Source organism: Lissotriton vulgaris, chromosome 3_2, assembly GCF_964263255.1.
Source record: "Lissotriton vulgaris chromosome 3_2, aLisVul1.2, whole genome shotgun sequence".
Taxonomy (NCBI): Eukaryota; Metazoa; Chordata; class Amphibia; order Caudata; family Salamandridae; genus Lissotriton; species Lissotriton vulgaris.
In genome coordinates, this window is record NC_141690.1 from 283706411 (window position 1) to 284859843 (window position 1153433).

Below are 1153433 nucleotides of genomic sequence, written 5' to 3' on the forward strand. Positions count from 1 at the left end.
CCGCACTGGCCCAGCCTTTATTAACTCTCTCATCACTCCCTATACCCCCAATCGTTCCCTCCGTTCCTCTAATCAGTTCCTTTCCAATGTACCTCGGTTTCGTAGATCCAAAACTGGAGGCACCAGATTCTCTGTTTTGGGTCCCTCTTTCTGGAACAGTCTCCCTCTGTCGATCAGATCAATCACCATTTACTCCCAATTCCGTAAGGCCCTAAAAACCCATTTGTTTTCTATTGCATATTCCTGCTAAATAGCTTTTGGCTTCTCCCATCTCCCTCAGCTCTTACCTCTAGCGACAGGAAGCCGCTTGGTCACAGTGCGCTTTATTAAGAACCTTTTTCATTTCATTTTCATTTATGTGTCCAACAGGTGTCCTGCAAAAGTAAGTTGGCCCAAAAAATACAATGTTGCAAAATGATTGTTGAGCTGAAGCTCAAATTTTAAACAAAGCGCTTGCGTGTCAGAGGCGTATGTTTAAAGGGATTGGAGGAAACGTACGATACAACGAATCTGACCTATCACTATGTACTCCTCGAACTGAATGCCCCTCAGCAGCACTGATTTACGGTAGCATGAACCCCTGAGAGGGCACTTGCCTGCACAACATTGGAGTGGACCACACTGCTGCTGTTTCTGCATCCTCTGGAATATCATGGCTCGTACTATGGAAAGGGCCCCAGCCTTCACTGATGAGGAAAACCAGGCCCTGCTGGATAGCCTACTACAACAGTACAGCAAGCTGTATGGGAGACCAGAAGAGCAGGTGAGTGCTGACTCCACTACCTTTGACTGTGCACCTGTTGTGTGAGTGTCACAACAGGCATTGTGTATTGGTGGGACAGACATGCAATGTGTTTTGTAGTGAATCCCAGGGGGTGTACATGGTGATGTCTCTCATGCAGAGCATGATGTTCACTCCTCACTTGCATTGTGCTTACTGTGACATTCACTGCATAGTGAATGACACATTCAGCCGTGCCAGACCTTTGTGACTTTATTTCCAAATGTCCTGAGGTGGAACAGTGGTCCCCCCGGAGTGACAGGTGACTGTACTCACAGATGTTTATGAGTTGAGGGGACCTGTGGTGAGATTGTCCAAATGATGCGTACAACCTCATGGACATTGATGTGTATGAATGTGCCTTGTCATATGGGTGAGTGTCTATGTGATGTGTTGCACCACTGCTGCATGGCGTATGCAGCAGCTCTACCCATCTGATGTGACAAGTAAGCAGTGCTGTGTACCTGACTTGCAAAGCTAGCACGACACCTGTGACACCCCAGTGGCAGGTGGTACATGTGCAAAGTGAGGGTTGTATCCGCTGTTGTCAGTGACAGGCGAGTGATCTGTGCTAAGGTGTGTCTATTTGGTCTGCTGAGGGATCGTCAGTGGAGTGGGATATGTGACTGCTTGGCACGCGCTGTCCCACACCCTGCAGATGCATGTGTTGCCCAGTGTGTAAGCATGGGTGAATTTTGCGGATCTGCGGTCCACGAATTTGCGCGAAATCGGAAAATAAATCTGCGGATTTTCCCGCTAAATCGTTGATTTTTTTTGCAATTTGCACTATACTCAACTGGAGTACTTGCTACTGGCTAATTAGTACGTGCTACCTCGTTTGGTAAATGTATAGTGCTTTTCCTACACTGCAGCTGCGTAAAGGGCCAGAAGATTTGTCTCCACTGACCATGTGTGCCTGTTACTTTGCCACCACGCCAAAAGGCGCCGAGGTCCCTTGAGTGAGTTGTCCATCATAGTGGGAAAAGGGAGGGAAGACGTTTCATACCGCTAGTGTGTGGTGCAGGGCCCGAATGGGAGGGGATGCCTCTTGTGTATAAAGAGTCAGAAAGCGAGCAGGGCATCATATCAGGAAGAAGCAGCCTCCTGGTCACAGGAACTACACGGGGATCACGCTTGAGAAACTCATGGATGTAAAGACCTCCCCGAAGTATTACAGCTAATTTTCGATGGCAGAGACGGGGTTAAAGCACACTTGCCCAGCCTCGACCGTGCTCACTCACTAATGTTTTGGGCTGATTGAAGCGTTACTGAATTTGAGCTTCAACTCGGGCCCCTGCTTTATTTATATCTGCAAGTACTTCCTGTTGAGGTTTAATTTTTGTGACAGAAGCCTCGTGCCATACTTGTAACTATTCTCGGACCCTGCTTAGATGGTCAGAGAATAGTTGCAAATAGGCAATGAACTCTGCAGGCGCCGCTCAGGAAGCACTTACAGGGTTACAGCAGGTGCGCAAGTTGAAGTTTATTTCTTTGTAACCATTTTGTAAATGGTTACAAATAAATTAGCTTCAACTTGGGCACCTGCTGTAACCCTGTAAGTGCTTCAAGTACTTCACTGTGGGAAAATCCGTCCCGCTCTCGGATTTGCGGATTTTGCTGCAATTTCGCATGATTCACGGATCGCGAAATTGCAGAAATTCCACAAATTCCGTGAGCGGAACGAATTGTCCGCCCACAGTTACCAGTGTGTGCCATGATCAGTGAATGTGTTGCACCCGATACACCATCTGTTGGCTTTCAATGCCATGTAGTGCACTGGGGCTTGCACACAGGCCAAATTCACATGGCCAATGATGCAAGTCCTGTCAGCAACCTATGCCCTGTTCACATTATCAATGATGTGCAAGTGTGTGTCCCTGGGACATGGAGCAGGTGTAGTCATGCTGTTTCACTGTGTCTTCCTGACAGGTAACTGCCTACGAGAAGGGGTAAATCTGGCAGGACATCGTCAGGGCCGTCAGGTCTGCGGGGGACACTCGCCGACACCTGAGGAATGTGCAGAAGAGGTGGCAGAACATGCGGTGCTGGACCCGGCGTATCGCCCGGGTCCAGCTGAAGTTGTCACCTCCACGCCGGCATGGTGGACGCGATCACCTGACCCCCCACATGCTCTGTGTCCTGGCGGTGGTGTTCCCAGACCTTGATGGACAGTTGCAGGAGAGACAGCAGCAAGGAGGTAGGTACATGGCTGTTTGTTGTGTTTTGTGTCACCTGCTTTTTGAAGTGCTCTGAAGCCTGGCTACACTCCCACAGTTGGGGTGTCAGCTCAGACAGGTTATATGTGCAGTGCCTTTTCAGCTCTCTATAGTCACTCAGTGCTCATTTTCATCCCTTCCCCTCCTTAACATGTGTCCCCTGGTCTGTGTGTAATCACATTTGCACATGTTCATCTAGGGTGCTAGAAAAATCAGACTGCACATTGAATTCTGCATCATGTGGGAGGGTGGTCTGTGACATGTGTTGGGACCTTGCCTGTGCCATGACCTGTACACTGTGTTGGGGCTCCATATTTGTTGGCAATGATGATGACTCTCAACATAGGAGTGTAAGGTTTGTGGAGAAGTGTGGCTCAATGATTAGAGAGGCAGACCCTGATGCAGAGGTCTAGCCCAGGACCAGGGTTCAATTCCTCACCTTGGTGGGTCTTGGGCTCAAAATTCCACGGACCTGATAATTCTCGCCTCGGTGCCTATTCTAATCATGGAGTCCCACTCTGCAACTCTGGGGAATAGCTTGCTTAATCTCCACAACGGCCCCACTACACTAAGGATGCCTGGCCTCCACCTTGGGGGTGCCCAGGAGCGGACGCCTCACAGGGAAAGCCAGGATGGGTTCCACAGCGGTATTCGTAGAAGCGCCTTGAGACCCTTGCGGGTGAGTAGTGCACTATACAAGTATCAATTTTTTTTATAAGGTTTCAACTGCACACCCTTGCAGCATGCATGACGTATGTAGTGTCCTTAGACATGATGTACATCAGTGGGAGATATGCATAGTGCCATGACGGTTACTCATGTTACAGTCAGCTCATTCCGGACCCACGGATCAGTGTGCCCACTACAGTCCCCTGAGACACCCTGGCCTCCTAATCATGTGTGTCATCCAACACTGTGCCCATTCTATGTGGGTTCAGCATGGGCCTGCCTCTGGGGCATAGGTCCCTGGCATAGTTTGTATTTTTCCTGTGTCTGCTACATGTGTCCGCTGGACAGGGACACAACATTTGGCTTGTGCGTACTCACACTGGGCAGTGGCTGAGTGCCTATTCACAACAATCTCTTGATGGTTGATTGTCACAAATATGTATTGCCAGCCCCACGAGGTGATGTTGGGTTACTTTTGGAATTGTTGCTGCACAGTTTTTGCTACCTTAATTCAGAGGTCTCACTTCTTGAGCTGTATCGATCACATTGACTGAGGTATGGGGGTGTTGTGCGGGAGAGATCTACATGGGCCCGTCTGATTTAACCTTGCCAGGTCTGACCTGTGGGTGAGAATTGGCTGAACAATGATTCCCCATGCACTGCCCCTGTCACGGTGGCCAGTGATTTCATTTGGAGCTTTGCAACCTATATTGTTTTATTCCAGACATGATTCAGACTCATACATTTTTGCCACATTTATGTAGTTCAGATGCAACACAGTTTTGTGTTTGTGTGCAGACATTTTGCCTGGGGATAAGGGTGTGTCCACAATGCAGCAATGATTTTGTTCATCACAATTGCAGGCCCATTAGCTTAAGCATTGTCCTGAGTTAGGACATGTGTGCCACTCCATATGACAGCCAGTAGGTTTTTATGTGCAAGCAACTGTGTCATCAGGGAATGGATGCCCATCTGAGAACTGACATATTTCAAGTCGTGCCACATAAATGATTGTACCTTGGCATTCACAACACTTGTTAGAAGTTGTTCATGTTTAGAATGTGTTAATATGATTAATTGTGTAAGTAACACTTATGTGCCTGCATGATAGATGTCTCACAAGGTAGTGCACACAAAACAACATTTGGAAGACACTTGGACCTTTTCAAAGAGGCCAGTGTTAGCGATAAATGGTGTGCATTGATCTCCATATACATGTTCCCACAGTGGTCTTGGGGTCTTGAAAGTCCTTTGTTGTCGATTATACAAACTAAGGAGTGTCAAGACATCAAGACCTCAATTGGACCATGTATATGGGCAATGTGCCACGCCAGTTGTTTCTAACAGTGCTTGATTTTGAAGGGTGCCAGCTTTTTTCAATGAATGTGGAAATGTTTTTTTGTGTGCATTTCCTTGTGAGATATCTTTCATGCAGACACATAAGTGTTGTTTTCACAAAATGGCGAATTACCACATTCAAAACATGTGGATTGTGTAAAGTTTAGTGAGTCCAAAGATACCAACATTTTTTTTTAAATTCATTTTTGACTAATGTACTTATAGGGCTCTGAGTGTGGTGACAGGGCTCTGAGTGTGGTGGGGAGTGAGGTTGTTTAGTTTGCCCTGAGGGGCACCACTACTGTTTATTTTTTGGTGGCATCACTTCATTGTATAGATCGGCTCTCCTGTAAACAAACACTAGCTTCTCTGGGTATTTCTCTTTCAAGTTGTGGCCTAGTGTGTTCTTTGGATCCCTGTGTCCAAGTAGCATTGTGTCTATACCAACTGGGCAGTACAAGGCTCAAATATGTGCAGAGTTATCTGACTGTTACTCATGATGCATGCCATGATTTCCAGTGTGAAGTACCGATTTTGTGCTTATGTTTCAGATGTGTACAGTTGACTGATGCATTTCTGTTTCTTCTCCTTTGTCACAGCATCATCACCCAAAACTGGAGGAGACAGCTGCAGGGACCAGGAGGAGGGACCCAGTCACAGTGCCACGAGCGTGGGGAAGTTGGAGGGAGCCAGTGGCACGGAGGGTGAGGGGAGTCAGTCTGCGGACCTGTTGGAAGGCGACACATCCTACCACGCCAATGGATCCGATTCTGACTCCCAGGAGGAGGGGGAAGTTGCTGCAACGCCGGGCAGCAGCACTGAGTCTGTCCCCGCCTCCTCCAGAATCATCTCCACCCTCCCAGTTGCTCCTGTCCCTTCTGTCAGTGCAGCCCCCATGTCTCCTTCAGCCCCAGCACCGCAGCCCCTGCCCCTGTCTCCCCTGCTGCCCTCAGTGCGGAGTCTGTGGACTTACTCCACCAGTTACAGGTTGGTCAGACATCGATGCCGATTGTCCTCCATGGCCACACTCAAATTCTGACACAATTGTTGTAGTTCATGGAGGGCATTTCAGCAACAATGTCTGACCAGCGTCGGATTATGCAGTCCATGGACTCATCACTGACGGCAGCAGTTTCCCTCCTGCAGCGGTCCGTCCCCTCCCTCCTTCTGACCCATTCACACTCCTCTCTCCCATACCTGTCCCAGGCATACGCAGGAAGACAAAATCACGCACACCTACGGACACAGGCAGCACACCACCAAAAAAGGTGAAGCGCACACCTCCTGACACGCACACTCACGGGGCTGCAGGCACACCCACAGGGACTGGGGTTAAACCGCAGACACGCAGCCATAGTCAGTGTCTGCAATCCTCACAGCCCTCTCCCTCCACTCCAATAGTGTCCTCGGGTGCAGGGGTTGGGCTAGCCAAACTGGCTACAGTGTGCAGCGCAGAATATCTGTCCACCTTTGGCGCTGCAGAAGCCAGTGAGGAGGATACGTCCGTGCCTGTACCCACTACACCTACCCTTCCCACTCCTGTCCCTGTGGTGCCTGGTCCTGCCCCCTGATGATGCCCCCCAAGGGTCAACATCCCATTAGCTACTCCATGTGCAGGCAAGTTAGGGGCAGACGACTTACCTAACGTCCCCCTACAAGGACATTTGTGTGGACTGGCCATTGGCCTTATTTCAGCACGGACTCCTTTTTGCAGATCTTATTTGTTGCAGCTGAATAAAGCCTTTTATTTTACGTTCAACACTATTGCATTTCAGGTACTTGATGTTGGTGATGAGGGACCTGGATTTGGTGTCCTGGTAATGTTTTGGGGTTCTGAAAGATGTTTTTTGTTGATGGTCAAGAGGTGGACCATGGTATCTGTGTGCCATCACAATGTCTCTGCAATTAATCATGGTTTTTATGTGTTCAGTTTGGCTAGAGACATTGTCCCAAGGAGTGTTCCTTCCTCTGTGGCACCTGACATCTTCACTGCAAACAGTTGCACAATTGTTATGCTGACATGTGTGCACATTTCCTTTTTTGGTGACGGTTCCCTTAAACAATGGCCATGCCTGCTCACAGATGTCTACTGCTCATTGGTCTGTGCCATGCTTGCAACTCACTGTACCTGTGTTTTGAGTATGTACAAATGCCTTCATGGACACATTCACCCTTTTCACCACTATATATGTGTGTAATCACAGCCTACCCCTATGTTGGGAATTGTTATGCAGGGTATTTGGGCATATGACTCACAATTTTGTGCATTGTATGTAAGGGGTTTCAACCATATTCCTTCCATGAGAGACTACATATTGGTGGTCTGACCACCACCTGGACATTCATATCAGTCCTGGGATGTAAGTGGCAGTGTGTGTTCCCTTTTGCTCTCTTTGTTTGGTAGGCTGTTACATCAATATACACTATTGTGCCATGATGGTAGGGTGTGTATTTTGTCTGCAGCCTCCATGGGTGGGTATGCATGTTGACACTCACATGTGGTGTGTCATGCAGTGTGTGAAAGTAATCCATCCTCCAGGGAGTGGGACACTGCTGTAAGTGATGTGTTGCTATGGCACTATCATTATAGTCACAACTTAGGGATGTGCACAAACCCTGTGTAGTTGTGGTATGCTGTTGATGATGTACCCCCTATATCTGAGCACTGTTGGTAGTCATATCCACCCACCCCTCACATGTCTGAGCACTGCTGGGAGTCATATCCACCCATCCCCATCCTGTTGGCCTCTGCTGGGAGTCCTCTGCACCCACCCCCATACTGTTGGCCACTGCTAGGAGTCATATCCACCCACCCTCACATGTCTGGTCACTGCTGGGAGTCCTCTGCACCCACCCCTCACATAGCTGGGCACTGCTGGGAGTCATATCCACCCACCCCCATACTGTTGGCCTCTGCTAGGAGTCCTCTGCACCCACCCCCATACTGTTGGCCACTGCTGGGAGTCATATCCACCCACCCCTCACATGTCTGGTCACTGCTGGGAGTCCTCTGCACCCACCCACCCACACTTTAACATCCTTTCAGTGGCATGTGTGTATGTGTTAAAGTTCAAGCTTGGGCAGAGGATACATGAACAAAATGATCACAGCTGCGTGGATGGCAGGCGCTTTGTTTGTGGAAGCACAACTTCTGCCCAATGAAAACATGAACATCTGGTTCACAACATGTGGGCGGAGCCAAAGCCCCTCTCTGGTGATGCGCACATGATTATCTGGTGACAGCTGCACTTTCAAGACAGAACACAAAAAAGAAAGAGTCGGGGAGGACAAATGTTGACCCTTCAATCACCCTTTATTTGAAAATGTGAGAAAACTGTAAAAAGGTTATGCATGGATTGAACAACTGCAGAGTATTCATGCAAATACAGTGAGCAACAGAATGACATGATATTTCTTCCAGGGGGTGACAGTAGGTTTGTAAAAATCCGTCATCCAATCAGGAACTGGAAGTCTTAGATGCTCAGTAGCATTTCAGGATAGAGGGGTGTCCAGCGTTGAAATCCCTGAGGCTTGGCTTTCATCCAGACCCTTTAAACATCTGTCTTATTGTTGAGTCATTCTAGTAAAATGAATAAAAGAAACATGTGTAAGCATTAAACTAAATTTAATCCCCCCAGTCAGTCAGAAGATACAACAAACCAAAATACAAAAAGACGTTTATATATTTCAATGACCCTCCCAGAGTGAAACATGCAACATATATAAACTACTCAGCTGCTCCCTCTGAGCAGAGCTCTCTGAGTATGAAGACGTCTTACATGGAGTAGTAACCAAGAAACATAAGATAAGGTCATTTTGTTGTTATTAAAAGAGACATCCAGTGAAGAAGAAGGAAAGAGTTCTCTTTGCTCATTCTCTCATCTCTAACATTTACCAAGAAGAGACATGAATGAATCTTTGTTTGGTGACATCATCTGGGATTTTGGGCTGACCTGTGTTCATAGGATAGACCCTTCCAAAGAATGCAAGCTCTAACCCTGAACCATGTTTAATCCGTAACGCCAATCCTGTGACGCCTAAACAGATAGAGACCCAGAGAACGATGTCACAATGCTCCTCAAAACCCAGCTGACATCATCATACAAAGGGACAGTCTGATGGGATAGTTTCTGACCTGTAACTCCAGTTCTCTCGTAGGGCAATTTCCATAATAGTCATAAACACTGAATAGTTACAGAGACGTTTTAAAGCATGGGCAAAGGGTCTCTGGCCCAGGGCCCCAGCCTTTCAGGGGGCCCCTGACAGTCAGCTCCGTTCTCCAGAATTTTACCCTAATGACCTTGAATATTTCTTAAACAGATTGTTTTAAAGGTGTTTTCCTTTAATTTATTTTGTATGTACCTGACGTGTGAGAGTCTAGTACAGCCATTTTGCAGAGAAATGTTGTGTTTATGTTTCATGCAATATACATAAAAAAAGTTTCTTTGAGATCAAAACAAGGCCTAACATATAAGAAGTGGGAGGGCGTCACAGAGAGTATTTGCACTAATATTGGTGAGCTGCTGCTGTGTTACAGTATTGAAAACACACATAACTATCCCTGAATATTAGATGTAAACACATTTAGGGCCTTATTTATGAGAAGTGATGCATCACTGTGTGAAAGCAGCGATGCGTCACTTCTTAGTGCGCCCTCCTTGCAACATGATGGATGCTTCATATTTACTGTATGACGCATCCTGTCGCAAGGAGTTACGGATACGTCCGTATTTCTGACGTATCAGTAGGCGCAAAATTGACGCATTGCTGGGGTGTGTCTGAAAATAAACGCAACTCCAGCAATGTGTCCTTTCACATGGGGCGAGCCCCCAGTGAAAGGGCCTGGATCAGTCTTACGCCTGCTGTGAGGCAGGTGGAAAATATTGACACAATGGCGTCCTAGAAGTGGCGCACTGAGTTCTAATAGATTTCAATGCGCCACTTCTGCAAGGCTTTTTGCGGGGAACACCCCCCCTGCATACATTACACCTGGTGCAGGTATGATGTAGTGCAGGGGTTTACAAAGGGACACATCTGCCTAGATGCGTCACTTTGTAAATAGGGTGCAACATGGCACATTTTTTACGCTGCCGGCACGTCACAAAAAGTGACGGACAGGCGGCATAAAAGTGAAGCAAGGCCTCATAAATAAGGCCTTTAGAATTTGGACGAGTGTTCCTTTGCACTGTCAGGGACCTAATGAAATGAAATAGTGTATTTAATAAAGCACACAGCTACTCAGACTAGAGTGTCTGGGCATGTGACAGCGGGAGGAAAACGTGTGCAAAAGACCCATCAGTTATTAAAAAGCCAGGTTTTTAAGTTCTTCCTGAAAGACAGTAGGTATGTGGTTAGTCTCAGAGACTCAGGGAGTCTATTCCACAATTTTGTGCCTAGAAGCCGAGGGATCTGTCTCCAGTGCAGGCACAGCATATTTTAGGCACATTGGCCAGGTTGGCATTGGAAGATCTTAGGGGTCTAGATGTTGTGTAGCGATTAACACGCTTGTTTAAGTAGCCGGCTCCTAAGCATCGGGATGGATATTTTATGGAATGCCCTGTAATTAGGGATCCTCTGCCCTGCATTAGCCCGATGGACTGTGGCAGAGTTGGGAATGACGAATTGTAATAGGAGGTGGTCAGACCAGGTAATGGGAAGAGGTAGGCCTACTGATATGTCAAAGTTGTGAAAGATTTGGCCCTTCTTAGGGTGGTCGAAGAAATAGATGGAAACATGTTGCAGGCCTGCAGCGTCTCTGACAAGGAAATTGTTTGAGGGTATTTTCCATTGTCCATATGTATATTGAAATCTCCCAGAATAGGGCAGTTATTGTATTTTAAGGCCAGTGAGGTGGTGGCTGTATTAAGCGTAGTAATAAAATTTCCAATTTCACCGGGAAGTCTGTAAATCAGAAAAACAGCTCTGCTATGATGAGGGGATAAGGTACAACGGAAGCCCAAGGACTCTGTACCCTCTATGTTTTCCATTGGGATGGGAGAGCAGTCTAGATTTTTATTGTAAATTAAGTCCTCTGTTTTCTTATTGTTTTTGCACATATTGTTGTGTGGGAGGATCTTGGGTGCGAGATTCCTGTGCTGGAGGAGAGACCAGTTGCACTTATTGCATCAAAAGTCTACCTCCAAGCTCGGATCAGCGGCTGTACACTGACATAATGGTAGCCGCCGAAGGCTAAGCAGTTTTTCCCTATTGTATGATAGTGGAAGAAACTAACCGGAGGGGAACTTGGCAGCATGGCCGGCACAGGACGCCTCCGGGGCGCTGACGGGCACAGATAGGCTTACCTTTGGTGCGCCTTCAGTGTGCCAGCAGCACGCCCTCTGCCCGCGTGCCCAACGAGCGTCTGTTTGCATCAGGAATATATAGGCTTATGCCTGATGCAAACTGGATCGGTAATGCAGCTGAGGAAGCGGAAACTGTGTGGGCGGAAGTGAGGAGCCCGATAGTAGCCCCTACCCTCCGCGCAATCGGTGTATCAGCCGATGCGGCCCAGGACATGAGGAAAAGCGAGATGCGCATCGGAGCAACTAAGGAGGTGTAGGCAAGCAGAATCAAGTAAAGTGCTAGTGTGCGTAGGTAGGAGAAAGTGTTAAAAAGCACAGAGTAATTCAGCCACACACATACAATTTTAAAAGTATTAAAAACCTAATACCAGTGCAGGAAACACTAAATCCTACCGCCGTCAGTTGCACTTGTCCGTTTAAATCGGGAATATATAGGCTAATGCCTATGATGCAAACTGGATCGCAGCTGAGTAAGCAGAAACTGTGTGGGAAACAGGGGCACAAATTGGATCATAAATTCAAAGCTGTTCTGAACAGGGGCCCTCAAATTATTTTTGGCCCAGGGCCCCCAAAATTCTTAAGATGTCCCTCAATAGTTATGCCCGCTTCCGGGGACCCTGGATCACTTTTTCACAATATTTCTTTCTAAGTTTAGATGTTCACGTTTCTTCAGGAAAGCCTGCAGAATGCAGGATGCAGCACGCATTGAAAGAGGAAAAAATGAGGAGAAATGAAAAAATTGCCCTCGTTGCGCCTCGCTACGCCACCTCTAGGGTGGGGTAGCATTCAGACACATCTCCAGATTTACGATTTATCATAAATCTGGAGATGTCTGGTTCCATGAGTGTTGTGTGGAAACACCCACATCAACACCCATAGAACGCCACTTCAACGCAAAGTGCTGGTGTGAAGTGGCCGTATTTACAAGGAGAGGAAAAGTCACGCCGGGTGACGCTACATGGCTTTGTAAATATGGAGGAGCCCCCTGCACCACCAGTACACCATGAAATGTGACATGCTGGTGGCGCAGGGGGCTTGTAAATCTGACCCAGCGCCTTTAAGAAGCCACAGACCCCCAGTATCCCATCATTCTGAGCAGGTGGCAGTTTTTCAGTTCTTTTTGAAGGCGGTGCGTGATGATATTTAGGTCCCATGGTTACCTCTGTCGACTCCAGCGGGAGGAGGGAGTGTTGCTTATGTTATGACTAGTATGGAAATTCCTGTATGCGAGAGCTGGAGTTACAGGGGTGTGCAGAAGGATATTGAGTAAAAATATCGAGTTGCACAAATGTTGTCTCATTAATATCATGGTTCAGAAATATCAAAAGCAAGAATATCGTGGTCAAGAATTTCAACTTATGTTAAGTAATATCAATGTTAAAAATATCAAAGTGTTTAATATCGTTTGCAAAAATATAGTTAAAAATATAATTTTTAAAATTTTGTTATGTATTTTGGATTATATTTTATATGTAGGCAGGACACGGATTCGTCCATTCTCAACTTGTCCTTCCCCCCAGATTATTCCATCTTTACACTTAATCATGCTACTAGGGGGGGAGGAATTGCTATGGCTACAAAGTCGTGCTATCCGTGTGAGTGGAAGGCCGTAAAACTCCCAGGATGTGAAAGTGCTCTTTTTAAAATCTCCATCAGCCATCATTTCACCTTCTCTGGCCTGCTAATATATCGCCCTCCGGGATGTGACTCCGCTTGTCGGGCTGCTCTCCCGGAACTAATTAGCACAGAGGCACTAGGCTGTGCTAATTTTAATGTTCTCGGAGACCTTAATCTTCATTTTGATTGCCCAACCTCGCCTTCTATTAGGAGCATTTTGGCTGATCTGGAGGCCTTGCAACTCTCCCAGCTGGTCAGTTCTCCCACTCATAGGGGCGGTCATATCCTTGATCCTTTCTTTACCAACTTAGAGGGAGTCAGGGCTCTTTGTCCTACCCAGATTGTCTGGACAGACCATATGCTGGTGAAAATGATAGGCCCTATATTTGAACCTCCTTTTATATCTCAGGACAGATTAGCTCTTAGGTGACATTGGAACAAACTAAGATTGGAGGGCTTTTACCATCTGTTGGAGGGGGCACCACTGGGCCCTTTCACTGATGTAGACCGCCGATATGATCTCTTCTGCGAGTGGATCACCCATGCCCTTGATTCTTTTATCCCCTTGGTATGGTCCAAGTGTCGTTCGAAAGAGCCTAGCCCATGGTACGACAGTGCCTTAGCGTTTCTTAAAAAACCTGCAGACAGGCCGAGAGGTTATGGAGGAAATCGTTTGATCCTGAACTGAAGGTCTGCTACCTTGCTAAAATCAAAACTTACCATAGGGCGGTATGCAGAACACGAGCAGCCTTTTATGCCCAAGAGTTTCAGAATAGTCTGAATCCCTCGAAACTCATTTTTAAGGTGCTAAAGGATCTTATGGCTAAGAGGACAATGGCGGTGGAAATATGTTCAGACTCCCATTGTGAGGGTCTGGCCTCCTTCTTCCTCGAGAAAGTACAAGCCATTTACCAAACTTTCCCGATGGGCTCTCCTATCTCGGAGCGGGTCAGCTGCACCTTGGGAGGAAGGGAGTTCCCTACTACCTTGCCCCCTTTGTCCATGGAGGCATTTGATTCTCTGAGCCTTAAAATTAAGTCAGGATCTCCTGAAGATCCGTTGAAACCGGTTCAGTTTAAGAATTTGTCGCCATTATGCCACACTCCGGTGCTTTCTTTGATTAATCTGTCACTTTCTTCAGGTGTAGTTCCCATTAGGTGGAAGCAGGCTGTAGTTACACCTATTTTAAAGAAGGCTACCCTTGATCCCTGCAAACCCGAACACTACCGCCCTATCTCCTTACTTCCTTGGTCTTCGAAAGTTGCTGAGGCCCATGTGAACGGAATTCTTGCAGACCATCTCACCAGGGCGAACATTCTTGACCCTACCCAGAATGGGTTCCGTGCGGGTCACAGCACGGAGACGGCCCTACTTTCTATGGTCGAACATCTGCGCTCTGTGCATGATGCGGGTCGGACGGCGGCACTTCTGCTATTAGATCTTAGTGCCGCGTTCGACACGGTCTCGCACAGGATCCTGCTCCAGCGACTAGAAGAAGTGGGTGTCTTGGGTTCCGCCCTATGCTGGTTCCGCTCTTTTCTTGCTGAAAGGTCCTTTCAGGTTGTGATCCTGCCCGGCAAGTCTAAATCCTATCCGTTGGACCTGGGGGTCCCACAGGGGTCATCGTTGGGTCCCACCCTATTCAATCTTTGCGTGAGGCCGCTGGCTGCGGTCGTCAGGCAATGGGGCTTGACGATGGTATCTTACGCAGATGATACGCAGCTGGCGGTCACGTTGAGTGGGAACTCAGACATGGAGGCTCCCAGGTTCCGCGACGGACTACGGGCAGTGGCCAACTGGATGAATTCCAACTGTCTCCAGTTAAATACCAAGAAGACCGAGGTTATGGTGGTCGGCAAGCAGGCGGAGTTGTGGGGTGATAAGTGGTGGCCCTCTGAACTGAGAGTGACCCCCTCTCCAGCATCGGAGATAAAAAATCTAGGGGTTTGGCTTGATCCAACGCTTAGTTTCATGTCTCACACCAAGAAGGTGGCGGCTACTTGTTATGGCATCATCAGAGGTTTAAGACCTATTCTTAAATTTTTTATGCACCCACCAGGCAACTGGTGGTTCAAGCATCAGTGCTGTCCCGTCTCGATTATGCCATCTTGCTTTTGGTGGGGATTAATCAGTCAGTACTCACCCGGCTGCAGCGAATTCAAAATGCTGCAGCCAGAGTGGTGATAGGCCTGCCAAGGAGGTGCTCGGTCTCCAAATCCTTGCAGTCTCTCCATTGGCTCCCGGTACACCAGCAGATTAAATTCAAGGTACTTTGCCTTGTGTTTAAAATCCTCACGGGCATGTCTCCCCAAATTTTGGAGAACCTGTTGACTCAGTATTCACCCCAGCGAACTCTTAGATCGCTGGGTCAGAATCTGGCAGTGGTTCCACGCTTCAGGCTAGGTAGAGCTGGTGGCCGCTCTCTTCGAGTGTTAGCGGTGAAGAGGTGGAATTCTCTTTCTCCTCATATCCGGGATCTCGATGACTTTCTTCAGTTTAGACGCGCCATAGAATAGAATAGAATAGAAGCCATTTATAAAGCGCCTGGTTACTCAAAAACAGAGTGTCCCCGCGCTGAATACTGCAAAGGAGCTCAGAGGAAGGAACACAGGAAGGTCCATCAGGGGCAAGGGAAAACAAAAGGTGATTAAGTGCGGGGGAATAAGAAGGTTTTGAGTTTACCCCGAAATCTGATTTCGGATGGTTCCATGCGAATCTCGAGTGGGAGCTCGTTCCAGCCCTTGGCAGCCAAGTATCTGAACGAGCAGCCACCCATCCTGGCTCTGGTGATTCAAGACCATCAAGGCCATTCTTTTTGTTTAGCTCTTCAACTGTTTTCTGTGGCCTTTCCAGTCTTTGTTAGGTGTTGTGTTGTGTGTACCTTGTCAAAGCGCCAGGACGCCCCTTCTCTGGGGCAGCTGTGCGCCGTAAAAGTATAAATAACATAACATAACATAACAAGTATTTGAATGTTGTGTTTCTATTTCCGTAGCAGGTTGTGGGTTTATAGGGGAATAGGATGGGAAGTAATTTAATAATATTAAATTAATTGAATATTTTTCATTATTAATATTTGTTTGATTGTGATTTTATAGTTTTTAATGTGCAGCTAATTTATTATTAAATAATTAATAATTGGTTGTTAATTCATTTTAATTAATTAATTGGTGATTATTTATGGTCATTGTGTAATTAATTTTAGAAGTGTGTTGTGGTGTTTATAGTTGTAAAGGGTGGGAAGTAATTTATTTTTAATTGATGAATTAATAATTGGTTGTTAATGACTTAATTATGGTATTTGTGTAATTAATTTTAGGTGTTTAGATATTAATTACATGAATTAAAATATTATTATGGTAATTGTGAAATTAGTTTTAGGTGTGTGTTGTGGTGTTGACTGGAGTAAATGGTGGGAAGTAATTTGTGTTTAACTAATTAATATATAGTTGTTATTTAATGTTATTATTTAATATTTATTTTGGGTAATTGTTTATTTTTTTAATCTGTTGTTTTTACTTTTAAAGGGGTAAATAATAGTTTTTGAGTTAATAATACATTTTAATTGTGTTTTATTATTTACTAGTTTAATTTTGGTGTGTGTTATGGATATTATACTCTTAAAGTATGTGTAGTCAATTCATGTTTATTAGATTTGTATTAATATATACTTTATTGATTATTAATTATGTTAATTATTGTAGTAAATTTAATTTAAAATGTTGAAGTGTTTTGTTTTTGGGTGTGGTGTTATAGGGTTGGAAATAAAATAAATACATGTATGTATTAATACTTTTTTTGTACTTCAGTATTTTCTAGTTTAAAAAATATATTCTTTAAGTATTTATTATTTTATTTTATATAATATTTGTAGGCTTTTGTTACATGTTATTAATATTATAATATGTTTTCATTTTATATATTTGATTTTTCATTTCTAAAACATTGTTTATCTATTTTTGATGAATGTAAAAAAATTTTAAAATATGTTTCTTTTTTTGTAACTGTTTAAGGGTGCTTAGTAATTTTTGTCTCTCCGCTATCCAACACTTTCCCTAATGTTGCACTGTCTGGAGTAGGAATAGTAATTTTTATTCCCTTTGCTTTCCAAAGCTTTCCATACTCTTGCACTCACCAGAGTTGTAATGAAAGTGTTTGCCTCTCTGCTATCGAACACTTATCTTACTGTTGCATTCAGTGGAGTGGGAATAGTAATTTTTACCCCTTCATTTTCGAGCACTTTCTGTACTGTTGTACTCAATGGAGTGAGGATAGTGCATTTTACCCCTCTGCTATCCAACACTTATCCTACTATTGCATTCAGTGGAGTGGGAATAGTAATTTTTGACCCTCCTCTATCTAACACTTTCCCTACTGTTGCTCTCCCTCGAGTGGGAGTAGTGATTTTTACCCCCCACTATTCAACACTTTCCCTACTGTTGCACTCACTGGAGATGGAATAGTAAATTTAATTTCTCCACTATCCAACACTTACCATACTGTTCCATTCACTTGAGTGGAAATAGTTATTTTTACCCCTTTGCTATCCACACTTTCACCACTTTTGCACTTATTGTATTGTGAAATTTAAATATAAATATGTTTTAATAGTTTAATGTTTTTATTTAATATAGGTTTTTGTGTTTTTATATTTTAAATCATTAATATATATTTTTATATTGTTTTAATCTTTTAACATACGTTAAAAATAGATGTTTAATAATTGTTTAGAAGTTAATATATGTGTATAAATAATTATGTTTGTGTGTTTATTTTTTTCAGATGTTTTTGCTAAATTTTAATAAAATTTATATTGAATGTATTTTATTTTGTTAAAATTATAGTTAATATTTAATATATTTAATATATATTATTTTATATTTATATAAAAGTCAATATTTTATACATCTATATTTTTTACATCGATGTTTTTAGTCAATATCTTTGTACTTACCTGTTCAATTATAGGAGTCGATATTTTTGTTTTCTATATTTTTTACTCTATATTTTTAACATCGATATTTTTTACATCGATGTGTCTGTGAACCAGTTATAGGTAAGAAATTATTCCTTCCCTCTTAGGGGATTTCCTTTTATAGTCATAAGCACTGAATAAAGTAGCTGGCTCAGTATGTTCTACTGGAGCGTCTGCTGCCAACACCCATAGATCTGCTGATATAATCACTGTGCTTCTGTAGAAGGAGAGGGCATCAGGCTACCCTGTCTTGTATAAAGACAGCTCCTTTTATGATTTATGGACTACTTACTATGCTGACCGTATTTGTGTTAGACATTTTCTTACTCATTATGGCACGTATACTGCATACTAGAGCACAATAGTTAAAATAAACATTTTAGACTTTTCTCCTGTCTCTGTCAGAACTTATTGTGTACTAGTGTGAGTGTGAGAGCGAAAGGGTGTGTCCTGTAACCGTGATTTCTGATAGGGTCGGGAGTGTTGTGTTCTGGGGTGTCTAATCACTTGTTCCTCTGTGAGTGAGTAGGAGGTCAAGTGAGACACTATAGCTCGTCGGTCCCCGGGCTCATGGGTACTCAGGTGGTAGGGTGACCCATTCCCTGCCTACTAAGGTTCTATGATCCCAAGTATAGTTCTGTGACTCCGCAGAATCCCTGCAACATGGCGCAGCCAAGGTCTGGGCTGGAACTTATTCACGGGACCCCTGACAAGCCCTTGTCCACAATACGCTCACACCATTTCATGGAGATATCCGACGTGGGAGAGCTTTGCCACCTCAGTTTGTAGGGATCAACTATTGCAATATATTTTTTTCAAGAACGAATTTTAAAAGGTTTTTCCCCATTCTACTGTATACCGTTTGAATCCTTTTCTATTGGTTCATTGCCCAACCGATCACGATTCCGGCTCATTGCCGCGTGGCGACTAATCAACATTTGTTGCAACATGCGGGGTCCCTGGTTCTCTTTGTAGTCTAGGTGGATCAGACATGCCGTTTCAAAGTGTTTTACAACTTGGTTGTGTTTTCCGCTGTGGATGCGAATGATAATTCTTTTCATGCTTCTACTCCTGCCGCTGTTCCGGCAGCTCATTGCCCTTGTGCAGTAGTTGAAGTTCCCTTCGGCCTGGGAGCACCAGATTTGGTTTAACGGTGCCCTGCCCCATCCTATTACTACTGTTTGAATGGACCCCTTAAGTATTGATGGGGACACTTGGCCTGTGTTGGGCGGTTGTACTCCTTACCCTAATTATATGTATGCCACTTTGATGACTGTCAGGTTTTAACATTCACAAATTGCAATTGTATCGACTCCCAATTTGCGAGCACAACAGTGTCTCAGACACAGTATGGAAATCCCAAATGGGTTGCAAGGGACCTGCCTCATTAATAATCGGAAGGCAGGTCTTAATTTGCGACCCATTGGGAATATCAGGCACTCACGGGGATAGTGGCCTGCTGGGGTCAGCAGACCACCTTGTCTGTGACTACTTTTTAAATACAGTGGTTATTTTTTTAATGCAACCCATTTTCCTATCAGGAAAGCGGAATGCATTTCAAAAATAAAAATTGAAATGTTTTCTTTTAATTTTTTTTACAGTGCTCTGAAAAATTATTGGTCCCCCCAATCACTAAGGGGGAGGGGTTCCTTGGGGACTCCTTCTCGTTTGCGAATGTAATAACATTAATTTGAAATTGGTGTTAATCTGCAGAGAGTTTGTGACCGCATTCTCTGTTTCAAAACATTCATACATACCAGTGCGACTCTCTATTAGGAAGGGACGCCCTTTACATGCCCCATCCTAATAGTGACTCACCAGCCCTATTTTGCGAGTGCCTAATTGGTTACTGACTCACAAAATAAGGTTGGTACATAGGAAAATGCACCGTACATCTGGCCCCAGCAGTATTTGTGGAAGACAGAGGGGTTCTGATTTATTAGAAGTGATCAAGCTGAGCTGCTGCTCGGCAGAGAGTGGGGAGAACGACGCTCTTGTGTCTAGCTGAGAGGGTTACTTGCTGCGCTGCACTGTGCTGCGCTGCACTGTGCTGTGCTGCGCTGCGCTGTGCTGTGCTGCGCTGTGCTGCACTGCGTGATTATTTATTAAATATACCCCTCAGTGTTTTGCTGACAGCAGCAATGTTTATGGGCAGCACTTTCACTGGATGTTTTAACATACGGGGTTAGATGGTTCCACTCAAGACAAAGGGCTTTATTTGCAGTGGGGTGGTAACGGAAAGTCCCACTCATGGTTTCTTCACCCTGAAGGCTGCTCAGTTTCTGGCAGTGCTGCCTTAGCTGGCTCCCTTGTTGGAAATCATGTCCTAGTTTTCTATATCCTAGGCTCCCCCAAACTTAGGGAGGTGCTTCCACCAATGATTGTTCCTTATATGTCCATCTTGCAAGGCTTGGTGGTCGCAAACAGGACCCCTGCAGGATACCCCAAACAGATGCAGGACATTATTATCTAGTGTTTCAAAAGTAAACCCGCTTTGGTGTTTTATTTCTGAAAATCTAAAAAAAAGACGGTGGCATTTTGAAAACTCTCTGTAGGAATTTTGACTTAAAAACTCTAAGGCATGGAGCGTAATGGCCGCGAGTTAGAGTAGCTCCGACAGCACCTGATTCCCTTCCTAACATCAGTAACACTGATCTGGCACCCGAGAGGCGGGGCGACCGTCGGATTTCACGGGGCTACTGCTGAGCCAAGAATCGACTTTGCGGGGCCGGTGCAGACGAAGATACGGCCAAAAGGATTTGTGGCCTCCTCTGACCCTGAAGCCGGAGGCTGTAGTGTGGTGCAGCAGGGCGTGGTGATGCGGCGGACCGGGCCTGCCAGCAACGCGAGATCGTGGCTGCTGCGAACAACCAGGGCCGAAGGGATCGAAACTGGGCAGAGGCCCCGAAAGCTGCACAAGCCCCTGACACATCATCGCATTCAGTGCCACGGAGGTGAGCCGGGACTCCTCTGATGGCGGATGCCCTGTTTTAATTTGGGCTGCTTCGCATGGCACACACCTGAAGCTCCCAGCGAGTCGCTTCTGCCCTGAGCGGCCGTGATCACCTGTGCACGCCACAAATCTAGGGAGAGGTATTGTCCCTTGCCTGAGTCCTTGAGCCGATGAACAGGAAGCCCCTAGGGGGGCGTTTCCTCCTTGGTGGCCTTATGAATGGACAACGAGCGCCTTAATGCCAGGGCGCAGTGATTGGCACCGGACCTGGAGCGCAGTGGGGGAGGCTGTGAAGTAATATATCACCCGGTGGTGAGTGGTTGCCCCGAGATCCACCTGCCCTGAGGAGTTGCTGGTGCTACGAGGCAGCGATCCAGCCTTTGCAGAAAGCAATCTCCGGTCATATTGGGGTGGAGTGGGGGTGCCGCCCGAGTGAGCATTAGGATAGCTTGTGTTTGCCTGGTGGAGGGCGAGTGGGTCAGTGATATAGCGGAGCAGTATACAGGGCGGCTCTAGGTTCATGGTGGCCCTGGGCAGGAAGCGTAGGTAGGGGGCCCCGGAAGAGGGGGTCTGGGCGGGGCGGAGCGCGGAGGCCAGTGAAGAGGGGGGGGGGGTCAGGTTGTTTGGAAGTGGAATAGAGCCAGAGGCCACCAAATCCCTGCCAGGGGCCGCCACACAAATATGTATCCATCCTCAGAGGATTATTATATTAAGGATATATATTGATGTGGTGGCCCCTGGGGTTTGGTGGTCCTGTGCAGGTGCACAGCATGCACATGCCTAAGGCCGGCCCTGCAGTATGAGACTGGACTGACGAGTGGCATGTGCTTGGCCGTCGCAATCCGCCACGGGACGCACCACGTGTGGGGCCCCCTGCTGCACTGCCACTTTGACCATTTGGACCTCTGGGGTCTCGGCTCCCCACATCGGAGTTGCCACACCTGGGTGCATTCGATAACGGAGCCCACAGCCTCACCGGGGAGATGGGCGAGGATGCTGCAGTATTGGGAGAAATGTCAGGATCAAGGGGCCATAAAGTAACTCAGCAAAATAAGCTGGATAGATATGCTCTCCCGAAAATAGAAATCTCTGAACCTCACCTCACGGCTAAAACGACGGCTGGATCGGAAGGAGATCTCCCCGAACTAACACTGGAGGATGTGATGGACGCTATCTCGGGGGTCAGATCATCCCTGTAGCAGAGAATGGAAGCTATCACATCGGAGGTGACTCTCATCAGGGCAGACCTGATGAAAATAGTGGAGAAAGTCAAACAGATGGAGATCACTACCTCCAGCCTCGTCGATGACGCATCGCACCTGCAGCAAGGCATCAAAGAATTTCAGGCCTTCTGGTAGGTTTGCAGAGGAAATGCTTGACAACTACAAAGGTCGCATCCGCCAAAACAACATGCGCATAATCAGAGTGTCTGAAAAGGAAGAGGGGCGGGCAACCGACCTATTCTTAGAGGACCTTATTCTTAACCATCTGCAACTTGAAGGCCTGTCTAAATTCTTTGTGATTGAAAGGACACACAGAGTTCCTGGGGGGAGACCGAAGCCTGGAGAACCCCCCCCTATCTTGGCAAAATTGTTGAACTTTTGAGACCGGGACGTCATCTTACAAAATGCCAGGTTGGCCCCACCTCTGTACTACAAGAATGCAGAAATCACCTTTTTTGCCAAACTTCACCCTTGCTGTGCAGAAACAGAGGCAATCCTTTCTTGCGGTGAAGAAAAAACTGCAAACCAAGGGGGTCAAATATGCAATGTTATTTCCAGCCCATCTTCGAGTGGAGGCATATGGCAAAGACTCGTTCTTCGATCATTCTGAAGGTTGCTGCTGACTGGTTGGAGGGCTGGAGAGGCGCAGAGGAACATAACGCTCATTAAGATACAGCCACATCCAGGTCCATGGCTGAAACTGTTTCCAGAATGTAAGGTGCAATAGACCTATTTTGTGGCCTTAAACTCACAAACCTTGTTAGGGGGTGGGGGTTTATAGAGACATTCCGAGGAATTGTACTTTGTCAGCAGTACTATTTATCCTTCTGTATCTAATTGTCGTTGGCCGCCCCGGCACTGGGAGCATGGATGGCATACCGAACTGGGTAGGGATCGGGTGGCGGAGCTCCTCACCCCCATATTAGACTCTTTTTAGTTTCAAGTTTGGGCGACAGGCACTCTGCATGGTTTGTTAGATGGGCAGCTTGAAGCCCTGAGTGCAGGGGAGCAGGGTGTGGGCAGTTGGGTTGGGGTTGCGTGGTTTTACGTAGTTCTTGTGACGTCAACAGAGTTTCTCCGTAGACAGGAGGAGGGATGCACAGACCATACATGTAACAATGGGTACACATTGGGACAAGAGCTTTAGACTCCTGAGCTGGAATATCAACGGACTCAGGGACAAACGAAAACGTTTCATAGTTTTACAACACATCAAACAACATTCCCTGGACGTTGTACTCCTTCCGAAGTCCCACCTGGTAGGCAACTCCTGCAAAGCACTAAATAGATGGGGCTACCAACTAGTGGCACACTCTGGCTTCGCCACAGGCTCCAGGGGGTGGGCATCATGATTAAAAATTCCTTCCCGCTTTCTATACATCGCACTTGGGTCGACGATATGGGCAGGTATGCCACAGTCTAGAGGCAATGGGAGGGGAAAACGCTCACATTGATGATGGTATGTGTCCCACCGGGTCTTCAGAGCCTTACCTTCACAGACTTGGGGGCCATAATGCTCTCGCTATCAGAGCGCCACCTCGTGGTAGGATTGGATTTCAACTCAGTTGTGTCTGGACTCCTCGACCGCCATCCTCTCAGCAAAAATAGCTTCCGGACTTTATGGACGCCTTGGGTCTTGTTGATGTGTGGTGAACATTCCACCCTGACAGTATTCAACACACCTTTCAGTCAGGGGCACACAACAACCTTTCCCGGATAGGTTATCTCCTAGTTCCAGCAGCCAAGATCGCTGACATCCACGAAATTAGGCATATGGCTTGGGGTAGATCCGACCACTCTCCTGTATGGGCTCATCTGGTCCTGGGTAAAAAATAAGTGGGGAGGATGGCACCCATCAACCCCTGGTACCTTCGAAACCCTGTGGTCAAAAAACCACTCCTACAGGCTACAGATAACTATTGCCTGGACAATGAAGGATCGGCACGCTCCTCCCAAGCTATTTGGGAAGCGTTGAAAACAGTATTAAGAAGGCAGGCACTTTCCCTAACTGCAGGAGCATGTAAAGAGAAACTGAAAGACCTAGTTCACGTAGAGAATGAAGTTCTCTGGAGGAGGAGTCTGGGAAGGAGATCATGCAGGAGAAACTCCATACCCTGAAGCTCAAACGGGACGAGTATAAATCCATAACCACTAACATGGCTAAGACACTGGGGGAGGGACAAAGACAGCAGATTGCATGACTTGGGGGACAAGGCCAGGAAGTTACTTGCCGGGCTCGATAGAAAAGAATTGGCAAGTCGACTGGTACCGGAGCTGACTGATGACACATGTGGGAAAATAACGGATCCACAGGCAATTGTATATCAAACGAGTTCAACCTTATCAGAGGACGATTCCAGAGCTTTGCTTAGGGACATACAGCTACCCTCCCTGTCGGCAGAGGAAAGGGACACACTGGACAGCGACTTTATGAATGGTAAAATAGCACCGGCGATCAGAAACCTTCACTCCGGCAAATCCTTGGGTCCCAACGGTTTACCGATCGAATTATACAAGCTAAAGCTGGATAAAATAGCCCACAAGGTGGCCACGCTGGTTGCTATATGTAAGGAGGGCAAGCAGAAGTACAAGTGCCCCTCCTAAAGGCCCATTTCCCTGTAAAACGCAGAACCCTGACAAATCGGGCTTTATGCCCCATTGAAATACAGCACTAAACCTGCAAAGACTGCATGGGGTTCTAGGTAGGTTGGAAATGATCCAAGAAGTAGCAGTGGTGGTCTCCTTGGACACCTCGATGGCGTTTGATACGATAGAGTGGCCATATCTCTTTGCAGTTTTGGCAAAGCTGGGGTTCGGGTCCAGATTCATAGGGTGGGTGCGACTCCTCTATGTGGAGCCCCTGACTCAGGTCGTGGTCAATAACAAGAAATCGGAAGTGTTCGCGCTGGGACGGGGGACCCGCCAAGGATGTCCGCTGTTGCCCCTGCCTTTTGCTCTCTCTCTGGAGCCATGGGCACATGGATGCACTGGGAGAACTGCATCTCCCTGTATGCGGACAACATCTTCCTTCATCTTGCTTCCCTCCGTACAGTGCTTAACATCTTCAAGAACTTTGGTAAATATTCGGGGTACACAATTAATTGGAGTAAGTCCCTGATGTAGTACTTCGAGGAGATCCTTCTACCCCACCCAGAGGGTGCCCTATACAAGTGGAAAGAGTAAGCAACCAGTACTTGGTTGTCTTTCTTACCACAAACCCCAAAATCAGGTACAAGCGTAACCTGCTTCCCCCCCTGCAGAGACTGAGGCGTGATGTGGCAACTTGGAAGGCACTCCCGCTTTTGCTGCTAGGGAGGGCAGCACTTTTTAAAATGATGTTGGTGCTGCGCTTCCTCTACGCATTGCAAAATTCCCCGGAACTGGTCCCGGCGAGGTATTTTAAGGAGATAGAGGGCCTGCCGAGGGATCTGCTTTGGGACGGGAGACCCGGCATTGCCTTGCAAAACCTAGTCTTAAGTTTGTACGAGGGGGGATTGGACTGCCAGACATTAAAAGATACTACTGGGCTGCGCACCTGGGAGCAATCAATCATTGTACTTACCTCCGCTGGGACAACCGGGGTTACAGATTGGATAAATGGTTGCTGCCGGGTGGCAAATACAACCGAGCCCTATATGCTAGACCCCGCAAGTTCCCTTTGACAGGACCAACCAAACACTCTGCCAACAGAAGCCTGGGGTGGGAAGAGAAGCTCACACAGGCCACTCCCCTGTGGGACGCTGAACAGCTAGGTACCCTGAGGACTACAAAGGGGTTCGACAAATGGGGCCTAATTGAGATCTCGAAGATTGGGGACCTATGGATAAAGGGAGAGGTGGTTTCATTGTCTTCGCTGCAGCAGGACTGTGATCTCGCAGAGACGGAATACTTTAGATACTTGCTGGTCAGACACACACTCATGTCGAATTTACAGAGAAAAAAACGGTATATGTTGCACGGGGGTGCCCCAAAAATTGGTCCTCTATATGGAGCAAATGGAATGCCAATCGAGGTAATATATGTGTCCCTCCAGCTATTCCCTTACCTGAACAACCGTCTACGCCGTAACCATTGTACTCTATCATGTAACGCCTGTATGGCTTTTGTGCACAATAGTGTATGACTTTTCAATTTGTACAATTCCTTTTCATGTAAACTGATATGTCGACTTGCATTAGTTTAATAAAAAGAATTGCAACAAAAAAAACTTAAAGGCAAAGTTGAACTAAGAGCTTTTGTGGAAAGTGTGTTAGAGATGGAGATGGGCGAGGATATGACGTCATACTTACGTAGACAAGGGTGTTGGGCTCTACTTCTCGACACTAAGTTGCAGTGCCACAGACTTTGACTTCACTTGTGAAGGCCATGAATTTAAAGAAGTAACTGTAACCCAGATTTTGGGCTCTTCCAATCCAGTTGTCATCCACGCCGGTTGGCGGAGAGGTCGTGTAGATCTTTCCGTCTGATTTGGCGACACACCAAAGTTTGCCATCAGGAGTAAAAGACATGAAGTGGCTTAAAGCACTCCATCCACCTCCTCTGCCAATGGCCTCGCTTCCCACAATCCAGCTGATGGATGCACTCGTTGGAGGACTTCTCTTGTAAAGGTTATCTGCAGTCACTCCATGCAGTATCCCCTGGGGGTCGAAGAAGAGGGCGTCAAATACTTCCCAACCGCTACTACCAACTTTGGTAGCTTGTGTGGACAACCAACTCTGGTTTTCATTGGACGGCGCGGGGCCTGTGTAGAGCTCACCCTCATTAGTGACTGCATAAAGCGCTCCTTTGGGGTGGAAGAAAAGGCGCTTGAATCTTCCCCAGTCTGTTTTCCCGACGCGCTTTGCAGTATCTTGGAGCCAGTTCTTGGATGGGTCTGAAGGCTTGGGACCGCTATATATATCAGAACCTTTCACGACATACAGAAGACCATCTGGGCTGAAGAGCACATGGCTTGGATCGCACAGCTTCCCCAGAACACGAGCTCTGGATGTGAAATCGTCGCTGTAAGCAGCTGGGGGCGGGCCCTCCCTGATGACTCCCTGATTGTCCACAGTGAACAAGATCACACCTGAAAAGCAACAGAGAGAGAGTTATTTGCTTCTGATATTTGTTCTCAGAAGGATAACAAGTTGACACAGTATACTCGCAACAGTATTGCGATCACAGATGTGACAGTGCAGCGCTGAGATAGATCGAATACAGAAAACATGGGGGCATATTTATAAAAGCCCTTGCGACACGCAACGGGCGCAAGAGCGACACAACTCTTAAGTTTGATTTATCAAGCCACGCAGGGTCCCCTTCCATGGCTCTGCACGGCTTGATAAATCTAGAGTTACGCAACAAAGCGCACATCCCTGCATTGCGTTGCTCTGCCCCAGGGAGGCGTTCCATGGGTGGAGTGTGGCTGTTCGCACGCACCTACCCATGGATTTTGTCACATTCCTAGATTTACCATTTCTGGTAGACCTGGGGATGCATCAAAGGGCTCCACATCTCCATGTAAGGTGTAACGAGAACTATCTCACTGCAGCACACGTAGAATGAGGAGAAGGCCTCTCAGGTGCCCCTTCCTGCACCAGAACAATCCAGCTTACAGTGCAGGCCGCCTCGCACCAAGGTACAAGGGACCCTGCGTTGGTGCTAGGCTGCACATTGTGCTCCAGCGCTGGGAAAACACGGAAATGTGCCATGTTATGTTAAATATGTTGCGTTCCTGCCCTTTCCCTATCATGCAGCGCAGCGAGGGGACTTGACGCACTGCATGATTATTTCATAAATAAGCCCCTTGAGCCTCAAATGCATAGGCAGGATATGGTTAGGATCTGGAGCAGAGAATTGTAATGAGGTTAGAAATTGTCATTTCCGCAAGTAGTCATGTATGTATGTATGCATGTATGTATATGGTGCATAGTGACCATTCAGCAGTGAAAGTGCTGTGGTGACGACTGTATGTGGTTTCATCTGTAGTGATGAGAAATACAAAGATCTGCCCAACGTCACTTGTGCACCAGCTTTGGAGGAGCGTCTTAAGAAGGACTGTTTAGCTATGTATGTATGTATGTGTGCATGCATGTGTGTATCCTTGATTGTATGTATGTTTGCTAGTATGTATGTGCGCATGTATGTAAGTGTGCATGCATGTATGCATTTATGTAAGTGTGCATGTTGGTATGCATGTATGCTTGTATGCATATGGCACATAATGACCGTTCCGTTGTGGACCTGTGATGGTAGCCAGTGTAATGGTGTTATGTGCACTGTTGAGAAATATAAAGAGCTGTCCAACCTCACTTGGGGAGTTGCTAGTGAAAATACGCTGTTCTTTTCTCTCTCGTACTTCACTTGGTTTATTTTTAGAGTGTTCTTAATTGTTTCTAACCTGTGCTGCTCTACTGATTTTAAAATTGACAAAGTGAACGTTTGACCGCATTCCCGCCCTCACCACGCACTATTGTGAATCCCGGTTTGACAATCTAGGCTGCCATTTTGGACAGGACGCGTTCTAGTTGTTGGGGGCCTTTTCACATAATAATGCGCGCTGCACCGACTCACGGCTGGCGTGCCGAAGGCGCGCCTAAGGCAAACCCGTCTGCGCCCATCAGCATCCCGGAGGCGGCCAACACCAGCCACGCTGCCCGTGTCCCGCTGGAGCGCCAGACTGTCGCCTGTCCTATAGTCGTGCTGAACTGTTGACTACTGGTTCACATAGAGGTAAGTAGTGTGGGAGACATTGGATGGTTCTTGATAACATTAACAATAGTTGCAAACAGTGCAACTTTAGTTTTTGTACCCGATTGGTAGCTAGCACCCCTCCAAATCCTGCCCCTACAGCTGCCCAAAAAAGCCATTGTATACGAGCTGCTCTAATCAATACCCGCTCATTAGTAAAACATGCCCCGGATATTTTAGAGCTAATCTCGGAGGATCCGCTTGACTTACTATTCATAACCGAGACTTGGCTCAACGAGTCCTCTGCCACAGTAATTGAATTAGCCATCCCGACGGGGTATAAAATAGCTAGGGCTGACCATAAAGAGGGAAGAGGGGGAGGTATAGCGGTAGTGTTTAGGGACACATGGGTTTTTATGCGTGGAGAGACTGAGGGTTTTGGGGATGGGGAGGAACTTGACTTCTCCATCATCAGATCCTCACACTTCACCTTGGGGGGGCACATTGGTATACCGGCCCCCTGGCTCCTCTGGAGCCTTTCTGAAAGGTCTATATGAAGTCAATGTTCCCAGGTCTTTGCTCTTTTTGAACTTGTTATTGCTCGAGGACTTTAACATTCATTTTGATTTTGTAGAGGCAAGTGATACTGGGGAATTCTGTGATTCACTGAACCTGGCTCAACTCACCCAATGGATCAGCTCTCCGTTTCATAGTGAGGGCCACATCTTAGACCCAGTCTGCTCTAATTTCCCTTTATGTGTTCAGGGACCTCTTCCAGTTTCTTGGTCTGATCACTTTTCAATACATTTTTCTTTTCCAGAGGATGCAGTTAAATGACTCCTACGCTTCAAGGGAGATTCTTTATGGTTTGGATGCAGGCAGAGTCCTTTGTGACTCAGAGGATTCACGCCCCCCGTGTTGTAGAACTTGAAGAAGCATAGGGACGAAGATTCAGCAGGAATCTTCCCACCGAAGCAGTCTTGAGTTCCAGGGTCCACCAGCAGATGAGTCTTTGGACAGTCTTCAGATGACAGGCAGTTGGATCTTGAAGTAGTTTTTGGGACAAATCTAAGGACCTACCCTCAGGGTAACCCTAAAATAAGGAAGGACCTCTTCAGTGATGACCCGCCTATCAGAGGGCTCAGGGTCGCTACTCAGCTGGCCTAGCCAGTCAGATACTCTCAAGGGCCAAAATTCAACATGGCAGAATTAAGTGGTCACCCCGAGGAGCTCTGTTCACCTTCTTAGGGAGGAGCTGGACAGGGAGGTAAACACTCCTCTGTCCTTTGCGTAGATTCATGCCAGAGCGAAGCCAAGTGCTCCTGACCTGGGCTAAACTGGTTTATGAAGGAGGGTACCAAATGTGCACTTTAATGCAGCTTAGTGGTGCGCAGAAGCCACCCAACCCTACCTAATTCTAAAGGAGAGTTGATCGCACCTTTCCTTTGCATGAAAATCCTTTGTTCAGCTTCCCCTGCCTGAGCTAAGCTCACCAACAGGGGGCAGAACAGTATCTAGGGTCAGCAGCCGTGTGGGAGGCACTCAGACCCTGTAAGGCTACACAGTTAGGTATTGGGGGTCATCTAAGGAGCCCCCCAGGACATGGTATCATGCACCTATCACTGGTATCAGTGTAGTTGCATGACTCTAACATGATACCAAAGATGACCGGGTTTGGGGCAGCCATTATGGAGTTGGACATCTCAACTTGCCAGTGTCCACCACATACCTTATAATGCCTGTGAGAAATGGGATCTCTGGGTGGCTAAGGCTTGTGCCAAAGCCAGGCAGAGACCACCACTCTAGTCAGGGCAAGAGAGTTACACGCCAAAGATAACCCCAGTTCACCCCTTTGGTAGCTTGGCACGAGCAGTCAGGCTTATCCCGGAGGCCATGTGTAAAGCATTTGCGCACGCACACAGCAACAACATCCCAGACACACCACAAACGGAACCCCACACCACACAAGGTTATATAAAAAAAAAGCCTTTATATTCTCATAACACATTAGAATAGTAAACACATCATATACATCGGGCCACCTGGCACTGAGTCATATCTACAAGGGATTATATACACCTGACGGGGCCCACTGGGCCACTGTCAGAACCATCACAAAGCAAACTTAGTAAAAGTAAAACATATCACAAACGTACAACCAGTAACCACTGGTAATCACTGTGCTTAGCATCAGCCAGTAACATAAACTACATTATGCACAGTATCACATCAGGCGCGAATTATATTCTGCACCAACCTCACCAGCATAAACACATTATGCAATCATCTCAGAAGTCTAAACACATTAGACCCTAACCTCCTAAGCGTAAATCACATTAGGAAATAATCTCAGTGGAACATAATCTCATTAGCATAAACCGTAATATGCAAACCAACCTCATACATAAAACTACATTTAGAGGAATCAAACAGGGTGCATAAAACATAGTACATACATTACATTTCCTAGCACCACATAATCACATTTAGCACATAGGGCCAGATGTAGGTTGGTCGGTAACGGCCGAAAATCGGTATTTTCGGCCGTTACCGACCGGTATTTCAGAAATGGTATGTAGGGGCATTATTTTACAGAATCGGTAAATTTACAGATTCCGTAAATTTACTGATTCTGTAAAATACCGAATCAGTATTTTTACAGATTCGGTAAATCTCAGATGTAGGTGGGACTCTTCTGAGTCCCAAAGGCCCTACAAATTCGGTATTTTAACACCCAATCCATTTGGGTGTTAAAATACCGAATTCAGGTGTGCATACACTTGTGTGCATGCACACCTAGCCATGTGACAGACAGACATGCCCTTAGGGCATGTCTGTGTGCCACATGGCGCACATGCCTATTTTTGGGGTGCCAGAGGGTGTCAAAGTGACACCCCCTGCACCCTTGCAAAAGTCGGTATTTACCGATTCGGTAATTACCGAATCCGTATTTCCCATTCATTCCTATGGGCTTCACAGCCCATGGGAATCAATAGGGAATACCGATTCGGTAATTACCGAATCGGTAAATACCGAATTCTAACGATTCGGTATTTCCACATCTGGAAATACCTACATCTCCCCCCTTCATATTTACAGACTCTGAAATACCGAATCAGTAAAATTCGGTATTTCAGAGTCGGTAAATATGATTTACCTACATCTGGCCCATAGTCTCCTAAAAAGACCACAGTAGAGGCATAAATGATATTAGGGCCTGGTGCCCTATATACCTCCCAGTCCCCCTGGCCATCTCAAATGGGCTCAAATACCCTATGTCCCAAAGTCAGGGCGCGATACCAAAGCAGCGGAAGTCAAGGGTGCGCAACTGTGCAGACCTAAACATTGCAGCTAAGTCAGAGTTCTGCAAAGGGTTTTTAGTATTCAGAAATAGTTGGCGCACATCAGGTAGCGGTGACAGTGGAGAAAAATACAAATATTGAACGGTGCTGCTTGGTCAGGGGGAACCCCAAACCCCTGAGAAAGAGTGGGGTAAGACCCTCTCTATAAATTGTACACACAAGGTCCTGAGCACACGAAAAGAGTTCCTTCAAATGTAATCACATATGTAGGAGAAATAAGATCGAACACCAATAGTTGTTTCTATTTGTTTTTATAGGTGAACGTGTTTCTCCTTCCAGAGGAGATCCAAAGAACATGAAACCAGCCGACACGTGTTTCGTCAAAACGGGTAGTTACCCTTGACTCTTCAGGGCTGAATATGTATCAAAGGAGGTAGTATCGGGGGACAAGTGATATTTCCAACCCGGTCCTGGTCGCGAAAATCAAAGGAGGCCACTTGCGGCCGAAACTTTATGAAAAACAAAAAGTAAAGAGTTCAAAAGACAGGCGGGTCTTGCCGTCAAAATCTCCAAGGGGGCAAAGGCTGAAAGCCAACTTAGGGTGCTGTGGGAAAAGCTGTTACCGGATACGGAAAACCTTTTTGTGTGCTCTGGACCTTGTGTGTCTAAACGTACGTTGCAGCTGCCCACTACTTGCTGGGCAGCTGGAATATCCAATGAGGGCCTAAACGGAGCAGCTGGCACTTATTGCTGTAAATCTGAGGAAGGCCTGGCACTCACTGTGCCCTCTGAACAAATGTAGCAGTTGCCCGCTAAGGCGGCACAACTAAGGAATGACCACGAGGCCCTGCTCTGGGGCTCTCTAAAATAATGGTGGCCATCGCTGTAGCTGCCCTCTCTCAGGTGGGGCAGCTGGAAATCAATCATCAGGTCCTGGCGCTTCGGTGCCCTCGGGCCCCCACTGGAGCCCTAGAAAATGAATTGACCCACATTGCAGCTGGCCGCTACAGCGGCGCAGCTGTGACAATATCCCTAAAGGGGCCAACATCACAGTTCTCTCTGGAACCCCTATGGGCTTTAAAAACAAATATACCCCACCGTTGGAGCGGCCCTCTATCAGGGGCTGCTCTAACTCTGTGCCTTCACCAGGCACTACATCAAGAAAAACCCAGAGCCACACTCACCGGCTGTGGGCAGGACTCCTCCGGTCATTGCTCCTGGCTGCAGCTTCCTCTGCATGTGGGGCTGGCAGCACTCCTCTCGCAGCGCGGGGCTTCCCTTTCACTCTTGGGAGCCGTGCGTTGCCATCGGCGGCCTCTGCCGCCTCTTTCTCTTCACCCGGGCCCCCTCCTGGGACCCAGAAATTTGCTCCCTAGGAGTCATGGAGGAGGGGTGGGCTCCCGTCCTCTCCGCGCACCACCAGGCTTTCATTTCCCTTCCGGCCGCACTTCCGCCTGGCGCACCACCCGCAGTCAGGCAGGCGCCGGGCTACCTTTTCGGGCAATCGGGCCGCGGCGGTGCTCCTCATAAGGCAGAGAAAGCGGGGTGGGCACCAGCAGTCAAACAAATAAAGATAAAGTGGACATTGAGGGGTAGTCTCCCTCTCGATCTAAAATGCAAAGTGGGGTAGGCTCCCGCCACCCAAATGAAAGCATGAGTGGGGTGGGCACCCACTGGAAATACTAAAGTTAATAAAATGCAGCCATTATGCGGGGTGGACACCCGCTATGAAACCAGCCGAAGCAGGGGAATCCTTACGTCGGGATTCCCTCAAACAATGATCGCAGCTCCGCGCTGCAGGCTGAACACAGAGATGCTCGGTGAAACAAGGGAAGCACCCTGCCATGAAAATAAAGCGCTTCTCAGCAGATTCCTGGGCTCCAGCAGCAATAAGCCCCCCCTCAAGTCAAGTGAACAACATCACGCATGGGGTCACAGCCCCTATATTTATATACTCTTTTAATTTGTGTCACAGCACAGGGCTTGGGGATACTAGTCAGAACTGGTTTAGGGGAGCTTTGGAGCACTTTGTTTTGCTCAGCTCCTCTCTCCTTTGTCAGGTGAGGGCTCAGTGATTAGACGCATCACAGGGGGTGGAGCCAGCATTGTGGAAGGAAGGCACGGTCCTATTCAGGTCCCAGGTGCAACTCCTCCCTCCCATCTGCATGCAGATCTCTCTATTCACCACTGGGAAGACTCCCCCTGTCTCCTGGAGCCACCCACACCTCTCAGCTCCTGTCAATCACAAGCCAGACATGCAATTCACATCAGGCAGGCAGACACACAGTACACTAGACATGCCAACTTCTAAAAGTGGCATTTCTCCACCAGTCACCATAAATCTGCGCACACCATTGCGCAGCATTTATTCTCATGAGTTCACACATATTAAACTTGCCCCTGCACTCCTCTCATACCAGGAATGACCATGGACACACATATCCCCCATGCATTCCTATGGGAGGGCAGGCCAATCTCACCACACGCACTCAGAGTGCACACGCACTTTACACTGCGACACAGTACTAAAGTGCCCAGAGGCCTAAAATCACTACCACCATGTCAGAGCTTAAGGCAAAAAGTTCAGGGGTGAACCTGCCAAAAAGGGCCAAGTCCAACAATGCCTGTCCCCTACTTACAAAGCCCAGACAATGGAGTACAGGGTTTGTAGGGGTATCTCTACTCATGCAGGGGTACCCACACATAACATTCCACCCTGCCCTTGTACTGAAGGGGCTACCTAAGGGGTGACTTATAGTCTAAAAGTGAAGTAACTGGGATGTATGAGAAACCTTATATAGAAAGAGAAAGGTACAAGCAGCACTACACGCTCACTGCAATGGCAGCCCTGCAGCCCATGGGAGACCCCTGGTGTACCCATGCCCTGGGTACCACAGTACCATATATTAGGGACTTACAATGGTACCCCTGTGTACACCAATTGTCAGGTGTACAAAGTGCTTACCATTGAATTTAGAGGGGACAGCCCTGTGACTGGGGTCCTGGTTAGCTGGACTCCAGTGAACTGCAGTCAAAACACACTGGTACCAGGCAAACAGTGGGGATATCTATGCCAGTACGATCCTACTTTCCTACAGCCGCCCTCACCAGGAGACTTTGGAAACCTCTGATATCTTCAGGAGGTGAATCGGCAGGTTGCCCTGGAGGTGAGGATGGGGTTGAAAGAACGTAGTCATCTCATTCATCCAAAGGTGACTATGTGTCGGGGATCTCACCCTCTTCTCTTTCATCATTCATCATCATCATCATCTCCAAGTGATGCTGCTACATATGAGGCAGGGTTCATTCTAGGAGTAGTTGGTAGAGGGAGAGGTGCTGGAGCAAGAGGGGGGACTGGTTGTGGTGGCGCAACCCAGGCTGCTGATCAGGGGGTTGCAGTAAATGCTTCAGATAATCTGTGAGCATCGCCTGGAGGTCCCATATCAAGGAAGCAGGAAGATGTGCAGGATCCGGCGTAGGTGGAGGGTCGGAACAATGTCTGTGAGGCTTATAATTTCTTTAGAGGTGTAGGATACTAATGCTGATACTAATGCCTTTCATTCTCATAATCCTCTTTTTCTTCCTGGTATTTAACATTCAGTTCTGAAGGACTGAGGGTTGGACCAAACAGGCCACTGTCATCATCTGATTCCTCAATGTCCAGCAGGTGACTTGGATGCAGAGGCAAGACATTGCTGGGTGAGGTGACTTTAAGATGTAGAAAAGTTCTAGATACTTTTGAAATCTTACTTATCAAGAACGGTGTTGTTTTCGAAGGGATGTAAGCATCCTTCTTTAGCATAGTGGTCAACGTCGTCAACGGGAACGCCGTCAACGAGACCATTGTTGACGGAGCAATCGTCAATGGGATGAACGTTGATGGGGCCATCATCGAGGGGAGCATCGCTGGGACCATTGTTGATGGCAAGACTATTACAGAGGCCCGAATCTTCATAGACGAGATGGGAAGGCTGATGGAGGCTGTTGTTGTTTTCTCCTTCGATGGTCTCAACGATGAGATGGTAGTACTGGTGGTCATTGACGATCTTGTTGTCGACGGTTAATGCGTTGTTGAGAGGGATTGGAAAGAAGATGTATGCCTCATGAATGAATCAGCAGGGGAGGCATGAGTGTGATCTCTATCCTTGGCAGATGGTGTTGATGGGCCAGGTGAGGATGTTTAAGGAGAAATGTTTTTGCTGCTCCATTTTCTTAGAGCTGTGAGGCTGAGGAAAAGTCCTGAAGGATTTTCTTGAATCCTTTGACGCTTCTTCATGAGATATAGACCTTTTGAAAAACCTAGAACAGTTGTCACCATCCTTCCCAGAAGATTCATTTTTTTTTCTGAAGCCACAGGATTAGCCTCCCTTCCCTGTCCCGCAGAATTTTTGAGGAGAACGTGCGACAAATCTTGCACTCTTTTTCCTCATGCTTTGGTGAAAGCAGTAAGGGCAGTCCTTATGTGGGTTATCCACATGAACTCTTCTTCCCATCGTTCTTAATGGTCCTTTTCTGTCAGACATAGTAGAATAGTGCAGTTCAGGGAGACTCCCTTCACACATGACATGGGTAGCTACCATCTTTTGCGGTTAGTAATACATTAAGTGTAAAAAACTAAAAGTGCACAGTATTGTCCTTCCCACCAGTCAAGCAATCACAGCATTCACATACTCTCTGGAGCCTTGCACGACTAACAAGATATTCTCTAGTGGAGAAAATATCTACTCTAAACTTAGGAGAATATTTATCAAACTTTCCCACAGCGCAGCGAGCCACCTTGCTCTGCTGCGCTGTGCTGCGTGGTATAAGGGTGCCTGCGTTGCAGGTTGGATTCTTTTGTGCAGGAAGGGTCGCCTTTCTGCAGCATTTACCTCTTTCTATGTGTGCGGCAGAGTGCAGCAGACTCAGAAATAGGAAACAACGAGGAACAGTAAAGATATTTCTCGTCGTTGGGCCTCTCCTGGGTAGGCCTGGGAGTGAAATTTTGCTCCACTCATTGAGTTTGCGGAGTTTATCACTCTCCGCACAGTGTCATTTTTTCCTCACTCGCCAACATTAAGTTGAGGAGTGCGTGGATGGTATATCTTACTCCAGACCACCTCCTGGCAAGATTTTGCAATGTGGTTGATCACAGATGTTCGCTGCTGCTTGCATTGAGAAACCTTCCGCTCACGTTGAGGAAGCTGCCGCTTGAGTAGAACATCTACTGGAATTACAGAACGAAGCAGCGCCCTCTTGTGCTGCAATTGGTGCCGCTCCTGCTGATTTTACAGTGAGGGACAAGCACCCAGGGCAAAAACATTGCATGAACGGCACCACGTAACGCTCTCTGCTGGTTACAGAACTCCACATAGCAGAGTTTTCCTGTCACTTTGCAGAGTTCTGCAAAGAGGAACTCTGCGAATTCATAGCGTACTCCTGTGAGGCGTAGCGTTTTGACGCATTCCCAAGTTTACCAGTGTTGATAAATCTCAAATGCACCAAAATCCATTGGTTCAAGGGTGGGACCCCCCAAGCTCCTCCCATGGAACGCCTCTGGGACAGAGTACCACAACGCAGCTATTTGCGCTGGATTGCGTCACTCCAGATTTATCCGGCTACGCGAGGTCACCTTTCGTGGTCCTGCATGGCTTGATAAATCTTACTTTAGTGTTGCTTCGCCTTTGCGTGGCACACGGGCAACGCAACACATTGATAGATAGGACCCTGACTATATAGAGCGCGTTTCAGTTCTGGCTGAATCTGGTCCAGGTTGGACTTCCAGCCAAGAACTACTCTACTAACAAGGGAGTCGATAAACATACTGCTGATTTTACAGTGAGGGACAAGCACCCAGGGCAAAAACATTGCATGAACGGCACCACGTAACGCTCTCTGCTGGTTACAGAACTCCACATAGCGGAGTTTTACTGTCACTTTGCAGAGTTCACTTTTATGAGGCTTTCCTTCGTCAGAACGCCCAACCTGCATACATTATACCTGACGCAGCTATAATGTGGCACAGGGCTTTACAACGTGACGCATGTCTCTAGATGCATCACGTTGTAAATGTGTCACAACGTAGCACATTGTTTACACCGCCGCTGCATCACAAAAGTGACTCAACAGCAGTGCAAAAGTGTTGCAAGGGGCTTGTAAATCTGCCCCTAAGTTGTTCTGTATTTGTATCTCCAGGTAATCAGAGAACTTTACACTTTATAATGTGATATTCATCTAACAGTAGCTTCCGCCAGTTCCAGTGACGCTCCAAATGCCACAACCTTAGTCTTACCACAATTAATGGTGAGGGCTTTCTTATAACGTTAGTCAGCAAAACTATTCACCAATCTAAGCATTGCATTCTGCGTTCAGCCAAAAAAAAGTAATAGGAACTTTCCTGCAGCTGTTATGGAGACATCAGTAGGATTCCCCAATAGATTGTCAACCGCATTATTTAAGAGGCTAAAAAGCAGAGGGGCTAGCACACATCCCTGCCGTACACCGTTATCTATAGGGAACGGTTGCCTACATTCACCTGATGGTCCATACCTGAAGTTGGCTATGTCACTAGTGTGAAGAGCTGTTGTTAATCATAAAACAGAAACCCTACCCCCTCTCCCCTGCGTCGCCAGCGACTGCCACAACCTTGTACCCGCAGCACGGTCAAATGCTGACTTCAAATCAATGAAGGTTAGATACACTGATGCTTTTTTATTACAGCATATTTGTAACCTCTTTGTACAGCCAGATGGTTTGATGGATTGTGCAACCCTTGACCTGAATCCAGCCTGCACCCTGGTTAGAATATTGTCCTCGTCCCCCCAGCCCTGGAGTCTATTTGTTAAAATGTTGCTGAGAGTTTTGCCTGCTCCATCCAAAGGGAAATAGGCCTCAGTTGAAGGTCCCCTTTCTTATAAATGGGTACCAGGGCTGCAGATCACCAGGAATGGGGAATAACATTACTAGCTATGGATGCTATGTTGGGCTTTGTGCTGGGTCACTTACTGTTGACGTCACTGGGGGCGGAACTGGCGCGTTCCAAGATGGTGAACATGATGCCAAGGTTGAGAAGGAGTGTCCTGAACCCCATGATGCTCTTGGGGTGTCCGTTATCGCGTCTTCTTCCTGTGGGAATAATATGCTTTGTTTAATGCATAAAATCCTCATGGTCTGGCAAATATCATACACTGCTCCCTGTCCGGCTCTGGCAGGTTTTACAAAGGGTGAGATATTTAATGCACTCAGTTATTACTGGATACAGTACCCCTCCCCTCCCCCACACCCCTCCCCCACTCAGATTTCCAATCCTTGACCCAACAGGGGTTGTGGTGAGAGCTCTCATGAACGCCACAGCTTCCCCCCTGCATGTCATGGTGCCGGCACGCGCAGACCAGTCCTTGACGCCAGCGACAAGCCGCACATTTGGGGCGCACTCGCCAAGCTAGCGGGGGGCTCTGAGATGGCGAGTGCATAATTCCATTTATAAAGAACACTTTTCGTTTTATTTCTTTATTGATCATTTGTACTGAACAGTAAACGGAGTGAACCAAATCTAGGCACAGAAAATCGATGGTAATGGAAGGAAACAACAATCATAAAATAAGCACTGGCAAAGCTAATAGGTCTGACCTTTGCTGCTGTGTTGTTTTTCTAAAATTCGAGTCTATTCAACAAAATAAAACAATTTAAAAAAAGCTATGGCCACTTTAAGGTGACTGTTGTAGGCTTATACATTTTATTTACAAAGTAGGTAACCGACGTGGCCACTTTAGGAGTGACATATTTTAGTAATACCAATCCTTTCAGTTCTGCCAAGCATTTTATTACAATTATTTGTGAAGGACACAACAGTAAAACACCACCAGATATGGTCCTCTGATTGAAAGCAGGTAAGCTCTTTAGTTCAGCAGTTTTAAGAAGAAAAGGAAAATAAATCACCCTCTAACTGGGCTCCCAACGTGCAGGCTAAATAAATAACCTGCATTTAAAAATAAAGACTGTTTTGAACCAGTTTTGTCACTGAAGAGACAGGAACTGTTTTAGACAGGTGTAAACTAGTGCAGTGTCTTTGTGCAATCACTCACAGGGAAGGAAGCCAGCAGGTAAAGAGCGCTGACCCGTTGCACCATAAAGCAAGCTGCAGGTGGGTCTCACAGGGAAGGGAGCCAGCGGGTAAAGAGCGCTGACCCGTTGCACCATAAAGCAAGCTGCAGGTGGGTCTCACAGGGAAAGGAGCCAGCGGGTAAAGAGGGCGGACCCGTTGCACCATAAAGCAAGCTGCAGGTGGGTCTCACAGGGAAGGGAGCCAGCGGGTAAAGAGCGCTGAACCATTGCACCATAAAGCAAGCTGCAGGTGGGTCTCACAGGGAAGGGAGCCAGCGGGCAAAGAGCGCTGAGCCTTGCACCATAAAGCAAGCTGCAGGTGGGTCTTACATGGAAGGGAGCCAGCGGGTAAAGTGCGCTGAGCCTTGCACTATAAAGCAAGCTGCAAGTGGGTCTTACAGGGAAGGGAGCCAGCGGGTAAAGTGCGATTACCCGTTGCACCATAAAGCAAGCTGCAGGTGGGTCTTACAGGGAAGGGAGCCAGCGGGTAAAGTGCGCTGAGCCTTGCACCATAAAGCAAGCTGCAGATGGGTCTTACAGGGAAGGGAGCCAGCGGGTAAAGTGCGCTGACCCGTTGCACCATAAAGCAAGCTGCAGATGGGTCTCAAAGGCCAGACCTAAAAAGAGGGCTTGATCAAAGCAACTAGGTTTTTAGGGGCTTATTATTCAAAAAAGCATGCAGTGCTGTGCGCTGCGTGGCAGGGAAAGCGGTACAAAAGGGGGTGGTGATGAACGGAGCATCTGAATCAATCAAACACTCACACCCAGCCAAAAGATCTGGGTTTAATCCATCACCGTTCTTTAGCCCACTCTGCCACCCCAGTTCAGACATGGCTGTATGCAAATCAGTCTGACCCTGTGCCTCATGGGAACAGTCCAGCCCAAACTGCCAAGCCATGTCTTCCCTGGACCGGAAACAAGCTTCCGAGGACCGGTTTCTGGCATTCCAGCCGTCTTCAGCACGGCTTGTTTGAATCCAGTGGCAAAGTGAGCAAGGGACTCACGTCTGAGCATACCCTGCCACGCTTTTGGCCGCCATAAGAGAGATTCCATCAATAGGGCCATTTTTATTAGATTATATTTTACAGAAATAGCTGTTATAAAACCGTTTTTAGCCCTTCTGCTTGTGAAGGCTCAGTGTGAACATTAAACATTTGATAACCATCCAGGCTAAAGTCCACTCTACCCCAATGTTCTTGGAAGCAAAGTATGTCGAAGGATTCAATGTATTTTAACCACTCCGGATCCTCCAGCCTCCGAGACAAGCCAGCTATGTTCCAGGATATCAGGCGAAAAGAGCTGCCTTCAACCAGACTGTCTCCTTCACCCAGGGGGATTGTTACTTTTGGCTGAATCATGTCACTCTCACACTGAGTTGTTCCTATGGTGTTAGTTACCACATCAAGAGGTGGTGGAGTGATGTTTTTCGTACTCTCTGAACTACGCTGATTTAATCCGATGTTAACATTTTCATCAACCAGCGGTACCATTTCTATTTCCCCTCTCCCTCCACCATGGGCTACTATATGAGCAGTCAGCGGGTTAGTAGATTGACTTGTATTGCTAACAAGTCAAGTCAAGTCAAGTCAGAGAATTTATATAGCGCACTACATACCCAGAGGGTCCCAAGGCGCTTAAAGAGGAGGGGAGGATTATTTGTCAAATATCCACGTTTTAAGTTGCTTTCTGAATGCTAGGTGGTTCTGGGTGAGGCGAAGGTAAGCGGGGAGTGAGTTCCAAGTCTTAGCGGCCAGGTATGAGAAGGATCTGCCTCCCATGGTGGTCTTGTTGATGCGAGGTACAGTGGCGAGGGCTTGGCTGGAGGAACGTAGGTGGCGGGACGGGGTGTAGAAGGACAGTCGTGAGTTGAGGCATTCTGGTCCGATGTCGTAGAGTGATTTGTGTGCGTGGGTTAGCAGTCGGAAAGTGATCCTCTTACTGACGGGTAGCCAGTGGAGGTCTTTAAGGTGACCGGAGATGTGTTCGTTGCGAGGGATGTCTAATATGATCCTGGCTGAGGCGTTTTGGATACGTTGGAGTTTCTTCTGGAGTTTAGCGGTAGTACCTGCGTAGAGGGTGTTTCCGTAGTCCAGTCGGCTGGTGACCAGAGCATGGGTGACCGTTTTCCTTGTTTCGGTGGGGATCCAGTGAAATGTTTTTCTAAGCATGCGAAGAATGTTGAAGCAGGAAGATGATACGGCGCTGACTTGTTTTTTCATTGAGAGTGAGGAGTCCAGGATGATGCCCAGGTTTCGTGCGTGGTCTGTCGGGATGGGTGCCTTTCCGAGGGCTTCCGGCCACCATGAGTCGTCCCATGCAGAGGGGGAAGTACCTAAGATGAGGACTTCTGTTTTGTCTGAGTTCAGTTTCAGACGGCTTTGTTTCATCCATTCGGCAACTTCTTTCATTCCTTCGTGTAGGTTAGTTTTGGCTGTGCTGGGGTCGTTGGTGAGAGAGAGGATAAGTTGAGTGTCATCCGCGTAAGAGATGATGTTGAGGTTGTGTTGGCGTGCGATGGTCGCGAGGGGGCTCATGTATACGTTGAAGAGGGTGGGGCTGAGTGAAGAACCTTGAGGTACTCCACAGATGACTTCGGTGGCTTCGGACTTGAATGGTGGGAGGCGGACTTTCTGAGTTCTTCCTGTAAGGAATGAGGTGATCCATTCGAGTGCTTTTCCTTGGATTCCGATGTTATTGAGGCGTTGTAACAGGGTGTTGTGGCAGACTGTGTCAAATGCTGCTGATAGGTCGAGGAGGATGAGGGCGACTGTGTCTCCATTGTCCAGTAAAGTTCGAATGTCGTCTGTTGCTGCGATGAGGGCGGTCTCAGTGCTGTGTTTTGCTCGGAAGCCAGATTGTGAGGAGTCGAGGGATTTGTTGGCTTCGAGGAAGGCGGCGAGCTGAATGTTGACAGCTTTTTCGATGACTTTGGCCGGGAATGGGAGGAGCGAGATGGGGCGGTAATTTTTGAGTTCGGTGGGGTCCGCTGTGGGTTTCTTCAGGAGGGCGGTGAGTTCAGCGTGTTTCCAGTCTTCCGGGAAGGTGGCGGAGTTGAGGGAGCTGTTGATGACGTCTCGGAGGTGCGGTGCTATGATGGAGTCTGCTTTGTTGAAGATGTGGTGAGGACATGGGTCTGTGGGGGATCCTGAGTGGATGGAATTCATCAGGCGGATTGTGTCCTCAGTGGAGATTGGGTTCCAGTCGTTAAGGGTGTTCACGGGGAGAGAATGTTCAGCAGATGGTTGGGTGGGTTGGTCTCCGGGATGGTTGTCGAAGCTGTTGTGGATGTCTGCAATCTTGTTGTAGAAGAAAGAGGCTAGGGAGTCGCAGAGGGCTTGAGAGGGGGTGATGTCGTTGGAGTTGGCCGGGGGATTGGCAAATTCCTTGACAATGTTGAAAAGTTCCTTGCTGTTGTGGGCGTTGTTGTCGAGTCGATCTTTGAATGCTGTTTTCTTGGCCTTTCGGATTAGTTGGTGGTGAGTGCGGGTGGCGTTTTTGAAGGCGTCCTTGGTGCTAGTAGTTGGGTCTTTTTTCCAGGCCTTTTCGAGGGAGCGGCAGAGTTTCTTGGACTTCTTAAGGTCATCGTTGAACCATGAGGCCTTTTTGTTGGCAGGTTTGTTTTGACGTTTCTTCAGTGGTGCTAAGGTGTCGGCGGTGTTGGATAACCATAGGGTGAGGTTGGCGGCGGCTTCGTTTGCGTTAGAAGAGTGGGCTGGGGTGCTGAGAAGGAGTGATGTGGAGATCTGGTCCGTGGTGATTTTGTTCCAGTTTCTTTGCAGAGTTGGTTGGAGGTGGTTGGTGGGTTTTGGTTTGTTGTAGGTGAAGTGAACGCAGCTGTGGTCAGTCCAGAGGAGCTCCGTGGTGTGGCTGAAGGAGACATGATTGCTGGAGGTGAAGATGGGGTCGAGTGTGTGACCTGCGATGTGGGTGGGGGATGTGACCAGTTGGTTAAGTCCGAGGTTGGCGAGATTGTCCAGGAGGGTGGTGGTGTTGCGGTCGTTGATCTTTTCAAGGTGAAAATTGAGGTCTCCCAGAAGGATGTAGTCTTTGGAGGGGAGCGCGTGTGGAGTGATGAAGTCCGTGATGTCTTCGCTGAATTTTGCGCGGGGTCCTGGTGGTCTGTAGAGGAGGGTGCCTCTGAGTGTGGTCTTGGGGTCGATGTGGATCTGGAAGTGAAGGTGTTCTGAGTTGGTGAGATTGGCGTCAGAGCTGGTTGAGATGCGGATTGACTTCTTATGGACGATAGCGATTCCTCCTCCTGTGCCGGTACGGTCCTTGCGTATGATCTTATAATCTTCTGGGATGGCAATGGTGATGTCTGGGGCGGAAGAGGCGTTCATCCAAGTTTCTGTTAGGAAGGCGACGTCCGGAGAGATGGTGTCTAGTAGATTCCATAGTTCAATGGCGTGTCTGTGGACTGATCTGGTGTTGAGAAGGATGCATTGTAGGTGGTTGGGGTTAGGGGTCTGTATTGTGGTCGTAGCGGAGATGGTGTCGGTACCGATGAATTTGCATGAGTAGCAGGAGAATGGTCCATGGGTGTGGCCAGGAGCGGCTTGGACGCAGTTGGGGGCGCGACCGGGGTTAAGGGCTAGGAGGGTGGCGGTGTCGTAGGTGATGCGGGAGGGCTGGGGTGCGCGAGGGGCAGGGGGTCTGGCGCTGGGCGCGGTCCAGGCGCGGACGGGCGTAGACGGGCTTACCTTTGGCGCACCTTCGGCGTGTCCGAAGCGCGTGGACGCTGCGCGTGGGGGCATTGGCCATAAATGGATGGTGGGGGGGTGGGGCGAGGGCGTCTTAGCTGGGAGGCGGGGCGGGCTCAGGTCAGCGCACACGGAGGCACAACAACAACAGGGACAAAATGGAGGGGGGGGGAGTAGAGCAAGGCGCCGAGGGAAGTCGCGCTGGTAATATTAAATCGGATCAGAAATGGTGCGAGCACTACACAGGTCAAAAACAATCATGCAAGCGCTACAGAGTTTAAACAATTACACACGCGCTACAAAGTTAACCAATTATGAAGCGCTGCAAAGTTAAACAATTACACACGCACTGCAGAGTAAAACAATTATGATCTGATGGAGGCAATATAGGCACAGTCGAATGCAGGCAGCGCAGTGCTACAATACCGAGTCTCGGTGGGGAGACAAGGGAGCGACCACTCAGGGCTGCGACCACCCACTGCTTCAACATAACTTCTCTTCGTAGGGCTAATAGCCAAGACCTTATCCATATCTTCTTCGGCCCCCCTATTAAAAATACAATCCTTCCAGAGTCAATGCACCCCCTCCATACCCATGAGGGGATCAAACCTGTTTCTTAGTGGCAAGTGGTGTAAGACCCCATCTAATCTATTTGTGCCAAAGGGTCTGCCCCTAGCAAAGGTCTGTGACATACACACCAGACCAGGCTTTGCATGAGGGTAAAAGTAATGTAGGCCTATTGATTGAATATCACCTAAGCGGCCAAACCGTGATTTCCTGCATATGTGATCTACAGCCCAGGGGTCTCTAAGGTTGACGATTATACAATCTCCCTCGAGATCCTTAGTGCTATGACCTAACCAAGCCACCCTCCTCACACCTAAAATATCCCTGTTGGAGCCCGGGGGTAATCGCCTATTCCTATTCAGCCAAAAGATTACTTTGTTCTTGAGTTCCCTATCTGATTCTTGGGATTCTGGACTGAGTTCTGGGACCCCTTAAAATAATGGTAAAGGGAATTGATTCCGGGGGGATATTTACACATAGGGGCCTCTTTCTTGTCAGTTGTCTGCCCAGCGGTGCATTACTAAGAGGCTGTCTCGGCCCCTGCTTAGAAGTAGGAACCTTATTGGAGGGAGCCATCATGGGTACTGTCGGGCCTGGAGCTTTCCTGTTCACCATGCCGTTATCCGCTAAGACTGGTTGCACATTCTGATCTACAACAGTTACATTAACCAGAGAATGGGCAACTATAGTAGGCTTAGCCTTAACTAATGGTACAGCGGGATGAACTCTAGCTTCATTGCTTTTTATGCTTTTAATCAACATATCCATTTTTGACGTGTTCCCTTTAGCAATTACCTCAAGCAGGTCCAGTTTTTCATTAATTACCTTCATTCGATTGATCAGGGGCAATATTAATGACCTTACTAGTGTTTCCGTCTTAACCAGAAGATCATCATTTGAGTTCTGTCGATTCTGGGGTGAAACGTTGTTGGCTAAAACACCGTTTAGGATTGCAGGCTCGACTACCAACTGTGGGGAAACCCTAAGATTTTGGGTTTTGGGAAATCTGCTTAATCTAGACCCACTACCCTTCCTATATCCACCCCCTCGCTTCTTTTTCCTAGATTTGGGGGTCACAAGACCATTTTCGTTCCCTTCACCCGTTACCTGATCTTCAACTTGCTCTAACAGGGAAACGGAAATAGGGGGGATAGGTAAGATAGGTGTTGATGTTCTGCGGCTTTCATCACTAGAAAAGGAACCAAGTGCAATTAAGCTCATTACAGTCCCACTAACAGAACCGGCTGACCCCTCCTCTAGTTGACATGGGATTGGACTAGTAACTACCAAGGGGGCCAACTCGTTGCCATAGGCCGGTGTTACGGCAGACCCAATTGCACCCAGGGAAGACCGCTTACCAGTCAGAAGGTCATTGACAAGCGCTTTTCTGTAAGGGCTATTTCCTTCTCTAATATTCTGGTGGTCCTTTTAAAGAACTGGTCCAGAGTGCCGGTAATTAGGCCAGAGTTTGTGTTCAAGGTGACCATTCTACTTTTACCTGAACGTAAAACCATAATGACAGATCCACCGTAATCCGAGAGTAGATATTACAAAAAATATACTGTATCTATAGGTAGTATTGGCAGACAGTATAATAATATGATAATCAGACCTAGGATCAAATGGGGTGGCCCTGCCTAGCCTGGTTCGGCCTTGGACAGCCGTAGACGGCCCGCCCTTTGCCTGGACTTCGCCCCGTGCTCCGTCCCGCGCGCGTCCCGCGATCCACGGTAAGGGGCAAGGTTAAGTAAAGGGCGTGGGGGGGGGAAGAGACACCAGCTGCGCAGAGTTGATGAAGCGCGGTGAACGCTGGGTCTCGCAGTCCCGACCCTGCAGGTCGAGTTAGTTGGCCCCAAATCGGCGTGCTTCAGAGTCCGGGGTAATCCTTAGGTGGAGGCAAGAGAAGTCCCAAAGTGCTCAGACACAAAACGGCTTGCGAGCGGCACCCCTCTTTCAAAGGTCTGGATCCACTGAAGGAAGATGGTATGATCCGTGTGTAGGGGGGGCATCAAGACTGGCATTTGTTGCACCTTAAACTGTAGGGCTGGGATTAGATTAGTGGAGCTCACCTGAGTATTCCCGAGGGGTAGTAAGGAAGACTACGTAGAGAGAGAGGGGTATGAGAAGAGTTGAAGTGAACGTTGAGGACATGAGGTGGCTGTGGAGTCCAGCGACTAAGAAGTGGCCAGTTTTGGAAACATGAACTATCGGGGAAAGCTGATCACTCGAAGTTTTGATTTTCCAGGTTGTATGTGCTGCGGGTCCCTTAAAGGGTAGAGTCCTATGGTGGGGGGCATGGGTCTCTTGAGGAGTAAAGTTCTGAGGCTCGGGGGGGACAACAATCAGTAAATGATGGAAGCTATTGGGGTACAGAGGGTGTGGATCATTTAAATTATGTGGGTATTAAACTGTGTAGGACGCACACAACTAGAAGGGTGATGTCCCTGCGGTCTGTGGTGACCAAGCACTGAATGAGTGAAATCCCTGTGCTATATTTGGCATCAGTCACTTCAAGGCGCTGTCCTTACCTTTGGTAGGACACCACTGAATCGAAGCGTGATGTTGTTAGATTGTGGGGGTGCAAGACACCCTGAAGTGCAAAGTTTCTCAACCCCTCAAACATTCAACCGCTACTTCTCCACCTTTCCGCCTGGACTGGGCTGGGCGCCTCTGACCCCCCCATGGAGCTGTGGGGAGGAAACTGGGAGGGTTCTAAGAGCTCTTACAAGTGGAATTAAGAGACTTCTCTCCTGGCCCAGAGTGTTTACTCAGAAGTGTACAAGTTGAGTCAGATGTTTGCTTCCTTGGTGGATAGTTATTTGGTTTGATTTATCAATGGATTCTTTTTTCCTTTGCAGCAGCTGTCTCTGCTCCCCTCCCAATCCCAGGTGTTCTTTTTTCTGAATCTTAATTTATTAATTAAAATGAAAGAAGACAAATAAACATTTGAAATGATGCACAGACCCTGGCTTCAGCCTCATCTGAGGGGAGCAGGATGAGACGGGCCCAGGATGGACCTCAGGGGGGGAGGGGGGTCGGAAGAGCTGTGGGGTCACACTGGGGTGGGGAGTAGGGATAGCTAATGACTCTCGTGCCCGGGCCTTCCCCGAGACGCATGTCTTCAGTATTTAACAATACAAAGTACATTTCTCCTCTTTTCCCAGCACTGGTGCACATGTGCCGCCTAGCACCAACGCAGGCATGTGTAAGGAGGATTGGTTGCTGCCAGTTTGCAGTACAACATCATGGGTCAGGGACGGGCACTGTCTGCAGTTAAGGTCATATTTGTGTCCATCGTTTAATGCTGTTCAAACTTGTATTTATGGTTCATCAATGCCAAGCCTTTATTATTAACGTGAGCACTAAAAGTATATGCTGTAAGCTCGGCCTGCTCTACTGGGCTTCCAGTATAAATGTGTACACACACTTTTTCAAAGCTTAGCAATATGCTTAGCAGAATGCTCTCTGATTTGATGGAAATATTTGCAGAAGCTTGATAGCAAGATTGATGATTCTTTGCTTGCAAAACAAAATGTTCATGAAAAACGTAAGCAGGGAAAAAAACACATTTCGATAAACTACTGTAAAATGTCAGATACCATTTCTTTGCAGCATCATTTAGTAACACGTGGTGATGCGAGCTAGTATTCCCAAAAATATTCATAATAGAAAAACAGTGTAACCTGTTACGATTATGGGAAACAAAAACGAACCAGGATTGGCAAAGCCAGTAAGTCTGAAATTGGTGGTCAGCTTTTCAGTTTTGTCAATGGGTGACTTGCTTTGGCATGGTTTTTGTAAAACCTTATTGGTGCTGTAGTTGCCAGGCCCTCACCATTATAACAAACATTGGCAAGAGCAAAAAAATAATAATTGTTTTCAAAAGCACACCCTTCCACAGTAGTTACTGGCACAGAACAAAACTACTTTGTGTGCAGATATACTCTTTGTGAAAGAGCAGAAAATGCTGTCACTCACAGGGAAGCCAGCCGAAACAGAGAGAGAGACAGAATATTATTAAAATAAAAAGATCATGGTCAACACCAGACCAAATTAGGGACCCAATTATTAAAGAAAGTCTCAAAAGTGCACCAAAGGTTTATGTCCTTGCATTAATTGTAGCTGTACTGCTTTCGTGAATTCCCAAGAATTTAAAGAAGTAGGACAAGAAGTAATACGCCTAGAAAATATTTGTAAACTTCATTTTAGCAGGAGAAATATGCATGTGTACATTTGTAGAGTTGCTCATGTGAACATCTGAGTGTTTGCAAGTTCACTTTCCCTCCAACCACTTTTTTCCCAACCCTGGAAGAAGATTTACGTCTGCCATGGTCAGGAGTAAATTTCCAACATTTTTCAGTATGGGAAAAGATTGGAGAAGAGTTGTTGAAAACCCTTAAAACATGTAAGTTAGTAGGTTGCACAGACTCAAAAGGGCATTCTAACCCTGGAACAATTGTTTACTACTACCTTCAGCCCCAGTATGTAGATCTGCGGAAACATTGCAGCATAAGGGGATTGCAAGTCTTCAAACACTGCTGTGGTACGAGCCTTGGCATAATCAGAGATGCTATACCAGAGCTCTCATATCATGAGATTGCTGCCATAAGTTGTCGTTCCACTACATGGCACTAAAAGACAAGTGGATTTTGTTACTGGACAAGTAGATTTATGAAGCAACCTGCCTCATGGACAAGTGGATATTTTATTACATTTCACACCCCTGCTCAAGTACCAGGGCATCCACTGAGGGGGGAAATCGTGAGGAAACCCAGCCACACACATGAAGTGTTGGCCTTGGCAATGCATGCCAAGGGTCCAAGGGTCAGAGAGGAGGGTGACATTGACCATTCACAATGCTAAGGCGAGGACCAGTAATCTGGCCATACAGAGCCTATGATGGGCCTCAACGCTGCAGCCAATGACCCTCAGGAATGAGAACCGCCGATTGGCTGGACCTCCCACAACACTACTGCCGAGAGAGGGGTGACCTCAGACGCTTACCTTCTGTCTGATGTCAGGGGGTGAGTCTCACTGCTGTCAGTTGTCTCTTCAGGGATCTCCCAGTCTGAGTGAGTGTCAGTGAGAGGAGAATCTCTGTAGATATAGAGCCGAAAATGCAAATTATAAGGAGGATCTGGGACAAAGAATTCATGACGTCACTCACCAGCAGCAGCTTCCTGCCCTGCAGCTTTAAATCAGATAAACAAGAAATATCACAGCCCTCACCAATGTTTTCAGGCAAAACAGGCTTCACATGGCTCACATCCTATGCTTTATACTGTAACATTCAGCGCCGTAAAGACTAAACCAATGTTACACAATATCAAAATATCAAAAGGAAGGTTAGCATTTTTATTAGCTTTGAGAGGGACACTCAGGGCTTCATTAGTTAATTGAACCTGGCATTAATTAACCACCTCGGAAACCATGTGCTACTCACCCCTAAAAAAAGGGACAAGACTCAACAGATATATCTTCAATTTTTTATTATTTAATTGTTCCAGTATTAAATTAAGCGGTCATGACTGAAGCCAGGACACCTCCAGGAAAAGCTGTGCTCACTTTCAAAGCTCTGGACGGGTTTACAAAAGAAAGTAACATTACATTTATATTTTCTTAAAAATGTAAGAACTTCGATCTTTACTCTTATCTGCTCAATAATATTCAGGGGCTTGATTACAAGCCCCTTACGCCACCTGCGCGTCACTTTTTCCCATATTAAAAGCCCCTGAATGTCATTGCCCTTGTGGTTCCAGTTTGTTATGAAGTATCAGTGATTTGCAGATGGTCTTTCCTTGTCTGCATCACTCCAAGACAAGCTACAATCTCTGATATTTCATAGCGCCAAGCCAGCAGTGAAATGAGCAAAGCGGGTTTGAGCGGCAGAAAATGCACAAGTGCCCCAAGGACTCTATGCAAAGTAAGAAGAACTAAAGTCACACAAAGCGCCTCATCCCGGCTCCCAACAATTAGCAAAAGAGGAGGGTAGGATCATAAATTGTCCTATGCAATATGTTAAATTTCCATGAAATACCACAAATTACACTTTGATGAGTTTTTAAAGTTTAAAGTGAAATATAGCACCTACAAGATCAAAGTGTCAACCGTGGATATCTAGTCCCGCAGACTGGGGTAAAGTCGAAACTTAAGGCCGGCCACTGTGGAGTGCGGTTTGGATGCACAGAATGGATTGGGCCTGGTCTTGGCTTGTCTCCGTACTTTGAAGAATTTGGGAAGAAGAATGTCTCTGAAGGTAAAGTTCAGTGGGCCAAGACACCCGGCGGTGTATGAGGAGGAGGGTGAAGGCATCGGTCAGCTGCTGGACAAAGTTGGAGACTTAGTCTATTTTTGGGAGTCAAAATTCTCCAGTGCGACGAAACTGCAGGTTGTTTTCAATGAGTCCTCAATGACGCTGGATACCCTTCCAGAGAGGGGTGCTGAACAGGATTTGCTGCTGCGAAGAAGATAGCAGGACATACCACAAAGTCAGTCTGATCGATGATACACTTAAGCGGATCAGGGAGCAGGTAGTAAGAATGGGCGAATTTTGCGAATCTGGCGTTCGCGAATTTGCGTATTTGCGAACTCGCAATCCGCAAAATCCGTGAATTCTCGGGAATTTGCAGATTTTTTTTTGTGTTTGCAAGGGTTTCTGCCAGTTCGCGAGGGTGTTGTACCAGTTCGCAATTGCGAACTTACTTGTCGGCTCGCAACGGTCGCGACTATGTTGTTTCTATGTCTGGTTCATCATCACAAGTTCCCAGCACCCTCTGTTTCACCACTGCCACCCTCTGTTTCACCCATGCCACCCTCTGGTACATCAATTCCACCCTCGGGTTCATCATCACTGTAGATTATGGGGGGGAAAAGCAAGCACACCTGCCCTGCTTCAACTGACATGAATTAATTTGGGGTTGATTTATTAATGTGTCACTGTTTTAAAACTCCAGTCTGGCACCTGCTTCCTTATCTGTAATTTGCTTTCTGTTGCAGTGCAATTTTTTTTTCCAGGGCCTTTGTGGCCTACTTGTAGCTATTCTATGAGCCTGCTGTGAGGGTCAGAGCAGGGTCATAGAATTGTTGCAACTAGCAACTGAACTCTGGAGGGGCCCCAGTCAGGAAGCACTACAGGGAATGGTTACTATTACTAATAATGAGTTTGAACTTTTGCACCTGCTGAGTGCTTTCAGTTTAGCAAAACTCGTTTTTCTACAGAACAGCAACTGTAATGCCCCAAACAAACATAGGCAACTGAACTCTGGAGTGGCCCCTCAGGAAGTACTACAGGGAATGGTTACTAATGATGAGTGAACTTTTACACCTGCTGAGTGCTTTCAGTTTTGCAAATCTTGTTTTTCTGCAGAACAGCAACTGTAATGCCCCAAACAAACTTACTTGTGAAAGTTGATTTCTAATCCAAAAGTGATCCAAAGAAAGTCAAAAGGCCTCAAATCCAAAAAAGTGCAGGCAAATGTCAACCTGAGGAGTTATTCTGATAAAAATCATAATTTTCAGAAGGTCTATGCTGCTTGCTAGTGGATTTCTTGTGCAGAATTGCAAATTTTGTAATTTCGCGAGTGCGAGATTGTTGCTGCCCGCCGCACCTACATGTTCGCAATTGCGAACTCTCGCGATGCGTCGCCAAACTCCCGCGGGATCCCGCAGCAAGATCCAAAATGGCGCAGCACTCGCAAAATATCGAGAAAAACAACTCGGCAAACGCTGAATGACGGTAAGGGAACGCCGCACGCCGCAAAATTGTATCACCAAGAAAAAGAAAGCCGCTGCGTGTGAATTTGCGGATTTTCGGTCAATTCGCGAGCATTCGCGGATTGCGAATTTACCGAAAATCTGCAAAATCCGCGAACGGAACGGATATTACGCCCATGCTTAGCAGGTAGGTCCCGGTTTCCTCTCGGTTCTCAGGGCACTTTTCAGCAAAGAATTGTTCAAAGTCCCAAGATTCTGATTTGGGTCATCGGGTCACCCGAGAGAACCACTTGGAGGGTCAGAGCTCATTCAGGCTGGATCCAGGTGCGCAGTCAAGATGGTTGGAGCCTGTCCCTGATGCTCTGATCAAGATGTCAGCCAGCTAGCCCTGGGAGTCACCCTGGAAGGACTGCGTTCGATCAGAAGCGCATGTCTCACACAGCAGGGCAGTCCTTAGAGGGCACAGGGCAGGCTTCAGGCAGCAAAGCACTGCTTTAAGAGCAGCTAAGCAGTCTTCTGAGGTCCACAGCAGGCCACAGGCAGCAGGGCAGCGCTCTGACAGTCTTTCCTCAGGTCAAGAAGTAAACTGAAGAGTGGGTCTGAGGATCCTATTTTCATACCTGATCCCCACTTTCAGGTGGAAGAAACCTCTGGAGTCTTCCAAATAAATAAATATTTTGAGCTCAAAACAACAAAAATCCAACTAGTAGAACCAGAGATATGCGATTTTTAAAGATTTGAGTGAAAATAGTGCCTAAAACCACAAAGTGCTAACCGTGGTTATCTGGTCGCACCGTACTGGGACAATCTCACAAATTCAGGCCGACCACGATGGAGCACAGGCCAGCTAGAAAGAACCAGTTGGGCATGCTTAACAAGAGTACCTAAAATCCTGATTGCGAAGTGTTGTGAGGTCTGGCTTTGAGGATGTGTCGCACAACAGAGGCGATGCGGATCCTGGGGTGAGGATGCGCTGCGCGGTGCAGTGTCAGTTCCGAGGATCTGCGAAGTTGCGAGGTCCTGCATCGTTATCAGAGCCAATTGCTATGGTACTTCTGATGGAAATTTCTGCATCGAAGATGAATCAAGCACCGGCGGGTTGCGGGGCTTGCCATAGACGGGGAGCTTGCAATGCGAAAACCTGCGTGAGGGATGAGTCATGCATCAGCGGTTCTGAGGAGGCTCAAGCTGGCAAAGTGAAAATCTGCTCCGGGGACGGTTCACGCAGCAGTCTCGATGTGGAGTTAAGTGAAGTGGTGCACCAGTCAGTGGCTCCGATGCATTGGTTGAGCGGGACCCGCAGATGGGCTGGCACAGCACCTTAAGGCTCACTTTCAAGGGTCCAGGATGGGGGTAGCACCACTTGGGAGGGTAGGACTCAGAGAAGACACAGTCTAGGTGCTGGGTTCAACATGCTTCTGTCTCTGAGACTCTTGGAGTCACTCTAGTAGTCCTGGGTTAAAGATGGATGTCCAGTCCTTGACTCAGGCAGGTGGGCAGCAGAGTGGCAGTCCTTCTTGCAGAGCAGCACGGCAGTCCTCCTTCTGAGTCATTCACAGGTCCAGATGTGTACCAATAGTTGGCTCTTAGGGTTCAATATTTATACCTGATGGCCACTTTGAAGTAGGAGAAGCTTCCAGAGATTTCCACCCCCAGACGTGTCTTGAATTTCCTGCTTCTCTGTCCTGGCCCTAGATTGTCGAGGGTTACAATAGACTAGTGTCAAACCCCTTTGTGAGTCTGCTCAGGCAGAGCCTTTGTGATGTGAAAGTGTGGTAGGTGACAGTTTCTCCACCTCGTTAACTCAGAGCGGTCCATCCTGCCAACACATAGCTTCTCTTTTTCTCAATGTCTGGGAGCTAATACACAAAGACCAACTGCCAGCAACACCTAGTGAATTGACCCAGGGACAGGCAGCAGGCACCAACTGTTTACGACAGGAAATTGTCAACTTTTCAAAATTCCAAATTGTCACAAAATCCACAGTATTACTCTTAGTATGTTGATCCTGTAAGTGATCAATAAAAGAGGGTAGAAGGAAAGAGAAATAAAAAAGATAAAACAACAGAGCCAAGAGAAATGCAAACACGTAAAAATATATTGAAGATTCACATGATATACATATAGTTCAAAATTTAACAGTTAATCCTTTATATTAAAAAGGGTGCTGGAAAAGGTTCTCATGCAAAGGTGACAGGTGGCTGATATTTATACAATTTGCCGTACACGCAGGCAACTGCATGTAGCCTGTCTGCAGTAATAATAAATAACCTAATGAATATCTATAGAGTAAGGGTGTGCACTTGAATCAATCAACTCCCTCTATGAGGATTCTAGTTCAGTCCAGGCTAAGCTAGTGAGTTTGTCGACGTTTCGACCAAAGGAGAAGAGGTCATTCAAAACCTTTTATGTGGGTCTTCATCAGGACAGAAGGACATTCTCACTATCTGGACAGGTAGCGGGGTTGAACTGTGTAGATTCCATTCTTGGCTCAATGACAGATCCCAAGTTTAGAAAATGTACCTTTGAACACAACAATAGTGCAATTAATTTCCTTGATATCTACATAATAGCTGAGGGTTGGTCAACTCTACACCACACTGTTTAAGAAGTGAAGTTAGAGGAACACCCTCTTACAATATTCAAGTCACCACCCAAGAAATCTCTGGGACAATTTGCCTTAAGTTCAGTTCCATGGAATATTTAGGAGCAGTTGACATTTGGCTGATTAGTTTAGAAAGATAATCTACCGGCATGATTAATATCTCGTGGATACCCCAAGGGACTACTAAAGAAAGCATGAAAGAGAGCTTGGTACTGCCGTAGAGAGGTCTTTCTAGAACCTAAACAATATTCAGATAGCTCTAAAGTAAGATTGATCTGTGTAACAACCTTCTGTATCATTTACCAACACTGGAACCTGTTGGGTTGGAAGATGCAGTTGACACTAGTGAATTACCCATGCATGCTTTTAGGAAGAGCAAGAGTGCAAAGGATCACGCAGTGAGCGCCCTCCTGGGTGAACCCACTAAATCAAACCTCCTCACCCAGTAGAAACCACCCCAGATTATTTGGCACTTCATATGTGGCATCTGCAAAGAATGAGCACCGACCACCGAGACTAAGATCTTCAGACATAATGACTGCCCCTATACACTGAAGGGCCACACTAACTGCAACAGCACTGAAGTCATCTATGTGATCAACTGCCCCAAGGATTTTTGCTGTGTGAGTCAAACGCACCTGAGGTCAAGGGTCATATCATCCACCTTTGCAGCAGGATTAGGTGCCAGGTAGAAGGAGAACCTTTGGAGGAGCATTTCACCACTTTTGATCACCCAGTGGGAAGGTTATAATCGCTGGTGTTTGAAAAGGTGACAGTCAACCCCAGGGATGGCTATTTTGCTAACATATTAAGCCTACGTGAGTGTAAGTGGATACACAATCTGGACGCAGTGTCCCGGGGTTTAAATGAGTTCAAGGAGATAGCAGTGTCTACTTTGAGTAATGGCTGGCGTTTCCTTTGCGTCACAGGTCCACCCTTTACAATAAGGAATTCCTCAATGAGTTTTTAGTTACTTTGTTTGAAATACATGTGGGCTGATTGTCACTGTTATTGTGACAGTATTTATGACCAATACATTATATATACACTCAACCTTCTCTGCACCAGTGGTTTAATGCATCTAAATAATGGGACTAAACCAATGCGATCCATTCCCACTTGAAATATTTAAATTGAGTGGTAGGTAACAATCATGAGGAAGACTGGGAATTCTCCCCGCTAAGTTTACCCCATCCCCCCGGGTGTTGTATCTGAAGGCTGGAAATGTGTGACCTTCAATACATGACAAGTATACATTTGTGGAATCAACAATCACCTCCTATCTGTAAGAATTACAAGCTGAGCCTCCGCTTTTAAGTCATGCCTAATTACGATTTTATTCAAACATGTGTGATCTCTGTAATGCTAATAATGTTTATTCAAAAACTGATATCTCCATTATGTGACATGTACATGCTCAGATGTTTGACATACACCTCTATTCGGTGTAAACAATCAGTTTTGTCGTCTTGATTACCATTTTCAGGAAAGTTTTTATTTGCAAACATTTGTATATATTGGGGTAATTGTGTGTTTTATTTCGCCTGTTTTTAACATTTCAGTGCAACCAAAATACGTGTACAAGATACTGCGTAACAACCTTTCAAGCTACGTTCTTTGCCATTCCTCCCCCAGGGCCGCGACGTTTCTTACCCAAGAACGCGCTTCGGCCTACTGCAGTCTGTTGGCCATATTGGTAGGCGCGCCACTCTTTATCTTCTCCCCAGACACTACAGGACCACTCCCTGTCATTCGACCAAGAGGGAGAATGTGATACTCTGTATCCTGAGCGGTAAAAGAAGCGCCCTAACACTCTATTTGCCTTTTGTAAAGTTTAAACTCCTGCTTCTCATTGAATTAATACTTTTTGGTAACTTTTTTTTGTGATATTATTCCCTGCAGCTCATTTGATAGTTTTGAATGAAGGGCTCTCTTGAGGTTCCGTGACGATTTGAACCCGTGTTTTCAACATTGTCGTAAAATCATAATTTTGGTATCAGTGAACCGCAAATGATCCATTTAGCATATCCTGGTGTTTTCGCTATGTTACGAGCAAGAGCACTCCTGTTACGAACACATTTCTGATCTACCCATGGCATCCATCTTAGATCACGGTAGCCATTTTGTATTTCTTGCCCTCACATAGTCAATGGACACACAGTGACCTCTTTCACTTAAGGACACGTAAGCTTTAGCGGGCGATTCACTTTGCTAGTGACACGTGTACCTTAGGACAGAAATCGCCATGGCTGCATGACTCGGCAGAAACTGCCTCCCCAGCCTGAGGCCAGTCCTGCTATACTGGTTCTCGTGTTCGTTGGCCTGATCATGATTAGGCGGCCGAAGCTGGTAGCCTTGCCCATTTACGACCCACAAACATCTCTTATCCTGCTTTTCTGTCTTCTGCACCTGGCTCTGCTCCTTTCCTTCCGGGCCTTTATTAGGGGGAGGTAACAAAATTTACGATGAGGCGGTCCGGCTCTTGAATGAAAAGTTGACATGGGATTATGATGGAACAGTGGGAACCCCTCGTTCGTAATGTTTTGTCATTAGATATTGCTGACGATTCTTGTGTAACGCCAAATATTTATTGTCTAGGACACAAAGGTTTAGAAATGTACTAGCATGTAAAGAATTTGCCCCAAGCCTAAAATTTTGCATTTAAGGAGCAACCCTCTTTGTACAAATCGAACAGGCTCCTAGATACTGCCCGTGTGTAGTTTCTGTGACTTCTGTGTCCCTGCAGTAATAAACCTTTGGTCTTTGACGCCACCATCGAGAAGCCCGTGTTTCTGTTTATTTGTGCACCGAGACAGGTAGAACTCCGGGGTCTTCGGGTGTTATCCCTGACACCTCTGGACAGAACCAAAAAGTCCAGAACTCCAATTGGCGCCCAACGTGGGGCGACGTCATTCGGTACCGGTCCAAAAGCCTGAAGAGTTCGAGAAGCTTCGTGTGAAGATTCCTGAGGGAGGCGCCCCACTTCATCGATCCTGGCATATCGCAAAAGTGGCCCGACGTTCTCTTCCACGAGGGTTCCCGTTCGGACGGCTGCAGTGGTCCGTTGCCTTGACCGTCGCCCTGTCTTGGACCCGAGGTGCAGACCTTAGTACGGCGAGACAAGACGGGTTTCTCCTTGGTGACGTCTTCAGTGCCTCAGTTAAGTATTAAGTGGTTGCTAGTTGGTTACTTCGTGAGGGTTTGCTCCTGTTTGGACAATCCTTTTTAGTTCTTGGTTTGGTTTGGTTTCCTAAGATTATCACTGGTTGTTCCAGTTACGATAATCATTTGGTTTAGTTTGGGTATCGATACATTTGTTCGCCTTGGTAGGCCTAAGTTCTTGGTTCGAGTGCGCACCTTTTGTGTTTGTGTTTGTTCTGTGTTCCGGATTATAAAATGGTAAGTCGGAAAAATTGTATGTTGTCGTGTTTTGGTTGCAACAGTGATTCCCGGTTGGAGGACTCATGTCTGGTTCCTCCGATTGGAACTCCTCTTTATGATTTGTACTGTAAGTTTGGTGTGGGTCATATATCTTATAATGAGGTATGGATCCGATATACAGAGAAAGACGGTGTCCTTAGTTGGCCACTGCATGGTAGTTTTGAACCCGAAATTCTCGACAATTTGGAAAGAAAATTATTTAAGAAGAAAGCCCGGCCGGCAATGTTTGATTCTTTCCGTTATTGGCGAAAAGAATCCAAACAGAGAGAAACTAAAAAGCTAAAGAAAGAACAGAAAGAGCAAGAGTTGACTTTAGAACAGTCTGCCAAGCGGCTGCAACTCAACGAATCTGAGAAAGCGATGGAGGTGGCCAATAGAGAGCGCAATTTAGCGATAGACAAGTGCTATCCTGCCTTGCCATCGAGTACAGCTAAGATATTAGAGGACCCCGAAAAGGATCCCCTGTTGTCTTACTTGTTGAGGTCACCCCCACCGTATGCACAGGGTGCTACGGCTCCACCTCTACCGAATGTTCAATTACCGGTTGCTGGACAACCTGGTGTTCCTGCTCCTCCGAATCAAGCTCCTGTACCTCCTGTGGTCAATATTAATGTTCCTTCGGCACCCCTGTCATGTGCTTATCTAGGTTCCTGATCGATACTGTGACCTTATGCCCCTATTCGGCTGTAAATCCATTTATTCCCTATATTGGCATAACCGTTCAAGTACGATTTTCTGTAAAGTCATCTCTGGCCTCACACGAGCAGAGCCACAGAGCCACATTCCAGCATGACTCTCTGCTACTTCCTTTGCGACCAATTAGTGCAATGACAGAGCAGCAGTCACTATCTGATATTCCTAGATAACACTCCGAGTTCTTCAACAAGATAAAAACTTAGCAAACCTGGAAATCCCCGCTTGCTATGTTTTGATTAGTAATGGAACTCTAATGAGCAACTGATAACTATCACTTCCTAGTGACATCTTTAATTGACGTCTTATGTCCAGCAAACTTGCGTCAAACCCGGCACCTGTCAGGTATAAATATTACCAACGTTGCCTTAAGCAATGAGCGAACATGTTGCTGATGCCAGCTGCCTGCATGACCCCGTGTTGGTAAAAACTAGCACTCTGTCGCTGCAGCCTGCTATCCTGTGGTGGTGAAGCTACTGATTACCATTATCGCCGCTACAGCGCGAACTATGGTGCAGTACGCTTGAGGAGCCGTGCAGCCGTCCTCTGCGAAGACATCCAGCCCAGCTGCCCGCGGACGCTGTCACCCCTCCTTCCTCCAGACGCGCTGAGAGAAGCCGCTGCCTTTCTCGTGCAGAGAAATCCAGTCCCGGCGCTTCCAGTTTACCCTCGCAGGTGACTGGGATATCGAGAGAGACCCCTGAAGGAGATACCAATCCTCCATCATTCTATTCAGAGGTATGGTGTTGACTAAACCCTTAGACGAGAATTCTTGAAACAAACCTTGGCAAAACCAACTTAACTTAAGCTACTTACTTACTCCCCTTCTCACGTGTTAGGCCTAGGTCAGGCACACTGGGGTAGGCTTAGTTAGAAGCACCAGTTGAGTATGTTAGCCTAATGTATATATGACTGTATAAATGTTTTATTACTTTTAAACCATTGTATGGCTAAGAAACCATATCAATGCTTTTACAGTTCTATTTCGCTATTCTTATCTTACTGTACGTACTTTTTATAATAACAGTTATTGCAATTGTGGCAATACATTTCTCTTGTACGAGAAGAAAGACTGTTCAATAAATGTTAACCTTTATTGATACACGCCCGTCTCTCTATTCTCTACATACTGTGAAAGTAAACTGCACTAGACTGACTGAGTGAAATCTATGTCTATTGTTTCACACGACCCTAGAGATCGACTCTTGATCTGAGGAGCAAAGTTGTCATGTTGCACGGTTGTTGGAAAGCTGAATCCCTTCTTGTCTGTGCCAAGGAAGCTGATCACTTCCTATGCAGAGAAGAAAGTTTCCAGTGACCTCTGAGCTAGTTGGTAACACAACCCAATTAAGTTTAGCATAGTCAGTGGAGGCCTGGAATATAAGCAGTTCCACGTCGATACTACTGTTTATGTTATTCCAATGCGCAGGGCCTAGTGGGAAACTAGGAACTACACTACATGGCGCCCTAACGTTTGGTAAGGCGATAAACTAACGTAAGACTTGTAGAGTAACTCAGTCGTGCATATTTCACACCCCTTTCTCCCGTAAATACTCCAATAGACGTCTGGAGTGGGTGAAAGGTTAAAATCCGCCCGACCTTAGTAGGAAGAGATTCCTATGTAAAGCTCTGGTTTATTCAACGTTGAAGGATACAGTGTTCCAAAATATTGTGCATCTAATCTTTGTCTCCTTGGAGACCTACTCTGCAAAAACTGCATTTTTAAAATGCCAGACAATGAAGAAGCAGCTAGGCTGGCTTCCATACTAATAGAGGAAGACACAAGTCTCCTACAGGCAGACCCGGGTGCTATTATCATCCCGGTCCAGTTAAGAAGATCTATAACTTTAAAACTTATAGAAAACGGACTGACACCTCAGGGTGGTACAGTAATTTTCGTGATAGAGGCTCACGAGTATCGGCAGACAGAGGTATTCTATTCATGGATAAACTTTCCAGCGGTAAACGCTATAACACAAGAGTTTCACTATTACAAAATAGAGGAACCTCCGGGAGAGTACGCTCCTTTCGAGGAGGTTGAAATCCCACTTAAATTTCAAGAGCACCTGCTCTGGTTTAATGGCGCCCTAAAACACAATGATCACATAACTAGGCTCGGTCCACTAGGTAGACCAGGAGCCACGTGGCCGGTTCTAGCCAGCTACACACCACATCCTGACATTACAAAAATGTCTAGAGAAGAGCTGTTAGCACAGCTAAACACATTAATAAAAATACATAGGCAATTAGTCCAATATGTAATACGGACTGCAACAGTCCAGCCAGCTGTTAATTCACCACAGCTGACCCCTCATCAGGGGAACACAAATAAAATTACACCACAGAACATACAGTCATGTCTTGGTAAAACACCCGTAAAACGGGAACAAATTCCTTTCTGGTTAGCCCAGAAAATCACTCAAATAGAGGCAGTATTTCCTGATACTACCCCTATTGAGAAACACAGAATCTTGACCATCTGCCTTCCTATGGGAATCGCACCACACGTGGAGGACTGCGACACTTGGGGTACAGTCTTTGCTTCCATTTACACAAAAACACACGGTGTTCCGTCTATGGCGGTAATACCAGACGTGCTAAAACAGATTCAAAATGAATTCGGTCCAGAACCAGCTTTAAATCTAGGTATGAAATTACTGAAAGACTTCAAGCAGGTCACGGCTATATTATTAGCCAATGTAAAGGGAGAAGCAGCATCTGTGGCGATTCGCCAGAAGTTGAGGGAAACAGATATAAAAGATCCTGTTGAGCTTGCAAAAATCATAGAAAAGTGCTATGAAGAATTAGGTAGAGACAGCTTGGGTGGGAAACCAGTTAAGCCCCAACTGCTCGAAAATCTAGAAAAATTATTTATTAAAAATAATTCAAACACTCCTAAAAAGAGCTGGGATGGAAGTAAACAATCCACTCCCAAGGAAAAAGTTTTCCAGTCCAGAGGAAGGTCTCCTCGACGGAGGGAAAGAACTCCGACTCGAGAACGCCAGTCTCCCCAACGGGAGCCCTCTGAGAAAAGATATAACCTTAGAAATAGGGATAATATAAAAAAACCTGACAGATATCAAAGTATTGATACACGTCCCTCTCGATCTCTTCCACAGAATTCGGAAAGAAGAGGACGGTCAGACCCAGGAGAGCACACCAAGTCCAAAGACAAGGAACCTGCTCAAAATAAGAAATCTCAATTTCCTAAAAAGAAGGTAGCCAGTATTAGAGTAATCAACCATGCCGAGAATACTGAGGACACAGTTGAAAAACGGGGAGTGGGCATTGACAATGTTGGACAGTGCAGCAGAAATCAGTATAGCGCGCAAGAACTTGATGAGTCATCTGGAGACAGTGGACACGAATGAATACATTCAGGTTGAAACTGCCGACGCCAGGCTTAGCGAGCCCCATAAAATATACGAAATAACATTGCGTATAGAGGGTGATAAGACTAGGAAAATTAAGGGTCTGTTTTGGGATAAGCTCTCAAAAGGCTATGATATTCTGTTAGCTGAAAAAGATTGGCCCCCGGAGTTTGTCAGGGAGTGCCCTTGTGGCGAAGAAGTGATTATGCCTGCCTTCTCGAATCACATACCGATTCACAAAAAATACACATATGCAAGGAAATGGGCTGTAGCCCAGGCACCTGCATTATATAAAAATCATGTAGGATGGGATGAGGATTCTCCGCCTCACAAAATCCAACTAAAAAGTGAACCAACTGCCCAACGGCAGTATCCCATAAAGCAAGAAGCTAAAAAACAAGTCAGGGAGATCTTAGATCAACTTGAGTACCAGGGGGTGATTGAAACATGCACCTCTCAAATGAACAATCCTTTGTTTCCTGTCTCCAAGCCAGACAATTCATATCGTCTAGTTTTGGACTACAGACATCTTAATACATGTTGCAAAACTTTTGCAGTACAAAACTCGCATAGTGCAGCCCTAATGAATAATATAGTTAGGAAAAAATATAAAACGACATTAGACATTTCTAATGGTTTCTTTTGTCAAAACATTGCACCAGAAAGCAGATACTTGACCGCTTTCTCCGCATTTGGGTCACAGAAAAAATTCTGTCGACTCCCACAGGGGTTCAAGAACAGCCCAGGACTATTCTCAGCTAGGGTAACAGAGTTACTACAAATCTATGATGATGAAGCATTATCTTACGTAGATGATATTTATCTCACAGACGATGACTTGGATACTCACTTGAAAAGGGTGAACACCATTATACTTGGGTTCGCAGCAGAGGGTTACAAATTCAACTTTAAAAAGTCCCGAATTGCCCATCTAACAGTACTATTCTTAGGGTACGAATTATCAAGTGAAGGGAAAAGCCTAGCGGACAACTTCTTAGAGAAGTGCGCTGTACTCCAAGCTCCAAAAACGCTGAAGAATTTACAATCCATACTAGGTTTTCTGAATTTCGGAAGAACTTACATTCTAAATTACGCAGAGAGGGTTAAACCTCTCTACGAACTAATAAAACCTGATTTAAAACAAATCAATTGGACTCAAAAACACACAGAAATTTTGAGATCACTGCAAACAGACATGTTAGCAAAAACAAAATTAGATACACGTGACAACACGATCGATCTTGTAATCCGAGTCATCCCAGGAAGATGCGGATTCACGTACCTGACCTCTAATGAGGGAGAAAAGGTACCAATTTCAATTAAGTCTCACTTGTACACACAAGCAGAAAAAACATTCAGTCGCACAGAAAAAACTGTGAACGCAGTGCAAATCGCATTAGCAAATGAAAGAGAACTAGCACACGGCAAACGGATTAATATCCTTACAGCGGAATCCGCCTTCGAAGCGCTATTCAGCCCAGTAAACCTGCCTACAGTGTCACTGGATCCAAAATGGATACAGTGCATAGATTCTCTAGGAGCGGAAGACGTGAAATACTATTTCACCCCGCAATTTGAAGAACTGAATGATTTAGAATATGAAGAAGAATATCCTCTGCCAATCGAAATCCTGCCTCTCCCACAATACGCATGTATAATCTATACAGATAGCTTTGTACAGCATTTCAACGTAGAGAGAAAATCCTACGATGCAGCATGTGCGATTATTAAAGGTCGTTGGCTGTGCGGTAAATTCAGACCGAAAGTAACAAAAACTGAATCTGTAAGAAACTGTTCGGTTCAGAGAACTGAAATCAGATCTTTAAAGATGGCGCTCGAAAATGCAGAACGCGAATTCCCCACACTTATCGTGTGCGATTCTCATTTTTGCGTCAATTCTTACAACAATAAACTGCAGAGTTGGATCGAAAACGACTACAAAGATGACACAGGTGCCACAATAAAGCATAAATTGCTTTGGGAACAAGTAGCTCTTTTTCACAAAGAACTACAAAAGACTCACGTGATTCACGCACAGAGTCTTCAGCGTGATGGCGTTCACGTTGCAGGGAATTCATTGGCTAATACAGCCACCGCGGAAGCAACTAACCCGGCTTCCGTAGCCACAAAAAAACGTACAGATAAGTATATAGACGGGGAAACCATGCTAGCAGTAAAAACGACCGTAAAAGGCGACTGTGCAGCACTACCCGTAAACTATCCACTCAATTATGCATACATAATCGATGCAAACTCCGTTCCTTTTGCTCGAATCCCTGGAGTGGGGGATAGAGTAATTCCAAACACGAACAGGAGAATATTTTTAATAGCAGACGCACACATGGGTTTGGGTCTAAGGCACAGAGAGATCAAGGAATCACTGACTGAATTACAATCAGTATTCTGGTGGCCGGGAATGAGTGTAGAACACCAAATATATGCAAACAACTGTGAAAACTGCAATAGGGATCGCAGTAGCGAACCTTGCTACCGGCTACCAATCAGAAAGAGCGTAACGCTGCCTACACCCCGTCCTGCGTCCTATTAATAGTTAAGACGAAATGCACTTAAAATAATGAGGCCACCAGCACTCGGCTGACGCCTAGAACTGTTATAAAAGATTAGCGAGTCCATATCGGCATATACGCAATTACCACGTTCCATTCTGACCAGGGTCCTGCTTTCAGCTCTCGAGCCTATAAGAAGGCCATGGCCAGCATGGGAATTGGGTTGTGGTATTCTTGTCAGTCATACCCCGGGAGGGAATAGTGTGATAGAAAGAAAAAACCGGGACATAAAGCAATCTATAACAGCGAAGGTATTAGGTTCAGGCGCTGGGTGGGTCAAACATTTAATAAGTGTCCAGACTAGTCTTAACAACATGCCAAGAAATTCTCTAAAAGGTTTCAGCCCATACGAACTATTGTTCGGAATAAGAATGCGCGTTCAGGACCTCGATAGTCAGATGTCAGTGGTACAAGAAGAAACAAAGCAGTTTGAAGTAAAAGACCGTTTGGCTGTTTTACAGGAACTGAATGAAACAAGAAAATCATTAAGCAACATAAAGTTAAAGCAACAGCCAAGTACCACTGACGAGGCACCACCCGCAACAGCCCCAGCAAGGCCTGTCTGGATTCCAAAGATTGGGGATCTAGTCAGAGAAAAGATCGCGGTTAAGAAGGAATTTGGGCCTTCTTACAGAAAAGCAGTACCTGTCTTAGCAGTCACCGGAACAAGATCAGTTGTGCTACCGCCCCTTGCTGGTAAAAAGGAGAACAGAGTCGTGTCCATCGATCTGGTAAAACCACAAGCATGTGGCCTATAATCAACAGTAGGCCCAGTGGACTCCCAAGAAACAACAGAATACCCAAACTTGCAACAATCCAAGAGGTTCAAACTGAAAGACTAATCACATTCGATCAGCCTGCAGTGCACAATGAAGGACTATGCAATAATGCATGGAACTCGTGCCTCTTGAAACACAGATTGAAACAGTTCGTCAAGAAACAACACCAGTCTACAATGATGTGGCATCAGAAAGTGCTACCGAGAGACAGATTGAAAGAACAATCCCATCAATTGACAGAACTGCCTCTGGTTATTTCATCAACTTCGACAACTTCTCTGAAGATTTAAATGACCCGGAAGTGATGCCAGAAACAAAAAAGTCTTTTAAAGAAAAAGCAACGGAACTCTTTCATCAACTGAAGGAAATCTACCTCATTTCCCCTTGGCTAGAGTTCTGGTTCGGTCTAGGTGTATTTTTCCTCCTGCTTTGGCTCATCATGGTACTATGTTTGGGAAAATTCATTGAAGGAAAATATATTACAATGGACACAGCAAGTCAGAACATCAACCTAGTCCTGAAACCACACAGATCATCCCACGTAAAGAAAAGAGAACTGTCAACAGTAAATGTCACAGCAATTCCAATACCTGGTGGGGTAGTATGGGAGAAAACAGACTATGAGATCTATGGTCCGGTCGAAATCCTGAAGTATCCTCATCAACTAAAGGTTTCCTTAAGTGACTTTTTGACACCAAGTACACTCTCTGATGATTGGGACTTTAACAGTATTAATGACATGATGTCTGATTTAGTAATGTCAGCTAGATTCACAGATCATGATTATTTACAAGGTTCATCTAGTTATGAGCAGTTATTCTGTTACACCCATTATGGGGATCATTACTTGCATAAATCTGCACAGCCTAGAAATGTTTTTATGTATAATCAATGGGAACATTGTTCTACACCACCTAAAAGCAGTTCTAAAGCATTTTTTGAGAAATTCAAATACTTTTCAGGGTTTAACACCAGTGATGCAGAAACGTTTTATTATAAACTGTTAGATAAAACAGGAATGAAAACAATGCTGACAAATTCAAAATTGATATATTCAGAAGCATTTTATGACAAAATGATGACATTTGGTTTTGATTATTGGAAAAATAATATTGAAACGAAAACAATTTGGGGTACAAAAGATTGGCAGGTGCAAGGCATAGAAGCACTGTTTAGAACCTGCATGATACCAGAACAAATGTTATTTTTAAATGACACTGTACACCAAACATCTTGTCTTGGCCTAGCTAAGAACAAAGAAATGAAAACACCGTCTATACCAAAGCCAATAGCTGAGAATGCAACTGCAGATAATGAGTTAGACGTGTCACACATTTTACATTTCAACAGAACACATCCTGATTGGAAAAAATGGTTAATCTGGCCTACAGACACAAATAGCTGTCAAGATAGGTTCCTGAATAAAACACAGGGGTTAAAAATGACCAGATTAGACCCAAGATACTCCCAGAGACAACATCCAGGAATTATAACCACATACAGTGTAGGCAAACTCTGCCTAGAATGGCTAACTACATCCACACTGGCTGAAATTAAGCAACACTTGTCTTTATTAAAAGATGGTGCTGATTTGCGCGATTTCATTCTTGGACCACGCAAACAGCGTCAAAAGCGTTTCATAGCGACCAGCATCTATGCTGCTTACAACGAGGCTTGGAAAGTAAAGCAAATTGAAACTGCTGAAAAAATACGAGAAATTGATCGTATTAATTTGGAAAAATCACTTTCTGTAGTAGACAATGGGTTAATGACTCTGTCTTCCAGAATATATTCTTTGGACAATATTGTATCCTCTGCCTTTGATGTGATAGACAGAGATTTGCTAATGTTACAACATGGCCAATCTCAATTACGTTCTATTATAGAACTAGGCTGGACGCTGCAAAATCTTCGTTCAGGCTATGTGCCTTGGCGTTTAATCAACACAACGTCATTATTTTCCATTTTTAACCTTACTGATAAACAGATCAGTTTGGCACAGAAAGGAGCAGACTATACAATCTTGAGCATCGAGAAACTCGAGAAATTATCATTGACAATGTCAGAGAGTCCTGTCATTGAATGGATAATACACGGAATTATCACAATTCCGATAACAACTTTCCGCTTTAAAAAGTGCCTTGAATACATACCTGCTGGCCAGTATGAACAATTGGGTAAGGGATATGTTAAATCCGAATGGAAATTACCATACACTCATTCTTGCTATAGTGACAGCGACAAAAATGTATTTCTTAGTGGTGAGAACTGTAAACACTCACTAAGCGGTATACTTTTGTGTCAGGGTATTAATTTACACGGAGCATGTGATGGAAATTCAAACAACCTTTCATGCCACCAGCTAGTCACACCTGCAACTCAGATAGAGCCCTTCTTTATGCAACTCGCAAACGGGAGTTACATTCTTAGAACGGATCACAGGTGCTGTGGCCTCGCGCCCGGACTAAGTTATCTAGTAGAAGTAACGTCCATGGTCAAATGTTGTATGCAAGCATTGTTTCCGAGCGGGCCTCCAGACACAGTGACTCCCCTCTGGCCTCGTCTGAATCTCTATTCTATACGAATTGATACATTAAGCAAAATGAAATCTGTGCTTTTACAGACAACAGTGCCTATAACGTCATCTAAAGAGACGTATGATCTTCTAGTCGCAAGGACGGCTACTGAGGTCCATGACCTTTTATCAACAAATTGCCCCGTGCATTTCGTACAAATTCTCGACCAACTCCTTAACATGTCTAGTGCAACAAGCATCCCAGGCATATTTAAGACAGTCTTTACGGGACTGCTAACACCCTTCCAGGCAATTTTGGGAATCTTTCCTAATTTTGTGCACTCCATCTTTGGTGGTATTCCACTATTTTTTGGACTCATCGCAGGGATTCTATTTTTGACCATCCTGCTACGTTATGGCAAGCCTCGGCTCAGACATAGCTCCCATGGGAATGGAAGAGACAATCCTAGCAATGCGCTACAGGGACAGGATAACTAACGTCCTCGGATTGGCCAGGCTGAGAGATCTAAATATGACCTGGTTCCTTTCATTCAGACCAATATGGCAAAATTGCATTTTACCTGTGCTACGGTGTATGCTTTGCGGCGATGAATGCGTGTTGGACATCTGTCTTTCACTTCCATCAGCAGTACCAATGGACGTCGATACTTTGCTAAGTCCAATAACGGCTCACGCATTGTGTTGTCCCCAGCGGCTACCAATCCTGATGACGGCATTCGTGGAGACTCCTGTACTACAGCCAAGTGGTAACAGTGGAGCGAGTGACAAAAGCAACATCATCCAGGTACAACGTTCTGTGAGCATTGCTGATCCTGCCTTCGATGACAGCAATCATTCTCACACCTGCCAAGTTTCAGCGCTATCTAATTTGGTTGAACTATCACCTGATTTTGTAGACCAATTCTTTGCGAGCCTGTCTGATACGATGTTCTCACCCATAGAGAAACAATAACTTTTGAGAAGCTTTCCGACACACAGCGTTCCCATGAACTCTGGATTCGGCCTTCAGTTTTGATCAACATAAAACTGCCAGGAGCTTTGGTAAAACTGATTTTTCTTTGAATTGGACAATTTTTTTTAAAAATATTGACCCTCTCTTTTTGGCACGAACAATTCTTTGCTTAACGTAAAAACTATTCTTAGAGAACAGAAGCTTCACACTTCTATTTCTAAACACATCTAGAGACATAACAACATAACACCAGCCTCTAGCACACATATTATTACAATGCATTTTTATGTGATGATTTATCTCGCATTTCTTCTGTCAGAGATACTTCATGTGTAATTCTTTATGCATAATCGTTCATTGATTTCATATGCAGTAATTTTTGAATGATTACTATGCTTTTAAAACTACGTACAGTACCTAAATTCCATGTATTACAAGTACGCCTATTTCGAATGCATTTATGTATTTTGGGGTGGGCTATGTTACACAATGTTACACATGCATCTAATTGCTTAGTTTTAGTAATTTTGATGGACATGAATTCGTGGAGTGGGTGTCATGTGCTTATCTAGGTTCCTGATCGATACTGTGACCTTATGCCCCTATTCGGCTGTAAATCCATTTATTCCCTATATTGGCATAACCGTTCAAGTACGATTTTCTGTAAAGTCATCTCTGGCCTCACACGAGCAGAGCCACAGAGCCACATTCCAGCATGACTCTCTGCTACTTCCTTTGCGACCAATTAGTGCAATGACAGAGCAGCAGTCACTATCTGATATTCCTAGATAACACTCCGAGTTCTTCAACAAGATAAAAACTTAGCAAACCTGGAAATCCCCGCTTGCTATGTTTTGATTAGTAATGGAACTCTAATGAGCAACTGATAACTATCACTTCCTAGTGACATCTTTAATTGACGTCTTATGTCCAGCAAACTTGCGTCAAACCCGGCACCTGTCAGGTATAAATATTACCAACGTTGCCTTAAGCAATGAGCGAACATGTTGCTGATGCCAGCTGCCTGCATGACCCCGTGTTGGTAAAAACTAGCACTCTGTCGCTGCAGCCTGCTATCCTGTGGTGGTGAAGCTACTGATTACCATTATCGCCGCTACAGCGCGAACTATGGTGCAGTACGCTTGAGGAGCCGTGCAGCCGTCCTCTGCGAAGACATCCAGCCCAGCTGCCCGCGGACGCTGTCACCCCTCCTTCCTCCAGACGCGCTGAGAGAAGCCGCTGCCTTTCTCGTGCAGAGAAATCCAGTCCCGGCGCTTCCAGTTTACCCTCGCAGGTGACTGGGATATCGAGAGAGACCCCTGAAGGAGATACCAATCCTCCATCATTCTATTCAGAGGTATGGTGTTGACTAAACCCTTAGACGAGAATTCTTGAAACAAACCTTGGCAAAACCAACTTAACTTAAGCTACTTACTTACTCCCCTTCTCACGTGTTAGGCCTAGGTCAGGCACACTGGGGTAGGCTTAGTTAGAAGCACCAGTTGAGTATGTTAGCCTAATGTATATATGACTGTATAAATGTTTTATTACTTTTAAACCATTGTATGGCTAAGAAACCATATCAATGCTTTTACAGTTCTATTTCGCTATTCTTATCTTACTGTACGTACTTTTTATAATAACAGTTATTGCAATTGTGGCAATACATTTCTCTTGTACGAGAAGAAAGACTGTTCAATAAATGTTAACCTTTATTGATACACGCCCGTCTCTCTATTCTCTACATACTGTGAAAGTAAACTGCACTAGACTGACTGAGTGAAATCTATGTCTATTGTTTCACACGACCCTAGAGATCGACTCTTGATCTGAGGAGCAAAGTTGTCATGTTGCACGGTTGTTGGAAAGCTGAATCCCTTCTTGTCTGTGCCAAGGAAGCTGATCACTTCCTATGCAGAGAAGAAAGTTTCCAGTGACCTCTGAGCTAGTTGGTAACACAACCCAATTAAGTTTAGCATAGTCAGTGGAGGCCTGGAATATAAGCAGTTCCACGTCGATACTACTGTTTATGTTATTCCAATGCGCAGGGCCTAGTGGGAAACTAGGAACTACACTACACCCCCTCTTCCAGGGTTGTCAGCTTCTTTACCTATGCCTGTACCGCTCATGCCTGTTGTTTCACAAGCTGTCTTGCCTGCTACTCCTACTGTTCCTGTAGTATCTGTTCTGACTGCTACTCTACTTGCGGCTTCTGCTAGCATTATGACTCCGCTTTCTGTTCGTCGGAGAATCACCGACTCTGTCTCTAATATTCTATCTCCCTTTCTATAAAACTTTAATTAAGACACCTGTCTCTGACTCCGTTCAGAGACGCAGTCAGCTTCCCAGTACTGAAGAACGGGGAATATTAGATTCCACAGCTCTTAGATGGATTTCGAAAAGTGGAAGATATAGTGTAAGAGATGTATTAGATACATTTATGCAATGGAATGAACCGACACAGCGATATGTGTTTGATGAAATGTGCTCCCTTTTGCGTGAGGAATTGGAAGAGGATGACTCTGAATCAATTCTAGACAAATTAATTTGTGTTCAGAAGGAATTTGCTGCAGGTATGATAGTTGGTCAGAGTATAAAGGAAGCGATGGAATTGATTTTAAGTTAATGGAATGATCCATCCCTTCGTTCACCTAGAGAGTTAGAAAAACGTTTTACGAAACAAGGTCGCCAATATCCAATGAAGGAGGTTCCTCCAATTTGGCGCGAAGCTGTGCAAGCTGACATACCGAATGGTATTGCCGCCGCTCCGGCCCAGTTCCAGAGAGTGTGGATACACATTCCGTGAAAGCGAGCCGAAGTATTAGCAGTGAAACAGGCCTTGCCAGATCCACGTAAGAATCCAGCCGGATACTATAAAGAGTTAGCTCAGACAGTTGAAGCTTGCGTAATGAACTTAGCGGACATTGACATGTTATTTGGCAATGTAGTACCTCAACCAATTTGGGCTAAAATTCGTAAAGAAAATCATCCAGTTGCCCTAGGTGGTGATTGGGCGGCTATAATAGCGGCTGATGGTCAACAAATAGGTGGTTCTAAACCCGAACCTCTAATTGCTGATTTGCCTGGTAGAATAATCGATTTAATGAAGACTCTGATGCCAGCATTGCGCGTTAACTGGGACAAGTTGTCCGCATGCAGGCAGAAGAAGGACGAAAGTGTCTCCGACTTTTTCACAAGGTTTGAAGAAACTTTCGTAGATCACAGTGGTCAGGATATGAGCACGGAAGGAGGACAGAGACTATTTGTTGATAAATTTGTGCACAATCTGTTACCAGAGCTTAGTAATAAATTGAAAGATTCTGAAAGTGCGTGGGCTGTCTCTACGACTGCGCAAATACTTGCAACTGCCCGGTACTATGAAAATAGGGATAAAGAGGAGAAGGAAAAGTCAGATAAAAAGACGAAAGATTTAAAAACTAAAGTTCTTTTGCAGCAAGCATATCCGCCTCGCACGAATCAGACTAACACACAGCAAGGGTCATATCAAAGAACAGATTATAGTTCCCAGAGACCACAATATCAATGGAATCAGTGTGCTTACTGCAAGAAGGAAGGTCATTATAAGAATGAGTGTCCAGTATTAGCACAAAATAATACTGCAGCAGCTCAGAGAGGTCGTGGTGGTTCTATGCAAAATTCTAGAGGTCGAGGACGAGGTGCTATGCCTCCACAAACGAATGATCGCCCTTCTAATTATTTTGATCAGCGAAACGGACAGTCTGCCCAACCTACTAGATCTCAACAGTATCACGTTGAAGACTACTGTGAAGTTAGTGAGGAATTTCAGCAAAATGAGTACTAGGACAGCCATGGACAAAGAGAGGGAGTAGTATCAGTTCCAGCAGATCAGAGTGGGCCTTATGTCGCAGTAGCAACATCAGGTGTAGCCGAACCGTTTCTGTTGGATACTGGTGCAGCAAAAAGTTCTATCATACATGCGAAACTCCCTGGCGCACCTTTGTCTGGCTTAACAAATGTTTCTGTAGGTTTTTCAGGCGCCCCTGTTTACAACCCCGTATCTGGTCCTTTGTCTATTTCTGTTGGACCCCGTCAATTAAAAGCACCCTTGATTTTGACGACTGGTTGTAATGAAAATCTGCTTGGTTTAGACTTGTTAAAACGCCTGTACGCGACATTGTACTGTTCTCCGGCAGGAGTACAGCTTACATTGGGTAAGAGAATCATCTCTCCAATGTACTTGTCAATGGATGCGCTCCCACCAGAGCTGCGTTCTCTCCCTGATACTCTTTGGGCGACTGGTCCTAACGATGTAGGTCTCTTAGAAATTCCACCATATGTAGTCACTTTGAAAGCGAATGTCAAATTTCCACGAATACCACAATACAAGATCTCTAGCGAAGGTGAACGTGCGCTTTTATTGATTGTGCAAGATCTGATCAAGAAAGACGTAGTAGAAGAAACTAGAGGGAATGTCTGTAACAGTCCTGTATTGCCAATTCTGAAACGCACTGATCCTTCAAAGCCTCCAGTCTATAGATTTGTCATTGATCTTAGAGAGGTAACAAAATTGTAATTCCGCAGTTTCCTGTGGTTCCAGACATTACTGCATTGTTAACATTGATTCCTGCTACAGCCACATGGTTTTCAGTTATCGACTTGAAGAATGCCTTTTTCAGCATTCCGATAGCCGAGGAAAGCAGAGATATTTTCGGCTTCTCTCTAGGAGGTCGAAGCTTCAGGTTTAAACGTGCTCCACAAGGCTATTGTGAGAGCCCGTCCATCTACAGTCAGGCATTAAAAAGTCAGTTAGATTCCTTTGTACTTCCTACTGGTTCTGCTTTAGTACAGTATGTCGATGATCTTCTAGTGGCTGCCAATGACAAGGAAACTTGCAAAGCAGCTACAATTTCCTTATTGCATCATTTGTCTAGTTTGAATCACAAGGTGTCACCTTCGAAAATGCAATATTGTTGTCAAGAAGTGACCTACCTAGGTCACCTCTTGTCAAAGGAGGGAAGAAAGTTGACCCCAGAAAGAATAAAAGCAATTACGCAGATGAATGTTCCTAGCACACAGAGAGAAGTGCGTGCCTTTTTAGGTATTACCTCATACTGTAGGCAATGGATCCCAAATTTTTCTCTTTTGGCAAAACCATTGGTGGCCTTGACTGGGAAAGGTGTTCCGAGTCCGGTGCCATGGTCTGCCGAATGTCAGCAGAGTTTTTCTGAGTTACGAAATGCATTGTGTTCAGCTCCTGTATTGGGTACACCTGACTACAGTAAACCATTCACACTCTATGTTCATGAGAGAGAAGGTTGCGCGTTGAGTGTTCTGACGGAAAGATTTGGTGACAAACAACGCCCTTGTGCGTATTTTTCATCAACATTAGATCCGGTAGCCAGAGCATTGCCAAGTTGTTTGAGAGCTACAGCAGCAGCTGCAGCTTCCATTCGACAATCTGCTGGTCTGGTGATGAACAACATGCTAGTGGTCATGGTTCCTCATGCTGTGGATACACTCATGAACCGAACCAAGACACAACACCTTACCAGTGCTAGATTATCAGGTTACGAGCTGACACTGCTAGCAAGTCATATTCAGATCAAAAGATGCAATGTATTGAATCCAGCAACATTGTTGCCGACTAGTCAGGAGTCGAGTGATTCGGAACCACATGACTGTTGTTTAAGAACCGAGGAAGAGACAAAAGGACGAATTGATCTTAAAGACACTCCATTACCAGATCCAGATGGCACGTTGTATGTTGATGGGTCTTGTTTTAAATTGGAGAATGGTGATGTGACAGCTGCTTATGCAGTAACAACTTTGAGTACGATTGTGGAGACTGCAAGAGTGAGTCAGAATTCTGCCCAAGCTGCAGAATTGATCGCGTTAACGAGAGCGTGTGTTTTAGCTAAGGGAAAGAGAGTGAATGTGTTCACAGATAGTCAGTACGCGTTCGGCGTGGCCCATAGTTTTGGCCGTTTGTGGAAAGAGAGAGGTTTTATTACGTCCCATGGGACTAAGATTCAACACGGTCAGCTAGTTAATGACTTGTTGGAATCTCTAACCTTGCCGACTGAAGTTGCGATTGTAAAGTGCAGTGCTCATCGAGCAATTACGGATGATGTTGGTCGTGGAAATGCTTTTGCTGATGAGACCGCTAAACAGACAGCTAGAAATATGATGAGTAGAATGTATGTTGCAACATCTGCAAGATGGATTACTGAGTCTGGAATGTGTGAGGATACAGTGGAAAGTGTGAAAGAAATTCAGAAAGAGGCGACTGAAGAGGAAAAACTTGCATGGAAAGAGAATACGGGTAAATTGGACTCGAGTGGGTGTTGGATTGATTTGTCAGAACAGCAGCGTTGGATGTTGCCTGATGCGTATGTGCTTGCAGTGGTAACGATGGCGCATGGAGCAGCGCACATCAGTTCTAAAGGGATTTGTAAGATGTTGGCTCCAGTCTGGAAGAATGATGGAATTAGCAAGTGTGCAGAGAGAGTGGTGAGAAATTGCATGACATGCCTGATGCATAATCCTGGCAAGGGAATCCCCACACCCGCTGGTCACTTCGCTCCTCCTTCTTGCCCCTTCGAAGTGATCCAGTTAGATTTCATTCACATGGATCGTTGCAACAATTTAAAGTACGTCCTAGTGGTAGTATGTGCTTTTTCCAGATGGATCGAAGCATATCCACTGAAGGACAACACTGCCTTGTCCACTGCCAAAATCCTTCTCAAAGAATACTTCCCCAGGTTTGGAATGCCACGGATTGTATGGTCAGATAACGGAAGTGAATTCGTAGGGAAAGTTATGCAGAGTGTGTGTGCCGGCTTAGGGATAAAACAGAAGGTCCACAGTGCGAATCACCCCCAGTCTGCTGGTTTAGTTGAGGGTTACAATGGCACCCTCAAACTGAAACTTGCTAAAATACAGGCCTCCACGGGTTTGTCCTGGCCAGATGCACTACCTTTGGCTCTGTTATCCACCAGAGCGACAGTACATTCTAGAGTGGGGCTTAGTCGATATGAGATTGTATTTGGCCGACCTGCTAATGTTTGGGGGGTACCTAGACCGAAGGAGTTTAAACAGCTGGAATATCCAATGTTAATCGATTACCTTTTCGACTTGACTGCTAAATTGAGTCTTATTCACCAACAGGTTTTCGATGCATTGCCAAAGCCACCAGAGAGTCCAGGCCATCAGCTGAAACCCGGTGACCAGGTGGTCATAAGAAATTTTGGACGGACGAGAAATCTCCAACCCAAATTCGTCGGACCATTCCAGGTTTTGTTGGCAACGAGAACTGCTATACGTGTGGCTGGCCGAAAGAACTGGATCCATGCAACGCACGCCAAGCGTGTGCCCCTGCCACTTCCTTACGACAACTGGGTGAAGAAAGGAATCGGTGCCTCTGAAACTGAACAAGTCCCCAGGTTCATCCCTTTCAGCGATGCAGAACTGATTACTGATTCACCGAACTTAGACTCCCCTTCTGAAACTGCTCCTTTGAACTCCGAACATTTGTCCTCTGCATCAAAAGAACATTTGCCATCTGCGAACTTGAAAATTGCAATCCCTGCTGAAAATACACTGTTTCCAGATCAAACAGCTCCAGGAAAACTGAGATACAACTTACGATCTCACATAAAGGACAAATAAAGCAGGAAACTGCCTATTTTACACATTTGAATTTTGATACATTGCCTCCAGCCAGGAAGTTTGCTAATATTCTGTATTGTTATGTTGTTTTAAATTGCCTTGCCGTCTGGGTAGCCGTAGGGTCGTGGCTGTGTGCCTAGTTGAATCTGCGGGGGTCAGACACAAGGTCGATCTTTCTGTTAGTTCTGGGAACTCCCAGGGCTGATAGAGGCATTTTCATCTACGTACACATCATCAGTGGTCGCGAGCGGTCGTAGAAGATGGAGCTTCCTGAGCTGCACCGAGAGAATGTAATTTATGTTCGCAGAAACAGACTTTACAAAATTCTTCATAGCAAATGCTTTTTTATGCAATGTGCAATTACGTTTTTGATTGTTTTAATAACGTTGGTGGGTGGAATCGTCTTTTGTATGCATTTAATTTTTACACCGATAACAGCTACAGTACCTCCCCTTGATCCTGTTTCTTCCACTGTTGCTTCTTATCATTCTTTTCACTCGTTTCCTGAACACGAACAAGCTCGACGCTCAGAATTCATTAATACCACTTTTGTACAGCTCTTGCATCAACACCAACTGGTAGTTAACACAACAGACTGCTGGGTGTGTGGTTTGATACCCCACACTATGGATAAAGGCATTCCTTATCTAGTCTTGCCTTTTAGCTATAATGGATCATTTCAGGCCTTTCAGACTATTTTTGTCTATGCCCTTGAGACCTATCCTCCGCGTCCACCACGTTCCACTAAATATAACTCTGCCAATAAAGCTTTAGTCAAGGGAATCATTGACATGATTAAAGACGTCAATAACATCCCATCTTACCCTAGAGATGAATTACGGGTATATTTGAGTTGGAATTCTACAGAGTATCGCATTAGTTTGGGAGAAAGCAAGCGTAAGAGCTCCGCTCCAGTTTGGGTCGTACCTCACCGAGGTCAAGTCTGTTTGCAAGGTAATGGGAGAAATCCAAGAGCTCAGCTAGGGAAGAGTGAGTGCGTTGAGACTTACGTATATCCGTCTAACTCTTCCCCTGCCTTTCTGACTGCTAGGGGTACCTACTTCATTTGTTAGGATAGAGCATATACATGGCTGCCTGCTGACTTTTCAGGTTCATGTTATATTGCTCGACTGCTGCCTCCAACATACACTGCTTCTTCAGATTATCACAAGACCAGAATAGCAAGAGGTGTTTTCAGCAAGGAAGATACCGCTAGTCAGGAAGCTGGAGACTTCTTCAAAGGTTTCCTTCCGTTCTGGGGGCCTATGGCCAATAGTAGAAATCTACGTCAGCTAACACGGGTAGTTGAATCTACTATTACAGAAACTGCTAGTGCCCTTAGTAACTTAACAGCTGAGCTACAGGCGGATCATCTCATGACGTTGCAGAACCGTATGGTTCTAGACGTAATACTTGCAGATCGAGGTGGGGTATGCAGAATGATCCAATCGAGCTGCTGTGTTTTTATTCCCAATAATGCTCCGACTGTCTATGAAGCGATCTCTAAGCTACACAAGATTTCCGACTCTATTCACGTAGACAAGGGAAACTGGTCCTTAATGGAGTGGCTTTGGACTCTACTATCAGCGTGGGGATGGAAGGTTCTGATGGTCGTTGGTATCATCCTAGTATTCCTGTTCTCGTGCTGCCTTATTATCCAATGTGGTCCCGCTTTGTGTAGCCTTTGTGCTGCAACCTGTTTCAGAAAACCACCTGCGTTTGGAGACAAGGTACGAGAAAGGATGATGATGCAACAACATGTCACTGACCTGATGAGCATCGAAATAGATTCTGACATAGACTGAGTAATTGCCTATGTAAGGGCAAAAGGAGGGGATCTGAGGTTCCGTGATGATTTGAACCCGTGTTTTCAACATTGTCGTAAAATCATAATTTTAGTATCAGTGAACCGCAAATGATCCATTTAGCATATCCTGGTGTTTTCGCTATGTTACGAGCAAGAGCACTCCTGTTATGAACACATTTCTGATCTACCCATGACATCCATCTTAGATCACGGTAGCCATTTTGTATTTCTTGCCCTCACATAGTCAATGGACACACAGTGACCTCTTTCACTTAAGGACACGTAAGCTTTAGCCGGCGATTCACCTTGCTAGTGACACGTGTACCTTAGGACAGAAATCGCCATGGCTGCATGACTCGGCAGAAACTGCCTCCCCAGCCTAAGGCCAGTCCTGCTATACTGGTTCTCGTGTTCGTTGGCCTGATCATGATTAGGCGGCCGAAGCTGGTAGCCTTGCCCATTTACGACCCACAAACATCTCTTATCCTGCTTTTCTATCTTCTGCACCTGGCTCTGCTCCTTTCCTTCTGGGCCTTTATTAGGGGGAGGTAACGAAATTTACGATGAGGCGGTCCGGCTCTTGAATGAAAAGTTGACATGGGATTATGATGGAACAGTGGGAACCCCTCGTTTGTAATGTTTTGTCATTAGATATTGCTGACGATTCTTGTGTAATGCCAAATATTTATTGTCTAGGACACAAAGGTTTAGAAATGTACTTGCATGTAAAGAATTTGCCCCAAGCCTAAAATTTAGTATTTAAGGAGCAACCCTCTTTGTACAAATCGAGCAGGCTCCTAGATACTGCCCGTGTGTAGTTTCTGTGACTTCTGTGTCCCTGCAGTAATAAACCTTTGTCTTTGACGCCACCATCGAGAAGCCCGTGTTTCTGTTTATTTGTGCGCCGAGACAGGTAGAACTCCGGGGTCTTCGGGTGTTATCCCTGACACCTCTGGACAGAACCAAAAAGTCCAGAACTCCACTCCCACCCTCAATACATTGATTAAGATTGCAGTCTTGGGGGCCGAGTCACAGAGCTAAACTGAGATAAAATCCTAAACTTACTACTTTTGGTGTTCACAGAAGGCATTTAGTAGTAGGAAAGTTAGGAATCCTAACTTTACTACTACTAAATGCCTTCTGTGAATACCAAAAGTAGTAAGTTTAGGATTTTATCTCACATTAGTTGTGTGAATCAGCCCCATTGTGAGTACTTTATTTTCCACTAAGTACTGAGACCCCGTTTACAGGGTTTCTATTACCTTCTAAAATTGCGTCCTTAAGATAGGCAACACTCTATATATCGTCTTTCTTACATCCCTTAAACCTCCATTTGGAAGGGTGTTTAATATTGAGATGCAGCATTCATGGACCAACTGATTCCATTTTTGGGGTGAGTGAACTACCACCTTAAGGGCCATATGTAGGTAATCCAAATTTATTGATTCTAAAATACCGAATTTTACCGATTCCGTATTTCAGAATCGGTAAATGGTATGTAGGTATTGATTCCGTAAATTTTACTGAATCTGTAAAATTCGGTAAATACCGATAGTGGTATTTACCGAATCGGTAATTCCGATTCGGTAAAATTTACGGAATCAATACCTACACTCCTTCGGTCCTTATGAAGACCCACGAAAAGGATTTGAATGATCTCTTCTCCCTGGGTCGAAACATTGACAACATCACTAGCTTAGCTTGTACTGAACTAGCATCCACATGGATGGAGTTCACTGTTTGAAGCACACACCTGCTCTCTATAAATATCTGTTATGTTATTTATCATTACTGCAGTCGGGCTACATGCAGTTGCCTGCGTGCACGGCAAATTGTATGTTATTGTATAAATATCAGCAACCTGACACCTTTGCACGAACACCCTTTCCAGCACTTTTTTGCACATAAACGAGCAAAAGTAAAATTTTGAACTATCTGTATATATCACCAATCTTTAATATATTTTGAAGTGTTTGCAAATATCTTGGCTCGGTTGTATTTTTTTTGTTTTTCTCGCCTTCCCCCCTCCTGTTTTGATCACCTACAGGATCAACTTACTGAGAATAAAGCTGTGTATTTTGTGAGAATTTGTTTCTCCTTTGCTTATTTTTTATTTGGACCATTGTGTTCTCTTTACTGAATTGTACCCAGACCCTGTGTACTTTTTGGGTAACCCTATTATTTCGTAATAATTTTCTAAAAGTGGCATTTTCAGAATTGTAAAACAAATTGTATTTCACCATAAAGAGGGCTTTTAATTGCAATTCCATAGACACCAAACTTGATATTTCCACCTGCATCCAATTGAAAGTTATAATTTATCAAATGTATTAGGGCAATCCAATGTTATCCTATAGGGGCGGTAGGCCTTGCAGTAGCGAAAAACAAATGTAAGATTTTTTTACTACCAGCAAATAGAAAACATAAAACTACATGTCCACCTTTTTAAATGCACTGCATCCTGCCCTCTGGGCTGTCCAGATCCTAACCCAAGAGAGATATATGTTAAAGCCTGGCATAGGTTTGAGCCTGGCAAAGTCTAATGGCAGTTTAAAACTGCACACATGAGCTGCAAAGGCAGACCTGATACATGCTGAAAGGTCTAACTAAAAGGGTGGCACAATATGTTTTGAAGCCCCACTAGTACACATAAAAGCCTCCATCAAAATACACCACCACACCTATGCTGTTAAAATTTTGCTTCTTACTGTTCCTCAAGAATTTGTTATTCGTTTGAAGGTAGAACAAGTCTCTGGTGACAATACGATGGCCAGGAGGGATTATCACAACTAATACAATGGGGTGGAGGGGTTATCATAACTAATACTATGTGGAAGAGGGGTTATCACAACTAATACTATGGCCAGGAGGTATTATCACAACTAATACTATGGGGAGGAGGGGTTATCACAACAAAAACAATGGGGTGGAGGGGTTACCACAAATAATACTAATGGCAGGAGGGGTTATCACAACTAATACTATGGGGAGGAGTGGTTATCATAGCTAATACTATGAGGAGGTGGGGATATCACAACTAATACTATGAGCAGGAGGGGTTATCACAACTAATACTATGGGCAGGAGGGGTAATCACAACTAATACTATGGGGTGGAGGGGTTATCATTACTAATACTATGGGAGGTGGGTTATCACAACTAATACTAATGGCAGGAGGGGTTATCACAACTAATACTATAGGTGGGAGGGAATACCACAACTAATACTATGGGGAGGAGGGGTTATCACAACTAATACTATGGGGTGGAGGGGTTATCATTACTAATACTATGGGAGGTGGGTTATCACAACTAATACTAATGGCAGGAGGGGTTATCACAACTAATACTATGGGTGGGAGGGAATACCACAACTAATACTATGGGGAGGAGGGGTTATCACAACTAATACTATGGGCAGGAGGGGTTATCACAACTAATACTATGGGCAGGAGAGGTTATCACAACTAATACTAATGGCAGGAGGGGCTATCACAACTAATACTAATAGCAGGAGGGGTTATCACAACTAATACTGTGGGTAGGCTGGGTTATCACAACTAATACTATGGGGAGGAGGGGTTATCGCAACTAATACTGTGGGTAGGCGGGGTTATCACAACTAATACTATGGGGAGATGAGGTTATCACAACTAATACTATAGGCAAGAGGGGTTATCACAACTAATACTACGGGGAGGAGGGGTTATCACAACTAATAAAAAGGGGAGGAGGGGATATCACAACTAATTCTATCGGCAGGAGGGGTTATAACAACTAATACTATGGGGAGGTGGAGTTATCACAACCAATACTATAGGGAAGAGGGGTTATCACAACTAATACTATGGGGAGGAGGGTTTATCACAACTAATGCTATGTGGCGGAGGGGTTATCACAACTAATACTATGGGGAGCAGAGATTATGACAACTAATACTATGGGGAGGAGGGGTTATCACAACTAATACTATGGGGAGCAGAGATTATCACAACTAATACTATGGGGAGGAGGAGTTATCATAACTAATAATATGAGAAGGAGGGGTTATCACAAGAAATACAAAAGGCGGAGGAGGGGTTATCACAACTAATACTGTGGGGAGGAGGAGTTATCACAACTAATAATATGAGAAGGAGGGGTTATCACAAGAAATACAAAAGGCGGAGGAGGGGTTATCACAACTAATACTGTGAGGAGGAGTGGTTATCACAACTAATTCTGTGGGGAAGAGGGGTTATCACACCTAATACTGTGGGGAGGAGGAGTTATCACAACTAATAATATAGGGCGGAGGGTTTATCGCAACTGATACTATGGGGCGGAGGGGTTATCACTAAGCATGGGCGAATTTTGCGAATCTCGCGTTCGCGAATTTTGCGGATTTGCGAACTCGCAATTCGCAAAATCCGCGAATTCTCGCGAATTTGCGGATTTTTTTTTTGTGTGTTCGCGCGGGTTTCTGCCAGTTCGCGAGGGTTTTGTACAATTTCGCAAACGCGAACTTACCTGTCGGGTCGCAAGTTTCGCGAACTTGTTGTTTCTACGTGTCCAGCCTGTTTGGGACACTCTTCTTCATCACTGCCACTCTCTGTCACCACTGCCACTCTCTGACTACTCATGCCACCCTCTGGCCCACCCATGCCACCCTCTGTTTCATCACAGCACCCTCTGGTTGTCCAGTCAGTGTACATTATTGTGGCAAAGCAAGCACACCTTCCCTGCCTCAAGTGACCTGAATTAATTTGGGGCTGATTAATGTGTCACAGAATATTTTTTTAGCTGGCACCTGCTTCCTTAGTGCTTCCTGATTAGTGATCTTTTGCACTTGCTAAGTGCTTTCATTGTTGCAAAATTAGTTACAACACCTGCCCTGCCCCAACTGACAATAATGAATTAGGGGCTGATTAATGGATTTGAACTTCCAGCCTGGCTCCTGCTTGTCTCCCTTAGCTGTAATTCAGGACCTTTGTGGCATATGTGTAACTATTCTGAGGTTCAGAGCAGGGTCACATAATAGTTGCAACTGGCAACTGAACTCTGGAGGGGCCCCTCAGGAAGCACTACAGGAAATGGCTACTAATGATGAGCCTGAACTTTTGAACCTGGTAAGTAGTTTCAGTTTTGCTAAGATCGTATTTCTGCAATTTTGCGATTATTCGCGGGGCGCGAAGTTGTACTGGGAAGCCGCGAACTCATGCGAACAGTGCGAGCAAGCCATAAAATCCGCTGCTCGCGGATTTGCGGATTTTGCGGGAGATTCGCGAATCTCGCGGATTGCGAATTTACCGAAAATCCGCAAAATCCGCGAGCGAAACGAATTTTCCGCCCATGCTTAGTTATCACAACTAATACTATGAGAAGGGGAGGGTTATCACAACTAATACTATGGGGCAGAGGGGTTATCACAACTAATACTATAGGGCAGAGAGGTTTTCACCACTAATTTTTCGGGGTGGAGGGGTTATCGCAACTAATACTATGGGTAGAGGGGTTATCGCAACTTATACTATGTGGCAGTGAGGTTGTCACCACTAATTCTATGGAGCGGAGGGGTTATCACAACTCATACTATTGGGTGGAGGGGTTATCACATCTTACTATGGGGTGGAGGGGTTATCGCAACTAATACTATGGAGCAGAGAGGTTGTCACCACTAATTCTAAGGGGCGGAGGGGTTATCACAACTGATACTATGGGGCGGAGGCATTATCAAAACTAAAAATATGTCAGGAGTGGTTATGAGCGCATGGTTCATGTACTGCACAGGACCTAATGTTGATTGTTATATCACTATGGGTCAGTATTGAACCCCCTGGTACCAGAACAGCCAGTGAGAGCCCACTTTCTCTTTCTAATATTAGAACTGAACATGTTTTTTATTAATCTATGTTTGGTATCAGTGCCATCTAATCTAAATGTGAAAGAGTGTATTTAAAAATGTATTTATTTTAAGCAGTGCTCAGAAAGTCAAAAGCCTTATACAAAATGTCTACATTCTGCAAAGAACATTTCGGTTTGACACTTTCAGGAGTGAAGAGAATGTTTGTTTCCTTAGTGATATGACTAAGATTGATTATCACAGACGAATCACTGTAGTTGGATTAAAGAGAAGAAAAAGCATATTGGCAAACATTCTGAAAAATATGTTTTGCATAATTCTGTAAAGATGGCTTTCATGCAAATGTCTTTACCAGGAACTTCCTGTACCTACCATTTCTTTTCCAATAGGTGTACTCTGCCATAGATCAGTGTGATCACTTTGGCCACTCCCAACTATTGAGTGTAGAGATCCTGAACACTTGGCCCTTTCGCGAAGTCCACTTTCATGATGCTGATCATATTCAGCTGTACCAAAGGGTCTCACCCCTGACATGTAGAGCATCTTTCAAGTCCTGCCTTGAAAAGCTAACAGGAGGACAAACTCTTTTTTAAATAAACCCTACCAAGGCTGAGTTTGTGCTTTCTTTTTTCCAGCCACTCTCCAAACGTTGCTCAATATCATACCCCACGTGGATATTTATCCATCTTTGTCTTCCACCAACATGTCAATGTGCTCGATCATGTCTGCTTGATTCCAGCTCCATCTGCTCAGTAAACATGACCTGGTACCCTCATCTGAATTTCCTATCAGTAGTCCAGGTGCCTGTACTCTTCCACAGTGATTGAGAACATGCATTTCTAGCGGAACTTACTCACTCTTTCATTGCAGCTTTAAAAGGGACCATGCAATCTGCCGCACGACTGGCTTACTTATGGCTGGGCATAGGCCATCAACCAATCCTCTCCCATCTTTGTCTTGGGCGTTTCTTCCAATCTAACTCCAGGTTAAATTAATCTCCTTGCAGTCAGCCTCCAGGCCTCAGTGCCAGGAGTTTTGTGGTTTTCCTCTTTTCCTTTACCCTTGAGGAATCCAGGTCAGGCTTTACCTAGTGGCGTTTGATGCAGGCTTGCGGCTGGTGTGGCTTATCCAGTCGCAGCATCTTTTCATGATTTCATCATGAGCAGAGATTTGGAAAATCTGCTGCCATAGGTCGTTGTTGCTGATGATGTTTGACCAGCAGACTTGGAGAATGTTCCTCAGACAGGTGTTAATGAAGGTCTGGACTTGGTTAGTGGTGGTCACTGATGTCATATTAATTTCCACTCCCTACAGATGGCCTTTTGTGTAAGTATGGGCGGAAAATTCGCTCCGCTAGCGAATTTGCGGATTTTCCGCGATTATGCAATTCGCGAATCGCGCGAAATCACGGCAAAATCCGCAAATCCGCGAGCGGGACAAATTTTGCTAAGGAAGCACTACAGCAGGTGCCCAAGTTGAAGCTAATTTCTTTGTAACCATTTACAAAATGGTTACAAAGAAATTAACTTCAACTTGGGCACCTGCTGTAACCCTGTAAGTGCTTCCTGAGCGGCGCCTCGTTGCCTACTTGCAACTATTCTCGGACCCTGCTCTGACCCTCGAAGCAGGGTCAGAGAATAGTAACAATTAGGCAATGAGGCTCCTGTCACAAAAATTAAACCTCAGCAGGAAGCACTTACAGATATAAATAAAGCAGGTGCCCGAGTTGAAGCTCAAATTCAGTAACGCATTATAATCAGCCCAAGAATCTAGTGAGCATGGTCGATGCTAGGCAGGTGTGCTTTCTCCCCAGATCTACCGTCTACAATTAGCTGTAATCCCTGATGGGGGTCTCTAGGTATCAACAAGTTTCACGAGCGCAATCCCCCTGTACTTCCAGTGACCAGGAGGCTGCTTTCTCCTCATCTGCTGCGCTGATCAGTCTCTGACCCTTTATAAATGAGAGGCATGTGAACTTGCACAGAAGCCCCGCCCATTTGGCCCCTTCCCACACGCACTAGGCTATGCAACCTCTTCCCGCCCTTCCCGCCACTGTGATGGACAGCTCACTCAAGGGACCTCGGCGCCTTGAGTCGGCAAAGTTACAGACACACGGGGTCACTGAGGACAACTCTTCCGGGCCTTTACGCTGCTGTAGTGTAGGAAAAGCACGAACATTTACCTAACGAGGTAGCACTTACTGCTTTCTCCTTATCTGCTGCTCTTATCGGTCTCTGACCTTTATAAACAAGAGACATGTGAACTCGCACAGAAGCCCGGCCCCACACACACTAGGCTATGCAACCTCTTCCTGCCTTTCCCCCCACTGTGATGGACAGCTCACTCGAGGGACCTCGGAGCCTATGGGCGTGGTGGCAAAGTTACAGACACACGGGGTCACTGAACACAACTCTTCCGGGCCTTTACGCTGCTGTAGTGTAGGAAAAGCACGAACATTTACCTAACGAGGTAGCACTTACTGCTTTCTCCTTATCTGCTGCTCTTATCGGTCTCTGACCTTTATAAACAAGAGACATGTGAACTCGCACAGAAGCCCGGCCCCACACACACTAGGCTATGCAACCTCTTCCTGCCTTTTCCCCCACTGTGATGGACAGCTCACTCGAGGGACCTCGGAGCCTATGCGCGTGGTGGCAAAGTTACAGACACACGGGGTCACTGACGACAACTCTTCCGGGCCTTTACGCTGCTGTAGTGTAGGAAAAGCACAAACATTTACCTAACGAGGTAGCACTTACTGCTTTCTCCTTATCTGCTGCTCTTATCGGTGGAGAAGTGTGGCTCACTGGTTAGGGCAGGCAGACCCTGAAGCAGAGGTCAGACCCGGGACCAGGGTTCAATTCCCGACGCGGCAGGGTCTTGAGCTCAAATGTCCATGGACTCGATAATTCTCGCTTCGGTGCCTGACCTAATCATGGGTTCACACTCTGCAACTCTGGACATTAAGCTTGCTTAATCTCCACAACGGCCCCCCGCGGCGGGATGCCTGGCTTTTACCTTGGGGATGCCCTGTAGGGGCTATCTCACAGGGAAAAGCCAGGACGGGTTCCCATGGCAAGCGCGGAGATACCCCTTCGGGGGTCGAATCTGGCGCTATATAAGAATATAATAATAATCGGTCTCTGACCTTTATAAACAAGAGACATGTGAACTCGCACAGAAGCCCGGCCCCACACACACTAGGCTATGCAACCTCTTCCTGCCTTTTCCCCCACTGTGATGGACAGCTCACTCGAGGGACCTTGGAGCCTATGGGCGTGGTGGCAAAGTTACTGACACACGGGGTCACTGAAGACAACTCTTGCGGGCCTTTACGCTGCTGTAGTGTAGGAAAAGCACGAACATTTACCCAACGAGGTAGCACTTACTGCTTTCTCCTTATCTGCTGCTCTTATCGGTCTCTGATCGGAAGGGCGGGAGGCGGACGCTCTGGTCCAGTCAAGGGCCTTCTCTTGGATTCCGGCTTCTAGGAGGCGTGTCTTTAGAGTGCGATGGCAGACCGTGTTGAAGGCGGCTGACAGGTCCAGGAGGATGAGGGCTGATGTTTTGCCGTTGTCGAGTTGGCGCCTAATGTCGTCTGTGGCAGCGATGAGGGCTGTCTCTGTGCTATGGTTTCGTCTGAACTCGGACTGGGACGGGTCCAAGATGTTGTTGTCTTCCTGGTGGCGGGCCAGTTGCATGTTGACGATTTTCTCGATGACCTTCGGCGGGAACGGGAGCAGGGAGATGGGCCGGAAGTTCTTGCGGTCCTTGGGGTCCGCCTTGGGCTTCTTGAGGAGGGCGTTGATTTCGGCGTGCTTCCAGCTTTCCGGGAATGTCGCTGTTTTGAAGGAGATGTTGATGACCTTCCATAGTTGGGGTGTGATGGCAGCATCTGCTTTGTTGAATAGGTGGTGTGGTCATGGGTCTGACAGAGATCCTGAGTGGATGAAGTTCATGACCTTGCGTGTCTCATCGTCTTTTATGTTGGACCAGGAGGTCAGCAGGCGGTTGGCGCTGGTGGTGTTCACAGGGGAGGTGGGGTCTGGCGTAGTCGGGGTGGTCATAGTGTTGAAGCTGTCATGGATGTCAGCGAGCTTGCGGTGGAAGAAGATGGCTAGTAAGTTGCACAGTTCTTGCGAGGCAGTATGTCGTTGGCATTGGTGCTGGGGTTGGAGAGTTCTTTTACGATGCTGAAGAGCTCTTTGCTGTCATGTGCGTTGTTATCCAAATGGTCTTTGGCGGAGGATCTCTTGGCTAATCTGATTAGGTGGTGATGTCTGCGGGTGGCGTCCTTGTGGGCTGTGTGGTTGTCCAGAGTGTGTTCGTGGAGCCATATCTACTCCATTTTCTGGCACGCGCGTTTGGAGGTCTGCAGCTCGTCGGTGTACCAGGTGGCTCTCTTCTGGCATGGTTGTTGGAGGGTTTCTTGAGTGGGGCGAGGGTGTTGGCGCAGTCGTCGATCCACTGTCTGAGGTTGCGGGCTGCGGTGTCTGGGTTGGTGGGATCAGTGGGTGGGTTTTGGGCGAGGGTGGTGATCAGCTGGTCTTTGATGACTTTGATCCAGCAGCGGCGAGGTAGCTGTTAGGTGCGGTTGGGCGTGGTTAGTTTATTGAAGGTGAAATGGATGCAGTGGTGGTCGGTCCAGTGGAGTTCGGTGGTGTGGTCAGAAAAGTTTATTTAAAGTTGTGACTGAACTTTCCGCATCGAGCACGTTCCTGCCGACCTCTTCACTGTCGCTACTTCAATGTAACGAACCTGTACTGTTCTTCCATAATAAAGTGGTTTCTATCCATTGCCAGCTTGATTCTGATTCCTCCCTTCAAAACAACCTCATCTTTCCTAACACGCAACTATCTGATCTGGGCAATATCACCCCCCCCCCCCCACCCCCCCAATCTCTCTCATCGGTAGAGCTTGGTCAAATTGAGGCCTGCCTCCCACTTAATTTGACCTCCTTCAATGTTTACTGGGAAGTGTTAAATCCGGTCCCCCACTTGATCCGCTCCCTCCATCTAAGCTCAGACTTTTGGATGAGTCTGCCTTTGGTGTGATTCTCACTCTTCTCAATTCCTCCGTAGATTATGGGCAGGTACCTCGAAATTGGAAGCACACACTTGTGATCCCTTTACTGAAAAAGACATGCCTGGACACCCTTTGTTGGTCAAAGTACCGACCCATATCTCTCCTTTCAACATTTCCCAAAATATTGGAACGACACATCAATTCTCAACTCTCCGCACATGTGGCATTGCACAAATTATTCCATCCTTCGCAGTTGGGTTTTCGTCCTGGTCATAGCCCCGAATCAGCTCTGCTTGGGGTGGCGAAGGATCTCAGGCAGCAGCTTGACAGGGCTGGAACAGCAGTGCTCATCCTGTTGGTTTTGAGCGCTGCTTTCGACACAGTCGCTCATTCCATCCTGGTGGATCACCTTAAAGCTGCAGGCATTGTAGGTATGGCCTTGCAGTGGCTGACCTCTTTATTAGAGGATCGCTCCTTTCAGGTCCAACTAAATCAAATTCAGTAGCCTTAACATCAGGAGTACCCAAGGGCTGGATTTTGAGTCCTCTGTTTTTTAACCTTTATGTTTGCCCCCTGGCTGACATCGCAGTAAAATCTGGTTTGACCATCTTCTCTTTCACAGATGATACTCAGATCATTTTCCACTCTTTCATCTGCTCAACATAAGGACCCCTCACTACTGCAGCTTGGACTAGGTAACATATCCTTATGGATGTCGGCCAATGCCTTAAAGTTGAACGGCTTTAAGACTGAGGTCCTTGTCCTGGGGAACAATCCTGAACTTTGGGGACCTAGTCAATGGCCCCTCTCCTTGGGACCATTACCTGCTCTGGTCACAAAGGTTAATGGTTAGATTTCTGAAGCCCAAGTGTCTGGAGTCACCGCATCTTTGCGATTCTCAACTAGATAACAAATTCACTGGTAAATTCAACGTACTGCAGGCTTTGATGATTATGGCAATGTACTTTACCTGGGCGCAGAAAAGGCTTTTGTTTGCCGTCTTCAACTCATTCAAAATCCGGCCACTCCCCTTCTTTTTGGCTGCCCCGTCCCGTCTCTGTCTCTTCTCTGCTCCATCAACTCCATTGACTCAGGGTTATCAAAAGTATTGAGTTCAAGGCCCTATGTTATATGTTTCGGGTTCAGCAGGGCTTGGCACCCTCTAACATTCAAAGCCTTGTCCCGCCTTACCTACCCCCGCCAATGGAGATCGGCGAGCCTTTCTCTTTGTTCAGTACCTAGATTACGGGGGACCCGTATGGGAGGTCGCCTGTTCTCCTACCTTGGACCTAACTTGTGGAATTCTCTTCCTCTGGAACTGAGGATCTGTCAGTCCCTTTTAACCTTTCGTAATAAGCTAAAGACGCTCCTTTATAGTCAGGTCTAACTTCCTTTGCCAAACCTGCTGCAACCTCACTCATTCTTCTCAGCGCCTGGAAACCCTGTTGGGTAGCTGCACGCTATATAAAGGATGAATAAATAAATGAGTATATGCTCGTATGGCTGCGTGAACGGGTATGTAAGTGGTTGTGTGGGTGTGTGAGTGAGTGCCTGTGCTGAAGGGCTGTGTGGGTGTGTGAGTCACTATAGGTAAATAAGTGGGTGTGTGAGTAGTTGTATGACAGGATATCCATCACATCTGTGACGGAGTATCCCATCTGCCAAGTTCTAAATCAGACCCGGAGTCTGGGGATAGAGCGGCCATATGTGATACTCAGGGTGTAAGTGGCTCCACAGGTGATTGGACAAGAATCCAGAGCACACTTAATGTATCAAATTAAATTTCAATCTTCAAATGGTCAAATGGTCGAGGCAATGGGATAGATCAAACAAGCATAAGTTTTCAAAAGGTTTTATTGTTCAACAGTGTTCTTTCCTCAGAATCACTGTGCTTATCACTCTAGCCAAAATTCAATTCATGGCTCCACAGGTGAGTTAAGCAATGTGTGAGTGCTTGCATGGCTGCATGAATGGGTATGTAACTGGTTGTGGGGGTGTGTGAGTGAGTGAGAGGGTGTGTAAGTCACTGTAGGTAAATAAGTGGGTGTGTGAGTAGCTGTTTGACAGGATATCCATCACATCTGTGACAGAGTATCCCATCTGCCAAGTTCTGAATCAGACCCCGCGTCTGGGCATAGAGCTGTAATATGTGTGAAAGTGCAATATGACATTTTTAAGTTAAATTTGTTGGTTCAATAAATTAAACTTCTAATATCATGGAGATTGCAGAGTTTCGTGCCTGTAGAATATGCAATATCCTTGACTGAGAATAACAATAGTAATTAAGCAGAATTTATGTTGTTGCATTGGTATTATTACCCTGTTCTCTTTGCATCTAGAGTGGTGGCTCTTGTCTTGCTATCAGAATCAGAACATGCTTTATTCGATTTTTTGCATGAAAAATTACAAAAGCAAACAAAAAGTTAAAAACACTGCATCTCATACATATTTTTGCAAAATGGTTTTACTGGCTTTCACAGTATCTTTAAAAAACAGGCAATTGCATTTGTAAAATATTCATTTCCTAAAAATTGCAAAAATAGAAATGCTGGTCTTCATTGTGTCCATCCCCCTATTCTTAGCATAGGTAAGCTCCACCTTTTTCTTTGTAATTTTCTAAAATGTACATATTAAAACCACATGAATTGATGAGTGCTAGAACTGATTATCACATGGGCAACTGCATAGCTTATTCGACCAGTTGTTTGTTTCAGAGAAGCTTATCAGGCGATGGCAAATCCCAAATCTGAAACGAGTCGATACAAATCTATCATACCCGCTTAGTGTGTACTATATGTATGGCTGTATAATATAAGTGGTTAAAATCAATTGGTGGGATTGTAATGTCCGTTTACTTGCTTCTAGAGTGAATCTATTTGCCTCCATGTGTGTCATACTGATTCTTTTAAACTCTTTCCTGGAGACTGAGTTTATGGAACCTGGAAAATTATAATAATCTGGGTGACCAAGATCATACATTAAGATGTTTATATATTTTAACCAAGGGATCTTGGTGGCCTGATCCAACTTCATGCTGTCCCTAATATTATCACAGTTGAAACCTGTTCTAGGGGAAGTCCAGATCCTGTGCCATAAGAGAGCTAGTTGGGCGTTAATATGTCAGAGATGTACGGAACACCCAGTTCAGTATGGCAGGTATGAGTAGAGGTGCTACCAGGGACCACCAAAAGAAATGTTAAAAAGGCATTTTAGACCTGCTGAATAGGTTGAGTATCTTGGAATCGCCACACACCGGCCCCATAGATAGCTATACTGACACATGTTGCTTGCGGAATTTTCAGGCGCAAAGCCGGTGGCCTTCTGCCCAACTACTTTGCGAAGTTGGCCAGTGCTGCGGTGGCTTTCATAAAAAGTAAGCTCCTGATTTTTCACTGCCTGCTACCAAGTCCCCTTGTGAGCAAATAAAATACCTTAGTATAGGAGGGCTCGTTTCACAGAACTAACTTAAGACAAAATCCTAAACTTACTACCATTTTGGTATTCACAGAAGGCACATACTCATTTCGGTATTCACAAAAGTTAGGAGTACTAACTTTAGGACTCCTAAATGCCTTCTTTGAATACCGAAAGTTTTTAAATTAGGATTTTTCTCAGTTTAGTAGTAGTAAAGTTAGGATTCCTAACTTTAGGACTCCTAAATGCCTTCTGTGAATACCGAAAGTCTTAAAATTAGGATTTTTCCCAATTTAGTAGTAGTATAGTTAGGATTCCTAACTTTAGGACTCCAAAATGTCTTCTGTGAATACCCAAAGTCTTAAAATTAGGATTTTTCTCAGTTTAGTAGTAGTAAAGTTAGGACTTCTATCTATAGGACTCCTAAACTGAGAAAAATCCTAACTTTAAGACTTTTGGTATTCACAGAAGGCATTTAGGAGTCCTAAAGATAGGACTCCTAACTTGTGTGAATACCGAAATGAGTAAGTGCCTTCAGTGAATACCAAAATGAGTAAGTGCCTTCTGTGAATACCGAAATGAGTAAGTGCCTTCTGTGAATACCAAAATGAGTAAGTGCCTTCTGTGAATACCAAAATAAGTAAGTGCCTTCTGTGAATACCAAAATTAGTAAGTGCCTTCTTTGAATATGAAAATGGTAGTAAGTTTAGGATTTTTTCTTAAGTTAGTTCTGTGAATCGGGCTTGTAATGTCTTAGTTACTTCTACCTTACTGTCCCCAATAAACATACTCCTACATTTAGAACTACCCTCCCCACACTTCGTTATGTACATTTTTGATGCATTAAGTCTCAAACCCAGATTATCCATATACTCAGTGTAGGTAAGAAGTGCCTTTTGAAGACCCAGTTGTGAGCGGGCCTTCAGCACTGCATCGAAAGGGTGGCTATAGGGCGATCATTTATTTGTGGCAAGCATTGACTTTCTGCCAGAGCTTCAACTGCCACCAACGTCTACATTAGGTAATAAAAGTTGACCACGTAAACACTGCACCAGAGGCACTGACACGAGTTGCTGTATCGTCGATTCTTGGGTCATGCTATCCTGACTCAGGACACAAATATCCAATGCTTGGCCCTTTAAACAACCAGTTCAGTCTCTTGTGAGGTGTTGACTGATGCACAGTTTGCATAAGGAATCCTACATTGCAGACCGATGTTTACCAAGTGTGGGTTTTCAGATTATGAAAATCTGCCAGGAAGTCAGAGACTCGGGAGTAGAAAGATCTGAGAATCAAATCTAGATTGAAAATGTGTTTCATGGATTGGATTCTTGTGATGCAAAGTCAGAGCAGTGTGTGGTGGCTGTACCTGGGAACAGTAAACGTCTGCTGTGGTACGGTATCTGCAGTGTACCTGTAAAAGGTGAACTGCATTGATGCCCGTCTTTATTGCCTCTGAGGTGTGCCTCCTGGCGCACTGCTGCTTGGGAGAAGAAGTACACTTTACTCCTGAGGCCCTCATGGGGTAAGGGGACCTCATGCCCCACCAGCAGTGTGTCGAGAGGCGCATTTGTAGAGTAGTGGAGAAAGAGGGCGGGGCATCCAGAGAGGTGCCCAGCTTCTTTTTCTTTTTCAACAGGAATCGGGGCTGCGTAGACCCCAGTCCTTAGGCCGATTTAGGCCCCAGGGGCTCCATCTCGAGAGCCTCACAAGTTGAGAATGAGGCGAGGGGCTACCCCGAGGCCAGGCCTTTCTTTTTATTTTATTATCTATTTTTTGTGAAAAAGGAAGATGGGCCCATATGGCCCCCCTTCCCTGGGTCATTTTCAGCCCCAGAGACCCCATCCCCCAGGGCACGGCCTTTCTGTTTTTTATTTCCTTTTTTTTTTTTAAAGGGAGAGGGGCCTGGCAGCATCCCTCCAGGGCCAATTTTGGTCCTGGGGCGCCCATCCTACGGGCAGGGTGTTCCAAATCCTGGCGGCGAGGCAGGAGAAGGAACTTCCTCCAGTTCTAGTCTTGTGGATCTGAGGACAGAGGCTAGGGCCAGCTGGGCAGAGCGGAGGGGTCTGGTGGGTATGTGGAATGAGAGGCAAGGGTTCAGGTAGGCTAGTTCTGCATCGTGGAGGGCTTTGTAGGCGTGCATGAGGAGCTTGAAAGTGATCCTTTTCTTGACTGGGAGTCAGTGGAGTTCTCTGAGGAGTTGAATGATATGGCTGCGGCTAGGGGCTTTGACGACCAGTCTGGCTGCGGCATTTGAACGTTCTGTCGTTTTCTGAGGAGTTTCTGGGTGATGTTGCTGTAAAGTGCATGGCTTGTGATCACCCCAGATGGTGAACTCTTCGAAGGCGGCCATATAGATACAAGCCAGGCTGGGGGCGAAGGTACTACCCATAGACGTCCCCTGTATTTGATGGTAATTTTGGATTTCGTATTCGAAGAAGTTTTCTGTAAGGGCCTGGGTGGTGCACTCCATAATAAAAGGAATGGGTGTCGGGGAGGACCAGTTCTCTTTAAGTAGGGTCATTTCCACTGCCTCTACGGTAGCCTGCTGTGGAATGTTGGTGTAGAGCGCCTCCACATCAAGTGTCACCAAGAGGTCTACTTCCTCCCTTCCTTCAATGCTGTCAATGAGGCGTAATACATCCCTAGTTTCCTTTGCACTAACGGGGAACAGCGTATTTCTATTTGTTGTTTCTGTAGTGGTGATGTGCCTTGGTGGGAGGGTTTTTGGTGTCGAAGCTGTTGTAGATGTGCCTGATTTTGTGGTGGAAGAAGGCGCTAAGTTTGTTGCAGCTGTCTTGGGATGGTGGAATGTCCGTTGTCTCGCTGTTGGACCTGGCAAACCCCTTAATGATAGCGAAGAGTTCTTTACTGTTGTGTACGTTGGTGTTTATTCTGTCCTGAAGGGTCGTTTTCTTTGTGGTTTTGAGGAGGAGGTGGTGTTGAGCGTGTGTCCTGCTGCATGGGTTGAAGCAGTGACTAGCTGCTTGAGTCCTACGTTAGCTTGGTTCTCCAGAACAGATGGTCATTGGGTTGTCCAGGTGGAAGTTGAGGTCACCAAGTAGGATGTAATTGGTGAATGCAAGTGCCTGGGGGTGGTGACACATATGATGTCTCCAGTGAAGGCCAGGCGGGGGCCAGGTGATCTGTAGATGAGGGTGCTGCAGAGGGTGGTGTTGGGTTGATTTGCATATGGACGTGGAGGTGTTACATTGTTGTTGTTTGGTTGTCCGAGTGGGGGGACAGGTAAATGGTGTTTTTATGAACAGCGACAATGCCTCCTCCTGGTCAGTCAGTGCGGTCCTTGTGGGTGATCTTGTAGCCGTTGGTAACAGCGGTGGTGATGTCCCGGCCAGAGTTGGGGTTTGTTCAGGTTTCTGTGAGGAAAGCACTGTCAGGAGAGAATAAGTCGAAGAGGTCCCAGATTTCTGTGGTGTGTTTGTGGAGGCAGCGCACATGGAGGAGGATGCACCTGAGCTGGTCGGGTGCACTGTAGGTCAGTTGGGCAGAAGGAGGAGCTGAAGTGCAGAGGGGAGACAGGGTGCAGCTGCAGTTTCGGCAGGAGAAGGGTTCTTAGGTGTGTTCGTTCGGCAACTAACGGTGATAGGTGGCTTGGCGTCCGGAATTGAGAGTGAAGAGGGTGTTGGCGTCGTATTGGCGCAAGGTTTGAGGACCAGGGTCCATGGCAGGAACAGGCACAGACGGGCTTGCCGTTGGCGCGCCTTCAGTACGCCAGCTGAGTGGCTGCACAGCGGCCGCCATTAAGTAGTGTGCGGAGGGCTGGACAGTTGGGAGGCAGGAAACATGGGAAAAACTACAAGAAGTGCAAGTAGGGTGTATGGACAGCAAGAAAAGGCAGACAAATCCAGAAAATGGGGGCGATGGCTAGGCAAGATGGCCAGGTGGGCGTGATCCACACGGGGTCCGCAGCCATGTTGCTGTTTTGACTAGAAACGGAGGGGGAATGTAGCATCCATAAGCCATGACCCGGTCCCTACATGGCGAATGGCCGATTGAGCTCGAGACCAGTGTCCGAAGGAGGGGTTTGGCAGCGCTAGACAATGAGGACCGAGAGAGATGGAGTTGTCCAAGCTGTTGCCTCAGCTCATTTGACCGCAAGGGGGTAGCCCCGGACCGCAGCCCGCCTTCGGTGGAGCCCACAGGAAAGCAGCAGTGAGTGGGAGCGGACTGAGCCAGTGGAAGAAACTGGTAAGTGCCAGAGTAAGTAACCGCAGGCCCCCACCACGGATCATCGGAGGAGTTGCTGAGGCAGCAAGGGAAACATCGGCGGCACCCAGGGGAGTCATGTTCAGAAGTAGTGAATCCAGGGCCACCGGAACACAATCAATCAATCAATCAGTGTACTTGTAGAGCTCGTTACTTACCCTTGAGGGTCTCAAAGCACTGAGGGGAGGGGCTGCTGCTACTGCTCAAAGAACCAGGTCTTGAGGAGTTTTCTGAAGGCGAGTAGGTCTTGGGTCAGCCGTATGTGGGTAGAAAGGGTGTTCCAGGTCTTGGCGGCGAGGTAGGAGAAGGATCTGCCACCGGAGGTCAGGCGTTGGATGCGCGGGCCAGCGGCGAGGGCGAGGCTGGCGGAGCGGAGCGGAGCTGGTGGGTGGGGGTGTGGAAGTTGAGTCTGCTGTTAAGGTAGGCTGGTTCGGTGTTGTGGAGTGCTTTGTGTGCGTGGGTCAGGAGCTTGAAGGTGATCCTCTTGTTGAAGGGGAGCCAGTGTAGGTTTCTCAGGTGGGGGGGTGATGTGGCTGCGGCAGGGGATGTTGACGATCAGTCAGGAGGAAGGATTTTGGATGCGTTGTAGTCGTCGTATATGTTTGACTGGGATTCCTGGGTAGAGTGCGTTGCCGTAGTCCAGTCTGCTGCTGACGAGGGCCTGTGTCACCGATATTCTTGTTTTGGTTGCGATCCACTTGTAGATCCTGCGGAGCATGTGGAGGGTGTTGTAGCAGGAGGAGGAAATGGCGCTGACCTGCTTAGCCATGGAGAGGGAGGAGTCAAGGATGAATCCTAGATTGCATGCATCGTCGGTGGGTATTGGTGCTGTTCCCAGTGTGGTCGGCCACCAGGAGTCGTCCCAGGCTGAGGGGTTGGGTCCAAAGATGAGTACTTCTGTCTTGTCTGAGTTCAGCTTCAGACGGTTGCTCCTCATCCAGTCGTCAACTGCCTTCATTCCCTCGTGGAGGTTGGATTTGGCGGTGTGAGGGTCCTTGGTGAGGGAGAGGATTAGCTGGGTGTCGTCAGCGTAGGAGATGGTGTTGAGGTCGTGCTGGCGGGACACCTGTGCAAGGGGGGCCATGTAGATGTTGAACAGCGTCTGGCTGAGGGATGAGCCCTGGGGGACACGGAGATTATGTCGGAGTGGTCCACGCCGTGGAGAGAGGAATAAGGGCTGACCCTGCCATAATTTTAAGGCACAAAATCAGAGGATGGAAGCCGGGGAGGTTTGCGCCTGACTTCAACATGGTGGCCATAGCACACCAGCTACTGAGAATGATGATCAGGATATAATAAAAATTAGGTTAGTCTCCCGATATGGCAGAAGAACCTTAGGGAGTAAGGAGTCATAGGTCTGGGGGCTGGATCATCTAAAGTGAACACAGGTTCCAAATGCAGGAGTTTTGCCTGAACTTAAGATGGCGGCTACCTGATAAAACCCCTACAATAAGGAGGGAGTGAGGAAGTTCACCAGCAGAAGCTGAACACCTCCCTAGTAGTAGGTGCCGCTACACCTTCCCTGGTTGGTACACAGTTGTGTAGCGAAATGTCTGAGGGACCTAGGAACCAGGGGACGAGGCTTGCATGCAAATGTGGGGGGGATCTGACTGCACCTATGCCAATTAAAAAAAGCCACACAAAAGGTCTTGAATTTTTTCGCTCCTGCGGAGAAGAAACGATTGTCAGACCAAAGAGACTATGATGGGAACATGGCATTTACTAGGGAGGGTCTGATGGCCTCTCTCTTAGGGAATTTAAGGCTGAATTGAGCACAGAATTCAAGATGGACATGCAGGCCTCAATGGTGCAACTCAAAGCCGTTCTGACGGAGCGCATGACCTGCCTCCAACAGGATGTAGACTCTATAGGCACAAGAGTACTGAAGGTGGATGCCCAAACACAAGACCTCGACAAGCGAGTAGCAGACACACATGACAGAGTGCATGACCCCCACACGCAACTGCAACAGGCTCAACTGAAAAACTAGGACAGGGAAAACAGGTTAAGGAGAGACAACATTAGAAAAACAGACCTGGAGGATGGAGCGGAAGAGCCCGATTTGGAGGCTTTCATCAAGGGGCTCTTTGCGGAGATTCTGGGGTCACGCAAAATGAAAATCAAAATAGAGAGGGTCCACCAAGTGGGCCGCCAATCACCCGGAGAGGGAAGACCCACCTGCAACATTTTGGTCAAACTCCATTCAATTTCAATTTATAATCTTTATTCGGTTCTTAAAAAGACACCATAAAAGCACAGATACAAAGTGCACACATAAAAATGTCTTTAAAGAAAAACATCAATAAATTTTCCATAAAAAGGGTATAAATGTTAAAATTATTTTACACTCTAGCAGAATACGGGAATCATTGATTAAAATGTTCGTGCAATTTAAATCGTCATGGGAGCAAGCAGATGTTAGGGGTCAATTTTATCTGGTATTTCTTAGTCTTATTGCTACACGGATAAAGTTTATGGTGCAAAAGAGAGTGTATGCATCCTCCGCTTCCTGTAGGAATCTCAGAGCCGATCTTGCATGTTTGAATTTTAAGTCTTTCAAGATCCCCACCAGGAACTTGCGTCTTGGCATGGTATAAAATGGGCACAATAAGACAAAATGAAGGGTATCCTGCGGAGACCTGTGGTCGCAGCCGCAGGTACCCTTCTCCGCCAGTGTATGGGTGAACCCAGCCGGGACCGCGAGGATATGATGCAGCATGTTTAGTCTGAAACGTGTCATGACAAAGTGGTCCTGGGCATTAAACATGACCCTTAGATAAGGTTCCATGCCATGCTTTGCTGTAAGTTCATTATAGGTGGAGTTTGTGGGTTTAGTCAAGTCAAGTCAAGTCATAAAATTTGTATAGCGCACTACATACCCAGAGAGTTTCAAGGCGCTTAGGAAGGGGAGGAGGATTATTTGTCAAATATCCACGTTTTAAGCTGCTTTCTGAACGCTAGGTGGTTCTGGGTGAGGCGAAGGTAAGCGGGGAGTGAGTTCCATGTTTTAGCAGCCAGGTAAGAAAAGGATCTGCCTCCCATGGTGGTCTTGTTGATGCGAGGTACAGTGGCGAAGGCTTGGCTGGAAGAACGTAGTTGGCGGGAGGGGGTGTAGAAGGACAGTCGAGAGTTGAGGCAATCTGGTCCGATGTCGTAGAGTGATTTGTGTGCGTGGGTAAGCAGTCGGAAGGTGATCCTCTTATTGACGGGTAGCCAGTGGAGGTCTTTAAGGTGACCGGAGATGTGTTCGTTGCGTGGGATGTCTAATATGAGCCTGGCTGAGGCGTTTTGGATTTGTTGGAGTTTCTTCTGGAGTTTAGCGGTGGTACCTGCGTAGAGGGTGTTTCCGTAGTCCAGTTGGCTCGTGACCAGAGCGTGGGTGACTGTTTTCCTTGTTTCGGAGGGGATCCAGCGAAATGTTTTTCTGAGCATGCGAAGAATGTTGAAGCAGGAAGAGGATACGGCGTTGACTTGTCTGTTCATTGAGAGAGAAGAATCCAGGATGACGCCAAGGTTCCGTGCGTGGTCTATCTGCTGAGCTTTATTATCCAGAAAGCCCCACACTTCTGCACCATAGGAGACTTTCGCACAGCAGATTGACCTATACAGGTTCAAGATTTGTTCCGGGGACCATTTTCCCAGTCTTTGCCCGTATACCATGATGGCTCCCACTGAGGCTGCAAGTTTCGTAGAATGCTTTTCAACCAAGGGTTTAAAAGTAAGGTGATGATCGAATAGTACCCCCAAGTATGAGAAAGTCTGGACCTTGTCGATTTTGTGTGACCCGATGTGAAAGGAAAAAGATCCTTTTGTTGGTTTTCCAGTTGACATAATGTAAGATTTTTCCAGATTGGTTGCCAGGTCTAGTTTGTCCATGAACCTGAAAAACCCGTCATTCAGTTTTTGTAGACCTAGGGGGGTTCTAGCGAGCAAAACCGCGTCATCGGCGTAAAGTAGTACAGGTACAGCATGATGACCGATTTGGGGTGAATCAACCTTGAGTTTAAGCAGGTCTTTTTCCAGCGAGTTGATGTAAATGTAGAACAGAAAGGGCGCGAGGATACATCCTTGCCTTACTCCACTTGTGCAAGTGAAGGGGTCGGTCTTTTTACCCTCTTGGCTGTACCTCACACTTGCAGTGGTGTTCCGGTGGAGATTTTGCAAGGTGTCCACTAGTGGTTGGTCCACTCCTAGTTCTAGTAACATACTCCAGAGCTTTCTCCTATTTACACGGTCGAAAGCCGCTGAAAGGTCCATAAACCCCATGTGAATAGACCCCTTCCCGGTGATGGTATATTTGGCTATCAGGAGGTATAGATTTAAACATTGATCGGTGGTGGATCTACCTTTCCTGAACAGCAAAAAAGGGGGGTTTCCTTTCTGTGGTTATTTCTTGAACATTGTACAATATATTAACTCAATAGAATAAGACACCTGTGAGACAATTTTAAATGGAATTGCAGTTTCCTCAACACCCCATATATCTTACGACAAAAAAAGTTATATCAAAAAAGTCACATTTATTAAAAAGGCACAAATACACATATTCAAAAAGTGCAAACACTTTCACATAGACATTATTATCTCAGAAAACATATGTATATTTTACATCCGAATATTACAATATAAAAACATATAAATGCAATTTAAAAAAACTGTTGTCGACGCGTTTCGGTGCTTGGTTGGGTACAACACCTTCCTCAGGACTAATGGATAAAACTTCATAAATCTAAAAGAAATATATGTGACATGAAATTAATACAAGGAATACGGGATATTGTTTTTACAGAAACATTTAGGTACACTTAGTACAGGGTCGTAGCTATTGGTAATTAAAGTGTCTTACTCTTTAAAGCATTTTCAATGTGCTGTACATTTAAAATTGTCTCACAGGTGTCTTATTCTATTGAGTTAATATATTGTACAATGTTCAAGAAATAACCACAGAAAGGAAACCCCCCTTTTTTGCTGTTTACTTTTCCCAGTCCTTTCTGGGTTCACTCGGGAAAACTCTCTCCTGTTTTCGCTCTACCTTTCCTGAAGCCATATTGCATTTCCGAGAGGATTTGATGTTCCTCGGCCCAGTCTTGCAATCGCTGTAGAATGACTCACCCTAGTACTTTTGCAGTCACATCCATAAGCGATATGGGTCGGTAGCATTGGGGGTCATCACGGTTCCCTTTCTTATAAATTGGGACTATGGTCGCCGTTGACCAGGACTGAGGCAGACCACCGCTTGAGTGGTTGTATAGGCTCTGGAAGTGAGTCTGCCATTGTTCCGGTAAGATGATGTTTGTGATTTTTGGTGCCCCTGGGTCCTGGAAGCATGGGGAGTTAATCACTTTCCAGAAGCTTACAGAGTCTTTTCTTTCGGCAACGTCCCTTAGATCCTCCCAGGCCTGGTTTTGTAGACTTTGCTTGCGTTTTTTCAAAGCCTTTTTATACTCGGCTCTGTTCTTTGTCACCAAGGTCTTGTCCCTTCGTTTACAGTGGAGGCTATCCTTCAGTTTTTTGAGCGCCTTGGTACAGTTTGCGTCAAACCAACGGGGATTTGAGCCAATTTTGTTAGGTCCCGTGGTCGTTAATGAATTGTTTACATGTCGCGCGTTTTCTTCGAAAGCCCTAACCACCCGTTCCCCACACACACTTGGGTCTAAACATTTGTCGATTGCAACTGAGGCCTCTATTAGTAATTTTTTGTAAAAACTATCCCCGTCGATTTTTGCCCATTTGATTCTTCTTCCCTGATCCACAGCTTTTTCCACGATGTCAGGTTTCTTTGGGCACGTGTTAAAATCAAAACCTTCAATTGCGATGATGACCGGGTTATGATCACTAAAGCTGCTGGCCTCAATTTTAGTGTTGTTGATGTTTCTTTTTAGGATGGGCGAGACTAGAATAAAGTCAATGTAGGAATGGCACCCTCTTCCTTTGTATGTTGGTGTCAGTTCTCCTAGTTCACCCAATGCCACAAGGTCTAGCGTTTGGGTTAGGTTATGCCTTTTCGTTAGTCTCTCTAAATCCCATCCCTCTTTTGAATGTGCAAAATGTGGGCCTTTCATTAAAGTGCATCTTGACCAGTCTTTATTAAAGGGTTTTAATTTGTCGCATAAATGGCAATTAAAATCTCCCGTTGGTATTACGCTTGTATGGTTTGGTGTCTTGTGTAAAAAGTTTAGGTTTCTTAAACATTCCGCTAGTTCAGTGATAGCTTTTCCCTTCTCCATCGGTGCAGGAGCATTGTACCAATTGATTAGGAAAAGGGTTATTCTTGGTGAGGTGAACCTTAAAACTTGAAGGTTATGTGAGGCCCGTTTGATGTTAATCCAGGTGCCCTTAATGTCTAGGTTGACATATATAGCGAGACCCCCACTTGCTCTCCCAGAGGTTACATTTTTGGCTGGGACACAAAAGCTTTTGTATCCTTCCAGGCTGTAGTCATTTAATTCGAGAGCCCAAGATCCCTGCAGGCATATAATGTGGAATTTTTTTATATAGCTGAGCCATTCCTGTGATTCAAATTTGGCCGCTAATCCTGCGATATTCCAGGATACCACTAATAGATTTGCTAGAATCTTTTCTTTAGGATTTCTTTTTGGTTCACCTGATGGAGGCATTACCTGTTTTCCTGTTTCCGTTAGAATGGCATTACTAGAGTGGATGCCACTGGAGATGTTTGGTGGATTTGTCCCCTCTTCTCTTCCAAGGCTAGTCTTCCGAGGTTTAGTACGTCCTCCTCTGTCGGGCACATCAGCTGTTCCATTGTCCATCCCCTTTTTCCTTCCTGTTATTGGTGGGCTTTCCACTTTCCGACTCTCGATCTTGGGGGACTGATTGACCCATCCCTGTCAGTCGACCTCTTCAAGCGCACCGAACCTGCTCCAGTGTGCATATTGCATTAGGGAGGAGTCGTAATTTGGCATGGCAAAGTTTGGTCTTTGCCATTGAGGTGGTCCATAGTGGGTGCCAGGATGTGGTAGAATATTCGGGAAAGATCTATTGTTCTGCCTGGGTCTTTGGGATGCGAAGGGATAAAAATAGGACAGATGTACCCGATGAATCTGTGATCGGGTATAGCTAGGGTGGGCATTACAGATAAAGTTGACTGCTGCCATATCTCTAAAATTTATCGTAATTATGTCCCGTGCTATGGTCTTGGTGCCTTTGCCGATCCACTCCCCTCTTCTTACAGACAGAATTTCCCCATAGATATTAGGGGGCAAGGGTCTGTGTATTTGTAACCACTGTGCGCATTTATTTTTCAGTTCTATTTGTGATTCCCGTTGACCCTTCCTTAGAGGTGGAACTCCTGTTAGAACCACTACGAAAGGCAATGCTTCAGGCGGAAGATTAATTGTCCTAAAGCGGGTAGCTGTTTTGTTTTCTATGGTTGTTGCAGTGGACGGAGGCTTTGGATTCACATTGGGAGTTTGAACATTGTTTGCTTCCAATGTTTAGGGGGGTCCTGGGTTTGATTTGTTGTTTTCAGTGGTTGTTTGTTTATTGCTTTTCCCTCTGTCTGGTGTGGGGGCAGCCTTTTGCTTGTCTTTAGTACTTTTTTGGCTGGCTCTGTTTGGGTTTTTTGCGGTCGCGTCAGGGATCGTAGGAGCCTTGTCCTTAGTTTGGCTATGGGATGTGACGTCGTTCTGTTTTCTTAAACCGCCTTCTTGCCCTGGTTGGGTTTTTGTGCTGTTCCCTCTGTTGTTTACAATTGATGTTAGTCTGTCTATTTTAGCTATGAGGGGTTTTAGCAGCACAGTAATGGAGTGTTCGAGGTCCGTTTTAAGGTCAGCCACCATATTGGTGATCCAACACGGTATTCCCGAAGCCGATGGGTTTATAGGCGTTACCAGGTTGTGATTTCTAGTTTTTAATGATACTTTTTTCCCCCCACGTTTAGAGCCTTCCTTGTGCAAATTTTTCTCTGTACTGCAGGGAATATTGTTATGGTTGTGTATTTGTGCATCAGGTCTCTCGCTGCGAATTTCTGCAGGCGCCTGCGCACAAGGTAGGTCAACAAAAGAAGAGGGGGAAAGGGGCAAGCTGGTGTTGAGTTCCTCTGCCAATTCTCGGGAGGCCTCGGTCAGGTTAATAAGGGATTCCTGGGTTTCCTGGATAATTGTCACGGGTGGTAGTGACATTCTTCTTTCGGTGTTTGCGATGGCATTAGACACCGCCCCTATGGTTTGTTTGAGCATTTTATCAATGGCGGTCAGCGTTGGTAATGGCGGGGGAGGATCCGTTTTGCTTTTTGTGCTCGATCTTAAGGTGGGCATCTTGAGCTTCTTGGTGGTCTTCCTCATAGTCTGTAGTGCTAAGTACAAGAGGTAGATTTGGCTAGTGGAATTGGGACCAAATAAAAGCCTAGTGCATGAGTTGCGAAGTACAGTTTTTTAGGGAGGTGGCCCAGCCCGGCCTCTAAGGGCCTCTAAGGGCCACAGAGGGCCCGCCCTTTGCTTGGGCTTCGCTCGGCGTCCCGCTCGCGTCCCGCTGAGCGGTAGACTGTTTGAGATAAGGAGGTATTGCAAGCAGGGGGCGTGTCTTCCTGGGGGCGCGCCCGTGCACACCTGTGCAGCGCAGGGACTCCTGGTCTTACGAGTCCCTGCGGCGCGCTCCCTCGATGTTTTCTCGGTGCTCCCTCCTCCTGAGACAGGCCCACCAGCGCAACTAGTCCCCCAGCCTTAACCCCACGCCACTCACCACGCAGCAGCGCCCGCGAAGCGGGTGCTGCAAGTTGTAGTTTTGCGGGAGGGCGGACAATCCCTCCTGGGTCACAGGGAGGCCGGGTGAGAGCAAAGGCGAAGATAAGAACTCTAGCGACAGCAACAGTCAGGTTAGTTCAAGGGATCCCGCTAGAGGCTGCACAGTTTCCCGCTTTAGTAACCTGGACAAGCAGGGGGCGTGTCTTCCTGGGGGCGCGCCCGTGCACACCTGTGCAGCGCAGGGACTCCTGGTCTTACGAGTCCCTGCGGCGCGCTCCCTCGATGTTTTCTCGGTGCTCCCTCCTCCTGAGACAGGCCCAACAGCGCAACTACTCCCCCAGCCTCAACCCCACGCCACTCACCGCGCAGCAGCGCCCGCGAAGCGGGTGCTGCAAGTTTTAGTTTTGCGGGAGGGCGGTCAATCCCTCCTGGGACACAGGGAGGCCGGGTGAGAGCAAAGGCGAAGATAAGAACTCTAGCGACAGCAACAGTCAGGTTAGTTCAAGGGATTCATTTAAAGTCAAGGAAGGCATACTACAAGTGGCCAAGAAGAAAGACTCTATATCTGTTCAAGGCTTCTCCTGCACGTTGTTTCAAGATCAGACACAAACCACCCTGCAATGACGAAAACACTTTAGACCCCTTACAGAAAGGCTGCAGCCATACAGCATCAAATATCGCTGGACTTATCCATTTGGACTGACCTTTGACTCAATAACAAAGCACGACACATCACAGAGTTGGAGGAAGGCCTGGCAGTCCTAGGTTTACCCAACCCAGAGGAGGTGTCCAATCAAACATCCTCGAAATGGAAAGAGGCAGATCCCAATACATCCTTTCGATGGTGTACACTACCCAAAGGACGGCAGTCAAAAACCTAGAGCAGAAAGGAGGCAGCCAATCAGCAACAGTCACAGTTGGGGAGAAGGTGATTGAGTCCTCCAAGGCACATGGACTTAGCAAACTAAGGTGAGGGCCGAGAGGTGTTTGTTATAGCCAAGAGGTATTAACCCTGGCCCTATGGACTTTACTTGTTTCAATCGACCACAGAATCAAAAAAGATATTGAAAGGACATGCTACACTCTTTATTCTCAAGAGACAGCCAAGGTGCTGGGCCTAGATTAAGGTGCATGCCAACATGCCCTTATCCTTGAGAAACTTTGTTGCTGGGTGCTCTCGGGCCCCACAGCTCAGGTTTAATTCTGTTACATGTCCTAAAGGTTTAAGGGGGGTTAATTCATTTGGGTGGGTGGTGAAACTACAAGGGAAGCAGACAATACATACAACAATTCCTGAATAGGGGGAGGAAAGGCGATGGGTCATGGAAGAAAGACCTGAAAGGAGGGGAGAGAAGAGAAGGGGGGCTCAAACTTGGGGGGCAAATTATAAAGGAGGGGGTGAGACACGAGACAGGAGGATCACTATAGCATTGTGGAACGTGAAAGGCCTGAACTCTCCTCTCAAAAGCCGCAAAGTCTGGAAGTACCTGCTTGACCACCAATTCGATATTGTGGCACTCCAAGAAACACACTTAAAGTGGTCTGAAGAGCTCAGGTAGGACACAAAATCAACCCCAATCAAGAGTGCAGATTAATGGGGTAAGTTCACTGCCGTTCACCCTCGGCAGGGGGACGAGGCAAGGGTGCCTGCTGTCTCCCCTGTGATTTCTCTAAGTGAAGAGCCCCTAGCAGCACAAATCCAAGCAACTCCAGAGATTCAGGCAATTAGATTCGGGGGGAAGAACCTAAGCTGTCTCTGTTCGCAGACGACAATCTGATGACACTTACTCCTTCCTGATCCTCGTTGCAGGCTATTCAGGATGATCTGAAGAAGTGTGAAAATTTCGCAGGGTTCTGAGTAAACCTGGCCAAATCATCCATATTGAATCCCACCATGCCAGAAAGAGAGATGGCTCTTTTACGGGGGTGGGGGATAGGGGGAGGAACTCCAGTCCAATGGGCTAAGCCCAATCTCACGTATCTGGGGATCCTGATCTCACATCAACTGAAGGGGATATTCAGGGCAAACTACCCCACCCTGCTGCTTCAGTTACAACAGGGCCTCAAATGCTGGAAACCACTGTCCATCTCATACACGCGATGAAAATGACAGTACTACCAAAACTTCTCTTTCTGTTTCAGGCACTTCCAATTGACCTAGAAAGAGACTTCCTCCCCGGACTATGCTCACGTACCATATGCTATATATAGCAAAATGGTAGGGCACAGTGCCTTTTCGCGTGCCAAGGCGCTCAAAGTATGAGGGAGGGGTGGCTCTACTTAACTTTGGCCGTTACTATGAGGTAACACAACAGCAGGTAACTGCGGAATGGTCCATGAGGGAATCACACAAGTCCTGGCTCCACATGGACTGGGCAACAGTGGGGAGGATGATTTGGGACCTTATTTGGAAGCCCAGGAAGGATAGAGCTCTGAATGCCTAACTGAGTACTCTCATACGGACCACCCTTAAGGTATGGGATGACATCGCTAAAGGGCTGGGCTGGACGATGTTTCCCTCTCCATATACTCTGATTCAATTCAACCCGGAGTTCTACCCAGCAATGTGGGCAGGACCTGTCTGGTACTTTTGGGTCTTTTCCATAATTACGATATGCTCACATTCGAACACTGCCAACAGTAGTTCCACCTCTCACCCAGCGAGCACTTCCAATATCTCTAGCTTAAACTTTGGGCCCTATGCTCGCAAGTTAGGGAGGCTGCAACATGAGACTTGACACCGATAGAGACCTTCGTGCCCAGGGTGGGCTCCATGAAAGTGGTGATCTCCTTCCTGCATGGTCTCCTGCTATATATGATACACGTCATGACACACCAGCTTTTGGGAGCCCATACTAGCGAGGGAAGTCTCAGAGGTAAAATGGAAACACCCATGACCAGACATTGCTAAGAATATTCACTCATTAGTTCTAAGGGAAGCCCACTACAAGACTCTCTTCAATTGGTATCTTTATCCCATGAAACTCAAAAAGATATTTGGTGAGACCTCCGCCCTATGATCAAGGAGATGCAGCATACATGGGGCTCCTGCCACATTTGCTCGGATTGCCCAACAATTAACTGTTCGAAGGTGGAATCTGACTCCATGGTTACCCCCACCTTTTTCCTGGTGTTTTGCTGGTTTTTGACTAGTCTGACTGGGATCCTGCTAATCAGGCCCCAGTTTATCTGCTTTCCCCCTACAATTGCAATGCATGTACTTTAGGTACACTCCAGATTGGATTCTGGGGTACCCTTATCAGTCCCTAGTATATGGTATACTATGTACCCAGGGCATAGGTACCCCAAAGGCCTCTCAGGGGCTCTAGCATGTATTATGCCACCCCTGAGAGACCATTCAAACTGACACCACAGGTCTGCGACTGCAGCCTGGGTAAGGTGGTGCATGCACCCCTTACTTAGATATAGGTTCACTATATCTATTCTAAATCACTGCACATATAAACCTATCAGTCACCCCTATGGCAGGCTTTATTAATCATGAAGGCAGGGTGTTGGGTTTTATGTGAGAGGGCGCCCCTGCATGAGCCCCTCTGTAGCCGTCGGAACCTATTTTACGGGGTTGTTTGTTATGCAGCCAACCATGTATATTTTAAGTGCATTATAAACTGGCAGTACATGCTAACTTTAAAACGGCTGCTTAGAAACTTATTGTGTTTGGTGTCAAACACCTTGGAATCATACCTCCCCACAATTAACTGACGGGGTAGGTATGATTCCACCCTTCTAGAGGGACTTATGTGAAACACCGGTGCACCCATTATCAGCTTTCTCAACCTGGGCATCACAAAATGAATGCTGCCAGCCACAGACACGAGTTTGCCCTCCTGCTGCTGAGCCAAGCTCGAGCTGGGGAAGAATTGACAATAGGTTTCCTGTCCCAAGGAGGTGTGACCACCTCTCAGAAAGGATTTAGTGTATTGGGGCTGGGTGGGTGCACTGTGAGAGTGTTTGAAGTCTGCAGTGAGGGCACATTTGGTAACCCTGTGATTAGTCCAGCTCAAACCTGTTGCAGGAGCCATGGGCTCCTGCTCTGGCGTGAAACTGGACAAAGGACAATGGGTGTAGCCACTCCTCTGTCCTGACCCTCTCATAGGTGGGTCCCTAGAGCTTGTCCCACCCCTTCCTTAGGTATATATTAGGAACTCTGACTACAGGACTTTAGATTTTACCTGGACTGAACTCTACTGAAGAATCTCCCTTGGAGTAAAGGAGTTACTCCCCTGCAGCAGCAGGCACCTAAACGCATCTGACCGGTTTGCATCTCCCAAGCTCCTGAGGACTTGGAAGATTTCTGCAACACAGGAGCCGGGCTCCCGAGGTATCTGAGGTTAATCTGTTTTTTTAGCAATTCTGAGACCAGTATCCCTCGTGGGGACCGGGCAACCCGAACCCCTGTGCACCGTGTACTTTTGCAGAAGCATATTCTTTTCGGCGATCCCTCTGGCTGTACTTTGGGCTATTTGTAGTCCTGACCCAGATCAGTATTTCCACCTAAGATTTCTGGCCTTCACCCCACAAGTGTTCTTTGGGCTGGTATGTCGTGATTCAGCTCGCGGTCCCTTTGCAATCCCTGGTCCGTTGGCCTGTGGGTCCCTGTGAAGGTAACTTTCACTTTCTTTGGGCTTCTCTGGTTGCTCCAGACGTGAATGGACTCTCCATTGCTTGGAGAGTCCCCAGGACCTTGCTGTTCCTTACCAAAGCCTATTTCCTCTGCCCGGATGGGTTGCAGTTGCCAAGGCTTGTTGGTGTTCAATCTGGACACTGAACCCCCAGAACTTGGCATAATTTGTGGGACAGCTCACCTCTGGACTTTGCTTGTTGTCAAGATCTCCTGGTCCCCGTGGCAGCAGAGTCAAGCATCGCTTCTTCTCACCTGAATCGCCCGACATCCGTGGGCATTTGTCTATTGTGCCCCTGGTCACTCTGAAGTGACCCAGACTGTGTCCACTCTGCTTTCAGGTTCTTCTCATCTCTAATCCAGGCTTGGATTCCACCAGACACTTTTCATCTTCCCAGCAGCAGCACATCTTCGAGCGCACGCCATTGAAAACGACAAAGGTTTCCGACACCACTAGACCCTTATGCACCTCTGGGATAGGTAAAATGGGTATCTCGGTACTACCAAGGGTGCTGGCCTTAGAACTTTCTATGTTCCAAGGGGTTTGCTCAAAGTCCTCTCTGAAGTGTCCTTAAACTCTAAAATTCCACCTGCGACTTTCCATAGAGTTGAATGGAGCTCGCGCCTGTGTTCACACTAGGTGTGGGCGGAAAATCCGTTCCGTTTGCGGATTTTGCGGATTTTCGGGAAATCCGCAATCCGCGAGATTTGGGAATTTCCCGCAAAATCCGCAAATCCGCGAGCAGCGGATTTTGCTCGCACTGCTCGCACTGTTCGCGTGAGTTCGCGCCCCGCGAATAAGTGCAAAATTGCAGAAATACGATTTTAGCAAAACTGAAAGTAACTACTTACCAGGTTCAAAAGTTCAGGCACATCATTAGTAGCCATTTCCTGTAGTGCTTCCTGAGGGGCCCCTCCAGAGTTCAGTTGTCAGTTGAAACTATTATGTGACCCTGCTCTGAACCTCAGAATAGTTACACATATGCCACAAAGGTCCTGAATTACAGCTAAGGGAGACAAGCAGGAGCCAGGCTGGAAGTTAAAATCCATTAATCAGCCCCTAATTCATTATTGTCAGTTGGGGCAGGGCAGGTGTTGTAACTAATTTTGCAACAATGAAAGCACTTAGCAAGTGCAAAAGATCACTAATCAGGGCGCACTAAGGAAGCAGGTGCCAGCTAAAAAAATATTCTGTGACACATTAATCAGCCCCAAATTAATTCAGGTCACTTGAGGCAGGGAAGGTGTGCTTTGCTTTGCCGAAAATAATGTACACTGGACAACCAGAGGGTGTGATGATGAAACAGAGGGTGGCATGGGTGGGCCAGAGGGTGGCATGAGTAGTCAGAGAGTGGCAGTGGTGACAGAGAGTGGCAGTGATGAAGAAGAGTGTCCCAAACAGGCTGGACACGTAGAAACAACAAGTTCGCAAAACTTGCGACCCGACAGGTAAGTTCGCACATTGCGAAATTGTAAAAACCCTCGCGAACTGGCAGAAACACGGGCGAACACAAAAAAAAAAAAAAATCCGGGAATTCGCGGATTTTGCGGATTGCGAATCCGCAAATCCGCAAAATTCGCGAACGCGAGATCCGCAAAATTCGCTCATGCCTAGTTCACACACTGCACTCGTCCTCCGTGGGTCCCCTGTGCCACTACTTTGGGGGGTTCCATGGGGTCCCAGTGATTCCACGTGCTCTAGGCACTGTGTCTAGTTAAGTTGTGGTTATCATACCACTTTCTTAGTATATGGTTCGGTCTCCCCCTGGAGCCCGCTGTGTATTATGCTATTTACTGTTGTTCTAGTGAATTAATAATGTGTGCTTTTTGCTCTAATCTCATAAAGAGGTTAGTAGAGACTGTTTAGTAATAAATACATATATTTGATATATCTCTTGTGTGATTCTCCTTTCATTTGGTCATTCATGAGGTTCTGATCTGGTAAAACAAGCTGCTTTACATTCCTTTGAGACTTAGCCTGAAGGCCTGCTCTCCATAGCTACCAGTAGGATAGTCTTCAATAAAGGTTGACTTTACTCTTTAACCTAATCATCAATAAGGGTTGTTTGGACTGGTACAAGGTGCCCACTTTAATTAGTGGACAGCATATACCAGGCCAACTTCTCAGATAAACCTTTTTGGGAGGAGATCTGAGAGCAAATGAAAGATATGTTGGAATACCCCATCCCGACTACAGCGGAGGCAGTTCTTCTGGGTCTCAGAGATCCTGATCTAGAACACCAATCAAAGGCAGACAAGGCTATATGTGGGTATGCCTGGGGGGCAGATAAAACGGCAATCACAGCAGCCTGGAAGAATAAAGCAGCCCCAGTGCTGGCACAGTGGCATTCCTGTCTATGGAAAATATTTTCTATGGAGAGGCTCGCAGACATCTTTAGAGATGATTCCAAGAATTTTAAATACAGATGGCGTCTGTTACAACCACATCTTATGTGGGACCTTCTGCTGGTGGTGTGCCCCTCAACGATGAGAGACATGCACCTGCTCCAGTTTTAGATCATGCTCAAGTCCACCCACAAGCCTCCCCATACTGCCTACGCTTGACGACCTATCATCATATCTACCTACTTTCTATGACCTATGCCTAATTTCCCTTAGACACACAATATGCATAAAAAGGCATGACGGTTGCTAGCGCTTCTCCACCACTGTTGTTAGGGTGGGGGAAACAGAGGGAGGGTGGGATAGTTGGGAAGGGGTTATAAAAAAGTATGAAGTAGACGATTGAGCAGGAGGGATCAGAATTGACAAGTTGTCTAATGCTAGAAGTACCCACACATTGAGATACTGAGTTCCCTTTAGATTCAGAGGGGATTTGGGGGATTGAATATACAATGTAATGCCTTTCCTTTTTATTCTGGTTATCAATGAACAGCTTTGACAAAAAAAAGCAGAGAAAAAAGAAAGACAGAGTGCAATCTAGCGGCAACGCAGTGACGCTTTACCACTACACCACCAGGGATGAGGGGGAAAAAGCTGTTAAGGCAGAAGAAAGCACAGAAAAAGGCAGAAAAAAGCAGAACAAACAGACAAAGGGCAGTCAAACAGCAGAGCAGTGATGCCCTACCACTAGACCACCAGTCCCTGTGGGTGGAGGAGGGCCTCGAACCACTGACCCAAGTTTCAGTAGATCAGCAGCAGGAAACTCTGGGTCAGCAGCTGTAGAACCGGCTTTCGGAGACCCCTCCTCTCTAGGAGATTCAAAGCCAGTGGTGCAGGGGACACCTGGATCTACGGGTTCTTCTTGCATAAATCATACATTACCAAAGAGACCAGGACGACCAGCCGTGGAGGGAAGTAAGTAATTTATTAGCTCGAGCTAAGGGCAGGGTCCCAGAATAGTACAAAGACAATTCTACGGAGACTGCTGTTTCACTCCACAGCATTACACATATTTATAGCGCTAGCAACACTCATTTACACAACAAAAGTTCCGTTATTTAGTTACGTTCCTCATCTGACAAGCTCTTCGTCAGTCTCGTGTGGTGCAATCGGGGCCGGAGGACATCTGTCTCCGATTGCACCATGTCTGCAGCCTCGTGCTTTCTGGCCCAACTGGCTTGGTCATGGGCACGGCCTTGTGCTTCCTTTGTCAGTTGGTGTAGTCATAGTGCACCACCTCGTGCTTTTCCTATCAGTTGGTGTGGTCACTGTGCAGTTGTTCGTGACAGGCCGGGTTACCAACAATGGACAGGAAGCGGCCGAGTCTCTGGCACAGCTGGGGGGGGTTGAGGCACACAGGCAGTTTCTCGGAATCAGCCCGACCACAAGGAGCAGGTAGGGTTGGGCAAGCTTTAACAGGGAAGTGGCACCAGGTTGCAAAGAGTATGGCAACACAAAATGGAGTCATGTAGGTCGTATTAAAATACAGTTCGACACATCTACCAGGCAGAGCTGTGCAGGTTAGGGAGCAGTCCACTGAAAGGTCACTGGATTGCACTGTCACTGTGTAGCAGCCGCAGTTAAGTAGTGTGCAGTGGGTTAGACAGCTGGGAGGCGGGAAATGCGAGGAGCTGGAAAGTGGCACTGGTGGGGAGCGGGCCACGGGGGATCGTAGGAGCGAGCCTAGTAAAGGGCACAAGGAGAAAAATAGGAAAAAGGGCACAAGAAGAAAAAGAAGAGAAAGTGCAGGAGGAGCAAGTAGGGTGAAAGAGAAAGAAAGAAAAGGCAGATAATGCCAGAAAAAAAGCAGAGAAAAAGAGTAGAGACAGAGGCGATCCAGCAGCAGAGCAGTGACACTCTACCAATAGACCACCAGGGATGAGTGAAAAAAAGCAGTAAAGGCAGAAGAAAGCAGAGAAAAAGGCAAACAAGAGACATATGGCAGTCCAGCAGCAGAGCAGTGACTCTCTACCACTAGATCACCATGAATGAGGCACAGGTGGGTGCTTGTTGGTGGAGGAGGTCCTCGAACCACTGACACAAGGGTGAGTAGATCAGCAACAGGGAGCTCGGGGGCAGAAGCTACCATTCTGAGTTGCGCAGAGAAGGGAGCAGTCCACAGGCTCCATGGATCCCAAAGCAATGCGCCTATTTCCCTGCTTGCTTCACAGTGAGCAGGGAAACAGACACTTGCTCTGCTTTCATCAAACAAGAGCATTTTGTGCTCTTGCTTGCTGACAGCAGAACACTTGTTCACTTTGGCTTGGCAGGAGCATTGCTCCCATCAAGCCATAGCAAATTGCATGTCCCGGGGGTGGGCACCCTGGGACATTGTTGGAGACAGCCCTGGGGGGTGGTGGTCCCCAGTGCAATGTAGGGCTCAACATGGTGGGCTGTGTGGCACCCCTCTTTGTGCAAATTTGCCCAAGGGGGGTGGTGGTCCCCGGAGCCAGGTGTCTGCAACAGACCCCCTTAATTATTGTATTTGTGCCTGTGGAGGTGGCGGTCCTAGGGGCTGCAGGGGAGACTGTAGGGCCTGCCCCACTTTTTTTAAATAAATGATGTACCCTGGGGAGGTGGTGGCCCCCAGAGCCATGGGGGGTCCTATGGCCTCCCCCTCATTACTTAAAAATAAAACATTATACTCAGGGGAGGTGGGGGTTGAAGGGGGAGCACATTATATCTAGCCTTGGGGAGGTGGTAGTTCCCGGGGCTGTTTGGGGGCAGAGTCTCTCCATTTTAAGATTATATGTTGCCCAGGGAGGTGAGGCATCACTATTTAAACCTGCCCCAGGACCTGGCTCACCCAGGTGCCTATATTAAAGGAAGCATGTTTTCTTTGCATTTCAGTGAGAGTCGCTGAGCCATTGCGACTGCCACCCAAGTGTTTTTTTTATGCTTTTTTGGGCCTGGGGTGTCAGCGTTTTTCTACTCTGCCCCTTTCACTTTTTATTCATGTTTTTTCTTGTGAATCGGTTCTACTGAGTCACAAGATGGCTGCCAACACCTCCTAGTTTCAAGTGTTGGCCTCCGTTCTCAGCACAAGATCAGGAGGTGTAGTGGATCCACCACATCCCTAAATATAAACTGGAGAGTTCTTTAAATTTCTCCCAAACTACTGAATGGATTTACACCAAATAAAAAAGCACATCCCCTGACCAACATCTAACTTCTTGCCAAATTTGAGGTAATTCCGTTTAGCATTTCGGGCTGTAGCGTGTCTAAAGGTCCTATGGGAATGAACATGGGAAGACCCACTTTTAAGCACCCCCTGGATCTCGGGCCCTTCTTGATGGATCACCCCGAAACTTTCAAAATAGCAGCTCAAATGAGCATTATATTCGTTTTAAAAATTTCGTGAAGGTTTGTCAGACAACGGCAAAGGTATTTGCAAAACAAAAAATATATATATGTTTACTGAAAAAAAACAAAGGTTATAGGGACTTTATAGTTAGGAATTAGCATTTAAAAAACATTATAAATGGACTGAAAAAAAGGTTTCAGAGACGTTATAAGTAGCATTTAAAAAAACTTTGAAATTCACAGAAAAAACTCAAGATACAGGAATGTTATAGTTAGCCTGACATTTCACTTGTACAAAATCTGTGAAATTCAGACATTATAGAAACCGTGCCCCCAATGGACTGCTGATGACTTCACATACCGTATTTTCCGGCGTATAAGACGACCTTTTAACCCCTTAAAATTTTCTGGAAAGTCGGGGGTCGTCTTATACGCCGGGTATAAAATTTTATGGTATTTTTTCATGCGCTTTTTCATAGCGAGGACTTCACTCGAAGGTGTCAGACCGCTTCACAATACGAAATAACAAGAAACAACACACCTTATGTTAAAAAATACAGCCACCGACCCTGGCAACGTCCAAAAATACAGCCACCGACCCTGGCAACGTCCACACCCAGGCCCCGCGCCATGAATTGTGCAAGTATCGAAAGCGAGCGTGTTTTTGTCATAGCGAGGACTTCACTCGAAGGTGTCAGACCGCTTCACAATAGGAAATAACAAGAAACAACACACCTTATGTCAAAAAATACAGCCACCGACCCTGGCAACGTCCACACCCAGGCCCCGCGCCATGCAGTATCGAAAGCGAGCGTTTTTTTCATAGCAAGGACTTCACTCGAAGGTGTCAAACCGCTTCACAAGCGAGCAAATGGCGCCATGAGTCTTACCTCGACTGCCGCTGCCGCTGTACACGCGCCTCCAACCGCTTGCACATCCCCAGGCAGACGAGGCAGCAGGACGAGGCAGCAGGACGTCCGAAACACGGTACATGGTAATGGGCAGCCAACGCCGAAGATGGCAGCGCCCAGTGTGTTGATACGTTTGGCACGTTTGGCACGTTTTGGCACGCTCACCTCTCCCCTTGGCATGGGCGTGGCATAGAAAGGGGACTGTACAATGTTCCCGAATGTTCCCGAAGGCAGTAGAGCACTTGCCGTGATTGGCTGGTTGTTGCTAAGAGGAAAAACAGTCTCGTGACCAGATAGCGTATTTGCCGTACCGTACGTGTGGTGTTGAAGACAGTCTCTGCACCTGTCCATTCTGTACAGCACCAGTACCGTACATCGAGTGCAAATGGCTGACAGTCAAGAACCCGGCAAGGCTCCAGCAGCACATTCCGTGCAAATGGCAGACAGCGAAGAACCCGGCAAGGCTCCAGCAGCGCATCCAGAGCAAATGGCTGGCAGTCTAGAACTCAGCAAGGCTCCAGCAGTGGCAAGGAGAAGAAAATATGAAGCCAGCTACAAACTCAAAGTTGTGGCTTTTGCCACGGAACATAATAACTGTGCTGCTGCTAGGCAATATGGAGTGACAGAGAAGATGGTTCGGGCCTGGAGAGCAAATGAGCAAGCATTGCGGAGTATGCCAAGGGGCAAGTGTGCACTAAGAAGAGGCACCCCACATTGGCCAGAACTGGAAAAGCATGTAGCAGACATGGTGGCCGAGCATCGGCAAAGCGGGTATGTCGTGACCCGAAATAAAATCCGCTTGGCTGCACTTCAGTGGGCCAAATCTAATCCCGATCTCAGCCACAGATTTAAGGCCACTGTGTCCTGGTGTACCAGATTCTTGGGAAGGCATAATCTGGTATTGCGGCAAAAGACAAAAATTGCCCAGAAATTACCAGCGGATCTTGATGCCAAAATGCATAGCTTCCATCGCTACGTCATTAGGCTGCGCAATGAACATGTGTATGCGCTAAGTAGCATCGGAAACATGGATGAAACTCCGATGAATTTTGATATGATCGCCAACAAAACTGTCCATCAAAAAGGCGAAAAGACAATTTTAATAAAAACAACAGGACATGAGAAGTCCAGTTTCACTGTGGTACTTGCATGCACAGCTGATGGTGGCAAACTGAGGCCAATGGTTATTTTTAAAAGGAAAACAATGCCGAAACTCAAGTTTCCTGCTGGTTGTTTTGTGCATGTTAATGAGAAAGGATGGATGGATGAAGAAGGGGTAAAGCTATGGCTTGATAACGTATGGAGCAGGCGACCAGGTGGACTTCTACAAAGGCGTAGTCTACTGGTGTGGGATATGTTCAGGGCTCATTTAACTCCCAGCACCAAGCAAAGGCTGGCAAGACTGAAAACGGATGCTGCTGTTATACCTGGAGGACTGACATCGTTGGTGCAGCCACTGGATGTGTGCCTAAACAAGCCATTTAAAGATCGCATCCGAGAACAGTGGAATGAGTGGATGGTTAGCGGTGAAAAAACATTCACAAAAGGAGGAAACATGCGTGCGCCACAGTTGGATGTTTTGTGCAACTTTGTCATAAAGGCCTGGAACGACATCGATGCAGAAACAGTCATAAAGTCTTTCAAGAAGTGTGGCATATCGAACTCATTAGATGGTATGGAGGACGACTATCTGTGGGAAGGTGAAGAGGATGCCGAAGAAGAGACCACATCATCTGATACGGAATTGGTACAAGATCCATACGATGACTGCCTTACAGATGTACCACAAGATCTCATAGACTTACTTATGAGATCAGATGACGAAGAGGAGGATTTTGAAGGTTTTTAAGGGAACGTTATAAATCCTGTAGAAATCGCTTGGATTTATGGGAAGTTATGGAACGTTTAATGCACTTGCACTGTTTCATGCACTACGTTATTTATGTTTGCCGTTATTCAGAAGTGACAGTTTTTGATATGGTTTTAAATAAAATGTTTCCGAGTAAAGCAAGATTGTTTCTACAACCAATTTCTTTGCGTTCAGTCTTTCAGTTTGTAAAATAAACGCTTATAGGTACCCACTGCCCACTGATAAAGCCTTACTGCTCACCCACAGGGAGGAGGACTAGACTAATACGGTAAGTTCAAAATACCGGTACATACTCGGAATGGCTATGCTGCGCTGGAAGTGGGGGGTCGTCTTATACGGCGAGTATAGCACTAAACCTAAAATTTTTCTGCCAAAGTCGGGGGTCGTCTTATACGCCGGGTCGTCTTATACGCCGGAAAATACGGTATTAGATCACTCATTACAAGGTCAGTGATATCACTGATAACATCACTGATGACATCTCAAATGACATCACTATTGACATCACTGATGACATCATCCACATAATCGCTGATGCACCTACTCACACCCTAATAAAGTTTTTCAGTGAATTTCTAAGGTTTTTAAAATGCTAATTCGTAACTATAACATCCCTAAAACCTATGTTCTTTCAGTGAATTTCTAAAGTTTTTTTAACTTTCAGTCACCTTTGCAGAGTGATGGAGAAAAGGGGCTGGGACTCCAATCAACTCTCAGAAATTCTGCTGTGTCGGACTTACAGGGGGTATCAGGAGGGATTCTTGGCCCCAAGGTCCCTCTGGAGCCAAGGGGGATCTATCCCCCAAAAAGTAGTGCGTAGGAGTCACTCTTGTAGAGTGGTGGAGAAAGGAGGACGTGGCCTCCGAAGACCTCTTAGCAATTTCACTGGGACTTACTGGAGGTAACAAGAGATGTAGTTGGCCCCAAGGACGTGCAGACAGGCCAACTACCTCTCCCGTTACCTCCAGTAAGTCCCACACAGCAGGATTGCTGAGTTCTGATATCAGGCCACTACCCCTTTCTCCCCTAGTCTGGAAACGCACCTCCTGGTGCACTCTTGGTTGGGGGATGAAGTCCCCTTTGCTGCTGGGGACCCGTAGAGGGCCAACTAGCCTACCTTTTACCTCCAGTAAGATGCACACAGTGGGATTGCTGAGAGGTGGATGCAGGCCACACCCCCTTTCTCCACCACTGTGCAAACGCGCCTCCTGGCACACTCTTGGTTGGGGGATGAAGACCCCTCGCTCGTGGGGTTCCTTAGGGGCCAACTAGCCTAACTGTTACCTCCAGTAAGCACCACACAGTGGGATAGCTGAGAGATAGTCGCAGGCCGTGCCCCCTTTCCCCACCACTCTAGTGTTTTTAAGAGTTTACAATTGTTAAACATATATACTAAACTACTACAAAAGTTAGATCAGCACACAAGGAGCACTACTACTGAGTGATACTACTTCTAACATATTATGAAAATGGCTATCTGACTGCATCCTTGTGTGTTTGGGTAAGTGGCTGTATGGGTGTATACCCGGGTATGTGAGTAGCTGTGTGGGTGAGTGAGATGCTATGTAAGTGGCAGTATTGGTGAGTGAGTGGGTGTCTCAGTGGCTATATGGGTGAATGAGTGGTAGTATGAGTGGATCTATGTCTGGGTAAGTGGATGTGTAGTGACTGTATAGGTGAGTGAGTGAGTGTCTCAATGGCTGCCTAGTGAGTGACTCGGTGTGTAAGTGGCTGTATGGGTGCGTGGCTGCTTGAATGATTTTTTGGTTAAGTGAGTTGGTGTGTGAGCATCTGAATTAGAGACTAAGGGCCTCATTATGATGTGAGTTTGAGTTTCCTCCTCCCAACACAAGTCTGAATCGAGACCGCCCGACTTGCGGTCAGCGGGTCCTCCAGACCGATTACGATGTAACCGAATACTGTTTGGTCAGATTCCCGTTGGCTCCTATGTGAGCCCGTTTTCCACCAGACAACACAGGCTCCTATGGAGAAACGGGGGGTTTGTGGCACCCTGAGCCTGAAACAAAGTACAGGCTTTTACAGGGAGGTCCTTTAGGTTCTCTCTTGGCCCCCAACCAGAGGCCGCAGGATTAAGGGGGCCCTGCTAGGAGCTCCAAATTCACTCTCTGACAGCCTTTTTGTGTCAGACAAGCTGACTCAGAAAGGCTGTTGGAAACCGACACCTTAATTGCTCACTCGGAAATGCAGTTCATAGAGCTGTATGATGCAGGTTTGACTGACACAAATTCTCCGAGAGCCGGTCGGAACCGATTCAGAAAGATTGTGGGGTTTACGAACGGACCACAAACATCGTAGTAGGTGGTTCAGATTGAAAACTCACCAAGCTGGTCGGAAGCGTTCTGACACAGTCTAGGAGATTCCGACTGTCAGGATGAGGCTTTCCTCCCAACATTGTAATTAGGCCCTAATGGGCACATGCATCAATATTGCCTTTTGCGATTCCTTAATTGTGAAAAATAAGGAATCGCAATTAAGGAATTGCAAACTGCAATGCATCAAGAAATCGCTATAAAAATAGCGATTTCTTAAAATTCTTTAATTGCGATTCTCTAATTGAGAATTGCAATTAAGGAATACCTCCCCATCCATTCCTATGAGCCTAGAGGCCCATAGGAATGAATGGAAAGACATTCTTAATTTGCAATTCACCATTAGAAATTCTCAAATTAAGAATGGAATTTCAAGGGTGCAGGGGTGTCCAAAGGACACCCTGTTGCACCCCTGAAATCTTCTTAGAAGTACATTTTGCACACTCACATGCCCCAAGGGCATCTGTGTGTGTAAAACGGAACTTTGAAAAATGCACTTTAGTGCATTTTTCAAAGTTTTCGCAAATTACCATGAAGGTCAACTGCATTATAATTTGGTCCCCTTATTTGTGAATTCGCAAATTTTTAGAGTTTGATGCATTGCATTTAAGGAATCTCAATTTGAGATTCCTTAAATGCAATCGCAATTTAAGAAATCGCAATTTTGCGATTTCTTAAATTGCGAAAATTACAAAAATGTTAATGCATCCCAAAAATGGGAATTGCATTCCCAAACGGCCGAATTTTGCGATTCGCACCATTTGCGAATGCAATTTCCTTTGATGCATGTGCCCTTAAGTGTTTTAGTGAATGGCTGTACAGGTGAGTGGGCGGGTGTATGAGTGCGTGTATGGATGTGTAAATGGCTATGTAAGTGGCTGCGTGAGTGAGTGTGTGAGTGCTTGTATGGGTGAGTGACTGGGTGTGTGAGTGAATGTGTAGGAAAAGAGGTGGGAGTGTGAGTAGCTGTATGACAGGATATCCATCACATTTGTGATGAAGTATCCTAACTGCCAAGATCTGAATCAGACCAGGAGTCTGGGCATAGAGCAGCCATATGTGTGACTCTATGTGTAAGTAGCTATATGGGTCAGTGAGTCGCTGTTTGAGTGTTGTTTAGTTAAGTGTGTTGCTATGTGAGTGGCTATATTTTGAGAGCAAGTCTCTGTGTAAATGGCTATACAGGTGAGTGAGCAGATGTGTGAGTGCTTGAATGGATGCATGCATGGGTTTGTAAGTTGTTGTGTGGGTGTGTGAGTGAGTCTCTGAGTGCTTGTATGGGTGAGTGAGTAGGTGTGTTAGTGAAGGTGCAGTTAAATAATTAGGTGTGCGAGTAGTTGTATGGCAGGATATTCATCATATTTGTGATGGTGTATCCCATTTGGCAAGATCTAAATCAGGCCTAGAGTCTGCGGACAGAGCGGTCATATGTGTAAAAATAAAGTGAGAAATGTTTAAGTTAAATTTGTTCGTTCAATGAATTAAACTTCTATATAATGGAGAATGAAGAATGTTGTGCATGTAGATTATACAATATCCCTGACTGAAAATTACAATAGTAGTTAAGCAGAATTTATGTTGTTGCATTGGTATTATTACCCTGTTCTCTTTTCATCTAAAGGATGGCTTTTTTGTTTTGTTATCAATAAAACACGTATTGGCCAGCTTTGACTTTCTGTCAGAGTTTCCTCTACCACCGACGTCTACATTCAGTGAAAAAAGTTGACCACATAATCACTGCACCAGAAGCACTGACACAAGTTGCTGAATCATTGATTCTTGGATCATGTTATCCTGACTCAGGCCACAAATATCCAATGCTTACCCTTTAAAGAACCAGTTCAATCTCTTGTGAGGTGTTAACTGATGCACAGTTTGCATAAGGAAGCTTACGTTGCAGACTGATGTTTACCAAGTGTGGGTTTTCAGATTATGAAAATCTGCCAGGAAGTCAGAGATTCAAGAGTATGAAGATCTGAGAGTCAAATCTAGATTGAAAATGCGTTTCATGGTGCGGGTTTCTGTGACGCAAAAGCAGACCAGTGTGTGGTGGCTGTACATGTCAGCAGTAATCGTCTGCTGTGGTACTGCAGTTATTGTTTGAATGTGATGATTGATTTAATAATGCATCTTCAAATAATTTCAAGATGAATCTGTATAGTGCAGGTATTAAAATTTCACATGTTGCATTTTTTATTCAAATATGGTCCTGATAGACAGCGAGAGCCAGGAAGGAAACCAGTAAAGGACATACTGGAACTCCCAGACAAACTAGTTCAGAAGTTAAAGACACTGATCCCAGAAAGAAAGGTAGACTGGTCGATAGTCACGGCCTGTCGACAGAAACCCCAGGAAGATGTGTCAGAATACTTCTCCCGATTCGAGACAGTGTTCTCCGACTACAGTGGCCAAGACATGACCACCGCAACCGGACAGCACCTGTTCGTACAAAATTATGTAAAGGGCCTATCACCAGAGGTCTCCCAAAAACTACAGACGAGTGAGAGTAGTTGGGGGGCCTCCAAACCCGCAGCTATCCGTCAGATGGCTCAGTATTACGAGCACCAAAAGAATGAGAATGATAGGGCGTCCGAGAAAAAGAAGAAAGATTTAAAAGAAAGGGTAATGATAGCCCAGATACAAGGTATAGCGGCAGGACGGGAACCCCAAAGAGGGAACTACCAATCGACCACCCCCAGAAATCTACCCCCTAAGGATCACACCCCAACACCCCACACTGGACGTAGAGACATCAGCAATGACCAATGTGCCTTCTGCAAAGGATTTGGCCATTGGAAATCCCAGTGTCCGGTTTTGCTAGAGATGAATAGAAATAGGGACCCCGGGGATGTGGCAGGTAGCCCGAGAAATAGAGTACAAGGATGAGGGCACACAAACGACACCAACAATGACAGATCAGGGAGATTGAACACATTTGACCGCCCCCGACAGAACCAATACCAACTATCCGATGGTGAGAATGCCCCCGATTTTGCATAGGACTGCCAGGGGCAAGGGAGGGATCCAGTCGAGCTCTGTGTTGACCAGCAAGGTCCTTATGTCACCGCTAAGGTCCTGGGTACAGAGTCTCCATTTTTGGTAGACACTGGGGCGACACGTAGTGTGTTATCGAAACAACTGATTCCAAGGGCACCCTTGTCTGGCTCACACATTACATCGATAGGTTTCGATGGGACGCCCTCCACTAACCCCCTGTCCGTACCTATCACCTTTGACCTAGAAAACAACACCACTAACGCGACATTTCTGCTCTCCTCCAACTCCCCTGACGCCATTATGGGCATTGACTTACTGAAACATTTTCGAGCTACCATTAGGTGTTCCCCAGATGGAATCCGAGTCATCCTGTACGACAACCCAGGCATGCCCAAATCCTGCCCCTCATGACACATGTGCCCCATAACTGACGCTGAGCTGTCCTTGCTTGATACTCTGCCACCGTACCTATGGGCCAAAAATGACTCTGATGTGGGACGAATGATGATTGACCCCATTCATATAACTGTAAGACAGGACGCTATGCTCCCGAAACTCCCACAATATCGGATATCTCCCGAAGGCGAGAAAGCACTGGTAGCGATCATTCAGTCTCTGGTAGATGCAGGAGTAGTTGAAGAAGTGGTTAGCAACGTCTGCAACAGCCCAATCCTACCTATTGTTAAGAAGCAAGGCGAAGGAGATGAGAAAGCATACCGCTTCATCATCGACCTGCGAGAAATTAACAAAGTGGTTGTACCCCAATACCCTGTAGTCTCCGATATCACCACCATTCTGACCCTCATCCCGTCCACTGCCACCACCTTCACTGTTATCGACCTTAAGAATGCGTTTTTCTCTATCCCCATCCATCCAGACAGCCGTTATCTCTTCGGCTTCACTTTAAAATCCCGCTCGTACCGATTTTGTAGAGCTCCCCAGGGGTACACCGAAAGCCCCAGCATTTACAGCCAGGCCCTCAAAAGACAGCTGGATGCCTTCCAGCTACCAGATGGAGTGGTGTTGATCCAATATGTCGATGATATCCTTTTGGCGGCCGACACGACCCCCCTTGCAATCACAGCCACTGTCCAACTCCTACACTTTCTTGCAGAGAATGGCCATAAAGTTTCCAAAAAGAAATTACAGTTCTGCCAGCCACAAGTGACATACCTAGGCCATCTCCTGTCCAAAGAAGGGAGGAAACTCACACCCGACCGAATCCAAACCATCCTAGACACCCCCGTCCCAAAAACATAAAAGCAAGTCCGCTCTTTGGTTGGCCTAACCTCTTTTTGCAGACAGTGGTTACCTAATTTTAGCCTCAATGTGAAGCCCCTACTTGCCCTGTTGGCCAAAGATGTCCCCTCCCCGCTCCCCTGGACCCCTGAGTGTCAAGCATCCTTTTGTGAATTACGAAATGCACTCTGTTCAGCACCCGTCCTAGGAACCCCGGATTACTCCAAACCCTTCTCCCTCTTCACCCACGAAAGGGAGGGGTGTGCATTGTCTGTCCTAACTCAATCAATTGGTCCTAAGCAGCGCCCTTGTGCCTACTTCTCCGCCACTCTTGATCCTGTAGCCAGAGCTTTGCCTGCCTGCCTTCGAGCAGTAGCCGCCGCTGCTGTCTCTATCCGCCAGAGCGAAGGAATAGTACTTTCAAACTCCCTCACCGTGTTAGTACCCCATGCTGTCGACACCCTTCTGAACCAAACCAAGACTCAACACTTAACTAGCGCACGACTTACAGGGTACGAACTGACGCTACTTGCACCCCACATCACACTAAAGAGATGCGCAACTTTGAATCCCGCCACATTGTTGCCCCTGCCTGAAAATGACCCCGACGTTCCTCCCATACACGACTGTGTGACCCTCACGGACGAACAAACTAGGAGTAGAGTTGACCTCCGAGACACTGCTTTCACTGACCCCGATGGAGAACTATGGGTAGACGGCTCATGCATCAAGCTCCCAGATGGCACCACTTCAGCTGCCTATGCAGTAACGACAGCCCGAACAGTAGTTGAGACAGCCTGTATCACACAACGATCTGCCCAGGCGGCAGAGCTGATAGCCCTCACACGAGCATGCATCATAGCCACAGGGACCACCGCAAACATATATACAGACAGCCAGTATGCCTTCGGGGTGGTCCACCATTTTGGACTCTTGTGGAGGGAGAGGGGATTCCTGACGTCCCACGGCACCCCTATCCTCCACGGAGATCTAGTCTCCGCCCTGATTGATGCAGTTCTCCTCCCCAAACAATTAGCGGTGATCAAATGCCAGGCACACAAAAGGGTGACAGACTTAGTCGGACAAGGGAATGCACTGGCCGACATCACTGCACGAACCACGGCTGAGAATAGGACGATGACACGCATGTATGTGACCAGGTCACAAGCAGAGAAATGGACTGACACAAGGGAAATGATCAGAGACATCCAGTCGGCCAGCACCCCTCACGAACTGACTAAGTGGGCCTGGGTGGGTTTGAAGGATGATGAGGGCTGCTGGCGAACAAAAGATGCAAACAAATGGTTGCTACCTGACTCATACCTGATCCCCATACTGGCAATGGCTCATTCCCCCGCACACATAGGATCTGCACCCATGATCAAACTCATTTCCAAAGTCTGGCACAACGACAAGATCCCCGACTCAGCCAGACGCCTAGTCCAGCAGTGCCTTATCTGTCTGCAACACAACCCCGGGAAAGGAACTGTGGTACCCCGGGGAGGGTTTGGGACCCCCAATCACCACTTTGAGGTCCTTCAGATGGACTACATCCAACTAGAGAGATGCCAAAGCTTGAAGTATGTACTAGTCATCGTATGTGCCTTCAGCAAATGGGTAGAGGCCTATCCAACCCGTGACAACACTGCCATGACAACTGCCAAAGTACTACTGAAAGAATTCTTCCCTCGCTATGGCCTTTGTCGAATTTTATGGAGCGACAATGGCCCCCACTTCATCGCTGAGGTTATCCAACTAATCCTAAAGGGATTGGGGGTGAAACAGAGATTCCACGCAGTCTTCCACCCCCAATCCGCCGGCCTGGTGGAACGCCAGAATGCCACACTGAAGTTGAAATTGTCAAAAATAGTGGCAACCACCAGACTTAAATGGCCAGACGCTCTCCCTTTGGCCCTGCTATCGATGCGCTCTACCCCCACCAAACACCATTTGACCCCCTACGAGGTTGTATTCGGGCGACCGATGAACCTCTGGACCGCTCCCAAGCCAACCTCCATTCATGACGTCCCGGACGTCCTACTATCTGATTATTTGTGCAAGTTAACTAAAACGTTGTCTGTCATTCATCAACAGGTGCAGCAGGCCATCCCCAATGCTTCCAGGGGCCCCGGTCACGACATCCAACCGGGAGATTTCGTTCTAGTATGAAATTTCCAACGGACCAAGAGTCTGGAACCCCGGTGGACGGGCCCCTGGCAAGTGCTGATTACCACACGGACGGCGCTTCGAGTGGAGGGGAAGAGGCACTGGCTGCACGCGCATCACTGCCGGAAGGTCTCTGCAAACCTGGCCACGACAGAAAGCGTCAACACCCAAGAAGAGCTCCTGAACAAAGACCGACCGACATTGAACTGTTATCCCGATACTGAGGCACTCGAACTTGCAAAATTCTCTGATCCCACTGTGCCATCCAGAGAAGGGTATTTCCTGCGTCGAAAGGAGGGAGCTTCGGCTAAGTAGGCAACGGACTAAGTTGAATCTCAGAACGGTGACCTAAGCACAACCAAGGGTTGCCGGGAGAGAAGCTAAACGAAGTCTGTGGTTCTGCCCGCTACCGAGCCCCTTCAAGGTGATGGAAGCGCCAGATAAGAAGATGATGGAAGCGCCAGATAAGAAGATGATGGAAGCAACAGGAAATACCCACTATAGAAACCCAAAGACTGACAATTTTCACAAATCAAAGACAATCGCCCTCTTTATTGTCTTCCTCTTCTGCCTCCTCCTCATGACCTCCTTCTGGATTCTGGAGGAAAGCACACCGGCTCATGAGGCATTGCTACCTACTGCACAACCAACACTCCTGAAAGAGCATCACCTAATCTCTCTGTCGCCTCAGCTCCGAGAAAGGCGCAGGGAATTCTGGAACAATTCCTTCGTGCAACTGTTGCACCAACACAACCTTGCTGTAAATGCTACGAACTGCTGGATCTGCGGGTTGCTCCCGCATGCCACTGGACACTCCATCCCCTTCATCCCTTCTCCTTTCTCAGTTCACGGCTCCTGCCTCGCCTGGTTGATCCTCATGCAAGAGAGCCACAAGGACAACGCCACTTCCGGCCAGACAATGTCGCACTTCTACTCTGGGTTCTGGCTGAACAAAACCGGAAAGACCTCTGCTCCCCTGTGCCCTGCGCTCACAGGCGCCACCTTCCTTAAAGACATTCCAGCCAAAGAACGTGTCGAAGTACAGGTACTCCACAATCCAGCTAGATCCACCTTCTCTCATCTGCAAAAACAAACCACCGCCACTCTGACTGTGGCCCTGTCTGTTATCAATATCACCGGTCTTGTGTGCCTAGAAGGCCAGGGAACGCAGCTGGTGGGTCACAGTTCCTGCCGAATCACCAGAACATTGGACTCAGTTGACCCCCCTTCTTTTGTTGCTTCTCCAAATATGTACTTTGTGTGTGGCACCAAAGCTTACACCTGGCTCCCGAAAGGTTGGAAGGGTACCTGCTACATTGCCTTCGTTCTTCCCCCCACGTATGTAGCCCCTGCCAACCATCACCGGCAGAGGCATGCAGATGACATTGGACAAGCCGACTCCACTGGAGCACAGTTCCTAGATGCAGCAAAGGGACTTGTTCCTCTGTGGGGCCCAATGGCAAACAGCCGCGCTATCCGGCACCTGACCCAGGCAGTGGAAACAACGATCAACATCACAGCTGGCATCCTCGCTAACAACACGGCGGAGCTTCAGGCGGTCCGCCTTGTGACCCTCCAAAACCGCCTTGTCCTAGATGTGGTCCTAGCCGACCGAGGAGGAGCATGCCGCATCATCGGATCTAGCTGCTGCACCTACGTGCCAGATAACTCGCCATCAGTCTACAAAGCCATTGAACACCTCCACAGACTTTCCTCGGAGGTTCACCAAGAACAAGAAGGATGGTCGCTTGGGAGCTGGTTTTGGGACACTTTGAGGAACTGGGGTTGGAGGTTGTTTTCCTTCGTGCTGATACCTGTTGTGATATTATGTGGGTGTTGCTTGGGTATTCAATGTCTACCCTCCTTGTGCAGCTTTGTTTCTAACTGTATGTGCCCAAAGACTTTGGACTTCCGAACTGAGCACGAGTCCCCTCTACGAAGTAGAAATACGTGGCCTTATGGGGATAAATCCGAACTGACAAGTTGGCGAGACATGTTAAAAGGGAGGACTGTGGAATTTTAGTTTGCGAGCTAAACATCATCTGCGCCAGCTTGTCACCCACGTACGACGTGCACGACAGCCATTTTAGGTATCATGGTCTCCCTGTCCGCGATCAATAGCCAGCGCGCCCCTCTGACCCAGCAAGCATCCTCCCTCTCATGAGCATAACCCTTCTGCATGACCCTGTCCTTGGGAGTCACGCCTGCGCCTGACCAGCATCTCCTCTCCTCCCATGAATGCCCCTCTGTTGATAAACCTTCCCTCCGCGCTCGATTGTCCACGCGGCATGAATACCACTCCTTTGATGACCCCTTCCCCCGTGTCCAGCTGTCCACACAGGTCCGAGGCCATCGCCTAAGCCGGGAGATACCATTTACTGCCCCTTAGTGTATGAAGTCGCTCTTCTTCAAAGGACCCTCTATTGACCAAGGCCTCCCCACCCCCTGGGATATGATCAGGCACACACATCCTAAGACTCGACGGAATACTCAGCTGCGTGATGACCCCCTCCTCTTATCAGCAGGTTGAGGACCTCTATTGTGGAAGTATATGGGGGTGGGATTGACACGAGGATTACGGGGATGTCTTTTTCCTTACTTCACAATGTTCTGATTGTAATAAAGAAAGGTCACATGCCATAAACCAGTGTATAAGAGGCCAGGCCTCCGAGAGGCTGAGAGAGCACCTCGAGACGATACCTTGTTGTCCGATCTGATGTGTTCTGCTCCGTCGGAATAAAACTTCTGTTTCCTGCCTTCTGGTCTCCGGCGCCTGCCTCATTGCTTGGTAATTTGAATGGTACAAGGGCGGTTAGCGCCGGGCAAATCTTGAAAAAGGTCATAGCCCTACCTTTTTCTACATCCTGGCCGATAGGGGCGGAGCCTGTAAGGTCATCGGGTCGAGCTGCTGTGTTTTCATTCCAGAAAACGCGCCATCAGTATATAGAGCCATAACCCGCCTTCATAAGATTACAATTCTGATACTCCAGGTTCCAGGCACCTGGACTTGGTCCGGTTGGTTCTGGACAACGTTGTCAGCCTGGGGATGGAAAGTCCTATCCTTCCTAGGTATTGGCCTTCTCATAGTATTCAGTTGTTGCCTATGTCTGCAATGTGGGCCAGCGATTTGCGGCTTGTGCGCCACATCATGTATTCCTCATTCAAGCCCTCATTCAAAACGCCACAAGAAGAAAGAAGAGCAAATGATGTTACATGAACAGATTGATAGATTAATGAGGATTGATATATCATGAAGGGTCCGTAGAGGACAAGGAGGGAATGAGGTAATATGAATTTTTATGGTCAATTGTGTCCCCTATCGTAGACCCCAACGGCTCCATGTACATGCTTCTAGTACATGTAAGTTCCCTCCACAACCAGCTATGACGACGCAAATACATTTGCGTCCAACGTTAACATGTCCTCTTTCAGATCCACCATGAATGGGTCCGATATTCAGTTCCTAAGTGTGCCTTGCCAACGTCTTTACATGGTGCACTTTCATGTTTTTCTGGCCCTGGCGAGTTGGGCCTTGTTTTCTGCCATTCAAGCTTTCTCCTGCCTTCTGCCTCTGGAAGCTGCAGCCTAAACCTGCATCTGTATCCATGACCTTTCACTCACTCCCTGCGTGGCTAGCGGTGCCTGGCTCAGCCTGCCGGCCTGCCAAGACTGTATTCAGCCTTCAAGTTATCTGCTCCGCTCCTCGAAAAATACATTCCTGTCTAGTAGTTTAGGTAAACATCCTTCCCAGCTGCAGAGCAAAGGGCCCGGCCTTTCTGTCTTCATGCAAGAAATTCATAGCCCCGTTACCATGGTAGGCCCATGGCCCTCTTGCTTTACACGTAGACACGCAGTCGCATATGCACGCATTAGCAGTCAGTATAGAATAGCCTCTGCCCGAGAGACCTTTCCTTCTAGATAATACAGTTCCTCAAACACAAGATATTAGATATGATTTGGGATTAGGTTGTTCTGACACTCCAGACTTCTGTCTCCACATGTAGGGCTAAATGTCAAGTCCCCTTCACCCTCCAGTTACACTCAATCATACGTCATGCTGCTGCGCGCGCATCTCTGCCACATGTTCTTGCTGACTCGGCAGGATCCTTCTAGGGATCCACCCACTTATGACACCTTTATGTGACGTTTCTAGCACACACCTCCGTGTACGCCCTAGTGAACGCCTCCTGTTACGTATTTCTGCTCTTATCTCGTTTCTCTCAGCTGTTACGCCTTCTGCATTCAATGTTACTGTATGAAATGACTATATATATGATTACCTGTTAATAAATCATTGTACATATCCATTGCAATTCCCACTCTGAACCCTCGTGGCGATGAGTCATGCTACCTGGTTCGAACCAATTCCTTTTTAAGGAATAAAACCCCTTTTAAACCTCAGATACCACGGATTCTGCCTTTTCATTTTGACTGAGTTATTCTTATTGAACTTTACCGCATAAATTCCGTATAGGTAATTAAAATTTACCACGAAATGGGGGGTTTGTGACATCCTCTGCCTGAAACAAAGTACAGGCTTTTACAGGGAGGTCCTTTAGGTACCCTCTCGGCCCTCAACCAGACGCCGCAGGATTAAAGGGGCCCGCTAGGAGCTCCAAATTCATTCTCTGACAGCCTTTTTGTGTCAGACAAGCTGAGTCACAAAGGATGTTGGAAACCGACATCTTAATTGCTCACTCGGAAATGCAGTTCATAGAGCTGTATGATGCAGGTCTGACTGACACAAATTCTCCGAGAGCCGGTCGGAACCGATTCAGAAAGATTGTGGGGTTTACGAACGGACCACAAATATTGTAGTAGGTTGTTCAGATTGAAAACTCACCAAGCTGGTCGTAAGCGTTCTGACACAGTCTAGGAGATTCCAACTGTCAGGGTGAGGCTTTCTGCCCAACATTGTAACTGGGCCCTAAGTGTTTTAGTGAATGGCTGTACAGGTGAGTGGGCGGGTGTATGAGTGCGTGTATGGATGTGTAAATGGCAATGTAAGTGGTTGTGTGAGTGAGTGCGTGAGTGTTTGTATGGTTGAGTGACTGGGTGTGTGAGTGAATGTGTAGGAAAAGAGGTGGGAGTGTGAGAAGCTGTATGACAGGATATCCATCACATTTGTGATGAAGTATCCTAACTGTCAAGATCTGAATCAGACCCAGAGTCTGGGCATAGAGCAGCCATATGTGTGACTCTATGTGTAAGTAGCTATATGGGTCAGTGAGTCGCTGTTTGAGTGTTGTTTAGTTAAGTGTGTTGCTATGTGAGTGGCTGTATTTTGAGAGCAAGTCTCTGTGTAAATGGCTATACAGGTGAGTGAGCAGATGTGTGAGTGCTTGAATGGATGCATGTATGGGTATGTAAGTTGTTGTGTGGGTGTGTGAGTGAGTCTCTGAGTGCTTGTATGGGTGAGTGAGTAGGTGTGTTAGTGAAGGTGCAGTTAAATAATTAGGTGTGCGAGTAGTTGTATGGCAGGATATTCATCATATTTGTGATGGTGTATCCCATTTGGCAAGATCTAAATCAGGCCTAGAGTCTGCGGACAGAGCGGTCATATGTGTAAAAATAAAGTGAGAAATGTTTAAGTTAAATTTGTTCGTTCAATGAATTAAACTTCTATATAATGGAGAATGAAGAATGTTGTGCATGTAGATTATACAATATCCTTGACTGAAAATTACAATAGTAGTTAAGCAGAATTTATGTTGTTGCATTGGTATTATTACCCTGTTCTCTTTTCATCTAAAGGATGACTTTTTTGTTTTGTTATCAATAAAACACGTATTGGCCAGCTTTGACTTTCTGCCAGAGCTTCCACTACCACCGACGTCTACATTAAGTAATAAAAGTTGACCACATAATCACTGCACCAGAAGCACTGACACAAGTTGCTGTATCATTGATTCTTGGATCAAGTTATCCTGACTCAGGACACAAATATCCAATGCTTGGCTCTTTAAAGAACCAGTTCAATCTCTTGTGAGGTGTTAACTGATGCACAGTTTGCATAAGGAAGCTTACGTTGCAGACTGATGTTTACCAAGTGTGGGTTTTCAGATTATGAAAATCTGCCAGGAAGTCAGAGACTCAGGAATAGGAAGATCTGAGAGTCAAATCTAGATTGAAAATGCGTTTCATGGTGCGGATTTCTGTGAGGCAAAAGCAGACCAGTAATCGTCTGCTGTGGTACTGCAGTTGTTGTTTGAATGTGATGATTAATTTAATAATACATCTTCAAATAATTTCAAGATGAATCTGTATAGTGCAGGTAATAACATTTCACATGTTGCACTTTTTGCTCAATTATGTTCCTGCTAATATTTTTTTTAAATAAAAGTAAAACAAAGGGCAACACAATATTCCTAGGAAACTGGATGTATCTTAGAAAATGTATTGACATCCTTGGAATTGTGTATGTTTTATATATATACATGTTACAGACTTGCAAAATATGATTGGTACATGCCAAAAAGCGTTTGCGACCGGTAAAATGTTTCATACACCTGGCGGTCTGGTCGTAAGTTCTTGGGGCCTCAGAGAGTTGTCAAATGTTTCCACAAAGCTGTTTTAGGGTGGAAGGTGAGAGAATGTGGAATAGTAACAGAATTGTAAAGTATGAAAGAAGGGCTCAGTGCAATGAACTCTTTGTCTTTAGGAATTTTGTGCTAAGTATGCCTCTGTGTATGTATGATTTACTTGTTTACTGGTGTTACCGTTTGTTTTCTCTATACTTATTTGTGTAGGAGTTTTCTTTTCTTTATATTATTTTGTAAAGAAGGAAGGTGTGTGGTATCAAGTAGATGTGTGGTTATCGGGAGAACCTGTGTACAATTTCTGTCACATCGCCTCCAAGTCGTCCAGAATCAAGCGGCCCGCTTGATCCATGGAACCCCCAGATGGCAATCAGCCAAGCCTCTGCTCCATAGCCTCCATTTGCGCCCAATAGACCAAAGGGCTGCCTTCAAGGTGGCATGCCTCACCTTTAAAGCCCTTCATTGCTCTGGCCCTGCATTCCTCAAATCCCTCATCCATCCCCACTGTCCAACACGCAACCTTCGATCAGCTCACCGTGACTTGCTAGTCACTCCTAAAAACAAAACTAAGAAATTTGGCGGTCGCCGTTTCTCCCACCTAGCTCCTGTGCTTTGGAACCTTCTCCCTCTCTCAATCAAATCCTCTTCTTCCCTTCTTAACTTCAGAAAATTGTTAAAAACCCACCTTTTCCCCCCTCTTAGCTAGGTCTTCGCTTCCTGCGCTCCCTCCTCACTCACTCTGTCTATCAGCGCCAGGAAGCTTCGGCGTCAGTGCGCTTTACAAATTGCACCTAAGATAAGATAAGATAAGATAAGTAATAGAATGCCGGCCACATGCTCGACCCCATCTTCTCCTCAAGTCCCCACATCTCCTTCAACCACACCACCGTACTCCACTGGCCCGACCATCGCTGCATCCACTTCACCTTCCGGAAACCCACCACGCACCACTACACCCAACAAATGCCTCGCCGCTGCTGGAGCAAAGTCACCGAAGACCAGCTCACCACCATCCTCACCCAGAGCCCACCCACTGACCCGACCGACCCTGACACTGCCGCCCACAAACTCAGACAGTGGATCAATGACTGCGCCAACACCCTCGCCCAGGTCAAGAAACCCTCCAACAGCCACACCAGAAAGAAAGCCAGCCGGTTCACTCTAGACCTCCGGGCCTCCAAGCTAACCTGCCGGAAGCTGGAGAAGAACTGCCTCCAGGAACGAACACCGGATAGCTACGCAGCCACAGGAACGCCAACCGCAGACACAATCACCTCATCAGAGCCACCAAAAGAGCCTCCTTCAAAGACCGCCTAGACAACAATGCACACAACAGCAAAGAGCTCTTCAACATTGTGAAGGAACTCTCCAACCCCAGCTCCAACACCAACGACATCCCACCTTCGCAGGACCTGTGTGACTCACTGGCCACCTTCTTCCATTGCAAGATCGCAGACATCCATGACAGCTTCAACACCACAACTGCCCCGACAATCACCGAGACCTCCACCCCCACAACCACCGTCCGCACCAACCGCCTGCTCTCCTGAACCAACATTAACTACGACAACACCATCAAGATCATGAACACCATCCACTCTGGATCTCCGTAGGACCCATGCCCTCACCACATCTTCAACAAAGCCACCACCACCATCGCACCCCATCTCAGGAACGCCATCAACATTTCCTTCAAGACAGCTACCTTTCCGGAGAGCTGGAAGCACGCCGAGAGGAACGACCCACGCACACAAAGCCCTCTACGACCTAGGTCCCGAATGCCTCAACATGTGACTATCCTTCTACACCCCCTCCCGCCAGCTACGATCGTCCAATCAAGCCCTCGCCGCAATTCCGAGAATTTGATCCCATGGGAGGAAGATCCTTCTCCTACTTGGTGGCCAAGACCTGGAACTCTCTCCCCACTCACCTCCGCCTTACACAGAACCACCTCTCCTTCAGAAAGCAACTAAAAACATGGTTATTCGATATGTAAAGCACCTCCCTCCTTCAAGCGCCTTGAGACCCTCTGGGTGAGTAGTGCGCTATACAAATTCTGAAACTTGAACTTGAAATTGAACTCAAGAACCCAAGGCAGAACCCAAGGACCTCAAGAACTTCCAGCCCTTCTCCCTGCTCCAGTTCCCGGCAAAGGTCATTGAGAAGACCGTCAACAAACAATTGACCCGCTACCTCGAGGAGAACAGCATCCTGGACCCATCCCAGTCCGGGTTCCGCAGCAACCACAGCACCGAACCTGCCCTCATTGCCGCCACCGATGACATCAGGACCCTGCTAGACAACGGAGAAACCGCAGCCCTCATTCTCCTTCGACACGGTCTGCCACTGCACACTACGCACACGCCTCCACGACACCGGATCCTTGAGAAGGCCCTGGGATGGACCACCTCCTTCCTCTCCAGCAGAACACAGAGCGTCCGCCTCCTCCCCTTCCGCTCTGAAGCCACCGAGATCATCTGCGGCGTACCTCAGGGCTCATCCCTCAGCCCAACGCTGTTTAACATTTACATGGCACCGCTCGCCCATGCCGCCCGACTGCATGATCTCAACATCATCTCTTATGCCAATGACACCCCGCTGATCCTCTCCCTCACCAAGGACCCCCACACTGCTAAAACCAACCTCCACGAAGGAATGAAGGCCTTCGCCAAATGGATGAGGAACAGCCGACTGAAACTAAACTCGGATAAGACGGAGGTCCTCATCCTCGGACCCACCCCTTTGGCCTGGGGCGACTCCTGGTGGCCGACCGTGCTGGGAACAGCTCCAACACCCACCAAACAAGCACACAACCTAGGGTTCATCCTTGACTCCACCCTATCCAGGACCAAGCAGGTCAATGCCGTCTCCTCCTCCTGCTTCAACACCCTCCGCATGCTCCACAAAGATCTACAAGTGGATCCCCAATGAATCAAGAAGAACAGTCACCCAGGCCCTCGTCAGCAGCAGGTTGGACTACGGAAACGCCCTCTACCCAGGAACCTCGGCCAAACTCCTGAAACGGCTTCAAAGCATCCAGAGCGCCTCTGTGCGCCTGATCCTCAACATCCCTCGTCGCAGCCACATCACACCCCACCTGAGAGACCTGCACTTGGTCCCCGTCAACAAGAGGATCACCTTCAAGCTCCTCACCGACGCACAAAAGGCACTCCACAACACCGGACCTGTGTACCTCAACAGACGACTCAGCTTCTACACCTTACCCGCCAGCTCCGCTCTGCCGACCTAGCCCTCGCTACAGTCCCCTGCTTCCGAAGAGCGACCTCCGGTGGCAGATCGTTCTCCCACCTCACCGCCAAGACCTGGAACACCCTCCCCATCCACCTACGGCAGACCCAAGACCTGCTATCCTCCAGAAGACTCCTCAAGACCTGGCTTTTCGAGCAGTAGCAGCACCTCCTACCCCCAGTGCCTTGAGACCCTCATAGGTAAGCAGGGCGCTTTACAAATGCTTTGATGGATTGATTGATTGATTGGTTGTTGTTGTGACCATGTGGCTGCTGGCCATTTTGTTTAGGCATCCAGTGTGCTTTTGCCATAGACTTGCATGTGCTGTTATTATATCATTAAGTCGCAGCCATGCCTCCTTGCTTGCTGGTTCACCATGTGGTTGGTCGGTGGCCATTTTGTGTAGGTAGCCAGTGTGCTTTTGCCATAGACCTACATGTCTTCTCTTTGCTTCCAATGCCTTTTTTGCTCTGTGTTGTTGTCGTTCATGACCATGTGGCAATGGCAGTCAGCCATTTTGTGTGTCCAGCCAGTGTGGCCCTTTGTCATATGCTTGCATGGATGGTTGAGCAATAAGATAGCAGTTTAATAAATAGAAAGAAATGATCTGCTTGAGGATGATGTCACTTATTCATAATTTTCTTAATTGTATTTTTTTACAATTTTATTACATTTATTTGTTATTGTTAAATTTTTTTAATGTTAATTTTTTTTACATTCTTTTTTAAACAATTTTCAAAGCATCTGGCATCAATGAATCCACCCCATGTCTTCCGTAATTACCCAACAGCAATCACTGTGTAAGGATTATTCAATTGTCAATGCATTTGTCAGCTGCACATCCCTGCGTGTCACATCCCATGTGATGCATTGCACATAAAGCAAACAGTTACAGCTGTATTGTTTTGTTGTTGTTGTTGCTCTTTCTAAACCTTCCTGAGTGTACAGTCACCATGAAAATGTACGTTTGTGTAGTTTTCCGTTTAAGGAATGAACACTGTATAAAATTGTTAATTATTTATAATACCTTAAGTAACCACATTGAATGATATTGTTTGCTTGTAATACGACTTGAATTGCAACAATGCCACGTTTCACTGATATTTTTCTTGCTTTTTGGCTTTTAGGTTCCCAAGAGAAGAGACATCACCCATAGTACTGCCAGACAGATGGCCTCTGCACGAATTGGAGCGTACTGACTACGCAACATGGTCATCTATCAGCTTGTTGTGAAGCTAAGTGCCACTGCCAACTGAGAGCTTCAAGATTGCCTCATAGAAAGGTGCTGCTGAGAAAGTGGCTAATGGGGAGCAGAAGAAGCAGATTTCCATCACTGGCGTGCCGACTGGAGCCTTTTTCAGGAAAGTTGCGCTGGCTGCACCAGCCTCCGGCGAGCAAGCTTAAAGCAAAACTCCTCCATCAACGGCACCACCTCCACAAACTGAGTCCAGGACCATGTCTGTCAGTGAGACAGCCAGTGCAATCATGTCGACGCGACTAGTAGTGATGTTCAATTGGATTTGTCCCTATCGCAAAGTAGTACACAATCATTTCAGGGAACCCAGCAAAGTGGACAGAAATAGCACATTTATCTGATGTTGGAGCAGAACAAGAGGTTGAGCTTCCTTCAGAGCAAGAAGTTGAACCTCCTCTTTTAGAATCATTGGCTCCCACATCTCCAGCAAGGAAGAGGAAGGGTACTGAAGCACCATCTTCTCCAAGCACCACTTCTGATGATGATGATAGGGACATGGAGTGGACCCCAACAGAGACCAGGAGACAGCAGGAGAGGCAAGGGAAAAGAAAAGTTCCAGAAAGACTTTGACTTATGGAAGTGAATGAAGAGGAAGATGATGATGACGGGGTAGTCATGGTGGAAGGTGACGCAGAGGAATCTGACATTGCTATTCAATCAGCACCGAGGGATGTGGCACAGGTAGCACCACCACCAGCTCCCATGAGTAAAGCCCCAGATGAGACCTGCACCAGCCCTTGCCTCATGAGAAGCATAGAGGCAAACAATGACATGCCCACCTAGTCTTCATGCATTGGCAGTGGGATGGTAGAAAAATACTCCTCCCCAATTTGGGAAATTTTTTACAGTTAGCAAAGAAAGGTAGCAAAGTGCAGTAAGCACCATTTGCCACACACATGCTCATCGAGGTAAGCCTGGTACGTATATTGGTACTGTAGGCCAGACTACCCATTCAAAAAAACAGCATGCAATCAAGTGGGAGGAACACCTGTAAAAATTAGCTGCACATGGTTGTGGTGGTGGGGAGAGCCAGGGAAGATCAGCTACAAGTCCAATCATGGCGGAAGGTGATGAGGAAGAAGAGGGTGACATCTTCATGCAAAGCAGCCATGCCCCAGCAATGTTCCTCCTTTTTTTCCCTCCGTGTGTGGCAGTGTAGAGTCTCTGTGCGCTGCAGCCACAGCTATGTGCGCCAGGAACCAGACTGCGTTGGTGGGTGCAGTGCCAAATATCACTCAGAACTTTTGATTAAAAACATGAGAAGTCAGTGCATTTTCACATATACAGCACCACGTTAAGGGTCTCAAGACAGGTTTGCAATTTGGATACACACGCCATGATATGAATTGGTTATACAGGCAAGTACACTTCGAGTTTAGAAAAGCACAAGACTCCAATGGTGGTACCTTCATAAGATTTTACTGCTGTAGGTGCAATGTTACTTGTTGTATTATATATCTGGTTGCAGAGACTGCATGAAGCAGCAAAATACCAGCCGGGCAGCTCACTAGGCTAAGCAGAGATTTCTAACTTATGAGTTACCTAAAAGAAATGCAGCATGCCAAAAGCATGGCATGTAAAGCGTGATGATGCTCAGACCTGTCCAGGCCGCCCCGTTCTGTCAGGGGGCACAGGAGCTAAATTATTGGCCACGCTGGCAAATTATTTCCAAGCAGCCGGGGATGGCTGACTCGAGTCCACTGGGTGAGGGAGTGGGCACTGCTGCATCATGCAGTCAGGAGAACGCGGCCGGTGAGACGGCCAGTCATCACCAGTGGAGAGCCACGCTGCTGAGGGGAAGAAGAAGAGCTACAGAGCGAACGCAGTAGGTATAACCACCAGCCTCTGTCAGTCAAAGTATAACAGTCGCAATCAAATTGATTTCATTTTAGGAAAGCGCGTGATATTCTTTCTTTGGAAGTTCCTGGCTGCCTACTGGGGAACATCAAAGCCGTAAGCTATACACAGGGTACGGTAGTACGCCTGACTTGCTATCACCGCTATGAACTTTAGAACGCGAGTTGGTGAATTACCTGGTGTGTATTCTAGCACCAAATGTTAACGTTTAGCCAAATACATCCGCCTTTGACAGAATTACTGAATAACACGAATCACAGTAAGAGCTGAGCTACAACTATGAACTAAGTGGTGGGCAAATTTATCATTGTTTTTCTTCCTAGGGTGCTGGCTGCAGGCTCAGAGAGAGTGTGGGATTGGTATCATTTAGTCCACTTAGGGCCTCAGTGGCAATGTACTGGGTGCGTGCTTACCGGACTTCACAGTGTTGTCAGCGTCGGTGACTGAGACTGTCCAGGATGTTTTTCATTTTACTTGCCTTACCCTAGAAGTCAATGCTGCTGCTTGGGTGGGCGGGTGAGCCCCCATTAAACAGCATGCAAGGGCCCCCATAAGAAGCAAAAACTGCTGTGAACCAGAGCGAGAAACTCCTGAGGAGAACTGCCTGTGGCTCTCCATGCTCTCTGACACATCTTTAAATTGCAGCTATAGATTATTTCCTTCCTCCCCGGCTGAAGCACCAACACATGTCTCAGCTCAAGACTGAAAACAAGGCTGCCCTCAGGCACTTGTGGAAAGCAGCAGTCAGGTAACTCACCCTAGGTTTTCCAGAGACAAATTGGCCATTAGTTTTTATTCAAAGAGTCTCCAAAGGCCTGGACCTGATAATAAACAGGACTGAAAATAAAATTGAATTTATTCATTTGTAACATGCCATTTCTGTAAATGTTTGCTTTAAGTGTTAGTCACTCATAGAACAGCTCCAGAACACTTTCAAAACTGTTTTCTATTTATATTTGTTCTTTGTAGTATGTACAGAAAAATTTAAACATTCAAGTAATTTTGCTAATTTTTGTACCGTCCGCAACATTAAAATATCTGCCCAGTGCTCTTTTGATTTCAGCAGGATGTGCTGAGAAGCGTAATTTCTGAGGAGGGAACAGGGTCAGCTGATGCTCAGATGAAGAAGGGGAAGACCGCGGGCCATGACGGAGTTCCAGGGGAGGTCTATCGGCCATAAATTCTAAAATTATTCCAGCCTGGAGGAATGTATCTAATAGCATATTGCAGTATGGCCAAAAGTCACCCGATTAGTGAAGAGAGTCAAATGTAGTAGTGATATTGAAACCCAATAATAACCAAGTCAAGTGTGAGTCTTACAGACTGATCTTGTTGAATAAGGATTACAAGGTCTTTGCTTATGTACTATCCTGAAGGCTTGCATGGGTTGCTATAAAATTATTAGGCAGAGACCAGAAGTGATATCTTTCAGAGAGGCAGATATGAGAGCTGTTCCACCAACTGGTTGGCGTAATTGATCTTTTTGAGTGTCCCTCTTGCGAAAGTAGCGGTTCATGCCGCCAAAACTTTTGATAACTTTTGTGGCATTAAAATCTTTAGATCTGAATCCAAGTTCTAGAATGTCAGTAATAATCAGTTACCAGATGAAATCTTCACAGCAAAGGGACTCACCAGGGCTATCCTCTATCCCCAATTTTGTTTGATCCATTTATTGTGAACCTTTTGCACAACAATTGAGAACTGACGAAGAAATAGTTGTGTTTGAAGCTGAAGGGTATATGAAAAATGTGGCATTATATGATTTAATTTTATTTACAAACTGTCCCCATACCTCTTCAAGCAATTAGTTATGACTTTTGGAGAATTATCAGGGTAAGCCATCAGCCAGAATAAAACAGAAAATCACAAGGAAAATTGAGGGGTCGAGACAGAACGTATAAGATATCTGGGGATGGATATACTTCATAACTTAGATCATACCCTGGAGTAAAATCTCTGGCACATTCAATTAAAATGCTGGTTAACGATGGCAAAATCTCCCTTGCGCTATATTTTCGTGGATTAATTTAATGTGTATTCTCCCAAAAATGTATTTTTCAATGTAATAATATTCCTTTAAGTTTTCATACAGTTGCCATTCAGACGTTGCGGGGGCATTATACATAGTTTCATTTGGGCCTCTAGGGGGATAAGGTTAGCCCGGAAGAAGCTGAGGGAGAAATTGAAAATGGAGGCTTGCCGCTTTCAGATATACAACTGTATTGTTGGGCCTTCTAGATTAAAAGCTTTAGAAAGCTGCTTTGTGTGCGGGATACATCAGACATAAGCAGTTGTTTCATCTATGATCAGAGCCATAATGTGTGGGGAAGCCTTTCTTCATAAGTTTGGATCGTCCAGATTGACTACCCGGTTCTCCTGGGAGCAGAGATAGTGCTCAATGTCCAGAAGGTCCCTTAATAGTCTTTTAAGTATTCCTCAGGAGGCTGCCAAACGGTGGCCACACAACACCACTTTATGGCATCCCATTCGACTGTCTTAGATGTCGCGGTGCCCGCATTAAGTGTGACGCACCAATCAATGCATTGGACAAGAGACACATGTAAAGGAGGGTCTTACAAAGCTTCTGCTTGTAATCGCCGGGTGGGTATGGCTGGGTGCTGGCATCGACATTGTAGGGTCTATAGCAATGGGCAATGGGCTATGATCCAATAGGGTGCGTGCCTGGTACTTCACCCCGGACAGCTGCATACCAACATGGGCCGCGCATAAGAAAATATAATTTCTGGTGTTCATATTGTGAACCGGTGAGTAAAAGGAATACTTGCGGTCTAGGGGTGATAGGTGTTGCCAAGTGTCCTGAAGTCGTATTCGACACCGATACATTAACTAAGGTGGTGAGGAGCCCGTCTCGTGGCAGGTGCCCAGAGGCGAGGTGTGGAAGCATCAAGTGCCACATCTGGGATGCAGTTAAATCCCCAACCCAGAGTCCAGGAGAAGAGGGGTCTCCAAGGAGCGCTGGTGTGAGGGTGTCTCAAAACTCGCCCTGCTGTGTGTTGAGGGCATAAATTGCAGTCAGTATGAGGGGTTCACTGTCCAATTGGCCCTTCAAAATCACAAACCGACCTCCTGTATCCACCCTCTGTGTGTTCACAGCATACGGTACCACCAGAGCAACCCAGATAAATACCCCCGGGCAAAGAAGGATACCAAGGTTCCATGTAACTGCCTCCTCCCTTCCCACAAAGTTAATGTAATTCAGCAACATCGAGGTGTGTTTCCTGGAGCTTAGCTATGTGTACCTGACTCTGCTTGAGATGGGCATTTATGTGATATTGTTTGGATGGAGTTGCCATGCCATGCAAATCCAAGGTGAATATATGGTATTGAGGGACTGTTGGACTTGGCCCTCTCTGCAGGGTCATCCCTGAACTTTTTGCCTTCCTCCAATATTCTCTCTGACCTGTTTTTGTTGGTTTAATGACTCTGGGCACTTTACCACTGCTGGCAAGTGCTAAAGTGCATATGCTCTCCCTGTATAAAGGGTATACATTGATTGGTTTCCATAATTGGCTTATTTCGTTTACTGTCAGACCCCAGTAAAGTGCACCAGGAGTGCCAGGGCTTGTAAATACAAATGCTGCTGGTGGGCTTGCAGGACTGGTTGTGCCACCCACAGAAGCGGCCTGGTAAAATGTGTCTAAGGTCTGCCATTGCAGAACCTGCGTGCAGTCTGGTACTGTCATGCTGACTGGGCAAGGGCACCCCCTTGCCAGTCCCTAAACCTTTCCTTAACTTCATATTAGTCACCCCTATGGTTGGCCCAAGGGCAGGGTGCATTGTAAGTATAAGGTAGGACAAGCCCTGATGTGGGTGGCATGTCCTAATAGTGAATTACAGCCATTTTCGTTTTTCACTATTGTAAGGCTGGCTGTTCTCCTAGGCCAGATTGGGCTGCTGGAATTATTACACTCTATAATCCTAGCAGGGGCATGGAACATGGTAGAAATTCGAGTTTGATATGCCTGAAAACAGAATAATAAAATACATATTTTAGTAAAGTTTATTTTAATATCCTGTGTTTGCAAATACTACTTTTAGAAAGTTAGTATTTGCTTGCCTAACCATTTCAGCCCTCCTCTGCTAGGATGTGTATCTGGTGTCTGGTTTCTGTGAGTGACAGGGCTGGGGAATTCCAAATGACAGTCTGGGCTGCCAGGTGGTGTATAGAGAGATTACACCAGGATGGGTGGGAGGAGTGCCCCTTGACTCTGAATAGGGATGTGCTCTGCCACCTCAATGCTGGCTCCACCTCCTGTGGAGCGTCTGATGTCTCTGACCTGCTCACTGAGAGAAAATCCAGAGTCTCCAAAACAAAGTGCTCAGGAACAGGACTGGATTAGGCAAAGGCCCCCCTGGCCTGCAAGAACAAAGGATTTTGGGTATAAAGATAGGAGCCCTGCTCCTAAGAATCAGATCCTGCTTTTGAACCAAGAATAAATCTCTGCCTGAGGAGGAGGAACCGGGAAAGCTGAAGGAGGAAGACTGTCACAATCCTGGGGGATTGGCCTGCAGTGGTTGCCTTTCTGCCAAAGGAGAGAAGGACCCTACAAAGACTTGTTTTTATTTTGCTAAAGAGACTTGTGCTTCAAAACGATCTCCAAGGGCTTGGAAGCGAGCTTGCCCCCTGAACTGAGCCCTAGGGCCATTGGGCTCTTCTCCTGCCTTCCCTAAGAGCTGCTGGTCTGCCTGTGTCCGTGGGCCACTGAGGCCGTCGCCGAGTGCGCCTCGCAAACCCTGCCGTAGAAGCCCATGCCCGCGCCGCCCTGCCTGTGTGTCTCCGCTTATCCCTGAGCCGAGGTACGCACCGGAGCTGGGCCGCCCCGCACCCTGATCTGCTCCCGGGGCTGCTGCCGCCCTGCCCGTGTGTCACCGCTTATCTGATCTGAGGTACGCACCGAAGTTGGGCCGCACCGCACCCTGATCTGCTTCCCCCGCCTGTTTGTGCCGCACTGCCAACCATCTCGGGTCACCCCCGAACTGAAGACACATCGTCCCCGGTGAGTCCCGACACGTACGCTCGAAGTGTACCACAACGCACTTCTCTTCCAGAGGCCGCGCCGCACTAGCGCACCGGATTGCCTGCCCCACTCCTCGAGGTCCCCCGCTCTACGTCTCGCAAAGAGACATCCAAGAACCAGGGCCCGCATCAGAGAGGAGCCGCCAGCATCGTTGCATCAACTTCGCGGACGCCGCCTGCGAGCCGGAAAGGTACTGTTCACCAAACGCGCACTACGGTGCATTCGCCCGGGCCCCATAGTCCGCAACGCTGTGTTGAACTTACCTCTCTGATGCATATCGAACCAGTGGGAGTCGGAGAAAGTGCGCAACACGCCTTAAAGAAGAAGATACGCTCATTTAAAAGAACGCTTGTTGACTAAACAGTATTGTGGCCTCATTGAAACTTTATTTGGTCTTGTATCTAAGCCTGCTTAAGAGATATATAAAGAAACCTTATTTTTGATACAAATACTAGACTGGTGTCCGTTTGTGGTGGGTCAATTAAGTTACTGTATGTGATCATAAATGCTTAACCAATAACGCCCTGAAGTTTAGCCTTGTCTGCTCGCGCCACACTACCTTGGGGGTGAGCAGGGGTTATTTTTAGGAGTAAGTCCCTTGCCCTCACTAGAGGAGAGGGTCCCTGTTTGTCACAAGTACTCACCTGTGCCAACCAGAGACGCCCAAATCTAACAGGGACACGGGGGTGTCAGCCACCTCACTAGTCCTAGTGTGCATTGTGTGAGAGAAGGGTATTTGGTGTCCTTGCCCTCCCCCCTGGTGGATCGTGAGGACCCAAGGATCACTGTGTGTCCATGTGGCATACAGGAAAACATCAAATACTGTGTGGAGCACTGTTATATAGTCTCAATTAACCATGATAACATTTGAAAACTCAGCACGCCCGGGACTGTTGCCTTAGTAAGACCCATCCAAAGAAACACATCCAAACTATACACCAAGAACAGTGTAATGGTGAAAGCAAATAGAAAAGAAAAGAAAATCCTTTAACATTGGAGTCCACTTGGGAACATTGGGGTGACGTGGCTCCTGCGTCAAAGTCAAGAGCTGTCTTTGGCCTTGGTTTAGAGTCAACATTGGTCAGTGAGATTGTGGTGCGAGCCCTATGCACATAAGCACCCCGCAATCCCATGCGTACCGTGTCTTACCTACCGGCTGGCAGCTGGCCCAGTGAGGTGTATGCCCAGTGTAGTAACTAGGGCACAGCAGGCACTGTTTCCCAGTCACTGGTCATCAGCCGATCTAGGAGTGATTTTCGGTCCTTGTGGGTCACTGATGTCTGAAGGGGGTAATGCTGCTGAGTCCAAATTCAACGCCAATGGACGTTCATCTCGAAGGGGGGAATTCGAGCTGTGGATGGAGGCCTCCACCACTGCTGGGGCTTGTCTAAGGTGGCTTGATCCTTGGATGACCATGCCCTTGGCCTTCAGCGTCCATGTTGTCTCAGTTTAGGTACTATACAGTCACCTTCAATCTGTTCCCCACGGGGGGAGCGTTGCATGTCTTTTGCATGGAGCCATGTCCACACATCCTCTGCTGAGTGGAAAATGTGAGTTGTGTCAGCATCAATGACGCAAAGCCTGACAGGGTATAAGAGAGTGTATTTAAGGTCCAGCTCCCGGAGGCATTGGTTCCTGCAGGAGGGCGAGCCTCGGCGGTGCTGCACCTCTATGTTGAAATCAGAGTATGATATGATCAGAAAATGTTCACAGTGTCAGGAGCCCTTGGGGGGGAAACGTTGTAGGAGCAAGTCATGATCACAGTAGTTGAGGAGCTGTGCTATGATAGGGTGTGGGGAAGCCCTGGGGAAAGGGGGTGAACCCTGTTTGCGATATGTGCATCCAACAGAGAAGAATTGAAAAAACAAGGAGTCAGGTCCTGGGACATGCAGTTGGTTGGACCATGGGTAACAGTTATGAAAACACAATTACCAACTACACACTTCTCTAGGTCCTCCGATTTGAGGAAAAAACCAAGTGATACTCCTAGGTTAATTGGGTATATTTCATTCGTACCCTTTTATTCTATTATTTCAAGTTTCTTTTCATTTTTTCATGTGTGAAAAGGACACTAAACGTTTTTACAATTTACACATAAAAACAATACATTTCAACAACATATATTATATACAACATTTATATATACACAAATACTTTTTGATATATACACAAATCTTTAAACCTCAATATGTATTGTTCTGACCATCTTCCCTTTCTGTATGTTTTTAGTGTTAGTACACTTCCTTCCTGGTTGTTCACAGCCTTATGGATTCTGATTATCCCTCGTGTGCTCCAACAATCCTGCATTTTGTACCCTCGGACGACTATTTCTACTTTGGGCCGTAGGACAATTTTTGCTTCTGTGGCGATCCAGTGACTGCTTCATCAAGGCATCCACAGATTGATGAAGCAGCCACTGGATCGCCGCGGAAGCAAGAAATTGTCCTACGGCCCAAAGTAGAAATAGCCGCCCGAGGGTACAAAACACAGAATTGTTGCAGCACACGAGGGATAATCAGAACAACCGGGAAGGAAGAGTACTAACACTAAAAACATACAGAAAGGGAAGCTGGTCAGAACAATACATATTGAGGTTTAAAGACCAAGCTAACCAGTCGAGTGTAAAATAAGGCTTGCAGACCGGCGACAGCTGGAAAACAGATAAACTTAAAAGACAGAGCCCTGAGGAGAACCTGAGAAGTGAAATCAGCGGGGTCGAAACGCGTCGCCACATAAAGGAAATAGACATCAATTGCTTAACAGACCAAAGAATTGATTTATAGTCTTTCTTTAAAAATTCTTTTTGCATTTGTCTGCTGTTTATTTAAACCTTTAGTCCAAAGCGTGACTTTTGTCTTAAAGAGAGTGTGTGCAGTAAAACACGCTATATGAAGATAAAGTATTTTTGTATATATCAATAAGTATTTGTGTATAAATAAATGTTGTATATAATATATGTTGTTGAAATATATTGTTTTTATGTGTATATTGTAAAAACGTTTAGTGTCCTTTTCACACATGGAAACAATGAAAAAAAACTTGAAATAATAGAATAAAAGGGTACGAATTAAATATACCCAATTAATCTAGGAGAATCACTTGGGTTTTTTCCTCAAATCGGAGGACCTAGAGAAGTGTGTAGTTGGTAATTGTGTTTTCATAACTCCAACAGAGAAGAAGGCATGCACCTTGCCCTCTAAGACATTCCACACCAGCCAGTCCTCCGTGAACAGCTCCACGCTAGAGCCCTCCAAGCATTCAGAAAAGCCGATTCGGCAGATGCTTTTGCATCTTGATCTGCGCTCGGCGCCCTCTGCTCTGCGATTCAGGGTGGCAACCTCGGTCTCCAACAATTGCAGGCATTCCTGTATGTCCTTCATCGAGGGACTTGCAGCTGCCAATGTTGACTCAGCTTTCCTAACCCGTTCCTCCAGCTTGCAGCGGTCAGCCAGCAGCAAATTGACTTCCATGGTGATAGAGTCGATGTGGGTCTCCAAGGAGGTTTTAGTGTCAATGAAAAGATTGGAGGACACTATTGAACTGGGCAGCGTGGGCTTGGATCATCTTCTCAGGGTGCTGCAGGCTGCCAAAGGTTTGGCCCATCAGTATAGGTCCCGCTTCTGAGTCGGCGCTTCCCGGCAGTAGTGACCTGGTGTTCCTTGGTTTCACCATCTTCAGAGGTCACTAGAGACAGATCGTTGGAAAGCAGGGTTTGGCCAGCACCCTGACCGCTGAGCAGGCATCCCCAGTTATGTGCCCCGCAGTCACGCATGTAGATGCTCCTTGAGGCACCATGGCAAAGGAGGCTCATAATGGGCGGTACAGTAGTTGCATGGGCAGGTTGGAGGATCCACTAGCGGGTCACCCAATGTAGGAGAAGGGCTCAGGGTTGGCCCCCTGCCGATACGTGTCTCCAAGTTCCAGCTGGGTACCAGTGTGCGTCACACGGTTATGAAGCTGGGGGCAATTGTTCTTCCTTAAGGGAGGAAGGAATTGAGAGTCACCAATAGTCCAGGAGCACCTCAGGGTGAGGAGGTGATGCACAGTTAGTCGTGGGGGGGCCCGTGCAGCATTCTGTGCTCACTGAGGACCACTTAGGTTTATGGATAAACGTTGGAGACCAGTGTGGCAGTGAAGAGTACTTGAGCCGAGATGCAAGGGTCCAGGGCCCCCAAGGACACTCTGACAGATCTGAACCACCGGGTGCATGCAGCACCAGTTCATTATGCAAACCATGTGTTCAGTGGGAGAGGGGAGGGCGCAGCGATGCCCCGGCTAGGGATGAGCGAGTTCCACCTCAACTGTGCAGCCCCCCTACCAACTCAGAACCCAAACACAAGAGGAGCTTCCGGGCATCCATGAGCAGGTGCTGTGCTGCCGCCCACCTGCCAGCGATGGGAGAAGATAGCCAGGCGGGAGCTGGGTCACAAAATCCTGTCTTATAACCAGCAACTGGGCCAGAGGTCCTTGTCCCTTGGTACCACCTTCCAGCACAGCAGAGCTCCTGTTAGGCCCAGGGGAGGCCTCGTCTCTGTCTGCAGGTCAGAGGGAGGCCTTCCCTGCTTGGTCCCCTGACAGGCCAATGGGGAGCTGACCCACATGGAAGATGTCGGAGAGGGCCTACAAGCCACCAAGGGCGTCCTCTGGCAAACCCCCACAGTAAGGCCAGGGAGGGGAGGTGGATGAGTACAGCTGGGCTCCCCACCTCTTCCCCGCGATTCCACTTCCAGGCTCCCTTGGAGGGGGGTTTGGAGGTTGCCCCAACACCGCCACTCCAGACTCACCTGTCAGCCGTCCCGAATCTTCTAGGACATCGGATGTCTCTGGTGCAGGGCCCCCGGCAGGACGTTGGGCAGGCCGAGCCAGCGCCGCTCTCCACATAGTCAGGAGTGGCATTCTTGCATATCTTGTATCGGCCCGAGTCATGGGTGGGGGCATTCAGAGCTCCGGTCGTCCTTTAATTCCTGGGTCCAGTCTCCGGTCCAATGCTCCAGGAGGGCCGCCTCGTGTGAGCCCGCACCCCAAGTCCACAGTCTAGACCATGCTCCCCGTGAAAGGACCCGGCGGGCTTCTCTCCCTTCCGCCAGGGATGGTGTCAATGTTCCCCCTAGTTGAACACGACACACTAGTGGGTGTGGGGGTCAAAGATAGCAGGGATGCTGGGAATAGAAACAGGATTAATGCTGGGCCCGATGTGGAGCTCCGAATTACGCATCTGTAGTAGACGCCATCTTGGCCCCCCAGCATAGATTCACTTTGAAGTATCTTTTGCAGGTTAGAACACAGTTCGTACTTCCACGCAATTGCGCACAATGTTATCCTATGGGAGAAAAATGGCAACATGGAATACTTATATTCGTCGTGCATTCACGGTGGACCCTCTTTGGCCTTGGTGAAGTAGAGGGTCGGGACCCAGTGCTCTACCCTCAGCTCACTTGGAGTCTCTGTGCAGCAGGGAAGAGAGGCTGGTCACTGTGCACGATTTGATAATGCAGGGGCTACTTAGGGGAGCATGAAAAAAGGGGATTTGGGGATAAATCCAGTAGCTCCCAATGGGGGGCTCGGGCAGGAGGATTGCGACAGCAAGGGTCCCCAACTGGATTCTGTTGATCTGAGCTTGGCCACTCGGAATCAGGGTGTTTGGGGTCATTGGGCACATGTGCTTCAAAGGGCCTCCTATTGTCTTCGGTCTGCTCAACAGATTGTGCGACAGCTGGGCCGTGGCATCCCTCATGGGGCTACCTCTGGGATGCTGACATCCCTCGTCGGTTGGGTGGGTTGGAGTCCGGGATGGACGCGGAACAAGTCTTGGTCGTGACAAGTCGCCGGTCCCCTGGGTATTGGCACCGCTGGGCCCTTGGAGGACAAAGGATCTTCAGGCTCAGCAGGATGATGCTGTGGGCCTCTGGTAGTCTGTTAGCCTCTTCCTGGGCTGCTTCTGCTCCATGTTTCCTGTGTGCAGCAGGTGCAGTGTATCGGGCCATTGCGGTTGGTGTTTGCAGTTGCTGGGGAATCACTTTTTAGCTCCAAGGGAAATCTTTGGGGCTTCTTTGATGTGCTGGAGGACCGCCGGGGTTTGTGGAGGTGGACAGCACAGCGCAAAGTTGACTTTGGTCGAGTGGTCAGTCTTCTGCTCCTTTGTTCTTCATTTTGCGGCTCGGAAAGGGTCCTGGGTCTTGTCTTTGTCAGATTCCAAAGTTGATCTGAGTTCATGGGCTCAGAGGGTCCCCAAAATACTGAATTTAGGGGCGTAAGGGGAGAGAAGCGCAGGAAGCATTGGGCTACTTGTCTCTGAGGTCACTGCGCCTCCTACATGACTTCCTGTGGAAAGTGGGCATGACCCTGACCCAGTGTCTTAAATCCTACCAATGCTAAAGTGGCAGATTCCTATAAGTGTGGATCACATCAGGCAAGATACTTAAGGGCCGTGCCTGACCGGTGTGGTGTGGTCACCATGCCTATGTCGAACACTAATTTTCCCGCCTGTTCTCGCACCAAAGGGCAGCAAGACAGGGGGGTTGGTATCTCCTAGGACTTAGGGAGAGCTTGGATTGCATTACAAAGACGGCATACTTTGAAGCTGCTGGCCCTTGGAATGCTAATTGCCAACCATCCTGTTTGGAGGGGATGTAAACACCCCAACCAGAACAGGCTTTGTTTACTGACCTCTGAGGGTGAGTCTTCACCTCCTAGGGGTCAGAAGCGCATCTGTGGTGGCAGGCTGGTCTGAATCCAGACAGCCAATACACTAGATGATGATGGCTTTTCAGGAAGTACCTTTAAGGTATCCTCTGGGTTCAGATTTTAATAAATCCAACACTGGCATCAGTGTGGGTTTGTTAATACCAGATATTAATACCAAACATACTATATTTCCGTGACGTCATCCTATACCTATGAAAATTTCATAACGTTTAAAGTGGCTTCCCTGAGCACTGGTAATATCAAGGAAGGGTTCAGATATTGCAGGGTACATCTGTTCACTGTAAAGATGTCCCCTCGTGTAGAATAGTGTACCCTGCTGGCGCTGTAACGCCTGCTGTAGGAGTGAAAGACCTATACTGCATGCAGTGTCTGCTGGCATGGCACACAGGAGGTGTGTCATGTCAAGTTTTCGTTTTACTCTGCACCAGGGCATGCAGCCGGCAGTGGCAGTCTGAGTTGGTGCTGAAGGGTCCTTTGGGCGGCAGAAGAAAGTGATGCAGTACTGGGGACCCTCTTTTGTTTCCAATGCCCTAGGACCCAGAGGTACCAGTTACTAGGGTCTTACAGGGGGTGCCAAAGGTTTGCTAATTGTGGGAACAATTGGACAGTTTTATGGAATGAAATCTGGCACTGGGGACCTGATCAGCAAGAACCCAGCACACTTACAGTCAAAGTTGCACTAATTTCCAGGCAAAATGTAGGGAGTGACCAGGTCAAAAGCAGAAACAATAGTTGATGGACAGAATGCAGAACAATGTCATACATTCACCTAAGTACAGAGATCTGGGGCTAAATCCATAGTTTTTTTGCTCGCCATTCCAGTTTGAACCCAGCCATATGCAAATCACTCTTGACCCTGTGCCCCATGGGAACAGTCCAGCCCGAACTGCCAAACCAGGTCCTCCCTGGACTGGAAACAAGCATCCTAGGACCGGTTTCGGGGTTTCACCCTTCTTCAGTCAGGATAGCTTGATTCCAGTGGCATGGAGAACACGGGACCCACGTCTGGGCATACCTGTCCCACTCAGGGTGACAAATGCAAAAACAACAGTTGATGGACATAATGCAGAACAATGTCATACATTCACCCCAGTACAGAGATCTGGGCCTAAATCCATTGTTATTTTGCTCCCCTGCTGTTCTGCTTAGGGGTCGAAACGTCAACACTGTTTTTTTCTTTTGCTTAGACACTGATGACAGAGATTTATTATCTGCATCTGATATATTGTGTTATGCTTTATCATTTTTGAACATGCCAGACATCTGGCTGCATAGTCTGCAAATTGTAAATTGATACTTGTATTGCGCACTACTCACCCGCAAGGGTCTCAAGGCGCTTGTACGAATACCGCTGTGGAACCCATCCTGGCTTTCCCTGTGAGGCGTCCGCTCCTGGGCACCCCCAAGGTGGAGGCCAGGCATCCTTAGCGTTGTGGGGGCCGTTGTGGAGATTAAGCAAGCTATTGCCCAGAGTTGCAGAGTGGGACTCCATGATTGGAATAGGCACTGAGGCGAGAATTATCAGGTCCGTGGAATTTTGAGCCCAAGACCCGCCGAGGCGGGGAATTGAACCCTGGTCCCGGGCTAGATCTCTGCATCAGGGTCTGCCGCTCTAATCATTGAGCCACACTCCTACACCATTGAGCCACACTTCTCCACTGTAAATATAGATTGGGATGTATATAGGCGCACTACCTTCCTCTGCACATCACCTTCACCATCCTTTTAGTGCACTCACTACCCCTCTAAGCCTCACCTACCTCTATTGCTAATTGCACATGCGTTTGGATTAGTTAGATTTAGGCACCCTCTCATAGCCACAGTTTCCTCTACCTCATATCTGTTTGTTTGTATAAATGATTCTGTATTGCCAATATGTAACCTACCTCGATGTTAAGCGCTCTGATACCCACGGGTCTTGTTCGCGCTATACAAAACACTATAATAAATAAGCCAGACCTAAAAATCCGCAAGTTTAATTACTACCCCCCTTCCATCTGTACTGCAGCCAGAGAAAAGCAACATATCTTATTTAGTTATTTAAGTCCCTTTAGCATCATAACAGTGGCATGTGTGTATGTGTTAAAGTTCAAGCATAGGCGGCGGGATACATAAGAAAAATGAACACAGCTGCTTGGACGACAAGCACTTTTTTCGTGGAAGGACACAACTTCTGCCCAATGAAAACATGTACTTCTGGTTCACAACATGTGGGCGGAGCCAAAGCCCCTCTCTGGTGATGCTCTCATAATTATCTGGTGACAGCTGCACTTTCAAGACAGAACACAAAAAGAAAGACTCTGGGAGGACAAATGTTGACCCTTCAATCACCCTTTATTTGAAACTGTGAGAAAACCATAAACAGGTTATGCATAGATTGAACAGCTGCAGAGTATTCATGCGCATAAAGCCAGCGACAGAATGAGATGATCTTTCTCCCAGAGGGTCTCAGCCGGTTTGTAAAATTCAGTCATCCAATCAGGAACTGGATGTCTTAGACGGTCTTTAACATTTCTGGATAGAGGGGTGTCCAGCGGTGAAATCCCTGAGGCTTGGCTTTCCTCCAGACCCTTTAAACATCTGTCTTACTGTTGTGGCATTCTAGTAAAATTAATAAAAGAAACATGTGTAAGCAGTAAACTAACTTAAGTCCAGTAAGTCAGAAGATACAACAAACCAAAATACAAAAACAAGTTTATTTATTTAATTGACCTTCCCAAAGTGAAACATGCAACATGTATAAACTACTCAGCTGTCCCCCTGAGCAGAGCTCTGGTTATGAAGACATCTTACATGGAGTAATAATAAAGAAACATAATATAAAGTCATTTTGTTGTTATTAAAAGAGTCATCCAGAGAAGAGGAAGGAAAGAGGTCTCTTTGCTCAGTCCCTCGCCTCTAACAATCACCACGAAGAGACATGAATGAATCTTTGTTTCATGACATCCCCTGGGATTGTGGGCTGACCTGTATTCATAGGATAGACCCTTGCAAACAATGCAAGCTCTAACCCTGAACCATGTTTAATCCTTAACTCGAATCCTGTGACGCCTAAATAAATAAAGGGGTGACCCAGAGAATGATGTCACAATGCGCCTCTAAACCAGCTGACATCATACAATGGGACAGTCTGATGGGATAGTTTCTGACCTGTAACTCCAGTTCTCTCGTAGGGCAATATTCATTTTAGTCATAAGCACTGAGTAGTTACAGAGACGTTTTAAAGCATGGGCAAGTGCTCTCTGTCCCAGGGCCCCGCCTTTCAGGGGCCCCCTGACAGTCAGCTCCGTTCTCCAGAGTTTTACCCTAATGACCTTGAATATTTCTGAAACAGATTGTTTTAAAGGTGTTTTCCTTTAAGTTATTTTTTATGTACCTGGTGTGTGAGAGTCTAGTACAGCCATTTTGCAGAGAAATGTTGTGTTTATGTTTCATGCAATCTACATAAAAAAGTTTCCTTTAGATCGAAACAAGGCCTAACATATAAGAAATGGGAGGGCGTCACAGAGAGTATTTGCACTAATATTGGTGAGCTGAGGCTGTGTTACAATATTGGAAACACACATGACTATCCCTGAATATCAGATGTAAACACATTTAGGGCCTTATTTATGAGAAGTGATACATCACTGTGTGAAAGCAGCGATGCGTCACTTCTTAGTGCGCCCTCCTTGCAACATGATGGAATGCGTCATATTTGCTGTATGACGCATCCTGTCGCAAGGAGTTACAGATACGTCCAGGCCCAGACTGGCCATAGCGGGCTCCGGGCAATCCCTTGGTGCGCCGCATGGGTGGGGGCCGGTTTTGGGCCCGGCCATTTTTGGTACAGGGCCGTTTTTGCAGCATAGCTGCAAAATCAACCCTGTACCAAAATCGGCCGAAAACGGGCCCGGGTAAAGAGCTCGGTGGAAGGGGGGGCAGCCGATCACTTTGCCTGGGCCGGTTGTGGTACGCAGTCCGGCCCTGGATACGTCTGTATTTCTGACCCCTTGTGAAAGGGCCTGCATCAGTCTTATGCCTGCTGTGAGGCAGGTGTAAGACATTGACATAATGGCGTTCTAGAAGTGGCGCACTGAGTTCTAATAGATTTCAATGCGCCACTTCTACAAGGCTTTTTGCGGGGCAACACCCACCCTGCATACATTATACCTGGTGCAGGTATGATGTGGTGCAGGGGTTTGCAAAGGCTAGATGTGTCACTTTGTAAATAGGGTGCAACATAACACATTTTTTACGCTGCTGGTGCGTCACAAAAAGTGACGGTCAGGCGGCATAAAAGTGAAGCAAGGCCTCATAAATAAGGCCCTTAGAATTTGGACAAGTGTTCCTTTGCACTGTCAGGGACCTAATGAAATGAAATAGTGTATTTAATAAAGCTCACAGCTACTCAGACTAGAGTGTCCTGGCATGTGTCAGCGGGAGGAAAACGTGTGCAAAAGACCCAGCAGTTATTAAAAAGCCAGGTTTTTAAGTTCTTCATGAAGGAGAGTAGGTATGTGGTTAGTCTCAGAGACTCAGGGAGTCTATTCCACAATTTTGTGCCTAGAAAGCCGAGGGGTCTGCCTCCAGTGCGGGCACAGCATTTTTTAGGCACAATGGCCAGGTTGGCATTGGAAGATCTTAGGGGTCTAGATGTTGTGTAGCGATTAACACGCTTATTTAAGTAGCCGACTCCTAAGCATCGGGATGGATATTTTATGGAATGCCCTGTAATTAGGGATCCTCTGCCCTGCATTAGCCCGATGGGCTGCGGCAGAGTTGGGAATGACAAACTTTAATAGGAGGTGCTTAGACCAGGTAATGGGAAGAGGTAGGCCTACTGATATGTCAAAGTTTTGGAAGATTTGGCCCTTCTCAGGGTGGTCGAAGAAATAGATGGAAACATGTTGCAGGCCTGCAGCGTCTCAGACAAGGAAATTGTTTAAGGGTATTTTCCATTGTCCATTTTTATATTGAAATCTCCCAGAATAGGGCAGTTGTTGTATTTTAAGGCCAAGGAGGTGGTGGCTGTATTAAGCGTAGTAATATCATTTCCAATTGCACCGGGAGGTCTGTAAATCAGAAAAACAGCTATGCTATGATGAGGGGATATGGTACAGCGGAAGCCCAAGGACTCTGTGCCCTCTATGTTTCCATCGGGATGGGAGAGCAGTCTAGCTTTTGATTGTAAATTATGGCGACGCCGCCCCCCGTCCCACTCGGTTGGTCCCTCCGAAGGATTTTATAACCCGTAGGGATAGGCGAGGAGATAGTAGGGTTGGAGGCTTCAGACAGCCAGGTCTAGGTGAGAAATAAAAGATCAGGCTGTTTGTCTAAAAGTAGGTGGTTCATGCTTTTGCATAGAGAGACAATTTAAAAGGGTGGCCTTTAGGTCCTCTGTTTTCTTATTGTTTTTGTTGTGTGGGTGAATCTTGGGTGCGAGATTCCTGGGCTGGAGAGAGACCAGTTGCACTTATTGCATCAAAAGTCTACCTCCAAGCTCGGATCAGCCGCTGTACACTGACATAATGGTAGCCGCCGAAGGCTAAGCAGTTTTTCCCTATTGTATGATAGTGGAAGAAACTAACCTGAGGGGAACTTGGCAGCATGGCCGGCACTGGACGCCTCCAGGACACTGACGGGCACAGATAGGCTTGACTTTGGTGCGCCTTCCATGTGCCAGCAACGTGCCCGCTGCCCGCGTGCATCCGTTTGCATCAGGAATATATAGGCTTATGCCTATGATACAAACTGGATCGGTAATGCAGCTGAGGAAGCGGAAACTGTGTGGGCGGAAGTGAGGAGCCCGATAGTAGCCCCAGCCCTCAGCACAATCAGTGTATCAGCCGATGCGAAACAGGACTGGAGGAAAAGCGAGATGCGCATCGGAGCAACTAAGTAGTTGTGGAGGCAAGCAGAATCAAGTAAAGTGCTGGTGTGCGTAGGTCGGAGAAAGTGTTAAAAAGCACAGAGCAATGCAGTCACACATATACAATTTTAAAAGTACTGAAAACCTAATACCAGTGCAGGAAACACTAAATCCTACTGCTGTCAGCTGCACGCGTCCGTTTAAATCGGGAATATATTCGCTAATGCCTATGATGCAAACTGGATCGCAGCAGAGGAAGCCGAAACTGTGTGGAAAACAGGGGCTCAAATTGGATCATAAATTCAAAGCTATTCTGAACAGAGGCCCCCAAAATATTTTTGGCCCAGGGCCCCAAAAATCCCTAAGATGCTCCTGAATAGTTATGCCTGCTTCCGGGGACCCTGGATCACTTTTTCACAATATTTCTTTCTAAGTTTAGAGTCACTTAAAAACACAAATATTATACAGGCTGTAGGACTAGGCTACAATGGCCCAATTATTCATCTTGTACTTAAAAAAGGAGCCAGGAGAACCATATCTGTGCATAATTTCATGATGTTTTAATATAACGGCATAAATCTCTTTCACAAACCCTTTTTATTAGAGCATAGAGATGAAGGGAAGCAGGACAGAGTAGAGCCCTAAGCTTTCATTATTTCAATTAAAATGAGAGGCTTCGGGACAGATCTACAAGGAAGTGTCGCAGCGTGGCACAGCAAGACCTTTGCCTGCAGCATGCTGCAGCACTTCCGAAGCACAGGGATGCAACATATTTACAAGAATATGTCGCATCTTTGTGCTTCCCACTGCGCTGGCGCACAAACTGCAGCCATGCGCCGGGGTAGACAGTCAAAATATCGAGTTGTAAATATCGACTTACCATAATATCGAGTCTGTAATATCGAAGGAGCATAATATCGAAGGCAAGAATATCGTAGGACAGAATATCGACCCAAGGTAAGTAATATCGAAATACTTAATATCGATGTAAGTAATATCGAAGTTAGTAATATCGATAGCATATATATCGATGTTAATAATTTCGATGACACTAATATCGATATTTGTATTATTTTATAGTTTTTTATTATGTATGTGTTATATGTTTAATTTAAGTATTTAAAATAATTACTATTATATGTGTATACATTTTCTATAATAATATAGAAATTTATAAGTAAATTTGATGTTTTAGTACCGGAGCGGGTTGTGGGTTTATAGGGGAATAGGGTGGGAAGTAATTTAATTATGGTAAGTTGATTAATAATTAGTAGGATTAATTAATTAATTATAATTATTTGCTAATTAATATTGATTAATTGGGAAATAATTAATTGATTAATTGATATATATTTTCTGTAGCGGGATGTGGGTTTATAGGGGAATAGGGTGGGGAGTAATTTAATAATAATTAATTAATTAATATATGTTTTTAAATATTTATAAGTAATTAATTGGCAAATAATTAATATTAATTAGTTAATTAATTAATATAATTTGGTACATATTTTAAATTAGTAATTAATTGGTAATTAAATAATATTAGTTAGTTAATTACATTATTAGAGTAATTTATTTATATATAATTTTTAGTTACTGTTAATTAATTAATTGGGGAAAAATGATAATAATTATTAAATTATATTAATTACAGCTTATGTGCTAATATATTTACTTTATTGTTATTGTTAATTAATTATTAATTGCTAATTAAATAATATTATTTAACTTTGGGTTAAGGAGTATTTTTAGGGTTCAGGGTCATTTTTGGGTTTTTGGGTAAAGGGGTATTTTGAGTGTTTAGGGGCAGTTTTCAGTTTTTGGGTAAAGGGGTGTTTTAGGGTTCAGGGTCAGTTTTCAGTTTTTGGGTAAAGGGGTATTTTTAGGGTTCAGGGTCAGTTTTCAGTTCATGGGTAAAGGGGTATTTTTAGTGTTCAGGGTCAGTTTTCAGTTCATGGGTAAAGGGGTATTTTTAGGGTTCAGGGTCAGTTTTCAGTTTTTGGGTAAAGGGGTATTTTTAGGGTTCAGGGTCAGTTTTCAGTTCATGGGTAAAGGGGTATTTTTAGTGTTCAGGGTCAGTTTGCAGTTCATGGGTAAAGGGGTATTTTGTAGGGTTCAGGGTCAGTTTTCTGTTTTTGGGTAAAGGGGTATTTTTAGGGTTCAGGGTCAGTTTTCAGTTCCTGGGTAAATGGGTATTTTTAGTGTTCAGGGTCAGTTTTCAGTTCATGGATAAAGCGGTATTTTTAGGGTTCAGGGTCAGTTTTCAGTTCATGGGTAAAGGGGTATTTTTAGGGTTCAGGGTCAGTTTTCAGTTTTTGGGTAAAGGGGTATTTTTAGGGTTCAGGGTCAGTTTTCAGTTCATGGGTAAAGGGGTATTTTTAGGGTTCAGGGTCAGTTTTCAGTTCATGGGTAAAGGGGTATTTTTAGGGTTCAGGGTCAGTTTTCAGTTCATGGGTAAAGGGGTATTTTTAGGGTTCAGGGTCAGTTTTCAGTTCATGGGTAAAGGGGTATTTTTAGGGTTCAGGGTCAGTTTTCAGTTTTTGGGTAAAGGGGTATTTTTAGGGTTCAGGGTCAGTTTTCAGTTCTTGGGTAAAGGGGTATTTTTAGGGTTCAGGGTCAGTTTTCAGTTCTTGGGTAAAGGGGTATTTTTAGGGTTCAGGGTCAGTTTTCAGTTTTTGGGTAAAGGGGTATTTTTAGTAAATTAATTATTAATACTTATTGTTTAGTACATATATATTATATCTTTACTGTATATATTTTTATTTATTAATTTTAAACATTATTAGATACTTTTAAATATGTTTATTTTATTTATTAGTGTTATATACTTACTTTTACATTTATATATATTAAAAAAAAATCGATATTTTTAACATCGATATTTTTTACAACGATATTATTTTTTCGATATTTTTGTACTTACCATGTTGTAGATAGGATGTCGATATTTTTGCCCTCGATATTGTTGACTCGATATTCTTGTAGGTCGATATTTTTGTAGTCGATATTCTGTCATAGATCCATGCGCCGGCGCAGGCACCCTTGAACGTTGGTGCAAGGATGACTGCGTCATGGGGAGATTGTTTTTGTGCAGGAAGTGGCACCTTCCTGTGCAAAAACAAACACTACAGGCATTTTCCTCTTTCAATGCGTGCTGTAGAATGCAGCACACATTGAAAGAGGAAAAAACGAGGAGAAATGAAAACATTTCTCCTCGTTGCGCCTCGCTATGCCACCTCTAGGGTGGCATAGCATTCAAACGCATCTCCAGATTTACGATTTCTCTTAAATCTGGAGATGTGTCTGGTTCCATGAGTGTTGCGTGGGAACACCCACAGCAACACCCATGGAACGCCCCTTCAACGCAAAGTGCTGGTGTGAAGTGGCCGTATTTACAAGGACTGAAAAAAGTCACACAGGGTGACGCTACATGGCTTTGTAAATATGGAGGAGCCCCCTGCGCCACCAGTACACCACGAAATGTGACATGCTGGTGGCGCAGGGGGCTTGTAAATCTGCTACCGGCACCTTTAAGAACCCACAGACCCCCAGTATCCCATCATGCTGAGCATGTGGCAGTTTTTCAGTTCCTTTTGAAGGCGGTGCGTGATGATATTTAGGTCACATGGTTACCTCTGTCGACTCCAGCAGGGAGGAGGGAGTGTTGCTTATGACTAGTATGGAAATTCCTGTATGAGAGAGCTGGAGTTACAGGGGTGTGCAGAAGGATATTGAGTAAAAATATCGAGTTGCACAAATATTGTCTCATTAATATCATGGTTCAGAAATATTGTTAGGAAGAATATTGTGGTCAAGTATTTCGACTTAAGGTAAGTAATATCAATGTTAAAAATATCAAAGTGTTTAATATCGTTTGCAAAAATATAGTTACAAATATAATTTTTTTAATTTTGTTATGTATTTAGGAATATATTTTATATTTATGTGATGTATGTTTTTTTGTATAAGAATTGTTTGTATTTTCAAAAAATGTGTTACATTTTTAATAGTTATTATTTGAATGTTGCGTTTCTAGTTCTGTAGCAGGTTGTGGGTTTAGAGGGGAATAGTATGGGAAGTAATTTAATAATATTAAATTAATTGAATATTTTTTAGTATTAATATTTGTTTGATTGTGATTTTATAGTTTTTAATGTGCAGCGTAATTTATTATTAAATAATTAATAATTGGTTGTTAATAATTTTAATTAATTAATTGGTGATTATGTATGGTAATTGTGTGATTAATTTAAGATGTGTGCTGTGGTGTTTATAGTTGTAAAGGATGGGAAGTAATTTATTTTTAATTGATGAATTAATAATTGGTTGTTAATTAATTTTAAATAATTAATTATGGTATTTGTGTAATTAATTGTAGGTGTGTATATTGAGGTTTATATGGATAAAGGGTTCTAAGTAGTAAATTTATTGTTAAATACTAATTTGTTGTTAGTTGATATTATTTACATGAATTAACATGTTATTATGGTAATTGTGAAATTAGTTTTAGGTGTGTGTTGTGGTGTTGACTGGAGTAAATGGTGGGAAGTAATTTGTGTTTAACTAATTAATATATAGTTGTTATCTAATGTTAATTATTTAATATTTATTTTGGGTACTTGTTTATTTTTTAATGTGTTGTTTTTACTTTTAAAGGGGCAAATATTAGTTTTTGAGTTAATAATACATTTTAATCGTGTTTTATTATTTAATAGTTTAATTTAGGTGTGTGTTATGGATATTATACTCTTAAAGTGTGTGTAGTCAATTAACGTTTATTAGATTTGTATTAATATATATTTTATTGATTATTAATTATGTTTATTATAGTAGTAAATTTAATTTAAAATGTTGAAGTGTTTTGCTTTTGGGTGTGGGGTTATAGGGTTGGAAATAAAATAAATACATGTATGTATTAATACTTTTTTTGTATTTCAGTATTTTCTAGTTTAAAAAATATATTTTTTAAGTATTTAATATTTTATTTTATATAATATGTGTAGGCTTTTGTTACATGTTATTAACATTATAATATGTTTTCATTTTATATGTTTGATTTTTCATTTTTAAAACATTGTTTATTTATTTTTGATGAATTTGTAAAATTTGTTAAATATGCTTATTTTTTTGTAACTGTTTAAGGGTGCTTAGTAATTTTTGTCTCTCCGCTATCCAACACTTTCCCTAATGTTGCACTGTCTGGAGTAGGAATAGTAATTTTTATCCTCCTAGCTTTCCAAAGCTTTCCATACTGTTGCACTCACCAGAGTGGTTGTTTGCCGCTCTGCTATCAAACACTTACTGCTGCATTCAGTGGAGTGGGAGTAGTAATTTTTACCTCTTCGCTTTCAAGCACTTTCTGTACTGTTGCACTCAATGGAGAGGGGATAGTACATTTTACCCCTCTGCTATTCAACACTTATCCTACTATTGCATTCAGTGGGGTGGGAATAGTAACTTATACCCCTCTACCGTGACTGATGACGGAATGGTTCCGTCACCAGCATCGAAGGGGTTAGCATACGGGGTTAGATGGTTCCACTCAAGACAAAGGGCTTTATTTGCAGTGGGGTGGTAACGGGAAGCCCCACTCATGGTTTCTTCACCTTGAAGGCTGCTCAGTTTCTGGAAGTGCCGCCTTAGGTGGCTCCCTTGTTGGAAATCATGTCATAGTTTTCTATATCCTAGGCTCCCCCAAACTTAGGGAGGTGCTTCCACCCATGATTGTTCCTTATATGACCACCTTGAAAGGCTTGGTGGTCGCAAACAGGACCCCTGCAGGATACCCCAAACAGATGCAGGACATTATTATCTAGTGTTTCAAAAGTAATCCCGCTTTGGTGTTTTATTTCTGAAAATCTAAAAAAAAAAGACGGTGACATTTTGAAAACTCTCTGTAGGAATTTTGACTTAAAAACTCTAAGGTACGGAGCGTAATGGCCGCAAGTTATAGTAGCTCCGACAGCACCTGATTCCCTTCCTAACATCCGCAACACTGATCTGGCACCCGAGAGGCGGGGCGACCGTCGGATTTCACGGGGCTACGGCTGAGCCAATAATCGACTTTGCGGGGCCGGTGCAAACGAAGATACGGCCAAAAGGATTTGTGGCCTCCTCTGACCCTGAAGCCGGAGGCTGTAGTGTGGTGCAGCAGGGCGTGGTGATGCGGCGGACCGGGCCTGCCAGCAACGCGAGATCGTGGCTGCTGCGAACAACCAGGGCCGAAGGGATCGAAACTGGGCAGAGGCCCCGAAAGCTGCACAAGCCCCTGACACATCATCGCATTCAGTGCCACGGAGGTGAGCCGGGACTCCTCTGATGGCGGATGCCCTGTTTTAATTTGGGCTGCTTCGCAAGGCACGCACCTGAAACTCCCAGCGAGTCGCTTCTGCCCTGAGCGGCTGCGATCCCCTGTGCACGCCACAAATCTCGGGAGAGATACTGTCCCTTGTCTGAGTCCTTGAGCAGATGGACAGGAAGCCCTTAGGGGATTTCCTCCTTGGTGGCCTTATGAATGGACAGCGAGCGCCTTAATGCCAGCGCGCAGTGATTGGCACTGGACCTGGAGCGCAGTGGGGGAGGCAGTGAAGTAATATATCACCCGGTGGTGAGTGGTTGCCCCGAGATCCACCTGCCCGAGGAGCTGCTGGTGCTACGAGGCAGAGATCCAGCCTTTGCAGTAAGCAATCTCCAGTCATATTGGGGTGGAGTGGGGGTGCCACCCAAGTGAGCATTAGGATAGCTTGTGTTTGCCTGGTGGAGGGCGAGTCGGTCAGTGATATAGCGGAGCAGCAGGAGACTGGACTGACCAGTGGCACATGCCTGGCCGTCGCACTCCGCCACGGGACGCACCACGTGTGGGCCCCCTGCTGCACTGCCACTTCGACCATTGGACCTCTTGGGTCTCGGCTCCCCACATCCGAGTTGCCACACCTGGGTGCATTCACTAATGGAGGCCACAGCCTCGCCGGGGAGATGGGCCAGGCCGCTACAGTATTAGGAGAAATGTCAGGATCAAGGGGCCATAAAGTAACTCAGCAAAATAAGCTGGATAGATATGCTCTCCCGAAAATAGAAATCTCTGAACCTCACCTCACGGCTAAAACGACGGCTAAATCTGAAGGAGATCTCCCCGAACTAACACTGGAGGATGTGGTGGACGCTATCTCGGGGGTCTGATCGTCCCTGTAGCAGAGAAGGGAAGCTATCACATCGGAGGTGACTTTCATCAGGGCAGACCTGATGAAAATAGTGGAGAAAGTCAAACAGATGGAGATCACTACCTCCAGCCTCGTCGATGACGCATCGCACCTGCAGCAAGGCATCAGAGAATTTCAGGCCTTCCGGTAGGTTTGCAGAGGACATGCTGGACAACTACAAAAGTCGTTCCTGCCGAAAACAACATGCGCATAATCATAAGGTCTGAAAAGGCAGAGGGGCGGGCAACCGACCTATTCGTAGAGGACCTTATTCTTAATCATCTGCAACCTGAAGGCCTGTCTAAATTCTTTGTGATTGAAAGGACGCACAGAGTTCCTGGGGGGAGACCGAAGCCTGGAGAACCCCCCCCCTATCTTTGCAAAATTGTTGAACTTTCGAGACCGGGACATCATCTTACAAAATGCCAGGGTGGCCCCACCTCTGTACTACAAGAATGCAGAAATCACCTTTTTTGCCAAACTTCACCCTTGCTGTGCAGAAACAGAGGCAATCCTTTCTTGCCGTGAAGAAAAAACTGCGAGACAAGGGGGTCAAATATGCAATGTTATTTCCAGCCCATCTTCGAGTGGAGGCAGATGGCAAAGACTGGTTCTTCGATCATTCTGAAGGTTGCTGCTGACTGGTTGGAGGGCTGGAGAGGCGCAGAGGAACATAACGCTCATTAAGAGTCAGCCACATCCAGGTCCATGGCTGAAACTGTTTCCAGAATGTAAGGTGCATTAGACCTATTTTGTGGCCTTAAACTCACAAACCTTGTTAGGGGGTGGGGGTTTATAGAGACATTCCGAGGAAAGGTACTTTGTCAGCAGTACTATTTATTCTTCTGTATCTAATTGTCGTTGGCCGCCCCGGCACGGGGAGCATGGATAGCGTACCGAACTGGGTAGGGATCGGGTGGCGGAGCCCCCTCACCCCCATATTAGACTCTTTTTAGTTTCAAGTTTGGGCGACAGGCACTCTGCATGGTTTGTTAGATGGGCAGCTTAAAGCACTGAGTGCAGGGGAGCAGGGTGAGGGCAGTTGGGTTGGGGTAGGGTGGTTTTACCTAGTTCTTGTGACGTCAACAGAGTTTCTCCGTAGACAGGAGGAGGGATGCACAGACCATACATGTAACAATGGGTACACATTGGGACAAGAGCTTTAGACTCCTGAGCTGGAATATCAACGGACTCAGGGACAAACGAAAACGATTCATAGTTTTACAACACATCAAACAACATTCCCTGGACGTTGTACTCCTTCCGGAGTCCCACCTGGTAGGCAACTCCTGCAAAGCACTAAATAGATGGGGCTGCCAACTAGTGGCACACACAGGCTCCAGGGGGGTGGGCATCATGATTAAACATTCCTTCCCGCTTTCCATACATCGCACTTGGGTCGACGATATGGGCAGGTATGCCACAGTCTCGGGGCAATGGGAGGGGAAGACGCTGACATTGATGATGGTATATGTCCCACCGGGTCTTCAGAGCCTTACCTTCACAGACTTGGGTGCCATAATGCTCTCGCTATCAGAGCGCCACCTCGTGGTAGGATTGGATTTCAACTCAGTTGTGTCTGGACTACTCGACCGCCATCCTCTCAGCAAAATTAGCTTCCGGACTTTATGGACGCCTTGGGCCTTGTTTATGTGTGGTGAACATTCCACCCTGACAGAATTCAACACACCTTTCAGTCAGGGGCACACAACAACCTTTCCCGGATAGGTTATCTCCTAGTTCCAGCAGCCAAGATCGCTGACATCCACGAAATTAGGCATATGGCATGGGGTAGATCCGACCACTCTCCTGTATGGGCTCATCTGGTCCTGGGTAAAAAATAGGTGGGGAGGATGGCACCCATCAACCCCTGGTACCTTCGAAACCCTGTGGTCAAAAAAGCACTCCTACAGGCTACAGATAACTATTGCCTGGACAATGAAGGATCGGCACGCTCCTCCCAAGCTATTTGGGAAGCGTTGAAAACAGTATTAAGAAGGCAGGCACTTTCCCTAATTGCAGGAGCACGTAAAGAGAAACTGAAAGACCTAGTTCATGTAGAGAATGAAGTTCTCTGGAGGAGGAGACTGGGGAGGAGATGATGCAAGAGAAACTCCATACCCTGAAGCTCAAACGGGACGAATATAAATCCATAACCACTAACATGGCTAAGACACTGGGGGAGGGACAGAGACAGCAGATTGTATGACTTGGGGGACAAGGCCAGGAAGTTACTTGCCTGGCTCGATAGAAAAGAATTGGCAAGTAGCCTGGTACCTGAGCTGACTGATGACACATGTGGGAAAATAACGGATTCACAGGCAATTGTATATCAAACGAGTTCAACCTTATCAGAGGACGATTCCAGAGCTTTGCTTAGGGACATACAGCTACCCTCCCTGTCGGCAGAGGAAAGGGACACACTGGACAGCGCCTTTATGAATGGTAAAATAGCACCGGCGATCAGAAACCTTCACTCCGGCAAATCCTTGGGTCCCAACGGTCTACCAATCAAATCATTCAAGCTAAAGCTGGATAAAATAGCCCCACAGGGTGGCCAGGCCACGCTGGTTGCTATATGTAAGGAGGGCAAGCAGAAGTACAAGTGCCCATCCTAAAGGCCCATTTCCCTGTAAAACGCAGAACCCTGACCAATCGGGCTTTATGCCCCATTGAAATACAGCACTAAACCTGCAAAGACTGCATGGGGTTCTAGGTAGGTTGGAAATGATCCAAAAAGTAGCAGTGGTGGTCTCCTTGGACACCTCGATGGCGTTTGATACGATAGAGTGGCCATATCTCTTTGCAGTTTTGGCAAAGCTGGGGTTCGGGTCCAGATTCATAGGGTGGGTGCGACTCCTCTACGTGGAGCCTCTGACTCAGGTCGTGGTCAATAACAAGAAATCGGAAGTGTTTGTGCTGGGACGGGGGACCCGCCAAGGATGTCCGCTGTTGCCCCTGTCTTTTGCTCTCTCTCTGGAGCCATTGGCGCATGGATCCGCTGGGAAGACCGCATCTACCTGTATGCGGACGACATCTTCCTTTATCTTGCTTCCCTCCATACAGTGCTTAACATCTCTACGAACTTTGGTAAATATTCGAGGTACACAATTAATTGGAGTAAGTCCCTGATGTACGTCCTTCGAGGAGATCCTCCTTCCCCACCCAGAGGGTGCCCTATACAAGTGCAAAGAGTAAGCTTCCAGTACTTGGTTGTCTTTATTACCACAAACCCCAAAATCAGGTACGAGCGTAACCTGCTTCCGCCCCTGCAGAGACTGAGGCGTGATGTGGCAACTTGGAGTTTTTAAAATTATGCTGTTTCTGCGCTTCCTCTATGCATTGCAAAATTCCCCGTAACTGGTCCAGGTGAGGTATTTTAAGGAGATGGAGGGCATGCAGAGGCAATTGCTTTGGGACAGGAGACCCGGCATTGCGTTGCAAAAACTAGTCTTGAGTTTGTACGACGGGAGGATTGGACTGCCAGACAAACAGATACTACTGGGCTGCGCACCTGGGAGCAATCAATCATTGTACTTACCGCTGCTGGGACAACCCGGGTTACAGATTGGATAAATGGTTGCTGCCAGGTGGCAATTACAACAGGGCCCTATATGCTACACCCTGCAAGTTCCCTTTGACAGGACCAACCAAACACTCTGCCAACAGAAGCCTGGGGTAGGAAGAGAAGCTCACACAAGCCACTCCCCTGTGGGACGCTGAACAGCTAGGTACCCTGAGGACTACGAAGGGGTTCGACAAATGGGACCTAATGGATATCTTGAAGATTGGGGACCTATGGATAAAGGGAGAGGTGGTTTCATTCTCTTCGCTGCAGCAGGACTGTGAGCTCACAGAGATGGAATACTTTAGATACTTGCAGGTCAGACACGCACTCATGTCGAATTTACCGAAGTGCACCTCACCCCTGGACTCCTCACTGCTGGAGTATAGGCTGCTTGATGGATACTATCCAAATAAAGTGATATCCCTGATTTATAAAAAACGGATTAACAATACCTCGGATCCCCTGGGACTGTTGGGACAGAGCTGGGAGGGAGATTGTTGGACCTAGCCTCGTGGCGTGGTCCCACTCCTCCCGCATGACGGGTCCCGGACTTCCTCGACCCCTGTTCCCCGGCCGAGAGCAGCACCATCCACCCTCCACGAGAGCCGCCCCTCTGGGCAGCCCCCAGCTCTCCCCCGTTGGGACTCGGCAACCTCTCCTCAACACCCTCGGTTAGTCCAAACCCGATCCCGGACCACCATCTCAAACCCAGACTCCATCTTGGGCCCTCCACGACCAGGCCTCGTGGCCTTGGCCCGACCCCAGCCGCAGACCCAGCGAAGCCCCGACATCGAAGCACCACGAACCGACCAGGGGGTAAAGAGACCACTTGACGGATCAATGGGGGCAAGAGTTTCGATGATCCTCCAACTGTCCCCCGACGCCTGGTTTCGATCGCGCCCAGCCTCCCTGGGCGCTGGCTCCACCCTCCTGCTGAGTGTCTGGACACGCACATCCCGGCCCCTCCGGCCCCCAAGTGCGAGGGTCCGGACATCAAGGGACGCCAGACCTATAACTGGGGCAGCTCCGGAGCAGGTCGGCAGTTGTATCCTGGAGTCGAGAGACACCGAGACGAACTCATCCGCCTGAAACCCGTAACCACCTTGGAGCCCTGTTGCGCTGCCGCGGCTCATCTTTGCCGAACTATCATTGGAGCCCTGCTGGCGCTGCCGCGGCCCATCTTCGTGAAACCATCTCTGGAGCCCTGCTGGCGCTGCCACGGCCCATCTTCGTGAAACCATCTCTGGAGCCCATACGGAAGAACCCCCCAGCTCGAGGATTGAGAGCTGAGCGCAGGGTATCCCTGTACCAGGCTGGTACCAAGACTGTCCCGCTACCCCCTTCCCTCAGAGACTAATCTTGAAAGGATCCCTGGATCCAGTTATCCCTGCATCGTTACGATAACCTGCCTAAATGTATTGATAAAAACGTTGAGAACCTATCTTTGTGTGGTGTCCATCTGTAGGGGGGTGATTACTCGTCTGTACGATCCTAGGAGAGGAACCTCGCCAGGAGGCCTCTCGACCTCGCTCGGCCAGCCCTAAGATCCCCTTTCCAACAGAGATGGACTGGAGCTGGATGATGAAGAGTGGCAGGAGGCGGTGACCTCCCCACGAGAGATTGCGATCTCTTCTAGATTGCGCCTAGTTCAACTAAAAGTCCTCCACAGACTTTATGTCTCTGGGCCTAGTCTCGTTAGGATGGGGAGAGCAGATAAGGGAAACTGCAGAAGACAGTGTGGCCAGGTAGGATTGTTCATGCATATGATATGGGAATGTGGGTGTGTCCAGTACTATAGGAAGAAGATACATGACTGTGTGAGTGAGGTACTTGATGTTGACATACAACCCAAAGCAAAGAGATGACTTTTGAATGTCTGGGAGCCCACTGATTTTGTTCAGCTCAAATGGGGTCACTCCCAGTTGCTAGACCGAGGTGCTACAGTGTTCATTTGTGAGTGCAGGCATCTCAAAAAAAGTGAAGGATTGGCCTCACACACCCCGGGTGTCATGCTTCATCATTGACCAGTCCTCGCCCTCTAAAAACTTGGTTTGATAGAGGGCGGGCATACACCTGACGACAGGGATGCACTTCCAAACTAGGTGGGGGCCTTTAAAGAAAACATTGGAAATAAATGGCCATTATAGATGTCATATCAACTTTAACATAACTGGCATCTATATGGTAATTAAAATAAGTGATCAGTGTATTGGGGATTTTATTGTCCCCCCACTGTGGTCAGTGTGGTTGACATGTTTCTGCCAGTTGGCCCAGTAGGGTCTGTGGCATTCATCAGAACCCAGAGAGAAAGTAGCAGGCTCCACTCCTACCAGGCTTTGGTCAGAGGGTTCCACTGTGTGGGGTGCTCTATATTACACTCCACTGTTGTGCAGCCAATGCACTCAAGCCTGCAAGAAAAATATAAAAGTGTAGGAGCAACAAATAGCGCACCAAGAACGGAATTATATAAAAATTCACTCAGCCACATGCACTGACAAGTACTGTGAGTGGCTACAAGTGCATCAATTGTGCCTGCACTCCCAAATTAACACGGTAGCACCTCGGTCTAACAACTGGGAGCGGCCAGATGTGTGCTGAACATTATATGCTGGAGGCTGCCTGCTCCTAGGACCCCGTGCCTCTGGTTCCCTCCCCCAGGTCTGTCCTGGGTTTTTGTGGTTGTATAGCCAACAGATTTTAACAGTAAAGATAAAACATGGGTCACACTGGGCCCAATGGTGGCTAAAAGGAACATTGCACAGTTGTGGGGAGCAGGGGAACCACCTAAAATTGTGGCCTGGAGGGCAGATATGGACTGCTGTATGTTCAGAGAAAAAATGGTATATGTTGCACGGGGGTGCCCCAAAAAATGGTCCTCTATATGGAGCAAATGGAATGCCAATCGAGGTAATATATGTGTCCCTCCAGCTATTCCCTTACCTGAACAACCGTCTACGCCTTAACCATTGTACTCTCTCATGCAACGCCTGTATGGCTTTTGTGCACAATAGTGTATGACTTTTCAATTTGTACCATTCCTTTTCACGTAAACTGATATGTCGACTTGCATTCGTTTAATAGAAAGAATTGCAACAAAAAAAACTTAAAGGCAAAGTTGAACTAAGAGCTTTTGTGGAAAGTGTGTTAGAGATGGAAATGGGCGAGGATATGACGTCATACTTACGTAGACAAGGGTGATGGGCTCTTCTTCTCGACACTAAGTTGCAGTGCCACAGACCTTGACTTCACTCGTGAAGGCCATGAATTTAAAGAAGTAACTGTAACCCAGATTTTGGGCTCTTCCAATCCAGTTGTCATCCACGCCGGTTGGCGGAGAGGTCGTGTAGATCTTTCCGTCCGATTTGGCGACACACCAAAGTTTGCCATCAGGAGTAAAAGACATGAAGTGGCTTAAAGTGCTCCATCCACCTCCTCTGCCAATGACCTCGCTTCCCACAATCCAGCTGATGGATGCACTCGTTGGAGGACTTCTCTTGTAAAGGTTATCTGCAGTCACTCCATGCAGTATCCCCTGGGGGTCGAAGAAGAGGGCGTCAAATACTTCCCAACCGCTACTACCAACTTTGGTAGCTTGTGTGGACAACCAACTCTGGTTTTCATTGGACGGCGCGGGGCCTGTGTAGAGCTCACCCTCATTAGTGACTGCATAAAGTGCTCCTTTGGGGTGGAAGAAAAGGCGCTTGAATCTTCCCCAGTCTGTTTTCCCGACGCGCTTTGCAGTATCTTGGAGCCAGTTCTTGGATGGGTCTGAAGGCTTGGGACCGCTATATATATCAGAACCTTTCACGACATACAGAAGACCGTCTGGGCTGAAGAGCACATGGCTTGGATCGCACAGCTTCCCCAGAACACGAGCTCTGGATGTGAAATCGTCGCTGTAAGCAGCTGGGGGCGGGCCCTCCCTGATGACTCCCTGATTGTCCACAGTGAACAAGGTCACACCTGAAAAGCAACAGAGAGAGAGTTATTTGCTTCTGATATTTGTTCTCAGAAGGATAACAAGTTGACATAGTATCCTCGCGACAGTATTGCGGTCACAGATGTGACAGTGCAGCGCTGAATTAGCTCAAATGCAGGAAACATGGGGGCATATTTATAAAAGAAATGCATTTCCCTTGCGACACAACTCTTAAGTTTGATTTATCAAGCCATGCAGGGTCCCCTTGCATGACTCTGCACGGCTTGATAAATCTAGAGTTACGCATCACAGCGCACATCGCTGCGTTGCGTTACTCTGCCCCAGGGAGGCGTTCCATGGGTGGAGAGTGCCTGTTCACACGCACATACCCATGGATTTTGTCGCATTCCTAGATTTACCATTACTGTTAGACCCGTGAATGCATCAACGTGCTCCACATCTCCATGTAAGGTGTAACGAGAACTATCTCACTGCAGCACACGTAGAATGAGGAAAAGGCCTCTCAGGTGCCCCTTCCTGCACCAGAACAATCCAGCTTACAATGCAGGCCGCCTGGCACCATGGTCCAAGGGACCCTGCGTTGGTGCTAGGCTGCACATTGTGCTCCCGTGCTGGGAAAAGACGGAAATGTGCCATGTTATGTTAACTATGTTGCGTTCCTGCCCTTTCCCTATCATGCAGCGAAGCAAGAGGACTTGACGCACTGCATGATTATTTCATAAATAAGCCCCATGAGCCTCAAATGCATAGGCAGGATATGGTTAGGATCTGGAGCAGAGAATTGTAATGAGGTTAGAAATTGTCATTTCCCCAAGTAGTCATCTATGTATGTATGCATGTATGTATATGGTGCATAATGACCATTCAGCAGTGAAAGTGCGATGGTGACGAGTGTATGTGGTTTCATCTGTAGTGATGAGAAATACAAAGATCTGCCCAACTTCACTTGTGCACCAGCTTCGGAGGAGCGTCTTAAGAAGGACTGTTTAGCTATGTATGTATGTATGTGTGTATGCTTGATTGTATGTATGTTTGCTAGTATGTATGTGCGCATGTATGTAAGTGTGCATGCATGTATGCATTTATGTAAGTGTGCATGTTGATATGCATGTATGTATATATGCATGTATGCATATGGCACATAATGACCGTTCCGTTGTAGACCTGTGATGGTAACCAGTGTATATGGTGTTATGTGTACTGTCAGAAATACAAAGAGCTGTCCAACCTCACTTGGGGAGTTGCTAGTGAAAATACGCTGTTCTTTTCTCTCTCGTACTTCACTTGGTTTATTTTTAGAGTGTTCTTAATTGTTTCTAACCTGTGCTGCTCTACTGATTTTAAAATTGACAAAGTGAATGTTTGACCGCATTCCTGCACTCACCACGCACTATTGTGAATCCTGGTTTGACAATCTAGGCAGCCATTTGGACAGGACGTGTTCTAGTTGTTGGGGGCATTTTCACATAATAATGCGCACTGCACCGACTCACGGCTGGCGTGCCGAAGGCGCGCCTAAGGCAAGCCCGTCTGCGCCCATCAGCATCCCGGAGGCGGCCAACACCAGCCACGCTGCCCGTGTCCCGCTGGAGCGCCAGACTGTCGCCTGACCTATAGTCGTGCTGAACTGTTGACTATTGGTTCACATAGAGGTAAGTAGTGTGGGAGACATTGGATGGTTCTTGATAACCTTAACAATAGTTGCAAACAGTGCAACTTTAGTTTTTGCACCCGATTGGTAGCTAGCACCCCTCCAAATCCTGCCCCTACAGCTGCCCAAAAAGGCCATTGTATACGGGCTTCTCTAATCAATACCCGCTCATTAGTAAAACATGCCCCGGATATGTTTGAGCTCCTCTCGGAGGATCCGCTTGACTTACTATACATAACCGAGACTTGGCTCAACGAGTCCTCTGCCACCGTAATTGAATTAGCCATCCCAGCGGGGTATAAAATAGCTAGGGCTGACGATAAAGAGGGAAGAGGGGGAGGTATAGCGGTAGTGTTTAGGGACACATGGGTTTTTAAGCGTGGAGAGACTGAGGGTATTGGGGATGGGGAGGAACTTGACTTCTCCATCATCATATCCTCACACTTCATCTTAGGGGGAGAAGTGTGGCTCAATGGTTAGAGCGGCAGACCCTGATGCAGAGGTTTAGCCCGGGACCAGTGTTCAATTCCCCACCTCGGCGGGTCTTGGGCTCAAAATTCCACGGACCTGATAATTCTCGCCTCGGTGCCTATTCCAATCATGGAGTCCCACTCTGCAACTCTGGGCAATAGCTTGCTTAATCTCCACAACAGCCCCAACAACGCTAGGATGCCTGGCTTCACCTTGGGGGTGCCCAGGAGTGGACGCCTCACAGGGAAAGCCAGGATGGGTTCCAGGGCGGTATTCGTACAAGCGCCTTGAGACCCTTGCGGGTGAGTAGTGAGCTATACAAGTATCAATTTACATTTACATTTACATTTTACATTGGTATACCGGCGCCCTGGCTCCTCTGAAGTCAATGTTCCCAGGTCTTTGCTCTTTTTGAACTTGTTATTGCTCGAGGACTTTAACATTCATTTTGATTTTGTGGAGGCAAGTGATACTAGGAAATTCTGTGATTCGCTGAACCTGGCTCAACTCACCCAATGGATCAGCTCTCCGTTTCATAGTGAGGGCCACATCTTCGACCCAGTCTGCTCGAATTTCCCTTTATGTGTTCAGGGACCTCTTCCAGTTTCTTGGTCCGATCACTTTTCAATCCATTTTTCATGGACAATTCAGGTGACTTATTCCGTTATGGGATCTCACATCCTAAAGAATAGATCCCTCTGCGTTGTGTAGAGTCCTGTCCGACACGCGCCCTAGTGCTGCCAAGGACTTGGGTGGCGCTTTAGTGAGCTTTACCAACTGGATTTCACAGTCTGTGGAATATTTATCCCCACCTCTTGCCAATAAGCGAGTTAGAAACGCTCCTTCCAAACCTTGGTACTCTAGCGCGCTTAAGGAGTTAAAGCAGATTTGTAAAAAAAGGGAGGGCAGTTGAGACAGGCCTATCGCCCATTGGCTAAAATAGCATTAAGGAAGACTCAGAGAGAGTGTTATGCTGCTATTAGGAAGGCTAAAAGCAGTTTTTACACGGAGCACATTTTTATGTCTAATACAACTCAAGCACTTGTGCTTGTCCACAATATCACCACACCATTTCCAGGGGATGTCTGCGGTGGGAGGGCTTTGACTCCTCAGTTTGAAGGGATCACCTATTGCTGTAGGTTTTTAAAGCTTGAATTCTAAAAGGGATTTGATAAATTTGGATGCTACCGTTGGAATCCAATTTTTCTGATTAGTGGCTCAACCAGATGCAATTCTTGCTCATTCCTGCAGAGCGGTTACTCAATATTTGTTGCGGCATGGAGTCCCCAATGCAGGGTCTCCGTTAGTTTTTATAGTTGAAGCAGATCCTGCGTACCCTTTCAAAGTGTTTTACTCCTGGGTTGCATTTCGCGCTGTGAATGCGAATGATGATTCTTTTCATGCTTATATTGTTGCTGCGGTTCCGGTGGCTTATCACCCTTACGCATTTGTTGAAGTTCTTTCTACGGTTTGGTATCAGCAGATTTGGTTTAATGGCACCCTACCCCATCCACTTTAAACTTTTTATATGGGCCCCTTAAGTATTCATGGGGCCGCATGTCTTGTTCTGGACGGCTTCACTCTGTATCCTAATTATCTCAATGCTAATTTGGCATATGTACATTTGAAATATGCTTAGGGTTGTTCTCCTTTCTAGACGCCTGATTAAATTTGTTGCCTGTGCTTGTCTCGCGGCTTCACATGGGTCTCACCTCCTGTGCAGGCTGCGCGCTGTGGGGTTTTCTTATTATCCAGGTTAATATTATTTCGGTGATGGGCAAAAATCCTCACAACCTTGAGGACTTTCTGTTTTGGATTGCTCAGAAAATTAATCAGCTAGACGTGGTTTCCCTCTTATAGGTCCTGTGGAAAAACGCAGGATCCTCCCTTTTACTCTAATTCCTCCTTTGGCCCCGCCTGCAACACCTGAAGCATGGTCTTTGTCTCAGTGTATACAGTTTGTTATGACACTCTCTTGATGTGCGTTCACACAAGTACAGAATGAACATTGGGCAGGTCCTACCCGATATTTGGGGATAAAGTTGATGGGTATTTTTCCAGTAATTTTCTAAATTATTATTTCTATTATTGAAGGTGCAGCAGTGTTCATCAGTGCCTTTCGGCAGTGGCTAACATTGACTGGGAAGGTGAGTTGACTATTATTATTGCTGTGTTTATACATCCTTGGGTCGCAATAACTTGGGGGTACGACCTTCTACTCAAATCAAATCAAAACCTACTTTATTCGGTTTTTCATAGTTGTAGAAATACCATAAAAGTTCATGAAATACATTTTATACACTTTTCACAGTTTAAAAATTAGTTACATTTTAAAATATAGCTGTTACGATAAAGTAAAAAAAAGTTTATATAAAAATCTCAATTCATAAAATTATACCCATAACATGCAGTTTTTGCAGTATCTTCTTCAGTCCTTAATTAAGCAAACAGTAAGATTCATCTTTTTCAAAGATTTGAACGATGACGGGTACAGAATTTTAAAAAACGCACCATCGCTTTTGCTATTTTTCATCTACAAGGTACTGAAGCGCCAGATATGCTGGACGGCATTGGCGCAGGCCCCAGTTTTTCAGTATGGGCAATACCAGCGCCTTCGTGGTATTGTATAAAATTTACAGAATACAGTTGTGTGTATGGTCGATTGTATCAAAATAGAATCACATGGGCATGGGATTGATTTTGATGACCAATCGTTTTGAGTGGAAAAAGAGACCATTAAGTGAAACATATTAAGTCTGAAACGTGTCAGCAACAATTTTTCAAATTGAGTTAATCTATACATCAAATAGGGTTCAATGGAAAACACAGTCTGAGCTAATAAGCCTTGTTGAACAGACGGTTTCTCTATCTCTCTTAGCAGGCGTTCCTGGACCAAATGTGCCAGACATGTTTTTTTTAAATCCGCCTTAGAGATCTCAGTTTTTTTTTTCCGGTTCAGCGAAAAAAAATTCATACCCTAAGTCTGTTAATAAAGCTTTAACATATGTTAACCATTTTATCTTTCCACAATGATCAAGTTTCAGAATGTCTTGTATAATTGATCTTGTCAGATGGCATTGTTCAGTTACCCATATTCGGCGCCACAGCATTATTGGTTGGGTTTTTATGGTGTCTGATATGTAGTCTATGCCCAGCTCTAAGTGACAGGCATAAGTGGAAGAACTCTTCGGTACACCAAGTAAGTACCTTACAAAAGAGTTTTCTATTTTTTGCAATTCATCCACATTCACAAGACCCCATATCCCCGCCCCATACGTGGCAGTACTAACACATTTGGCATTGTATAGAACGATTTTAATGCTGTAGTTGCTCTTAGGAAGGCCAGTTTCCTTGCATTGATCGCTGCCTTCCACTTAAATTTTTCATCAATTACAATTCCCAAATATGGATATGTTGCAGTTCTGTCCAGTACCTCTCCTTTTACAAACAAGCTTCTAGTCTTTGCAGTTTTATTCCCCGCATGCAAAGTATATGTTTTTTTTACATTCAGGGTCAGGTTTAGACTCGACATGAAGGCACAGTATCTATCTAGTGCTAGCTGCAGCTCAACAGGAGTTCTTGCTAGGATAACCGCGTCGTCGGCATATAACAGGGCTGGTATCTGCCGACGACCAATTGAGGGGAGATCTTTACTTCCTTCTAGCATGGTGGCCTCTAGCCCATTTGTATACAGGGGGAATAAAAAGGGGGCCAGCACACATCCCTGTCTGACCCCCTTTTCCACCCTAAAACTATCCGTGAGTTGTCCTTTAGTCCCAAATCTCACTCTTCCTGTTGTTTCAGTGTATAGTTCCCGGAGGAAATCTATAATCGGGGGGGTCGACACCCATTGTTAAAATGATTTTCCACAGACTCGAATGTATTACACAGTCGAATGCTGCAGATAAATCAACGTACACCATATGCAGCGTAGTTTCCTTGGCCTCCACGTATTTTCCTGCCAATAAAGACAGGTTTAATGCTTGGTCTACTGTACCTAGCCCCTCTCGGAACCCATATTGTATTACCGAGATGATGTTCTGACTAGTTGTCCAGTCCTGAAGTCGGTCGAGAAGAATCCGACCTGCCATCTTCCCGAGCGAATCCAGGAGCGAGATAGGTCTATAACAAGATGGGCTATTTCGGTCCCCTTTTTTGAATATAGGGACTAGTATCGACGTTTTCCAAGATTCTATTAGGCCCTCTACTATAGTAGCGTTCAGGACGTTTGTCAGTAACGGGGACCAAAGATCTGATTCGTGTTTAAAAATGTCCACTGGGACCCCATCTGGGCCTGGGGCTTTGCCTAATTTCGAGGATTTTAGTGCTTTTTGTACCTCGTCATGTGAAAACTGCAATGTTATTGGGTAGGTGACTTGGGTCAGGGGATCTATGTAGTCCATACCCCGTATATTCCCATCACTAAAAACTTCAGAGAAATAATTCACCTATTCACGATCGCTAATCTCAACATCGATGGATGGTAAATCATCTCTGCCTGTCAAAAAAGGAGATCTAATTACTTGCCAGAAAGTTGCGCTATCTTTTAATTCTGAACTTCTACTAAGACGCTCCCATAGGTCAGCTTTTAACTTTTGTTTTCTAGTTTTTAAAGCTAAGGCGTATTCTTTTCTTAGTCTGATGACCTACCCTCTATCTCTCTTTCCCCTACTTAGGGCTTCCTTTAATTTCGAATATGCTTTTGTGCAAGCCGAACTGAACCAGCCTTTTTTCGCCTGACTTTTTTGTTTGTGTGATCTAGTGAGTTCTTTCTTTATGTTTTGAGAAATGATGTTAAAGCTATTCAGAACTTCTCTAGGTTTTGTCCTATAGTCGAGACAGTTTATTATGTCTGTCTGACTTTGCCTGACTATTTTTGCAGTTGCAGCTACTTTATCAATATTTCCCCATTTTAATGTGTAACCATTCAAAGATCCTATTTTGAGCTCTTGCTGGTCTAAGATGTTCATTATATCGGGGTTTTTTTTAGATTTTGATTCGCGTAAGGCGATGGTATTTGGGAAGTGGTCGCTCAATGGATTTTTAATTACTTCAAATAATTAGATATTTGAGCCTTTACAGGATGAAATCAGTACATAGTCTATCAGGCTCGTTAAACCCCTGTTATTAAATGTTGGCGAAAAGGCTACTGGGGAGGTCTTTAGCTCATTGGCGAAACCTAGTTCCAATATTGTTATAATCTCATTCATTTTCTCACCTTCAATCGAGTGTAAGAAGTGTGTTTTACTATTGCTGTCATCCTCGTTAATTTCACACTTATCACTATCGTTCTTTCTACATAGATGAAGTTTGAAGTCACCACCCACCCGCGTAGCTAGGGGGGGCGGTCCGCCCCAGGCGGCACTATTTTCTGGGCGGCGGCCACGTGGCACTATTGACCCATGATGGTGACCTTTATAATTTATTTGGGGACACTGACAGACTGTGTCAGTGTCCCCAACTAAATTATAAAGGCCGCCGTCATGGGTCATCAGTGCCCCTACAGAGAGCCATGTACAGTGCACCCCCACACACATTTGCGGCTGTGACTTGTGCAAAAAACGCGAGACGGGCGCAGTCAGCTGCGGCCCCCACGTAATGTGTTTCAGGCGGGAAACAGTGGATTGGCTGGCTGGGTGTGGCTGAGACGACGGCGTTGCCCCTCTGCAGCCAGTGATCGAGTTGCCGAGGCCGGGAGGCCTAACTGTTTGTTCATTGCGATGATGGGGCCAGCGAGATGGAAGCAGATGGCTGCAGACCCTGCATCTTGCTTTGCGGTGGGAGATCCGGAGCGGGGTGCGGAGGCAGTGCCGCTGCCTAGCCAGTGAGGTGAGTGAGACTAAGGGACATCATGCCGTAGGTACACAGACAAAATATCGAGTTTTAAATATCGATATACAATAATATCGAAGTTTAAATATCGATGGGACAAAATATTGAAGGTAAGTAATTTCGACAGTCTTAATATCGATATTAGTATGATATCAGTAATATCGAAGTTTTAAATATCGATGTCAATAATATCGAAATAAATAACTTCGATGTTACTAATATCAATTTTTAAATAAATTTAGTGTATATTATATTGTATTTATTATGTTTTATTATTTATTTTTAATGTAATTTAATTAAATATTGTCTTTTACTACTGTAGCGGGTTGTGGGTTTATAGGGGAATAGGGTGGGAAGTAATTTAATTATGTTAAATTAATTATTAATTAGTAGGAATTATTAATTAATTAATTGAGAAATAATTTTTAATTAATTTTAATTAATTGATTAATTGATAAATATGTTCTGTAGCGGGTTATGGGTTTATAGGGGAATAGGGTGGGTAGTAATTTAATAATAATTCATTAATTAATATATGTTTGTACATATTTTAATTAATAATTAATTGGTAATTAATTAATATTAATTAGTTAATTAATTGATATAATTTTGTACATATTTTTAATTATTAAATAGTTGGTAATTAATTAATATTAATTAGTTAATTACATTAATTATAGTAATTTTTTTATATATAATTTTTTGTTATTCTTAATTAATTAATTGGGAAAAATAATATTAATTATTAAATTAAATTAATTACAGCTAATGCGCTAATATATTTACTTTATTGTTATTGTTAATTAATAATTAATTGGTAATTAAATAATATTAATTAATTTTGGGTAAAGGAGTATTTTTAGGGTTCAGGGTCAGTTTTCAGTTTTTGGGTAAAGGGGTATTTTTAGGGTTCAGGGTCAGTTTTCAGTTCTTGGGTAAAGGGGTATTTTTAGGGTTCTGGGTCAGTTTTCAGTTTTTGGGTAAAGGGGTATTTTTAGGGTTCAGGGTCAGTTTTCAGTTCTTGGGTAAAGGGGTATTTTTAGGGTTATGTTATGTTATGTTATAAACCGTTTTGTAGCGCGCTCTGTTACTGGTGAGTATCCTGGTGCGGGGAAAGGGACAGATCGGCAGAGAACAAGACATCGGGGGATCCTCCTAGCCTACACTCGTGAATAGGTGAGTTTTCAGGTGTTTTTTGAAAGCAGTCACTGTCGGCGTGGAGCGTAGATGGAGAGGGAGGGCATTCCAGGCCCGAGCCACCACAGCAGACAGTGACTGACCGCCCAGTCTGGCACGTTTAAAACGGGGAAGGGACAGTTTAAACAGAGAGGCAGATCTCAGGGTGCGTGCCGGAATGTACCTTGTGAATCTCTTTCTCAAGTACGAGGGGCCTTGGTCATGAATTGCACGAAACGCCAACACCAAAGATTTAAACAGAATACGTTGCGCTACGGGAAGCCAGTGAAGCGAGCGCAGCTCCGTGCGAACGCTCTTCCACCTGGGGATGTTAAATAATAAACGTACAGCCGCATTCTGAATAATTTGGAGGCGCTTGACCAGGTATGCCGGAATGCCACTGAACAGTGCATTCGCGTAATCGAGGCGAGCCAGTATGAGCGCTCTGGCAACCGACTCTCTGGCCTCCCTAGGGAGCAAGGGGAAAAATTTGCGGAGCATTTTCAGAGTGGCAAAGCAGGTGCCTGTGAGTTTTTTGATGTGATGCTCAAATCTGAGATCCTCCGTAAACCAAATGCCCAGATTTTTTGCTGGTCTCCCCATCTCTGTTGGGCAAGGAATGTTAGAAGGCCAAAGTGTGCTCTTAAATGAGGGGGGGAAAGAGCCATAAAAGAGCACTTCGGACTTGTCCTCATTGCACTTCAGCTGGGCCTGTGTTAACCAGCGAAATACTGAGGACAGACATAGGTGAACTGTAGACGTGTCCAGATTGTCGTCTGGCCAGGTAAACAACAATTGGGTGTCATCAGCATACCCTAAGATTTTAGCCCCAAACTGTTCAGCTAGGTATACCAAAGGTGTAATGTACACATTGAACAGTAAGGGGCTAAGTGTGGACCCCTGCGGGACCCCTGTAAGCAAAGGCTTTTGCTCCGAGGCATGCGGAGGCATCCAGACGTGCTGGGTCCTATCAGATAAAAAAGAGGACAGCCATTCCAGCACCACTCCCCCAATACCAATGTCAGACAGCCGACCGAGAAGGAGATCATAAGGGACAGTATCGAAAGCGGCAGAGAGGTCCAATAAAATTAGGACCGCTCTGCCACCTCCGTCTAGACACTCCCGAATAGCCTCGGTCATCTCCACCAGGGCCGTCTCGGTGCTATAAGCAGCCCTAAAGCCCGATTGGGCAGGGTGGAGGGCATTAGATGTTTCGACAAAGCTCTCCACTTGTTGAAGAACTGCCTTCTCACAGATTTTCGTGAGAGCAGGCAGAAGGGAGATGGGTCGGTAGTTTCCCGGGGCCGACACATCCAGTCCTGGTTTCTTCAAGAGTGGAAGGAGTTTGGCGTGTTTCCAAACCTGGGGAACCGCGCCTGCGGCCAGGGAGAGGTTCACCATCTGCGTGATCTCACTGCAGACTGTATCCGCCACCTCCGAGAGCACTCGGGCGGGGCATGGGTCGGCAGGAGAGCCCGATTTAAGGGACTGGAGAAGATGGAGAACATCACCCTCCGCAACTTGTGCGAAGGTGGTAAATTGGTGCCCAGGGAATGAGGGAGAGGGTGAACAGGGGCCAGCTACAGAGCGGTCGGCAGGAAGTGCCTCTAAAAGGCCCTGCTGAATCTTCGCTATTTTGGTTATAAAAAAAGTGGACAACTCCTCGCACCATTGCGCAGAGGACGGGAGGGGCATAGCTTCCGCAACAGGGGACACAAAGCTTTTGACAATCGCAAAGATCTCTCTGCTGTTGTTATTGGCCTTGTTAATGCGCCCAGCATAATAGTTACCTTTTGCATCCCTAATGGCTGCATAGTAGTCTTTTTGAGCAAGTCGTAGGGCGGATTTAGCCTCGGGGCTGTACTCTCTCCTCCATAAAAGTTCTAATTTTTTGCAGCCCTGTTTCATCTCTCTTAATTCAGGGGAAAACCAGGGTTGGGAGGGCGCACGTCTGGCTCTAGTCAGCATAGTTTGTTTAGTAGAGGCAGTCGCCGCCTGCCTTATCCATTCATTAAACTCCCCCACCGCTTCGTCCAAACATCCCTTAAGTTGTGGACGAGTGTTAGACAGGGCAAGTCTAAACGCGGGTAGATTAATTTTTTGACGATGACATGTAGGGGGCGGGGGGCTGGGCTCTGCCAACTCCCAGCTGAACCTGACCAAGTCATGGTCAGACCAGGATGTTTTTTCCACAAACACTGACTGGATGGGGAAATTCGTGCACACCAGGTCAAGTAGATGGCCACCCGCGTGCTTAGGACCCGAGACCCATTGTATTAACTGGGCAAGCTCAAGAATTTCCCCAAGCCTGCGAGCTTCGGAGGAATCAGGGGCATCCATGTGAACATTTAGGTCACCGACCAAAAGAAACTTAGGAAAACCTAAGGCCCGTGGCACTAAATATTCCTCTAAGGAATTTAGGAATTGGGTGGCCGGGCCCGGGGGCCTGTAAATCAAAGATCCACCTAAGGTAAAGTGGGGAGAGGTTTTAATGGAGAAGTGGAGAGCCTCACCCCCTAGACTCTCAGTCAGAGGCTCAGTTTCGAAACTCCATCCCTCCTTGAACACCACTGCTAGTCCGCCCCCTCTACCCAGGGGGCGATCTACTCTAGCTATCTTGAACCCCCTGGGGACCGCAAGTTCGACACTAGGAGCGGAGGTACAAGTCATCCAAGTCTCCGTGAGGAACAGCAGCTCCAGTTGGCCGTCCGAGAGTAGTTCAAAAATATCGGCCACATGCTTAACCGCCGATCTTGCATTAATCAGTCCCGCCCTGATGTTAGTAGTGGTGGCGTTGCTGACTGAACGTGGGGGGGGAAAGGGTTGTGGCTGAAATGCACACGTAGTACATCTGCCCAGAACATTGGCTAGGTTTGCACGCATGCAAGGCAGGCCCTTGCTGTGAGGGGCAAGTCTCAGAAGATCAGCGCGCGAGTATTGCCGCGTCGCTGAGCTAGTTGGCACCAAAGGAGGCCGGGCAGGGTGACAGGCCCTGGGCCCGTCCGAGGCACGGACGGGCACAGACGGGCCCTCCTTTGGCGCTCCTTCGGCGCGCAGACGGCGTGCCCGCTGCGCGCGACCGCTGCGCGCTCGAGGGCACATCGCTATTTAAAGCCCAAGCCCCTCACCGATCCCAAGCGCTCTTGCAAGGTGCTGCCACCACCCTGAGCAAACGCGCAGTCACGCCAGCAGCTATTCTATTTAAAGCCCAAGCCCCTCCCCGAGCTGGACTCGAGTTAGGTAGGGGTTTAAAAACACATACAGTACAATTTAGCAATCAATTGGGAGTGTTCTTAAAAATATTTAAAAAGGTCAGGAGAAAAGTCCAGCGTGAAGCGAGTGACAGAAGAGATTCCCTCGCAGTCTGCCACACCGATCCCAAGCGCTCTTGCAAAGTGCTGCCACCACCCTGAGCAAACGCGCAGTCACGCCAGCAGCTATTCTATTTAAAGCCCAAGCCCATCCCCGAGCTGGACCGCTAACTCGAGTCCAGCCGGGAACCGGGACTACCAAAATGGCGCCCGACCTGGCCCTCCACTTCAATCGGCACAGGCAAGCCGCGGTGGACCGGGGCCCAGGGGGACCGGTGAAAAGCACACGCACACAGCGGTACACCAGGTAGGGGTTTAAAAACACATACAGTACAATTTAGCAATCAATTGGGAGTGTTCTTAAAAATATTTAAAAAGGTCAGGAGAAAAGTCCAGCGTGAAGCGAGTGACAGAAGAGATTCCCTCGCAGTCTGCCACACCGATCCCAAGCGCTCTTGCAAGGTGCTGCCACCACCCTGAGCAAACGCGCAGTCACGCCAGCAGCTATTCTATTTAAAGCCCAAGCCCCTCCCCGAGCTGGACCGCTAACTCGAGTCCAGCCGGGAACCGGGACTACCAAAATGGCGCCCGACCTGGCCCTCCACTTCAATCGGCACAGGCAAGCCGCGGTGGACCGGGGCCCAGGGGGACCGGTGAAAAGCACACGCACACAGCGGTACACCAGGTAGGGGTTTAAAAACACATACAGTACAATTTAGCAATCAATTGGGAGTGTTCTTAAAAATATTTAAAAAGGTCAGGAGAAAAGTCCAGCGTGAAGCGAGTGACAGAAGAGATTCCCTCGCAGTCTGCCACACCGATCCCAAGCGCTCTTGCAAAGTGCTGCCACCACCCTGAGCAAACGCGCAGTCACGCCAGCAGCTATTCTATTTAAAGCCCAAGCCCCTCCCCGAGCTGGACCGCTAACTCGAGTCCAGCCGGGAACCGGGACTACCAAAATGGCGCCCGACCTGGCCCTCCACTTCAATCGGCACAGGCAAGCCGCGGTGGACCGGGGCCCAGGGGGACCGGTGAAAAGCACACGCACACAGCGGTACACCAGGTAGGGGTTTAAAAACACATACAGTACAATTTAGCAATCAATTGGGAGTGTTCTTAAAAATATTTAAAAAGGTCAGGAGAAAAGTCCAGCGTGAAGCGAGTGACAGAAGAGATTCCCTCGCAGTCTGCCACACCGATCCCAAGCGCTCTTGCAAGGTGCTGCCACCACCCTGAGCAAACGCGCAGTCACGCCAGCAGCTATTCTATTTAAAGCCCAAGCCCCTCCCCGAGCTGGACCGCTAACTCGAGTCCAGCCGGGAACCGGGACTACCAAAATGGCGCCCGACCTGGCCCTCCACTTCAATCGGCACAGGCAAGCCGCGGTGGACCGGGGCCCAGGGGGACCGGTGAAAAGCACACGCACACAGCGGTACACCAGGTAGGGGTTTAAAAACACATACAGTACAATTTAGCAATCAATTGGGAGTGTTCTTAAAAATATTTAAAAAGGTCAGGAGAAAAGTCCAGCGTGAAGCGAGTGACAGAAGAGATTCCCTCGCAGTCTGCCACACCGATCCCAAGCGCTCTTGCAAGGTGCTGCCACCACCCTGAGCAAACTGAGGGTTCAGGGTCAGTTTTCAGTTTTTGGGTAAAGGGGTATTTTTAGGGTTCAGGGTCAGTTTTCAGTTTTTGGGTAAAGGGGTATTTTTAGGGATAAGGGTCAGTTTTGGGATTTTGGGGTACAGGGATATTTTTAGGGTTCAGGGTCAGTTTTGGGTTTTTGGGGTACAGGTGTACAGGGTAAAAACAAAAAAATATTACATTAAATCAATTAAATAACATAAAAAAATACATTAAATTATTAAGTGTTTTATTTATTTTAAATGTATATGTATTAGTTTTAATTTTGTTTTAATATTTTTATTTAATATTTTTAAAATTATATGTATTTTAAAATTATTTTTACATTATTATTAATACATTTAAAAAAACGATATTTTTAATTCCGATATTTTTGTACTACGATATTTTTTTCGATATTTTTGTACTTACCTTTATGAAGATAGGATTCCGATATTTTTGATGTCGATATTTTTGTTCCGATATTTTTGTAGTTCGATATTCTGTCTGTCGATATTATGTCAGACATTCCATGCCGTAGTGGGGCCCCAGGGATCTGGCGCAGTGCCTGAGTGCGGCTGAGCGCCTGGAGGATCGTGGCAAATTACTAGCACTGCATTTTATGTGGCAAGCTCAGGGGGTTACTGCTCTTGTCACAGAGATCCTTTTGTTACTCTAAGTTTATGTTACAATCCTAATACAACACATATACATATAGAACACAATCAATGAGCTGCATCTAAACTGCATGGTATGGGTTAGAAATTAATTTTTCCCCCAAGTTTTCATTATCCCAATGTTGCTAACAGGGTTAGGTGGGGTAGAAATACATTCTTTTTAATAAAACCAACCACAGTGGTACGTTTAAAATCCTGCGTTTACACACACTTAAAATTTACTGCCTGCTAATAAGGGTGATGTGTGATTCCTACAACTTGTAGCGTAGAGCATGATTGTGAGGGTTATCCCCAGCTAGGGATACAGCCGGATGCAAAGAGGCAGTCTGGATGGGAATGGATCTTACGTTTAGCTTTAGGATTAATACTGCTCAGTGTCTCAAATTTTCTTTTTGAAATAATACAGCATAGATTTCTAGCCTATGTGTTCCTCAGTCAACCTCTTCTCTTGAGGCTTGACCCCCCCCCCATCATGCCTCATTGTATTGTAATGTAATTACTCAGACTAGCCATGAAACTTACTTTCAGCCTCAGGTTAATATAGCTGGTGGCGGCGCTGTTCGCAGTGCTGTAATCAACTAATTGCTTTTTAGTAAACTGCTCAATATGTCTTTTTGAAATAAATAGCATCATTATGCATAGCTGCCTAGGTTTCAGATTGCTGTGTGTGACATTTTTAAAATTTCAGTGTATTATGAGTGACATTTCAACAACGGTGAGTGACACTTCCGCGTGAACAAAATCAAGCAATGAGGGTGATGGAAACTTATAAAAATAATAAATTACACCCATTTGAGCAACACAAAACTATAAGAAGATCTTAAAACGTCTGGAAAGCACCAGAAATGGATGAGCACGCACATAGCTAGGGATCTCAACCAAGGCTGGAAGGTACTGAATGTGGTGATGAGGAATGAGGTTAAAAATACATGATAACGGGGTGGAGTAATGGAGTATGTCAAACGTTATGACGTAAAGCATGCCAAGAATGTCAGAACACAAAAGCAGTGTGGGATTTCGCTAAGTCTCTAGGCCTTTTGAGAAATGAACTTCTATATATCATTAACAAGCTGGAGGTTTTTGGCGCGATAGAGCCAAGCTAAATGGTTGACTTCATTGGGGGCTCCGGAGCAAATATGTCCTTTTTTCCCAAGCCCCCCTCTCCCCCTCCCGCTATCGGTCATGAACGGCAATCTGAGGGATAGCCCCGGGCGCCAGAAGCTCTAGCTACGCCTCTGTCACCACCCCACACTATTGTACATGACTTCTTGATGTACTGTGCTCGTAGATCTTGAAGGGCTAGGGAAATCTCTGAAAGAAGGTTGATCAAGTCAACTATATTCAGATTATTGTAAAAATTTACTATCACATATATCTTTTGTTTAGTACTCTTTAGGACAATTAACTGGTAGTTCTCTTCCAATTTTAGGGGGAGGATGTCCTCACTATGTAGAGTGTTTGCAATATAGGTGACTAGTCCACCACTACATCTTCCAGAAGATGATTTTTTAGCTGCAGAAGAAAAAGTCTTATATCCCAATATGTGTATTGGATCAATAGCCCAAGTTTCCTGGAGGCAGATGATGTTACTCAGATTAACCTGGTTCAGGAAGTTAGGGTTTGTCTGTATAGCAAACAGGCCGGCAATGTTCCAAAATGTAAAATGTACTTGGGAACTGAGCAAATTAGGACTAGGAGGAATTACTATCTTCGTTGAGTTATCCGTTGTCCTAGGATTGGGAGGGACTGGTGATGGAATAGCCAAATCACCCGTCCAACATTGCAAGAAAACTGTGGAAGTGTGTTTACCAGGAATAAGTGTTATGTCTTTCTCCAGTGTATCTGAGGTTTGACATATTAGTGGTTCCCCCGTCTTTGGTGTATGTACATTTACCCCGTTAAACTGGACATGATGCAGTCAGTCATTGAAGTCCAAACCGGACAGTGCGCTAAATCTATTATGGGTCGGAATACTATAAGAATTGGCTGATGCCGCGGCAACTTGACGCCATCGAATGTCTCTGTGCTCATAGTGTGGGATTGAGGACAAGTAGGGATGAGTTAACAAATGTGAGTGAATTTGGCCTTGATGCCATTGTGCTGGACCATTCGGGTAGGTGAATTTAGAGTTCTGGTGAGAGAAAGGGGAGTTGCTTTCAGATGCCAGATATTGATCATGGAAAGGAGTAGTCGGATTGGTTACCATGTTAGGATGGGTTGTAATCAGATGTCTATAAAAATAGCCCAGAGGGAGAAGGGTGGTATTGAATTCCCAAGTAGAGGGGGGAGCCTAGCCAATGTTTTTTCGGCCCATTGTGGATTCTTAAAATTAACAGTTATATAATCCCCCTCAAACTTTTTCTTCAAAGGACCTATCCATCCTACTCTCTGGGTATGAATAATTTCTCCTGAACATTCCATTGGGAAATTGCAGTTGGCTATTAACCAGTGTAAGGTCTTATTTTTCAATGAGGAGGAAGTTTCATCTTGATCAAACCTAAGTTTTGGGACATTAACCAAAACCAACACATAGGCCCCACACTCAGGTGGCAGAGTAATGCGTGGTGGAATCTGCCTTGAGTTATAAGGCTGTTCATGAGGCATCCGGGGCCTTTGAAAAGTTGGCATCGTGTCACTAGTTTGGTTAGGTGTCTTTCTTCCACTTTGGGATGTTGTGTGCGTCTTCCCTGTCTGCGTGTTTGTGATATGGGTGTTCGTGTCAGTGCTAGGAGTAGAACTACTAGTTGGTACAGATGTATTTGGGACAGTTTCTTTACTTATAGAGATGGTGGGTTTTGGTTTTGCCACAAAGTCTGGAACTGAGATAGCTTTCGGTTGAGGGGGTTAAGAATTACTAGTACTTGTCTTCAAGCCTGCAATAGTTTTTGGAGCGGCACTAAGAGCTTTTTTATTATAGACTGTTAGTTCTTCGAGCTGTTTTTCAATGCGGGCAAGCCTAGATTCGATTGGCGACATAAAGATGCTTAAAAGGTCGCCAAGTCTTTCGACTAATTGGTCGTTTGCTGTGGTTGCATCGGGCTTGTCCGTGTGCACATGGGGGATCCCCTGAGTGTCTTCGCTCAGTGTCTCTATAGGTTGATTTATTCCATTAGCATTTAGATGCTTGGTTATGCCTTTCTTGTGTTGTCCTTTTGGTGCATTACGTTTTCTAGCGGCAGAGGGAACAGATTGGATTGTTTGTTTTGTTTGCTTTCGAATAGCACCCTCTTGCCTGACTCTTAAATTTATCTCATTGCTTTCCACTGCTAATTCTGTAGTGGAATCTATATTTAAGCCTGGTGTCCTTTCTAGATCGCTACTCAGATCAGAGTCAATTAGGGGATTGGATGCCGATAGGGTAACCTCATTGGGTAGGGTGTGAAGGTCAGCTCGGGTTTCACGAGTACAACTTGTGTGTAAGTTTTTAGAGGTGACTGGGGTTCTTGCTGATTTGATGCTCCCAAGAGAAGAACGTTTGGCAATTTCTAGATCATGCGAGACCCTATGCTCAAGGAGTGAGATGCTGAGTTCAATAGCATTGTTAGTCCTTGTTATGAAATTGTCTATTGGTCCAATCACAGATGCCCCACCCGCAGCAGTCTTGCTTCTACTACCTCTGGTAGACATACTATGATAGATATAGTTAGTAGGGACGAATGTTACAGGGGCCCAATATACATGGCACAGTATTGCACAAGGCTAGTAGCGTTCTAATATAGTACCAATACAAAGATGGTAAAAAAAAAGAAAAATAAGAAAAACCCTACTTGATGAAGAAAAGAAGTTGTTATAGGGGTGCACCCGACCCGACCTCTTCGTCCTCTGAGGGCCTCAGAGGGCCCGCCCTTTGCCCAGGCTTAGCCCGGCGCGGTCCTGTGCGCGTCCCGCGAGGCAGGAACCCTATCAATGTTTAAATGCGCCTTCTGGTGCCAAAACGAGTGGTGAGCGTGGTCGCCCGCAGGGATCGCTGGGGGTTGTGGTCTCCCCTCTCGGCGGGCGTGCACCGATGGTAACGTGCAGCGGCGGCGGAGGAGATCAGCAGGGTATCCCAAGTGGCAGCGTTTGTCCCCAGACCAGCAGGTGAGATTCTGGCAGAGAGAAAATGTTCCGTTTTAGCAAGGGTGCCGCTCCTCTGTAGCCCTGTCAATGTTTAAATGTGCCTCCTGGCGCCGAAACGAGTGGTGGGCATGGTCGCCCGCAGGGATCGCTGGGGGCTGTGGTCTCCCTTCTCGGCGGCCGTGCACCGATGGTAACGTGCAGCGGCGGCGGAGGAGAACAGCAGGGTATCCCAAGCGGCAGCGTTTGTCCCCAGACCAGCAGGTGAGATTCTGGCAGAAAGAAAATGTTCTGTTTTAGCAAGGGTGCCCGCTCCTCTGTAGCCCTGTCAATGTTTAAATGCGCCTCCTGGCGCCAAAACGAGTGGTGGGCGTGGTCACCCACAGGGATCACTGTGGCTTGTGGTCTCCCCTCTCGGCGGCCGTGCACCGATGGTAACGTGCAGCGGCGGCGGAGGAGACCAGCAGGGTATCCCAAGCGGCAGCGTTTGTCCCCAGACCAGCAGGTGAGATTCTGGCAGAGAGAAAATGTTCCGTTTTAGCAAGGGTGCCCGCTCCTCTGTAGCCCTGTCAATGTTTAAATGCGCCTCCTGGCGCCAAAACGAGTGGTGGGCGTGGTCACCCGCAGGGATCACTGGGGGTTGTGGTCTTCCCTCTCGGCGGCCGTGCACCGATGGTAACATGCAGAGGCTGCGGAGGAGACCAGCAGGGTATCCCAAGCGGCAGCGTTTGTCCCCAGACCAGCAGGTGAGATTCTGGCAGAGAGAAAATGTTCCGTTTTAGCAAGGGTGCCCGCTCCTCTGTAGCCCTGTCAATGTTTAAATGTGCCTCCTGGCGCCAAAACGAGTGGTGGGCGTGGTCACCCGCAGGGATCACTGGGGGTTGTGGTCTTCCCTCTCGGCGGCCGTGCACCGATGGTAACATGCAGCGGCGGCGGAGGAGACCAGCAGGGTATCCCAAGCGGCAGCGTTTGTCCCCAGACCAGCAGGTGAGATTCTGGCAGAGAGAAAATGTTCCGTTTTAGCAAGGGTGCCCTTCTACTCAGTTTCAAGGTAAGCCACCTGCTGAAAAGGAGGGTTATCCCGTCTTTCCTAAAAAGACACGGGACAAATCTAAGCAGCAACATAAGCCTAGGTTTCGTGGTGTTTCACCGCCACAAGATGCTTTTGAAAGTAGATATGATTTTTGTGATCACTCTAAAATTTAAACTCTTGAGTGGTTTCAGGTTGCTGAATCTCATTCTCCTCGTTCCTTTCAGGAATCGCCTGATCAACAGTATGACCAAGGAGGACGGCAAGATCACAGACAGGGTGAGTCCACGAAACCCAAGCAGGACCTGCAGCCCCCATTTGACGTGAAAGTGAAGAGAGACGAACCACCTCCATATAGAGCCTCGTTCCAGAAGGAGAAATGATGATGAGATGATGAGAACCCTCCTCTTGGACAGGAGTTGGGCGGTGACTCTCCTCTACAGCATGGCAGAAGTTACAGTATCGACGAATATACACTGTTAAATTAATAACACTGTTCCCATCTGGCACTCACTTGAGACGTGGTCTCCTAGGGTAATCTGCAATTTGAATCCACTTGATGAAATGAAAACAGTAAAACGTTGTTTATCTTGCCCCAATTCGACTGTTTATCATTTGTTGCATTATCTTCATTGTTAGTTCACAATGTTTGCATTTGGTTTATATCTTCATTTCTGTTCTCAGGTTACATTTCACTCATGTACACTGTTCACATTGTGTAGTATAAATCCTGATGCATTTTGGGACTTAGCCCTTCTTCAGGGGAGATGTGTTTAATGTAAAAATAATAAGAAAGGATGCTAAACTATAAACCAGGTTTGTTTATTGGCATGCACAACGTGACAGGAACCGCGCGGTGCCTGCCACCTTGTGCATGCCAATGAAGGAGGGGTACCATGTGCACCCCCCAACTCCCAGGGGCTCGCAATGGGCCCCCCAAGCCAAAGACCGCATGCCTTTCCATGGCCGAGGCTTCACCATTGAAAGGCATTCTACTGCACCCCTCATAATATGGATGGCGGTGCCTGCAAGGCACCGCCACCATATTATGGGCCATTTCTGCCTGCCAGGCAATCATGAAGATTGCCTGCAGGGGGAAAAGCGACAGACGGACTTTCGATCCGCCGTGGTACACCCCGCCATGGTAATGTGGCGGGGTAAATGACCGTCCGGCGGTGAGTTTTGGTAGGCGGAACAACACTGCCGTTCAGGCAGTGGCAATCCGCCCACCATGTTAATAGCTTCCTTAGTATGCATATGCTCCTGAGTGGGCTCTTGCCTTGGCCCCTGCCTTATACCGCAACCAGACTGGTTAGGACATGGATTCTCATTACATGTTGTGCCCATACGCTCTACTCGTCAACCACAGCCTCAATATCCAATTAAACATGACGCTAAGGCATCCTGGTTAAGAGATTCTTACCCAATTGGAGTATCAGGGAGTAATTGAACCCTGTGTCTCTGCGATGAATAATCCTCTTTTTCCTATTTTGAAATCTGATGGTTCCTATTGCATATAGGCTTTGGCGGCCAAGAAGCTGAGCTCCTGAAAGATTGAATCGATTGCTGCCTGATTTTACTCTGTGTCTTTTTAAACCACTTTTTAAAACTACTTGATTGGAATTTTCAGGGGGGGCTGAATTGCTTGGCGTCAGAAAGTTAAAATTTACTGTGGCAGTTTCTACTGTTGGATTGCGGATGTTGCCAAAACATGGGAATCGAAACTGACTAACTTTTATTTGTTTTTTAAATCTCCTGTTGCTGCTCCTATATCCGCCCGTACTCAGCCTCAGTGAACTTGCACCTCACTGGGCTGGTAACGGAGCCGGAATACGTGGTGACTGCGCTTCCGCCTGGCCATCAGGACATTTTTCTGGCCCGGAAGTTTGCAGGGTGCCTTCCCGCCTCTGATGGTGCACCGGGGGGAGTTAAGCACGGTCGCACAGCGGCCGCGGAGCGGCCTTGTTCAGCGGGTGCGCCGCCGGCGCACCGAAGGCAAGCCCATCTGCGCCCGTCTGCGCTTGGCCCGTGCCTATGGCCAGGGATGCTGACGGTGTAAGACCTCACCCTGAGTCTGCCTCTACGGTCACATACACGGGAAACAATTACGAGCTCTTAACAAATATGGTAAATGCAATGCACTTATTGATATTAATACTGACCTTTGTATGACACATTTTAACTGTGAAACCTGTGGACGCCCTTTTATTATTCCAAAATGTTCCCAGTCTTCAGCTAATTTTAAACAATTATCCACTTAGGGAGTCTTATCAATGCACGATCACTGTGCAAACATGCGTCTGAATTTGCTCTACTTATCGAAGGGCATGGTATTAATGTAGCATTTATTACAGAGACCTGGGGAGACGCCTCCGCTGATCCTGATTTAACGTTGGCTGTTCCTTTAGGGTATACATTATATAGGCAAGACCGAGTGGGTAAAAGAGGAGGAGGGCTGACTACCCTGTTTCCTTGCACCTGGAAAGGGATCTTTACCACCCAGCACAATGGTCCCTATTTGGAATCCCTTCTTGATGATTGATAATCATACCTTCAATGGCCTGCTATGCTATCGGCCACCAGGCACTCGGGCCAGTTTTTTTAAGGATATTGGTACCTCTCTGGATGTCTTGTCTCAATCACCAGATTTCACGCTTCTGGGTGTTTTTAATGTCCACCTGGAGGACCCTCTGGACAGAGATGCGGTACATTTTATAGACATCGCAAATAGCATGGGCCTTACCCAGCGGGTATCTGGCGACACACACTTAGCAGGTCATTTGTTGGATGGAATATTTTCTAATAATGACCATCTAAAGTGTTTTCCACCAATGCCAATTGTTTGGTCAGCCCACAAAGCTGTTATGTTCTCATTCCCAATTCAAAATACCCTTACAAAGAATGCAATAAACAGACATCGGAAAATGCTCCGTCCTTGGAATAAATTAGACGTGGGTGTGCTTCAAACTGCTTTAGCACAAAACATCCCACCACCATTAGAAGACCCAAATAAAGCTGTGGCTGCATTTGAAGAATGGTTGAGGAAATCAATTGACCAACGTCTACCAGCTAAATGCATCTCTAGCCACAGGCCCAGACCCACTGAGCCACGGCATACCGAACAACTTAGGACATAAAAACAAAAATGCCGCCTTTTGGAAAGGAGGTGGAGATCCAGAAGGAACCACCTGGATCAAGGAGGGTTGGAGAGCTACACCACCCCACCCGTACATATCCCAGGAACCAGGATACCTACTCCAGGAGCCAAGTGCATAAGGATGAAGTGGCGTAGGAACTGCCCGTAGACGCCAATGAAGGTTCGTGGTTGATCATCAGCTACAGAGTCTCGTGGATCAGGCCGGTGGAACCAGAGCGTGGGATCCACATGAAAACAACCTCAATACAGAGGGGACAGAGTCCACACCCCCAGGACGTGACCAGGAGGCACAATAACACAATACAAGCCCTAGTCTTTGGTTCACGCTGTAGAACAGTGAGGTAGAAGCAGCAGCTGAGGAGACCCGGCAATGATGCAGCAGCATAGGAGCCTTCCACGAGCTGTCCCACTCCAGTGGACAAGTGCAGGTTGATTATTTGCTGGTATGACCACCAACAAGCATTGGCAAATACAAACAATGGTTCGTAGAAGAAGATGCTGTGTTGCAGACCAGCTAGGTCTGTAGGACTAACCCAATAAGGGTAAGTCAGGGCCAGCCCTCAGCACACTTGAGAGCCGGCAGTAATTGATGGATCCCCCTCGAAAACCTTCTGGCAGCAGGCACAGGAAGTCTCATGGAAACCTCAGCAGAACACAGAAGATGGAGGCCCACGATGCAAAGGGTGCAGGCAGGATGTCAGTCTTGGAGCTGTGCAAAGCTGGAGGCTGAAGCTTCTCGGAGCTTGAAGATCTTTTGTGACGTGAGCTAACAAACCTTGGAAATGGCAAACAGATGAGGTGCACAGGGAAGTGGTTCATGTCGGCTGGAGAGGGATTACATTCACCCCAGTTGCAGGGAAGACTTGTCAGACCTCTGGAGAACCAACAAACTACAGCCTGTGTTGCAGAGCCAGATGATATCCGTGTGACAACAGGATCAGCAAACAGGTTCTCGTCATAGAGGTGCCTTAGGATACAGCTAAATGACTCCTTCGCTTCAAGGGAGATTCTTTATGGTTTGGATGCAGGCAGAGTCCTTTGTGACTCAGAGGATGCACGCCCACCGTGTTGCAGAACTTGAAGAAGCATAGGGACGAAGATTCAGCAGGAATCTTCCCACGAAGCAGTCTTGATTTCCGGGGTCCACCAGCAGAAGAGTCTTTGGACAGTCTTCAGATGACAGGCAGTTGGATCTTGAAGTAGTTTTTGGGACAAATCTAAGGACCTACCCTCAGGGTAACCCTAAAATAAGGAAGGACCTCTTCTGAGATGACCCGTCTATCAGAGGGGCTCAGGGTCGCTACTCAGCTGGCCTAGCCAGTCAGATACTCTCAAGGGCCAAAATTCAACATGGCAGAATGAAGTGATCACCCGGAGGAGCTCTGGTCACCTTCTTAGGGAGGAGCTGGACAGGGAGGTAAACACTCCTCTGTCCTTTTTGTAGATTCATGCCAGAGCGAAGCCCAGTGCTCCTGACCTGGGCTAAACTGGTTCATGAAGGAGAGTACCAAATGTGCACTTTAAGGCTGCTTGGTGGTGCGCAGAAGTCACCCAACCCTACCTAATTCTAAAGGAGAGTTGATCGCACCTTTCCTTTGCATGAAAATCCTTTGTTCAGCTTCCCCTGCCTGAGCTAAGCTCATCAACAGGGGGCAGAACAGTGTCTAGGGTCAGCAGCCGTGTGGGAGGCACTCAGACCCTGTAAGGCTACACAGTTAGGTATTGGGGGGGTCATCTAAGGAGCCCCCCAGTACATGGTATCATGCACATATCACTGGTATCGGTGTAGTTGCATGGCTCCAACATGTTTGATACCAAACATGACCAGGTTTGGGGCAGCCATTATGTAGTTGGACATCTCAACTTGCCAGTGTCCACCACATACCTTATAATGCCTGTGAGAAATAGGATCTCTGGTTGGCTAAGGCTTGTGCCAAAGCCAGGCAGAGACCACCACTCTAGTCAGGGCAAGAGAGTTACACGCCAAAGATAACCCCAGTTCACCCCCTTGGTAGCTTGGCACGAGCAGTCAGGCTTATCCCGGAGGCCATGCATAAAGCATTTGCGCACGCACACCGCAACAACTTCTCAGGAACACTACATAAGGAACCCCACCCCACACAAGGATATATAAAAAAAATAGCCAATGGGCGGCAATCTGAGGGATAGCCCTGGGTGCCATAAGCTCTAGCTACGCCCCTGCCTAATGGTCCATACCTGAGGTTGGCCGTGTCGCCGGTGTGAAGAGCCGTTGTTAATCATAAAACAGAAACCCTACCCCCTCTCCCCTGTGTTACCAGCGACTGCCACAACCTTGTACCCTCAGCACGGTCAAATACTGACTTCAAATCAATGAATGTTGGATACCCTTTTGCTTTTTGATTACAGCATATTTGTAGCATCTCATGAAAAACCAGATGGTTTGATGGATTGTTCCGACCCTTGACCTGAAGCCAGCCTGCACCCTGGTTAGAATATTGACCTCGTCCACCCAGCCTGGGAGTCCATTGGTTACAATTTTGCTGAGAATTTTGCCTGCTCCATCGAAAGGGAAATAGGCCTTATTAGAAGGATAACTACAGTCCCCTTTCTTATAAATGGGTACCAGGGTTGCAGATCACCAGAAATGGGGAATAACATTACTAGCTATGCATGCATGAAGTAACCCCCCTCCCCCACTGTTGGGCTCTGTGCCGGGTCACTTACTGTTGACGTCACTGGGGGCGGAACTGGCGCTTTCCAAGATGGCGAACATGATGCCAAGGGTGAGAAGGAGTGTCCTGAACCCCATGATGCTCTCGGGGTGCTCCGCTATCGGCGTCTTCTTCCTGTGGGGAATAATATGCAGATTTTGGTGTTGAATGCACAAAGTACACATGGTCTGGCAAATATCATACACTTTTCCCTGTTCGGTTCTGGCAGGTTTTACAGAGGGGGAGATATTTAATGCACCCAGTAATTACCGGATCCGGTGAACACCCCCTGCTCAGATTTCCGATCCTTGACCCAATAGGGGTTGTGGTGAGAGTTCTCATGAACGCCACAGCTTCCCCCCTGCATGTCATGGTGCCGGCACGCGCAGACCTGTCCTTGACGCCAGCGACAAGCCGCACATTTGGGGCGCACTCGCCAAGCTAGCGGGGGGCTCTGAGATGGCGAGTGCATAATTCCATTTATAAAGAACACTTTTTTTTATTTCTTTATTTATCATTTGTACTGAACACTAAACGGAGTGAACCAAATCTAGGCACAGAAAATCGATGGTAATGGAAGGAAACAACAATCATAAAATAAGCACTGGCAAAGCTAATAGGTCTGACCTTTGCTGCTGTGTTGTTTTTTTTAAATTCAAGCCTATTCAACAAAATCAAACAATGAAAAAAAAGCCATGGTTACTTTAACGTGACTGTTGTAGCTTTTACATTTTATTTACAAATTAGGTAACATTCACTGAGGCTGCCACTTTAGGAGTGACATATTTTGGTAATACTAATCCTTTCAGTTGTGCCAAACATTTTATTATTATTATTATTTGTGAAGGAGACAAGAGTAAATCACCACCAAATATGGCCCCTCTGATTGCAAGTAAGCTCTTTAGTTCAGCAGTTTTAAGAAGGAAAGGAAAATAAATCACCCTCTAACTGGGCTCCCAACGTGCAGGCTAAATAAATAACCAGTATTTAAAAATGAAGCCCACATTGAACCAGCTTTGTCACTGAAAAGAAAGGAACTATTGTAGACAGATGTAAACAAGTGCAGTGTCTTTGTGCAATCACTCACAGGGAAGGGAGCCAGCGGGTAAAGTGCGCGGACGCGTTGCACCATAAAGCAAGCTGCAGGTGGGTCTTACAGGGAAGGGAGCCAGCGGGTAAAGTGCGCTGAGCCTTGCACCATAAAGCAAGCTCAAGGTGGGTCTTACAGGGAAGGGAGCCAGCGGGTAAAGTGCGCTGAGCCTTGCACCTTAAAGCAAGCTGCAGGTGGGGGATATATGACGTTACCACGCGTACTTTTAGCACGCATACCATTACCACGGATTTTTTACAACGCAGGTCATGTTACAACGGATACCCTTACAACGCAATACACTACAACGCACATACTATTACAACGCATACCATTACAACGTAAGTATAGGTAAGTATATATATATTTAAAAAAAGTATTTATGTAATATTTAATTTAATTATTCATTATTATATTTTAAATAATTATTTTTGTAATATTTAATTTAATTAATCATTATCTAATCATTAAATAATTATATTAATGAAATTAATTTTAATTGTAATATTTGTAAATATATATAAAAAATACCCCTGTACCCCAAAACCCATACCCAGCCCTAAAACCTAAAAATACCCCTGTACCCCAAAACCCATACCCAGCCCTAAAACCTAAAAATACCCCTGTACCCCAAAACCCATACCCAGCCCTAAAACCTAAAAATACCCCTGTACCCCAAAACCCAAACCCAGCCCTAAAACCGAAAAATACCCCTGTACCCAAAAACCCAAACCCAGCCCTAAAACCTAAAAATACCCCTGTACCCCAAAACCCAAACACAGCCCTAAAACCTAAAAATACCCCTGTACCCCAAAACCCAAACCCAGCCCTAAAACCTAAAAATACCCCTGTACCCCAAAACCCATTACCAGCCCTAAAACCTAAAAATACCCCTGTACCCCAAAACCCATACCCAGCCCTAAAACCTAAAAATACCCCTGTACCCCAAAACCCATACCCAGCCCTAAAACCTAAAAATACCCCTGTACCCCAAAACCCATACCCAGCCCTAAACCTAAAAATACCCCTGTACCCCAAAACCCATACCCAGCCCTAAAACCTAAAAATACCCCTGTACCCCAAAACCCATACCCAGCCCTAAAACCTAAAAATACCCCTGTACCCCAAAACCCAAACCCAGCCCTAAAACCTAAAAATACCTGTGTACCCCAAAACCCATACCCAGCCCTAAAACCTAAAAATACCCCTGTACCCCAAAACCCATACCCAGCCCTAAAACCTATAAATACCCCTGTACCCCAAAACCCATACCCAGCCCTAAAACTTAAAAATACCCCTGTACCCCAAAACCCAAACCCAGCCCTAAAACCTAAAAATACCCCTGTACCCCAAAACCCAAACCCAGCCCTAAAACCTAAAAATACCCCTGTACCCCATAACCAAATAGCACTAAAAAATGTTAAACTTACCTATAATAATACTTACGATGTAATGGTATGCGTTGTAATAGTATGTGCGTTGTAGTGTATTGCGATATAAAGGTATGCGTTGTAAAATGACCAGCGTTGTAAATGTATGCGTGGTGACGGTATGTGTGCTAAAAAATCCGTGGTAACAGTTACATACCGCAGGTGGGTCTTACAGGGAAGGGAGCCAGCGGGTAAAGTGCGCTGAGCCTTGCACCATAAAGCAAGCTGCAGGTGGGTCTTGCAGGGAAGGGAGCCAGCAGGTAAAGTGTGCTGAGCCTTGCACCATAAAGCAAGCTGCAGGTGGGTCTTACAGGGAAGGGAGCCAGCGGGTAAAGTGCGCTGAGCCTTGCACCATAAAGAAAGCTGCAGGTGGGTCTTACAGGGAAGGGAGCCAGCAGGTAAAGTGCGCTGAGCCTTGCACCATAAAGCAAGCTGCAGGTGGGTTTTACAGGGAAGGGAGCCAGCGGGTAAAGTGCGCTGAGCCTTGCACCATAAAGCAAGCTGCAGGTGGGTCTCACAGGGAAGGGAGTCAGCAGGTAAAGTGCGCAGACCCGTTGCACCATAAAGCAAGCTGCAGGTGGGTCTCACAGGGAAGGGAGTCAGCGGGTAAAGTGCGCTGACCCGTTGCACCATAAAGCAAGCTGCAGATGGGTCTCACAGGGAAGGGAGCCAGCGGGTAAAGTGCGCTGAGCCTTGCACCATAAAGCAAGCTGCAGGTGGGTCTCACAGGGAAGGGAGCCAGCGGGTAAAGTGCGCGGACCCATTGCACCATAAAGCAAGCTGCAGGTGGGTCTTACAGGGAAGGGAGCCAGCGGGTAAAGTGTGCTGAGCCTTTCACCATAAAGCAAGCTGCAGGTGGGTCTCACAGGGAAGGGAGTCAGCAGGTAAAGTGCGCGGACCCGTTGCACCATAAAGCAAGCTGCAGGTGGGTCTTACAGGGAAGGGAGCCAGCGGGTAAAGTGTGCTGAGCCTTGCACCATAAAGCAAGCTGCAGATGGGTCTTACAGGGAAGGGAGCCAGCGGGTAAAGTGCGCTGACCCGTTGCACCATAAAGCAAGCTGCAGATGGGTCTCACAGGGAAGGGAGCCAGCGGGTAAAGTGCGCTGAGCCTTGCACCATAAAGCAAGCTGCAGGTGGGTCTCACAGGGAAGGGAGCCAGCGGGTAAAGTGCGCGGACCCATTGCACCATAAAGCAAGCTGCAGGTGGGTCTTACAGGGAAGGGAGCCAGCGGGTAAAGTGTGCTGAGCCTTTCACCAGAAAGCAAGCTGCAGGTGGGTCTCACAGGGAAGGGAGTCAGCAGGTAAAGTGCGCGGACCCGTTGCACCATAAAGCAAGCTGCAGGTGGGTCTTACAGGGAAGGGAGCCAGCGGGTAAAGTGCACGGACCCGTTGCACCATAAAGCAAGCTGCAGGTGGGTCTCAAAGGCCAGATTTAAAAAGAGGGTGTGATCAAAGCAACCAGGCTTCTAGGGGCCCATTAATCAAAAAGGCATGCAGTGCTGTGCGCGGCGTGGCAGGGAAAGGGCAGCAATGCACCGTATTTAGCAATATATGGTTCTTTTCCCCTGTTTTCCCAGCACCGGCTCACAATGTGCCGCGTAGCACCAACACAGGCACCCTCGCACCTTGGTACAAGCGTTCCTGCTTTGGAAGTAGGATTATTTTTCTGCAGGAAGGTCAACCTTCCTGCACAAAAACAATCCATGGAGGCATTTCCCTCTTTGCATGTGTGCCACAGAGTGCAGCGCACATAGAAGGAGGAAAAATTGGGGAGAAACAGACATAGTTCCTCTCGCTACGCCTCACCTGGGAGGGCTAGCAGTTTTGGCCTCTTCCCAGGTCTACCGCTTCTGGTAAATCTAGGAGTGCGTTAAAACCCGTGGGTGTCACATGGGAGCACCCACGCCCCACCCATGGAAAGCTTCCCCGGGGCAGACTAATGCAATACAGCAATTGGCACTTTGTTGTGTAACTCAGATGTATCAAGACACTGTGGGCCACGCAAGATGGCCTTGCGTGGCTTGATATTTCACGCCTATTTGTTGTATTGTGCATGCACCCTGTTGTGTGGTTTAAGTGCGACGCAACTACATGACAAATGTGGCCCTCAATGTTTTGTAGAGAACAGATCCCTGATCCGTCGTAGTGATCTGAGCCTCGCTGAACTGGTGGAAAGTTGTCGTGCTTTGAGGGCCAGCGCTCTTCACTCATGAATGTTGTGAAGGTACTTACAGGGCGCTGGTCGAACTTCTCAAGCTTATCAGTGAAAATAGTCCAGGAGAAAGGAAAAACATATGACATTTGGTGCTTGAATAACCATGCCAAGGTATGCCTCATTTCCACGTTTGGAATAGGAGGCATTTACACCCAGGAAATATCTCACCCCAGGGTACCTCATTTTCTGGTTGTGGTGATATCTCACTCTGAGATTCGTATGTGAAAGACCTTTTCAACGTCAGTGAGTAGTTAGTCTGTGATCGATGGAAAGCGACTGATCGGGGAGATGGTTCATGGATTGGATCGATCATTCCTGTTCACAGAAGACCAGAGTTGGGGTGACTGGTAGGGCAGGTTCAGGGATGGAAGAAATCTTTCTTAAGAAGGTTTCAGGGGTTCCAGGGATGGTGGGTTTGAGAATTGGTGGGGGGAGAGAAAAAGTCTGCTGCCTTCTGGCAAAGGTTTGGATCCACTAGAGGAAGATGGTATGATCCAAGAGCAGGGCATCAAGACTGGCATTTGTTGCACCTTAAACTGTGGGGCTGTGATTAGATTAGTGGAGGTTACTTCTGGTAGGCAGTCAAGAGGAGTAAGTAGAGAGGGGTGTGAGAAGAGCTGAAGTGAACACAGAGGACCTGCAGTGGTCGTGGAGGCCAGCGATTAAGGAGTGGACAGATTTGGAAATGCGATCTATCGGGGAAAGCTGATCACTCAAAGATTGGAGTTTCTAGGTGGCATGGGCTACGGGTCACTTAAAGGGTGGAGTCCTACGGTGGGAGGGGTATGGGGCTCTTGAGGAGTAAAGTTCTGAGGCTCAGGAGGACATTAATCAGTAAATGATGGACGTGGATCAATTAAAATGTCTGAATATTAAGCTGTGTATGACATACACCACTAGAAGGGTGATGTCCCTACGGTCTGTGGTGACCAAGCACTGAATGAGTGAAATCCCTTTGCTATATTTGCCATCAGTCACTTCTAGGCGCTGTTCCGAGCTTTGGTAGGATAGCACTCAATCAAAGGGTGATGTTGTTATAATGTGGGGGTGCAAGACACCCTGAAGTGCAAAGTTTCTCAACCCCTCAAACATTCAACCGCTACTTCTCCACCTTTCCACCTGCAATAGGCTGGGCACCTCTGACCCCCCATGGAGCTGTGGGGGAGGAAACTGGGAGGGTTCTAAGAGCTCTTACAAGTGGAATTAACAGACTTCTCTCCTGGCCCAGAATTTTTACTCAGAAGTGTACGAGTTGAGTCAGATGTTTGCTACCTTAGTGGATAAATTATTTGGTTTGATTTATCAATGGATTCTTTTTCCTTTGCAGCAGCTGTCTGTGCTCCTCTCCCAATCCTAGGTGTTCTTTTTTCTGTTCTTAATTTATTAATTAAAATGAATAAATAAAAATAACATTTGAAATGATGCACAGACCCTGGCTTCAGCCTCATCTGAGGGGAGAAGGATGAGACGGGCCATGACGCACATCAGGAAGGGCTCACTCTTGGGTGGTGAGTAGGGATAGCTAATCACTCTAGTGCCAGGGCCTTCCACTGAGGGGGAGGACACCCCGCAACACATGTTTTCATATCAAAATAAAGTAAATGTTCCCTCTTTTCCCAGCACTGGTGCACATGTGCCGCCTAGCACCAACGCAGGCATGGGTAAGTAGGATTGTTTGGCTACCAGTTTGCAGTAACACATTATGGGTCAGGGACGGGCACTGCCTGCAGTTAAGGTCATATTTGTGTCCATCATTTAATGCTGTTCAAACTTGTATTTATGGTTCATTAATTGAAAGCCTTTATTATTAGGGAACTAAGTAAATGTTGTAAACTCCGACTGCACTACTGACGGTGGGTCCAGTATAAATGCGTACACACACGTTTTCAAAGTTTAGTAACATAAAGCTATTTATAATGCTCCCAGAATGCTCTCTGAATTGATGCAAATATTTGTAAAGCTTACAAGCAAGATTGATGATTCTTTTCTTTAAAAAAAACAATGTTCATAAAAAAATGAATACAGTAAAAAAACGCATTTCGATAAACTACTGTAAAATTTCAGGTACCATTTCTTTGCAGCATCATTTAGAGATACGTGCTGATGCGAGCTAGTATTTCCCAAAAATATACATAATAAAAAATCAGTGATACCAGTTTAAATAAGATTATGGGAAACAAAAACAAACAAGCAATGGCAAAGCAAGTAAGTCTGAAATTGGTGGTCAGCTTTTCAGTTTTGTCAATGGGTGACTTGTTTTGGCATGGTTTTTGTAAAACCTTATTGGTGCTGAAGCTGCCGGGCCCGCACCATTATAACAAACATTGGCAAAACAAAACAAATTTTTTTTTCCAAAAGCACACCCTTCCACAGTAGTTACTGGCACAGAACAAAACTACTTTGTGTGCAGATACACTCTTTGTGAAAGAGCAGAATGTGCTGTGACTCACAGTGAAGCCAGCCGAAACAGAGTGAGACAGAGATTTTAATAAACACAAAAGATCATGGTCAACGCAGACCAAAGTAGGGGCCCAATTATTAAAGAAAGTTTCAAAAGTGCACCAAAGGTTTATGTCCTTGCATTAATTGCAGCTATAGTGCTTTCGTGAAATCCCAAGAATTTACAAAAGTAGGACAAGAAATAGTACTCCTAGAAAATATTTGTAAACTTCATTTTAGCACGAGCAAATATGGATGTGTAGATTTGTAGAGTTGCTCATGTGAACATCTGAGTGTTTGTAAGCTCACTTTCCCTCCAACCACCTTTTCCCAACCCTGGAAGGTTTACGTCTGCCATGGTCAGGAGTAAATTTCCAACATTTCTCAGTATGGGAAAAGATTGGAGAAGAGTTCTTGAAAACCCTTAAAACATGCAAGTAAGTTGTTGTCACCGACTCAAAAGGGCATTCTAACCCTGGAACAATTGTTTACTACTACCTTCAGCCCAGTATGTAGATCTGCGGAAACATTGCAGCATAAGGGGATTGCAAGTATTCAAACACTGCTGTGGTATGAGCCCTGGCATAATCAAAGAGGCTATACCAGAGCTCTCATATCATGAGATTGCTGCCATAATTTGTCGGTGCAACTACATGGCACCATACGGTCAAGTGGATTTTGTTTCAGGACAAGTAGATTTATGAAGCAACCTGCCCCATGGACAAGTAGATATTTTATTAAATTTCACACCCCAACTCAAGTAACAGGGCCTTCCACTGAGGGGGAGGACGTGAGGACACCCCGTCATGCACATGAAGTGTTAGCCGTGGCAATGTATGCCATGGGTCCAAGGGTCAGAGAGGAGGGTGACATTAACAACTATTTCATTGATCAATCAGGGTACTAAAGCGAGAACCAGTAATCTGGCCATACAGAGCCTATTATGGACCTCAGGCTGCGGCCAATGACCATCAGGAATGAAAACCGACAATTGGCTGGACCTCCCACAGCACTACTCCCCAGAGAGGGGTGACCTCAGACGCTTTCCTTCTGTCTGATGTCGGAGAGTGAGTCTCACAGCTGTCTCTTCAGGGGCCCTCCATGCTCAGTGAGTGACTTTGTTAGGTCTCACTGCTGTCTCTTCAGGGTCCTCACATATAACTACTCCCCAGAAATGGTGACCTCAGACACTTACCTTCTGTTTAATGTCAGAGGGCGAGTCTCACAGCTGTCTCTTCAGGGATCTCCTACATTCAGTAAGTGACTGTGTCAGGTCTCACTGCTGCTGGCTGTCTCTTCATGAACCTCCCACAACACTACTCCCCAGAGAGGGTTGACCTCAGATGCTTACCTTCTGTCTGATGCCGGAGGGTGACTCTCACTGCTGTCAGTTGTCTCTTCAGAGGTCTCCCAGTCTGAGTGATTGTCAGTGAGGGGAGATTCTCTGTAGATATAGAGTGAAAAATGCAAATGATAAGGAGGGTCTGGGACAAAGAATTCATGATGTCACTCACCAGCAGCAGCTTCCTGCCCTGCAACTTATGATCAGATGAACAAGAAATACCACAGCTGTAACACATGTTTTCAGGCAAAACACAGGCTTCACATGGCTCACATCCTATATTTTATAACGTAACAAAAAGACTAAACCAATGTTACGGAATATCAAAACATCCAAAATAAGTTTAGCATTATATTAGCATTGAGAGAAACACCAAGACCATATTGCTTAATTGAACCTGGCATTAATTAACCACCTCAGAAACCATATGCTGCTCACCCCTAAGAGAAGGGACAAGACTCAACAGGTATATCTTCAATTTTTTATTATTTAATCGTTCCAGTATTAAATTAAGCGGTCATGACTAAGGCCAGGACTCCTCCAGGAAAAGCTGTGCTCACTTTCAAAGCTTAGGAGGGTTTACAAAAGAAAGTAACATTACATTTATATTTTCTTAAAAATGTAAGAACTTCGATCTTTACTCTTATCTGCTCAATAATATTCAGGGGCTTGATTACAAGTCCCTTGCGCCACCGGTGCGTCACTTTTTCCCATATTAAAAGCCCCTGAATGTCATTGCCATTTGGTTTCCAGTTTGTTATGACGTATCAGTGAGTTGCAGATGGTCTTTCCTTGTCTGCATCACTCCAAGACAAGCTACAATCTCTGATATTTCATAGCGCCAAGCCAGCAGTGAAATGAGCGAAGCGGGTTTGAGCGGCAGAAAATGCACAAGTGCCCCGAGGACTCTATGCCAAGTAAGAAGAACTAAAGTCACGCAAAGGGCCTCAACCCGGCTCCCAACAATTAGCAAAAGGGGGGGGGGGATAGGGTCATGAATTGTCCTATGGACTATGTTAAATTTCCATGAAATACCACAAATTACACTTTGATGAGTTTTTAAAGTTTAAAGTGTAATATAGCACCTACAAGATCAACGTGTCAACCGTGGATATCTGGTCCCGCAGACTGGGGTAAAGTCGAAACTTCAGGCCGGCCGCCGTGGAGTGCGGTTTAGATGCACAGAATGGACTGGGCCTGGTCGTGGCTTGTCTTTGAAGAATTTTTGGAGAAAAATGTCTGTGGAGGTAAAGTTCAGTGGGGCAAGACACCCGGCGGTATATGAGGTGGAGGGCGGAGGCATCGGTCAGCTGCTGGACAACGTTGTAGACTTAGTCTATTTATTGGGAGTCAAAATTCTCCAGTGGGACGAAACTGCAGGTTGTTTCCAACGAGGGCTCTAGGACGCTGGATACCCTTCTAGAGAGGGGTGCTGAACAGGATTTGCTGCTGCAGAGAAGATAGCAGGAGAAACCACAAAGTCAGGCTGAACGATGATACACTTAAGCGGATCAGCGAGCAGGTAAGTCCCGGTTTCCTCTCGGTTCTCAGGGCACTTTTCAGCAAAGAATTGTTCAAAGTCCCAAGATTCAGATTTGGGTCATCGGGTCACCCAAGAGAACCACTTGGAGGGTCAGAGCTCACTCAGGCTGTGTTCAGGTGAGCAGTCAAGATGGTTGGAGCCTGTCCCTGATGCTCTGACCAAGATGTCAGCCAGCTAGCCCTGGGAGTCACTCTGGAAGGACTGGGTTCAATCAGAAGCGCATGTCTCACACAGCAGGGCAGTCCTTTGAGGGCACAGGGCAGGCCTCAGCCAGCAAAGCACTGCTCTTGGAGCAGCAAAGCTGTCGTCTGAAGCCCACAGCAGAGCGCAGGCAGCAGGGCAGCGCTCTGACAGTCTTTCCACGGGTCCAGAAGTAGACTGAAGAGTGGGTCTGAGGGTCCTATTTTTATACCTGATGCTCACTTTGAGGTGGGAGAAATTTCTAGAGTCTTCCAAATAAATAAATAATTTGCAATCAAAACAACAAAAATCCAACTAATAGAACCAGAGATAATCGATTTTAAAGAGTTGAGTGAAAATTCTGCCTAAAACCACAAAGTGCCAACCGTGGTTATCTGGTCGTGCTGTACTGGGACAATGTCAAAAATTCAGGCCGACCACAATGGAGCACAGGCCAGCTAGAAAGAACCAGTTGGGCCTGCTTAACAAGAGCACTTACAATCCTGATTGCGAGGTGTTGTGAGGTCCGGCTTCGAGGATGTGTCGCACAACTGAGGAGTTGAGGATCCCGGGGTGGAGATGTGCTGCAAGGCGCAGTGTCAGTTCCGAGGATCTGAGAGGATGCGAGGTCCTGTATCGTTGTCAAAGAGGCCATCACTAAGGTACTTCTGATGGGAAGTTCTGTGTCGAAGATGACTCAAGCACCGGCGGGTTCCGAAGAAGCTGCGGTGTTTGCCATAGACGAGGAGCTTGCAATGCGAAAACCTGCATGAAGAATGTGTCATGCATCAGTGGTTTCGAAAAAAAAGGCTCAAGGTGGCAATGTAAAAATCTGCACCAGGGACGGTTCACGCAGCAGTCTCGATGTGGAGTTTGGTGAGGCGATGCACCAGTCAGTGGCTCCGATGCATTGGTTGTGCTGGTACCGCAGTGGGCTGGCACAGCACCTTAGGGTCCACTTTCAAGGGTCCAGGATGGGGTAGTATCACATGGGGGGTTAGGACTCAGAGCAGACAGAGTCTAGGTGCTGGGTTCAACCTGGTTCTGTCCCTGAGGCTCTGGTCAGGAGGCCAGCCACCTAGCCGTTGGAGTCACTCTAGTAGTCCTGGGTTCCAGATGGATGTCCTTGACTCAGGCAGCAGGGCAGCAGAGTAGCAGTCCTTCTTGCAGAGCAGCACGGCAGTCTTCCTTCTGAGTCTTCCACGGGTCCAGTTGTGTATTTAAGAGTTGGCTCTAAGGGTTCAATATGTATACCTGATGGCCACGTTGAAGTAGGAGAAGCTTCCAGAGGTCTCCACCCCCAAAGGTGCCTGGAATTTCTACCTCCCTGCCCTGACCCTAGATTGCTTGGGGTTACAATAGACTAGTGTCAAACCCCTTTGTGAGAGTGCTCAGGCAGAGCCTTTGCAATGTGCAAGTGTGGTAGGTGACAGTTTCTCCGCCTCGTTAACTCAGAGTGCTCCATCCTGCCAGCAACACCTTCCCAAGTGACCCAGGGACAGGTTGCAGGGACCAAATGTTTAGGACAGGAAAATGTCAACTTTCCAAAAGTCAAAGGGGCATATTAACAAGGCGAAGTATCGCCGCTTTTTCGGCGAATTGTGCCGAGAAAGCGGCGATACTTCTAGAGCCCTATCCACAAGGCATGTTAACGCCTGCCACAAGCTCATTTTGCATGTCAGCGAGAAACATCGCTAATGACATGCAAAGTGGGCATTCCCACGTCCAACCACATGTAAAATGTAGTTGGAGGTGAGAACACCCTATTACCAAGGCAGGCGTTGGGAGACAAAAACCTGTGATAAACTCGTTCATCGCAGGTCTCCCAAAGCCTGCTTTGATCAGGTGTTAGGCATTGATAACATAGGGGTGTGGATCATAATGCTGAATACACCCCCCATATTATCAAGGCACACATTAGCGCTTGAAAACAACGTTTGTTTTCATGCGCTAATGTTCCATATCGCCGACTATCGCCGGATTTAATTTCACCTACGTGATGCGCATTGATGATTACGCGCTATCACGGCGAAAAAATCCGGCGATAGCCGGCGATATGAAGATGTGCGATGTGCGCTTTTTAACGCACTTCTAGATAATATGCCCCAAAATTCTCACAAAAATCCACAGGATTAATCTTAGTATGTTGATCCTGTAAGTGATCAATAAACGGGGGTGGGTGAGAGAAACAAAATAGATAAAACAACAGAGCCAAGAGAAATGCAAACACGTAAAAATATATTGAAGATTCACATGATATACATATAGTTCAAAATGTAACAGTTAATCCTTTATATTTAAAAAGGGTGCTGGAAAAGGTGCTCATGCAAAGGTGACAGGTGGCTGATATTTATACAATTTGCCGTACATGCAGGCAACTGCATGTAGCCTGTTTGCAGTAATAATAAATAACCTAATGAATATCTATAGAGTAGGGGTGTGCACTTGAATCAACCAACTCCCTCTGTGAGTTTTCTAGTTCAGTCCAGGCTAAGCTAGTGAGGTTGTCGATGTTTCGACCCAAGGAGAAGAGGTCGTTCAAAACCTTACATGTGGGTCTTCATCAGGACAGAAAGACGTTCTCACTATCTAGATAGGTAGCGGAGTTGAACTGTGTAAATTCCATTCTTGGCTCAATGACAGATCCCAAGTTATAAAATTTACCTTTGGACACAACAATAGTGCAATTAATGTCCTTGATATTAACATAATGGCTGAGGGTTGGTCAACTCTACACCACACTGTTTAAGAAGTGAAGTTAGAGGAACACCCGCTTACAATATTCAAATCACCGCCCAAGTAATCTCTGGGACAATTTGCCTTAAGTTCAGTTCCTTAGAATACGTAGGAGCTGTTGAGATAGGGCTGACTAGTTTTGAAAGATGATCTACCGTCACGATTCATATCTCGCGGATACCACGAGGGACTAGTTCAGAAAGCAGGACAGAGCTTGGTACTGCCCTAGGGAGGTCTTTCTAGAACCCAACAACATTCAGATAGCTCTAAAGATAGATTGATCTGTGTAACAACCTTCTGTATATGAAGCAATGAAATAAAAAAGATCATTAACCAACATTGGAACCTGGTGGCAGATGCAGTTGACACTAGTGAATTACCCATGCGTGCTTTTGGGAAGGGCAAGAGTGCAAAGGATCCCACAGTGAGCGCCCTCCTGGGTGAACCCACTAAATCGAACCTCCTCACCCAGTAAAAACCACCCCAGATTGTTGGGCACTTCAAATGCGTCATCTGCAAAGAATGTGCACTGACCACCGAGACTAAGATCTTCAGACATAATGACTGCCCCTATGCACTGAAGGGCCACACTAACTGCAACAGCACTGAAATCATCTATGTGATCAACTGCCCCAGGGACCTTTGCTGTGTGGGTCAAACGCGCCAGAGGTCAAGGGCCGTATCGTCCACCTTTGCAGCAGGATTAGGTGCAAGAACAAGGAGGACCTTTAGTGGAGCATTTAACCACTTTTGATCACCCAGTGCAGAGCTTAAAATGGCTGGTAGTTGAAAAGGTTACAGTCATTCCCAGGGATGGCTATTTTGCTAACATATTAAGCCCACATGACTGTAAATGGATACACAATCTGGATACAGTGTCCCAGGGTTTAAATGAGGGTACAGAGATAGCACCACAGGTGTCTACTTTGAGTAATGGTTGGCCTTTGCTTTACGTCACACGTCCACCCTTTCCAACAAGGAATTCCTCAATGAGTTTTTAGTTACTTTGTTTGAATTACATGTGGGCGGATTGTCACTGTTATTGTGACAGTATTTATGAGCAATACATTATATATACACTCAGCCTTCTCCGCACCCGTGGATTACTGTATGTAATTAAAAAGACTAAACAGGCGCGATTAAGTTCCACTTATGTGTGAAAGTTTTAAATGAAGTGGTAGGTAACAATCATGAGGAAGACTGGGAATTCTTCCCGCTAAGTTTACACAATCCCCCCCCCCCCCCCCCTTTGTTGTTTTATCTGAAGGCTGGAAATGTGTGACCTCCAATACATGACAAGTATACATTGGTGGAATCAACAATCACCTCCCATCTTTAAGAATGACAAGCTGAGCCTGCGCTTTTAAGTCATGCATAATTACTATTTCATTCAAACATGTGGGATCCCTGTAATGCTAATAATGTTTTTATTCGAACAGTGAGATCTCCATTACGTGACATGTACATGCTGTGATGACTGACATACACCTCTATTCGGTGTAAATATTCAGTTTTGTCGTCTTGATTAACATTTTGAGGAAAGCTTTTATTTTCGAGTCTTTGTATATGTTGTACTAATGTGGGCCTGATGTTCAACTCTTACAATTTGCGAGTTGCAAATTGCGTTGTTTTGAGACTCGCAATTTGCCACTTGCAAAACGTACTTTACAACAGTGTCTCAGACACTGTTTGCGATTCCTAATGGCGGCGCAAATTGCTTGCCTCATTAATATTCATGAGGCAGATGCAATTAGTAATCTCATTAGGAATGGCTATCACTCCCAGGGATGGTGGCCTTCTGGGGTCAGCAGACTTACATGTCTGTGACAGGTTTTTAAATAAAGCAGTTTTGTTTTTAAATGAAGCCCATTTTACTCAAATGCATTTAAAAAGAAAAATGAAACTTTTCAGTTTAATTTCTTACGAGTAGGCAGTGGTCCATGTGACCACTGCCTGCTCTTAAAAATATTTTCAAATACATTTACAAAGGGGAAGGGGTCCCCTGGGGAGCCCTTCTCATTTGCGAGTGGCTAACCACCTTCTTGAGGTAGGTGGTACACTGCGAGTATTTTGCAACCGCAATTGCGGTCGCAAAACAATCGTACATTGCAGTCCGACTCACTATTAGGAAGGGAATCCCTTGGCGCGCCCCTTCCTAATAGCAAGTTGCAAACCTTATTTTGCGAGTCAGTAATAGGTTACTGACTCGCAAAATAGGGTTTGTACATGGGGTAGACCTATTTTGCGGTCACAAACGGGTCAATTTCCTGTTTGTGACGGCGGGAAACGGTCGTACATCTGGCCCTGTGTGTATTATTTAACCTGTTTTTCACCTTTCACTACAACCAAATCCTAATACAAGATACTGCATAACATTTTTTTCCTTTTCAAGCACCATTCAATGCCATTCATCCCCGGGGCCACAAAAGTTTTTTAACCAAGAACGCGTGCTCAGCCGTACTGGTAGGAATGTGTGCGCCTAAAAGTGTGCAAGCTCCCGCTGCACCACTCTGTATCTTCTCGCCTTCTGGACCGCGCGCTGCCATGTGACCAAGAGGGAGAAAGTGATACTTTGTACCCTGCATTGTAAGTGAAGCCCGCTAATGCTCGATTAGATTTTTGTCAAGTATAAACACCTGATTTTTAATGAATTGGTATGCTTCTGGTAACCTTCTTTTGTGATATTATTCCCTTCAGTTTATACAATAATTTTAAACTAAGGACTCTCCCAACCTGAATAAATTAATTAAGTCTACAGTCTTGGTGAGTACTTTATTTTCCACTAAGCACTGAAACCCATCTTTACAGGGCTTCCATTACCTTCTAAGGTGTGTCCCTAAGATAGCCTACAATCTATATATGGTCTTCCTTACAACCCTTACCCCCTTCATTCAGAAGGGTGTTTAATGTTGAGATGATGTATTCATGGACCCACTGATTCCTTTTTTGGGTGAGTGAACTACCACATTTAGTCAGTCCCCTTATGTATCTACAGTAAACATTTATTTACTAGTGGTATCTAATCTTTTCAGAACACAGCCTTTCACCCGGCCTAGGGACGGGTAGTGTTCTACTCCAGGTGAGTTTGTGCACATGTAGGAAAGAGCAAAGTTTTAGGACAACACATGATGCTTTTAACGTTCAATGTCCTTATACAGTTTGCCGCACTCCTTCTGTCCTTATGAAGACCCACGAAAAGGATTTGTAGGCTCTCTTCTCCTTGGGTCGAAACGTTGACAACCTCACCAGCTTATCCTGGACTGAGCTACTATCCGCATTGAGGGAGATAACTGATTAAAGCACACACCTCTACTCTATTGATATCCATTATGTTATTTACCATTAATGCAGATGTGCTACATGCAGTGTGCACTTTGAATTGTATTTTTGTTTTTATTGTATAAATATCAGCCACCTGTCACCTTTGCACGAGCACCTTTTCCAGCATATTTTTGCACACAATGGAGCAACTGTTACATTTTGAACTATCTGTATATATTAGCAATCGTTAATATATTTTTAAGTGTTTGCATATATCTTGACTTAGTTGTTTGTTTTTAATTTCTCTCGCCTTCCACCCTTCTGTTTAGATCACTTACAGGATTAACATACTGAGAATAATATTGTGTAATTTGTGAGAATTTGATTCTCCTTTCCTTCTTTACTGACCATTTTGTTGTCTGTACCGAATTTTACCCAGATCTTATGTCCTTTTTAGGTAACCCTATTATTTTGTAATTATTTTCTAAAAGTGGCATTTTCAGAATTATGGTTAAAAATCCAACTTAACCATAAAAAGGGCTTTTAATTGCAATTCTATAGACACCAAACTTACCTGCTTTTAATTAAAAGTTATAATTTATCAAATGTAATTCAGTAATCCAATGTCATTCTATCGGAGATGTAGGCCTTGCAATAGTGAAAACCAAATATAAGAGTTTTTGACGACCTGGACATAGAAAACAAAAAGGTGCACATCCAACTTTTCAAATGCACTGCACCTTGCCCTCTGGGCTGTTGAGGGAGTACAGCAGGGATGACTTATATGTATTAACAAGGAAAGTTTGAACCTGGCATTTGAGTTATTTTCCCGGGTTGAAATGGAAATTTAAAACAACACACACAGGTGGCAAACGTTGGCCTGAGACATCCTAACGTCTACCTAAGAGGGTGGCACAATACGTATTGCAGGCCACTGATAGCATTTAATTTAGAGGCCAAAAAGCTAGACGGAATATTTAGCAGTTTTATCTGGAGTTATAGGAAAGCTCGAAAAAGCTTATCCTCACTAAAATGATCTATTGATATGCGAGGTCTTTGCTTCCCAGACTTTAAACTTTACTTTTGGGCAACTTTTATAGGGCGCCTTCGTTCCTTACTTAATCCCGATCTTAATACATTTTTTTTCATACTATAATGCTGAATTTAGATGCAAGAATGTTTCTGCTCAGATTGAACGACCCAAATTTTTACAAAAGAGTTAAATTTAAGACAGCTCGAGACATTGCTAAGATCTGGTTTGGTATGATGCTTTTTTGTAAAACTTCCTTCTACCACTCAAAATTGAGGCTATGGGACAACCCAGGACTTCCGGGGATATTTAATGATAGCAGGGCTAGTGTTTGGGCAACCCATGGTACATCAACCTTAGGGGATATGTATGGCACTAATGGCTTTTTAGATTTTGAGACATTAAAACATCGGTACCATCTGACAGAGTCTATGAGGTTTAAATATATTCAGATTCACAACTTTCTGATACGTCGGATGAAAATCTTAACTGTCTCAGAATCTGATATTTGGGATTGCCTCTATTCATCTAAAATTAAATCAGTAATAAGCACTGGCTATAACTGTCTAATTTCTTATGTAAAACAAGATAACTCCAAATTAGCGGAGAAATGGAGCTCTAAACTTGGTACTACGATCTATCCAGATCAGATCTCACACTCCCTCTCTAATATAAACAGTTTGGTTCATTCAGCTAGCCTTCGTTTGCAACAGTTCAAAACCTCTTGTTTATTATATCATACCCCAGAAGTAATTCTTAAATGGTCTTCAAATCCATTATATACTGATCGTTCCAAATTCCCTAAATGTTATACTGTGGGTGCAAATATAGAACATATGCTATTTTCTTGCCCTCAATTGAAAGACTTTTGTTTTAATCTGGATAAAGTTTTGAAGTTTAAATTGGTAAGACCACCGGTACTGCCAGCTTCTGCTATACTTTTAGATATACACAATACTACCTTACCTCAAAAAGCTTTAGTTATTATTTTGCTATCCTGTGCTAAACTCATTGTAGCTCGGGCTTGGGTCTCGCCACAGCCAGCACATATTATGCAATGCTGGTTTTCGGTTAATGAAATCCACAACATGGAAGCTGGATTAGCTCGAATAAGGGGTACCAGATCTTTACTTAAATTTGAGAAAACTTGGGGCAACTTTATTTAAAATTTTCTTTGCAGGGACATTATCTTCTCTTCTTCCTATTGTATGAATTTTCTTGTATACTTTTTAATTTATTTCCTTCTTAGCTCCTTTTTTATGCCTTTCTGTATAGCTCTATGTATAGAGTATGATGGTATATATGTACTGTTTGTCTTTAACTTTTCATTATGTGCTGATAATAAAAAAATGTATAAAAAAAATAATTTAGAGGCCATGGATACGTGTAGTCCTGCTTTACTCAGGACTTATAAATAAATAAAATATGCCAATTGGGTGGAAGCCAATTCTACCATGTTAAAGGGAGAGAGCACACGCAGTGGTAAAGTGCGCTGAGTCTTAAAGTCAGCGAAAACTAAAACAGCACACTGGAGATTTGAAGGCACAAAGTTAGGAGGGAATCATCCAAGTTTGCTGGGTCATTATTAGATGTAATAAGTTAACACAATGTTATCCTTTGGGAGAGGTAGGCCTCATAGTAGTGAAAAACAAATGTGTGAGTTTATGACTACCAGGACATATAATACTTTAAAGGTACACAACTTATATGTATTAAAAAGAGAGTTTTAGACTTAGCAAAAAGGTTATTTCTGCAAGTAAAATTGATATTTTATACCTGCAAGCACGTTGTAATGGCTAGCCTGAGACAGGAGGGGTTATCACAACTAATACTATGGGGAGGAGGGGTTATCACAACTAATACTATGAGCAGGAGGGGTTATCACAACTAATACTATGGGGGGATGGGGTTATCACAACTAATACTATGGGCAGGAGGGGTTATCACTACTAATACTATGGGGAGGAGGGGTTATCACAACTAATACTATGAGCAGGAGGGGTTATCACTCCTAATACTATGGGGAGGAGGGGTTATCACAACTAATACTATGAGCTGGAGGGGTTATCACTACTAATACTATGGGGAGGAGGGGTTATCACAACTAATACTATGGGCAGGAGGGGTCATCACAACTAACACTATGGGCAGAGGGGTTACCACAACTAATATTATGAGGAAGAGGGGTTATCACAACTAATGTTATGGGAAGGAGGGGTTATAACAACTAATTATATGGGCGGGAGGGGTTACCACAACTATAAATATGGGGAGGAGGGAATACCACAACTAATACTATGGGGAGGAGGGGTTATCACAACTAATGCTATAGGGAGGGGGGGTTATTACAACTAATACTATGAGCAGGAGGGGTTATCACTCCTAATACCATGGGGAGGAGGGGTTATCACAACTAATGACGCTTGGTGAGGAGGGGTTATCACAACTAATGACTCTTTGGGAGGAGGGGTTATCACAACTAATACTTTGGGGAGGAGGGGTTATCACCACTAATACTATGGGGAGGCGGGATTATCACAACTAATACCATGGGTAGGAGGGGTTATCACAACTAATACTGTGGGTAGTAGGGTTTATCACCACTAATACTATGGGGAGGAGGGATTATCACAACTAATACTATGGAGAGGAGGGGTTATCACAACTAATACTATGGGGAGGAGGGGTTATCACAACTAATACTGTGTGGAGGAGGGGGTATTACAACTAATACTGTGGGTAGTAGGGGTTATCACCACTAATACTATGGGGAGGAGGGATTATCACAACTAATACTATTGAAAGGAGGGGTTATCACAACTAATACTATGGAGAGGCGGGGTTATCACAACTAATACTATGGGGAGGAGGGGTTATCACAACTAATACTGTGTGGAGGAGGGGTTATCACAACTAATACTGTGGGTAGTAGGGGTTATCACCACTAATACTATGGGGAGGAGGGATTATCACAACTAACAGTATGGAGAGGAGGGGTTATCACAACTAATACTATGGGTAGTAGGGGTTATCACCACTAAAACTATGGGGAGGAGTGATTATCACAACTAATACTATGGGGAGACAGGGTTATCACAACTAATAGTATGGGGAGGAGGGGTTATCACCACTAATACTATGGGTAGAGGGGTTACCACAACTAATGACCCTCGGGCAGGAGGGGTTATCACCACTAATACTATGGGTAGAGGAGTTATCACAACTAATGACGCTTTTGGAGGAGGGGTTATCACAACTAATACTATGGGGAGTAGGGGTTATCACAACTAATACTTTGAGGAGGAGGCGTTATCACAACTAATACTATGGAGGAGGGGTACTGAGCACACCGCTCAGGGACTTCACACCACCTAATTTAGATTGTTATATCACTATGCGTCAGCATTATACCCCCTGGTACCAGACCAGCCAGTGAGAGCACACTTGCTCTTTCAATTTTTAGAACAGAACATGTCTTTTTTAATCTATATTAGGTATCAGTGCAATTTAATCCAAATGTGAAAGAGTTATATTTTAAAATGTATTTTTTAAGCAGTGCTCAGGAAGTCAAAAGCCTTATACAAAATGTCTACATTCTGCAAAGAACATTCCCAGTTTTCCACCTTCAAGAGTGTAGACAGTGTTTGTTTCCTTACTGCTACGACTATGACTGGTTATCACAGACCAATCGCTGTGCTTGGATTAACGATAAGGAGAAGCATATTGGCAAACATTTTGTAAAATAGGTTTTGCATCATTCTGAACAGATGGCATTCATTCAAATGTCTTTCCCAGGAACTTCCTGTACCTACCTTTTCTTTTCCAACAGCTGTGCTCTGCCAGAGATCAGTGTGTTCACTTTGACTGCTCCCAACTATCGAGGGCAGAGATGCTAAACAATTGTCCCTTCCGTGAAGTCCACTCTCATGATGCTGATAATACGCAGCTGTGCCTAAGGGTCTCAAACCTGACTTGTAGAGCATCCTTCAAGTCCTACCTTGAAAAGATAACTGGGGGAGAACCTCTTTTTGAAAATATACCCTACAGAGGCTGAGTTTGTATTACTCTCTTCCAGCCAGTCTCTTCCACCAGTACAAATGTTGACCAATACCCAACACCACGTGGATATTTATCCATCTTTGTCTTCCACCAAAATGTCAAAGTGATCTAACATGTCTACTTGAGTCCAGCTCCATCCGCTGAGTAAACATGACCTGGTACCCTCGTCTGAATTTCATTATCATTAGTCCAGGTGGCTAAACTCTTCCGCAGTGATTGAGGTCATGCAATCCTAGCAGAACGTACTCAATCTTCAATTGCAGCTTTCAAAGTGACCATTCAATCTGCCACATGACTGGCTTACTTATGCCTATTAGCCTTCCTGTGGCATAGGCCATCAACCATTACTCTCCCGCCATCTCTGTCCTGGGCGTTTCTTCCAATCTGATTCCAGGTGTAACCCATCTCCCTGCAGTCAGCCTCCAAGCCTCGGTGCCAAGAGCTTCATGGTGTTTCTCTTTTCCTTTAACCTTGAGGGTTCCAGGTCAGGCCTTGCCTAGTGGTGTTTGATGCGGGCTTGCGGCTGGTGTGGCTTGTCCAGCCCCAGCCTCCATTCATGATTTCTTCATGAGCAGGTAAATGGAAAGTCTGCTGCCATAGGTCGTTGTTGCTGAAGATGTTTGAGCAATTAAACAACAGGGGGTGGTGATGGACAGAGTTTCTGAATTAAGCAGAATACTCTCACCCAGTCAAGAGATCAGGGCTTAATCCAACACCGTTTTTTAGCTCACTGCACCATCCCAGCTCAGAACCTGGCTATATGGAAATTAGTCTGTCCCTGGCCCAGTGTATCATGGGAACAGGGCAAACCAAACTACCAAGCCAATTCTTTCACTGGGAAGGAAACAAGCTACCGGGGATCGATTTCTGGCATTTCAGCCGTCTTCGGGCTGGCTTGCTTGAATCCTGATGGTGCAATGAGCAAGGGACTCACGTCTGAGTATACCCTTCCACGCTTATGGTGGACTAAATAATTAAACAACAGGGGGTGGTGATGGACAGAGTTTCTGAATTAAGCAGAATACTCTCACCCAGTCAAGAGATCAGGGCTTAATCCAACACCGTTTTTTAGCTCACTGCACCATCCCAGCTCAGAACCTGGTTATATGCAAATTAGTCTGTCCCTGGCCCAGTGTATCATGGGAACAGGGCAAACCAAACTACCAAGCCAATTCTTTCACTGGGAAGGAAACAAGCTACCGGGGACCGGTTTCTGGCATTTCAGCCGTCTTCGGCCCGGCTTGCTTGAATCCTGATGGTGCAGTGAGAAAGGGACTCATGTCTGAGTATACCCTGCCACACCTATAGTGGCCAAAAACGATTCAGAAAAGGGGGTGGTGATGAACCGAGTGTCTGAATTAAGCAGACCACTCTTACCCAGTCCAAAGATCAGGGCTTGATCCATCACCGTTATTTATCTCACTGCACCATCCCAGCTCAGAACCTGGCTATATGCAAATCAGTCTGTCCCTGGCCCAGTGCATCATGGGAACAGGGCAGACTAAACTACCAAGCCAATTCTTTAACTGGGAAGGAAACAAGCTACCGGGGACCGATTTCTGGCATTTCAGCCGTCTTCGGGCTGGCTTGCTTGAATCCTGATGGTGCAATGAGCAAGGGACTCACGTCTGAGTATACCCTTCCACGCTTATGGTGGACAAAATAATTAAACAACAGGGGGTGGTGATGGACAGAGTTTCTGAATTAAGCAGAATACTCTCACCCAGTCAAGAGATCAGGGCTTAATCCAACACCGTTTTTTAGCTCACTGCACCATCCCAGCTCAGAACCTGGCTATATGCAAATTAGTCTGTCCCTGGCCCAGTGTATCATGGGAACAGGGCAAACCAAACTACCAAGCCAATTCTTTCACTGGGAAGGAAACAAGCTACCGGGGACCGGTTTCTGGCATTTCAGCCGTCTTCGGCCCGGCTTGCTTGAATCCTGATGGTGCAGTGAGAAAGGGACTCATGTCTGAGTATACCCTGCCACACCTATAGTGGCCAAAAACGATTCAGAAAAGGGGGTGGTGATGAACAAAGTGTCTGAATTAAGCAGACCACTCTTACCCAGTCCAAAGATCAGGGCTTGATCCATCACCGTTATTTATCTCACTGCACCATCCCAGCTCAGAACCTGGCTATATGCAAATCAGTCTGTCCCTGGCCCAGTGCATCATGGGAACAGGGCAGACTAAACTACCAAGCCAATTCTTTAACTGGGAAGGAAACAAGCTACCGGGGACCGGTTTCCGGCATTTCAGCCATCTTCGGCCCGGCTTGCTTGAATCCTGATGGTGCAATGAGCAAGGGACGTGAGTCCCAGGCTCTCCACACCACTGTAGTCAAGCTATCCAGGCTGAAGAAGGCTGATAGCCAGAAACCGGTCCTTGGATGCTTGATTCCGGTCTGGGAAAGATATGGCTTGGTAGTTCGGACTGGACTGTTCCCATGAGGCACAGGGTCAGAGCTGATTTGCATATAGCCAGTGTCTAACCCAGGGTGGTGTGGAGTGCAAAAAAACGATGGATTTAGGCCCAGATCCTTGTACTGGGGTGAATGTATGACATTGTTCTACATTCTGTCCATCAACTGTGTTTTTTGGAAGATGTTTGAGCAGCAGATTTGGAGAATGTTCCACAGACAGGTGTGGATGAAGGTCTGGACGTTGCTGGGGGTTGTCACTGTTTTCATACTAATTTCTGCTCCCTACAGATGGACCGATTTTACGTTGGTGTTAACAATCCTGATCTTGGTTTGCAGCATTAGGTCCTTGGAGCTCCAGATCCTCTTTAGCTGAATAAAGGCAGCCCTTGCTTTGCCGATTCTTGCCTTGACGTCGGCGTCTGTGCCGCCCTGCTTGTCTATGACACTGCCCAGGCATGTGTAGGCCTCTTCCAGTGCATCGCTTGCATGCTTCTGCAAATAAGGAAAGAGTTGAAGTCTCGCCTCTTTATAGGCACTAAAGCACGATGAGTTAACTGTTCACAACCCATCTTTCGTTCGTATCACTTGTTGACTTTCAGCACTTGACCATATACCGCTGTCCACTGCCTTTTGGCTAGATCCATGCAATAGAAATACCATATGATTACATACATGCATACAGTTCTGGAAATCCGTGCACAAAAATATTAAAGCAAACATTCTCCTGCCTAGTCCCCAGCTTATGAAACTCCCTCTTTCAAGATTGAGTCCTGGTGTCCTTGATTGCAAACAAGACCTAAGATGTCTCCTCAAACATTAATTCCTGCATTTAGGCTTTAAATTAAGGTCAATGATAAGAGTAAGCTCAGGGCTAGAGGTGCGTCAGGGCTTATTTTAGGGCTATACCAGTGTTAGGTTCAGGGCCACAGTTAAGTTTATGGTTTTGGTTATGTTCAAAGATGGGAGTAGGCTCAGGACTATGGCCAGGGTTGGGTTGGGTTCTTGACTAGTGTTAGGTGTTGGGCTAGGTTTAAAGGTGGGAGTAGGTTCAGGGCTAGTTTTGAGTCAGGGTTTAGGCTTTGGCTAGATCAAGGATTAGGTTTTGGCTAGGGCTGGGCTTAAGCTTGGGCTAGGAGGGGCTTAGGTTTTGTTTGGCTAGGTCAAGGCTTAGGTTGTGGTTAGGGCTGGGCTTAGGCATGGCTAGTGCTAGGGTTGGGGTTAACGCTATAACTTTAGTATATTGTAGACCATGTCCTTTTCTACATTCATATGGCAAGTATATACCACATCTGCTTAATTTTATGGTGGAAATCATCGCAAACACTACAGGTAAGATATTTATGTGATCGATATTTCACCTACAATTAAAAGGTACAATGGTGTAACCATACAATTCTCCATAACCCTGTATCACTCTGTTATCACGCAATACTCATTCTTCAGGTACTTTATTGTTCTAAGAGCCTTGAGCCTCGTGCTTCAACGCTGTTGAGCTCAGGAAACTAGCTTGTCTAATCTCTTTCATGCAAGATTAATCATTTTATTCCACTAGGTATAGCACAACGACTCACACCCGAAAGCGCATCTTGGCATTTTGCCAATACAGACACCCACAACAGACTAGAACATCCAGGTTTTCATAAGTTTTTTTAAACTTAGGAAAGTCTGGGTAGCTGAAAAGAAGATAGGGGAGTTGATTCTAGGCTGAAGGCAGGGGTGTCTTAGGGATTTTGAGGGCCCTGGGCCAACCGTATTTCGGGGGCCCCTGTCAGGAAGAGATTTGAAACTATGATCCAGTTACACCTCTTTCATACCCTCTTTGGCCAAGTCACTGATCCAAAATAAAAATGTGTTTACCTCTAATATTCTGGGATATTAATGTGGTTTTTAATATTGTAACTCAGCACCAGCTCGCTAATAATACTGCAAATATTCTCTGTGCTCCTCCTTCCATGTGAGGACCTTTTTTGATGTAAAATATACTTTTTTATGGATGTTGCATGAAACATAAGCACAACATTTGTCTGAAAAATGTCTGCAATAGACTCCCACACATTCCCCTCATTAAAAATAAATTAAAGGAAAATGCTATTTACAACAATCTTTTTAAGAATTATTTAAGTTCATCAGAGCACGACTCTCTCAGGGGCCCCCCCAGGAAGGCTGGGGCCCTGGGCCAGAGCCCACTTTCCCCATGCCTTAAAACGTTTCTGGCTGAAGTAGTGGTAATGGTAAAAGATCTGCCTCTGGATCTAAAACTGCGGATGCAGCGCACAGACAGTTTAAAATAAATGTTTTATTACATTTTTTTTTACAGAGTTTTACATAGTGCAAACTTGACCTAGATCCGCTGAATCTCAGTGATCTGGTGAGACAATAGTGGTGTAATTTCTCTGTTAGGTAACTATGACCTTTGCTCATCAAAGACTTGTGGGTATGGCAGCAGAGTTTGAAAACAATGTGCTTGAAATAATGAAATACCAGTATTTGTAAAGTGCACAGCGGTTCAGTGACTTAATATTGAGGGACATAATATAGAATGCCCAAAATATCGACTTCAAAATATTGAAGTACAGGATATAGAATCCCTATCTACAAACAGGTAAATACTAAAATATTGAATCCAAAATATCGATAGTCAAAATATAGTTACCTAAAATATCGATTTTTTTAAATGTATTAAAAATAAGATAAAAGTAATTAAATAATAAAAACAATTAAATGAAACATACTTAAAATAATGTAAAAAAGTTTAAAATGTAAAAATAATAAATGTAATGTAAAAAAAAGTAGAGAATTTGTTGGATAGTGAGAGAGTAAAAATTACTATTCCCACTTCAGTGAGTGTAACAGTAGGGAAAACGTTGGATAGCGTAGGGGTAAAAATTACTATTCCCACTCCAAAGAGTGCAACAGTAGGGAAAGCGTTGGATAGCGGGAGGGTAAAAATGACTATTCCCACTCCAGAGAGTGCAACAGTAGGGAAAGCGTTGGATGGCGGGAGGGTAAAAATTACTATTCCCACTCCAGTGAGTGCAACAGTAGGGAAAGCGTTGGATAGCGGGAGGGTAAAAATGACTATTCCCACTCCAGAGAGTGCAACAGTAGGGAAAGCGTTGGGTAGCGTAGGGGTAAAAATTACTATTCCCACTCCAGTTAGTGCAACAGTAGGGAAAGCGTTGGATAGCGTAGGGGTAAAAATTACTATTCCCACTCCAGTTAGTGCAACAGTAGGGAAAACGTTGGATAGCGTAGGGGTAAAAATTACTATTCCCACTCCAAAGAGTGCAACAGTAGGGAAAGCGTTGGATGGCGGGAGGGTAAAAATTACTATTCCCACTCCAGTGAGTGCAACAGTAAGGAAAGCGTTGGGTAGCGTAGGGGTAAAAATTACTATTCCCACTCCAGTGAGTGCAACGGTAGGGAAAGCGTTGGATAGCGGGAGGGTAAAAATTACTATTCCCAGTCCAGTGAGTGCAACAGTAGAGAAAGGGTTGGATTGCATAGGGGTAAACATTACTATTCCCACTCCAGAGAGTGCAACAGTAGGGAAAGTAATGATTTAATATTAAAATAAGATGACATTAATTATCAATATCAATAAAAAATTTAATCAAAACTAATTAGCAATAATAAAAATGAATTACCAAGTAAACAAAATGTATAACCAATTAATAAAAATTCATTACCAATTATTAATTAATTATCATTTAATTATTAATACATATAAATAAAAATAAATATGTACTTTATTACAATTAGATTACTTCCCACCCGCTTCCCCTATAAACCCACAACCCGCTTCAAATAATAAAAAAACAATTACCATAATTATCAATTAATCAATTAATAAAAAATAATTACCAATTCATAAAAAATAATTACCAATTAATAATTAATTATCACACAATTAGTTATCAATACATATAAATAAAAATAAATATTTACTTTATTACAATTGAATTACTTCCCACCCTATTCCCCTATAACCCCACAACCCGCTATAAATAATACAATTAACATAATTATCAATTAATGAAAATTAATTCATAATTAACAAAAATTAATTACCAATTAATAAGAATTAATTACCAATTAATACAAATTAATTACAAATTAATAATTTATTATCAATCAATTAATTATCAATACATATAAATGAAAATTAATATGTAAATTACTATAATTAAATTACTTTCCACCCTATTCCCCTATAACCCCACAACCCTCCACGGAATTAAACTACGCAAAAATTACATTACATAACATTCATTAGCTTAAAAAAATTAAACAGACATTGCAAAAATAATACATAATTTATTTTAACAGATATACTACCATATATAACACTAAAAAAATATCAATATTATGGAAATAGATATTTTATATTCGATATTATGGAAATCAATATTTCCTACCCCAATTTCGATTTTCTGGCTAACTATATTTTGGTGATTCGATATTCTGGCCCATCTATATTTCGGAGTTGATTTTCTGGCCTGTCTATATTTTGGATTCTATATTTTGGGCATTCACCGAGCACAGCTACTTCCGATGTGGTGTCCCAGCACTGGGGGCAGTCGGGAAGATTAAGTGAGCTATTGGCCAGAGTCACATGGTGTTGGGCTAATGTGCCACCGGCACTGGGGATTGAACCGTGAACCCTGTAGACCAGAGTCAGGCACCCTGGACGCTGCACCACACCGGAATCCAGTGCAGAGCTCTCATAGTCGACACTGAGGGAGAACCTGCCTGGAGATTACAAACCAGGTAGGTGGCGGTATTTTGCACCACCGAAAGCTTGGACAACAGAGTATCATTTGCAGTCACAAGCAGAGCATTGCCGTAATCCAGCCGACTTATGACTAGGACTTGGACCAGAGGTTTCTTCGCAGAAGATGGTAACCATGGACATACTTTCCTCAGACGCCGCATGGTGGCAAACAAGCTCCACTAATTGCAGAGATATGGTCTTCCATGGATAGGACCTGGTCTAGTTTTATGCCTAGTTTTTCACTGCTTGCCCAGGAGTAAGAGCTGCACCAAGTTCAAGGGTCCACAAATCCACAGGCTTTCACAATCTGAGCAAGAGGGGCCATGTAGATGTTCAATAACGTGGGGCTCAGTGATGATCCCTGAGGCATCCCATTGTCGATGGAAAAAGTAGGCGACTTGTAGGGACCCAGCATGATTGTCTGTGTCTATCTGACCAGGAAGTCGGCAAAGCCATGATAGAGCTTTGACTTCAATACGTATCTCACACAGACTGCGAATCAGGATTGCGTGGAGCACTGTGTGAGTGAGTGTTTGGTATGACGTTCCCTGCTTATGATGCTCCTGCATATATCCTCAATGTTGTCCTTAGTAAATGCTGATATTGCTCAACAGAAAAGTATTGTAAGCCCTAAGGATTGCAGGGTTCAACCAAAGCAAGACCATGGATAACTCTTGTTGCATCATAGCTTTTAATGAGTTTCAATAATTCTCTTACTAACATAGTAGAGCAAAATTTCAAGCAACATATGGAGAAAAACCCTCTCTGCCTAGAACATTGGGACCTCGGCCACCGGATCAGAACCTGTGATCTTCCACTGCCCTTCCCCCACTGCTGAGGGAACCCGAACCCACGGAGCCGAGGTACAAGGGTGCCTGCGTTACGGGCAGGATTGCTTTTGTGCAGGAAGGGACACCGTACTGCACAAGGCCTGGGTTTGCGGTTTCTCTAGCGCCGGGACGACTCATTGCTGGGGCAGCTGTTTGCGCTTTACCAAAACAATAGAATAGAATAGAATGCTGTTTTACTGTGTTTGCATCTTTCTAGCGTGCTGCAAAATGCAGCACATGTGGAAAGAGAAAATGACGAGAAGAAATACAAATATTTCTCCTCTTTGCACCTCACTGGAGAAGGCATTTCATGTAGACACATTCCCAGGTTTACAAGTCTTTGTAGAACTGGGAACGTGTCAAAATCCTTGGGAAATGCATACACAACCCTGATGCACAATCTTAGTAAATCTCCCCCGCGTGCTCAGAGTAACAGGTGTGGTGGTTTGGGAGCGGTCCCTTTAAATAACTGGCCGCGTAGATCACCCAGGATTACTCACAAGACTTCTACTGTTGATGTTGTGGGAGGTCGCACATTCAGCTTGTACACGAGTAGATATGGTGCCTGATGGAAATGTAGGTGTTTTTGTGCAAGCACTCAAACCAATCACCTAAAAAGTGCTAAGATACTAGAACAGTGCAACCAAGATGCTCTGAAGTTAAGAGACCGAGGGGAATATTTACAAGAATTACCGCTAAGCAGTTTTCATGCTGCTTCGCTGCAGTTGTTTTACCTCTGCCGATCTCCAAATCCTTATGCTATGTTTGCCATGTATTTACAATACATCGCTACATGGCATTAGGATCAGCTAGCGCCCGGGAAAAATGTCACTAACACTAGCGTCAAGGCGATATAAAAATGGACCCTAACGTGAAAAAAGAGATGGGCCTCAGTTATGAACAGTAGCGCATCGCTGGGAAAAAATATTGATGCGTCACTTTTCACTGCGCCATCCTTGTGGCACCATGGCTGCACTGTATTTACAATAATACAGTGCAGCCTCGCATTTCTCCCAGTGCTAACGCTAATTTTAACTGCCTAGCGCCAATACAGGCACCCATGCACCATAGTGCAAGGGTGCCTGCGTTGTGGGGAATGACTGTTTATGTGCAGGAAGGTGCCTTTTCCTTGTCTCCAGGCCCCCGCCATCGTCAACCTAAATGCACCGCAGGCTCTTGCATCCACTGATTACATCCTACTCGGAGACCTCAGTTCCCACATGGACAACCCCAGTGACCACAATATCGCTTCCATACTGGAGTACATAGACAACATAAACAGCATCAGGCTCAAGCAGCTACTCACAGCACCAACTCACACAGCCAGACACCGGCTCGGACCCGTTTTCACTGCCAGTAGGAACTTCACCTACAGCCACACCACCAAACTCCTCTGGACCAGCCACCACTGCATAGATCTCACCTTCTCCACGCCCACTGCCCTCATCCCCCATCAGAGCTGGAACAAGGTCACCAAAGAATGTCTTGTCGATTCCTTAGCATGTTCACCTCACCAACATCAACAGATGCCAGCACTGCAGCGCGCAACCTTCACTGATAGATCTCCAACTGCGATGACACTCCAGCACCCCTCAAGAAGACACCAGGCAAGCAACACTCCAAGAAAGCCAGCTAGTTCGCTCCCGACCTTTATGAGTCCAGACACACCTGCAGATGACTGGAGAAGAGATGGAGGGACAAAAAACCCATCCAACCTTCAAATCTGCTGTCAACACACACCACCTTCACCTCAAAACCACAAAGAAAATGGCCTTCCACAACAGAATCAACGCTAACGCACACAACAGCAAAGAACTCTTTGCCATCATCAAGGAGTTTGCCAGGCCCAACAGTGAGACCACAGACTTCCCTCCGTTCCAGGTCTTCTAAAACAAACTCAGCACCTTCTTCCACCACAATATCAGGCAGATCAATGATATCCAAGACTATCAGGACCCTGCCACTAGGCTGTCCACCACCGAATGCAACCACGCCGCACCTCAACAGATCGTGCTCATCTGGACTCCACTCACCACAGACAAAACACCAATGACTATGGAGAACATCCATTCAGGATCTCCATTGGATCCCTGCCCTTACCACATCTTCCATAGAGCAGCTGCCTCCATCGCCCCCTAGCTTCACCACACCATTGAAACCGCCACCTTCTTTGATGACTGGAAACACGCTGAGATCAACCCCCTGCTAAAGAAACTGTCCGGTGACCTGGCAGACCTCAAGAACCTCAGCCCCATCTCACTCCTTCCCTTTCCAGCCAAGGTCCTCGAGATGGACATCATGGCCCAACTCTACGAGTTCATAGAAGAGAATCACATCATGGACACCCTCAAATCCAGCTTTCAAAGCAACCACAGCACCGAGACTGCACTCTCCAGCACCACTGATGACATCTGCTCCCTCTTTGATAGGGAAGAAGCCAAAGCCCCCATCCTACTGGACCTCTCGGCCGCCTTCGACACCGTCTCCCACCGCACTATAATCATGCGGCTCCACGACTCCGACATCTGTGACGAGGCACATGACTAGATACTTTCCTTCCTGACCGGCAGAACACAGCGAGTCAGACTATGCCTGTTCCTCTCAGAACCTACAGAGATCAGCTGCGGTGTGCCCCAGAACTCCTACCTGAACCCCACCCTCTTCAATGTCGACATTGGCCCACCCTTGCAGCCATCGTCAGCAGCCAAGGACTTAACATCATCTCCTATGCAGACAATACCCAGGTGATCATCTCCTTCACCAATGACCCCACAGCTGCCAGAATCAATTTTCACAAAGGAATGAAGGCCATATAAACGCGGAGTAAAGACAGATGCCACAAGCTCAACTCGGACAAGACCGAGCATTCATCTTGGAATCCACCCCCTCAGCCTGGGACAACTCGTGGTGGCCTGCCACACTTGGAACCCCTCCCCCCCTAAGGACCACACACGAAACCATGGCATCATACTGAACTCCACACTCACAATGAACCGGCAGATCAACACAGTATCCTCATCCACACGCTCCGCCTGCTTCAAAATACATTCAGATGGATCTCCGAAGAATTCAGAAAGACGATCACCAATGCACTCATCACCGCAGACTCGACTACGGCAACACACTCTACGCGGGCGACTTCCAGAAACAGCTCAGGAAACTCAGAATGTCCAAAATGCAGCAGCCAGACTGGTCCTCGCCATCTCTTGCAGCAGCCACTTGACACAACACCTTTGACAACTCCACTGGCTCCCAACCATCAAGAGAATCACCTTCAAGCATGTGTGCGTGCATGCATGTGTGCGTGTGAGTGTGTGTATGTGTGTGAGCGGGCGTGTGTGTGTGTGTATATATTCCCTAAGAAAGATTGCACAGTGCGGCAGTACCACAGGGTGGAAGCTTGTACAGCATCACCTGCGAGATCGACAATGGAAACACAGATCGGCAGTGCTGTGTCTTGTGAACGTATTGTGGGAGCTAGAGCTGCATCTTCTTTTACTTTTAATCATTGGACTATTCTCTCTGCATTCCTACAGAACTGTCTGGGGGTCGGGGTTCCCCTACCCTGCCCCATTATGCTCTTTTTTAAAACCAAATTCAGCGCACGAAGATCTCGGTCCCCGAACTCTGTAATGGCCACTGGAACACTCTCATGAGCTGTTGTGGGTGGTCAATCAGAATGCAAACATGTCATGATTGACATAGTATGTGGGATAGGGGTGCATGGCCACAGCATAAGTTATAGTTACCTTAGGGCACAAGTTATAGTTACTATAGTGTATAGTATACTTATAGTGGAGTGGTGTGGCTCACTGGTTAGAGGCCGCAGACCCGGGAGCAGAGGACGGCCCGGGACCAGGGTTCAATTCCCGACACGGCAAGGTCGTGGACTAGAGTCAGCGGACTCGATAATTCTTGCCTCGGTGCCTACTCTAACCAGGGATCACACTTGGCAACTCTGGGCATTAGCTTGCCTCATCTCCACAACGGCCCCCCCCCATATGCTGGGGATGCCTGGTTTCACCTTGGAGATACCCAGTAGGGACCATCTCACAGGGAAAGCCAGGACTGGTTCCCCAGCGGTCTATTGCGCAGAGATACTCCTTCGGGAGTCGATTCTAGTGCGTTAGAAACCCACAATTAATTAATTAGAGAGAAATAAGATTGGTGAATTTCAGTGTCTTTTTTAGTTTAAAACATTACGTTGTCAATGAAATGTTCACCTAACTATGGCGTCACTTTAACCTTTGTTTTTGTCAGGGAGTTTCTTGTATTTTTTAAATCACCATAAGTAAAGCCAGCCCCCCACCCCCTTTATACAGGCACAGGCAGTATTTGGCCGCCAGGCCCTGCCAGCGACCCCGGCTGCACAAGAAGGTCGTGAGCGAGGGAGGGTTGGCAAAGGCCGTGCAAGGTGGAGGGTTGGCAGAATGCGTTCTATTAATATAGTTTTAAATACTACAATTTGTGAATTGAAAACTATTTTCTTTAAACACAGAAACATATTTAAAAACACATGTCTCCGAGTCTTTCTTTTAACACTTTTCATCCAGAAAATGCAATAATAAAAACGACCACAAGAGGGCCTTGCATGCACACTGAAGGGCATAGCGCTCCAGTTCGGAGTGTTTTAGGAAAATATAGCAACGTCTCCTTGGGTCATCTATTTAAAAACACAATAGAATTACAATGGATTTTTTTTGTTGAAGGGCTGCAAGATTCCCTGAAACCCCCAACAACATAAAAAAAGTTTTGGTGGTGTCCCTCCAAAATATCACCAAGGGCCTGCTGATCCAAATTGGGACCTACAGGTCCAGGGCCACCTTCCCTGGGGCTGCAGAACCATCTAAGGTTCCCTGCTCAGTGCAGGATTCGCTGATCCTCTGGGGATCCCCAAATCCACATGGGGCTCACTGTGACTCAAAATCACTTCAAGGATACATAAATCCCAAAAGAAAATCTATTTGTTTTTAACGTTAAGCAAACGGGGTGCCTTTTGACATGGATTTAGGGGTCAGTGTATGCTGACCCTCCCCCTTATGTAGCCTTTTAAGGCCTGTACTTGTAGCCTCAACTTTCATTCAATGTTGTTTCTGCCAATCAGATCAATTTGAGGATCTGCATACCTTCTTAAACCACTCTTTCAATCCAAACTTCACAAAAAGTATTGAACCAGTTTTAAATAATCTTAAAAACATATACTTCCATGAGTAAAGTTCTAACTTCATGCCAAATTTGGTGAACTCCAGTTTTTCTGTATTGAGGGGAAAATAAATGGAATTAAAAAGAGAAAAGGCATATTTAGGACTTCTTCTTCTTCTTGGCCCCCGCAGCACTGACGTGAATAAAACTTACCACCAAGGACCCGGATTGGACGTGATGCTTTTTGGAACGTTTTGTGCAGATTTGTCGAATGGTACCAAAGGTATTAGAAAAACAAGCAGTCCCTGTGGTCAGAGAGCTTGGCCACAGGTCAGACCTTGCAGCCAAACCCCTGAAATGTAGGGTGTCCAGCTGTACCCAGCAGGATTTGTCAATCCAGGGGGGTTGGGCACAGTAGGGGTGAAGCTGTAAGGAGGACTGAGGTACTGTAAAACAATGTTAAAAAAATATCAATACAATGTCTTGCGGAGGGTTGGCTGCATGCGGAAGGAGAGTTGGTCACCTCAGGGGCATTGGCTGTCTGCTTATGTCCTCACATAGCACATAACTCATGACATGTAAAATGAATGAATTGATGACATCAGTTGTTTAATGAAATAAGCTCCCATTAGCCAATACTATATTAAATGTGCTGTCCAGAAGAAGGTGGAGCAATATTGCGTGAACCACTGAAACACAGCATTGATTACAGAAGTGAAGGTTTCTGTGTTTATGGACACTTCAACGATGAAACAAGTTACTATACAACACAATTCGGACAGTGGACCACTCTTTATGTTCTCAAAGCACCAACCCACATATCACCAGCATGTATATATAATTTTCAATACGATCGCGTGCAATTCTCAAATGCTCCCTGTCCTGAGAGCATATCCCAAAACCTTGGGAAGAAAGTCAATGTTTTTTGTCAAAGTTGAAAAAGCACCGCTTCAGAGTTAAATCTCCACTAGACATGGGAGATAAATACGTCGTTGAAAAATGTCCAAATATAAAGACGCTGAATCGTGATTGCAAAAAGTTCAAAGTTCTTTTAATAATCCAATTTAAGAAACCAGCCAACGCGTTTCGTTCTGTCAAGCAGAAATTCTTCAGGGCTGTAAATCATAAAAAAAAGGGAAACATACAAAAAACCGGTGTAAGTGAAACAAAAACAACATATGCACATACATTGATAGATAAATATTGAAAAACAAATCAAAACAGTGCCCACATTAAAGCATACTTGTGTCTAAAATTTGCAGCATTTAAGTACATAAACACATTATTAAACATTTTCTTCCTAATTGGAATGGTGCATATTCAATTCATTTCACTCTCTTTATGTACCTTAGTTGTCACCAGTCATTAAGACAAAGTTTATAAAAGGCGCCATTTGGCTAATCTCATATTTACTGAAAGACAATTCATTTAAAATGATTAAATTTCAATTCGTAATCACAAATATCAGCGTCATCTAGTATTACAACCATCAGAACATCCAGCTATGGGAGTCGTCCCGCACTTAACATATTCATAAAGTATTGAATCACATCAAATAATGTGATGTCACAAAGCAATTGATTAACCTTAGGGAATATTGTTACTGGGGAAACACTCACCTTTGCCGCCACCGCCGAGAGTCAGTTGCAGGCTGAATCAGCAGCAGGGAGCACCAGGGAGCTCCAACAGCCATCGCCGCCACCGCCAAGAGTCCCAAGGCACCAGACTCCGCGCCGCCGCTCCGGGAGACCACAAATCCCGGCAGGCAACGCGGCGGCGCGTGCAGAGTGACGCGCCTCGCGCCCAGAGAGCGCCAACGAGGGTTTAAAGACCGGCAAACCCGGCAGAGCGGGGGGAAACACTCACCTTTGCCGCCACCGCCGAGAGTCAGTTGCAGGCTGAATCAGCAGCAGGGAGCACCAGGGAGCTCCAACAGCCATCGCCGCCACCGCCAAGAGTCCCAAGGCACCGGACTCCGCGCCGCCGCTCCGGGAGACCACAAATCCCGGCAGGCAACGCGGCGGCGCGTGCAGAGTGACGCGCCTCGCGCCCAGAGAGCGCCAACGAGGGTTTAAAGACCGGCAAACCCCGCGTCGCGGGACGCCCGGGGCGAAGCCCGGGCTAAGGGCGGGCCGTCTGTGGCCGTCAGTGGACTGCAGTGGACGGGCGGGCCACCCCTCTAATATCTGACTTCTGATTTAAAGGTGAGAATTAACTTTGGAGTACAAAATGAGTGAGAGTAATATTACTGATGCTGAAAATAAGGCTATTGACACTTCTGTCTCCCTCATCACTTCCTTTGAGTCAATGATAGACTCTGCTTTTAATGAAATAGTGGAGACTGAGAGAAGGTTTTCCATGGGTTCCCATCCCACTTATAATAAAACGCCCATCACAAGTATCACCAGCTGTCCTAAAGGAGATGTCCACATAAACCCGGAAATTCTAGTGGTAAAATCATCACATCCCTCTGTTGACGTGCCCACTATTATGGATGATGAAAATACTGGCACTTATATAGCACAAGATTCCGCTTCCACAGCATCAGCGGTAGCAATATCTAAATCCATACGGACAGTGACATCTCCAGTTTCCCTCCAGACAGAAAAAGTCTCCACCATCACAACTTCGCAGGATGATGTTATTATTCTGGACAACACCAACTCTAGTTGTAACAAAACGGGAAGGGCAAAGCGCAAAAGAGGCACAACTAAGCAATGTGCAAATAAAAGGAAACAGCCCCTATTCCACAAAAACCAGCCGACACCGCAAAGTCTGTGGAATAAAAATAAACCCACAGGGGCACAAACTGTCCTTACAGAGGAAAAAGATTCCGATGATATGGGCAGTACTTCTGATGTATCTACCACTCACCAGTACGGGAATTCTAAAACTATATGGACCCAAACAGCATTAATGGGTGATAACTACAATCTATCTAGACAGAATGGGAACATAATAGAAACTATAGTCGACACTATTTTTAACCGGATTGAAAAGCAAATGATCAGTCAGTTTAATAATATTTTTAAAAGACTGGATAGATTAGACAATCTGGTCAAGACTGGGGAAACAAAAAGGAAGGGGTCAATCATCTTGGACCAAGTTAGAGCAGATCGTCTCCTGAAGGAATTGGAAAATACAAACAATATACTGTCACTAAAGTCACAGGACACCACCAGTACCTCGGGTGGGGTATTGACCAATCCTGCCTCTCTATCCCCATCCTCTACGTCGTCAACAACTAAACCCATAATCACTAAAGGAGGGCCAACTGTGAATAAAGCTAACTTAACAAAACCAATTCCCATACCTGCTCCCAGGAAAGTTGTTATTCCATCTACTTCTAACATTCCTGTTCCAAATAGCAACAATGGCCCAATTAAACCAACTACAGTCCCAAATGTGACTACTGCAAATAACACCGTGGGGACCGGCCACCAAGGGTCTACCAAATCTTTTAAACATCAAGGACCAGCCTTACATCTGCCACCAGATGCTTGTCCTTTTGTTTTGATTCTAGCGGGTGTTCCACCATTGAGGGAGGATCAGGGGGAATCTTGGGTGCAACTTATTATTATTATTATTATTATTATTATTAAAAACTCTTCTAGAGCGCGTAGTCACCCGTAGGTATCCCAGATACCTACGGTATCTAAGATATATAATAAGAGCATATAAGATATATATAAGAGCCTATATATATAAGAGCATATAAATAAGGTATATAATAAGAGCATAGACTGGCTGACTAAACACAAAGGTGTTTGATTCGATATCTCAAGAGAGATTATATCTGCACGTAGGGTATCGTGGGTTGGCCCTTTACTCAAGGACAAGGAAGGTGACTGTATAGTTCTTAACTTTAACAACCCGGGGACCGTAAGAAACCTCCTTAACAGAAATTGCAACTATTCAACCATCTCTACTGTTGCAACTATGTTACCCCTGAGTTACTTTTATAGACAATTGGCCACACAACCACGCCCACAACTTATGCAATTCCCTTTGCCATCAATGCATTTCCAACCACCACCCATGCATTTTCAACCACCATCAATGCATTTTCGGCCACCACCTATGCAATTTCAACAACCTTATTTCCCATTTCAAACGCATAATAGATTTGCACCCCTTTCGGATTTGGATATGCAAGGCTGACCATCTTTGAGTATATCTGACAAACTACCATTGACTTTGTCATCCGAACCTGTGAGTGCTCCTGAACCCTCGCCTCAAAGTAGCCCGAGAGAACCTCCTCAGACCCTTGTTCATCTGCCTTTGGACTCCAAATTATCCTTAGTCAGCTGGAACATAGCAGGTTTAAAATCTAAACTGAAAATCATAGAGTGGCACAATTGGGTTGATAATAATTGTGACATACTGTTGCTACAGGAAACTTGGAGCACAACATCACCAACTATTGAGGGTTTTTGTTGTTATAATCTCAAGGCTTCCCCTTCTCATATGGGGCGACCTAGTGGGGGATTATCTATTTGGTCCAAAATAAAATATGGGGTGCAAACTAAGTTGATCCCAACACCAGGTAATTGCTGTTTTATGGCTATAATGTACATTAACAGATTGAAATTATGTTTTCTCAATTTTTATAATAATGATTTTGTTAGCCATCCAAATGGTAATTTTATAATACTGTTTAATTTTATAGATGAAATTATGGGGGGGCAAAAGTACGGATCCTTTGATGGTATTTGCATCGGTGGGGATTTTAACGCACATATGTATCGCCATAGTCCGATATGTAAAAATGGGGAAGAATTGAAAAATCTTATAGCTTCCCGTGACCTAGTTAATGTTATGGATGTCGTATGTACTAGTGCAAATAACATAACAACTCCCACTTTCATAGGTCAGGGTAATGCCTCCACAATAGACTATATTTTCACATGTCCAAGATTAGGTGAAATAATTTTAAAAGCAGAAGTCGTCTGCTCCATTTACAGCGACCACTACCCGATTAGAATTAATCTACATAATCCTCAGACCTCAAGGGTTGCAGCGAAGTTAGTGGTAGGGCCTTCAAATCTAGCATTATCAACGGATAGACTGAGACTAGTATGGAAGGGAGCTGACAATAAAGGAATACTCTCCAGAGTAGTTAAAAAACACCCCGAGACAGTTGAGACTTGTCTGTCCCATATTAGTCCTAGTAATGAGGTGGTTGGCGCTTTTGGTGACCTATGCAGGGCAATTAGAACGGAATCCTCCAAACCCGTAAGGCAGAACACCGCCCAGGTACCTCGCTGGTTTGATTCCTCCTGCTCTAGGGCCAATAGGGATTTGAGGGCAGCACTTAATACCAATCCAAGGGACTCTCAACTAGTGAGAGAATTAAGATCAAAATATAAAAGTGCTTTACGAATTAGATCGGAAGCCCTAATATCTAATCATTGGGAATCCCTCACCCAAGCGGCCAAACTGAAGGACACAATGGGTTTCTGGAAAGAAGTTAAGTCTTTAAGATCTTTTGGCTCCAACATCTATCCAATTAATAGCAATATAACAGGCGAGGCTTGGGTAGAACATTTCTCCCTAATCTACGCCTTATCAGCTACCCCTCTAGATACTGTCCCTATACTTCACAGCACTGAACCTCTGATTTTTTCATTACTAGAGGTTGAGGATGCAATTATTGATAGTGCTAGTAATAAAGCCCCAGGCCCCGATGGGCTTTCAATTGATCAAATAAAATCAGAAATTAATTTCTGGGCACCCCTTTTATGCAACCTATTTAATAACCTAAATGACAGCACAATCCCCGAATCCTGGTCGAACAGTGTCATCGTCCCTATATTTAAGAAAGGTGACAGGTCTGATCCCGCCTGTTACCGTCCGATCTCACTGATCGATAACACATTAAAAGTCCTGGGAAGGGTAATTTTTAAACGGATAAGGGACTGGGCTGATGATAATAACGTTCTCCATTGTAGCCAATTGGGATTCAGAAGTAAAGTAGGAACTGTTGAACAATGTTTAAATTTAAATTTAATTATGGCTAAATATATCATTGTCAAAAAAATCCCCTCTTTATTTAGGCTTTATGGATTTGAGTTCTGCGTTTGATTTTGTTAACCGTTCTAAGTTGTGGTCACTTTTGCTCGATTATGGTTTAGACGACTCACTGGTGTATTTTCTTTCTCATTTACATAGGGATTTAAAAGTGCGAGTAAGAATTAATAATGATGGCGATTTATCTGATGATATCCCTATCAGCAGAGGAGTCAGACAGGGTTGCGTACTTGCCCCACTGCTTTTTATTTTATATATTAATAGGTTAAGTGGTACCTTAAGTGAGATCATTAAGGATGTCCCAATAATAAACGGCTCCCCCATTACTACGCTACTCTATGCGGACGACGCTGTATTAATGGGGCGTACACCGAATGCTTTACGCATTTTAATTTCTGGGTTTGTTACCTTCATGTCCGATCTTGGTCTAAACACCAATTTTAAAAAATCCTTTATAATAAATTGCGGACCTAAGAAGTATAACATCACATCAATTAAATCCGGCAACGATACGTTAAAATGCACCAGCACTTTCCCCTATTTAGGGTTGCTATTCTCCAACTCAGGTTTATGGAATCCACATGTTGCCTTTGCGTGTAATAAAATCGGCAAATCAATAAACTCGATCTTATCCCTCCGACAACCAAAAATGGCTGACGTTGTTACCCCCCTTCTCACCATTTATCGTACCCAATGCCGACCAACTGGGACTTATGGAGCTGAAGTATGGGGCTATTGTAACATCTCGGCCCTCCAGGTGGAGGAAAATAGATTTTGTAGGAGGGTGTTAGGGGGAGTCCCTTGTGCTCCCACTTTGATCTGTCACAACGAATTAAGATTGCCATATATTGCCGATTTCATTAAGTCAAGGCCTGCCCTTTTTTGGATTAAAATATGGCTAAATCCAGCGGCAACACTAAGGCGCAGTATTATAACTGATTGCTTGTCTAGCGATAGATCACATTATATACCCTGGCTTAATGCTGTTCAAAACAGCTTGCAGCGTGTGGGTCAAGGATCTTTATTTAGCTCCCCTGATTCCATTATACCTGCCCACAAGAATATTATTAAACGGGCACTTATGGATTTATATATTGAGGAAAGGATGAGTTCAGAATCTATCAAACCAGTGGTTAGTAGATATTTATGTAACATTGATTTAGGTGTTGACAATTCACATAATCCCATAAGATATTTGACAATGCCTATTGGAAGATGGAATCGGAGTCTCCTATTTAGGTTTCGGGAGGGAAGCATAGTCTATCTGCTTAGCTTCCCTATTGGCTACAACAAAAAACTTGAAGAGTTGGATTGTCCCTGTTTTTACGGTGGAAAACAAAATTTACTACATTATCTCTTCTTCTGTGGCCATTATAAATTGTACACTTGCCAATATTTAAAACCAATCCTTCGTAAGTATAATTTAAGAGACTCTATTCCTGCTCTGCAATTTTTACAAATGTTACACACAGACGATGTCATTTACTCTGTCAGTTGTTTCATAAAAGCCTGTGTAAAATCGAGGGCATGTATGGAACACGGTTAATGGACAATAGTATTATGCCATCCTATGTATTTGTGCATTTTATTATTATATCAGCTATTAAATAGTGACTCCACTGTAAATATGTTTGTTTTGAACCAAATTCTCGTTGGAGAACACAAGTATATCTGAAATTAAGGACACTAAAGGAAAAATGCTCCTTTTGTATTATGTGGTATGTATTTTGCACTGTATATACTATGCACTTTATGCCATATATGCTGCTTAACCAAATTGGATAAATTGTTTTTAATCCTTAAATGAGTTTTTAAAATGTTTTTAATGTTTTTTTTCTTTCTGTATGTACTTTTATGGATGTACTAAATCCGAATAAAGATCATTTGAATTTGAATTTAAATTTGTTACTGGGGTGATAAAAAAAGGAGGAGACTATATTCAAGCAATTGTCAATGTAAGGCATGTAACAACACTGAACCGAAAATCTCAAGGTTGTCTTCATGACACAATATTCCAAAAACTCTTTAAACACTCTTTGATTGTGGATTCACATATCCCATGAAGTCACCCTTAGTCTTGCCCGTTAGTACCCCAAATTGTCAAAACCAGTTTGGTATACATAAAGCTAATATTTCATTCCCCCATTCAATTTTATAACATAATCAATCCTATGTCATTTGTAAATTTTAAAAGCGATATCCCATATCTCACTACCATTTCAAATATTTTCGAAACACCGTACCTTGTTATAATATTAAGGTTAACTGTTTTGTCATTGATATGTCACCTAATAGAAATTAATAAAGTCAGATAATATAATAAATATATAATGTTCCTACCGCAAACGATGTCACCAAGCGTATAAATATTCGAAGCCAGATCGTCATATCAATATATATCCATTCCTTCTATTCGGGTAGTCCAGCTAAGGTAAGCTCAAGGATATATTTTTTCTCAATTGTAATTCTCACTCGTTTTTTTGGATATGCAATATAGTATTCGCCTAAGATGATACAGGGAATAAAATATGAGGGAGAGTTTAGTCCCCAACTTGTGCATGTCTACGGCCCTACATGCATATGTGTGCAGTTCTCATGTTGTGCATGAACATTGGTTTGGCATACCTTAATAATATGACGTGCGCACTTTGCACAGTCCAATGGTCCCACTTCTTGTTTTCCTGTTGGGACGCAATACGAAGTCACCTTAATGTAGTTACCTGAAAAGATATATTTGGGCGTGTATAATGGCCATAAGATATGTAATCCTTATTAGTGCAATTGCATATCGAAACGCAGAAATATAAGTGCCCGCCGTTTTGGTTAAAGAATATATATAGATCCACTCATAAACGACCCACCCGCGTTTGTTAATCCCATCGGGTAACCCATGTGTCCGTGTGAGGAACGTGGTGAGGCGAATATTGTTAACAGGGGCGCAGTCGGAAGTGGTAGCAAGCTCCGTTTCAAACTGAAATGGGTCTCTATGGCTCGTACCTGTCGGGGTCGATCCCGTAATCCTCGGTTAGCGTCTCCAAGTCCAAACGCGAAGTCCTTTTGGAAAGTAGAAGGAGGGGCCCGCCCATCAAGAAGTTTAAATGCAGCCACTCGTGGTCCATATGGGGCGGATATTAGATCGCAAGACGTTTACCCCTACCGGCGGGTCAAACGTGACCGCCATCTTAGCTTAGTCAATCAAGGCTGCCTATGAATATATTGACTATGTAAAATAAAATGTGTAGCCAATAGTTGTGTAAAAGTTACACATAATGTCGGGAACAAACTGGTTCTTAAAACGAGGGGTCTAAAGGGACTATATTCTATTATGTTTAAAAAACATGTTATTATTTTTATTTATATTTCGTGAAGCATTAGCTCCTATGAACATAACCGAAACGCGACTCAAATCTTATTCCAATTCCTTATTGTGTTATGTAGAACTTTTTGCAATCACGATTCAGCGTCTTTATATTTGGACATTTTTCAACGACGTATTTATCTCCCATGCCTAGTGATGAAACAAGTTACATCAATGTCAATAGACAGTGGTGCTGATGTTGATCTTGGGAGATGGGATACTCTGTCATAAACATACCAGACAACCTGCTCACAGCATTGCAAGTGCAGTAAGATATTTAATGCATTTGTAGTTCGGCAGACAGGATTTGCATCACATCTGGACGGAGTGTCCCATCTGTCAAGATCCAAATCAGACACAGAGTCTGGGGATAGAGCGGTTGCATGAGTGACTCAGTGTGTAAGTGGCTGCATGGGTGAGTTAAGCAATGTGTGAGTGCTTGTATGGATGCGTGAATGGGTATGTAAGTTGTTGTGTGAGTGTGTGAGTGCCTGTATGGGTGAGTGAGTGGCTGTGCTGAGAGACTGCATGGATGAGTGAGTGAGTGAGTGAGCGTGTGAGTAATTGTATGACAGGACATCCATCACATTTGTAACGGAGTATCCCATCTGCCAAGTTCTAAATCAGACCCTGAGTCTGGGGATAGAGCGGTCATATGTGTGAAAGTGCAATATGACATTTTTAAGTTAAATTTGTTGGTTCAATAAATTAAACTTCTAATATTATGGAGATTGCAGAGTTTTGTGCGTTTAGAATATGCAATATCTTTTACTGAGAATAACAATAGTAGTTAAGAAGAAATGTATGTTGCTGCATTGGTATTATTACCCTGTTCTCTTTGCATCTCTATTGGTGGTGTTGCGTTCTAATCTAGGACCCTGATCAACCCTATGACCTTATGCCCCTATACGGCTATAATCCATTTATTTCCCTATATTGGCATGAACGATCAAGAGTGATATTCAGAAACTCGTCTCTGGCCTCACACGATCAGAGCCACATTTCAGAATCACTTCCTCTGCAACTTCCTTTGCAGCTCATTAGTAAATGACACAGCAGAAGCGACTTTCTAAGATTCCTAGATTAACACTCCGAGTTCTTCAACAAGATAAAAACTCAGCAACCTGGGAAAGCTCCGCTTGCTATGTTTTGATTAGTAATAGAACTCTAATGAGCACTGAGAGACAATCACTTCCTAGTGACATCTTTATTGATGTCTTTTGTCCAAAAGCGTACGTCAAACAAGGCACCTTTCAGGTATAAATATTACCAACGTTGCCTTAAGCAAATGCTAGCTGCCTCATAGACATCGCTGCCGTTATCGCTGCTGATGCTATCGCTGCGAACGAGCGAACGATGGTGTGGTGAACAGAGGAGCTGAACAGCCGTCCCCAGCAGATGCAACCAGCCCGCGGACGCTGCCCCTCCTCCTCTTCCTCGACGCGCTGAGAGAGACACTGTCTTTTCTCCTGCCGAGAAAATCCAGCTCCGGCGTTTCCAGCCTACTCTTGCGATATCGAGTCCCTGGAAGGAGATACCGGACCTCCAACATTCTATTTCAGAGGTATGGTGTTGACTAAACCCTTAGAGAGAATTCTTGAAGCAAACCTTGGCAAAACCAACTTAACTAAAGCTACTTACTTACTTCCCTCCCAAGTATTAGGCTTAGGTCAGGTACACTGGGGTAGGCGTAGTTAGAAGCACCAGTTGAGTACGTTAGCTAATGTATATATGAATGTATATATGTTTTATTCATTTTAAACCATTGTATGGCTAAGAAACCATATCAATGCTTTTACAGTATTATTTCGCAATACTCATCTTACTGTACGCACTTTTAATAATAACAAGTCTTGCAATTGTGGCAATTCATTTCTCTTGTATGAGAAGAAAGACTGTTCAATAAATAATATCTTTTATTGAAAACGCCCGTCTCTCTATTCTCTACATATTGTGAAAGTAATCTGCACAACAACTGACTGAGTAAAATAACTGTCTATTGTTTCACACAACTCTAGAGATTGACTCTTATCTGAGGAGCAAAGTTGTCATGTTGCACGGTTGTTGGAAAACTGAATCCCTTCTTGTCTGTACCAGGAAAGCTGATCACTTCCTATTCAGTCAAGAAAGTTTCCAGTGACCTCTGAGCTAGTTGGTAACAAACCCAATTAAGTTTAGCATAGTCAGTGGAGACCTGAAAGATCCGCACTTCTACGTCGATACTACTGTTTATGTTATTCCAATGCGCAGGGCCTATTGGGAAAATAGGAACTACACTACATGGCGCCCAACGTTTGGTAAGGCGATAAACTAACGCAAGACGTTAGAGTAACTCAGTCGTGCATTTTTCACAAAGACCCCTTTCTCCCGTAAATACTCCAATAGACGTCTGGAGTGGGTGAAAGGTTAAAATCCGCCCGACCTTAGTAGGAAGAGATTCCTATGTAAAGCTCTGGTTTATTCAACGTTGAAAGATACAGTGTTCCAAAATATTGTGCACCTAATCTTTGTCTCCTTGGAGACCTGCTCTGCAAAACCTGCATTTATAAAATGTCAGTAGAAAACAACGGAACTGATGCCGCAGTAGATGCGACTCAGCAGGGTCCCGACGGGACTACTGAACCGGGTGCGATAATCATCCCGGCACATATAAGAAAATCTATAACGTCAAAACTTATAGAAAATGGACTGACCACACAAGGTGGCACAGTCGTCTTCGTGATAGAGGCACACGAATATCGGCAGACAGAGGTATTCTATTCTTGGATAAAATTTCCAGCGGCAAACGCCACAACACACGAGTTCCACTATTACAAAATAGGGGATCCACCGGAAGAGTACGCTCCTTTCGAGGAAACTGAAATCCAATTAAAATTCCAAGAGCATTTGCTCTGGTTTAAAGGTGCCCTAAAACACAATGATCATATTACCAGGCTCGGTCCACTAGGTAGACCAGGCGCAACGTGGCCGGCTCTAGCCAGCTACACACCACATCCGGACATTGAAAAAATGTCTAGAGAAGAAATTTTAGCACAGCTAAAAACATTAATAAAAATACATAGGCAATTAGTCCAATATGTAATGCGGACTGCTACAGTCCAAACAGCTGTCAATACACCACAGCTGACCCCTCATCAGGGGAACACTAATAAAATTACACCACAGAACATACAGTCATGTCTTGGTAAAACACCCATAAAACGGGAACAAATTCCATTCTGGTTAGCGCAGAAAATCACTCAAATAGAGGCAGTATTTCCGAATACTACCCCTATTGAGAAACATAGGATCCTGACCATCTGCCTTTCAATGGGGGTCGCACCACACGTGGAGGACTGTGACACTTGGGGTACAGTCTTTGCTTCCATTTACACAAAAACACATGGTGTTCCATTTATGGCGGTAATACCAGATGTGCTAAAACAGATTCAGAACGAATACGGTCCAGAACCTGCTTTAACTCTTGGTATGAAATTACTGAAAGACTTCAAGCAGGTCTCGGCTATATTACTAGCCAATATAAAAGGAGAAGCAGCATCTGTGGCGATCCGCCAGAAGTTGAAGGAAACAGATATAACAGATCAACCAATTGAGCTTGCCAGAATCATAGAAAAATGCTATGAAGAACTAGGTAGAGACAGCTTGGGTGGAAAACCAGTAAAGCCCCAACTGCTCGAAAATCCTGAAAAATTATTTATTAAAAATAATTCAAACACTCCTAAAAGGAATTGGGATGGAAATAAACAATCCACTCCCAAAGAAAAAGTTATCCAGTCCAGAGGAAGGTCTCCTCGACGGAGGGAAAGAACTCCGACTCGAGAACACCAGTCTCCCCAGAGGGAGCCCTCTGAGAAAAGATATAACCTTAGAAATAGGGATAATTTGAAAAAGCCTGATAGATATCAAAGTATTGATACACGTCCCTCTCGATCTTTTTCGCAGAAATCGGAAAGAAGAGGACGGTCAGACCCAGGAGAGCACACCAATTCCAAAGACAAGGAACCTGCTCAAAGTAAAAAATCTCAATTTCCGAAAAAGAAGGTAGCCAGTATTAGAGTAATCGAACATGCCGAGAATACTGAGGACACAGTTGAAAAACGGGGAGTGGGCACAGACAATGTTAGACAGTGCAGCAGAAATCAGTATAGCCCACAGGATCCTGATGAGTCATCTGGAGACAGTGGACACGAATGAATACATTCAGGTTGAAACTGCCGACACCAGAGTTAGCGAGCCCCATAAGATATACGAAATAACATTGCGTATAGAGGGTGATAAGACTAGGAAAATAAGGGGTCTATTTTGGGATAAACTCTCAAAAGGCTATGATATTCTGTTAGCTGAAAAAGATTGGCCCCCAGAGTTTGTCAGGGAGTGCCCTCGTGGTGAAGAAATGATTATGCCTGCCTTCTCGAATCACATTCCGATGCACAAAAAATATACTTATGCAAGGAAATGGGCAGTAGCCCAGGCACCGGCATTATATAAAAATCATGTAGGATGGGATGAGGACTCTCCTCCTCACAAAATCCAGTTAAAAAGCGAACCAACTGCACAAAGGCAGTATCCCATTAAGCAAGAAGCTAAAAAACAAGTCAGGGAGATTTTAGATCAACTTGAATATATATCAAAATAATATATCAACAAGGTCCTTCAAATCATGGATTTTTATTTTTTCTCTTCTCTCCAAATTCACATCCTCCACAATCCACATACAGATGTCATTGGATTATTCAGCCAACACGTGTTTCGTCTGTAAATTATTTACACAGCGACTTCATCAGGGCTGAAATCATAATACAAAATAAACATCACTATAATTCATTTGAGCTAACATATAAATGTAACAGTTTCCAGACTCCCGTGATGAGCAGAGAAGAACTCGGCGAGAAAATACCAAAAGAACATACACGCTTCCAAAAGTACATAAGAACAGGGATAGACCACCTGGAAGACCTATTATTTCCGGGATTGGGGGCCCAACTGAGAGGCTGTCTGAATTTATTTTTGAGGCCATATGTACATAACCTGCCTTCGTTTATCCAGGATACTAAGCACGTGTTGAATATCATGAGTGACTTGGTTTGGGAACCAGATATGTACCTGGTTACCCTAGACGTGGTATCTTTATATTCGAATATCCATCACCAACTTGGGTTACATGCAATAGAGTCATTTCTGAATAAGAGGTCTGCTGAGCTCTTTGATCATACTTCTATGATTCTTAAGATGACAGAATTGGTATTAGAAAATAATGTTTTTCTATTTAACAATAAATGGTACAGACAACGTCTTGGTACCGCGATGGGCTCCAGATTTGCTCCGTCTTTTGCCAACCTCTTTATGGGGTAGTTCGAGGCGGAGTGGATCTGGGGCCATCGAGGGAAAGAATGGATACAGTATATCCACTACTGGGGTCGTTTTATAGACGACTGTCTAATAATTTGGACTGGAACTGAAGTGAAACTCAAGGAATTTTTTGAATATCTGAACAATAATGATGTAAATTTGAGTTTTACTACACAATATAGTCAAGAGAATATGGCATTTCTAGACATAGAATTGTACATAAAAGAAAATAAACTGTGTAGCAAGTTGTACAGGAAGGAAACCAGTTGTAATGCAGTTTTGCATGCGGGTAGCTGTCACCCCAGGAGTCAGATAGCAAAGATACCTTTCGGTGAAATGGTACGAGCAAGGAGAAACTGTTCGGAAGAAAGTGATTTTGAAGAAAATCTGATCGATATCTCGAACAGGTTTAAAGCAAGAGGCTATGAGTATGATAAAGTAGAGAAAGCCAGAAGGAGAGCCAAAAACTTGGACAGAAAGGGAACACTGCTACCTAAAGTAAAGGGTATGGGAACTAATGAGAAAGTAAGAATGATCACAAATTACAATATGGATAGTCACAAACTGTTTGCCATATTCAATCGACATTGGCATTTATTGAAGACAGATAAAGATTTATTGCCCTATATAGGAGAGAGACCGAGCATCACCTACAGAAAGGGGAAAACCCTGGCCAATTCAGTCAGTCCGAGTTATCCTAATATGAGACCAGATAATTGGTTAACAAACAAGACAAAAGGTTTCCACAAATGTGGACGTTGCAGCTCTTGCAGGTGGGCACAGAAGAAAGTACTGAATTTCAATTACAATGGCTCTGGGAAATATGATATTGTGAGTTTTATAAACTGTGACACTACGTATGTAGTGTATGTGATAGTCTGCTCATGTGGAAAGATCTATGTGGGCAGCACAATCCGGAGGCTACGAGACAGGATAATGGAACACATAAGGGCGTGGAAAAATGGTGATACTCGATATCCCATTGCAGCACATGCAGTTCAAAATTGTGATGACAGGGAAGGACATAATTTCAGTTATCATGGGATTGAACATATTAGCCCACACCCAAGAGGAGGAAATAGGCAATTAAAATCTAGAAGGACTGAGGTTATGTGGTTGATGAGACTTAAGGCTGTGGAACTAGGTTTAAATAATGACCATGAGCTCCAGTACTACTTGGGAGATGACTGAGACGTTAATTGTCATGGTATTATTATCAACTGAATTTGGCTGTTACAAATGGCAAATAACTATGGATCATGAATATTGCATGATGTGAACTGATTAATTGAACAACTTGTTTAATTGTAAAATTTCCATCTCGTGAATCTACTTGTATTTGAATAATGGAAAGGTCTTTGTTTACGATTAAGACTAATGTAATAACTGTTTCATATGAATTAAGAGAAGTGAAAATTTGAGGATGCCATTATTGTTTCACCTAAACTCCGATTTTTCTTTTCCATCTACTACTATGCTGTGGAATGAATGAGACTGTGTAACTAACACAACCCCAAGATGAGAATCTTAACTTTTGCCGTATATTGATTTGAATACTTATTATTTAATTTAACATAGCGTGAGAAATAACCCACTTTATGAAAGCGTTTCAGAAATAAGTGAACTCTCAGGAGTCCAATATGGCGCCCGAATAGGACACCGAGTAGAAATAAAAGTTTACGTAATAACCTACCTAGTAACTACAAGATAAACTCTCTGGTGTATGCTTAATATTGATTAACATAACATGAAAATGAATCCATTCCTTGGAGGTGCCTCAGAAATGAGTCAACCTTTGGGAGTTCAGTAGGACGCCCGAATAGGACGCCGATTAGAAATCTAGTTTGCATACTAAACTATTCAGCCACTACAAGATGGCGTATGTTTTGGGAGGATTTAAATAGGAACTCCAATATGGCGCTGGTGCAGAACGCCAGATAGGGAAACGCGTTCGTGGATAGACGAACACGAAATGAGATAGAGGTATGTATGAATAGTGTCTTTAAGGGTCTAAATGTGTAAGTTAGAAATGATTAGTTTCTAAAGTTGTAATTATAAAAGAATTATTTGTTCTTATACTCGATCATTATTACAGATCGTGAATTACTGATTACTTTTGAAGATATGTAAAGACTCCTGACTGCAGAGTGAGATTCAAAGAAGTAGGGTAAGTGTACTATGGATCCACCTATAATATAGGTTGTTTCACTAATGACGGAAGATATTTTACTAATTAAATCCTTGGGGTTGTTTAAATTACAGGGTCTTTTACTTCATAATTTGAAGTGAGGAAGAGACTGATTATTTCAACTGAGAAGTTTTCAAAATATTTGGATTACGGTAAAGAACCTTTCAGTAATAATTTTTGTAAATAGTGTTTAGTCACCGCAATTGACTTTACTTTGAGGAGTGACGAAGAGTTTATAAATACTCTATAAATCTAAAAATAGTAGAACGTGTGATTTAGTAATTTCAACTAGGGGTATTACCCGAGATGGGGCCGATCATCCATGATATAGGTATATTAGATAACTGATCCCCAGTGGGGCATTATTTAATTGTCGTATGCGTTTCTCCCTATAAATAGGAGGATTTTATGTTACATATAATTCTTTAAAAGTATGCTTGAAATTGATGTATATGACTTGGTGGTGGTTTGCTTGAGACATGCACATATCGGGTGTATGTTCTTTTGGTATTTTCTCGCCGGGTTCTTCTCTGCTCATCACGGGAGTCTGGAAACTGTTACATTTATATGTTAGCTCAAATGAATTATAGTGATGTTTACTTTGTATTATTATTTCAGCCCTGATGAAGTCGCTGTGTAAATAATTTACAAGACGAAACACGTGTTGGCTGAATAATCCAACGACATCTGTATGTGGATTGTGGAGGATGTGAATTTGGAGAGAAGAGAAAAAATAAAAATCCATGATTTGAAGGACCTTGTTGATATATTATTTTGGATTACCCACCTGGGTCTGCTTTGGATGAATCCAGTGGAACTTTACTATTGCGGATACTGAACTTTATAAACTGAGAGTGCTCAGGAAGCTAATTTGTTTTGTAGACCTACTGGATAGGTTATGTGGGGTGTTGGTGACCACACCCTTCCTTAGGAGCACCAAAATATATACTTGGAAACTCATACCACTCTCTTACTTGCAGAGCGCCCTTCTAACCTGGGTTACCGATTGTCTGTTTAGCTTACAAATCACATTTGTACACAAAGGCTGAAATAAAATTCAGTTCAACTGAGAAAATTCTAACTGCGGTTCAGACGGCTGTAGCAAAAGAAAGAGCCCTAGCACAAGGTAAACGAGTAATAATCGTTACACCTATATCGGCTTTAGAAGCGGTAACTAAAGCAAGCATTCCTAATGCTAAAGCTTTGCATCCGAGATGGATCCAGTGGGTTAATTCTCTTGCTGCAACAGACGTAGTTTACGAATTTGACCCTAACTTAAAGACACAGGAATTTTTACAATATGAATATGAATGTCCTCTGCCAATTGAAATCCTGCCTCTTGAAGAATACGTAAGTATTATATATACTGACGGATCAGCACAACCCGCAGTTGGGGGCAAACAAGCTTACAGTGCTGCGTGCGCGATTGTTAAAGGTCGTTGGCACAAAGGAAAATTTAGTCCAATGGTCACTAAAACACAATCTCTAGGAGATTGCTCAGCTCAACGAGCTGAATTAGTAGCATTTAAGAAGGCGCTAGAAAATACAGAACGTGAATTCCCGACACTAATCGTGTGCGATTCTCATTTTTGAGTCAACTCTTGCAATAATAAGTTGCAGAGCTGGATTGAAAATGATTACAAAGATGACACAGGTGCCACAATAAAGCATAAATTGCTCTGGAAACAGGTAGCTTTTTTACAGAAAGAACTACAAAAGACTCACGTGATACACACTCTGAGTCATCAACGTGATGGCGTTCACGTTGCAGGGAATTCATTGGCTAATACAGCCACAGCGGAAGCAACTAAACCGGCTTCCGTAGCCACAAAAAAGCGTGCAGAAAAACACATAGACAGGGAAACTATGCTGGCAGTCAAAACGTCCGTAAAAGGCGACTGTGCGGCACTACCCGTGAACTATCCACTCAATTATGCATACGTAATCGAGGCAAACTCCGTTCCTTTTGCTCGAATCCCTGGAGTGGGGGATAGGGTAATTCCAAACAGGAACCAAAGAGGTTTCCTATTACAGGAAGCACATATGTGGTTGGGTCTGAGACACCAAACAATCAGGGACTCTCTGAGAGAATTGGAATCAGAGTACTGGTGGCCCCAGCGCTCGGCTGACGCCAGAACGGTTATAAAAGATCTGCGAGTCTTTATCGGCACATACGCAATTGCCATGTTCCATTCTGACCAGGGTCCTGCTTTTAGCTCTCAAGCTTATAAGGAGGCCATGGCCAGCATGGGAGTTGGGTTGTGGTATTCTTGTCCGTCACACCCCGAAGGGAACAGTGTGGTAGAAAGAAAAAACCGGGACATAAAGCAATCTATAACAGCGAAGGTATTAGGTTCGGGTGCTGGGTGGGTCAAACATGTAATAAGTGTCCAGTTAAGCCTAAATAACTTGCCAAGAGATTCTCTAAAAGGTTTCAGCCCATACGAACTATTGTTCGGAACTAGAATGCGAATTCAGGACTTAGATAGTCAGGTATCAGTGGTACAAGATAAGAAAACAGACTTTGACATCAAAGACCGTTTGGCTGTTTTACAGGACTTGAATGAAACAAGAAAATCCTTAAGCAACATAAAGTTAAAGCAACAGCCAGCTACCACTGATGAGGCACCACCAGCACCAGCCCCAGCAAGGCCTGTCTGGATTCCAAAGATTGGGGATCTAGTCAGAGAAAAAATAGCGGTGAAGAAGGAATTTGGGCCTTCTTACAAAAAAGCAGTACCTGTCTTAGCAATCAACGGAACAAGATCAGTATGACTACCGCCCCTTGCTGGTAAAAAGGAGAACAGAGTTGTATCAATCGACCTGGTAAAACCACAAGCATGTGGCCTATAATCAACAGTAGGCCCAGTGGACTCCTGAGAAACAACAGAATACCCAAACTTGCAACAATCCAAGAGGTTCAAACTGTAAGACTAATCACATTCGATCAGCCTGCAGTGCACAGAGAAGGACTATGCAATAATGCCATGGAACTCGTGCCTCTTGAGACACAGATAGAAACAGTTCGTCAAGAAACACCAGTCTACAATGATGTGGCATCAGAATGTGCTATCGAGAGACAGATTGAAAGAACAATCCCAACAATTGACAGAACTGCCTCTGGCTATTTCATCATCTTCGCTAACTTTTCCGAGGATCAAAGCAACCCCGAAGTGATGCCAGAAACAAAAAAGACTTTTAAAGAAAAAGCAACAGATCTCTTTCAACAAATCAAAGAATTATATCTGGATGCCCCATTGATTGAGCATTGGATTATTTCAGGGGTATTCATACTCCTACTATGCCTAATTTTAGTTTTAATTTCAGGAAAGTTTATTACAATACAATGGACACAGCAAGTCAGAACATCAACCTAGTCCTCAAACCACACAGATCATCCCACGTCAAGAAAAGAGAACTGTCAACAGTAAATGTCACAGCCATTCCAATACCCGGTGGGGTAGTATGGGAGAAAACTGACTATGAAATCTATGGTCCGGTCGAAATCCTGAAGTATCCTCATCAATTCAAGGTTTCCTTAAGTGACTTTGTAAAACCTAGTACATTCTCTGATGATTGGGACTTTGAAAGTGTTAATAATATGATGTCAGATTTAGTAATGTTAGCTAGATTCACAGATCATGATTATTTGGCAGGTTTGTCTAGTTATGAACAGATGTTCTGCTTCACAAACTATGGTGATCATTACTTGCATAAATCTGCACAGCCTAGAAATGTTTTTAAGTATAACCAATTGGAACATTGTGCTACACCACCTAAAAGCAGTTCTAAAACATTCTATGAGCAATTTCAGTACTTCTCAGGGTTTAACACCAGTGATGCAGAAACGTTTTATTACAAACTGTTAGATAAAACAGGATTGAAAACAATGTTGACAAATACTAAATTGATGTATTCAGAAGCATTTTATGAAAAAATTATGACATTTGGTTTTGATTATTGGAAAAATAACATTGAAACAAAAACTATCTGGGGTACAAAAGAGTGGCAGGTACAAGGCCTAGAAGCATTATTTCGAGCCTGCATGATCCCAGAGCAAATAATGTTTTTAAATGAAACAATTCAACAAACAACTTGTCTTGGCCTAGCTAAGATTAAAGACCTTAACAAACCGTCTATTCCGAAGCCAATACCTGAAAATACAACAACAGATATTGAGATAGACGTATCTAAAATTTTACATTTAAACAGAACACATCCTGATTGGAAAAAGTGGTTAATCTGGCCTACTGACACAAACAACTGTCAAGATAGATTCCTGAACAAAACACAGGGGTTAACAATGTCCAGACAAGACCCTAGATACTCCCAGAGACAACATCCAGGGATAGTAACAACATACAGTGTAAGGAAACTCTGCCTCAAATGGCTAGAATCATCCACACTGGCTGAAATTAAGCAACACTTGTCTTTACTTAAAGATGGTGCTGATTTGCGCGATTTTATGATGGGACCACGCAAACAGCGTCAAAAACGTTTCATAGCGACCAGTATATATGCGGTATACAACGAGGCTTGGAAAGTCACGCAAATTGAAACAGCTGAAAAAATACGAGAAATTGATCGTATTAATTTGGAAAAATCACTTTCTGTAGTGGACAATGGGTTAATGACTCTGTCCTCCAGAATATATTCACTGGACAGCATTGTATCATCTGCCATTGATATAATAGACAAAGACTTGCTAATGTTACAGCATGGCCAATCTCAATTACGTTCTATTGTACAATTAGGCTGGACGCTGCAAAATCTTCGTTCAGGCTATGTGCCTTGGCGTTTAATAAACACAACGTCATTGTTTTCCATTTTTAACCTTACTGATAAACAAATAAGCTTGGCACAGAAAGGAGCAGGCTATACAATCCTGAGCATCGAAAAACTTGAGAGATTACCATTGACAATGTCAGAAAGTCCTGTCATTGAATGGATAATACACGGGATTATCACAATTCCGATAACAACTTTCCAATTTAAAAATTGCCTTGAATACATACCTACTGGCTAGTATGAACGATTGGGTAAAGGTTACATTAAGTCAACATGGAAATTACCATACACACACACATGCTATAGTGACAGCGACAAAAATGTATTTCTTAGTGCTGTAAACTGTAAACGTTCACTAAGCGGTATACTTTTGTGCCAGGGTATTAATTTATACGGAGCCTGTGAAGGAAATTCTAACAACCTTTCATGCCACCAACATGTCACACCTGCAACGCAGATTGAGCCTTCCTTTATGCAACTCGCAAATGGGAGTTACATTCTAATAACGGATCACAGCTGTTTTGGCCTTTTGCCAGGGAAAGCCTATCTCGTAAGCGTAACTTCCATGGTCAAATGCTGTATGCAAGCATTGTTTCCGAGCGGCCCTGGAGTCATAGAGACTCCCATTTGGCCTCGTTTGAATTTCTCTTCTATACGAATTGATACTTTAAGCAAAATGAATATGGCCGGGATGCCCGCCACCCCCTCCCAACACCGATTCCCCATGGGAGGAGACAGACACAAGTTTGAGATTTTGGAAGGCGGGGGGGAGTTACCCCCCCGGCCGTATTTATTAAAATATGAAACAAAATTTAAAACTTTAAATTTAAACGTTTCATAAATTATGTACAATTTTACTTTCATTACATTTTGATGAAGACATGTTCTTTGGCTAACCTTAACAGATCTCTAATACAAAGGTTTCCTAGCCGAGTCTAGCATCCTGAAAATGCATCACATTCTAAAATAAAATTGTACATCCTAGCATTAAGGGCCAACGGCAAGGTCTTAACCGGTGTCAGATCCCTACTACCAAATTCCCGCCATCACGGTGTGAGTGGCGCATGCGCAGAGGACTTTACCCTCGTTGCCAACTGTAACTTCCCTTGTCGAGGGGGCCCCCTTTCACTCGACGCCATCTTAAAGGTCGTCCGAGTTCCCGTGTGAGGTATCTGTAAGAAGGACAGCGTGGACTCCCCCCCTTCCCCACACTCTCTTCCGCCGTCGCGGATATCCTGCTTGTGCAGATTTCGTAGTGCCTGCCGGCCCTAAGAACAGGAAGTCGTCTAAATAGTGCATCACCTGTCTATGCCCAGTGGCCTCGGTGAACGCCCATTCCAAAAAACTGCTGAACATTTCAAAATAAGCACAAGAAATCAAGCAGCCCATGGGCATGCATTTATCCATGTAATACTTCCCCTGGAACATAAATCCTAGCAAGCGCTGGTCCCGCGGGTGTACCGGGAGCAACCTGAACGCTGATTCGATGTCTGATTACGCCATCAGAGCACCGGGGCCCAGGTGATTCAGTAAGTTGACGGCATCGTCGAACGATGCGTATCGAACTGAACAGACTTCCGGGTCAATGGCTTCATTCACCGAGGCCCCCCTGGGGGGCCGACAGATTGTGAATGAGTCTATACTCCCCTGGGTCTTTCTTCGGAACCACCCCTAGAGGTGAACACACGAAATCCGCCACTGGCGGGCATGGAAAAGGTCCTGCTACCCGTCCCAAGCTGACTTTGGTAATTTTCTTGGCTGCCACTGCCGGGTTGTGTTGAACAGATAGCTGATTCTTACAAGAGGGGCTCCCCCGAAAATTCCCCGCCGGGATGTTGAAGCCATATAGGAAACCATTCCTCAAAATCCCGGCGGATACATGATCAGGGTATTTGTTCAGCCAGGGAGTCAAAGCCATGATGTCGATGGGTGAAGATGATTGCTTCCCAAGCATCACATCAATCCTGCTTGGATCCCCCTTTTCCCCCCGAACTACCGTTCTTGGACCTACAGCTACTCTCTGGGTGTGAGGAGTTCCCACAGCCCGCACAAGCATGCCGGAACCTACATGTTCCCTGGGGCCTGTTACAGTTACCTCTGTTGAAACCCCAACAAACCCCCCGCTTGCCCCCATTCCCGCCGGTTTTGGGCTGTGATTCCCCACCGGTGCTTGCTCGAAAGGGCTGCGCTGGTCTTTGTTGAACTGTCCCAGACCTGCTCCCGCCTGGCGAGGACGTACCCGCCGATCCAGGCAAGAGCTGTTTGTGCCATGACACCGTGTCGAGACAATCCCACGTTAAAGTCACATCAAATTCTTTAGCTTTTCGAAAGTTAACATCGTAACCCTTCCATTCATTTCCCCCGTACATTGTATAAAAATCCATGATCCTGTTCTGGTACCATGATAGATCGGGCAACACTTCAGGTTTACGTTCCCCCATTACTGCTGTAAATAGAGAAAAGGCCTTCACCCAATTCGCTATGGTCTCGTCGACCCTAAATTCCGCCATCTTGGCCCGCCATACGCTGGGGTGCCATAAATCTTTCTGGGTCTTTGCGTACTCTATCTCACGATGGTCGGTCAACAGTGAAAACATATTAATATATTTGTCCCCCCATATCATTTCCTTCGTGGCCGCCGGGATGTGCTGGGCCAACCTTTCCCGCCTCAAAGGCACTGAACTCTACCCCACCATTGGCAATGGGTTCTTACCGGGTCAACCGCCGTGTCCGCTGTCTTTTCTCGGCCATCCGCCGTCACTCCCGGTGCCACCTGTGGGGGAAGATAAGGAACATTCGCCGTCCCGGCTTCCCTTGACTGCCGTAACTGCTCAATTATCATTCTGGCTTCTTCGGCCGGATCCCCCGCAGCCACTGCCCCCCCTGTTTTCTTCTTTAGCCAGGGTAACACTGCCGCTAACTGAAGGGCCAGTTCTGGGGGCATCTGATCATCCTCAACCGGGGTTATCACAACGGGGATTGGTAAACCCACATCCGGACCTGGTACCGGGCTGTCCACCGGCGCTACTGGGCCAGCTGGGGGCACCTCCGGGACTGGGGCCTCCCCGGAACCCGCCCTCTTCTTACTACGCTTCCCCCTACCCTCTGGGGCGACGCCCGGCAAGGCCGGTCCTATCACTTTCTTAGGCCGCCCCGCGAGGTTGTTCTGGGCTGCTATATGTTTCTTAACCTCTGCTAAGCCCCGACCGATCGAATCCACTTTACCCAGTTTTCGGTCCATAACCGCCATTCGGTTCACTAAGGTGCGTAGCATTTTCTCCATCTCGGAGCTCTTTCCCGCTTTTTTGCCAGACATGCCTTCGGTTACTCCGTCCGATTTGATCGACAAGGTCCTAGATCCTCCACACGCCTGACACTGAAAGAGAAACAACAAAGATTACAAGTTCTCAAAATTGCTGCTTGTTCCGTCGAGGGCTCACGAGCAACGAGTGGTGCAGCCTTCCGAGCACTGGAACAAGAGGACGCTTCATTGGATTCCCGCTCTATTTATCCATCTGCGGGAGGGCGGGGGCCCTCCTCGGGTACGCCCACCTGGGCACGGTCTTCCGGGCGGGTGTCTAGGACAACCCCTTCTGGGCGGGAAGGGAGTGCTCCGGCTACGCCGCTTTGGGCATACCAGCCGAAACACGCCTCCCGCCCAAAATGGTTTCCCGGGGGGATCGGGGCACCCATCCATACATTCGGGGGGACCGAGTGGTCTTCCCTTTCCGGTCTGTGCTTTTGCAGACAACAGTGCCCATCACGTCATCAAAAGAGACGTATGATCTCCTAGTTGCAAGGACGGCTACAGAGATACATGACCTTTTATCAACAAATTGCCCCGTGCATTTCACAGAAATGCTTAGCCAAATTCTTAACATGTCTAGTGCCAAGAGCATTCCAGGCATATTTAAGACGATTTTTACGGGACTGCTAACACCATTTCAAGCAATTCTGGGAATCATTCCCAATTTTGTCCATTCAGTCTTTGGCGGCATACCCCTATTTTTGAGACTTGTAGCAGGAATTTTATTTTTGACCCTCCTGCTCCGATATGGCAAGCCACAGCTCAGACATGACTCCTATGGGAATGGAAGAAACAATCCTAGCAGTGCGCTACCGGGACAGAATAACTAGAGTCCATGGATTGGCAAGGCTGAGAGATCTAAACATGACCTGGTTCCTTTCATTCAGACCTATATGGCAAACCTGCATCTTACCTGTGCTACGATGTATGCTATGCGGAGATGAATGCGTGTTGGACACCTGTCTTGGACTTCCATCAGCAGTACCAATGGATATCAATACTTTGCTCAGTCCTGTTATGGCTCACGCATTGTGTTGTCCCCAGCGGCTACCAATCCTGATGACGGGATTCGTTGAGACTCCTGCACTACGACTAGGTGGTAACAGTGGAGCGAGTGACAAAAGCAACATCACCCAGGTATGACCTTCTGTGAGCATTGCTGATCCAGACTTTGATGATAGCAATCATTCTCACACCTGCCAAGTTACAGCACTATCGAATTTGGTCGGACTGTCACCTGATTTTGTAGACCAATTCTTTGAGAGCCTGTCTGATATGATGTTCTCACCCGAACAGAAACAATAACTTTTGAAAAGCATTCCGACACACAGCGTTCCCATTAATTCTGAATTCGGCCTTCAGTTTTGATCAACAAAAAACTGCTAAAAAGCGTTGGAACTGTATTCCCCCGTTCAAAAACAATTTTTTTGAATTGAACACTTTTAAAAAAATATTTTCCTTTTTCTGGCATGGAAATTCTTTGCTTAAAGTAGACCTATTCATAGAGAACAGAAGCTTCTACTTCTATTTTTATATAAATCTAGAGACATAATAACTTAACACCAGCCTCTAGCACATTTTATGACAAATGCATTTATATGTGATGAAATTATCTCGCCCTTCTTTTCTGTATTAGGAGCTATTTCATGTGTAATTCTTTCGCAAAATCGTTCAAACTGATTACATATGCTTTTATTTTTTTTAATGATTCCTATGCTTAAAGACGTACAGTACCTATATTTTCACGTATTTCAAATACGCCTATTTCAAATGCAAATATGTATTTTGGGGTGGGCAATGTTACACATGCATCTTATTGCTCTAGTTTTAGTGGGTGTCGCGTTCTAATCTAGGACCCTGATCAACCCTATGACCTTATGCCCCCATACGGCTATAATCCATTTATTCCCCTATATTTGCATAACCGATCAAATGCAATATTCAGAAACTCGTCTCTGGCCTCACACGATCAGAGCCACATTTCAGAATCACTTCCTCTGCAACTTCCTTTGCAGCTCATTAGTAAATGACACAGCAGAAGCCACTATCTAAGATTCCTAGATTAACACTCCGAGTTCTTCAACAAGATAAAAACTCAGCAACCTGGGAAAGCCCCGCTTGCTATGTTTTGATTAGTAATAGAACTCTAATGAGCACTGAGAGACGATCACTTCCTAGTGACATCTTTATTGACGTCTTATGTCCAAAAACTTACGTCAAACAAGGCACCTTTCAGGTATAAATATTACCAACGTTGCCTTAAGCAAATGCTAGCTGCCTCATAGACATCGCTGCCGTTATCGCTGCTGATGCTTTCGCTGCGAACGAGCGAACGATGGTGTGGTGAACAGAGGAGCTGAACATCCGTCCCCAGCAGATGCAACCAACCCGCGGACTCTGCCCCTCCTCCTCTTCCTCGACGCGCTGAGAGAGATGCTGTCTTTTCTTCTGCCGAGAAAATCCAGCTCCGGCGTTTCCAGCCTACTCTTGCGAGTGACTGGGATATCGAGTCCCTGGAAGGAGATACCAGACCTCCAACATTCTATTTCAGAGGTATGGTTTTGACTAAACCCTTAGAGAGAATTCTTGAAGCAAACATTGGCAAAACCAACTTAACCAAAGCTACTTACTTACTCCCCTCCCAAGTATTAGGCTTAGGTCAGGTACACTGGGGTAGGCGTAGTTAGAAGCACCAGTTGAGTACGTTAGCTAATGTATATATGAATGTACATATGTTTTATTCATTTTAAACCATTGTATGGCTAAGAAACCATATCAATGCTTTTACAGTATTATTTCGCTATACTGATCTTACTGTACGCACTTTTTATAATAACAAGTCTTGCAATTGTGGCAATTCATTTCTCTTGTATGAGAAGAAAGACTGTTCAATAAATAATACCTTTTATTGAAAACACCCGTCTCTCTATTCTCTACATATTGTGAAAGTAATCTGCACAACAACTGACTGAGTAAAATAACTGTCTATTGTTTCACACGACTCTAGAGATTGACTCTTATCTGCGGAGCAAAGTTGTCATGTTGCACGGTTGTTGGAAAACTGAATCCCTTCTTGTCTGTACCAGGGAAGCTGATCACTTCCTATTCAGTCAAGAAAGTTTCCAGTGACCTCTGAGCTAGTTGGTAACAAACCCAATTAAGTTTAGCATAGTCAGTGGAGACCTGGAAGATCCGCACTTCTACGTCGATACTACTGTTTATGTTATTCCAATGCGCAGGGCCTATTGGGAAAATAGGAACTACACTACAGTGGATATTTTTGTCCTGTTATCAATATAAAAATGATTGGCCAGCACTGACGTTCTGCCAGAGTTTCCTCTACCACCCTTGTCTACATTAAGTATTAGAAGTTGAACACATAAACACTGCACCAGAGGCACTGACGTAAGTTGCTGTATCATTGATTCTTGGATGATGCTACCCTGACTCAGGCCACAAATATACAATGCTTGGCCCTTTAAAGAACCTGTTCTAACTCATCTGAGGTGTTAACTGATGCAGAGTTTGCATAAGGAAGCCCACGTTGCAGACTGATGTTTACCAAGTGTTGGTTTTCAGATTATGAAAATCTTACAGGAAGTTAGAGACTCAGTTGTAGGAAGATCTGAGAATCAATTCTACATAAAAAATGTGTTTCATGGAATGGATTTCCGTGATGCAAAAACAGAGCAGTGTGTGGTGGCTGTACCTGGGAGCAGTGATTGTCTGCTTTGGTACTGCATCTGTAGCACATCAGTAAAAGGTGCACCACTTAATGCCAATCTTTATTGCCTCTGAGGTGAGCCTCGAGGTGCACTGCTGCTTGGGGGAAGAAATCCAATTTACTCCTGAGGCTGTCACAAGGCAAGGGGACCTCATCCCCCACCAGCAGTGCGGTGAGAGGCGCATTTGCAGAGTAGTGGAGAAAGAGTTGCCCAGCTTTTTTTTTTCGACAGAAAGGGGGGCTGTGTAGCCCCGAGTCCCTAGACTGCTTTCAGCCCCGGGGCTCCATCCAGAGAGCCACACATGTTAAGAATCGGGAGAGGGGCAGTGTGGCCTCCCTCCTCGGGCCGATTTTGGCCCTGGGGACCCCATCCCTGAGGTTCAATCTTTGTTTTTATTTTTTTAATTTCTTTTTAAAAAAGGAAGGGGAGCCTGGGTGGCCCCCTTACTTGGGTCATTTTTAGCCCCAGAGACCCCATCCTCCGGGGCGCTGCCTTTCTTTATATTTATTTACTTTTTTTTTTTAAAGGAAGGGGGGCCTCGTAGCACCCCTCCCGGGCCGGATACAGTCCTGTGACGTCTGTACTACAGGGCCCATCGTTTTTACTTTTTAAAGAAATTATTCAAGGAGTCCCCCTCCCGGGTCATTTCCGGCCCCGGGAACCACATCCCCCTGGCCCTGCCACATACTTAGTTGTATTTATTTATTTATTTATTTTAAAAGGGAGGGTGGCTGTGAGGGTCCCCTCCCAGGCACCCACTGCCAATGTTGGGGGCTGCACGGGGAGCTTTAAGGCCTCCGCTGTCCCTGCCAGCTCCCCACCGCCTGCAAGAGCTGTCATTGCTTTGAGATGCAGACAGCTGCTGAATATGCAGCAGCCGCAAACAATCAATCAATAAGGGGTTGTAAAGCACAGCTTCTCACCCGTGAGGGTCTCAAGGCGCTGGGGTGGGGTTGCTGATCCGTCTGAGCGCTGGGGTTCAGTAGAAACCCCAGTTCTTTAGATCCTTCCTAAATTGTGTCAGCTTCGGGGTTTGTCTGAGGTGGAGAGGCCGGGTGTTCCAATCTTGGTGGCGAGGCAGGGGAAGAAACTTCTTCCGGTTCTAGTCTTGTGGATCCAAAGGGTGGTGGCAAGGGCCGACAGGGCAGAGCGGAGGTGTCCGGTGGGTATGTGGAATGAGAGGGAGTGGTTCATGCATGCTAGTTCTGCATCATGGAGGGTTTTGTAGGCGTGCATAACGAGCTTGAAAGTGATTATTGTCTTGACTGGGAGTCAGTGGAGTTCTCGAGGTGTTTAATGAAATGGCTGCGGCGAGGAGTTTCGAGGGCAGTCTATCTGTGGCATTTTGAAAGTTCTGTAGTTTCCTGAGGAGATTCTGGGTGATGTTGACGTAGAGTGCATGGCTGTAGTCAAGTCTGCTACTGATGAGTGCGTGGCTGAGCATTTTTCGGGATTTGGTAGGGATCTATCTGAGTGTCATTCAATGCAGGTGAAGCGGTGGAAGCATGATGAGGAGACAGCTTTGATCTGGTGGTTTAATGTGAGCGAGGCGTCCTGTAGGATGCTGAGGTTTTGTGAGTTGTCTGTGGGGGGTGGGTGGGGTTCCCAATGAGGAGGACCACCAGGAGTCTTCCCAAGCTGAGGGAGTGGGTGCCAGGATGTGGACTTTGGTCTTGTCCAGTTTGAGTTTGAGGAAACTGTTTTTCATCCAGGTGACAACAGACTTCATCCTGCTGTGGAAGTTGTTTCTGGCAGATGTGGTTCATTGGTGAGGGAGAGGAGCAGTTGGGTATCGTCGGCGTAGTAAGCGATACTGAGTCTGTAGTTCCTGACGATGGCCAAAAGAGTGGCCAGGTAGACGTTAAAGAGGGTGGGGATCAGGGAGGATCTAGTCCAGGGCCTTGTCATGGATGCTGGAGCTGTGGACTCTCATGATAAGAGTGCAGTGGGAGAGGATGGGAAGGCATGCCGAGAGGTCCAGAAGTATGAGGGCTGCGGTTTCTCCCCAGTCAAGGAGTGAATGGATGTAATCGGTGGTGGTGAGAAGTGTGATCTCAGTGCTGTGATTGCTTCAGAAAGCCAAATTGGGAGATGTCCAGGATGTGGTTTGCTTCGATGTACTCAGAGTTGGGAGTTGATGCCTTCTCAATGACCTTGACTAGGATGGGGAGCAAAGATATGGGTCTGAAGCTCTTGAGGTCTGTTGGGTCAGCAGATAGTTTCTATAGCAGAGTGTTGAACCTGACATGATTCCAGTTGTCGAGCAAGGTGACGGTCTGGAAGGAGCAGTTGATGGTGCAGTGGAGCTCGGGGGTGATGGTGGTGGCTGTCCTGTGGAAGATGGGGTGGGGGCAGGGGTCCAAGGGGTTCTGGAGTGGATGTTCTTCATGGTCGTGAGGGTGTCGTCTGTGGTGAGCGAGGTCCAGTTCAGCAGTGGCATGGTTGGAGGCTATGGTGTTGGGCTTGGTGAGAGGCTTTTGGGTGTTAAAACTGTCATGGATGTGCCTGATCTTGTGGTGGAAGAAGGCGCTGAGTTTGTCGCTGAGGTCTTGAGAGGGTGGGACGTCCGTTGACTCACTGTTGGGCCTGGCAAACTCCATGACAATGGAAAAGAGTTCTTTACTGTTGTGCACGTTCGTGTTTATTTTGTCTTGGAGGGTCATTTTCTTTGTGGTTTTGAGGAGGGGTGGTGTGCTGTGACTGTGGCTTCGAAGGTTGTGTGGGTTTAGGGGGTTTTGTTGTTTCTCCATTTCTTCTCTAGTCATCTGCAGGTGCGTCAGGACTTGTGGGGGGCAGGACTGAACCAGTTAGCTTTCTTGGAATGTTGTTTGCTGTGTGCCTTCTTAAGGAGTATCAGAGTGTCCGAGCAGTTGGGGATCCATCGGTGGAAGTTGCGTACTGCTTTATTGGTGTTGGCGGCTGTTGGCAGTGTGGTAGTGCTAAGAGAGGAGGTGAGCTGTTCTTCGGTCACCTTGTTCCAGCTATGCTAGGGTGTGCAGTGAGGGCTTTGATGTATGATGGGTTTGGTGAAGATGAAGTGCACGCAGTGGTGGTTAGTCCAGAGGAGTTCGTGGTGCTGCTCTAGGTGATGTTTTCGCTGGCAGAGAAGACTGGGTCGAGTGTGTGTCCTGCTGTGTAGGTTGGAGAAGTGACTAGCTGCTTGAGTCCTACGTTGGCGAGGTTCTCCAGAAGGGATGTTGTTTTCTGGTCATTGGGGTTGTCCAGGTGAAATTTGAGGTCACCAACATCCTTTCAATGGTGTACACTATCCAAAGGACAACAGTCAACAACTTAAAGCAGAAAGGAGATGGCCAATCAGCAACAGTCACAGTTGTAGAGGAGGTGATTGAGTCCTTGATGGCACACAAACTTAGTGAATCAAGGTTAGGGCTGAGAAGCATTTGTTATAAGCGAGAGGGCAGAACCCTGGCTCCATTGCTTTACTTGTTTTAATCGACCACAGAATGAAAAAAGATATTGAAAGGTCATGCTATACTCTTTATGCTCAAGAGACAGCGGGGGCGGCGGGCTTAGACGAAGGCACCTGCCAATTTGCCTTTATCCTTAGGAGACTTCGTTGCTGGGGGCTCTCTGGCCCCACAGCTCAGGTTTAATTCTGTTACATGTTCCAAATGTTTGAGGGGGTTAATACATTAGGGACGGTGGTAGAGCTACATGGGAAGCAGACAATCCATACAACAATTCTGCACTAGGGGTAGGAAAGGTGATGAGTCAGGGGTGGAAGACCCCGAAGGCAGGGAGAGAAGAGAAGGGGCGACCAAACTAGGGGGGCGGTTCTAAATGAAGGGGCGAGACACATAGCATCATGGAACATGAAGGGCCTGAACTCTCCTCTCAAACGCACAAAGTCTGGAAGTACCTGGCTGACCACCAATTCAATATTGTGGCACTCCAAGAATAACACTTAAAGTGGTCCAAGGAGCCAAGGGTATGACACATAGGGTATTCCCCTATGCATAGATCGTCTGCGGGTACAAAACAGAAAGGGGTAGCATTATTGATTCACAATACCTCCAAATTCCAATCAGAAGGTATAAAGGCAGACAGAGAATGAAAAGTGATCATGGTGAAGGGGGAATTGAGGGGGAGACTCTGTACATTTGTTTCGGCCTATATACCTAAGACGGGTCAATTGGCCTTTATAACCTCGCCAATAAATATAATGGGCGGATTTGCTGAAGGTCATATAGTACTCATGGGGGACTTCAATCTCACCTGGCATTCTGAAGTAGACAGTACACACACCCCAAAAGACCCTCCACAGGAAGCTTTGGAGAACCTAAAACAGACCTTTTAGGCTCTGGGTCTCAGTGATGCCTGGAGGTCCCTAAATCCTACTGCCAGGGACTACACTTATTCTCACATGTTCATCAAACATATTATGTATTCATTAACCAAGGTCTACTGGGGTCCCTACAAGCTGCAAAGACCCATGCCATCACTATCTCAGGTCAGATCACAGCCCCATCTCAGTTGGTCTGAATTGGGGATGCACGGCTCCGGACCCGCCGAGATGGTTTTTCCCCATCTCTTTAACACAGGATTGATTGCCTCGAGATAAGCTGGTTCGCCAATTAGATAATTATTTCAACTGAATAAAGCTGCATGAAACTACACCCTTGAACAATTAGGACGCCTTCAAGGCAGTGCTGTGGGGCAAATGCATTGAACTCAATGCGGCATTGAACAAGCAAAGAGCAAGGGAGCGCGCAGCTCTGGAAACAGAACTAGGGAAATAGAAAAGGAACATGAAAAGACACCCTCACAGGCCCTTCAGGAGAAGCTAAGTACACTAAAGGGGAAAATCAATCTGATCCATACCAATAGAGTGTAATACACCCTCCGGTGGTTGCGTCATATCTCCTATGCTCAAGGGAATAAAGTGGGCTCTCCCTTGGCTAGACGGCTCAGAGAAAAAAGGGAAAAAGAATAAATAGGAGGGTTCTGTGAGGGGGAGGGGCATATAGATCATTCAGATGAGGGTAAAGCTAACATATTTGGGACCTTCTATAAAGAGCTCTATCAGGCACTACCCACAGATCCTCTTGCCAGCTAAACTCACGCTACCCCAGGTACCACCTGCCTGGAACCAGCAGCTGGATGCCCTAATCACTAACGAAGAGGTAGGGCAAGCCTTCCTGGCATTAAAGCTGCATACATTCCCGGGGCCATATGGGTTACTGGCACACTTTTACAGAACTTATGCATCAGAGATCATCCTGCATCTATGTTTATGTTTGGGGAATTTGTTAAGCGCTCGTTTACCAAAAGGTCTCTTGGCGCTGAGGGAGGTGGGAGAGCTTTCCTGATGGCTCTAACAGTAAGCTAAGGTGAACAGCCATGTTTTCAGTTTTTTTCTGAATCTGGTGTACTCCAATGCTAGTCTGATGTCTATCGGCAAATACTTCAAGAGTGTAGGGCCAAGTCCAGAAAAGCGAGAGCCACCCGCTTGAATCTAGGAATAGTAAGCCTATTCATTGTGGCCGATCTAAGATGCCATTTAGCTAGATACCTTGATATCTTTGTGGATATAAATTTGGGGCCCGTCTTATGGAGTGAATTGAAGACCAAACAACCTGTCTTAAACATGGACTGCTGAGTCACAGGGAGCCAATGGGGCTTCTTCATGAGTGGCTTAGTATGACAATGTCTTGGTTGCTGGAAGACTAGCCTAGCTGCTTGATTTTGAATCAACTGCAGCCTATGGGTTTTTTTGGGCGGGAGCTCTAAATAGATTGCATTGGCATAATCTAGTCTAGACATGATCAGGGCGGGCATGATTACCATGCTTGCCTCCCTATTGAATAATTTCCTGATTTTCAAGTCATCAGGTGGTAAACACAGGATGAGGTCACCAGGTTAATGCATGGATAGATTGGCATTGATTTTGATCCCCAGACTTTTGACTGAATTTTTAGGGATAGTGGAGTACCCAGTTCAGCTGGCCAAAGAGCTGGCGACCACTGATCGAGTCTGTTATTGGCAATAACTATCTCTGTTTTATCAGAGTTTAATTTGAGATAGTTGTGACTCATCTAATCTTTAATGAAGAGCATAGTATGTTTGGAAGAAATCCTTGGATTCCTCCGTCTCATCAATCGGGAACATCAGCTGCATGTCGTCTGCATATTAATGTACCTTCACTCCCCTGTTTTGAAGGGCGTGGATCAGGGGACAAATGTAGATGTTAAACAGATGAGGGGAGAGGGATGAGCCTTGAGGTGCACTGCATGTGGTATTAACCCCGGCTGAATTATAAGGCGCCAGCCTAACGGATTGTGTGCGTTCCTCTAGGAATGAGAGCATCCAATCCAGTGCCGTGCCCCTCAGGCCCACCGCTGCCATTCTATCCGCTAATATGGTATGATCCACTGTATCGAACGCAGGGGACAGGTCTAGTAATACAAAGCCTGTGTGCACCCCCTATCTGCACCCTCTTTCAGATCATCCACTACACTCAAGATGACTGAATCGGTGAAATGTGATAGTCTGAAGCCTGCCTGGTCTGAGTCCAGAAAATGAGTTTCTTTAATGAATGCACAAAGAGGTGTAGCTACTTGTGCCTCCAGTATTTTTGCGGGTATGGGAGGAGCAATATAGGTCTGTAGTTGCTCAGGAAGCTGGGGTCAACTCCCGCCTTCTTTTGCAATGGAACAAGCACTGCTACTTTGAAGGCAGCACGTGGGACCACCCCTTGCTCTAAGTAAAGATTGAGGAGGGAAAGAAAGGTATCCAGAAATTGTGTGAGGAGATCTTTTTGTATCCTAACAGGACAAGGGTCATTGGGAGAGCCATATTGATACTTGTTTCTAAGTTCTGCGAGCCGATCTAAGATGATGTTTTCAAAACTAGACATAGTTATGGGGTTTGTGAATTGCTTATGTGATTTCCATTCTTGAGAGTTAGAGGAAATAGAGTTCTGAATGGCCTTAATTTTTTCAACAAAAAAAGTATTCATATTAGCACATAAGACTTGGGAAGGGGTAAATGACAGGGTAACGCAGTCAGGACTGGAAATTTCTCTAACTATTAGAAAAATATCTTTGGATTTCTTTTCGGAGCTAAGCCCCCTGTTTGTGTAGAAGGCTTTTATTGCCTCCACAATGTCAACTTTATAATAGGTTAGTGTTTTTTCATACCTTTTCCGTTCCGCAGGGGAATAGCTTCTCCTCCATTTCCGTTCCGCCTGGCGGGGTTTAAGTTTTACTAGTTTTAATTCTGTTGTAAACCAATATGAGGTTTCATGCCGCCTCGAAACCCTCTCTTGCCTTTGTAGTGGGGCGTGCATCTCACAAGCGTGGAGTTGCCAGTTGGAGGTGCTCTCTCGGACTTGTTACCATATTCGGCAGGAGTGCCGATTTCAAGGTATTTAGGAACTCTGGCAATCGGACACAATTCCGATTTCTGGTCAGTGTTTTCAAGCCACTCAACAGTTTAACTAAGGATATGCCGTCTATGGCATAGTATATGAGCTGGTGATCTGACCACGCACACAGCTTTACCATTAAGTTGCAGACCAAGAAGTTAGAGGTCCATACTTGGTCTAATGCATGTCCTTTAATATGCGTGGGATCCATTATATGTCCTTCTAGATTCAGGTTATTTAATAAATCTGTGAGCTCTTTAGAGCCCCGACTCCCCCCTTCCTCCGTAGACCAATAGTTCAGGTCTTCAATTAGCAAGATTTTGCATAGTCTATGGTAAGTAGGGTCAGGTAGTTAGCTAGTTCAGTGACAAAATCTCCTATTGTAGTGGGGGGTCTATAAATCAGAATGCACACTAATGTGGATTTGGGAAATATTCATTTTAGTGTGAGACTGTCGACTGGAGCCTCTTCAAAGGAGGAAATAGAGGTGGCCGTGAGGTCTTTTTTGAAGATTGCTGCTACTCCTCCTCCTCTTTTCCCAGGAGGTCTATTGGCCTGCATTGAATAATAATTACTTGGAAGAGCCGCTAGAACATCAGGCATAGATTCCAAGATTAGCCAGGTTTCTGTGACTAGTAGCAGATCTGGGACTTTAGGATCTAAGAGGTTAAAAATATCTAACAGATGCTTGACCATGGAGTGTGTATTGAGGTAGATTATGTTTAGCTCTTTAGGATCAGATGTCTTTTCCTAGTAATAACATGCTCATGCTGAGTTGGAGGCGGGGTTTCATATACTGGGATAAGCAGTGGTTCAACAGGGTCGAGATTTGGAAGCCCGTAGCGTTCTATCTTGTGTTTGATGTTAGGTGAGATCCCCTAATGCAATAGCGAAGGGCCCAATAGGACAGTTCAATGTCGGAAGCCATGATATCGGTGAACCCGAAGGCTGGGAAGAACCCACAGAACTGTGCATCTTATAGACCGATTGCACTTATAAATCTGGATGCCAAACTATACTCTGCAAGATTGGCAGCTAGATTGGAGAGCCTGATGCCAGATCTAATCCACCCGATCAATCAGGCTTTATAAAGGAGAGGCAAACCCATGACAACTTTCACAGGACACTACACCTGAATGAAAATGTCTCCAAGCACAAAATCCGGCAATCCTGATGGGGGTAGACGTGGAAAAAGCTTTTGACAGGGTGGACTTGCCATTTCTTTTTCGTACATTAGAAAGCTTTGGTTTTGAGGGACCCTGCTTCAATATATTCAATTCAATTCAATTCAATAGAGACTTTATTTCGGATATATTTCAATCCATAAAAGTACACAAGTAAAATACATTTAGACATTTCATAATTAAAATCACGGTTACTAAAAGACATATTATACATATTCCATAAATGAGTGAGTAGGCAAAATCATAAATAAAGTGCAAATAGTGCTGGATTTACAACAAGATACATAAACAATCAGTAGGACGTTGGTCATCCTTCAGAGGTATGTAATCACTGGTCTATTCATTTTCTCAGTTTAACAGTCAATTTTAAGAATTCTATCACCTGAAGAACACTGTCACTGTGCAAAAGCTGCAGATACACAAGTGCTGGTCTTATTTGTTTAAAATTTAGTTTCTTTAAAAGGGTAACAAGATAACGTTTTCGAGGGTATTCATAAAACCTACATAAAAATATAAAATGCAGCATATCCTGTGGAGACTTCCCGTCGCAGCCACAGGGAGCAGCAATTTTACTAAAAATGTCCGACTTTGGTCTAATTAAAAGATGATGGAAAATGTTAAACCTGAACCTTGTCAGCAAAAATTTTTCATGAGAGGTGAAGGAGCATGTTAGGTATAATTCCATAGTGTCACAGGTTTTTGGCATGACATATTTCCTAACATTAGGTTTCATGAGCTCAACCTCTTCTCTTTGGGCCCTCCTATCCATCTAAAAAGCCCGCTTAATTGCTGCCACATCACCCTTTACAATCCCACTAGGGTTTTCATACAGGTTCAAACATCCAAGCCTTAGAAAATGAGATTTCAGGTATTTTAACCAGGGCACACACATTGAATTATCAAGAGATACAAGGTCTTTCACTATCAGGTGGGTTAGTGGAATGTCTGGGTTTAACCACAATTTTACCCAGAATGTCAGTGGTCTTAGCGCAAATATATCAGATAGGTACTGACTTCCCAATTCTTCGTGTACCGCTAGGTTCGATGTACTAGCTGGGACACAGCGAAGACGTTTCAACAAATTGTTTTCAATAACCTGTAACTGTTCGCCACTTACATAGCCCCATATCTCACTGCCATAAACAGCGGTAGCTATTGATTTAGCATTGTAGAGTTTCATCATAGCAGTATTTGGCTTTTCCCCCAATTTAGTGGCAAAAATAAAGATAGAGGCATTTACCCTTGTCATTTCCCCTTTCTTACTTGCCACATGTGGGCCCCAGCTAAGCTTTGTGTCAAAAACAACACCAAGGTATGAGAATGTTTGAGTGATGGGGATCAGAACATCATCTAGTTTAAAAATCAAGTTATTTTTCGGTTGACGGCCAACATGCATTATATAAGATTTAGAATTGTTGACCAAAAGGTCTCTATTAATCATGAAGTTATTAAAAGCATTCAAAAGTGCCTGGAGACCCTTTTCCGTTCTAGAAATTAAAACCGCATTGTCTGCGTATAAAAGTACAGGAATACCCCGCCTGCCAACTCTGGTGCAGTCTGATTTTACCTCCTGTAGAGCAGCAACTAAATCATTAATATAAAAATTGAAAAGAAATGGGGCCAGGATGCAACCTTGACGCACTCCCTTTTTGATGTTAAAATTACCAGTGGTTTCCCCATTAGTTGAAAACCTAACATTAGCACTGGTGTCACTGTGCAAGTCCACCAGAAAATCCACAATCCCTGTGTCCACACCTTTCTCCCTCATGGTCTGCCACAGCCTTCCCCTGTTAACACAGTCGAAGGCCGATGACAGATCCATGAAGGCGAGGTGGATGGCTCCCTTCTGCACAACAGTATATTTGCTCAATATGATGAACAGGTTGAGGCACTGTGTTATGGTAGAACGGCCTTCACAGAAGCCATATTTGGAAATGGACATAATATTATTGTCAGCTGTCCAACTTGATAAACGCTGCAGTAAAATTCTCCCCATAATCTTGACCATAGAGTCTATTAATGAAATTGGACGATAGCAAAGGGGGCTGCCCTTGTCTCCTTTCTTGAACACAGGGACAATTGTTGACAATGCCCAGGACAGGGGACAGCCCACTATGGCGGCAGCATTAAAAACAGCTACCAAAATTAGTGCCCAAACACCTGAATCTGATTTATAAAGATCCGGTGGAATTCCATCAGGTCCAGGGGCTTTCCTAGCTGTGAGTCCCTCTATGGCATCCATTACCTCACTCTTATCAAATTTAATTTTGCCTCCCCTGGCATAAGGTAAAGCATCAACTGTTACAGGGTCCGCTGAATAATACATATGCAGCAATCTAGTCCATCACCCGGTTCTTCTACCAAGAACGATCTTTTAACGAGCGCCCAAAATTTGGTGCTACAATTTAAGGTGGAGGGGTCAAGTATTTCATCCCAAGCCTCTCTTCTTAAAAACTCCTTACGGGATGCGATGACAGCCTTATATTCTTTTCTATAAACTTTTACACCCTCCCGGTTTCTCGGGGTGGCTGACAAAGCAAACCTAAGATTACGTGCAGCTTTGGTACGGAGACTGACAGTAATTCTGACACCTTCTCCGATAGGTTTTGATAAGCCGCTAGGACCTGTCTAGGCTCCCCCCCTCAAGGGTACAATTTTTAATATCCTCAGAGCATTTATCTGCGATATTTTTATAGAAAAGATCTGGGGTGACCATTGACCATTTAAGTCTCCTCCTCCCATCTGTTGTGCACAGCCTGGCTGTGCTACAGATCTGGCTTCCCTTATTGACCCAGGGTCCCTTTAGACAGATTGTTAGAGGGTTGTGATCACTAAATTCACTCAGCTCAATACTGAATGAATCCAGGAAAATCTGCATTGTCAGAGAGACTAACATATGATCTATAAAGGTGCCCCTGCCATGCCCATTGAAAGTGGGAATATCAAAGCATTTTAACGGGTCCCTGATTGTCATCGCCGATGAGAGGTCAAAGTTATTTATCAGGTCATTACATAGTTCCCCATCCACAGTATGTTCCATGTGTATGCCTCCCATACGTTCACAATGCAAGTCTGATAAGCATTTCTTCCATGGATCACCACAAGGATGCACATTAAAATCCCCCAGGATCATAAGATTATGACCAAGATCTTTCGAGAAAGTAGTGATGAAAGAATTCAATACAGAAATTTGGTTAGAGCCTGCACTATCATGAGTTGCATTATAAAAATTCACCAAACCTGCCCGACAGTTTTCTCCATATAGAACTAAGCCCATCACTCCGGTGTGCTGTGATTCAATTCTACGCATTTTACATGGTACTAAAATAGAAACAAAAATTACAAGTCGCCCCTTTGGCCTACCCCTTCTTGATGGAGTAGCTGGCACATAGAAGGCCTTGTACCCTTCCAGGTACAGGTCACACCCCACCAACCAAGTTTCTTGTAGACAGATAATCTTAAATTGCTTAATGTAATTAACCCAATTTACATCAGCCATTTTGGCAGCCAAGCCCGCAATATTCCATGAAACAACATAACATCCAGATGCTATATCCTGTGGGTTCTCTGTGTGTCTAGGTTCACCTGAAGCCACAGTGCCCTGAGCCGCAGGTACCTCCCGTCAATCACACATCTCAAGTCCAGACAGGGCTTCATACCTGTTCTGTGTGTTGACATTAGACCCATGGTGATAGCGTCCCGCGCTGTTAATCCTGTTGTAGGTTACATCCATATTTCAAGGCCCGCATGGGTTAGTGATGTTATAAATGAATTGTGTGTCCATGACTGGGGTCCGTGGTTCAAACACCCGCCTAGTTATCCTTTGTTGGGGGGTGGGTTTGCACAAATGTGAATAAAAGTACCCCAGTGGGCGCACACAAATACTGTTCTCGTTGTAAACTAGTGAGGATGCTCTTAAAAGGACAGTTGCCACATGCTGGGGATATTTAAAATTTACGACAATGCAATCCCCATTGCCCATCTTTTTGGACAGGCCTACCCAGTTCACCCTCCTTACGGCCATTATCTGATCTGAGTATGAAATGGGAAAACCGCAATTTTTATTAAGCCAAGCCACTGTCTTATTTTTCAATGATGCATGAGATTCATCATAAGGTGAGGCAGGATGAGTACCACAAGATGGAACATTAGTCAATACTGCCACAAACGGTGCACAGTCAGGTGGTAAGTTCAGATATCGATTGTTCCTGGGGGGGTCTAGGGGCTGGACCACTTCGTGGGGCTAAGTTGGGTTGTGTCAACAAAGCAGGTGCTACTTGGACGACTGGTGTACTTAATGCCTCGTTCACAGTAGTGGCTACTGCAACAGTATTGCAAGTATTCTGATGGTCTTTTGCCTTCGTCATATCCTGCCCTTTTCCAACAGCGTTAACCCTGCCACTAGTTGGTGTAGCCAGGTGTGCGGACACCAGGCTGCCCAACCTAGCTACTTCCGTGACCAGGGTCTCAATCTGTCTGGCCAGTGGTTTGATCATCTCCTCTATTTTCACTGCAAATTTTGCTTCTAAATTTTTAATAAAAGAAGCAAACTGTTCAGAGTTTAAATTGAGACCACTATCATTATTTCCAGTAAACACAAAAGGGTTTATGGCAGGGATATGTGCTTCTTTCCCATCCAGATCCCTTCTTTTAGTACTATGTTTCCCCCCCGTTTTTGATGTGCTATCCTGCAGGTTCGCACCGGCCTAATAACAGGCGGGGCCTCACCTGTTTCCTCGCTTGACAGGACGTATTGGTCTGAGTGTACCTCAACACTCACTGTAATGGGCGTCTGTGATTCTACTCTGGTATCTCCGCTCGTATTTGCCTCAGCCTCTATGGCCATCCTAGGAGGAGACAGCTCTAGCAAATCCAGTGTCGAGGTGCCCTTCCCTAGAGAGGAACGCCTTTCATTATTTATCTGGCTAAATTTCTTCACCATATAGTTATCGATGGTGCCAGAACCTGTTGCAGGTTTATCACTTTTAGATTTCGACATCCTAAATCGCTATGGAACGATATGTACACTCGTGTAAAAGCCACTACTCACTCATATAAAATAAAACTGAGTGCGAAAATAAAGTCTCACGTGAATAAAACACAATGGAGGTCCAGTTAGAAAGATGTAGGGTCCCTGGCCCAGCCCAGTCTCCTCAGGCTTCTGAGGGTCACAGAGGGCCCTCCCTTTGCCCGGGCTTCGCCCGGCGCGTCCCGCGGGACGAGGGACTGGGGTTGCCTTTATGCGCCTCCTGGCGCTCTTGTGGGCGTCACTGGTGGTAGGAGGGGCCCGGCGTAGCCAAGCCCGGCCAGGAATCAGGCGGAGCAAGGCCCGGCCCTTAGTTGCTGGAGCGGCGCTTCGGCGGAGCAAAGCCCGGCCGTGAAGTTTCCACAAACAGGTACCCCCGCTGGACTCTGCCCTGGCGCTGCCTTTATGCGCCTCCTGGCGCTCTTGTGGGTGTCACTGGTGGTAGGAGGGGCCTGGCGGAGCCAAGCCCGGCCGGGAAACAGGCGGAGCAAGGCCCGGCCCTTAGTTGCTGGAGCGGCGCTTCGGCGGAGCAAAGCCCAGCCGTGAAGTTTCCACAAACAGGTACCCCCGCTGGACTCTGCCCTGGCGCTGCCTTTATGCGCCTCCTGGCGCTCTTGTGGGCGTCACTGGTGGTAGGAGGGGCCCGGCGCAGCCAAGCCCGGCCGGGAAACAGGCGGAGCAAGGCCTGGCCCTTAGTTGCTGGAGCGGCGCTTCGGCGGAGCAAAGCCCGGCCGTGAAGTTTCCACAAACAGGTACCCCCGCTGGACTCTGCCCTAGCGCTGCCTTTATGTGCCTCCTGGCACTCTTGTGGGCGTCACTGGTGGTAGGAGGGGCCCGGCGGAGCCAAGCCCGGCCGGGAAACAGGCGGAGCAAGGCCCGGCCCTTAGTTGCTGGAGCGGCGCTTCGGCGTAGCAAAGCCCGGCCGTGAAGTTTCCACAAACAGGTACCCCCGCTGGACTCTGCCCTGGCGCTGCCTTTATGCGCCTCCTGGCGCTCTTGTGGGCGTCACTGGTGGTAGGAGGGGCCCGGCGGAGCCGAGCCTGGCCGGGAAACAGGCGGAGCAAGGCCCGGCCCTTAGTTGCTGGAGCGGCGCTTCGGTGGAGCAAAGCCCGGCCGTGAAGTTTCCACAAACAGGTGCGTTAATATAATCAAAGCTAACGACGTACAACCCCGATTAAGAGTGCAGATTAATGGGGTAAGTTCGCTTCAGTTCGCCCTCAGCAAGGGTGCCCGCAGTCTCCCCCGTTATTTGCTATAAGTATACAACCCCTAGCAGCATGATTCTGAGCAACTTCAGAGATCCAGGGGATTAGATTCGGGGGCGCGGAACATAAACTGTCTCTGTTTGCAGGCATTTTGATGACACTTACTTCTCCCTGATCCTCGCTGCAGCCTCTCCAGGATGAGCTGAAGAAGTATGAAAATGTTGCAGGGTTCCGAGTAAACCTGCCCAGTGTCTGGATGGGTGAGTGAGTAGTGGTATGAGTGGGTCTATGCTTGGGTAAGTGTGTGTGTAGTGACTGTTTGGGAGAGTGAGTGGGTGTCTCAATGGCTGCATAGTGAGTGACTTGGCCTGTGAGTGGCTGTATGGGTGAGTGGTTGCTTGAATGAATATTTGGTTAAGTAAGTTGGTGTGTGAATGGCTGTATTAGAGACTAAGGGCCTCATTATGATGTTTGTCAGAGTTTCCTCCTCCAGACACCGACTCTGAATCAGGACTGACCGACTCACGGTCAGCGGTTCCTCCAGACCGATTACGATGCAACCAAACACTGTTGGATCGGATTCCCAATTGCTCCTATGTAAGCCCATGTTCTGCCCGACAACACTGGCTCCTATGGGGAAATGGGGGTGTGTGGAAAACTCTGCACCCTAAAGCAGGCACCCCATGGTGCCTGCCACACAGTGCAGGGTTTTACAGGGAGATCCTTTAGGTACCCCCTCTGCTTCCAACCAGAGGACACAGGATGAAAGGGGCCCTCCTACGGGCCCAAAAAATCACTTTCCGACAGCCTTTTCTTGTCGGACAGGTTGACTTGGAAAGGCTATTGGAAACCGCCATCATAATTGCTCGGTCTGAAACGCAGTCCATAGAGCTTTACGATGCGGGTCAAACTGACACCAATTCTCTTAGAGCTGGTCGGAACTGATTCGGAAAGACTGTGCAGTTTACAAACTGACTGCGAACATCGTAATTGGTCGATCGGATTGAAAACAAATTGAGTCGGTTGGAAGAGTTTTGTTGTACTTGGCCCTTCTGGCAGGTTCACCCCTGAACTTTTTGCTTTTTATGGTGACTGGGTGTTAGTGATTTTTGGCTTCTGCGCACTTCACCACTGTGTCCCAGGGTAAAGTGCGTGCGTGTAGTAAGGTTGGCCTGCCCTCCCATAGGAATGCATGGGGAATGTATGTGTCCATGTTAGTTCCTGAAGCGTGGGGAGTGCAGGTGCGAGTTTGGTATATGTGGACTTGTGTGATTAAATGCTGCGCGATGATGTGTGCGGCATAATTGTGTCTAGTGTGGAAGTGCCACTTCTAGAAGTAGGCCTGTCTGTGTAAATTATGTGAATTGGCTGTCTGGCTTGTGATTGGCTGGAGCTGGCTGGTGAGCCTGGCTCCATGAGTCATGATGGGTCTGCCCCGGTGGTGAATGGGAGATCTGCATGTTAATATGAGGGAGGGGTGCACCTGGGACCTGAATAGGGCTGGGCTTTCCCCACACAATGCTGGCTCTGCCCCCTGTTGTGCGTCTAATGTCCCTAGCCTGGCCAGTGAATGGGAAGAGGGGCTGAGCACATCAGAGTGCTCCAAAACCAGCTGCGACTAGTTATCCCCCCACCCTGCACCTAAGGACAAAGGAAATGTGTATATAAAAAGGGGCTGTAACCCCTTACAAAATGTTCTCTCTTGCTGATCCTAATTGGGCGGGGGCCTGCTGCTGCTGGGTGCCAGGAGCACCGCCACTGGGACTGCCTTCCTGCCTGGAGGGCCCTGTGAGCTGGCCCCTGGTCCCAACCTTTGTCCCCCCCCTGCCTTCCTTCTTTGTTACAGGATTTTGTCCCTGGACCTTTTGGGACTCCTTTGACCTGCAGCGCCTCGGGAGTGCTGGCCTCCCCCTCCAAGAGAGTGCGTTGTACCGCTGGTAGCGGCGATCCCGACCTCGAGGGATTCCCCGGCGTGGGGATCCCCCTTTGTGCCTCTTTCTCGAAGCAGGTGCCCACCCTGCGTGTGGCCCTGCAAATTGGCCGAATTTGTGGCACGGGTGCCACCCCGCGATCTTGCTGAGTCCTTGTTGCCCCCCCTGGCAGGTGCCCACCTAGCCAGGGACTTTATATTTAATTATTGGAATAGGTGCCCACCCCGTGTTGTGCAGCGAAGAGAGCCCGGGAAGACCCAGTGCTGTGCCGCGCTGTGATTGGCCCCGGGAGTTGCGCCACGTCATCACGAAGCCTCGCAGCCATTGGTCCGGCCGCGAGTTCTTCCCCCGAGATCCGGAAACTGCAACCGGAGTCCGGAGAATCCCCGAGTGAGGCAGGACACAGACGGAGAGGCACAGGTGAGCCCCGCCGCCCCGGAGAGGAGCCGCTGCCTGGAGGGAGCCGGCGGGGCTCCAGTGCCACCAGCAGAGGAGCCCCGCAGTCTCACCGGTGAGTGGGGGCCTGTGGTGTTCTTTTATAAGAAGGGGGCATCTGGGCACATTGCCGAAGCCCGCCCCCCCCCAGTAGTGCTGTCGTCGCTCCGGGCCAGTCTTTGTGGAGGTAGAGCTGCCCCGGCTGGCAGCGGGCCGCTCCCCCCCGAAAGGCCCCAACGTGGGGCCCATTCCTGATTACGAGCCCGCGAGGCTCCGTGTGGCCATTATTCCCTGAGTCCCCCAAGCGGGACTCCAACGTTATTGGGCGCATTTGTTAGAGCCCACGAGGCTCAGGGGTCATTTTTCCTTTTCGAGTCCCCAGAGGGGGGACTCCAACGACGGGGGCATTTTGTTCATCCGAGCCAACAAGGCTCAACGGGCGCATTTTGTTATTTAAAGCCTAAGAGGCTCCACTAACGCGGGGGCAGTTTCCCTGAGATAGAGCGGCCCGGTTGGCTTCGGGCCGCACCCCCCCCCCCCCAGTTGTTTCTTCAGAGCCCACGAGGCTCCAGGGCACCCAATTCTTCAGAGCCCACGAGGCTCCAGCATCTTCAGGGGCATATTTGTCATTTGGGAGCCCACAGAGGGGGCTCAGAAGGCACGCTTGTGCCCATACGCAGTCCTACAGCTGCCCAGCACTTAGTGGGCAGCTGCTACGTTTAGGCCTGGTTCTTTCGCGCATTTCTCCTTTGGTTGCCTGCGCAGCCTGCCCTAACATTTTGGACACAGGGCGTTTCAGCCCCTGAGAGGCCAGTTCATGTGTTGTGCCCTTGCGTGGGGTACATGTTTGGCCTTATGTGATGTTTGCGCAATTTGTAATGACCTGCCTAGTGTGATTTCTGCATCATGTATAATGTCTTTGTGCCTATACCTCTGAATGTGTTTTTATGCTTAGGAGGTTGTTTTTCCTAGTATAGTTATGCTAGTGAGTTCATGGTTCCCTGCGTGATATTTTCCTAAGGTGGTTAGGGTTGTGTAGGTGGTACTTACCTCTTACCAGTGGTTACTGGTTGTGTGCTACATTTGCTATTTGGTGCTACAGTTATTATAAGTGCTATTTCTACAAAGTGCTAATTCTACCAAGTGTTAGTTCTAAAAGTGTTATTCCTGACAGTGGTCCATGTGGCCCTGTCCTGTACATACATCCCCTGTAAATTCTGCCCGTGCCTGTTGGCACATTGAAAAGTGTGTATTTATTATCTAATGTGTTTGGTATAATACAAAGGCTATTTTTATATATAACCTTGTGTGGAGTTTCCTTTGTGGTGGGCCTTGGGTGTTGTTGCTGGGTGCGCGCGCAAACACTTAGCCTATATTGCCTCCGAGATTAGCCTTGCTGCTCGCGTCACGTTACCAAGGGGGTGAGCAGGGGTTATCTTTGGCGTGTAACTTCCTTGTCCTGACTAGAGTGGTGGTTTCTGCCTGGCTTTGGCGCAAGCCTTAGCCAACCGGAAATCCCATTTCTAAAAAGTTTCAAATGGTCTAGGAGATTCTAACTGTCGGGAGGAGGATTTGCATCAGACATTGCATTTGTGAAAGGCTGTAGAGGTGAGTGAATGGATTTGTGAGTATGTCTATGGATGTGTAAATGGCTACGTAAGTGGTTGCATGGGTGTGTGAGTGAGTGTGTGAGTGCTTGCATAAGTGAGTGAGTGACTGTGTTAAGAGGCTGTATAGGTGAGTGATTGGGTGTGTGAGTAAATGTGTAGATAATTATGTGGGAGTGTGAGTAGCTGTATGACAGGATATCATCACATTTGTGACGGAGTATCCTAACTGTCAAGATCTAAATCAGACCCATAGTCTAGGTATAGAGCGGTCATATGTGTGACTCCGTGTATAAGGGCTATATGGGTGAGTGAGTGGCCCTTTGAGTGATGTTTAGTTAAATGAGTTGATGTGTGAGTGGCTGTAATTGAGAATAAGTGACTGTGTGAATGGCTCTACGGGTGAGTGAGCAGATGTGTGAGTGCTTGAATGGATGCATGAATGGGTATGTAAGTAGTTTTGTGGGTGAGTGAGTGAGTGTGTGAGTGCTTGTATAGGTGAGTATGTGGCTGTGTTGAGAGGCTGTATGGCTGAGTGAGTGGGTGTGTGAGTGACTGTGTAGTTAAATAATTGGGTGCGCGAGTAGTTGTATGGCAGGATATTCATCATATTTAGATTATCCCATCTGGAAATATATAAATCAGGCCTAGAGTCTGGGGATAGAGTGGTCATATGTGTAAAAGTGAAATATGAATTGTTTAAGTTAAATTTGTTAGTTCAATGAATTAAACTTCTTATATAATGGAGATTGAAGAATGTTGTGCACGTAGATTATAAAATATCCTTGACTGAAAATAACAATAGTAGTTAAGCAGAATGTATGTTGTTGCTTTGCTATTATTACCTTGTTCTATTTTCAACTAGAGGAATGGATATTTTTGTCTTGTTATCAATATAGAAATTATTGGCCAGCATTGACTTTCTGCCAGAGTCTCCTTTACAACCCTCGTCTACATCAAGTTATAAAAGTTGACAACGTAAACACTGCACCAGAGACACGGACACGACTTGTTGTATCATTGATTCTTTGATCATGTTATCCTGACTCAGGCTACACATATCAAATGCTTGGCCCTTTAAAGAACCAACTCAATCTCTTGTGAGGTGTCAACTGATGCATAGTTTGCATAAGGAAGCCCGCGTTGCAGACTGATGTTTACTGAATTTGTGGTTTTTCAGTTTATGAAAACCTGACAGGAAGTCAGAGACTCAAGAGTAGGAAGATCTGAGAAACAAATCTAGATTGAAAATGTGTTTCATGGTGCGGATTTCTGTGATGCAAAAACAGACCTGTGTGCGGTGGCTGTACCTGGTAGCAGTGAGCTTCTTCTGTGGTACTGACTCTGCAGAGTATCTTTAAAAGGTATACCACATTGATGCTTGTCTTTATTGTCTCTGAGGTGTGGGGGGGGGGCCGATGGAGGGAGAAAGAGACTATTGTTTTTTAAGTGTTATGATTGATTTCATGATAACACTTCACATAATTTCAATCTGAATCTCTATAGTGCAGGTATTAAAGTAAAAGTGTTGCATTTTGTACTCAATGGTGTTCCTGCGAATACGTTTTCAAACTAAAATAAAACATAGGGCAACACAGTACTCCAAGCGAACTGGATGTATGTTAGAAAATGTATGGACTCCCTCGGAATTGTGTAAATAACCTCTGTGGGCCAGATTCACAAAAGTAATTTGAGACAAAATCCTAATTTTACGATTTTTGGTATTCACAAAAGGTATTTAGGAATAGTAAAGTTAGGTTTTTGTCTGAAGTTTATCCTAAGCTTTTGTCTAGTATAGTGATTCGAGCGGCCATATGAGTGACTCGGTGTATAAGGGCTATATGGGTGAGTGAGTGGCCGTTTGAGTGGTGTTTAGTTAATTGAGTTGATGTGTGAGTGGCTGTATATGAGAGTAAGTGTCTGGGTGAATGGCTGTACAGGTGAGTGAGCAGATGTGTGAGTGCTTGAATGGATGCGTGAATGGGTAGGTAAGTTATTATGTGGGTATGTGAGTGAGTGTGTGAGTGCTTGTATGGGTGAGTGTGTGGCTGTATTAGGAGGCTGTATGGGTGAGTGAGTGGGTGTGTGAGTGCTTGAATGGATGCATGAATGGGTATGTAAGTAGTTGTGTGGGTGAGTGAGTGAGTGTGTGAGTGCTTGAATGGATGCATGAATGGGTATGTAAGTAGTTGTGTGGGTGAGTGAGTGAGTGTGTGAGAGTTTGTGTAGGTGAGTGTGTGGCTGTTTTGAGAGGCTGTATGGGTGTGTGAGTGGGTGTGTGAGTGACTGTGTAGTTAAATAATTGGGTGTGTGAGTAGTTGTTTGGCAGGATATTCAAAACATTTGTGTTGGATTAGCCATCAGGCAAGATATGAATCAGGCCTAGAGTCTGGGGATAGAGAGGTCATATGTGTAAAAGTGAAATATGAAATGTTTAAGTTGAATTTGTTAGTTCAAGTAATTAAACTTCTAAAATAAAGGAGATTGAAGAATGTTGTGTATGTAGATTATACAATATCCTTGACTTAGAATGGCAGTAGTAGTTAAGCAGAATTTATGTTGTTGCATTGGTATTATTACCCTGTTCTCTTTTCATCTAGAGGGATTGCTATTTTTGTCTTGTTATCAATATAAAAATTATTGGTCAGCATTGACTTTCTGTCAGAGTTGCCTCTACAACCTTCATCTACATTAAGTAATAAAAGTTGACCTCATAAACACTGCACCAGAGACACTGACACACATTTTGCATCATTGATTCTTGGATAATGTTATCCTGACTCAGGCCACACATATTAAATGCTTGGCCCTTAAAAGAACCAGTTTAATCTCTTGTGAGGTGTTGACTGATGCATAGTTTGCATAAGAAAGCCCACGTTGCAGACTGATGTTTACTAAATGTGTGGTTTTTCCGATTATGAAAATCTGACAGGAAGTCAGAGACTCAAGATTAGGAAGATCTGAGAATCAAATCTAGATTGAAAATGTGTTTCATGGTACTGATTTCTGTGATGCAAAAGCAGACCAGTGTGTGGTGGCTGTACCTGGCAGCAGTGAATGTCTGTTGTGGTCCTGCCTCTGCCTTGTATCTGCAAAAGATGTACCACATTGATGCCAGTCTTTATTGCCTCTAAGATGTGGAAGGGCCGTTGGAGACGAAAGAGACCATTGTTGTTTACATTTTATGATTGATTTAATGATAAAACCTCATATAATTGCAATTTGAAGCTATATTTTGTAGGTATTAACTATATATATAGGTGGAGGAGTGTGGCTCAATGGTTAGAGCGGCAGACCCTGATGCAGAGTTCTGGTCCGGGACCAGGGTTCAATTCCCCGCCTCGGCGGGTCTTGGGCTCATAATTCCTCGGACCTGATTTCTCGCCTCGGTGCCTATTCTAATCATGGGTCCCACGCTGCAACTTTGGGCAATAGCTTGCTTAACCTCCACACCGGCCCCAACAGCGCTGTGGATGCCTGGCTTCACCCTGGGGGTGCCCAGGAGTGGACACTTCACAGGGAAAGCCAGGAGGGGTTCCACAGCGGTATGAGTAATAGCGCCAGGAAACCGCTTGGTGACAGTGCGCTCTACAAATACCTTGACATTTACATTTATATATATTCACTGATACTAATACTCGAAAAACCAAGTAATAACCCATATTGACACTCATAAAGCTACTCACCAACCCATGCAGCCACTTATACACAAAGTGAGAGACTGATACAGATATTTACATATTTAAACATTACTCACTAACCCATGTATTCACTAAAATACACTTAATCAGTCCGTTATACAATCAATTTTGCAAAAAAAAATCCATTTAGACAGTTATATACCCATTTATTCTTCCATCGACCTTGAGATATACATATATAAAACATATTTAATTTTTAGAAAAACACACATTCACTGGATGATGTCATCAGTGATGTCATCAGAGATGTCATTTGAGATGTCATCAGTGATGTCATGAGTGATGTCACTGACCATGTCATGATTGATGTAATATGTGACGTCATCAGCCGTGCATTGCGGGCGTGTGAATTATAGTTAGCTGAACTAAGTATAACGGGGGAATTTCACTGGTTTTGTACGAGTGAAATGTCAAACTAACTATAATGCCCCTGAATCCTATAGTTTTTTTAGTGAATTTCTAAGGTTTTTTAAATGGTAATTCCTAACTATAACGTGACTGAAACCTATGTTTTTTTAAGTGGATTTCAATGTTTTTTTAAATGCTAGTTTCTAACTATGCCTACACAGGTAGGACATGTGATGAAAGAAGAAAAAACGCACAGAAAGAAAATAAAGAAATTTAGAAAGAAGCAACAGAAGTCCTCAAAGATGAAGAAAAGTGCAGGAAGAAGGAAAACGTGCAGAAAAAAACCAACAGAGGAGCAGAAAGAAGCCTTGTTGCAAAATCATCCTGTACCCTCAACTTTTTCAGACGGGTACTGATGGTAACCAAATCTGACTAACCAGGCCTAGAGCCAGTGCTATGCTAAAAGACACTTGGAATACAGTGAAAACACCTACATACACTAGGGAACACTATGCATTGGGGTACCCCTGTGATTACCATGACCTCCTCTGTAAGCCCCTATTATATAATAGGGCAGGGGGATTAAAACTACATCTTAAAGCGTGCCACAGGGTGCGTTTGCACACTGGTGAAGGAAGGGGGGGCCTGAGGTGACATGTGTGCAAACACGACTTGTGGGCGTTTTAAGTTGGGAGATAAAGTCCCCTTAAATCCTGAGGGTCCCTGGGGGCTAACTAACCCACCAGGTATGTCCAGTAAGTGCCACAGAGTTGCATTGCGGAGAGGTGTAAAATGGGGCATGGCCTCGGACCACCTCTCTGCAATTCAGCTCTGTGGTGCTTACTGGAGGTACCTGATGGGCTAGTTGGACCCAGAGACTCTCAGGATCAAAGAGGACTTAATTCCCCAACTTAAAACAAAACACAGGGCATGTTTAAACACGTCACCTCAGGCCCCGTCCCCTCCCTTCACCACTGTGTAAACACGCTCTGTGGCCGTTTTAATTTGAGTGATTAAGTCCCCTTGAATCCTGAAGGGTCTCTAGGGTCCCTCTAGCCCACTAAGTACCTCCAGTAAGTGCCACAGAGCTACGTTGCAGAGAGATGTAGAAAGGGGGCATTGCCTGCACCACCTCTCTGCAATGCAGCGCAGTGGTGCTTACTGGAGGTACCTGGTGGGCCAGTTGGCCTCCAGGGGCCCTCAGGATTGAAGGGGAATTATTTTCTCAACTTAAAACGCGCCACAGCGCGTGTTTGCACATGTCACCTCAGGTCCCGTCCCCTCCCTTCACCACTGTGTAAACACGCTCTGTGGCGTGTTTTAAGTCGGGGGATTAAGTCCCCTTGAATCCTGAGGGTCCCTGGAGTGCAACTAGCCCACCAGGTACCTCCATTGAGCGTCACAGAGCTGCATTGCAGAGAAATGTAACACCGGGAAGACCGAAATTATACCCTTCGGCCCCCAAAACCCCTTTTCCCCTAGCCTATGGTGGCCATCGGATGTGGAGTCCCCTCCTGATACCATCGTTACGGCCCGGAACCTAGGGATCAGGTTTGATAGTGCCCTATCTTTCAAACAGCAGGCAGGGGCAGTGGCAGGGTCTTGTTTTAATATCATCAGAGGACTCAGAAAGTTCTTTGATTTTCTCCCTCTGACAGCCAGGAAGACGGTGACAGTAGCACTCGTAACATCTCGTTTGGACTACTGCAACAGTTTATATGCAGGACTAAATCGATCAGTCCTGCATAGGTTGCAGGTTGTCCAAAATGCTGCTGCCCACCTGGTTTTAAAATGGCCGAGGAGGTAATCTGCCTCGGCTGCTCTCAAGACCCTACACTGGCTACCCATTCACAAACGTATACTGTTTAAGATCTTAGTGATTACCTTCACAGCATATCACCAACAAGGACCCAAATACTTTCTCCCCTGGTTTAAACAGTATGCACCAACACGTTCCCTCAGATCAGCCAACATGAATCTGTTACGGATCCCCAAATTCAGGCTCTCAACAAGAGGAGGGAAATCACTCGCAACACTGGGCGCAAAGGCTTGGAATAAACTCCCACCCAATCTGCGCCTGATCTCTGCTGAGAATAATTTCCGTAAGGCTCTGAAAACCTGGATTTTCAACCTTTCAGATACGGTCTGTATGACTCTGGTTTAGACACAGTGTGTTTCAGTATAGATGAGATGGATGTGCGAGCTGACTTTTCCGGCCTTCCACCTAGGCTACGGGCTATAAGCGCCAAGATGCTCCTTGGAGTGACAGCCGCGCTATATAAGTGCATATTTACATTACATTACATTACAGGTGTAAAAACGGGCGTGGCCTCTGAACACCTTTCTGCAACACAGCTCCCTGGTGCATACTGGAGGTTCCTGGTGGGCTAGTTGGGCCCCAGGGACCCCCAGAATTCAAGGGGAATTAGTTCCCCATCTGCAAACACGCCAGGGGGCTGAGTGCTGCAGGAAAGGGGTGGGACCTCCGGCGCGATGCCGGTCTTGTTTTTTAATTACATTTTTTAAGAAAGGGGGCTGTGTGGCCCCCCTTCTTTGACTGTTTTAGTGGCCCTATCCCCAGGGCCTTACCCCAATTTTTTATTTTTTTTAAATAAATTGAAAGGGGACTTTGGCCCCCTCCCGAGGCCATAATCTGCCCCAGGGACCCCATCCCACGGGGCATGGCCATTTTTTTTTATTGTTTATTAAGTTAGAGGGGGGCTGCCTTGCCCCCCTCCTCAGGCCATTTATGGCCCTGGGGACACCATCCACCGGAGCCAGCCTTTGTTTTATTTTTTATTTATTTTTCTTAATTTTTGATGAGGGGGGCCTTGTGGCCCACCTCCCGGGCCACCAATAGTCCCGGTGACCCCAATCCCCCGGGGCTGGCCGTCTCTGTCGGAGACTGTAGGGGGGTCCCCAATCCCCCTACGGTCCCGCTGGCTCCCCGCCTCCTGCGGGAGCCGGCATTGCTTTTCCACATGGGGAGCTGCTAAGATGCAGCTCCCCCTGTGGAAAAGCAATCTGCTTTGATTTTTGGAAGAGAGAGAAGGTTTCCTGCTCTCTTCCAAAAGTTAAAGCAGTTTGCTATGGCAGGGCAGGAGCCGCGAGGCTCCAGCCCTGCCATAACAAACAGCAGTGTCCCGGGGGTAGGCACCCCAGGACACTGCAGGAGCCTGCCCTGGGGTGTGGCGGTCCCCAGGGCCATCGAGGGCTCCAGGAGGGGTGCCGCCTCCCAACATCTCATCAGCCCCAGGTAGGTGGTGGTCCCTGGGGCTAGGGGGCCCGGTACGGACCCCCAAATTTAAATAATTAGTGCCCCGGGGAGGTGGTGGTCCCTGGGGCGTGTGGGGGAGTTCGAGCCCCCCCAACACAGGCTTTTAATTTATTTTTAAAAAACAAGACCCAGGGGTGGTGGTCTCTCGGTCTGCGGGGGTACCATGTGCCCCCGCCAGTATTTTTTAAAGCCCTGGGGGTAGCGGTCCATGGGGCTTGGGGGGGCCTTTGAGTCCCCCCACCCATTGATTATTGAAGTCCCGGGGGTGGCAGCACCGGGGCTGCGAGAGGGGCCATGTGCCCCTTGCAAATACCATTGAAAAGCACCCGAGGGTGGCGGTCCCCGGGGCTGAGGGGCCCCTTTGGGCGCCCCCATTATCACTATAAACATTGGCCCACCCAGAGGCTAAATAGTAACAAAGCGCTTCGTTTTTTTTTCGGTTGGATCTGCGCACCCTGCACGGATTTTGCCGATTAAAAAAAAAAATTGGGCCTGGGGGGCCGTATAGACACTCATGTAGCTACTGACCAACTGATGCAGCAGGTTACACAACAACAGACAGACTGATACAGACATTCACACAGTTTAGTCACTAACCCATGTATTTAGTGAGACGCATTTAATCACTCACTTAAACAGTCAGTCACACACCTACTAAATCCTCCATCCAGGCACTTATACATCCACTCATTCTTCAATACAGGTTGGTATATATATATATATATATATATATATATATATATATATATATATATATATATATATAATACATACTTAAATTTCAAACAAAACCACATTCACTGAATGATGTCACCAGTGGTGTCATTTGAGATGTCTTCTGTGGTGTCATCAGTGATGTCACTGACCATGTCATGAATGATGTAATATGTGACATCATCAGCAGTGCATTGCGGGGGCGCGAGTTATAGTTAGCTGAACTAACTATAATGGTGGAATTTGCTATGGTTTTGTACGAGTGAAATGTCCACCTAACTATAACGCCCCTGAAACCTATGTTTTTTTCAGTGGATTTCTAAGGTTTTTTAAATGCTAATTTTGAACTATTACGGACCTGAAACCTTTGTTTTTTTCAGTAAAGTTCAAAGGTTTTTTAAATGCTAATTTCTAACTATAACGCCCCTGAAACCTATGGTTTTTTCAGTGAATTTCAATGTTTTTTTTAATGCTAATTTTTAAGTATAATGGTCGTTATACCTATGTTTTTTACTGAATTTCTTTCGTTTTTAATTGTTAATTTGTAAATTTAATATTCATTAAACAATATTATATAGTTTTCTGGAAATTGCAGATTAAAAAAAAATCTATAATATTCTATCATTATTTAGTTTTATTTTTTATTTTTATTTAATTATGTAATGACCTTTTTTTTAAAATAACATTTTTTTTTCAAAAAAATTCTGGAGTTGCACTCCTCATCCCGCATATTCGTGACATGTGCACATGATGGAAAGCAACATTTGCTTGGTGGCAGACCCCGTGTGACGTCATATACGCGCTGGGGCGCTCTGGGTGCGAAACCCCTGTAAAACGTTTTATATTCTAAAACTATATTTATGTAACTTAAATGAACATATTAGGGCAAGGGATTGTTTAAACTAGTCATAAAAATTTTATATTTTGCGTCGGGTGCGTTCTTCTTGCGCGCTGGGTGCGTGACTCCCATGTGAGCATAAAAAAGAAAGATTTAATTAGTTCATAACATTTCCCACTGTAACTATTGAAGGACCCCACCCATTTTAATCATTCTTGTTGGAGCAGCTTATGAGAAACATCTCTTCTCCTACTAGAACCTCTTTGAGTCTTTTTTGGTGTTTGTTAAAAACTTTAGAGCACAATGTCAACTGGACAGCAGCAGCAAGTGCAAGTTTCTTCAGATGAAGAAGTGTTGGAAGAAACACCATCAAAACAGAGACCAGAATCTGTTGCCTGGAAGTTTTTGACTTTTCCTCCAGATGAGAAGAAAGTTAATGCAAGGAAAGTGACATGCAAGCTGTGTGACAGGGTCCTCTCAAGAGGGAGCTACAAGAAGTATTCATGCGGCACTGCCAGCATGTATAAACATCTGCGCACCATCCATCCCCGCAATCTTGCTCTGGAAGAACTAAGACGAGCTGCACAAAATCCAGCACCAGGTGTTCCAAGCACCTCAGGAGCGTCGTCAACTATTCTTTCTTTTGATAACTTTATTTCGACCACAGTGGGCCATAAAAGTGCATATTAAAAACATGCAGTAGTACATTAAAATTCATTATTGGATATTACATAAATTAAGACTAAAAAACATATTCATTTATATACACCTATTTACAAAGAGAAAACACTTGTGGCTAAAAATAGAATTAAATCATCCAAGTAGTTATCAAAGGAATTCATTTAGGTATGTGGAATCCTTTAGTCACAGTTTAGTTCATTATAAAGGTTCTATGTTTTATCCACATTCCATTTAAAAGACGAGAAACAGAGAATACAATGGGGGGTGGGTGTCGTATTTTAGTACTCTAAAGGCGTTTTCACAATTACGATATCCCAAATTCCTGCAGATGGGTTTCACCCAACGATTACGTAACAACTCATATTCAGGACAAAAGAAGAAAACATGGATTTCATTTTCCAACGGGTGTCTGCATGCAGGACACTCAGTGTTTTTGTTTGCATCCCATTTGCTCGTAAATGACCTGAGTGGCAAACTACCCATTCTTAATTGCATATACAGCTTTCTTGCTTGAGCAGGGTAGATCAAATCAAGAAATTCCTCCTTCTTGTACTCTACTTTCTTGTGGAGGAACTGCGATGTCAGTCTTCCAACTGATGAACTAGCATGAAGAATCATCCGATTGTGATATCTGTACTGATTTACCAGGTCAGCCCTGGCAAGGGCCAGACAAGATACCTCTGGCGATTCCCATAGCTCGGGAACACCAATCCTGTCGCAGAGGTCCTTGATGTGGGTTAACCATAGAATTTTCTTAGATTTGGTTGCAACCCACACCTCCTTAAACTCAGTTCAATATGAGACCAACTCCGGGACAGACCAGAGTCTTCTCCAATAGGTAAGTGGCCGTAAGGCCACCTCCTCCTCCACAGGGAGTAACCCTAGGTCGAACCTTAGTGGCACCAGCGGAGTGCTGGCTGGTAGGCCAAACAAATTTCTCATGAATAAGTGTTCGACCCTAGCCAGACTCTTGGGCCTATAATGACCCCATAATTCCGCTCCGTATATGGAGGCTGCTCTTGCTTGTACCTTATATATTTCTACAACGGGGGCAGCGGGCTTGAAGACTAATGTTCTGTACATTTTAGATAGACCACTCGCAGTCTACGTCAATTTTAAGGCAGACTTGGCTAGCTGGGCATCCCACCCCAAGTGTTCCTCGAGAGTGATACCTAGGTATTCAAAGGTCTTTACTCTCTCAAGGGGTATGCCGTTCAGAACTGGGTTTGGTCGTGTCTGCCTCGGAGGGTTGAAAATCATGAATTTGTTTATAGCTAGATTGATCCCCAGGCCACTTTCCACACAAAAGTCTGCAAAACCATCCAGAATACGTTGGATACTCGTGGATGTTCGGGACAACAATAAGGTGTCATCCGCGAACATTAATGCGGGCACCCTGCCTGTAGCTAGTCTCGGGGCATCTGTGTCCTTTATGCCTGACAAATACTTTATAAGCCCATTGATATAGAGACAGAAGAGAGTGGGGGCCAGCACGCATCCCTGGCGCACCCCCCTTTGTACTGGAAATCGTGCTGACAGTTCTCCAGATTTCCCACATCTCACCTGGGCAAAGTTTCCTAGATGAAGCCTTCTCAACACTCCCAGAAGATAGGAAGGAATACCAAGATCATGGAGAACTCTCCACAATTTGTCCCTGGGGACCAGATCCAACGCGGCCCGCAGGTCCACAAAAATGAGGTAGAGGCTGCCACCCTCCACACTCACTGACTTCCAATAAAGGACCTGGAGTCGAAAAATCTGGTCAATGGTTAACGTACCTGTTCTAAATCCAGCCTGTAAGGTACTCAGAATCTCGTTTTCCTCTTCCCAGGTCTGGATTCTTTCCAGGATTATTCGTCCCAATACCTTCTGTGCTATATCTATCAGGCTGATGGGCCTATAATTCGAGGGTTGCAGAGGACAACCTTTTTTGAAAATAGGAACTATTTCTGCCCCACGCCAAGTCTCTGTCGGGTCCATCCCCATTAAGAGTGAATTAAACAGGACACAGAGATAGAGGGCCCATATTTTCAGTTCTGACCGAAATAAATCCCCAGGGATTTTGTCAAGCCCAGGCGCTTTATTTGGCAGTAACTTGGCAATGGCAGATTCCACTTCTAATATTGATATCTCCTGTGCCCCCCCCCCCAGTCGATACTCGTGGGGGAGGCATGGGGACATCGATGCAGAATCGCCATTGCTCGGCTGAGCACATAGACTACCATAATAATCTTCCCATACTGCTGGAGCTGTATTGGGGCTTACTGCGTTCTTCTCTTCCCTCCCATCATTACTGACAATTGCCCAGAAGGATTTCAGGTCTCTTTGCTGTAGGGCTGACCTCAGTTCTTCCCACTTGTCCGCCTCCCAAGACTTTCTTTCCCTCTCAATCACTTGCTTATACTGGACCCGAAGTGCCTTAGTCCTAAATTTGTCCTTGGCCTTAATCGCTTTAATCAGGTCCCTTTTCTTTTAGCGACTATTTGCATTGTACCATGGGTGAGTCTTGACTGGTTTTTTCTTAAAAGTCTTTTTTGTGAAAAATACCTCTAACATTTTGGAGGCTAGTTGGTTATGGATTTCGATAGGTTTGTTGTCCCTCCCAGCTTTAGGACCCAATGACCCTACCTCAGCCATTTCGCTAAGGTAAGGTAGAACCTGAAGGTATATTTGGGACTGCCTTTTAGGGAAGCCCATTATATGGGGCCATTTTACTCTCTGTCTATTGTTGTGGAGAAGGATAGGCTGTTGGACATGATTCGGCTCAGTCTGATTTTTGGACAGACCCCAGCTCCCTGTATTTAAAGTCATAACCAGGGCATTGTGGTCACTGTCCATCCATTGATGAATCCGAAAATCCAGGACCTTATCCCACGATCTAGATTCAATCATGATATAATCTATAATCGATGTTTGCCCTTCTCTGTTAAAGGTCGCAATGCCAGGTCTATCCAATTTTAATCGCCCATTGTAGGACCTCACGGATATGGACATGGTAAGGGAAGTGATTTGTGGGACCAACGGGGTCCATGCTTTGACTGGTGGAATCAAGGATTCCGGGATGTTCCAGTACTGGTTCTCCTCGTCAGGGTCATCTAGGCCCATATTACTAGGGGGTTCATATTGACAGTTGAAGTCGCCCCCAATAATTATACCATACTCTTGGTCAAGAGTCAGTATTTATTCACTCAATTGTTCGATGACCTTTGACTCTTGCCCACTCTGGGTTGGCCTAGAATAGATATTTATTAGAGCAATGTGTTTATTCCCTGGCAGGGTTAACAAAACACATTGGATATCAGGGGAATTTGCTGACAACTGTTTAGCTTTGGCTCCCAAGTGAGTAGCTACCCAGATGCTTAGCCCACCTGACCGTCTTCCAGTGCCTCCTTTTGTTGCAAGAATATTAAATGTTGCAAATCCACACCGCTGATTGTTATCCAGGGCCCACGTCTCCTGTATAAGGCAAATGTCATGTTTGTCCATGAACAGGCCCCAGTCTTCGGATATCAATTTGTTTTTTAACCCTGCCACGTTCCGGGAGACTATATTGATGTTCCTGTTTGCCTCCCTATACATGGGGCTCGCGTTTAGACCACAGTTAATTGGTCTTAGCATTAGGTCACCCGTTAGTACAGTTCCCCCCCCCCATTACACTACTGGCCCCACCAGTCCCAAATACTCTTGCCCCAGCACCTCCGTTTTCCATAAGTCCTGCTACCGCCTTTATTTGTATTTTTGGGGACCCACCACCCCTGCTAAATGGATCACCATATTGTTGGCCTCTTTTGCCCCCTAGTTTGCCATCATCCCCCAAGAGGCCGTCCTGGATGATAGTACACTTCATCTCAACAAAGCTAACCTTAACTCCTAGTAGGTTCATACTATCCGCTACGGAGTGCGGGGATTTCTTAATCCTCAGTAGTCAGTCTACTGATTCCAGGGAACTGTATCTGCTGTTGTGGTGGAACATATCAAGTGACTAAGGGCAAGTTTGGGGCCCATTCCAGTTGGCATTTCCCATAAAGGGATTGCCTCCTTTGATTTCCTTACCCGCCAAGGTCCTCCCTCCCCTATTGGGTGCTGAATATACATTACAATGAGCACCTGGATAGAAATAAGTTAGTGGAAGGGATTTTATTAATGTTTCTGGGCTACCTGTCTCCAGGTTACATATGTGCTTGACTGTCCAAGTATTCCTGAAATTGATCACAACACAGTCACCTTCTATGTTTTTCTCCCGAGGCCCCACTCAGTCTACTCGTCTGACAAATAGGATTTCACTTGATCCCCGATTTGGAAGAGGTTTATTGTAATTCAACCAGTGGATACATTTATTTTTGAGGTCACTATAGTCCTCCATCTTTCCCTGGCTCAAGGAGGGGACCCCAGCAAGAACCACCACATAGGGTATAGATTCTAGGGGCAGATCTAGGCGAGGTAGCGAGGGCCTATTTGTGCCCGGGGTTCTCAACCCATTTCCCATATTTGTTGTTTGATTAAAACTTCGAGCCCCCGTATCCCCCCTTCCTCCTCCAATCTTTGTAGTTACTGGGGCATCAGGTACAACTGGGTCAGGCTGCAAGGTTGGGTGATTACCCGTTGTACCTAGTTGAACGGGTATGACTCTTTCTGTGTTTGTAGCCAACAAAATTGTACTCTGGAGGCCTACTTGATTAAGACCAAGAGGACCCCGACCTTTGCTCACAGACTCCACAACACGCATAGCCTCCCCATCCTGTTTTGGTAAGCACAATGATTCCAAACGAGATAGTCTTTGCTCAATAGAGTTCAGTCTTTCATGGATGGGGAGGCAGGACTCTGTAAGTATCTGCTCCATTTTGGCCCAAAGGTCACCCCCACTCTCGGGAGGGGTCGTGTCTTCATTAACTTAAATGATCAAAGACTTGTTTACTACAGGCTGCGGTCCATCAAGGACAACTACAACTACGTTTCTGCATTTTCGTTTTCCTATTCGTGAGTGCAGTTCCTCCACGCTTTCTTCTAACTACTTGATCGGGCACTTTGCTATTCGCCCCTGAGTTAGTGTCCAAGGCCGACCGGATCGACAGTCCCGATCTAGTAGTTCCCGGACTGTGGGGAAGTGTAGGTGGATTGATTACTACTGATGCCACATTGGCTGGAGACCTGTGCAGGCTACCAGCTGCTTCAGCTAGTTGATTACCCTCACCAGCAGGTCCAACAGGTGCAATATCAGCCGCTTTTTGCATTATGGGCGATTGCATCTGAGGCAAAGTTACGAGCACCGGGGATTGGACCTTAGCCAGTTGACCCAATGAGGACTGCTTATCAAAGATTGGATCCATGGATAGCCTTTTTCAGTTAGTTCTATTTCACGCTGTAACATGGACCTTGCCCTAATTAAAAATTGATCTATTGTCCCTACAACACTTCCAGTAGTTGACTTTCTCCCCTTCCCCGTACTACTTGAAGCCATATCCTCGTTTAATTAAAACACAGTGTCTCCAGGACTCTATAGCCCAAACAGATTTTGCCAGCTACAATGCAGTACACTAAGAGTCTTTATGATGAAACACAATAAACTAGCCTCACTGTGCGATTCTGAAAAGACATTCAAAGAGGGGGGTCCCATCCCCTCCTTGTTCCTGCTTGGACGAGCTCGGACGGGCCCGCCCTTGGCCTTCAGATTTAGTAATGGAAGTGTAGAACTCATCTACACTGTCAGGAGTAACAAAGCAAAGGGCAGTTAGTTTTTTAAGGTCAAACGGCGGTTTGCTATCAAAAATATAATCCTCAAGGATATTTTTTGTATCTTACGCCAAAACGCCTGTGAAAAGTGGAAAAAACATCCTTGAATTTGGGTATCCGTGTGCATTTTGGTAATAGTATTAATCATTGCAAATTCAAAATCAATTATTACTTATCTAGGACTTTTGATAGATGTTTTTGATTTTACCGCTGTTAAAAGTTCAGTGTATGTTGAGGTTTGTTTATCTGGTAGCAAACTGAAAACTAAGGGGACTACTGTGTTGAATCTGTGCGTGAATGGTGTATATTTGGGTAAATGGATGGGGCGTGCTTTTAAACGTCCCATCGATCATCCAAATATCACTATTCTCCAGCCTAACAAGATTACAGGGCGTGCTAAAGATTATGATTCTTTTAAGAGGGTTTTTATTGTCATGCAATAGGAAAGGTACATTAGAAACAGTTAGCGAGAGTTCAGGAGGAATAAGTATATCAGAATAGGTTTGGGGTGTTACCCTTCAAGGGTTACTTGCCTGTTTTTTACGTTGAATTATACGTCTCAAATTAGGAATAATGGACATACTGCTGGCAACATGTGTTGGTACGTGTTGTGCTACCTCCCTCAAAATTGAACCACAGGTGTCATTGGAGGTGGATGCAATTTCTTTTATCTCATTAATTGTTTCTCTAACCTCAATCTCCATTACAGAGGCAGAGTGGTTATGGTCTGTGGTTCTTAAAACAGAGTAACCAAGAGTAACCGCTCTGCCGGTGCAATGGGATGAGTAGTATTGCACACACCTCCAATGACACCTGGGTTCATTAAGTCTCTCCTTACAATAAATATACCCTGCATGTTTGAGTAGTCTGTTTCCCCTGCTGGCTTCAGGATAGGAAGACATTTTCTAAAATGACATTAAAAAGAAGAAAAATGTATTTAATTTTTGATAAAATACCGTGTTTATCTGTGGATAAAAGAAAAAGAATTTGTTTAAAAGATTAAAGCTTGTTGCTTTTTTTGAGAAACACAATTTTTAAATGACTAAAATTTGATTTATTTTAAGATTTTTAAAAAATAGACAAATTCATTGTGAAGAATGGATTGAGCCGAAAGAAAAAAAAAAGACAAACATTTTTTTGCATTTGGCGTTCTATATCTTTACCTTTTTTGGAGACTTTTCTTGCTTCTGTCTGTTTTTCCTTTTTGCTTAAAGGTTGAAGTTGATCTTGAAATTCTATCTTGAAGAGAAAAATATTTGAAATATATTATTGAATAAATATCTTAAGAATGTTTATTGCTAAGGAGAAAAATTGTTTATTTTTAGTCATGCTTATTTGTAATAAAAACTCACTCTTTAAGGATGATTTGAAGTAGTAACAAGGTGCGTCGTCTTATTAAGAAATATGAATGTCCTGCAAAACAGAGTTTAAAAAGAGTTAGGTTTTTGCTTAGTATGTATTTTTTTTTTAATGTTATATAAATCGTCAACATTTCAGAAACATTATTTAAAAATAAAGTATTTAGGAGAATGTAAAAAAAGATAATCATTTTATTGCATTCAATCTATCTTTACCTTTTTTGGTAGTCTTTTATTGGTTCTGGCTTTTTTACGTTTGGCTTAAGGGTTGTTGGTGGTGTTGAATTTGTATCTGGCAGAGAACGGTTGCTCCCTCACGCTCTCCTGCCAGATTATTTTGATTAACATCACCTGCATCGCAGCTGAAGCCCTTTGCAGCCGAGTATTCCTGACTGCGCCTGGTATCGTTATTATTGATTAAATCATCGCGTTCTGAAGCAATTAGTCGCACTGCGCTCGCAGTACTCCATTTCTCAAAATTGAATTGTGCTTGCTGTAGTTTAATTTTCTACATCTCGCTCTGTGCCTCATTGCCTGTAAAGCTTACCGCGTTTATCTAAAAGTCAGCATTAGCGCTTCGAAGCTGATTATCGCCTGGCGCTTTAGAATCCTGGTAGTTCAATTGTGTTTGGCGCTCTGTGCTCATAACGTGCACTTCTTAGCTGTGTTGTGCTCCAAGGTTGATAGTCCTAGAGTTACGCTTTAGCAGAGGTATTGTGCTGGAATTTAGAGCCTTTGGCTGCCTGTTTACGAGCATTGTGTTGTGCCCTCGCTGCTGCTTCTAGTTTCACTTTCGTCCTCCATCTTGTGTTTTTCTCTCTCCCCTGACCCGCCTCTCTGATCCCGCCTCCCAGCTGACCCTCCCACACACGAAGAACAGTCTCTCCCCAGCCCGTACCTAGCTGTGACCGCCGGGATTCCTTCCTGAACGGTTGCTCCCTCACGCTCTCCTGCCAGATTATTTTGATTAACATCACCTGCATCGCAGCTGAAGCCCTTTGCAGCCGAGTATTCCTGACTGCGCCTGGTATCGTTATTATTGATTAAATCATTGCGTTCTGAAGCAATTAGTCGCACTGCGCTCTCAGCACTCCATTTCTCAAAATTGAATTGTGCCTGCTGTAGTTTAATTTTCTACATCTCGCTCTGTGCCTCATTGCCTGTAAAGCTTACCGCGTTTATCTAAAAGTCAGCATTAGCGCTTCGAAGCTGATTATTGCCTGGCGCTTTAGAATCCTGGTAGTTCAATTGTGTTTGGCGCTCTGTGCTCATAACGTGCACTTCTTAGCTGTGTTGTGCTCCAAGGTTGATAGTCCTAGAGTTACGCTTTAGCAGAGGTATTGTGCTGGAATTTAGAGCCTTTGGCTGCCTGTTTACGAGCATTGTGTTGTGCCCTCGCTGCTGCTTCTAGTTTCACTTTCGCCCTCCATCTTGTGTTTTTCTCTCTCCCCTGACCCGCCTCTCTGATCCCGCCTCCCAGCTGACCCTCCCACGCTCCGCCCCCTCCACTGTCCATTAATGCCTGATGCCCCCACGCGCAGCGTCCACGCGCTTCGGCCACGCCGAAGGTGCGCCAAAGGTAAGCCCGTCTACGCCCGTCCGCGCCTGGACCGCGCCCAGCGCCAGACCCCCTGCCCATCGCGCTGCCCAGCCCTCCCGCATTACCTACGATGCCGCCACCCTCCTAGCCCTTAACCCCGGTCGCGCCCCCAACTGCGTCCAAGCAGCTCCTGGACACACCCATGGACCTTTCTCATGCTACTCCTGCAAATTCAGCGGCTCCGACATTTACTCCGCTACGACCACTCCACAGAATCCCGACCCCAACCACCTACAGTGCATCCTTCTCAACACCCGATCGGTCCACAGACACGCCATTGACCTATGGAATCTACTAGACACCATCTCTCCGGACGTCGCCTTCCTTACAGAAACATGGATGAACGCCTCCTCCGCCCCAGACATCACCATTGCCATCCCAGAAGATTATAAGATCACACGCAAGGACCGTACCGGCCACACAGGAGGAGGAATCGCCATCGTCCATAAGAAATCAATCCGCATCTCAACCAGCTCTGACGCCAACCTCGCCAACTCCGAACACCTTCACTTCCAAATCCACATCGACCCCAAGACCACACTCAGAGGCACCCTCCTCTACAGACCACCAGGACCCCGCGCAAAATTCAGTGAAGACATCACGGACTTCATCACTCCACACGCGCTCCCCTCCAAAGACTACATCCTTCTGGGAGACCTCAACTTTCACCTTGAAAAAATCAACGACCGCAACACCACCACCCTCTTGGACAACCTCGCCAACCTCGGACTTAAACAACTGGTCACTTCCCCCACCCACATCGCAGGTCACACACTCGACCCCATCTTCACCTCCAGCAATCATGTCTCCTTCAGCCACACTACGGATCTCCTCTGGACCGACCACAGCTGCGTTCACTTCACCTACAACAAGCCAAAACCCACCAACCACCTCCAACCAACGCTGCAAAGAAACTGGAACAAAATCACCACCGACCAGATCTCCGCATCGCTCCTTCTTAACACCCCAGCCCACTCTTCTAACCCAAACCAAGCCGCCGCCAACCTCACCCTATGGTTATCCAACACCGCCGACACCTTAGCACCTCTGAAAAAACGTCAAAGCAAACCTGGCAGCAAGAAGGCCTCATGGTTCAACGATGATCTTAAGAAGTCCAAGAAACTCTGCCGCTCCCTTGAAAAGGCCTGGAAAAAAGACCCAACCACCAGCACCAAGGACGCCTTCAAAAACGCCACCCGCACTCACCACCAACTAATCCGAAAGGCCAAGAAAACAGCATTCAAGAATCGACTTGACAACAACGCCCACAACAGCAAGGAACTTTTCAACATCGTCAAGGAATTTTCCAATCCCTCAGCCAACTCCAACGACATCACCCCCTCTCAAGCCCTCTGCGACTCCCTAGCCTCATTCTTCCACAACAAGATTGCAGACATCCACAACAGCTTCGACAACCAACCCGGAGACCAACCCACCCAACCATTTGCTGAACATTCTCCCCCCGTGAACACCCTTAACGACTGGAACCCAATCTCCACTGAGGACACCATCCGCCTGATGAATTCCATCCACTCAAGATCCCCCACAGACCCATGTCCTCACCACATCTTCAACAAAGCTGACTCCGTCATAGCACCGCACCTCCGAGACGTCATCAACTGCTCCTTCAACTCCTCCACCTTCCCGGAAGACTGGAAACACGCCGAACTCACCGCCCTTCTGAAAAAACCCACAGCGGACCCCACCGAACTCAAAAACTACCGCCCCATCTCGCTCCTTCCATTCCCGGCCAAAGTCATCGAGAAAGCTGTCAACAACCAGCTCGCCGCTTTCCTCGAAGGCAACAAATCCCTCGACTCCTCACAATCCGGCTTCCGAGCAAAACACAGCACTGAGACCGCCCTCATCGCAGCAACAGATGACATTCGAACTCTACTGGACAATGGAGACACAGTCGCCCTCATCCTCCTCGACCTCTCTGCAGCCTTCGACACAGTCTGCCACAGCACCCTTCTACAACGCCTCAATAACATCGGAATACAAGGAAAAGCACTTGAATGGATCACCTCGTTCCTCACCGGAAGAACCCAGAGAGTCCGCCTTCCACCATTCAAGTCCGAGGCCACTGAAGTCATCTGTGGCGTACCACAAGGATCCTCACTCAGCCCCACCCTCTTCAACGTATACATGAGCCCCCTCGCGACCATCGCCCGCCAACACAACCTCAACATCATCTCATACGCGGATGACACTCAACTAATCCTCTCTCTCACCAATGACCCCAACACCGCCAAAACTAACCTACACGAAGGAATGAAAGAAGTTGCCGAATGGACGAAACAAAGCCGTCTGAAACTGAATTCAGACAAAACAGAAGTCCTCATCTTAGGTACATCCCCCTCTGCATGGGACGACTCTTGGTGGCCGGAAGCCCTTGGAAAAGCACCCATCCCGACAGACCACGCTCGGAACCTAGGCGTCATCCTGGATTCTTCACTCTCAATGAACAGACAAGTCAGCGCCGTATCCTCATCCTGCTTCAACATTCTTCGCATGCTCAAAAAAACATTCCACTGGATCCCCACCGTCAGTATGAGGGATGGGTCGTCTTTGTGTAGGATTCTGTTTCTGTTTTCATTCTATCAGGGGATCTTTGGAAATATAGATCCAAATGCGATAGAATTGTCGTATCAGACTTCACCTTTTTCAATTTGATGAGGTAGTCTCTAATGCAGAAAACGGCCTCCTTGCTCCTCCGCGTCTTACAGCTCCATGGCGATGACGGTGGCTCCTCCGTGTGTGTAAAGGCCTTGCTCATCTGAGTATAAAGCCTATGCAACATTAATTCAAGCAATCAAAGCTGAAAGGAAAAGAAATTTGAAGCCTTAACCATACAAATTCAGATACTGAATGAATAGTGCACAAAAGTCCTGAAGAAGGTGTGAAGAATTACAATACACCGAAACGCCGCGTCGACTGTTTTTGTTGTACTTGATAATCAGTGCCTTACCACCTTTGGTGGTTTTTAATGTTCAAGTGTTTTTTATCATGTTTTAGACTGTAACCCATATTGGGAGGTAATAAATTGTTTTAACACTTTTTGCAACCAACAAATTTTGACCTTTGGAGTATACTTTCTAATATTGTTGTATGATTGTTGAACCCTTGCCTGTCTGAATAGGTTATTATTAGTCAATTATCATTAGGATAATTTCTTACTTTCTTCTCACCCCGTCCAGTTCTATTTTGTCTGGCCACTTTAGCCCACTACTGCGTGAATTACAAATTCACCACACCCTATCACCTACAATGCAATGGTTTAGTTGAAAGGTTCAACAAAACCTTATAGGGCATGATCAAGGGTCTCCCAGAAAAGCTTAGGCATAGATGGGACATCCTACTGCCCTGCCTTTTGTTTGCATACAGAGAGGTTTCTCAGAAGGAGGTTGGCTACAGCCCATTTGAACTTCTGTTCGGGGAACCTGTAAAAGGTCCATTGTGTCTGGTGAAGGAGGGATGGGAGCTACCGCTCACACCCCCTAAACAGGACATAGTGGACTATGTACTTCGTCTCCGCTCCAGAAGGGCTGGGTATATGAAAAAGGCAACCAAAAACCTTGAGGCTAGCCAGGAATTGCTAAAGGCCTGGCATTACCAAAAGGCTGTGCTGACTGTCTACCAGTCAGGACAGAAAGTGTGGGTGCTGGAGCCTGTGGCCCCTGCAGCTCTCCAAGACAAGTGAAGTGGCCCCCATACAATTGTTGAACAGAAGAGAGAGGTTACCTATCTGGGGGATCTTGGAACTCCCAGGAGACCACATAGGGTGCTTCATGTCAACATACTGAAACCTTATGTTGACAGGGCACACATAGGCTTGCTCATGGCTACTGATGAGGGACACGAGGGACAGAGTGACCCACTTCCTGACCTGCTCTCACAGAACCCTGATGATGAGTCAGTTGGTGGTGTAGCCTTGGCAGGCAGCCTCACTGCTCAGCAACAAGCTGATTGTAGACAGGTGCTCAATCAGAATAGGAACATGTTCTCACTGACTCCAAGTCGGACTACCTGGCACTCAGGAAGTGGTCACTGGGGACAGTCTGGTTAATAAAAATAATATTTATAGGCAACCTGACCATGTCAGGGACTGTATCAGGACAGAAGTCCAGAAGATGGTTGATTTGGGAGTTATTGAACCCTCAGATAGCCCTTGGGCTAGTCCACTGGTCATGGTACCAAAACCTCACACCCAGGGTGGTAAGAGAGAGATGAGGTTTTGTGTTGACTACAGGGGTCGCAATGCAGTCACTAGGACTGATGCCCATTCAATCCCAAGAGCAGATGAGCTTATAGATACTTTGGCCTCAGCCAAGTTTCTGAGCACATTTGATCTTACAGCTGGCTACTGGCAGATCAGATTAGCTGATGATGCAAAGCCCAAGACAGCATTTTCTACCCCTAGTGAGCACTATCAATTTGTGGTAATGCCCTTTGGTTTGAAAAATGCACCTGCCACTTTTCAAAGGTTGGTGAACAAAGTCCTAACAGGCCTGGAAGACTAAGGTCAGCATATCTAGATGATATTGTTGTCTTTAACTCCACCTGGGAGGATCTCCTGGCCCACCTGCAAAATGTTTTAGAGACCCTGAAGAAAGAAGGCCTAATTATCAAGGCTACTAAGTGCCAGATAGGGCAGAGTCAGGTTGTATACCTAGGCCACCTTGAAGGTTTAGGCCAGGTTCAACCATTGCAGAGCAAAATCCAGACCATCATGGACTGCGTTGCTCCAACTACCCAGACTTAGGTCAGAGCTTTCTTGGGCCTGACTGGGTACTACAGAATATTTGTCAAGGGGTATGGATCCATTGTGACACCCCTGAATGACTTAACTTCAAAAAGAATGCCTAGGAAAGTTCAGTGGACAGTCAGAGGTCAAAAGGCATTTGATGACCTGAAGCAGGCCACGTGCACTGCACCAATTCTTCAAAGTACTAACTACTCCAGAGAATTCATTGTCCAAACAGATGCATCTGAGTTGGGGGTAGGGGCTGTGCTGTCCCAATTGAATGATGAACAGCAGGACCAGCCAGTAGCTTTTATTAGCAGAAGGCTGACCCCTAGAGAGAAACGTTGGTCAGCTATTGAGAGGGAGGCCTTTGCTGGGGTTTGGGCTCTGAAGAAGCTGAGGCCATACTTGTTTGGGACTCACTTCACTGTTCAGACTGACCATAAGCCCCTTTTATGGATAAAACAGATGAAGGGTGAAAACCCCAAACTTTTGAGGTGGTACATTTCCCTACAGGTGGTGGACTTTACAGTGGAACATAGACCTGGGCGTAACCATGCCAATGCAGATGGACTCTCCAGATATTTCCACTTAGAACATGAAGACTCAACTGGTCAAGGTTAGTTTAATATCATTGCGTTTGGGGGGGGGTTGTGTAGGAGAATAGGATCTGCTTACTATGGTTACCCCCACTTTTTGCTGGTGATTCACTGTTTTTCGACTTTAGTCTGGCTAGGGCCCTGCTATCCAGGACCCCAGCCTAGCTGCTTCCTCTCTAAAATGATTGCATGTACTTTAGGTACACTCCAGTTTGGGTACTGGGGTACCCTTGTGAGTCCCTAGTATATGGTACCTTAGGTACCAAGGGCAGAGGTACAATACAATACAAGAAATTATTTTTAATCCGGATAATACGCTTTATTACACGCCGATATTACTTCTGGTGGTCTATACCACCAAAGACGAAACAAGTGTTGGCGTCTATATTATCTCAAGAAGAACAACATCGTAATAAATGAAGATACGAAGACCATCTTCTTTGTGATTTATTTGGGGAACTTTATTGACTCTTGCTATTAGCTCAGGATATTTCTTGTATTGGATTTATATGTGGTATTGTGTTTTCACTACCCATTTGGTTGATGGTGGATGGCAATCACCTTATCCTTGGAGCTTTCCGTATTGATACCCCAGATTTTGTCACAATCCAGCGCAATTATCACTCAGCCATCCCTCATCTCTTGCAAGGGCAGAGGTACCCCAGGGCCTGCCAGGGGCTGCAGCATGTATTATGCCACCCCCGGGGAAGCCTTCCAAAATGGCACCACAGGACTACTACAGCCTGGGTAAGGCGGTGCATGCACCACTTACTAAGATATAGGTTACCTATATCTACCTTTAATCACTGACACATATAAAGCTATCAGTCACTCCTACGGCAGGCCTTATCAATTCTGAAGGCAGAGTGCTTGGTTTTGTGTGAGAGGGTGCCCATGCATGAGCAGGACCCCTCTGCAGCCTTCGGAATCTATTCTCTGGGGCTGTTCTGTGATGCAGCCAGATCATATACTCTTAAGTGCATTATTTCCTCGCAGTAAATGCTAACTTTGGAATGGCTGCATGGAAACATGTTGTGTTTGATGTCAAACACTTTGGAATCCTACCCCCCCCCCCCGCCAGCCCTGGCGGCGGGGGGTAGAATACCACCCTTCTAGAGGGTGAGACATGTGCACACCGGTACACCCGGTACCAGTTTAAAAGAGCCCCAGCATCACAAAATCGATGCTGCAGCCACAGACACGAGTCTGGCCTCCTGCTTCTGACCCCAACTCCAGCAGGGGATGCCTGGACAAAAGGTTTCCTGTCACAGGGAGGTGTAACCACCTCCTAGACAGGCTTTAGTGGATTGGGGCAGGGTGGGTGCACTCTGAGAATGCTTTGATGTCCGCACTGGGGGCACATTTGGTGTCCCTGTGCATAGTCCAGTTCAAACCGGTTGCAGGGGCACTCAGCCCCTGCTCTGGTGCCAAACTGGACAAGTGAAATGGGTGTAGCCACCCCTCTTTCCAGACCCTCCCATAGGTGGGTCCCAAGAGTATGTCCAACCCCTTTCCTTAGTATAAGTATGGGACCCTAGCAACAGGACTTTAGATGACACCTGGATGAAACTCTGAAACTGAATCGTGGAACTTCGACGCTCTACTCAAGACTAGAGGACGGAAGAATCTCCCTTGGGGTAAAGGAGTGACTCCCCTGCTCAAGCAAGCACCAACGAAGCAATTGCCAGTCTGCATCTCCGAAGCTCCTGCCGTACTCCAAATTACCTGCAGCCCAGGAAGAGGATTTCCAGACTTTTCGAAGGCCAACCTGAGTCCCCCAGCAAGTTGAGACCCGCAGCCCTCACGAGTGATGTCGAACTGGAACTCCGGGACGCTGTGCAATTCTGCTAGTGCATTGACTTCACAAAATTACTTGAAGTTGTGCTTTGGCTTTGTGGGTCTACACTCTACGAGTGTTCCGTGAGCCCACTTCTTGTATTTCCGCTCGAGGCTCCTTTGCGGTCCCTGGTCAGTTGACTGGTGGGCCCCTGTGAAGGTAACTCTAGTTTTCCTTGGGCTTTCCCGGTTGCTCCAGACGTGCCCTGACTCCCTACTAAGTGGTGAGTCCATTAGACCTTGCTGGTCTGCACTGGAGCCTATCTCTTCTATCTGCATGGGTTGCTGTTGCCAAGGCTTGTTGGGTCCAATATGGGCACCGACACCAGAGCCCTCGACATCCTTTGTGGGATAGCTCAAATACAGCTCCTGGTTATCATCGACACCTCCTGGTCCTCGTGGCTGAAGAGTCAAGCTTCACCTTCTTCACCTGAAATCACCCGACATTGGTGGGCATCCGCCTTGCATTCTCCTGGTCACTGGATAGTGACCCAGACTCTGTCCCCTCTGCTTTCAGGTTCTTCACATCTTTGATCCAGGCTTGGATCACTCTGGACACTTTCCTCTTGGACGGCAGCAGCACTTTGAAGCAGATTGCAATTGGAAACGATGACGATTCCCGACACCAAAAGACACCTATGCACCCGGCTTCCCTGGGTGAGGTAACTCGAGTACACCAGTGCTCCCATGGGTGTTGACTCTAGAACCCTTTATGTCTCAAGGGGTTTGCTCCAAGTTCTCCTCGAAGTGTCCCTTTTCTTTATATTTCCAACCGCGACTTTCCCCATAGAAGTTAATGGTAACCCTCGGCTGTGTTTAGACACTGCACGCGCTCCCTGTGGGTCCCCTGTGTCACTACCTTGGGTGATTCCTTGTGGCCCTAGCACTTCTACAGGCTCTAGGCCTTGTGTCTATTGAAGTCGTGGTTCTTATACCACTTTATTGATATATGGTTTGGTACAACCCTAGGGCTCAACATATATTGTGCTAATTAAGTTTACTGAATGTACTTTTGCCTCTAGCCTCATAAAGAGACTAGAGGGAGGTGTTTAGAATAAATACATATATTTTATATATATACCTGGTGTGGTTCTCCTTTCATTTGGTCATTCACGAGATTATAGACTGGTAAAACAAGCTGCTTTACATTCCTTCAAGACTTAGCCTGAAGGCTGCTCTCCACAGCTACCACTAGGATAGCTTTCTATATAGGTTGTCTTTAAACCTACCATCAATAAGGGTTGTTTGGACTTGTGCAAGGTGCCCACTAGAATAGTGGACAGCATTTGCCAGGCCAACTTCTCACATCTGATGAGCCGGAAAAATATGCATTTCAGTCTGTGAAAACGACAAGTTCACCGGATTATACTCTTCTTCATTACTCCAAACTTTACATGCATAAAGCTGTCTAAATCCTTTCTGGGTGTGAGAGTGACTACAATCCGCAGGTGATGCCTCTGGATTTAAATGATCACAAATCTACACTTGGATCAAATACTGTTAGCAGCATCTCACTGTGTGATGGATTCACCCTTTCTTTTAAGCTACAATGACTGCGTAAAGTAGATCTTGATGCTAGTAGTGCATTTGTTTCCTCAACTGATTGGATCTCCGACTGTGAGGAAAGTTTGAATTTAACACTATGCTATATTTCATCTGAATCAATGTTAGAAATCTGACTCCCAAAATTATTGTTTAATAGCCATGTTAGACTGCGAAGAGAAACTATTCACCAAATACTTACTTAACCGACTAAGCAAGTGAGCGAAGAACAGTCCTTTAAATCCACTTTCCTGGGCAAGCTCCAGCCAGGCTGCTCTACAATCGATAATGTTGCAGCAATGACCATTGTAGCGAAGCAAGCAAAGCATGAAACAACACTCTCTGTGCCGCTTTCATCTGCTGAACTTCTGCCTTCGATAACATAAACCACAGGAGACTCGGGAATACACTGTTAAACTGGGGAATTGATTCTAATCAACTTCATTTTTTGATTGAGTCACACAAGGACACCTGGGTAAGAGTAAAATTTACCTCAATAAGTATCCTGTCATCAAAAATGCCCACCTCAAACAGCCTCAAACAAGGCCGTATCCAGACTTCTTCCTTGTTTTACTCTATGGTGGCAATTTTCAAACTTAGGGGCCGATTAGGATGGCGGTGAATCCGCATCCTCCGGGCCGGCGGGAGCCACCACCGGCCTGGAGGATGCGGATTCACTGCCACGGACATTGGAAACACCCACCGCCACATTAGGATGGCGGTGGGATCAGTGGCGGACGGCAATTCTGTCCACCGCTGATCCGCTATGTATGCAGGCAAATATGGTGGCGGTGTCTGCAAGACACCGCCAGCCATATTAGGGTGCACATGGGGGGTGCACCCCCCACCCCCGCCGCTTTGTGCATGTAAATGCAAAGCATGCATTTTTAACCTTGCGGCGGGTGCTGCATCAAGCAGCACCCGCCGCAAGGTTAAAGATACAGGATGAGACCGCCAGGGTGGCGGTCACATCCTAATTGGTATGGAGGGACCGCCGCTGCCCCTGCGGACGGTCCCTCCACCTCGGGGTGGCGGACGGACGCAGGTCTGTCCGCCATCCTAATAGGCTTCTTACTTGGGTGGACCTCAGGGTTTCTCCCCAAAACTCGGCAGCTGTCACCAGACAAGTGGCATGTGCTGACCATATTGTCCAGCTCTCTGTAACAGTAAAAGGTCTGAAGCATCGGCTGTATAAACTCTGGGGCATATTTACAAGAGCTTAATGCCGCCGTAGCGTACATCTTTTGATGTTACAGCAGTTTTTTTTACCGCTCTATTTACAAGTTGCCCTTAACTCGTGCTAGCAGCACTTTTCCAGTGTAAACGTGAATTTTGAAGATCGCCACTTCTGTTAGCGGGAGTTAACAAAAATCAGATGCAAGGTAGGTGTTCCCGTAAAAAAATGCAGCTCAACATACAAATTCCAGTACGTCGATATTCCAAAAAAACTGCTCCTTACTCCAATTAGCAGCAGTTTTCTAATGTGAATACTTACCTGGTCTTAAAAATGGAGCAAACACACCTGCATATAAAGAAGATCTGCCCATGATCATCATTGGCCACCACATTGACACCATGGAGCCTCTGCTACTACAACTTGGAGCGCCAAGAAGACCACCACACCCCCACCCCCACCACAAAGGCAGCACCGCCGAAGAGAGCGGGTCTACCACCTGAGGATCACCCTCATACACCTCCGGCCAGAGGCGGCCATAGCCCGTTACAGGCTCAAAAGGGGCTCCACTCTCTGCCTCCTCACCCAGATTGTGCCAAGGCTGCTGGCCACATCCCAGCGCAGAACAAACGCCCCTCCACAGACACAGCTACTTGCAGTGCTGCCAGCTTTCAGCCGACCACTGCCAGAGAGGGCGGAGTTTCCCAGGCATCCTGCGCCAGGTTTCTCCCCACTGTCCTGGATGCCATAATAAGCCTGGCAACGCAGTATCTACTCTTTCCCAACACTGCGCAAGAACAACTCACCACCAAGCCAGACTTCTGTGGCATTGCTGGTTATACTCATGTGTTGGGGCAATGAACTGCACCCATGTGCATCTTCTGCCTCCTGTGGACACTGCACACATCTACAGGAACAGGAAGCATGCATACTCCATGAATGTGCAGGCAATAAATGACCACCTTGGTGTGGTCGTGAATGTCGTGGTCAAGTACCCTGGCAGTGTCCATGACTCTTCTATCTTCCACCAATCGATCATCAACCAGCGATTCCAGAATGGCATTTGTGAAAATGGACTGCTTGTTGGCAAGCGCAAACTGAACACACCACACACCTCAAGTCACCAATCATGGAGGTCTACAATGTTCAAACACACATGCAGGAAATTGCATAGTACCTATATTGTATCTGGGTGAACCATCATTCACAAACACATAATGACAAAGAACAACATTCATGTCATTAGTTCTAACAAGGGAGTAGACTACAAATGCTTTCCCAACCCACTAAGCCACAAAAGGAATACCCATCTTGCAGAAATAGACAGCTAAGAAATTAAAGGAATTGATGCTGCTTGTGCCACAAGCCATATACGTGTGCTGTGTTAATCCGATAACAAAGGGATGCGTCATATGTACAATGAGATGATTCATTGCTCTGCTCTCCAGTCACTGGTGCCAATTAGCTGACATGCACCAACGCAGGCACACAACAGCCATTGCCATGTGCCACGTGAGCGTAAGGATGATGAGCGTTCTCTTTTTTGTAAAGGGAACCAAACGTCCTGACAGTTACAACATGGAGGTATTAAACAGGACCGGGCCAATGGCATCATCATCAATCAATAAATAAATCAATCAATCAATCAATCAAGACACTTACAAAGTGCACTACATACCTGTTAAGGTCTCAGGCGCTGGGGGGGAGGGGTGCTGCTACAGCTCATAGTGATGTGCAGGCTGAAAAGTATAGGCAAGTCAATGGCATTGACACAGCTCTCGCGTGAGGACCACACCATGTGGAAGGAGAAATTTGAAAGCTGCACAATGGGCACTAAGTCAAAAATTCTACACTGCTAACACATCAGGATACTATACTAATGTACGCTTTCACCCATTTTCGGTTTCAGCTGATCAAGGTTATGCACTATTGCCATGGGTGAAGACCCCCATCCAAGTGCTCCACACACAGACCTAGAGAGACAATAATGTGGCACTGGGACGCACAAGGGCCGTCTTGGAACAGACCTTCGGAGTCCTCAAACCCAGGTTTCGCTGTCTGGACATTCCTTCTTGAAGACTCCTATACAGGCCGAATTGGACTGCAAAATAATCCTAGTCTGTAGCATCTTGCACAAGATTTGCATACAGACTAATACACCTCTGCCTAAAGACCAGGAAGAGATGTACAATCCCGAGGATGGGCAGGAGGAAGAAGTTGATCCAAGCCAACCTACAACTTCAACAGCTGCAACATCAAGCATGGTTGCCATCATCTGTAACTTCTTTTCATAAAATAACCTCGCAAATGTCTTGGACTAAAGAAAGCTTTGCACCAATAATTCCACCTTGCTATGTAGCATAACTTCCACGCTTCCATGATTCTCCCTGAAGTGGATAACCTGGTTCTCAGCCTAGGAACTGAGGTAGGTGCAGTCACTTTTATAATACTTTACCGCCCCCCTCACCCTATGCCCTCCTTCCCCTCATCCTTCACCAAACAGCTTGTCAATCTCACCACCTCTTCCCCCCGCGTATCCATTTTTGGCGATTTTAACTACTGGTTCCAACACAAGGATGCCGGGCCTCATGCCACTGAGCTATTCGAAGCCCTCTCGAGCTTAAATTTCACTCAACTTGTCAAATCTCCCACCCATAGTGGTGGTCATATTCTCGACCACATCTGGGTCCATGGGGTTAAGTCTTCTTGCCCGCTGATCACACCTTGTGTGTGGTCTGACCATTCCCTGATTGAGACTACAATCTCTGTCGATGGTCATATCAGGATTCCCCTGCGGGAGGGCGGCGCCGCCCGCAAGTGGAGGGCCGCTGACTCTTCTAAATTGCTCTCCCACTTGTCACAGACCCGTCCCTTCCTCTCTAACGATATCTGCATCAATGAGCTAGACGGCAACATCTCTCACTGGCTCACGTCAGCTAGCGATATCTTCGCCCCATTAACCAAGTTCCCCCGCTCTCGGAACAGTAACTCCCATAAATGGTTTGACTCCCAACTAAAAATCCAACATTTGGAGCTACGCCAATTGGAGCGCAAGTGGAGGAGAGATTACTGTCCTTCAAGTAGCGACACCTATGTGGCCGCTTGCAATAAATACAAAAAAGCCATCATTGCGGCCAAAACAGCATATGCCTCTGAAAGAATCCTATCAGCCCCCTGCAAATCGAAGGAGATTTTCAAAATCCTCGACGAATTCACTTCTGACTCCAGGACGCTCCCGACCCAGGCTCCTACGCAGGAATCATGCAATGCGCTCAGCACGTTTTTCTTACAGAAAATTGTTATGATTAAGGACACTATCCCGGTCACCTTCCCTGGCGCTGATTCTGTCTGTCCCCCTCATAATGCTCTCTCCTTCACTCACTTCCCCTCTCTTGATCCTGAATCCTTGGCCACACTGGCCGTTCATGTCAAGTCTGGCTCACCGGACGACTGTTGTCCACCATCCATACTACGGGACATCTGCCTTACTTTACCTGACTGTATCCTCCCTCTGCTGAATTCTTCTCTCTCTTCTGGCACTGTGCCCAGCTCTTTCAAGGAGGCCGTCCTGGTGCCTCTACTGAAGAAGCCTGGAGCCGACCCCGCAGTCCTGGCGAACTACCGGCCTATCTCCCTTCTGCCCTATTTCTCTAAAATCCTGGAAGCTCACGTCACCGCCTGTCTCTCACAGTTCATCGAGAGCTCCAACTTTCTCGAAGCCAACCAGGCCGGCTTCAGACCCGGCCACTCCACGGAGGCAGTGATCTTGGCCGTGTTGGATGCTCTGAGAGATGGCGCTGACAGGGGTACCCCCCAGGCCCTGGTTCTCTTAGACCTGTCGGACGCTTTCGACACGGTGGACCATGACATCCTTCTCCATCGTGTCGAGCAGGCCGGCATCCAGGGCCTGGCGCTGGCATGGGTCGAATCCTTTCTGACCGGGAGGTCTCAGACAGTTAGTCTGGGTACCTTCAGGGCACCTAGGGAGCGTTCACTCTGCGGGGTCCCCCAGGGCTCCTCTTTATCCCCTCTTCTCTTTAATCTGTATCTCCGACCTCTTCTCTTTTCTCTGAGGCAGTGGGACGTCACCGTCTTTAACTACGCTGACGACCTGCAACTCATCTTTCCTCTTAACTCTTCTTCTGCTATCTCTAATTTCCAGGCGGTTATGTCCCACACTCTTCAGCGGATGAGCCTGAACCAACTTAAACTGAACCCCGGGAAGACGGAGCTCCTTCTCCCGGCTAAGAGCTCTACCCACTGGGGTCCGCACTGCTGGCCGGCAGAGCTTGGCCCCCCCCACCCCTGTGGCCTCGGTGAAGAGTCTCTGGGCCATCATTGACTCCGAGGTATCCCTCACGCCCCAGATAGGGACGGTGGTCTCCTCCTGCATGTATCAGCTGCGCAGGATCAGGAAGGTGGCCTATCTTCTGACCGCCGAAGCCCTGATTCAAGTCATCATGGCTCTCGTCCTCTCCCGCTTGGATTTCTCGAACTCACTCTACCACGGTCTGCCTAAGGTCCTTCTCTTTAGATTACAGATCGTTCAGAACCAAGCGGCGAGATTGGCCTTCGGGGTCCCGAAATGGCAATCCGCTAAACCTCTTCTTGCCAAATTGCATTGGCTTCCTGTCACTTCGAGGGTAGCCTTCAAGATTGGCTGCCTCACCTTCAAATCTTTAACCGGTCCCTGCCCTGCCTTCCTGAAATCCCTTATCAGTCCCTACTGCCCTTCACGTAACCTCAGATCTTCTCACCTCCACCTCCTGGTTGTCCCCTCTATCAAACTCTGCAGATCCGGAGGTCGGAGATTCGCACATTTGGCCCCTAAATTCTGGAACTCTCTCCCTCCCCTGCTTAAATCTTCCAACTCACTCATTCAATTTCGCAAATCTTTAAAAACATGGCTCTTCCCACAATCTAGCTAATCTCCCTTGCCCCCCTCAGCACCAGATCAGCGCCAGGAAACCCACGGTGACAGAGCGCTTTATAAGCTTACCTTAACATAACATAACATAACATAACATAACATAACATAACATAATAAAGAATCACTTCACCAAGATCTTGTATAGTTAGTTTGTGACTTCAAAAGGTGAACAATCATGTCAAATTAAGTGGTGAATACAACAGTGACACACAGATCAATCACCTAGTGGAACTAAAGGAAGAGCAGGAATGGGTAAAACTGTTGGACATTGGAACTACAGACTGCATATGGTTTAGCCTTGAAAAATAAAGATTGCTTGTTGTGTGGTGTCCAAAGCACAAGCAGGTCTGTTTTGACACAAGAGTGTGAATTGTGCACGTTTTGTTACTGGGAGCCAGTGCAATTGACAAAGTCCATCTCTGACTGAGACAAATCTTAGTGTGCCCGTTAGCAGCCCAGCCGCCGCATTTTGCACTAGCTGGAGTCTGCACAGATGTTTTTTTTAATATTCAGGTACAGACTGTTGCAATAATCCAGCCTTGACAAAATGAGGGCTGAGACTGCTGTCCTAAAGCTGTCCTCTGGTAGGAATTGTTTTATTTTCCTCAGGATTCCAAGGAGGAAAAAGCTTGTCGAGACAACTCCACTGACCTGATATCCAAATTCGAGTTCGTTATCCATGATGACTCCCAGGTTCTTAGCTTTAACCGTGGGAGCTGGAGGCTTGCCCATTTCTTCGGGCCACAGGTCTACTGTCCAAAGATTGGGATTGTTCCCAAATATAATGACCTTGGTTTTGCCTTCATTAAGTTTCAGGCAATTGGAGGCCATCCAGCCAAATATGTTTTTTCAGGCAGTCTTGGCATCTTGAAGCCATTTCCACTTCTTTCCCTCGTTGTACGGACAACCCAAATTTTGTGCGTCGTCCGCATAAGATGTTAGTTGAAGCCCGAAGGAGCTTTTCAATGCTGCCAGCGGACTAACATATATATTGGAAAGTGTGGGACTAAGGGAGGATCCCAGAGGCACCCAGCACGGGAGGGAGAAAGGCTTAGATCTACCCCGCCCCAAATCCACTGTTTGTGTTCTGTCGGCCAAAAATGATTTCAGGAGGCTCAAGGCCCTACCCTGAACCCCCGCCAACGATAGTTGGTCCATCAAAACATTGTGATGGACCATATCGGCCGTATTTTCAAACTTACTTGGGTGGACATCAGGGTTTCTCCCCAAAACTTGGCAGCTGTCACCAGACACGTGGCAGGTGCTGACCATATTGTCCAGCTCTCTGTAACAGCAAAAGGTCTGAAGCATCGGCTGTATAAACTCTGGGGCATATTTACAAGAGCTTAATGCCGCCGTAGCGTACATTTTTTGATGTTACAGCAGTTTTTTTTGTTATCTCTGTATTTACAAGTTGCCGTTAACTCGTGCTAGCAGCACTTTTCCAGTGCAAACGTGTAAAGCTGACAGGTCCAGTAGAATCAGGATCGCCACACCTCCCTGATAGACCGCTTCTCTAACCACCTCAGTGGCTGTAATAAGAGCTAGCTCCGTGCTGGGTCCTGCACGAAAGCCATTGGCTATCATAACATACATATCAAAAAATCAACTTCTTAAATGAAAGCACAAATATAAAATGAAGCGCCAATTAAAACTGTGACATCATAAAGCATGTAACATATTACTTCATCTAAAATAACTCATGTATATCTGATAATAACTCATTACATCATCTAAAATAGATCATGTATATCTGATAATAACTCAGCTATAGAAATAAATGTATGATGAATACACGAAATGAATGCACAAAGACAATCAAACAAGTTAACGCATTGATGCTCCTAGTGTTATAAATGGCTAATCCTGGAACTTCTACTATTGAAGCAGCAAAATTATATTTTATGCTAAAAAATAAAGGAATCTCAAAATCTCCTTCATCAAACTCAACAGCTTCCCCTGTAACACTTTGTATATGCAATACTAGAATCCATCATTTCTCCGAGTGAAAGGCACACAGCCTTCTTGCTATAATTAAGATGATATCTCTTCTCTTTTTTTCTTTCTTTTTCATTGTCATAAGAGCACATTCAAAAATCGTCTTTGCTAGGTAAGTTCACCTGGTTGATTCAGCCAAAAGATGTCAGCAGCGATGTCAGTCTGCGCTGTCAGGTGGTCACTTCAGGGTTGGAAGGTCCCACAACCTCACGGGCCCAGCCAGACAAAGGCACCCACACGCAGGACAGGGACATCAGGTACACCAATTACTCTTGTTGCAAAAATTGTTTTTCAAAAAGCACACTTTCTCCTTTTTCTGTTTTGGATCAGATGGCAACGTTTTATCTTGTCTGTCTGCATGGTTCTCTGTTGGTTCTGGGGAATTATCTGAGAATTCTACTGTTGGACTTGGCCCTTCTGACAGGTTCACCCCTCAACTTTTTGCTTTTATATATGACTTGGTGTTGGTTGTTTTTGGCTTCTGCGCACTTTAACACTGTGGGTCCGATTCACAGAATGAACTTAAGACTAAATCCTAAACTTACTACTATTTGGTATTCACAGAATGCACTTACTACTTTCGGGATTCACAGAGTGAACTTACTACTTTCGGGATTCACAGAATAAACTTACTACTTTCGGTATTCACAGAATAGATTTAAGACTACTAACTCTAAGTCCGAACTCGTGCCGGAAATTCCGGCCCGGAGGTGGAGCTTCTGGCTTGGGGGCGGAGATTGCGGCTTGGAGTCGGAGCTTCCGGCTCGGAGGTGGGGATTTTAGCTATGCTGAAATCATCACCTCTGGGCTGCAAGATCCGACTCCGGGTCGGAAGCTCCGCCCTGGTCCAGAAGCTCCGCCTCTGGGCCGCAAGCTCCGCCCCCAAGCCGGAAGCTCCGCCTCCGGGCTGGAATTTCCGGCCCGAGTTCGGACTTAGAGTTAGTAGTCTTAAATCTATTCTGTGAATACCGAAAGTAGTAAGTTTATTCTGTGAATCCCGAAAGTAGTAAGTTCACTCTGTGAATCCCGAAAGTAGTAAGTGCATTCTGTGAATACCAAATAGTAGTAAGTTTAGGATTTAGTCTTAAATTCAATCTGTGAATCGGGCCCTGTGTCCCAGTGTAAAGTGCGTGTGCACTCTGAGTGCGTGTGGTGAGATTGGCCTGCCCTCCCATAGGAATCCTTGGGGAATGTATGTGTCCATGGTAGTTCCTGATGTGTAGGGAGTGCAGGGGGGAGTTTGGTATGTGGAAACTCGTGAGATTAAATGCTGCGCGATGATGTGCGCAGATTTAATGTGTCTAGTGAGGAAGTGCCACTTCTAGAAGTTGGCATGTCTGTGTAATAAATGTGAATTGACTGTCTGGCTTGTGATTGGCTGGAGCTGGCTGGTGTGTCTGGCTCCAGGAGTCAGGATGGGTCTGCCCCAGTGGTGAGTGGAGAGATCTGCATGTTGATGGGAGTGAGGAGTGCACCTGGGACCTGAATAGGGCTGGGCCTTCCCTACACAATTCTGGCTCCGCCCCCTGTGGTGCATCTGGTGTCCCTAGCCTGTCCTGTGAATGGGGAGAGGGGCTGAGCACAACAAAGTGCTCCAGAACCAGCTGCGTCTGGTTTTCCCCCACCCTGCACCTTTGGAGACAAAGGAAATATGTGTATAAAATAGGGGCTGGGACCCCATGAAAATGTTCTCTGTCTGATCCTGACTTGAGGGGGTCCTGCTGCTGCTGGGCACCAGGAGGACCACTACTGGGTGCTGCCTCCCTGCTGGAGGGCCCTGTGAGCTGGCCCCTGGGCCCAGCCTTTGCCCCCTACCTTCCTAAAAGACTTTTCCTGGACTTTTGGATTTCTGCTGTAGCGCCCTGGGAGTGCTGTATTCTCCCTACAGCAAAGCGCTTTATTTCCAGGAAGAGCGCTCTATTTTGGGCCTGTGATTTGCCTCTCTGAAGAGCAGCACGAGGGCTCCGCAGCGCAGCGTGGCAACCTTTCCCGGGGGGAACCCCAACGTAGGCCCTCCCCCATGCTGGAGGGGAGAGAGGCGGGTGCCCACCCTGCTGTTATCCTCGTGGAATGGGAGCCTACCCTGCATACTGCCGCTTTTATTGCCTAAATTCTAGAGCGGGTGCCCACCTCGCTTATTTGTGTACTTTAGCGGGTGCCCACCCCGCATGTCCGTTTAGTGCTTAATTTCGAGGGAGCCTACCCCTCGTTATTGCACCCCGAGAGAAGAGCCACTGCGAGGCTGCAGTGCTGGGCCGCACGGTGATTGGTTTGGGACTCCCTCCTCGTCATCCCAGGGCCGCGCTGGGATTGATTCCAGCTGCCCAGGAGTCCCGTCGCGTCATCACCGTGCCCACCTGCCATTGATCCAGCTGCGAGGGCTTCCCCGAGGCCGGAGAACCCCACCGGAGGCAGGGGAGCGGAAGGCAAGAGCCGGCAGCTGAAGAAAGGAGCCTTGCGCTGCCTATGGTGACCGGGTGAAGGAGGGCGGCGACACTGGCTCCCCTAGCGCAGCTCTCGCAAGAGTGACAGAGCCCCACCGCCGCCCTTGAGAAGGAGCAGGGAAGCCCTGCGGAGACGGCGCCTCCCAGTAGCCAGTGAGTGCAGGCGTCTCGGTGGGTCCCAATTCAGTGAGGAGCGGACCCGGATGGCAGCGGGTCGCTCCCCAGGTAAGTGCGGCATTTTTGGGTATTTCGAGTCCACGAGGCTCCAACGTGATTTGGGGCATTTCTGGTGGTACAGCTGGCACTGGGCCGCTCCCCCAGCGTGGCAGTATTTTTCATTCAGAGCCCACAAGGCTCTAACGTGTGGGGGCATTTTGTGTTTTGAGCCTATGAGGCTCCCGGGGGCATTTCTTGATCATTCATAGCCCAAGGGGGTCCCCCGTTGTTTTGGGGGCACATTTGCTTCCTTGACCCCCAGAGGAGAGCCAGGGTGCACGCTGGTGCCCAGGCTCAGTTCCCCAGCTGCCCAGCACTTAGCGGGCAGCTGCAACATTTAGGCCATAAAAACCCTTGCGCATTCTTCCTTGGCTGCCTGCGCAGCCCAGCCCTGACATTTTGGACAAAAGGCTTTTGAGCCCCTGAGAGGTCAGGTTGGTCTGGGGTCAGTATCTAATGTAATTCTACGCAAGGTGATGGTCTTTGTGTCTATGTTGGTGATTACCTCATACCTAATGTGATTTATGTGTAATGTGATTCTTGCGTAATGTGCATTGCTTTTATGCTTATTTCTACTTCTAAATGTGTCTATGCTTAGGAGGTTTTTTTCCCTAGTATTGTTATGCTAGTAAGGTTATGATTCCCTGCGTGACCTATGTCCATGGTAGCTAGTATTGCGTGGTGTGTATTTACCCCTTCCCAGTAGTTACTGATTGTGTTCTACACTTGTTCTTTGGTGCTACAATTATGTGCTATTTCTACTAAGTGCTGATTCTGACAGTGGTCCACGTGGCCCTGTCCCATGTATATAATCCCCTGTAAATACTGCCCAGTGCCAGTTGGCACAGTGTACTTATGTGATTATGATCTAATGTGTTTATGGTAATACAAAGGCTATTTTTATATATAACCTTGTATGGAGTTCCTTTTTGTGGTGTACCTAGTATGTTGCTGCTGTGTGTGTGTGTTGCGCAAATGCTTTACTCATTGGCTCCGGGATAAGCCTGTCTGCTCGTGCCAAGCTACCAAGGGGGGGAGCAAGGGTTATCTTGGCGTGTGACTCCCTTGCCCTGACTAGGGTGGTGGTATCTGCCTGGCTTTGGCGCAAGCCTTAGCCAACCAGAAATCCCATTTCTAACATCTACCCACACTTTAGCCTTTGGATTCTTGGTATTGGAGCCAAACTCTCCTTCTCCTAGCATGGAAAGAAGAACTGGGGCAGTCCCCTTCCTGACTATCTTTCCATACACTGCTGAATAAGTACATCCTTGATCATTTGGCATGAGCCCAAGGCAATCCATACGCCCTATCTGCTCTGGTAATTTTCCATTCTCCAACTGACCCCTCATCATCTGTGGGACTGACCTGTGCTGTGCATACTGACAAATAGGAATCACAGTTCTAAGTAAGTCTAGGGGAATATGCATCCCTTCAGACTCTGCCCACCTGTTAGTAGTGTCTTTCTCTCCTAGGTGCTCGCACTTAGTCATGCCCACCAATTCAGAATTGTGTGTCACCACCTCTGTCTCCAAGATTTTAGCCTTTTCCTCTGTAAGTGAATCAAAGCATCTGTCTAGTAAATGCATGGGACAATGAACATCTACATGATACACAGTAGCTGCACTTTACAGTAACATTTCCCACAGTTCTTGCCACAACTCCTTCTTCCACTTCACTGAGGAATCCTGTGTCTCGGGCAACTCAAACACCATCCCTGGATTTTCTACTGGGATCTGTACCAACTGTTCATGCAAGACTTCAGTTTCAACCTGTATGTAGCACTTAATCACATTTGCTTCTTGTGCATTACCTTTTCTGTGTGACTCAAGGGGAAGTTCAAAATTCAACCTTATTGTCATCTGCCAAGTTTCTGTCAACATGCAAAAACACACAAACAACTGTGTCTGCCTACTGTCTGTCACAGTGTATTGTTTTTCAACGGGTGCAAACCACTCTCCAGCTTCTGACAATGTTTCAGTCCAAAAGCCCAAGAGCACCCTCTTTTTTCCTTATTTTTACCACATACTCCAAGTGGCACACTGCCACTGAACTGTCAAATGTAACTCATTGTCTCCTTTCTGTATTGAATTAAATTGTGCTATTTAAACCATAGACATTGTCCCCACTTTGCACTACGTAGGGTTGACAAACCCTTTCACTCTTTTCTTTCAAATCTTTCCAATAAACTTTAATAATTTTCTTTGAGAATCATCTTTTTATTATATTCAATTTCACATTGTTGCATCACACTTGTGAACTTATTTTCAATCATTCCTCACCAAGAGGGAACATTTCATCTGTAACTCTTTATAAGAAAATGCTCAGTTCAATTGGAATATATTCCCATATTCTCGATGCATTTCGGAATAAAGCCCTTCTTCAGGAGATTCATTTGACAATTCAACGATGACGTACTTCGGTGTCAGTAAGCATGGAACGTTACTCCGTCTCTATGTAAATCTTACGTGATCTGTGTCGTTAGCCCGATGGAATTTTCAGTGTCTCGATAATTACACACGAACAACCCCGGTGTTTCTGGACGTGGGCTTTTCCTTTCTGTATTGGCCACACATCTGGAACACCTTGTATAACCACTTTTGGATATTCAAAAGCACATTGCTGCTTCTCCCCCCACTCAGAGTCATGTTTACAAATACCATTTTTCATCATTTCCTTTTTCAGAAAACAACATTTGTCACTCGCTGACCAGTCTGACTCATAACTGGGACCAACAATCGCTAGTTCTAACAGGTTGATTTGATTATCTTTTCTGTAATTTCTAAAATATCCTTGCACGTTACAGTCAGGGCTGAGTGCATGAAACTGTGCTACATTTTCTCGATTCAACATTACTTCAGAAGCTTCTAATTCAAACAAACATACAAGCCATGTTATCAAATCCTTCTCCAGTCTCTGTTAAAATCTATCCAAAATTCCTTTAATTTCTGGCTGAGGACATTTCTCAAAAGAATTATTGAAACCCTCCTGTGAGCATTGTAAATTAAATTGCAGCTCTCCTCCAACCACATTTTTCATCAGTGACTCTGGCTATTTAAACAGTCTGGTAAAATATATTGCGTCATACCCCATGTTTTTTGGCTTCCTGGTACATTTGCTATTTTTTTTCAATGATTTATTTCCAAACAGTAGTTTATCAGAATTTTCTTTAACTTCAACAAACGCTTCTGTATTTCACTATGTTCTCTTTCTGGCTGCGCACGTTTTTCATACATGCTGTGCAATGCATTCAAAATGACACCACTTTTTCTCTCTGAAATACCAAGTTGTTTTCCCTCTTGAAAAAAAATCCTGGAAACTTCCAAGTATCTGTGCTTGCCACTCATCTGTTAAACATGCATTAGAGGCAATTTCCCACCCCAATAACTCAGTTCGCATCTGGGAATCTGCAACTAAAACATTGACAGTTTAGAAAACAGTGAGTCAAAAATGTATTGCTCAGCCCTCCCAAATAATAGAAAATACCACCCTTCCACACAAAGGCTCAAAACCAAAGAAGCAATTAAAACAACCCCAGATCTTGGAGGGTGCCCTGGTCAATGGTTGTGAGCTCTTCTTCATCCTCATCATTGAAGAGTGGGACAGGGGGCTGACCAGGAGGTGATGTTTCTTCCCCTGCAATGTAAGGAGTTAAAACTGTTGTATGTGTATGTCCAATTTGGACAAGCTTTTCAGCATTTGACAATCAGAGTGCATGACTCTTTCCATTCTCTGTTGTTACATGGTACCGCTATTACACGCAGCTTTGTATGTGAATGCACGAAGTCCCTAATGCTACATGTAGATCGTTCATTGATTTGGACAGTTGCCCTGTATGCCAACAGTGAGGGGCATATTTCTAGGCTCCTGCTGCACCTTTTACATCATCTGTTCAGTCCTTCCTGTGATGCTGGTCGAGTCACCTTATAAACAATGCAGGATTAATCTACTTCATGTGGCTGAACACTGCATTGTGGGTGAGTCTCCCTTACAAAGTCAAGTTTGCATCTGGGTGTTGGTTACTAGGAGTTGAGGTGGAGATTAGACTGCACCCCCCATTGATGTTGGCACTGCCACCTATTTCATTGTGTGGCATGATAAGGGGGACACTCATGCACTTGAGATCAGGGATACAGTGAGGCCCATGTTGAGATGACAAGTAGATGTGCTTGATTCCCCTAATCTGAGCAGTATCTATGAGTTTCAAGGTGGGTACCTCACTTTGACACAGGTCAATCCCATTCATGGATGTTGATGTGTAGGGAAGACCCCCTTCTTGTTCATTGACAATCATTCCCTCTGTCCAGGCCCCCTTGCACTTTGGTGGAGTGGCAATAGTAAAATAATGTAAGCTGGAGGACATAAGGATTTGAGGCAGGCTTCTATGATTGGTGCATTGTTGCACTGCAGACCTTTTTTGGACTTCACAGTGCTCTAAATTAACAGCGATTAGATTAAGCCTTTAGCAGAAGACATCCTGTATTTAGAAATTATCTTGTCCGTTTATGGAATCCATTTTGTATTTCTGTCTGCCATTTTGTTTGCCATGTGCTCACCATGTGCTCTGCCCTATCTTCCTGTTAACTGCTCTTGAAATCTGCCTAGAGACGAGATATATTTATCCTTCTTTGCTTTGCACATGCACAGTAGAGCTTACAGCTGTTCCTAACTTGTAACTGTCAAGATGTGCCCACCAGAATTAGCTTACTGTCAGCCCTTCCCACTTGTTGCTAGCACACTCTCTGTATGACCTTATATGTATTTGAAACCAACACTTTGTGCCTTGTACCGCCTTCATTTCAGCCCCTGTGTGGGTATAAAAGGGCCAAGCTCCTTCTAGTCAGTGTGCTACTTCATACACTACCGAAGGGCATTGTATGGTTGTGTTTCCAGCTCATGAGGTTTAATAAATACTTTGTTTTCTACTCCAGTTTCTGTGCCAACTTCTTACTATTGGTCTGAGGACTCTGAGCAAAGAAGGGCAAATCCCTTGCACTGGCAGGCCTTGCTGAGGCTTGCTACGACAACAGCGATGGGCACATGGATGATACATACTGTTGGGCTCATGGGTAATTGGAAGCCTTTGTTAGTGGAAGGATGTTTACAGACATCAGTAGCTATGCATTTGTTCACTGCCACTGTTGACTTTACCTAAGGGCCAGTTTCCACACATAACAGTATGTCTTGGACCACCAAACCCATGACCATGATGACAATGACACACTGCAAACTAAACAACACAAGAAGATATTTTGATGTCGATGAATACATTTTGAAGAATTATGTCAAGTCAATGGGTAGCCAATTGACATGCATTATTGCCACACTGACATTGTGAATGACGTCCATTCTCAAACTTCACTTAACATGCAGGTAACAGGGAATGTGTGGTTCAAGAAGTATTGCTAACAAAACAGACATGTTGTAATTTTAGGGTGCACATTCCTACAATGCTGAGGCCTGACTCTATACTTTGAAATGGTTATACCTTTTACTATAAAAAAGCAGCATTGCAGTTTCTTGTGGCATATTTCCAAGGCACTATTGCAACAGGACCAACATCAATCTTTGGTTTACTGAGGGGAAGCATGCTGCACAATATTTACAAAGCAGTGTTGGCCCACTTGATGTGAATCGACCAGACCTTGGAAAGGAGGCACACTTTCAACAGGTTCCCGGGTCATATGTACAAACCTGTAACGTAACTCAGCGTTAGTCTTCTTGGATTGACAAGGCGCTCAGCCACGTCTGGGAAGCGGTGCTCAGACGTATTCACTACATTACACTGAGGCATGGAATGTCGGCATGACCATGCAATAAATGTAGCTGGCTAGCCACAACGTAGACACTCTTTCACCATTGTACATGAGTGGTAAATGGTGTAAATATCGATTCCAAAACATCGAGTAACCTAAATATCGAGTCCAAAATATAGAATGGACAAAATATCGACTGGACAGAATATAGACATTCAAAATATCGTTTTGAAGGTAAGTGCTGTAATACCGAATTTAAAAATATAGACAGTCAAAATATCGAAGTACATAATATAGGTGATTTAAAATATCGACTTTTTAATAATATCGAATTTTTTAAAGTGTTTTACATGTTAGTTTATGTGTGAAAAGGGTATATTTATTTATAATTTATTGTAAGTAATTGATTTTATGTTATTTAATTTTTGCGTAATTTAATTCTGTAGTTTATAGGGGAATAGGGTGGGAAGTAATTTAATTATAATTAATTAAATATGTTAATTAATTAATTGGTATTTATTTTGAATTAAGTGTTAATTAATTTTTAATTGATAATTAATTAATTGTTAACTGATAATTAATTGTTATTAATTGTTTAATTGACACTTATGTGAATAATATTATTTTATTTTCTGTAGCGGGTTGTTTGTTTATAGGGGAATAGGGTGGGAAGTAATTTAATTATAATTAAATAAATATGTTAATTAATTAATTGGTATTTATTATGAACTAGCAGCCCGCCCCAGCGTTGCCTGGGGCAGAAAGGGGCTGGGGGCAGTACACCCACTCCCGCCCGACCCCCTCCCGCACCGACTCCCTCCCGCCCGACTCACTCCCGCCCCCCTCCCGCCCCGACTCACTCGCGCCCCCCTCCCGCCCCCCTCCCGCCCGACTCACTCACAAACCTCTCCCGCCCCGACTCACTCGCGCTCCGACATTTTCCTTTACTGCTGCCTCCTTCTTGCCTCCCCCTGTATCACACAGTCTCGCACTGAACTTTCCCTTTCCTTACCTGTGCCGCCGCTCCTTACTGCACAGTCGCTCGTCACTGCATCGCCGCCCCTCCTTCGTTGTCATCACGCACGTGGCGTCGCGGTCATCACGCACGTCGCGTCGTGGCTTGCGCTAGGTCCCGGCCGGCGCTACTTTCAGGGGACTACTTTGTTTACAAACGTAATTTTTTTTATTTACTTTTTTTTAAAATTTATATAGCCTATGTCCATCTACACACCCTGACATTTTCATAGATGTATCGGGTGTGTAGATTAGCGCTGTGGTTCCCGAGTTTACCTGGCCAAAAGGTGCAAGTTCTCTCTTCATAATAGTAGTATAGATATATTGTCAATTAATTTTAATTGGTAATTAATTAATTGTTAATTGATAATTATTTTTTTATTGATTATTTGATAATTATGTGATTAATATCATTTTATTTTTAGTAGCGGGTTGTGGGTTTATAGGGGAAAAGGGTGGGAAGTAATTTACTTATCATTAATTAAACATGTTAATTAATTAATTGGTATTTATTTTTAATAAATTGTCAATTAATTTTTAATTGGTAATTAATTAATTGTTGATTGATAATTAATTTGTATTAATTGATTAATTGATAATTATGTGAATAATATTATTTTATTTTTAGTAGCGGATTGTGGGTTTATAATAGGGGAATAGGGTGGTAAGTAATTTAATATAATTAATTAAACATGTCAATTAATTAATTATTATTTATTTAAAATAAATTGTCAATAAATTTTTAATTGGTAATTAATGAATTCTTAATTGGTAATTAAAATGTATTAATTGATTCATTTATAATTATGTGATTTATATTAATTTATTTTCACTAGAGTGGCGATATTAAAATTTACCCCTATGCTATCCAACGCTTTCCCTACTGTTGCACTCTCTGGAGTGGAAATAGTCATTTTTACCCCTACGCTATCCAACGCTTTTCCTACTGTTGCACTCACTGGAGTGGGAATAGTAATTTTTACGCTTACGCTCTCCAACGGTTTCCCTACTGTTGCACTCACTGGAGTTGGAATAGTAATTTTTACCCCTACGCTATCCAACGCTTTCCCTACTGTTGCACTCCTTGGAGTGGGTATAGTAATTTTTACCCCTACGCTATCCAACGCTTGCCCTACTGTTGCACTCACTGGAGTGGGAATAGTCATTTTTACCCCTACGCTATCCAACGCTTTCCCTACTGTTGCACTTACGGGAGTGGGAATAGTAATTTTTACCCCTACGCTATCCAACGCTTTCCCTACTCTAGCACTCTCTGGAGTGGGAATAGTAATTTTTATCCCTACACTATCCAACGCTTGCCCTACTGTTGCACTCTCTGGAGTGGGAACAGAAATTTTTACCCCTACGCTATCCAACGCTTTCCCTACTGTTGCAGTAACTGGAGTGGGAATAGTAATTTGTACACCTACGCTATCCAACGCCTTTCCTTCTGTTGCACTCTCTGGAGTTGGAATAGTAATTTTTACCTCTACGCTATCCAACGCTTTCAATACTGTTGCACTTGCTTGAGGGGGAATAGTAAGTTTTTACCCCAACGCTATCCAACGCTTTCCCTACTGTTGCACTCTCTGGAGTGGGAATAGTAATTTTTACCTCTACGCTATCCAACGCTTTCCCTACTAATGCACTCGCTTGAGTGGGAATAGTACATTTTACCCCTACGCTATCCAACGCTTTCCCTACTGTTGCACTCTCTGGAGTGGGAATAGTAATTTTTACCCCTACGCTATCCAACGCTTGCCCTACTGTTGCACTCTCTGGAGTGGGAATAGTAAATTTTACCCCTATGCTATCCAACGCTTTCCCTACTGTTGCACTTACTGGAGTGGGAATAGTAATTTTTACCCCTACGCTATCCAACGCTTTCCCTACTGTTGCACTCACTGGAGTTGGAATAGTAATTTTTACCCCTACGCCATCCAACGCTTTCCCTACTGTTGCACTCTATGGAGTGGGAATAGTAATTTTTAGCCCTACGCTATCCAACGCTTTCCCTACTGTTGCACTCTCTGGAGTGGGAATAGTAATTTTTACCCCTACGCTATCCAACGCTTTCCCTACTGTTGCAGTTGCTGGAGTGCGAATAGTAATTTTTACCCCTACGCTATCCAGCGCTTTCCCTACTGTTGCACTCACTAGAGTTGGAATACTAATTTTTACCCCTACGCTATCCAACGCTTTCCCTACTGTTGCGCCCACTAGAGTTGGAATACTAATTTTTACCCCTACGCTATCCAACGCTTTCCCTACTGTTGCACCCACTGGAGTGGGAATAGTAATTTTTACCCCTACGCTATCCAACGCTTTCCCTACTGTTGCACTCACTGGAGTTGCACTTACGGGAGTGGGAATAGTAATTTGTACCCCTACGCTATCCAACGCTTTCTCTACTGTTGCACTTGCTTGAGTGGGAATAGTAATTTTTACCTCTACGCTATCCAACGCTTGCCCTACTGTTGCACTCTCTCGAGTGGGAATAGTAATTTTTACCCCTACGCTATCCAACGCCTTCCCTACTGTTGCACTCTCTGGAGTGGCAATAGTAATTTTTACCCCTACGCTATCCAACGCTTTCCCTACTGTTGCAGTCGCTGGAGTGTGAATAGTAATTTTTACCCCTACGCTATCCAGCGCTTTCCCTACTGTTGCACTCACTAGAGTTGGAATACTAATTTTTACCCCTACGCTATCCAACGCTTTCCCTACTGTTGCACCCACTGGAGTGGGAATAGTAATTTTTACCCCTACGCTATCCAACGCTTTCCCTACTATTGCACTCACTGGAGTTGGAATACTCATTTTTACCCCTACGCTATCCAACGCTTTCCCTACTGTTGCACTCTCTGGAGTGGAAATAGTCATTTTTACCCCTACGCTATCCAACGCTTGCCCTACTGTTGCACTCTCTGGAGTGGGAATAGTAATTTTTACCCCTACGCTATCCAATGCTTTCCCTACTGTTGCACTTACTGGAGTGGGAATAGTAATTTTTACCCCTACGCTACCCAACGCCTTTCCTACTGTTGCACTCTCTGGAGTGGGAATAGTAATTTTTACCTCTACGCTATCCAACGCTTTCCCTACTGTTGCACTCGCTTGAGTGGGAATAATAATTTGTACCCCTACGCTATCCAACGCTTTCCCTACTGTTGCACTCTCTGGAGTGGGAATAGTAATTTTTACCTCTACGCTATCCAACGCTTTCATAACTAATGCACTCGCTTGAGTGGGAATATTAATTTTTACCCCTACGCCATCCAACGCTTTCCCTACTGTTGCACTCTCTGGAGTGGGTATAGTAATTTTTACCCCTATGCTATCCAACGCCTTCCCTACTGTTGCATTCTGTGGAGTGGAAAGAGTAATTTTTACCCCTACGCTATCCAACGCTTGCCCTACTGTTGCACTCACTGGAGTGGGAATAGTAATTTTTACCCCTACGCTATCCAACGCTTTCCCTACTGTTGCACTTACGGGAGTGGGAATAGTAATTTTTACCCCTACGCTATCCAACGCTTTCCTTACTCTAGCACTCTCTGGAGTGGGAATAGTAATTTTTATCCCTGCGCTATCCAACGCTTTCCCTACCGTTGCACAACCTGGAGTGGGAATAGTCATTTTTACCCCTACGCTATCCAACGCTTTCCCTACTGTTGCACTCTCTGGAGAAGGAATAGTAATTTTTACCTCTACGCTATCCAACGCTTTCCCTACTGTTGCACTCGCTTGAGTGGGAATAGTAATTTTCACCCCTACGCTATCCAACGCTTTCCCTACTATTGCACTCTCTGGAGTGGGAATAGTAATTTTTACCTCTACGCTATCCAACGCTTTCCCTACTAATGCACTCGCTTGAGTGGGAATAGTAATTTTTACCCCTACGCTATGCAATGCTTTCCCTACTGTTGCACTCACTGGAGTTGGAATAGTAATTTTTACCCCTACGCCATCCAACACTTTCCTTACTGTTGCACTCTCTGGAGTGGGAATAGTAATTTTTACCCCTACGCTATCCAACGCTTTCCCTACTGTTGCACTTACGGGAGTGGGAATAGTAATTTGTACCCCTACGCTATCCAACGCTTTCCCTACTGTTGCACTTGCTTGAGTGGGAATAGTAATTTTTACCTCTACGCTATCCAACGCTTGCCCTACTGTTGCACTCTCTCGAGTGGGAATAGTAATTTTTACCCCTACGCTATCCAACGCCTTCCCTACTGTTGCACTCTCTGGAGTGGCAATAGTAATTTTTACCCCTACGCTATCCAACGCTTTCCCTACTGTTGCAGTCGCTGGAGTGCGAACAGTAATGTTTACCGCTACGCTATCCAACGCTTTCCCTACTGTTGCACTCACTAGAGTTGGAATACTAATTTTTACCCCTACGCTATCCAACGCTTTCCCTACTGTTGCTCCCACTGGAGTGGGAATAGTAATTTTTACCCCTACGCTATCCAACGCTTTCCCTACTGTTGCACTCACTGGAGTTGGAATACTCATTTTTACCCCTACGCTATCCAACGCTTTCCCTACTGTTGCACTCTCTGGAGTGGAAATAGTCATCTTTACCCCTACGCTATCCAACGCTTGCCCTACTGTTGCACTCTCTGGAGTGGGAATAGTAATTTTTACCCCTACGCTATCCAATGCTTTCCCTACTGTTGCACTTACTGGAGTGGGAATAGTAATTTTTACCCCTACGCTATCCAACGCCTTTCCTACTGTTGCACTCTCTGGAGTGGGAATAGTAATTTTTACCTCTACGCTATCCAACGCTTTCCCTACTGTTGCACTCGCTTGAGTGGGAATAATAATTTGTACCCCTACGCTATCCAACGCTTTCCCTACTGTTGCACTCTCTGGAGTGGGAATAGTAATTTTTACCTCTACGCTATCCAACGCTTTCATGACTAATGCACTCGCTTGAGTGGGAATATTAATTTTTATCCCTACGCCATCCAACGCTTTCCCTACTGTTGCACTCTCTGGAGTGGGTATAGTAATTTTTACCCCTATGCTATCCAACGCCTTCCCTACTGTTGCATTCTCTGGAGTGGGAAGAGTAATTTTTACCCCTACGCTATCCAACGCTTGCCCTACTGTTGCACTCACTGGAGTGGGAATAGTAATTTTTACCCCTACGCTATCCAACGCTTTCCCTACTGTTGCACCTACGGGAGTGGGAATAGGAATTTTTACCCCTACGCTATCCAACGGTCGCCCTACTGTTGCACTCTCTGGAGTGGGAATAGTAATTTTTACCCCTGCGCTATCCAACGCTTTCCCTACCGTTGCACAACCTGGAGTGGGAATAGTAATTTTTATCCCTACGCTATCCAACGCTTTCCCTACTGTTGCACTCTCTGGAGAAGGAATAGTACTTTTTACCTCTACGCTATCCAACGCTTTCCCTACTGTTGCACTCGCTTGAGTGGGAATAGTAATTTTTACCCCTACGCTATCCAACGCTTTCCCTACTATTGCACTCCCTGGAGTGGGAATAGTAATTTTTACCTCTACGCTATCCAACGCTTTCCCTACTAATGCACTCGCTTGAGTGGGAATAGTAATTTTTACCCCTACGCTATCCAACGCTTTCCCTACTGTTGCACTCACTGGAGTTGGAATAGTAATTTTTACCCCTACGCCATCCAACGCTTTCCTTACTGTTGCACTCTCTGGAGTGGGAATAGTAATTTTTATCCCTACGCTATCCAAGGCTTTCCCTACTGTTGCACTTACGGGAGTGGGAATAGTAATTTGTACCCCTACGCTATCCAACGCTTTCCCTACTGTTGCACTTGCTTGAGTGGGAATAGTAATTTTTACCTCTACGCTATCCAACGCTTGCCCTACTGTTGCACTCTCTCGAGTGGGAATAGTAATTTTTACCCCTACGCTATCCAACGCCTTCCCTACTGTTGCACTCTCTGGAGTGGCAATAGTAATTTTTACCCCTACGCTATCCAACGCTTTCCCTACTGTTGCAGTCGCTGGAGTGCGAATAGTAATTTTTACCCCTACGCTATCCAACGCTTTCCCTACTGTTGCACTCACTGGAGTTGGAATAGTAATTTTTACCCCTACGCCATCCAACGCTTTCCTTACTGTTGCACTCTCTGGAGTGGGAATAGTAATTTTTATCCCTACGCTATCCAACGCTTTCCCTACTGTTTTACTTACGGGAGTGGGAATAGTAATTTGTACCCCTACACTATCCAACGCTTTCCCTACTGTTGCACTTGCTTGAGTGGGAATAGTAATTTTTACCTCTACGCTATCCAACGCTTGCCCTACTGTTGCACTCTCTTGAGTGGGAATAGTAATTTTTACCCCTACGCTATCCAACGCCTTCCCTACTGTTGCACTCTCTGGAGTGGCAATAGTAATTTTTACCCCTACGCTATCCAACGCTTTCCCTACTGTTGCAGTCGCTGGAGTGCGAATAGTAATTTTTACCCCTACGCTATCCAACGCTTTCCCTACTGTTGCACTCACTGGAGTTGGAATACTAATTTTTACCCCTACGCTATCCAACGCTTGCCCTACTGTTGCACTCTCTCGAGTGGGAATAGTAATTTTTACCGCTACGCTATCCAACGCCTTCCCTACTGTTGCACTCTCTGGCGTGGCAATAGTAATTTTTACCCCTACGCTATCCAACGCTTTCCCTACTGTTGCAGTCGCTGGAGTGCGAATAGTAATTTTTACCCCTACGCTATCCAACGCTTTCCCTACTGTTGCACTTGCTTGAGTGGGAATAGTAATTTTTACCTCTATGCTATCCAACGCCTTCCCTACTGTTGCACTCTCTGGAGTGGCAATAGTAATTTTTACCCCTACGCTATCCAACGCTTTCCCTACTGTTGCAGTCGCTGGAGTGCGAATAGTAATTTTTACCCCTACGCTATCCAACGCTTTCCCTACTGTTGCACTCACTAGAGTTGGAATACTAATTTTTACCCCTACGCTATCCAACGCTTTCCCTACTGTTGCTCCCACTGGAGTGGGAATAGTAATTTTTACCCCTACGCTATCCAACGCTTTCCCTACTGTTGCACTCACTGGAGTTGGAATACTCATTTTTACCCCTACGCTATCCAACGCTTTCCCTACTGTTGCACTCTCTGGAGTGGAAATAGTAATTTTTACCCCTACGCTATCCAATGCTTTCCCTACTGTTGCACTTACTGGAGTGGGAATAGTAATTTTTACCCCTACGCTATCCAACGCCTTTCCTACTGTTGCACTCTCTGGAGTGGGAATAGTAATTTTTACCTCTACGCTATCCAACGCTTTCCCTACTGTTGCACTCGCTTGAGTGGGAATAATAATTTTTACCCCTACGCTATCCAACGCTTTCCCTACTGTTGCACACTCTGGAGTGGGAATAGTAATTTTTACCTCTACGCTATCCAACGCTTTCATGACTAATGCACTCGCTTGAGTGGGAATATTAATTTTTACCCCTACGCCATCCAACGCTTTCCCTACTGTTGCACTCTCTGGAGTGGGTATAGTAATTTTTACCCCTATGCTATCCAACGCCTTCCCTACTGTTGCATTCTCTGGAGTGGGAAGAGTAATTTTTACCCCTACGCTATCCAACGCTTGCCCTACTGTTGCACTCACTGGAGTGGGAATAGTAATTTTTACCCCTACGCTATCCAACGCTTTCCCTACTGTTGCACTTACGGGAGTGGGAATAGTAATTTTTACCCCTACGCTATCCAACGCTTTCCCTACTCTAGCACTCTCTGGAGTGGGAATAGTAATTTTTACCCCTACGCTATCCAACGCTCGCCCTACTGTTGCACTCTCTGGAGTGGGAATAGTAATTTTTACCCCTGCGCTATCCAACGCTTTCCCTACCTTTGCACAACCTGGAGTGGGAATAGTAATTTTTATCCCTACGCTATCCAACGCTTTCCCTACTGTTGCACTCTCTGGAGAAGGAATAGTAATTTTTACCTCTACGCTATCCAACGCTTTCCCTACTGTTGAACTCGCTTGAGTGGGAATAGTAATTTTTACCCCTACGCTATCCAACGCTTTCCCTACTTTTGCACTCTCTGGAGTGGGAATAGTAATTTTTACCTCTACGCTATCCAACGCTTTCCCTACTAATGCACTCGCTTGAGTGGGAATAGTAATTTTTACCCCTACGCTATCCAACGTTTTCCCTACTGTTGCACTCACTGGAGTTGGAATAGTAATTTTTACCCCTATGCCATCCAACGCTTTCCTTACTGTTGCACTCTCTGGAGTGGGAATAGTAATTTTTACCCCTACGCTATCCAACGCTTTCCCTACTGTTGCACTTACGGGAGTGGGAATAGTAATTTGTACCCCTACGCTATCCAACGCTTTCCCTACTGTTGCACTTGCTTGAGTGGGAATAGTAATTTTTACCTCTACGCTATCCAACGCTTGCCCTACTGTTGCACTCTCTCGAGTGGGAATAGTAATTTTTACCCCTACGCTATCCAACGCCTTCCCTACTGTTGCACTCTCTGGAGTGGCAATAGTAATTTTTACCCCTACGCTATCCAACGCTTTCCCTACTGTTGCAGTCGCTGGAGTGCGAATAGTCATTTTTACCCCTATGCTATCCAACGCTTTCCCTACTGTTGCACTCACTGGAGTTGGAATACTAATTTTTACCCCTACGCTATCCAACGCTTTCCCTACTGTTGCACCCACTGGAGTGGGAATAGTAATTTTTACCCCTACGCTATCCAACGCTTTCCCTACTGTTGCACTCACTGGAGTTGGAATACTCATTTTTACCCTTACGCTATCCAACGCTTTCCCTACTGTTGCACTCTCTGGAGTTGGAATAGTTATTTTTATCCCTACGCTATCCTACGGTAATAATATTGTGTATTTTTTTCATATATCATGTTTATATATATATATATATATGTTTTAACAGATATGATTGTAGTTTTTTTTCTAAGTTAAATTAATTATTTAATAATTTTTAGGTAATTTAAGTATTTTGAAGTATATTTTAGCTATTTATTTATAATAATTTTTTCATTTTACATTATTTTTAACAAATTCGATATTTTTACAATGTCTATATATATTAGCGATATTTTGGACTCGATATTTTGATACTTACCTGTTTGTAGATAGTAATTCGATATTTTGTGCCTCGATATTTTGGCGCCTATATTTTTGGTAGTCTATATTGTGTCCGTCGATATTTACTCAGTGATCCACATGAGTGCCTGCTTTTGCCCTAGGCAACTACATTGATCACCACTGCATGTTGTCGCACAGGACTGAGCCATATTGTTGTACATACAGTGCTGTGCAGCATGTCGAAAGTGGCAGAGGGCTGCGTTGAGCAAAATGGGCTGGCCCAACGCTCAATGACTTTGGGGAATATTCACAAGCCCCTATCACCACTAGAACGTTAATTTGAGTGACTTTCTTTTGGCAATATGTGCTTTGCCCTATTTACAATGCAGCATTAAGCCACTAAACGTAATTTAACACTGCCTTGTATATCAGGCACCCTTTTACACTGTATTTAGCATGGGAGGGGAGGGCAAAAGGTTTTGCAGTGGGCGTTTCAACATAAACCCATTTTTTTGACAATGCCTCCTATTTACAAAAGCAGCATAAATGATAGTCATTGCCAATATTAAGACCAGGGAAAACATGGTCTTTAACAGGCTTATCAAGGAGAAATGCTGTATTTCCCCTTGTTTTTGCTGTACCTATGTGTGCTGCATTGTGCAGCACATAGGTACAGCAAAAGGCCATTAATTGATTATGTCCAGGGAGAGAGACATTCATGCACACTAGCAATCTTCCCCGCAGCACAGACACCCTTGCATTATGGTGCAAGGATGCCTGCGCTGGCGCTAGGCTGCTAACTTTACACCAGTGCAGGGTGAAACGCAGGGCTGCATCATATTGTAAACATGGTGAAGCCCTGCATTTCAGAAGTGGTGGAGTGGGGCTAACACCACGCTCCATCACTGCTCTATTGAATATGCCCCTTTGCTTGTTAATATAGCCCAGAGTTAGGAGACACAAGTGGTCAATTGTCAATATTTATATGCATGTGTGCTGGATGACACATCACTTACATCACCATTATGTGACTTTTTATATATTTTTAGATGATGCCAACAGCTCAAGAGACATCCTAATGTAACCGTAAGGACCTATGCATCTGGAATGTGATCTGCACACAGGGTGGTTGGGCACTGAGACATATTTAAATGGACAGAAGCAACATTACTTACCCCTCCACCCCCACCCCATCGCCCCGGTTGTTGCTTTCCCTGTTGCTGATGTGGCTGGTCATGTTCAGCACTGTCCTGTCCCTCGACTCCAACCAGCCACTCATCGGAGATGACTGCGGACACCTGTTCCTGCAAGGCATCGAGCTGCTCCTGTCCCTCGACTCCAGCCAGTGACTCCTCACAGGTGACTGCGGACACCTGTTCCTCCAAGGCATCGAGCTGCTCCTGTCCCTCGACTCCAGCCAGTGACTCCTCACAGGTGACTGCGGACACCTGTTCCTCCAAGGCATCGAGCTGCTCCTGTCCCTCGACTCCAGCCAGTGACTCCTCACAGGTGACTGCGGACACCTGTTCCTCCAAGGCATCGAGCTGCTCCTGTCCCTCGACTCCAACCAGTGACTCCTCACAGGTGACTGCGGACACCTGTTCCTCCAACTTTGAAAACAATTGTAGCCTTAAAGAAAGAGCTGAAAAGAGAGACCAATCTGGCCAAGAGAATGCAAGGGGAGAATCTAGCGTGCACCATACTCCACGCTAGTAAGCTGCGGAACTCAAAAGACTTTTGGGCAAAATTAAACTTCATGCTCAACGGTAAACATCAGCAGTTCAATTCAGACATGACTGATCAGCTTTGGAGCAGCCACATCGCTTCATTATACAACTCCACTCACGACACACCACTAGATAATACAGTCGTGCTGCTCCCAGAGTGTGCCCTGCCAAGCCTAAGAACAACAATACAGACTCAACGCCCTTTGACCTCAAAGCTACTTGCGAACCAACAATAACAAAGCACACTGGAGACACCGACTTGATGACATCAACGCAGGTCTTAAACACCATAAATTCTGCACATTCAACGGGCTAAAACAAGGCTGTGTATTGGCCCCCTGCCTTTTCAACATTTACACCGTAGACCTAGATAGCGATTTACGCTCCACTCAGGGAGATCCACCAAAATTGGGTAAATTGCCCATAATGAGTCAACAATATGCAGACGACATTGTGTTACTGTCGCAAACTCCTCTCGGCCTACAACGTATGATCTCTAAGCTTGCGTCGTACCCTTCGAATGCACAATTGATAATAAATCTTTAAAAAACCAATGTCTTATGCTTCTCTGGCACCCGCAAGAAAAGAAAAAAAATTGTCTGGAAGATAAATTCTACCGCATTAACACAGGTAGACCAATATAAATACCTGGGCATCTCATTGGACTATCAACTAAAGTACAAACAGCACTTGGAACAGGGGAAATCAAAAGCTAAACAACTTCAATTTGCTTTCAAAACAGTCCAAAAACACCTACGCGGAAATTTTACTGCCCACATATTAAAGATCGTAGCTGCTAAATTCTTGCCATCGCTTACATATGGCTCTGAGGTGATGGCAACCCGGGACTCCACAGTGCTAAACCTTGCTCAATCCAGCCTGTTCAAAAACCTTTTTTTCAATCCCGCGTTACATTTCGCAATCCCAAATACGTTTGGAATACGGTCTCACAAATCAGCTCCCGGCAAGGCAAGGAGCCCTAGTCAAATTCTACTGGCGAATGAGGGACGCGGAAGATCATTCCCTGGCCCATCTGTGCTGGCTGGAAGTTGAAAAACAGGCAGGTCTTCCTAATTCTACATATAAGTCCCTCAGGCAAGCGCTTCAATCATTAGTACTGGAAGAAACCTGGCTTGCACCCATGACTTATACTGCTTTTAAACTGAGAACCAACAAAGCAATCAAACAAGCATCACTACTAATGGACAAAGCTGCAGTGGCTGGTAAAAGCCACGCCTGGATCCTTTTTCCATCATACATCCACTTGAAACCCCATCCATATTTGCAAGACTGTTTTAGGGACTATTACAAAAGGAAACTAAGCCTGTTAAGGTTGGGCTGCTTTGCGAGCAAAGATCTCAACCCTAAATGGCTACGATCATGGCCAACATCCAACTGTCGCCTTTGTGACAATGGTGCAGAGTCATTACTGCATCTTATATGCATATGCCCCGCACTTCAGAATCTAAGGAAAGTTCTCTTGTTACCACTCTTAAGAGATGCCCAGGTGAGAGCCTGTAGAGCGACCGCCATCATATGCCTCAGTGGATCTTCGATAAAATTATCTTGCAATTACATCGGCGGCCTTCCCAATAGGGCGGGGTACCCGACAGGGGTGCCCCCTTTCGCCGTACTTGTTCGCCCTGGCTATGGAGCCGTTAGCTGCATGGGTCCGATTAGATGCGCAGCTGCGGGGCTTTGAGTGGGTGGCGGGACCTTCGGATAGAATCGCATTATATGCGGATGATGTTCTGTTCTTCCTTACGAATGTGAATCGGTCCGGGCTGCGGGTCCTTGAGATTATGAGAATTTTTGGGGAAGTGTCGGGATTATACCTGAATCTACGGAAGTCCACGCTTTGGATGCTGGGCGATTGCTCCGGGATATGGACGTGGGCATCGGTGCTGCAGATGGAGACTGGGGGTCTCAAATACCTAGGGGTGTTTTTGACAGCCTCGCCGGCTATTGCTTGGGAACGTAATATTGTTCCGGTGTGGGACAAAGTACAACAGGAGATGAAATTCTGGTCCCGTATGCCCCTTAATATTTATGGCAGGTCAGCTACATTTAAGATGGTTACCCTATACCAGCTACAGAATCACCCGTACCGGATCAGATCGCAATGGTTCAAACAGGTTAACTTGGCTCTGGGCCAATTTTTATGGGCCGGGGGAGCGTCGAGAGTGGCCTTACGTACCTGTTTTTTGTCTACATATTGTGGGGGATTGGCGACATCAGATATATTGTCATATTACCAAGCATCACACCTCGTGGTATTAAACGACTGGTGGTATGGTGACAGGGGGGACCCGGCCTACGCCCTTGAGAGGTACCTGATGGACCCGGATACGCTACACACTATTTTGTACTCGGCACGGTTGAGAAGGGGGCTGCCAGGTGGTTTTTCAGCTCTGGCGACAAGCACTGCATCGCATGGGATGGCGGGGGAAGCTGACGAGGGAGACCCCACTCTGGAATAATGGGCAGCTGCCGACGCGGACGTCGCTGCAGGGCTTCAGAGGCTGGGACTCGATAGGAATTTCTGCACTGGGGCATGTCTTGAAGGGCACAACGCTTAAATCTTTTCAAGAACTTAGCGAAGAATTCAGTATGCCCCGCACACGGTTCTTTAGATATCTACAGTTAAGGCATGCCCTCACACCCATACTAGAAGGACTAGATACCTTGCCAGAATTTAGCCCGATTGAAGCGAAGGTGTTCATGGGGGACCTGGGGAAAAGAAAATATCCCGTATATATCAGACCCTGGTCACACACTGCTCTTCTGATCTGCAGCCTCTACGGGATCGATGGGTGAGAGATGTGGGGGAACTGGAAGAGGAGGACTGGCGTGAAGCCCTTGAATCCCCCAGGGGGGCAGCTATTGCCGTGCGCCTGCGCCTAATACAGTTTAAGTACTTACACCGTACCTACTATACCAGAGAGAGATTGTGGAAGGCTGGCCTGATTGAGTCTCCAATGTGCTTGAGATGCAGCCATGAGATAGGTGACCTCCTGCACACAGTGTGGGGCTGTAGTGGCCTGGTGAGATTTTGGACTGGAGTATGAACCTGTCTGTCGGGGGTGGGACCTCCCTTGTACTCCAAAATTGGGGCTACTACACGTCCTGGAAGGGGTAGGAGGTAACATTTACAAAAGACATTTGCTCCTGCTGGGCCTTACGGTGGCGAAGAGGGATGTTGCTTAGGCCTGGAAAGACCCCTATGGCCCCCACGGTGGTTGGATGGAAAAGAGGGCTTGACTTTTGCATGGGATTGGAACGACCAGTGTTCGAAGCCAGAGGCTGTCCCCAAAAACATTATAGAATATGGAAAAGGTGGGCGGACTATAGGGGCCTGTGGCTTGAGCCCCCAGCACCGGCGGGAGGCGTGGAGGAGCAGGTGTGATGCATATGGAGGCGAAAATGTATACGCGGTTTTGTATATAACTATTCTATGCAGTATCGGAGAGACGTTGTGCAAAGGGGGGGGAGGGAGGGCTTGGGGTGGTTGGGGAAAGGGGTGGGGGTTGGGAGGGAAGTTCTTTATTGATAAACGAATCGCTGATTCTGATGTACTGTACTTGCTGCAGCTTCTCCGGGGTACGGAGTGCTGTGTCTTTCATGCGATTTCTCAATAAAAAGAGTTGTTAAAAAAATTATCTTGCAATACTATAAAATTTCTGGAGCATGCCGCCAAAGAACTGGGAAACATGGCAGCAAGCAAAGAGATCTCAGGATAACAGGTCCGGACACAGCCGGCCATGGACTCATTTTTATTCCCTCAATGTATTATTCAGTCTCCACTCCCTAGCCACTAATGTCATGTCTAACCCTGGGCGAAGAACTACGCTCCGTTCGCGGAGTTTGCGGAGTTTCGGCAACTCCGCGCTCCGCGGAGAACGCGAAGTTGTTGAATACTCCGCAAACTGCTGCGTAGCGTAGTTCTCGCGCGCTCAATAGCATTTTCGCGTGCGCGAGGATGCTTGTCGGTAAGATCGAGTTGCCGAACACGCAGAAACTGCAATCTGGCACAGAATAACTCGCGAAAACGTTAGTAGTGACCGGAAATAAGGGGACGCGAGCGGGCGGGTCAAACCTCATGGGTAACTTCGCGCGCTACACATCCCGAGCATGCAGGCAATCAATCAATCAGGATATTTGTATAGCGCGCTACTCACCCAGAGGGTCTCAAGGCGCTTGGGGGAGGGGGGTCCGCTACTGCTCGAACAGCCATGTCTTGAGTTGCTTCCTGAAGCAGAGGTGGTCTTGGGTCAGGCGGAGGTGGATAGGGAGGGAGTTCCAAGTCTTGGCTGCCAGGTAGGAGAAGGATCTTCCTCCCATGGTGGATCTTCGGATGCGTGCCACGGCGGCGAGGGCGCGGCTGGTCGATCGTAGCTGGCGGGTGGGAGTGTAGAAGGTCAGGCGGTTGTTGAGGTACCTGGGGCCCAGGTCGTGGAGGGCCTTGTGTGCGTGGGTGAGGAGTTGGAACGTGATTCTCTTGCTGACGGGGAGCCAGTGAAGGTCTCTCAGGTGTCCGGAGATGTGGCTGTGTCGGGGGATGTCCAAGATGAGTCGTGCGGAGGCGTTCTGGATGTGTTAGAGTCTTTTCTGGAGTTTGGCTGTGGTTCCGGTATAGAGGGTGTTTCCGTAGTCCAGTCGGCTGGTGACAAGTGCCTGTGTGACCGTCTTCCTGGTTTCGGTGGCGCGCCATTGGAAGATCTTTCGGAGCATGCATAGGATGTTGAAGCATGATGATGAGACGGCGTTGACTTGTCTGGTCATCGAGAGGGAGGAGTCCAGGATGAAGCCCAGGTTGCGTCGTGGTCCGTTGGTTTGGGTGCGCTGCCCAGGGCAGGGGGCCACCAGGAGTCGTCCCAGGCGGAGGGTGATGATCCAAGGATGAGGACTTCTGTCTTGTCTGAGTTCAGTTTCAGGCGGCTGTTCCTCATCCACTCGACTACGTCTTTCATCCCTTCGTGTAGGTTGGTTCTGGCGGTTCCTGGGTCGTTGGTGAGGGAGAGGATCAGCTGGGTGTCGTCGGCGTAGGAGATGATGTTGAGGTTGTGTTGACGTACGATGGCTGCGAGGGGGCTCATGTAGACGTTGAAGAGGGTGGGGCTGAGTGATGATCCTTGTGGTACGCCGCATATGACTTCGGTGGCCTTGGATCTGTACGGGGGGAGGCGGACTCTCTGGGTTCTTCCGTTGAGGAACGAGATGATCCACTCCAGTGCCTTCTCTTGGATTCCGATGTTGCTGAGGCGCTGCACTAGGGTGCGGTGGCAGACCATATCGAATGCTGCGGAGAGGTCCAGGAGGATGAGGGCCGCTGTTTCCCAGTTGTCGAGCAGGGCTCGGATGTCATAAGTGGCTGCGATGAGGGCGGTCTCGGTGCTGTGGTTGGCGCAGAAGCCAGACTGCGAGTGGTCGAGGCTGGTTGGGAGAGCGCAATTGGTGATCCACTGTGTGAGGTTGTTGGCTGCTTGGTTGGGGTCCGTTAAGCTGGCGGGAGGGTTCTGGCTCATTGAAGTGGTGAGCTGGTCGGTGGTGATCTTGTTCCAGTTCCTGCGGGGAACCTGTTGCGGGTGGTGGTGAGTCGTGGTCTTTCTGAAGCTGAAGTGGACGCAGCTGTGGTCTGTCCAGTGGAGTCCGGTGGAGTGGCTGAAGGAGATGTACTTGCTGGAGGAGAAGACTGGGTCAAGCGTGTGTCCGGCGTAGTGGGTGGGGGTGTTCACCAGTTGCATGAGTCCGAGGTTGGCGAGGTTGTCCAGCAGGGTGGTGGTGGTGTTGTCGTTGTTGTTCTCCAGGTGGAAGTTGAGGTCCCCTAGGAGGATGTAGTCAGCGGAGGCGAGGGCGTGCGGGCTGATGAAGTCTGCGATGTCTTCGCTGAATTGTGTGCGAGGTCCTGGGGGTCTGTAGATGAGGGTGCCTCTGAGTGTCGTCTTGGGGTTGGTGTGTATCTGGAAGTGAAGATGTTAAGCGGCTGTGAGGGTGTCGTCTGAGTTGGTCGTGATGCGGATGGTGTTCTTGTGGACGATGGCGATGCCTCCTCCGGTCTCGTTGACGTGGTCTCTCCGGGTGATCTTGTATCCGTCCGGAATGGCGACGGCGATGTCGGGCGCTGAGGAGGCGTTCATCCATGTTTCCGTGAGGAAGGCGACGTCTGGAGATGTGGTGCCGAGCAGGTTCCAGAGTTCCACGGCGCTCCCGAAGACGAAAAATGGCTCGCGAACGGGTCAAGCAAGCTACTACGCATGCTCGCGGAGCTATGCGTAGTTCGCGGAGTGCAAGTGCATCTTCGCGTAGCTCCGCAGAGTGCGGCTACGCGAACTACGCCCAGGCTTAGTCATGTCACAAAAGTGTAGCCCTTATTTTCTTAACGGTCTCTTTCCCCATTTTTCCAGTATTCCAATTTATGTCACCCTGATCCAATGTTTACAATTTCTCTAAATTCCACTGTCCCCTTTCTTTCCGAAAAGCCTGTGTAATTTTACATTCTCTTTTCATTCATTTCTTTTTTTCGTTTTATTTTGACTTGAAGTGTATTTTGTGCTGTTTTAAAATGTAAATATTGACCAAATGGTGGTAAGCTCCACCCTTTTATGATTTTTTTTAAATCAAATAAAAGTATTATCAATCAATCTGTTCCTCCAAGGCATCGAGCTCTTCCTGTCCCTCGACTCCAACCAGTGACTCCTCACAGGTGACTGCGGACACCTGTTCCTCCAAGGCATCGAGCTGCTCCTGTGGCGCTGGACTCCCACCTCCGGTCTGCAGTGCTGCCTGTCAATTGCTGGCCCGTTTCTACTTAGTCTTGCGCTTGGCATCATGCCAGTGCTACTTGCAGTCGACCACTGTCCTCTTGACTTCTGCTACTCCCTTCATCTTGGTCACAATGGACTGCCAAATGGAATTTTTAGTCCCTAATGACACCTTGGAGCTGACGAAGTGCTGGTGTTGATTCTCTGTCACCTCCGCGATCAGGAATAGAAAAAAATCCCTTCAATGGCCATATACTTCAATTGTGTGCATGCATCAATACATATCAAAGACTAGTGACAGAAGGACCTGCTACAAGGGCCGTTATTCCTTTCCTGTAGCCCTTGAACAATTTGAGCTGTGTGATCTGGCTAATTGTTTACCAGTTCCTTTTTTCTTCAATGTATGAGGTTTGATTGTAGTATGCTTGGTAGCACGAGAGTAAGTTGGTTGTATGTCTGACACCATGGGGTATATATATTTATTTGTTGCTTATTTTTATGATTCTATTATGTCTTTCATGAATTTGTATAATTAATTGATGTGTTTTCTATAGAATTGCTTGAATTATAACGATTTTTATATGAATTTATATTTACAAAAAAGAGAAATAATAAATAAAAATTTTTGAATGATTTCTGTTTAGTATTACCTTCCTTCTGTCACTAGTCTTTGATATGTATTGATGCATGCACACAATTGAAGTATATGGCCATTGAAGGGATTTTTTTCTATTTCTAGTTTCATTGTTCCTCCCCTCTGTCCCTTGGCCACATTCGCTCTTTGAGGGGGTCCCATTGTACATGTTACCTCCGCGATCAGGATCTCAATTTCCTCCTGACTGAATCTTGTTTTCCTTTTCCCCTGGGATTGTAGCTGGTCATTCTGAATGTTGTCTCCTGGTAATCTGGGACCAGCCTGCTCCATTTTGCTTCCAGGTAGTTATTTTGTTGTATTTTGTGGTTTGTTTTCCTGAAAAACTTGAAAGAAATTGACTTGAGGCTGACTAACATGAGTTTTCTGGCTGCTAATTGGCTAGCCGCCACTTTTTTCACATTAGCGGCAAGATTTGTATTGCTGTGACACTAGTTTTTGCGGCAACAATACCCACCGTGAGCTGATCCTATCGCCATTTAGCGATATATTGTAAATATGCCGCTACCATGTCAATAGTTTTTGGTGACACGCGGCGACAAGACAATTGCTGCTAAGCAACGCTAACTTTGCTTAGCGGCAACTCTTGTAAATATGCCCCTCAGTGCTTACAACTGAGAAACTGACGTGCCTGTTAACTTTCTTAAAAACAAAAGTTGTGACATTTGGAGAAAAAAGTTAAACCTACAATCTCAGAGGTTAGACGTTCAATTAAATAACAAAAAGGCAGCTACATATATTGGGAATAACAATTCTTTCCTGGTCAGCTTTTTATTGCATTACACATTAGAACCACTAAAAAAAGCAATCGAATGTCCTTTCACCAATCAAACTCCCTCTCTTATTAGTGCATTAATGAGATTTGGCTTGTGGTCTTTTAAAGACCCAAGTGTTTGTTTTTTTACTACCTAGAAAGTATTTAGTTGTGGGTCACTTTTCTTTTTTCTTCTTGACTAATGTCTTTATCGTTTTAATGGTCTCTGTACTTTTTACCATATGTGTATGTAATGTAATAATTTTAAGATTATTACGATAGGTGTAACTGTTGTATGGTTATTTCTATATTCTCTTTCTTCCCCTGCTCTCTGTGTGGAATGTTGTACATGTCATGGAATGTTGGATGGGTGGACAGATTCAGTTGGTGACTGAAGGCTGAGCTGCCAGGAGGACCGCTCCTGGTGGGGCGTATTTACAGAGATACTTACTGGCCTACTTTCCATCCTGGCTTAAACATCATGCCTCTGTAACTCTGTATTATAATAAATACCTACTTGAAACCTGCCACCTCTGGACTTTCCATCATTGTAACAGTAACCTTAGCGCTAAACATAGTCCAGGGTCTGGTCACTTGTTGCCTAAAGAGGATTTTAAATTGATCACATTTTCACAAACCAAATGTAATAGGAAAGTGGTCAGTCTATGCTGGGGGGGTTACCCTGATGGACCCAAGCCCCAGGTAAGGTGTGGCCTGCCATGTGAGTAGGAGCGTTAGGGAGCTTTATGAACCTACAACTATCACGGTGCGTGGTTAACTCCGATCTGCCTTCACTGGTCATTTTTCTGAATGTATATTTTAATGTCCCCTAAACTCACGGAGTATTTATTGTCGGAGGCAAACACCGATACGAGCGTGGCCTTAGGGCTGCCTGCCGTTCTGGCTCTGGGACTGGCTACAGATCTCTTGGAGATTCATCAAGGTTGTGCATTGCCCTCGCGTCACGGTTCGGGGCACAAGGGTGATACAAAACCTAAGTGAGATTTATCAAACCATGCAAGGTCCCCTTGCATGGCACCACAACGCTTGATAAATTCGGAGTAAAGCAACGCAGCACATGGAACTGCCTTGTGTGACGTTGCCCCAGAGAACCGTTCCATGGGTGGATCATGGGTGTTCCCCCGCACCCACAAATGGATTTTGAAACATTCCAAAGTTTACCATTAGCAGCAGAACTAGGGATCGCTCAAAATACTACGCCTGCCCAGGTGAGGTGTAACGAGAAGAAATACCTGTCTCCTAATTTTTTTCCTTAGAAAATGCCGCTGAGGATTCTTTTTGTGCACCCCCTTCCTGTCTAAAACGCAGGCCCCCTTGCACCATGACGCAAAGGTGCCTGTGCTGGCGCAAGGCATCACATTGTGCGCCAGCGCTAGGAAGGGACAGGAATGTCCTGGGTAATGTTAAATATGCCCCATTCCTGCCCTTTCGCCAAGCGACGTGGTGGCTGCATTGCACTGGGATGGCAAGTCCAGGCACTGCTCCAGTTCAGGAAGAACCTCAAGACATGGCTCTTCGGATGACCCCAGCGCTCAGAGGAGCCCCCCGCGTGCCTGGAGTCCCTCGCGGGTGAGGAGCTGCACTTTACCCACCTCATTGATTGACTGATTGACTCTGTGAAGAATTGATAATATGGGCCCCCCTGTGTCTGTCCATGTCTGGATGCTTTAGGACCGCACAGACCAATGCCCGCAGGTGTCTGGCTGTGAAGATACCTCTACGGTTACATCAGCCCGGGTCCCCATCTTTGGCCGTGGGGTGATACGTTCCAGACTCGGTTCCTGGGAATTGTGCTTAATTTAGGGTCAGAGTACAAAGTGACAGCACTGCTGACGATGGTCTGACAGCGCTGTGGCTATTTCATTATCATTACGTCTAGAATGGGCACTTAGCTGGGGTTAGGCGTCCCACTTGTTCAGTTGCTGTCACTAGGGAACGGGGGTGGTGAATATTAAATTGAGCCTCCCAAAGAGCGCAGCTGTCTAGTTGCAAAAGACCTGCCCGGAGCTTCCGAACAGTTTCCCTGCTTCTTATTCGATGTCTTGCTTGTCCATCTTGTGGTTGTCCCTCCCCTGGAGCATAGCTTCTTTACCATGCTTTTCATTTGGCTAAATTGTGCCCTTTTACTGATCAGTTTTAGAGAAATACATCATTATTTTTGATTAAGCTTTACGAGAGTGCATGTGTTTTCTAACTCTCTCCCTCATGTGCCCGCCATCAAACCCAACTCAGACTCCATATTTCTCTGTTGTGTACTTCTCTCCATCCTTTGTCTTTCTCTCTCCCTCATGTGCCCTCCCTCTACCCCCCTGCACTCCATGTGTCTCTCTTTTGTACTTCTGTCCCCCATTCATCATGCTCTCTCCCTCACGTGCTCGCACTCTACCCCCTGCACTCCATGTGTCTCTCCTGTGTACTTCTGTCCCCCATTCATCATGCTCTCTCCCTCATGTGCTCGCACTCTACCCCCCTGCACTCCATGTGTCTCTCTTGTGTACTTCTGTCCCCCATTCATCCTGCTCTCTCCCTCATGTGCCCTCCCTCTACCCCCCTGCACTCAATGTGTCTCTCTTGTGTACTTCTGTCCCCCATTCATCCTGCTCTCACCCTCACGTGCTCGCACTCTACCCCCCTGCACTCCATGTGTCTCTCTTGTGTACTTCTGTCCCCATTCATCCTGCTCTCTCCCTCATGTGCCCTCCCTCTACCCCCCTGCACTCCATTTGTCTCTCTTGTGTACTTCTGTCCCCCATTCATCCTGCTCTCTCCCTCATTTGCCCTCCCTCTACCCCCTGCACTCCATGTGTCTCTCTTGTGTGCTTCTGTCCCCATTCATCCTGCTCTCTCCCTCATGTGCTCTCACACTACCCCCCTGCACTCCATGTGTCTCTCTTGTGTACTTCTGTCCCCCATTCATCATGCTCTCTCCCTCATGTGCCCTCCCTCTACCCCCCTGCACTCCATGTGTCTCTCTTGTGTACTTCTGTCCCCCATTTATCCTGCTCTCTCCCTCATGTGCCCTCCCTCTACCCCCCTGCACTCCATGTGTCTCTCTTGTGTACTTCTGTCCCCCATTCATCATGCTCTCTCCCTCATGTGCTCGCACTCTACCCCCGTGCACTCAATGTGTCTCTCTTGTATACTTCTGTTCCACATTCAGCCTGCTCTCTCCCTCATGTGCCCTCCCTCTACCCCCTGCACTCCATGTGTCTCTCTTGTGTACTTCTGTCCCCATTCATTCTGCTGTTTCCCTCATGTGCGCGCACTTTGACCCCCTGCACTCCACGTGTCTCTCTTGTGTACTTCTGTCCCCCATTCATCCTGCTCTCTCCCTCATGTGCCCTCCCTCTACCCCCCTGCACTCAATGTGTCTCTCTTGTGTACTTCTGTCCCCCATTCATCCTGCTCTCACCCTCACGTGCTCGCACTCTACCCCCTGCACTCCATGTGTCTCTCTTGTGTACTTCTGTCCCCATTCATCCTGCTCTCTCCCTCATGTGCCCTCCCTCTACCCCCTGCACTCCATTTGTCTCTCTTGTGTACTTCTGTCCCCCATTCATCCTGCTCTCTCCCTCATTTGCCCTCCCTCTACCCCCTGCACTCCATGTGTCTCTCTTGTGTACTTCTGTCCCCCATTCATCCTGCTCTCTCCCTCATGTGCTAGCACACTACCCCCCTGCACTCCATGTGTCTCTCTTGTGTACTTCTGTCCCCCATTCATCATGCTCTCTCCCTCATGTGCCCTCCCTCTACCCCCCTGCACTCCATGTGTCTCTCTTGTGTACTTCTGTCCCCCATTCATCCTGCTCTCTCCCTCATGTGACCTCCCTCTACCCCACTGCACTCCATGTGTCTTTCTTGTGTACTTCTGTCCCCCATTCATCATGCTCTCTCCCTCATGTGCTCGCACTCTACCCCCGTGCACTCAATGTGTCTCTCTTGTATACTTCTGTCCCCCATTCAGCCTGCTCTTTCCCTCATGTGCCTTCCCTCTACCCCCCTGCACTCCATGTGTCTCTCTTGTGTACTTCTGTCCCCATTCATCCTGCTGTTTCCATCATGTGCGTGCACTTTGCCCCCCTGCACTCCACGTGTCTCTCTTGTTTACTTCTGTCCACCATTCATCATGCTCTCTCCCTCATGTGTTCGCACTCTACCCCCCTGCACTCCATGTGTCTCTCTTGTATACTTCTGTCCCCCATTCAGCCTGCTCTCTCCCTCACGTGCTCGCACTCTACCCCCCTGCACTTCATGTGTCTCTCTTGTGTACTTCTGTCCCCATTCATCCTGCTCTCTCCCTCATGTGCCCTCCCTCTACCCCCCTGCACTCCATGTGTCTCTCTTGTGTACTTCTGTCCCCCATTCATCCTGCTCTCTCCCTCATGTGCTCGCACTCTACACCCCTGCACTCCATGTGTCTCTCTTGTGTACTTCTGTCCCCCATTCATCCTGCTCTCTCCCTCATTTGCCCTCCCTCTACCCCCTGCACTCCGTGTGTCTCTCTTGTGTACTTCTGTCCCCCATTCATCCGGCTCTCTACCTCATGTGCTCGCACTCTACACCCCTGCACTCCATGTGTCTCTCTTGTGTACTTCTGTCCCCCATTCATCATGCTCTCTCCCTCATGTGCCCTCCCTCTACCCCCCCTGCACTCCATGTGTCTCTCTTGTGTACTTCTGTCCCCCATTCATCCTGCTCTATCCCTCATGTGCCCTCCCTCTACCCCCTGCACTCCATGTGTCTCTCTTGTGTACTTCTGTCCCCATTCATCCTGCTGTTTCCCACATGTGCTCGCACTTTACCCCCTTGCACTCCACGCGTCTCTCTTGTGTACTTCTGTCCCCCATTAATCATGCTCTCTCCCTCATGTGCTCGCACCCTACCCCCCTGCACTCCATGTGTCTCTCTTGTATACTTCTGTCCCCCATTCATCCTGCTCTCTCCCTCATGTTCCCTCCCTCTACCCACCTGCACTCCATGTGTCTCTCTTGTGTACTTCTGTCCCCATTCATCCTGCTGTTTCCCTCATGTGCGCGCACTTTGCCCCCCTGCACTCCACATGTCTCTCTTGTGTACTTCTGTCCCCCATTCATCATGCTCTCTCCCTCATGTGCTCGCACTCTACCCCCCTGCACTCCATGTGTCTCTCTTGTATACTTCTGTCCCCCATTCATCCTGCTCTCTCTCATGTTCTTCTCTCCCCACTCCCTGATGTCGCTCTCACCCTTCTGTGCTGTTCACTCTCTCCCGAGCACTCCCGCCCCGTGCTCCGTGTTCTGCCAATGTAAAACACTGTGTTTAGAGTCCATTGTGAAAAAAGCAAAGATGGACACAAATAAGCACAATCAGTTTGAACATTCTGTCGCAATACAATTTCTGATTTGTTTTCATTGTTGTTCCCTTACACACCACTTACTCCTGGACACCAAGTGACTACGGCCAGATTCATCAAACTTTCCTGCATGCAGCATGGTGCCTAGCTGTGGAATATATGCGTTTAGAGTGCATGCTTTACATTGCATGCCATTACAGCAAGGTCATAACAACAACCTCATTGTTACAACGCAAACCATTACAATTCAAGTCATTTTAACGACTTGCAGTAGGGGGCGCACTGGACTTAGGAATAGTATAATTTACTATTCCTACTCTGTAATGGCATGCGATGTAAAGCATGTGATCTATAGGCTGTTTCCCCTATCTGTTCAGTGTGAAAGGGAGAAGGTAGGAATGTGCCATATTTAACATCATACAGGGCATTCCTGTCCTTTACCTGCGTTAGCCCACGATGTGCTGCTTTGAGCCACCACACCATTTTGAAGCACCCATGCTCGACCCCTGGAGCACCCATGCTCGACCCCTGGAGCACCTATGCTTGACCCCTGGAGCACCCATGCTCGACCCCTGGAGCACCCATGCTCGACCCCTGGAGCACCCAAGCTCGACCCCTGGAGCACCCATGCTCGACCCCTGGAGCAATCATGCTCGACCCCTGGAGCATCCATGCTCGACCCCAGGAGCACCCATGCTCAACCCCTAGAGCACCCATGCTCGACCCCTGGAGCACCCATGCTCAACCCCTGGAGCACTCATGCTCGACCCCTGGAGCACCCATGCTCAACCCTTGGAGCACCCATGCTCAACCCCTGGAGCACCCATGCTCTACCCCTGGAGCAATCATGCTCGACCCCTGGAGCACCCATGCTCAACCCCTGGAGCACCCATGCTCTACCCCTGGAGCAATCATGCTTGACGCCAGGTGCACCCAAGCTCAGCCACTGGAGCACCCATGCTCGACCCCTGGAGCAATCATGCTCGACCCCTGGAGCATCCATGCTCGACCCCAGGAGCACCCATGCTCGACCCCTGGAGCACCCATGCTTGACTCCTGGAGCACCCATGCTCGACTCCTGGAGTACCCATGCTCGACCATTGGAGCACTCATGCTCGACCCCTGGAGCACCCATGCTCGACCCCTGGAGCACCCATGCTCTACCCCTGGAGCACCCATGCTCTACCCCTGGAGAACCCATGCTCGACCCCTGGAGCACCCATGCTTGACTCCTGGAGCACCCATGCTCGACTCCTGGAGTACCCATGCTCGACCATTGGAGCACCCATGCTCGATCCTTGGAGCACCCATGCTCGACCCCAGGAGCACCCATGCTCAACCCCTGGAGCACCCAAGCTCAACCCGTGGAGCACTCATGCTCGACCCCTGGAGCACCCATGCTCGACCCCTGGAGCACCCATCCTCAACCCCTGGAGCACCCATGCTTGACCCCTGGAGCACCCATGCTTGACCCCTGGAGCACCCATGCTCGACCCCTGGAGCACCCATGCTCGACCCCTGGAGCACCCATGCTCGACCCCAGGAGCACTCATGCTCAACCCCTGGAGCACCCATGCTCGACCCCTGGAGCATCCATGCTCAAACCCTGGAGCACTCATGCTCGACCCCTGGAGCACCCATGCTCGACCCCTGGAGCACCCATGCTCTACCCCTGGAGCACCCATGCTCTACCCCTGGAGAACCCATGCTCGACCCCTGGAGCACCCATGCTTGACTCCTGGAGCACCCATGCTCGACTCCTGGAGTACCCATGCTCGACCATTGGAGCACCCATGCTCGACCCTTGGAGCACCCATGCTCGACCCCAGGAGCACCCATGCTCAACCCCTGGAGCACCCAAGCTCAACCCGTGGAGCACTCATGCTCGACCCCTGGAGCACCCATGCTCGACCCCTGGAGCACCCATGCTCTACCCCTGGAGAACCCATGCTCGACCCCTGGAGCACCCATGCTTGACTCCTGGAGCACCCATGCTCGACTCCTGGAGTACCCATGCTCGACCCCTGGAGCACCCATGCTCGACCCCTGGAGCACCCATGCTCGACCCCAGGAGCATCCATGCTCGACCCCAGGAGCACCCATGCTCGACTCCTGCAGCACCCATGCTCGACCCCTGCAGCACCCATGCTCGACCCCTGGAGCACCAATGCTCGACCCCTGGAGCACCCATGCTCGACCCCTGGAGCACCAATGCTCGACCCCTGGAGCACCCATGCTCGACCCCTGGAGCACCCATGCTCGACCCCTGGAGCAACCATGCTCAACTCCTGGAGCACCCATGCTCGACTCCTGGAGCACCCATGCTTGACCCCTGGAGCTCCCATGCTCGACCCCTGGAGCACCCATGCTCGACTCCTGGAGCACCCATACTCGATGCCAGGAGCACCCATGCTCGACCCCTGGAGCACCCATGCTCGACGCCAGGAGCATCCAAGCTCAGCCCCAGGAGCACTCACGCTCGACTCCTGGAGCACCCATGCTCTACCCCTGGAGAACCCATGCTCGACCCCTGGAGCACCCATGCTCGACCCGTGGAGCACCTATGCTCGACCCCTGGAGCACCCATGCTCGACCCCTGGAGCACCCATGCTCGACCCCTGGAGCACCCAAGCTCGACCCCTGGAGCACCCATGCTCGACCCCTGGAGCAATCATGCTCGACCCCTGGAGCATCCATGCTCGACCCCAGGAGCCCCCATGCTCAACCCCTAGAGCACCCATGCTCGACCCCTGGAGCACCCATGCTCAACCCCTGGAGCACTCATGCTCGACCCCTGGAGCACCCATGCTCAACCCTTGGAGCACCCATGCTCAACCCCTGGAGCACCCATGCTCTACCCCTGGAGCAATCATGCTCGACCCCTGGAGCACCCATGCTCAACCCCTGGAGCACCCATGCTCTACCCCTGGAGCAATCATGCTTGACGCCAGGTGCACCCAAGCTTAGCCCCTGGAGCACCCATGCTCGACCCCTGGAGCAATCATGCTCGACCCCTGGAGCATCCATGCTCGACCCCAGGAGCACCCATGCTCAACCCCTGGAGCACCCATGCTCGACCCCTGGAGCACCCATGCTCAACCCCTGAAGCACTCATGCTCGACCCCTGGAGCACCCATGCTCAACCCTTGGAGCACCCATGCTCAACCCCTGGAGCACTCATGCTCGACCCCTGGAGCACCCATGCTCAACCCTTGGAGCACCCATGCTCAACCCCTGGAGCACCCATGCTTGACCCCTGGAGCACCCATGCTTGACCCCTGGAGCACCCATGCTCGACCCCTGGAGCATCCATGCTCGACCCCTGGAGCACCCATGCTCGACCCCAGGAGCACTCATGCTCAACCCCTGGAGCACCCATGCTCGACCCCTGGAGCACCCACGCTCAAACCCTGGAGCACTCATGCTCGACCCCTGGAGCACCCATGCTCGACCCCTGGAGCACCCATGCTCTACCCCTGGAGCACCCATGCTCTACCCCTGGAGAACCCATGCTCGACCAATGGAGCACCCATGCTCGACTACTGGAGTACCCATGCTCGACCATTGGAGCACCCATGCTCGACCCTTGGAGCACCCATGCTCGATCCCAGGAGCACCCATGCTCAACCCCTGGAGCACCCAAGCTCAACCCGTGGAGCACTCATGCTCGACCCCTGGAGCACCCATGCTCGACCCCTGGAGCACCCATGCTCTACCCCTGGAGAACCCATGCTCGACCCCTGGAGCACCCATGCTTGACTCCTGGAGCACCCATGCTCGACTCCTGGAGTACCCATGCTCGACCCCTGGAGCACCCATGCTCGACCCCTGGAGCACCCATGCTTGACCCCAGGAGCATCCATGCTCGACCCCAGGAGCACCCATGCTCGACTCCTGCAGCACCCATGCTCGACCCCTGCAGCACCCATGCTCGACCCCTGGAGCACCAATGCTCGACCCCTGGAGCACCCATGCTCGACCCCTGGAGCACCAATGCTCGACCCCTGGAGCACCCATGCTCGACCCCTGGAGCACCAATGCTCGACCTCTGGAGCACCCATGCTCGACCCCTGGAGCACCCATGCTCGACCCCTGGAGCAACCATGCTGTACTCCTGGAGCACCCATGCTCGACTCCTGGAGCACCCATGCTTGACCCCTGGAGCTCCCATGCTCGACCCCTGGAGCACCCATGCTCGACTCCTGGAGCACCCATACTCGATGCCAGGAGCACCCATGCTCGACCCCTGGAGCACCCATGCTCGACGCCAGGAGCATCCAAGCTCAGCCCCAGGAGCACTCACGCTCGACCCCTGGAGCACCCATGCTCTACCCCTGGAGAACCCATGCTCGACCCCTGGAGCACCCATGCTTGACTCCTGGAGTACCCATGCTCGACCCCTGGAGCACCCATGCTTGACTCCTGGAGTACCCATGCTCGACCCCTGGAGCACCCATGCTTGACCCCTGGAGCACCCATGCTCGACGCCAGGAGCACCCATGCTCGACCCCTGGAGCACCCATGCTCGACTCCTGGAGCACCCATGCTCGACCCCAGGAGCACCCATGCTCGACCCCAGGAGCACCCATGCTCAACCACCGGAGCACCCATGCTCGACCTCTGAAGCGCCCATGCTCGACCCCTGGAGCACCCATGCTCGACCCCTGGAGCGCCCATGCTCAACCCTTGGAGCACCCATACTCGACGCCAGGAGCACCCATGCTCGACCCCTGGAGCACCCATGCTCAACCCCTGGAGCACCCATGCTCGAACTCTGGAGCACCCATGCTTGACCCCTGGAGCACCCATGCTTGACCCCTGGAGCACCCATGTTTGACCCCTGGAGCACCTATGCTCGAACCCTGGAGCACCCATGCTCGACCCCTGGAGCGCCCATGCTCAACCCTTGGAGCACCCATACTCTACAACAGGAGCACCCATGCTCGACTCCTGGAGCACCCATGCTTGACTCCTGCAGCACCCATGCTTGACCCCTGGAGCACCCATGCTTGACCCCTGGAGCACCCATGCTCGAACCCTGGGGCACCCATGCTCGACCCCTGGAGCACCCATGCTTGACCCCTGGAGCACCCATGCTTGACCCCTGGAGCACCCATGCTCGACTCCTGGGGCACCCATGCTCGACCCCAGGAGCACCCATGCTCGACCCCAGGAGCACCCATGCTCGACGCCAGGTGCACCCAAGCTCAGCCCCTGGAGCGCCCATGCTCAACCACTGGAGCACCCAAGCTCAGCCCCTGGAGAGCCCATGCTCGACCCCTGGAGCGCCCGTGCTCAACCACCGGAGCACCCATGCTCGACCTCTGAAGCGCCCATGCTCGACCCCTGGAGCACCCATGCTCGACCCCTGGGGCGCCCATGCTCAACCCTTGGAGCACCCATACTCGACGCCAGGAGCACCCATGCTCGACCCCTGGAGCACCCATGCTCGACCCCTGGAGCACCCATGCTCGAACCCTGGAGCACCCATGCTCGACCCCTGGAGCGCCCATGCTCAACCCTTGGAGCACCCATACTCGACGCCAGGAGCACCCATGCTCGACTCCTGGAGCACCCATGCTCGACTCCTGCAGCACCCATGCTCAACCCCTGGAGCACCCATGCTCGACCCCTGGAGCGCCCATGCTCAACCCTTGGAGCACCCATGCTCGACTCCTGGAGCACCCATGCTCGACTCCTGCAGCACCCATGCTCGACCCCTGGAGCACCCATGCTCGACCCCTGGAGCACCCATGCTCGACTCCTGGAGCACCCATGCTCGACGCCAGGAGCACCCATGCTCGACCCCTGGAGCACCCATGCTCGACCCCTGGAGCGCCCATGCTCAACCCTTGGAGCACCCATACTCGACGCCAGGAGCACCCATGCTCGACTCCTGGAGCACCCATGCTCGACTCCTGCAGCACCCATGCTCGACCCCTGCAGCACCCATGCTTGACCCCTGGAGCTCCCATGCTCGACGCCAGGAGCACCCATGCTCGACCCCTGGAGCACCCATGCTCGACTCCTGGAGCACCCATGCTCGATGCCAGGAGCACCCATGCTCGACCCCTGGAGGACCCATGCTCGACCCCTGGTGCACTGTTGGACAGGCCTCGTGAAGGGCTCGCTCCCTCCCTGCATGACAGAGCCTGGACACCGGCTCTCCCGGTGCCACCAGAAGAACAACCCCGTTGACCCACAGAAGCAACCCGCAACCCGTCCCCTATGGGACGCCTGCTCCCGGACATCTCCGTATCCCTGGCCCGGGCCCCCGCCAGCACCATTGCCCGGCCCAGCAGCCATCTTGGACACTGCGCCACGAGGCGGCGTGGCCTCAGCTCGACCCTAACCCTGGGCCTGGCCAGGCCCCGACATCCCGGTACCACCATCCACCCAGGAGGTGAACGGACCACTTGGCAGGTCAATGGGAGAGAGGAGTGTCGATGGTTCTCCCCCGCCAGGTGCCGATCGCCCCCAGCCTCCCCGGGCGCTGGCTCCACCCCCCTGCTGGGTGTCTGGACTCCCTCATCCCGGACCTCCCGACCTCCAAGAGCGAGGGTCCGGACATTAAAGGAGGCCAGACCTATAACTGGGGCAGCTCCAGAGCAGGAAGGCAGTTGTATCCTGGAGTCGAGAGACACCTAGAAGAACTCATCCTTGACGGACTGCTGGCGCTGCCACAGCCCTGCCTTGTGAACCATCGTCCTGCCTGCTGGCGCTGCCGCGGCATTCTGCAACCTTCCTCGTCATCGGGACCTGCTGGCGCTGCCGCGGCCCTCTGCAACCTACATCGTCTTCGGGACCTGCTGGCGCTGCCGCGGCCCTCTGCAACCTACATCGTCTTCGGGACCTGCTGGCGCTGCCGCGGCCCTCTGCAACCTACATCGTCCTCGGGACCTGCTGGCGCTGCCGCGGCCCTTTGCAACCGACATCATCGTCGGGACCTGCTGGCGCTGCCGCGGCCCTCCTCAAGTGAGACTTGCCATCCGAGCCTGCTGGCGCTGCCGCGGCCCGACCTTCCAGAACTCCGAGCTCGAGGATTGTGAGCTATCCAGCAGACCACCTCAAATACCAGAAAGGTATCAAGACTGTCCCGCTACCCCCTTTCCCTTCCAGAGACTAGAATTGAGAGGACCCTTGTGTCCCGATCTCCCTGTACCGTGATATTTTGCTTCGAGAACTGCATATAAAAAGCCTTAACCTTATCCCTGTGTGGTGTCCATCTGTGGGGGGGAAGTTACTTGTCTGTACGATCACTGGAGACGGCCCTCACCGGAGGCCTCTCCCCTTGTCCTCGGCCGACCCTCCAGGTCCCCGTCTAACATTGGTGGCCAGCGTCGCGATCCGAACCGACGCGTAATCGTACAGAGAGTAACTCACCCCACGACTCAACCACAATGACAACAAAAGAGAGCGGATCCGCAGAGAAATTCCAGATGGAGAAACTAGAAGAGTACAACCATCGAGAGCTAAAGCAATTTTGCATGGAACTAGGCATTGCTACCACCGGGCTGAGCACGAAGGAGGACTTCAAACACGCCCTAAAATCTTGGGCAGAAACGGGTACGGCTGTACCCCGGAACCAAAACAGCGAGGCACCAGAAACAAACACCACTCCGACGGAAGAAAGGAGAGTGGGTCTCTCCCCGGAAGAGATCCAAGAACGAGAGAAAAGCAGACTCCATGAATTGGAGTTGGCACGGCTCCGGTTGGACGGAGAGCTGAAACTGGCGGAACAAAAGATAAACTTAGAACACTTACGGCTCCGAGAGGAGCGGGAAGAGAAACAAAGGCAGAGAGAACTCGAAGAGAAAAAACTGGCATACGAACACGAGCGCAAGCTAGCAGAAATAGAAATGCGAAAACAGAATAAAGATCTAGGGGTGCCCGAGCGCCCGCACACCCCGGGCACTACTGAACCAAAGGTCCACATCCCCAAGGATGTCGTCAGAGAATATTTTCGGAACGACGACATACAGCAGTGGTTCAAGGCCTACGAGATCGCTATGACCTCCCACCGGATTGATCGAAGTGACTGGGGAGCCGGGCTATGGGGGAGGTTCGTCAATGAAGGCCGCGATGCCCTGCTACAGCTCCCGGACCATCAGATGACCTCCTATGACCACATGAAGGCCGCCCTCCTCACTCGATACGGACTCACGCCCGAGATGTACCGCCAGAGGTTCCGCGACTGCAAACGGATCCCGGGTACAACTTGGGTAGAGTATGTGAACTATTTCAGCCGAGCCTTCGAGGGGTGGATCAAGGGCAGCCACATAACCACCTACGAGCAACTCTTTAACCTCATGGTGTGGGAGCACCTCTCCAACAATTGCTTCGTCGAGCTCAGGCAGCACCTTCTCGACAGTAAATTGACTGAACCTCGGCAGCTCGCCGCTGAAGCTGACCGATGGGAAAGCACTCGAGTGGCCCGGAGTGGGCCGAGTGAACAAAACAGAAAAAACCAAGGCCTCCATCGCCCCCGAGGAGGAGGAGGAGGAGGCCAGGGCCGGGGCAGAGATGCCGTCCCGGCAACTCCCGCCAGCAACACCCCGCCCCCGGCCGGTCGGGGAAACCCCCCGATGCGCCCAGGGTTCCGAGCCAACGTTACTTGCCACCGGTGCCAGCGAATTGGACACTATGCCAGCGACCCGAGCTGCCCGAAGAACCAGACTCCAGTGCCCCGCCAAGTCGCTGCCGCCGCGCTAGGAGGTGAGCAAAACTCCGAAGAGTATGAAGAGTACGAGCAGGAGCAACCCGAGTGGGAACCTGCCGCCATGACCCTGGCCTGCCTGGGGGAAAGAGACATGATCCCGCGGGCTCCCCTACCCGCCAACACCAGAAAATACAGCCAGTGGGTGAACATAAATGGGCACAAGGCCGAAGCCCTGCGCGACACCGGGGCCAGTGTGACGGCGGTCCGCTGTCACCTGGTGACCCCAGAACAAATCCTGCCAAACGTTCTTTGCCCCGTCCGATCAGCCGACAATTCAGAGAGCCAGTGTCGGATGACCTGCGTCCCCTTCGAATGGGGAGGAGTGTCCGGTATGCTAAAAGTTACTGTCCGCGATGATGCCCCCGTGGACTGCCTCCTGGGAAACGACCTCGAGAGTTCCCCGTGGGCGGCCGTTGAGAGAAGAGAGCACCTGGGGATGTTGGGCCTCCTCGACTGGGCGTGCGTAACAACCCGGTCCATGGCCGCCCGTGCCATCCCCAGACCCGAAGAACCCGAATGGCCAGCACCTCCTCCCCCGATCACCCCAGAGGAAGACGCCCTCAGTACTAATCCCCCAGAGCAAACCCAAGAAGGGCCCACTCCGCTCCAAGATCTTCCAGAACTGGCTCAGTGGCGTCAAGAGGGTGGACCCACCCAGGAACAATTCCGGCAGGAGCAGAAGACCTGTCCCTCCCTCGAGGGACTCCGACAGCAAGCACTCACAAAGAGTGCGGGAGACACCGCAGGGGCCCACTGGATCTATTGGGACAATGACCTACTATACAGCGAGCAAAGAATCGCCGAATTGGTGGCCAGTTGAGTGCTAGTGGTGCCCCTCCGCTTCAGAGACTTCCTTTTGAACTTGGCACACGATGTCCCCCTGGCTGGACACTTGGGGCAAGACAAAACGTATAACCGCCTGGTAACCCACTTTTACTGGCCCAAAATGCTAAATGACCTCTCAAACCACTGCCGGGCCTGCCCCACCTGCCAGGCCAGCGGGAAGAGCGGCCGAAAAATCAAAGCACCCTTACAACCATTCCCCGTCGTAACCACCCCGTTCGAACGGGTGGGGATAGACATTGTGGGGCCCCTGGACCCCCGAACAGCACAAGGGCATCGATTCATCCTGGTCCTGGTGGACCACGCCACCCGCTATCCCGAGGCCATTCCTCTTCGGACTGTAACAGCACCAGTGATAGGCCGAGCCCTAATGGGGATCTTCTCCCGAGTAGGATTCCCCCGGGAAGTCGTCAGCGACAGAGGCACGAACTTTATCTCCAAATATATGAAATCCCTCTGGCAGCAGTGCGGGGTTACGAACCGGTTCACGACCCCCTATCACCCGCAAGGAAATGGACTGGTCGAACGGTTTAACCGCACTCTCAAGGGGATGATCATGGGCCTGGAGGAACCCCTACGTCGCCAGTGGGACGTGCTGCTTCCGTGCCTCCTCTTCGCCTACCGAGAAGTCCCCCAAAAATCCCTCGGTTTCAGCCCCTTCGAGCTCCTGTACGGACACCCTGTCCGGGGGCCTCTCAGCCTGGTTAAAGAAGAATGGGAATTGGCCTCCCAGAAGACCCCTCCGGACGTGTATAATTACCTCCTGACCCTCCGCAACCAGACCCGGCGATTCAGGGAACTCGCCAAAGCCAATCTCGAGGCCAGTCAGGAGGACATGAAGAAATGGTACGATCAACATGCCTCCTCCATCGAGTTCGAGCCTGGTCAGCAAGTATGGGTAATGTCTCCCATCGAGCCTTGTGCCTTGCAGGACAAATGGACAGGACCCTTCAAGGTGGTCGAGCGCAAGGGCCCTGTCACCTATTTAATCGACATGGAGTCCCCCCGGAACCCCCTCCGGGTCCTTCACGCCAACAGACTCAAACCACACTTCGTACGTTCGGAGCTCAGCCTACTGATGGCCACAGATAGTGGGGCAGAGGAAGACTCCGAGCCCCTCCCTGACCTACTGAGGACCCGTGAGAAAGATGGCTCAGTGGACGGAGTCCGACTCTCCGATGCCCTGACCCCGGAGCAACGCCAAGACTGTCGGGCCCTCCTGCTGCAATTTGCAAACCTGTTTTCCCTCACCCCCGGGGTCACCCCCTGGTGCCTTCACGACGTGGACACTGGGGACAGTCCCCCTATCCGGCACCGAGCGTACCGAGTACCAGATCGGGTGCGCACCTGCATCCAAGACGAAGTCTCCAAAATGCTCACACTCTGAGTCATCGAGCCATCCGACAGCCCCTGGGCCAGCCCAGTCGTACTGGTCCCCAAAGCTGCTGCCCCGGGCACCACCCCCGAGCTCCGATTCTGCGTCGACTATCGGGGCCTGAACGCTGTCACCCGAACCGACGCTCACCCCATTCCCCGAGCAGATGAACTGGTTGACCGCATGGGGGCTGCCCGCTACCTGAGCATCTTCGAACTGACAGCGGGCTACTGGCAGATCGGCCTCACCCCCAGAGCCCAAGTACGATCCGCCTTCTCTACCCCGGATGGTCACTTCCATTTCAGAGTGATGCCATTCGGCATGAAAAACGCCCCGCCACTTTCCAACAACTTGTGAACCAGGTACTGGCGGGCCTCGAAGAATTCAGTGCCGCCTACCTGGACGATATCGCTGTGTACAGCCGCCACTGGACAGACCACCTCCACCACCTCCGAGAAGTCCTGCGCGCCCTCCAACAGGCCGGCCTCACCATCAAGGCCAGCAAGTGCCAAATTGGCCAGGGGTCCGTGACCTACCTCGGGCACCAAGTGGGGAGCGGTCTGGTGGCCCCTCTCCAGCTCAAGATCGCTGCCATCCAGTCCTGGCAGCCACCCGTCACCCAAACCGAGGTCCGAGCCTTCTTGGGGCTCACCGGATACTACAGACGGTTCGTGAAGGACTATGGCAGCATTGTGGGGCCCCTCACGGAAATCACATCCAAGAAACACCCCAAAACCGTCAACTGGACCCCAGACTGTCAAGCGGCCTTCGAGAAACTGAAGGCCGCCATGTGCACCGCCCCTGTGCTCCAGGCCCCCGACTACAGCCGAGAATTCATCGCCAAAGACGGATGCCTCAGACCATGGCATTGGGGTAGTCCTCTCCCAACTAAACACCGAGGGAGTCGAACAGCCAGTGGCCTTCATCAGCCGACGCCTGCTGGCCCGAGAGCAGCGCTGGAGCACCATCGAACGGGAGGCCTTTGCAGTGGTGTGGGCCCTCAAGAAGCTCCGGCCCTACCTCTTCGGTACCCACTTCCGGGTACAAACAGATCATCGACCCCTGCAATGGTTGATGCAGATGCGGCGGGAGAATCCCAAACTATTGCGATGGTCCATCTCCCTGCAGGGGATGGACTTCCCTGTGGAGCATCGTCCAGGCCAGGACCACGCCAACGCGGACGGCCTGTCACGCTTTTTCCGCCTTGACGAGGAGAGTCCCCAAGAGGATGGGTGACTCTCCCCACCTTCAGCTGGGGGGGACGCATGTTGGACAGGCCTCGTGAAGTGCTCGCTCCCTCCCCGCATGACAGAGCCTGGACACCGGCTCTCCCGGTGCCACCAGAAGAACAACCCCGACGACCCACAGAAGCAACCCGCAACCCGTCCCCTATGGGACGCCTGCTCCCGGACATCTCCGTATCCCTGGCCCGGGCCACCGCCAGCACCATTGCCCCGCCCAGCAGCCATCTTGGACACTGCGCCACGAGGCCGCGTGGCCTCAGCTCGACCCTAACCCTGGGCCTGGCCAGGCCCCGACATCCCGGCACCACCATCCACCCAGGAGGTGAACGGACCACTTGGCAGGTCAATGGGAGAGAGGAGTGTCGATGGTTCTCCCCCGCCAGGTGCCGATCGCCCCCAGCCTCCCCGGGCGCTGGCTCCACCCCCCTGCTGGGTGTCTGGACTCCCTCATCCCGGACCTCCCGACCTCCAAGAGCGAGGGTCCGGACATCAAAGGAGGCCAGACCTATAAGTGGGGCAGCTCCAGAGCAGGAAGGCAGTTGTATCCTGGAGTCGAGAGACACCTAGAAGAACTCATCCTTGACGGACTGCTGGCGCTGCCGCAGCCCTGCCTTGTGAACCATCGTCCTGCCTGCTGGCGCTGCCGCGGCATTCTGCAACCTTCCTCGTCGTCGGGACCTGCTGGCGCTGCCGCGGCCCTCTGCAACCTACATCGTCTTCGGGACCTGCTGGCGCTGCCGCGGCCCTCTGCAACCTACATCGTCTTCGGGACCTGCTGGCGCTGCCGCGGCCCTCTGCAACCTACATCGTCCTCGGGACCTGCTGGCGCTGCCGCGGCCCTTTGCAACCTACATCATCGTCGGGACCTGCTGGCGCTGCCGCGGCCCTCCTCAAGTGAGACTTGCCATCTGAGCCTGCTGGCGCTGCCGCGGCCCGACCTTCCAGAACTCCGAGCTCGAGGATTGTGAGCTATCCAGCAGACCACCTCAAATACCAGAAAGGTATCAAGACTGTCCCGCTACCCCCTTTCCCTTCCAGAGACTAGAATTGAGAGGACCCTCGTGTCCCGATCTCCCTGTACCGTGATATTTTGCTTCGAGAACTGCATATAAAAAGCCTTAACCTTATCCCTGTGTGGTGTCCATCTGTGGGGGGGAAGTTACTTGTCTGTACGATCGCTGGAGACGGCCCTCACCGGAGGCCTCTTCCCTTGTCCTCGGCCGACCCTCCAGGTCCCCGTCTAACAAGCACCCATGCTCGACCCCTGGAGCACCCATGCTCGACCCCTAGAGCACCTATGCTTGACACCTGGAGCACCCATGCTCGACCCCAGGAGCACCCATGCTCGACCCCTGGAGCACCCATGCTCGACCCCTGGAGCACCCATGCTCGACCCCTAGAACACCTATGCTTGACACCTGGAGCACCCATGCTCGATCCCAGGAGCACCCATGCTCGACCCCTGGAGCACCCATGCTTGACCCCTGGAGCACCCATGCTCGACCCCTGGAGCACCCATGCTCGACCCCTGGAGCACTCATGCTCGACCCCTGGAGCACCCATGCTCGACTCCTGGAGCACCCATGCTCGACCCCTGGAGCACCAATGCTCAACCCCTGGAGCACCCATGCTCGACCCCTGGAGCACCCATGCTCGACCCCTGGAGCACCCATGCTCGACTCCTGGAGCACCCATGCTCGACTCCTGGGGCACCCATGCTCGACCCCTGGAGCACCTATGCTCGACTCCTGGAGCACCCATGCTCGACTCCTGGAGCACCCATGCTCGACCCCTGGAGCACCAATGCTCAACCCCTGGAGCACCCATGCTCGACCCCTGGAGCACCCATGCTCGACCCCTGGAGCACCAATGCTCGACCCCTGGAGCACCAATGCTCGACCCCTGAAGCACCCATGCTCGACCCCTGGAGCACCCATGCTCGACCCCTGGAGCACCAACGCTCGACCCCTGGAGCACCCATGCTCGACCCCTGGAGCACCAATGCTCGACCCCTGGAGCACCCATGCTCGACCCCTGGAGCACCCATGCTCGACCCCTGGAGCAACCATGCTCAACTCCTGGAGCACCCATGCTCGACTCCTGGAGCACCCATGCTCGACCCCTGGAGCTCCCATGCTCGACCCCTGGAGCACCCATGCTCGACCCCTGGGGCACCCATACTCGATGCCAGGAGCACCCATGCTCGACCCCTGGAGCACCCATGCTCGACCCCTGGAGCACCAATGCTCGACCCCTGGAGCACCCATGCTCAACTCTTGGAGCACCCATGCTCGACTCCTGGGGCACCCATGCTCGACCCCTGGAGCACCCATACTCGACACCAGGAGCACCCATGCTCGACGCCAGGAGCACCCATGCTCGACCCTCGGAGCACTCATGCTCGACCCCTGGAGCACCCATGCTCGACTCCTGGAGCACCCATGCTCGACCCCTGGAGCACCAATGCTCGACCCCTGGAGCACCCATGCTCGACCCCTGGAGCACCCATGCTCGACCCCTGGAGCACCAATGCTCGACCCCTGGAGCACCCATGCTCGACCCCTGGAGCACCAATACTCGACCCCTGGAGCACCCATGCTCGACCCCTGGAGCACCCATGCTCGACCCCTGGAGCACCCATACTCGATGCCAGGAGCACCCATGCTCGACCCCTGGAGCACCCATGCTCGACCCCTGGAGCACCCATGCTCGACTCCTGGAGCACCCATGCTCGACTCCTGGGGCACCCATGCTCGACCCCTGGAGCACCTATGCTCGACTCCTGGAGCACCCATGCTCGACTCCTGGAGCACCCATGCTCGACCCCTGGAGCACCCATGCACGAACCCTGGAGCACCCATGCACGAACCCTGGAGCACCCATGCTCGACTCCTGCAGCACCCATGCTCGACCCCTGGAGCTCCCATGCTCGACGCCAGGAGCACCCATGCTCGACCCCTGGAGCACCCATGCTCGAACCCTGGAGCACCCATGCTCAACCCCTGGAGCACCCATGCTCGACCCCTGGAGCACCCATGCTCGACCCCTGGAGCACCCATACTCGATGCCAGGAGCACCCATGCTCGACGCCAGGTGCACCCAAGCTCGACCCCTGGAGCACCAATGCCCGACTTCTGGAGCACCCATGCTCGATTCCTGGAGCACCCATGCTCGATTACTGGAGCACCTATGCTCGATTCCTGGAGCACCTACGTGCCGCAGAGTAATGCAAAGCTCCGACTTACACTGTTTTGAGTTCCTCCAGATTTCCTAAGCACTTCAAAGCCACACCAGATGGCCTTGCTTTGCATGGTAAAAACCGACTTTAGTGTTGTGCTGCCCTTGTGCACGCCACACTATAATAAAGTAGGCCGGGCGGTGAACTTCGCTCTGTTCGTGGAGTTTGCAGAGTTTTCTGCACTCTGGGAGCTCGTGGAGTGCAGAAAACTCCGCTTCGAGATGTGCAGTGGAGTTTTTTCCCGGCTCGCGATCGCAAACATTAAGTTCGCGATCGCGAGCTGCCGCTCAAGATGAATTTCTGCCTGAGTAGAAGAAATACCAGCACAAACTGCAGCTCGCACTGCACTCCGCCTCTCGCGGAACTATGCAAAGTTTTTTTGTACGTTTGTGAAGTTCCACATAGCAAAACTCTGCGAACTGCCTGGCCCCTATTTAGAGACTGAAGGCTGCAGTCTCCGCCCTGGCAGCCGATGAGAGTTCCATGTAATGCTTCTTGGGGTGCCCTGCCCCCACCCTGACTGATACCCAGACTTTAGGTTTATTGAGTATTCGACATTAGACGTTATTTTCTTAATGCCCACTTGAGGGCGCCCCGACTCTATTTAGCGAGACTAGTTTGCAAGTATTGAGAATCTCACGCACAGATTTTCTTCTCCCTCAAGTAAGTTCTTTCAATGATGAGGGGGTACAAACCCGGCTCACTCCTTCCACGTAACCAGGGCAACTGGAATTACGCGGGAAGGGAGGGCCAATTTAGGCATCAGAGTTTACTAAATTATGCAGCAAGAAAATGCATATTATGCGGCACAGTCTGCAACATTTTGTGTTGGTATCAGTTCATAACTTTTACGTTTTTACACTTTAACTCTGTTTGGACAAAGGTTTCACCATATTAGTTCTAGTTTAAATCCCAAATACAGCAATATGCAAATGAAAGGTGGACAGAGTCAGCCCTTGTAAAGGGCCTTCCCCTTCACAGCTAGAAGTTTACCCGCATTTTTAGTACCTGAGCTAGAATTTCTTTTTAGTTAAATTCTGTAAATTATGCAGTAATTGGTGGATTGTGTGGCAAATCCATACCTATGCAGAAAATGCCGCGGCCGCAGAATTACATAATTCCAGAGACTTGCAAATAAGCAATTATTTCACAATTTAATTTCCTTGCATGCATCGCCTCATCTATAAATGCATGTTTTGCTTTTATAGCAAGTTTGTTCAGGAGTCTTGGAGAAATCAGGAGTTACCGTGAGCCGTTTATTTACTTATGCATTTTTATATGGTGCGAACATGACCCAGAGGGGATAGTTCGCATTTCAGTAAAGGATGTTACATAAGGTATAGCATTAGAAATCATAACATAGGGCATAGAGTTACATTATCTGAAGCAGTGTGAACAATAGGGATGCAACAGGTCGTTGACCGGTGAATTAAATTACAAATCATTACATAGGCTTCAGAGTTACATTACCTCCTCGTCCTGTCTTCCTCGCCACAGTAATTACCCATGAGCTTCCGGCTCCACACAGAACTGCAAGCATAAAAAAACAGCGCTCTAGTCTCCCTCTCCCTCCTCCAAGATGGCCCCCAGTGGCTCCAGCCAATCCCATAAAGGGACACATAACACACAGCACGACCTGTTCTTTTTTTCTGCACTTCTCCAAGTGCTGTGTTCCCTGCTGGTCAGGTGAGTGGGGCTGGGGTCTTGCTTGAGCAGTCCCCTTATGTCCTTGGGTATTTAGTTTGGGGGAAGTCGTTTTGTTTAATCTGTGTTTGGCTTGTATTTTTTCCCCCTTCTTCTGCCTTCACGCCTCTTGTCCTGCTTAGCAGACTTTTCGTGGCGTTTTGTGTGTGCTGTGAGTCGTTTTGTGACTCATTGTACAGGTCGTCAACTCCTGCTCTGCCGTTTACGTTTTCCTTCAGGCCGCGCGTCCTGCTGAGCGGACATAGCGCGGCCGGGTGCGTTTGCTCTGGGCCCCGGGGTCTCCCGATGTATTTTTCTTTCTTTCACTGTTACGGGTGCGCTTGGTCTGGGGGCTGGAGGCTCCCGGTGGCGTTTGTTACATATTCCCGGGGCCGAGTGAGCTTGCTATGGGGGCCGGAGGCTTCCGTTCACTTCTTACCTACTTCCGGTTCTATGCTATGGTGCGGTGGGAGCACCTTCGGGTCTCCGTTGCTCCTGTTGCGGGTGACGTTATGGGGCTGTTTTGCGCATGCGCGCGGCTCTTCATACTGACTTTTATGTTGGTAATGGTCGGGCGGGGACTGGTTTGTAGGGTTGCCTAGTGACCTCAGGTCCTTTTTATGCCGGGCGTGTTGTCCCATTCCTTGCCTGTATTTCTTTCCACTTCTTCACTCGTGGGGGAATGTGATGGAGGGTGGTTCGCCGGAATGTCCTGCTCCTGGTTCCTTGATGGAGGCTTCTGGTTCGGGAGTGCAAATTCCTTCTCTGGAATTGTTGCAGCAAATGATTGATTCTGCTGTGGCTGCGGCATTGCTTGATCAGGTTCCTGTCCCTCCTGCAAATCATGCGTAGGTTATTGGCGCTGCTCCTGCTGAATCTGATAATGTGGCGGAGGTTGATGTCGGGGGTCGCTTTGTGCAAGGTGCCGACCTGAAGGAGGTGCTGGGTCACATTCGCGAAAACTTGGTGTTCCCTGCTTCTGTTGTACCTCTGGTGGCCGCTCTGTTTTCACGCTATCGGCGTCCTGCGCCTGATTCTTTGCCTGTCCATTCTTCTATTTAAGGAATTGGATGTTAAATGGTATGATGTGTACGAGGGCTCTTTTTCCGCGTTTTTTGTGTAAACGCTGTCCTCTGCTGGACTTTGTTGACTTCCCATCCTCGGTTGGGGTTGAGTCCTTGATGGCCAGTTTATCCTCTCATGGGGCTGTTGTTTCTGGGGATTCCTCTCCTGTGGATCCTGTAGATCTTAAGGTGGGTGGTGCGGTTAGGCGCACTTTTGCGGCTGCTTCTCTCTCTTTCAGGGCTGCTGCCTATTCCTCTTACGCATTCCGATCCTTACTTCAGTGTTTTCAGTCTTTGGCTGGATTGTTGGCCCGAAGGGTGGTTGTATCTGCTGCTTTGTCGTGGATGGAGCAGCGGGTTCGTCTGCTTTCTGATGTCTCTTTTGATTCATTGGGGGCGGCGGCCTCTGTGGCTGGGTCTTGGATTGCTGCGAGACGTCTATTGTGGCTCCGCTCCTGGATGTCTGATGCGGCGCGGTAGGGTCTCCTGTTGGTGGTCCCATTTTCTGGGGTCTACTTGTTTGGGTCCCCTTTGAGGGACATGGTGATGTCCTGGACGTGCTGGTCGCTTCGGAGCCATTGGTAACCAGTGGGCTTTTTTGGTCATTCTCGTGGGGGCCGTGCATGGTCGGCCCTTTCGTGGGTGGGGGCGTGGCCGGGGTGTTCCTTCCTTGGTCTAGTCCCGGTTCTCCGGTGCTTCTACCTCCTCCGCTCCCGCTTCGACATCCTGACTGGTTCACTCCTGGAGTGGGTCCGGTTGGGGGTCGCCTCGCTTGCTTCATGGCTCCTTGGCACGAGACTGTGTCAGATCAGTGGGTGGTGTCCGGAGGCTCCCCCTAACTGTTTCAGGCCCGCTCCTTGTCCCAGGGACGCTCTGAGGCGGGTGGCTCTTTTGGAGGGTGTTGAGTCCTTTGTTCTGTGGAATGCCTTGCTTCCTGTATCCGTGGATCGGTTGGGGTTGGAGGTTTGTTCCTTCCTCTTCCTGGTGACACAACGCACTGGAAATCTCAGTTCTCCGGGGGATTTTCTGGCCTCCATCAGCTTGTATGATGCTTTTCTGCATATGCCTGTTCACCCGGATTCTCTGAGGTTTGTCCATTTCTGCTTCCTGGGTCGTCGCTATCTGTTCCAGGTTTTTGACTTTTGGCCTCTGCTCTTCGCCCTGGATTTTTTACTGTGGTTCTGGCTCCTCTCATTGGACGTTTACATGAGGAGGGCGTTAGTGTTTTTTCCTTTTCTGGACGTTATTGAATTTCTGCTTCTTCTCTTCGGGGCACAGTTGCATGTCCGGAGGGTGTGTCTTGTCCTGATGCATCACAGCTTCCTGGTGAATGTTCCGAAGTCCTCTCTGGTTCCTGCAGGGGACTTGTCTTTCATTGGGGCTCTGTTCATGTCTCCATTGGGAATGGTGTTCCTGCCCCCTGCTTGGATTCTGTCAGCTGTGCGGTCCATGTTATCGGGGCCTTCTCATCCTGTGAGCTTGTTGTTACGGGTTCAGGGCCTGATGTCTGCGTCCTTGCTGGCCGTTCCATGGGCTCGCCTTCACATGTGTACCTTGGTGTCCCACATTTTGTTGCTTGGGTCACCTGTTCCATGGCTATGGGTGTTTCGGTCCCTGTGTTCGGGTGGTCCTGGAGTGGTGGTTGGACGTGGGTCATCTGTCCGGGGGCCGCCCGTTTCTGGTTGTTCCCTCCCGGGTTCTCTCTACCGGTTCCCGTTCTACTGGGGTGAGGTGCTACTCTGGGGGATTCGACGTCTCTAGGGATTTGGCCTTGGTCGGTGTTGTTTTCCACCTACAAGGAGCTGATGGCCGTCCTGTTGGGTCTGTTGGATTTTTCGGATCTTCTTCGGGGTCGCCTTGTGCGGGTCCGGACGTACGATCAGGTGGTGATGTCTTATGTGATCCTTCATGGGGGGTGCAGGGTTCACTCCCTCGGTTGCATCTAGCGTCGGTTTTCTTGTTGGGAAGTGGTGAACCTGGGTTCCCTGTCTGCCGTTTACATGCCTGGCGCGGTGTACACTGTGGCGGATTGTCTGCACCGGGTGTTTCCTTCCATGGGGTCTTTGTCCCTCACGCGGTTGATGTTCGGGTGCTTGCGGGAGATGTTTGGCTGTCCGATTGTGGACCTGCTTGCCTGGCTCCACTGCTTTTGAACAAATATGCCTTGCCGGGAGACCTGGAGGGTGGACGCCCTGTCGTTCCTTTGGCCGAGAGGCCTGTTATATGCCTTTCCTCCTTTTCCCTGATTCCGTTGGTCTTGCAGGAGATCGAGAGGGTGGAGTCGTTTGTCCTTCTGGTTGCTCCGGGGTGGTGCCGTCGTTCTTGATATCCCCTGTGGCTGGAATTGGCTGTGTCTCCGGGCGGCGCGTTACCGTTCGTGCCTTATCCTCTGTTGGATCCTCTTCTGCCTCTGCCTATGTTCCGGTCCCTGGGACTGCGGGCCTGACTCTTGAGTGAGGATCGCTGATGCGTGCAGGTTGTTCTTTTGCGGTTGCTGGCGTCGTTCGGCGATCTCGGAGGCCTTCTACTCTTGAGTCCTATGCTGAGCATTGGGATGACTTTGCCTCTTGGTGTGTGTGTCACGGGCTGTCGTTGGATTCTTTGGACCCTGCTCGACTTCTGGATTTTTTGGATGATGGTTTCCTTTTGGGCTTTGGCCATTTCCACTCTCAGGGCTCATTGGGCCGCCATTCGGGCATTTCATGTCCTGCCTTTGGTTCACTTTCTCCTTTGGTGGCTCGACTTTTTGAGTCGCTTTCGTTGCAACAAACCCGTCCTGTCTTATGTTCTCCTCCTTGGGACCTTCCTCTGGTGTTGCGTTCCTTGCAGTCGGCTCCTTTCGGGCCTTTGGTGTCGGTGGGCCTGAAGTTCTTGACACACAAAGTGGTGTTTCTTGTGGCTCTTGCCTCTGCCAGGCGTATTGGTGAGCTGGGTGCCTTCCTGCGGCTGCTCCATTTTTGATCGTTTTGTATGATCATGTGGTTTTGCGCCCTCATCCTACGTTTCTTCCTAAGGTGGATTCTTCTTTTCACCGTTCTGCTGAATTGGTTCTTCCGGTTCTTTGTCCTGGTCCTTCCTCGGCTGAAGATTACCTTTTCCACCTGTTGGATGTGCGTCGTGCTTGTTGGTTTATTTGCCACGCACTTCTTCCTTTTGTGTGGTTGACAATTTATTTATCGATATTGGTTTGTCTCGTCTGGGCCTGAAGCCCTCCCTGTCCACTGTCAGTCGTTGGATTAAGGAGGCCATACTGTTGGCTTATGGTTCTGTTTCTGTCCTTCCCCCTCTTCCTGTTCAGGGTCGGTCCACCAGATCTGTTTCTGTGTAGTGGGCCGCTTTTATGGGGGTGTCCATGGTGGATGTTTACCGGGCTGCCACTTGGTCGCCCCCGTATGCTTTCTTGTCCCATTGTCGCCTTCGGATTGGGGGTGGGGGTTCTGTTTCCTTTGCCTCTTCTGTTCTTTCGGCTGGGATTCCTTGAGGTGTATGTTTCTGTGGAATTTTTGTACCTCTTGTGCTTGAAATATGTTTCTCTGCATGATTTCTGTGGAGTGTTTTCCTTGCATGAAGCTGATTGCTTTGGTATCGGCTCATGGGTAATTACTGTGGCGAGGAAGACAGGACGAGGAGGTAATGCCCCGGTTACTTACCGGTAATCTTCATTACTCCGAGTCCATGTCTTCCTTGCCACAGTATAGTTTCCCTTCCCTCCCGGCCCTGGTGGTGGCTTCATGTCTGCGGCTTGGTTTTTCAGGTAGTGCTGTGTGTTATGTGTCCCTTTATGGGATTGGCTGGAGCCACTGGGGGCCATCTTGGAGGAGGGAGAGGGAGACTAGAGTGCTGTTTTTTTATGCTTGGAGTTCTGTGTGGAGCCGGAGGCTCATGGGTAATTACTGTGGCGAGGAAGACATGGGCTCGGAGTAATGAAGATTACCGGTAAGTAACCGGGGCATTATCTGGGGCGGTGTGTGTACGGTAGACATGGAACTGGCCTGTGAAATTACACATCATACACAGGGCATAGAGTCAAATTACCCATAGACAGTGCGCACCTGGAAGAAGTGACAGCCATGTCTAATGACGTCAGACTAGAGCTGCGGGCGGAGTACGGGGTCCTCGGGTGAGGGTCGTTGCTGAGTCCGCACCCCCGGGGTCAAAGGTGAGGAGGGGAAGTCAGCTCAAGGGTCTTTCAGCAGAAGGTTGTTCTGCGCAGGTGTAAAGATCATCCTAAAAAAAATTAAAACCTGCCGTTTTGTAAAAAGTGCCCATGAAATTTGAAGAATATGATCTAATATTTTTGGGGGGGAAGAGGCTGTCGTGGAAAAATAATTCAAATGGTCATGAAAACATAATGAACAGAAATGTTCACCGCTCAGTTCCCAACTTTTTGGCAACTACGCCATCTGCTGGCCGTCCTATGGCTGTGCACCGACACGAACCGAGGCGGGCAATCCGGCTGCAGGCAGTGAGATAGTTTATGGGTTTAGGCACCTGTAGCGGCCGAGGCAACATGTGTCTGATTTCGTGTCACTGCGAAAAGAATTGATTCAGCTGCAGAAACTTTATACCATGTTATCTTTAGTTATTCTGCCAAGGTTTATGATTGGAAACCTTATATGGATGTGCATAATGATAATAATACATATACACGAAAGAGATAAATAAATTGGTCTTTTTATGGTTCTGTGACCTTGAAGTGATTACCTGAATTGTGTATCGAAAGGAGAAGGCTATTCTGTGGCTTTTTGTAGGTTTAGATTGCTAGTTTTAAACCCGAAATTCACAATAGTTTACAATAAAAAAATACAATAGTGTTAGAAATGGGATCCCTGGTTGGCCAAGGCTTGCGCCAAGGCCAGGCAGAAATTGCCATTTCTAGTTAGGGTAGGGAAGTCACCCGCCAAGACAACCCCTGCTCACCCACTTGGTAGCTTGGCACGAGCAGTCAGGCCTATCTCGGAGGTCATGTGTAAGGCATTTGCGCACGCACCCCCAGCAACAACCTCCCGGCCCCCCCCACAAAAGAAACTCCACACAAGATATATAGGAAAATAGCCTTTGTAGTGAAACACACACTTAGATATAAATACGCAATTTACAAGGTGCCAGGGGCACGGGCAAAGGATACAAGGGAATATATACAGGACAGGGCCATGGGACCCCTGCCGGGAATATGCACAGGATGGAACTGGCATTTAGGACACATAACAACTGGGAGCTTCCTAGAACTAGCACTAGAACACATAACCACCAGGAGCTTCATGGGACTAGCAGTAGAACTCGCTCTAACCAGGAACAACATGCATGGGACTTCGGATATTCAGGAGGGAAGGAAAAGCACATAACATAACAGAGGCACCATCAGAAGGGCAACACGTAATAACTCTCAGAATCACATTAATATTAGCCAATAGCGTTCAACAGGCCACTGGCATTCCTGGGGCTAGGACGCCCAATGTCACGATGTTCAGGACAGGCTGCAGGTAGCCAGGGGCAAACCTACACGTGGCAGCTGCCCATGAAGTGCTGGGCAGCTGAGGGACATCGTGGGAGCCTCGCAGGCTCGGGGGAAATAATGGCGCCATGAGGGAGCCTCTAGGGCTCAAGAACAAAGATGCTGGGCGAAGCCTCGCAGGCTCGAAAGAACAAAGGGCAAATGTGGAGCCTCTCGGGGCTCGGGAACAAAGGGACACGTGGGAGCCTTCTCGGGGCTTGAGAACAAAGGGGGAGTCCCTCTTGGGGGACTCGATCTCACTGGGGGCCCCACGGGCCTCTGGACACAACTAGCGAGTTACTGGAGGGGAGGAGCGGGCACCGACAATGCGCCGCGACGCCCCCTCCCCTTCCCTGCACTCACCGGGTTTGGCGGCGGCCGTCGGAGGGGAGCTCCTGCTCCTCGGGACCCTCCATGTCTGCGGCGGCTTCTCCTTTCTTTCCCCGGGCACCCCTTCGCTCGGGGACCTCCGCCCGGGCACCCGAGCCGTTTCCTCCTCCCTCGCCGGTCCCAGCCAATCCGAGCGCATCGCTGGCGCAGGGGACCAATCCCAGCGCGGCGCAGCTCGTGGCGTGGCAGACAGGCTTCTCGGGGATCGGGGAAGCTCGGGCTGGCGGCGGTGACGAGGACCGTTTCAGGGTAATGCCGGGTGGGCACCGGTTGGGAAAAGAGAATCGATAAGTCGAGGTGGACACTCGATGGGGGTGTAGAACCTCCGTGGAACGGGGCAAATGCCGGGTGGGCACCGGCTTGTTGAGTATAGCGCTCCCAGCGTTAGTGACATGAATGAAGCTCCCAAAGCGCAAGAGGGCGAGAATCAGCGCTCCCAGTCGCTAGGCAGGAGGAACAGCGCTCCCAAGCGCTGGGGGTCAGAGGAAAGCGCTCCCAAGCGCTAGAGGAAAAATAGCAAAGTCCATAGGAAGTCCCTTAGGTGGAGCACAGCAGCTCCTAGAAGGGGAAAGCCATCAGATGTCCAGGAGCAGGGCAGGGCCCAGGGAGGCAAGCCAACTCTGAGCCTAAGCAGCAGCACGCCCCTGGTAGATTCAAGTTGAGAACAAGAAGCTTTTAGAAGAGGTCACAGCCTCTTTTTATACTTGAAATTCCTTTGTCTAAAGGTGCTGGGTGGGGGAGAAACCAGTCGTAGCTGGTTTTGGGAGTATCTTGTTTTCCCCAGCCACCCCTTCCATTCATCAGGCAGGCCAGGTCATCAGACGCACCCCAGGGGAGCGGAGCCAGCATTGTGGGGGAAAGCCCAGCCCCATACAGGATACAGGCACAGCCCCTCCCTCACATCAGCATGTTAATCTCTCCATTCACCACCGGGGCAGACCCTCCCAGACCTTTTGAGCCAGGCTCACCAGCCAGCCTCAGCCAATCACACGCCAGGCACAAATTACACAAACATGCCCACTTCTAAAAGTGTGACTCCTACACCAGACACAATCATGCCGTATATACCATTGCGCAGCATTCAATCTCACGAGCTCGCACATACCAGACTCGACCCTGCATAACCCACGCATCAGAAACTCCCAGGGACACATACATTCCCCATGCATTCCCCATGCATTCCTGTGGGAGGGCAGTCCTCTCCCATCTACACGCACTCAGAGTGGGAACCACCATCCCCAGGTTACATATAACAAGCAAAAACTTCAGGGGTGAACCTGCCAGAAGGGTCCAGTCCAACAAACAGTAAATCTAAATTTGTGGAATTGTCATTTTGTTATAAGAATCACTTCTGTGCTTGTATTCGGAGTTCTTTGAGCCTCTTACAACCATACATTGAGGCACACGATCCTGTTAACAACATGTCAGCGTTAATGTCGAGATCGATTTCTCCGATAACTCAGCCTCGAGATGTCCTTACGCCTCTAAGGTATGTTCTGTAGCGTTTCTCCCTCGTCACCCCAGGGAAGATTTATAAGCCCCTTGCGACAACTTTACGCTGGAGTTTCGTCACATTTGTGACGCAGCGGCATCGCAAACAATGCGCCATGTTGCGATATATTTACAACGTAACGCATCTAGGGGGATGTGTCACGTTGTAAAGCCCTGCACTACATTATACCTGCGTCAGGTATAATGTATGCAGGGGGGCATTCCCACACAGGAAAGCCTCATAAAAGTGACGCAGTGAAATCTACAAGATTTCACAGAGTCACTTTTACGACACCTCTGCGTCTAAAGCTTGCGTCTGCTTGAAGCAAGCGTAAGGAGTGACGCAGCATGATTGGAATAGGCATTCCTAACCATTGCTGGAGTTGCATCGTACTTGCGACACAACTCCAGCAATGCGCTGCCCTTACGCCAAAAAGATGCATCACACATCTGTCCATCCTTGCGCCACAGTGCGCCGCATTGTAAAAGGTTTATTTTACATGTCGCAATTTAACTGGTGCATCCTTGCTAACATGCAGAGATGCGCCAGTTCTTGTAAATCTGCCCCCGTCTCTAACAGCCCTTAAGAGCTTTTAAACGTGACGCAATACCTCAAACTGCGACCTCACCGCATACCCAGCAGGATTATGAGGTATCCATGGAGTACAATTGTTAATAGGTGCGATTTAAATGCAAATCATTTTTCTGGGTCACCATGCAGTAGTGAGACCGAGTAAAGTACGTATCATGTTTTAGGGCAATGCAAGGCATCTGGGAGGGGGCAGTGTTCTTGGGGGAGGAGGTCGTCTTATCTTCTTAACAGAGAAGGAAACCTCACTACACCGGAAGAGGCGTCGCTTTTGAATAATGATCAATTCCAAAAGCCAACATCGTTGTTGCAATGTATAAACGTACTTAGTAAGGTAAGTAGATCCAGTAGTCGTAGGTATTCTTGAAAAGGTGTTTATTAATTAAAAGCTGGTAAATAGGAAGGCCCCACCGGGAGCAGCATCCAGCTGCTCAGCCCCACTCATTCAAACTGACCACACATTCAAACCATGCACACAGAAACATTCTAATGACATCACACACACAGGCTGAGCAGCAGGGAAAGTGATGATCAGGATATAACACATCTCCCTCTTTTAAAACAATGAACACAAAAGAAAGCAAGAAAAACTAAATACAGTATGCCCTGATGATGACAAGGTCAGGATTTCAAATAAGCAGTCAACATAAGAAAATGAATGACTGTAAATAAAAATTATGAAATAGCAATATATCATAACATAAAAATTGTTGCATAAAACACGAAAAGAGGAATAATATCCTCTCGCACAAAACCAATGCAAAATCACATAACCACCATCCCCCATCACAAACCAAACCCAAAATATCACCAATCATGTCAGTTGGCCAGACTGTCACGAAAAGCAATAAACAGGGAACCCAACTAAATAAAATGCACGGAGTATATGACTTCCCAACGGCACTCTGTATAAATGAACACCTCTAAATGAATAGAGCACATACGTGGTTCAACAAAATAAATCATGTATACAACTGAGCATTAACAGAACTGAGGACTCTGCAACCTCATATAATTCAATCTGAAACAGATGGAGCACCTCAAACCATGAGCACGTATGTGGCTCCGCAAAATATGCATCCTAAAAATCCAAACTGGAGAACTAATCTTCAGAAAATACACTTAAACAGATGGAGCGCCTCAAACAATGAGCACCTATGTGGCTCCGCAAAATATGCATACTAAAAATCCAAACTTGAGAACAAATCTTCAGAAAAATACACACTAGCATTGAACTCCTCAAAACATTTGAGCACTTAAAGTGGTTCAAAGCAATAAATGTAGACCCTGCACGACTCTTCGCAGTAAAAATGTGAACACCTCTATTAGAATAGAGCACTATGAAATAAGTGGTTCATCAAAACATACAGCATAAATAAATCTCAACACTTACCAAAAGTAGTTCCAAAACATATCAGTATCACACGCTCCAACATAATAATCACCAGAAATACATTAAATTTAGCATCGCATCTCAAATTGCGCACTTATATGGCTCAACAAATTTAAGCAAATACAATAAAGAATGAACACCTCAAATAAATTGAGCACATATGTGGTTCATTTCCATAAATAAAAATCTAACATTTCCACGACTCAGCATAGTAAAACCTGACAACTAAAATCAACATTTAAAGAAATTCAGTAAACATAAATTAATCCATCAAAATAACAGTAAAGAAGCACTTGAATAAAATATTTCAGCACATAACAGTTCCACGCAGTAAAAGTAAATAAGTCAGTCACTCTGAACACAAACATGTAAATAAATACACATGTGTTTAGCAAATGATTGAAAATAAGAAACTAAAATAATAAAAGTAGTCACCGTTGTCAACCGGAAAACATGCTAGACGTTGTAAGTCATGAAGAAATAAACAGTACCTTGTCTCGATGAAATAGAACCAAAACATCCCAGAGACTTGTGGAATGCGGGGTTTCAAAGAAAAGATAGCGTGCCAGTCGCTGTAACAAATTGAAGAAATGAAATGGGCAAGTATGATAAAGCGTGCCTATCGCTGTAGCACGATGGTGAAATGCGATGGCAGACACTTAGAAAGGCAAACCATTAGAAAGGAAACGCTGTTGGCATGAAAGCGTTAGATTGATGACGACAGCAGGCAGCAAGCATCACGCTGTCACGTCTTCACCAGATGGCTCACGGCGAAAATGTGCTGACAGAAGAAAACTCCGAATGGACAAAGGCGGTGACTCATAGTCTGACATCACAGCAGCAGAACGCGAGGAGAGCTTCACTTCGCTAACTCCTCGAAGCCCTCAGAAGACGTCATCAAACAGACTGAAGCAGGGAAAGGGCAAAGATCGCTGCAGACCAACTGACAACTCAACCGTCATCCCCAAACCGGACGGTGAGTGTCAGAGTTTTTGATGAAAAGGAAAGAAAGCTTACTGAATGTGACAGCTCCTTTTCAAAATAGGAAACATTAGGTTTTCCACACACAAGCTGCTTATCTACTCGCTACTTAGCAGCTCAGTTCAGTTGGGTACGCTGGTGTAATTAGTTGTCTCTATAATTGTCTCTTAAACATTGCTCAAGATATCTTCTTTTTTTAACGAGATAGGAAGCTTTAGTGTGAATAAAGGTCACAGCTTGTACACAATACTTGCAGAGAATGAGTTGAAAAAACAGCTTTCTTTCCATAAAAGCGCCACTCATTTGTTTCACAGCTCGACAATCTACTTTGAAATAGTCCAGTTAGCTGTCTCAATTATCCTCAAACGTTTATAAATAAAGTGAAAGCAGCCGCCTCAGATATGCTCATATTTAAGGGATGACAGAAGCAAAGTTCACAACATCCCAAAATTGGTCGTAATAGCAGGCTTCAGGTTTCAAACTCCAGCTCACAAAATATTTAAAATAACAATTTGAAGACAGGTTCATTTAAAGCAATATGAGTCAAACATTGTCCAACGCCCAAACAATACCTTTAGAAAAGATGTATTCAGTAGGCTGTCAGGTGTGTCATGACACCGGTGGGGCATCAAAAAGGCGTTGCTTGTCTTCTTTAAAAAGCTTTTCTTCACATCTTGTAGTTCCATGTATAAAATATAGTTCCTGCACGCGTAGTTCTTCCTTCATCGTCGCCATTGTTGCAATGTATAAACGTACTTAGTAAGGTAAGTAGATCCAGTAGTCGTAGGTATTCTTGAAAAGGTGTTTATTAATTAAAAGCTGGTAAATAGGAAGGCCCCACCGGGAGCAGCATCCAGCTGCTCAGCCCCACTCACTCAAACTGACCACACATTCAAACCATGCACACAGGAACATTCTAATGACATCACACACACAGGCTGAGCAGCAGGGAAAGAGATGATCAGGATATAACAATCGTCCTCTAGTGTTTGTTGAAAATGCCTCATTATAGTTAGATCCTGCCCTGCGCAGAAAGTATGGCTTATACATTGCGGTCCTTATTTATGAAAAATGTTGTCCCTGCGTGAAAATAGTGAAGCAACAGTTTTCACTGCTTCCTCCTAGCCACATGATAGATGCGTCATATTTACTGTACGACGCATCATGTCGCAAGGAATGACAGATACGTCTGTATTACTGACATATCTGTTGACGCAAAACTGACGCATTACTAAAGGTGTGTCGGAAGCGTGATGCAACTCCAGCAATGCAGGGGGAAGGGCTATGAATATAGCACTGTGCCAGTCTTACGCCTGCTGTGAGACAGGCATAAGATATTGACGCAATGGCGTCCTAGAAGTGGCAGAGTGAAATCTGATAGATTTCACTGCGCCACTTCCACGAGGCTTTTTGCGGGGTAACCCCCCCCCCCTGCATACATTATACCTGCTGCAGGTACAATGTGGTGCAGGGGTTTACAAAGTGACGCATCTACCTAAATGTGTCACTTTGTAAATGGGACGCAACATGGTGCATTTTTAATGCCACCGGTGCATCATAAAGAGTGACGCACCAGCGGCGCAAAAGTGTCACAAGGCATCATAAGTAAGACCTGGCATAATTCAAAATAAAGTGCAGCAAAATGTCACCAAATGTCCATATTTGTGCAAAACAAATTGTAAATCCATTCCGCATCATTCTGGGGAGTCTGACTTACGGTTGGACAAGGGTTTTCAGATCTTGCTCTGGATCCCAGTGGAGGATTCCCCAGAGAAGACACACTTGACATTGTGGATCTCTCACCAAGGTGCAGATTTACTTTTGCAGGTTTAGTCTTTCATCGGGGATGACTCCTACGGATTTTGTGATGTCATCAGTGGTGGATTTGCTGTTAAGGATGTTGAGTGCATCCATCTTGGATTCTGACCTCCACCGTGACTGACCACTCCCCCCGCTTGGCGCTGTTCTGATGTGCGCGTGTGCACATGACCGCGTGGGGACCTCGGGTGCAGCTCACAGTGCTCAGAGCTACAAGACAGAGAGGCTGCTTCCAGGAGCATCTTTGTTGGACAGAATCAAAGAGCTGCACTCAAGGAAGAGAGCAACCTGCCGGAGTGGGAGTCTGGAAGGGGCACGACTACACATAACCATTGGGAAGAGTCTCATTGTGGTATAAGAGCAACCTCATCGCTAAAACTGCTTGCACACAAAAGGTGATGGGAGGAATGCTTGCAAATCCACCAATCAACAGGGGGTTTATAAAGCGCGCTACTCACCTGTGAGGGTCTCAAGGCGCTGTTCTCAAGGACCATTCCATCAGTTTTTGTCCTCAGATTGGACCCAGTCATATTCAAATCAGCCTTGGTCCTGCTCCATTGAGTCAAAGGGAAACACTGGATGGACATGCAATATTGTTACTGATGTTTACAGAAGCTAAAACAATATAGGCCTGTGGATCTACTGTTATATAGTGCAGAGACATCCAGGAGCCACAGCTATACTTGGGGTTCTTTATGGTGTATTTTTTGTTCCTTGTTTATTGTCCATGAATTGCTGAAATGTTACACACATGTCTTTATTTGTTTTGTGTATTTTTTAATTGTGTTTGAGATGTATTGGTTTCAAGTGTTTCTAATTTCTCAAAGAATATCTCTTTGATTTTAATTGTCTTGTATTTTAATTGCTCAGATATATGGTTTTTAATAAAATTAGATTGTGAACGATGTTATTTCTTTGTGGAAATTATTATATATTCCCCAGAACACAGTGGACTATAGGTTCTCCCCGTGTATTTGTAAATGTATGTTTACACTGGTCTGTGAGGTTTATTAGTGCACCCCAGGGATTTCCCTTTGACTTGCTGTCCTCTTACCCTGTTCCCTGGTGAAAGTGGGGTACCCTCTCTTTTGAAACCTGCTCCAATGAGAACAGTCCGCCTCAATCTGCCCAGTAGGGTCCTTTCTGAACCGGAACACAAGCAACCCAAGACCGGTTCCAGCCTCATGAGGCCACGTCTGCCGGGTGCAGCCTGGTTCCAGTGGCACAGTGAGCAACAGAACCACGTTTGGGCCTCCACGGCCACTACATTAGGCGCACAAATGTTGATGGGAGGAATGCTTACAATAGGTCTAACCACTGGCAATCACGAGGGGTAGTTCCAGTGGGTGAAAATCACCTATTATGGGATTGATTTTACACCTAAGTAGCCAAGATTATGCCCAGACGCGGGTCCCTTGCTCCCTGGTCTGTAGGAGCCGAGCTGCACCTCACTGACGAGGCCTAACAAGGGGTCGCTTGTGTGTGCTACTTAAGGGGGCCACATATGTCAGCTCAGGGTGGACAGCTTCCATGAGGAGCAGAGTCGGAACTAATTTGCCAAAGGTGGGACTTCCTCTAGAGAGGGGCGGTGGGTAAAAGAGCGAAGAGCTGGGATGCGACCCTGAGTGAGTCCCAGTGGGTAGACTATTTACAGACATTCCTCCCGTCACCTTTTCTGTGATTGTTGGAACTGTTCACTGTCTAAAGCGTTTTCACCTTTGTTCACTTGTAGTTGTTTCTCCATGTGCACTCTTGTTATGTTATGTTATTATGTTATGTTGATTTGTATAGCGCACTGATCACCCAAGAGGGACCCACTGACACCTTCTGTGTTCAGTATTAGATGAGCATGAAAGGCCCTGGTTTCTTCTTAAGGCACTGACTGACTGACTGAAGTATTTGTTAAGCGCACTTATGCCGTGGCGTCTTGCCGCTACGAGGAGGGTATGGCTACTACTGGGTGACTAAGCCATGATGAAAAGCCAGGTCTTTATTGCCTTTCTGAAACAGCTCTTGTTTGTTTCTAGGCGACGCTTGATGGGCGTGGTGTTCCATAGCTTAGCCTCCTGGTATGATAAAGACTTGTCACCCCAGCGTGCTTTCTTTATTCTTGCGGTGGTGATCAGGCTCAGGCCGCCGGATCTTAGTGTTCGGCTTGGAGCTTAGCGCGGAAAGAGAGCTTTCATGTCCTCGGCTCCACCTTAAGCATGGGCGAATTTTGCGAATCTCGCGTTCGCGAATTTTGCGGATTTGCGAACTCGCAATCCGCAAAATCCGCGAATTTGCGGATTTTTTTTTTTTGTGTTCGCCCGTATTTCTGCCAGTTCGCGAGGGTTTTTACAATTTCGCAATTTGCGAACTTACCTGTTGGGTCGCAAGTTTTGCGAACTTGTTGTTTCTACGTGTCCAGCCTGTTTGGGACACTCTTCTTCATCACTGTCACTCTCTGTCACCACTGCCACTCTCTGACTACTCATGCCACCCTCTGGCCCACCCATGCCACCCTCTGTTTCATCACCACACCCTCTGGTTGTCCAGTGTACATTATTTTCGGCAAAGCAAAGCACACCTTCCCTGCCTCAAGTGACCTGAATTAATTTGGGGCTGATTAATGTGTCACAGAATATTTTTTTAGCTGGCACCTGCTTCCTTAGTGCGCCCTGATTAGTGATCTTTTGCACTTGCTAAGTGCTTTCATTGTTGCAAAATTAGTTACAACACCTGCCCTGCCCCAACTGACAATAATGAATTAGGGGCTGATTAATGGATTTTAACTTCCAGCCTGGCTCCTGCTTGTCTCCCTTAGCTGTAATTCAGGACCTTTGTGGCATATGTGTAACTATTCTGAGGTTCAGAGCAGGGTCACATAATAGTTGCAACTGGCAACTGAACTCTGGAGGGGCCCCTCAGGAAGCACTACAGGAAATGGCTACTAATGATGAGCCTGAACTTTTGAACCTGGTAAGTAGTTTCAGTTTTGCTAAGATCGTATTTCTGCAATTTAGCACTTATTCGCGGGGCGCGAAGTTGTACTGGGAAGCCGCGAACTCACGCGAACAGTGCGAGCAAAATCCGCTGCTCGCGGATTTGCGGATTTTGCGGGAGATTCGCGAATCTCGCAGATTGCGAATTTCCCGAAAATCCGCAAAATCCGCGAGCGAAACGGATTTTCCGCCCATGCTTACTCCACCTCCAACTATGGTTTTGTGAACTAGACAGAGGGCTTTGAACGGTAAACAGCATTTACAACGCAACTTTTACCACGCACTACCTTTACCACGCAACTTTTACAACGCAAATCGTTACAACGACTTGCGCTGGGGGGCGCTCTAGGATAGGTAATAGTTTAATTTACTATCCAAAACCTTCCCTACTATCCACGGGGACTGGCGTTGGAATAGTAAATTTAACTATTCACTATCCAGCGCCCCCCAACGCAAGTCGGTGTAACGACTTGCCTTGTAAAAGTTGCGTGGTAAAGGCATACATCCCCTTGAACTGTACTCTTTGGTGGACTGGGAGCCAATGGAGTTGGGGTATGGCCTTAGATGTTGGGTGGCTCTTTGGAAGGTCCAGCATTGCTCTTGCAGCGGCATTTTGCAGTGACTGAAGTGTTAGTTACACTTGTACGGCTCTGAGTACTTCGTCTCGACCCCACACACCCTCTAAACCCCCAAAAAAACGAAGAATTCTGCCAGATGATGAATCTCAAAGGTCGCGTTAACAGGGCTGCATCCACCTCCTGTTCTCTGAAGCTAGAACAAGTTCTACCATTTGATCTCTTGAAGACAGTAGTCACCTCTCTTGTACTTAGAAGACTTGATTACTACAACAGCCTGTACCTTAACATATCAGTAGGGTCCCTCAAGAAGCTTCAGTCCTTGCAGAATGCAGCAGCTCGATTCCTTTTTAAAATCTCCAAATTTGAATCAGCAATAGGAGAGTTTAACCCCTTCTCTGCGGGGGTAATTCCCCCACAGTGTTGGGGGGCGGGGGCTGTACTGACATGGTTTTTGGCTCTATTTCGGAGTGATGAAGACTTTAAGCTTGCTCACACCTATAGACTGTATTCTTATCTTGTGTTGGCCCTTTAAGCCCTTTGTTCCAGACCTAGAAGAGGACAGCTGCTTTATATGATGATAGATCCCTTATTCTTGACTCTAATCCATCTATTGCCTATTGGCTTTGACATAGTTATGTGTCCTTTCATTATCCTGCCTATAGTAGAGGGTGGATCCTGTGGTCCTGACTTTATATTACATATTGGTATGGTTTGTGTAGGTACTCTGACAGAGCTAAGGGTTATTTCATCCTTCTCAGGCCTACAAGGCCCAGAACTAGAGAGACTCCATTTTGCTTTCTATCCCTGCAGAGCTGAGATGCTTGAAGGGTAAAGGTAAAGTTTATAGTTAAGCCTGTTGTCTGCTAGGGGAAAACCAGCCAGGACTGGTTCTTATCGGAAGAATGTGTTTGTCTCTTGGGCCCAGACATAACATGCAGATGCGCACTGCGGTTGCGCGGAGAGCTCTGGAGCAAGCACAGGAATTCGGTGGGAGGCAGCCCTCTGTTGGAAATTTCCATGAGGGGAGAGGATTCCATATTAGCGAATTGCAGGAGAGGAGGAGTGGTCAGTTTGGTTCTTGAAGAGTGAAGAGTAGAATGTTTGCTGGAGCTGCAGAGTACAGTTCAGTTCAATTGGTTTTCTGGAATGGAGAAAGAAGGCAGATGATTGCTGAAACAGGAGAGACCAGTCATATGAACAAAGTTGGAACTATCAGCTGGGGCTGCCAGTTTATCAGAATGCATTAAAGCAGATGGAGGAGTTGAAGCTGCCAGCTGAAGCAGTTGAGCCAGAGGAGTGAAGCTGTGGTGACGGAGGGAGAGAGAGAGACCCCTGATCCCACCAGAGAGAGAGAGAGAAACATTCCTTCTAATAGGTGAGGTAGTCTAAACTAGTTTGCTTTACACTTACACCTTAATCTTGTCTTTATTCCCTAGGCTATTGTATGTCTAATCCTTTTTCTTTCAGCGGTGTGTTACAGTTCCTGTTAGTTACAGAGACCCCGCAGATCTGTGTATGTGTCTATTCCCATTCTATTGTTATTGTAATAAAGATACCCCAGTTCTTAGTGAACCAGTGTGCATGTGTTAGTCTTATGATAGAGCTAACCTTTCTTCTAACCAGATGCTTTAGCAACTGATGGATCAAAAGGAAATAGGAGCGTTTAAATCAGGGAATAACTCTTGCATACAGTGTGTCTCTCTTGTTCTTAAAGCACAGGTAACCTTTCCTTCTAGTCAGGTGTTACAGCCAGAACAGATGCTGCCCCTGATCCGGTAAGTAGCCATTGAATAATTAGGGAGAGAGAGGAGCCCTTAAGCTAGGGAAACAGTTACACACTAAGTAATTTGGCCTTTCTATAATATTATTGTAGTAGCGAACCTCTAGTGAATAGTGAGAGAAACTTCCCAACATAGAGAGAGAGAGAGAGCTGAAGGTATTCATAGGAAAGTGATCGTCGTTGGTAAGCGGCGTTAAAGAGAGCATCAGGTGGAAGCATGATGTGTAGATCCGCCGGATTGTGGACCGGACTGTGAGTAAGAGAGCACCAGGGGTGAACCTGGTGTGGAGGTCCGCCGGATTGTGGACCGGGCTGTGAGGAAGAGAGCACTAGGGCTGCAGCCTAGTGTATAGGCACGCCGGATTGCGTGTCGAGTGAGCACTGATGGTGATCAGTGTGTAATGGTAAATAATCAGAACTGCCCCAGGGTAGATCAGTCTGGACCCATGTGGTTGCGAGACTATGAGGTATGAGTGTGGTGTAGGGCATGGACGTCCTTAGTAATCAGTGAGTATTCCTAGTAATCCCTATAGATTTAGTGGTGTTTCTAATGATATGAGCTTGTATATTGCGACTTCCCCATCCTCAGGTAGGTACCCAGGTGCCTGGATAGATGGGTTCTGAGGAGGGAGGTGGTTACGTTTGGGCCAGGTTGGTGGTGCTCTGGTGAGCTGGTCCTATCTGGTTTGAGAATCTGGTCATAACAGGGGCGCACAGCTCCCTGGTGCTGATGACGAGCTCAGCTCGTCATCAGCCACAGTGCTCGTGAGCTGATGACGAGCTAAGCTCGTCATGGCCACGACCGTTCCTTAGAACACTCAGCACAGCAGGGGAATTATCCCTGCGTGTGAGCGTTCTAACGGCCATGACAAGCTGAGCTCGTCATCAGCACACGAGCACCGTGGCTGATGACAAGCTGAGCTCGTCATCAGCATGGGAGGTGTTAATAAACTCCACTGGTTACCAGTTAAACAATGCGCTTGGTTTGAAACATTCTGTACGGCCTATCAGTTGCTGCACGGCCACAGACCCTCACTCTTCAAGGATAAGCTGAGATGGTATATCCCGAGCAGGGTCCTGCGGTCTGGCTCAGAATTTAACAGTTTCCTCTTTCAGAAGAACAACTTGAGGGCATATTATACAGCGGCAGCAATAAATATCGCTGGCCGCTCTTAGCGCGAGTATAATTATCGCTGGCTATTGCTGGTTTTTATCGCACAGATAGCGCGGTACCAACACCACTTATCTCCAATGCGATAAAAAATCCAGTGATAGCTGCAAAATGTGCGATTATTGCTGGAAATCCAGCGATAAAAGCAACGCAATAGGAAAATCCTTGTAGATAGGGGAGGGCGGGCTTATCCTTATCCACCTCCCATAGGATATAATGGCTAAGTAAGATTCAATATTAATAACAGGGGGTACCCGGTGAACCAAAAGGCATCTGGGTGAGAATAATGAATTACAAAAAAAGTGATGCCAAGGTGTTTTCTTCAGGAAAATTAATTATGAGAACAAAAACTATTAATTATCTGTCTCATCACAACATCAGTTGTATGATATGTATCTATCAGTCATTATAACGTTCATCCGATGGTTATTACCAACAATTTACAAATACAAATAACTAAGGAAAAAAATACAACAACACAGTAATTCAGTTTGTGAATTATTTTAAAGATCCTTTTTTCATTTTATACATTCTTAATATAAATCAGTCGACCAAACAATATTCAATCTTGTAAGGGATGACATGTTCAAGTCCAAAAACCAAATATTTAATTCTAAATCCAGGCGGTCCGAGAGTCCTATTGTTGTGGACTCTTAATCCAAGGTTTGTGTAAGAAGCCCGATGATTTATTTACAAGGAAAACATGGCATTGTCTTTTCTTAGCCTTATTTCCTTTTTGGACACCAAACTAGCAAGAAGCAAGCGAAGCCAACCAGAATTTCTATGGCTTCAGAACCAAATGATGCTCCTGGGGAATATATCCACACAGTCTCTAAATGAAAAAAGGTGCCGAAATGATAACTGTCGACGCGTTTCGGCCTTTCAATTAGTTATAGGCCTCATCAGGACAAAGGGCAACATTTCATTTAAATGATCCTACAAAAAACAAAAATTAAACACAATCAATAATAACCACCTTTAACAAGTTATTTAGGAGTTTTGAAATTTGACAATCTGTTCCACGGACACAGGCACCCGTAGGAGCCACTAACACTATAAAAAGAAAACATCCTCAAGGTATAGGTATCAGAAAAGTTATTTACACACCAGAAAAAGAAAGTGTGATCAGAAAACCATCACCATAAATCACTATATTTATTTGCACTCATTTAAAAAAAACGTCATTCAACATGAAGACCCTTTCATCACTGTGTCTAATATCCAAGTGTGAAGTTACATACATGAGTAAACCCAAATAACACTAACCGCATTAGCTATACATACCAAAATGTTATTATCCATATGACAAAACCAATTATGGGTAAGGTCGTCCAATGTTGCGGATATAGTTCAAAAATATCACTCAAATCAGGGCGAACTTCCTATATTAGACACACCTGTGCTTATCCAGGTTTCATTAGAATATCACACATGTGATGTAATCACCTAGATCAATCAAAAAAGAAGCTAAAATCATTAACTGGCCCTAGTTCGCTACACCAGGTTCACATGGTACTTAAACAATGTAACACTGGTTGAAAGTCAAGCTTCATATTCAAATTAGAAAGTGCTTAACATTTAAATTCACTTAATTCAAAGGTAGCCCCATGTAACAGGTTAAGCCCGGGTAAAGTACCACATGAGGTCGAAAAATGTCGAAACTCGAACCAGACATTCACCGAGAATCATGGTGAAGCGAAACTTAGTATACAAGTACACATGCGCTTACCGGCATCTGCAGGGTATCCAAACCCACATCACATACGGGAAACGAGCCAGAGTATCCTGTCACTCGCGTTTATCTCAGCTACCGGAACGAGAATTGCCGGGCTAAGAGACTTCCCGGGCGAGACTCCGCCTATCCCACAGCACAATTCCCCCGCCTTTATCTGCAGGCTTTATAGTTATATTAAAATTTTGGGAAAGGTTTTTCAGTGCAAGGAATTCCAATTTACTACAATTGGGTCTGTAGAAGCATTTCTTACTTTGAAGTAGGTCTAGCTCTCTTAGCACTTGGTTTTCAAAGAATGATATTTCCGGTGGTAGTAGGACACTGTCAGGAAAGAATTTGGATTTATTTTTAAGTCCACTAACATTAAGTACTGTGAGACTTTCGTGTTCAAGAAAGAAAGCTTTCAAACGTATTTTTCTCAGGAAAGCCAAAACTTCAATTTTAGTATCAATGGGATTTTGTAATCTAATAGGGACAAATGTTAAACCCTTGGACAAAATAGATATCTCATCTTCAGGCAGAGTATAATGTGATAGATTGTAAATCGGTATAATCTCATTTTGTGTATTCCCCTGAGTCTGAAGTGTTATCGTCTGTAGGTCTTTCTCCTGGTTTGAAAGAGTTCTGGTTCCGACATTTGATACTGATCTCCTGTTTGGAGGCCCATCTGTGGGGGATATGCATCCCCTGGGTAACTGTATCCCCTCCATCTCGGTCCCCCTCTCCATGGTCTGAACCTTCCTCTGTTGAATGGATGACCCCTTTAAACTTTATTGAGAACCTAGGGGTGCGCTGATATTTTAAATAATCGACATGAATGTGTCACGAGTGTAAGTAGAGGGCGGCCATGTTGGGAGAGTGGCTCTAGTGTTTGGAGTCCGTTTTTTGTTTCCCCTTTACCTGGAGATGTCCGGTGGTTGCATTAGGATAGGCGGAGTCTCGCCCGGGAAGTCTCTTAGCCCGGCAATTCTCGTTCCGGTAGCTGAGATAAACGCGAGTGACAGGATACTCTGGCTCGTTTCCCGTATGTGATGTGGGTTTGGATACCCTGCAGATGCCGGTAAGCGCATGTGTACTTGTATACTAAGTTTCGCTTCACCATGATTCTCAGTGAATGTCTGGTTCGAGTTTCGACATTTTTCGACCTCATGTGGTACTTTACCCGGGCTTAACCTGTTACATGGGGCTACCTTTGAATTAAGTGAATTTAAATGTTAAGCACTTTCTAATTTGAATATGAAGCTTGACTTTCAACCAGTGTTACATTGTTTAAGTACCATGTGAACCTGGTGTAGCGAACTAGGGCCAGATAATGATTTTAGCTTCTTTTTTGATTGATCTAGGTGATTACATCACATGTGTGATATTCTAATGAAACCTGGATAAGCACAGGTGTGTCTAATATAGGAAGTTCGCCCTGATTTGAGTGACATTTTTGAACTATATCCGCAACATTGGACGACCTTACCCATAATTGGTTTTGTCATATGGATAATAACATTTTGGTATGTATAGCTAATGCGGTTAGTGTTATTTGGGTTTACTCATGTATGTAACTTCACACTTGGATATTAGACACAGTGATGAAAGGGTCTTCATGTTGAATGACGTTTTTTTCAAATGAGTGCAAATAAATATAGTGATTTATGGTGATGGTTTTCTGATCACACTTTCTTTTTCTGGTGTGTAAATAACTTTTCTGATACCTATACCTTGAGGATGTTTTCTTTTTATAGTGTTAGTGGCTCCTACGGGTGCCTGTGTCCGTGGAACAGATTGTCAAATTTCAAAACTCCTAAATAACTTGTTAAAGGTGGTTATTATTGATTGTGTTTAATTTTTGTTTTTTGTAGGATCATTTAAATGAAATGTTGCCCTTTGTCCTGATGAGGCCTATAACTAATTGAAAGGCCGAAACGCGTCGACAGTTATCATTTCGGCACCTTTTTTGATTTAGAGACTGTGTGGATATATTCCCCAGGAGCATCATTTGGTTCTGAAGCCATAGAAATTCTGGTTGGCTTCGCTTGCTTCTTGCTAGTTTGGTGTCCAAAAAGGAAATAAGGCTAAGAAAAGACAATGCCATGTTTTCCTTGTAAATGAATCATCGGGCTTCTTACACAAACCTTGGATTAAGAGTCCACAACAATAGGACTCTCGGACCGCCTGGATTTAGAATTAAATATTTGGTTTTTGGATTTGAATATGTCATCCCTTACAAGATTGAATATTGTTTGGTCGACTGATTTATATTAAGAATGTATAAAATGAAAAAAGGATCTTTAAAATAATTCACAAACTGAATTACTGTGTTGTTGTATTTTTTTCCTTAGTTATTTGTATTTGTAAATTGTTGGTAATAACCATTGGATGAACGTTATAATGACTGATAGATACATATCATACAACTGATGTTGTGATGAGACAGATAATTAATAGTTTTTGTTCTCATAATTAATTTTCCTGAAGAAAACACCTTGGCATCACTTTTTTTGTAATTCATAAGTAAGATTCAAAGCAGGCATAATGCAACCTGTGATAAGTGAGGTTAGCGCTGGTTTTATCATCGCTACGCAGGTTAGCGAGCAGATTGATAATAGGAGAAAGGTTTGTTAGCGGCATTATCCATCTTATTTCAGTTAGGTACACTGTTAGACCTGGCCCCCTTGGCGTCTGCCTTTTTACATTACTCTCCTGGGCCCCCCCAATCCTCCACTGTAGCCCTGTACGCAGCCCCCTGTATGTAACTCGGGCCTCTGCCCTCACCAACCCCGGGAAGGAAGAAACACCCCAGTATAGCACCCCGATCCCCCTGGACTCCTGAAGCCTAGCCATGGAATGAGACAGTACCAAACCTAATTAGACTTCACCCATCCTAAGACCCCTGACGCCGAAAAACCCCAACGCAGGGCCCCGAACCAAGAAGAGTAATGCAAAGCTGCGACTTACACTGTCTTGAGTTGCTCCAGATTTCGTAAGCACTTGAAAGCCACACCAGATGGCCTTGCTTTGCATGGTACAAACCGAAGTTAGTGTTGTGCTACCTTTGTGTGATGCATGGCAACGCCACACTATTATAAAGTAGGCCTGGATGGTGAACTTCACTCTGTTTGCGGAGTTTGCGGAGTTTTTTGCACTCCGGGAGCTCGTGGAGTGCGGAAAACTCCGCTTTGAGATGTGCAGTGGAGTTTTTTCACAGCTCGCAATTGCAATTGTTAAGGTCGTAATCGCAAGCTGCCGCTCAGGTTGAAATTCTGCATGAGTGGAAGAAATACCAGCACAAACTGCAGCTCGCACTGCACTCCACCACTCGCGGAACTATGCAAAGTTTTTTGTAACTTTGTGTAGTTCCACGTAGCAAAACTCTGCGAACTACCTGGCCCCTATTTAGAGACTGAAGGCTGTAGTCTCCGCCCTGGCAGTCGATGAGAGTTCCATGTAATGCTTCTTGGGGTGCCCTGCCCCCACCCTGATACCCAGACTTTAGGTTTGTTGAGTATTCGACATTAGACGTTATTTTCTTAATGGCCACTAGAGGGCGCCCCGACTCTATTTAGCGAGACTAGTTTGCAAGTATTGAGAATCTCCCTCACAGATTTTCTTCTCTCTGAAGTAAGGGCCATATGTATCAAGCAAATTCGCATTCGCAAAGGCCGAAATTCTGCGAATGGTATTTATAAAGCTAAATCTGGTGCAAAACAAGGAATCGCAAAATTTGCGATTCTTTTTTTGCAATTGCATATAAGGAATCGCAAATTTGGCGATTCCTTAAATGCTATGTACGAAGCTAAAAATATTAGCAAAATGTCCTTAAGGAATCGCACCCCTGCCCCCTTGAAATTATTCTCAATTTGCGATTAGCAAATTGTGAATCGCAAATTGAGAATAACTTCCCATTCATTCCTATGGGCCTCCTGGCCCATACAAATGAATGGGAAAGTATTCCTTAATTGCTATTTGCAATTTGCTAATTGCAATTAAGGAATTTTAAGAAATCGCAAAAAAATGCAATTTTGTACATGCATACCTATTTGTGATTCTCAAATAGCGATTTCTTAAAAATCGCTATTTGAGAATCGCAAATCAGGTTGATGATACATATGGCCCTTAGTTCTTTCAATGATGAGGGGGTACAAACCTGGCTCACTCCTTCCACATAACCAGGGCAACTGGAATTATGCGGGAAGGGAGGGCCAATTTAGGCATCAGAGTTTACTAAATTATGCAGCAAGAAAATGCATATTATGCGGCAAGTGTGCAACATTTTATGTTGGTATCAGTTCATAACTTTTACGTTTTTACACGTAAACTCTGTCTGGACAAAGGTTTCACCATATTAGTTTTATTTATTTATTTATTTATTTATTTGGTTTGTAGAGCGCGGCAGATACCCAAAAAGGGCTTCCCGGCGCTAAACAGAAATTTGAACTGGAGGGACATAAAGGGATTTTAAATGGGAGACCAAATACGCTCACTGGTTAAATAGCCAGGTTTTAATGGCCTTGCGAAAGTATAGGTACCTATTTTCAAGACGGAGCGGTTGGGGAAGGGAATTCCAGAGCTTTGGGCCTAGGAAGGAAAAGGATCTACCTCCCATCCTATCCCGGCGTATTTTAGGGACGGAGAAGAGACTTTAGGTTGTAGATCTCAAGTGTCGGGCTGGCATGTAGGTATGCACGAGGGTCAGAAGGTATTTGGGGGCATTGCCCCACTTTATCCTGTGCATGAGGCTGAGAGTCTTAAATTTGACCCTGTTGTCAATTTTTAGCCAAAGAACTGCCTTTAAGTGACTGGACATACGGTCTCTCCTGTTACATTTACAGAGCAGCCTAGCTGCCGCATTCTGTACCAGTTGGAGACACCTTGTAACTGCCTGGGATGCCCCCAAGTAGAGGACATTCCCGTAGTCCAGGCGGGAGGTAATTAATGCATTGACAACAGTTTTTTGGGTGTCTCCAGGGAGCATCCATATGATTTTTCTGAGCCATCTTTAAATCGTAAAACAGGTAGCTGAGAGAACGCTCACCTGGGGCTCCATGGTTAGGTCTCTGTCAATGATAAAGCCCAGATTGCGGACCTGGCACGATGGAGTTGGCAGGGGGCCCATTTCGGGTGGCCAGTGTCTGGAGTTCCAGAGGTTCTGGTTGGGGCCTACTATCAGAACCTCGGTTTTACTATCATTAAGTTTGAGTATATTGTCGTTCATCCAGGATAAAATGTTCCAAAGGCCAGTCCGAAGACGTGAAGGAGTATCTTGGTTCTCATCAGAAAGGGAGAATATGATTTGGGAGTCGTCGGCATATGTGTACATGGTGAGGCCATCAGTTTCGGCAATCTGAGCCAACGGGGCTGCATAAAGGTTAAAAAGCAGGGGGCTCAATACTGATCCCTGCGGGACTCCGTGCGGAGAAAAATGGGTCTTGGATGCCGCATTACTAGAGGAAATTTGGAATGTCCTGAGAGTCAGAAAGGATGCTATCCATTCTAGTGCCTTTCCTCTTATGCCCATACTGGAGAGGGAAGCGAGCAGGGTGTTATGAGAGATGGTGTCAAAACCCAAATACAGCAATATGCAAATGAAAGGTGGACAGTTAACATTTGTAAAGGGCCTTCCCCTTCACAGCTAGAAGTTTACCCGCATTTTTAGTAACTGAGCTAGAATTTCTTTTTAGTTAAATTCTGTAAATTATGCAGCAAATGGTGGATTGTGTGGCAAATCCATACCTATGCAGAAAATGCCGCGGCCGCAGAATTACATAATTCCAGAGACTTGCAAATAAGCAATTATTTCACAATTTAATTTCCTTGAATTGCCACATGTAGAATATGCATGTTTTGCTTTTACAGGAACTTTGCTCAGGAGTCTTGGAGAAATCAGGAGTTGCCGTGTGCCGTTTATTTACTTATGCATTTTTATATTATGCGAACATGACCCAAAGGCGACAGTTCGCATTACAGTAAAGGATGTTACATAAGGTGTGAAATTAGAAATCAACAGGCAACATCTGGAATAAAAGAAAAGTGAATTAAGAAAAAGAGAGATAGATTATTGCTGTCTTATTGCTTATATGTTATGAACTAAATTTAATAAGGTTTTATGTGTGCTAGGACATTGTAACAGAATGTGTACAGTTCTCATGTAGAGATCTGAATGATGAGGTTAAGGAGGATGACCCCCTCCCTAAGCACCATAATACAATAAATATTAGAGTACAGGCACACCGGTATCCAAGAGAAGCGCCCATATCACCAGACCTGATTCATCATCCCGAGTAAGAATTTACAGTAAAGGTTGTTACATAAGGTGTGAAATTAGGAATCATAACATAGGGCATAGAGTTACATTACCTGAAGCAGTGTGAACAATAGCGATGCAACAGGTTATTGCCAAGGGAATAAAATTATAAATCATAATGTAGGGCAAAGAACTACGGGGCATATGACCAACGATTAGTGATATTTATCGCTAAATAGGCTTAGCAGCGAATTTTTTATCGCTAAGCATCGCTGGAAATATCGCTGAGATAACGTGCCATTAGCAACGTTTATCTCCAAAGCGATAAATTTTCCGGCGATAGCGTGAATATCACTGTGAATACAGCGATATTCACGCATTAGCGACGAAATGCTCTTAGCCATGTTATCCACCTCCCATTGGATAACATGGCTAAGAACTGGTCTGGGCAGGTGTTAGTATTTGGAGATATTCGTGCTTAGCGCGAATATTTCCAACGCTACGCTTGCCTTGTTCATAAATCGACTGCTTTCAGTCGCTAACAGGTTGGGTACGCCCACTTTGCATGTCATTAGCGATAAACATTGTTGACATGCAAAGCGGGCCCCAAACCGCTCGCCTAAAAGCTGCCGCTAACATTAGTTAGCGACAGCTTGCTAATAGGGCGATAGAATTATCGCCCCCCTTGGTAATATGCCCCTACGTTATCTGATGCAATGTGAACATAAGAGATGGAACAGGTTTATGACCAGGGTATTAAAGTACAAGTCATTACATAGGACAATGAATGACATTATCTGGGGCGGTGCGTACAGTAGAGATGAAACAGGTTGTTGACGAGGGTATTAAATTACACGTCACACATAGCGCATAGAGTGAGATCACCCAGAGAGAAGGCGCACATGGAAGAAGTCACAGGCTGTCTAGTGACATCAGACTGGAGCTGCGGGCGGAGTGCAGGGGTCTCTGGGTGATGGTCGATGTTGAGTCTGCACCCCCAGGGTCAAAGGTGAGGAGGGGAAGTCAGCTCAAATGTCTTTGAGGAGAAGGTAGTTCATCACAGGTGCAAAGCTCTCCCTCGAAGTGGGGGTGAGTCGGTGGCGGCTGGGGGGGGATTGTTGAGAGGTCCATCTTGTGTCTGTGTTTCCTGAGAGGGATTGAGCCCCAAGTTCTCTTGATCGCTCAGGGGTTCAAACCCAGGGCTTGGCATTCTTAGTGGCCCGGGGCCCCGGAAAGGATGGAGTCTGTCAGCAGGGGCCGGTGCAGGGCCCTGTGAGGGATGCCAGCCGGCTGCATGTGGCCCGGGGGTCAGTGGCCCCCAGGGCACAGGAGGCAGCATTGGTGAGCTATGGTCACTTCTTTTGCCCCCCCCCCGGTGACCCGTGAGAACGGCTTCAGAGGAGTGAAGGGGTCTGAGGGGGCTCAGTCAGAGGGAGGCAGCCCTCGAGTCTTTGGGCGCTCATCAGACTCTTAGAAAAATCCCTGGGACGCTGTGAGGATATCTTGCCTGTTTTGTCCCGTACCTGCACCGGGACTACTTCTTGCCGCTACCGCTTCGCGGGAGCCGCTGCGTGGGACGACTGCCCACCAACGCTGCCTGTTTGCCTTGTGCTTACTGGTCACCTGAGGCACTGAGAGGCTGCAGGGGAGTCGCGCGGCAGGGACTCACTATCCCAGGAGTCCCTGCATGACCAACCAACATCCGGTCAGTGCCCCCTGCGTGCCCCGCCCACAGCCGGCAAACAGGTGAAAAGGACTCCGGAGCAGGCCACCTGCGTGACCCTTAGAAAAATCCCTGGGACGCTGTGAGGATATCTTGCCTGTTTTGTCCCATACCTGCACCGGCACTACTTCTTGCCGCTCCCGCTTCGCGGGAGCCGCTGCGTGGGAGGACTGCCCACCAACGCTGCCTGTTTGCCCCGTGCTTGCTGGTCACCTGAGGCACTGAGAGGCTGCAAGGGAGTCGCGCGGCAGGGACTCACTATCCCAGGAGTCCCTGCGTGACCAACCAACAACCGGTCAGCGCCCCCTGCGTGCCCCCCCCACAGCCGCCCTCCCACCTACAAAATCAGGTGAGGGACCGCCTTGCGGGACGCGAGCGGGACGCCGGGCGAAGCCCGGGCAAAGGGCGGGCCGTCTGTGGCCGTCCGGGGCCAGCAGGGGCCGGAACGGGCCACCCCCCTAAACACCAGATCACGGTAAACGCAGACTTTTCCACATATGCTGACCAGGCAAACTGTTGATATTAAAATATGTCTAGCTATACACCCATGTCTACTCGCTCCGGAAGATGCATGAGGAGAGGGGGAAACTCTACAATAGGCACCATGGACCAGTTCATAGTTATGCAACAATACTGGTGGTAGTGTTTCCCGCAAAGAGAAAACGTCCGCACCTTCTGTTAATAAATATTTTCAATGGGCACAGTCTACGTGTAATATCAAAAAAAGAGAGAGGTGCACTGGGAACCTGGTAAAACACCCACCACCAGGGATGTTAAACAAAGCAACTTAATGCTAATATCAAGAAACAAGGAAATACCAAGTTACACAAGCACCCTCAAACAAGTCAAATATCAGAGAGATTTGCTATGAAGCATAAATTATTTCAAAAGGTTTTTTAGTTTGAACACCAATATTAGGCACAAGTTCATCTGGGATTAAGAAATTTCAAAATATGGATCCAAGACAGTTGTTATACTTGAAGATCTTTATTTCAGACACATTTAAAAGTTTTCCAGCTTTGCACTGCCGACACGTGTTTCGCCCACTCAGGGGCTTTTTCAAGGCTGGAAGCAATAAAAATTACAATGAATAAAATTTATAATGATAGATATTAGCTAAATATATACAGTTTCCCTAGTTATATACAATAGGATTAGTATGCAAGGTCTCATATTTAACATCATTGCTGTACACCAAACGACAGTTCGTCCTAAGAAAAACCACTAAAACAAGCATTTCAAACTATATACAATTTCATTTTGGCAAACCATCCGTGTGAGACACTCCAAATGAAGTTGTGTCCCATAGTTATTTACAAAAAGTTTCAGTATATTCTAAGTTTCAAAATTCGGAGTGTGCCAATATTCTCACATCTGGGGGAGGTAATTCCAATAATTATTAGAGCGGCATAGCTTACACTACCACCCACCCATTGCAATTTACAACCCTGAGAGGGTACCAACCTACCTATCTTAGTTGGAAAAGAGAGGTCTGTCGGTCAGGAATTTCATAGGAATCAAAGGATGTCTGATGTGTCAATGCTAGGAATCCTAATGCAATGAAGAAGGACAAAGTAGGATAAGATTGAGTAAAAAGTTTAAAAAGTTTGGGGTAGTTTACATTCACACATAAGATGTCAAGGAAAGTCTATATACCATATCAAGAAACCCCCTACCTATTAATAGTATTGATAGTAAACACGGCGAGCTGCTTCAGAGTGTAGATTCCACCTCGCTAGTTTCCATGTGTTGGATATAGGATGAGACAAAGAGGTATGTCCTGTAAGTCAAAAGACACGCAGAGCTGCCTGTCACTATTATACGACATGACTTTTGAGATAAATAAGTGAAATGGGGTGTATACCAAGATAGGCTTTTCGTTAAGGCATACTCTAGTTTGAAGACTAATGCTAGGGGTCATAATTCGCGAGGTAAAGTGAGACATGGAGACAGGTTCACAATAGGTTATACACGCCCAAAAGAAGATAAAGCGCAAGTATCAATTACTCACTTAAAGTGATTAAGCGAATCGCTGCATGGAGAGTAGTCCTTATTGTATATGTAAACACACCAGCGGACCTTGATAAGTCTGTGAAATAACATACATGATAGTATTACAATCTATAATGTTTGGGGTCTTAGCACAGAAATAATGAGGTTGGATATACATGAGACCTGAAATAGTTTAGCAGAGTTAAAAGTATAGTTATGGCACGCCCTTTACTGGTTAATATTAAATATTCAATATTACTTCACAGGGTAGTATACTGGATACATTGTAGTGCATAGGAGTCCTCAAATTGACCTACTTCACAAGGTAATAAAGATGTACGTAAATCAGTTTGAAGGACCACTAGAGAAAACCCTGCAGTGGGGAATACTAAGTACGATGTAACCAAATGTAGAATTGAAATTCTAGTGTTTAGATAATTCTCCCCTGCACTCGTGGGCAACATTTTATAATATTTTTAAGTGATACTACAGCTGCCCTTAAGTTGTGGCAGGTTTTAAAAACGTTGCTGATGTCGAGGATATACAATATGCATTGGTAGCAAGCCCATTCGAGTGAAACGGCAAAGACGCTAAGTAAACATTATGGGATAAGACATTTAAAGGGAAGCGTAAAGCGGTTACCCAAGTATCAGTCCTGTTAGTTAAAACCCGGTCCGGAGTCCCTTCTTACCTCTTAGTGATCTCCACGAACCAACTCTCCACTGCTGGGCACTAACAAATGCGGTTCCCCGCCAAGCGATTTAAATATGCAAACGCTGGGTGAAAAAACCGCGGGAAGAAATGTCGAAAAAAACGCGTCTCTATAAGAGACCGAGGGTAGGGTGTTAATGAGGCGGCCATCTTAAGGTGACTGAAAGTGCATTCCTAAATGTGCCTATTTACTATATTACAGTAAAGCTCCTCCATTTGAGTAGTGCAGGTCGATTGAATACCAAGGATATGTATTCATAGTGAGTTCACCTAAAGGAATCCCAATTTAAAGGCACATGTTCGAATAAACAACAAGAGCACCAATAGATTCGTTTTCATAAACCCAGGGGTTCTGGTGTGAAATCAACGTGTATTTCAGATGGCCCCTAGTCAGAGAACATTAACGGAGTGTTATTAACCAATAAGTGAAATTTATGAGAAATTAAAAGCCCGTTTAGTATTAGAAAAGGCGCTATTGACCACACATAGTCTAGTATCATAACGGTTCAGAGTGCAATAGGAAGATTTCAGGGCATGTAAGCCATATCTCAACGAGTACTACTCATCATTATCACATGTACTTTAAAGCGGATTTGTCATGGACTACATTCGCTCGATATCAGAATGTGTTTAGCCAGAGAATATACATAGTCATTCCATAGGCGTGCATTGTTTCAAGTCTATACAGGTTTCCACATGAAGTCAACACTTTGCATAACACATTCTTAAGCATTGCATACTTTACAAACAAGTATATAACTGTATCTCAGAAGGCAGTGAATACACTGATTCACGTATAACTTCAACAGATGTCAAATTTAAATATAAACCCATTAGATCATTTCCACAGAATATCATTACAATTCTTGATTACTTAACCAGAATTAGATCTTTTTCTTCCACGGACTCAGATTAATCTTTAAGGAAGACATGTAGTTCCCTGTCAACATTTAAACCTAAGTCGACTGCACGGAGTCTGATTAGCCATTGCGCTTCCAGTTTGCGGAGGGCTAAGGTGTTGTTACCTCCTCTTGTATCCGGTTTGATCATATCAATGCCATGAAAGCGGATGCCCAGTACCTCTAATTCCAAATGTTCCTTGTTATAGTGGGCTGCTAATGGATATCTGGCATCATTGTTTCTGATAGCTCTGACATGTTCTTGGAGTCTTTCTTTTAAGGGACGGATGGTGCTCCCCACATAAATCAGCCCACAATGACAGATGATGCAGTACACTACCAACTTAGAATTACAGTTGATAAAGTGTCTGATGTGGTAAGTCTGTTTGGTGTTATATGAGAAAGTCTTCTTTTTGTCAAGAGCAAATTGGCACACGTTGCACATAGTGCATTTGTAAAAACCACAGGGTCTAATAGGCATCCATTTGCTAGTGCTAGTCAAAACATGATTGTTGGTTACAGGGTTCCTGATAATTGAAGGGCTCAGCCAATTTCTTAGTGTTTTGCCCTTTTTGTAGACAATACGGGGTTTATTACCTATATGTTTCTCCAGGTCTTTGTCAAGTTGTAACAGATGCCAATGTTTCCTAAACACATTAAAAATGTTAGAGCTATTAGCGTTGTATTGGGTTATTATTGCAAGTTTATTGCTACTTCCATGTTTAGGTCCTTTTGGTTTCCTTTTTAAAGTTGACTCTCTGGAGATTTTGTCTATCCTTTCATGTGCATTGTTTAGCAATTGGCTATCATAACCTCTTATCAGAAACCTTTTCTTAAGGATCTCAATTTCTGCTGCAAATATGTCGTCTGTGCTGCAATTGCGTCTCAGTCTGGTCATTTCACCATATGGGATGGCCACAATTTGCGAGACAGGGTGGGCACTACTAGCGTGCAATACTGAGTTGCATGAGGTACTTTTCCTATAAAGTTTAGATTCAATTCTATTATTAGAAATGAACAGTGTGACATCTAGGAAAGAGATGCTGTTACTACTGGATTCATAAGTGAACTTGAGATTGTAATCATTGTCATTTAGGTAGTTCATGAATTCGTTTAATAACTCATCCCCTCCTCCCCATATCATAAACACGTCGTCAATGAAACGACCCCAGTAAACAATATGTTCAGTTAGGGTCGAGGGGCCTTTTTTCCATAGATGGTGTTCCTCATAAAACCCCATGTAAATGTTCGCAAAGGAGGGTGAGAATTTGGCTCCCATAGCAACACCGGAATGTTGTTGGTACCAGTCATCCAGATGTTTAAAAAAATTATTGTTGAGAGCAAATCTCGTCAAGTCTATGATCATAGTTGTGTGCTCATAGAGTGTTGCATCTCTTTTTGATAAGAAGTATGTTAGAGCGGCCATACCCTTTTCTAAAGGTATGCTGGTATATAGCGCGCACACGTCTAGTGTTACTAGTTTGAAGCTAGGTGTCCATTCAAGGTCTTCTAGCTTACATAGCAAGTCCTTTGTGTCCTCTAGAAATGAAGGGATGTTTCTAACGATCGGTTGGAGGGTGATGTCGATATATTCAGAGATTTTTTCTATCGGTCCACCAATGCCCGAGATGATGGGTCTTCCAGGGGGGGAGGTGATGCTCTTATGTATTTTTGGTAATACATATATGTAAGCAGATTTAGGATCGGAAACAGTAAGGTATTTGAGTTCCAGATCTGATAGGAGACCTGCACTATGCCAGTATCTCAAGATTTTATTAAGATTAGTAGTGGTACAGTTCATGGGATTGGTAGTTAGTTTGATGTAGGAACTCGTGTCCTCCAATTGCCGATTGATCTCCTTAATATAGTCATCTCTGTCAAGCATCACTATATTCCCTCCCTTGTCAGCTTCCTTTATTACCAAGTTCTTTTTATCTTTAAGTAGTTTAAGAGCCTTTCTCTCATCGTTGTTTAGGTTATCTTTCTTGCCCAAAGGCTGGCCTCGTATCTTATCTTCCAATTTGTAAAGTTCGTCTGTGACTGTTTTGTAGAAACAATCTATCAGTGTATCAGCTGAGGTAACGGGAGAGAAAGTGGATTTATTCCTAAGTCCACTATCTGTGTAGATATTACTCTCAATTCCCAAGTCCGACATAATGGTACTGACAGTGGGAGTTTCTGTCAAGTCATCATCCATTTCTAGCAGCATTTGCACCTCCATGATATCCTGTATGCTTCTACCGCTTTCACAAATATCAAACACCCTGATTTCTTTAGGTTTTTTATTTTGATCAAAGAACTTTTTTAGTTTTAATTTTCTTACAAATTTGTAAAGATCTACATGTACAGACATAAAGTCAGCTTTACTCATCGGACAAAAGCTCAGTCCTTTTTTTAGCAATCCAACCTCACCTTCAGACAATTCAGTTTGCGAGAGATTAATCACAGATACATCTTCACCAGTTGTTGTAGAGTTAGTTACATGGCCACAAGCAATGGCATTACATGACATAGTCAAGTTATCATTTATGTTGTCCAAAGCATTTACTTTCTCTGTTGTCGTGAGACTGACCTGGTCACTCTTTGTGTGGGATCTTCTTCTGTTCTTCCTGCCCCCCCTCCTTGTTCTTTTCCTTGTTGGGGCTTGCGGTTGAAGCCCGCCTGTATTCCCTTCCGGTACCTTTCTAGTTCGTTTAAAAAAGATGAACCTGGGATGGGGCTTTTAGATGTACCTGCCAGTAAGGATGATTCACTACGTCTATCACTGATTTCTGTGAATTCGCTGTTGAGGCTAGAAATCTCAGATTCACTCACTGAGGTGATATTGTCTGCTCTGGGTTCAGCTAGTGTAGCTGTTCCTAATCTAGGTTTGGCTTCGTCGAATTTTTTAGCAAACGTGAAGATCCGACCATTTTTATAGTCAAGTTCATCCCGTTTTAGTTTTCTGATTTTCTTGTCCCTTATATAATTTTGATGGGAAATGAGGACATCTTTTAGTACTTTGTAGTTATGTTCAACTATGTCACCTTGATTGAGGGCACTTATATCTCCTTCTACTTTTTCTATTTCTTTAAGTAGCTTCTCCCTTTTGCGTTCCGCATGACGGATTAGTATGTCCATCATCCCAGACCAGTTCATAACCAGGGCAGTTTCTGTTGTGGAGAAGGAGATCATCTTAGCAGAGCGTAGACTATCGCGGGAATATCTCGAACATAAGCGCTCCTCCTTGGGAGCACTGGTACGGGTTACATCTCCCGTTAACACTAACCCAGCGGTACCCTTGCTAATTACAACACCAGGCAATATACAGCCCTGTGCTATCGAGCTCAGGGAAAGTTATGAAAATCTTGACATTCTTCCCGACCCGGAGGTGGTAAATAGGAGCCCAAGTAGTGCTGCTGTAGTGCCGGATCATCCAGCTACATCAGTAGTAGAATCGCCCATTCCGCCCGCGATAGTGATACACGAAGCACCTACACGACAACAATTACTAGCCTCTCCGGTAAAATCAAACTGTGTAGCATCAAAAAGGAAAAGACTAGCTACTCCGCGCAAGGGCCATAGATCAAAAGCTTTCAAAAGAATATGGAGAAACTATGTGAAAGAGGGCGTTCCTTGTAAAACCATAGGGACTGAGACCAAGAAAGGAGGCGACCGACAAGAGGTGGAACCTCCAAATGTCCAGGACAGTTGCCAATTTGATACTGACCAGGTTAATCGTTTAAAGGATCCATCCATAGACAAACCCTTGATGGAACAGATCCAACATTTAATGTCAACTCTGATTCTTCCTGTGAACAAAAGACTGAAAGGGCTTTCGGATCGCCTGGACAAATTTGAACAAGTCTCACTAGATAATTTTTTCGCACTAAAATCGTTAGTTAAATTGCACACAAAAATCAGGGCTGATGTACCAAGGGGAGAACCAAGCCCGATAACTACAAATCCACTCGAGCAAACCCGACAACCAAGGAAAGAGAAGGCTTCGACCCAGAAAAAAGGCCCTGTTGCACAGGGGGGATCGCCACCAGCCCCTCTTGGGGCATTGCAAAATACTGCAGAGATACAAACTGCTGCCCCTCCAAGACCAGCACCACGCAAAGGGAAACCTGATCCCCCAATAAGTAAGAAAGTGCCTACAATCACTGAAACTTTAGGGGCACTGAGAACCGTTGAAGGGGCAGGTACCACCAATTGCAGTGCCAACTGTGCTAGCGGAAACATCAAAGCTAACAACGTCAAGGAACCAATACCCGATTGTAACACAGGCCAATCAGTGCCAAAACATGTTCCAAATGCTGACCTTCCTCCTGGCTGCCAACCGTATGTGGTAGTCCTCACTGGGGTCCCTCCTTTGAAACAAGATAGGAAGGAGTCCTACGATGAACTTAAAAACAAGACCTTGTATTGGCTCAGAGAAAACAGGCCTCTACACCATACTATTAACTGTCAGGTCATACACGTTAGAAGAGTTAATTGGTTGGGCACTAGACCAAAGGATATAAGGGGGGATTGCATTTTGGTGAACTTTAAAGACCCTTCAGTAGCCCACCGTGTGTATAGCCAAGAACAACGGAGAGGACATTCAGGAATTGGAACTTGTGATCTCAGTTACTTTTACCCAAAGCAAACAATGCCAAGCAATAGAGGTCTACCCCATGAGGTCATGATGAGTAGTAGGTATTCGTTTTTTGATCCCCCAACACCGGGTGGTGGAATGCCATTGCAGAATATGGGTATGGACACAAACTGGTCATGGTGGAGCCGCTGACAAGATGGAGAGTCCCGAGTCGGGGAAAAACTTTTCCCTTCGCCTAATGAAGCTTTGCCGGGCAGATGTGTTAGATAATGTATAGTGGCTCCTGAAACTGAAACTAACAAAACCCAACGGGTTGGTTTACCACCTGTTAGAATTGCTGGAGAATGCCCAACGGGGGCATCTGTAGATGTGTTTACTGTCTCGGATAAAAATGTACCCTCACCAGCATGTATGGAAAGCAAAGAATTAGTTATTAGTAAAGGGTCCTCGGTTTGACCAATGAGGGGGGAACTACCAAATGTATACATGGTCATGAATGACTCTCCTAGTAGCACAGAACCATTTAAAACGATGTCGGAGGTAAAAATTTTGTCATGGAATATTGCAGGGGTAACGAGAAATCTTTGTGATAGAATTTGGAGTTCTTTCATGGAAGAGCATGATATCATACTCTTACAAGAAACCTGGGCAATTGACATGATCCATAGACTCGGGTATAAGGCTTTTCATTGTGGGGCAATTCCGTCTACAAGAGGTAGACCATCAGGGGGCTTAATAATTTGGATACGAATAACCCTGAATGTTGTTGTCCTGCCTCTTTGCCTCCCTTCTAATGATCTGCTTGGGGTAAAAGTGATTAGGAAGGAAATGGGGGTCGTGTACATTATAAATATTTACAACAGGCCCAACCCACGTAACAAGGAATCCCTGGTTGTAGAACAGTTGAGTTCGTACTTGGACACACTAGAATCAAATCCTCAAGTTATAATAGGTGGGGACTTCAACTGTCAATTCGAACCTGTATTGGCGCTTGAAAATCTACTAGAAGATGAAGACAGGGCCCATAGTATTCCCACTCTAGATAGTGTGAAAACAGTCAAAAGTTCAGTGGCAGCTATACAGATCTTTGAACTAGTCGTGTCCAATGAGTTAAGGGCCTGTAATGGTCGATTTGATTCCGATAACCCTGCAGATTACACATACTGCAAGGGGATCTCCAAATCACTCATTGACTTTATGCTGGTTACTACTAACCTGTGGTATTTATTGTTGGACTTCCGAGTTGAGAATAGGCCTGAAAGCGACCATTTTCCATTACAACTGGGGTTACATTCTAATTTATTTTTGAAACCGCTTGCCGAAATAGAGCCTACAAGGGAGGCGGGTGAGGTCGAGGTCTCCAATAATAGAAGAGCTGTAAAGTGGCCTTACATCCTAGCGAAAAAAGAGGCACTGGCCGGTATTTATAATACCTTTTCAGACACAATCTCCTTATATAATAATTTGTGTCTGGGCTCTCAGGAAGTCCTCAACATGCACTACCATTTGGTAGAATCCCTGACCCCTCTTCTGAGTAAAACATGTAGTAATGATAAAAGCAATACAAGTAGGCAACTCGAATTAGAAACCCCATGGAATAACAAACCGTGTCGCCTAGCGAACGGAAATTTAATCAAAGCTGTCAAGTCTAAGGATCAGATGCAGATAAGAGAGTGTAGACAAGAGAATAACAACTCTCTCTCCCGGGCAAAAAAAGAATGGGACAACTCAGTCTGGGAAGATCTCTTAAATGCAGCTAGGAAGCATGACCAAAGCACCTTCTGGAGTCTGATATCTAAAAAAACAAAATAGGTCGTTCCAATATGGACTACTATCTCGACGAGGAAATATGGTGCGACCATTTCCTCGGAAGATGTGTTTTTGGGTTCCAATGAAGAGGAAAATCGCCTGTCCTCGTGTACTGGTCTATCCCAATTTAGTGAAGAAGAGAACCTACGTGCAATACACGCTACTAAGGCGGGTAAGGCACCAGGCCCTGATAAATTGCCTGGGGACTTATTTATCCATAACACTGAAGTGTGGTGTCCATACATCAATTTTTTGTGCAATTCAATACTGGCAGGGACCCCGATCCCCGAGACGTGGAAGGGGGCGGAATTAGTTACTATTTTTAAAAAAGGGGACCGTTATAATCCAGCCAATTACAGACCGATTAGTTTAATTGACATTTTACAGAAAATATTTGCCAGGCATATTTTAAATCGACTTTTAGATTGGATGGAGGAAACTAAAATCCTCTCCAAATACCAAGCGGGGTTTAGAGTCAAGACAAGTACTGTTGACCAGGTGTTTAGGTTTATGTGCATCTGCTGGAAATACGTACAAATAAAGAAGGGTAGCCTTTACATAGCATTTATGGATCTACGCGCGGCGTTCGATCTTGTCCCACGCTCCCTTCTTTGGGATACCCTGAGGAAAATGGGTGTTCCGGACGAATTGTTAATAATCCTCAAAAAGCTACATACAGACAATTTTGCAAAAGTAAGGTGGGGAAGAAATGGAGAACTGACTAAGGCTATACCAGTAAAAAGGGGGGTACGACAAGGGTGCGTGCTGGCCCCCACCCTCTTTTCCTTATTTGTGAATGACATCCCACCCTTCCTGGCACAATGTAACCACGACTCCCCGAAACTGGGCAATGAGGCAATCACAGCATTGTTATTTGCCGATGGCACCATCCTAATATCCCAAACCCCTAAAGGACTACAAAATTTAGTAAATCAATTCTATAGTTACTGCGAAGTAAAGGGGCTAGAAATTAATTCATCAAAAACTAAGTATATGGCCATTAATCCCCCAAAAACTTTTTAGAAGAATCTAGTCCTAAAAAACACAAAATTAGAGTATGTGGAGTCCTTTGACTACCTGGGCATTAGGCTAGATAGCAAAATATCCTGGAAGAAACAACTGGAAAAAAGCAGGCTGACATGCAAACATAGCTCCCTTCCTATTTTAAAAATTCACGGAGGGAGTGCTTCCAAAGCCATAACCCCGGCGATGGAAGTATTCAAAGCTAAAGCTCAATCCGCAGCTCTCTACGGGGCAGAGATATGGGGACCATATTCAAAAAAGACTTTTGACATTGATGAAAATGCGTTCTTTAGGCGCTTGTTGAGATTACCCCTAAGAACGCCCCTAACTCCTGTATATCTGGATATTAATATAAAACGTACAGATCTATTATGTTGTTTAAGGCCATTGCTTTACTGGGTAAGATTATGGTCTACCCCGGAACTCGTTGACTATAGACTTGGATTACTGGAAATCAAGGAATTGGATACATTTAATTCAATTAAATGGTTGAGACACATTTCAACTTGGTTCACCAAAATAGGATTATCACATTTTTGGAATAACCCACTGGCATTGACAACTAACTGTAAAGAACAGGCAAAAGCTGCTTTTTGGTCTTATGTTAATAGTGGATATTTACATGATTGTGGCATCGGTTCCTTAACTTTGAAGTTTTTGCAATTTAAGGATTTACCCATGTTCGAGCAGTTTATGGATGAAATTGAGCCACCATTGGCTAAAACTGTATATTTACAATATAGATATGGAGTTTTACAAATAAATGCAAACACCTGTAGGTGGGGACAAAGCTCAGGAAATGAGTTGTATATTTGCAAATTGTGTGATCTTAAACATAAAGAGGATGAGGCCCATATCCTCTTCTTTTGCCCGGTGTACAAATACCCACGCATGAAATGGATTAAACCACTTTGCAAAAATCTGGGCTTAAGATCTTACAAAGAGGCAGAGAGGATACTTAAATCTACTACCTCTCAGCTGGTAGTTTTTGGAGTCAGTAGGTACCTCCTCAGTGTCTGCTTGATTAGGAAGAAATTTGGGGTCAAAATATAGGGGCTGATACCCCGCAGCCCTGATCTCTATAGGGAACCTTTTAAACGTATACATTTTATAAAAAAGAAAAAATATGTTCTTTAATTTACTGGCCTTTTAATTATTTATATAATGTAGATATGTTTTTAACTTTGGTTCTGTAATTGACCACTTCGACCCTGTGCACCCGCTTCCTGTGGGTGAGGTAACTCAGCAACGCCGGTGTTCCTACACTGTTACACACCTCTAGTGCCTGTGTCTAAAGTTTCATTCCTCTAGGTCACTCGGAAGGTTCCTTAATAACTAACTTTGTAACTTTTACGCACCATTGACTTAACATTGGTAAGTGCGTGCACTTTCCGCACTGCACCCGAGTCCAGCGGGCCTTTCCCAACTTCATCACTGTTAGTCCCGAACAGCTCCAGCGATTCCCCAGGCCCTAGGCCTACTTCCTTTCAGCTAGGTGGTTTCTTATACCACTATTTTAGTATGTGGTTTAGGTGGCCCCTAGGGCTCATCCATATTGTGCAACTTTTGTGTACTTAAACTGTGTTTTGTTTTAACACTTGTGCTTCTGTGCTCATAAAGAGTTCAGGGGATATTCGTAGTTAATAAATATATATATATATTTTCAATATATATCTGTGTTGTGTCCTTTCATTTGGTATTCAAGGGGGTTGTGTATGGTATAACAGCTGGCTTCACATGCCTTTCAGAGTTTAGCCTAAGACTGCTTTGTCCACGTTACCACTAGGATAACTGGTCTACAAGGTTGAATTACAACCAATCATCATAAGGGTTGCTTGGCATGGTACAAAGTGATCACTAGAATTAGGGAGCATCACATATCAGGCCAACTTCTCACATTGGTGAGCAGCCGATTGGGATCTGAGCTTGCTGTTGTTTTACCATTGCAATCTTTGAGATTATCATTTGAAAGATCACACAGGTACCTGCTAGGTACATATAAAACAAGACTAGTATACTTAAGTTTTACTGAACTTAGTTGTTGTAGAGGATAGGGAGTAGCACACCCTGACTACAACTACTAGATAGGTTTAGTAGGTAAACACCAGTGTAGGTAGATTGCAACATATCCACCCACACTAGAGCAATGTCTGGAGCAGAGGGGTCCAGTGGGAATGTCTCTGTTGAGAGTGACCCTCAAAGGGCACCATCCAAATTTGCTATCTTTTCCTTTAAGGAATTAAGGCAGTTTTGTGCCTTAAGGGGTCTGAAGACAGGGCCTTCCCCTACTACAGACCACCTTAGAGAGATCTTAGACCAGTCTGAGACTCTAAAGACCTATAAAGCAGACCGCACAGGGAACGCTGATGGAGGCTCTCCCACTGAAGATGACAATACTGATGCCCCTGTCCCCATAGTCCAGGTAGATGAGGATGACCAAGTCACTGGAGCTCCTCAGGTAGATGAGTAGGAGGAAGAAGAAGAGGAGACAGAAGGGGGGAGCAGTGATTCTGATGATGGTAGACTTAGTCAGGTGCCAGCTAAGGGACTGAGCTAAGAATGACCTTGCCCAGGCACCCAGGTGGACTTAACCAGTAGCGTAGGAGGAGGAAGAATCACTCAGGTGAATCCAATACCTCCCAGGCTTCTAGAGGTTCTCATGGTCACTCCAGAAGGGAGATGACTAGCCCTCAGAGAAGGGAACATGAGGCCAAAATGAGAGAGGCTGAGCTTAGGATCCAGAAGCGAGAACTAGAGGTTGCCCTGGTCCAAGAGAGACTTGCTAGAGCAAGACAGCCTAGAGAGAGTGGGGTAATAGAACCCACTGGTGGCAGCAATATCCACAAGGATAAAGACAGGTCTTTTGATAACAGAAACCTGAGTAAGATTGTGCCCCCCCTACAAAGCTGGGGATGATATACATAAATGGATGACTGCACTTGAGAGAGCCTGCAGAGTACAGCAGATCCCTCAGGAGCAGTGGGCAGCAATCTTGTGGCTCTCCTTTGAAGGTAGAGGCCGAGACAGACTCCTCACAGTTAGTGATGGGGATTCTAGAAACTACCTGGTCCTGAAGAGTGCTCTGATTGATGGGTTAGGCTTAACCACTGAACAGTACAGGTTAATGTTCAGAGATACCCAGAAGACACAGACTCAGGACTGGTCTGAATTTGTTGAATGTGCCACTAAGGCTCTGGAGGGCTGGTTGCTGGGAAGTAAGGTTACTGACTATACAGGATTGTATAATCTAATTATGAGAGAGCAAATCTTAAGTAATTGTCAAGATCAGCTTCTACATCAGCACCTGGTTGACTCTGATCTGACCTCCCCACAAGAATTGGGTAGGAGGGCAGACAAATGGGTCAGAACCAGGATCAGGCCTAAGAACCAGGGTGGTGACCAAAAGAAAGAGACTACCAAGCCTCAAGAGAAAGGTGGGGATAAATCCAAAGAGAAGACTGCCCCAGGGCCCCAAAACTCCAATGGAAAGGGTGGGCCCCAGAACACTTCCTCTACAGAGAAAAAGCCTTACTGCCATGCCTGTAAACAGGTTGGACATTGGAAAACAGACAGCTGTTGTCCAAAGAATGGTAATAAGGAGAATATACCTCCAGGTAAGGCTCCAACACCTCCTGTCACTGTTAGCAGTGGTCCCCCAGGTGGTGGGAGCACCTCCAAGAATTTGGGTGGGTTTACTTTTGGAGCTCCGGTGGATTCTGGCCTAACCAGGTCCCCTACCTCAGATACTCTTGTCTATGAGACTGGCATGGGGTTTGACAATTTCACTGCTTGCCCAAACACCTTGAGCAAGTATAGACAGGAGCCCCTCGTCAATGGCTTGAAAGTTGAGGTCTTCAGAGACACCGGGGCTAGCATCACCATGGTGGCTGAATGTCTAGTCCCCTCAAGGCAACTTTTACCTGATGCCACATATCAGGTGACAAACATTGATGGCATAGAAACCAATCATCCCATGGCAGTAGTCAATCTTAGCTGGGGAGGTGTCACTGGCCCAAAGAGAGTGGCAGTGTCAGCAAACTTGCATGTAGATTGCCTACTGGGTAATGATTTGGAAATCTCAGCCTGGGCTGAGGTTGAACAGCAAACCCATTCTAGAATGGTAAATCTCCATGGAAAGGTTAGTGGGGCTGTAATGGCTACAGCCCCAATCCAAGATGTCCCTCCTGAAAAGGCTGGGAGGGCTGAACAACCCTCAGCCCCATCTTTAGATAACTTCCCTCCTGAAAAGATTAGCAGGGCTGTACTAGTAACAGCCCATACCCAAACTGAGTCTCCTCCTGAAAAGGTTGGTGGGGCTGTGATGGCCACAGCCCAAACTCAAACTGATACCTGGGTAGTGAAGCCTGAAATGATGGATCACTCCACCCAAACTGAGAGCATTGAGGAGGAAGAGAAATCTCCCTCCCCCCCGACTTTAGGAAAGGATCAGCCTCCTCATGGAACTGATCTTACCCCTGATGAAGGAACTGTCCCAGAGGTTGTTAGGCCTGGCCTGACAGAGCCTCTGGTCGCAGTGGACCCTTCTAAGGTGGGACCCAGTCTGGAGCAGGTAACCTGCCTCTCTCTACCTTGCCTTAGTCAGCCCAGGGCTGCAGAGGACAAGAAGGACAGTGAGCCCCAAAGGACCCCCTGTCAAATAAAGCACCCCCATCAACAGATTAGGGACACCAAAGCTAGCAGCCCTAGTGAGGTGAAAACTTTAAAAACTCCTGAGGGAGCCCCCTTAAAAGTAGTTAGGGACCTCCCACAGATGGATTCTGTTGGGCACAGCCAAACCTGGGACCCCAAGGCCCCAAACCTGACCTGTCCCTCCAGTTAGCAAAACAAAGGGACCCAGCCTCCAGCTGTAGGTAGCCAGAGGTTGACCCTGAGAGCACAGTGCAACTCAGTCAAAGAAAGAAAGGCACACATGGTGGAGAGTGATTGGAGGAAGCTGAGTCCTACAGAGGAATCTCACTTCAGTACTCCATCCCCACACCAGCCTTTGACTTTGCAAAGACACACCACAGGTAGAGATTCCCTATGGTGGAGACCCTCACCTGTAAGCATGGGCGAATTTTGCAAATCTCGCGTTCGCGAATTTTACGGATTTGCGAACTCGCAATCCGCAAAATCCGCGAATTCCCGCGGATTTTTTTTTTTATGTTCGCACAGGTTTCTGCAAGTTCGCGAGGGTTTTGTACAATTTCGCAAATTGCGAAATTGTACAAAACGCGTGCGAACTTGCAGAAACCCGTGCAAACACAATGTGCCCAGTAGGGTATGTGCCTCGTCTTGTGTGAATAAAAGGTCAGAGAAATATCAGTTCAGCAGATGAAGAGAAAGAAGCTCCTGGTCACAGGAACAGCACGGGTATTGCGCTCGTGAAAGTCAAGGATGCAAAGCCTATCCAGCATCACAGCTGATTTTCCACGGTAGATTTGGGAAGAAGGCACACCTGTCCAGCCTCGACGACGCTCACGATTGTTTTTGGGCTAATGAATGAGTCACTGAATTTGAGCATCAACTAGTTCAAGCGTCCATGTGTGTGTTACTATGCAATCGTCCCGAAGGGCGCAGGGGTCCCTTGAGTGAGCTGTGAGCTGTAACTATTTTACAATGGCGCCAGCAAGCTGCCAGCGCCGTTGTAAAATAGTTACAAAGTTAGCTTGCACAGGAAGCACTTAGATAAAATAAAGCAGCACCTGCTTCGTTTTATCTAGTGGTTCCTGTGCAAGCTAACTTTGTAACTATTTTACAACAGCGCTGGCAGCTTGCTGGCGCCATTGTAAAATAGTTGCATGAGTGGGGGTTCAACTTTTGAACCCGTTACGCTCGCGGATTTTTTTTTTGCGGATTTTGCGGGAAATCCGCAAAATTCGCGGATTGCGGATTTCCCAAAAATCCGCAAAATCCGCGAGCGTAACGGATTTCCCGCTCACACTTACTCACCTGTCAAAAATGCTACCAGGTCATATGTCTAGAGAAAAACTATTGTCTCTGAATAATAACCCTATAAATTGTAATCATGTCATAGAAGTCGCAAAATGGCTAGGACCTATCACGTGCACGATATGCAAACACACATTACAATCTCATGTCAAAGACACCCCTAAAATCAGATAGAATACCATCAAAGGTGGACTAATCAATGCACGCTCTATGTGTAAGAACGCACTACACATATACGATTTGATCTCAGAGAACAATTTGGACTGTCTCATGATCACGGAAACGTGGCTGAGAGAATGGTCCAATCCAGACATCACATGTGCACTACCACCCGGCTATAAGATACAAAGACTTGACAGACCTATACAAAGAGGAGGGGGGATTGCTGTCATACATCTCGAGACCCTCACCTGTAGCATCTCTGAACTACCTGATATTAAAGGGGCTGAAAGTATAGCCTTTAATCTACAGGCCCGTGACTCCTTCATGAGCAATCTCTTTACTCCACACACTTGTTGGCCTCTGGATGCGGAAGCCCCACCAAACACCATCAGAGCAACACGAAACCTAGGAATAAAATTCGGCGACATGCTATCCTTCAAACAACAAACTAAGGAAGTTGCTGCTGTCTGTTTTAACATCATTAAAGGCCTTCGCAAATTCTTTGACTACCTGCCTTTGCCTGCCCGTCGCACAGTAGCAATTGCTATTATAACATCGAGAATTGACTACTGCAACAGTCTGTATGCAGGGGTGGCGAAATCTACCCTGCATAAACTACAGATGGTTCAAAATGCGGCGGCCCGGCTGGTGTTGAGATGGCCCAGAAAGTCATCAGCATCAGCCGCCTTGGACATGTTGCACTGGCTCCCCATCCAGAAACGTATGCTATTCAAGATCCTCCTAATTACATTCATAGGCTTTCATAAGCGTGGCCCAAAATATCTGTGTAATAAATTTCACAGATACCATCCGAACAGAGAACTCAGGTCAGCTACGGCCAACTTAATGTCCATCCCTAAGTTCAGACTGGCCACAAAAGGCGGAAAATCACTTGGATCTATGGATTGTCCGAATCAAAGTGCAAAACCCTTGTTTAAATGACACCTAAAGCTCAGTCCAAACCACCTGACAACTATTAGCAACGAAGTCACAGCGCCAAGATGCTCCCTGGAGTGTGCGTGCACTATATAAAAACCCCCAAACATCAAACATCAAACCCTTAGGGTGAGGGATTGCTTAGTGGACCATGAGACAGGGGGTAACCAAGCCAGAGCTGGTACTTCCTTATATGGCCACTTAGGCAATATAGGCTTACCTGGTCAAGGATAGCCTTATCTCCTTTCGTTTGAGGGAGGGGTTGTGTAGAAAGGTGGATATCTGACTATGGTTACCCCCAAACGTTTTGCCTGGTGTTTAGCTGGTTTTTGACATAGTTGGCCTGGGATCCTGCTATTCAGGGCCCCAGGCTAATTGCTCTCTCCTTAAAATGGACTCCATGTACCTTAGGTACATACACAATTGGAACTGGTTCACCTTATTGGCCCCTGTAACAGTGTACCCTAGGTACCCAGGGCATAGGTGTATCCAAGGCCTACCTGGGGCTGCAGCATGTATTGTGCCACACCTGGCCTGGCCTCCATATTTTGACACAACTGGCTGATCACTCAGCTGGGGCAAGTTGGTGTAATCACCTCTTGCTTAGGTGTAGTATATCTATACCTAACCTAAACTGGACACATATGTTCCTATCAGCCACTCCTATGGAAGTCCTCATCAATCCTGGAGGCAGAGTGCTTGGAAATATGTGAGATGGTGCTCCAGCATGAGCTGAGCCTGTCTGCAGCTGTCGGGAACAACTCCCTTAGCTGTTCTGGGATATTGCCATACCATATACTCTTAAATGCATTATAATCCTCGCGGTTATTAGCTAACTTTGGTTTGGCTTTATCAAAACATGTCGAGTAAGGTGTCATACGATTTGGAATACTATCCCCTCAACAGTTCTGTCAACGGGGATAGCATTCCACCCTTCTAGAGGGACACGACATGTACATAGCCTTAACCCCGGTTAAAGTTAACCAGAGCCTCAGCATCACAAAATGGATGCTGCCACCACAAACACAAGTCTGACCTCCTGCTGCTGGGAGTCCGTCCAGCGAGGAGGGCTTGGACAAAGGGTTTCCTGCCTTGGGAGGTGCGAGCACCACCCGAGACAGGATTTTGTGTATTGGGTAGGACAGGGCTGAATAGAATCAGACATGCTCGGGGCACACAAGGTGTCCCCGTGCATAAGCCAGTCCAAACCGGTCCTGGGACTTTCCAGACCCAGGCCTGGTGAGGAGCTGGACAAAGGAAAGGGGGTGTAACCACCCCCCTCCCTGGTCCCACCCAGAGGAGGGACCTAGCAGGTGATCCGGCCCCCAGATTCGGAATAAGAGTTGGAGCTGTGTCCTAAGACTTCAGATCATCCTGAATCAACTTGAAACTAAGAAGACGACTGGACTTCGACATTCTGCTGCACAGAAGACTGAAGAGCATCTCCCTTGTGGCCTAGGAGTGGCCACCCTGTGAACACAGGTACCATCCAGCAACTCGACGTCTGCTTTGCCGCCCCCTCCCGCCGGAGCCCGAGCCCAGAGCCTGACAAGACCTAGACTCCCAGACTTCTCACAGCCCGATCCACAGTCCCTGCAAAGAAGGGACCCGTGGAGGCACCGAGAGACGTGGGACCATACCTCTTGGAAGAACCCCGAGACGCTGACTGCGCAGCACCCGAGGCTCCCTTGATGCTGTGCTTTGGGGTTTGAGAAGCCCCACAACCGAGCAGCCCTTGCACCGAAGATCAGCCCTAAGCATGGGCGAATTTTGCGAATCTCGCGTTCGCGAATTTTGCGGATTTGCGTACTCGCAATCCGCAAAATCCGCGAATTCTCGCGAATTTGCGGATTTTTTTTTTTGTGTTTGCGCGGGTTTCTGCCAGTTCGCGAGGGTTTTGTACAATGTCGCAAATTGCGAACTTACCTGTCGGGTCGCAAGTTTCGCGAACTTGTTGTTTCTACGTGTCCAGCCTGTTTGGGACACTCTTCTTCATCACTGCCACTCTCTGTCACCACTGCCACTCTCTGACTACTCATGCCACCCTCTGGCCCACCCATGCCACCCTCTGTTTCATCACAGCACCCTCTGGTTGTCCAGTCAGTGTACATTATTGTGGCAACGCAAGCACACCTTCCCTGCCTCAAGTGACCTGAATTAATTTGGGGCTGATTAATGTGTCACAGAATATTTTTTTAGCTGGCACCTGCTTCCTTAGTGCTTCCTGATTAGTGATCTTTTGCACTTGCTAAGTGCTTTCATTGTTGCAAAATTAGTTACAACACCTGCCCTGCCCCAACTGACAATAATGAATTAGGGGCTGATTAATGGATTTGAACTGCCAGCCTGGCTCCTGCTTGTCTCCCTTAGCTGTAATTCAGGACCTTTGTGGCATATGTGTAACTATTCTGAGGTTCAGAGCAGGGTCACATAATAGTTGCAACTGGCAACTGAACTCTGGAGGGGCCCCTCAGCAAGCACTACAGGAAATGGCTACTAATGATGAGCCTGAACTTTTGAACCTGGTAAGTAGTTTCAGTTTTGCTAAGATCGTATTTCTGCAATTTTGCACTTATTCGCGGGGCGCGAAGTTGTACTGGGAAGCCGCGAACTCACGCGAACAGTGCGAGCAAAATCCGCTGCTCGCGGATTTGCGGATTTTGCGGGAGATTCGCGAATCTCGCGGATTGCGAATTTACCGAAAATCCGCAAATCCGCGAGCGAAACGGATTTTCCGCCCATGCTTAATCAGCCCCCAGTATCTCCACAATCTGCGTGGGGCCCTTTTGCATCGTGCCACTCGACGCGCCATCCCGGCCATTTGCCACGTGGTCAGCGGCCATCTTGGCGACGAAACCTACAATCTACACTGCGGGTCTGGTTGCTCCAGACTTGCCCTCGCTCCTGTAAAAGGAAGCATACGCTCTGACCTTGCTGGTCTGAGTGACAACCCTTTTTTTATTCCTGCGTGGCTTGCATTAGCCAAGGCCTGTTTGCTCTGATCAAGTTGCCGACACCGCCATCAGCTAGAGCCTTTGTGGGACAGCTTGTGACCAACGCCTGGACGTCCTTGACCTTTTCGTGTCCACGTGGCTGCAGAGAGAAGCTACACCTCATCGCCTGTTTGCACCCAACATCGCCTGGTTCCATCCTGGTTCCATGGTAGTCACTGGCTAGTGACTTTGAACATTGTCCCCTCTGCTTTCAGGTCTTCACAACTTCAGATCCACCCTTGGATCCACTGGAAATCTTCACATCGAGACGCCTGCAGCATCTTCAGCTCCAAGCACCATCGACCTGCGTGACAAAACCCGACACTAATTCGACCCTATGCACCAGCTTCCTGTGGGTGAGGTAACTCAGCAACGCCGGTGTTCCCACACTGGTACACACCTCTAGTGCCTGTGTCTAAAGTTTCATTCCTCTAGGTCACTCGGAAGGTTCCTTAATAACTAACTTTGTAACTTTTACGCACCATTGACTTAACATTGGTAAGTGCGTGCACTTTCCGCACTGCACCCGAGTCCAGCGGGCCTTTCCAGACTTCATCACTGTTAGTCTCGAACAGCTCCAGCGATTCCCCAGGCCCTAGGCCTACTTCCTTTCAGCTAGGTGATTCTTATACCACTATTTTAGTATATGGTTTAGGTGGCCCCTAGGGCTCATCCATATTGTGCAACTTTTGTGTATTTAAACTGTGTTTTGTTTTTAACGCTTGTGCTTCTGTGCTCATAAAGAGTATAGGGGATATTTGTAGTTAATAAATATATATATATTTTCAATATATATCTGTGTGGTGTCCTATCATTTGGTATTCAAGGGGATTTTATATGGTAAAACAGCTTGCTTCACATGCCTTTACAGAGTTTAGCCTAAGACTGCTTTGTCCACGCTACCACTAGGATAGCTGGTCTATAAGGTTGACTTACAACCAATCATCATAAGGGTTGCTTGACATTTGTGACTGGGCTCGGTCCGAGGGTATAAATAAATGAGCCAGGGTTGCAAGTGACCTTCGGCCGGCACAGTATATTGAGTAAGTGTGTAAAGGCCATATGTATCAAAAAGTCTTTTTGCAATTCTCAAATAGCGATTTTTTGCGAATCGCTATTTAAAAATCGCAAAATGCTATGTATGTAGGATTTGCAATAAATTTTGCCAATCCTACATATTCCTTAATTGCGAATCGCAAATTGCAATTCGCAATACCTCCCCATTCATTCTTATGGGCCTAGGGGTCCATAGGAATGACTGGGAAAACATTCTCAATTTGCGATAAGCAATTAGCAAATCGCAAATTTAGAATGCAATTTCAAGGGTGCAGGGGTGTCAAAAGGACACCCTGTTGCACCCCTGAAATAAGCATGGGTGCACATGTGGCGCACATACATGCCCTAAGGGCATGTATGTGCTTCACATTGCACTTTGAAAAGGGACACATCCTTTACAACGCAACTTTTACCACGCAGTGCTTTTACATTGCAACTTTTACAACGCAAACCATTACAGCGCATTGCGCTGGGGGGCACTCTAGGATAGGGCATAGATTTAATTTACTATCCAGTTGGAATAGTAAATTAAACTATTCACTATCCAGCACCCCAAAGCGCTATGCGTTGTAATGGTATGCGTTGTAAAAACTGCGATGTAAAAGAATGCGTGGTAATAGCATGCGTTGTAATGTCATACATCCCTTTGATAAATGCAAAAAAGTTCATTTTTCCAAGAAATCGCAAATTACCACCAACTTGAAGTTGGTGGTAATTTGCAATTCCTTAAGGCCAAATTGCACTTTTTTGGTGCTTCTTACATTGCATTTAAGGAATCACAAAATTTGCGATTCCTTAAATGCAATCGCAAAATAAGGAATCGCAAATTTTGCGATTCCTTATTTTCCCTTAATACAAACCATTTGGCAAAATTGCATTCTGCGAATTTCGGCGTTTGCGAATGCAATTTTGCTTGATACATATGGCCCTATGTCTTTTCGGTGCGCAATCCGGGCTGCAACTCATACCTCTGCTGCACCATTGACACTGGTGACAAGGAGGTGGAATGGCCCGCGTCTCCCAAAGCTGCAATTTCGCTGCCCCACCAGACCGTGTAAGAGAGCGTCTGCCCAAGGGAAACTGCCCACGCCCACTGGCCTGTCATCAGGGCGGTCACCCCGCTTGCAGCGGCGTGTGAACGGCTCCAACTGGAGCAGCGAACGGCAGCGTCAGCCCCACTTCAGGCCAGCCCTGTTTTGAGACCCAGGCCCGCCACACGTGTATCACAATGCAAGGGCGGGACCTTCAGGCCAGGCACGTGGAAATCTTCGTGGCATTGGGAGTCCCATAAGAGACACTGTGGGAAGGCACAGTTCCCAGATGCGGAAAAGACCAGCAACACCAAACGCACTGTACACGACAGGAAGCTGTTGTAGGTGGAACGTCACCGCAGGCTCATCATGGGAGATCCCTCACCACCACAGCAACCGGCACAAGTACCAATAGCGCCATACTCTCATGCGTCAGTGATGCCAATAGCCCCAGTCAGCCAGCTCGCTGACCCAGCCAGCGCCGGGTTCTGATAGAAGCTCTGGGCAGGTCGCCTAAACCACTACTTCACAAAAGACCGATGGGACGGTGAAGCGGTCCCTGCTCATGCACTTCGGGGGAGACAACATCTACGAACTAGTCGAGACATTACCCGACACAGGTGCGGCACACGAATATGATGCAGCCATTGCGGCCCTGAACAGATACTTTGACCCACAAATGAACCCCGACTATGCACAGTTCAAGCTGCGCCAGGCCCGACAATCGGAGGCGGAAACAGTAGACATGTTCTACGCCAGATTCCAGAAATTGGCACGCACGTGCACAGGCATCGACCAGAACAAAGAGATTAGGGTGCAAATTATACAAGGATGTATGTCTGTTGCCCTGCGGCGCCAGATGCTCCTACAACCTGGGATTTCCCTTGATGAGATTCTGGTCCTCAATCACTCCCACTAGCTGTCAAGACAAGCGAGCCGAAGAGATGGTAGTGGTTTGAGTCAGGAACACTCTGGCCGCGTCGACGCAGAAAATAGTGCAGGTGAAAGAAGAGACAGTGGAAGTCGTGGAGAGGAAACCTGCACCAAGCCAGAGACAAAACACTGCTAGCCGGCTCAGTGGCAGGTGCCGACACTGCGGGTTTGATCACAAAGAGCAGGATAGATGCCCCGCAAGAGAACAAACATGCTCAAAGTGTGGCAAGGCTAACCATTACACCAGCGTCTGCCGCAGTAGCAGAGGGAGATCCCGCCGTGGCGCATCCAGAGGGCTGTCGACAACCCTTTGAAACCTCACACTCGAGGAGCGTGAAAACACCGAAGCCCTACCAGAACAAGGTGCTACCACCTACTGCGAGGACGACAATGACACGGTCATCATCTCCTTCGCAGGAAGGCCAGGACCCAAGGGGCATCCAGCCACTATGTGCAGCATCAAGGTCAACGGAACCTCAGTACATGCCCTAATTGGCACCAGGGCATCAATCAATGTGATGGACTCTGACCAGTATGAACAGCTGTCACCCAAACCAAGGTTAACACCCAGCGCAACCATAATCTACACATATAGAGGCACAGAACCAATACCACTGCTGTGGATGATGGAGGTCGAGGTCTCAAATTCCAAGTGCTCTATGAATACCAAATTCCACATAACCGAAGGAAAGAAGGGAACACTACTAGCTGCCACACGGCCAAAGATTTGGAGCTGGTTTTCTTTGTCAAGAAGGTCCACAAGAATCACGCTGAAGACATGATCCCCCTCTGCCTGGGATGACTCATGGTGGCCACCGGCCCTGGGAACCGCACCCATACCTACGGATCATGCATGTAACCTAGGCTTCATCCTGGACTCCTCCCTCTCGATGACCAGACAAGCCAACGCCGTCTCATCATCTTGCTTCAACATCCTATGCATGCTCAAAAAAATCTTCTGATGGATCCCCACCGAAACCAGAAAGATGGTCACTCACGCACTGGTCACAAGCCGACTAGACTACGGAAACACCCTTTACGCCAGAACCTCAGCCAAACTACAGAAAAAACTCCAACGCATCCAAAATGCCTCAGCCAGACTCATATTGGACATCTCTCGGCAAGCGCACATTTCCGGCCACCTGAAAGACCTCCATTGGCTCCCTGTCAACAAGAGAATAACGTTCCGTCTCCTCACCCACGCACACAAAGCCCTCTACGACCTAGGACCAGAATGCCTCAACACGCAAATGTCCTTCTACACCCCCTCCCGCCAACTACGATCGTCCAATCAAGCCCTCGTCGCAATTCCGCACATCCATAGATCCACCATGGGGGGAAGATCCTTCTCCTAATTAGCGGCCAAAACCTGAAATTCTCTCCCCACTTACCTCCGCCTTACACAGAATCACTTCTCCTTCAGAAAGCAACTAAAAACATGGATATTCGATAAGTAAAGCACCCCCCTCCCTCAAGCGCCTTGAGACCCTCTGGGTGAGTAGTGCGCTATACAAATTCTTGAACTTGAACTTGAACTTGAATTCCCACAACCCTTCCAAGGGCTGGGCAAGCTCTGAGTATGCCAAGTGAAACTAGATATCAACCAGGAAGTCCAACCGAAAGCACACCGGCATCGCCGCATACCTTTCCACCTCTGCCGCCTGGTAGAGCATGGACTGCAGATCCTGGAGGACTTGGGAGTCATGGAGAAGGTATCGGGTCCCACTCCATGGGTTTCCCTGCTGGTGGTGATGCTCAAGCCAAAGCAACCAGTCGCAATTCGAATGTGCATGGATATGAGGCTCCCTAATCAGGCCTTTTGGAGAGGGAGACATGTGACCCTGACAATGGATGATATAGTGGCAGACTTGAACGGCGCCCAGTGGTTCTCTAAATTCGATCCGAACTCCAGATACCACCAGCTGGAGCTAGCGCCAGAGAGCCATTACTTAACCACCTTCTCCACACGTGGGCCTCCGAAGACATGCCTGAGTCAGCTTTGAGGTGTCATCGACGGCAGAGGTGTTCCAGAATGCTATCAAAGAAGTCCTCTCTGGACTCGTAGGTGTGATCAACTTAAGCAACTACATCTTGATAGACTCGCAGAGTCTAGAGGAGCATCATTCCAGACTGAGAGCCACATTGCAGAGGTTGCCAGACTGTGGACTCACCATCCACAAGAAAAAGTGCGCTTAGACTTCTTCGGCTACATTTTCTCGAGAGATGGGCTGTGCGTAGACCCCTTCAAGCCGGAAGCCATCAGGAGTGCCCCACTTCTGCAGAATCCCCAAAAATAAGGAGCTTCCTGGGGATGGTGACATACTTCAGGAGGTTCCTCCTGAAGCTCGCCACCCTGTCCAATCTACTCAGACAGCTGACAAAGACTGGTACACCCTGGGAGTGGACGTCCCGGAAGGAAGCAGCATTTCAAGGCATCAAAAAAGCACTCCTTGATCAGGCAGCGATGGCGTACTTACATCCTAAAAGGAAGACAGAGCTCTTAGTCGACGCCTGCCCGGTCGGGATAGGGGCGGTCCTCCTGCAGCAAGACACCAAAAGAATCTGCGTCCCCGTGGCATATGCCAGCCACGCGCTGTCCCTCACAGAAACCAGATATGTTTATTTCAGAAAAAGAGAGGAACCCTTGATCGCCCAAAGGACTAGGGTGAAACTGGAAACAACACAGAAGACGCCCTCTGGATTTGTTTAAAAACTAATGTGCACATCTAATCACACATCACCAATCCACCTGCATACACACCACAATTATTCCTAAAGGACATTGCCAACCTGGTGGCCACAGTATATTGGCACTAAAATTCATACAAGGTCAATAGTGTTTTTAAATTACTAGATTCATTTATTGAAAGATAACCCAGACAGTTATCTCTGTCTTTAGTGGCCATACCCCAGAATTCTAATCATGTGCACACACCTTGATATCTTGAAACCATCAATAAAAGTGTGTCGACACGTTTCCAAGGCTTTACCTTATTCCACCTTCTTCATCAAGACAGAAAATTAAAACCTCCTGTTTCTTGTAAATTTTTCGTTGTTACCGATTTAAATAATCCAAATATTTTTTTTGCATGCCTATAAGAAAGGATGATGTTTGTGGTTCTCGAAAGTCCCCACTAATCCCTTTGGCATTCCATTGGTCTATCCTCCCACTTTCATACATTGTAAATCATTATCCAATTCAGCTCTCTATTAATCTTTATACCGCGGTCCCTCGATCTGTCCTGGTCTATTTGTGGAGTTTCTTAAGTGTGCAAAAAATTGTTTGTATTATTGAAACCTGTAACAACGCCCTAGGATCACGATATTTGTGGCTAGAGGGGATTTTAATGATCACCCACTGAAAAATTTACAAGAAACAAGAGGTTTTAATTTTCTATCGAATAAACTGAAAATGTTTGGAGGCTCTAGACCTTCTCGTAATGTGGAAGAGTTAGTGCTTGAGCACCCCTTCTTCAAAAGGGAAAGATTGATGGCACTTGCGATTCAGTTGCTCCACCGCTGAGTTACTTCTGTGACGCAGTGGCGGTGTAAAGCAAGCGCCATGCTGCAACGGATTTACAACGTGACGCATCTAGGGAGATGCATCACGCCATATACCCCTACACCACATTATACCTGCGTCAGATATAATGTGGGCGCACCGTCGCAGTGTGGGCGGTCCATTGCAGAAGAGCGTCGGAAAAGTGCCTGACTGAAAACCACAAGATTTCATAGAAGCACTTTTCCGACGCGGCAGCGTCAAAACCTTGCACCTGTTTGAAGCAGGCGTAAGGTGAGACGCATCATGTTAGAGATAGGCCGGATTGGAAGAGTGCTGGAGTTGCGTCGTCACGGTGCGCCGCATTGTAAATGCAGCGCATCCGTGGTGGCGCACGGGGAGTTTTGCGTGTTGCAGGTTTTCTGGTGCATCCCTACTGATTTGTAGAGATGCGCCAGACCCTGAATTCGTATCGCCTTCACGCTAGTGTTAACGGCTGTTTTCACTGCAGCTACCCGGAACTATCGCCATGTAGCGACGCATTGTAAATACATCGCTAACAGGGCAATCGTTTTTGGTGATAGGCCGTGTTAAGCAAACTGCTGCTAACTAGTATGAGCGTTAGTTAGCGGCAGTTCCTGTACATATACCTCCTTGTACCTTATGCCATTGTACATTGAGGAAGCTGAAATGTCCAGACGCTGCTGGGCCCAGCACCAGCCTGTACACTTCTTTTCTGCTAGGATACTGTTAATATGGAATTGGATGCTTTACCAATAAAAATATCTTGTCCATTTTAATAGATTCTCCTGTTGTGAACTCTAGATCAACCTCGACAAGCAAAGAGGCAGTCCAGAAGACCCGCAGACGGAGACCCGGGTTGGCTGATTGATAGGTCACAGGTGGGCAGGTGCGTAGCAAGCAGCGAGAGCTCAGGCAGGAAACATTTCATCAATGACACAGATAGGCGCAGCAACATTACAAAGGGTCAAGGGAGATTGCCCCAACAAAGGCATAAAAGTCAGGTGCCACATGAGGTTGGAACACATAGCCAATCAGGGTCCAGCACACATGGTGATCACACCCTCCTCATGCCAGACGTCCACTGGCCACATTCAGTCCATGCGAGGTCGAGACCCACCTGCGGTAACCATTAGCCAATTCATTTCTGACTCCAAAGGCAGTAACCAATATTCCTCAACATATATGGTACGCAGGAAACTTTTATAACCCATCATGTTTTGTATAAAAAAGGACCTACACAGAATGTAAATTAAGGAAGTCTTAAGACCCTGTGCCTGTAACTGTTCTCCCTTTTGCAATGTTTAATTAAACAAACTGTTCCTGTTTTGCCAAATGCCTCTTGACTTCTGTTTTTTAAGAGATTTTAAACTCAAGTACCGATACTATAAAGTTCCCTCCTCTTCATTACATTATTTTATACTTCATAACATAGAAACTAACTCTGAACTCTCTTAGCATGACCTAAAATGCCCCAGAGGCCTGCTACTGAACGCCTAAAGCTGTATTAACGGTGTCACTGACCCCTCCCAACTGATATACAAAGGGCAAGGTTTATCGCGGTGTTGTGTCACTCATGTGCCCCGCAAGGGTGATTCAAAACCTAACATAAACCTATCAAGCCCCACGAAACCCACTTGCCTGGCCCTGTAGGGCTGGCTACATCTAGAGATAAGCAGCGGAAGTCACTGCCTGCATTATTCTGCCCTCGGAGGCATTCCATGGGTGGAGCGGGGGCGTTCCATGGGTGGAGCGGGGGCGTTCCATGGGTGGAGCGGGGGTGTTCCATGGGTGGAGCGGGGGCGTTCCATGGGTGGAGCGGGGGTGTTCCATGGGTGGAGCGAGGGTGGAGCGTGGGTGTTCCATGGGTGGAGCGGGGGTGTTCCATGGGTGGAGCGGGGGTGTTCCATGGGTGGAGCGGTGGCGTTCCATGGGTGGAGCGGGGGCGTTCCATGGGTGGAGCGGGGGTGTTTCATGGGTGGAGCGGGGGCTTTCCATGGGTGGAGCGGGGACGTTCCATGGGTGCAGCGGGCCGTTCCATGGGTGGAGCGGGGGCGTTTCATGGGTGGAGCGGGGGTGTTCCATGGGTGGAGCGGGGGCGTTCCATGGGTGGAGCGGGGGCGTTCCATAGGTGGAGCGGGGGCGTTCCATGGGTGGAGCGGGGGCGTTCCATGAGTGGAGCGGGGGCGTTCCATGGGTGGAGCGGGGGCGTTCCATGGGTGGAGCGGGGGTGTTTCATGGGTGGAGCGGGGGCTTTCCATGGGTGGAGCGGGGGCTTTCCATGGGTGGAGCGGGGCCGTTCCATGGGTGGAGCGGGGGCGTTTCATGGGTGGAGCGGGGGCGTTCCATGGGTGGAGCGGGGGCGTTCCATGGGTGGAGCGGGGGCGTTCCATGGGTGGAGCGGGGGCGTTCCATGAGTGGAGCGGGGGCGTTCCATGGGTGGAGTGAGGGCGTTCCATGGGTGGAGCGGGGGCGTTTCATGGGTGGAGCGGGGGCGTTCCATGGGTGGAGCGGGGGCGTTCCATAGGTGGAGCGGGGGCGTTCCATGGGTGGAGCGGGGGCGTTCCATGAGTGGAGCGGGGGCGTTCCATGGGTGGAGTGAGGGCGTTCCATAGGTGGAGCGGGGGCGTTCCATGGGTGGAGCGGGGGCGTTCCATGAGTGGAGCGGGGGCGTTCCATGAGTGGAGCGGGGGCGTTCCATGGGTGGAGTGAGGGCGTTCCATGGGTGGAGCGGGGGCTTTCCATGGGTGGAGCGGGGGCTTTCCATGGGTGGAGCAGGGCCGTTCCATGGGTGGAGCAGGGCCGTTCCATGGGTGGAGCGGGGGCGTTTCATGGGTGGAGCGGGGGCGTTCCATGGGTGGAGCGGGGGCGTTCCATGGGTGGAGCGGGGGCGTTCCATAGGTGGAGCGGGGCGTTCCATGGGTGGAGCGGGGGCGTTCCATGAGTGGAGCGGGGGCGTTCCATGGGTGGAGTGAGGGCGTTCCATGGGTGGAGTGAGGGCGTTCCATGGGTGTTGGTATATTCCCTGATTTACCGTTACCAGAGATGTGATTTAGAGAAAAATATATTCTGTAACAATATTGTTGGCCTTTCACATTCAGCGAAGTGCACATAAAATATAACACCGTTCCAACTCCTACTTCTCAGCAAAAGTGCAGAGTCCTCGACGTAGGTACAGACCACAAACACTGCGATTGGTATTAATTCAAGGGTGGTTTATTGTTCTTCTGTCCCCAGCATGACGCGTTTCGGCTGCAGCAAGGCAGCCTTGATCACATCACATCAAAATATAACACACGCACCTTAAATGAATTATAAGTGAAAGTCTCGGGACACTCTTTCGAGTAGCTGTGCGCTATATAAATGCCTTTGTTCATTCATTCATTCAAAGTGTTTGGTGGGAAATGCGCTCATTTATGTCATGAAAGCTCCGCTGGATGACGCGATCACTGCAGATGTCTGTGCATTTAACCAGAGTCACAGCACTGAATCGTGGTTGGCGCAGTCGGGAACAGTTACAAGTGTATTCATAGCGCTGCGAGGGCCCAGCCTGAGACCGAAAGTAAGTAAAAGCGAAAGTACCTGCTTGATTCTTACATTCTGTGTAAGGCTTCGTCACGTAGAATGTCTATTTGAAAGTTGAATTGTTCGTTGAAACCGTTCTCCGTTCTCTGGTATCAGTGGTCCTGGAACAGTTTTCAGGGCCGGGGGGGGGGGGGGGGGGGGGGGGTGGGCTGTCATCAATGTTGCATCACAGAAGTCAGAGGGATTGTGAAAAATCCAAGTGTCGTTGAAAGAACAAGTGTCGGACATGAGCCGCACAAAGTCAGTAGGAGAGCGGTAATGGTGCGGTGTTTAGAGTGTGTTGCATTTTGGAGCTCACTGTCGCAAGTACATTACTAAAGAATGGTGTGGTAGTCCAACGCACATTCCATCGAAACAGACACTAAATTTGCATGGACAAGCACAGTTAGTGATAAAAGTATTGAGCACACATACGCTAATGCGTGGAAATCGGGTTTCAGAGAATATTTATTGTTTGTGCGTCACCAAGTACAGTGGGCCTGATTCACAGAAGTAACTTAAGACAAAATCCTAAACTTACTACCATTTTGGTATTCACAGAAGTTTGAACTCTAACAATCTTGCACAAAGCAGCATTTAAATGCCTGTAAAATAACCGTACAATAATAAAAAATAACAGAAGTTAGGACTCCTAACTTTAGGACTCCTAAATGCCTTCTGTGAACACCGAAAGTCTTAAAATTGGGATTTTTCTCAGTTTAGGAGTAGTAAAGTTAGGAGTCCTAACTTTACTACTCCTAAACTGAGAAAAATCCTAACTTTATGGCTTTAGGAATTCACAGAAGGCATTTAGGAGTCCTAAAGTTAGGAGTCCTAACTTCTGTGAATACCAAAATGGTAGTAAGTTTAGGATTTTGTCTTAAGTTAGTTCTGTGAATTGGGCCCAGTGTCTTGATTTGTTTTGATCCTATTAAACCCTTTGTTTCCGCCCCATTTCAATATTACAAAACATGTGCTTCATTTGTGCTTTCCTACCTGCTGATATATGCAGAAATATTTGTACGGTTATTTTACAGGCATTTAAATGCTGCTTTGTGCAAGATTGTTAGAGTTCATTTTACAAACTCCTCCCACTTTGCAGTCAGGAAAAGAAGCCTAAAGACCAATCTCCATGTTCAGAGAAGAAGCAGCAATTTTTCAGAAAACAAAACCTGACATTTGACCTCTGTTTTTGAACACACTACATATTATGGCAAGAAGAAAGCAGAATTGAAAGGACTCTTCATTGTTCATTCATCTTCTGAACTTCAGCATGGATTTTTTTGGAGGTGCTGCAGCGCCCCAAGCACTCTATTTCCAGCACCCATGCCCCGGATCTGCTTAATTTTAATTGAACTTACACTACATTAAAAGACATGGCCAATGCTGCCTTAAAGGCAGGCTGTTTGAAAGGGCCATGTTTAGGTTTCGCCTGCACACCACTCGTGAAATCTCTGAGACATACAAAAAAGGTTGAAAACGGCTTAGACACCGCCAATTGCTTACTATTACTTACCATTGGTTGGCTCCAACTTCACTTTTGTTTCCTTGCTTCTCATTGGGCCACACCTCCTCCTCACCTCCAGCTTTCTCCTGAGGTTCTTCTCTTCCTCCCACTGTGGAGCATGGACCAACTACAGCTTCCTGTGGCAGTATCCTTCCGCTGGCCACAGGCTCCTGCAGGTACTCTTTATTTGATTTACCTTTGCACATGCGCGGTGTCAGCAGTCCCTCTCCTTCACCCCTGCCGTCTGTTTCTGCTCCCACCCTCTGTTATGTTTTGACATACCCCTTTCCCACCCGCACTACGATGTGTTTTGAAACCCAACCCCTCTTCCACTCTCAGTTGTGGTTTCAACTCTAGGAGTTGGCATAGGAGAACTATAAGATTGGGATACTTGACCAGTGCCATCCAGAACCACCACTGCAGGCTGTCTTTTGGGAATTGTTACTGGGTGTGGAACATGCACTTTCACCAGGAAGAAACATGTTAAATATCGTAGAGATGAAAGATAACCGAGAAAAAATGGCGGAGGACTTGTTGAAATGCACTAGAGACATGGTTGGAATGGATCACTGACTAAATATCGACGGACACAATATAGACTACCCAAAATATGGACGCCAAAATATCGACGGACAAAATATCGAATTCCTATCTACAAACAGGTAAGTACCAAAATATCGAGTCCAAAATATTGTTTATATATATATACATTGTAAAAATATCGAATTTGGTAAAAAATAATGTAAAATAAAAAAATTATTAAAAATAAATAGCTAAAATATACTTAAAAATACTTAAATTACCTAAAAATTATTAAATAATTAATTTAACTTGTAAAAAAAAATACAATCATATCTGTTAAAACATATATATATATATATAAAGATAATATTAATAAAAAATACACAATATTATTACCATAGGATAGCGCAGGGGTAAAAATTACTATTCCCACTCCTGGAAGTGCAACAGTAGGGAAAGCGGTGGATAGCGTAGGGGTAAAAATTACTATTCCCACTCCAGTGAGTGCAACAGTAGGGAAAACGTTGGATAGCGTAGGAGTAAAAATTACTATTTCCACTCCAGAGAGTGCAACAGTAGGGAAAGCGTTGGATAGCGTAGGGGTAAAAATTACTATTCCCACTCCAGAGAGTGCAACAGTAGGGAAAGCGTTGGATAGCGTAGGGGGTAAAAATTACTATTCCCACTCCAATGAGTGCAACAGTAGGAAAAGCGTTGGATAGCGTAGGGGTAAAATTACTATTCCCACTCCAGAGAGTGCAACAGTAGGGAAAGCGTTGGATAGCATAGGGGTACATTTTAATATCCCCACTCTAGTGAAAATAAATTAATATAAATCACATAATTATAAATTAATCAATTAATACATTTTAATTACCAATTAAGAATAAATTAATTACCAATTAAAAATTAATTAACAATTTATTTGAACTAAATACCAATTAATTAATTAACATGTTTAATTAATTATATTAAATTACTTCCCACCCTATTCCCCTAAAAACCAAAAACCGCTACTAAAAATAAAATAATATTATTCACATAATTATCAATTAATCAATTAATAAAAATTAATTATCAATTAACAAATAATTAATTACCAAATAAAAATAATTGACATATATTCAAAATAAATACCAATTAATTAATTAACATATTTAATTAATTATAATTAAATTACTTCCCACCCTATTCCCCTATAAACCCACAACCTGCTACAGAAAATAAAATAATAATATTCACATAATTGTCAATTAAACAATTAATACAAATTTATTATCAATTACCAATTAATTAATTATCAATTAAAAATTAATTAACAATTAATTCAAAATAAATACCAATTAATTAATTAACATATTTATTTAATTATAATTAAATTACTTCCCACCCTATTCCCCTATAAACCCACAACCCGCTACAGAATCAAATCATGCAAAAATATAATAACATAAAATTAATTACTTACAATAAATTACAAATAAATATACACTTTTCACACATAAACTAACATATAAAACACTTTAAATAATTCGATATTATTAAAAAGTCGATATTTTTAATCACCTATATTATGTACTTCGATATTTTGACTGTCTATATTTTTAAATTCGATATTACAGTACTTACCTTCAAAACGATATTTTGAATGTCTATATTCTGTTCAGTCGATATTTTGTCCATTCTTTATTTTGGACTCGATATTTAGGTTACTCGATATTTAGACCATTTACCGTTGGAACATGCAAGAGGTCAATGGTGACAAAGGATAGTATAAAAAAAATTCTGAGAACTTGAAACATTGAAGGAGAATGAACTTTCCAAAAGGTGGGATGGGGTTACATTGAGAAGCTACTTAGAGAACAAAGGAATACCAAGGGGCTTGAGAATCCTAATATTTCCCACATTTGATCATTTGGATAGGGATTTGTTGACCAAATAGGAGGGAAATTTGAACAATGTGTCATTTAGCATGATGAATACTTTAGATAAAAAATTGTGATTGGAAGGTAATGATACAAAGGAAATGTAGAGGCAAGATGGCGTCCACGCGACTGGACGTGTGAGCTGACATCTCTCGCCGATCCACAGGACGAGTTACCTGGAAACAAGGATTGTGGTTTAATGCAGGACAACTTGGAGAAAAACATCCGTTGCACAGTTTGTTGAACACTTGGTGAATTGAAAGGAGTTGGCTTTAAATAAATAGGGAGCAAAGTACCGCATCGATAAGGAAAACGCTGACGCTGACGTTGATGCTGTAAGTGGTCTCCGCGTTCGTTAAGCTCCGACGAGCTTGGTGGGCGGTTACCTACACAGGTGCTGCAGTTTGGTTTCGTGTTGACCGCCGGACGAAGGAAAGAGAACGAAGGAGCGTCGGAATAATGGCCCCGAAAGGCACACGAGGAAAACGAGGTCAGGAGGCGACCGGGGGAGAGGCAGACCCGAATGGGGGGACTGCCGCTTCTAAAACCGGGATGGTGACTGTAACGGAGAAACGACCGGATAACCCTGGTAAGACTAAACAAACCGAGGCTAAAACAATCTCAGCATTTTTTACGTCTGCAGAGGAAAAACGTAGAGGAAAGAACCTCACTATGCAATCTGTTATACAACCGGAAGATATTTTAAATGAGCCCTTAATACATACAACAGATACTGTGAGTGAAGGGGCGAGTTAAGGGGCAAGACATGATACAGTAAATAAGGAGGTTATAGCCGTGCCGGAACGAAGAACACTGCCAGAAAAAATGGTAAAAGGGGCTGTAGTACAAAACTTATCTATTCCCTCTCGCATAAATGGCATAAATGGTTGTAGCGATACAAGACTGGACGAGACTGAGTGCAATCTATTTGATGCCCCTGGTAGCTCTGTGATAAATACAATCTCGCTGGAGCAGTCTGTGGCGGCGGTATAGGTGGCAGTTAATGAGGCAGAATCAGGAGATTTTTTCTCTGTGTCGGAGAACTCTGCCTCATCATGTGAGGATCTTGTTGCACACTACTCCAAACAAATGCGTATGGAGGATGAGAGCGATATTGAGTATGATGAATCAGCCGATTACATTGAGGATAGCCCCATTACAGTTCGGGCGGAGAGGAGGTAACAATGGTAGATGGGGCCACATGAGGACATTCTGGTTATTTAAGGGAGACCGAGCCAAATGTATTGGCAGAGGATCATATCACCTTATCTACTATTTATCAGACAATCCTGAGTCACAAGGATAAAACTGAGCAAGAAAGACATAGGATACTGAATTCATGCCGAAAGCTTCAAAACGCTATTCGGAGACTAGCAAAATCCCAGGCTGATTTTGGGGAGAGGTTTACAGAGGTAGAAACCAGAGTATCAAATATTGAGGATGAGTTGGCAAGGCAAAAGGTCGCTACAGAGTCTTTAAGTGCCAATAAAGATGATGTTCTCTGGAAAATGGCCGATTTTGAAAACTGAGCTCGGCGCAATAATTTAAGGATTATGCAAATCCAGGAAGGCAAAGAAGGACAAGACCCACGTAAATTTGTTGTAGAACTGTTTCGTAAGGCATTTCCTTATGTAACTAAATGGGACTGGGATAGAGAGGTCGAGAGGGCTCATAGATATCCCTTCAACATTCACCTTCAACCTGGACAAAATGTATCTAAACCCAGACCTCTGCTAGTGGCTTTTAATAGCTTTCTTGCCAGAGAGGATATATACCTGCATACCCGACCTAATTGTAAAAGCATGGGGGAAGGATTTACATTTTTTGCTACACCAGATTATAGCAAATATACTATGGATAGTCGCTGGCAGCTGCGCCAGTTGGTAAATCAATTTCAAAGCAGGGGTGCACAAGCCTATATTATGAATCCGGCGAAACTTAAGGTGATTTATAAAGAGAAAGCTTGTTTTTTCACTAATGTTGTCACGGCAAAATAATATTTACATTCTATTCATGATACACAGGTTTAAGACTGATTGTGAATATATTGTGAATATATTAAGGATGAATGGTAGCTGTAGTGGCTTTTTGTAGCCACATTTCCTTTCTTGTCAAATTACTGATTACTGATATGAATTTAAAATGAATAATTTTAGCATGAGTTTTTGTTAGTCCTGTGGGGAAACGACAGAGGGGGTTGGGAAGTTCGCCAACATCAACAGGACCGTGAGTCCGAAATCCTCGGTAAAGGTGGGTGGGCATGGGGGGGGGGTGGTATGGTTGGGAGGGGTTGGGTTGATTGGTGGAGGGTTCAGGAGTTAAAGGGGAAAAAACCACGTTAGTAGCAAGTGACAATACTGAAAAGAAAATGTATGTGTACTATATAGACTTATGGTTAATGCAATCAAGAAGGATTGTATACATCTCTAGAGCAAGCAGGAGTGCTTTGATAATTATTGGCTGATGTCACAGAATATTAAAATTTGTTCTCTAAATGTATCAGGTCTTAATAATGTCATAAAACGGAAGAGGATAGCGTCTGAAATTCGCTATATTCAGCCGGATATCCTTTGTCTTCAAGAGACACATTTATCCTGGAACAATAGACTCCTTATAGCAGATTTAGGATATACACTTATTGCTGCTTCTCAGTAAATATCTATGACCAGGGGGGTTATGATTCTCGTTAAACCACTATTTTGTACTATAGGATGTACCTTAATGGATAAGTGGGGCAGATGGGTAATATCGGAGTTAAAGATTTTGGGGGCACAATTTACCCTCTGTTCAATGTATGGGTCTAATTTGGATGAGGCGGAAGTTCTGGATTGGTTAAACATCGAGCTCGCAAATTGGATCTCTCCCTTAATTTTGTGTGGGGATCTGAACATTAATTTAAGTACAGGGGAACTAACGGCTGGTTTTGAGAAATATAAGGGTCGTAAACCACGAGTTTTTAAAGCTCTGTATAATTTGGTGTCAGATCATGGTCTAGTGGACACCTGGAGTAAAATTTATCCAACACTCCCGGGGTATACTTTTTATTCTTTTCCCTATAAGAAATTTGCCTGCCTGGATTATTTTGTTGTATCCACATATTTACTGAGTGGGGCAAAGGTACAATTATTTCCCAGGGTATCATCAGATCATTCACCAATCTTAATTGAACTTTCACAATTAAAGGTGATAAATCAGTCTAGGGGCTTTACGTTTGATAGAAAGCTCTGCCTTGATGAAAAATGTAGAACTCATAGGCTGAAATGGATACCGGATTTTATTAATAACAATTTATATTCCACGAGTATAGATATAATATGGGATACATTTAAAGCTTGCTTTAGAGGTGAGGCGGTGAGCTATGGGCTTTATAATCAAAAAAAGTTACGAGCAGAAATTCGAGATCTCTATAACTGTTTAAGAATTGCAGAAGAAAATTTGATTAAAGAAATTGGAAAAATAGATAATGTGTTAAACATTTTAATTTTTGAAGATACAGTGGCACGATGCCGGGCAAAAATAATGGGGGTATGGAGTGAAGAGATAGCCCGGAAATATCTTGTGAATAGAAGACATGCTCATGAATAGGGGGAGACAATTGGCAGATCTCTAGCGTTAAGGCTAAAAATGAAGGAGACATCTCGTGTAATACTCAAGCTACAAGATCAGAATGGTATTGTTCAGGAGGATCCCAAAAAAATACTTGATATATTATATCAATTCTACTCGGAATCATATACTCACCAGCCTGCCCTGGGCATGGATATTTTACAGGAGGAGGGAACTTTCAATAAATTAACTGACAGTGAGAAAGAATTTTTGGATAGTCCATTTATTTATGGAGGAATTGGAAGCGACAATTAAAACTTTAGGCATGGAGAAGGCTGCAGGCCCAGATTTTATTCCGGGAGAAGTTTACAAATGTTTTTTTGAACCAATGAAGCATATCATGCTTGAGACCTTTAGAACTGCCCAAACTGGAAAAGCCCCACCGTCTTGGAATGATGCTTCTATTGTGGTTTTCATTAAAACGGGTAAACCTCCTGAATTACCTGGCTCATATCGCCCAATATCCTTACTTATACTTAATTGTGACAGTAAGATATACTCTAAAATGACCGAGAACCGTATATATAAAGTGATTACACCACTAGTATCCATAAATCAGCAGGGGTTTATCCCAAATAGAGGTACAATATCACACATTAATAAGGTTATTACTTTATTTGACATTGCTCAGGCGGAAAAACGTGAACTAGCATTGATATTGCTAGACGGTGAGAAAGCGTTTGACCGCGTTGAATGGCAATATTTATGGGAGGTCATGAAGAGAGTGGGATTTGGCAAAGATTTTTTGACAGCAATTCAGGTGTTATATACAGCTCCAAACGCAAGAATAGTCGCTATGGGTTCTAGATCTGAAAGGATTAAAATAACTAGAGGGACTCGGCAAGGATGCCCTTGCTCCCCACTTCTTTTCGCTTTATTTATTAATCCTTTTTTATATAATTTGTCGAATACACCGTATATTAAACCGTTTATAGTCAAAAATATCGCACACTCAGTGTTTGCATATGCTGATGACATTGCCGTCCCTACAGTTGACCCCGCGGAGGCTATAGTAGAGATTGAGCGATTGGCTCATGATTTTGGTGCAATCTCAGGGTACATATTAAATTCCTTAAAAACCCAAGTTTTAAGTACAGACAATATTCAAATTAATGACCCCAGGGTAACGTCCGAAGTAACATATTTAGGCATCAAAATTAAGACTCAAATGAAAGATATAGTAGATGCCAACTGGGATATTATTATCCAACAAACAAAACAATCGTTAGATAGGTGGGGACGGCTGCGGATGTCCATAATTGGAAGAGGCAATATCATTAAAATGAGTATTCTTGCTAAAGTTTTATATTTATATCGGAGTATTCCTTTGGAGATTCCCATAAATTATATATTACAGCTTCAGCGTTTATCTACAAAATTTCTATGGGCCCCTGGGAAAGTTAGACGGGCAATAAAATGGATGCCGTTACGGGTGGAAAGAGGAGGTCGAGGGATTGTGTTTTATTATTATATATGTTTTTTGCAAAGAATGAGACTTCTTTTAACTGGTGAGCCAATTGAAGAACCAGCTGAAGCTGCTTCTATATTTTTTTTATTATTGGGGGAGCATGCAAGGGGGTGCTTATTGAAGGAATTGGAGGGTAATTACTTCGAGCATACTCGCTTTAAAGTGCTGGAATCGGCCTTTAAAGTCTGGAGAAAGGTATCAAGATTTATTAAACTTGGGAGAATTACACATTATACACCCTTTATCGCGGACAAACTGCTCCCTTCTGTATTTTGGGACAGAGTGGCGATGGATTGGTCACATAAGGGGATTTCGCGAATTGGGGATTTGTTTGAAGCTAATGGGATTATTTGCATTTATTTAGTATTTAGTTGTTTGCACTTGTTTAGTTTTGAAATATAAGCTACCTCATTCTTCCTTTTTTAAATATCTTCAAATTCGAGATTTTTGTTTGAGAAAGCAAATTAGACCTACCCCCAATAAATTAGTGGAGGCGATTGGCCTTTGGAAAAAAATTGGCATGCTATATCAGATTATGATGGAGTATAGATTAGACGATTTACAGAAATATAACACTTATTGGCACACGCATCTAGGGAAACCGGACTTTGAAATAGTAGATACAATTTTGATGGCGAAAGATCTGTGCCTCTAAGCCAATTTAAAAGCGCAAGTTTATAAAACGCTGTTTAGGTTACATTATACCCCTAAACGGATGGCAGCCTGGGGCCCTCGATATGATGGTAAATGTTTTCGCTGTGGTGACGAGAATGCTGATAGCATACATATATTTTTTAGTTGTCACAAGCTTGCTCATTTTTTGATTAGTATAGAAACTTTTATTACTATGATTATTCATACTCCGATAAAAAAATTCTCCTGCACTTATGCTATTAGGCGGGGGAAAAATCGTGGGAAAAGATACTGTTTTATGTAAATATAAACATTTTTTGTTTATAGCAATGACTGTAGCACGGTTATGCAATGCGACAGATTGGCTACAACCAGAGGCCCCAGCATTTGAATTTTGGAGAGCTAAGTTATATAATTTATATAAATTGGAATGGAGTCTTTATGCTTTAAAGGGGGCCAAAAAACGACGATTGGGCATGTTAATTTGGGGGGCAATTAAAGATCATCTACAGATGTAATAGTAATTGTGTTACTTTATGATGTAAAATGTTAAGAGTTGTGTAAACAATATTAACTGTATAAGATGATTGGTGTTGTTCACTTGATCCAATTGTGGAATTTAAATAAATTAAAAAAAAATTAATAATAAAAAGGAAGTTAATACTGAAAGAACAGATAGAAAAATTCCAGTAAGGAATAGGAGAGATGAATTTAAAGGAGCTAACAGAGAAAAACGATGTAATTTTGAATAAAATCATTAAAACACACCAAGAGGAACTAAAGGAAAGGAAGTTAGGAAAAATCAGGGGGGATAAACGGGTCTATGCCAATGGCAGGTTCTTTACATTAGCAAAGCGATTTGATGACGTCCCAACTGGGAAAGATGAAATAAGGATGGATGAAGGGAAAGAGCAGGACGCCATCTCGATAAGCCCCTGGGGACCCTCCTCAGTGGAGGAAGCGGGAGAGAACAACATACAATCGGCTGTAGGCCATCACATAGTTTGTCTTTTTCTGACGAGGTTACATGCATGAGAATAGGTACATGGAAAAAAGGAATATGGGTCTTTACAATGAATGCTTTCACAACGCATTCCATTACAACGCAGTTGTTACAACAACTGCGTTGTTTCTAAGCGATACATTGCATTGAAAGTCGTTTCATTGACTTTCTGTAGGGGCGCTGGACTTAGGAATAGTATAATTTACTATTCCAACTCCAGCGTGTGCAACAGTAGGGAAGGTGTTGGAATAGTAAATTATACTATTCCATGGGTTAGCGCGCCCCCTACAGCAAGTCGTTGAAACAACGTCTGATGTAATGGATTGCGTAGAAAGAATGTGGTTGTTGTAACGACCACGTTGTAATGGAAGCGTGTTGTGGAAACAGCATTGTAAACGCTGTTTCCTGGAAAAAAGGAAGACAACGAGAGGGAGGAGGAAGAACAAACAATGCAGGGATGGTAATGAGAAACAGGTCAAAGAACAGAATATAGTACTTACTAACAAAGAAGGAGAGCACACAACAGTAGATTCAGAAACCAAACTGCAGGCAATAAATGTCACAAATAAGAACTTAAGTGAAGAAGTGGTGGAGTTGGGAAAAGGTATAGGCCTTTGTGTTTTTGATAACTGTGGTTTTGCCACTTTGAACGTAGATTTGTTTAAATTCACTAGACATCTAAAATTGAAAAGTTTCTTTGAAACTCGACAAAAAGGAAGGGATAAGAAGGGGTGCTGAACCAGCATTGAGTGAAATGTCGACTGAGGCTGTGAATGAGGTACACATGCTTATGTCAATAAATATAAGGATAATGATTTGCTGATTATGGAAGTGTGTGATCAATTGACAGTGGTCTGAGACCAAATTCTAAGTCTACACTACAAGGGAAACAATTTTCAGGGATAGATATTTTTTCATCTAGAGTTGGCCCTAAGAGTCTTATCGCAGTTTGATTGATAGACTGTTAGGAGCAAAGAAAGAGGCTCTTAAAATGGCGGTGGTGACTCTTATATGGTCAGCTGGACCATGATTGGTTTTTAGATGTAAAGTACCATGTTAAATGTAGTTTGTGTAATGTTAAAAAGTTTTTCATTGCTTGCTGGGTTTTTGCAGTTAAAGAAAGAGAAGCAATAATCTTCACCTCCGTATCCTTAATAGAATTGAAATCACTTGGCGAGAATGATATGGATTTTTTTTACACCCCATGAATCCATGCATGTGTTTCTGAACTCGCTGGGCTTGTGAGGAAATTGTTTCTCTGTTCCTTTTCTTTGCTGCATTGTTTCATTTCCATTTTCCACCCGGGACTCACCGTGCGTAATGTGACTTCTCTTGTGTTGCCTTTCGTTCATTGTAGTTGATGGATTTTCATTTGGACTTGTATTTCTTGAGTCTTATCTGCAATTCATTGGAGAGTATTGAGAAGAGTCATTATTTTTATTTCTCGTTTACCTGGCTTTGAACGTGCCTGGGCGGTGAACTTCGCTCCGTTCGCAGAGTTTTCTGCACTCCTCACTCCGCAAGGGTCGCTGAGTGCAGAAAACTCTGCTTTGCGATGTGCAGCGGAGTTTTGTCCCCGTTTGCAAGTTCACGAGCTCGAATGGTAAGTTTGCAAGCGCGATCTATCGCTCGGGTAGAATTTCTACTCGAGCAGCAGGAATACCAGCACAAACTGCAGTTTGCAATGCACTCCGCCACTCGCAGATTTTTTTGTAACTTTGCGGAGTTCCACATAGCAAAACTCTGTGAACTACACCCAGGCCTGGCTTTGAACCATATGCAGATTCTTGGAAGAAGTTGTTTAAAGCAGCCTCATGAGTCACGGGCCTTCTTGAACTTCTTCGCCCTGTGCTCAAGTGTTAACTAACAAAGTGGGTGTTGTATACCTTTGCGTGTTTGAGTTTGTGCACATTCTCTCTCTGCATGATACAGTCTATCATTCATCCACTCTGGCCCCATCTTATGCTTTGTTCGCCTATGAATGTACAGCATTTATTTATCACTTTTGTACTCGCCTTTCCTTTCTTTCTTTCTTGCTCCAGGCTATCATCGGTGTCAGATCTTAGATGCCTGGTGTGTGCAGCTTGCTTCTGCCTGCTGCTTTGACTGAACTCTCAAGATGGCTCCCAGTTCTTGCCAGACTTCTCTTCACTTGGACTTTAGGATAGCACCGCAGATTTCTAAACCCTGTTCGTCACCAGATGCCAAGTTACGTAGTATACACAAGAGACCAGGTAAGTACACGCCCACACTGCCAGATACTTCGAATATTCGTAATTCTCTCACTAATTTTGGATTCACAGTTTTATCCTCTGCTGATGATACACAGCTAATAATTTCTTTTGATAAAGATCTGAATCGGGCAAGGGAGCACGTTTTGGCTGGAATGAACTCAATTGCCAATTGGATGACTGAAAACTACCTCCAGTTAAATACTGGATAAAAAGAACTAAGGCTGTTCGGCAAGGCGCAACAACTTTGGGCCCTGATTGGTCGCCATCTGAACTAGACACCACTCCTTCCGCTGAACAAGTAGTTAAGAATTTAGGTATCTGAATGGGTCAATCCCTCCAGATGGTAGGGCAGGTTCTGTCCATCACAAGCACCCGCTTCCTTACCCTCTGCCTGGTGAGCAGTGCCTCCTCCTTCATCCCTCTTTCTGCAAGAGAACTATTGGTCCATGTTCTTGTCATCTCCCGTCTGGATTATATTATTGCCTTACTGGCCTCTGCAAGTGAGACCTTGTCATCTAAGCGACAAGTTGTCCAGAACACAGCAGCCCGTCTCACTTGCACCCTCCCATCCGGGGTGGTTTCTGCCCCCTTCCACAATACTTACATTGGCGACCAATGCGGAAAAGATTTGTTTTTAAAATGCGCTGCCTAACCCATAGGTCTTTGATTGGGAAAGGACCCAGCTGTGCACCTCCAAAGCCCACCCATCACCGTCCAGTGACAAGACTCTGCTTACTGTCCTTCTGGTCACACTGGGGGCGGGCCCTTTTCCTACCCAGCGCCTAGATACTGGAATAAGTTGTCTTATTATGTTTGAACTTACACTGATCAGACCACATTCAGGAAATGATTTAGACAGGGCTGTTTGAATGTTCTTTCTTCTTTCCTGTGTCTCTGCTTTGCGCTGAGACACCCTTGGGGTGGGGGGGGAGGGGTGCACTATAAATCTATAGATGGGGATAGTCGTGAGGGGCGCTTGTCTCTGGTCTCTGCCGGTTGCGAGCAGCCTGTTCCTTTCCTCCCTCTCCTGCCAACCCTTGGGTGCAGGAAGTGATGACCAGAGTCAACATTCTCGCAGAGGCAGGCCACCATAGGGGGCTCAGGAGCCGTCGCCATAACCCGGCGGCGAGCCCCCAGTACTGCTAGGCGAAGCAGGGGACGGCACAGGAGATGCCAATTTGGCGCAAAAACGGGGTCACCCAACAAGATGCAGGGAAGCCCCGAAAGGTGTCCGGCTCACCACCCCCCCCCCCTTTTCGTATCGCGGCCAATGAGGGGGTCAGGCGAGAGTCTCGAAGCACGAGAACAGCCTGGGGGGCATATGCTCCTATCTACAGGAGCAGGGGGAGCAGCACGGTGCACGGAGAATCTTGTTCTTGGCAGTGGACGACGACGCGACGGAGTGCAGCCCACGTGGAAGACCAGCGGAGAAGAGGGAGCGCAACCGGAGCCCACCCAGTGCACCCAGCTGGTCGGATCGCTCAGGGCCCCCTCGAGCGAGCGACCGGAGCCCACCCGGTGCCCTGCAGCTCCTGTGCGAAGCGCCCGGCGGGAGCCTACTCTGCGGCGCACTGAGACCGGGGAGAACGCAACCGGAGCCCACCCGGTGCGTCCTAGCGGACGGGGAACAGCGGAGCGGGCATCCGGCGGGAGCTGACCCCGCGGCGCACATTAATATCCCCCAAGAAGGCGACCGGAGCCCACCCGGTGCCTTACCTGAAGCCGGAGCGTCCGTGCAGCAGGAAACCAACCGGAGCACACCCGGTGCATCCCGACCAGCCGCCCGCCGGAGCCCAACCGGGGAGGGCACATGCCCAGCAGATATACTCGCCCGCTGCAACCGGAGCCCACCTGTTGGGAGCGGGAAGCGGCAGCACACAACCGACACGACTGAAGCCCACCCGGCGTGTGCGGGACTGACGGAAGCCTGGGGAATCGATCCCGAGCAGCACAAACACCCCCCTTTTCCCAACACCTTACCTCGGTCCAAGGCGTTGGGGGATAACGGGAAGAAAGCGCGGAGCCCGCCCGGCAGCACCATCGAGTTGGAGAGGAGTGCCCCTCTGTATCCTGGGAGCACGAGTGCAGCACCGGCGGGCGCCCTCTAGTGGAGGAAGAGGGCGATAAGAAATGAAACAAGAGCAACAAGCATTGGCAGAACAGGGATTTTGGCTGTTGTTTGGGCCTTTGCTTTGGTGCACAAACACAGCGGCTGCACCCCGCCACCACGTGCCACAGCGGACAAGTTTGGTGCAAGGACATTGGCGGCAGCACCCCGCACAACCACACAGGGAACCCTCAGTATCAGCAGCGGCGCCCCACCCAGACAGGATGGCCAGGAGAGGGGGCACGCGAAAGGGCCAGGACGACCTGAGCAGCGTGGGGGAATGCCCAGCTGCAGAGCAGACCTCCCACCACAGAGACCTTTGCCGGGCCCCGCATCCATGACCACCAGGGGCACGGGCCTGGCTAGCCTCATTCCCTTGGCAGTAAAAGAGAGAATATGGCGGAAGGAGTTCATAGATATCTTCTCACTACTGGAGATACAGTTAGAGGGGCTAGACTTGACAACATGCGATAAGAAGGAGGAAGATAGGAGAGAAAGGAGAAGGGAGCGGAAGGAACGGACATTCGACAATTGGTTAGACGCGTTCAGGATAATGGCATGCATCATAGTCGAGAAGTTCCCGCGCTGCACAGCCGATCTATGGCTTTATGAGGCGAGCATACACAATGCACAAAGGCAGTTCCAGGGCGAGGCATGGCTAGAATACGACAAGGGTTTCAGGCTAAAAATGCAGACACACCCGGAAATGGAATGGAATGAGGAAGACGTTTCTGGTTTCATCCATAAAATGATGGTAGCGAAGGAAGCTAGGTCATGGGGGGGGAGGGGCGAACACCCCTTTCGTGGATCCTTTCAAAGAGGGAAAGGACGGCCGGTTCAAAAGCACAAATACTTCAGCACAGGGGAAGGAATGCACGCAAATGGGCCGCCCACAATATGCTGGAAATTTGAGGCCAACGAATGTACATATGGTGCAGCATGTAAATTCTAACACACATGTTCAGCATGCGGGGGAGGGCACCTGGCGGCAAACTGTAGGCGCAGAGATGACCCAAAGCGCGACAAAAGGGAAAAAAAGAAGCAATGAGGCAGGCAGGGAGACCAGCGAGGGTGGAGCGCGACAAGGTAACCCCCGCTAGCATGGTCCCCCATCAACACACAACGATTATGCGCGCTAGCCAACAGATACCATAATAAGTCAGACGCGAAAATATTGGTACACGGATTTGAGAGGTTTTCCCATACCATTCAGAGGCCCCTTCCCCCCACCCACCCCCCGCTGAGAGAGGAATTTGAAGTCAGCAATGCAACACCCTGGGTTGGTAGCAAAAAAGATAGAAAAGGAGAGGCAGCGGGGCAGGATTGAGGGGCCCTCCCAGCCACGGCAGGCGAGGAGCGGGTCTTTTCACAACAGGGGGTGGTACCAAAAAAGAAGGTAGGGCAATTTAGACCGATCCACCACTTGTCATTCACAGATGGGTTGTCAGTTAATGATGGGATTGAGTCGGAGGTGTGCTCGATGAGCTGCTCCACGATCAACAATGCAATAGACTTGATAGGGGCCACAGGCAGCAGCACGCTCATGGCAAAGGCAGACACCGAATCAGCATTTCGCCTTCTCCCAGTCCACCCTGACAGCTTCCACCTTTTAGGTTTCCAGTGGGAGGGACAATACTACCATGACAAGGCAATGCCAATGGGATTATCAGTGTCATGTGCCTACTACGAGCTATTCAGCACATTTATTGAATGGGCACTACACGCCCGTCACCTGGCAGGCGGGAAGCTGCATTACCTAGATGATTTCTTGTTTACCGGCCCAGCGGAGTCCCCCGAGTGCCAAGACACCTTGGGGGCATTCATCAAACTAGCAGGAGAGTTAGGGATCCCCTTCTCCAAAGACAAGACAGAGGGGCCAACGACCAAGATCACGTTCCTAGGGATCGAGCTGGATTCAGTCTCAGGCACGTCCAGGCTCCCCCCTGAGAAGGTAGAGGACTTCAGGCGAGAGATAAAAAGCCTGTGTGGGTGGGAAAAAGCCACATTAAGGGAGATACAGCAGCTCATTGGGAATTTGAATTTCGCTACCAGGGTCATCCCAGCAGGCAGAGTGTTCGCTAGGCGATTGACACCACTCATGCGAGGCCTCACACACAAGCACCACCACGTTCGACTGGGGGCAGAAGTAAAGAGGGACATAGGGGTGTGGGATTCCTTTCTAGCTGACTTTAACGGGGTCCTGATCTGGAGGAAAGGTTGGCTGACCTGCAAACAGGTCGAGCTGTACACTGATGCATCAGGGAGCACAGGGTTTGGCGCAATCTTGAGGGACAAGTGGTGCGCGGGGCAGTGGCCCGACAGAGGGTACAGGCAAGGCGTAACAGGCAATGTAACGTTCTTGGAACTTTTCCCCATTGTAGTAGCTATGGTAATTTGGAAGGAGGAGCTCCAGAACATGAAATTGACCCTATGGTCGGACAGCAAGGGCGTGGTGCCGGCAATTAACAGGGGATCGGCTAGGTGCCCGGACACACTGAGAGTAATGCGACGTCTGGTTACCTTGCAGATGGAAGGCAACATAGACCTGTGGGCAAGGCACGTGCCAGGGGTGGAGAACGAGGTAGCGGACGCCCTATCCAGAGACAAGATGAGCAGATTCAAGGAACTGGCACCCAGGGCAGACGCAGACATGACCACTTTCCCACCTCAGCTGTGTAAACTGGCAGGGGAGACCTTTCAGAACTGATCACCCACGCGCTAACCCCCGGCGCAACGAAAAGTTACAACAAATATGTAGCGACAGTGATGAGAGTAGGGGGCCTACAATTGCTGGCCAACCCGTCCATCAGACACGCGCAGGGCGGCGGAGCAATTTATTGGCTGGGCGTACAAGGACAAGAGGTCTAGGTCATGGGCAAAAGCCCACCTGGCAGCCGTAGCGCACCACGCAAAGTTGGAAACAGGGCACAACCCAATCGCATCCCACTACATAAAGACGGCAATGAAAGGCTGGAGGAGGAAGGAGGGAAAGAAAGCGGATACAAGGCGCCCAATAGATTTCAGAAAATTGGGGACACTGCTAAAAGCACTGGAGAGCGTAGCATCAGGCGAATAGGAGCGGCTGCTCTTCAGGGCAGCAATCACCACGGCCTTCTTTGGGGCATTCCGCATCAGCGAACTAGTGGCCCCCGCCAGGGAGGGCCTGGCTGAGCGCAGCTTACAGGCGAGTGACGTAACTCCAAGGGTAGGGGAGTGGAGTTGGTGCTGCGGCGGTCTAAGACAGATCAGGCTGGAAAGGGGTCACAGTCAGTTTACATTGCATTCAGGACCAGAATCTCTGCGCAGTATGCTGCCTGTTTGCCTTCATGGCAGTACGCCCAGCGGGAGGGGGCCCCCTACTCAAACACAGGGACGGGTCACATCTGAGCAAATTCCAGTTCACAGCAGTACTGCAACTCGCCCTCAGCAGGGCGGGCCTGCCACCAGGGGGCTTTGAGTCCCATTCATTCTGGATAGGGGCAGCCACAACCGCGGCACAACACAGGATGGCCGAGACAGGAATACAGGCAGTGGGGAGGTGGCGCTCGCGCGCATACAAGACATACGTGAGGTCTCAGCTACTATGACCAGAAGGCACGCGGGGTAAGCAGGAGAGTGACCGGTCGCTTTCCATTTGCCTCGACAGGGAACAGACCCCGCCTGGTTTGGGTGGTGGGCTACTCATTCATCAGACGGATGGGCGCATGGTGGAAAAGCAGGGGACACGTGCTAGGGGCCAGACCACGGTACACGTGCATTCGCTGATTCAGCCGGTCGAACATGCGATGGGAGCAACTGTCGGCAGCCCTCAGAAGCCTGCGGGAGGAGGCGGGGCGCCACTCGGACGTCCAGATTATACACCTCGGGGGGAACGACTTGGCCAGTTTAGGGCGGAGGGCCCTATTCCTCGGGATACAGACCGACTTGGTAGAAACATCCAGGGCGTTCGGGTGCTCGACAATTATCTGGTTCGCGCTGATCAGCAGGCAGGAATGGTGAGGGGCAGAATCATACAAAGGGGTGGAGAACTCAAGGAAAAAGTTGAACCTCACAGTGAGCAAGTTCTGCAGGGCAAACGGCCTGGGAGAGATCAGGCATGGGTTGATACACACGGGCCGCCCAGAGTACTATGCCAACGACGGGGTGCACCTATCCGAGCAAGATATGGAGATCTTCTGGAACAACCTGTGGGGCGCCATGTTGTTGGCAGGCTGTCAGTAAATAAGTGGAGGCACAAAGGGGGAGATGCAGGAAGACGGCAGCCTCCCTGATGGCGTGGCGAAGGGCTACGCTAAGAAAGGTCGGTACGGAGGCACACCGGAGGGCGGTGCGCCAGAATAGGTCCACTCACCTTCAGATGCCGCACGGCTGGGTGAGATGGCCTAAGGGCAGCGACTCTGGGATGCCTCATGGCTGGGTGACATGGCTACGAAGGGAAGGGGTAGCAAGTAGAGACGGCGCTCGCAGTCCAGCCCCCGCCGGATGGCAGGGCACAACAAAGTCGGACAAGGTAGCGAGGCGGCCTAACTCTGGGACAGCGGATATCCCCTTCCCGCGCAGAGGAAGATCACGAAAATCTAACCTACAAAAGAACCGCCCCAGAAGGGCCAAGAGACAATAGCAAGGAAATGTGTGATGACATAACATGCAAATGCAAGATATACCTGTTTCCTTGTAACCCTAATAAACTGCGGCCAACAAATGACCACCGCAAAGACAGGAAGTGTAGTGGCTTTCTTGGCGGGAGGGAAAGTACAAAAGGAGAAGGTATTGGGAATCCACTGTGGGAGTGGGGCAGAGTGCGGGGTTATCTCTCCATCTGCTGCAGGGTCCTAGTGTCCAGCAGTGACAGTCCAAGGACAGGGCCGTAATGAAACTTGAGGAGGCCATCCTCTCCAGACCCAATCAGGAGCTCTCAGGTCAGGGGCGCGTGCACAGTGCCAGAGGGGCCCCCTGGAGATTGGGCCCCCCTTGCACCACAGGTGTTGTGGGGGCTATTGTTGCGTCACTGTCCAACAAGCATCACTTTACCAAGTGCTAGATTTATAGTCTTAAGAAAGTGCAAAAGATGGCGGCAGGTTGGATGTTTGGTTTCGGCAGGGTCCAAGGAGTGGCTTATCTCTCTAAGGCCCTGGTCTGACGTCACATGCATAGTCAGATGCATTCTGGCACTGTCCGTATACAAGAATAAATACAGTGTAGGGTCAGATATATGGAACTTAAATCAACATATATTCCTGCCAGCTTCCTACGTTCTTCTGACCAATTGATAGTGCCGGTAGATCGCCAAGTGTCAACAGCAGACCCTTAATACACCAAATAAAACATCCCCAAGGAGGTTTTAAGAACACTTAAATGTATTCTGAAGCAGCCACGTCCAAACAAAAGGCAAACCAGGCACTTGTTTCGAAGAAGATCTACCATTAGAACCTCAAAGGTTCACTGGAGTTCTGCAGCAACAAAAGCCAATGAGCACGTATGAGTCTCTGCCCACCTCAGTAAAACAACAAGACATTAGGGAGCATATAAGCAAGGGCTTTATCGCCACTTTAGCTGCACTTTTTGCCGGTAAAGCGGCGATTTTTTTATTGCCCTATTGCCCTATCAGCAAGCTGTCGCTAACAGGTGTTAGCGACAGCTTACTGGCGATAGCGGACGGTTTTCCTATCGCCTTGCATGCCAGTGATGATTATCGCTAATGGCATGCAAGGTAGGCGTTCTCAACAAAAAGCGACTGAAAACAGTCGCCAACACTACTTCCCCCTATTAGCAACGCAGGTGAAGTGATAAAAAAAGTTGCGCTAAGCGCGATTATCGCTAGTATTTAACACCTGCTGGAAACCTGACTTACCTGTATTCCTCAATGGGAGGTGGATTTTCAGGCTAAGTCGACCATGGCGTTAATACGTGAATATCGCTGGATTTCCAGCGATATTCAGGCATTTCGCTGCTATCGCTGGATATTTTATCACAGTGTAGATAAACGTTGCTAATAGCATGTTTTCTCCACTAAAATATCCAGCGATAGGCAGCGATAAAAATAAACTCGTTGAGCGCGTTTTGCGATAAATATCGCAACTTCATGCTAACATGCCCCTAGCAATGATACTGTCCTGGGTGATAATGTGCTCTACAAATCTGCATAACATAACATGTCTCAAGAAAACTTGACAAAAAAAGACAATAGGTCTCGTATTGGCGAAACCTTTTGGATTTGCCAATGCTTGTTCAACTTCCCATTTTCTTTCTAAACTCCCTCCAAGTCTGGCGTGCTGCAGCACCTCCTGCACCCATCGTGCCAGTGCCAGGGAGGAGGGTGAGGGGACTAGGCGAGTAGCTAGAGATTATGGAAAGAGCTAGAAATGTCTCCCTTCGGACCAGCCTCCCAGGGATGCTGTTAGGAGACTCTGGGATCTGCTGAATCTGCCGACAACCACACACAAATAATCCTGCCTACATGACAAAGGCAGTAGGTTTGGCTTTTGCATGTTGCATGCACACAGGGGCACTAGGTTTATGGCATTGGCTCGCAAAGTGCAGAAACAATGCAGACATTGTCTAACAGACTCTGACATTTCTGGCCCCATGGGGGCTGCAGCCCTTTCTGTTCATGAGACAAACCCACTCGGAAGTGGCCAATAGGGGAAACATATTCACCACACAAGAGAGGATGAGGCGTCATGGCCAGAGCTGTCGACCTGGGAGCTGGGAGAGTCCAGAAGAGAGTTGAGTAACTTGTATCTACACAAAAAGTGAGCAGGTCAATTGAACAATAAACACTGGATTAATGTGGAGAGCCTGGAAGAAAGAATGAGCAGTTAGTTGTCCTGACTGCAACTCATCCAAGGGGCCAATAAATGTCTGCTAGTCCTTGGTATTTCTCCAGGATCACCGTCCTCTAGTTGCAAAGTGTCTTTACCCAGAAGAATCACGGCCGTCTCCCCACGGTGTCCACAGAGATCGCCAGCCCGCTCCACCATCTTTACTCCAGGCATTGCCTGGACGTGGTGTCACCGCCGAACCAGTGAAACCCACAATGGACACAGAAAACTCACCAAACCTGCAATAGTCACCCCAGTGTTTAATTAGGCACGTGCACTTCCTGAAGACCAGGTTACAAAGGTCAAAGGTTCATTAGAAGCCCACCTGGACCCAATGTGAACATCACTCACTCAACCAGAAAGGACAAGGCAAGAAGAGACACAGAGATATTCAAAGGATCCTATGTGCAAAGAAATAGTTATATAGGTATATTAAAGACATGACCCAGGTGGATTTAACATGCACATATACATTAAGGCAGTGGTTCCCAAACTTTTGACTCCTGAGGACCCCCATTGAGTCACCACTGGAAGCCGGGGACCCCCAAGCAATTTGTATGAGTTGAATTTCAAATATTAAAACAGTAATTCGAAAAAAAATACACACATGTGCGTACAAAACAAATACTCAAAGTACTAAGGATTTAGGGGCCAGATGTACGGCCATTTCATTTAGCGCCTCGCAATTGGTGACACATGGCATGTGGCAAATTGCGAATCGCTAAATGAAATGTACAGCAGTGTGTTTAACACTGTTTGGGATTCCCAATGGGGTCGCAAATTGCGAGGTTCATTAATATTAATTAGCCTCTCACAATTTGCGAGCCCATTGGGAATGCCAGCCCTCCCAGCGATGGTGGCCTGCTGGGCTCTGCAGGCCACCATGTCTCGGACTGCTTTTAAATAAAGCAGTTAAAAAAAAATACAGCCTGTTTACCATGCCTTTAAAGAAAAAGGAAATGAAACATTTTTGTTTAATTTTCTACGGGCAGGCAGAGGTCCCTGGGACCGCTGCCTGCCCTTAAAAATAATTTTGCATGCATTTGCAAAGGGGAAGGGGTCCCCTGAGGACCCCTTCCCATTTGCAAATGCATTACCATCTACTTGAAGTTGGTGGTAATTGCGAATGTTTTCCAACCACAAAACATTTGTACATGGTTTTGAGACTCGCTATTTGGAAGGAAATGCCCCTTCCAAATAGCAAGTTGCAAAACGTATTTAGCGAGTCGCAAACGAATTGCGACTCGCGAAATATGCAATGTACATGCCCCAATAGGTTTTTGCATGCGCAAACAGGTTTGCGAACCCGCTCGCACATATAAAAACGGATCATACATCTGGCCCTTAGTATTTTATATTGAAGTAATAGCTCCTCTGTCACGTGCATTTCATTTGTTTTATAGCATCTCTCATACCATTGTAGGATGCCAGAGCACTTTACATCACACACATATAGAGACATTGAATCATACATGTAAATTAGTGTGTATATAAAATGTTTAAAGTGCTTGGTCTGGAAAAGCACAAACTCAGAATTCAGAACATAACACAGTGGCTAGCACTGACTTTAACATTAAAAATGTATTTCCACCCAAATAAACCTTTTTAGCAGCATCAGGATAATGAATAACTGGGGAAAAACATGTTACTAGCTGGTACCATGCAGTTTGCTAGCAGCTCTTTGATGACAGTTTATAGGTCTCTCTGCTAGATTACGATGGTCACTTATGAAGTGCACAGTAACGAAAGAATCTCTGTGACAAAAGCAGTAACCATGAACCTATGCACATAAAATACTGCGTTTTAAAATGCATGTTACACGTTCTTTGCAGTAGGCCCATTAACCCTCTGTGCTACATTAGTTAACTCAAAGCTGCCACTAAACAAAACTCTCCTCACTCTCCAGCAGGTACATAAATCACTGGCATTATCTTGACACTTTTATTGTTGCTGGAAAGCTGCTAATTATACAAGAAACTTTTCTGTGCTTTTAAAACTGTTGCCTACGGACCCCCAGGGAATGTGTGACGGACCCCTGGGGGTCCGCGTACCCCAGTTTGGGAAACACTGCATTAAGGGCACGTAAAGATAAACTGTTAGGTACATAAAGCATTTACATAGCAACTCACCCAAGCTCAAAGTTACACTTCCCTTTGTTATGGATAATATTGATTCACTATGTACAGCACAAATCACACAATGCTCTCAGCTCACAGTAGTGTAGCACAAGTCAGCCTGGTTCTACCACCTTCATATCCAGACCACAAGTGTCACTCATTGGGCGTGAGGCTCACACCAGGTACAGCCCTATGATTATCTGTCTCAACACAACAATGACTTTATGGAACTCGCAATTGGGAATCAAGTTTTATCAAATAAAACATTAATTATTAGAAGAAAGCCAGACTCCTATGGATCTTAGGACCTAAACATCTATAATCCTACAACCTAAAAATCTATGGAATCTTAGGACCTAAAAATCTTTGGAATTTTAGGACCTAAAAATCTATGGAATTTTAAGACCTAAAAATCTATGGATCTTAGGACCTAAAATCTATGGATCTTAGGACCTACAAATCTATGGTATCTTAGGACCTACAAATCTATGGATCTTAGGACCTAGAAATCTATGGAATCTTAGGACCTAAAAATCTATGGAATCTTAGGACCTAAAAATCTATGGAATCTTTGGACCTAAAAATCTATGGAAACTTAGGACCTAAAAATCTATGGAATCTTAGGACCTGAAAATCTATGGAATCTTAGGACCTGAAAATCTATGGAATCATAGGACCTAAAAATCTATGGAAACGTAGGACCTAAAAATCTATGGAATCATAGGACCTATAAATCTATAGAATCTTTGTCAGAAACCAACACAGTGTCCTGTTCAGCCCTATTCTGCCCTGTTCTGCCTCAGTTCTAGAATGCAGTCAACTTACTATCGTAGGCTTTCCCGATGTGACACGCACTCCTGCTATCAATCGTTCCAACATAAAAAAAATATATTAATATAACTTTTATTCATAGTCAATCTTATTGTACATCGGTTGTACTTCTAGCTTCGATTCCTACTGGTGTTAATGAGCTGAACGCCACTAATTGTCAAGCCTCTGACTCCAATCCATCGTAAGCTGCTCCATTAAAGCGCCTGCAACTAAATGTAAATCCAGTACTTGCATATCACGCGAATCACCCCCGAAGGGGTATCTTGGCACTGGGGACCGTTGGGAAGATTAAGCGAGCTACTGGCTAGAGTTGCATGGTGCTTTGCAGACTCTGCCGGCAGAGCTGGGGATCGAACCGTGATCGCCAGCGTCCAGCGTCAGTCGCCCTGGCCGCGGCACCACACCTCTCCACAGGGGAGACAACCTTTACAACGCAACTTTTACAATGCACTACCATTACGACGCACCTTTTACAATGCAAGTTATTACAACACATTGCGCTGGGGGGCGCTCTAGGATAGGGAATAGGTTTAATTTACTATCGAACACCTTCCCTACTATCCACGGGGACTGGAGTTGGAATAGTAAATTAAACTATTCACTATCCAGCACCCCAAAGCGCTATCCATTGTAATGGTATGCGTTGTGAAAACCGCGTTGTAAAGGCATGCGTTGTGATGTCATACATCCCTCCACAGGAAACTACTGCTTAAGATATGAGGTGTGAGCGCCACAAAGATAGAGTTTCTTTCGGAGAAGTGGGTCTCAGTGGCAATATTGAGGAGAATAGCTCCAGCCACAATCAGAATGTCCTAACCTGCCTGCCTCCCGGTAGAGACCAGAGGTGATCTGGGAGGAGAAGTGACCTATCTGTAACACTGATTCTTCAAAGTCTTTCCGAAGAACCAATGAGCTTAGGGCTTCCACAGTCATTTAAAAAGAGAATGCCAGAGTGGAAGTGGATGAAACGCAAGGCATGAAGTTGTTCTTGCTAAATAATGAACATTGTTTAATAAAAGTAATTGCTGCAGAGCTAAAGATTCTGGAGGAGTAGGAGGCAGGGCCCAACTGGGAACCCAAAGCCGCCCTGGCAATTTTCTCGGACCAGCCCCTGGGAGCACAGCCTGAGCCCGGGCGGCTGGAAACGCTGGCTTGCCGCTTTTGTTAGACTAGATATTGCAGCCCCGTGCAAAACCAGACCATATCGCTGCAATACTGGCCGCCATCCTTCCAGGCTCCGGGGGATATGCCCGATGGCCGGTACGGCCAATCCGGCCCTGGTGGGAGAAGGGAGCTCTGTGTGTGAAGGTACCAGGCGAGCCCCAGTGGAGGTGGTGTTGTTGAGGAGATGCAACGCGCCTCTATACTAAAACAGGACTCACAGTCAAGGCCGGCGGTGAGCACAAGCTGCAGTTGTTCGGCAGGCTGCTCTGGCGGGTGGTCCTAGGTTGCAGGCGAAGAGACAGTGGTGACAGGTGAACGGTCCTGCTGTGGAGCGAGGAGATGCGAGGCAGTAGTTGTTGAGGCATCTGGGGTCCAGGCTCACTGCAAGAAGGTAACACAGCAGCACCGGTGGAGGTGGTGTTCCATAATCCCAGTGTGTCGAGGAGATGCAACGCGTCTCAATACTAAAACAGGATGCACAGTCAAGGCCGGCGGTGAGCACAAGCAGCAGTTGTGCAATAGGCTGACGGGAGGGACTAGGTGGGGTGTGTCTTGATCACAATTAACAACATGAGGAAGACGGAACTGCAAGGAATGTAAAGCCCCTAACAAGAGGGCACACAGAAGGAACTGCAAACTCTTCCTAACAACGCCAACGGCTTCGAATGGCGCCACTTGCTGGCATCTTCTGTGCATGGAAATAATATTCGATACCACGCTGGAGAAGCGGAGTTACAGGGAAGTAACTTATCATTTCAGAGAAGTCTGTAGGCGACCATAAACTCCACAGCAGAAGTCAGAGCTCACGAAGCTCTGACCACTCGTGACAACAGAGGTGGGGTGTGCCGGGTTGTGTCCTAGCATCGTATGTGTGCACCGAGGCCCTGCGGTGCAGAGGGAGTCAGACAGGTACAGGGAGTAGCCCCTTCGCCACCTCTGTACTGCATGAGCGCAGAAGGTGTACCGGGTCACCTTAACCCAGGCATGGGTCGTAGCAGAGTGCCCGGAATGCAACCTCCACTAAAGATAGTGGTAGGTCAGTGGTGTGTGCCCCCCGCTTTCATTCATCGCATCCATCCTGGGGGGTACCACCTCCACCACATGGAAAGAAGAGGTCTGTGACCTAACATGTTGGCAGAGACCACCAGCATGCTACGGAGAAGAGGTACGTGGATACTGATAACAGTTGTGTAATGCGAAGTTATGGGTCCCCTGGCAGAATGTGATGAGGGCTCCCTGAGTCTCCCATATGTCACAGATATTTATTGACCGTTGCCTAAATGGGTGCCCCCTGGAGGGTTGGGGGAGGCCCTGAAAAGGTGGGCACCACCCTGCTCCTCGGGGCCTGCAAGGGTTTCTGTTACACCCCTGACTGGCCATACACCCCCACAGTGGGGCTCTCCTGCTCACAATGGCAAAGGAAAATCCGCCTTTCGACTGGGGGTTAGGGTTGGTAAACTCAGCCCTGGCAGCGAATTTCATCGAGTTTTGCCTACTTCGCTCTCCGCCTCGAGCACGAAGTGTCGGAAAAACTTTATGATCCACCGCGTGGCAGAGTTAAACTCAGGCACTGTTCACAAATGTTAAGTTAGCAAGTGCGAGTGAGAAAAATTGAGTGCTAGGATTAGGACAAGTCCCGGCCCAATTTCTCAACATGGGCGGTCACGCAGTTCACTGCTGTTCACGTTGAGAAAGATGCCGCTCAAGTAGAAAATCTATTCGAGAAGCAGCGCCCTCTGGCGTGGGGCGTGGTGCTGTTCAGGCTGATTTTACATCACAAGATAAGCTACCAGCGCTAGAAATCAGTGTGAGCAACACAACGTGCCAAACTTATGCCACTCACGGAACTCAGTGGAATCTCACAGAGTTTTTAAGTAACTCCACAGAATTCCACAGAGTAAAACTCCACGAGTTCCGCCCATCCCTACTTTCAACATGTCTAATGGTGAAAATTCCACTGTAGGTTTCCCCATGAAGCTAGAAATTTCTCAGAGTAAACCACAAAGAATCCTTTATTAGGTGGTACTCGGGATTGTACACCTCTTGTGAATCTAGAATACTTTCAAGTTTTTTGACTCAGCACGTCACAAAGTCTACTTTGACCTCAGCTTTGTCCTGGCTTTTCATGTGGTTGGTTGGTGGTGTTGCAGTGATGTGACAAGCACGGAGCCGGTTACCTTCGGATGCTGCTGAGTCCCTCTTGCTTCTCTACCTGGAGTGCACGGGTGGGAAACGAGGAGGTGGACAGAACTCTTCTACGGGTGACCTAGCGATCACACTTCAGACATGGACATGGAGAGCAGGCGTAGGACAAGATCACGACACGCGAGGCATGAACAAAGTCATCTTTCTGAGGAAGAGGAGAATGTGGAAAGGTGGAAAGCCGAGTCCCTCACGCATGACACGCTCTGCCTCAAATTTTCTTCCCTCTGCCATCCAGACAGTGTGGCAGGAAGTGTGGAAGCCTGGCATGTGAAAGAGCATATCTCCAGATGAGGTTTAGAAAGGTGCGGACAGAACCTGGGATTCCCAGGGAAGGCGTCCGCGATGTGGTTGTCAGAATATGGAGTAGAAAGGTATTGTGGGACCAAAATATGCCGAAGGGGAGTGCATACAGGTAACTATAGATTGCTCTTCTTAATTCATTCCATAGCTTTGCACTTTCAAGAAATATACAAATACAATGTACATATATGTGAAGTTAACAATAGTAACCCTATAATTAACTATACATGCTTACCTTCAGCATAGTTTGGTTCTTGGCATCAATATTTTGGTCGAACAATATTTTCTAGTTGATAATCTGGCAAAATACAGGCGATGGGATGGAAGGCCCAGCAGTCCTACCTGTCCCTGGGCGGCCGATTCTTCTGAGATTTAACACATTTTACACTTTGCGGGAGTTTAACAACACACCTTCTTCTTGCTACTAATCTGGCCGACAAGCCTCGATGACAACTCATTTGTCTGCTCCTGAACCTCCTTGACATCCTCAGCCATGTCCTCTCTCCCTCAAGCCTCTGTCATTCTCCCTGTTGGGACCTTCTGCTTTTTCTTGCAGTTTGTAAATTCCTTACTTACCTGACCAAGCTTCCCTTTCAGGACACCTCACTTTGCCTCCCTTTCTTGACCTCCTTGCCCCCCCCTCCCCCCCAACTCAGTGACTCTCTACCTCATTCTCCCTTCCTGGAATCCCACCTGTGTCCTTCCTGTGCAGAACTAATTCCAGGTTTCTTCGTTCTGGACTCACTGAATGATCCAGTCTTTCTGCATCCGGCTCCGTCTTCCCATGTTCAACCACCTCCAGCTCCTTGGCTAGTAATGGACCACTGACCATCCCCGTCTTCTAAACTTGAGCCTCATCCACTCTATCTGACCTCATGCCCCATCCTCCCATCTGAGTCTATCTTCCTGTGCTCCCTTGAATAACTCCCAATCTCCCTTCTGGGAATACCTTCCTCATTCTTTCAGAACCACCCAATTGTTGCTGATTTCTGAACCCAATGGCCAATCCTGCTGCCTCATCTGCTCTTTCTGGAGCCCTGATCCATCCTTTCTGCATGCTGTGCCCCTCAGCTGCTATTTCTCATCTTCTCTTTCTGGATTCCCTGGGTCAGCCACTCTTTCTAACACACCATTCTTCTACCTCACTTAATTTACCTTCTTTGCATTCACGTGACCCTATCCTTCCTCTGTGAACCTCCTACCTCATCCTCGCTCCGTGAAACCTCTGCCTCATGCTTTATTTACAGACAACATTTGTGGTCTATCTTTTCTGGATCCCTTCCCCTCGATTCCTCTCTCGACCTCCTGGCGTATCCTCACCTTCTTGACCTCCAGCCTTACCTTTCCTTTAAGAGTCCCACCTCACTCTACCAAGGGAACCTCTACCTCACCCTCCATTTCCAAGCTGAGCTTCAGGTCTATCCTTTCTGCATCCCAGCCCCATGGCTCCTTTCTAGACCGTGCGCTGCAGCCACCGTTTCTGGACCACCATCTTTATCTTTCGTTCATACCACCCCTTTCCTCATTTGCCCTTCATGGAGCCTGTGCCTCTTCCTTCTTCCACAAGACACGCGTTGTTTCTCGTGACCGTGGCCCAGTTCACATCCACAAGACAAACAGCATTTTATTCATTCCTTTACTGATGGAATGCGTCACCTGCTTCTGCAACACCTTCTCCTCCTTTCTAGAAGCCTGCCATAATAGAGGTTCCCAAAAAATTGAGAGGCTAGTAACTCCCTACATCCCAAATAGGTGGCTTCGATCAAGCACGGAGGAATGCCTAAAACCAACAAAGGTCAGGAGGGAGAGATGGGGAGGAAGATCTTTCTCTCATCTCGCTCCCAAACTTTGGAACTCTTTGCCTCTGGAATATAGGTTGATGGACTAAGAATTGCAGTTCCGCAATGCGATTAAGACCTGGCTGTTTAAGTAATACCTCTAAGACATGCTTAGCCCCTATTCAGTATCTGACCACTTAGACAACAAAGCAGAAAATATGGTGGACTACCGTTCCTGCACCTCTATACCAGTTTCACACTCTGTATCGATCCCACGCAACTATCCCAGACACCAACCGTCCTATGATGCAGCTGTGCTTCAGATCCCTAACAGATAATTGAAGGGTGTGCCTAGGATGAAAAGAGTCCAGGGATTGACAGTAGAATTTTCAAAGTTCTTTATTTATCAGATTTGTAAGTAGGTTCAAAACAGAAAGTTCAGCCAACGCGTTTCGTTCTCATAGAGAACTTAGTCAGGGCTTCTGAGGGCAATAACCCTTCCGAAGGGTGAATACGATGGTTTGTCAAGTGTTCAGTATAGACCCATAAACGTGAGGTTCTTCTAAGGACAATTACCTTCCCGTGTTCTGTTCCTGGTGTGGTCCAAACCCGGAACAGAACACAAGCCTGTCGCTGTGAGGGATCACAGCATTCCCGCTGGAGGCCCTATTAGGCCACGGGGTAATTCCCTCATTTATTCCAGAGTTACTGCCTGGAGCATCTACCTTATTGTGTGCTTGCGTCTTTATTATTCAGACTCACAACACTTCTGCATCTTTGTGAGCCCTACTGGATGTTATTAATTTGAGAGTGGGACCGTGACCTCCATATGAACTACGCTGCATAGAGAACACTAAGCAGTCACCTGGCTTCAACTCAGTTCAGGTTTTTTGTGGTTTTGTACAACGCTTGCCAAGGGTGTTCTATTTTCCCTTTGGGAAGGTAATTGCCCTTAGAAGAACATCACGTTTATGAGTCCATACTGAACGCTTGGCAAACCATCGTATTCCCCCTTCGGAAGGGTTATTGCCCTCAGAAGCCCTGACGAAGTTCTCTATGAGAACGAAACGTGTTGGCTGAACTTTCTGTTTTGAACCTACTTACAAATTTGATTAATAAAGAACTTTGAAAATTCTACTGTCTATCCTTGGACTCTTTTCATCCGACACGCGCCCTTCAATTATCTGACCACTTAGCACTGGGAAGCCTTAGGGCAGCCAGGCGCTTTATAAATCCACAATAATAATAACAGAATCTCTGACTCCCCATGCTCTCTCATACATTCCTCATTAGGGTCTGAATATTCCCTCCAAGGACTTCCCCCTACAACCCGCTTTAGCATCCCTATCATTTTATGAGCCCCACCTCCTCCCCTCCATGGCTTCTTCTACATTTCGCCTCTGCTGACCAGTCCCTTTGTGTATTTCTGGTTTTGGGCATCACCGCCTTTTTCTTATTTTGAGCTTTTATTTTTATGGAATGTTGTTATTAGTGCCATCATCAAGTGGCAGAGAATTCGTGTGTGACATATTTAGGGTTGTGCATAATCTGAATCCACCGATACCTGATTGGGGCAAGAGGTGATGGTGACTGGTTGTGATACAAATCCTAGAACAACACATGGCACAAAAGATGAATCACAAGGGCAGTCAAACTGTCTACGTATGACAAACAAGGCTTGAAAACACACAACAATGAGCAGGGGCACAGGCATGAAGGCACCAACAACTGAGTGAGAAGCAGCGCCCTGAACGCGCACTGCAGCACGTGGTGCACTAAGGCACTAGTTCATAAATGACCAGCTCCCCAATGTGCACATAACACTGAACCCCCAAATCAGCTCTTCTCTAGACCCAGGGTCCCAGATTGTCCCTTTCAGAATCACATGGAAAGCAATGCCGGCATGGCCTGGCCTGGCTTGGTTCTGGCCTGGATTCTCTTTGGAGCAACAAAACGGTGGGTTGGACGAGTGTCTACAAGGATCTCTGTACCAGTCTGGTGATGGCGCGGTTGTAAAACCACAGACCGGTGGTTTGAAGCTCTTAGCTCAGAACGAAGCCTGGATTCTCTCACGAGGAAGCATCTGCGTCACACAAAGTTTTAATCTCTGTGTTGCATGGGGGTGTGTCCATGGACGTAGAATGTGTGATTTAAAGTCCGATAGAGGCGTGGATCCAAGTGTCATTGGATGTTTGGAGACATGTGTGACACAACGAGCTGTCTCTTTCCGTAGAAGATATCCACAGACCTCTGGATTCCTTATACACCAGGAGTAAGTACCTCTCACTTCAGGAGGACCCTGACCGAACATTGTTAGGTTTCTCTGTAGAGGATCACACATGTAACCATGGCAGCCGGGTTGGACATCTGTCTTGAACATTCATGAGCACTGCTGGATTTCTCGTATGTGGAAGAAAGCATGAAACGTTGGGTTTCTCGGTTGCAAAAAAGGGTGTCCAATGACTGTGGTGTTTCTCCATGAAGGAGGCCTGTGTGACACTGCAGAACAGCAGTTTGCAAATCTGTGCCCAGAGTCCATCCTCAGACCCATGCGCTGTTCTGGCGAGAAAGCTTTATTTAGACAGCGCCCAACATTCATTGGCTGCATGCAAACAAAGATGGCGGTGTGTCTCTCACATGTAGTGACTGTCTGCACAGCGGCATCCGTGGAGGTCGTCCGCCATCACTCCAGAGGCTTCCAGTTGGCCATGCTCCATGCGGAATGACCCATCTCACTGTGCCAAAGCACTGATGACAATGCACACCTCAATCTGCATTGGACAGGAACAATGTTTGTTTCTCTGTAGTGTCCTGTGATGCAGTATCATAATATTAAATGCCGTGTGTCACTTATGAACATATTCTCTATATTTTTATTTTGGCGGTCACTGGCGCTTGACTGGACCTTGGAATGTGAAGGGCTCTGCTAATGCCACGCTTGATTTTTACAGTTCGCCTGTGGTCCCCGGCGGCTGGTGTTCTCATCTCCATCCTTAGTCCCTTTGCTAACCTGAGACGGTGCAGCAGGGAATGAATGCTCGGCTTCTCCCAACTACCTCTTGATGTTAAAACCCGCTCGAAGGGTCAGGAGTTAGATTCTTAATCCTGGATGCCAAACCCTCAGCCCCTCCCACCAAACACTGTGTCCTGAGATTGTTCATAAAGAAACATCCTTTTCGAAATGGAATCCTGAGAGGTCGGGCTGGCGGCATCAGGCCAGAGGTTGTCCAGAAACCTTGCTCGAAACCCACAATTTCAGGTCCTCAAGGCTGGGATCTGGCGCTCTTGTTAAGTGTCCACGTCACTTGTCTGGAGAAGGCCTCGTGTCCGTCCTGCAGGCATCGGCAGCATCAGGCCTCGTTCCTTGTCCCCAGCTGTGGAATGAGGGATCCGTCGTCCAGCAAGTCTAGGGAATCGTCTTCTGAAAAACACAAGCACACACAGCTTACTTCACAGGGTAAAAAATAGCACAACAGCTTCATTAATAGTGGAGGGTGTAACTTGCGTAATTTGCTGTGGCGTAAATAGGCGTAAACACTGCAAGATTCTGTACAATTACATGAGAAGAACAGTTCGGTATTTATCACTATTTTCAAAGCGCAGAAAGGAAAGGGGGGCCGCTTGGCACCCACGCACGTATGGCGGGCCCGGCCTGCCCCCTCCCCTGGATCCTCGGTGGTGGGGCGTGCCCCCCCCCTTCCTGCCGCATCTTGATGACGCGGCTAGGGGGGGGGCACCCCACCACCGATTGGTCAGGCCCCCTATAGTTGAGGGGGGGGGGGGCCAGGAGGGGGTGGGACAGCGCGTGCTGGTCTGCCCCCAAGATCAGGGAGCTTAAAAGGCCTGGAGAGCGCGGGACCCTGCGAACCTGAAACAGCAACGCAGCATCCAAAATCTCATTACTGCCTGAAGGCAAACGCCGGCAGATACGCAAAACTCACCGCTGCCCTGATGGCATAATAGCCTCGGCAAGCACCTAAAACCCGCTAACTGCACGATGGCATTATAGCCGCGGCAGGCACCCAAACCTCAACACTAACAGAAGGTTCTAGATGGACAAAGACGAGACTCTCTGAGGAAACATGCTGACAATTCTGCAAACACTACTGACCGCTACCCGCGGCCCATCACTGAGCTGACCATGTGATACAACCTCAACTGTGACAAAGCGTCACAAACCAATAAGACAACCTAAACAGCGACTACAAAATTCCAAACGAATATGGAGTAATGAGGCTATTGCCTCGGTATCCAAAAACTCACCACTGTCAGAAGGTATCTGACAGGAGAAGACCAGAATCAGGGCGGAGGCGCCCTCTTGTCCTGCGCTCTCCAGACTCGCTCCGTGCCCCTAGCGAGGGGTGGATTAATTTGTTGTTCTTTTCCCTAGCTGCAGGTTTAGCGGACCGTCGGAAGACAGGAGAGGCTTCGGGGATTCCAGCTGCGGCGGCATCGTTTTTACTACAGGCGACGAACGCGGACCGTCGGAAGACAGGGAGCGGGTCAAGAGGTTGCGGTGTCTCCAGCTGCGGCGGCATCGGTGTATCGGAGCTGAGCTTCGTGAATCGGGGAGCGTGGGGGACGGAGCAGAGTTGGTACGGTAATCTGCTGTGATCGGCAAGGTGCTCCAAGGCAGGTAGCGCATAGGCAGTGACGTACCGGGCGGAGGCCCATTCTCACATGGTAAGGGGCCGAGCACATTACTGCAGCGTGGGTCCTGTTTGTTTGTGTCGTGCATTGGCATTGGGGCAAGAATTATAAAAGCGGAGGGGTAGTGTTTGGTACGAGGCATTGGCATTGGGCATTGCACTAAGATTACCCCCCCCCCCACTGTCTTAACATCGGAGGGGCTATCGAGGCTAATTAGCATCATCTACACGCATAAGCTAAAAGGGATTAGCAACAATGTGCCACTGTAATACAGGTTAGGATCAACAGGCGAAGCAGGGTGGACCCTGGTTAGTACTTGGAGGGGAGACCAAAGCTGTACGCTCGGAATTTGTTCCGTTGATTTAATTACACTCTTATAATTCAGCAAGTATTTAAAGACTGTTTGCAGTGGTGGGGACAAGGGTGGTCGGCCCTGGTGAGTACACGGAGGGGTGACCATTTGTTAACGCTTCCTGTTGGTTGATCTACACGGCGCTAATACCATTTTATGCCCAGCAAGGGGTTTTATTTTAAAACTTTAATTCCCAGGGCCGTAGTGGAATAGGACAGGTAAAGATAGTGGGTATTTAATATTGCATTGTCCTAAGAACAGGGTGCGGAGCAAAGGCTGGGAGTTTTTTGCAACTACGCGGTCCATTGTCTCGAGAAGCCAGTACTGTGTGGTGACTTTCCTTTCATCGTAGGCCTGCATTCGGGGACCACTGCGGACAGAGCTGCTGGAGAGTGCCTCGGTGGACATCGCTATCTGAGGACACCGGCAGGCCTGCATTTCACTGCTTCTGTCGGGCCGCCGGGCTAGAGTGCGCTCGCCCAATCACCCAGGCTAGCTGGTGTGTTCCGGTCACAGTTGTGTGGTGCTTACGGCAAGCCTGTGAGCCTCCAACACTGTACAGGTACAAGGCACATCGTGCCCATTGGTGACATTGAGTGTAGCTGTTCACTGACAAAGGTAAATAATGTCAAGGAGGCGCGGCGCTAACCATATTCACATGGAGCGCATGCTGCATGCCATGATGCGCAGGATGTCCGCAATGGACAGGAGAATGGGAACGGTGGCCCAGTTGGGAAGGAGCGTGGCGGAGCTGAGTCAAAGGTTAGATGACCAGGCAGGACCGTCTGGGAGACCCAAGCGAGTCATAGTGCCCCTTCAGCCCAGGGGTGAATTGGATGGTTTGCCCAAAAGGGGCAGGGCCAAGAGGAGTAATGGGCGGGCTCCCAAGGTACGGGTGGCTGACATACACACTCCGCCAGAACAACCTATTACACCGGTGGCACCGGCTCCAGACACACCACCAACGCCATTGAATTTAGCGTCTGGGGGGGCCCGGGAGGAATTACGGTGGTACCGGTCCCGGTGCCCACCATTGAACAGAGCACCTCGGTCTTTGCACCCCCAGGGTAGCACAGGTGCCCCTTGAGCTGGCGGCACAGATAGCGGTAGTACTCCCTTGGCTGGGAATACGGGGGTGTTACCTTCTGCTGAGGATCCTGCCGTAGAGGCGCAAAAGTTGGTTGCAAAAAAATCATGTTGGCTAGAGGGGGTGAAGGTGTTTCAGCTGCCACAATTTCTCCTCAGGCCTCAGGTTCAGGCTGCGGCGTGGGACGAGACAAGAATGATGCACCAACAAAAATCGCCGATGGTGGTAAGGAGGTGGCTTTGCCGGTATTCGGGACAGGTACAATACAGTCTAGGAGAGAAAACCTGGCCCAGCATGTGTCACAGGGGGTGAAGGACTTGATTTGGGAAGGCAAATATATCAATATCTTTTCGACCTTAATAGATAGCAGGGAAATGGAGTATGCAAAGTCACAGAAAGAATGGATGTTTCCTAGTGAATGGTGGACTCAGTTGGCCAAATTCAGGACAGAGGAGACATTAATTAATTGGATTACAGCCTTCGTGTTATCGGAGTAGGATCACAACTTTCTGCGATCAGCACCGGGGGGATGGGTGGAAAGAGTATGGCATAGCGTTCAGGAAAGCTAGGGAATTTGACCTATCATTATCTTGGGATAGGGTTGATTCCATCTCGTGATATGGCCAGTTTGCAGGTGGGCAGGCTGCAAGACCAGGCACAAGCTGGGAAAAAGGGTGCCCCAACAAATCCTAGCAGCCCTTTCGGCCGGCGCAGGTTGGAGATGCGGCAGGAAGGGACAGAAACAGTGGGGAGCGCAAGGGCGTGTGTTGGGATTTTAACAGAAGGAAATGTACCAGGGCAGCAGGCACGTGTAAGTTCAAACATGCATGTTACATATGTGGCCGCCCTTCCCACCCAGAAACTGCTTGCCACTCCAAAGGTAACACCTCGGGCAACAGGGGAAGAAAGAAACAGGCATAGGGAGGGAGGCCTGCTGGTCACTCACTCACCAATTGATGTGCTGGCTATGATCCCTTGGCTTAACAGGTACACAGACCATGCCTCTGCGAGGCTGCTGCAGGAAGGTTTCTCACAGGGTTTTAGGATCCCAGCGGTGGGGTATACCGGGACACCAGAGTGTAGAAATCAACTGTCGGTTAGACACAACCCAATGGTAGTGGCAACAAAAATTGACAAACAGTTACGCCTGGGAAGGATAGCGGGCCCATTTGATGTAATACCTGAACCTGATTTTGTTTGCTCTCCCCTTGGGGTGGTCCCAAAGAAAGAAAAGGGTGAGTATAGACTCATTCACAACCTCTCAGCACCTAGGGGGGCCTCATTAAATGATGCAATCGACGAGGGTATTTGTAGTGTCATGTATACATCCTTCGACCAAGCGGTGGAGATGTTGAGGTTTCTTGGGCCTGGGGCTTAAATGGCAAAATCATACATAGAATCTGCTTTCCGCTTGCTGCCAGTCCACCCCCTTGATCAACATCTGCTAGGTTTTTCCTTTCAAAGCAAATTCTATATGGATAAGTGTATGCCCATGGGTTGCTCTGTGTCATGTGCCTACTTTGAGACTTTCAGTTCCTTCCTAGAATGGGTTTTGAGGCAGACAACTGGTCACCGGCATGTCATGCACTACCTTGATGACTTTCTTTTGCTGGGTGCGGCGGGCTCACAGGAGTGTGCATGGGCATTGCAGGAATTTTGCGTGCTCATGCGGGCTTTTGGGGTCCCATTGGCACCAGGAAAAACGGTGGGGCCATCGACATGCTTGGAATTTTTAGGCATTGAATTGGACTCAGTTGAGGGTTGCTTCAGGTTACCCAAGGAAAAGATCGTGAAATTCAGGGCTGCCCTGCAACAATGTTTGGCTAAGGAGAAAGTGATGCTACAGCAACTCCAGCGGACTGTGGGTCAGCTGAATTTCGCGCTGAGAGTAATACTTATGGCACGCCCTTTTTCCCACTCCATCGCGCAGGCCATGAAGGGACTGCGGGAGAGACACCATCACACTAGACTGTCAGTCGAGGTTCGCCAGGACATGCGTATATGGATGTCATTTCTGGAGGATTTCAACGGCAGAGTGGTGTGGTGCGGCCCCCCCACTACATCTGCAGAGTTAGGTTTATGGACCAATGCTGCAGGTAGTGTGCGTTTTGGTGCCATACTTGGAAACAAGTGGGTGTCACAACAGTGGCTGGCTTGGTGGGGAGAAAGCGGTTTAACAGCAAACATCGGCTTTTTGGAGCTGTTTCCAATCTGGGTTGCTTTAACGGTCTGGCCTGAACATTTGCGCAATCAATCTGTGATCTTCTGGTCAGACAACATGACCGTAGTTGATTGTATTAATCAGCAGGCGGTGCGGTGTAAGTTCATACTCCGGAGATTGTGCTGAGATGCTTGAAGCTAAATGTACAGTTTAGGGCGAAGCATGTACCTGGGGTTTTGAATAACGCAGCTAACGCACTCTCTCGCTTGAAGATGCAGGTATTCAGGGAACATCTACCATCTGCAGAGGCCACACCGGCACACTTCCCAGCAACACTTTGGCAAATTGGTGCCCCCGACTACAGAACCTCGTGGCAGCCAGCCTAGCTCTCAGGACCAGGACGGCTTACGAAGGGGTGTTTATGTCTTATTGCTGTTTTCTGGGCCAGGACTGGGAGGCTAAATGGGTCTAAGAGGCAAACTTTACCTTGTACATGGACACACTGCACAGAATGGGTCGCTCAGCGGCGACAGCTAGCAGACACAAGGCAGCGGTTTCTTTCTTCGCACAGCTAAAGGGGGCCAAGGATCCCACAGACAGTTTCATAGTGCGAAAGGCATTGAGGGGGTGGCGGCGCCTACAGGCGAATACCGCTGACTCCAGACAACCAATAGGCCTGGAGCGGCTGGCAGGGTTATTGGAGGCCTTGTCTGACACTTGTAGCTCCCCGGGTGAGGTCCTCCTGTTTAAAGCAGCATTTTCTTTGGCATTTTATGGCGCTCTACGAGTGAGCGAACTGGTGGCTAGCAACAAGGGGGACACGCTAGGGAGTCTACGACTCAACAAAACAAAGATAATGGCGGATAGAATTTTGGTAACCATAGTGAAATCAAAAACAGATCAGGAGGCCCGGGGAGATAGCTTGGTGCTCCACCGGGAGCGGAATAATCCTTGCTGCCCTGTGTCTCACGTGGAGGCATTCATCAGACAACGGGGGCGGAGCAGGGGGAGCATTGTTGATGCATGCAGACGGTACCCCATTGACCAGGTTTCAGTTCAAGAGAGTGTTGGCAATGGCAATCAGCAAGGCGGGTTTGAACCCTAAGGATTTTGGAACACATTCATTCAGGATAGGAGCGGCCACTGAAGCAACAGCGAGAGGGTTACATGCTAGGAGTATAAAGAGGATTGGGAGATGGGCTTCCAATAGCTACAAACGGTATGTGCGGCTGCACATGTTGTAAGGTGCAAATAAACCACCTGACGCCTGCCTTGTTGTTTATTTATGTTTCAGTTTCTGGAGCCTGTGACGCAGGGCGGGAACTGGTACCGGGTCAGCAACAGCATCCATCATCGGCACGACGAAAGCAAGAAGACAGAGGAAAGACACAAGTTGTATGGATTGTTGGGCATTCTTATGTTACCCGTGCTAAATCCGTTTTCCTTGCAGGTGAATGTAGACGGAGGGCGGAGCAGGGGGGTTTCAAGGTTTCCTTCCATGGGAGGGGGGGCTCTGCCTCAGCCAGTTTAGGGGGTTCTTTGTAGAATTACTTGGCAAACACACCCGCCGCCCTCAGTAGTTATCATACACCTGGGGGGTAATGATTTGGTAAAACTGGGCAGGAGGGTCCTGGTTGAAGAAACTATCTCTTTGGTGGGTTGGCTCGCAAAGACCTGTCCAGGCTGCACCATAGTGTGGTCTCAGTTGATTCAGCGACTGCAGTGGAGGGGGGGGGGACTCTGTTAAGGCGTTGAATCACTCGGTAGATCAACAACAAGATAGAGAAACGATTTCGAACACCAGAAATTGCAGAGTATTCCACATGGGTGCATCGGGGGGACCAGTTCTACTTGGTGATGGGGTTCACTCACTTGACTGAATCAAGCAATGAATTATTAACGAAGAATATGTTGGCATGGTTGGAGGGTTTTAGGGAGGTGAAGTAACAACATCACAGGTGAAGGGACTCAGATGGTGGAAAAGGACAAGTCAATCACCTGTAAGGTAGGGTTATAAGGGCCTTCAAGGATAGATGAGGAAACAGGCCAACAGTCATGGGAATCGTTTATTGATTAGAGAAAGTAAATTATCTGTAAAACGGGGAACAATGAGAAAAAGGGGGTGAATAAGGAAATGTAATTCATCTGTGGTGACTGGTACGAGCTGATGTACAGGGAAAAGTAATTCACCTGCACACTGGGGTGTTGGGGATAAAGTGATCGATAATCAGAAATAATTCACCTGGAACATCTGGGTGCTGGGAATAAAGTGCTGGATACGAAAAATGAAATCACATGGAACACTGGGGTGTCAGAGATAAAGGGGTTGATAAGCAAAAAAAATTCACCTGCAATGCTGGGGTGTTGGGGATAAAGTGATTGATAATCAAAAGTAATGCACATGAAACAGTTGAGTGCTTGGGATAAAGTCATCAATAGGCATAAGTCATTCACCTGCAATGCCGGGGTGTTGGGGCTAAAGTGTTCGATAAGCAAAAATAAATCACCTGTAACGCCGATGATAAAGTGATCGATAAGCAATAGTAAATCACCTGTAATGCCGGGGTGCTAGGGATAAAGTGATCGAAAAGCAAAAGCAATTCACCAGTAACGAAGGAGTGTCAATGATTAAGTGATCGATAAGCAAAGGTAATTCAGCTGTAGGACTGCGATGATGGCAATAAAGCATCGAAAGAGGAAAAGTATTTGGCACTGGCTGTATTTCTTGATATAGGGATACAGATTTAAATTTCTGGATGTGAAACATTTATAAATCTTTGAGAACACAAGGAGGCACTGATGTAAGGACATGTCTGTAATTATTGGGAAACATCCTGAACAACAACTCCAGAGCAATGATTTCTGGAGGCAAGCATGCCGAACCACAACTTGCCCGAACAGCGACTTAGCCATAACCACGCATGCGGGTGGTTCAGGCTAAGTTGGTCTAGAATTCGGGATGAGCGGAATTGAGAGGAGCGTCGGACAAGTAAGAGGGTTTCAGGGGGGGAGGGTTCATGTTATTTTTTAGGGGGCGGGGGTTAGTGTTAGTTTTTACGGGTGTCGAAGGGGTTTGGGGTGTTTTCTAGGAGGTAGGGGTGTACTTAGGACTGAGGGAAGAGGAAAGGGGGCGGTAAACTTAGCCACTGATAGGCATTTACCCAGCATGCTTTTACCACAAAAAGTTTTGGTAAAGGAATGCGTGGTTAAGACACTTTCGTCTAGAGATTGCGTTGTTAAGGTAGGCATTGTTGAGGAACTCGCTGTTACGTCATACAATCGTAACTATTCCTACAAACATAAACCAGAACCTGAGAATTCTCTTTAAACCAACATTTTCTCTCTGTTTCAGTGAATGTTTATGTCAGATGAGTTCAAACCTCGTCTGTTCTCATCACTGGCAGTGGAGGCGGTAAGAGGATTTTTCAGAGGCCTCAGGTTAAAACACCCTGTGCCGGTGTCACACGGTTTGCTTTGGCATCGAGTAGTGTTTACAGCAGTGAGTTAAGAGGAGGTTGCAGTCCTCACCAAACCTCTCGATGCTACTTCTATCCTGTCAGGTTCCACGGTGGGGACCAGTCTCGAGCACTGCCTAGAGACGTTTCTGTAATTGAGTAAACTACAGTTCCCATGATTCCAGGTCCTGCGCGCGACGCCTGTGCCGATGACGTCACACGCGGAAGCTACAACACTGATCGGGAAACAACAGCGCCTGCCGTTGATTATGCTTACTTCCGAAGACGGTGAGGTTTCGTCCCTCGAGGTTCCAGCGTATCCTTTTGGTGGGTTCTGTTGGCGAGTAAGTCCTGGAGTGTTCCGCTCGAGTCCTTGGCTCGCTGTTTCGGAGCTCTATTTTCAAGTCCAGAGGAGTCCTCGGCTGAGGCTCCGCTCTCGAGTCTCCATGAGGCTCGGTTTCTGGTAAAGGCTATCCTTGGCTAAATCGCTGTACCTTTCACCTGGAAGAGCCTATACTTACCTGGGAGATTCCTTCCCGGATCCGTGCTTATGACTGTTTTTCCGTGTTTATGCTTTCAGTGATAGAAGAAAGTAAGACTCCTTGCCAAATATCCCTCTGGAGTAAGGGATATTTGGATTATAATTCATCTGGTGACTTTGTGCGCTTATATAGCACTCAACCAAGACTATTGGGTTGAGATTCATTCTGAAGAAGTATTCAGCATTCTTTGTTTTAGGTGTTCTAGCCTATGTAAGAAAACCAGGACATATTCCTATGTCGTTGCAAGGTCTGGTAAGATAACCAGGTGTTGTATAAGTTAGGCATCGGACACTAACTTTTATCTTCATTTCGTTTGCTTTGTACAACAGAGGCATATGAGCTTCGCCTGGCTGGCTACATACCATTTGTCCTCTGTTGAAGCCATTTTGGAATTTTGCATAGGTACGTTTAAGAACACATATGTGATTAGAACTTGAGCAGTGATCAGAGTGATGACATTATGGTTCTTGTGTTTTAGATCTGTATTTCAAGGTCAACTATTCTGATTGCCAGGCAAAGCCAACCTTATCCGCTCTCCAGGTATATAGCCTTCAGATCAAAAGGCGGGTGGGGTTGTGTCTGGTATTACCTACCTGTGTTCAATAATACTAAGTGTGTGCTTGACTCATGGTGCCTTGTTCTCGTTTCAGCTTCCCCTCCCTGCAGTTCCCTTCCTACCCTTCCTGATATCCCTCACTTGACCATTCCTGTGTGTCTGTTCTCATTCAGACCCAGAGGCTGTCGAGAGGTGGAACCCATAGAGCATCGTACGATCCTGAGGACACCTGGACCTGACATATCCACGTCCAGTCAGTGTGGACTTGGCACACTTGTAAGAGGTCCTCAATCACGACAAATATCTTAATGGAGGGTCTAAGGGATAATTTTATAGACCAGCAGGGTGAATATCCCCTATTACAAGTATACTCAATACAGAACACCCTGGGTCTTCTACAGAAGAGTGAGAGAGGAGTGAGTCAACCAAATGAAGCAACCACTAGGGTACCAGTCTTCCGAGTGGGAGCGAAACGTTAATTGTCAATCTAAGCCAACGCGTCTTGACAACAGAGGAGACCCAGGTTCTAGAGAAAGGACTTGGATTTGTGCCTACACATAAAGGCGATGCTTTCGAGACCAGACTCGAGTTGGCTGCTTTCTTTCGGAAAATTAGACTGCGTGCCTTTTTCAAAGATGAAACGACCAAGGATGATGACCAAACCAAGGATAAGAATACCGGTTTACGTAATAAGTCAACATTCAATCCACCACAAAGTCTCACTCCACCTGAAGTTCTGACTTTCGAGAGAGCAGTACTCAATGATACGGAACGGATCTTCCACACTACCCATCAACAATACAATAATCTCTCAAAACGTGAACACCTAGCACTATCAACTCTGTCTAATGACAAGTCCATTGTCATCAAACCCGCCGACAAGGGGGGGGCAACTGTGATCCTTGATATAGACACATACGACAATGAGTGTAAGAGACAACTGAGCAATAAGAAATTCTATCGTCCTCTAAAAATGGACCCCACGCATAGACTCAGCGTTGGTATTAAGAGAATGGTAGAAGAAGCTAAAGAGGAGGATTGGATTACCGATCAAGAGGCAGCATATTTGGTTACCACACACCCGGTGGTTCCTTATTTTTATATCTTACCAAAGATACATAAAGGAGTTACACCCCCACCTGGAAGGCCCATTATTTCAGGGATAGGCTCCTTATTGGAACCCCTGTCGACATTTGTTGATTTTTTTCTTAAACCTCTAGTAAAACTAATGCCAACATACATTCAGGACACCAAAGATCTACTACGTCTACTAACGGCCATGGAGTATGATGAGGACCAAGACTTCCTTGTGTCTTTCGACGTAGAGTCCTTATACACATGTATACCTCAGGATGAGACTCTCTCTGTGATAGAAACCCTCCTGCTACAGACTGATTTGGATAGCAAGACTCCGGTCAGGTTCATTATGGCATGTGCATCTATAGCCATGAAAGAGAACTTTTTCCAGTTTGATAAAGACCTGTTTCTCCAAGTATCTGGTACATCCATGGGCAGTGTTTTTGCTCCTTCGCTGGCGAACCTTTATGTTCATCACTTTGAGCAGACCCATGTATTGTGTAACACTAATCCATTTCTGAACCATATTGTGACTTGGAAACGTTACATAGATGACGTTCTAGTCATCTGGAGAGGAACAGCTGAGAGTATAAAAGAATTTCACCATTGGTTGAACCATCGGAATCAATTCCTGAATTTTACCTGTGAATTCTCTAAGAAAAATTTCCCATTTCTGGACGTTAACATCTACTCTCAGAATGGGCATCTGAGTACTGAACTATATAGAAAACCAATGGCGAGGAACTCATTATTACATTTTCAGAGTTATCATCCCCAGGCACTTCGCGAAAATCTGCCCTTTGGACAGTTTCTGAGAGTTCGGCGGAACTGCTCTGACAGTGCGAAATACAAAGAACATGCAACAGCTCTCTCTGTACAATTGCAAGAACGGCAGTATCCGAAGAAAACAATCAAAACCTCATTGAAAAGAGCGTCCAATAATAATAGAGACGCTCTACTGGAGCCCAGATTACCACCTAATGATGGAACAGATACACAGAGGATGACATGTGTAACCACCTTCTCAGGACATTCAAATGCTGTGAAGAAGAGTATTCTAAAACATTGGAAGATTCTGGAAATCGGAGGGAAGACATTACCCCCTCCGCTTTTTGCATTCAAAAGGAGTATGAATGTCAAAGATCGGTTGGTACATACAAGACCACGTGAACCCAAGAAGGATCTCATGGAACCGGGAATATGGGGATTGCCACCTGTGACAGGTCATTTCCCGTGTGGCAATTGCTCTGTTTGCCCACTGACAAGTCATACTACTGAGGTAGACATAGGGACAGTGAGGCCCTGGACCCTAAATAAACACACTAATTGCAACACCGAGAGGGTCATCTACCTCATTACTTGTCCCTGTAAAAAGAGATATATAGGGATGACATCTAGAAAGATCAAGGTGAGAATCTCCGAACACCGGAGCACTATTCGGTGTAAGAAGAGTGCCACCAAATTAACCAATCACTACATAGAGGCGGGACATTCGGATACAGAATTACACTGGGTGATTCTAGAGAAACCATTTATCCCCACTCATATCACGGATATTCAAAAATTTCTCCTACAACGTGAACAGCGCTGGGTGTTCCGATTACATACAGATGTAGATGGGCTCAATGAAGAAATCCCGTGGCTGGCATTACAATAAATAAAACCACCATATCGCAGATAATACACTTTCTGTATACATCCATGTGGCATTTGAGTAAAATCAACTGTTCTCATATAGCAACCTCCTGGGTGCAACATGGCCAGGCTCTGATTGGGTCATTTGCCCCCATGCTGGGGAGTAACAATCCCAGAAGTTACTGAGAACAATTACCCTATGAAATAACACCTTTTGTAGGGAGGCATTCTAAAACTCACTGCATACTATTGAGGCTGTCCTGGTTGAAAATCTCCACCAGACACTTGAATGTACATAACACACACCAGATACTTTAATGTACACAAAACATATCACTCATCTTATTTGTGATAAATATCATGATTCACCGGAATCTCCACACACCAGAATGAAAATGAGTGAAGCTAATGGGTATGTACCCTAGGATGAGGATTTCATAAGTGTTAATGAACACCTTTTAGTGAGAATAACCTGTGCTTAATATTCTGCACATACTCCACCAGAAACTTGATACCGATATAGAGCATCTTAAAGCATGTGGGTATAGTGACACGAACTCGGGCATGCTTAGAACTACATTTAACCCACAGAGCATGTCCGTTCGAGAGTGTCTGGGGCCGGGCGCATGCGCAATCGGGGCCGGGCACACCAGATGTAGTGTTTGTCGCCGCGCGCATGCGCGGGAACAACGTAGTATTGCAGGCACATCCCTGGACGCCCGTGGGAGGAGGACCACGCGGCGAGCCGGCTAATCTACCTTAAAAACAGTGCAGATGAGAACGTCGGTACCTCCGGTCATTACTCCTCACGGCCCGGGGTACCGACGGACAGGTGAGTCTCTTCACAAGAGATGCCTAGACTTTTCGGATTCAAATAGATGAACGCTGGTTCAGCAGTGGGAACTAGATACCCCACTTGAGAGCCCATTTGAGACCTAGCCGAGTCTTAGTATCTCCGTTTTTCAACCAAGATTTTTTGCTTTGATAACAACTTAGCCAAGACCTAGCCCTTGCTATATCTCTCTGTGTTTAATTAAAGTTATTTGCTCTAATTTCAAGAGCATACTGCTTTATTCACTTGCTTTATTCAATCAAACAGCATGTTAGACAGAGAGGATTACATTTAAAGGGGTAAAATAGACAATATGTAAGAATACCACATGACACCCCGTGATTAATGAGGGATGAGATTTATGACAGGTACCCCTTGTGGACTATACCTGACGCGCTGTACCTTTAATTGGCCCTAGCCAGGGGCGAGTGTAGTAAATATAAGACATTCTGGTCGTGATGCAGATACATCACTGACTATATTCCTTTTTTTGTCCTTGTTTTAGAGCGGGGCCCCCTTCCCTGAGTAGTGCACCAGGTAGAGGTGAGGGCGACACCCAAGTGTTCTGGGTAAGTGATAGACCTCTTTTGAGTATCACCACACAAGTAGAAATACGTAAGCGTCAATTGACGCAAGCACAGAGTGAGTATGAGTGAGTGTAATTTATGGAGTACTGTTTGGCACATAGATGATGTTTCTTATCTATTACAGGTTCCGGTTAATGTATCCTTACCCATTCAATCTGGACATTACCGGTGGAGTATTTGTATATAAATTTCACACTATTATAATTTTCACTTTTTGTAGCAGCAGCTGTACTTATTTATAGCTTGGTCCTGAAGAATGCCCCGATACAATTTGATCCTAGTGAGGGCAGAAACATGTTGACCTTTCACACTGCTTGACGTCTTGTAAATAACAAGCGTCAGCACTCTGCTTTTTAGTAATGGCAAGGGGGCTTGCGGAATAAAATTGTTATAAGCACTCCTAAGTCATTTTTAGAACACCACTTTCTCACTTTATTTTGCGCTGCACATTTCACATCCTTTACCTATACCTCTTTGATCCTCTCACTTTCTAAGTGAGTCTCTGGATGTGAGTAAGTACTATGTAGGGTGACCAGCTAACCCATAGTCTTCCTCTTAGTCAAGGTTTTTTCCGATCAATCCCTAGATCGGTTTTCCTTGATGGGATGATACCTAAACCCAGATGATGAGACATCACATTGGGTGATTGATGGGTCTTGGTAGAAGGACGTTTCGCTCCCACTCGGAAGACTGGTACCCTAGTGGTTGCTTCATTTGGTTGACTCACTCCTCTCTCACTCTTCTGTAGAAGACCCAGGGTGTTCTGTATTGAGTACACTTGTAAGAGGTCTCACAAAACACTGGCAGTAAAAACAGACGGGTGTCACCATCGGTGAGATGGGCCAACTTTAGAAATAGCTGTAGTAATACTACTACTACTACTAATAATATTAATAATAATGATAATAATAATAATAACAATATTAATAATAATATTCTGTCTCTCTATTGGCATTGTTGAAAAACCAACACATAATTAATAATTGCTGCCATTCACTCAATGCACTGTATTATCTTAAAAGTCTTTGGGGATCCTGTGTGTGTCTGTTGAGGGAAGAACACTAATAAGTCAAGTGTCTGATTAAAGTAAACATCAGACCTACCCATTTTTAATAAAGATGGCTGCCACATCAGCCCCACTTTACTTACAAAGAAACTTGTGAAGGAATAATCCACTGACAGAACCTGTGAATATTTTGCTGACCTTGCAAGCTGCGATCACGGCAACAAAAGTGACTTTCCAAGGAAGAAACTGGGGGCGGATTTACTAAGATTTTGCTTTGGGGTTGCTGTACTCTTGTGGCACAGCACCAACAGGAAATCCTTTTCTTTATTTACTAAGCCATGCAGAGCCACTTTGCTTACATTGCGTGGTTTGTCAAATACAATGTAAGGCAAGGTGGAAAACATCCTTTACCTTGCGGTGAGTACACCGCGATGCAGTTCAAACGCAGCCGTTACAACGCAAGTTGTTACATCGACTTGCGATGGATGGCGCTATAACCTAAGGAATAGTAAGATTTACTATTCCAACACCTTCCCTACTGCACGTTGACTGGTGTTGAAATAGTAAATCATACTAATCCTAAGTCCAGCTTCCTCCAGTGCAAGTCGTAACGACTTGCGTTGTAAAAACTGCGATGTAACATAGCGTGATCATTTTGATCGTATTGTTACATCACATATTTGGCACGGCAGCGCTCCGCGTTCCCTTGCGTTGGGCGGACTGTGGGTGTTTCCACGCATCCGCCCATGGATTCTGGCGCAGTCTCAGATTTACAAAGACTTGTAAACCCCGGAATACCCCCCCCCCCCCCAAAAGGCTTTCCCAGGGAGGCGTGACGAGGATAAATATATTTATTTCTCCTCGTTATTTCCTCTTTTCACAGGTACTACATACATTCTGCAGCTCACATAGAAAGAGGAAAACCCTGTTGAGGATTGTTTTTCTGCAGGAAGGCGTCCCGACCTGCACAAATGCAACCCTGTCTGTAACGGAGGCTCCCGTGCAGCATGGTTCAAGGGCCGGCATTGGCGCTAGGCGGGGCACGGTGCCCCACCGCCAGGAGACGCAGAAATGCATCGCACCTTTGTTGATATTGTGCATTTCTGCCTTCTTTTTTTCACGCAATGCAGCGCATCAACCGTGCTTGCGCTGTGTGAACAGTGAGTGAATCTGTCCCATGAATACACTTTACACTCCAGCGCCCGCAATCACCAAGAAGGCAGACTCGTTCAATATCGGGTCAGGGCGCTTCTTAATTGACCTTTTGGTTATGAAATATTGAAATTAATTTCTTTAGGGGACAACTGCCTGATCATGAAAAGGTCAGTCTTTCCTTCTTGAGGGTTTAATCAAGCACAGTGCCAACGTTTTATGACCGGTCTTCTCCAGCATTCCCTGTTCCAGTGCCTTCGACATTTGCGCCTCTTCGATGCATTGGTTATGGAAGCGGCTGCGTCCAGTGGTGTAGCCAGTACTCAGTCTGTCTCACCCCACTCCATCCCAGTAACCTTTCAGCCATGAGGCAAGAAAGTGGGGAGCTGATGGGACTGGTGGCTGCGCTCCCATTCATGTGATGGGGAGCCGTGGGTTCACCTCAATTTTATGGACTGGTAGACGTGCTCAGATCCATGAGATGGGGGGCTTGGATGTAACCCCAATGTTATGCTAGCATTACTTTTAACTTAATCTCTCTTTATTGATATCAGTCGTTCCTTATAATTATTATTTTTATTTGCGGGGTATTGCATTGCTGTTTGACATATCTTTCTTTAAATATTACAGTTCCCTTATTGTATTATTCTTATTGTATTATTATTTTTATTGGAAGGAAGGGGGTGTTTTGGGTTTGCATTAGAATTAGAACAGTTGATTCTAGAATTCACCCAGGGAAGAGTCCAGGTTTGTAGAGTCGAGACCCGGAGCTGCCCTGGGACCGTTGCTAAATCCAGATCCTGAGTAAACATATCCTCACTTACCTCTTGGACTATCCTTGGCGTGAGGGAACAGACACACTACCGACAGCTCGAGTACAGCGGTGTACTGTGGTGGCCGTACCATGTAGAAGCTACTAGTATTAAGGGTGAGAGAGGTGAGCCTGAGCTTCCTCACCACATATGGAAGTAGTGAGAGAGGCCGAAAGCGTAGGTAGATATCCCTGACCAATTCATCCATAGTGCACTGCCCTGTGACTGGTGAATCAAGGAGGCGAAGTGCCAGCATTTTACGTTCTCTGCTCTTGCAAAGAGATCTACGTCTGGCTTTCCCCAAACTTGGAAGTACTGCTGAAGGACTCATGGGTGGAGTTCCCACTCATGGACTTGTTGCTGCGTCCTTCCTAAAAGGTCCACAAACGTTGTTGTCTGCTCCTGAATGTGATGTTGCATTGCCCATTCATATGCCCTGTGTAAGCTGAGCTGGCAGAAGAGACTGCGTGCCTCCCTGTTTCTGTTTGTAACGCATTGCTTGCATATTGTCTGTCTTTATGAGGACCTCTTAGTGGTGAATGTATGAAAGGAAGGCCTTGAGCTTCAGCTGGATCGCCAGGAGATCTAAATGTTGATGTGGGGGGTCCTCTGTTGAGCAGTCTATACTCCCTGGACAGTGTGCGCCCCATCCCGTGAGTGATGTGTCTGTGGTAATGAGAGCGGGTCCATGAAAGCCCTCACCTGCAACAGGTTGTTGCTGTTCGACCACTGCAGGGAATGATTAATTGTGAGCCGAATCAACGGTGAACCCCCCAGACTGAACCCCTCTGACCACTGTGTCGCCAGATACCTCTATAAGGGGCACATGTATAGCCTCACATGAGGAACAATGGCTGTGCAAGAGGCCATCATGCCTACGAGGCACATTACAGTCTGGACTGGCAGGGGACGATGTGGCTGAAAAAGAGGCACTTGGTTCTGGAGATTAAGAACCCTCTGGGGATTGGCGTTGGCGTAGGCGTTGGCTGTGACAGAGTTGAGAACCGCACCCTGATAGGCTTCTACCAGCAGTGCTTCCAGATGAGACTTTGAGGATTTTTAGTGAATTCCAATCTGTGGAGCGGGGTGATGGTAGCTTGTGTATCCTTTACACATTTTTCACTTTCTGCACTCTTTATCAGCCAATCATCTCGACAGGGGAAGATACGAATGCCCTGTCTTCGCAAGTAAGCCACTACTACTACAAGATATTTTAGGAATACCCTTGGAGCTGACTCAGAAGGGCAGTTGAAGGAAAGGATCTGCTTCTATGGGCACCCCCACTTTTTGCTGGTGTCATGCTGTTTCTGACTCGTCGGACTGGGATCCTGCTAATCAGGACCCCAGCCTCTGTGCGTTCTCCCTTAAATTACTCCAGATTGGTTACTGGTGTGCCCTTAGAAGTCCCTTGTATACGGTATCCAGGTATCCAAGGCATAGGTACCTCAGGGGTCTCCCATGGGCTGAAGCATGCATTATGCCACCCAAACTGTAACTACAGGCCTGCCATTGAAGCCTGCGTCAGCTGGTGCTAGCCCCAATTACAAAAGATATAGGTTTACCTATATCTAGGTTCACTGCACTTAAAACCTATAAGTCACCCCTAAGGCATTCTTGAAGGTAGGGTGCTCTGTTCTAAGTGTGAGGGCATACCTGCATGAGCAGGACACCCCTATAACCTTCGGAGTCCATTCTCCTGGGTTGTCAGTATATCGGCCATTACGATATATAGAGGGGCCATGCGTCATTACGCGATGACCATCTCTAAACTGGCTGTAATGAACCCTGTCATCTTTGGTATCAAACATGTTAGAACCAGTACAAGATAGGAGAGGCCCTGCCGTAAATAAAAGGGCCCTCTACTAGGGTCCTGAGAATTTGGTTACCTTAATGGACCAGAGAGCGATGCCAAGAGATACAGTCACAACAATAGAATAGAGTCCATTTTTCTCTTTATTTATTTATTTTCTTTTTTATCTTTTTAAGTTCACACAGTGGTAGATTAATTTGGTCTTAGGTAAGCATATTCAACACTTTTATCATACAAAATAAAAATTCATAAAAAATTCATAACTCAATGTGAAGTCCCACACAGAACCACACATACCTCATCAATCTTCACTCAAACCTCAGTCATGCAACATCATTCATACTTCATAGCTCTAATTAAAAAACAAATCATGGTACACAAATGCCTGAATAGAAGGTCAGGTGGAAATACACTTTAAATACAGGAGGGCTAAATCTGCTGGTAAAAAGGGCTGATCCAAGAGATGACTCTTAGTCAGTTGCCAAGGCATGTTGGTTCTTCCGATGGACACCGGCCCTTTAGCTCTCGTCATCCAGCGTGGGAAAGCTCCCGCATGGCTTCTGGTCTTCCTCAGCTTAGCCTGGTCCTCACAACTGCAGCTCCAATGTCACTGTCATCTCTCCGGCAACACTTGACATCGGTGGGCATTTATCTCCTGTGCCTCCTGGTCACTCCTGAGTGGCATAGACTCCGCCCCCTCTGCTTGCACATACTTCTCAATATGTCTCCACCTTTGCGTTCCACCGGGAACTTTCACCTTCTGCAACAGCAGCATCTTCCTGACGTCCTCCACTCAGTTAGACTTTAGTTTCCGATGACATTTCACACCTGTGCACCCGGCTTACCTGGGGCAGGTATCCTGGTTCCTGGGGTATCCACAGGTGGGGTGGCTCATCAGCCTTCTGTCTTCCACTGGGTTTCTTCAGGGTCCACTGGGAAGGGTCCTTCTTTTTTAAAATAGCAAACGCAACTTAACCGTTGACTTGTATTGAGCTGCGGTATTGTACCCACTCTGCACATGGCCTCCGTGGGGTTCGTGGTTACTTAACTCGGGTGGGCCCTTGGGTCCCTGGCACTTTTACATCTTCTGGGTATAGTCTTGAATTAAGTCATGGTTCGTATACCACTATTTTAGTATATGGTTTGGTCTCCCCCTGTATATCTCCGGGCAGGATATATTTGTATGTGTTAGTGAGTGTCTTAAAATAAATACTTATTTTTATAACTACACTGTGTGGTTCTTTTTCAGTTAACCTATACCATAAGATTAAGTCCTGGTAAAACAAGCTGCTTTGCACTCCTTCTGGACTAAGCCTGAAGGCTGCTCTCCACAGCTACCACTTGGAGAGCTTTCTAAGGTTGTCTGAGACCACACAAATCATCATAAGGGTTGTTTGGATTAGGGCAGGGTGCTACACATACATAAGTGTACACCATATACTAAGCCAGCCTCCTACAGCAGTTCTTTGAATTGATAATGACGGTCACTTACTACAAGCCTCAGATATTTGAGGTGAGCAGGATGGATGGGAATGTGGAAGTGTGCAGATTTGAGGTCGAGGGCTGTCATGAACTCACCTTCCTATAAAAGTGGCATAACATTTGTAGGGTGACTTTATGGAAATGTTCCAATAGAACATATAGTTTGGGAGCCCTGTGGTCTAGCATAGGCCTTAGTGTCTTATTCTTTTTTTGCAATTCAGATGTCCATGGAATGCACTCCTCTGCCTCGATACTGCTTCGGAACAGGCTCGACCGCCCCTTTGTTAAAAGTGACTTTCCTTCAAACTTCAGAAGTTATAAATGTTGTGCACTGAGGAAGTGTCTGTGTGGAGGTCTGTGTGGTGGGGTTGATAATATTTCAAGACAACATCCATGCTGTACTAGTGAAAGCACCTATGGGTAGGAGGTGATGTCTGTCCAATTTGTCTGGAACGCATTAAGTCTGCTCTCGACAGGAGTTGAGTGGTCAGAGGCACGTGAGTAGTGGAGCGCTGTTGTCTTGTGTATCTCTGCCATTCTCTCTGGCTCCATTTCCTCTGAGTGACTCATTGCTAAACCTTTGTCTCCTTGCGGATGGTAAGCCTGCAGTTGTCATTGGTAGGTTTACCCTTGGTCTGAGGTGCCTAATTTTACCTCTTCCTCTTCCCTCCTGCTTCCAAAAGGTCTGGCCTGGGACAGCTGTTTGTAGTGCACCCATTGCCTTTGCCTTTTTCCGTGCCATTTTAAATTTTTTCTAATGTTTTATCAGCCTGAGGGCCGAGCCAATGTTTCGCATCAAAAGTTACATTCAGTAGGAGCTGTTGCACCTCCTGTTTAAACTGAAGATACGCACCCACGCAGGATTGGCCCCTCTTGCCGAAGTGTCGGCTGCATCAAGTGCACACCTGATGGTTGCCTTAGAGATAAGCGTCCCTTCATTTACCAGATCCTCACCTTTTGTCTTATCCTCATCTGAAAGATGCTGAAGGTTATCTTCCATCTTGTCGTCCCACTGCGCTTGCTTGTATATCGAGAGCAGCCCCACAGAGTTGGCGATCGGCCTGTGATCCGCGTTGCCTACCACCATCCTCTCCCTCAGCATCAGTCCTCTTGCTCTTTGCCTGGAGAAGCAGCATCTCCTGTTGCTTGTGCTGCCGCCGGTTTCCATGTCGTAGACACCACTAAGGAATTGGGGGATGGGTGCCCCTAACGTAAAGGGCCTAGGGGTGATGGCTGGTATTTCCTCTGTACACTAAGAGAAAGTACCCTACTTTTTACAGGATCCTTAAAAATGCATGTAGGCAGTTTTAGGATAGACTTTATCACAGGTACACACTGAAGTGATCTTTCCGTTTTGGATAAAGTCTCCATAAAAAAGTCCTCCTCTTCAGGGGGACATACATATCTACCTTGTGGAATGCTGCAGCTCTTTGAAGAACACTATAGTAACTAGGGGTGTCATCTGGCGGGGATGGCGGGGAATGGGTACTAAATCTGGGTCTCCTGTGGGTCAACATTACAGTCCTCCCAAGGATGATCAGTGCTGCGGATAATCTGTAGGCTCTCACAAATCATCTTTTGGGGATAAGGATCTGCGCTCCCTGAAGTTGGATGTGTAGGAGGGAGTGATGTAAGTGGATGTGCTGGTGAGCTGTGTGGTAATGGAGGCGGTGCTGGACTGGCGCCTTTTGTTGACTATATGTCTCTTTGGTGGTGGGAACTTCAAAGCTCCTCAAACTCTAGCTTCTTCTTTTTAGGAGTACTAAGTTTCCCAGTCTTGGGGTCAATAGTCTGCAGACTCTTTGTTGAGGACCTGATGCATCTTTTTCTAAATTGAACCCTCTTCTTCCTCGTCAGCATGGTCTATTCGGGCTGACTTTGCTTTAAGCTCTGAAATGTCCTTGTGAGGGCTTTTCATTTCAACCATCCATGCGATGACTGGTCATTTGAAGCAGAGGGTTCTGATGGCAGTTGTTTTGACGCCAGAGGTTTAGATGCTGAAGACGTTAACGCTGGTGGCGCTGAAGCTGTGGGGCAGCCGGAGGTCTGCGACTGCAACACCTCAGCACCCTGCTTTGACTTGTGGCTAGAACCCCGATCGGGATTGAGGTGTCTCTTGTCCATTCTCTGCTTTGAAGCCTTGACTTGTGTGGACTGGAACCACTTGGTTACGGAGCACCAAGACCTCTCTGGTACACTGGGCTGCTGGGCCAATCCGCTCTAGGGCGCGGCTCTATAAAGTCTTGCACCTGTGCTTTAAGTGTTAGTGCCGAAGGGCAAACGGTGCTCACGACCCATGGTGTAGTCTTCGGCCCCAAGGTTGTCTCAGGGCCCTTACGGAAAGAGATCGATGACTGACCATTGTCATTGCTGCCTCCAGTGGCGATTTTGAAGTCTCCGAAGGCGAGGGTTGGCTACCTACCAGCTCGGGTCCCTCTTCATTGGCGCTGATGATTTCCTCTCCGTCCGATACCTCGAGCTCAGCTGTGGTCTACATTCTATGAGGAAGTCGTTGTGCCCGACGGCATCTCAAAGTCTTTTTTGAGGAGTACTGCTGGCATCCACACAGTCGTGGTTGTTGTGCTTGCAGGAAAGACAGAAGTTACAGACCAGAGCTTCGCCAACAGAAAGGACTGTGTAGTTGGCATCAGAAGTGATAAGAGAATACAATATTGAACACATGAGCTCTCTTACCTGCCGGGTACTCATACGCAGCTATCATGCGAGCTTTGGGAGTAGATTCCAGCCCCGCCTAGAACAGAAGAGCGACTGTCAGTCCGAGTGATCCCTACTGGCATGTCATTCCTCTCTAGGACACTACATCTGCGCTCCTACTACCAAAGCTGTGGCATCTTCGACTCATCTTACAAACCACAAGTCATCAGCGAAATACTGACAACTCCACACGGAAACTCACTCACACTCTACATCAACTGCGCCCTCCGTACCTCAACCACGGTAGATGCCACCCAACCTATTCTAACTTGTCTACCTTCATTACCAGCCTACTCTACCCCACCAGATGCTAATGCAATTTACCACAACATTCAACACCTTAGTATACATATCAGAAACACACCCTACCTCATCCACTCTACAGTACCTTAATGTACTGGAGGCTGTCCTACCACATTAGTACAATACGCCATGACAGCCTGCTGACTTATGATTCAACCACACAACCCTTCTGTGCTCTGTCCAGATCTATACAATCACCTCCCCGCACACTCCTACACAACCATCTCACCACACTTTACCTTTCACAGCTTAACTATAACACTCACAACAGATTATAACACACCTACAGTACCCCGTCCCAATCCTTGACCACACCAAACCGCACTCCACCCCATATATCACCCCATCCACACAGCCACTATTTTCAGCCTCACACTTTCCCACGTCACACCACATAATTGTGCACCACCCTCAGTCACCCCACTTTACAACTCTTACCCTGGTCCACTCCACCACACTCTGCCCTATGGATATAGGTATCCCGCGCTACACTTTGTCAGCTGCAGTCAGACAAAACCCACATGCAGTTGTCATCATAAATCCAGCGGACATGGGCTGCAGCCCCCATAGCATCTATTTCTTTCCCTTTTCGTCCATCTATATAAGATGACTGCTCATGGACAGAGTTTGCTTATCCAATGGTTTCTGATATACTCTCTGCATGCCCTGCACTCACGTACTTTGGCACTTGTGTATGTTCACACACAAACCAACTGACATACATAGATCAAAGGAAGGCAAAACCTTCACATGCCCATCAAATTGAGTTGAAAGCCGGAGGTAAATCAACAGTTCATTCTATTTTACTGGCTTTGTGCCCTCTTCCAAGTAAGATACCTGCTTCCCTTCTTCGTCCTGAATCGTTTGCTGCTGCGGCATCTCTTCTTCCTCCTGCCCTCCGATGCCGTTGAGCCTCGCGCCATTCACCTGAATCCCCCCCATTGTGTAAGGGGCGTCTGCATGAGGAGCACTGGGGTCCTGGCAGGCCAGAGGTGCCCCTGCACCTGAAAGGGCGGAAAAAGAAACATTCTGACTACTACTGATGAGCAGCCTGGAGAAGCAGAGCTATGGAAGTAACAGTGGTGACCCAACATGAATCCAATCTGTTATGGGGTTAAACCCCCACGGAACAGACCCGCTCAGGCCACTGCAATGATTCTCTCCAGTTACCATGGCTCTTGGGGGGACATCCATAACTCTTTAGGTCTCAGTACATTTTACAACACACATAATACCCCTCCACATAAACTGGCTTGTACCTCACTGGAAGGACGGGAGGGCAAATATCTACGTTCACTTACCACTGTCCGCGCGGACTGTGGGGAAAAATATCATACTGGGGTTGAATGTCCTTTATTCCCTGGTATTCATGTACCCTCAAGTGCAGACACAAACTTCACACAAAGATTTAAAATATTTAGAAATAAAAGTGGCTACTACGGCTACTGTCATCAGCTGCTGCTAGTGTGAGAAATGTTGACCCAGTGGAACGGGCACCCAGTTCAGTGCTGGTTATTTATTGTTGTAGTTTTAAAAGTAGGGGACAAGGCCACGCCAGGCACCGCAACACCTTATAGAGAAGCAGACAAACTTTATCTGGCATCAATGAGGAAATTATCAGGGTGGATTAACAAACTAGGTACCCGGCTGATAGAACCAAACGAGCATAAGGAAAGTGAGTGCATGGGACAAGGTAAGAATGATGCAAGCCAGAGTGACCTGCTTAAGAACACACTGGAACGGACAGGACATTAAAACTACATTGAAAATAGTGTGCGAAAATAAGAGTAAGGTTGCGGAGTCATCGGAGAAGAAAGTAATCAGGACTAAGGATAGCTTTGGAGCAGAATATCTGTGAAGCAAGAAGAAGATGCTGTGGTTTGCTGAGATGATTCACTCTCTGAGAAGAGTTGAAGAAAGATGAGCTGTTTCTTGAAGGATGGAGTCTCAAAGATGCGTAAGGCGCGGCTACCCGCAGATAAAGGCAGGGTTTGTGTCAGATTGTCTGGAATGCCCACCAGAACAGCCTTCTGGATAAGAGAGGCCAGTTTATTGGTTCTTCTGACTTTGATCAGAAGCTATTGCAGCGTAATGAGAATGGGCCGAATGCCGTCACGTTTAGCAGCCGCCTGGAGCGGGCTGTAGGCGCCCAACATGGCTTGTAGGAGTGCCCATAGTAAGAGGATATTCCATGAATGGGGATAACAAAGGACTGGCTCATGTTTGTGAAGTCTTATTCCAGAATGTAGAATTTGATCCCTTGGATAAATCTCTCTGCGCTTGGGCAATGCTAGCCTCCTAATACATTCCAGTAAATTAACTCTACTCTCAAGAAAGACACGAGGAATTCAGCATATTCAGCGATGGAGGCTGCGTTTCGAGGATGGATGGGGGTTTTCAAGGATGTTCATTCAAGGTGGGTCTCGACAGGATCAGCAGAAATACAGGTTTAGCAGGATTGGCTTGGAGGTGTTGTTGGGTCATCTCAATAAATATTGAATTATTTGGGTGAAAGAGAAATGTAATCAAGGAAGAAATCTGAAGCCACAGCTGAGTGCCATGGTGTAGAGATGGTAGAACATACCTGAACGGTTGAGCAGAGTCCGTCCGGTGGGGCCTCTTGTAGAGAATGGGAAGAGAGGCTTAAAATAAAAGTGGCCTGAGGGAACCTTTGTGAGCGAGAATTTGGTCTCGAGAGACAGTTTCCAATCTTATTATTGTGATCGATTTGTTTGGTCTGCAGAAGACATTCCAATCAAATCTGGCCCCATAGACTCTTCGAGAGTTTCTAGGATGGTGCCCTGGTTCACAGCATCAAACGGCAGCGACAAGTCACGGAGAACGAGGACGAGGAGGCACAAACCAGAGGAATCCAGAAAACGGAGGCGCTCATGTACTAGGAGGTTGTGATTATGGAGCAATGTCTTCAAATAGAAGCACTGGCGACTTCAAGCATTTTCACCAGACTAGGATAGGTCAGACATGGAGTTTTGCTTTTTAGGCCAATTTAGATTCTTTATTACATTTGCTTTAATTTTCCTATCTTTCTGTTCACAAAGGTTTGTACCTCATTTCTTTTGGATTGTACTTTCCCTTGTAAAAGATGTCTTTTGCTTGTCTGTAAACTTATATTACCACTGGTAGGAGAAGATCTTCAAAGAAAGACAGAAATGATGGTAAATACTACTCTCTCTAAAAGGAATAATACACCTGAAAATAAGTCTAGAACTAGAAAACAACATGCAAAAGGGTTCAGAAAAAAACAAGAACTAGTTTTTTGCCCATTTGGCCAGGAAGGCAGATATCTTGTATGGCTGAAACAGGGACGCTACCAAAACATTGGAAGAATCGCTAAATGTAACATTAGCTCCTTAACCTATATTGAAGGGCTAATCATAAACAACCTAGAGTCACCTGATTGAGGCACGCAGCCAAACATCCACGCGCATCTTAATTACAAAGTAACCTTTGGTGGTGCATAAACACTTAACCACAAGCTGCAGCCCCAGGGGAAGGTGGAGACATGCAGAGAAGGGAGGAGACGCAGACATTAGGTATGAGCTGTTGAGTAACATGGCCCTGATTCAACGTATTCAGATCAGGAGTGGTGTTCTTTTGGGTTTGCTGGCTCTAAACATGATTTTCATGAGCCGCTGCGTGCCTTTGGCCTGAAAGCAGAGTAACTGTGGTTGTGCCCTATGAGGTTACAGCTGGTAGGCCTTATTCGGTCACTGCTAGTGTGCCATATGAAGGTTCCAGGTGGTGTGCCCTATGCGGTTACTGGGGGTGAGCCCTACACGGTTACTAATGGTGTACCCTATAGGGTTACTGGTGTTGTACCCTATGCAGTTACTGGTGGTGTGCCCTATGCAGTTACTGGTGGTGTGCACTATGGGGTTACTGGTGGTGTGCCCTATGGGGTTACTGGGGGTGAGCCCTACACGGTTACTAATGGTGTACCCTATAGGGTTACTGGTGTTGTACCCTATGCAGTTACTGGTGGTGTGCCCTATGGGGTTAGTGGTGGTGTGCCCTATGCAGTTACTGGTGGTGTGCACTATGCAGTTACTGGTGGTGTGCCCTATGGGGTTACTGGTGGTGTGCCCTATGGGGTTACTGGTGGTGTGCCCTATTGGGTTACTGGTGGTGTGCCCTATGCAGTTACTGGTGGTGTGCCCTATGCAGTTACTACTGGTGTGCCCTATGCAGTTACTGGTGGTGTGCCCTATGGGGTTACTGGTGGTGTGCCCTATTGGGTTACTGGTGGTGTGCCCTATGGGGTTACTGATGGTGTGCCCTATTGGGTTACTGGTGGTGTGCCCTATGCAGTTACTGATGGTGTGCCCTATGCAGTTACTGGTGGTGTGCCCTATAAGGTTACTGGTGGTGTGCCCTATGCAGTTACTGGTGGTGTGCCCTATGCAGTTACTACTGGTGTGCCCTATGCAGTTACTGGTGGTGTGCCCTATGGGGTTACTGGTGGTGTGCCCTATTGGGTTACTGATGGTGTGCCCTATTGGGTTACTGGTGGTGTGCCCTATGCAGTTACTGATGGTGTGCCCTATGCAGTTACTGGTGGTGTGCCCTATACGGTTACTGGTGGTGTGCCCTATACGGTTACTGGTGGTGTGCCCTATTGGGTTACTGGTGGTGTGCCCTATGCAGTTACTGATGGTGTGCCCTATGCAGTTACTGATGGTGTGCCCTATGCAGTTACTGATGGTGTGCCCTATGGGGTTACTGGTGGTGTGCCCTATACGGTTACTGGTGGTGTGCCCTATGGGGTTACTGGTGGTGTGCTCTATGGGGTTACTGGTGGAGGTGTATCCTATGGGGTTACTGGTGGTGTGCTCTATGTGGTTACTGGTGGTATGCCCTATGGGGTTACTGGTGGTGTGCCCTATGGGGTTACTGATGGTGTGCCCTATGCAGTTACTGGTGGTGTGCCCTATGGGGTTACTGGTGGTGTGCCCTATGGGGTTACTGGTGGTGTGCTCTATGTGGTTACTGGTGGTATGCCCTATGGGGTTACTGGTGGTGTGCCCTATGGGGTTACTGGTGGTATGCCCTATGGGGTTACTGGTGGTGTGCCCTATGGGGTTACTGGTGGTGTTCCCTATGGGGTTACTGGTGGTGTGCCCTTTTGAGTTACTTGAGGTGTGCCCTATGCGGTTACTGGTGGTGTGCCCTATACGGTTACTGGTGGTGTGCCCTATACGGTTACTGGTGGTGTGCCCTATGGGGTTCCAGGTGGTGTGCCCTATGGGGTTACTGCTGGTGTGCCCTATGGGGTTCCTGGTGGTTTGCCCTATTGGGTTACTGGTGGTGTGCCCTATGGGGTTACTGCTGGTGTGCCCTATGGGGTTCCTGGTGGTTTGCCCTATGGGGTTACTGGTGGTGTGCCCTATGCGGTTACTGGTGGTGTGCCCTATGCGGTTACTGGTGGTGTGCCCTATGCGGTTACTGGTGGTGTGCCCTATGCGGTTACTGGTGGTGTGCCCTATGGGGTTCCAGGTGGTGTGCCCTATGGGGTTACTGGTGGTGTGCCCTATGCGGTTACTGGTGGTGTGCCCTATAAGGTTACTGGTGGTGTGCCCTATGGGGTTACTAGTGGTGTGCCCTATAAGGTTACTGGTGGTGTGCCCTATAAGGTTACTGGTGGTGTGCCCTATAAGGTTACTGGTGGTGTGCCCTATGGGGTTACTGGTGGTGTGCCCTATGCGGTTACTGGTGGTGTGCCCTATAAGGTTACTGGTTGTGTGCCCTATGGGGTTACTGGTGGTGTGCCCTATAAGGTTACTGGTGGTGTGCCCTATGAGGTTACTGGTGGTGTGCCCTATGGGGTTACTGGTGGTGTGCCCTATAAGGTTACTGGTGGTGTGCCCTATAAGGTTACTGGTGGTGTGCCCTATGCGGTTACTGGTGGTGTGCCCTATAAGGTTACTGATGCACACATTTCATCTATGTAGAACCTTTCAATCTTCCCGTGACCGCCTGTTCTGGTTGACTCACGCAATTAGAGCTTTCTTAGTCTCGGCCACAGTTGTGTACATGCCGCCATCTTGATGAGGAACACTGGGCGACCTGACGTTCTTCATCGTAAGTGATGAGGATAATTGACCTGTGGGAAGGATACTGTTGAAATAAGCAGCCCCAGTGACTGTCCTCAGGTACATGCTGATGTCAGGGACAAAGCGAGTGAGCTGCACTTTGATTCCACTCCATCAATGGGGCATTCTGGGAGTTGTAAAAGTTGTGTCACAAAGCACACTTGGCCTCTGTGGGAGATCGAAGCCGCTGAAGATCTAGACAGCCCTAAGTGGGACTTGGGTCCTGTGCTCTCCATGCCACTGGAGTCAAGCTATGCTGGCTGATCAGGGGGGAAACCCCGAAACCTGTCCTTGGATGCTTGTTTTTGGTCGAGGAAGGATCTGCCTGGCAGTTCGGGCTGGACTGGTATCATGGCGGGCAGGGGCAAGATTAATTTCCATATGGCTGGGTCCAAACTGGTGAGTAAGGAAATGATGGATTTAACCCTGATCTGCGCCTGGGGGTGAATGTTTCATAATGTCCAAAATTCCGCCCATCATCTCGTTGTGTTTGCTTTGTTCGCTCTAAGTGCGCCTGGTATGCCCAGACATGGGTAGCATCCTCACTCTGCCACTGGATTCAGACTGCCCGACTGATGACTGGTGTTACCCCAAAATCGGTCCTAGGATGCTTCTTTCTAGTCCAGGAAGGACCTGCCCTTGCAGTTCGGGCTGGACTGTTCACACGGGGAGCAGGGTCAAGGCTGCTTTTCCATATGGCTGGTTCTGAACTGGGGTAGCGTGGGGAGAAGAACAAACGATGGATTTAACCCAGATCTATTGACTGGGGGTGAATGTTTGATTTGTTCAGCATTCCGCCCATCATCTGTTCTTTTTGCATTTGTCCATCTAGACAGCGGCAGACGTGTACCCCACCTTTTGGTGTCTGCTGCTACCACTCACAAGCATTGAATGAATACCCCGAGAGATAGTTTAGTCGAGAGGATCAAGAAACGGTCGGAAACAGCCAATCGTATTGTGGGGGGAAGCATCATTTAGACCTACGGTGGGCGTGTATTAACCCTCCTCTACGGAGGGTTCTATGTGCTGTTATAAATTATTCTAAGTTACTTTCCAAACTGCGTTGTTCTCTCACCCAAGGCCAGATAATGGCCAGTGAGTAGTGCATGTTGTGGTATTAAGCACCCTCCATGGCTTAGTTCATGCCTTTCACATTGTGAGGGCCTCTGCTACGTTTGTCCAACATTGAACTCAACATTCTGTGAGTACACTGCAGGTACTACTACAAAAGTTGCTACAACGCATAAGGTAATTTAAACATGTAAGATACGGGCAGTAAACATTGTTGAGCATCACTCTAATGAAACAATAAACTGGAATTACACATTTGTACTGTAGGAGTGAATGTGTTAATTGTGTTTATTTGAACTTTTGGGCTACATAGCGTGTTTTGGCCCACATTCCCTGTCACTGCCATGGCATAAATCTATGTATGCATTTTGATAGAAGACATTGTGCATAGAAACAGTAAAACAGGACTGCATTGACAAATCAGTTGTTGAATATAACCAATATAGTTCTTTGCATCTCCCCTCCTTGACATGTAGAAAGAAAGTGTTTACCCCTCCTTCCCAGAATGCTTACCTGTCTGAGGGTCCTTTTCATGACTGTTCACTGAAGCGGCTGTGATGTCTCTCGGCTGCAGAGGAGGTGGGGTCTCGACTTCTGCCTCTAGAGGAGTGTAATAAGCCAGGGTATGAAAATTTGTGGAAATTGAGACAGTGTCAACTGCAGACGAAGTGTCTCTGCTGATGAAATATTCCTTCTGCCAAGCTTCGTCGACGATGGGCACATGGGCTGGTGACGTTTTCACACCGTCGCTGGTCCTTGTGGGCAGACCATGGGCTGGTGACGTTTCCACAATGTTGCTGGTCCTGGTGGGCAGACCATGGGCCGTTGACGTTTCCACACCATCGATGGTACTGGTGGGCAGACCATGGGCCGGTGGCGTTTCCACACTGTCGCTGGTGGGTAGACCATGGGCCAGTGACGTTTCCACACCATCGCTGGTCCAGGTGGGCAGACCATGGGCCAGTGACGTTTCCACACTGTTGCTGGTCCTGGTGGGTAGACCATGGGCTGGTGACGATTCCACACCATCGCTGGTCCAGGTGGGCAGACCATGGGCCGGTGACTCCAATCGCTGGTCAGGCACTTCGGCTGCATCATGCATCCTTTGAGAGGTGATGTCCTGGCACTCGACAACCACAGATTCTTCTCTGAGAGGAGCTTCAGGGGGCATCAGTTCTTCACTGGTTGTGCTCAACAAGGAACTCTGCGTTTCGTTGCATATGGTGGCAACGACTGACGACGAAGGTCGAGGTGGACTGCCAGGAAGAGCAGGCTCACGGCAAGCTGTCTCGTCAGAGGCGATTGCTTCATCTATGGAGGATATAGCAAAGAATGGAGACGCTGCTGCTCCTGGAATTAAAGCCGGCACTGACTCGACTGTGGGAGGGATTACAAGAGGTGGGGAAGCTGATCTAGGTGGGCTGAGAGGCAGGATAGGCTTCACTTCTTGTGTGGTGTCATCAGAGTTTATAACACACCCAGCTGAGGAGGTAGGGGGGTGGAACTCTGTTATACTGGAGGTTAAGGAGTGTACTAACTCCACCAGGGAAGGGACTGCGGAGGGTGGAGGCTCAGCTCTGGGTGGGGAGGCAGACGATGTAACATCATCAAGGAGTGATTCATACCCAGATGTAATGACCACAGGTGCAGCCTCTTGGGTAATGGATGCAAAAGATTGAGCAGATTGGTCTTGGAGTGGGATTAGAAGAGGTGGGGATACCGCTCTGGGAGGGCTGGTGGACAGAAGTGGCTCAGCACACGGGGCGACATGTTCAGGGATTAGTTCATTCCTGGTGAGGGTAGCGGGGAATTGACATTCGACTCTATTAGATGTCTCAGAGAGTATTGACTCCTCTGTGGATGGCATTAAGGCAGGCGGGGAGCCGGCTCTGGGTGGGCTGACAGGTTCAGTAACGTCATCAAGGAGCGATTCGTACTTGGGTGGTGACCCTGCTCTAAAGGATGTGAAAGATTCCACTGAATACACCACAGGTGCCATTAGGAGAGGCGGGGATACTGCTCGGGGAGGGCTGGCAGGTATGTAAGGTGAGGCATGATCACATATTGGTTCAAACCTGGAGGTGACCTCAGGGGATTTCAATTCTACTGCATTCGATACAACTAACAGTGTGGACTCCTCCTGGGGAGGGATTCCCACAGGTGGAGATGCAGCTCGGGGCGGTATGGCGGGCAGGAGGGGTTCAATGCATGGTGCATCCTCAGGGATTGGTTCCCGCCTGGTGATGATGACAGGACACTCAAACTCTGGGGTAGTCCATGTCGAAGAGGACATTGGCTCCATTTCAGATGTGACTGTGGGAGCTGGGGGTCCCCCTCTGGGTGGGCTGGCAGGCAGGGCCACATCCACTCTTGGTGAAGGGTCATGGAGTAGAGATTCACACTTGGGTGAAGTGGCAATGGCAGATGAATCTGCTCTGTCTGCTGCAAACGCATCAACGGCGTCTACTGGGACTGGAATGATGGGAGGTTGAGATGCAGTCTTGTGAGGGATGGAAGGCACGTCTGAGTCAACTTTTACTGAGTTTGTTACGGATACAAAGTCATCTGTAGAGGGACTGACAGGGGCAGGAGACTCATGATTGGGCAAGCTGCCTAGAGATCGGAAATCATCTTTGGGTAAACGGGCAGGAGGGGTGGATTCAGCAATGGGTGGGCTGGTGGGTGGCTTGGGCTCATCTCTGACAGGGCTTGTAGGAGACAGAGAGTTAATTCTTCCTGGGCTAACATGGTTTAGAGCCTCAAACCTGTTTGCAGCGAGAGGAGACAAAGGTTGAGATGAAGGAAGGCTAGCTGGAGAAGCCCCCCTAACATTTGGTGGACTGGAGGGTCTCGGAGGCAGAGTTTGTGTTAGAGTTGCAGCCGGCAGAGAGTCGGCCCTGAAAAAGGGCTTGGGTGGTGGAGCGCCTGCCCTTGGTGGGTTAGCCATGGGGAATCTGCCACCTCTGGTGGGTGCTCCAGCCTTGGAAAAGATCATGGATGGGGAGCATGTCTCCGGTGGAGTACGGGGACTTGGGGATGCGAAGAATTCATGGCGACGTGCATAGGAGGGAGAAGGAGAGGGTGAGACGGGGGACTCTGGCTTTCGAGACATGAAGGACGACTCGGTCAGGCTGCGCTGGTACCGCATGGCTGGTCTCCTGGTGCCTCCTAGAAGAGAAGTGTGACAAAACAAAATAAGGTGACGGGAATGATAGACACAAATACAGCATCAACCTGTTCATACTTGAATAACATCGATCACACCGCTGTCCACTGCGTGGGACCTCAGAGCGACGCAAATCTTAGTGTCTTCCTCTCTCTTGTAGTGAAACATGAGTAGCTAGCCCTTCTAACAGCTGCAGCAGTTAATTTTTTTAAGTACTCTAGCAGTTTTGCCATCTCTAGCCCTGTTTATGTTCTCTTATTCTACTCTGGGGAACCTTCCATATAAGGGCATGGTTGCCCCTTGGTTGCCATTTTGAAATGATCCATGCTTGTGGCTCCAAAGAAGGACAGACAGACAAGTTACTCACCTGCTGTCGCTCTCTTTCTAATGGATAATCCGTCTAACTGCAGATTCCTCACCTTAGAAAATCCCCCAGGCAGTAGCCTCGATCCAGAGAATTTTAAAGGAGTGCTCCCATGCGAGTTAAGTGGCATTGAGCCGCTCCACGCTGACATACCTCCCCAAAAGGGAAGGAGTGGAGTCGCATACGTACTCCACCTCTGTACGCTGATGTCAGCCTCTTGTCTTTTCCCTTTCCACAACCGTACATGCAAAGTGCGAACGATTGTTGGTAAGTACTAACTCGGGACCTTTCTAAATGTTAAAAAGAGGCCAGTCCACTGAACTGGGATGTGGGAGGGACACAAGGAATCTGCGGTTAGATAGAGCAGTACCGAACGTAACTACCTTCTTCTTCTGACGGATTCTTCCAAACCTAGGGGCCTACTATCAAGAACGGAGTTAAAATTATCGCTGCTTTAGCAGGAAACTGCCACTAAAGCGGCGATAATGGGCTTGATAATATGTCCTTGAGAATTCCAATAGAAGCCCAGGTTAGACATCTAACCTGGTCTTCTAGTGGAATTCTATAACGCATATTAGCAAGCCCATTATCGCTGTGTTAGCATCAGAAAACTGCCTCTAAAACAGCGATAATTTTAACGAGGCTCTTGCTAATATGCCCCTCAGTCTTCAAGATTAGGAGATGCAGCGAGCAGCTATGTTTAGGGTCAAAAGAATGTCAGACTGAAATATATTCAATAAAATGATTTACTTGATACCCATTTGGCCCCCGCTGGGTAAACACAGGATTTACACTAAAATCCCTAGTAACTGCCCCGGGTGCAGAAAGTCAGCACGGAACTTTTATCACATGATGTGGTTATATGATTGATTCGTCGGCTCCTGCGAAAAAGGTACGACAACCTGAGCTGGAGCAGCAGGCTGGCATACTGCAGCCAGAGCTGGGTATGCTCCCAGGGGGAAATGCCAAAATCCAAAAAACAGTAAAGTATTAATTACATTCATAGGCCTGGTGACGTTTTTGCTCAACAACAAATTTCCAGGTCTTGGAATCTGCCCGTTCCACATAAAGTGGAGGACTCAGTGCCAGAAGCTGGTAGATTGGTGGAGATCCAAATCAAAGCAACCTTGGCTGAGGGCTGCAGAACTGAGACCATAAGTTCTGCACAAGCGCGGTATGTTCGATTCATACATTTCCTAAAGGGGATACTCGCCCACCTTAGGTCATAAAGGGAATTCCTCAGAGTCAAAGGATGTGTCTAAAATCTAAGAGCTGAGCAATTACTGCGGCAGTTGAAGAATATTTATATTAATTAATAGGTTGTCTACTAAAGTATGTCCCGTCGGGAGATAGGTACGGAACGATCGGAGGGATTGTTGGTACATAACACCATAGGTCACCTCATAACTGGGATGGATTGGAACGAAAAGAATTCAAAAGACGATGGAGACAGCATTATTAATCGATCGTATTAGTCTGGTTTGTTTGAGCTAAAGGTAAGTCTGGGCAGTGAACTCCACTGCGCTCGCGGAGTTGCAGAGTTTCTGCACTCCATGTTACGCAGAGCTTGCAGAAAAGTTTTCAACATCAAGCTGGCAAGTGAGGAAAATCCACCTACCGGTAAGATTTTTCCTCATTCTTGCTCATGAACATCAGGTTGGTGAGTGCGAGTGAGGGAAATCAACCTCCTAGCAAGATTTCTGAATGCAGGCAGTCGGATTTCTCAATGCGAGTGGCCGCGTATGCTTACAACCACTCGTGTTGAGAAACCATCCATTAGTGTTGAGAAAGGTTCTGCTCGAGAAAGGAAACAGCACCTGTAGCGCTGTGCATGGTGCTGTTCGTGATAATTTCACAGCGTGGACAAACACCCAACGCTGAAAATTACAGTGAACAGCATTTTTTCTAACTCACTCCACCGGTTGCGGAGGTCCGTGTATCGCGGCAGATTTTATTTACACTTCACGGAGATAACTCCAAGAACTCTGCCCAGGCTTAGCTACAAGATGAAAAGGGCAATGCTTATTGACATAAAAAAATCACTGAACCTAATATTGGAATAATGCAACTTAGGAGAAAGAGCATAATGGAAAATCAATCAAGAAATGTCCAAAGAAAGAATCAGCTCTTCCAGCAGCCACGGTGCCACCGGCACAGAATAGTGTGCAAGAAAAGAGTTGTGAGGGTCCCAGTCAGGAGGAACACAACACGACACAACACAAAGGTTAACATCCCTCCTTTGCAATCATGTGAGCCAGTGTGGACCTGTGACAAGGGACAGAGCCAGTGTGGACCTGCGACAAGGGACAGAGCCAGTGTGGACCTGCGACAAGGGACAGAGCCAGTGTGGACCTGCGACAAGGGACAGAGCCAGTGTGGACCTGCAACAAGGGACAGAGCCAGTGTGGACCTGCAACAAGGGACAGAGCCAGTGTGAACCCACAACAAGGGACAGAGCCAGTGTGGACCTTTAACAAGGACAGAGACAGTGTGGACCTGCAACAAGGGACAGAGCCAGTGTGGACCTGCAACAAGAGACAGAGCCAGTGTGGACCTGCGACAAGGGACAGAGCCAGTGTGGACCAGCGACAAGGACAGAGCCAGTGTGGACCTGCAACAAGGACAGAGCCAGTGTGGACCTGCAACAAGGGACAGAGCCAGTGTGGACCAGGAACAAGGACAGAGCCAGTGTGGACCTGCAACAAGGGACAGAGGCAATGTGGACCTTCAACAAGGGACAGCGCCAGTGTGGACCAGCAACAAGGACAGAGCCAGTGTGTACTTGCAACAAGGGACAGAGCCAGTGGTGTGGACCAGGAACAAGGACAGAGCCAGTGTGGACCTGCACCAAGGACAGAGCCAGTGTGGACCTGCAACAAGGGACAGAGCCAGTGTGGACCAGGAACAAGGACAGAGCCAGTGTGGACCTGCAACAAGGGACAGAGGCAATGTGGACCTTCAACAAGGGACAGCGCCAGTGTGGACCAGCAACAAGGACAGAGCCAGTGTGGACTTGCAACAAGAGACAGAGCCAGTGGTGTGGACCAGGAACAAGGACAGAGCCAGTGTGGACCTGCACCAAGGACAGAGCCAGTGTGGACCTGCAACAAGGGACAGAGTCAGTGTGGACCTGCAACAAGGGACAGAGCCAGTGTGGACCTGCAACAAGGGACAGAGCCAGTGTGAACCCACAACAAGGGACAGAGCCAGTGTGGACCTTCAACAAGGACAGAGCCAGTGTGGACCTTCAACAAGGACAGAGCCAGTGTGGACCTGGTAAAGGGGCAGATCCAATGTGGATCTACAACTAGGGCAGAGCCAGTGTGGACCTGCAACAAGGGACACAACCAGTGTGGACCAGCAACAAGGACAGAGCCAGTGTGGACCTGCAACAAGGACAGAGCCAGTGTGGACCTGCAACAAGGGACAGAGCCAGTGTGGACCTGCAACAAGGGCAAGGGACAGAGCCAGTGTGGACCCCCAACAAGGGACAGATCCAGTGTGGACCTGCAACAAGGGAAGACCAGTGTGGACCTGTAACAAGTGACAGAGCCAATGTGGACCTTCAACAAGAGACAGAGCCAGTGTGGACCTGCAACAAGTGACAGAGCCAGTGTGGACCTGCAAAAAGGACAGAGCCAGTGTGGACCTGCGACAAGGGACAGAGCCAATGTGGACCGTCGACAAGGGACAGAGCAAGTGTGGACCTGCAACAGGGTAAGAGCTAGTGTGGACCAGCAACAGGGGCAGAGCCAGTGTGGACCTGCAACAAGGGACAGAGCCAGTGTGGACCTGCAACAAGGGACAGAGCCAGTGTGGACCTGCAAAAGGGACAGAGCCAGTGTGGACCTGCGACAAGGTACAGAGCCAGTGTGGACCTGCAACAAGGGAAGACCAGTGTGGACCTTCAGCAAGGGCAGATCCAGTGTGGACCTACAACAAGGGACAGAGCCAGTGTGGACCATCAACAAGGAGAGAGCCAGTGTGGACCTGAAACAAGGGACATAGCCAGTGTGGACCAGCAACAAGGGACAGAGCCAGTGTGGACCTGCGACAAGGGACAGAGCCAGTGTGGGCCCGCGACAAGGGACAGAGCCAGTGTGGGCCTGCGACAAGGGACAGAGCCAGTGTGGACCTGCACCAAGGACAGAGCCAGTGTGGACCTGCAAGAAGGGACAGAGCCAGTGTGGACCTGCAACAAGGGACAGAGCCAGTGTGGACCTGCAACAAGGGACAGAGCCAGTGTGAACCCACAACACGGGACAGAGCCAGTGTGGACCTTCAACAAGGACAGAGCCAGTATGGACCTTCAACAAGGACAGAGCCAGTGTGGACCTGGTAAAGGGGCAGAGCCAATGTGGACCGTCGACAAGGGACAGAGCAAGTGTGGACCTGCAACAGGGGAAGAGCCAGTGTGGACCAGCAACAGGGGCAGAGCCAGTGTGGACCTGCAGCAAGGGACAGAGCCAGTGTGGACCTGCAACAAGGGACAGAGCCAGTGTGGACCTGCAAAAGGGACAGAGCCAGTGTGGACCTGCGACAAGGTACAGAGCCAGTGTGGACCTGCAACAAGGGAAGACCAGTGTGGACCTTCAGCAAGGGCAGATCCAGTGTGGACCTACAACAAGGGACAGAGCCAGTGTGGACCTGCGACAAGGGACAGAGCCAGTGTGGACCATCAACAAGGACAGAGCCAGTGTGGACCTGAAACAAGGGACATAGCCAGTGTGGACCAGCAACAAGGACACAGCCAGTGTGGACCTGCAACAAGGGACAGAGCCAGTGTGGACCTGCGACAAGGGAAAGAGCCAGTGTGGGCCTGCGACAAGGGACAGAGCCAGTGTGGACCTGCGACAAGGGACAGAGCCAGTGTGGACCTGCGACAACGGACAGAGCCAGTGTGGACCTGTGACAAGGGACAGAGCCAGTGTGGGCCTGCAACAAGGACAGAGCCAGTGTGGGCCTGCAACAAGGGACAGAGCCAGTGTGGACCTTCAACAAGTGGAGAAGTGTGGCTCAAGTGGAGAAGTGTGGCTCAATGATTAGAGCGGCAGTCCCTGATGCAGAGATCTAGCCCGGGACCAGGATTCAATTCTCCTCCTCGGCGGGTCTTGGGCTCAGAATTCCACGGACCTGATAATTCTCGCCTCGGTGCCTATTCCAATCATGGAGTCACACTCTGCCACTCTGGGCAATAGCTTGCTTAATCTCCACAACGGCCCCTACAACACTAAGGATGCCTGGCCTCCCCCTTGGGGGTGCCCAGGAGTGGACGCCTCACAGGGAAAGCCAGGATGGGTCCACAGCGGTATTCGTACACGCGCCTTGAGACCCTTGCAGGTGAGTAGTGCGCTATACATGTATCAATTTAATTTTTTTTAACAAGGGACAGAGCCAGTGTGGGCCTGTGACAAGGGACAGAGCCAGTGTGGACCTGCAACAAGGACAGAGCCAGTGTGGGCCTGCAACAAGGGACAGAGCCAGTGTGGACCTTTAACAAGGGACAGAGCCAGTGTGGACCTGCGACAAGGGACAGAGCCAGTGTGGACCTGCAACAAGGGACAGAGCCAGTGTGGACCTGCAAAAGGGACAGAGCCAGTGTGGACCTGCGACAAGGTACAGAGCCAGTGTGGACCTGCAACAAGGGAAGACCAGTGTGGACCTTCAGCAAGGGCAGATCCAGTGTGGACCTACAACAAGGGACAGAGCCAGTGTGGACCTGCGACAAGGGACAGAGCCAGTGTGGACCATCAACAAGGACAGAGCCAGTGTGGACCTGAAACAAGGGACATAGCCAGTGTGGACCAGCAAAAAGGACACAGCCAGTGTGGACCTGCAACAAGGGACAGAGCCAGTGTGGACCTGCGACAAGGGACAGAGCCAGTGTGGGCCTGAGACAAGGGACAGAGCCAGTGTGGACCTGCGACAAGGGACAGAGCCAGTGTGGACCTGCGACAAGGGACAGAGCCAGTGTGGACCTGCAACAAGGGACAGAGCCAGTGTGGACCTGCAAAAGGGACAGAGCCAGTGTGGACCTGCGACAAGGTACAGAGCCAGTGTGGACCTGCAACAAGGGAAGACCAGTGTGGACCTTCAGCAAGGGCAGATCCAGTGTGGACCTACAACAAGGGACAGAGCCAGTGTGGACCTGCGACAAGGGACAGAGCCAGTGTGGACCATCAACAAGGACAGAGCCAGTGTGGACCTGAAACAAGGGACATAGCCAGTGTGGACCAGCAAAAAGGACACAGCCAGTGTGGACCTGCAACAAGGGACAGAGCCAGTGTGGACCTGCGACAAGGGACAGAGCCAGTGTGGGCCTGAGACAAGGGACAGAGCCAGTGTGGACCTGCGACAAGGGACAGAGCCAGTGTGGACCTGCGACAAGGGACAGAGCCAGTGTGGACCTGTGACAAGGGACAGAGCCAGTGTGGGCCTTGAACAAGGACAGAGCCAGTGTGGGCCTGCAACAAGGGACAGAGCCAGTGTGGACCTTCAACAAGTGGAGAAGTGTGGCTCAAGTGGAGAAGTGTGGCTCAATGATTAGAGCGGCAGTCCCTGATGCAGAGATCTAGCCCAGGACCAGGATTCAATTCTCCTCCTCAGCGGGTCTTGGGCTCAGAATACCACGGACCTGATAATTCTCGCCTCGGTGCCTATTCCAATCATGGAGTCCCACTCTGCCACTCTGGGCAATAGCTTGCTTAATCTCCACAACGGCCCCCACAACACTAAGGATGCCTGGCCTCCCCCTTGGGGGTGCCCAGGAGTGGGCACCTCACAGGGAAAGCCAGGATGGGTTCCACAGCGGTATTCGTACACGCGCCTTGAGACCCTTGCAGGTGAGTAGTGCGCTATACATGTATCAATTTAATTTTGTTTAACAAGGGACAGAGCCAGTGTGGGCCTGTGACAAGGGACAGAGCCAGTGTGGACCTGCAACAAGGACAGAGCCAGTGTGGGCCTGCAACAATGGACAGAGCCAGTGTGGACCTTTAACAAGGGACAGAGCCAGTGTGGACCTGCGCCAAGGGACAGAGCCAGTGTGGACCTGCGACAAGGGACAGAGCTAGTGTGGACCTGTGACAAGAGACAGAGCCAGTGTGGACCTGCGACAAGGGACAGAGCCAGTGTGGACCTGCAACAAGGGACAGAGCCAGTGTGGACCTGGAAAAGGGGCAGAACCAGTGTGGACCAGCAACAAGGACAGAGCCAGTGTGGACCTGCAACAAGGGACAGAGCCAGTGGTGTGGACCAGCAACAAGGACAGAGCCAGTGTGGACCTGCAACAAGGGACAGAGCCAGTGTGGACCTGCAACAAGGGACAGAGCCAGTGTGGACCTGCAACAAGGGACAGAGCCAGTGTGGACCTGCAACAAGGGACAGAGCCAGTGTGGACCTGCGACAAGGGACAGAGCCAGTGTGGACCAGCGACAAGGACAGAGCCAGTGTGGACCTGCAACAAGGACAGAGCCACTGTGGACCTGCACCAAGAGACAGAGCCAGTGTGGACCAGGAACAAGGACAGAGCCAGTGTGGACCTGCAACAAGGGACAGAGGCAATGTGGACCTTCAACAAGGGACAGCACCAGTGTGGACCAGCAACAAGGACAGAGCCAGTGTGGACTTGCAACAAAGGACAGAGCCAGTGGTGTGGACCAGGAACAAGGACAGAGCCAGTGTGGGCCTGCACCAAGGACAGAGCCAGTGTGGACCTGCAACAAGGGACAGAGCCAGTGTGGACCTGCAACAAGGGACAGAGCCAGTGTGGACCTGCAACAAGGGACAGAGCCAGTGTGAACCCACAACAAGGGACAGAGCCAGTGTGGACCTTCAACAAGGACAGAGCCAGTGTGGACCTTCAACAAGGACAGAGCCAGTGTGGACCTGGTAAAGGGGCAGAGCCAATGTGGACCTACAACTAGGGCAGAGCCAGTGTGGACCTGCAACAAGGGACAGAGCCAGTGTGGACCAGCAACAAGGACAGAGCCAGTGTGGACCTGCGACAAGGGACAGAGCCAGTGTGGGCCTGAGACAAGGGACAGAGCCAGTGTGGACCTGCAACAAGGGCAAGGGACAGAGCCAGTGTGGACCCCCAACAAGGGACAGATCCAGTGTGGACCTGCAACAAGGGAAGACCAGTGTGGACCTGCAACAAGTGACAGAGCCAATGTGGACCTTCAACAAGAGACAGAGCCTGTGTGGACCTGCAACCTTGGAAAGAGCCAGTGTGGACCAGCAACAAGGACAGAGCCAGTGTGGACCTGCAACAAGGGACAGAGCCAGTGTGGACCTACAACAAGGGCAGAGCCAGTGTGGACCTGCAACAAGGGACAGAGCCAGGATGGACCAGCAACAAGGACAGAGCCAGTGTGGACCTGCAACAAGGGACAGAGCCAGTGTGGATCAGCAACAAGGACAGAGCCAATGTGGACCTGCAACAAGGACAGAGCCAGTGTGGACCTGCAACAGGAGCGCAGCATGTTGGACCTGTAACAGGGGCAGTGCCAGTTTTGAACTGACCACGAGGACACCCATCAAAGGGCACAGTCAATACACTACATAGAAATATAGCGCTTCTTGCCATGATCCATTAAAATGTGAGAATGATGCATACAGGGCAAGAAACAAACCTGAAGGCCTCTTCCAAACCCTTGGAAGCCAGATGTCGGCCATTTAACACCCCGCCACTTCCACCTGTCATCCAGAGGGGGAAACTCAATGGCACTCCTAGGAACTAAAGCTTGGGTTAGCTTCCCACCCAGCTGAGACTGGCGCAGTCTGTTCAAGAAACTCTTAAAAACCTGGATCTTTGTGCCCCAGACAACATACTGCTATCACTCATCTGATCTTTTATCCTACTCTGCCTACTCAACTCCACACCACAGACCCCCATGCTTTTGAAAGCGCCTAGATGCTCCTCGGAGTGAAAGCTGCGCTCTATAAATGTTCTTATTTATTTATTCATCAATGTGGTAATTACAAACCTGTACCCTAGCTGGTGTTACTCTGTTCACTCACCTGGAGGGGGCGATGTCGGGGACAGAGAGGAGGAGGACGAGAAAGAGTTCTCCCTCTGCCGGAAGAACTCACGTGGATTCAGGGATCGCTGCGACACGAGCACGGCTGCCTCCTGAGGGAGAAATAAAGAAAACAAGGCAGTCAAGTGACTTTAACACTGATGTAACACGAGGGACAAGAAATTAGCCCATTGTGGGTACAAAAGAAGCTTCTAAGCTGCTAGTGGTGCAGCTGGTTCAGTGGCACCGGGGCACGGAGGTGGAAGGGGCATTGGCTGCAGTTCCCTTAGAGCAGGGGTACTCATAGTACGGCCCGCGGGCCGCTGGCGGCCCGGCAAGACTTCTCTGGCGGCCCGCGGACCTTTCAGACATCTACCCGAGTTTTTTTTTTTTTTTTAAAGGCTGTCTGCAACCAGAGCTCGACTCAGAGACTCTGCTGCCTGTGGGGGCGGGCGATTACCGCCGTAGTCAGAGTGGGGCTGCAGGGGCGCTGAGAGGTGAAAATAGCCTCATTAACATGCTAATGAATGGTTCAAGACAAGTTCCTAAAACCCTTGCTGGTCAATCAAGAGATGATATGCGAAGATATAGACGTTGGTATTGCTTCTGATCATTGAGAAAGAAACGTTGTAAACATTGCTGTTAGGAGAAAATACATATATAACCCCTCTGGATTGGGTGTGGATTAGGTAGGCACACGGACACGGACTGTTAGGAGGGTGCGTCCTGCAGTCGTGAACTTGTCCTGAACCATTCATCCTTTTACCGTCCAGAGCCCCGTTGGGTTGGAATTATCACCGACTGAGCGACCTTCGGATCCCTTCCAATCTTGTACAGCCCTGAAGAGTCATAGGCAGACTGTGCCATACACGACGAAACACGTGTCGGCTGGTTCTTCATGTGTCTGAACATTAAAGACACCTCACACCAAGGACAAACCTGTTGTTATTATTCTTAATTAACACTACTGCGAATGTATTTTCCATGCCTTTGTCTCCCTTACTGCATTTGATTTATGTTTGAATTTCATTTAACCCATTTTAGAGTGTGCATGGGCTTTCTGTTTTTGCATTTCTGTCTAAGCTCCACAGGGTTGGGGCATTGATCCCTATGATGGACGTTGTTTCTGTCTGTGGTCCATTGGGTGGAGACACTGACCCCTGGGGTGGGGGTCCTTTCTGTCTGAGCTCCACAGGGTGGAGGCCAAGGTAGCTAGTGTGGGGGTTGGGTCTGTCTGAGGTCCACAGAGTGGAGGCACTGAACATTAGAGTGGGGGTTCTTTCTGTCTGAGATCTAGAGGGTGGAGGCACTGACCCCTAAGATGGGGGCTGTTTCAGTCTGAGCTCCACAGGATGGAGGCAATAAACCCTGGGGTGAGGGTTCTTTCTGTTTGAGATTCACACTGTGGAGGTCTTGGGGTGGGCATTATTCTGTCTGTGGTCCACAAGGTGGAGGCCATGACCCTTGGGGTGGGGGTTGTTTCTGTCTTAGGTCCACAGGGTGGAGGCCATGACACCTAGGGTGGGGGTTGTTTCTGTCTGAGGTCCACAGGGTGGAGGCCATGATAGCTAGTGTGGGGGTTGGGTCTTTCTGAGGTCCACATGGTGGAGGCCCTGGTTTATGTAATGGGGCTCTTTTCAGAGCACATGTCAAAGGTAGACGTGGGTAAACAGTGTCTGCCCACTTTTTTCACAGGGTGCATGCAGACTACCTTACCCAGAGGTTGGGCCTCACAGAAATAGGTGAAACTTGTCCAGGTGTTATTTTCACCCACTGGAACATATTCAGCAGCGCCTGCACCTTGTTTGATATCGTTCTGAGCAGTAATGTTCAGGCTGTGTGTGAAGAGCGAGGGTGCAAACCCGAGGTGGGGGCGATGCCACGGGTAAGAGGGGGGAGGCCGCCCCCTTCTTGCTATGCCACTGGCTGGGAGAGGGCTTACAGATATAACAAAGGCCAAAGTTAAGAGGCCATCAGGTCTCCTTGTTTGGGAGTATTCTGGCAGGAAGCTATCGGGAGCCTCACACCTAGATGTAAGGGAGAGGAAACCAAGGCTCACAGTTTGTTATTACTTCACAGGTGCTTAAGAGAGCCATTGTTCAGACCCTGTATATAAGACATATACATGCACTGTACGAACGTCATATGTGTTGGTCTTTCCCAGTATTTACACAAATAACAATTCAAATCCCCCGTAGACAATGAGGGTTACAAGGTGCAGGAGCCTCATGTCCTTCATACCTCATTCTGCTGTAAGAGAAGTATTACAAGTAATAAACTGCAAGTAACAAAAGGATCTCTGAGTTAAAAGCAGTACCTCACTTACTACCCCTTTACATTGCATAATAAAAATCTGTCGATTGCATGTCACATCATGTGCTCTGCAGGAGACATATTAAACCTCTATGCTACTTCGATTCATAACTGGGACCAGACAAAACACAGATCTCTCCAGCACTGCATTTACCTCCAGAATTATCTTACCCTTATTATCTCAGATTTAGCCGGCACACAAAGATCTCTGCAGCAAGTGTCTTAACCACATAAGATATTTTAAAATCCAGACTTTGCAACCAATTCAGCAAAACAGCTTGGCTACCACGTCTCCTTGTTGCCAATTTCTTTGTGGCAGGGTTTTAAAAAATGAATGTATACGTTGAAGCCCAGATTTTGCATTGGAAGTGGGTCCCTTTTTTGGAACATCCCCGTAACAAAATCTAATCTGTTAAATATCGTAATGCGCTGAAGTGTATTCATGATACACCTGATAAACATATGTGAGGTCTTAAGATCTGATAACTCCTCTTGTGATGTCACTTCCTGTGAGCTCAAGGGCTATGATGCCACTTCCTGTGAAGCCTTGTGTGATGTCATGCTCTGTGTTATGTTATGTTATATTTAATTTATAAGGCGCAACAGCTACTCAAAAAGAGTTTACCCTTTTGAAGCCTATTGGTTAAAAAGCCATGTTGTTATGGATTTGCTAAATAGGGTACACATTGTTTCCTTGCGAATCGATATGGGAAGAAAGTTCCATAAGGAGCAACCAAGACAGGCAAAGGATCGACCGCCCATCGTGACAGTCTAGTTTTGGGCACAGAGAATTTCACTTGAGTGGATCAGCGAAGGAGACGAGGAGGTACATACGGACAAACCAGGGACTGCAGATACTGGGGGGCCACTCCAGTTCTGATTTGGAACATATAGCTCAGGGCTTTGACCTTAATTCGGTTCTCCACCCCGAGCCAATGAAGATCACACAGGTGGCCAGAGACAGAAAACGCTATATGAACCCTGCATATCGATCTGGCGGCAGAGTTCTGGCCCATTTGCAATTTACAGTTCACCTCCTTGCTAGTTCCCAGATAGAGAATGTGGCCGTAGTCCAGTCAAGAGGTGACAAGAGCCTGGACCACCGTTCTCTGGGTATGATACGGCAGCATCGAAATAATCTTTTTAAGCCATTTCAAGATGGTGAAACACGTAGCAGCCACCTGTACTGCTTGATGTTGCATAGTTAATGAGTCATCGATGATGGAGCCTAGGTTACAAACTTGGCGGGAGGGCTGAGGAAGGGCACCCATCTCACTAGGCCAATGCTGGGGAACCCAAAGATCTTTAGTGTTCCCCAAAATCAAGACCTCGGTCTTCTCTCCATTGAGCTTTAGACAGTTTGCGTGCATCCACGAGGCAATTTTACCCAGGCCCATCTGAAGGGGGGGAAGTCCCAGCCACCCTCTCCATTGAAAGAGAAAAAATAATTTGGGTGTCGTCCGCGTAAGAGAACAAGGACAGCCCAGCTTCCTCTGCAACATCAGCCAAAGGTCTGACGTATCGGTTAGATAATAGGGGCTACGAATGGAGCCTTGGGGTACCCCATAAGGTGAAGAATGGGTATTGGAACTGGCCGTTGGAGAGAAGACCTGGAAGGTCTGATTAGCGAGGAAAGAAATTAGCCAATTGAGAGCCGGCCCACTGACGCCCAATGATCTGAAGGCTTTCACTAACATGGTGTGCGACACCGTGTCGAAGGCTGCACTTAAATCAAGCAATATGAGGCCACCGTGTATCCAGAAGCTAGGTGGCGACGCAGTCTTTCCGTGACTCCAAGGAAGGAGTTAGGAATGTTGATTGGAAGGAGTTATGGATGTCGCTTGGAAGGAGTTAGGGATGTCGCTTGGAAGGAGTTAGGAATGTTGATTGGAAGGAGTTATGGATGTCGCTTGGAAGGAGTTAGGGATGTCACTTGATAGAAGTTAGGGCTGTAACTTGGAAGGAACTAGGGATGTCGCTTGGAAAGAGTTAGGGATGTCGCTTGGAAGGAGTTAGGGATGTCACTTGGAAGGAGTTAGGGATGTCGCTTGGAAAGAGTTAGGGATGTCGCTTGGAAGGACTTAGGGATGCCGCTTGGAAGGACTTAGGGATGTCACTTAGAAAGAGTTAGGGATGTGCTTGGAAGGAGTTAGGGATGTCGCTTGGAAGGAGTTAGGGATGTCGCTTGGAAGGAGTCAGGGATGTCACTTGGAAGGACTTAGGGATGCGCTTGGAAGGACTTAGGGATGCGCTTGGAAGGACTTAGGGATGCGCTTGGAAGGACTTAGGGATGTCGCTTGGAAGAAGACAGGGATGTCGCTTGGAAGGAGTTAGGGATGCGCTTGGAAGGTGTTAGGGATGCTCTTGGAAGGTAAAAGTCACATGGATTCTATTGTAGTGACACAAGGAGAGGCCTCTCGTTCTCAGATCAGATGATGTCAGCAGGGTGGGTGTAAACGTGTGCATGGTCTGAAGAAGCATATGTTACAGTTCATACTCACTGCTGCTTTCTCAATGGATTCACTTCTTCTGAAGCGGTCTCTCATCTCCTCCTCATGCTCCCTTTGCTGCTGTTCCTATCTCCAAAGAGAGAGTAATGAGATGCACGTCACCCAAGATGGATACCTTAGACCTAGGTATGCTCAGGTGAGACACCTGTCTAAGCACATTCCACCCCGGGCACCCCCAGACTCCTCTGTCATCCCACCCAGTGCACCCCCAGACTCTTCTAACAGGCCTGATAAAGGTCACCCTCTCTCCCCAATGTATCCATTCTCCACCAATCAGCTCATCCCCATGACGTCACGCCTGCTGGATGCATCATTGATCAAAGGTGTTTTGTTGACGCCCTCTCTGACACTCGGTGTACTCTGTATTTTCATCATCAGTAAACATGTTGGAGACCACCACCTAATGGCAGTATTAGAAGTGGTGACCCGCACAACCCTGCGCACGCTGCTGAGCGGCCATTACCCGAATCTCACCACAGCCATCAAGGATGAAGTAACAGCCCTGGCATAACCGTGAACCTTTATATATCACACTTCCGAAAAGTTCACATACTAATTAAGCAGCCCCCATTTGACTTGGAAAATCCACACCCGACAGGCAATTTCCTCCCAAACCTCCAACACTGACGTCGCAAACGTCAGGTCCTCTACTAAATTGAATCAATCTTACCTCAACAACCAATAATGAATAGTTTCCTACCTGTCGGTGTAGTTTTGCAACTTGAAGACTTTCTGGATTCACTATGCTGTACATTATTTTGCGGACTAGTGGTTGGGTATGGAATCGAAGTCTCTTTTCTCTCTTTTTTTTTTTCGCGGCCCAGGTGGGCGTCGCCGTCCCACCATTTGGTGTCTACCCGTGACGTTGGCATGCTTCCTCCGGAAGCTCCCACCTTTGGGCACCATCTTCGGATTTTTTTTTCTCTCTTGTCTTTGTGCCATCTTTGTTTATCCTTTACCATTTTTCCTAAAGTATTTTTTTTCCCTCCCTCCTATCTCATCTTTCTGGCGGAGGAAGGTGAGTTCGCTAGTGAATCCAGAAAGTCTTCAAGCTCACTATGCTGTGCATAGACTTTGTAGCGGTTTGTTATGTTTGTGGCAGCTGGGTGGAAGATGAGCGTTGGTTGAATATATGTTGAAGCACTTTTTGTCCTACTTGTGCTTCCCTGTTCATCTGTATATCCACGTAGTAGTGCTTAGTGAACGCGTGTACTGAAGCACATGTTGTCGCCAGGCAAATGTCTTGGATGGGTGTGTTAGCCAGGAAGGGTATTGTTGCTCCCTTTTTCCTGGTAGAGTGGGCTTGTGCCGCTACTTGTAGTTCTTGGCCTGCCTGCTTGTGGCAGAATTGTATGGTTTGTGCGATCCATCGTGCAATGGTGTCTTTTGTTACTGGTCTACCCAGGAAACTACTTGCGAAGGACACAAAGAGCTGCTTTGTTTTCCTGTGCTCCTTGGTTCTGTCAATGTAATGCATCACTGCCCTTCTAGCCTCCAGCGTGCAGCGCCCTCTCTGCGCTTGTGGCCGGTTATAAGAAGAAACTTGGTATCTGTATTGTTTGGCCTATGTGGAACTTCGACACCACCTTTGGCATAAAGTGTGGGTCAGTTCTCATTACCACCCTGTCATTGTGAGTTTGAATGTAGGGTTCTTGTAGTGTTACCCTGCGTAGCGAGGTGATTGACACCAGAAATGCTGTCTTCATTGTGAGCATTTGTAGTGAGGCTTTATGGATAGATTCAAAAGGCGCTTTCATAAGCTCTGTTAGAACTACATTAAGGTTCCATGCCGGTGGTGGCATCCTCTTCAATCATTCAATCAATCACAGCATTTCTAAAGCGCGCTACATACCCGAGAGGGTCTCAAGGTGCTTGGGGGGGAGGGGGCGCTACTGATCGAAGAGCCAGGTCTTGAGGAGTCTTCTGAAGGCTAGCAGGTCCTCATTCTGTCATAGGCTGGTAGGGAGAGCGTTCCAGGTCTTTGCGGCGAGGTAGGAGAAGGATCTGCCACCGGCGGTGGTTTTCCGGATACGGGGGACTGTGGCGAGGGTGAGGTTGGCTGAGCGGAGGCTTCGGGTGGGGGTGTGGAAGCTGACACGGTTGTTGAGGTATGTAGGTCCGGTGTTGTGTAGTGCTTTGTGTGCGTGGATGAGGAGCTTGAAGGTGATCCTCTTGTTGAAGGGGAACCAGTGCAGGCCTCTCAGGTAGGGTGTGATGTGGCTGCGTCGGGGGAAGTCGAGGATCAGTCTTGCCGAGGCGTTCTGAATTTGTTGTAGTCATCTCAGGAGCTTGGTAGTTGTTCCTGAGTAGAGGGTGTTCCCGTAGTCGAGTCTGCTGGTGATGAGGGCATGGGTGACGGTTTTTCTCGTGTCGGGAGGGATCCATTTGAAGATCCTGCTGAGCATTCGGGGGGTGTTGAAGCAGGACGCAGAGACGGCATTGACTTGCTTTGTCATGGAGAGGGCGGAATCGAGGATGACCCCCAGGTTGCGTGCGTGATCGGTGGTTCCGGTGCTGTGCCTAGCGATGTGGGCCACCAAGAGTCGTCCCAGGCTGATGGGGTGGGTCCGAGAATGAGGACCTACGTCTTGTCTGAATTCAGCTTCAGCCTGCTGTCCTTCATCTAGTCGGCTACGGCCTTCATTCCTCTGTGGAGGTTGGCTTTGGCGGTGTGGGGGTCTTCGGTGAGGGATATGATCCGCTGGGTGTCGTCGGCGTAGGAGATGATGTTGAGGTTATGTTGTCATGCGACGTGGGTGAACGGTGCCATGTAGATATTGAACAGCGTCGGGCTGAGGGAGGATCCCTGTGGGGTGCCGCAGATGATCTCGGTGGTTCTTGAGCGCAAGGGAGGGAGGCGGACGCTCTCGGTTCTGCCGGAGAGGAAGGATGTGGTCCAGGCCAGGGCCTTCTCTTGGATTCCTGCGTCATGGAGGCATGCTGATAGGGTGCGGTGGCAGACCGTGTCAAAGGCTGCTGATAGGCCCAGGAGGATGAGGGCGGCGGTTACTCCTTTATCCATCAGGATCCTGATGTCGTCAGTGGCGGCGATGAGGGCGGTCTTGGTGCTGCGGTTGCTGCGGAAACCAGATTGGGTGGGGTCCAGGATGTTGTTGTCTTTGAGGTAGCGGGTCAGCTGTCTGTTGACGATCTTCTCTGTCACTTTTGCCGGGAACGGGAGCAGGGAGATTGGCCGAAAGTTCTTGAGATCCTTGGGGTCTGCCTTGGGCTTCTTCAGAAGGGCGTTGATCTCGGCGTGCTTCCAGCTTTCTGGGAAGGTAGCTGTCTCGAAGGAACTGTTGATTGTTTTCCGGAGGTGGGGCGCGATGGTTGTGCTGGCTTTGCTTGACGACGTGGTGAGGGCAGGGGTCAGATGGGGATCCGGAGTGGATGGAGTTCATGGTTTTGATAGTGTCCTCGTCTCTGACGTTGGACCAGGCGGTCAGGCGACTGGTGCGGGTGGTTGTCGCAGTGGTGGTGGACTCGGTGGTGGGTGCGGTGGTGTCAGAGTTGAAGCTGTCGTGGATGTCGGTGATCTTGCGGTGAAAGAAGGTGGCCAGGGAGTCGCACAGGTCTTGTGATGGTGGGATGTCGTTGGTGTTGGAGCTGGGATTGCAGAGTTCTTTCACGATGCTCTTGATCGGGGCAATTCACTTTGCCCCCTCCAGGAATCTTTTTACCACCTGGGATGTAAATAAGCTTTTCCCAGTCTCTCCTCTTGTATAGGCTACTATCGCAGCTAGGTGTACTTTCAGCAAACTACTGCTTAGGTTTCTTTTTAACAAGTGTGTTAAGTACTTTAGCACTGGTGATTCCCTGGTGATTGACTTGTGGAGCTTCTTCCTGATGCACCATTGTGTGAATCGTTTCCATTTTGCCACATAGCACCTCCATGTGGTGGGTCTCCTTGCCTCCCGCAGCACCCGCAGCATGCTCTCTGGGAGTTTTAGGTGTGCAAACTCCAAGTCTTCAGGAGCCAAGCTGCTAAGCAGAGACTCTCTGGTCCTGGGTGCAGCACCTCTTCGTTCTGCATGGAAAGCAAGTCTCTTCTTCTTGCGAACTTGTGTGGTGACCCCTGCGCCATCTCCACTATTTGTGAGAACCAGGACTTCCTGGCCCACTGTGGTTCCACCAGTATCAGCGTCATGTTGCTGGTTCTGCATTTGCTGAGCACTCGGTGTATCAATAGTATCGGGGGAAAAGCGGAGGCAAATGTCTTCGACCAGCTTATCCGTAGGGCATTCCCCTGAGATTGCTCCCCTGGTTGTCTGGATGCGAAGTATTGTCATTTTGCATTCCGGTGTGTTGCAAACAGGTCTATCTTTGGGACCCCCCACTTCTTAAATAGCTTTTGCGTTTCCTGTGGATTGAGCTCCCACTCGTGGGATGCTGATGTCTGTCTGCTGAGCCTGTCTGCTTCCACATTGTCTTTTCCTGGTAGGTGTACTGCCAGGATGTCTATTTGTAGTCAGATGACCCATTTCCATATTTCCTGCGCTAGGTTTGATAGCGCTACTGATTGTGTTCCTCCCTGTTTGTTGATGTAGAACATCGTTGTGGTGCTGTCGGTTTGTATCAACACTCTCTGCCTGTACAGTTGTCTCTGGAAGGCTTTTAGGGCAAGGAACACGGTCTTTAGTTCTAGGTAGTTGATGTGCTTGATCGCATCTGCTGGGGTCCACAGACCCCTCACCTTGAGTTGGTTCATGTGCGCTCCCCATCCCATCTGGGATGCGTCTGTGGTGATGGTCACTGTTGGAGTTGGTGGAGTAAATGGCTTTCACCTGATTATGTTTTGTTTGTTCCACCACGCTATCTCCTCTTGCACATGGTGCGTTACAACCACTAGATCTTCCCAACTCCCTGTTGGTTGTGACCATTGTTGTTGTAGCCATCCCTGGAATGGTCTCACGTGTAGTCGTATATTGGGGACCAGGTGTATGCAGGACGCCTTCATCCCCATGATCTTGCTCGCTGTCCTCACTGTCAGAGCTCGCCCCTTCTGGTATTGACGTGTCTCCTTCAGCAGGGCCAGTGTTCTCTTCTCGCTGGGGAACACCCTGCTCTGAATGGTGTTGATCTGAGTGCCCAGGAAGATCTTCACCTGTTCTGATTCCATTGAGGATTTTCCCCAGTGTATTGAAAATCCCAGTTCCCTCAACGTTTGAGTGACCCGCTATACATGTAATTGGCATTGTTTGTTGGAACCTGCCTTTACTAGCCAGTTATCGAGGTAGGTATATACATGAATTCCTTTCCTCAGTAGGTGCCAGCTGCGAAGCATTTTGTGAATACCCTTGGAGCGGATTTTAGTCCGAAGGTCAGGGCTGTGAACTGGTAGTGCGCCTTGTTGATGGCAAATCTCAGTAGATGTTTTGAGTTGTTTGTTCATGGGAATGTGTAGGTAGGCGTCCTTGAGATCTATAGAGGACATAAAATCCCCGTCCCTTATATGAGGAATTACCTTCTGTAGTGACGTCATTTAAAATTTTTGAGTCTTTATGTATTGCTTTAAGAACCGTAGGTCCAGGATTGGTCTTAATGTTTCGTTCACTTTTGGTACGAGGAAGTAGTTGGAGTACACTCCCTTGTTTCTTTCTTTGAACGGCACTGCCTCTATTGCCTCCTTGCTGAGGAGTTCTTGTGCTTCCTGCAGGAGGAGCGTGAGTTCTTTTGCTGGTCGACCTTTGCGTTTTGGCCTCCTGTTTGGTGGTTTCCTTTCTACTTCTATACAGTACCCGAACTGTATGATGTTTAGTATCCGTTTGTCTGTTGTTATTTTCTACCACTCCTGGAAGTAGTAATTTAGTTGCCTCCTACCGGTGTTATGTGATCGCTCATCTCTTTTTCGTGTGCGTCTAATTTCTTTTTGAGTCTTTTGGTGTGCCGGACCTGGCAGGTGTTATGTGGGTGGGAAAATTCGGTGCAGCGAAGTCACTTGGAGGTGGGTTGCTGGCCCACTCTTCTTGTTTGTCCCCGTCCATTAGGTCACCCCCGAAAGGACTGGCCCCTAGGTTGGTACTGCCAGGTTTCCTGTTGCTGCCCTTCCTGTGTTTGGTTGTTGCCCCGATAGGTCTGCTGGAAGGTGTGGTGGGACGTTCCCGGCTGGTTTCCTACTCTGCTGTTCGGTCTCTTTGAGGGGGTGCCCCTTCTCCTACCTCTGAACTGCAGTGCACCCATGTACCTTGCAGTTTCGTTCTCTTTTTTGAGCTGCGTCAGTTTCTCATCTTCTGGAGCACCGAACAGCATTTCCCCATTGAAGGGTGTGTTTAAAATATTATTCTGGACTTCCGGCTTGAAGCCTGAGATCCTCAGCCATGCATGCCTCCTCTCTGGATGACTCCAATCATCATGAGCCTGTGGGATGTGTCTGCCGAATCTAGGGCCGATTTCAGGCGGGAGTTGGCCATGTTCTTGCCTTCCTCCACTAGGTGTGTTGCCCTCTGCTGATATTTTTCCGTGAGATGTTTGAGCAGCTGACCAACCTCCTCCCAATGTTGGTAAGTATGTCTGTTTAATAGGGCATTGGAGTTCGCAATGCGCCAGTGAATTGCTGCATTCTTCTCTATTTTCCTTCCTGTGAGCCTATCCTCGTCTGGGGGTGGCCCAGAGTTTGTGGGAATGTTGGCTCTCTTTCTGGCTGTTGCAGTGATGACTGAATCAGCTGGTACGGAACCCTTGATATATACAGGGTCCTTGGAGGAATGTTTATATTTTTTTCTCAGTTCTAGGGGTGACAGACCTGCAGGTTGATGGCTCCTTGAAGGCTTCCCTGCCCTGGTCCAGGACACTAGGAAGCATAGGCAGGAATTGGCTCCTGGTTTGAGTGGAGAGCAGGGTTTCTAAGAGGAAGCACGCTTTTGGTTTTTCTTCCTCTAATTTTACCCCATATGTTGCTGAAGCATGTCGTCTGGCGGCGAAGGACTCGAGGGATATAATTCTACGGCCTCTTCCGGGCTTTCGGTGTCGAGTTTCTGCCAAACCAGGTCCTGCACCACCGAGGATGCTGACCCCACGCTCGTTTGATGGTCTTCCTCGCCTACTCCTCTGTAGTAATATAGGCCCTCCTCGTCCTGCTCTTCTGCAGGTTCCGGAGTTTACGGCGGATCTTCGGCGTTGAACTCCTCCTCGACTTCTGCTTCGATAATCGTCAACGCCTTCTAAGAGATGGTGCATCTTTTCATCCGTTCGTTGAAATCTTTCTTTCTCTGGAGGATAGTGTCCATTTCAGCCTCGAGCCTCCTTTTTTTCCTCTCCATTTCTGCCGCTTGGTCGGTGTCGAGAGTATCGGCGTTTCTCTTCGATGTCATCGATGTTGACGTCAAAGTCGCCTTCGGCTTTTTTCTTCGGCGCTGAGCGTGCCTTTTCGGGGGCGTGCTTCGACGACCTAGGTTTCTCTTGCCCTTTCGCCGGCTGGGTGTCCTTTTCGAAGGATTCGCTGGGCTGTTTGTCCATGGACGCAGCTGTGGCCGTTGAGTGCTTCGACGCCAGTGCTCCTTTCGAGGACTTTGGCTCTGTTTTTCGAGAGTCTGTCGGGGTTTTAGGGGTCAACGTCTCTCTTACATCCTTTGACGACTTCTTATCGGTCTCTACGACCGTGTAGTCCTCTGGTCCGTCGGCGATGTTGTCCTCTTCTCCACTGGAGAGGCCCAAGTCCCTGAGCGACGGAGGTTGCCCTTGGCCCTGCATGGTGTAGTTTGCTATCCTCTGTCTTTCCCTTACTCTGAGGGTCTTCGGGATGAATGCCAAGCAGGCATTGCAATCCTTGCTTTCGTGGTCGATAGGCAGGCAGAGGTTGCAAACCAGGTGCTGGTCCTTCTGAGCGTACTTGTGGTGGCAATTACGGCAGAATTTAAAAGGTGTTTTGTCCATTCCTGCGCTCAGGGGGGCCCCTGCATGCGCATTCTCCGTTGGACGTCGACGTTTCTGGTCTTCTTCTCCTTCTTTGTCATCCCGGTTCTTTGTACTTGATTGTATGATGAAAACTCCAACTTTTCGGTGGTCTTCTGTCTTGATTGTCTCTTCTTCTTTCAAAAATTCTGAAACCTCTCGGTGACGATCCAGACCCAATGGCGGGAAAAAGAATCTGAAGATGGCGCCCAAAGGTGGGAGCTTCCTGAGGAAGCACGCCGACCTTACGGGAAGACACCAAATGGTGGGACCTCGACGCCCACCTGGGCCATGAAAAAAAAAGAAAAGAGATTATGATTCCGGCTCCCAACCACTAGACCACGTAATAATGTAATAATGCACAGCATAGTGAATCCAGAAAGATTAACGCTGCAAAACCTGTATTTATGCAGCTACACTAATACCTCACCAACAAAGGAGTTTTATCATCAAATCCACAACTGTCCCCACCCACCAGCTCACCACCGCACTCTCATGTAATCCAGAGCTGAGCTCCTGCTCTCCACCCGCTGATTGACAGCCGATGGTCATGTGATCCAGACCAGGGCCCGCCCTCCAGAAACAAACCACAAACGGTGACCTCTAGTCCAGAGTTAAGGCCCTGTCCTCCACCAACTCAACATCCTCTGGACTCTAATGCAGGGTTAAGGCCCTGTCCTCCACCAACTCAACATCCTCTGGACTCTAATGCAGGGTTAAGGCCCTGTCCTCCACCAACTCAACATCCTCTGGACTCTAATGCAGGGTTAAGGCCCTGTCCTCCACCAACTCAACATCCTCCGGACTCTAATGCAGGGTTAAGGCCCTGTCCTCCACCAACTCAACATCCTCTGGACTCTAATGCAGGGCTAAGGCCCTGTCCTCCACCAACTCAACATCCTCCGGACTCTAATGCAGGGTTAAGGTCCTGCCCTCCACCAACTCAACATCCTCTGGACTCTAATGCAGGGTTAAGGTCCTGTCCTCCACCAACTCACCCCCAATCCACAGGCCTCTAATGCAGGGCTCCAACCCCCTACCGAGCTCTACTGAAGCAATCCACTCCCACTCCCAGCCCAGCACCCTTCACTCACCCATCTGGACTTCTCTTTCTTCCTCTCCTCCGCCTGCAGCCTGGCTTGTTCCTTTCTGCAGGGAGGACAGAAGGGGGTCTTGTTACCAAGGGAAGTAAATAATGCTGCCCCCTCCTTCCCCCAGCCGGGCCTGTCCTTCCACTGGAGGACTCGGATCGTTGCGGGGTCCTGTGTGTTTGAGGGGCTCACAGAGCCTTGCACTGCATGACGGGCAGGACACAACAGACACCGGCTCTGGTCTTGAATAGCGCTGCTTCTTTCTCTGCGCGCCTCGAAGCGCACAAATAAAGGAGAAGCGAGAATGAATCAAAGACCCAGCAGACAAGGCGCAGGAAGGATGAAGGGTCCCTCGGGCAGTGGGGCAGCAGTAAGGGAGTGGGAGGGGGCGGCGCAGAGACCTGTTACTTTCTGCAGTGACGCGTGGGGCGCAGAGACATTCGGCGGCTCTTATTCTGTGGGGTATTTTGTGATTTCAGAAGAAATTAAAAACTTCCATTTACCAGTGTTTTTTCAGTGACATCCTGGGCTTTTCCAGACGCTTACTGAGATAACTCACTGAACATCCCTCAGGCTGACTGTAGTCGGTCTCTGCAGGCAGTAGGCAGGACAAATGGCCTTCAGCCAGACACTGTGTGCACCACCCTTACCTGTGGTACCTCCAGGACATGGCTCCCACCCAGTGTGCATGCACCCACCCCTGTGGTATGTACAGGACATGGCCTGCACCCAGAGCCTGTGTGATTTCCCCATACCTGTGTTACCTACAGGACATAGCTTGTACTCAGAGCCTGCGTGCATCCCCCTTACCTGTGGTACCTACAGGACATAGCCTGTACTCAGAGCCTGTGTGCATCCCCCCTTTGCCTGCAGTACCTACAAGACATAGCCCCCACCCAGAGCCAGTGTGCATCCCCCATACTCGTGGTACCTCCAGGACATGGCTCCCACCCAGTGTGCATCCACCCAACCCTGTGGTACTTACAGGACATGGCCTGCACCCAGAGCCTGTGTGCATCCCCCTTACCTGCAGTACCTATAGGGCATGGGCCGCACCCAGACCCTGTGTGCATCCCCCTTACCTGTAGTACCTACAGGACATGGGCCGCCCCCAGAGCCTGTGTGCATCCCCCTTACCTGCAGTACCTATAGGACATGGGCTGCATCCAGACCCTGTGAGCATCCCCCTTACCTGTAGTACCTACAGGACATGGGCCGCCCCCAGAGCCTGTGTGCATCCCCTTACCTGTGGTACCTACAGGACATGGGGCGCACCCAGAGCCTGTGTGCATCTCCTTACCTGTAGTACCTATAGGACATGGGCCGCCCCCAGAGCCTGTGTGCATCCCCCTTACCTGCAGTACCTATAGGATATGGGCCGCACCCAGACCCTGTGTGCATCCCCCTTACCTGTAGTACCTACAGGACATGGGCCGCCCCCAGAGCCTGTGTGCATCCCCTTACCTGTGGTACCTACAGGACATGGGCCGCACCCAGAGCCTGTGTGCATCCCCTTACCTGTAGTACCTATAGGACATGGGCCGCCCCCAGAGCCTGTGTGCATCCCCCTTACCTGCAGTACCTATAGGACATGGGCCGCACCCAGACCCTGTGTGCATCTCCCTTACCTGTAGTACCTACAGGACATGGGCCGCCCCCAGAGCCTGTGTGCATCCCCCTTACCTGCAGTACCTATAGGACATGGGCGGGCCCCCAGAGCCTGTGTGCATCCCCTTACCTGTGGTACTTATGGGACATGGGCCGCACCCACAACCTGTGTGCATCCCCTTACCTGCAGTACCTATAGGACATGGCCCCCACCCAGAGCCTGTGTGCACACCCCTTACCTGTGGTACCTACAGGACATGCCCCCCACCCACATCCTGTGTGCATCCCCCTTACCTGTAGTACCTCTAGGACATGGCCTGCACAAAGAGTCTGTGTAATCTGGAGTTGAGGGGTGGGGGCGGAGGGGGAACAAGGCCTGAAACCACACCTCGTCTGCCCAAGTATGAGGAACATCTTCAAGTTGAACCATGAGTGTCCTCTGGCGAGAGGCCACGTTCATCTACGGTGAGAGGCCACGTTCATCTACGGTGAGAGGCCTCGTTCATCTACTGCGAGAAGCCTTGTTCATGGTGTGTTGCTCACCTCTGCTCCTCGATCATCTGCTCCTTCTCGCGAATCTTGCGATCTCTCTCCTCCGCTTCCCTCCTCTCCTGCTCCATCCTCTCGCGATCCCATCGCTTGCGCTCCTCCTGCAGCCTGCGGCGCTCTTCCTCCTTCCGCTCCTCTTCCTCCCTCTGGAGAACACAAAGAGAGATGTCAGAAGGGAGAAGCAGACAGTGTTTAATTTGAGGCAGTGGTTTTCGGTGCTCAACACCAGCACTTAATTGTGAACACTGGCGCTGCTGACAGTCTGCCACATGGTGGCGCTGTTTATCTAATATAGAGACAAACACAGCAACAGTTTGGGTTATTAATTCAATACACTTTAAAATGGTTATTGCCTGCCTTCCAGGTCAGTCCCACAGCTTTGGGGGCCTGGAATAGTTTGAAATGTCACACTTGCAGGGTTTCATGGTCGGTAGCAGTGGGTTCTGTCATAGGCGGCGCTGAGAGGAGAAGTGGCTACAGTGACATCCGGACGAGAGCCCTCAAACTTATTTTCTCACAAATTAAGCACTGGAAACAGCTCAAAGCTAGTGTGATGTGGTTTCTATAACCATTTATAGGATCTGCGGGCCCGATTCACAGAACTAACTTAAGACAAAATCCTAAACTTACTACTTTTGGTATTCACAGAAGTTAGGATTTTGTCTTAAGTTTGTCTTAAGACAGACTTAGGACAGACTTAAGACAAAATCCTAACTTAAGTCTGTCTTAAGTCTGTCTTAAGACAAACTTAAGACAAAATCCTAACTTCTGTGAATACCAAAAGTAGTAAGTTTAGGATTTTGTCTTAAGTTAGTTCTGTCAATCGGGCCCTGCACGTTTAGACAACATACACTATAGGATTGGTGTCAGACTGATTCCAGACCCCCCCTACCATGTATGTTGGCTTTTTGTACCAGCTAGCCCACAGTGCCACTAGAAACCCCTCTTACCAAGGAGAGAAGAGTTCTTGGCAACCATGGAACATGACAACTCTGTCCCATCAGAGATTGTGGAAACAGTGCAATACTTTTCGCTCAGTCACTCGTGCTCACTTTGTCTCAGAGAGATACACAGAAGAAACGATGGGGACGTTTTCAATACGTATTTATTGAACCAGGTTCATTCTGGTGTAAAATTGGTGTGCTGAAACAACCATTAGACAGTAACAGATATAAATGATTATTAGTACGAACAGAGTAGAAGGATAGTAGAGTTCTACCATCATGCTAAAACAACGAATACAGGCAAGGATATGAAATACATGACAGTAATAATGCGCACTCCTGACTCCTACGATGCGTCCCACACTAGATGTTCTTAAGTGTACCTAGCATGTATGTGGGTGTAAAGTCAAGAATCTCTCTCAGATAAAGTCAACCCTAGTACCTGAAGTGAGACACCGTGGGACCCCGTCTTGGTCTCGAGATGGGCACCCCACAAGGTATGTCAGACCACTGCGAGCTGGAGTATCTGCGTGCAGGAACCTCAGCGTCTCACCTCAGTGTGTCGGCATGGAAGTCCTTTTCTCCTCTGCCTATCTCAGCAAGAGATGATGTATATATACCCAAAGCGGTACTCCCTGGGGATATACCTTGCTTTGTCATGTTGGACCGGGGTGACGGAAGGAATGACCCTTATACATAGCTATTATGCAGGAGATGGTAGGCCCGCTGTCCTGTTTGGATTCCAAGAATCCTCATGCATAATGAATGAGGCTTAAGCTTTTCGAAGAAATCCCCATGTCATCTCTGGACATTACTGTAACTAGGTAAAAGGTCCGTACTAAGAACCGTTATATAGTGTAATGGTACAGAGAATATAGGTTAAAGGTTAGGCGCCTACCTTAGCCTGTATTGTGGTACCTATATGGAACATCACACCAGAGTTCACCCTCCCACGACTTCACTTCGTGATCTGGTGACCATCATTGTACAGGACACCAAGTGACCATAGCGGGCGTCCACCACTGACATCTGCTGTCCATGGTCGTGAGTGATAGAGCGGCCATCAGCCGCAGAACGCAAACCGTGGCCTTCGGTCAGACAATCATGCACTCTATGGCCTTCAGTTAACACAACCAGCAGTCACAGCTGCTCAAGGCCTTCCACTCTTCTGTCTGCCCCAAGCAGAACACGGCCGCTAAGGGAGCCAAGTCCAATGAAGGAGACAGAAATGAGGAAAACATCTTTAAAGGGCAGACAGAATTAAAAAGAGCTGTGGGGAAGAAAAATGGAAGAAAAAAAACAATGTGAGGAAAGAAAATGGAGAAGAAGGGAAAGGAAGACAGGGTCAAAGGTGGCAGGCGGACAATATGGAAGAAAGGAAACGTAAAAGGAAAGGTGTAGGGGATGTAGGGTGAAAAGAACACAGTAGGGAAGGGTGCAAGGCTGAGTGTAGGAAGGATGAAAGAATGGTTTGATTGTAGAGTGAAAGGATCAGTTGAAAGGATGGAAGGGTGTATTAATAGGCGGATTGCAGGATTAACAGAAAGAATGAATGAATAGAACAGTGAAAGGATGGATTATCGACGTGTGAATAAAATGATCAATAGATGTATTATGGAATGAATGGATGGATGGGTGAAAGGATCAAACAGTGAAAGGATGAATGGATGGATGGCTGAATTGATCGAACAGTGAAAGGATGAATAGATGGATGGGTGAAAGGATCGAACAGTGAAAGGATGAATGGATGGATGGGTGAAAGGATCGACCAGTGAAAGGATGAATGGATGGACGGGTGAAAGGATCTAAAGTTGAACAGATGAATGGATGGAACAGTAAAAGACGGATTATCAACGTGAGAATGAAATAATCAATAGATGTATGATGGCATGAATGGATGGATGGTTGAAAGGATCGAAAGGGGAAAGGCTGGATGGATGGGTGGGTGAAAGGATCAAACTGTGAAAGGATGAATGGATGGATGGGTGAAAGGATCGAACAGTGAAAGGATGAATGGATGGATGGGTGAAAGGATTGAAAGGTGAAAGGATGAATGGATGGATCGGTGAAAGGATTGAAAGGTGAAAGGATGAATGGATGGATGGGTGAAAGGATTGAAAGGTGAAAGGATGAATGGATGGATGGGTGAAAGGATCGAACAGTGAAAGGATGAATGGATGGATGGGGGAAAGGATCGACCAGTGAAAGGATGAATGGATGGACGGGTGAAAGGATCTAAAGTTGAAAAGATGAATGGATGGAACAGTGAAAAGACGGATTATCAACGTGAGAATGAAATAATCAATAGATGTATGATGGCATGAATGGATGGATGGTTGAAAGGATCGAAACGGGAAAGGCTGGATGGATGGGTGGGTGAAAGGATCAAACTGTGAAAGGATGAATGGATGGATGGGTGAAAGGATCGAACAGTGAAAGGATGAATGGATGGATGGGTGAAAGGATTGAAAGGTGAAAGGATGAATGGATGGATGGGTGAAAGGATTGAAAGGTGAAAGGATGAATGGATGGATGGGTGAAAGGATCGAATAGTGAAAGATGCATGGATAGAACAGTGAAAGGATGGATCATCGATGTGAGATTTAAATGATCAATAGATGTATGATGGCATGAATGGATGGATGGGTGAAAGGATTGAAAGGTGAAAGGATAAATGGATGGTTGGGTGAAAGGATCGAATGTTGAAAGGATGCATGGATAGAACAGTGAAAGGATGATCATCGACGTGAGAATTAAATGATCAATAGATGTATGATGGCATGAACGGAGGGTGGGTGAAAGGATTGAAAGGATGAATGGATGGATGGGTGAAAGGATCAAAAGGTGAAAGGATGAATGGATGGAACAGTGAAAAGAAGGATTATCAACGTGTGAATGAAATGATCAATAGATGTATGATGGCATGAATGGATGTTTAGGTGAAAGGATCCAAAGGTGAAAGGATGGATGGATGAGTGAACAGATCGAAAGGATGAATGGATGGATGGGTGAAAGGATCGAAAGGTGAAAGGATGCATGAATAGAACAGTGAAAGGATGGATTATCGATGTGAGAATGAAGTAACCGATAGCTGTATGATGGAATGAATGGAGGGATGAGTGAAATGATTGAAAGGATGAATGGAGGAATGGGTGAAAGGATCAAAAGGTGAAAGGAAGAAAAGATGATGGGTGAAAGGATCAAATGGTGAAAGGATGAAAAGATAATGGCTGAAAGGATCGAAAGGTGAACGGATGAATGGATGGAACAGTGAAAGGATGGATTATCAATGTGTGAACAAAATGATCAATAGATGTATGATGGCATGAATGGATGGATGGGTGAAAGGATCGAAAGGTGAAAGGATGAATGGATGGAACAGTGAAAGGATGGATTATCGACATGAGAATGAAATGATCAATAGATGTATGATGGCATGAATGGATGGATGGGTGAAAGAATCGAAAGGTGAAAAGATGGACGGATGGGTGAATGGATCGAAAGGATGAATGGGTGGATGGGTGGAAGGATTAAAGGGTGAAAGGATGAATGGATGGAACAGTGAAAGGATGGATTATCGACATGTGAATGAAATGATCAATAGATGTATGATTGTATAAAAAACAGGAGAAAACCCATAAACCTCGTTGGGATGGGTATAACGTGTAAGAAAAAACAATTCCCAACAGGTTTTATGTCAAGACAGTTTCAATGATGTATGCAATATGCATTACAAGGAAGGAGGAAACCAGGAGTCAGTTGATTATAGGCAGTATTATTCACCAAGGAACAAAAGGAATGGTCTTTCACATAACAATACAGTTAGAGCAGCACTGTACAGAACAGATCATGTGACAACCACGTGACACTTGGTGCAAGGTGCTATATGCAATTGACGAAAGTGAAGGTGCAAGTGTTAAAATAAACAGCGTGATCGACGCATTAGCCAAATTATTACATCCAATACTGGCTCCAAAGAAACAAGTTATAATCACTTGGAGCCAAATTATTTATGTAGGAGCACAGAACGTGATATGCGTCGTATAATTCAAGCTGTACAGTCGACGGCGTTTCGATCCCCCTTAGTCGGGATCGTCATCAGGACAGGGTTGTCGATGGAAACAGTGCTAGCAGCCTACCCGCCAGAAGAGCCCCAATTGCCTTCCGCTGTCCTGATTAACTCAGGCACAGCAAGTTTCGCGCGCTGATCATAGAAAGTCAACGATCAGTCATCGACTAATGAGCGACCAATCGGACTTCAGCTACCCCCGCCCTTGCGCCCGGGTAATTCTCACTGTTTCCATCGACAACCCTGTCCTGATGACGATCCCGACTAAGGGGGATCGAAACGCCGTCGACTGTACAGCTTGAATTATACGACGCATATCACGTTCTGTGCTCCTACATAAATAATTTGGTTCCAAGTGATTATAACTTGTTTCTTTGGAGCCAGTATTGGATGTAATAATTTGGCTAATGCGTCGATCACGCTGTTTATTTTAACACTTGCACCTTCACTTTCGTCAATTGCATATAGCACCTTGCACCAAGTGTCACGTGGTTGTCACATGATCTGTTCTGTACAGTGCTGCTCTAACTGTATTGTTATGTGAAAGACCATTCCTTTTGTTCCTTGGTGAATAATACTGCCTATAATCAACTGACTCCTGGTTTCCTCCTTCCTTGTAATGCATATTGCATACATCATTGAAACTGTCTTGACATAAAACCTGTTGGGAATTGTTTTTTCTTACACAATAGATGTATGATGGCATGAATCGATGGATGGTTGAAAGGATGAATGGATGGATGGGTGAAAGGATCGAAAGGTGAAAGGATGAATTGATGGAACAGTGCGAGGATGGATGAGGGATGTGTGATCAATCGATGTATGATGTCATGATTGATTGATGGGTGAAAGGATCGAAAGGATGAATGGATGGAACAGTGAAAAGATGGATGATCAACTTGTGAACGAAATGATCAATAGATGTATGAAGTCATGAATGGATAGATGGGTGAAAGGATCAAACGGGGAAAGCATGAATGGATGGATGGGTGAAAGGATCAAATGGTGAAAGCATGAATGGATGGATGGGTGAAAGGATCAAACGGTGAAAGCATGAATGGATGGATGGGTGAAAGGATCAAACGGTGAAAGCATGACTGGATGGATGGGTGAAAGGACGGATGATCGGATTGCGAACAAAGTGATCAATGGATGTATGATGTCATGATTGATTGATGGGTGCACGGGTGCATGGATAGAACAGTGAAAGGACGGATGATCGACGTCTGAAGTAAATGATAACTGGATGGATGGCTAAAAAGGGAAACAATGGATGGGTGAAAGGAAAGAAGGGAGGAGGAAACGCTGAAGGGAACCAATCGGGATGATGGGCTTACTTGTGTTGCTGAGTCAGTGTCATCAGTAGTTTAGATCAAAGTGAGGGCCTTTTAATTTTCTGCCTACACCCTTTCAGTAAAATGTGGCCTTCAGATAACATAACTACCAGCCATGTACAGAAACCTGTGGACTTAAGTTAACAGAACCACACACTGGAAACTGTGGCCCCCCAGTTTAATTCACCCAGCAGCCACACTGCAACCTGTGGCCTCCAGTTTAACACCTCCAGCAGACACACTGAATGAAATGAAATGAATGAAATGAAATGAAAAAGAATTTCTAAAGCGCATGGCTGCCCTTGAGCGTCCCAGCGCTACGTGTACACACAGACAGACCTCCTCTGAACCGCATCCCGAGATGTTAGTCATTCTGGGGGAAAAGGCAACCTGGGGCCTCCAGTTTAACACAAGCAGCAGCCGTGCACTGCAACCTGTGGCCTCCAGTTTAACACAAGCAGTAGCCACGCACTGCAACCTGTGGCCTCCAGTTTAATTCACCCAGCAGCCACACTGCAACCTGCGGCCTCCAGTTTAACACCCCTAGCAGCCACACTGCAACCTGAGGCCTCCAGTTTAACACCTCCAGCAGCCACACTCTGCAACCTGTGGCCTCCAGTTTAACACCTCCAGCAGCCACACACTGCAACCTGTGGCCTCCAGTTTAGCACCTCCAGCAGCCATACACTGCAACCCAGGGCCTCCAGTTTAACACCCCCAGCAGCCACACTGCAACCTGAGGCCTCCAGTTTAACACCTCCAGCAGCCACACTCTGCAACCTGTGGCCTCCAGTTTAACACCTCCAGCAGCCACACACTGCAACCTGTGGCCTCCAGTTTAGCACCTCCAGCAGCCACACACTGCAACCTGTGGCCTCCAGTTTAATTCACCCAGCAGCCACACTGCAACCTTTGGCCTCCAGTTTAACACCCTCAGCAGCCACACTGCAACCTGTGGCCTCCAGTTTAATTCACCCAGCAGCCACACTGTAACCTGTGGCCTCCAGTTTAACACCCCCAGCAGCCACACACTGCAACCCAGGGCCTCCAGTTTAATTCACCCAGCAGCCACACTACAACCTGTGGCCTCCGGTTTAATTCACCCCCAGCAGCCACATGGATCGCAAGAGCTGTGTGGCATGGAAGGAAATGCTGAATGTGCAGGGATTCCGCTGTTAAATGCCCCCATCAGGCTACCCCCACCTAGGGTTAGCACCTGCCATGAGGTCCCTCAGTAGATGAATTCTGGCACACCCACCTCTGAGGCAGGCCCTAAATGAGGGCCCGCGTGGCCCCAAAGACTCTCCTCTCCCTGAGGCATTGAGTTAAACACAGCTGGCTCCAGAGATGACATGTGAGCCTTTCAACACATCAAACACACTCACAGGAAGAGCGGATCTACCAGCAAATCGAACAAAACACCCTCACCCGCCCAGCCTTAAACACACAACTGCTCCTTTCACAGGCTGAGCAGCGAAGGCCTCAGGTGTGTCCCTAGCGCTGCAAGGCGTGGTCCAGGCAGGCAGGTGCACGTGTGCGGCGTGCACAACACACCAGCCTGGCACTCCTTGAAAAAGGGTTGAATGGCTGTGTTCAGGGCGAATGTGTGCGTTCTTGTGTGTGAGCACACGTGTGTGGGTGCACGTTTGTGTGTATGTGTGTGTGTGCAGGGTTTGTGTGAGTCCGTCTGTGTGCGTATGTACCTTTGTGTGTGTGTGCGGAGGATGCACTGGTGTGTGGGTGTCTATGTCAGAAATGTCAAAAGACCCGATTCAGGTGAGAGACTCCATATTCTTGAAGCAAAAAAGTGCATTATCTTCCTGTCTCCCACCTGAAATCGCCTCTGCTTCGATAGAAGAAAATGCTGGAAATATATTGTCTTGTTTTCTTTCAGTCTCACACTTTCCTGTTCTAAAATATTGGCTAGCATGGTGTGTGTGTATTGGTATAGGTATATGTGTGTGGTATGTGTGTATTGATCTATGTATGTGTGTGTGTGTGTAAATGCATGTGTGTATGTGTGTGTGTGTATTGGTATAAGTATGTATGTGTGGTATGTGTGTATTGGACTATAGATGTGTGTGTGTGCATGCATGCATGTACGTGTGTGTATTGGTATATGTATGTGTGTGTGTGGTATGTGTGTATTGGTCTATGTATGTGTGTGTGTGTGTAAATGCATGTGTATGTGTGTGTGTGTATTGGTATATGTATGTGTGTGGTATGTGTGTATTGGTCTATGTATGTGTATGTGCATGTATGCGTGTGTGTGTATTGATATATGTATGTGTTTGTGTGTATGTGTGTGTATGATAGGTGTCTGTGTACCTATGAATATATTATATTCCAGGTCACAGGGGAGGGCTCCAATAGGAGCAAGAGACCTCACACACCCGAGAGGTGTCATGCTCCTCATGGGGCCGGCGCTGCAAAGGCGACGGGCACCCACTAGGGGGCGATCTGCCAAAGATCTTTTCAATGGCGTCAGGTGAAGTGTGGGTGTGTGTGTTTTGTTGGGTAGTGGGGTGATGAGAGGTGGGTTAAAATAGGTGTAGTGATGCTAAGTGTCAATTTATTTATTGAAAAAAGCACACGACCCCAGATAAAAAAGTGGTGCTCAACTAAGAAATAATAATCTTTACGGAGCTAGATACAACAAACGGTAGTAAAGACCGAGGACCGAGAACTAATGCACAGACTTGCACCCGAGTACGATGGGCACAGGCGTGCTGTCAGAGAGTGGCTGAGACCCTCAGAAGGTGAGTTTTCGGCCATGGAAATATTGGCCTGTAACCGTGGCAGCGGGCGACTTGTAGTTCCGTGGTTACAGTACTTGGCCAGACCATAGACCTCTTTGTGGGATGTCCCCCCTGCAACAAGCATTCTTGGAGCATCTTCAGCATCCTTCATCCCTCGCATCAGGACCACTCCATAGGAATCCATTGCAAGGCGGATAAAGTGCCTGGCACTGCTGAAGGAGTGCCCTTCCGCTGAAGGTAACTGTTCTTAAGGCCCTTGCTGGTCGCCCTGACCGAGATGGTCGCCCCAAGCATTTCTAATCGACCACATTGACATTTATTTAAGTTTTCCTTGAAAACATTTCCAAGCGTCGAATTCATTGACTGTGCTTGATTTATCGTTGCTTATAACATCTATGCCTCCGAAATCCTCCAGTGGATCTTTTTCGTTCTAGTGTCTGAATTTCTATAAAAATACAGTCTATTTTTTATAAATTGGTGTCGATTTTCTTGAGAGTCACGTGGATTCCTTCTTCAATTGTTTTAATGCTGTTTAAATGCCTTACAGTTTTGCCTCTGTGTAAGCCTTGCTGCCCAGCACCACAGCTGCCCAGGGCTGAGCTGAGGGTTTTACTGATGAAACCTACTGGACTTAAAGGGGTTAGGATGTGCATTACACAGTGAGGTCACACAACCGCACCATATAATACTCCCCATTTACACACAGACACATACACATACAATTGCTTGAATCCAGTGGCAAAGTGAGCAAGGGACTCACGTCTGAGCATACCCTGCCAACGTATGGCGAACAAAGGAAATGAAAGGGTGGCGGAGTGAGCTAAAGAACGGTGATGGATTAAACCCAGATCAGTTGACTGGGGGTGAGTGTTTGTATTGTCAACGCTCCGTCCATCATCACCTTTGGTTTTTCCCGGTTTCCTAATAAAGCCACTTGGTCAGCGATGTAGATGTGAAGGTCCTGAAATGCCCTTCATTCTAAACACCCTCGGGATGGGACTTGCGCGGTGGCAGCAGCAGTGTCATGTTTTATTCAAATGATATGTCCCACAAGCAGCTGTTTTAAGCCCATAATTGGAGAACTTTGACTTGAACGTTTACAGCTTGATTTCTATAAAAGCTGCCAGGATGTGAAAATATTTGGACAAACTCACTTGTGCCAACTCTCCAGCTGCAGAGAACGCGCCGCTTATGGTCAGGAAAGAGAAAGGACGGCATCTGTAGGAGTTACTCCTTACCCCAAAATGTCACTTTTAACTCAGCTTCTCAGTACCGGTAAACACTGCTTTTTCTATATGCGGTGGGTACGAAATGCAGACCTCCTCCTTCTGGACAAAGGGTATCTTGGCACTAGAAGCTTCTAGTTGGGCCCTTGTAGCATGCTGTAAGCGGAACTGCCTGAGTTCTAGGTTCGTTAGTGCAAGTAAGGTACAGCTGCGTGCACATCACTCGCTTATTATGGGAGCACCACCAGGTCTCTGCCACAGAAAGAGACCTTTGATGGCTTCAGGGAGGGCAGCTAGACTCACCCAGGGCTCCATATCTGGCTTCTAAGTACTTACCATCATGAAGCCAAACAACCTGCAGAATTAAAACAAACACTGCCAAAGCCAATTGGCCTGATGTTGGCTTCCAATGGTTTGGCTTTGTCAAAGCTTGTTTGGAGTTGGCTTCCAGAGTTTTGGCTTTGTCAATGCTGGTTTTGTTTTGACATTGTTTTTGTTAAATGTTTCTTTTGGCGTGGCTGCCGGGCCATCACCTGTTTATAACAATCATTTATAATCCAATAGGTCTTGCATTACTGATAGTTTGAGGTATTGGCTTTGCAAATAATAATGCAACGCCAACAGCTCATGCTTTCAGTAATGCGAGATCTAGTGCATTGCAAATGTTTGCGTAGTGAGATTGGAACCAGCACTGTATGTCTAGATGTAGTACCGCAAGCAGCTCCTAGAGGTCCCTAATGAGCAAGCCACCAGAACTGCATGTCTCGGTGCAGTACCGCAAGCTGCTCCTAGAGGTCCCTAGTGAGCAAGGCGTCAGCACTACATGTCTTGAAGCAGTACCGCAAGCCGCTCCTAGAGGTCCCTAGTGAGCAAGGCACGAGCACTGCTTGTCTACGTGCAGTACCGCAAGCTGCTCCTAGAGGTCCCTAGTGAGCAAGGCACCGGCACTGCATGTCTCGGTGCAGTACCGCAAGATGCTCCTAGAGGTCCCTAAAGAGCAAGGCACCAGAACTGCATGTCTAGGTGCAGTACTGCAAGCTGCTCCTAGAGGTTCGTAGTAAGCAAGGCGCCAGCACTGCATGTCTCGATGCAGTACCGCAAGCTGCTCCTAGAGGTACCTAGTGAGCAAGGCACCAGCACTGCATGTCTAGGTGCAGTACCGCAAGCTGCTCCTAGAGGTACCTAGTGAGCAAGGCACCAGCACTGCATATCTCAGTGCAGTACCGCAAGCTGCCCCTAGAGGTCCCTAGTGAGACAGGAACCAGCATTGTATGTGTTGGACTTGGCCCTTCTGGCAGGTTCACCCCTAAACTTTGTGCTTTTAATGGTGACCTGGTGAGGGTGATTTTTGATTTCTGCGCACTTTCACTGTATCCCAGTGGAAAGTGCGTGCGCACTTTGAGTGTGTGTGGTGACATTGGCTGCCCTCCCATAGGAATGAATGGGGAATGTATGTGTCACTGGTAGTTCCTAATGCGTGGGGTGCGCAGGCCCGAGTTTGGTATGTGCGAACTCATGGGATTGAATGCTGCGCAATGATGTGTGCGGCGTGTATGTGTCTAGTGTGGAAGTGCCACTTCTAGACATGGGTGTGCGGGTGCAGTGAGTGTGCTGGTGTGTGATTGGCTGGAGCTCGCTGGTGAACCTGGCTCCAGGAGTCTGCATGGGTCTGCCCCGGTGGTGAGTGTTGAGATTAGCATGAGTGATGTAAGGGAGGGGTGCACCTGGGAACTGAATAGGGCTGGGCTTTCCCCACACAATGCTCGCTCCGTCCCCTGTGGTGCATCTAATGTCCCTAGCCTGGCCAGTGAAAGGAAAGGGTGGTTGAGCACATCACAGTGCTCCAAAACCAGTTGCGACTGGTTTTTCCCCCACCCTGCACCCTGAGACAAAGGGATTTAATGTATAAAAAGGGGCTGTGTCCCCTTGCAAAGGGTTCTCTTCCAGGATCCTATCTGAGGGGCGCTGCTGCTGCTGGGCGCCAGGAGGACCGCCACTTGGACTGCCACCCTGCCTGGAGGCCCAGTGAGCGGGCTCTGGGCCCATCCTTGCCCCCCTGCCTGCCTAAAAAAACAACTTTTCTGGAGCTTTATTTTACCGAGCACCTGGGAGCGCTTGATTTTTCAACTAATCGCTTGGTAGCGCTTTTATTTCCCTTTCGCGGCTGCCCACGACGCGTTTTGCCGTGTGCCTGCCCCTTTGTTGACCCTTGTCGGGTGCCCACCCCGCCAGGGACCTTGCCGGCATCATTGTTTATTTAATTCGAGGGAGGCCACTCCTCGTTTGGCCAGAAGAAATCACCGCCACCGGCCCGGGGATTCTCAGTGAGCGCTGTCCCGCTTCCCCACCCCAGGGCCGCGCTGTGATTGGTGCCAGAGCCCCGGAGACAGGAGGCTCATCGGAAGGGCTGCGTAGGGATTGGCAACCCCGCCCGCCGCACGAGAGAGAGGTCCACGAGCCTAGCGAGGTTCCCCTGAGGAAGGAGCCCATCCGGCGGCACCAGGGGAAGAAAGGAGAGCCGCAGAGCCGGAGACGAGACCCGGTGAGTGCCTGCAGAGGAGGGGGAAGCGTCGGGGCACATTGCCGGTGCCCGCCCACCCCTCCAGTGCGAAGCTCCCGAAAGCGAGAGCCTGAAGGGCTCCGGCTGCCCATTTGTTTTCAGAGCCACGAAAGGTTCAAGGCGCCGCATTTGTTACCAGAGCCTGCGAGGCTCCACGGACACCGGGGGTATTATTTTGCTTCAAGCCCACGAGATGCTCAGGCGGCATTCCTTAAGTATCGAGCCTCAAGAGTCTCACGGCGCCACATTGGTTTTGAGAGCCCACGAGGCTCGTGGGGGCATATTTGTGTTAGAGCCTGTGAGGCTACTCATCGCCCCAGTTGTCCTCGAGTACCCCGTGAGGGACTCCAACGTAATTGGGGGCATTGGGCATTGTTCCTTGTGTGGTAGAGTGGCTCCAGCAGTCAGTGGGCCGCTCCCACTCGCCCCCCTAGTTGTTCTAGAGCCACGAGGCTCACAAGTGCTTTGGTGGCCAGAGCCTACGAGGCTCCACCGTGTTGGCCACATCTTGTCTACTACAGCTGCCCAGCACGTAGTGGGCAGCTGCTCCGTTTAGGCCCCTGACATTTGGGACAGTTCTGGTGTTGTGCCTTTGTGCACCTTGCGCAACTTGTGATTTACTTGCCTTATGTGATTTCTGCGCAATTGTAATTCCTGCACCTCTGAATGTGTTTTTATGCCTCATGTGCAATGTGTTTATGCCTATACCCCTTTGCAATGTGTTTTATGCTTAGGTGGTTGTTTCTCCTTCTATAGGTCCTGCTAGGGAGGTCCTGGTTCCCTGTGTGATTCTCCTAAGGTGGTTAGGGTTGCGTAGGTGGTACTTACCTGTTACCAGTAATTACTTGTTGTGTGCTACATGTGTTATTTTGGTGCTACAGTGATTATATGTTCAATGTGCTAGTGTTATTCCTACAAGTATTCTATTCCTACAAAGTGCTAATTCCAACAAGTATTCTAATTCTAAAAGTGCATATCCCTGACAGTGGTCCATGTGGCCCTGTCCTGTAAATAATCCCCTGTAAATTCTGCCCGTGCCTGTTGGCACATTGTAAAGTGTGTGTTTTTATCTAATGTGTCTTGCTATAATACAAAGGCTATTTTTTATATAACCTTGTGTGGAGATTCCTTTGTGGTGGGCCTTGGGTGTTGTTGCTGGGTGCGCGTGCAAACGCTTTACACATCGCCTCCGAGATTAGCCTTGCTGCTCTCGTCACGCTACCTAGAGGGTGAGCAGGGGTTATCTTGGCGTGGAACTCCCTTGCCCTGACTTAGAGTGGTGGTCTCTGACTGACTTTGGCGCGAGCCTTGGCCAGCCAGAGATCCCATTTCTAACATTGGTGGCAGCGGTGGGATTTGGACTTGCGTTTGCGCTGTACCGCAGTAGAAACTGGCTGCACTACAAAACTCTGCATTTTTAGATAACCACATTTTGGGGATTATTGTTTTTTGTTGAAGTTCCATTATTTCTTCTCCTGAAGAGTGTCATTTTGTAGTTGTGTCCAGTACATTTGTTCCCCGCCCTGCTCCCAGAGTTTGGTACCTTTGTCTCTTATGGTTAGGTTGAGAAATCAGGGGTGGTAGAAACTGCCTTACCAGTCCGAGGGGGGGGGTGTGGATGAGTGGTGTGTTGTACTGGACAGAGGAGTGTGAGTTCTCTGAGATAGGGAGCTTGCTGAATTTTTTTTTATTGTGTACTCCTGTTAAGCTCAGACCCCTAGGTTCCTTGTGTTTATCTCTTCTTGAGAACATACGCCAAAATGGAGCCTGCTTTTGATCTCTGTGGTCTTTTTAGATACAGTAGGTTAGAGCTGGTCAGATTCTGTGAAGAGAGAGGCATGGAGGTGGGTGAGTCGGATACTCAGTCCAAGCTTAGGGACAGCCTAATCCTATGGCAGAAGGATGACTGGGAACGTGAGCGCAGTGAGGAAGATAGGGCCTGGGCCGCACGCCTTGAGGGTGGTGGGCCTGAGGGGAGCCCTGAAGAGTCTGAAGAGGAGGATGAAAATGACAGTGAATGGGCACCAGCAGATAGTGAGGACCCCATAGATATAGAGTCCCTTGCTGGGTCCATTGGCAGGTGCACCACCCCATCCCTTGTCCTGTCCCCAGAGGAGTGGTTAGATAGGAGGGAAGAGAGGGTGCATCAGCTAGCCATGGAACAGCTCAGGTTAGAGCATGCCAAGCTAAAGACTGAGAGGATATTAGCGCAGGAGAGGATAGAGGAGGCTGAGAGGGCCTTCACCAGAGAGAAATCAACTCTGGAAGGTAGACTATCCCCTGTGCACAGCTTTAATTTTCTGGACTCCCCAGGGAAGGTTGAGTCCAGTGGTGGCAGCTATATAGATTTCAGTGTAGGAAGTCCTACTCCCAGTTCCCCAAGTATGGCACCTGTTTACCCAGAAGAGGAGTATAGGTTGAAGTTCAGGAACCTTAGAAAACTGTCTCACCAGTCTTGGGAAGATTTTGAGGATGAATGTTGTGAGACACTGTTTGATTGGGTACAGGTTCACACGAAAGATGATATTGACGTATTGTTCGGAATAATTGTCAAAGAGCACCTGCTCAGTTGTTGTTCACCAGGTTTGCACCAACACCTGTTGGGGTGTGGGTTGTCTATGGCATGTGAGCTTGCAGGTGAAGCAGACCGCTGGGAAAGTGCCAAAGGGTCTTTAGAGTCATTGATGAGTGATTCCAACAATAGTGGGTCGGGTATCCTCCAGCCCAGCATGGTGGAGGAGGCTCAGTGTAGCCCAGATAGGTCCCAGAGTAGCGAGAGGGGTGTAGAGGCTTACTACCTGGCTCAGTGGAGCAGGAGTCAGTGGGTGGCTGGGAGTCCCCAGATGCCAAAAGCCCTATCTCAGAACCTGGGTGGTTTCTTGTGGGAACACCAGGTTGGGGACCTAGGCTGGCCTGTTAGTACACTTGAGGAAGATCTCCTAGTGTCTAGGGAACCTGGAGCATCTGAAACTAGAGCTCCAGGGGTTCCAGTGTCCGTCAGTGTCACTCCAGTTGGGAGGGCGCAGAAGTACGAAGTGAGGAGTGATTGGGGGATGAGTTTCCCAGTAGAAGAACCAGTGGGTCAGGGACTACCCAGTTGGGCTAAGTTCCCGTGTAGTGACCAGGGTGACACCACTTCTGTTCTGGGGGATCTTCGCGCACTGTCAGGTGGACAGGGGACAGGAGATCTGCGCCAGACAGACAGTCACACGACACATTCGTTTTGTGTCAGCCTCAGGGGGATAGTGTGTGAGTCCCCAGAAGTCCTGGAGTGACAGGCAGTTATTCCACCAAAGGATTTAGACCGGAGGTTGGGAGGCCAGGTTCAGCATCCGCCTGACCTGAAGGGTAGGGCGTCTGTAACCAGCGTCCTGATCGGTTCATCTTCCAGGGGTACCGCTCCAGTTGGGAGGATGCAGGACTCTGGAAGGGGGTGCAGAGGGTGTGAGAGCCCACCTCTGACCCCGGTGCAAACTGAGGGGTTAAACCCTAGGTTGGGAGAATGGTGTTCTGAGGGTACCCCTCGCAGGAGGAGGAGGAACCCTAGAAGAAGAAGTAGGGGGAGGAGAGCCTTCCCTGAGACTCCTGGTCCGCCTGAGGGTATAGACCCTGGGCTGGAGAACCAGTGGCAGTCTAGCCCTGTCTTACAGACAGGAAGAGTGGAGAGTGGATACTATGTGCCAGGGGTGACTACCCCCCACTCTGTGACTAGGCTGGAACCGGTGGCACCTGGGTGGCCCAGGGCCTGGTTCTGGCCGCGGACAGCTGGGGAGTACCAGTGGGGTAGCCCAGTTAATCCCTGCAGAAGTTTTAGAAGGAACCCCAGGGGTTCACCGTGTCGTAGAACAGGAGGATGTCCCTGCAGTTGAGGTCCGCGTCTGAGTTTTATCGCCCCAAGCAGGGAAGCCCATCACGGTGGGAATTGGTCTGCCCTGCGTTTTGGCTGGAAGGGGGTTATGTTGGACTTGGCCCTTCTGGCAGGTTCACCGTAAACTTTTTGCTTTTAATGGTGACCTGGTGATGGTGATTTTTGATTTCTGCGCACTTTCACTGTGTCCCAGTGGAAAGTGCATGCGCACTCTGAGTGTGTGTGGTGACATTGGGCTGCCCTCCCATAGGAATGCATGGGGAATGTATGTGTCCCTGGTAGTTCCTGATGCGTGGGGTGTGCAGGCCAGAGTTTGGTATGTGCGAACTCGTGAGATTGAATGCTGCGCAATGATGTGCGCGGTGTGAATGTGTCTAGTGTGGAAGTGCCACTTCTAGACATGGGTGTGCGGGTGCAGTGAGTGTGCTGGTGTGTGATTGGCTGGAACTGGCTGGTGAGCCTGGCTCCAGGAGTCTGGATGGATCTGCCCCGGTGGTGAGTGTTGAGATTAGCATGAGTGATGTGAGGGAGGGGTGCACCTGGGACCTGAAAAGGCCTGGGCTTTCCCCACACAATGCTGGCTCTACCCCCTGTGGTGCGTCTAATGTCCCTAGCCTGGCCAGTGAAAGGAAAGGGTGGTTGAGCACATCACAGTGCTCCAAAACCAGTTGCGACTGGTTTTTCCCCCACCCTGCACCCTGAGACAAAGGGATTTAATGTATAAAAAGGGGCTGTGTCCCCTTGCAAAGGGTTCTCTTCCAGGTTCCTTTCTGAGGGGGGCTGCTGCTCCTGGGCGCCAGGAGGACCGCCACTTAGACTGCCTCCCTCCCTGGAGGCCCAGTGAGCTGGCTCTGGGCCCAGCCTTGCCCCCCTGCCTGCCTAAAAAAAAAAAACTTTTCTGGAGCTTTATTTTACCTAGCTCCTGGGAGCGCTTGATTCTTCCTCTAAGCGCTTGGTAGCGCTTCTATTTCCCTTTTGTGGCTGCTCACGCTGCGTTTTGCAGTGTGCCTGCCCCTTTGTTGACCCTTGACGGGTGCCCACCCCGCCAGGGACCTTGCCGGCATCATTGTTTATTTAATTAGGGGGAGCCCACTCCTTGTTCGGTCAGAAGAAATCACCGCCGCCGGCCCGGGGATTCTCAGTGAGGCGCTGTCCCGCCTCCCCACCCGAGGGCCGCGCTGTGATTGGTGCCAGAGCCCCAGAGCCAGGAGGCACGTCGGAAGGGCTGCGTAGGGATTGGCAACTCCGCCCGCCGCACGAGAGAGAGGTCCGCGAGCCTAGCGAGGCTCCCCTGAGGAAGGAGCCCCGCCCGCAGCACCAGGGGAAGAAAGGAGAGCCGCAGAGCCGGAGACGAGACCCGGTGAGTGCCTGCAGAGGAGGGGGAAGCGTTGGGGCACATTGCCGGTGCCCGCCCACCCCTCCAGTGCGAAGCTCCCGAAAGCGAGAGCCTGAAGGGCTCCGGGTGCCCATTTGTTTTCAGAGCCACGAACGGCTCAAGGCGCCGCATTTGTTCCCAGAGCCTGCGAGGCTCCACGGACACCGGGGGTATTATTTTGCTTCAAGCCCACGAGATGCTCAGGCGGCATTCCTTAAGTATCGAGCCTCAAGAGTCTCACGGCGCCACATTGGTTTTGAGAGCCCACGAGGCTCGTGGGGGCATATTTGTGTTAGAGCCTGAGAGGCTCCTCATGCCCCCAGTTGTCCTTGAGTCCCCCGTGAGGGACTCCAACGTAATCGGGGGCATTGGGCATTATTCCTTGTGTGGTAGAGTGGCTCCAGCAGTCTGTGGGCCACTCCCACTCGCCCCCCCAGTTGTTCTAGAGCCACAAAGCTCACAAGTGCGTTGGTGGCCAGAGCCTGTGAGGCTCCACCTTGTTGGCCACATCTTGTCTACTACAGCTGCCCAGCACGTAGTGGGCAGCTGCTCCGTTTAGGCCCCTGACATTTGGGACAGTTCTGGTGTTGTGCCTATATGCACCTTGCGCAACTTGTGATTTACTTGCCTTATGTGATTTCTGCGCAATTGTAATTCCTGCACCTCTGAATGTATTTTTATGCCTCATGTGCAATGTGTTTATGCCTATACCTCTTTGCTATGTGTAGTTGTTTTTCCTTCTATAGGTCCTGCTAGGGAGGTCCTGGTTCCCTGCGTGATTCTCCTAAGGTGGTTAGGGTTGCGTAGGTGGTACTTACCTGTTACCAGTTATTACTGGTTGTGTGCTACATGTGTTATTTTGGTGCTACAGTTATTATATGTTCAATGTGCTAGTGTTATTCCTAAAAGTATTCTATTCCTACAAAGTGCTAATTCCAACAAGGCCTTCGGCCTGGTCGCCCCCACGCTCCTCACTTCCCCTGCTTCTGAGCCTCACCTGCTGCCAGTGACTGCTCGCCGACGCCGTTCCCGGCGCCCCAGCCGCCGCAGGGCCGCCCGCCAAGCTCCGCACAGATTTCCCGCCGCTGCCTGCGGCTCCGCCCCCCGCGAGCCGATTGGCTCCCACGCTCCCGCCTCCCAGCGAACCCTCCCTCCCGGCTCCCTTCTTATGACGCCCCCAGAGCGACCGCGCCGCGGACACGCGCAGCGGGAGCGCCGATTGAGCGCCGAAGGTGCGCCAAAGGTAAGCCCGTCTGTGCCCGTCCGCGCCTGGACCGTGCCCTGCGCCAGGACCCCTGGCTCCCGCAGACACCAGCCTACCCGCCGGACCTACGTCGCAACCGAACTCTAAGCACTCAATGCCGGTAGAATCCCAGGCTGCTACCGGGCCACCCCGAGACGCACCCACGGACCCTTCTGCTGCCACTCCTGCAAGTTCACCTGCATCCGGACCTGCACCACACCAGCACCGACCAAGCCGAACTCCAGCAGCAACCACCTCAAGTGCATCCTGCTCAACACCCGCTCCGTCCACAGACACGCCGTCGAGCTCTGGAACCTGCTTGACACCACAGCCCCAGACGTCGCCTTCCTCACGGAAACCTGGATGAACGCCTCCTCAGCGCCCGACATCGCCATCCCAGACGGCTACAAGATCATCCGGAGGGACCGCATCAACCAGACTGGAGGAGGCATCGCCATCATCCACAGGAACACCATCCGCATCACGACCAACACCGACGACACCCTCACACCCGCCGAGCACCTGCACTTCCAGATCCACATCAACCCCAAGACCACCCTCAGAGGCACCCTCATCTACAGACCCCCGGGACCATGCACACAATTCAGCGAGGACATCGCCGACTTCGTCAGCCCGCACGCCCTCCCCTCCGCTGACTACATCCTCCTCGGGGACCTCAACTTCCACCTGGAGAACAACAACAACCGCAACACCACCACCCTGCTGGACAACCTCGCCAACCTCGGTCTCAAGCAGCTGGTGACCACCCCAACCCACTACGCCGGACACACACTCGACCCGGTCTTCTCATCCAGCAAGGACATTGCCTTCAGCCACGCCACCGGACTCCACTGGACGGACCACAGCTGCGTCCACTTCAGCTTCAGAAGGACCTCGATCCACCATCACCAGCAACAGGCTGCACTCAGAAGCTGGAACAAGATCACTTGCGACCAGCTCGCTACTTCCCTGAGCAAGAACCCTCCCACCAGCACAACGAACCCCAGCCAAGCGGCCACCAACCTCACGAAGTGGATCAGCGACTGCGCAGATGACCTCGCCCCTCTGAAGACCCCGCCGAGCAGACCCAGCAGCAAGAAAGCCCCATGGTTTAACGACGAACTCAAGAGCTCCAAGAAGAACTGCAGAGCCGGGATGCCCCTGGGTAACTGAGCGCGTTATAAATTTTATATAATAATAATAATAATAATAAGAGCACTCGAGAAAACCTGGCACAGAGACCCAACACCGGACAACATGACTGCCCTCAAGCTCGCCACCCGAAAACACCACCAACTGATCCACGCCACCAAGAAAACTGCATTCAAGGAACAACTGGACAACAACGCACACAATAGCAAGGAGCTCTTCAACATCGTTAAAGAGCTCTCCAACCCCTACTCCGGAAACAACGACATCACCCCTTCGCAAGAGCTCTGCAACTCCCTCGCCTCCTACTTCCACAACAAGATCGCGGACATACACAACAGCTTCTGCACTCAACCGACGCACGCCACGATCGAACCACCGCCCCCACCACCACCCTCCACGCCTGGACCCCGGTCAGCACCGAAGAGACCATCCGCACGATGAACTCCATCCACTCCGGATCTCCGACCGACCCCTGCCCTCACCACGTCTTCAACAAAGCCGACACTGTCATCGCACCCCACTTACGGGACATCATCAACACCTCCTTCGACACCGCCACCTTCCCGGAGAGCTGGAAGCACGCCGAACTCAGCGCTCTACTAAAGAAGCCATCAGCCAACCCCACCGACCTCAAGAATTACCGCCCCATCTCGCTGCTCCCGTTTCCTGCAAAAGTCATCGAGAAGACCGTCAACAAGCAGCTGGCCGCCTTCCTCAAGACAAACGGATCCCTCGACCCCTCGCAGTCTGGCTTCCGGACCAACCACAGCACCGAGACCGCCCTGATCGCAGTGACCGATGACATCCGAGCCCTGCTCGACAATGGAGAAAAAGCGGCCCTCCTCCTCCTAGACCTCTCCGCGGCCTTCGACACTGTCTGCCACCGCACCCTAGTGCAGCGCCTCAGCAACGTCGGAATCCAGGAGAAGGCATTGGATTGGATCATCTCCTTCCTCGCCGGAAGGACACAGAGAGTCCGCCTCCCCCCGTTCAGATCAGAAGCCACCGAAGTCATCTGCGGCGTCCCTCAAGGCTCCTCGCTCAGCCCAACCCTCTTCAACGTCTACATGAGCCCCCTCGCAGCCATCGCACGCCAGCACAACCTCAACATCATCTCCTACGCCGACGACACCCAGCTGATCCTCTCCCTCACCAACGACCCCGCCACCGCCAAAGCCAACCTTCACGAAGGGATGAAAGAGGTAGCCGAATGGATGAAGAACAGCCGCCAGAAACTGAACTCGGACAAGACGGAAGTCCTCATCCTGGGGTCTTCACCCTCCGCCTGGGACGACTCCTGGTGACCCTCCGCCCTAGGCAACGCACCCAAACCAACAGACCACGCATGCAACCTGGGCTTCATCCTGGACTCCTCCCTCTCCATGACCGGACAAGTCAACGCCGTCTCTTCGTCGTGCTTCAACATCCTGCGCATGCTACGTAAGATCTTCTGGTGGATCCCCACCGAGACAAGGAAGACAGTCACCCAGGCCCTTGTCACCAGCCGTCTGGACTACGGCAACGCCCTCTACGCCGGAACCACCGCCAAACTCCAGAAGAAACTCCAGCGGATCCAGAATGCCTCAGCACGACTCATCCTGGACATCCCCCGTCGCAACCACATCTCCAGACACCTGAAAGACCTGCACTGGATCCCGGTCAACAAGAGAATCACCTTCTGCCTCCTCACCCACGCACACAAAGCCCTACACAACGAAGGCCCAGGATACCTCAACAACCGCCTCAACTTCTACGTTCCCAAACGCCAGCTTCGATCGACCGGCCACGCCCTCGCCACCGTCCCCCGCATCTGAAGAGCCACCACAGGGGGAAGGTCCTTCTCCTACCTCGCCGCCAAGACCTGGAACTCCCTCCCGACCCATCTCCGCCTGACCCAGGACCACCTCGCCTTCAGGAAGCAGCTCAAGACCTGACTGTTCGAGCAGTAGCGGACCCTCCCCCCCTAGCACCTTGAGACCCCCCGGGTGAGTAGTGCGCTATATAAATGCTTTGATTGATTGATAATTCTAAAAGTGCATATCCTTGGCAGTGGTCAATGTGGCCCTGTCCTGTAAATAATCCTCTGTAAATTCTGCCCGTGCCTGTTGGCACATTGAAAAGTGTGTGTTTTTATCTAATGTGTTTGCTATAATACAAAGGCTATTTTTTATATAACCTTGTGTGGAGATTCCTTTGTGGTGGGCCTTGGGTGTTGTTGCTGGGTGCGCGCGCAAACGCTTTACACATCGCCTCCGAGATTAGCCTTGCTGCTCGCGTCACGTTACCTAGAGGGTGAGCAGGGGTTATCTTGGCTTGTAACTCCCTTGGCCTGACTTAGAGTGGTGGTCTCTGACTGACTTTGGCGAGAGCCTTGGCCAGCCAGAGATCCCATTTCTAACAGTATGTCTCGGTGCAGTACCGCAAATTGCTCCTAGAGGTCCATAGTGAGCAAGGCGACAGCACTGCATGTCTCGATGCAGTACCGCAAGCAGGTCCTAGAGGTCCCTAGTGAGAAAGGCACGAGCACTACATGTCTAGGTGCAGTACCGCAAGCTGCTATAGAGGTCCCTAGTGAGCAAGGCACCAGCACTGCTTGTCTAGGTGCAGTTCCGCAAGCTGCTCCTAAAGGTCCCTAGTGAGCAAGGCACCAGCACTGCTTGTCTAGGTGCAGTACCACAAGCTGCTCCTAGAGGTCCCTAGTGAGCAAGGCACCAGCACTGCTTGTCTCGGTGCAGTACCGCAAGCTGGTCCTAGAGGCCCCTAGTGAGCAAGGCACCAGCACTGCTTGTCTAGGTGCAGTACCTCAAGCTGCTCCTAGAGGTCCCTAGTGAGCAAGGCACCAGCACTGCTTGTCTAGGTGCAGTACTGCAAGCTGCTCCTAGAGGTCCCTAGTGAGCAAGGCACCAACACTGAATGTCTACAAAGTTGGAGTTATTGGCATTATAAATGGCAATGATTTTTACCTAGCCATGTTGCAGGGTGCAGTGACATATGTGGCCAAAAGGGGACATATTTTGGTCAGAAATGGTACTGCACCTTGCAGAAGATACGGTGCATCCAACTTACCATAATGCATTGCATGCAAGACTGTACCATGAATACATTCAAATAGCTATGTCCATATATACAATTAGTAGCTTTGAAATGTGACAAAAGAATTATTAAATTAATTTCGGATTAGGTTCTACTCCGTGTGGAGCTGACGGATGGAAATTCATAGACGGTCTCATATAAAAGTGAGATGTTCTAGTGAGTGCAGTAACCACTGCCAGCCTAGCTTAGGAAAAAGTGTGTGTCCTGCCTGAAGCATTTTAAGAAAAACGCACCTTGAGGCTGTAATTAAAACCTAGGGAGTAACAACACATGTAACAGGCGGTTTCCTCATGGGAGGTTACAAAAAGACACAAGGCAGGCACTAAGGAGGGACTACTAAGCCTATTGACCAATGAAAAGCCACTATTTACAAAGGACAGTGACAGAAGCTAATTAAAAAGATGGGCAGGAAGTGGGTGGAGCTTTATGCCCATATCCTGAATACAGCGTGTATAGAAGAGACAGTGCAAGCGCTGCCTGGACGAGACCTAAAAACCATTGGCTAAAAGCAAAACAGTGTTTGTGGTCTCACAAACCAAACATTGCTGTGTTATTCCCTGGAACTGAAAGGAACCTGTTTTCAGTGTGGACGCGCCCCTCTTTAAAGAGCAGAGCGTCATCATCACTCATAGTGAAGTTATCCAATGCCTGAAGTGGGCTGACCCACTGCCCCATGATGCATGCTGTAAGGAGTGAAATAGAAATATGAATGACACAACAACAGACCAACGGATGAGGAGGACTGACCCACTGCACCATAAAGTATGCCGTAGTGGGTGGAAGGAAAATGTGAATAGCACTATAACTGACCAATAGATGAAGAGGGCTGACCCACTGCTCCATGACGTATGCCGTAGTGGGTGGAAGGAAAATGTGAATGACACAATAACTGGCCAATGGATGAAGAGGGCTGACTGAGGCTCTCCCCTGGAAGTGAGTATATTGTATGTATAATTTTCCTAAAGTCAAAAGGTCTTGGCTAACCCCAGAGATAGTGAACCCTACTTATAGAAGTCCCCCTGCCCAGCTGCCAGGAAGTCTTTTGTCTGCTCCCCATGTGGTGTGTGTGAAGTCGATGGATCTCCTGTCAGGATATGGATAAGTCACCTGCCTCTTTACCTTTCTCCACTCACCTCCAGCAGCTCAGTAGAGTGCACTTGTCTCACTTCATGCTCCTACCACTTCTGTGCATATCAGGGCCGGACTGGGAACACAAAGACGCCCTGGCAATTTTTTTCGGACCAGCCCCTGGGAAGTACTGCCTGGCCCCGGGAGGTTGGAAATGCTTATTTGGTGCTTTTCAATCAATCAATCAATCAATCAGAGTACTTGGAAAGTGAGCTACTCACCCGTTAGTGTCTCAAGGCGCTGAGGGGAGGGGTGCCACTACTGCTCGAAGAGCAAGGTCTTGAGGAGTCTTCTGAAGGATAGCAGGTCTTGGGTCTGCCGTAGGTGGGTAGGGAGGGCGTTCCAGGTCTTGGCGGTGAGGAAGGAGAAGGATCTGCCATCGGAGGTTGTTCGTTGGATGCGGGGGACATCAGCGAGTGCGAGGCTGGCGGAGCGGAGCTGGCGGGTCGGGGTGTAAAAGTTGAGTCTGATGTTCAGGTAGGCTGGTCCGGCGTTGTGGAGTGCTTTGTGTGCGTGGGTGAGGAGCACACAAAGCTCCTTTGTCGACGTGGAGCCAGTGTAGGTCTCTCAGGTGGGGGGCGATGTGGCTGTGGCGGGGGACGTTGACGATCAGTCGGGTAGAGGCGTTTTGGATGCGTTTTAGTCGTAGTAGGTGTTTGGCTGGGATGCCTGCATAGAGTGCGTTGCCGTAGTCCAGTCTGCTGCTGACGAGGGCCTGTGTCATCGTTCTTCTTGTTTCAGTCGGGATCCACTTGTAGATCCTGCGGAGCATGCAGAGGTTATTGTAGCAGGAGGAGGAGACGGTGTTGACCTGTTTAGACATGGAGAGGGAGGAGTCGAGGATGAATTCTAGGATGCGTCCATGGTCGGTGGGTGTCAGTGCTACTCCCAGTGTGGTAGGCCACCAGGAGTCGTCCCAGGCTGAGGGGGTGGGTCCGAGGATGAATACCTCCATCTTGTCCGAGTTTAGATTCAGATGGCTGTTCTGCATCCAGTCGCCGACGGCCTTCATTCCCTCGTGGAGGTTGATTTTAGCCGTGTGCGGGTCCTTGGTGAGGGAGAGGATGAGCTGGGTGTCGTCGGCATAGGAGATGATGTTGAGTTTGTGTTGGCGGGCCACTTGTTCGAGGGGGGCCATGTAGATGTTGAACAGCGTCGGGCTGAGGGATGGGCTGAGGGATGAGCCCTGGAGGACGCCGCAGATGATGTTGGTGGCCTCGGATCGGAAGGGCGGGAGGCGGACGCTCTGGGTTCTACCAGAGAAGAAGGACGTGGTCCAGTCAAGAGCCTTCTCTTGGATTCCGGAGGCGTGTCTTTAGAGTGGGATGGCAGACCGTGTCGAAGGCAGCTGACAGGTCCTGGAGGATGAGGGCTGATGTTTCGCCGTGGTCTAGTAGGTGGCTGATGTCGTCTGTGGCGGCGATGAGGGCTGTCTCAGTGCTGTGGTTTCGTCTGAACACGGACTGGGGAGGGTCGAAGATGTTGTTGTCTTCCAGGTGGTAGGCCACTTGCATGTTGACGATTTTCTCGATGACCTTCGCCGGGAACAGGAGCAGGGAGATGGGCCGGAAGTTCTTGAGGTCCGCCTTGGGCTTATTGAGGAGGGCGCTGATTGCGGCGTGCTTCCAGCTTTCCGGGAATGTCGCTGTTTCGAAGGAGATGTTGATGACCTTCCGTAGTTGGGGTGAGATGGCAGCGTCTGCTTTGTTGAATATGTGGTGTGGGCACGGGTCTGACGGAGATCCTGAGTGGATGGAGTTCATGACCTTGCGTGTCTCATCGTCGTTGAAGTTGGATAAGGAGGTCAGGAGGTTGGCGGTGTACACAGGGGAGGTGGGGTCTGGCGTAGGCGGGGTGGTCATGGTGTTGAAGCTGTCATGGATGTCAGCGATCTTGCGGTGGAAGAAGATGGCCAGTGATTTGCACAGTTCTTGTGAGGGCGGTATGTCGTTGCCGTTGGCGCTGGTGTTGGAGAGTTCCTTTACGATGCTGAAGAGCTCTTTGCTGTCGTGTGGGTTGTTATCCTGGCGGTCTTTGAAGGAGGATCTCTTGGCTAATCTGATGAGGTGGTGATGTCTACGGGTGGCGTCCTTGTGGGCTGCGTGGTTGTCCGGAGTGCGTTCGTGGAGCCATATCTTCTCCAGTTTATGGCAGGCGCGTTTGGAGGTCTGCAGCTCGTCGGGGAACAAGGTGGCCCTCTTGCTGGTGTGGTTGTTGGAGGGTTTCTTGAGAGGGGTGAGGGTATTGGCGCAGTTGTCGATCCACTGTCTGAGGTTGCGGGCTGCTGCGTCTGGGTTGGTGGGGTCGGTGGGTGGGTTCTGGGCGAGGGTGGTGATCAGCTGGTCTTCGGTGACTTTGCTCCAGCAGTGGCGAAGCAGCTGTTGGGTGCGGTGGTGCGTGGTTGGTTTGTTGAAGGTGAAATGGATGCAGCGGTGGTCGGTCCAGTGGAGTTTGGTGATGTGGTCAAAGGCGACGTGGGTGCCTGTGGAGAAGATGGGGTCCAGTGTGTGGCCAGCGGCGTGGGTGGGTGCGTGATGAGTTGTCTGAGGCCGAGGTTGGCGAGTTTGTCGATCAGGGGGGCGGAGTTGGCGTAGCTGTTGTTCTCGAGGTGAAAATTCAGGTCCATGAGGAGGATGTAGTCTGTGGAGGCGAGTGCGTGGGTGCTGGCGAGTTCGACGATGGAGTCGCTGAATTGTGCTCGGGGTCCGGGTGGTCTGTAGATGAGTGTTCCTCTGAGGGTGGTGGTGGGGTCGGTGTGGATCCGGAAGTGTATGTGTTCGGCAGTGTTAAGGGTGTCGTCTGCGTGGGTGGCGACCTTGAGGGTGGACTTGTGGACGATGGCTATTCCTCCTCTGAATCCGTTGGCGCGATACCTGCGGGTGACCTATGTAGCTGTCCGGGATGGCTATGGCAATGTCGGGCGCCAAGGAGTCGTTCCACCAGGTCTCGGCCAGGAAGGCCACGTCTGGGGCAGAGGTGTCGAGCAGATCCCAAACCTCGACGGTGTGTTTGCGTCCGGAGGGGGGGTTGAGGAGTATGCAGTTGAGGTGTTTGGGTCTGGTCCTTGGCGGTTTGGTGGTTCTGTCGCAGGTGAAGCTGCAGGTGTGGCCGGTGAAAGGTCCGTGAGTCCGTTTCGGTGTGGATTGGAAGCAGGTGTGGTTTTGGCCGGCGTTGAGTGCGTGGAGGGTGCTGACATCGTAGCGGAGTCTTGTGTTGTGGCGTTCGCGGGGTCCAGGGGTTCTGTCGCTGGGTGCGGTCCAGGCGCGGACGGGTGCGGACGGGCGCAGATGGGCTTGCCTTTGGCGCACCACCAGCACGCGCGCTGCGCGGCCTCCATAAGAGGTGGGTAGGGAGGGAGGAGCAGCTGGGAGGCGGGAGCGGGGTGGCCAATGGGTGTCAGGGGGGGCAGGGCTGCAGGGGCGCAGCAGCGGGAACGAGGGAGCGGGAGACGGCGGCAGGAGCAACGAGGCAGCTGCAGGCTGTGTGGTGGCGTGGGGAGCGACCTGCCTGTGAGCAGGGTCAAAGATCGCTCCTATGCCACTGCGCAGCCCCCTTAAGAGGTAGAAAGGGAGGGAGGAGCAGCTGGGAGGCAGGAGCGGGGTGGCCAACTGGTGTCAGGGGGGCGGGCCGCAGGGACACAGCGGCGGGAACGAGGGAGCGGGAGACAGCGGCAGCAGGAGAAACGAGGCAGCTTATTATTATTATTATTATTATTATTAATAGTGTTTTGTTGAGCGCAAACAACCCGGAGGCCTCGTAGCGCTATATTGTCTGAGTCAAGAGAGGGCCAGAGAGCCAAGTTAGATAAAGAGGAGCGTTTTCAGGTGTTTCCGGAACTTCAGCAGGTTAGATTCGCAGCGAAGGGTATCAGGCAGGGAGTTCCAAGCCTTGGCGGCATTCCAAGAGAAGGATCGCCCGCCCCATCTGGCCCGTTTGGTTCTGTTTACAGTGGCTAAGAAAGCTGAACTAGATCTCAGGGATTTATAAGGAAGATAAGGGGTTGCCAGAGAACAGATCATGGATGGAGCAGTCCTCCACATGGCCTTGTGCATAATGCACATAGATTTGAACAAAACTCTGGCCTTGATGGGCAGCCAATGCAGTTCCTTGTATGTATGTAGGTATAGGCATTTATATAGCGCACTACTTACCCATAGGGTCCCAAGGCGCTTCGACCGCTGCGAAACCCTTCCTGGCTTCCCTGAGAGATGGTCCCTTAATGGGTATCTCCAGGGTGAGACCAGGCATCCCCGGCGGTCTGGTGGGGCCGTTAGTGAAGATGAGGCAAGCTAATGCCCAGAGTTGCCGAGTGTGATCACTGATCAGAGTGGGCACCGAGGCGAGAGAATTATCGAGTCCGCTGACCCTGGTCCAGAAACCTGCCGCGCCAGGAATCGAACCCTGGTCCCGGGCCGTCCTCTGCTCTCGGGTCTGCCGCCTCTAACCAGTGAGCCACACTACTTCAAAGCTGCTGTAGCAGATTCTCGCCGGCTCAGGCCTAAGAGGAGGCGAGCAGCTGCATTTTGGGTGACCTGGAGTTTTCTTGTGGTGGAGATGGGAGCTCCCAAGTATAGAGAGTTTCCATAGTCTAATCGAGATAGAATAATGGCTTGCACCATGATTCTGCGTGCTTGGAAGGGTAATAGTGGCAACACTTCCCTAAGCATCCGCATCAGGCCAAAGCAGGTGGCGGACAGGACAGTAGCTTGTTGCTTGAAATTTAGCTTTGTATCCAGCCACATACCCAGACTCTTTATTTGAGTTTTAGGTTGAGGCGGGTTTCCCAAGCTAGGGGGCCATTCTAACATGGGACCAGGAGTGAGTGAGTTGCCCAGGATCATAAGCTCAGTTTTCTCACCATTGAGCTTTAGGTGTGAGGAAGTCATCCACTGATTTACTGCAACTAGACATTTGGTGAGGTTAGGGGGGGAGGTATTAGGCTGGTTCATAGATACAACCAGTTGTGTATCGTCGGCGTAGGTTACAATGTCTAGGCCAAACGAATGCACAATTTCAGCGAGGGGTTGTAGATACACATTAAATAGGGTAGGGCTCAAAGACGAGCCCTGTGGTACACCTTGATCAAGGGTCCAGATTTTTGAATGGGCATTGCTCTCAACTACCTCAAACGAATGATTCTTCAGAAAAGATTGGAGCCAAAGTATGGCCTTCCCTGAGATTCCTATTTGGCGTAGGCGGTGGAGAAGAATGCTGGTATTGATGGTGGCACTGAGATCAAGCAACATGATTGCTACGGTGCCGCCTTGATCCATCTGTTTCCTTGCCATCTCAGTCACTGTCAGAAGAGCCGCTTCCGTTCCTAACTTTGGGCGGAAACCTGCTTGGGACTCCTGAAGCAGGAGATTATCTTCCAGGTATTGAGTAATGGAGGCATTGATATGTTTCTCCAACAATTTGCTGACCCAGGGGAGAAGTCAGATTGGACGATAATTGGCCATGTTATCTGGGTCCAGGGTGGTTTTTTTTTTAAAGTGCTCTGACTTGGGCACATTTCCAAGCCGTTGGAACTATGCCTGTGTTAGTTAGATAATAGGGGGGGCAGGGTCACTGGGTGACCCAGATTTGACCTTCCGCATTAAGATATCAAGTGAGTCCTCATTGACTAGAGGGAATTCATCCAGTGTCTGAGGCGTAGAATATGATGGGGTAATTCCGTTATCAGTGGCCCCAGTAGCTGGTTCAAAGTTGGAGATAATGTTCTGTATTTTGTTGTAAAAATATTCTGCCTGGTTGTCACACCGTAGTTGGGTTTTATTGGGATCGGGGGGAATGGTCGGGGTATCCATGAGGAATTTTGCAATTTTGAAGATTTCACTTGATGAATTCGAGGCACTAATAATTTTGCTTTAAAAAAAAACAGCTTTTGAAGTCCTAATTTCTGCTTTGTATTTTTTAATTGCCTCTTGATGGTTGAGTTTATCTGAATTTTTGCGGGAAACCCTCCAAGTTTGTTCCAATTTCCTACAACCTCTTTTCAACTCTTTGAGTTGGGGGGTGTACCAAGGTGAGTCTTTTGATTTAGTTTTTTCTTTGAGCTCTCTCAAGGGTGCGACATGATCCAAAGCTGTACGCAACCAATTGGTGTAATTGTCATAAAGAGATGTAGGGTCTGTTCCCAATTGGGGGGGAGCAAGGGACAAGGATTCAATCCACTGGACCATGGAAATTTTTGACCATTCTCTCCCCTGCAAAACAGTGCGGGGGACAGTTGGTGCTGAGATAGCTGTTGTCCATTGTATCGGAACCAAATAGTGGTCTGTCCAGACGAGGGGCAGAGGAGCACCTACCTCTAGTCTTGGGTCATTGCTGAATACCCAGTCTAGGAGATGACCTTTTTCATGAGTGGGTTGGAAGCCCTTCTGTGTAATTTGAAGGGCTGCCAGATCGTCTACCAGGGATCTGGCCGTCGTGTTGCTAGGGTCATCCAAATGGATGTTAACATCTCCTAATAGTGAAAAATGGGGACAAGTAATCACTAATTCAGCGACTTTTGAGTGGAGTGAATCAAGAAAATCTCCTATTTGGTTAGGAGGGCGGTAAATAAGAATACCTGAGAAAGTGGCGGTGGGTTCAAAATCCAAGGAGAAGTGCATACTCTCACAGTTGGATATCGTGATCGGGCTAACCCTACATTGGTAGTGGTTTTTAAGAAGAATGGCTAGGCCCCCTCCTCTACCTTGTGGTCTGTCCATACTATGGAGGGCATATCCCAGTTGCATAAGGGCAGTAATGTCCGGGTCAGATGCATCTTTAAGCCAAGTCTCTGTTAAAAATATTACGTCAGGACTGGTTTCTTCTAGGAGTAGCGCCATCTGCACTGCATGTTTAGTTAGAGAGCGACAATTTAGGAGGAACATTTTGTAGTGTTTGACGCTGTGGGAAGTACCACTATGACTGGTAAGGGTATAGTTGCAGTGAGAACAAGTGCCAGTTGTTGAGTTCGGGTGGATTGAATGGCGGCAGATGTCATGGGTAGATGGCATTAGTTCTTTCAGGGAGAGAGAGTCATACCGTATATGCAGGGTGTCATCTACGCAAGTTTGAACAGGGGGGGGTGGCCCCTGGTCCCGTCCGGTCGCGGACGGGCGCAGACGGGCTTGCCTTAGGCGCGCCCGCTGCGCCCGCCCGCTGCGCGGACGTGTAGTGCAGCTGTATTTATTCATTGATTGGGTGAGGAGGGTGGGAGGGACGATAGACTGTACCGTCTCCCTTCCCTACCCAAGATGGCGGCTCCGGTGGGTGGGGGGAGTGCCCAGCGTCAATCACAAGCGGTGCTACGATGTCCGATCGTGACGCTGCGTGGAGCGAAGCAGTCTCGCCCCAGGTAAGGATCTGGTTAAAAACTGCAAGTTAAAATATGTACAATCTTTAAAACTAATCCTGATCCTACAATACTAAAGGCAGCTCTAGTATCAGCCCAGAAAATATCTTCCGCAATATTATTTTTAATCAACAATATTATTTCTCGAAGAGAGGCGCAAGAGAGCGCTGAAAGTCCCCGGCTTCCGCCTCAGGGAGAATAAAACAAGCTGGCGGCTGTGTGGTGGTGTGGGGAGTGACCTGCCTGCGAGCAGGGTCAAAGGTCGCTCCAACGCCACTGTGCAGCCCCCTTAAGAGGTAGGAAGGGAGGGAGGAGCAGCTGGGAGGCAGGAGCGGGGTGGCCAATGGGTGTCAGGGGGGCGGGGCCCCAGCGGCAGGAAAGAGGGAGCGGGAGACGACAGCGGCAGGAGCAACGAGGCAGCTGGCGGCTGTGTGGTGGCGTGGAGAGTGACCTGCCTGCAAGCAGGGTCAAAGGTTGCTCCTACGCCACTGCGCAGACCCCTTAAGAGGTAGAAAGGGAGGAAAAAGCCGCTGGGAGGCGGGAGCGGGGTGGCCAATGGGTGTCAGGAGGGCGGGGCCGTAAGGACGCAGCAGCGGGAACGAGGGAGCGGGAGACGGCGGCGGCAGGAGTAATGAGGCAGCTGGCGGCTGTGTGGTGGCGTGGGAACCGACCTGCCTGCAAGCAGGGTCAAAGATCGCTCCTATGCCACTGCGCAGCCCCCTTAAGAGGTAGAAAGGGAGGGAGGAGCAGCTGGGAGGCGGGAGCGGGGTGGCCAACTGGTGTCAGGGGGGCGGGGCCGCAGGGACACAGCGGCGGGAACGAGGGAGCGGGAGACAGCGGCAGCAGGAGAAACGAGTGCAGAAAATGAGTGGGACCCAACGGATCTCAGACCCGGTGGCTTTTATTGAGCCGGATCCAGGCTGGGCCCGTGAAGAAGCCTGGATTTGTCCTGGTGTCATTTTCCAATATTGCGACACATTCTGCAGCGCCCGGAGCAGCGCCCTGCACAGGGCGAGTGGGCTCTGACTGTCACGTGCAGCGGGGCCCAACACTGAAAGGGCCAGGGCTGGAGATATGTGGAGCCTAACACCTAGATGCCAATACAATAGAAGGGAATGTTACCACTTCACAAGTACTTAGGAGAAACATTGCAGGCAGGTTTGGTCCAATCCCCGCATAGAAGTGATATTGTCCGTCTGGGACCGGTTTCAGATTCATAATCCTCATCAGCCATGTCGGAACTGGTTTGGCTGATCAGTTGACTGGAGGTGAGTGTTTGATTTGCTCAAACACTCCGTCCATCATCCCCTTTTGTATCGCTTTGTTTGCCCTAAGTAGGCAGGGTATGCTCAGACGGGAGTCCCTTTCTCACTTTGCCACTGGATTCAAGATAGCCTGGCTGATGAGGATTATGAATCTGAAACCAGTCCCAGGATGCTTGTTTCCGGTCTAGGGAAGACATGGCTTGGCAGTTCGGGCTGGACTGTTCCCATGAGGCACAGGGTCAGACTGATTTGCATATGGCTATGTCTGAACTGGGGTGGCAGAGTGAGCTAAAGAATGGTGATGGATTAAACTCAGATCAGTTGACTGGGGGTGAGTGTTTGATTTGCTCAAACACTCCGTCCATCATTCCCTTTTGTATCACAGGGTCATGAGCAGCAGGGGCCACATGCTCATGGGCAGCAGGGGCCCTGGACTCAGGGGCAGCAGGGGCCACAGGCTCAGGGACAGCAGGGGCCACAGGGTCATGAGCAGCAGGGGCCCACAAGCCCATGCAGCAGGGGCCACAGGCTCATGGGCAGAAGGGACCTGTGTTTGATCTCATGGTCACAGGTTCAAATTCCTGCAGGACCGCTCAGCCTTTCATCCTTCTGAGGTCCATAAAATGAGTATCATTGAGTTGGGTAACAATACGCATCTGTTATTCAGCGCCAAGATACCCTTCTGAGTGAAGTGCGCTTTATAAATACACATGTTATGTTATGTCACGGGCAGTGAATGACTATTTAGACGTCAATATCAAGCTGCAACAGACTAACTGCATTTTTATATATTTATTCTTTCCACTGAGTAATTGCTCAGTGTTGGACTTGGCTCTTCTGACAGGTTCACCCCTAAACTTTTTGCTTTCAATGGTGACCTGGTGATGGTGATTTTTGGGTTCTGCGCACTTTCACTGTGTCCCAGTGGAAAGTGCGTGCGCACTCTGTGTGCGTGGAGTGAGGTTGGCCTGCCCGCCCATAGGAATGCATGGGGAATGTCTGTGTCCCTGGTAGTTCCTGATGCGTGGGGTGTACAGGCTCGAGTCTGGTATGTGCGGACTCGTGTGATTGAATGCTGCGAAACGATGTGTGCGGCGTGTATGTGTCTAGTGTGGAAGTGCCACTTCTAGACATGGCTGTGTGTGTGCTGTAAAGGTGCTGGCGTGTGATTGGCTGGGGCTGGCTGGGATGCCAGGCTCCATGAGTCATGATGGGTCTGCCCGGTGGTGAGTGTTGAGATTAGCATGCTGATGGCTGGGGAGGAGTGCACCCGGTTCCTGAATAGGGCTAGGCTTTCCCCACACAATGTTGGCTCCGCCCCCTGTGGTGCGTCTAATGACCCTAGCCCTGCCAGTGAATAGAGTGAGGGGCTGAGCACATCAAGGGTGCTCTAAAACCAGCTGCGACTGGTTTCTCCCCTCACCCTGTGCAGGAACATAGGATTTACTAGTATAAGAAGGGCCTGTGTCCCCTTAGAAATTGTTCTCTTCCAGGATCCTGAGGGGGCTGCTGCTGATGCTGGGCAGGAGGACCGCCACTTGGACTGCCTCCCTGCCTGGAGGCCCAATGAGCTGGCTCTGGGTCCAGCCTTGCCCCCTCCCTGCCTGAAAAAGCTTACTGAAGCCCTTCTGTGCTTCTAGCGCCTGGAAGCACTTTTATTTGACTCACAGCGCTTGGGAGCGCTGTACCTTTCCTTATAGCGCCTGGGAAGCGCTGTACTTTGCCTTCAAGCGCCTCGGAGCGCTGAAATTGCCTTAGCGCTCAGAGCGCTTTTATTTTTGCTCCAGCGGCTGCCCACGCCGCATTTTCCCCGATTTGCTTCACCTACAGGTGCTCACCCCGTTTTAAACCTTCGCAGACCGGGTGCCACCCCGGATTGCTGCAGAAACCCACTGTTCCCCCTCCGAGCCACCGCGCTGCCTGCGATGACCCGGAAGTGCTCACCAGCGACCCGGAATTAGGAGCATTCAGCAGGAAGTGGCAGGAGTCTACCCCACGCTCCTGAGCACCAGGTGGAAACCGCCGGTGAGCCCCGCAGACGAGGAGCTGCCGCCTGGAGGAGCAGGCGGGGCTCCAGTGGAAAGCAGAGTCCGGCCGCGAGGGCCGCGAGAACCGCAAGGCCCCGCAGCCAGTGAAAGGAGCCGCCGCAGAGGAGCCCCCACCAAAACAGCCGGGTGAGTGGGAGCCGTGTCGTTGTTTGAAAAGAGGGGGAGGCGTCGGGGCACATTGCCGGTGCCCGCACCCCACCTAGTAGCATGATCTCGAGCGCATTTTTGTTGTAAAGCCCACAGGGGCTTCAGGGTCATTTCCGGTGGTTGCACACCCACGAGGGCGCCTTGGGGCATATTGGGTAAGAGTCCCCCGAGAGGGACTCCAACAGAAAAGGGCACATTTGTTCGGGGGCCCCGGGGGCCTACCCTGATTCCGAGTCCACGAGGGACTCCAGCCCCGGGGCAGTCTTTCTCCGAGTCCCCAAGGGGGGGACTCCTACAATTTGGCGGCATCTTGGCATTACCAGTCCCCAGAGGGGGGACTCCCACAAGCTGCATCTTTGCTTTCAGAGCCCCAAGAGGCTCAAGCCGCACATTTCTGTGTTTTACGAGCCCAGAGAGGCTCGTGGGGAGCATATTTAGTTCTACGAGCCCAGGGAGGCTCAGGGGCAGCCACGTTTGCCAGGAGGCAACAAGAGGCTCCTGGGGGCCCCATCAGTTGTGCAGAGCCTGTGAAGCTCCAACGTTGTCCCCACCATTGTCACACAGCTGCCCAGCACTTCGTGGGCAGCTGCTACGTTTAGGCCCTGACATTGGGACACAGGGTGTCCTAGCCCCCACAAGGCCAATTGGCCTATGGACAGTCACAGGTGGTGACTTATGTGAGTTTGGCGCAATTGTTCGTTTGCTGCACCTCGGAATGTATGTTTATGCATCATGTGCTTTCCTTCCCTACACCTCTGAATGTTGTGATGCATCATGTGTAAAATTCCTATGTCTATACCCCTACAGGTATTGTGATACTTAGGTGGTTGTTTTTCTCCTAGTACAGGTGTTGCTAGTGAGGTCCTGGTTCCCTGCGTGACCTTTTCCTAAGGTGGTTAGGGTTGCGTAGGAGGTGCTTACCTGTTACCAGTGGTTACTGGTTGTGTGCTTTATGTTCTATTTTGTGCTACAGTGATTATTATTATTCCTACAAGTGCTAATTCTACCAAGTACTAAGTCTGAAAGTGCATATTCCTGACAGAGGTCCATGTGGCCCTGTCTTGTACATTATCCCCAGTAAATTCTGCCCGTGCCTGTTGGCACATTGTAAAGTGTGTGTTTTTATCTAATGTGTTTGTTATAATACAAAGGCTATTTTTCTATATAACCTTGTGTGGAGTTTCCTTTGTGGTGGGCCTTGGGTGTTGTTGCTGGGGTGCGTGCGCAAATGCTTAACTCACATCGCCTCCAAGTTTAGCCTTGCTGCTCGCGCCACGTTACCTAGAGGGTGAGCAGGGGTTATCTTGGCGTGTAACTCCCTTGCCCTGACTTAGGAGTGGTGGTCTCTGACTGACTTTGGCGCAAGCCCTGGCCAGCCAGGGATTCCATGTCTAACTCTCAGTTTATGTTAAATGTATCTTAATAAAAAAGTTGTTGTGCAGATATAAATATTATTGTTCTGATTTTGCTTGCATCAGCAGTAGAGAGGAACACTACGAGTATTAACTGTGACCTGAACCCGCCCTAAAACGGGAAGTGTCCTGAAGTGTCCCACAGGGACAACGGACCCCTGGGGGCCACTGACGTGGACAGCGAGGGCCTCATTTACAAAGAATTGGCGCAAGGCAGTGGCGCAAGTCATTTAGCTGCGCTGCACTATGCCGATTTGAAAGGGGAGGAAAGCACCATATTTACAGCGCATTCCTGTCCTTTCTGCCAGCGTCAGCACAAAATTAGCAGCCGAGCGCCAACGCGGGCCCCCTTGCACCATAGCGCAAGGGAGCCTCAACTGCATTCAGGATTGCTTTTGTGCAGGAAGTGATACCTTCCTGCACAAATACAATCACAAGAGGCGTTTTCCTCGTTCTGTGTGCACTGCAGAATGCAGCACACACAGAAAGAGGAGAAAACTAAGAGAAATGTGAACATTTCTCCTCGTTACGCCTGCTCTGGGGAGGGGTACACTTTGGTGCTTCCCCAGGGTAAAGTGATGTAAATCTGAGACAGGGTCAAAACTCACCCACAGCAACGCCCATGGAACGCCCACAGCAACGCCCATGGAACGCCCCCAGCAACGCCCATGGAACGCACACAGCAACGCCCATGGAACGCCCACAGCAACGCCCATGGAACGCCCACAGCAACGCCCATGGAACGCCCACAGCAACGCCCATGGAACGCCCACAGCAACGCCCATGGAACGCCCACAGCAACGCCCATGGAACGCCCACAGCAACACCCATAGAACGCCCACAGCAACGCCCATAGAACACCCACAGCAACGCCCATGGAACGCCCACAGCAACGCCCATGGAACTCCCACAGCAACACCCATGGAACGCCCACAGCATCGCCCATGGAACGTGTTGGACAGGCCACATGAAGGGCCGCTCTCCCCCCGGCTCAACCAGGCCCGAGCCCAGTCACGCAAGTACCACACACCACCATTGCACGTCCTCCGTCCCCTCAGGGACCCCTGCCCTCGAACATGTTAACCTCGTGGGTCCGATCCACTGCCGGCCCACGCGCCCAGCCCGGGCCGCCATCTTGGACACTTCACCACGAGGCCGCCTGGCCCCCGATCGACCTCAACCCTGGGCCTAGCCCGGCCTCAGACATTCCGGCACCACCCTCCACCCAGGAGGTGAGCGGGCTACTTGGCAAGTCAATGGGAGAAAGAGGTGCCGATGGCTCTCCCCCGCCCAGTGCCGCTCGCCCATCGCCTCCCCGGGCGCTGGCTCCACCCCCCTGCTGGGTGTCTGGACTCCCTCATCCCGGGCCTCCCGACCTCCAAGTGCGAGGGTCCGGACATCAAAGCACGCCAGCCCTATAACTGGGGCAGCTCCAGAGCAGGAAGGCAGTTGTATCTTGGAGTCGAGAGACGTAAAGAGGAACTCATCCTGGACGGACTACTGGCGCTGCCGTAGCTCTGTCCTGTGCACCATCGTCCTGCCTGTTGGCGCTGCCACAACCGTCGTAACCTTCATCCTTCATCGTCGTCGGGATCTGCTGGCGTGGCCGCGGACCGTTGTAACCGTCATCTTTCACCGGGACCTGCAGGCTCCGCCGCGGACCGTCGTCCTTCCTTCATCCATCTCGGGACCTGCTTGGCTCCTCCACGGCCCGATCATCTAGAACGCCGAGCTCGAGGATTGAGAGCTATTTTGTACTCATTGGTAACAAAGACTGTCCCGCTACCCTTTTCCTCAGCCAGAGACTAGAATCGAGGGGACCCCTGAGTCCAGACCTCCTTGTATCATACCATCGTAACCTAAGAATTGCATATAAAGTCTCGTTAACCTTCAGTCTTGTGTGGTGTCCGTCTGTGGGGGGGGAAGTTACTTGTCTGTACAGTCGTTGGAGACGGCTCTCCCCGGAGACCTCTCCCCGTAATCTCGGCCGACCCTCCCGGTCCGTCTAACATTGGTGGCCAGCGGCGCGATCCGAATCACCGCATAACGTACAGAGAGTAGCTCACCCCACAACGAACCACAATGTCAACTAAAGAGAGCGGATCAACTGAGAAGTTCCAAATGGAAAAACTAGAGGAGTACAGCCATCGTGAACTAAAGCAGTTCTGCATCGAACTAGGTATCGCTACCACCGGACTAAGCACCAAGGACGATTTTAAGCATGCCCTAGAATCTTGGGCAGAGACCGGGGATGTCGAAGCCCCTGAGCAAAGCACCGCGAAAAATACCAACACGGCCCCTGAGGGGCAAAGAACCAGTCTCTCGCAAGACGAGATCCAAGAAAGAGAAAAAACCCGACTACACGAACTAGAAATGGCCCGACTCAAGATGGACGTAGAACTCAAGTTGGCCGAACAAAAAATAAACTTAGAGCACCTACGTCTCCGAGAAGAAAGAGAGGAGAAACAGAGGCAAAGGGAGCTCGAGGAAAAGAAACTAGCGTACGAGCACGAACGGAACCTAGCCGAGATCAACCTGCGCAAGCAAAATAAAGAGTTAGGGGTGCCCGACAGACCACACACCCCAGGGACCACGGAGAAAAAAGTGCACATCCCCAAGGATGTTGTCCGAGAATATTTTCGAGAAGACGACATCCAGCAATGGTTTAAGGCCTATGAAATCGCGATGACTGCGCACCGGATCGATAGAAACGATTGGGGAGCCGGCCTATGGGGCAAATTCCTCAATGAGGGCCGCGATACCCTGTTACAGCTCCCAGACCACCAGATGACCTCCTACGACCATATGAAAGCGGCCCTCCTCACCCGCTATGGCCTCACGCCCGAGATGTACCGTCAGAGGTTCCGAGACTGCACACGCATCCCGGGTACAACTTGGGTGGACTATGTAACGTACTTTAGCCGAGCCTTCGAAGGCTGGATCAGAGGGAACAACGTCACGACCTACGAGCAGCTGTTCAATCTGATGGTATGGGAGCATCTGTCCAACAATTGCTTCATCGAACTACGCCAACACCTCCTCGACAGCAAGTTAACCGATCCCCGGCAGCTCGCAGCCGAGGCTGACCGGTGGGAGATCACCCGAGTGGGCCGGAATGGGTCCTACGAGCAGAACAGGAACAACAATGGTCACCACCCACCCAGAGGAGGAGGAGGGGGCCAAGGACGAGGAAGAGACAACACTCCGGCCGCCCCCGCTACCAGCACCACCCCCCCGGCCAACCGGGGCAGCACCCCGGCGCGACCGGGGTACAGAGCCAATGTTACATGTCACCGATGCCAACGAGTCGGCCACTATGCAAACGACCCAAGCTGCCCGCAGTATCAAAGTCCAAAACCCCGCCATGTGGCCGCCGCGGCACTAGGGGAAGAACAGATCTCCGAGGAACAAGAAACAAACGAGCAAGAGTATCAAGAGTGGGAGCCAGCCGCCATGACTCTCGCGTGCTTAGGGGGAAGAGACATGGTCCCGCGGGTCCCCCTACCCGCTAACACCCAGAAGTACAGCCAATGGGTGAGCATCAATGGACAACGGGCCGAAGCCCTTCGGGACACCGGGGCCAGTGTGACAGCCGTCCGCTGCCATCTGGTGACCCCAGAACAATATCTACCGAACATTCTCTGCCCTGTGCGATCAGCCGACAACTCGGAAAGTCTGTGCCGGATGGCCTGCGTCCCCTTTGAGTGGGGAGGGGTCTCCGGCATGTTGAAGGTAACGGTCCGAGACGACGCCCCCGTGGACTGCCTCCTCGGAAATGACCTGGAAAGCTCCCCGTGGGCAGCCGTGGAGCGAAAAGAACACTTGGGGATGTTGGGCGTCCCGGACTGGGCGTGCGTCACCACCCGGTCCATGGCCGCCCGTGCCAACCATCACCCGGAAGAACCAGAATGGCCGGCGCCACCGCCTCCGGTCGCCCCAGCCGAGACCCCCGACCATGACATCCCCCTCGAACTTGCTCAACCTTCCGACCTCGCTAACCTTGACCAGTGGGCTCAAGAAGGGGGACCCACACAAGAACAATTTCGTCAGGAACAGAAGACCTGTCCCTCCCTCGAGGGACTCCGACAACAAGCGCTCGCCCAAAGCGCAGGGGATACCTCCGGAACTCATTGGGTCTACTGGGACAATGATCTGTTGTACAGCGAGCAACGAATCGCCGAGCTGGGGGCCAACCGAGTACTAGTAGTGCCCCTCCGCTTTAGAGACTTCCTGCTAAATCTGGCCCACGATGTCCCCCTGGCAGGGCACCTGGGACAGGATAAAACCTACAGTCGCCTAGTGACCCACTTCTTCTGGCCCAAAATGAGAAACGATGTGCACCAGCATTGCCGATCTTGCCCCACGTGCCAAGCCAGTGGAAAGAGCGGCCGCAAACTAAAGGCCCCCCTGCAACCCTTTCCAGTAGTCACGACCCCATTTGAGAGGGTCGGAATAGACATTGTGGGACCCCTGGACCCGCGTACAAGACAAGGCCATCGCTTCATCCTGGTACTAGTGGACCACGCCACCCGCTACCCTGAGGCTATTCCCCTCCGGACCGTGACAGCCCCAGTGGTCGGCCGGGCCCTGATGGGGATCTTCTCCCGTGTGGGGTTCACCCGAGAAGTCGTCAGCGACAGAGGCACGAACTTTATCTCTAAATACATGAAGTCCCTCTGGCAACAGTGTGGAGTCACCTACCGCTTCACGACCCCCTATCACCCCCAAGGAAACGGACTTGTTGAGCGGTTCAATCGCACGCTAAAAGGGATGATCGGGGGATTGGAAGAGCCCCTCCGTCGCCAGTGGGACGTGCTGCTGCCCTGCCTCCTCTTCGCCTACCGGGAGGTCCCACAGAAGTCCCTAGGCTTCAGCCCATTCGAACTGCTATATGGGCACCCAGTGCGGGGGCCGCTCAGCCTGATCAAAGAAGGCTGGGAGATGCCTCCGGCCAAGAGTCCTCCAGATGTCTTCCGGTACCTCCTCACCCTCCGCAACCAGTCCCGGCGATTCAGAGACCTAGCAAAAGCCAACCTAGAGGCCAGTCAAGAGGACATGAAGAAATGGTATGACCAGAACGCCTCATCCATCGAATTCGAGCCGGGGCAACAGGTATGGGTAATGTCCCCCACAGAGCCATGCGCTCTCCAAGACAAATGGACGGGACCCTTCAAGGTAATCGAGCGCAAGGGTCCTGCCACCTATCTGATCGATATGGAGTCCTCCCGGAATCCACTCCGAGTCCTCCACACCAACAGACTGAAACCCCACTTTGCACGAACAGAACTCAGCCTGCTGATGGCCACAGACAATGGGGTTGAAGACGACTCCGAGCCCCTCCCTGACCTCTTGCGGACCCAGGAGCAAGACGGCTCCGTGGATGGGGTCCGACTCTCGGAGACCCTCACCAGAGAACAACGCCAAGAGTGCCAAGCCCTCCTGTCACGATTCGCCAGTCTGTTCTCCCTCACCCCAGGCGTCACTTCCTGGTGTGTGCACGATGTGGACACCGGAGACAGCCCTCCTATCCGCCACCGGGCCTACCGCGTACCTGATCGGGTACGGGCCTGCATCCAGGCGGAAGTAGCTAAGATGCTCACGCTCGGGGGCATCGAGCCCTCAGACAGTCCATGGGCCAGCCCGGTCGTACTGGTCCCCAAAGCAGCCGCCCCCGGAACCACACCAGAACTCCGGTTCTGCGTCGACTACCGGGGCCTGAATGAAGTCACCAGAACGGACGCACATCCCATCCCCCGGGCAGATGAACTGGTCGACCGAATGGGAGCTGCCCGCTACCTCAGCATCTTCGACCTGACGGCAGGTTATTGGCAGATCGGCCTCACACCCCGAGCACAAGAACGTTCTGCCTTCTCCACCCCCGATGGCCACTATCATTTTACGGTCATGCCCTTCGGCATGAAAAATGCCCCAGCGACTTTCCAACGGCTCGTCAATCAGGTCCTGGCGGGGCTCGAAGAGTTCAGCGCCGCCTACCTGGACGACATCGCTGTGTACAGCCACCATTGGACCGAGCACCTCCACCACCTCCGAGCAGTGCTGCAAGCCCTTCAGCGAGCTGGCCTCACGATCAAGGCCAGCAAGTGCCAAATTGGACAAGGGTCTGTGACCTACCTCGGACACCAGGTGGGAAGCGGCCTAGTGGCCCCTCTACAGCTGAAAATTGCCGCCATCCAGAACTGGCAGCCCCCTATCACCCAAACCGAGGTGCGAGCCTTCCTGGGCCTCACGGGCTACTACCGAAGGTTCGTGAAAGACTATGGTACCATAGTGGGGCCTCTCACCGAACTCACGTCAAAAAATCAGCCCAAGAAGGTGAACTGGACCCCAGAGTGTCAAGCGGCATTCGAACAGTTGAAGGCCGCCATGTGTTCCGCTCCTGTGCTCCAGGCCCCAGACTACAGCCGGGAATTCGTCGTCCAGACGGACGCCTCCGACCAGGGCATTGGGGCGGTCCTGTCTCAAGTGAACCCCGAAGGCCTTGATCAACCGGTAGCCTTCATCAGCCGGAGACTCCTACCACGGGAGCAACGCTGGAGCACCATAGAGAGGGAAGCCTTCGCTGTGGTATGGGCCCTCAAGAAGCTCCGGCCCTACCTTTTTGGCACCCACTTTCGGGTACAGACTGACCACCGACCCCTGCAGTGGTTGATGCATATGCGGGGGGAAAACCCAAAATTGCTACGCTGGTCCATCTCCTTGCAAGGTATGGACTTCACAGTCGAACACCGGCCTGGGTCAGACCACGCCAACGCGGATGGCCTGTCCCGGTTTTTCCGCCTCGACGAGGAGAGTCCCCAGGAGGATGGGTAACTCTCCCCGCCTTCAGCTGGGGGGGACGCATGTTGGACAGGCCACATGAAGGGCCGCTCTCCCCCCGGCTCAACCAGGCCCGAGCCCAGTCACGCAAGTACCACACACCACCATTGCACGTCCTCCGTCCCCTCAGGGACCCCTGCCCTCGAACATGTTAACCTCGTGGGTCCGATCCACTGCCGGCCCACGCGCCCAGCCCGGGCCGCCATCTTGGACACTTCACCACGAGGCCGCCTGGCCCCCGATCGACCTCAACCCTGGGCCTAGCCCGGCCTCAGACATTCCGGCACCACCCTCCACCCAGGAGGTGAGCGGGCTACTTGGCAAGTCAATGGGAGAAAGAGGTGCCGATGGCTCTCCCCCGCCCAGTGCCGCTCGCCCATCGCCTCCCCGGGCGCTGGCTCCACCCCCCTGCTGGGTGTCTGGACTCCCTCATCCCGGGCCTCCCGACCTCCAAGTGCGAGGGTCCGGACATCAAAGCACGCCAGCCCTATAACTGGGGCAGCTCCAGAGCAGGAAGGCAGTTGTATCTTGGAGTCGAGAGACGTAAAGAGGAACTCATCCTGGACGGACTACTGGCGCTGCCGTAGCTCTGTCCTGTGCACCATCGTCCTGCCTGTTGGCGCTGCCACAACCGTCGTAACCTTCATCCTTCATCGTCGTCGGGATCTGCTGGCGTGGCCGCGGACCGTTGTAACCGTCATCTTTCACCGGGACCTGCAGGCTCCGCCGCGGACCGTCGTCCTTCCTTCATCCATCTCGGGACCTGCTTGGCTCCTCCACGGCCCGATCATCTAGAACGCCGAGCTCGAGGATTGAGAGCTATTTTGTACTCATTGGTAACAAAGACTGTCCCGCTACCCTTTTCCTCAGCCAGAGACTAGAATCGAGGGGACCCCTGAGTCCAGACCTCCTTGTATCATACCATCGTAACCTAAGAATTGCATATAAAGTCTCGTTAACCTTCAGTCTTGTGTGGTGTCCGTCTGTGGGGGGGGGAAGTTACTTGTCTGTACAGTCGTTGGAGACGGCTCTCCCCGGAGACCTCTCCCCGTAATCTCGGCCGACCCTCCCGGTCCGTCTAACAGAACGCCCACAGCATCGCCCATGGAACGCCCACACCAACACCCATGGAACGCCCACAGCAACGCCCATGGAACGCCCACAGCAACGCCCATGGAATGCCCACCGCAACGCCCATGGAACGCCCATGGAACACCCACAGCAACGCCCATGGAACGCCCCCAGCAACGCCCATGGAACGCACACAGCAACGCCCATGGAACGCCCACAGCAACGCCCATGGAACGCCCACAGCAACGCCCATGGAACGCCCCCAGCAACGCCCATGGAACGCACACAGCAACGCCCATGGAACGCCCACAGCAACGCCCATGGAACGCCCACAGCAACGCCCATGGAACGCCCACAGCAACGCCCATGGAACGCCCACAGCAACGCCCATGGAACGCCCACAGCAACACCCATAGAACGTCCACAGCAACGCCCATAGAACACCCACAGCAACGCCCATGGAACGCCCACAGCAACGCCCATGGAACTCCCACAGCAACACCCATGGAACGCCCACAGCATCGCCCATGAAACGCCCACAGCATCGCCCATGGAACGCCCATGGAACACCCACAGCAACACCCATGGAACGCCCACACCAACACCCATGGAACGCCCACAGCAACGCCCATGGAACGCCCACAGCAACGCCCATGGAATGCCCACCGCAACGCCCATGGAACGCCCATGGAACACCCACAGCAACACCCATGGAACGCCCACACCAACACCCATGGAACGCCCACAGCAACGCCCATGGAATGCCCACAGCAACGCCCATGGAACGCCCACAGCAACGCCCATGGAACGCCCCCAGCAACGCCCATGGAACGCACACAGCAACGCCCATGGAACGCCCACAGCAACGCCCATGGAACGCCCACAGCAACGCCCATGGAACGCCCACAGCAACGCCCATGGAACGCCCACAGCAACGCCCATGGAACGCCCACAGCAACGCCCATGGAACGCCCACAGCAACACCCATAGAACGCCCACAGCAACGCCCATAGAACACCCACAGCAATGCCCATGGAACGCCCACAGCAACGCCCATGGAACTCCCACAGCAACGCCCATGGAACGCCCACAGCATCGCCCATGGAACGCCCACAGCACCGCCCATGGAACGCCCATGGAACACCCACAGCAACACCCATGGAACGCCCACACCAACACCCATGGAACGCCCACAGCAACGCCCATGGAACGCCCACAGCAACGCCCATGGAATGCCCACCGCAACGCCCATGGAACGCCCATGGAACACCCACAGCAACACCCATGGAACGCCCACACCAACACCCATGGAACGCCCACAGCAACGCCCATGGAATGCCCACAGCAACGCCCATGGAACGCCCACAGCAACGCCCATGGAACGCCCACAGCATCGCCCATGGAACGCCCACAGCAACGCCCATGGAATGCCCACCGCAACGCCCATGGAACGCCCACAGCAACGCCCATGGAACGCCCACAGCAACGCCCATGGAACGCCCACAGCAACGCCCATGGAGCACCCACAGCAACGCCCATGGAACACCCACAGCAACACCCATGGAACGCCCACAGCATCGCCCATGGAACGCCCATGGAACACCCACAGCAACACCCATGGAACGCCCACACCAACACCCATGGAACGCCCACAGCAACGCCCATGGAATGCCCACAGCAACGCCCACAGCAACGCCCATGGAACGCCCACAGCATCGCCCATGGAACGCCCACAGCAACGCCCATGGAATGCCCACCGCAACGCCCATGGAACGCCCACAGCAACGCCCATGGAACGCCCACAGCAACGCCCATGGAACGCCCACAGCAACGCCCATGGAGCACCCACAGCAACGCCCATGGAACACCCACAGCAACACCCATGGAACGCCCACAGCATCGCCCATGGAACGCCCATGGAACACCCACAGCAACACCTATGGAACGCCCCCAGCAACGCCCATGGAACGCACACAGCAACGCCCATTTTATTTTTATTTTATTTTATTTATTTTGAAAGTTTTATATAGCGTGGACAAGATCTTTGCAGATATCAGAGCGCTTTACAGAGAAGGGTTACATGAGGGAGTATAGTCAAACAGATAAGTAAAGCTAATAGTACAAATAGGTGGATGCAAAGCCAATCATGTAAATCAATAAGACAAGTAATACAAATAGGCAAAGGGGTCAAGCATGTAGTGCAGATCGGTGCATAGCCATGGAACGCCTCTTTGACGCAGATTAAGGCAACGCATCACTTCGCGTTGCCTTACCCCATATCTATGAGGCCGCTCAAAGCCACGCAGGATGCCTTTGCGTCACCTCATAGATATGATTGAGAGGCTGATGTCATCGGAGCATCAACAAAAGTGATACTCTTGAGGCGCGGGCCTTTAGTAAATGGGCGCCCAGGTCTCTTGTCAGGGTGTGACCCCTCTCGTGTGGGCGCAGAGTAAGGGCGAGTACTCGTCGATGAACCATCACAGTAAAAGATTCCAGTGGGTGAGAGTCCTTTTCAAATACCTTTTACGTGTCCTTGTTGGAGACTTCTAGTGTCTAATGGGGTTACTTCTACTGTGATATTTGCGCAAAGAACATTTTTACTGTTTGTAGAGCGTACTCTCAGTAGAGGGATTGTAAAACGGAATATTGACGATAGAAATATTGTGATAGAAGAATATTGTGGACAGAAGATCGAAGACCAACGTATTGAAAGGCGAGTGCATACAGAGGAAGTAAAGATGTAATATTCCTAACTCCACAGCTACGTAGCTTGAAGATATATGTACTGCATAGGAACATTTAGGTGGAATTAGGTATAGAAAACCTATACTTACTTGCCTTGGTGTTCACGACTGCTGTGGTGTTTGTGTTCACCAACCTTGTGGTGTCCCCGCATGTACCTTCGACTTGTGCCCTTCTTGGGGTGATGAAGCTCAAAACTCACCGGTTTCATGACAGGCGTGCTCACGATGCAGCGCCCTTGGTGTCTTATCTTATCTTATCTTAACATTTACTTATAAAGCGCACGGTCACCCCAGGGTTTCATGGCGCTGCTCCTGCTTAGATTGTTACATCAGACCCTATTAGTAAGCTAGTCCAAACAGTCACGTCTTGAGTGCCTTTCGAAAGCCCAGAAGATTGTCGCAGCTTCTCATTGTTACCGGAAGAGAATTCCAGAAGCTGGGTGCCAAGTAAGAAAATCTGCAACCTCCGACCCGTTTGAGTTTTATAGTCGGAACAGATAGGAGATGAAGATAAGATGAGCGCAAATTGCGCAGAGAAACATGTTTGTTCATCATGGTGTTACATCCTGTCTTTCCTTTTCTTATTAATTATTTATTTATGCTTGTATGACATCACTCTGTTCTACTGATGTCTTCCCTGCATGTTATGTTATGATTCCAACCTCACCTGTATTCTAGAAGGTTTAAGTGTAATGAAGCAGTTGTACCTTGGATTTTGATCTGTGTACTTGCTGATGCTGTGCTGGACATTAAACCTACTCATTTTCTACAAATGCTTCCTGATTGATTTCAACACATGGCCATGATGAATTTTGGGCTGTTGCCTTGCAGTGCCTTGAAAGCGAGGCACCTGGTCTTAAATGCCGCACGTTGCTCCACGGGGAGCTGTGGAGCTTGAGTAGCAAAGACCTGGCAGAGTGCCGTTTTGGCTGTTTATATATTAGTCCGGCTGCCTGGTTCTGTGCCATTTGCAGCCGTTTCATTAAGTACTGAGGCAAGCCAATATAGAGGGAGTTTGCAAAGTCCAGGCATGAGAGAACCAATGCTATCACCACCTGGATCAGCGCCGTATAGGTCAGCAGATGAGCAATCTTCCTGATTTTGCGAAGCTGATAAAGACTGGAGGAGACCACTGCGCCCACCTGTCCTTTCAGCGAGAGGTCTGCATTGATAATTACCCCTAGGCTTCTTACCGACAGGGATGGAACAGGAGGGGGACCCAGTTCGCTAGGCCAAAAGTGTGGACCCCAACAGTCCTCACTCCTCCCTGGTAGCACCAGTTCCGTCTTGCCCGGGTTGAGTTTCGATTGGTTGCGGTCCATCCAGTGTTGGATGTGTAGCATGGTGGTTTGGAATTCCACAGCAGCGTTAGGACCGTCTAGGGGGAAGATCAACTGAAGGTCATCAGCATAATTAAAAACCGTGACCTTCCGACTCTTTAAGGAATAGAGCAGAGGCCTCAGATAAAGATTAAACAATAATGGCGAAAGGGATGAGCCCTGTGGTACCCCACAAGCGGTGGTCACTGTTGGGGCAGTAAGGGTGCCCAGTCGTACAGCTTGCGTCTGCCAGTTAAGAAAGATTTAAGCCAGTTGTAGGCAGAACCTTGGATGCCTGCTTGTTCCACACGGTTCAACAAGTTGTTATGGTCGCCCGTGTTGAAACGCTGCCAACAAATCCAAAAGCACCAAGGCCCGAGGAGTTCCTCTGTCCGAATTAGCTCTTAGAGTGTCCAGAACGTCCAGAACTACGGCCTCTGTTGAGTGGGCCGGTCGGAAGCCGCTTGATTTGGCTCCAGATATTCTGTTTGTTCCACAAAGCTAGATAGACATCTGGCCACATGTGCCTCCAGGATTTTAGACAGCCAGGGAAGAAGCGATATGGGGCGGTAGTTGGCAGGAATAAGAGGATCTAACCCGGGTTTTTTCAGAAGGGGAACTATTGTGGCAGCCTTAAAAGCAGGTGGTACTACCCCCCGATTAAGAGATGCATTCAAAAAGGAAGAATGCTCTGTGGCAGTGCGGTAAATATATCTTTCATAATGGCAGGAGGACAACAGTCATTCGGAGAGCCGGACTTAACCCGGACGAGTAAGTCAGGGAGGTTTTTGGGGCATAAGGCGGCGAGAGAAGTCATAGTAGCCGAGTTCCTAGAAACATCGTTCTGGCAGACTATGTTGGTCAAAGGAGAGATGCTTGATCTAATAGTTACAATTTTGTTCACGAAAAAATTGTTTAAGACATCACACATCTCTTGCGTGGGAGCATGTTTGGAAGTATCCTCTCGTCACTACTAATCTCACCAACAATTTTAAATATTTCCTTGGTTCTGTTGTTCGCATTAAGTATTCTAGCTGAGAAATATGTTGCTTTAGCCGTCAATATTGCTTTTTATATTCTGTACGAGCCGACAGAAACTTAAGTCTGTCTGGAGTAGGATATCCGTGCCTCCATTTCCTTTCTAATTGTCTGAGCGATCATTTTTGTGACTTCAATTAGGCAGTGAACCATTCGTGAGCATCTTGGTGTCTAGAACGAGAAAATGGAATCGGGGGCGTGCTCATCATTGGCCGATCTCAGCCATTCCGCGATGGCAGTTTCCATGGCGTCAACATTTGAGTTAAAAGTGGGAAGAGAGCCGGTAAGAGTGTGAATGAACTCTTGAGTTTCAAGAGTTCTCCACTTTCTTTTTAAACCTCCCTCAACCTTTGGTTGTTTCTGCCTGGTGCTGAGACTGAGCGTGCAGTCAATCAGGTGATGGGCTGACCATATACAAGGAGATGTCAAGGGTGCCGATATTGACAGGTTGTGGGACCAGATATGTCCTTTGATGTGAGTCGGGGATGATACAATCTGGGTGAAGTTCAAGTTGGAGAGTAATTCAAACAGTTCTGCTGCTTGTGGTCCGCCGAGTGCGTCGTTAGCCCAGTAATTCAAACCCCCTATAAGTAAGACCCTGGGATGATTTGTCTAAAGGTTGGCCATTTGTTCGCTGAGTAAGGCGGGAAGGATGTTCACTACTGCTGTGGTGTCTGTGTTCACTAACCTTGTGGTGTACCCTCAACTTGTGACCTGTGCATGGTGTTTAAGCTCAAAGGTCACAGACATCATGCCGCACGTGCCCATGATGCTGCGACCGTGGTGTTCACCACTGCTGTGGTGACTGTTCACTACTTATGGTGCACCCTCGACTTGTGCCCTGCTTGTGGTGTTTCATCTCACGGATGACACATCATCAGTAAAACATTTCATCTCTTGGAGCCTCAGAGTCAGAAATTCCATCAATTTACAGAGCGTGAACTGGAGACAAACCACGGATGCTTCCAGAAGTGCCCTGGGTGACCTGCTCGGGTGTCCGCACACGTGCACGCGCCTTTCTCTCCTGCTTCTTTCAGCAGCTCCTGTCTGCTGTGATGAGCAGTCGAACATGCTGCCTGCTGCCTCCATTGTGGTCTCAAAGGCCCGGGGGCCCCAGGGCCCCTTCCTCTCTAGTGGGGGCCTGTCTGTGCTGTGATACTACTGCCTGCACAGCCCCCCAGGGCAGCTCCATACACGGATCACAATCAATTATCCACACAAGAGAAACACAAAAGGGCCGGGGGTGTTGCTGCATGAACATGTTTCAGCCCTGCAGAGCCTCCGGCGCAGGGGCCTTCTCCTTTTCAACTTCCTGCTGCAAAGCACACAAACAGCTTCCGAGACTGTGAGAAGAGGATGTGTAAGCTCACACTGGGGGCTGTTACCCCCCAACACATACACACGCACACACACAGAAAGACGAGAAAAAAGATATAAACTTACACACCACTTCCACACGCAATGCTCTCACAAATACAGGGGCGCTCCGGCCTGGTTACCAAGCAGTTTGTAAATTGCGTGCCGTGCGGGTCGCCCACGCTGTGCTCAGCACTGGTGAGCTGTGTTTACTGCACTACGGGTCTCACATCAGATGGTGCTGCGCGCTCCTGTGCTGTGTTTACTGCTCTACAGGTCCGACATCCGATGGTGCTGCGCGCTCCTGTGCTGTGTTTACAGCTCTACAGGTCTCACATCAGATGGTGCTGCGCGCTCCTGTGCTGTGTTTACTGCTCTACAGGTCCCACATCAGATGGTGCTTCGCGCTCCTGTGCTGGGTTTACTGCTCTGCAGGTCTCACATCAGATGGTGCTGCGCGCTCCTGTGCTGTGTTTACTGCTCTACAGGTCCCACATCAGATGGTGCTGCGCGCTCCTGTGCTGTATTTCCTGCTCTGCAGGTCCCACATCAGATGGTGCTGCGCGCTCCTGTGCTATATTTACTGCTCTACAGGTCCCACATCAGATGGTGCTGCGCGCTCCTGTGCTGTATTTCCTGCTCTGCAGGTCCCACATCAGATGGTGCTGCGCGCTCCTGTGCTATATTTACTGCTCTACAGGTCTCACATCAGATGGTGCTGCGCGCTCCTGTGCTGTGTTTACTACTCTGCAGGTCTCATATCAGATGGTGCTGCGCGCTCCTGTGCTGTGTTTACTGCTCTGCAGGTATCACATCAGATGGTGCTGCGCGCTCCTGTGCTGTATTTCCTGCTCTGCAGGTCCCACATCAGATGGTGCTGTGCGCTCCTGTGCTATATTTACTGCTCTACAGGTCTCACATCAGATGGTGCTGCGCGCTCCTGTGCTGTGTTTACTACTCTGCAGGTCTCATATCAGATGGTGCTGCGCGCTCCTGTGCTGTGTTTACTGCTCTGCAGGTATCACATCAGATGGTGCTGCGCGCTCCTGTGCTGTATTTACGCTCTACAGGTCTCACATCAGATGGTGCTGCGCGCTCCTGTGCTGTATTTACGCTCTACAGGTCCCACATCAGATGGTGCTGCACGCTCCTGTGCTGTATTTACGCTCTACTGGTCTCACATCAGATGGTGCTGCGCACTCCTGTGCTGTGTTTACTGCTCTACAGGTCCCACATCAGATGGTGCTGCGCGCTCCTGTGCTGTGTTTACTGCTCTGCAGGACCCACATCAGATGGTGCTGCGCGCTCCTGTGCTGTGCTTACTGCTCTGCAGGTCCCACATCAGATGGTTCTGCGCGCTCCTGTGCTGTGTTTACTGCTCTACAGGTCCCACATCAGATGGTGCTGCGCGCTCCTGTGCTGTGTTTACTGCTCTACAGGTCCCACATCAGATGGTGCTGCGCGCTCCTGTGCTGTGTTTACTGCTCTACAGGTCTCACATCCGATGGTGCTGAACGCTCCTGTGCTGTGTTTACTGCTCTACAGGTCCCACATCAGATGGTGCTGCGCGCTCCTGTGCTGTGTTTACTGCTCTACAGGTCCCACATCAGATGGTGCTGCGCGCTCCTCTGCTGTGTTTACTGCTCTACAGGTCCCACATCCGATGGTGCTGCGCGCTCCTGTGCTGTGTTTACTGCTCTACAGGTCCCACATCAGATGGTGCTGCGCGCTCCTGTGCTGTGTTTACCGTTCTACTGGTCTCATCTCAGATGGTTTTCTCCTGTGCTGTGTTTACTGCTCTACAGGTCTCACATCAGATGGTGCTGCGCGCTCCTGTGCTGTGTTTACTGCTCTACAGGTCTCACATCCGATGGTGCTGCGTGCTCCTGTGCTGTGTTTACTGCTCTACAGGTCCCACATCAGATGGTGCTGCGCGCTCCTGTGCTGTGTTTACTGCTCTACAGGTGTCACATCAGATGGTGCTGCGCGCTCCTGTGCTGTGTTTACTGCTCTACAGGTCCCACATCAGATGATGCTGCGCGCTCCTGTGCTGGGTTTACTGCTCTACAGGTCCCACATCAGATGGTGCTGCGCGCTCCTGTGCTGTGTTTACTGCTCTACAGGTCCCACATCAGATGGTGCTGCGCGCTCCTGTGCTGTGTTTACCGCTCTACTGGTCTCACCTCAGATGGTTTTCTCCTGTGCTGTGTTTACTGCTCTACAGGTCTCACATCCGATGGTGCTGCGTGCTCCTGTGCTGTGTTTCCTGCTCTACAGGTCTCACATCAGATGGTGCTGCGCGCTCCTGTGCTGTGTTTACTGCTCTACAGGTCCCACATCCGATAGTGCTGCGCGCTCCTGTGTTGTGTTTACTGCTCTACAGGTCCCACATATGATGGTGCTGCGCGCTCCTGTGCTGTGTTTCCTGCTATACAGGTCTCACATCAGATGGTGCTGCGCGCGCCTGTGTTGTGTTTACTGCTCTACAGGTCCCACATCAGATGGTGCTGCGCGCTCCTGTGCTGTGTTTACTGCTCTACAGGTCCCACATCAGATGGTGCTGCGCGCTCCTGTGCTGTGTTTACTGCTCTACAGGTCTCACATCCGATGGTGCTGCGCGCTCCTGTGCTGTGTTTACTGCTCTACAGGTCCCACATCAGATGGTGCTGCACGCTCCTGTGCTGTGTTTACTGCTCTACAGGTCCCACATCAGATGGTGCTGCGCGCTCCTGTGCTGTGTTTACTGCTCTACAGGTCTCACATCCGATGGTGCTGCGCGCTCCTGTGCTGTGTTTACTGCTCTACAGGTCCCATATCAGATGGTGCTGCGCGCTCCTGTACTGTGTTTACTGCTCTACAGGTCCCACGTCAGATGGTGCTGCGCGCTCCTGTGTTGTGTTTACTGCTCTGCAGGACCCACATCCGATGGTGCTGCGCGCTCCTGTGCTGTATTTCCTGCTCTGCAGGTCCCACATCAGATGGTGCTGCGCGCTCCTGTGCTGTATTTCCTGCTCTGCAGGTCCCACATCAGATGGTGCTGCGCGCTCCTGTGCTATATTTACTGCTCTACAGGTCTCACATCAGATGGTGCTGCGCGCTCCTGTGCTGTGTTTCCTGCTCTGCAGGTCCCACATCAGATGGTGCTGCGCGCTCCTGTGCTATATTTACTGCTCTACAGGTCTCACATCAGATGGTGCTGCGCGCTCCTGTGCTGTGTTTACTACTCTGCAGGTCTCATATCAGATGGTGCTGCGCGCTCCTGTGCTGTGTTTACTGCTCTGCAGGTATCACATCAGATGGTGCTGCGCGCTCCTGTGCTGTATTTCCTGCTCTGCAGGTCCCACATCAGATGGTGCTGCGCGCTCCTGTGCTATATTTACTGCTCTACAGGTCTCACATCAGATGGTGCTGCGCGCTCCTGTGCTGTGTTTACTACTCTGCAGGTCTCATATCAGATGGTGCTGCGCGCTCCTGTGCTGTGTTTACTGCTCTGCAGGTATCACATCAGATGGTGCTGCGCGCTCCTGTGCTGTATTTACGCTCTACAGGTCTCACATCAGACGGTGCTGCGCGCTCCTGTGCTGTATTTACGCTCTACAGGTCCCACATCAGATGGTGCTGCACGCTCCTGTGCTGTATTTACGCTCTACTGGTCTCACATCAGATGGTGCTGCGCACTCCTGTGCTGTGTTTACTGCTCTACAGGTCCCACATCAGATGGTGCTGCGCGCTCCTGTGCTGTGTTTACTGCTCTGCAGGACCCACATCAGATGGTGCTGCGCGCTCCTGTGCTGTGCTTACTGCTCTGCAGGTCCCACATCAGATGGTGCTGCGCGCTCCTGTGCTGTGTTTACTGCTCTACAGGTCTCACATCCGATGGTGCTGCGCGCTCCTGTGCTGTGCTTACTGCTCTGCAGGTCCCACATCAGATGGTTCTGCGCGCTCCTGTGCTGTGTTTACTGCTCTACAGGTCCCACATCAGATGGTGCTGCGCGCTCCTGTGCTGTGTTTACTGCTCTACAGGTCCCACATCAGATGGTGCTGCGCGCTCCTGTGCTGTGTTTACTGCTCTACAGGTCTCACATCCGATGGTGCTGCGCGCTCCTGTGCTGTATTTACGCTCTACAGGTCCCACATCAGATGGTGCTGCGCGCTCCTGTGCTGTGTTTACTGCTCTACAGGTCCCACATCAGATGGTGCTGCGCGCTCCTGTGCTGTGTTTACTGCTCTACAGGTCTCACATCCGATGGTGCTGCACGCTCCTGTGCTGTGTTTACTGCTCTACAGGTCCCACATCAGATGGTGCTGCGCGCTCCTGTGCTGTGTTTACTGCTCTACAGGTCCCACATCAGATGGTGCTGCGCGCTCCTCTGCTGTGTTTACTGCTCTACAGGTCCCACATCCGATGGTGCTGCGCGCTCCTGTGCTGTGTTTACTGCTCTACAGGTCCCACATCAGATGGTGCTGCGCGCTCCTGTGCTGTGTTTACCGTTCTACTGGTCTCCTCTCAGATGGTTTTCTCCTGTGCTGTGTTTACTGCTCTACAGGTCTCACATCAGATGGTGCTGCGCGCTCCTGTGCTGTGTTTACTGCTCTACAGGTCTCACATCCGATGGTGCTGCGCGCTCCTGTGCTGTGTTTACTGCTCTACAGGTCCCACATCAGATGGTGCTGTGCGCTCCTGTGCTGTGTTTACTGCTCTACAGGTGTCACATCAGATGGTGCTGCGCGCTCCTGTGCTGTGTTTACTGCTCTACAGGTCCCACATCAGATGATGCTGCGCGCTCCTGTGCTGGGTTTACTGCTCTACAGGTCCCACATCAGATGGTGCTGCGCGCTCCTGTGCTGTGTTTACTGCTCTACAGGTCCCACATCAGATGGTGCTGCGCGCTCCTGTGCTGTGTTTACCGCTCTACTCGTCTCACCTCAGATGGTTTTCTCCTGTGCTGTGTTTACTGCTCTACAGGTCTCACATCCGATGGTGCTGCGTGCTCCTGTGCTGTGTTTCCTGCTCTACAGGTCTCACATCAGATGGTGCTGCGCGCTCCTGTGCTGTGTTTACTGCTCTACAGGTCCCACATCCGATGGTGCTGCGCGCTCCTGTGTTGTGTTTACTGCTCTACAGGTCCCACATCTGATGGTGCTGCGCGCTCCTGTGCTGTGTTTCCTGCTATACAGGTCTCACATCAGATGGTGCTGCGCGCTCCTGTGTTGTGTTTACTGCTCTACAGGTCCCATATCAGATGGTGCTGCGCGCTCCTGTACTGTGTTTACTGCTCTACAGGTCCCACATCAGATGGTGCTGCGCGCTCCTGTGCTGTGTTTACTGCTCTACAGGTCCCACGTCAGATGGTGCTGCGCGCTCCTGTGTTGTGTTTACTGCTCTACAGGTCCCACATCCGATAGTGCTGCGTGCTCCTGTGCTGTGTTTCCTGCTCTACAGGTCTCACATCAGATGGTGCTGCGCGCTCCTGTGCTGTGTTTACTGCTCTACAGGTCCCACATCCGATGGTGCTGCGCGCTCCTGTGTTGTGTTTACTGCTCTACAGGTCCCACATCTGATGGTGCTGCGCGCTCCTGTGCTGTGTTTCCTGCTATACAGGTCTCACATCAGATGGTGCTGCGCGCGCCTGTGTTGTGTTTACTGCTCTACAGGTCCCACATCAGATGGTGCTGCGCGCTCCTGTGCAGTGTTTACTGCTCTACAGGTCCCACATCAGATGGTGCTGTGCGCTCCTGTGCTGTGTTTACTGCTCTGCAGGACCCACATCCGATGGTGCTGCGCGCTCCTGTGCTGTGTTTCCTGCTCCACAGGTCTCACATCCGATGGTGCTGCGCGCTCCTGTGCTGTGTTTCCTGCTCCACAGGTCTCACATCAGATGGTGCTGCGCGCTCCTGTGCTGTGTTTACTGCTCTACAGGTCCCACATCAGATGGTGCTGTGCGCTCCTGTGCTGTGTTTACTGCTCTACAGGTCCCACATCAGATGGTGCTGTGCGCTCCTGTGCTGTGTTTACTGCTCTACAGGTCCCACATCAGATGGTGCTGTGCGCTCCTGTGCTGTGTTTACTGCTCTACAGGTCCCACATCTGATGGCGCTGCGCGCTCCTGTGCTGTGTTTACTGCTCTACAGGTCCCACATCAGATGGTGCTGTGCGCTCCTGTGCTGTGTTTACTGCTCTACAGGTCCCACATCAGATGGTGCTGCGCGCTCCTGTGCTGTGTTTACTGCTCTACAGGTCCCACATCAGATGGTGCTGCGCGCTCCTGTGCTGTGTTTACTGCTCTGCAGGACCCACATCAGATGGTGCTGCGCGCTCCTGTGCTGTGGTTCCTGCTCTGCAGGTCTCGCATCCGATGGTGCTGCGTGCTCCTGTGCTGTGTTTTTCTGCTCTACAGGTCCCACATCCGATGGTGCTGCGCGCTCCTGTGCTGTGTTTACTGCTCTGCATTGTTACCACAAATACATTTTCTGAAGGTCCATAAGTCATCACTGATACCACAGAACCCCTGGTTCCTTTTTTCTGGTGCATTACTGTCGGGGGGTACAGACTTTGGGGGGCACAGAGTAGGGAGGGGGGCAGAGTGGGCTTCACTCACCTCCGCCTGCGCCCAGAAGGAGTCCCTCTTGCTGCGACGCATCTCCAGCGCTGGGTTTGTCTTCCTGTAGTTGGTCCCCTGCAGGAAAAGGAAGCAGAAGTTGTCATTTGTATGCTTGTGACGTCACTTCCACCTTTGAGAGTTTGCAGTGAAGCAGCCCTTACTTTCAGACAGGGGGCGGGGGGGAGGGGGGGTGCAGCAGGACTGGGCCCCCACAGGAGGCGATGAGAGCAGGCTGTGCTCCTGGGATCAACAGGCTTCAGACAGGCCAGTGCCTCTTAGAGGCTGGTAGGGCTGGTGCAGTCAGACCTCTCCTGCCCTGAGGTCAAGGAGGCCTTTACGTCAGTGGTACCGAGGGGGTGTCCTGGTTGGTCCTGAGTGCAAGGGGCGTGTGCGCCCTACACATACTACTCCTGAAGGTGGCACTTCCGGTAGGACCAGGGTGCCCCCAGAGGGGGTGCTGTACCCTCCTGAGGTGCTCCCTATCGGGCGCAGGTGTAACCTGTCTCTCTCCTACCCTCCTCAGGTTAGGGTTCGAGGCACCATGCCTTCCCTTGGCTCTAACCCTCCAGTCACCCCAACATACCGGTTCCTCCCACAGACAAGGAGGGAGACATTGAACCATTTCTTCGCGTTTCTCCACCAAAGGTGAAGCTCTTTCCAGGTCAAGTCAAGACATGACTACAATTCTCCCTGTTAAGCCCCTCTTAATGTTCGTATGTGCACGAATATTGGTACTTTGGGGCCACGCCTTCGATTAATAAACTTGTGGTTAGTGTTTCTCATGGGGGACCTCGGGTCACCCCTGTCGGTGGGTTTAAGAACCCCCAATATCTGAGACTCTCTGCATCCCACACACTCAGCTGCACTCCTAGCGTGGGCCTGCAGAGGGCGCTAGTTCTTGTGCCCCCGACGCACACACCCAGTGCTCTCTGGGACACCCCTATACCTGCAAGAGGTGAGAGAACAGATACAGTGAGACCAGTGTTGGGTCTGGAGTAACCCTGGGCGGAGTTCGCGAAGTCGCAAAACTCAGCGATGTGGGAAAAAACTCTGCCGTTCTACACGGAGCTCCACAAGCGGCGGAGTGCGATCCAAAATGCAGTTTGTGATGATTTTCAGTGCTGGATGCTTGTTTGCAGTGTGCAATCATTGCGACCGGCACCATGCACAGCGCAAGCGAGCGCTGCTTTCCTTTCTGCCGCTCAAATAGATTTTTACTTGAGCAGCAGCTTTCTCAATGCAAACGGGCAGTTTCTCAACATAGGCGGTTGCGAGCATACACGACCACTCGTAATGAGAAACCTGACCCCCCCCTCCTCCCCCGCATTGAGAAATCTCACCTGGAGGTTTATTTTCCACACTCGCGCTCACCAACTTGATGTTGACGATCGCGAACGACGTAAAATCTCGCGGGAAGGTGGATTTTCCTTGCTCACGCTCGGCAACTTGATGTTGGTGTATGCGAGCAAGGATAAAAACTCCAGTCTGCTGTGCGAAGCAGAATTTTTCAGCACTTCGCGAGCTCCGCGTAACACGGAGTGCGGAAAACTCAGCAAACTCCGCGAACGGAGCGGAGTTCACCCCCCGGTTTAGTCTGGAGTGAACTGGAAGTTTGGGGGCCATCTGCTGGGCTCAGGAGCCTGCAGCAACCGCCCTATGGCTTGTTACTCACTTCTCTGGGCAACCCAAAGTGCTGTCAGGCACCTTCCTTCACTGGAAGAAGGTATCAGAGCTGACCCTACCCTGAGGGAAGGGGGACCTAGGCTACATGTTGGGCCCGAGTCACGAAAGTAATCTGAGAAAAATCCTATCTTTATGACTTTAGGTATTCACAAAAGGCATTTAAGAGTAGTAAAGTTAGGATTTTGTCTTAACTTAAGTTAGGATTTTGTCTTAAGACCAAAACTTCAGACAAACTTAAGACAAAATCGTAAATGCCTTTTGTGAATACCGAAAGTCATAAAGTTAGGATTTTGTCTCAGATTACTTTTGTGAATTGGGCCCTGAGAGAAGAAGTAGGATAAAGCTGACCCCTATCTTGAGGGAAGCTTGTCTGCACTGAGAGATACACTGAACCCAAACCTCAGAGAAGCTTGTCTGCACTGAGAGATAAACTGAGCCCTAACCTGAGAGAAGGCTGTCTACATTGAGAGATAAACTGAGCCCTAACCGGAGGGAAGCGTGTCTGCCCTGAGAGATAAACTGAGCCCTAACCTGAGGGAAGCTTGTCTGCACTGAGAGATAAACTGAGCCCTAACCTGAGAGAAGCTTGTCTGCACTGAGAGATAAACTGAACCCTAACCTGAAAGAAGCTTGTCTGCACTGAGAGATACACTGAACCCTAACCTGAGGGAAGCTTGTCAGCACTGAGAGATAAACTGAGCTCTAACCTGAAAGAAGCTTGTCCGCACTGAGAGATAAACTGAACCCTAACCTGATGGAAGCTTTTGTGCACTGAGAGATAAACTGAGCCCTAACCTGAGTGAAGCTTGTCTGCAATGAGAGATAAACTGAGCCCTAACCAGATGGAAGCTTGCCCGCATTAAGACATAAACTGAACCCTAACATGAGGGGAGCTTGTCTGCACTGAGAGATAAACTGAACCCTAACCTGAGGGAGACTTGTCTGCACTGAGAGATAATCTGAACCCTAGCCTTAGAGAAGCTTGTCTACACTGAGAGACAAACTGAACTCTAACCTGAGAGAAGTTTGTCTGCACTGAGAGATAAACTGAACACTAACCAAAGGGAAGCTTGTTTGCACCAGAGATAAGCTGAAACCTAGCCTGAGAGAAGCTTGTCTGCACTGAGAGATAAACTGAACCCTAACCTGAGGGAAGCTTGTCTGCACTGAGAGATAAACTGAACTCTAACCCGAGAGAAGCTTGTCTGCACTGAGAGATAAATTGAACCCTGACCAGTCGGAAGCTTGTCAGCACTGAGAGATAAACTGAGCCCTAACCTGAGAGAAGCTTGTCTGCACTGAGAGATAAACTGAACCCTAACCTGAGGGAAGCTTGTCTGCACTGAGAGATAAAATGAGCCCTAACCCCAGGGAAGCTTGTCTGCACTGAGAGATAAGCTGAGCCCTAACTCGAGAGAAGCTTGTCTGCACTGAGAGATAAACTGAACCCTAACCTGAGAAAAGCTTGTCTGCACTGAGGGATAAACCGAACCCTGACCTGAGGGAAGCTTGTCTGCACTGAGAGATAAACTGAACCCTAACCTGAAAGAAGCTTGTCTGCACTGAGAGATAAACTGAACCCTAACCTGAGAAAAGCTTGTCTGCACTGAGAGATAACCCGAACCCTGACCTGAGGGAAGCTTGTCTGCACTGAGAGATAAACTGAACCCTAACCTGAAAGAAGCTTGTCTGCACCAGAGATTAAACTGAACCCAAACCTGAGAGAAGCTTGTCTGCACTGAGAGATAAACTGAACCCTAACCTGAGGGAAGCTTGTCTGCACTGAGAGATAAACTGAACCCTAACCTGAAAGAAGCTTGTCTGCACTGAGAGATAAACTGAACCCTAACCTGAAAGAAGCTTGTCTGCACTGAGAGATACACTGAACCCTAACCTGAGGGAAGCTTGTCAGCACTGAGAGATAAACTGAGCTCTAACCTGAAAGAAGCTTGTCTGCACTGAGAGATAAACTGAACCCTAACCTGATGGAAGCTTTTGTGCACTGAGAGATAAACTGAGCCCTAACCTGAGTGAAGCTTGTCTGCAATGAGATATACACTGCACCCAAACATGAGAGAAGCTTGTCGGCACGGAGAGATAAGCTGAGCCCTAACCTGAGGGAAGCTTGTCTGCACTGAGAGATAAACTGAGCCCTAACCTGAGAGAAGCTTGTCTGCACTGTGAGATGAACTGAGCCCTAACCTGAGAGAAGCTTGTCTGCACCGAGAGATAAACTGAACCCTAACCTGAGGGAAGCTTGTCTGCACTGAGAGATAAACTGAACCCTAACCTAAGAGTGAAAAATGGAACCGCAACCTGAGGGAAGCTTGTCTGCACTGAGAGATAAACTGACCCATAACCTGAGGGAAGCTTGTTAGCACTGAGAGATAAACTGAACCCTAACCTAAGAGAAGCTTGTCTGCACTGAGAAATAAACTGAACCCTAACCTGAGGGAAGCTTGTCTGCACTGAGAGATAAACTGAACCCTTATCGAGGGAAGCTTGTCTGCACTGAGAGATAAACTGAATTCTAACCTGAGGGAAGCTTGTCTGCACTGAGAGATAAACTAAACCGTAACCTGAAGGAAGCTTGTCTGCACTGAGAGATAAACTGAACCCTAACCTAAGGGAAGCTTGTCTGCACTGAGAGATAAACTGAACCCTAACCTGAGGGAAGCTTGTCTGCACTGAGAGATAAACTGAACCCTAACCTAAGGGAAGCTTGTCTGAACTGAGAGATAAACTGACCCATAACATGAGGGAAGCTTGTCTACACTGAGAGATAAACTGAACCCTAACCTAAGAGAAGCTTGTCTGCACTGAGAAATAAACTGAACCCTAACCTGAGGGAAGCTTGTCTGCACTGAGAGATAAACTTAACCCTTATCGAGGGAAGCTTGTCTGCACTGAGAGATAAACTGAACCCTAACCTGAGGGAAGCTTGTCTGCACTGAGAGATAAACTGAACCCTAATCTAAGGGAAGCTTGTCTGCACTGAGAGATAAACTAAACCGTAACCTGAGGGAAGTTTGTCTGCACTTAGAGATAAACTGAACCCTAACCTAAGGGAAGCTTGTCTGCACTTAGAGATAAACTGAACCCTAACCTAAGGGAAGCTTGTCTGCACTGAGAGATAAACTGAACCCTAACCTAAGGGAAGCTTGTCTGCACTGGGTGATAAACTGAACCCTAACCTAAGGGTAGCTTGTCTGCACTGAGAGATGAACTGAACCCTAACCCGAGGGAAGCTTGTTTGCACTGAGAGATAAACAGAACCCTAACCTCAGGGATGCTTGTCTGCACTGAGAGATAAAACAAACCCTGACCCGAGGGAAGCTTGTCTGCACTGAGATATAAATTGAACCCTAATCTGAGGGAAGCTAATCATCACTGAGAGATACACTGAGCCCTAACCTTAGTGAAGCTTGTCTGCACTGAGAAATAAACTGAGCCCTTACCCGAGGGAAGTGTGTCTGCACTGAGAGATGAAATGAGTCCTAACCCAAGGGAAGCTTTCTGCACTGAGTGATAAACTGAACCCTAACCTTAGGGAAGCTTGTCTGCACTGAGAGATAAACTGAACCCTAACCCGAGAGAAGCTTGTCAGCATTGAGAGATAAACTGAACCCTAACCTGAGGGAAGCTTGTCTGCATTGAGAAATGAACTGAATTCTAACCTGAGGGAAGCTTGTCTGCATTGAGAGATAAACTGAACCCTAACCGGAGGGAAGCTTGTCTGCACTGAGAGATAAACTGAACCCAAACCTAAGAGAAGCGTGTCTGCATTGAGAAATGAACTGAATTCTAACCTGAGGGAAGCTTGTCTGTACTTAGAGATAAACTGAACCCTAACCTGAGAGAAGCTTGTCTGCACTGAGAGATAAACTGAACCCTAACCTGAGGGAAGCTTGTCTGCACTTAGAGATAAACTGAACCCTAACCTAAGGGAAGCTTGTCTGCACTTAGAGATAAACTGAACCCTAACCTAAGGGAAGCTTGTCTGCATTGAGAGATAAACTGAGCCCTAACCTGAGGGAAGCTTGTCAGCACTGAGAGATAAACTGAACCCTAACATGAGAGAAGCGTGTCTGCACTGAGAGTCAAATTGAACCTTAACCCGAGTGAAGCTTGTCTGCATTGAGAGATAAATTGAGCCATAACCTGAGGGAAGCTTGCCCGCACTAAGAGATAAACTGAACCCTAACATGAGGGGAGCTTGTCTGCACTGAGAGATAAACTGAACTCTAACCTGAGGGAAGCCTTTCTGCACTGAGAGATAAACTGAGCCCTAACCAGAGGGAAGCTTGTCTGCACTGAGAGATTAACTGAACCCTAACCTGAGAGAAGCGTGTCTGCACTGAGAGATAAACTGAACTCTAACCTGATAGAAGTGTGTCTGCATTGAGAGATAAACTGAACCCTAACCTGAGGGAAGCTTATCTGCACTGAGAGATAAACTGAGCCCTAACCTGAGTGAAGCTTGTCTGCACTGAGAGATAAACTGAACCCTAACCTAAGGGAAGCTTGTCTGAACTGAGAGATAAACTGACCCATAACCTGAGGGAAGCTTGTCTGCACTGAGAGATAAACTGAACCCTAACCTGAGAGAAGCTTGTCTGCACTGAGAAATAAACTGAACCTTAACCTGAGGGAAGCTTGTCTGCACTGAGAGATAAACTGAACCCTTATCGAGGGAAGCTTGTCTGCACTGAGAGATAAACTGAACCCTAACCTGAGGGAAGCTTGTCTGCACTGAGAGATGAACTGACCCTTAACCAGAGGGAAGCTTGTCTGCACTGAGAGATAAACTGAACCCTAACCCAAGGGAAGCTTTCTGCACTGAGTGATAAACTGAACCTTAACCTAAGGGAAGCTTGTCTGCACTGAGAGATGAACTGAACCCTAACCCGAGGGAAGCTTGTTTGCACTGAGAGATAAACTGAACCGTAACCTAAGAGAAGCTTGTCTGCACTGAGAGATAAACTGAACCGTAACCTAAGGGAAGCTTGTCTGCACTGAGAGATAAACTGAACCGTAACCTAAGGGAAGCTTGTCTGCACTGAGAGATAAACTGAACCCTAACCTAAGGGAAGCTTTCTGCACTGAGAGATAAACAGAACCCTAACCTCAGGGATGCTTGTCTGCACTGAGAGATAATCTGAACCCAAGCCTTAGAGAAGCTTGTCTGCACTGAGAGATAAACTTCCTAAACTAGAGGGAAGAGTTGTCTGCACTGAGAGACAAACTGATCCCTAACCTGAGAGAAGGGTGTCTGCACTGAGAGATAAACTGAACTCTAGCCAGAGAAAAGCTTGTCTGCACTGAGAGATAAACCGAACCCTGACCCGAGGGAAGCTTGTCTGCACTGAGACATAAAACAAACCGTGACCCGAGGGAAGCTTGTCCGCACTGAGATATAAATTGGACCCTAATCTGGGGGAAGCTAGTCAGCACTGAGAGATACACTGAGTCCTAACCTGAGTGAAGCTTGTCTGCACTGAGAGATGAAATGAGTCCTAACCCAAGGGAAGCTTGTCAGCACTGAGAGATAAACTGAACCCTAACCTAAGGGAAGCTTGTCTGCACTGAGAGATACACTGAGCCCTAACCTGAGTGAAGCTTGTCTGCACTGAGAAATAAACTGAGCCCTTACCCGAGGGAAGTGTGTCTGCACTGAGAGATGAAATGAGTCCTAACGCATGGGAAGCTGGTCAGCACTGAGAGATAAACTGAACCCTAACCTAAGGGAAGCTTGTCTGCACTGAGAGATAAACTGAAATCTAACCTGAGGGAAGCTTGTCTGCATTGAGAGATAAACTGAACCCTAACCTGAGGGAAGCTTGTCTGCATTGAGAGATGAACTGAATTCTAACCTGAGGGAAGCTTGTCTGCACTAAGACATAAACTGAACCCTAGCATGAGAGAAGCTAGTCAGCACTGAGAGATACACTGAGCCCTAACCTGAGGGAAGCTTGTCAGCACTGAGAGATAAACTGAACCCTAACCTGAGGGAAGCTTGTCAGCACTGAGAGATAAACTGAACCCTAACCTGAGGGAAGCTTGTCAGCACTGAGAGATAAACTGAACCCTAACCTGAGGGAAGCTTGTCAGCACTGAGAGATAAACTGAACCCTAACCTGAGGGAAGCTTGTCAGCACTGAGAGATAAACTGAACCCTAACATGAGAGAAGCGTGTCTGCACTGAGAGTCAAATTGAACTTTAACCCGAGAGAAGCTTGTCTGCATTGAGAGATAAATTGAGCCCTAACCTGAAGGAAGCTTGTCTGCACTGAGAGATAAACTGAACCCTAACCTAAGGGAAGCTTGTCTGCACTGAGAGATAAACTGAACCCTAATCTAAGGGAAGCTTGTCTGCACTGAGAGATAAACTAAACCGTAACCTGAGGGAAGCTTGTCTGCACTTAGAGATAAACTGAACCCTAACCTAAGGGAAGCTTGTCTGCACTGAGAGATAAACTGAACCCTAACCTAAGGGAAGCTTGTCTGCACTGAGAGATAAACTGAACCCTAACCTAAGGGAAGCTTTCTGCACTGAGTGATAAACTGAACCCTAACCTAAGGGTAGCTTGTCTGCACTGAGAGATGAACTGAACCCTATCCGAGGGAAGCTTGTTTGCACTGAGAGATAAACAGAACCCTAACCTCAGGGATGCTTGTCTGCACTGAGAGATAAAACAAACCCTGACCCGAGGGAAGCTTGTCTGCACTGAGATATAAATTGAACCCTAATCTGAGGGAAGCTAATCATCACTGAGAGATACACTGAGCCCTAACCTTAGTGAAGCTTGTCTGCACTGAGAAATAAACTGAGCCCTTACCCGAGGGAAGTGTGTCTGCACTGAGAGATGAAATGAGTCCTAACCCAAGGGAAGCTTGTCAGCACTGAGAGATAAACTGAACCCTAACCTTAGGGAAGCTTGTCTGCACTGAGAGATAAACTGGACCCTAATCCGAGAGAAGCTTGTCAGCATTGAGAGATAAACTGAACCCTAACCTGAGGGAAGCTTGTCTGCATTGAGAAATGAACTGAATTCTAACCTGAGGGAAGCTTGTCTGCATTGAGAGATAAACTGAACCCTAACCTGAGGGAAGCTTGTCTGCACTGAGAGATAAACTGAACCCTAACCTGAGGGAAGCTTGTCAGCACTGAGAGATAAACTGAACCCTAACACGAGAGAAGCGTGTCTGCACTGAGAGTCAAATTGAACTTTAACCTGAGAGAAGCTTGTCTGCACTGAGAGATAAACTGAACCCTAACCTGAGGGAAGCTTGTCACCACTGAGAGATGAACTGAACCCTAACATGAGAGAAGCTTGTCAGCACTGGGAGATAAACTGAACCCTAACCTGCGAGAAGCGGGTCTGCACTGAGATATAAACTGAACCCTAACCCGAGAGAAGCTTGTCTGCATTGAGAGATAAACTGAGCCCTAACCTGAGGGAAGCTTGTCAGCACTGAGAGATAAACTGAACCCTAACATGAGAGAAGCGTGTCTGCACTGAGAGTCAAATTGAACCTTAACCCGAGAGAAGCTTGTCTGCATTGAGAGATAAATTGAGCCATAACCTGAGGGAAGCTTGCCCGCACTAAGAGATAAACTGAACCCTAACATGAGGGGAGCTTGTCTGCACTGAGAGATAAACTGAACTCTAACCTGAGGGAAGCTTGTCTGCACTGAGAGATAAACTGAGCCCTAACCAGAGGGAAGCTTGTCTGCACTGAGAGATTAACTGAACCCTAACCTGAGAGAAGCGTGTCTGCACTGAGAGATAAACTGAACTCTAACCTGATAGAAGTGTGTCTGCATTGAGAGATAAACTGAACCCTAACCTGAGGGAAGCTTATCTGCACTGAGAGATAAACTGAGCCCTAACCTGAGTGAAGCTTGTCTGCACTGAGAGATAAACTGAACCCTAACCTAAGGGAAGCTTGTCTGAACTGAGAGATAAACTGACCCATAACCTGAGGGAAGCTTGTCTGCACTGAGAGATAAACTGAACCCTAACCTGAGGGAAGCTTGTCTGCATTGAGAGATAAACTGAACCCTAACCTGAGGGAAGCTTGTCTGCATTGAGAGATGAACTGAATTCTAACCTGAGGGAAGCTTGTCTGCACTAAGACATAAACTGAACCCTAGCATGAGAGAGGCTAGTCAGCACTGAGAGATACACTGAGCCCTAACCTGAGGGAAGCTTGTCAGCACTGAGAGATAAACTGAACCCTAACCTGAGGGAAGCTTGTCAGCACTGAGAGATAAACTGAACCCTAACCTGAGGGAAGCTTGTCAGCACTGAGAGATAAACTGAACCCTAACATGAGAGAAGCGTGTCTGCACTGAGAGTCAAATTGAACTTTAACCCGAGAGAAGCTTGTCTGCATTGAGAGATAAACTGAACCCTAACCTGAGGGAAGCTTGTCAGCACTGAGAGATAAACTGAACTCTAACCTGAGGGAAGCTTGTCAGCACTGAGAGATAAACTGAACCCTAACATGAGAGAAGCGTGTCTGCACTGAGAGTCAAATTGAACTTTAACCCGAGAGAAGCTTGTCTGCACTGAGAGATAAACTGAACCCTAACCTAAGGGAAGCTTGTCTGCACTGAGAGATAAACTGAACCCTAACCTAAGGGAAGCTTTCTGCACTGAGTGATAAACTGAACCCTAACCTAAGGGTAGCTTGTCTGCACTGAGAGATGAACTGAACCCTATCCGAGGGAAGCTTGTTTGCACTGAGAGATAAACAGAACCCTAACCTCAGGGATGCTTGTCTGCACTGAGAGATAAAACAAACCCTGACCCGAGGGAAGCTTGTCTGCACTGAGATATAAATTGAACCCTAATCTGAGGGAAGCTAATCATCACTGAGAGATACACTGAGCCCTAACCTTAGTGAAGCTTGTCTGCACTGAGAAATAAACTGAGCCCTTACCCGAGGGAAGTGTGTCTGCACTGAGAGATGAAATGAGTCCTAACCCAAGGGAAGCTTGTCAGCACTGAGAGATAAACTGAACCCTAACCTTAGGGAAGCTTGTCTGCACTGAGAGATAAACTGGACCCTAATCCGAGAGAAGCTTGTCAGCATTGAGAGATAAACTGAACCCTAACCTGAGGGAAGCTTGTCTGCATTGAGAAATGAACTGAATTCTAACCTGAGGGAAGCTTGTCTGCATTGAGAGATAAACTGAACCCTAACCTGAGGGAAGCTTGTCTGCACTGAGAGATAAACTGAACCCTAACCTGAGGGAAGCTTGTCAGCACTGAGAGATAAACTGAACCCTAACATGAGAGAAGCGTGTCTGCACTGAGAGTCAAATTGAACTTTAACCTGAGAGAAGCTTGTCTGCACTGAGAGATAAACTGAACCCTAACCTGAGGGAAGCTTGTCACCACTGAGAGATGAACTGAACCCTAACATGAGAGAAGCTTGTCAGCACTGGGAGACAAACTGAACCCTAACCTGCGAGAAGCGGGTCTGCACTGAGATATAAACTGAACCCTAACCCGAGAGAAGCTTGTCTGCATTGAGAGATAAACTGAGCCCTAACCTGAGGGAAGCTTGTCAGCACTGAGAGATAAACTGAACCCTAACATGAGAGAAGCGTGTCTGCACTGAGAGTCAAATTGAACCTTAACCCGAGAGAAGCTTGTCTGCATTGAGAGATAAATTGAGCCATAACCTGAGGGAAGCTTGCCCGCACTAAGAGATAAACTGAACCCTAACATGAGGGGAGCTTGTCTGCACTGAGAGATAAACTGAACTCTAACCTGAGGGAAGCTTGTCTGCACTGAGAGATAAACTGAGCCCTAACCAGAGGGAAGCTTGTCTGCACTGAGAGATTAACTGAACCCTAACCTGAGAGAAGCGTGTCTGCACTGAGAGATAAACTGAACTCTAACCTGATAGAAGTGTGTCTGCATTGAGAGATAAACTGAACCCTAACCTGAGGGAAGCTTATCTGCACTGAGAGATAAACTGAGCCCTAACCTGAGTGAAGCTTGTCTGCACTGAGAGATAAACTGAACCCTAACCTAAGGGAAGCTTGTCTGAACTGAGAGATAAACTGACCCATAACCTGAGGGAAGCTTGTCTGCACTGAGAGATAAACTGAACCCTAACCTGAGGGAAGCTTGTCTGCATTGAGAGATAAACTGAACCCTAACCTGAGGGAAGCTTGTCTGCATTGAGAGATGAACTGAATTCTAACCTGAGGGAAGCTTGTCTGCACTAAGACATAAACTGAACCCTAGCATGAGAGAAGCTAGTCAGCACTGAGAGATACACTGAGCCCTAACCTGAGGGAAGCTTGTCAGCACTGAGAGATAAACTGAACCCTAACCTGAGGGAAGCTTGTCAGCACTGAGAGATAAACTGAACCCTAACCTGAGGGAAGCTTGTCAGCACTGAGAGATAAACTGAACCCTAACATGAGAGAAGCGTGTCTGCACTGAGAGTCAAATTGAACTTTAACCCGAGAGAAGCTTGTCTGCATTGAGAGATAAACTGAACCCTAACCTGAGGGAAGCTTGTCAGCACTGAGAGATAAACTGAACCCTAACCTGAGGGAAGCTTGTCAGCACTGAGAGATAAACTGAACCCTAACATGAGAGAAGCGTGTCTGCACTGAGAGTCAAATTGAACTTTAACCCGAGAGAAGCTTGTCTGCATTGAGAGATAAATTGAGCCCTAACCTGAGGGAAGCTTGCCCGCACTAAGAGATAAACTGGACCCTACCATGAGGGGAGCTTGTCTGCACTGAGAGATAAACTGAGCCCTAACCAGAGGGAAGCTTGTCTGCACTGAGAGATTAACTGAACCCTAACCTGAGAGAAGCGTGTCTGCACTGAGAGATAAACTGAACCCTAACCTGAGAGAAGCGTGTCTGCATTGAGAGATAAACTGAACCCTAACCTGAGGGAAGCTTGTCTGCACTGAGAGATAAACTGAACCCTAACCTGAGGGAAGCTTGTCTGCACTGAGAGAAACATTGAACCCTAACCTGAGGGAAGCTTGTCTGCACTGAGAGATGAACAACTGTACTCTAACCTGAGGGAAGCTTGTCTGCACTGAGAGATAAACTGAGCCCTAACCTGAGGGGCGCTTGTCTGCACTGTGAGATAAACTGAACCCTAACCTGAGGGAAGCTTGTCTACCCTGAGAGATAAACCTAACCCTAACCTGAGGGAAGCTTGTCTGCACTGAGAGATAAACCGAACCCTAACCTGAGGGAAGCTTGTCTGCACTGAGAGATACACTGAACCCTAACCTGAGGGAAGCTAGTCTGCACTGAGAGATACACTGAACCCTAACCTGAGGGAAGATTGTCTGCACTGAGAGATAAACGGAACCCTAACCTGAGTAAGCTTGTCTGCACTGAGAGATAAACTGAACCCAAACCTGAGAAAAGCGTGTCTACACTGAGAGATAAACTGAACCCTAACCTAAGGGAAGCTTGTCTGCATGATAGATAAACGGAACCTTGACCCGAGGGAAGCTTGTCTGCACTGAGAGATAAACTGAGCCCTAACCTGAGAGAAGCTTGTCTACACTGAAAGATAAACTGAACCCAGACCCGAGGGAAGCTTGTTAGCACTGAGAGATAAACTGAACCCTGACCCGGGGGAAGCTTGTTAGCACTGAGAGATAAACTGAGCCCTAACCTGAGGGAAGCTTGTCTGCACTGAGAGATAAACTGAACACTAGCCTAAGAGAAGCTTGTCTGCACTAGAGATAAACTGAACCCTAGCCTTAAAGAAGCTTGTCTGCACTGAGAGATAAACTGAACCCTAACCTGAGGGAAGCTTGTTAGCACTGAGAGATAAACTGAGCCCTAACCTGACGGAAGCTTGTCTGCACTGAGAGATAAACTGAACCCTAGCCTGAGAGAAGCTTGTCTGCACTAGAGATAAACTGAGCCCTAACCTGAGAGAAGCGTGTCTGCATGATAGATAAACTGAACCCAGACCCGAGGGAAGCTTGTTAGCACTGAGAGATAAACTGAACCCTGACCCGGGGGAAGCTTGTTAGCACTGAGAGATAAACTGAGCCCTAACCTGAGGGAAGCTTGTCTGCACTGAGAGATAAACTGAACACTAGCCTGAGAGAAGCTTGTCTGCACTGAGAGATAAACTGAACCCTAACCTGAGGGAAGCTTGTTAGCACTGAGAGATAAACTGAGCCCTAACCTGACGGAAGCTTGTCTGCACTGAGAGATAAACTGAACCCTAGCCTGAGAGAAGCTTGTCTGCACTAGAGATAAACTGAACCCTAGCCTTAAAGAAGCTTGTCTGCACTGAGAGATAAACTGAACCCTAACCTGAGGGAAGCTTGTCTACACTGAGAGATAACATGAGCCCTAACCTGAGGGAAGCTTGTCTACACTGAGAGATAAACTGAGCCCTAACCTGAGGGAAGCTTGTCTACACTGAGAGATAAACTGAACCCTAACCTGAGGGAAGCTTGTCTGCACTGAGAGATAAACTGAACCCTAACCTAGCTGAAGCTTTCTGCACTGAGTGATAAACTGAGCCCTAACCTGAGGGAAGCTTGTCTACACTGAGAGATAAACTGACCCATAACCTGAGGGAAGCTTGTCTGCACTGAGAGATAAACTGAACCCTAACCTAAGAGAAGCTTGTCTGCACTGAGAAATAAACTGAACCCTAACCTGAGGGAAGCTTGTCTGCACTGAGAGATAAACTGAACCCTAACCTAAGGGAAGCTAGTCTGCACTGAGAGATAAACTGAACCCTAACCTAAGGGAAGCTTGTCTGCACTGAGAGATAAACTGAGCCCTAACCTGAGGGGCGCTTGTCTGCACTGAGAGATAAACTGAGCCCTAACCTGAGGGGCGCTTGTCTGCACTGAGAGATAAACTGAACCCTAACCTGAGGGAAGCTTGTCTACCTTTAGAGTTAAGCAATGGCCATGAAAGTGCCCAGAATCCCCCGTGGACTCACCACCAGCTCCTCGGAGTCAATGAGTCGAGTCTTCCGTGAGGTGGAGGTGGTCGATGTGAGGCTGGCGAGGGCATGGTGGATGGCACTGGCCGTGACCTCCTCTGCCAGGCGAGCGCTGATGATCACACTGGCCTCCTGGGAAGAGATCACATTGAAGGACATGGTCAGAGAGCTGTGGTCACCTCACACATTTCATGAAGCAAAAACAAGAGAAACTGAAGGGCAGACTCAGAACCTAACCCCAGTGGTGTCAAAGGTCCTAACGCAAGCGAGCAAGACCCCTCCCCATACTCCTTTGATGCTTTAGTATTGAAGGCAGCCATACCGGGGTGCAGAAGCCCCTCAGACCCTAGGCCCTGGCGCCACTGCACCTCATGCACTCAAGAGAGCTTTGCCAAGGAGTAGTCACTGTTTGTTTCTTCACCACTGCTGGCCCAAGGGTTCTCACTAACTGGGAGTCTGAAACACACCATAAACACATCTAACACACAGTGTCCATCACACAACCTTGGCTGCTCGTGGAGCTTGTTAGGGGAGGCACATAGGCCCGCCCTTCACACGCCCCTCAGCGTATCTTTAAATTTCACCAGTGCAATGGGCATAGAAATCACCAGCCGTGGCGGGGTGGGGTGGGTGCTCTGTCACAGCGAGGTCAGGGCAATGCCCAGTTCATGGGCATCGTATATGGCATGGGTACCCACATCCTGTGCAGTCATGCGGGGGGAGGGGCTCCTAACTGTACAACGGTGTCCCAAGGGCACAGCTAGCCAACCACCATGAGGAGCTGGGCAGGGCACCACGGTGAGAGCACAATCTGCAGTGTGCACACTGGTGGACCCTGTAGCGGATGGGTAGGGCGGAAGAGTAGTTTCTTACTAGGAATAGTAAGGGCCCGATTCATAGAACTAACTTAAGACAAAATCCTAAACTTACTACTTTTGGTATTCACAGAATGCATTTAGTAGTAGTAAAGTTAGGATTTTGTCTTAAGTTTGTCTTAAGTTTGTCTTAAATCAAACTTAAGACAAACTTAAGACTGGCTTAAGACAGACTTAAGACAAACTTAAGACAGACTTAAGACATACTTAAGACAAACTTAAGAGAGACTCAAGACAGACTTAAGACAGACTTAAGACAGACTTAAGACAAACTTAAGACAGACTGAAGACAAACTTAAGACATACTTAAGTTAGGATTTTGTCTTAAGTTAGTTCTGTGAATCGGCCCCTATGTAATGTATGTAATGTATAGGCATTTATATAGCGCACTACTTACCCGTAGGGTCCCAAGGCGCTTCGACCGCTGCGAAACCCTTCCTGGCTTCCCTGAGAGATGGTCCCTTAATGGGCATCTCCAGGGTGAGACCAGGCATCCCCGGCGGTCTGGTGGGGCCGTTAGTGAAGATGAGGCAAGCTAATGCCCAGAGTTGCCGAGTGTGATCGCTGATCAGAGTGGGCACCGAGGCGAGAGAATTATCGAGTCCGCTGACCCTGGTCCAGAAACCTGCCGCGCCGGGAATTGAACCCTGGTCCCGGGCCGTTCTCTGCTCTCGGGTCTGCCGCCTCTAACCAGTGACTCTAACTGGTCCTTGCAGAATATCGGTTCAGACCGCAAGGCCGCCCCCCTTCCCCACGCGCAGGCCTCTCCTCGCTAGCGGCATAGCTATGGGAGGTGGGGGGAGGGGTGCACGGGAGGAGGGGCCGTTCAATATGTCCCAGCACAGCCACCTTGGGAGATAGTGACACTTCAGTGTCTACCACAGACAATGTCAGACACCTTACAACACACGTCAGTCCTTTCAGGACACTACCATTCCAGGTGTATGAGGCCGGAAAGAGGGGCCGAACATCTGGCACGGTTTGTGTCATGTGAGGGGTACATTTGTAGGGTTTGAGGGGTGTGTTCTTTGTCTCATGAAGGAACTGGGAATTAATTCATTGCAGTCCATCATTCAGTGACAATACTCCAACGTTACTACAGCAATATGTCCATTCCTTGTCTGGGAGGGCGCGTCCCAGAGCAGGTCCACCTTGTTCTAGCTGTAGGGCAGGTATGGATGGATGTGTATATATACCCTGGCGACCAGGTCTCCGCTCAGGGAAGAGTCAGGAGTAGCAACAGGGCCTTGCAGGGTTTATTTTATTTATTTATTTCATTTTTAAGGTTTTATATAGCGCGGACAAGATCTTTGCAGATATCAGAGCGCTTTACAGAAACAGGAGGTAGGGTAGACAAACTCTTGAAAACAATATAATATTCGGTAGTGAGTAAGTTGCAAGGTAGGATAGAAATCGAATAAGAGTATACAAACAATCAGGAAACCAATAATATAGAAGCTGTGCAATGTCGAATCGAATAAGATTATAGCACCCAAGGGGGTGAGTAAACAAACTGTTGAAAACAATATAGTAGACAGTAGTAAGTGAGTTGCAAGGAAGGATAACAATCAAATAGGAGTATAAACACTAATAAACAATCCGGAATCCAATAATATAGAATCTGTGCAATGTCTTTGATCCAGTAGCAATCAAACAAGAGAATAGCACAGATAAACACTCAGGTAGCCAATAATATAGGGGCCGTGTGATGTCATTGTTCTAGTAACAATAGGGTTCAGGTGAACTTAGCCATAAGGATGGCTTTACCTCTTTCTTGAAGAATGCAGTGGAGGAGATAAGCCTGGTTTCAGGCGAGAGTGCATTCCAGATCCTAGGTGCCATTCCTGAGAAGGAGCGTTTGTATGTTTTTTCCTTCCGGAATCTACGAGGTTTCAGGAGGAGGTTTTTTGTGCTTCTATTGGATCTCGAGCTTCCTGATATAGTCAGCTTGTGAGTGAGGTAGTTGGGTGACTTGTGGTGTACGGCCGAGTGTGTCATACAGGCAATTTTCAGCTGAACTCTGGCTTCGACAGGCAGCCAGTTCAGGGCTTTTAAGTCAGGGGATATATGCGAGTGTTTTCTTGAACCAGTGATGAGTCTGGCGGCCGCGTTCAAGGAGGCTCGTAGGGGCGCCGTTGTTGTTAGGGGGAGCCCGCTGAGAGCCACAATTCCGTAGTCTATGCGAGGAATGACTAGGGCTTGTACAACAGTTTGGAGGTCCTTGGGTGGTAGGAAGGGTTTGAGTTTTCTCAGTGTTGATTTGGAAGTTGGCTCCTTTAGTTGCTTTGCTAATATGCTGCTGCATGTTGAGGTTGGCGTCAAGTGTGATGCCAAGGGATTTCGTGGATTCCACGATAGTGGGTTGGACATTGAGTGCGGTTAGATGATTGAGCCAGGTTTGGTTGATGGCATTTTTCGCAGGAGGTGAGATCAGAAGGAACTCAGTTTTCAGAGCATTTAGTTTGAGGTGATTATCGGCCAAGCATGATTGGGTGTTTCTGAGTGTGGAATTCAGAAGTTTGATGTCTTCCAGGGATTGTAGCTTGAGGTAAAGTTGAGTGTCATCGGCGTACATATGGAAGTGTACATTTGATGCTTGAAGCAAGGTAGTGAGTGGTTCCATGACGAGGTTGAACAGTGTGGGGGATAGGGAGGAACCTTGAGGGACGCCTAGTGTTACGGGCACAGGTGAGGACAATGCGTTGTTGATCTTGAACTTCTGAGACCGGTTGTGTAGGAAGGACGTAAACCATTTGAGAACAGTCCCGGATAGACCCATTCTGGTATTTAACAAATCCAGTAGATTCTCATGTTTGACCGTATCAAATGCTGACGAGAGGTCAAGAAGGATGAGGAGGCAGGACTCATTGTGATCAAGGATTTGGAGGGCGTCATCAATTATGTGCGTCATAGCCGTTTCCGTGCTGTGTTTTGCTCTGAATCCTGATTGATGAGGGTTGAGGAGGTCAAACTGATCAATGTGTTTTGTCAGTTGGAGTTGTACGCATTTTTCTAGCAGTTTGGCCAGAGTGGGGATATTGGTGATAGGGCGGTTAAGGGTTGAGGTTCTAGAGGGACGGAAGGGGCTGTGAGACTGAGGTAAGTGAGCCCACTGCCCTGTAACCCTCACCTCTCTCTGTACCGCGCTCTGATACCGTGACGGTCATGTTCGTGCTTTACAAAAACACAGTAAATAAATAAATAAATAATCTGTAATAGTGGTGCCAGTCTCACTGGTTATAGTGGCTTCTTCTACACATTTACCCTCTGTCATAGGTCACCAATAGTGTTAACTCCCCAAATGTGATACTGTATGGAGGAGTCTTCGCTCTGCGGGGAGCCGGCAAAGAGGTTATTATGGCCGTGGCCACCGTGGTGCGTAAAGAGAGGGGCGTGAGGCTGGTTTTCTGAATCCCTCACTTGCTGCCCGTGTAGAAGAACTGCGTCCATTTCAGATCTCCCGCCGGGGTCAATGTGCAGTGTCTTGTTCCACCACCAGGGGAGCTGTGTATGGCGGTGGTTGAATCGAGAAGTGGGCGAACTGCGCATGTGCGCAAAGATGACACGGATGGAAATCTGGCGCTGCTGCACCCTCCCTGTTCGTGGTTTTAGCTCGAAGGTTTCTCAGTTTGGAGGGGGCTGTCCACCAACATGCGTCTATATAGTCATGTGTTATCTGAGTGTTTTGAAGAATGGTTTGTTTTGTGAAATGGGAATATTGTAATATAAGTACAGCAGCTTCGGCGGGGCCCATCGGAGACACGAAGAGCGCTTTCTCTGATCTCTAATTTTAGATATCACTGTACTGTACTTTCAGCTCTTACCATGTTTCATTAGGCCTGGGTGGTGAAATCCGCTCCGTTCACATTTTGTAACCTTCGGTTTGCGTTGAGAAAGCTGCTGCTCCGGTGGAAAATCTATGTGAACAGCAAGAAAAGAAGCGGCGTCCTCTTGCGCTGCCCTGGAGCCATTGGAGCGGCCTTCACAGCACAAAGACCCGGCGCTGAAAATCAACGCGAACGGCGCGACCAGACGCACTCAATCGCTTTGCAGGATTTTTGGTCATTTTGCAGAGAACTCTGAGCTCCACCCAGGTCTATTTCTTTTTTATCACAGCTGGTCCATATTTCTGAGTATTTAACAGGTGATTGGGTCCGTGAGGGGGACTTCAGTTCACAAACACGCGTGCCAGGGCACAAGGACATTCTCCTGACTCATCCCAGTTTATTGGAAGTCTGTCGTGGGTATCCGCTTGTCTTCTTTGCTAATTGCAAGTGAAGGATTATATAGTGGCCCAGCGCTGCCCCCTCATACTTCAACAGACTTGCTAATATAGGGTGCGGAGCGGTGCGCAGTGGAGGGCGAGGTCCCGGCACACGGTGGGACGCTTGAGTGTGAACACAGGGGAACTACATTCTAACCTGAAGACAGTTTTCAGGGATGCGTCGGCGCAGTCCACCACATTCCCAGTTCTGGTGGTTCAGTTACTCCCATGATCTGCGGGTTATTTCTCCTGAGGTGCGGCCATCTTGCAGCGGGGTTCTACGGCAGCCCATCTCTCTAGATATGTACACCTGATAGAGAAGGGGGGAGGGGACCTCTAACTACGTATACCTGGTGGATGGAGGGAACCCTTGCTGTGTGCACCAGATACAGCTTAGGACATCAGCCAAAGCAAAGTACAACACTGTTAGACGGACCGGGAGGGTCGGCCGAGGACAAGGGGAGAGGTCTCCGGGGAGAGCCGTCTCCAGCGATCGTACAGACAAGTAACTTCCCCCCCACAGATGTACACCACACAAGGATAAGGTTCAACGTTACTTTATAAGCAATTCTTTAAGTACGGTGAAATGGTACAAGGAGGTCTGGACTCAGGGGTCCCCTCTATTCTAGTCTCTTGGTTGGGAAAGGGGTAGCGGGACAGTCTCGTTACCAATCTGGTAGATGAAATAGCTCACAATCCTCGAGCTCGGCATTCTAGATGATCGGGCCGCGGCGGAGCCTGCAGGTCCCGGGATGGTTGAAGGTAGCGACGGTCCGCGGCGGAGCCAGCAGGTCCCGATGAAGGTGGTGGTTACAAACGGTCCGCGGCCACGCCAGCAGGTCCCGACGACGATGAAGGTTTCAGAAGGTTGCGGCAGCGCCAGCAGGCAGGTCGATAGTTCGCAAGGCAGGGCTACGGCAGCGCCAGTAGTCCGTCAAGGATGAGTTCTTCACTGCGTCTCTCGACTCCAGGATACAACTGCCTTCCTGCTCTGGAGCTGCCCCAGTTATAGGTCTGGCGCCCTTTGATGTCCGGACCCTCGCACTTGGAGGTCGGGAGGTCCGGGATGAGGGAGTCCAGACACCCAGCAGGGGGTGGAGCCAGCGCCTGAGGGAGCTGGGGGCGATCGGCACCTGGCGGGGGAGAGCCATCGACACCTCTTTCTCCCATTGACCTGCCAAGTAGTCCGCTCACCTCCTGGGTGGATGGTGGTGCCGGGATGTCGGGGCCTGGGTTAGGGTCGATCGGAGGCCACACGGCCTCGTGGTGCTGTGTCCAAGATGGCGCCCCGGACGGGCGAGAGGGCTGGTAGGGAATCGGGCCCATGATGGGGAGATGTCCAGGGGCAGGGGTCCCATATGAGACGGGAAACGGGTGGTTGTTGCGTGTAACACCTGAAGAGCCAGGCTCGGGCCTGGTCGTGCGGGGAGGGAGCAAGCCCTTCACGTGGCCTGTCCAACATGCGTCCCCCCCAGCTGAAGGCGGGGAGAGTCACCCATCCTCTTGGGGACTCTCCTCGTCGAGGCGGAAAAAGCGTGACAGGCCATCTGCGTTGGCGTGGTCTTGCCCGGGTCGATGTTCCACAGTGAAGTCCATTCCCTGCAGGGAGATGGACCAACGCAAGAGTTTCGGGTTTTCCCCCCGCATCTGCATTAGCCACTGCAGGGGCCGATGGTCGGTCTGTACCCGGAAGTGGGTGCCGAAGAGATAAGGCCGGAGCTTTTTGAGGGCCCACACCATGGCGAAGGCCTCCCTCTCGATGGTGCTCCAGCGTTGTTCTCGGACCAGGAGCCGTCTGCTGATGAAAGCCACTGGCTGGTCAAGTCCTTCGGGGTTCAGCTGGGAAAGGACTGCCCCAATGCCATGGTCGGGGGCGTCCGTTTGGACGATAAATTCCCGACTGTAGTCAGGGGCCTGGAGTACAGGGGCGGAGCACATGACGGCCTTCAGCTTCTCGAAGGCCGCTTGACAGTCTGGGGTCCAGTTGACCTTCTTTGGTTGGTTTTTGGATGTGAGTTCCGTGAGGGGCCCCACAATGCTGCCATAGTCCCTCACGAACCGCCGGTAGTAGCCTGTGAGTCCCAAGAAGGCGCGGACCTCGGTCTGGGTGATGGGGGGCTGCCAAGACTGGATGGCAGCGATCTTGAGTTGCAGAGGGGCCACCAGACCGCTTCCCACCTGGTGCCCGAGATAGGTCACGGACCCCTGGCCAATTGGCATTTGCTGGCCTTGATCATGAGGCCAGCTCGTTGGAGGGCCTGTAGCACCTCTCGGAGGTGGTGGAGGTGGTCGGACCAGTGGCGGCTGTACACAGCGATATCGTCCAGGTAGGCGGCGCTGAATTCTTCGAGTCCCGCCAGGACCTGGTTTACTAGCCGCTGAAATATTGCTGGGGCATTCTTCATGCCGAATGGCATGACCTTGAAGTGGTAGTGGCCATCAGGATCAGGGGTGGAGAAGGCAGATCGTTCTTGGGCCCGGGGTGTGAGACCGATCTGCCAGTAGCCCGCTGTCAGGTCAAAGATGCTGAGGTAGCGGGCAGCTCCCATGCGGTCGATCAGTTCATCTGCTCGGGGAATGGGGTGTGCGTCTGTTCTGGTGACCGCATTCAAGCCCCGGTAGTCGACGCAGAACCGGAGCTCAGGCGTGGTGCTGGGGGCGGCCGCTTTGGGGACCAGTACCACTGGGCTGGCCCAGGGGCTGTCTGAGGGCTCGATGACCCCGAGCGTGAGCATCTTGGCCACCTCCTCTTGGATGCAGGCCCGTACCCGGTCTGGTACGCGGTAGGCCAGATGGCGGATAGGGGGACTCTCTCCAGTGTCCACGTCGTGTAAGCACCAGGGGGTGACCCCTGGGGTGAGGGAGAACAGGGTGGCGAACTGCAGCAGGAGGTCTCGGCAGCCTTGGCGCTGTTCCGGGGTGAGGGCCTCCGAGAGTCGGACCCCGTCCACGGAGCCGTCCTTCTCCCGAGTCCGTAGGAGGTCAGGGAGTGGTTCGGAGTCCTCCTCGGCTCCGTTGTCTGTTGCCATCAGGAGGCTGAGCTCTGAGCGCACAAAGTGGGGTTTCAGTCTATTGGCGTGGAGGACCCGGAGAGGGTTCCGTGAAGATTCCATATCGATGAGATAGGTGACAGGGCTCTTGCGCTCGACTACTTTGAAGGGCCCCGTCCATTTGTCTTGCAGGGCGCATGGTTCGGTGGGAGACATTACCCACACTTGTTGGCCGGGTTCAAATTCGATGGAGGAGGCATTTTGATCGTACCACCTTTTCATGTCTTCCTGACTGGCCTCCAAGTTTGCTTTTGCCATCTCTCTGAACCGTCTGGTCTGGTTGCGGAGGGTTAGGAGGTACTTGAAAACATCTGGAGGGTTCTTTAGAGGGGGCATTTCCCAGCCTTCTTTGACTAGGCTGAGCGGCCCTCGCACAGGGTGTCCATACAAGAGTTCGAACGGGCTGAAGCCGAGGGACTTCTGGGGGACTTCTCGGTAGGCAAAGAGGAGGCACGGCAGTAGCACATCCCACTGGCGACGGAGGGGCTCTTCCAACCCCCCAATCATCCCTTTGAGCGTGCGGTTGAACCGCTCAACTAGTCCGTTTCCTTGAGGGTGATAGGGGGTCGTGAATCGGTAGGTGACCCCACACTGTTGCCAGAGGGACTTCATGTACTTTGAAATAAAGTTTGTGCCCCGGTCGCTGACGACTTCTCGGGGGAAGCCCACCCGGGAGAAGATCCCCATCAAGGCTCGGCCGACTACCGGGGCTGTCACAGTTCGCAGGGGAACAGCCTCGGGGTAGCGAGTGGCGTGGTCCACCAGTACCAGGATGAACCGATGTCCTTGCGCTGTACGGGGGTCCAGGGGCCCCACAATGTCTATCCCCACCCTCTCGAACGGGGTGGTGACCACCGGGAAAGGTTGCAGAGGTGCTTTAAGCTTGCGGCCGCTCTTCCCGCTGGCCTGGCACGTGGGGCAAGACCGGCAGTGCTGGAGTACGTCGTTCCTCATCTTGGGCCAGAAAAAGTGGGTCACCAGGCGACTGTAGGTTTTGTCCTGACCCAGGTGGCCAGCCAGGGGGACATCGTGGGCCAGGTTTAGCAAGAAGTCTCTAAAGCGGAGGGGCACCACCAGCACTCGACTGGCCCCTAACTCTGCGATTCTCTGTTCGCTGTACAACAGGTCATTGTCCCAATAGACCCAATGGGTTCTGGAGGTATCCCCTGCACTCTGGGCGAGGGCTTGTTGGCGGAGTCCCTCGAGGGAGGGACAGGTCTTCTGCTCGTGGCGAAACTGTTCCTGGGTGGGCCCCCCCTCCTGACGCCACTGAGTCAGGCCGGGAAGATCCTGAGGCTGAACGAGCCCCTCGGGAGTTTGCCCTGGGGGGACGGCATGGTCGGTGTCTTCTACTGGAGCGACCGGGGGAGGAGGTGCCGGCCATTCATGCTCTTCGGGTCGGGGGATGGCACGAGCAGCCATGGACCGGGTGGTTACGCACGCCCAGTCCGGGATGCCCAACATCCCCAGGTGCTCTCTTCTCTCTACGGCGGCCCACGGGGAACTCTCAAGGTCATTTCCCAGGAGACAGTCTACGGGGGCATCATCTCGGACCGTCACTTTCAACATGCCGGAGACTCCTCCCCACTCGAAGGGGACGCAGGCCATCCGACATAGACTCTCCGAATTGTCGGCTGAACGGACAGGGCAGAGAACGTTCGGCAGGATCTGTTCTGGGGTCACCAGGTGACAGCGGACGGCCGTTACACTGGCCCCGGTGTCACGTAGGGCTTCGGCCCGGCATCCATTAATGTTCACCCACTGACTGTACTTCCGGGTGTTGGCGGGTAGGGGGACCCGCGGGACCATGTCTTTTCCCCCTAGGCACGCTAGAACCATGGCGGCGGGTTCCCATTCTTGGTGTTCTTGCTCACATTCCTCGTGTTCTTCGGAGATTTGTTCTTCCCCCAGGGCGGCGGCAGCCATCTGGCGGGGTCTCGGAGTCTGGCTCTGTGGACAATTCGGGTCGTTTGCGTAGTGGCCGACTCGCTGGCATCGGTGACACGTGACATTGGCTCTGTATCCCGGCCGCGCCGGGGTGTTGCCCCGGTTGGCCGGGGGTGGGGTGCTGGTAGCGGGAGCGGCCGGGGCGTTGTCTCTTCCTCGTCCCTGGCCCCCTCCTCCTCCTCGGGGACGGTGCTGACCGTGGTTGTTCCGGTTCTGATCATGTGACCCATTTCGGCCCACTCAGGTAATTTCCCACCGGTCAGCCTCGGCGGCAAGCTGCCGTGGATCAGTCCGTTTACTGTCGAGGAGGTGCTGCCTGAGCTCGACGAAGCAGTTGTTTGATAGATGCTCCCATACCATGAGATTGAAGAGTTGCTCGTAGGTCGTTACGTTGCTTCCCTTGATCCAACCCTCGAAGGCTCGGCTGAAATAGTTCACGTATTCCACCCAAGTTGTACCCGGGATCCGTGTGCAGTCTCGGAACCTCTGGCGGTACATTTCGGGAGTGAGCCCATAGCGGGTGAGGAGGGTAGCTTTCATGTGGTCATAGGAGGTCATCAGATGGTCTGGAAGCTGTAGCAGGGCATCGCGGACCTCATTGACGAACCTCCCCCATAGACCGGCTCCCCAGTCGCTTCGATCGATCCGGTGGGAGGTCATAGCGATCTCGTAGGCCTTGAACCATTGCTGTATGTCGTCATCTCGGAAATATTCTCGAACGACATCCTTGGGGATGTGTACCTTCTTTTCTGTTGCCCCAGGGGTGCGCGGTTGCTCGGGCACCCCTAATTCTTTGTTCTGCTTGCGTAAGTCTATCTCAGCTAGTTTGCGCTCGTGCTCATACGCCAGTCTCTTCTCTTCGAGCTCTCTTTGTCTCTGTTTCTCTTCCCGTTCTTCTCGGAGCCGCAGGTGTTCCAGGTTCAGTTTTTGTTCGGCTAATTTGAGTTCGCCATCCATTTTGAGCCGGGCCATTTCTAGCTCATGTAGTCGGTTTCTTTCTCGTTCTTGGATCTCATCTTGCGAGAGACCCGTTCTTTGCTCCTCGGAAGCCGTGGTGTTTTTCTCTGCTGCTGCGACATTTTGGTCCGGGGGTCTGACGGCCCCGGTTTCTGCCCATGACTCAATGGCGTGCTTGAAATCGTCTTTAGTACTCAGACCGGTGGTAGCGATACCTAGTTCCATGCAGAATTGTTTCAACTCACGATGGCTGTATTCTTCCAATTTCTCCATCTGGAATTTCTCGGTGGATCCGCTTTCTTTGGTTAACATTGTGGTTTTGTCGTGGGGTGAGCTACTCTCTGTACGATTAGGCGTGGGCGGAAAATCCGTTCCGCTCGCGGATTTTGCGGATTTTCGGGAAATCCGCAATCCGCGAGATTTGCGAATTTCCCGCAAAATCCACAAATCCGCGAGCAGCGGATTTTGCTCGCACTGCTCGCACTGTTCGCGTGAGTTCGCGCCCCGCGAATAAGTGCAAAATTGCAGAAATACGATCTTAGCAAAACTGAAAGTAACTACTTACCAGGTTCAAAAGTTCAGGCTCATCATTAGTAGCCATTTCCTGGAGTGCTTCCTGAGGGGCCCCTCCAGAGTTCAGTTGCCAGTTGAAACTATTATGTGACCCTGCTCTGAACCTCAGAATAGTTACACATATGCCACAAAGGTCCTGAATTACAGCTAAGGGAGACAAGCAGGAGCCAGGCTGGAAGTTAAAATCCATTAATCAGCCCCTAATTCATTATTGTCAGTTGGGGCAGGGCAGGTGTTGTAACTAATTTTGCAACAATGAAAGCACTTAGCAAGTGCAAAAGATCACTAATCAGGGCGCACTAAGGAAGCAGGTGCCAGCTAAAAAAATATTCTGTGACACATGAATCAGCCCCAAATTAATTCAGGTCACTTGAGGCAGGGAAGGTGTGCTTTGCTTTGCCGAAAATAATGTACACTGGACAACCAGAGGGTGTGGTGATGAAACAGAGGGTGGCATGGGTGGGCCAGAGGGTGGCATGAGTAGTCAGAGAGTGGCAGTGGTGACAGAGAGTGGCAGTGATGAAGAAGAGTGTCCCAAACAGGCTGGACACGTAGAAACAACAAGTTCGCGAAACTTGCGACCCGACAGGTAAGTTCGCAATTTGCGAAAGTGTACAAAACCCTCGCGAACTGGCAGAAACACGGGCGAACACAAAAAAAAAAAAATCCGCAAATTCGCGGGAATTCGCGGATTTTGCGGATTGCGAATCCGCAAATCCGCAAAATTCGCGAACGCGAGATCCGCAAAATTCGCTCATGCTTATGTACGATTACGCGTTGATTCGGATCGCGCCGCTGGCCACCAATGTTAGACGGACCGGGAAGGTCGGCCGAGGACAAGGGGAGAGGTCTCCGGGGAGAGCCGTCTCCAGCGATCGTACAGACAAGTAACTTCCCCCCACAGATGTACACCACACAAGGATAAGGTTCAACGTTACTTTATAAGCAATTCTTTAAGTACGGTGAAATGGTACAAGGAGGTCTGGACTCAGGGGTCCCCTCTATTCTAGTCTCTTGGTTGGGAAAGGGGTAGCGGGACAGTCTCGTTACCAATCTGATAGATGAAATAGCTCACAATCCTCGAGCTCGGCGTTCTAGATGATCGGGCCGCGGCGGAGCCTGCAGGTCCCGGGATGGTTGAAGGTAGCGACGGTCTGCGGCGGAGCCAGCAGGTCCCGATGAAGGTGGTGGTTACAAACGGTCCGCGGCCACGCCAGCAGGTCCCGACGACGATGAAGGTTTCAGAAGGTTGCGGCAGCGCCAGCAGGCAGGTCGATAGTTCGCAAGGCAGGGCTACGGCAGCGCCAGTAGTCCGTCAAGGATGAGTTCTTCACTGCGTCTCTCGACTCCAGGATACAACTGCCTTCCTGCTCTGGAGCTGCCCCAGTTATAGGTCTGGCGCCCTTTGATGTCCGGACCCTCGCACTTGTAGGTCGGGAGGTCCGGGATGAGGGAGTCCAGACACCCAGCAGGGGGGTGGAGCCAGCGCCTGAGGGAGCTGGGGGCGATCGGCACCTGGCGGGGGAGAGCCATCGACACTCCTCTCTCCCATTGACCTGCCAAGTAGTCCGCTCACCTCCTGGGTGGATGGTGGTGGCGGGATGTCGGGGCCTGGCCAGGCCCAGGGTTAGGGTCGATCGGAGGCCACGCGGCCTCGTGGTGCTGTGTCCAAGATGGCGCCCCGGCCGGGCGAGAGGGCCGGTAGGGAATCGGGCCCATGATGGGGAGATGTCCGGGGGCAGGGGTCCCATATGGGACGGGAAACGGGTGGTTGTTGCGTGTAACACCTGAAGAGCCAGGCTCGGGCCTGGTCGTGCGGGGAGGGAGTGTAGAAAATAAATACAAACTTGGTGAACATTATCGGCGCCATCTTGCCCCCTTTTCCAAGCCCATTCGTGCGCGTAAGCGGCAGCCATTTTGAGCACCATGGCCTCCCTGCCCCTCGCTGATAGCCAGCGCGTCTCTCTCTCTCTTAACCTCGCAATCATTCCCCCGCACGCTGACAACCCCCGCTCTCTCATGCCTTGGGTCATAAAACCCCTCTTCAGCGCAGCTTCACCACGGAATCCCATCCTGTTCCCAGCGCGACACCTCCCCTCATTCCTTTCATGGCCTCAAGCCCTTTTGATGCAAAACCCTTTTCCTGTGTCCCCGTTCGTCTTCCCTGTTCCCAGGCCGCCACCTGGCTCTGCGGATACTGTTTATTACCTCGTACAGTAGGAAGTTTCCCCTCCCCATCAAAAGACCCCCGAACCGATCAAAGCCCCCACCCCATGAGATCCGACCAAACCCCATGCATTCCGTGAATCGGCGGAATGCCCTGCTGTGCGACAACCATCACCTGTTGTGACCGGGGTGGGGAATCCAACTGTAAATGTATGTGGGAACGGGTCTGAAGGGGGGATTCCGAGGATGTTCTTTCATGTACTAAAGTATTGCGAGAATGTGTTATGTGCAATAAAGGCTGTAAACCCTAGTATAAGAGGCCAGGCCTCAGAGATGTGGTTAGAGCACCTCGTGACGATACTTGCTGTCTGAATTGATGTGTTCTCCTCCGGAGAGAATAAAATCCTCGTTTCCCGCCTTCCAGTCTCCAGCGCCTGCTTCTTCATTGATTAATATTGGTGGGTCATAGAGGCGATACCGCCGGGCAACATAAAGGGGTCTTTGGTTACCGGTTGTCTTTGGAACCCCTTTTAACAATTGGCGTCCCAAACGTGGGGCCCATCAGCGACTCGTGGATCCAGTGGGAGAGGTCCTGACGACAGAGTGAACGACTGCAACGATCGGAAGGTACCCTGTCCGATAGACCCTCGTCTGACAGCCGATCATCCGAACTTCACTGGTTCCGAACAGACCTCTCTCGAGTGATCTGCGGTCCTGACTGGGAACCATCAGGAGTGCCACGAGAAGTACGAAGAGAAGAGGACGATCGGGCGCTGGATTCGGAAGACGAGAAACTGTCCATGCGGTCCGGGTAAGGTCGTGTAAACACGACGAAATTGCGAAAGTGATAGATAATTGAAAGTGATAGATAATTGTTGAGAAAATACTAGTATTACTCTTTGTTAATTTATTGGAGATTCACTGTCTACAAACGGAGAAACAACAGGCTCTCCCTTTATAAACAGCGAAGGATAGGTACGCACCCGTCGGACCTATCTTTCTCCCCCACTGAACAATTGCCCCTTCGCCCCATTGATTAACTGTTATAAATTGTTTTCTGGAGATTCTCTGTCTGCAAACAGGGAAAAAAATAGGTCCCCTCTTTACAGATAGTGAAAGGGTAGGTGACGCGAACCTTTGCGAGCCTACTTATTCTCCCCATTGACCATATTGATTTTTTATTTTTGACCTAACATTGATTGATAGCTCAGAATTGGTTCATGAGGTATTCACTACGTGCAAACAACGTAGAATAGAAATATTCTGTCTAGTCTTTGCGCGCAGTGATAAGATAGGTAGTGCTGACTATTATCCCATTGTGATCCGTCATGCCTGTCTTCTCCCCACTGGTCAATAGCCTGTTTAACCCGGACCGCTTATTAGAGATGAACCATCCGGCTCCGCTGGAAGGCACCCCTAATAAGGACATGTTCATGAAGCATGGATTAATTGCTATAGCCTATAGTGAGCTGTGGCATAAATATACGAAAAAGGATCGAGAAAGACAGTGGCCACTGAGAGGATCCTTTGATCTTGACAAAATAGAAACAGTAGAAATAGCCCTTCGTAGGAATGAAACAACACCTATTATGCTCGATAGTCTCGGTATGTGGCGCAAAGAAGCCACGCAACGAAGGGAAGGCGACGAATTTAGAAAAGGTGAAGGGACACGACGGACAACCCTCCAAACGTCTAGTAGGCAAAGGGAAGGGCCAGCGATGGCACAGCCCCGAGGATTAGACATGAAAAGCGAATGGTGTAAAGGGATGTGCCGACAAGCCAACCCCGGAACACAACGACCCGAAGGTAATCCCCCGACATTACGCACAGGACGGACAGATTTAAAACCAAACCAATGTGCTTTCTGTAAATGTCTTGGACACTGGAAAGCCCAATGCCCGACTCTGCAAAGCATAGGTAAGAATGGAGGGTTGACAGAAAGGACAGACCGGCAGAAAGGAAAAAGACGTGAAATAAAAACCAATCAGACTAGTGCAGACAGAACAGACAGGACCACCCCGTTCGATTATGCTCGGTGGCACAGATTTCGTCAGACCAATTTTAACGACATGTTAGAGTTCTGGGACTGATTGCTCTCTGTTGCTCCCCCACTCTGAAAAACAAACACAACTGCAGGTCAGTGTAAACAAACCCCCCCCGTTAGAGAAAAGATTCAAGAAAGCCAAGCGTCTATTATATAACTTAGGATTTAATTACGGTAAAACACACAACCAACAGTAAATAGAATAACTAGTAGAACTCTCTAAAAAGCAAACTTGACTAATAGGAAAAATACAAAACATGTTATGCTCACTCTGGAAGTCCTCGAAATGTAACAGTTCGATGGTCCCGCCCATCCGAAACACATAGCACGTGTGGGGCGGGGCCTGCCAGCAACCATGGGCCAAAAAGAGAACGCTGGCGAGAAGGTCCTGGAGGCTCCACCAAGCAGGCAATGAAATGGTCTTTCCATACTACCCTTCCAGGGATGGCGTCCCCCGGGCCGCGAGTAGGGAGGGGGCGGCTGCAAATGACCCCCTCCCTCGTATCTCCTGGTCCGGCCATCACGAATTCCTCCATCGAACGGATGCAGGGTGGGCAGGGAGGAAGAGGCGACGCGGACAAGCCTCTTCCACCTCCACAGGTAGGAGGCTTCCCTGCCCTGGCCCGACGCCGATGTCCTCCAGCCGGGCGACGGCCATATTTCCGCAACACAGGACACACAATGCCCGACTCGTATATTTTCTCAGTACAGGACATACAAGACCCGGCTGGTATACTTGCGTAGTACAGGACACACAATGTCCGACGGGCATACTTACGGAGCACAGGACATACAATGTCCGACGGGCATATTTGCGGAGCACCGGATGTACAGTGGTCCCCCAAGAGTCGGAATCAGGGGTGTAGGGTGGTCATCATGTGCGCCCCTGATTCCAAGGGACGGTGTAGGATGCGCCGGGAGATGAAGACGGCACGGGTGAGCCTCCCTCACCTCCCCAGATGAAGGCTCCACTGCTGCACCCTGGCACCCCAAACCAAAATGTCCTGCTCCAGCAACATGATGCTCCGTCTTTCACCATCACAAGAAGTTTCTCCTCTCTTGATAGATACAACGAAGGGCGGTTGCTGCAGGGCCTCAAAATGGCGTCTGGGCCCTCGAAAGGCGGGTCTAGACCGCTGGAGTAACTTTGTCCGAAATTGCAACTCGGGCGCTTGCCCACCTGGGCGCAAGCCCCCACCATCGACAAACATCCTCTCGACTTTGAAGATTCTACCAAAGTCCCAAGAGCCCTCGGCCCCTTCAGGCTTCCGGTGAGGAACAGTTGCATTGATCTCAAATGAAATAACCATGGCACAGCAACAAGATGGCGGTGCTCTCGTGTCTGCATCAGCTTCCGTCTGAACCACCCAGGAACATTATGGGCTAACGAACTCGAACAAGTTCCGGCTGAACATCAACATGACCCGGTAAGAGAGACTCTACCCCCTCCCTCTCTTGATTGACAGTCCGCACCACCAGCCCCTCTGTTAGCACAGTTTTCTTTTGAACTGCCGAAAGGGACTCTGGTCCAACCGCCAATTGCCGGGGATATTTTTGCCCCTGATGCTACTTCCGGACTAAACCGACCTCGCCCAAAATGGCGCTGGTATCAATGGAAACTAACGAATGCCTCGTGGTGTTCCTTAACTAATGAAACTTGATGTACTAAGATATACATATATATATATATACGAACCATTGCGCACTCGATGTTAAAGGGAGGAGGGTTCACTTGGCGAACATTTAAGAAGGGTTCCATAAAATGTTGATTTCAATGAACAATTTATTTTTGATATTTGACGTAACTGATACATAACGTCGCTTATGATGCACACCCGCGGTTTACATCTAGGAAATGTGATTACGATGAGCTTGACTGTGTTTCCGTTTATGAACTGAAATGCCCCTGATTCCTTTGTCACGCAATGAAATGTTTTTGGTTACTTGCATATAATTAATTAGACCTTTTTTACATGTTCTTGTACTGCAAAATAACCCCCTACTGTATGTGCTTCCATCGACGACATGTCAGGCCAAAATATGAATTGCGCTCTCACATTTTACGTACTGAATAATTCTACAAATAAAAGTCTTAAAAAGCTATGGATAGGCATCGCGTACTTTTGTAAATACGGGTATCGGTGGGAGGGTTTTTCTGTGCGCAACTGTTCTGCTCTTTTTAAGGTTATCCGAGAAATGGTTGTTCGGCCCTGGGTTGATGGTCAAATCGAAGGTATGATACGCTGCCTCCAAGATATGCGACTAAGCTCAGGAACTGACGTATGAAGAAGGACCTCGACTTCAGAGAATGGGTAAAGTAAAATGGTGTGATTGATAAATTGTTATAAGGATATGGTGGTCGAAGGTACTAGGGTACAGGGTTGAACAAAGAACTGATATGCCTTAGAACATCACAGCTTTGGGAATGATTTAGGGACCCCGATGACCGGATACATCTACGAAACCGGGTACCTCGCGCTAGGCACCTCTGATTCCTCTTTTTAGCGTTTTTTCACTACACACGATCCTTAATGCCATCCTCGAACCTCCCCATGAACCACCTATCACATTGCCTGCCCCCATGACTTTAAGAAACCAGAACCCTAAGGGATTATATCCCGAAGAGATAAGTACGAGTATGTGGTAAGTAAAGGATTTTCGTGCCCTTACATTTGATGTGTTCGAATGTTGTCCCCCTACCTCCCCTTTTCTCCCCTTTTTTCCCTCTGCAGGTTACATTAGAATCCCGATTAGAGTATCATAAGGGATCTGGAACCACGTCACGCCCGATGCATGAAGACGGACTAGCGCTACAAAATGGCACAACAAGGACGCTCTCACGACCTTTTTACCAAATCTAACGCTTTTCTGTCCCAAAACTGCATGCTTCCTACCTCCTAACACAGACCCGAAACGTCTAACGTTGGGTAACGCGCTGAATAGCCCAAACAATACACGGTCATCCTCTATGTCACATGTGTACTGTTTGGCCTATTGTCTCTCTCTCCCTCTCTCTCTCTCTCTCTCTCTCTCTCTCTCTCTCTCACTCACTCTTCCACCCCTCCACACTTTCCCTCTTCCTAGCAACTGGCACCTAATTGGCGAACCTGGTGCACCTCCTGATTGGCCCCAAATACCACAAGTATTTGCACAAATTTGTCCTAAATAAAATTGTATCGATACCACGTTACTACCTCTCCTTTTCTACTAAAATATGGATGAAATTTAAATTGGCCAATAGGAAAGGGACAGGTAAGACGACTAAGGTTCCCAAAATTTGACCCACTCTGAGGGAACTATTTGTCAGTGGCTTCTATGATAAAATATGTCTGTAGTAATGCGACCATCCCCATTGCAAACTGTCTCCGTACCCCAAGCTGTAAGAAATGATCGAGACACCCCCATTTACCCAAAATGCCCCCAGTTTGGTATCAGCCGCCCTGAACGAGAACTTGAAAAACGCACATTGCTCCGATTCACTACGTTCCTAATCGTTTTTCATAAGATCCCACCTTCCCCGAGGATAAGTTTAATGATTATCGCAAACCATCCCCCGAGTTTTTGTAGTAACCAGGTTGCGAGGATTTATATAGAAAATTAGAAAGATGTATGCAAAGTTAAAAATTAGATCGAAAATCGAAAGACCTTGTTTCTGTAAGCCTTGCTGAAAATAAGATGTTTTGATGTAATGAAGACTTGTTTAGCCTATGTTCATCCCTCAGAAGGATGCCTATCAGACTATGGTGAATAGCACGTTGCACTTTTTGTAAAATACAAGGCCCTGAAGACCAGCCTAGCCTTTCAAGACTTGTACTAGGGAAATGGGTCTCTGCCAGAAGAACTGACATCTACTATAATAGACATATGACAAATAAACGTAATAATCATCAGAGCGTCAAAGAATTAGCCAACAAAAGGAAGTTGTAAGGAATCCAGCAAACCCATCATCAATTGTTTATACGTTAGCCGCAAGAATCTCCAATGTAGCGAGTGCTTACCCCAGTTGCTTGGTGTTGGGAGAGAAATAGACTTATGTAATTACCTTTTTCTGCAAAATCTCTAAAGACTGTCTTTTCAAAACTCATTTAAGGGTACCACTGTCGGAGGAGAAAAGAGACCGGATGTGGGAGCACGCGGCCTGACTGCGGATTGTGGAACATCAGCGACGGAGGCCGAGGCGAGACCACAGCAGTAAGGAGACGCCGGACGGGGCACTGTTTCAAACAAAGCTAAGGAAAGGGGTGACCTGAAGCCCCTGCTATATGATCAACGTGTGCCAAAAGCCCCCGCTCTCTGAACATGGTTACGGACTCGCCTATCGCAAACTCTCCGCCTCCCCCCTGATCTGTTCCCGACTTGGCCTTGCTCCATCCCCTCCTCCTCCGACCTACCATAAGGACTGTTCACACCCGCACCTTTCCACCCGAACTCCCAAGTTCCTCCAAATCCTACCGAGCTACCCAGAGAAGAGTACTCCCTGCGTCAGAAGGGAGGGAGCTCCGACTAAGTAGACCACGAACTATGTTAAATCCCAGAACGATGACCTAGAACTCCACCAAGGGTCGCCCCCGAAGAAAAGATAAACAAAGTCTGTGGTTCTGCCCGCTACCAAGCACCCTGAAGATGATGGAAGCAACAGGAAATGCCCACCACAGACTCAAGAAACGAACAGATCTCACAATTCTGGAACAATTGCATTTTCCATTGCAAAATCTATGCTCTGCGTTTCGGAAGAAGATGCACCTGCTCCAAAACCGTAACGCATTTCTCCTACGAGGTCGGACGAAAACCAAACAGAATGTACCCCTGCCCGCAGACCTCCAACGACTCAATCCACATGAACATTCCTGTTGACGGACCGAATTGTAATCCAGGTGCTTAACAGTGCCAACAGAAGATGACAAAAGACAACGAGAACTCTGATATTTTTACTGTCTCTCCTTTCTCTCCCAAGCACCATTGGACTGACTATGCACTCGCCGTATACAAAAAGGACTTACTTATATGATAACTTACCAGTTCTTATTCTATGATCTGTACCCAACGCCCTCGCTACGTAATTCTAGTCTGATATTGCATTACGATGACTTTTTCTGCAACGAACTTAACGATGAACCCGCCTACTAAATGATGAGATTTTTCAATATGATGTTTACAATGTGATGTTTATGTACAGTTCTTTCACCTAAGTCCCCTCTCCCTTACTTATGATCGCTGCATATAGATGTAGATAGGAGATAGGCCAGCAAGATGTCTTGGAAATGTTAAAGGGAGGACTGTAGAAAATAAATACAAACTTGGTGAACATTATCGGCGCCATCTTGCCCCCTTTTCCAAGCCCATTCGTGCGCGTAAGCGGCAGCCATTTTGAGCACCATGGCCTCCCTGCCCCTCGCTGATAGCCAGCGCGTCTCTCTCTCTCTTAACCTCGCAATCATTCCCCCGCACGCTGACAACCCCCGCTCTCTCATGCCTTGGGTCATAAAACCCCTCTTCAGCGCAGCTTCACCACGGAATCCCATCCTGTTCCCAGCGCGACACCTCCCCTCATTCCTTTCATGGCCTCAAGCCCTTTTGATGCAAAACCCTTTTCCTGTGTCCCCGTTCGTCTTCCCTGTTCCCAGGCCGCCACCTGGCTCTGCGGATACTGTTTATTACCTCGTACAGTAGGAAGTTTCCCCTCCCCATCAAAAGACCCCCGAACCGATCAAAGCCCCCACCCCATGAGATCCGACCAAACCCCATGCATTCCGTGAATCGGCGGAATGCCCTGCTGTGCGACAACCATCACCTGTTGTGACCGGGGTGGGGAATCCAACTGTAAATGTATGTGGGAACGGGTCTGAAGGGGGGATTCCGAGGATGTTCTTTCATGTACTAAAGTATTGCGAGAATGTGTTATGTGCAATAAAGGCTGTAAACCCTAGTATAAGAGGCCAGGCCTCAGAGATGTGGTTAGAGCACCTCGTGACGATACTTGCTGTCTGAATTGATGTGTTCTCCTCCGGAGAGAATAAAATCCTCGTTTCCCGCCTTCCAGTCTCCAGCGCCTGCTTCTTCATTGATTAATATTGGTGGGTCATAGAGGCGATACCGCCGGGCAACATAAAGGGGTCTTTGGTTACCGGTTGTCTTTGGAACCCCTTTTAACAGGAGCAAGCCCTTCACGTGGCCTGTCCAACAAACACTAATCTCCATCACCGAAGCCACCAACAGAAGGAGAACACTCTTCAAGACAATGACGCGTGGCACCAGCCCCGCCTGACCCTACTGCTCATTCTACTTAAAAGGCCAATGACACCAGCCTCTTCTTCAGGGAAAAAATACAGAAGATCAATGCCACGCCTGCTTCTTGTCTCACACCCACCCCTTCACGTGGAATCCTGCAATCGTCAGCCTTCAAAGCGCTTTCTCTCCCAAACATTGCCTGAGATTCTCAACTCCCTCAAAACCACTTCTTATGAAGATGATGTCTCACCCTCACCCTTCATCAACGCTCTCTTTCGGGACACTCTCTCACACCTACTCACCTTTGTCAATGCCTCCACCACTCACGGCATCCCCCGGAAGCTCTCTAGACTGCCAGATCCCTAGCTCTTAGAAACCTACGCTAGACCTTGATGACCTCGAAAACTACCGTCCCTGCACTCACCTGCCATTCATCGGCAAGATCATTGAAAGAGCAGCCCATGTTCAACTTCAAACTCACACTAATGCTCAGCATCTCTGGCATTACTACCAGCCTGGCTTCAGATCACGCTGCGGCACGGAGATCTCCACCGTACACATAGCTGGCGATGCCCTCTTGACACAGATGAAAATGACCCCTGCCTCCTGATATTGCGGAAGCTCTCAGCTGCCTCGGGCACTGTTGACCGTCCCTCTCTTATACGCACCCTCGAGTCACGAATGGTATTCGCTGGCAGTGTCCTTCACTGCTTCTCCTCCTACCTTTCCAACCATCACTAGTGTGTTCACGTGGGCACCTTCGGTCACAAAAGCTCCCCATCAACTCCCGAGTCCTCCAGGGCTCTCTACTGTCTCCTGTCGTCTTCAGCCTCTACACGGAGCCGCTGGTGCTCGACTCACAGATAACAGCATCGAGATTCACAGCTCTCCTGGGAAGTGTCCTCTGCTTCAGACACCCAACACCTGGATGTCCGGCGCCTACAAGAAGGTCAATCCACCAAGACAGAACCCTGCTATTGGCCAAGATCAGGAAACTATCTATAGTGCAATCCTGGCTCAATGACACCATCTCGACGGCTTCGAACCCCAGCTTTCAACAAATACCAAGTCACTTGGATTCACTCTGGACACCAGCCTCACCTCAAGGAACACGGAGAGGTCCTGGCACCAGCTCCCGCGTCAACAGAAAGACAAAACCTGTCTTCAAGAAAGCGATTCCACAGCTGCCGTTCAAGCTCTGGCACCTTTGATATCTGGATGATGCTCCACGGTCTCCACCCTCCTCCCAGGCACCCCTAGGGGGCATCCGACACACCACAGCGGGGGCATCCGACACACCACAGCGGGGGGCATCCGACACACCACAGCGGGGGGGCATCCGACACACCACAGCGGGGGGGCATCCGACAAACCACAGCGGGGGCATCCGACACACCAAAGCAGGGGCATCCGACACACCACAGCAGCGGGCATCCGACACACCACAGCGGGGGGCATCCGACACACCACAGCGCGTCTTACCCGGAGCGGAAGAAACATGATGACATCACTCTCATCCTGATGGGATCCCACTGGCTCCTCGTGCCGCCCCGTACCACCTTCAAACCTGTCTCAGCCGTCACAACCAGCACCCCCTTTTATCTTCAGACGAGCTCAGCAGCTCTGGGGGTTCTCGGCACACCCTCAGCCAGGACTCTATCAGACTGGAGACTGAGAAGCATAAAAAAGAAAGGCTAAGACAGCGGACCGTTTCCATCTGTGCTTCCAGGGTGGGGATCAGCAACCCTGCATCCGTCAGACCCTCCCAGAGCCGCCCCAGTTTAGGGAAGAACTGAGGGCGCCCCTCTATAAAGAGCACTGCAGCACGTGCGTTAACCGTTCACCACAAGCCGCCTCTGCTGTCGCTCAAAGACCTCATGCTCGTCTTTGAGCCTGCACAGAGCTCCGCAGCCTTTGGATAGGTTCCATACCATAATAATAACCCAACCCTCTGGAACCTCCTCTCCCACAATTACTGCCGAGTCTTATCGAGGGGGGAGTCCCAACCGGGGAGGACTGATCATACACACTGTCGACACACCACACTTATGAACGGACACTACACCGTGATTCTTTATCAAGAAAGACTTTATCAAGATTAAAGTAAAGAGCGATACACAGCGATCGAGGGATCGCGAAAGTCTCGTAACGAGGGATCGGGGAAGCGGGACAGTCTTAGGAGGCCAGCTGGCACGCCACGTACCCAGCGCACAGTTCTCAATCCTCGAACTGGGGGGTTACGGGGGCTGGCGATGGGACTTGCTGTCCTACTCACTTCTGGTTCAAGGTGATCGTGAGGGTAGCGTCGATGGTCCAGCCGGACCAGAGAGTTCGTCAAGCCGCGACGAGGTCAGCAGGGCTTGGGCAGGAGTACTCCGTCGTACTCGTAGGCAGGTGGAGCCGCGACAGCGTCAGCAGGGCTCCGATGGTTCAGGTCTTGTGCTTCGAGAGGGAGCCGCGACAGCAGGGCTCCGATGGTTCAGGTCTTACTCTCGAGAGGGAGCCGCGACAGCGTCAGCAGGGCTCCGATGGTTCAGGTCTTGTGCTTCGAGAGGGAGCCGCGACAGCAGGGCTCCAATGGTTCAGGTCTTACTCTCGAGAGGGAGCCGCGACAGCGTCAGCAGGGCTCCGATGGTTCAGGTCTTGTGCTTCGAGAGGGAGCCGCGTCAGCGTCAGCAGGGCTCCGATGGCTCAGGTCTTGTGCTTCGAGAGGGAGCTGCGACAGCGTTAGCAGGGCTCCGATGGTTCAGTTCTTGTGCTTCGAGAGGGAGCCGCGACAGCAGGGCCCCGATGGTTCAGTTCTTGTGCTTCGAGCGGAAGCCGCGACAGCGTCAGCAGGGCTCCGATGTTCAGGTCTTAAGCTTCAAGCGGGAGCCGCGACAGCGTCAGCAGGGCTCCGATGGTTCAGGTCTTGTGCTTCGAGAGGGAGCCGCGACAGCGTCAGCAGGGCTCCGATGGTTCAGGTCTTGTGCTTCGAGCGGGAGCCGCGACAGCGTCAGCAGGGCTCCGATTTTTCAGGTCTTGTGCTTCGAGCGGAAGCTGCGACAGCGTCAGCAGGGCTCCGATGTTCAGGTCTTGTGCTTCAAGTGGGAGCCGCGACAGCGTCAGCAGGGCTCCGATGGTTCAGGTCTTGTGCTTCGAGAGGGAGCCGCGACAGCATCAGCAGGGCTCCGATGGTTCAGTTCTTGTGCTTCGAGCGGAAGCCGCGACAGCGTCAGCAGGGCTCCGATGTTCAGGTCTTGTGCTTCCAGCGGGAGCCGCGACAGCGTCAGCAGGGCTCCGATGGTTCAGGTCTTGTGCTTCGAAAGGGAGCCGCGACAGCGTCAGCAGGGCTCCGATGGTTCAGGTCTTGTGCTTCGAGAGGGAGCCGCGACAGCGTCAGCAGGGCTCCGATGTTCAGGTCTTGTGCTTCAAGCGGGAGCTGCGACAGCGTCAGCAGGGCTCCGATGGTTCAGTTCTTGTGCTTCGAGAGGGAGCCGCGACAGCGTCAGCAGGGCTCCGATGGTTCAGGTCTTACTCTCGAGAGGGAGCCGCGACAGCGTCAGCAGGGCTCCGATGGTTCAGGTCTTGTGCTTCGAGAGGGAGCCGCGACAGCGTCAGCAGGGCTCCGATGGTTCAGTTCTTGTGCTTCGAGAGGGAGCCGCGACAGTGTCAGCAGGGCTCCGATGGTTCAGTTCTTGTGCTTCAAGAGGGAGCCGCGACAGCGTCAGCAGGGCTCCGATGGTTCAGGTCTTGTGCTTCAAGAGGGAGCCGCGACAGCGTCAGCAGGGCTCCGATGGTTTAGGTCTTGTGCTTCAAGAGGGGGCCGCGACAGCGTCAGCAGGGCTCCGATGGTTCAGGTCTTGTGCTTCAAGAGGGGGCTGTGACAGCGTCAGCAGGGCTCCGATGGTTCAGTTCTTGTGCTTCGAGAGGGAGCCACGACAGCGTCAGCAGGGCTCCGATGGTTCAGTTCTGGTGCTTCGAGAGGGAGCCGCGACAGCGTCAGCAGGGCTCCGATGGTTCTGTTCCGTAGGTTCTAGGGTGAGCCACGATGACGTCAGCAGGGCTCGGTGGGTCAGAGTCTGTTCTCCTCAAAGTCAGCCGCGATCAGATCAGCAGGGCTTTCTTGTCCAAGATACAACTGCCGATCAGGTGGAAGGCAGGCTGTCTTATAGTCGTCGAGCTCTTTGATGTCTGGACCCTCATAGGAAGGAGGCCGGATGTCCGAGGGCCAGGCGCCTGATCGTCTGGGCGGTTGGTTCTTTGATGCTTTGAACCATGCGCCCATGGAATCCCAGACGCCCATCAGGGCCTGGAGCCAGCTCACTAGGAGGCCCAAGGTGCCATCGAAACCAGCCCCCAGGGATAGTTCAGAGGTGTGAGGGAAACCAATTCCTCAGAAGGGGGCCGGAGGTGTGATGGAAGTCTTGGTTTGGGTACTTGATGAGTCGTTCACCCCCCCGGGTGGATCTGGGCGCGCCAGACGCGCAGGCTTAGCCGCAGCCAGGAGAGGCCAGGGCTGCTGAAAGGAAAGAAGGCGGCCGGCCGGCCGGGGTGGCCAAACATGGAGTCTGATGGTCACGTGCACGGGTGCAGGCACGCGGGCTGGGGATCGTCTCAGGTCCAGTGTAGGAGTGTCATGTACAGTTCTGGGTGGACGGGAATCAGTTCCACCCGTAGATCTGGGGCTGCGGAGATCAGCGAGGACCACGCCACGAGGCCGGGTCCAACAAATAATAATAAAGCCATTTTTAAGTGCCTGGCAACACTAAAAATAGTGTGTCCCTGCGCTAGAATGCTACTACATCTCAAGAAACAAAAGTAAAGGAGAGTGAAAGCGGGGGTCAGAGGTAGGAGGGACAGTTGATGCCTGGATACAGATAAGTTTTGAGTTTGGCGCGGAATCTGGTTTCTGACGGTTCCATGCGAAGATCCAGTGGGAGTTCATTCCAGTGCTTAGGGGCCAGGTGTCTGAAAGAGCGGCCACCCGTCTTGGCTCTACGGGTGCGAGGGAGTTTGCAGGGCCGGACTGGGAACCAGAACCAGCCCTGGCAAAGTGCTCGGCCGGCCCCCCTGCCCCCCCAGGGCCGGCCCCCCTGTCCCCTCTCCCCCTCCCCTCTCCAGGAGGAGAGGGGAGGGGGAGAGGTGCGACCGCACTCTGTGACAGGGCCGGTTTTCGGCCGTTTTTGTTACAGGACAGTTTTTGCAGCATAACGGCCCTGTAACAAAAACGGCCCTAGGGTCCCAAAACCGGCCCCCAACCATGCGGCCCACCGGGGAATTGCCCGGTGCCCTCAACGGCCAGTCCGGGCCTGGGAGTTTGAACAGCATGGCTCCGGCCGATCTCAGGTTTTTGATGGGACGATGGATTGTAAGGAGCTTTTGCAAATATTCTGGGCCTTTGCCCTGGGCAATGCGATGCGTAAAGCACAAGGCTTTAAATTTGATGCGATCTTTGACCGGGAGTCGGTGAAGCTTCGCTAGAACATTCTTCCCAGATGCTCTGCGAGGCAGGTTGAGTACCAGGCGGGCAGCAGCGTTTTGCACGCATTGCAGTTGGTGTAAGCATTTTTTACTTAGACCTCGAAGCAGGACATGGCCGTAGTCGAGATGGGGTGTGACAAGGGCATGTACTAGTGTCTTTCTGGCGTTGATGGGGAGTAGGTCAAGGACTTTGCGGAGGGTTTTTAATGTGCTGAAGCACCTTCCTGTGTCTTTATTGACCTGAGATCTGAAGGAGAGGTCGGAGTCAAGCATTACTCCCAGATTTCTGACGGAGTCCACGGGGAAGGGAAACTGCCTAGTTCTGCCGGCCACCACATGTGCGACCAAGCAGAGGGGGATTTGACAACAATAAAGAATTCATTTTTTTCGCTGTTGAGGCGCAGACAATTATTGTTCATCCATAATGCTACAGTAGAGAGGCATTTGGAAAAGTTAGTGGCATCTTTCGTATGGTCGAGTGACAGCTTGCTCATCAGTTGGGTGTCGTCGGCATAGGTAACAATATCCACCCCGAAAGCTTCAACTATGTGAGCCAGAGGTTCCATATAAAGGTTGAACAGGGTGGGGCTTAAGCTGGAGCCCTGTGGCACCCCATGTCTCAGCTTCTGGGGGGAGGATGTGAAAGGGGGACAGTGCATCTGGAAGCTTCTGTTGGCCAGGAAAGATTTTAACCAGGCAAGGGCAGGTCCCTCCACTCCCATGTCCGAGAGGCGTGACAGCAGCGTTGTGTGCAGCACGGTGCCAAATGCTGCCCTGAGGTCTAGTAAAACCAACGCTGCTGTCTGTCCTTCGTCCGCCATCTGTCTGAGGCACTCAGTGGAATAGAGGACGGCGGGCTCAGTAGAGTAGCCGGCTCTGAACCCCGATTGAGTGGGGTGTAGGAGAGAGTTCTCTTCCAGATATTTCATAAGCTGCCTGTTGACCACTTTTTCCGCTATTTTGGCACAGAAGGGAAGAAGGGAGATGGGTCGAAGATTTTGGAGTTGGGAGATGTGGACATTATTTTTTTTTTCAGGGGAATGACCTGGGCTGTTTTCCATGTGTCAGGAACGTGGCATTCTTGGCGAGAAAGAGTGATGATGTGAGTTATTTGATCAATCATACTCTCCAAGACTCCCTTGCAGCGGTTGGGGGGCACACGTCACGGGGGGAGCCAGACTTTATGCTTTGGACAATGTTCAGCAGTTCCTGTCTCTCAGGTACTTTAAAGCATGTCAAGCGGGATTTAACAGTGATGTTGTCTTTGACTGCCATCTGTGTACTAGGGGCCTCAGCTTCATCGGTAAAAGTGGGATGTATTTTGTCGACCTTGCCGACAAAGTGATCCGCTATGGATTCGCATAGCTCACTAGAGTAGGTGTCTTGTGCTTCGAGTCTGGTCAGGACCGTTAGCTCTTTATAAATAGCGAAGAGTTCTCTAGTGGGGTTGTCGGCGGCTTCTATTCTGCCTTTGAAGTGGGCACCCTTTGCTGCTCTTACTAATTTGTAATATTTTTTTTGTTCTGTTCTATAGCGTGACTTGCTTTCTAGATTGTAGCTTTTCCTCCATTGTCTTTCAGCATTTTTGCATTTTGCTTTAGCTTCTTTGAGTTCCTGCGAGCACCAAGGGGCAGTTTTGGTTAGTCTTGCGGGGGGGGTTTGAGAGTCCACGGAGCTACCTTATCTAAGGCGTTGGGCATCCAGCTTTCGTAATTGTTCCACGCCTCTTTCAGAGTGTTGCTAGGGGGCGGTGGTGTTTCAAGTAGGGCAAGCTTAAATGTTTCTTGCTTGAACTTTTTCCAATCTCTACGTTTCTGGGGTAAGGGGTTGTTGGTTCTGTTATCAGGAGGAATAGCTTCTGTTTCAAATGGGATGATGAGGTGATCAGACCAGGTAATTCTGATCGGGGAGGAAACGATGATACCTTCCCAGTTAGCAAAGATGGGGTCCAGAAGGTGCCCTTGTTGGTGCGAGGGGGATCTGGATTGAAGGTTAAGTTCTAGAGGTTTTAGTGCTTCTATTAGTCTGGGCATGCTTGCAATCCGTGTTATCAAAGTGAAGGTTTAGGTCACCTAAGATAAAAAAAAATGTTGTACCGAAGTGCCGGTTGGGTTATGAGTTCAGTGAGATGTTCGCCGAACTGTGCAGCCCCTCCAGGTGGCCGGTATATAAGTAGTCCGTTGATGATGTTTTGGATCCTGCTTTTATAGTGAAGAAGTGACTCTCAAAGTTTTTTTAAAATGAAAGGTAGCGCTCCCGGCTTCCGCCTCAGGAGATAAGAGATTCTTTTCAGGCGCTTGCAATCAGCGTCTTTTATATGTACTCGGCGGGGGGGGCTCAGGAAAGGGGCGTGGCCTCAAGGATCGCCGGTAATGGCGTCAAGAAGTTGTTTTGTGAAGTTTCCGCGGCAGCACTAAAATCCGCTGCGCGGGCTTATGAGGAGCGAGCTTGTGCCCTGAGTGACGCCAGGAGGATACTAGGTGAGTTAAAATACACAAATAAGTGACTCTCAAAGAATTTTAAAAATGAAAGGTAGCGCTCCCGGCTTCCGCCTCAGGAGATAAGAGATTCTTTTCAGGCGCTTGCAATCAGCGTCTTTTATATGTACTCGGCGGGGGGTGGGGCCTCAGGAAAGGGGCGTGGCCTCAAGGATCGCCGGTAATGGCGTCAAGAAGTTGTTTTGTGAAGTTTCCGCGGCAGCACTAAAATCCGCTGCGCGGGCTTATGAGGAGCGAGCTTGTGCCCTGAGTGATGCCAGGAGGATACTAGGTGAGTTAAAATACACAAATAAGTGACTCTCAAAGATTTTTAAAAATGAAAGGTAGCGCTCCCGGCTTCCGCCTCAGGAGATAAGAGATTACATACATACATACATACATACATGCATACATACAGAGGTGTAACCGTCAGTGTGTGAGGGTAAAAGAGGTCACGTGACTGAGAGGGAAGTTTAGTCGCCTCCAGAGGTAAGAGGTGTAGGCCCAAAGGTGAGCCAGGGATGTTGAGCCGCAGGTACCGGGGGCGGAGCCAGGGATGTTGAGCCAAAGGTACCGGGGGCGGAGCCAGGGATATTGAGCCGCAGGTACCGGGAGCAAAGCCAGGGATTCTAAGCAGCAGGTACCAGGGGCGGAGCCACGGATGCTGAGCAGCAGGTACCGGGGAGGAGCGAGGGATGCTGAGCCGCAGGTACCAGGGGCGGAGCCAGGGATGCTGAGCCGCAGGTACCAGGGGCGGAGCCACGGATGATGAGCAGCAGGTACCGGGGAGGAGCCAGGGATGCTGAGCCGCAGGTACCAGGGGCGGAGCCAGGGATGCTGAGCCGCAGGTACCGGGGGCGGAGCCAGGGATGCTGAGCCGCAGGTACCGGGGGCGGGAGAGCAGGGACACATATGACTCGGCTCAGTGCATGTGACGCTGTTGTGGCACTTGTAAGGTTTGTCGTCCCCGGGAGGCATCATGGCGCTGCCTGGACAGCCCAAGTGATGCCCTCTGCACCATGAGGCAGAGAAGCTTCAAAGGGCGTCTTCTGAAGTCACCTCCTCGTGCGCAGAGCGAGGTTGTTACCCAAGTCCAGTCTGGAAGAGGGCGGCCATGGCTGTGGGCACAGAAACTCTGGGGACTCGGCCCTAGCGCCTAGTGTGGGGGTCTCATGGTCCGATCGAGGCGCTCTTTGCAAGCCCCAAGACCAGCGCGCAGTGCACGACCAGAGTACACAAACCCGAACCTGTGCTCTCTTTCAGTACACCGTTACATATATAGGGGTCCCAGTTGGAACAAATTCTAATACACAAGGAAAAACATTTTTGAAAAAATAAATCACAATTTTCAGCACTGTATTTACAGAGAGATGTTTTTAATTCACATCCTCTAATGTAGATTGGTTACATAAACATTTCTCAAAGCAGTAAAATTGTACTTGTTGCCCAAAGAAGAAGGGGCAGGGGAAAGAAGGACAGGAGGGGGGGGAGTTGGTGAGGGTAGTGTGGGTATAGACAAGTTGCAAAAGAAATCATAAGTGGTCATTCATACGTTTTGAAAATGATACCACAAAGGCATATTCGCATTGCCAATCAAGTAATTACTCTAAACATTTCTATTCCTATACCAACATATTGAACACAGCCAAAAAATGATCTGTTGTTAGTGGCTAGGTAACAGTGGTGGTATGTCGACGTTTCGACCCCAATGGTTGGGAACTATAAATGTGGCAATTGCAAGGCTTGCCCAGTTTGCATACAAACCAAACAGTTTCATTACAAACAATTTATAATAGACCTCCAAACATTCACAAATTGTAATACCAACTGTGTTATATACTGCATTACATGCCCGTGTGGCCTAGCTTATATAGGACAAACACAGCAGAAGGTAAAAGCACGCATTCTCCAGCACCAAAGCAGAATTAGGTGTGAAGTGGCAGGGGCACCCTTGGTAGATCACTACAGAAGGGCAGGACACACAGTTGAAGAGCTCCAATGGGTGGTACTTGAGAAAGTCTCCTTGGGCCCAAGGGGTGGTAATATCGCCTCTGTCCTTAATGTTAGAGAAAGCAAATGGATGACCCGTTTGGACACGATCCGACAGGGACTAAATGAACAGGATACTAGCCATGCTCAATTGGCTTGTTTAAACTAATGTGGTACCTGTTAACAATGTGCGTTTGTAAACATTTGGAGTTTCTTATCCTTGCGAACAAATTTTTTGTCTTTCTGCAGGACATATACAGATGAACAACTTCGTTCCGATTTGTAGTATGTGTTTTATTAGTATGTGCTCTATGATTAACAATTTAAATAACTGGATGTTCAATTTCCCTGTGTGGCCATATGTATCCTATGTCCCCTGAGAATGACCCAAGAACATCGGGTTTCAAAATTGCAGTACATGTTTTATTATAAATGGGGGAAGAATATGAATAATAACGTCCCTGGCGATTGGGAGTATGTGTCCTATCAGTATGTGCAGTAGGTGCTCCATCAGTCGCAATGTAATTTACTGGATGTTCCATTTCCCTGTGTGGCCATCATTTACTCTACGTTCCCTGAGAATAACCAGCTAATATACCCAGTCCCTTAGTAGGTACGGTTTCAATCTTTTTCTAATTCACAGAAAAATTTATCGGTGTATATTTCCGTCCTCCGGTAATAAGTTGGGAGTTACCCTAGCATAAAGCTTATGCTATTAACTCAGTTTCCCAGTTTTCAAGACGTGAGCTTATTTTCTACCGGCCCGAATTTAGACGCATAGTCTTTCTTCCCTTGGCCTTGTTTAGCACGGTAGCAGGCATCTAGCTGCTGCGGGGACACGCGCCCTTTTCCTCCTTTAAGTAACAGCGAGGTCTTTCGTTCCGACCTTTCCACACGAGGTGCTCATTGAATGATACTGTCCAGTAATCCGTGGTAAGTTTCTCGCCATATCTCTTGAATGGGTACAAGGTTTTCCCTCCAATTATTTATTTTTAATGCCCAGTCCTCCACTTATTACAGATTTGTGCTCGGAAACCGGCATAAGTCACAAACCGCCGCGCGAGTGGTGAGTCTCTGTTATTTTTCAATAATAATTATGACTCTGTGCAATTGAGGTTGAGCGCTGTAATCTAGTTCATCTAATTTTTTACACAGTGTCAATACAACTGTTGAATATACCAACGTGATGAAGGATGCCATCTAGGGTCGTCCCCTCGGGTAATTTCTTTATATGTATTTTGATGATGAGAATTAGATTGGGATACGTATTTGAATCAAAGATTGAACGTTTTGTTCAATAATACCTGGATTTTAGATCTGATATGACATGTTAATGTATGGATATAGGACTCGGCCACCGAGTCACTTGGGCTTGAATATTAGGGTTCCATTTTTCATGTGTCTTGGTTGAGACACCCTCCGTTATGTGACTATCTTTTGTTGTTTTTAACCCGGCTGGGTATTGTTTGGATGCTTTCTCAAACGATGGCACACAACAAAATGTACTTCACATTTGTGTGCAACTTTACTAGAATCTTATCCACAGTATTTGATATTAGCCTAACTCTTGTAGGTTGACGCTCTCCTTGTCTCCTGGAGCCTTCGGGCCCTCCACACGTCCTAGACGGGGCCACGCCTCTCTTGGTGGCCTTTCGGTAATTATTTTGGTGACTTGCGTAGCACTTTTTAATAGCCACAATGTCTTCCCCTATCTAAAATATCACGTTCTTAATCACAGGTGCCCGCCCACATCCCCCACCACCCCGTCCTCACTGGTCCTGATGAAGACCCCGCAGTAGGGCAAGAATCAGCCTACAACATTGGGGTCGAAACGTCGACATACCACCACTGTTACCTAGCCACTAACAACAGATCATTTTTTGGCTGTGTTCAATATGTTGGTATAGGAATATGAATGTATAGAGTAATTACTTGATTGGCAATGCGAATATGCCTTTGTGGTATCATTTTCAAAACGTATGAATGACCACTTATGATTTCTTTTGCAACTTGTCTATACCCACACTACCCTCACTACCTCCCACCCCCCTGTCCTTCTTTCCCCTGCCCCTTCTCCTTTGGGCAACAAGTACAATTTTACTGCTTTGAGAAATGTTTATGTAACCAATCTACATTAGAGGATGTGAAGTAAAAACATCTCTCTGTAAATACAGTGCTGAAAATTGTGATTTATTTTTTCAAAAATGTTTTTCCTTGTGTATTAGAATTTGTTCCAACTGGGACCCCTATATATGTAACATTGAATTACCCAGGTCCCAGTGCCGTTGGGTCAACCCTTTATATATAACTCTTTCAGTACACCGGCGGCTCAGTGAGTTAAACGCTCGCTTCTGACACCTGGCGTCATCTGCAGTAACACCAGAGGAGAATTACAATATGCAACAGCAGCAAGTCTCGCAATGTGCTGACAGGCTCTGATGATTGAAATAGGTGACATATTATCAGACCTCTGCTTGCACCCTCAGAGGCAGGAAGAGAGCGCCCTCACCCCACAGCCTGGCACCGAGGCGCTGAGTCAGGGGCCCAAGCAAGTGCAGCTCCGCACCTCAGAGAGGGGGGGTCCATGAGAAGGAAAGCTGCACCGTCAGCCTTACAAGCAAAGGTCAAAGGGCGAAGGCTGGGACAGACCTGCTGCACCGTCAGCCTTTCAAGCAAAGGTCAAAGGGCGAAGGCTGGGACAGACCTGCTGTGCTCAGCCTGGAATGCGACCTTTGAGCTGGGTTTGTGCCAGGAAACTCTGGGCAACAAATGCCACGTGCTGGTCTTATCAGGCAGGCGGTGCCCAATGGGGAATCAGGTATTTATCGTCCCCCTCGGACTCGCACGTGAGGCTCAGCAGAAGGCGCAGCCTGGAGGGCAGGATCACACGTGGCGCTCGAGAAGTCAACAGCAATGGGGCACGGATAGAGGCTGCCCCTGCCAGGCAGGGCCCTCGTGGCAAGGAGAGGGAGAGGCGCTGCCCACCGCGAGGTCTGGCTTCAGTGCGCTGCACCGAAAACCGAGGCTTAACTTCCACCAATGGAAGGGGGCAGTGGTGGAACTGGGGGTGGGGGAGGCCCACACTTTTTAAATTTTAATAAAAGTGATCCCCTACTTTTAGGGAAAAGACAACCATCCCCAGACGCTTCATTCCGAGAGTTGAAAAGTTTCTGCTGCAGTGTAAGGCACATCTTGTGATGTGAAACCGAGCGAGGGCAGAGAGCTAAACGAACCTTCCTGCCAGGGTGAAACCGAGGGAGGGCAGACAGCTAAACAAGCCTTCCTGCCAGGGTGAAACCGAGGGAGGGCAGACATCTAAACGCGCCTTCCTGCCAGGGTGAAACCGAGGGAGAGCAGACAGCTAAACGAGCCTTCCTGCCAGGGTGAAACCGAGGGAGAGCAGAGAGCTAAACGAGCCTTCCTGCCAGGTTGAAACCGAGGGAAGGCAGAGAGCTAAACGAACCTTCCTGCCAGGGTGAAACCGAGGGAGAGCAGACAGCTAAACGAGCCTTCCTGCCAGGTTGAAACCGAGGGAAGGCAGAGAGCTAAACGAACCTTCCTGCCAGGGTGAAACCGAGGGAGAGCAGACAGCTAAACAAGCCTTCCTGCCAGGGTGAAACCGAGGGAGGGCAGACATCTAAACGCGCCTTCCTGCCAGGGTGAAACCGAGGGAGAGCAGACAGCTAAACGAGCCTTCCTGCCAGGTTGAAACCGAGGGAAGGCAGAGAGCTAAACGAACCTTCCTGCCAGGGTGAAACCGAGGGAGAGCAGACAGCTAAACAAGCCTTCCTGCCAGGGTGAAACCGAGGGAGGGCAGACATCTAAACGCGCCTTCCTGCCAGGGTGAAACCGAGGGAGAGCAGACAGCTAAACGAGCCTTCCTGCCAGGGTGAAACCGAGGGAGAGCAGACAGCTAAACGAGCCTTCCTGCCAGGGTGAAACCGAGGGAGAGCAGACAGATAAACGAACCTTCCTGCCAGGGTGAAACCGAGGGAGAGAAGACAGCTAAACGAGCCTTCCTGCCCGGGTGAAGCAGAGGGAGGGCAGACAGCTAAACAAGCCTTCCTGCCCGGGTGAAACCAAGGGAGGGCAGACAGCTAAACGAGCCTTCCTGCCAGGGTGAAACCGAGGGAGAGCAGACAGCTAAACGAGCCTTTCTGCCAGGGAGAAACCGAGGGAGGGCACACAGCTAAACAAACCTTTCTGCCAGGGTGAAACCGAGGGAGGGCAGACAGCTAAACGAGCCTTCCTGCCAGGGTGAAACCGAGGGAGAGGAGACAGCTAAACGAGCCTTCCTGCCAGGGTGAAACCGAGGGAGAGAAGACAGCTAAACGAGCCTTCCTGCCAGGGTGAAACCGAGGGAGAGAAGACAGCTAAACAAGCCTTTCTGCCAGGGTGAAACCGAGGGAGGGCAGACAGCTAAACGAGCCTTTCTGCCAGGGTGAAACCGAGGGAGGGCAGAGAGCTAAACGAGCCTTCCTGCCAGGGTGAAACCGAGGGAGAGCAGACAGCTAAATAAGCCTTCCTGCCAGGGTGAAACCGAGGGAGAGCAGACAGATAAACGAACCTTCCTGCCAGGGTGAAACCGAGGGAGAGAAGACAGCTAAACGAGCCTTCCTGCCCAGGTGAAGCAGAGGGAGGGCAGACAGCTAAACAAGCCTTCCTGCCCGGGTGAAACCGAGGGAGGGCAGACAGCTAAACGAGCCTTCCTGCCAGGGTGAAACCGAGGGAGAGCAGACAGATAAACGAACCTTCTTGCCAGGGTGAAACCGAGGGAGGGAAGACAGCTAAACGAGCCTTCCTGCCAGGGTAAAACCGAGGGAGGGCAGACAGCTAAACAAGCCTTCCTGCCCGGGTGAAACCGAGGGAGGGCAGACAGTTAAACGAGCCTTCCTGCCCGGGTGAAGCAGAGCGAGGGCAGAGAGCTAAACAAGCCTTCCTGCCAGGGTGAAACCGAGGGAGGGCAGAGAGCTACACGAACCTTCCTGCCCGGGTGAAACCGAGGGAGGGCTGACAGCTAAACAAGCCTTCCTGCCAGGGTGAAAACGAGGGAGGGCAGACAGCTAAACGTGCCTACCTGCCAGGGTGAAACCGAGGGAGGGCAGACAGCTAAACAAGCCTTCCTGCCAGGGTGAAACCGAGGGAGGGCAGACAGCAAAACGAGCCTTCCTGCCAGGGTGAAACCGAGGGAGAGCAGACAGCTAAACGAGCCTTCCTGCCAGGGTGAAACTGAGGGAGAGCAGACAGCTAAACGCGCCTTCCTGCCAGGGTGAAACCGAGGGAGGGCTGACAGCTAAACAAGCCTTCCTGCCAGGGTGAAAACGAGGGAGGGCAGACAGCTAAACGTGCCTACCTGCCAGGGTGAAACTGAGGGAGAGGAGACAGCAAAACGAGACTTCCTGCCAGGGTGAAACTGAGGGAGAGCAAACAGCTAAACGCGCCTACCTGCCAGGGTGAAACCGAGGGAGGGCAGACAGCTAAACGAGCCTTCCTGCCAGGGTGAAACCAAGGGAGGGCAGAGAGCTAAACGAGCCTTCCTGCCACTGCCAGGGTGAAACCGAGGGAGAGCAGACAGCTAAACGAGCCTTCCTGCCAGGGTGAAACCGAGGGAGAGCAGACAGATAAACGAGCCTTCCTGCCAGGGTGAAACCGAGGGAGAGCAGACAGATAAACGAACCTTCCTGCCAGGGTGAAACCGAGGGAGAGAAGACAGCTAAACGAGCCTTCCTGCCCGGGTGAAGCAGAGGGAGGGCAGACAGCTAAACAAGCCTTCCTGCCCGGGTGAAAACAAGGGAGGGCAGACAGCTAAACGTGCCTACCTGCCAGGGTGAAACCGAGGGAGGGCAGACAGCTAAACAAGCCTTCCTGCCAGGGTGAAACCGAGGGAGGGCAGACAGCTAAACGAGCCTTCCTGCCAGGTTGAAACCGAGGGAGAGCAGACAGCTATACGAGCCTTCCTGCCAGGGTGAAACTGAGGGAGAGCAGACAGCTAAAAACGCCTTCCTGCCAGGGTGAAACCGAGGGAGGGCTGACAGCTAAACAAGCCTTCCTGCCAGGGTGAAAACGAGGGAGGGCAGACAGCTAAACGTGCCTACCTGCCAGGGTGAAACTGAGGGAGAGGAGACAGCAAAACGAGACTTCCTGCCAGGGTGAAACTGAGGGAGAGCAGACAGCTAAACGCGCCTACCTGCCAGGGTGAAACCGAGGGAGGGCAGACAGCTAAACGAGCCTTCCTGCCAGGGTGAAAACGAGGGAGGGCAGAGAGCTAAACGAGCCTTCCTGCCAGGGTGAAACCGTGAGAGAGGGCAGAGAGCTAAACGAGCCTTCCTGCCAGGGTGAAACCGAGGGAGGGCAGAGAGCTAAACGAGCCTTCCTGCCAGGGTGAAACCGAAGGAGGGCAGACAGCTAAACGCACCTTCCTGCCAGGGTGAAACCGAGTGAGAGCAGACAGCTAAACGAGCCTTCCTGCCAGGGTGAAACGGAGGGAGAGCAGACAGCTAAACGAGCCTTCCTTCCAGGGTGAAACCGAGGGAGAGCAGACAGCTAAACGAGCCTTCCTGCCAGGGTGAAACCGAGGGAGGGCAGACAGCTAAACGAGCTTTCCTGCCAGGGTGAAACCGAGGGAGGGCAGACAGCTAAACAAGCCTTCCTGCCAGGGTGAAACCGAGGGAGGGCAGAGAGCTAAACGAGCCTTCCTGCCAGGGTGAAACAGAGGGAGGGAAGACAGCTAAACGAGCCTTCCTGCCCGGGTGAAACCGTGGGAGGGCAGACAGCTAAACAAGCCTTTCTGCCACGGTGAAACCGAGGAAGGGCAGAGAGCTAAACGAGCCTTCCTGCCAGGGTGAAACCGAGGGAGGGAAGACAGCTAAACGAGCCTTTCTGCCCGGGTGAAACCGTGGGAGGGCAGACAGCTAAACAAGCCTCTCTGCCAGGGTGAAACCGAGGGAGGGCAGAGAGCTAAACGAGCCTTCCTGCCAGGGTGAAACCGAGGAAGAGCAGACAGCTAAACGTGCCTTCCTGCCAGGGTGAAACCGAGTGAGAGCAGACAGCTAAACAAGCCTTCCTGCCAGGGTGAAACCGAGGGAGGGGAGACAGCTAAACGAGCCTTCCTGCCAGGGTGAATCCGAGGGAGGGCAGACAGCTAAACAAGCCTTCCTGCCAGGGTGAAACCGAAGGAGGGCAGACAGCTAAACGCGCCTTCCTGCCAGGGTGAAACTGAGGGACGGCAGACAGCTAAACGAGCCTTCCTGCCAGGGTAAAACCGAGGGAGGGAAGACAGCTAAACGAGCCTTCCTGCCAGGGTGAAACCAAGGGAGGGCAGAGACCTAAACGAGCCTTCCTGCCAGGGTGAAACCGAGGGAGGGCAGACAGCTAAACGAGCCTTCCTGCCAGGGTGAAACCGAGGGAGGGAAGACCGCTAAACAAGCCTTCCTGCCAGGTTGAAACCGAGGGAGAGCAGACAGCTAAACGAGCCTTCCTGCCCGGGTGAAACCAAAGGAGGGCAGACAGCTAAACGCGCCTTCCTGCCAGGGTGAAACCGAGGGAGAGCAGACAGCTAAACGAGCCTTTCTGCCAGGGTGAAACTGAGGGAGGGCAGACAGCTAAATGAGCCTTCCTGCCAGCTTGAAACCGAGGGAGGGCAGACAGCTAAACGAGCCTTCCTGCCTGGGTGAAACCGAGGGAGAGCAGACAGCTAAACGAGCCTTCCTGCCAGGGTGAAACCGAGGGAGGGCAGAGACCTAAACGAGCCTTCCTGCCAGGGTGAAACCGAGGGAGGGCAGACAGCTAAACGAGCCTTCCTGCCAGGGTGAAACCGAGGGAGAGCAGACAGCTAAACAAGCCTCCCTGCCAGGGTGAAACCGAGGGAGGGAAGACCGCTAAACAAGCCTTCCTGCCAGGGTGAAACTGAGGGAGGAAAGACAGCTAAACGAGCCTTCCTGCCCGGGTGAAACCGAGGGAGAGCAGACAGCTAAACGAGCCTTCCTGCCAGGGTGAAACCGAAGGAGGGCAGACAGCTAAACGCGCCTTCCTGCCAGGGTGAAACCGAGGGAGAGCAGACAGCTAAACGAGCCTTTCTGCCAGGGTGAAACTGAGGGAGGGCAGACAGCTAAATGCGCCTTCCTGCCAGGGTGAAACCGAGGGAGAGCAGACAGCTAAACGAGCCTTCCTGCCAGGGTGAAACTGAGGGAGGGCAGACAGCTAAACGAGCCTTTCTTGCCAGCTTGAAACCGAAGGAGAGCAGACAGCTAAACGAGCCTTCCTGCCAGGGTGAAACTGAGGGAGGGCAGACAGCTAAACAAGCCTTCCTGCCCGGGTGAAACCGAGGGAGAGCAGACAGCTAAACGAGCTTTCCTGCCAGAGTGAATCCGAAGGAGGGCAGACAGCTAAACGAGCCTTCCTGCCCGGGTGAAACCGAGGGAGAGCAGACAGCTAAACGAGCCTTCCTGCCAGGGTGAAACCGAGGGAGAGCAGACAGCTAAACGAGCCTTCCTGCCAGGGTGAAACCGAAGGAGGGCAGACAGCTAAACGCACCTACCTGCCAGGGTGACACCGAGGGAGAGCAGACAGCTAAACAAGCCTTCCTGCCAGGGTGAAACCGAGGGAGGGCAGACAGCTAAACAAGCCTTCCTGCCGGGGTGAAACCGAGGGAGGGCAGACAGCTAAACAAGCCTTCCTGCCGGGGTGATACCGAGGGAGGGCAGACAGCTAAACAAGCCTTCCTGCCAGGGTGCTGCTTCCCTGAAAGAAAAGTAAATGTGCGCAAGTGCTCCATCTACAAATGTAAAGTTTTAGATTTAATTAAAGAATACTGTGAGGAAATGGGGTGAACCATATGGTGTGTTTGTGCAACCTCGCGGTGTTATACACTTACCAAACCAACCCCTTTACGACCTTTAGGTTTCACCTGTAAAACCCTCAGATCAACCCTGAGTAGCTGTGGCATTGAGCAGCAAGGCTTACACAGAGGAGCAAGTGTTAAGCATTTAAAGAGCACCAACACAATTGCAGAAAAAATCGAAACAACACTCAAGATACCCGACAGCAAAAATATAAAAATAGACTATTTTTATAAGAATACGGGCCCCGATTCACAGAACTGACTTACTACAAAATCCTAAACTAACTACCATTTTGGTATTCACAGAAGGCACTTACTCATTTCGGTATTCACAGAAGGCATTTAGGAGTCTTAACGTTTGGAGTCCTAACTTTACTACTACTAAACTGAGAAAAATCCTAACTTTAAGACCTTCGGTATTCACAGAAGGCATTTAGCAGTCCTAAATGAATTCTGTGAATACCGAAATGAGTAAGTGTCTTCTGTGAATACCAAAATGGTAGTAAGTTTAGGATTTTGTCTTAAGTTAGTTCTGTGAATCGGGCCCACAGACACTAGAATGAAAAAGATCCACCTTGGGGTTCCAGAAATATTGATTTTGCAAGCAATCTTAAATCAAAGCAATTTCATTCAACCGCGAACAAACCTTGGGAAAGTCAACAAATTAGACACATAGAAACTTAAGAAAAGAAGCCTCAGGTAAGTATCAATGCGGTCAGTGTCAAGTATTTGGTGGGACCAACCCCTGCAGGGAGCTGGTCAGGGGGGCCAGTAAAAGCCCTCAGAAAAGTGACCTTCACAAGAGGAGCTGTCCAGTCCCTCAGCAGCTCAAGGCGTTTTATCCATGTTGCAATGGATCTGTATGGAGTGCATGCCCTCGCCTCCGAGAACTACATTCTACTGGGAGACCTCAACTTCCACCAGGAAAGGAAAAACGACAGCAACACCACCACCCTTCTTGACAACCTGGCCAATCTCGGCCTTAAACAACTTGTTGACACCCCCACCCATGTAGCCGGACATACGCTCGACCCAATCTTCACCTCGAGCAAACACATCTCCTTCGATCGCACCACAGCTCTCCATTGGACGGACCACAGTTGTGTTCACTTCAGCTACAAAACCACCTCGACCCACAACCTATTCCCCAAAGAAAATGGAACAAAATCACCCCCGACCAACTCCTCACATCGCTGAACCAAAACCCACCCGCCCTCTCATCGGACCCAAACCAAGCTGCCATCAAATTCAAACAATGGATCACTCACAGCGCTGACGATTTAGCACCCTTGAAAAACCATCACACCAAACAAGACAGCAAAAAGGCCCCCTGGTTCAAGGATGACCTTAAGAAATCCAAGAAGCTATGCCGTACTCTCGAGAAAACATGGAGAAAAAACCCAACCACCGACAACATGACCACCTTCAAGGCAGCCACCCGCAAACACCACCAGCTGATTAAATCCACCAAGAAATCAGCATTCAAGAATCGACTCGACAACAACGCCCATAACAGCAAGGAACTTTTCAACATCGTCAAAGAATTCACCAACCCCACCGCAGCCTCAAACGACATCACTCCCTCCCAAGACCTCTGCGATTCGTTATCCTCCTTCTTCTACAACAAAATTGCCGACATACATAACAGCTTCGAAAACAGTTCCAACGAACAATCCTCTCCACCCCCCTCAGAACCTAAACCGCCCTCTAACAACCTCAGCGCCTGGAACCCAATCACCACTGAAGACAGTATCCGCCTAATGAATTCCATCCACTCCGGCTCGCCTACCGACCCCTGTCCCCACCACATCTTTAACAAGCAGACTCCATCATCGCACCCCATCTCCGTGATGCCATCAACTGCTCCTTCAACTCTGCTACCTTCCCAGAAAGCCGGAAACATGCTGAAGTCAGCGCCCTCCTGAAGAGACCCACAGCAGACCCCTCTGAACTTAAAAACTATCGCCCCGTATCCCTCCTCCCATTCCCGGCCAAAGTCATCGAGAAAGCCGTCAATAGCCAACTCGCCGCCTTCCTCGAATCCAACAACTCCCTAGATCCCTCACAGTCCGGCTTTCGAGCCAAACACAGCACCGAAACCGCCCTCATCGCAGCAGCAGACGACATCTGAACACTACTGGACAACGGAGAAACAGTGGCCCTCATTCTACTCGACCTCTCCGCCGCCTTCGACACTGTCTGTCACAGCACCCTCATACAACGCCTCAGCAACATCGTCATAAAAGGAAAAGCCTTGGACTGGATCATCTCGTTCCTAGCTCAGAGAGTCTGACTTCCCCCATTCAAATCAGAGGCCACCGAAGTCATCTGCGGTGTACCACAAGGATCATCACTCAGTCCCACCCTCTTCAACGTTTACATGAGTTCACTCGCTTCCATCGCGCGTCAACACAACCTTAACATCATATCCTACGCTGATGACACCCAGCTGATCCTTTCCCTCACCAAAGACCCCAACACCGCCAAAACCAATCTTCATGAAGGCATGAAAGAAGTAGCCGTATGGATGAAAAACAGCCGCCTAAAACTCAACTCAGACAAAACGGAAGTGCTCATCCTAGGATCCTCCCCTTCTGCCGGGGACGAGTCATGGTGGCCTTCGGATCTGGGCTCAGCACCCATACCCACAGACCATGCACGTAACCTTGGCTTCATCCTAGACTCCTCACTCTCAATGACCAAACAAGTCAACGCCGTCTCATCCTCCTGCTTCAACGTACTTCGTATGCTCAAAAAAATCTTCCACTGGATCCCCGCCGAGACAAGAAAGATTGTCACCCACGCATTGGTTACGAGTCGACTAGACTACGGAAACACCCTCTAGGCCGGAATTACAGCCAAATACAGAAAAAACTCCAACGCATCCAAAACGCATCAGCGAGACTCATTTTGGACATCCCTCGCCAAGATCACATTACCGGCCACCTGAAAGACCTCCACTGGCTTCCCGTCAACAAGAGAATAACATTCCGTCTCTTCACCCACGCACACAAGGCCCTCTACAAACTAGGGCCCGAATGCCTCAACACTCGACTATTCTTCAACACACCCACCCGCCAACTAAGATCCTCCAATCAAGGCCTCGCCGCAGTTCCGCGTATCCAAAGATCCACCATGGGAGGTAGATCCTTCTCCTACTTGGCGGCCAAGAACTGGAACTCACTCCCCACTCACCTCCACCTTACACAGAACCACATCTCCTTCAGAAAAGAACTTAAAACCTGGCTATTCGATAAATAATGAACCCCCTCCCCAAGCTCCTTGAGACCCTCTGGGTGAGTGCGCTATATAAATTCTTGAACTTGAACTTGAACTTGTCCTGATGCGAGGGATGAAGGATGGATAGAGAGGGTCGACACGCTGGGGAGGAGGAGACCCTGGAGGGAACCCTGTAAATGGATGGAAGAGGCACCTGGGCGTTAAGGTGCAGGCACCATAGTGATAGACGGCAGAGGAACCCCATGAGTCGAGGACTGAGGGGGCCCCTCGACAGGAGAGGGACACATGAAGGGAGCAGCAAGAGACCTCCCAGATAGAGGTGAATGGACCCCACAGTCCCCATAGATACTGGCCCAAAGGACCCAAAGCTCCATCACTCCTCTGGACGGAACCCCATTGGATACGCTCGAACATAGTCCACCCGACAGGTCCCAAATGAACACACAATGTGACCACCGACATCCAATGACAAAGAGGATGACAATAGCAAGGTCCATCTGGCAAATCTTTTGAATTTACATCTCATTGTGACAATCTTGTAAAGGTGAAATGTAACGCGGTCTGTACAGGCAGATCTCTGCTCCCCCCACTCTTTATCGACACCTCTTACCTCTTGCAGATCCAGAAGACCACAGAGTGGGCGACCTCCAACTACCGACAGCACAAGACCTCACATCAAGAGCATGAAAGAAAACCACCAACATACTCAAGAGACCAACAGAGCTAAGAATCCTGCAAGCGTAACACGTGTTTAAACTGCTTGTCCAGCTCTTATTAGTCTATATTTATCACACGCTAAGGGCTGCGTCCATAACATGATAACCGCAGCTCAGTAGTCATCACGCACAACATGGGAAGACTTCCCACAAAGGATCAAAGAAAAGCCACCACTCTTCCATCCACACTCCCACCCGGTACAGCGTGCTTACCGCGTGGGCAACTACTTGCACCGCATTAGGGCAGAACGCGCTACACATATACTATAATACAATATATTAACGTTCTTTAATTATGTTAAGCGCCCAATGTCAGTAATGGCAACTTACACAATATAAAACCACTAATACATTTCTAAAAAGCGAGATTTATATAACCTGTGGATAAGGGACGATGACGCCCCAAGAATTGAGGAAAAAGGAGCCGCTCGCGTAGACAAGGAAGGAACTGTATGTATAGAGATTAAACGCACCACAGGGATAGATGCAAAAAAATAAATGGCATTGTCATTTACAATGCGAATAGCCTAATATCTCGCAAATGCGAGACCTATTGCATTTACACCCACGCACAGAGCCACCCACACAGAGAGCCCCACACACACACACACACACACACAGAGCCCCGCACACACACACACACAGAGCCCAACACACACACCGAGCCACACACACAGACAGAGCTCCACACACAGCCCCCCCACACACAGAGTCCCCCCCACACCACACACAGAGCCCTGCACACACACACACACACACACAGAGCCCAACACACACACACACAGAGACAGTCCTGATAATGGCTCTGGAAGTGATGCTTAAAGCCCATAGATTCGTACCTTGGCAGACGTTGGCTGTCCAGAGCGAACAATCATTCATTCCATCCTCTTTTGCGTATCTGATTGCCAGTGCCATGCCTGAAGACCTGAGACTGACACAGCTTTCCAAGCCCAGCGCTGCAAAAGTTTGAGAAGTCCAAAAAGTAATACATTTGTACCCATTCAATGAATACTTCTATGGGCCCAAGAATCAGAAAACAGAAGTCAGTGTGAGGAGGGTCCTGAAATTAAAAGGGTAACCAACTTCTCATATCCGGGGCTCCTGTTTGATGAAAGGGGTACTTGGGTCCAGCAAAGAAATGCAAAGAGAAATGCCAAGTCAAGAGCTGCAGTTGCAATTCTGGACTTTGCCAAAACGTTGGGGCTGCAACCTTTTCAAGCTATGCTGAAAGTCTACAGGGCAAAATGGATTGCCATCGCCTGTTATGGGTCTGATATCTGGGGATAGAAGGACTTGGGAGACCTCCAACTAGTGGAGAATGCGTTTTTGTGTAATCTGCTCTGACTCTCCTATATTACCCATCAGGAACTGGGGGTAGGGTATATTTCTGATCTGGTGGTTTTGGTTCCACTACTGCACAGGATCAGTATGTGATCACCCCTGAAGTAGAGCTAAATCAGAAAATAGCTAATGATTGCTTGAGCTGGAAGAGGGTGAATAGTATTCCCTGGCTCCTCCATATCAAGATTGTAGAAGAGAAAGAGGGCACCCTATGTTTGTGTCCCCAAACGATCTTGCCAGGCGAGATCTGGTCTGGGCCTGAAAACAATATTTGTCTAGTGTGTGTGTGGAGAGAGAACCTCTTATGAGCTTATATTTTACTAAAAAGTGCCTGTCAGTAGAGACTTATCTAATCATAACTACAATCTCTTATCATTGCTTCCTACCAACGAGGTTTACATTACATTTCCTACATTGTTTGCTTGCCGAACCACAAGGTTGGCATAAGGGGGCGGGATTGGGATCTTGTTTGTGCGATACAATGCCTTTTCTGCTGTTGTGTGATCATTATTGATCCCTCGGTTAATGTTTTATAGTAACATTACTAAAAGACAAAGGGTTTTTTTGCAAGAAAGGCCATCACTAATTTATATCTAAATGTTAACCAGCCTCCTGGAATGTTTCAGTGTTGGTGATTTTTTTTAGTTGCTGCTGTCAGAAAAACGTGCAGTTAAACATTTTTTTAAAAAAAAATAAGAAAATGGGTATCATGCAAGATCTGTTTTTATTATTTGTATGTTCTGTTTTACTGGTGAGATTTTAATGAGTGTTTATTCGGTGACTTTTTATTATGTGTGTATTTTGGTTTTATTGTGTGTACTTTTATGGTTTGATTCAAGCAAAATAAGTATTTTTATGATTAAGAAATACTTCTATAGGCACAGATTAACTACTTTATTGGTAAACCAGTCGCTATGTATACGTTCAAGTTCCTGATCCAAAAAGTGAACTAAAAAACGCATCAAAATGTGAACAAGAAAAAACAAAACACAGAAGGAAGAAATAGGTGTCACGTTTTTTGCATACAAAGCTGATATTCAGTATTCAGAGGCTGCGACAGGATGACAACACTGCTGCCTACTTCAGTGCGGTTCTGTATCTCGAGCCCTAGCACTATTTCAGCTTGTGGTAGCGCACCAAAAACTTGGCTCCTTTCATCAATTAAGTCGCTCACTGTTACCACAAAGGGTGATTAGAGGAAGGATGCTGGGCTGCAAACCAGGCAGTGGGCGTGCCCGGAAGAAGCGAATAGGCAATAAAATGCACAGCATCAACTAATGGTAAACATTCTTACATTTGGCACAAGTGGATAAACATGTCGCACTCCCGTTCTATCTGCAATTCTTCTTAATGATTATTCAATACTGGCTGATGTGAACCTGGCTCACATGGACACAACCACCACACAGAGTGCTAAATACTGACCAGGATAAAAACAGGAGGCCAATCACGTGTAGAAGAGTGGGTCTATGCCCAAGGCAGTACAATTAAGATTATTATTTTCCTGCATATAAAACGTGGCCGTCCGTGTACAGGTAAATACACTGAAGAAAGGTATCCAACATTGGGCTTGTGTGCGAGTATATAACGGCCCTGTCAATTTAATTTACACTGTATAGGTCAACTTGAATAACAGGGTAAAATCAGGTGTTGGCAGTCAATCAACGGGCGCAAATGGAAACTAAGCATTTTGGAAATGGTGAATAATAGCTCGTAAATTGAACCCACTGCCTTATACGTTGATATCCTGCTTGCTGACTGGAAGAACTTCAGTTTGAGGAAAGTGACAGACCTCAACTGACATAAAGCAGAAAGATAGGGCAGAGGTCCCGGCCTGTGCGGATCTGACACCTTCCCACGCATTACATTTCACCTGAGGTCTAAGACACGGCTACTCGTATGGAGAGGCAGTAAAAAAGCGTTGCACCAGTGGGAAACAGCGATGCCTCGCCGGGCCCAATGTGTCGGGAAGCAGGGTGACAGAGATTAAGTGGGCCCCTCCCCTGGGGTGGAAGGTGGGGTGGATACCGCTTGGCCTCGGAATACGTGGACTCTAGCTCACCTGTGACCCGTGGCAGCTCCCAGGCGCCATGGGCCTGGCAGCAGGCGGTGCTCTGCTCACACGGGGCTGGGGGGCAGGAGCCTGACCCCATTCTCGTTTGTCTATTCAATGATGTCATGCAGCCTCCGGGTTTCAGTTGGAGAACAAGAGCCTCTCGGGTTGATACAGCAAGCCTCTGATGACGGGGTCGGCTGAAACGGGGGCAGGCACGGGAAGGGGCTGAAGCACCACCATCTTTCTCGCCTCTGATGACGGGGTCGGCTGAAACGGGGGCGGGCACGGGAAGGGGCTGAAGCACCACCACCTTTCTCGCCTCTGATGACGGGGTTGGCTGAAACGGGGGCGGGCACGGGAATGGGCTGAAGCACCACCATCTTTCTCCGAGGCGAGGCAGAACTGCCTCGGAGAAATCAGCGTAATTTTCGCATTCGGGGGCGTGGTTTTTGCTGTTGACTGACGGATGACGTCACGGCGAGAAAACTGAAAAAAACACACCCCGAATCTGAAAAAGACGGGGCTTGAACAGAGTGACGCCCCTCTCCTCCAATGGCTGGCCTCCGTTTAGGAAGCCAGCCAATGGAGAAGAGGGGCGGGTTCAAGCCCCCAATCTCTAAAACATTAAATCTCGGAGCAAGACTGCGCAAGCGCAGCCTGCGGTCCGAGACCAAAAAAAGCACTTGGTATAGAGTAGAAGTACCTACATGGATGGGGCAGAGATATAAATTTGCAGAAGGTGGAAGCAAACATATCCAGGGGTTACAGTGGTGCCATGGGGGAGGGGGGTCCCTCGACAACCACATGATGGAGCCTGTGAATAGAATGGAAGGAGCACATGGATTGGATGGAAGTGACCACCATCGAGAGGGTTGAAAGCGACTTGTCGGATAGCATTGTAAAGTACCCTATAGATAGGACCGAAAGGACCACAATTCATAGGGTTAGTGCGTCCCTATGGACAGATCTATAAAATACAGTAAAGATAGGATCGAAGGGACCACCATCGATAGGGTTGGAAGCGTCTAGTCTGATAGCAGTGTAAAGTACCCTCTATAGATATGATCAAAGGGACCACCATTGATAGGGTTGGAGCCTCCCTATGTACACAAGTATAGAATACCCTATAGATAGGATCAGGGGACCACCATGGATAGGATTGGAGCGTCCCTATGGACACAAGTATAAAATACCCTATAGATAGGATCAGGGGACCACTATCGATAGGATTGGAGCGTACCTATGGACACAAGTATAAAATACCCTATAGATAGGATCAGGGGGACGACCATCGATAGGGTTGGAGCTTCCCTATGGGCACAAGTATAAAATACCTTATAGATAGGATCAGGGGGGATCACTGAAATAATATCGAGTGTCAAAATATCGACTAGCAAAAATATCGTGGACAAAATATTGACAGTCAAAATATCGAGTTTGTATCTACAAACAGGTAAGTACAAAAATATCGAGTACAAAATATCGTTTACAATAATATAGTTGTAAAAAATATCGACTTTATAAAAAACAGTGTTAAATTAAATTAATATTAAAATGTAATTACTAAAATATACTTAAAAATACTTACAATAACTTATAATAATAAAAAAATAAATGAAAGTAATAAAAAAAATTTACAATATTATTTGTTAAAACATATATATATATTAACATACTATAATTAAATAAGATACTAAAAACTGACCCTGAACCCTAAAAATACCCCTTTACCCAAAAACCCAAAACTGACCCTAAACCCTAAAAATACCCCTTTACCTAAAAACCCAAAACTGACCCTGAACCCTAAAAATACCCCTTTACCCAAAAACTAAAAACTGACCCTAAACCCTAAAAATACCCCTTTACCCAAAAACTGAAAACTGACCCTGAACCCTAAAAATACCCCTTTACCCAAAAACTGAAAACTGACCCTGAACCCTAAAAATACCCCTTTACCCTAAAACTGAAAACTGACCCTGAACCCTAAAAATACCCCTTTACCCTAAAACTGAAAACTGACCCTGAACCCTAAAAATACCCCTTTACCCAAAAACTGAAAACTGACCCTGAACCCTAAAAATACCCCTTTACCCTAAAACTGAAAACTGACCCTGAACCCTAAAAGTGCCCCTTTACCCAAAAACTGAAAACTGACCCTGAACCCTAAAAATACTCCTTTACCCAAAATTAATCAATATTATTTAATTACCAATTAATTATTAATTAACAATAACAATAAAGTAAATATATTAGCACATTACCTGTAATTAATTTAATAATTAATATTATTTTACCCCAATTAATTACTTTACAATAACACAAAATTATATATATGTAAAATTTACTCTAATTAATGTAATTAACTAATTACAAATAATTAATTACCAATTAATTACTAAAAAAATATGTACTAAATTATATTAATTAATTAACTAATTAATATTAATTAATTATCAATTAATCATTAATTAAAAATATTTACAAACATATATTAATTAATTAATTATTATTAAATTACTTCCCACCCTATTCCCCTATAAACCCACAACCCGCTACAGAATTACATTACGCAATTATTATAAAAACAAAATTCATTTAATAAAATATTTTATAACATTAATACACACTTTTCACACATATTATTACATAAATATACACTATAAAGTATTATATATCATTAAAAATTCGATATTTTTGCTATCTATATTTTATACAGTCGATATTACTTCAGTTACCTTAAAAACGATATTTTTGTAGTCGATATTCTGTCCAGTCGATATTTTGTCCAGTCTATATTTTAAAGTCGATATTATGTCCAGTCGATATTTTGGAGTCGATATTTTGTCTGTTTACCGATCAGGGGAACCACCATCGATAGGGTTGGAGCATCCCTAAGGACACAAGTATAAAATACCCTATAGATAGGATAGATTTGAAAGGACCACCATCGATAGGGTTGGAGCGTCCCTAAGGATACAAGTATAAAATACCCTACAGATAGGATAGATTCGAAAGGACCGCCATATATAGGGTCGGAGCATCCCTATGGACACAAGTATAAAATACCCTATAGATAGGATTGAAGGAACCACCATAGCTAGGGTTGGAAGTGACCCAGTGGATATGGTCATAAAGGATGGAAAGGTTATGGGAGGAAGGGCCCACCATTAATAGAGTTTGAGGCTATTCCATGTTTATCAGCATAAAGGACTCAGAGTCAAGGGCCACCATCGATAAGGTTAGAGGCCACTCCCTGGAAATGGGAGGCAGAGGCCACCATCGGTAAGGTCAGAGGCCACTCCGTGAATAGAGGAGGCAGGGGCCACCATCTATAAGGTTAGAGGTCACTCCATAGATACGGGAGGCAGGGGCTATCATCAGTAAGGTTAGAGGCCACTCCCTGGATATGAGAGGCAGGGGCCACCATTGATAAAGTTAGAGGCCACTCCATGGATACTGGAGACAGGGGCATCATCGATAATGATAGAGGCCACTCCCTGGAAATGGGAGGCAGGGGCCACCATTGATAAGGTTAGAGGCCACTCCCTGGATATGAGAGGCAGGGGCCCCCATTGATAAGGTTAGAGGCCACTCCCTGGATACGGGAGGCAGGTCCATCTTCGGTAAGGGTAGAGGCCACTCCGTGAATAGAGGAGGTAGGGGCCACCATCGATAACGTTAGAGGCCACTCCCTGGATATGAGAGGCAGGGGTCACCATCGGTAAGGTTAGAGGCCACTCCCTTGATATGAGAGGCACGGGCCACCATCTATAATGTTAGAGGCCACTCCCTGGTTGCGGGAGGCAGAGTCCACCATCGATAAGGTTAGACGGCAATCCATGGATTTAGGAGGCAGGGGACACCATCGATAAGGTCGGAGGCCACTCTCTGGATATGAGAGTCAGGAGCCACCATCTAGAAGGTTAGAGACCACTCCATGGATACGGGAGGCAGGGGCCACCATCGACAAGGTTAGAGGCCAATCCCTGGATTTGGGAGGTAAGGGCCACCATCGATAAGGTTCTATATGAATAGCCAGGTTTCATACCTGAAAAAGAGGAGTGTGCCTGGTGGAATGACAAGGCCTTATTGCATCTTGATAAAGTAACATATCTAAGATTGGTTTTATATTGCTCTGACCTCCAGGTTTGAGAGGATATTGAGCCTGAGCCTGGGGCTCACTCCTTAATGGAAACACATGATTCTGTGTCTCACTCCTTCCATTTCTATCCAATGCCGGAGGCAGGCCAGTGCCTGTGAGATGAGAGCCGATGGGGACTGGTGAGAAGCTGTTCACTGAAGGGCTTCCATACCAGCGCTTGCGGGCTGTTACCTGTGAGTTGGGTACAGTCAGGATACTGGTGAGCTGGTGGTAAGTTAAAGCAGGGAAGGGTCATGGTGGTAGGGCCACCTCGCTGAATACGAGGGTCGTTTGTCATGTCGTTCAAGAGATGCCAAGAGGTTTGAGACTGGTTCATTGGCTCCTAAGGGTTGCGTCAAGCGTCTCTGGGGTACGGTCACCCTGACGTTCCTTCATTGTGTGTTAAGATTCAACAGTAAAAGTGATCATGTCATAAACTCGCCCACGGCATCATTATCACTCCAGAGAAACAGAGGTCATCTCACCTTGAAAAACGCCTTGATGGCGGGCAGGTGCGTTGCACACATCTGTCTGTACGATTCGTCCACCTTCTCCCCGACCTGCAGAAGAGAATGAAGAAAGGAACCATCAGAGGGGGGAATACATGATCTCTCCTTGCACCTAAGCATGGAATCGCTGAAATTCATCACTCTCCTGTAAAATCCTACTGTACCTACTCGCGCCCCCTCCCTCTGTACCCCATCATGGCCGGCCTCTTCTTCCTAGTAATCCATCATCATCTTTGACCCTTCCACTTTCTGTGCACACTGATTCCATTTCCTGGGTCTGCTGGGTGAAAACCCTCCCTTGTGCCCTGGATTCGCTCCAGCCTCCCTTCTCCGCTCTGAAGCACTCACTGTTGAGATCCTTCTTTTGTGGCCTTACGCCTGCCCTCTTGAGGGGGGTCGGTCGCCCCTCATGAGATATTGCAGCTCTTTAGCCAGCCTCAACACTCCCTATGCCCCTCTCTAAGCTCTGTATTCACATCAGATCTCTCTCTACCTCTTCATGCTTCTTCTTTCCTCTTGCTACAGGTACTCCTGGGAGTAGCCGTGCACTTTATAAATGACATATAATATATCAGGTAGCAAGGGAGACGATATCCTATTCAGCTTTGGCTCTCTTTGCAGAAATTTAAAAACACCTCTGTTTTTAACAATGGTGACGGCATCTCTGATCTTCTGGCCCATTCTCCAGAAAGCCCCATATGGCGATCATACTCTTTAAGATAACTAACATAAGCCTCTTTGTGACCCTCCAGGCTCCCACCCACACTCCTTGCACCATCTCCAGGAGGACCTAACCATGCTTCAAAACCTTCGATATGCTTTTGTTTCTGCTTCTTCCCCCTCGACACCCCTCATTGCTGGTCTCCCCTGGACGTTGGCACCAATCACCCCCTTCTCTGCGTGTTGTGCCATCGCTCAAGGCTCATGCAAAAACAACAGTTAATGTACAGAATGCAGAACAATGTCATACATTCACCCCAGTACAGAGATCTGGGCCCAAATCCATCAGTTTTCTGCACTCAAGGCTCAGCAGTTTACTCAGGGTCAGCCTCACATTCTGGCTTCTCCCTGACTTCCTGGAGTCACTCAAAAACTGTACCCCCTTATTTATTTCACGGATTTCACTGCAGTATTTTGGGGTTATCAAAGAAGTTTTAGAAGTTTGCTACAGAACTAAAATGAAATGGAGACAAAGGGAGACAAAGTGCCTTATTTAGATCTTGGTGGATGGGTTACTCCGTCACAATCACAATGGACGTCCGCTCCGCCTAAATATAAATCCGGCAGGATACAATTGGATTTCTAATTCCACAGCCGGGATACACGTCACCTTCGTGATGGAATAACCCGTCTGCCGAGGTCGCGAACAGGCGCTAAGACTTACAACATGACTTTAGTTGTGCTGAGTAGACAACACCCCACCAGCGAGCCGGTCTCCGCTCATCTTTAGCACGAAGCCCAGAAACCCGAGGATTTCCTGTTACTTCCCAACTCTAAACCAGGTCACAGGCCTCCACATATGGAGGCCACGAGGTGGTCTGGCACTTACAGCAGCCGCCCCCGACCTCGAGGAGTGGACACAACCACTGTCAGGGCTAGCTGCCACTGGGTGACTGGATTTCATTGGCCCCATTCCTGTCTCTGCCCTCTTTTTATTACACTGATAGTGAATAATAGTCTTCTCCAATAATGTCATGTATTACCAGCAGCTGGCCTTCACTGGCAGCTGAGGTAAGTAACAAACGTTTATATGTATGTTGTGTGCGTGCTTCATGGTGAATATGTGTTCGTGTAAGAGACAGAGTGTGTAACTGTGAGAATGTGTCAATGTGTATGTGTGAGTGTGTGAGTGTGGGAGCGAAAGTAAGTGACTTAGAGTCAGTGACAGGCATGAGTGAGACTGAGTGAGACTGAGTGCAATGAGTCAGAGTGAGTGAGACTGAGTGAGACTGAGTGCAATGAGTCAGAGTGAGTGAGACTGAGTGAGACTGAGTGCAATGAGTCAGAGTGAGTGAGGATGAGTGAGACTGAGTGCAATGAGTCAGAGTGAGTGAGAATGAGTGCGACTGAGTGCAATGAGTCAGAGTGAGTGAGACTGAGTGCAATGAGTCAGAGTGAGTGAGGATGAGTGAGACTGAGTGCAATGAGTCAGAGTGAGTGAGACTGAGTGCCATGAGTCAGAGTGAGTGAGAATGAGTGAGACTGAGTGCAATGAGTCAGAGTGAGTGAGGATGAATGAGACTGAGTGCAATGAGTCAGAGTGAGTGAGAATGAGTGAGACTGAGTGCAATGAGTCAGAGTGAGTGAGGATGAGTGAGACTGAGTGCAATGAGTCAGAGTGAGTGAGGATGAATGAGACTGAGTGCAATGAGTCAGAGTGAGTGAGAATGAGTGAGACTGAGTGCAATGAGTCAGAGTGAGTGAGGATGAGGGAGACTGAGTGCAATGAGTCAGTGTGAGTGAGGATGAGTGCAATGAGTGCAATGAGTCAGTGTGAGTGAGGATGAGTGAGACTGAGTGCAATGAGTCAGTGTGAGTGAGGATGAGTGAGACTGAGTGCAATGAGTCAGTGTGAGTGAGGATGAGTGAGACTGAGTGCAATGAGTCAGAGTGAGTGAGGATGAGTGAGACTTAGTGCAATGAGTCAGAGTGAGTGAGGATGAGTGAGACTGAGTGCAATGAGTAAGAGTGAGTGAGGATGAGTGCAATGAGTCAGAGTGAGTGAGGATGAGTGAGACTGAGTGCAATGAGTCAGAGAGAGTGAGGATGAGTGTGACTGAGTGCAATGAGTCAGAGTGAGTGAGAATGAGTGAGACTGAGTGCAATGAGTCAGAGTGAGTGAGAATGAGTGAGACTGAGTGCAATGAGTCAGAGTGAGTGAGGATGAGTGAGACTGAGTGCAATGAGTCAGAGAGAGTGAGGATGAGTGTGACGGAGTGCAATGAGTCAGAGTGAGTGAGAATGAGTGAGACGGAGTGCAATGAGTCAGAGAGAGTGAGGATGAGTGAGACTGAGTGCAATGAGTCAGTGTGAGTGAGGATGAGTGAGACTGAGTGCAATGAGTCAGAGTGAGTGAGGATGAGTGAGACTGAGTGCAATGAGTCAGAGTGAGTGAGGATGAGTGAGACTGAGTGCAATGAGTAAGAGTGAGTGAGGATGAGTGCAATGAGTCAGAGTGAGTGAGGATGAGTGAGACTGAGTGCAATGAGTCAGAGAGAGTGAGGATGAGTGTGACTGAGTGCAATGAGTCAGAGTGAGTGAGAATGAGTGAGACTGAGTGCAATGAGTCAGAGTGAGTGAGAATGAGTGAGACTGAGTGCAATGAGTCAGAGTGAGTGAGGATGAGTGAGACTGAGTGCAATGAGTCAGAGAGAGTGAGGATGAGTGTGACGGAGTGCAATGAGTCAGAGTGAGTGAGGATGAGTGAGACTGAGTGCAATGAGTCAGAGAGAGTGAGGATGAGTGTGACTGAGTGCAATGAGTCAGAGTGAGTGAGAATGAGTGAGACTGAGTGCAATGAGTCAGAGTGAGTGAGACTGAGTGCAATGAGTCAGAGAGAGTGAGGATGAGTGAGACTGAGTGCAATGAGTTAGAGTGAGTGAGAATGAGTGAGACTGAGTGCAATGAGTCAGAGTGAGTGAGAATGAGTGAGACTGAGTGCAATGAGTCAGAGTGAGTGAGGATGAGTGAGACTGAGTGCAATGAGTCAGAGAGAGTGAGGATGAGTGTGACGGAGTGCAATGAGTCAGAGTGAGTGAGGATGAGTGAGACTGAGTGCAATGAGTCAGAGTGAGTGAGGATGAGTGAGACTGAGTGCAATGAGTCAGAGTGAGTGAGGATGAGGGGGAGAACGAGTGGCTGCAAGCGAGTTAGAGTGTGAGGGAGGGCTAGACAGAGTAAGAGAGAATCAGTGTGAGTGAGGATGAGCGAGTGAAAGTCATTGTAACGGTGAGTGAGAGTGGGCTAATTACATTACACTGGGTAGTCAAAGTGAGAGTCAGTGCGTGTTGTAAGTGAATACACCTGAGTGTTAGAGTGAGTGTGATTGAGAGTGAGTCATAGCATGTGAGAGTGAGTGACTGAGTTGAAATGAGGCACTGAGAGTAAGAGGGAGTGCAAATGATTGAGCCAGTGGGAGTGATTCAGAGTAAGAGGGTGTGAGGAAGAATGAATGCGTGAGAGGGACTGTGAACGAGTCTCAGTGAGTGAATATAAGTGAGTATCACTGCGCATGTGGCGTTCTGGCTACAAGGCTGTCGTTCAAGTGTAAGAAGGTGACCCCCTCAACGGACACTGTAGGTCTGGGTGCAGTGGGGGAGGTGAGCACCCTCGGGGCTGTAGGACTTCAACCCTGCTGCTGCCTGCTGTTGGTACCGACGCTTTGATAATGTATGTCTGCGAGGCTCGCTTGATGTATGGATCACTGGGACACCTGTGTGAATGTCGAGAATGCCTCAGTGAGGATGAAAGGGCTGGGTGTGAAGGGAGTTGGTTCATCTGTGGTGATACCATTGTATTTTTAAACAAAATCAAAGAAACATGTGTTACTAGAGGGGTCACAATACATAGAAAGGGTTTTTAAATGTATTTGTAGACAGTCTTTATTTATATAATGCTTTCCATAATAATGTATATGGAGTAATAGAACATTTGATGTAAAAATAGATACAATAGAACTGATCTTAAGATCATGTGTTCACATGTGAACATTCTGCTGCCAGTGGGTCAGCCCCAGCAGCATGTGTCAGCAACATTGAAGTGATACAAGTCCTTAGCAGAATACTGGGACGTGTGTCGATCTGAAGACGCATTGATGAGGTCTTTCACGCTTCAATACCCGCTTGTGATCAATCGTCAGTTGGATGAGTGTCAACTGCCTGAAGCTCAACTCGGTACGAATGGAGGCGCTCCTCTTGGTTGGGACACCTCGTCTTGGAATCAATCTTGGTGGCCCCAGACCTTGGGCCGTCTCCCCACGCCAGACCCTAAAGCCATGAATCTTGGGGTAACCTTCGATTCTAATCTTTCTTTCATTGATCAGATCAATACACTTTGCCACGTATCCCCTTTGACTTACAGACACTTGCGATCCTCTCGCTGGTTTTGTTGAGTCTGGATTACTGTGAAGCCCTGTATTTGGGCACTCGCCAATGCTCTGTAAACAACCTACAGAGCTTGATGAAGGCGGCAGCTCGTCGCCTCAAGAGGATTCTGAGCTCACATCATCAGTCTGAGGTGCTGCGGAGCTCCAAGAGGCGCTTTACAGCGCTGTGCAGAGCGCTCAAATCTCTCCACGGTCCAAGCCCAGAGTATTTGGAGAAGAAGTTCTCACGGTCACCCTCCAAGAAGAAGTCTGCATTCTGCAGCTTCCAAAACAGGTACAGACCCTAAAATCCACAAAGTGTCCTGGGATGGAAGGAGCCTTGTCTACGCCACCTGTCAACCTTGGAATCGACTGCCCCGGCATCTTTCATGTCAATCAAATCTGTCCTGTTTCAGGAAACATCCTAAATTCTGGCTTTTTTCTTTCCCTCAATAGTTTTATATAATTATTGCTACTTCAGTAGAGTATCTCGCAGGCGCTTGCGCCACGAATCGGGAGATGCATCACGTTGTAAAGCCCTGCGCCAGAAGGAGGCGTTCCTGCACGGGGGGGGGCGTTCCGGGGCAGGAACGCCTCCTAAAAGTGGCTGAGTGAAATCTACAAGATTTCACTCAGTCACTTTTAGGCCAATGCTGCGTCAAAACCCTGCGCCTGCTTGAAGCAGGCATAAGGACTGACGCAGCATGTTAAAGATAGGGCACCCCCCGAGCCTTGCTGGGGCTGCGTCGCGCTTGCGATGCCACTCCAGGAATGCGCCGCCTTTACGGCAAAGATGCGTCACGCATCTGTCTATTCTTGCCCCATGGTGCGCCGCAATGTATATGAGGTGCATACACGGTGGCGCAGGAGGTGTCTACTGTGACGCACAATAACAGCCACATCCCAGTTGATATGCAGGGATGCGCCAGTAATTGTAAATCTGCCCCGTTGTGTCTAAAACAGACATTTGTTACGGTTGTTACATTAATCATGCAGTCATTATGGAACTTTAGTGATGTCAATTATTGTGATGTCATCAGTGTGGTCCGTAAGCACTTCCTGGGAACATTCAGAGCTACCTGATGGCACTTCCTGTGAAGTCATCAAGGTCAAAGGGTGTTCAATCAGTGTCGGGCTGGGCACCTTACTAAAAGTATTCCCATCACTGAACCCGATGGCTCAGGCCAGTTTTGAACTTGCAGAGACGCCTTATAGTGCGCATTCTGCAGGGTACAGGCGGCTTCATGGAACGGAGTTTGCTGCTGCCAATGCTTGTGGTAAATTCAGGGAAATCAACAGTAAAAACTGGCCTAAAAGGACATGAAACAGGCCCCCACCCTGATCTGTAGGACCAGCCATCGGGCGCTGCCTGATTGCGCCACGGGACAGTGGACCCTGTGTGTGACGTCACTTCCGCCTGCAGTGGTGTTTGGGTGGGTCGCGTCCATGGCTGGAGATCTGTCTCCTCCGAGTCGAGGACGTGTCTTCCTGTTCCTGTCGGATGGGGGCTGAGTTTTAAGTCCTCACCAGAGCCTTTCTCCTGAAGGGCACCCGCGCCAAGAGGCACGATTCATTGGGACACGCCTGCTTTTTGAAGCCAACAATGCCTTTTAAAAAAATATATTTTTATAGGGATTTCCACATTACAATCTGTGACATGACACATAACAAATAAAAACATTTGGCGGCTGAACCCGCCGGGGCACCCGTCTCTCAGTATAGGCTGCATGTACATGTGTGGCAGACAGTGGGTTAACCAGCGGCGCTCCTTCTCCCTTCTGAACTGTACAAATGTAACATGGAACATGTAGGTCTTGGCCTCTGCTTCAATAGAAGTCAATGGGAGGCCAGAGAGTGGGCGACGTTTGTCAGTGGGGGGGGAGCTGGACATTAACACATACATGAAATAGAGGGGTCTTTCTCACAGCTTATGCCAAGTGTCGCGAGCTCGCTTCACAGCAGCAACAGAAATCACTCCTTATATATTGGAACCTGCACCAGCCTCATTATTAAAGTCGAGTCGTGACGTTTCAGTCACTTGTACCAAGAAAATGATGCAGCGACTCAACTGTAACAACTTATTATAGTAAAGTTGTGACGTCATGATCCCTGCTGCAACAAGAAGCAGCAAAAGTGAAAGACAGACCAGAGACCATAACTAGAGCTGCAGTTTAAACAAAGAAATGGGGAACTGCTGCGTTCATCCTCCCGTTTCGTCTATTCATTTTAAAATAAGCTGTGATCACCCCAAAAAATAACTACTTATGGCAAAATGCTTGTTTTTTGCGAATTTCTGACAGAATATCGAAGGACATAATATCGACCTACAAAACATCGACGCTGGAATATCCAAGGCAAGTATATCGACACCCTATCTACAACATGGTAAGTACAAAAATATCGAAACCAAAATATCGATGTTAAAAATATCGTTATTAAAAATATTGGGTTTTTTCTGTAAAAAAAGTATATAATAAATAATACTTTTAAATAAAAGAAACATATTTAAACATATTTAATAATGTTTAAAATTAATAAATAATACATATTGAACAATAAAACTTCAATTAAAAATAAACATAACATATAATATATACTTACTTAATACATTTTATTAATTATTTTAATTACTTATACATTATTAAAATATACTATAAATTACAAAAAATATCAACACACATAAAATAATAACATAAATAAAAATAAACAATTATATTTAATAAATAAATACAAAATATATACTTTCAATATTTTTAAACTTAATTAAATACAACAGTATCTAAAATAATTAAAAAAATATTAAATACATAAATAAATAAAAGTACTATTTAAAGTCCAAAAAAACTACAGTAATGAAAACATTGGATAGCGTAGAATGTAAAATTACTATTCCCACTCCAGAAAATTAAACAGTAGGGAAAGCGTTAAATAGCGTAGGGGTAAAAATTACTATTCCCACTCCAGAAAGTGCAACAGTAGGAAAAACGTTGGATAACGTAGGAGTAAAAATTACTATTCCCACTCCAGAGAGTGCAACAATAGGGAAAGCGTTGGATAGAGTAGGGGTAAAAATTACTATTCCAATTCCAGAGAGTGAAACAGTAGGGAAAACGTTGGATAGCATAGGGGTAAAAATTACTATTCCTACTCCAGCAAGTGCAACAGTAGGGAAAGCGTTGGATAGCGTAAGGGTAAAAATTACTATTCCCACTCCAGAGAGTGCAATAGTACGGAAAGCGTTGGATAGCATAGAGGTAAACATTACTAGTCCAACTCCAGAGGGTGCAACAGTAGGGAAAGCGTTGAATAGCGTAGGGATAAAAAATACTATTCCAACTCCAGAGGGTGTAACAGTAAGGAAAGCGTTGGATAGAGTAGGGGTAAACATTACAATTCCAACTACAGAGGGTGTAACAGTAAGGAAAGCGTTGGATAGCGTAGGGGTAAAAATTACTATTCCAACTCCAGAGTGTGTAACAGTAAGGAAAGCGTTGGATAGCGTAGGGGTAAAAATTACTATTCCAACTCCAGAGGGTGCAACAGTAGGGAAATCGTTGGATAGCGTAGGGGTACAAATTACTATTCCAACTCCAAAGGGTGCAACAGTAGGGAAAGCGTTGGATAGCGTAGGGGTACAAATTACTATTCCAACTCCAGAGGGTGCAACACTAGTGAAAGCGTTGGATAGCGTAGAATTTAAAAAAATATACTTATAAATAATTTTTATATTTAAAGTAAGGTATAATTAAATTTTTAAATAAATCTACATCATTTACAAACAATTAATAATTATTAAAAGCAATTACATTTGAATAATTAATTAACAATAAATTAACAACAAATACCACTGAATATTAATTAATAAATATTACTCACCAAATAATAAATATTAAACAATAAAATATTTTGCATTACAAAAAATTATTATTTAAAATGAATTCACAATTAAAAATTACTAAACAATAAAATTCTTTTTATACAAAATAATACTTTTTATAAAACATTGATTACCAATTAATTACAAATATTTTCCAATTAATAAGAACTAATTACCAATTAAAAATATTAATTGCCAATTAACAAAATTATTTACCAATTAAATAATTAATTACCAATTACAAAATTGATTCCCCAATTACAAACATGAATTACCAATTAAATAACAATTAAAAACATTAATTAACAATTAAAAAATTAATCAATTTAAATAATTAATTGCCAATTAATAATTAATTATAAATAAAATAATTATCCATAACAAAAAAATTAGAAATCATTGATTAATTACAATAAATTACTTCCCACCCAATTCCCCTATAAACCCACAACCCGCTACAGAAATAAAAACAAAAATTAATTCAAATTAATTTATAATTCCTAAAAATTAATAATTAATTTAGTATAATTAAATTATTTCTCACCCTGCAGGCAGTATTTCCTGCTCCCCTCTCGTCCCCCTCATTCTCTGGCACTGGTGCTGTGGGCAGTATTTCCTGCTCCCCTCTTGTCCCCCCTCACTCTCTGACACTGGTGCTGTGGGCAGTATTTCCTGCTCCCCTCTTGTCCCCCCTCACTCTCTGACACTGGTGCTGTGGGCAGTATTTCCTGCTCCCCTCTCTCACCCCCCCCCCCCCAGGAATCATCTGGCTCTTCTTTCTGCTGTAGTGGGCGGGACGGAATTTTAATTCACACCATCTGTGCCTGTGTGTACAGTAAGCTTGTCGGGGGGGGGGGGGGTTGCTAGTGTGCAGGCGGCAGGAGAGAGCAGTGTGTAGCAGGCAGCAGAGGGCAGTGTGCAGCAGGCAGCAGAGAGCAGTGTGCGGCAGGCAGCAGAGGACAGTGTGCAGCAGAGAGCAGTGTGCGGCAGGCAGCAGAGATGAGTGTGCATCAGAGAGCAGTGTGCAGCAGGCAGTAGAGAGCAGTGTGCAGCAGGCAGTAGAGTGCAGTGTGCAGCAGGCAGCAGAGGGCAGTGTGCAGGCGGCAGGAGAGAGCAGTGTGCAGCAGAGAGCAGTGTGTAGCGGGCAGCAGAGGGCAGTGTGCAGCAGGCAGCAGAGATCAGTGTGCAGCAGAGAGCAGTGTGCGGCAGGCAACAGAGGGCAGTGTGCAGCAGAGAGCAGTGTGCGGCAGGCAGCAGAGGACAGTGTGCAGCAGAGAGCAGTGTGCGGCAGGCAGCAGAGATGAGTGTGCATCAGAGAGCAGTGTGCAGCAGGCAGTAGAGAGCAGTGTGCAGCAGGCAGTAGAGTGCAGTGTGCAGCAGGCAGCAGAGGGCAGTGTGCAGCAGACAGCAGAGGGCAGTGTGCAGCAGGCAGCAGAGATCAGTGTGCAGCAGAGAGCATTGTACGGTAGGCAGCAGAGGGCAGTGTGCAGCAGGCAGCAGAGATCAGTGTGCAGCAGAGAGCAGTGTGCAGCAGGCAGTAGAGGGCAGTGTGCAGCAGGCAGCAGAGAGCAGTGTGCAGCAGGCAGTAGAGTGCAGTGTGCAGCAGGCAGCAGAGGGCAGTGTGCAGCAGGCAGCAGAGAGCAGTGTACAGTAGGCAGCAGAGAGCCGTGTGCAGCAGAGGGCAGTGTGCAGCAGGCAGCGTAGATCAGTGTGCAGCAGAGAGCAGTGTGCAGCAGGCAGTAGAGGGCAGTGTGCAGCAGGCCGCAGAGGACAGTGTGCAGCAGGCAGCAGAGAGCAGTGTGCAGCAGGCAGCAGAGGGCAGTGTGCAGCAGGCCGCAGAGGACAGTGTGCAGCAGGCAGCAGAGAGCAGTGTGCAGCAGGCAGTAGAGGGCAGTGTGCAGCAGGCCGCAGAGGACAGTGTGCAGCAGGCAGCAGAGAGCAGTGTGCAGCAGGCCGCAGAGGACAGTGTGCAGCAGGCAGCAGAGAGCAGTGTGCAGCAGGCAGTAGAGAGCAGTGTTCAGCAGGCAGCAGAGAGCAGTGTGCAGCAGGAAGTAGAGAGCAGTGTGCAGCATGCAGGAGAGAGCAGTGTGCAGCAGGCTGTAGAGGCCAGTGTGCATCAGGCAGCAGAGAGCAGTGTGCAGCAAGCAGCCGAGTGCAGTGTGCAGCAGGCAGGAAGAGAGCAGTCTGCACATAAATCGAACACGCAGGTAGGTGGCAGAGGCTTCGGCTGAAGGCAGTGTACTCAGACACTACCTACATATTCGAAATGCAATCATGGAACTTAACGTGTAGGCAATGATGACAGTCACAGGCGAGGCAATGGTGGCAGTCACAGGAGAGGCAATGGTGGCAGTCACAGGAGAGGCAATGGTGGCAGTCACAGAGGAGGCAATTGTGGCAGTCACAGAGGAGGCAATGGTGGCAGTCACAGGAGAGGCAATGGTGGCAGTCACAGGAGAGGCAATGGTGGCAGTCACAGAGGAGGCAATGGTGGCAGTCACAGAGGAGGCAATGGTGGCAGTCACAGGAGAGGCAATGGTGGCAGTCACAGAGGAGGCAATGGTGGCAGTCACAGAGGAGGCAATGGTGGCAGTCACAGGAGAGGCAATGGTGGCAGTCACAGGAGAGGCAATGTTGGCAGTCACAGAGGAGGCAATGGTGGCAGTCACAGAGGAGGCAATGGTGGCAGTCACAGAGGAGGCAATTGTGGCAGTCACAGGAGAGGCAATTGTGGCAGTCACAGGAGAGGCAATGGTGGCAGTCACTGGAGAGGCAATGGTGGCAGTCACAGGAGAGGCGCTGATGACAGTCACAGGAGAGGCAATGATGACAGTCACAGGAGAGGCAATGGTGGCAGTCACGGGAGAGGCAATGGTGGCAGTCACAGGAGAGGCAATGGTGGCAGTCACAGAGGAGGCAATGTTGACAATCTCAGAGAAGGCAACGGCGGCAGTCACAGGAGAGGCAATGGTGACAGTCACAGGAGAGGCAATGGTGGCAGTCACAGGCGAGGCAATGGTGGCAGTCACAGGAGAGGCAATGGTGGCAGTCACGGGAGAGGCAATGGTGGCAGTCACAGAGGAGGCAATGGTGGCAGTCACAGAGGAGGCAATGGTGGCAGTCACATGAGAGGCAATGGTGGCAGTCACAGAGGAGGCAATGGTGGCAGTCACAGGAGAGGCAATGGTGGCAGTCACAGGAGAGGCAATGTTGGCAGTCACAGAGGAGGCAATGGTGGCAGTCACAGGAGAGGCGCTGATGACAGTCACAGGAGAGGCAATGATGACAGTCACAGGCGAGGCAATGGTGGCAGTCACAGGAGAGGCAATGGTGGCAGTCACGGGAGAGGCAATGGTGGCAGTCACAGGAGAGGCAATGGTGGCAGTCACAGAGGAGGCAATGTTGACAGTCTCAGAGAAGGCAACGGCGGCAGTCACAGAGGAGGCAATGGTGGCAGTCACATGAGAGGCAATGGTGGCAGTCACATGAGAGGCAATGTTGACAGTCTCAGAGAAGGCAATGGCGGCAGTCACAGAGGAGGCAATGGTGGCAGTCACATGAGAGGCAATGGTGGCAGTCACAGAGGAGGCAATGGTGGCAGTCACAGGAGAGGCAATGGTGGCAGTCACATGAGAGGCAATGTTGACAGTCTCAGAGAAGGCAACGGCGGCAGTCACAGAGGAGGCAATGGTGGCAGTCACATGAGAGGTAATGGTGGCAGTCTCAGAGAAGGCAATGGTGGCAGTCACAGGAGAGGCAATGGTGGCAGTCACAGGAGAGGAAATGGTGGCAGTCACAGAGGAGGCAATGTTTTCAGTCTCAGAGAAGGCAATGGTGGCAGTCACAGAGGAGGCAATGGTGGCAGTCACATGAGAGGCAATGGTGGCAGTCACAGGAGAAGCAATGGTGGCAGTCACAGAGGAGGCAAGTGTGGCAGTCACAGAGAAGGCAATGGTGGCAGTCTCAGAGAAGGCAATGGTGGCAGGCACAGGAGAGGCAATGGTGGCAGGCACAGGAGAGGCAATGGTGGCAGTCACAGGAGAGGCAATGGTGGCAGTCACAGAGAAGGCAATAGTGGCAGTCACAGAGAAGGCAATGGTGGCAGTCACAGAGGAGGCAATTGTGGCAGTCACAGGAGAGGCAATGGTGGCAGTCACAGGAGAGGAAATGGTGGCAGTCTCAGAGAAGGCAATGGTAGCAGTCACAGGAGAGGCAATGGTGGCAGTCACAGGAGAGGAAATGGTGGCAGTCAGAGAGAAGGCAAGGGTGGCAGTCACAGAGGAGGCAATGGTGGCAGTCACAGGAGAGGCAATTGTGGCAGTCACAGAGGAGGCAATTGTGGCAGTCACATGAGAGGCAATGGTGGCATTCACAGAAGAGGCAATTGTTGCAGTCACAGAGGAGGCAATTGTGGCAGTCACATGAGAGGCAATGGTGGCATTCACAGAAGAGGCAATTGTTGCAGTCACAGAGGAGGCAATTGTGGCAGTCACAGGAGAGGCAATGGTGGCAGTCACATGAGAGGCAATGGGTGGCAGTCACAGAGGAGGCAATGGTGGCAGTCTCAGAGAAGGCAATGGTAGCAGTCACAGGAGAGGCAATGGTGGCAGTCACAGGAGAGGAAATGGTGGCAGTCAGAGAGAAGGCAAGGGTGGCAGTCACAGAGGAGGCAATGGTGGCAGTCACAGAGGAAGCAATTGTGGCAGTCACAGGAGAGGCAATTGTGGCAGTCACATAGGAGGCAATTGTGGCAGTCACATGAGAGGCAATGGTGGCATTCACAGAAGAGGCAATTGTTGCAGTCACAGAGGAGGCAATTGTGGCAGTCACATGAGAGGCAATGGTGGCATTCACAGAAGAGGCAATTGTTGCAGTCACAGAGGAGGCAATGGTGGCAGTCACAGGAGAGGCAATGGTGGCAGTCACATGAGAGGCAATGGTAGCAGTCACAGGAGAGGCAATGTTTTCAGTCTCAGAGAAGGCAATGGTGGCAGTCACATGAGAGGCAATGGTGGCAGTCACAGGAGAGGAAATGGTGGCAGTCAGAGAGAAGGCAAGGGTGGCAGTCACAGAGGAGGCAATGGTGGCAGTCACAGAGGAAGCAATTGTGGCAGTCACAGGAGATGCAGTGGTGGCAGTCACAGAGGAGGCAATTGTGGCAGTCACAGAGGAGGCAATTGTGGCAGTCACATGAGAGGCAATGGTGGCATTCACAGAAGAGGCAATTGTTGCAGTCACAGAGGAGGCAATTGTGGCAGTCACAGGAGAGGCAATGGTGGCAGTCACAGGAGAAGCAATGGTGGCAGTCACAGAGGAGGCAAGTGTGGCAGTCACAGAGAAGGCAATGGTGGCAGTCTCAGAGAAGGCAATGGTGGCAGGCACAGGAGAGGCAATGGTGGCAGGCACAGGAGAGGCAATGGTGGCAGTCACAGGAGAGGCAATGGTGGCAGTCACAGAGAAGGCAATAGTGGCAGTCACAGAGAAGGCAATGGTGGCAGTCACAGAGGAGGCAATTGTGGCAGTCACAGGAGAGGCAATGGTGGCAGTCACAGGAGAGGAAATGGTGGCAGTCTCAGAGAAGGCAATGGTAGCAGTCACAGGAGAGGCAATGGTGGCAGTCACAGGAGAGGAAATGGTGGCAGTCAGAGAGAAGGCAAGGGTGGCAGTCACAGAGGAGGCAATGGTGGCAGTCACAGGAGAGGCAATTGTGGCAGTCACAGAGGAGGCAATTGTGGCAGTCACATGAGAGGCAATGGTGGCATTCACAGAAGAGGCAATTGTTGCAGTCACAGAGGAGGCAATTGTGGCAGTCACATGAGAGGCAATGGTGGCATTCACAGAAGAGGCAATTGTTGCAGTCACAGAGGAGGCAATTGTGGCAGTCACAGGAGAGGCAATGGTGGCAGTCACATGAGAGGCAATGGGTGGCAGTCACAGAGGAGGCAATGGTGGCGGCAGTCTCAGAGAAGGCAATGGTAGCAGTCACAGGAGAGGCAATGGTGGCAGTCACAGGAGAGGAAATGGTGGCAGTCAGAGAGAAGGCAAGGGTGGCAGTCACAGAGGAGGCAATGGTGGCAGTCACAGAGGAAGCAATTGTGGCAGTCACAGGAGAGGCAATTGTGGCAGTCACATAGGAGGCAATTGTGGCAGTCACATGAGAGGCAATGGTGGCATTCACAGAAGAGGCAATTGTTGCAGTCACAGAGGAGGCAATTGTGGCAGTCACATGAGAGGCAATGGTGGCATTCACAGAAGAGGCAATTGTTGCAGTCACAGAGGAGGCAATGGTGGCAGTCACAGGAGAGCAATGGTGGCAGTCACATGAGAGGCAATGGTAGCAGTCACAGGAGAGGCAATGTTTTCAGTCTCAGAGAAGGCAATGGTGGCAGTCACATGAGAGGCAATGGTGGCAGTCACAGGAGAGGAAATGGTGGCAGTCTCAGAGAAGGCAATGGTAGCAGTCACAGGAGAGGCAATGGTGGCAGTCACAGGAGAGGAAATGGTGGCAGTCAGAGAGAAGGCAAGGGTGGCAGTCACAGAGGAGGCAATGGTGGCAGTCACAGGAGAGGCAATTGTGGCAGTCACAGAGGGAGGCAATTGTGGCAGTCACATGAGAGGCAATGGTGGCATTCACAGAAGAGGCAATTGTTGCAGTCACAGAGGAGGCAATTGTGGCAGTCACATGAGAGGCAATGGTGGCATTCACAGAAGAGGCAATTGTTGCAGTCACAGAGGAGGCAATTGTGGCAGTCACAGGAGAGGCAATGGTGGCAGTCACATGAGAGGCAATGGGTGGCAGTCACAGAGGGAGGCAATGGTGGCAGTCTCAGAGAAGGCAATGGTAGCAGTCACAGGAGAGGCAATGGTGGCAGTCACAGGAGAGGAAATGGTGGCAGTCAGAGAGAAGGCAAGGGTGGCAGTCACAGAGGAGGCAATGGTGGCAGTCACAGAGGAAGCAATTGTGGCAGTCACAGGAGAGGCAATTGTGGCAGTCACATAGGAGGCAATTGTGGCAGTCACATGAGAGGCAATGGTGGCATTCACAGAAGAGGCAAATTGTTGCAGTCACAGAGGAGGCAATTGTGGCAGTCACATGAGAGGCAATGGTGGCATTCACAGAAGAGGCAATTGTTGCAGTCACAGAGGAGGCAATGGTGGCAGTCACAGGAGAGGCAATGGTGGCAGTCACATGAGAGGCAATGGTAGCAGTCACAGGAGGAGGCAATGTTTTCAGTCTCAGAGAAGGCAATGGTGGCAGTCACATGAGAGGCAATGGTGGCAGTCACAGGAGAGGAAATGGTGGCAGTCAGAGAGAAGGCAAGGGTGGCAGTCACAGAGGAGGCAATGGTGGCAGTCACAGAGGAAGCAATTGTGGCAGTCACAGGAGATGCAGTGGTGGCAGTCACAGAGGAGGCAATTGTGGCAGTCACAGAGGAGGCAATTGTGGCAGTCACATGAGAGGCAATGGTGGCATTCACAGAAGAGGCAATTGTTGCAGTCACAGAGGAGGCAATTGTGGCAGTCACAGGAGAGGCAATGGTGGCAGTCACAGAGGAGGCAATGGTGGCAGTCACAGAGGAGGCAATGGTGGCAGTCACAGGCGAGGCAATGGTGGCAGTCACAGGCGAGGCAATGGTGGCAGTCACAGGCGAGGCAATGGTGGCAGGTCACAGGAGAGGCAATGGTGGCAGTCACATGAGAGGGCAATTGTGGCAGTCACAGAGGAGGCAATTGTGGCAGTCACAGAGGAGGCAATTGTGGCAGTCACATGAGAGGCAATGCTGGCAGTCCTCAGAGAAGGCAATGGTGGCAGTCACAGAGAAGGTAATGGTGGCAGTCTCAGAGAAGGCAATGGTGGCAGTCACAGAGTAGGCAATGGTGGCAGTCACAGGAGAGGCAATGGTGGCAGTCACTGGAGAGGCAATGGTGGCATTCACAGAAGAGGCAATGATGACAGTTCACTGGAGAGGCAATGGTCGCAGTCACAGGAGAGGCAATGGTGGCAGTCACAGGAGAAGCAATGGTGGCAGTCACAGAGTAGAACAATGGTGGCAGTCACAGAGGAGGCAAGTGTGGCAGTCACAGAGGAGGCAAGTGTGGCAGTCACAGAGGAGGCAATTGTGGCAGTCACAGGAGAGGCAATGGTGGCAGTCACAGGAGAGGCAATGGTGGCAGTCACAGGAGAAGCAATGGTGGCAGTCACAGAGGAGGCAAGTGTGGCAGTCACAGAGGAGGCAATTGTGGCAGTCACAGGAGAGGCAATGGTGGCAGTCACAGGAGAGGCAATTGTTGAAGTCACAAGAGAGGCAATGGTGGCAGTCACAGGAGAGGCAATGTTAGCAGTCTCAGAGAAGGCAATGGTGGCAGTCACAGGAGAGGCCATGGTGGCAGTCACAGGAGAGATATCTCTCAGACATGTTAAAACTAGTGCAGTCTTAAATATTGTACGAGATGACTTATTACTTTGTACAAATAATCTAAGATACTGTTGGGCCCTGAATTTTTGTGTCCCTAGGGCTGTGGGTGGGATGTGTGACTTATAAAATGTAAAAAATAAATAAATATGAAGAATAAGAATACGTGCAAATTGCAGCGTACAGTGCCTGGAGATGTAGGGGTTGTTTGATGCCCGTTGAGTAGTAGGGGTTTGTGTACCCTACCGTATGCGCCCGATCCTACATGTGTCAAGGTGTGAAGTGCTTCGACTCAGCCAAGGGCAGTCTGCCTTTCCCTGATGAACGCTGCTGGATCATAAGTCCCGCCCCTTATCTCTGCTCTGCTGCTAGCCACGCCCTTTGAACTGCCAGAGCTGATGACTTTTCACTTGATAAGTCCTCAGTATTCTTTGCCTCCATGCTCCGGGACTCACTTCCTTATTGGACCCAGGTGCTTTTCAGGCCCCGTTGTATTATTTAATTCATTTCGGACCAATTTGATATACTTTCCGATTTTGGCGAAGCCCATAGAGTTGGTACAAGTAAAAAGCCATGAGGTTGCCTCTACGCAGGTCCTGATCTCATATCATAGACATATCGGTTTTGGAAAGGTCCGGCATGGTTGTAATAAAGCAGTGCGGCAACATACACGGTGCAACAGGGCCTCTGCTCCATATTTGCACGGCCTACATTTAGTTACCTGCTGTAAATATTTCCATCCTGCGTTGAGTTCCTTAATTGGGATTTGTCTTAACCTGGCCCACTGGGTGTCAAATAACGCTGCTCCATGTTGTTTCATAAGAGGAAGTCAGGCCTGGAAAGTCTCCCTTTTCCTTCTGTCTGGCTATGTCTTCAGCCCCCTAGAGCAGAAATACTTGTTTATTTCGAGTTTTGTTTTTCATTGTCAGGTCACTCACTTCTTCCAGCGACTATTTGGCGATTGCTAATTTCAATTTGGACACTGTCAATTGCATATAGATGTTCCATTAGTCCACTCCTCCTTCAAAAATTACTTTGAGGATTTCTTTTAGGGAACCTGTACATGCCTTAAGTGTCTGGAAATAGTATATTGCGAGAGCACCTATGCATTCATATGTTTGTTGTAGTAATCCGAACTCTAGCCTGGTCAAGCGATTGCTACTCTACTGTTGTTTGTCCCAAAATTATTGGGGTCTCAGCCAACAGATTTTATAAGCCCTGAACGGATCTTGCAAAGTTGTGAAGCAAAGAGAACTGTCAGGCGTCTGTCACTCTTCCTTCCTGAGCTAGGCTGGCCCAGGCAGGAGTGGGGGAAGTCAGACAAAACCTGGCAAAGAATCTCCACCCGAAGTCCAAAAGCAATACGCACATGCAATGATTATTGTGTCACACTGTATGATCATTTATCAGCCACTAATAAGCTAAACATTACCCAGTTTACAATGATTGTAAATACTATAAACTGCTCACCAAAAATTATACACATTAAGGCATACATCAAAAATGCCTTAATCATATTTATCACAAATCGTTAATTAATTAGTCTAATCCTTAACTAAGCTGAAATTAGCTGCCTAACAGCTTAGTCACACCCATTTATTTGCTTCTCTGCGTACTTTGTTACTCCATTGGGCATAAGTTGGAACTTTGTATTTTTGCAGCCCTACAGCCTGTCCGTCTGTCTAACCGTGTCAAAAAACACCAGGGTCATATAGACTACTTTATGCATGATGATCTATGGAATGAGGAGCCCTCAACCTACACTCAGCGCCTGTTTTGTTACAGAGGACAGACAAACATTCTCTTACTTGTTACGGAGGACAGACAAACACACTCTTACATTGGAAGTACAGGGGAAAGACTGCTACTTTTCATCTTTCCTCCTTCAAGATGGAGCTTTGTAGCCACGCGTCAGCTGTCATGTTTATTAAAGAGCATCAGAGAATTTCAATCTTTTCTTCTTTAGCTTTTTGAGAACTTCAAACCCCATGGCATAAAGCAGCCATGGTAATGATTCTTACTAGAAATGAGCAGGCAGGATTTCTAAGCCTTGTAACTTAATCACACACTTCAATGCATTTAATGCACAAACAGGGACCATGTTAACATAAAGCGAGGACTGTGCTGCATGTAACACAGAACAAGCATTGGAAATGCAATAGGTCTCGCATTAGAAAAGTTGGAGTTATTGGTATTGTAAATGACATATGTTATTTATTTGTTGGTTTTTAAAATTGCTAAATTGATAGCTTTGTCATTTACAATGCCAATAGTTATAACTTTTGCGAATGTGACACCTATAGCATTTGGAATGCAACATATTTTGTATTTACGTGACTTAGATGGCAGCTCTTGTCGTTAGGCCACATCTCTAGAGAGCAGGAGAGTGCAGCAGGGGAGAGAAGCACAGCAATGCAATAGGTCTTGCATTAGGAAAGTTTGAGCTATTGGTATTGTTAAGGACACATTTTTTATTTATGTGCTTGTTTTGAAAATAGCGAATTAATAGCTTTGTTATTTACAATGCCAATAGTTTTATCTTTTGCAAATGTGACACCTATTGTAACACAATATGTGTTGTGAGGGTGAGTGAGGGGTTGAGGGGGAGGGGTCGAGGGGGAGGGGTTGAGGGTGAGGGAGGGTGAGGGGTTGAGGGTGAGGGAGGGTGAGGTGTTGAGGGTGAGTGAGGGTGAGGGGTTGAGAGTGAGTGAGGGTGAGTGAGGGTGAGGTGTTGAGGGTGAGTGAGGGTGAGGGTGAGGGTGAGGCTGAGGGGTTGAGGGTGAGTGAGGGTGAGTGAGAGTGAGGGTGAGTGAGGGGTTGAGGGTGAGGGGTTGAGGGTGAGTGAGGGTGAGGGGTTGAGGGTGAGGTGTTGAGGGTGAGGTGTTGAGGGTGAGGTGTTGAGGGTGAGAGAGGGTGAGGGTGAGTGAGGGTGAGTGAGGGTGAGTGAGGGTGAGTGAGTGAGGGTGAGTGAGGGTGAGTGAGGGTGAGTGAGTGAGGGTGAGTGAGTGAGGGTGAGTGAGGGTGAGTGAGTGAGGGTGAGTGAGGGTGAGTGAGGGTGAATGATGGTGAGGGTGAGGGGTTGAGGGTGAGTGAGGGTGAGGGGTTGAGGGTGAGTGAGGGTGAGGGATTGAGGGTGAGGGGTTGAGGGTGAGTGAGTGTGAGGGTGAGTGAGGGTGAGGTGTTGAGGGTGAGTGAGGGTGAGGGGTTGAGGGTGAGTGAGGATGAGGGTGAGTGAGGATGAGGGGTTGAGGGTGGGTGAGGGTGAGTGAGGGTGAGTGAGGGTGAGGGTGAGTGAGGGTGAGGGTGAGTGAGGGTGAGTGGGGGTGAGGGTGAATGTGAGTGAGGGTGAGTGAGGGTGAGGGTGAGTGAGGGTGAGTGAGGGTGAGTGAGGGTGAGGGTGAATGTGAGTGAGGGTGAGTGAGGGTGAGGATGAGGGGTTGAGGGTGAGTGAGGGTGAGGGGTTGAGAGTGAGTGAGGGTGAGGGGTTGAGGGTGAGTGAGGGTGAGTGAGGGTGAGGGGTTGAGGGTGAGTGAGGGTGAGGGTGAGTGAGGATGAGGGTGAGTGAGGATGAGGGTGAGTGAGGTTGAGGGTGAGTGAGGTTGAGGGTGAGTGAGGGTGAGTGAGGGTGAGTGAGGGTGAGGATGAGGGGTTGAGGGTGAGTGAGGGTGAGGGGTTGAGGGTGAGTGAGGGTGAGGGGTTGAGGATGAGTGAGGGTGAGGGTGAGTTAGGGTGAGGGGTTGAGGGTGGGTGAGGGTGAGTGAGGGTGAGGCATTGAGGGTGAGTGAGGGTGAGGTGTTGAGGGTGAGTGAGGGTGAGGGTGAGTGAGGGTGAGTGAGGGCGAGTGAGGGTGAGTGAGGGTGAGTGATGGTGTGGGTGAGGGGTTGAGGGTGAGTGAGGGTGAGGGGTTTGAGAGTGAGTGAGGGTGAGGGGTTGAGGGTGAGTGAGGGTGACTGAGGGTGAGGGATTGAGGGTGAGGGGGTGAGGGTGAGTGAGGGTGAGGGTGAGGGTGAGTGAGGGTGAGGGGTTGAGGGTGAGTGAGGGTGAGGGGTTGAGGGTGAGTGAGGGTGAGGGTGAGTGAGGATGAGGGGTTGAAGGTGGGTGAGGGTGAGTGAGGTTGAGGGTGAGTGAGGGTGAGTGAGGGTGAGGGTGAGTGAGGGTGAGTGAGGGTGAGTGAGGGTGAGTGAGGGCGTGTGAGGGCGAGTGAGGGTGAGTGAGGGTGAGTGAGGGTGAGTGATGGTGTGGGTGAGGGGTTGAGGGTGAGTGAGGGTGAGGGGTTGAGGGTGAGTGAGGGTGAGGGTGAGTGAGGGTGGGGTATTGAGGGTGAGGGGTTGAGGTTGGGTGAGGGTGAGGGTGAGTGAGGGTGAGGTATTGAGGGTGAGGGGTTGAGGTTGAGTGAGGGTGAGTGAGGGTGAGGGTGAGGGGTTGAGGGTGAGTGAGGGTGAGGGGTTGAGGGTGAGTGAGGGTGAGGGTGAGTGAGGATGAGGGGTTGAGGGTGGGTGAGGGTGAGTGAGGTTGAGGGTGAGTGAGGGTGAGTGAGGGTGAGTGAGGGTGAGGGTGAGTGAGGGTGAGTGAGGGTGAGTGAGGGTGAGTGTGAGTGAGGGTGAGTGAGGGTGAGGGTGAGGGGTTGAGGGTGAGTGAGGGTGAGGGGTTGAGGGTGAGTGAGGGTGAGTGAGGGTGAGGGGTTGAGGGTGAGGTGTTGAGGGTGAGGTGTTGAGGGTGAGGTGTTGAGGGTGAGAGAGGGTGAGGGTGAGTGAGGGTGAGTGAGGGTGAGTGAGGGTGAGTGAGGGTGAGTGAGGGTGAGTGAGTGAGGGTGAGTGAGGGTGAGTGAGGGTGAGTGAGTGAGGGTGAGTGAGTGAGGGTGAGTGAGGGTGAGTGAGTGAGGGTGAGTGAGGGTGAGTGAGGGTGAGTGAGGGTGAATGATGGTGAGGGTGAGGGGTTGAGGGTGAGTGAGGGTGAGGGGTTGAGGGTGAGTGAGGGTGAGGGATTGAGGGTGAGGGGTTGAGGGTGAGTGAGTGTGAGGGTGAGTGAGGGTGAGGTGTTGAGGGTGAGTGAGGGTGAGGGGTTGAGGGTGAGTGAGGATGAGGGTGAGTGAGGATGAGGGGTTGAGGGTGGGTGAGGGTGAGTGAGGGTGAGTGAGGGTGAGTGAGGGTGAGTGAGGGTGAGGGTGAGTGAGGGTGAGGGTGAGTGAGGGTGAGTGGGGGTGAGGGTGAATGTGAGTGAGGGTGAGTGAGGGTGAGGGTGAGTGAGGGTGAGTGAGGGTGAGTGAGGGTGAGGGTGAATGTGAGTGAGGGTGAGTGAGGGTGAGGATGAGGGGTTGAGGGTGAGTGAGGGTGAGGGGTTGAGGGTGAGTGAGGGTGAGGGGTTGAGGGTGAGTGAGGGTGAGTGAGGGTGAGGGGTTGAGGGTGAGTGAGGGTGAGGGTGAGTGAGGATGAGGGTGAGTGAGGATGAGGGTGAGTGAGGTTGAGGGTGAGTGAGGTTGAGGGTGAGTGAGGGTGAGTGAGGGTGAGTGAGGGTGAGGATGAGGGGTTGAGGGTGAGTGAGGGTGAGGGGTTGAGGGTGAGTGAGGGTGAGGGGTTGAGGATGAGTGAGGGTGAGGGTGAGTTAGGGTGAGGGGTTGAGGGTGGGTGAGGGTGAGTGAGGGTGAGGCATTGAGGGTGAGTGAGGGTGAGGTGTTGAGGGTGAGTGAGGGTGAGGGTGAGTGAGGGTGAGTGAGGGCGAGTGAGGGTGAGTGAGGGTGAGTGATGGTGTGGGTGAGGGGTTGAGGGTGAGTGAGGGTGAGGGGTTTGAGAGTGAGTGAGGGTGAGGGGTTGAGGGTGAGTGAGGGTGACTGAGGGTGAGGGATTGAGGGTGAGGGGGTGAGGGTGAGTGAGGGTGAGGGTGAGTGAGGGTGAGTGAGGGTGAGGGGTTGAGGGTGAGTGAGGGTGAGGGGTTGAGGGTGAGTGAGGGTGAGGGTGAGTGAGGATGAGGGGTTGAAGGTGGGTGAGGGTGAGTGAGGTTGAGGGTGAGTGAGGGTGAGTGAGGGTGAGGGTGAGTGAGGGTGAGTGAGGGTGAGTGAGGGTGAGTGAGGGCGTGTGAGGGCGAGTGAGGGTGAGTGAGGGTGAGTGAGGGTGAGTGATGGTGTGGGTGAGGGGTTGAGGGTGAGTGAGGGTGAGGGGTTGAGGGTGAGTGAGGGTGAGGGTGAGTGAGGGTGGGGTATTGAGGGTGAGGGGTTGAGGTTGGGTGAGGGTGAGGGTGAGTGAGGGTGAGGTATTGAGGGTGAGGGGTTGAGGTTGAGTGAGGGTGAGTGAGGGTGAGGGTGAGGGGTTGAGGGTGAGTGAGGGTGAGGGGTTGAGGGTGAGTGAGGGTGAGGGTGAGTGAGGATGAGGGGTTGAGGGTGGGTGAGGGTGAGTGAGGTTGAGGGTGAGTGAGGGTGAGTGAGGGTGAGTGAGGGTGAGGGTGAGTGAGGGTGAGTGAGGGTGAGTGAGGGTGAGTGTGAGTGAGGGTGAGTGAGGGTGAGGGTGAGGGGTTGAGGGTGAGTGAGGGTGAGGGGTTGAGGGTGAGTGAGGGTGAGTGAGGGTGAGGGGTTGAGGGTGAGTGAGGGTGAGTGAGGGTGAGTTAGGGTGAGGGGTTGAGGGTGGGTGAGGGTGAGTGAGGGTGAGGGTGAGAGGTTGAGGGTGGGTGAGGGTGAGTGAGGATGAGTGAGGGTGAGTGAGGGGTTGAGGGTGAGTGAGGGTGAGGGTGAGTGAGGGTGAGGGTGAGTGAGGGTGGGGGTGAGTGAGGGTGAGTGGTTGAGGGTGAGTGAGGGTGAGTGAGGGTGAGGGTGAGGGTGAGTGAAGGTGAGGGTGAGTGCGGGTGAGTGAGGGTGAGGGTGAGGTGTTGAGGGTGAGTGAGGGTGAGTGAGGGTGAGGGGTTGAGGGTGAGTGAGGATGAGTGGTTGAGGGTGAGTGAGGGTATGTATGTATGTATGTATGTATGTATGTATGTTGAGTTTGAGGGTGAGTGAGGGTGAGGTGTTGACGGTGAGTGAGGGTGAGGGGTTGAGGGTGAGTGAGGGTGAGGGGTTGAGGGTGAGGGGTTGAGGGTGAGTGAGGGTGAGTGAGGGTGAGTGAGGGTGAGTGAGGGTGAGTGAGGGTGAGGGGTTGAGGGTGAGGGGTTGAGGGTGAGTGAGGGTGAGTGAGGGTGAGGGGTTGAGGGTGAGTGAGGGTGAGGTGTTGAGGGTGAGTGAGGGTGAGGGTGAGGTGTTGAGGGTGAGTGAGGGTGAGTGAGGGTGAGGGTGAGTGAGGGTGAGTGAGGGTGAGGGGTTGAGGGTGAGTGAGGGTGAGGGTGAGTGAGGGTGAGGGGTTGAGGGTGAGGGGCTGAGGGTGAGTGAGGGTGAGGGGTTGAGGGTGAGTGAGGGTGAGGGGTTGAGGGTGAGTGAGGGTGAGAGGTTGAGGGTGAGTGAGGGTGAGGGGTTGAGGGTGATAGAGGATGAGTGAGAGTGAGGGTGAGTGAGGGGTTGAGGGTGAGGGGTTGAGGGTGAGTGAGGGTGAGGGGTTGAGGGTGAGTGAGGGTGAGGTGTTGAGGGTGAGTGAGGGTGAGGGTGGGTGAGCGTGAGGGTGAGGGTGAGTGAGGTGTTGAGGGTGAGGGGTTGAGGGTGAGTGAGGGTGAGGGGTTGAGGGTGAGTGAGGGTGAGGGGTTGAGGGTGAGTGAGGGTGAGGTGTTGAGGGTGAGTGAGGGTGAGGGTGGGTGAGCGTGAGGGAGGGGTTGAGGGTGAGGTGTTGAGGGTGAGTGAGGGTGTGGGTGAGGGGTTGAGGGTGAGTGAGGGTGAGGGGTTGAGGGTGAGTGAGGGTGTGACCATATCCATTCCAGACACTGATAATTAATTGGCGACAAAAGTTATTATTTGACGTGGCATATCTTAATTGCTAGGTTTTTTAATTACTAGTTGATGTTTAATTTTTGTAATCATTTTTTTAAGTATGCACCTCTTAAAAAATAAATAAAAATATTGCTTGTTATGTATTTCCATTTGTAGACCTAGAATAGTTATGGTGCATTGTATGTAGCTTTAAAAAATAAAAATGTAGACTGCTCAATGTATTTCCGTGAATAGATGCAGGTTGCCTCTTTCTGTCAAATAATATCCCTTGTTCAACTTACTATAGTGGCGCGGCATACTATGAAGCAGAGGAGGACTGACTGTCAGAGCCTTGCTCTTTCCTCTCTTGCCAACAGGGCTACTCCAGAATAAGACCACGAAAACCATAATTTGTGAAACATGGCCATTTGACTCGCAGCCCGGTCAGTGGAGGGGCTCCGCTTTCTGATCCGTAGAGGCTGATGCGCAGTCACTTTCTTGAAGAGGAAATGGGGAATAAAAACTTTACTTTTGCAGTGATGTCGATGAACCTGGCTTGATGTCACACTGCTGCATTGTGCTGATTTTCTAAGTAAAAACATGCATAGTGAGGAGCACTAATACGGGTTTGAGATGGTGGAAGAGCTGCTTATCTCTTATGGAGATAGATTATCTGGGGGGAGGAAGGGCTCCTAATGGGAAGTGTAGACGGGGAGAAATTGAGAAAAAAAAACTGAGCAGGGAGGGTGTTATTGCGGCTATCTGTTTGCCCGAGGGGAGGAGAAATGCCGGCCTGAGGCAGAGCACACGCTGAGAAGCTTGTGGGAGGGGGGCTGGGCTGCCTTTGATCTGGTAATGCGAGGCAGGCAGGCAGGCGGCTGGTGGCATTGTGCACGCGCTTTTTAGGGCTTGCGCTTGCGCAATGACCTAAAAAGCACATGCACTTGAAGAAATTGCCAGTGGAATCGCCAGTGGTGGTTCAACACTGGATAAGCCGTAATAGAGCTTCGCCAGCGATGCGCAGAAGCGCATCAGCAGGCGAGCCCTAAAAACACATTAAAAAACCTTGCCACACGTCACAACACTTCTGAGAAAAACAATTTATAGCATGGGCTGAAACTTAGACAGGCACTGAGCACGGTCCAGGAGGAATAGGGACCTGGTAATGGGGGATAACAATATGCCCTGATTAAGGTGTAGAGCGTCTCAGGCAATTAAGAGACTGAAACGTCAACTGAAATGTGATGGGTCTGGGAGAATACTCAGATGTTGTAATGCCACCTTGCCAGTTTTTTTGTAATTTAAGATGAACAGGTTTTTGTATTGGGAATAGTAGCCATGGTGTTATTGTGTTCTGTATGAATGCGATGTTATATAGTGTTTTAATTAATGCAAATCTAAGTTATTTAAATAAATAATAGACTAATGTGCTATATTTCCCTCTGGCTCATATGTTGTGAATATCTTAAAACAAATGTTTCTTGTTTAGAAAGAAAGAGAATAAAACAAAGACTGACTTTGACCAATAACAAATGACTGTCCAGATTCCACCCGGGTTGTATTCTATCTGTCATTAGACTGAAAGTAATAAATAAAGAAAGTTCATCTGTGCTTCATCGAACATTGTGCATCAGAGCACAGCAAGAAACAAGCCAGCAGCCATCCAGAGAGCACTCGCTGACCTACCCCTTTCATGTACACAAACCATGTGCACTAGTGTGCACCTCCCTGTGTGTTCAAGTAGCAACGCAAATCTCATATTCCATCAGCCAATGAGAATACCAGCGCCTATCGGTCAAATACAACATGTGCACAAGTATACATAACGCTAACTTGTAATGCGCAAGCACCAACAAGCAAGTATACGTAATGCTAAGTTAAAATACTGAGGCACCAACAAGCAAGTATGCGTAATGCTAAGTTACAATACTGAAGCACCAACAAGCAAGTATGCGTAATGCTAAGTTACAATACTGAAGCACCAACAAGCAAGTATACGTAATGCTAAGTTACAATACTGAAGCACCAAAAAGCAAGTATACGTAATGCTAAGTTACAATACTGAAGCACCAACAAGAAAGTATGCGTAATGCTAAGTTACAATACTGAAGCACCAACAAGCAAGTATGCCTAATGCTAAGTTACAATATTGAAGTACGAACAAGTAGGTATATGTAATGCTAAGTTGTAGTACTGAAGCACCAACAAGCAAGTAAACGTAATGTTAACTTACAACACCCAAGCACCAACAAGAAAGTATATGTAATGCTAAGTTACAATACTGAAGTACGAACAAGCAAGTATACGTAACACTAACTTGCAAACTTACAATACTCAAGCACCAACATGCAAGTATACGTAACGTTAACTTACAATCCTCAAGCAGCAACTAGCAAGGTCGGTGCCGTTGTAAAACACTTCCTTAGTGGGTGCTGGAGCACTGAGATACTAGAAAGAAATGTTGCTGCTTTCCTTCCAACTGGGTTAGCAGTGTTTTGTAATATATTTTAATGAATTGCACAACTAAGTACTTTATATTTTGGGGGACTGTTGTTTTACGATACTCTTCATTTAAGAAACCATAGGGAGGCAGTTTTTGCCTTCTATACCATAGAGCTGTGTAGGAGAGACCTCAAAGTTGGTCTTTTAGCAGCATACACCCACATCTTCAAATAACGGCTGCAGTGTGGGTGCACAGAGGACGCGCACAGCGGGTGTACAAAGGTGTGCCAAAGGCAAGCCTGTCTGCATCCGTCCATACCCGAAGAGGACCAGAGGCCAGGAACCCTGTCTGTAGGAAGGTGGATATCTGACTATATGGTTACCCCAACTTTTTGCCTAGTGTTTTGCTGGTTTTTGACTTAGTTGGCCTGGGATCCTGCTATTCAGGGCCCCAGGCTATCTGCTCTCTCTATAAAATGGACTCCATGTACTTTAGGTACAAACCAGATTGGGTACTGGGTCACCTTTGTGAGCCCCGGTATAGTGTACCATAGGTACCCAGGGCATAGGTGCATCCAAGGCCTACCAGGGGCTGCAGAATGTATTATGCCACCCCTGGCTGGCCATCCAAACTGACACCACTGGCTGGTCACTCAGCTTGGGTAAGGTGGTGTAATCACCCCTTACTTAGATATAGCATATCTATATCTACCTTATATATAGACACATATATACCTATAAGTCACATCTATGGCAGGCCTTAACAATCCTGGAGGCAGAGTGCTTGGTTTTATGTGAGAGGGTGCCCTAGCATGAGCTGAGCCCCTCTGTAGCTTTTGGAACCATCTCCTTATAGCTGTTCTATGATATAGCCATACCATATACTCTTGAGTGCATTATAATCCTTGCAGTTAATGCTAACTTCTTTGGAATACTACCCCCTCCCCCGCCAATTCTGGCGGCAGGGGTAGCATTCCACCCTCATAAAGGGAAAAGACATGTAAGTTACTGCTTTACCCGGTTAAAGTTAAACAGAGCCTCAGCATCACAAAATGGATGCTGCTGCCACAGACACGAGTCTGACCTCCTGCTGCTGGACGAAACTCCAGCAAGGGAGGCCTGGACAATAGGTTTCCTGTCGAGGGAGGTGCTAGCACCTCCCCAGACAGCCTGTAGTGTATTGGGGCAGGGTGGGATGAATGGAAAGATGCTTTTCCAGACACTGCCTGCGGCACACAAGGTGTTCCATGCATAGCCCGGTTCAAACCAGTTGCTGGGGCACTCCAGCCCCGATCTGTCGCAAAACTGAACAAAGGGAAAGGGGTGTAACCACCCCCTTCCCAGGTCCACCCATAGGAGGGACCTAGCAGGTAATCCAGCCCCTAAAATCAGTATAAAGATAAGAGCTGTGTCTAGAGACTTTAGATTATCCTGGAATGAAACTCTAATATGAAACTCTTGGACCTTCAATGTTCTATATCAACTAGAAGACTGAAGACATCTCCCTTGTGGTCAAGGAGTGACCACACTGTGCAAACAGGCACCACCAGTAACTTGCCGGTTTGCTTTGTCGATGCTCCTTCCGGAACCCAAAGACTCAGCGACTCAGGAACTGGACTTTTAGACTTCTCCGACTCCGATCCACATCCACAGCAAAGCTGAGACCCGTTTCAGACACAAGAGACGTGGGACCAGACACCCTGGACTTCCTGCATTTTGCTAACTGCTCGACTCCCGAGGTACCCTCACAGTTGTGCATTGGGGTATGAGAAGCCCCCGACCCGAGTGCCATTTGCACCAAAGGTCAGCCCTCCACACTCCATGACTGCCGCGTGGGGCCTGCTCCTGCATTTCAGCTCGACGCGTCTTCCGGGTTGCTAGCACGCAGGCTAGTTAGCCCTCTGAAAACTTCTTTTTGAATTTACACTGCTGGCCTGGTTGCTCCAGGCTTGCTCCAGCTTCCCTCCAAAGGAGAAGCTCCCCAGACCTTGCTGGTCTGACTCAAAGCCAATCTTCACTTCTTCGCAGATTTCCATAGGAAACATCGACGAAACCCGACAGCTATGCACCCGGCTTCCCTGGGTGAGGTAACTGGAGTACTCCGGTGCTCCCGTGGGAATAGACTATCCAAGTGTCCTAGTCTAAAGTGGTTTTGTCGTAGTCTATCCGGAAGTGCCCTAAATCTTTAACTTTGTAACTTTTACATTCTCCATTCTAAGTCAATGGTAACTCGCGACTGTGTTTAGACACTGCACGCGACTCCCGTGGGTCTCCTACTTCCTAACCTTTGGTTGTCTAGTGTAGCCCCGGCGATTCCCTAGGCTCTAGGCCTATTCACTCCTTCTGTAGTGATTCTTACACCACTATTTTAGGATATGGTTTGTGAGGCCCGTAGGGCAAAACTGTATTTGTGCAACTTATCGTATGCTATTTAAGTAACTTGTGATGTACTTCGATCTCTGACCTCATAAAGAGTTCAGAGGTGTTGTTTTAGAAATAAATACATATATATTTGATATATACCTTGTGTGGTGTCCTTTCATTTGGTATTCAAGGGATTATGGGACATATTATCAAGGGGGTTTATCTCTGCTTTTTTGGCTTTAAAAGCCAAGAAAGCGGAGATAAAATGATCTCCCTGTTTCCTAGCTGTCGCTAACACCAGTTAGCGACAGCTAGTAGTAGATAGCGACCATCTTGGGCCCCACTTTGCATGTCAGTGATATTTATCACTAATGACATGCAAAGTGGGCGTGCCAAGATGTTAGCGACTGGAAACAGTCGCTAACATCGCTATCTCCTATTACCAACTTTTGGAGATATTCGCGCTAAGCGAATATCTCCAAAAGCTAACACCCGACCTGAGCAGTTCTTAGCCATGTTATCCAATGGGAGGTGGATAACATGGCTAAGAGCATTAGCTCTCTAATGCATGAATATCGCTGACTTTTCAGCGATATTCATGCATTGCGGCCGATTTTTATCACATTTGCGATAAACCTTGGTAATACCAAGGTTTATCTGCGATAAAAATTGCCGCAGCTGTAAATTTTTGTCTCTAACCAAGCAATAGCGATTATTATCGCTATTGCTTGGTAATATGCCCCACAATTGGTAAAACAAACAGCTTCACATGCTCTCTGAAGTCTTAGCCTATGACTGCTGGTCCATGCTACCACTAGGATAGCTTGTCTATAAGGTTGACTTTACAACCATCACCATAAGGGTTGTTTAGACTGGTGCAAGGTGCCCACTAGAATAGTGGGCAGCATATGCCAGGCTAACTTCTCACACTGTCCAGGTCTGTAGAAGTAGCCTAAAAATCAGTTGCTGGTGATTAAACCTCCACCAGAGTCCCGGTGCCTCCCTCGCTGAGGGCTGATAACCTACACGAACGTAGCGGAGTAGGCGATCAGCGTAGCTATGACCTAAATTGCCAAACGAGTAGGGAAACACTTTTAATATTCCCTCATCAGACGGATGCATTTTGGCAGATAGGTCCGATTAACCCATGCATGCGCGTGTGCTCACAACGGCCGTGAGCCGACCGAATCCCGCCACTATGTTAATGAGCCGCACTGCACGAAAATTTGCCGCGCATGCAAGGGGTTAATATCCGCTCAGTCCCAAGACAGGCCACTGATATCAGGACGTTACTAGAGGAAGATCGCCATCACGTGCTGTTTATCACGGAAACGTGGCTTAACAACAGCTCCGGTCCCGGCATCCTCTTGGGCTTCCCCACGGGTTTTTAGATGCACCAATCAGACTGAGCAGAAAACATATGGGGTGGGATTGCCCTCATATTAAAAGATAAGTTTAGGTGTATAGCATCCTCCTTCCCTCACCTGGACTGTGAAAGTTTTCAATTTCACATCACTCTGTCCTCCACCTGCACATTTTCAGGCGCACTTATGTATAGACCGCTGGGTGCAAGCTCCACATTTGTGGCGGGATTACCGGGCTCGCTAGCTAGTCTAGTGCATGAGGAAAACCCATTCCACTATTTTAGGGGGTTTAAACCTACTTTTTGAAGAACCTGACACCCCCACCATCAGAAGGCTTCACTACGACCTTGAGGCACTCAAATGTATCCACACCTACACATGAGAAAGGGCACACACCAGATCGCATATTTTTCAACCACCCTGGATCATGGTAGCGGATGAGATCCCTGGTCCCTGGTCAGAGCACGGCCTTATTTCTTTTAGGCTACCCAAACCTGGCGGGCAGATTCATGTTAAGGATCGGCCAATTTCAACAAGGAGCTGGTGGAAGCTTGAGCCCGAAGCCTGGACAGAAGCTCTGCATGCCACAACTACTAATTTAAGAGGAAATCTAGAGGAGGCTTACCAGCAACGGGAGCGTTGGATCGCGCACTCACTGGATGTATATATCCAAAAATAAAGGCACCAACCCTAAAACACACCACAAAGAAAGCCCCCTGGTATAAAGATCACCTCATCTCCCTAAGAAAAGAATGTAAGAAGGAAGGAGTATGAGCCAAAGCCTCAATCAGGACTCATCACAGTGAAATGAAGAAAGCTCCGGATAAAGTTTATGAGGAAAAAATTATGTAGGCCTCAAACTCCCCCAAAGAATTATTGAAGGTTGTTAAAGCATTAACCATAACCCAGGAAGGTAACACTCTCGCACAAGCTGCAAAGGACAGATGTAATGAAATAGCATCTTTTTTCACCAAAAGTGGTGGATATCTATGATCAACTTCGGTGCAGGTCAGAGAGCTAGTTTCTTGTGAGAAAGTTGACTTCAGGGATTTAGCTTCAACTCCGGAATTATCTCAGTTCCCTCTGCTGAACGAAGAAGGTATCCGTAGCCTAGTGAGTGTAACCAAATCAGGGTCTCCGCTTGACCCTGCACCCCCACATGGTCTATCCAAAGTGATAGACGTCATCGTCTCCTCGCTAACGGAGTTTCTCAACTGCGCACTAGACTCAGAATGTGTCTCAAAATACTGGAAGCGTGCAGTGATCAGACCGCTACTGAAGATACCTCATTTATATCCAGTAGTACTTGGCAAACCTCCGACCCATATCACTACTCCCTTTTGTAGGAAAACTTTTGGAGAAACATGTCAACTGGACATTAGCCAGTTTTTTGGAGGGTAATGGCATTCTTCATCCGACCCAGATGGGCTTTCGTTTCCATCACAGCACTGAGGCGGCGCCATTTGTGGAAAGTGAGCCCATATTACTATCGATGCCCGGGCTGCTGGCGCAAGACGCCTCTTAGTTCCCATTCTGAATAGTTACCAAATAAAGAGACGGGCGCTGGAAGCAGGAATCACAAGAACAGGATTTATTACTCATGAGGAGAGCCTGTCATTTCGGACACGAAACACAGTGTCTTTCGGGAGGTGCTCTAACAAGTTCTCTGAGACATCGCCTTTTATACCTTACAAAACATTCCTTATTACAATAACGACATTGTGAAACAAGGAAAAGACATCCCTGTAATCCTCGTGTCAATCCCACCCCACATATATCCACAATAGAGGCCCTTAGACTGTCGATAAGAGAAGGGGCAATCACGCAGCTGAGTGTTCCGCCGATTCTTAGGATGTGTGCGCCTGATCGTACCCCAGGGGGTGTGGAGGCCAGGATCAATAGTGGGTCCTTTGATGAGGAGTGACTCCATACAATAAGGGGCAGTAAACAGTATCTCCCGGCTTAGGCGATGGCCTCGGACCTGTGTGGACAGTCAATCGCGGAGGGAGGGTTTACCAACAGAGGGGTTATTCATGAAAGGAAAGGAGGTGTTGGTCAGGCGCGGCCGTGACTCCCAAGGACAGGGTCATGCGGACTTGTGCATGTGAGGGAGGGGGGGCAGCCAGGGTGCGCAGAGGGAGGGGGTCATTTGAGAGTGGGGGGGGGTGTTAAAATGCGCGCAGGGAGGAAGCCGGGGATTTCAATGAGCGGGCAAAGAGGCCATGCTGCCTAAAATGGCTGTCAGGTACATGCGGGCACGGGCCTTTACTGGCGGAGTGATGCGGTCATCGTCTCACGCTCTTCGTGGTGTGTACAGGGAGGGGAATGGGAAAAGACAAATGAACGCCGCTTATGTACATCAATTTTGTGAATTTCCACAGTCGCCGCTTTTTACATAACAACGTTCATTTCCTAATTGATGGGCGTACATATAAACATGTGTGGTTGATGAAATAGCATTTGTCAATACTAACATATTGCATATAACCATGAACAGTCGATGCGATTGGCAGAATGCAGCACATAGGAAATTGCATTTGTTGGGTTCCTAACGTCCAAACGTACTACATAGCATAAGTGCTTCTGACTTTCTCAAAAAAAAATGTGTGTGACCAATGAACATTTTTGACCAAGCAGTTGAGGGAGGAATTCAGTCCAATACATAAGATCTTTTCGTCACAGTGTCTTTTTAGCAGTGAGCCATCACTGGTAGGCTCTAATCCGTGTCCTTTCGTTGGCGCTGTTGAGCACCGGCGGCAGAGCTATAGGTCCAGCTCGGATTTAACCTTTCGCGTTGCAAGGTGTGGTCTGTCCTCTGCTGTTAGAACACAGTCCTGTTCCCTAACCAATCCTTTTAGTGGCGCCTTATGCTCGGCACCTACATTTCCATGGCAGAACCCCGTTTCCACCTAAATGCTGTTCTTCCTTTCGGCAAAAAGTCACGTGGAAAAGAGGGTGTGTGGTTCAATAGTCGATGGGAGAGAGAGCGGAGTGGGGTCACATTTCCTGGGACACACCAAAGGGACCAAGGGAGCAAAGGATAACAAGCAAGCAGGCCCATCAATCGGGCTTGAAAAGGGGGACGGAGGCTCCAGGCACACATGGGTTAGAGGACAGAGAGCTTCAGGACAGCCCTTCATCCTTTCGTTTACCGCGTTTGAGAGTGCTGCCTCGTCCCGTATCTTGTTGCGCTGTGGCTACACCTTTGGTCGGGGTCGCATGTGTCTCATGATCTGCAGCCAGGCTGTGCGTCACGTCCGACCCTTCTCCTCCGGTGATCGTATATCTTTGAATGGGTAAAAACAGGTTTTAGAGAACTGGCAGGAGAAGAGATCTTTTTACATTTGAATTCCACTCGCAATCCTAGCACCTGGGGTTATGCTCATTGGTCATAGTCAGAAGTCTATTACCACGAAGTAAGTATGTGGGTATTTCAACTGTGTTACATCAAGTCCAATCGGCGCTCATTCATGACACATATGGACAGAGGTCAGACTCCTATCACTTGCATATTTTATCAAAAACTTCCAAAATTGGCAACATTCAGGGGAGACTCGTCCTTCTAACCCGAGCCTTAGCAGTCTTACATTTCCCTTTAGAGCTGGCTAACTCCTTCAAACAGGGCGGGGGTGCAATCGTCGAAAGATAGGGTTAGACATGTTTTTCTCGAGGGGCGACAGTTACTCATGGTTGTCAGTTATACATCGGGGACAGCAGCTGGAGTCAATCAAATGGGGCGGGGACGCTTCGGGCATTCGCGCTTGAGTGCAAAAGGGGGGGGGCAATCTGGGCATTGGGGGTCAATCTGGACATTGGCGCTTGTCTCTAACGAACTGAAAAATAGGGTGCCATTGACATAAAGTTCCCCTATAAAAGGCCAGATTAGGGGACCTTAGTCGCCTTACCTGTCCTTCCTTTCTTAGCCAATTCGAGTTCATTCATTTTGCAGAAAGGAGAGGTAGTAATATGGCAAGTTACAATCGTTTTAGTTTCTGTCAATTTTGCTGAACACCTTCGTGTTCAATAAGTATCCAATCAGACTGGTGCCAGCGGGGCACAATTTTACCACAAAAAGGAAGCTGGAACAGGGGGACTCTCGTAGAGAGTGAGAGTCGTCCGCAATCTAAACGAGCCATTCGGTGCACGTATGACATGTAGAGAGAGGGAGAGAGAGAGAGAGAGATATACAGAGAGGGAGAGAGAGAGAGAGAGGAAGAGAGACGTGTACGGAAATAGGTCATTTAGTGCGCTCACAACACAGAACAGCAGGGGTCAGGTAACAAAGAGACGCGAACAGAGGGGAGGCATAAACCCATACAGTACATACACACAAACTCAGACGAAGGAAGACAGTACATGTATTACATACAAAGAGATTCGCAACAAAACATAGAACAGTTATTGGCCAAAAAGATCTCTTTTTGCATGCTGCGTATCTTTAATATCCTATTTATCTACGGGCTGAGCTCTTTTTACCTTTTCCTCCTTTTTCTTCTCGCTTGCTATTTTTGCGAGCGTTCTCGATTGCTAATACTTACACCTCGGTCAGCCGGTCAGAAATTAACCTGGTCGGGCTATTGCCCATGGTTGGGTCTTAAACCACTTTTGAGTTTCTTCCTTTGGTGAGAAGTTCTCCAGGCTGAGGCAACGGAGGGTATTGATCGGGAGAACAGTCGGACAGCTTGGCTATATCTATAAGAGTGCGAGAAGGAGGTGGTACATTTTGAACATCAACAACATTCCTACTTTCCCAGACGGGTGGTGCCTAGGTAACCCTTACCCCGGGACTTTTCCTTGTCCTTTCCCTATCTAGTTAAAACGTCATAGTTGCACTATCTGGCGTGCTGATTCGAGTCAAATTCCGTCATACAGTAGTAACCCGTCAAGTTTCTATGTCAGTCCATCCTCCCAGTCGCTACGTTCTAAGGAGGAACAGTCATATCTAAGTCTACGTCTTTCAAAACTCGTTAGCATAAGTACTATGCTCAGATCCCCTCCTTCCCTTTTCGTCGGTCGTTCGATCATCCCTCCTACATACTTCAACAGATGTTCCGACGTGACCTGCAGAAGGGAGGAGAAGAAGGGGGTGGGGGTAGCATTCAAAACACATCAACGCACATAAATCTGAAAAAAAATGTTTTTACCTACCTCATACTCGCCCTATCTCCACGGGGTTCATTCTCTACCATCTCGGCGTTTAAGCCCAGAGGGTCCAGTAGTGTTGGGTAGACAATCATCGATGGTCTGCATATCTACATGAATCACTCGAGCGTGGCCTTTTAGGTCATGTGTAAGGGTGGTGGTCAGGTGGCATTTCCTCGGTATTGCTTAAGGGCATCTAAAACTTTTTCCTGCTATCTGTGGCATATAAGGTAACTGCTTACGTATTGGGCCTTTTTACCCTTCAACCTTAATAAAGCTGCTTATTTTTCGCTTATATTGGAGACAGTAGTAACACATTCGAAGCTCATTAATGCAACCGCTACAATTATACTTTCTTTTTCAAAATACCTTTAATGAAAACTGTTGGCGCACAAATACGGGCCTACAACCCAGTGGGCCGGCTACGGAGCAGACTGGAACTGTGCATAAGAGGAACGAAGTCGGTGGCCATTCATTTCATAAAGTGCAGCAGTGCAATAAAATCGTATCGAACTTTCTTACGGGGCGAGTATAATGTGTGTCAAGAATTCAAGCTTTCAATAATATCATCTCATTGTCCAACTATTTACTTAATACCTAACGTATATCAATTCATTGTCCAAATGCTCAATCAGTGCCTATTTTATACCAATTCATTGCTTCCAAATATAATTAGTACCCACCCTAAATCAGTTCACTGTCCCAACACATAATCAATATCCATCTTATATCGCTTTCTTTTCCAAGCACGTAATCAATATCCATCTTATCTACTTTCATTGTCCAAAAACTGCATCATTTTGTTCGGCGCCATTTTGTGCGAGGTCAGGCAGGTCCCAGTATAGTCAGAATGCCTCCACTGACTCGTGGTTGGACCAGAACCTATTTTGGCAGTTCAAAAAAGTTTTTCGCAATGGGGTAACAGACTAGCAATATGGACCATCAGTCAAAGGTGGGGAGGGAGGCAACAATCTTTCCTACCGGGTCATTCTGGTGTTCCACCGGAACTGAACAAATCTGTATCTTTGCAGGATTTTAGTCATTTCCAAACTGAGGCTGGCGCCGGCAGGAGTGCGCCGACGTCTCGTGGCTCCATCGGAGGACGGGGGCGGGGGGCGCCTCGTGGAGAGGTCGGCCCCCCCGGCTCTTTTAGAATCTTCAAGGTTGAGGAGCACAGGGCGTGTGCCCGTCCCGGGCAAGAAAACCCGCTTTTTGATATGGACCCTCTTCAAGCAGGAGCGTTGGGGTGTCGCTGGAAGCCTCCACCTGGAGGGAGGTAGGGGAGGCTCGTTCGCGCCGCCTCCCCCTTCCAGCGACCCCGCGCCATTCTTCGGCTCCAGCGCTTTGGTATGGCCGTGCCAGGCAATGAAGATGGGGGGGGGGGGGGGGTCGGAGGCAGCAAGACACCCCCCCCCCTTTTTGTGGCGGGACTACCTGCAACTCTCAAGGGTTGCCGCTGAAGGGACTACCTGCAACTATCCAGTGTAACCGCTGCGGACCTACCTGCTTGGCTCCGGTTTTGCTGACGGCCGGAGCTGGCGATAGAGAGGGGGGGGGTCAGTGGCTGAGGCAAGACATCCCCCCCCCTTCGTGGCCCGCAGGGCAGAAGGAAAGAAGGGAATGGGGAGACCATAACAACCTTCGGGCCGTCCGCCCTACAGTCTCCCCTTCCGATGGTGGCCAGCCGAGCCCTGCTCTGCACGCATCGAGGCCTCGCCTTCCGGATGGGCGTAACCGCGGACCTGTTGCACTTCGGGAGCTTCCGGAATGGGGGTAGGTATCTATTGATTTGTATCTATTTCATGTTACCGTTATTTGGGCGTGGTGGGCAATGAGGCAGACATGTTTGGAGCAGGAATAGGCAGCGGAGCCTAGCTACCTCATGGCTGTCTTGCCGTCAAGCTTTCGCCATTTTATATTTCTTATTACGAACTATTCCTAATGTTTCTTATTTTTAGTGAAGTCGAAAGCTCATCAGGGGGTTACTGACTTAGCCCGATTTCTTTTATTTTTCCTTCCTTTCCTTAGCGTGTTTCAAGCTAAAGTTTCTGTTAACAGGGTACGGTGATCACTTCATATTTTTATATGTCCTTTCATTAGGGGTATTCCTGGACGGACCAGATGAGTTACCTCCAATAAATGGTCCGGGTGGAACTAGATTATCAATCAGTGGGGAACACATGTCCCTTCATTAGGGTATCATCCTGGACGGACCAGATGGTCTACCTCCAATAAATAGTCAATCAGTGGGGAGTGGGTAGGCCTGACGAATCATAAAGGGGCATAACCTACCCTTTACTACTTGCAAAGACTAGACAGAATATTTCTATTCCACGTTATTTGCAAACAGAAAATACCTCAAACGAACAATTCCTTGGACAACAATATCCAGTCAATCAATCAATCAGTGGGGAGAAAAACAGGCATGACGGATTACAACGGGGACAAACGTCTGCATTACCTGCCCTTCGCTATCTGCAAAGGGAGACAGAATATTCCTATTCGTCTCTGTTTGTGGACAGGGAAGATCTCAAAGAGCAACAATCGATTATTAATCGATATCAAACAATCAGTGGGGAGAAATGTAGGCATGACGAATCATAAAGGGGCATTACCTACCCTTCTCTATCTGCAGAGAGAGACGAACGTTCCTACTCGCCGCTGTTTGCAAACAGAGAATGTCTCGTTCTCAAGAAGAGAACCAATATTTCAAGTAGCAACCAAAGCTAAATGAACAACAACAACAATATCAGTATTTAAATACCGATTCCAATACAATCAATCAATCAATCAGATGGATAAAACCATCCTACCAATCAGGCGAAAAAACGCCCTACTTAATCTTACCTGGACCGGACCATGCGGACAGTTCTTCGTCTTCCCCCTCCAGCGCCCGATCATTCTCTTACTCTATGCAGCATTCCTGTGGGATTCCAGTCAGGACAATAGGTCACTCGAGAGAGGTCCGTTCAGAATCGGTGAAGTTCATTCAATCGGCAGCCGGACGAGGGCCCTCTCAAGGCAGGTATACTCCAATCATTTAGATGTTCACCTCATCGTCTGGATCTCTCTTACTGGACCTTATGTCACTGATGGGCCCATGGTTGGGCGCCAATTGTGGAAGGTGAGCCCATATTACTATCGATGCCCGGGCTGCTGGCGCAAGTCGCCTCTTAGTTTCCACTCTGAATAGTTACCAAATAAAGAGACGGGCGCTGGAAGCAGGAATCACAAGAACAGGATTTATTACTCATGAGGAGAGCCTGTCATTTCGGACACGAAACACAGTGTCTTTCGGGAGGTGCTCTGACAAGTTCTCTGAGACATCGCCTTTTATACCTTACAAAACATTCCTTATTACAATAACGCCATTGTGAAACAAGGAAAAGACATCCCTGTAATCCTCGTGTCAATCCCACCCCACATATATCCACAATAGAGGCCCTTAACCTGCTGATAAGAGGAGGGGGCAATCACGCAGCTGAGTGTTCCGCCGATTCTTAGGATGTGTGCGCCTGATCGTACCCCAGGGGGTGGGGAGGCCAGGATCAATAGTAGGTCCTTTGATGAGGAGTGACTCCATACAATAAGGGGCAGTAAACAGTATCTCCCGGCTTAGGCGATGGCCTCGGACCTGTGTGGACAGTCAATCGCGGAGGGAGGGTTTACCAACAGAGGGGTTATTCATGAAAGGAAAGGAGGTGTTGGTCAGGCGCGGCCGTGACTCCCAAGGACAGGGTCATGCGGACTTGTGCATGTGAGGGAGGGGGGGCAGCCAGGGTGCGCAGAGGGAGGGGGTCATTTGAGAGTGGGGGGGGTGTTAAAATGCGCGCAGGGAGGAAGCCGGGGATTTCAATGAGCGGGCAAAGAGGCCATGGTGCCTAAAATGATGTCAGGTACATGCGGGCACGGGCCTTTACTGGCGGAGTGATGCGGTCATCGTCTCACGCTCTTCGTGGTGTGTACAGGGAGGGGAATGGGAAAAGACAAATGAACGCCGCTTATGTACATCAATTTTGTGAATTTCCACACATTGGTGGTCTCGGAGGAGATTAAAGATATACTGGACAATGGGGTGTCCACTGCTCTCCTGCTCCTTGACCTGAGCGCAGCGTTCGATACTGTAGACCACGCCATCTTGAGAGATAGGCTCAGGGAAGTAGGAATTCAGGATAAAGCCCTGGATTGGCTCCCCTCCTTCTTAGAAAACGCATCCTATCATGTCATGTAAATGCCTGCTTCTCGGATAGTCGGCCATCCATATGTGGAGGGCCACAGGGATCCCCGCTCAGCCCGACCCTGTTTAACGTTTATGTTTGACAGCTGGCTACAATGGTACAGGAGTTTGGTATCGCAGCTGTCTCCTGAGCAGATGGTAACCAGTTGGTAGTTTCTCTGACAAATTAACCAAATCTTGAGCATCACCAACTGGTACCGTGCCTGAAAAGAGTGGCCAATTAGATGACAAACTGCTGTTTGAAACTGAATGGCAAAAACACAGAATTCATGATATTAGTGAACACGGTCAGACTTAGACCACTGGATTTCAGATTCCCGGCCATGCCATATTGCCAAACCATATGCGAGTGCAGAAAGTAATTGAGAGGCCATTAATTTTAGAAGATGACTGTATGATGGACAACTCAGTTTTTGTTTCAATTGTTTGTAAGCAAAGGTCAGTGTTTGGGCCTTTGCTGATATTACTGTTTTTGGTTCACCAAAGTATGTAATAAAAAGACTTCAGGGGTGCAAAATGCCGCAGCAAGGCTTCTAGAGGTCCCCAGTTATGTTCCAGTGGCAGAATCTTTCAAACAGCTGCACTGGCTGCCGATTGAGGCGAGGATTACGTTCAAATCTCTTTGCATTGCACACAAACCATAAAGACTATAGGTCCAGCTAAGCTCAGCGGTCTGGTATCTTCTCATGTCCCAGTCAGACTCCCAACATTCTCTCAACAACGCATCCTTAGCACAACTAGAGTCAAAAGGGTGAGCAGTAGCGGAAGACCATTCGCACACCTGTACCAAAGTTATGGAATGGCCTCCCACTCGGTATAACGTCACTGGAGGATGAACTCACTTTTAGGGGGAATTTCAAGGCCTGGTTGTTCCCCCACTAACCTGCTACCAACCACCCTGTTACCCAGTTCAGCACTCACCAGCGCGGGGAAGCCCTCGGCTGTGACTATATCAGATCTTTAAATGTCCCATGTGTAAACCTGCATTAATAACTGTGACACTATCAGATATTTAAATGTCCAACGTGACAACCTCAAGTCATAACTTGTAGATTGTAGATAGTTAAAGACCCCCATGTGTAACTTTCAAGTAATGATTGTGACACCATCATATATTTAAATGGCCCACATGGAAACCTGTGATAATAACTCTGACACTATCAGATATGTAAATGTGCCATGTGTATTCCTGCAGTAATAACTGTGACACTATCAGATATTTAAATGTTCCATGTGTAAACCAGTAGTAGGTCTTTCAGGTCAAGAAAAACTTGTTTTGGTTATCACAGCCATAAAGCATAATACTAAAAATGTGTTTAAAACAGTTAGAAAGATTTAAAACTGAATTTCATATAAGAATCAATTACAAAAACTTTTTTACGAATCATGCAAGATTTCCAACTCATTTATGGCCTGGTTCTTTTTGTATTGTCCACTATACGTAAGAGTTTGTCAATGAAAGTAAGAAACTTACAGCCTTATTCATGAAGGCTAAATCGGCTCGCAAAGGGCCGGATTCTGAGAATCCGGCCCTTTGCGAGTGCGATTTTTGCATTTGGGATTCAGCATCCCAAATGCAAAAATCGGTAATTGCTAAATCGCTAAATTGCGAGGAATTACATTTAAGGAATCTCTATTTGAGATTCCTTAAATGCAATTCATGAAGCATTTGAAAATTGCGAAAATGCAATTTTGGGCCGCTATTTACCGAGAGGTCAGACCTCTCGGTAAATAGCAAAAACTTAGTAAAATGCTTTTAAAAGCATTTTTTTAACTTGCCTGTTGCACACACACATGTCCTTTGGACATGTGTGTGCGCAACACCTGTTTCAATTTGCATTTAAGGGGTGCTACAGGGTGTCCTTTGGACACCCCTGGCACCCTTTAAATCGCTATCTTATTTGCGAGTAGCAAATTGCTAATCGCAAATAAGGAATACTCCCCATGCATTCCTATGGGCCTTTTGGCCCATAGGAATGCATGGGGAGTTATTCCTTATTTGCGATTAGCAATTAGCTAATCGCAAATAAGGAATCAGTGGGAATCGCAATTAATATTGCGATTCCTACATGATTACCGTTTTGGGAGTCTCAAATAGCGATTCCTTATGATTCGCTATTTGAGCCTCGCAAAACGGCCCGATCATGAATCAGGCTGTTAGCCCCTCGACAGATTGAGATAGTTGATGTTCCCCCAACCAACTAGCTGTATACAGTTTGTCTACAGGTACGAATGTTAAGTTCTATTAAAATTGTTTTTAAAAGTCTCCTTCTCGCTTCTTTCACAATGGGGCAGACGCACATCAAGAGGCATAAAGATTCATTACAATATCCACATAAACGGCAATTAGCATTTGGGAATTTTCCTTTCCATGTTTGTCGCAAATCCTTGGTTTCATATTCTCCAAACTGGTACAGTATGAAACTCTTTTTAAAACCAGTCGAAAATGTGCTGCTAAATAAGTTTGCGGTTTTGGTTTAACATAAGAAATCATGACTGTCCAAGAGTGTTTGCGTTTTACCAGTCATTTTTTATCTTCGAAAAAGGACAGATTTCTTTGCAGCGCTATTCCAAACTCTTTTGAATACATTTCTTTCCATCTTCCTACCCCATGCCTCTTGTATGTCTAGTGCCGCCAATGCTGATCATAAGTATTCGCCCCATGAATACGATTTTTTTCAGATCAAACTGGGCCTTTATTTCCGTCCAGCATAAGTTGTTCAAGGAACCTGGATCTGAGGAACGGAGTTTCCAGCACAGTTTCACAAAAACAGATTGACGCTGAAATTCCTGATTTTGTCAACCGAATTCTAGACGGATCTGTGCAGGGGATGCACTTTGAAAGATTAAAAACGGCTCTATACACCTTTGTCTGTAGTTCATTTAAAATGTCAGATTCCCGGCCATGCCATATTTCCAAACCATATGCGAGTGCCGGAAGTAACTGAGAGGCCATTACTTTTAGCAGATGTCTGTATGATGGACAACTCAGTTTTTGTTTCAATTGTTTTTTTGATCTCGAAGCTGGGTATTATACCAGGGTTCATTTGCACTTCCCTGAGGACCTGAACATCTTGGGAGTACCGGAAAGGTGTTTACTAAGGTTTTGCCTAATGTTTCCCAAGTCTCTTCTGTAGTAATAGCTTTGACACCATCATATACTTAAATGGCCCACTTGTAAACCTGCATTAATTACTGTGACACTATCAGGTATGTAAATGTCCCATGTATAAACCTCTAGTAAAAACTGTGACACCAGTGGATAGTCAAAATCCCATTTTTAATGCTCCAGGACTAACTGTGACCACGTAAGATATTAAAAGTCCTTATGTGTAAAACTCTAGTTAATAAATTACCACTATTCGATATTCATAGACCCCATGTCTAACCCTCTAGTAATAATTGTGACCATGTCCGCATTTAAAGGTTCCATGTGACGTCCACTCCTCTAGTAAAGAAAGTTCCCATTCAGAGACCTCTTTACAAAGTTCTACGACCCTAGGCGATATTCCATCCTCGCCTCTTCTCCCCACTTTGTACCATAATTTCTTGTGCATAGAGTTTCAAAGTCCACACGAGGAAAGCTCTAGTAATAGCTGTTGAACCATCAGATATTTAAAGTATTTCATGTGTAAACCTTAAGTAATAAATATGACACTAACAGTTATTTAAAGACCCGATGTGTGATCTTCTAGTCATACCTTTTACACCATCACATATTGAAACACCGATGTGTAAACCTCTAGTAATAAGTGTGACTCAAAGCCCTGTGTATAAATCTTTAGTGATGGCCATCTCACTTTCAGGTATTCAAAGAGTGTGAGGAATAATTGTGATGTTATCAGACATCAAACACTCCCGTGTAACCTTATGGTAGTAACTGTTGCTCTATCAGACGTTCATAAATTCTCCACATGTGACCTTCTGGTACTAACTGTTGCACCATCAGACGTTCAAATACTTCACATGTGACCTTCTGGTACTAACTGTTGCACCATCAGACGTTCAAACACTCCACGTGTGACCTTCTGGTAGTAACTGTCGCACCATCAGATGTTCAAAGACTCCACGTGCGACCTTCTGGTACTCACGTGTGACCTTCTGGCACTAACTGTTGCACCGTTAGACGCTCAAAGACTCCACGTGCGACCTTCTGGTAGTAACTGTTGCACCATCAGACGTTCAAAGACTCCATGTTTGACCTTCTGGTAGTAACTGTTGCTCTATCAGACGTTCATAAATTCTCCACATGTGACCTTCTGGTACTAACTGCTGCACCATCAGGTGTTCAAAGACTCCACGTGCAACCTTCTGGTACTCACGTGTGACCGTCTGGTACTAACTGCTGCACCATCAGGTGTTCAAAGACTCCACGTGCAACCTTCTGGTACTCACGTGTGACCTTCTGGTACTAATTGCTGCACCATCAGGTGTTCAAAGACTCCACGTGCAACCTTCTGGTACTCACGTGTGACCTTCTGGTACTAATTGCTGCACCATCAGGTGTTCAAAGACTCCACGTGCAACCTTCTGGTACTCACGTGTGACCTTCTGGTACTAATTGCTGCACCATCAGGTGTTCAAAGACTCCAAGTGCAACCTTCTGGTACTCATGTGTGGCCTTCTGGTACTAACTGTTGCTCTATCAGACGTTCAAACACTCCACGTGTGACATTCTGGGACTAACTGTTGCACTATCAGACGTTCAAACACTCCACGTGTGACATTCTGGGACTAACTGTTGCACTATCAGACGTTCAAACACTCCACGTATGACCTTCTGGTACTAACTGTTGCACCATCAGACGTTCAAACACTCCACGTATGACCTTCTGGGGCTAACTGTTGCACCATCAGACGTTCAAACACTCCACATGTGACCTTCTGGTACTAACTGTTGCACCATCAGACGTTCAAACACTCCACGTGTGACCTTCTGGTAGTAACTGTCGCACCATCAGATGTTCAAAGACTCCACGTGCGACCTTCTGGTACTCACGTGTGACCTTCTGGCACTAACTGTTGCACCGTTAGACGCTCAAAGACTCCACGTGCGACCTTCTGGTAGTAACTGTTGCACCATCAGACGTTCAAAGACTCCATGTTTGACCTTCTGGTAGTAACTGTTGCTCTATCAGACGTTCATAAATTCTCCACATGTGACCTTCTGGTACTAACTGCTGCACCATCAGGTGTTCAAAGACTCCACGTGCAACCTTCTGGTACTCACGTGTGACCGTCTGGTACTAACTGCTGCACCATCAGGTGTTCAAAGACTCCACGTGCAACCTTCTGGTACTCACGTGTGACCTTCTGGTACTAATTGCTGCACCATCAGGTGTTCAAAGACTCCACGTGCAACCTTCTGGTACTCACGTGTGACCTTCTGGTACTAATTGCTGCACCATCAGGTGTTCAAAGACTCCACGTGCAACCTTCTGGTACTCACGTGTGACCTTCTGGTACTAATTGCTGCACCATCAGGTGTTCAAAGACTCCAAGTGCAACCTTCTGGTACTCATGTGTGGCCTTCTGGTACTAACTGTTGCTCTATCAGACGTTCAAACACTCCACGTGTGACATTCTGGGACTAACTGTTGCACTATCAGACGTTCAAACACTCCACGTGTGACATTCTGGGACTAACTGTTGCACTATCAGACGTTCAAACACTCCACGTATGACCTTCTGGTACTAACTGTTGCACCATCAGACGTTCAAACACTCCACGTATGACCTTCTGGGGCTAACTGTTGCACCATCAGACGTTCAAACACTCCACATGTGACCTTCTGGTACTAACTGTTGCACCATCAGACGTTGAAGTAATAATCATGACACTGTCTGATATTTAAATGCCAAGGGACTGAAAGGCCTCAGATTTCCCAGGTCCATGCATGAGTAACTCATCCAGCCCGGATTTCTTTCTGTTGCATGCTGGGATTTGTAGTCCCGTTTAACCAGTCATACACCAAGACTATAGTGGCAGAGTTGAAAGATGCTTAAACCTCCAGTGACAGATTCTCTAAGGCCCAGGTATGAAGTGTTGTAAACATGCATGCGTCCGTTTGTCTGAATATAACTCCAGATGAGTTTCTTTAGAGCCGCCTCACTCCCCTGGCCCCAGCCTCCAGGGCGGTGCATAACACGTCACTACCAGGAAGTCCAGCTGTACTTCTGACCTCTGACCCCCGGTCTCCCCGAGTTTATTATTATTATTTTTATTATTTTTTTAGATATAAACAGTTTGATTTACTCTAAACAGCAACACAGACTAAAACGCCAGATAAACACAAAAAAGAAGTGATGCAGAAGCAAGGTGCCGGCTGACTTTGTATTTCTGGGGGCTTTAAGCATTACAACCTAATTTTTGGACAGACAAAATGTTGGGGAGAGAAGGGGGTAAAGAGTTTCTTTTTTATACAGCCAGCTAGAGGCTAAATAGAGTTCTAAAATTGTAAAGCGTGCCTGCATCAGATGGCAAAGTACACTATAGGTACTAGTGGATTCATAGAAGTTTAACTGCTGAACTATTGCAGTACCTGGGCTGTGGGTGCCCTGCATAGGAGGGGGGGGGGGCGCCTGGGTCTGGGGGACCTGGGCTGGAGAGCAGATGAGGAGAGCCACTGACGCCTTGCCAGGCGGGGTCAGAGGTCAGATGAAGGGGTGTCTGCTGGGAAGAAGGGGGAGTTTAATGGCTGTGTCCCTTCCATCTTCAGACTCTGACAGCTGCATGTTTGTCACATAGCGCCCACTTTACTGCCGACGGGAGGATGTTTGTTTAAAACTTTTAATTAAGGGAATTCTTACAAGCTAGCTCCCTGGCTGAGCGCCTAGAAGACAGTGCCCAGGAATGGCACTATTCCTAATAAGGAAGAGTCCAGAGGGCTGCGGTTTAAACAGACGTCTCATTTCCACCTTCACAAATCTATTTTTTGTTTTTGTTTTCCAACTTCACTAACCTATTTTTTGCTTTGTGGCTGTTATTTAGGAGAACATGTGGGTTATAGCGCCTATTTTTAACAGAACAAAAGAGCAAGGGGTGGGAGCAGGGCTGGTTAGCGGTGGGAGCACACCTAGTGTCGGAGCCGCCCCCTCGTGGAGGTTGGTAGAGCCCCACTGACCGGTCGAATGAAATGAATTCCACCGAGTTAGACAATACTAACATTTGAAGTGAAAGCGCCAACAAAAGACAGGTCAGTTCGTGCTGAGCGCTATATCAGAGGTAAACAAAAAAACAGCAGTTCATTTACTAGGACTACTGTCTGATGACACTTTCAGTGGGGTGTCTTTATTCTACTCAGAAGTGCTTTCTGGGACTTGTAGTCTTGCTTTAACTGAATCGTAGCAGCATTGCAACGTGTTCATCGATGCTCGATTCATGAACAACAAGCATTGGCATAACCAATAGGCCTCGTCTTTGGGACCTCATAAGTGTTTAGCCATGCTACAGCTGACGTTGCACCAAGGATATTGTGCTGGATAACTAAACACGTATAAGGTCCCAAAGGCGAGACCTATTGGCTATGCCAATGCTTGTTTACATTACTGCTGGCAATCCTGCCTGATGAACTGCAGTGATGGCTGAATGGGGTGGCCTTTGATGTAGTCTATTTTGATAGAGCCACTATGACACCACTAATGATATCAGTAGCTCGGGGTGATATTCAGTGAACTTAAGTAGCTCCTGTTAAAGCAAAGGTTGGAGACCCCAGTGACTGGTGTATATTTGCTCCTGGGAAAATCTTATGAGAGATTGCAGATCCACGTTTCCCCCCGGAGAAAAAGAAATTCCCCATGAAACAACGTATTTTCCTAGACCCACTCCATTTTCCGGCCCTTGAGAAAGTTTTACTCCTCTCCCTGTCAAAAGTATGTCGAATTAAAATGTCAGAAGAGATTGGAGAGAAATTGGTAAAAAACCTTAAAAATGTAACTTTGTGATGATACAAACTCAGTGGTTATTCCAGCCCTAAAACTCTGCCTCTAGCCCAATTCCAGCCCCTGCATGCAGACTTGCAGAAAGTGGCAAATTATCAGGGCTGTTTTGCTATACCAAAGCTGCCATAACGTCCCACCTCACTACATGGTAGACCAAATAACAAATTTTAACACAGGACAAGCACACTTTTGAAGTATTGTGTCCCTTTGACAAGTAGATATTTGATAAAATTCCACGCCAGTAAGATGGACCACGCCGGCCTGTCATCGCTCCTCAATAAAGGAGCATAACTCTTGGCACGTTCCTTCGGCCATCCCGCTCGCTTTGAAATAAGGGCACATCCGATACTTTGAAAACCCAGCTACAACCTGCTAATACCACTATCAAGAACCAGAGGACAACCGTTTCGTTTGGGGCTCTCTCACATGCATCTGGCAAAGGAAATTAAAACAAAGAAAATCACTTCAGGCGTGTGTTTTACTATTAACGGCTTCTCAGTCCTGTCTTTCTACATCTAACTTTCCATCCTAAGTTTCAATAAAAGTTTGCTTGGCAACTTCCCATGCATTGAAACACTTTTAATGGCGGTTAAGTTATAAGGGTCTATACAAATTTTACATTACTATAAAAGTGCATGCAAGTTTAAAGATTTGTGTTTGCTTTGCTAGCAACTTCATCACACGAGCCGACATGTAGAGTGCCAATACAGAATTTCGCAGTGCGTCAACCCGAGCTTGCAAACCGGGACAACGGTCACCGCAAACAACAGCAAAAAACGAGCCCTAGTGTTCCTTCTCCAATACAAATGAACAACAAGTGGGAGGGTTGGGGGGAGTGCACAGAATTAAAGAGACGGTCTGGGAATGCTTCCGAACGCGCATGTAAAGCAGCAGCTGTTTTAAAGCACACTCGTGCTTGTGGCGGCATCCGACTTGTGGGAGCGAGCAGCAGACAATTAGCATGCGCGCCGCTGCTCACTCCCGCAAGGTGGATGCCGCCAAAAGCACGAGTATGCGCTTCCAAAAAGAGCAGAGCAACGGCTGAAGGTCCCCCTAGCAGCGCATACGCGCTGCGTCGGCGATACCTAAAAACTGTCTGAGGACCCTCACCCTAACCTCAGAAGTGTCCCCAGGCTTCCTCATCATCACGGACAATGAGTGAACCCTTCTGAGACACGGCCGCTCAGCGTGCAGAGAATCGGAGAGACAGGAGGTGGGGAAGGGGGAGGGGAGAGCGGGCTTACCCTCCTCTTCAAGAGACTCATGGAAAGGTCTTGCGTCCAGAAACTCTCAAGGAGAGACTGCAGGGCAGAAAGGTAAGAGGCCACCTCACGCCCCTCCTCAACCCAACCATGCTTCTTCCTCCTGATGAACAGACCCTATCCCAGCGGTGGGAAGTATAAAGATGCTTCAAAGCACAGCGCCCCATAGACGATGGGAAATCACAGCAAATGATATGCTCTGTGGGGCCCTGACCTCAGGGTCAAACATCAAGAGCTAACCTGACCCCAAAACCATCACACCAAACCTCAACTCTAAAACCATCACACCAAACCTCCAACCTCAACCCAAAAACCATCTCTAGAAAGTGTTTATTGGAGATCATAGCAGTAAGATGAGACTCGGGATGAGTCGAAGGAGATGCAATGGAGGGGCGAGTCTCTGAAAGTTTATTGGAGATCATAGCAGTAAGATGAGACTCGGGATTAGTCGAAGGAGACGCAGAGGAGGGGAGAATCCCTAGAAAGTGTTTATCGGAGATCATAGCAGTAAGAAGAGACTCTGGATGAGTCGAAGGAGAGGTGGAGGAGGACAGAATCTCTAGAAAGTGTTCATCGGAGATGATAGCAGTAAAATGAGATTCAGGAATGAGTCGAAGGAGTCGCGGAGGAGGGGAGAGTGTCTAGAAAGTGTTTATTGGAGATGATAGTAGTAAGTTGAGACTCGGGATGAGTCGAAGGAGACGCGGAGGAGTGGAGAGTCTCTAGAACGTGTTGATTGGAGATCATAGCAGTAAGATGAGACTCAGGATGAGTCGAAGGAGACGTGGACGAGGGGAGAGTCTCTAGAAAGTGTTCATCGGAGATGATAGCAGTAAGATGAGACTCAGGAATGAGTCGAAGGAGCCGCGGAGGAGGGGAGAGTTTCTAGAAAGTGTTCATTGGAGATGATAGCAGTAAGATGAGACTCGGGATGAGTCAAAGGAAACGCGGAGGAGGGGAGAGTCTCTAGAACGTGTTTATTGGAGATCATAGCAGTAAGATGAGACTCGGGATGAGTCGAAGGAGACGCGGAGGAGGGGAGAGTCTCGAAATTGTTCATCGGAGATGATAGCAGTAATATGAGACTCAGGAATGAGTCGAAGGAATCGCGGAGGATGGGAGAGTTTCTAGAAAGTGTTCATTGGAGAGGATAGCAGTAAGATGAGACTCTGGATGAGTCGAAGGAGACGCGGAGGAGGTCAGAGTCTCTAGAACGTGTTTATTGGACATCATAGCAGTAAGATGAGACTCAGGATGCATCGAAGGAGACGCGGAGGAGGGGAGAGCCTCTAGAAAGTGTTCATCGGAGATGATAGCAGTAAGATGAGACTCAGGAATGAGTCGAAGGAGTCGCGGAGGAGGGGAGAGTCTCTAGAAAGTGTTTATCGGAGATGATGGCAGTAAGATGAGACTCTGGATGAGTCGAAGGAGACGCGGAGGAGGGAAGAGTCTCTAGAAAGGGATTGGGGAGATCCTTGTAGTAAAATGAGGTTTGGCACGAGTCAAAGGATGGACGAGTCAGACGGTGTCGGTAGAGGATATATTGAGAGGGGTGTAGGGTGAGAAATAGGGTAGTACATTGGAGAGAGTCAAAGATGTGTTATCTTCTACAGCAGGAGTAAAGTAATAAATATACAGATACGTAACTACACAGAACGGGTGCACATGTATAAGGAAGATTATATATCAAACGTTCAAGTGATGCTTGAAGATCATTTATTTGTGTATTTTTATAACTATTTATTAAATTTCCGTTTTATCTTGTCTTCAGTATTTCAACAGTGAAGCACTTGTGGATAAAAGAGCTGTGATAATATTTACATAATGTGATAAACAGAGGCCCAGAAGCATACAATCAAATAACTTATATGAAAACCATGCAGCGACCTGGATACATGTTAAGAATAGAGGAATATAGATATATTTTCTTTTTCACTGCAAAACCAAAGGCCACAGGGGCAGCACGGGCAGCCCCAGACTGCACACGCATGCATCCGTGATATCCTGCACATCTGGAGCCGAGGCCACCTCTGGGATGATGGATCCGTGAGAGGACAGCCCTGTAGGAGAGGGTCCCCCTTTACTGAGGACAGAAACTCTCCCACCTCATGGCTGTAGGTAAACTCCACGGGGGGCCTAGTGACAAGACTCACATATATACAACGCCAGCTCTGATTGGAGGAAGCTCATGAGATCTGGAAGCATCAAAACTCCTTTTCTCTCTTTTTTGGGAGAGGAGCAGGCGCCGCCACAGGTAAGATTTTTAACTTCATATGAAGAAAGAAAATCTCAACTCTAAAACTGGAAAGCGACACTTCTTATAACAAAAGTGCTGCATTTATGACAGAACGTATATTTCTAAAGCGCACGGTCACCCAAGGGTTTCTTGGCGCTAACTAAGAGATGCTTATTGTTGTCCAATTCAATGGTACTCATTTTACCGACCTCAGAAGGATGAAAGGTTGGGTGGACCCGCTGGTATTGGAAACTGTGACCATGAGGTCAAACACAGGACCCTACAGCGGATTCACCCACCCACACTTACACACCCACACTTACTCACCCACACTTACACACCCACATTTACACACCCACACTTACCCACCCACCCACACTTACACACCCACCCACCCACACTTACACACCCACATTTACCCACCCACACTTACCCACCCACACTTACACACCAACATTTATCCACCCACACTTACACACCCACATTTACGCACCCACCCCTACCCCCAGCGAGCTACCAGTCCGGGAAGGCGCTTTGTCGTCCCACAAGGGGGTAGGAAGGAAAATATAAATTCTGCAAATCAATACAAAAGAGGGCCTCGCAGAATCCTCCCTCAATGACTTCTTGGCCTCTCTGCTGAGAGTGTCTGACTGATGCCCACTGGCCTGAGGACTGAACCGACCACCATAGTATCGAACATCTGTGTCACAGACCCCTGATCACCACACAGACCCCCTGCCATCACACAGACCCACGGGCACTGCACAGACCCCATGGCACCACAAACCCCTAGCCCCACACAGACCCCCGGGCACCACACAGACCCCTGGGCACCACACAGACCCCATGGCACCACAAACCCTCGGGCACCGCACAGACCGCCGGTCACCACACAGACCCCCAGGCACAGCACAGACCACCAGGTACCACACAGACCCCAGGGCACTGCACAGACCCCCGAGCACCGCACAGAACCCCGGGCACCGCAGAGACCCCTGGGCACTACAGACCCACGGGCACCACACAGACCCACGGGCACCACACAGACCCCCGGGCACCGCACAGACCCCTGGGCACCACACAGACCCACGGGCACCACACAGACCCACGGGCACCACACAGACCCCCGGGCACCGCACAGATCCCCGGGCACCGCACAGATCCCCGGGCACCTCTAAAGCCGCGCTCTTTACATTTCAGCCGTAAAGTCTCCGAAGACGCAAAGATTGCTTCGGCTTTATGTCCCTGTCTCCCTTGAAATCCCATCTGCTTCACTAGAAGTAAATGGATAAAATAGATTCTGCTGATTTTTTTTTAATCTCCCGTTTTCCTCTTCTCGGGTGTTGGCATGCACGAGGGGCAGCCACAGGCGGTCTCTCACCCCTTCTACGGTCATCCTGAATGTCTCGCTGTCGGTGCCGCTTGTGGGGCCTTTAGTTTCCACTGTGGTTTCACTGCAGTGCCAGGGCCCGGCCTGAGCTTGGGGGCTCCGAGGGGGCTCCTCCCCTCAGCCTGCCACCCCAGGCCTGTGGTAAACCCATTTAAATGCCAGCCTGACTCACAGACACAGACACACGCGGCCCATATATGGGAAGGAGCGGCCAGGCTGCTGTTACTTTCATCTCAGAGCCTGGCACTGTGAGCCAGCGCTGTGCACTCTGGGACTTGTAGTTTAAACTTGCTGTTACCCTAAAGGCCCGGGCTGAGGAATGTCTGTGAGAGAACAAGTGATCTGAACGATATAGTCAGATAAAGGAACTGAGTCCGGGAGGAAAAACACCGAGGGTCACACAGAGGGACACACAGAGGGACACACAGAGGGACACACAGAGGGACACACAGAGGGACACACAGAGGGTCACACAGAGGGTCACACAGAGGGACACACAGAGGGACACACAGAGGGCCACAGCTCCTCGTGTGAGTCTTCCCAGGCGGAAGTAAAGCTGCGCTATTTGTTTCTCGAAGCTGTTTGTTAGGCACAGTAGGTGCTGCTTGTAATTACAGGGTGGAGGGGGACGCTGGGGCGAGGGGGTCACGGTTGCCCGGATACTCAGGGAGGAGCACAGTGACCCGGCAATTAGAACTCCTAACAGGGGTCATGTGGGAGTTTGACCCGTGAAACCCAGTCATTTCCCAATTAGGGCCGGGCCATTATTCAGACCCACGAAGAGGCTTTCTTCGACCTTTCTCTGGTGTCACAAGGGGCGGGAAGAGGAAGACACACTGTCGAAGATCACACAAGGCTACACATCGGGGGCTCCGGCATTCGGTGCAATCCGCCCCGGGTCACGCGTGGCCGTCACCCCACTGGCTCTTTACTCCACCCCATCATGTAATCTGTGGGTTTTACTTTTGAGCTCTTACTTGCAGCGTGAAAAGAGTACAGGCGCAATCCCAGAATGCACCGCGCTGTGGTAAGGCACCTGTTGGCGCCTGTGCCCCAGGCCTCGGTGGGTCTCACCAGGGAGAACAGCACAAGGGCCCCAAGACCAGCAAACCCGTCTGTACTTCCAACTGGGAGAGAAACTCTAGTACAGAATGAAGCCCCCCCCAAGGCAGGGGGAGCAGGGAACTGGCTTCCATGCGACGGAAGGCTCCCCCTGCATACATTATACCTGGCGCAGGTATAATGTGGCGCAGTGGTTTATAATGTGACACATCTCACTCGATGCGTCACTTTGTAAATAGGTTGCACCTTGGCGCATTGCTTACGACGTGTAAAGTTATCGCAAGGGCCTTGTAAATCTGCCCCTGAAAGTGAATGTTGCCCTCCGTTGGGACCTCTGGCGACGCGCCCCGTGAGGGAGGTGCAGCGTATGTGCGTTCATACACACCTATGATCAGAAGGCGATAACCTTCCTGCACCCCAGCAACGTACTACAACCAGATAAGCCTCAGCGCACCCACATGTAGTAATGTTGTAGTGTTACATGTGCTTCTGCTGTATATGGTTTATTCCTTATGACGTCACCTGTAGAATCTCTGGGTTTGCCTCGGGATTGAATGCAGCTGTTCTCCACTGGCTCCGCGACCATGTAGTCTTAATAAATACTTGTATGTATTTATATCCGTTTCCGCCTCAATTACTACAAATTGATTGGAGAATAAATGATATACAGCAGAAGCACATTTAACACTGCAACATTACTACATACCTATTGCCAGTGGGGGGCGCTCGAGTCCAGCTTTATTCATTTACGTTCCACGTAGAAGCCATGAAACAAGCCCCCCCCCCCCAGCTCAGATCCTTGCACTGACTCCAGCACTGACCTCACCCTGACCCTAACTTGACCCTGGCCGTCCCCTCCCCCTCCCCCTTCTCTAACCCTTGCACTCATCCTAACAGTTACTTACTCTCAGCCTGACATTTCCCCTCACTCCTATCCCAATGGGTGCCCTTACCTTTACTGTCACCCTTCTCTTCCCTTACCCCTCAGGTAACCCTAGCACCGCCTCTTCCTGTACACGAACCTCTTCCCTCACCCTCATCCTGGCTCGGACCCTATCACCCTCATCCAAACAGTTACCGTTACCCTAACTCCCCTACCTTTACACTCACCTTTCCTCCCTTCCTTCAGCTGTTACCCTGACCCTCGGTCTTACCCTGACTCCAACCTTTCATCTCACACTAACCTTTCACCCCACTCTTACCTTAACCCCATCGTTTGCCTTACGCTAATACTGACCTTTTACCTTACCTTTCCCTAACCTTTTGCCTTACCCAAAATCTTTATCTGACCCTACTGTGACCTTTACCCTCGTGCGAACAGTTACTGTTACCCGAACTAGTCATCCCTTTACCTCTATGGTTCCCATTTCCTTCCCTCAATACTTTCCTAACCCTCATATTTCTTCTTCCACTACCCGATTCCACCCTACACTCTCCCTCAATATTTAAAAGAAAGGGGTAACGGAAAGGCGCGGCCGCGCGGTGCTCGCCGCCGCGTACCAGTGACCCCCCTGGTACACAAGGAACTGAAATACAATGAATGTCTGTGTGGAGCAAAGAGCATGAAATATACCTACTCGGTCATATATTCTATATATTCTATTATATAACGGAAATATTCTATTGATAAAATATTTGTATTCAAAATTTGATTAAAAACAAAAATCAGCAAAACATATCAAAACGATTGTATATTAATCAATTGTTTAATACTTCTTATACTAAAGTTTGCAAATGAGTACTGCAGTTGCGCGCTGTCCCCTGCCAAAGAGGCGGGTGGCCCGTAGGAGGGAGCTGTGGGGGTGAGAGATACTTGGGGGACAAAATTAAAAAAACAAAAAATAAAAATAAACATACATGATCGCCGCCGCCGTCCGCTCCAACCTGCTCTTCCTGCTTCTGGGACAGGCTCCCAGACTGCACTGCGGCCAATCATGGCGCTGCATGAAAACAGCCTCAGGATTGGCCCTGAGCGCTACAACTTCACGCTCCCAGGCACACAGGGAGCCTGTGCCTGCTTACTCCAGCCCCAGCGGCGCAGCTTCACTGAGACGGCCGGCCAAACACCGCATGCGCAGTGAGGGGACAAGGGTGCACTAGCCCTCCCCCACCAGTGTCCCCCCTGGATTCGCCTCCAAGACTCGTTGGAGTCCTGGGGGCGGGTCCGAGAGGATTAAAATAAAACAATAATAAAACGGTTAAAAACACGTTTTATTGTCCTTTTAATTGCGGCTGGTGGTGGGGGACGGCACTCCTCTACCCTAATGGGGGGGCCGCCTCTGGAGTACTGGTCGTCTATACATGATATTATTAATGTGCTGATCACAGTTGTCCCATTCCTGCATAGTTGTTGGAGTAGGCCCATCATTCAATTGTAAGGATGATTGCCACAGGCTACAGCCAGCACGTGTTTCGCGGCCACAATGCGCCTTCCTCAGGGCTATATACTTTCTTCTTTCTCAAAATAGGTTTTCACTTGTCTTATTGTAAGCGCTGGAACTGACATCAAAGTATGGATCCTGATTGGTAAGAACTGTCTTAGTGTGAAGATTTTAAGGGCTGATGCTCACCAAGATTATTGATCCATATCTAATGTCGACCTTTCGGTCTCGCTATCATTGCTATGTTTTCCGTATAGGGATTCAGTTATGCTTTGCGTGTCATCACAAGCGTCTCCCTCTCTGTGAACAAACCTTTATGACAACTGAAAGTGTGATATAGACAAAGAAAGCTGATGAAGATACAGATTAACATGTAGCCCTGATGAAAGGAGTCGTAGCGGCGAAACACGTGTCGGCGATTCATCCTTCCAATGCAATGCTTCTTCTATCCTAACTCTAACCCACATCAGAAGCGTTACCATCACCCTAACTACTCACTCCCTTACCCTAAGGGTTACCTTTTCTTCCCTCAGCCCTGGCCTGTCCGAGATGCTGCCAGAACCACTACTCTAACTCTTACCTGTACACTCATCAAAGACTTCTGTCTCTTACAGATGCACTTTTATTCACCCTGAAGATTTCGGTCCCACTTTATTGACGTAAGAGGCTCAGGTCAATAATATTCTACCACTTTCTGAGCCTGGTGTTCCTACTTCAAGAAACAGTTCCTAGTTTTCACACACAGCTGGGGTAATTTATCTGGTTTTTAGCCAGAACTTCTTCACATAAATATTTCTTAGAGTAAAATACTTTCTAAATAATTTCACCACCCACAAGAAAAAAGGCGGGAAAATTGTTCAGTGGGTTATGCGCCTCCTGCAGAGATAATTTTGTAACGCAAGTCATAGGTAGGACTCCTCGGAGAACCATCACGCACCTTCATCCTTACAACGTTGATAAAATAAACTGCCTAATATTACAGTTGAGAAATAATGACCCCTTCTGTAAATGTCAAGATGGCATTCTACAGATAGTATACATCACATAACGTTTCACTTCAGAACTTGAACAGTCTTTACTGAGGGAATCAAGAACCCTTTGCAAACTCACAAGGGACCCTCAGGTACCAGAACTGCCCCCCGGGTGGTGATTTACTGCATTTTGCTGTTCACCATCGCTGCCAGGAGTATGGCTGGGAAGCTGTGCCGGGCGTAGGTTTCCAGACGGGCTACGAGGGGAGTCTCGTGACCCCTCCCACGGGGTCTCGTCCCCTGTCTGGTCCTCTGCGCAGAGGTAGCAGCGGCTCCTGTGCTACACATTTCATTGTTTGTCTGCTGGGAAAGCCCTTCCCCTAAACCCCAGCCAATCTGGGTGTGATCTGTTGCTGCTTCCATCCCTTGGCCGGAGTAAATCTCTGACCATCCCAGAGTGGGAAGGGGTCTGACAGGAGATTGGGGTTGTCCACAAAAATATGTGTCTTAGGCCTTCACCAACTTCCAAGGCAAGCCACGCCTCGGAATGGCACCTTCCCGCTCTGTTAGACGGGGACCCGGAGGGTCGGCCGAGTACAGGGGGAGAGGCCTCCGGTGAGGGCTGTCTCCGGCGATCGTACAGACAATAACTCCCCCCCCCACAGATGGACACCACACAAGGATGAGTTCAACACACTTTATATAAGATTCTTGAGGCAAGGTGATAAACGATACAGTGGGGTCAGGACACGAGGATCCTCCCAATTCTAGTCTCTGTAGGGGAAAGGGGTAGCGTGGGACAGTCTTAGTACCCGTCCGGTACCGGTGCGGCAAGAGGGAAGCTCACAATCCTCGAGCTTGGGGGTCCGCAAAGATGGGCCGCGACAGCGCCAGCAGGCTAGGACGGGGGTTCACAGCGAGGAGGGCCGCGGCAGCGCCAGCAGGCTAGGACGATGGTTCACAACGAGGAGGGCCGCGGCAGCGCCAGCAGGCTACGAAGATGGTGCTCGACGAGAAAGGCCGCGGCAGCGCCAGCAGGCCAAGACGATGGTTCACAACGAGGAGGGCCGCGGCAGCGCCAGCAGGCTAGGACGATGGTTCACAACGAGGAGGGCCGCGGCAGCGCCAGCAGGCTACGAAGATGGTGCTCGACGAGAAAGGCCACGGCAGCGCCAGCAGGCCAAGACGATGGTTCACGTTGAAGAGGGCCGCGGCAGCGCCAGCAGGCTTCGGAGATGGTTCACAAGAAAGGGCCGCGGCAGCGCCAGCAGGCCTCCAAGGATGAGTTCCTCACGGTGTCTCTCGACTCCAAGATACAACTGCCTTCCTGCTTTGGAGCTGCCCCAGTTATAGGTCTGGTCTCCTTTGATGTCCGGACCCTCGCACTTGGAGGTCGGGAGGTCCGGGATGAGGGAGTCCAGACACCCAGCAGGAGGGTGGAGCCAGCGCCCGGGGAGGCCGGGGGCGATCGACACCTGGCGGAGGGGAGCCATTGACACTCCTTCTCCCATAGACCTGCCAAGTGGTCTCTTCACCCCCTAGGTGGATGGTGGTGCCTCGATGTCGGGGCCTGGCCAGGCCCAGGGTTGGGGTCGAGCCGAGGCCACGCGGCCTTGTTCTGTAGTGTCCAAAGATGGCGGCTGGGCCGGGGCAGTGGTGCTGACGGGAGCCCAGGCCAGCCGATACTGGGGTGTTCGGGGGCTGGAGTTCCGTTGTGGACGGGTCGTGGGTTGCCCCAGCGGGTTGCCGGGATGGTTTTTGTCGGGGATACAGGGAGAGCAGAGGTCCGGGCCCCGCCATGCGGGGAGGGAGCGGGCCGTACACGAGGCCTGTCCAACATGCGTCCCCCCCCAGCTGAAGGCAGGGAGAGTCACCCATCCTCTTGGGTACTCTCCTCGCCGAGGCGGAAGAAGCGTGACAGGCAGTCTGCGTTGGCGTGGTCCTGGCCTGGACGATGCTCCACAGTGAAATCCATCCCCTGCAGGGAGATGGACCATCGTAACAGTTTTGGGTTCTCTCCCCGCATCTGCATCAGCCATTGCAGGGGTCGGTGATCGGTTTGCACCCGGAAGTGGGTACCGAAGAGATAGGGCCGGAGCTTCTTGAGGGCCCATACCACGGCGAAGGCCTCGCGCTCGATGGTGCTCCAGCGCTGTTCTCGGGCCAGCAGGCGTCGGCTGATGAAGGCCACTGGCTGATCGACTCCCTCGGTGTTGAGTTGGGAGAGGACGGCCCCAATGCCATGATCTGAGGCGTCCGTCTGTACTATGAACTCCCGGCTGTAGTCGGGGGCCTGGAGCACGGGGCGGTGCACATGGCGGCCTTCAATTTCTCAAAGGCCGCTTGACAGTCCGGAGTCCAGTTGACTGTTTTGGGGTTTTTCTTGGATGTGAGTTCTGTGAGGGGCCCCACAATGCTGCCATAGTCCTTTACAAACCGCCGGTAGTACCCGGTGAGCCCCAGGAAGGCTCGGACCTCGGTTTGGGTGACAGGGGGTTGCCAGGCCTGGATGGCAGCGATCTTGAGCTGGAGGGGGGCCACCAGCCCGCTCCCCACTTGGTGTCCCAGGTAAGTCACGGACCCTTGGCCAATCTGGCATTTGCTGGCTTTGATGGTGAGCCCGGCCTGCCGGAGGGCGTGCCGGACCTCCCAGAGGTGGTGGAGGTGGTCTGCCCAGTGGCGACTGTATACAGCAATGTCGTCCAGGTAGGCGGCGCTGAATTCTTCGAGGCCTGCCAGTACCTGGTTCACGAGTCTCTGGAAGGTAGCTGGGGCGTTTTTCATGCCGAATGGCATCACCTTGAAGTGGTAGTGGCCATCCGGGGTAGAGAAGGCGGATCGCTCTTGGGCCCCTGGGGTGAGGCCGATCTGCCAGTAGCCCGCTGTTAGATCGAAGATGCTCAGGTAGCGGGCGGCCCCCATGCGGTCAATCAGCTCATCCGCCCGGGGGATGGGGTGAGCGTCGGTTCTGGTAACGGCGTTCAGGCCCCGATAGTCCACACAGAACCGGAGCTCGGGGGCAACGCCCGGGGTGGCAGCCTTGGGGACCAGCACGACTGGGCTGGCCCAGGGGCTGTCAGACGGCTCGATCACTCCTAGAGCCAGCATTTTGGAGACTTCGTTCTGGATGCGGGTGCGCACTCGATCCAGCACTCGGTACGCCCTGTGTCGAATAGGGGGACTATCCCCGGTGTCCACGTCGTGAAGGCACCATGGGGTGACCCCGGGGATGAGGGAAAACAGGTCTGCGAATTGTAGCAGGAGATCTCGACAGTCTTGGCGTTGCTCTGGGGATAAGGCATCGGAGAGTCTGACCCCTTCCACTGAGCCGTCCTGCTTGAGCGTCCTCATCAGGTCAGGAAGGGGCTCGGAGTCTTCTTCCGTCCCACTATCGGTAGCCATCAGGAGGCTGAGTTCTGAACGTACGAAGTGGGGTTTGAGTCTGTTGGCGTGGAGGACCCGTAGGGGGTTCCGGGGGGACTCCATGTCGATCAGGTAGGTGACGGGACCCTTGCGCTCTATCACCTTGAAGGGCCCCGTCCATTTGTCCTGTAGGGCGCAGGGTTCAACCGGGGACATCACCCAGACTTGTTGTCCCGGTTCAAACTCGATGGAGGAGGCATGCTGATCATACCATCTCTTCATGTCCTCCTGACTGGCTTCAAGGTTGGCCTTGGCGAGTTCCCTGAATCGCCGGGTCTGGTTGCGGAGGGTCAGGAGATACTTGTATACATCCGGAGGAGTCTTCTGGGGGGCCACCTCCCACCCTTCTTTGACCAGGCTGAGGGGACCCCGGACGGGGTGTCCGTACAGGAGTTCGAATGGGCTGAAGCCCAGGGATTTCTGGGGGACTTCTCGGTAGGCGAACAGTAGGCACGGGAGCAGCACATCCCATTGGCGACGTAGGGGTTCTTCTAGGCCCATGATCATCCCCTTGAGGGTGCGGTTAAACCGCTCGACCAGTCCATTTCCTTGCGGGTGATAGGGGGTCGTGAATTTGTAGGTGACCCCGCACTGTTGCCAGAGAGACTTCATGTATTTAGAGATAAAGTTCGTGCCCCTGTCACTGACGACTTCCCGGGGGAAGCCCACCCGCGAGAAAATCCCCATCAGGGCTCGGCCTACCACGGGCGCCGTCACGGTCCGAAGAGGGATGGCCTCAGGATAGCGGGTGGCGTGGTCCACCAGGACTAGAATGAAGCGGTGCCCTTGTGCTGTTCGGGGGTCCAGGGGCCCCACAATGTCTATTCCCACCCGTTCAAACGGGGTGGTGACGATGGGGAAAGGCTGCAAGGGTGCTTTGATCTTGCGGCCGCTCTTCCTGCTGGCCTGGCAGGTGGGGCAGGCCCGGCAGTGGTTGGATACATCATTCCGCATTTTGGGCCAGTAGAAGTGGGTCACCAGGCGGCTGTACGTTTTGTCTTGCCCCAAGTGTCCGGCAAGGGGCACATCGTGTGCTAGGTTCAAGAGGAAGTCTCTGAAGCGGAGGGGGACCACCAGCACCCGGCTGGCCCCCAGCTCAGCAATCTTTTGCTCACTGTAGAGCAGATCATTGTCCCAATAAATCCAGTGGGCCCCCGAGGTGTCTCCTGCGCTCTGGGTGAGGGCTTGCTGCCGGAGTACCTCGAGGGAAGGACATGCTCTCTGCTCTTGTCGGAATTGTTCCTGGGTGGGGCCACCCTCTTGACGCCACTGGGCCAGTTCGGGAAGGTCCCGGAGCCGATCGAGTCCTTCTTCGCTGTGTTCCGGAGAACTGGCTTCCAGGGTGGCTCCCTCTTGGACGATCGGGGGAGGAGGCTCTGGCCATTCGGGTTCTTCGGGACTGGGGATGGCGCGGGCGGCCATGGACCGGGTCGTTACGCAGACCCATTCAGGGAGGCCCAGCATCCCCAGGTGCTCTCTTCTCTCGACGGCTGACCAGGGGGAACTTTCGAGGTTGTTCCCCAGGAGGCAGTCCACGGGGGCATCATCGCGGACAGTCACTTTCAGCATTCCGGATACTCCTCCCCACTCGAAGGGGACGCAGGCCATCCGACATAGGCTTTCTGAATTGTCGGCCGACCGTACTGGGCAAAGGATATTTGGCAAGATCTGGTCCGGGGTCACCAGATGGCAGCGGACTGCGGTCACACTGGCCCCGGTGTCGCGGAGGGCTTCAGCCCGGTGCCCATTAATGTTCTAATTTCTAATTTAATTTCTAATTTCTAATTTAAAATATTTCTAGAGCGCAGCGTACACCTTGCGGTTTCTTGGCGCTAATGTTGACCCACTGGCTGTACTTCTGCGTGTTGGCGGGAAGGGGGGCCCGCGGGATCAGGTCTCTTTCCCCTAGGCAGACCAGGGACATGGCGGCTGGTTCCCACTCGGGCTGGTCTGGCTCGTACTCTTCAGGGTCTTCTTGGGTTTGCTCTTCTCCCAGGGCGGCGGCAGCGACCTGGCGGCAGGCCCGGACTGGCCGTTGAGGGCACCGGGCAATCCCCCGGTGGGCCGCATGGTTGGGGGCCGGTTTTGGGCCCCTGGGGCCGTTTTTGTTACAGGGCCGTTATGCTGCAAAAACGGCCCTGTAACAAAAACGGCCGAAAACCGGCCCTGTCACAGAGTGCTGTCGCACCTCTCCCCCCTCCCCTCTCCTCACAGAGGGGGGAGGGGGGCCGGCCGAGCACTTTGCCAGGGCCGGTTCTGGTTCCCAGTCCGGCCCTGCCTGGCGGGGCATAGGGCTCTGGTTCTTTGGGCAGTTGGGATCATTGACGTAGTGGCCGGGTCGCTGGCATCGGTGGCAGGTAACGTTGGCGCGGAAACCTGGTCGCATCGGGAGGTTCCCCCTGCCGGCCGGGGGCGGGGTGTTGCTGGCGGGAGCCACCGGGACGGTGTCTCTGCCCCGACCCTGGCCTACTCCTCCCCCTCGGGGGCGATGGAACCCTTGGGCGGCTCTGTTCTGTTCGCTGGGCCCGTTTCGGGAAACTCGGGTGCTTTCCCATCGGTCAGCCTCGACGACGAGTTGCCGAGGTTCAGTCAGTTTACTGTCAAGGAGATGCTGCCTGAGCTCGACGAAGCAGTTGTTAGAAAGGTGCTCCCATACAATAAGGTCAAAGAGTTGCTCGTAAGTGGTCACCTTGCTGCCCTTGATCCACCCCTCAAAGGCTCGGCTAAAGAAGTTCACGTACTCCACCCAAGTCGTACCCGGGATCCGTTTGCAGTCGCGGAACCTCTGGCGGTACATCTCGGGCGTGAGTCCGTATCGAGTGAGGAGGGCAGCTTTCATGTGGTCGTAGGACGTCATCTGATGGTCCGGGAGTTGCAGCAGGGCGTCTCGTCCTTGGTTGACAAACCTCCCCCATAACCCGGCTCCCCAGTCGCTCCGGGGAATCCGGTGGGAGGTCATGGCTACTTCGTAGGCTTTGAACCATTGCTGGATATCGTCGTTCCGGTAATATTCTCTGACGACATCCTTGGGGATGTGGACCTTGGGGTCCGTAGTGACAGGGGGGCTCGGGTGCCCGGGGACCCCGAGATCTTTGTTCTGCCTCCGAATCTCTAGTTCCTTCAAGTTGCGCTCATGCTCGTAGGCTAGCTTTTTCTCTTCTAACTCTCTCTGCCTTTGTTTCTCTTCTCGCTCCTCTCGGAGCCGTAAGTGTTCCAAAGTAATTTTTTGTTCCGCCAATTTGAGTTCTCCATCTAAGCGAAGTCGAGCCAGTTCCAATTCGTGGAGCCTGCTCTTCTCTCGTTCTCGGGCCTCCTCTGGTGAGAGACCCGGTCTTCTTTCTTCTGTCGGCGCGGTGCTTGTTTCGGTTGTCTCAAGGCTTTGGTTTTGGGGTACGGCCGTACCCGTCTCTGCCCAAATTTCCAGGGCGTGTTTGAAGTCCTCTTTCGTGCTCAGTCCTGTGGTAGCAATGCCCAGTTCTATGCAGAATTGTTTTAGTTCTCTGTGGCTGTATTCCTCTAGTTTTTCCATCTGGAATTTTTCTGTTGTTCCGCTCTCTTTTGTTGTCATGGTGGTTGTGTGTCGTGGGGTGAGTTACTCTCTGTACGATTATGCGTTGGCTCGGATCGCGCCGCTGGCCACCAATGTTAGACGGGGACCCGGAGGGTCGGCCGAGTACAGGGGGAGAGGCCTCCGGTGAGGGCCGTCTCCGGCGATCGTACAGACAAGTAACTTCCCCCCCCACAGATGGACACCACACAAGGATGAGTTCAACACACTTTATATAAGATTCTTGAGGCAAGGTGATAAACGATACAGTGGGGTCAGGACACGAGGATCCTCCCAATTCTAGTCTCTGTAGGGGAAAGGGGTAGCGGGACAGTCTTAGTACCGGTCCGGTACCGGTGCGGCAAGAGGGAAGCTCACAATCCTCGAGCTTGGGGGTCCGCAAAGATGGGCCGCGGCAGCGCCAGCAGGCTAGGACGGGGGTTCACAGCGAGGAGGGCCGCGGCAGCGCCAGCAGGCTAGGACGATGGTTCACAACGAGGAGGGCCGCGGCAGCGCCAGCAGGCTACGAAGATGGTGCTCGACGAGAAAGGCCGCGGCAGCGCCAGCAGGCCAAGACGATGGTTCACAACGAGGAGGGCCGCGGCAGTGCCAGCAGGCTAGGACGATGGTTCACAACGAGGAGGGCCGCGGCAGCGCCAGCAGGCTAGGACGATGGTTCACAACGAGGAGGGCCGCGGCAGCGCCAGCAGGCTACGAAGATGGTGCTCGACGAGAAAGGCCGCGACAGCGCCAGCAGGCCAAGACGATGGTTCACGTTGAAGAGGGCCGCGGCAGCGCCAGCAGGCTTCGGAGATGGTTCACAAGAAAGGGTCGCGGCAGCGCCAGCAGGCCTCTAAGGATGAGTTCCTCGCGGTGTCTCTCGACTCCAAGATACAACTGCCTTCCTGCTCTAGAGCTGCCCCAGTTATAGGTCTGGTCTCCTTTGATGTCCGGACCCTCGCACTTGGAGGTCGGGAGGTCCGGGATGAGGGAGTCCAGACACCCAGCAGGAGGGTGGAGCCAGCGCCCGGGGAGGCCGGGGGCGATCGACACCTGGCGGAGGGGAGCCATTGACACTCCTTCTCCCATTGACCTGCCAAGTGGTCTCTTCACCCCCTAGGTGGATGGTGGTGCCTCGATGTCGGGGCCTGGCCAGGCCCAGGGTTGGGGTCGAGCCGAGGCCACGCGGCCTTGTTCTGTAGTGTCCAAAGATGGCGGCTGGGCCGGGGCAGTGGTGCTGACGGGAGCCCGGGCCAGCCGATACTGGGGTGTTCGGGGGCTGGAGTTCCGTTGTGGAAGGGTCGTGGGTTGCCCCAGCGGGTTGCCGGGATGGTTCTTGTCGGGGATACAGGGAGAGCAGAGGTCCGGGCCCCGCCATGCGGGGAGGGAGCGGGCCGTCCACGAGGCCTGTCCAACACGCTCCTTCCGTGGGATTCATCCGGAGAAATCTGCAGCAATAAATCCACTTAGATATCCCTTGGTCCATACCTATCAGGCATAAATGGAGGTATTATTTGCCGTAAAAGCTTGTTTAGAATTTGCCTGGGTGGAGTTCTCAGAGTTCTGCTATGCGGAATTCCGTGAAGTGCTGAAAAAAGCTCCGCCGTGCTCCGCGGACTTCCGCTAGCTGTGAAGTTCAGCAAGCTGCGGAGTTCAGCAAGCTGCGGAGTTCAGCAAGCTGCGGAGTTCAGCAGGCTGCGGAGTTCAGAAGGCTGCGGAGTTCAGAAGGCTGCGGAGTTCAGCAAGCTGCGGAGTTCAGCAGGCTGCGGAGTTCAGCAAGCTGCGGAGTTCAGCAGGCTGCGGAGTTCAGCAAGCTGCGGAGTTCAGCAAGCTGCGGAGTTCAGCAAGCTGCGGAGTTCAGCAGGCTGCGGAGTTCAGCAGGCTGCGGAGTTCAGCAAGCTGCAGAGTTCAGCAAGCTGTGGAGTTCAGCAGGCTGCGGAGTTCAGCAAGCTGCAGAGTTCAGCAAGCTGCGGAGTTCAGCAGGCTGCAGAGTTCAACAGGCTGCGGAGTTCAGCAAGCTGCAGAGTTCAGCAAGCTGCGGAGTTCAGCAAGCTGTGGAGTTCAGCAGGCTGCGGAGTTCAGCAAGCAGCGGAGTTCAGCAAGCTGCGGAGTTCAGCAGGCTGCGGAGTTCAGCAGGCTGCGGAGTTCAGCAAGCTGCGGAGTTCAGCAAGCTGCAGAGTTCAGCAAGCTGTGGAGTTCAGCAGGCTGCGGAGTTCAGCAAGCTGCGGAGTTCAGCAAGCTGCGGAGTTCAGCAGGCTGCGGAGTTCAGCAAGCTGCGGAGTTCAGCAGGCTGCGGAGTTCAGCAGGCTGTGGAGTTCAGCAAGCTGCGGAGTTGAGCAGGCTGTGGAGTTCAGAAGGCTGCGGAGTTCAGCAAGCTGCGAAGTTCAGCAAGCTGCGGGGTTCAGCAAGCTGCGGAGTTCAGCAGGCTGCGGAGTTCAGCAGGCTGCGGAGTTCAGCAGTCTGCGGAGTTCAGCAAGCTGCGGAGTTCAGAAGGCTGCGGAGTTCAGCAAGCTGCGGAGTTCAGCAAGCTGCGGAGTTCAGCAGGCTGCGGAGTTCAGAAGGCTGCAGAGTTCAGCAAGCTGCGGAGTTCAGCAAGCTGCGGAGTTCAGCAAGCTGCGGAGTTCAGCAAGCTGCGGAGTTCAGCAAGCTGCGGAGTTCAGCAGGCTGCGGAGTTCAGCAAGCTGCAGAGTTCAGCAGACTGCAGAGTTCAGCAGGCTGCAGAGTTCAGCAAGCTGCGGAGTTCAGCAAGCTGCGGAGTTCAGCAGGCTGCAGAGTTCAGCAAGCTGCGGAGTTCAGCAAGCTGCGGAGTTCAGCAAGCTGCAGAGTTCAGCAGGCTGCGGAGTTCAGCAAGCTGCGGAGTTCAGCAGGCTGCGGAGTTCAGCAGGCTGCGGAGTTCAGCAAGCTGCGGAGTTCAGCAGGCTGCGGAGTTCAGCAGGCTGCGGAGTTCAGCAGGCTGTGGAGTTCAGCAAGCTGCGGAGTTCAAAAGGCTGCGGAGTTCAGCAGGCTGCGGAGTTCAGAAGGCTGCGGAGTTCAGCAAGCTGCGGAGTTCAGCAAGCTGCGGAGTTCAGCAGGCTGTGGAGTTCAGCAGGCTGCGGAGTACAGCAAGCTGCGGAGTTCAGCAGGCTGCGGAGTTCAGAAGGCTGCGGAGTTCATCAAGCTGCGGAGTTCAGCAGGCTGTGGAGTACAGCAAGCTGCGGAGTTCAGCAAGCTGCGGAGTTCAGCAAGCTGCGGAGTTCAGCAAGCTGCGGAGTTCAGAAGGCTGCGGAGTTCCGCAAGCTGCGGAGTTCAGCAGGCTGCGGGGTTCAGCAAGCTGCGGAGTTCAGCAGGCTGCGGAGTTCAGCAAGCTGCGGAGTTCAGCAGGCTGCAGAGTTCAGCAAGCTGCGGAGTTCAGCAGGCTGCGGAGTTCAGCAAGCTGCGAAGTTCAGCAAGCTGCGGAGTTCAGAAGGCTGCGGAGTTCAGCAAGCTGCGGAGTTCAGCAAGCTGCGGAGTTCAGCAGGCTGCAGGGTTCAGCAAGCAGCGGAGTTCAGAAGGCTGCGGAGTTCAGCAAGCTGCGGAGTTCAGAAGGCTGCGGAGTTCAGCAAGCTGCGGAGTTCAGAAGGCTGCGGAGTTCAGCAGGCTGCGGAGTTCAGCAAGCTGCGGAGTTCAGAAGGGTGCGGAGTTCAGCAGGCTGCGGAGTTCAGCAGGCTGCGGAGTTCAGCAGGCTGCGGAGTTCAGCAGGCTGCGGGGTTCAGCAAGCTGCGGAGTTCAGCAGGCTGCGGAGTTCAGTAAGCTGCGGAGTTCAGCAAGCTGCGGAGTTCAGCAAGCTGCGGAGTTCAGCAAGCTGCGGAGTTCAGAAGGCTGCGGAGTTCAGAAGGCTGCGGAGTTCAGAAGGCTGCGGAGTTCAGCAGGCTGCGGAGTTCAGCAGGCTGCGGAGTTCAGCAAGCTGCGGTGTTCAGCAGGCTGCGGAGTTCAGCAAGCTGCGGAGTTCAGCAAGCTGCGGAGTTCAGCAAGCTGCGGAGTTCAGCAGACTGCGGAGTTCAGCAAGCAGCGGAGTTCAGCAAGCTGCGGAGTTCAGCAGGCTGCGGAGTTCAGCAGGCTGCGGGGTGCGGTAAGTCACACTGCTCGCGCTGATTTTCAGTGTTGCGACTTTGTCCCATTCTGTAAAATCAGGACAAATGGAACCACGCACAGCGCAAGAGGGTGCTCGCTAGAGTAGATGTTCTACTCGAACGGCAGCTTTATCAACGCAAGTGGCAGCTTTTTCAACGCGAGCAGTAGCGACGCGCCGTGACCGTCCGCGTTGAGAAATCACGCTGGCCAACATAACATAGGCAGCCGTGCAAAAGGAAAAACAGTGCTTCGCTGAGTTTTTTGGAACTTCGCGCACTACGCAGAGCACAGAGGGTCTAAGGGAAGGGGCGGGTGTGAGGCTTAGTATAAAGGAGTCAGGAGAGGGGGTTCAGACTCTTCCTGACCCCTGAGCACCACTAGCGTGTAGGGGGAGTGAAGGCAGGACCACCCACCCACCCCACACACGTGTGCGAGTGGTGGAGAGGAATACTTTACACAGCGATGCCATGATAGGACAGGATGCACGGGTGTAGGGGGTATTTGGGGGTGAGAGTCACGTGGGCGTGTCCACCCCTCAGGGAGAGTGAAGGGAGCGCAGGCGAACCAAGACGGGGCGCAGGATTCTTGGAACAGGACACTGAGGAATCATCGGAGGATGTTTGGGAGGGGAAGTGAGAGAGAGACGGGGAAAGGAAGGAGGCCCGAGAGTGAAGGGGAAAGAATGAAGCGAGGTCTGGAGCCCTGGGGTGGAGTCTGGTGAGAAGGGAGAGATGTTTGGTGGAAAGGGGAATGACGTATTAAAGATGTGTTGACGTTGTGTTAATGTCGTGTTAAGGTTGATTTTCTGTTTTGCAACCTTGTCCGAATAAAATTGCCTTTTATGCTTCACTTTGCTATGCTCTGTGATTATTGCACAACACATTTTCTTCACCACATCGGAAGTTTTCTGTCTGAAAATAGAAGCCGCATCTCAGGATGTGATTGATTTCATGGCTGTGACTCAGGCGCTGTCATCACCTCCGAGAGGCTCTAATTGCGTATCTCGGAGGCTTCCTCTTTGTACACTTTCCAAGTAGAGATTACGCAAAGCATCCGGCTGCACACTGCGTGTCTCCCCAGAAGCCACCGTGTCACGCCAAGCTCGGCGCTGGACACTAGCCCACGCCACCGTGTCACGCCACACTCGGCGCTGGACACTAGCCCATGCCACCGTGTCACGCCAAGCTCAGCGCTGGACACGAGCCCACGCCACCGTGTCACGCCACACTCGGCGCTGGACACTAGCCCACGCCACCGTGTCACGCCAAGCTCAGCGCTGGACTCTAGCCCATGCCACCATGTCACGCCAAGCTCAGCGCTGGACACGAGCCCACGCCACCATGTCACGTCACGCTCGGCGCTGGACACTAGCCCACGCCACCGTGACACGCCGAGCTCCGCGCTGGACACGAGCCCACGCCACCGTGTCATGCCGAGCTCCGCGCTGGACACGAGCCCACGCCACCGTGTCACGCCGAGCTCAGCGCTGAACACGAGCCCACGCCACCGTGTCACGTCAAGCTCAGCGCTGGACACTAGCCCACGCCACTGTCACGCCGAGCTCAACGCTGGACACGAGCCCACACCACCGTGTCACGTCAAGCTCAGCGCTGGACACTAGCCCAAGCCACCGTGTCACGCCACACTCGGCGCTGGACACTAGCCCACGCCACTGTGTCACACCAAGCTGAGGTCGCACTGATGCACGCAACCGTACCCTGCACTGAGGTCGCACTGATGCACACAACCGTACCCTGCACTGAGGTCGCACTGATGCACACAACCGTACCCTGCACTGAGGTCGCACTGATGCACACAACCGTACCCTGCACTGAGGTCGCACTGATGCACACAACAGTACACTGCTCTGGGGTCACACTGATGCACGCAACCGTACCCTGCACTGAGGTCGCACTGATGCACGCAACCATACCCTGCACTGAGGTCGCACTGATGCACACAACAGTACACTGCTCTGGGGTCACACTGATGCACGCAACCGTACCCTGCACTGAGGTCGCACTGATGCACGCAACCGTACCCTGCACTGAGGTCGCACTGATGCACACAACAGTACCCTGCACTGAGGTCGCACTGATGCACGCAACCGTACCCTGCACTGAGGTCGCACTGATGCACACAACAGTACACTGCTCTGGGGTCTCACTGATGCACGCAACCGTACCCGGCACTGAGGTCGCACTGATGCACGCAACCGTACCCTGCACTGAGGTCGCACTGATGCACACAACAGTACACTGCCCTGGGGTCTCACTGATGCACGCAACCGTACCCTGCACTGAGGTCGCACTGATGCACGCAACCGTAGCCTGCACTGAGGTCGCACTGATGCACGCAACCGTACCCTGCACTGAGGTCGCACTGATGCACGCAACCGTACCCTGCACTGAGGTCGCACTGATGCACACAACCATACCCTGCACTGAGGTCGCACTGATGCACACAACAGTACCCTGCACTGAGGTCGCACTGATGCACACAACCGTACCCTGCACTGAGGTCGCACTGATGCACACAACAGTACACTGCTCTGGGGTCACACTGATGCACGCAACCGTACCCTGCACTGAGGTCGCACTGATGCACGCAACCGTACCCTGCACTGAGGTCGCACTGATGCACACAACAGTACTCTGCACTGAGGTCGCACTGATGCACGCAACCGTACCCTGCACTGAGGTCGCACTTATGCACGCAACAGTACCCTGCTCTGGGGTCACACTGATGCACGCAACCGCACCCTGCACTGAGGTCGCACTGATGCACGCAACCGTACCCTGCACTGAGGTCGCACTGATGCACGCAACCGTACCCTGCACTGAGGTCGCACTGCACACAACTGTACCCTGCACTGAGGTCGCACTGATGCACACAACAGTACCCTGCACTGAGGTCACACTGATGCACACAACAGTACACTGCTCTGGGGTCACACTGATGCACGCAACCGTACCCTGCACTGAGGTCGCACTGATGCACGCAACCGTACCCTGCACTGAGGTCGCACTGATGCACACAACAGTACCCTGCACTGAGGTCGCACTGATGCACGCAAGCGTACCCTGCACTGAGGTCGCACTGATGCACGCAACAGTACCCTGCTCTGGGGTCACACTGATGCACACAACAGTACCCTGCACTGAGGTCGCACTGATGCACGCAACCGTACCCTGCACTGAGGTCGCACTGATGCACACAACCGTACCCTGCACTGAGGTCGCACTGATGCACACAACCGTACCCTGCACTGAGGTCGCACTGATGCACGCAACAGTACCCTGCTCTGGGGTCACACTGATGCACGCAACCGTACCCTGCACTAAGGTCGCACTGATGCACGCAACCGTACCCTGCACTGAGGTCGCACTGATGCACACAGCCGTACCCTGCACTGAGTTCATACTGATGCACACAACAGTACACTGCTCTGGGGTCACACTGATGCACGCAATCGTACCCTGCACTGAGGTCGCACTGATGCACACAACCGTACCCTGCACTGAGGTCGCACTGATGCACGCAACAGTACCCTGCTCTGGGGTCACACTGATGCACGCAACCGTACCCTGCACTAAGGTCGCACTGATGCACGCAGCCGTACCCTGCACTGAGGTCGCACTGATGCACACAGCCGTACCCTGCACTGAGTTCATACTGATGCACACAACAGTACACTGCTCTGGGGTCACACTGATGTACTCAACTATACCCTGCTGTGGGGGTCGCACTGATGCACAAACGTACCCTGTTGTGGGGGTCACACTGATGCACACAACTGTACATTGCTGTGGGTGTCACACTGATGCACAACTGCACCCTCCTACGGGAGTTGCATTGATGCACATAACCGTATCCTGCAACAGGGTCACACTGAGGTACACACCGGTAATCCCTGTTCTGGGGGTTACACTGATGCACACAACTGTATCCTGCTCAGGGGGTCATAGTGGTGCACACAAACATAGGTTCTAGCCTTGCGGCTAGAGCGATCCACCTCGACGTTAGGGAACCCGGTTTGAGTCTCGGCAACGATGCTCAACATCCTGTGATTCTGGGCAAATCACGTAATCTCCCCGCGCCCAACAAAAAATGGTCCTAGCCAACTGGAAGGACACAAGCAAGACAACTTACAAAGGCTGGATCAACTGGACCACGCATCTTAGAGGAGCGGACAACATCGCACTCACCATGGAAACCGTCCTCCAGAGGGGTGTGGAGATCCCTGGACACTTACCTAGGCTCTCATGAGCTCAAATATCTCCACAGAATGTGATAATGTCAGATGTCATTAGGAAGGATGCCTCTTTCCTATTGCCTGGTCCTACCTCTCTTTTAACCCCTTTCTTTCCTGCTCCTTTCTGTCCGCTTTTCTCTCTTCTTCAATAAATAATGCCACGTGGGGATAGTTTTATAAAGAGCGATGTATAAACGGCAATTGCTTCAACCTATACTAACCCTGTAACAGCTGTTTGCGAATATTTTCTTGTATTAAAAAAAAAAAAAATGATTGTGTGCTGTAACGAAACTGGTGCTCATGTAAAGCGCTCTGACACCTGATTTTCTCGGGTCTACTTCGCGCTATATAAAACTCTTAAAACATATACCCTGCGGTGGGGTTAACAGCTGTAGCTTCAAGTGATGGCTGGGGTGGGAGCATCTGTAGTTTCACGGGGGTCGCCCCAATGCACACAACCGGACCTGCAAATATCGGGGAATTGGAGAGCATTCTCGCCCCGTCTGGAAATAAGAAAGTTCAACAATAACACATAACCAACAGAGTTCGGGGTCCCCTCGAGGGCAGTAGTAAGGCATGGGACCCCAAAACGAGTTCATTCCACTTCACACTCACCCAGTGAATGAGGACGATGCGTGGCTGTGCTGTGCCGGGGTCCTTCACCTGGCACAGGGCGTACAGGAGGCGTGTGTCCATGAACTTCGGTTCTAGCTCCTCGAGGCCGCCAGCTGCAGGGAGACAGAGAGATGGGAAAGGGTGAGGGCCACTGTTCTTGACTCACGCGTCAGCACCCTATAACTTGTTAAGCACTGAGCCCCGCACAAAACCTGTTCATGCAAGGGTTGAAAGTAGGAGCTATGTGCATGTTATCACACTCAGGGCCGTATGACCCTGTGGCGCAAGAGCGATGCAAACCGTAAGTCATATTTGTGAAGCCGCGCAACGTCACTTTGCATGGCTTTGAGTGACTCGAAAAATATAGAGTAACGCAACGCAGCGCAGATCACTCCATTGCATTACTCTGTCCTGGGGAGGCGTTCTACGGGCTTTGTGTGGGTGTTCCCACCTCCCATGGTTTTTTTTAGGTCTCGCTATTCGATGCGCACGCATCGAGCTTGCGAGGATATAGGGCTTTAAACAAACTTTAACTAACTGGGCGATTTGGTGCTGTGCTCGTGGCTTTTAGGTCAATGCGGAAACGCATTGACCTAAAATGCGCGTGCACATCACCAGATCGCCGTCTGTTCCCTCAGCCGCACTCCAGGCCCCTGCTGCTTTCACACCCTCTCCCCGCTCCGCCCCCTCCCCTGCCCGCCGTGTCGCATTTCTCCTCCCCCCTCCCCTTCTCTGCCTTCCCTCCGTCTTGTTTTTTTTTTTACCCGCTCCGCCCCCTCCCCTGCCCGCCGTGTCGCATTTCTCCTCCCCCCCCCCTTCTCAGACTGTCCGGCACCCGCACTTCAGCAGTGGCGGCCACACACCACTCGTAGGACGATGCCATTGAACAATAATGGCGGTCGCTACTTGTTAACATAAGGTGCCATACCTGCTTTAGTGTGAAACATGCCTGGTATGCTTGCTTTGTCATAGAGCCTTGGTGCGTTGTGTAGTTGCTCAGAGCATGCCTGCTCTTTATGCCCTTTTCCTTTGCGTCTCTTGCCAGCTAGAGCCTGCCCTAAGCACGGGCTTCCCATAAACGGCAGCCTGACCACTTCTAATTACAGGACCCGTAGCAGGCTACCCTGGACAAGGTGAACGACGGGCACGAGGCGCAGACCCCGTCACTAAGCAACCTCTCTCCTTTCCCTCTGCACAAATGCTCCCTTGAGCAGAGCAGCGGCCTTGCCTGTAAACTACTTCCTGTCCAGAAACAATTAGACATAGCATTGCAAATGCATCCTTGTGGCTCTTGACACAGGCAGCTAATTTCAGGCGGCGCTATTCATTGCAAATGCCATGCTCTCGGCCTGAGATCAGGCCTTTTTGCTGCAGCTGTAGACAAGAAAACTGTGTCAGGTGCCGTCTTCCTCACTGCACATGTGATGTCGCTGTATATAGTACCCATCGACAGCCAGGCTTCGTCACTGCAGATGGATGCCTGCTGCAAACAGCTAATTTCAGATGGTGGCCCTTTCGTTGCATATGGGCATCTGCTGTAGGTTCACCTCCAGTCCCCAGCTGCACACTTGTCGACTTGGTGAGACCAAATTTAGGATTTGTCAGGTTTTAAAACTACTAATTCGCATATGGATGAAATCTCTGAAAATTACACTTGTTGGTCAGAGGATGATGTAACATGAATTCACTCTGTGTTTTTATTTAACTCAATACCTCTGCCCAAAACCTCGCCAAAAATAAACATGGGAGAAGATGTGGCACAACGAGCAGTGCTGATGAATTTGGAGCTGGGGAACCAGGTTCGAGTCTCGGCATCCACTCAACATCCTGTGATTTTGGGCAAATCACTTCATCTCCCAGTTCCATCTAAAAATAAATGTGTACTTGTGTAACTTAACTGGTGCTCATGTAAAGCACTGCAGGTCGAGTTTGCCCTATGTGAAACTGCAGAAGAAAAAGTTTTACTAACGCGTTAGGCCTCATTTCTTATGTGCTGGCGATGCAGATAGAGCGCCCACACTGCATAAAAGTGGCATCCTTCCCTACTGCATTTTCTTTTCCGCAAATTGCTATAATATCTTTGTTACATTTTCCAAACTATAATGGCAACAAGTCCACGCCTCCAGAAAAAAGGCTGAGTTAACGCTTGTAGCTGGTATCTGTTATTGTTAAGCTACAAGTTCAAATCAAATCAAGGCAAACTCAGACTTTCATCCGGGGCACAAGTGCAAATAAGCATTTGAAATGCAGTAGGTCTCGCATTAACGAAACTTGGAGCTCTTAGCGTTGCAAATGCCACTGGTTTTTTTTTGTCAAAATATCCCAGCAGTAGGCTAAGTAATGAAAAAAAAGTCCACTAAGCAAAGAAAGGGTGCAGTACCACAGGCTGTTACTAGGTGTCCCTAAGGACCTATTAGCCACAGAAGGTACTGCTCCCCTAATGCAATTATAATTTGAAAAATTGCAGCTGAGCATGCGTTTCCATTTGTTTTTATTACAATTGAGATTTTTGCTAGCTTGCATTTTAATAATGTACCATATAAATAAACAACAATGGTGCATTTTTAAAACGCAAGCTAACAACCTGAAAGCTTGTGCGCTGTGGTTTAACCAGCTTTAGTTGTGAAAACCAATACAAACATTTGATATTACAAATGCAGAAGTAGCAGTTGTGTGAATAACCATCATTTCAAAGCTGTTGGAAATACCGTGCAGGTCTGATGTTTTCAATTTGACTTTTTCCTCCTCTGTGCTCAAGTGCCTGTTTTAGTTAAAAACCACAGAATGCACAATACTAATAACATAGCCTCTCTTTGCCGAAACACTCCTATAAAGATCCTAAATAATTTGCAAATGTGACATAATTTGATGTAGAGGTGAAGGCATTTTTTTAAACGAGTAATAGCGCTGGAGGGATGAGCAGGGACGGGCAAGCAACTACAACAGCAGGGCTTCAATGACAACATAATGTATCGTATAATAGGCATGGGTAGGAGTACAAATTGCCAAATGACCTGTTGAGCTTTGCAATGCAGCAGCGCCCTGTAGCTGGCCACAACAATATCTGAAGAGTATCTGTAGGAAGGTAGGATCTTTCTGCCGGTTACACCCATTTTTAGGTCGAGCGACCTATCTCAATGCGCATGCACATTGAGCGGGAGCTCGATATATAGGGACTTAAACAGAGCTTACCGAGATCAGGCGATTCCCAGGCGATTTCTTGCAGTGCATGTGAAAGCGCGTGCACAATGCCACCAGCCGCTTGTCTCGCATTACCACATCAAAGGCGGCCGCGTCTCAGGCCCCTGCTGCTTCACACCCTCATGCCACTCTCCCCGCTCCGCCCCCTCCCCTGCCCGCTGTGTCACATTTCTCCTCGTACTTTATTCACGGCCGGCCAGCCGTACTTTCTCCCTCTCCCCATCTCCCCCTCTGCCTGCTCTCCTCTCTCTCTCCTTCCCCCCTATCTCCCCTCCGTCCTTCGCACTCGCATGCTTAAAAAAAATACTAAAAGTAGCCAAAGTGACAGAATAAATTATTTCAGCCAAGATGATCTCACAAGAACGGCCACTTCTATTGCTCGCAGCTCCTTAAATGTTTCCTATTTATTGCAGAGGCTAATGGAAACGCAGTGAGTTCAAATTACGAAACGTAGACAGGGTTCTTGGCATGGTGTTTACTTTTTGTTCTGCACTGCTTCTTGACCACTCGGGCCATGAGTATTAAGGGCAGATCTCGAGGTAAACAAACAGTAAGCCAGAGGTAACAACACCTGGTAACCCTGACGAATCTCAATTGTCATCTATTTATGAACACAATCCGACTTTGAGATATTAATCGCATAATTCAAAGGTGCAATTTATATTTGAGGGAGGTCATGATTACGTGCCACAGGCAATACAGTGGAGAGAATGTGTATGGTGTACAGCCGTTGGAACTAAAACCTACTTCTGTGCAGGCATGTGCTTAAGAACAAGAAAGCAAAGTGGAAATGCATACTGCGAGTTAGAAGAGTGAAGAACTTACCCGTCTCATTCTACCATTGGACATGATGTCTGCAATTCCTTTCGCTGCATCGTTTTTCTCTGCAACACAGAGGACTTTACGAATCTGAACTCTGCGAGCCTGCAACATGGCGGAGGACTGACAGAACCTACTACTACACTTAGATAAAAACCTAAACCCATAGGAGGCTAAAATCGCGGGCTGAAAGATCATCCCTTACTTAGGGGGGCGCTGCCAACTCCCACTGACTTCATATCATATAGTGCCCCTGCTCAATCATAAATGATTCCCGATTCCTAAAACTCCCTCTTTTAGCTTATATTGCATAGTATGCTTATGGTAGCGTAGTGTACACCTCTATATCAAAATGGGATTAATTACTTTTGACCTGTCATTGCTTTCAAGTATTTAAATATTTGTGAACTGCAGCCATTCTAATTCAGTACTAACAGTCAATTCCGTCATCTTCTTGGGTCTCCATATCAGAGATGCACTGGTATTTTCACTAACACGGGCACTTGTCACCACTGCCCGCGGCTGTTACCTGCAGCACTAGATACAGAGGGGCAGCAAAGTTCAGGGCATACCCAGACACACACAACTACCCAAAATGTATTAAGGAGCGCCCCTCGTCCCAGCACACTATAACCTCAATTCTCTCAGTCACAAAAAGCGGGTAACTCTCCCTATTCCAAAACAAGGCATGCGCAACCCACCATCTACAACCCTTACATTAACATCGGTCAGTGATTGGTACAAAATAAGTACCCCTCTGTATATAATAAAAATGTCATGCCACATCCACCACCACATCCACCATCACCACCGCATACACCACCACCACATCCACCGCATCCACCACAACCACATCCACCGCATCCACCACCGCATCCACCACCGCATCCACCACCACATCCACCACCACATCCACCATCACCACCACATCCACCATCACCTCCACATCCACCATGACATCCAACGCCACATCCACCACCCCATCCACCACCACCACCACCGCATCCACCACCACCACCACCGCATCCACCGCATCCACCACCCCATCCACCACCACATCCACCATCACCACCACATCCACCACCACATCCACCATCACCTCCACATCCACCATGACATCCACCGCCACATCCACCACCACATCCACCACACCCACCACCACCACATCCACCTCCACCACCACATCCACCACCACATCCACCACCACCTCCACCACCACCACATCCACCCCCACCACATCCACATCCACCACCATCACCACCACATCCACCACCACCACATCCACCACCACCATATCCCCCAGATCCACCACCACCACATCTATGTGTGTGTGTGTGTGTGTGTGTGTGTGTGTGTGTGTGTGTGTGTGTGTGTGTGTGTGTGTGTGTAGGTGCAAATGCAATGTTCTTGGATTTCCGTCATAATAAAATACACTGAACATAATCTTCACAAAAGTTATTTACAAACGTATAAGCTATTTCCATTATAAATTACAATAAATTTTATTTAAGTATTAATTATTTACAAAATTAAAAGCCATTGTTATTTGCAATATCAATACATCTAAGTCATGTAAATACAACACACATTGCATTACAAATGCTATAGGTGTCACATTTGCGTAAGTTAAAACTATTGACATTGTAACTGACAAAGCTATTACTTTTGCTATTTTCAAAACCAACACATAAATAAAAAAAGTGTCATTTACAATAACAATTGCTCAAACTTTCCTAATGCGAGACCTATTGCATTTCCAATGCTTGTTTGATACATTCCCTCATTTACAAGAGCATGTAAACCACGGAATGTGCCAAATAGATCCGCCTCCACAGGGGAGGCGTTACGGGGAGAAATATCTTTATACCCCCTCCCAGACGTGCAAATTCACAGCATCCCTCTCGGCCACTCAGTGTACCCTCCCACCCCCTCATAAATCACACGGAAAACAGTTTCTGGCACCTGAAGGCTGTAGTTTGTTACACAATATATCAACACATGGGTCAAACCTATCACAGCAGCTTATTGGTTGGTCATTGGTAATCAACTGCTTATTTGATAAACATCACATTTGTCCACGTCATAACGCTGTTCCCTTTTGTTAACTCCTCTCTCAAGTGCCCTGAGCGACAGCTCCGTTGCAGGTGCCTCAGTGTTTGCAGATTTTAGGCTTCCCTTGCTACCGATGCTTGTGGGCGGCCGTCAGGCCCGTCCCGGGCGCATGTGCCGTGTCCGCCTGCCCCTGACCCTCCTCCCCGTGCCGCTGCTGTGAGGCATCCCACGGGCACTGTTTGAGCAGCTCTTCTTCCTAGGTTACTCTTTTCTCTGGGTATCTTTCTGTGCAGTCTCCGCCACGCTGCCGGCAGTGGTCAGCTCTCCCAAGGGTACTCGTGCCCCTTCGTTTGACCTCGTACTCGCCACGCCCCTCTTGCTTTTATTGGGCGATTCAAACCACGCCACCAATCGATGCATGCAACTTTCAAGTCTCCCACTTCCTAGCGTTCCCCGGCCGGCAGGAGTTTTGGGGGCGGTGGCCCCTTTGCATAGACGGCAACGACTGGAACCGCCACAGGCAGAACAAGGCCAAGCTACGCCATTGACTTACACCAGCGTCATTTGCTTACATTTGGAAATTTCACATTATGCTTGTTAACGCAAAATTCCAGTAATTATGCGATTAGGTCACTTCACATGATTGCACCATCGCCGTACAAATTTACAATAGGCACACAGAACGAGAGGGGTCGTTGTTCGCAGAGATCTGTTTACATGCGCCCTCGCTGTAAAAATGTATTCGAGGTAACATTTTGCACTTAAATATAGCATGAAATGATAGATTTGCATATGTGCAAAATTCAGGAAGCGCTTGTTTACGAAAAGTGTACATTTTGCACACATTTAAATTTTTAGGCTGAAACCTACCAGACGGAACAGCTGTCTGGTTTGCTAACGGCATCTTGGGACATTCCTAAAGCCTCCCTGGGAATGCATTCCGTTCCTTGCTTCCCATTGGCTTCGTGGTGTGTAACTGACATTGCTTGTTTTCTTTTTGCTGATTTTATTTGCTCTAGGCTGTCTAGCTCGAGTTCACCCCTTCCCTTGCCCAAATTCCATTTACTGTCTTCTTCCACCAGTGCTGGATTTCTGTAAACAGGCCTTTAAATCTTGCTCTTATCTTGTCACATTTGCTGGGCATTGCAAGGCCGAGGTCAAATGTCAAAGTCTCTCTTCCCAGGGAGCTTGGTGCTTACTTTTCTTTCCTTGAATTCAAAGTGAGAGGGTTTATGTGAGGGTTATGAGCACAGCACCACTGTGCAGCATGACGAGCTGGAGTCGTCATGAGTACCGCAGCGCCGCAGCTCCGCTCTCCCCCGCGCCGCGGGGGAATTAGCCCCGCGTGGAAGGGGTTAAGGACTCTACATCACAAGGCGCTAAGAGTTCACGCGCTCTTAGAATCCAGGCACCCCTTCGATCACAGTGAAAAGCATTAGACAAAGAGGGGTGCTTGGGAATTTCAATGTTTTTGCTGAAAGTTCAACTAATCACATATTCATCCAGAGCTTTCAAACATGTGAATTCTTTTTATAGATCCAATTTTACGCAGGAGCCATGATATGATAATCAAAAAAGAGTTTCTTATTCTTCACATCAAACTGCAGCCCAGCCAACGCGTTTCGTCCCACAAAGGACTTCATCATGGATGAAATATTCCTTATTGAATCTTCCTGGAAAATTCGCTGAACATCTGTATCCCACGTGGGATTTACCAGATTAAGCAGAAAAACACAACACACACAAAGCCTTCCTACTGCTTGATGCTCCTACAGAGGCCTGGGGTCAGAGGTCAGTGAGAGGAAACAGGACCCTTCAGACTTCAGACCACAGGACCCTTCAGACTGGGGCTCTGGGGGGGGGGGGAGATCAAACACCACAGGACCCCTCAGACTGGGGTCCTGGGGGGGGGGGGGGCGAGATCAAACACCACAGGACCCCTCAGACTGGGGTCCTGGGGGGGTGGGGGGGGTGAGATCGACCCCTCAGACTGGGGTCCTGGGGGGGGGTGAGATCAAACACCACAGGACCCCTCAGGCTGGGGCTCTGGGGGGGTGAGATCAAACACCACAGGACCCTTCAGACTGGGGCTCTGGGGGGCGGTGAGATTAAACACCACAGGACCCCTCAGACTGGGGCCCGGGTGGTGAGATCAAACACCACAGGACCCCTCAGACTGGGGCTCTGGGGGGGGTGAGATCAAACACCACAGGACCCCTCAAACTGGGGCTCTGGGGGGGGGGGTGAGATCAAACACCACAGGACCCCTCAGACTGGGGCTCTGGGGGGGGGTTGAGATCAAACACCACAGGACCCCTCAGACTGGGGCTCCTGAGGGGGGAGGTCAAACACCACAGGACCCCTCAGACCGGGGCCCTGGGGGGGGGGTGAGATCAAACACCACAGGACCCCTCAGACTGAGGTCCTGGGGGGGGGGGGCGGTGAGATCAAACACTCCTGAGGGGGGAGGTCAAACACCACAGGACCCCTCAGACTGGGGCCCTGGGGGGGGGGGGTGAGATCAAACACCACAGGACCCCTCAGACTGGGGTCCTGGTGGGGGGTGAGATCAAACACCACAGGACCCCTCAGACTGGGGTCCTGGGGGGGGGGGTGAGATCAAACACCACAGGACCCCTCGACTGGGGTCCTGGGGGTTGGGGGTGAGATCAAACACCACAGGACCCCTCAGACTGGGGCCCTGGGGAGGGGGTGTGAGATCAAACACCACAGGACCCCTCAGACTGGGGCTCTGGCGGGGGGTGAGATCAAACACCACAGGACCCCTCAGACTGGGTGCGGGGGGGTGAGATCAAACACCACAGGATCCCTCAGACTGGGGCCAGGGGGGTGAGATCAAACACCACAGGACCCCTCAGACTGGGGCTCTGGGGGGGGGTGAGATCAAACACCACAGGACCCCTCAGACTGGGTGCGGGGGGGTGAGATCAAACACCACAGGACCCCTCAGACTGGAGCTCTGGGGGGTGAGATCAAACACCACAGGACCCCTCAGACTGGGGCTCTGGGGGGGGGGTGAGATCAAACACCACAGGACCCCTCAGACTGGGGCTCTGGGTGGGGGGTGAGATCAAACACCACAGGATCCCTCAGACTGGGGCCAGGGGGCTGAGATCAAACACCACAGGACCCCTCAGACTGGAGCTCTGGGGGGTGAGATCAAACACCACAGGACCCCTCAGACTGGGGCTCTGGGGGGGGGTGAGATCAAACACCACAGGACCCCTCAGACTGGGGCCGGGGGGGTGAGATCAAACACCACAGGACCCCTCAGACTGGGGCTCTGGGGGGGGGTTGAGATCAAACACCACAGGACCCCTCAGACTGGGGCTCCTGAGGGGGGAGGTCAAACACCACAGGACCCCTCAGACCGGGGCCCTGGGGGGGGGGGTGAGATCAAACACCACAGGACCCCTCAGACTGAGGTCCTGGGGGGGGGGCGGTGAGATCAAACACTCCTGAGGGGGGAGGTCAAACACCACAGGACCCCTCAGACTGGGGCCCTGGGGGGGGGGGGGGGGGGTGAGATCAAACACCACAGGACCCCTCAGACTGGGGTCCTGGTGGGGGGTGAGATCAAACACCACAGGACCCTTCAGACTGGGGCTCTGGGGGGCGGTGAGATTAAACACCACAGGACCCCTCAGACTGGGGCCCGGGTGGTGAGATCAAACACCACAGGACCCCTCAGACTGGGGCTCTGGGGGGGGTGAGATCAAACACCACAGGACCCCTCAGACTGGGGCTCTGGGGGGGGGGTGAGATCAAACACCACAGGACCCCTCAGACTGGGGCTCTGGGGGGGGGTTGAGATCAAACACCACAGGACCCCTCAGACTGGGGCTCCTGAGGGGGGAGGTCAAACACCACAGGACCCCTCAGACCGGGGCCCTGGGGGGGGGGGTGAGATCAAACACCACAGGACCCCTCAGACTGAGGTCCTGGGGGGGGGGGCGGTGAGATCAAACACTCCTGAGGGGGGAGGTCAAACACCACAGGACCCCTCAGACTGGGGCCCTGGGGGGGGGGTGAGATCAAACACCACAGGACCCCTCAGACTGGGGTCCTGGTGGGGGGTGAGATCAAACACCACAGGACCCCTCAGACTGGGGTCCTGGGGGGGGGGGGTGAGATCAAACACCACAGGACCCCTCGACTGGGGTCCTGGGGGTTGGGGGTGAGATCAAACACCACAGGACCCCTCAGACTGGGGCCCTGGGGAGGGGGTGTGAGATCAAACACCACAGGACCCCTCAGACTGGGGCTCTGGCGGGGGGTGAGATCAAACACCACAGGACCCCTCAGACTGGGTGCGGGGGGGTGAGATCAAACACCACAGGATCCCTCAGACTGGGGCCAGGGGGGTGAGATCAAACACCACAGGACCCCTCAGACTGGGGCCGGGGGGGGGGTGAGATCAAACACCACAGGATCCCTCAGACTGGGGCCAGGGGGGTGAGATCAAACACCACAGGACCCCTCAGACTGGAGCTCTGGGGAGTGAGATCAAACACCACAGGAGCCCTCAGACTGGGGCTCTGGGGGGGGTGAGATCAAACACCACAGGACCCCTCAGACTGGGGCCGGGGGGGGTGAGATCAAACACCACAGGAGCCCTCAGACTGGAGCTCTGGGGGGGGTGAGATCAAACACCACAGGACCCCTCAGACTGGGGCCGGGGGGGTGAGATCAAACACCACAGGACCCCTCAGACTGGAGCTCTGGGGAGTGAGATCAAACACCACAGGAGCCCTCAGACTGGAGCTCTGGGGGGTGAGATCAAACACCACAGGACCCCTCAGACTGGGGCTCTGGGGGGGGGGGTGAGATCAAACACCACAGGACCCCTCAGACTGGGGCTCTGGGGGGGGGTTGAGATCAAACACCACAGGACCCCTCAGACTGGGGCTCCTGAGGGGGGAGGTCAAACACCACAGGACCCCTCAGACCGGGGCCCTGGGGGGGGGGGTGAGATCAAACACCACAGGACCCCTCAGACTGAGGTCCTGGGGGGGGGGCGGTGAGATCAAACACTCCTGAGGGGGGAGGTCAAACACCACAGGACCCCTCAGACTGGGGCCCTGGGGGGGGGGTGAGATCAAACACCACAGGACCCCTCAGACTGGGGTCCTGGTGGGGGGTGAGATCAAACACCACAGGACCCCTCAGACTGGGGTCCTGGGGGGGGGGGGTGAGATCAAACACCACAGGACCCCTCGACTGGGGTCCTGGGGGTTGGGGGTGAGATCAAACACCACAGGACCCCTCAGACTGGGGCCCTGGGGAGGGGGTGTGAGATCAAACACCACAGGACCCCTCAGACTGGGGCTCTGGCGGGGGGTGAGATCAAACACCACAGGACCCCTCAGACTGGGTGCGGGGGGGTGAGATCAAACACCACAGGATCCCTCAGACTGGGGCCAGGGGGGTGAGATCAAACACCACAGGACCCCTCAGACTGGGGCCGGGGGGGGTGAGATCAAACACCACAGGATCCCTCAGACTGGGGCCAGGGGGGTGAGATCAAACACCACAGGACCCCTCAGACTGGAGCTCTGGGGGGTGAGATCAAACACCACAGGACCCCTCAGACTGGGGCTCTGGGGGGGGTGAGATCAAACACCACAGGACCCCTCAGACTGGGGCTCTGGGGAGTGAGATCAAACACCACAGGAGCCCTCAGACTGGGGCTCTGGGGGGGGTGAGATCAAACACCACAGGACCCCTCAGACTGGGGCCGGGGGGGGTGAGATCAAACACCACAGGAGCCCTCAGACTGGAGCTCTGGGGGGGGTGAGATCAAACACCACAGGACCCCTCAGACTGGGGCCGGGGGGGTGAGATCAAACACCACAGGACCCCTCAGACTGGAGCTCTGGGGAGTGAGATCAAACACCACAGGAGCCCTCAGACTGGAGCTCTGGGGGGTGAGATCAAACACCACAGGACCCCTCAGACTGGGGCTCTGGGGGGGGGGGGTGAGATCAAACACCACAGGACCCCTCAGACTGGGGCTTTGGGTGGGGGGGGGGTGGATCAAACACCACAGGAACCTTCTCTGGTGGGGTCAGGTCAAACACCACAGGAACTTTCCACTATGAGGTTCAGAAAATTCACAGATTCTTCAAGGTTGAGCAGTCAAGAGTAAACTGCTAAGTCACTTTAATGCTTCTAAACTGTTCCTTGGTGAAGTCCCCTCTCCTTCATTAATACTGTGCGTCACAGATATGAGTTGTCACCGCGTATCATAGTATTAATTGGCATGTGTGCCTTTGAGAACTCGAAGCCTCAGGGCTGGGTTTAGAGTTTGGCAGATGGAGTATGTGCCGTCTCCATGGGGGTACTTTACACCCCCCATGGTGGGGGTGCTCCCCCCACCAGGGTTGGAGGTGTCGGCCGGCCCAGCGGACATCTCTTGCATTTTAAAGAACCGCCGTCACCGCGGTGCCTGTAAATGCACTGAAAGTGTGACGGATGCCTCGATCAACTTTTCTTTCTTTATTTTCAGCAATAAAATTCCAGAACGGGAATTAGATTTTTATAAATAAACAATGACCCCCTATCCATCAGAATGTTCTCCCCTGACTTGGGGTATTGTTGCTGTTTTCACACCCCCTTCCTGTCTCCTGTCCTGTCAGTTCAGGATAGACTGTTCCCATTCTAGTAGAGTCAAGACTAATTTGCATATGTCTGGGGTCCAACTGAGGCGGCATGGAGTGCAAACTATCAACGGGCTGGGATGCGGCCCGAGTCATTACCAGTGGCTGAGAGTAATTCAAGCATTCCTTCCATCACTTTTATTTACTTAAGTGCGTCGCCCTAAGTGGGCTGGGTGTGCCGAGACGTGGGTCCTGTGCACACTGCATCACTTGAACCAAGTTATACCTGTCTGAAGCGCCCTTATCAGGGTGAAACCAATCCTAGGATGCTTGTTTCCAGTCCAAGGAGGACCTGGCTTGGCAGTTCGGGCTGGACTGTTCCCATGATGCACAGGGTCAAGACTGATTTGCATATGGCCAAGTCTGAACTGGGGTGGTGGAGGGAGCTAAAGAATGGTGATGGATTAAACCCAGATCAGTGGACTGGGGGTGTGTGTTTGATTTGCTCAAATGCTCTGTCCATCATCCCCTTTTGTATCGCTTTGTTCGCCAAAAGTTGGCAGGGTATGCTCAGACGTGAGTCCCTTGCTCGCTCTACCACTGGATTCAAGATAGCCTGGCTGATGAGGATTATGAATCCGAAACCGGTCCCAGGATGCTAGTTTCCGGTCCAGGGAAGGCATGGCTTGGCAGTTCGGGCTGGACTGTTCCCATGAGGCACAGGGTCAAGACTGATTTGCATATGGCTGGGCCCAAAGTGAGGTGGTGTGGTGAGCAGAAGAAGGCTGGGTTGGAGTGCTACTCTGAGAGCTTGGCAGTGGTTAGACTTATTGAAAGTGGTGTCCCACCATCTTTTGCGTTTCCATGTACTGCCCTAAGTGGCGTGGGTCCCATGCTCACTTTGTAACTGGAACCAAATGGCCTCAATAGATTCGGCCCAAGTATTTACCAAGGCTGGGATTCATTCAAGCATTCATCCATCACTTTCTGTGCACTTCAGTTCATGATCTTTACACCGCACCTACCTGCCTCCATTCTCTTTACAGCACACCTACCTGTCCTCACGCTGTTTTTATTTTATGCGGCAAAAAACTGTAATCCCCACCAGGACACAGTAAAAATAAAATGCCATTTCAGTGGTCCCTAGCAAAAAGTCCTCTTTTATTAGACTCTGGTGCCCTCTAGTGCCCAATGGTGGTTGCTTTGTAAGGCAGCTACATGTGGTGCCATAATATAGTGCACTCCTTGGTTGTATCCAGGGCACAAGTCGTGGGTACACATGGGTAAACAGTGTCTACCCACTCATCACAGGGTGAACACTGACAACCTTGCCAAGCGTTGGGCCCCAAAGAAATATGCTATTATTTATTTTATTTATTTACTACATTTGTACGGCGCAACCGCTACCCTGAGGGTTTCCCGGCGCCTTGGATTTATGATTGCTGATCAGAAGAAACCGTGGACATTATTGGTTGAACAACCATGTTTTGACTCCCTTACGAAATTGGGGATAGCTCGTTTCAAGACGGAGATTGAGTGGAAGTGAATTCCATAGGACCGGTGCCATATGAGTGAAAGAGCGACCACCCAAGTGTGCCCGTTTGTATCTTGGGACAACAAATTTAGCCTGAGACAGGGATCGAAGGTTCCGGGAAGGGATATATCTCTGTACTAGCTTACATAGATAAGTGGGAGCTTCCTTCTTGTCAATACGGAACATGTAACAGAGTGCTTTAAATTTTATTCTGTATTTTTAACCAGTGCAATTTTTTCAAGTGTTCCGTCATGTTTGTGCACCCAGGAAGACGGAGGAGCAACCTGGCTGCAGCATTTTGTATGACCTGAAGTCGATTTAAAATGTCTTTGTTTGCTCCTAAGTAAAGAATGTTTCCGTAGTCCAGTCTAGAACCTATCAGGGCCTGTACTACTGTTCTCTGTGCCCCTTCCGGGAGTTGCCACAAAATTTTCCTCAACCATTTGAGGATTACAAGCTACACTTGTCCCTGTGTAATTTTCAGACATCGGAACACATTCAGCAGCGCCTGCTCATTGTCCTCTTTGGTTCTGAGCAGCAACACCGGTCAGGCAGGCGAGGAAGGGGCTTATCAGAATCCAGCTGCACCCATAACAAAAGCTGAAGTTAAGGGGCCCTCAGGCCTCCTTTCCTTGAAGTGTCCTGGCTGAGAGCTATCCGGACCCTCACACCGAGATGCAATGGAGGGAAAGCAAAGGCTCACATCCTATCACTGAAGAGAGGCAGCTTTTGACTTTGTTAAGTCCCCGTATATAAGAGATATATATGCGAAAGCCCTGAAAGAATGTCAAATGTGATGGTCTGTCCCAGTATATACACAAATCACAAATTAAATGGCACTCTTTTATTTCTTATATAGCACTACTCATCCCAATACAGTGTCAGAGCGCTTTACATCACATGTACACACTATACATTGACAATAAATGATATGTATGTAAATCAGTGTGTAGGATTACAAGGTGTAGAAGTCACATGTCCTTCATAGCTCAGTGTGCTTATTAGAAGTACAATGTATGAACTGCAACAACAAAAAATATACCTCTGTGTTAAAAGCAGTAACCCACTTACCCATTTACATAAAAGAATACAAATCTATCCTTTGCGTGTTACTTAATGTGCTTTGCAAGAAACATATGAACCCTCTGAGCTACTTTGATTCAAAACTGGGACTAGAGAATACACAGATTTCTCCAGCAAGTGTACGACCTCCAGAGTTATTTTACCATCGTTCTTATTCCCTAAGATTTATTTAGCAAACCAAGATCACTGCAGCAGGTGCCTTAACCCCCTAAGATATTATCAAATGCAGACTTTGCAACCAATTAAGCAGAACAGTTTTACTGCCCCATTTCCTCTTGTAGTGGAGGCTATATTTATAAAATGATTATGGGGCGCCACAACGCCCAACTCACCATACACTGCTGCCCCGGGTGCGCATCTCTCTCCCAGACCAGCGTCACGAGCAGGAAGGGGAAGGACTTCCTTCCTGTTCAGCCCGGGGATTGCTGGGTGCTCACTGCGAATGTCAGGCTGGCTGTAGCAATAGAGATGGGTCATCCGACATGCGCACTATAGGGGCAGTTGTAATCCTGCGATTGCAGGATTCAGCCCCACCCCCTGCCCTCGCTAACATTGACGTGCCCTTTTACTTATTCGTGTGTGATTGCTACGCTCGCAGCAGGGGGGCGACGCTCCTCCACTTAAACGGAGGAGGCGCCCCAGCCTTGTTGCCAATTTCTTTGTGCTTGGGTTCCACAAAATAAATGTAAAGTTTGAGGCCCAGATTGTGTGTCAAGGTTGCATCACGCTTTTCGCAGAACCCCAACATAAAATCTAATTTGTTAAATATTCTAATGCGCTCAAGTGTACGCATGATAGACCTGCTGAACATGTGTATGAGGACTTAAGATCAGATGTCACTTCTTACGATGTCACTTTCAGTGAGGTCAATGGGTTGTGAACCACTTTGTGATGTCACGAGCCGTGCTGTCACACAACATGATGCCATGCGCCATGATGTCACTTGCATACTGCCACTTCTGTATTTTTAGGCCTTGTGTCCTGGGTGTGTCACCAGGGCGGGGTTAAATCTCCGCGCTGCACGTGTTGCTTCTGCAGGAACTTTGCCGGGTCTGCCCTGAACTGTACCCGGAGCCAGCCGGATAGCTGCTGCTTGTCAAAGTGATAAAGCAGAAAGGACCACTTCTATTTCAAGACCTAAGGCTGTGACTGGCTGCTTTACCTCCCTGTGCGACCTCTGTCAGACCTATCTCCACCGCACTGTAATTGTAACTATTACGCAGATGCATAGGGCATTGAGTGTATTATTACAAAGCATTAACACACGTTATACTTCCAAGCATTGGCTGTGCACAAGCAGAACAGCCACATAGCGGAGTACAACACCGTACCAGATGACCAAGCCAACACAACCAGAGAGCGAGACCTCTAACTCAATACAGGAATAAAACACGACCAGAGAAAACAACCTGAAACTTAACACACAAATAAAACACAACCAGAGAACGAGACCTCTAACTCGATACAGGAATAGAACACAACCAGAGAAACCAACCTGAAACTTAACACACAAATAAAACACAACCAGAGAACGAGACCTCTAACTCGATACAGGAATAAAACATGACCAGAGAAAGCGACCTGAAACTTAACACACAAATAAAACACAACCAGAGAGCGAGACCTCTAACTCAATACAGGAATAAAACACGACCAGAGAAAACAACCTGAAACTTAACACACAAATAAAACACAACCAGAGAACGAGACCTCTAACTCGATACAGGAATAAAACATGACCAGAGAAAGCGACCTGAAACTTAACACACAAATAAAACACAACCAGAGAGCGAGACCTCTAACTCAATACAGGAATAAAACACGACCAGAGAAACCAACCTGAAACTGTACACACAAATAAAACACGACCAGAGAACGAGACCTGTAACTCAATACAGGAATAAAACATGACCAGAGAAACCGACCTGAAACTTAACACACAAATAAAACACGACCAGAGAAACCGACCTGAAACTTAACACACAAATAAAACACAACCAGAGAGCGAGACCTCTAACTCAATACAGGAATAAAACACGACCAGAGAACGAGACCTGTAACTCAATACAGGAATAAAACATGACCAGAGAAACCGACCTGAAACTTAACACACAAATAAAACACGACCAGAGAAACCGACCTGAAACTTAACACACAAATAAAACACAACCAGAGAGCGAGACCTTTAACTCAATACAGGAATAAAACACGACCAGAGAAACCAACCTGAAACTTTACACACAAATCAAACACAACCAGAGAACAAGACCTCTAACTCAATACAGGAATAGAACACAACCAGAGAGCGAGACCTCTAACTCAATACAGGAATAAAACACGACCAGAGAACGAGACCTGTAACTCAATACAGGAATAAAACATGACCAGAGAAACCGACCTGAAACTTAACACACAAATAAAACACGACCAGAGAAACCGACCTGAAACTTAACACACAAATAAAACACAACCAGAGAGCGAGACCTTTAACTCAATACAGGAATAAAACACGACCAGAGAAACCAACCTGAAACTTTACACACAAATCAAACACAACCAGAGAACAAGACCTCTAACTCAATACAGGAATACAACACGACCAGAGAAACTGACCTGAAATTTAATACACAATAAAACACAACCAGATAAAACTCAAACAGAAAACCAGATATATAACTAAATACATTATTAAAATAGAACAAAATTTGTAACTTAATACAAGCATAAAATGGTAGAAGATAAGCAACTTACAACATACTTCAGGCGCAAAACAGAACCAGAGAACCAGCCCTATAACACATGAATGAAATAATAGAACAGAAGCAGACCTACAACATACAACAAGGATATAACAATACTAGCGAATCTGAACAATAGCATACTAGAGGAATAAAAACAGAACCAGAGAAAGAGATCTATAACTTAATACAGGAATAGAACGCAACCAGAGAACCAAGCCTGTAACTTAACACACTACTAAAACCCAACCGGAGAACCAGACCAATAGCATACCACAGGATTAAACCAGAACTGGCGCACTAGATCTGCAATTAATTAAATGATTAAAACAGTACTGGAGAATCAGATTTAAAATATAATACAGGAATAAAAAAAGTAATAGAAACCTACCACGTACCACAGGAATGAAATATTATAGGCAGGCATTGGGCATTCAATTCATGCTGCAGAAAAACGAAGGGAGCACAGAACATCACCCAGACAGGCTTCAGCAAAGCAACAGTACCATAAAACTACTGTTATATTCTCTTTTCTTTTGTTCTTTCTATTTAAATGCTTTTCTTTAAAAGCCATTTATTTTTGAATTACCATTGGTAATCTGTTGCTATGGTACATGATGTTCTATGTTCCATGCAGCAGAAGCTCAGGAGATCTCTGCCTGTGCGGTTGGATGTACTCTGCTGAACTAGAATAAATCTCCAGTTTTATATAGTTTTCTGCTTACACCTCTTCATTACAAATTTGGCGACGGGGATGGGATTCGAACCCACGGGTGCAGAGCAAAGGAGCACCTGCTTTCAAGAACCTTCGTGAAATGTTGTTTTATTTTTTTTTCTCGTATTTTTGGACCTGAGGAATTTCACTTTCCTGTTGGATTCACCAATTATTCTACATTTGTTCTAACGCTACTCATTACTACTGGACTCATCTTTTCTGAGTTTCATGCAAGATTTTTGTTTTACTTCTCAACAACATCCATTTGGACCCTCCATTCACTGGTACTCAGGCACTTCCTTAAAAAGCGGTGCACAACGTTTACAAGACGCACAACCTAATCTTCCCTGTGATCTCTCTACTCAAAAGGTAAATCGAAATTGGATTTCTAAAAGTGTGTTTTACCACAACTTTCATATGCCTATAGTATTTTTTTTAATTATTGAGTGTACATTATTTTGAGATAAACACACTCTCATGATGCAATTTGAACCTCCCTCCAAATTCCTTCAAAGTGAGGGCGAACCACCAATTCCAGGGACGAGGTGGAAAGAAGAATTTTTTACTTATCTTAAACGTATTGATGGGGAGAGACTTTCTGCAGAAAGAAAGAAAAATATTCTTCTACATAATATTCTCTTTGGGGTCGGAAGGTCAAGTTATTTTCAAAACACCTCCTCAAACAGATGGCAGTGGTGATAGAAATGTGTTTGAAGATGCCATGGCCTGCATTGAGATGAGGTTTAAACCTACTTCTAGTGTTGCCTTGAATAGATTTAAATTTGACACAAGGGCTCAAGAAGATTCTGAATCTTTTGATGACTTTCTTACGGCTTTACGTTCTCTTTCCGTAAACTGCAATTTGGCCCCATCACTGATGAAATGATTAGAGACCAAATCATCGTTCATGTCAAGAGCAAAAAAATCCAAGAACAGTTATGGATTATGGGTGACCCAAATATGAGAGATGTTATTACAACTGCAAAAGACGTGAAACAATCATAAAAATGGATGAAGTCTTTGGATAAGGAAGGACAGGGAAAAGTTGAAGATGTTTGTGCTGTTAAATCGGAATCATCTTGCAGTACAAAAAGTGGTCAATGACATTTTAAAAAATTTGACAAAGATTTTCATTTTTTTAGATGTGGTAGTGTCAGTCATGGGGCATCGTTACCTAGATGTCCTGCTTTGGGTAAAGAATGTAAGAAGTGTGGACGTCGAGGGCATTTTGCCAGTTTTTGAGCAAATATGGGGGAAACACTAATGGAGGGAAATTTTCATTTTTGAATGAGGAAAAGTACGATAACAGTGTGAGTGAGAACAACAGGGTATAATAGTTTCTAAAGCAGGTGATGGAAGCCCGGAGAACACTGAGTTTTGTTTGAGATCTCCTAAATGTTCTGTACACGTTCTTGGTTCGACATTAGAGCTCACGGTCGACTCGGGGTCACCCTGGACTATAATTACCAAGGCATATTCCACGGATAGCTTCAAGGGTCTTATGAGTCTTCAAAATTTTAAAAAGTCTGACATCATTGCTAAAGCTTTTGAAAGGCACCTTTATTGTCATGGAAGGTTTCGCTGAAGGTAATATGACTTTCGAAGGGCGTGTTGCACATGTGAAGTTGTTTGTGGCAGTAAAAGGTGTAAATGTCCTGGGCTGGAAGGACCAGTGGAGTTTGGGAATAATTCTTAATCCCGGGAATTATGATCCTGTTATGGTTATATCAGATGGGCTGAAAGAGATTGAGACTATTAGTGAGGTCATTGAAGCCTTTTCCAAAGTATTTGCAAAGAGTCTGGGAAAGCTCAATAATTTCAGTCATAAAATCAGATTAAAGAATGGTGCCGTACGAGTCAAGCAAAAATGTAGGGATGTTTCAGTTAATGTGAGAGAAGATCTCAAACGTTTGTTTCAAAATCTTATTGATGATGATATCATTGAAGAAGTAGAATCCTCCGAGTGGGTTTCTCTCACCGTTTAGGCCAGGAAGGCTGACAAATGTTTGAGGTTCTGTGTAGATATGAGGGCGTTGAATGCTAATCTAGTGGTAGATTGCCCCCCTCTGCCTAAAATAAATGAAGTGGTGTGTCTGTTGGAGGGAGCTACAGTGTTTTCCACTCTCAATTTACGATCAGCGTACCATCAGATCGCCTTAACTGATGATTCTAAGGAATGTACTGCGTTTCTAACACCGCAGGGGCTTTTCCAGTATAAAAGAATGCTTTGGCATCATATTTTCAAGGACTTGGATTCCTTCGTGAAATGTTTCCAAGATGACATACTTGTGTTTTCTCCCAGTCATGAAGCACATAAGGAACAGATTATAGGAGTTTGCAAAAGCTTGGAGTCACATGGTCTGGCTCTCAAAGATAACCAATGTAAAATGTTTCGTGATTCTGTTGAATATTTGGGGCACACTCTCTCTGGAGATGCTGTGGTTCCAAAACAATCTCCAGGTGATGCCATTGTGAAGGCGCCAGCGCCTGATAACTAAGAGAAACGACTGTCTTTTGCTGGTCTATGCGAGCATTACAGTACGTTTATTGAAGGATTTGCTACTAAAAATGGAGCCCCTAGAAAACTTACCAGGCAAAAAGCAGAGTTCCATTGGGGGAAAAGGCAACAAGATGCATTTCAGCAAATTAAGGATGAGATTGGGCAGACACCCACTTAAAAACCTTTCTGTGTGAACAAGTTGTGCATTGTTACGGTGGATGCCAGTTTGTACGGTGTTCATGGCGTTCTGCCCCAGAACTGTGGTAAGGATGAGTGGTGTGTTGTTTTTGCGTCCCGCACCCTCAGTGACACAGAGAGGAAATACTCTGTCATTGAAAAGGAACTCCTGGGGTGTGTGGGGCGCATTGAGCATTTTCGCAAATTTCTATTTGGCAACAGATTTCTACTCAGGACGGATCACAAACCCTGTATCTATTTTACCACCAGGGGTGGTCGTAATACCACTGCACGGATAAACAGACTCATGTCAAGATTACAAGAATATAATTTTGCTGTGGAATATGTTCCTGGTAAAACATTGTGACTGCAGTGCTGACTGTCTTTCCCGCTTACCTTGCCCTGGTGAAGGAAAGTCTGTGATGAATGATTGCGTTTGTTGCCGCTGTGGGTGATTATGTTGCAGAGGGATTCTCGGCCATTACAGAAGATTCACGGAGAAGCAGTGTTGTTGGAGAGAAGAGATGGATCTCTTGAAACAATTCATTTTGGAAGGGTGGACTACGTCAATGGAGTTCCTGCATTGCCAAGATCCTTTCCGCAAGTGTCTAAAGAGTTAGAGGGTGAAAGTGATTTTATTTTTTAAAGTGGTAAATGTGTTCCCCCAGAACTCATGCAAGAAATTCTTAAACTTGCTCATGAAGGTCATCTTGGAATATCCTCAATGAAAAGATTAGTGAGATCAAGTTTTTGGTGGCTTAGCGTGGACAAAACGGTTGATAGAGTAGTGAGAGAATGCTCTAAGTGTAACAGTAGTGACAAGATGTTTAAATCTTACCCTGCACCCTTAAAACCTATTCCATGGCCCAATAACCCGTGGCAAAAAGTGGCATTTGATGCTTCTGGTCCATTTTATTGTTTACCACAGGATTCCCACTTTGCTCTTGTGTTAATCGACTATCACTCAAAATGGCCAGAAGTCAGATTTGTCTCTCTCGCTACCGCTCAAGTGATCGTTGAGTTTTTTAGGGAAGTCTTTGCACGGGAAGGCAGTCCTGAAGTTTTAATCACAGACAATGGTGTGCAGTTGAAGTCTCATGAGATGGAAGAATTTCTTCAGTTGTGTGGTATTAAACACTTTACTACTCCCATTTATGAACAACAAGGTAATGGTCAAGTAGAAAGATTTAATCGGGTTCACAAGGAGTGTGTACATTGGGCCAGAAGATCTGGTAGAGAATGGAAGACTGTTTTAAGGGAGAGGCTTTGGATGTATCGGATCACTCCCCATTCTGTTACTGAGCTTGGTGCATTTCGCCTTTTGAGAGGAAGAGAACCTGTTTCTAAGTTATGTCCATGGTGGATAAAGAAGAAGATGGGAGTTAATGTGTCCAATGATTTCCAAAGTACCTCGCTGAGAGTACAAGAACACCACGATAAAATGAAAGAATATTATGATTCCAAGTGGAAAGTTAAAGTTCCGACTTTTGTTGTGGGCGACTGGGTGAGGATACTTAAGCCTGGTTTCATTGCCAAAGGTTCTTCCAAATATGGTCCTACGCGTAGAGTTGCAAAAGTCAACCTCAACAGTATTGTGACCCATGATGGTAAAGTGTGTAATGTAAGGCGTGTTGTCAATTGTCGTGCTGGATTGGATTGTGATTTCCAGGACAATGTTTGAAGCGAAACATACTCTGTAAGAACCGATTTTCCGAGTGGTGCTGATAACATGGGTGGGGTGAAGACACAGGAACCCTTTCGGATAATTCTCTGGGTAATGAATCTGTGGCTTCCAGAGTAAAGTGAGTGGGAGGATTGCCAGTCCCCCGGTTAAATTCAGAGATTATGTTACATTGTTTTTAATTCATCTTTTATTTTTCTAGGGGAAGACATGTGTTATATTCTCTTTTCTTTTGTTCTGTCTCTTCTTTAAAAGCCATTTATTTTTGAATTACCATTTGTAATCTGTTGCTATGGTACATGATGTTCCATGTTCCATGCAGCAGAAGCTCAGGAGATCTCAGCCTGTCCGGTTGCATGTACTCTGCTGAACTCAAATACACCTCCAGTTTTATATAGTTTTCTGCTTAGACCTCTTCATTACAACTACACTTACACTACCATTTAATCATTAAAATAAAATAGCTCCAATCAAGCCAAGCCTGTCATGTTCTACAGTCAAAGTAATAAACTACAGAACCAGTCCAATGCAGAGTATAGTTCAGAAGACAGAGCCATAGACCAGAGCAACCACATACTACAGCAAAAACAATAGAGAACAGAAATGCCTTGAGGCATACTCAAGCAAAACAAGACAAGACAATAGAAACAGCGTTCCACATACTACCTGCACAAGTAGTCAGCACCGTAGAAACAACCTTCTATATACTCCAGCCACAAGATGTCGGCACCATAGAAACATGCTGCCACATACTCCAGCAAAAAAGATGTCGGCACCATAGAAACTACCTTCCATATACTCCAGCAACAAGACATAGGCACCATAGAAAGAGGCTGCCACATACATCAGCCACAAGACGCCGGCACCATAGAAACAGGCTGCCACATACATCAGCCACAAGACGCCGGCACCATAGAAAGAGGCTGCCACATACTCCAGCCACAAGACGTCGGCACCATAGAAAGAAGCTGCCACATACTCCAGCCACAAGACGCCGGCGCCATAGAAACAGGCTGCCACTTACTGCTGCTGAAAGAAGGTAACACCATAGATACAGACCCGTACGTACTCCAGTCCAAAGAAGTCAGCACACTGAGGGCCCAATTCACAGATCTAACTTGAGACAAAATCGTAACTTATTACCATTTTGGTATTCACAGAAGGCACTTAAGTGCCTTCTGTGAATACCGAAATGAGTAAGTGTCTTCTGTGAATACCGAAATGAGTAAGTGTCTTCTGTGAATACCAAAATGAGTAAGTGTCTTCTGTGAATACCGAAATGAGTAAGTGTCTTCTGTGAATACCGAAATGAGTAAGTGTCTTCTGTGAATACCAAAATGAGTAAGTGCCTTCTGTGAATACCGAAATGAGTAAGTGTCTTCTGTGAATACCAAAATGAGTTTCTTCTGTGAATACCAAAATGAGTAAGTGCCTTCTGTGAATACCGAAATGAGTAAGTGTCTTCTGTGAATACCAAAATGAGTAAGTGCCTTCTGTGAATACCGAAATGAGTAAGTGCCTTCTGTGAATACTGAAATGAGTAAGTGCCTTCTGTGAATACCAAAATGAGTAAGTGTCTTCTGTGAATACCAAAATGAGTAAGTGCCTTCTGTGAATACCGAAATGAGTAAGTGCCTTCTGTGAATACCAAAATGAGTAAGTGCCTTCTGTGAATACCAAAATGAGTAAGTGCCTTCTGTGAATACCGAAATGAGTAATTGCCTTCTGTGAATACCGAAATGAGTAAGTGTCTTCTGTGAATACCAAAATGAGTAAGTGCCTTCTGTGAATACCAAAATGAGTAAGTGCCTTCTGTGAATACCGAAATGAGTAAGTGCCTTCTGTGAATACCAAAATGAGTAAGTGTCTTCTGTGAATACCAAAATGAGTAAGTGCCTTCTGTGAATACCGAAATGAGTAAGTGCCTTCTGTGAATACCGAAATGAGTAAGTGCCTTCTGTGAATACCGAAATGAGTAAGTGTCTTCTGTGAATACCGAAATGAGTAAGTGCCTTCTGTGAATACCAAAATGAGTAAGTGCCTTCTGTGAATACCGAAATGAGTAAGTGCCTTCTGTGAATACCGAAATGAGTAATTGCCTTCTGTGAATACCGAAATGAGTAAGTGTCTTCTGTGAATACCAAAATGAGTAATTGCCTTCTGTGAATACCGAAATGAGTAAGTGCCTTCTGTGAATACCGAAATGAGTAAGTGCCTTCTGTGAATACCGAAATGAGTAAGTGCCTTCTGTGAATACCAAAATGAGTAAGTGCCTTCTGTGAATACCGAAATGAGTAATTGCCTTCTGTGAATACCGAAATGAGTAAGTGTCTTCTGTGAATACCGAAATGAGTAAGTGCCTTCTGTGAATACCGAAATGAGTAAGTGCCTTCTGTGAATACCAAAATGAGTAAGTGCCTTCTGTGAATACCGAAATGAGTAAGTGCCTTCTGTGAATACCAAAATGAGTAAGTGCCTTCTGTGAATACCAAAATGAGTAAGTGCCTTCTGTGAATACCGAAATGAGTAAGTGCCTTCTGTGAATACCGAAATGAGTAAGTGCCTTCTGTGAATACCAAAATGAGTAAGTGTCTTCTGTGAATACCGAAATGAGTAAGTGCCTTCTGTGAATACCAAAATGAGTAAGTGCCTTCTGTGAATACCAAAATGAGTAAGTGCCTTCTGTGAATACCGAAATGAGTAAGTGCCTTCTGTGAATACCAAAATGAGTAAGTGCCTTCTGTGAATACCGAAATGAGTAAGTGCCTTCTGTGAATACCGAAATGAGTAAGTGCCTTCTGTGAATACCAAAATGAGTAAGTGCCTTCTGTGAATACCGAAATGAGTAATTGCCTTCTGTGAATACCGAAATGAGTAAGTGCCTTCTGTGAATACCAAAATGAGTAATTGCCTTCTGTGAATACCGAAATGAGTAATTGCCTTCTGTGAATACCGAAATGAGTAAGTGCCTTCTGTGAATACCAAAATGAGTAAGTGCCTTCTGTGAATACCAAAATGAGTAAGTGCCTTCTGTGAATACCAAAATGAGTAAGTGCCTTCTGTGAATACCGAAATGAGTAAGTGCCTTCTGTGAATACCAAAATGAGTAAGTGCCTTCTGTGAATACCAAAATGAGTAAGTGCCTTCTGTGAATACCAAAATGAGTAAGTGCCTTCTGTGAATACCAAAATGAGTAAGTGCCTTCTGTGAATACCAAAATGAGTAAGTGCCTTCTGTGAATACCGAAATGAGTAAGTGCCTTCTGTGAATACCAAAATGAGTAAGTGCCTTCTGTGAATACCGAAATGAGTAAGTGCCTTCTGTGAATACCAAAATGAGTAAGTGCCTTCTGTGAATACCAAAATGAGTAAGTGCCTTCTGTGAATACCGAAATGAGTAATTGCCTTCTGTGAATACCGAAATGAGTAAGTGTCTTCTGTGAATACCAAAATGAGTAAGTGCCTTCTGTGAATACCAAAATGAGTAAGTGCCTTCTGTGAATACCGAAATGAGTAAGTGCCTTCTGTGAATACCGAAATGAGTAAGTGCCTTCTGTGAATACCAAAATGAGTAAGTGCCTTCTGTGAATACCAAAATGAGTAAGTGCCTTCTGTGAATACCGAAATGAGTAAGTGCCTTCTGTGAATACCAAAATGAGTAAGTGCCTTCTGTGAATACCGAAATGAGTAAGTGCCTTCTGTGAATACCAAAATGAGTAAGTGTCTTCTGTGAATACCGAAATGAGTAAGTGCCTTCTGTGAATACCAAAATGAGTAAGTGCCTTCTGTGAATACCAAAATGAGTAAGTGCCTTCTGTGAATACCGAAATGAGTAATTGCCTTCTGTGAATACCGAAATGAGTAAGTGCCTTCTGTGAATACCAAAATGAGTAAGTGCCTTCTGTGAATACCAAAATGAGTAAGTGCCTTCTGTGAATACCGAAATGAGTAAGTGCCTTCTGTGAATACCAAAATGAGTAAGTGCCTTCTGTGAATACCGAAATGAGTAATTGCCTTCTGTGAATACCGAAATGAGTAAGTGCCTTCTGTGAATACCAAAATGAGTAAGTGCCTTCTGTGAATACCGAAATGAGTAATTGCCTTCTGTGAATACCGAAATGAGTAAGTGCCTTCTGTGAATACCAAAATGAGTAAGTGCCTTCTGTGAATACCGAAATGAGTAAGTGCCTTCTGTGAATACCAAAATGAGTAAGTGCCTTCTGTGAATACCAAAATGAGTAAGTGCCTTCTGTGAATACCAAAATGAGTAAGTGCCTTCTGTGAATACCGAAATGAGTAAGTGCCTTCTGTGAATACCAAAATGAGTAAGTGCCTTCTGTGAATACCAAAATGAGTAAGTGCCTTCTGTGAATACCAAAATGAGTAAGTGCCTTCTGTGAATACCAAAATGAGTAAGTGCCTTCTGTGAATACCAAAATGAGTAAGTGCCTTCTGTGAATACCAAAATGAGTAAGTGTCTTCTGTGAATACCGAAATGAGTAAGTGCCTTCTGTGAATACCAAAATGAGTAAGTGCCTTCTGTGAATACCAAAATGAGTAAGTGCCTTCTGTGAATACCGAAATGAGTAATTGCCTTCTGTGAATACCGAAATGAGTAAGTGTCTTCTGTGAATACCAAAATGAGTAAGTGCCTTCTGTGAATACCAAAATGAGTAAGTGCCTTCTGTGAATACCGAAATGAGTAAGTGCCTTCTGTGAATACCGAAATGAGTAAGTGCCTTCTGTGAATACCAAAATGAGTAAGTGCCTTCTGTGAATACCAAAATGAGTAAGTGCCTTCTGTGAATACCAAAATGAGTAAGTGCCTTCTGTGAATACCAAAATGAGTAAGTGTCTTCTGTGAATACCGAAATGAGTAAGTGCCTTCTGTGAATACCAAAATGAGTAAGTGCCTTCTGTGAATACCAAAATGAGTAAGTGCCTTCTGTGAATACCGAAATGAGTAATTGCCTTCTGTGAATACCAAAATGAGTAAGTGCCTTCTGTGAATACCAAAATGAGTAAGTGCCTTCTGTGAATACCGAAATGAGTAAGTGCCTTCTGTGAATACCGAAATGAGTAAGTGCCTTCTGTGAATACCAAAATGAGTAAGTGCCTTCTGTGAATACCAAAATGAGTAAGTGCCTTCTGTGAATACCGAAATGAGTAAGTGCCTTCTGTGAATACCAAAATGAGTAAGTGTCTTCTGTGAATACCGAAATGAGTAAGTGCCTTCTGTGAATACCAAAATGAGTAAGTGCCTTCTGTGTACCGAAATGAGTAAGTGCCTTCTGTGAATACCAAAATGAGTAAGTGCCTTCTGTGAATACCAAAATGAGTAAGTGCCTTCTGTGAATACCGAAATGAGTAAGTGCCTTCTGTGAATACCAAAATGAGTAAGTGTCTTCTGTGAATACCGAAATGAGTAAGTGCCTTCTGTGAATACCAAAATGAGTAAGTGCCTTCTGTGAATACCAAAATGAGTAAGTGCCTTCTGTGAATACCGAAATGAGTAAGTGCCTTCTGTGAATACCGAAATGAGTAAGTGCCTTCTGTGAATACCAAAATGAGTAAGTGCCTTCTGTGAATACCAAAATGAGTAAGTGCCTTCTGTGAATACCGAAATGAGTAAGTGCCTTCTGTGAATACCAAAATGAGTAAGTGTCTTCTGTGAATACCGAAATGAGTAAGTGCCTTCTGTGAATACCAAAATGAGTAAGTGCCTTCTGTGAATACCGAAATGAGTAAGTGCCTTCTGTGAATACCAAAATGAGTAAGTGCCTTCTGTGAATACCGAAATGAGTAATTGCCTTCTGTGAATACCGAAATGAGTAAGTGCCTTCTGTGAATACCAAAATGAGTAAGTGCCTTCTGTGAATACCAAAATGAGTAAGTGCCTTCTGTGAATACCAAAATGAGTAAGTGCCTTCTGTGAATACCAAAATGAGTAAGTGCCTTCTGTGAATACTGAAATGAGTAAGTGCCTTCTGTGAATACCAAAATGAGTAAGTGCCTTCTGTGAATACCGAAATGAGTAAGTGCCTTCTGTGAATACCAAAATGAGTAAGTGCCTTCTGTGAATACCGAAATGAGTAATTGCCTTCTGTGAATACCGAAATGAGTAAGTGCCTTCTGTGAATACCAAAATGAGTAAGTGCCTTCTGTGAATACCAAAATGAGTAAGTGCCTTCTGTGAATACCAAAATGAGTAAGTGCCTTCTGTGAATACCGAAATGAGTAAGTGCCTTCTGTGAATACCAAAATGAGTAAGTGCCTTCTGTGAATACCAAAATGAGTAAGTGCCTTCTGTGAATACTGAAATGAGTAAGTGCCTTCTGTGAATACCAAAATGAGTAAGTGCCTTCTGTGAATACCGAAATGAGTAAGTGCCTTCTGTGAATACCAAAATGAGTAAGTGTCTTCTGTGAATACTGAAATGAGTAAGTGCCTTCTGTGAATACCAAAATGAGTAAGTGCCTTCTGTGAATACCAAAATGAGTAAGTGCCTTCTGTGAATACCGAAATGAGTAATTGCCTTCTGTGAATACCGAAATGAGTAAGTGCCTTCTGTGAATACCAAAATGAGTAAGTGCCTTCTGTGAATACCGAAATGAGTAAGTGCCTTCTGTGAATACCGAAATGAGTAAGTGCCTTCTGTGAATACCAAAATGAGTAAGTGCCTTCTGTGAATACCGAAATGAGTAATTGCCTTCTGTGAATACCGAAATGAGTAAGTGCCTTCTGTGAATACCAAAATGAGTAAGTGCCTTCTGTGAATACCGAAATGAGTAAGTGCCTTCTGTGAATACCAAAATGAGTAATTGCCTTCTGTGAATACCGAAATGAGTAAGTGCCTTCTGTGAATACCAAAATGAGTAAGTGCCTTCTGTGAATACCGAAATGAGTAAGTGCCTTCTGTGAATACCGAAATGAGTAAGTGCCTTCTGTGAATACCGAAATGAGTAAGTGCCTTCTGTGAATACCGAAATGAGTAATTGCCTTCTGTGAATACCGAAATGAGTAAGTGCCTTCTGTGAATACCAAAATGAGTAAGTGCCTTCTGTGAATACCGAAATGAGTAAGTGCCTTCTGTGAATACCGAAATGAGTAAGTGCCTTCTGTGAATACCGAAATGAGTAAGTGCCTTCTGTGAATACCGAAATGAAGTGCCTTCTGTGAATACCGAAATGAGTAAGTGCCTTCTGTGAATACCAAAATGGTAGTAAGTTTAGGATTTTGCCGTAAGTTAGTTCTGTGAAGTAACTACCATAGAAACAACCGACCACATACTACAGCCACAAGTCACCAGGGCCATAGAAGCAGCCTGTTATGGTATATGTTATGTTATATAAAGCTTGTTAAGTGCTTGAATGCTGAGGCGTCTTGGCGCTATGTGTGAAGCAGGGCAGGGTGCTGAGCTGGGCACTACTCGGAATTAAACAGCCGGGATTTCAGGCTTTTCCTGTAAGATAAAAGATTCGGCCGAAGTCTCAAAGCCACCGGCAGTTTATTCCACGGTCGCGCTGCACAGATGGACAGCGATCGGCCGCCCCACCTAGCTCTGCTGCGGATCTTGCAGTGACCCCTTCAGAGGCCCCCCTCGTCCCCAGCCCTTCTAGCTCTGAACAAAGACACTGAAGGGGTGGCCCTACACCTGACCCCGAGGGGCCCACTAAAAACCCCACTGCCACATTGGCACGCAGGCAGCGGCTGGCCTCCGGTTACCCAACACTGATCCATGCCAGAATCCAAGAATAAACACTTTCTACATTTCCTTCATTTAGATCAGTTTAATGTAAATGTATCTCCTGTGGGCTTCTGGGAAATAGACCTTGGACCCGGACTGAGACATTTCTGACCCGGATCACCGAGCCCAGGGCCTGCTCTCGGTAGAGAGGCAGAAACTCCTCTTCAGACTCCAGGAGTCCAGATGTGGGACCCCCTGTGGAGTGGTCAGAGCCCTGAACATGCACGCGGCCTCCACATGCTTCAAAGAACCCTCAGACATTGTAAGTCCCGCGCGAATTTACACCCGTGTGTAAGGCAGGTTCCACCAAAAATGTAGAGTTTTGCATTTTTCGATTTAGTGTAATCGTGTTTGCTTCTTTTCTACAATTCAGATTTTCTTGTTTTTTTCTAAAATTGCGTCTCCGACTGATTAAGCAGACTTCCGGCAGCGGGAACCGACGGAAACCGGAAGGGAACCGAGCGAACAAACATCCCCCCCTCTATTGAAAATCATTTCTCTCATCAGAGCGAGGGCTTCCTGCAAAGAAAGCTCAAGGGCTCCCCAAAGACACGGTACGCCGCTAATAAGGAAATGGCGGGCACTTGAAGGGACAGACGCCTCCCTGACTATGGAAACAGACAAAACAACCCCAGGGGGCAGTGCCATGAAGAGACCCCCTGAGGCAGCACTCCTTACACGAACTGTACCGAGAGCACCCCAAACTCACCCAACCCCAGAGTGGGCTTAGGGCACCGACGGGTCCAAGAAGAAGACATCCTCTCTTGGTCTTCGAAAGAGGAAAGACTAATGCAAACCCAGCACACACCAAACCACGGAAAATGAGGGCCCCCGGGGGAAGTTAAGGTCGCAGACCAGTCTTCCCCCTGGCCTGGAAGGACACGGTGTGGGAGGGTTTAGGGATAGGGGAAGGGGCGGGCGTTAGGAAGACATATAAGGTGTCAGGAGAGGAGGATCCAGCCTCTTCCTGACACCTTAGCACCACCGGGGGGATTAGAGAAGAAAGTTGTCCACCCACCCACCCACCCTACAGGTTACGTGGAGGGCTTGGGGCTGGAGCGGTTTTAGCATGCCAGTTTAGGGCAGGTTGCAGAGTAGCGACGTTACGGTACTTTGGAGGGGTGGTGAGTCACATACGGGCGGATCCACCCCTCAGGGAGGGAGAACGGTACACGGGTGACTGATACGGGGCGCGGGAGGCAATGAAGGAAAGTCAACAGAGGATGTTTGGAGGGCAAGTGAAGGTGAGAATGGGGAGAGGAAGGAGGTCACTGAGTGAATGGGTAAGAGTCAAACAGGTGAGATGGTTTCGAGAAGACTGAACGGAGAATGTATCGGCATGGGATGGGAAAAGTATTTTCTTACATTTATGTAATGTCAATAAAGTTAAATGATGCAACCGTGTCCTAATAAAATGGCCTTTTACGCTTCAAGTAACAGCGTGGAGTGTAGTTATTGCGCGAAGGAAAGTCTAAGGCAGACTTAATAGACGCCAATCCACTGTAAGAGGAAAGTTTAAGACCAACCCAACATATGTTAAACCACTATAAGAGAAAAGTCTAAGACAAACCCAACAGATGTCAAGCCACTGAAAGAGGAACATCCGAGATCGCTTTGTTTATCCATCTGCTGCAGATTTGACATTTTGCTTTTGGACGGTCGGAGTTTTATCCTTTTATATCCTTAATTTGGGGATGTTTGAATTACTAGAGCAGGAGGGACAGCTCGGAAAGCCGTGAGCGCCCACAAGTCTACCGTGGGTAAAGGGATGTTCAGGAACAGCTCTTTTGAGAGGCTGAACCAGCGGGAGGTGGTGTCGGCAGGGAGTAATCAATGGCGGCTCCCAGCGAGAAGGCCCTGACTGCGGGGTAATCGGAGAAGTGAGTACACCACCAGCACGGACATAGGAGACACAGAGAGATCAGGACCATTCAGCGCAATCGAACTACGCGCAGTAACGGGTGAGGCTTGGCACACTGTTAACTGGCTGCGGGTGCTGATGCCCACGAGCCCGGATGGGAAACTGTGCGTTGTGTGAGTCCCCCCCCCCTCTCTGAGGCCTCAAAAAACGGACTGAAGAAAGGAAGATCTTTAACAAAAAAAGGAGGAAAAAATAAAAAATTAAAATAAAACTCAGCCCGAAGGAGAGCGAAGCAGAGGGACCCGCTTCAGCCCTAGATGAGGACAAAGCGAGGTCTACCGATGGAGACCTATGGCGGCCGCCACCTGCAGAGGAGCGGAGATCCCCGCTGACGATGTCGGCCACTAAGAGACCCACCGCCGCATAGGGGAGCCTACATCAGAGCACCCTCTTTGGGAGGAGCGAGAACTACACCACGGCTGGAGACCCCTGACATCGGCCCACGAGAGAGCTGAAACGAGGGGGCTAGCGGCGCAGGGCAGCCGGCTCTACTTCCCACACTACAAGTAAGCGAGAGGGAAAGAAGGAGAGGCCATGTCGAGCTCATATTGAGGACAGAGACATCACTGGCCTGGAGAGAGCTTCCAGCCCGCATGGCTCCTCACCCAAAGAAGGATCAATTGGATGTGCCTGATGTTAACATGGCCGCCGGTGCTGCAGTATTTTCATAAAGATCACATAAGTGATTCCGAGGTGTCCCCCCCTCTGGGGTCCCTGCTCCTCAACACCGAGGCGAGAACAGAGGAAGAGGCTCCGGACCCTGCGCCCCAATTATTGATGTACTTGGATAGAATCTGGCTTGGCAAATATGTATTGACTTTTAATATAACGTCTGAAGTAGGCTATTAGTTGATGGATATTCATTGAGAAACCATGGGAGCACAACACACCATCAGCAAAGATTCAGCAATATAAACAATCTCCTTTGGATGTGCAAGAGTCTGATCCGCCTGGACTGACCTGTTCACTGATACCTGAGATGGTGGCTCCACTGTGGAAATGCTCTCTGTAGAAAGCCTGACGTGTGATCCCTATCAAGTGTCTTGCCTTCCAAGGGTCCTTAGTAAGTGTTACCAGTTCACAATCCAACAGGGTCACAGCTGAGGCTGATGGGTGCCTGACCCTAACATGACCGCCAGTTGTGACTTTTTTCCCCCAGCTGAAATCTTCCTTACATAATCCTACCAGGACTGTACCTGACCTCAAGATGGCGTCTGGAATTCATTCGAACCATGGATTCTCCTCCCCGACACATTTGACAATCTCTGAGTACTCCTGATCTCCATCCTGACAGCGGAGACCAAGTACTATGTCTGACGCCCTTTGGAGCGGCTCTGTTCAGCTATTGAGGAGATCAGCCTTGGTTCATCCCCTGACCGTCACCTATCCAGCCGGACTTTGGGCACCCATTTTTCTCCCTGTCTCGCCCACCCACCTCATCAAATGTCTGTAACTCTGCTTTTTTCTTGTCTCCTATCTATCTATTTGTTCCCATTTAGCACTCTTTCTTTCTTTGTCTTACTTCCTTTGCTGCTATCCCCTCTCACCTGAATCTTTCCCCTTGCCCGCTATACTGCCTAGCCCCCTGTCCTTTGTGCCCTTTGACTAAGCACTCCTTCTCCCCTTGTTGGGGAAAGATCCAATATTTGTGCTCTGGAGTCTCACGAACCCGCTGAGTGAGTCCACAGCACCAAAGGAGCCACTCACAGTTGAGGTATGGTATGGCACCCCTTGCCAAAGCACTCCCTCTCCCCTTTTTGGGGAAGGATCCCGTATGTAGGCCTTGGAGTCTCAGAGACCCCTCGGAGAAAGTCCACTGCGTATAGGGAGCCTCTCGCAACAGAAATTATACCACTTCCCCATGGATCACAGCTTATTGGACTTTGGATGCAGCTCTGACTCGTCTACCGGTTTGTGTCCCCATCACCCTCCCCCTCCTCTTTCCATGCTGTGTTTCTCACCCTTCCCTCCTCTTTCCCTCCTCTATTCTCTGTCTACTTCCCCTGCTCTTACCCCCTCCCCTGAATCTCTCCCCTGGCCTGCTTTGTCCCTCACGTATATGTCCCTTTGGTTTGTCGCGACCTTACTTGTCGCTATGTTGCCAGACTCAAATAACTAAGTAACCTTTGTTACTATGTAACCTGCAATTATGGTCTGATACTCATGTAAAGCACTCTGATACCTCCGGGACTAGCCAGCGCTATATAAAACCTTTAAAATAAAATAAATAAATAAAATAAAACATCTGAGACAAACACAAACCCAACAGACGTCAAACCACTGAAAGAGAAAAGTCTAAGAACCCCCGAACAGACATCAAACCACTGAAAGAGGAAAGTCTAGGGCAAACATAACACACATCAAACTACTGAAAGAGGAAAGTTTAAGACAAACCAAACAACATCAAACCACTGAAACAGAAAAGTGAAAGGCAAACCCAACATACATCAAAACCACCGAAAGAGGAAAGTCTAAGGCAAACCCAACCTGTTCTGGTCATATCGGGGTCCCTCTCTATGGGGACTATCACCTGGTGTCGTCCGCATAGGAAATGGTCTGGAACAGTGGCCAGGGAAGCCACATAGGTATTGAACAGGGTACGGCTTAGGATAGAGCCTTGGGGCACGCCCTTGTCTACCACCGTAATCTGGGATGTAAAAGAGTCTAGTTGTACACATTGCGATCTGTCGGATAGAAAGCTCTGCAACCATTCTAATGTCGTACCTCTGACACTTATCTCTCGCAGCCTATCCCATAGGATTCTGTGAGAGATGGTGTCGAAAGGTGCCGACAGATCTAGAAGAACTATCATTGTAGGAGTTACCTCATCTAACAGTAGCCTGACCGGGTCTGTTACCTCTGTCAGGCAGACTCCATACTAAATCCTGCACAAAAGCCTGATTGAGAGGGATCTAACAGATTATGACGTTCCAAATATTCTGATAGTTGCTGGTTAGCTAACCTGTCAATTATCTTTGAGCAGCCCGGCAGAAGGGAGATGGGTCTCTAATTCTGCAAAGCCTCACAGTCAACTGATGGTTTCTTAGGCAGGGGCTTTATGAAGGCCTTCTTCCATTTTGATGGAAAGGAGGAGGTTGATAGTGACAGGTTGCAGATATCTCTTACTGGGATTGCCAACTCCTGTGCCAGGTCTGCCATGATGTGAGGGGGTGAATAACATCTGATGGAGAACCTGGCTTAATCTGTCTCAGTAGGGGTAGGACTTGCTCCTCGGGGATGGTAGCAAAGATCTCTAATCTAGGTGAGAGAGGATTATAAGTGCTGGGGCTAGTTTTCCTAATCTCCGATTCCTGATTGAAGGAGTCGTAAATTCTGTTTATTTTGTTTTTAAAATACACAGCAAGTTCATCACAGAATTCCTGTGTGGGCGGACGAGATGGCTTATTAGCTCTTGGGGTGGTAAATTCTTTAAGGATCCTAAAAAGCTCCTTGGAGGAGCATTTTGCCTCTTCGATTCGAGTGGCCAGATATGTCCGCCTTGCTATGTTACAGTTTTTAAGGTAAATCCTGTGTACTGCATTAAAGGACATTCTATCTTCCACCTGTTTTGATTTTCTCCATTTACGTTCCTTAACTCTACCAGAGGCTTTCTCCATCTTTAGGCTTTCTGAGTACCATGGCGCCGGAGCGATCCTATCATGAACAATCGTTGTTTTGATCGGGGCAATGCTATCGCAAGCTGTTCTCATCGCTGTCTCCAATTTACTCAGAGCTACATACTGGTATCATTGCAGTCGCTGAGCGACGGGGGGGAAAACACAGTACAAAGGAGTTTTTGGGGTTATTTTCCTCCATTGTCTGCGCATGACTTTCCGCGCTAGAGGCTGACCTGGCTGTGTAGGGGCGGTGAAGGAGAAACTCAATTCCAAGTGGTCAGACCAACTTACTGCTTCTGGTGATTCAGTTGTCAAATTATGCATATTAGTAAAGATGTTATCTAATACATGACCAGCTATGTGTATCGGATTACAAACTCTCGGAAGGAGATCTAGCATTTCCATTGCTGCTAGTAGGTTTAACGTGTCAATATTCGTGGCCAAAAAAAACAAAACATTTAAATCCCCTAAAAGAAAGAAGTGTTCTGTTTGCAGCACATGCGGGGCAAGAGAATCCAGTAGTGAAGCGCAAAAGACCTTCTTATTTTCCCCTGGAGGATGATACACTACCGCCCCCATTACCTTGTACCTTTGAGCGGGCTCTATGGAAAAGATCATCAGCTCCATACTGGGGGATTGGATAGTATCCAATATTTTCATATTCAAAGCTGGTCGAGTGGCCATGGCCAACCCTCCTCCCCTCTTGTCTGTTCTATCCTGTCTTGCTATTGTATATTCCGCTGGGAATGCAATAGCTATAGAGGGAGTTGAGTATGTATGTAACCATGTTTCTGTAAAGAAACAGATGTCTGGTTTCGGATCGTCTAGGAAATCCCAGATTAAGAAACAATTGCATAAAAATAAAACAATCAGCATTGTTACAATTCCATACAATACAAAGGGAGAAATCATATTCTAATGATAGTGGAACGAGGTCTATAGCACCTTGTGACCAACCTCCCCATGCTAGGAGCTAACTTTTATAACAATAGAAAATCTCTAGGTTAAAACGGGGAACCCGATACCTCCAAGATCAGATGAAGTAAATCACATCCCAGGATCAGCACAGCTCTCAGTATATGGAAAGGTTTTCTCCAAGTGCCCCTGTCATGCATGCAATGCCATATTAAAGGCACCCGTGTTTCAGTTATTTGCAGCTGTGTGCTTGTTCTGTCTAGTGCGTGGGCCGATCAACCTGAATCAACAGCATACATTGTTATTCGACCTTGAACACTCTGTACTGACTGAGGTCGCGGTGTAAGTCTAGAGATGTGAAAAACAGACTATTCTCATGTGAAGAAAAGGAAGCAGTTTTACTTACTAGAACAGAGGCATATAGTGTTATGTGCAAAAGCGGTAAAATTGCGTTTAAGCATATAATTCACTTATGCCAACATAGCAATGTCTGCAAGCAGTATTGTGTCTTTACTACAGAAACCCATGATGCACCACCACCTGCAACTGATCCCCTACCGCAGCTGGAACAAGGTCACGGAAGACCAGCTCATCACCACCCTCATCCGTGACCCACCGACAGACTCCACTGATACCGACACAGCCACCAGCAACCTCAGGCAATGGATCGACGACTGCGCCAACACTCTCGCCCCGATCATAAACAGACGCACCGACAGAAAGGCCAACTGGTTCACTACCACCTACAGGAATCCAAACGGGTTTGCCGAAGACTCGAGAAAAAGTGGCGCCACGAAAAGACACCAAACAACCACACAGCCCTAAAGAACGCCAGCTGCAAGCACCACCAACTCATCAGAGCCCCCAAAAGGACCTCCTTCAAGGAACGCATCAACAACAACACACACAACAGCAAAGAGCTCTTCAACATCGTGAAGGAGCTCTCCAACCCCAGCTCCAGTTCCAACGACATTCTTCAGTCGCAATACCTATGCGACTCCCTAGCCACCTTCTTCCACCGCAAGATAGCAGACATCCATGGCAGCTTCAACACCCAGCCCCTCCCCACAGCCACCGGCACTGCAGACTCACCGCCCCCCAACCCCAGCAACCACCTGCTCTCCTGGGCCCATGTCAGCAATGACAACACCATCAAGACCATGAACACCATCCACTCCGGCAAGCCATCCGTCCCCTGCCCTCACAACATCTTCAACAAAGCAAATCGCATCATCGCACCCCAACTCCGGAAGATCATCAACAGCTTCTTCAAGACCGCCCCCTTCCCGGAAAGCTGGAAGCACGCTGAGATCAACGCCCTACTCAAGAAACTCACAGCGGACTCAAAGCACCTCAAGAATTTCCGACCCATCTCCCTTCTTCCCTTCCTGGCGAAAGTCATCGAAAAGATCATCAACAAGCAACAGTCACACTTTCTCAAGGAGAACAACATCCTGGACCCATCCCAATCAGGATTCCGCAGCAAGCATAGCACCGAAATCGCCCTCATCGCTGCCACCCATGACATCAGGACCATGCTGGACAACGGCAAAAATGTGGCCCTCATCCTCCTGGACCTCTCTGCCGCTTTCGACACCGTCTGCCACCACACCCTCCGCACACGCCCCCATGATGCAGGAATCAGTGACAAGGCCCTGGACGGGATCACCTCCTTCCTCACCGACAGAACCCAGAGCATCCGCCTCCCCCCTTTCCACTCTGAAGCCACCAAGATCATCTGGGGCGTACCCCAAGGATCATCCCTCAGCCCAAACCTTTTCAACGTCTACATGGCCCCACTTGCCAACATCGTCCACTCGCACAACCTCAACATCGTCTCCTACGGTGATCCTCTCACTCACCAAGAACCCCGCCACTGCCAAAACGAACCTCCACGAAGGACTGAAGGCCATCGCCGACTGGTTGGAGAACAGTTGCCTGAAACTGAACTCAGACAAGATGGAGGTCCTCATCCTCGGCTCCTCCCCCTCCACCTGGGACGACTCCTGGTGGCTGTCCGCTCTTGGAGCCGCACCGACGCCCACCGACCATGCACGCAACCTGGGGTTCATCCTGGACTCTTCACTCTCAATGACCCAACAAGTCAATGCCGTCTCCTCCTCCTGCTTTAACACCCACTGCATGCTTCGCAAGATCTACAGATGGATCCCCACCGGAACCAGAAAGATGCTCACCCACGCCCTCATCAGCAGCAGACTGGACTACGGCTATGCCCTCTACGATGGAATCATGGCCAAACTCTAGAAAAAACGTCAACATATACAGAACGCCTCCGCATGCCTCGTCCTCAGAATCCCCCGCCACTCCCACATCACTGCCGACCTGAAGGACCTGCACTGGCTCCACGTCAACAAAAGGATCACCTTCAAGCTCCTCACCCACGCTCACAAAGCACTCCACAACGCCGGAACAGCATACCTCAACAAGCGTCTCACCTTCTACACCCCGAATCACCAGCTTCGCTCTGCCATTCTCGCCCTTGCCACCATCCCACGCATACACAGAACGCCCTCCGGCGGCAAATCATTCTCCTACCTCGCTGCCAAGATGTGGAACACCCTCCCCACCCATCTGCGTCAGACCCAGGACCTGCTGAGCTCCCGGAGACTTCTCAAGACCTGGCTGTTCGAGCAGTAGCTGTTCCCCCCCCCCCACCCCCCCCCCCAGCGCCTTGAGACCCTCACGGGTGAGTAGTGCGCTATACAAATGGATTAATTGATTGATTGATTGACCGGTGTAGGTAATGAGAGTGACTGTAGAGAGCAGCTGATTCACTCCTGGATGCCGTACAGATGGAACCGGTGTCGTTAATGAGTCAATATATGGAGTGAGTGGTCGATCCTCACCTGGACGCCGTACAGATGGAACCGGTGTCATTAATGAGAGTAAATGTACAGTGAGTGGTCGATCCTCACCTGGACACTGTACAGCTGTTACTGGCGTAGTTAATGAGAGTCAATGCAGTGCTTTAGCTGAGCAGAGAGGGGTCCAGGGAGGACCAGTGAGTTTGCTCCAGGTCTGGCCACAATCCTTCTAGGGTGACATTGAGCGTAAAGAGCCTGAAGAGTATAGCATGTTGCGTACAAAGGTCGTAGTCGCGCGTCTCTCAGGTTTCACGCTATCTGCGAGGCACCCACACACCAGCTTCTCCCATACACTCCCACCCCTGGGTCCTCGGCTCCTTCTAGGTGAGAGCTGATGTGGGGGCACTAAAGTGAGGCAGCGATGACATTGGTGGTCTGCGTGATGCACCTCGGACCCACCACACACGCAGGCCATATTTGGGAGCCCGCGGTTGGTATATGGAGTTCTTTCCATGTTTACATTGGACAATGACTGTGGACAGAGAAACCCACCAATGAACAGAAACATTCATCAAGGGACGGCTCCATGGGGGAGCAGAGGCATCCTTACCTCCTGAGTCCAAGAGTTTCAGGTCGTTCCGCTTCTCATAGGTGAAGATCGCCCTGCACACAGAAAAAAGAGGCATCATCAGAGGGGATTGTGGGTAATCATCTTTACAACATGGTCAGCTGTGTTACACATTCACTTGTTTCACAATCCTTGGAGCCAACACTTGCCAATCTCTGTGCAGACCTGCTTTAGGCACCTTCAATGCCCAATGCCACATCAGAGGCCAGGTTTTTTGCATCATGAGCCTCATGCCCCAACCATTGCTATCACACTGCACTCTTCTACTGCACTCTTTGCAAAGTCTGGTAAAAAGATAGATTTGTTCACTTTATATTTTGAAGATCTATTGATATTTACAGTATCACTTTCTTTCAGAAAGCATGTTTTGTGTAGCCTGACAAATGGATTGTATCAATAGTAAAGAGAATCTTGAACCCCGCCCCTCCCATCCAATGTCCAAGCATAGTGGGGCACTCTTCTCTGACATCATCAGCCCAGATACTAGCCCTGACCCCTTCCGTCCAATCAGATGCCTCATGGACCCCACGCTCACACAGGCCCCGCCTTCATGTTCCCCTGAATCAGGGCAGGTCCTGGGCTGGCTTTGGCCCCTCCCCCTGGTCCGAGCCTCCTCACGCACTCTTACGACAAGAGGTCATTTTCAGGCATTGTTCCAGAGACGTCATTCCCTTCAACTTGAGGTGACGTGGTAGAGTTGACTCAACTCCTGAGCCTCGGACCAAGCCCATTACAAGATGTCGGTGGCTGAGACTACACATCTATCAATCTTTTGGTACCTTAGGGGAGCCTCAGACCCCCCTCACTAACTGCCTGAGGTGCTTGGAGCCTCAACTTCATCGTCTCTAGCTCAACAGTTGTCCCTCTCTCTACTTCTCTCTCACTCACTCCCTCTTTCTCCCTCTCACTCCCTCTCTCTAGCTCCCTCTTTCTCTGACTCCCTCTCTCTCTCTCTCTCTCTCTCTCTCTCTCTCTCTCTCCCTCTCTTTCTCGGACTCCCTCCCTCTCTCTCCCTCTCTCTCTCCCTCACTCACTCTCTCTCACTCCCTCTCTTTCTCTGACTCTCTCTCTCTCACCCACTCTCTTTCTCTGACTCCCTCCCTCTCCCTTCTCCTGCCTGTTTCCCTTTGCTTTCCTCCTGAGCCCCTCTTGCTGACTTTCCTTGCCCCACCCTGTTCTTTCTGCTGAGCCGCCTCATCCACTCACTCTCAGACCTCTGCAGCTTTCCTTCTGTCTCTGAGGGCCACAGCTGGAGCCAGGGTCTCTTTAGGGTGTAACCCTCAAGAAGGTGATCTTCAGAACAGTGGACAGGGGGATCCTAGAAGAAGTGGGAGGAATGTCTCAAGGATACTCTTGTGGGTCACCTGGGGCCACCCTAGGGTTCAGACTAGAGGGGCTCTTCCATGGATCCCTCCTCTGCGCTCTCCTTCTCCGACAAGGATGTGTTGTCCACTTTGGCCACTCCTCACCCTTGCACACTTGGCTGTTTCCACACTTTTGGGGGAGCCAGGATGTGGAGAAGTCATAGGGAGCAAGAGCAGCTGCCCAGCAGATGGGGCGTGGGGACGGTGCCAGCAGGGGCCACTTCTCACAATCAGAACACGCCATACTTTGAGGGGCGTGGTCCTAGCGCCTTTAAAGATAGCGGCGCCGTGCTGAAGTCCGTGCCAGGGACTTCCTTTGGGAGCTGCCCACTGGGAAAGGACATTTCATTGAAAATGTGCGGACATGCTGCATTGGAGAGGCCCTTCTGCCCGACTACTTCACGCTCTCGATTGTGTGACACCAGATTTGGGGGATTCCTTCAATTGACTACAGAGGCAGCGCCACCATTTTGAATGGCATTTCGACTGCGCCTCCTCAGAAATCCTCCTTCCATCATGTCTCATTGATACTGGTTATGCGCTTTTACTCTCCTCATCCTTTACTCCAATAAATGCCTCTTCTTTACTGCACTAGTCAATGCCGCTGCTGGGAGATTGTTTCCAACAAATACTGCCATATCCCTGCCAATATGACAGGTGTTTCGGTCACGCTTTTTTCAGGAAACACCCTTTAAATTACGACTGGTCATGCTTTCTTCAGGAAACCTCCCTTTCATCATGCCTCATGGAATTAACACTCTCCACATGGTGCAGGCATTGTTTTTCCTTATAGTCCTTGCCTCCTCTTCAAATTTTTCTCAATTTTCTCAAGATTAACACTGAATTTTGTTTCATGCAGTTTGTCATAATGCCTCTCAGCTCAAGTGTCTTTTAGCGCTTGAGTGAATACATTTCTACTAGTACTTATTTCTTTCTGTTCAATGAAGAGAACTTTTGGCCAACTTTAACACTACAATCCTTGGTCCATCTCACTAGGCCCTTTAGTATATGGGGGAAACAAGAACGCTTAAACTCAACGGTTCGCAGAGTAAATCCCCAATCTCAGAGTTTGAACGCTCACAAGAAATGGAGGACTCTACAACCCAGAAACCAGACAATGGTCCTGTATCCAACTGAAAACCCTCTACGTATACTGAACCACCATTGGGATCTAACAAACGGACTAAAAATGATCCTCCTTCTCCAGTTAAACCATCCTCCTTATCAATGGAAGTAATACTGGATGAAATGTGTGCTTTAAATCCCATTTGTGGAGCAAACAAACACTACTTTACAGCATCTAGATGAGAAATGGTCATATTTGCACTAGGAGTGGATGTGAAATTCTGCTCCGCTCATGGAGGTTACAGAGTTTTTCCCTCTCCACATAGCATATGGAGTTACAAAAAACTCCACAGGGTGGAGATTTTTCCTTACTCACACTCTCCAATGTTAAGTTGGTGAGCACAAGCGAGGAAAATCTCACTCCAGACCCCCTCCCAGCAGGATTTCTCACATGCGGGTGGTCACTGCTGCTCACGTTGAAAAAACTTCAGTTTGCGTCAAGGAAGCTGCAGCTCGAGTAGAACATCTACTCAAGCGGCGGAAAGAGGCAGCACCCTCTTGCGCTGTGCATGGTGCCATTTGCCCTGAATTTACAGCATGGGACAAACACCCGATGCTGAGTTTCAGCAAGAACGGGCCAATGTAATGCACTCCACTGCTTGTGGAACTCCATGTATCCTGGCAAAGTCTTTTAGTCACTTTGCAGAGTTCTGTGAACTCTGCCCAGGCCTACATTGGGCACTCACATATCATTAGTAGAGCAGAAGGTTGACGACTTACAGGATACTTCTTTGTGCATAGCTCATCTAGAATCAGAAATCTCTACATATACAGAAGATCTTGAAAATTGGAATCGAAGAAACAATCTCCAAATCTATGGGCTTTCTGAAGGAACTAAAGGTCCGATCCCATCACTTACTTTCAAACTTTTCTTCCAAAACTTCTGGATTTACCTCCTACCATGAATTTGTTCAGAGGAAGAGGTGTGGCGCTGCGACCAGGGCGACTGACTCCGGAATCTGGGGATCACGGTTAAGCATGGGCGAATTTTGCGAATTGGCAATTCGCAAATTTGCGGATTTGCGAATTGGCAATCCGCAAAATTTGTGAATTCGCACAAATTTGCAGATTTTTTTATTTTTGCATGTTCGCGAGGCGCTTTGCGTGTTCGCGGGTGTTCGCGAGGCGCTTTGCAATTTTGCGGGGTTTTTTTTTTGCCTGCTTAATCACTGCCACCCTCTTGTTTTTTATGCCCATCTGCCCTCTGTACCACTTGTTTCTGTGCCCTTCTGCCCTCTGCCCCACTCATTTTTTGTCCCCTTCTGCCCTCTGTCCCACTTTTGTGCCCTTCTGCCCTCAGCCCCACTTAGAATGGCGCCAGCAAGCTGCCAGCGCCATTCTAAAATAGCTAGAAATAGGAAGCACTAATAGATAAAGTAGAGCAGGTGCTCCAGTTGAAGGTCAAATTAAGTTACACAATCATTAATCACCCCAAGTTTGGGGGTGATTAATGATTGTGTAACTGAATTTGAGCTCCAACTCGAGCACCTGCTTTACTTATCTATTAGAGCTTCCTGTTGAAGCGGACTTTTGTAACTATTTTAGAATGGCTCTGGCAGCTTGCTGGCGCCATTCTAAAAGAGTTACAAAAGTCAGCTTGAACTTTTGACCCAATCCCCGTTTGCGGATTTCCGTTCGCGGATTTGCGGGAAATTCGCGAATCTCGCGGATTGCAAATTTACCGAAAATCCGCGAAATCCGCGAGCGGAACGGATTTTCCGCCCATGCTTAATCACGGTTTGATCCTGGTGCCGGTGGCAGATTAGCCCAGCACCATGTGACTCTGGGCATTAGCTTGCCTAATCTTCCCGGCGGCCCCCAGCGCCTAGAGACCCTTACGGGTGATTGCTCCCGCTTTACAAATGTGTATTATTATTTTATAAACATTTATATATTCCAGACACAAATACCTCTCCATCAGACATATCTATTTTCTTACAAAATATTGATTCTCCACAAGCCCCTCATGTATATTTCACATCTTTAGAGAGGCATTTCACTTTGACTAACATCATTAACACAGAAGCTCTTATTAAAACGGGGAAAGCCAGTGGACCAAATGGTTTTTCATTGAATTTTATGCCCACTTTGTGAAAATTCTTCTTATATATCTTCTACTTTTAATTTTTATTATGACATAAGATGCTCTCAAAGTATCTTTCAGGAAGCAAAGATTTGTTTATTTCCAAAAGAGAACAGATATCATAATTATTGCAAAAACTGCCAACCCATTTCTTTAGTTAACACAAATTAAAAGATTCTTGCAATATACCAGCCATGCTTATATACCCCATTCTCCCAGACCTTATTGGTCTGAAACAATCTGGCTTTGTCAAAGGCAGACTACTTTCTGATAATGCCTGTGTTTTCTTCAATGTCCTTGGTATCGCTTCCTCCCTAGGATTTTCCTTTGGCCGCTATTACCTGTGATGCCAAGAAAGCATTCAACAGGATTGGATGGGACTTTATGTTTACAGCACTAAAATGGGTTGGTTTACCCCAAAAATGTTGTAGCTTAATTTCCTGACTCTACTCCAGTCTTAAAGCTGCCATTTCTGTTAACGGTATTATATCTGATTATTTCCCCATATTTAGAGGAGTGTGTAAAGGTTTTCCCTTATCCCCTCTAATCATCATTGCACTGGAACTTTTCCTGACTAAAATTCAACAATATCCCAACGTTTCCAGCTTTCAACTTGGAAAAACCACATTCAATTATCTGTGTATGCAGATAACATTATTTTGCTTTCTCCAATCCATTTTACTCCGTACCATCCTTCATGGAACAGTTTGATTTTTCATGTTTGTCAGGTTAAAAGCTAAATATTGATCAATCGGAAATACTCCCTTTAAATATTCACTGTACCAAACAACAATTTGGTTCTGTTGATTTCACCTGTCAATCTCCTAAAAAAAGGTCTTGGGATTATAGTTTGCAAGTAACATCAAAGACACTATTAAATTAAGATTTTGATCGTTTCACTAAACCTTTCAACGATTTGATTACCAGATGGAATCAATTATTTCTCTCTTGTTGGGGTAGATTGGACTCAGTTAAGATTATGTTACCCCTGATATTTCATACCCCAGTTCAATGATCCCAACTCAAATCCCAAATTCATATTTTTTTAAAATTGACACCCTAATCTCCCATTTCTAATGCAAGGGTGAGACATCTTGGATAGCATTATCAACTTTAAAGAAAACCCAACCTGAAGCAGGCTTCAATTTCACTAATTTCAAACAATATGATCCCGCCTTTTCCCTAAAACAATCTTGTCATTGGCTTCATCCTTCTCACTCATCCCACACTCCCTGATGGCTTCTGCTGTAAAATTCCCTATAGAACCTTTGAACTTTGCAGAATTATTGTCATGTACAACTTCTATGTCCCAATTCCATACACCTGTCATCGCACACTCACACCATATTCTATCACCCCTACATTTTTTACTCACACATTTCTTCCCAATCTTCTTCAATAATCAAAGCATCCAAATTAATAATCGGTCCATTGACTGGAAATTTTGGAGGAGACCCTTGCCGGACAGACATGGCAAGGGGTCCTCGCTGGCAATCACACCCCCTCCCAGGGGCTCCAGGGCTGTGTGATGGACCCCTGAACCGGGGCCCCATCACCCTCCAGTCCAGGGCCGGTGGGGCCGGTACCCTCTGGGTTATGACAGATGGTTCAGAGTCATAGACACTTGTCTCCTAAGAGTGTGCGGTGGAAAGTCCAATCTGCTCTATTCTTCCATGGTGGGAGGCGTGTAATGTTGAGGCCGAGTGGGATACGTGGACCCCCGGCCACGTGAACACGAATTGTTGAACACATATTAAACACACTGACACAGGATCACACAGCGCGTCCGGGGAGAGCAGAGAAGTACAAACTTGAAACTCCCAAGAGCAGTGCCAAGTACTCAACCACGGGACATTCGAGGCCTTCCTGCTTCCGGTCGTGATCTGCGCACAAGCTCTGCACTATTTGCAGTGTCTCTGTTCCTTGCACTTGGCCTCAGGTCAGGGGGGGAGTGGGGCCCTCCACGTCGAAGGGGCACTTGTACACTCCTTACCTGTCCTATATGGTTAGCATTTCTGATTGGTACAGGTGGTATCAGCCACGTGAGGCTCCCCCCCCCCCCCCCCCCCCCGCTTCACCAGGGTGGACCCACCCGCGCTCGTGACTCCAGCCACCGAGGCAGGGGCAGAGTGGACGACGGAAAGAAACTGACCAGACTCAGCAGATATGAAAAGAGGCAGAAGTTAATTGCACCGCATTCCAGGGGCGACCTCTGACCCGGGCTCGCAGCAAGGACAGGAACGGCTCGGTCAGACTCCCCGCATGAGAGGCCAGGCCAGCCACAGTCTTACACAACCGCCTCTCTGGCCTCTCTGGCCTCTCTGCCTCTCTGGCCTCTCTGGCCTCTCTGGCCTCTCTGGCCTCTGAGCCTCTGAGCCTCTGGACATTAGCCACGCGCTGTGGATGGGGTCTTTACTTTTAGTCCCTGTAACGCACAAAGGCCTCAGGCCTGATCAGCAAAGTATTTTTACAGTCCCAAAAACCTGAAATTCTGAAAATCAAAGTGACAGGGTGGCAAAAGAGCCAGTTGCTATGCGCAAACCCCTTTTTGCAAGTCAGAAATGCGTTTACAACTGGAACAAGCATTGGAAATGCAATGGGTCTTGCCTTTGTTTAAGTTAAAGCCATTTGCTTTGCTAACTGTATTGTATTGTAGTTTTGTATGAATTAGTGTTTGGTGTGTGAAGTTGTTAGAATGGTTTTTGTGAGCTGTGTAGTAGTTTAAAGCCCAGCGCTAGTAGACAAAAGCCGTGTTCAGTATTTGTAAAGGAGGATGATTATTGAATAGCACAAGGGCGAATGACGTGGAGAGAGGAGTAGAACATAATGAGGCGGGTGAAAGGGGCGGGGGAGAGCATGAAGGGAGAAGGGAGGTGTAATGATGTAATTGTGTCCTACACACAATGCTCTGAGTCAGCTGGAGTTAGGATAATAGGTTTATTCAGCATTAATACAAGTGAAATGCACATAGAGCGCCAAGCGTCTAACTAGCGTCTGCTCCGGTCGCCAACTGCCGTTTCGCCTTCGCGCTCTTCAGTTTCCCTTCATCTGCGCCTGCGCGCGTCCTCCGCTCTCGTTTACTGCGTGACGCGTCATCGCGTACACGCTGGTAAACTAGAGCGCAACACCACATATCTCCCCCCTTTGACACCAAAACTTTAAGTAGTACTCTAGTCCTTATCTAATGTCCATTCATCTCAAAGTCTCTATATCTAGAGGGCAAGGTGACAGCTCTGCCCAAGCGGGTACGCCTTACCAGGTTGCTCTCCTCACCCTCGCTCCCTCCGGGAAAGTTCTCATTGTCTCTCGGATTTTCCTCCGTTCCGTCGGTAGCTGGTATGGAGTGGCTTCCCGCAACTTCTGCTGTCTGTGCCTCTCTTTCTTCTCCTTCTTCTCTGTTTTCCGATGATTCTCTCGGATCCTCTCCACCGGTGAACATCTCTTCTTCTCCTCCTATGCGTATCTCCTCTTCCTCAGACTTAGGCCATCGTACAATCCTGTTGACTTTCGCCATGCGGTCTTGGGACCACACCTTGCCATCGCTGAGTAGGGCGGCTCTGCCCCGTACTTCCTTGACTTGTAGGGGTTGGCTATACTTGCTCTCTCCCTTCTTTTGCAGGGTGGGAAGTTTGACTCTGACCCATTCTCCCTCCTCCAGCGTGGTTTCTTTAGTGTTACGCCGCTTGTCGTAATGGGCAGCATATATCCTCTGGGCCTTCTCTAGGTTGTGCTGCACCACTGCTGGGGACCATTTGCTAGTTACAGTTTTCTCTCTCCATACCACGTTATCCCGGGTGTACGGGAGACGGCCTCTCAAAATTTGGAAGGGGCTGTACCCCACCCCGGTGGGCGTGATCCTGTATGCCCACACCATACTCTGTACTTCTGTCTCCCAGTCCTTCCCCTGCATGATTGCCGCTTGTATTGAGCCCATGAGCACACGGTTAAACCGTTCAACTTGGCCGTTACACGCGGGGTGATAAATGGCAGTGTGTTTTGTTTTAATACCATTCCTCTTCATGAACCTGGTCCATTTATCGGAGACAAACTGAGGTCCATTATCACTGAGTATTGTCTTTGGTATTCCTTCCCTTACGAACTAGGCAGTTAGGAACCTCAGCACTGTTTCTGTGTCCATGGACTCTTGTACATCAACTTCCGGCCATTTTGAATATTTGTCGACGACCACACACAAGAATTTATTTATGCCTCGGTTGTCTAACACTGGTCCTAAGAGATCAATGGCCAAGTCTTCCCACGGGTTCTGGGGGTTCTCAAATTTCCCCAGCGCTGGCCTGAGGGGACGAAGTATCTTGTCAGCTCCTTGGCATTGTTCGTATTCTCTCACCTGCCTTTCTATCTGGGCGTCCATGCCAGGCCACCAATACATTTGTTTCACTCGGGCTTTTGTCTTTACGATGCCCAGGTGTCCCTCGTGCAGTTGGTTCAATAACGTCGGTACCAGGGTTTCAGGTGGAATGACTCTCTCACCTCTGTACAGGAAGACTCCTGAGTCGCTCAACGACAGTTCCTCCCGAATTTCATAGAACTTCCGCATCTCCGCTGTGAGTCTCCGTTTGTCTGGCCATCCTGACGTGAGGTGTTGTTTGACTTCCGACTTCACCAAGTCATGCTCGTACGCTGCTGCCCAGTCTTGTCTGCTTATTGTCATCTCGTTGTCGGCCATGCTTGCTACCATCTCCTCCCTGTCCGGCGCGACTTCTGGAGCATCCTCCATGGCGGAAGCTCTACTGAGGTAGTCGGCTACCCTGTTCTGGGTTCCTGGTAGGTATTCAACATCGTAAGTGTAGTCCAGTAGCTTGAGCGTCATTTTTGCAATGCGCGGGGTAGCAGTGTCATGGCCTGAGGACGTCAGGACTTTGACCAACGGCTTGTGGTCGGTTTGGAGTTTAAACCTGGTGCCCCAGATGAATTGTCGGAATTTGCACATTGCCCAGGTGACCGCTAGCATCTCTTTCTCTATGACACTGTACCTTTGTTCCGTGGGAGAGAGCACGTGAGGCGAAGCTGATAGTCTCTACAGAGCCGTCCGCCCTCTCCTGTGCGAGCACCGCGCCCAAGCCTTTGTCGCTGGCATCCGTAGTTAGGATCGAGCTGCTCGAGGGGTCGTACCCTTGCAAGGGGAAGGCTTCACTGATGTCTGTCTTGATGGCTTCAAATTCACCCTGCGCTTCTGAGTCCCAGTCAAACTTTGACTTGTCTCGGATGAGCTGGCGCATCCTGTGCGTTTTGGTAGCAAAATGTCTCACGAATTTACTATAATACTCGGCTATGCCGAGGAACGACCGTACCTCCTCTTTGGTTTTCGGGGCTTTGGCTTCCTTGATGGCTCTCACGTTCTGTTCCTTGGGGGATATGCCGTGTGTTCCGATCTCGTGTCCCAAGTAGGTGACTGATGACATCCCTATCTTGCATCTGTCCCATTCCGCCGTGAGTCCTCTGTCTTGCAGTACAGTGAGGACCTTGGTTAGCTTTTTGTCGTGATCTTCTTGGGAGGACCCCATTACCATGATGTCGTCCTGGAAATACTGGACTCCTGGTATATCCTTGAACAACCGGTGCATCAACTTTTGGAAGACTGCGGCTGCCGACGCCAGGCCAAATGGCATGCGGCGGAATTGGTAGCACCCAAACGGCGTGATGAAGGAGGTGTACTTCCTGCTTTTGGGATGCAGGTCGATTTGGTGGTACGCCGAAGTGAGATCAATTGTGGAGAAGTGGGTGACACCTTTTGTTCTCGCCAGCATTTCCTCAATTCTGGGAAGGGGGAACTTTTCCACCACAAGACACTTATTGAGTTCGCGTAAGTCCACACATAGACGGACCTTGCCGTTGGGTTTCTTGGCTACGACCAAGGGGGCCAACCATTCTGAACTGTCTATGGGCTCTATGATGCCCTGTCTTTCCAGCCTTTGGAGTTCTTGTTGTACAGCTTCAATGGTGGATAGGGGGATGTTCCTAACTTTGTGGGACACTGGAGTTGCCCCCTCCTTGAGTATCATCTTGTAGACGAATTTGTCCTGTTTCCCTACTGTTCCGTCAAACACTTTGGGGTAGGCCGATTTCCACTCCTCGCCGTTGGTGGTGCATAGTTCTTCATTTAGGAGGATTTGTTCCTTGCCGCCAGGATCTAATTTGATTCCTAGGTCTCCTGCGTCTCTCCAACCGAGTACGGAGGGTCCTCTCTCCGCCACGTATAGTTTGCAGGTTGCTGTTCTCCCTCTGAACTCGAACTTCAGTGGACGATAGCCTATCATTGGAATCGTGTTTTCCGTGTATGATATGGCTCGGATGTCCGGCGGGCGTAGTTCAGGCCCTACTACGGGTACGAAGTCGCCTTCCCAAATGGATCGTTGCACTATCGTCCAGGGAGACCCCGAGTCAACGGCCACGTGCACTTTCACTCCACCTATGAACATGTCCGTGCGTGGCTTGTCTGTGCGTTTCCCGTTGACGTCAAGTACTTGACCTTCTATGCACAGCACCATGTCACCATCCTCCAGATCGTCCTCCACTCCGAATTCTGATGGTGCCGACTCCACGCATTTTACAGTTGACCTTTTTCCCTTTTTGCGGCATACTTTTTCAAAATGGCCGACCAGGCCACAGAACACGCATCTGGCGCGAAAAGCTGGGCAACGTTTGTCTTGAGCTGAGTGAGCAGTGCTTCCGCACCTGTAACATGAGAACTTGCTGTCTGCAAACTGTCGTCCCGTCTGCTTCGCTGCCCCTTTTGGATCTTGCTTCTGGTCACCCTGTGGTCCTTTTTGTTTGTACGTGGTCGAGGCCTGATCAATCTTGTTGACCATCTGCTTCTGTGTGCTTTCCCGTTTGGCGGCATCCGCACAGCGTTTGGACATCTCGGCTTTCTTCACCATGGCTATGACGTCCTTGAGTGATGTTTCGCTCTGTGCCCAAAGTTTGTCCTGGACCGATTTGTTGGTGGTATGCATGACAATCTGGTCCTTTATATACTCATCTTGCAGTGTTCCATACTTGCACGTGATGGCCAGACGTCGCAGTGCGGCCACATAGTCATCAATAGACTCACCAGCTTCTTGTTTCCTTTGCTGGAAATTGTAACGGTCTATAGACACACATACTGCTGGTCGGAAGTGGTTATCTAGATCTTCTAGCGCATTCTTGAAGACGTCGTCCTCTGTTGCTTCCCGCTCCTTGGGCACTATGTTGGCGAAAACCCTCACCCCTTCGGGACCTAGGTTGTGTAACAACAACCTCTTCTTCCTTGCAGGGGCATACGGTTCCCCATTCTCGTCCTCTAACGCCTCAATGTAGTTCCTGAAGTACTCCCTCCAGTCTTCCCATTTCATTTGGGGTTCCCCTGGTCGGGGTAGGAAGGGGATAGGAGCCATCAACGCTGAGGACTGGTTTGCCATCTTCGGTTCGCCTCTGGGTGCTTCTGCTTGGGCCCTGGGGCTGTTGGGCGCGCTGGGGGCTTCCGCTACACCTGCGGCGTCTCCTTGGCTTCTGGGGCTGCCTGGGGTGTTGTCCCCTGTCTCTCGTTGTGGATTGGTCAATTGATCGCCCTTCTCTGGCTCTTGGTCGTCGCTTTTAGTTGCCAGTGTGCTGGCTGAGGAACCTCCCTCTTGCGGGGCTGCACTGACCTGGGGATTGTCTGTGACTGCACCTCTGCCGAGTGGAGGGGTTGTGCTGCTGCCACGCTCTATGCTTCCACGGTAGTGTTGCTGTGTTCCCCGCTCTCTGGGCCTGGGATGGGCTCTCGCGTTCAGGCTCCGCTCTCAGCAGGCTGTGTGTGCACGCGTGGGGTGATCCCAGTCCTCGTCGCCACTGTAATGATGTAATTGTGTCCTACACACAATGCTCTGAGTCAGCTGGAGTTAGGATAATAGGTTTATTCAGCATTAACACAAGTGAAATGCACATAGAGCGCCGAGCGTCTAACTAGCGTCTGCTCCGGTCGCCAACTGCCATTTCGCCTTCGCGCTCTTCAGTTTCCCTTCATCTGCGCCTGCGCGCGTCCTCCGCTCTCGTTTACTGCGTGACGCGTCATCGCGTACACGCTGGTAAACTAGAGCGCAACACCACAGGATGGGGCGTGGAGGAGGCCAGCGTTACTTTGAAGGAAGGAAAGTGTGCCAAGCAGGTTGATGCATAATGAAGGAGAGAGGAAAAGCAGTCGATTGCAGCCAACCACGTCCTAGAGTTGCAAATTAAAAGGACTTTTTAAACCCCGCATCAAGGTTTATTGGCTCAATGTCTTATAGGCATCTGAGGAGCTGTTGTCAACCCTGGCACAACACCCCCCTCAACCCCTCCCCCCACCCCCACTACCCCCCACACACACATTAAACTTTTTTTACAACTGAAGTTAAACAACAACCAACCTCTATCACTGAGGCAAGGTTACACTTTACAACGAGTCGTAGCATGCATCTCATATTCCCACCACAAGGGTGGAAATTGCTCGTTTCCACCCAACGATTTACCTTACAACAGTAAATCAACATATTTAGCATCAACATCTACAGTCGGCAGTAGTCTCCTCACCCACAACAACCAAAAATAAAACAAATTCTTTGACACCTCCCCAACAAGTGACCGCTCAAACACCCTGTAACCAACCCCCCCCCCCCCGCAGCAGTGAGTCGAGGGCCTGTGTTCATTGTTAATGGGTCCGACTAAAAACTTTAGGTATCAAGCTCAATTCTCAACTCACTCTTCACTCCCAGGTTAGTTCTGTGGTGTCCTCTTCTTTTCTTTCACTGCGTACTATACGCAAGGTGTCCCGTTTTTTTTCTTTTCACGCTTTGAAACTGATCACCTTGGCGATGGTCATCTCCTGCCTGGATTACGGCAACGCCCTATATGCTAGTATACCTGCATATAGCCTTAGGCGGTTGCAACAGATTCAGAACCAGGCGGCGCGCCTGGTGTTCAAATTACCAAAATCCCACCATGTCACCCCCCTTCTTCAATCTCTGCAATGGCTCCCTGTTCGTGAACGTGTCCAGTTCAAGCTGGCCTCTATCACCTTTCAAGCGAGACTGGGCACGGCTCCGGCTTTTATTTCTTCCGAGATCACTCCCTACGTCCCCACCAGAGACCTCCGTTCATCCACCCAATCCCTTCTCACTGTCCCGCGATTCCGGAGGAAGAAATGGGGAGGCTCGAAATTTGCGACCCTTGCTCCACTCCTCTGGAACTCCCTGCCTTCTGAGCTCAGAGCCTCGACTCTTTATCCCCAGTTTAGAAAACAACTCAAGACATTTGTTTTCCAATGCCTTTAATTAACTGTCTTCCTGTAGCTTGAACTTCTCTACTTTACATTTGCCCCTCTACCTTGTTTTCTGTAAGTTGTAGCGCCATGAAGCCGCCGGCGAACGTGCGCTTTATAAATAATTTTAAATTCAAATTAAATTCAGACTTGTCCACATTCGCTACTGCGAGGCGTGGGTTGCTAAACTTATGATAAACGGATGCAGACCACCCAGGCCATCAGGTGGCCCCTAAAAAAAATGGAATAACGGAATATATACGACCATGACATCATTCCCTTCTCCCTCGTACAGCGATGATGTCACAGGCTTTTTATCATCGCGTAAATTACTGCTTATAGGCATGTCTTCCTAACGATGTACCTACCTACCAACTACCTTTTAAGTAAGCGTTGCTTTTCAGGAAACTTCTTTTTTTATGCATTTCAATGCAAAGTAAAATCATAATGCATTACACTTAACCTCTTGGCTGCTATGGCTTTTCCCCTCCTGTGCTGACTATTGATGATCCCCTTTATACATGACGAGCTCAGCTCTTCATCAGCACAGCTCAACCGTGCCTCATGACGAGCTGAGCTCGTCATGAGCATCGAAGGGGTTAAAGAAAGACTATCGACAAAAGGTTTAAGTAAAGCGCCATCCTGGTTAACTACAAATATTCTAATATAGCATTATAGCCCGCCGTAGAGGGCTATACCGGCTATTAAAGGCCCTCTCCAGCGTTAAAGGCCCCGAGCCGAAGGCGAGGGCCTTTAACAAGGGAGAGGGACTTTAATAGCGGTATATCCCATCTACGAAGGGCTATAAGGCTATTAGAACATTCTGCCACTAGAGGACAGAATGTTCTAAACAAAAAACAGAGCCTTTTGGGAGAGTGAGGGGATTGGAATCCCCTCAGGCTCCTTGAAGCCTTTGTTTATTTTATTTTATTTTGAAAGTTTTATATAGCGCGAACAAGATCTTTGCAGATATCAGAGCGCTTTACAAAGCAGGGAATACAAACAGGATAGTGAATAACAGGACATTAGGTATAGCGTAGTTGTAGGTAAAAGTGGGGTGGGGTAGGTACATGAGGGAGCATAGTAAAACAGGTACATCAATAATGCAAATAGTACAAATAGGTGTGAGCATAGACAGTCAGGTAAGTCAATAATACAAGTAATACGAATCATCGAAGGGATCGTACAGATAATACAGATCGGTGCGGAGACTTTAAAAATCCACGATAATAGTTCAAGTGTATTTAGCCATGAGGGTAGCTTTTACTTCTTTCTTAAAAAGTATGATGGAGGAGATGAGTCTTGTTTCCGGAGGGAGTGAATTCCAGATCCTGGGTGCCATTCCTGAGAAGGAGCGTTTATAAGTTTTTTCCTTCCGGAATCTTCGAGGTTTTAGCAGAAGATTGTTTGTGCCTCTAGTGTTTCTAGAGCCGCCAGAGATTGACAGCTTCTGAGTGAGGTATCCGGGAGAGCTCAGGTGTACAGCCTTGTGTGCCATGCAGGCAATTTTCAGATGTATTTTGGCTTCAAAAGGCAGCCAGTTCAGAGATTTCAAGTCAGGGGAGATGTGCGAGTGTTTTTTTGACCCAGTGATGAGTCTCGCTGCAGCATTTAGAGAAGCTCTTAGGGGTGCAGTAGTAGTTAGAGGGAGACCGCAGAGGGCGATGCTGCCGTATTCTATTCGAGGAATGACTAATGCTTGTACTGCAGTTTGGAAGTCTTTGGCTGGGAGGAAGGGTTTGAGTTTCCTCAGGGTATTGATTTGGTAGTTCGCTCCCTTAGTTGCCTTGCTGATATGTTGCTGCATGTTGAGATTGGTGTTGAGTGTTATGCCTACAGATTTTGCTGAATCCACTATGGTGGGTTGGACATTGAGTGCAGTTAGGTGTTTAAGCCAAATTTGAGTAGTAGAGATCTTCGCGGGAGGTGAGATCAGAAGGAACTCTGTTTTCAGAGCATTGAGTTTGAGATGATTATCGGCAAGCCAGGATTGTGTGCTTTTGATCGTTGAGTTCAGGAGTACAATGTCTTTGGGGGATTGTAATTTGAGATAAAGTTGGGTGTCATCGGCGTACATGTGAAAGAGTACATTGGATGCTTGTAGCATGGTGGTGAGAGGTTCCATAACTAGGTTGAACAAAGTTGGGGATAGGGAGGATCCTTGGGGGATGCCTAACGATACAGGTATTGGCGAGGACATCAGGTTGTTGCTCTTGAATTTCTGCGACCTGTTGTGTAGAAAGGAAGTGAACCACTTGAGAACAGTCCCAGATAGACCCATTCTTGTGTTTAAAAGTTCGAGTAAATTCTCATGTTTAACGGTGTCGAATGCTGAGGAGAGATCAAGAAGGATGAGGAGGCAGGTATCATTTTGATCTAGGATTTGAAGGGCGTCGTCAATTATGTCAGCCAAAGATGTGAACAAAGAAACATTGGAATGTTGGAGCTCCAGGCTTATACCAGCCATTAGAAGCCCGGAGCACTCCATTGTTTTCAATGGAGCCACCAACATTCCAATGTTCTAATAATGCTGATGTTCTGAAATGGGTGGAAATATCAAACCCACCTACAATTCCAGAACAAGGCATTCCATTGCTTAAAAGTGACACGCCGGGTGCACGTCATATGTTCGGTCCGGTTGTAGCTGGTACCCGAAGCTAAGGGGAGCAGCTGCATAACGGGCTGCATGGATAAGGAGGAGCTCTTGGAATGAGCGGGAGGGCGGAAGCTGGTGGTCTCTGAATGAAGGGGAGGCCGCGATCTGAGCAGCTCGGGGGAGAGAAGGGACCGCAGCGGAGCAGACTCTGGGGAGAGAAGGGACCGCAGCGGAGCAGTCTCGGGGGAGAGAAGGGACCGCAGCGGAGCAGTCTCGGGGGTAGCAGCAGAGGCTGCCCGGCCCTGGGAGCTACAGGAGTGTTCAGCTGTCTCAGGGGAGCACAGACCGGGATGGGAGAGCACCTGGGCACAGGTAGGGAAGAAGAAAGAAGCAGGTGACGCTAGTACGGCCCGGGTGGCGCCAGGTGTACACCACGGAGGCTGTTGTGCGACAGAGTCTAGACCACTGAGCCTGCAGTGATAACAAATCTACTCACCTGCACAGATCGCATTTCAATCACAGGTGGCTCCGTTTGTTCTTAATCCAGGAAGCCGGGTTGACGATAAACACCCGAGTTTCCGCTGAGAACTTCTTCTTGCTGAGAACTGCTAAATTGTGGAATCTTCTTCCTCTAACAATTAAACACAGCCCAAATCTTAAAGCATTTTGGAAAGCAGTCAAAGCATGGTTATTCCAATCCGACCTCTAATTCAATTTTCATACCCCACCCTCGCACGCTCTTCTGAGTCCTCAGCGCCAAGACGCCTCCGGGCATTCGTTGAGCTCTATAAATCCAAAAATCAAATCAAATCAAATCCAGCATCTTCCCACTTGCTTCGCTCTAGCCAACCCAAAGTCTAGTGGGCACGTGCAGCAGCGAAAGACTATTCGAGGGATACGTGAGCTTTCTACAGCCAATGAACAATTGAGAAGCTTTCTTCCAACCTATCCTGGACAAGTCTACGAATTTTGGGCTTTGACAGCCAATAAAATAACTAACAAGAGTTCCGTCAGACATTCATAGACCAGAGTATAAGATCCAGTGTTTCTAAGCCAATGAACCTATGACAAGAGCCCCGAGCCAGTCTTACCAGAGGAATTTCTTCAACAACAAGTCTCATAGTCTAGACTTTCATCCCCATCTACTCGGTTGGGTTAGAACACGTGGAGGCCGGAGGCAGAGATCGCCTCTTTACAGACGGTGCAGAGTCATAGACACGTGCCTCCTAGTCGTGCAGGTGGAAAGTCCAATCCCCTCTATTCAACCGTGGTGGGCGGAGTGCAATGTTGAGGCCGAGTGGGGATGGTTGAGCACATATTATACTGCCTGTGTTTATTTTGTGGCCCCGGTTTAAAAGGCGTGGGGGGGAGACCACTCCTGGTTTAGAGGGAGGGGGGACCTTGGGGGTAGCCTACCTCTCTCACCCAGTGACACAACAGGGACCGAAGGTCAGGTGAGGGGAGAGCTCTTTCCAGGACTCCAAGAAGACCAGAAGAGGGACAGACATTCTAGGATCTTCACAAAGATGCTTGTGTAGGGTCCTAAGAGGCCAGAGGGTGGCGCTGTACCAGGGTCCTAAGTGGCCAGAGGGTGGCGCTGTCCCAGGGTCCTAAGAGGCCAGAGGGTGGCGCTGTCCCAGGGTCCTAAGAGGCCAGAGGGTGGTGCTGTCCCAGGGTCCTAAGAGGCCAGAGGGTGGCACTGTCCCAGGGTCCTATGAGGCCAGAGGGTGGGTCTGACCCAGGGTCGTAAGAGGCCAGAGGGAGGCACTGTCCCAGGGTCCTAAGAGGCCAGAGGGAGGCGCTGTCCCAGGGTCCTAAGAGGCCAGAGGGTAGGACCAAAGGCTTCTTGTTAAAATAAAAGAGACACTGCTCTAGGCGCTCTGAATCAAAGTAAAAATAAATAAATAAATGGAGCACGATGTCCCTAAAGTGGGTGCCATGCTCCAAAATAAAGTAAAAAAGCACTAGAAAAAAAAAAGCAAGGCACATTAAAACAAGCGCGGCCGAGGCGGGCCGAGGCAGCCCGGGGCGCTTTGAAATAAAGTGAACCAGCACTCAGGGAAAAAAAAGCAAGGCACATTAAAATGAGCGTGGCCGAGGCGGCCCGCGCTCAAAATGACAAAGAAAAAGTGCTTCCAGACTTATAAAGGAGAGCGTGTAACTCTGCGAGTACACGATCCAGTCCAGGTGGGCGGGCCAAAAGTCGACAGGGCAGTAACAAGGAGGGACTAAAAGGCCTCCTTTTCAATCATGAGCCAGGGTTTAGCATGAAGGATGACACCAGCAAATGAAAAAGATGGGCAGGGCTTCAATTCCGTTTCTGAAAGCTTCTGAAACTGTATTGATTCCAAGAAGCCCTCGCAGATCGAGCAGCACATGCGCGCTGCAACGCCAGGCGAGACCTAAAAATGGGTTTACTGACTCATTCGGAATGGTAATTGGGAAGGAGAGAGGCGAGGCAGCACTTCTTAATTGAGGCTGAGACTAGCTGCATCAGTGGGTTTTAACTGCAATTGTGGTCGTAAACCATTGCAAACTTACCGCCTCTCGAAGGAGCTGCAAACTTTCGCCTCCTGAAAGAGTTGCAAATTTAAAGCCTCGCAATCGAGGTGCAAACTTACCGCCTCTTGAAGGAGGTGCAAACTTACTACCCCTCGAAGGAGCTGCAAACTTACCGCCTCTCAATGGAGATGCAGACTTACCACCTCTCAAAGGAGGTGCGTACTTACCACCTCTTAAAGGAGGTGCAAACTTACCGCCAATCAATGGAGATGCAAACTTACCACCTCTCAAAGGAGGTGCGTACTTACCACCTCTTAAAGGAGATGCAAACTTACCACCTCTCAAAGGAGGTGCGTACTTACCGCCTCTCAAAAGAGGTGCAAATTTACCGCCTCTCAAAAGCAGTGCGAACTTACCGCCTCTCAAAGGAGGTGTGAGCTTACCGCCTCTCAAAGGAGGTGCAAACTTACTGACTCTCCACGGAGGTGCAAACTTACTGACTCTCCAAGGAGGTGCAAAATTACTGTGTCTCGGAGGAGGTGCAAACTTACCACCTCCTTAAGGATGTGCAAACTTACCGCCTCTCAAAGGAGGTGCAAACTTCCTGATTCTCCACGGAGGTGCAAACTTACCGACTCTCCAAGGAGGTGCAAAATTACTGTGTCTCGGAGGAGGTGCAAACTTACCGCCTCCTGAAGGATGTGCAAACTTACCTACCCTCCAAGGAGGTGCAGACTTACTTACTCTCCAACGAGGTGCAAATTTACTGCCTCTCAAAGGAGGTGCAAACGTACCGACTCTCGAAGGAGGCAATACCGTATTCACAAAGAAGGAGTTGCAGCAGTGGTTAGTTTCTCTTTTTGAAGATTGGGGCCCTCCCTGCAGGGATGTGGAATTCCTATAGCCCGACGCCCAGGACATATTGTTTGGGGTCAAGGGCAACAAGTTTTAATGTGCATTTTGTCCTTGGGACAAGCAGGCCCAACCCGCTGAAGTGCAAACCCTTTGGCTGCCAGTTTCCAGTACCACATTAAGGATCAGGGAAGGGCACTGCCTGCAGTTAATTTAATATTTGTGTGCATATGTTAATGCTGTGCAAACTTGTATTTATGGTTCATTAATTGAGAGCCTTTATTATTAGGCTGAGCGCTCTCAGTAAATGTAAGTTCTGACTGCAGTACTGACAGTGGTTCCAGTATAAAAATGTGCACAAGGTTTCAAAGTTTAGCAGTATGAGGCTATGCATAATGCTCCCAGAATGCTCTCTGATTAGATGCAAATATTTGCAGAAGCTTGAAAGCAAGATTAATGATTCTTTGCTTTCAATATAAAATGCTCCTGAAAAATGAAAGTAGAAAAAAACGTTTTTTGCTAAACTACTGTAAAATGTCAGTTACCATTTCTTTTCAGTATCATTTTGTAAAATGTGTTGATGCATGCTAGTATTTCCCCAAAATATTCATATTATAAAATCAGTGTAACCAGTTTCAAAAAGATTTTGGGAAACAAAAATAAACAAGCATTGGCAAAGCCAAAAGTCTGAAATTTTTAGTTTTGGCAATGCGTGAATTGTTTTGGCATGGTTTTTGTAAAACCGTATTTGATGTGTGAGAGCTGCAGGACTCTCACCAGTATAACAAACATTGGCAAAAGCTAAAATTGTTTTTGGTCTCAAAGTACATACTGCCACATTAGTTACTGGCACTGAACAAAACTACTTTGTGTGCCGATATGCTCCTTCTGAAAGAGCAGAATGCCATCTCTCACTGTGAAGTTAGAGAGAGAATTTTAATAAACACAAAAGGTCATGGTTAACGCCAGACCAAATTAGGGGCCCAATTATTAAAGAATGTCTCAAAAGTGCACCCTTGGTATAATTTCTTGCATTAAGGGCAGCTATTTGGCTTTCGTGAATTCACAAGAATTTACAGCAGTAGGGCAAGAAATAGTACTCCTAGAAAATATCTTAGAGCTGCATTTTAGCATGAGCAAATATGCATGTGTAGATTTGCTCATGCGAACACCTGAGTGTTTGCAAGTTTATTTTCCCTCCAACCACTTTTTTCCCCAACTCTGGAAGAAGGTTTACATCTGCCATTGTCAGGAGGAAATTTCCAACATTTCACAGTATTGGAAAATAATAGAGAAGAGTTGTTGAAAACTCTAAAAACATGCAAGTTAGTAGGTTTGCACAGACTCAAAAGGACATTCCAACCCTGGAACTATTGTTTACCACTACCTTCAGTCCCAGTATGTAGATCTGTAGAAACGTAGCAACATAAAGGGATTGCTAGTATTGAAACACTACTTTGGTATGAGCCCTGGCATAATCAGAGAGGCTATATAAGAGCTCTAATATATTGAGATTGCAGCCATAATTTGTCGCCACACATCATGGCACCAAAGGGACAAGTGGATTTTGTTACAGGACAAGTAGATTTATGAAGCAACCTGCCCCATGGACAAGTAGATATTTTAATAAATTCCACACCCCTGTCCCTGGGAAGCAGGGATGGTCCCCAAATGTACTCCCTTTTTAAAGCCGGCTGTTATCGCAGGGCTCACAGATAGTGAGGTACGAGGGAGGCAGGTGGTTCTTGGACCCTTCCCTGGGGGCAGGAGACGCCGCAGTGCAATCTAATGGTTCACGGTCCCATCACTATATAAACACTGGTCACAAAAAGACAGCACATGACTTGTGACCACTTTTACTGGCCAGTCTTTTCACACATCACTCCTGATTTTCATTTTTCAATCAATCAGTCATGGATTTATAAAGTGCCAGAGGGCCTCAAGGCGCTGGAGCTGCTCGCTGCTCTGTTCATTCGGTCTTGAGTCTTTTCCTCAATTGCTGGAGCAATGAGGCGGTCCTGAGGTGATCTCTGAACTTGCCCATCGATTCTCACATGGAAAGATCTTGCTGCCTAGTTCCTAGAGAGATGGCAGGTGGATTCTGGGCACGGCAGGGGCAGTGTGTTCAGGGCCTGGGCAGTGTGACGAGGCCTGTGTCTTTTGGGAGTACAGTAAACACAACAAGAGGATGGACGGAGCGCTGAGCATTTCAACCACTCACCCCAGTCAAGAGATGTGGGTTAAATCCATCATTTGTTTGCTCACCAAGCCACCCCAGTTCAGACCCAGCCATATGCAAATCCGTATTGACCCTGTGCCTCATGGGAACAGTCCAGACTGAACTGCCAAGCCAGGTGCTCCTTGGACAAGAAACAAGCATCCTAGGACCGGTTTCAGGGGTTGCACCCCTGATCAGCCAGGCTAGCTTGAATCCAGTGGCACAGTGAGCCCGGGACCCATGGCCACTTTTGGGAGTATATCCTGGCTACTCCTTCCTTAGTCCTACCCTTGTAAGAGTGTACAGGGCAGGGACGGAGAGGCGGAGGCCGTCTTCAGAAATGGCACATTTCCTAAAACCTGAGACCCACATTAACTAGTGCCTTGATGACTCGTGCAGAGATCGAGGCACTTATCCGACAAGTGCTTCTTCACAGAGAAGGTGTCCCAGGTGAGTGACAAATGCCATGGTGAGACCCTACTCTTCTCTGGCAAAGAAGGAGATGTGGGTGGAAGACTCTGACCACGCAGTGCCCACTCCTCACAGTGGTGCCAGGGAAGGAGCGGGAGCCAACACAGCGACCACCGGGGTGTACTCAAATTCAGTTCTCAGCCGGCAGCTGGTAAAGGAAGGTGAGGCGCTACTGTCGCGATCCGTAAAGATGAAGCGTTTGCAGTCTTCATTACGGAGTATCTGGTGTACACATCTTACAAAGCCTCTATTGCTGTTGCACAAACGGTTCTCTGGTTACAAATCTCCTTGAGATTAGCCTTTTAATAACGCCTGGCACCATGTTATATTTGTCCACATGGCACTGGTCAAAATATAACACCCAGGTTCTTGTGCAGCCTTTGTTCTGTTGTCTCCAAGGAAGAGAGGTGTGGTTTGTTTCTGTCTGTTTAAGTCTTGCCTGCTAGGCCTGGCATGCGCTGTCTGTTGCGAGACACCTTGTGGGCTTACCCTGAACATGCAGCAGGCTCAGAACCCGCCAGCGTTTACCATTGGCTGGCTTTTTTGTAATTCTCCCTTGCTTGCTTCTTAAATCGAAGGCTTCCCTTGTCCGCCTTGCCACTGTACTATCCTTGGAGCATTTACAATTTGAGTCCCTCTACCGCTCACTTCTGGGGACCTTCTTTTTAGGTCTTGGTTACTAGACAACTTATTTGCTGTCTGTTGCAAGACATATTGTGGACTTAGCCTCTTCACTTTTGATTGGCTGGGTTCTATGCTTCCACAACTTGCCTTTCAAGCACTACTTTTTTATTTTCGGTTTAGCACTCGGTAAGAGTGCATGTTTTTCTAGCTGTCTCACTTCTGTACTTCTTCTCACTGCACTCCATGTCACCCCCTTGATCTGTTTACTTTGCTCCCCCTCTACGATGCGCTCATCCTCAGGTACTGCCTCTAATGCCGTCTCTCTTGTGAGCTTCTCCTCTACCCGCTCCACATTGCTCTTTCAATCATTGTTTCTCGCACCCGCCCTCTGTGTTTCTTCGCATATCCGCGCACTCCGCTTTCGCCCGTTCCTTCTCCTCCCACCTGATGAAGCAAGGACTCGTGTAAAAGAGACTTGTTCGGACGCAATCCTCTCATGTAATCCCGTAACAAAGTATTAATAGTGTTTGTAATACTAACTTTGCACAACATTCCATATATTTATAGAAAAGGGGAAGCTTGCATATGTGTTTTACTAACAAGTAAAGTGAATGTGATTAAGGATAGCTGCTAACGCAGGAAAATGTACTGCGCATGCGTCAGCTGTATGACGTCTTAATGCTTGGAGGAAAAATTCTGTTTCTGCGCAATAGCATCTAATATGGCCGCTTGGAAACTCATCTGCTAAGCATCTGCTTCGCTGAAACTAAACCAAGTTATATACTAAGTGCTAATGCATAAATAGTTTTTATAAGTAAATGGGATTAGAGTAGAGATAGGTGGTATACAGTGAAATAATTTTATTTTGAATTTAATACTTTGTCTTTTGACCTCTCTATTAGTTCATTTTTGGGCCTCTGAACGATGCTAAGGTCTGACACCCACGTGGGTTTGCCCGCATGCGCAAGGGGGACAACTCCGAAGCAGTGAGCTCAAGTCATGGGACTCTTCCAAGGACATTCTCCACACATGTCCTGGGAACCAGCTGAACATCCTGAAGATTCAATGGACAACTGTGAAATTGTATACATTGTTGTCGATAAAGTGTACAAATATGGGTGGGAACTAAAGCTTGGGAGAACAAATTAATGAGCGAGAACTTAAAACAATGAACTTAAGAAAAGTATTAAACTTAGCATGGTGTGATGGTCATCCCCTCAGCTCGTCCAATCAGAAATAGGAGTTTCATAGGGATGAAACATTTAGGGGTGGTACATGCCAGTAGGAAAGTAGAATTGGGGTAGTTAGTTAGATTAGTTACAGCATTCGCTGCCAGAACGCTGAGAGACAGAGATGCTGTCCGAATGCTGATCGAATACTTGAAGAAGCAGACTTAGAATTTTCAAAGTAAATATAATTAGATGAAGATTGCGGAAGAATCGAGGAGGTAATAAAATTAGAAGAAGGTCGCAGAAGAATCGAGGATGAAGTTAGTGTCAGAGAGGGGTGAGACACAGGCGTCGAATCCAGACGAGGTCATCTGTCCTGTCCTATACTGTCCTGAAGTACCTGTCACCTGAATTTTCTAAGGGGCCCATTAACTCTTGGCGAGAGGGGTCTGATTTTCGCACCATCCTAGGTAAATATGAATCTGTGTATTGTGTCAGTGAGCTTTCTTTCTCTATCCTCTTTTTCCTGAGGTACTTGTTATTGTGAAATCTTATTTTAATTGGAGAGAACGATTTTACTTCCTCCGGAAGAGGGAGTTAACACTGTAATTTGTTTTGCTCTTATGATTAATTTAGATAAACATTTAAACTTACCTGAGTCTGTGGTTATTCAATGAGAAAATCAGGTAAATTAGACCTATGTTAATATCATCAAATCCTAATCAACTAAAATAGATCCATTAGTTATAGAAAGGGCTTCGGCTCAGTAATAGGTTTAAGAATTGGTAAGCAAACAGATATACAATTTTAGCCCTATAAACTTGACCCCCAGCGGTGTTCACCGGCCTATATGAGTGAGTGTGTTTATGGACCCAGATGAGTATTTAGTGGTAGATGTCTGCAGGTTGGTAGCCCCCTGGATCCCACTCCTACCTCTGTGCTGTTTCTGCACATTCTTGCACTCCTCTCTCGCCCGTTGCTTCTCCTCCCACCCGCCCTCTTTCTTGCATCCCCATATCCGCACACTTCTCTCTCGCCCGCTGCTTATTGTCCCCAGCCAGCCCTCTGTGTTGCTTCCCCACATGCGTGCACTTCTCTCTCGCCCGTTGCTTCTCCTCCCCACCCTGCCCTCTGTGTTGCTTCCCCACATGCGTGCACTCCTCTCACGCCCGTTGCTTCTCCTCCTCACCCTGCCCTCTGTGTTGCTTCCCCACATGCGCATACTCCTCTCTCATCCGTTACTTCTCCACCTAGCCCACCCTCTATGTTGCTTCCCCACATGCATGGACTCCGCTCGCCCATTGCTTGTCCTCCCACCCAGCCCTCTTTGTTGCTTCCCCACATCCACGCACTCCTCTCTCACCCTTTGCTTCTTCTCCCCAGCCCGCCTTCTGTGTTGCTTCCCGACATGCATGCACTCCTCTCTCACCCGTTGCTTCTCCTCCCACTCCGCCCTCTGTGTTACTTCCCACATCTGCGCACTCCTCTCTCGCCGGTTGCTTATCCATCCACCCTGCCCTCTTTCTTGCTTCCCCACATCTACACACTCCTCTCTCACCCTTTGCTTCTTCTCCCCAACCCGCCCTCTGTGTTGCTTCCCTAGATTGTGCTCTCCTCTCTCGCCCGTTGCTTCTCTACCCACCCGCCCTCTATGTTGCTTCCCCACATGCATGCACTCCTCTCTCACCCATTGCTTCTCCACCCACTCAGCCCTCTGTGTTGCTTCCCCACATGCGCGCATTCCTCTCTCGCCCGTTGCATCTTCTCCCCAGCCCGCCCTCTGTGTTGCTTCCCACATGCGTGCACTTCTCTCTCGCCCGTTGCTTCTCCTCCCCACCCTCTTCTCTGTGTTGCTTCCCCACATGCGTGCATTCCTGTCTCCCCCGTTGCTTCTCCTCCTCACCCTGCCCTCTGTGTTGCTTCCCCACATGCGCGTATCCTCTCTCATCCGTTACTTCTCCACCTAGCCCGCCCTCTATGTTGATTCCCCACATGCATGGACTCCGCTCGCCCATTGCTTGTCCGCCCACCCAGCCCTCTTTGTTGCTTCCCCACATCCGCGCACTCCTCTCTCACCCTTTGCTTCTTCTCCCCAGCCCGCCCTCTGTGTTGCTTCCTGACATGCATGCACTCCTCTCTCGCCCGTTGCTTCTCCTCCCACTCCGCCCTCTGTGTTACTTCCCACATCTGCGCACTCCTCTCTCGGCGGTTGCTTTTCCTTCCACCCTGCCCTCTTTCTTGCTTCCCCACATCTGCACACTCCTCTCTCACCCTTTGCTTCTTCTCCCCAACCCGCCCTCTGTGTTGCTTCCCTACATTGTGCTCTCCTCTCTCGCCCGTTGCTTCTCCACCCACCCCGCCCTCTATGTTGCTTCCCCACATGCGTGCACTCCTCTCTCGCCCGTTGCTTCTCCTCCTACCCAGCCCTCTTTGTTGCTACCCCACATGCGCGCACTTCTCTCTCGCCCGTTGCTTCTCCACCCACCCCGCCCTCTGTGTTGCTTTCCCAAGTGTGCACACTCCTCTCTCATCCGTAGCTTCTCCACCCACCCCGCCCTCTGTGTTGCTTTCCCAAGTGCGCACACTCCTCTCTCGCCCGTTGCTTCTCCATCCACACCACCCTCTGTGTTGCTTTCCCACATGCGCACACTCCTTTCTCGCCCGCCGCTTCTCCACCCGGCCCCGCCCAGTGTTGCTTCCCCACATGCACGCACTCCTCTCTCACCCTTTGCTTCTTCTCCCCAGCCCACCCTCTGTGTTGCTTCCCCAAATGCGTGCACTCCTCTCTCGCCCGTTGCTTCTCCACCCACCACGCCCTCTGTGTTGCTTTCCCACATGCGCACACTCCTCTCTCACCTGTTGCTTTTCCATCCACCCCGCCCTCTGTGCTGCTTTCCCATGTGCGCAAACTCCTCTCTTGCCCGTTGCTTCTCCATCCACCCCGCCCTCTGTGTTGCTTCCTGACATGCGTGCACTCCTCTCTTGTCCATTGCTTCACCACCCACCCCGCCCTCTATGTTGCTTCCCCACATGTGCGCACTCCTCTCTTGCCCGTTATTTCTCCTCCCACCCCGCCCTCTGTGTTACTTCCCACACCTGCGCACTCTTCTCTCGCCGGTTGCTTTTCCTCCCACCCTACCCTCTTTATTGCTTCCCCACATCTGCACACTCCTCTCTCACCCTTTGCTTCTTCTCCCCACCCCGGCCTCTGTGTTGCTTTCCTACATGCGTGCACTCCTCTCTCGCCCGTTGCTTCACCACCCACCCCGCCCTCTATGTTGCTTACGCACATGCGTGCACTCCTCTCTCGCCCGTTGCTTCTCCTCCTACCCAGCCCTCTTTGTTGCTACCCCACATGCGCGCACTTCTCTCTCGCCCGTTGCTTCTCCACCCACCACGCCCTCTGTGTTGCTTTCCCAAGTGTGCACACTCCTCTCTCATCCGTAGCTTCTCCACCCACCCCGCCCTCTGTGTTGCTTTCCCAAGTGCGCACACTCCTCTCTCGCCCATTGCTTCTCCATCCACCCCGCCCTCTGTGTTGCTTTCCCACATGCGCACACTCCTTTCTCGCCCGCCGCTTCTCCACCCACCCTGCCCTGTGTTGCTTCCCCACATGCGCACACTCCTCTCTCACCCTTTGCTTCTTCTCCCCAGCCCGCCCTCTGTGTTGCTTCCCCAAATGTGTGCACTCCTCTCTCGCCCGTTGCTTCTCCACCCACCACGCCCTCTGTGTTGCTTTCCCACGTGCGCACACTCCTCTCTCACCTGTTGATTTTCCATCCACCCCGCCCTCTGTGCTGCTTTCCCACGTGCGCACACTCCTCTCTCGCCCCTTGCTTCTCCATCCACCCCGCCCTATGTGTTGCTTCCCGACCTGCGTGCACTCCTCTCTTGTCCGTTGCTTCACCACCCACCCCGCCCTCTATGTTGCTTCCCCACATGCACGCACTCCTCTCTTGCCCGTTACTTCTCCTACCACCCCGCCCTCTGTGTTACTTCCCACACCTGCGCACTCCTCTCTCGCCGGTTGCTTTTCCTCCCACCCTGCCCTCTTTCTTGCTTCCCCACATCTGCACACTCCTTTCTCACCCTTTGCTTCTTCTCCCCACCCCGGCCTCTGTGTTGTTTTCCTACATGTGTGCACTCCTCTCCCGCCCATTGCTTCACCACCCACCCCGCCCTCTATGTTGCTTCCCCACATGCGCGCACTCCTCTCTCACCCATTGCTTCTCCTCCCACTCAGCCCTCTTTGTTGCTTCCCCACATGTGCGCACTCCTCTCTCGCCCGTTGCTTCTCCACCCACCCCCCCTCTGTGTTGCTTACCCACCTGCGCACACTCCTCTCTTGCACGTTGCTTCTCCATCCACCCCGCCCTCTGTGTTGCTTTCCCACATGGCACACTCCACTCTCGCCCGTTGCTTTTCCTCCCACCCCGCCCTCTGTGTTGCTTTCCCATGTGCGCACACTCCTCTCTCGCCCATTGCTTCTCCACTCACTCCATCCTCTGTGTTGCTTCCCCACATGCGCGCACTCCTCTCTCGCCCATTGCTTCTTCTCCCCAGCCCGCCCTCTTTGTTGCTTCCCCACATGCGCACACTCCTCTCTTGCCCGCTGCTTCTCCATCCACCCTGCCCTCTTTGTTGCTTCCCCACATGCGTGCACTCCTCTCTCACCCATTGCTTCTCCACCCACTCTACCCTCTGTGTTGCTTTCCCACATGCGCGCACTCCTCTCTCACCCTTTGCTTCTTCTCCCCAGCCCGCCCTCTGTGTTGCTTCCCGACATGCATGCACTCCTCTCTCGCCCGTTGCTTCTCCTCCCACTCCGCCCTCTGCGTTACTTCCCACATCTGCGCACTCCTCTCTCGGCGGTTGCTTTTCCTTCCACCCTGCCCTCTTTCTTGCTTCCCCACATCTGCACACTCCTCTCTCACCCTTTGCTTCTTCTCCACAACCCACCCTCTGTGTTGCTTCCCTACATTGTGCTCTCCTTTCTCGCCCGTTGCTTCTCCACCCACCCCGCCCTCTATGTTGCTTCCCCACATGCGCGCACTTCTCTCTCGCCCGTTGCTTCTCCACCCACCACGCCCTCTGTGTTGCTTTCCCACGTGCGCACACTCCTCTCTCGCCCGTTGCTTCTCCATCCACACCACCCTCTGTGTTGCTTTCCCACATGCGCACACTCCTTTCTCGCCCGCCGCTTCTCCACCCGGCCCCGCCCAGTGTTGCTTCCCCACATGCACGCACTCCTCTCTCACCCTTTGCTTCTTCTCCCCAGCCCACCCTCTGTGTTGCTTCCCCAAATGCGTGCACTCCTCTCTCGCCCGTTGCTTCTCCACCCACCACGCCCTCTGTGTTGCTTTCCCACATGCGCACACTCCTCTCTCACCTGTTGCTTTTCCATCCACCCCGCCCTCTGTGCTGCTTTCCCATGTTATGTTATGTTATGTTATAACCAATTTATAAAGCGCACTTAGACCAAGGTTTCATGGCGCTGTTTTTTGAGCAATTGTGAGTTAACTGTTCTGACGAGACTTCTGAGGGGATGGTTACTCATGTGCCTGTATGAACAGCCATGTCTTAAGTTGCTTTCTGAACCGAAGTAAATCAGGGCAAGAACGGATTTCCCATGGGAGTGAGTTCCAAAGTTGTGGAGCCAAATGTCCAAAGCGACACCCACCATGTCGTTTGCGTTTGAATTTTGTGCTCACCAACAAATTCTGATGTTTGGAACGGAGATCACGGGTTGGAACATACCTCAGTATTAGATTGTTAATAAAAACTGGGCTATAACAATTTAGAGATTTGAATGTGAGGCAAGCGGTTTTAAAGGTGGCCCGCTGAAGCAGTGGGAGCCAATGGAGTTTTTTTATCAGAGCTCTGGCCGATTGCCACTTAGGCTGCTGATAAATCAATCTAGCTGCCTGGTTCTGTACAAGCTGGAGCCTTTTGATCTGATAGGAGGGGAGGCCTAGATAGATTGAGTTAGCATAGTCTAGATGGGATAAGACTAGGCCAATCACAACTTGTATCAGTGCTGCCTGGGAGAGTAGGTGGTGTATCTTTTGGATCTTCCGCAGTTGGAAAAAGCATTTAGATACAACCGAGCCCACTTGAGTGTTTAGGGACAGATCTTTGTCAATAGTCACCCCTAGGCTTTTTACGGAAGAGGAGGGTTTAGGGAACGTCCCTAGTTCTGCTGGCCAATAGTGAGGCCCCCAGGATGTACAACTATCTCCTATCAGCAGTACCTCGGTCTTTCCGGGGTTCAATTTTAGGTGGTTGTGATCCATCCAGTTGCGGATGAACACCATGGTGTCCTGAAAGTTGGAGATTGATTCAATGGAGTTGTCTATGGTAAAGGAAAGCTGCAGATCGTCTGCGTAGTTGAAAGTCGTTACTTTCCTCTGTTTTAAGGCTTTAATTAGGGGGAGTAAGTAGATGTTAAACAAATGTGGGGATAGGGAGGAGCCCTGGGGAACCCCACATGTGATATTCAGCCCTGGCGCTGTAAAATTTGCCAGGCGAACAGCCTGTGTACGATCCTCCAGGAATGATGTAATCCAACTTAGGGCCCTACCTTGGATGCCTGCGCGCTCGACACGGTCTAACAAGATCTTATGGTCCACCGTGTCGAACGCGGCAGACAGATCAAGGAGAACCAGAGCCTGGGGGGTACCAGTGTCGGCCTCCCTGCGGAGCTCGTCCAGGACTGCCAAGATGACCATCTCAGTTGAATGCCCTGGGCGAAAGCCAGCTTGATGAGGGTCTAGATGTTCGGTTTGTTCTATAAAGGCAGACAAAGATTTTGCAACATGTGCCTCCAAGACCTTAGCTAAGTAGGGAAGCAAAGAGATGGGGCGATAGTTAGATGGCTCTAATGAATCGGCGCCGACCTTTTTTATCAGGGGGACCACAGTGGCACCTTTAAATGATTTTGGGACACAGCCTTGAGTGATTGATGAATTTAAAAGGGATAGAGCAGGTTGAGGAATGGAAGAAAAAACTTCTCTCATGATATGTGGGGGGCAGCAATCCCGGGGGGATCCAGATTTAACCTTGGACATCAAGGAGATGAGTGAATCTGCATTGATAGTAGGGAAACAGTCCATTGTGTGGGTATTCCTGCCAGAGTCAGGGGGGATCGCAGCTGACGGTGAACATTTGATGCTAGCTTTAATAGCTGTGATTTTTTCTATGAAGAATGTGTTAAGTTTATCACATAGTTCTTGCGTGGGAGTTGGTTTAGGTGAGACTCTGTCAGGATTGGAGAGTTCATCCACAATTGAGAAGATCTCTCTTGATTTATTAGTGGACGTTAAAACTTTGGAGGAAAAGTATTCAATCTTGGCTGCCTTGATGGCTTTGTTGTATTTTGCTTGTTCTTGTTTATAGGGGAGCTTATCTTCAGGGTCATAGCAGGCTCTCCATTTCCTCTCTTTCTGACGAAGTAATAGTTTCATGCCCTTTAATTCAGGAGAGAACCATTTATGGGCTTCTGCTTTCCGGTTAATTTTGATCTTTTTAGGGGGGGCAAAGTGATCGCTTGCTGTTTTTAACCAGTCATTGATCTGTATGTCAAAGAGATTCACATTCTGGGCTGGACTAGGAGTGGATCCGGCCAAGAAGGTTGTGAATTCAGACAAGTCCACGGATTTCCAGCATCTGGCAGTTCCACCCTCGACCAAGGGGGATCTGGTTCGCATTGCCAGGGTGAGGTCAAACGTGACCAGAAAATGGTCAGACCATATACAAGGATGTACCTTCGTGGCAGAGATGATGGGGTTTGTTGTCCAGACTTGGTCCAATATATGGCCCTTATTATGTGTTGGCCTAAGGATATGTTGTGTGAGATTAAAATTTGACAAGAGGTTAGTAAATTCCAGAGAGTGAGGTCCACCGGTTTGGTCCCCAAACCAGTAGTTGAAATCGCCGATTAGCAAAATATTAGAGTACTTGGTAGCTAAATTGGCTATCTGTTCACTCCATCATGTGCGCAAACTCCTCTCTTGCCCGTTGCTTCTCCATCCACCCCGCCCTCTGTGTTGCTTCCTGACATGCGTGCACTCCTCTCTTGTCCATTGCTTCACCACCCACCCCGCCCTCTATGTTGCTTCCCCACATGTGCGCACTCCTCTCTTGCCCGTTATTTCTCCTCCCACCCCGCCCTCTGTGTTACTTCCCACACCTGCGCACTCTTCTCTCGCCGGTTGCTTTTCCTCCCACCCTACCCTCTTTATTGCTTCCCCACATCTGCACACTCCTCTCTCACCCTTTGCTTCTTCTCCCCACCCCGGCCTCTGTGTTGCTTTCCTACATGCGTGCACTCCTCTCTCGCCCGTTGCTTCACCACCCACCCCGCCCTCTATGTTGCTTACGCACATGCGTGCACTCCTCTCTCGCCCGTTGCTTCTCCTCCTACCCAGCCCTCTTTGTTGCTACCCCACATGCGCGCACTTCTCTCTCGCCCGTTGCTTCTCCACCCACCACGCCCTCTGTGTTGCTTTCCCAAGTGTGCACACTCCTCTCTCATCCGTAGCTTCTCCACCCACCCCGCCCTCTGTGTTGCTTTCCCAAGTGCGCACACTCCTCTCTCGCCCATTGCTTCTCCATCCACCCCGCCCTCTGTGTTGCTTTCCCACATGCGCACACTCCTTTCTCGCCCGCCGCTTCTCCACCCACCCTGCCCTGTGTTGCTTCCCCACATGCGCACACTCCTCTCTCACCCTTTGCTTCTTCTCCCCAGCCCGCCCTCTGTGTTGCTTCCCCAAATGTGTGCACTCCTCTCTCGCCCGTTGCTTCTCCACCCACCACGCCCTCTGTGTTGCTTTCCCACGTGCGCACACTCCTCTCTCACCTGTTGCTTTTCCATCCACCCCGCCCTCTGTGCTGCTTTCCCACGTGCGCACACTCCTCTCTCGCCCCTTGCTTCTCCATCCACCCCGCCCTATGTGTTGCTTCCCGACCTGCATGCACTCCTCTCTTGTCCGTTGCTTCACCACCCACCCCGTCCTCTATGTTGCTTCCCCACATGCACGCACTCCTCTCTTGCCCGTTACTTCTCCTACCACCCCGCCCTCTGTGTTACTTCCCACACCTGCGCACTCCTCTCTCGCCGGTTGCTTTTCCTCCCACCCTGCCCTCTTTCTTGCTTCCCCACATCTGCACACTCCTCTCTCACCCTTTGCTTCTTCTCCCCACCCCGGCCTCTGTGTTGTTTTCCTACATGTGTGCACTCCTCTCCCGCCCATTGCTTCACCACCCACCCCGCCCTCTATGTTGCTTCCCCACATGCGCGCACTCCTCTCTCACCCATTGCTTCTCCTCCCACTCAGCCCTCTTTGTTGCTTCCCCACATGTGCGCACTCCTCTCTCGCCCGTTGCTTCTCCACCCACCCCCCCTCTGTGTTGCTTACCCACCTGCGCACACTCCTCTCTTGCACGTTGCTTCTCCATCCACCCCGCCCTCTGTGTTGCTTTCCCACATGGCACACTCCACTCTCGCCCGTTGCTTTTCCTCCCACCCCGCCCTCTGTGTTGCTTTCCCATGTGCGCACACTCCTCTCTCGCCCATTGCTTCTCCACTCACTCCATCCTCTGTGTTGCTTCCCCACATGCGCGCACTCCTCTCTCGCCCATTGCTTCTTCTCCCCAGCCCGCCCTCTTTGTTGCTTCCCCACATGCGCACACTCCTCTCTTGCCCGCTGCTTCTCCATCCACCCTGCCCTCTTTGTTGCTTCCCCACATGCGTGCACTCCTCTCTCACCCATTGCTTCTCCACCCACTCTACCCTCTGTGTTGCTTTCCCACATGCGCGCACTCCTCTCTCACCCTTTGCTTCTTCTCCCCAGCCCGCCCTCTGTGTTGCTTCCCGACATGCATGCACTCCTCTCTCGCCCGTTGCTTCTCCTCCCACTCCGCCCTCTGTGTTACTTCCCACATCTGCGCACTCCTCTCTCGGCGGTTGCTTTTCCTTCCACCCTGCCCTCTTTCTTGCTTCCCCACATCTGCACACTCCTCTCTCACCCTTTGCTTCTTCTCCACAACCCGCCCTCTGTGTTGCTTCCCTACATTGTGCTCTCCTCTCTCGCCCGTTGCTTCTCCACCCACCCAGCCCTCTATGTTGCTTCCCCACATGCGCGCACTTCTCTCTCGCCCGTTGCTTCTCCACCCACCACGCCCTCTGTGTTGCTTTCCCACGTGCGCACACTCCTCTCTCACCTGTTGCTTTCCCATCCACCCCGCCCTCTGTGCTGCTTTCCCACGTGCGCAAACTCCTCTCTTGCCCGTTGCTTCTCCATCCACCCCGCCCTCTGTGTTGCTTCCCGACATGCGTGCACTCCTCTCTTGTCCGTTGCTTCACCACCCACCCCGCCCTCTATGTTGCTTCCCCACATGTGCGCACTCCTCTCTTGCCCGTTATTTCTCCTCCCACCCCGCCCTCTGTGTTACTTCCCACACCTGCGCACTCTTCTCTCGCCGGTTGCTTTTCCTCCCACCCTGCCCTCTTTATTGCTTCCCCACATCTGCACACTCCTCTCTCACCCTTTGCTTCTTCTCCCCACCCCGGCCTCTGTGTTGCTTTCCTACATGCGTGCACTCCTCTCTTGCCCGTTGCTTCACCACCCACCCCGCCCTCTATGTTGCTTACGCACATGCGTGCACTCCTCTCTCGCCCGTTGCTTCTCCTCCTACCCAGCCCTCTTTGTTGCTACCCCACATGCGCGTACTTCTCTCTCGCCCGTTGCTTCTCCACCCACCACGCCCTCTGTGTTGCTTTCCCAAGTGTGCACACTCCTCTCTCATCCGTAGCTTCTCCACCCACCCCGCCCTCTGTGTTGCTTTCCCAAGTGCGCACACTGCTCTCTCGCCCATTGCTTCTCCATCCACCCCGCCCTCTGTGTTGCTTTCCCACATGCGCACACTCCTTTCTCGCCCGCCGCTTCTCCACCCACCCTGCCCTGTGTTGCTTCCCCACATGCGCACACTCCTCTCTCACCCTTTGCTTATTCTCCCCAGCCCGCCCTCTGTGTTGCTTCCCCAAATGTGTGCACTCCTCTCTCGCCCGTTGCTTCTCCACCCACCACGCCCTCTGTGTTGCTTCCCGACATGCGTGCACTCCTCTCTTGCCCGTTACTTCTCCTCCCACCCCGCCCTCTGTGTTACTTCCCACACCTGCGCACTCCTCTCTCGCCGGTTGCTTTTCCTCCCACCCTGCCCTCTTTCTTGCTTCCCCACATCTGCACACTCCTCTCTCACCCTTTGCTTCTTCTCCCCACCCCGGCCTCTGTGTTGTTTTCCTACATGTGTGCACTCCTCTCTCGCCCATTGCTTCACCTCCCACCCCGCCCTCTATGTTGCTTCCCCACATGCGCGCACTCCTCTCTCGCCCATTGCTTCTCCTCCCACTCAGCCCTCTTTTTTGCTTCCCCACATGTGCGCACTCCTTTCTCGCCCGTTGCTTCTCCACCCACCCCCTCTGTGTTGCTTACCCACCTGCGCACACTCCTCTCTTGCACGTTGCTTCTCCATCCACCCCGCCCTCTGTGTTGCTTTCCCACATGGCACACTCCTCTCTCGCCCGTTGCTTTTCCTCCCACCCCGCCCTCTGTGTTGCTTTCCCATGTGCGCACACTCCTCTCTCGCCCATTGCTTCTCCACTCACTCCATCCTCTGTGTTGCTTCCCCACATGCGCGCACTCCTCTCTCGCCCATTGCTTCTTCTCCCCAGCCCGCCCTCTTTGTTGCTTCCCCACATGCGCACACTCCTCTCTTGCCCGCTGCTTCTCCATCCACCCTGCCCTCTTTGTTGCTTCCCCACATGCGTGCACTCCTCTCTCACCCATTGCTTCTCCACCCACTCTACCCTCTGTGTTGCTTTCCCACATGCGCGCACTCCTCTCTCACCCTTTGCTTCTTCTCCCCAGCCCGCCCTCTGTGTTGCTTCCCGACATGCATGCACTCCTCTCTCGCCCGTTGCTTCTCCTCCCACTCCGCCCTCTGTGTTACTTCCCACATCTGCGCACTCCTCTCTCGGCGGTTGCTTTTCCTTCCACCCTGCCCTCTTTCTTGCTTCCCCACATCTGCACACTCCTCTCTCACCCTTTGCTTCTTCTCCCCAACCCGCCCTCTGTGTTGCTTCCCTACATTGTGCTCTCCTCTCTCGCCCGTTGCTTCTCCACCCACCCCGCCCTCTATGTTGCTTCCCCACATGCGTGCACTCCTCTCTCGCCCGTTGCTTCTCCTCCTACCCAGCCCTCTTTGTTGCTACCCCACATGCGCGCACTTCTCTCTCGCCCGTTGCTTCTCCACCCTCCCCGCCCTCTGTGTTGCTTTCCCAAGTGTGCACACTCCTCTCTCATCCCTAGCTTCTCCACCCACCCCGCCCTCTGTGTTGCTTTCCCAAGTGCGCACACTCCTCTCTCACCCGTTGCTTCTCCATCCACACCACCCTCTGTGTTGCTTTCCCACATGCGCACACTCCTTTCTCGCCCGCCGCTTCTTCCATCCACCCCGCCCTCTGTGCTGCTTTCCCACGTGCGCAAACTCCTCTCTTGCCCGTTGCTTCTCCATCCACCCCGCCCTCTGTGTTGCTTCCCGACATGCGTGCACTCCTCTCTTGTCCGTTGCTTCACCACCCACCCCGCCCTCTATGTTGCTTCCCCACATGTGCGCACTCCTCTCTTGCCCGTTATTTCTCCTCCCACCCTGCCCTCTGTGTTACTTCCCACACCTGCGCACTCTTCTCTCGCCGGTTGCTTTTCCTCCCACCCTGCCCTCTTTATTGCTTCCCCACATCTGCACACTCCTCTCTCACCCTTTGCTTCTTCTCCCCACCCCGGCCTCTGTGTTGCTTTCCTACATGCGTGCACTCCTCTCTCGCCCGTTGCTTCACCACCCACCCCGCCCTCTATGTTGCTTACGCACATGCGTGCACTCCTCTCTCGCCCGTTGCTTCTCCTCCTACCCAGCCCTCTTTGTTGCTACCCCACATGCGCGCACTTCTCTCTCGCCCGTTGCTTCTCCAACCCACCACGCTCTCTGTGTTGCTTTCCCAAGTGTGCACACTCCTCTCTCATCGGTAGCTTCTCCACCCACCCCGCCCTCTGTGTTGCTTTCCCAAGTGCGCACACTCCTCTCTCGCCCATTGCTTCTCCATCCACCCCGCCCTCTGTGTTGCTTTCCCACATGCGCACACTCCTTTCTCGCCCGCCGCTTCTCCACCCACCCTGCCCTGTGTTGCTTCCCCACATGCGCACACTCCTCTCTCACCCTTTGCTTCTTCTTCCCAGCCCGCCCTCTGTGTTGCTTCCCCAAATGTGTGCACTCCTCTCTCGCCCGTTGCTTCTCCACCCACCACGCCCTCTGTGTTGCTTTCCCACGTGCGCACACTCCTCTCTCACCTGTTGCTTTTCCATCCACCCCGCCCTCTGTGCTGCTTTCCCACGTGCGCACACTCCTCTCTCGCCCCTTGCTTCTCCATCCACCCCGCCCTATGTGTTGCTTCCCGACATGCGTGCACTCCTCTCTTGTCCGTTGCTTCACCACCCACCCCGCCCTCTATGTTGCTTCCCCACATGCACGCACTCCTCTCTTGCCCGTTACTTCTCCTCCCACCCCGCCCTCTGTGTTACTTCCCACACCTGCGCACTCCTCTCTCGCCGGTTGCTTTTACTCCCACCCTGCCCTCTTTCTTGCTTCCTCACATCTGCACACTCCTCTCTCACCCTTTGCTTCTTCTCCCCACCCCGGCCTCTGTGTTGTTTTCCTACATGTGTGCACTCCGCTCTCGCCCATTGCTTCACCACCCACCCCGCCCTCTATGTTGCTTCCCCACATGCGCGCACTCCTCTCTCGCCCATTGCTTCTCCTCCCACTCAGCCCTCTTTGTTGCTTCCCCACATGTGCGCACTCCTTTCTCGCCCGTTGCTTCTCCACCCACCCCCCCTCTGTGTTGCTTACCCACCTGCGCACACTCCTCTCTTGCACGTTGCTTCTCCATCCACCCTGCCCTCTGTGTTGCTTTCCCACATGGCACACTCCTCTCTCACCCGTTGCTTCTCCATCCACACCACCCTCTGTGTTGCTTTCCCACATGCGCACACTCCTTTCTCGCCCGCCGCTTCTCCACCCGGCCCCGCCCAGTGTTGCTTCCCCACATGCACGCACTCCTCTCTCACCCTTTGCTTCTTCTCCCCAGCCCACCCTCTGTGTTGCTTCCCCAAATGCGTGCACTCCTCTCTCGTCCGTTGCTTCTCCACCCACCACGCCCTCTGTGTTGCTTTCCCACATGCGCACACTCCTCTCTCACCTGTTGCTTTTCCATCCACCCCGCCCTCTGTGCTGCTTTCCCACGTGCGCAAACTCCTCTCTTGCCCGTTGCTTCTCCATCCACCCCGCCCTCTGTGTTGCTTCCCGACATGCGTGCACTCCTCTCTTGTCCGTTGCTTCACCACCCACCCCGCCCTCTATGTTGCTTCCCCACATGTGCGCACTCCTCTCTTGCCCGTTATTTCTCCTCCCACCCCGCCCTCTGTGTTACTTCCCACACCTGCGCACTCTTCTCTCGCCGGTTGCTTTTCCTCCCACCCTGCCCTCTTTATTGCTTCCCCACATCTGCACACTCCTCTCTCACCCTTTGCTTCTTCTCCCCACCCCGGCCTCTGTGTTGCTTTCCTACATGCGTGCACTCCTCTCTCGCCCGTTGCTTCACCACCACCCCGCCCTCTATGTTGCTTACGCACATGCGTGCACTCCTCTCTCGCCCGTTGCTTCTCCTCCTACCCAGCCCTCTTTGTTGCTACCCCACATGCGCGCACTTCTCTCTCGCCCGTTGCTTCTCCAACCCACCACGCTCTCTGTGTTGCTTTCCCAAGTGTGCACACTCCTCTCTCATCCGTAGCTTCTCCACCCACCCCGCCCTCTGTGTTGCTTTCCCAAGTGCGCACACTCCTCTCTCGCCCATTGCTTCTCCATCCACCCCGCCCTCTGTGTTGCTTTCCCACATGCGCACACTCCTTTCTCGCCCGCCGCTTCTCCACCCACCCTGCCCTGTGTTGCTTCCCCACATGCGCACACTCCTCTCTCACCCTTTGCTTCTTCTCCCCAGCCCGCCCTCTGTGTTGCTTCCCCAAATGTGTGCACTCCTCTCTCGCCCGTTGCTTCTCCACCCACCACGCCCTCTGTGTTGCTTTCCCACGTGCGCACACTCCTCTCTCACCTGTTGCTTTTCCATCCACCCCGCCCTCTGTGCTGCTTTCCCACGTGCGCACACTCCTCTCTCGCCCCTTGCTTCTCCATCCACCCCGCCCTATGTGTTGCTTCCCGACATGCGTGCACTCCTCTCTTGTCCGTTGCTTCACCACCCACCCCGCCCTCTATGTTGCTTCCCCACATGCACGCACTCCTCTCTTGCCCGTTACTTCTCCTCCCACCCCGCCCTCTGTGTTACTTCCCACACCTGCGCACTCCTCTCTCGCCGGTTGCTTTTCCTCCCACCCTGCCCTCTTTCTTGCTTCCCCACATCTGCACACTCCTCTCTCACCCTTTGCTTCTTCTCCCCACCCCGGCCTCTGTGTTGTTTTCCTACATGTGTGCACTCCGCTCTCGCCCATTGCTTCACCACCCACCCCGCCCTCTATGTTGCTTCCCCACATGCGCGCACTCCTCTCTCGCCCATTGCTTCTCCTCCCACTCAGCCCTCTTTGTTGCTTCCCCACATGTGCGCACTCCTTTCTCGCCCGTTGCTTCTCCACCCACCCCCCCTCTGTGTTGCTTACCCACCTGCGCACACTCCTCTCTTGCACGTTGCTTCTCCATCCACCCTGCCCTCTGTGTTGCTTTCCCACATGGCACACTCCTCTCTCACCCGTTGCTTCTCCATCCACACCACCCTCTGTGTTGCTTTCCCACATGCGCACACTCCTTTCTCGCCCGCCGCTTCTCCACCCGGCCCCGCCCAGTGTTGCTTCCCCACATGCACGCACTCCTCTCTCACCCTTTGCTTCTTCTCCCCAGCCCACCCTCTGTGTTGCTTCCCCAAATGCGTGCACTCCTCTCTCGTCCGTTGCTTCTCCACCCACCACGCCCTCTGTGTTGCTTTCCCACATGCGCACACTCCTCTCTCACCTGTTGCTTTTCCATCCACCCCGCCCTCTGTGCTGCTTTCCCACGTGCGCAAACTCCTCTCTTGCCCGTTGCTTCTCCATCCACCCCGCCCTCTGTGTTGCTTCCCGACATGCGTGCACTCCTCTCTTGTCCGTTGCTTCACCACCCACCCCGCCCTCTATGTTGCTTCCCCACATGTGCGCACTCCTCTCTTGCCCGTTATTTCTCCTCCCACCCCGCCCTCTGTGTTACTTCCCACACCTGCGCACTCTTCTCTCGCCGGTTGCTTTCCTCCCACCCTGCCCTCTTTATTGCTTCCCCACATCTGCACACTCCTCTCTCACCCTTTACTTCTTCTCCCCACCCCGGCCTCTGTGTTGTTTTCCTACATGCGTGCACTCCTCTCTCGCCCGTTGCTTCACCACCACCCCGCCCTCTATGTTGCTTACGCACATGCGTGCACTCCTCTCTCGCCCGTTGCTTCTCCTCCTACCCAGCCCTCTTTGTTGCTACCCCACATGCGCGCACTTCTATCTCGCCCGTTGCTTCTCCAACCCACCACGCTCTCTGTGTTGCTTTCCCAAGTGTGCACACTCCTCTCTCATCCGTAGCTTCTCCACCCACCCCGCCCTCTGTGTTGCTTTCCCAAGTGCGCACACTCCTCTCTCGCCCATTGCTTCTCCATCCACCCCGCCCTCTGTGTTGCTTTCCCACATGCGCACACTCCTTTCTCGCCCGCCGCTTCTCCACCCACCCTGCCCTGTGTTGCTTCCCCACATGCGCACACTCCTCTCTCACCCTTTGCTTCTTCTCCCCAGCCCGCCCTCTGTGTTGCTTCCCCAAATGTGTGCACTCCTCTCTCGCCCGTTGCTTCTCCACCCACCACGCCCTCTGTGTTGCTTTCCCACGTGCGCACACTCCTCTCTCACCTGTTGCTTTTCCATCCACCCCGCCCTCTGTGCTGCTTTCCCACGTGCGCACACTCCTCTCTCGCCCCTTGCTTCTCCATCCACCCCGCCCTATGTGTTGCTTCCCGACATGCGTGCACTCCTCTCTTGTCCGTTGCTTCACCACCCACCCCGCCCTCTATGTTGCTTCCCCACATGCACGCACTCCTCTCTTGCCCGTTACTTCTCCTCCTACCCCGCCCTCTGTGTTACTTCCCACACCTGCGCACTCCTCTCTCGCCGGTTGCTTTTCCTCCCACCCTGCCCTCTTTCTTGCTTCCCCACATCTGCACACTCCTCTCTCACCCTTTGCTTCTTCTCCCCACCCCGGCCTCTGTGTTGTTTTCCTACATGTGTGCACTCCGCTCTCGCCCATTGCTTCACCACCCACCCCGCCCTCTATGTTGCTTCCCCACATGCGCGCACTCCTCTCTCGCCCATTGCTTCTCCTCCCACTCAGCCCTCTTTGTTGCTTCCCCACATGTGCGCACTCCTTTCTCGCCCGTTGCTTCTCCACCCACCCCCCCTCTGTGTTGCTTACCCACCTGCGCACACTCCTCTCTTGCACGTTGCTTCTCCATCCACCCTGCCCTCTGTGTTGCTTTCCCACATGGCACACTCCTCTCTCGCCCGTTGCTTTTCCTCCCACCCCGCCCTCTGTGTTGCTTTCCCATGTGCGCACACTCCTCTCTCACCCATTGCTTCTCCACTCACTCCATCCTCTGTGTTGCTTCCCCACATGCGCGCACTCCTCTCTCGCCCATTGCTTCTTCTCCCCAGCCCGCCCTCTTTGTTGCTTCCCCACATGCGCACACTCCTCTCTTGCCCGCTGCTTTTCCATCCACCCTGCCCTCTTTGTTGCTTCCCCACATGCGTGCAGTCCTCTCTCACCCATTGCTTCTCCACCAACTCTACCCTCTGTGTTGCTTTCCCACATGCGCGCACTCCTCCCTCGCCCATTGCTTCTTCTCCCCAGCCCGCTTCCCCACATGCACGCACTCCTCTCTCGCCTGTTGCTTCTCCACCCACCTCGCCCTCTGTGTTGCTTTCCCACGTGCGCACACTCCTCTCTCGCCCATTGCTTCTCCATCCACCCTGCCCTCTTTGTTGCTTCCCCACATGCATGAACTCCTCTCTCACCCATTGCTTCTCCACCCACTCCACCCTCTGTGTTGCTTCCCCAAATGCGCGCACTCCTCTCTCGCCCATTGCTTCTTCTCCCTAGCCCGCCCTCTTTGTTGCTTCCCCACATGTGCGCACTCCTCTCTCACCCATTGCTTCTTCTCCCCAGCCCGCCCTCTTTGTTGCTTCCCCACATGCACGCACTCCTCTCTCGCCCGCTGCTTCTCCACCCACCCCGCCCTCTGTGTTGCTTTCCCACGTACGCACACTCCTCTCTCGCCTGTTGCTTCTCCATCCACCCCGCACTCTGTGTTGCTTTCCCACGTGCGCACACTCCTCTCTCACCCATTGCTTCTTCTCCCCAGCCCGCCCTCTTTGTTGCTTCCCCACATGCACGCACTCCTCTCTCGCCCACTGCTTCTCCATCCACCCCGCCCTCTGTGTTGCTTTCCCACGTGCGCACACTCCTCTCTCGCCTGTTGCTTCTCCATCCACCCCGCACTCTGTGTTGCTTTCCCACGTGCGCACACTCCTCTCTCGCCCGTTGCTTCTCCACCCACTCCGCCCTGTGTTGCTTCCCCACGTGCGCCCACTCTTCTCTCGCCCATTGCTTCTTCTCCCCAGCCCGCCCTCTTTGTTGCTTCCCCACATGCACGGGCACTCCTCTCTCGCCCGCTGCTTCTCCACCCACCCTGCCCTCTGTGTTGCTTTCCGACGTGCGCATACTCCTCTCTCGCCCGTTGCTTCTCCACCCACTCCGCCCTGTGTTGCTTCCCCATGTGCGCCCACTCCTCTCTCGCCCATTGCTTCTTCTCCCCAGCTCGCCCTCTTTGTTGCTTCCCCACATGCACGCACTCCTCTCTCGCCCGTTGCTTCTCCATCCACCCTGCCCTCTTTGTTGCTTCCCCACATGTGCGCACTCCTCTCTCGCCCGCTGCTTCTCCACCCACCCCGCCCTCTTTGTTGCTTCCCCACATGTGCGCACTCCTCTCTCACCCATTGCTTCTTCTCCCCAGCTCGCCCTCTTTGTTGCTTCCCCACATGCACGCACTCCTCTCTCACCCATTGCTTCTTCTCCCCAGCTCGCCCTCTTTGTTACTTCCCCACATGCGCGCACTCCTCTCTCGCCCGCTGCTTCTCCATCCACCCTGCCCTCTTTGTTGCTTCCCCACATGCACGCACTCCTCTCTCACCCATTGCTTCTTCTCCCCAGCTCGCCCTCTGTGTTGCTTTCCCACATGCGCACACTCCTCTCTCGCCCGTTGCTTCTCCATCCACCCTGCCCTCTTTGTTGCTTCCCCACATGTGCGCACTCCTCTCTCACCCATTGCTTCTTCTCCCCAGCCCGCCCTCTTTGTTGCTTCCCCACATGCGCGCACTCCTCTCTCGCCCGCTGCTTCTCCACCCACCCCGCCCTCTGTGTTGCTTTCCCACGTGCGCACACTCATCTCTCGCCTGTTGCTTCTCCATCTACCCCGCACTCTGTGTTGCTTTCCCACGTGCGCACACTCCTCTCTCGCCCGTTGCTTCTCCACCCACTCCGCCCTGTGTTGCTTCCCCACGTGCGCCCACTCTTCTCTCATCCATTGCTTCTTCTCCCCAGCTCGCCCTCTATGTTGCTTCCCCACATGCACGCACTCCTCTCTCGCCCGTTGCTTCTCCATCCACCCTGCCCTCTATGTTGCTTCCCCACATGTGCGCACTCCTCTCTCACCCATTGCTTCTTCTCCCCACCCCGCCTTCTTTGTTACTTCCCCACATGCGCGCACTCCTCTCTCGCCCGCTGCTTCTCCACCCACCCCGCCCTCTGTGTTGCTTTCCCACGTGCGCGCACTCCTCTCTCGCCCGTTGCTTCTCCACACACTCCGCCCTGTGTTGCTTCCCCACGTGCGCCCACTCTTCTCTCGTCCATTGCTTCTTCTCCCCAGCTCGCCCTCTATGTTGCTTCCCCACATGCACGCACTCCTCTCTCGCCCGTTGCTTCTCCATCCACCCTGCCCTCTATGTTGCTTCCCCACATGTGCGCACTCCTCTCTCACCCATTGCTTCTTCTCCCCACCCCGCCCTCTTTGTTACTTCCCCACATGCGCGCACTCCTCTCTCGCCCGCTGCTTCTCCACCCACCCCGCCCTCTGTGTTGCTTTCCCACGTGCGCGCACTCCTCTCTCGCCCGCTGCTTCTCCACCCACCCCGCCCTATGTGTTGCTTTCCCAAGTGTGCACACTCCTCTCTCGCCCGTTGCTTCTCCACCCACTCCGCCCTGTGTTGCTTCCCCACGTGCACGCACTCCTCTCTCGCCCATTGCTTCTTCTCCCCAGCTCGCTCTCTTTGTTGCTTCCCTACATGCGCGCACTCCTCTCTCGCCCATTGCTTCTCCACCCACCCCGCCCTCTGTGTTGCTTTCCCATGTGTGCATACTCCTCTCTTGCCCGTTGCTTCTCCACCCACCCCGCCCTCTGTGTTGCTTTCCCACGTGCGCACACTCCTCTCTCGCCTGTTGCTTCTCCATCCACCCGCCCTCTGTGTTGCTTTCCCACATGCGCGCACTCCTATCTCGCCTGTTGCTTCTCCACCCACCCCGCCCTCTGTGTTGCTTTCCCACGTGCGCACACTCCTCTCTCGCCTGTTGCTTCTCCACCCACCCCGCCCTCTGTGTTGCTTTCCCACGTGCGCACTCTCCTATCTCGCCTTTGCTTCTCCACCCACCCCGCCCTCTGTGTTGCTTTCCCACGTGCGCACACTCCTATCTCGCCCGTTGCTCTTCCTCCTATCGCCTTGTTCTTCCCCCCACTTCCTGCTCCATGATGCTCTGTCATCCGTTGCTTCTCCTCCCCCACTCACCCCCCTGTGTTGCTTGCACCCCGTTTCCCCCCCCAACAATTTTAATTCATGAAAATCAGGAGCAGGCGCTGGAAAGACCCGCCTCGCTCCTGTAAGGAGCTCAGTTACTAGTGCCCCGTAGAAATGTGTTTCTTCATCGTCTGCCTAGTTTTTAGGTCTCGCCTGTCGATGCGCATGCGCATCGAGCAAGCGAGACTATGGGGGCTTATCCACTCTTTATCCACTGCAAGGAATCGTGGCGATTCCTTGCAGTGCCCGTGACTTTTAAGCTCAATGCGCATGCGCATTGAGCTTAAAAGCGCGTGCACGTCCGTCTTGTTTTACCCGCTCCGCCCCCTCCCCTTCCCGCCGTGTCGCATTTCTCCTCCCCCCTCCCCTCTCCTCCGTCCGTCTTGTTTGTTTAATTTAACCCGCTCCGCCCCCTCCCCTTCCCGCCTTGTCGCATTTCTCCTCCCCCCTCCCCTCTCTTCCCTCCGTCTCGTTTGTTTAATTTAACCCGCTCCGCCCCCTCCCCTTCCCGCCGTGTCGCATTTCTCCTCCCCCCTCCCCTCTCTTCCCTCCGTCTCGTTTCAGACTCCCTCCCAGAACCCCCGATCGCTTTCTCCTGCCAGGCGGCTGGCGTCTTTCTTTTCAGGCCTGGCAGGCGATAACCACCCTCCTCCTCCCCGTGCAGGAAAGGCAGGCGCTGCTGCCGCCAGTAAATAGAAGCCACGGCCGGGGTTCCATTCTTGCGCTATTTGGCCATTGAACCGCTCAGTACGAGCCTCCATATTCTCTTCCCTCAATTTTTCCAGGTGCCATGTTAATGCTCTATTTGGAATCACCCTGGTTGGTCAAACTGCAGGGTAATGTAATGCACGCTTAATTACCCCGCAGAGGCAGGCACTACAGAGCGGGGCTTTCTGAACTGTGCTTCACTTCACTGAGTTTAATGTTTCCGGCTTAGTTTTGCCCCCGATTCTTTTTTACGATGCTTGCCAAAGTTTTTATTTTTATAATCTTGGAGCGAACCTACCGCATTCTTGCGTACTGTATTTGCGGTTTTGTTACCCAAAGCTAAGCTGCTGTTTCTTTTAACTTTTTTTTTTAAAGCGCCGTTTTTATTGTCGTGTTTTGTGATTTCGCGACACTGTAGGTTTGCACGACTTCCGTTCACGCTTGCTGCGCTAAGTTGGTGGTTTTAAGACAGTCCCAGCCAAGAGGTGGAACCAAAGTTCCACTTCAAACATCCGGTGAGATAGCTCTGCTGAGTTTGTTTGGCTGCGGAAATCTGTTTGGAGGCTGCGGACAACCCGTTCTGCCCTGAACGAAAAGGGAACAATAGAGTAAGTTATTTATAGCTCAATGAAGGTGCAAGAGCGTGGCAACAGACGCTACATGACACAGGCTCTTAGCACTTATGCGAGGCCATGCTGATGACAGGAACACGCATACGCTCAAGCTACCTATATCTTTATGTTACTGTGTTCTTGGATGGGGCATCGGCCTCCATCAGTCGTTAGCCGTGTGAATGATGAGTGTAGTGGGCTCTCTCTGCCTTGTACTGGTTCGCAGTAAGGGGTTGCGTTTCGAGGCCCTTCGCCCATCTCTTGGCATCCCACATTCGTTGCATGCAGATGGGGTTCATGTGGACGGCCTGTGGGGGCGGGGAGTGGGCAGTGCCCTTTTATTGTCCTATTGTGGCGAGAGCAATCAACAATATTGTGATGGGCTACTAGCCTTTCTAGTATGGTAAGCAACTTTTCAATAAATATTTTACTCTGAGTGATAGAAGGGGCTCTGTTAGTAAAAAGCTGTTACGTACTTTAGGATGCAATTTAATCACTTGTTGAGTAACATTTTAAACCCCTCACCCTCCCTCACCCTCACCCACACTCACCCTCACTCACCTTCAACACCTCACCCTCACTCACCCTCACCCACACTCACCCTCACTCACCCTCAACGCCTCACCCTCACTCACCCTCAACACCTCACACTCACTCACCCTCACCCTCTCTCACCCTCTACCCTCACTCACCCTCAATACCTCACCCTCACCCTCACTCACCCTCGCTCACCCTCACCCTCACTCACCCTCACCCTCACTCACCCTCACCCTCCCTCACCCTCACCCTCCCTCACCCTCACCCTCACTCACCCTCACTCTCACTCACCCTCAACCCCTCACCCTCACTCACCCTCAACCCCTCACTCACCCTCACTCACCCTCACCCACCCTCACCCCCTCACCCTCACACAGTGCAATAGGTCTCGGAGCATTTGAGTTAGAGCTTTTAGAAATGTTTATGGCTTTTTTTTTGAATTCTTTAGCATTGGCTACAGGAAAACAAAAATGCTAAAGATTTACAAAAAAACCCATAAACAATTCTAAAAGCACTAACTCTAATGCTGCGAGACCTATTGCATTTCCAATGCTTGTTTCAGCAGGATCTAGTATTGCGCCTACTGTGGCCTCGTGGCGCTGTGAGTTTACTGCTTGCTGGAGTATGATGGTCCTGGGAGTGTTCTGGACCGGATCCTGGGCGCACCTGTGGTGGGAGAGACCCAAGCCCCTCCCCCATCACTCGGGTACCCGAGGCTGAGCTGGGCTCAGATTCTAGCGCCTTGAGGACACAATGTCGGCGGTGTACATCCATTCTGTAAGACTGGTCTGGAGGTGTTGACGAGTGGATCACAGGGAGCGGGGAGGACTCAGGTTAACATAGTTAGTTGACTAGTTAGTTATGCTAGTTTATGTCGCTCACGGCTCAACTCACCCAAAGGTGCGAGAGCGCCTCACAGTTAAACATAGGTCTTTCCATAAGGTCCAAAATTACAAAAAATGAGATTGTTACAATAACTCGCTGCAGGAGGACAGAAATGACAAAATAGCAGATCGGGGTTCGAGTGCAGTACTGACAGTACTGACTCCGGTACTGTGCAGTGGTCTGGAGCCTCCGGACGGCGTCGGTTTGTCCACCAGTCAGGACTGGACAGAGTCACGGCCGCCACGTGATAATGAGACATTTGAACTCCGAGTCCTTTCCGCTGTGTGACCTTGGGCAGACGCCCGTCACGTGTGACTGCGGCCTCAAGACACGAGCAGAGGTCGGGGGGGGGGGGGGGGGGGGGGGTGCGGGGGGGCAGCGGAGGGGGAGGGAGGGGAGCTGGCCGCGGCCACAGAAAAACAATTCATTATTTCGAAACGTGCAGCAGTCCCTGCTGGAGCCGCCTCCCCGTGAGGCGCTCGCTGCTGGCCTTGGAGGTGACCCAGATAGAAGGCTGACAGGAGCAGCAGGATATGAGGGGGCGGGCAGCGGCCCTGGGTAGAGACAGTGCTGTGGGGGGCTGTAGGAGCCGGTCACGTGCGGCATCCCTGGCGCTGCCTCATAGAGCCAACCTGCTCTGTGGCAAGGACTTCAAGATGACACCTGTGGACCTGAGTACACCTGACATGACACATGTCCAACTCTGTCCACCTGAGGTGACACCTGTCCAGCCCAATACACCTGAGATGACACCTGTCCAGCCCAGCACACCTGAGGTGACACCTGTCCAACCCAGCACACCTGACATGACACCTGTCCAACCCAGTACACCTGAGGTGACACCTGTCCAGCCCAATACACCGGAGATGACTCCTGGCCAGCCCAGCACACCTGAGGTGACACCTGTCCAGCCCAGTACACCTGAGATGACACCTGTCCAGCCCAATACACCGGAGATGACTCCCGGCCAGCCCAGCACACCTGAGGTGACACCTGTCCAGCCCAGTACACCTGAGATGACACCTGTCCAGCCCAATACACCGGAGATGACTCCTGGCCAGCCCAGCACACCTGAGGTGACACCTGTCCAGCCCAGTACTCCTGAGGTGACACCTGTCAGCCCAGTACACTTAAGACGGCACCTGTCCAGCCCAGTACACCTGAGGTGACACCTGTCCAGCCCAGTACACCTGAGGTGACACCTGTCCAGCCCAGCACACCTGAGGTGACACCTGTCCAGCCCAGCACAACTGAGGTGACACCTGTCCAGCCCAGTACACCTGAGACAACACCTGTCCAGCCCAGTACTCGTGAGATGACTTCTGTCCAGCCCAGTACTCCTGAGGTGACACCTGTCCAGCCCAGCACACCTGAGGTGACACTTGTCCAGCCCAGTACTCCTGAGGTGACACCTGTCAGCCCAGTACACTTAAGACGGCACCTGTCCAGCCCAGTACACCTGAGGTGACACCTGTCCAGCCCAGCACACCTGAGGTGACACCTGTCCAGCCCAGCACACCTGAGGTGACACCTGTCCAGCCCAGTACTCCTGAGGTGACACCTATCAGCGCAGTACACTTAAGACGGCACCTGTCCAGCCCAGTACACCTGAGGTGACACCTGTCCAGCCCAGTACTCCTGAGATGACTCCTGGCCAGCCCAGTACACCTGAGGAGACACCTGTCCAGCCCAGTACACCTGAGGTGACACCTGTCCAACCCAGTACTCCTGAGGAGACACCTGTCCAGCCCAGTACACCTGAGATGACACCTGTCCAGCCCAGTGCACCTGAGATGACACCTGGCCAGCCCAGTACACCTGAGGAGACACCTGTCCAGCCCAGTATACCTGCGGAGACACCTGTCCAGCCCAGTACACCTGAGGAGACACATGCCCAGCCCAGTACACCTGAGGAGACACCTGTCCAGCCCAGTACACCTGAGGAGACACCTGTCCAGCCCAGTTCTCCTGAGGTGACACCTGTCAGCCCAGTACACTTAAGGATGTTCTGTGCAGTGCGCATAGGATGTTCTGTGCAGTGTGCATAAGATGCTCCGTGCAGTGCGCTTAGGATGTTCTGTGCAGTGCGCATAGGATGTTCTGTGTAGTGTGCCTATTATGTTCTGTGCAGTGCGCTTAGGATGTTCTGTGTAGTGCGCATAGGATGTTCTGTGCAGTGCGCATAGGATGTTCTGTGCAGTGTGCATAGGATGCTCCGTACAGTGCGCTTAGGATGTTCTGTGCAGTGCGCATAGGATGTTCTGTGCAGTGCGCTTAGGATGTTTTGTGCAGTGCGCTTAGGATGTTCTGTGCAGTGCGCTTAGGATGTTCTGTGCAGTGCGCTTAGGATGTTCTGTGCAGTGCGCTTAAGTTGTTCTGTGCAGTGCGCATAGGATGTTCTGTGCAGTGCGCATAGGATGTTCTGTGCAGTGCGCTTAGGATGTTCTGTGCAGTGCGCTTAGGATGTTCTGTGCAGTGCGCTTAGGATGTTCTGTGCAGTGCGCATAGGATGTTCTGTGCAGTGCGCATAGGATGCTCCGTGCAGTGCGCATGGGATGCTCCGTGCAGTGCGCTTAGGATGTTCTGTGCAGAGTGCATAGGATGTTCTGTGCAGTGCGCATAGGATGCTCCGTGCAGTGCGCTTAGGATGTTCTGTGCAGTGCGCATAGGATGTTCTGTGCAGTGCGCATAGGATGTTCTGTGCAGTGTGCATAGGATGCTCCGTGCAGTGCGCTTAGGATGTTCTATGCGGTTCTCCTCCAAGTGAACCAATGTACAGAATATTTAGATGAAGCTACAGACAAACCTTCCTGTTCATGGAGAAAACAGGGAAGTCTCCTCTGCTGCTGGAGGCGGCCTGGAGCCGTCCCAGCCGCGGAAACCACAATATTTCACTTCCTTGTTTTGGTTTATTAAAAATAAAATAACACGTTTTTCTTGCCCTATTTGTGGCAGGTGCCAGAGCTGTGAATCACAAAAATCAATCCTGTGACTGGAGTGGGGCGTGGCTTCGGGTGAGCTGGGCTCCCCTCTCTGCAGAGCTTGGCACATTCCGCCCTCAGTACCACATCCATGGGGGTACCGTGTCCTGGGTTATTGTAGATTAGCAGAGTCCTGAGTGGGGGGCCAGGGGTGCGGGTGAGGGCTGCCTGGCCGGGACCCAGAATCGGTAGGAGGATTCCTGCCAAGGATCAAACGGGTCAGGGGTTGTGAGGGCCCAGGATAGGTTGACTGCCTGGCAGGGGTTCTGTGAGGGCCCGGGATAGGTGGACTGCCTGGCCGGGGTTCTGTGAGGGCCCGGGATAGGTGGACTGCCTGGCAGGGGTTCTGTGAGCGCCTGGGATAGGTGGACTGCCTGGGAGGGGTTCTGTGAGGTCCCGGGATAGGTGGACTGCCTGGCCGGGGTTCTGTGAGGGCCCGGGATAGGTGGACTGCCTGGCCGGGGTTCTGTGAGGGCCCGGGATAGGTGGACTGCCTGGCTGGGGTTCTGTGAGGTCCCGGGATAGGTGGACTGCCTGGCCGGGGTTTTGTGAGGGCCCGGGATAGGTGGATTGCCTGGCAGGGGTTCTGTGAGGTCCCGGGATAGGTGGACTGCCTGGCCGGGGTTCTGTGAGGGCCCGGGATAGGTGGACTGCCTGGCAGGGGTTCTGTGAGGGCCCGGGATAGGTGGACTGCCTGGCAGGGGTTCTGTGAGTGCCCGGGAAAGGTGGACTACCTGGCAGGGGTTCTGCGAGGGCCCAAGATAGATGGACTGCCTGGCAGGGGTTCTGTGAGCGCCTGGGATAGGTGGACTGCCTGGGAGGGGTTCTGTGCGGGCCCGGGATAGGTGGACTGCCTGGCCGGGGTTCTATGAGGGCCCGGGATAGGTGGACTGCCTGGCAGGGGTTCTGCGAGGGCCCAGGATAGGTGGACTGCCTGGCAGGGGTTCTGTGAGGGCCAAAGATAGGTGGACTGCCTGGAAGGGGGTCTGTGAGGGCCCAGGATACGTGGACTGCCTGGCAGGGGTTCTACTAGGGCTCAGGATAGGTTGACTGCCTGGCAGGGGTTCTACTAGGGCTCAGGATAGGTTGACTGCCTGGCAGGGGTTCTGTGAGGGCCCGGGATAGGTGGACTGCCTGGCAGGGGTTCTGTGAGGGCCTGGGATAGGTGGACTGCCTGGCAGGGGTTCTGTGAGCGCCTGGGATAGGTGGACTGCCTGGGAGGGGTTCTGTGAGGGCCCGGGATAGGTGGACTGCCTGGCCGAGGTTCTGTGAGGGCCCGGGATAGGTGGACTGCCTGGCAGGGGTTCTGTGAGGTCCCGGAATAAGTGGACTGCCTGGCAGGGGTTCTGTGAGGGCCCGGGATAGGTGGACTGCCTGGCAGGGGTTCTGTGAGGTCCCGGGATAGGTGGACTGCCTGGCGGGGGTTCTGTGAGGGCCCGGGAAAGGTGGACTACCTGGCAGGGTACATTTTTTACTTCTGATGCAATGGTCTCTGTATTAACGCACAGAGCCTGAATTTCTTCTGATATTAAGGATAAGGAAGGTTCAGATGACTCCAAAACATTTGATTGAATAGGATGTGGGGAAACTTGCTACCTCCTTTTATTATTAATAGGAGCTTTATTTTCCATTTTCTATGACAAGAAACCTAAAATTTAAATAGCAGAAGTAAATTAATCCCAAAAGCAGCAAATACTGTGGAGATGACAACAAAATAGATAGTGCGGCAGCTAAAATGGGCTGTAGGCGTGGCTAGGCCCAAGCCAGGCCCTCTCTTAGAAGTCCACTCCGCCCTCCTGACAGAGAAACTCTGCAGTACCTCAGAGCTGGACTGGGTGCAGGAACCAGGTGAAGAAAAGAACGTCTTCTAGAGCCCAAAATCGCAGGAAATTGCTGCACGGTACAGGTAGGCACTTCACATATAAACCAACCTCCTTATAGACGATTTATAGACAGGAATCGTCATTATAATTACAAAAACCTGCTAGAGCATGAGCGGGCGGCCATCTTGAATCGCACGCTCGTGCCTCTCCGCCTGGCAGGGGTTCTGTGAGGGCCCGGGATAGGTGGACTGCCTGGCAGGGGTTCTGTGAGGGCCCGGGATAGGTGGACTGCCTGGCAGGGGTTCTGCGAGGGCCCAGGATACGTGGACTGCCTGGCAGGGGGTCTGTGAGCGGCCAGGATAGGTGGACTGCCTGGCAGGGGTTCTGCGAGGGCCAAGGATAGGTGGACAGTTCTGGACAGACTGCAAGATTTTAATAGTACCTAATGGTGCACCCAAATAAACCGCGTTCGCGTAGTCCAAACGGGATAGAATGAGTGACTGGACCAGGAGGCGTCTAGCCTTGGGGGGAAGTAGGGCCAGGACCTTCCTTAGCGATCTAAGCAGACCATAACATGTTGCCGCAACCTTGCGTGCCTGCACTTGAAAACCCAAACTAGGGTCCAACCAAACACCCAAGCTCTTAATTTGGTTTTTAGGGGGAGGAGGAGGGCCCAGACACTCTGGCCACCAAGGATCCAGATTAATGGGGGCCTTGTAACCGAGTATCATGATTTCGGTCTTTGCCCCATTAAGCTTTAGGAAGGAGAAGTCCATCCATGCCAGAACCTTTTTTTTTTTTTTTTTTTGGCAGACCTTTATTGCACATTATACATATACACAGCGGTGTGCCTACAACCCACTGATAAGGCCGGCCGCAACCAGTGCACCAGCCAAGAGAGCTGAGCTCTGAAATAGACATCATTAGCACAAGTGTATAGCATAGAAAGGCACAGCTCGTGAAGGCACATCCGATTGTCAAGTTGCAATGTCCAAAGTACACCATAAGGCTGTGGCCGTATCGCCCTCATGGAATCTCGGTCTTATTTTACAGTTTTTTAAATCAAACTCAGGCAACAACAATCCCCAACTCCCACCCATACATCCCGGTCCTGGTCCTTGTGAGTGTTCTGAATATGTTAGGTACAGTGCCAAAGAGTCACTCAACCCCCTAGCGGCAAGAAGGATATCAAACAGGGTAGGCAGTCATTGACAGGTACTCCCAACATGTTACACATAATATCAGGTATACAAATGGCTTTGGGCCGCGTTAATCTCTCATGGTTCATGTGGACCCCCTAGATAGACCCATGGCGCACTCATGCTAAGCATGACATACGGCATTTACTTTTGCAGGTAGAAGTCATTCAGGTTCCCCCCCTCCGTCCGACAATCCGGTAACCACACTCCTGTCGCTATTAGTATCAGCTAGTGAAAGCATATATTGCGTATATGGAGCCCATACATCCAGCGGTCGCGCCTTCGCTGGCAGTCCTTCATAGTAACAATTCAGTTGATCTCTGAAATAAGCCATGTCATGCAGCCACATTTGTACATCAGGTGCTTTCCTCCCTCCCCACCCCATAGCAACTCTTCGTTTAGCCAATTGGAGTGCCAGCACAAAGAAACGTCTCGACTTTGCCGATATACCAGAGGCTATTCCCAGGAGGCATAGGCGCGCATCCAACGCAACTTCAGTCAACGTCATGGCAGTTAGTGCCTCAGATACTGCCTTCCAGAAGTCATACACACGTGAACATCCCCAGGCCAGGTGCACAAAGTCAGCGTTATCCTCGCCGCACCGGACACATTGAGCAGTCATTCGAAGGCCATACCTAACCAGCTGAACCGGTGTGTAGTACCACTGATGCACAAACTTATAATGAAGAAGACGGAAATTGCTGTTAATCACGTACCCCACAGTCATAGCACAACATTCGGTCCATTCATCATCACTCAGTGGTTCTGGGAGACTCCTATCCCATCATTCCCTGGCTAGAACCGCGCCACCCCCTTCATCTTCCTGCGCAGCCCGATACAGTTTAGAAAGCAACTTGGCCCTGTCCGTAGTGGTGTAAAGCAATTGTAAGGCTCCAAGTGTCAAAGGCTCCTCCGGGTATGTAGGATATAGAGCATGAACGGCAGCCCGAAGCCTAACATATGCAAAGGTAGACGTAGCAGCATTAGTGGAGTGGGCTGTCATAGCCTGTAAGGAGAGAAACGATGCCCCAGGGAAGAGATCCCCCATAGTTTGTAGGCCAGCTTCCTTCAGAGCCTGTAACCCTCCAATCTCGCTCGATACCGATATTTCTGAGTGATAAAGAAGTGGCATGGCAGGGGGGTATAATGGCAACCTGGCTGCCCGTCTGCCCAGTTCCTTCCAGGCGGTCGCCGTGGATTTCACAGTGTCAATCTCCCCTCTATCAAACACCGAATGATCATTAACGATCATGGCCCTCAGGGGATAAGGCAGAACAGCACTGGCTTCAAGCGCTACATGCGGGGTATATGGAGGAGCACGCATCCAGTATGACGCAAAATGCGCTTGCGCGCACAGATAATATAGCTTCATGTCTGGTACAGCAAAGCCTCCCAGTTCGTATGGCTTGGTTAATACCTCCCATGTTACTCGCGGTTTCTTACCAGCCCAGGTGAGAGTAGTCAGTAGGGAGCGCAGCCTGGCAAAAAAGTGCGATCTCAGTGGTACAGGTATGTTGACAAAGAGATAAAGGAATTTCGGTAGCACCACCATCTTAATCAAAGACACCCGATCTGCCAGAGTCAGAGGGAGACGAGTCCAGCGCGCCACCTGATCCTCCAGCTTAGAGACGGCCACTCCATAATTAGCCCTTATCATTTCTTGACAGTCCCTATGCACCCAGATGCCTAGATATCGAACCAACTCCGTCGCCCATTCCAACGGGAATTCTAAGGGAATCTGGTGGGTAGCATCCGTGAGGGGCAGCACAACAGATTTGTCCCAGTTGATGGTCAGACCGGAGTGACGACCAAACTTGATGAACTTTCGGAGTATGTTTTCTAGGTGTAGCGCTGGGTCTCGTATATAAAGGACCATGTCATCAGCATACATGGACACAGCCAAAGATCTAAGAGGGAACTTCAGCGCCGCTTCTGCATACCTCTGCCGCAATATACAGGCCAGCGGTTCCATCACAATGGCAAAAAGCAAGGGCGAGAGCGGGGAGCCCTGCCTCGTTCCTCTCTGAGCCGGAAATGGGGAGGAGACATGACCATTGACCCTCACCCTTGCTATGGGGTCAGTATACAGGAGAGTCACCAGCGATGTGATAAAAAAGGGCACCCCCATCCGGTGTAGGACGGCTAACATATATTTCCATGCCACCGAATCGAAGGCCTTGGCAGCGTCAAGCATGACTGCCACCGCAGCCAGCTCTGGCTTAAGCAGATGTAACACAGCAAATAGATTGTGAGTAGTGGACCGGAGAGGAACAAATCCCGATTGATCCAGTAGTACCATGACTGGGAGGAGTAAGCGTAATCTCGTGGCCAAAACCTTTGCTATTATTTTTACATCTGTATTCATGAAAGAGAGAGGGCGATACGAATCGCATTTGTTCGGGGGCTTCCCCGGTTTTGGCAACGCTACCAGCAGCGCCTCCCTCATTGTCGTTGGCAACCGGCCGCAGTCAAACGCCTCCTCTAGGACCATCGCTAAGTGCGGTATTAACAAATCAGCATATTCTTTAAAGAATTCAGAGGGCAGACCATCTGTGCCAGCCGCCTTGCCATTTGGGAGAGCGGCTATTGCCTCTCTAAACTCCTCCTCAGTGATATGATGCATAAGAAACTCCTGCTGTCCCCTGGACAACCATACCAAAGCGATGTCCTCAAAGTACCTATTTATTTCTTCCTCATCTGCCGTATCCCTGTGCTCGTAAAGCTGTGCGTAGTGATTCGTGAAGCAAGCTAGAATACCATCCGTGCTAGTCACTACATCCCCTTGGTCTTCAATCTCCTGCACAGTGCAGTGGCGCGCCCAGGGATCCTTTATTCGGTCCGCCAGACCCTTCCCCGGCCTGCCCCCTTCACCATAATATCTAGCTGTAGTGTGTTTGGATAGGAATTTCACCTCCTGCTCCGCCAGCTCGTTATATTCAGTGACTTTCGTTCTAATATCAGCCAGCAATGTTTCCTCTGAACATTCCTCCAGCCGGCGTTCCAGGACCAACAAGTCGCTTTCCAGCCTGGTCATGGAACCCCTAATGGACGTCAGCACCCCCGATCTGAGGCCAATACATGCCCCCCTCACAGTCACCTTAAAGGCCTCCCACACTGTACTCATAGTATCAACAGATCCCACATTATTTGAAAAAAACTCCTCAATGATCTGACGTAATCGTTCACGCAGCACCTGATCAGACAAGACCCCAGGGGAGAGACGCCAAGTAAAAGGAGCCGGCGCATGCGTTGGCAACTGCAGCACCAGTCGAACAGGCGCATGATCGGAGGTAGTGCGAGGCAGATGTTCAACATCCAGCACCCATCCATTCGCATCACGAGTCACCAGCCAGTAATCCAGTCTCGACCACGTATCATGCGCCAACGTGTAACACGTTCCCTCTCGCCTGCTCGGGTGCCTCAACCTCCAGACATCCAACAGTTTTAGCCCACGCATACCCTCACAGACCGCATCCGCAGCTTTCTTTCTCACACAGGGCCTATCCTGTTTCTTGTCCAGTTCAACATCCAACGTGACATTCAAATCCCCTCCGCATAGGACAGCCGACGGGGCAAGCATATAAATTTTGTTCCAAAGTGTAACATAGAAGTCAGGATCATCAACATTTGGCCCGTATACATTAAGAAGGATGACCAGCGTACCGCACAATTTACCGTGCACAATGATATACCTACCATCCTGGTCAATCTCCTCATGGAGTATTTCAAATGGTACATTCCTCTTAATCAAGATCATCACCCCACGCGCATAGGATGAATAGGCCGTGGCCAGCCGTACCCCCGCCCACTGCTTACCCACAATTTCAGCCGCCTTACCCCGAAGGTGCGTTTCCTGAAGAAATACCACCTGAGCACCATGCCTATTCAGGAATGCAAGCATCTGTCTAGTCTTTTGCGGCTGATTAAGTCCCCGCACATTCCAAGTAACACAAGTGAGTTTACCCCCCCTATCCATACTGCCAAACCTCCAAGCAACCCAGCAGCCAATAGTCACCACCCAGTCCCCACTTGATAACCCAGCAACCGCTACCCAGCGACCCAAAAAGGTCATGAGCGTCCTTGTAAGTTACTCCGTACATATCCCAACAATGCTTAACACATGTTGCAGTTACCTCAGAACCCCCACCATTGACCAGGAAAAACAGCAACCCCACTTCAAACTCCAAGAACCCCCCCTCCAACCCACCACCCACTTCAGCATACCCAACCTGCCAAAGCCATCCCTTTCCCCCCTCCCTTACAACCCCCAACAATGCAAACAATTGTGTGTGGGGATCTCCCATATGCGGGGGCGCAGCGGCACACAACTCCCGCTAGAGATCTAACGAGAGTGCAGACCATTCTCAATAACGAATAACCCGAACCCTCCCACCCCATCTGCATGGTCACATGAAAAACAAATAGCAGCCAGATATCAACACATCACCATCGGGCTCCCATCTACACACTCATGGGTCAGTAGAGGTGCCAACTCATGTGACAGCGTTACAAGCAAACAGCGCAGTATGCGTGCATGTCCCACTGCGACCGTAGTCATCAAGCCAGGCCCCGACAATCCCTATAGGACGTATGGCCCAGATAATAGCACATATTGCTTAGCAGAGGTCAATAACATGGGCCAGTGTGCACGCCCCACAACAGTATGCGCGGGGCACGCACGCGTCAATCCAGAGAACAGGTCGCTTCAGGGATGGGCAGTAGCTACAAACAGGGCAGCAGGCATCAAGTGCCAGTGTAGGACACCACAGTGGCGCCCCTCCCACGGTTGAATGTGTGCACCAAGTTAGGCAACCTCGTCCTGCCGATCGTCCTCTCCATCCCGAAGCCCATTTGGCTCTCTTTTACGTTTTTTCTGTTTTTTGGCGTAGTCCATGGCCGCCTTAGGGGAGGAAAAGATCTTATTGTCTGATGGAGGCCCTATCCGAAGGCGAGCAGGATACAACATGGCGTACTGGATATCTTCGGCGCGCAAAAGCTGTTTCACTGTGGCAAATTCCTTGCGCGCCGTTTGAACCGCCATGGTAAAGTCAGGATAGAACTCAAGCTTGGTACCCTGGTACTCAATGGAGCCCTTCTCCCTTGAAAGGCGTAGTATAGTATCCCGATCTCTATAGTTCAAGATCCGGGCCACAATAGGACGCGGTGGTGCCCCAGGCACTGGACGTTTCGCCAGGGAGCGATGGGCACGCTCCACTATGAAGACACGAGACAACTGGCCCGCCCCAAAAATGTCTATCAGCATACGTTCCATGTAGTCCTCCATCCGGCCAACATTTGTGGACTCTGGCAGGCCCGTGACGCGTATATTGTTCCTTCTGGACCTCCCTTCTAACTCCTCATTCTTCGCCTGTATGACCGCCAACACTCTCTCCATATTGAAAACCTTAGTCGAGACCGTGGCGAGGCCATCCTCCGTGGCAGACTCTCTCTGCTCCACTTCCCCCATCCGCTCGTTTTGGCGGTCAAATTGTGTTGCCATTTGGTCAAGGCGGTGATAAACAGATTCCATGGTGCCTTCGATGGATTGTAGGGTCTTCTGCCTAGCCACCAGTGTAGACTCTAAATTCGGGGTGCCCCCAACTGCCCCCCCTTGTTCAGAGTCAGGCGGCGCCTGGGAAGACATGAGCGCCGTTTTTTTCGCTTCAAATGTGATCTTTGGCTGGTTTCTCTCCGGCCTGCCCATGGTGGCGATCAGTGTAGCACCCCTGCCGAGGCTCCGTAAGCGCAGAGGAGATATTGCATGAAAGGTGCCCCAGGAAGTCGCAAAGCACACACCAGTTGCCCTGTGCCAAAGAATGGGTCCGTGATTCAACCGCTATTCCCAGCTCGGGACAGTGACTGCAATGGCGCCTGGTGGCGAAAGCGCGCCAAAATGTCTATGAATCAGCCGCCTAACTTATATGGAGAATCTCAGTCCCACGGCCCCCCCACCTGTTGGGGATCTCAGCACCTCCACTCCGCCGCTATTCAGGCCTCCCCCCCCTTGCCCCCGCCGGCCACAGCTCGTGCGGCCCAGTGCCGCCTCCGCAGCCCCGGGCTCGCGTAGTACCCCGCCCCACTCACCGCAAACCAGCAGGGCCGGGCCAGGCCGTTCGAGATCCAGGCTCCCTCGGCAGGGCTCACACCAGCGCCGCCACCTCAGGCTCCGGGTGCCGCGGTCTCCAGGCTCTCCACACAGGTGGCAGAGGAGGTCTCCAGTCCGGTCTTCAGCGGGGCGGACTCAAAAGGAGGGGCCGATGCTCCACAGGCGCGATCCCAGCGCGGGGCAGCTCGGCTCCTGGGAAGTTCACAGCGGTCATTGGCCAGGCTAGAAGCACCTCAGCAAACCCCCAAAAACAGAGGGTGGCGCTCAGCTTGGTTATGGGGTGCAGGACTCGAGCTATAGAGGATAAATGAACAAATGTTGGATGGTCTCGGCGGAGCCTCACTTACGTGCGGCCATCTTGCTCGGCGCCCTCTAGCGCCCCCCTCCATGCCAGAACCTTAGTGAGACAGGGGGAGAGATTATTTATCTCTGTCTCAGCTACGTCGGTGCGTGAGAGGGAGACAACGAACTGCGTATCATCGGCGTAGGTGACCAACTGAACTCCCCAGGGGAGGACCACGTCAGCCAAAGGCCTCATGTAGATATTGAACATGGTGGGGCTCAGTGAAGAACCCTGGGGAATGCCATATTGCAGGGGGATCTGTCTAGATGTTGCTTCATCCTCAAACATGGCGAACGTTCTGTCAGCAAGAAATGAACGGACCCATTTAAGGGCAGTCACTGTGACTCCTACCTCCCTTAAGCGCTGGATCATTAGCAGATGGTTGACTGTATCGAAGGTTGCTCTTAGGTCCAGCAGGACCACTGCAGCGCAGCCTCCCGAGTCAACAATCTTTCTTGCTTCCTCGACCACGGCAACCAAGGCGGTCTCGGTGCCCTGCCTACTTCTAAAACCCGTCTGGGTGGGATGCAAGACTTTGTTAGTCTCAATGAACGAAGATAGTACAGTTATATGTTTCTCCGCGATGTTACCTAACCCAGGCAGCAAGGATATGGGCCAATAGTTTGACAAGTCGTCAGGGTCTAGACTGGCCTTTTTAAGCAGTGCCTCGACTTTAGCCTGGTTCCACAGAGGGGGAACCATACCCGCTGTCAGTGAAGAGTTAATAACATCCCTAATGACTGGTGAGACAGTTGCAGAGGCCAACTTAAGAACAGATGGGGGCGCGACATCTGAGGGGGAGCCAGATTTAAGGTTCCCCAGAAGTCCTTCGACTGTGGCTAGGTCAAGCAAAGGAAAAGACTCCAGCAAAACAGGTAGTGCGGGGGATTCTGCCAGAGAGGTGATTTCCCCACGATGGAACGAGGCGTAGATAGTTGCCACCTTAGAGGCAAAGAAATTAGCAAGCTCATCGCAGCATTTCTGGGGATCTGACGATTTGTAAAGAGGGCTGGGGGGAGTCACCAAAGGTTTGAAAATTTTAAAAATTTCCCTGGGGGAGTTGACGGCAGCCTCAATTTTGCCTTGGTAATAAGAGGCTTGTGCAATTTTAATTTGGTTTTTATATGTCCGTACTGCCAGTCTGTATTTAGCTTTGCTGTCACCGGAAAAGTCTTTTCTCCAGCTTCTTTCACACAGCTTGCAACTCTGCTTAAGTCGTTTTTATTTCGCAAGAGTACCAGGGTTTTTTATTGGATCCAATGCGGTGGCAGACTTCTGATTTGGGAAGAGTAAGATCAAGTGAGGCCTCTAACCAACTATTAAAAGATGAGTTGGCTGTGACAGGGTTATCACAGGGGGGGCAGGGATTTTGTCAGGCGAGCAACCCAGTCATCTAGCGAAAGTCTAGACCAGATCCGGCTCAGCTTCGTCGTTAATCTGACTGGGTGAATTTGGTCAGGGGGTGACCACAAAAATAATAACAGAGCATGATCTGACCAAGGAACAAAGAGCGAATGTTCCCAACGAATATTGTCGAGGTTGGTAAAAAGGTGGTCGATCATATGGCCAGCGGTGTGAGTAGGACCGGCTACGATTTGAGTAAGCTGTAGCATACCAAGCCCTTCCATAAGATCCCGCGACGGGGAAATCTCCGGCTCATCAAGGTGGATGTTAAAAACGCCCAAGATGGAAAAATTGGGGGCAGCACTAATAATATGGGTGATCTTATCATGGAGGTTGTTGCAGAAATTATTATGGGCTCTTGGGGGCCAATATACCAAGATCCCCGAGAAAGTGCATGTGGTGGAGAAAGAGATGGCAAATGACAAACTCTCGCAGTCTAGTAGAGGACTGCTAGAAGTCCGACATCCAAATATACTTCTATGAATGATTGCAACCCCTCTCCCCGCCCCGTCAGACGGTCCTGTCTGCTTATTGCATAGTTAGGCGGCAGGGCTCGGACTACATCAGAGTCCGAGGCCTCATTCAGCCAAGTTTCAGTTAAAAATAGAATATCAGGGTCCCGATCTTCCAGCAACATGCAGATTTCACTCGCATGTTTTGGAAGAGCGGCAGTTGAGAAGGGCTAGAGAATATGGTTTAACTCCTCCCACAATGGGAGAGGGCGTTTCTAATGTCCCAGTGGCAACTTTGCGGTGAGTGCAAGGAGTCCGTATATCTTCAGGAGATATAGAGTGGGGGCATAAGGGTGTTAAGTCACTTCTCAGACTCCAGAGCTGCTCCTCACTATAAATAAAATTACCGGATCCGTTCGGTCCCAGCGCACCGGCCCCTGGTCGCATCCTGTCGCGGACGGGCGCAGACGGGCTATCCTTTGGTGCGGGAGAGGCGCGTCCGCTGTTCGCGTCCGCTGCAGGGAGACATGATCGTCTTGATTTATAGCGTCACAGCGCACGCCAGAAAGCCTAGTCCGCCAACCAGCGTGCCTCCCCAAGATGGCCACTGAACTTCCAGGCAGCCTCCGTGTATCAAAGTGAAACTCAGCGCCTACTCGGCTGAGTGGGGGCAGAAGGCGGCGAGATGCGGTGCAGCTTAAAAGATGGAACAAAGTGGGCTTTATCATTACATCTCCCCCCTCTGTAAAGAAAGAAAACGAATTCCCAAGGGAAAACAAACACACAACGTTACATCAGCTCCTCTTCTTTCGCGTCGCTGAATATCTCACTTACAGTTCTTCAATGAGGCGTGACGGTTTTCTAATGGTCCGCCTGGGGCGCAGCTGAATGTCAGGGTTATCAGGCTCTCGTCCATCAGGGGCCAGCACCGACAATTGACTACTACCAGATGGCGTCTCAGCTCTGGTATCCTCAGAGACAGGTTCAGTCAATAGTCCTCTGACACTGGGACTGCACTTCCTGAAGTGCGTCACGTTCCTGGTGACTCTCCTACCATCCGTTTCAGCGGTGATCATAGTTCCTTTCTGTTTCGTGACCTTCAGTGGAGTCTCATGATACCTGCAGTCAGTCTTTCTCTGTTGGTCTTGCCGTTTCAGCACCCAGTCCCCTTCCTGAATTGCAACAGGGGTGGCTTTCCTGCGATCATCTGCGTAGCTCTTCATCTTTTCTTTCTTTATTCTGTCCACAGCAGCAATTTCTTCATGATCAGAGTCAGGATATACAACACCCTCAGGTGGGGTAATCATGGGCAATCTAGTGCGCACTGGCCTGCCCAGCATGAGGGTGGCCGGACACTTGCCTGTGGTGGAGTGAGGCGTGTTTCGATACGCGTGTAATACTTCGTTGAGCGCTGTTTGTGTATTCCTTTGAGTGAGCTCCGCTTGTTGAATCGTTTTTTTGACTGTGGCCATAAATTGTTCCACCATTCCGTTGGCCTGCGGCCAGAGTGGTGAGATTTTGCGATGTGTGAAATTCAGGTGTCGAGCAAAATCAGTAAAGTCCTGACTGTTAAATGGAGGTCCGTTGTCAGATTTCACCACCTGTGGGATGCCCCATGCGGCGAAGATTTCATCAAGAACTGGTATGGTATGGATGCCTTGGTGGACGTGATGTGTTTAGCAATTGGGAATCGAGAGTATTCATCCATAATGACGAGGACGTATTGTCTAGACTTGAATGGCCCAAAGAAATCAACCGCAACTTGTTGCCAAACGCCATCCGGCAATGGAGACATTTGCAGTGGTGCAGGAGGATCTGGACGGCTCACGAGTTGGCATTGTGGGCAGTCCTTCAGTGTTCGCTCAACCATTGGATCCAACGTCGGAAACCAGCCCCGCTCTCTCAGTGCTCTTTTTGTGGCTACAATGCCTCAGTAACCCTCATGAGCCAGATTGACAACTCCTTGCCTCAGTTGTTTCGGAATTACTATTCGACTGTCTCGGAGGACTAGACTATTGGCTGCTATCGACAGTTCATTGTGGACGTGCTTGAATGCGGACATCTCTTGGGTGTCAATCTGGGCACCTTGTCCCTTGTCTTCTACGTGTCTCCAACTGTTGTTTTGTATTCGACGTTTGACTTCTTGCAGAGTAACATCTGAGTGAGTGGCTTCGCAGATCGCTTCAAGCGGGAAAGCAGGGGGTCTGGCCTGAGCCACCACGAAATGTATGTACTCTTCCGCAATCAACTGTTTGGGCTTACTGGTCAGGTTTAGATGTCTCGACATGTAGTCGGCAGGATTTGCCGCCTTCCCCGGCTTATGCACAATGGTGTAAGTGTACTCCTGCAGCCGAAGGCCCCACCTCTCTATCCGGGGTGGCATCTTAGCCTGGGGGTTTCCGAAGATGGTAATCAAGGCTTGATGATCCTTGACCAGAGTAAAATGCTTCCCAAATATGAAAATGTGGAATGTTCGCAGGCCCAAACTACGGCCAGGCTTTCTTTTTCGGGTTGCGAATATGCTCTCTCCGTGTCTTTTAAGCTCCGACTGGCGTATGCTAAGATGTGGCGTTGATCATGTTCTCCATCGTATTGTGCCAGTATGGCTCCTGGTCCCACAGGACTGGCGTCCACTGTTATTTCTGTCTTTCTCTTTGGGTTGAAGTATGCCATGTTTTCGGCAGACTCCACTGCCTTCTTGATGTCCCGGAATGCGTGTTCACACTGTGACGATCACTGAAACGGCTGCCCCTGTTTGGTGAGAGTTCTCAGGGGGTAGCTTATCATGGCATAGTCCTGTATGTATCTCGCACAGTAACTGGCCTTTCCCAGAAAAGAGAGCACGTCCCCCACATCACACAGGCTTGGAGTATCATTCAGGGCAGCTACTTTGTCGGGATCAGGTCTCATACCCATTCCAGAAAAGACATGGCCGAAGAATTTCAACGTTGGTTTATGAAATTCACATTTGTCCTGGTTTGGTGTGAGGTTGGCTTCCATCAGGGCTTGGCAGACTCGGTCCAACGCTGTGTCATGCTCTTGAGTGGTGGCCCCATACACCAAAATGTCATCACTATAGTTCAGGACGTTGGCAATCTGATGGATTGTTTTCCTAATTGCCTCCTGAAAGATTTCAGCGGCAGAGGACACACCGAAACTGAGCCTTTTGTACCTGAAAAGCCCCAGATGGGTTGAAAACGTCGTGATGTATTGGGATCGCTCATGCAACTCCAGTTGATGGTATCCTTTGTTAAGGTCCAGTTTTGAGAATATTTTTGCTCCGTTGAGTGACGCGATCATGTCACTAATGTGGGGGCCTGGGTGCCTCTCCCTCTCTATGGCGGTGTTAGGTGCTCTCATGTCGACGCACAGACGGACTTTGTCAGTCTCTCCTTTCTTAGGGACTACAACGACTGGAGAGACCCATAGAGTCGGTCCATCTGTCCTCTCGATGATATCGTCTTTGAGCAGGTCTTGACGCTCTTTCTCCACAGCTTGTTGCAAATGGAACGGGATCTTCCTGTGGTGTTGGGTCACCGGCGTGACTCGTTCATTAATGTGAAGCCGAATTTGACAGTTTGTCATCTTTCCAAGACCTTGGAAGAGCATGGGAAATTTTTGAGTGATGTCGAGTTTGTCATCGACTTCGTAGAGTATGTCCACAAGTCTTAGCCGTTCCGCCGTAGGTAGACTCAGGAGGCAGTCAGCTTCAGGCCCATCGATCACGTGAATGTAGGCTTGGATGGTGCGATTTTGATAAGTCAGATCTGTGGGAAACTTCCCAAGACAGGGAAGTGGCTTCTTGGACATCCACGTGTATACTCGTACATGGGCATTGATCAACTGGGGTGGTGTCTTCATTCTTTGGTATTCTGCCACTGGTATGTAATTGAGGAAGGCTCCACTATCCAGTACAAACTTAGCACAGTGAGAGCCAATTTTGATGTCAAGCCGGGGGTATTCCTTTAAGCGGTCGGGATCCGCTACAAAACATATGTATTCGTCACTGTCCTGTGAGATGGGTGACAGCGATCTGGACTCTCTTGATGAGGAACAGCGAGATCGGTAAGTCCGGCGGGAGTGACAGCTGGAATGTGACGACCCGGCGATCTTGCACCGCTCTGGCATGATGGCGACTACTTGAGGGACGAAACTATCTGGTGCGGTCTTGTTGATCATCGTTCTGTGGAGTTCCACACACACTTTCAAAATGGTTGTCCCTTCCACACTTCCGGCACCTCTGACCTAGAGCCGGGCACGTGTCCATGTGAGGGAAATCATATCCGGATCTGTAGCACTTGAGTTGGCGCTTCGATCTCTTCTTGGTGCGAATTGAGCTTCTGCGCCGACGACTTGAGGGATGGTGCTGCTGTTTGGATCTGGACGAACGAGCTTGCGGTGGGGAGTGTCTACGTGTCTTTCGAGACTGAAGTCTGAAGGCTTGCTCGCGTTTCTCACTTCGCCCGTCCTCCATTTTCTTCGCATGCTCATCAGCCTGATCGTTCACTTGCGTCATTTCTTCAATTTCGTCTACTGAATAGCTCTTTTTAGCAGTTTCCTTAGCAGTGATTCTGATAGGCAGTCTTCAATAATTCTCAGTCTGAGCGCATCCTCGGTGGAGAAGGAGTCAAAGTCACAGTATCGTGCTAAGCGTCTCAGACGTGTAATGAATATACTCATCGGTTCTTCTTTCTCCTGCGATGCCAGGTTGAACGTGTATCGCTCATAGTCAACATTCTTTTTGTGTAGAAACTTGCGGTTAAGTGCCTCACAGACATCAGCATACGAGGATGTAGCCGCTGTTGGCAGTTATTTTATGATCTGACCAACGTCTTTGCCTACTATTTATTTATTATTTATTTATTTAGAGATTTATAGAGCGCCTGGTGACCCGGAGGCATCCCCGCGCTATAAAGTCAAAAGTCAGAAACGAGCAGAAGGAAACAAAAAGGACCTATTTAGGAAAAAGAAAGGTTTTAAGCTGCTTGCGAAAGCGCAAATGGCAAGATTCCAGCCACAGGCCACGGGGAAGCGAATTCCAGCGTGCGGCTGCCCTCACAGAAAAGCGACGGCCTCCCGTGCGTACCTTCCTAAACTTGGGGACGGTTGCCAGTCGCTCACTATCCGAGCGCAGAGATCTCGAGGCTTTGTACGGGGTGACCAGACCCGCTAAAATCGGAGGGTCTTGCCCATTCAGAAGTTTATGGGCGATACACATAGCCTTAAAATCGATCCTCTCTCGCACAGGAAGCCAGTGGAGGGCTTTAAGCGCTGGTCTAGCAGAGGCTGGGGAAGAAAGGCCCATCAACATCCTGGCTGCCGCATTTTGTGTTCGTTGAAGTTTGCCAAGAGTGTCTTCAGGGGCCCCTAGGTTCCGTAAGGCGATCAATTGTTGTCCTGCATCGGTCACGTGGGACCCCTTCATGAAATCCGTGAAGTCCTCCAGCCATTCTTGCCCCCGGAGACCCATACCCCCACCCGATTCAAGAGTGAGGGGTTCTGTGGGGCGCAGAAACGACACTCCTAGCACACCCATGGGACCGGGTTCGGTGGTCGCCTGACGTTGGCGCGTTGACGGAGACCCTGACATTGTTACACACACTCTTGTGTTACACACACTGTCTTGTGTTACACACACTCTTGTGTTACACACACTGTTGTGTTACACACACACTCTTGTGTTACACACACACACTTGTGTTAAACACACTCTTATGTTACCCACACGGTCTTGTGTTACACACACTCTTGTGTTACACACACAGTCTTGTGTTACACACACTGTCTTGTGTTACACACACACTCTTGTGTTACACACACTGTGGTCCACACACAGAGACAGCTCGTCCGGTTCATTGATTTATTTCCATCCATTTAAACTCAAAATACAGATTTTGAGAATCAGTGGTGGTGAAGAGCCCCCCTCGCTGTCTGCCCGCCCCCCCCCCCCCTCCCACCCTGCTGGCCTTTGCCCGCCTGTGTCACCCTCTCAACCTGGCCACCGCTGTGGGAACATGAGTTTCGAAGCAGAGACGTTTCGCGAAGCTCTCAATAGCCCCCCCCCCCTCCCCCCTTCGAGAGGTCGTGAAGTTTCAGCCCCCCCCCCCCCCCTTTCTCCCGAGGAAGGTTTGTTTGACCACAAACCCGTATTTCAGTCATATCGAGCCCAGGCGGCTGGAAATGCCTCGGAGGGTTGTCTTGTTTCGGAGTTTTTCCATGAACAGCACCATTGCGCAGGGGAAACGGGGGGGGGGGCAGATCTTTCTGATGCAGAAGCATTTTATTAGCATTAATTGTGATGCGCACCTCATACGACAGATGGTTCAGTCTGCAAAAGGATGTGGCGAATCGAACCTCTTTGCAACCTTTCAAAAGTTTTCATTATATTTTCTCAAAGGCACAAAACACTCTCTGTGCGTCCGTTCGTGTACTTTAATGTTAAACTTCTCTATAGAGCGTGGCACATATGGGGGCGACAGAGCACTGGTCATAAATTGCATAAATATTGCACCTTAAACAACACACCAACACCTCCCCGAAGCGCCCACGCACTTCCGCAGCGCTTTGATCTGCGGCCAGTGCGCTTCCTGGATGGTGGGATACTGGGGCTCCCCCGTGCACCCCCCACGTACCACCCCCTCGGCCCTCCAACCCCCTCTCCGTCCCCCCAGGGCCTTAAACGTTTCCTGATGCGCCTGGCTACAGGCCTGGGCCTCACAGCCCCTCTGCAGCACAGGCAGAGGGCGTGGCCTCTTCCATCACATGAATAAGCCCCGCCCCTCCCCGCCCTGGCCCCTCCCCATCCCCGGGCCTCTGCCCCAGCCCTGGGTCTGTCCCCTTAAATACTGTTCTTCTCCTTCAGTGACGTGGCTGGTTATCACCGCCTCCATTCTTCCTGGTTCTTAACAGAAGTTTCTGCAGATTGAAAGCAGGAATCCTCTCTGCCCACCACACTGGCCACTCTGCCCACCACACTGGCCTCTCTGCCCATCACACTGGCCTCTCTGCCCATCACACTGGCCTCTCTGCCCACCACACTGGCCTCTCTGCCCATCACACTGGCCTCTCTGCCCATCACACTGGCCTCTCTGCCCATCACACTGGCCTCTCTGCCCATCACACTGGCCTCTCTGCCCACCACACTGGCCTCTCTGCCCATCACACTGGCCTCTCTGTCCACCACACTGGCCTCTCTGGCAGGCGGCCTCTCTGCCCATCACACTGGCCTCTCTGTCTATCACACTGGCCTCTCTGTCCATCACACTGGCCTCTCTGCCCATCACACTGGCCTCTCTGCCCATCACACTGGCCTCTCTGCCCATCACACTGGCCTCTCTGTCCACCACACTGGCCTCTCTGGCAGGCGGCCTCTCTGCCCATCACACTGGCCTCTCTGTCCTCCACACTGGCCTCTCTGGCAGGCGGCCTCTCTGCCCATCACACTGGCCTCTCTGTCCATCACACTGGCCTCTGTCCACCACACTGGCCTCTCTGGCAGGCGGCCTCTCTGCCCATCACACTGGCCTCTCTGCCCATCACACTGGCCTCTCTGTCAGGCGGCCTCTCTGCCCATCACACTGGCCTCTCTGGCAGGCGGCCTCTCTGCCCATCACACTGGCCTCTCTGTCCACCACACCGGCCTCTCTCGCAGGCGGCCTCTCTGCCCATCACACTGGCCTCTCTGCCCATCACACTGGCCTCTCTGTCAGGCGGCCTCTCTGCCCATCACACTGGCCTCTCTGCCCATCACACTGGCCTCTCTGGCAAGCGGCCTCTCTGCCCCTCATGCCGTCCTCTCTGGCAGGCGGCCTCTCTGTCCATCACGCTGGCCTCTCTGGCAGGCGGCCTCTCTGCCCATCACACTGGCCTCTCTGGCAGGCGGCCTCTCTGCCCATCACACTGTACTCTCTAGAAGGCGGCCTCTGTCCACAGATACCATACATCGGATGGGGCCTCTAGAAGTGGACACACTATTCCAGATGTGGCCTCCACAACAAGAGATACCGTACATCAAATGTGACCTCCAGAAGCAGACACAATGGGCCCGATTCACAGAACTAACTTAAGACAAAATCCTAAACGTACTACTTTTGGTATTCACAGAAGTTAGGATTTTGTCTTAAGTTTGTCTTAAGACAAACTTAAGACATGCTTAAGACAGACTGAAGACAAAATCCTAACTTAAGTCTGTCTTAAGTCTGTCTTAAGACAAACGTAAGACAAAATCCTAACTTCTGTGAATACCAAAAGTAGTACGTTTAGGATTTTGTCTTAAGTTAGTTCTGTGAATCGGGCCCAACATTCTAGATATGTGCACATCAACAAGAGATGCCGTACATCAGAAGTGGCCTCCACAACTAGACATACCATACGTCCGATGTGGCCTCCAGAAGCGGGCATATTATTACAGATGTGGAATCCACAACAAGAGATAGCATACATCGGATGTGGCCTCCAGAAACAGACACAATATTCCAGATGTGGCCTCCACATCAAGAGGTATCGTACATCAGATGTAGCTTCCAGAAGCAGACATAATATTCCAGATGTTAACTCCATAACAGGAGAGATACCTTACATAGAATGCGGCCTCCAGGAACGGACACAGAGCTCCAGATGTGGCCTCCACAACAAGAGATACCGTATGTGAGAAGTTGGCCTGACATATGATGTCCACTATTCTAGTGGGCACCTTGCACCAGTCCAAACGACCCTTATTCATGGTAGGTTTAGACAACCTTATAGAAAGCTATCCTAGTGGTGGCTGTGGAGAGCAGCCTTCAGGCTAAGTCTTGGAGGAATGTAAAGCAGCTTGTTTTACCAGTCTATAATCTCATGAATGACCAAATGAAAGGAGAACCACACCAGGTATATATAAAATATATATGTATTTATTCTAAACACGCCCCTCTAGTCTCTTTATAAGGCTAGAGGCAAAAGTACAATACAGGAACTTAAATAGCACACAGTAAATAGCACTGTATACGTTTTGCCCTAGGGGCCTCATAAACCATATACTAAGAAAGGGGTATAAGTACCGCTGTAAAGATAGAGACAAAGCTGAGGGCCTGTAGAACCGCTGGAGCAACCCGGAACCACCCAAGGTAGGGACGCAGGAGACCCACGGGGGACGCGTGCAGTATCTAAACACAGCCACGAATCACTGTTGACTTCTATGGATAAAGTTTAAGTTACAAAGTTAAAGATTAGGGACACTTAGGAGTGGACTGCGAGGGAACCCCTTCAGTACCAGACACTTCGAGAGTCAAGACCCACGGGAGCACCAAATTACTTGTGTTACCTCACCCAGGGAAGCCGGGTGCATAGGTGTCCTTTAGTGTTGGGTTTCGTCGTCGTTTCCTACGGAGAGCTGCAAAGAAGTGCTGCAGGCGACCAGGAGAAAAGTGTCCGGGTGGATCCAAGGGTGGATTGAAGATCTGAAGAACCTGAAAGCAGAGGGGACAGAGTCTGGGTCACTAGCCAGTGACCAGGAAGGCGATGAGATGATGCCAGCCGATGTTGGGTGCTTTCAAGTGAAGTAGGTGAAGCTTGATTCTTCAGCCACGAGGACCAGGAGGCGTCAACGACAACCAAGAGCTGGATTCGAGCTGTCCCACAAAAGATGTCGAGTGCTACAGCGTCAGAATCCGGATTTGACCCAACAAGCCTTGGCAACAGCAGCCCATGCAAGATGCCAAGATTGGCTTCGGAGCAGACCAGCAAGGTCTGAGGGATTCACCCTTTGGAGGGGAGTCATGGCACATCTGGAGCAACCAGGGAAGTCCTAGTAACAAAGGATTGTCCTTCGTGGGGACTCACCAGTCAACGGACTAGAGATCGCGAAGGAGCTTCGAGCGAAAATGCTGGAAGCGGGCCCACGGAACACTCGTGGAGTGTAAGCCCACAATCTTTGAAGCAAAGAGTGCTCAGGGCTTGGAGTACAAGTAGTCCAATGCACAACTTTGGGAAAGCTTGGGAAGTTGAAGCCCGAGCAAATGTGCAGGATGTCCAGGAGTTCCGGTCCCATGTCTCTAGTGATGGCTACAGGTCTCAGTTTGCTGGGGACTCGTGTCAGCCTCGGAGATGTCTGGAAGTCGATGACCTGTGTCGCAGATTCTTCGGGATCCGGTGAGAGCCTTGAAAATACAGACCAGCTAGATGCTTCTTTGGTGCCTGTTTGAACAGGGGAGTCACTTCTTGACCCCAAAGGAGATTTCTTCCATCTTCCAGTCAATATGGAATGTCGAAGGTCCAAGATTTCTGTTTCAGAGTTTCGTTCAGGGTAATCTAAAGTCCTAGTGACTGGGTTCCTATACTTATACCAAGTTTAGGGGTTGGACTAACTCTAGGGTCCCACCTATGGGAGGACCTGGGGAGGGGGTGGTTACACCCCTTCCCCTTTGTCCAGTTTCGCGCCAGAGCTGGGGCTGAGTGCCCCAGCAACCGGTTTGAACTGGGAAATGCATGGAGCACCTTGTGTGCCCGAGGCAGTGTCTGAAAAGCATTCACTGAATGCAACCCACCCAGCCCCAATTCACTAAAGCCTGTCTGAGGAGGTGCTGGCACCTCCCTGGGCAGGAAACCTTTTGTCCAAGCCTCCCTGCCAGAGTTTCGTCCAGCAGCAGGAGGTCAGACTCGTGTCTGTGGCAGCAGCTTCAATTTTGTGATGCTGGGGCTCTGTTAAACTTTAACCGCGTGGTAGAGTAACTACATGTCTTCTCCCTCTAGAAGGGTGGAATGCTACTCCCGCCGCCAGGACTGGTGGGGGAGGGGTAGTATTCCAAAGTGGTTGACACCAAACACAACATGTTTTGATAAAGCCAAACCAAAGTTAGCATTACCAGCGAGGATTATAATGCACTTTAAAGCATATGGTATGGCTATATCACAGAACAGCTATAAGGAATGGATTCCCAAAGCTACAGAGGGGCTCAGCTCATGCTAGGGCACCCTCTCACACAAAAGCAAGCACTTTGCCTTCAGGATTGTCAAGGTCTGCCATAGGAGTGACTTATAGGTTACTATTGGTAGATAGAGGTATTCTATATCTAAGTAAGGAGTGAATACACCACCTTACCCAGGCTGCAAGTGCAGGCCTGTGGTGTCCGTTTGGAAGGCTTCCAGGGGTGGCATAATACATGCTTCCGCCCCTGGTAGGTCTCTGGGGTTACTATGCCCTTGGTACCTAAGGTAGCATACACTAGCGACTCACCAGGGTAGCCCAGTAACCAATCTGGTGTGTACCCATGTACAGGTAATCATTTAGAGAGAGAACAGCGAGGCTGTGGTCCTGATTAGCAGGGCCCCAGCCAGACGAAAGTCGATAAACCAGTGAAACACCAGCAAAAAGAGGGGGTGACCATAGGAAGCAGATCCTACTCTCCCACACCTGTTTATCGGATGTGGCCTCTACAACAAAAGGTATCGTACATCGGATGTGGCCTCCTGAAGCGGACACAATATTCCAGATGTGGCCTCCACATCAAGAGATACTGTATATTGGATGTGGCCTCCAAAAGCGGACACAATATTCCAGATGTGGCCTCCACAACAAGAAATGACATACATCGGATGAGGCCTCCAGAAGTGGACACAGTGCTCCAGATGTGGATTCTACAACAAGATATACTGTACATCGGATGTGGCCTCCAGAGGTGGAAGAATATTCCAGATGTGGCCTTCACAACAAGAGATACCATACATCGGATGTGCCCTCCAGAAACAGACACGATATTCCAGATGTGGCCTACAGAACAAAAGATATCATACTTCAGAAATGGCCTCCGGAAATAGACACAATATTCCAGATGTGGCCTCCACAACAAGAAATGACATACATCGGATGAGGCCTCCAGAAGTGGACACAGTGCTCCAGATGTGGATTCTACAACAAGACATACTGTACATAGGATGTGACCTCCAGAGGTGGAAGAATATTCCAGATGTGGCCTTCACAACAAGAGATACCATACATCGGATGCGCCCTCCAGAAACAGACACAATATTCCAGATGTGGCCTACAGAACAAAAGATATACTTCAGAAATGGCCTCCAGAAATAGACACAATATTCCAGATGTGCCCTCCACAATGAGAGATACCATACATCAGATGTTGCCTCCAGAAGCAGATGCAGTGCTCCAGATGTGGCATCCACAACAATAGATACTGCATTTCAGATGTGGCCTCCAGAAGCGGACATAGTGCTCTAGACACGGCCTCCACAACAAGTTTTACAGTGCATCGGATGTATCCTACAGAAGTGGACACAATATTCCACATGTGGCCTCCACAAGACGTACTGTATATCGAATGTAGCCTCCAGAAGAGGACACAATATTCCAGATGTGGCCTCCACAACAAGAGATACAATACATCGGATGTGGCCTCCAGAAGTGGACACAGTGCTCCAGATGTGGCCTCCACATCAAGAGATACCGTACATCTAATGTGGCCTTCAGAAGCAGACACAATATTCCAGATGTGGACTCCACAACCAGAGGTATCGTACATCGGATGTGGCCTCCAGAAGGTGAATCAGTATTCCAGATGTGCCCTCCAAACCCAGAGACTCCACATCAGATGAGGCTACCAGATCGGGGCTTCTTACCCTTTGACCTCTGTGGACCCCCAGATAATCATTCCTGGAATCTGGGGACCTCCGGTGAATCAGCATTAGAATTCGGGGAACTTCAACGAAGTCATTCTTGGATTCCAGGGACACCCTGATTCAATATTCAAATTTGGGGAACCCCTCCCCCAGACTCATCACGGGATCCAGGGACCCCGACCGTAGATGTTTTCGAGAATGTGAACTGCAGACCGATGTGCCTTGTTGAAGTAGCGGTGACCCCCGGGGCCTCAGTGTCTGAGAGGTGCTGGGCGCACCTTCGGGCGAGGGTCACACGGTGTGGAGGTGCCCCCGGGGCCTCAGTGTCTGAGAGGTGCTGGGCACACCTTCGGGCGAGGGTCACACGGTGCGGGGTGCCCCCGCGGTGTCTGGGTGTGCGTGAGGTGGTGGGGGCACCTTTGGGCGAGGGTCACACGGTGCGGCGCCGGTGCCCCCGGGGCGTCTCGGTGTGCGTGAGGTGGTGGGGGCACCTTTGGGCGAGGGTCACACGGTGCGGCGCCGGTGCCCCCGGGGCGTCTCGGTGTGCGTGGGGTGCTGGGCGCACCTTCGGGCGAGGGTCGTCACACGGTGTGGGGGTGCCCCCGGGGCGTCTCGGTGTGCGTGAGGTGCTGGGCGCACCTTCGGGCGAGGGTCGCACGGTGCGGGGTGCCCCCGGGGCGTCTCGGTGTGCGTGAGGTGCTGGGCGCACCTTCGGGCGAGGGTCACACGGTGCGGCGGTGCCCCCGGGGCGTCTCGGTGTGCGTGAGGTGCTGGGCGCACCTTCGGGCGAGGGTCACACGGTGTGGGGGTGCCCCCCAGTGGCGGTGCGTCCATTGGGGGCGTTGGGGCGTTGCCCCACTAGCTATGGACGACCGCACTGCCCAAGATGCATTAAAGAAATGATTTTGTCAAATCAAATGGCACCCACTGCGCGCTACCGGCCACGGGACAACGCCGTCAGAATCGGGCATGCCATAACATAAGGAAGTGGGCCGACGGCCTTGGGGGGCGGGGCTGCGGCAGAGAGTGACAGGCAGCCAGAGCAGAGCAGAATAGCACTGACAGAAGCAGCAGGGTGACTGCGCATACGAAATCCAGGAGTACTTCATATTTCGACTGGTCAGCGCATGCGTACAACTGGCAGACCTCTCCCCCCCCCCCCTACGGCATTCAGAGACACAGCCAGGGACCCGGGGCCCCAGTCTCATTATGGGCAGAATAGTACCTGCTCGGTAGCCAATCCTGGCGCAGTGGTGGTGTTAACGCTGCGCCGGGATTGGCTGCTGCAGCAGGATGGTGCCGCGCGTGGGTGTTGGCTGCTCTGCTGAGGGCCGCACTGTATGGCCAATCACATATGGCTATATCCAGCCATGTCGATGTGATTGGCCATTTCCCTACGCTGTCGGGACGTTACAGTGCGTGGCGTACCAGACAACAACAAGTAAGTGAAAGTAGAACTTAGCGTGAGTCACGACACGAAGGAGAGTGGTGGACCGCATGGCTGGCTGCCTCGCCGCCTGGTGCTTTCCTTTGTCTGCACTGCACTGTCTGCTGTGTCGTGGTCGTCGGAAGACATCGAGGGCGGCGCTAACTACTAATGCGTGAGAAGTGAAAGGTAGGACATTTGTTCTGTTGTTATGTACTGTAGTAGAAGACGAGGTCCTCTTTGCTTGCCTAGTCGCAGTGCGAGCTGGATGTTCTCGAGGGCTGGACACTTTTTTTTTTATTAATAAAAAAGGTGAAAGAAGAATAGAGGGGGTGGGAGGGAAGGAGAGAATGTCCAGGAGAAGACGGATAGTAGGAGAGAGAGACGAAAAGGGAATGAGGAAAGGGACCGGGGTGAAAAAAAGCGGGAGGAATGGTGCTAGGCCCGCTGTTCACCTGCCACCATCGCGTTGAGTGAAGCGCTTTCGAAGGAAAACAAAGTGTTCTCTTGAACACCGAGTTCAAGGAGAGGCTCCCACACCCTCCTCGCATGGCTGGATGCAGGCAGCACTTCTGGGGACTCTGTCCCTTGTTCCTTCAGCGTGTCCCTCTCTAAATCCGGCTCGGGGCGCTTCCTTTACACTTTCCGCTTTCAGCGCCGCTTCACAACAGCGCTATTTTTGAAGTTAGCTAATTTAGCTCTTCTCTTCACAAAAATAATCTTTATTTTAGCGCAGCAGCAACTGGGTTCAGATACTGCCACATCATAAAAGCTGATAAAATGGGCCACATGCAGCCCCGTGCAGAGTGGGAGGAGGTGACAGTCTGAGACGGATGGACAGACAGCGAGACAGACAAACCTTGCAATGTACAGAAGCAATGATGAAATACAACTGCGCAGCACAGGGGCACGCGTCCAGACTGGTGGTAACTGCAGCCAACTGGCCTCTCTAGCGCTTCTCTCCAGGTGTGATCACAGACAGGGAGGAGGCGCTGCCTGGACAGACAATAGCCAAAGGGACGCGTGTGGGGGACACAGATTGAGGGCCTCATGATCAAGTTTTTGACACACTGCAGCGCCACCAGCGTACAGTGCTCCTTTACTTTGTGTAGGTAGATTTGTGCTTCACAGTGTGCATCAGTACACCTCTAATGTGTTAAACCGTTCGTTTACAGGATCGATTGGTTCTTTTAGGGTGTACAAAAACTCTTGGCAGCCCAGAAATACCTTTCCGATTGACTAAAATGTTTTCATTTATGAAAAGAGTGAAACGGGCGTTCCTTATTTGTGATGCACATTGATTGTGCACATTGCACAATCAATCACAGGTATCAGTTGTTTGTAACCTCAATTAATTCTGGTCGATAACTGTTGCTCAGATATCCATACTCATGCCAGTTGTGGTGGTATGATCTGATTCTCAAAGGCGAGTGGCTCTAATCTTCTTAAGTTGTGTGTTTAGTTGTTTGCAGTTTAAATAAAATAATTCTGTGAGGTTCTCAGCTTTGTTTCTGGAAGTCTGTTATGAAGCTCTGTGGTTATACTGAAGGAGCAGCTTCTATATTACATCCCTTTATTAATGTAATAACTGCACTTTCACAATTACTTTATTAGCCTTCTTGCTTCTCAAATTTGCTTGAAAATGCACCATTTGCCCACTCATTTTTCGAAATTTTCCCCGAACCCCCCTTTAGCTGTTCGGGCTTGCTTGCTACACTCCCTCGCCACGGTGCATCTCCCACGGAAGGGTTACGCCCCACCACTTTAAAATCTCACCAGCCACCACTGGTGCCCCCGGGGCGTCTCGGTGTGCGTGAGGTGCTGGGCGCACCTTCGGGCGAGGGTCCCACGGTGCGGGGGTGCCCCCGGGGCCTCAATGTCTGAGAGGTGCTGGGCACACCTTCAGGCGAGGGTCACACGGTGCGGGGGTGCCCCTGGGGCGTCTCGGTGTGCGTGAGGTGCTGGGCGCACCTTCGGGCGAGGGTCACACGGTGTGGGGGTGCCCCCGGGGCCTCAGTGTCTGAGAGGTTCTGGGCGCACCTTCGGGCGAGGGTCACACGGTGTGGGGGTGCCCCGGGGCGTCTCGGTGTGCGTGAGGTGCTGGGCGCACCTTCGGGCGAGGGTCCCACGGTGCGGGGTGCCCCCGGGGCGTCTCGGTGTGCGTGAGGTGCTGGGCGCACCTTCGGGCGAGGGTCACACGGTGTGGGGGTGCCCCCGGGGCGTCTCGGTGTGCGTGAGGTGCTGGGCGCACCTTCGGGCGAGGGTCCCACGGTGAGGGGGTGCCCCCGGGGCCTCAGTGTCTGAGAGGTGCTGGGCACACCTTCAGGCGAGGGTCACACGGTGCGGGGGTGCCCCTGGGGCGTCTCGGTGTGCGTGAGGTGCTGGGCGCACCTTCGGGCGAGGGTCCCACGGTGCGGGGGTGCCCCCGGGGCCTCAGTGTCTGAGAGGTGCTGGGCACACCTTCAGGCGAGGGTCACACGGTGCGGGGGTGCCCCTGGGGCGTCTCGGTGTGCGTGAGGTGCTGGGCGCACCTTCGGGCGAGGGTCACACGGTGCGGGGGTGCCCCCGGGGCCTCAGTGTCTGAGAGGTGCTGGGCGCACCTTCGGGCGAGGGTCACACGGTGTGGGGGTGCCCCCGGGGCGTCTCGGTGTGCGTGAGGTGCTGGGCGCACCTTCGGGCGAGGGTCCCACGGTGCGGGGGTGCCCCCGGGGCCTCAGTGTCTGAGAGGTGCTGGGCGCACCTTCGGGCGAGGGTCACACGGTGTGGGGGTGCCCCCGGGGCCTCAGTGTCTGAGAGGTGCTGGGCGCACCTTCGGGCGAGGGTCACACGGTGTGGGGGTGCCCCCGGGGCGTCTCGGTGTGCGTGAGGTGCTGGGCGCAACTTCGGGCGAGGGTCCCACGGTGCGGGGTGCCCCCGGGGCGTCTCGGTGTGCGTGAGGTGCTGGGCGCACCTTCGGGCGAGGGTCCCACGGTGCGGGGTGCCCCCGGGGCGTCTCGGTGTGCGTGAGGTGCTGGGCGCACCTTCGGGCGAGGGTCCCACGGTGCGGGGTGCCCCCGGGGCGTCTCGGTGTGCGTGAGGTGCTGGGCGCACCTTCGGGCGAGGGTCACACGGTGTGGGGGTGCCCCCGGGGCCTCAGTGTCTGAGAGGTGCTGGGCGCACCTTCGGGCGAGGGTCACACGGTGTGGGGGTGCCCCCGGGGCCTCAGTGTCTGAGAGGTGCTGGGCACACCTTCAGGCGAGGATCACACGGTGTGGGGGTGCCCCCGGGGCGTCTCGGTGTGCGTGAGGTGCTGGGCGCACCTTCGGGCGAGGGTCACACGGTGCGGGGGTGCCCCCGGGGCCTCAGTGTCTGAGAGGTGCTGGGCGCACCTTCGGGCGAGGGTCACACGGTGCGGGGGTGCCCCCGGGGCGTCTCGGTGTGCGTGAGGTGCTGGGCGCACCTTCGGGCGAGGGTCACACGGTGCGGGGGTGCCCCCGGGGCCTCAGTGTCTGAGAGGTGCTGGGCGCACCTTCGGGCGAGGGTCACACGGTGTGGGGGTGCCCCCGGGGCGTCTCGGTGTGCGTGAGGTGCTGGGCCCACCTTCGGGCGAGGGTCCCACGGTGCGGGGGTGCCCCCGGGGCCTCAGTGTCTGAGAGGTGCTGGGCGCACCTTCGGGCGAGGGTCACACGGTGTGGGGGTGCCCCCGGGGCGTCTCGGTGTGCGTGAGGTGCTGGGCGCACCTTCGGGCGAGGGTCCCACGGTGCGGGGTGCCCCCGGGGCGTCTCGGTGTGCGTGAGGTGCTGGGCGCACCTTTGGGCGAGGGTCCCACGGTGCGGGGTGCCCCCGGGGCGTCTCGGTGTGCGTGAGGTGCTGGGCGCACCTTCGGGCGAGGGTCCCACGGTGCGGGGTGCCCCCGGGGCGTCTCGGTGTGCGTGAGGTGCTGGGCGCACCTTCGGGCGAGGGTCACACGGTGTGGGGGTGCCCCGGGGCCTCAGTGTCTGAGAGGTGCTGGGCGCACCTTCGGGCGAGGGTCACACGGTGTGGGGGTGCCCCCGGGGCCTCAGTGTCTGAGAGGTGCTGGGCGCACCTTCGGGCGAGGGTCACACGGTGCGGGGGTGCCCCCGGGGCGTCTCGGTGTGCGTGAGGTGCTGGGCGCACCTTCGGGCGAGGGTCGCACGGTGCGGGGTGCCCCCGGGGCGTCTCGGTGTGCGTGAGGTGCTGGGCGCACCTTCGGGCGAGGGTCACACGGTGCGGGGGTGCCCCCGGGGCCTCAGTGTCTGAGAGGTGCTGGGCGCACCTTCGGGCGAGGGTCACACGGTGTGGGGGTGCCCCCGGGGCGTCTCGGTGTGCGTGAGGTGCTGGGCGCACCTTCGGGCGAGGGTCCCACGGTGCGGGGGTGCCCCCGGGGCCTCAGTGTCTGAGAGGCGCTGGGCGCACCTTCGGGCGAGTGTCACACGGTGTGGGGGTGCCCCCGGGGCCTCAGTGTCTGAGAGGTGCTGGGCGCACCTGCGGGCGAGGGTCACACGGTGTGGGGGTGCCCCCGGGGCGTCTCGGTGTGCGTGAGGTGCTGGGCGCACCTGCGGGCGAGGGTCACACGGTGTGGGGGTGCCCCCGGGGCCTCAGTGTCTGAGAGGTGCTGGGCGCACCTTCGGGCGAGGGTCCCACGGTGCGGGGTGCCCCCGGGGCGTCTCGGTGTGCGTGAGGTGCTGGGCGCGCCTTCGGGCGAGGGTCCCACGGTGCGGGGTGCCCCCGGGGCGTCTCGGTGTGCGTGAGGTGCTGGGCGCACCTTCGGGCGAGGGTCACACGGTGTGGGGGTGCCCCCGGGGCCTCAGTGTCTGAGAGGTGCTGGGCGCACCTTCGGGCGAGGGTCACACGGTGCGGGGGTGCCCCCGGGGCATCTCGGTGTGCGTGAGGTGCTGGGCGCACCTTCGGGCGAGGGTCGCACGGTGCGGGGTGCCCCCGGGGCGTCTCGGTGTGCGTGAGGTGCTGGGCGCACCTTCGGGCGAGGGTCACACGGTGCGGGGGTGCCCCCGGGGCCTCAGTGTCTGAGAGGTGCTGGGCGCACCTTCGGGCGAGGGTCACACGGTGCGGCGGTGCCCCCGGGGCGTCTTGGTGTGCATGAGGTGCTGGGCGCACCTTCGGGCGAGGGTCACACGGTGCGGCGCCGGTGCCCCCGGGGCGTCTTGGTGTGCGTGAGGTGCTGGGCGCACCTTCGGGCGAGGGTCGCACGGTGCGGGGTGCCCCCGGGGCGTCTCGGTGTGCGTGAGGTGCTGGGCGCACCTTCGGGCGAGGGTCACACGGTGCGGCGGTGCCCCCGGGGCGTCTCGGTGTGCGTGAGGTGCTGGGCTCACCTTCGGGCGAGGGTCACACGGTGCGTGAGGTGCTGGGCGCACCTTCGGGCGAGGGTCACACGGTGCGGGGGTGCCCCCGGGGCGTCTCGGTGTGCGTGGGGTGCTGGGCGCACCTTCGGGCGAGGGTCACACGGTGTGGGGGGTGCCCCCGCGGTGTCTGGGTGTGTGTGAGGTGCTGGGCGCACCTTCGGGCGAGGGTCACATGGTGCGGCGGTGCCCCCGGGGCGTCTCGGTGTGCGTGGGGTGCTGGGCGCACCTTCGGGCGAGGGTCACACGGTGTGGGGGGTGCCCCCGCGGTGTCTGGGTGTGTGTGAGGTGCTGGGCGCACCTTTGGGGTGAGGGTCACACGGTGCGGCGCCGGTGCCCCCGGGGCGTCTCAGTGTGCGTGAGGTGCTGGGCGCACCTTCGGGCGAGGGTCACATGGTGCGGCGGTGCCCCCGGGGCGTCTCGGTGTGCGTGGGGTGCTGGGCGCACCTTCGGGCGAGGGTCACACGGTGTGGGGGGTGCCCCCGCGGTGTCTGGGTGTGCGTGAGGTGCTGGGCGCACCTTCGGGCGAGGGTCGCACGGTGCGGCGGGGCCCCCGGGGCGTCTCGGTGTGCGTGAGGTGCTGGGCGCACCTTCGGGCGAGGGTCGCACGGTGCGGGGTGCCCCCGGGGCGTCTCGGTGTGCGTGAGGTGCTGGGCGCACCTTCGGGCGAGGGTCACACGGTGTGGGGGGTGCCCCCGGGGCGTCTCGGTGTGCGTGAGGTGGTGGGGGCACCTTTGGGCGAGGGTCACATGGTGCGGCGGTGCCCCCGGGGCGTCTCGGTATGCGTGAGGTGGTGGGGGCACCTTTGGGCGAGGGTCACACGGTGCGGCGCCGGTGCCCCCGGGGCGTCTCGGTGTGCGTGAGGTGCTGGGCGCACCTTCGGGCGAGGGTCACACGGTGCGGCGGTGCCCCCGGGGCGTCTCGGTGTGCGTGAGGTGCTGGGCGCACCTTCGGGCGAGGTCACACGGTGCGGGGTGCCCCCGGGGCGTCTCGGTGTGCGTGAGGTGGTGGGGGCACCTTTGGGCGAGGGTCACATGGTGCGGCGGTGCCCCCGGGGCGTCTCGGTGTGCCTGAGGTGGTGGGGGCACCTTTGGGCGAGGGTCACACGGTGCGGCGGCGGTGCCCCCGGGGCGTCTCGGTGTGCGTGAGGTGGTGGGGGCACCTTTGGGCGAGGGTCACACGGTGCGGGGTGCCCCCAGGGCGTCTCGGTGTGCGTGAGGTGGTGGGGGCACCTTTGGGCGAGGGTCACATGGTGCGGCGGTGCCCCCGGGGCGTCTCGGTGTGCGTGAGGTGGTGGGGGCACCTTCGGGCGAGGGTCACACGGTCCGGCGGTGGCATCCGCTCAGCTGCCCGGTGTTTTCACTCCTTTTGTTCGGGGAAGGACACCCTGCCCCCCTCCCCCCCCCCCCTGCCCTCCACTCTGGGCTCGGATTGGTTTTCCTGCCCAGACACCCCCTCCAGCCCCCCCACCCCCGGGTCAGACGGGGGTGCCAGAGAGGCCGCGGGCCTTAACACTGAACGTGTGATAGTGCCCGGGGGCGCCATATCCTTGGGGGGGGGGGGGGGGGGGGGGGGGGCAATTATGAGTACACACTGTAGATCACCCTCCCAGGGCCCGCACTGGCCCCCCCGGCGGTGCCAGCAGTGACCCCTCCCCCGGCCCCCACGGGGGCCCCAGCTGCATTCTTCGGGGGCATCACAGCTGTCCGTCAGATTCCGCGGTGCATTGTGGGCGTACAATGACTGTCCGGTTGTGTGCACAAAGGCCACGTGCACAGAGCGCTGTTTGTCCACAGCACACGCACCGGGCGTGGGGGCGGCTCTCGTGGGGGCCCTGGAATGCCTGGGGGGAGGGGGGGGGGGCAGCCCGGCTGTGGGCCCTGAGGCAGACATCTGTGGTATCTGAGGAGGCCGCTAGACTCAGTATATACAATACATGCACCATCGTGCCGGTGGACCTCGGCCTGCCGCATAACTGCACCGCATGGGTCCGCATAAACACTCCTGGCGCGGGCAGGGAGGGGGATAGCACCGCTCTGGGGCAGCCTGGGGGGGCGGGGGGACTCTGGGACAGACAGCTGGGGAGCCTGAGCGATGTAAACATGTCTCATCTTACAGGTTGACATTTGACTGCCACATAATTGTACCGCATGGGTCCGCATAAACACTCCTGGCGGCAGTGAGGGGGATAGCACTGCTCTGGGGCAGCATGGGGGGCGGGGGGGGGGGGGGGGGTGATGGCCCTCTGGGGCAGACAGCTGGGGAGCCTGAGTGATGTAAACATGTCTCATCTTACAGGTGGACATTTGACTGCCACATAATTGTACCGCATGGGTCCACATAACTACCCTTGTGGGTATGGAGGGAGCTCGGAAGGCCCGGGGTGCCCAGTCCGGCTGGGGTGGACACTTCGGCCTCTCAAGACCCCGAGCTCAGTGTATCTGTCCCGTCAATCTATCTCCGCCTCGAGGGACACGTGGTAAAAGTCTGTAAAAGTGTGAGCATAGAACCAGTCTTGACCCTCGACACCCGCCTGATGCCGACCCCGTGAGTGAGCCAAGAGACACGTGTCGCACCCATGAGGCCTCTACCAGTGGCCCCCAGCTGTGGTCGGGGACCCCTGGCGGTCCGCCACCCCTGCTCAGGGGCCTGCGACTGCTTAGAAATGGAACAACACGAACAACTTAATAAAGTGTATGAAAGAAAGAGGCAAAATGTGCAGGTACGAATATGACAATGTTCAGTGAGTGTGAGGGAGTTGAAATGCTGCCCTCAGACGGGTTCGCGGCCGCAGTGCACGCGCATGAGCGGTGCCCTCAGCTGAAGTAAAAAAAGCCCCAACCTTCCCATAAAAGTGTGTGTTTTTTTAACGTGTGTTTGTGTAGTCAATAAAAATAATTTAAAATAATGTGTATTTGTTTGATCAATGCTTGCGTCTGGATATTTGTTTATCGTTTTCAGTTTAAAATCATCGAAATTGCTTCAGCCCGGGTCCCCGCTGCCATTAATGACGCAGTGGGAGAACCCGGATTAAAGTACGGGCCGATTCACAGAACTAATTTAAGACAAAATCCTAAACTTACTGTTAGACGGACCGGGAGGGTCGGCCGAGACTACGGGGAGAGGTCTCCGGGGAGAGCCGTCTCCAACGACTGTACAGACGAGTAACTTCCCCCCCACAGACGGACACCACACAAGGTTGAAGGTTAACGAGACTTTATATGCAATTCTTAGGTTACGATGATATGATACAAGGAGGTCTGGACTCAGGGGTCCCCTCGATTCTAGTCTCTGGTTTGGGGAAAGGGTAGCGGGACAGTCTTGTTACCAATGAGTGAAAAAATAGCTCTCAATCCTCGAGCTCGGCGTTCTAGATGATCGGGCCGCGGCGGAGCCAGGCAGGTCCCGAGATGGACGAAGGAAAACGACGGTCCGCGGCGGAGCCTGCAGGTCCCGGTGAAGATGACGGTTACAACGGTCCGCGGCCACGCCAGCAGGTCCCGACGACGATGAAGGTGATGAAGGTTGCGAAGGCTGTGGCAGCGCCAACAGACAGGACGATGGTGCACAGGACAGAGCTATGGCAGCGCCAGTAGTCCGTCTAGGATGAGTTCCTCTTTACGTCTCTCGACTCCAAGATACAACTGCCTTCCTGCTCTGGAGCTGCCCCAGTTATAGGGCTGGAGTGCTTTGATGTCCGGACCTTCGCACTTGGAGGTCGGGAGGTCCGGGATGAGGGGGTCCAGACACCCAGCAGGGGGGTGGAGCCAGTGCCCGGGGAGGCGATGGGCGAGCGGCACTTGGCGGGGGAGAGCCATCGACACCTCTTTCTCCCATTGACTTGCCAAGTAGCCCGCTCACCTCCTGGGTGGATGGTGGTGCCGGGATGTCTGAGGCCTGGCCAGGCCCAGGGTTGAGGTCGGCCGGGGGCCAGGTGGCCACGTGGTGGAGTGTCCAAGATGGCGCCCCAGGATGGGCGCGTAGGCTGGCAGTGGATCGGACCCACGAGGTTGACGGGCTCGAGGGCAGGGGTCCCTGAGGGGACGGAGGACGTGCAAGGGTGGTGTGTGGTACCTACGGGACCGGGCTCAGGCCGGGTCGGGCCGGGGGAGAGCGGCCTTTCATGTGGCCTGTCCAACATGCGTCCCCCCCAGCTGAAGGCGGGGAGAGTTACCCATCCTCTTGGGGACTCTCCTCGTCGAGGCGGAAGAACCGGGACAGGCCATCCGCGTTGGCGTGATCTGGCCCAGGCCGGTGTTCGACTGTGAAGTCCATACTTTGTAGGGAGATGGACCAGCGTAGTAACTTCGGGTTTTCCCCCCGCATCTGCATCAGCCACTGCAGGGGTCGGTGATCGGTCTGTACCCGAAAGTGTGTGCCAAAAAGGTAGGGCCGGAGCTTCTTGAGGGCCCATACCACAGCGAAGGCCTCCCGCTCTATGGTGCTCCAGCGCTGTTCTCGGGGTAGGAGTCGTCTGCTAATGAAGGCCACCGGTTGATCAAGGCCTTCGGTGTTCACTTGAGACAGGACTGCCCCAATGCCATGGTCGGAGGCATCCGTCTGGACGACAAACTCCCGGCTGTAGTCGGGGGCCTGGAGCACAGGGGCGGAACACATGGCGGCTTTCAATTGTTCAAAGGCAGTTTGACACTCTGGGGTCCAGTTGACTTTCTTGGGCTGGTTTTTCGACGTGAGTTCTGTGAGGGGTCCCACTATAGTACCATAGTCTTTCACGAACCTTCGGTAGTAGCCTGTGAGGCCCAGGAAGGCTCGTACCTCAGTCTGTGTGATGGGGGGCTGCCAGGACTGGATGGCGGCAATTTTTAGCTGCAGAGGGGCCACCAGGCCGCTTCCCACCTGGTGCCCGAGGTAGGTTACAGACCCTTGTCCAATTTGACATTTGCTGGCCTTGATCGTGAGGCCAGCCCGCTGTAGGGCTTGCAGCACTGCTCGGAGGTGGTGGAGGTGCTCGGACCAATGGTGGCTGTACACAGCGATGTCGTCTAGGTAGGCGGCGCTGAATCCTTCGAGCCCCGCCAGGACCTGATTGACGAGCCGTTGGAATGTCGCTGGGGCGTTCTTCATGCCGAAGGGCATGACTGTGAAATGGTAATGGCCATCGGGTGTGGAAAAGGCAGAACGTTCTTGCGCCCGGGGTGTGAGGCCGATCTGCCAGTAGCCCGCCGTCAGGTCGAAGATACTGAGGTAGCGGGCAGCTCCCATGCGGTCGATCAGTTCATCTGCCCGAGGGATGGGATGTGCGTCTGTTCGGGTGACCGCGTTCAAGCCCCGGTAGTCGACGCAGAACCGAAGATCTGGGGTGGTGCCGGGGGCAGCTGCTTTGGGGACCAGTACTACCGGGCTGGCCCAGGGGCTGTCTGAAGCCTCGATGACCCCGAGTGTGAGCATCTTGGCTACTTCTTCCTGGATGCAGGCCCCTACCCGATCTGGCACGCGGTAGGCCCGGTGGCGGATAGGGGGGCTGTCCCCCGTGTCTACATCGTGCACACACCAGGAAGTGACACCTGGGGTGAGGGAGAACAGGCTGGCGAACTGTGATAGGAGAGCTTGACATTCCTGACGTTGCTCTCCGGTGAGGGTCTCCGAGAGTCGGACCCCATCCACGGAGCCGTCTTGCTCCCGAGTCCGTAGGAGGTCAGGGAGGGGCTCGGAGTCTTCTTCAGCCCCAGTGTCTGTGGCCATCAGGAGGCTGAGTTCTGTACGCACAAAGTGGGGCTTTAGTCTGTTAGCGTGGAGGACCCGGAGTGGGTTCCGGGAGGATTCCATGTCGATGAGATAGGTGGCAGGGCCCTTGCGCTCGATTACTTTGAAGGGCCCCGTCCATTTGTCTTGTAGGGCGCATGGCTCGGTGGGGGACATCACCCATACCTGTTGTCCAGGTTCAAATTCAATGGATGAGGCATTTCGGTCATACCACTTTTTCATGTCCTCTTGACTGGCCTCTAGGTTGGCTTTTGCCAGTTCCCGGAACCGCCGGGTCTGGTTGCGGAGGGTTAAGAGATACCGGAAGACATCTGGAGGGTTCTTTAACGGAGGCATCTCCCAGCCTTCTTTGACTAGGCTGAGCGGCCCTCGCACTGGGTGTCCATATAGCAGTTCAAATGGGCTGAAGCCCAGGGACTTCTGGGGGACCTCTCGATAAGCGAAGAGGAGGCACGGCAGCAGCACATCCCACTGGCGACGGAGGGGCTCTTCCAACCCCCCGATCATCCCCTTTAGCGTGCGGTTGAACCGCTCAACGAGTCCGTTCCCTTGAGGGTGATAGGGGGTCGTGAATCGGTAGGTGACCCCGCACTGTTGCCAGAGGGATTTCATGTATTTAGAAATAAAGTTCGTGCCTCTGTCGCTGACGACTTCTCGGGGGAAGCCCACCCGGGAGAAGATCCCCATCAGAGCCCGGCCGACTACCGGGGCGGTCACCGTCCGCAGAGGGACAGCCTCAGGGTAGCGGGTGGCGTGGTCCACCAGCACCAAGATGAATCGATGGCCTTGTTTTGTGCGCGGGTCCAGGGGCCCCACAATGTCTATTCCGACCCTCTCAAACGGGGTAGTGACCACGGGAAAAGGTTGTAGGGGAGCTTTTAGTTTGCGGCCGCTCTTTCCACTGGCTTGGCACGTGGGGCAAGATCGGCAATGCTGGTGCACATCGTTCCGCATTTTGGGCCAGAAGAAGTGGGTCACTAGGCGACTGTAGGTTTTATCTTGTCCCAGGTGTCCTGCCAGGGGGACATCGTGGGCCAGGTTTAACAGAAAGTCTCTAAAACGGAGGGGCACCACTAATACTCGGTTGCTCCCCAGCTCGGCGATTCTTTGCTCGCTGTACAGCAGATCATTGTCCCAGTAGACCCAATGAGTTCCGGAGGTATCCCCTGCGCTTTGGGCGAGCGCTTGCTGGCGGAGTCCCTCGAGGGAGGGACAGGTCTTCTGTTCTTGGCGAAATTGTTCTTGCGTGGGCCCCCCCCCTTGAGGCCATTGGTCGAGGTTAGCGAGGTCGGAAGGTTGAGCTGGTTCGGGGGGGATGTCACGGTCGGTGTTTTCGGCTGGGGCGACCGGAGGCGGTGGCGCCGGCCATTCGGGTTCTTCTGGGCGGTGGTTGGCACGGGCGGCCATGGACCGGGTGGTGACGCACGCCCAGTCCGGGACGCCTAACATCCCCAGGTGTTCTCTTCGCTCCACGGCTGCCCACGGAGAGCTTTCAAGGTCATTTCCCAGGAGGCAGTCTACGGGGGCATCGTCTCGGACCGTTACTTTCAACATGCCGGAGACCCCTCCCCATTCGAAAGGGACGCAGGCCATCCGACACAGACTTTCCGAGTTATCGGATGATCGTACAGGGCAGAGAATGTTCGGTAGATACTGTTCTGGGGTCACCAGGTGACAGCGGACGGCTGTTACACTGGCCCCGGTGTCACGAAGGGCTTCGGCCCGGCGTCCATTGATGCTCACCCACTGGCTGTACTTCTGGGTGTTAGCGGGTAGGGGGACCCGCGGGACCATGTCTTTCCCCCCTAAGCATGCTAGAGCCATGGCGGCTGGCTCCCACTCTTGTTGCTCTTGTTCGTATTCTTCCTGCTCCTCGGAGATCTGTTCTTCCCCTAGGGCTGCAGCGGCCACTTGGCGGGGTCTTGGGCTCTGGTACTGCGGGCAGTTTGGGTCGTTGGCATAGTGGCCGACTCGTTGACATCGGTGACACGTGACATTGGCTCTGTACCCCGGTCGCGCCGGGGTGCTGCCCCGGTTGGCCGGGGGGGTGGTGCTGGTAGCGGGGGTGACCGGAGCGTTGTCTCTTCCTCGTCCTTGGCCCCCTCCTCCTCCTCTGGGTCGGTGCTGACCATTGTTGTTCCGGTTCTGTTCGTAGGACCCATTCCGGCCCACTCTGGTGATCTCCCACCGGTCAGCTTCGGCTGCGAGCTGCCGGGGATCCGTTAACTTGCTGTCGAGGAGGTGCTGGCGGAGTTCAATAAAGCAATTGTTCGACAGGTGCTCCCATACTATCAGATTGAACAGTTGTTCGTAGGTCGTGACGTTGCTTCCTCTGATCCAGCCCTCGAAGGCTCGGCTAAAGTATGTTACATAGTCCACCCAAGTTGTACCCGGGATGCGGGTGCAGTCTCGGAACCTCTGACGGTACATCTCGGGTGTGAGGCCATAGCGGGTGAGGAGTGCCGCTTTCATATGGTCATAGGAGGTCATCTGGTGGTCCGGGAGCTGTAGCAGGGTGTCGCGGCCCTCGTTGAGGAATCTCCCCCATAGACCGGCTCCCCAGTCGCTTCTATCGATCCGGTGTGCAGTCATAGCGATTTCATAGGCCTTAAACCATTGCTGGATGTCGTCCTCTCGGAAATATTCTCGGACCACATCCTTGGGGATGTGTACCTTTTTCTCTGTGGTCCCTGAGGTGTGGGGTCGCTCGGGCACCCCTGCTTCTTTATTCTGCTTGCGCAGGTTGATTTCGGCTAGGTTCCGTTCGTGTTCGTACGCCAGTTTTTTTTCCTCGAGCTCCCTTTGTCTTTGTTTCTCCTCTCTTTCTTCTCGGAGACGCAGGTGCTCTAAGTTGATTTTTTGTTCGGCCAACTTAAGTTCAACGTCCATTTTGAGTCGGGCCATTTCCAGCTCGTGTAGTCGGGTTCTTTCTCTTTCCTGGATCTCGTTTTGCGAGAGACCCGTTCTTTGCCCTTCAGGGGCCGTGGTGGTTTTTTCTGCGGTGCTTTGATCGGGGGTTCCGGCAGCCCCAGTCTCTGCCCAAGATTCTAGGGCATGCTTAAAATCGTCCTTGGTGCTTAGTCCGGTGGTAGCGATACCTAGTTCGATGCAGAATTGTTTTAGTTCACGATGGCTGTACTCCTCCAATTTCTCCATTTGGAATTTCTCGGTTGATCCGCTTTCTTTAGTTGTCATTGTGATTTCGTCGTGGGGTGAGCTACTCTCTGTACGTTTACGCGGTGATTCGGATCGCGCCGCTGGCCACCAATGTTAGACGGACCGGGAGGGTCGGCCGAGACTACGGGGAGAGGTCTCCGGGGAGAGCCGTCTCCAACGACTGTACAGACGAGTAACTTCCCCCCCACAGACGGACACCACACAAGGTTGAAGGTTAACGAGACTTTATATGCAATTCTTAGGTTACGATGATATGATACAAGGAGGTCTGGACTCAGGGGTCCCCTCGATTCTAGTCTCTGGTTTGGGGAAAGGGTAGCGGGACAGTCTTGTTACCAATGAGTGAAAAAATAGCTCTCAATCCTCGAGCTCGGCGTTCTAGATGATCGGGCCGCGGCGGAGCCAGGCAGGTCCCGAGATGGACGAAGGAAAACGACGGTCCGCGGCGGAGCCTGCAGGTCCCGGTGAAGATGACGGTTACAACGGTCCGCGGCCACGCCAGCAGGTCCCGACGACGATGAAGGTGATGAAGGTTGCGAAGGCTGTGGCAGCGCCAACAGACAGGACGATGGTGCACAGGACAGAGCTATGGCAGCGCCAGTAGTCCGTCTAGGATGAGTTCCTCTTTACGTCTCTCGACTCCAAGATACAACTGCCTTCCTGCTCTGGAGCTGCCCCAGTTATAGGGCTGGAGTGCTTTGATGTCCGGACCTTCGCACTTGGAGGTCGGGAGGTCCGGGATGAGGGGGTCCAGACACCCAGCAGGGGGGTGGAGCCAGTGCCCGGGGAGGCGATGGGCGAGCGGCACTTGGCGGGGGAGAGCCATCGACACCTCTTTCTCCCATTGACTTGCCAAGTAGCCCGCTCACCTCCTGGGTGGATGGTGGTGCCGGGATGTCTGAGGCCTGGCCAGGCCCAGGGTTGAGGTCGGCCGGGGGCCAGGTGGCCACGTGGTGGAGTGTCCAAGATGGCGCCCCAGGATGGGCGCGTAGGCTGGCAGTGGATCGGACCCACGAGGTTGACGGGCTCGAGGGCAGGGGTCCCTGAGGGGACGGAGGACGTGCAAGGGTGGTGTGTGGTACCTACGGGACCGGGCTCAGGCCGGGTCGGGCCGGGGGAGAGCGGCCTTTCATGTGGCCTGTCCAACACTTACTACTTTTGGTATTCACAGACGTTAGGCTTTTGTCTTAAGTCTGTGTTAAAACAGACTTAAGACAGAATTCTAACTTAAGTCTGTCTTAAGTCTGTCTTAAGACAAAATCCTAAATTCTGTGAATACCAAAAGTAGTAAGTTTAGGATTTTGTCTTAAGTTAGTTCTATGAATCGGGCCCTAGATATCTATTTCTTGTCTGGCCAATTTAACACCAGAGTACAGAGCTTTTAGTTCAATTCTATCCCAAGCGGAACAGTACACTATGTCATTGACACCAATCATATATAATATCAATTTTACACAAAATGTATTTTCTTTTCAACATTGGTTAAGTGCAAAGGTAATATCCGGGAAGACAGGAGACGTCATGTTCTTTATGCTTCAAGTCCCCCGACTTTATTTCAGGAGTTGCTCACGAGCAAAGACAGAGGCAGCAGAGATACCCAGAGTTGGCTCTCCAAATCTGGGAAGAGGATGTGGCCTATCGGCTAGAGTGGTCAACCTCGAAGCATCCTGTAATTCTGGGCAAATCACTTACTCTCCCCATGCCTAACAAAATGAATGTGTCTGCCTGTAACGTAAATGGTTCTCATGTAAAGTGCTCTGATATCTTTGGGGTGAGTTTGCGCTATATAAAATTTCCCCCAAAATAAAGATAGTCTTCGGTGAGACAGATGGGAGTGCAAAGGCCGGCAGGCAGAGTTTCAGACACTTTCGTAACCTGAACTGAGAAAAAACGATGTGGAAACGCACCCATTAGATTTTATATTTAGGCTCATCCACCCTGCGCTTACCAACTCTTGTGTTGAGAAGAATGTTTACTATGGAGGGTGTGCGACCTGCGGGCCGGGCTCTTTATTAGGTCTCGCCTAAGACAGTGCATGGCCGTCTCTTGTGAGAACTTTTGTTACTGTGCAGGGGCTCAGAACCCAGACACTGCTAACCATTGGTTGGCTTTATTGTCAATCTCAGTATTAGAGCCCGTCCATTGCTAACCATTGGTTGGCTTGATTGTCAATCTCAGTATTAGAGCCCGTCCATTGCTAACCATTGGTTGGCTTTATAGTCACTCTCAGGCTTAGAACCCGCCCACTGCTTACAATTGGTTGGCTTTATTGTCACTTTCATTTGTTTGCCTCTTATTCGTCAGTTCACATAGGCTTCCTTCCTCTTTGTGTGTTTTTGTTTCTCTTATGTCACTGTGTAGGATTTTGGGATATCAGGAAGTATGGCGCTCTGTCTAATTCGCGAAAGGTGTCAAGTGTTCTGGGTGAATACGGTGCTACAGGTCACGGGAAATTACCCTTAAACCCCTGCCTATGTGTGGGTGGGAGCCTACACAAATGAAGAGAAACCGAGTCCAGGGCACATGTTATAAGGGTAATGTTCTTGGTTCGTAAAGTATCGCAGACTGAGAGACTGACCAGTGTGGTTGATACGGGTCTATTTCTTAGGTTACTTTTATTCCTTATTGAAAAAGCGCACAGGTCTGTAATGTCACTCTGCCGGTGATAATTCCGCCCCGGCTGGTAAGTAGTACATGCAAAGTCAAGGGTGATGAAGGTAAAAAAGGAGGGATGAACCTGAATGCCGGTGACCCCAAGGAGTCCAGTGCCATAAAGCGCAGTAGAGGAAGGTAAACCCCTCTAACCGTTGACCTGCAACGTGTGTGCTGCAAGCGGTCTCGACACTGGTTCCGTCTCTGTTACAGGTCAACGGTTAGAGTGGTTCACCCCCCTCTACCTCGCTTTCAGGCACTGGACTCCCACCCGGGGCGGAGTTATCACCGGCAGAGCGACATTACAGACCTTACACCCCTTCGATTACAGCCCTGACGAAGTCGCAGGGTATGTTCCCTTGGTGATGAAACACCTGTTGGCTGGTTGTGCGCTTTTTCAATAAGGAATAAAAGTAACCTAAGAAATATACGCATTTAGCGATGCACTGCACGCAACAAAATTTGTTTTATTTATTTTTATGTTTACTTACCAGTAATTGGCCGTAATCTATAGTTTACTAGCCCCAACCCTGCCTCTCGCCCTCCCCACGTCACTGCCCAGCAGCACTCCCACCACCGACCTCTACTGGATTCTTACACAGTGAAAAGGCCTTTAGGTAGGGTGACCAGGCGTCCCGGATTTGCCCGGACAATACTGGTGTTCCGCCAGCTGTCCCGGTAGAGATTAAGCCCATGTCCTGGTTTTTAGAGAGGCTCGGCTGAAAACGGTGGGAGGTATCTTTTTATGTTTTGTAAAGCAGGGATAGTTACCAGCTTTAAAAACTGCATATTGTGTATGTTCGTAATGCTTCTTCGGTAATTCTCTGCTAAGGAGCGCTGTCATTCTGTACGCTGGGGTTGATGTATCTTGGAGTCCTTCTTCTATTTTTGGGGAATGTCCCGGTTTTTGGCTTTAAAATTCTGGTCACCCTGGCAGTTTGTGTCTCACAGGTGAGACTTCTTGAGGGTCATAAAATGAAGCTAATATCTTGCGGAAGAAGTTGGTGCTCTGAGACAAAACCACAACGAAATACACTAACTGTGGTGGTTGTGATGCGAGGAAGAAGGGGCGTGGTCTATGACAAGGGGACGTCACACAACGTGAACAGGCGGCAGCACCAGAGTGACCCGAGACACCGTCCCAAGAAGCTCCTTTAAAAGCCACGTTTGAAAGAGAGTTTGGATTTGGGGGTTCACGAAATATTCCAATAATATAAGGACTGCCGAGCAAGCCCACATCAGGGGCCCCATCACAAGGGCCCCATCACAACAGGAATATGTATCCAGGGGCCCCATCACAACAGAAATATGTATCCAGGGGCCCCATCACAAGGGCCCCATCACAACAGGGATATGTATCCAGGGGCCCCAATCACAACAGGAATATATATCCAGGGGCCCGTCACAAGAGGAATATATATCCAGGGGCCCCATCACAACAGGAATATGTATCCAGGGGCCCCATCACAACAGGAATATGTATCCAGGGGCCCCATCACAACAGGAATATATATCCAGGGGCCCACATCACAACAAGAATATGTATCCAGGGGCCCCATCACAACAGGAATATATATCCAGGGGCCCCATCACAACAGGAATATATATACAGGGGCCCCATCACAACAGGAATATATATCCAGGGGCCCCATCACAACAAGAATATGTATCCAGGGGCCCCATCACAACAGGAATATGTATCCAGGGGCCCCATCCAAACAGGCATATATATCCAGGGGCCCCATCACAACAGGAATATATATACAGGGGCCCCATCACAACAGGAATAAGTATCTAGGGGCCCCATCACAACAGGAATATATATCCAGGGGCCCCATCACAACAGGAATATATATCCAGGGGCCACATCACAACAGTATCCTGGGGCCCCTATCACAACAGGAATATGTATCCAGGGGCCCCATCACAACAGGAATATGTATCCAGGGGCCCCATCCAAACAGGAATATATATCTAGGGGCCCCATCACAACAGGAATATATATCCAGGGGCCCCATCACAACAGGAATATATATCCAGGGGCCCCATCACAACAGGAATATGTATCCAGGGGCCCCATCACAACAGTATCCTGGGGCCCGTATCACAATTGGAATATGTATCCAGGGGCCCCATCACAACAGGAATATGTATCCAGGGGCCCCATCACAACAGGAATATATATCCAGGGGCCCCATCACAACAGGAATATGTATCCAGGGGCCCCATCACAACAGGAATATGTATCTAGGGGCCCCATCACAACAGGAATATATATCCAGGGGCCCCATCACAACAGGAATATATATCCAGGGGCCCCATCACAATAGGAATATGTATCCAGGGGCCCCATCCAAACAGGAATATATATCTAGGGGCCCCATCACAACAGGAATATATATATACAGGGCCCCCATCACAACAGGAAAATATATCCAGGGGCCCCATCACAACAGGAATATGTATCCAGGGGCCCCATCACAACAGTATCCTGGGGGCCCTATCACAACAGGAATATGTATCCAGGGGCCCCATCACAACAGGAATATATATCCAGGGGCCCCATCACAACAGGAATATATATACAGGGGCCCATCACAACAGGAATATGTATCTAGGGCCCCATCACAACAGGAATATGTATCCAGGGGCCCCATCACAACAGGAATATATATCCAGGGGCCCCATCACAACAGGAATATGTATCCAGGGGCCCCATCCAAACAGGCATATATATCCAGGGGCCCCATCACAACAGGAATATATATACAGGGGCCCCATCACAACAGGAATATGTATCTAGGGGCCCCATCACAACAGGAATATATATCCAGGGGCCCCATCACAACAGGAATATATATCCAGGGGCCACATCACAACAGTATCCTGGGGCCCCTATCACAACAGGAATATGTATCCAGGGGCCCCATCACAACAGGAATATATATCCAGGGGCCCCATCACAACAGGAATATATATCCAGGGGCCCTATCACAACAGGAATATATATCCAGGGGCCCCATCACAACAGGAATATATATCCAGGGGCCCCATCACAACAGGAATATGTATCCAGGGGCCCCATCACAACAGTATCCTGGGGCCCCTATCACAATTGGAATATGTATCCAGGGGCCCCATCACAACAGGAATATATATCCAGGGGCCCCATCACAACAGGAATATGTATCCAGGGGCCCCATCACAACAGGAATATGTATCTAGGGGCCCCATCACAACAGGAATATATATCCAGGGGCCCCATCACAATAGGAATATGTATCCAGGGGCCCCATCCAAACAGGAATATATATCTAGGGGCCCCATCACAACAGGAATATATATACAGGGGCCCCATCACAACAGGAATATATATCCAGGGGCCCCATCACAACAGGAATATGTATCCAGGGGCCCCATCACAACAGTATCCTGGGGCCCCTATCACAATTGGAATATGTATCCAGGGGCCCCATCACAACAGGAATATATATCCAGGGGCCCCATCACAACAGGAATATGTATCCAGGGGCCCCATCACAACAGGAATATGTATCTAGGGGCCCCATCACAACAGGAATATATATCCAGGGGCCCCATCACAACAGGAATATATATCCAGGGGCCCCATCACAATAGGAATATGTATCCAGGGGCCCCATCCAAACAGGAATATATATCTAGGGGCCCCATCACAACAGGAATATATATACAGGGCCCCCATCACAACAGGAAAATATATCCAGGGGCCCCATCACAACAGGAATATGTATCCAGGGGCCCCATCACAACAGTATCCTGGGGACCCTATCACAACAGGAATATGTATCCAGGGGCCCCATCACAACAGGAATATATATCCAGGGGCCCCATCACAACAGGAATATATATACAGGGGCCCATCACAACAGGAATATGTATCTAGGGCCCCATCACAACAGGAATATGTATCCAGTGGCCCCATCACAACAGGAATATGTATCTAGGGGCCCCATCACAATAGGAATATGTATCCAGGGGCCCCATCCAAACAGGAATATATATCTAGGGGCCCCATCACAACAGGAATATATATCCAGGGGCCCCATCACAACAGGAATATATATACAGGGGCCCATCACAACAGGAATATGTATCTAGGGCCCCATCACAACAGGAATATGTATCCAGTGGCCCCATCACAACAGGAATATATATCCTGGGGCCCCTATCACAACAGGAATATGTATCAAGGGGCCCCATCACAACAGGAATATGTATCTAGGGCCCCATCACAACAGGAATATGTATCCAGGGGCCCCCATCACAACAGGAATATGTATCCAGGGGCCCCATCACAACAGTATCCTGGGGCCCCTATCACAATTGGAATATGTATCCAGGGGCCCCCATCACAACAGGAATATGTATCCAGGGGCCCCCATCACAACAGGAATATGTATCCAGGGGCCCCCATCACAACAGGAATATATATCCAGGGGCCCCATCACAACAGGAATATGTTGAAAAAATGGAGAAAGACGCGTTCAAAGGCACATTATCTAAAAGAAATGGTAAGAAAAATAAATGTTCCTGGTGTCTTTCTGAACTCATTGATAATTGAATGAATGAATGAATATAAAAGGCTGACACATCGCGCGCCTCTCAAAGAAAAATACCCTGGCGTGCAGGGTATGCCCAGATGTGGGTTCCGTGCTCACTGTGCCACTGGAGTCAAGGATGCTTGTTTCCGGCCCAGGGAGGACATGGCTTGGCTGGACTGTTCCCATGAGGCACAGGGTCAAGACTGATTTGCATATGGCTGGGTCATGTTCCCCTTCTGTGTAAAGCGCTCTGATATCCGCAAGGATCTTGTCCGCGCTATATAAAACTTTCAAATAAATTAAACCCAGATCTGTGACTGGGGGTGAATGTTTGCATTGTTCAGGATTCCGTCCATCATTTGTGTGTCTTTTGCTTAACCCCACGCATGCTCATGACGGCTCCGGGCCGTCATGCGTCACGGTGGGCGTGTGTGCACGACACCCAGGAGCCGTCTGAATCCCGCCCACCGTTTATTTCTCCCGCACAGTGCGGACAATCAACCAGCGTCCAGGGGGTTAATGTATAAAGGCCAGACTCTAGTTTACTTATTACAGTCGAGTAGTGACGACCCTGAAAAACCTGCTCAACTGTAATAACTTTTTACAGTTGAGTTGTGAGGTCCCAATGGTGTTCACAGAGCTTCAGTGAAGGGATAGTTGAAACAACCATTTCATTCTTAAGATCTAGTTTTATAAGGGATGAGTCAGCACTTATATTCTGTGCACGCATAGATCATTACAGGACAGATTTGATCTCACTGCAGGCTTCCACAGGTTCTGTGCTGCCACCTTAGTGCCAGGGCCGGACTGGGAACCAAAACCGGCCCTGGCAAAGTGTTCGGCCGCCCCCCTTGGGGTTGGGGGTGCAGCCAAGCCGTGTGCCGGGGCGGTTTCGGCCGATTTTGTTACCGGGGCCGATATTGCTGCAAAACCAGCCGACAACAAACAGGGCCCCCAGGGGCCCAAAACCGGCCCCCACCCTGGCGCCCACTGGGGAAACGCCCAGTGCCTGCTTCGGCCCATCTGGCCTTGCATAGTGATCTGATATATATTACACTGATTCTAATACCTTTTTGAAACCAATTACTAACTGTCTTTTGGCTTGTTTAATTTGACACTAAAGATTTGCTTTAATTCTTCAACTCAGAAACCATGCTACATCTTTCAGATAAAAGAGACAGACACCAAGGCTTTGGGCTGTTTGTAAGAAGAGTGATGGAGCGTCCATGTACTATAAGGAATAAAGTACACCCTGCTGTACATTGGAAGGCTATTGCAATTCACTTTAGTGTTTCATGACCTTGTGAAGGAACTTGGCCTCCAACCTTGTGTGTCTATATGGCCACAGACGTCCTCTTGACTTGCAATGTCCTTAGAATGTAAGGCAGGGCGTACACTGCCCCGCATGTAATACTGGCAAACCTATGGCCCCTGTAAAACAACATTTCTCTAAGGTTCTTATTACAGTCTAGTTGTGACAACACTACAATAGGAAAATGATGTAGCTGCTGACTGTAATAGGGTATTACAGTTTAGTCCTGACTTTCACACACATGGCATGTTGCAGCCAGCGCACAATGTGAAGGCAGGTCACAGAGCAGAAATACAAATGCTGTTTAAACCCCAGAAAGGGGGGGGGGGGTATCTTTCCCGATCTTTCTAAATGGGCAGTCAATAGCAGACAGGGGAGATTGGTATCTTTTATTTTCATTTTACTGAGTTTTGTACAGCTTGAACTGACCAATCGGGTATCAGAGCGCTTTACATAGCAGTAGTTGCATTACATGAGGACACATTCATGTTTTTTGTTAGTCATGGGGAGATTAGGTGATTTGCCCAGAATCACAGGGTGTTCAGCGTCATTGCCGAGACTCGAACCCAGTTCCCCAGATTTGAAGTCGACTGCCCAAGCCCGTAGGCCAGCAGGAGGATTCGCTACGCGCAGCTGGCCTCGACCACTCCAGGAAGGACTCGAGCTGCTTAGTAGCACTCATTACAAACTACAAACATACAGTTTACATGCACATTACTAGCAGCAGACATGCGTGTTTACTTCCAAACTACAGATTACCGGTTTATTCTTCAAATCAGCCTTTCACAAGTGCCCAGGATTTCAAGGAGGGCTGGGGAAGGGTGATGGTGCAATCATGTATTATAAGGAATAAAATACCCTCTACCTTACTTACATGAAGGTGTAGTGCGAGTCACCTCACAATGCCTTCGGCCTCGTTCCTTTATATGGTCACAGAACTCCTCGTGACTTGCGCCCTCCTTAGGACGTATGGTAGGGGGTGACCATGACCAGCGGCCTGTGATGGAGTCATATTGGTAACATATTGGGCACGCGTGTTTCCCAGAAATTAAAGGTATTCCACGCAGGACTGTGGGCTGCATAGCTGACCATGGCGTGATCCCAGATGGGGGCCCAGGGGGGCCACACATCATGTTTATGGCCCGGTTTCCTGTTGCCTTCTTGTCCGGGTGTCTGGGGGAGTCTGGAATGTGAACACTGAGAGACATGAGCAGCCTGGAGGCGGAAGACGTCTTGCCCACAGGGAGGCATTTCCGGTGCATTTGGCGCCAACCCAAGAGGCCATTGTCCTGAGCGGGGAGGCGGGGCTAAGTGCTCCTGGCGCCCCAGAGCCCCCAAGGGACACTCCAGAGCAGGCCTGACCATCTGGAGCAAACAAGCATTGTCTGCTCAAGAGAACATTCCAGAGCACGCCTGACCATCTGGAGCAAACAAGCATTGTCTGCTGAGCGGAACATTCCAGAGCACGCCTGACCATCTGGAGCAAACAAGCATTGTCTGCTGCGCGGAACATTCCAGAGCACGCCTGAGCATCTGGAGCAAACAAGCATTGTCTGCTGCGCAAAACATTCCAGAGCACGCCTGACCATCTGGAGCAAACAAGCATTGTCTGCTGAAGAGAACATTTCAGAGCACGCCTGACCATCTGGAGCAAACAAGCATTGTCTGCTCAAGAGAACATTCCAGAGCACGCCTGACCATCTGGAGCAAACAAGCACTGTCTACTGCGTGGAACATTCCAGAGCACGCCTGACCATCTGGAGCAAACAAGCATTGTCTGCTGAGCGGAACATTCCAGAGCACACCTGACCATCTGGAGCAAACAAGCATTGTCTGCTGCGCGGAACATTCCAGAGCACGCCTGAGCATCTGGAGCAAACAAGCATTGTCTGCTGCGCAAAACATTCCAGAGCACGCCTGACCATCTGGAGCAAACAAGCATTGTCTGCTGAAGAGAACATTTCAGAGCACGCCTGACCATCTGGAGCAAACAAGCATTGTCTGCTGCATAGAACATTCCAGAGCACGGATGACCATCTGGAGCAAACAAGCATTGTCTGCTGCACGGAACATTCCAGAGCACGCCTGACCATCTGGAGCAAACAAGCATTGTCTGCTGCATAGAACATTCCAGAGCACGCCTGACCATCTGGAGCAAACAAGCATTGTCTGCTGCGCAAAACATTCCAGAGCACGCCTGACCATCTGGAGCAAACAAGCATTGTCTGCTGAAGAGAACATTTCAGAGCACGCCTGACCATCTGGAGCAAACAAGCATTGTCTGCTGCATAGAACATTCCAGAGCACGGATGACCATCTGGAGCAAACAAGCATTGTCTGCTGCACGGAACATTCCAGAGCACGCCTGACCATCTGGAGCAAACAAGCATTGTCTGCTGCATAGAACATTCCAGAGCACGGATGACCATCTGGAGCAAACAAGCATTGTCTGCTGCGCAGAACATTCCAGAGCACGCCTGACCATCTGGAGCAAACAAGCATTGTCTGCTGAAGAGAACATTTCAGAGCACTCCTGACCATCTGGAGCAAACAAGCATTGTCTGCTGCATAGAACATACCAGAGCACGGATGACCATCTGGAGCAAACAAGCATTGTCTAGTGCGCAGAACAATCCAGAGCACGCCTGACCATCTGGAGCAAACAAGCATTGTCTGTTGCACAGAACATTACAGAGCACGCCTGACCATCTGGAGCAACCAAGCATTGTCTACTGCAGAGAACACTCCACAGCACGGCTGACAATCTGGAGCAAACAAGCATTGCCTACTGCGAAGAACATTCCGGAGCACGCTTGACCATCTGGAGCAAACAAGCATTGTCTACTGCACAGAACATTGCAGAGCACTCCTGAGCATCTGGAGCAAACAAGCATTGTCTGCTGCATAGAACATTCCACAGCACGCCTGACCATCTGGAGCAAACAGGCATTGTCTACTGCGCAGAACATTCCAGAGCACGCCTGACCATATGGAGCAAACAAGCATTGTCTACTGTGCAGAACATTCCAGAGCACGCCTGACCATATGGAGCAAACAAGCATTGTCTACTGTGCAGAACATTGCAGAGCACGCCTGACAATCTGGAGTAAACAAGCATTGTCTACTGTGCAGAACATTCCGGAGCACGCCTGACCACATGAAGCAAAACAAGCATTGTCTGCTGCGTGGAACATTCCAGAGCACGCCTGACCATCTGGAGCAAACAAGCATTGTCTGCTGCAGAGAACCTTCCAGAGCACGCCTGAGCATCTGGAGCAAACAAGCATTGGCTACTGTGCGGAACATTCCAGAGCGCGCCTGACCATCTGGAGCAAACAAGCATTGTCTGCTGAAGAGAACATTTCAGAGCACGCCTGACCATCTGGAGCAAACAAGCATTGTCTGCTGAAGAGAACATTTCAGAGCACGCCTGATCATCTGGAGCAAACAAGCATTGTCTGCTGCGCGGAACATTCCAGAGCACGCCTGACCATCTGGAGCAAACAAGCATTGTCTGCTGCGCGGAACATTCCAGAGCACGCCTGACCATCTGGAGCAAACAAGCATTGTCTGCTGCGTGGAACATTCAAGAGCACGCCTGACCATCTGGAGCAAACAAGCATTGTCTACTGAGCGGAACATTCAAGAGCACGCCTGACCATCTGGAGCAAACAAGCATTGTCTGCTGCTCGGAACATTCAAGAGCAAGCCTGACCACCTGGAGCAAACAAGCATTGTCTACTGCGTGGAACATTCCAGAACATGCCTGACCATCTGGAGCAAACAAGCACTGTCTACTGCGTGGAACATTCCAGAACATGCCTGACCATCTGGAGCAAACAAGCAATGTCTGCTGAAGAGAACATTCCAGAGCACGCCTGACCATCTGGAGCAAACAAGCATTGTCTACTGCGCGGAACATTCCAGAGCTCGCCTGACCATCTGGAGCAAAAAAGTATTGTCTGCTGCGCGGAACAATCCAGAGCACGCCTGACCATCTGGAGCAAACTAGCATTGTCTACTGCACAGAACATTCCAGAGTATGCCTGACCATCTGGAGCAAACAAGCAATGTCTGCTGAAGAGAACATTCCAGAGCACGCCTGACCATCTGGAGCAAACAAGCATTGTCTACTGCGCGGAACATTCCAGAGCTCGCCTGACCATCTGGAGCAAACAAGCATTGTCTACTGCGCTGAACATTCCAGAGCACGCCTGACCATCTGGAGCAAACAAGCATTGTCTAGTGCGCAGAACATTTCAGAGCACGCCTGACCATCTGGAGCAAACAAGCATTGTCTAGTGCGCAGAACAATCCAGAGCACGCCTGACCATCTGGAGCAAACAAGCATTGTCTGCTGCACAGAACATTACAGAGCACGCCTGACCATCTGGAGCAACCAAGCATTGTCTACTGCAGAGAACACTCCACAGCACGGCTGACAATCTGGAGCAAACAAGCATTCTCTACTGCACAGAACATTGCAGAGCACTCCTGAGCATCTGGAGCAAACAAGCATTGTCTGCTGCACAGAACAATCCGGAGCACGCCTGACCATCTGGAGCAAACAAGCATTGTCTACTGCGCAGAACATTCCAGAGCACGCCTGACCATCTGGAGCAAACAAGCATTGTCTACTGTGCAGAACATTCCAGAGCACGCCTGACAATCTGGAGTAAACAAGCATTGTCTACTGTGCAGAACATTCCGGAGCACTCCTGACCACATGAAGCAAAACAAGCATTGTCTGCTGCGTGGAACATTCCAGAGCACGCCTGACCATCTGGAGCAAACAAGCATTGTCTGCTGCAGAGAACCTTCCAGAGCACGCCTGAGCATCTGGAGAAAACAAGCATTGGCTACTGTGCGGAACATTCCAGAGCGCGCCTGACCATCTGGAGCAAACAAGCATTGTCTACTGCGCAGAACATTTCAGAGCACGCCTGACCATCTGGAGCAAAAAAGCATTGTCTACTGCGCAGAACATTCCAGAGCACGCCTGACCATCTGGAGCAAACAAGCATTGTCTAGTGCGCAGAACATTCCAGAGCACGCCTGACCATCTGGAGCAAACAAGCATTGTCTGCTGCACAGAATATTCCAGAGCACGCCTGACCATCTGGAGCAACCAAGCATTGTCTACTGCAGAGAACACTCTACAGCACGGCTGACAATCTGGAGCAAACGAGCATTCTCTACTGCACAGAACATTGCAGAGCACTCCTGAGCATCTGGAGCAAACAAGCATTGTCTGCTGCACAGAACATTCCGGAGCACGCCTGACCATCTGGAGCAAATAAGCATTGTCTACTGCGAAGAACATTCCGTAGCAGGCTTGACCACCTGGAGCAAATAAGCATTGTCTAATGCACAGAACATTGCAGAGCACTCCTGAGCATCTGGAGCAAACAAGCATTGTCTGCTGCATAGAACATTCCACAGCACGCCTGACCATCTGGAGCAAACAAGCATTGTCTACTGCGCAGAACATTCCCGAGCACGCCTGACCATGTGGAGCAAACAAGCATTGTCTACTGTGCAGAACATTCCAGAGCACGCCTGACCATCTGGAGCAACCAAGCATTGTCTACTGCGAAGAACATTCCAGAGCACGCCTGAGCATCTGGAGCAAACAAGCATTGTCTACTGTGCAGAACATTCCGGAGCACGCCTGACCACATGAAGCAAAACAAGCATTGTCTGCTGCGCGGAACATTCCAGAGCACGCCTGACCATCTGGAGCAAACAAGCATTGTCTGCTGCAGAGAACCTTCCACAGCACGCCTGAGCATCTGGAGCAAACAAGCATTGGCTACTGTGCGGAACATTCCAGAGCGCGCCTGACCATCTGGAGTAAACAAGCATTATCTACTGCGCAGAACATTGCAGAGCACGCCTGACCATCTGGAGCAAACAAGCATTGTCTACTGCGCAGAACATTCCAGAGCACGCCTGACTATCTGGAGCAAACAAGCACTGTCTACTGTGCAGAACATTCCGGAGCACGCCTGACCATCTGAAGCAAAACAAGCATTGTCTGCTGCAGAGAACCTTCCACAGCACGCCTGAGCATCTGGAGCAAGCAAGCATTGGCTACTGCGTGGAACATTCCAGAGCGCGCCTGACCAGCTGGAGCAAACAAGCATTGTCTGCTGCAGAGAACCTTCCACAGCATGCCTGACCATCTGGAGCACACAAGCATTGTCTGCTGCGCGGAACATTCCAGAGCACGCCTGACCATCAACAGCAAAACAAGCATTGTCTGCTGCAGAATACCATCCACAGCATGCCTGACCATCTGGAGCAAACAAGCAATGTCTGCTGCGCGGAACATTCCAGAGCACGCCTGACCACCTGGAGCAAACAAGCGTTGTCTGCTGCGCGGAACATTCCAGAGCACGGCTGACCATCTGGAGCAAACAAGCATTGTCTGCTGCCCGGAACATTCCAGAGCACGCATGACCATCTGGATCAAACAAGCATTGTCTGCTGCGCGGAACATTGCAGAGCACGCCTGACCATCTGGAGCAAACAAACATTCTCTACTGCGCAGAACATTCCACAGCACGCCTGACCATTGGAGCAAACAAGCATTGTCTGCTGCGCGGAACATTCCAGAGCACGGCTGACCATCTGGAGCAAACAAGCATTGTCTACTGCGCAGAACATTCGGAGCAGGAGTGACCATCGGGAGCAAACAAGCATTGTCTACTGCGCAGAACATTCCAGTGCACGCCTGACCATCTGGAGCAAACAAGCACTGTCTGCTGCGCAGAACATTCCAGAGCATGCCTGACCATTTGGAGCAAGCAAGCATTGTCTGCTGCACAGAACGTTCCGGAGCGAGCCTGACCATCTGGAGCAAACAAGCATTGCCTGCTGCAGAGAACATTCTAGAGCATGCCTGACCATCTGGAGCAAACAAGCATTCTCTGCTGCGCAGAACATTCCAGAGCACACTTGACCATCTGGAGCAAACAAACATTGTCTACTGCGCAGAACATTCCACAGCACGCCTGACCATCTGGAGCAAACAAGCTTTGTCTACTGCACAGAACATTCCACAGCACGCCTGACCATCTGGACCAAACAAGCATTCTTGCTGCGCAGAACATGCCAGAGCACGCCTGACCATCTGGAGCAAACAAGCATTCATTGTCTACTGCGCAGAACATTCGAGAGCAAGCCTGACCATCTGGAGCAAACAAGCATTGGCTACGGCGCGGAACATTCCAGAGCACGCCTGACCATCTGGAGCAAACAAGCATTGTCTACGGCGCATAATATTCCAGAGCACGCCTGACCGTCTGGAGCAAAAAAAGCATTGTCTACTACGCAGAACATTCCAGAGCACATCTGACCATCTGCATAAAAACAAGCATTGTCTACTCCGCAGAACATTCCAGTACACGCCTGACCAACTGGAGCAAACAAGCATTGTCTGCTGTGTGGAACATTCCAGAGCACGCCTGACCATCTGGAGCAAACAAGCATTGTCTGCTGTGCAGAACATTCCACAGCACGCCTAACCAACTGGAGCAAACAAGCATTGTCTGCTGTGTTGAACATTCCAGAGCACGCCTGACCATCTGGAGCAAACAAGCATTGTCTGCTGTGCAGAACATTCCAGAGCACGCCTAAGGATATGAAGCAAACAAGCATTGTCTGCTGCGCAGAACATTCCAGAGTATGCCTGAGCATCTGGAGCAAACGAGCATTGTCTGCTGCGCAGAACATTCCAGAACTCGCCTGACCATCAGGAGGAAACAAGCATTGTCTACAGCGCAGAACAATCCAGAGCACGCCTGACCATCTGGAGCAAACAAGCATTGTCTACTGCAGAGAACATTCCAGAGCAAGCCTGTTCATCTGGAGCAAACAAGCATTGTCTGGGGCAGAGAACATTCCAGAGCACGCCTGACCATCTGAAGCAAAACAAGCATTGTCTGCTGCGCTGAACGTTCCGGAGCACGCCTGACCATCCGCAGCAAAACAAGCATCGTCTGCCGCACAAGCATTCTAGAGCATTCCTGAGCATCTGGAGCAAACAAGCATTGTCTACTGCGCAGAATATTCCAGAGCACGTCTGACCATCTAGAGTAAACAAGCATTGTGTACTGCAGAGAACATTTCACAGTATGCCTGACCATCTTGAGCAAAACAAGCATTGTCTACTGCGCAGAACCTTTCATAGCACGCCTGAGCATCTGCAGCAAAACAAGCATTGTCTGCAGCGTAGTACATTCCAGCGCATGCCTGACCATCTGCTGCAAAACAAGCATTGTCTACTGCAGAGAACATTCCAGTGCACGCCTGGAGTAAAGCACTCACCATCTTCCACCATGAACATTCCGGAGCAAGGCTAACCATCTGGAGTAAAGCAAACGTCATCTTCTACAATGAGCCCCCTGCATCTAGGCTAAACATCTGGAGGAAAGAGCCCATTCTCTACTGCACATTACAGAGCACGGCTGGAGTAAAGAGCTCACCATCTTGCACAAGTAACATTCCCTAGCACGCCTGAACATCTGGAGCAATACAAGGATTGTCTTCTGTGCAGAACATTCCATAGCACGGAAAGCACTCACCATCTTTCGCGAGGGATATTCTAGACTAGAGCACGGCTAGCCATCTGGAATAAAGCAAACTTAACCTTCCATAGGGAGCACTCTGGAGCACAGCTAAACATCAGGAGTAAAGAACGCGTTATCTTCAGCACAGAACTTTCCAAGGCACAGCTGGAGTACAGCACCCACATGTCCCACAAAGTAAGGGCCGCTCGTCCACCTCTGGAGCGCTGCGTGAGGTAAGCATCCAGAGATCCGAGCAGAAGAACCCAGAACCGGGTCTGGATACATCACTCTCCGGACCACGAGGGGCTCCTGTGCCTCTGGTCTGTGGCCCTGCCACCGTCCACAGAGGACATCCTGGGCCCTCCGGTGACCGTGGGGCTCCATTGTCCCTCGGTGGGACCCACGTCTCCCACAAAGAACACTCCAGACCTCTCTGGACCACGAGGGGCCCCTGGGCCCTGGTCTGTGGCCCCGCCACCGTCCACAGAGGACATCCTGGGCCCTCGGGGGACCGTGGGGATCCAGTCTGCACCGGTGGGACCCACGTCTCCCACGAAGAACCCTCCAGAGCCGGACATGGATATACCACTTCCAGAGAGAATTCTCTGGGCCACGAGGGCCCCCCGTGCCTCTGGTCTGTGGCATCGCCACCTTCCACTGGGGGGGGTGTGGGGATCCAGTCTGCCCCGGTGGGACCCACATCTCCTACGAAGAATATCCCGGAGCAGGGGATCCATAAGTGACTTCCAGAGTCTGGAGCCTGGTGGGAAGTGTCTGGAGTGGGCTCGGTTCTAGAGTATGTCATCCACCCAGAACACTCCAGAACACAGGGGCCTGTCTGGAGGAGCGTGCTCGCTTCTGAAGTGAAGCCCCCGCTCCTTCCCGCACTGGGGGGGCTGTCTTGGGTGGGGCTCAGTTCTGGAGTGAAACACCGGTTCCTTTCCACACAGAATGCTGTGTGCTTTGGGGGAACTCCCTTTGGTGGAGTTTAGTTCTCGAGTGAACATGTTAGATTAGGCCCGTCGATGCTCATGCAATGTCATCTTTCAGTTGGCATTCGCTGCACCGTTTTCTTTGCAGGGTCCATTATAGGCTGTTTGAAACTAATCCCGTCCATTTCTGAGAAAGGCCCTTTGCTAAGTATTGTTTTAGTAATGAGTAACTGCAGAGAAGCACCTATTTTGTGCACAAGAGGCGGGGGGCGCGATGGGGCGGGGATGCTGCCTTGAGTGGGGTTCAGTTTCCTCCCAGAATACTGTGCACGTGGGGGTGTTGGTTCGGGTGGGGCTCATCTCCTGGAGTGCAGCCCCCATCCCTTTCTACACAGACCTTTGCAGCTCATGGGGGCGTCATTGCAATCTTTCACCAAAACCTTTCTGGAGAATGTGGGGGTTATGACTGCTCCACGAAGAGCAAACTTCAGTATGGGATACTCTAGCATTCTGGGAAGAAGTGTGTGGCTTATGATTAAGGCTCCCTGTTTTCCATTTTTACTGATTTTTACAGATAAATACAGATGGAAAACATTCATTTTCTCGTCTGTTTCTATTTTAAAAGAGGATAAAAGCGAAAATCGGGTTGCTTTTTGAGTAATTATAAATACTGTCTGCCATGACTGCCAGACCAATAGATGTGTGGATTGATAGATAAGGGAGTTTAACAAGCATTTGCAATGCAATAGGACTCGCATTTACGCAAGACTTATTGCATTGCAAACGGGAGTGGGGGCGGGAAGGCACAAACAACGGTAGTGGGGGGGCGAGAAGGTACGGCCTGGGGGAGAGGGCTGGGGAGAAGCCATGGGAGAAACGCAGTGCTGTGCAACACTAGAAGTAAAGGGGCCAGTAGCCGTCGAACGATACAAATGACGACATGGCGGTCATAAAGAGGGACTAACAAGCCTATAAACCAATCGGAAGGACAAAGACACGAGCCAATGAAAAATATGGGCGGGGAGTGGGCATGGCTTCGCCCCATACTCTACTACCACAGATCAACCCCAGAGCAGCAGATTTTGCGCACGGGCTCAGGGCTCGACCTAAAAAGAAAGGCATTTTAGTTAAGACGCTTTAACAGCAGTAGATGCACAAGGTTGATTCTGAAATTTGCATGTTTTCATATCAGTGCGCGGATTTATCTTCTGTGAGTGTTCACAGCACTGAAACCTGGCAGACATTCAAGCATGAGTGCATGTTTATCGGTTAAATAATTGTAGAAATATACTAATTTCAGCCCAATTTTTCCACTAAACCAAAATAAATACGGGTCAATACGGATAAAATTAGCAAAAAATAAATATGGATACCTACAGACAGAAATGGCAAAAAAATAAATACCATAAAACCGGGAGCCCTATTTACGATTAAACTTCATAGACAATACTCCTGGGATGGAGAACTAACTTCAGATGGGGACGGCAGGATGATGCGTACGCGTGGATGCGTCACCGCGCACGAGGACACGTATGCATCCTCAGGCTGCAGCAGCCATTTTTGGCTTGTAATTAATTTACTGCTTTGAGAGGCCCCGTCCTAAAGTGCTGCATTTTCTTATATAATGGTTTTCAAAAGTTTGTTATCAAGAAAGTTGTGGCCCGTACAAATTACAGCTGCTGGGCCCTATGAAAAAGAACAAAGAAATACAAATTAAAAAAACAAAAGGAGACAGCCGGGGTGGGAGCAACGGAGGAGGTGGGGTGCCAAGGATTAAAGCAGCCGAGCCCCTCTGAGTAGCAGGAAGTAAGACCAGTTGAGCACGAAGGGACAGTGGAGCAACAGGGGGGTTGGAGGGGAAGGGTGAGGAAAATTTGCCAAAATAGCAAAAAAAGTCTGAAAAAGCTGAATGGGAAGGGGCCAGGAGCACATCATAGGTGCTAGGGGGACAACACAGGGTGCGGGTCGGGGTTTGAGAGGTGAAGCAGCACATGGGGTAGATCAAGAAAAAGCATGCACTCACCTTTGGGACCTACCACAGCAATAAGCAAGAGAGAAGGCAGTGTGGGTGCTGGGAAACAACTTAGAGGGTGAGGAAGGAGCAACGGGCAAGAGAGCAAAGTGGAGCAAGCGAGGGAGAAGCACATGAGAAAGAAAGCAGTGGGGGTAAGTATGTGAGGGCAACATCGAAGGGATTGGGGAGAAGCTCACAGGTAACAGATAACAGCACAGGATGCAAGGTGGGGAGACAGCTGGAAAACACATACACTCCTGTAGGGTACTTATGACAAAAGAAACCAGCATTTTCAAAGCAATAGATCTCACATTTATGCAAGTTTGAGCTATTGGCATGGTAAATGACAATGCCGTTTATTTATGTTTTGGTTTTTAAAACATAAATATTAGGCATTGTCATTTACAATGCTAATAGCTTAAACTCTAGCAAATGCAAGACCTATTGCATTGCAAATGCTTGTTAAATTACTCTGGCTGCTCCTAGAAGAGACCTCTCCGTTTTGTTTCAAATTGGTTACTTATTTGCAGTTTATAATTGGTGTCAGCTTGTGGTGCAGCCGCTCACAAGTGAAAGTCGAGCAGAGTTAAGTGGGATGTCTACTGTTGCAAAGCTTGTGCCACTTGCGAGTTGTAAGAAAAACCACACAGCTAGTTGTAATAATGTATTTTCTTATTTGACTGAGGAGTGTGGGACACAAAAGTGAGCCTTGGGGCTGGAAAGATACACAATGCTGGAACGGAACATGAGGCCCTCAGATGTAAATACAATTCCAGAGGTTTGCCTTCATGTGTGTACGTTTAAGTATCACTGGGAGTAATGTACGCTTCCTCGACAGCTATCGCAACAAGCAGCGGCCAGCCAATGGTGCAAGCAAAGCAGCGTTGTTTCAGGAAAGCATGTCGTGCCTGCAGAAGGAGAAACTCATTGAAGAAAACAGTGCTCACAGACTAAAAAAGAAATACTGTTTAACAACCGAAGTAAAAGGTCCAGTGGTTATGGGAGGTAACAAATGCAGACGACGTGGTACAAAGGAGGGAATAACAAGCCTAATAACGACTCAGAAGCCTGCGTTTACGAAGGGCAATGACAAAAGCCAATTAAAATTATGTGCAGAGAGTGGGCGGGGCTTCAAAGCCATACTCCACTACTACATGCCTCGCAGCAGCGCATGCGCTGCCCAGGCGCGACCTAAAGAATGATGTCTGAAAAACCTGCGATGGAAGCTCAGAATGCAGGCAAAGGTCATGGTAAGGAGTCTATGCTCCATGGGAGGGACAAATACAAGATTGACAAGCTGGCACATGAATAAGAAGCAGCCAAATGAGAGTTGCAAGGAAAGCCAACCAATGGTAAGCAGCCGTCTGACCCAAAGTCCAGTGTCAGCATTTGCACTGTCCACAATAGCTCTTCAACAACTGTCTGTAGGTGAGGTCTAAAAAGGTCCCTGAATGTAAGCAGTGGAAGGATACGACTCATCCAATCAGAACACTATAAACAAAACTATGCTCCAGGAGAGGGACAGACTCAAGAAGAGGAAGGAAAGCCATGGGCAAAGACACAAGCTGATGTCTTTTACAAAACCGACTCCAAGAAATGGCGCTGTGCGAGGGGGGGTTGTAGTGAGAACTTAACCTGCAGAGATTGACCCTACTTTTTCAAAAAGTGCTTTTAAAAGAATAACACTCACGCCTCTCTGCCCATAGAACTCCTATGCAGAGCCGGACTGACCCTACTTCGTCTACTATGGGTCAGCTGGCATTGCGGCATGTCCCGGGCGGCGGGGGGTGGGGGGGGTTCTTTACTGGGCACCATCTTGGCTGCTCCTCTCTGCACTGTTTGTGGGAGGGGCCTCTGTCACTAGACACAATATTGCAAATGTGGCAGTTGCCGCCTTCAGATCACGCCAGAACATTCCGAATGTGCCCGCCGGGTCTTACTACAAAATTCCAGATGGGACTTTTCAGAACTTAACATAACATGGCCTGCAGAACTTGTTACAACTTTGCAGATGTGTCATTCAGAACTTGACACAGCATTCCAGATGTGGCCTTCATAAATGTGACACAACATTCCAAATGTGGCCAGCATCCAGAACTGCCCTCCAGAACATGACACAACATATTACATGTGACCTCCTTAAATGTGACAAGATTCCAGATGAGGTACAAAAGGGGGTAGTGATGGACGGAGCATTTGAATCAATCAAACTGTTGGAAGGCGGTAACCCCAGGGGTCAAGAGGACTCTCCTAACCACCTGGAACCTCCTCTCCCACAATTATTGCCGAGTCTGATCGAGGGGGAGTCCCCGCCGGGGAGGACTGATCGTACACACTGTCGACACACCACACTTATGAGCAGACACCACACCGTGATTCTTTATCAAGAAAGACTTTATCAAGATTTAAAGTAAAGAGCAATACACAGCGATCGAGGGACCACGAAAGTCTCGTAACGAGGGGTCGGGGAAGCAGGACAGTCTTAGGAGGCCAGCTGGCACGCCACGTACCCGGCGCACAGTTCTCAATCCTCGAACTGGGGGGTACGGGGGCTGGCAATGGGACTTGCTGTCCTACTCACTTCTGGATCAAGTTGTTCGTGAGGGTAGCGTCGATGGTTCAGCCGGACCAGAGAGTTCGTCAAGCCGCGACGAGGTCAGCAGGGCTTGGGCAGGAGTACTCCGTCATTCTCGAAAGTAGATGGAGCCGCGACAGCGTCAGCAGGGCTCCGATGTTCAGGTCTTGTGCTTCAAGAGGGAGCAGCGACAGCGTCAGCAGGCTCCGATGGTTCCGTTCCGTAGGTTCTGGGGTGAGCTGCGACGACGTCAGCAGGGCTCGCTGGGTCAGAGTCTGTTCTCCTCGAAGTCAGCCGCGATCAGATCAGCAGGGCTTTCTTGTCCAAGATACAACTGCCGATTAGGTGGAAGGCAGGCGGTCTTATAGTCGTCGAGCTCTTTGATGTCCGGACCCTCATAGGTAGGAGGCCGGAGGTCCGAGGGCCAGGCGCCTGATCGTCTGGGCGGTTGGTTCTTTGATGCTTTGGACCATGCGCCCATGGAATCCCAGACGCCCATCAGGGCCTGGAGCCAGCTCACCAGGAGGCCCAAGGTGCCATCGAAACCAGCCCCCAGGGATAGTTCAGAGGTGTGAGGGAAACCAGTTCCTCGGAAGGGGGCCGGAGGTGTGATGGAAGTCTTGGTTTCGGGTACTTGGTGAGTCGTTCACCCCCCGGGTGGATCTGGGCGCGCCGGACGCGCAGGCTTAGCGGCAGCCAGGAGAGGTCAGGGCTGCCGAAAGGAAAGAAGGCGGCCGGCCGGCCGGGGTGGCCAAACATGGAGTCCGATGGTTGCGTGTCCGGGTGCAGGCACGCGGTCGGGGGATCGTCTCAGGTCCAGTATAGGAGGGTCATGTATAGTTCTGGGTGGACGGGAATCAGTTCCACCCGTAGATCCGGGGCTGCGGAGATCAGCGAGGACCACGCCACGAGGCCAGATCCAACACAAACGCTCACACCCAGTCAAAAGATCTGGGTTTAATCCATCACCGTTCTTTAGCCCACTCTGCCACCCCAGTTCAGACATGGCCATATGCAAATTAGTCTGACCCTGTGCCTCATGGGAACAGTCCAGTCCGAACTGCCAAGCCATGTCTTTCCTGGACCGGAAACAAGCTGGGGTGGCAGAGTGGGCTAAAGAACGGTGATGGATTAAACCTAGATCTTTTGACTGGGTGTGAGTGTTTGATTGATTCAGATGCTCCGTCCATAACCACCCCCTTTTGTACCAGCCCCACCGTTGTGGCACAGTCACACCGCGCCGGGATACAGTGAGCGGGGACGTTGCGTGGACTGTGAGGTTCCCACGAGCACTTGCTGCATGGCCGGTGCAGACCTTCCGACGAACACCACCGCCCTGCGCGACCCTCGAACAAACCGTATTCATTCTGAGGCAGGGGTGGATACTAATAGAACACCCCTCAGACTCCTCCTTTACAAGCAACAACAAGCATTTACAATGCAATGGTATCGGCATTGTTAAAGTTAGAGCTATTGGCATTGCTCATGACATTATTTTTATTAATGTTTTTGTTTTTTAAACATAAATAAATGGCATTGTCATTTACAATGCCAATAGCATAATCGCTCGCAAATGCGAGACCTATTGCATTTGCATCTTCACAGAGCCACCCACACACGCACAGAGCCACCCACACACACAGAGCCACACACACACACAGAGCCACACACACACACACACACACAGAGCCACACACACACACAGAGCCACACACACACAGCCATACGGACTGTATGTTGGGGCGGCACAAGCTTAGCTCTCTGAGCTAAGTCAAACTTCTAACTCTGCTCTGACATGCCTCTTTCTGCAAATTCTCCGGCTTCTCTGCCTCTATGTATGATTTGCAGGTTACCTGGACAAACAATGCCGTTAACTTGTCAGATTCGTAAGCCGCGCATCTTACATATGGCACACAGATGCTCCAACTGAAAAATCAAAAATCAAAAAAATACAACTCTAAATCAAACCTTCTCCTGCTAAGCAGGATTATGGAATCCCTTACCTACAGAACTCAGGTTCAACTCCTATGTGCCAGACTTCTTGAAATGCTTAAAACCAAGTATTTTCAGATGCACCTAAATAACTAACATTGTTCAAAACGTTGCATTCTCTATAACCTAACCTTATTGTTTCTTCCTCATAACTGTAAAGACTCTGCTGCTCATATGTTTACAGGGAAAATAACGACCGCACAAGTTCAAAATAGGGTTGCTTTATACCTGCCAACTATTCCAATTAAAGTTCAAGGCCAATCTTCCGCCTTTGTGAAACGTTCAACCCATGAACGTCATTTAAGGTTGCCATAGTTATAGCTTCGACCCCTGGCTTGCCTCATGCTTCCCCCAGCACTGTCACGGCGATCTCCTGACCTTAGAGAACATTAGCTAACTTGTAAAAGAATAATTTATTGTTCCAAGTAATGTGGATCATCTCTGTACCTCCTGTTGCCCCTGAACAAATGAAGAGAGTAAGAAACAAATACAGGGGACAGGGAGAGAGGAGGTAAAGTTAAACAGCTTTGAGACAAAGGAAGGGTAAAATAACGAAAGGAAAAGGACACTACAAAGACATGGGTGACCAAAAGAAAACACAGGCGGATGTATGCTTGAGAGAGACAAAGAGGGTTGAAAGAGACACCAATAATGCTGTGACAAACAGGTGAAAAACACAGATAAGGGAGTATGAGGAGGGAGAAAGATGACTGTAAAAAGAGATAGAACAGTTGAGAAAGTTAGGTGAGAGAGGGACTGGGCCCCCCGCATTCTAGTCTGGCGGTTTATACTGTTCCCAAGACCTTCGGGACACGACCCCTAAACGGACCCTACACTGGCCTCCCTGCACATTGGTCCAGTGGTCGTCTCGTACCCTGGACCTTCGGGACACGACCCCTGGCTTCCCAGCATTGATGCTCCCGAAGCGCCCCTGAGACGACCGGGTGTTATCGTCATCGGAGCACTGTGGCGGGCTCTTTAGAACGGCTGGAGGTGGAGATAAATTGCGATATTGCAGTTATGTGTTAGCGAGCCCCGAGCTCTGTCCCGCTGAAAATATCACGCTGAGACTCGTGGAGTCCATCGCGTTTGAGTCTGCAGCGCCATCCAGGAGTTGCTGTTTCTGTTTCGGCAGGGATGCAGGGTTGAGGCATTGTTGTACCCTGCTGCGACCCGGAACAAAGGCCACTGGTTCTCGGAACGCAATCGCTGGGACAGAGCTGCGCTGGGACGGAGACAGCATTTCAACGGAGAGCAGAGGGACTCGCTATGATCACTGGTCATTTGCCTGCTGGGCCACGAAGTAAGCGCTTGAGTCCATCCAGGTGGGTCCTACTACTTTACACACTAAAGCATGAGTGCGGGGTCCTGCTCACGGAAAGCAGTTATTCTGGGTCACATTGGAATGCCTCTCAGAATGGCATTAGCGTCTCACCAGCACAGACTTGTGGGCCATTGCCCTCTCCAATGTCCATTGGCAAAGACGCATTCAACGATTCAGTTAACGTTCTCAGCGGTCATCCCCCCCCCCCCCCCCCCCCCCCACCAGAGCCAGGCGGGGCTTTGCTTTCTTCTCAATACAGCAGCAGCGTGAACATGGCTCGGTCGACCATTAGAGAGAGAGAGAACCAGCTTCAGACGGAAGCGCAGAGACCGCGGCGGCGGTTGGGCCCACGGAGCTCCGCCCTGCGTGACGAGGTGCTCACGTGACCGAGTAGCCGCCACCGCCCGGAAACCTGGAGGCAGTCAGAACAGCCCTCGGTTTTTTGCATTGGTAAGCATGAGCGTGCTGAATACGGCAGAAGGTTTTACGGCATCCATCTTTGAATGGGAGTAGTCTCCTCTTTAGCAGCGCCGCGCGCTGGTATGCAGACTCCCCCTGCATTCCAGCAGGCGCTCGTTGCGATCCAGGCTGCATTAGCACTGTGGAGACAAGACCTGACCGCGTGCACACCGTTATCCTATGGGGAAACGCTACGCGCGGCCAGGTCTTGTCTCACTTCGGTGTTCTCAGAGTGCTGAGACCCCGATAATAGTTCTCTGGCGAGAACGGGCTTTCAGCGCGTTATAGCCGAGACCTAAAAAGGATAACACAAAAGTGTGGCAGGGTATGCTCAGACGTGAGTCCCTTGCTCACTTTGCCACTGGATTCAAGCAAGCCGGGCTGAAGACGGCTGAAATGCCAGAAACCGGTCCTCGGAAGCTTGTTTCCGGTCCAGGGAAGACATGGCTTGGCAGTTCGGGCTGGACTGTTCCCATGAGGCACAGGGTCAGACTGATTTGCATATAGCCATGTCTGAACTGGGGTGGCAGAGTGGGCTAAAGAACGGTGATGGATTAAACCCAGATCTTTTGACTGGTTGTGAGTGTTTGATTGGTTCAGATGCTCCGTCCATCACCACCCCCTTTTGTAAACATTCCAGATGTGGGTAACCTTCAGGACTTGACACAACATTCCACCTGTGGCCTCCATAAAAGTGACAAGTGTCCAGATAATGACAGCCTCTAAAACGTCATGCAACATTCCAGATGCAGCCTCCAGAACCTGGCACAGTATTACAGATGCAGCCTTGTTTGAGCCCAGATGTGGCTCCCGACCCCCACGGGAGGCCTCGGGGTGACACTGCCCCCGTTTCTGCTGCTTAAAGCTCCCCACCTGCACCCCATCATGGCTCTGACTCACTCTGAACTTTGAGGACGCATAAAGGGGTACCCCTCTTTCACTCTTGCACCATGGCAGCCCTCAGCCCTCCCGTGGCGCACAGTACCGTGAGGAGACATCAAGGCGCTAGAAGGGAAGAAGGCACTGGAAACAGTCCAACAGCACTCTGACTCGAGGCGGACGACCTTACAATGCGGCAAGGCCGCTCAGTGGGTGGAGCACCTGCTGCGGAGAGGTCTGTGTGAACCTCACCGGCCACAGATGACAGTGGGCTGACTCAGACCTTTATCTTTCCGAAGTACAGACAATAGGTGATTCTGCCATGAGTGATGGGGACAGCTGCTGCTAGAGGGAAAGAAGCAGTTGTGTCTCAGAGCTCTGTTCACACCTGTAACCCACCCAGGCTTGCTCGTGAAAGGCTTCGCTGCACCCCCTGCCAGACACAGCCACCCAGACACAGCCACCCAGACACAGCCACCCAGCCCCCCCAGACACAGGCCAGGATGAAGGCACAGACAGTATTGAGGCGGGGAAAGGGGGGGCACCCCTCTCTCTGCACTCCCGGCCAGACACAGCCCCCGAGACACAGGCCAGGATGAAGGCACAGACAGTATTGAGGCGGGGGGGCACCCCTCTCTCTGCACTCCCGGCCAGACACAGCCCCCCAGACACAGGCCAGGATGAAGGTACAGACAGTAAAGAGGCGGGGAGGAGGGGGAATACCCATCTCTCTGCGCCCCCTGTTAGACACCCCCCAGACACAGCCACCCAGCCCTCCAGACACAGGACAGGGTGAAGGCACAGGCAGTATTGAGGCCAGGCGGGGCGGGGGGGGGGGCACCCCTCTCTCTGCACTCCCGGCCAGACACAGCCCCCGAGACACAGGCCAGGATGAAGGCACAGACAGTATTGAGGCGGGGGGCACCCCTCTCTCTGCACTCCCGGCCAGACACAGCCCCCCAGACACAGGCCAGGATGAAGGTACAGACAGTAAAGAGGCGGGGAGGAGGGGGAATACCCATCTCTCTGCACCCCCTGTTAGACACCCCCCAGACACAGCCACCCAGCCCTCCAGACACAGGACAGGGTGAAGGCACAGGCAGTATTGAGGCCAGGCGGGGCGGGGGGCACCCCTCTCTCTGCACTCCCGGCCAGACACAGCCCCCCAGACACAGGCCAGGATGAAGGTACAGACAGTATTGAGGCGGGGAGGAGGGGGAATACCCATCTCTCTGCACCCCCTGTTAGACACCCCTCAGACACAGCCACCCAGCTCTCCAGACACAGGACAGGGTGAAGGTACAGACAGTATTGAGGCCAGGCGGGGCGAGGGGGGGGGGCACCCCTCTCTCTGCACTCCCGGCCAGACACAGCCCCCGAGACACAGGCCAGGGTGAAGGTACAGACAGTAATGAGGCGAGGGGAGGGGGGGCATCCCTCTCTCTGCACTCCCGGCCAGACACAGCCACCCAGCCCCCCAGACACAGGCCAGGATGAAGGCACAGACAGTATTGAGGCGGGGAAAGGGGGGCACCCCTCTCTCTGCACTCCCGGCCAGACACAGCCCCCGAGACACAGGCCAGGATGAAGGTACAGACAGTAAAGAGGCGGGGAGGAGGGGGAATACCCATCTCTCTGCACCCCCTGTTAGACACCCCCCAGACACAGCCACCCAGCCCTCCAGACACAGGACAGGGTGAAGGCACAGGCAGTATTGAGGCCAGGCGGGGCGGGGGGCACCCCTCTCTCTGCACTCCCGGCCAGACACAGCCCCCCAGACACAGGCCAGGATGAAGGTACAGACAGTATTGAGGCGGGGAGGAGGGGGAATACCCATCTCTCTGCACCCCCTGTTAGACACCCCTCAGACACAGCCACCCAGCTCTCCAGACACAGGACAGGGTGAAGGTACAGACAGTATTGAGGCCAGGCGGGGCGGGGGGGGGGGTGGGGGGGGGCACCCCTCTCTCTGCACTCCCGGCCAGACACAGCCCCCGAGACACAGGCCAGGGTGAAGGTACAGACAGTAATGAGGCGAGGGGAGGGGGGGCATCCCTCTCTCTGCACTCCCGGCCAGACACAGCCACCCAGCCCCCCAGACACAGGCCAGGATGAAGGCACAGACAGTATTGAGGCGGGGGAGAGGGGGGCATACCCATCTCCCTGCACCCCCTGTTAGACACACCCCTAGACTCAGCCACCCAGACACAGCCACCCAGCCCTCCAGACACAGGACAGGGTGAAGGCACAGCCAGTATTGAGGCGGGGGGCACCCCTCTCTCTGCACTCCCGGCCAGACACAGCCCCCCAGACACAGGCCAGGATGAAGGTACAGACAGTAAAGAGGCGGGGAGGAGGGGGAATACCCATCTCTCTGCACCCCCTGTTAGACACCCCCCAGACACAGCCACCCAGCCCTCCAGACACAGGACAGGGTGAAGGCACAGGCAGTATTGAGGCCAGGCGGGGCGGGGGGCACCCCTCTCTCTGCACTTCCGGCCAGACACAGCCCCCCAGACACAGGCCAGGATGAAGGTACAGACAGTATTGAGGCGGGGAGGAGGGGGAATACCCATCTCTCTGCACCCCCTGTTAGACACCCCTCAGACACAGCCACCCAGCTCTCCAGACACAGGACAGGGTGAAGGTACAGACAGTATTGAGGCCAGGCGGGGCGAGGGGGGGGGCACCCCTCTCTCTGCACTCCCGGCCAGACACAGCCCCCGAGACACAGGCCAGGGTGAAGGTACAGACAGTAATGAGGCGAGGGGAGGGGGGGCACCCCTCTCTCTGCACTCCCGGCCAGACACAGCCACCCAGCCCCCCAGACACAGGCCAGGATGAAGGCACAGACAGTATTGAGGCGGGGGAGAGGGGGGCATACCCATCTCCCTGCACCCCCTGTTAGACACACCCCTAGACTCAGCCACCCAGACACAGCCACCCAGCCCTCCAGACACAGGACAGGGTGAAGGCACAGACAGTATTGAGGCGGGGGAGAGGGGGGCATACCCATCTCCCTGCACCCCCTGTTAGACACACCCCTAGACTCAGCCACCCAGACACAGCCACCCAGCCCCCCAGACACAGGCCAGGGTGAAGGCACAGACAGTAATGAAACTGCACAGTACGGGGTCGGCTGGGTGATGGAGACTGAGCGCCGACGGGCACTGCCCTGAGGGCTGGGACGGATGGGCTGGGTCGGCTGACAGGACATGCACCAAAGTGTCTGGCACAGCAGTGCCAAGGCTGAGGTACAAGTGGGAACGCAGCCCCTCAAAGGCACGTGCGAGGCCTGCGGAGAGGCTGGAGCCACTTGAAAGCAGGTTGGGCTGGGTACAGAGTCAGTCACACGTCCGGCCACTGCCTGGAAAAGGAGCAGAAGGGAAGGGGCTCTGTCGTTTTCAGGACAGGCCCATGAGGCTGAAAGAATGGGAGGGCTGAGGAGGAGTCAGTCACACGTCAGGCCGGAGCCTCTACATGTCGGGAGGGCAGGAGAGAGTCAGTCACACGTCAGACCACAGCCTGTGAAGGTCGATAGAGCTGGAGAGAGTCAGTCACACGTCAGACCACAGCCAGTGAAGGTCGATAGAGCTGGAGAGAGTCAGTCACACGTCAGACCGGAGCCTCTACAGGTCGGTAGGGCTGGGGAAGAGTCACTCCCACATCAGGCCGGAGCCTCTACCGGTCGGATTCCGGAGGGCAGGAGAGAGTCAGTCACACGTCAGACCACAGCCAGTGAAGGTCGATAGAGCTGGAGAGAGTCAGTCACTGCTGACAGGCAGTACATTAGACCTCATGATCTGAAGCGTTCCTGCAGCCCCGGAAGCTGTGGGGGGTCCGCTCAGACCGCAGGGGCGCTGGGTAATTTACTGACAACAAATGAGAGGGAAAAAAGCGTTAATTATAGCTTCCGCCTGACCCTGTCCCTGTAAACAGTGGTTAAGGGGCCCCCACAGCTTACCCCCTCCCGCCCCACATACCTGTAATTATATCAGGCAGCCTGGAGCTTGGGGGAGGGGTAAAGGGGGTGGTGGGGTGAAGGGGGTGGAGGGAGGGCATCACAGGGCGCGGACACCGCACACCAGGCACCAGAGTTCTATTGTAGCTCTTTCAAGACACCGGGACTTATTTACAAACAAATTGAGCATCCGCTGCGTCACTTTGTTGGGCGCACCAGCGGCGCACTGGGCTTCCCCATATTTACAAGGCCACGTGAAGCCGCCCTGTGTGACTTTTCATGGCCTCGCAAATATGGCCCCCTTTCACGCATAGTTTTCTCTGCGTGAAAGGGGCGTTCCATGGGCGATGCTGTGGGCGTTCCATGGGCGTTGCTGTGGGCGTTCCATGGGCGTTGCTGTGGGCGTTCCATGGGCGCTGCTGTGGGCGTTCCATGGGCGCTGCTGTGGGCGTTCCATGGGCGTTGCTGTGGGCGTTCCATGGGCGTTGCTGTGGGCGTTCCATGGGCGTTGCTGTGGGCGTTTCATAGGTGTTGCTGTGGGCGTTCCATGGGCGTTGCTGTGGGCGTTCCATGGGTGTTGCTGTGGGCGTTCCATGGGTGTTGCTGTGGGCGCTCCATGGGCGATGCTGTGGGCGTTCCATGGGTGTTGCTGTGGGTGTTCCATGGGCGTTCCATGGGCGATGCTGTGGGCGTTCCATGGGCGATGCTGTGGGCGTTCCATGGGCGATGCTGTGGGCGTTCCATGGGCGTTGCTGTGGGCGTTCCATGGGCGTTGCTGTGGGCGTTCCATGGGCGTTGCTGTGGGCGTTCCATGGGCGATCCATGGGCGTTGCTGGGGGCGTTGCTGTGGGCGTTCCATGGGCGTTGCTGTGGGTGTTCCATGGGCGATGCTGTGGGCGTTCCATGGGCGTTGCTGTGGGCGTTGCTGTGGGTGTTCCACGGGCGTTGCTGTGGGCGTTCCATGGGTGTTGCTGTGGGCGTTCCATGGGCGTTGCTGTGGGCGTTCCATGGGCGTTGCTGTGGGCGTTCCACGGGCATTGCTGTGGGCGTTCCATGGGCGTTGCTGCGGGCGTTCCATGGGCATTGCTGTGGGCGTTCCATGGGCGTTGCTGTGGGCGTTCCATGGGCATTGCTGTGGGCGTTGCTGTGGGCGTTGCTGTGGGCGTTCCATGGGTGTTGCTGTGGGCGTTCCATGGGCGATGCTGTGGGCGTTCCATGGACGTTGCTGTGGGTGTTCCATGGGCAATGCTGTGGGTGTTCCATGGACGTTTCTGTGGGTGTTCCATGGGTGTTGCTGTGGGCGTTCCATGGGCGATGCTGTGGGCGTTCCATGGGCGTTGCTGCGGGCGTTCCATGGGCGATGCTGTGGGCGTTCCATGGGCGTTGCTGTGGGTGTTCCATGGGCATTGCTGTGGGCGTTGCTGTGGGCGTTCCATGGGCGATGCTGTGGGCGTTCCATGGGCGTTGCTGTGGGCGTTCCATGGGCGTTGCTGTGGGTACTCCATGGGCGTTGCTGTGGGCGTTCCACGGGCATTGCTGTGGGCGTTCCACGGGTGTTGCTGTGGGCGTTCCATGGGTGTTGCTGTGGGCGTTCCATGGGTGTTGCTGTGGGCGTTCCATGGGCGTTGCTGTGGGCGTTCCACGGGCATTGCTGTGGGCGTTCCATGGGCGTTGCTGCGGGCGTTCCATGGGCATTGCTGTGGGCGTTCCATGGGCGTTGCTGTGGGCGTTCCATGGGCATTGCTGTGGGCGTTGCTGTGGGCGTTCCATGGGCGATGCTGTGGGCGTTCCATGGACGTTTCTGTGGGTGTTCCATGGATGTTGCTGTGGGTGTTCCATGGGTGTTGCTGTGGGTGTTCCATGGGCGTTGCTGTGGGCGTTCCATGGGCGTTGCTGTCGGGGTTCCATGGGCATTGCTGTGGGCGTTCCATGGGCGTTGCTGTGGGCGTTCCATGGGTGTTGCTGTGGGCGCTCCATGGGCGATGCTGTGGGTGTTCCATGGGCGTTCCATGGACGTTGCTGTGGGTGTTCCATGGATGTTGCCGTGGGTGTTCCATGGGCAATGCTGTGGGTGTTCCATGGACGTTTCTGTGGGTGTTCCATGGATGTTGCTGTGGGTGTTCCATGGGTGTTGCTGTGGGTGTTCCATGGGCGTTGCTGTGGGCGTTCCATGGGCGTTGCTGTCGGTGTTCCATGGGCATTGCTGTGGGCGTTCCATGGGCGTTGCTGTGGGCGTTCCATGGGTGTTGCTGTGGGCGCTCCATGGGCGATGCTGTGGGTGTTCCATGGGCGTTCCATGGACGTTGCTGTGGGTGTTCTATGGATGTTGCTGTGGGCGTTCCATGGGTGTTGCTGTGGGCGTTCCATGGGTGTTGCTGTGGGCGTTCCATGGGTGTTGCTGTAGGCGTTCCATCGGTGTTGCTGTGGGTGTTCCATGGGTGTTGCTGTGGGCGTTCCATGGGTGTTGCTGTGGGCGTTCCATGGGTGTTGCTGTGGGCGTTCCATGGGCGTTGCTGTGGGCGTTCCAAGGGCATTGCTGTGGGCGTTCCATGGGCGTTGCTGCCGGCGTTCCATTGGCATTGCTGTGGGCGTTCCATGGGCGTTGCTGTGGGCGTTCCATGGGCATTGCTGTGGGCGTTGCTGTGGGCGTTCCATGGGCGATGCTGTGGGCGTTCCATGGACGTTGCTGTGGGTGTTCCATGGATGTTGCTGTGGGTGTTCCATGGATGTTGCTGTGGGTGTTCCATGGGCAATGCTGTGGGTGTTCCATGGACGTTGCTGTGGGTGTTCCATGGATGTTGCTGTGGGTGTTACAGCATGAAAAATGGGACCCCCTCAAAAAGATAAGTTGCGACCAAGGAACAGAGGGGAGAAAGGAGATTTATTCTAGAAAATTGTTCCTTCTGTGGTCATAAGAATCAGATAAGCAAAATACGTCTAATAATTTAAGAGTGGTGACAGAATTAATTAACAATGTTTACTTTACCATGGTTTTTATTTTCATTTAATGTGATTTTTTCATTTCATTTTTTTCATTTTTTACATAAAAAGTCATGATTTATCATAGATACATTTAACAAACTATTATTTTTTACTTTTAAGGAAACATATAATTATAACACATCAGTAATAGAAAAGTTTATACAAAAAGATAATACACAATTAATTTTGAAACAGCCACCTGATATTAGAAACTCAAATCAATTCACTACCATACATACATGCATACCACAATCACACTACCAAAAGGGAAAAAAAGGGAGAAACTAGATGTTGATTGACAAGTACACAATTTGTCTAATTCTAGGGTCTCAAAAAGAGTTCGAGACCCCCGCACATGATAGGTCGACGCGCGTTTCGGTGGATGAACCACCTTCCTCAGGACCTTTTTTCTCTTGTGGATCAAGAAATATCAGGGGACCTAAAAAGAATTTATGTACAAAAGAGAAAAAAATATATCTGTCACCAACCCTTCTCATAATAATTTACAAACACAAACACATCTAAAAAAATGACATTGTTTAAATCTAACATGGCTACTCCTCACAAGACCAGTGGTTGCGCAAAAACACTATGCACTGAGGCCAATTGCTCTGATAAAAGGTTCATTCTATACTGATGTGGATGGGCGGTGGTTTGGATATTGGACTCTAGTAGCATGAAAATAGAAAGAATTACTCTCCATATTATTTGACTAGGATCCCTTGTATGTTAGTTTAAAACACTAGAGACATAGACATAGACCAAAGCATGGTTCTACTTACGGTAAACGACAATCAAATTTATATTTCTTTGCTGTTCAGTTTCTAGATCTTTAGACCACGATACTTGTAGGAGGCACCTGCATAGAGGGATACAATAACCCTTACTCTATCTTCTGTGGCCAAATGAGCACAACCTGCAATGCCTGACAACAGTCAGTCTTACCAGTTTTCGTTGCGAGATAGGGCGTAATTACTTCAACCTGTTCCGAGATAATTCTCCAGGGAGTCAATTTAAAACTGTAAAGCAAGAAGTACCCATTTATGAATATAATTTCTAACTTTGGTTTATGAGCACACTATTTGGACAAGGTAGAGACGTCCTAAATGGTATGGTGTTTAACTATATACCTTTTAATAACTGATGATGCCCTCAATGGTGCAATACGGATCGACAAAAAGTGGTCTCAATAGCTGCAGTCTGCAAAAATACGACAAGAAACCATATCGTCGGATATTTTACATTGTGGTGCATAGGGTTCTTCAGATGAATAATGATAAGATGCTCTTACATTTTATTATTAGCACTTAAAAGCATTCCTCTCTTTATTCCGAGTTGTAACGCCGTGTATCAGCCGGGAATTGTAGGTATTTCTTTCTTTGGTCAAATAAGTGACCCCTTTCTTTATACAGCATTCATCTGTAGTATGAGAAAGTTTGAAATGTTTGTGCAACCGGAAGTATGTGAAATTCTATAACGTCGCTAGTCTCATGCGTCTTGTGGCAAGATGAAAAACGGCACAATTTAAGCGCTAAGGTAAGACGGTTAGTGAAAGGTAGCATGAAGCCTCTAGTATCACGAGATATATAGCCATGTTAATGGTGGCAGGAAATTAAACTGATGTTACAGACAAGCATACAGCCCATGGCAAAATGAAAAACGACACGATTTACGTGCTAAGGTAAAGCGGATTTGTACAAGGTTGCGTGAAACCTCTAGTGTCGCGAGATTTATCTCCATAATAGCGACGGCAGAAAATTAAGCCGATATCGTAAACAAGCAAGTAGTCATTCAATTGGAAACTTACTTGAACGTAAGGGATCACGGAGTCTATCTTAATCTTCCTCGGCGGTCGGCGATAAGCGACCCACTGCGTCTCCAAACGGGTTTATAACCCCTCCCTTCGTGTATGAGCTCGCAGATAATTATATCGCGAGACTACGGATACTGGGCTACAAACGACATAGAGGATGGACTCTTCTTTTAAGGTGGAGTAAACATACAAAGCGGACACTACTCTATTGTCTTATCAGGTTTAGAGGAGACATAAAGAGTGGACACTCCTTTATTACTTGTATCGTGGTAGGGTGAACATTGAAGTTAGATATTAATTTGTTAGTCCATTTAACAGTTTTTTACCGTCGCCTATATTGTAATATGACATATCGGGCTTGCTAGTCAATAACTATAACGTTGGTTGTAGTTGGAAGGTAAAACTGTATTTCGAAAAGAAAAGAAAGTCAACGTGAGAGAACACTAAAAAAGTCCATAAACAATAAGTTCCAATGATAGTCAGTGATGGAGTACAATGAATAAAATTAGCTCCGCCCCGAAGGCAAATGACATAAATTAAATATCAGACAGGGAAAGCCCTCTGTGTACATACTGGCCTGGTACAGCAGGATAATCTATAAGTACTGAATGATGCATAGTAACGCGATACATAGGGGAAAAAGACCAAAATTTCAAGGTGTAATCATGAGCTGGTCACTCAGGATTGGGTACTGAGGTATTAAGTTTATTTGGGAAAGAGGTATGTATATATTCATCTTGTGACATACCACGATATTTCCTCATTCAGTCCATGTTTCACACTATCGAGATGGTATATCCAAAAGGTTTCTCGTTTCTTGCGGGTAATTTCATTGGGCTGACCTGTTTTAGGGATTACTTTCTCTAATATTGTCCATTTAATGTCCTGCTCCGAGTGGTTTTTATCAAGACAATGTTGGACTAGGGGTGCCAACAATTTTCTAGTCTTGATGGCCGACTTGTGTTCGCTGAAACGAACGCGAAATTCACGACCAGTTTCTCCTACATAGGCCAGTCCACAGCTGCAGAAGAGGATATAGACAATATTGCTACTGCGACAGTTGGTCAAATGTCGTAGTTTTATCTCTCTATCGTTGTATCTAATGGTTTCCGAGATAATAGCTGCGTCACATGCGTGGCATGAGCCACATCTGTGATTTCCTAGGACAGCCGGTAAGCCAGTAATAGAACGTAGATTTTCTGAAGGGACACTTCAGTAGTTAGTTCACTTATTTCTAACCGCTGCTCCAGGGACTGGATGATGCTGATAATAGAAACAGCTAAAGATATAGCATCCACACTCCTACAAGAAATCAATGACCTGGAAACCAAACTTAATGCATCTACGGCAGTGGATGAAGCTAAGAGCAGTCTAGAAAAAATACAAACTGAAATGAAGGACTTTGAGACTTACCTAACTAACAAAAAGACAGAGAAGTTGAGAAAGGATGTTAGGTGGTTTACCAAAGAAAAAATCTATCCTTATCTTACCCCCAACTACTATCAGGAAGGAACACAAGGTAATTATAACCCTAACTACAATACCAACTCTGGGAGGAGATACACAAACTTCTCTGACTCTGGCTCCTCGGGATCAGATGGGGATAATTACCAAGAAATGAATAATGGGCAATATAACTCTAGACCTTTTAGAGGTAGATCCACCCAACGTCCATTTAATGGAAGGGGTTTTTTACCCCGGGGCCAATACAGAGGGAGGAATGTACGATGGCAGGACCAGGCACAAGCCCAAATGAGCCCTCAACCTCCACAACAGTATGTGAGGACACGCAATCAGCAGTACTGGTGGTAGGAAATATAAAGGATCCCAATTCCATAACTGCAGAGAATCTACCAATTTACAACCTGTCTTCCCTACCACTTAAACCCGAGGATATACAAATCCTCAGTAAGGAATTATCTTTTGTCCCGAGTACATACTTGAACAAATTTAAATTACATGAAGATTTGTTTGCCTTCTTCCGAAAAGTGAGATTGAATAAATTCTTCTCTGATCGACCTCAACAGGAGGAAGACAACAATCTTTCCGGGTGTAAACCTCCATCGACCTTCACTCCGACACTGGACATGGTAAGTACTGACGTAAGAATATTTGAACAAAGTGTTCTTCAAGACATTGCAAAAATTGTGAAAAATCCTTACAAACCTAAACCTAATCTATCTAGTTTAGAAACTGCATCTCTTAATGACTTGAAAATAAATTCTTCAGTCATTATTAAACCTTGTGATAAAGGTGGAGGTATCACCATATTTGACAGAACCACTTATAATGAGAAAATGTCTGAGATGTTGGCAGTAACAGACCATTATAGACCAGCTCAACGGAAAGAACTGGAAAGACTTAACAAGCATATTCAGGAACTTACTCGTGTAGCATTCACAGATGGGCTCATCTGTGATGATGAATATGTCTTCTTGAATAAATCCTCCCCTGTTACTTCTGCTCTCTATGGTCTGCCCAAAACTCATAAATCAGAAACGAATCCTCCCATGCGACCCATAATATCGACCATTGGGTCCTGCACAGAACCACTTTCAAAGTATGTGGATAGATTCCTCTGCCCCCTGACCCAGAAATACACTTCCTATATTCGAGATACTGGGGATATAATCAACAAGATAGAGGGCCTACCATTCAATTCGGACTCTGACATCCTGGTGACGCTCGACATTGAGGCATTATACACCAATATTCCTCAATGCCGAGCGTTACAGGCGGTCTCAGACCTCTTACAGAGGTACCCGGCGGACCGACCAGACATATTCATTCTTCAATGTCTGGACTGAACAATTTTTTTGAGTGCAATGGCCGCCTCTATAAACAAATTAAAGGGACATCAATGGGGGCTTCTTGTGCCCCTAGTGTGGCTAATGCTTTCATGGGGGAATGGGAGCTCAAGAACATCTACAACGAACTAGCCCCATTTTTTGAGAATGTTTCCGTTTGGAAACGTTTCATAGACGACATTTTCTTTATTTGGAAAGGCCCGGAAGAACTTTTACAGTCATTTATTCTTTGGTTAAATGCCAGCGATACGAATCTGAAGTTCACAGTGAACTTTAACAATTACAGAGTGGACTTCTTAGATATCAGCATTGAGGATACTAATGGTCAATTGTCAGTAAGCCTCTTTAGAAAAAGCACAGCCAAGAACACCATTCTGAAGTTCGACAGTTACCACCCTAACTGTCAAAGAGAATCCATCCCCTTTGGGGAATTCTTGCGTATCCGTCGCAATTGTACGGATATGAAATCCTTTCATAAGCATGGAGATGCCCTCCAAGCCAGGTTACTTAAAAGAGGATATCCCCACCGCCTTGTGCGGCATGCTTATAAGAGAGCCAAATATTATGATAGAACGGCATTACTTCAAGGCACCAAACATACGAAACAAAATCGGATTACATGCATAATTAATCACTCCACCCTGAATTTTAAAATCAGGAATATTATTAATAAGAACTGGAGAATCTTAAATTGTGATGAAAATGTTCCCCCTTTACCACCACCATTGGTAGCCTATAGGAGAAACAAGAACTTTAGGGACATGCTAGTACATACTAGACAAAACAAAAGTGTCCCTTCAGAAAATCTACGTTCTATTACTGGCTTACCGGCTGTCCTAGGAAATCACAGATGTGGCTCATGCCACGCATGTGACGCAGCTATTATCTCGGAAACCATTAGATACAACGATAGAGAGATAAAACTACGACATTTGACCAACTGTCGCAGTAGCAATATTGTCTATATCCTCTTCTGCAGCTGTGGACTGGCCTATGTAGGAGAAACTGGTCGTGAATTTCGCGTTCGTTTCAGCGAACACAAGTCGGCCATCAAGACTAGAAAATTGTTGGCACCCCTAGTCCAACATTGTCTTGATAAAAACCACTCGGAGCAGGACATTAAATGGACAATATTAGAGAAAGTAATCCCTAAAACAGGTCAGCCCAATGAAATTACCCGCAAGAAACGAGAAACCTTTTGGATATACCATCTCGATAGTGTGAAACATGGACTGAATGAGGAAATATCGTGGTATGTCACAAGATGAATATATACATACCTCTTTCCCAAATAAACTTAATACCTCAGTACCCAATCCTGAGTGACCAGCTCATGATTACACCTTGAAATTTTGGTCTTTTTCCCCTATGTATCGCGTTACTATGCATCATTCAGTACTTATAGATTATCCTGCTGTACCAGGCCAGTATGTACACAGAGGGCTTTCCCTGTCTGATATTTAATTTATGTCATTTGCCTTCGGGGCGGAGCTAATTTTATTCATTGTACTCCATCACTGACTATCATTGGAACTTATTGTTTATGGACTTTTTTAGTGTTCTCTCACGTTGACTTTCTTTTCTTTTCGAAATACAGTTTTACCTTCCAACTACAACCAACGTTATAGTTATTGACTAGCAAGCCCGATATGTCATATTACAATATAGGCGACGGTAAAAAACTGTTAAATGGACTAACAAATTAATATCTAACTTCAATGTTCACCCTACCACGATACAAGTAATAAAGGAGTGTCCACTCTTTATGTCTCCTCTAAACCTGATAAGACAATAGAGTAGTGTCCGCTTTGTATGTTTACTCCACCTTAAAAGAAGAGTCCATCCTCTATGTCGTTTGTAGCCCAGTATCCGTAGTCTCGCGATATAATTATCTGCGAGCTCATACACGAAGGGAGGGGTTATAAACCCGTTTGGAGACGCAGTGGGTCGCTTATCGCCGACCGCCGAGGAAGATTAAGATAGACTCCGTGATCCCTTACGTTCAAGTAAGTTTCCAATTGAATGACTACTTGCTTGTTTACGATATCGGCTTAATTTTCTGCTGTCGCTATTATGGAGATAAATCTCGCGACACTAGAGGTTTCACGCAACCTTGTACAAATCCGCTTTACCTTAGCACGTAAATCGTGTCGTTTTTCATTTTGCCATGGGCTGTATGCTTGTCTGTAACATCAGTTTAATTTCCTGCCACCATTAACATGGCTATATATCTCGTGATACTAGAGGCTTCATGCTACCTTTCACTAACCGTCTTACCTTAGCGCTTAAATTGTGCCGTTTTTCATCTTGCCACAAGACGCATGAGACTAGCGACGTTATAGAATTTCACATACTTCCGGTTGCACAAACATTTCAAACTTTCTCATACTACAGATGAATGCTGTATAAAGAAAGGGGTCACTTATTTGACCAAAGAAAGAAATACCTACAATTCCCGGCTGATACACGGCGTTACAACTCGGAATAAAGAGAGGAATGCTTTTAAGTGCTAATAATAAAATGTAAGAGCATCTTATCATTATTCATCTGAAGAACCCTATGCACCACAATGTAAAATATCCGACGATATGGTTTCTTGTCGTATTTTTGCAGACTGCAGCTATTGAGACCACTTTTTGTCGATCCGTATTGCACCATTGAGGGCATCATCAGTTATTAAAAGGTATATAGTTAAACACCATACCATTTAGGACGTCTCTACCTTGTCCAAATAGTGTGCTCATAAACCAAAGTTAGAAATTATATTCATAAATGGGTACTTCTTGCTTTACAGTTTTAAATTGACTCCCTGGAGAATTATCTCGGAACAGGTTGAAGTAATTACGCCCTATCTCGCAACGAAAACTGGTAAGACTGACTGTTGTCAGGCATTGCAGGTTGTGCTCATTTGGCCACAGAAGATAGAGTAAGGGTTATTGTATCCCTCTATGCAGGTGCCTCCTACAAGTATCGTGGTCTAAAGATCTAGAAACTGAACAGCAAAGAAATATAAATTTGATTGTCGTTTACCGTAAGTAGAACCATGCTTTGGTCTATGTCTATGTCTCTAGTGTTTTAAACTAACATACAAGGGATCCTAGTCAAATAATATGGAGAGTAATTCTTTCTATTTTCATGCTACTAGAGTCCAATATCCAAACCACCGCCCATCCACATCAGTATAGAATGAACCTTTTATCAGAGCAATTGGCCTCAGTGCATAGTGTTTTTGCGCAACCACTGGTCTTGTGAGGAGTAGCCATGTTAGATTTAAACAATGTCATTTTTTTAGATGTGTTTGTGTTTGTAAATTATTATGAGAAGGGTTGGTGACAGATATATTTTTTTCTCTTTTGTACATAAATTCTTTTTAGGTCCCCTGATATTTCTTGATCCACAAGAGAAAAAAGGTCCTGAGGAAGGTGGTTCATCCACCGAAACGCGCGTCGACCTATCATGTGCGGGGGTCTCGAACTCTTTTTGAGACCCTAGAATTAGACAAATTGTGTACTTGTCAATCAACATCTAGTTTCTCCCTTTTTTTCCCTTTTGGTAGTGTGATTGTGGTATGCATGTATGTATGGTAGTGAATTGATTTGAGTTTCTAATATCAGGTGGCTGTTTCAAAATTAATTGTGTATTATCTTTTTGTATAAACTTTTCTATTACTGATGTGTTATAATTATATGTTTCCTTAAAAGTAAAAAATAATAGTTTGTTAAATGTATCTATGATAAATCATGACTTTTTATGTAAAAAAATGAAAAAAATGAAATGAAAAAATCACATTAAATGAAAATAAAAACCATGGTAAAGTAAACATTGTTAATTAATTCTGTCACCACTCTTAAATTATTAGACGTATTTTGCTTATCTGTTGCTGTGGGTGTTCCATGGATGTTGCTGTGGGTGTTCCATGGGTGTTGCTGTGGGTGTTCCATGGGCGTTGCTGTGGGCGTTCCATGGGCGTTGCTGTTGGTGTTCCATGGGCATTGCTGTGGGCGTTCCATGGGCGTTGCTGTGGGCGTTCCATGGGTGTTGCTGTGGGCGCTCCATGGGCTATGCTGTGGGTGTTCCATGGGCGTTCCATGGACGTTGCTGTGGGTGTTCTATGGATGTTGCTGTGGGTGTTCCATGGGTGTTGCTGTGGGTGTTCCATGGGCGATGCTGTGGGCGTTCCATGGGCGTTTCTGTGGGCGTTCCATGGGCGTTGCTGTGGGCGTTCCATGGGCGTTGCTGTGGGTGTTCTATGGGCGTTGCTGTGGGCGTTCCATGGGCGTTGCTGTCGGTGTTCCATGGGCATTGCTGTGGGCGTTCCATGGGCGTTGCTGTGGGCGTTCCATGGGTGTTGCTGTGGGCATTCCAATGGTGTTGCTGTGGGCGCTCCATGGGCGATGCTGTGGGCGTTCCATGGGCGTTGCTGTGGGCATTCCATGGGCGTTGCTGTGGGCGTTCCATGGGCGTTGCTGTGGGCGTTCTATGGGCGTTGCTGTGGGCGTTCCATGGGCGTTGCTGTCGGTGTTCCATGGGCATTGCTGTGGGCGTTCCATGGGCGTTGCTGTGGGCGTTCCATGGGCGTTGCTGTGGGCGCTCCATGGGCGATGCTGTGGGCGTTCCATGGGCGATGCTGTGGGCGTTCCATGGGCGTTGCTGTGGGCGTTCCATGGGCGTTGCTGTGTGCGTTTCATGGGCGTTGCTGTGGGCGTTCCATGGGCGTTGCTGTGGGCGTTCCATGGGCGATGCTGTGGGCGTTCCAAGGGTGTTGCTGTGGGGGTTCCATGGGCGATGCTGTGGGCGTTCCGTGGGCGTTGCTTTGGGTGTTCCGTGGGCGTTGCTTTGGGTGTTCCATGAGCGTTCCATGGGCGTTGCTGTGGGCATTCCATGGGCGTTGCTGGGGGCGTTGCTGTGGGCGTTCCATGGGCGATGCTGTGGGCATTCCATGGGCGTTGCTGTGGGCGTTCCATGGGTGTTGCTGTGGGGGTTCCATTGGCGTTGCTGTGGGCGTTCCATGGGCGTTGCTGTGGGTGTTCCATGGGCGTTGCTGTGGGCGTTCCATGGGTGTTGCTGTGGGGGTTCCATGGGCGTTGCTGTGGGCGTTGCTGTGGGTGTTCCATGGGCGTTGCTGTGGGCGTTCCATGGGTATTGCTGTGGGCGTTCCATGGGTGTTGCTGTGGGGGTTCCATGGGCGTTGCTGTGGGCGTTCCATGGGCGTTGCTGTGGGTGTTCCATGGGCGTTGCTGTGGGCGTTCCATGGGCGTTGCTGTGGACATCCATGAGCGATGCTGTGGGCGTTCCATGGGCGATCCATGGGCGTTGCTGTGGGCTTTCCATGGGCGTTGCTGGGGGCGTTGCTGTGGGCGTTCCATGGGCGATGCTGTGGGCGTTCCATGGACGTTGCTGTGGGTGTTCCATGGATGTTGCTGTGGGTGTTCCATGGGTGTTGCCGTGGGTGTTCCATGGGCAATGCCGTGGGTGTTCCATGGACGTTGCTGTGGGTGTTCCATGGATGTTGCTGTGGGTGTTCCATGGGTGTTGCTGTGGGTGTTCCATGGGCGTTGCTGTGTGCGTTCCATGGGCGTTGCTGTCGGTGTTCCATGGGCGTTGCTGTGGGCGTTCCATGGGCGTTGCTGTGGGCGTTCCATGGGTGTTGCTGTGGGCGCTCCATGGGCGATGCTGTGGGTGTTCCATGGGCGTTCCATGGACGTTGCTGTGGGTGTTCCATGGGTGTTGCTGTGGGTGTTCCATGGGTGTTGCTGTGGGTGTTCCATGGGTGTTGCTGTGGGTGTTCCATGGGCGTTGCGGTGGGTGTTCCATGGGCGTTGCGGTGGGCGTTCCATGGGCGTTGCTGTGGGCGTTCTATGGGCGTTGCTGTGGGCGTTCCATGGGCGTTGCTGTCGGTGTTCCATGGGCATTGCTGTGGGCGTTCCATGGGCGTTGCTGTGGGCGTTCCATGGGTGTTGCTGTGGGCGTTCCATGGGTGTTGCTGTGGGCGCTCCATGGGCGATGCTGTGGGCGTTCCATGGGCGTTTCTGTGGGCATTCCATGGGCGTTGCTGTGGGCGTTCCATGGGCGTTGCTGTGGGCATTCTATGGGCGTTGCTGTGGGCGTTCCATGGGCGTTGCTGTCGGTGTTCCATGGGCGTTGCTGTGGGCGTTCCATGGGCGTTGCTGTCGGTGTTCCATGGGCGTTGCTGTGGGCGTTCCATGGGCGTTGCTGTGGGCGTTCCATGGGCGATGCTGTGGGCGTTCCATGGGCGTTACTGTGGGCGCTCCATGGGCGATGCTGTGGGCGTTCCATGGGCGTTGCTGTGGGCATTCCATGGGCGTTGCTGTGGGCGTTCCATGGGTGTTGCTGTGGGGGTTCCATGGGCGTTGCTGTGGGCGTTCCATGAGCGATGCTGTGGGCGTTCCATGGGCGATGCTGTGGGTGTTCCATGGGCGTTGCTGTGGGCAATCCATGGGTGTTGCGGTGGGCGTTCCATCGATGTTGCTGTGGGCGTCCATGAGCGTTGCTGTGGGCGTTCCATGGGCGATGCTGTGGGTGTTCCATGGGTGTTGCTGTGGGTGTTCCCTGTGTGTTGCTGTGGGTGTTCCATGGGTGATGCTGTGGGCGTTCCATGGGCGATGCTGTGGGCGTTCCATGGGCGTTGCTGTGGGCGTTCCATGGGTGTTGCTGTGGCGGTTCCATGGGCGATGCTGTGGGCGTTCCGTGGGCGTTACTTTGGGTGTTCCATGAGCGTTCCATGGGCGTTGCTGTGGGCGTTGCTGTGGGCGTTCCATGGGCGATGCTGTGGGCATTCCATGGGCGTTGCTGTGGGCGTTCCATGGGTGTTGCTGTGGGGGTTCCATGGGCGATGCTGTGGGCATTCCATGGGCGTTGCTTTGGGTGTTCCATGAGCGTTCCATGGGCGTTGCTGTGGGCGTTCCATGGGCGATGCTGTGGGCATTCCATGGGCGTTGCTGTGGGCGTTCCATGGGTGTTGCTGTGGGGGTTCCATGGGCGTTGCTGTGGGCGTTCCATGAGCGATGCTGTGGGCGTTCCATGGGCGTTGCTGTGCGAGTTCCATGGGTGTTGCTGTGGGCGCTCCATGGGCGTTGCTGTGGGCGTTCCATGGGCGTTGCTGTGGGCGTTCCATGAGCGATGCTGTGGGCGTTCCATGGGCGTTGCTGTGGGAGTTCCATGGGTGTTGCTGTGGGCGTTCCATGGGCGTTGCTGTGGGCGTTCTATGGGCGTTGCTGTGGGCGTTCTATGGGCGTTGCTGTGGGCGTTCCATGAGCGATGCTGTGGGGGTTCCATGGGCGTTGCTGTGGGCGTTCCATGGGTGTTGCTGTGGGCGCTCCATGGGCGTTGCTGTGGGCGTTCTATGGGCGTTGCTGTGGGTGTTCCCACGCAACAGCCATAGAACGTGACGCATTCCGGGATTTACAATCTTCTGTGAAGCTTGGATCGCGTCAGAATCCTACACTTCCCCGGGGGAGGCGCGGGTGTGGCGCAACATAGAGAAAAACTTTTATTTCTCTTCCTATGCGTGAAGCAGTGAGGAAAAAGGCATTTAAGATCATTTTTGTGCAGGAAGGGGTCACTTCCTGCACAAAAGCAATCAATGGTGTTTTGCTGTTTTTTGGGCTGCACAATGCAGCACTCATAGAAACAGCAAAACGAGGAGAAATAAAGCATTTCTTCTTATTTCTCCAGGGTAAGACCAGGTTTTTTTGTCCTGATTTTGTCCCTGCTCCATGTTTACGGCACCCTTGTAACTATGGGACAGCGTCCAAATCAATAAAGTTGAAGTTAACCCCTTCGATGCTGGTGACGGAACCATTCCGTCATCAGACACGGTTGAGCTGTGCTGATGACGGAATGGTTCCGTCACGACCACACCCATTATCATTGGGGCCCAGCACAGGAGGGGAATGTCAACAGCAGCGATGAGGTTAAAACATTTATAAAGCGCACGTATACCGAACGGTTTCTTGGCGCTGAGGACGGACATACCGAAAGGGGCGGACATTCTGGGAGGGGCGGAAGGGGAGCCGCCTAGTGTGAAAAGAGCTGGGTCTTAAGAGCCTTGCGAAAGATCGGGTAGGAGGTGGCTGACCTGATACTGAAAGGAAGAGCATTCCAAAAGACAGGGACCACGGTAGAGAACCTCAAGCCGCCATGTTTTTTTCTCCTGAATTGGGGGACGCACAAGAGGAGCTTGGAGGAGGACCGCAGATCCCCGTTTGGAACATAGGCTGTGATTTTGGGTGCAAGAAATGCGGCCCGCTACCTGCTAAGGCCTGAAAAATCAGGCATTCCATTTTGAACAAAGAGCGTTCAGAGAGGGGCAGCTAATGTAAAGATTTTAACGAAGGAGTGGTATGGTGATGCTTGGGCAGCTTAAAGATTAGACGGGCGGCTTGATTCTGGATCAGTTGGAGACGGCGCAGCTCATACGCTGGAGCCCCAGCATATAACGCATTGCCGTAGTTCAGACGCGAAACGATCATAGCTAGAAGGGTGATTTTCAAAGCTGCCGTGGAGAAGAAACGGGAGATCTTACGTATGACGCGGAGTTTGAGGAAACAGGATGATACCACGGCGCTAATTTGAGAATGCATAGAAAGATCAGAGCTGACTCTTATCCAAAGAGTTTTACCTGAGGTGGAGGGGCGGGGAGAAGGGCCCAATGCAGAGGACCAGGGACCAGGGGTGCCACCCGTGAGTACTGGCTCGGTCCTGTCGCGGTTCAGTTTAAGATGATCACAGTTCATCCAGTCCCTAATAAAGAGCTTGGTGGATTGAACATTAAGAACAGAAGCAGAGGAAGAGGAGAGATTGAAGATGAGTTAGAGGTCATCGGCGTAGTTAAACACAGTGACATCCAGGGTCTGGAGAGCAGAAATGAGAGGACGGATGTAGAGATTAAAGAGTAAAGGAGAAAGAGACGATCCCTGGGGGACACCACAGGAGACCGAGCGAGGGGGGTCAGAGAAACCGGCTAACTGGACCGCCTGGTAGCGGTTTCAAGAAATGAGGTAACGCATGCCAAGGCAGTTCCTCGAATACCCACGCCCCTGACACGATCGAACAGGTTGGTATGGTCGACCGTGTGAAAGGCAGCAGACAAATCCAGGAGGACCAGGGCCTGAGGGGAATTTATGTCGGCACCACCTCTGAGCTCGCCCCGTACAGAAAGAACAACAGACTCTGTAGAATGAGCTGGACGGAAGCCCGCCTGGTGAGGATCTAAGAAATGGGTTTCCTCAATAAAGGAGCTAAGGCAGGTGGTAACGTGGCTCTCCAAGATCTTTCCCAAAAATGGGAGTTGCAATGGAACGCCCACCACAACACCCATTGCCCGCCCATTTCACGCTAACTACAGCGTGAAAGGGGGCCTTATTTACAAGGCAGCGTTAAGCCACATTAAGTGGGCCATGCTCCATGGGAGGGTTCAAACACACAAAGAGGAAGTGAAGCTGGCACACGCTAACCAAATGAAATATGAGTGACAATGAACCCAACCAATAGTAAGCAATAGGAGGAATAGAAACCAACTGTCAAATAGAATAATATTTAACAAGAGGCAGGGCATGCGCCCTCTCATGCGAGACCTAAAAACTAGTTTTTAGTGGAGAATTCACTTTCAGACCTGGGCACCATGGTGACGCTACACTCACCTTACTGCCTACTAGTGAAAGTCGATTCTCTCCTCTGCCCAATATCATGTCGAGGGGCGCTACTGCTGCAGCCCTTAAAGCGATCGACCCTACATTGCACGTGAGGTGGGCTTCTACTCGCTAAGGGTGGTCGCTTTCCTTGCTAGGATGGCCTCTATCCTCATTAGGGTTGATCTTCACTTAACCATGTTGTGAGCACAGCTGGGCACATATAGCTGGTGACTGAAAGACTTACAGGTGAGAAGGACTCGTCCCAGGCAGCTGGCCTCTCCCAGCCCAGCCCAGTGGTGCAACTCCGTTGATGTCAGTGGGGTTCACTGGCCGCGAATGCATGCGTCATGGCATGTTATGTTGCGTTTTGGTGTTGCGCTTTGTTGCTATGTTTTGCATGTCATGTTACATTACGTTCTGTTATGTTCTGTTGTTATGTTATGGCGCTAATCACCCGTGAGAGTCAAGTCCTCCGGTTCCTGCGGAACTTCAGGAGCACCGGGTGAAGCCTCTGGTGTGATGCGGGAAGTCCTTCCATGATTTGGGGGGACACAAGAGTCTGACTGGGCATAGACACATGGGAGGTATGTGGGAGCATACACGGCTGTTAAGATAGGCTGGACCCATGTTGTGTAGTGCTTTGTATGTGTGTGTGACAGGGATACCAAAGGGCATGATGGACGGCGCGTTTGAGCAGATCAAACACTCACCCCCAGTCAACTGATCTGGGTTTAATCCATCACCATTCTATAGCTCACTCAGCCACCCCAGTTCAGACATGGCCATGACGTGGGTCCTGTGCTCTCCATGCCACTGGAGTCAAGCTTTCCTGGCTGATGAGGGCTGATAGCCCGAAAAGGGTCCCGGGATGCTTGTTTCCAGTCCAGGGAGGACCTGGCCTGGCAGTTCGGGCTGGACTGATCCCAATGGGTGCAGGGTCAAGACTGATTTGCATATGGCTGGGCAAAAACTGGAATAGCGAGCAAAAAAACGATGGATTTAGGCCCAGATCTCTGTACTGGGGTGAATGTATGACATTGTTCTGCATTCTGTCCATCAATTGTTCTTTTTGCATGTGTGTGACAGACCTGCCAACTCACTGAAACATTCCTCCGTGTGGTAATGGGGCGGGCCTTGTGCTGAGAACTGCTTCTGAAAGGTTAGCATTTCATTTTTTAGAAGGCACAGGAATTTTCCCAGACTCCAAGGATATTGAGCTGACGCAAAGACTCTAGCCTGCTTCCACCGGGATCCAAAGGCAGGAACTCTAGCCATTACGCCACAACCTCTCTCATAAGAACAACGTTTTCAATATTCTTACAACAAAGCCATAGTTGTTGCTTATTTGTCTTATGCAACTAACAACCATTGACAAAGCCAATAGTCCTGGCTTGCTGTAGTTGTGTAGTTACTTCTTTTATTATGTATCTGGATGCAATGACAGAAACAGCAAATTACAAGTCGGGCGGCGCCCTATGCTAAGCACTGATTTTTAGCTTGCGTGTTTCTAAGCCACACCCTTAATTACATCAGCCACGCCCCTTTGAGAGACCCCCAGTTTCTTCATCCCACTTAAAGCCCTGGCCTCAGGGCAGCTCTGTAAGTATCCTTTCTGTTTTCAAGGTGCTTCGTGCTCCAGCTCCTTTCCAGTTGTTTGCAGTGTTGTTTGGTCGCGATCTGTGCTCCATGGGGCGGGGGCCCCACCCTCCTTGCTCTGTGCTCCATGGGGCGGGGCCCCCACCCCCCTCGCTCTGTGCTCCATGGGGCGGGGGCCCCACCCTCCTCGCTCTGTGCTCCATGGGGCGGGGCCCCCACCCCCTTCTAGCTCTGTGCTCCATGGAGCGGGGCCCCCACCCTCCTCACCTGCAGCAGGCCCCCCCACCTTCCTCGCTCTGTGCTCCGTGGGGCGGGGCCCCTACCCTCCTCGCTCTGGGCTCCATGGGCCCCCACCCTCCTCACCTGCAGCAGGCCCCAACCTTCCTCGCTCTGTGCTCCATGGGGCGGGGCCCCCACCCTCCTCGGGGCGAGGCCCCCACCCTCCTCACATGCGACAGGGCCCCCCACCTTCCTCGCTCTGTGCTCCATGGGCCCCCACCCTCCTCACCTGCAGCAGGCCCCAACCTTCCTCGCTCTGTGCTCCATGGGGCGGGGCCCCCACCCTCCTCGGGGCGAGGCCCCACCCTCCTCACATGCGACAGGGCCCCCACCTTCCTCGCTCTGTGCTCCATGGTGCGGGGCCCCCAACCCCTCACCTGCAGCAGGGCCCCCCACCTTCCTCGGTCTGTGCTCCATGGTGCGGGGCCCCCAACCCCTCACCTGCAGCAGGGCCCCCCACCTTCCTCGCTCTGTGCTCCATGGTGCGGGCCCCCCAACCCCTCACCTGCAGCAGGGCCCCCCACCTTCCTCGGTCTGTGCTCCATGGGCCCCCACCCTCCTCACCTGCGGCACCCACCCCCCTCCCCCTATCCTCCGCCTGGCTCTCTCCCCATCCGCCTGACCCCTCAGGCCCACGGCGCACAGCTCTCCCTGGTACCCGGCTGCGACACGAGTGTTGGCCATGTGCCAGGCACAGCAGCAGGTGCAGGGACCACCAAGGCCCCCCTCCTTCCTCACCTACACCCCCCCCCCCCCTCACCCCGTCCCCCCTCTCCCAGCACTTGGAGTGTGGAAACAGCGCTCGCAACGATGTCACCATTACAATAAACATGAATTATAAATTGTTCTGGAGGGGAGCGGTTCACCCCCCCCCCCCCCCCCTCCACCCCCCTCACCTGCACCACGTGCTCCGTGCAAACAGCGCTCAATCCAAACACAAGAGCCATGAATATTTCATCGGACACTGGTGGAAAACAGCCGCGTCCAGCGCCCGCGGGGGCGCCCACTCTGCGAGGCGCTATGGCAGCGGGGCGGGTGGCACTACAGGGGCTGGTCCCTGCATTGGAGGGTGAGGGGGTTGTTATCCTTCAATCTTAGCGCAGCCTCAATAAAAATACAGGAACATCTGTCTACAGTGGTGGGAGTCCCAGCCGTGTCCTCGTGTGCCAAAAACACGTCCGGCGCACTCGGCTCGAGTGTTTGTGTGTCTTGCTTCACACTCGGGGTCCAGGGCCGGCCAGTGCGCATGTCTGCTCCAGGCCTCGGTTGTGTGTCTTGCTCCAGGCCTCGGTTGTGTGTCTTGCTCCAGGCCTCGGTTGTGTGTCTTGCTTCACACATGATATGTTTCCAGATGTGTATGTATAACTCCTTACACGTAAGAGCTGGGAGGCCTCGGGCTTCCATGCGCTTTACAAGACCATAGCATACAACAGAACCGCAGCTTCTGAGGACAGTCACATTCAATGGCCGCTGCCATCAAGATGATTCATGGTCAGGGGTTTGGGTACTAGAGACACTGTCAATAAACTGCCGCGTGTATGGTGTGTCTGTGTGTGATTGTGTGTGTTACCTCCACCCGGAGGAGCGTGGGGTAAGATACGAGGGTGGTGGGCATCTGGGCAGTGCAGCAAGAGAGGCTGGAAACCTGGGGCATGGGCAGTCCACCCACATGGGGCATGGGCAGTCCACCCACCTGGGGCATGGGCAGTCCACCCACCTGGGGCAGGGGCAGTCCATTCAACTGGGGCATGGGCAGTCCACCCACCTGGGGTATGGGCAGTCCACCCACCTGGGGCATGGGCAGTCCACCCACCTGGGGCATGGGCAGTCCACCCACCTGGGGTATGGGCAGTCCACCCACCTGGGGCAGGGGCAGTCCATTCAACTGGGGCATGGGCAGTCCACCCACCTGGGGCAGGTTGGAAGTACAAAGTTCATCTCTCTGTACGTGAGGTCGCGCAGGGGCGTAGAAAGGGGCCGTGGGCTCCCACGACCACAGTTGGAGTACGGCCATAGAGGAGCCCACATGCTCCTCAGACCCCTGGGACACAGGGCCACTGCACCTGCGGGGACCTCCGCCTCGGTGCCACTGCACCTGCTGCACTATTGAACTTTTCAGTCCTGTACTGGTGGACAAACCAGGCGGGAAGACAAGTCCGACCCTGCCTAGACCCCTTAAGGCCCCCTCTGGCCGGCATTTTAAGAATACATTCTTGTTCTCTTCACTTCCTCGCGCCTAGAGGCCCCCCCCCCCCCCCCCCCCCATAGATCCTCGCCGTAATCCCTTGTTTATCCGCAGCTGCCTTGGGGTCTTTCCACATTCCTCCTGTCCCCAAGTCTTGATGTACAACACCCTATAAAGTACCCCCTGCAGATGGGGCTGTCAAGGCGTCCTGTGCTCTGGTGGGGCCTGCAGGCCCCTGACCCGTGGCTCGTGATTTACACCCTGGGGCCCCAGGGCCACATTGTCCTCTTTACTGGATCTCACGTGCAGGGCGTGTTCTGCACACGTGTGTTATTTATGAGAGGACACGGGCCATGACAGCGCTGCACGCGGGGGGGGGGTGGGGGGGGTTTGGGAGGTATCAGTAGGGAGATCGGGGTGGGGGATACCCTCGAAGGGTCCCAGACTGCTCCTGTTCTGGAAAAAAAACCTCTAATCCGCGCCAGGCCTTTTCCTTTTAAAGTCGAGTTGCAGTTGTATTTCTCTGGAGTTGAACTGACTGGATTAAAGCCCCCGAAGCACGCGCTTTGCAACAGACGAGGCCGGATTGCTGTCATGGAGGGTTTGACAATCCTGTCATTGTATTGTTTGCCTTTATATAGCGCTTACTACCCCTGACGAGGCGTCGAAGCGCTTTTTCGGCGGGTAGCACGCTACTCCGGGACCCACAGAGGATTAGTGTTGAGTTAGTATAGTGAAACATGCGAGTACATTTCAAGTGGTGGATAGGTTAGTCAGTTATTTGGGTTTGGAATGACAGCAGAAGGATAGAGACGAGTCCCAATCCTACCTCCGATGTGAGGCAAACCGTGTGATCCTCGTCACATGGCATTCTTTGTCACCTGCTCCTTTAGCCACCGAGACGGCGAAGACTCACTGACGGGCACTTGTTGGTGCACAAAGATGATTCTCCAAGCGCAGCCAGGTGGAAGTAGTGAAGTTCACGCCACAGAGGGAAGCTGGCCAAAATTAGAGGAAATCATGGCTACTCACGCCTCTGCCCTGGCAATGCCCCCTCCCTCAACAGCCAGGACTTCGCCAACTACCTCTCTTCAACAAGCATTGGAAATGCAATAGGTCTCGCACCATTAGAGTTAGTGCTTTTAGAATTGTTTATGGGTTTATTTTGTAAATGTTTAGCATTTTTGTTTCCTGTAGCCAATGCTAAAGTATTACAAATAAAAAAAAGCCATAAACATTTCTAAAAGCTCTAACTGAAATGGTCTGAGAACTATTGCACTGTGTGAGGGTGAGGGTGAGTGAGGGTGAGGGTGAGTGAGGGTGAGTGAGGGTGAGGGTGAGTGAGGGTGAGGGTGAGTGAGGGTGAGTGAGGGTGAGTGAGGGTGAGGGGTTGAGGTTGAGGGTGAGGTGTTGAGGGTGAGTGAGGGTGAGGGTGAGGGTGAGTGAGGTGTTGAGGGTGAGTGAGGGTGAGGGTGAGTGAGGGTGAGGTGTTTTGGGTGAGTGAGGGTGAGGGGGAGTAGTTGAGGCTGAGTGAGGGTAGTGAGGGTGAGTGAGGGGTTGAGGGTGAGGGGTTGAGGGTGAGGGGTTGAGGGTGAGGAGTTGAGGGTGAGTGAGGGTGAGGGTGAGTGAGGGTGAGGGGTTGAGGGTGAGTGAGGGGTTGAGGGTGAGGGGTTGAGGGTGAGTGAGGGTTTGAGGGTGAGGGGTTGAGGGTGAGGGAGGGTGAGTGAGGGTTAGGGTGAGGGGTTGAGGGGGAGGGGTCGAGGGGGAGGGGTTGAGGGTGAGTGAGTGAGGGTGAGGGGTTGAGGGTGAGTGAGGGTGAGGGGTTGAGGGTGGGTGAGTGAGGGTGAGGGGTTGAGGGTGAGTGAGTGAGGGTGAGGGGTTGAGGGTGAGTGAGTGAGGGTGAGGGGTTGAGGGTGAGTGAGGGTGAGGGGTTGAGGGTGAGTGAGGTTGAGGGTGGTTGAGTGAGGATGAGTGAGAGTGAGGGTGAGTGAGGGGTTGAGGGTGAGGGGTTGAGGGTGAGTGAGTGAGGGTGAGGGGTTGAGGGTGAGTGAGGGTGAGGGTGGGTGAGGGGTTGAGGGTGAGTGAGGATGAGTGAGAGTGAGGGTGAGTGAGGGGTTGAGGGTGAGGGGTTGAGGGTGAGTGAGGGTGAGGGTGAGTGAGGGGTTGAGGGTGAGTGAGGGTGAGTGAGGGTGAGGGGTTGAGGGTGAGTGAGGATGAGTGAGAGTGAGGGTGAGCGGAGGTTGGTTCCTTTCCCTTCCTCGATTAGCAATGCCTGCCTTTAGATAACCCAGAGAAAGAGCAAGGAAAACTTGCAGTCAATTTGCAAACAGCCAGGAAGTGTGGCGTGCGTGTTTACCAACTCCAAATCAAATCTTTCGGTATAATATACATACGACACTCTAATCCAATAGGAATGAAGTCGATAATGTATTGGCCATTTTAGTCGCTAAATTGTAAAGCTCTTTGAAGCTGGAACAAGAACAGCCAAATCTGGTTGTTCCAAATGCTGTACGTGAGGATGAGGAAGTAAGTTTTCTTTTGTAATCGCCTGGGACGGAAGCAAAACATGTGTCACGTGATCGAAGGACGCGAACGCTGATTTGTGGAATTTTTGCTGTCAGGCTCTCTGCTTCTCGGCTGCTATCCACTTGGTTTTATCCACTGAGTCCCAGTAACGTTAGGGCTTCAGACTTGCTGCGAGGCTGCTGGTGCTCGAGCCGACCGGGAAATCCTCACCGAGTGAGCCGCTCCGTGTGGGAAGATAAAAGCTTTTTCGGCAGCGTGGCTCCAAAACTGTACATTAAATGGCTCGTGCAATTTTAACATCACACAATGATAAATATTACGAAAACCCCTTAGAGTTGAATTGATTCCAGAACTGCCTGTTTTGTTCGCCTTGCATTTTATCCTCTTTGGCACAGATACACATTCAAAATTGTGTCTTTGATGAGAGATTAACAACAACATGGACAAAAACAAATAGTGGGGGTTTTAAAAAAAAATGCGACACGGCGGGCAGGGGAGGGGGCGGAGCGGGTAAAAAAAATAAACAAACAAGACGGAGGGAAGAGGGGGGAGGGGGAGGAGAAATGCGACACGGCGGGAAGGGGAGGGGGCGGAGCGGGTAAAATAACAAACAAGACGGAGGGAAGAGAGGGGAGGGGGGAGGAGAAATGCGACACGGCGGGAAGGGGAGGGGGCGGAGCGGGTAAACCAAGACGGACGTGCACGCGCTTTTAAGCTCAATGCGCATGCGCATTGAGCTTAAAAGTCACGGGCACTGCAAGGAATCGCCACAATTCCTTGCAAGTTGGGAAAAGAGTGGATAAGTCCCAATACTCTCGCTTGCTCGATGCGCATGCGCATCGACAGGCGAGACCTAAAAAGGACCAAACACCCCAAGATCACACGGTGCGGCCTCCAGCCAATGGGGTGGGGCGGGATCCATTGGGACCATCACCAAAGCGATCGCGTAGAAGCCGTCATCGACGTGTCTCGCAAAAAGAACAGTTAATGGACAGAATGCAGAACAATGTCATACATTCAGCCCAGTACAGAGATCTGGGCCTAAATCCATCCTTTTTTTCTCGCCATTCCAGTTTGAACCCAGCCACATGCAAATCAGATTGATTTCAGTGGCATGGGGCGCACAGGAACCACGTCTGGTCATACCCGTCCCATGCAGGGTGACAAATTCAAAATCTTTTGCAAATGTCGCCCTTAGTGGGAAGGGTATGCCCAGACGTGGGTCCCGTGCTCACTTTGCCACTGGATTCAAGCTATGCTGGCTGATCAGGGGTGAAACCCCAAAACCGGTCCTCGGAAGCTTGTTTCCGGTCCAGGGAGGACCTGGCTTGGCAGTTTCGGCTGGACTGTTCCCATGAGGCACAGGGTCTGACTGATTTGCATATGGCTGGGTCTGAACTGGGCTGGTGTGGTGAGCAAAAAAAAATGATGGATTAAACCCAGATCCTTGTGACTCGGGGTGAATGTTTGAATTGTCCGGCATTCCGTCCATCAATCATTTCTTTTGCATAAGTTGCTCAAAGAAACTATGGCCTGCCCCCTCACACCCCCACAGGCAGGGCTGGCACCAGCATCCTCTGGTTTGGATGAAGGATCGAAGATGTCATTCCACACCATCCTCCGTGGGAAAAGGCCCCAGTCCCAGCAGTGAAGCCCATTCCAGACGCACGAGCAGCGCAGGACAGCCGAGACCCCAAGCCTCTGAGTAAGGGATGTGGTGCTGGTGAAAGACCACCCGGGGAGCAAGGTCCGACTCCCACTCGAGCTCCTGGTGTGGCCAGTCACGAGGATGCAAGGAACCAGCAGCACGAGGTCGAGAGACAGTCACCAGGAACGTCCTTGTTTCAAACTGTTCCACGTAGCCTGGGGGTGAAGAGGCCTATCTACCCCCTGAGGCAGGGCCGGCTTGAGGGCAGTGCGACTGGTGGGTCCCACTGGGCGCTGACCTGTGGAGGGGTGCTGACCTCCGGGACGGGCGCTGTGTTTAGCAAGAACTTATGTGAGGGGCACTCATGACCAGTGGTAGTGAAAGAATTCGAGGAGGCGGTCATGGGGTGCCAAAAATGATTGTCGCACCGGGCGCCACCAGCACTAAAGCCAGCCCTGCCCTGAGGAACCAGTGCCCCCCACCGCGCCCCACGTCTGGTCCCAGACTAAGAACTCAGGCCACCAAGCCGGAAGCAGAAGAGCACACCGGGGACCCCACCCCTAGGCAGGAGGGGCACGGATGTCTTTACCCCAGAACAATCTATGGAAGTCCCCGCTAAAGACAGCGTCATATGCGATGACACTCAGATTATCATTTCTATTTCTGGAGACCCTCGGGGTACCGCGGATAATTCAGTCTCTGCGGCCAAGAACTACTTGAAGCTGAATGGAGAAATCAATCAGTCAATCAGGGGTTTGTAAAGCGCGCTACACACCCGCGAGGGTCTCAAGGCGCTGGGGGGAGGGTGGCGGCAGCTCCGGATCAGTCGAAGAGCCAGGTCTTGACATCTTTCCTGAACGTGTGCCGGGTCGGGGAGCGTCTGATGTTTACAGGGAGCTCTTTCCAGGTCTTGGCTGCGATGTATGAGAACGCTCTCCCGCCGGTTCTGTTTCTTCAGATACGGAGGACCTCTGCCAGGGCGAGGTCGGCGGAGCGGAGGCTGCCAGAAGCCAGAAGTACTGCTTTTTGGTGGTCTTACTTCGATTTGGAATAGCAACTCGTGGGCAGACATGTTAGGCACGCTGCCTACTCCAGGGGACACTGCTAGAAATCTTGGTATCCTTCTGGAGAGTGAGTGGTTTCGGGGCCGTCAGGTTAATCATAGATTTTCAACGTGTTTCTGGACGATTAAACTGCTGAGGAGGGTATTTCCGTTTAAGGCCCTTTCAGCTCATAAGGAGGTCGCTCTGGCTTTGGCCTCCTCAAGGATAAACTGTTGTAATGCCATCTGCCTTGAGACCAACGAGTCAACTCTAGCAGAGCTGGAGCTTGTGCAGAATGCACTGGCACGGCTCACGTGGGGAACGTGCCTCTTGAAGCCGCATGCCGTGAGCCCGCATGCTGTCACAACGACTGCGTTGTGACAACGACCGCGCTGTGACAATGCATACCATTACTCCGCAAGTCATGAGAGCGACTTGCTGGATGTTGGAATAGTAACATTTACTATTCCAACTCCAGTCTGTGCGGACTTTAGGGAAGGTGTTGGATTTTAAATCCAACACCTTCTCCCCCCTCCGCAAGTGGTTCTAACGACTTGCGGAGTAATGGTATGCGTTGTAACGACCGCGTTGTGACAGCATGCGGGTTCACGGATGCGTTGTGAAGGTGCTTTACCCACGTGGGACGTTCCTACGCGGAATTCGGTGTCGAAAGGACTCAGAACTGCACTGGCTTCCGGTAGAGAAACGTGTCTGGTTTAAGACCCTGTGCATGGTACACAAAGCTCTGTATGCGGCAAGTCCGGCTGACATCAAAGCCATGGCTAAACGGTGTGTGCCCACTAGAAATCTCTGCTTCGCCAACCAACATTGGGTTTCCAGAGTCTGGAAGAAGAAATGGTGAGGCAGAGCCTTTTCAGGGGCAGCGGCATGGCTCTGGAACCTCCCCCCACTATCTTACATCCCTGAAAATGCATCTCCCCTTTGGGGAAGCTTCAAAAGCCCAGGATAGGCCCAGTATGATCTGTATTCTAACATTTCACTGCGTGGTTTGCAATAGTACAGCGCCTAGACGCCTACGGCCCTTTGTGCGCTTTATAAATCGTGAAAGAAAAGGGGGTGGTGATGAACAGAGTGTCTGAGTTAAACAGACAACTCTTACCCAGTCCAAAGATCAGGGCTTGATCCATCACCGTTATTTATCTCACTGCCCCATCCCAGCTCAGAACCTGGCTATATGCAAATCAGTCTGTCCCTGGCCCAGTGCATCATGGGAACAGGGCAGACTAAACTACCAAGCCAATTCTTCACCAGAAAGGAGACAAGCTACCGGGGACCGGTTTCTGGCATTTCAGCCTTCTTCGGCCCGGCTTGCTTGAATCCTGATGGAGCAGTGAGAAAGGGACTCATGTCTGAGTATACCCTGCCACACCTATAGTGGCCAAAAACGATTTAGAAAAGGGCATACAGCCAGGTTCTGAAACTGGGATGGTGCAGTGAGCTAAAAAACGGTGTTGGATCTAGCCCTGATCTCTTGACTGGGTGAGAGCTTTCTGCTTAATTCAGAGACTCTGTCCCTCACCACCCCTTGTTGTATATATTTTTGTCCACCCTAAGCGTGGAAGGGTATTCTCAGATGTGAGACCCTTGCTCATTGCACCATCAGGATTCAAGCAAACCGGGCCGAAGACGGCTGTAATGCCAGAAACCGGTCCCCGGGAGCTTGTTTCCTTCCCAGTGTAAGAATTGGCTTGTGTAGTTTGGTTTGCCCTGTTCCCATCATGCACTGGGGCAGGAACAGACTAATTTGCATACAGCCAGGTTCTGAAACTGGGATGGTGCAGTGAGCTAAAAAACGGTGTTGGATCTAGCCCTGATCTCTTGACTGGGTGAGAGCTTTCTGCTTAATTTAGAGACTCTGTCCCTCACCACCCCTTGTTGTATATATTTTTGTCCACCCTAAGCGTGGAAGGGTATTCTCAGATGTGAGACCCTTGCTCATTGCACCATCAGGATTCAAGCAAACCGGGCCGAAGACGGCTGTAATGCCAGAAACCGGTCCCCGGGAGCTTGTTTCCTTCCCAGTGTAAGAATTGGCTTGTGTAGTTTGGTTTGCCCTGTTCCCATCATGCACTGGGACAGGAACAGACTAAATTGCATACAGCCAGGTTCTGAAACTGGGATGGTGCAGTGAGCTAAAAAACGGTGTTGGATCTAGCCCTGATCTCTTGACTGGGTGAGAGCTTTCTGCTTAATTCAGAGACTCTGTCCCTCACCACCCCTTGTTGTATATATTTTTGTCCACCCTAAGCGTGGAAGGGTATTCTCAGATGTGAGACCCTTGCTCATTGCACCATCAGGATTCAAGCAAACCGGGCCGAAGACGGCTGTAATGCCAGAAACCGGTCCCCGGGAGCTTGTTTCCTTCCCAGTGTAAGAATTGGCTTGTGTAGTTTGGTTTGCCCTGTTCCCATCATGCACTGGGACAGGAACAGACTAATTTGCATACAGCCAGGTTCTGAAACTGGGATGGTGCAGTGAGCTAAAAAACGGTGTTGGATCTAGCCCTGATCTCTTGACTGGGTGAGAGCTTTCTGCTTAATTCAGAGACTCTGTCCCTCACCACCCCTTGTTGTATATATTTTTGTCCACCCTAAGCGTGGAAGGGTATTCTCAGATGTGAGACCCTTGCTCATTGCACCATCAGGATTCAAGCAAACCGGGCCGAAGACGGCTGTATTGCCAGAAACCGGTCCCCGGGAGCTTGTTTCCTTCCCAGTGTAAGAATTGGCTTGTGTAGTTTGGTTTGCCCTGTTCCCATCATGCACTGGGACAGGAACAGACTAATTTGCATACAGCCAGGTTCTGAAACTGGGATGGTGCAGTGAGCTAAAAAACGGTGTTGGATCTAGCCCTGATCTCTTGACTGGGTGAGAGCTTTCTGCTTAATTCAGAGACTCTGTCCCTCACCACCCCTTGTTGTATATATATTTGTCCACCCTAAGCGTGGAAGGGTATTCTCAGATGTGAGACCCTTGCTCATTGCACCATCAGGATTCAAGCAAACCGGGCCGAAGACGGCTGTAATGCCAGAAACCGGTCCCCGGGAGCTTGTTTCCTTCCCAGTGTAAGAATTGGCTTGTGTAGTTTGGTTTGCCCTGTTCCCATCATGCACTGGGACAGGAACAGACTAATTTGCATACAGCCAGGTTCTGAAACTGGGATGGTGCAGTGAGCTAAAAAACGGTGTTGGATCTAGCCCTGATCTCTTGACTGGGTGAGAGCTTTCTGCTTAATTCAGAGACTCTGTCCCTCACCACCCCTTGTTGTAAATATTTTTGTCCACCCGAAGCGTGGAAGGGTATTCTCAGATGTGAGACCCTTGCTCATTGCACCATCAGGATTCAAGCAAACCGGGCCGAAGACGGCTGTAATGCCAGAAACCGGTCCCCGGGAGCTTGTTTCCTTCCCAGTGTAAGAATTGGCTTGTGTAGTTTGGTTTGCCCTGTTCCCATCATGCACTGGGACAGGAACAGACTAATTTGCATACAGCCAGGTTCTGAAACTGGGATGGTGCAGTGAGCTAAAAAACGGTGTTGGATCTAGCCCTGATCTCTTGACTGGGTGAGAGCTTTCTGCTTAATTCAGAGACTCTGTCCCTCACCACCCCTTGTTGTATATATTATAAATCGTGGTCACTGTCGCAGAATGTCCAGGACTGTGCGATGGACCCGTGATACACGAGACCAGCCCGAAGCGGCTACGGGCATGGGCAGCCGGCCTTCTCCGGCCCACGCCACGCGGGCAGTGTCTTTGCTCTATGTGGCTCCATGAGATGCAAAGGATGATTTATTTGTGGAGTCCAGAGTTTTGTGTTCTCTTTTTTGTTGTGTGTAAGGGAGGAGTGTAATGTTGCAGTCTGAGGGTGTCCTATGGGTAACCCCGCCTCAGATTGAGTACGGTTTGTTCGAGGGTCGCGCAGGGTGGTGGTGGTCGTTGCCAGCTCTGCACCGGCCATGCATCGAGTGGTCGTGGGTACCTCAGTGTCCGCGCAGCGCCCCCGCTCACTGTACTCCGGCGCGGCGCGACTGTGCCACCACGGTGGGGCTCGCAATCGCTTCTGACTCTTATTTAATGTATATCGACTAGTCTGAAGGATGTATTGACACTGTGACTTACAGTATAGCGCCTCCTACAACCCTCTGAAGGGAGCCTCGTCCTTTCGGCGCTACCACGAGACGAGAGTCGCTGCCGCAGCTTCCAGGACAGTTTGTCCTCCAGCTAACCTCATTTTAAGGATGTGGGGCCCCAGGCAAGACATATTGTGGAAGCCCTGTAAGGGATACATTTTTAAATGTACTACCCATACCCTGTTAACTCGAGCCCACCGATGCCAAACAATACTAAACAGGGTCTCACAAAACCAGATGGAAAAGGTCTCACCTGGACCCAAACATCCTTTAGATGCCGCAGAGGCACCGACAGCAGAGAGCGAGAGACCATTAGAAAAAGAATCGAGAGAAGTCAAAGATAGAAGTACATTTTTCCAGTGACGCCCTTGGCGGTGGGGGCCCTTGGAAGGTGGGGGCTCTGGGCAAATGCCACTTCGTCCAGGTCGTCAAACACCTCTTAGTTTGGTTGCATTAAATGTCCAGGGTGTTTCAGTTCACTTCCGGGTCTAGGCCCCACTTGGGACAGGAAGCCCTCCTGATGAAGCCAGACTCATCTTTCCGTGAAACTGAGGCCTTTCTCTGGGGGCCCAGAGCTGCTGTGCCCTGGGAGAGGGGCAGGGCTGAGCGGGCTTCAGTCTGGGATTAACCACCGAAGGTTCCCCCATGGACAGGGCACATGTCTCTGTTTCCTTCAGTTTCAGCAGAGCCAATGGCAGCCTGCCGTTCTGAGAGTCAAGAGCGACCCATGGGAACTGTCACCTGCTGCCATGGTTTCCATAAAAAAAAAACTAAAATGACAATTTCCCAGGCTCCCCACAATATAGAGACAACCCCAGTTTGGAAAATCGATTTCAGGGAGAGCAGAGCAGATAAAAGAGGGCTGGTACCTCATTTACATATGCATTCATCCCGAGTGCGGCCGCTCTCAGCGCTTCACCCATCTCAAAGACACTCAGTATTGGAGACATGAAGGGTCTCTGGTGCCCCAGGGGCATCAGAACCCAGGCAGACCTTCATAGAGAAGGGATCACTGGTGCCCCAGGGGCATAAGAACCCAGGCAGGCCTACATGGAGAAGGGATCACTGGGGCCCCAGGGGCATCAGAACCCAGGCAGACCTTCATAGAGAAGGGATCACTGGGGCCCCAGGGGCATCAGAACCCAGGCAGACCTTCATAGAGAAGGGATCACTGGTGCCCCAGGGGTATCAGAACCCAGGCAGGCCTACATGGAGAAGGGTCTCTGGTGCCCCAGGGGCATCAGAACACAGGCAGACCTTCATAGAGAATGGATCACTGATGCCCCAGGGGCATAAGAACCCAGCCCGGCCTACATAGAGAAAGGGGAATATAGCTCCTCAGCGGCATCAGAATCTATGCATACCCTTGCAGAGAAGGCATCAGAACCCATGCATACATTGACAGAGAAAGGGTCTATGGTGCCCCTGCAGCATCAGAACCCAAGCGGACCTTCATAAAGAATGCGTCACTGGTGCACTGGAGGTCCCCGGCCGGCCTACATAGAAAAGGGATCTCTGCTGCCCCAGGGGCATCAGAACCCATGCATACCTTAATAGAGAAGGGATCCCTGCTGCCCCAGGGGCATCAGAACCCATGCATACCTTAATAGAGAAGGGGTCTCTGGTGCTCCAGGGGCATCAGACCCCATGCAGGCCTACATAGAGAAGGGATCCCTGGTGCCCCAGGGGCATCAGAACCCAGGCAGGCCCACATAGAGAAGGGGTATCTGGTGCCCCTGGGGTATCAAAACCCATGCAGGCCTACATAGAGAAGGGATCACTGGTGCCCCAGGCTCATTAGAACCCAGGCAGGCCTACTAGAGAAGGGTTTATATAGTGCCCCAGGGGCATCAGAATCTATTAATACCCTCACTGAGAAGGCATCAGAACCCATGCATTAATTCATAGAGAAGGGATCATTGGAGCCCAGGGGGTACCAGAATCCAGACAGGCCTTCAGAGAGAAGTGGTTCCTAGTGCCCCGGGGGCATCAGAACCCAGGCAGACCTTCATAGAGAAGGGGTCTCTGGTGCCACAGGGGCATTAGAACCCATGCAGGCCTACATAGAGAAGGGGTCTCTGGTGCCCCGGGGGTATCAGAACCCATGCATACAGTCATAGAGTAGGGGTCTTTGGTGCCCCGGGAGCATCAGATCCCAGAACGATAGGTTGACCAGTGTAGGAGGGTAGGATCTGCTTCTTATAGTTACCCTCACTTTTTGCTGATGTTTCACTGTTTTTTCAACTTAGTCGGGCTAGGATCCTGCTATCCAGGGCCCCAGCCTATCTGATTTCTCCCTAAATTGGTTGTTCATGTACTTTAGGTACACTCCAGATTGGATTCTGGGGTGCCCTTATAAGTCCCTAGTATATGGTATACTATGTACCCAGAGCATAGGTACCCCAGAGGCCTCCCAGAGGCTGCAGCATGTATTATGCCACCCCTGAGAGGCCACTTAAACTGACACCTCAGGTCTGCTACTGCAGCCTGTGTAAGGTGGTGCATGCACCCCTTACTCAGATATAGGTTTCCAATTTCTACCTAAAATCTCTACACAGAGACCTATCAGTCACCCCGATGGCAGGCCTTTTCAATCCTGAAGGCAGGGTGCTGGGTTTTGTGTGAGAGGGTGCCCATGCATGAGCAAGACCCCTCTGCAGCCTTCGGAATAAATCTTCTGGGGTTGTTAGTAATGCAGCCTAGACCATATTCTTTTAAGTGCATTATAACCTCGGGGTAAATGCTAACTTGTAAACGGCTGCACAGAACCATGTTGTGTTTGGTGTCAAACACCTTGGCATCATGTGAGGACAATGGAGCGGTGCACTCCCAAGTCGGTATCGCGTAAAATAAGGAAGCCTGATCAGTGCCTTTGTTTCATCAATCTTTATTATATCAATCCATGTGGTTAAAAACAACACATCAGCCAAAGCATTTCGATCAATAAATGAACTTCGTCAGGGCATAAAAGTTGAAAGATGGATGAACGGCTTGTGCATAGGGAACGTGGGTGCAGAGGGCCCAACCTGGTCCACACCCTGTTCTTGAAAATGAAATCAAAGGCACTTGGTGTGTACGGTAACGCGGATGTGGGGGCCTCCTCGATAAGGTCCGGCAAAATGGAACCTGTAATAACGGTCACGGTGTGCCTGCCACCCGAACAGTAACTGGTGTGGGAGGTATGATTCCTCCATGGTAGAACCCCTAGTGTGGGGACCGGGCTACCCGGTACCAGCTTTCCTTAGCCGTGGCATCACAAAATGGATGCTGCAGCCACTGACTCGAGTCTGCCCTCCTGCTGCTGGACGAAACTCTGGCAGGGGAGGCCTGGACAATAGGTTTCCTGTCATAGGGAGGTGTGACCACCACCCAGACAGGCGTTAGTGTATTGGGGCTGGGTGGGCGCACTGCAAGAGTGTTTTAAGTCTGCACTGGGGGCACATTTGGTGTCCCTGTGCATAGTCCAGTTCAAACCAGTTGCAGGGGCTACCAGCCCCTGCTCTGGCACGAAACTGGACAAAGAAAATGGGTGTAGCCACCCCTCTTTCCTGACCCTTCCATAGGTGGGTCCCCAGAGTTTGCCCTACCCCTTCCTTGGGTATAAAGTAGGAAACCCTGGCTACAGGGCTTTAGATTTACCTGGACGAAACTCTGACACATAATCCTGGAACTTCAACGATCTACAAGGTTCTAGATGACTGATGAATCTCCCTTGGAGTAAAGGAGTTACTCCCCTGCTTGGCAGGCACCCAAGACGCTTTTGTCCAATTGGCATCTCCGAAGATCCTGAGGACTCCGAAAACTTTTGCCAAACAGGAGGTGGGTTTCAAAGCGTCCCCGAGGCTGACCCGTGTTCTCAGCATACCTGAAACTAACGCTGGGCATCGTTCGCGAAGTAGCGCTACGCAGAGCTACGTGAAGTGCACTTCGCACTACGCAAGGTACTCGTAGCACTATGCGAACTGCGTAGTACACTGTTCGCACTGTGCAAGTTGCCGTTTTCAATGATTGCACAGTGCGGACAAGCATCCAGCACTGTGCAATCATTGAAAACGGCATCTTGCACAGTGCGAGCTGTAGTTTTCTGCCGCTCGAGTAGATTTTTACTCGAGCTGCAGCTTTCTCAACGCGGACTGGTAGTTTCTCATCGCGAGTGGTCGCGAGCATACGCGACCACTCGAAATGAGAAACTTGACCTCCCCGCATTGAGAATCTTGCCGGGAGGTTTATTTTCCACGCTCGCGATCGGCAACTTGATGTTGCTGATCGCAAACGCGGAAAAAGTCTTGCCGGGATGTCATTTTGCTTGCTCGCGGTTGCCACCTTGACGTTGAGGACCGCGAGCAAGCAAAAAATGACCACCTCACTACGCTACACGTGTTTGCACTGTGCTACGTGCAGTTCGCGTAGTTCAAAGGAGCGAAAACTTTGCAAACTACGCGAGCGTAGCGTAGTGCTTTGCCCAGGGTTACCTGAAACCCGTAGCCCTCGTGGGGACCGTGGAACCCGAACCCCTGGACACCGTGACCATTTGCAGAAGCATCTGCTTTCCGGCGACCCCTGAAGCTGTGCTTTGGGCTACTCATAGTCACTCACTCACTCACAGCAAAGTTCGCCCTCTCTCCTCTCAAAGACTTGACTCTTGATATATAAATGAATTTTGCATGATAACTTTGGTAAGGCGTCAAAGATTACACCAAAGACAGGTAAGGTTTAATTTGGAATGCAGAAAGGTCCTTCCGGGCCAGTGATGTCATATGTGGTACAGTACTGAGGCATCTACAGTCCAAGTTGTGGAAGGCTCACTCCTCATGGCAGACTGGAATGTCATTCCTCATCCCATGTAAGTTGCCCCTGGCCTTTGGCAACGTTGACAATCAGGTGCTTATCAGCAGCTGCTCAACGCTCATTGGTTAGCTGATCTTCACTGCTGAACGCTCATTGGTTCGCTGATCTTCACTGCTCAATGCTCATTGGTTCGCTGATCTTCACCCTACATCTCCTATCCATTCAGATTGTCCAGATACCCTTCCAGATCCCAACAGATCCTGGTAATCTGCAGTGTCTCCTAGGGATCTATTGTCTCCCCGTGATCTTCAGCTTGTATCATGCATCAGTCGGAGTCCTCTAGAGTCAGCAGGGCGCAAGGGACCCCAAACTGCACCTAAACATCTTAGCCAAGGTCCCCACTGCTCCGAAGACACCCTCACCCAGGCCTGAGTGGAGATGGGCATGATGGGCAGAATGTATGGCCTTCATTGGCAGCGCCAGGCAACCCCAGGTGGGCTCCACAGCAGACCCACAGACTCCCACCAGAGCCCACAGACCTCCATTGGCACAGAGTCACCTTAAAATCACCACCAACCCAAACTCGCTGAGCTCCTCAAGTGACACCGGCCTGTCCTTCAAGCATCACAGTGTCATGGAGTCCAGCTTGAACTATAACTCCCTGAGTTTCTCAGGTGACACTTGTGTCGCCATGCCTGACTAGGTCCCGGACTTCTGGGACAAACATGGCCGGATGAGTAGGAGAAGGGGCGGCGCGAGTGCACGCCCCTGTTGTAAGCCGATAGAGGGAGAATAAAGACTGCTTGTTAAATAACGTTCTTGTCGGCGCCTTTATTTAAAGTGAGCGACATTAAAACTGGCGACGAGGGTGGGATGCAAGGACAACCCCCCCTCCAGATAGCGTCTAGAGAGAGTCCAGAATAAGAGGAGGAGCGCCGCTAATTATGCAAATGAGCACCGCTGATTGGCTCGATGTCGCAGCCCCCACACGGACATAAGGACCCCCTCTGAGGCGAGTTATTGAAGCTCAAAACAAAAGGAAGCTGCACAGCACTGGGGTAAGAGCCCTAGTTCTCAAACCGTGATACAGGTGTCATGTACGGTGGCCATCTTAAAGTCAGGCGCATCCCATGGAAAGATATTGGCTCCAACCCGGCGGCCATTTTGAGGTCAGGCAAAAGCCAAAGGAAGCACCCAGAGCCCTCCCCCCCCCAAAAAAAAAGATTTTGAAGCTCTGCAAAGCTGTAAGAAGCGCTAGGAGGGACAGTGAAGATAACAGTGCGTCATCATGTCCACTCGACCCGATTCCACGTAGAATGCGACTCCAGGTCCAGCCTCAGCCGCACCGCAAGGGCCCATACTAATGGGGGTATCGTTCCTGCATTCCCCCGAACCTCTAATACTGACTTCAGGAAACAGCATGGGCCCCAAGTGGAAAAGCTGGATAGAAGATTTTGAAGACTTTATTAAAGGCTCAAGAGTAGATGATCCTGACCATCAACTTATAGTGCTAAAGAACTTAGGGGGCAAAGACATTGGACAAATAATCAAAGAATTACCCTCAGCAGACACTGCGTTGTATACAGACGTAAAGGACGCTCTAAACAGAAAATGTCTTCATAAACGCAACCTGGACTACGAACACTACACCTTCAATCTCGCATTCCAAGAATGCGATAAATCCATGGGCAATTTCATCTGACGACTAAAGCTTCTAGACGATACTGCGAGTTTGACAACTTTAACACTGAGGACGCCCTTAGTTTACGCATCATTGAAGGATGCCAGTCCGAGTCATTGCGACGTCAACTACTCAAAAAACACTATTCGCTCGATGACATTGAAGAACTCACACGCATAAATGATCAAGCTGATGAACACACAAAGAAAATGTAAGCCAGAAAAACAGAAAAGCGGGAACAAGCCCTCCGAGTTCAATCCCAGACAGAAACACGACATCGACTGGGTCATGGGAGACCAAGACCCAAGAGCTCGTCCCACGGTGGGACCAGAAGCAGTAAAACTCAGAAGCACTGCTACCGCTGTGGCCTGAAATATCCACACCCTGGCACCAGCCCAGCCCTGGGTCAACAATGTCACTGATGCAGAAGGGACAATCATTTCGAAGCTATGTGCCAAACCAGGCGTAAAAAAACTAGGCCGGTCAGATGAAGTGCTGGGACACGCCACCATGCAAGGGCAGTACATGGAAGAAGAGACTGGTCAACAAGTTCGTCCAGGTACAGTACTCAATCCCAGACATCTTATCGATCTCACTGGTCGACATCAAGAGAATCATCCGCACTTACTCCCATATCACAGGACAGTGACGAATATGTATGCATGGTGGCCGACCCAGACTGGCTGAAGAAATAGCCACAACTAGATATTCGTATGGGAAACTACTCAGCCAAGTTTGTTCTGGATACGGGAGCATCACTGAACTATATCTGCACAACGGAATATGGAAAGATTTGCCCGAAACCAAAGCTAGAACCGGCTGAAGTGCACGTCTACACATGGAGGTCCAAAGAGCCACTGCCATGTCTAGGACGTTTTCCCACAACGCTAACCTACAAGAACAGATCAATTCAGGCTCAGATTCATGTAATAGAAGGCCCTGAAGCTGCCGACTGCCTACTCAGCCTACCTACAGCAGAACCGTTGAGGCTGGTAGAGAACCTATTCAAAGTAGATGACTCGCCTGACATGATCAACAAATTCCTGAAGCTGTTCCCAGGCCTAGGAAAACTAGCCAATGTTAAAGTTAAATTGCACATCAATGAGCAAGTCACGTCAGTGGCCCAACACCACAGGAAAGTACCATTTCATCTCCAGCAAGCGGTCGAAGATGAGCTTCAAGATCTGCTGAGAGCGGACATCATAGAACGATCATCCGGACCCACTCCCTGGGTGTCACCGTTGGTAGTCGTACCCAAACGAGGGCATGAAAATAAAGTGTGCCTGTGCGTGGACATGCGTGCCCCAAACACAGCCATAGAACGAGAAAGACATCCCGGACCTCATATTAGTGACATGATTACTCGCCTGACTTGAGCGACAATCGTTTCAAAATTGAATCTCAACAAAGGGTATCACCAGCACGAACTTCACGAAAAATCGAGATATATCACTACTTTTACCACTCATCAAGGACTCTTCAGATATAAACGCCTCAACTTTGGCATCTCGTCAGCAGCGGAAATCTTTCCAGAAGCCGTTCGGCGAGTGATCCACCACATTCCCAACTCATTTAATTACATTGACGACATACTTGTATTTGGTACGACACGCGGAGAACATAACAAAGCCTTAGACCACGTGTGCCATGCCCTTCTAAATGCCAACCTCACCCTCAACGGAGACCAGAGTGAATTCCACAAATCAACCCTCAAGTTCTCCGGCCATATCTTCTCTAAAGATGGCATGAGACTAGATCCCGAAAAACTCTCAGCGCTAGCTGATACCCCGCAACCTTGCGATGTCAGTGACATTCGGTCATTCCTGGGCATGACTAGCTATTATGCCTGATACATCAAAGACTATGCCACAATCAGCTACCCACTGGAAGAGCTAAAGAGACAAGGCCAACCATTTCACTGGTCCAAGGCATGTGAACATGCGTTCAACAAAATCAAAGACGCTGTAAGCTCTGCCACCTGTTTGGCTTATTCCAACCCCAAACGGAAAGCGGAAGTCACTGTTGACGCCAGGCCCGTGGGCCATGGTACCATTCTTGCCTAGTATGATGACGAAAGAGACCAGCGTCACATCATAGCCTATGCCAGCCGCAGCCTCACCGACACGGAGAAAGCAAAATCGCAACCGGAGAAGAAGAGCTTGGCTGTCGTATGGGCATGTGAGCACTTCCACCTATTTGTCTACGGGAAGCATTTCACACTTATTACTGACCATCAGGCCTTAATCACTATCTTCGGCAACCCACGAGCGAAGATGCCTCCAAGATTCGAACGGTGGGGGATCCGCCTGCAGGACTACACTTACACAATTATTCACAAACCGGAAAAAGGCTGAAAACCTGGCGGATTACATCTCACGCGATACTCAAACATTGACACAGACACGTGCTTCACTAGCCGAAGAATACATTCACTTTATGATTAATCAAGCACGCCCACCTGCCGTCCCACTAGATGCCATTACAGAAGCCACTGTCAAGGATGCCACACCCCAAGACGTTATGCAGCGCATCCGAGCGGACTCATGGAGACATCTGGAGACCTCCCAAACCATCACAGGCATCAACTTGGAAGAACTTTCATCTTTCAGACACGTCAAAGATGACCTCACAGTCAGTGCAGATGGGTTGTTACTGAGGGTCAGGAGAATTGTCATTCCTCAGCAACTAAGACAAGGGACCATCAATCTAGCCCATGAAGGCCACAAGGGCATGGTAGCCAGGAAGAAAGCAGTTTGTGAAAGGGTCTGGTTTCCATCTCTTGAATAGATGGTAGAAGCCACGCTTCAAGACTGCCCACAATGCCAACTAGTGGGGCGAGAAGAGCCACATGCCCCGCTGCAGATGTCCGATCTCCCGGAGGACGGTGTATGGCAACAAGTAGCTGTTGATTTCATCGGCCCACTAAAATCCGGGAAATATGTAATCGTCACCATGGACGAATATTCTCGTTTTCCCATTGCACAACATCTATCGTCCACAAGAGCATCTGCAGTCATACCCATCCTTGACGAAACATTCGCAGCATGGGGAATTCCACAGACTGTAAAAACAGACAATGGACCACCTTTCAATGGACATGAGTTCACAGATTTGCAGACCATCTGAACTTTAGACACCGGAAAATCACCCCCTCAGCCCTGAGCCAATGGGATAGATGAACGCTTCATGGCCACCTTGAAGAAAACAATACAACAAGCTGAACTGTCCCAGAGTAAAACATACAACCAACGCTAAATGAAGTACTGAGAGCCTACATAACAACACCACACATCACCACAGGTGCCCTGCTACCCTGATGCTCGGGAGAACCCCGTGCACCAGGATTCCGACATCGAACGCAGTCATTCACTCCAGACTCCCAACCACAGATCACGAGACACTAAAGAACATGGATAGAGACAAGAAAGAAAAGATGAAGAACCACGCTGACAATCAGTGCCATGCAAAGGCATCCAGCATCCGAGAAGGAGATTGGGTACTAGTGAAACAGGAACAGAGAGCTAGAGCCGACAGCCGATATCATGCCCACCCGCTACAAGTAGTGAAGAGGAAAGGAACCATGATCACAGCAGCCTCCACAACAAAGAGGACCACAAGAAACGTATCGCACTTCAAGAAGTGTAATCCAGCAATCTACAGCCGAGGAGATGTAGCGGACAGAGAAACAGACACCTCAGATCCAGGAGCAGACAGCCTCGAAGAATGCCCTTGGATAATCAACATGGATGAGTCTGGAGAACAACAGCCTCCGCACCGGACGCAGAGGACCACTCGAAGGCCGGTCCGACTCATTGAAGAACTTTAAAAAACAACGATCTAAGGTAAATGACAATTTACAAAAGGGGGAGATGTTGTGTCGCCGTGCCTGACTAGGTCCCGGACTTCCGGGTCAGGCATGGCCGGATAAGGAGGAGAAGGGGCGGCGAGAGTGCACGCGCCAGTAGTAAGCCGATAGAGGGAGAATAAAGACGGCTTGTTAAATAACGCTTGTGTCGGCGCCTTTATTTGAAGCGAACGACATTAAAACACTGACCTGTCCTTCAAGCACCACAGTGTCATGGAGTCCAGCTTGAACCCAAACTCGCTGAGCTTCTCAAGTAACACTGACCTGTCCTTCAAGACCTCAGGGAGTCCAGCTTGAACCCAAACTCGCTGAGCTTCTCAAGTGACACTGACCTGTCTTCAAAGACCAGAGTGTCATGGAGTCCAGCTTGAACCCAAACTCGCTGAGCTTCTCAAGTGACACTGACCTGTCCTTCAAAGACCACAGTGAGTCCAGCTTGAACCCAAACTCGCTAGGCTTCTCAAGTGACACTGACCTGTCCTTCAAAGACCAGTGTCAAAGAGTCCAGCTTGAACCCAAACTCGCTGAGCTTCTCAAGTGACACTGACCTGTCCTTCAAGACCACAGTGAGTCCAGCTTGAACCCAAACTCACTGAGCTTCTCAAGTGACACCGACCTGTCCGTCAAAGACCTCAGGGAGTCCAGCTTGAACCCAAACTCGCTGAGCTTCTCAAGTGACACTGACCTGTCCTTCAAGACCACAGTGTCATGGAGTCCAGCTTGAACCCAAACTCACTGAGCTTCTCAAGTGACACCGACCTGTCCCTCAAAGACCACAGTGTCAGGGAGTCCAGCTTGAACCCAAACTCGCTGAGCTTCTGAAGTGACACTGGCCTGTCCTTCAAGACCACAGTGTCATGGAGTCCAGCTTGAACCCAAACTCGCTGAGCTTCTCAAGTGACACTGACCTGTCCTTCAAGACCACAGTGAGTCCAGCTTGAACCCAAACTCGCTGAGCTTCTCAAGTGACACTGACCTGTCTTCAAAGACCAGAGTGTCATGGAGTCCAGCTTGAACCCAAACTCGCTGAGCTTCTCAAGTGACACTGACCTGTCCTTCAAAGACCACAGTGTCAGGGAGTCCAGCTTGAACCCAAACTCGCTGAGCTTCTCAAGTGACACTGACCTGTCCTTCAAAGACCTCAGGGAGTCCAGCTTGAACCCAAACTCGCTGAGCTTCTCAAGTGACACTGACCTGTCCTTCAAAGACCACAGTGTCAGGGAGTCCAGCTTGAACCCAAACTCGCTGAGCTTCTCAAGTGACACTGACCTGTCCTTCAAAGACCTCAGGGAGTCCAGCTTGAACCCAAACTCGCTGAGCTTCTCAAGTGACACTGACCTGTCCTTCAAGACCACAGTGTCATGGAGTCCAGCTTGAACCCAAACTCGCTGAGCTTCTCAAGTGACACCGACCTGTCCGTCAAAGACCACAGTGAGTCCAGCTTGAACCCAAACTCGCTGAGCTTCTCAAGTGACACTGACCTGTCCTTCAAAGACCACAGGGTCAGGGAGTCCAGCTTGAACCCAAACTCGCTGAGCTTCTCAAGTGACACTGACCTGTCCTTCAAAGACCACAGGGTCAGGGAGTCCAGCTTGAACCCAAACTCGCTGAGCTTCTCAAGTGACACCGACCTGTCCGTCAAAGACCACAGTGAGTCCAGCTTGAACCCAAACTCGCTGAGCTTCTCAAGTGACACCGACCTGTCCTTCAAAGACCACAGGGTCAGGGAGTCCAGCTTGAACCCAAACTCGCTGAGCTTCTCAAGTGACACTGACCTGTCCTTCAAAGACCACAGGGAGTCTAGCTTGAACCCAAACTCGCTGAGCTTCTCAAGTGACACTGACCTGTCCTTCAAAGACCACAGTGTCAGGGAGTCCAGCTTGAACCCAAACTCGCTGAGCTTCTCAAGTGACACTGACCTGTCCTTCAAAGACCACAGTGTCAGGGAGTCCAGCTTGAACCCAAACTCGCTGAGCTTCTCAAGTGACACCGACCTGTCCGTCAAAGACCTCAGTGTCAGGGAGTCCAGCTTGAACCCAAACTCGCTGAGCTTCTCAAGTGACACTGACCTGTCCTTCAAAGACCACAGTGTCATGGAGTCCAGCTTGAACCCAAACTCGCTGAGCTTCTCAAGTGACACTGACCTGTCCTTCAAAGACCACAGTGTCATGGAGTCCAGCTTGAACCCAAACTCGCTGAGCTTCTCAAGTGACACTGACCTGTCCTTCAAAGACCACAGTGTCAGGGTGTCCAGCTTGAACCCAAACTCGCTGAGCTTCTCAAGTGACACTGACCTGTCCTTCAAAGACCACAGGGAGTCTAGCTTGAACCCAAACTCGCTGAGCTTCTCAAGTGACACTGACCTGTCCTTCAAAGACCACAGTGTCAGGGAGTCCAGCTTGAACCCAAACTCGCTGAGCTTCTCAAGTGACACTGACCTGTCCTTCAAAGACCAGTGTCAGGGAGTCCAGCTTGAACCCAAGCTCGCTGAGCTTCTCAAGTGACACTGACCTGTCCTTCAAAGACCACAGTGTCAGGGAGTCTAGCTTGAACCCAAACTCGCTGAGCTTCTCAAGTGACACTGACCTGTCCTTCAAAGACCAGTGTCAGGGAGTCCAGCTTGAACCCAAGCTCGCTGAGCTTCTCAAGTGACACTGACCTGTCCTTCAAAGACCACAGTGTCAGGGAGTCCAGCTTGAACCCAAACTCGCTGAGCTTCTCAAGTGACACTGACCTGTCCTTCAAAGACCACAGTGTCAGGGAGTCCAGCTTGAACCCAAACTCGCTGAGCTTCTCAAGTGACACCGACCTGTCCGTCAAAGACCTCAGTGTCAGGGAGTCCAGCTTGAACCCAAACTCTCTGAGCTTCTCAGGTGACACTGACCTGTCCTTCAAAGACCACAGTGTCATGGAGTCCAGCTTGAACCCAAACTCGCTGAGCTTCTCAAGTGACACCGACCTGTCCGTCAAAGACCACAGTGTCATGGAGTCCAGCTTGAACCCAAACTCGCTGAGCTTCTCAAGTGACACCGACCTGTCCGTCAAAGACCACAGTGTCAGGGTGTCCAGCTTGAACACAAACTCGCTGAGCTTCTCAAGTGACACTGACCTGTCCTTCAAAGACCACAGTGAGTCCAGCTTGAACCCAAACTCGCTGAGCTTCTCAAGTGACACTGACCTGTCCTTCAAAGACCACAGTGAGTCCAGCTTGAACCCAAACTCGCTAGGCTTCTCAAGTGACACTGACCTGTCCTTCAAAGACCTCAGGGAGTCCAGCTTGAACCCAAACTCGCTGAGCTTCTCAAGTGACACCGACCTGTCCGTCAAAGACCTCAGGGAGTCCAGCTTGAACCCAAACTCGCTGAGCTTCTCAAGTGACACTGACCTGTCCTTCAAAGACCACAGTGAGTCCAGCTCGAACCCAAACTTGCTGTGCTTCTCAAGTGACACTGACCTGTCCTTCAAGACCACAGTGTCATGGAGTCCAGCTTGAACCCAAACTCGCTGAGCTTCTCAAGTGACACCGACCTGTCCGTCAAAGACCACAGTGTCAGGGTGTCCAGCTTGAACACAAACTCGCTGAGCTTCTCAAGTGACACTGACCTGTCCTTCAAAGACCACAGGGAGTCCAGCTTTAACCCAAACTCGCTGAGCTTCTCAAGTGACACTGACCTGTCCTTCAAAGACCACAGTGTCAGGGTGTCCAGCTTGAACCCAAACTCGCTGAGCTTCTCAAGTGACACTGACCTGTCCTTCAAAGACCACAGTGTCATGGAGTCCAGCTTGAACCCAAACTCGCTGAGCTTCTCAAGTGACACTGGCCTGTCCTTCAAAGACCACAGTGTCATGGAGTCCAGCTGGATTCAGCGCCGTCCACCAAGGGTTCTAGTTCAGACACCTGAACATTGCAGGGTCTCGTGGAAACGTCCTGAGATGGTGCAAATCAAACTGGAGCAGTGCACCCCACTGGCCAAGCCCGGAGACCCCCACCACCAAGGTGTGCTGATGGGTCCCCCGGGGGTTCAGTCCTAGCGCCAACTGTATCCAACGTCCGCATGGAGCCACTAAGCGCAAGGCGCAGCCCTGCTCCAATACGCAGATGGCAGCCTTCTTTATTTAGAAGCCTCAGCAATTAAAGCATATTTTATTGAAGGCACTGGTGTTTGACTTATAAACCTGGATGAGAGAGAACTTCACCCAATCAAACCCATAGGAAACACCAGTCCCTGTCTCTCCACCTCCATCACGAGGAACGGGACCAGGAAGTGTCCTGAGACCCTTATTTTATTTATTTATTTTTATTTTGAAAGTTTTATATAGCGCGGACAAGATCCTTGCAGATATCAGAGCGCTTTACAAAGAGAGGTACATGAGGGAGCATAGTTAGACAGATAAATCAATAGGTCAAATAGTACAAATAGGTGGCAACAAAGCCATACATGAGTACAAAATATTACAAATAGGTGGCTACACAGCCAAACATGTGCGTAATAAGACAGTTAATACAAATAATCAAGAGGGTCAAACATGTAGTATAGATCGGTGCAGAGTACTAACAGTGTTCGAGATAGTAGTTCAAGTGTATTTAGCCATGAGGATAGCTTTTACTTGATTTTTAAAGAGTGTGGTGGAAGAGATAAGCCTGGTGTCGGGCGGGAGAGAGTTCCAGATCCTAGGCGCCATTCCTGAGAAGGAGCGCTTATATGTTTTTTCCTTCCGGAATCTTCGAGGTTTCAACAGAAGATTGTTTGTGCCTCTGGTGTTTCTAACTCCTCCAGAGATTGTCAGTTTCTGAGCGAGGTATCCGGGTGAGTTTAGATGTACCGCCTTGTGTGTCATGCATGCGATTTTCAGATGTATTCTGGCTTCAAAAGGCAGCCAATTCAGGGATTTCAAGTCAGGGGTAATATGGGAGTGTTTTTTTGACCCAGTGATGAGTCTCGCTGCAGCGTTTAGAGAAGCTCTTAGGGGTGCGGTTGTAGTTAGGGGGAGTCCACAGAGGGCGATGCTGCCGTATTCAATTCGAGGGATTACTAGTGCTTGTACTGCGGTTTGGAAGTCTTTGGCTGGGAGGAAGGGTTTAAGTTTCCTCAGAGTGTTGATCTGGAAGTTCGCTACCTTTGTTGCCTTGCTGATATGTTGCTGCATGTTCAGATTGGTGTCGAGTGTTATGCCTAGGGATTTTGCTGAGTCCACGATGGTGGGTTGGACATTGAGTGCGGTTAGGTCTTTAAGCCAAATTTGAGTGGTGGAGACCTTCGCTGGAGGTGAGATCAGAAGGAACTCTGTTTTCAGAGCATTGAGTTTGAGATGATTGAGAAAGCTGTCAACAACCAGCTCGCCGCCTTCCTCGAAGCCAACAAATCCCTCGACTCCTCACAGTCCGGCTTCCGAGCCAAACACAGCACTGAGACCGCCCTCATCTCAGCAACAGACGACATTCGAACTCTACTGGACAATGGAGACACAGTCGCCCTCATCCTCCTCGACCTCTCCGCAGCCTTCGACACAGTCTGCCATAGCACCCTTCTACAGCGCCTCAGAAACATCGGAATCCAAGGAAAAGCACTTGAATGGATCACCTCGTTCCTCACCGGAAGAACCCAGAGAGTCCGCCTTCCACCATTCAAGTCAGAGGCCACTGAAGTCATCTGCGGTGTACCACAAGGATCTTCACTCAGCCCCACCCTCTTCAACGTATACATGAGCCCCCTCGCGGCCATCGCCCGCCAACACAACCTCAACATCATCTCCTACGCGGATAACACTCAACTGATCCTATCACTCACCAATGACCCTAGCACCGCCAAAACGAACCTACACGAGGGAATGAAAGAAGTTGCCGAATGGATGAAACACAGCCGTCTGAAACTGAACTCAGATAAAACAGAAGTCCTCATCTTAGGTACATCCCACTCCGCATGGGACGACTCTTGGTGGCCAGAAGCCCTTGGAAAAGCACCCATCCCGACAGACCACGCACGGAACCTAGGCGTCATCCTGGATTCCTCACTTTCAATGAACAGACAAGTCAACGCCGTCTCCTCATCCTGCTTCAACATTCTGCGTATGCTCAAAAAAACATTTCGCTGGATCCCCACCGAAACTAGGAAAACGGTCACCCACACTCTGGTCACGAGCCGACTGGACTACGGAAACACCCTCTACGCAGGTACTACCGCTAAACTCCAGAAAAAACTCCAACGAATCCAAAACGCCTCAGCCAGGATCATATTAGACATCCCGCGTAAAGAACACATCTCTGGTCACCTGAAAAACCTCCACTGGATCCCCATCAATAAGAGGATCACTTTCCGGCTCCTAACCCACGCACACAAAGCACTCTACGAAATCGGGCCAGAATGCCTCAACACACGACTGTCCTTCTACAACCCCTCCCGCCAACTACGATCTTCCAACCAAGCCCTCGCCACTGTACCTCGCATCAACAAAACCACCATGGGAGGTAGATCCTTCTCCTACCTGGCAGCTAAAACATGGAACTCACTTCCCACTTACCTCCGCCTTACCGAGAACCACCTAGCATTCAGAAAGCAACTTAAAACGTGGATATTTGACAAGTAATCCCCCACCCCTCCCTAAGCGCCTTGAGACCCTCTGGGTATGTAGTGCGCTATATAAATTCTCTGACTTGACTTGATTGGGTGCATCTGATCGTTGAGTTCAGGAGCAAGATGTCCTTGGGGGACTGTAATTTGAGATAAAGTTGGGTGTCATCTGCGTACATGTGAAAGTGTACATTGGATGCTTGTAGCAAGGTGGTGAGAGGTTCCATGACTAGGTTGAACAGAGTTGGGGATAGAGAGGATCCTTGGGGGACGCCTAGCGTTACGGGTATTGGCGAGGACATCAGGTTGTTGCTTTTGAATTTCTGCGACCTGTTGTGAAGAAAGGAGGTGAACCACTTGAGAACAGTTCCAGATAAACCCATTCTTGTGTTTAGAAGCTCTAGTAAATTCTCATGTTTTACGGTGTCGAATGCTGAAGAGAGATCAAGGAGGATGAGGAGGCAGGTGTCGTTTTGGTCTAGCATTTGAAGTGCGTTGTCAATTATGTGAGACTGGAGGCGTCTCACCAACCCTGCCCGGTGCTTGGGCTTCACCCAAGACCCACCTCTGGCACTGGTCCCTTAAACAATGTGGTCACGTGTGGTATCTTCCACTTGGAAGGAAATGTGTCACCTGATCTCCTGAGACCATATTAAAGGGGCCCTCCGCTCTCTAGCTGTCTCCGGGCGAGCTTTCAGAGGTGCCACTTCACCCAGAGCCCCCAAACCCTTACTGCCACCGACAGAGCCACCCTGACCTCTGTGCCAAGGCTGGTGCACTCAGAGAGCTGACTGAGACACCAGTGGATCCTTCGGTGCCTAGGTCACCTTGAGCACATCCTGCTCCATTCAGAGCCACCTGACCTCGGTGCCAAGGGCACCTTTAGCACGTGCTGCTCCAATCTGAGCCACCCTGACCTCGGTGCCAAGGGCACCTTTAGCGCGTGCTGCTCCAATCTGAGCCACCTGACCTCTGTGCCAAGGGCACCTTTAGCGCGTGCTGCTCCAATCTGAGCCACCCTGACCTCGGTGCCAAGGGCACCTTTAGCGCGTGCTGCTCCAATCTGAGCCACCCTGACCTCGGTGCCAAGGGCACCTTCAGCGCGTGCTGCTCCAATCTGAGCCACCTGACCTCTGTGCCAAGGTCACCTTCAGCGCATCCCGCTACAGTCAGAGCCACCCTGACCTCGGTGCCAAGGTCACCTTGAGCGCATCCCGCTACAGTCAGAGCCACACTGACCTCGGTGCCAAGGGCACCTTCAGCGCGTGCTGCTCCAATCTGAGCCACCCTGACCTCGGTGCCAGGGCGCCTTCAGCACGTGCTGCTCCTGTGCGCGCCCTTCCTTATTTACCACGGAGACTAATTTTATTTATTTATTTATTTATTTATTTATGCATTTTTATATAGCGCGGACTTTACCCGAAGGTGTCAGAGCGCTTCACATAAGGAACAGAAATGAAACATAATGAGAAACATTACAAAAGAACAGAATTCAAACGCATACGTTACAGTACATAAGGTAATAGTGACAATTGTGAGCAAACAAAATACATGAGGTAGTAAAAATTGTGCGCATCCAAAAATACATGAGGTAGTAAAAAGTGCACAGGAGGAAAAAGTGACAGGTGTGCAGTTACAAGAGAAGATAAAGTATCATTTGGGGTATAATACTGCAAAAGGTGCTAGACACTCAGGCACAAGAACAGGCGTTACGTAGGCAAGGTGGCACTTGTGCCAGTATCAAAGGTAAAAACATGTGAGAGGTAGCAACCGTGTGTTACAAGGGCAAAGTGGTGTGTGCATGTTACAAAAGGGCACAAAACACAGATACATGGAAAATACTCCAAAAAGGCAGACACTCCAACCCCAGGGATACACTGGGAAGGCACTTCCATGGTCGTGGAAATTATCAGTAGTGGGAAGCCTTCCTCCAAATAACAAGAGGACGTGAATTACTTTTGGAGGTGTCTCTGGAGGAGGAGAACTTTGAGGTCCCTTTTGAAGGCCTGGGAGGAGGCGGTGGTCCGGAGCTGAGGCGGAAGGGAGTTCCAGATTCTCACTGCGTTGCCTGAAAAGGATTGGGCCATTGTTCTTTCCTTCTTGAAAGTGGGAGGTTCAAGTAGTAGATTCTCCGCATTGCGTGAAGGTCTAGAGCCTCCAGAGAGTTTCAGTTTATTCGCCAGGTAGCGAGGAGAGGAGGAGTGCAAGGCTTTGTGGGTGATACAAGCGGTCTTGTAGATAGCTCTAGCCTCGAAGGGAAGCCAGCGGAGGGTGGATAACATTGGTGTGATGTGATCGCTTCTTTTGGCCCCATAAATGAAGCGAGCTGCAGAATGGAAAACAGACTTAAGTGGGGACAGGTGAGATTTGGGGAGGCCAGTAAGAAGAGAATTGCAGTAGTCAAGTCTGGAGAGGACCAGCGATTGCACCAGGGTGATGAGGTCCTGCTCCGGGAAGAAGCGTCGGATTCCCCAAAGAAGGCGCAGTTGGTAACGAGCAGATTTAGCAATAGAATTGATGTGGGGAGTTAGGTTGAGTTTTTTGTCTAAAATGACTCCAAGGGATTTGGCGCTGTCGACAATGCTGGGTTTATTGTTTAGTAGATTCATCTGATCCATCCATGATTGGACCGGGGGAGGAGAGAGTGAGGAGGAGAAGAGGAGGAATTCAGTTTTGGAGGGATTCAGAATCAGTTGATGAGTTGACATCCAGTTTTGGATGGAGTCCAGAGTAGAGCTTAGGAAGGAGAGATCATGAGTGGAGGCAACCTTGAGGTAGAGTTGAGTATCGTCTGCATAGAGATGATAGTGAATCCCGGATTTGCTTAGAAGGTTTCCCAGTGGTTCTAAGTAGAGATTGAACAATGTGGGTGCAAGTATAGAACCTTGAGGAACACCCTGACCTACCGCCACAGGAGAAGAAAGACTGTTCGCTATTTTGATCATTTGGGATCTGTCAGAGAGGAAGGATGCAAACCATTTAAGCACAGTGCCCTCCATGCCCATTCTCTGTTGAAGGATATTGAGGAGGGTTTTGTGATTGACAGTGTCAAAGGCTGCGGAGAGGTCAAGGAGAATTAGAAGACAGGACCCCCCCGAATCGAGTATCCTCAGTGCGTCATCAACCACTTGCAGTAGGGCTGTTTCAGTGCTGCAGTTTTGGATGAAGCCGGACTGGCAATTGTCAAGAAGATCATTGTCCTTGATATGACGAGAGAGTTGTTTCGCTACACATCTTTCTGTGATCTTCGCAAGGAAGGGAAGGTTAGTGATTGGGCGCAAGTTGTTGAGGTCCTTCGCATCAGCAGTGGGCTTTTTAAGCAGAGGGGTGACCTGCCCAGTTTTGAAGGAGACAGGAAGGGAGCCTTGACAGAGGGAGAGGTTGATCAGAGTGGTCCAATAGCAGAGGGAATAGGTATAGAAGTCAAAGGCAATGGCACTGGGGATAGGGTCAAGAGAAATGTTGGAGGGCTTTGTTTCGCGTATGCACTTGAGAAGGGCATCTTCAGAGATGGGGTCAAAGCTCTGCCAAATGGCTAAGGATTTGCGCTCCTCTGGAGGTGTAGGATGAGCGACCTGATCCACAAGTGATTTCACTTTTTCATCGAAGAAAATAGCGAAGTCCGCTGCTCTTTTAGTAGAATCCTCCACCTCGGAGGATGGGGGAGAGCAGCTCGGAATCTTGATGAGATCGAATAGTTTTTTGGGTCTATTTTTGGCGGAGTCAAGGAGGGTTTTGAAGTGCGCCGCTTTCTCAAGGAAGATATGCTTGTGGTACTTGGATCTTGCTGTGCGAAGCATGGCTACATTGTCTGTGGTGGGCACTTGTCTCCATTGCTTCTCCAGAAATCTTAGCTGCTTCCTTTCCTCATAAAGGGATTTGTTGAACCAAGGTGCTGAGGGAGTGGGCTTTATCCTTTTGCTTTTGAGTGGAGCGACGTCATTAATTTCAGCTGCAAGCACTGTGAGGCATTGGGAGGTGAGATCGTCAACAGCTATGTTTGGGTCTAGCCTTGGAAGTGAAAGCAAAGCTGATTCACAGAGGGGGCCGACATCAATATTTTTGGCATCACGGAACCAGGAGATGGCCCTCTTGGGTTGGCCAAGAGTTATCGAGTGTGAGAGTTGAAGAGAGAATGGGATGAGGTGATGGTCAGACCAATCTACATGGATTGGGGTAGAGGTAGAAAGCATGCCTGCTTTAGAAATAACAAGGTCCAGGATTGCGCCCTTAGAGTGGGTTGGTTCAATGCAGTGTTGGATAAGATCGTTTGTAGAGAGGAAGGTGGCCAGAGAGTTCGCAGAGGAGTCTTGCAGTACGCCCCAGTGGAGATTAAAGTCACCCACGAAGGTCTGATTGTCACTTTGTGTGTATTGGTCGCTGATGAAGTCAGTGAGATCTTCTATAAACAAAGGGCCAAGCTAAGACGCCGTCAAACTCTTCCCAGCGACCCTCCCTGTCCTAGACTCAGACATCAAGTGGTCAAAGGGGGGAATCCCTGGGGTCAACTGGTCAACCGATAACAACTAACCTTTCTTCTTGGGGAAGAAAAAGGTCACAAAATACTGAAAGTGATTTAAAGAATAAAGAATAGGTTTCCACAAAGAAATAAAATCGTTAACAATCTATATTTATTAAAAATACAATCAAGCTGGCAATAAAAAACAAAGCAAATTCATACAATTTTCAAAATACAATTTAAAATCCAAGTAGAAGATACCTTGGAGGGATAAAAATGAAATACTACACAATATTACACATACACAGTGTTATTCAACAAACACAATATTACAATACGTACTCATTGGAGACATCACTCAAACATGTTGACAGTAAATTAACAGCAAACTACAAATAATCACAAAAACCCCTAGTATCAATGTGGCTCACGAGATACCTTTGCCACTGCTTTTAACTCGATCCAAAGGCCTGACAACAATTTAGTCGCTCTAAAGCTTTAGTGGAAAAATACAGTGCCCATCTTAAGTTTTACCCGGCCCTGATTGGATTCTTTTGAACCAAAAACAGTGCGTCGACGCGTTTCGGTGCTGTACAATAGATTCTGTGGCACCTTCCTCAGGACTTCTTATTCTGGGGTTTCAAGGAACGGATGGTTGCACCATATCCTCAAAGTCATGTGGTAGATGTACCAAGGTGGGGTCTGCTTGCTATCGCACTTTACTTCAGCAAGGTTTATTCTCGAAGCTTTCTCTCTCCTGAACTAGGAGCTCCTTGTCTTGGGGTTTCTTCCTTCAAAGCTTTCTCTCTCCTGAACTAGGAGCTCCTTGTCTTGGGGTTTCTTCTTTTAAAGTTCTCAGGGATGTTTCCGATTTTCCGTGTATCTTATGTAATTTAAAACGTTCTTTGAACGGGCATATAGTGTCACTGGTCTGTTCCAGAACTGGATATGTTCGGGATTGAGCTGAAGTCGTGCTTCTGCCTCGTTCTTCCACTCGTTGGAGCTCCTAGTTCAGGAGAGAGAAAGCTTCGAGAATAAACCTTGCTGAAGTGATGTCTCCAATGAGTACGTATTGTAATATTGTGTTTGTTGAATAACACTGTGTATGTGTAATATTGTGTAGTATTTAATTTTTATCCCTCCAAGGTATCTTCTACTTGGATTTTAAACTGTATTTTGAAAATTGTATGAATTTGCTTTGTTTTTTATTGCCAGCTTGATTGTATTTTTAATAAATATAGATTGTTAACGATTTTATTTCTTTGTGGAAACCTATTCTTTATTCTTTAAATCACTTTCAGTATTTTGTGACCTTTTTCTTCCCCAAGAAGAAAGGTTAGTTGTTATCGGTTGACCAGTTGACCCCAGGGATTCCCCCCTTTGACTAACTGTCTTCCTACCCTGTTCCCTGGTGAAAGTGGGGTACCCTCTCCTTTTTGAAATCAGACATCAAGTGTCCAGCAGCAGCCCCTCCCCGGGGCTGCCAGGGCAACCTAGACCCCCCCCCCCACCCCTCCCACTGTCAGACCGCTGGCCGTGTCCTCCCACTCAATCTTTCAAACAACCCAAGGCGCACCCTTTCTCGAGGCGCTATAAACAAAACGTCGGACTTAAGGCTAACCTGTTCCGGCTAAGACGAGTTTCAAAGTGATCCGACCCCCCTCCCCCCCCCCCCCCCCCCCGCCTCAATGTGATCGGTCCCTTGACAACACTGGTGTCATGTAAAGCGCCTGGTGATAGCCGGTGCAGGGGCGCTATATCCATGGAGGCATCGATAATGAACAATAAATACATGCACCCAGCTCAGTTGACGCTACATACATTCCTAAAGGTATACATGCGTCATCAATGAAGGTGTCGATGATCTAATGTGTGACGTCATGAGCTGGGTGCGCACTGCAGGGGAAAGGTACGATGGTGAATATATTAACTTTGACCTTTTATGTCGTTTTAGGTTTTGAGTTGTGACCTTAGCATCGCTGTCAAATAGTTTGTTGAGGTCATGCTAAGATGTTGATATTAATATAGTTGGATAGATAGACGGCCGGACAGACGACGGGCGGCGCATGGATGGATGGATAGATGAATAGATAGATGGATAGACAGACAGAGCAGACGGACGGACGGGCGGGCGGGCTGGGGGGATGGATAGATGGAGGGATAGGTGGGTAGGTGGACGGACAGAGACTCACACACGCTACAGGAGTTAAAGAATGAAGCCCCCTCTAATTAAGCGCCCACTCTTTGCCCCCCCACCCCCCAGATGTCTCCCCACACAGCCCGGGGTTGTGGATCTGTTTACTGAGGCTGTGCACACAGCGAGGTGACCTCTCTTTGATCCCAGCGCTCTCGGTTCCTTTAAAGGGCTGCGAGCGCATCGTGTGCTCCTCGACAGGCTGCGAGCGCACCGTGTGCTCCTCGGCAGGCTGCGTGTGCTCCTCTGCAGGCTGCGAGCGCACCGTGTGCTCCTCTGCGAGCGCCCCGTGTGCTCCTCTGCGAGCGCCCCGTGTGCTCCTCTGCAGGCTGCGAGCGCACCGTGTGCTCCTCGGCAGGCTCCTCGCGGGTGATCGGACAGGTTTCTATGGGTGACCCCGCCTGTACCCTCTGCCCCGCCTGGGTAAACAGGCCTTGGGGAGCCCGCCGAGCCTCCGTGAGGGAGGGAGGGAGGGATAGCTCGGCTGTCTGAAGCACAGGCGAACATCTGGGTCACAGGGAGGTCACAGCGGGGACCCCAGGAGAGACGCCCCCATCTGTAGGGACAGGAGATGGGGAGTTAATGGTGGGGCGTTAATGAGCAGCAGGGTCCACAGGCTGCCGACCTACCCAGAGTGCACTGCGGCTCACCACACCAGAGGGGTCCTGCAGACACGTCATGGGGTGCGCACCCACCCTGTAAACGCTGTGTAATACATTCATCCACCCTTTCTTTATCGATATCCCTGATTCACGCATTCATTCAGGCCTGCAGTGTAGTGTTACCCCAGCCGCGCCGCCCCCCCTCAATGCCCCCAGGCCATGACCCCCCCCCCCTTCAAGCCACTGCCAGCGGTCACCTGCCAGCGGTCATGTAGGTATGGTGAACAGATCTTGAGAACAAAAAAACTGGACATTTCGGTAAAATAGAAAAAGGACTAACATTTTTCATCCACGTGATGGCGCAGACTGACAGCTGTCATCCACATAGGAGGAGAACAAAAGATGCACTTAGGAACTAAAAAAAGAAAAAAATTCTACAACCAGCATCATACCTATGAATCAAAGTGCTTTCTTATAACAGCTGCTCGCTAGCTCATCTTTAGAACCCTCCAAAAAGTGCCTCTCACTGTGTCAGTCGACCCCCTCTAAAGACCGGGACAAGAGACAACATTGCCGAATTCTGCCGGAACAGCAGGTGGAACCGGGACTGTCCTGGCAAATCCGGGACGTCTGGTCACCCTAAGTAAAAGGGGGCAGGAGGGGGGAGGGGGGGTAGTGGTACCCATGTCCAGTGCCCACGACTGCCAGGAGTGACCCCCAATCATGGACTCTGCCCCCCAAGTCTCCGAGGCTGTGCTTTGCAGCTCAGCTCCTGCAGACACAGGCAGAGAGGACCCCTTTCATTCTGGCCTGGAGCATCACAAGAGGGGGCTCTGGCTCCGCCCACATGTTGGTAACAGGAGTACATGTTCGGATTGGGCAGAAGTTGTGTGCTTCCACAAAAAAGTGCGGACCCTGCCCCGGCGCAGCAGTGGTCCTTGTGTCTGTTTATCCAGCTGCCTGTAGCTTGAATTTTCAGGTGCACACACGTGCCATTGGAAGGATACTAAAGTGTTTGAGGCCACCTGATCATGTATGTTGATTTTCTCTAGCAGCAGCACATATCAGAGGAGGGCAGCCATTAACCTACATGCAATATTAGGTCTGGCTGGACAGTACAACTGTCATCTGACCTTTTATCCCACCCTACATTTATTCTACAGCTCTTTGCTTCCACATAAATACATGTCTATCCCCCTGCTATCCACCAGTAGTGCTTCACATTACCGTACGACATTCCTTTAAAGCCAGACCTATTGACATTGCCAATGCTTGTTCAGATTTTGGGTCCTTGGTTCTCCCATGTTTAGTATTTTTGTGTTTTAAAGATGCATGAGGAAATCACAAACGCAGCGCCTGGGAAGCTGGGCTAGGAACTGTCTCGTCCAATCATCCCCAAGGGACTAGAGCCGAGCCAGAGCCAGACCCCCCCCCCCCTTCCAGGAACTGTAGCCGAGCCAGAGCCAGTCCTCCCCAAGGGACTAGAGCCGAGCCAGAGACAGTCCTCCCCCCAAGGGACTAGAGCCGAGCCAGAGACAGTCCTTCCCAAGGGACTAGAGCCGAGCCAGAGACAGTCCTCCCCCCAAGGGGGCCGAGCCAGAGACAGTCCGAGCCAGAGACAGTCCTCCCCCCAAGGGACTAGAGCCGAGCCAGAGACAGTCCGAGCCAGAGACAGTCCTCCCCCCAAGGCGGCCGAGCCAGAGCCAGTCCTCCCCCCAAGGGACTAGAGCCGAGCCAGAGACAGTCCTCCCAAGGGCCGAGAGCCGAGCCAGAGCCAGGGACAAGAATTCTCCATGGGGCTGGAGCCGAGCCAGAGCCAGACCCCCCCCCCCTTCCAGGAACTGTAACCGAGCCAGAGCCAGTCCTTCCCAAGGGACTATAGCCGAGCCAGAGACAGTCCTCCCCCCAAGGGACTATAGCCGAGCCAGAGACAGTCCGAGCCAGAGACAGTCCTCCCCCCAAGGGACTAGAGCCGAGCCAGAGACAGTCCTCCCCCCAAGGGACTATAGCCGAGCCAGAGACAGTCCGAGCCAGAGACAGTCCTCCCCCCAAGGGACTAGAGCCGAGCCAGAGACAGTCCGAGCCAGAGACAGTCCTCCCCCCAAGGGACTAGAGCCGAGCCAGAGACAGTCCGAGCCAGAGACAGTCCTCCCCGCAAGGGACTAGAGCCGAGCCAGAGACAGTCCGAGCCAGAGACAGTCCTCCCCCCAAGGGACTAGAGCCGAGCCAGAGACAGTCCTCCCCCCAAGGGACTATAGCCGAGCCAGAGACAGTCCGAGCCAGAGACAGTCCTCCCCGCAAGGGACTAGAGCCGAGCCAGAGACAGTCCGAGCCAGAGACAGTCCTCCCCCCAAGGGACTAGAGCCGAGCCAGAGACAGTCCGAGCCAGAGACAGTCCTCCCCCCAAGGGACTAGAGCCGAGCCAGAGACAGTCCTCCCCCCAAGGGACTATAGTCGAGCCAGAGACAGTCCGAGCCAGAGACAGTCCTCCCCGCAAGGGACTAGAGCCGAGCCAGAGACAGTCCGAGCCAGAGACAGTTCTCCCCCCAAGGGACTAGAGCCGAGCCAGAGACAGTCCGAGCCAGAGACAGTCCTCCCCCCAAGGGACTAGAGCCGAGCCAGAGACAGTCCGAGCCAGAGACAGTCCTCCCCCCAAGGGACTAGAGCCGAGCCAGAGACACTCCGAGCCAGAGACAGTCCTCCCCCCAAGGGACTAGAGCCGAGCCAGAGACAGTCCGAGCCAGAGACAGTCCTCCCCCCAAGGGACTAGAGCCGAGCCAGAGACAGTCCGAGCCAGAGACAGTCCTCCCCCCAAGGGACTAGAGCCGAGCCAGAGACACTCTGAGCCAGAGACAGTCCTCCCCCCAAGGGACTAGAGCCGAGCCAGAGACAGTCCTCCCCCCAAGGGACTAGAGCCGAGCCAGAGACAGTCCGAGCCAGAGACAGTCCTCCCCCCAAGGGACTAGAGCCGAGCCAGAGACAGTCCGAGCCAGAGACAGTCCTCCCCCCAAGGGACTAGAGCCGAGCCAGAGCCAGGGACAAGAATTCTCCATGGGGCTGGAGCCGAGCCAGAGCCAGTCACCTCCACCCCCCTGGGGACAAGTGCCAGGGTTCCGGCCGCCAGGCACCTCCAGGCGCAATATCCAATGTGGGACAAAGGTGTCCCTACTGTGGTTGGGAACACACTTGTTGTTTATGGGTACCCCTCACACACCAACAGGCCCCTTGGTGTCATGCTTCATCATCGGGGTCCTTGCATCCCTCTACGGGATGCGGCGTGCTGCGACCGACGATTACGTGGGAGCACTGATTTGATTATGTGTGGTGTTAGTGAGGGGGAGTGTAAGTGAGTGTAGTGGTGGGGTTTAAATAGTGAGTGGGATTAAAAGTGCCTGGCTCGTGGGGTAGCAAAAAAACTTTAATTGGCCCCCGGGCTGGTACTAATAAAAAGGGAGTTGGAGGTGTTGGCGTTAGTAATGTGCGCCACCTCCTGTGTGTGTCAACATGTTTCGATGTAAAAACATCTTCTTCAGGACTGGGGTACACAAATCCCCACCTTACTCACGTTTTTCTATTTCTACTTTTTATTTTTCTAAAAAAGTGAAATTTACAAGTGCAGGTTTGTTACTCCATGATCCGTGATAACGTAGGGGTTACTCGTGCTTCCGAGCCGGCATGAGGGGCAGCGAAGAGGGATTCTCCTGATAGACTCGCAGCAAGGAAGCACGAGTAACCCCTACGTTATCACGGATCACTGAGTGACAGAAAGGTGCTCTGGGGCGAGAGGTATCCCTCAGTGAGAGGGGGGTCTGTGACTGGGAGGGGATATAGAGGTGTCCTGAGGTGGCAGAGATGTACCCTAGAGTGGGTCAGACTAGAGGTGTGTCTCTGAGTGAGAGAGAGGTGTCTCTCAGTGGGTCAGACTAGAGGGGTGTCTCAGCGTGGGAGGGGTGCCCCTGAGTGAGAGAGAGGCAGCTCCGAATGGGTCAGACTAGAGGGAGGTGCTCTGAGACGCGAGGGGTCCCTCAGTGAGAGAGAGGTGCCCTGATGGGAGAGGTGTCACTGAGTGAGAGAGAGGTGCTCTGGGGCGAGAGGTGTCACTGAGTGAGAGAGAGGTGCCCTGATGCGAGAGGTGTCACTTAGTGAGAGAGAGGTGCTCTGGGGGAGAGGTATCCCTCAGTGAGAGAGAGGTGCCCTGATGCGAGAGGTGTCACTGAGTGAGAGAGAGGTGCTCCGAGACACGAGGGATCCCTCAGTGAGAGAGAGGTGCTCTGATGCGAGATGTGTCACTGAGTGAGAGAGAGGTGCTCTGGGGGAGAGGTATCCCTCAGTGACAGGGGGGTCTGTGACTGGGGGGGGGGGATATAGAAGTGTCCTGAGGTGACACAGATGTACCCTAGAGTGGGTCAGACTAGAGGTGTGTCTCTGAGTGAGAGAGAGGTGTCTCTCAGTGGGTCAGACTAGAGGGGTGTCTCCGCGTGGGAGGGGTGCCCCTGAGTGAGAGAGAGGAGGCTCCGAGTGGGTCAGACTAGAGGGATGTCTCTGAGTGGCAGGGATGGAGAGGTGTCTCTGACTGAGATGGATGCCCCTAATTGAGAGAGATGTGTCTCTGAGTGGGTCCGGGTAGAGGGGTGTCTATGGGTGGGTTAGACAGAAGGGGTGTCTCTGAGTGGGGGGAGGAGAGCCGTTGTTCCCGAGGAAGGGGTGCGGGGGGGGGGGGTTGGGTCTAGTGACATCAGCGCTTGGAGAGTACCCCCCGAAGAAAGGGCCTGTGAACCCCGAAGCCCAATTGACCCTTTCTGTAGAGAGAGAAGTTTTCTGAGCCAGGGCACTGCCTGCATCTTGCCATGTCCTGCCACACACTGCCACATCTTGCCACATCTTACCACATACTGCCACATCTTACCACACACTGCCACATCTTACCACACACTGCCACATCTTACCACATCTTACCACATCTTACCACATACTACCACATCTTGGCACGTCCTGCCACGTCTTGCCACATCTTACCACATACTGCCACATCTTGCCACATCTTACCACATACTGCCACATCTTGGCACGTCCTGCCACATACTGCCACGTCTTGCCACATCTTACCACATACTGCCACAACTTGGCACGTCCTGCCACATACTGCCACATCTTGCCACATCTTACCACATACTGCCACATCTTGCCACATACTGCCACATCTTGCCACAACTTGGCACGTCCTGCCACATACTGCCACAGCTTACCACATACTGCCACAACTTAGCACGTCCTGCCAAATACTGCCACATCTTGCCACATCTTACCACATATTGCCACATCTTACCACATACTGCCACATCTTGCCACATCTTACCACATACTTGGCACGTCCTGCCACATCTTGCCACATCTTACCTCATACTGCCACATCTTGGTACGTCCTGCCACATACTGCCACGTCTTGCCACATCTTACCACATACTGCCACATCTTGCCACATCTTACCACATACTGTCACATCTTGCCACATCTTACCACATACTGCCACATCTTACCACATACTGCCACATCTTGCCACATACTGACACATTTTGCCACGTCCTAACATATACTGCCACATCTTGGCACGTCTTGCCACGTCTTGCCACATCTTACCACATACTGCCACATCTTGCCACATCTTACCACATACTGCCACATCTTGCCACATCTTACCACATACTGCCACATCTTGGCACGTCCTGCCACTTACTGCCACATCTTGCCACATCTTACCACATACTGCCACATCTTGCCACATCCTGCCACATACTGCCACATCTTGGCACGTCCTGCCACACCTTACCATATACTACCAAATCTGGCCACATCTTACCACATACTGCCACATCTTGGCACGTCCTGCCACATACTGCCACATCTTGCCACATCATACCACATACTGCCACATCTTGCCACATCTTACCACATACTGCCACATCTTGGCCTGTCCTGCCACATACTGCCACGTCTTGCCACATCTTACCACATACTGCAACATCTTGGCACGTCCTGCCACATACTGCCACATCTTACCACATACTGCCACATCTTGCCACATACTGCCACATCTTGCCACATCTTACCACATACTGCCACATCTTGCCACATCTTACCACATACTGCCACATCTTGCCACATCTTACCACATACTGCCACATCTTACCACATACTGCCACATCTTGCCACATACTGACACATTTTGCCACGTCCTAACATATACTGCCACATCTTGGCACGTCTTGCCACATCTTACCACATACTGCCACATCTTGCCACATCTTACCACATACTGCCACAACTTGGCACGTCCTGCCACATACTGCCACATCTTGCCACATCTTACCACATACTGCCACATCTTGCCACGTCCTGCCTCATACTGGCACATCTTGCCACATCTTACCACATAGTGCCACATCTTGCCATGTCCTCCCACATCTTGCCACATCTTACCACATAGTGCCACATCTTGCCATGTCCTCCCACATCTTGCCACATCTTACCACATACTGCCACATCTTGCCACGTCCTGCCTCATACTGCCACATCTTGCCACATCTTACCACATACTGCCACATGATGAAACACTGTGCTTCGTCCACACTACTCTACTTCAACAGAGCTGAGTCCTTTCCCCCGAGTCAGCAAGCTGCACCCCCAGACCCTCTCCACCCCCCTAATCCTTGCCCCCTCCTCCCCCCGGTCCCTTACCAGTTGGTGGAGCACCTCCCGCTCAGGATGTCCTCCTTGGCCGTGAGTAGGGACAGGCTGTAGGTGTCCAGGTTGACGGAGCCCATGGTGGCCCCCGGGTCCAATGAGGCCGCTCTCTGCGCCCTCACTCAGGTCCTCTGCTGCCCTCCTCTCGTCCACTCTCGTCCACTCTCTCTTCTCCTCTCGTCCACTCCCCCCTTTCTTCTTCTCCTCTCTCCTCTTTTCTCCTCCTCTCGGTCCTCCAGCGCTCTCCCCTAGTCCAGTCCTTCCCAGCGCCTCTCCAGGCTCCTCTGACCCCTTCTTCTCCCCCTCCTGCCCCTCCAGCCGCTTCTCACGCCCCCGGGCACACACGGGCTGGTAGCGGGGCGAGGCTGGCACCGGGCACAGCTCACTGGGCTCCGGAGGAAAACTTCTGGAGTGAAAAGAAACTCAGCCTTGGCTCCTCCCAGCCCCCCGCACCCTCCCCTGACCGGAGCCTTAAACAAACCGACTGGAGACTGGAGGAGGAGAGGCGAGGGCAGGAGGGGGCTGTGGAGTCTGTATGGGGAGAGGATGAGGGAGCTGTGGAGACTGGAGGGAGAGAGTAGACGAGGCAGAGGGCAAGAGGGAGCTGTGGAGACTAGAGAGGGAGAAGTCAGTGGGGGCAGGAGGAAGCTGTAGAGCCTGGAGTGGGGAGGGACCTCTAGAGACTGGATGGGGAGCAGGGAGCTGTAGAGTATGGAGGGGCGGGGGAGAGGAGGGCGGACGGCAGGAGAGAGCTGTGGAGACTGGAGGTGGAGGGCAGGAGGGAGCTGTGAAAGCTGGAGGGGGAGAGGAGGAGGGCATGAGGGAGCTGTGGAGACTAGAGGGGGAGAGGAGGAGGGAGCTGTGGAGACTGGAGGGGGAGAGGAGGAGGGCAGGAGGGAGCTGTGGAGACTGGAGGGGGAGAGGAGGAGGGAGCTGTGGAGACTGGAGGGGGAGAGGAGAGCGGGGGGGCAGGAGGGAGCTGTGGAGACTGGAGGGGGATGCGGAGGGAGCTGTGGAGACTGGAGGAGGGCGGAGGGCAGGAGGGGGCTGTGGAGACTGGAGGGGAGAGGAGCGCGGGGGCAGGAGGGAGCTGTGGAGACTGGAGGGGAGAGGAGCGCAGGGGCAGGAGGGAGCTGTGGAGACTGGAGGGGAGAGGAGGAGGGCAGGAGGGAGCTGTGGAGACTGGAGGGGGAGAGGAGGAGGGAGCTGTGGAGACTGGAGGGGAGAGGAGGAGGGCAGGAGGGAGCTGTGGAGACTGGAGGGGGAGAGGAGGAGGGAGCTGTGGAGACTGGAGGGGGAGAGGAGGAGGGCAGGAGGGAGCTGTGGAGACTAGAGGGGGAGAGGAGGAGGGAGCTGTGGAGACTGGAGGGGAGAGGAGGAGGGCATGAGGGAGCTGTGGAGACTAGAGGGGGAGAGGAGGAGGGAGCTGTGGAGACTGGAGGGGAGAGGAGGAGGGCAGGAGGGAGCTGTGGAGACTGGAGGGGGAGAGGAGGAGGGAGCTGTGGAGACTGGAGGGGGAGAGGAGGAGGGAGCTGTGGAGACTGGAGGGGGAGAGGAGAGCGGGGGGGCAGGAGGGAGCTGTGGAGACTGGAGGGGAAGGCGGAGGGAGCTGTGGAGACTGGAGGAGGGCGGAGGGCAGGAGGGGGCTGTGGAGACTGGAGGGGAGAGGAGCGCGGGGGCAGGAGGGAGCTGTGGAGACTGGAGGGGAGAGGAGCGCAGGGGCAGGAGGGAGCTGTGGAGACTGGAGGGGAGAGGAGGAGGGCATGAGGGAGCTGTGGAGACTGGAGGGGGAGAGGAGGAGGGAGCTGTGGAGACTGGAGGGGGAGAGGAGGAGGGAGCTGTGGAGACTGGAGGGGGAGAGGAGAGCGGGGGGGCAGGAGGGAGCTGTGGAGACTGGAGTGGGGAGGGACCTCTAGAGACTGGATGGGGAGCAGGGAGCTGTAGAGTATGGAGGGGGAGAGGAGGGCGGAGGGCAGGAGAGAGCTGTGGAGGCTGGCGGGGGAGATGGAGATGTGGAGACTGGAGGTGGAGGGCAGGAGGGAGCTGTGAAAGCTGGAGGGGGAGAGGAGGAGGGAGCTGTGGAGACTAGAGGGGGAGAGGAGGAGGGAGCTGTGGAGACTGGAGGGGGAGAGGAGGAGGGCAGGAGGGAGCTGTGGAGGCTGGAGGTGGAGGACAGGAGGGAGCTGTGAAAGCTGGAGGGGGAGAGGAGGAGGGCATGAGGGAGCTGTGGAGACTAGAGGGTGAGAGGAGGAGGGCATGAGGGAGCTGTGGAGACTAGAGGGGGAGAGGAGAGGAGGAGGGCATGAGGGAGCTGTGGAGACTAGAGGGGGAGAGGAGGAGGGCATGAGGGAGCTGTGGAGACTAGAGGGGGAGAGGAGGAAGGAGCTGTGCAGACTGGAGGGGTAGAGGGAGCTGTGGAGACTGGAGGGGGAGAGGAGGAGGGCAGGAGGGAGCTGTGGAGACTGGAGGGGGGCGGATGGCAGGAGGGAGCTTTGGAGACTGGAGGGGGAGAGGAGGAGGGCATGAGGGAGCTGTGGAGACTAGAGGGGGAGAGGAGGAGGGCATGAGGGAGCTGTGGAGACTAGAGGGGGAGAGGAGGAGGGCATGAGGGAGCTGTGGAGACTAGAGGGGGAGAGGAGGAGGGAGCTGTGAAAGCTGGAGGGGGAGAGGAGGAGGGCATGAGGGAGCTGTGGAGACTAGAGGGGGAGAGGAGGAGGGCATGAGGGAGCTGTGGAGACTAGAGGGGGAGAGGAGGAGGGAGCTGTGCAGACTGGAGGGGTAGAGGGAGCTGTGGAGACTGGAGGGGGAGAGGAGGAGGGCAGGAGGGAGCTGTGGGGGGGCTGTGGAGACTGGAGGGGGAGAGGAGAGCGGGGGGCAGAGGGAGCTGTGGAGACTGGAGGGAGAGAGGAGAGCGGGGGCAGGAGGGAGCTGTGGAGACTGGAGGGGCGGAGGGCAGGAGGGAGCTGTGGAGACTGGAGGGGAGGGGTAGAGGGAGCTGTAGAGACTGGAGGGGAAGAGGAGGAGGGCAGGAGGGAGCTGTGGAGACTAGATGGGGAGAGGAGGAGGGACCTGTGGAGACTGGAGGGAGCGGAGGGCTGGAGGGGGCTGTGGAGAGTGGATGGGGAGAGGACGAGGGAGCTGTGGAGACTGGAGGGGGGTGGAGGGCAGGAGGGGGCTGTGGAGACTGGAGGGGCAGGAGGAGGGAGCTGTGGAGACTGGAGGGGCAGGAGGAGGGAGCTGTGGAGACTGGAGGGGGGTGGAGGGCAGGAGGGGGCTGTGGAGACTGGAGGGGCAGGAGGAGGGAGCTGTGGAGACTGGAGGGGGGTGGAGGGCAGGAGGGGGCTGTGGAGACTGGAGGGGCAGGAGGAGGGAGCTGTGGAGACTGGAGGGGGAGGAGGTTATGTGAGAGGAATGAGCGCTGCTGGGGGGGTGGCTACAGGAATGAGCAGTGGAAGGCGAAGGGGGGGTAATGTAGAGGGGGAGGGAGCAATGGAGGGACAGCAAGTTTATGAAACAAGAGGGGGTGCTCGTAAGCAAGGGGGGGAGAGGGAGGGGCTTCAGTGAATGCGGGGGGGGGGTGGAGGTGGGTGAGTTTTAGGAAGGGAGGCGGATGATTCAGGGAAGTCCGTTTATGTGAGGGATTATAGAGCGGTTGGGGCGGAGGGGGAGGGGTGGACAGGCCAGGGTGGATGGAGGGCTAGGAGTAGCCCTGGGCGAAGAACTACGCTCCGTTCGCGGAGTTTCGGCAACTCCGCGCTCCGCGGAGAACGCGAAGTTGTCAAATACTCCGCAAACTGCTGCGTAGCGTAGTTCTTGCGCGCTCAATAGCATTTTCGCGTGCGCGAGGATGCTTGTCGGTAAGATTGAGTTGCCGAACACGCAGAAACTGCAATCTGGCACAGAATTACTCGCGAACACGTTAGTAGTGACCGGAAATAAGGGGACGCGAGCTGGCGGGACAAACCTCATGGGTAACTTCGCGCGCTACACATCCCGAGCATGCAGGCAATCAATCAATCAATCAATCAGGATATTTGTATAGCGCGCTACTCACCCAGAGGGTCTCAAGGCGCTTGGGGGAGGGGGGTCCGCTACTGCTCGAACAGCCATGTCTTGAGTTGCTTCCTGAAGCAGAGGTGGTCTTGGGTCAGGCGGAGGTGGATGGGAAGGGAGTTCCAAGTCTTGGCTGCCAGGTAGGAGAAGGATCTTCCTCCCATGGTGGATCTTCGGATGCGTGGCACGGCGGCGAGGGCATGGCTGGTCGATCGTAGCTGGCGGGTGGAAGTGTAGAAGGTCAGGCGGTTGTTGAGGTACCTGGGGCCCAGGTCATGGAGGGCCTTGTGTGCGTGGGTGAGGAGTTGGAACGTGATTCTCTTGCTGACGGTTAGCCAGTGAAGGTCTCTCAGGTGTCCGGAGATGTGGCTGTGTCGGGGGATGTCCAAGATGAGTCGTGCGGAGGCGTTCTGGATGTGTTAGAGTCTTTTCTGGAGTTTGGCTGTGGTTCCGGTATAGAGGGTGTTTCTGTAGTCCAGTCGGCTGGTGACGAGTGCCTGTGTGACCGTCTTCCTGGTTTCGGTGGCGAGCCATCGGAAGATCTTTCAGAGCATGCGTAGGATGTTGAAGCATGATGATGAGACGGCGTTGACTTGTCTGGTCATCGAGAGGGAGGAGTCCAGGATGAAGCCCAGGTTGCGTGCGTGGTCCGTTGGTTTGGGTGCGCTGCCCATGGCAGGGGGCCACCAGGAGTCGTCCCAGGTGGAGGGTGATGATCCAAGGATGAGGACTTCCGTCTTGTCTGAGTTCAGTTTCAGGCGGCTGTTCCTCATCCATTCGACTACGTCTTTCATCCCTTCGTGTAGGTTGGTTCTGGCGGTTCCTGGGTCGTTGGTGAGGGAGAGGATCAGCTGGGTGTCGTCGGCGTAGGAGATGATGTTGAGGTTGTGTTGGCGTACGATGGCTGCGAGGGGGCTCATGTAGACGTTGAAGAGGGTGGGGCTGAGTGATGATCCTTGTGGTACGCCGCATATGACTTCGGTGGCCTTGGATCTGTACGGGGGGAGGTGGACTCTCTGGGTTCTTCCGGTGAGGAACGTGATGATCCACTCCAGTGCCTTCTCTTGGATTCCGATGTTGCTGAGGCGCTGCACTAGGTTGCGTTGGCAGACCGTATCGAATGCTGCGGAGAGGTCCAGGAGGATGAGGGCCGCTGTTTCCCAGTTGTCGAGCAGGGCTAGGATGTCGTCAGTGGCTGCAATGAGGGCGGTTTCGGTGCTGTGGCTGGCGCGGAAGCCGGACTGCGAGTGGTCGAGGCTGGTTGGGCGAGCGCAATTGGTGATCCACTGTGTGAGGTTGTTGGCTGCTTGGTTGGGGTCCGTTGAGCTCGCGGGAGGGTTCTGGCTCAGTGAAGTGGTGAGCTGGTCGGTGGTGATCTTGTTCCAGTTCCTGCGGGGAACCTGTTGCGGGTGGTGGTGAGTCGTGGTCTTTCTGAAGCTGAAGTGGACGCAGCTGTGGTCTGTCCAGTGGAGTCCGGTGGAGTGGCTGAAGGAGATGTACTTGCTGGAGGAGAAGACTGGGTCAAGCGTGTGTCCGGCGTAGTGGGTGGGGGTGTTCACCAGTTGCATGAGTCCGAGGTTGGCGACGTTGTCCAGCACGGTGGTGGTGGTGTTGTCGTTGTTGTTCTCCAGGTGGAAGTTGAGGTCCCCTAGGAGGATGTAGTCAGCGGAGGCGAGGGCGTGCGGGCTGATGAAGTCTGCGATGTCTTCGCTGAATTGTGTGCGAGGTCCTGGGGGTCTGTAGATGAGGGTGCCTCTGAGTGTGGTCTTGGGGTCCGTGTGTATCTGGAAGTGAAGATGTTCGGCGGCTGTGAGGGTGTCGTCTGAGTTGGTCGTGATGCGGATGGTGTTCTTGTGGACGATGGCGATGCCTTCTCCTGTCTGGTTGACGTGGTCTCTCCGGGTGATCTTGTATCCGTCCGGGATGGCGACGGCGATGTCGGGTGCTGAGGAGGCGTTCATCCATGTTTCCGTGAGGAAGGCGACGTCTGGAGATGTGGTGTCGAGCAGGTTCCAGAGTTCCACGGCGCTCCGGAAGACAAAAACGGCTCGCGAACGGGTCAAGCAAGCTACTACGCATGTTCGCGGAGTTATGCGTAGTTCGCGGAGTGCAAGTGCATCTTCGCGTAGCTCGCGGAGTGCGGCTACGCGAACTACGCCCAGGCTTAGCTAGGAGTTTATGGGTGGGGGTGCTGGTGAGGGTGTCGGACTGGCCTCTCAGTCCCATGCTTGGCTGCTGTGTCCTGTTTTATGGTCGGGTGGGGGGGGTAAAATACCCTCCGCGCGTCTGTGCACAAGTTCAAAACTGCCCGATTTACAAATGTTCCACTTTTTGGGTCTGGCTCCAGACGTCATGTGACCGCCTCTGAAGACTGCTACAGAGACCGGGCTCTGGCTCCGCCCACACACTGCTGGACCGCAGCGCACGTTTTGATTGGATGGGAGTTTGTGCTTCCACAGGGAGAGCCTCCCTTCCTTGCAGCTGTGATTATTTTGTTTGTTTACCAAGCTGCAGGGGCCAGAGCAGTCAGGCAGCCAATAGAGGACTTTCTAACATTCATGAAGCAGCATCAAATTTACAAGGGGGAGGAGCTTGACCTTTCTGGGGTGGGGAGGAGGGGAGGGGCACTCACATGGCGCTGCCGTGCTGTAAAGTGTCTTAGATAACTCGATAATGTATGTGTTTGTTTCTCCAGCAGCATGGCTCCCTAGACAAGGCTCACTAACACCCATAGAGGGTCACGCCTACATGGGATGGAGCAGGAACATTCAGGGGCAGGCACATGGCATTGCCAGAATGTATGACGTTACAACACACACATTTACTATGCATGCCTTTAAAACACAGTTTTTACAACACAACATCCTTTACAACGCATTCTTTTACATAGCATGCCATTACATCGCGTTTTCAGAAACTACCTTTACAGGCATTGCATTATACCTTTACAACACATACCAGTATATTGCATTTAAGGTAAGTGTTGTATAGTATAGGGGGTAATAATTACTATTCTAACTCCAGTGAGTGCAACAGTAGGGAAAATGTGTGATAGTGTAAGAGTACTATGCGTTGTAATGGTATGCGTTGTAATAACTTGCGATGCAATGCCTTCGTTGTAGTGACATGTGTTGTAGTGACATGCGATGTAAAGGATGTTGCGATGTAATGACTGCGTTGTAAAGGTTGTCTCCCCCTAGAGAAGGCTCACTAACACCTGCAAAGTGCCAAGCTTTCCATGGGATGGAGTGGGAACATTCAGGGGCCGGCTCATGGCGCTGTAATGCTGTAACGTGTCTTAGAAAAGAAGATCATTTAAGTTGAGTGTTCAACAAAAAAAAAGCTTTCAGAGCAGAGAGAGCGGTGTTTGGACTCCACTCACGTGTTGGTTTCCCTAAGAGAATTGGAATTGACCGAATGTGTGCGCTCCCACTAGAAACGATTCAGAAAAGGGGGTGGGGGGGGGGTGGTGATGAACAGAGTGTCTGAATTAAGCAGACCACTCTTACCCAGTCCAAAGATCAGGGCTTGATCCATCACCGTTATTTAGCTCACTGCACCATCCCAGCTCAGAACCTGGCTACATGCAAATTAGTCTGTCCCTGGCCCAGTGCATCATGGGAACAGGGCAGACCAAACTACCAAGCCAATTCTTGTACTGGGAAGGAAACAAGCTTCCGGGGACCGGTTTCTGGCATTTCAGCCGTCGTCGGCCAGGCTTGCTTGAATCCTGATGGTGCAATGAGCTAGGGACTCACATCTGAGTATACCCTTCCACGCTTATGGTGGACAAAAATGATTTAGAAAAGGGGGTGGTGATGAACAGAGTGTCTGAATTAAGCAGACCACTCTTACCCAGTCCAAAGATCAGGGCTTGATCCATCACCGTTTTTCAGCTCACTGCACCATCCCAGCTCAGAACCTGGCTATATGCAAATTAGTCTGTCCCTGACCCAGTGCATCATGGGAACAGGGCAGACCAAACTACCAAGCCAATTCTTCACCAGAAAGGAGACAAGCTTCCGGGGACCGGTTTCTGGCATTTCAGCCGTCGTCGGCCAGGCTTGCTTGAATCCTGATGGTGCAGTGAGTAAGGGACTCATGTCTGAGTATACCCTGCCACACCTATAGTGGCCAAAAACGATTCAGAAAAGGGGGTGGTGATGAACAGAGTGTCTGAATTAAGCAGACCACTCTTACCCAGTCCAAAGATCAGGGCTTGATCCATCACCGTTATTTATCTCACTGCACCATCCCAGCTCAGAACCTGGCTATATGCAAATTAGTCTGTCCCTGGCCCACTAGAAAGACTGCTTGGATTGCATTTTTTCTCTTGTGGCAAAGCTTGTACAGCAGGTTTGAGCTGGTCACTGTGGCAAGTCAGTGATGACAGGTGTAGGCCTAATCTGCTTACTGTAAAATGTTACAAACAAGGCATTAGGCCTGATCTATTTTAGAATGAAAAGTATGTGGTAAAATCAATAGCTAAATAACAGTGGATTGTTAGTACGCCGTATGAAGTTTACAGATATGAATTTAAGAGTGGATTGTTAGTACGCCATATGAAGTCTACAGATAGAAATTCAAGAGTGAATTTTAGTACGCAGTATAAAGTCTACAGATAGGAATTTTAGATGCCTGTTCTACCCTCTGACAACGTTTGAGGCCAGTATCCCTCACTGGGTTGCAATAAGTGAACCCCTGTGCAACACATCCAACTTGCAGTTGCAAAGGCTTGTTAGTTTCTTTCCAAGAAGATCTTTGGGCTCCAAGTAGCCCCAACCTCGAGCACCTTTTGTGACCAGAATCTTCAGCCACAATGCATGGTGTGCATTGTGGCCTGCCTGTTTTGGTGAGCTTCTTGCGGTTGTCTTGCTACTCCATTGCCTCTGGCCTGTGGGTCCACTTGAGGGTCAAACTTCTTTTCTGCTGAGCTCCCCTGATTTCTCCGGGCCTACCCTGACTCCTCTGCCTTTGGTGAAACCCTGGACCTTGCTGGTCCTGATGTTGCTTCCTCCTTGATTCCAGTGTGGTTTGCCTTTGCCAAGGCTTGTTGGTGCTACGGCCGGACACCGACCCTCTCAGCACTCGCCATCCTTTGTGGGGCAAGGTTCTCATCATCCATCCTGCAACACCCGAGATCAGAGAGCATTCATCTTCAAAGTCTCCTGGTCACCGCTGAGTGACATAGACTCTCTGCCCTCTGCTTGCAGGTACCTCTCATCAAGAATCCATCCTTGGATTCCGCCGAACACTTTGTCCTTCCTCAACAATGGCACTTTCCTGAAGTCCTCCATTGGGTTCGACAGCGGTGTCCGACACCACTTCACACATATGCACCTGTCTTCTCTAGTGCAGGTAATGTGGGTACTAGGGTATCCACAGGTGGGGTGGCTCTCCAACCTTCTGTCTTCCACAGGGTTTTTTTAGGGTCCACTGGGAAGGGTCCTTAATCTTTAAAAATCCAAACCGCGACTTACATATAGAGTTGTACAGATCCCACAGTTGTGTTCCCACACTGCACACGCTCTCCGTGGGGTCCCTATCTGCTTAACCCTGGGTGGGTCCTTTGGGTCGCAGCATTTCTCTGTCCTCTCGACACTGCCCTGACTTGAGTCGTCGTTCTTATAACACTTTATTAGTATAGAGTTTTGTCCCCCCCTGGGGGCACTGTAAATTTCATGCTATTTACTGTGTTTCTTTGCAAAGTATTGTGTGCATTGCGCATATCTCTGGGTAGGAGATATTTGTATGTGTTGGAGAGTATTATTTAATAAATACATATTTTTATAAATACCTTGTGTGGCTCTTTTTCATTTAATCTATCATATAAGATTGCATTCTGGTAAAACAAGCTGCTTTACACTCCTTCTGGAATGATCCCGAAGGCTGCTCTCAACAGCTACCACTTTGAGACCTTTCTAAGGTTGTCTAAGACTTCCTAAATCACCATAAGGGTTGTCTGGCATGGTGCAGGGTGTCCCTCACATAGGTGGCCTTCATATACCAGGCCAGCTTCTCACATTTTAAATCTTCAATGATATCTTCTTGGCATAATCTTTCTAGTTCACTTTTGAATTGTCTCTGCATTATCCTGGGCACTTTGAAAACATGGGGGGTTTAGATACCGCGCCATTTTTAAAGATTATTTTGTTCATGAATCTTTTCAACAAACCACAACTGTAACTCTAGACCGCGGGGCACCTGGGTTTCTCATTTCTAGTTTTCTACTGCACACTCCTCTTCTTCAACAGGTGATGAGGGTCAAACCTCTCAAAACATCCCACAACCTCTATGGATGTATTCTTGCATGGTCTTAATTAGAAGGAATTATTATTTTACTAACTCTAGAAACAGATCCAGGTGTACCAAGGATCTGCCAGCACCTGTGCTTCCGGGTCATCTGCAGGGTGGATTAACCTTCTGGGCCCATCGGTTTCTCTGGATGGATCTATAGCTCAACATCAAAGCTCCCTCTTCGGACACGTTGAGGCTTTCCAGCTTTACATGGACCTCTTTTGCCTTCACACTTTCTGGCATGATGTCCTCAACTTTGCAAATCTGAAAACTCGAGGAACCATGGCAGAGTGGTCCGGCCAATCAATCAGGTATTTGTTAAGCGCGTCTACTCACCCGTAAGGGTCTGAAGGCGCTGAGGGTGGGGTGTGCAGGTTCCAGTCCATCAGGGAGAGGGTCAGTCTCACTCATCATTAATATATTGTCACTTACACTAGTCCTTCAGTTTCATCCTTTCCCAGTACCGTGTCTCTCGCATCTCTTTATTTCAAAGTCACCTCCAACAATTCCTCAGTCCTCCCAGATGTGCCCCTACTCTACCTTGGGTATGGTTAGCTCTGCTCTGCTGACATCAATAGCGCTTTACCGTGCCTGCATTAACTTATTTGATTTCATTTGTTCAAAGCGCCTGTATTGTTTGCCTGCACTGTTTCATCGACTTTAAGTGCCTGTGCTCGCTCGCATTGCCGATCGTTTTGTTTTCTTGTTACTTGCTGCTGTGACCCATTGCTTGTGTGCTCCGCTCCTCAGGCGCCTCGCTGACCAACGCATTACATTTAATCAATTTCCCCCAACCCAGTCGGCGCTTCAGTTCCAGCCGCCATTCTTGTTGTTGTTGTGCCCGGAGCCCGCCCCCTCCACCACGCACCCGCCTCCCAGCTGCTCCTCCCTCGCCCCTCCCCACCCACTTATGACAGATGCTTTTGCGCACAGCGGTCGCGCCCCATTCGCGCCGAAGGTGCGCCAAAGGTAAGCCCGTCTACGCCCGTCCGCGCCTGGACCGCGCCCAGCGCCAGACCCCCTGGCCCCCGTACCACCCACCCCACCCGCATTACATTCAACGCCTCCACCCTCTTAGCCCTAAACCCGGTCGACTCCCCAACTGCGCCCAAGCCGCTCCTGGACACACCCATGGACCCTTCACATGCAACTCCTGCAAGTATGACGGCACCAATACCAACTCCTTCTCCACTAACACCAAACAGAGATCTGACACCAACCACCTAAAATGCATCAGGCTCAACACCCGCTCGGTCCACAGACACGCCATCGACCTTTGGAATCTACTAGACACCATCTCTCCGGACGTCGCCTTCCTAACAGAAACATGGATGAACGCCTCCTCAGCCCCAGACATCACCATTGCCATCCCGGAAGGATACAAGATCATCCGAAAAGACTGCACCTACCAAACAGGAGGAGGCATCGCTATCGTCCATAAGAACTCCATCCGCATCTCAACCAGCTCAAACGTCAACCTCGCTAGCACCGAACACCTTCACTTCCAGATCCACACCGACCCCAAGACCACACTCAGAGGCACCCTCCTCTACAGGCCACCAGGACCCCATGCACAATTCAGTGAAGACATCACTGACTTTATCACCCCACACGCCCTCCCCTCCGAGGACTACATTCTATTGGGAGACCTCAATTTTCACCTGGAAAAGAGCAACGACAGCAACACCACCACCCTTCTGGACAATCTCGCCAACCTCGGACTCAAACACCATGTCAATACCCCCACTCACTACGCAGGTCACACACTCGACCCTATCTTCACCTCCAGCAAACATATCTCCTTCAGTCACACCACAGTTTTCCATTGGACGGACCACAGCTGCGTTCACTTTATCTACAAAAAGACCACAACCCACAACATCCTCAACCTACTCTGCGAAGAAACTGGAACAAAATCACCATCGACCAGATCTCCTCATCGCTTCTTCAAAACCCCCCTGCCCACTCTTCGAACCCCAACCAAGCAGCCATTAACCTCACTCAATGGCTAACCAACAGCGCCGACAACCTAGCACCTTTGAAAAAACGTCAAATCAAACTAGGCAGCAAAAGCGCCCCCTGGTTCAACGATGATCTTAAGAAATCCAAGAAACTCTGTCGCTCCCTTGAGAAGACCTGGAAAAAAGACCCAAACACCAGCACCAGGGACGCCTTCAAAAACGCCACCCGCATACGCCACCAACTGATCCGGACTGCAAAGAAAGCCGCATTCAAAGATCGACTAGACAACAACGCCCACAACAGCAAGGAATTATTCAACATCGTCAAAGAGTTTACCAACCCCACTGCCAACTCCAACGACATCACTCCCTCTCAAACACTTTGCGACTCCCTAGCTTCGTTCTTTCACGACAAAATCGCAGACATCCACAACAGCTTCGACAACCAACCCGGAGACCAACCCACCCAACCTTCTGCCGTACCTTCACCCCCCTTGAACATCCTTAATGACTGGAACCCAATCTCCACCGAGGACACCATCCGCCTGATGAACTCCATCCACTCTGGATCCCCCACAGACCCATGCCCTCACCACATCTTCAGCAAAGCAGATTCCATCATAGCACCATACCTCCGAGACGTCATCAATTGCTCCCTCAACTCCGCCACCTTCCCGGAAAGCTGGAAACACGCCAAACTCAGCGCCCTTCTGAAAAAACCCACAGCGGACCCCACCGAACTCAAAAACTACCGCCCCATCTCGCTCCTTCCATTCCCGGCCAAAGTCATCGAGAAAGCTGTCAACAACCAGCTCGCCGCCTTCCTCGAAACCAACAAATCCCTTGACTCCTCACAGTCCGGCTTCCGAGCCAAACACAGTACTGAGACCGCACTCATCGCAGCAACAGACGACATTCGAACTCTACTGGACAATGGAGACACAGTCGCCCTCATCCTCCTCGACCTCTCCGCAGCCTTCGACACAGTCTGTCATAGCACCCTGTTACAACGCCTCAGAAACATCGGAATCCAAGGAAAAGCACTGGAATGGATCACCTCGTTCCTTGCCGGAAGAACTCAGAGAGTCCGCCTCCCACCATTCAAGTCAGAGGCCACTGAAGTCATTGGCGGCGTGCCACAAGGATCTTCACTCAGCCCCACCCTCTTCAACGTATACATGAGCCCCCTCGCGGCCATCGCTCGCCAACACAACCTCAACATCATCTCCTACGCTGATGACACTCAACTGATCCTCTCACTCACCAAAGACCCTAACACCGCCAAAACCAACCTACATGAAGGAATGAAAGAAGTTGCCGAGTGGATGAAGCACAGCCGTCTGAAACTGAATTCAGACAAAACAGAAGTCCTTATCTTAGGTACCTCCCCCTCCGCCTGGGACGACTCTTGGTGGCCAGAGGCCCTTGGAAAAGCGCCCATCCCGACGGACCACGTATGGAACCTGGGCGTCATCCTGGACTCCTCACTCTCGATGACCAGACAAGTCAACGCCGTTTCATCATCTTGCTTCAACATTCTTCGCATGGTCAAAAAAACATTTCGCTGGATCCCCACCGAAACTAGAAAAACGGTCACCCACGCACTGGTTACAAGCCGCCTGGACTACGGAAACACCCTATACGCCGGCACCACCGCAAAACTTCAGAAAAAACTCCAACGCATCCAGAACGCATCAGCCAGACTCATACTAGACATCCCGCGTAAAGACCACATTTCTGGTCACCTAAAAAACCTCCACTGGCTCCCCGTTAACAAGAGGATTACTTTCCGTCTCCTAACCCATGCACACAAAGCACTTTACGAACTTGGACCCGAATGCCTCAACACACGACTGTCCTTCTACACCCCCTCCCGTCAGCTACGATCCTCCAACCAAGCCCTTGCCACTGTACCTCGCATCAACAAAACCACCATGGGAGGTAGATCCTTCTCCTACCTGGCGGCTAAAACTTGGAACTCACTTCCCACTCACCTTCGCCTTACTCAGAACCACCTAGCATTCAGAAAGCAACTTAAAACCTGGATATTCGACAAGTTATTCCCCACCCTTCTTCAAGCGCCTTGAGACCCTCTGGGTATGTAGCGCGCTATATAAATTATTTGACTTTGTGCTGGTCATTCTCTCAACCTTTGACCTCTAAGCCTCTGGTTGTGAGAGCCTCTCCCCTGCATGTTGCATCCAGAGTCCTCGAGGTGCCACGTGCCTGCCCAGTGCAGCTCAGAGGGTGACCGATCCTTGCTGTGCGCCACCACAACACTTTGGAACAAGCTTCCCACCAACATCAGGGGCAGTCCTACCCTGCTTACCCTCAGGGAGCAGATAAAGACTTGGCTTTTCAACCAATAAACGTGTTACTTTACCTTCTTGGGCTCGAGTCCTCAGCGCCGAGACACCTGCTGGCAGTTGCGTGCTTTATAAATTGCATAAACATGGATGTCTGCTCAGAAAACTGTGTCTCTCCTGAAGGTCGCTTCCTATTTCCATAATTCTAACTTCCCTTCGGTTAATTCCCACTCCCCCAGGCCGCCCCCTCCCCCACCCGCCTCCCTCAGTGGAAGAGTCCAGGCTTCAACAGTGTTGGACACAGTGAGTTTCTACGGTTGCTTAAAATGCCTCCAAATGTGCCTTGAATCAGGGCTGTGAGAAAATTGCGCAATTGCTTTTGTGTAATTGCACAAAATGTGAGGAAAATGATGCAAAATTACCTGTAATTAAAATAAACACAAACCGGCGTTCGGTGCATATGGATGGGGTTCACACACGGGTAGGGTGACCAACTGGCATGCGTGCAAATTCAGGACAGTGAGTGTAAAAATTCAGGACAAAGGGTCAAAATTCAGGACAAAACTTCGGGACAAAAGGTACGTTTTACAGACACGTCAGAGGAGGTTGTGCAATAGTATAAAAGTAAGTAAATAGACAACCACTTAAGTACAAGTCGAAATAAGTTTATATTAGGTTGAGACAATCGTGCACTTTACAGTTTTTCAGTATGGCCGCAGCTTGCTACCTTAAACGATTCAAAAGTCGCATCTCGCTTCAGCAGGTAGTAGTCACCAGGCAGTGGTGAACCACACCTGAACACAAGTGGGGCAGCTTTTATTGTTGATTGAAAACTACTGGAAATACAAAGGAACTTTGGAGTGCCAGCCCCCAGTAACAAAACCGCCCCCCCCCCTTTCCAGCCTCCCAGGAGAACACCTGATGCCCGGTCCAGCCATTCCGGCCTTGCTACCACCCTCCAATGGTGCCCCTCATCTTCACATAGACCCTCTCTCATGTGTATTTAATTTCTCTTATAGTGTTACTCATCCCAAGTAAGTAGGACAGGGTGTCGGAGTGCGTTACAACACACACATTATATAGAGCCAATGACTCATATTAACGTGAAAGTCAATGTATAGGAAATGCTACTTAAGATACAGGGTGCTACAAGGTGTACTCATTCTTTTATCTATTATTCAGTCTTTCAACATTCATTCTTCTGTCCTTCCATCTCTGTGCCCATCTATATCCACTGCACTGTAAATGGGGGGTCAGGATGCACACCTCGTAATCCAATTTATCAAAGTTATTTCATTTCATCTGATGCTTACGAGGTGTGCATCCTGACCCCCATTTACAGTGCAGTTAATCAAAAATGCCCTACATCAGGATAGCACCCAAAGATGAAGATAAGAAATGATGGCTACGACAACGAGTCTGCGCGCCAGGAACATCGATTTGGTTCACTAAGGACAGTGTCAGCGACGCTCAGAGACTTTCTGTAGACGGAAATGACATTTAATATTCACACATTATGTGTTGAGCACCATTTGGTATACCATGGTTTTAAATTTGGGAATATCACCGAGAGTTGCATTGAGCCAAAACTGTCAAAACCATTTTGAATTGCATTATGGGAATTGTATTGTTCCGTGTATAAAATGTAACGAGGGACACCTGAAGGGCGGGAAATTTGAACGGGGAGCCTAATTAGGAAGTTGCAACCAGGGGAATATAAGAAAGGGTTTTCAGGAAGGGAGATGAGGCAGTCTTAACGGAGGAAGAACGAGCGATTTTTAAAACAACAGCAGGCAGGTACGTTACAAATAGAACACAGTGCAAGGGCTTAGTTTGGTGTTAAAACATTAACGGTAGAGGGGTGGGCACAGAGAGAGATTGCAACGTTTAATAATTACGGGATAGAAGTGAAGCATAGGAGACAGGCTACGGCGATGTGTAGACGGGTCACGATCTAGGAAAGGGGCGAATGCAGAGGATTTTGAATGTGAAGGGCTTTCGAAGGGGCACACTAGAGAGAGAATACCAGGGAATACTAAACAGGCATTTGTGAGAGACTTGTATGTAAGGGACCGGGCAAATGGGAGGTTTGCACTGCGTGTAAAATCGAACGTAATGAATTGAATGATGGGGAGGTTTCAACAGTTTGGAGAATGGCAATCCGATAAAGATTTAACAGACAGGAACAAATTAATGAACGCGCTGTATACTCAGGAACACTTGCGAAGCACAGAACTGTGGCGAAAAGTCTTTTTAATGTATCAATGTTCTTAGCAACAGAATAATAGTTTGAATCAAAATGGTTCTAGTAGTTGGTAATGCTATAATTAAGTGGACAACTGAATTGGTGACTGTGATTATTTTTATTTGTTTACAGAGACCCCCGAAGAAGGGTGTTTAGCCCGAAATGCATTGGGTACTTTTAAATAAACACTGCCTGAAATGAATTTATGCTCTAGTCCTGTTCATTCTTAAAGTCTGGATAGACATAGTTGAACAGTAAAAATTCGGAAATAGCATAGACAATTTCAGCGTGTGGACTCGGGTTAAAACAGAAGAATAATGATCATAAATCCGGAAAATTATGGAGAAAAATGAACACATATGTTTTTAAAAAATTGGTAAAAATTCATGCAATTGTGCACATTCAGCTGTGCGTTTGTTCCCATCTATATCCAAACATATTCAACCATTTGAAAACCTATCCCCCATGAATTCATCCATCCACCCTTTTACCCCATCCACCCGTACACTCATCCATCCACTCTTCCTCCCATCCATCTATTCACTGATCCATCCAGCCATTTACTCTTTCAGCCATCCTTTCACTTACTCATCCATTCACCCAGTCACTCATCCTTCCAACCATTCACCTTTTCCGCCATTCATCCTCCCTTTCTTTCTCTCCATCCCCTTTCACTTATCCATCCATCCTTCCACACACCCACCCATCTACTCATCCATTCATGAATCATCCATTGACCCTTTTACTCATCCATCCTTTCACTCATCCATCCATCCATCCATTCTCTCATCCATCCACTCTTTCACTTCTTCACCCATCTATCCATTCTTTAGTCCATCTACACCCTTTCACTCACTCAATCAATCTTTACATCCACCCTTTCACTCATCCATTCCTTCACCCTTTCAATTAATCAACTCATCCATCTTTTCACTCACCCATCCACCCATTCACTCACCCATCATCTACCCTTTCACTCATCCATCCATCCTTTCACTCACACATCCACCCTTTTACCCATCCATCTACCCATACATCCATCTATTTGCCTTTTCTCTCACCCATCCTTCCACTCACTCATCCATGCTTTTAATTATATATCCATTCACCCTTTCATTCATCCTTTCACTAATCCATCCATCCATTCACACATTCCTTCACTTATTTACTCACTCACCTTTTCACGTTATGAGCTGAGCCTTTGTCTGTAGAGTTGCAGACAGAAGAGGCCCATCAAGAAGTTCACCCTGCTGTAGTTCCTAAAGCAAGGGGTGGGGTGGGGAAGGGTTCACTATGCCCCTGCACATAGGTAATCTGAAAACGTAGAAGTCATGAGTCACGCATGATACACAGTGCCAGGACGTGAGGTGATGGTGACATAGTATTGTTTCCAGGGCGTTAAGTGGGGTAAAAAAAACTGGGGGGTCTTTGAAGTAATTAAGGCGTGGCTTAAAGCACCGAGGCTAAAAATATGTGCTTAGCATAGTGTTCCGCCGGACCGGTATTATGTTATTTTTGTCCTCGCATCCAGATATACAATACGGCAAGTATCATCCAGCCAGGACTATTGGCTTGGTCAATGGTTGTTAGTTGCTTGAAATAAAAAAGCAGCAACCATGGCTGTTGAATATTATATTGAAAATGCGTAAGTTCTAAAATGATACAGTGAAAGAACTATAACCCTTCTTTTTAACTTTACAGGTGTCTTTATATAAACTGTTTTCTCATGTTGCCTCATGGGCGTTTTACCTTTCATCCATCTAACAGAATGCCCTGCTGTACACTGAGGCAGGAGGAGAGGCCACCACATGACTCATATTTCCAACCTTGGAAGGATGATAGGCTGAGCCAGCTTTGTTGGGATTCGGACTTGTGACCTTCAGATCACCTCAAGTACCAGTAGTGAGCGTGGAACTCATTGAGCCATCTTGCATTCTCTAAGGCTGAACAAATAGAGCTGAGGGCGGGGCACCATCTGCCCCCCTCTGAAGATGCTAGTGGCTGGCAGCTCTCCTCCAGCATCTTGGTATGGTATCAACAAAGTCGCTGCTTTAAGTTGAGAGCACTCGTTGCTATCTAAAATGCACAGTTCTCGTGAACTGGAGCCAGCAATGACGACACTTGAGTGAGTTACAACCGCTCGACATTCAAAAGGGACACGTTTAGATTCAGAAAGAGGAACCCATTTCAACATGGCTGTGCCAAATGTCCATTAAGTGGGGAGTTGTCGACCCCCTCCCGCGGGTCGCCGCACTATACTGGTGAAATAGGGACCATTTCAATGAATTCAGCAATTCTAACTTTGTGTGACAAAATACGTGTGGTTCCAGGCTAAGCTGACATTTTATCTGCTTATATAACAAAACAGGCGAAATTTCGCCCATTGGAATAAATTCCCCACTTTTGAATACAAATATTTCAGAATATTCGCGAGATCTTTAGAGGAGCCCAGACTGCCCCATTGTCATTCTGTGTGTGGCAATCAGCCCCATACAGAATGACAATGGGGGGGGGGCTGCTCTTGTGCTCGGGGAGGAGTGCGAGGCGCCCCAGTATGGAGCAGAGACCTCTCACAGGGGAACAGCGCTGCTCCCTGCACCTCCCAAAATTACAAACAAAAGGCGTCTGAAAAAGGGATCCTCACGGACAATGGACGTGAGGTCCCAATTACGGACAGTCCGTGAAATTTACGGACGGTTGGTCACCCTACACACAGGTGACACACTGCAGCCGCTCACGCTCAGGGGCTTGTGTTGTTCCTGTGACGTCGCACATTTTAGCTGCAATCGGATTGTGTAACCTGGTGTAATAGCATCATTTAGGTAGTTTTGCATAACAACCTGACACAAAATTACTACAATTACGCGCGATTACGTCGGCGTAACGGAGATGTAATCAGGACCTACTTTGATTTCTTCCTCCCCTGGCGCCTAGTCTGAAGAGTGTTCACTCGGGCACTCCAAAAAGAACATGGAGGAGGCGGGGCAGAAGGAGGGGCAGGCATTCCTTCCAATGTTTTAGGTCTTGCTGAGCCAATGCGCTTGCGCATTGCTCCGGCGAGAATTATGTAGGGGCTCCAGGAAAGCCTGCCAGAGGGTTTTGGAATGAAGATTATAGCCAGTGCATGTGCGCCGGACGCGCGCTCGGCATTTGCTCCCCCGCCCCCTCATCAGACTTGAACGGAAGCCGCTCACACACCACCATTTGTCTGAACCTCGGCATCAGACTTCAAAGGAAGCCGCTCCCCCGCTCCCCCGCTCTCCCACACCCCCACCAGACTTCAAAAGAATGCGCTCCCGAAATTGCTGGCCTCGCTCTCGTTTCCTATTTCTCCTCAATCCCTTCTAAGTTCTTCCTACTCTGTCTTCACTTCCCCCGCTCTCTCTTGCTTCCTTTCCCAACCTTTCCACCTAACATTCCATGGTGTGCTGTTTATGGTATGTTGTTATATTATACAACGTTATGCAATTTTGTGACACACTTGTATGTAATGTTGATTTGTGCAGCGCTGCCTGTATTTCTGCTCCTACACAATGTTTGCTTCTGTTCCCTCTCTTACCTTCCACTCAATCACCCCTCTCTCTTTTCCATATGTCCTCTGCCTACTTTCTCTAACTTCTTCGTTCTCTCCCTTGCACTTTTATTTTGAGTCCGTCACTCACTCCTTTCATCTCCTCGCCTCTAGCCTCATTCTTTCTTCCTTATTCATCTATTTTCGTCTTCCTCATCCCAATTCTGCTCTTCGACTCTCCTTTCTCACTTAATCTTGCAGTTCCTCTCGGTTTATTTCCTCGGCGCTCTCATGCCGCAGTCCTTCTTTGCGGTCGTTCCTTGCATGGACTACCCACGTAGCCTCTCCTTGCTTTCCCTCATCTGTTAATCCACTGCTTGTCTGCTGTCTTTCGTTCTATTTCCAGCTGTTTTGTCTGTCCCTGTCCTCTGTCTTTTGTGGCGCCCTGCCTGTTCACTCCTTTCTCTCTCCTCGTAATGTTACCTTTCTCTGATTTTTTTCTCCTCTGCGATCCCTCAGTTCTTCCCTGCTGTCTCCTTCCCCTGTCTTCTACAGGTATGTCTCTCCCTTCTTCTCCGTCCACCCCTTCTGTCTCCTACAGTGCTGCCCTCTCCCAGCTCTGGGTCCTTAGCTGAGCTCCATTCCTTCTCTGCAGTCTTTCTTCTCTCTACCTTCCACCTTGCCTCTCCTCCCCCTCTTTCCGGTGTGCTCCACTCTGTCTTCCCTTCTCTCTCCTATGGATCTGTTCTCTCCCAGCTCTCTGTTCTTCGAGGTGATTTTACTCCCTCCCTGTTGTCTTCCTGTTTCTCTCTCCTTTATATTGTCCTTCCCTGCTCTCTTTCCTCTGTTGTGCTCTTCACCTCCTCTGTTGTCTTTCCTTCTCTTTATCCTCTTAAGCCTTTTTCAGTGCTGTCTCGGCCTTTTTTAGGTTTCACCTAAAGAGAGCATGCGCTGTCAGCGAAAACAATTATCCTAAGAAGGGAGCTTAGAGCCCGCCCATTACTTACCTTTATTTACCACTGGTAGACTCCCACGTCATTCATACTTCTTTGCTTACCATTCGTCAGCTGATCCTCCTGGCACCCTCACATCCCCTCGGCCTCACATCCCCTCTCCCTCACATCCCCTCAATCTCACCCTCACACACCCTCACCCACACACCCCCTCACCCTCACACCCCCTCACCCTCACTCACCCTCACTCACCCTCAAACACACTGACACACCCTCACCAGCATAGCATAACAAAACATATCATAGCATAACAAAACACAGCATAGTATAACAAAAAAGCATAAGATAGCAAAACATAGCATAGATTAACAAAACAAAGCATAAGATAGCAAAACATAGCATAGCATAGCAAAACACAACAAAGCATAGCATAGCATAACAAAACACAACAAAACATAGCATAGCATAACATAACAAAGCAAAGCAAAACATAGCATAGCATAACAAAACATGGCATAACAAAACAAAGCATAGCATAACATAACAAAGCATAGCAAAAGAAAACATAGCAAAGTATAACAAAGCATAGCATAGCATAACAAAACACAACAAAACATAGCAGAACAAAACATAGCATAACATAACAAAACATAGCATAACATAACATAAAACGAAGCTTAGCATAACAAAACATAGCATAACAAAACAGCAAAACACAACAAAGCATAGCATAGCATAACAAAACACAACAAAACATAGCATACATAACAAAACATAGCATTGCAAAGCATAGCATAGCATAACAAAACACAACAAAACATAGCAGAGCTTAACACAACATAGCATAGCATAATAAAACAAAGCTTAGCATACCATAAGAAAACATAGAATAACAAAGCATAGCATAGCATAACAAAACATAACATAACAAAACATAGCATATCATAACAAAACACAACAAAACATAGCATAGCATAAAAAACAAAGCATAGGATAGGATAGCAAACCTAAACTTAGTATAACACAACAAAGCATAGGATAGCAAAACAAAACATATCATTGCATAGCAAAACATAGCTTACCAAACACAACAAAACATAGCATAGCATAGAATAACAAAACATAGCATAACAAAACAAAGCATAGCATAATAAAACACAACAAAACATAGCATAACAAAACATAGCAGAGCATAGCATAGCAAAACATAGCATAGCATAACAAAACATCACATAGCATAACAAAACACAGCATAGCATAGCATAACAAATAAAAGCATAGGATAGCAAAACAAAACATAGCATAGCATAAAGCATAATTTTGCAACACCACAGCATCACTCAGGGGCACCACAACATCATTATGCGCTACCACAGCATCACTGAACGCCACAGCATCACTCGTTCACCATCTCAACATCACTCAGCGCCACCACAGCATCAATCTGTGCAACCATTCAAAAACAACTGGTTCAAATATGTTCTCTCAATGTTTCAAGCTTTATTACAAATGTAACAAAAGGTGTTAATATTTCACTTCTGTTCTTGGATTTTCGTCACAATAAAATACACTGAACATAATCTTCACACCCGCTCTCTGCCTCCACCCCTCAGTGATCCCAGACCCCTCATTAACACCAGCGCTCAATCCACCCCCGCCAATCCCCACCCCTCTTGTTCACATTGTACCCTCTAACGAAGTGAACACGCACCCCCTTTTGGCCAGCAATCCACCCCACCCTTTAACCCTCCCACAATTGATTTATAGACCTGACAACCCCATCACTCAACCACCTAACCCGCCATCCCTCTCTCCTCTAGCTCTCACTTCCCCCTCCACTGAAGATATCTCCCTCCCCCGAAGGGACCGCAACACCACACCCTTAACAGCCCTCTCACAACCTAACCCTAATCCAGATCCTGCCACCTCCCGTCCTTTTATTCCTCCCAGTGGAAACTCGCCCAGAAGCCCCTCACACCCAGGACCCAGTTCCACTGATCCTCCTCTCCCCCCCGCACTCGAGATATCGCACCGCCTCGACCTTGTTGAAGCTCAGATCTCGACCCTGATACTAGGGCTGAAGGAAACCCTTTCTGCCCTCGGGAATCTCCAGCTACCCCCTCCACCTCCGCCCCACTCCACATCCCCCCGCCTCCCCCTAGGAATGACTATCCCCGTACCGTCCAGGCTCATACTCTCCCTTGTGCCCTGCCTCCTCTCACGAAAGTCCAGACGAAGCAGCGAGCAGTCATTCCCAGCAGAAACTTAACCTCCCTCTCCACTCTAGAAGTGAGCGCACTCGTCGCTTCATACGAACTCCCCCCGAACCAGCCTGCCCTGGCCCCTCCCGTGAATTCGACCCTCTCCTCCTCGATCCAAGTCATCACCGGAGTAGGTAGGGACCTGCCCACCCGTAGAACCGTCAGACCCCCACTCTATCTGTCCCCCATTCCCAGAGCCAACCCTGACAATTTGAAAGCAAAAGAAGACCCCCCCCCCCACTTGAATTGCATGCTTATCAATAGCCGGTCCGCAGTCAAACATGCAACGGAAATAGCTGAATCCATCCTCTCCCATGACCTGGATGTAGCCTTCATAACTGAAACGTGGCTAAACTCCCTATCCCACCCCATTCTGGATATGCTGGTGCCTCCCGGCTTCTCAATTATCCGCAAAGACAGGCCCATTCACAAAGGTGGCGGCATAGCGATCATCTACAAAAGCAACCTCGCAGTCTCTGAAGCTCCCTCCTACCTGCACAGCTCCTTCGAATGCCTGTCGGTCAACATCAAATCTCACGGTCATAGCTCTCGTCAGTGCCACCTCCTCTACCATCCCCCAGGCAATTCCAACAAATTTAAAGCTCAGTTATCGGATCTGATCACCCAATCCGCACTTAATGGCGACGACAATCTAATTATGGGCGACCTCAACCTTAGATGGAACGACCACAAAAACCCGCTGATTCAATCTCTCAACACCCTTCTACAAGACAACGACTTGGTCCAACATTGTTCAGAAGAAACACACTACAGAGGAGCGACCCTGGATGCCTAATTGCGAACAAAACTGCAGTCTCGATTGACCACATCATCCCGGTGGACTGGTCAGACCACCACATAATTTTATTTCATATCATCCAGCCGGCTGTGTCACTCCCACCCACTCAAGCCCCACCCAAATGGGTCAGGAACACCTCCAGAGTTCCCCGAGACAAGCTTGAGGAAGGACTCAGCACTCTCCTCCCGAACACGTCGGAGCCCCTCTCTACCTCGGAACTGACCTCGCTCTACCATTCCAATCTAGAGCTCGTCCTAGATCAGCTGGCACCTCTGAAACTAAAAAAATCCAGAAGCATCCCCTCCAGAGCATGGTTCTCTACTGACATCAATGAGGAAAGAAGACACCTTAGATCCGTGGAAAGAACTTGGAGAAACAACCCCTCCGCCATGCATCGGGACCAACTCAAGGCAGCCCGCAAAATCTACCATACTCACATCAAAAGTAAGAAGGCTTCCTTCTTCAGTTCTGCATTAGACAATGCGAGAAACCGCCCCAAGGAACTCTTCGACATCATTAGAAACCAAACCTCCATTCCCAAGGCAGCCAACTTAGCTGCCTCCAAAACCCAATGCGACAACTTCGCAAGCTTCTTCAATGAAAAAATCGCCAAAATCGATCGCTCCTTCATCCAGAGCACTGCAATCATCCACAACCCCCCAGTAACCTCACCTTTCCGCTGGTCTTCTTTCCAGCCGGTCGAGGTTGAAATGATAAGCAATCTTATTGACGCAGCGAAACCCTCCTCTCACTCTCTCGATCTACTTCCCTCAAGACTGACCAAGGACTTGAAGCTCACCCTAGCCCCAATCTGGGGCAAGATCATCAATAGCTCCTTAAGCGAGGGCCTCATCCCTGACTGCCTTAAACTAGGACAAGTCACTCCTCTGCTCAAAAAACCCGGCCTTGATCTCACAGACATGAACAACTTCAGACCGGTCTCGAATCTTCCGTTCCTAGCCAAAATTCTGGAAAGATGTGTGCTTTCACAGTTAAACCAACACTTGGAGAATTCTAACCTACTGGATCCTCTCCAATCCGGGTTCAGAAAGGGCTGCAGTACGGAAACCGCTATCCTAAATGTCCTTGATGACTTGCACATGTCACTTGACTCCAACCAATGTAGCCTCCTCATTCTCCTTGACCTCTCGGCTGCGTTTGACACAGTTGATCACTCCCTCCTACTTAATGTCCTCCGAGAAAGAGCGGGCATCGAAAACACAGTCCTAAAATGGTTCGCCTCCTTTCTTAACAACCGCTCTCAAAGAATAAAGATCAATAGTTTCGAGTCAGACACCCTCCCCATCAACAGAGGTGTTCCCCAAGGATCAGTACTCTCCCCGCAACTTTTCAACATCTACATGGAACCCCTCACCTCTCTCCTAAGGAACTCTAACATCCCCTTCCACCTGTACGCGGATGACACTCAACTCTACTTGGAAACCACTTCGATCGCTGACATTCACAGACTTAATGCTACACTCATGGAGGTTCAACACTGGCTCTCAGCCAACCACCTCAAACTGAACGAAGAGAAAACGGAAGTCCTCCTAATTTCGAACAAAGATGAAAACCCACAAATAGTGGAATGGCTCAAAGCCTTAAATGCCCTCAATGTCTCTCTTACTCCAACGGACTCAGCAAAATCACTAGGAATCACTCTCGACCCCAAACTGGACATGAAGAAGCACATCTCCAATACCGCCAAAAGCGCGTTCTTGAACTTGAAACTTCTCTACAAAATTAAACCCTTCCTCCCCCCCCAAAGATCTGAAACATGCCACCCAGGCACTTGTGCTCTCAAGAATTGACTATGGCATTGCTGTACTGACTGGAACAGCCAAGTCACACCTGTGACCCCTCAACTCCACCCTCAACGCTGCCGCAAGAATGATCACAGGAACAAAGAAATTTGACCACATCTCACCGGCACTCAAAGAACTGAAATGGCTCCCGATTGACCAACGAGCCAACTTCCGCACAGCTTGCCTCACACATAAAGCCTTGCATACAGGCAAACCAGAATACCTGGCCTCTAAACTCAAAAGGGCTGGTCAATCCAGGAACCTCAGAAGCTCCAACACACTCCTGCTCATCCTGCTGAAATCACAGAAACGCAAGACCTCAAACAAATCTTTTGCGGGGAACGCTCCCAGGATTTGGAACTCCATCCCCCCACATATCAGAACGACCGCCTCCTTCCCACAATTCAAAACGCTACTCAAAGCCCTCCTCCTTGAACGCTCCGGTGCTTAGCGAGAAGCCCATCTCCCAACAGCAGAAATCTGATAGCCTTTGCGGAACTCAGAACTAACTGATTCACCCCCGAACTCCGTCTCTTACTGCGTTATTATTGTTGTTGTTCTGTTGGTGTACAGGCTATATTTCCCTCCTATCGTTTCTGATTCTTGTTTTCTATGCTTATTGCCCTGGTTGCATCTCTCTATTTGCTGTGAAGCGCTCTGATACCCTCAGGTCCAGCTAGCGCTATACAAAACTTCAATAAATAAATAAATAAAATAAATAAAATTTACAAAACTTTAAGCTATTGCCATTATCAAATACAATAACTTTTATTTAAGTATTACATATTGAAAAATAATTAAAAGCCATTGTTATTTGTTATATCAATACATGTAAGTCACGTAAATACAACACATATTGCATTACAAATGCTATAGGTGTCACATTTGCGAAAGGTATCACTATTGGCATTGTAAATGATATACCTATTAATTTCTCTATTTTCAAAAACAAAACATAAATACAAAATGTGTAATTTACAATAGCAATAGCTCAAACTTTCCTAATGCGAGACCTATTGTATTGCAAATGCTTGTTATTTTAGTCTGTTCCTGGTCACAATACCTGCACACACACAGGTCAGTGCTCCCCCACTCTTCTTACCCCTGCTGGGGTAGCACCAATCAGCACTGCTTGTGCTACAGGTACCACCCCCAAACAATAGAGGCCCCGCCCTGTCTGCCCATGAGTGGGAATGTCCAGACAGGGGGTCCCCTAGGAGCTGACGGACTCAGGAAAGGGGGGACAGAACGTTTCACAAAGGTCACTCCCCTTTTCAATGGATGTTGGTCAGTTTAGTGATGTCACTTCCTGTTGGGATAGATGCTGGAAATGGAATCTGTATGTCTGGTTTCTTCTATTCAAAGAAGGATACAACTTTCCTCCCATTTGGCCTCTCAGGGAAAGTGAAGCAACCATTCCCTGGGTCTCCTGTCTGGGACAAAAGCAGTCCCAGGGGCTTCATACCCGAGCAGGACAATATTATATTTATTTGTATTTATTTGTATTTTATTTTATTTTATTTAATGCAATTTTTTATAGCGCGAACATTACTCGAAGGTGTCAGAGCGCTTTACAAAACAAACCGTTGCGTTACATAAGGACTTTGGATTACATGAGTTACATAAGAGATACACACAGAAAAAAAATGCAAATGTAAAGTCACACAAGGAGGAGATACAAACGGAAAAACTCTAAAATCCCATGGTAGTAAATACAAAGGTCTGCTGGATATACTAGTGGTTAGAGTTCTATATATACGCAGATAGTAAATTCCCACAGGATTACATTTTAACAGCGATTAGGCTTAGACCATTATATATTACATATTTTTACACTAGTCAGTAGGAGGCCACTGCTGGGAGCAGGAAGCAGCCAGGAGTCACCCTCAAAGCCTCCTTCCCAGCCCCTTGAACCTGACACAGGCCGGAAGAAACACCACGTCCTCATTCGCCGACTGGAAGAAGGTGCAACCATGGCTCTCAGCCAATCAGAGGGCAGGATGCCAAATTTGAACTTGCATTTAGCACACAAGATAAACATGAAATTGTTTCCCATTCAAAAGGCTACATTGTGTTCGGATTAAAGGAGGACTTCACGCTCAGAGGTTTCCTTTCTTCTTGTGAATTTCCACAACTCCTCTTGATTTCCGCTTCGTCAACACAGCACCTCTCAGGACACGCTGCTTTTACCACCCAGAGCTGAACTATTTTGAAGCACATTGTATTTTTTTTGTTATTTTTGTTTGTTTGCATTCCTTGAGTTTACTATGGCTTCTTTCGTATGGCCCTATCAAGCCGAGCTGATGGCTTTGGCAATGCTTGTTGCCACTGGCATGTGAACGCCTACCTCAAGAGTCAGAATGTAATGATCTTTTTACAGCAAATGCTATTCAAAATGGCCGCTGATGCTCTGGTACCCCTGCAAAGTACATGAAGCCCCCAACCCCCCCCCCACGTGATCCGCCAGCCTCGCCCTCGCCGACGTCCCACGAATCCAGCATACCAACACCGAAAGCAGATCCTTCTCCTTCCTCGCTGCCAAGACACCCTCCCCACTCACTTGCGGCAGACCCAGTGCCTGCTCACCTTCAGGAAGCTCCTCAAGACCTTGCACTTCGAGCAGTAGCAGCACCCCCCTCCCTTCAGCGCCTTGAGACCCTCACGGGTAAGTAGTGCGCTTTACAAGTTCTGTGATTGATTGATTGATGCTCCGAATCCAGTCAGGTGCACTCAGGCTAGTGGCCCCACACCTGTGCACAGTCCTGGATGGTCCCCCTGGATCTCAGGCCCCCCCACTGCAGGAGCTGCTGAGACGGAATCACTGTCAAAATATCGACGTACAAAAAATCGACCTACAGGAATATCGAAGCAGAAATATCGAAGGCAAGAATATCGACAACCTATCTACAACATGGTAAGGACAAAAATATCGAGAAAATAAATAAAGATGTTAAAAATTTCGATTGTAAAAATATTGTTTTTTTTCTGTAAAAATATAAATGTAAAATAAAGTAAATAACACTAATAAATAAAATAAACATAATTAAAAATATCTAATGTTTAAAATTAATAAATAATACATATGTAATAATAATACATTAATTAAACATATACATAAAATATATAATATATACATATTTAATACGTTGTAATAATTAATTTAATAATTTATAAATTAAAAATATTATAAATTACAAATACCTTTACAAACATAAAACAAAAACATAAATTAAAAGTAAAGAATTACGTTTAATAAATTAAAAAAATTAAATATACCTTTAATATTTTTAAAATTAATTATGTACTACATTATCTAAATGTATACAAAAAAAATTAAATACCTAAATAAATTAAAATATTATTCAAAATCCATGAGTAAAAAAAATATAGTAATAAAAATGTTGGATAGCATAGAAATTAAAATTACTATTCCCACTCCAGAGAGCGCAACAGTAGAGAAACGGTTGTATAGCGTAGAGGTAAAAATTACTATTCCAACTTCAAAGAGTGCAACAGTAGGGAAAACATTGGATAGCGTAGGGGTAAAAATTACTATTCCAACTCCAAAAAGTGCAACAGTAGGGAAAGCGTTGGATAGCGTAAGGGTAAAAATTACTTTTCCAACTCCAAAAAGTACAACAGTAGGGAAAGCGTTGGATAGCGTAGAGGTAAAAATTACTATTCCAACTCCAGAGAGTGCAACAGTAGGGAAAGCGTTGGATAGCCTAGGGGTTAAAATTACTTTTCCAACTCCAAAAAGTACAACAGTAGGGAAAGCGTTGGATAGCGTAAGGGTAAAAATTACTATTCCAACTTCAAAAAGTGCAACAGTAGGGAAAGCGTTGGATAGCGTAAGGGTGAAAATTACTTTTCCAACTCCAAAAAGTACAAAAGTAGGGAAAGCGTTGGATACCGTAAGGGTAAAAATTACTATTCCAACTCCAGAGAGTGCAACAGTAGGGAAAGCATTGAATAGAGTAGAAGTTAAATATAACATACTTATAAATATTTGTTGTAAATAAAATATTTCTAAATTTAATTTTAAATAACTCTACATCATTTGCAAATACCCATTAATAATTACTAAAAACATATTTAAAATTGAATAATTAATTAACACTAAATGAACAATAAATACCAATAAATATGAATTAATAAATATAAATTACCAAATAATAAATATTGACCACTAAAATATTTTTCAAAACAAAAAACATTGGATAGCGTAGGGGTAAAAATTACTATTCCAACTCCAAAAAGTTCAACAGTAGGGAAAGCGTTGGATAGCATAGGGGTAAAAATTACTATTCCCACTCCAGAAAGTGCAACAGTAGGGAAAACGTTGGATAGCGTAGAGGTAGAATTTACTATTCCAACTCCAGAGAGTGCAACAGTAAGAAAAGCATTGGATAGCGTAGGGGTAAAAATTACTATTCCCACTCCAAAGAGTGCAACAGTAGGGAAAACGTTGGATAGCTTAGGGGTAAAAATTACTATTCCAACTCCAGAGAGTACAACAGTAGGGAAAGCGTTGGATAGCGTAGGGGTAAAAATTACTATTCCCACTCTAAAGAGTGCAACAGTAGGGAAAACATTGGATAGCGTAGGGGTAAAAATTATTATCCCAACTCCAGAGAGTGTAACAGTAGGGAAAGCGTTGGATAGCATAGGGGTAAAAATTACTATTCCCACTCCAGAAAGTGCAACAGTAGGGAAAACGTTGGATAGCGTAGAGGTAAAATTTACTATTCCAACTCCAGAGAGTGCAACAGTAAGAAAAGCGTTGGATAGCGTAGGGGTAAAAATTACTATTCCCACTCCAAAGAGTGCAACAGTAGGGAAAACGTTGGATAGCTTAGGGGTAAAAATTACTATTCCAACTTCAGAGAGTGCAACAGTAGAGAAAGCGTTGGATATCGTAGGGGTAAAAATTACTATTCCCATTCCAGAGAGTGCAACAGTAGGGAAAGCGTTGGATAGCGTAGGGGTAAAAATTACTATTCCCACTCCAGAGAGTGCAACAGTAGGGAAAGCATTGGATAGCGTAGAAGTTAAATATAACATACTTATAAATAATTGTTGTACATAAAATATTTCTAAATTTAATTTTTAAATAACTCTACATCATTTGTAAATACCCATTAATAATTACTAAAAACATATTTAAAATTGAATAATTAGTTAACACTAAATGAACAACAAATACCAATAAATATGAATTAATAAATATAAATTACCAAATAATAAATATTGAACACTAAACTATTTTTCAAAACAAAAAACATATTGATAAATAAAAATTGATTAACAATAAAAAAATGGTAAACAATAAATGTATCTTTAAATAAAAAACATTTTTATGAAAAATTAACAATTAATAAAACAAAATCAATTTAATAAAAAGTAATTAACAATTAAAAATATCAATTAACAATTGTAAAAAATGTATCACCAATTAAAAACACTAATTGCCAATTGAAAAATATATTTTCCAATTAAAAACTTTAATTACCAATTAAAAAAATTAATTGCCAAATACAAAATGTAATTTCTAATTAAAAACCTTAATTACCAATTAATAAAATGTATTGCCAATTACAAAAAGTAATTACCAATTACAAACCTTAATTACCAATTATAAAAATTAATTTGCAATTAAATTAATTATTTACCAATTAATAATTAATTAGAAATAAAAGAATTACCAATACCAATAAAAAAAAAATTACTTAATTACAATTAAATTACTTCCCACCCAATTCCCCTATAAACCCACAACCCGCTACAGAACTTAAACGCAAAAATGTATTACAATTAAATTACAATTACTAAAAATGAATAATTAATTTACTATAATTAAATTACATCCCACCCTATTCCCCTATAAACCCACAACCCGCTCCAGTACTAAAACATAAAATTAAATTAAAAATAACATTTTTAATATACAAATTCTTCTGGATCTTCTGGATCCCACACAGAATGGTTTTAGATCTGGCCATAGTACAGAGACGGCACTCCTATATATGGTTGAACACCTCCGCTCTGTACTAGATGCAGGTCAAACGGCGGCACTGTTCTTATTAGACCTAAGTGCCGCCTTTGACACTGTATCCCATACCATTCTTATCCGCAGGCTTGGTGAGGCGGGCATATCTGGCAAGGCGTTGGATTGGTTCCAATCGTTTCTCTCGGAACGATCATTCCAGGTAGTAGTGCCACCGTTCAGATCAAAACCTCACGCCATTACTCAAGGAGTTCCGCAAGGCTCGGCGTTGAGCCCCACTCTTTTCAACTTATACGTCCAACCTTTGGCGGCGGTTGCGAAGAGTTGGGGTCTCACTATGGTATCTTACGCCGATGATACCCAGCTAGCAGTGGTTCTCAATGGGGACTCTGACCAGTTGGCATCCAACTTTGCGGATGGTTTGAGGGCTGTTGCTGGATGGCTTACCACCAACTGTTTACAGCTCAACGCCCTCAAAACTGAGGTGATGGTGTTAGGGAAACATCCAGATCTGTGGGGCGCGAACTGGTGGTCCCCCGCCTAAACCGGTCTCCGAACTTAAAAACCTTGGCGTGTGGCTGGACTCCAAACTCACCTTCTCATGTCACACTAAGAAGGTGGCATCCACTTGCTTCGGCATCCTGCGTGGATTGAGGCCTATCCTCAAATTTTTTGATGCCCCCACTCGCCAGTTGGTGATTCAAGCCAGCATTGCATCAAGGCTTGACTATGCAAGTTCACTGTTTTTAGGTGCCAATCAGGCGGAGGTCCTGCGACTCCAACGGGTGCGGAACGCGGCTGCCAGGGCTCTGGTAGGCCTGCCACGGTTCTGTTCAGCCCGCTGCACAATTTGCAAATTACATTGGCTGCCAGTAATCAGGCGTATAGAGTTTAAGACGCTGTGTTTTGCATTCAAAATTCTTAAAACCAACACCCCCACCATCCTCCAGCATCTTTTGACCCTGTACATGCCATCTCGTAGCCTTCGCTCTGCTAATCAAAATTTAGCATCTGTTCCGCGCTTTAAAAAAAGTAGACAAGGTGGTCGCTCTTTTACTGTGTTGGCTGCCAAGCTTTGGAATGCGCTTCCTGTGCACATTCGAGCTTTGGAAGATCTTTTACTTTTTAGGAAGGCTGTTAAAACGTATCTCTTCCCCTTGCCTTATTAATATCTTCTTACCTTTTATTCTGTTAGTTATGTTGCCTCTTCAATTATAGCGCCGGGACGCCCCTTCGCTGGGGCAGCTGTGCGCTCAAAAAACTAAGTAACATAACATAACATAACATAACATAATAGTACACATATAATTTAAAACAAATAAAATACTTAAAAAAAACATATAACACATACATATAAAATACATAACAAACAAATGTCGATATTAGTAACATCGAAATTAGTAACGTCGATATAATTGATATCAATATTACAAACTTCGATATTACTTACATCGATATAAAAAAATCGATATTACTTACCTTAGGGTCGATATTCTGTCCAACGATATTCTTGACCTCGATATTCCTCACCTTCGATATTTTAAATTCGATATTAATGTAAGTCGATAATTACGAATCGATATTTTGACTGTGCACCGCTGAGACTATTGTTACACCACTGAGCTCCTAGGTAAAGGTCAAATTATGTTCCTGATCTTTTCAACCTTCAGATGAACTTAATTACACTCTATACTTGCCCCGTGGCGCGTTTTAAGTTGGGAGATTAAGTCCCCTTGTATCCTGAGGGTTCCTGGGGGCCAACTAGCCCACCAGGTACCTTCAGTAAGAGCAACAGAGTTGCGTTGCAAAGAGGTGAAAAAAGAGGTGTGGTCTCAGACTACCTCTCTGCAATGCAGCCCTGTTGAACTTCCTGGAGGTACCTGGTTGGATAGTTGGCCCCCAGTGATCTTCAGGATTCAAGGGCACATAATCCCCCAACTTAAAACACGCCACAGGACGTGTTTGCACATGTGTCACATCAGACCCCACCCCCCTCCCTGCACCACTGTGCAAACGCGCCCCGTGTTGCGTTTGCACAGCTGACCTGGATAGACTTTTTGGGGGAGAATTTCGCCAAGATTCGTCAAACGGTGCCAAAGTTATTAGCAAATCAAAAAACACTTTTCTTATGGAAACTAGGTTCTAACTATAACTAACTACTGGCACCTGCAAGTAGGTAATATATATATATGTATATATATCACATCCAAAATCCTTCCCCTTCAGAAAGAATAAAGCGCACACAGGTTCACAGGAACTCCCACTTTATTTAAGCAATACTGATCTGGTATGACACGTTTCGGCTTGAATGCCTTTGTCAAAGGCCGCTATCAAACATGTTGTGCAAAGTCTACCTTCAGATACAGAACGCCTCACTGCTGATTGGTTGGAGATGCTCTGACAGGCAAAGAGAGGAGGATGTTCCAAACTCGGTGCTTTGAGTTCGTTAGCTGCAGGCATTACAACGTAAGTACTTCGCAGTGGGCGGTGCCTTAAGCTTCACCTTTCAAGCCTGGATGTTATTTTGGCGATGACGCTAGTTACCTGGACGTTCATCCAGCCACCATTGCCCCAGCCGACACTGGATTGCACACCCCTTATTAATATGTGAACATATATATATACATATATATATATACATATATATATATATATATATATATATATATATATATATATATATATATATAGTTTAGGTTTAGTGAGCAAGGACACAGACTCGTGTCCGAAACGCGTCTGAGGCATGCACCGTTCCATTTATATATATTAAATGAATAAATAAATCTGATTCCGGCCAAACCTTGAGTCCGTGTTCCCGTTTGGTGTACCAAGACACTGGGGAATTGTGGAGTCGATATATATATATATATATTTTCAGAAAAAATGCAATGAAGCATCAAACCAATAAAAATGACTGTCACTGCGAGAACTTCCATGTAACAGAGAGGCACACCTTGGAGAAAGTCGTAGTGACGACGAAACGCGTCAGGACTGCCAAGCCTGTTTTCATTAAATAAAGAAATATTTCAGCCAAGTGGAGTGCGACTCCGTTTTCCTCAAGCAGAGGAGGAAGGGTAACGAATATATGACGGCGTGGTTCAAGCCGTGGGAGCGCCGCACAGTCAGCAAGAGCGCCAAAGGTTTCCCTGACACGAACCAATTTGTTAGCACCGTGAAAGCGGACAACTAAGGGAAAGTGGCTGCCGCTGGAGACCGGCTCCAGCATGACTCCTTGCCTCACCTGAAGAGGGGTTGAAGCGGGACACGAGGCGAACGAAAACCCACCCGAGGTAATTGAATTTGCAAGGGAAGAACTACAGTGACCAGCATGCCCACCAGAGGGTTTCAGAAAAAATGCAATGAAGCATCAAACCAATAAAAATGACTGTCACTGCGAGAACCTCCATGTAACAGAGAGGCACACCTTTGAGAAAGTCGTAGTGACGACGAAACGCGTCAGGACTGCCAAGCCTGTTTTCATTAAATAAAGAAATATTTCAGCCAAGTGGAGTGCGACTCCGTTTTCCTCAAGCAGAGGAGGAAGGGTAACGAATATATATATATATATATATACACAAAGACACAAGCACACACAACAAAACATATGCACAGACACTATCAAATGTAAAATGTAAAATCTAATCTTTTAGAGAGCTCTGTAATGTGAAGGAGTTTCAGATTGGAGAATAAAAGTTAATTTGGTATTCTTATCTTGATTTGTGGAAGCTGCACAACTACAGCAAGCGGAATCAGTTGAGGCGCTGGTCTGTTGGTGGGTACATTAGGAGCAAAGACAACAGAGAGATGTGTTAGAGTCTATCATATTGCATCGTGTTCTAGGGACAAAACAACATTTAAAAAAGCTCAAACCTCCCCACTAATAAAAAAGTTCGATTTTGTATATTTTTGTTTGCGAATGTCAAGAAAATTAGGATTTAATATGCACAGAAGTGAAAAGAATTAAAACCACTGTCATAGAAGAATGCGACCCATGAGAACACTGTGACATCCAATCATCATGAGCAAGGGGCTGACCCAAAGCCCACTCTGAGCAAATGGTATGGATTGGAAGCAAAAGGTCGACCAGACGCAGCTAAAGCTTCCTCTGGTCAAGACTTAAAATCTATACTACTATTATAAAGCAAGAACTTTGAACCTTTGAGGCCGGTAAACTCGGGAACCACAGCGCCAATCCACACACCCGATACATCATTGTAATCGTCAGGGTGTGCAGATGGATATAAAAATATGCGTTATTTAAAAAATGTACCTTAAAAAAAAGAGTAGTCCCTTCGAAGTAGCACCGGCTGCGACCTGCGTGCTGACGTCAGGAGCGCGGGGAGGAGCGGCATCCAGGAGCGTGAGGAGGAGCGGCAGACATGGCGCGGGGTAGGAGCGGTGACCAGCGGCGGACAGGCGGTGAGGACCGGCAGACAGGCGGGAGGAGCGGTGACGAGCGGCAAGGAGCGGAGGAGTGGTGAACTGAGGAGCGTGGGGGTGGAGCGGCGGCTGAGGTAAGGCTCCGGGGGACCCACGGACAATGTCGGGGCAGGCGGGGGTCGGGGCAGGAGGGGGGCGGGGCAGGCGGGGGACGGGTCGGACGGGGGCCCGGGCTGCTGGACAATGACGGGGCAGGCGGGGTCCCGGGCTGCTGGACAATGTCGGGGCGGGCGGGGGTCAGGGAAGCCTGATCGCTCCCGGACAAGGTCGGGACGGGCTGCTAGTATGATATAAATGTAGGGCCCGATTCACAGAACTAACTTAAGACAAAATCCTAAACTTACTACTTATGGTATTAACAGAAGTTAGGATTTTGTCTTAAGTTTGTCTTAAGACAGACTTAAGACAGACTGAAGACAAAATCCTAACTTAAGTCTGTCTTAAGTCTGTCTTAAGTCTGTCCTAAGACAAACTTAAGACAAAATCCTAACTTCTGTGAATACCAAAAGTAGTAAGTTTAGGATTTTGTCTTAAGTTGGTTCTGTGAATCGGGCCTGTATTGTCTGCAATGGGTCTTGTACAGATTTCCTCACCCTATATATGATCTGTGAAGTCAGTGTACCTCACCTCTAAGAAACTAATGAGCTTCTTTAACTTTAGTACCTTTAATACCACGGGTAGTAGCTAAGGTGTGGGTAGAAACCATGCTGTACAAAAACACGCTTTGCATGTCGACCCACAAGCACAATGTGACAACTAACATCTGTGTTTATTTCGCCTGAAGCTGGCGGATTGATCGTCAGATAAAATATAGGAAAATGCAAGCACTGAATGGCGTTAATTGGTGACCCAGTGGTAGAAGAGAGAGTCTTAGCTGGTAAACCAGTCAGCCCTGTCAGTCATTCATAACCCTGATCCTATGTCCTAGCTCCAATATAAACCCTAGCCCTAGAAATCAATCAGAAACCCTAGTTCTATCAACCAATCAGAACTCTAGCCTTAAACGCCAGATCCAATACAAACCCTAGTCTAATTAACCAATCACAGCCCTTACCCTGACTGCGAACCAAACCCTAGCCCTAAGCCCTATGCTCCCAATATCATTAAGGATTTTTTGTACTTATATCTATATTCTTTACTTGCAAAGTAGCAGCTTCAGTCCTGATGTAGTAACAGGTTTCACCCCTGTTGTAAATACAATTTTGCTTGGATATTTTCTGTAACTGGCAATTTTACAATCGGATGTGTCTCTGTGTCGATATGGTTTTCCGTTATACTTACACCGCTCTAATATGGCGAGGCTACTTTCAATGAGTTATTTTGCCTGTAGTATGACTTTTTCTCTTTTTATCACACTTTCGTATGTATTCAGGGTTAACACTTTCACTGTTACCCTTGCTCAAGGCTCTTTGATGAAGTTGGTGGTGTTTCACCTCTTGCACACACTTGTTAAAGTTCACTGCTGTTCCTGAGTGTGTGCCTGGCTCTTCATCACAGACCTCTTTTATTTGTGACTATGGGTGCCTCACCCCCGTTCCACGCACCACTACCACTAGGGCTGTGTAGGCTCGAAATGAAGAGCTTTGGTGTGGTAAACTCGTCACCAGCCACCTGGACTACGGGAACACCCTCTACGCCGGAACCACAGCCAAACTTCAAAAAGGACTCCAGCGCATCCAGAACGCCTCCGCCCGACTCATCCTGGACATCCCCCGACACAGCCACATCACCGGACACCTGTAAGCCCTGCACTGGCTCCCCGTCAGCAAGAGGATCACGTTCGGACTCCTCACCCACGCACACAAGGCTCTCCACGACCTGGGCCCCAAGTACCTCAACGACCGCATGACCTTCTACACGGCCACCCGCCAGCTACGATCGACCGGCCACGTACTCGCCACCATACCACGCATCCGCAGAGCCACCGCCGGAGGAAGATCCTTCTCCTACCTGGCAGCCAAGACCTGGAACACCCTCCCCACCCACCTTCGGCGAACCCAGGACCATCTCTCCTTCAGAAGGCAGCTCAAGACCTGGCTGTTCGAGCAGTAGCGTTCCCCCTCCCCCAGCGCCTTGAGACCCTCCCGGGTGAGTAGCGCGCTTTATAAATGCCGTGATTGATTGATTGATTGATTGAATGTATATTACACTGGCGACCCTAGCCCCAGTAAAGTCATAGTTAGGTCAGACTTTCTATAAAGAGGCATTTTTTGTTTTCTTAATAACTTTTTCACCATTTGACAAAGCTACACAAAATGTCCCCCCAAAAAAGTTCATCCATTTTGGATCATTCATGGAAAGTTTTGCATTGATCCATCAACCAGGGGCCACATTAAATGGAGGGCCCAAAAGGGGAATTTCTCATTTTAATTTCCAATGGAAAGTTTGCAAGTCAGGGGACCCAAAAACCTCAAATGCAAAAATATCAAAAGGAACAGCACATAATAACAGGTATACATGCCAATGGAGCGGATTCAGGCGGGAGACTCCCGATTATGGAAGCAAAAATGCCTTTATATTGACTGTTCCTCTGCTTCAATAGAAGTCAATGGGAAAATACATTGAAAGGGTTACTTCGAAGAAACTAGTGAACCGGAGACAGGATCGCACAGAGGGAATGTGAGGCGTCCTCGAAATGAAAATAAAGATAAATCAACACACTGCCGAATTCTCAATGTTTCCTAAAATCAGGCTTCTGGTTGCAAATATTGAACATTAGGGGCCTATTAGGATGGCGGGCGGATTGCCACGCCAGGGTAGCGGTGGCCACCGCCACCCTGGCGGAGGCAATCCGCCCGCCATCCTTCCCTGCATTCCCCCCCGCCATATTACGATGGCGGAGGGGACCGCAGCGGTGGGAAACACCGCCCGCCAGTTTTCCGCCCCGGTCGCCTAGCGGCCGGGGCGGAAAACCTGTAACATGGTGGCGGTGTCTTGTAGACACCGCCCGCCATATTACAATGTGCATTACACAGTGCATTTCCGTGGCGGCAATGCCGCCACGGAAAGGCATGCGGAGACTCCCTGCGGGGGCCCCTTGCGGGCCCCCTGGGAGTCCGTGGCTTGGGGGGTGCACATGGGGGGTACCTATGGTACCCCCCCGCATGTCAGAGTGCAACATGGCAGGCACCGCGCGGTGCCTGTCGTGTTGCGCGTTGCCAAGCAAAACGTGCGCTTTTACCATTGCAGCGGGCGGAGATTCCTGCTCCGCCCGCCGCAATGTTAGACATACAGTATGCGCCCGCCTGTGTGGCGGGCGCATCCTAATACAAATGTCGGGACCCCCGCACTGTTAGCGGGCGGTCCTCCGCCCGCCATCCTAATGGACCCCTTAGATACATTTCACTGCAAGATGCTTGAAATGTACAGATGCAATACCTCAAATAAAATGGTTTCTAGGCCTATGGGAATCAGGAAACTTACCAAGTGGGTCGAGGCGGAAGAACACTTTGGTAAATATAAAAAAGAATAAATATCCGAATTCAATAATGTCAGATATCAGTGAATGTTATTATTTATATGTGCAGGCCGCATTAATATTCAATGCAACAGGAATTCATGGCTCTGATTTCTCCGGCCCCACTTCCTTGCTGGGGGGCAAAACTCTGCACAATAATTCAATCGTAGACAGTTTAAAAAATTCTGCTTTTACACCTTCAATATTTCTGCCCTCATCATCCTTAAAGACAGGCTGCGGAGCAACGTTGTAGTTAGAGGGGAGCCGGCAGAGAGGATGGGTGCACAAGGCCTTTCCCGCCGACAGATGGAAAGAGAGCAGCGGAAGAACTCCCGACAGTGGATTCTAATGAGGCCTGGGTGAAATGTTAATTATGCAGGAGTAAGTGAAGCGATATTGGGGATTTCGCACTACTCTTTGACGCAGAATTACCGATAATAATACAATTACTTCCATTCTGGTAATTAAAAGCAGCGTGGAGATAAACATCTTAGCACAAGGGCACATTCAATAAGCGCGAGGCGCTGCGCGCGCTGCTGTTGATGTTCGGTTGTGTTTATCACTATTTCCCATTTTGGATGGTGAAGAACCGGGTTTTAGAACCCAGCGGCACCAGGGATAACGCCCGATGTCTTCGGATTCCCCTGCCTCAGCAAACAGAGACATGGGACACTTCTTGATGACGTCAAAGACCAAATTTATTGGCTGCAACCAGGAACAGAGGTCTACGAAGCACAACACGGGTGGTTCGCTAGAGACTGCACAAATTCATAGAGCGGAGCATCGTCTTTTATGCTAAAAATCACATGCCTGGCTAGCATCAATTACATACAAACTGACCAATTGGAGGGTGACATTTCAAACATATTGCATGACAACAATCCCACTTTCCGTTGTCCAGCCCACCAGAAATGACAAGGCAAAATCCAACATTCCTGCTTGATTATGCCGGACGGACCCATCATAAAAGACCTCCACCCAAATCAATAATTAAGCCATAAAGGAAGGAACAGAAGCAGATGACAAGCAAGATAGAAGGGTGTGTGCATGTACCATAAACTCAGCAATGTCCTGCTCTTTGATCTCTATCTGACTAGCTGCTTAAAATGGAACTGGCTCAACGAGGTCAGCCTCGCGCAAGGGAGTCAGTTCGGTCAGGTCACTCAGGAGTCAACTAAGGTGTACGTGTCCCAAAGACTCGTTCGGCCGTAATCATCGGCCTATGTGAGGGCAACCACACAAAATGGCTGCCGTACACAAAATGGAACCCGAGGGTTCAAACGAAATCCATGAATACGTAGTGTTCCCATTGATCGTTTATTACGAAAACACTCGCACATACCGCCCTCGTGATTTGCGGTCCGCTGACACCAAAATCGTCTATATCCGATGACCTTCATCGAACGGGTTCAGAACCACGGAACCACAGACCCACAGAACCATGAAACTTTGTGCACAAAAATGCATTTTTCAAAGTTTTTGCAAATTACTCCTATTAGCGAAATCGCAGATTTTTTTTTCTTTAATGCATTGCATTTAAGGAATCTCAATTTGAGATTCCTTAAATGAAATCGCAATTTAAGTAATCGCAATTTAGAGATTACTTAAGTTGCAATTTTTGCATTTGGGATGATGCATCCGAAATGCAAAAATACCGGTCGCAAAGGGGCAGATTCTAAGAATCTGTTTGTTTGCGACCGGTTTTTCTTATAATGCATGTGCCTGTTAATGTCTGTGGTGGCGATAAGTGAGCTCTGGCAGGGTCCCTGTCAGCAAACCTAAAATACAGCCTGTAGGAAGGTGGATATCTGACTATGGTTGCCCCCAACTTTTTGCCTGGTGTTTTGCTGGTTTTTCGACTTAGTTGACCTCGGGCCCTGCTATTCAGGACCCCAGGCCCACTGCTCTCTCTGTCTGGCCATCCAAATCTGACACAACTGGCTGCACGACAGCTGGGGCAAGGTGGTGTAATCACCCTTTGCTTTAGATATAGTATTCCTATATCTAACCCTAAAATGGACACATGTATTCCTATCAGTCACTCCTATGGCAGGCCTTATCAATCCTGAAGGCAGAGTGCTTGGAATTATGTGAGATGGTGCTCTGGCATGAGCTGAGCCCGTCTGCAGCTTGCGGAACCAAGTCCTAATAGCTGTTCCATGATAACGCGTACCATATACTCTTAAGTGCATTATAATCCTCGCAGTTATTTGCTAACTTTGGTATCGCGTTATCAAAATATGTCGAGTAAGGTGTCATACAAATTGGAATACTAACCCCTCGCCAATTCTGGCGACGGGGTTAGCATTCCACCCTTCTAGAGGGACACGACATGTATGTAACTGTGAACCCCGGTTAAAGTTAACTCGAGCCTCAGCATCACAAAATGGATGCTTCCACCACAGACACAAGTCTGACCTCCTGCTGCTGGGAGTCCTTCCAGCGAGGTGGGCTCGGACAAAGGGTTTCCTGTCGGGGACGGTGCTAGCACCATCCCAGACAGGGTTTTGTGTATCCCAGGTAGGCAGGGCTGAGAGGAAGGTGACTGCAAGTGGCACCCCGGTGCTCACTATGCATATGCCGGCTCAAACCAGTTCCAAGGGCACCCCAGCCCCTGAGCTGGGGAGAGACCGGACAAAGGAGAGGGGTGTAACCACCCCCCTCCTGGTCCCACCCATGGGCAGGACCCAGTCGCGTGCCAGCCCCTTTTCTTAGGATAAAGGTAGGAGCGGGCCCCCTTCCCAAATTAGATAATCTTGAATCTTGAACTACTTTCCACGAAAGGAACTCTTGACATTCTCTGAAGACTCTCCCTTGTGGCTAAGGAGTAGCCACCCTGCACCAGCAGGCACCACCTAAGCGGTTGCGGTTTGCTGCACGTCCATCCTCCGGATCAAGACTGACCAGCTCAACGAGATCCGGATTCCCTGCCATCTCTGACCTCTACCTGCATCATCAGCCCAGCTGAGATTCGTGGGTGTGACGAGACCTGAGGGACCGGCCATCTTCAAAACCTGCACGACGCTTAACCAGCACGACCGCCGAGGGATCCTCGAGTGAGTGCACTGGGGTTTGAGAAGCCCCAACCCAGAGCAGCTCCAGCACCGAAGTCCAGCCCCCCAGCATCCACAAGATCTGCGTGGGGCCCTTCTGCTCTTTTGCTGCTTGCCACGTTGTCCGGCCACTTGCCCGTTGGCTAGTGGCCCTCCTGACGATGTACCACGACGTTTTCACTGCTGGTCTAGGTCTTCTAGACTGGCCCCTGCTCCTTGTCCAACAAGAAGTACCCTGGACCCTCCTGGTCCACTCCAGATGCCATTTTGACTCCACCGCCTGGGCTTGCCTTTGCCAAGGTTTGTTGCTCCAATCTTGGATCCAGCATCGCCAACAGCAGACACCCTCGTGGGACAGCTCGCACCTCCAGCCTGGTCGCCGACAACGCCTCCTGGCCCGTGTGGCTGCAGAGTCCAGCGTCGCCCACTCACCTGATCGCGGTGACCTCATCCGGTGCCATCCTGGTGCCCACACAATCACTGGCTAGTGATTAAGAACTGAGTCCCCTCTGCTTTCAGGTCGTCTCCATCACTGATCCAGCCTTGGATCACACCGAACATCTTAACTGGTCGCCTGCCAGCAACATCTTCTTTCAGGCTCCATAGACTACAACGAGGATTCCCGACGTCATTTGAACCCTATGCAGCCGCAGCCCCTGGGCTAGGTAACCCAAGCATTTTGGTGCTCCAACGCAGGTTCACTATCCAAGTGTCCAGATCCTTTTTCGTTTTTAGTCTACCTAGTCGGATTCGTCCGGAAACAGTAACTTTAGAATTGCTAGCATCCATAGACTTTGTCCCGCATCCCGCGTAAGAGTTCACACTCTGCACCCGAGTTCCCTAGGCCTCCTGCTCCTAACCTTAGGGTTCAGTAAGGTAGTCCCAGCGGTCCTTAAGCCTCTGGATCGTGTTACTTACCTGTTAGTATTTCGCATTCCACTTTTAGAGTATATGGTTTTTCGTGCCCCTCGGGCATTTTTGTAAATTGTGCAACTTGTAGTATTTTCTTAAGAGTTTTGTATTGTGCTTAGCTCCCTGACTCATAAAGAGTTCAGGGTAGACTTGTTATTAATAAATATACTTTATTTTTATAACAACTTGTGTGGTGTCCTTTCACTTGGTGTTCAAGGGGTATATGTGATGGTAAAACAGCTCGCTTAACACGCCCTCTAGAGTTTAGCCTAAAGACTGCTCTTGTCCATGCTACTAGGATAGCTGGTCTATAAGGTTGACTTACAACCAATCATCAATAAGGGTCGTTTGGAAGGATACACAGTGATCACTAGAATAGTGGGCACTATATATCAGGCCAACTTCTCACATTGGTGTGCAGCGGTTGGGATTTGAGCTTGCTGTTGTTTTGCCACACACGTATCCTAAGAATATCATTTGAAAGATCACATAAGTACCAAGGTACATATAACTTAGCTTAGAATACTCTGAGTTCTACTGAACCAGCTGTTGTAGTGTAACAGGGCCTAGCACACCCTGACTACAACTCTTAGCAAGGGATCAGTAGGTAAACCCATAGTGTAGGTAAGTGCACCACTTACACCTCACTAGAAGCATGTCTACCCATGGAGAGTCTGCAGAGCCTCCCCTTGTGGTTACTGACCCTCCACAGGTCATTTCCAGATACGCAGCCCTTAGCTTCCAGGAGATGAGACAATTGTGTACCTCCAAGAAACTAAAACAGGGTTCTAACCCTACCACTCCTTTTCTGATAGGTCTCTTAGAGACTTATGATGCCACTAGGGCTTCTAACCAAGGCCCTTCTAATCCAGATGGGAGCATGCCCCCCTTAGAGGGAACCCTTGGGGACCCTGACCTCAACCTCAATGGAACAGAAAGTGAAGAAGAGGAAGAGGAACAGGAGTTGTCAGGGGATGAGGCAGAGAAAGGTCCAGTAGTAGTCAGTGGGCTCACCAGGACCAACTTAAGCATGCATGAGAATGGAACTGGAGGACCCCCAGGCCCACTCTCAGGCAGGCTTAACATTGGGAATGGACGAGTTAGGTCTCACTCCAGAGGCTCTAACAGATCTATCCATACCCATGTCTCTCAGGCATCTTCTCACAGAGGGATGACATACCCTCAGAGAAGAGAGCATGAAGCTAAGATGAGGGAAGTCAATCTGAGGATTGAGAGGGAAGAACTTGCCCTTGCCAAAGAAAGACTTGCCTTTGCTAGAGAGCAGAAATTGAGTGGGACAGACCCCACTGGTGGCAGCATTATCCCTAGAGATAAAGACAGGAGTTTTGATACTACACACCTGAGTAAAATAGTGCCCCTCTTTAAACAAGGGGATGACATCCACAAACGGATGACTGCTTTGGAGAGGGCCTGCACTGTCCAGTGCATCCCCCAGAGTCAGTGGGCAGCTATTCTTTGGCTCTCCTTTGAAGGCAAAGGTACAGATAAGCTCCTCACTACTAGTGCTGAAGATGCTAACAATTACCAAGTCCCGAAGAATACACTGGTTGATGGGTTTGGCTTAACAACTGAGCAGTACAGGTTGCTGTTCAGGGACACACAGAGAACTCAGTCTCAGGATTGGGCTGACTTTGTTGATTGTGCCACTAAGGCTCTAGAAGGCTGGCTACTGGGTTGTAAAGTTACTGACTTCACAGGATTGTATAATCTTATTATGAGAGAGCAAGTCTTAAATAATTGTCAGAACCAGTTATTACACCAGCACCTGGTAGACTCTGATCTGACCTCTCCACAAGAATTGGGTAAGAGGGCAGACAAATGGGTCAGAACCAGGATTAGGCCTAAGAACCAGGGTGGTGACCAGAAGAAGGAATCAACCAAGCCTCAAGAGAAGGGTGGGGATAAATCTTCTGATCAAACCACATCAGGGCCCCAAAAATCCTCTGAAAAGGGTGGGTCCCAGAATCCTTCCAATACCCAGAAGAAACCTTATTGTCATACCTGCAAACAGGTAGGCCATTGGAAAACTGACAGCAGTTGCCCAAGGGCCAACAACAATAAGGAAAACATACCCCCAAGTAACACTTCCAAGCCTCCTGTTACTACTAGTAGTAATCCCCCAGGTGGTGGGAGTGCCCCCAAGAATTTGGGTGCATTTACTTTGGGAGTTCCTGGGGACTCTGGCCTAACCAGGTCCCCTGACTTAGATACTCTTGTCTGTGAGACTGGCATGGGGTTTGCCAACTTCACAGCTTGTCCCAACACTTTGGACAAGTACAGACAGGAGCCCCTCATCAATGGTCTGAAAGTTGAGGCCTATAGAGATACAGGGGCTAGCATCACCATGGTGACTGAGAACCTAGTCCCCTTAAGGCAACTTATACCTGGAGCCACATTCCAGGTGACCAACATTGATGGAGTGCAAAGAGATCATCCCATAGCAGTGGTAAATCTCAGCTGGGGAGGTGTCACTGGCCACAAGAGAGTGGCAGTGTCACCAAACTTGCCTGTAGATTGCCTACTGCGGAATGATTTAGAGATCTCAGCCTGGGCTGAGGTAGAGAAAGAAACCCATTTTAAAATGGTAAACCTCCATGGTAAGGTTAGTGAGGCAGTGATAGCCACAGCCCCAGTCCAAGATGTCTTCCCTGAACAGGTCGGAGGGCTGTGCCAGTCACAGCCCAATCTCAGACAGATTCCTTCCCTGAACATGTTGGCAAGGCTGTGATGGTCACAGCCCATACCCAAACTGAGTCCCTTCCTGAAAAGGTTGGTGGAGTTGTGATGGCCACTGCTCAAACTCAGACAGATGATAGTGTTGTGAAGCCTGAAACTATGGATCACTCCACTCAGACAGAGAGCATTGAGGAGGAAGAGAAATCTCCCTCCCACCAGACTTTAGGAAAGGATCAGCCTCCTCAGGGAACTGATCTGACCCCTTGTGGAGGAACTGCCCCAGAGGTAGTCAGGCCTAGCCTGGCAGAGCCTCTGATGTCAGTGGACCCTTCCAAGGTGGGACCCAGTCTGGAGCAGGTAACCTGCCCCTCTCTTCCCTGCCTTAGTCAGCCCAGGGCTGTAGAGGTCAGGAAGGCCACTGGTGGACCCCAAAGGGCCCCCTGTCCAAAAGAACTCCCCAATCAGCAGATTAAGGGCACTGAAGCTAGCAGATCTAGCCAAGTGAAAATAATACAGACTCCTGAGGGATCCCCCTTAAACTTAGTTAGGGACCTCCCACAGATGGACACTGCTGGGCACAGCCAAACCTGGGACCTGAGGGCCCCAAACCTGACCTGTCCCTCCAGTAAGCCAAAGAGAGGGACTCAGCCTCCAGCTTTAGGTAGCCAGAGGTTGACCATGAGAGCTCACTGCAACTCAGTCCTGGAAAGAAAGGCACATATGGTGGATAGTGATTGGAGGAAGTTGAGCCCTACATTAGTGGAGTCTCACTTCAGCACTCCATCCCAGCACCAGCCTTTTACTTTGCCTAAACACACCACAGGTTCCCTATGGTGGAGACCCTCAGATACCCTTAGGGTGAGGGATTGCTTAGTGGACCATGAGATAGGGGGTAACCATGCCAGTGCATATACCACCTCATATGGCCACTCAGTCAATATAGGCTTACCTGGTCAAGGATAGCCTTATCTCCTTTCGTTGGGGGGGGGGGGGGGGGGGGGGGGGGGTATGTAGGAAGGTGGATATCTGACTATGGTTTCCCCCAACTTTTTGCCTGGTGTTTTGCTGGTTTTTCGACTTAATTGACCTGGGGCCCTGCTATTCAAGACCCCAGGCCCACTGCTCTCTCTGAAAAATGGATTCCATGTACCTTAGGTGCATTTACCAATTGGTACTGGGCCACCTTATCAGACCCTGTAACTCAGGGCATAGGTGTACCCAGGGCCTACCAGGGGCTGCAGCATGTATTATGCCACCCCTGGCTGGCCATCCAAATCTGACACAACTGGCTGCACGACAGCTGGGGCAAGGTGGTGTAATCACCCTTTGCTTTAGATATAGTATTCCTATATCTAACCCTAAAATGGACACATGTATTCCTATCAGTCACTCCTATGGCAGGCCTTATCTATCCTGAAGGCAGAGTGCTTGGAATTATGTGAGATGGTGCTCTGCCATGAGCTGAGCCCGTTTGCAGCTTGCGGAACCAAGTCCTAATAGCTGTTCCATGATAACGCGTACCATATACTCTTAAGTGCATTATAATCCTCGCGGTTATTTGCTAACTTTGGTATCGCGTTATCAAAACATGTCGAGTAAGGTGTAATACGAATTGGAATACTAACCCCTTGCCAATTCTGGCGACGGGGTTAGCATTCCACCCTTCTAGAGGGACACGACATGTATGTAACTGTGAACCCCGGTTAAAGATAACTCGAGCCTCAGCATCACAAAATGGATGCTGCCACCACAGACACAAGTCTCACCTCCTGCTGCTGGGAGTCCTTCCAGCGAGGAGAGCTTGGACAAAGGGTTTCCTGTCAGGGGCGGTGCTAGCACCATCCCAGACAGGGTTTTGTGTATCCCAGGTAGGCAGGGCTGAGAGGAAGGTGACTGCAAGTGGCACCCCGGTGCTCACTGTGCATATGCCGGCTCAAACCAGTTCCAGGGGCACCCCAGCCCCTGAGCTGGGGAGAGACCGGACAAAGGAGAGGGGTGTAACCGCCCCCCTCCTGGTCCCACCCATGGGCAGGACCTAGTCGCGTGCCAGCCTCTTTTCTTAGGATAAAGGTAGGAGCGGGCCCCCTTCCCAAATTAGATAATCTTGAATCTTGAACTACTTTCCACGAAAGGAACTCTTGACATTCTCTGAAGACTCTCCCTTTTGGCTAAGGAGTAGCCACCCTGCACCAGCAGGCACCACCTAAGCGGTTGCGGTTTGCTGCACGTCCATCCTCCGGATCAAGACTGACCAGCTTGACGAGACCCGGATTCCCTGCCATCTCTGACCTCTACCTGCATCATCAGCCCAGCTGAGATTCGTGGGTGTGACGAGACCTGAGGGACCGGCCATCTTCAAAACCTGCACGACGCTTAACCAGCACGACCGCCGAGGGATCCTCGAGTGAGTGCACTGGGGTTTGAGAAGCCCCAACCCAGAGCAGCTCCAGCACCGAAGTCCAGCCCCCACAATCCACGAGATCTGCGTGGGGCCCTTCTGCTCTTTTGCTGGTTGCCACGTTGTCCGGCCACTTGCCTGTTGGCTAGTGGCCCTCCTGACGACGTACCACGACATTTTCACCGCTGGTCTAGGTCCTCTAGACTGGCACCTGCTCCCTTCCAAGAGAGGAGCACCCCGGACTCTCCTGGTCCCCTCCAGACGCCATTTTGACTCCACCGCGTGGGCTTGCCTTTGCCAAGGTTTGTTGCTCCAATCTTGGATCCAGCATCGCCGACAGCAGACACCCTTGTGGGACAGCTCGCACCTCCAGCCTGGTTGCTGACAACGCCTCCTGGCCCGTGTGGCTGCAGAGTCCAGCATCGCCCACTCACCTGATCGCGGTGACCTCATCCGGTGCCATCCTGGTGCCCACACAATCACTGGCTAGTGATTAAGAACTGAGTCCCCTCTGCTTTCAGGTCGTCTTCATCACCGATCCAGCTTTGGATCACACCGAACATCTTCACTGGTCGCCTGCCAGCATCATCTTCTTTCAGGCTCCATAGACTACAACGAGGATTCCCGACGTCTTTTGAACCCTATGCAGCCGCAGCCCCTGGGCTAGGTAACCCGAGCATTTCGGTGCTCCAACGCAGGTTCACTATCCAAGTGTCCAGATCCTTTTTCGTTTTTAGTCTACCTAGTGGGATTCGTCCGGAAACAGTAACTTTACGAAATCTAGCATCCATAGACTTTATCCCGCATCCCGCGTGAGAGTGCACACTCTGCACCCGATCTCCCTAGGCCTCCTGCTCCTAACCTTAGGGTTCAGTAGTGTAGTCCTAGCGATCCTGAAGCCTCAGGATCTTGTTACTTACCTGCTAGTATTTCGCATTCCACTTTTAGAGTGTATGGTTTTTCGTGCCCCTCGGCCATTTGTGTAAATTGTGCAACTTGTATATTTTCTTAAGAGTTTTGTATTGTGCTTAGCTCCCTGACTCATAAAGAGTTCAGGGTAGACTTGTTATAAATAAATATCCTTTATTTTCATAACAACTTGTGTGGTGTCCTTTCACTTGGTGTTCAAGGGGTATATGTGATGGTAAAACAGCTGGCTTAACACGCCCTCTAGAGTTTAGCCTAAAGACTGCTCTTGTCCACTCTACTAGGATAGCTGGTCTATAAGGGTGACTTACAACCAATCATCAACAAGGGTCGTTTGGTATGATACACAGTGATCACTAGAATAGTGAGCACTATATATCAGGCCAACTTCTCACACAGCCTCTCTTTAGTGCACGCACACCGACAGCCAATGGCCTGGCTGGAGGTACTGGCAAGCCTTGGTGGGACACCCGGGTAGGTAGCTTCAATCTTAGAACAGAAACTTTCAGACCTGTGTAAGCTTTCTGCAAGACTGCGTCAACAGTCAGTTGTAAATGCCATTTTGTAAGTGGGGCGGTCCATCGAGCGGCCCTACAGACAGCTGTGGTACAATGCCGCGTATCGGTGGACGCCATTGGCTTGCGCAACCTCAACAAATACTTTTATGGTGTTTGGCCGCAGTTTGAAGACGTGTCCTCTGACAGAGAGCAGGGTCCCTCACATTACCTATAAACTCATTCATGGACCTCTCATCAGCTGGGGCATTTCTGGTCTTTGCAGACATCGTGAACAGGAAGACACCCTTAGAATCTACAGGGCAGGCTCAGACAGGCCTGGCAGGAGATGCCCAGGTGTGCAGAGAAGTGTACACAACTCCCAGAACCAATGACGTCACCAATCAATGCCCAGCAATAGCTGCTTCATACATAGATGCCACCATCAGAGGAGGCACATGTATCCTTCGAGCCCACATGGATTAGTCGAGGACTTTATCATTTTATAAAAGCCTTAACACTGGATAGGGACGAGTTTGTATTACAAAGTGTGTTGGTGACACCTCATCGCGCACTCGGTCCCGGTGTCCATGGAAGCTCCTCTAGGCTGGCGCGAGATGTGAATACTCAGCGCATCTTAGACAAAGTACAGAACTGACCGCAAGAATGTAAACCACTTGGATCTGAAGGAGGTCGAGAGCCTGGCGACTGAACTTCAAACAATAAAGACGCCGCGCTCTAGAGTTAAAGAATGAGCAGTTCAGCACGGCGAGCGGGGACTCTGACGGGAGGAGACATAAGAGGTGCTCTGGGGAAAGGCCAAACACTAATTGGGGAAGAACTTTCCCATAGGTTACCCCCGAGGGGGGCGAGGCTGGAGCGATCCTTTGAAAACTTACAAGAAACAAAAAGACAAGGGGACGCGTACACAGCCCCTGGGGTTCCTGCATGTGGACCTGGCTGCATTCCTGAAGGACGCGTTCACAGCCCCTGGGGTTCCTGCAGGTGGACCTGGCTGCATTCCTGGAGGACACGTTCACAGCCCCTGGGGTTCCTGCAGGTGGACCTGGCTGCCCCCCTGCAGGAAGCGTTCACAGCCCCTGGGGTTCCTACAGGTGGACCTGGCTGCATTCCTGGAGGACGCGTTCACAGCCCCTGGGGTTCCTGCAGGTGGACCTGGCTGCATTCCTGGAGGACACGTTCACAGCCCCTGGGGTTCCTGCAGGTGGACCTGGCTGCATTCCTGCAGGACGCGTTCACAGCCCCTGGGGTTCCTGCAGGTGGACCTTTCTGCTTTCCTGGAGGACGCGTTCAGAGCCCCTGGGGTTCCTGCAGGTGGACCTGGCTGCCCCTCTGCAGGAAGCGTTCACAGCCCCTGGGGTTCCTGCAGGTGGACCTGGCTGACCCCCTGCAGGAAGCGTTCACTGCCCCAGGGGTTCCTGCAGGTGGACTTGGCTGACCCCCTGCAGGAAGCGTTCACTGCCCCAGGCGTTCCTGCAGGTGGACCTGGCTGACCTCCTGCAGGAGCGAATCTTCCATTTCATCGGTCCCAGCGCCTCTTTTCTGCGAGCCATGTGCCAGGGCTCGCGGACCACTCATCGCCCAGGTACAAGGCATATTGGAGTGCACTGGTCAAGCCGCTGGCATACACCGAGCACGAGGCCAGATGTGGTAAGCACTGCTCACACAGTTTGCGACCAGTTCCGTTCTTTGCAAACCGACCGAAGCACTAGTAGATCGGTTTGCAAAATGCTAAATTGTAGTCAATCTCAATTCCACCTACGTATTGTTGAAGTAGTTCGCAAACTGAGACCCACTATGATTCGTTGACATCACAGGGATGGTCACATGCTGGGGTCAGCAGGCCACCGTGTCTGTGATTGCTTTTAAATAAAAAAATCATGTTGGGGGCGTGGCTTGCGCGCCGCTGTGGTATGGCGTGTTGCGCTTGAGCTCCGGGGTGAGTTGATCCCGTTGAGCGTTTCTCTCCGTTTCTCCGTGCCCTCTTGACCGGAAAAACCATACACCTACGGCGGAACATGTGCTGATCTCCACGACGCTGTTTTTCCGCGGTTTAAATCTTCGGAATTATGCGTTCTGCTTCCAACCTCACAGGCGCTCGCATTCCTGAGGAGCGGCCGCCATTTTGCCGCGTATGACGTTCCTGTCATCTGTCTTCTGAGGAGCCGCCGCGGATACAATTTAACAGTCTTACGTGACTGACTAAGGGTTTCTTCACACAACGGCTACAATGGTAACATTCATGCTTTTTTTCTAATGTTACTTGCTTGCTGCTTGGCTGGGTTTGAAGCTGCTCACAGTTTTTGTTCTCTCTTAACTGATTAATTGAGATGCTCATGTCGCTTTATTGAGGTATCTTCCTGTTTATTTATGCTCATATTTCAACCGCTAGATTAGCGTAGCGTGTTTTGAGCGTGAGTTGCCTCTTTTTTCACTGTTTCTGACTATTTTGCGCAACTCTGGTGCTATACTCTATCCCAGGGGTATTTTTGTTAGTCTCCTGCTACAACACTGTCATTATGAGTCGCTCCTTGAACAACAAAGACTCTAAGGACCCGGGCACATCTTTGAAGCGACTTAAGTCACTCTCTCCGACTCCTGAATCGCCTCAGGCGGACAATACCTCCACATTGGACACCATTTTGGCGCGCCTCAATGAGGTTCATGATATTGCGCAGTCAACCAAAACTAACACTGACTTACTACAAGTGGAAGTGTCTGCTATCAGGAATGATTTTAAAGCCCTTTCTCTACGTGTATCAGCGACAGAAACACGGATAAGTTCCGCAGAGGATGGTATGCAAAAGCAATCCAGGTCCCTTTCTCAAATGGAGCGGTCTATGGCGGCGATGCGCAGAGACCTCACGGAGCAGGAGGATCGTAATAGGAGATCTAATCTGCGTATTTTTGGCCTACCGGAGGACTCAGAGAAATCATCCTCCTCCATGATTGAGTTCTTATCTCATTGGATTCCTGATACACTTCAACTATCTTTCCACAGAGACTTTGAGATTGAAAGAGCACACCGTGTTCCAACGTTCCGTTCTAAGGCAGCCACCCAGCCAAGAGCAATCATTTTTAAGCCCTTACGACATCAACACACTGAGCTGATTTTGTCTCATATGCGCAAGATTAAACAACTCAACTGGGAGGGTCATCGCATATCCATTTCCCAAGACTTTGCCAGAGACACGGTCATAAGACGGAAGGGTTTCTTGAATCTTCGAAAACGTCTCACTGACTTGGGCATCCCTTTTTCCTTTTCTGGTCCATCCAAGTTTCGCATTACATATAAAGGGCGTTCCAGAATCTTCGATGAACCGGCGGACTTGACAACGTTTTTGGACAACCAGGAGGAGATAGAGATGGAGATTCAAAGAGCAACGACGCAGAATCCTGGGGCCTCGGGGACCTGATTTGTTGTTCTCTTTACTTCTGGTTGTGTCTTTTTCTGGATGGTTACCTTCTCTTCTTTTCTCCAGCCATGTTTTCATCTTCATCTAACCCTCCGCTATGTCCTGTCTCTGTTCTTCTTTCTATACTACTCTGATAGATCTCCTTCTTTCTAGTATCCGACCTCCCCTTCTTTTTCTCTTCATTATCCTTCGAGAAACTTCTTGTAGATCCTTTCAATTTTTTCTTCTTCTTTCTTTTACCCGTCTTCTCTGATTTCGTGCGTATTTCTACTTCTTTTTCAACTCCTTCTTTCTTGCTCCTATCTATTTTATTACGGTGTGTTTCACTTATATTGTTGCTGTTTAAACTCACTAGTTACCTGCACTTTTTATAGTTGTTAGTTGCAGATTTATTGTCTATAATTCAAGTATTATTACTTCTTTCAATAGCATTTTGTATTATATTTGCATTACACTATGTAGCATTGTAGTATCGTGGTGTAGACTTCTCCTTTTTCTTTCTGCTCTTTTTCATCTTCCCTCCCTGTCTATTCCTCGTTTTTACATGCTGTTCTCATACACCTTTTTTTCCTCTTATGTACCTCCATTTTATAGTATAGTTATAATTAGGTGTTTTTGTATTATTCATATGTGATTTCGGTACATATTTGTTCCTCTATTCACAAAATGATATATGTTTTTTAAGATGTTTCGTACATAATTAAGCTTTTCCTACATTTTATTTTACTGTTATTTAAGTCATGCTCTTGCTCCTGCTGAGGTACTGTTAACCTACTCTGAGTGGTATTTTTCTTCTAATAGCAATATAGTATCTCATTATAAACTGTATTTCTATGCGTATGGTTTATCTATTGCTTTTTAGCTCACTGACAGTTGTTTTTTTCATAATGGGCTATTCTTCTTTACCTACTTTTGCTCCTAATACGGGTCTTCGACTCGCCTTTTCCACGTTCTCCCTTGCATGATATGGGTCTCTTTTAGACCTCCCCCTCTGCCTCGTTTCTTTCTCTTTTCTAATCTTTCTTCTTTCCTTCTGGCTTTTCTTTTTTCATGGTTCTCCCACATGGTTGCTCCCGTAACATCTATTTTGTTTTGTGGTTGGTCTACTATATTTTTGTACTTCGCCCTTTCTCTGTTATCACTGTTGTCTTCGTGTGTATCCCCTTCAGTTATATGCCAGGTTTAAATGTATTATCCCTTAATGTTAAGGGTTTAAATCATCCGGTCAAACGATCTAAGATCTTAGATTATTGTAAATCTCTCTCAGCGGACTTAGTCCTATTTCAAGAATCTAAGATCACTAGTAGAGAAGCGTTATTCTTGAAGAAAGAATGGGTGTCGGATGTGTCTTGTTCGGATGCATCTGGTAAACGCAATGGTGTGGTTACGTTGGTTTCGAGAAATTCAGGTTTATCGATTCTCTCTTCTGAGCATGATTCTGATGGTCGATGGCTATTATCTAAATTATCAGATGGGCAACATGATCTGTTTGTTATGAATATCTACGCTCCGAATATTGATAACCCTGCTTTTTGGAAATCCATTTCTAAAAAATTGCATGATACCCCACATGCTGGAAATCTTATTGTTGGTGGGGATTTTAACTTACCTATGGATCCTTTATTGGACAGGAATTCCGCATTTCAGTTTCGTCCACCTAAAGCACACAAACAGATGCTTAACATGTGTTCCATTGCTAAATTGCATGATATTTGGCGTCTCCATAATCCCACTGGTAGTGACTTTTCTTTCTTTTCCTCCCCTCATTCCTCATTCTCTCGCATTGATTATCTCCTAGTTCACTCTTCTCTTGTCTCAGCTTCTTCTTCTCCGCTTATACATCCCATTGTCATCTCTGATCATGCTGCGGTCACTTTTACACTATCGTCCTTTGCTCCGAAACCACGTGGTCGCTCCTGGAGACTTAATACGGAGGTGTTATATGACTCTACCCAAGTGGAAGAATTTTCCAAGGATATAAACACTTTTTTCCATGAAAATGAGGTTTCTGTATCTTCTCCAATAATTCTTTGGGACTCTTTTAAATGTACTTTCCGAGGCCAAGTTATTGCATGCATGTCCAAACGCAATTTAGCGATTAAAAAAGAACTTACTGATTTATCATCTGAAATCAAGACTTTGGAGGCTTCCTTTAGACATACTAAAGATCCGACTATCCTGCAACAAATTAAGCTTCTAAAATACAAATATAATACTATTGTCACTAAAAGAGCTCATATTGGTTTCCAAGCACAAAAGTCCAAAAAATTACTCTTAAAGAATCGGGCTGGCAAACTTTTGGCTGCTACGTTAAAATTCCAAGACTCCTCCTCTAAATCCTCTCAGATCTCTTCTATTAAAGATCATAATGGCTCTAAAAAATTCCAAACTGAGGAAATTCTTGAAGTTTTTCGTGATTTTTATAATAAATTGTATACCCCCTCTAACCAAGCCTCTTTTGACAAATGCCAAGATTTTTTAAAATCGATTCCGATTCAATCAGTATCGGAGGAAGATCGCTCCACTCTAAATGAACCTATCTCACCTGAGGAAATAGTCTCTGCTATTAAGGCCACCCGTTCGGGGAAAGCTCCGGGCCCTGATGGTTATCCGATCTTATTTTATAAAACCTTTCTCCCGTTGCTTGTTCCTAAGTTGCAGGCTGTCTTTGACGCTTTTGTTCGTAATGGTTCTGTTTCTGGTACGGCTGCCGAAGCCACCATAGTGGTGATCCCAAAAGAGGGGAAAGACCATTCGGACCCTAAGAATTTCCGCCCTATTTCGCTTCTCAATATGGAAGCGAAGATTTTTGCTAAAATCCTGGCTAAACGTCTAGAATCCTTTATTCCCAACCTAGTCCATCCCTCCCAAACTGGTTTTGTTAAAGGTAGGCTCGCAAGAGACAATATTCGCACTTTCTGCCATATTATTGGGGCGGCCAAGCGTTCCCAGTTACCGGCCGCGGCCTTGGCCCTCGATGCGGAGAAGGCCTTCGATAAGGTTTCTTGGCCTTTTCTTCGAGCTGTTTTACATGCCCATAACCTTGGGGAATCATTTATTAACATGGTAATGTCTTTGTATTCCCAACCTAAAGCTAATATTAGAGTTAATGGTTCTACATCCTCTTTCTTTAATCTTTGCCAGGGCACGAGACAAGGGTGTCCCTTATCCCCTCTCTTGTTTTTGTTATCTATCGATCCTCTCCTTCGGCTGATTGATTTACACCCCGATATCAAAGGGTTCTCTTTTGGCCCTCATTGTCTTAAAACTGCAGCCTACGCTGATGATGTTCTCATTTTCTCGGACGATATCGCGTTAGCCATTCCTGCTATCTCTGACACCATTTCTTTGTTTTCTAAAGTTTCGGGATATACCCTAAATAAAGACAAGACAGAAATGTTCCCTTTAAATGCCTACTGCTTTCCTGCGCATATGGGTTCGGCTGGCTTTAAATGGCAAGCTACCCATCTCAAATATCTAGGCATTTATTTCTGTTCGACACTACATACCACGGTCACGTATAATGAGTCTCAAACTCTGGCTAAAGTTCGTCGTCTTCTGGACACATGGTCTCCAAAACATATTTCATGGTGGGGGCGCCTACAAACCCTTAAAATGATGATCACGCCGATTATCAATTTTGTCTCTTCCATGATTCCGATTAAATTATCTGACTCTTTTTTTCGGGAAATCGATGGTATCACCTCCAAATTTTTATGGAGCGGAAAACGTGCCCGGTTAGCATACAAATATTTACGTAGACCCTGTGATATGGGAGGTTGCAACTTCCCGGACTGGGAAAAATACCAGACTGCTTTTTTGGCCTCTCAAGGTGCCCTATGGTTTTCTCCCCCAACCCGTCATATTCCTCTATGGCTACTCATAGAACAGGATTTAGCTGCTCCCTTACCAATTGCCTCTTTTTGTACTACTTCCACTCTACATATTCTATTCTCCCGATCTATTATTATTGATACAATTGTCGCAATTAAGAAAGTGGACAGAAAGATGGCATTTCCTCTGCACAAAACTAGATGGTCTTCCATTTGGCGTAATTCCAAAATTAAACTCAATATCACTCCCACACTCATGTCGTATTGGGCGATGAAGGGTGTCTCTCTTGTACAACATCTGTATAATAATTCTGGTGGGCCCTTACCTTTCTCTACCTTAGCGATCAAACACTCTCTAACAAATCTAGACTTCTATACTTTTCTTAAAATCAAGGTTGCGATCTCGAAAACTCGTCTTCACCCCTCCTCGTCCACCATCTCACTGTTTTCTATCTGGCTCAAAGCGGGTCATGTTGCTTCCCACATATATAGGTTTCTATCCTCTACTTCGCTTCCTGATCAGACGGTTGCACAGCAAAAATGGTCGCGTCATTTTGATCACAATATTACGGACCATATCTCCTCCGAAGCTTGGCAATCCATTGGCAAATTAGCGTTACGTAACAAAATAGCTCCTTCTTTAATACAGTCCAAGTTTTTCTCGATCAATCTACTCCACTGGACTCCGGTACGTCTTCACTCTCTCAACCTTAAAGAGGATGACCTCTGTTGGAGTTGTGGCGTTGAGGCAGGTGATTTTCCACATATGTTCTATAACTGTTCCTTACTTAAATCTTTCTGGGACCTTATTCAGCAACATTTGTCTCTTATCTTTGACATTGAGCTCCAGCTCTCCTTTCCTTTAGTTATATTAGGCCCCTGGGCGGCTCCTACGCCTCTTCCCCTTGATCCATTACAATTACAACTGTTAGACCTTCTTTTATCTGTAGCGGTCAAAGTTATCCTTATGGAATGGAAGTCTTTCTCGTCTGTCTCCTATCACACTTGGTGGGCATGGGTTTCCTTCTTACGCAGTGCTCACACCTCAGTAGATCTAGCACACCTGTCGCCTTCCATCTCTAGTGGGGTTTGGGCAACTCTGGATGAATATATGGAACTATCGGCGAAAGGTGTAGTCCCACAATTTCCTGCTGTTATGTCTACCTAATTTTTGTCTGGTAGTTGCGTTACATTGGGTTGTTCCTGTGGGAGTCCTTCTTTCTTTCTTTCTTCCTCTTTCCTGTCCTCTCACCCCGTTCCTTCTTTCTGCTGCTTTTTTCCTTGCTCTCCTTCCTTCTTCCTGTTGTTCCTATTACCTTCCCCTGCCCCTATCCTCATCTTAGGGACTGATACGTTCTACGTTCTGAACAATGTATTCCTCTATTGGCTCAATTCATTACCTCATTTTAGGTGCCTGTTCTCCAATTTTACTTACATTGAGCTTAGTTAATGATCAAATATTACCCATGGTTTCATGTTTTTTCTCATATTGGACTGTATCGCCTCTTTGTATTTTGTTTGATAATATTTGGATCATTATTTCTCTCAATAAACTCCTCTTGAAATAAAAAAATAAATAAAAAAATCATGTTTTTTAAAAAAATGCAGCCCACTTTCCCTAAAGAAGTTAAAAAAAAATGTCAGCATTCACAAAGGGGACGGGTCTGTGAACGGTTTAACACAACCTTTCAGTAGTCAGTAAAATAATAATGCTTTGCAACTGTATTTCAGTCAAAAAATATTAATATATCTCATTTCAAATTGCTATTTTGAAGCAATGCCCTAAACATGCTCCTGCAAAATAACAATTCAGAGAAATTTGTATGAGATTCTGACGCAGCGCACCAAGTCACCATGCTATGCTGCCCTACCAAGAAATTGGCAGGAATGCACTGTATTTAAGCAATACTGTCCTTTCCCCCTCCACTGAGGCCGTTTTGGCAGCCTAGCACCAATGCAAGCCCCCTTGCACCATGGTACAAGAGTACCTGCGTTGTAAGTAGGGTTGTTTTTGTGCAGGAGGGGGCTCCTTCCTGCACAAAAACAATCCTGAGGGGCATTTTCCTCTTCCTGTGTGTGCTGCCGAATGCAGCACACATGGAAAGAGGAAAAAACTAGGAGAAATAAAGATATTTCTCGTTACGCCTCCCCTGGGAAGGCAAATCTTTTTGGCAAAGGTTTGGTGATTCTTGGAATGTCTCAAAAACCATGAGATTTGCATGGAAACACAATGCAGTGATATGCGCTGCGTCGCCTTACTCCAGATCTAGGAAGCCACTCAGAGCGACGCAAGGAGGCTTTACATGGCTTGTAAATCTGATTTAGGCACTTGAGTCATGCATGTACCATTTTGCGTGGTGCAACCATGATGCAAGTGAGTTTCTTTAGTGAGGCGTTGATCTCTCCGTGTTTCCAGCTCTCCAGGAAGGTCGCTGTCTCGAAGGAGATGTTGATGGTTTTCCGGAGGTGGGGTGCGATGATGCTGCTGGCTTTGTTGAAGATGTGGTGTGGGCAGGCGTCTTCAAGGGATCCGGAGTGGACAGTGTTCATGATCTTGATGGTGTCGTCGTCGTTGATGTTGGTCCAGGCGAGCAGGCGATTGGTGCAGGTGGTGGTCTTGGGAGCGGGGGTGTCGGTGGTTGCCGGAATGGTGACGGCATTGAAGCTGCCGTGGATGTCTGCGATCTTGCGATGGAAGAAGGTGGCCAGTGAGTTGCACAGGTCTTGCAAGGGTGGGATGTCGTTCCTGTTGGAGCTGGGGTTTGAGAGTTCCTTCACAATGCTGAAGAGCTCTTTGCTGTTGTGTGTGTTGTTGTCTATGCGGTCTCTGAAGGCGGTCCTTTTGGGGGATCTGATGAGTTGGTTGTGTTGGTGGGTGGCATTCCTGTGGGCTGAGTAGCTTTCCGGTGTTCTCTCGTGGGTCCATTGTTTTTCTAGTTTTCAGCAGGTTCGCTTGGAGGCCTGGAGGTCTTCAGTGAATCAGTTGGCTCTCTTGCTGGTGTGGGTGTTGGGGGGCTTCTTGAGCGGGACGAGGGTGTTGGCGCAGTTATTGATCCATTGTCTGAGGCTGCGGGCTGCGGCGTCGGTCGGGCCGCGGGTGGGCTCTGGGCAACGGCGGCGGTTAGCTGGTCCTTGGTGATCCTGCCCCAGCTGCGGCGGGGCATCTGCTGGGTGGGGTGGTGTGTGGTGGGTTTTCGGAAGGTGAAGTGGATGCAACAGTGGTCGGTCCAGTGTAGTTTGATGGTGCGGTCGAAGAAGAAGTGAGTGCTAGCTGAGACGATGGGGTCAAGCGTGTGGCTGGCGGAGTGAGTGGGTGTTGTAATGAGTTGTCTGAGTCCGAGGTTGCTGAGGTTGTTGATCAGGGTGGAGGAGTTGGCGTTGCTGTTGTTCTCGAGGTGGAAGTTTAGGTCCCCGAGGAGGATGTAGTCTGTAGAGGGGAGGGCATGTGTGCTGATGAAGTTGATTATGGAGTCGCTGAACAGCGGTCGGGGTCCGGGGGTCTGTAGATGAGGGTCCCTCTGAGGGTGGTGTTGGGGTCAGTGTGGATCTGGAAGTGCAGGAGTTCGACGGTATTGAGGGTGTCGTCGGCGTGTATCGAGATTTTGAGAGAGTTCCTGTGGACGATGGCAATTCCTCCTCCTATTCCGTTGGTGTGGACCTTGCGGGTGATCTTGTAGCCTTCCGGGATGGCTATGGCTATGTCAGGTGCCGAGGAGGGGGTCAGCCAGGTCTCCGTCAGGAAGGCGACATCTGGGGTGTTGCTGTCGAGTAGGTCCCAGAGTTCGACAGCGTGTTTGCGGGTGGAGCGGGTGTTCAGCAGGATACATTTGAGGAAGTTAGGTCCTTCGTTGGGTGGGATGGCAGGCCGGATGCTGGTGAAGCTGCAGTTCCGGCAGGCGAAAGGTCCTTGGGTGCGCTTCGGGGCAGCCCGGTAGCAGGTGTGTGATCTTCCGGTGTTGAGTGCATGGAGGTTGCTGGAGTCGTAGTGGAGGCGGGCATCATGGTGTGTGCGGGGGCCAGGGGTTCTGGTGCTGGGCACAGTCCAGGCGCAGACGGGCGCAGATGGGCTTGCCTTTAGGAGCGCCTTCGGCGTGCCAGCTGCACGTCTGCTGCGCGGCCTCCAGATGAGGGAGGGAGGAGCAGCTGGGAGGCGGGAGCAGGGTGGCGAATGGGGATGAAGGGGGGGCGGGGCCGCAGGGGACGCAGCGGCAGGAACACAGATTGGGTGCGGGTGGGGGTCGCAAGAGGCAAGGGGGCACAGCAAAAAGTGGAACAACAGAAAATGGGCACAAGGGAGCAAGATAAAAAAAAAGGAAAAGGCACAGTACTTACAAAGCGCAAGAAGCATGCAGTATTTAGCAGGGCACAAAAGAGTTATGAGCAGCAGGGGCTGTGGTCACACAGAGGGGCTGAGTGGCGTTGAGGGGAGCAACCTGCCTGGTGACAGGGTCAAGGGTCGCTCTTTCTACCGCTGCGCGGCCTCCATATGAGGGGATGAGGGAGGGAAGAGCAGCTGGTAGGCGGGAGCGGGATGGCAAATGGGAATGCAGGGGGGGCAGGGCCGCAGAGGACGCAGCGGCAGAAACATGGAGATGGAGCGGGCGGGAGTCACAAGAGGCGAGGGGCACAGGGAAAAAAAGGATCCGTATCAGTCCGAGTTCCACAGCAACCACAGCACCGAAACTGCCCTCATCACTGCCACCGACGACATCAGGATCCTGCTCGACAAAGGAGAAACCATGGCCCTCATCCTCATCCTGGACTTGTCAGCCGTGTTCGACACAGTCTGCCATCGCACACTAGGAGCACGCCTCCAAGACGCCGGAATCCAAGAGAAGGCCTTGGACTGGACCACCTCCTTCCTCTCCGGAAGAACACAGAGCGTCCGCCTCCCCCCCTTCCGCTTCGAAGCCACCGAGATCATCTGCGGCGTACCTCAAGGCTGATCCCTCAGCCCAACGCTGTTCAACGTCTACATGGCAGCACTCGCCCAAGGCGCCCTACAGCACGACCTCAACATTATCTCCTATGCCGATGACACCCAGCTGATCCTCTCCCTCACCAAGGACCGCCACACCACCAAAACCAGCCTCCACAAAGGAATGAAGGCCATCGCCAACTGGATGAGGAACAGCCGTCTGAATCTGAACTCGGACAAGACAGAGGTCCTCATCCTCGGTTCCACCCCCTCGGCCTGGGACGACTCCTGGTGGCCAACGGCACTAGGAGCACCCCCTATACCCACCGACTTTGCAAGAAACCTGGGGATCATCCTCAACTCCACACTCTCCATGACAAAGAAGGTCAACGCCATCTCCTCCTCCTGCTTCAACACCCTTTGCATGTTTCCCAGGATCTTCAAGTGGATCCCTACTGAAACTAGGACAGTCACCCAGGCCCTTGTCAGCAGCAGACTGGACTACGGCAACTCACTCTACACAGGAGCCCCGGCCAAACTCCTGAAACTACTCCAATGCATCCAGAATGCCTCCGCACGCCTGATCCTCGACATCCCCCGCCGCAGCCCTATCACACCCCACCTGAGACACCTGCACTGGCTCCCCATCAACAAGAGGATAACCTTCAAGCTCCTCACCCACGCACACAAAGCACTCCACGACACCAGACCAGCATACCTCAACAGCCAACTCGGCCTCTACACCCCTGCCCACCAGCTCTGCCCTACAGACCGCGCCCTCGCCACTGTCCCCCGCTTCGAAAGAGTGACTGCCGGCGGCAGATCATTTTCCCACCTCGCCGCCAAGACGTGGAACACCATCCCCATCCACCAACGGCAGGCCGGAGACCTCCTAACCTTCAGGAGACTCCTCAAGACCTGGCTCTTCAAACAGTAGCACTTCCCCTCACAGCGCGTTGAGACCCTCACGGGTATGTAGTGCCCTTTACAAATGCTTTGATTGATTGATTGATTGCAAACCTTTCATAAATATGCCCCTCAGTATGTAGTTCAAATCCAAATTTTATAACATGTTACCAAATCACAATTTAGTTTTAGCACATACAAAAAGGTCATTTTGCAGCCACAAATGGTCGTTTTTGCATATCGGACCCTTTGCGACCACAAAAAACCTTAGCACACCTGCACTTTAGTTTTGAACACAGATAAAACCACAAGTCAACGAAGTCCAGTCTAACATTGATTGTCAACGCAGGAAATGTTCCAGTAGAGTCACCCTTAATGATTGCTAACCCAGGAAATGTTCCAGTAGAGTCATCCTTAATGATTGCTAACCCAGGACATGTTCCAGTAGAGTCACCCTTCATGATTGCTAACCCAGGACATGTTCCAGTAGAGTCACACTTAATGATTGCTAACCCAGGACATGTTCCAGTAGAGTCATCCTTAATGATCGCCAACCCAGGACATGTTCCAGTAGAGTCATCCTTAATGATCGCCAACCGAGGACATGTTCCAGTAGAGTCATCCTTAATGGTTCCCAACCTAGGACATGTTCCAGTAGATTCGTCCTTAATGATCGCCAACCGAGGACATGTTCCAGTAGAGTCATACTTAATGATCGCCAACCCAGGACATGTTCCAGTAGATTCATCCTTAATGATCGCCAACCCAGGAATGTTCCGGTAGAGTCATCCTTAATGATCCCCAACCCAGGACATGTTCCAGTAGAGTCATCCTTAATGATCGCCAACCCAGGACATGTTCCAGTAGAGTCATCCTTAATGATCGCCAACCCAGGACATGTTCCAGTAGAGTCATCCTTGATGATCGCTAACCCAGGACATGTTCCAGTAGAGTCATCCTTAATGATCGCCAACCCAGGACATGTTCCAGTAGAGTCATCCTTAATGATCGCCAACCCAGGACATGTTCCAGTAGAGTCATCCTTGATGATCGCCAACCCAAGACATGTTCCAGTAGAGACATCCTTGATGATCGCCAACCAAGGACATGTTCCAGTAGAGTCACCCTTAATGATCGCCAACCCTGGACATGTTCCAGTAGAGTCATCCTTAATGATCGCCAACCCAGGACGTGTTCAAGTAGATTCATCCTTAATGATCGCCAACCCAGGACATGTTCCAGTAGAGTCATCCTTAATGATCGCCAACCCAGGACATGTTCCAGTAGAGTCATCCTTAATGATCGCCAACCCAGGACATGTTCCAGTAGAGTCATCCTTAATGATCGCCAACCCAGGACATGTTCCAGTAGAGTCATCCTTAATGATCGCCAACCCAGGACATGTTCCAGTAGAGTCATCCTTAATGATCGCCAACCGAGGACATGTTCCAGTAGATTCATCCTTAATGATCGCCAACCCAGGACATGTTCCAGTAGAGTCATCCTTAATGATCGCCAACCCAGGACATGTTCCAGTAGAGTCCTCCTTAATGATTGCCAACCCAGGACATGTTCCAGTAAATTCATCCTTAATGATCGCCAACCCAGGACGTGCTCCAGTAGAGTCATCCTTAATGATCGCTAACCAAGTACATGTTCCAGTAGAGTCATCGTTATTGATTGCCAACTCAGGACATGTTCCAGTAGATTCATCCTTAATGATCGCCAACCGAGGACATGTTCCAGTAGAGTCACCCTTAATGATTGCTAACCCAGGAAATGTTCCAGTAGATTCATCCTTAATGATCGCCAACCGAGGACATGTTCCAGTAGATTCATCCTTAATGATCGCCAACCGAGGACATGTTCCAGTAGATTCATCCTTAATGATCGCCATCCCAGGACATGTTCCAGTAGAGTCATCCTTAATGATCGCCAACCCAGGACATGTTCAAGTAGATTCATCCTTAATGATCGCCAACCGAGGACATGTTCCAGTAAATTCATCCTTAATGATCGCCAACTCAGGACGTGCTCCAGTAGGGTCATCCTTAATAATCGCCAACCGAGGACATGTTCCAGTAAATTCATCCTTAATGATCGCCAACCGAGTACATGTTCTTAGTAGAGTCATCGTTAATGATTGCCAACTCAGGACATGTTCCAGTAGATTCATCCTTAATGATCGCCAACCCAGGACATGTTCCAGTAAATTCATCCTTAATGATCGCCAACCCAGGACGTGCTCCAGTAGGGTCATCCTTAATGATCGCCAACCGAGGACATGTTACAGTAAATTTATCCTTAATGATCACCAACCGAGGCCATGTTCCAGTAAATTCATCCTTAATGATCGGCAACCGAGGACATGTTCCAGTAGATTCATCCTTAATGATCGCCAACCCAGGACATGTTCTGGTAGAGTCATCCTTAATGATCGCCAACCCAGGACATGTTCCAGTAGAGTCATCCTTAATGATCGCCAACCCAGGACATGTTCCAGTAGAGTCATCCTTAATGATCGCCAACCTAGGACATGTTCCGGTAGAGTCACCCTTAATGATTGCCAACCCAGGACATGTTCCAGTAGAGTCACCCTTAATGATTGCCAACCCAGGACATGTTCCAGTAGAGTTATCCTTAATGATCGCCAACCGAGGACATGTTCCAGTAGAGTCACCCTTAATGATCGCCAACCTAGGACATGTTCCAGTAGAGTCATCCTTAATGATCGCCAACCCAGGACATGTTCCAGTAGATTCATCCTTAATGATCGCCAACCGAGGACATGTTCCGGTAGAGTCATCCTTAATGATCGCCAACCTAGGACATGTTCCAGTAGAGTCATCCTTAATGATCGCCAACCCAGGACATGTTCCAGTAGAGTCATCCTTCATGATCGCCAACCTAGGAAATTTTCCGGTACAGTCACCCTTAATGATTGCCAACCCAGGACATGTTCCAGTAGAGTCACCCTTAATGATTGCCTACCCGGGACATGTTCCAGTAGAGTCATCCTTAATGATCGCCAACCGAGGACATGTTCCAGTAGAGTCACCCTTAATGATCGCCAACCGAGGACATGTTCCAGGAGAGTCATCCTTAATGATCGCCAACCGAGGACATGTTCCAGTAGAGCCACCCTTAATAATCGCCAACCCAGGATGTGTTCCAATAGAGTCTTCCTTAATGATCGCCAACCGAGGACATGTTCCAGTAGAGTCACCCTTAATAATCGCCAACCCAGGATGTGTTCCAGTAGAGTCATCCTTATTGATCGCCAACAGAGAACATGTTCCAGTAGAGTCACCCTTAATAATCCCCAACCCAGGATGTGTTCCAGTAGAGTCATACTTAATGATCGCCAACTCAGGATGTGTTCCAGTAGAGTCATCAAAAATGATCGCCAACCCAGGACATGTTCCAGTGGAGTCATCCTTAATGATCGCCAACCCAGGACATGTTCCAGTAGAGTCATCCTTAATGATCGCCAACCCAGGACATGTTCCAGTAGAGTCATCCTTAATGATCGCCAACCCAGGACATGTTCCAGTAGAGTCATCCTTAATGATCGCCAACCCAGGACATGTTCCAGTAGAGTCATCCTTGATGATCGCTAACCCAGGACATGTTCCAGTAGAGTCATCCTTAATGATCGCCAACCCAGGACATGTTCCAGTAGAGTCATCCTTAATGATCGCCAACCCAGGACATGTTCCAGTAGAGTCATCCTTGATGATCGCCAACCCAAGACATGTTCCAGTAGAGACATCCTTGATGATCGCCAACCAAGGACATGTTCCAGTAGAGTCACCCTTAATGATCGCCAACCCGGGACATGTTCCAGTAGAGTCATCCTTAATGATCGCCAACCCAGGACGTGTTCCAGTAGAGTCATCCTTAATGATCGCCAACCCAGGACATGTTCCAGTAGAGTCATCCTTAATGATCGCCAACCCAGGACATGTTCCAGTAGAGTCATCCTTAATGATCGCCAACCCAGGACTTGTTCCAGTAGAGTCATCCTTAATGATCGCCAACCCAGGACATGTTCCAGTAGATTCATCCTTAATGATCGCCAACCGAGGACATGTTCCAGTAGAGTCATCCTTAATGGTTCCCAACCCAGGACATGTTCCAGTAGAGTCATCCTTAATGATCGCCAACCCTGGACATGTTCCAGTAGAGTCATCCTTAATGATCGCCAACCCAGGACATGTTCCAGTAGAGTCATCCTTAATGATCGCCAACCGAGGACATGTTCCAGTAGATTCATCCTTAATGATCGCCAACCCAGGACATGTTTCAGTAGAGTCATCCTTAATGATCGCCAAACCCAGGACATGTTCCAGTAGAGTCATCCTTAATGATTGCCAACCCAGGACATGTTCCAGTAAATTCATCCTTAATGATTGCCAACCCAGGACGTGCTCCAGTAGAGTCATCCTTAATGATCGCCAACCGAGGACATGTTCCAGTAAATTCATCCTTAATGATCGCCAACCGAGTACATGTTCCAGTAGAGTCATCGTTAATGATTGCCAACTCAGGACATGTTCCAGTAGATTCATCCTTAATGATCGCCAACCGAGGACATGTTCCAGTAGAGTCACCCTTAATGATTGCTAACCCAGGAAATGTTCCAGTAGATTCATCCTTAATGATCGCCAACCGAGGACATGTTCCAGTAGATTCATCCTTAATGATCGCCAACCGAGGACATGTTCCAGTGGATTCATCCTTAATGATCGCCAACCCAGGACATGTTCCAGTAGAGTCATCTTGATGATCGCCAACCCAGGACATGTTCCAGTAGAGTCATCCTTAATGATCGCCAACCCAGGACGTGTTCCAGTAGAGTCATCCTTAATGATCGTCAACCCAGGACATGTTCCAGTAGAGTCATCCTTAATGATCCCCAACCCAGGACATGTTCCAGTAGAGTCATCCTTAATGATCGCGAACCCAGGACATGTTCCAGTAGATTCATCCTTAGTGATCGCCAACCGAGGACATGTTCCAGTAGAGTCATCCTTAATGATTTCCAACCCAGGACATGTTCCAGTAGAGTCATCCTTAATGATCGCCAACCCTGGACATGTTCCAGTAGAGTCATCCTTAATGATCCCCAACCCAGGACATGTTCCAGTAGAGTCATCCTTAATGATCGCCAACCGAGGACATGTTCCAGTAGATTCATCCTTAATGATCGCCAACCCAGGACATGTTCCAGTAGAGTCATCCTTAATGATCGCCAACCCAGGACATGTTCCAGTAGAGTCATCCTTAATGATTGCCAACCCAGGACATGTTCCAGTAAATTCATCCTTAATGATCGCCAACCCAGGAAGTGCTCCAGTAGAGTCATCCTTAATGATCGCCAACCGAGTACATGTTCCAGTAGAGTCATCCTTAATGATCGCCAGCCGAGGACATGTTCCAGTAGAGTCACCCTTAATGATTGCTAACCCAGGAAATGCTCCAGTAGATTCATTCTTAATGATTGTCAACCGAGGACATGTTCCAGTAGATTCATCCTTAATGATCGCCAACCGAGGACATGTTCCAGTAGAGCCACCCTTAATAATCGCCAACCCAGGATGTGTTCCAATAGAGTCTTCCTTAATGATCGCCAACCGAGGACATGTTCCAGTAGAGTCACCCTTAATAATCGCCAACCCAGGATGTGTTCCAGTAGAGTCATCCTTATTGATCGCCAACCAAGAACATGTTCCAGTAGAGTCACCCTTAATAATCCCCAACCCAGGATGTGTTCCAGTAGAGTCATACTTAATGATCGCCAACTCAGGATGTGTTCCAGTAGAGTCATCAAAAATGATCGCCAACCCAGGACATGTTCCAGTGGAGTCATCCTTAATGATCGCCAACCCAGGACATGTTCCAGTAGAGTCATCCTTAATGATCGCCAACCCAGGACATGTTCCAGTAGAGTCTTCCTTAATGATCGCCAACCGAGGACATGTTCCAGTAGAGTCACCCGTAATAATCGCCAACCCAGGATGTGTTCTAGTAGAGTCTTCCTTAATGATCGCCAACCCAGGACATGTTCCAGTAGAGTTATCCTTAATGATCGCCAACCTAGGACATGTTCCGGTAGAGTCACCCTTAATGATTGCCAACCCAGGACATGTTCCAGTAGAGTCACCCTTAATGATTGCCAACCCAGGACATGTTCCAGTAGAGTCATCCTTAATGATCGCCAACCCAGGACATGTTCCGGTAGAGTCATCCTTAATGATCGCCAACCCAGGACATGTTCCAGTAGAGTCATCCTTAATGATCGCCAACCCAGGACATGTTCCAGTAGAGTCATCCTTAATTATCGCCAACCTAGGACATGTTCCGGTAGAGTCATCCTTAATGATCGCCAACCTAGGACATGTTCCGGTAGAGTCACCCTTAATGATTGCCAACCCAGGACATGTTCCAGTAGAGTCACCCTTAATGATTGCCAACCCAGGACATGTTCCAGTAGAGTCATCCTTAATGATCGCCAACCGAGGACATGTTCCAGTAGAGTCACCCTTAATGATCGCCAACCTAGGACATGTTCCAGTAGAGTCATCCTTAATGATCGCCAACCCAGGACATGTTCCAGTAGAGTCATCCTTAATGATCGCCAACCGAGGACATGTTCCGGTAGAGTCATCCTTAATGATCGCCAACCTAGGACATGTTCCAGTAGAGTCATCCTTAATGATCGCCAACCCAGGACATGTTCCTGTAGAGTCATCCTTAATGATCGCCAACCTAGGACATGTTCCAGTAGAGTCACCCTTAATGATTGCCAACCCAGGACATGTTCCAGTAGAGTCACCCTTAATGATTGCCAACCCAGGACATGTTCCAGTAGAGTCATCCTTAATGATCGCCAACCGAGGACATGTTCCAGTAGGGTCACCCTTAATGATCGCCAACCGAGGACATGTTCCAGTAGAGTCATCCTTAATGATCGCCAACCAAGGACATGTTCCAGTAGAGTCACCCTTAATAATCGCCAACCCAGGATGTGTTCCAGTAGAGTCTTCCTTAATGATCGCCAACCGAGGACATGTTCCAGTAGAGTCACCCTTAATAATCGCCAACCCAGGATGTGTTCCAGTAGAGTCATCCTTATTGATCGCCAACCGAGGACATGTTCCAGTAGAGTCACCCTTAATAATCGCCAACCCAGGATGTGTTCCAGTAGAGTCATCCTTAATGATCACCAACCCAGGACGTGTTCCAGTAGAGTCACCCTTAATAATCGCCAACCCAGGATGTGTTCCAGTAGAGTCTTCCTTAATGATCGCCAACCGAGGACATGTTCCAGTAGAGTCACCCTTAATAATCGCCAACCCAGGATGTGTTCCAGTAGAGTCATCCTTATTGATCGCCAACCGAGGACATGTTCCAGTAGAGTCACCCTTAATAATCGCCAACCCAGGATGTGTTCCAGTAGAGTCATCCTTAATGATCGCCAACCCAGGACGTGTTCCAGTAGAGTCATCCTTAATGATCGCCAACCCAGGACATGTTCCAGTAGAGTCATCCTTAATGATCGCCAACCCAGGACATGTTCCAGTAGAGTCATCCTTAATGATCGCCAACCCAGGACTTGTTCCAGTAGAGTCATCCTTAATGATCGCCAACCCAGGACATGTTCCAGTAGATTCATCCTTAATGATCGCCAACCGAGGACATGTTCCAGTAGAGTCATCCTTAATGGTTCCCAACCCAGGACATGTTCCAGTAGAGTCATCCTTAATGATCGCCAACCCTGGACATGTTCCAGTAGAGTCATCCTTAATGATCGCCAACCCAGGACATGTTCCAGTAGAGTCATCCTTAATGATCGCCAACCGAGGACATGTTCCAGTAGATTCATCCTTAATGATCGCCAACCCAGGACATGTTTCAGTAGAGTCATCCTTAATGATCGCCAAACCCAGGACATGTTCCAGTAGAGTCATCCTTAATGATTGCCAACCCAGGACATGTTCCAGTAAATTCATCCTTAATGATTGCCAACCCAGGACGTGCTCCAGTAGAGTCATCCTTAATGATCGCCAACCGAGGACATGTTCCAGTAAATTCATCCTTAATGATCGCCAACCGAGTACATGTTCCAGTAGAGTCATCGTTAATGATTGCCAACTCAGGACATGTTCCAGTAGATTCATCCTTAATGATCGCCAACCGAGGACATGTTCCAGTAGAGTCACCCTTAATGATTGCTAACCCAGGAAATGTTCCAGTAGATTCATCCTTAATGATCGCCAACCGAGGACATGTTCCAGTAGATTCATCCTTAATGATCGCCAACCGAGGACATGTTCCAGTGGATTCATCCTTAATGATCGCCAACCCAGGACATGTTCCAGTAGAGTCATCTTGATGATCGCCAACCCAGGACATGTTCCAGTAGAGTCATCCTTAATGATCGCCAACCCAGGACGTGTTCCAGTAGAGTCATCCTTAATGATCGTCAACCCAGGACATGTTCCAGTAGAGTCATCCTTAATGATCCCCAACCCAGGACATGTTCCAGTAGAGTCATCCTTAATGATCGCGAACCCAGGACATGTTCCAGTAGATTCATCCTTAGTGATCGCCAACCGAGGACATGTTCCAGTAGAGTCATCCTTAATGATTTCCAACCCAGGACATGTTCCAGTAGAGTCATCCTTAATGATCGCCAACCCTGGACATGTTCCAGTAGAGTCATCCTTAATGATCCCCAACCCAGGACATGTTCCAGTAGAGTCATCCTTAATGATCGCCAACCGAGGACATGTTCCAGTAGATTCATCCTTAATGATCGCCAACCCAGGACATGTTCCAGTAGAGTCATCCTTAATGATCGCCAACCCAGGACATGTTCCAGTAGAGTCATCCTTAATGATTGCCAACCCAGGACATGTTCCAGTAAATTCATCCTTAATGATCGCCAACCCAGGAAGTGCTCCAGTAGAGTCATCCTTAATGATCGCCAACCGAGTACATGTTCCAGTAGAGTCATCCTTAATGATCGCCAGCCGAGGACATGTTCCAGTAGAGTCACCCTTAATGATTGCTAACCCAGGAAATGCTCCAGTAGATTCATTCTTAATGATTGTCAACCGAGGACATGTTCCAGTAGATTCATCCTTAATGATCGCCAACCGAGGACATGTTCCAGTAGAGCCACCCTTAATAATCGCCAACCCAGGATGTGTTCCAATAGAGTCTTCCTTAATGATCGCCAACCGAGGACATGTTCCAGTAGAGTCACCCTTAATAATCGCCAACCCAGGATGTGTTCCAGTAGAGTCATCCTTATTGATCGCCAACCAAGAACATGTTCCAGTAGAGTCACCCTTAATAATCCCCAACCCAGGATGTGTTCCAGTAGAGTCATACTTAATGATCGCCAACTCAGGATGTGTTCCAGTAGAGTCATCAAAAATGATCGCCAACCCAGGACATGTTCCAGTGGAGTCATCCTTAATGATCGCCAACCCAGGACATGTTCCAGTAGAGTCATCCTTAATGATCGCCAACCCAGGACATGTTCCAGTAGAGTCTTCCTTAATGATCGCCAACCGAGGACATGTTCCAGTAGAGTCACCCGTAATAATCGCCAACCCAGGATGTGTTCTAGTAGAGTCTTCCTTAATGATCGCCAACCCAGGACATGTTCCAGTAGAGTTATCCTTAATGATCGCCAACCTAGGACATGTTCCGGTAGAGTCACCCTTAATGATTGCCAACCCAGGACATGTTCCAGTAGAGTCACCCTTAATGATTGCCAACCCAGGACATGTTCCAGTAGAGTCATCCTTAATGATCGCCAACCCAGGACATGTTCCGGTAGAGTCATCCTTAATGATCGCCAACCCAGGACATGTTCCAGTAGAGTCATCCTTAATGATCGCCAACCCAGGACATGTTCCAGTAGAGTCATCCTTAATTATCGCCAACCTAGGACATGTTCCGGTAGAGTCATCCTTAATGATCGCCAACCTAGGACATGTTCCGGTAGAGTCACCCTTAATGATTGCCAACCCAGGACATGTTCCAGTAGAGTCACCCTTAATGATTGCCAACCCAGGACATGTTCCAGTAGAGTCATCCTTAATGATCGCCAACCGAGGACATGTTCCAGTAGAGTCACCCTTAATGATCGCCAACCTAGGACATGTTCCAGTAGAGTCATCCTTAATGATCGCCAACCCAGGACATGTTCCAGTAGAGTCATCCTTAATGATCGCCAACCGAGGACATGTTCCGGTAGAGTCATCCTTAATGATCGCCAACCTAGGACATGTTCCAGTAGAGTCATCCTTAATGATCGCCAACCCAGGACATGTTCCTGTAGAGTCATCCTTAATGATCGCCAACCTAGGACATGTTCCAGTAGAGTCACCCTTAATGATTGCCAACCCAGGACATGTTCCAGTAGAGTCACCCTTAATGATTGCCAACCCAGGACATGTTCCAGTAGAGTCATCCTTAATGATCGCCAACCGAGGACATGTTCCAGTAGGGTCACCCTTAATGATCGCCAACCGAGGACATGTTCCAGTAGAGTCATCCTTAATGATCGCCAACCAAGGACATGTTCCAGTAGAGTCACCCTTAATAATCGCCAACCCAGGATGTGTTCCAGTAGAGTCTTCCTTAATGATCGCCAACCGAGGACATGTTCCAGTAGAGTCACCCTTAATAATCGCCAACCCAGGATGTGTTCCAGTAGAGTCATCCTTATTGATCGCCAACCGAGGACATGTTCCAGTAGAGTCACCCTTAATAATCGCCAACCCAGGATGTGTTCCAGTAGAGTCATCCTTAATGATCACCAACCCAGGACGTGTTCCAGTAGAGTCACCCTTAATAATCGCCAACCCAGGATGTGTTCCAGTAGAGTCTTCCTTAATGATCGCCAACCGAGGACATGTTCCAGTAGAGTCACCCTTAATAATCGCCAACCCAGGATGTGTTCCAGTAGAGTCATCCTTATTGATCGCCAACCGAGGACATGTTCCAGTAGAGTCACCCTTAATAATCGCCAACCCAGGATGTGTTCCAGTAGAGTCATCCTTAATGATCGCTAACCCAGGACATGTTTAGAGTCATCCCTAATGATTGCCAACCCAGGAAATGTTCCACTAGAGTCATCCTTAATGATCGCCAACCCAGGACATGTTCCAGTAGAGTCATCCTTAATGATCGCCAACCCAGAACATGTTCCAGTAGAGTCATCCTTAATGATCGCCAACCCAGGACATGTTCCAGTAGAGTCATCCTTAATGATCGCCAACCTAGGACATGTTCCGGTAGAGTCATCCTTAATGATCGCCAACCCAGGAATGTTCCGGTAGAGTCATCCTTAATGATCGCCAACCCAGGACATGTTCCAGTAGAGTTATCCTTAATGATCGCCAACCTAGGACATGTTCCAGTAGAGTCATCCATAATGATCGCCAACCCAGGACATGTTCCAGTAGAGTCATCCTTGATGATCGCCAACCCAGGACATGTTCCAGTAGAGTCATCCTCAATGATCGCCAACCCAGGACATGTTCCAGTAGAGTCATCCTTAATGATCGCCAACCCAGGACATGTTCCAGTAGATTCATCCTTAATGATCGCCAATCGAGGACATGTTCCAGTAGAGTCACCCTTAATGATTGCCAACCCAGGACGTGTTCCAGTAGAGTCATCCTTAATGATCGCCAACCCAGGACATGTTCCAGTAGAGTCAATCTTAATGATCGCCAACCCAGGACATGTTCCAGTAGAGTCATCCTTAATGATCGCCAACCCAGGACATGTTCCAGTAGAGTCATCCTTAATGATCGCCAACCCAGGACATGTTCCAGTAGAGTCATCCTTAATGATCGCTAACCCAGGACATGTTCCAGTAGAGTCATCCTTAATGATCGCCAACCCAGGACATGTTCCAGTAGAGTCATCCTTAATGATCGCCAACCTAGGACATGTTCCAGTAGAGTCATCCTTAATGATCGCCAACCCAGGAATGTTCGGGTAGAGTCATCCTTAATGATCGCCAACTCAGGACATGTTCCAGTAGAGTCTTACTTAACCTCTTCCGTGCTCATGACGGCCCCTGGCTGTCATGAGTCACGGTGGGTGTGTGCGCAAGACGCCCGGGGGCCGTCCGAGCTATGCCCGCGATCGGAATGTTCAGCACTGTGGCAGAATTCATGCCGCAGTGAAGTGGTTAATGATTGCCAACCCAGGACATGGTCCCATACAATCAGCCCTGACTGTCACCCTGATTAATGTCTGTGAAGTTTTAGCCTTATTGGTGGTCATCAGGGGAAATGTCCTTGAAGAATGAGCCTAATTGATTGTCAACCCAGGAAATGTCCTTGAAGAAGAACCCTCATTTATTGTCAACCATACACTGAGCCTTATTAATTGTCAACTTGATTAATGTCTGTAAAGATTTTGCCATATTGATGGTCAACCCTGGAAATGTCCCCAAAGAATGAACCGTATTGATTGTTCACCTAGAAAATATCCCTGAGGACTGTGCCTTCTTGATTATGCAGAAGTGTGGCTCAACGGTTAGAGGTGGCAGACCCGGAGGCAGAGGTCGGCCCGGGACCCGGGTTCAATTCCCGACGCGGCCGGGTGCAGGACCAATGTCAGCGGGCCCGATAAATCTCGCCTCTGTGCCACTCTAACCATGGGGTCCCACGCTGCAACTCTGGGCAATAGCTTGCTTAATCTCCACTCCGGCCCCATCACCACCGGGGATGCCTGGCTGCACCTTGGGGATGCCCAGTAAAGGGACCATCTCACAGGGAAAGACAGGACGCTAAGCATGGGCGGATTTTGCGGATCGTCGGATCGTGGATCCGCAAAATCCGCGGATTTTGCGGATTTGCAGATCCGCGGATTTGGGGCGGGGCTTCCATGCGAGTGCACATGCTTCTTGTGTGTATAAAAGGTCAGAGAAAGATCAGTTCAGCAGATGAAGAGAAATAAGCTCCTGGTCACAGAAACAGCACGGGTATTGCGCTCGTGAAAGTCACGGATGCAAAAGCCTCTATCCAGCATCACAGCTGATTTTCCACTGTAGAGTTGGGAAGAAGGCACACCTGTCCAACCTCGACGACGCTCACGATTGTTTTTGGGCTAATGAATGAGTCACTGAATTTGAGCATCAACTAGTTCGAGCGACCATGTGTGTGTTACTATGCAATCGTCCCGAAGGGCGCAGGGGTCCCTTGAGTGAGCTGTCCATCATAGTGGGTGAATGGCGAGAAGACGGTGCAAACCGCGAGTGTGTGGGCGGGGCCAAACGGGCAGGGCTACCATGCGAGTTCACACATGCTTCTAGTGTGTATAAAAGGGCAGAGAAAGATAAGTTCAGCAGATGAAGAGAAATAAGCTCCTGGTCACAGAAACAGCACGGGTATTGCGCTCGTGAAAGTCACGGATGCAAAAGCCTCTATCCAGCATCACAGCTGATTTTCCACGGTAGAGTTGGGAAGAAGGCACACCTGTCCAGCCTCGACGACGCTCACGATTGTTCTTGGGCTAATGAATGAGTCACTGAATTTGAGCATGAACTAGTTCAAGCGACCATGTGTGTGTTACTATGCAATCGCCCCGAAGGGCGCAGGGGTCCCTTGAGTGAGCTGTCCATCATAGTGGGTGAATGGCGGGAAGACGGTGAAAACCGCGAGTGTGTGGGCGGGGCCAAACGGGCAGGGCTACCATGCGAGTTCACACATGCTTCTAGTGTGTATAAAAGGGCAGAGAAAGATCAGTTCAGCAGATGAAGAGAAATAAGCTCCTGGTCACAGAAACAGCACGGGTATTGCGCTCGTGAAAGTCACGGATGCAAAAGCCTCTATCCAGCATCACAGCTGATTTTCCACGGTAGATTTGTGAAGAAGGCACACCTGCCTCGACGACGCTCACGATTGTTTTTGGGCTGATGAATGAGTCACAGGAAGGGCATGGTAAATATTTTAGGATGGCGCCGGCAAGCTGCCAGCGCCATCCTAAAATACTTACTAAATTAGCTTCAACCGGAAGCTCTAATAGATAAAATCGAGCACCTGCTTTATTTTATTTATTAGAGCTTCCTGTTGAAGCTAACTTAGTAACTATTTTAGGATGGCGCTGGCAGCTTGCCGGCGCCATCGTAAAATAGTTACAACAGGCCAGGCTTCAAATTTTGACCCCGGAATAATCCGCCGCTCGTGGATTTGCGAATTCTCGGTAAATTCGCGGGAGTTCGCGGATCGCGAATTTACCGAAAATTAGCAAAATCCGCGAGCGGAACAGATTTTCCGCTCATACTTACAGGACGGGTTCCCCAGTGGTACAGCGCTGGGACGCTTCCGGGTAACCACGCGCTCTATAAATCCAACATTTATTACCTACCCGAGAATGGTCGCCGAAGAATGAGCCTTGTTGTCAACCCTGGAAATATCCCTGAAGAATGAGCCTTATTGATTGTCAACCCGGCAAATGTTCTAAAATAATGAGCCTTATTGATTGTGATCCCTGGAAATGTTCCCAACAATCAGCCGTATTGTCAACCTGGGTGGGATCTCGGTAGAATGAGCTGTGTTGAGTGTCCACCTGTGAAATGTCTCCAAAGAATCAGATATATTGATTGTCAATGCACAAAAGTCCCCAAAGAATGAGTCTTATTGATTGCCAACCTGGGAAATGTCCCAATAGAAGGAGCCCTGATGATTGTCAACCTGGCAAATGTAGCCAAAGAATGAGGCATATTCATTGCCAACAAGGGAAATATCCCAGTGGATAAGCCTTATTGATTGTCAACCCAGGGAATGTCCCATAAAAGTGGTCCTGCTCACCCATCTTGCTTTCATGCTCTAATATTTGCCAAGCCCTTTACCATGAATATGAGACGAGACTGTTCCCTTCCTTGTTTATTCAAGCGGCCATTGGCTAGCACTTGTTTTATTGGATATATTTCTCAAGAATGAGCATTATTGATTTCCAAACCAGGAAATGTCCCCAAAGCATGAGTCTTATTGTTAGTCAACCAAAGAAATGTCTCCGAATGTGAACCTTATTGATTGTCGACCCCGCAAATGTCCTCGTCAAATGAGCCTTATTCTCAACCTGGGAAATATCCCCATAGATTGAGCCCTGTTGATTGTCAACCTGGGAAATGCCTTCAAAGAATGAATGAACGAACAAATGAATGAATGAATGCACCAAATGAAATGAGTCTTGTAGCGTGCGCGGCTGCTCCATGGATGGTCCCGGCGCTGTGGTTTTTGGTCACCCACAGAGGGCAGTCAGATCATTTAGTATTGTTGGAAAAGCCAGGTTTACAGTATTTTCTTGAACAGTGAGGTAACCTCCACCGAGCGTAGCCCAAGAGGAAGTTTGCCCTTGCTGTTGGTCTAGGATAGGAGAAGGTCCTCCCACTAGTTCTTATGCGACGAATCTCAGGAATCCTCACTAGAAGGCTGTTGGCTGACAGCAGGTTTCTAGAGGGGGAATAGAAACGGATTCTGGCCCTAAGATAGCCTGCACCTGTATGGTGCGGTGCTTTGCGGACCAAAACGAATATTTTGATGAGAATTCTCTTCCCTATCGGAAGCCATTGAAGGGCATGCAGGTGCGAAGACACATGTATTCTTGAAGGCAAGCTAAGGCGTCGCGGGCTGCCGAATTCTGGATCACCTGAAGCCTGATGAGCAGAGAGTCTGGAGACCCAAATGTAGGGCATTTTTGTAATCAAGCCTAGGAACATATGAGTGCCTGGAAGACCGCCTTGCTTGCAGAGAAAGAAAGGAAATGTGTGAACTTTTTAAATATATGCAGAAGCCCTAAGCAAACCAACCACTGATTTGATTTGTGACATATTAATTGGTAACCCGGGAAATGATATTGTGGACAAGCCTTATTGATTGTCAACCCAGGAAATGTCAGTAAGCAGGGAAAGCATTGCATTTCTTGATGTTCTGCTTACCTGTCAAGACAACATGATTGAAGCAGACGTGTTTACTAAACAATAGATAGAAATAACACTCTACACTTTGACAGTTGTCACCCTATGTCCTTAAAAATACATTTACCATATTCACAGTTGTTAAGGATGAAAAGAATTTCTTCACAACCGAACTTGTATACCACCAACTAAAGCAAGATCCTTACAAGGTTCAAAGAAAGAAAATATCCAAGCTTAATTCTGAAAACAACAGCTGCAAGACCAGGAGCTAACAATCGGAAAGATCTACTAATTCCAACGAAAGAGAAACCATCAGCAACAGACCAGCTTTTGAGTCTAAATTTTCCACCAGAAGCTGCCAGATGAAAAAGATCATATTGAAGAATTGGCCAATGATAAAAACGAACCCGATTTCAAAGGAATTTTCAACTTCACACCATTATTCGCATATCAGCGCTCCAGGAATATCAAAGATCTACTAGAGGCCACACCTCATCCAAAAGGAATCACATATAAAGGAACTGTACCATGCTTAAACTGTGGTCACTGCAACAACATCATTTGGGGCACCAGCATAATTCATTCCACCACGGGCACAACCATTAAACTGTTTACCAATGCCACCTGTGATACAAAAAATCTCATTTATTTACTTAAATGCCCGTACGGGCTCCCCTACGTAGGAAAGACCAAGCGAAAAAAAAAAAACGCGATTGACGGAGCATAAAAGTACAATAAGAAATCAAGTAGTGAAAGCTCCACTGGCAGCCCATTTTTCCACCTATAAGAACAATGTAAGCCAATTGAGATTTTTGGTTTTGTAGATTGTTCCAGTGAAAGAGGGTGTAGACAACAAGAAAAAAGTTACAACGCGAAATGTATTGGATTAAAAGACTGGACTCTTGCCACCCGCAGGGTCTTAATGAACGCTTGGAATATAGTTGCTTCCTGTGATTACATGCTAATGATCATTTTTGTTTAAATCTTATTATGTTTATTTATCATGTTTGATAATATACAAGTCACCTTCTATTTCCATTTACACAGAACTCCACATTTAGTTTTACTTTCTTGTACCAATTTCAAGATGGCCGCCAATAACGTTCATTCTATCATGACCCCTTTTCAGTTTCTATCAGGATCCACATTTCCGCCTGTCCTCTTGCACGCTTTTTAAACGGGCATAAACACCGTCACCACTCACTGCTGTTTACGGGACATGAAGAATGCAAGAACATTTTTCCATTTAAACACGGTAAGAAACTAAATATTGGGAGCACATGGGTTTACTTTTCGATTTCCACGGGCACCAATACGTGTTGCACGTTTTTTCACAGTGTCTCACTCTGGCACGTTAGTTTACTTTTTCCGACCCCATTGATCTCTAAATGTAGTAGGCAAGTACTGTAATTAAACTAGAACACGTTGTTTCACCACACCCAATTGAATCAGTTTGTTTTCCCACACCATTCTAATATCGGGAACACTTTTTTCGCTTGCTCATGTAGCAGGCAAGCACTGTTATTAAACTAGAAAACACTGTTTTACCATACTAATTCAACACAAGATTGTTTACCCTCCACCGCTACCAGGAACACAGTGGCCCATGGGCGAGACACCGAGGCTCACATACTGTAAGATTACCGACACACGAGGAGTTGTCCATTCCTCTTGCTTAATTCTCCCCCACGGCATCTACCGAGACCAACTGCCATACTCTGTTTCGGCCCTACAACAGGCTTTTTCCAGTTCACCCTATCGATACCATTGGGTTTTTTCAGATATCGAAGCGCATACGAGCTTTCACATAATTCGATACGGATCCTCCAATTCCCTTGTTTAGTATTGAAGCTGACCAGTTTGTCTCGGGCTCGGCCGGGTCGGAATTATCACCAGCTGAGCAACAATCCATCGATCTAATATACGTGAATACAGCCCTGAGGAAGTCACGGAAAAATTGTTTCAAATGCGACGAAACACGTGTCGGCTGGTTTTTCTCGAAAATTAAAGACTGAACAAATTAAAAACTCAACAAGAGATCTTCTCAGTATTTGTTGGCTTGCATAATGTACTATACATGTCTACACTAACAGACTGTTACATCTAATTTATGTGTGCCTAGGTTTATGCTCGAATCAGGTTGTTTTCCCCTCACCAGTCTTATATCGGAAGCACTTTTCCCGCTTGCTTCAACAAGCCCCGCACACACAGTTAACACATAAGCAGCCACCATGCCATTTATTTGCTTTTTTCAATTTTTTTCCCCTAGTTTGCACAAAACCTTTCTGAGTTCACGCATTGAGTAGCCACAGATCACTTGTTAGTTCGTTTGAAACCGTTATACAGAATACTCTTTGGCATGCGCCATTTGTGTTACCTCATGGAGTTGAAGATTTTCTTGGACTTCAATATCGCGTATTTCATTTTTCAGACAAAAGATTTCCCCTGATGAAGGGCCCATTACCGAAATGCATAGGGAATTGTAATTCATGAATGCATACAGATTCCAATTTCACCAATGTATGGATGTATGGACGTAAATATAAACTGGATAGAAGAACATTGATACAATTCATGTCGATGGAACCATTGGGATGTTACAATGACGTAGAATTAAACTACAAGACATTCGAATAGAAAAGTCTGCATAGTTCATTGAATTTTTCAAGAAAAAAGGAAGAATTTTGGGGACATAGTCCCAAAGGAGTGCCGATTGGGGACACTTATTAATTTAACAGCGCCACTACGAACCCAAGAAATGTCCCATAAAAACAGCCCTTCTGCACACCAATCTGGCTTTCATGCTCAAATATTTGCCAAGCTCTTTACATTGAATATGAGAAGAGAATGTTCCTGCCTTGTTGACTCAAGCGTCGTTGTTCATAAAGGTAGGTGTATTTAGTAAAGAACATATGGAGCAACAGCAGCAGGACACCATGACCCCCGGCCAACGGCAAACCCAGAAGCTTGGTCCACGCGTGACCATTCCAGAATCCCTGACCCGCACGCGGCGTGGACTCTGGAACGCTCAGGCACATTCAAAGCACAAATAAGAACGGAAGATTAAGGCTCCAGTTTTCAGTTTTTACTGATTTTTACAGATAATTACAGACAGAATACTATCTATTTTCTTGTCTGTATTTATTTTTAAATATGTATAAATACAGAAGATACATTTTCTTTTGGACGATACTCACTACTATGATCATGAGTGCTTGGTCAATAGCTGTGCAGATGAATAGGGAGGGGATGTTAATTAAAAACCCGAATAATGCTTAAATAACTGCAGCAGTGCCGCTCTTCAAGCTCTTCTACTGTACAAGTGGTTTCAATTTACTGCATTGTACTGTAAATGGCTAAAATCCTTTGGGAATTCAAACATAAGTAAACATTTGTTGGTTAAATAAATGTGGAAATATACCCATTGGAGCTTCATTTTTTACACCAAGCACAAAATATGGATAAATACATTTAAAATTACAAAAAGTAAATATACAAATTAATACGGATAAATACAGATGGAAATGTTAAAAAAAATACCTTAAAACCCAGAGCCCTACATAAGAGGTATCCTTGGCCAGGATGTGCTCTTTACCACAGAAACACATCTGCTCAAATCTGTAGAATTCTTCTTGAGCAGGAGACGAGCAAAGCTGACAGCACCACGAGGGCTGCTATCACATATGGACAAAAAAGCATTTTAATGGACTGCATGGTGCACCCTTCACTGATAATGTTACCCAGAAACCGGTCCCAGGATGCTTGTTTCCGGTCCACGGAAGACATGGCTTGGCAGTTCAGGGTGAACTATTCCCATGAGGTACAGGGTCAACACTGATTTGCATATAGCTGGGTCTGAACGGGGATGGAGAAGTGAGCTAAAGAAAGATAATGGATTCAACCTATATCTGTAACTGGGGGTGAGTGTCTGAAAAGTTTCAGCGCTCCGTCCATCATCTCCTTGTGTTTGCTTTGTTCGCCCTGAGTTGGCAGGGTACACCCAGACTTGGGTCCCTTGCTCACTTTGCCACTGGATTAAAGCTAGCCTGGCTGTTTAAGGGTGTTACCCTGAAACATTTCCCAGGATGCTTGTTTCCAGTCCAGGGAAGACCTGGCTTGACAGTACGGGCTGGACTGCTCCCATGAGGCACAGGGTCAAGACTGATTTGCATATAGCTGTGCCAGAACTGGGGTGGCGAAGTGAGCTAAAGAATGATGATGGATTCAACCCAGATCTGTGACTGGGGTGAGTGTCTGAAAAGTTTCAGCGCTCCGTCCATCATCTCCTTGTGTTTGCTTTGTTACAAATTAAGCACTGCTGGAGGTCTGAGTGTGTCTCAGAGTTCGATGAAGACGGGCGCATCCCATGGGAAAATACTACAAAATAAGAAATAAATGTACACTTACCTTCCACTGTCACCTTGGTGATCGTTCGCTCCCACGCCACGCCTTGTGATCCTCTGCTCCGAGCACTGTAGTCCCCATGGGCACAGGTTCTCAGACTCCCCACCCAATCCCCACACGACTCTCAAGCTATTACATCTGCTGCGTTTCAGGAGTGGGGCGACGCATTTCCACCATAATGGCCGCCCCTGCTTGCACCACCCACTGCCCCTGCCGGTGCTGCTAATGACACAACTACTAATCATCATCACACGTCTACAAGAGTGACGATTCAGACTATTCCAGGCCCTCAAAGATAGAAGACTGGCTTGGCTGGCAGGTAGTAGTCATTTTAATAACTGTTAAATTAGTAAACTATTATCATACTCTTCTCTGTAATAGACCACACCGCCACCTTGTGGCAGAATGTCAGAAGTGCCGGTGTTTAGAATGTAATGTGGGTGCCGAGCACTGGAAAATGCCTGCTCAAATTAAGCACTGAATTGCACCCAAACTTTTTCAAAGTGACCATTATCATCTGATCGGGCAGAGAGGGCCTTGAAGCAGGAGCTGTATTTTAAGGTGTCACCTGCCAGGGCAATATAGCTCCTGGCCTCTCTTGCTAAATATCTGACTCATCCCCCTACACCTCACCCAGCATCCTTCCTATATGTAACATATATGAAGAGTTTATGCTCACTGTGCATGATTGAGGTAGGTGAGTTTGGAATACATAGTCTATGCCTCACTGTACAGGGACAGCGGTCCTTCCTGGAACTCTTCGTGGGGATAGCTGAAAGGATGAAGGAAGTCTGTTCTGTGCTTCACCGAAGGGACAGTTGTCCTTCCTGGAACTCTTGTCTGTGGATGACAGAGAGGATGAAGGCTGAACACAAGTCTGTTCTGTGCTTCACTGCACAGGGACAGAGGTCCTCCTGCAACTCTTGGTGTGGATGGCTGAGAGGATGGAGACTGAAGACAAGTCTGATTGAGTCTGTTGTTGGTTGACGGAAGGTCTATGACCATGCACCGGTCTCCGCTGAAGTGAGCCGGACCCTAGTACCTGGAGGGTGGAAGACACCCATTTTAAACTCACAGGCAGCCCCCTAAAGACAGAAGATGCAGTGCTTTAGATGTTGGGATGCCTGTGGTTTCAAGGAGCTATATGAATAGTGAATTGATCCAATGTTAGGTCTTGTGCGGGAGATTTCACTCTGATTATCTCAAATGTGTGCTCCATAATTTAAAACTATGATGTTTTACTAGTGACAACATTATGGAGTCTGAGGAATGTCAATATTATGAGAATGGAATATATTTTTCATCAGAGCTCACCGAGTTTTCACATCTGCTCCCTGTAGTGGGACAGTACACAAGCATCGCAAGCAGCTGCGTCAATGCTTTGAGGGCTCATTGATTCAGATGGAGTAAAAACAGATCAAGCATTGGCAAAGCCAATAGGTCTAGCCTGAACATGTGTCATTGGCATTGCCAATGTGTTTAGCCATGTTATGCACCAGCATGGATACTGTTCAGCATGGCTACACGTTAGTGGCATAAAGGAGAGTGACGTGGAGTAGAGTGGAGTGATATAGAGTTACATGGAGTAGACTGGGTTGTCGTGGAGTGCACGGGTGAAGTGGAGTGTCATGGAGTGTCAATATGGTGTAGTGAAGTGTTATGCAGGGAGTAGAGTTCCGTACCATGGAAGTTCATAGAGTGTGGTAGAGTTGTAGAGTTGAGAGGCACAAAGGGTAGTAGAGTGGCGTAGAGTATGAGAGTTATGTCAGATGTACCATGTGTATTTTTATAATTCATTAAAAAATATGTAATTGTGCTTTGTGTGGATTTGCTGCAATGCTGGCAATTTCTATTTTATTTTCTATCTTTTTTACATTTTTTAAATATACTTAGTATGTGTATCTATAATCTGTGAAGTTTGGTCACTGGTTTAAACATTTTTACAGTACGCTTTGTATAAGTTAAAAATTTTTTTTTATTATTATCTGGGTGTTTCCTCTGGTGCTGGTAGGGGTACTCCCTGTTTCCTTTGATTTCATGGTGATTCCCTTCCAGTTCCTGTGAGTGACCATGTGTGGTGTGTGACTTACTTCAAGGCTGGGCTGGAGTAGATATGAGCCGGCTTGAGCTTTAAAGGTACCTGAGTAGACGTAGTTGTACTTTCGAGGATTACAACTGTTTTACACATTTGTAGGTGTGTTTTTGCATTTGTTTATCCCTCCTTGTGCCCGACTCTGATGTTCCCTTAGCCACTCCCACTGCATAATTTTCTTTCCACATTTCCAATTTTCCACCCGCCCTTTCACACCCACATTTACATCTACAACGTAGGTGGAAGTGTGCGTAGTTCTATGCACTTTTGGCGTAGAGTCTGCACATAGGATACAGAGTCGCCACTGGTGTAGATCTTTCGCCTGCATCTTTGTGAATAGTGTTTATGAGTCCATGTAGCAGTACCACATGAGCACTACTGGACACACTTGTAGAGGCTGTAGGGAATTCTCGCATTACTTCTGTCCTACAGGGCCAGGGTCCTTCTGCAATCAGTGGCAGAGGTTAACGTCTCTTGTTGTGCTTTAGACCCATCGAAGGGAAAGGATTTGGGATGCCAACCCCCCACTCCTCCTGTCCCATGAATCTTGATGGTGCATGGTTGACAAGGCTGGTTCAAGCTTGTGAGGGCTCTAACAATGCATGGTCACTCTCGTGCAATGCCCAGGGCCTCTGCCCAACAGCCCTTCACCGTATCATCAGCCGCGTCCCCATTCTAGGGTTTCTAGGGTTCTGCCTCTTGGCACAGTGAGGAAGGCCACCTGTTCCCTTTTTTTGTAGCATCCATTTCTGCCGGTCTGTCGGCTCAGCATTTCAGGCCCACTGGACCCACTGAATATCTGCTCTGTGTGTTTTTCGCCTTTCAGCACAGGCCACAAATCGGCACCACGGCGGAGCACGCAAAGGTACTGCCGCAAAGGTACTGTGCTGCACTGCGTCAAAGGAAGAGAGAGGAAGGCCATTATATCTATTAAGGTATGGTGCTCTTCTTCTTGACCCCTGTGCCCTTTCGGCAGCTTTGTGCCATGCACACACTTTAATGCAAGGAGTCCATGTGAGTCTAGCACAGGTTTTGTAGTGGAAGGTACCGCTCAAGTAGAAAAAGTTTGAACCTCTTCGAAGTGTGCATGTCGTTGGAATAAAATGTGTCTGGCTGACTCCTTCTAGCATTATGCGAGTTAAGTTAGCATTTGAGGCACCATTTTGTATTCAGTCACCATTTTGTGCCATGATCAAAAGTAAGCCTCTGTCTCACACCGTCTGCCTCAGCGGAAAACAGCCTCTACTGTTCTTTTTTTATTCAAGGTTGAACTTTGTTGTACTAATGAATAGCTTGTTCTGTCTTTGCATGCCTTTCCTCGTATGTAGGCCGGCTCCCACTCTCAGAGAGATGAGCACGGGCTGAGTAACCTTGAAGCTAAGATACTGTGTACCCTGTCTCAGGATGGTAGGACATCTTTTGGTACCTCCTTTGTTCATCTGTGTCAAAGCTGGAAAATTCCAGTCTGGCCATGTCTAAGGGGTGTTGGAAATGTATATCTAGCTTAACCTTGTGGATGGGGGTCAGTCCCTCGGCAGCTATCTAAGGAGGCTGGTCAGACCAGACTCCGTTTGAGAGAATACTAATAAAATAACTTTGGTTTGTATTCTCTACTGTCTGACCGATTCTTCATTTGTATGGAAGGCTGAGAGGTGGTCGTGACACCTAATCGGGTCACTTCCTTCAGTTGGTGCCCAAAAAGGGACCCCATTGGGTGAGTGACCCATCTTTGCCCTCAGACAGGTAAGGAGGACGGGGCCATGTCAGATCGGACGAGAGGATGGGGGATCTCTGCACGATAGAGTATCGAACTTGCAGCAGCCTCATCTGTCTGACCAGGCGGTGCCTTGGCCAGCGGTCATCCCGGCTGGGGTCCTGAACAGAGAAACCCTTGGATCTGACCGTTTGATCTGAAAAGTCGGCAGTGGAGAATAACTTCAATGGACCTGAGTGCACCAGGTGAGTGTGTTTTGAGCCATCGTGCTGTTTTGATTGAGCTTGGTATGGTCTGAGAATTGTTTTTGGACAAGCGCTTGAATTTGCTTGAATTCCTTGTGAACATGGCGTTTCTTTGATCCATTGAGATCTGTGGACCGATTTTGGTAAGATATTTGAAATTATCTGCTTGAGATTGTTAGTGAACGCGTTTTTGTTTCAAAATGCCTTGTTTTAGTCGACTATGTTGTGTGAGTTGTCGTTGTTGTTCTACTGATGCTCAATTGAAGGAAAGGCAGCCTGTGCCTCCAGAGGGCTCCCTGAATGTTGATATGTACGTCAATCAGGGCCTTGGCCCTATTATGTTTAGTACATTATGGCACAAACATACAAGGGACAATGTCGACTTATAGTGGCCGGTAACAGGTACCTTTGATGCACAAAAATTGAATTTCCTGCAGGATACATTCTTTTCAAAATGGAGTGGTCAGTCAGTGTTTGATTATCTTCAGGTATGGAAAAAAGGAAGCTAAGCAGAGATGAATGAAGGCAGAAAAAGAGGCCCGCAAAGGGAGAATACAGACAGTGACACAGAAATCAGTAGCGTATGATAGAGAGAAAGTAGAAAAGGGTAGAGTGGGCTGATAGAAAGTTTCGATTACAATCTGACAAATCCTATGTTGCCCAAGAGGAAGGCGATACATTTGTGGAGGAATTGTTAGACACCTGACCTCAGCCTTCATATACCCCGCAGAGAGTATACCCTGCTGTGCCACAGCCCCAGTCGTCTGTCTATTCTGCCCTTGCTGGTTCTGTCTCTTCTGTCATTGACTCGGTTGCTTCAGCCGCTGCGTCTCCTGTCAATTCTGTGGCTTCGCCCTCCAGGCCTGCTATGACTGCTGGCCTCCCTGCTATGCCTATCAAGTCCATGCCTTCTCTTTTTCTAGTGCTTATGCCCACAACGCAGCCATTAACAAAGGCGGTAGCTAATCAGGCCGCTCAGTGGGCCTGTCATCCCATCTATAGTACTGAAGATGTGTGGAGTGGAGTGTGATGAGAGATTATGAGCCATTTGTGCAGCAGCATACCCTTAAGTACATGTCGGCTACACTGATTGGATTGTGGGAACAGTGCTTCAATGCTATAGAGCCCCAGATTATGTAGCTAGTATAGCACCTGAGGACGTTTTCAGAAATGTCGCAACATTAGTAGCTTACCGTGGTAGGCTGTTTGAGAAGAGTCGAACACAGTATCCCAGTTTCCAATGAGGGAAGTCCACCCTATGTATCACCCTGAGTTGCCAGAGCTTCGAGATCAGCATGATGCTGTCATTAGACCAAAGGTAGAGGCCCTATTCCAAGAACAGTGGGGCGATACCCTGTGGAAGAGGAGTGAGGTGTTATCCCTAAAGATTCAGTTACCTGACCCTAGGAAGAATCCTACTGCATATTATAAGTAATTGACAGAAGCCGCTTCATCAACAGTAATGACACTTGCGGATATTGAAATGTTTTTTGGGTTGCTGGTGCCCGTCAACATTTAGAGGCAGGTGCACACGCAGGCCCACCCTGTGGAAGTGGGTGGGACATGGGATCAGATTAAAGCATGGGACAAGGAAAAGAAGCCTGGGAAGATACCAAAGCCCAAGATACTAGCTTTACCTGGCCGAATTATTACCTATATGCACTCCCATATTCCTCCGAGGATGGTAGATTGGGACAAGTTAGTGGCATGTCGTCAGAAGAAAGATGAGAGTGTGTCTGATTTTTTTACGTTGTTGGAGGGTGTGTTTTTGGATATCAGTGGACAGGATTTGTCAGTAGAAGGGGTGTCTGATTGTTTGCCAATAGATTTGTTATGAATCTGCCCCCAGAGATCACGACTCGTTGCAGACTTCGGAGAGCACTTGGACGACATCCTCCCCTTCCCCGATTTTGAGTATGGCACAGTATTATGAACACAGGGAAAATAAGGAGAAGGAGAAGGTGGAGAAAGAGCATAAGGAGTTGAAAAAAAAGGTGTTGTTACAGCAGTCGTCTAGGGGTAATGGAAGGGGACTTGGTACTGGTTCAGCCCGGCAGTTTCCCTCTACTAGCAGGAATGCTGTACCTGTATGGCCGAATCAGTGCACATATTGCAAAGAGGAGGGGCACTGGCATAGCGAGTGTCCAGTGTTATTGCAGAAAGTCACAGCCCCTTGAGGACAGGGTTCTTGTGGACGGGGTCATGGAGTAAGTAATCGGAGGTAAGGCTCCAGAAGGATGGGACATTGCAGGGTCGCTCTGATCAGAACTATTTTGATGACCCTCTTGGGAGACAGTATTATCACGATGATTATGATCTGGACACAGTGACAGGGATATCCCACAGCTAGGACAGCCAGGGACAGGGTGAGGGACCAGTTCAGATACCTGTAGATCAGCTCGGTCCCTCTGTCACCTCAGGTTTGCAAGGCTCAGTTAAGAAATTCTTAGTGGACACAGGTGCAATGAATAGCTCTGTTTCTGGTTTGCTGGTCCCCGGGGCAGCTCTGTCTGGCCAAAATAATGTTTCTGTATGCTTTTCAGGTGCACCCGTTGTGGGCCCATTTCCAAGCCATTTGCCTTGACTATTAGTCCCTTTACTGTGGATTTGTCCTTTCTATTGACATCCAATTGTGAAGAAAATCCAATGGGTTTAGATTTATTGAAGAAGCTGCATGAAACCATTTTTGTTCCCCAGAAGGTGTCTATATGACAATGGGACTAAATACGACGAGTTCCAAGCAATGTTTGTCCAAAGATACGCCCTTTCATGTTGAGTTTATGGATGTGCCACCCACTTTCTGGGAGACGGGTGATACGGATGTGGGACTCTTACAAATTTCCCCAGTTTCCTGCTGTTTTGCTCGTATTACCCAGTACAAAATACCACAAGCTGGGGAGCGAACTTTATTACGTATTATACATGACCTGATTGAGTCAGGGGTAGTTGAGGAGGCAGCATAGAATGTGTGTAACAGCCCTATTCTTCCTATTTTAAAAAAAAGACATCCCCAGATTACCCTGATGACAACACAGATGTTTATTGTTTTGTGATTGATCTGCATGCAGTTAACAAATTAGTGGTTCCTCTGTTCCCGGTGGTCCCTGACATTACTGCCCTTCTCACAATGATTCCCACCTCTGCCCAATTCTTCTCTGTCATTGATTTGAAAAATGCGTTCTTCAGTATTCCAGTTCATCCTGATTGCAGTCACATATTCGGTTTTACACTAGCTGGTAGAAGCTTTCGATTCTGCTGCACTCCTCAGGGCTGTACTGAGAGCCCTAGTATATATAGCCAAGCCTTGAAAGCCTAATTAGATTCCCAGATGCGTTCTCCAGGTCACGTATTGCTCCAGTATGTGGATGATATTGATTGCTTCTGATACCGATTTGGCTCACCATGGACATAAAGTGTCCCTTTCTAAATTTCAATATTGTCGACAGGAGGTCACCCATTTAGGTCACCTACTGTTGAAGGAGGTTAGGCGATTGACACCGGAACGCATTAGCACCATTGTTAAAATCCCTAAAACTCAGAGGGATGTACGCGCCTTCATTGCATCACTTCCTACTGTTGAAATTGGATCCCTAATAATTGATTACTAATAAAGTGTTTGCTACCACTAACCACTAAAGATGTGCATGAACCCTTGCCCTGGATACATGAATGTCAGCAGTCTTTTGAGCAACTAAAAATTGTGTTTTTCTCTGCTCCCTTACGCCAAATTACACAAAACCATTTGTGCTGTACGCACACGAATCAGTGGGTTGTGCACATTCTGTCTTAACACAGGCCTTTGGAGGTAATCAACAGCTGTGTGCTTATTTCTCCGCTTTGCTTGACCCCGTCGCCAGAGCCCTCCCGATCTGTCCTATAGCGGTCGCAGCTGTGGCAATTGGCTGGGCTCGTACTTGATACTGACCTCACAGTCATGGTACCGTATGATGTAGACACTCTTTTGAATAAGACCAAGAGACAGCACCTTACCAGTGCACGTCTGACTGGTTATGAGACAACTTTTTTTGCCCCACATATTACGATAAAAAGATGTGGCACTCTGAACCCTGCAATGTTACTTCCCCTCCCTTCTGAGATTGAGGAAATAGACATACATGATTGTTTGTTTTGTACAGAGGAGGAGATGAAGGGTCTGGTAGACCTGACTGATGTTCCCTTATCTGACCCCCAAGGGGAATTATATGTCAATGGCTCTTGTTTCAAATTGCCAGATGGCACCAACACCGCAGCATATGCACTCACTACTCTGCACACGGTAGTTCAGACATCACAAGTTCATTATCAGTCAGCCCAGGCAGCTGAGTTAGTCACCCTTATTGGAGCCTGTGAGCTGAGCGAGGGACTGGCCGTCAAAATCTACACTGACTGCCAGTATGCCTTCGGGTCGCTCATAATTTTGGTTGGCTCTGGGCAGAGAGAGGGTTCCTCACATCCCATGGGACACGCATTCAGAATGGGGCCCTTACTTTTGTCTGCCCTCATACTCCCTAGGAAATTGGCTACAGTGAAGTGCAGTGCCCACAAGGCATTTCCTGATGATATGGGGAGGAGGGGGAAATGCATTTGCAGATCAGATAGCTATGGAAAAAGCTCAAACAAAGATGAAAAATATGTTTGTAGCGGGTCCTGCCAGGTGGGTACCTGAGGCCACCATGTTTGAGGACATTCTAGACAATGTCAAAGAGATCCAGAGCGAGGCAATGATTGTGGAGTTAGCAGTATGGCAGGAAAGTACCGCAAATTTGGATAAGGATGGGTGCTGGACTGACAAGTCAGAGAAGCAGAGATGGAGGCTGGATGCATATGTCCTTCCTGTGGTTACTATGGTGCACGGGCCAGCTCACATTAGTGCAAAGGGGATATGTAAGCTGTTAGACCATGTATGGCAGAATGACAACATTCCCAAAGTTGCTGCTCACCTTGTGAAGTACTGTATGGTATGCATGATGTATAATCCTGGAAAATGCACACCTACACCTCCTGGTAATTTTGCATCGCCTTCCTTCCCTTTCGAGATTCCACAGATGGATTTCATCAAAATAGAACGAGTCAACAATCTGAAATATGTGTTAGTAGTTGTTTGTGCATTCAGTAAATAGACTGAAGCTTACCCCACTAAAGAGAACACAGCCAGGGCGACGGTGAAGGCCCTCTTAAGAGTTCTTCCCGGGTTTTGGTTTGCCCTGTTTGATTTGGAGTGACAACGGACGTCACTTCAACTCAAAAGTTATCCATTTGGTGTGCGATGGTTTGCACATCAAGTAGAGATTTCATGCTGCAAACCATCCCCAGTCAGAAGGTTTGGTTGAGAAGTACAACGGTACTCTCAAATTGAAGCTGGCAAAGATGAAAGAGAGTACAGGATTGCAATGGCCAGATGCGTTACCATTAGCTCTGTTGTATACAAGAGCTACGGCTCACTCTAGGACAGGATTGTCACCGTACAAGGTCTTGTTTGACCTCCTGGTGAATGTCTGGGGCATACTGCGACCTCCTCGTTTCTCTGAGATAGAATGCCATTTGCTTGTGGATTATTTATATGAGTTGACTAAAAATGTGTGCTCTTTTCATCAACAGATTCATAAAACTTTGCCGCCAACTCCCAAGTGGCAGGCCACGATATCAGACACGGTGAATACATCCTGGTGAGAAACTGTCAGAGAAAAGGCAGTTTGGAGCCGCGCTGGAAGGGGCCTCTTCAGGTTCTCCTCACCACCCGAATGGTAGTGAAGGTAGACGTCCGGAAATATTGGATTCATTCTACCCACTGCCTGCAGGAGGGTGCCCCTTCCACTGCCCTTTGACCGCTGGGTGCTCAATGGCATCCGCGACTCTGAAACGTAGCAGGTGCCGCACTTCGTTCCCTTCTCAGATGCACGACTGGCGTGGGGACCCACCGAGGATTGAATGAGGTGGTGCCACCTGCGATTAATGCCATCCAGGAGCCCCAGCTTGTTGGCCCATCTGTGCTTGAGCCCCAGCCCACTGAGCTCCAGCCTGCTGCCTCATCTGTGTTTCAGCCCCTGCCCATTGGTCCCTCTGAGTCTGAGCCCCTTTTTGCTGACCCCTCTTTGCCTGGAGTAGTTAGGTACAATCTACGCCCCCCCCACCCCCCCCCCCCCACGGAAGAGCAGAGCACCAATGAAAAAATCAGATTAGCAGGGATGGACTGCAAGGAGAAAGAGTATGGTGTACCTTCCCTGTGGTACCAACAGTAGTTCAGGGAAAGGGAGATTGGGGTACACTACCCTCCATAATATGGGATTTCTTCAGAAAGGGCTGTGATCGCGCAGCTCCACCGAAAGTGCTCACCTGCACCATTGTAGATAAACAATAGGTGTCTGTCAGCCAGACTCTGATGGACACTGGGAACTTTTCCCCTTTTCTTGTTTTATTATCCTTGGCTGCAGTGCATTTCCATTCCTCTAATTAAAAAAAAATTCACCCATTACCCATTTGGTCGCCCCATTATGGAGGTAGAACAGCCCTTTGTAGCCCCGCGTTTCGGGCAGAATGGTTCTGGTTGGTCTGCTGAGAAAAAATTGCTCTGTGTGCTTTTGTATGATTAATATTGTTGATTTTGGGAGGGGTGTCCTGGGTTTTGGAGTGCTATTGCAATGCCCCATCATGTGTGCCAAAAGAACAATACCAAGCAATGTATTCTTAAAACTCACGTGAAATTGGTTGGTGAAGGTACAGCCTGTTATCCTACGGAATCTGTTCCAGGTTTGTGGACTGCTTACCCACTGCCACTGGTTAATTATGCATAGGTACGCCCACCACAATTTGTCGAGGTAAAGGGTGGGTTCGGGATGGGATATCCCGGTCCCTGTTTGTACTATAGGAAGCCATGAGGGAGGGGATATGCAGGTTGTAACATTAATGTGTATTGTGACAATCTGTATATGGAGAAATAGAACATTACTTTAATGGGTTGGCATTATCAAGATTTGACAGTCACTACAGAAGCAGGTTACTATCCTGCAGGCTGTCGATAGTAAATAGTAATGACTCTCAGGGCTCGAGTCGGGGTACCACGCGGGTGGACGGCGTCCCCCCACTTATTTTACAGGGAGCTCGATAACTGGAGCAAATGGAGCCACACGTTCACTCTTTGGCCTCTCTGGGGCGAGATCGAGGCCATTCAGAATGCTGCTCTCTTCTCTGATGCAATCGCATCTAAGGGGTGAGCGAGGGGAGGCAATGAGTCTGATGGTGCAAGCCACCTTTCATGACATCACTTCCTGTTGTGACGTCAGCGTCCCCCCACTTATTTTTTTAGGACTTGTGCCCTGCTGACTCTTATACAATAATTGTTCTGGACTGATATTGTTCAAGAGTACAATGTCTTTAGTGAGGAAAGATGATCCGAGTACGATGGGGATGAATACCTGATATGCTTCTGTGGATTACCAAGGTCCACTTTATGCACACTCAGGAGGTTACCTCTTGTCTCATGGTACTTTTTCCAATGTTCATAATGGTACAGAGGATGTGGCTTTGGGAATGGTGCTTCCTCTTGGGGTGCCTTGTAAGTATAGTGAACAAAATATAAGGTGGGTTAAAAGGACCTTAACAAAGAATTTTGCGACGGAGTGACGGACCTGGAGGTCAATAATTATAGTAATGGTACCACCTTTGGGTATATACTTTCCTCCATTATTGCGTTTGGTGGCACCGCTATGGCCAGCGGTGAAAGGGCTAGGGAATATTTTGGATGTTAGCGACATATTCTGTCTAACTCTACAGTAGCGGCTTTACGTGACATCACCACCCAGTTAGAAAGTATGCGAACAGACTCCGAGCAAAGAAGATATGCCGTTGATTTCATCTAAGCTAAGAGCGGTGGTGTGTGCGCAGCAGTAGGAAGACCAGTGTGTAGTCGGGATCACAAATATACAAAAGAATATCACCCAACATATTTTGGAGTATGTCAACGGGATGGAGAGCGGACATTGGGGTTGGTCCCTCTTTGATGGATGGGGTTGGGTTCTGGAAAAGGTGATCTACTTGTGATTCTAGTTGTCTGTCGCATTCTGGTGCAGTGCCTTCCCTTATGCTGTTCTTACTGTACAACGCTCCTTACCCCTAAGCAGCAGAGGACAGACCGTGACACCGCTGCGATTATGTTGCAGAAGGATATTCACGAAATGATGCAAATAGATGAGGGCATTTTTGGTTCTACCTCCTCCCTGGCAACTTCTATTCCTGATATTGAATATATGGATCATCTTCAGTGTGGACGTCCCTATGCATCTCAAACAGCGCCCCTCATGAATACACAGGCTACCAACCACCTAATGTCTATTCCTGTAGGGTAGTTTATGAATATTACTTATGTGAGTACAGGCATAGACTGAGAGTCCTTCTACTTTGCATAGAGCATTAGACAAAATAGGCTGGTCAGACCGGACTCCGCTCGAGCGAATGCGAACAAAATAACTTTGGTTTCTATTATGTACTGTCTGACTGACTCTTCGTTTGTATGGAAGGCTGAGAGGTGGTCGTGAGTGACACGGGTGTCCTAATCGGGCCTGTTACTTCACTGTGTGCTGTACATCACAGCACAAACGCAAAGTTGCAAAACTTGGGAGGAAAAAAGTACTTTTTTCCAAAGTTACACCAGCGTCGAGGAGGCGTACATTTTTGTCACTAAGCCCTGCCTACCGTCATGCGTGAGTGCATGGGAATGCCCATGCATGACACGTGGCACGCCCCCTTGATGCACTGTATCGCCGCTTTACTTTATGGCTGCTTTCCAGCACAAAACGAGATTTGTGCTGTAAGAAAAAGAAAGTATTTTATTTTATTTAATGCGATTTTCTACAGCGCGAACATTACCCGAAGGTGTCAGAGCGCTTCACAAAAGAAACAGTTGAGATACATAAGGATTTAGGATTACATGTGTTACATAAAAGATACAAACAGGAAGAAAATGCAAATGTACAAGTTGTAAAGTCACTCAAGGAAGGGATACAAATGGTTAACCTCTAAGAGTCACATAGGATTGGTAGAGAGTACAAAGGTCTGCTGCATACACTAGTGATTAGAGTTATCTCTATATACATAGGGAAGGGATACACATGGATGTACTCTAAGAGTCACATAGGAATGGTAGAGAGTACAAAGGTCTACTGCACATACTAGTGGTTAGAGTTCTCTATATACATATATATATATACAAATAGTAGATTTTCTCAGGATTCCATTTTACGAGCGATTCGGCTTGGACAAGTATATATCACATATTTACAGAGTGAAAAGAGAAATAAAAAGAAACATTTCTACTCCGACCCGTGTGCATCACTTGTGTGACGTCACCCTGGCAGAAAGTGTCAGCAGATCTGGGCCTGGATGTGCACAAAGGAGGGTGAACACTTCCCCTCAGCAGTGAGGGTGACAGGGGGCAGTTGAGTATGAATGGCCTGTCCTGCTTGAGAGGGTCGCAGACTCTCCTCCAGGGCTCGCCCTCCCTACCCTGGGGGGGTCAGGAGTCCGCAGGAGGCCCCGGTACCCACCACGGGCACTGCCCATTGACCCCTGCCTGCCCCCGGTACCCCAAAGCCACCCCTACACACGTGTAAATACACACAGGGCAGCTGGGGGGCATCTAAACACAGACAGAGTGCAGTCTCCGGGGCATGCCGGGGTGCTAACAGCCTGAGATCTGCGGTGTGGGGGCAGGAGGGGGCCCTCTCATCACTGCGAGGTCACAGCCTTGCCCTTTACAATTCCTGTGGCTACTCAGCCTCTAAAGTACTATCTGTCAACAAGCCAGCAAGACCAGAGGTTATCAGCGGGGGCCGAAAAGCAAACACTTGGTAACTCCAGAACAAACGAGGCAGGGGCGGCAGGTGCCTCAGCTCACACGGTTTGGCACAGTCAGCTGCTGCTGCTGGGATCACGGGCTCCGACCTGCTGCCAAGGAAGCCTTTTGAATATATTCGTGAGTTTGTTGCTGAGTCTTGAAAAGTACCTTATTCCTCATATTCCGACAGAATGGAGTGCAACCATTGTGTCCTCGTGATCGGCGATGGACCCCGCGCTTGTGAGGCTCGTTCGCAAAGTAAGGTCTCCTGGGATTGGCTGTCTATAGAAATCAACCTGTCTCTTTCATCATTTACACGACGAAAAGTGATTACAAGTTGTGCACCTTTTATTTACCCATAATTCAGTATTTGAAAGCGCCCTTCTCTGAGCGTGACGTTTGTTGAAGTAGGTTTTGCATTTTAATGAGTGTGATTGTGGTGTGCGGAAAAGTGCTGGTGTGCTGGGCCTGGCTGTCACGGTGCTTTGTTCCAGAAAGCTGATGTCCTTTTGGTGTGAGTGTGATATTCATTGGATCGAGAGGGTCGATGCACCTGCGTTGAGTGTGACAAGAGTTTGGTGAAGTGGGCGGTGTGCGTGCTGTGAGTGTGACATGAGTTTGGTGAAGGTGGGCGGTGCACATGCTGTGAGTGTGGTATGACTTTGGTGAAGTGGGCGGTGTGCGTGCTGTGAGTGTGACATGAGTTTGGTGAAGGTGGGCGGTGCACATGCTGTGAGTGTGGTATGACTTTGGTGAAGTAGGGCGGTGCACGTGCTGTGAGTGTGACATGTGTTTGGTGAAGTAGGGCGGTGCACGTGCTGTGAGTGTGACATGAGTTTGGTGAAGTGGGGCGGTGCACGTGCTGTGAATGTGACATGAGTTTGGTGAAGTGGGGCGGTGCACGTGCTGTGAGTGTGTGAGTGTGACATGACATGAGTTTGGTGAAGGTGGGCGGTGCACATGCTGTGAGTGTGGTATGACTTTGGTGAAGTGGGCGGTGTGCGTGCTGTGAGTGTGACATGAGTTTGGTGAAGTGGGGCGGTGCACGTGCTGTGAGTGTGACATGAGTTTGGTGAAGTGGGGCAGTGCACGTGCTGTGAGTGTGACATGAGATTGGTGCAGTGGGGCGGCGCACGTGCTGTGAGTGTTTTATGAGTTTGGTGAAGTGGGGCAGTACACGTGCTGTGAGTGTGTCATGATTTTGGTGAAGTGGGGCAGTGCACGTGCTGTGAGTGTGACATGAGATTGGTGCAGAGGGGCGGTGCACGTGCTGTGAGTGTGACATGAGTTTGGTCAAGTAGGGCGGTGCACGTGCTGTGAGTGTGTGAGTGTGACATGAGTTTGGTGAACTAGGGTGGTGCACGTGCTGTGAGTGTGCCATTAGCTTGGTCTCCCTTATTAAATCCTGTTGCTCTCATAGTTGTAGTCCCTAATATATAAGTTTATCCAGGGCTACAAATCCCAGAAAGCAAAAGGGAAATCCATATTTAGTCACCAATGCAGTTGCAGCTGTGTCTCTAGTTCCAGTTATAATTCCTCATTCATAGTCCTCAGGACAATGCTGCAGCTGTGTCTCTGTTCCCAGTTCAGTTGTCATTCCCCATTCATAGTCCTTTATGCAGTGCTGCAGCTGTGTCTCTTTTCCCAATGGTTATTCCCCATTCGTTATCCTCTAAGCAGTGCCGCAGCTGTGTCTCTCGTCCCAGTGGTAATTCGTCATTATTAATCCTGTAGACAGTGATGCAGCAGTATCTCTTTTCATAGTGGTAATTCCTCATTCTGAGTCCTCTAGACAATGCTGCTACCTGCTTCTCTGTTCCCATTGGTTACTCCTCATTCTAAGTCCCCTAGACAGTGCTGCTATCTGCTTCTCTGGCCCCATTTGGTAATTCCTCATTCTAAGTCCTCTAGACAGTGCTGCTGGCTGCTTCTCTGGACCCATTGATTATTCCTCATTCTAAGTCCTCTAGACAGTGCTGCAGCTGTGTCTCTGTTCCCAGTTGTCATTCCCCATTCATAGTCCTCTACGCAGTGCTGCAGCTGTGTCTCTATTCCCAGTGATTATTCGCCATTCTTCGTCCTCTAAGCAGTGCAGCAGCTGCGTCTCTCGTCCCAGTGGTAATTCCTCATTCTGAGTCCTCTGGACAATGCTGCTACCTGCTTCTCTGTCCCATTGGTATTTCTCATTCTAAGTCCTCAAGGCAGTGTTGTTAGCTGCTTCTCTGAGGTCCATTTGTTATTCCTCATTGTAAGTCCATTAGACAGTGCTGTTAGCTGCTTCTCAGGTCCCATTGGTTATTCCTCATTGTAAGTCCTCTAGACAGTGTGGTTAGCTGCTTCTTTGGGGTCCATTGGTTATTCCCCATTCTAAGTCCTCTAGACAGTGCTGCTAGCTCCTACCCTAGTCCCTGTGTTAATTCCTCATTCTTGCTCCTCTAGGCAGTGCTGCTGTTGTGTCTCTCTTCCCACTGGTAATTCCTCATTCTTAGTCCTTTACACTCCTATCGTAAAAATAATATAATTTACAGCACCAATAGCTCTAAGTTTAAAAAGTGTGTGACCGATTGCATTGCAAATGCGTGTTAGAGACAGGCACAGTGACAGCTTCGGACCCCTCTTACAGATGCAGGAAGGGCGGTGGCCAGCACGGGAGCCCAGGGATCTGTCTCATCTTTAAGGAGATCCCCAGGATCCCACCGGGGCTTTGTCACTCTTGTTGACTCAAACAGCCGGGGTCCCCTCTTCTGCCCTGAATAGGGGGGGTCTCTCACTGTTTCAGGGCTCTGGTGGAGGCTTTCAGAGGGGCCTTTTTGAAGTCTGATGACAAGAGGTATGTGATCTCCAAAGCAGTGGCGGCTGGTGAAGTTTCAAAGTGGTGAGGCGCGACAGGAGGATGAACCCATGCATTCACCAAAGGCGTGAGTGCAGTGGGCGAGCCCAATAGTCCCATAAGGGGAGGGGAGTCATACCCGCACAGTCTACTTAAGTTGAAAGCGTTGTTTCACTGAGTGGATTCCTCCTCATCTTTCCACTGCTGACTACACTGAATCCAGGTGAATATTGTAAACCAACCAGTGCAGGTCACATAATGTGAACAGAGATTGCTTGTTGTGTGAAATGTAAATGTTCACATATTGAAGTCATCAGACACCAAAGTACACTGTGCTAACAATCTGTGTGTGGGGGGGCTAAAGATGCATGTGGGGGCTGAAGCCTCTGTAGACAGAGGCGGTGCCTGCGGGAACATGTGCTGTTTCTTGTCCAGACAATCAGCAAAGGTTAACAATAGCTCATATTCCAATCCTCAGCGCCTTGAGACCCTCATGGGTGAGTAGTGCGCTCTACAAATGTTTGATTGATTGATTGATTGTGTATGTCAAATGTCAAAGCTAAGCATGGGCGAAATTTGCGAATTTGCGATACGTGAATTCGTGCGAATTCGTAATCGCGGTTCGCAAAATCCGCCAAAATCCGCAAGCTTGCGAAATTTTTTTTTTGAGTGAGTTCGCGAGATTTTATTAACCAGTTTGGGTATGCGAACTTGTACATGCGGTGGCAACGGTCGCGAACATGTTGTTTCCACTTAACCAGCCTGCTCGCGATGCCTTTTTCCTGTTTCGGGTCGCAATGACGTGTTCGCGTTCGTAATTTCCTGTTTCGGGTTGCAATGACTTGTTCGGGTTCGCAATTTCCTGTTTTGGGTCGCAATGACATGTTCGCGATCGCGGCGTCGCTCTGCTAGCTACCAAAATCTCGCAGCGTACGCGAACAGGGAGGAAAACTCATCAGCGAATGCAGAATCATGGCAAGTCAATGCTGCGTGCGCGAGATTGTATTTTTGAAGTGCGAACAAGAAAAAAAAATTCGCCAACTTGCAAATTGCTGATTTTTTGGCAATTTCGCGCGGATCGCGAAATTGCCAAAAGTCCGCAAATTCCGCGAGCGGAACAAATTTTCTGCCCATACTTAGTCAAAACACTAATAGGTGCCTCCAAAACAAAAGAGGCTGCCCACCTTCCTTGAACCATCACAAGGTCTGAGGTCAGCAGTGATGGTTTAAGCTGCAGAAGGACAAGTTTTGGGGCGAAAAGTTTGCTTCTTTGTTTATCCTAGGCTTCATTTTGGACATCATTCCCGTCTTTAAAGTGAGTTTAATTACTGCGTGTGCTAATTTAATTGCATGTTTTATGGCTGTCAGCACATCTCAAAGTGAGGGAGAAGATAAAAAGATGTCTTATAAGCAGCCCCCATATTAAATTCATACTGAGCCCACAAGCAGATTGTTTGAGCAGTTGTATCCTTTTCCTCCCTTGTTTCTGCAGGGTGACTTTCTGACAGGCACATAAACCGGCACCACACGTACCTCCAACAAGCAGCATTGAAACATGTTCCTGTGGCTTCCATCTTCCACAGTACAGGGAAAGGCGGACCCTCGGCCTGGCTGCCGGTCAGTCACAGCCCATGGCTGGTGAAGTGCAGTTTGTTTACCGCCACTTAAAATGAATGAGTGAAACCTCCTGCGCTGCCTCGTGCTCCTGAGTGCTCCATCGCTGCTCTGTGTATTTTAAGTGTGTGGTACCCTAGGTTACAGAGCCACCCCCACCAGGGCTTCTGTAGCCCAGGAGCTTGTGCTCTCGTGGTAGAGGCAAGAAGGGGGTTTCAGCAGCTGCTCCAGGAGCGCTCCTGTGGGTGAGGTCTACTGTCATGGAAACTTAAATGAAGATTTCCTGAAACTCTCTGTCATCGCCTGCAACCTCCTTATTACAAAGTGCTTCATAGAATCAAAGCACTGGAGCCTTGGGGCAGCATCTTGAACCCTCACAGGGCTAAACCCTTGCGCAGTCTTCAAGTAACCATGTTTGGCCTCAGCTCATCACAGGAGATGGGTGGGGCCAGGAGGCTTGCGTGGCTCATCACAGGAGATGGGTGGGGCCAGGAGGCTTGCGCGGCTCATCACAGGAGATGGGTGGGGCCAGGAGGCTTGCGCGGCTCATCACAGGAGATGGGTGGGGACAGGAGGCTTGCGCTGCTCGTCACAGGAGATGGGTGGGGCCAGGGAGGCTTGCGCAGCTCGTCACAGGAGATGGGTGGGGCCAGGGAGGCTTGCGCGGCTCGTCACAGGAGATGGGTTATTATTATTATTATTATTATTTATTTTTATAAAGCGCGTAGTCACCCGGAGGTATCCCAGCGCTAAAAGACCCTAATTCAGCAGGCCAGTGGCCCAGGAGCTGAGAGCAGAAGAGAGGAGGGGTGAGGGATCAAACAGGGGGGGACATAATAAGCCAGGGAAAGAGATGCGTCTTTAGCAACTTCCTGAAGCGCAGATATTGTGGTTCCAGACGCAAAAGGCGAGGGAGTGAATTCCAAAGACGAGCAGCTTGTACCGAAAAGCGTCTTCCTCCTGATCGAGCTTTCCTGAATCTTGGGGTATTGATGAGGTTTTCTGCGTTGGAACGGAGGGATCTAGTGGTTATGTAAGGGGTGACAAAGTTGCTGAGGACTGGGGGGCCTTGATTATGCAAAGTTTTGTAGAGATGGGTGGGGCCAGGAGTCTTGCGCGGCTCATCACAGGAGATGGGTGGGGACAGGAGGCTTGCGCAGCTCGTCACAGGAGATGGGTGGGGCCAGGGAGGCTTCCGTAGCTCATCACAGGAGATGGGTGGGGCCAGGAGGCTTGCGCGGCTCATCACAGGAGATGGGTGGGGCCAGGAGGCATGCGCAGCTCGTCACAGGAGATGGGTGGGGCCAGGGAGGCTTGCACAGCTCATCACAGGAGATGGGTGGGGCCAGGGAGGCTTGCGCAGCTCATCACAGGAGATGGGCGGGGCCAGGAGGCTTAAGTAGCTCATCACAGGAGATGGGTGGGGCCATGAGGCTTGAGCAGCTCTTCACAGGAGATGGGTGGGGCCAGAAGGCTGTGCGCAGCTCATCACAGGAGATGGGTGGGGCCAGGGAGGTTTGTGCGGCTCATCACAGGAGATGGGTGGGGCCAGGGAGGCTTGCGCAGCTCGTCACAGGAGATGGGTGGGGCCAGGGAGGCTTGAGCGGCTCGTCACAGGAGATGGGTGGGGCCAGGAGGCTTGCGCGGCTCATCACAGGAGATGGGTGGGGACAGGAGGCTTGCGCTGCTCGTCACAGGAGATGGGTGGGGCCAGGGAGGCTTGCGCAGCTCGTCAAAGGAGATGGGTGGGGCCAGGGAGGCTTGCGCAGCTCGTCACAGGAGATGGGTGGGGCCAGGAGTCTTGCCCGGCTCATCACAGGAGATGGGTGGGGACAGGAGGCTTGCGCAGCTCGTCACAGGAGATGGGTGGGGCCAGGGAGGCTTCCGCAGCTCATCACAGGAGATGGGTGGGGCCAGGAGGCTTGCGCGGCTCATCACAGGAGATGGGTGGGGCCAGGAGGCATGCGCAGCTCGTCACAGGAGATGGGTGGGGCCAGGGAGGCTTGCACAGCTCATCACAGGAGATGGGTGGGGCCAGGGAGGCTTGCGCAGCTCATCACAGGAGATGGGCGGGGCCAGGAGGCTTAAGTAGCTCATCACAGGAGATGGGTGGGGCCATGAGGCTTGAGCAGCTCTTCACAGGAGATGGGTGGGGCCAGAAGGCTGTGCGCAGCTCATCACAGGAGATGGGTGGGGCCAGGGAGGTTTGTGCGGCTCATCACAGGAGATGGGTGGGGCCAGGGAGGCTTGCGCAGCTCGTCACAGGAGATGGGTGGGGCCAGGGAGGCTTGAGCGGCTCGTCACAGGAGATGGGTGGGGCCAGGAGGCTTGCGCGGCTCATCACAGGAGATGGGTGGGGACAGGAGGCTTGCGCTGCTCGTCACAGGAGATGGGTGGGGCCAGGGAGGCTTGCGCAGCTCGTCAAAGGAGATGGGTGGGGCCAGGCAGGCTTGCGCAGCTCGTCACAGGAGATGGGTGGGGCCAGGAGTCTTGCCCGGCTCATCACAGGAGATGGGTGGGGACAGGAGGCTTGCGCAGCTCGTCACAGGAGATGGGTGGGGCCAGGGAGGCTTCCGCAGCTCATCACAGGAGATGGGTGGGGCCAGGAGGCTTGCGCGGCTCATCACAGGAGATGGGTGGGGCCAGGAGGCATGCGCAGCTCGTCACAGGAGATGGGTGGGGCCAGGGAGGCTTGCACAGCTCATCACAGGAGATGGGTGGGGCCAGGGAGGCTTGCGCAGCTCATCACAGGAGATGGGCGGGGCCAGGAGGCTTAAGTAGCTCATCACAGGAGATGGGTGGGGCCATGAGGCTTGAGCAGCTCTTCACAGGAGATGGGTGGGGCCAGAAGGCTGTGCGCAGCTCATCACAGGAGATGGGTGGGGCCAGGGAGGTTTGTGCGGCTCATCACAGGAGATGGGTGGGGCCAGGGAGGCTTGCGCAGCTCGTCACAGGAGATGGGTGGGGCCAGGGAGGCTTGCGTGGCTCGTCACAGGAGATGGGTGGGGCCAGGAGTCTTGCGCGGCTCATCACAGGAGATGGGTGGGGACAGGAGGCTTGCGCAGCTCGTCACAGGAGATGGGTGGGGCCAGGGAGGCTTCCGCAGCTCATCACAGGAGATGGGTGGGGCCAGGAGGCTTGCGCGGCTCATCACAGGAGATGGGTGGGGCCAGGAGGCATGCGCAGCTCGTCACAGGAGATGGGTGGGGCCAGGGAGGCTTGCACAGCTCATCACAGGAGATGGGTGGGGCCAGGGAGGCTTGCGCAGCTCATCACAGGAGATGGGCGGGGCCAGGAGGCTTAAGCAGCTCATCACAGGAGATGGGTGGGGCCATGAGGCTTGAGCAGCTCTTCACAGGAGATGGGTGGGGCCAGAAGGCTGTGCGCAGCTCATCACAGGAGATGGGTGGGGCCAGGGAGGTTTGTGCGGCTCATCACAGGAGATGGGTGGGGCCAGGGAGGCTTGCGCAGCTTGTCACAGGAGATGGGCGGGGCAAGGGAGGCTTGCACAGCTCATCACAGGAGATGGGTGGGGCAGGGAGGCTTGCGCGGCTCATCACAGGAGATGGGTGGGGCCAGGAGGCTTGCGCGGCTCATCACAGGAGATGGGTGGGGCAAGGGAGGCTTGCGCAGCTCGTCACAGGAGATGGGTGGGGCTAGGAGGCTTGCGCAGCTCGTTACAGGAGATGGGCGGGGCCAGGAGGCTTGGGCAGCTCATCACAGGAGATGGGTGGGGCCAGGGAGGCTTGCGCGGCTGGTGAGAGGAGATGGGTGGGGCCAGGAGGCTTGCGCAGCTCATCACAGGAGATGGATGGGGCAAGGGAGGCTTGTGCGGCTCATCACAGGAGATGGGTGGGGCCCGGAGGCTTGCGCAGCTCATCACAGGAGATGGGTGGGGCCAGGGAGGCGTGCGCAGCTCGTCACAGGAGATGGGTGGGGCCAGGGAGGCTTGCGCGGCTCGTCACAGGAGATGGGTGGAGCCAAGGAGGCTTGAGAAGCTCGTCAAAGGAGATGGGTGGTGCCAGGGAGGCTTGCGCAGCTCGTCACAGGAGATGGCCGGGCCAGGAGGCTTGTGCAGCTCGTCACGGGAGATGGGTGGGGACAGGAGGCTTGCGCAGCTCGTCACAGGAGATGGGTGGGGCCAGGGAGGCTTCCGCAGCTCATCACAGGAGATGGGTGGGGACAGGAGGCTTGCGCAGCTCGTCACAGGAGATGGGTGGGGCCAGGGAGGCTTCCGCAGCTCATCACAGGAGATGGGTGGGGCCAGGAGGCTTGCGCGGCTCATCACAGGAGATGGGTGGGGCCAGGAGGCATGCGCAGCTCGTCACAGGAGATGGGTGGGGCCAGGGAGGCTTGCACAGCTCATCACAGGAGATGGGTGGGGCCAGGGAGGCTTGCGCAGCTCATCACAGGAGATGGGCGGGGCCAGGAGCCTTAAGCAGCTCATCACAGGAGATGGGTGGGGCCATGAGGCTTGAGCAGCTCTTCACAGGAGATGGGTGGGGCCAGAAGGCTGTGCGCAGCTCATCACAGGAGATGGGTGGGGCCAGGGAGGTTTGTGCGGCTCATCACAGGAGATGGGTGGGGCCAGGGAGGCTTGCGCAGCTTGTCACAGGAGATGGGCGGGGCAAGGGAGGCTTGCACAGCTCATCACAGGAGATGGGTGGGGCAGGGAGGCTTGCGCGGCTCATCACAGGAGATGGGTGGGGCCAGGAGGCTTGCGCGGCTCATCACAGGAGATGGGTGGGGCAAGGGAGGCTTGCGCAGCTCGTCACAGGAGATGGGTGGGGCCAGGAGGCTTGCGCAGCTCGTTACAGGAGATGGGCGGGGCCAGGAGGCTTGGGCAGCTCATCACAGGAGATGGGTGGGGCCAGGGAGGCTTGCGCGGCTGGTGAGAGGAGATGGGTGGGGCCAGGAGGCTTGCGCAGCTCATCACAGGAGATGGATGGGGCAAGGGAGGCTTGTGCGGCTCATCACAGGAGATGGGTGGGGCCCGGAGGCTTGCGCAGCTCATCACAGGAGATGGGTGGGGCCAGGGAGGCGTGCGCAGCTCGTCACAGGAGATGGGTGGGGCCAGGGAGGCTTGCGCGGCTCGTCACAGGAGATGGGTGGAGCCAAGGAGGCTTGAGAAGCTCGTCAAAGGAGATGGGTGGTGCCAGGGAGGCTTGCGCAGCTCGTCACAGGAGATGGCCGGGCCAGGAGGCTTGTGCAGCTCGTCACGGGAGATGGGTAGGGCCAGGGAGGCTTGCGCGGCTCGTCACAGGAGATGGGTGGGGCCAGGGAGGCTTGCGCAGCTCGTCACAGGAGATGGGCGGGGCCAGGAGGCTTGCGCAGCTCGCCACAGGAGATGGGTGGGGCCAGGGAGGCGTGCGCAGCTCGTCACAGGAGATGGGTGGGGCCAGGGAGGCTTGCGCAGCTCATCACAGGAGATGGGTGGGGCCAGGGAGGCTTGCGCAGCTCATCACAGGAGATGGGCGGGGCCAGAAGACTTGCGTAGCTCATCACAGGAGATCGGTGGGGCCTTGAGGCTTGAGCAGCTCTTCACAGGAGATGGGTGGGGCCAGGAGGCTGTGCGCAGCTCATCACAGGAGATGGGTGGGGCCAGGGAGGCTTGTGCGGCTCATCACAGGAGATGGGTGGGGCCAGGGAGGCTTGCGCAGCTTGTCACAGGAGATGGGCGGGCCAGGAGGCTTGCGCAGCTCGTCACAGGAGATGGGTGGGGCAAGGGAGGCTTGCACAGCTCATCACAGGAGATGGATGGGGCCAAGAGGCTTGCGCAGCTCATCACAGGAGATGGGTGGGGCAAGGGAGGCTTGCACAGCTCATCACAGGAGATGGGTGGGGCCAGGAGGCTTGCGCAGCTCATCACATGAGATGGGTTGGGCAAGGGAGGCTTGCGCAGCTCATCACAGGAGATGGGTGGAACCAGGGAGGCTTGCGCGGCTCGTCAGAGGAGATGGGTGGGGCCAGGAGGCTTGCGCAGCTCATCACAGGAGATGGGTGGGGCAAGGGAGGCTTGCGCGGCTCATCACAGGAGAAAGGTGGGGCCAGGGAGGCGTGCACAGCTCGTCACAGGAGATGGGTGGGGCCAGGGAGGCTTGCGCTGCTCGTCACAGGAGACGGGTGGAGCCAAGGAGGCTTGAGAAGCTTGTCAAAGGAGATGGGTGGTGCCAAGGAGGCTTGCGCAGCTCGTCACAGGAGATGGGCGGACCAGGAGGCTTGCGCAGCTCGTCACGGGAGATGGGTAGGGCCAGGGAGGCTTGCACGGCTCGTCACAGGAGATGGGTGGGGCCAGGGAGGCTTGCGCAGCTCGTCACAGGAGATGGGCGGGGCCAGGAGGCTTAGGCAGCTCGCCACAGGAGATGGGTGGGGCCAGGGAGGCTTGCGCAGCTCATCACAGGAGATGGGCGGGGCCAGGAGGCTTGCGCAGCTCGTCACAGGAGATGGGTGGGGCCAGGGAGGCTTGCGCAGCTCAACACCGGAGATGGGCGGGGCCAGGAGGCTTGCGCAGCTCGTCACAGGAGATGGGTGGGGCCAGGGAGGCTTGCGCAGCTCGTCACAGGAGATGGGCGGGACAGGAGGCTTGTGCAGCTCGTCACAGACGATGGGTGGGGCCAGGGAGGCTTGTGCGGCTCGTCACAGGAGATGGTTGGGGCCAGGGAGGCTTGCGCAGCTCGTCACAGGAGTTGGGCGGGGCCAGGAGACTTGCACAGCTCATCACAGGAGATGGGTGGGGCCAGGGAGGCTTGTGCAGCTCGTCACAGGAGATGGGTGGGGCCAGGGAGGCTTGTGCAGCTCGTCACAGGAGATGGGTGGGGCCAGGGAGGCTTGCGGGGCTCGTCACAGGAGATGGGTGGGGCCAGGAGTCTTGCGCGGCTCATCACAGGAGATGGGTGGGGACACGAGGCTTGCGCAGCTCGTCACAGGAGATGGGTGGGGCCAGGGAGGCGTGCGCAGCTCGTCACAGGAGATGGGTGGGGCCAGGGAGGCTTGCGCAGCTCATCACAGGAGATGGGTGGGGCCAGGGAGGCTTGCGCAGCTCATCACAGGAGATGGGCGGGGCCAGAAGGCTTGCGTAGCTCATCACAGGAGATCGGTGGGGCCTTGAGGCTTGAGCAGCTCTTCACAGGAGATGGGTGGGGCCAGGAGGCTGTGCGCAGCTCATCACAGGAGATGGGTGGGGCCAGGGAGGCTTGTGCGGCTCATCACAGGAGATGGGTGGGGCCAGGGAGGCTTGCGCAGCTTGTCACAGGAGATGGGCGGGCCAGGAGGCTTGCGCAGCTCGTCACAGGAGATGGGTGGGGCAAGGGAGGCTTGCACAGCTCATCACAGGAGATGGATGGGGCCAAGAGGCTTGCGCAGCTCATCACAGGAGATGGGTGGGGCAAGGGAGGCTTGCACAGCTCATCACAGGAGATGGGTGGGGCCAGGAGGCTTGCGCAGCTCATCACATGAGATGGGTTGGGCAAGGGAGGCTTGCGCAGCTCATCACAGGAGATGGGTGGAACCAGGGAGGCTTGCGCGGCTCGTCAGAGGAGATGGGTGGGGCCAGGAGGCTTGCGCAGCTCATCACAGGAGATGGGTGGGGCAAGGGAGGCTTGCGCGGCTCATCACAGGAGAAAGGTGGGGCCAGGGAGGCGTGCACAGCTCGTCACAGGAGATGGGTGGGGCCAGGGAGGCTTGCGCTGCTCGTCACAGGAGACGGGTGGAGCCAAGGAGGCTTGAGAAGCTTGTCAAAGGAGATGGGTGGTGCCAAGGAGGCTTGCGCAGCTCGTCACAGGAGATGGGCGAGCCAGGAGGCTTGCGCAGCTCGTCACGGGAGATGGGTAGGGCCAGGGAGGCTTGCACGGCTCGTCACAGGAGATGGGTGGGGCCAGGGAGGCTTGCGCAGCTCGTCACAGGAGATGGGCGGGGCCAGGAGGCTTAGGCAGCTCGCCACAGGAGATGGGTGGGGCCAGGGAGGCTTGCGCAGCTCATCACAGGAGATGGGCGGGGCCAGGAGGCTTGCGCAGCTCGTCACAGGAGATGGGTGGGGCCAGGGAGGCTTGCGCAGCTCAACACCGGAGATGGGCGGGGCCAGGAGGCTTGCGCAGCTCGTCACAGGAGATGGGTGGGGCCAGGGAGGCTTGCGCAGCTCGTCACAGGAGATGGGCGGGACAGGAGGCTTGTGCAGCTCGTCACAGACGATGGGTGGGGCCAGGGAGGCTTGTGCGGCTCGTCACAGGAGATGGTTGGGGCCAGGGAGGCTTGCGCAGCTCGTCACAGGAGTTGGGCGGGGCCAGGAGACTTGCACAGCTCATCACAGGAGATGGGTGGGGCCAGGGAGGCTTGTGCAGCTCGTCACAGGAGATGGGTGGGGCCAGGGAGGCTTGTGCAGCTCGTCACAGGAGATGGGTGGGGCCAGGGAGGCTTGCGGGGCTCGTCACAGGAGATGGGTGGGGCCAGGAGTCTTGCGCGGCTCATCACAGGAGATGGGTGGGGACACGAGGCTTGCGCAGCTCGTCACAGGAGATGGGTGGGGCCAGGGAGGCTTCCGCAGCTCATCACAGGAGATGGGTGGGGCCAGGAGGCTTGCGCGGCTTATCACAGGAGATGGGTGGGGCCAGGAGGCATGCCCAGCTCGTCACAGGAGATGGGTGGGGCCAGGGAGGCTTGCACAGCTCATCACAGGAGATGGGTGGGGCCAGGGAGGCTTGCGCAGCTCATCACAGGAGATGGGCGGGGCCAGGAGGCTTAAGTAGCTCATCACAGGAGATGGGTGGGGCCATGAGGCTTGAGCAGCTCTTCACAGGAGATGGGTGGGGCCAGAAGGCTGTGCGCAGCTCATCACAGGAGATGGGTGGGGCCAGGGAGGTTTGTGCGGCTCATCACAGGAGATGGGTGGGGCCAGGGAGGCTTGCGCAGCTCGTCACAGGAGATGGGTGGGGCCAGGGAGGCTTGCGCGGCTCGTCACAGGAGATGGGTGGGGCCAGGAGTCTTGCGCGGCTCATCACAGGAGATGGGTGGGGACAGGAGGCTTGCGCAGCTCGTCACAGGAGATGGGTGGGGCCAGGGAGGCTTCCGCAGCTCATCACAGGAGATGGGTGGGGCCAGGAGGCTTGCGCGGCTCATCACAGGAGATGGGTGGGGCCAGGAGGCATGCGCAGCTCGTCACAGGAGATGGGTGGGGCCAGGGAGGCTTGCACAGCTCATCACAGGAGATGGGTGGGGCCAGGGAGGCTTGCGCAGCTCATCACAGGAGATGGGCGGGGCCAGGAGGCTTAAGCAGCTCATCACAGGAGATGGGTGGGGCCATGAGGCTTGAGCAGCTCTTCACAGGAGATGGGTGGGGCCAGGGAGGTTTGTGCGGCTCATCACAGGAGATGGGTGGGGCCAGAAGGCTTGCGTAGCTCATCACAGGAGATCGGTGGGGCCTTGAGGCTTGAGCAGCTCTTCACAGGAGATGGGTGGGGCCAGGAGGCTGTGCGCAGCTCATCACAGGAGATGGGTGGGGCCAGGGAGGCTTGTGCGGCTCGTCACTGGAGATGGGTGGAGCCAAGGAGGCTTGAGAAGCTCGTCAAAGGAGATGGGTGGTGCCAGGGAGGCTTGCGCAGCTCGTCACAGGAGATGGCCGGGCCAGGAGGCTTGTGCAGCTCGTCACGGGAGATGGGTAGGGCCAGGGAGGCTTGCGCGGCTCGTCACAGGAGATGGGTGGGGCCAGGGAGGCTTGCGCAGCTCGTCAAAGGAGATGGGTGGTGCCAGGGAGGCTTGCGCAGCTCGTCACAGGAGATGGCCGGGCCAGGAGGCTTGTGCAGCTCGTCACGGGAGATGGGTAGGGCCAGGGAGGCTTGCGCGGCTCGTCACAGGAGATGGGTGGGGCCAGGGAGGCTTGCGCAGCTCGTCACAGGAGATGGGCGGGGCCAGGAGGCTTGCGCAGCTCGCCACAGGAGATGGGTGGGGCCAGGGAGGCGTGCGCAGCTCGTCACAGGAGATGGGTGGGGCCAGGGAGGCTTGCGCAGCTCATCACAGGAGATGGGTGGGGCCAGGGAGGCTTGCGCAGCTCATCACAGGAGATGGGCGGGGCCAGAAGGCTTGCGTAGCTCATCACAGGAGATCGGTGGGGCCTTGAGGCTTGAGCAGCTCTTCACAGGAGATGGGTGGGGCCAGGAGGCTGTGCGCAGCTCATCACAGGAGATGGGTGGGGCCAGGGAGGCTTGTGCGGCTCATCACAGGAGATGGGTGGGGCCAGGGAGGCTTGCGCAGCTTGTCACAGGAGATGGGCGGGCCAGGAGGCTTGCGCAGCTCGTCACAGGAGATGGGTGGGGCAAGGGAGGCTTGCACAGCTCATCACAGGAGATGGATGGGGCCAAGAGGCTTGCGCAGCTCATCACAGGAGATGGGTGGGGCAAGGGAGGCTTGCACAGCTCATCACAGGAGATGGGTGGGGCCAGGAGGCTTGCGCAGCTCATCACATAAGATGGGTTGGGCAAGGGAGGCTTGCGCAGCTCATCACAGGAGATGGGTGGAACCAGGGAGGCTTGCGCGGCTCGTCAGAGGAGATGGGTGGGGCCAGGAGGCTTGCGCAGCTCATCACAGGAGATGGGTGGGGCAAGGGAGGCTTGCGCGGCTCATCACAGGAGAAAGGTGGGGCCAGGGAGGCGTGCACAGCTCGTCACAGGAGATGGGTGGGGCCAGGGAGGCTTGCGCTGCTCGTCACAGGAGACGGGTGGAGCCAAGGAGGCTTGAGAAGCTTGTCAAAGGAGATGGGTGGTGCCAAGGAGGCTTGCGCAGCTCGTCACAGGAGATGGGCGGGCCAGGAGGCTTGCGCAGCTCGTCACGGGAGATGGGTAGGGCCAGGGAGGCTTGCACGGCTCGTCACAGGAGATGGGTGGGGCCAGGGAGGCTTGCGCAGCTCGTCACAGGAGATGGGCGGGGCCAGGAGGCTTAGGCAGCTCGCCACAGGAGATGGGTGGGGCCAGGGAGGCTTGCGCAGCTCATCACAGGAGATGGGCGGGGCCAGGAGGCTTGCGCAGCTCGTCACAGGAGATGGGTGGGGCCAGGGAGGCTTGCGCAGCTCAACACCGGAGATGGGCGGGGCCAGGAGGCTTGCGCAGCTCGTCACAGGAGATGGGTGGGGCCAGGGAGGCTTGCGCAGCTCGTCACAGGAGATGGGCGGGACAGGAGGCTTGTGCAGCTCGTCACAGACGATGGGTGGGGCCAGGGAGGCTTGTGCGGCTCGTCACAGGAGATGGTTGGGGCCAGGGAGGCTTGCGCAGCTCGTCACAGGAGTTGGGCGGGGCCAGGAGACTTGCACAGCTCATCACAGGAGATGGGTGGGGCCAGGGAGGCTTGTGCAGCTCGTCACAGGAGATGGGTGGGGCCAGGGAGGCTTGCGGGGCTCGTCACAGGAGATGGGTGGGGCCAGGAGTCTTGCGCGGCTCATCACAGGAGATGGGTGGGGACACGAGGCTTGCGCAGCTCGTCACAGGAGATGGGTGGGGCCAGGGAGGCTTCCGCAGCTCATCACAGGAGATGGGTGGGGCCAGGAGGCTTGCGCGGCTTATCACAGGAGATGGGTGGGGCCAGGAGGCATGCCCAGCTCGTCACAGGAGATGGGTGGGGCCAGGGAGGCTTGCACAGCTCATCACAGGAGATGGGTGGGGCCAGGGAGGCTTGCGCAGCTCATCACAGGAGATGGGCGGGGCCAGGAGGCTTAAGTAGCTCATCACAGGAGATGGGTGGGGCCATGAGGCTTGAGCAGCTCTTCACAGGAGATGGGTGGGGCCAGAAGGCTGTGCGCAGCTCATCACAGGAGATGGGTGGGGCCAGGGAGGTTTGTGCGGCTCATCACAGGAGATGGGTGGGGCCAGGGAGGCTTGCGCAGCTCGTCACAGGAGATGGGTGGGGCCAGGGAGGCTTGCGCGGCTCGTCACAGGAGATGGGTGGGGCCAGGAGTCTTGCGCGGCTCATCACAGGAGATGGGTGGGGACAGGAGGCTTGCGCAGCTCGTCACAGGAGATGGGTGGGGCCAGGGAGGCTTCCGCAGCTCATCACAGGAGATGGGTGGGGCCAGGAGGCTTGCGCGGCTCATCACAGGAGATGGGTGGGGCCAGGAGGCATGCGCAGCTCGTCACAGGAGATGGGTGGGGCCAGGGAGGCTTGCACAGCTCATCACAGGAGATGGGTGGGGCCAGGGAGGCTTGCGCAGCTCATCACAGGAGATGGGCGGGGCCAGGAGGCTTAAGCAGCTCATCACAGGAGATGGGTGGGGCCATGAGGCTTGAGCAGCTCTTCACAGGAGATGGGTGGGGCCAGGGAGGTTTGTGCGGCTCATCACAGGAGATGGGTGGGGCCAGGGAGGCTTGCGCAGCTTGTCACAGGAGATGGGCGGGGCAAGGAAGGCTTGCACAGCTCATCACAGGAGAAGGGTGGGGCCAGGGAGGCTTGCGCGGCTCATCACAGGAGATGGGTGGGGCCAGGAGGCTTGCGCGGCTCATCACAGGAGATGGGTGGGGCAAGGGAGGCTTGCGCAGCTCGTCACAGGAGATGGGTGGGGCCAGGAGGCTTGCGCAGCTCGTTACAGGAGATGGGCGGGGCCAGGAGGCTTGCGCAGCTCATCACAGGAGATGGGTGGGGCCAGGGAGGCTTGCGCGGCTGGTGAGAGGAGATGGGTGGGGCCAGGAGGCTTGCGCAGCTCATCACAGGAGATGGATGGGGCAAGGGAGGCTTGTGCGGCTCATCACAGGAGATGGGTGGGGCCCGGAGGCTTGCGCAGCTCATCACAGGAGATGGGTGGGGCCAGGGAGGCGTGCGCAGCTCGCCACAGGAGATGGGTGGGGCCAGGGAGGCTTGCGCGGCTCGTCACAGGAGATGGGTGGAGCCAAGGAGGCTTGAGAAGCTCGTCAAAGGAGATGGGTGGTGCCAGGGAGGCTTGCGCAGCTCGTCACAGGAGATGGGTGGGGCCAGGGAGGCGTGCGCAGCTCTTCACAGGAGATGGGTGGGGCCAGGGAGGCTTGCGCAGCTCATCACAGGAGATGGGTGGGGCCAGGGAGGCTTGTGCAGCTCGTCACAGGAGATGGGTGGGGCCAGGGTGGCTTGCGCAGCACGTCACAGGAGATGGGTGGGGCCAGGCAGGCTTGTGCAGCTCATCACAGGAGATGGGTGGGGCCAGGGAGGCTTGCGCGGCTGGTGAGAGGAGATGGGTGGGGCCAGGAGGCTTGCGCAGCTCATCACAGGAGATGGATGGGGCAAGGGAGGCTTGTGCGGCTCATCACAGGAGATGGGTGGGGCCAGGAGGCTTGCGCAGCTCGTCACGGGAGATGGGTAGGGCCAGGGAGGCTTGCGCGGCTCGTCACAGGAGATGGGTGGGGCCAGGGAGGCTTGCGCAGCTCGTCACAGGAGATGGGCGGGGCCAGGAGGCTTGCGCAGCTCGCCACAGGAGATGGGTGGGGCCAGGAAGGCGTGCGCAGCTCGTCACAGGAGATGGGTGGGGCCAGGGAGGCTTGCGCAGCTCATCACAGGAGATGGGTGGGGCCAGGGAGGCGTGCGCAGCTCGTCACAGGAGATGGGCGGGGCCAGAAGGCTTGCGTAGCTCATCACAGGAGATGGGTGGGGCCAGGGAGGCTTGCGCAGCTCATCACAGGAGATGGGCGGGGCCAGGGAGGCTTGTGCGGCTCATCACAGGAGATGGGTGGGGCCAGGGAGGCTTGCGCAGCTTGTCACAGGAGATGGGCGGGCCAGGAGGCTTGCGCAGCTCGTCACAGGAGATGGGTGGGGCAAGGGAGGCTTGCACAGCTCATCACAGGAGATGGATGGGGCCAAGAGGCTTGCGCAGCTCATCACAGGAGATGGGTGGGGCAAGGGAGGCTTGCGCAGCTCATCACAGGAGATGGGTGGGGCCAGGAGGCTTGCGCAGCTCATCACAGGAGATGGGTGGGGCAAGGGAGGCTTGCGCGGCTCATCGCAGGAGATGGGTGGGGCCAGGGAGGCGTGCGCAGCTCGTCACAGGAGATGGGTGGGGCCAGGGAGGCTTGCGCTGCTCGTCACAGGAGACGGGTGGAGCCAAGGAGGCTTGAGAAGCTTGTCAAAGGAGATGGGTGGTGCCAAGGAGGCTTGCGCAGCTCGTCACAGGAGATGGGCGGGCCAGGAGGCTTGTGCAGCTCGTCACGGGAGATGGGTAGGGCCAGGGAGGCTTGCGCGGCTCGTCACAGGAGATGGGTGGGGCCAGGGAGGCTTGCGCAGCTCGTCACAGGAGATAGGCGGGGCCAGGAGGCTTAGGTAGCTCGCCACAGGAGATGGGTGGGGCCAGGGAGGCTTGCGCAGCTCATCACAGGAGATGGGCGGGGCCAGGAGGCTTGCGCAGCTCGTCACAGGAGATGGGTGGGGCCAGGGAGGCTTGCGCAGCTCAACACCAGAGATGGGCGGGGCCAGGAGGCTTGCGCAGCTCGTCACAGGAGATGGGTGGGGCCAGGGAGGCTTGCGCAGCTCGTCACAGGAGATGGGCGGGACAGGAGGCTTGTGCAGCTCGTCACAGACGATGGGTGGGGCCAGGGAGGCTTGTGCGGCTCGTCACAGGAGATGCTTGGGGCCAGGGAGGCTTGTGCAGCTCGTCACAGACGATGGGTGGGGCCAGGGAGGCTTGTGCGGCTCATCACAGGAGATGGGTGGGGCCAGGGAGGCTTGCGCAGCTCGTCACAGGAGATGGGTGGGGCCAGGGAGGCTTGAGCGGCTCGTCACAGGAGTTGGGCGGGGCCAGGAGGCTTGCACAGCTCATCACAGGAGATGGGTGGGGTCAGGGAGGCTTGTGCAGCTCGTCACAGGAGATGGGTGGGGCCAGGGTGGCTTGCGCAGCACGTCACAGGAGATGGGTGGGGCCAGGCAGGCTTGTGCAGCTCATCACAGGAGATGGGTGGGGCCAGGCAGGCTTGTGCAGCTCATCACAGGAGATGGGTGGGGCCAGGATAGGGTGACCAGACGTCCCGGTTTTCCCCGGACGGTCCCCTTTTTTGGAGAAATGTCCTGGTGTCCCGACACTTTTCTCCAAGTCAGTGAAATGTCCGGGTTTTTAAACCGTGTCCGGGGTAATTTAGGTCTCGGCTAAAAGACGCGCGTAAGCGCGTCTCCGCCGAGATCTTATGTCAGGGACGATGCTTCCCAGGAGACAGGGTCTGTCGCGCGCTTTGCCTCTCTGGAGGCGATTTCCGCTGGCCACGCGCTCGCGAACGCGCTCAGCTGCTGTCTCCTGGGAAGCAGCTACACCACACGCGCATGCGCAGAAACAGCGACAGACACACACGAGCGCTCATGCACGCACGCACCCACACATACAGCGAACCCAGCGTCGCATGCATACACACACACACACACACACGTGCACCGAGCATCCCCCCCACCCCTCCGTTGTCGCACCCCTCCCCTCCGCCGTCGCACCCCGCCCCCCACCCCTCCGCCGTCGCGCACACACACACGCAGACATACAGGCATTCTCTCCCCCCCCCCCCCCCCCCGCTCCGCTCACCGGTCAAAGGCCCTCCGGACACGCAGACATACAGGCATTCTCTCTCTCTCCCCCCCCCCCCCCCCTCCGCTCCGCTCACCGGTCAAAGGCCCTCCGACCGCGGGGCTCTCCCTCGGTGCTCCTCCAGGCACTCCGTGGGCGCGGGCTTCACAAAACGGAAGTCCCGCCCCACGATAGGTTTCGTTTTCTCAGTCCCGCCCCACGTTAGGTTTCGCTTGTTTTATTACATGGAATGTCCCGCGCGCATTTTACACATTCCAAAATGCATTAGGCTGCTCTTTCCAATTCCTTGTGTGCGCTCAATGGAACGTCACGTTTTTTTTCCCTGAAAGTTATCACTTATCTTGAAATGAGTTAACATTTATGAATATAACAGTCCTGTAAACAAACAATTAACCAGCCAGACAGATATCAAACGTGAACCCAAAAATGCATCACTATAGTACACACCGACTGGTGCCTTCAGAGTTTACCAATAGCGACCACCGACCACCCTCAAGAGCTGCGCCAACCTCTGCCTTCTATACTTCGAAACACTGCACACAAAGCGTGGCATTATCCAACTTTGCATAATCACGATCACATACCTTGAATAAACTCAAAACGACAGAACACAAAATTCAGCAAGGCACAGGCCGGTAATACAGACCATACCTTTCCGCGTAGCAACCACAACGTCAACAGCGGCCTACTACACAAACGAACGTAATACCACCCAGTAAACAAATATGCGACCCTAGTCCTACCCATGACTGCACACCACAGACCTCAGCCTGAATAAACACACTGACACCACCACAAACACAAGCCAATCGCCATGCAACAACATAGTCACATTGTCTAGAAAAGCGTTGCAGGCAGCAATGCCAGAACATAGCAGCTCCTTGTGAATTCGCACAACACAGCTCAGCAGACCTCCATGCACCACTAACACGGTACCATAAGTGTCGGTTGGATGCTAGCACTGGACGTCCACAGGTAGCCATGCGCTCTACAAACCCAACAGAATAGAATGGAGTAGAAACTCGTATATTCAGTGGTGGCCGGCATGTACGGAGGGTGGTGGGGGGGACAAAAATAAAAGTAATGAATAAATAAAAGCAGCATGAAATTAGCGCCAGGATGAAGGGAGCGGTCTCCTTCAGCGCTCCCGAGGACACTGGAGTCTTATGATGTCTCTAACACAGCTGTCTTAGACTGCTGGGTTAGAGAGGTTTAAAATGTCATGTCTGGCTGGCTGTCGCAAGACGTCCGGCCAAAGAGCAATGCGCACTTTAAACTTAAAGTGCCCTGGCCATTACTGCTCTCTACTGCCGCCTGACTGGCAGCAGCAGAAATCAGAAATTCACCAATTGTTACAAACAATACCAGCATTAATAATGCACACTTGACCAACTTTGAGCAACACAACCACAAGCCAAATGCCAAAGCACATGGCACACTACAGCAGCCTGTGGCCCAAAACAGCCAACCGGAGAAATAGACCCAACTCTGCACGTAACCCGAAAAGGACAAACAGCTCCTCCTGGTTTGCATGAAACCTAACATGGAAACAGCACCCTTTGGACTACGCAACATACAGTGGCAGAGCAAGCTATATACATACCAAATAAAAGATTCTGGCAGATGCCAAGTGCGTGGATTCCAGAAAGCGGCTTATGGAAGAGTGTTGTTGAGGCTGCTAGTACTTTCTACTTCAGGACTGAAAAATATGTAAACTAGAAAGATGGCCCACCCCGAGTAGAGCTTCATTGCACAGAATGAAGACTGTGGATGTCTAATTATTGCTGTTCGGGAGAAACAATCTTCCTTTAGCACTCAAAAAATGGAGGATGCCTGCTGCTCTTGGTCAGCATATGGTTTTTAATTGCACAGTGACACACAAAAATAACAAAAGCAGCGATTGCAAAGCCGCTAACTCGGCTGCAGATGCAACTGCCCTGATGGACTAACTCTCTCTCTCTCTACTTCAGCTTGGCTGAGGTACAATCAGAGGCTACAGTCCAAGTACAGAGGTTAACTGGTCAACTTTCACATACATTCTGGAGTTAAACTGGTACTTCATGAGGTGAAACTACTGCCCAGATAGTACTGTTGTAAGTTGAAATGACAAAATGGTGAACTAATGCTGCCACATTCCACATTGTGCATCTTAACTTGCCTTTTCTTGCTGCATAACTCAGTCAACGCAGCCACATACTTTGGTCCTCCATTGCTATACGATTCCAGTGGCCATGAATATACCTCATGACAGTCCACGCTCAAACACTATGGGCTCCGGCCTCTCGGACTGCACCAATGCATGGTGTGAAATGACATTAACTAAAATATGAGCAGCAAAAATCCGATATGCACTGATCAGAGGTTGCTGAAATATCTCAAGAGCTTCTTTGAATTTAAGGAAAAGAGAAAGTATCTGCTCAATAGGTGACATTTTATCACCCATCAGTTAATGTCCTCATTGGTTGGGTATTTGAGGGTTCTGATTGGTTTCTGGGTCTGCGATTCAATCATTGTAGGGTTGGGGCTAGGATTTCTATTGGAAGTAGGGACTAGGGCTTCCTATGTTATTGGTTGTTGGGAGTAGGGTGGGACTAGGGCTAGGGTTAGACATTTAAATTGGAAGTAGCTATTTAGAGCTTCTGGTGTGATTGGTTGTTGGACTAGTTGTGGGACTAAGAGTAGGGTTAGGCTTTCTATTGGAAGTAGGGACTAGGGCTACCTGTACCATTGGCTGCTTGGACTTGGGTTTGGACTACTGGTAGGGCTAATACCTTTATTGGACGTAGAGATCAGGGTTTTTGAACTGATTGGGTGCTTGGACTAGGGCTAAAATTGGCAGTAATGTCCTGATCTCCTATTGGTTCTAGATTTTAGGGCTAGTGGTGTGATTGAATAGTGTTGGGGCTAGGGTTCTCATTGGCTGAAGGGGTCACCTGATTACTAGGGCTATAAACAAGCATTTACAATGCAACGGTTTTGCCTTCGGAAAAGTTAGAGCTATTGGCATTGTAAATGACAAACTTTTTATTTATGTGTTGGTTTTGAAAACAGATAAATATATGGCATTGTCATTTACAATGCCAATAGCTTACTCTGTCGCAAATGCGAGACGTATTGCATTTGCACACACACACACCCACACAAGAGCCCCACACACACACAAGAGCCCCCCACACACACACGAGGCCCACACACACACCACACAAGAGCCCCCTACACAGACCACACAAGAGCCCCCCCACACACCACACAAGAGCCCCCCCCACACACACACGCAAGAGCCCCCCCACACACACGCAAGAGCCCCCCCCCCCACACACACACGCAAGAGCCCCCCACACACACGCAAGAGCCCCCCACACATGCAATAGACCCCCACACACGCAAAAGCCCCCACACACGCAAGAGCCCCCCACAGACACAAGAGCCCCCCACGCACACGCAAGATTCCCCCACACACACGCAAGAGCCCCCCACACACACAAGAGCCCCCCACACACAAGAGCCCCCCACACACAAGAGCCCCCCACACACAAGAGCCCCCCACACACAAGAGCCCCCCACACACAAGAGCCCCCCACACACAAGAGCCCCCCACACACACGCAAAGAGCTCCCCAAACACACGCACAGAGCCCTCCGCTCCATTTGCATCAGGTGTGAGGCTCCTGACTGCTGACAGCCAGGAGACTCCAACAAAAGGAGGCTTATGACCTGCTATAGGCATTGTAAATGACAATGCCATTTATTTATGTTTTAAAAACAAAAGCATAAATAAAAATAATGTCATGAGCAATGCCAATAGCTCTAACTTTAAGAATGCCGAGACCATTGCATTGTAAATGCTTGTTTATTGGTGTTTCGGTTGAGCAGACGCTCGCATGCTCTCTTTTCTTAACGTGATGTCACGTAGGTGAGCTGAGCGTTGTAGCAGGAAGGGAAATCCTTTGAAGAGAGAGCATTCTCCCAGGATTTCCCTTCCCTTTGTACAACGCAGCGCCACCTACGCGTTAGGATCAACCTTGGTGATGGAAAGTGCATATCCAGGAAGGTATAAATGACTTGAACCAGGGTTAAATGCTTGCCCTAATGTTGTTTAATATCTTCATCTGAAATGTCCCGGCCGAATTAGACTTTGCAAATACTAATTTTCCGAAAATCGGACGGTAGTCCTTAGCGAGCAAGACTAAGCAGCCATGGCAGCCAAGGTTTTATATTGCTATGTGTAACATTTTCATATTTTCAATGTAATTATGAGTGACACTTTTTAGCGAGCAAAATCAAGAAATGAAGAGAGGGAAATATATTACAATAAATTAAATTTGAGAAACAAAAAATGTTTCAGCTGAAGCAAAGCACCTGGAGGCGCAGGGAAGTCTCAAGTATAGCAAACTGCTAGTGCGCTGTAGTTATTACAATTTTAAAAACGAGTCTCTCGCAACACTTAGACATTTGTTTCAAAGTTCTTTAAGGAATGGCCTGTTTAACTTGAGGCCGCTCAGCACAAATGAGTTAATATACAAAATAAACGTCCTGCTCTATTTCCCACCCACACGCTCCAATAATTAGTGTGTTTTTAATGCACTTCATCTTCAGTTTAGCTAGTAGTCATGTACCACAGGTATACATCTGGGTATCAGCCGCCTTCACATACACGGGCACCACCTTCGCGAGACACCTACAAGTATCTTGTAAGCTCTTAATTTAATTACCTATCATCCAACTAAAGCCCAGTTGGGCTGCTGGCGCGCCACAGTGAAGTCAAGTGAAAACTGACCGGGGCAGACTGGAGCACGCCTCCCCTAGCATTTTGGGCAAGCCAGCCTCGGGCCCTGTGATGCTGATGCACACACTTTCTTGGTCAGATCCCGCGCGGCCAGCAGCCTTACGCTACTAATAAGAAATTATGTGGGAGATGATTGATCATGTGTAGTGGCATTAGTAAGCAGTGTCAAGTGAGTATCTAGGCCAGCACAGAGAATTCAGGTTACATCAGCCGGCCTGTGAAAGGTGCTGTGCCATGCATGTTGTGTGTACGTTTCACTGATGGCCGCTATGTGCAAGTCTGTGCGTGGGTGTGACTCGTGTGTGTGTGTGTGGCCAAGAGGCAATACAATGGAGTCACTCATTCTGTACATTCTTAACCCTTTCGATGCTGATGACGAGCTCAGCTCGTCATCACCCACGGGTGTCGTGTGCTGATGACGAGCTGAGCTCGTCATGGTGCCACTAAAATGGCATTTTCCAGCACAGGGGGGGGGAAACGCCCAGCAGCCATGTGGTTAAGATCTACAGGCAGCCCTTCCGTTTGCCTCGCCGCACCTCTCCTGCCCAAATTCAACTTGAGTTTGGCCTTGTAAGCAAGCAGAATGGGGAGGTCCACACGAGCGGGCTCACTGCTTAGTGCTAGAGTGCAGTGACAATATGCACTTCAAGCTGATTTGTACTTGGTCTTAACAGCGTCAGTACTTTGGGCATGATTCACAATGGTAACCTTAGGCCAAAAGTGTAAGTTTATGAATTTTGGTAGTCACAAAGGGACTTGCAAGTAGTAATAAAAGACCTCTGATTTGTTGTCTGTAATGCTTCATCTCCGTCGGTGGAGGGAGCTGTCATTGTAGTCCTTTTTCTATGTCTATGACAGTTTTGAACTTGTCCTACTTTTATGTCGATGGTTACTGCAAACAGTAGTCCTACTTCTATGTCTATGACCTGTCCCCGTTTTTTGTTTTGAGAATCTGGTCACCCTAGGCCAGGAGGCTTGAGCAGCTCGTCACAGGAGATGGGTGGGGCCAGGAGGCTTGAGCCGCTCGTCACAGGAGTTGGGCGGGGCCAGGAGGCTTGCACAGCTCATCACAGTAGATGGGTGGGGCCAGGGAGGCTTGTGCAGCTCGTCACAGGAGATGGGTGGGGCCAGGGTGGCTTGCGCAGCACGTCACAGGAGATGGGTGGGGCCAGGCAGGCTTGTGCAGCTCATCACAGGAGATGGGTGGGGCCAGGAGGCTTGCTAGCCCCACCACAACCTGTGACCATGCTGTGGAAGGGTGAGGTGTCATGGCCCCAGAGTTTGATGGTGCTAATGGGCTTCAGACTGAAGAGCCTGGGGCTAAGTTCACATCCTTATTTATTTATTGATAACGTTTTATATAGCGCGAACATGATCCGGAGGGACATCAGAGCGCTTTACATTTGTGGGGAAAGGAAGGTAACAGTTGTAGTACATGTGTCACATAGGAATACGGACAACATCACATATCAAAAAAGAACTCATCCTTGTTAGCAGGGGGTGGTCATTGGCTTTGCACACAATAGTTTTGCCAGGCTGATGACGTCAGAGGCCTGCGGGCTGTGAAATCATCAGCCCGGTACATTTTGATTAAGTGATCGTGGCTGCTTGTGCGAATGAATGCATCACAGCCAGAGAGATGTGGCCTGGCTTTATTATTTTCTGCAAATCACCTTCTTTAAATGTAATAACAAGAGAACTATTTGTAGGGGAATTAAAGGGGTGAAGCCCGAATTAAATGGGTGAGGCCCGAATTAAAGGGGTGAGGCCCGAGGCTCCTAACAAGGAGCCGCTCCTGGACTCGTCAGCACTCAACACCCTTCCCAACATCTACAAAACCCTGTGCAGAATCACAGAGAACGCTCTGTTCCTTTGAAAGCACATGCCTCTAAACTGAAGGGAACAGCACCCAGATGCATGCAAAAATTACAAAAACAAGCACTCCATATGAAGACAAGAGAAAAAATACAGAAGATCAAAATGCGAGGAGGACCTCACCCTTCTGAAAGTTCTCTGCTCCAGCTGTTGTTCCATCATCACCACCACTAAAGCCACCAACTACAAGACCTCATCCCAAACCTAAGATGCCAACAACGACAATTAAAACACTATCAACCTCTCCTTCACAGAGAAATCAACAAAATGAATTCAAGCATCACAAATTCATCATTTGAACCCACACCATCACATATACCCACCGCTACACCACCAACTGGTCATCCTTCAACCCTGTCTCCCGCGCAGACCCATCCAACCCTCTATACTCACTTGAAACCACCGCCTACGAAGATGGCGCGCTTCTGTCCTCCCTCAGGAAGTCTCTTCACGCAGAGGCCCTCGCGTCTCTCTGTACATTGGCACTGCCAGGCCATCCTTCGCAGACAGCGAGTTTGCGCATGAATCTGGCTGATGAGGTTTGGAGGACCTGGAGTCTCCTGGTGAGCTCATCGGTGATGCCCACATACAGTGCATTTGCCGTAGCCCAGTTTGCTGGTGATAAGATCCTGAGTGAAGGTTCTATAGGTGCTGAGCGGGAGCCATTAGACCATGTTCTGCAGGGTCTTGAGGGTGTTGAAGCAGGAGGTGCTGACCGTGTCGATTTGGCTGGTCATCAAGAGTAGGTTGTCCACCACTATCCCTGGGATCCTAGGTTGATTGGCTGGATGGTGTACTGGTCGAGTTGGGCTGGCTCCCGGGCTGAGGTCCGCAGTCAGGTGTCTTGTCCGAAGAGTACCCCTTCTGTCTTGTCTGAGTTGAGCTTCAGACGGTTGGTTTTCATCAGACATGCCGGTGCCCACCTTAGTGCAGGTGTTGGGAGTGTTGTCGTAGAGGGAGAGGCTGAGCTGGGTGTCATCAGCACATAAAGTGATGCTGATTCCATGGGTTTGGTTGATGTTGGGAGCAGTACCGTATAGTCGTTGAACAGCGTGTGCCTCAGTGGGGCTCCATGAGGGCTCTGCGTATCAGGTTGGTGGCAGCAGAGGTGCATTGTGTCAGGCACTCTGATTGGAAGGTAGGGTGTGGTGCAGCGGCCAGGGCAGCTGATTCCGTAGCCCAGGGCTCATGCTTCAATCCCCGGCTCTGGCTGCAGCTCAACTCAGCACCATGTGACTCTGGGCAATAGCTCACTTCATTTCCACGACGGCCCCCAGCGCCTTGAGACCCGTAAGGATGAGAAGTTCATGCCTTACAAATACAGATTTGTTTATTTATTTATTGGGTGCACCCAGTGAGGAAGGAGCTGGTGCATTGGGCAGTGGGTCTGCATGTCCCGGGCTACTGGGGGTGTGGATGAGGATGGGGTGGGAGACGGTGTTGAATGCAGCTGAGATGTCAAGCAAGTTAAGAGCCGTGGTGTCTCCTCTATCCACAATCAGGTGTATGGTGTTGTGGTGGCAATAATGGCAGTCTTGGGGTTGTGGTTGGGCCTGAAACTGGTTTGAGAGGGGTCATGGAGGTAGTTGTTGTTGTGGCTGGCCAGTCATTTACTGACAGTTGAATTTTTCACAGGATGTTGCTGCTTAAACAGCCAGGTCTTGTGGCAAATGGACTCACTCGTAAAACCTGTTTGCCCAGGGTACTCCCATCCTGTTTGCCAGGTTCAAAGAAGCATTATGGAAGGCAGACATAGGCTGAAAAAGTGACTGCAAGGTACAAAATCTATGAAGAAGTTGTTTTGGTTTGAGCGTACAAATTATCACCACCAACTTTGGCGGTTTCACCCTCAGGAGAAGCAGCATCTGTGATGGCTTGGAAGATCATCGCTGCATTCGGTGCCTTTTCCACAATGTGATCACCACTATGACCCAGAGGGGGTCTTCACTTGTGTGGTGGTGGCTTAAGCTTTGAGCCTGAGGACATCCAGGGGGTAAGATCTCCCACCCCCCAGCAGGCTGTTCCGGAGGGGTCTTCACGTGTGTGGGTGGTGGACTTACACTTTGAGCCTCAGGACCATCCAGAGGGTAAGATCTCCCACCCCTAGCAGGCTGACCTGGAGGGGGTCTTCACTTGTGTGGGTGGTGGACTTAAACTTTGAGCCTGATGACCTCCAGGGGGTAAGATCTCCCACCCCTAGCAGGCTGACCTGGAGGGGGGTCTTCACTTGCGTGGGTGGTGGCTTACACTTTGAACCTGATGACCTCCAGGGGGTAAGATCTCCCACCCCCCAGAAGGCTGACCTGGAGGGGGGTCTTCACTTGTGTGGGTGGTGGCTTAAGCTTTGAGCCTGAGGACCTCCAGGGGGTAAGATCTCCCACCCCCCAGCAGGCTGACCTGGAGGGGGTCTTCACTTGTGTGGGTGGTGGACTTAAACTTTGAGCCTGATGACCTCCAGGGGGTAAGATCTCCCACCCCCCAGCAGGCTGACCTGGAGGGGGGTCTTCACTTGTGTGGGTGGTGGCTTAAGCTTTGAGCCTGAGGACCTCCAGGGGGTAAGATCTCCCACCCCCCAGCAGGCTGTCCCGGAGGGGTCTTCACTTGTGTGGGTGGTGGGCTTACACTTTGAGCCTGAGGACCTCCAGGGGGTAAGATCTCCCACCCCTAGCAGGCTGACCTGGAGGGGGTCTTCACTTGTGTGGGTGGTGGACTTAAACTTTGAGCCTGATGACCTCCAGGGGGTAAGATCTCCCACCCCCCAGCAGGCTGTCCCGGAGGGGTCTTCACTTGTGTGGGTGGTGGGCTTACACTTTGAGCCTGAGGACCTCCAGGGGGTAAGATCTCCCACCCCTAGCAGGCTGACCTGGAGGGGGTCTTCACTTGTGTGGGTGGTGGACTTAAACTTTGAGCCTGATGACCTCCAGGGGGTAAGATCCCCCACCCCCCAGCAGGCTGACCTGGAGGGGGTCTTCACTTCTGTGGGTGGTGGGCTTAAGCTTTGAGCCTGAGGACCTCCAGGGGGTAAGATCTCCCACCCCCCAGCAGGCTGACCTGGAGGGGGGTCTTCACTTGTGCGGTGGTGGCTTACACTTTGAGCCTGAGGACCTCCAGGGGGTAAGATCTCCCACCCCCCAGCAGGCTGACCTGGAGGGGGGTCTTCACTTGTGCGGTGGTGGCTTACACTTTGAGCCTGATGACCTCCAGGGGATAAGATCTCCCACCCCCCAGCAGGCTGACCTGGAGGGGGGTCTTCACTTGTGCGGTGGTGGGCTTAAGCTTTGAGCCTTAGGACCATCCAGAGCGTAAGATCTCCCACCCCCCGCAGGCGTAAGGGGGTGCCCCCTCTCGCTATCTGTGCCTCTGCAGTTTCTCCGCACCTGATTGGGAGGAGCATACCTGAGGTGAGCTGCTGGCCCCAGAGATGCTGTGGAGTTGGCAGGACCAGGGCAGCTTTGCTCAACCCCGGTCTGCGGTACAGGTGCAGGCACATAGCAAAGAACGCCACACGCCCACGCCTCCGGCCGACACGACAGACGCGGGGAGCGAATCTGTGCTTGATTTCTTAAAGGTACAGTGCAAGACTGAACTATTGTGGGGATTGCCACAAGCAACTGACAGTGAGGTAGCTAAGCCATGGTCACACCTGTGCTGGTGAAAGCCCTAGAGAAGATGCGGGAGTGCTCGGGAGAACAATTCTGGTACCTTGCTTTGAGTGACTGATCCCAATATCTTTACATATTTGAGTCTGTGAGTAACTAAAGAGAGTTCAGGCTTGCTCGCCCCTGCACAGGGCCATCATCTATGACTGTGTATCATCTTTTACCTCAGGTTTCCTTAGTGTAGTATCTAGCTGTACGTAGTAATTACAGTACTCTCCCTTCCCAGCATTGGCATAGGCTGGACCATGAATTGTACATTGTTTTGCAATTGGAAAAGGAAAGGTAGTAGTGGTATAACAATCACACCTCCTATTACAATGCAATATTATGGGTTAGTATAGAGAGCATATAACTGTGGTCAGTGCTTACTTGGCACAACAACAGCAAACCCAGGGGTTTGTGTTAGCGGCTGTTGTTATGATGGCTTTTTCACAGTGGATCACTTAATTCTAATGTATCAATAAATCCCTAATACTGAAGTTTCTACAAACCCTTCTTTGTGGACTCTGGCTTCTGAACTCCTCTTTTGAGGGCTGTGGGCTTCATTCATTGTTTCCTCGTCTCTTCTGAGATCTGAGAACCTGCTCCAGACCACCTCCTTGAGTAGGATGTATGACATTACAACGCATACTTTAACAACGCAATTTTTACAACGCAGGATCCTTTACAACGAATGCCTTTACAACGCATGACATTACATAGCAGATGCTATTACAACGCATGCCATTAAACGTAAGTATAGGTAAGTATATAATTTTAAAAAAAATGTAATTAATAAATATTGACTTACTTTTATTTATAAAAAAAATTTTTAATAATGTATTTGTAAATATTTACATATATTTTAAAAAAATAGTGTAGGTTTATTAAAATAATATTCTAACTCCAGGGAACAGTAATAGTAGGGTAAGTGCAGGATAATGTAGGGGTAAAAATTACTATTCTAACTCCAGAAGAGTGTAATAGTAGGGTAAGTGCTGGATAGTGTAGGGGTAAAAATTCCTTTATTTTTTATTTTTTAAGAACTTTTTTTAATAAATATTAAAATTACTTTAATTAATGTATTTAATTTATTTAAAGTACTATTTTTAAAACAGAACCCTTAAAATACCCCTGTACCCCAAAACCCAAACCTATCCCTAAACCCTAAAGCTACCCCTGTACCCCAAAACCCAAACCTAGCCCTGAACCCTAAAAATACCCCTGTACCCCATAACCCAAACCTAGCCCTGAACACTAAAAATACCCCTGTACCCCATAACCCAAACCTAGCCCTGAACCCTAAAAATACCCCTGTACCCCATAACCCAAACCTAGCCCTGAACCCTAAAAATACCCCTGTACCCCATAACCCAAACCTAGCCCTGAACCCTAAAAATACCCCTGTACTCCAAAACCCAAACCCATCCCTAAACCCTAAAGCTAACCCTGTACCCCAAAACCCAAACCTAGCCCTGAACCCTAAAAATACCCCTGTACCCCATAACCCAAACCTAGCCCTGACCCCTAAAAATACCCCTGTACCCCATAACCCAAACCTAGCCCTGAACCCTAAAAATACCCCTGTACCCCATAACCCAAACCTAGCCCTGAACCCTAAAAATACCCCTGTACCCCAAAACCCAAACCTAGCCCTGAACCCTAAAAATACCCCTGTACCCCAAAACCCAAACCTAGCCCTGAACCCTAAAAATACCCCTGTACCCCATAACCCAAACCTAGCCCTGAACCCTAAAAATACCCCTGTACCCCAAAACCCAAACCTAGCCCTGAACCTTTAAAATACCCCTGTACCCCATAACCCAAACCTAGCCCTGAACCCTAAAAATACCCCTGTACCCCAAAAGCCATACCTATCCCGGAACCCTAAAACTACCCCTGTACCCCATAAGCCAAAACTATATCTGAACCCTTAAAATACCCAAACACCCCAAAACATATACCTCAGTACCCCAAAACATATACTCCTATACTCATACTTACTTTTTAAAATTACTTAAATTAATTTTTTTAATTTATTTTTAATATTTATTAAATTAATTAAATATTTTTTTTAAATTAAAGAATTGTTTAAATAAAATGATATACTTACCTATACTTACGTTGTAATGGCATGCGTTGTAATAGCATCTGCTATGTAATGTCATGCGTTGTAAAGGCATTCGTTGTAAAGGATCCTGTGTTGTAGTAGTTGAGTTGTAAAAGTAGTCCGTTGTAATAGTTGCGTTGAAACGGTTGTTTCCCCCTTGAGTAATGCCGGGACTGATTTTACTACCCACAGGGTCACCCTCTAAGGTCTGCACCTGGTGGTGCTTAGCTTTGGGCTCAATAGTGAGGCAAAGCCCCAGGACACCAGGGGTAGAGGGCTTTTCTTATTACAATCTGACTCAAGTACCCCCGTAGGATTATTCCTTACCTACCGCTGGAGCATCGCAGAACCGTAGTACAGGCAATGGTAGGGAGTAGGCTAGACTATGGCAACGCCTTGTTGGCTGAGGTAGGGGTCACCACTCTGGCAAAGTTGCAGGTGATACAGAACACCACGGCCAGAATGGTCTTGAACTGCCCTCCTGGAACTCCATCCCTCCCTTTGCTTAGACACCTACATTGATTGCCGATACAAAAACGGTCCCTGTTCAAAATATGCTGCCTGTCCTTCAAAGCTATTAGAAGAGAAGGCCCATCTTATCTCCAGAATAAACTCTCCAAACATTTGAGCAAATGTAATCTAAGATCTATTGCTTTAGCACTCCTAAATATTCCCCGTATACGGCTAACTCGCACAGGGGGTAGAGCATTTTCGTTCATAGCCCCCAAATACTGGAATTCACTTCCAGCCACACTGCGAAAATCTAACACCTATCTGTTCTTTAGAAAACAACTAAAAACTTGGCTGTTTTGAGAGAGTCAGCATAACTACACTCTGTTCTTGTCTTCCGATCTCTGTACCCCTCTGGTAAGCGCTGAGATGCCCCTGGGTGAGTCACGCGCTATACAAAAGCCCCTAACATAACATAACATAACAAGTACCAGCCAAGCCAGTCCATGTCCTCCTCTGGTGGCCAAGACAACTAGATGGCCTGCTCTGGTTCCAGTTTCAGCCCTAGAGACCTGCATCTTTCTGTTCTGAACACAACAAACAATCGGTAACCCAGGTCAGAAGGGCGCTCTGCAAGTAAGGGAGTAGTATGTCGGTGCTCCTAAGGAAGGGTGTGGTCCCCAACACCCCACACAACCTATCCAGTAGGTCTACAAAACAAATTAGCTTTCCTGAGCACTCTCAGTTTGTAAAGTTCAGTATCAGAAATAATAAAGTTCCACTGAATTCATCCAAAGCAGTCCCAGGTGGGTAATCCAAAATAATATATCAACAAGGTCCTTCAAATCATGGGTTTTTATTTTTCTCTTTTCTCCGAATTCAAATCCACCACAATCCACATACAGAAATCATTGGATTATTCAGCCAACACGTGTTTCGTCTTGTAAATTATTTACACAGCGACTTCATCAGGGCGTAATCCAAATATTTTGAAAAGTTTTCAGTTGAAATAATCAATCTCTAAGATTTAAAGAAGTAGGGGTCTTTTACTTCATAATTTGAAGTGACGAAGAGACTGATTATTTCAACTGAAAACTTTTCAAGGATTTGAATTCGGAGAAAAGAGAAAAATAAAAATCCATGATTTGAAGGACCTTGTTGATATATTATTTTGGATTACCCACCTGTGACTGCTTTGGATGAATTCAGTGGAACTTTATTATTTCTGATACTGAACTGCTCAGGAAAGCTAATTAATATCTTTCTGTTCTGATAGGTCATGCCAATTTGGACTTACCAAGTTGTTTTGTGTTTCACAGCTTAGAGAGCCTCCTTATCAGAACAGAACTACATCAAGCATTGGCAAAGCCATTAGGTCTGCCATTGGCCGTCATCCTTTTGGCTTTGGTAATTCTTGTTTTGGCCTGTCTTGGTTTTTGCAAAACATTATTGTTGGAAAAGCTGCCGAGCCCTCAGCATTCTAAAACACATTGGCTAAATGCAAGATATGCTTTGGTCTCAAAAAGGCACACATTACCATAGCAGTCGCTGGCACTTAAGGCAACTGCTTTGTGCATGGATGAGCTCCTTGTGAAAGGACAACATATGTAACTCTCTGTGAAGTGGGCTGTGAGTATAAGAAAAATGTGAATGATACAACAGACTAATGGAGGAAGTCTGACTGAAAACAACAATATGTAACCACGCTGCACACCGTAATGTTAGAAAACTAAAAGGTCTTGGCTAACAGTAACCTTGCAAAAAGAAATGCTGGCATGGGCTGTTAGTCTGTTGTGTTTGTTAATGCTTTTTTTCGCAATGTTTTAACTTTTTTGCAAATAGAGCGGAATGAAAACACAGATAGACAGAGAGGCTTGCAAAGATAGAAGGATAGACAGAGGGACAGAGAGGCTTGCAATGACTAATAGATACTTAGACAGTCTTGAACTCCCATAGGTGCTCTCCTTCCACCAGCCTTGAACCCCCTCACTTGCTCTCCTTCCACCAGCCTTGAACCCTCATACTCGCTCTCCTTCCACCAGCCTTGAACTCTCACACTCGCTCTCCTTCCAGCAGGCTTGAACCCTCACACTCGCTCTCCTTCCACCAGCCTTGAATTCTCACACTCGCTCTCCTTCCAGCAGGCTTGAACCCTCACACTCGCTCTCCTTCCACCAGCCTTGAACTCTCACACTCGCTCTCCTTCCAGCAGGCTTGAACCCTCACACTCGCTCTCCTTCCACCAGCCTTGAACCCTCACACTCGCTCTCCTTCCACCAGCCTTGATCTCTCACACTCGCTCTCCTTCCAGCAGGCTTGAACCCGCACACTCGCTCTCCTTCCACCAGCCTTGAACTCTCACACTCGCTCTCCTGCCAGCAGGCTTGAACCCATACACTCACTCTCCTTCCACCAGCCTTGAATGCCCACACTTGCTCTCCTTCCAGCAGGCTTGAACCCGCACACTCGCTCTCCTTCCACCAGCCTTGAACTCTCACACTCGCTCTCCTTCCAGCAGGCTTGAACCCTCACACTCACTCTCCTTCCACCAGCCTTGAACCCCCACACTCGCTCTCCTTCCACCAGCCTTGAACCCTCACACTCGCTCTCCTTCCACCAGCCTTGAACTCTCACACTCGCTCTCCTTCCAGCAGGCTTGAACCCCCACACTCGCTCTCCTTCCACCAGCCTTGAACCCTCACACTCACTCTCCTTCCACCAGCCTTGAACTCTCACACTCGCTCTCCTTCCAGCAGGCTTGAACCTGCACACTCGCTCTCCTTTCAGCAGGCTTGAACCCGCACACTCGCTCTCCTTCCAGCAGGCTTGAACCCGCACACTGTCTCTCCTTCCACCAGCCTTGAACTCTCACACTCGCTCTCCTTCCAGCAGGCTTGAACCCTCACACTCACTCTCCTTCCAGCAGGCTTGAACCCTCACACTCGCTCTCCTTCCAGCAGGCTTGAACCCTCACACTTGCTCTCCTTCCACCAGCCTTGAACTCTCACACTCGCTCTCCTTCCAGCAGGCTTGAACCTTCACACTCAATCTCCTTCCACCAGCCTTGAACCCCCACACTCGCTCTCCTTCCGCCAGCCTTGAACCCTCACACTCGCTCTCCTTACACCAGCCTTGAACTCTCACACTCGCTCTCCTTCCAGCAGGCTTGAACCCTCACACCCACTCTCCTTCCACCAGCCTTGAACCCTCACACTCGCTCTCCTTCCAGCAGGCTTGAACCTTCACACTCACTCTCCTTCCACCAGCCTTGAACCCTCACACTCACTCTCCTTCCACCAGCCTTGAACCCCCACACTTGCTCTCCTTCCACCAGACATAAACTCTCACACTCGCTCTCCTTCCAGCAGGCTTGAACCTTCACACTCACTCTCCTTCCACAAGCCTTGAACCCTCACACTCGCTCTCCTTCCAGCAGGCTTGAACCCGCACACTCGCTCTCCTTCCACCAGCCTTGAACTCTCACACTCGCTCTCCTTCCAGCAGGCTTGAACCCTCACACTCACTCTCCTTCCAGCAGGCTTGAACCCTCACACTCGCTCTCCTTCCAGCAGGCTTGAACCCTCACACTCGCTCTCCTTCCACCAGCCTTGAACTCTCACACTCGCTCTCCTTCCAGCAGGCTTGAACCTTCACACTCACTCTCCTTCCACCAGCCTTGAACCCCCACACTAGCTCTCCTTCCACCAGCCTTGAACCCTCACACTCGCTCTCCTTCCACCAGCCTTGAACTCACACACTCGCTCTCCTTCCAGCAGGCTTGAACCCTCACACTCACTCTCCTTCCACCAGCCTTGAACCCCCACACTCGCTCTCCTTCCACCAGCCTTGAACCCTCACACTCGCTCTACTTCCACCAGCCTTGAACCCCCACACTCGCTCTCCTTCCACCATCCTTGAACCCTCACACTCGCTCTCCTTCCACCAGCCTTGAACCTTCACACTCGCTCTCCTTCCACCAGCCTTGAACTCTCACACTCGCTCTTCTTCCAGCAGGCTTGAACCTTCACACTCACTCTCCTTCCACCAGCCTTGAACCCCCACACTCGCTCTCCTTCCACCAGCCTTGAACCCTCACACTCGCTCTCCTTCCACCAGCCTTGAACTCTCCCACTCGCTCTCCTTCCACCAGTTTTGAACCCCCTCACTCGCTCTCCTTCCACCAGCCTTGAACCCTCACACTCGCTCTCCTTCCACCAGCCTTGAACTCTCCCACTCGCTCTCCTTCCACCAGTTTTGAACCCCCATTCTCAATGTCCTTCAATCAACCTTGAACACTCACTCACTTGCTCTCCTTCCACCAGTTTTGTGCCAACGCACTCGCTCTTCTTCCTACAACTCTAACCCTCAGATCGATAGTATTTTTGGTAATGCTTGCTTCCGGCTCTCTCCCCTCTTATGCAGGTGCCTCCTAGGGCCATCCACATTCTCTGGATTCTCTCTCACTGCACCTGCGATGATGCAACTCACCTGTCCGACCTGTTGGGTGGCTTCCCCTTGCTGCTATAGTCTGCCCAGGCAACTTGCTATGCAACACTGACTCAAGCTAGGACTGGGCCCAATCATCAACTTAATTCATGGTCAACGGCCACGGCGTCAGCTTACTGGGAATGAATATTGAGTCAAAGAACCTTCTTATAACACAGGCTGATACACCACGAGTACTGATTCTAAAGTACTGGGTGAAACAAGCTCATGTAGGGCCCCCATCATGATGTGGCCTAAACATTTGCCACAAACCTTTGTATTGAATTGTAGCTACCTGTTCAAGATATTCCAAAAGATATTGGGTTGTTTGTGTAGCATAATCACCAGCTAATATGTGAGTGACTGTGTGAATGTGTGAGTGAGTGTGTGATTATGTGACTAACAAAGTGAGTGAATGAAGGATTCAGTGAATGGATATGAGTGTGACTGATTTTGTGACTGGGTGGGTGATTGTCTAAATATGTGAATGAGCGAGTGAGTGAGTGAGTGAGTGAGTGAGTGAGTGAGTGAGCGAGCGAGTGAGCGAGCGAGCGAGCGAGCGAGTGAGTGAGTGAGTGAGTGAGTGAGTGAGTGAGTGAGTGAGTGAGTGAGCAAGCGAGTGAGTGAGTGAGGGAGTGGAGAAATGGTACATAATAGATAAGGTTGGAGAAGATCACCTAAGTTAAGAAACGCCATCCATTGCACTGTCCTGCCGCAGTTCCTTTGTAAAAGTTTACCTGGTCTCCTTTCAGCTGCTGATTGCTGTATTAAGGTTTTCAGCTGGTTAGTAAAGACAATATTAATGTGTGTTGAAATGGTAAATCAGTGAAATAATGCAGCCACATGAACTGACATTTATTTCTGTGCAATTTATTGAAACGTGCCACATAATTTGGCCTTCCATTGCCAGACACTTCCAGTGGCTCTGCTGTAGCACATTCAGTAAACTCAAGAAACACCCCATGTTCATTCCAGATGTTGCAGAACACACAGGTCACAGCCTCGGCTCACTCACTTCAGAAGTGACTGAACTCACACTTCGGTCACCTTTCACTTCACTCACAGCACAGTTCATATATGTGTGGGCTCTATTATTCCCTTTAGCCATCTTCCCCAAACATACTTAAGTGATGAAACTCATCTTATTCAACATGTGTGCAGATGTTCCAAAGCAGTAACAACGTTTGGAATGACGTGGGAAGATGTGCGTGAGTGTCTGTATCACTGCCGGACAAAAGGGATGTTTTTGTGCTAATCCTGGTTTCAACAGTTGCCCCTTCAAGACTTAATATATGTCTCAATAAAAAAACGTGTGTGTGTGTGTGTGTGTGTGTGGCTGTGCGTGTGTGCGTGTGTGTGTAATGTAAATAACCAACGTCTCCGTGTTGTGTCTTCTACTGTCTGAGTTACATGTGTGCACTTTCAGCCTCACCCAACCCTGACCTCACCTGGACCTTACACATCAAAGTGCTTCAATGCAGTGATTGTGGCTTCAGACACACCTTCTACCTTGGAATAATCTACTTGGAACACCTGTCGCGCATTACAGCCCGACCGGTGTGATGTGAAATATCTTTCATGTACCACATCTACCTGCCTACACCAGTGCTTTCCAGACCTTTTGAAACCACCACCCATTTTTAGAACAACAAACATTCCCGACCCACCTGGCTTGCTTGAGGCAAGGTATTTTTAATGTAACTGAAGCATGGTGTGGCAGTGCACGGTCATCCACAGACAGCACATGTCCCATTGATGTGACCACTGAAGTTGCACAGACAGAGTTCTACTGATAAGACGATACTGCACACAAATGAGAATGCGTGGAAATCGGGTTTCAGTGAATATTTGTCATTTGTGCGTCACCACGTGAAGTGTCCTGATTTGTTCTGAACCTAAAATCTCTTTCCAAAGCACTTCAGAATTTCAAACAAATGTGCTTCGTTTTTTACTTTCCTAACAGTTGAATGTGTGTAGTACATTTTGTTGTGTGTTACAAAAAAGAATATCTTACTGCCTTTCCTTTCATACTCTGTGTAACCCAGCAAGATTGTCACATCCTTCGCTTTACCTTTCTTTCTCTGACTGAAAGTGAGAGGAGTTTCTAAACACCAGTCCAATGTTCGGCAGAAATGTGTCCAAACACAGAGTCTGAAGTTTGATCTTTCTCTTTGAAGCGCTGCAAATGAGACAAGATCAGAACTAAATTTAAAGGCATCTTTATTTATTGCTAGGGCTTTCACCACCCACCACAAATCTGATCACAACGCACCAGTGGGTCCACTGAGGTAACTTGGTCGTCACGGCTCTTTCAAACATAAGAGTTTCCAGGTTTTCTCACCTTTGGTCGAGTGAGGGGTAAGATGATAAGCTCTGAAGAGTGGGATTCAAAACAGTGTTAAGACTGAGCTTTCCCAACACAGCCCTCTGAGACCCTCTGCCTGTGTTTCAGTTGACTCTTCATGTTCATGACTGACTCGCTCTTGGCACCTCCAGCCTCCATGTCAGCTGCTTATCGATCAGCACGCTCTTCAGCCCTGGCAACCGTGAGACTCCCTCCAGGCTGAGAGTCTCTCTCAACATCAATCGTGTCAATGAATCTGAGAAGCATCCATCTATAACTCTGAGACGTGTAGCTTCTTCATTACATTTATTGCACTTACAGTGCTTGATGAGGGTGTCCAGTCTCCCAACTGATTCATCAAGGTTTTCTCCTACTTTCTGTCATTCTTGACTGAAAATATATCTTTCGATATCTGCAGTTGGCGCTGGATTGAACTTGGGATTCAAAGCTGGTTTGATTTGACTGTCTGTGCTTTCATCAACTTGTGGCATTGTCTTTTACACCTTCACCTGCAAGATTCCTGAGATACGTGAGAATCTTCTTGTTATCAGCTTCTTCAATGGCAGTACAAAAGGGGGTGGTGATGGACGGAACATCCGAACCAATCAAACAATGGCATCAGTTACATTTTCAAATGTCTCTGTCCTGGTAGTCCATCAGCAGCCAATATTTAGCATTTTGGAGGCATGAAATGATGATGGTGGTTTCAGGGAGGCGGCGGAATTGTAACCTTTGATGAGATTGGCTGACACAGAGGGTGGAGTCTTTGCTGTGACTGTCTGTTTTCCACTTGGACTCGCTTCCTCCATGCCATCTCTAACGACCGGTGTTGCTCTGGCCTGGGGATCAACCTGGACAGTTTGTGGAACCTTGAACTCCCTCTGGGCCTCCATTGGAGCGCTTCACTTTAGTGGGGACGATTGGAGTTGTTCTGAGCCACCACCCGGCAGCTTTGGTGGCGCCCCGCCTCATGGATGGAGAGCTCTGTAAGCACAGCCCTTAGTGCTTCTTCTAGGGTCACTTCACCTAGCGCTGTGGTATGAGGACACTCTTTAATCAGATTTGGTAAGTAGACAATCGTTTCATATTTGAAATGGCGTTGCGCTTACGCGTCTCTTTGTACTGTTGGACCCCGTGTTGAGCTCTGCCTTACAGCGCTTCCAATCGAAGCTCTGACTTGCACTTGTCCGTCACTTTATGCGACTCTCTCAAAACCTGCTTGCATCCGACTTTAGCGTTCTCACTCCGTATGTAACATTAAGTTGCTTAGAAGTGCAGCGCCTCTGTTCATGGCGGTCTCATCAGGTTCTCAGTCAACGATGTCTGAATTTCTCAATACAGCTTTCTTTATCTTCAACTGCTTACACAGGTTCGAGTTGCACTGACTCCATGTATGCCGGTTTTGATTCAGCAATTCGACTGAGGCACACGAGGCACGCACAAGCAGTCTGTTGGACCACAGCAAACTCTCTGGGAGACCTCTGTCGATCTTTGGGCTACTTATCCCCTAATCGTCACTCGATGTAGCGTCCTCCCCAACCACGGCACTCGTCAATGATTACTCCACACACAGAGGGTAGCTCTACAAGTCTTTATTCATCAGTGTGTAAACGCTAACTCAACTTTCTAATCATTAATTTACTGCACTGCGCTCTACCATTGATGTCACAGGTCTACGGAGTCCATCCGGAGCCAAAAGATTTCTGTCATTTCCAACTCACACGACACTACACCCACGTCATTACAAGTTCATGAAATAATCTCATTTCATTATATAACATCCTTCATCAGGACAGATACATTCAAAGATACTCGCATGAGGAAGGAAGTAACCTTCTGGTGAGGCAGTTTTATAATAAATTCTTAATCTTAATCGGCTAAAATGCACAGTCTTACCGTCTCTGCCCTGATAAACTCCGCCAGAACAGAATTGTCAGTGGGACAGTTGAGCTCCTACGTCAATTTCTGTTAAGATAGTCCAACTGTAGTAGCAAGCCTCAGCCAGGCCTACCAGTCCAAGGGATTCTCCCTTCTCTGCTCAGAGTCCTCAGACCAATAAAAAGAAGTTGGCACAGAAAGTGGAATAGAAAAGACAGAATTTATTAAACCTCATGAGGTGGAACTACATTCACACAACACCCTTCGGTAGTGTATGAGGTAGCACCCTGAACAGAAGGAGCTTGGTCCTTTTATACCCACACAGGGGCTGAAATGAAGGTGGTACAAGGTACAGAAGGCTGGTTTCAAATACATACAAGGTCATACAGAGAGTGTGCTAGCAACAAGTGGGAGGGGCTGACAGTTAGCTAATTCTGGTGGACACATCCTGACAGTTACAAGTTGAGGACAGCTCTAAGCTCAACTGGGCATGTGCAAAGCAGAAGAGGATAAATATATCTTGTCTCTAGGCAGATTTCAAGAGCAGTTAACAGGAAGTTAGGACAGAGCACATGGAGAGCACATGGCAAACAAAATGGCTGCCAGAAATACTAAATGGATTCCACACAACGGACAAGATAGTCTCTAAATACAAGATGTCTTTTGCTAAAGCTTAACCTAATCATTGCTAAATTACAACATGACGTGTCGCAATAAAGAGTGTTACTGTGGATAGTACGGGAAACCTAAATGGTCATTGTGATCTTCCCTCTGTATCGTTGGCAAAGAAATGTATGGACCTCTTTTCATCTCTTTGATGTAATCCCCCAATCTTTCCTCCTTACCCATAGCAAAGGCCAACTCTAGGTATCTTCTGTCCCAACTAACAATGTAAAGCCACCCACCCTATTCCGGAACCACACCCTATCCTTTTTGGCTTCACTTCTCTTGTGAATTTATCAGGTTTATAACAGGTAGAAAGTTGATGTGCCCTGAGATTAGGTTTAAGAGGTGGAACACTGTCTCAGCAGACTCCTCGTCGAAGAGTTTCCCGGCGGTGTTGAGATTTTCTCACATCCCTCAAAACTACTAAATCTGGATAACACCTCTGTTTTTCTTCAAAAGAACTTTATTGAGGTTTTCTGTAATATATTCCATATTAGTTGCAACTATATGGCTTTTGACATATTGAAGATGTTTGTGGTATAAAAAAGACCACATAACAATCTGGGTGCTGTCAGGATAAAGTCTTCTGTGTGGCTGCCAGCACCCGTTGAAACTCGCTGCAAACCCAGAACCCAACCTGCTGAAGGGTTTGAAACTTTGCAAACCTGGGTATGTCCTACTAGTTTGGTACTCTTCACACCTTCATTTCATTATTGGTGAATGTGCATGTTGTGGTTGAGATTTGTTTCAGCACCAAGAAACCCAATTTAGGAGTAAGCCACACTCTATAAAGAGATGGAGAAGTGTGGCTCAGGGGTTAGAGGCGGCAGACCCGGAAGCTGAGATCGGCCCTGGACCAGGGTTCAATTCCCCGCCTCGGTGGGTCTTGGGCTAAAAATTCCACAGACTTGATAATTCTCGCTCCGGTGCCTTCTCGACTCACGGGTTCACACTCTGCGACTCTGGGCAATAGCTTGCTTAATCTCCACAACGGCCCCTCACGGCTGGATGCCTGACTTTCACCTTGTGGATAACCCTGCCGGTGTTATCTCACAGGGGAATACCAGGACGGGTTCCCTAAGCAAGCGCCGGGAAACCCACTGCGGGTAGCTGTGCGCTATATAAGCTCAAATACATTTACATTTTACATTTATAAATCCCCTAAAATAAATCAACTGAATTAATTTGCTGTTTAAACACAGTTAATATGAGATAAAACTGTTTGCTGTTTTTTGTATTACATATACGCCTCTAGGACTGTTGCACCTGTTTATAACAGCTAGTGAATATTGGTAAACTCCGTCATCATCATTTGCGCTAAATGGATCAATCACTTTATCAGCGACTTTACATCAAGGTGAGCACCGCATTGGACGCCACTGCACTGAATACCACTGCACTGAATACCACCGCACTGAATACCACCGCACTGAATACCACCGCACTGAATGCCACCGCACTGAATACCACTGCACTGAATACCACCGCACTGAATACCACCGCACTGAATACCACTGCACTGAACACCACCGCACTGAATACCACTGCACTGAATACCACCTCACTGAATGCCACTGAACTGAATACCACTGCACTGAATACCATTGCACTGAATACCACCACACTGAATGCCACCGCACTGAATGCCACCGCACTGAAGACCACCGCACTTAATACCACCACACTGAATGCCACTGCACTGAATACCACTGCACTGAATACCACCGCACTGAATACCACTGCACTGAACACCACTGCACTGAATACCACCGCACTGAATACCACCTCACTGAATGCCACTGAACTGAATACCACTGCACTGAATACCATCGCACTGAATACCACCACACTGAATGCCACCGCACTGAATGCCACCGCACTGAATACCACCACACTTAATACCACCACACTGAATGCCACTGCACTGAATACCACTGCACTGAATACCACCGCACTGAATACCACCGCACTAAATACCTCCACACTGAATACCACTGCACTAAATACCACTGTACTGAATACAACTGCACTGAATACAACTGCACTGAATGCCACTGCACTGAATACCACCACACTGAATGCCACTGCACTGAATACCACCGCACTGAATACCACCCCACTGAATACCACTGCACCGAACGCCACTGCACTGAATACCACCGCACTGAATACCACCACAATGAATGCCACTGCACTGAATACCACCGCACTGAATACCACTTCACTGAATACCACCGCACTGAATACCACCGCACTGAATACCACCACACTGAACGCCACTGCACTGAACACCACCGCACTGAATACCACTCCACTGAATACCACCACACTGAACGCCACTGCACTGACTGCCACCGCACTGAATGCCACCGCACTGAATACCACCACACTGAATACCACCGCACTAAATACCACTGCACTGAACGCCACTGCACTGAATGCCACCGCACCGAATACCACTGCACTGAATACCACCACACTGAATGCCACTGCACTGAATGCCACCGCACTGAATGCCACTGCACTGAATGCCACTGCACTGAATGCCACCACAATGAATACCACCGCACTGAATGCCAATGCACTGAATGTCACTGCACTGCATGCCACTGCACTGAATGCCACCACACTAAATACCACCGCACTGAATGCCACCGCACTGAATGCACTGCACTGCATGCCACTGCACTGAATGCCACCGCACTGAATGGCACTGCAAAGCATACCACTGCAATAAATACCACAGCACCGAATGCCACCGCACTGAATGCCACCACACTGAATGCCACCACACTGAATGCCACCGCAATGAATACCACCGCATTGAATACAACCGCAATGAATGCCACTGCACTGTATGCCACTGCACTGAATGCCCCCGCACTGAATGTCACTGCACTGCATGCCACTGCACTAAATACCACTGCACTGAATTCCACTGCACTGAATGCCACCGCACTGAATGCCACTGCACGGAATGCCACCACAATGAATGCCACCGCACTGAATGCCACTGCACTGAATGCCACCGCAATGAATACCACTGCACTGAATGCCAATGCACTGAATGTCACTGCACTGCATGCTGCTGCACTGAATGCCACTGAACTGAATGTCACTGCACTGCATGCCACCGCACTGAATTCCACCGCACTGACTGCCACTGCACTAAATACCACTGCACTGAATTCCACTCCACTGAATACCACCACACTGAATGCCACTGCACAGAATGCAACTGCACTGAATACCACCGCACTGAATACCACCGCACTAAATACCACTGCACTGAACGCCACTGCACTGAATACCACCGCACTGAATACCACCACACTGAACACCACTGCACTGAATACCACTGCACTGAATACCACTCCACTGAATACCACCTCACTGAACGCCACTGCACTGAATGCCACCGCACTGAATGCCACTGCACTGAATACCACTTCACTAAATACCACTGCACTGAATACCACTCCACTGAATACCACCACACTAAATGCCACTGCACTGAATGCCACCGCACTAAATGCCACCGCACTGAATACCACCGCACTGAATACCACCGCACTAAATACCACTGCACTGAACGCCACTGCACTGAATACCTCCGCACTGAATACCACCACACTGAACGCCACTGCACTGAATACCACTGCACTGAATACCACTGCACTGAATACCACCGCACTGAATACCACCACAATGAACGCCACTGCACTGAATACCACCGCACTGAATACCACTGCACTGAATACCACCACACTGAACGCCACTGCACTGAATGCCACCGCACTGAATGCCACTGCACTGAATGCCACCACAATGAATACCACAGCACTGAATGCCAATGCACTGAATGTCACTGCACTGCATACCACCGCAATAAATACCACAGCACTGAATGCCACCACACTAAATGCCACCTCAATGAATACCAGCGCATTGAATACAACCGCAATGAATGCCACTGCACTGTATGCCACTGCACTGTATGCCACTGCACTGAATGCCCCTGCACTGAATGTCACTGCACTGAATTCCACTGCACTGAATGCCACCGCACAGAATGCCACCACAATGAATGCCACCGCACTGAATACCACCGCACTGAATGCCAATGCACTGAATGTCACTGCACTGCATGCCGCTGCACTGAATGCCACTGAACTGAATGCCACTGAACTGAATGTCACTGCACTGAATGCCCCCGCACTGAATGTCACTGCACTGCATGCCACTGCACTAAATAACACTGCACTGAATTCCACTCCACTGAATGCCACCGCACTGAATGCCACTGCACGGAATGCCACCACAATGAATGCCACCGCACTGAATGCCACCGCAATGAATACCACTGCACTGAATGCCAATGCACTGAATGTCACTGCACTGAATGTCACCGCACTAAATACCACTGCACTGAATGCCACTGCACTGAATGTCACTGTACTGCATGCCACTGCACTGAATGCCACCACACTGAATACCACCACACTGAATGCCACTGCACGGAATGCCACTGCACTGAATGCCACTGCCATGAATGCCACCGCGCTGAATACCACCACACTGAATGCCACTGCGCTGAATGCCACCGCACTGAATGCCACAGCACTGAATGCCACTGCACGGAATGCCACTGCACTCTAGTAGGTAAGGGTATTAAGAACATTGAGGTAAGAAAATTAATGTAACATTAAGTTTAAATTAGGTTAAACCAGTAAAAGCAAAGTTAACTTATTCATTTGATTAAAAATGATAAACATAAAACAACTATCAAATAATTTTCAAATGTATTACTTTAAATTAAATAGAAATAAGAAATGAATAAGGCTATACTAAATAATACATTAAATATATTTATTTAACAAAATTAAAATGCATTTAAATTACTGAAGAGTTCTGTTGAAAAGATTAATAAAAATTTCGTTTTCAAGCATGCAGATAAGTACCAGAATAAGTGAAAAATTAATATGGATATTAAGGAGTTAAGGTTAGCATTAGGGTTATAATTAGAAAAATATGAAAGAAATAAAAGAATCATATAAATAATTTAGTTTTAGGTTTGGGATTAGAGCTATGATTGAATATTGAATATTGAACATTGAATATTGAATATTGAACGCAGACTATTAAAGGCTCACAATATCATGGCCAGAGTATCGAGGGACAGAATATCAAAGAGGTAAGTGCACACAGGAAGGTATTGATTAACTGTTCTTAACTCCACATCCACATACCTTGAATAGGTTTTCTATACCTAGCTTTCACATATTTGTACCAATGTCATGTATATATATATATATATATATGCATGACATTGGTACAAATATGTGAAAGCTAGGTATAGAAAACCTATTCAAGGTATATATATATTTATATATATATGGACACTTCTTAACCACGGCTCTCACTCTGATCCCCACACATCTCTCTAGGCGCTGAAGAAGGCAATATCTATGCCGAAATGCATCCGCCATTTAAAGAGAATGGCTACAATAAAGAAGCTTCCTGAACTCCCCCACGGGCCTCTGCTCTCTTCTTCTTGTTGGGAGGTGTTTCTTCATATATATATATATATATATATATATACGCAGCGGCCATGGTGGCAAACTCCATAGTGAGGAATCACGGTTCGATCCCCGCATCAGCGACGGCTCAGCTCAGCACCATGTGACTCTGTGCAATAGCTCACTTAATCTCCCCAACTGCCCCAGCACCTTGAGACCCTTAGAGGGGGGTGATTAGTTTCTGCTTTACAAATACTGCTTTATATATATATATATATATATATATATATATATATATATATATATATATATATATATATATATATATTACCCGCTGGCGGTTAATCTATCAAAAAAAACCTAACCTTTTGAAAAAAAAATCCTTCCGATCCTGTTCATGATAATGTATTGCTTCCATAGTCCGTCTTCTGTATTCCTGATCCACACCGCTAAGATAGAAACCGTCATACAGTTCCTACGAATTTAGTATGATTGTGTATCTGGGCGACATATCTGTCAGAATATTGGAAATATTTCCACACATATAAACAGGGTATGTTGCCCTAATTTCTGCTCCCTCACATTGTGCCATCCGGACCCTTAACTTCACAGGGTACAAATTGCACAGGAGTTAATCGCGGAAACAGATCGACCCTTTCATTGTTACTCGGGCTTGTCCAAAGGGAGACACAAGAGCTGTGCAAAGTGACATTTCAAAGATTTATTGAAGCAATTGTATTCTTGTGTAAAAAACATGAACTAGAGTTATTAGCAGAAGGAAACAAAGCATTGTAGCCAGCATTACAAGAATGGTGAAAAAGAAACAGTTCAACCATTATAACGTTACAGTGTGATTATATGAATAACTTACAGTCCTATCCTAAAACTACCTACACTATCGAGAGCGCAGTGGGAGTCTCCTCTGCCAGATCCCTTGGGGCAATCCAATGCCCATACCTGTGGGGGAGGTATCAGGAAGCAGATCTGGTGTAGAGCAGGCTACCGTCCTTTGAAGGATGATGGTTAGAGTCAGCAGGGCTGCGTCTCAGTGACAGGCAAGCGTTTCAGCTTAATCCATAGAAGTGCTGCGCTGCCGAGCGTGGCGCAGAAGTGGTTCGTATCATCAAAGCACTGTTCCGATCGCACAGCAAAAGCAAGGGCATCGCCTACAGTGTTTCTTAGCCTTGGACAGAGTGCACCAAAGTTGTGATGAAGCGCTTACCAGGAAATGTGCTGCAAGCGGAATGCCAAGTTTAAGTAGATAGTTCAAATTGGATGCTTTATGCACCGTACGACAAATCAATGAATTAAACAAACTGTTAGTGATGGCAATAAAATGCATTAAAACATGACACTTACATAAACAAATTACAGTTTGAAAAATTAAAAAAATATACAGATATAAAAATAATATATTTTAAAAAATATATGTTCCTGTTGGGACAATGTCGCAAGTGTCAAAGTAATGGTTAGTTAAATTACTCATGTAACAGGATCATGCAGTCTTCGATTGTGTAGCGATCTTAATGAAACCTTGATGAAGCTGTAGGTTGATGTAGTAGACGTTGATTAGTGACATGCAATGGATACGTTCATACAACATAGCAAGACTGACTGCTCTGTCAGCCATGGGAACATCTCCAACCAGATTCATGGGTAACCTAGGGGGGTCAACAAGTGTCTTTGCAGAATAGGTTTCCTAAGTAACATCACTGTTGATATGTCAATGGACACACAAAAACACCGGTCATACATGAGTGATATGCAGACAGACACCAAAATGCATCTGGGTAGGTCAACTTCCCAGATGTATTTTGGTGCCAATGCTTCTTTTTAATCCACCATTCACCATGGCTGCAAGTGTTCACGCACAGCCGTAGCGTTCCACAGGTTTTATCCTATCGCGTAGACGGTTGCATGCTAATTATAATAGTTCAATAATAAGTGTGCCAGTGGGTGTCACAACCCACAATTATTGAACTTAACTTAGCACTAACCTTCACTTACTTGGTCTTGGCCACTAATCTCCCTCTCTTGCCAGCCAGTCATTAATTATTCCCAATAACAGACTGCCTTGTCAGTGGGGGAAAGAAAATGGGGGTTGTAGGAGATAAAGACAGCCCACTCTTCCTGGTGGAGAATTCTTCTTGAAATGAATTTGTTGTAAGGTTATTTCACGCCCTTCTTCTTTCTTGACCCCTTTCCTGCTGCTCAGCCTAGTGGTGTGAGGGATGTGCTGGAATGTGATGACATACATAGAAAAATTGTGCCTTGAGGTATTATTTTGTCTTATTCAATCTTTTTAACATGTCATATCTATGTACCATGACTCCAAGAAACATCAGAAAACGTGGTATTTCAATTCAGAAGTTTTATATCATATCTGAAACCAGTGTATTCATTTAGGTACTTCACAAGTAAGGCAACACAAAGACACTACTACATTCAGTGAATTTCCGTAGTGTGTTACACCGTTGGTATAATATGTACAAACAATATATACATATAGAATGCTACTGAAAGTACAGTCAGCTCAGTCCATCACTTTCTTTTTTTATCAATCCTGTTGTTGGTGATTCTTAACCCAAAACGGTGCCTGGGCGTCGACGTTTCGGTCTCTACTGTATAAATCACACCAAGACCATCATCAGGACTACTGTTGCACAAAACATCTACAAAAAAATATATACAATATATACAATCAGTCTCATTATATCCACATTCCAATGTCCAATATACTTAATCGTCTGCTAACATTAAACCATCACCTCACCCGGTGTGACAAACCACTACCTGGCTTAATACTCACTGAAAACGTATATCCTCTCAAGAATATTCTTTCTGAAGTACTCAAGTTCAAGGAATGTGATGACTGCATAGAATGTTGGGTGCATGGGGTTGGGCAGTTGGTGTCAGCAGGCTGAGCTGTAAGGATATCCTGCTCCTGGTGGGGCGTACTTTATAGCCTAGTTACTATCTTGGCTCTATCTAAGCTTCCTGTATCGGAACTATCGATAAAGATATACCTGGAACCTACAACCTGACTTCCTGAAGATTCTTACTTTACAACAGAATTCCATACAAGAATACAGAAACAAGTTTTTGTGGAGATTCAGCGTGACCTCCCAGGGTCGAGGAGTCGCACCAGAAGTCTACAGTAGCAGACGCCCTGATTGGCTCAGCCTGTCCCTCAAGGGGTGATAGAAAACTGTCCTCATTACCCAGTGAGCTGTTCAACCGTTCACTTCTGAGAAGGACAGTCACCAGGATGATCAAGAAACCCAAGACCCAGGCAGGCATGGATGGATTCCACCTGGGTTGCATCATCCTTCCACGCCCGTGTAAAGGGTCTGGGATTTTGAAAGTGTTCCTGTGACTGATTTGCACCCGGAGAGGCATCTGCCAGTCAGACAGGAGTAGCTCAGCCTACTGACTGGCCATACAGAAGTCCAGCATGAAACCAGCTACCTGTGGGGCGTGGCTGTGGAAGGGCAGCGCCCTGAAGCCCAGGGAGACTCCAGGCAGACGCTGGAGATAAGGAAGCTTGCTACACCTCAGCATCACAAGGAAACAGGAAGTGCGTCACTGGCACAACATCACTACATATGAGAGGGCCATGTCCATGGGCTCGACCAATCACTGTCCAGAACTGGAGGGGGTGCCCTGTTGAAGAACTTACCCTCGGATCTCTGGTGCTCATCCGAGGATGGGGCCATGTCAAGGGTCTCCCCCGGCTTGTCCTGGAGAAGCAGCCAGCCATACTGTCCCTATGCCTGGCCTCTCACTAGAAGCTCAAGGCTGTGCCTAGAGCGCTCGAGGCACAGGCCCCGCCCCCTTTGTGCCATCTGAGGGTATCAGGGTGGACTGCCCACCAGAGACGACTCTCCCACACCAGGCCCATGGACTACTTAACACTAACTGTGCCTAGAAGCAGGCCCCTGGAGTTGCACCATTGACGCCAGAGGATGGGTGGTGGTAGGGCAGTGGCGGACAGGTAACGTGTCCGTTTATTCCACCTGAGGAAGGCAGACCCGTCCTACTAGTGCTAGCCCAGTTGTACTAGCTTTGAGGAGTAACTGTCCACGATGGTCTGTAGATTCTCATCTTACCTGTCATTCAAGCGCTTTACACCCAGGCTAGGGGTCCGGACACTGGCCCAGGGGCAGTATCGGCTTCTGGTTTTCGTTACTTATCTTAGTTTTATGAGTAGTATATATTTATTCTGTACTAGCAGCCCGTCCGACGTTGTCCGGGTATGAATTGCTGCCGGCCAGTAGTATATTGTTTTGATAGCATTTCTTATCTGTGACAGGCCTGTGAAACGCTCCGATTCACAGTGCACTGCTGATGCACTTAGGAGTGCTCGTTCAGTAGTGTGTGAACTCGAGTTTCCCTACTTTATTTTTCCTTGCAATATTATATAGTGCGAACTCGACAACATGGCATGAGCACAATTTACAATACAGAAGAACACATTCATTTGTGGTAGGCACGGGGAGACAAAGCGATTTACCTGGAATCACAGGATGTTGAGCTGATGCCGAGATTCGAACGTAGCACCCCAGCTCTAAAGTTCACAATTCTAGAACTTGGCGGGAGGTGTGTCTAAAACTGTATGTCGGTGCTGGCCATCAATGAGAGAGACTTGTGCATTTTTCAAATGGGTGGTGAAAAAATATGAGTATGTTGCTGGAGATGTGGGCCGCCGTGCCACCAATGTACTTACCGGGGGAGGGTAAACACCCATTATTCCACAACTTTCTTTCCGCATACCATCAGTCCGCATACTTTCAATACAAAAGTACCATGACTCCGCAATGCTATTATAACACATGGCATTACATTTTATATGCTTTTACCACGCATACATTTACAACGAAATTCGTTGTAAATGCATGAATGGTAAAAGCATGTATTTTTTTTAATGTTTGGATAAGGTAAGTATGGGTATAGGGGTGTATGTTTTGGGGTACTGAGGTATATGTTTTGGGGTGTTAAATATTTTAAGGGTTCATGTTAGATCTGGGGGTCTCTAGTTGGCAGAGGTAAGTACCTTAGACCAAGTAGGGACCCTTGCTTCTAGTCAGGGTGAAGGAATACACACAGTAGATAACCTCCGCTCTCCTCTAGGTAGCTTGGCGCGAGCAGGAAGGCTTATCCCCAAGGCAATGTGTATAATATTTGCACTCAACATAACAATAATCCCCAATCCACCACAAACTGAGACCACACAGGTAAGTATATTTTATAAAAATATATATAACTTTATCTAGTTTCAGCAGCAAGAATCATCAATATACATTAATTACTTCTTCAGGTAAAGGTTGCACATAATCTTAGTGGTTGCACTGGTGAATACTTTGTTATAAAACTGTTGCACTTAATTCTTAAGGTTTGCACTTGTTGTCACCAGGAAGCTTCTTCTAAAGAAACGAATACAGTCTCTAGTCTCTCTAATCAGCACAAAGATATGCCAATGTTATGTGATTGAAAACGCTCTTCAAATGGGCAAGGAACAATGCCAAAGTCTTGTAATTTAAACGCTCTTAAAATGAGCAGTTAAATAATGCCAACGTTGAAGAAATATGCCACCATGAGAAATAGGCACCCAGCGCGGCAATCGCGCCTCACCGAGTGCTTCTGTGACTCCTTCCTTCGGATCGGCACAGCCTCGCACTCCTGATGACTTTAGGCGCCCCGCGCCTAACAGAGCACACTCGCTCCTTGCCCCGGCCGGTCCCGGTTGCTCTCCCGCCCGCTCTCGGCAATCCAACGAGCGGCGGGGGAGGTATGCAGGCACTCGGCAGTTGGGACGGCAGGCCGGGGGCACAGGGGCACTCACGGTTTCCTCGGCGGGGACGGGTCTTCTCCGTGAAGGCTCTTCGTCGTGCTTCGGATGCAGCTCCTCGCTGATGGCCCAATCAGGTCGCGGCTCTGAAGGCGAGCCCTCGCAACCACCCGGGAGTCAGCCAACGGCAGTGCGGCTCCCGGGACAAGCCCACGATGACGAGTCCTGAGCGGCCAATCCCTGCACAGCTTCGGCGGTGACGCGACGGCGCACGGGCCAATCCCGTTGCGGCGTCGGTGAGGGGGCTCGACTCCTGTGGCCAATGGGAGCGCGGCGGCTTCGATCTCCGCTACCGCAGCTCCCAGTCACGAACGCAACTTGCAAAGGGTGTTTCTGGCCCCGGGCCGCGATGGTGATTTAGCGGCAAGAGGTTTTCGGGCCGCAGATCGTGGTCAGCCTGCTTCCTCGCCAGCAGATCGACACGGGGGAATACAGGACACAGGGAAACACCACGGGTCTCTCCTCCCCCTTGAATCTGTGCCGATGAGCACAGCGATCGGTCCTCACAGCTGGCAGATTTGAAACACACGCTGGGGCAGGCCACCACATGATTTCCTCAGCAGTTCTTGGCAAAGCTTAGGAACCTTTAACCCTGGGTTCCAAACAGGAGGCCAGCTCTTCTCAGGCCCTTGGAGATTCAGTTGCAAGACACAGCACACAGCAAAGTCTTCTTAGGTCAAGCAGGCAGGGTCACAGCACACAGCAAAGTCCCTTTCTTCTCCTCTCCTTCAGTTGGACAGCAGGATAGGTCAGCCCTTAAAGCACACAGCAAGGCAATCTTCCATCAGCTCCTTCAGCAGTCCTTCTTCTGGCAGAGGTTCCTCTTGATTGTAGAATCTAATTTTCTGTAGTCAGGGGTCCTTCTCTTATACCCCAAAAAGGCTTTGAAGTCCATTGAAGTCTTTTGAAGTCTTTGTGCAAAGGGGGCCCTGAGCCCGGTCCAAACCAGTTCTGGGGGTCTGGGGTGTTTCTGGTTTCCTTCTTCCTCCCTGTCCCAGGGTCAGAGGTGACAGTCGCCCAGCAGGAGGTGGAGCCAGCTTTGTGGTTAGGCAGGCACAGCCCTTCACTATCAGGTGCTATCTCCTCCCACTTCCCTGGCAGCAAATGCTGCCTTTCATCCACGGGGCTGGCTCAGATAACCCCCTGGGGCTCTGCAGACCCTGTCATCCTCAACCCAGACAGTCAATCCACAAACAGTCCCAGGCACCCAGAAAGGCTTAGACAAGAGAACAGCCACTTTCTAAAAGAGCCATTCTCAAACACAGAATTTACAAACAACCTTTACTAAAAGATGTGTTATTCAATTCTGAGTTCAGGGATATCTTTCACTTATGTCCCATCTTGTTCCTATGGGAAGATAGGCTGGGATCCAATGGGACCAGCCTCCCCCATGTTACTCTATGGAGCAAGATAGCCTTACAGCAGTGAGCACACAAAATGGCTGCTGCTCACTACCAGAGCATGTTACCTGCACTAGTACATGCTCTACCTTATCCATGCACTGCACCCTGCCCAGGGGGATACCTTGCGCCTTCCATAGGGGTGACTGGTGTGCACAGACATGGAAGGGTTAGGTCCAGCCAGTGGGGACACTGGACAGGCGGACATGGCAGTCCACTGACTGCACACAGGCCCTGCGCTGGCAGGCCTGAGACATCATTTTAGGGCTACTCAAGTGGGTGGCGCAATCTGCGCTGCAGGCCCACTAGTAGCATCTGTCATCACCAGCCCTGGCACACATAGTGCACTTTACTAGGGACTTCATGGTGACACAAATATGCCAATCAGGTATACCCAATCAATATGACAATTTACAGAGGGAGCACTTACCCTCTGACACTGATCAGCAGTGGCAGGGGGTCCAAAGCATCTAAACCAGCAAAAACGAAATCCAGCACAGCATCAAAAATACATGAGTCAGAGGCAAAAAGATAGGGGAAAACCACGCCAAGGATGTCAGGTCTAACAGTTCAGATATAGTTTTGGGTTATGGGGTACAGAGGTAGTTTTAGGGTTTAGGGATAGGTATGGATTTTTGGGTACAGGGGTTAGCATGACTGCTTGGCCTGTGTTAGATGAGATTGTATGGGATGCTGTAAAATTCCAAATTCACAGCCCTACGGAGGTCATTAATGTTCCTAATGTACTTCATGTTTCTATGGGAGATGTGGTTTAACAGAATATACGCTCTGATGATTGGGACGTCCAAGCCATAGAGGCGCTGTAGCTGATAGCAAACGTATTGACAATTTGGGTCGGAGAATATCCTCTCTGGCAGCAACCTCAATAAAGACTGGCAGAGCCCTGGCTATTTATTGTCGTTATGATCGCCAGATGAGGCATGTCATAGCTCTATTACTGGATCTTATTCCGGCAGATAAGAGTGAAATGGCGCGAGGAAGGATAACTAACCTATTCTTTTATTATTGACTAGCAGCCCGTCCCGACGTTGTCCGGGTATGAGTTGCTGCCGGCCAGTAGTATATTGTTTAGTAGGATTTCGTTTTGATAGCATTCCTTATCTGTGACAGGCCTGTGAAACGCTCCAATTCACAGTGCACTGCTGATGCACTTAAGAGTGCGCGTTCAGTAGTGTGTGAACTCGAGTTTCCCTACTTTATTTTTCCTTGCAAAATTATATAGCGCGAACTCGACAACATGGCATGAGCACAATTTACATTACAGAAGAACACATTCATTTTTGGTAGGCATGGGGAGACAAAGGGGCATATTATCTAGATGTGCGTTAAAAAACGCACATCGCACATTTTCATATCGCCGGCTATCGCCGGATTTTTTCGCTGTGATAGCGCGTAAATATCAACGCGCATCACGTAGGCAAAATCAAATCCGGCGATAGTTGGCGATATGGAACATTAGCACATGAAAACAAGCGTTGTTTTCACGCGCTAATGTGTGCCTTGATAATATGGGGGGTGGATTCAGCTTTATGATCCACACCCCCATGTTATCAATGGCTAACACCTGATCAAAGCAAGCGTTGGGAGACCTACGATAAACGAGTTTGTCGCAGGTCTCCTTCTCCCGACGCCTGCCTTGATGATAGGGTGTTAACCCCTCCAACCACATTTTACATGTGGTTGGACGTGGGCACGCCCACCCTGTATCCCATTAGCGTTATCTATCGCCCCTAGCGATAGATAACGCTATCTAGTTGGATAGCTATCTAGTTGGATAGCTGTAGGGGTGTAGGGCTGTAGGTTGTAGAGGTGGACAGCTGTAGGTTGTAGAGGTGGAGAGCTGTAGGGGTGTAGAGCCTTAGGTTGTAGAGGTGGAGAGTCGTAAGTTGTAGAGGTGGAGAGCCGTAGGTTGTAGAGGTGGAGAGCTGTAGGGGTGTAGAGCTGTAGGTTGTAGAGGTGGAGAGCTGTAGGTGTGTAGAGCTGTAGGTTGTAGAGGTGGAGAGCTGTAGGGGTGTGGAGCTAGAGCTGTAGGTTGTTGAGGTGGAGAGCCATAGCTTGTAGAGGTGGAGAGCTGTAGGGGTGGAGAGCTGTAGGTTGTAGAGGTGGATAGGTGTAGGGGTGTAGAGCTGTAGGTTGTAGAGGTGGAGAGCTGTAGGGGTCTAGAGCTGTAGGTTGTAGAGGTGGATAGCTGTAGGGGTGTAGAGCTGTAGGTTGTAGAGGTGGAGAGCCGTAGGTTGTAGAGGTGGAGAGCTGTAGGGGTGTAGAGCTGTAGGTTGTAGAGGTGGATAGCTGTAGGGGTGTAGGGCTGTAGGTTGTAGAGGTGGACAGCTGTAGGTATGTAGAGCTGTAGGTTGTAGAGGTGGAGAGCTGTAGGGGTGTAGAGCTGTAGGTTGTAGAGGTGGATAGCTGTAGGGGTGTAGAGATGTAGGTTGTAGAGGTGGATAGGTGTAGGGGTGTAGAGCTGTAGGTTGTAGAGGTGGAGAGCTGTAGGGGTGTAGAGCCGTAGGTTGTAGAGGTGGAGAGATGTAGGTATGTAGAGCTGTAGATTGTAGAGGTGGAGAGCTGTAGGGGTGTAGAGCTGTAGGTTGTAGAGGTGGAGAGTCGTAGGTTGTAGAGGTGGAGAGCCGTAGGTTGTAGAGGTGGAGAGCTGTAGGGGTGTAGAGCCTTAGGTTGTAGAGGTGGAGAGCCGTAGGTTGTAGAGGTGGATAGCTGTAGGGGTGTAGAGCTGTAGGTTGTAGAGGTGGAGAGCTGTAGGGGTGTAGAGCTGTAGGTTGTAGAGGTGGAGAGTCGTAGGTATGTAGAGGTGGAGAGCCGTAGGTTGTAGAGGTGGAGAGCTGTAGGGGTGTAGAGCCTTAGGTTGTAGAGGTGGAGAGCCGTAGGTTGTAGAGGTGGAGAGTTGTAGTGGTGAAGAGCTGTAGGTTTTAGAGGTGGAGAGCTGTAGATGTGTAGAGCTGTAGGTTGTAGAGGTGGAGAGCTGTAGGGGTGTAGAGCTAGAGCTGTAGGTTGTTGAGGTGGAGAGCCTTAGGTTGTAGAGGTGGAGAGCTGTAGGGGTGTAGAGCTGTAGGTTGTAGAGGTGGAGAGCTGTAGGGGTGTAGAGCTAGAGCTGTAGGTTGTTGAGGTGGAGAGCCGTAGGTTGTAGAGGTGGAGAGCTGTAGGGGTGTAGAGCTGTAGGTTGTAGAGGTGGAGAGCTGTAGGGGTGTAGAGCCGTAGGTTGTAGAGGTGGAGAGCTGTAGGTATGTAGAGCTGTAGGTTGTAGAGGTGGAGAGCTGTAGGGGTGTGGAGCTGTAGGTTGTAGAGGTGGATAGGTGTAGGGGTGTAGAGCTGTAGGTTGTAGAGGTGGAGAGCTGTAGGGGTGTAGAGCCGTAGGTTGTAGAGGTGGAGAGCTGTAGGTATGTAGAGCTGTAGGTTGTAGAGGTGGAGAGCTGTAGGGGTGTAGAGCTGTAGGTTGTAGAGGTGGAGAGCTGTAGGGGTGAAGAGCCGTAGGCTGTGGAGATGGAGAGCTGTAGGTATGTAGAGCTGTAGGTTGTAGAGGTGGAGAGCTGAATGAGGCGGAGAGCTGTAGTGTAGTAGAATTCCAGAGTTAGAGAGTTGTAAACTGTTGGACAGGCCACATGAAGGGCCCGCTCCCCCTCTGCCGACCAGGCCCGAGCCCGGTCCCTCAAGTGTTACACACCACCACTTCACGTTTTCCGTCCCCTCCGGGACCCCTGCCTCTGAACATATCGACCTCGTGGGCCCGATCCACTACTGGCCCGCGCGCCCGACCTGGGCGCCATCTTGGACACTGCACCACGAGGCCGCGTGGCCTCCGATCGACCCTAACCCTGGGCCTGGCCAGGCCTCAGACATCCCGGCACCACCATCCACCCAGGAGGTGAGCGGACTACTTGGCAGGTCAATGGGAGAAAGAGGTGTCGATGGCTCTCCCCCGCCAGGTACCGCTCGCCCCCAGCCTCCCCGGGCGCTGGCTCCACCCCCCTGCTGGGTGTCTGGACTCCCTCATCCTGGACCCCCCGACCTCCAAGTGCGAGGGTCCGGACATCAAAGGGCACCAGCCCTATAACTGAGGCAGCTCCAGAGCAGGAAGGCAGTTGTATCCTGGAGTCGAGAGACGCAGAGAAGAACTCATCCTTGACGGACTACTGGCGCTGCCGTAGTCCCTCCTTGTGAACTATCGTCCTGCCTGCTGGCGTTGCCGTAACCTCCGTAAACCTTCATCGTCGTCGGGACCTGCTGGCGTGGCCGCGGACCGTTTGTACCACCATCTTCATCGGGACCTGCTGGCTCCGCCGCGGACCGTCGCTACCTTCAACCATCTCGGGACCTGCTGGCTCCGCCGCGGCCCGATCATCTAGAACGCCGAGCTCGAGGATTGAGAGCTATCCATCTACCCAATTGGTAACAAGACTGTCCCGCTACCCCTTTCCCCACCAGAGACCTGAACCGAGGGGACCCCTGAGTCCAGACCTCCTTGTATCATTTAACCGTACTCGAAGAATTGCTGATAAAGTATCGTTTAACCTTATCCTTGTGTGGTGTCCGTCTGTGGGGGGGAAGTTACTTGTCTGTACGATCGCTGGAGACGGCTCTCCCTGGAGACCTCTCCCCTTATACTCGGCCGACCCTCCCGGTCCGTCTAACATTGGTGGCCAGCGGCGCGATCCGAATCACCGCATAATCGTACAGAGAGTAGCTCACCCCATGACGAAATCACGATGACGACCAAAGAAAGCGGATCCACCGAGAAATTTCAGATGGAGAAATTGGAAGAATACAGCCATCGTGAATTAAAACAATTCTGCATCGAACTAGGTATCGCTACCACCGGTCTAAGTACCAAAGATGATTTCAAGCAGGCCCTGGAGTCCTGGGCAGAAACCGGGGCCGTCAGACCCCCGGACCAAAATATCGCAGCAGTAGAAAAAGACACCGCGGCTCCCGAGGAGCGAAGAACGGGCCTCTCGCAAGACGAGATCCAGGAACGAGAAAGAACAAGACTACATGAACTAGAAATGGCCCGGCTCAAAATGGATGGTGAACTCAAGTTGGCCGAACAGAAACTGAACTTAGAACATCTGAGGCTCCGAGAGGAAAGAGAGGAAAAACAGAGACAGAGAGAGCTTGAGGAAAAAAGACTGGCATATGAACATGAGCGCAAATTAGCTGAGATAGACTTACGCAAGCAGAACAAGGAATCAGGGGCGACCGAGCAACCCCGCACCCCGGGAGCAACAGATAAGAAGGTACACATCCCCAAGGATGTCGTTCGAGAATACTTCCGAGAGGACGACATCCAACAATGGTTCAAGGCCTACGAAATAGCTATGACCTCCCACCGGATCGATCGAAGCGACTGGGGAGCCGGTCTATGGGGGAGATTCCTCAATGAGGGCCGCGATGCCCTGCTACAGCTCCCGGACCATCTGATGACCTCCTATGACCACATGAAAGCAGCCCTCCTCACCCGCTATGGGCTCACACCCGAGATGTACCGCCAGAGGTTCAGAGACTGCACCCGCATCCCGGGTACAACTTGGGTGGAGTACGTTAACTATTTCAGCAGAGCCTTCGAGGGTTGGATCAAAGGAAGCAATGTCACCACTTACGAACAGCTCTTCAATCTCATGGTGTGGGAGCATCTGTCAAACAATTGCTTCATCGAGCTCCGGCAGCACCTCCTCGACAGCAAATTGACTGATCCACGGCAGCTCGCAGCCGAAGCTGACCGGTGGGAAATCACCAGAGTGGGCCGGAATGGGTCCTATGAGCAGAACCGAAACCACCACGGTCAGCACCGTCCCCGAGGAGGAGGAGGAGGGGGCCAAGGAAGAGGAAGAGACAGCACTCCGGCCGCCCCCGCTGCCAGCACCACTCCCCCGGCCAACCGGGGCAGCACCCCGGCACGACCAGGATATAGGGCCAATGTCACGTGTCATCGATGCCAGCGAGTCGGCCACTACGCAAACGACCCAAATTGCCCACAGAACCAGAGCCCGAGACCCCGCCAGGTGGCTGCCGCTGCCCTGGGGGAAGAACAGATCTCCGAGGAACAAGAAGAATATGAGCAAGAACATCAAGAATGGGAGCCAGCCGCCATGGCTCTAGCCTGCTTAGGGGGTAAAGACATGGTCCCGCGGGTCCCCCTACCCGCTAATACCCGGAAGTACAGCCAATGGGTGAGCATCAATGGACGCCGGGCCGAAGCCCTCCGTGACACCTGGGCCAGTGTAACAGCCGTCCGCTGTCACCTGGTGACCCCAGAACAGTTCCTACCAAACATTCTCTGCCCTGTCCGTTCAGCCGATAACTCGGAGAGTCTGTGTCGGATGGCCTGCGTCCCTTTCGAATGGGGAGGGGTCTCCGGCATGTTGAAGGTGACGGTTCGAGATGATGCCCCCGTAGACTGCCTCCTGGGGAATGACCTTGAAAGCTCTCCGTGGGCAGCCGTAGAACGAAGAGAACACCTGGGGATGTTAGGCATCCCGGACTGGGCGTGCGTCACCACCCGGTCCATGGCCGCCCGTGCCAATCCCCGACCCGAGGAACCTGAATGGCTGGCGCCTCCTCCCCCGGTCGCTCCAGTCGAAGACACCGACCGTGCCGTCCCCCCAGAACCAGCTCAACCTCCGGACCTCTCTGGCCTCGACCAGTGGCATCAAGAAGGGGGGCCCACACAGGAGCAGTTTCGCCAAGAGCAGAAGACCTGTCCCTCCCTCGAGGGACTCCGCCAACAAGCCCTCGCCCAGAGCGCAGGGGATACCTCCGGAACACATCGGGTCTATTGGGACAATGATCTGCTGTACAGTGAACAAAGGATCGCGGAGTTGGGGGCCAGTCGAGTGCTAGTGGTGCCCCTCCGTTTTAGAGACTTCTTGCTAAATCTGGCCCACGATGTCCCCCTGGCTGGACACCTGGGTCAGGATAAAACTTACAGCCGCCTAGTGACCCACTTCTTCTGGCCTAAAATGAGGAATGATGTACTCCAGCATTGCCGATCTTGCCCCACGTGCCAAGCCAGTGGAAAAAGCGGCCGCAAACTAAAAGCCCCCCTGCAACCATTCCCAGTGGTCACCACCCCGTTCGAGAGGGTCGGGATAGACATTGTGGGGCCCCTGGACCCCCGTACAGCACAAGGACATCGGTTCATCCTGGTACTGGTGGACCACGCCACCCGCTACCCCGAGGCTGTTCCCCTGCGAACTGTGACAGCCCCGGTAGTCGGCCGGGCCCTGATGGGGATCTTCTCCCGTGTGGGCTTCCCCCGAGAAGTCGTCAGCGACAGAGGCACGAACTTTATTTCAAAATATATGAAGTCCCTCTGGCAACAGTGTGGGGTCACCTACCGATTCACGACCCCCTATCACCCTCAAGGAAATGGACTCGTTGAGCGGTTCAACCGCACGCTCAAAGGGATGATTGGGGGGTTGGAAGAGCCCCTCCGTCGCCAGTGGGATGTGCTACTGCCGTGCCTCCTCTTCGCATATCGAGAGGTCCCCCAGAAGTCCCTCGGCTTCAGCCCGTTTGAACTGTTGTATGGACACCCCGTACGGGGGCCGCTCAGCCTAGTCAAGGAAGGCTGGGAAATACCCCCTCTAAAGAACCCTCCAGATGTCTTCAAATACCTCCTAACCCTCCGCAACCAGACCCGACGGTTCAGAGAGCTGGCGAAAGCAAACTTGGAGGCCAGTCAAGAGGACATGAAAAAGTGGTATGACCAAAATGCCTCCTCCATCGAATTTGAACCCGGCCAACAAGTATGGGTGATGTCCCCCACCGAACCATGCGCCCTGCAAGACAAGTGGACGGGGCCCTTCAAAGTAGTCGAGCGCAAGGGCCCTGTCACCTATCTCATCGACATGGAATCTTCACGGAACCCCCTCCGGGTCCTCCACGCTAATAGACTGAAACCCCATTTCGTGCGTTCAGAACTCAGCCTCCTGATGGCCACAGACAATGGAGCCGAAGAAGACTCCGAACCCCTCCCTGACCTCCTACGGACTCGGGAGAAAGACGGCTCCGTGGACGGGGTCCGACTCTCGGAGGCCCTCACCCTGGAACAACGCCAAGAATGTTGAGACCTTCTGTTGCAGTTCGCCAGCCTGTTTTCCCTCACCCCGGGTGTCACCTCCTGGTGTGTGCACGACGTGGACACGGGGGACAGCCCCCCTATCTGCCACCGGGCCTACCGCGTACCAGATCGGGTACGGGCCTGCATCCAAGAAGAAGTAACCAAGATGCTCACGCTCGGGGTCATTGAGCCCTCAGACAGCCCCTGGGCCAGCCCAGTAGTACTGGTCCCCAAAGCAGCCACTCCCGGCACCACACCGGAACTCCGGTTCTGCGTCGACTACCGGGGCTTGAATGCGGTCACCAGAACAGACGCACATCCCATCCCCCGGGCAGACGAACTAATCGACCGCATGGGAGCTGCCCGCTACCTCAGCATTTTCGACCTGACGGCGGGCTACTGGCAGATCGGCCTCACACCCCGGGCCCAAGAACGATCTGCGTTTTCCACTCCTGACGGCCATTATCATTTCAAGGTCATGCCCTTCGGCATGAAGAATGCCCCAGCAACGTTTCAGCGACTCGTTAATCAGGTCTTGGCCGGACTCGAAGGATTCAGTGCCGCCTACCTAGACGACATCGCTGTATACAGCCACCACTGGTCCGACCACCTCCACCACCTCCGAGAGGTGCTACAGGCCCTTCAGCGAGCTGGCCTCACGATCAAGGCCAGCAAATGCCAGATTGGTCAGGGGTCCGTGACCTACCTCGGACACCAGGTGGGAAGCGGCCTGGTGGCCCCTCTGCAGCTCAAGATCGCCGCCATCCAGTCCTGGCAGCCCCCCATCACCCAGACCGAGGTACGCGCCTTTCTGGGACTCACGGGCTATTACCGACGGTTCGTGAAGGACTATGGTACCATAGTGGGGCCCCTCACAGAACTCACGTCCAAAAATCAACCAAAGAAGGTCAACTGGACCCCAGATTGTCAAACAGCCTTCGAACATCTGAAGGCCGCCATGTGCTCCGCCCCTGTGCTCCAGGCCCCCGACTACAGCCGGGAATTCGTCGTCCAGACGGATGCCTCCGACCACGGCATTGGGGTGGTCCTGTCTCAATTGAACCCCGAAGGCCTTGATCAGCCAGTGGCCTTCATCAGCAGGCGACTCCTTCCTCGAGAACAACGCTGGAGCACCATCGAGAGGGAGGCCTTCGCCGTGGTATGGGCCCTCAAAAAGCTCCGGCCCTATCTCTTTGGCACACACTTTCGGGTACAGACCGATCATCGACCCCTGCAGTGGCTGATGCAGATGCGGGGGGAGAACCCAAAACTACTACGTTGGTCCATCTCCCTACAGGGGATGGACTTCACTGTGGAACATCGACCTGGGCAAGATCACGCCAACGCGGATGGCCTGTCACGCTTTTTCCGCCTCGACGAGGAGAGTCCCCAAGAGGATGGGTGACTCTCCCCGCCTTCAGCTGGGGGGGACGCATGTTGGACAGGCCACATGAAGGGCCCGCTCCCCCTCTGCCGACCAGGCCCGAGCCCGGTCCCTCAAGTGTTACACACCACCACTTCACGTTTTCCGTCCCCTCCGGGACCCCTGCCTCTGAACATATCGACCTCGTGGGCCCGATCCACTACTGGCCCGCGCGCCCGACCTGGGCGCCATCTTGGACACTGCACCACGAGGCTGCGTGGCCTCCGATCGACCCTAACCCTGGGCCTGGCCAGGCCTCAGACATCCCGGCACCACCATCCACCCAGGAGGTGAGCGGACTACTTGGCAGGTCAATGGGAGAAAGAGGTGTCGATGGCTCTCCCCCGCCAGGTACCGCTCGCCCCCAGCCTCCCCGGGCGCTGGCTCCACCCCCCTGCTGGGTGTCTGGACTCCCTCATCCTGGACCCCCCGACCTCCAAGTGCGAGGGTCCGGACATCAAAGGGCACCAGCCCTATAACTGAGGCAGCTCCAGAGCAGGAAGGCAGTTGTATCCTGGAGTCGAGAGACGCAGAGAAGAACTCATCCTTGACGGACTACTGGCGCTGCCGTAGTCCCTCCTTGTGAACTATCGTCCTGCCTGCTGGCGTTGCCGTAACCTCCGTAAACCTTCATCGTCGTCGGGACCTGCTGGCGTGGCTGCGGACCGTTTGTACCACCATCTTCATCGGGACCTGCTGGCTCCGCCGCGGACCGTCGCTACCTTCAACCATCTCGGGACCTGCTGGCTCCGCCGCGGCCCGATCATCTAGAACGCCGAGCTCGAGGATTGAGAGCTATCCATCTACCCAATTGGTAACAAGACTGTCCCGCTACCCCTTTCCCCACCAGAGACCTGAACCGAGGGGACCCCTGAGTCCAGACCTCCTTGTATCATTTAACCGTACTCGAAGAATTGCTGATAAAGTATCGTTTAACCTTATCCTTGTGTGGTGTCCGTCTGTGGGGGGGAAGTTACTTGTCTGTACGATCGCTGGAGACGGCTCTCCCTGGAGACCTCTCCCCTTATACTCGGCCGACCCTCCCGGTCCGTCTAACATAAACCCATAGACTTGTAGAGCTGTAGAGTTGTAGAGCCACAAAGAGGTAGAGTTGTAGAGTAGAAGAATTGTAGAGTTGTACAGCTGTGGATTTGGCGAGATGGAAGCTTATAGAGTTGTACAGTTGTCGAGCTGTAGATTTGTGGAGCTGTAGAGTTGCAGAGCTGCAGAGGTCCAGAGATGTAGGGATGTAAAGTTGTAGAGGTGGAGAGTAGCAGAATTGTAGAGCTGTACAACTGTAAAGTTGGAGACCTATAGGGGCATATTTACAAGCCCCTATCGCCACAGGAACACCACTATTTCAGACATTGTGATGGCGATAGGGCCTTGCCTTATTCGCAAGGCAGTGTTAAGCCACTTAATGTGGCCTGCCCTGTAAACGAGGCCCCTTCCACACTATCGTAGTGTGAAAGGGGCGTGCAGTGGGTGTTGCTGTGGGCATTCCACCGCAGCACCCATTGATTCTGACGCTGCCCCCTATTTACAACGGTGGCGTAAATATGGGGGAACGCCAAAATTAAGACCAGGGAAAACCGGTCCTAACCCTGCCGCAACGAGGAGAAATCCTTTATTTCCCTCGTTTTTACTGTTTCTATGTGTGCTCCATTGAGCATTAAAACATCAAAACGCCGTGCATGGTTGTTTTAATGCGCAGAAGGCGTTCCTTCCTGCGTACGGACAATCATTTTAAAACGACGAGTTGCAACCTCTATGTGTCTGAGCCACGCAGCACACGTAGAAGGGACAAATCGCCATTTCAGATTGTTTACGCGCAGGAAGGGCCACCTTGGATGGCGACACAGCTTTAAGTGGGCCGGGTCCGTCTGGGTCTCAGACCTGGTAGTAATTAAGAACAGACATTGAAGGGGGCCCTATATTCATGTCTTTAACTCTCCTAGCCAAATCACTGATTGATTTCTGGAGAATGAACTTTAAAAGCGTTAATGTAATCCAAGTCAGGGATTTCATTCCTGTTTTTCTTGCCTCCTCTAAGAGTGTTTTTTTGTGTTTCTGTGGTCTTTCCCATGGCATGTTGTCTTTGGATTGTGCATGTGTTAAACTGAGTCCCCTCCAGGGGGTTTTTAACCGGCCACGGTTGAGGATGAAGGCAGTGGGACTTTCCCACAGTGCTTGTCAGTGGATCAAGAAAGGTGGTCAGAATACTTGGTCATCCAATCCTTGGCCTCTCTGCAGACCTCACAGATCAAGGGGCCCAATTCACAAGGGTAAGCTTGCACTTTGTGTAATTTCACTACTTTTCGGTATTCACAAAGGTAAACTTAGACCCAAAGTCTAACTTTACTTCTTTTACACCCCGACAACTTTTTAAATCCCACTCAAAGGCCTGGAAGATGACATCTCTGCTCTGAAACAGCCCCAGCACCACCGGCCTCTCACCCTGCAGGTACGACCACTCACACGATGCTGGCTGGCAGACCTCAGGGGGACGGGCCCTGGGGCCCTGGTACAGCAAAGAGCGCAGGTGAGCGGGAACTGAGCAGGTAACCAGCAACCGTGGGAGGCATGTGGTGAAAAGTGGTGGTTGTTTGGCGGCACTATCTTTGTTATGAATCTTACTAGCCCGAAGCACCCTCCTGAGACGTCATAAATTAGTTATTTTGACAGGTGCTGCACTTACCGCATACCAGCAGGGTTCATCCTGTGGGGTAAAGGTATAGCTCTGGCGACCCGACAGTCCTCCGTGTCTTTAATCATCAGGGCTCTTTGTTCAATACAACGTGAGCGGAAGAGTGTCCTGACGTGTGTGTGCTGACCTGTGTATGTGACGACAGGTGCAGGATAAAATGCTGAGTTCAAGTACACTGACTGTGTGTGGGGTGACAGATGCAAAGATTGCAAGCTGAGTCCATGTGCACAGAGGATGTGTGTGGTGACAGGCACAGGATAGCATGCTGAGCCCATGTGCACAGAGGCCGTGTGTGGTGACAGGTGAAGGATAGCATGCTGAGTCCATGTGCACAGAGGCTGCTTGTGGTGACAGGCGCAGGATAACATGTTGAGTCCATGTGCACAGAGGCTGTGTGTGAAGTGACAGGTGCAGGATAGCATGCTGAGTCCATGTGCACAGAGGCCGAGTGTGGTGACAGGTGCAGGATAGCATGCTGAGTCCATGTGCACAGAGGCCGAGTGTGGTGACAGGTGAAGGATTGCATGCTGAGTCCCTGTGCACAGAGGCCGTGTGTGGTGATAGGTGAAGGATTGCATGCTGAGTCCATGTGCACAGAGGATGTGTGTGGTGACAGGCACAGGTTAGCATGCTGAGTCCATGTGCACAGAGGCCATGTGTGGTGACAGGTGAAGGATCACACGTTGAGTCCATGTGTGTTGGACAGGCCACATGAAGGGCTCGCTCCCTCCCCGCACGACCAGGCCCGAGCCCGGCTCCTCAAGTGTTACACGCCACCACTACCCGTTTTCCGTCCCCTCTGGGACCCCTGCCTCTGAACATCTCGACCTCATGGGCCCGATCCCCTACCGGCCTGCTCGCCCGACCTGGGCGCCATCTTGGACACAGCACCACGAGGCCGCGTGGCCTCCGATCGACCCTAACCCTGGGCCTGGCCAGGCCCCGACATCCCGGCACCACCATCCACCCAGGAGGTGAGCGGACTACTTGGCAGGTCAATGGGAGAAAGAGGTGTCGATGGCTCTCCCCCGCCAAGGGCCGATCAACCCCAGCTCCCCCAGGCGCTGGCTCCACCCCCCTGCTGGGTGTCTGGACTCCCTCATCCCGGACCTCCCGACCTCCAAGTGCGAGGGTCCGGACATCAAAGGGCGCCAGACCTATAACTGGGGCAGCTCCAGAGCAGGAAGGCAGTTGTATCCTGGAGTCGAGAGACGCAGTGAAGAACTCATCCTTGACGGACTACTGGCGCTGCCGTAGCCCTGCCTTGCGAACTATCGTCCTGCCTGCTGGCGCTGCCGCAACCTTCTGAAACCTTCATCGTCGTCGGGACCTGCTGGCGTGGCCGCGGACCGTTTGTAACCACCACCTTCATCGGGACCTGCTGGCTTCGCCGCGGACCGTCGCCTTCAACCATCTCGAACCTGCTGGCTCCGCCGCGGCCCGATCATCTACAACGCCGAGCTCGAGGATTGAGAGCTATTTCATCTAACCAATTGGTAACAAGACTGTCCCGCTACCCCTTTCCCCATCCAGAGACCAGAACCGAGGGGACCCCTGAGTCCAGACCTCCCTGTACCATTTTACCGTACTTAAAGAATTGCTTATAAAGTATCGTTGAACCTTATCCTTGTGTGGTGTACGTCTGTGGCGGGGAAGTTACTTGTCTGTACGATCGCTGGAGACGGTTCTCCCCGGAGACCTCTCCCCCTATCCTCGGCCGACCCTCCCGGTCCGTCTAACATTGGTGGCCAGCGGCGCGATCCGAATCACCGCATAATCGTACAGAGAGTAGCTCACCCCACGACGAAATCACAATGACAACCAAAGAAAGCGGATCCACCGAGAGATTCCAGATGGAGAAATTGGAAGAATATAGCCATCGTGAGTTGAAACAATTCTGCATTGAACTAGGTATCACTACCACCGGTCTAAGTACTAAAGACGATTTCAAGCACGCCCTTGAGTCCTGGGCAGAAACCGGGGCCGGCAGACCCCCGGACCAAAATGTCGCAGCAGCAGAAAAAGACACCACGGCTCCCGAGGAGCGAAGAACGGGTCTCTCGCAAGACGAGATCCAAGAACGAGAAAGAACCCGACTACATGAACTAGAAATGGCCCGGCTCAAAATGGATGGTGAACTCAAGTTAGCCGAACAGAAACTAAACCTAGAACATCTGCGGCTCCGAGAAGAACAGGAAGAGAAACAGAGACAAAGAGAGCTCGAGGAAAAGAGACTGGCATATGAACATGAGCGCAAATTAGCTGAGATAGACTTACGCAAGCAGAACAAAGAATTAGGGGTGCCCGAGCAACCTCGCACCCCAGGGGCAACAGAGAAAAAGGTACACATCCCCAAGGATGTCGTTCGAGAATATTTCCGAGAGGACGACATCCAGCAATGGTTCAAGGCCTACGAGATCGCTATGACCTCCCACCGGATCGATCGAAGCGACTGGGGAGCCGGTCTATGGGGGAGGTTCCTCAATGAGGGCCGCGATGCCCTGCTACAGCTCCCAGACCATCTGATGACCTCCTATGACCACATGAAAGCTGCCCTCCTCACCCGCTATGGGCTCACACCCGAAATGTACCGCCAGAGGTTCCGAGACTGCACCCGAATCCCGGGTACGACTTGGGTGGAATACGTGAACTATTTCAGCCGGGCCTTCGAGGGTTGGATCAAAGGAAGCAACGTCACAACTTACGAACAACTCTTCAATCTCATGGTATGGGAGCATCTGTCAAACAACTGCTTCATCGAGCTCAGGCAGCACCTCCTCGACAGCAAATTGACTGATCCACGGCAGCTCGCCGCCGAGGCTGACCGGTGGGAAATCACCCGAGTGGGCCGAAATGGGTCCTATGAACAGAACCGGAACCACCACGGTCAGCACCGTCCCCGAGGAGGAGGAGGGGGCCAAGGACGAGGAAAGGACAACGCTCCGGCCGCCCCCGCTACCAGCACCCCACCCCCGGCCAACCGGGGCAACACCCCGGCGCGGCCGGGATACAGAGCCAATGTCACGTGTCACCGATGCCAGCGAGTCGGCCACTACGCAAACGACCCAAATTGTCCACAGAGCCAGACTCCGAGACCCCGCCAGATGGCTGCCGCCGCCCTGGGGGAAGAACAAATCTCCGAGGAACATGAAGAATATGAGCAAGAACACCAAGAATGGGAGCCAGCCGCCATGGCTCTAGCATGCTTAGGGGGAAGAGACATGGTCCCGCGGGTCCCCCTACCCGCCAACACCCGGAAGTACAGTCAATGGGTGAGCATTAATGGACGCCGGGCCGAAGCCCTACGTGACACCGGGGCCAGTGTAACAGCCGTCCGCTGTCACCTGGTGACCCCAGAACAGATCCTGCCGAACATTCTCTGCCCTGTCCGTTCAGCCGACAATTCGGAGAGTCTATGTCGGATGGCTTGCGTCCCCTTCGAGTGGGGAGGAGTCTCCGGCATGTTGAAAGTGACGGTCCGAGATGACGCCCCCGTAGACTGTCTCCTGGGGAATGACCTTGAAAGCTCCCCGTGGGCCGCCGTAGAAAGGAGAGAGCACCTGGGGATGTTGGGCATCCCGGACTGGGCGTGCGTCACCACCCGGTCCATGGCCGCCCGTGCCATCCCCCGACCCGAAGAACCGGAATGGCCGGCACCTCCTCCCCCGGTTGCTCCAGTAGAAGACGCCGACCGTGCCGTCCCCCCAGAACAAACTCCCGAGGGGCCCGTTCAGCCTCAGGACCTTTCCGGCCTGGATCAGTGGCATCAGGAGGGGGGGCCCACCCAGGAACAGTTTCGCCAAGAACAGAAGACCTGTCCCTCCCTCGAGGGACTCCGCCAACAAGCCCTCGCTCAGAGCGCAGGGGATATTTCCGGAACACATTGGGTCTATTGGGACAATGACCTGTTGTACAGCGAACAGAGAATCGCCGAGTTAGGGGCCAGTCGAGTGCTAGTGGTGCCCCTCCGCTTTAGAGACTTCTTGCTAAACCTGGCCCACGATGTCCCCCTGGCTGGCCACCTGGGTCAGGATAAAACCTACAGTCGCCTGGTGACCCACTTTTTCTGGCCTAAGATGAGGAACGATGTACTCCAGCACTGCCGGTCTTGCCCCACGTGCCAAGCCAGTGGGAAGAGCGGCCGCAAGCTGAAAGCCCCCCTGCAACCATTTCCAGTGGTCACCACCCCGTTCGAGAGGGTGGGGATAGACATTGTGGGGCCCCTCGAACCCCGTACAGCACAAGGACATCGGTTCATCCTGGTACTGGTGGACCACGCCACCCGCTACCCTGAGGCTGTTCCCCTGCGAACTGTGACAGCCCCGGTAGTCGGCCGGGCCCTGATGGGGATCTTCTCCCGTGTGGGCTTCCCCCGAGAAGTCGTCAGTGACCGGGGCACAAACTTTATTTCAAAATACATGAAGTCCCTCTGGCAACAGTGTGGGGTCACCTACCGATTCACGACCCCCTATCACCCTCAAGGAAACGGACTCGTTGAGCGGTTCAACCGCACGCTCAAAGGGATGATTGGGGGGTTGGAAGAGCCCCTCCGTCGCCAGTGGGATGTGCTACTACCGTGCCTTCTCTTTGCCTACCGAGAAGTCCCCCAGAAGTCCCTCGGCTTCAGCCCGTTTGAACTCTTGTATGGACACCCGGTACGAGGGCCGCTCAGCCTAGTCAAAGAAGGCTGGGAAATGCCCCCTCTAAAGAACCCTCCAGATGTTTTCAAGTACCTCCTAACCCTCCGCAACCAGACCCGACGATTCAGAGAGATGGCAAAAGCAAACTTGGAGGCCAGTCAGGAGGACATGAAAAGGTGGTACGACCAAAATGCCTCCTCCATCGAATTTGAACCCGGCCAACAAGTATGGGTAATGTCCCCCACTGAACCATGCGCCCTGCAAGACAAATGGACGGGGCCCTTCAAAGTAATCGAGCGCAAGGGCCCTGTCACCTATCTCATCGATATGGAATCTTCACGGAACCCTCTCCGGGTTCTCCACGCTAATAGACTGAAACCCCATTTTGTGCGTTCAGAACTCAGCCTCCTGATGGCAACAGACAATGGAGCCGAGGAGGACTCCGAACCCCTCCCTGACCTCCTACGGACTCGGGAGAAGGACGGCTCCGTGGACGGGGTCCGAATCTCGGAGGCCCTCACCCTGGAACAACGCCAGGGATGCCGAGACCTCCTGCTGCAGTTCGCCAGCCTGTTCTCCCTCACCCCAGGGGTCACCCCCTGGTGCGTACACGACGTGGACACTGGGGACAGTCCCCCTATCCGCCACCGGGCCTACCGCGTACCAGATCGGGTACGGACCTGCATCCAAGAGGAGGTGGCCAGGATAATCACGCTCGGGGTCATCGAGCCCTCCGACAGCCCCTGGGCCAGCCCAGTAGTACTGGTCCCCAAAGCAGCCGCCCCCGGCGCCACACCAGAACTCCGGTTCTGCGTCGACTACCGGGGCTTGAATGCGGTCACCAGAACAGACGCGCATCCCATTCCCCGGGCAGATGAACTAATCGACCGCATGGGAGCTGCCCGCTACCTCAGTATCTTCGACCTGACGGTGGGCTACTGGCAGATCGGCCTCACACCCCGGGCCCAAGAACGATCTGCATTTTCCACTCCTGATGGACACTATCACTTCAAGGTCATGCCATTCGGCATGAAGAATGCCCCAGCAACGTTTCAGCGGCTAGTTAATCAGGTCCTGGCGGGGCTTGAAGAATTCAGCGCAGCCTACCTGGACGATATCGCTGTATACAGCCACCACTGGTCCGACCACCTCCACCACCTCCGAGAGGTGCTACAGGCCCTTCAACGAGCTGGCCTCACGATCAAGGCCAGCAAATGCCAAATTGGCCAGGGGTCCGTGACCTATCTCGGACACCAGGTGGGAAGCGGTCTGGTGGCCCCTCTGCAACTCAAGATCGCTGCCATCCAGTCTTGGCAGCCCCCCATCACCCAGACCGAGGTACGCGCCTTTTTGGGACTCACAGGCTACTACCGGCGGTTCGTGAGAGACTATGGCAGTATTGTGGGGCCCCTCATGGAACTCACATCCAAAAACCAACCAAAGAAGGTCAACTGGACCCCAGACTGTCAAGCGGCCTTCGAGAAGCTGAAGGCCGCCATGTGCTCCGCCCCGGTGCTCCAGGCCCCCGACTACAGTCGGGAATTTATCGTCCAGACGGATGCCTCCGACCATGGCATTGGGGCAGTCCTTTCCCAGTTGAACACCGAAGGACTTGACCAGCCAGTGGCTTTCATCAGCAGGCGACTCCTGGCCCGAGAACAACGCTGGAGCACCATCGAGAGGGAGGCCTTCGCCGTGGTATGGGCCCTCAAAAAGCTCCGGCCCTACCTCTTCGGCACCCACTTCCGGGTACAGACCGATCATCGGCCCCTGCAGTGGCTAATGCAGATGCGGGGGGAAAACCCGAAACTACTACGTTGGTCCATCTCCCTGCAGGGGATGGACTTCACTGTGGAACATCGACCGGGGCAAGACCACGCCAACGCAGATGGCCTGTCACGCTTTTTCCGCCTCGACGAGGAGAGTCCCCAAGAGGATGGGTGACTCTCGCCGCCTTCAGCTGGGGGGGACGCATGTTGGACAGGCCACATGAAGGGCTCGCTCCCTCCCCGCACGACCAGGCCCGAGCCCGGCTCCTCAAGTGTTACACGCCACCACTACCCGTTTTCTGTCCCCTCTGGGACCCCTGCCTCTGAACATCTCGACCTCATGGGCCCGATCCCCTACCGGCCTGCTCGCCCGACCTGGGCGCCATCTTGGACACAGCACCACGAGGCCGCGTGGCCTCCGATCGACCCTAACCCTGGGCCTGGCCAGGCCCCGACATCCCGGCACCACCATCCACCCAGGAGGTGAGCGGACTACTTGGCAGGTCAATGGGAGAAAGAGGTGTCGATGGCTCTCCCCCGCCAAGGGCCGATCAACCCCAGCTCCCCCAGGCGCTGGCTCCACCCCCCTGCTGGGTGTCTGGACTCCCTCATCCCGGACCTCCCGACCTCCAAGTGCGAGGGTCCGGACATCAAAGGGCGCCAGACCTATAACTGGGGCAGCTCCAGAGCAGGAAGGCAGTTGTATCCTGGAGTCGAGAGACGCAGTGAAGAACTCATCCTTGACGGACTACTGGCGCTGCCGTAGCCCTGCCTTGCGAACTATCGTCCTGCCTGCTGGCGCTGCCGCAACCTTCTGAAACCTTCATCGTCGTCGGGACCTGCTGGCGTGGCCGCGGACCGTTTGTAACCACCACCTTCATCGGGACCTGCTGGCTTCGCCGCGGACCGTCGCCTTCAACCATCTCGGGACCTGCTGGCTCCGCCGCGGCCCGATCATCTAGAACGCCGAGCTCGAGGATTGAGAGCTATTTCATCTAACCAATTGGTAACAAGACTGTCCCGCTACCCCTTTCCCCATCCAGAGACCAGAACCGAGGGGACCCCTGAGTCCAGACCTCCCTGTACCATTTTACCGTACTTAAAGAATTGCTTATAAAGTATCGTTGAACCTTATCCTTGTGTGGTGTACGTCTGTGGAGGGGAAGTTACTTGTCTGTACGATCGCTGGAGACGGTTCTCCCCGGAGACCTCTCCCCCTATCCTCGGCCGACCCTCCCGGTCCGTCTAACAATGTGCACAGAGTCTGTGTGTGGTGACAGGCACAGTATAACATGCTGAATCCATGTGCACAGAGGCTGTGTTTGAAGTGACAGGCGCAGGATAGCATGCTGAGTCCATGTGCACAGAGGCTGTGTGTGGTGACAGGTGAAGGATTGTATGCTGAGCCCATGTGCACAGAGGCTGTGTGTGAAGTGACAGGCGCAGGATCACATGTTGAGTCCATGTGCACAGAGTCTGTGTGTAAAGTGACAGCTGCAGAACATCATGTTAAGTCCATGTGCACAGAGGCCGTGTGTGATGACAGGCACAGTATAACATGCTGAATCCATGTGCACAGAGGCTGTGTTTGAAGTGACAGGCGCAGGATAGCATGCTGAGTCCATGTGCACAGAGGCTGTGTGTGGTGACAGGTGAAGGATTGCATGCTGAGTCCATGTGCACAGAGACTGTGTGTGGTGACAGGTGCAGGATAGCATGTTAAGCCCATGTGCACAGAGGCTGCTTGTGGTGACAGGCGCAGGATAATATGTTGAGTCCATGTGCACAGAGACCGTGTGTGGTGACAGGTGCAGGATAGCATGCGGAGTCCATGTGCACAGAGGCTGTGTGTGGTGACAGGCGCAGGATAGCATGCTGAGTCCATGTGCACAGAGACTGTGTGTGGTGACAGGTGCAGGATAGCATGTTAAGCCCATGTGCACAGAGGCTGCTTGTGGTGACAGACGCAGGATAGCATGCTGAGTCCATGTGCACAGAGGCCGTGTGTGGTGATAGGTGAAGGATAGCATGCTGAGTCCATGTGCACAGAGGCCGTGTGTGGGGACAGGCACAGGATAGCATGCTGAGTTCATGTGCACAGAGGGCGTGTGTGGTGATAGGCACAGTATGACATGCTGAGTCCGTGTCTACAGAGTCTGTATGCGGTGACAGGTGCAGGATAATATGTTGAGTCCATGTGCACAGAGGCCTTGTGTGGTGACAGGTGCAGGATAGCATGCTAGGCCCATGTGCACAGAGGCTGCTTGGGGTGACAGGCGCAGGATAACATGTTGAATCCATATGCACACAGGCTGTGTGTGAAGTGACAGGCGCAGGATAGCATGCTGAGTTCATGTGCACAGAGGCCGTGTGTGGTGACAAGCACAGGATAGCATGCTGAGTCCATGTGCACAGAGGCCGTGTGTGGTGACAGGTGCAGGATTGCATGCTGAGTCTATGTGCACAGAGGCCGTATGCGGTGACAGGTGCAGTATGCATGCTGAGCCCATGTTCTAAGAGGCTGCATGGGGTGACAGGCGCAGGATTACATGTTGAGCACATGTGCGCAGGTTTACATGTTGAGCACATGTGCACAGTGGCTGTGTGTGAAGTGACAGCTGCAGAATAGCATGTTGAGCCCATGTGCACAGAGGCCGTGTGTGGTGACAGGCACAGTAAAACATGCTGAATCCATGTGCACAGAGGCTGTATGCGGTGACAGGCGTGGGATAATATGCTGAGTCCATGTGCACAGCGGCCGTGTGTTGTGACAGGTGCAGGATAGCATGCTAAGCCCATGTGCACAGAGGCTGCTTGTGGTGACAGGCGCAGGATAACATGTTGAGTCCATGTGCACAGAGGCTGTGTGTGAAGTGACAGGCGCAGGATAGCATGCTGAGTCCATGTGCACAGAGGCCGTGTGTGGTGACAGGGGAAGGATAGCATGCTGAGTCCATGTGCACAGAGGCCGTGTGTGGTGACAGGCACAGGATAGCATGCTGAGTCCATGTGCACAGTGGCCATGTGTGGTGACAGGTGAAGGATTGCATAGTGAGTCCATGTGCACAGAGGATGTGTGTGGTGACAGGCACAGGATAGCATGCTGAGTCCATGTGCACAGAGGCCGTGTGTGGTGACAGGTGAAGGATTGCATGTTGAGTCCATGTGCACAGAGGATGTGTGTGGTGACAGGCACAGGTTAGCATGCTGAGTTCATGTGCACAGAGGCCGTGTGTGGTGACAAGCACAGGATAGCATGCTGAGTCCATATGCACAGAGGCCGTGTGTGGTGACAGGTGCAGGATTGCATGCTGAGTCTATGTGCACAGAGGCCGTATGCGGTGACAGGTGCAGTATGCATGCTGAGCCCATGTTCTAAGAGGCTGCATGGGGTGACAGGCGCAGGATTACATGTTGAGCACATGTGCGCAGGTTTACATGTTGAGCACATGTGCACAGTGGCTGTGTGTGAAGTGATAGCTGCAGAATAACATGTTGAGTCCATGTGCACAGAGGCCGTATGCGGTGACAGGCGCAGGATAATATGTTGAGTCCATGTGCACAGAGGCCGTGTGTGGTGACAGGTGCAGAATAACATGTTGAGTCCATGTGCACAGAGGCTGTGTGTGAAGTGACAGGCGCAGGATAGCATGCTGAGTCCATGTGCACAGAGGCCGTGTGTGGTGACAGGTGAAGGATAGCATGCTGAGCCCATGTTCACAGAGGCTGCTTGTGGTGACAGGTGCAGGATAACATGTTGAGCATATGTGCACAGTGGCTGTGTGTGAAGTGATAGCTGCAGAATAACATGTTGAGTCCATGTGCACAGAGTCCGTATGCGGTGACAGGCGCAGGATAATATGTTGAGTCCATGTGCACAGAGGCCATGTGTGGTGACAGGTGAAGGATCACACGTTGAGTCCATGTGCACAGAGTCTGTGTGTGGTGACAGGCACAGTATAACATGCTGAATCCATGTGCACAGAGGCTGTGTTTGAAGTGACAGGCGCAGGATAGCATGCTGAGTCCATGTGCACAGAGGCTGTGTGTGGTGACAGGTGAAGGATTGTATGCTGAGCCCATGTGCACAGAGGCTGTGTGTGAAGTGACAGGCGCAGGATCACATGTTGAGTCCATGTGCACAGAGTCTGTGTGTAAAGTGACAGCTGCAGAACATCATGTTAAGTCCATGTGCACAGAGGCCGTGTGTGGTGACAGGCACAGTATAACATGCTGAATCCATGTGCACAGAGGCTGTGTTTGAAGTGACAGGCGCAGGATAGCATGCTGAGTCCATGTGCACAGAGGCTGTGTGTGGTGACAGGTGAAGGATTGCATGCTGAGCCCATGTGCACAGAGGCTGTGTGTGAAGTGACAGGCGCAGGATCACATGTTGAGTCCATGTGCACAGAGTCTGTGTGTAAAGTAACAAGCGCAGGATAGCAAGCTGAGTCCATGTGCACAGAGGCTGTGTGTGGTGACAGTTGAAGGATTGCATGCTGAGTCCATGTGCACAGAGGCCGTGTGCGGTGACAGCTGCAGGATAACATGTTCAGTCCATGTGCACAGAGGCCGTGTGTGATGACAGGTGAAGGATTGCATGCTGAGTCCATGTGCACAGAGGCCGTGTGTGGTGACAGGTGCAGGATAGCATGCGGTGTCCATGTGCACAGAGGCCGTGTGTGATGACAGGTGAAGGACTGCATGCTGAGTCCATGTGCACAGAGGCCATGTGCGGTGACAGGTGCAGGATAGCATGCTGAGTCCATGTGCACAGAGGCAGTGTGTGATGACAGGTGAAGGATTGCATGCTGAGTCCATGTGCACAGCGGCCGTGTGTGGTGATAGGTGAAGGATTGCATGCTGAGTCCATGTGCACAGAGGATGTGTTTGGTGACAGGCACAGGATAGCATGCTGAGTCCATGTGCACAGAGGCCGTGTGTGGTGACAGGTGAAGGATAGCATGCTGAGTCCATGTGTACAGAGGATGTGTGTGGTGACAGGCACAGGTTAGCATGCTGAGTCTATGTGCACAGAGGCCATATGTGGTGACAGGTGCAGGATACCATGTTGAGCATATGTGCACAGTCGCTGTGCGTGAAGTGACAGCTGCAGAATAACATGTTGAGTCCAAGTGCACAGAGGCCGTATGCGGTGACAGGCGCAGGATAATATGTTGAGTCCATGTGCACAGAGGCCGTGTGTGGTGACAGGTGCAGGATAACATGTTGAGTCCATGTGCACAGAGGCTGTGTGTGAAGTGACAGGCGCAGGATAGCATGCTGAGTCCATGTGCACAGAGGCCTGTGTGGTGACAGGTGAAGGATTGCATGCTGAGCCCATGTGCACAGAGGCTGTGTGTGAAGTAACAGGCACAGGATCACATGTTGAGTCCATGTGCACAGAGTCTGTGTGTAAAGTGACAAGCGCAGGATAGCATGCTGAGTCCATGTGCACAGAGGCTGTGTGTGGTGACAGGTGAAGGATTGCATGCTGAGTCCATGTGCACAGAGGCCGTGTGCGGTGACAGGTGCAGGATAACATGTTCAGTCCATGTGCACAGAGGCCGTGTCTGATGACATTTGAAGGATTGCATGCTGAGTCCATGTGCACAGAGACCGTGTGTGGTGACAGTGCAGGATAGCATGCTGACTCCATGTGCACAGAGGCCGTGTGTGATGACAGCTGAAGGATTGCATGCTGAGTCCATGTGCACAGAGGCCGTGTGCGGTGACAGGTGCAGGATAGCATGCTGAGTCCATGTGCACAGAGGTCGTGTGTGATGACAGGTGAAGGATTGCATGCTGAGTCCATGTGCACAGAGGCCGAGTGTGGTGACAGGTGAAGGATAGCATGCTGAGCCCATGTTCACAGAGGCTGCATGTGGTGACAGGCGCAGGATAACATGTTGAGCCCATGTGCACAGAGGTCGTGTGTGATGACAGGCACAGGATAGCATGCTGAGCCCATGTTCACAGAGGCTGCATGTGGTGACAGGTGCAGGATAGCATGCTGAGTCCATGTGCACAGAGGTCGTGTGTGATGACAGGCACAGGATAGCATGCTGAGTCCATGTGCACAGAGGCCGTGTGTGGTGACAGGTGAAGGATAGCATGCTGAGCCCATGTTCACAGAGGCTGCATGTGGTGACAGGCGCAGGATAACATGTTGAGCATATGTGCACAGTGGCTGTGTGTGAAGTGACAGGCACAGGATAGCATGCTGAGTCCATGTGCACAGAGGCTGTGTGTGGTGACAGGTGAAGGATTGCATGCTGAGTCCATGTGCACAGAGGCCGTGTGTGGTGACAGGTGCAGGATAACATGTTCAGTCCATGTGCACAGAGGCCGTGTGTGATGACAGGTGAAGGATTGCATGCTGAGTCCATGTGCACAGAGGCCGTGTGTGGTGACAGGTGCAGGATAGCATGCGGTGTCCATGTGCACAGAGGCCGTGTGTGATGACATGTGAAGGACTGCATGCTGAGTCCATGTGCACAGAGGCCATGTGCGGTGACAGGTGCAGGATAGCATGCTGAGTCCATGTGCACAGAGGCAGTGTGTGATGACAGGTGAAGGATTGCATGCTGAGTCCATGTGCACAGCGGCTGTGTGTGGTGATAGGTGAAGGATTGCATGCTGAGTCCATGTGCACAGAGGATGTGTTTGGTGACAGGCACAGGATAGCATGCTGAGTCCATGTGCACAGAGGCCGTGTGTGGTGACAGGTGAAGGATAGCATGCTGAGTCCATGTGTACAGAGGATGTGTGTGGTGACAGGCACAGGTTAGCATGCTGAGTCTATGTGCACAGAGGCCATATGTGGTGACAGGTGCAGGATACCATGTTGAGCATATGTGCACAGTCGCTGTGCGTGAAGTGACAGCTGCAGAATAACATGTTGAGTCCATGTGCACAGAGGCCGTATTCGGTGACAGGCGCAGGATAATATGTTGAGTCCATGTGCACAGAGGCCGTGTGTGGTGACAGGTGCAGGATAACATGTTGAGTCCATGTGCACAGAGGCTGTGTATGAAGTGACAGGCGCAGGATAGCATGCTGAGACATGTGCACAGAGGCTGTGTGTGGTGACAGGTGAAGGATTGCATGCTGAGCCCATGTGCACAGAGGCTGTGTGTGAAGTAACAGGTGCAGGATCACATGTTGAGTCCATGTGCACAGAGTCTGTGTGTAAAGTGACAAGCGCAGGATAGCATGCTGAGTCCATGTGCACAGAGGCTGTGTGTGGTGACGGGTGAAGGATTGCATGCTGAGTCCATGTGCACAGAGGCCGTGTGCGGTGACAGGTGCAGGATAACATGTTCAGTCCATGTGCACAGAGGCCGTGTCTGATGACATTTGAAGGATTGCATGCTGAGTCCATGTGCACAGAGGCCGTGTGTGGTGACAGTGCAGGATAGCATGCTGACTCCATGTGCACAGAGGCCGTGTGTGATGACAGCTGAAGGATTGCATGCTGAGTCCATGTGCACAGAGGCCGTGTGTGATGACAGGTGAAGGATTGCATGCTGAGTCCATGTGCACAGAGGCCGTGTGTGGTGACAGGTGAAGGATAGCATGCTGAGTCCATGTGCACAGAGGCCGTGTGTGGTGACAGGTGAAGGATAGCATGCTGAGTCCATGTGCACAGAGGCCGAGTGTGGTGACAGGCACAGGATAGCAATACTGAGCCCTTATGCACAGAGACCGTGTGTGGTGAGAGGTGAAGGATTGCATGCTGAGTCCATGTGCACAGAGGATGTGTGTGGTGACAGGTGAAGGATTGCATGCTGAGTCCATGTGCACAGAGGCCGTGTGTGGTGACAGGTGCAGGATGCATGCTGAGCCCACATTCACAGAGGCTGCATGTGGTGACAGGTGCAGGATAACATGTTGAGCACATGTGCACAGTGGCTGTGTGTGAAGTGACCGCTGTAGAATAACATGTTGAGTCCATGTGCACAGGGGCCGTGTGTGGTGACAGGCACAGTATAACATGCTGAGTCCATGTGCACAGAGGCCCTATGCTGTGACAGGCGCAGGATAATATGTTGAGTCCATGTGCACAGAGACCGTGTGTGGTGACAGGTGCAGGATAGCATGCGGAGTCCATGTGCACAGAGGCTGTGTGTGGTGACAGGCGCAGGATAGCATGCTGAGTCCATGTGCACAGAGACCGTGTGTGGTGACAGGTGCAGGATAGCATGTTAAGCCCATGTGCACAGAGGCTGCTTGTGGTGACAGGCGCAGGATAGCATGCTGAGTCCATGTGCACAGAGGCCGTGTGTGGTGATAGGTGAAGGATAGCATGCTGAGTCCATGTGCACAGAGGCTGTGTGTAGGGACAGGCACAGGATAGCATGCTGAGTTCATGTGCACAGAGGCCGTGTGTGGTGATAGGCACAGTATGACATGCTGAGTCCGTGTCTACAGAGTCTGTATGCGGTGACAGGTGCAGGATAACATGTTGAGTCCATGTGCACAGAGGCCTTGTGTGGTGACAGGTGCAGGATAGCATGCTAGGCCCATGTGCACAGAGGCTGCTTGGGGTGACAGGCGCAGGATAACATGTTGAATCCATGTGCACACAGGCTGTGTGTGAAGTGACAGGCGCAGGATAGCATGCTGAGTCCATGTGCACAGAGGCCGTGTGTGGTGACAGGTGAAGGATTGCATGTTGAGTCCATGTGCACAGAGGATGTGTGTGGTGACAGGCACAGGTTAGCATGCTGAGTTTATGTGCACAGAGGCCGTGTGTGGTGACAAGCACAGGATAGCATGCTGAGTCCATGTGCACAGAGGCCGTGTGTGGTGACAGGTGCAGGATTGCATGCTGAGTCTATGTGCACAGAGGCCGTATGCGGTGACAGGTGCAGTATGCATGCTGAGCCCATGTTCTAAGAGGCTGCATGGGGTGACAGGCGCAGGATTACATGTTGAGCACATGTGCGCAGGTTTACATGTTGAGCACATGTGCACAGTGGCTGTGTGTGAAGTGACAGCTGCAGAATAGCATGTTGAGCCCATGTGCACAGAGGCCGTGTGTGGTGACAAGCACAGTAAAACATGCTGAATCCATGTGCACAGAGGCTGTATGCGGTGACAGGCGTGGGATAATATGCTGAGTCCATGTGCACAGAGGCCGTGTGTTGTGACAGGTGCAGGATAACATGCTAAGCCCATGTGCACAGAGGCTGCTTGTGGTGACAGGCGCAGGATAACATGTTGAGTCCATGTGCACAGAGGCTGTGTGTGAAGTGACAGGCGCAGGATAGCATGCTGAGTCCATGTGCACAGAGGCCGTGTGTGGTGACAGGGGAAGGATAGCATGCTGAGTCCATGTGCACAGAGGCCGTGTGTGGTGACAGGCACAGGATAGCATGCTGAGTCCATGTGCACAGCGGCCATGTGTGGTGACAGGTGAAGGATTGCATAGTGAGTCCATGTGCACAGAGGATGTGTGTGGTGACAGGCACAGGATAGCATGCTGAGTCCATGTGCACAGAGGCCGTGTGTGGTGACAGGTGAAGGATAGCATGCTGAGCCCATGTTCACAGAGGCTGCATGTGGTGACAGGTGCAGGATAACATGTTGAGCATATGTGCACAGTGGCTGTGTGTGAAGTGATAGCTGAAAAATAACATGTTGAGTCCATGTGCACAGAGGCCGTATGCGGTGACAGGCGCAGGATAATATGTTGAGTCCATGTGCACAGAGGCCGTGTGTGGTGACAGGTGCAGAATAACATGTTGAGTCCATGTGCACAGAGGCTGTGTTTGAAGTGACAGGCGCAGGATCACATGTTGAGTCCGTGTGCACAGAGTCTGTGTGTAAAGTGACAAGCGCAGGATAGCATGCTGAGTCCATGTGCACAGAGGCTGTGTGTGGTGACAGGTGAAGGATTGCATGCTGAGTCCATGTGCACAGAGGCCGTGTGCGGTGAAAGGTGCAGGATAACATGTTCAGTCCATGTGCACAGAGGCCGTGTGTGATGACAGGTGAAGGATTGCATGCTGAGTACATGTGCACAGAGGCCGTGTGTGCTGACAGGTGCAGGATAGCATGCTGAGTCCATGTGCACAGAGGCTGTGTGTGATGACAGGTGAAGGATTGCATGCTGAGTCTATGTGCACAGAGGCCGTGTGCAGTGACAGGTGCAGGATAGCATGCTGAGTCTATGTGCACAGAGGCCGTGTGTGATGACAGGTGAAGGATTGCATGCTGAGTCCATGTGCACAGAGGCCGTGTGTGGTGACAGGTGAAGGATAGCATGCTGAGTCCATGTGTACAGAGGATGTGTGTGGTGACAGGCACAGGTTACCATGCTGAGTCTATGTGCACAGAGGCCATATGCGGTGACAGGTGCAGGATGCATGCTGAGCCCATGTTCACAGAGGCTGCATGTGGTGACAGGTGCAGGATACCATGTTGAGCATATGTGCACAGTGGCTGTGCGTGAAGTGACAGCTGCAGAATAACATGTTGAGTCAATGTGAACAGAGGCCGTATGCGGTGACAAGCGCAGGATAATATGTTGAGTCCATTTGCACAGAGGCTGTGTGTGGTGACAGGTGCAGGATAACATGTTGAGTCCATGTGCACAGAGGCTGTGTGTGAAGTGACAGGCGCAGGATAGCATGCTGAGTCCATGTGCACAGAGGCCTGTGTGGTGACAGGTGAAGGATTGCATGCTGAGCCCATGTGCACAGAGGCTGTGTGTGAAGTGACAGGCGCAGGAGCACATGTTGAGTCCATGTGCACAGAGTCTGTGTGTAAAGTCACAAGCGCAGGATTACATGCTGAGTCCATGTGCACAGAGGCCGTGTGTGGTGACAGGTGAAGGATTGCATGCTGAGTCCATGTGCACAGCGGCCGTGTGTGGTGACAGGCACAGGATAGCATGCTGAGTCCATGTGCACAGAGGCCGTGTGTGGTGACAGGTGAAGGATAGCATGCTGAGCCCATGTTCACAGAGGCTGCATGTGGTGACAGGCGCAGGATAACATGTTGAGCATATGTGCACAGTGGCTGTGTGTGAAGTGATAGCTGCAGAATAACATGTTGAGTCCATGTGCACAGAGGCCGTATGCGGTGACAGGCGCAGGATAATATGTTGAGTCCATGTGCACAGAGGCCGTGTGTGGTGACAGGTGCAGGATAACATGTTGAGTCCATGTGCACAGAGGCTGTGTGTGAAGTGACAGGCGCAGGATAGCATGCTGAGTCCATGTGCACAGAGGCTGTGTGTGGTGACAGGTGAAGGATTGCATGCTGAGCCCATGTGCACAGAGGCTGTTTGTGAAGTGACAGGCGCAGGATCACATGTTGAGTCCATGTGCACAGAGTCTGTGTGTAAAGTGACAAGCACAGGATAGCAAGCTGAGTCCATGTGCACAGAGGCCGTGTGCGGTGACAGGTGCAGGATAACATGTTCAGTCCATGTGCACCGAGGCCGTGTGTGATGACAGGTGAAGGATTGCATGCTGAGTCCATGTGCACAGAGGCCGTGTGTGGTGACAGGTGCAGGATAGCATGCTGTGTCCATGTGCACAGAGGCCGTGTGTGATGACAGGTGAAGGATTGCATGCTGAGTCCATGTGCACAGCGGCCTTGTGTCGTGATAGGTGAAGGATTGCATGCTGAGTCCATGTGCACAGAGGATGTGTGTGGTGACAGGCACAGGATAGCATGCTGAGTCCATGTGCACAGAGGCTGTGTGTGGTGACAGGTGAAGGATAGCATGCTGAGTCCATGTGTACAGAGGCTGTGTGTGAAGTGACAGGCGCAGGATAGCATGCTGAGTCCATGTGCACAGAGGCTGTGTGTGGTGACAGGTGAAGGATTGCATGCTGAGCCCATGTGCACAGAGGCTGTGTGTGAAGTGACAGGCGCAGGATCACATGTTGCGTCCATGTGCACAGAGTCTGTGTGTAAAGTGACAAGCACAGGATAGCAAGCTGAGTCCATGTGCACAGAGGCCGTGTGCGGTGACAGGTGCAGGATAACATGTTCAGTCCATGTGCACCGAGGCCGTGTGTGATGACAGGTGCAGGATTGCATGCTGAGTCCATGTGCACAGAGGCCGTGTGTGGTGACAGGTGCAGGATAGCATGCTGTGTCCATGTGCACAGAGGCCGTGTGTGCTGACAGGTGAAGGATTGCATGCTGAGACCATGTGCACAGCGGCCTTGTGTGGTGATAGGTGAAGGATTGCATGCTGAGTCCATGTGCACAGAGGATGTGTGTGGTGACAGGCACAGGTTAGCATGCTGAGTCTATGTGCACAGAGGCCATATGTGGTGACAGGTGCAGGATACCATGTTGAGCATATGTGCACAGTGGCTGTGCGTGAAGTGACAGCTGCAGAATAACATGTTGAGTCCATGTGCACAGAGGTCGTGTGTGATGACAGGTGAAGGATTGCATGCTGAGTCCATGTGCACAGAGGCCGTGTGTGGGGACAGGCACAGGATAGCATGCCGAGTCCATGTGCACAGAGGCCGTGTGTGGTGACAGGCACAGTATGGCATGCTGAGTCCGTGTCCACAGAGTCTGTATGCGGTGACAGGTGCAGGATAATATGTTGAGTCCATGTGCACAGAGGCCTTGTGTGGTGACAGGTGCAGGATAGCATGCTAGGCCCATGTGCACAGAGGCTGCTTGGGGTGACAGGCGCAGGATAACATGTTGAATCCATGTGCACACAGGCTGTGTGTGAAGTGACAGGCGCAGGATAGCATGCTGAGTTCATGTGCACAGAGGCCGTGTGTGGTGACAAGCACAGGATAGCATGCTAAGTCCATGTGCACAGAGGCCATGTGTGGTGACAGGTGAAGGATTGCATGTTGAGTCCATGTGCACAAAGGATGTGTGTGGTGACAGGCACAGGTTAGCATGCTGAGTCTATGTGCACAGAGGCCGTATGCGGTGACAGGTGCAGTATGCATGCTGAGCCCATGTTCTAAGAGGCTGCATGGGGTGACAGGCGCAGGATTACATGTTGAGCACATGTGCGCAGGATTACATGTTGAGCACATGTGCACAGTGGCTGTGTGTGAAGTGACAGCTGCAGAATAGCATGTTGAGCCCATGTGCACAGAGGCCGTGTGTGGTGACAGGCACAGTAAAACATGCTGAATCCATGTGCACAGAGGCTGTATGCGGTGACAGGCGTGGGATAATATGCTGAGTCCATGTGAACAGAGGCCGTGTGTTGTGACAGGTGCAGGATAGCATGCTAAGCCCATGTGCACAGAGGCTGCTTGTGGTGACAGGCGCAGGATAACATGTTGAGTCCATGTGCACAGAGGCTGTGTTTGAAGTGACAGGCGCAGGATAGCATGCTGAGTCCATGTGCACAGAGGACGTGTGTGGTGACAGGGGAAGGATAGCATGCTGAGTCCATGTGCACAGAGGCCGTGTGTGGTGACAGGCACAGGATAGCATGCTGAGTCCATGTGCACAGCGGCCATGTGTGGTGACAGGTGAAGGATTGCATAGTGAGTCCATGTGCACAGAGGATGTGTGTGGTGACAGGCACAGGATAGCATGCTGAGTCCATGTGCACAGAGGCCATGTGTGGTGACATGTGAAGGATAGCATGCTGAGCCCATGTTCACAGAGGCTGCATGTGGTGACAGGTGCAGGATAACATGTTGAGCATATGTGCACAGTGGCTGTGTGTGAAGTGATAGCTGCGGAATAACATGTTGAGTCCATGTGCACAGAGTCTGTATGCGGTGACAGGCGCAGGATAATATGTTGAGTCCATGTGCACAGAGGCCGTGTGTGGTGACAGGTGCAGGATAACATGTTGAGTCCATGTGCACAGAGGCTGTGTGTGAAGTGACAGGCGCAGGATAGCATGCTGAGTCCATGTGCACAGAGGCTTTGTGTGAAGTGACAGGCGCAGGATCACATGTTGAGTCCATGTGCACAGAGTCTGTGTGTAAAGTGACAAGCGCAGGATAGCATGCTGAGTCAATGTGCACAGAGGCTGTGTGTGGTGACAGGTGAAGGATTGCATGCTGAGTCCATGTGCACAGAGGCCGTGTGCGGTGACAGGTGCAGGATAACATGTTCAGTCCATGTGCACAGAGGCCGTGTGTGATGACAGGTGAAGGATTGCATGCTGAGTCCATGTGCACAGAGGCCGTGTGTGGTGACAGGTGCAAGATAGCATGCTGAGTCCATGTGCACAGAGTCCGTTTGTGATGACAGGTGAAGGATTGCATGCTGAGTCCATGTGCACAGAGGCCGTGTGCAGTGACAGGTGCAGGATAGCATGCTGAGTCCATGTGCACATAGGCCGTGTGTGATGACAGGTGAAGGATTGCATGCTGAGTCCATGTGCACAGCGGCCTTGTGTGGTGACAGGTGAAGGATTGTGTTAGACGGACCGGGAGGGTCGGCCGAGTGTAAGGGGAGAGGTCTCCAGGGAGAGCCGTCTCCAGCGATCGTACAGACAAGTAACTTCCCCCCCACAGACGGACACCACACAAGGATAAGGTTAAACGATACTTTATCAGCAATTCTTCAAGTACGGTCAAATGATACAAGGAGGTCTGGACTCAGGGGTCCCCTCGGTTCTGGTCTCTGGATGGGAAAAGGGGTAGCGGGACAGTCTTGTTACCAATTGGGTGGATGGATAGCTCTCAATCCTCGAGCTCGGCGTTCTAGTTGATCGGGCCGCGGCCGAGCCAGCAGGTCCCGAGATGGTTGAAGGTAGCGACGGTCCGCGGCGGAGCCGGCAGGTCCCGATGAAGATGGTGGTTACAAACGGTCCGCGGCCACGCCAACAGGTCCCGACGACGACGAAGGATTATGAAGGTTGCGGCAGCGCCAGCAGGCAGGACGATAGTTCGCAAGCCAGGGCTACGGCAGCGCCAGTAGTCCGTCAAGGATGAGTTCTTCTCTGCGTCTCTCGACTCCAGGATACAACTGCCTTCCTGCTCTGGAGCTGCCCCAGTTATAGGGCTGGTGCCCTTTGATGTCCGGACCCTCGCACTTGGATGTCGGGGGGTCCAGGATGAGGGAGTCCAGACACCCAGCAGGGGGGTGGAGCCAGCGCCCGGGGAGGCTGGGGGCGAGCGGTACCTGGCGGGGGAGAGCCATCGACACCTCTTTCTCCCATTGACCTGCCAAGTAGTCCGCTCACCTCCTGGGTGGATGGTGGTGCCGGGATGTCTGAGGCCTGGCCAGGCCCAGGGTTAGGGTCGATCGGAGGCCACGCGGCCTCGTGGTGCAGTGTCCAAGATGGCGCCCAGGTCGGACGCGAGGGCCAGTAGGGGATCGGGCCCAAGAGGTCGAGATGTTCAGAGGCAGGGGTCCCGGAGGGGACGGAAAACGTGGAGTGGTGGTGTGTAACACTTGAGGGACCGGGCTCGGGCCTGGTCGGGCAGAGGGGGAGCGGGCCCTTCATGTGGCCTGTCCAACATGCGTCCCCCCCAGCTGAAGGCGGGGAGAGTCACCCATCCTCTTGGGGACTCTCCTCGTCGAGGCGGAAAAAGCGTGACAGGCCATCCGCGTTGGCGTGGTCTTGTCCAGGTCGATGTTCCACAGTGAAGTCCATCCCTTGTAGGGAGATGGACCAACGTAGTAGTTTTGGGTTCTCCCCCCGCATCTGCATCAGCCACTGCAGGGGTCGATGATCGGTCTGTACCCGAAAGTGTGTGCCAAAGAGATAGGGCCGGAGCTTTTTGAGGGCCCATACCACGGCGAAGGCCTCCCTCTCGATGGTGCTCCAGCGTTGTTCTCGGGGCAGGAGTCGCCTGCTGATGAAGGCCACTGGCTGATCAAGGCCTTCTGGGTTCAATTGAGACAGGACCGCCCCAATGCCGTGGTCGGAGGCATCCGTCTGGACGACGAATTCCCGGCTGTAGTCGGGGGCCTGGAGCACAGGGGCGGAGCACATGGCGGCCTTCAGTTGTTCGAAGGCTGCTTGACAATCCGGGGTCCAGTTGACCTTCTTTGGTTGATTTTTGGATGTGAGTTCTGTGAGGGGCCCCACTATGCTACCATAGTCCTTCATGAACCGTCGGTAATAGCCCGTGAGTCCCAGAAAGGCGCGTACCTCGGTCTGGGTGATGGGGGCTGCCAGGACTGGATGGCGGCGATCTTGAGCTGCAGAGGGGCCACCAGGCCGCTTCCCACCTGGTGTCCGAGGTAGGTCACGGACCCCTGACCAATCTGGCATTTGCTGGCCTTGATCGTGAGGCCAGCTTGCTGAAGGGCCTGTAGCACCTCTCGGAGGTGGTGGAGGTGGTCGGACCAGTGGTGGCTGTATACAGCGATGTCGTCTAGGTAGGCGGCACTGAATCCTTCGAGTCCTGCCAAGACCTGATTAACGAGTCGCTGAAACGTTGCGGGGGCATTCTTCATGCCGAAGGGCATGACCTTGAAATGATAATGGCCGTCAGGGGTGGAAAACGCAGATCGTTCTTGGGCCCTGGGTGTGAGGCCGATCTGCCAGTAGCCCGCCGTCAGGTCGAAAATGCTGAGGTAGCGGGCAGCTCCCATGCGGTCGATTAGTTCATCTGCCCGGGGGATGGGATGTGCGTCTGTTCTGGTGACCGCATTCAAGCCCCGGTAGTCGACGCAGAACCGGAGTTCCGGTGTGGTGCCGGGGGCGGCTGCTTTGGGGACCAGTACTACTGGGCTGGCCCAGGGGCTGTCCGAGGGCTCAATGACCCCGAGCGTGAGCATCTTGGTCACCTCTTCTTGTATGCAGGCCCGTACCCGATCTGGTACGCGGTAAGCCCGGTGGCGGATAGGGGGGCTGTCCCCCGTGTCCACGTCGTGCACACACCAGGAGGTGACACCTGGGGTGAGGGAGAACAGGCTGGCGAACTGCAGCAGAAGGTCTCGACATTCTTGGCGTTGTTCCAGGGTGAGGGCCTCCGAGAGTCGGACCCCGTCCACGGAGCCGTCTTTCTCCCGAGTCCGTAGGAGGTCAGGGAGGGGTTCGGAGTCTTCTTCGGCTCCATTGTCTGTGGCCATCAGGAGGCTGAGTTCTGAACGCACGAAATGGGGTTTCAGTCTATTAGCGTGGAGGACCCGGAGGGGGTTCCGTGAAGATTCCATATCGATGAGATAGGTGACAGGGCCCTTGCGCTCGACTACTTTGAAGGGCCCCGTCCACTTGTCTTGCAGGGCGCATGGTTCGGTGGGGGACATTACCCATACTTGTTGGCCGGGTTCAAATTCGATGGAGGAGGCATTTTGGTCATACCACTTTTTCATGTCCTCTTGACTGGCCTCCAAGTTTGCTTTCGCTATCTCCCTGAATCGTCGGGTCTGGTTGCGGAGGGTTAGGATGAAGTATTTCGGGGTTCCCAAGGCCTACACGCTCCAGAGATTACCCACTTACACTCAAGAACTGTTGGCACGGAAACTGTAAAATGCAAAGAACAAGTTTATTAAGACCCCATGGGGTGGTGGTACACTCAAACAGCACCCTTCGGTAATGCAAGAGGTATCACACCGAACACCGGTGTGACCCCGTTTATATACAATTTTGGGGCAATAAAAGATAGGCGGCATAAGTTAAGACACAGTTTTAGAGACATATATGGTCATGTTTTGGAACACTGCCAGCTCATTGGTGGGTTTCAAACCCGTTGGTCAGTTAGCGGCACATTCCTGAGGGTTTACGGGTCAGTAAGAACTGCGCATGTGTGGCTTGACCAGTACTAAAAATAGCCTGTTGCTGGGCAGATGAGAGTGGTCAGTGGAACGGACAAAGGACTAAAGGGCACGTCGGCCACGAGGCCGCTCATGGTCTAAGATGGCCGCTGCAACATTCAAAAATGGCGTTTATCGTATATAGCCAAGTTAAGGAGGACAACGTGTAGGTTCAGCTAGTCGCTAATCCAAGCGGGCCAATTACGACAGACGACCCTTTTAGCGTTTAGCTGAATCTACCTCATAATGAACATACTCTGGATGTTCGTCCTCGATGTCTATTAACATAATTTGTGTCACCTCTTTGTGTAGCATTATTTTGTCATGGGCAAGAGCTCGTCTCGATGGTAAGCAAGCTGATAGACACATTGAACATAAGGTAGGGCCACATTGGATACACAAGCATATAAAGAACATTGCTCCCACAAGTATGCAGAGAATTGTCAACAGTTTCCAGCCCCAAGTTGCAATCATGGACCAGAACCATCCAGAAAGTGTCCAAGTTCCATTGTCCGGGTGTATTTCGGCAGCTATCTTATGCAGCTTGGAAATCGCATCATACACAGATGGAGAATTATCAGGCACGTAAACACAACAGCTGCTTCCGATGATTCTACATGCCCCCCCACGATCAGCCAAAACAACATCCAGCACCATCCTGTTTTGAAGGGTGACAATTCTGGAAATCTGCAGTTCTTCGGTAATATTCCCCAGGGCAATAGCAGTGTCATTCGCAACAGCCTCGACAACGCGAGTCAGCCGTCTGATTTTCCGGCTGTTCAATGCAGCCCCCACAAAGGAGAATAGTCCCAGATTGAAATCCACATACTGTTGTAATGCAGTGTCCGTTTGATCAATGTCCTCTAAAGCAACAGTTCGCTTAACTCTGTTCAAAACAAAATCGTGGTACAGAGTATAGTCGTTATGATACATCGGAGGGGCAATGAATACAGGAGGTAGCACAAACGATACATAGCATGTGCCCAACCACCCCACCGGAAGCTGATGGTACCCCTTCGTTCCACAGATGAAGTAGGTGTTTCGAGATGCAACAAATGAAATGCCATTCGGGCTATCAAACGTGAGAGTAATATTACATTCACTTTTCCCCACTGCAATCGTGCCCTTGTTTCTGATGCATAAATCGGCTTTGGTGGAAATGACATTTATAACATGAGCACTGGATACATTCACGTTTCGCTGATTGCTATATATTCGTGGGGCAGACACATTATCAGGCCTGTATTCTTCCCATTCAAAACGTGTACCCTCTGCCCGTGGAAACCCATCCTTGTCATGGGGACATTCTTTATTTAGGCGAAAAAGCACCCCCCCTTTTGTTGGCCATCTCAAAGTAAAGAGGAGAGTGTACCAAGCATTGCACGACCCATTGTGCGAAAACGGGAGTGGAATAAGTGGGGTGCCCCCTCTCTTCTGGTGCCCAGGCAACATTCCACACACCCAGCAGTTAGAGGTATTGGTCATGTTATGCGTGTGGTGAAGAATCTGAATGAAGCTGTTATTTAAATACGTTTGGCGATGGCGTTCTTCATGGAAGGGCAATGTAAAATGGAAATGTTCAGACGGTGCCGGGGTAGTCGGCAGCAAATGTTCACGTACAGGCACCACAAGTTCGACTACCCAGGCTATAACAGCTATCACCACAATGGTTAGAAGAAAAAGAAAGGCACCCAACAGTTTCTTGTCACGAGATGCCGTTGATGCCATAGTTCAAGAAAGTCTGTGCAAAGTCTCAAATGACACAAATTGTTCACAAGTTTTCACAAATAGTCTCAGATACACGTACGTGTATACCTAAAAAAGAAAAATGCGGTGCTGAACTCCGAGGTAGCCGTTGTTTTCTTCTCCGGGCCAAGACGGGTGTCGCTACTCTGGCAGAACTGATCCCCCCCCCTTGGAATTCCCGGTTTCCGTTTCACAAACCTGGAGCGGTTACCAACCAGTCATAAAAAAAGGACAAAAAAAACTTCTTATCGCGGACGTAGATTGTAGCGCTCTCTTCCGGTAGCAGATTGGTCCGGGAAGGCTCCCTCCACTTCGGCCGACGTCACAGCTGGGCTCTTTTCTTTCTCCAAGATCTCCTTATAATCAGTCAGCACAACAGGAGTCACCAGATCCGGAGAGATTCGGCGACAATGTGTCGAATGCACCCACCGCTTCCTGTTGGTCACTCGTACGGCGGTGCGGGTCGCCAGAAGGACCTGCTCGGGGCCCTTCCACCTGGGCTCCAGACTGCTTGCTCTTTCAAACGAACGGATCATCACATGATCCCCAGGACGAAGATCGTGGCCCTCTCCAGCAGAGTTGTCAGGGAGCGCTTCTCGAACCTGTTGGTGAATAGAGAGCAAATCATTTGTTAATCGTGCCAAATAATCATTCATCATAACACAAGGCACATCATGTATTAATCGCGGCTTGGGCACCCCCCAGATATTCATGGGGCGGCCAAACACCACCTCATAGGGCGTAAGGCCAGTTCGTGAGTGGGGTACTGATCTAAGAGAGAGCAGTGCTAGCGGCAATGCATCTGGCCACTTCAACGATGTAGACGCCACGATTTTGGCCAGCTTAAGCTTCAAGGTGGCATTGTACCGCTCGACCAAACCTGCTGACTGAGGGTGGAATACAGCGTGGAACTTTTGCTGAATCCCTAACCCCTTCAGTACATATTCCACAATCTTTCCAACAAAATGGGGCCCATTATCGCTCCAAAGAAATTTGCAAACTCCAAAGCGAGGAAAGAACTCCTTAAGCAACACCTTAGCTGTTGTCAAAGCTGTATTGTCTTTCGTGGGGTAGGCCTCAACCCATTTGCTAAAAGCACACACCACCACTAGGACGTACTTCAGGTTGTTGCAGCGCTCGAGTTGGATGTAATCCATTTGAAGCACTTCAAACGGTGCTGAAGGTGGAACGAACCCTCCTTTCGGAGTATGGGTCCCCTTCCCAGGATTGTGTTGCAAGCATACCAGGCAGGTCTGCACTACTCTCTTTGCAGTATTCGCAATCTCAGAATGTTCCCAAACTCGTGTTAAAAGCCGGGTGATTGCAAGAGCTCCGACATGGGCCAGTCCATGAGTCATCTGGACCATCGCCTGTAAATAAGCCGCAGGCAATTTCCACTTCTCCATGTCTTTGCTTCTCCAACAACCTTCATCATCTAGCACCCCCTCTGCTGCCCAAGCCGCAAGCTCAGATTCTGTAGCTGTTTTTTGAATATCCCGTATCTCTGCTCTAGCATCACTCCATCTCTCGGCCTGTGATTGTACCACGTACATAGGGGAGCTAGTTCGGGACATAGCCGTCTGCCTTGCTATGCTGTCTGCGAAGGCATTTCCTTGACCCACTTTATCCGTGATCTTTTTATGGGCACTGCACTTCACTATCGCTACTTTCTTGGGGCAGAGCAACGCGTTTAGGAGATCACGCACTAACTCTCCGTGCATAATGTGCTCTCCGTGTGATGTCAGAAACCCACGTTCCCTCCAGAGAAGTCCGAAGTCATGGGCCACTCCAAAGGCATACCGGCTGTCTGTGTATATGTTCACACATAGGCCAGCACTCAATTCGCAGGCTCTTGTTAAAGCTATCAGCTCTGCTGCCTGAGCCGATTTTTGTGGTATTCTAGCTGTTTCAACCACCGTCTTAAGAGTCGTGATCGCATATGCTGCGGAAGTCGTACCATCTGGCAGCCTCAAACACGATCCATCAACCCACAGTTCCCCATCCACATCTGGAAGTGGCACATCCTGTAAGTCAACACGACCCTTTGTCTGTTCCTCAGTCAGGAAAACACAATCATGATGTTTTTCTTCCTGACCCTCCTCGGCCGGATAGGGCAATAAAGTCGCGGGGTTCAAAGTAGCGCATCTTTTCAATGTTATATGTGGCGCTAAGAGTGTCAGCTCATATCCTGTAAGTCGTGCACTCGTGAGGTATTGGGTCTTTGTTTGGTTTAACAGGGCATCTACTGCGTGAGGAACTAACACCAACAGTTTGTGTGATAACACTATGCCCTCACTCTGTCGTATGGCTACTGCTGTTGCCGCTACCGCTCGAAAACACCCAGGCAACCCTCGTGCTACAGGATCCAAAATGGCAGAGAAGTATGCACATGGTCTCTGCTTATCCCCGTGTAACTGCACTAACACTGACAACGCGCACCCATCATTCTCATGCACGTACAATGTGAAAAGTTTTGTGTAGTCTGGTGTTCCTAACACGGGTGCAGAACAAAGGGCCTGTCTCAACTGTTCAAAGGCTTTCTGACATTCGTCTGTCCACTCAAGAGGCATCGGTGTGGTTTTGGACAATAATGCTAGCAGAGGTTTTATGATATGAGAGAAACCCATAATCCATTGTCTACAAAAAGATGTCAACCCTATAAAAGCACGCACATCTCTCTGCGTGCGGGGGACTGGTGTGTCTAAAATTGCTTGAATTCGATCAGATGTTAATGCCCTCCCCTCCTTAGACAACAGATGACCGAGGTAGGTCACCTGGGGTCTACAGTATTGAAGCTTTTTCATGGAGACCTTGTGATTGTTTTGTGCCAAAAAGGAAAGCAACGCAAGCGTACTCTGTTCACATTGTGCATAGGAGTCGGCGGCAAGCAGAAGGTCATCCACGTACTGGATGAGCGCAACGCCAGACTGCAATTCAAAGGAATCTAGTTGTCGTTTCAAAGCCTGGCTGTAGATGCTAGGGCTCTCAGTATATCCTTGGGGAACTCGACAAAATCTATATGATTTATTATTGAGCGTAAAACCAAACAGATATCTACTATCTGGATGGACAGGGATAGAAAAGAACGCATTCTTTAGGTCGATAACAGTGAAAATGGTGGCCGTCGGAGGAACCAATGTAAGCAAGGTCGTAATATCGGACACCACTGGGTATTGGGGAATGACAATTTTATTTATTTCACGCAAATCAATAATAAATCGATAGATCTTGCCATCTGAGTCTCTCTTAAGAATTGGTAGAATAGGGCTGTTACAGACATTATAAGGGACCTCCTCCACCACCCCTGCAGAAATCAAATCCTGGACAATGTGTGTTAGTGCAATTTCGCCTTCCTTCGAGATCTTATACTGTGGCACTCGTGGTGGGGGGGCCCCCTCCTTAACGGTAATGTGTATTGGTGGAATACGCATCTCTCCCACATCCGTATCTGATGTCGCCCACAACGTGTGCGGCAGAGAGGCCAAAGCGGGAACATCTAAAATGACACAAAATCTGTCATGTTCAGGGCAATCATCAGGGTCAGGGTAGTTATCATTCAGAATAACCCGCACTCCCTCTGGAGCGCAGCGTATTGTTGCTCGAAAATATTTAAGCAAGTCAATGCCCAAAATATTATCTGGGGTATGGGGCGATAACAAAAATTGGCCAAAACTAAAGTACTTGTCAATGCATAATGCAAGGGGCTTGGACAATGGGCTGGGGGAGGGTGTGCCATCAAACCCTACACACGTAATCATTTCGCCAGACAGGGGAGCCCTCGGAACCAAGTTTTTCGACAGAGCGCTACGAGTAGCTCCTGTGTCGACTAGAAACTGGTCAGTAGAACCCAAAATACCCGCTGTTACATATGGACCTTGCTGATCTACTGGCACTTCAACTGATTCCTTACCCCATCCTACGCAATCCTATGCATGCACATAATCCTGATGTTCCACATTCTCTCCTTCCAAAATCTGATATTGATTCCGTCTATCAAACGTATTTCGTTCGTCCTGGCCACGGCCCCTCTCCTCAACCTGTCTACGATCACCTCCTCCACCTCTCATTCCAGTATAACCTCCTCTTGACCTTCCACTACCTCGCCCACGCTGGCTACGCTGTTCACGAAGCACCGGACAATCGTCGGCCCAATTCCCAAACTCCTTACAATAAGCACACTGATCCTCCGCAATGTCCGTACGACCATACGATGCGTTACCTCCACCTCGTCTACCTCTCTCATTCCCTCTACCCAGTGTTCCCCGAACCTGCGCCAACATCACCTTCGTTTTCAATTCTTTCGTCTTTTTCTCTACACTTTCTTTAGCCTCCACCTCCTGCCGCTCATAATACTGAGCCATAGTTAACAAGGACGCAGGGGTCGCCGTGGCCCAGGAACTTTCACTCAATTTCAATCGCTTAGCAATCTCTGGTAGGAGATTAGCCACATACTTATCTACAAACAAATGCCGACCCGTATCGTCAGTTAAAGATTGACCACTGTAATCATGAAATGCCTCCTCGAAGCGTGTAAAGAAATCTGAGACTGTTTCATCTTGTTTCTGCTTGCACGACGTTAACATGGTCCAATCTATCTTTTTGGCAGGAACGAGCGTTTTCAATTTATGCAAAATGGCTGCCGGAAGATCTAGAATTAGCTGACAAGGCTTACATGCTGGTTCTCTATCTAAATCTGCAGCATTTATCTCTTTCCAGGTCCCCCCCAAAATCGTTTCGTCATTAGTTTTACGAATTTGCCTCCACATATCAGGTGGTAAAATTAGCCCAAAAAACAAATCTATATCTACAAGAGTCATCACACAAGACGATATAGCCCCCTCTACCCCCTCATAGAATGCCGCTGGGTTCTTTCGGAGATCAGGTAAAGAGTTTTTCAGTGCCATAACATCTGCCCTATTCCATGGCGTATATACCCAATTGTACACAAAATACCCTTTCGCATCCTTCGACAACTTATCATCATCCGTACCTTCCCCTTTTGGTGGAACATACAAAGGCGCCGCTTCACGCATAGGCATAACATGCAACGCAGAGCTCTTATCTGAACCACGAAGAGAACACTCCTTAACCGCCTCATCATTTCCCGGCACAGACTCCTTTTGCCTCCGTTTCCGTTCCTGTCGTAAATGGGTTGTCTCATCCCGCAGCGCGATCAAATGCTTGAACAGGTCATCAACATCTGTAAGATCAAAATCACCTTTAGCTAAATTCTCACGATACACCGACAAAACTTTAGGCTCTAACGTATCAGAAAACTCACGATATGCGCTTACAACTTCATCCGCTAGGCTGGACAAAAAATACATTAATTCAAGATCCGACCACCCCGTTTTCTCTGATATCAATTGATCCTGAGTAACATTATGCTTATTCACTTTGCGAGCCCAACTACGTAAATGAGCGGACCTCTCCGCGGTAAACCTGAGAGCCGATACACCCTTCTTGCCCAACTTATCCCGTCCGTCATCATCAGAATCCACAGCTGGAGCCGTCGGCGTAACGTACGGAGGCGGTGACCGATCTAACAAAGAGAAATCATCAATTTCATTATTAAGGACAGGATAAAGTGGTCGGCGAATAGGAAATTGACCAGTCGTTAGCAATTTACGCTCCCGTTCCTCCCTTTCTTTCTTCTCCTGAGCCTCCTTCTCCTCCAGCTGTAAAGCCTTATCCCGAGCAGCCTTGCGCTGCTCTTTGTCCGCCAAGGCAACCTCACGCTTCATTCGTTCACGCGCCGCTTTCTCCCACATTCGCACACAATCAAACATGTTTTGTCTAGACCTGCGTTGAAACATACATTGCTCTACAAATTGGATTTTACTCAAATCGTACGACCCGTGTAGGGGCCATTGCAATTCGGGATCGGCCTTAGTGTACTTATGCCATAATTTACCGTACATAATAGGGGGGAGGCCAAACTTAATATACATCTCCCTATTTGGTGTTCCCTCTGGGGGAGCCGGCTGTGATTCCGCTAACCTAATTGAGGTACCATCTCCTAAACAACACATTCCCCGGAGTGTGCTAAAAACAGGCATGTTCAAAGAGTATCACGAAAGCGTGACACCGGACCAAATGGCACTTACAGTTCTTCTCACGATTGTGCCGCTCAAAGGAAAAAACAAAGTTAGAGAAACATCTCTACATGCCTGCCTATGTGAAGTGCACTACACATATAAGTTCAAAGATCACAAATTCAAAATGTTAGCTAACTCAAATCAAAGTTCATAGAATTCGGCAAGCGTCCTCACCGATCACAAAGCACAGATTTTCAGTAAGCGTCCGAAGACTACCTTACCGAACACAATTCGTAGGACTTCAGTAAGCGTCCGAAGACTAACTTACCGAACACAAAGCTTACCAAATACTCAACTGTCCAGGTTCCAACTGCCAAGGTCTTGTAAGCCAAATCAGCCAAACGGCACTCTCTCAGTGATGCGGACACTTCGAAAACTCAGTCGGAGACCGGCGCCACCTGGAAGGTCAGATCGGAAGGAAAGGAAAAAACACCGTGGCAGCCAAGACTCGGGTCACTCGTGGCAGCGCGCGCCCATGGCGGATTTCCAAGCCTTCGTCACGACCTCTCCTTCGGGCATCCGAGTCGCCGATGAGTCCCTTCGTGGTCGCCAATTGAAGTATTTCGGGGTTCCCAAGGCCTACACGCTCCAGAGATTACCCACTTACACTCAAGAACTGTTGGCACGGAAACTGTAAAATGCAAAGAACAAGTTTATTAAGACCCCATGGGGTGGTGGTACACTCAAACAGCACCCTTCGGTAATGCAAGAGGTATCACACCGAACACCGGTGTGACCCCGTTTATATACAATTTTGGGGCAATAAAAGATAGGCGGCATAAGTTAAGACACAGTTTTAGAGACATATATGGTCATGTTTTGGAACACTGCCAGCTCATTGGTGGGTTTCAAACCCGTTGGTCAGTTAGCGGCACATTCCTGAGGGTTTACGGGTCAGTAAGAACTGCGCATGTGTGGCTTGACCAGTACTAAAAATAGCCTGTTGCTGGGCAGATGAGAGTGGTCAGTGGAACGGACAAAGGACTAAAGGGCACGTCGGCCACGAGGCCGCTCATGGTCTAAGATGGCCGCTGCAACATTCAAAAATGGCGTTTATCGTATATAGCCAAGTTAAGGAGGACAACGTGTAGGTTCAGCTAGTCGCTAATCCAAGCGGGCCAATTACGACAAGGAGGTATTTGAAGACATCTGGAGGGTTCTTTAGAGGGGGCATTTCCCAGCCTTCCTTGACTAGGCTGAGCGGCCCCCGTACCGGGTGTCCATACAACAGTTCAAACGGGCTGAAGCCGAGGGACTTCTGGGGGACTTCTCGATATGCGAAGAGGAGGCACGGCAGTAGCACATCCCACTGGCGACGGAGGGGCTCTTCCAACCCCCCAATCATCCCTTTGAGCGTGCGGTTGAACCGCTCAACGAGTCCGTTTCCTTGAGGGTGATAGGGGGTTGTGAATCGGTAGGTGACCCCACACTGTTGCCAGAGGGACTTCATGTATTTTGAAATAAAGTTTGTGCCTCTGTCGCTGACGACTTCTCGGGGGAAGCCCACACGGGAGAAGATCCCCATCAGGGCCCGGCCGACTACCGGGGCTGTCACAGTTCGCAGGGGAACAGCCTCGGGGTAGCGGGTGGCGTGGTCCACCAGTACCAGGATGAACCGATGTCCTTGTGCTGTACGGGGGTCCAGGGGCCCCACAATGTCTATCCCGACCCTCTCGAACGGGGTGGTGACCACTGGAAATGGTTGCAGGGGGGCTTTCAGTTTGCGGCCGCTCTTTCCACTGGCTTGGCACGTGGGGCACGATCGGCAATGCTGGAGTACATCATTCCTCATTTTGGGCCAGAAGAAGTGGGTCACTAGGCGGCTGTAGGTTTTATCCTGACCCAGGTGCCCAGCCAGGGGGACATCGTGGGCCAGATTCAGCAAGAAGTCTCTAAAACGGAGGGGCACTACTAGCACTCGACTGGCCCCCAACTCCGCGATCCTTTGTTCACTGTATAGCAGATCATTGTCCCAATAGACCCAATGTGTTCCGGAGGTATCCCCAGCGCTCTGGGCGAGGGCTTGTTGGCGGAGTCCCTCGAGGGAGGGACAGGTCTTCTGCTCTTGGCGAAACTGCTCCTGTGTGGGCCCCCCCTCTTGATGCCACTGGTCGAGGCCAGAGAGGTCCGGAGGTTGAGCTGGTTCTGGGGGGACGGCACGGTCGGCGTCTTCTACTGGAGCGACCGGGGGAGGAGGTGCCGGCCATTCAGGTTCCTCGGGTCGGAGATTGGCCCGGGCGGCCATGGACCGGGTGGTGACGCACGCCCAGTCCGGGATGCCTAACATCCCCAGGTGTTCTCTTCGTTCTACGGCTGCCCACGGAGAGCTTTCAAGGTCATTCCCCAGGAGGCAGTCTACGGGAGCATCATCTCGGACCGTCACCTTCAACATGCCGGAGACTCCTCCCCATTCGAAAGGGACGCAGGCCATCCGACACAGACTCTCCGAGTTATCGGCTGAACGGACAGGGCAGAGAATATTTGGTAGGAACTGTTCTGGGGTCACCAGGTGACAGCGGACGGCTGTTACACTGGCCCCGGTGTCACGGAGGGCTTCGGCCCGGCGTCCATTGATGCTCACCCATTGACTGTACTTCCGGGTGTTAGCGGGTAGGGGAACCCGCGGGACCATGTCTTTCCCCCCTAAGCAGGCTAGAGCCATGGCGGCTGGCTCCCATTCTTGATGTTCTTGCTCATATTCTTCTTGTTCCTCGGAGATCTGTTCTTCCCCCAGGGCAGCAGCAGCCACCTGGCGGGGTCTCGGGCTCTGGTTCTGTGGGCAATTTGGGTCGTTTGCGTAGTGGCCGACTCGCTGGCATCGGTGACACGTGACATTGGCCCTATATCCCGGTCGTGCCGGGGTGCTGCCCCGGTTGGCCGGGGGGGTGGTGCTGGCAGCGGGGGCGGCCGGAGCGCTGTCTCTTCCTCGCCCTTGGCCCCCTCCTCCTCCTCCTCGGGGACGGTGCTGACCGTGGTGGTTCCGGTTCTGTTCATAGGACCCATTTCGGCCCACTCTGGTGATTTCCCACCGGTCAGCCTCGGCTGCGAGCTGCCGTGGATCAGTCAATTTGCTGTCGAGGAGGTGCTGCCGGAGCTCGATGAAGCAATTGTTTGACAGATGTTCCCATACCATGAGATTGAAGAGCTGTTCGTAAGTTGTGACATTGCTTCCTTTGATCCAACCCTCGAAGGCTCTGCTGAAATAGTTCACGTACTCCACCCAAGTTGTACCCGGGATGCGGGTGCAGTCTCTGAACCTCTGGCGGTACATCTCGGGTGTGAGTCCATAGCGGGTGAGGAGGGCCGCTTTCATGTGGTCATAGGAGGTCATCAGATGGTCCGGGAGCTGTAGCAGGGCATCGCGGCCCTCATTGAGGAATCTCCCCCATAGACCGGCTCCCCAGTCGCTTCGATCGATCCGGTGGGAGGTCATAGCTATTTCGTAGGCCTTGAACCATTGTTGGATGTCGACCTCTCGGAAGTATTCTCGAACGACATCCTTGGGGATGTGTACCTTCTTATCTGTCGCTCCCGGGGTGCGGGGTTGCTCGGTCGCCCCTGATTCCTTGTTCTGCTTGCGTAAGTCTATCTCAGCTAATTTGCGCTCATGTTCATATGCCAGTCTTTTTTCCTCGAGCTCTCTTTGTCTCTGTTTTTCCTCTCTTTCTTCTCGGAGCCTCAGATGTTCTAAGTTCAGTTTCTGTTCAGCCAACTTGAGTTCACCGTCCATTTTGAGTCGCGCCATTTCTAGTTCATGTAGTCTTGTTCTTTCTCGTTCCTGGATCTCGTCTTGCGAGAGGCCCGTTCTTCGCTCCTCGGGAGCCGTGGTGTCTTTTTCTACTGCTGCGATATTTTGGTCCGGGGGTCTGACGGCCCCGGTTTCTGCCCAGGACTCCAGGGCATGCTTGAAATCGTCTTTGGTACTTAGACCGGTGGTAGCGATACCTAGTTCGATGCAGAATTGTTTTAGTTCACGATGGCTGTATTCTTCCAATTTCTCCATCTGAAATTTCTCGGTGGATCCGCTTTCTTTGGTTGTCATCGTGATTTCGTCGTGGGGTGAGCTACTCTCTGTACGATTATGCGGTGATTCGGATCGCGCCGCTGGCCACCAATGTTAGACGGACCGGGAGGGTCGGCCGAGTTTAAGGGGAGAGGTCTCCAGGGAGAGCCGTCTCCAGCGATCGTACAGACAAGTAACTTCCCCCCCACAGACGGACACCACACAAGGATAAGGTTAAACGATACTTTATCAGCAATTCTTCAAGTACGGTCAAATGATACAAGGAGGTCTGGACTCAGGGGTCCCCTCGGTTCGGGTCTCTGGTTGGGAAAAGGGGTAGCGGGACAGTCTTGTTACCAATTGGGTGGATGGATAGCTCTCAATCCTCGAGCTCGGCGTTCTAGTTGATCGGGCCGCGGCCGAGCCAGCAGGTCCCGATGAAGATGGTGGTTACAAACGGTCCGCGGCCACGCCAGCAGGTCCCGACGACGACGAAGGATTATGAAGGTTGCGGCAGCGCCAGCAGGCAGGACGATAGTTCGCAAGGCAGGGCTACGGCAGCGCCAGTAGTCCGTCAAGGATGAGTTCTTCTCTGCGTCTCTCGACTCCAGGATACAACTGCCTTCCTGCTCTGGAGCTGCCCCAGTTATAGGGCTGGTGCCCTTTGATGTCCGGACCCTCGCACTTGGAGGTCAGGGGGTCCAGGATGAGGGAGTCCAGACACCCAGCAGGGGGGTGGAGCCAGCGCCCGGGGAGGCTGGGGGCGAGCGGTACCTGGCTGGGGAGAGCCATCGACACCTCTTTCTCCCATTGACCTGCCAAGTAGTCCGCTCACCTCCTGGGTGGATGGTGGTGCCGGGATGTCTGAGGCCTGGCCAGGCCCAGGGTTAGGGTCGATCGGAGGCCACGCGGCCTCGTGGTGCAGTGTCCAAGATGGCGCCCAGGTCGGACGCGAGGGCCAGTAGGGGATCGGGCCCAAGAGGTCGAGATGTTCAGAGGCAGGGGTCCCGGAGGGGACGGAAAACGTGGAGTGGTGGTGTGTAACACTTGAGGGACCGGGCTCGGGCCTGGTCGGGCAGAGGGGGAGCGGGCCCTTCATGTGGCCTGTCCAACAGATTGCATGCTGAGTCCATGTGCACAGAGGATGTGTGTGGTGACAGGCACAGGATAGCTTGCTGAGTCCATGTGCACAGAGGCCGTGTGTGGTGACAGGTGAAGGATAGCATGCTGAGTCCATGTGTACAGAGGATGTGTGTGGTGACAGGCACAGGTTAGCATGCTGAGTCTATGTGCACAGAGGCCATATGCGGTGACAGGTGCAGGATGCATGCTGAGCCCATGTTCACAGAGGCTGCATGTGGTGACAGGTGCAGGATACCATGTTGTGCATATGTGCACAGTGGCTGTGAGTGAAGTGACAGCTGCAGAATAACATGTTGAGTCCATGTGCACAGAGGCCGTATGCGGTGACAGGCGCAGGATAATATGTTGAGTCCATTTGCACAGAGGCCGTGTGTGGTGACAGGTGCAGGATAACATGTTGAGTCCATGTGCACAGAGGCTGTGTGTGAAGTGACAGGCACAGGATAGCATGCTGAGTCCATGTGCACAGAGGCCTGTGTGGTGACAGGTGAAGGATTGCATGCTGAGCCCATGTGCACAGAGGCTGTGTGTGAAGTGACAGGCGCAGGATCACATGTTGAGTCCATGTGCACAGAGTCTGTGTGTAAAGTGACAAGCGCAGGATAGCATGCTGAGTCCATGTGCACAGAGGCCGTGTGTGGTGACAGGTGAAGGATTGCATGCTGAGTCCCTGTGCACAGCGGCCGTGTGTGGTGACAGGCACAGGATAGCATGCTGAGTCCATGTGCACAGAGGCCGTGTGTGGTGACAGGTGAAGGATAGCATGCTGAGCCCATGTTCACAGAGGCTGCATGTGGTGACAGGCGCAGGATAACATGTTGAGCATATGTGCACAGTGGCTGTGTGTGAAGTGACAGGCACAGGATAGCATGCTGAGTCCATGTGCACAGAGGCTGTGTGTGGTGACAGGTGAAGGATTGCATGCTGAGTCCATGTGCACAGAGGCCGTGTGTGGTGACAGGTGCAGGATAACATGTTCAGTCCATGTGCACAGAGGCCGTGTGTGATGACAGGTGAAGGATTGCATGCTGAGTCCATGTGCACAGAGGCCGTGTGTGGTGACAGGTGCAGGATAGCATGCGGTGTCCATGTGCACAGAGGCCGTGTGTGATGACATGTGAAGGACTGCATGCTGAGTCCATGTGCACAGAGGCCATGTGCGGTGACAGGTGCAGGATAGCATGCTGAGTCCATGTGCACAGAGGCAGTGTGTGATGACAGGTGAAGGATTGCATGCTGAGTCCATGTGCACAGCGGCTGTGTGTGGTGATAGGTGAAGGATTGCATGCTGAGTCCATGTGCACAGAGGATGTGTTTGGTGACAGGCACAGGATAGCATGCTGAGTCCATGTGCACAGAGGCCGTGTGTGGTGACAGGTGAAGGATAGCATGCTGAGTCCATGTGTACAGAGGATGTGTGTGGTGACAGGCACAGGTTAGCATGCTGAGTCTATGTGCACAGAGGCCATATGTGGTGACAGGTGCAGGATACCATGTTGAGCATATGTGCACAGTCGCTGTGCGTGAAGTGACAGCTGCAGAATAACATGTTGAGTCCATGTGCACAGAGGCCGTATTCGGTGACAGGCGCAGGATAATATGTTGAGTCCATGTGCACAGAGGCCGTGTGTGGTGACAGGTGCAGGATAACATGTTGAGTCCATGTGCACAGAGGCTGTGTATGAAGTGACAGGCGCAGGATAGCATGCTGAGACATGTGCACAGAGGCTGTGTGTGGTGACAGGTGAAGGATTGCATGCTGAGCCCATGTGCACAGAGGCTGTGTGTGAAGTAACAGGTGCAGGATCACATGTTGAGTCCATGTGCACAGAGTCTGTGTGTAAAGTGACAAGCGCAGGATAGCATGCTGAGTCCATGTGCACAGAGGCTGTGTGTGGTGACGGGTGAAGGATTGCATGCTGAGTCCATGTGCACAGAGGCCGTGTGCGGTGACAGGTGCAGGATAACATGTTCAGTCCATGTGCACAGAGGCCGTGTCTGATGACATTTGAAGGATTGCATGCTGAGTCCATGTGCACAGAGGCCGTGTGTGGTGACAGTGCAGGATAGCATGCTGACTCCATGTGCACAGAGGCCGTGTGTGATGACAGCTGAAGGATTGCATGCTGAGTCCATGTGCACAGAGGCCGTGTGTGATGACAGGTGAAGGATTGCATGCTGAGTCCATGTGCACAGAGGCCGTGTGTGGTGACAGGTGAAGGATAGCATGCTGAGTCCATGTGCACAGAGGCCGTGTGTGGTGACAGGTGAAGGATAGCATGCTGAGTCCATGTGCACAGAGGCCGAGTGTGGTGACAGGCACAGGATAGCAATACTGAGCCCTTATGCACAGAGACCGTGTGTGGTGAGAGGTGAAGGATTGCATGCTGAGTCCATGTGCACAGAGGATGTGTGTGGTGACAGGTGAAGGATAGCATGCTGAGTCCATGTGCACAGAGGCCGTGTGTGGTGACAGGTGAAGGATAGCATGCTGAGTCCATGTGCACAGAGGCCGAGTGTGGTGACAGGCACAGGATAGCAATACTGAGCCCTTATGCACAGAGACCGTGTGTGGTGAGAGGTGAAGGATAGCATGCTGAGTCCATGTGCACAGAGGCCGTGTGTGGTGACAGGTGCAGGATGGCATGCTGAGTCCATGTGCACAGAGGCCGTGTGCGGTGACAGGTGCAGGATAGCATGCTGAGTCCATGTGCACAGAGGTCGTGTGTGATGACAGGTGAAGGATTGCATGCTGAGTCCATGTGCACAGAGGCCGTGTGTGGTGACAGGTGAAGGATAGCATGCTGAGTCCATGTGCACAGAGGCCGTGTGTGGTGAAGGGAACAGGATAACAGGCTGAGCCCATGTGCACAGAGACCGTGTGTGATGACAGGTGCAGGATTGCATGTAGAGTCCATGTGCACAGAGACCGTGTGTGATGACAGGTGAAGGATTGCATGCTGAGTCCATGTGCACAGAGGCCATGTGTGGTGACAGGCGCAGGATCACATGTTGGGTCCATGTGCACAGAGTCTGTGTGTAAAGTGACAAGCGCAGGATAGCATGTTGGGTCCATGTGCACTGAGGATGTGCGTGGTGACAGGTGAAGGATTGTATGCTGAGTCCATGTGCACAAAGGCCGTGTGTGGTGACAGGTGAAGGATTGCATGCTTGCTGAGTCCATGTGCACAGAGGCCGTGTGTGGTGACAGGAGTAGGATCACATGTTGAGCCCATGTGCACAGAGGCCGTGTGTGGTGACAGGAGTAGGATAACATGTTGACCTCAGATGGATTAAAGGCCCACCAGGATTTGAACTTATGACTATGAGGTTGAACACAGACCCCTGCCGTAGACGCATTAGTCCACTGAGCCACCAGACCCAGACCAGACCTGGGCAGAGTCCATTGTCAAGTCAACTGCACCGTCTGATAAGGCTACTCTCAAGTCTTTTTTAGGGCTTTGTGATTTTTATTCACCTTTTTTTCAAGATTTTGCAAACAAGTTAAGGTCTCTTCGAAAATGCTTATAAAGGGTTTTCTGTTTGAGGGGAGTGTTGATTGCCAGAGAGTGTTTGAGTGGGTCAAGGAGCAACTTGTTTCGCCAAAAGTGTTGAAACGTTATGACACGGATCTTCCCTTCACTTTGACTGTGGATGCTTGTAATGTAGGTGTGGGGGCTGTTTTGAGTCCAACAAAATGTGATGAGGTCAGCACCATTGGATTTGCTTCAAGCGTTCTTTCTCCTGCTCAAAATAAGTATACCATCATTGAGTCGAAGTTGTTGGCTTGTTGGTGGCGGTGATGACATTTCAAAATTTCATTTGGGGAAGAAGATTTTGTCTCCAGACTGACCACAAGCTTTTAGTTTTTATCTTGAGTGGGGAAAAACGTCAGAGGTTTCGCTCCTCGTTTTGCTCAGTTGTCATCTAAACTGCTCCAGTTTGATTTTTCATCTGTGTACAATCCTGGAAATAAGAATGGTTGTGCCGACTATCTTTCTCGTTCTTCTGACACAGTGGAGTATTAGTTTGTCATTGGGGAGGAGGACAAGAAAGAGGTTATTGTTGCTGCTGTTGATATCCCACAGTTGTGTGCGATCACAAAGAATGAGTGGCGTTGTGCTCTTAGTGAAGATGTGTCCTTATAGGCTGTCATGAAGTATGTGGAGATGGGTTGGCCTAAGGAAAGGAACCTGGGTTTTTAATTGAAAACATATGTACAGGTTGCGGGTGAATTGTCCATTCAGGATGGCTTGCTGCTGAGAACTGATAAGTTGGTTCCTCCTGTATGTTTGAGATCTGGTATCATTGTACGTGCTCATGAGGGACATTTGGGAGCCACCATGACAAAGAAAAGGGTGACACTCTCCTTTTGGTGGCCCTCTATGGACAGGGAGGTGGATGAAATGGTAACGTCTTGTGTTGTTTGTTCTAGCTGTGATAAAACTGCTAAGTTGCACACCCCTCCTCTTTCTCCCATAGAGTTGCCTTCTGCACCGTGGGTGACATTGGGGTTTGATATTGTTGGTCCTTTTCATGAGCTTGATGCCTCTTCAAGGTTTGCTTTAGTCATGATGGCCTATTACTCTAAGTGGCCTGAATTCAAGTTTGTGAGAGAAGTTACATCAAAGGTTGTTGTTAAAAGATGTCTTTTTGAAGGAAGGTTTTCTGGAGTTTCCTGTGACTGACAATGGGACTCAGTTTGTCTAAGTATAGGATTTTCTTCTTTCTAGTGGGATCAAACATCTCAAGAGTTCACTCTATCACCCTCAGACCAATGGTCTGGTGGAACGTATGAACAGGGTGTTGGGGAATGTATACAGTGGACTTTGTCCAATAAGTGCTTAGTTGCTAATTCTGTCAAAAGTATGCTTTGGTTCTATCATACAACTCCTCATTCTTCTACTGGTGTGTCGCCTTATTAGGTGTTGCATGGACGAAGAGCTAGCACTTTTTTCTCTCCTAGTTGGATGAAGAAATGGGTTACGGTGGACAGTGGTCTGATGCAGGTGTTAGGAAATGGGTGAGTCTTACTCCAGAAAAGAAAAAAAAATACTATGACACTAGGAAGAATGTTATGGTGTTAGAGTTAGTTGTTGGTGATCGTGTTCGAGTGAAGAAGCCTGTTCATGTGAGGAAGGGTGGTTCCAAGTTTGGCCTTTCTATTGAAGTAGTGGAAGTCATGGGCGACTGTGAAGCTTGTGAATGGCCAGTGGTGGAACAAGTGTTTCCGGGTGAACTCTGGTGTGGTTGATGAGCCATCTTGCAGATGTAGTGTGGGTGGTCATAGGGGTTCTCCATATGATAGTCAGACTGTTTTGAAATGCAGTTCCAGGACCAGAAAGGTTCCTGCACGTTATAGGGTCTGATTGTTTATTACTGTGTTTTTTTTCCTACAGGAATTGTTGTTATATCTTACCATTTTGTCAGTTTGGTGTACTTTCGCATATTAATACCTTTTGTTTTTACAGGTATTTTTTCACTATTAGATGTTATATTTTTTTCTTGCTTGTAGTTTTCCTTCTTTCTTTTCTTTTGTATTTTTGGGGAAGACCCATGTAGTAGCTCGTGCTTTGCTCAGGATGGGAATGTTCATCATTGCAGAACCTCACTGCGTGAGTGCTCTGTACTGAGTGTTGGGGTCCGACAGTTGGTGGCTGTCGGCGCCACAACTGCTTTGCCCGTTATGGTTCAGATGTGCAATTAAACAATTTATTGCACATACCTACTTAGGGAGTGAGAAGGTGTTGTGTTCGATTTTAGATTCCGATTGAATTTCCTGATTCATGCCCTTATATAGGTACAATTCGCATTGCCCTTATATAGGCATAGAAATCCAGTCCTTATTTAGGCATAGCCCATGCTGCCCAAAATATAGGCATGGCTACTTCCATCGTTCATCTACGTCACAACGATTTCTTGGAAAACCAGACTCTTAAGCCGTTAGGGACTTACCCTTGCTTGAATATTGATTTCTTCAAGAACTCAGTTATTATACATGAACATCTATTCCTTAGGGGTTCATTCATGATGTTCATATGCCTGACTTTACATCAAAGCTGGCATTCCTAAACACCGTCAAGGTATAAATATACCTTCACTTGCTGTGGCAAAGCACGGTGTGGTTCGGTGCAGTTCGACTACCTACTTGCACGACGCAGCTCGCTGCAGCAAGTGCCGAAGGAAGCCAACTCTCCAGCTGACGCACTGATCAGAAGCTGTCATCCTCTGCCGAGAATCCATCTCCAGTGTTTCTGACTCCCCTTGCGGTGTGTTTTGAAATCGAGTACCGTGAAAGAGATACCAAACCACTCTCATTCTAAGGTGTGGAGCTGATTAGATATCTTAGTCAAAGAGGAATCCCTGGGTGTACATTGAACTGAATCTATTGTGTGCACTAAATGGGTTCTAACCACTCATGCAGACATTCCTTATAAAGGTACAGAGGAGAAATATTTAAACAAAATGAAATATTTAGATAAGGAGTTCCACACTAAAAGTAAACGTTTACAATCTTTTTAATATTTTATATAAATAAAATTTCTTGTCGCAAGAAAATAGGTTAAAAATCCAAAGTACAATTCTTTGGATAAGTACAATGAAATATCAATGAAATATCAAAAGACAGTTAAAAACAATTCATAATACATAAAAAACATAATATCACATTCATGAGAATAATAAAACAAAGGAGAAAAAATCAATCAGTACAGTTTTACAGAAAAAGACACATAGATTATTTTCACAAACCCTCTCAACTTGTGGCCCTGATATTTTTTGCCACTACTCTTATAGATCCTCAGGTCTTTTCTTTAATGTTGTTGGCACAGTAGGCAGTATCTATAGTTTATGGATATCCGCTACCTCCTTGACCTTTATGGGATTCTAGCCAGAAAAAGCGTCGACGCGTTTCGGTGTTATTGTACTTGATGTTGTAACACCTTCATCAGAACATGCCGTCTCTTTGGGGTCACCGGCTTCTACACTTATATTAAAGTTATTTCCTTTAAGTGTATATAGATTCCCCTGGGGCATCAGTCCTCAAGGAGACTTCTATGGACAATTTCAGTAAGTTGCTTTTGCTTGTGCCTTAGGATTAGTGAACCTGCTCAAGATAGGAGGGTCCTTCCTTTCTATGGGCAGACTATGATTCTCCCTCTCTTCTCGATGATTATGAATTCAAACAACGGGAAAAGTCTTTCTGTAGATAAAACGCTCTCATGAACGGGCATATGTCGCTTTTATTTATTCGACTTTTAAACAGGATATGTTCTGTCGGTATGGCGTCCTAAGCTTTTGCCACGTTCGTCTCCTCTAATCAGCTCCTTTGGAGCTGATTAGAACCTAGAGAAACCATTGGCAATTCTTGGCAAAACTAAGCCTATACTAAAAACCACACTTACTTCTTCCCTCGTACTAGACCTAGGTTAGGTACACTGGGGTAGGCGTATTTTAGAATCACCAGTTGAGTATTTTAGCCTGTGTTATTTAT

The 1153433-nt window shown here is 49.3% G+C and overlaps 4 protein-coding genes across 4 annotated transcripts; 1 reads left to right on the forward strand and 3 right to left on the reverse strand.

Moving 5' to 3' along the window:
- Window positions 1-8445: 8445 nt before the first annotated feature.
- Window positions 8446-39145, reverse strand: LOC147725697 (uncharacterized). The gene is made up of 3 exons (XM_086964374.1): window positions 39030-39145; window positions 26361-27139; window positions 8446-8584 (listed from the first exon to the last, which is right to left on the reverse strand). The coding sequence occupies exons 1-2, from the start codon at window positions 39112-39114 to the stop codon at window positions 26394-26396; spliced, it is 831 nt and encodes a 276-aa protein (XP_086820500.1). The 5' UTR covers window positions 39115-39145; the 3' UTR covers window positions 8446-8584; window positions 26361-26393.
- Window positions 8486-199591, reverse strand: LOC147725698 (uncharacterized). Its single transcript, XM_086964375.1, has 3 exons — window positions 199472-199591; window positions 173026-173804; window positions 8486-8584 (listed from the first exon to the last, which is right to left on the reverse strand). Exons 1-2 carry the CDS (start codon window positions 199554-199556, stop codon window positions 173059-173061), a joined length of 831 nt encoding a protein of 276 aa, XP_086820501.1. The 5' UTR covers window positions 199557-199591; the 3' UTR covers window positions 8486-8584; window positions 173026-173058.
- A 261518-nt stretch (window positions 199592-461109) lies between these two features.
- On the reverse strand, window positions 461110-944200 carry LOC147725699 (uncharacterized). Its single transcript, XM_086964378.1, has 14 exons — window positions 943780-944200; window positions 760284-760336; window positions 719530-719642; window positions 645595-645669; window positions 592741-592875; window positions 578078-578155; window positions 520140-520291; window positions 517992-518046; window positions 508999-509073; window positions 504186-504297; window positions 492148-494802; window positions 485291-485457; window positions 484130-484187; window positions 461110-461660 (listed from the first exon to the last, which is right to left on the reverse strand). The coding sequence occupies exons 1-14, from the start codon at window positions 943863-943865 to the stop codon at window positions 461590-461592; spliced, it is 3885 nt and encodes a 1294-aa protein (XP_086820504.1). The 5' UTR covers window positions 943866-944200; the 3' UTR covers window positions 461110-461589.
- Window positions 889862-891076, forward strand: LOC147725700 (uncharacterized). The gene has a single exon (XM_086964601.1). It carries the CDS (start codon window positions 889862-889864, stop codon window positions 891074-891076), a length of 1215 nt encoding a protein of 404 aa, XP_086820727.1.
- Window positions 944201-1153433: the final 209233 nt, after the last annotated feature.

Excerpts from the sequence above, each read along its gene's own strand:
- LOC147725697 (XM_086964374.1), bottom strand. The coding sequence starts at position 39,114 with ATGGGGTTCAGGACACTCCTTCTCAACCTTGGCATCATGTTCACCATC. Across the intron at positions 27,140-39,029 it reads CGCCCCCAGTGACGTCAACA|GTGTGATCTTGTTCACTGTG; the intron begins GTAAGTGACCCA and ends GTTGCTTTTCAG.
- LOC147725698 (XM_086964375.1), bottom strand. The coding sequence starts at position 199,556 with ATGGGGTTCAGGACACTCCTTCTCACCCTTGGCATCATGTTCGCCATC. Across the intron at positions 173,805-199,471 it reads CGCCCCCAGTGACGTCAACA|GTGTGACCTTGTTCACTGTG; the intron begins GTAAGTGACCCG and ends GTTGCTTTTCAG.
- LOC147725700 (XM_086964601.1), top strand. The coding sequence starts at position 889,862 with ATGGGGGCTTCTTGTGCCCCTAGTGTGGCTAATGCTTTCATGGGGGAA.
- LOC147725699 (XM_086964378.1), bottom strand. The coding sequence starts at position 943,865 with ATGGGCTCCGTCAACCTGGACACCTACAGCCTGTCCCTACTCACGGCC. Across the intron at positions 494,803-504,185 it reads CCCGACATCGCCCCCTCCAG|GAGGCACCAGGAGACCAGCC; the intron begins GTGAGTGAACAG and ends CTTCTCTTCTAG. Across the intron at positions 484,188-485,290 it reads AGGACGAAGAAGGGAAGCAG|GCGGGGCTGGAATCTACTCC; the intron begins GTATCTTACTTG and ends CTTCTGTTCTAG.